This window comes from Lithobates pipiens, unplaced genomic scaffold (assembly GCF_037356315.1).
Source record: "Lithobates pipiens isolate NorthernLeopardFrog02 unplaced genomic scaffold, aLitPip1_a1.2 Scaffold_16, whole genome shotgun sequence".
Classification (NCBI taxonomy): domain Eukaryota; kingdom Metazoa; phylum Chordata; class Amphibia; order Anura; family Ranidae; genus Lithobates; species Lithobates pipiens.
In genome coordinates, this window is record NW_027507748.1 from 333,074,071 (window position 1) to 334,227,503 (window position 1,153,433).

General features: G+C 41.5%; 2 protein-coding genes and 1 long non-coding RNA gene across 3 annotated transcripts; 2 read left to right on the forward strand and 1 right to left on the reverse strand.

Annotated features, from left to right (window-relative positions):
* Positions 1-59,511: 59,511 nt before the first annotated feature.
* GRIK3 (glutamate ionotropic receptor kainate type subunit 3) lies at positions 59,512-851,547 on the reverse strand. The gene is made up of 16 exons (XM_077481789.1): positions 850,704-851,547; positions 456,479-456,655; positions 437,357-437,614; positions 427,593-427,774; positions 415,699-415,752; positions 371,658-371,831; positions 357,801-357,944; positions 307,280-307,387; positions 287,093-287,206; positions 275,261-275,464; positions 191,754-191,977; positions 135,408-135,526; positions 129,339-129,556; positions 65,755-65,977; positions 62,842-63,092; positions 59,512-60,920 (listed from the first exon to the last, which is right to left on the reverse strand). The coding sequence occupies exons 1-16, from the start codon at positions 850,816-850,818 to the stop codon at positions 60,726-60,728; spliced, it is 2,760 nt and encodes a 919-aa protein (XP_077337915.1). The 5' UTR covers positions 850,819-851,547; the 3' UTR covers positions 59,512-60,725.
* On the forward strand, positions 711,696-724,032 carry LOC143982780 (uncharacterized). Its single transcript, XM_077481788.1, has 2 exons — positions 711,696-714,690; positions 723,896-724,032. The coding sequence occupies exon 1, from the start codon at positions 712,019-712,021 to the stop codon at positions 713,789-713,791; it is 1,773 nt and encodes a 590-aa protein (XP_077337914.1). The 5' UTR covers positions 711,696-712,018; the 3' UTR covers positions 713,792-714,690; positions 723,896-724,032.
* A 68,060-nt stretch (positions 851,548-919,607) lies between the features above and the next one.
* Positions 919,608-936,446, forward strand: LOC143984364 (uncharacterized). Its single transcript, XR_013274810.1, has 3 exons — positions 919,608-919,918; positions 922,744-922,845; positions 935,930-936,446. It is a non-coding gene; the product is annotated as an uncharacterized LOC143984364 (long non-coding RNA).
* The last annotated feature ends 216,987 nt before the right edge of the window (positions 936,447-1,153,433 follow it).

Genomic DNA, 1,153,433 nt, shown 5'->3' on the forward strand with positions numbered 1-1,153,433 from the left:
TAAACTCCCTTCCACTAGAAAAAGTATTATCCTTATTGTCCCAGCTTATCCAGATGGATAAGCTGGGACCCGATAGGGTCATTGCACCGCTGGGTGCTGGGACGTGTGGCTGTCTCCTCTTCACTGCTCAATGTGCAAGTTGCTACGGATGGCCTTACCTCAAGTTTGGCTACCAGCTCTGCTGGTGTACCTCAAATATTAGGGGAGGTGATTGCCCCTATAGGGACAGCATTATTGAGTCCATTCTCAGACTCTCTTAATATTTTTCATGCAGTGAGACAATGGCCCCACCGATATACCCTTCATGTGCTTTTTTTTGTCTACAAAATTATTTTAATGTTAACCAATGAAACACTGAAAACCAGGCTGCTTATATGAGTCTCTCCTTCCTTTGCACCCCTGAAGAAGGACTGCACTTTATCCCGAAATGCGAATTACTATAAAAACTCTCTATTATGGCGGTACCAACTGACTACGTTCAGTCAATCAATGTTTCAATTCTTTCTATTTTTAATCATGTTTGATCTTTAATAAAATATATTGTTATTACATTATTGTGACAGATTTGTATATAGTATCTCTAGTTGCCTATAAAGTCCACCTAGGGAACCTTTCCTTTTTTTCATTGTGAATTTTGGATGTGGCACCTGGAGAAATAAGCTATTTTTTTTGCCATTCACTCCCTTTTCTATCCTTATTGTGAGGTCACCAGTACTGTATTTTTAAATTAAAATCATATCCCTTCTCAAGTGTCTCTTCTCCAGAGAGAATAAGTTCAGTGCTCACAATCTTTCCTCATAACTAACATCCTCCAGACCCTTTTTTTTTAGCTTTGTTGCCTTTCTTTGTACTCACTTCATTTCCAGTACATCTTTCCTGAGGACGGGTGCGCAGAACTGGACAGCATACTCCAGGTGCGGCTGGACCAGAGTCTTGTAGAGCAGGAGAATTATCATTTTATCTCTGAAGTTGATCCCCTTTTTAATGCATGCCAATATCCTGCTTGCTTTGTTAGCAGCAGCTTGCATGCCATTGCTGAGCATATCATCGACTAGGACCCTTGGGCTCTTTTCCATCCTAGATTCCCCCAGAGCCCCCCCCCCCCCGGGTATAAATTGCATATTTTTGCCACCCAAATGCATTATTTTAAAATGTTCTACTTTAAACCTCATTTGTCATGTAGTTGACCACCACCCCATTAATTTGTTCAGATCTTTTTGCCAGGTTTTCCTGTTCAATTACCATATAGGGAACTGTGAACTATTATCTCTTAAATGGGCCTTGGAAGATTGGCACCACTGCCTGGAGAGCGGGCATCATCCATTTGTAGTTTACACCAACTGCAAGAACCTGGAATGTATCCAGACAGCTAAATGCTTAACTCTTGCCTCGCTAATTTTTTCCTCTTTTTTTCATGCTTTCACTATATTACTTTTGTTTAATTTACTACGACTATCTTTAGTGTCTTTTACTTTTCTTACCTACTTCCTAGGCTGTAAAATGTCCAGAGGATATGTCCCCTCCCACAGCTCTGAGCCTTATTCAAAAGACACCTTTGGGCCCTACAACATTTGATTTCCTACTCCAATCTTGGCATTCCTTTCCACTGATATGTCTGCCTTAATATCTGAAGTACAGTCCCATATGCTCCTGCCAATCTACATGTGGGAATTGTATTCACCCAATTCTACCTCAGGCTTAAAGTGATTGTAAAGCCTAAACTTTTTTACCATAATGCATTCCTTGTATTAAGGTAAAACATTTTTAGGTGTCAGCATCACTCCCTTAGCCCTCCTTTATTTACCAGAGCCCTCATTTGATCTAGTGCCGTGCACGTCTGCAGGTCTTCTCTCCCCTCACTTCCATGTCTCGCTGGCTTTGCTGGGGCCACTGTCTCCCAGTACTGTCAATCAAAGTCAGTGATGAGGGAGCGGGGGCAGGGGTAGGGCTGAGTCCCACTGTCTGTGTCAATGAACACAGTAGGAGGGCTCAGGTACGAGCATGCACAGGGGGACAGGGGAACAGGGGGAAGCCAGGAGCACCGGCAGGGGACCCAAATAGAGGAGGTTCCATTTCACTGCATTCCGTTGCAATTCCATTGCACTGAGCAGTTAAAGAGGTTGTAAAGTTTCATGTTTTTTCACCTTAATGCATCCTAGCTGGCAGTCACTGGCCCCCTAGCCCCCATTTTACTTAACTGAACTCCTTCAGTCAGACATCGGCGACATGCTGTCTCTCTCTCCATGGGCTCCCGGCTCTTGATTGGATAGATTGATAGCAGCTGTCAATCAAATCCAATGATGCAGGCGCCAGGGGACAGGGCTGATTCCTGCATTTGGTAGCTATAGACGTCAAATGCTGGACTTGGGAGCGTCAGCAAGGTAACCCCCTCGGGGAAGCACCAGGGGGCTATCAGATGTGGGAAGGAGCTGTGAGAGCCACCAGGGGACCCCAGAAGACGAGGTTTGGGCCACTCTGTGCAAAACGAGCTGCACAATGGTGGTACGTATGATATGTTTGTTATAAAAAAAAATACCCTTACAATCTATGTATAGACATTTTCGTTATTTTAAGGAAAAAATATCACCTTTACAATCCCTTTAAAGTTCTATCACAAGTCATGACACCAATTTAACTGGACATCCTGATATCACAAAAACCCTTTCCTTGCTTTCTTCTTCTTCAAACCCTCCAGGTCCATGCCCTCTGGATTTCTCCTTCGAATACTAGTTTCTAAAGCCTCATACACACGATCAGACTTCGTACAAACTTTCCCGCAGACTTTTGTACAAAGGGCGTTGTCCACAAACTGGTATTGCATACACACAATCTGACTTTTTGAGAAACAAACACGAACGTAGTGAAGTTACAACGTACTGACGATGCTTCAAAAGAGGATGCTCAATTCTCTGGCATCACCCTTCTGGCTCCTTCTGCTAATTTTGAGTTAGTAGACTTTTGGTCAGTGCTGATTCGCGGTTTTCCGTTCTGTACGTTTTGTGTTCGTGTTCATGCTATTTATGGGCTTGGAGTTGTTGCTGTGACTTTAGCCCGGTCTAGGAATAATCAGACTAGTAGGATGAGGAGTGTTTGGGCCAAAACTTGGATACTTAATCGTGACCAATTTAGCCATATGCCCTTACTGCGTGAGCTGCAGGAGAATAATCCGAATGATTATCGTAATTATCTCCGGATGACGGACTCCTGCTTTCAGCAACTATTGTCCTTGCTGTCCCCCTATATCATGAAGCAGGACACCTGCATGAGAGCTGCTATTCCAGCAGAGCAAAGGCTCATCGCCACCTTGCGTTATTTGGCGACAGGGAGGAGTCTCCAGGATATCAAGTTTACTTCTGGTATCTCTCCCCAGTCATTATTCCTGAGACATGTAGTGCAATCATCTAAGCGCTGCAGAAGGACTATATTCGAGTACGTTTTTTGCTTTAATATCACCTTCATGTTTTCTAATTCAGTTTATATTTTTTGTATTCCATCCTTCCCATTTTTGTAATATGCTGTGAATGAATGTCCTCTTTGTCCTCATGCATGCTGTAACCTTTTTCATGGCCTACATGCATATTTTCCTTCACTAACTTCCCCAGCATGCTACCCTGGGCCCATACACACCTAGCCTAGTACTTAACATTGTATTTATTATGCTTCATTCATTACCCTAAACACCGCCTAAAATGTGTCCCAATCTTTTTCCTGCCCTTAAATTTATGCAGAGTGCAAGAGTCCTTTTTTTGTGTTTCAAACACTTATTTTGAACCCTCCCCCACCCAAAAAAAAAGAAAAAAAATAGTAAAAAATGCAATCAACCAATATAACTACTCTATCTTCAGATTTAGCTAAACACATACAATGTATACCTTATTTTTTGAGTTAAGATGGCTGCCTAAATTACTGCCTGATTACCTTCAAAATGTACAAATTATACTTTCCTTATGATTCATTTATTATGAATGGCTCCCACCATCCCTGTGCTGTGCCAGCTTCCTGGGTTTTTAACTTCATCATAACGAATACTCATAATTAATTAACATTTTTATTATTTTGTACGATGTATATCAAAATGTGTCTAGATTTTGACAATATGCATTCTTATTTTTGTGTTATGCCACTTTTTACCTGTCCACTGGCCTAAAAATCTTGTAAAAATGGATGGGTTGGCCAAATTAAACTTACATTTTGTTTCAATAGATTTTTATTATTAAGTATAATAACAGTTTACAAAACATGTCAATAATGAGTGATAGTAGGGCAAGATGCCCCCTAAAAGACAAATGCATCATACTGGTAAAGCATATAATGAGAAAACAAATAAGTAAAACATATAAGAAAAACATATCCCTCCCCCAACCAAGGATGCAATATAGGAGGTAAGAGAATAAACCTCGACCAGTCTGAGAATGAGAGCGCGTGCTAGCAAAGGTACGGTCGAGAACAAAGGGTCAACGAGGCCCCCTCCTAAGTCATGGGGACCCGGAGAACCCTCCTTAACACCTTCCACCCGAGGCCGAGGCGGGCCCAGGGAAGACTGCCCCGCCGCCCCAAATGGGAACACACTGCGACCGGGCAACTCCCCAGGGCCCCCCCCACCCCCCAGCGAAAGGGACTGGTCTACCAACTACATTGGTTATGCAAAATATAGCAAGTGAGAACTATGGGTTATGCAACTGTATAAGGCACACGTGATATATACTGAAAATCTGAGAGGGAGAGCAAAAGAACATAGTATAACAAATGAAAATTTCCCTGTAGCGAGTATACTAGGAAATCCAATTAGTGAAATGTTAACTAATCGCAAAGAATATTTGCAACCAAAGGGAGCATCCCCTACAGAAAGGGGAAAAGGGAGTATAGGAGGAAAAGGGGATAGACAAAGAAAATAAGAGCAGGAAAAATAGAGGAAGAATAGAAGAAAAAGGCAAGTAGTGTAGAAGGGTATAGTAGGAGGTAAAGGGAGGTGTAGAAGGTCATCTGGAGAAGTGAGCCACAGCCAGTAGTACAGCTATTTCAATGTGGAAGGGAGATCCCAACAAAAGATGCCCAAGGTTCCCAAGTGTGGTAGAATTTCTCAGAACGATCCAAGATTACACCTGCCATTTTTTCTTGATTCATGATCCAGGAAATTTTTTTCCTTGCTACTCTGGGTGAAACAGTAGGCGTCTTCCAAGCTTTTGCCAGGGTAAGTTTGGCACCCAGTAAAATAAAGTGGATGAGGCGTTGTGTAATCTTGGGCGCTCCCAAGACTGGGAAGTTGAGAAGTGCAATGAGGGGGGATGGTAAGATAGTCTGTGAGGTAATAATGCTTATCCAGGAAAAAATGTTACGCCAGAAATGTCGCACCCTGGGACAGGACCACCAAACATGAAGCATATCACCTCTAAGGTTACAGCCCCTGAAACATAGAGGAGATGTGGACGGGAAGATGTGGGCAAGTTTCGTGGGTACTAAGTACCACCTGGTAAGTACTTTAATGCTCGCTTCTATGAGACCGGTATTCATGATGCCCTTGTATGAGTAGGAAAAATTCCTTTGCCAAGTCTCCAGGTCCCAAGTTTGGGCTAAGTCATCTTCCCAGGCCAACATGTAAGAGGTTTTGGACTGTTTACCCGAGAGTGCCCTGTAAACCAGTGAGATCCCACCCCTCTGCTCGAAGCCTTGTCCACACCATTGTTCATAAGGGGTAATTTGTGGACCGTCTGGGAAGGATCTGCATTTTTTGTGAAGAAATGCGGATATCTGTGTAAATCTGAAGAATTCAGATCTGGGCATGTCTAGTTTACTTACACAATATGCCTTCGTTAGGGGTCCTAAAGGTCTGAGAAAGTGACCTATTCTGTAGAGCCCTTTATCTAGCCACCACTGGAACGCTTTGATGTCTAGGCCCGGGTAGAAGTCTGGGTTGTGAAATAAGTGTTTCAGGGGTTCTAAAGAAGAAATTAGGTGTGCATTACCTTTGAGGGAGTCCCATAAAGTGAATGAATAGGACAGCGTCGGCGACATGATCGGGGGTCTGGATTTTTCGGGGCTCCATAGAAGGAAATCGAGGGTATGAAGCGAGACTGCCAATCTCTCAATGTGTATCCAGTCAGGATGTTCCCATCGGGAGTAGATTCTGGAGAGCTGTGAAAGTTGTGCTGCTTGGAAATACCAAAGTAAGTTTGGCAGGCCCAGTCCCCCCTCCGTCCTCGATCGATATAGGACCGACTTAGCCAGTCTGCGTCCACCCTTCCCCCAAATAAATTTGATGACTTTGGCTTGGAAGAGCCCAAGGTGGTTTTTATTTATTGGTATCAGAAGGGTTCTAAAATAGTAAAGGATACGCGGGAGTAAAGTCATTTTGATGGCGTTGATCCTTCCTAGCCAAGTCATGGGAAGTCCCGACCACTTTAGGAGATCTCTCTCTAATTTTTTGTACAGCGGCGGGTAATTAGCTTGGTAGAGGAGATCTATCCTTGGTGTTAGTTTTATTCCCAGATATGTAATAAATGAGTTGGTCCATGAGAGTTTAAAGCTATCTCGAAGCCTAGAGATGAGTGAGTCTGCAAGATTAATGTTAAGTGCTTGAGATTTGCTGTAGTTGACCTTGAGGCCAGATACCAAGCCAAAGTCATCTAATAGGCGGCATAAGTTAGGGAGCGTTATAAGGGGAGAGGATACAAAAAGTAGGATGTCATCCGCAAACAGTGCGCATTTGTCAGTTTGGGAGCCACAAGATATACCTTTGATATTGGGGTTGTTCCTAATAGAAATCGCTAAAGATTCAATCGCTATAGCGAAGATAAGAGGGGATAGAGGACAGCCTTGTCTCGTCCCCCGTAAGATAGGGAAAGACTCAGAGTAAAATCCCTGCAGATGTACCTGGGCCGAAGGGGTTGAGTAGAGAGCCCTCAGAACATTGAGAAAGTGCTCACCAAAGCCCCAACGCTGTAAAGTGGAAAAGATGAACGACCAGTTAAAAGAATCAAATGCTTTTTGTAGGTCCAAGGAAAGCAAACAGCCTTGTCGAGGAGCTCCTTTGTCCCAGTTGGAGTTTAGGATAGAAATCAGGTCAATGGCTCTACGCGTCTGGTCAGAGCCCTCACGGCCTGGTATAAAGCCTACCTGGTCCTTATGGATATACAGACTAATGAATGAGGACAGGCGGTCTGCAAGGATCTTAGTCAGAATCTTTAGATCATTGTTGATGAGGGAAATTGGTCTATAGTTAGAAACAGCACTAGGGTCCTGGTCAGGTTTAGGAATAACCGTTACATATGCCATATTAGAAGAAGCTTCTAAGGTACCCCCTCTCCGAAGTTCATTGAAAAAATGAGCAAGGTAAGGGGCCAGAGTGGTGGAAAAGGATTTGTAGTAAGGTATAGAGAACCCGTCCGGGCCAGGCGCAGAGTGGGGTTTTAATTTTTTGATCACATCACAGACTTCTTCCTGTGAGATAGGGGCATCTAAGATTTGGCGATGGGAAGATTTCAAAATTGGGTTTTGTACCGTATCGAGGAATCTATCAACCTGCGCTTGCGTCGGGCAGTCTTTATTACTATAGAGGGATTGGTAGAAGGAATGGAATTGTTCCATTATGCGTTGCGGGTTTTGGGAAAGGGTACTACCATTTATTTTGATTTTAGGGAGAGCAGTGTGTTTGATTTTTGGCGAAAGTCGACGTGCTAAAAGTGTGCCTATCCGATCTCCCTGGCAGTAAAAACGGGATTGATTCCAGCGGATCCATTTTTCAGCTCTAGTAGTGAGTGCTAGGTTTAAAGAAGCACGAGCTGCATCCAGGTCCGATATGGGAACCTCGGAGGGGTGAGCCTTGTGCATTTTAGATAGGGCCGCGAATTCCTGCTCCAATCTGACAATATCAGATTTTTGTGCTTTGTTAATTTGAGAAGCAATTTGGATAAGGTGTCCTCTGAGAACCGCCTTATGAGCAGCCCAAAGGCCCGAGGGTCCAACCTCCGGAGTGTCGTTGACTTGAAAATAAGTTTTAATTTTGGTTTCAATTTCCACCTTCCTGCCCGGGTCGCTCAAAATAGATTCATTGAGGCGCCATCTCCTACCGGATCGAGCCACTCCAGGGCGGCGGAAGACTATCACCACCATAGAGTGGTCTGACCAGACTACGTCTTTAATGAAAGCTCTGTTTGTTAATGGAATAGTATGGGAGGTAACCCATATGTGATCTATTCTCGAGAAAGATTGGTGGGGACTAGAGAAATGGGTAAAATCCCTCAGGGAAGGATTCATTTCCCTCCAGATATCAATCAGCCCATGTTGGGAGATTAGTTTGGCTATGCGTAGACTTTGTTTAGTGGGTCGAACAAGGCGTTTACCCGGAGGACGAGCCTTGTCCATGCCCGCGTCAAAGGCCGTATTCGAGTCACCCCCAAAAACTACAGTCCCCTCCAATAAAGGTGACACGGTGTCTAGAAGACTCTTAAAGAAGGCATATTGACCCCTGTTGGGGGCGTAGTATGAGATAAATGAGTAGAGATGACCATCTAGCTCCCCAATCAATAGGAGAAATCTGCCTCCTGGATCTTTAAGTTCTGACTTGAGAGAGAATGTACATCTGTTAGAAATAAAAATACCCACCCCTTTTGTTTTATCGTCTGCATTGGCCAGTGAAAAATTAGAGAATTTGGAATGGATAAAAGAAGGATGGAAGCGTTTAGGGAAATGGGTTTCTTGTAGGAGTGCTACGTCAACTTTTTGGGAGTGAAAATGTTGAAACATTTTCCGACGTTTGGCCGGGGAGTTTAGGCCTTGGGCATTGTGAGTAATAAGCTTAAGGGGAATTTTGTCTGGGTCAGTTACCGCCATCGAGCAGAGGAGTGGGAATACCCCGGCACACAAAGGCACTTACCCTTAGAAGATTCATAGACCAGGATAAAATCAGACCGGCGTGTGGCTTCAACTGGCATAGACGAAGACTGTGTCCTCCTTCTCCAGATGACCTCTAGGGGAAAGAAAGAGTAGAGAATGAGCAAGAAAAGGGGAAAGAGAGGAGCAGAGAAGGGAAGAAGGGGGACAAACATGACCCCCGATGCGGGTGGAAAAAAAAATACCACCTGCAAATAAAAATTCAAACACCTCCCCAATCTCAATCCCAAAGGGGATAAAGATAGGGAGTAATCCTGACCAGTGAAGGGTCAATACCAAATTCACTAGACAGGATGGGGTGCATGAGCACCTCTCCCTAGCAGGAAGGACCATCTAAGTATTTAAACAATACATAACTTGTCAAAAAGGCCCTAGAACCAACGTTAACATTAGAAATCGTTTGAATCTCCCCAAAGACCAGGAGAGAATAAAGAAAAACAAATCAGGAGAAGAAAAATACTTGAGTGTGGCAACATGAGATTGGTAAAGAAAAAAAGGAGAAAAAAAAAGGGGTTAGCCAGTTCCCCCCAACACAGATGGAGACCTTGAGTGTCGTTCCCGCCCACATGGTGAGGTATAGTCTAGGCGAATTCCCTGCTCAAGGTCCCCGCGAGGGAACCAGTATCCCCCCAAAGTCCTAAGACTTGTACTGTAGGCAATTCATAGTGAGTCAAGGAGGGACGTTGTCCTTCGATTTCTTGTGTCTTGCGGGTTTCCACATCGAGTTCAGTGGACTGAATGGGCTGGAGGGAAGTTGCCTTTTAGCCGAGTGAGGAGAGGGCTCCTGTTGCATAGCGATTGGGTCGTGAGAGATGAGGCCGAGTCGTAAGAAGAGCTGTTCCCCTTCTAGAAGTGAACTAAAGGTGTAGGGTTTGCCATTGAATAGCATCTTCAGTTGAAATGGAAAGAGCCACCAATATTTAATGTCCTTATTCATAAGGATTTGAAGTAGCGGTTTCAAGGTGCGTCTCTTTTGAATGGTGGAGGGAGATATATCAGCAAAGACTTGTAATTGGTGTCCCTGAAAGACGATCTTGGACAGGGATCTGGATTTCTTCATGACTGCTTCTTTCACTGTATAGTGGTGAGGTTTTACTACAATATCTCGAGGCAGGCCATCATCCCTGGGGGGCCTGAGGGCCCTGTGAGCCCTATCAAGCTCTAGATGGTGTTGTGGGGTGTCAGGGAGCAGATCTTTAATGAAGGCCTGTATTGTCTCAGGAACGTCCTTGTAGGATTCAGGGAGTCCCCGGACTCTAAAGTTGCACCTCCTATTTCTATTTTCAAGGTCATCTATTTTGGCATTGGCAGTATCCAGTTGTTCTTGTAAGACTTGTAGGCAAGCAGAGTTTTGATTTGTTCTGGAAATCGTCGCTTCCAGGTTGGATTCAATAGTTTCAATGCGAGATCCGATGTTCTGGAGATCTGCTTTGATGTCATTTGTGATTTTGGTAGCCATATTTTGTAGGCCCCTGTCCAGGAGTTCTGCAAAATTTAGCAAAGAGTTCAGTCACATTGATCGGCTGCAGTAGGCCCAAGTCTCCAGGCTGAGTTAGAAGTTGGGGCTGAGGGAGGTTAGCTCCCAAGGGTGGGAAATCCATGTCTGGGAATGATTGCTCCAGAAGGGGTACTGTGGAGGCTGGGGAAGCCATTTCAGGACAATCGGTGCTTGACTGTCGTTGCAGGGCAGAAGAGGAAGAGACTGCCAGCTGTGCCCCGGTCGTGTAAGCCGCGTCCGAGCGGTGAGGCCTGGCCGCCATTTTCGCCTCTGTCTGGGAAGAACGGGTCGTCTCATAAGTCGGCTCGAGGTTTCTCCTGACAGTCCCGGAGTACATTGAGGAGATCCCTGATGTATTTACTACTCAGCGGACAAGTTGTGGAGTGAGCGTTGGTTCTCTGGGCGCCGTTATCAGTCCTGATCCGCCAGGGCGGGACGGAGCTCCAGGGCTATGCGGCCATCATCGGAGCTGCCGTGCATGCGCCCTCTGGAGACAGGGCTAGAAGATAGCAGGAGACTCCTGTCCCCCACCACACCAGCAGAGTGTGAAAAAGTCGGGCCGTTGGGTGTAGCAAGATGGGTGTAGCAAGATGGCTGACCTCAGTCAGCACAGGCCTGGTTCAGGGTTAGGCCTGAGGAAAGATGCAGTGTGGGGGTTTGGGAGGTAGTTGCTGTCCAGGGGGGGACCCTGCAGTCAGAAGTAGCGAGTAGTTGGGTAGCGGTCCGGATGTGATACTCTTCCGCGGGCGTCCGCCGCAGGAAAGTCCGGGGATCCGCAGGCCTTACTAGGCCGCACTAGGCCGGATCCAGCCACGGCCTCCTCGATCACCCCCGAGGCCCGAACGAGTCACCGGAGCTCTCAGGTAGGGAAGATCAGAAGGGCTGGAGGGTGGATGGTAGTCCCCTACCGTTCGATGATGCTGGAATCTCGAGAACTCGTCAGGCCTCCGGAGTGGCAAGATGGCCGTCGCGAACTCCCGATGTCGGCTGTCCCGCGGCCGAGTGGAGGGGTATGTGCACCCAATATAGCCACCAGTCGCTGCAGTGCACTCCCGGGAGTAGTTTGCCGTGAATTCAGGCACCAGTCGGTGCTGGATAAGGGAGGATGGCGATGGATGGAGCTCGGATTATACCTTAAACTTACATTTTAATGCATTTAGTTCTCATGGAAGTGTTGAGGTTTACTTGTTCAAAACATCTACCCATTCAACTCCCCCCTCCTAAGATTTTTAGAATGTGCCACCAGAGGGGGTGAGGGAGCATATAATTGAAACTTATAATTTTTATTTTAAATAAACATTTAAATGTTAGAATATTATGTTGCCCCACAATGTTTGTGTCAAATATGGTTGCAATTTTATGTACTCATGAACTCAGGTATTATTATTTTTTTCTTTGTTTGACTCCACAATTTCCATTCAAACACCCAGCAATGGCAGGGTGCGCATGGCATCAATCTCCCAATTCCATGCCATTATTTGCTCGATGAGCCTCTGAGCCCTGTCTTGAGTGAACGGTTCAGGTTCTTGTTCCAGAACCAGCAAATCATCTAAAAAAGGGTTAAAAAACATGTACATGTAAAATGAGTATTTTTTGGTCATTAAAATGTTTGTTTGTTTTTTTAACTTTTTTTTTTTTTAACATCAAAATACTATATATATAATTTTTTTTTTTTTTTTTTTTTAAATAGTCATATTTAAAACCAGAACACAAACTAACTATGAACTATAATAATAATATAAACATTAACTATAAGAACAATAATATAATGGAAAAAGGGATTATATTCTTCCCAAAATATCTATCATGTTCTTCATTTTCTGCTACATGATGTTGAGGCGGTTGCGCATGGCATCAATCTCCCAATTCCATGCCATTATTTGCTCGATGAGCCTCTGAGCCCTGTCTTGAGTGAACGGTTCAGGTTCTTGTTCCAGAACCAGCAAATCATCTAAAAAAGGGTTACAAAACATGTATTTAGAAATATGCGGACATACATAGATTACATGAAGCTGGGGTGTCAGACACTCACCTTGTGGAGTGTACATCTCTGTCACTTCCTCCACCTCTCTTTCCTCAACATCCTCAGGATTGCTGGGGCTAATTTGCCATTCAGGCTGGCGAGGTTGGGGTCCCAGTGAGGTTGGGGGTCTCAGTGAGGTTGGGGGTCCCGGTGAGGTTGGGGATCCCAGCAAGGTTGGAGGTCCCGGCGAGGTTGGGGGTCCTGTGGAGGTTGTTTTCTGAGTCATTCTCCCCTATGAGAGTGAAACAAAAGGTATACTTAGCACACAGATATGAAACATTACTTTGAGGTGGTGTACAATTGTCTGTTTATAATCCAAGTTGAAGACATGATTAAATTTCCCTTTTAACCAAACTGAAATGCTTAACCTTTCTTACCCAAGTTTTTCTGATGTCGCACACTAGTGCTCCTGAGTCTAGATGTGGAAAAAGCTGCTGAATGCCATCTCCTTACAATCCATTGAATCTCCTTAGCAATTAATTAAAATTTCAAAGACAGCTAAACAATAATGTTTTAACCACTTCAGTCCGGACCATTTTGCTGGTCAAAGACCAGACCACTTTTTGCGATTCGGCACTGCGTCACTTTAACTGACAATTGCGCGATCGTGCGACGTGGCTCCCAAACAAAATTGACATCCTTTTTTTCCCACAAATAGAGCTTTCTTTTGGTGGTATTTGATCACCCCTGCAGTTTTTATTTTTTGCGCTATAAACAAAAATAGAGCAACAATTTAAAAAAAACGCATTCTTTTTTACATTTTGTTATAATAAATATCCCCCAAAAATATATATAACAATTTTTTTCCCTCAGTTTAGGCCGATACGTATTCTTCTACATATTTTTGGTAAAAAAAATCACAATAATCGATTGATGATTGGTTTGCGCAAAAGTTATAGCATTTACAAAATAGGGGATAGTTTTATGCCATTTTTATTAATATTTTTTTTTTTTACTAGTAATGGCGGCGATTAGCGATTTTTATTGTGACTGCGACATAATATATAAAAAAACATTTTTTTTCCTCATTTTAGGCTGATACGTATTCTTCTACATATATTTGGTAAAAAAAATGCAATCGGCGATTATTGATTGGTTTGCGCACAATTTATAGCATTTACAAAATAGGGGATAGTTTTATAGCATTTTTTATATATTTTTTTCTAGTAATGGCGGCAATTTTTATTGTGACTGAGACATTATGGCGGACACATTTTTGACACATTTTTGGGACCATTGTCATTTATACAGCAATCACTGCTACATAAATGCATTGATTCCTGTGTAAATGACACTGGCAGTGAAGGGGTTAACCAGTGGGTGGCAGTGTAGGGGTTAAGTGTTCCTAGGGGTGTGTTACTAACTGTGGGGGGCTGGGCTTTCATTTAGTGAACACTGATCTCTGCTCCAATCACATGGAGCAGAGATCAGTGTCACTAGTTGCTAGGTAGAACGGGGAAATGCTGTTTACAATGGCATTTCTCCATTCAGTCACCCCGTGAGATGATCGTGGGTATGCCCACGGCAATCGAGTCCGCAGGACCCACGACCGGACTCACAGGGGTCCCGTCAGAGACGGCAGGGCGACATTAAAGATTGGACATACCTGTACGCCAATATGCCTGCCCGTGCCATTCTGACGACGTACATCGGCGTGCGCCAGTCGGAAACCGGTTGACAAATTATCATGACCAGTACAGTCATAACCCTGTATCAGCTAAAGACATTGTATTTATTAGTAAACAATCACCCTACGAACGTGGTTCCTGTCTACGAACATTGGTTCATACATACAAATGGTTTCGGAAGTGCAAGTGCATGCAAATGACTATTTATAATAGGAACACACGACAGGTACTTACTTTTTCGAAGCACCTTCTTTATTTTGAGATACTGATCCGGCTCCCTCAGTTTAATGTCGGACCAGCGCTTCCTTTGGACCGTCACACCACAAACTTCTGCTCCAGAGTGTTCACGTCTCTACTCATGATTTGGTCCTTTAACAAATTTGGATGCAGGTATGGGCCATGTTTCCCATCGTAATCCTCCCTGCGTGAAATATCCACCATCTCCACCATTTCTTCAAAGGCCATGTTGGTGGCCTTAAATCTCATTGGCACAATCTCATTAAAACACATTGGCAAACATCTGTGTCTCCCCCATGTTTGCTCCGACTGCGCAACGAAGAGAGAAGGGGTGGGGAATATTAGAGAAAAGGAACACCAGAGGCGGGCAATGCGAGCAGAGTTTCACGCATGCATAATGTATGTAAAGCTTAATACGTGGTCTATAGATCCGATCGGAAAATATATGATGGACTCCACCCCATACGCGATCGAAAATTTTAAGCATTGAACTTCTCTTTTGCTAAATACATGTGTATGTGTATATATATATATATATATATATATGTGATAATTAAAATAGTCCGGACATGAATAAAGAAAACAATTAAAGTCAATGGTACACGAATGTTAAATATTAACAATGCATTGCAGAATCTGTAATATGGTCACGGCCCAACGTCATGACGCTCGGAGAGCGGAGGTTTGACGCATAAGCTGTGTATAAAGCACGAATGTGTGATGCAATGTAGAGTTCAGAATAGGTTAGAGATGAATGCAAGCTGATGCAAGCCGACGCAAGCCGAAGGTAGACACGAAAGGAAGGTACGTCTCTAAAAAATTTTTTACTTTTACTTTGGAAATGTAATTTTGCTCTCGGACTGTTTTTAAACATGGGAAACATGCGCAAACTTTACAGGCATACTATAGATATCCACACCCAACCACCAACCCCTCCCCCCCAACACACACCCAGGTACGAAATGTAAAGAATATTTCACTTTTCTTGTTTCACTTTTAAACACTTAAGGACCGCCTCCTGCACATATACGTCAGCAGAATGGCATGGCTGGGCACAAGCACGTACAGGTACGTTGCTTTTTAAGTGCCTAGCCGCTCCCGACCTGGTCCTGAGCTCCGTGACTGTGGCCGCGGGACCAGCAGACCCAATCTCCGCTGGTGTCCCGCGATCGGGTCACAGAGCTGAAGAACGAGGAGAGGCCTGTGTAAACAAACCTCTCCCTGTGCATCCTAGTGTGGCTGTCACCGATCGTCTGTTCCCTTTTATAGGGAAGGACGATCAGTGACGTCACATGCCAGGCCATGCCCCCTACAATAAAAAAAACAAATAACGTCATACATAACACCTACACTGCCCCCTAGTGGTTAACTCCTTCACTGCCAGTGTCATTTGCACAGGAATCAGTGCATTTAAATAGCACTGATTGCTGTATAAATGACAATGGTCCCAAAAATGTGTCAAAAATGTCCGATGTGTCCGCCATAATGTCGCAGTCACAATAAAAATCACCGCCATTACTAGAAAAAAAAATATTAAAAATGCTATAAAACTATCCCCTATTTTGTAAATGCTATAAATTGTGCGCAAACCAATCAATAATCACCGATTGCATTTTTTTTTTACCAAATATATGTAGAAGAATATGTATCAGCCTAAACTGAGAAAAAAAAATGTTTTCTATATATATTTTTTTATAGCGCAAAAAATTAAAACCGCAGAGGTGATCAAATACCACCAAAAGAAAGCTCTATTTGTGGGAAAAAAGGACGTCAATTTTGTTTGGGAGCCACGTCGCATGACCCCGCAATTGTCAGTTAAAGTGACGCAGTGCCGAATCACAAAAAGGGGCTTGGCCCTTTGGCTGCAAATTGGTCCGGGGCTTAAGTGGTCCATGGTCCCGAAAAAACTTCTGTTTTTCAAAATGTTCTTTTGCATTGATACATGTCCCCTGGGTCCCAAAAAAACTTTTTATGACAATAGCTTGCATATTGTTGATTAAAATGAAGACTTTGGAATTCTCACCTAGGCTTTTATAGGGTGTTCTGCGGATTCAAAATTTGTGACAAACAACCTAAACGGTTTGCTATTGGGCGAACAGCCAATATTCAAGTCAAACTCACGTTCGACTCGAACATACAGCCCATCCCTACTGCTTAAATAAAGGCCCATATTGTGAGCAGCTTATGAGCTATACGCCACCCATTATGGTTTGTTTTTTATTATGTTTTGCAGACATCAAAATGATGAAGTCAAGTTTGAATTCACACAAATTCCTTACACAATTTATAGAAAAATACAGGGAGCTCACTTGTCTGTGGCAAATCAAACATAAAGACTATTGCAATGAAACCAAGAGGATAGCAGCAATTGAGCAACTGGTAGAATTAGCAAAAACTGTGTACCCCAGAGCAACCTACAGTTTGATCAAGACAAAAATTGGTGGCCTCAGAAGCATGTACAACAGGGAACGAAAAAAGATGGAGGAATCCAAAAAATTTTTAGCAGCAGCTGAAGAGGTCTATGTTCCCAAGCTCTGGTATTTTAACAGCCTCCATTTTTTAAAAGATCAAGCGGTACCACGCAGATCACTTTCTACACTGCCCTCCGCATCAGCTGAGGCCACCGATACTGAGCCTGATCCTGCACAGGATAAAGAGGAGGAAGAGCTCAGCTTGACCCAGGTATAGCATTGTTTAAAAGCTGGACTAATATATATATATTATATATGTCATTAATTAGATGCTAGTATGCCTAATAATTAGTTGTCCTAAATAAGTGTGTTCCATATCAATAGACAAGTAGTGGCCAAAAAGGATTTGGACAAGAATGAGAAATGCTGGAGTCATATTGATAGTCTTTACTAATTGGATACATTCTAAATTAAAAAGGTCATGAGCTGAAAAGTGTTTGTGATTGATGACCAAAAATTAAAATGATGTTGTTTTTTCACACACAGGAACTTTTGAGCCAAGAAGAGGCTGGGCCCAGCAGCCAGACAACGGAGTGCAAAATCCCTCCCCTGCATCCTTCCAAAAAAAGGGCCAGGAAGAGCCACTACCTGGATGAGGCCACAGCTGACTTCCTAACTAGGGCTACTTCTGTGATCACCTCAGCACCCGATACTGCTGAAGGGTTTGGCTGTTTTACAGCTAATAAGCTCAGCGAAATTGACCCAGATCATAGGGAGCTATGTGAGGGTATCATCATCCAGCTCCTTAGCAAGGCCAGGAAACGTGAGCTAACCACCAAATCACATGTGTGTAATTTGGACCACACACCTTTACCTCCTCCACAACAAGCCTACCCACCTCAGCAAGCCTATCCACCTCAGCACACCTACCAACCTCAGCAGACCTACCCACCCCAGCAAGTCCACCCACCTCAGCACCATGGTGGTCAGTGGCAAAATCAGCTCCAGGATGCACAACAAGGCCAGTGGTCTGGGGAGTTTAAGGGCTAGTAATTTAGCATGTTATATTTTTTGATTTAAGTATGATTTAATAGGCTATATTTTTTGTTTTCAGTGTATCATTTGCTCTTTTGGTTTATAATTTTAAATTTAGAATTGTGATGACAGAAAATATGTCTAATAATTTAAGAATTTTGTTTATGTTGTGAATGTACCAAAAAAAGGCCAAAAAAAAAAATGTATTGATATCATTACACATATCAACACAAATCCTATGTAGAATATGTTTGTTAGTACTTCTTCAGTATCACCAGCAAATCATATTTATTATTAAACCATTAAAAATTAAGTGAATGTGCGCTGCATTTAGAAAATTCTGAATTTGACACATCACAAATGTGCTATTTACATTACAAATGCTAGTTTTAGAAGACCAACCTCTTTGTGCTGGTCCTTGCTCCCGAGCATGTGTGTTTGTACTTTGGACTAAAGACTGATGGTTTTGTGTACACACGATCGGACTTTGCTCCATCGGACTTTTGTTGTCAAAAAGTTTGTCCGTTCGCACAGCCAACAAAAGTCAGATGAAAATGGAAAAAAGTTTGTCCGATGGAGCATACACACGGTCGGATGTTGCTCCAAAACAGCTAACTTGCATGTTTGTTGTCAAAAAGTCAGATCGTGTGTATGGGCCTTAAGTGTCCTTGGATACACTTAGTGATGGACACCCCTGTAGAAGTTCCTTCCTCAAATGGGCGTACAATTATTTAGTCACTGTGTATTGCTTTAGTAAGATTGCACAATTTGTTCCTTTTTCCAAACCACTGGATATTTTATTTCTTCAGGAGATACTCCATGGTGTGCCCTAGAACACTGTAACAGACAGAGGCAAGCAATTTGTATCTGTTTTGGAAAACATTCTGCCCTCTTGTTTGCACCAGTCTGTTATTCTCGTCATCAATATTCAGGATTTCAACAATACAGTTCAGACATTATCTTTTTTTCTCTCTCAGAATTGCTTTAATGCCTTTCAGATTAAGGTTGGAGGTCGGGTTTGGCTTTCCACAAAGAATTTAACCTTCAAAGTTCCTACCTAAAATCTAAGTTGACCTTGGGTTGCTTAGTGGACTACACGTCCTTACTACCTGCCCTGCCCCTGGAACAGTCTATTGGATTACACCTGCTTGCAGCCTTCTCTGACCTTGGAACTGTTTTCAGACTATGTATGATTGCTACGTGCCCTGACCTTGGACTGTTTCACTATTCTGCTACCAGACACCGTGAACTGCCTGACCAGCCTCAGCACTACAGGTTTCTTCCTTGTCTCAGTTGCTCAATATGTGTCATCTGGCCAGGGACTGTAGCATTGAGTTCTAAGACCTGGGGGCATTCAAGTACTGGGGAGAATGGGCAGAAGAAACACCAGGCAGCTATAATTCTTGACCTACGCATCGGTGCAAGACAGGCAGTTGTCCTCTGCAACATGACAGCAAATGACATACATGTGCAATGTTAGACATTTTTTTGTCAGAATCTTGGAAATGCTTTTGTTCAAGCCACCATAAAAGAGAGAAGGGAAACCAGTAAAAATGTACAGTGGAGGTATTGTGAATACATTGGATTGTAATAAATTTGCTTGTTACTGTGGCTGAATGATATTTTTAGAAAAGTATAACAATTGCAGTAGTTGAAGCAAGTAGTTTTTATGTTTAAGGCCTTTTTGGTTTACAACATATCATTTCTACTTTAAGTGAAGTATGGATTATGGATTCCACTGGACAAGATGAGATTTAATAGTATGCTTGATCATATTTTTGTTGGTTTCTTCTCTAACTGTAAGTGCAGTATGGAAGAATTTTGCCAGAGAAACAGCATGCAAGTAGATGATTAGTCTATTTATTTCTATTTTGCCACCCTCACTTTCCCATTAGCATGCAGATTCTGACTGCAAATGGTGTCAGAAGTCTACATTTAAGGTACAAATGGGGTTCCAAAAAGAGGGAGGGGGTATGTGATTAATTATTTCAAGAATCGTCTAAGCTTGCTAGTGCTTGTTTTAGAGCTTTAATTTTTATCTTGGTTTCACTGCTCATAAAGTCACTGACCGAAAACAAACATGTGTATATAAGTGTCCCAACATCTGGATACACATATTTTTCCTGGGATGTGATTCACCAGGTAGTAAAAGAGGGGTCAGAATGACAATTCTTTTGCAACACATTAAAAATGATTCTGCAGTATCAGCTCTCCAGTTCATATTCTATTAAATCGGTATTAAACCCAAAAGCAAACAACTTTCCAGTCCTTATATATGGGTGCTAGGGATGAGCTTCGTGTTCGAGTCGAACGTACGTTCGACTCGAACATTGGCTGTTCGTCCGTTCGGCGAAATCCGAACACTTGGTCCGTTCGCGTCAAAATTCACGTGGTGCTCACGGCCCACAATGCACTGCGATGGCGCAGTGCATTGCTGGCTCATGATTGGCCAAGCATGCACTGTGACCCTGCATGCTTGGCCAATCGCAGCGCCAGCAGCGAGGAGAGCCATGATTGGCCACAGGCAGGATGCCTGTGGCCAATCATAGCTCAGGCTGTGTAGTGCACGCCCCACACTATATAAGGCCGCCATTGAGGCGGCCTCGTGTAGTATGTTGGCATCTGAAGCAGTGGGTGTTCTGTGTACCTTCAACACAGTACACACCGATCGTTTTTGGCTGATTTCCTATCTTGCTGTTGTGTAGTGGTTATTGTCTGTGCCCTGACCGCAGTATACACCGCGATATTCACCTCACCTATATAGCTAGTGATCTATCTTTAATAATAGAGCTTGCAGTCAGTAGTGTTAGGAGATAGTGCGTGCTATCTGCGTGCTCTGTACCCAGTACATACCGCTATAATCCACCTACATAGCTGTTCTCTATTTGAGCCCAATTGCCATCTGCAGGAGTTATTGGAAGTTGTGTGTGCCTCCAGCACAGCACAGTATACATCTGTATATACCCCTTTATCTCTGCTGTTTTCTGGTTATTGTCTGCGTGCCCTGACCGCAGTATACACCGCGATATTCACGTCACCTATATAGCTAGTGATCTATCTTTAATAATAGAGCTTGCAGTCAGTAGTGTTAGGAGATAGTGCGTGCTGTCTGCGTGCTCTGTACCCAGTACATACCACTATAATCCACCTACATAGCTGTTCTCTATTTGAGCCCAATTGGGGTTATTTCCTGCAAATTCCTGCAATAAAACAGGGCTAATTCCTGCAATAAAACTAGAGTATATGGCAGAGGTTGCAGTGTGGTGGCACCAGCACCAGTGCCTAAGGCCCAATTTTTCTGCCCCTGTTTAACAGGGGCGTTTAAGTACAATTTTTGATGCAATGCTTTGCAGCAGGGCTAATTCCAGCAAAAAAACTAGAGTATATGGAAGAGGTTGCAGTGTGGTGGCACCAGCAGCAGTGCCTAAGGCCAAATTTTTCTGCCCCTGTTTAACAGGGACATGTAATTACAATTCTTGATATAATATTTCACAGGAGGGCCCCTTCCTGTGCCCACCCAGAGTAACGGTGAGGACTTATAGTGTTGTGGCACCAGCACCACAACCACCAAAGGTCAATTTTTCTATCACTGTTCAACAATGGCATGTAATTACAATTCTTGATATAATCGTTCACAGCAGGGCGCTCCAGCGCCCACCAAGAGTCACTTTGAGGGCTTACAATGTTGTGGCAAAACCAACACCTTGTTCCGCCATTTCTGCAGAGCATATAGGGCAGGCCCCTACTTTCAAACATCCAACTTACAAACATCTCCTACTTGCAAACGCAAGGAGACAGCAGCAAGTGAGATGAAAAAAGATGGACGACAAAACAAATTATACAGGGGTGATAACCCTTCCCTATGTTTTCCAAAAAGCTTAAAAATAGTTTTTTTGACTGGAGCTACACTTTAAAAATGTACCAGTTGAAAATTACAAACAGATTCAACTTAACACAACAAACCTACACAGTCCCTGTCTTGTTTGCACCGCCTGTATACTGCTGTTCTGAGTATATAGGGCCTGGGGGCCACACTCATTTCCTTTTTTTAATATGGGTACAGGGTTCCCCTTAATATGCGTACAAGACCCAAATAGGCTGGTAATGGGCAGGGAGGGCTACCCATGCCATTTTTCTGAATGATTTTCAACCATATTGCAGGAACCAGATATAACATTAAAACCGCAAGCAGTTTTAAATGGTGTTATTTCCGTTAAATGTCATTTTGTGCAGGGACTGTTCTAAACACGGGAAACACGTGGCACTTCACAGGCATACTACAGACACCCCCCAGGCACCATATTTAAAGGAATATTTCACTTTTTTTTTTTCACTTTAATCGTCATTAAAATCAGTGCTCCCGCCAAAACGGCCGTTTTTAAAACTTTTTTTTGCATTGACCCATGTCCCCTGGGGCAGGAGCCAGGTCTCTAAACCCTTTTTAGGACAGTATCTTGCATATTAGCCGTTAAAATTAGCACTTTCCATTTCGAACGTTCGAGTCCCATAGACTTCAATGGGGTTCTAACGTTCGTAACGAACGTGGGGTCCGTTCGAAAGTTCTGGTGCGAACCGAACCGGGGGGTGTTCGGCTCATCCCTAGTGGGTGCATTTGTTTTTTAGTTGAGCCAGATCTTGTTTCAGTGATGTGCACAAGAGCAGCGGCTTTCCTGGCTCTCTGTCTCCACACTGGTTTAAATACAGCAGCCAAAACCTTTGACTCATGCTGCTGTCAATCACAGCCAGTGAGGAGGGGGCGGGGCAAAGCTGATCTGTGCTGAGAGTGTCTTATGCAAACGCACCCAAACTTATGGTAAAAAACTCCGCTCTAAAAAAAAGTCAGGAGCCTCTTGCTTGTTGAGTGTAGGGCAGTCCATTCATGTGAATGGGCTGCCCTATGTGCGACAATCAGAAATGCAGCAAAAGGGCACCCCCAAAAAAAACATGTTCGGGAACGTGACTTCCCGCTATGTGAACATGTGAATGGGTCCTGACCGCTGAGTGCCTCCAGCCACTCCCTTCTACGTACTTGCATAAAATTGGCCTGATTTTACAGTTTATGTACAATTTCCTTTAGATTTACTAGAACTATGGAACCGGTGGACCCACCTAAACAATCAGTTTGTACCATATCGGACAAGACCTTGCACTACATAGCTGATGGAATATCTAAAGGAGATTGTACAACCAGATTGTAATGTGCATGGTCACCTTAAGGGAAGAAGTAGGTGGTGGTATTGCAGTGAGGGCGGTGTGGTCCAGACAAGTAAATTCACTGGATATAAGAAGAAAAAAGCTTTTAAAACAGAAGACAGAAACATGACATTTCACACTTGTTGTGGATGAGGTAAGTGGGAGATACAGTAATAACATTGGGATTGCTGGGCCAGAAATTATATTACAAAAGGATTCTATTTATCATGAAAGGTGAACTTAGCCTTTAAAATCAGGGGTACAGCCTTATACAGTGGTTGGGTGAGAGTAGCAAACCAAAGACAGCAAGTATGTTATTCATAGGATTACGAGGTAACAAAACAGCCTCAAAACAAACAAAAAATGAATGCAGTGCTTAAATATAAGGACTGGTAAAGTGCAATATATAAAATGTTTGTTTTTTTGGTTTAGATATTCTTTAAAATGTAATGTCTTATAAAAATGATTAGCAAGAACATACAGTAAGTGTGTGCACAGGATGTGCCTGTGCACACCCTAATCACCCTATGTGGTGCAGATCCCCCCTGTTTAAACTGCTGATAGTTCACCAAAGCTTCCTAATGGAGCTCCTAAAAATATTGAAAACAAATAATAAAAAATAAAAAACTATAAAAAAATAAAAAAATAAGAACTACAGACACTGTCCACTGCCCTACTGACACCAATCTCTGCCCTACTGACACTGTCCACTGCTCTATGGACACTGTCAGTATATATACACTCACACATGTATTTGCGCTTTGGGGTGCACACCCTAATGCAAAAGACTAGGCACACCTCTGAGCAAGAAGCAACACTATACTTAAATATACTTAATAATGTAAGTTATTTTTCTTTTACAGATCACACAAGTCATGATATTATGATCAAAACATAATTCCTAATAAAAATGCATGTCTGAATAAAAAAGATTATTTTTAAAGACAGCGATATGAAATGTAACTTGATTTTTATTAAAAGGATGAATACTTAGCAAACACTGTATAATATATTACATTTTTACTAGGCATAATTGACACTTACAGCTTGTTGTAAAAGTCTTTGTGCTCTAATATTTTATTCTGGTTTATGTAGTCAGTATTATTTTAAAAACACAAAATAAAAGCTCTAACAGCTGCTACATAGACTGCATCAGCTTATATACATTGTATATATAAAAGTACTCTAATTTGTTCATGTACACGCAGTAAGACAAGTGTTCATTTATTGTACAAGTGATCCAGTAATGTATCTGTATGCATGTATAAGAAAACAAGCTATCAAAGCTATCAAGAAAAAAAGTAATCTACAATTTTGCATTTGACCAACTTTCTGAACCTATTTACAATAACAGATTTTTACTATAATGATGAGAAAACATTTTTTGTTCCACTAATTAATGGGCCTGAAGTGTAGAAACAGTATTTGTCATTTCCCAGTGATCCTGCCAACCTGTCCCTGAATCACAACAGGGTCCTGTGTCAGAATCGGCAAACCTCCCTATAGAAGCACCATCTGGGTCTTGGCTTCCACCCAGCCATACTCTTTGATAGCTTTTGGCAGGACCAAAATAGCTCAAAGCCTTTTTCCCTAGCTGAATCCTCGCTCTCTCTCCCTTTCAAAATGTTGTTTTTTGCAGGTTTCTGCTTAAATATTTATGTAGTCCTCTGAAAGAGGTCAGGATGGAGATCATGAATATTTTAAACTGTGTGAGTTGTGGGCCGGAGTCTGGGGATAAGCAATGTATTGATATGCTCCGACCTAGCAGTCAAGACAGCCATGATATGTTGAAAATATTTTAACGACAGTCCCACTGTGATTTGTTTTATGTAATTACACTCTATATATTAATAACACATTACAGTTTTTACTGATTCTGTATCTAACACTTTCCCAGGCAAAAATGAATAGCAAATAATGCTTATACATTCATTTATATTCTTTTTGATAATCGATGGTGGTTTAAGTCTTACCACTCAAATCTAGGTAGAGATAAAAATTATCTTGTTATTACACTGCAGGAAGGCTGCTGAATTCCTTTAGGAATTATAAGTACATAAAGATCACTTGCCCTACCTGCTAATATGTGATACATTCTATATATTCTATTTTATTAAATCATATGATGATACCTGAATTACCACAGAGTCCTGTAGATAATCTAAAAATTTCACAGCAAGGAGCTCTTTGCCCAGCAAATGTAGTAATCTTTATGCCTGCGGAATCTTTTCTAATCCTGGTTCCTGTAAAGATAAGATAGCTCAGTCAGTATACTTTATACATTTCACCATTGGCATAGAGATTAGAGAAGGTTAAATTACAAGGATTCTGGGTACTAGCACGCAAATACTCATACTGAACTGCTGGTAGAGTCTTCAGAGAAATGTGGTGCAACAATAGTTAGTAGTGAAGACGCTACTAATTGTGGATTTACAACCAAGATTTTCGTATTAATACAATGATCATTTCATCAGCTGTTTTCATTGACATTTAAAGCTTGCTTAGTTACATTGTTCATATAATTTTTGACTTTCAAAATATTTATAGCCTTTGATTATTCATCCAATATTCAAGAATGTGTGGAGGTCTGGGGCAATGCCAGGAGAAGTCCATCCAGCGTCAAGGGCAAGTATGCCAAACTGCCCCCCTGTAGGGTTAGGGTCAGGGCACTCACATCCCTGTAATTAATCCATTACACCCAGGACAGCCACCCCTCCTGCCCAACCCTTGTCCCAGCCCTGGTCAATGTAGGTTCTGGAATTGGGATTATGTCTGGTTGGTCCCTCTATACTACTGTACTTTGAAGCTTTCTCAGTTTCTGCTATACCTTTAATATCTGTATTCAAGCCAATCAGAATTTGTTATATAATGACTAGGCAAAGCTCTAGTGCCCCTTAAAATTAAAATTTTTTAACTCATATTTTAAATTTTATATTTGTATCAAATGTTTATTGTAAAACAAATCATTTAACAGGGTGTGCACCTAATACATAGCTGCCACAAGAATACAATGTTGTTAGCTTTCTTTCTCTTAGGATTTTTTTCAGACTTGTGATACTGCTTGCTGCTGTCTGAAAAGTGATATGGGATTGATCACTTTTCTGATGGCAGTATAGCAGCAGTTGACAGGCATTCTGAAGACATTACTTCTGCCTTGTGAATGCCTATTTTTTTTTACTTTAATTGTTAAATTAATGAATATGAAAATTCTGCAATATTACCTTATATACGTATATGAATCATAAGATAACAAACAAAACTATGTACCATTATATGTGCATAACATGAAGTTAAAATCATGAAGTGAGATCATTAACACAATTGTCCATATGTGAATCTGTGATTAGGCCACACAATTATTACATCCAGTGAGAAAGATGGGCAGCAGTAGAAACCTCCACCATTGTTCCTATTTTGGGGACACCCTCACCTTATGAAATGATCCGTATGACAAAGGTCATATTGTGCCTCTGAATAAATCAACAAATTGACATAGCTAGATGTACCTCAGGGCACTCACTATCTTCATCAGACCTCCCACTTGGTTTATCCAACAGTCATCAATATCTCAGGTGGTGCAAGATAAAGCAATCCTCAAAAGAAAAAAAAAACGGATTATAGTGCTAACTGTGGTATCTTATTGTCTTACTGACGTCATCGGGGGCACACAAGGTGTGTCTTGGGTTCATATTACTGGTACGCAGAGTCCCTTTACATATAAAGGTATGTATTTTTAAATTGCAGAACAGCAATTATATATTTGCAGGACCACACTGCAACTGCGAGTTGAGCGTTCGACTCTCAGTTGTGGTGCGACCCCAACTTAATAAGTGAATTTGACAGGCAGTGTTCCCTGTCAAGATCTGCACCTCAATTTAAAAATGTTGTGGCTGCAGCTGTCTGGCTGTATTGTTTCAATGTGGGTGGGCAGCTAGGGGAGGAAGTAAAACCCATTCTTACCATACCCCTGCCACCCATTTGAAAGAGCTTTTATTGAAAGCTTGTACAAAACTCTGCAGAACAGGGAGAAAGTAGAAAGAAAGAGAGATGGGTCACTTCATTTCTTGTCCTGTAGACTTAGCAGGAAGCAAAAATATATTTTTCCAATGTGGGGGATATCCACTCTTTGACAGTTGTTACAAGAACAAGTGACTGGTTTTGCTCTCACTTTAGTTTCCACTGACACTGGTGATCAGGACAAATAGAGAAAGTCAATCTCCCTAACAGGGACACAATAACATATATGATAGTGGTTCTAATTCCTCACCACTCCATCCAAACCTAAAAAATAGCTTTTAGTAGATACAAAATATTTTAGAGCATGGTAACTAGAGCAAGTATAAAACATAGGGTAGAAAAGTAGTGGTGCGCAGTACTGTGGTGAAGAGTCTGGTCAGAACAGGTTAATAGATTCAATAGGTGCTCAAATGATTAGGTGATAAATATACTGTCGTCCAAACTAAAAGGTAATGTATAAACCGTAAAAAACAATATATGTGTTTAGAGAATAGTGAGGAGCCCTCACTGCTATACCGTAGTAGTATTTTGAGTAATGATCAAGTGGATATAGGAAAATACTAATAATTAAAGCTGGTGATTCCCAATGCGATTTTATAAGATTAGCAAAGTTGCATAAAGTGACAGTGCTGGGTATGAAGAAGGTCCGTGAAAGTAACTACTACATCATAAAGTGACTAAAATAATATATATAAAACAGTGGACGAGATATAAAGTGATTCACAATGCGATTTGTTAAGACTGACAGAATCACATAAAAGTGTTAGTGCTGGACAATAAATAGGTCCGTGAGAATATCTACTAAACCAAGATATATATATAACAGTATACAAAGAACAGTCACTAGCTAAATAAAACAAAAATGCAAATAATGGTTGACTTGTGACTGAAGAAATCGCATAAAGTGTCAAAGCCAAGGGAGGGTTAAACAGAGTGACTCTGTGCAGGTGTCCTATACCATAGAATTTAGTATCAGTGCAGTGAACTAAATAATAACGTAGAACAAAGAAAAAAAAAATTATCAAATTATTGAATCAAAACAAAAAACGCATAAACAATCCTGGTGTTGGTGGGAGGGAAAGAGCCCTCTGGGAATAGTCCAAAAAAGAAGGAGGTGTGCACAATATTTAAAACTTAATAAATAAAGGAAAATTGAACAATGATCTTAGTTAAAAAATGTCCATTCAGCTTGTGCGACAACCGGTGGCGATTATCCCAAAAATCGCATGTAACGAGACAATCGCCTACAGTGCTGGTGCTTTAAATATATGTGCACTATAAAGTAACAATTTAAGCGGTGGTAATAATGGTGATGGTGGATGTCTCCCATGTGGTCCTGTGTGATCGAAATATGGGTGTCCCCTTACCTTACAGCTGTAAGGTAACAGCATATGATATATGTGTCCTCATGGTTCCTGGTGATCGTTATCCCTCGAGGTCCTGTTCCTATGTCCCCGGATCCTGGCGTCTCCTGCCTACTGTGCCGTATTGGACTCTTTATGTGGTCACTCAGCAGTACTTCAGCGTGGGGGGGGGTACCTCAACGGTTTTATGTAAGGGGTTAAACAGATGAGGAGGAAGGGAGCCCCATAGTGTAGTAATTTTTAACAGTGTTGAAGTTTATTCATAAAAAACAAATTTAGTACTCACAAACAGATAGTATTTTTGTATGAGGTATAAACGAGCCTCGAGCTCGATTGCGTCACTTCTGGTAGCGTCCCGACGCGTGTTCGTCATGGTCACGTGACTTCATCAGGGGATCCTGAGTATAAAACATACTATAACCAGTTGCCTACCTTGGGCGTCTTAAAAACATCCATAAAACCCCCTTCCTCTATACACAGGATGTGTCTTGTACGCCCTGAATCTTATCTTTTCTTATCTCATTCTGCTCAGCTACTGTGCCCAGCCTGTGAAATCCTATGACTGGGAGCTAGTCAGAAGTCCTCCTCGCTGAATGATCACTCTGACAGACAATCACAGTGAGAATTCAATGTAAAAATTTTAAGCCAAAACAACAACAAACAAGTAACATAGTTGCTATATTCTCTGCTGCACTGTCAGACAGATTTGTTAGTTTTTTACTACTTAACCCCTTTCATTTCAACCTGAATTATCACTGTTTAACAGTTTCATCTTTTATTCCATGTTTCTATTTTAAATTATTTGCTGGAAACATTTTTTTTTATAAAGCACATATATACATTGTTATCTTTAAGGATTTACTGTTAAAAATACGTGGTTTAGAGTGTATCTGTTTTAGTTTAAATCAGTAAGAACTATAAATTACTAATTCATAAAATAAAAAAAATACTTTATTTCTTTTGTAAATAACGTTAACATACTTTTGTACCAAAATTTTAATTTTAATGTTGCAGTAAATAGAACAGCAGAAACAATGTAGATGTTTCCTCATGTTGATGGTACTGATTACTGATAAAACTTGAAAGAGTACTTTTTTCATATTTTTACTCTTTTTCCCCTTAAAATGCAAATACATGTAAAAAATTCTCAGAGGACTTTAGGGTCACGAGAAAGCCCAGTTTGTCCCCAAAAAAACAATAAATGTATCAATTCTTTATCATAAATAATTACAAAGTTATAAACTCATGGACAGACACATAGCAGAAATGTGAAATATGGTCTGGTCCATAGGGGGTAAACAGGTGTGAGAGCCAAAGTGGTTAAATAATTTTAGAGAAACAGAAACTGCTCTTCTTCTTTGTTCTGGGTTCATAATAGGCATTTTGTTGCAACAGAGAACAAACAGAAGTATAATTGTTTTTTGATTTTAGCTATACAGTACGTGTTTACCAGTTATATCTAGTAGGCTTGTGCAATTAGTTTCGTAATGAATTGAAATTCGGCTGAATTTAGCATTTTTCGGACATTTGGATGCATCCGAATGTCCGAATAAAAAAAATAACGAATTACAACGAATACGAAAGACATTATAGTGGATATAACAAATGAATTCGACATGATTCGGTAAGGCCGCGTACACACGCGGGGACTGTTCGCCCAACTTTGTCCGTCAAACAGTTTCGGCAAACAGTCCGCTCAAAATTAGCATGGACGGACATGGCCACACACGACGGACGAACAGTTTGCTGAAACCGTGCGCGATGACGTGAACGGCACGTACGACGGGACGAAAAATACGACGTCCTATACACTGCATTATAACTTTCGGCGTGAAAATCCTTTCTGAGCATGCGCGCAACTTTGTTTGACGAACAAGCCTACACACGCGGGGACTGTCCGCTGAAACAAGGTTTCAGTGGACAGTTTTTCGGAATTTCCGAAAAACCTTGTTCAGCGGACTGTTCGCTGAAACTGTCCGCTGAAAGCCCACACACGAGCGGACTGTCCGCTGAAACTTGGTTTCAGCGGACCGTTTCAGCGAACAGTCCCTGCGTGTGTACGCGGCCTAATTCTTTAAAGATCTAATGAAACAAAAGGTCAGCTCAAAGTAAATCTTATAGTCCAATCAGCTGATTCATTTTGTGTTGGAGGTTGGATTACTGGCAAAGTGCATTCCTGAGAACTGAGTTAGAAGGGTGTTGTATTGTCTTTGAGCCGAGGAGAAGAGACGTTGTCATTGTGTGTGTTAAAAGATTCAATAAACAAACGAATATACATACATAAATATTGAATTTCAACGAATAAGAACAAAATTATAGTGCATATAACAAATGAATTCGACAGGATTCGAAATTCAGTATAACAAATATCGACACTCTACGAATAATAACAAATTATCCAAAAACTTATTAACGTAACATAACGAATATAACAGAACGAAATTATGCATTTTACAAATGACAACGAACCGAAACAAAAAAAAAAATTCCGTTGTACACAAGTCTAATATTTAGTTGGGAAGCAAGTTATAGTGTAAAGAGTTAGCTTTGATTCACACAGGGTGGTTAACATCTCTAAACATAATGAAGATTTTATTTCTGGGTGTACTTCTTGTGTATGTTTATGACTTAAAAATTCTCTGGACTGAAATAAAATTTAGATAGAGTATAAAATAGCATTGTATCACACAAATCAGTTGACAGTTTCCTTTGGTATGTTATACCCTGCTGAAAGGCATTTACTTGTCTATCTTACAGCTGATTAATCTATCCAATCCACCACAGCAGTCCTCCACATCTAGAAGACCGAAGGCAATTTGCTGTGCATGTACAACATACAGTAAAATTGTTTTTCCTTCTACTTTTATCATCACCCAGTCAAAGATCTTGATGGTCTTACAACTAGCTTATGCCATAAAGAGATGCTGAATATATGAATTATGGGTTCAATGCGGAAATTTGGCTGTAACTAAGCCCCTGTTTATTTTTTATGTCAGTTGGTCCTTCATTTAGCCAGTAACCACACACATATGCAATACACAGAGATGACAACACAGGTGTGACCTAACTGCATAATATTTTCAGCTAGAAACAGGGACACAAACAGTTCAGTTGGGAATATTTAATACTCATGAGTTATCTGGCAGACTTATTTCAATTACACATTATTCTAGTGCTCACAAATCCACAGTCGAGCAACACTTAGAACATTTTAGTGATGGGAACTATCCCTGTCAATGACAATCTTTAATTGTTCTCTATATTAAATGGGTGATGTTCTCTATCCTACTGTTTGCTGATGATGGTTGCAATGTGTCTGTGTGTTGCAGGGTGGCAGGGCCAGCCCTACCATAGATCCATTGGACCCAGGCAACACTTTGAGAGGGGAAGCAAATTGACGGGCAAGATTTTTTTCCTGCAGTTTTGTGTGTCAAACAGGGGCCACTCTGCTGCCCTGTAAAAAGGCCGCCCTGCTGCTCTCAACCAGCATACTCATAGTTGTCGGGTGCGCAGGTGCTTGCACACAGTCTAACACCAGCTGTTAAACACCCGAGCACACATGAGGAGCACAGGTGTGTGTGCTGACGGGAGACAGAGAGCAATAAAAGATTCCTTCCCCACCTGCTCCGCCAGCAGTCGATGTTCGGGCACAGCTTGCAAGGCTTGCATTTCTACTGGGTGGAACTTGAGGAGGGAGTGAAGCTGGCCTCACACCCAGCTCGCCTTCATCTGCTCTGGTGCATGTGTGAAGCTAGGCATTGAAGAAGGTGGGAGCACTAGGAGAGAGAAACAGAGAGGTAATGTAAGTTAGTTCTGAGTGACAGGACACAAAGCATGTCCATCACTTTTTCTAGTAGTGGCTGCTGATCTGCTAGATGGCCAAATGTTGCATAACCTCTTTGATAACATAACATGCTCAAAAATCACTATACAGCCCTAGCTTGCCATTATACTACCCTAGCTTACCCCTATACTGCTCTAGCTTGTCCATTTACTACTCTAGCATGTTTATATACTACCCTAGCCTGCCCCTATACTACTCTATACTGTCTATATACTACCCTAGCCTGCCCCTATACTACCCTAGCTTCCCTCTATACTGCCCTATCCCACCCCTTGAAATAGAACATAATGGTATGTCATATAATTTTGCATATAGACGAGGTGCTGTTGCATGTAAATCTGGCTTCCTAATAAATTCAATTTTAGTTTTATTTCTCATTATATAAAATAATGGATGTGGGGGCATTTTGGTGGGCGTGATTTTTTTTTTTTGGGGGAGGGGAGGCAGCATTTCATTCTTGAAACCAGGCAACACAGTGTCTTGGGTCAGCCCTAGAGGCTGGGATTCTGTTAGACACACACAGGAGCAATCTCACCATCTATGACTTACTTAGATGTACTATAGTTTTCCACCTAAAACTGAACCTTCTGTGGCCCAAACTTGTCCACTACAGTTAGTTATCTTCTGTGTTCTTCTGTGCCATAGGCAGCATATGTGTGCCTCTTGTGGTGCCACTGCCCTCATAGTATTTATTCACCCTGTGCCTGAAGCATCATATTCTAAAACTACAATTGTTAGGAGGTATACACAACTGATCATTTAGGTAATTTATTATATTTCTAGGAAACACTACTGGAATCTATAGATGAACAATCCTTCATTTGCCCCCAAGCAAATGTTATGTAAGACATTTTGAATTTAATCAGTACCTCTTTAATAGATGCTAATAGTTTAAAAGTTGTCAGCTACAGGACAGAATTTGTCTTATTCATGTCAGTCTGTATTAGAAACTGTCAGTGTTCTGCAAAGAATGAATTAGGTATGTCAGATATAAAGCTTTTAATATGTATTATTCTCAATCTAATGACACTGTTGAAGAAGTTGTCATTGAGTACAAGATGCTAGAAGTCTACATTTATAATAGGGACAGATAGCATTGATTTCTTTAACAGTAATCCAATTAGAGACGGATCTGTTGCACTGAAAGATTAACTGCAAGGATTTCCCCAAACCGCCATTAATCCTTTAGCACCAGCTATTCCTGGTAGGTGCATTCAGGGGCATGCTGGGAAAAGAATTGCTGCAAATGTTAGGGCCAAGAGATAGATATGGTGCATCTAATTCTCTTCTTGCCCTTTTTGATTTAAAAAGAGACATTTAGATCTGTAAATTGTAATTAGGGAAATAATAGGACAGCGAAATAAAAAGCTTCCAGAAAGTTAATGCCGAACAGTAATGAGCTAGCTTGATTATACATTGCTTCCTGAAGGGTTAACCATTACATCTATTATCAGGATGCACAAACCTGCCGTACTGCAAAGATGAAGAATCTGTCAACGATAAAACACTGTGCTAATGGCTCACATTTTTACTCGGATATGTAGAATAAAAAAAATAATTAAAAAGTGCTGACTTTTGCACAAAGTAAAAACCTCATCAGTTTCTTTGCTGTCTTTCCTAATTATCCTGTTATGGTTTCATTAGGTGGAAGAGAAACACATTAGCATGGGCAGACCTACTGACGTCTTTTTTTAGCATTTGCATGGTCATACAGCATCTGTGCATTATTCAAATGTATTTATAGATGGAGTTTTTTCCATCTTCATACCCACTGCTTCTTTAAAGATTCAAAACAGTTGTTAAACTTTTAAGACAATGGGTTTGATTTTCTTAAGGCAATTAGGCTGTTCATATTGCATTGGAGTTTTCACCAAAGCTTACTGAATGTGGTAGAGCATCAGTTTTCAAAGAATACCCAATCATGTTCAAGGAAAAAAAAAGAAACAGCATTTTTACTTGCACGTGATTGAATTATAGAAGTCAGTAGAGCTTCATTTAATTCATTAAGCTCTGGGGAAAATTTCCTTGCAGAGTTCTTTTTCCCTTGCAAATGTAACAGCCTATTTGCCTTTAGTAAATCAACCCTATTGTGTACGATTTTAAAATCAATACATATTTAAAACCAAAACATAAAGCTAAACTATAGACAGATATTAAATACACAAATGAATACAGCTCTCTGTTCATTAATACATGATTCAAAAGTATTTTTTAATGATGCCAGTATAAGTACCTAAATCTGGTGTGATAGAACCCCCTTTTGATGCTCGTATGCTAACAAGAAACATGCTGATAGGAGGGAAGAGCAGAGTCACACATAGAAAAGCTCATTAGTCTGAAGCTTCTCCTTTTACTGCGCAATCACAGGATGAGGGTTGTAAGGAGACCCATAAAGAATTCTTTAATGAGACTGTACACAGGCACATAAACCTGTCTATAGATCAGTACGAAAAAAAATGTACATTGCCGGTTAGTAGTTTTACGTATACACACACAAATACACAGAAATATGTGCATACACCACCATCCTTTAATTTAAAAAAAGGAAATGTTTTTATGTGTGTGTGCACATATGTGCTAGCATCTGCAAATAAACACAAATATGCACATGTATTTTACAGCCCACCCTCATCTTTTTTTCTGCCAGAAATATTTGATATTCATATATCAGTACTGTGTGCAAGTGCCCTTAGTATCACTTAAAGTTATTGTAAGGGGGCGTGGCTTGGCGCAGAGGAGAGATGGCCGCCTAAATCAGAGCTCCCGGAGAAGGAGATCCTGCTTTTATTAGCCCGACCGATCCCACACAGCAAAAGATGGAGAGCACACCGCCGCTTGTCTCGGCGATTCGTTCCGGCTCGCCACGGAGCGCGGACAACCCGCCCCAGCAACACATCCCGGAAATTTTCCGGACCAGATCCCGAGGCTCGCCGCAAGATACACAGGCCGCACAGGCCGCACAGGCCGCAACACGCGAGGCTCCGTCCCACAATAGAGCGGCGCCTCGTTCCAGGAGCCGCAGCCCGCAACACCCCTCTACCGCCTCGGATGCGCACCAATCTCTGAGCCTTGCGGACCTCCGTGCAGTAGCTGCTGACATTAAAGCAGCAATGTCGGCCGCCATTTCGGAGCTCAGGGAAGACTTCCACAACATGGCTGTCAGAGTTGAAGAGGTGGAAGAGACACAGGCCCGCCATGATGCGGCCCTGTGTCAAGTGCAACAGATCTCTGAATCGCATGCCATCCACCTGAGGGATATGAACAGGCACGTGGAAGATCTTGATAATCGCGGGAGGAGACGCAACTTGAGGGTAAGGGGACTCCCCGAATCAATTGACCCCCCCCATCTTGCGAGAGAAGTCACAGCAATTTTTAACGGCCTGATTGACCGACCCCCTGACACACCAATATCGCTGGAACGTATACACAGGGCTCTGCGGCCCAGGGGCAGAGAAACTGACCCTCCCAGAGATGTTATCTGCTGCCTTAATGACTTTGTGCTTAAGGAAGAAATAATGAGAGCAGCTAGAACCGCCGGCAGACTCGTGCACCTTGGCTCTGAAGTCAGAATCTTCCAAGACCTATCCAGTATCACACTCCAGAGGAGAAGGGAACTTAAACCACTGTTGGATGTTTTGAGAGCACGAGCGATTCCTTATAGATGGAAGTACCCGTTTTGCTTATCTGCATCTGTAAACGGTCACTCCTTCAACCTAAAAGTCCCAGAAGATCTGGAGCATTTTTGCAACTCCCTACATATTCCGCTGGTTGACGTACCGGACTGGTACAGCGACTTTCGCCTCTCCCCGCTAAGAAGAGCTGACTCCATGGATGGAATCGCTGAAGCAGGGAATTTCAGCTTGAGTCGCCGCCGCAGACAACATCACTCCTCGTCTCAACAACATCCTGCAGGTCCCTTAAGCAATCCGAGCCCCACGGCATCCCCGGATCATAGGAGGCAGAGACGGGTGTAGAGCATAACCGATCAAAGCTTTTACAGTGTCATCTCCTACTGCAAGTTAAGTGACCCTTTTGTGACTGTGTCCTTCGGCCCTTCAACTATCTAGAATGTTTTTTGTTTTTTGCTCCTTCCCCCTTTTACTTCCCCAATAGTTTGCTCAAGGCTGTCACCGAAGCTGACTTCCTTAGTTGCTGACATGGTTTGTTAGGTGCCAACGCTTTCATTTGTTGGTGAACTCTTTAGAATGCTGACCTGTACCGAGCTCACATGGTTTATTGACCTAGCGCAATCGTTCGGTGAGTAATGTCTGCGTTTTGCTGCTGATCTATGAGACTTATGATTTTGGTCAGCATAGTTCGCATAGGTTTATTGACTGTTCTTGCAATTTTCGTGTTACAAACAATGGACACTGAGTTATGGTTACAGTTATTCTGCCTCACATTATGTGCAGTTCGCAGCCTAACAAGTTATATTTTGCGATGCTGATGCCAGGTTGATGATTGTTAATGTGTGATGCTTGTCTGTGCACCGAACGGCTCCAAACCCCATCTCTTACCCCCATTGAAGGAATCATACTTCAATTATGTCCCCATCCACACTTTGTGGGCACTACGCTTTCTGCCACTTCTCCATACAGAATGGTGGACTACCCTCCTGCTTACTGTACACCATGCTTATATAGCCCAATCTCCGCCATAAGAGCCAAGGGTTCACAGTCAAACATTACTCGGCAATAATATCTTAGATGTTCCAATCTAAGGGTTACAATGTTTGGAAGGTTTTTTTTTTTATTATTTAATTTTACCCATGTGTTTTGTTGAAGTAAAGTACCGTAGAAACGTTCGCACATGTGTTACTGCCCTGGTTAACATAGGAACAACCGAGTGCCCTACACCGTATTATCGAGGTATTATTCGGTCACTACCGAGCTCCAAATAATGCTTAGCAAACACGTTCTCTCAGGCCTCCCTGACAATTACATCTTCTAGAACTTCGCGAAATTTGCTACCAGTTGCATCTAGAAGGCGGGTCTTTTCACTATACTTATACTTAAACACAGTTATACACCTCTTGATATCTCTGAGATCTACATCCTGTTGAGAGAGCAGTACATAACGTTATTTCCTCTCCTACAAACTCGTTTGCAATGGTGCAATTTGCGCCTCCCCTGATTATTGCTCTTCTCTCACCAACGCAACGTGGTCGGACTCTGATCAACAGTAATATAGATCTCTCGGGATTCTGGACTTTGTACACACACACCTTCTCTTCGTCAGCCAAACACCCCCACACACAGGTGTTTCTCATAGGATTCACCTGAATTGCACTGGTTTTCTAAGTCGGCTAGGTCCACTTGTGCCTGCCGACACCAGTCACGTAAGTTTTCCTCCCGAGGGTCATCCCCCCCTCCCCCTGTCTGGATAGTCCACGGGAGGAAATTCTTCTATTCTTTTCTGGTCTCTATCTTTTCACTTTTCTATTTTTCCACTTTTCTATTTTTCCATTTTTCTATTCTTTCTATTTTTCTATCTATCTACTTTTCTACCCTTCCCTCCTCTCCCCCAGTGTTCCGCTTCCTCCCCTTTCCCTTTCCTTCGGTAACTTGTCCCCCCATACTTCTTAATAGGCCGCGAGCTAACATATTACATAACTTGTGAGGACAGACAGTGTGCCAATTACTTCATCATATTGCTCCTTCCTAGTCATGGCCTCCTCACGTACCGTGTCGACGCCCACCTCTCTGAAATTGATTTCCCTAAACGCTAAAGGCTTGAATCTCCCTGAAAAGAGAACACAACTATTAAACAGTCTTCGCAGTATGAAAGCAGATGTAGTCTTCCTACAAGAAACGCATTTCAGTTCTCAGGCGACACCAAAATTGTCCAATCGATATTACCCACATGGCTATCACGCGACAACACCCAACTCAAAAACGAAAGGGGTCTCCATTCTATTATACAAACACATTGCCATTCAGATTACAGATTCACTAATAGATAAGCAAGGCAGATTTCTTTTCTTAAAAGGAACGTGGCAAGGTAAACCGATAACACTAGCTAACATTTACAGTCCCAATACAGCACAAGTTTCCTTTTTCCGAGACATCATCTCTCAACTCATGACATTCCAGGTGGGTATTGTTATACTCGGCGGAGACTTCAATGTACCCCTAGAACCCCTTGTAGATACCTCTACAGGCACCTCATATCTACCCTATAGAGCTCTACGCCAAATCAAACTTTCCTTACAGTCACTCACGTTACATGACACTTGGCGCACGCTTCATCCCACGGAAAAGGATTTCACGTTTTATTCCAATCCTCATAACCGATACTCCCGACTCGACTATATATTTCTCACACAATCGGATCTCCCCCTTCTCTCCACAGCAACGATTGAATCCATGACTTTATCCGACCACCACCCTATATCAATTACACTGACACTTCCTGTGATTCAGGAAAGATCCCTCCTTTGGACGCTAGACCCGCACATTCTCACAGATTCTATTCATGTCACCGAATTACAACAATGCTTAGCTGACTATTTCAAAGAGAATGACACTCCGGACGTTTCACCCATGACACAGTGGGCTGCCCATAAGTGTGTATTAAGAGGCAAATTGATCTCCATTTCTGCTAAGCTAACGAAAGCAAAAAGAGCATATCTTTCAGATCTTTTCGCTAAACTTAAGAATTTAGAAAAAGTGCACAAACAAACTCAGGCCGCCCAAACTCTTGTAGAACTACAATCGGTCCGTTCTATTATCCACACTGAATTGCAGAAAAGAGTAAAGAAAAAGTTTCTTATGTCTAAGAAACAATTCTACGAATTTGGCAACAAGAGTGGCCGTCTACTAGCCAGAGCCTTACAAAATCAAAACTCGAAATTTAATATCCATTGTCTTCATTCCCCATCCGGTTCCAAGATCACGGATAACAAATTGATTGCTAAGGAGTTTAAAAATTTCTATTCACAATTATATAACTTACAGGGAGTGGCCAATTCAGATACGTCACAACCGTCTAGATTGCGATTGATGCAACAATTCTTGACGCAACATTGTCCACGCTTATCCAGCATAGATCTCATCAATGCCTTAGATGTGCCCATTAGCAGCCTAGAATGGGAATGTGCTCTTAAGCAAACAAAGATAGGCAAGAGTCCAGGCCCTGACGGGTTACCGGCCGTGTATTACAAGACCTTCTCGGACATCCTAAAAGGTCCCTTTATAAAAGCGTTTAACTCCCTAGATTCCCATACCCACATTCCACCTGAAATGTTAGAGGCCCACATAGTAGTAATCCCCAAGTCTGATAGGGATCCCACACAGACAGCCAATTACAGACCGATATCTTTACTTAATGTGGACGTTAAACTATTCTCTAAAATACTGGCGAACAGACTTCAATCGGTGCTCCCCTCCCTTGTGACCATGGACCAAGTTGGCTTTGTTCCAGGAAGGGAGGCTCGTGATAATACCTTAAAAACCATCAACATACACCACCTAATCGCCACAACTAAACAAAAGAGCTTTTTCTTGTCCCTGGATGCGGAGAAGGCATTCGACAGGGTAGCATGGGATTACATGTATGCGGTTTTACACCACATTGGTCTTGGACCACAATTGCTTAATTTTATTCAATCCCTCTATCGGAATCCCTCAGCAAAAATCAGAGTGAACCGTGCCCTGTCGGATGCCTTCTCCATAGGGAATGGGACAAGACAGGGTTGTCCCCTGTCCCCTGTCCTATTTATATTGACACTTGAACCCCTGTTGAACTGTATACGGCAAAATCCAGACATATCAGGCGTTACCTCGAGCAGCAGGATATGCAAAATAGCCGCATATGCGGACGATATCCTGTTGTTCCTTTCAAACCCACATACCACTCTCCCTGTTCTTCTTTCAGAATTTCGTAAGTTCGCCTTGCTTTCCAACTTTAAAATTAACTTTGAGAAATCACATGCGCTCAACATTTCCCTTACCCCGGAGTCGGTGAATCAATGTAAACTTAATTTCCCCTTCCACTGGAATGATAAGGAGTTAACCTACTTGGGAATCAAAATTCCAAGGATTCTAGATGATCTATATGCCACTAACTATCCCAATATTCTGAAGAAAATTAAAGCAGACCTTAAAAAATGGAACACAGTCCCTTTCTTATGGTTCGGCAGAGCAGCTGTGATAAAGATGAACGTCCTTCCAAGACTGCTTTACGTATTACAAACAATTCCAATACACCTCCCGCCAGCCTTCTTCAAAGAATATAAGTCAATTTGCACCAAATTTCTATGGGGTTCGCATAGACCTAGAATTAATTACCTACAGCTCACTCTGCCTAAACATTTGGGAGGAATTGGATTACCTGATTTACACAATTATTATATAGCAACACACCTTACCAGAATCGTAGACTGGAATGTTCATGAACAGACGAAAGACTTTTAGAAGTTAGAAAAGGACTTTACCAATATTCCCCTAAATTCACTCCCATGGTTGAGGTACTCAAGCTACAGGAAAAACACTGATTCACACCCGCTTATTGCTCCAACGTTACGGTGTTTTCGCAATGTATGTGCGAAAAGCACAATCTCCTCTATACCGGGCCCTCTCACGTCACTTAAGCTGAATCCAGACTTCCCCCCTGGGATGCATCAACATTTCCTTCGACGACATTGGACTCATGACCGGATTTTAATACATCATTTTTATTCGAACAACCACCTACTAACAACTACCCAACTGGCTACTAACCATCAAAAACCACCTATCCCTGTTTGGACCTTTCAACAGATATCACATTACTTAAGAACCACTGTGACACCTCACACCTACCCTAGATCACTAACACCTTTTGAAACTCTTTGTACAGCCACGACGCCCCAAACACACCTAATATCACACACGCACTCTTTATTATTCCAAGATATCAAGGCTAACACCCCAAAAACTTGTGCAATTTGGGAACAAGAACTAGGTGTGGTGTTGTCGCCTGAGGACTGGGAGTATATCTTTCTTAATATACACAAGGGTTCCCTTAATGTTTCCACCCAAGAGAATGGTTATAAATTACAATCAAGATGGTATAGGACACCAGCGCTCTTACACAAGTGGAACCCTTCCAACCCAGACACTTGCTGGAGATGCCTTCTATCTACAGGCACCCTATTACACATTTGGTGGGACTGTCCTAATATTCAACCTTTCTGGAGAGCCATTCATGCCTTAATACAAAAAATCACTACTTATGACCTGCCCTTTTCACCGGCCCAATTTCTTTTACATCATACTACTGTACGTACCACATCTTACCGTAAATCACTTACTATTCATCTGATCAATGCAGCAAAGCAATGTGTACCGCGCTTTTGGAAATCCCAAGTCAGTCCGTCCCTTAAGGACTGAGTCCTGCGAGTCCAGCAAATAGCCGAGATGGAAGAACTGATACACATTGCCAAGGACATACCTCAGAAATGTAATCATAAATGGGCTTGCTGGAAACATTTTGAATCCACCTCCGAATGTAGAGAAGCCCTATCAGGAATCACTTGACTGTCCCTTGTACCTTTCTCTCTACACTGATAGCATTCTCCATCCTGCAAGTATGGTTCCCTCCTGGTACCCCTTCCCACCCTACCCTACTTCTCATTCCTTCTGTTCCCCTCTCACTTTCCTGATCATAACATAAACGTTTGAAAGTCTTAATAGGAAACAGATTTTGCTTTATCTCTCTTTTCAACACTAGAAATTGATCTTAGTTGACAATCGCTAGTCAAGAGTCTGTCAGAATTATCAGAGAAATAGCTTATTTGACTATTGTACTGATAGGAGGTTTTGCTATGACACCTTTGATTCACCTCCCTAGCTCCCTTATTAGATTTTTTGGTACCACTATGGATTTAATGGTTGGTTTTTTCGCTTTATAATCTGCAAATGTCCATTTCTCTATAACCCCGTCTCCTTTATAGGAGACCGGTAACTCACTACACTCCGACAATTATTAATGTAGTTGCTGTCTTTGAAATCGAGTGACCTTATATGAGTCACATATAGATAATCGCACTGTACTGACCTGCTACAGATATGTGCCATTGTGTTGAATCTGTTTCTTTGCATAACTTGTAGATTTCTGACTGAATTTTCAAACTGATCTGTATACATACCTGTATGTTACCTTAATAATCTCAATAAAATCTTTGGGAAAAAAAAAAAAAAAAAAACTTATTGTAAAGGCAGAAGTTTTTTTTTATCTTAATGCATTCTTGTGCAGCAGCCTCCCTCAGGCCCCTAATACTTACCTGAATCTCATATGGATACAGCGATGTTGTAGGATTGCCAGCAATGTTGTAGGATTATCTCGGCTGCCCAGGGCTCCCCTCTTCATTGGCTCCCGCTGCTGTGAATCAAAGTCAATCAATGAGGAGAGAAAGGGACGGGGCCGGGCCGCAGCTCCTTGTTTGAATGGACACAGGCAGCTGTGGCTCGGCTCGGATGCCCCCATGGCAAGCTACTTGCTGTGGGGGCATTCAATAGGAGGGAGGGGCCAGGAGCATCGAAGAGGGACCCGAGAAGAGGAGGAACTGGGCTGCTCTGTGCAAAACCACTGCATAGAGCAGGTAAGTATAACATGTTTTGAACTAAAAAACAAGACTTTACAATCATTTTAAAATCAGCAAAGAAACATGCCAGACAAGACTATGGTATGTGGCAGCTCTGTTTACTCACAGGACTGAATGGATAGGAACCTTTTGGCATGAAAAGCAATTACTTTATAAGTATTTCAGTGTATTTAGCTGCTTGAATTTCAGCTCTAATTTGAACATGAGCAAAAAGGGCATCATGTACCCAAGATTTTTTTTTTTTTACCTTTTTATAATAATTATTTATGATACTTTTAAATATATACTGAAAAATTATAAAAAATAAATTAAAAATAAAAGACAATGTTTTAAAGCTGTCACGTTAGTTCCACAGTGTGCTAACACAGACTAATACTTACCCTAAGCCTCTGAAGAAGTGCAATGGTGTGAAACATGTAGAGCTTGAATGTGCTACATCAACTTACACCAAGCCCGCCCAGACATTGTTGGCCACAATCTACTGGCCCATTGATCATGGAATATGATAGGACATTTTTGGTGAATTTCTTGATGTTCATGCTGTAGTTTGGGTAGTAGGCTACCATGGGAATTTTAACTTGCATTATTATATTTTAGAGGATTTGTAATAAAATATATACCTTTTTAATGCAATTGTGTATTTTGGGGCCTATAAAGTCCATAGGGGTTCACTAACAAACTTCGTTATAGATTTTGAGATGTGGCACTTTGTTATCTGTCCTTGCATCCACAGTACCACCCTGTGAGGATGCAAAAATACTTTATTTAGCTGCTTGAATTTCATCTTGAATATGTGTAAAAAGGACATCACGCTCAAGATTTTTTTTTTACCTTTTTATAATAATTATGTATGATACTTTAAAATATACGGTATACTGAAAAATTATTGAAAACATAATAAAAAGAAAAGAAAATTGTCTTAGGCTCTGCCACCAATACAAGTAGGTATTCTCAGGTGACAAGCTGCAAAACCCAGTTTTCATCTTTTTTTTTTTTTTTACTAATTGTGCTCTAGAGATAAGTTATATTCCCAGAAGCGATGTGTGTCCTAATGAACCAAAGTCATCTCACAGGTAGCTCTACACAGCCTCCTCCTGAAGCTAGCAAAGCTTCTGATTGGAATATCTCTTGAGATGATTGGATTGTGTAAGACTTTCCTGCATGGTGATAAAAAAGCTTTTGATTGTCAGAAGTACTCATTATCACACACCGATTTTTAACATATTAACCATGTGTACACTGGTTCTTTTCATCAGCAGAGCTCACTTTGCGATGGGTTCACATGCCTCACTGGCATCCTTCTCATATAAAAGATGTATCACACATACTGTATATGGTTAAAAGTTTGTGAGCACCTGATTATCACACCTGGAATGGCTTGTTTTACCTTCTATTCAAATTCATGAGCATTATTATTGAGTTGAATTCCCTCCCCATCTTCTCTTTGCAGGTATAACAGCCTCAACTCATCCAAAATAACTTTACCAAAGATTGTGGAGTGTATCTGTGGAAATGTGCACCTTTTTAGTCAAAAGAACATTTGCCACTGATTTTGGACAAGAAGATGGTTCGCAATTAGCATTCCATTGCATTCCACAGGTGAGGGCCCTGTGCATGTCATATTTGAGTTCCTTCACACCCAACTCATCAAACCATGTCTTTATGGACCTGGGGGATATTCACAATTTTTTTGTTCCTTAAACTGTTACCACAAGGATGAAATGACACAATTGTCAAAAATATCTTTACATTCTGTAAACACCTGGAAACACTTGAACTTATGATTTAGAGGAAAGTCTACATGCTTTTGGTCATACAGGTAAGTGTGATGGTCAGGTATCCACAAACTTTTGCCCATACAGTGTATTTCTCCTTTAAGGCCTATGTGTACCTTAAAGAAACATGAATAGTGTCATTGTTGACCACACTTCCTGATAATTGTTTCTTGATAATTGTATTATTGTTTTGATGAACCTCATTATTTAATACTTAAAATGTATTACCAAAAAGTATCCATATCAGGACTTTTGAGTTTTTTGCGACTTTTCTGAGCTTCATATTTGCTCAGTCAGTGACTAAGAAAGTATTAAAGCTAAAGTCAGCATAACAGCCAGTCAACAATCATTATCAGGAGATCAACAATAGCAGAACTTTTATTTCTTTGTTAGGTCTATTTTTTTGACGATATACAGAAAGCTGTTTGAAATTTTACTTTAACAATATGATTAATTTTTGGTGGTATTTTCTAGATTCTCCTAAACTTTCCAACAGTGAGTTATTTCTATGACACCAGTAAAAATTTCCAGATCCTCAAAAATTTTGAGAAATACAACATATTTTCTAGAAATGTTTTTATTTAAAACTTTAAAACCATATTACCCCATACAGCAAACTGTGTACTCGAATATATCACAGTGTTAAAAAGTAAAATAATATCAAATTCATAATTCTCTTTTGTATGTATATATATATATAATATATTTATATATATTTATATTTTATATACACATTTTATATAATGATCAGCATGTAACACAGTTACCATGAAAGAAATTAGTTACAAAATGTTTACAAAAACAAACAAAACAAAAACTATATTTATAGAAATTCTGGTATGTAAATGGTAGAATGTAAATTTTTAATAATGATTTTATATTTCAAAAAACATTCTTCTTACCAAGGCAGAAATATGTATAATGGATGTAGAGTGCTAAAAATATTATTATAGTAGCAGTCCTACTTTAGCAGAAGTTGTTGAATGAAGGATTTTTACGGGTCAATTACAGCATGGTAAACAAAGTTAACTCTGTCAATCCTAAGTGAACAATTATCTGAAGGAAACAAACCTGTATTACTATATGCTGTATCAATAAAGCAGCACACCATATTTGTTCAGGGATAAGGTCCTTTAGCACCCAAGATTAAAAGGCTAAAGTGCCCCCCTTTCATGAGGTATGAACTACTTCAGCAGCATAGGTTGCAGGTCCTGCCCTCTTTGCTCCCTCTACTGCTGAAGCGCCCAAGGCGGTTGCCTCCTCCGCCTACCCCTTGGCATGACCATGCATGTTTTAGAATTTCATGAATGTTTTGAAAATCATTTTCTACACTCATTTACATTTCAAAATTGTACTCTTGAAATAGTTGTAGTAGTTATACAGTATACATATATGAACTTGAAGATATTCTCATTGACAATATGACAGTACAATTAATGTTTCCAATTTTCCATGTCTCCACAAAGGAGTTCTATGGTCACAGGATATACTTTCATTTTATAACATCATCATTGTAACAGCAATACAAACAATAGTTATTTTTGACAGTCCAATATAAGCTTGCTTGAAAAAATGTATTTCATGCTGTGAATTCTGCCTCTCTGTTGGTCATATCTTTCCACAACTTCCTGGATTGCCTGCAATGGTTTGCAGCTTCTCCTCTGTTTACTTTCAGCTTCTAATGACTACATATTCCATGGTACCTTGCTGCCAGCAAGCAGTGATTCCTGTACTGACTCCACCTCCTGAAGCTCCTCCTGCCAACACCTTTGTAGTTCAGAAGGCAGGCTCTATTAATTCTGTGACACAGAGCATAGTGAATATTTGTGGCAAAATGTAAATCAATGTATGGGGATTTTTTAGAAAGGAAGTTTAAAAATGTCAAGATGAGATAAGACTAATAGGATTGACTAGAAAAAGAAATACACTGTAAAAAATTATTATACGATTTAACATTTTAACCATGGATACACTTTAAGTATATTTCCACCATTTGAATTTAGTTTTTATGTCCAGATGTTTTAGTAGTTTTTACTTGGCAAGTTTTTATCAGTTTTAATGGCATGTCAAGTACTGCAGAATAATGATTTTTTCCAGTGTTTGACTACAAGTACCAGATTGGGACCACAAATGAGCCAAAGCTTAAAAGCACACATTTGATAGCCATTCAAAGTTTGATATAATCAGAACAAGAATAATGTTTATGTTTTGCAGTCACATTTTTGGGCCAAGTACGGATATGTGTATACAGCAATGGCCTTTGTTACATTCATACAACATTTAGCTGATCATTCAACTGTAGTTCACAACAGCTCATAAAATCTTTCAGACTCACCCACACTTATGGCAAATGCTAGTCTTGCCAGATATCCAGTCCAAGCCTGTTTAACATGTGTCCATCAGAAAACATTTCTATTCTTTCTCCTTACAATAATCTTTTACAGGAATATTAAAAACACATTAAAGTATATTAATCATAACCTACCATCTCCATATAGTTTTTTTTCCCATCTAAAAGAAACCTGTCAAGAGAAAAACACTTGCAAGGAAAATGCTTCCATTGCCACCTTCTTCTTTTGAAAGCGCTAACAGCCTGCCTGTAAGGCTAACTCTCATTTTTCTATACTTAGGGTCACTGACCTTGAACATATATTTAAATTAGGACTTCTCTATTCACAGTCACTGTCTCAGCAAGCATTAAAAGCAAAAAAAGGCATTCAACTAACATTTTCAGAAGGAGGCCAGGAATTGCAGCACCCATATTTCCTTATGGTGGGTTATATATATATATTTATAATAACAGAATAATATAGCATCATAAGTAACTGTTTATAATGTCGGAAAATAACTCAAGAATCAAGGCCCACTATAATAGTAATAATAAACCTCGCTGACTCGTTAAAATCAAACTCGGTTTTGGATGTTAATTTTAACCAAAGCATTAGAGCTGGGTAACTATCAGTATCTGCTATACTCTGTTCATCTGTCTTCATGAATCTGTGTCTATATGCATAACTGTGTGTGTAATTTTTTGGAATATTGTAGATAACGTACAATGTAAGAAAAGGTACTATGGTATTCTAAAACCATTTTATAATTTTGAGGAAAAGGATACATTATCCTACATGAAAAAAATGATAGCGGTATTTTTTGTCACATGTATGTTACCTAATTGAGTATGATTTCAGGGTGAACAATACCCAATTTGTTTTAACAATCCACACCCTAAATCCTCTGTTACAGGACATAGCATAACAAAAATGCAACATATGCATTGATGGTATTTGATATGCTATGACTTTGCTAAAAGCTTTAGACCCCTTTCACACCAAGGTGCTTTACAGCACTATAGCACTAAAAATAGTGCCTGAAAATTGCCTGTAAAGAGCCTCTCCTGTCACTCCAAAGTGAAAGCACGATGCTTTCACACCAGAGCGGTGCACTGGCAGAACGTCAAAAAAAGTCCTGCAAGTAGCATCTTTGAGGTGCTTTAGGAGCGGTGTATAGACTGCTCCTAAAGTGTCCCTGCCCATTGAAATCAATGGGCAGCGCTGCTTTGCCGGCGCTTTTCACTTTTTTTTGGTCGCTAGCGGTGGTTAAAAGTGCCCTGCTAGTGGCCAAAAAGCGCCGCTAAAACGACAGTAAAGCAATGCTTTACCGCCGACGTCCAGAAGCTGTGAGTGTGAAAGAGTTCGTAATATTCTTGAACTTTGACAACCTAAGGAACATGTCATTTTTTACAAGAGATTAAAGTTAAACCAGGGGCAGATGTATTAAAATATGATTACAATTGTGTATTCACAATGTAAAAAAAATGACATGTATTTTCACATACTACTACAAGAATAAGGAACTTGATGTCTTGATATCAGTTTCTGTCAACCCTTGTACACCAGCACTCAGACTGTTAGAGGGAGGTAGAGCACTAAGTGCCAATGTGGATCTGCTGTATAAACATCTGCTGACAGGGAAAATGCTGGCAAGAGAAGAGAGTGAACGGAGATGAGGACATCAGAGTTTTGGTTCTCCTTCATTGTCTAATGAGCTGGCTGTGGATTGGGAGATGACACCACTGTATCTCTTAGCTCTAACAAAGAATGTGGTGTCCCTTTCCTGGCTGTGCTCACTGCCTGGGGTGTTTGAACCATGAAAGTTAATGTCACAGTAATGTCACTGTGATTTATAAGAATTTACACGTATGATCAAAGCATTGTTAAGGCAGACAAAAACAAGTAGTCTTACAGCGCATTAACTTAATAATTTAGTTAGAAATTAAAATATAATCTCATATATATATATATATATATATATATATATATATATATATATATATATATATATATAATCTTGGGACAAAAAATGACATTAGAGGACCCACTTACATTTTAGTCCAGTGGTTCAATCCAGTAAATTACATTAGTCTTTTAACAGCTTAGCACGGTAAATCCCTCTTAAAATAGAAGATATTAACATGTCTAATTCCATTCCATATATCAAAAATAAAAGGATTATTCCTCATTTCAGGACCGTAGGTAAGGTTATGCAAATCATCCCTTTAGTTTTTATACAACCAAATTCACATCCAGGATCATGGGTTTATTCTAAACTGCAGCTGTTTCAGACCTATTAGCTATCATCAGAACAGTATATGAAAACCATGGCTTCTATGGAGTAGGAATTGGTACCCAATAAGCCAGTATAACCATACCAGATATGGGAAATAGGGGCTAAAGGAATCAAAAAGCCCACCAACTAATTATAGAGGAACTGCAGTCTGCTCACATAATTTGTAATTTGTAATAAAAACATCTTTGCCATTCTGAAGCTTCCATCCAACCACTTTGCATATTATTTTATATATACTGTGATTCTGTACTTGCAAAATATACTGTAGAAATCTCCCTCCACTAAGTCTGGCTGCAGTCATTTTAACTGTTGGAGGGTGAAGTTGCTTCCTGTTCAAGTCCTGAATTTACACTCTGCATCCCTGCAGCATTCATTGGCTCTTTTATGACTCACCCCCCTTCCTTCCTGGCAAACTCTCACAAGAGTGAGAGAGAGAGAGCTGTGTATGATGTCAAAAGCCTGGGCTAATGACCAGACAAGAAACAGGACGTGGGCTGTATAAGGTATTTACTGGCAGAAAAAAAAAATGTTTTACTATCCATAGTTAAAACAACAAGGGCAGAAGATTTAATAGATGGAAAGTTGAAAAAATGACTGAAGGTCCACTTTAAGTGTGTAACACAGTAAATCCCTCTTTAAACAGATGATATTTACATGTCCTATTCCATCACATATCCCAAAAGTGGATTATACCTAATATCAGGACAGTTGGCAGAGCCATGCAACACATTCATTTACACTACAAACAGCCAAATAGTTATGGTGAGAAGGCAATAAATCAAAAAGACCTTCAAAGTGTCTATACACTACACCGATGATGACCAAAAAGACTGAAACAGCTTTATAAACATTTTAATAAATATAATAGTATGCTATATTTGCACTTTACACCAGCAGTTTTGGATGTCCATGGGACGGTTTGGAGTATAAAGGAATGATTGTGATGGCTCTGCACACTGTCCTGAAATAGGGAATAATCCTCTTGTTCTTAAAATTTGTGATGCAATGAGACATAAATACCTTCTGTTTTAGGAGGGCTTTAATGTGCTACATAATAATTAGGCTTGAGGGCTTTTGATTCCTTTAGTCCCTTCTCATCATAAAATGTATGGTAGACAATACCACTTTGCAAAAAAAGATTGGATACGTTGGAATACTTTTGGCATAATTATGTATATAGGATAACGGTCATTAATGACAATCTTCTCAAATAAAGCTATTTTAAAGGATTGGAATCTGAGGGGCTTAAGCTATTTCTTCAACTCATTGGATGACACAAAGGTTAAGACATCTGGAACTATCTGAGCTGCAGAGAACTACAGAGACGGCAGAGAAAGTAATACTTGTACTTTGAAAAAAAAAATACTTTATTAGAAATTATATCTCTTTACTGTACCCCCTTTAAGTGTAACATGTACATTTTATAAATGAAGCATCAAGGCGGTTTTGCTTTTCTTTTTCTTTTTTTTTTATAATTAGTACTACATGAAAAAAAACTCAACAAAAATGCAACACAGAAGGAAGAGAAATAATCTGTAAATAGTTTAGGAATTATAAAGTGAGCTAAACTTAGTCTAGTAATATAAATTGAATGCTTAAAGTTCAGGCCTAATGTATAAACCCAAGAACAAAAATAAAATATACAGCAGTTTATCAGTCCTTAGATGTGGTGGCTGCATAGGTTTTCTTTTCAGGCTTTTTTTCCCTTTTTAAATTCATCTGGTGTTCTTACGAGTAACACACTTCCTGGCATATAGTAATATTATAGGGAACTGGACCAAGGACAAAGCTGGGTTTCTGGATGGATGAGCATTTTTTTTGCACTTATCAAACCAATATAACAAAATTTTTTCAATTATATATTTAGCAGTTTAAAAGGGAGCAGATAAAAAGAGTTAATTTTTAGGGTTTACATAGACTTTGAGATACTATGCTTGTAATAGATTTACTGATTGTTTATCCAAAAATTATTTAAAAAATGTAAAGAAACATGTTTCTAGAAACAGACCAAAAAATTAGCAGGTTGTCAATTTTGTATAACATTTTGTTTCCTGATATGCTACCCTTCCAACATAAATGTTGAGAATTATTTAGACCAGGGGTAGTTAACCCTGGCTCTCCAGCTGCTTTGAAACTACAAGTCCCATGAGACATTGCAAGACCCTAACAGTCACAGGCATGACCCCTAGAGGCAGAGGCATGATGGGATTTGTAGTTTCAAAACAGCTGGAGAGCCGAGGTTCCCTACCCCTGGTTTAGACAATAGAGATCAATTTTTCTACTCTTAGGGAAATGTTAACTTACCTATCAACACAGTTACAATAACCGTGATTACGCTCCAATGCTGAGAAATCCTCTGTAGGAGATCACAGGGAAATTGACAATTCTTAACACATTGATTCCAGGGTTCCCTGCAGTGCCCAGGGAATTTTTCACATCTCTACTGTGTCTTGTAGTGGGTTGAGGTAGGCAGGAGGAATGAATGAGAGCTAGTTTACCCAGGAGATCAACACTTCCTGAAGCTTCCTTGCTGATTTCTGCTGACGTTTTCTCAGTATCTGAGCACAGTTTAGCAGTGTGGCAGACAGGGAAGGTGAACATGCCCTGTCTTCTTTCACAGGTATGCCTTGCTTTAATTTTCTTTTAATAGCAATGGGGTCCCTTATCTGTATGCTTGTTTCAGGTCAGCTACAAAGGAAGGATTTTCAGAAGGAGGCCAGCAGTGTAAACCCCTGTATTTTTTCAAGACGGGTTTACTTTAACTAAAACGTTACAAAAAGCACTTCTGAGCATCAGATGATCTTTGAAGAAAGCACTTCTTGCAAGACACATGTGGTCAACCAAATTTGTAATTATCTTCAAAAGTGTGTTGGATGTGCTTCCCATTGCAAAGTACATAGATGGGGAAGTTGAACTCACAGTATTTGCTCTGACACTGCCACAAAGAGATCAACATGAAGTGTAGATATTTCTGCAAGCTTTTCTATCCCCAGACATGAAAATGTCTAACCAAAGTCCAGCTTATAATGCTCTCCTAAAATTGAAGAATTCTGTATTGCAAAAATGATTCTGCTAGATGTCAAAATTGCTTAGGAAACAAGGAAAGTATGATCTAGCATGTTTACTAAATTTCCCCAGGGGCAGAAGCTGAGCAATAATGCTCAGAAAAAAAAAATCCAGGATGGCAGATGAATGGTTCCCCTGACAAGCTTAGCAAGGGGATTTTGTAGGAAGTTAAGAAGAGTGTTTATAGACATACCATTGCTGCCAGATTCAACTGAAATTGTCTGACTTAAGGAAAGATGTATTAGTATTTTCTTCTTAGTCCAAAAAATGCTAACCCTAGTAGATGTAGCTGATGCAATAATGTAGGTGTTTAGGCCTTGCAACACCCTTCTATTATTTGTTTACTCTCCTTATGTATTCATAAGTCTTATATTGACCTATTTTATCATTTTGTGGTCCACTGTCAAATATAGTAAGCACAAGGTGTGTTCCAACATATAATCTGGTCCCAAACCTTTCGGACCTCACAGACCACTAAAATTCAAAATTTTGAATCCCGCAGACCACTAACATGAATTTTACATATGTTATACACACAATGCCAGCTCTCTGCCTCCTTCACCCTGAATCACACTGCTGCCTATACACTCAATCCTCTGGCTCTCTGCCCCCAACCCCTTTTCCCACACTCTGCATCACATTGCTGCTTTATACAGACTCATTATTGGATCTCACTTCCAGCCATGTGCTCAAGCTCAGTGCTCTCTTCTACAGTCGGTGATCAGCGCTGCCACTGTAAGTCCCCTCTTTCTTCACCTCCCACTTTCTACACTACTCCTGGCACCTCCTTCTGAATTCAGGAACCGGAACTACAGAGGAGGTAATTAATGCTAATACTAATGCAGCCACCACATTTAAAAACAAATAAGCTGAAATATATTATGTTTTTGTTGTTTTGGGGTTTAAAAATACTTTAACGGTAGATACGTGCATTGCTTTACCATCCATGTTTTGATAAAGGTGAGGCTAAGCAAATTTTATATTTGACTTAAAATGTTGTAGTGCTCAGATGATTGTGTAACTAAAACAATTATGTTAGAGGAAAATATGTTATGGATACAACAGCTCAAAAGGTAGTTTCCATCCTTTGCAGAAAAAGGGCAACATACAGTATATAGGCTGATCATTAGCAACAAAAGATAGAGAATACAAATGTAGAAGTATCTCCGTATTCTAGGAATGGTCATCTTTCAAAATATGTTTAATGAGGTAGTGCACAGTACATAAATTGTGTGTAAATGCAGATACCTATAAAAAAAAAAAAAAAATCAGAAGTTATGTTTACTGATCAGAATACATTAAAGCCAAATTCCAGGAATTGCACAAAAAATACACTTTCATTGTCCCCTACCTCACTGCAAGGGTTAAAGTCTCAATAATTATAGGGAGTACCTTATATATCCGGAATTTAAACAAAATCCATACTTTGCATTCAACATATACATATACTGTAAAATGTTGCTCTTCTGGGATCTGTGTTTTAAGGTATTAACAATTACTTACAACTGGAACGTAAAACAGCTAGTTCTACATCTGAATATGTAGTAAAATTCATTGAAAAAAAATGGTCTTTGTTACCCAAAATAATGCTCGGCCACTGTCAGATCTGAGATCCCAGCACGTTTAAACCAACACTGCTACTAAGTCATGTGAACAAAATATTGCATTATAAAAATGTGGCAATATCATATTGTTAGTGGAACAATGCAATTTTTTTTAAAATGATATGACTCTTTAAAATGAATCAGTATTCATGATTCTCATCAACATCTAGCTGTACAAATTCTTAATGTGCTCAGAAAACTGTACATAACACAGAGAACATGTAATGAAACAAATCAGAATCAAATAATTTTATTTACTTATCAAAAGAAGTACCGTAGTTCAACTAAAAATGGTAAGTCAGTAGCATTAATACAGCAGGTTTAGTTTTTCTCTGTTCCCTCTGTAAAATAGTAGTATTTGCTTAACAGTAGCTCTATTATTTTTTACACTTCCCTTAACAGAGTAAAAACGCTTTCTTTACATAGTGACATCACATTGTCATACTGTTGACAGCTTTGTCTTAGATGGACATTTAGTTATAGAAGGACTTTAGATAAACGACAAATTAAGGTCTAACTCCAGCTAAGAAAGTTTAACCAGTTGAGATCCACGCTATAGCCAAATGATGGCTACAGCGCGGATCTCCTTTGCCGGGACGACGTCTATTAACGTCGTCCCGTGCACGAGCGGCCTGCGCGCCCCATGATCGGCGAGTCTATGAGACTCGCCTGATCACAGATCCGAGCAAGGGGTCGATCCCGACCCCTTACCACGTGATCAGCTGTCAGCCAATGACAGCGGATCATGTGATACAATGGAGCCGGTAATCGGCTATTATTCCTCCTCGCACTCTCAGCGCGAGGAGAATAAAAAAGAGCCGATCACCTGTGGCCGTGATCGGGACATCAGTCCCGATCATGGCCAGCCCTGCCAGTGCCCACCTGCCCCCTGCTAGTGCCACCTCATCCATAAGTAAGTGCCCCTGTCAGTGCCACCCAGCAGTGCCCACAGCGCCACCCAGCAGTGCCCACAGTGCCACCCATCAGTGCCCGCAATCTGCCTCAACAACGGTGCTGCACCCCAGTGCCACATATCCGTGCCCATCAGTGTCATCTACCAGTGCCCATCAGTGCCGCCCATCAGTGCCCAGCAGTACCACCTATCAGAGCCAGCTATCAGTGCCACCTATCAGTGCCCATCAGTCCCATCTATCAGTGGTACCTCTCAGTGCCCCTTAGTGCCACCCATCTGTGCCACCCATTCGTGCCACCCATCCGTGCCATCTTATCTGTGCCCATCAGTGCCGCCTTATCTGTGCCCATCAGTGCCGCCTTATCTGTGCCTATCGGTGCCACCTTAACTAAGCCTATCAGTGCCCACCAGTGCAGCCTATCAGTGCCCACCAGTGCAGCCTATCAGTGCCGCCTCATCAGCGCACTTCAATGAAGGAGAAAAATGACCTGTTTGCAAAATTTTATAACAAACTATTAAACATGATTTTTTATTTTTTTGCATCTTTTTTTGTTTGTTTAGCAAAAAATAAAACTCCCAGCTGTAATTAAATACCACCAAAAGAAAGCTCTATTTGTGGGAAAAAAATGATAAAAATTTCATTTGGGTACAGTGTTGTATGGCCGCGCAATTGTCATTCAAAGTGCATCAGCGCTGAAAGCTGAAAATTGGTCTGGGCAGGAGGGGGTTTAAGTGCCCAGTAAGCAAGTGGTTAAGCATATACAGCAGAGGTTATTTAAGGTTTAAATCATATAAATAAAATCTGATCATTGTAGGCACTCCTGTCAATGTTAAATGATTTGCCCCAACCCCTGAAACTGCCACTTTTGCAGTTAAATAAAGTTAAAAACAATGAAATTACTGGCAGGATCAACAGATAATAAAACTATGTTACAGGGGACTCAGAAAAAACATGAAACTGCTGTGTTAATCCTATCAACAGATGGCATCAAATAAGTCTTTTGTATTTTGCACAAGTTTCACTTAAACACTAGCGATGAAAACATTATCAAATTATAATATGCATTATAAATGCTGCAAGTTTGATAGCAAACAACAACAAAACCTATTTTATCCTAATTAATCCATTATCCCCTGCACACCAGAAAAAGGAGTGAAAGCGAAAGGTTCTGCACCGAGAGCCACTAGGACTCGATTGCATTGCACAATACTTTCATCTGAACATGTTTCAGGCACTGGTGGCTGGATAGGGTGGCATTCAGGTACAATGACAGGAGCAAAAAGGGACCTCCGCTGTAGGATATTGCACAGTAACGGCCAGCGGCAGGGAGTTGTTACAAATATCTGCATAGCAGGCTCTAAATAGAGTGTCATATAGTGTGGCAGAGGTGGGCATAAAACACGAGTTGGAAGAGAAATACAAACATTGTGGTGGGCTGTGTTTTATTTTTTCTTAATTAGGCAATTAGTTGCTGGGCTTATGCTTTAATTATGCTTTAGATTAGGAATGAGTTAATTTAAAGAATTTCCACTGAGGATTAGCAGTGCAATAAGAATATATATGTATACATTCATTATCAGATTAGTAATAAAATGAGATTTTAAAAATGGGGAAATAAACGTGGGATCATTCAACTGCTTCCACTGGTCCCTCCTCTCCTCAAAGTTTAATATATTAAACTTTACAGTGCAAACCTTTAGATCAATGGTATTGATTTGATATAGAGTTCAGTTGTAGACATTTTTCTGAGATACTGTAGAAGGTACCATCACGCTCCATACTACAAAAATGACAAATTAACAATAATTTCTCCTTTCTAAAGGTCTGTAGAGAAAAAAAAAAGAAATGTTCTTTGAAACTGGAAAAATATGGGTACTCTGGACCAAATGCCTTATACAGTTACCAAGCCACTAGAAAAAAAATATGGTAAAAAATGCCCATACGTGATTTGCTGCCTAATAATGTGTACAGTTTGTGTTATCCCATAATAATTATCATATGGTCAACTCACTGCATTATACCACTACCCTGCTTCCACTTCTGTCTGTTAAAAAAGTATTTTGTTCCCTATAATTCAACTGCTTAATATACAGCATGATAGATAAATATATGAAGTAGCGCTAAAAAAAATTAACTCAATATTGTAAAAACACAAAAATGAATCAATATAACGACATCAAACTTATTAGGTGAAAAACGTGTATAAAGAAATCACACCAAATAGGTAAATAAGTGTCCATAAGAGCCCATGCACAAGGGTAAAAAAAGGAAAATATATGTGAAGCAAGAAAGTCCAAAGGCAACAAATCACCCACGATTCACTTGCTCCACCAGTGTCCCCGCATAGACAATTCATAGTGCTTTCACCACCAGGTAACACTAAGTATTAAAGTCTCTTACCAGATCATGTAGACCAGCATATAGTATGGTCAAATGCGCAGGTTATATCTCCTTATGAAGGGAATCTCCAAAGCGCCGAACGTGATCCAGTCAGGGTTGGTTCATCAGCAGGATGAAAAATAAAAAGCATATATGCCCATAGTGTAACCCATAAAAAACATAAACATCAAAAAATAATAAGTGAAACTTGCAAAAAAAATCCCACTAAGCAAATCCTTGGGCAATAGGTTTAAAAAACTTGCATATAGCAATAAAAACAGATAAAAAAAGCAGCAGGCTGTGTGGCTGTACTGGAATCTCCCGCTAGTTAGGAATGTTTTTTTTTTTCATCCTGCTGATGAACCAACACTGACTGGATCAGGTTTGGTGCTTTGGAGTTACTCTTCATAAGGAGATGTAACTGTCAGAAACCATGGATCAGACCAAGACAGAAGTACAGTTAAATCACACTTGTTTAATAATAAAAGTAAATAGAACAAACATAGATAAAGTTCGGTAACTGGAATGGATAGTCAGACAAGCCAGAAAGTCAGGAAGCCATGGATCAGCAGGGTGGAACAGCAGGCAGGATCTGGAGCCAGAAGGAATGTCAGCCAAGCAAGTCGTTTACAAGAACACAGGCGATAGTCTCTGTGATGTTGACCCAGGTGAAGGCAGAGATCATCTGGGCTGGACAGCTTAAATAGGCAAGACTGATGAGCAGGATATCATCAGCAGGTGAGTCACTGTGGAGAGATAGGAGCTGGCAATTAGCCAACAGCTAAGTGACCAGCTCAGAGAAGGAAGGGCTGAGCCCAGCCCTGACAGTAACACACACATTTGACCATATTATATGATTTTCCACAGGATCCAATAAGAGACTTTAATTCTTGCAGTCACCTGGTGGTGGAAGCACTACGAATTGTGATTGCGGGGACACTGGTGGAGTTACATTTTTTTAGGTCTGCCTCATATATTTATCACAATTCTTGCATCTAGTGTCGCAGTTTGCTTAAGCGGCTGCTCATCTGTAATTTATATGTTTTAGGGCGGAAATCCTACATGATGCATGATAGATGTTGATTTATATTGTATCAAGTGCAATAGCGCAAATAATAAACCAAATAGCAAAAAATATCTTCTTGAAATAAAGACATATTTATGATGTATATCAGATGCATCGATTGTCCGAGAAGGTAAAACTAAGGGATGCCTGCAGTGGCAGCAGTCTAGAGAAGATTGAGAGCACAATGTTACACTATGGAAAATTAGATCATTGAAATACCTATCAGATTATTACAGTTACACATTTACTAATGCCTTGGTTAGTATAATAGGCAAAAAGGGCAAAGTAACATCAGAATGGCTGCCATCTGGCTAACACTATGCATGGTCTGAAACGCTTTGATGACTATTTAACTTTAGGGTAGGAATTTACATACATTTTTTCTTAATAGAAAAATACAGTGGGCAGTAGGCATTCCTAACTTAAAGACATCAGCTTTCAGAACCCTGTAGCATATTTGGGAGTTGGCCACATTTCTCTGTGCTCATGTGATGGAATCAAACAATCTCATTTTATTTTTATGTTGTGTTAGGCATTTTTCCATTACCAATTGTTCAGTGTAAAATAGTTAATTTGACTTTACTGGTAATCTGGTGAAAAAAGAAGCCAGATAGGCAACTACCACTTAGTCATGTCTTATGTGGTCAAATAAAAACTACAGCTAAGACCAATGCAAGTATTGTTTTTAACATTCTGGCCATATAAGGTTACCATACACATAATGGAGACATTGGATACAATCATCCCAAAAAGAGATTTTCCAAGATGTTGGAAAATCTATTTACAACTCACACCTGCACATCATCCATCTATCTTAATCTGAGATGTGTCTGCAACAGTTCCTAGCATTGTGCATTTAATGATGAGTAGATGTCTCATTGTGTGATGTTCTCTGAAGATAAAAAAGATCTAGTATTATTTGGACAGGTAAAACCAACAATACTCCACATACAAGTTTGTCCTACAAGCATCAAACTCTCTAAGGTGAAGCCCACTCTGACTTTCAACTTACTGTTTACTGCACATAATGCAGGTACTAGATCTTATCATAGATTGCTTTTAAGAATATTTCATTTTTTTTTTTTATAGTAGGTTGAGGGATCATGAATAGTAGTTGGTTTGCAATACAACAAATGGACCAAGAATTTAAAACACAATTTTAAAAACCAATATTATAATCAAAATGTACAATTTCACATAGTAGACAGACATTCTGGCTTACTCAGTATATGTCAATCGTGTGTGTCATTTTTGACAAATACCAACAGACCCATGGCTACATTTTACAGACTTTTGTTTTTTACACAATTGCAAGTTGACACCTTATATTATTTGTACAGGATTTAATCTGTATGAGTTCCCTCATTACAAGCTTACCCAATGGCAAAGCTCATTTTATTTGAAGCAAGGTAGAGTTTTATGACCAAAAAATAAACTGTATACATTTATATTAAAATACATTATTGTACACAAGTGATAGCATTTGGTGCAATGTTGAGTATTAATCAAAAAAGGAAAAAAGCTGCACCAAGATGAATACATTTTCCAAAACTACATTGTATTTGTCTTCATAAATGTTCTGACATGGGTATGACATCATGGGCACAAATTGATGACAGCCGCATAACTGCACTTCACCATCTCAGTGTACAGAAATCCCAAATCACATAATACCATAGCTCCACAACTTCTATCTGAAACATTAGAGTTGACACACAGGGCAAAATGAATATTTTTGTTATTATTTACTACCATAGGTAATTACTTTTGACTACTGTTGGTGTATAACATATGTTACCCTCTTTGGTTACGTTGTTTTCTGGGTTGGCAGCTTGGTTCAGTGAAATACTTGAGAAAGTTGAGAAAGGTGATAGCTTGTTAAAGACTCATTGAACTGAAAAAAGACATATGGTTAATTTAGGTGTTTACAGAATGGCATTGCTGTGAAATAAGATTTCCTTTTCAGTTTAAAGGTTCGTGCTAAGTATTTTATGCAAAGGAAGGAAACACAGGTCACTAGTGATGTTATTTGTTTCCATTCCTCTGCTGTATCTTGTACATTGGCATCAGTTCTGAAGCAGTAATCTTCATGATTCAGCCACAGTAAAAGGACCCATTAGCTGTCTGATTCAGACATATCATAAAGTCTGCGCCTGTTGCAAACTCCTCATAGGCACAGCACTGAAGTATGAATTCCACTGATCAGTTTGGCAGAATGCATGGATGTCAGGTGTGCTGTGTACAACAAGACAGATCTGATTCTCCTTTCTCCTCCAAAGTCAATTCTTCCATGGACAAAGTAGAAAGGAGAGAAACAATTGTTTTTGTTTTTTCTGTTATTGCCATGCTCAAAAGTACCACAAAACCTTTGTGGCATTTCAAAGTCCACTGAAGACAAATTAACTTGGCATTTCCCTCTAAGTTGTGTTTGTAAACAAGAGACTTCTGGCTGTAGAACACAAGTTTGGTTTGATGCCCTGGACCTCTTTGTAAGTCAAAATGGCTGAAGGGCATGAACAGTTGTTTATTGGGTGATTTCTGGACTTTGTGCACACATTCATTTTTTTTTATTTATGGGAACACTGGTGTTAAACCAGTATTGCATGTCATGTTATCCTTTCCTGGAAGTCTCCTATCATTGAAAGTGTGCATATTAATTACTGCGTCACTCTTGACCATGACAGGAGGCTGTGGCTTGTGTTTGACACGCCGCTGGCAGGTAAGGGATAGTCGGATTTCATCTGCCATTGTACTGCAGAAAGAGCGCTAAAAAAAGATATAGAATACAGTAAATTAACTAAAAGGGTCCATATGCAATGAAAACACTTGCTTTATACCAATGGTGTGGTGATATAATGGTAGACATATGTATTTAAAGAAGTGCCCAGTGAAAACAATGCTTAGTAATAATAATAATAACAATAATTAGGCAATATACATTTAACTAAAGTCGTTACAATATCCACTAAAAATAAGATCTACCAAGTGTTAGAAGTGCTTTCGCTAATCACATTTTTGAAAACTATTTTTTGATCAGTAACTGCTCCAAACCAGGTAAAAACTACACTTGTTATTGCTGGTGAGGCATCTGCTATATACAGTATGTATATACTGTATATCAGAGGACTTGTCACCTAGATACAATAGCGCATTAAAACTTTGCCTAAGCAGTCAACACATATCAATAAACTTGTTAGGCTATTTGTTATATTTTTCTAAGTTTAGCTTTCAGATGTACACATTCCGTTGGGGTTCTGGGCTGTTAAGATCAAGCAAACTATGCTTGTAATAAGCCTTATTTCTTGTCCTTTAACTTCCCAATGCCAGAGTCTCTACTGCCTACTGAAGTTCTGGCATTTGCCAGCTGAAAGATATTGGATGAGCATTACTAATCAAAAGGGCAGGGATTGACGTAAGAAGTATGCTCCATGTTTTTGGATCTGTGTGACATGAAAATACCTTTTGCTTTTAGTTTGTATTCTGTACAATTTAATGTAGTTGCTGAGAATTTATGTTTATTATTTATCATGTATTTTACTTTTGTTTTTTTAACTTCACCTTTTTTTCTTTTTTTTTTTTTAATAAAAAAAGGGTTGACATGCTTGCTGTGTAATAGACCCCATCAGAGAGCCTTATAGCTATCTGGGGAACCATGGAATGATCAAAGGACTACCAGTGTGGTCCATCTTATAGGATTTCAATGGATGCCTGGTGCCTTCTCTGATTCTACAGATGAAAATTCAGAAAGCCTAAATGTGTTTCTGTTGCCAAGACTCTATGCATGAACCCAGCCTTCTTAGAACTGAGCACTAGTGGGTTCAATAACAACAAGAGAATACTCTCCTGTTGGACTAATTTTCCAAATCAACATCTTTATAATAATAGTGGTAGATCCCATCGGATGCTAAGCAAGAGAAGGAAGACAGGGGACGTTGTGTGTGAGAATTGTTTCATTCTTACAGTGGAAGAAACTATTCTTAAAAATGTTCCCTACTTTTACCTTTCCTGCCTCCCCTGTATGAAAAAAAGATATGTGTATGTATCTATTTCTAATCTGCTTGTTCCAGTAATGCGATCCTGCAGCTCTGGCTCTCCTGTGTCAGTGATCTGCTGCTGCAGGAAGGAGGGAGGGACATGGGAGCCAATGGGTGATATTATGGCTTTAGGAATTCACAGCCATTGCTGAGTGCTCCCTAGCATAGAGGAGCCAGAGCTGCAGAATCATGGGACAGAATAAGAATAATTAAAAAAATAGGTAAGTACACTTTTTTTTTTACACCAGGTAGGATAAGTAAGAGGAAGGGAGAAAGAACATTTTTTAAAATAGTTATAGTTATACTTTACTTCCACTTTAAACATTTACTGCAAGCTGCATGCAGATGAATTCAGCAAGCACCATCCAACAGAATTATTTATTATTAATCATTTTATTTGTTATCAATCTTCTCATGTCAATTTGCCTTGCTGTTGCAAATATATACCCAGTAACTGCAAAAGGCGAAACTAGCAGAGAAACTTTCCTTTAGCTACTCATATGGTTATAGAAGCCAAGCAAGGCTTCTTTAACATTTTTAGTATATGTATTAACTTATATATATATATTCTGCATAGTACATTTTGTAGTATATGTATTGTTCATTATAATGGTGTAATGTGTGTATAAGGTGGACAGGTAAAGGAAACAAACCTGCTCCCGTTCAGCAGTTTTCCTTAGTTTGTATATAAATTCTGCCACTGCCACAATGACAGAAAGGATAAGTCCTGCTGCTAACACAATGAAAATGCCTCCCATGTTTTGGATGCCTAGGGCACTGGCCTCCTTATTTTTTTCCTCTGGGCAACCTCCGGCTCTCCACCACCTTTCTTTCATCTTATGAATTTCATCAGCCTCCTGCAGTTGAAGAATGGCAATGCTGATCCTGTCTCGATATGGAGATGCTAAAGAGAGAACAATCATAATGTGGGTATTGAGCTGACAAAACAGGACCATTACTGAAGTATATTTAGCCCATATGGTGAAGATATAATGGTCACAGGGAGTACATAGATCATGACCACAGTTTCTCAGTGGCTATATAATATATCTATAGTCTAAGGCACTTTGTTATAAAAAAAAATCTCAACATCTCATCACCTGTTGAGTAGATTTATTGCTATACATGCATCACATTGGCATACAGATCTAAAAAATAATGTAAATCACAAAATTCGACTTTTAAGGATAATCAAACTTTTAATACAATTTTTTTTTTTTTTAAACAAATCCAAGGATCTCACAACCACATGATTTTGCCTTTTATTTCAATAGGCTTTGAAAGCTGTCATCAGAGGCCAAGGCCAGTTTACCACTGCTTTGTTTTCGTTGAGCTTTACTGCATCTGCACTGTATTTGCAGACAAGAAATGAGCGCAACAAAAAGACAACTACACTAAATACTAGTTTAATTCACCATGTTTCGTGTCAGGAGCCATGGATGATGATTTCTATACTGTGTTTATGTAATCTATGAAGAAACAGAAGGACCTGTTCACACAATTGCCCTGCAGTAATATACACATACCATAACACACAGTAACTATATTTAAATGGCACCTCAAGGCAACTACCTTGATTTGCAGTGTGTTGCAATGCAATAAATGCAGCATGTACACTTTTAAGTAAGTATACAGGTAAGTATTGGGGGGGGTGGGTGTTGAGGGGGGCTCCTGCACACAGAAGGCTTGTTATCTTAATGCATAGAATGCATTAAGATAAAAAAAAAAAAACTTCTACCTTTACAATCACTTTAATATATGTAGGGTCTGCCTGCTTCTAAAAGTTAGTGATATGTTTCTCCAGGAATTAAATCCCCATCCTGCTTATGGACTGTTTGTCCCCTTTATCAGGTCAAAGGTTGTTGTGCTGCATGATGACTAACACCTTTAGGGAGAGGACATAGGTGTGCACCCAAAGCTCAAACACACATGCCTTTCTCTGCAGCCTCAGTTGCACAGGGCAGTGAATGAATAGGAAGTGCTTTGTGCTGAGCTGCTTCATGTTCATTCACAAATGGAAGCATAGTAAACATAGTTTTCTATAATTCAGTTATGAATTAACACAGTGAGCGAGTGTGTCCAGTGTGTTTATTTAGAAAAGGAAGGGGCCCTCTCTGCAATTTTAAACGATAAGATAGCTTGGTTCAAAAAATATGGGACCCCTGGATCAACTACCTCTTGGCCACATAACGAGATGGGAGTGGCTCAGGAGTTCTTTTCTCCAGGACCGGGGTGCACTCCCCCACTATCCTCTACTTTTCTTCCTACCCTTCTCTTCTTCTCTCTCTTTTCTATTAACCGGAGTTGACCTTCAGGGGCCCACGGACCAATCCGGCCCCTGGGCCCACTTAGAAGTTAATCTAGTTGGTCACACCTAGTGGAGGTAACAGAGGGAGGAGGGGCCTCCCCTCACGGTTCTCAGAGTGACATGTTGAAGCACACTCGTGCACCATTTAGAGGGGGTTCCTTCTTCTTGTTTTCTATCTTGCGTTTAACTTTCTTGTAATGCCCGGTACAGGTCTGTGGGGAAAGGGATACATATAACCTCACAAAAATACAAGGCAATGAATGATGTAACTGACTCATAATCAACCTAACACCTGTACAATTACTTCGCACTAAAATGATAAATGTCGATTTTGTACTTTAAACGTACTGAATAAAAATATTGGAAAAGAAAAGGAAGGGGCTGGTAAACTACATATTTACTAGCCCCTTCCCCCACTTTCTGCCCTGAATCATGCCCCGCAGCAACTGGCGAAGAGGAGGGAAGCCAGCAGCACTGCAGGGGGGCCAACACAGGGGGAAACCCGGGCAGCAGGTGCAATTGCCACTGCACGTAATGATTAGGGTGTTCCCAGGCACAACTGGCACAGCCCCTGTCTATGCTTATGGGTGAGGAACAGCTTTTTCTCAGATGCTGTGCATCACCCTGACTTATTGCTCTTTTTAGTATTATTACTTTGTGGAACATTGCTGCAACTTGAGATTGATAATACTAACCTTTATGATTGATACTATTGTAATATCAATGTGTATCCTTCTGGTTGCACACATTGAGCATTCATGTTAATGTATTTATTATTATTTATCTTCAAACTTATATCTTTATATTTATGTACCTTATTTAATTTCTTTCATGTATAACATGTTTTGTGGAATGAGAATCAAATATTTCCATCCTTACCCTTATTTGCACTTCCCTACTGAATACGCTTTACAGTATTTCATAAATAATAAAGGGTGTTCATATTTTGCGGCACATAGTGACCCTTTGTATGTTATAATGTCATATATACAGTATATATAAAGAAATATCTATCTCTATATATATCTATCTATCTATCTATCTATATATATATATATATATATATATATATATATATATATATATATATTACTACTCCATGGTTAAAAAATGATACCGAGATACATTACAATTCGTGCCATATATGTCTGCTGCTTACCTTTGAAATTCCAGACTAACGTAAATGAAGAAAAATAATGATTCTGCTTTGCTTTGATATGTTATAAGTGTTTCCCCAGACCTCATAAAGCCATCTTACCCATGGGTGTCCCAATTCCATAACCCTTTGAATCTATGAGTCCTCCAATCTGAGTCAGATTGCAGTTCCTCTGAGTTATATATTCAATAGCTGTTGATTCCATTAGCAGAGCGTAGTCAGACGAGAGAACTCGCTGGATGCCTTCCTCGTTACTCTTAACGAACGATGATGGCTTGCTGCTCATGAACGCCCACATCTTCTCAAAGGTCGAGATGTGAGATTTCTGTAAAGTAAACAAACAAGAGTGGGGTGTTGGGATTCATACTGTGTATCAGACGAGCATGCTTCGTCTCTCAAAAGAAAAAAAGATAAAGAGAGTAAATTAGCACAAACCATTATAAAATTCACTTTTTTTCTCAACTGTGACTCCTCCAGGGCATTTAGAATTGGAGAAAGAAAATTGATGACTAACAATGATAGCACAGCTAGCCCTAAGTGCCTATGTTAATAAGCCTTAATACTCCAGATGCTTGAGCATTAGGAGTTGTATATATTTAAAACCTAAATTATGATAACGCGCTTCTTTTTTAGGAATTAGTCTGAAAATATATAGTGCTCTTAAATCCTGCATTACTGATAAACAAATATATTTAATAAAAGCAGCAAAATAAACAGTGGTGTAATTGAAAAATATAACTGTTTCATCTCTGTTATCGCGGTGAGCTTTGAAATGGATACAAAAAATTCAACAGGTGCATACGGCTTTGAGTAAAATCTATTGGCTACCCTTCACTGCTGCGAGTTGTGACAAGCTGTGTTCCACTGCCTGTGTACACTAATGATGTTATAATCATAGTGATTACCGCTCATCTGTATGTAGATTTCACCTGATTTAACTGAAGGTGGTAGAACTTGGGATACAAATGTCACAGACACCCACAGTGGGCTGCACCTAGTTGCTCAGCAACATGTTCTACTAATCCGATAAAGGCATCTTCTTTATGAACGCTCAATATTGACATTGCACCTGTGTTCTTATCATTGAATTTCTCCCAGCTATAAAATTCGAAGCTCAAATAAACCTATTCATTTTCATCATCTTAGGATTGCCTGATTGCCAATACAAGTCAGCTGACTAGGCACTGAATTTGGAATTACTTGAGCAAAAAACACAAATATTTCCAGGTATTTTCAAGAAAACACTAAATTTAGTAATTTCTGTGTCCAGTTTTGAAATCTCTCAGTAGGCACCCACTTTCAAACCTACTTTAATTATATGTTTTTCACAGATTATAAATAAAGTTCCTTTTACAAGCTGCCAAACTCAGAGTTGGGAAATTTGATGTATGCTTGTAGTTAATTGGTCATCCCACTAAACTAATTTGCATTTGGTCATAAATTATCTGCATAACTTCTACGGGCATTACTAAAAAGCAAACCTGTGCTGGCTGGCCACATAACTATAAATGCTAAGAATACTAATATTTCATATATTCATAACAGATGGAGGAATATGTAAAAGAGTAGTACTTGTAAATCTTGTATTGGTGATAATGCCAATAACAGCTGGTAAATTAGCCACTTAATTTGACATTTATATAAAGCATTGGCATATTACATAGTATACAGTACATTACACATTTTAAGAAGTATGAAATACTTGTTTACCATTCACGTTATCCCTGTCCCAATGGAGCTTGCAATCTAATGCCTTCAGCACAGTTACTAAAAATGTATTATGCTATCAGTTTAGACAGCAACTTTTTAAGCTTCCCATAAATTTTCAGTTGCATTAAGAAACTAGAGTACTCAGAGAAAACCCAAACAAACACAAGAAGAACATATAAGCTTCATACAGATGAAGTATTATTTCATGTTTCAAAGCAATAGGAGGGGGGGCTGTGCTATCATGCTGGGCAACCCTTTGTTCTTCAAGAGTGGTTAGAAGTTCTAAGTATCACATTTATTTACAAACTGAAACCAGAACAAGTCAGCACACTGCTAGGAAAGTTCCAGTTAAATTTAACTCCTTGTACAGCAACAACTACTGAACAGCAGGAAAGAACACTCGCTTATGTGTTTTAAAACTCTAAGGGCCCATTCACAGTAAAGCGATCCATTGTGGTGATTTAATGCATGTGCAGTTTGGCATGTGGTACCATGTGCTACATTAGTGCTACATTAGGGCATCCCATTTATTATGAAAAGGTTGCCAAAGTATCCCAATGGATGAAAAAATCAGCATGACCCTTTTTGCACAGTATGTGTATGGTGGTACACTGCTATCCATTGTACATTGAACAATCTACAGCACTGCAATGCATATAGACCAGATGCATTACAATGCATTGTGGCAATGTGCATTGGGACTCTTTTCACACTGATGTGGCATGGTTTCCATGCAGTGCAGGTGCAGCGCAGCATATCTGTGGTTTTTGTGCATGTTACCTGCGCTTTGTCATAGACTTCTATTACATTGGGCAGTTTTGGTGTGTTTTATGAAAAGGTACCAAAATTCCTGCATGCAGGCCCTTTGGTGCGCTTTCATAGAATGCAACAAAATTGCCTGATGTAATAGAAGTCTCTGGCAAATCGCAGATAACTCACATGAAAAATACACTGCGCTGCACCCACACTGCAGGAAAGCCACACCACATCAGTGTGAAAGTGTCCTTAGCAGATGCATTTTAACACAATTGCAAGTGTGAATGTACCCTTTAATGTTTTCACTTATAGCAGGTACAAAAGAATTGCTACAAAGTTGACCAATACAAAAAATTCTTATAGATAGCAAAACAAAGTTTGTGGTTGTTTTTAAGCCTTTAAAGTGAACAGTGAGCTGAGACGCAGAACTAGTATTTTTTTTTTCCTTATTGATTCATAAATGACCTGAAAATTACTCCATAGGTGGCATGGAGTAATAATTTTAAAGCAGCAATGCCACCAAGTTTACTAATAATAGGCCATTTGTACACTTTATATAAGTTCCAGATATAAAGTCAACTAACCAATAACTAGGTCAACCTATGTGCACAGTACACAAGCCACTATATTTGTTATTTTATTAAATTCTTTGCACACATAACCCTGGCATTAAGTATCCATGATATTGCCTCAGGCAGGAAAAGCTATCTGGTGACTATAAAACCAGTAAGGCTTTTTGCATTTTGCATTATTAACATGAACAATCACATGTGAAAGAACATGTGTACTATTTCTAGGAAACAGTGTAGTCAGATATAATATGCTCATCTGAGAATTAAACTAAAGATGTTCTTTGTTAATTTTAATTTCTCAAGCGTAAAAGTCAAGTAGAAAAATCAGGAAGAAAAAGTCAAATAAGGAAGGAAAGAATCTGGAAACATTTTATTTCTTTGGTCTGACGATTGCAATTACTATAAGTGTTACCTTTACTACATTGACGTACTTGGCACTAATGCTTGCTGTATTAGTTACAAGGATTAATACCAATTTTTTTATACCACTTTTAATACTATATAAAAAGCACCCTCTGTTTATTGAACAAGATGAACACAGAAGTGAAAGTTGACGCAGTGATGGAGTAATTTTAGTGCAGTTGCAGTAAGTGTGGTAATATGAGCTTGTCCAACAGTGGCAAGTTGGGTTATGAGTGCCGGTGCAGGGTAGCATTGTGATTGGTGGCACTTTTTTTTATATTGCTTATATGACTAGATTTTTCACTGATATATACAATAGAAGCCAGATTTGCAAAATTATTTTAGGATTAGATGGGCTTGGCACACCAGCCATCATTTTGTGAACTGCATTGTTTTTATCTATAAAATTCTAACTATTTCTTTCACTAATACATTTACCCACTGTAAGTGCCATATAATCTGTATCTGGCATCAGCTACATACAATATACTGTAGGGTGCAGGGAGTTGTACTCATTTAAATAGTGAATAGTGAATAGAGTGCTCAGCCTGACTTGATTTTGTTCCTGGAATGGAATGGGAAGTCCTAGTATAGTTGCCGGAACCTAGTACTGTGTACTGTATCTAGCTGAGGCTACATACAGTTTATACAGTGCTCACAGCGGGAACATGTATTGGACCACTTAACTATTTAAAGTGGAAGTCCTGCAAACATTTTTTTTTTTTAAGTCAGAAGCTACAAATACTGCAGCTACTGACTTTTAAAATAAGGACACTTACCTGTCCAGGTCCGCGATGTCGGCACCCGAGGCCAAACTGTCCCTTGGTCCTCGGATGCTGCCGTAAGGGAATCAGGAAATGAAGCCTTGCAGCTTCACTTCCCAGTTCCCTACTACCCATGCACGAGTCACGCTGCTCAATCCGAATGGTCCCTGCTGTCTCTGGGACCCATGTGTGTCCCAGCAGGCAGTGCGGTGGAACGGGAAGAGGCGTAAACTCCCGTGCAATGAAACAATAGGTACAAATATCCAAGTATGTCATATTACACCAAGCATAATACAGCATAGGTATTTGTTCCACCGTTAAAACCAACCGACAAGAAAATATTCATTTATATAGATACATTGAGCACCACTTAAATCATATAGCAGCTGATGTTTAGAAATACATACACAAATTAGATACCAAGAATAAAATAATGAAAAAAATAGCCAAACCCTGGGGAAAAGAGAGAGGGGGTGGAAAACCCAACATTTTGGGGGTGTAAGAACCCCCTTGCGGAAGAAACTCCTTCCACAAGAGGATCTAGATAAAGGGAGTACTTACACCCCCAAAACATTGGGCTTTCCACCTTCTATCTCTTTTCACCAAGGTCTTGCTCAGTTATAATTCTCATTATTCTATTCTGGGTATTGCATTTCTATATGTGAACATCAGCTGTTATATGATTTAAATGGTGCTCATTGTACCTATAAACATGCATATTAAAGCGCTATGCAAACTGTTGGCGCTATATAAATCTTGTATATTCGTGTTGTTGGGATTTAACAGTAGAGTGCATACCTATGCTTTATTAGACATGATGTGCTATGACATACTTGGATATTTTTACCTAATGTATAATTGTATGTACTGTATATGCCTAATACAACTTTATTGCTAAATCATTTTGTTTTTTGGTGTTCTTATTATACATTTAGAATTATTGTACTAACAGATAGATACAGAAGATTATTTTTAAGGTGCTCAAACCTCCATAGTGTATGCTGGTTAATTGTTGATTGCTAAATGGTGAAGATAATAGTGCTGAGCATTATTTCTAATTACATTTAAAGTGGATGTAAACCCGAAAAAAAAATAATTAAGGCTTGCACCTTGTACAGTATAGGATTTCATGTCATCTGTGTCCAGTCTTGCCACGAAGAGTTAATCCAGCTATGAGCAGTCTTCTTATCTTTTTTTCAGTGAGATAAAACCTGACTCACAGAGAAATAGGAGTATTTTTTTTCCTCCTCGCTGTGAGTGACAGGCGATTTACATATCTCATGCATAAGCCTGAGAGAGGCATTCTGTGTACTTCAGATCCCCTTCTCCTTTCTTCTCCAGCTCTCCCAGGATTGACTGCTCCACACCTCAGCAAGATTGGGAGTGCTGAAGTCATACGGTGACTTTTCTAGGTTTTGACTGGATGTTAGTCATCATAGCATTTCAGTGTAAGAAATACACAAGAGAAAATGCATGTTGACAAGGGGAGTGAAGAGATAGGCAGGGAGTCTACTGACATCACGACTCCACCCACCGAGGTCCGGACAACAGACCACCCACAATATCTGCAGTTTTTCGGGTCTCATAACACAGGGGAGACATTTGACAGGTAAGGATACATGCAGTATCCTTATAGTTAACAAATATGACAGTAATTTAGAAAGGAAGGGAATGGGTTTATATCCACTTTAAACTTTCTATATGCCAATAGAGTTTGTAAAAATATAAGCAAAGTAGGACTGCCTATTACAGTCACCAGAGCTTGAACAATATAGGACTAACTGTATATATGCATGTGCATGTTTTTCATCTTTCCTCCTTCTGTCCCCCAAAGGTTTGAGTAGAGACACTGATGAAATAAAAAAGACAAGGAGTTGCATAAAAAACAAATATGAAACAGCTGCCATTCCTTTGCCTAATATGAGTGCTACCATTTACTTATTTTTTCATTGGACAGTGGAAGAGCATTTGGCACAGCCTAGGCATGAATTCAGGTCCCCTCTACAAAGTAAAGCTGGATCAGATAGTGCCATCCAAGATCCATTTTTTAGTTGATAACATTTTTAGAATGCATTTTTAGTCGTCTGTCCTTTTCAAGCCTTCAAATAGGGTAAGTATGCCTTTATTACTGTGGTCTGTATTATTCCAAATGGATTGTCCAACAAAATCTATGGAAGTACTGAAACTGGGTTAAAGAAAACCTGTGTGAGGTGTTTGTGCTGTGCTGGGGGTTGTATGTATTTAACAACCAGCCATCTAACTAGTACAACCGGAGATGCAGTAGATATTCGTATGAAAGATTGAGGGAAAGCAATGTGTTCTATGATTGATCCTGTCAGACTGATAGGTTACCCTATAGACCTGTTTGAATTTTTCTTTTTATGCTTTTTTAAAAAGACACTCTGTAAAGCAGATATTCCTTAAGAACCCTTTCACACTGGAGCGTTTTGCAGGTGCTATAGTATTAAAAATAATGCCTGTAAAACACCCTAAAACAGCTGCTCCATTCACTCCAGTGTGAAAGCCAGAGGGCTTTCAGACTGGAGCGGTGCGCTGGCAGGGCATTAGAAAATGTCTTGCCAGAAGCTTTCTTTGGAGCGGTAAAGGAGTGGTGAACTCACCGCTCCTCCACCGCTGCTCCCCATTGAAATCAATGAGGCAGCGCTGCGATACCACTGGCAAAATGCCGCTCTGGGTGGATTTAACCCCTTTTCGGCCGTTAGTGGGGATTAAAACTGCCCACTGGCGGCCGAATAGCGATGCTAAAACAACGGTAAAGTGGTGCTAAAAATATCACCGCTTTACTGCTGATGCCTGTCGTGACTCGGTGTGAAAGGGGTCTTATTAACTCATCTAGCAATTTCTATTGAGTTAATATTATTTAAATGTTACTGATATGCAGCTGATTGAAATACTAACTACTGGTTATATTTAGCTGTAAATTACACTTTCAGAGAAAAATTGATGTATTTTCATTGGATCAAGTAGGCAGGGTGTCTTCTTTTTTACTATATTTGTTGCTAAGAGGTATCAATCATCCATTTTTTGACAAGTGTAATTTTTACTGTGCATATTACTTTGAAAAAAATTTGAGTTTCTTCCAATGATTGCCAAAGAATAATTACCTCTGTTATCACACTACACATTGTGCAGAAATCTGCAAGCTATGCAGGTATCTTTTCGTTTATCAGCAATGAATTGTCCCCTAGGAACACCAATTTTTCAGTTTTTTTTTTTTTTAAGGATTGTTGCTTAGAAGTAGTATTGGGTCGAATTATTGGTTTAGAGTCACACATCAAAGTATATACACCTAAAGTAATCCGATTGTAGGGTTACAGTATTATGCACGCACTCTTATTTCAATAAGCGTGCATGCATAATAACAGGTTTTCAGGTTCCCCTGAAAACCTGGGATGCTATATTCGAGAAATGGCAAACATGGCTCTAGTGAACATGATTTAGCCCTTCCTGCTCTACTTATCTCCCTATTAGCCACAAAGTGTGATGTATGGCCTTATAGGCCAATAGACAAACAAGGAGAATGGGAAAGTTCAGGTCACAGAATGACTGCCGGAGTCATTGTTGCTGTTCCCGTAATACAGAATATTTTGGCAGAATGTGAGGCTTTAGAGGGTAACTCCACTTTATAGCAAACAAAAAAATAATAATAATATAGCATATACAATTGCAATTCCTGATTGGCCGGGAGGAGAAGAAGGAATATGATAGCGAATATTAGTTTGCTCTTTTCACACAACTGGGTGGGCTTAGGCCGCAGTGCTCTGCGCCCTGAACCCACCCTCAGGCTCTAATCATGTGCTTCAAGAAAAGAAAAAAAAACATTCAATTCCATGCGTACGATGCCCTGCATGTAGGTTAGGGGGCCGGGATCATGAGTTAGGGGGGCGGCACCAATGTGCACTGCGTGAGGGGCCGCCACTGCCCAGAGGGGAATGTTTTTTTTCTCGACAACAGTAGAGTTACACTTTAAAGAAGGCTATACAAAGGTATTGTTGAGTTACTAGAAGTAAACCCATAGGCTTGATTCATAGAGCCTTCTTTTCAGGATCCGTTTGTAAAATAACCTGCTACGTATGCTTATTCCCTTCTGGCCCTAATTAACTAAAGAAGTGGATTTTAAAAGGAAACTAAAATGAAAACTTCAAATTTTAGGATACGGGAAACCCGGCAAAGCTACTACTTCTGCTGAAATTGCCCTGGGTCAAACAGCAGGGGTCTTGGGTGAACTATGCTAGTGGTCATGACTACCAGACTAAAGAAGTTTTCCACTTTTCAACTTTTCCAGAGCGCGAAGAATAATTTTTGTTTTGTGTTTTCTCATCCATTCCCTAGCTAATACTTCTGGTATGCTAATCAATGTTTTGAACAAATATATGTTTTGAATAAATATTTGTTTTGAGCAAATATAACTTACAGTTAGTGTCGGTTCACACTGGGACGACATGTCAGCCGCCTGTTCTGTACAATGGAACCGTTCTAATCGGAGTGAAACAAGTCGCTCCGACTTAGAAAAAGGTTCCTGTATGACTTTGGGGGTGACTTGAGGTGACTTGCATTGACTTCTATAGACAATTCGTTTTGCAAGTCGCCGCAGCGGTCGTGTGCAGGTCGCCTGAAGCAGTCCCGCTGCAAGTCATGCTGCCTCAGTGTGAACCGACATTTAAGGTCCACTGTGAGCTTTAGACTTCTTTTTATCAACAAAGAGTATAACTAAAGACATATTATATGTAAAATCAAATTTACCAATGTTTGATTGAATCCGGATCCTGCATTGCATTTACTAGATCTCAATTAAATTATAGTAAGAATAAAATGATTAGTTTGTGTAATTTTCATTAAAATCAGCAATATGTCGGGATTGCCACAGGATATTTTTTTTTGTTCTATTTTCATTAATTTCTTATCTCTGCATAAGTGTAAAGGGGTCACATAATATGAAGCCCCTGTACTTCCTTCTGTTTTTGCAATTATTTCATCCTATTGTAAAAAGCAGAGTCTATAAAAATGACTATAATGTCATGTCATAATGTCAAACTCACTGAAAATGATGGGCTATCTAAACTTAACAAACCAAAGTTGTAAAACGTTTGCAATTGTTATTTTTTATTTTTTTCCTTTCAATCCCTTATCCTTCAATAATGCAAAGTTAATGAGAAGATAAGGAACATATGTAATGTTGCTCGTGGTTGCTATATCCAAATTTGCAAATCCCTCCTTTAAGCAGGGAAATCTGTTCATTGAGTAAAAACCTTTTAAATCAGCTGTACGTAAGCAATCAGGAATCCTTAAGTTATCATCAGAAAAACAAACACACCAGAACTATCTGACCACCTTGTAGTAAATCTAAATTTGTTTTGTGGGGAAGACTCTTGGCACCACCCTTTAGACTCCATTCACACAGCTGCTACTTTGGATCCAACTTCAAGTCGCCCCTAATAGCCTCAAGTCGCGCTACATGTAAAAAGTGAATGTAAGTGAATGAAAGCCGTCTTAATGCACACTACTGAAGTCGACTTCAGAACAGGTTCCTGTACAACTTCTATTCGACTTCTAGGTGACTGGTACCCATTGATTTCAATGGAAGTCGCCTCCAAGTCGGATCTCCATCTATATTGAGGCGACAATGTCACCTCTCACAGAATAATCAGCTCTCGAGAGGGAACTCCACGCCAAATTTTAAATAAAAAACCAGCATAAGTCCCCCCTCCAGGAGAATACCAAGCCCCTAGGTCTGGTATGAATTTTAATGGCAACCCCCCTACGCCGAAAAAAATGGTCTGTACCAGACCCTTATATGAGCACGCAGCCTGGCCGGTCAGGAAAGGGGGTGAGGACAAGTGGTCGCCCCCCCCAAAATGTACCAGGCCGCATGCTCTCAACATGGGGGGTGGGTGCTTTGGGGAAGGGGGACTTCAAGTCCTGGGGCATGCTGGGACTGTGACGTCAGACCGGGCTCCTCCGCTAGTAAAAAAGCTGCACGAAGACATTGGAGGAGCCCGGGAGAAGATGCCAGAGAGTGGGAGACGACGCTGGAGAGCGGGATAAGAGGCCGGACACTGGGAGAAGAGGCTGGACAGAGAGGAGAAGTTGAAAGAAGACCGCGGATGTTGGAAGAAGACCCCCGGAGCTGATTAATAAATTACTTTAAAAACCTGTGTTGTTTTTTTTATTGACACTTTTTTCCCCAGGTGAAGGGGTAGCGGTACAATGTACCCCTTACTCATTCATATAGGGTGGGAGGCCGGGATCTGGGGGCCCCTTATTAAAGGGGGCTCCCAGATTCCGATAAGCCCCCCGCCCACAGAACCCGACAACCAACGGCCAGGGTTTTCGGGAAGCGGCCCCTGTCCCCATCAACATGGGGACAAGGTGCTTTGGGGTGGGGGGGCCGCAGGGCACCCCCCTCCCCCAAAGCACCCACCCCCCATGTTGAGGGCATGCGGCCTGGTATGGTTCAGGGGGGGCGCTCACTCATCCCCACCCCCTTTCCTGACTGGCTGGGTTGCGTGCTCAGATAAGGGTCTGGTATGGACTTTGGGGGGAACCCCATGCCGTTTTTTCGGCGTAAGGGGAGTCCCCTTAAAATCCATACCAGACCTAAGGGCCTGGTATGCTCCCGGAGGGGGAACCCATGCCGGTTTTTTATTTAAAATTTGCCGTGGAGTTCCCCCTTGAGAGCTCATTATTCTCTGATTGGCCACGGCCAAAGTCGTCTGGCCTGGGGCGACTTAAAGTCGTGTTGCAAGTCGCCCCAAGTCATGTTGAAGTCACTCCAAGTCGCGTTGTTATTCATACTCAAGTCATGTCCAAGTTGCCTCCAAAAGTCACGCTGGAAGTCGTGTTGCCCCTGTGTGAATGGAGTCTTTGCCTTTATCCTCACACCCAGACCCACCCTGGAGTCCTTTCAACTTCAACTCGATGCAGCAAATAAGAAAAATTCTTCTAGTGCATTACATTTATTAAAACGAAAAGTCTTTAAAACATCAAAAATATTACTAACAACATTGCTCTTTGGATGATGTGTAAACGGAATGCTCATTGCTAAAGCACGGCAGTTTAAAAAGTACTTTACTTGCTTTGATAGATTTAATATGAACAGCTAGAAAGATATAAAGTGGACAGCTGCAGTTACTCTGTGCTGTAAGAATGTAGTGAAAGAACAGTGAGGACCTGATTGATGATCAGTTAAGAACAGAATACATCTACCGTATATGTACTGTATGAATAACCATTTTTACCCCTTCAAAGCATGTAACAAAATCTTAACATGCATAGTACTGTCATGTATTCATGTAAGTGCAGACAAGGCATTACACTTTAGACTATTTGTACGAAGTGTCAAGGGTCAAAAATCTACTCTAAAGCCAGACAGCCAAGTAGCTAGTATATTCAAAAAGACTTCAGCAATTACTGCCTCCATATTCACTTTGTTATATGTTTCTTTTAAAGTTGAACTCCAGGAAAATTGCTAACTGTACAAATGAAAAACATATGTGCAGGTTTTTTTTTTTTTACCAGCCCAAGGATTTGTATTTCTGTCTATTCAGTCTATGAGATTTACCATCACTATGATGGCAAGCACAGTGTAAGCAAGTACATTATTTAATGGTTTTGGTTTAGGAAACTTATTTCAATTTAGGTCACATCTTGTTTGCTCACAGCCATCTCATAGCTTTAGAAACTAAACTGACATGCCTTTAAAAATGCTAGAAGAGATTCTATTTAGACTAGTGTTTGTTTAATAACTAATGTTCACATTGGTGGTCAGGTCAGAGACATAGCAGAGACCTGGTGCAGATCCCACATTGTCATATTGCCCTTTACCACAATCTGACTCAAATAACAGTAGTCAGTGCCTTACGGAATTACAGCTCATACCAGTAAGAAATTGCTATCTGGACCTTCGTTCTTTTTGTGTGTAAAAAAATTATTATAAAGGTTATTACATAATGAATGCAATATCCTGCTTTTGTGAACAATATAGGAGAGGAGAACAAATATATCGGCTGACATAGGGAGTTAATGCTTCTTCAGCATGTTCTTTTTAATTAAACCTAAAAGATATTTTAATGTAGAAATGTGGTCTTCATGCCAGCTTTTCCTCTTATCGTGATGCATGGCTTTGCTGGTTATTCATCGCTTTGCATTTTAATTTCCTCTTTCTGGAAAGAGTCTCAGAGGGCACTGGGTCAATAGTTTTATAGACTGCATTTGATCTTGCACTACATTTTTCATCACAGGAGTTTGATAAACATCATTTCAGTGTGTCAGGAAAAAGCCTGAGTTTTGATTTCATGCAGTAAACTGAAGTTCACATCAGTTATAACTAAATAAATATGTGAATGAAAGTCAATTGGGTTGTTTATGTTAGGTGGTGTCATAGAACCAAGGCATTCATTTGCAATATTTTTTTGGGAACACAGATATTCATAATTTATGTATTTACAAGTGCATCTAGCTTCTGGCCCTTTAAGCTGTGCAGCAGAACACTTTACTTGCCAGAAGATCATTGCTCCCTTGCTGCAAGGACTGACAGAGTGCAATAAGAAGAGCAAGGAAGGATACTGCTTGGCTGCACTTGTAGGCTGACTGTGAAGCCCCATACACACTATCAGTTTTTCTGCTGAGTTTTTCATTTGGATTTACCAAAACCATATAATATGAGGTCAAATCTTAGGAGTTCCAATTTGTATGCAATCAGGCAGGCCCTTGCACTACATGGTTCTGGTAAACCTGAAGGGAAAACTGATAGTGTGTATGGGGCTTTAGACTCATCTCTAGCAACTAAGAAAGAGGGTAAAATAGAATGACTGCAAGGGATGCTGGGGATGTAGGTCCTTGGATGGTGGATAGGGTTGCCACCTTTTCTTTAAACCAAACCCAAACATTTAACCAGAGCACAGCAATATTTTTTTTTTAGTATACACTATAGTATTGTAAAAGACCGGAGACATCTTCAGGTGCCCCAAGGACAGTAGTAATGTATCACGTGTAGCGGTGAACAGTAGGTGTGGTCAAATTGCATTAACACTGGGAGGTGGTTAAATTAAACAAAAGCATTCTTGTAACCATAAAATATGCTTAGATTGCTGTGCCACAATTAAGAGTCACAGAGACTCAGCACAACTATTTTTGCATTTCTTCATGCGCAAAAGCTAGTCATCCAGGCACACAGGATTGGGCGGGCTGCTGTAAGCTGAGCTGTGCGTGCGCAGCTCAGCTTACAATCCAGGGATTGCTGTGAGCAAGCAGCTAGGTATATTTTATTGCAGAAGAGAAATTGCATGTCTCTTCTGCAATAAAAAGCCTGCTTGCTCACAGCATGTAATGACAGAACTTTAGTTCCACTTTAAGATGCATAAACTTTGGGACAAACCATAATTAAAGAAACACAATGCAACATATACTGTTCTGCACCTCAAAAGCTAATTTGCATTTGTAAGAGAAGCAGGGAGGGGGGAGGAAGCAGTGCAATATGACATTTAGGCTGAAAGTCTGCTTTAATATTCAATAAGCTTTTCTGCAAGTAGTGCAAACTCACAAAGACAGACATGTTGACGTCTGTACAGTAAGTTCTTCTCAACAGGGTCTTAAGGTGTCCACACACTACACAATCTGATTGTACAATCTCCTTTAGCCCCTGTACACACGGTCGGAGATTTCCACAATCAAATCCGTCGGATTTTGCCCGTCGGATTTTGTCCGTCGGATCTTGTCCGAAACTGTTGCATACACACAGTCGGACAAAGTTGGCGAAAAATCTGATCTTTCAGAACGTGATTTCATTAAGATGGGACTACATTCGGGCTAGTAGCCAATAGCTTTGATGTAGGAATTTGATCTGAGCATGCGTGGCACTTGGTCCGATCAAAATTCTCTACACATGATCGGAGTATGTCTGATCGGCCCAGTTGGTCGGGAAATATTTCCAACCGGTTGGAAAATTGGGTCTGACGGATATTCCGACAGAATCAGTCCGATGCATACCACACGCAGTCGGATTATCTGACGACACGGTTCGATAGGACACATTCCGACGGATTCTCCAACCATGTGTACAAGGGCTTAGACGTACCAAAACAATGTAAAGTGAGGACACACCTAAAAAATCTATTGCATTTGTATAAAATATAAAGGACCTTACACTACATAGTTCTTGGCAGATTTAAAGGGGTTGTAAAGGTATTTATTTTATCTTTTTAAATAACAAACATGTTATACTTACCTCCACTGTGTAGCTCATTTTGCACAGAGTGGCCCCGAACCTGGTCTTCTGGGGTCCCTCAGCGGCTGTCTCCGCTCCCCCCCGCAAGGACTTCTCACTTTCATGCAAGCTCCCTCGCATGGTGAGAAGTGCTTGTGGGCACACTCCCGTGATACAGCCAGTGGCCATAGGTGCTCACTGTATCACTCGGTCCAGCCCCCGGCATGGCGCGTCATTGGATGTGATTGACAGCAGCGCGAGCCAATGGCTGCGCTGGTTTCAAACCATCCACTGTAACCAATCAATGACCAGGCTGATCGCCGAAGAGGATGTCGGGTGCTAGCGTGGGACTTTCGAGGGGTCAGGTAAGTAAAACGGGGGGGGGGGGGGGCTGGGGGGCCGGCATTGTCTGATGTTTTTTCACCTTGATGTATAGAATGCATTAAGGTGAAAAAATGTTTAACTTTACAACCTCTTTAAAGCAGATTGTACAAGCAGATTGTGTAGGTCAAGGAAAAAAAATGTGTAGGTAGGTGTGGCGCTATACCTCAATTGATGCAGAAAAAAAAGAAATGCAAAACTAAGAGAGCTTCTCTCTAAATTTGCCTAAATGTATCCACTTGTATTAAGATAGAAAGAAAGCTTAAAAGGAGAATAGTTCTGTAGTGTTGGACCCCCTGGTGTATTTATTTGGGAATTACTCCAAAATCTTTTATGGGTGTAATATAAAGGCCAACAATATTGGAATCTGTGCAGTGCCTTAAATAAAAAAATAAAAATTAAATTTGTTTTCTTCTTATTAAGTGATAATACTAAATATAAAAATATATAAAATATGGAAAAAAGCGTTAAATTAAATAAATCAATGAATAAATAAATAGGTAAAGTGAGAAAGAGCACTTGAGTCTTAGACCGTCTGTCAAGGTCATCTTAGGTCCTGACATGTGAGCTTGAAATACTTGAGTTATATTTTGTTGGCTATTGCAGTTTGTTTGCAACTACAGTAAGCTCAGTGGCTGTTGTCAGAGTTAAATATGTTATACGTTTGCCATCAGTAACTTAAAAAAAAACATCATAGTTGTCACTAAAGTAAGCCCCATGGTTGGTGTCAGATCTCCTTCCTCTCCCTTCCTATCAGCCACTGCAGTCTTCATTTCCCAAGCTGACAACATTGATGGGGGCTAGGAGACGGTAGCACTGTGGAGTCTGCGTGCAGAAGAGGGAACTGTAGCACTGCAATAATGCCACAGATCACCCATGCAGACTCCATAACACTGCAGACCCCTAGCCTTTTCTATAGCTACCTTTCCTTCCCCCTTCACATTAGGCATCTGCATTAGAACACAGACATGCTGAACTTCCCTGAAGACTGGCCATTCTCTGCTACTATATAGGGGGAAGGGGCGTGGCTGAGTCGAGACTGAGGGCGCGGAGTCCCTCTTTCTTCAGTGAGCACAGCCACCAGGATTAAGGAGGAGTGCTCTGTGGACTCCCAGCATCAGTGAGTGGAAACATAGGGCAGCTCCACAGCCTCCAGCAATTACTTGCCATTTATGGGCTGCCAATGGGACCATGGAGAGGAAGCACCTCCATGGCACTGCCCATGGTCCATGAAGAATAATGTGTCTGGGGTTCAGGTAGATTAAAAACCAGACACATGTTTATAAAACCAGACTGTCTGGGTGAATACCGGACATGTGGTAACCCTAGTTGTGCTCTACACATTCCAGATCAGAGGGCCCAAAGCTAGGAGAGTGGATGTGTCTGTGCTGTGGGGGATAAGAAGAAGCACCAAAATCCTTCTAGAAAGGGGACTGGTGAGCTGACTGTATTCTGTGCAGAAAACTCTGAGTGAGTTTCAGAGACCAGGCTGCTGCAGAGTGCTGTGTGCCTGTCATTGGCTCCCACTGCTGACAATAAAATTCCGTGACAGAAGAGAGGGGGGGGGGGGGGGCCTAGCTGCCCACTCTGTGTCAGGCAGGGTGGCTTGGGAGCAAGCACTCACAGGTGGCCCCATGGAAAGTGGCATTCTGTGGGGGTGAGGACTAAGGAATTCAGAGAGGAAGAAAACTACAGTTCCATCCAATGCTTACTTCTCTTGAGGGGGGAGCCCTGTGTTGTGTTTTTTTTTTTTTTTGTGTTTGGGTGGCCTGACCTCTCACAAGGTCTCCAGAGGATCGATATTTTCAACAGTGGTGAAAAGCCTTTTGACCATCTACATTTACTCTTTGCTACGTGATGCATTTGGTAGTCTTTGCTTCCTTTTGAAACAAGCACCCACCCCTCTTTCCCCTTTTAGTATTATAAATTCTCTTTCAGAAAGAGAAGTGTGCTCCAATATGAGTTATAACAGAAACCTGCTTGCATTTGGTCAGTGTGTACAGCTGTCTTTCTCATGGAAACAGGTCTAATGACCAGTTTTTGGAAAACCAGCATACGATCTGCACTTGCAGCCAATAGCTATAAGTGCTGATCAATGTGTTCTGGCCGGGGGGCTGCCTCCTGTCAGAATACAAAGACACAATGGAGGAGATTATTGCACTAACATAATTTGTGTTAGTATGGCGATCTGTCATGGCTTTTTTTATTGAGCCCACTGGGTTGAATGAAAAAAAAAAAACTTAACATGTCTTAATACTGAGGAGTAGATAATTCAATGAACCCTCTGGCAAGTCATTCAGAGAGTTAGGGGTGTAACTAGAACCTTCAGGGCCCCAGTGCAAGAAACCATGAGGGGCTTTCCTTTCCTTTGGTCCCAGAGCCCTTCTCTCCGAGCCCGGGCCCAGAGGTGTAGCTTGAAGCTTGTGGGCCCTGATGGAAAAGTTGACCTGGGGCTCCCTGTCACCCTACAGTATGTAAGCCTGGGCCCTCTGAGTTTACTTAATTACCTATGCAGAGTGGCGTGACAAACGCATTTCCCCAGCAACACAGTGTAAAACCTCTGACAAGGGGACCTCACAGGTTCCCTGAGCATGGGTGGGATTGCTGTTGTGACCGTTCAAGCTCGGCCCATTTGTGAAAGGTCATGTTTACTTGCACTGGGATGCACAAGCAGTCCTATTAATGTAAAATTGGGATGTACATATGTAGACACTGCTCCCAATCTGACATCTGTGTGGGTGCCTATTCATTATAATGGGCTGCCTTTAGCCAGGAGAAACTCAGGGAAAGATGTCTACATAAGTGCAGCATGATTCTCCAAGGTCGGGAACATGTGATTTGTGATTGTTCCCCATCCACACAGATGTGACCCCAGACTCAGACCCCCTTTATGAATTCTCCTGATAGTCACCTGGAGGGAGAACACAGACTATCTGAGTCTTGTCCTTTACTGATTACTATGGCAGCATAGATCATAGAAACACTCAGATGTGTTTGTTTTAATCATATAGAAATGTGCTCAGAGTGTCCTCTCCTCCACACTGCAAGAAGACAAAAAAAATCATAGCTCTTACTCACAGCACCCCAGATATTCCATCCACTGACTTCTCTAAGTGTAATAATGATCTAGCTGTGGGAGAACCAGGTGCAAACTGGGTGCTAAATAGGCACAAGGATGGCGCCAATAGACAGACCAGGCATGTAGTAGGCACCAGTACACAAAAACCCAGGCGCAAGATAGGCACTAATAGGCACAAACTTGGTATTAGAATGGCACTAAATGTGCATAAAATAAGTCCATGATAGGCATTTATTGCAGATCTTATGAGCAAAAAATTAGCATTGGTGTGCACTTATCCCAGACCTCTATTAGCCATTCTCAACATTGGTTATCATAGAATAGCAGTACCTGGAGCTCTGGTCCAGCCACTATATGAGGACAGCCAAATACCAGATATCCCATTGGACCCCAGATCTGTCAGTCTGTACTAACTGAGTGGAGAACCGCATAGGGCATCACCACCCCCCCCCCCCACACAGGACAAACCCCCTACACAGGTAAACTAGGATCCTGTGCACTTATATCAAGAAGTATCTCTGGTGTTTGATATCCACATGCAGACGGGGAGCCGAGGAACCTGGACACCGATGGGGACACTGATTTAAGGAGTGGTCCCAAGGCTCTTCCCTCCAAGCCCAGGGCCCTTTACTTCTCTTTCCTCCCATCTGCCCCCCCCCCCCCCCCCACAGTAAGGGTATGTCATGGCCCAGTCGCAAATGCAACCTTTGTGACCCCGGTAGTTCCGCCACTGCAGAGAGTCCAAGCCAGATAGTGCCTACCACAGGGTTAATTGCTGCAGTATCCATACCATCCTCATGGTACCCTCCCACCTCTTTCCTTATGGATCTGGGAAAGCTATTGTAAAAAAAAAAAATCCCAACTAGTAAGTATGGGTACAGAAAACTGCAATGCTATTTGGAAAAAATATTTGCCTCCCCCCCAGAAAAAAGGAGAGTTTGTGAGGGCCTTCAGCAGAGGTGGTTGACAACTTAAAGTTATAAAAAGAGGCTTGTACAGCTTTAAATTACATTGGGTAGTCTGAATGCTGTGTACAACAGGGTCAAAAAGCTTTCTGACCTGATACGTATGTTTAAACACACTTGTCAAAACAAAGGAGAGAAACTGTCTGATTACATCCTACACCTGATGACCTAAAAGCAGGGGATTAGTCCATGAACTGCTGACAGATTTCAGCTCAACTTCTTACAGGGGGCTCAGAATTTCTCCTGAAAGTTTCTAGGGACATGCATACTTGTCCTGAATCAGTGAGAGAGAGGTCAGGGAAAAGGATACCTTTCTGGAAGAGAAGAATCAGGACTCATCACTGCTGCACGACCTACTCCAAGAAGGAATAGGATCTGGCATACCCTATATTACCAAATGTATTGGGACACCTGCCTTTACAAGCACATGAACCTTAATGGCATCCCACTCTTAGTCCATAGGATTCAATATTGAGTTGGCCCACCCTTTGCAGCTATAATAGCTTCAACTCTTCTGGGAAAGCTGTCCACAAGGTTTAGGAGTGTGTCTATGGCAATGTTTGACCATGTGTGACCATTTGTGAGGTCAGGCACTGATGTTGACAAGGAGGCTTGGCTCGCAGTCTCCGCTTTAATTCATCACAAAGGGGTTGTATCGGGTTGAGGTCAGAATTCTATGCAAGCCAGTCAAGTTCCTCCACCCCTAACTCGCTCATTCAAGTCTTTATGAACCTTGCTGTGTGCATTGGTCATGTTGGAACAAGAAGGGGCCATCCCCAAACTGTTCCCACAAAGTTGGGAGCATGGAATTGTCCAAAATTTTTTGGTATGCTGGTGCCTTAAGAGTTACCTTCACTAAAACTAAGGGCCAAGCCCAACCCCTGAAAAACAACTCTGCACCATAATCCCCCCTTCACCAAATGAATTGGACCAATGCACTTCCCTAGTCTATATAAATGGTGGTTTTCCCTCTTAAATTTTTGGTTCACATTTTTTCATTGTTTATTCTTAGAAGTTTATTTAGGATCTTTGATCTTTTCCTTCATTTGGGAACAAGCATTAACAGATTACAATGACACATTGGGGAGAATTCCTGCATTCACATTGGGTGTGCAAATGAGTGAATTGAATTTGTTTTTGTTTTTTTGTTCAACCAACAGGTTTAATGAAAACTATCCTATGTATAGCCAAGCTTTAGTCCTACCACTTGCTCTGTATTGGAAACAGCTATTTTACAAAATAAATGACGATTGATGGCAGAGGAATTGGGCATTAGGAAGGACACAGTGCAAATCATTGTCCGCGAAGATTTGGGTACCTACTGGTGCTACCAGTTTGATATGGTATCCAAGCGGCAATTGATGGAATGGCATCTTCCCCGTGACCCAAAAAGAGTTACCTGCAAAAGTCCATGGTAAAGACAATGGTGATCGCCTTCTTCAACAACTATGGCATCATCCATAAGGGTCAAACCGTGAATGCTCCATTCTACAAGGACATTTGAGATGGTTGCTACGATGCATCTGCTGTGTTCAGCCAGAGTTGCACAGGACTAGACACTGGATGTTGCTGCACAATAATTCACCTGCACTGTGCGATCTGTGTCCACCGATTCTAGGCTCAGTGTGGCATACCTGTTCTTGATTATCCATCGCACTCCCCTCATCTGGCGACTGTGGACTTCTTTCTGTTTTGACTGCCTGAAGAGCATCATGAAAGGCACACCTTTTGTGGACATGGTGGCAATCCAAGAATTTGTGGCAGCGGTTCTGCGACCAATTCTTAAAGAAGCCTTTGCTGACAGTTTCCAGCTTTATGAATGTTGCCAAAAGTGTGTTGTGAAGGATGGTGATTATTTTAAAAGTCAATATAGGCAATTTGTTTATATCTTGTTTTGTTTGTTTTCTGATACCATTCACTGAATTTTTTAAACACACCTTGCATAGCTGTTGTGCCAATATACTGTACCTGATCATTCAACAGTTGTATCTAGCGTATGTCTTTTTCTGGGAATGAACCAAATGATATAAACGCCTCATACACTGCATTGGTACAAATAATATTAACAAAGGCTTCCTCTTGTGAGTGTAAGCTATGTAATGTCTAGTCTTATTGTCTATTACTATAGCATACTCTATAATGTATGAACCTTTAGTAATAGAATGCCTACATGATTTGAACATGTAAAAACTAGTAGAGGTTGCAGTGACCTTGAAGATGGCTACTAGTAATTAAGAAAAGGCAGTAGTACACTATCTCTCCTAGTTTGATCAATATCAACATATTGTTTGCTATTTTAAAAGCTATATGTTTCCTGGTCTTGACAGTGCATTAACTGCAAACATGCGACATGAAGCTATAAAACCAGCCTTTTACCAAGCACTCTGAACCTCAATATCTTATATCTCTGATCCACAACTAATAAGACACGTGGTAGTAAATGATAACGTTTAATGTCACTGAATCTTCAATATTCCCTGTTGTTGCTGATGGTGTGTTTTTTTTAAACAATGAAGATTCACAGATATGTCATAAGAATCACAAATGTTGTTTGAGCTTTGCACTATATTATATGAAACTTCTATTAACAGTCAATGCAAACTGTATTGTGTATATTAAACAAAAAAAAAAAAAAAAGTAAAACAGCAGTTGAAAAGCTCAGAAACATTAATGTCAAAGCAGAAAAAAATTGATTTTTTATATTTTGTTCAACACAATATGAAAAGTATAAACATTTTGATATTTTTTGTCAAGACTATTGATTAAATGGCATTAAAATGTCTTAACTTAAGTTAAATTGCCTCATACTTACATTTTCAACATTTTAAGCACAACACTTACTTTATTTAATAAAGCAAAGTACACTATATTTGCTACACTATATTAACCCATGCCTAAGTGATCTAATTAGCTCAAGGGTGACACGTGACATACTACTATGGGTTGTTGCACTCTAAACAACATCATTGTGTCTTGCACTGCCCTTTTAAATATACCCATCCTATGTACCTGAAATTTTTTATTGGATGGACAAAATTTTGTATGCATGTATTCATTGAGATTCCAAATTAACTCAATTCCCTTTCACTTTGTCAGTTTATAAAAACATAATAATTAGTTGGAACTTGATCTATTACTTGATCTACTAATATGCAGGGCATGAAACACAAAACACATTTCCTCTAGAAAATTCATGCTGTATTCATTGGACATCTATGCAATATGTAGAGTTATTCTCTTTGAAACACCCCACTAAATCTGGCCACACACTTTTCTTTTGATACTATATGTTCAGCTAATTCATTATAATTACTAAGAAGTATGTAGAATGACAGTCATGGACACTGCACTCCAAGGTACAGGGGGACCTTATCGGGCTCTAATCTGGTTGTCGTGTTTTGAAGGTGACAACTTCTTCATCAGAGCCAGATAGTTTGGCACTGATGAAGAAGGTGCATCCTTTGAAACGCATCAACTAGATGAAACCCCAGTAGGGTCCACCTGTACTCTGGAGTTCACTGTGACCATGACTGTTAAGCTAAGGAGAAGTAGCTTGATGAGCGTGTTTTTATTCATACATTTGTGAATACATTTTATGACTATTCTTTAACCACTTCCCGCCCGGTCAATAGCAGATTGACATCCGGGAAGTGGTTCTGTTATCCTGACTGGGCGTCATATGATATATATACACTAGTGGAGGCACGCATCATGGCGATCGGTGGTGCGGTGTGTCAGTCTGACACACTGCACCACCGATCTCAGTAAAGAGCCTCCGGCGGAGGCTCACGTTGTAAACAGGAAGAGCTGTTGATCGGCATTTCCTCACTCACGTCTGACAGATGCGAGTAAAGGAGATCAGATCACCGGCTCTCCTGAAGGGGTGGTATGTGCTGATTGTTTATGCCCACACTAGACCACCAGAGAAGCCCCCAGGACCACAAGATAAGCCCCCAGCATGTGGATGGCCACGTACATCCCCCATGGCCACCCACATGTAAAACAAATGCCCAAAATATGCCAATAAGTAACCACAAATGGGCACTGACTGGCACCTCATATTTACATTACAAAACAGGGATGCCCAGCAATGCTACCCATCAGTGTCATCAGTGCCACGTATCATTGCCCATCTGTGCCCATCAGTACCCACCTAGCAGTGCCCATCCATGCCACTTAATCAGTGCCACCCATAAGTACCCATCAGTGCTGCCTATGAGTGCCCAACAGTGCCAGTGCCACCTATCAGTGCCCATCAGTGCCACCTCATCAGTGCCACCTCATTGGTGCCCATCAGTGCTGCCTTATCAGTGCCCATCAGTGCAGCCATATCATTGCCCATCATTGAAGAAGAAAACATATTTATTTACAAAAAATTAACAGAAACAAAGAAAAACTAGTTTTTTTGAAAAAATGTTGGTCTTTTTTTATTTGTTGCGCAAAAAATAAAAATCGCAGAGGTGATCAAACACCACCAAAAGAAAGTTATTTGTGGGAACAAAATGAAAAAAAAAATGTTTGGGTACAGTGTACAGTAGCATGACTGCGCAATTGTCATTCAAATTGTGACAGTGCTGAACGCTGTAAATTGGCCTGGGCAGGAAGGTGTCTAAGTGCCTGGTATTGAAGTGGCTAATAAAGCATTTTTGTGGAAAAATGCACTAGGCTGGTGCACCCTTCTGTGACATCCTCAGTCCTAAAGGGCAGCAAAGCTTGCAGTGTATCCCTGTGATGTGAATTCATCTCCATTATTAGTACCAGGCTACCACATTCATGCACAGGAGGCATTTTCTTTGACTATGTAGAATGAGGACCTACTTAACCACTTTCAGACCGGACCATTTTGCTGGGTTAAGACCAGACCACTTCTTGCAATTCGGCACTGTGTCGCTTTAACTGACAATTGCGCGGTCATGCGATGTGGCTCCCAAACAAAATTGACGTCCTTTTTTTCCCACAAATAGAGCTTTCTTTTGGTGGTATTTGATCACCCCGGCGTTTTTAATTTTTTGCGCTATAAACAAAAATAGAGCGACAATTTTGAAAAAAAAGCATTATTTTTTACTTTTTGTTATAATAAATATCCCCCAAAAATATATAAAAAAACATTTTTTCCCTCAGTTTAGGCCGATAAATATTCTTATACATATTTTTGGTAAAAAAAATCGCAATAAGCGATTATTGATTCGTTTACGCAAAAGTTATAGCGTTTACAAAATAGGGGATAGTTTTATAGCATTTTTATTAATATTGTTTTTTTACTAGTAATGGCGGTGGTCAGCGATTTTTATTGTGACTGCGACATTATGGCGGACACATCGAACATTTTTGACACATTTTTGGGACCATTGTCATTTATACAGCAATCACTGCTATACAAATGCAGTGATTCATGTGTAAATGGCACTGGCAGTGAAGGGGTTAACCAGTGGGTGGCAGTGTAGAGGTTAAGTGTTCCTAGGGGTGTGTTACTAACTGTGGGGGGCTGGGCTTTGTTTTAGTGAACACTGATCTCTGCTCCAATCACATGGAGCAGAGATCAGCGTCACTTGTTGCTAGGCAGAACTGGGAGATGCTGTTTACAACAGCATCTCCTCGTTCAGCCACCCCGTGAGACGATCGGATTCATGGGGGTCCCGACCGGCACACGAGCGAACTGCCAGCGTATGCCTGCTCGTGCCATTCTGCCAACGTACATCGGCGTGCACCAGTCGGGAAGTGGTTAAACAGTAATCTATTATCAAGTAAATTAACTGGCATTCCTGTGCTGTCATAGTTGCCATTATTTGATGTAGTATAGCTTTTACTTGGACTCTCCCAGCCTCTTAGATACATTTGATTCATCCCTTATTTAATGAAGAGACCTTTCAGAGAATTTGATCTCAAAATGCTTTTACTCTTGCAAGAAATGTCACAAAAACATTGCTTGTAACTGCCAGTCTTGAACAAACTTCATTGGATTTCATTGGATTTCACTCTGGGTCTTCTTGATGGTAAGTTAAGACTGCATGTGGATCTTGTTAGTTCAGCAAGTTTCCATACTGCCCATGCACACTAATGCCACGTACACACGAGCGGACTGTATGGCGTACTTAGTCCGTCATACAATCCGACGGACAGTCCGTCATACTTTCGACTGAACGGACTTGACCACACACGGATGCACAAACAGTCCATCGAAAGCTTGCGCGATGACGTGTACAGCACGTACGACGGGACTAGAACTAGGAAGTCCAATACACAGCAAAGCACCCTTCTGCCGTGTAAATCCTTTCTGGGCATGCGCCATTCTTAGTCCGTCGAACTAGCCTACTGACGAGCGGATTGTCCGCTGAAACCAAAGTACGACGGACAGAATTTAGAAAAATCCAAAATACTTAGTGCGCCAGACTGCACGCTGAAAAAGTCAGCTGAAGCCCACACACGAGTCCGCCCGTGTGTACGTGGCATAAGTATTAAAGTGGGAGTAAACTCCCATGCATGATCTTTACCTAAAGGTAAGCCTATATTAAGGCTTACCGATAGGCACTGTAAATATCTTCTAAATTTTCACCATTGAGAAGATATTTACTGTACATGCAGCCAGTGATGTCACCAGCACATCACAACAGTGATGTCAACGGCCTTCTAAAGGAACAGTGTACCTGTGCTGTTCCTTCAGAGTCCTGTGCCATAAACTGCAGCTCTGACATGGTTGCGTGGGAGTGACGTCATTGTGGTTCTGGCCACTCACACAGCTGGAGTCTGCAAACCCAGTAGGAAGACCGGGTGAATAATAAGTGCCTTCAGCGGTAACAGCGTGCTGCTGGAGGGCTTCGTTCTAAGATAAGTTTCACATAATGTACTAGCGTGCAATACATACTAACACATTATGACATTGCCTTGCAGGTTAAAAAATAACTAAAAACGGGGGCATGGCATCCAAGCTCCAAGATGGCCGCTCAGGAAGCAAACTCCGTCAGACCGCCAGGGGGTCCGTCCACATCGGAGCCTTCAAGCAACCTAGCCACCTGCATCCTGCCCAGCTGAGCCCAGACAACTGACTGGGATCACTCGGAGGAGAAAAGAGCCATCGCCACAGCTCCGAAAGCTGTCAAGCTTCTTCCACTCCTCAGCATGGTCACAACAAAATGGCGGTGTAGCCCGGGATAACAGACAGAATGGGAAGGCCGTGGCAGCTGCCTCTCACTCAGGACAGAGCGGGAGAATTACGCTAGTGGATACTAATCTGCGGCCTCCACAACTACCACCAGAAGCACTGCCACGTCTAGGCTGCACACAGCGTCCCTGCACAGAAGTCTCCAGCACCAGGACATGGAGGTGGGTGGGCCCAGCTCATCACAGAGGCCTAACACTCAGGCAACAGCTGACCCCATTTCTGGCTTCCCTACAACAGGCCAGCCAGAATCTGATACTGTCCTAAAGGATATGTTGATCTCTTTAAGATCATCACTGCATAATGATATGCTCCACACATTGAAAAAATTCCAAGAGGAAGTCCAAGTATTAGGGGAGAGGATAAATCAGGTAGAGAAAGCTATGGGAGAATAAACAAGTTTCTTCAAATCTATGGTGGATGCACACACTGCACATAGTGATGAAATCTCCTGGGTCACAGATAAAATAGCAGATCTTGAGGACAGATCTAGAAGGAGTAACCTAAATATCAGAAGTATTCCTGAAACAGTACCTGCTGCACAGCTTCCACCATATGTCATAAACATGTTCTCTGCCATAGCACCCACAATGTCCGCACTAGAACTCACAGTGGACAGAGTACACAAAGTACCAAAACCGTCTTTCCTAGCAGACGATGTACCTAGAGATGTCTTACTTAAAATGCACTTCTACCACACAAAAGAAAATATCTTAGATGCTTTTAGCAAAATTGACCAACGCCCAACTCAATACACCTCATTGCAACTGCTCCTTGACCTCTCCAGGCACACTCTTCATCATCGCTGCAATTTGGCTACCATTACTAAAGCATTACACAATCATCATATCCTACACAGTGGAAATAACACTTTCCATCACTTATAACGGACCCATCACTACCATATCCACCTTTGAATAGGGACTGACATCCCTTTTGGCAATGGGCATCATACTGGAAATTCCTCCAGACCCCATACAGGTCGACAGAGCCTCATACACCCAAGCTGAATGGCAGGTTGTGTCCCGCAAAAGATGTCAGAAGAAAAGAAAAAAACACTAAAACGGAAGCTCCTAAACAACCAAATGTAGATCTAATGCTACCCACGCCTTGGCTAAGGTCATATATGTATATACTTTCATTTCCCGTCGTTCCCAATGACCAGTGCATAAGGTTCACAAATCCCACTGAAGATTCTCTTTTTACCCTATCAACCGTTTTTTTTTTTCCTAATACGGTTTATTCTGTTTTGTTTTCCTATTTGTTTTTCCTGGTACAACAACCATCACCAGAGACATCTGTATGCTTACTGCTGCTGAATCACCACAAATCCACAATCTGCCAGATTCCATCTGCCTCGAATACCAAGACATTCTCCTACATCTATGAATAAAAATATGCCAGGACATTTCCCAACATGCGGATATCATCCACGTCGCAGTAAGAGCTGGCATTCTTTTTATATGTGACACTGTTAATTATCCTACATGACCATTAAATGCCTGTCCCTAAATGCTAAAAGACTAAACCACAAGGCTAAACATTATTCAATGTGGAAAGAGGCCTTGAAGAGCCATGCTGACATCTTAACTATACAAGAGACACACTTTCTTACCTCCAATACTCTCAAGTGCTCACACAAGCAATACCCACATGTTTTTTTTCTCCTGTGCATCTGACGAGAAAAAAAGAGGAGTGCTCATAGCTATCAGAAACACTTTGGCTTTCCAACTCAAAGACGCTATACTGGACAGTGAGGGAAGATACAGTATCGTATGACATAAACTCATGTCCTTACACATTGGTGGCAATTTATGTTCCCAAGTTGCACCAACTGAGATTCTTACGAAAACTGCTCAACTGGATACACTCAATTAGCCACTTCGCATCCAGGCCAATTCTGACATTTCTCTCCTACATATAAAATTCATAATTATTTTGCTAGAAAATTACATAGAACCCCCAAACATTATATTTTTTTTAGCACAGACCCTAGAGAATACAATGGCGATTGTTGCAACTTTTTATTTTGCACGGTATTTGCGCAGCAATTTTTTCATGTTTCATGCTTAAAAAAAAAAGTAAAGTTAGCCCAATTTTTTTGCATAATGTGAAAGATGAAGATACGCCGAGTAAATATATACCCAACATGTCACGCTTCAAATTGCACAAGTTCGTGGAATGGCGCCAAACTTTGGTATTTAAAAATCCCCATAGGTGATGCTTTCATTTTTTTTACTGGTTACATGTTTTGAGTTACAGAGCAGATCTAGCATTAGAATTATTGCTCTCGCTCTAACGTTCATATGTGGGTGGGACTTACGTATGCACTCGCTTCTGCGTACGAGCTCACAGGGACAGGGGCGCTTTAATTTTTTTTTTTTAATCGTTAATTTTACTTTTTTAGTGTGACACTTTAAAAAAAAGTGATTACTTTTATTCCTATGACAAGGAATGTAAACATCCCTTGTAATAGGAATATGGCATGATCGGACCTATTTACAGTGAGATATGGGGTCAATAAGACCCCACATCTCACCTCTAGGCTGGGAAGTCTAAAATAAAATAAAAAATGATCACGGCTTCCCAGCCGAGGCGGTGCCATTATTTTAATGCAGAGGCTGGGCATGACGTCATAACATCGCACCCGGCCTCCGAGCGATCATAGAGACTCCGGGTGACCATCTGATCCACCGGAAATCTCTATGATCACCATCTAGGGACCGGCGGATCCTGTGTTCCGATGGAAGCGCTGAGTCGGTAGAAGCACCAGAGGGCGGCAGGAGGGGGGACGTTCTCTCCCATAAAATAATCAAGCAATGGAACAGACGATATGATCATTCTTATGGTGCAGGGAATCGCCACCTGAAAATGCCGATATCTGAATGATGTCTGTAGCCTCAGGCATCGTTCAGATATACTCCCGGATGTACCTTGGGCGCCAAGTGGTTAGTATGATCATCTACTAATCTGCGGAGACTTCAACCTCACATCAGACCTTCAAATGGATTCCTCATCTAAAGTCCACATCCTAAAACCCTCATTACGTAAGCTATTGCATACTGAGGAGCTGTACGATGTCTGGAGGTGTCAACATGCAAACAAAAAAGATTTCACTTACTTTTCCCCCAGACATCATACATATTCCTGTATTGACATGTTTTTAACTGACAAATGGTTGCTACAAAAGGTATCCTATTCAGGTATACACAAAATAACATGGTCAGATCATGCTGTTGTATCTATTACGATTATTGAACACCGTGAAACCCCATCTGGCGATGCAACGTTAGGTCACTATACGAGCTTGAAAGCTCAAAAGTGACAACCAAAAGTCTTTTTTGACCTTAATGAAGGTACAGTCAATGACCCACACACACTATGGAATGCACACAAAGTGTTCATGAGGGGCATACTCATTCATCAGGGAGCCAGAACCAAGAGATGCTATGATCTTCGCTTATAACCTAATCAACAAAATCACACCTTCGCTCACATTGTCAGCCTCCCTCCAAAAACATAGCGAGGAACTGAGAATCCTGCTAATACAACAATACGATAAACACCTCAGACGCCTAAAGCTCAACTTTTATGCTAACGCCATCCACGCAGGTTAATACTTAGCGAATAAAGTAAAGACAGCACAATCTAAAATGAGAATCCAATATTTGCTCCACCCCACTACATTACACAAAACAATCAACCCTCAGGAAATGGCTGATCAGTTTTCTGATTATAACGGGGAGCTATAAAATCTTATAAATTACCCCCATACTCCTTTACCCCTCCAAGGAAAAAATCACCACATTCCTGGAAAAAATGAAACTACCAAAACTATCAGAAGCACACTTTGCTCCGATCACTCCCAGTGAAATAGGGAAAATCATAGCATCTCTAACCAATGGCAAGTCACCAGGTCCCAATGGCCTGTCAAATGAGTATTACAAAACTCTCAGCACGCAGCCAGCCCCGCACTTGAGCAACGTATCACATTAACAGCCTCTATGTCACATCTACCTCATGCTAACTTCATACCCCTTACCCAAAAAATGAAAAACCAGCTTCAGCACATGACTGTCAGGGACCTACCCGCAGGAGAACTGGCATCAATGGGCAGGAGAATTGCAGATCTGCAAATACTAATGCGCGCATGCACAGGCGAGGATGGCCAGGACAACATATTCACCAGTGTGCACGCGCCAATGTGCACGCCAATGCACGCCGATGCGCACACAATATGTGAGAGGCGCCAATGTCCTATTTAAAGCCTGCTGCAGCAGTGACCAACTGCTGCATGATCTTCAGCTTCTTGTGTGTTTCTGAGTTCCTGTTCCCATTGTCTTGGATACCTGTTAACAACCCAGCTTGCCTAAGACCCATCTGATCTGTGTTGACCCCGGCTTGACCCTTGGTTTGTTCCTGCTTGCTGTCCTGTGCATGGACTCCGACTTGGCTCCTGACACTGCTTCTGGTTCCTTCTGCTGCACAATCTAATCTGGTACTCTTGAAGTACTCCTGACCAGCGGTGTATCCAGCTCATCATCTGCCTACCAGTGGGCTTCTCTTCTCCACCTCAGCCTGCCGCAGCTATCGACCCCTGCTGCTTTGAGTATAGCTCTCCCTGTGTCACCTTCAGGGGGCGTTCTGCACTTAGTCACAAGGGAAGCCCTCCCAGCATTTCAGCTTCCGATCAGGTACCTCATAATGACACATTGCAAACTCAACTGGGTAGGTAGACTAGCTGCCTTCAAAATTATGATCCTGCCACAGATATTACACCTATTTAGGGTGCTCCCCATCCAATTTCCAACATCCTTTATCAAACCTCTAACTACCCTCTTAAATAATTTCATATGGAAAGGCAAAATACCGAGATGTGCCCAAGTGAACTTACTTAAGCACACATTAGCTGGAGGAATGGGGATGATAGACATTCAAGACTATCGAAGGGCAGCAGTACTAGACCAAATCAAATACTGGTTTAGAAAAAAGGAGGAACCAATCTGGGTCGACATAGAAATAGCCCTGTCTAACCCACATGACCTCACTTCTATGTTAATCTATGACACATAGCAATCATGGGACATTTCCTCACTATCTCCCCCCTATAGTGGCATGAATACGAGCTTGGCAAATCGTACTTAACCAGTCACAAGAGTCCAATCCATGTATTAAATTCAATAATCCCTTTTTTGTATACTAAACCTCTATATGAGTATGGTCTAACTAAAATACAACACTTCTTCTCTAACCCCAAACCTAAAACATGGGAATGTCCAAGTGAAGAGTTCCACCTTCTGAACAATACAGCCTGTCAGCCTGTCTGCCTCTGTTTCTTATGCCGCATACACAAGATCTGACTTTCCGATGGGAAATGTTGTATGTGAGCTTGTTGGCTGAAAGTCCGACCGTGTGTATGCTCCATCAAAGATTTGTTGTCGGACTTTCTGCCAACAAATGTTGGCTAGCAAGTTCTCAAATTTTCCGCCAACAAAACTTCGTCGTCAGGCTTTCCGATCATGTGTACACAAGTCCAACACACAAAAGTTCATGCATGCTCGGAATCAAGTACAAGCCGGAAGTGCTCGGTCTTGTAAAACTAGCGTTCTTAATATAGATATCACATTCGTTATGCGGCAAATTATGAAATCTCTCAATGCAGCACATTCTCTTCTACTTTATAATGCTATAATAATTAAGTTGTTTTGCAGCTGATATTCACGGAGTTCTGACAAATGTATTTTTTATTATTTCTAGTGATCTCCAGAATAATCTTTTTTTTTTTCTAGTGATCTCCATTTTTTTTCTCGTGATCTCCAGAATAATCTTTTTTTTTTCTAATGATCTCCATAATATTTTTTTTTTATTTTGTGTGTCAAGTTACCACAAAATCACTATTATGTTGTATTTTTTAACCTCAAACATACAACTATGTTGGTTTCCCTTGTTAATTTGACATTGTATTTTTGAAATGTACCTGCCTGCTCACAAACAAACTGTGCTTTTGAAGTAAAACACATAGCCAGATATTTGTTAAATTTAAAATTTAATAGAGAGCACAAGGTCATAACAAAATAAAGAGAAAGGCAACGCTGGAGAAACAGTTGGAATTGGTGAAGCCTTTGTACCCCAGGGCAGACATCAATTATTTGTCAAAATTGGTAATCTGAGGAGTCAATTTAATAGGGAGCAATACAGTCCAGGACTCTGAGAGATCGGGAGCAGTAGCAGTTGATATATATGTCCTGAGGCTGTGGTCTTACAAAAGCCTGTGTTTTTTGCCAGACCACACCAAACCCAGCCGATCACTCTAAACTTCCATGCTTCCTTCCATGCTGCTGTGGTGGATGGGGTGGCTGTGGTGTTGGTGGTGTTGGAGATGGTGGAGGAGCATGGTCCAACTCACAGAGGTGTGTTTGAGGTGTGAGTTCACCCCTCGTCCCCTTGTTTAGGGCCTTGACAATAATTCCTTCTCATATAGTGCGCCGGGCCTCTTCCATCTTTTCCAATTTGCCGGGGTCGTGGTAATTGCCGATGTAGCCTGTTTTAGGAAAGCAGATTCAGACTCCTCCAGGTTCCTTGCCTTCCTGGTCCTTTTGGTTAGAGGGTAGAGAGGAGGGACCTGGGATTCCATCAGGCTGCTTGCCATGACCTCCTCCTGGCTGAGACTCTCCTGTGTATGAAAATGATACATAATTTTAGATTTTTGGTCATCAATCACACACAATTTTGAGCTCATGACTGTTGCAAATTGAATGTTAACAAATAGAAAAGACTATCATTCTGACCCCAACATTTTTCATTCTTGTCCCAATCATTTTTGGCTACTACTGTCTATTGATATGTAAATAACTTTGTTAAATCAGAAATTTGTGATCAATAACATCTAGTTAACATCATTCAATTTTTGACAATAAATATCTTTAACAATGCTATACCTGAAACAAGCTGGGCTCCTCCGCATCTTCTTCCAGGGTGGAAGGCCCAGGTTGCACTTCAGGAGCCTTAGCTGATTTTGAAGGAAGTGTTGATAGTGATGGCCTGGGTTCCGTCTGGTTGGACAAAAAATGCAGGCTGACGTAGTACCACAGCCTGAGGACATATACGCCATCTGCTGCTGCTCCGAATATCAGGGAATCCTGGACCTTCTTATGCTCCCTAATATATGTGCTCCTCAGGCTACCAATTTTGGCCTTCAAATAGTTGATGTCTGCCATGGGTCCGCTTCCTTCCTCTTTTGTTTGTTCCAGTAGTCCCTGCTGGAGATGAGCCAAACACCCCCTGGTTCGGTTCACAGCAGACCGAGCAAACAGGCAAAAAGCCTATGGGACATGAAAAATCAAAAGTGCTAATTTTAAATGCTTATATGCAAGTTATTGTCATAAAAAGTGTCTGGGGACCTGGGTCCTGCCCCAGGGTGCAGGTATCAATATGCAAAATTTTTTTTTTTTTAAATGGACGTTTTTTTGGGAGCAGTAATTTTAGCAATGATCTTACGTAACCGGGTGGTCCTGCCCCCTATGACGCTACGGGAAGCCATAGGGATGTCCCCGTGTGTCAGAGGGGGGGTGGGGTCACCCAGCAATGTCACCGTGTGGCCCCAGCCTCAGTTATAAAAGAGCTGTCAAAGCAAAGACGCATCATGCGACAGGTGCCTCCCTTGGAGGCGGGTCATCGCGTTTTTTCTCTTTTTCAGTCCATCAGCGGAGGAGAAGAAGATGAATGGACTTTGTGGAACAGTTTTTTTTATTTTTTAATAAAGGACTTGTCCCAAGCCGTGTCATGTCATTTTTACCATTTTCACACTTTTTTTGTGAAATGGTAGGGGTACATTTGTAACCCATTACCATTTTACACAGGGGTAGGCTGGGATCTGGGAGTTCCCTTATTAAAGGGGGCTTCCAGAATCTGATAAGCCCCCACCTGCAGACCCCACAACCACCAGGCAAGGGTTGTGGGGATGAGGCCTTTGTCCATATCAACATGGGGACATGGTGCTTTGGCTACCCCAAAGCACCCTCCCCATGTTGAGGGCATGTGGCCTGGTATGGTTCAGGAGGGAGGCGCTCTCTCATTCCCCCCTCTTTTCCTGTGGCCTGCCAGGTTGCATGCTCAGATAAGGGCCTGGTATGGATTTTTGGGGGGACCCCCACGCTATTTTTTAAAAATGTTGACATGGGGTTCCCCTTAATATCCATACCAGACCTGAAGGGCCTGGTATAGAATTTGGGGGGACCGCCACGCATATTTTTTTTAACTTTGATTCGGGGTTCCCCTTAATATTCATACGAGACCAATGGGGGAATCCAATGCTGTTTTTTTCAATGACTTTTATGTGATTGCCGGAACTGACAATTCATTACTTTTTTCCTTTAGAACTGTCATTTGTGCAGGGACTGTTGTAAACACGGGAAACATGCGCCACTTTACAGGCATACTATAGACACCCCCCCAGCTATGCAATTTAAAGGAATATTTCACTTTTATTGTTTCACTTTAAGCATTATTAAAATCACTGCTCCCAAAAAAATTGCCATTTTTAAAACTTGTTTTTGCATTGATACATGTCCCCTGGGTCCCCAAACACTTTTTATGACAATACCATGCATATAAGCCTTTAAAATTAGCACTTTTGATTTCTCTCATAGACATTTAAAGGGCGTTCCATGGCTTCCGAATTTGCCGCGAACACCCCAAATTGTTTGCTATTCAGCAAACAGGTGAACACCCGATGTTCGAGTCAAACTTACTCGAACATCGAGCTCATCCCCAGTCTCTGCATTGATCTTGCCAGAGACATGACAGCTTCCTCTACTTGTCTATGAAGTTGGGAAGGAAGTCAGGGGCTGTGAATTTGTCAACCATTTTATCTGCAAGACACAACACAAGACAAACCCTAATGTCAGGCTAAACTCTCCTAATCTTGTCCCAATATAGGCCTCAATCTATAAGCAGTATAGACCATTAACCACTGATGCCCCAAGTTACAATTGTACCTTAGTTTGAACGATCAGCGCTAACGATCCTCTGTCCTCCACTCACAGATCGTACAAACGTTGCCCGCATGTTATGCTTTATATACATGGCGCATGCATGAAACACCTTCCCTGTCCTTCTTTCTCGTGTATTCCCTGCCTCTTCTCTTTCGGGGCAGTGGGAGAGCACATTGTGGCGACAGAGCAGGTGTGTGTTGTTATCAGCAATGGCAAGGAAAGCCTGGAGCAAGGAGGAGATATAAGACCTCAAATATGTCCTTTGAAGAGATGGTGGAGATGGTGGACATCTTGAAGAGGACAGACTATAATGGGAAGCATGGACCGTACAGAAACCCTAATGTGAGAAAGGCCAAGATCATGACTAAAGTTGTGAGAAGTCTGCACAGGACTTTTGGGGTATGACGATCCAAGGAGAAATTGAGGAAATGTGCTAGCTCCCATCATGGGGGATCAATGGATGTGTTTCGGGGGTGCAACCCCTTCCTCTCACCTACTTTAGTTTGTAGGAAGGGGTTACACCCACAAAATGAGTACATTGATATTCCATGATGGCGGATAGCCCATGTTGACACACTGTGTGTTTTTTGTGGCTTTAGAAAAATAGATGTAGGGAAAATACACACATTTTAGGCATAAAAAAGGTGAGAGAGGTTTAGCCAATGTCCACAACAAACACTGAGACAAAATCAATTTATTTGTTTCAAAATGTTGTGCAACAGAGAGGCAACAACAATGATTGTGAGTTACCCAGCATAATAGCCAATGTACACAACACAAGTGAAAGTAAATATACAAAGATTTATTACAAATGTTATACATCCATGAGCAACAATAAACCGTAAAAGTTGCTGGGTCAGTAAATACACATACACAATAAAAAATGTACATACATGTGGACAAAAAATATGTAAACATAATGCAGACATCAATAATACCCAGCATGTACTGGCATAAAACAAGCATCAATAGAGCCCTATGCATTTCGCGAGACCCTGCTCGCTTCTTCAGGGGCAGATGCATGAATGTTGTATCTGCAATGTAAATAATATCAGTAAATGTATGTTATTGATAAATGGGGGCAGGCGGAATAATTGGCAAGAGAGGTCAAAAACAGACCTCATACTTACTGAAGGTCTGAGATAAATCGCCAAAAGCTGGATATCAAAATGGCAGCCGTGTAGTGCATCCAGCTCGGGAGGTGAGGGGGCGGAACAAACAAAAGCCACAACAGGGGAACATCTGGAGGATCAGCACGGTCTGGATAGGGGTATTTCTCACTGCGGTCTCCACTTAGCCCCTTAACTCGTGTCTTGAAAACGTCTGCAAGGATGCACATATATCAGAGGGCATCATAATTGGCGGCACAGTGGTGTAGTGGTTAGCACTCTCACCTAGCAGTAAGAAGGGTCACTGGTTCAAATCCCAACCACGACACTACCTGCCTGGAGTTTGCATGTTCTCCCTGTGCCTGCGTTGGTTTCCTCCGGGTACTCCGGTTTCCTCCCACTATCCAAAGACATGCAGGTAGGTAAATTGGCTTCTGTTCAAAATTGGCCCTAGGATATGAATGGGGACCTTGGATTGTGGGCTCCTTGAGGGTAGGGACCAACATGAGTGTGCAATGTACAGGGATAGGGACAATTGTAGACACTCACTCAGGTTGAACTGGATGGACTGGTGTCTTTATTCAACCTAACTAACTATGAAACTATAATTGCAAAATGGGCTAAATGTATAAGGTTCTAAAATGTAATTTATATATACATAAAGATGTAAATAAAGTAATTAACCTTATTAAAGTATGTTGGTATGAAAGACTATCTAAAACATGAAATATGGTAAATGCATGAATGCAGACCAACATAATTGTAAAGCTGGCATGGGCAGAGAGACTACGGGGCAATATAGAAATGATATAAGTATTACATGTATTACAAATATTACAACATACATTTACTGATATTATTTACATTGCAGATACAACATTCATGCATCCGCCCCTGAAGAAGCGAGCAGGGTCTCGCGAAATGCATAGGGCTCTATTGATGCTTGTTTTATGCCAGTACATGCTGGGTATTATTGATGTCTGCATTATGTTTACATATTTTCTGTCCACATGTATGTACATTTTTTATTGTGTACGTGTATTTACTGACCCAGCCACTTTTACGGTTTATTGTTGCTCATGGATGTATAACATTTGTAATAAATCTTTGTATATTTACTTTCACTTGTGTTGTGCAAATTGGCTATTATGCCGGGTAACTCACAATCATTGTTGTTGCCGCTCTGTTGCATAACATTTTGAAACAAATAAATTGATTTTGTCTCAGTGTTTGTTGTGGACATTGGCTAAACTTCTCTCACCTCATTTAAAGTCCCAGGGCTATTTTTCTTGTTTTTTGTGCATTATTAGGGATGGGGGTGTCAGAGGGGTCTCACCAGACCTTAATCTCCCTTCTCACATTTTAGGCATGGGATCATGAGGGAAATCCAAATTTTCAGTCCCAATTTGTATGCATCTTAAAAATTTGGTAAGATCACTCCATCTGATGAAGGCAAAATCAACACAGTTTTGACATACTAATGTCTGGCCTTCGCTTTAGCAAAGTTGAACTTTGTAAGTTCCTGAGTTGGGGATTGTGTACATTATGGTTTTGAGCATGCCTGTTTAGCCACAAAAAAGGTTATATTCTGTCAAACATATATGTTATACACCAAGATGTTGGTTTGTTAAAAAAAAAAAAAAAACTTTTATAACGCATATGTGAATGTGCTTGCAGTAAAATGTTTTATACTCAACAAGTTGGTTTAGTTACAGTGACAATGGGGGGTTATTTACTTGTAGTGCAAAGTTGATTTGCCTTTAGTAAATAACCCCCACTGTGCTGTAAAATTTTCAATTTAATTCATGGAGTTGAAAAGGATGATTATTTGTATCATTAATGCATTACATACATTAACAACAAAAACATTGTGTGTGTGTAGCAGACCCACAGCACAACATAATAGTTAGCTGAAGAAGAGATTGTCACCTCATGTATCAAATATTTTACATTTGCACAATTGAAGAAAATGGCCAAAATAAAAGGCCATTGAAGAACCTATAAGACAGATAAGAAACACAAACAGTAATTCAAATGAAATATGAGTTTAATTTTTCAAAAAAACATATTTTACACAGCTTCAGATTTTCTGGTAAATTAATTACCACCTATCTATGAAGTACTCAACATTTTTCTGTACTTCGCTTTGGGGTGGCAAGCCAGGATGGCCACTTTCAAGAACCGTCATTGTTTGGTCAGGTGAAAAGTTGGTCTCAGTCGCAACTGAAGCCATATAGTGGCCTGCATTCTTCTGCAGGAGATTGTGAAGAATGCAGCAGCTCAAGATGATGTGAATTTGTTTGTATTCGGCCATGTTGATGGCTGTTTGGAAAAGCCGGAACCGGCTGGCCATTATGCCAAAGGCATTCTTGACCACTCTTCTGGCACCGGCCAGCCAGTAATTAAAAACCCTCTGATCTGGGGTCAGGGTCCTCATGGGGAATGGCCTCATCAGATGGTCCCCCAGCGCAAAGGCCTCATCTGCCACAAAAACAAACTTTAGGCCCGCAACGTTATCCTCTGGAGGTGGCAACCCCAAGGTGCCATTCTGGAGACGCTGGTAAAATTCCATCTGGACGATCACTCCTCCATCAGACATACAGCCATTCTTCCCTATGTCCAGATATAGGAACTCATAATTCGCCATCACCACTGCCAACATCACAATATTACTGTACCCCTTATAATTGAAGCAGTATGACCCCGAGTTGGGTGGTGGGACAATCCGGATGTGCTTCCCATTGATCACACCGCCGAAATTGGGTCCCACTGCTGGTGGAATTGGGAGGCCACAGTCTGCCATTCCTAAGGGTTGGAAGGAAACTGTGGAGTCAAACAAGAAAAACAAATACTACTTTTGCACATAACATTGCAAGCATATTAGACACAAACATTGTTGGCCAACATAGGTATAACATTTATTGAAATAAGTACTTAAAAATAAAAATCTTTGAAAAAAAAAACATAGTTTTTTTCATGCTGAGCTATTGATGTTCATGTATACTACTTACTTGTTGCCAATAAAAATCTTTGAAAAGAAATTAGTACTTAAAGACAAAAGTATGAGGTCCACCCCCTCACCCCCTCTGATGGCCCATTGTAAAAAGTTTAGGGTGGGGGATATGTTTTGGACAGGTAACCCTCTCCACTTCATTGAGAGCCAAATGCATAAATAATGTATGTTACTTTGGCCAGCCCCTCCTTGCTTGGCAGCCCACTGGACAGGTAAGAAGTGTCATAATACAAAAATATGAATACACACTGTCCAAATTGAAGCACATTTTACATTCTGCAATTACCTATCAAGATAATATGAGAACAACTGTACCATTTGAAAGTATTCAGGCAGACACTTGCACTACATGCTTTGGTGAATTCATCCACAAATATGACCACAAAAGAGTAGGTATAGTGTGTATGGGTTTGGCAAAGTCAGCAGATAGAGTATTGGTATCGTTTTACTTAGCGGTTGGGAGGGAGGAGGGTTCCAAATGAGTTTTGGCCCCCCAAAAAATCCTCTTGCACTCTGCCTGAATTTAAGGACAACAATAACATTTAGACACATTTTAGGGGGTGTTTAGGGTAAGCACTACAATGGAGCTGTCAAAATACATTGTTGAGTGATTGGTTAGGTGTGTATGGGCCCAGGATAGCATGTTGGGGAGGTTAGTGAAAGCAAATATGCATGAAGGACAAAAAAGGAGCATTAAAAGCTTACAGCATGCATGAGGACAAAGAGGACATTCACAGCATATTACAATCATGATAATTATGGAATGATGAAATAAATACAGTACATTAGCAAACATTAAATACATAGAATGTGATGTTAAAGGATAAAACCTTAATATAGTCCTTCTGTAGGACCTGAATGATGGCTTTACTCGGGAGTGATGGCTTGCCACATGCAGGTGTCCTGCTTCATAATATAAGGGGTGAGCAAAGCCAAGAGATGGTGAAAGACGGGGTCCATCATCTCTTACCTATAATAAAAGTCCCCCCCTCATATTTGGAAATTCTTCTCATCATACACATCCCAGGAACACAACTATAACACACTGCACGACAAAACCTTACTCCAAAAAATCCCCTCTGTACAAAAATGGGAAAAAGATTTGAACGATTTCTGTTCTCTTAAACAATGGCAAGCTGCCTTCCAATCATCACATAAATTCTCTAAATGTAGCAACCACTGGGAAATTACAGAAAAAAATCATGCATAGATAATACTTCATGCCCTAACGGTTACCCAAATTCTACCCAAACAGATCCCCCATTCTTTGGGAATGCCTGAGCCTCACTAGCTTTTGTAGGCAGATAGTCTGCTTGGTGTCCTCGGTTACAATTCTCAAACCTCCCAACCTGGGAATCACTATTTTTAACATAGGAATAGATACATACCCGACCTCCATGAGACCCACAGTACTATACTACTAACAGCATGCAACACCATTCTCATAAAGTGGAGCTCTCAAGATTCCCTAAACCTTTCTGAAACCACAAACCTGGTACAAACCAATTACATTTATGAGAAAATGTTGACTATTAACTTGATGAACTGCTGTAAAGTCAATAAAAACTGGTCATCCTGGGTGGATAAATATGTTACCACAAACTGAACTATAATCTGGTTATTTTCTTTCATTTAGACCCTCATAAAGCATCACTCCCACCAGAACCTTCTAGCTCACAGCTGAATGTGGCTAGAAGTAGAGCCCTGTTAGTAATATGTCGCATTTGACAGGCTATTAAATTGGCGGTAGTTATAATTACCTGAATTTGGCGTACATGTCAGTTCTGTTACCTAAACTGGTGCAAATGCTTTGCTGAATTAGGTGCAGTTAATTCTAAAGAGACCTATTGCCAAAAGAGTGTATTTATTTATTGTTTATCAACACTAATGCTTGCATTAAGGAATAACAGTCATCAAAGTTTATAATGTAAATCTAAAAAAAAAATTATTCTAAGATATCTGTTCATCTGTTAATCGCATTTTAATAATAAAGTAAATACATTTATTAAAAGTAATTGTATAACTGTTCTATTAGGGTTAAGTTCTAGCTGAAAATTATGTTTGAAAATACTTACAAACATGACAGCCTACATTTAATTGTACAGGAATGCCTCTTAAAGAAGTAATTTGTTCTCCCAGATGTTACATTCCCATTTCTAACAAATTGTTTCTTCCCAAGACATAATGAAATTAAGACCTAAACACACAATCTATCTCAAAGGACTTTTTAAACAATTATTTTCTTCAAGCAATGACTTGCTTCATTGGATCAACCACCTATAAAACAATTACTTCTTTCTATAGAGCTCATTTATATTCTAAAGTGGAGATCTTCCCTCCTTGCTTTTCTTTGTTAAGACCCTCATGAAATATTACCCCCCCCCCCCCCCAACTCCAATAGCACAGAAAACTTCAGGGGGAAAGTATTTTGGAATTATGGGAATGGCAGGGGAGCTGTACAAATTGATCTCCTTATACCAAATCCAGGCCCAAAAGAATTGATGTTGGACTATATCGGTACTTATTTACATACATAGAAATCAGAAGGAAGTCTAAAATAAGATTTCATATAAAGTTTAATGAATAAACAAAAAAATATAGAAAAAATATACAAAGAATGACATTAAAAACTAATACACCCCAGATTCGTATGTACAGTTACTCATGGTGGAATTCCATTCTGGTGGTGCAAGTGAAAGGTTCCTCGACTAGTTTCGCGGAGTTATCCGCTTCATCCGGAGGAGGTCTAAAATTAAATACATATTGAACAGTACATAGCAATCAATAATTCATATAGTTAAGCAATTACAATATATATATATATATATATATATATATATATATATATATATATATATATATATATATATATATATATATATATATATATAAGAAAAAAAGAAATAAAACAAAGGCTATACAAATAATATTTAAAATGAAGGGAATATAGGAAGATTTGATTCACCCAGAGATACTCAGGAAAAAAAAAAATATATATATATATATTTAAAAAAAAACTACATTAAACAGGAGTAGAGTCCTCTCTGTATTTCCCCACCGGCGGGCATGGGGGATAAAATGCATATGAAGGTGAGAAGAAAAAAAAAGGGGGAGGAAAGAGCTAGCTAGGTATATATATGTGCAAACCTATAGTGGAATGCACATATAATCTCCCTAAAACAGATATAATTGAATATTCCAAATAATATACTGGTTATTACCTGCTAAGAAAGTATATATCAGGCAGACACAATTATCAAATGACCGCTAACCTGACCGCTGTTATATGGGATCCCCAACGGATGTGACGTCAGACGCCGCTGACGTTCCCGCCGGCGGGAAGCCCGTCGTCACATCGTCAGCACCTCCACACTGTATAGGTGCGGCGCAAAGGTGCTGACGATGTGACGATGGGCTTCCCGCCGGCGGGAACGTCAGCGGCGTCTGACGTCACATCCGTTGGGGATCCCATATAACAGCGGTCAGGTTAGACCGCTGTTCTGGGCTTGCAATACCATGTGATGGATGTTTTTTCTTCTCTCTGCTCCTGCTACTTATGCTATCAGGTAATGTTTTCTCCGCCAACCCTTATCACTTACATTTACTGTTCATGGCTGCATTAGGCATTTCTAGATGGAATGTTGATTCCCTGGTATATTTAGTTGCAGGAATATTTCATCTCCTATTGGAATCATTGAAGCTAATTCAACCTTGGAAGTTTATACTGCTGACAATTATCCCTGGATTGGTGTGGGTATTTTATATACCAATTCCATTTATCAACTTTCATTGAGGTTTGACTCCGATTACACATTGTCGGTGTCACCATTGGGACGTTTTTTGATAGCCAGGTACTGGATATATCTCAATAATATTTGTGATCCAACCTATGGCTCTATAATATAATACAATATATTATTTGGGTTTCTTCTTTTTCTCTTTCTTGCAGTAAGGGCTGATATTTATAGCATCTACACACTCCCATAGGCTCAAGATCCTAAATATGCAACGCCATTTGATAATTGTGTCTGCCTGATATATACTTTCTTAGCAGGTAATAACCAGTATATTATTTGGAATATTCAATTATATCTGTTTTAGGGAGATTATATGTGCATTCCACTATACAGTGGTGTGAAAAAGTGTTTGCCCCCTTCCTCATTTCCTGTTCCTTTGCATGTTTGTCACACTTAAGTGTTTCGGAACATCAAACCAATTTAAACAATAGTCAAGGACAACACAAGTAAACACAAAATGAAATTTGTAAATGAAGCTGTTTATTATTAAAGGTGAAAAAAAATCCAAACCATCATGGCCCTGTGTGAAAAAGTGATTGCCCCCTAAACCTAATAACTGGTTGGGCCACCCTTAGCAGCAACAACTGCAACCAAGCGTTTGCGATAACGTGCAATGAGGCTTTTACAGCGTCCTGGAGGAATTTTGGCCCACTCATCTTTGCAGAATTGTCCTAATTCAGTTACATTAGAGGGTTTTCGAGCATGAACGGCCTTTTTAAGGTCATACCACAACATCTCAATAGGATTCAGGTCAGGACTTTGGCTAGGCCACTCCAAAGTCTTCATTTTGTTTTTCTTCAGCCATTCGGTGGTGGACTTGCTGGTGTGTTTAGGATCATTGTCCTGCTGCAGAACCCAAGTTCGTTTCAGCTTGAGTACACGAACAGATGGTCGGACATTCTCCTTCAGGATCTCTTGGTAGACAGCAGAATTCATAGTTCCTTTTATCACGGCAAGTCTTCCAGGTCCTGAAGCAGCAAAACAGCCCCAGACCATCACACTACCACCACCATATTTTACTGTTGGTATAATGTTCTTTTTATGAAATGCAGTGTTCCTTCTACGCCAGATATACTTGGACACACACCTTCCAAAGAGTTCCACTTTTGTCTCATCGGTCCACAGAATGTTGTCCCAAAAGTCTTGGGGATCATCAAGATGTGTTGTGGAGAAATTGAGACGAGCTTTGATGTTCTTTTTGCTCAGCAGTGGTTTTCTCCTTGGAACTCTGCCATGCAGGCCATTTTTGCCCAGTCTTTTCCTGATGGTGGAGGCATGAACGCTGACCTTAACTGAGGCAAGTGAGGCCTGCAGTTCCTTGGACGTTGTTGTGGGGTCTTTTGTGACCTCTTGGATGAGTCGTCGCTGCGCTCTTGGGGTAATTTTGGGCGGCCGGCCACTCCTGGGAAGGTTCACCACTGTTCCATGTCTTCGCCATTTGTGGATAATGGCTCTCACTGTGGTTCGCTGGATTCCCAAAGCTTTGGAAATGGCTTTATAACCCTTTCCAGACTGATAGATCTCAATTACTTTCTTTCTCAATTGTTCCTGAATTTCTTTGGGTCTCGGCATGATGTGTAGCTTTTAAGGATCTTCTGGTGGACCTTACTGTGTCAAGCAGCTCCTATTTAAGTGATGCCTTGATTGTGAACAGGTGTGGCAATAATCAGGCCTGGGTGTGGCTAGAGAAATTGAACTCAGGTGTGGACAACCACAGTTATAGTATGTTTTAACAAGGGGGGCAATCACTTTTTCACACAGGGCCATGATGGTTTGGATTTTTTTTCACCTTTAATAATAAACACCTTCATTTACAAATTGCATTTTGTGTTTACTTGTGTTGTCCTTGACTATTGTTTAAATTGGTTTGATGTTCCGAAACACTTAAGTGTGACAAACATGCAAAGGAACAGGAAATGAGGAAGGGGGCAAACACTTTTTCACACCACTGTAGGTTTGCACATATATATATATACCTATCTAGCTCTATCCTTCCTTTTTTTTTTTTCTCACCATCATATGCATTTTATCCCCCATGCCCACCGGTGGGGAAATACAGAGAGGACTCTACTCCTGTTTAATGTAGTTTAAAAAAAAAAAATATATATATATATATATATTTTTTTTTTTTCCTGGGTATCTCTGGGTGAATCAAATCTTCCTATATTCCCTTCATTTTAAATATTATTTGTATAGCCTTTGTTTTATTTCTTTTTTTCTTATATATATATATAAATAAATATATATATATATATATATATATATATATATATATATATATATATATATATATATATATATATATATATATATATATATTGTAATTGCTTAACTATATGAATTATTGATTGCTATGCACTGTTCAATGTGTATTTAATTTTAGACCTCCTCCGGATGAAGCGGATAACTCCACGAAACTAGTCGAGGAACCTTTCACTTGCACCACCAGAATGGAATTCCACCATGAGTAACTGTACATACGAATCTGCGGTGTATTCGTATTTAATGTCATTCTTTGTATATTTTTTCTATATTTTTTTGTTTATTCATTAAACTTTATATGAAATCTTATTTTATACTTCCTTCTGATTTCTATGTATGTAAATAAGTACCGATATAGTCCAACATCAATTCTTTTGGGCCTGGATTTGGTATAAGGAGATCAATTTGTACAGCTCCCCTACCATTCCCATAATTCCAAAATACTTTCCCCCTGAACTATTACTGGATGATGGTACATTGTTTGTTTAATAACATGTTTCCTTAACTGAGGCCATACTCCCAAATTCTTCTGTATCACAGAAAACTTAATAATTTACAATACATTTATTTTTAATAAGCATGCTTTTAAATTTTAATTTGGTTGAGATCATATTTTTTTTGAAAATCATTTTTATTAGGTTTTCTGATTTCCATGTGATACAAAGAAACAATAAAAGGAAAAAGAGAAATAAACCATTATAAATGACAGTGATCTGTGGTTGTTATTACATATCGATAACTGATACCAATCGAAGTAAATCAAAAAAATCAATCAAAAGAGATCAATCAAAAGAAAAGAAAAGGAAAAACAAAGAGAGAAAAATAAAAGGAATAATCAGAACAACGTAGTTCAAGGAGATCACCAAATATTATAGAACATTATAGAAATTCGCTTACAAGTAACAGCACATTTTCCGTCTACTGGCTTTTCTCATGAATCCATAAGTATGAACTCGAACAGTCACATTTAAGGATCAACCTGAAATTCTAGTCGATCAGCATCCCTTATATTACTCGGACCTCTGTGTGGCTCCCTCCGCACCCCAAATTGGGATCACGCTGTGACGGAGAGGCCACCCAGAGTAGAGTTAAATGACATTAAATGTGTCATGGAGTGATGGACGTTCAATTTGGGATCTGTTCAAGGTATCCTGCTGCTACTAAAAGTAGTGATTATTTCTTATACCACTCTGTCCAACATTTCCACTGTAAATCAAATTTTTTGCCACAAGATTTCCTGAGAGCTAGTAATCGTTCATAATGATAGTTTAGATTTATTTGAACTAGAACTTCTGATGGATTTGGGGATAGTACACTTTTCCAATGTCGGGCTATAACCAACTTGGCCGTGATAAGGAAGTGTGTCACTACTATGCGGAACTCGGGTGGGTAATTATCAATACCTATATGGAGAATTGCTAGAGCCGGGTTTGGGGACTGCAGCACCCCTGTAATTTCTGCAAGTATATTGAATAATTTCCTCCAATAACTAGAGACGTTTTTGCAGTGCCAAATATATGTAGTATGGTGCCTACATTGCCGCAGTCTCTCCAACATAGAGACGAGTGAGTGGAGAACATTCTGGCTAATTGGTGGGGGGTTCTATACCATTTATGTAAGATCTTCTGTATGAGTTCCCAATGGCTAACACAACGTGAGGCTTTATAGTTATATCTGAGGGCAGAGCTCCATTGGCTAATAGCTCGTAGCTTTGGTGTAAGTCGTTCTCCCAAGTAAGCATAGAGGGAGATTTCATTAGAAGTTGTTTGTGTTGTAGAGTGTTATATAGAAGGGAGATACCTCTATCTCTGGAGTTGTGAGAAACATAATATTGCCATATAAGTGTTTGAATTTCAATGGTTGGTGGTGGGGATCTTGATAGGAATGATGATACCTGGTTGTATAGAAATTTGCCGGTTTGGGGCAGTTTGAAGTCGATTCTCAAGGATTCGAATGATTTTAGTGTTCCCTGGTTGTATAGCTCATCTACCCATGCTATTCCGGAATTTTCCCACGTGGCGATGTTACTGTACGGTAGTAGTATAGTTAAAGTTTGAATCGGGAGTCTAACATTAGTGGAAGGCTTCCCCATCAGTTGCTGTTGACAGAGATGTCTCCAGGCTGCTATGGTCGCTACGATAGGAGGAGAGAGATATGTCAAGGGTCTGAGTTTCCAAGTGTCTGCTAGGAGAAGGAGACTAATAGGGTGGGTGTTTGTAATAGACGCCTCAATGTCTACCCATAGTTGTTCAGGGTTGGGGAGGAACCAAAGTTTCGCCTGTGCTAATATAGCCGCCCAGTAGTAATCTTTAATGTCAGGGAGGCCCATGCCTCCTGCTTTCCTATGCTTTATAAGTTTGTTAATTGGGCATCTGGCTCTCTTGCCTTGCCAGATGTACTGCTTAAGAAGTTTTGTTAATTCATGGAAATGTGAGGCTTTATATGGTATTGGAAGAGTTCTAAATACGTAGAGAATTTTTGGCAGAATTAACATTTTATATGATGCTATTCTGCCTGCCCACGACAATTCAGTGCGTGAAATTTTGGAAAGGGTGATTTTAACGTCTTGTAAGAGAGATTTCATATTGACATCTGCTAACTGGGGTAGATTTGCTGTTAATAGGATGCCAAGGTAGGGGATCTGCGTAGAAGTCCATATATAAGGGTACGTTTTTTTCAGATGGGAGCTCGTGTGAGGGTTTAGACCTAGATCTAGTATAAGGGATTTGGTAAAATTTACCTTGTAAAAGGATATCTGTCCAAATGCTTCTAAGATAGCATGTGTAAACGGGAGGGATACTACCGGATTCGATAAAAACAAGATGATATCATCTGCGAATAAGTTCACTATGTGTTCCTTTCGTTTGGTTTTTAGTCCTGAAATTTGTGGGTGGGTTCGGATGGCCTCCGCCAGGGGTTCTATCATCAGATTAAAAATTAGCGGTGATAAAGGGCACCCCTGACGGGTGCCATTCGATATGTTGAAGGATTTGGATAAGAGCCCCATGGTAAAGACTTGGGCAGAGGGATTGGAGTAGAGCGCTAAAATGGCCGACAGGGCTTCGTTTTGAAAGCCAAATTTACGTAGAGTCGCTTCCATATATTCCCACTGGACCCTATCGAACGCCTTCTCTGCATCTATTGAGAGAAGCAGAGAAGGCGTTCCTCGAGCTCTAGCTTGGTGGATGATATTCAATAGACGTCGTGTAGCGTCTGAGGCTTGCCTCCCCTTCATGAATCCGGTTTGGTCCGGACCCACCAAGGTAGGCATAATATCATAAATTCTGTTTGCTATCACTTTCGCATATAACTTAACGTCTCCGTTGAGAAGAGAAATAGGGCGGAAGTTAGCTGGGGTATCTGAGGGTTTCCCTGGTTTGGGTAATGTAATGACATAGGCCTTTAGCATTTCAATAGGGAAAGATCCGGTTTTTCTAGCTATATTGAATATGGATATTAAGTGTGGAGATAATATGGTACTGAAATGTTTATAGTAGGCATTGGAGAGGCCATCTGGGCCTGGGGATTTTCCCAGAGGCAGTGATCGAATTGCTTTCTCCACTTCCGTTGGGGTGAATGGGGTTTCCAACTCCTGGAGTTGTGTTTGTGATAATGAGGGTAGACGGATTTTGGCTAAGAAGGAATCTATACTCTCTTTTGTAGGTGTATTCGTGTTTGGGTCCATGTGTAAGTTATAAAGGGAAGCATAATAATCTGCAAATGCATCCGCAATTGCCTGAGGGTGTTCTATCTTTGCCGAGGTTGTGGGGTGGAGCAGGTATGGGATCGAGGTTTTGGAGCGTTTATCCTTTAACCGGTTGGCCAGAAGCTTCCCCGCTCTATTGTAGTTCCCATAGTAATTTATTTTGAGTCTTTTCATAGCTTGTTCGTGTTGAGCACAGTACCATTCCCTTATTTTGTATCTCACATGAAATAGTTTATCGGCTAGGTCTGGGGAAGGGTTAGATTGATTTGTTTGCTCTAAAGAGCGGAGTTCATTTAATAGATCGTTTAGTGTAGCAGATCGAGATTTAAGAATTTTGGAATTGAGTTTTATCAGAACTCCCCTTATATAAGCCTTATGGGCGTTCCAGTTGGTGAAGGGACTAGTACACTCAGGGTCATTAAATCTAAAGTACTCTTCCAAATGTTGGGAGATTTCTATTTGGAGTTTTGGGTCTTGCAATATCGACTCATTATTCCTCCAAATACGAGACGGAACTTGGGATCTGGTCCCTGCAATGCAAATCAACACAGGGGCATGGTCTGACCAAGTGATATCTAGAATAGAAGATTTTGTGACCTTGTGGAGCAACTCCCCATCTGTAATAAACATATCTAATCTGGAGTAGGAATTAAATCTTGGTGAATAGTATGTGTACGATCTCTCGTTTGCATTTAGGCAGCGCCAGGCATCATACAGTCCTTCCTGTAGTAGGAGTTCACGGAATTTGGGAAAATGGGTCCTGACTCCAGATGAGGTATCTAAGTCTTTATCGAGGATCATATTAAAATCCCCACAGATCAGTAAACTTCCAACTCGCATCAACTCCATTCGTTTAACGACTTTCTTAAGGAACCTCAGTTGGTGCGAGTTGGGAGCATATATGCAAGCTAAAGTAATAGGGATCTTATTGACATTACAAACCAATATAATGAACCTGCCATTGGGATCGATAAAGGAATCTTTAAGGTCAAAGTTCACCGAATCTCTCACGGCTATCATGACTCCCCTTTTCTTTGCCGCTATGGAGGAACGGAAGATGGATGGAAAGTTCTGGTGTGTGCAAAGCGGCGTGAACAATTTGTGAAAGTGGGTTTCTTGCACTGCCAGAATGTCAGCTTTCTGCTTGATTGCTTCAGTCCAGAGGGATCGTCTTTTAGCAGGATGGTTAAGTCCGCGCGCGTTAAGCGATAGAATGTTAATATTCATGGGTTCAAATTAAAGAGCGATATATAATCTCGTGGTTATGTAAGAAGTGGTTTACGGTCCAGGACATAACGTGTTTTGTAGAGGTGTAGTATCTTGGGCCCAAATTGCGAGGTAAAACTATAACAATTAATGTGCTGCATCTGTTTCGAGAAGTCTCGTATTTACGCAGGTTGTGTCCATGAGGATCGGAGTATAGCAGGTAGGGATACAATGAACCGTGGTTAAGTAGGATTCTTAGGAATATCAGAATGTTGGTCAGGTCCTTATGCCAGTACCATGACATGTGTAAGCGCCAAAAAGAACGTGAAAAGAACACAATCGGAACAATGAAGAAAAGAAAAAAAGAAAAAAAATGAAAACAGGAAAACTGGGGTAAGAAACAAGACCCATACGGGTCAGGCAATATGAATGCCCAGAGTGGGGGTTTACGGTACGATAACATGTACCAGGAATGCTCAGGGAACTTATTTGGAAGCTATGGAGAGGATGACCATGCTGTAAGAACTCAAGTGTGAAGAGCTCTGGATCTACGATGTGGTTTTACTTGCCAATCGGGATGCAGTTTGGTCGGCAGTCTGGTGGACGACTGAGATGGGTCCGGATGAAGGTCTGGCGGTAGGATCTGCCAGGTTCTCAAGAGATGCAGCCCTTCCTCTAGTGATTGGATAAGATGGGTGGAGCCGTTGAATGTCACTTGCAATTTGGCGGGGTACTTCCATTTATATAGGATCTTGTGTTCCGCATGGCTTTGGTAACTGTCGCCAAGTTACGGCGAAGTTGTAAGGTGTGTTGTGAGAGGTCTGGTAAAATCTGGAGATTGGAGGCCGCCTCCGGAATGTTTTCACCTTTTCTAAGCGTCTCCAGGATTTTTTCTTTGGTGTGAAAGAAGTGCAGTCGGAGTAAGACATCCCGGGGTATTTCCTGGGGTAAAAACGACGGTTTGGGGACCCTGTGGATCCGGTCAATCGTCAGATCCAGCGGAGACAGTGATGGGACCATTGCTTGGAAGAGGTCCTGGGCGTAGGATGGTAATTGTTGTGTTAGGATTGTTTCCGGGACTCCTCGGATCTTTAGATTGTTTCTACGGGACCGGTCCTCAAGGTCTGCCATTTTTAGTTGCATTTTGTCGATAGTTTCTTGTTGCATTGCGTGCGAGTCCACCAACGCATTAAAAGATGAGGTGACGTCGCTCATTCTGGTTTCCACTTGGTGCACTCTTCCCCCCAAGTCATTAATCTCAGCTCTGCATTGATTTAAGCAGGCTGCCATGTCGGATTGTAAGGATGACCTCAGTAGCATTAACAGTTCTTTAAGTGTGGTGTCAGAGATAGGCTGACCAGTAGTCGGGAACTGTGCGAACGGATCCACGTGCGGTTGTATTGTCGTACCTCCGCCAGTCGAATCGGTCGTTTCCAAATCCGTTCGGTTAGACGCTCGTGCAGGGTCAAGTCTAGGCTTAGACTTGACAGGACTTCGTGACGATGGGGAAACGTTCGGAGAGTCCGAATCAGAGGATTGTGTACCTGTTTCCGCGTCCATCTCCACCGAGTGTTCCGCTCCAGGCTTCGTCTTAGGTGACGATAGATGGTGAGAGCGTCGCTCTGCGTGTCGGCCTCCTCCGCCATCTTTCTGTGGCCTACCGCCGGAAAAAAATCCGGTAATTTCATGGTGCTGGCCGGGTGCTGTGTTCTCCTCCGCATGTTCGCTAGATCGGCGGGAGTCTCCCGCGTCGCTGGTGTTTGATGTGCCGGCCGTGGGATGCGATTAGCGGGCTTGAGGGCTAAAATTCCCTGAGCATTGAGCGGAGCTCTTTCAACAAGCGGCCATCACGTTGCGCGGTCGCCACGCCCCCCCCGGTTGAGATCATATTTTGAACAATTCACAATATTTTATTAGAAAAAGTTACTTGCGTATATTTGCATAGACAATCTGGTAAATTTCATATGATGTCTGTTTGTAGTACTACTTTGTGGAGAAAGGAGATAATCAAAGATGCTGAGATGGATGTACATTCATGTCTGAGTCAAAAGTTTTGTGCTCAATGATATGATTCGAACTCATGCAGGTTCCTCTGTCAAACATAGTTTGAGGGTAAACATTTTCCCATGCAAACTGGACTGTGTTCACACACTTTCACATCATAAAATATAAGCATTAAAAAGGAGAAGAGTGCTCCTTAAGGGAGATAGCTGGCTTTTTATTGATGCAGAAAGCCAAGACAAATCTCAGGAGCCATTGTAAGCACATATATCCTGCTTTAACTACAAAATGTGAACAATAATACAACATTTAATACAAATAGGGATAAATAGCGATGAAAAAAATATTTCATGGTGATGAAAAAAATATTTCAAAACAGTTAAAAAAAATGTAAAAGTTTAAAATTTACATAAAAAAAAGAAAAAAAAAAAGATATGATGGCATTTGTCCAAAACACATAGCCTTCCTTATTCACCCTGGACTACATCAAATATAACACCTCCTTCAAAAAAATATTTAAATAGGTTACACCTATATGATAATTACCCGACACATGGGACCGGGATGACCTTTTGTGATTTTATATTGTGAACCATCATGGCATAATCAGGCTAACAGAGATGGTGATGGTATTCAGGACTAAGATAGGATATGATGCATATACAAATTAGTACAATGAACCTTTTATGTTGGTAATGTAACTGTCCATGCCTCATATTTCCCCAGTAAACTGTGAAATATGGGTATATTTAGTATGTTGTCAATTTGTGCCAGGGAGAAGTGTGTTTGGGAATAACTTGCACTTATTTCAGAGTGCTTTAAAAAACACCTCTAAGTATTTATTTTTTTGTTGCTTTTAGATTTGAACATACTGTATTTATTGGCGTATAACACTAACTTTTTCACCATGAAAATCGGGTGCAAATAGCATGTGCGTATTATACGCCAATACAAAAATGTACGTTTTTTCCTGAAACTTCCCTCTTAAAATGAATGTGCGTGTTATACACCTGTGCGTGTTATACGCCGATAAATACGGTAATTAAATCCATGTCTTTTGGAGGAAACTTCCCCTTAATTTTGATACTGAAGATGTAACAAAATGTAAATGAAAATTTCTCCAAAGTAAGAGTTCAGTTTTGTAAGAGTTCAGATTTTACACAGTTGTCATAGGAACAAGTGCCCATTGGAAACGTTATTCTTGCTCTGGTGAAAAGTGTAAACTTTTGAATTCCCTGTAGCTTTCTGTCCAGTTGACAATGAACATTAGGGCAAAAGGAGAGTGAATTTCCCTAGTGGGGACACAGACAACAGTAAAAATCTGACAGAAGTCCTATCTCTTACTTAGTTCAAGCAGAAAAAATATATATAAAAAATGTGTTGGCTACAGATACGCTTTAAGGAAGGGGGCAAGCCTTAGTAGTAATTCTCCTGTGCTGTTGTTTCAACCTTCTATACTACTTAAGCAATACAGTACTGCTATTTAATTCACACAATTTAAGTATAATGATGGCGGCTGGTCGGCAAGTGGTTAATACATCAACCCCTGTGATTCCATAATTTGCATTATAATATAATAAGCACCTGCTTTAGATGTTGACAGTTTTTTATGGATATTGATATTTATTATTTTTAACTTATTGTGCAAAACATGCCTCCTTTATCAGCATGGCCCATCATGCATGTACAGTACTTTGGGGGTTAATTTAAACCTTCATTGCTGCCAAAGACTCACAATATGGAAATATAAGTTGGTAGGTATGTTACATTGAATTCTACCTTTATCTTGATGCTGAATTCCTACACTTACTCTTGCCCACCCCAAACACTGAAACAATCATTAAAATTATATCGGTTACTGCCAGTTCACAAATGAACTCAAGTACTTAAATTCTTTTTTATTTATGTGTTGTTTCCAATTTAATAACATCTACAATGGAGAGATCAATTACATTGGTACTGGCTGATTTATTAGCCTGGTTGTAGATCATTCATTGAACAGCTATTTATTATTGTGCAGTTGAAACTTCAATCTCCACTTAAAACATTACTTTCCCAGCTCCCCTTTTACTTAACATTGCATACTGCTGGTGAGATACTTTACATTTAAAGGGAAAATATAAAACAATGTGAATACAATTAGGCATTTTGTGTCTCATGCATCTGAAAAGATTATTAAAGTGGTTGTAAACTCTGTTACATTGTTTATACCAACAGGTAAGCCTATAATAAGGCTTACCTGTAGATATTGTAAATATCTCCTAAACTTGCACAGTTTAGGAGCTATTCAATATATACGCTGCTGCTGACATCATCAGCCCATGCGCACTGAAGAAAAAGCCCGCTGGTGACCTTTCTGCCATGAATTCTGCATATAAAATGTTATCAGGACAGTGAGCACTAGTGAGCATTAGGGATGAGCTTCGTGTTCGAGTCGAACGTACGTTCGACTCGAACATTGGCTGTTCGTCCGTTCGGCGAAATCCGAACTCTTGGTCCGTTCGCGTCAAAATTCGTGTGGCGCTCATGGCCCACAATGCACTGCGATGGCGCAGTGCATTGCTGGCTCATGATTGGCCAAGCATGCACTGTGACCCTGCATGCTTGGCCAATCGCAGCGCCAGCAGCGAGGAGAGCCATGATTGGCCACAGGCAGGATGCCTGTGGCCAATCATAGCTCAGGCTGTGTAGTGCACGCCCCACACTATATAAGGCCGCCATTGAGGCGGCCTCGTGTAGTGTGTTGGCATCTGAAGCAGTGGGTGTTCTGTGTACCTTCAACACAGTACACACCGATCGTTTTTGGCTGATTTCCTATCTTGCTCTTGTGTAGTGGTTATTGTCTGTGCCCTGACCGCAGTATACACCACTATATTCACCTCACCTATATAGCTAGTGATCTATCTTTAATAATAGAGCTTGCAGTCAGTAGTGTTAGGAGATAGTGCGTGCTGTCTGCATGCTCTGTACCCAGTACATACCGCTATAATCCACCTACATATCTGTTCTCTATTTGAGCCCACTTGCCATCTGCAGGAGTTATTGGAAGTTGTGTGTGCCTCCAGCACAGCACAGTATACATCTGTATATACCCCTTTATCTCTGCTGTTTTCTGGTTATTGTCTGCGTGCCCTGACCGCAGTATATACCGCAATATTCACCTCACCTAAATAGCTAGTGATCTATCTTTAATAATAGAGCTTGCAGTCAGTAGTGTTAGGAGATAGTGCGTGCTGTCTGCGTGCTCTGTACCCAGTACATACCGCTATAATCCACCTACATAGCTGTTCTCTATTTGAGCCCAATTGCCATCTGCAGGAGTTATTGGAAGTTGTGTGTGCCTCCAGCACAGCACAGTATACATCTGTATATACCCCTTTATCTCTGCTGTTTTCTGGTTATTGTCTGCGTGCCCTGACCGCAGTATACACCGCAATATTCACCTCAGCCTAAGGCCCAATTTTTCTTCCCCTGTTTAACAGGGGCGTTTAAGTACAATTTTTGATGCAATGCTTTGCAGCAGGGCTAATTCCAGCAAAAAAAATAGAGTATATGGAAGAGGTTGCAGTGTGGTGGCACCAGCAGCAGTGCCTAAGGCCAAATTTTTCTGCCCCTGTTTAACAGGGACATGTAATTACAATTCTTGATATAATATTTCACAGGAGGGCCCCTTCCTGTGCCCACCCAGAGTAACGGTGAGGACTTATAGTGTTGTGGCACCAGCATCACAACCACCAAAGGTCAATTTTTCTACCACTGTTCAACAATGGCATGTAATTACAATTCTTGATATAATCGTTCACAGCAGGGCGCTCCAGCGCCCACCAAGAGTCACTTTGAGGGCTTACAATGTTGTGGCAAAACCAACACCTTGTTCCGCCATTTCTGCAGAGCATATAGGGCAGGCCCCTACTTTCAAACATCCAACTTACAAACATCTCCTACTTGCAAACGGAAGGAGACAGCAGCAAGTGAGATGAAAAAAGATGGACGACAAAACAAATTATACAGGGGTGATAACCCTTCCCTATGTTTTCCAAAAAGCTTAAAAATAGTTTTTTTGACTGGAGCTACACTTTAAAAATGTACCAGTTGAAAATTACAAACAGATTCAACTTAACACAACAAACCTACACAGCCCCTGTCTTGTTTGCACCGCCTGTATACTGCTGTTCTGAGTATATAGGGTCTGGGGGCCACACGCATTTCCTTTTTTTAATATGGGTACAGGGTTCCCCTTAATATGCGTACAAGACCCAAATAGGCTGGTAATGGGCAGGGAGGGCTACCCATGCCATTTTTCTCAATGATTTTCAACCATATTGCAGGAACCAGATATAACATTAAAACCGCAAGCAGTTTTAAATGGTGTCATTTTGTGCAGGGACTGTTCTAAACACGGGAAACACGTGGCACTTCACAGGCATACTACAGACACCCCCCATGCACCATATTTAAAGGAATATTTCACTTTTTTTTTCACTTTCATTGTCAGTAAAATCAGTGCTCCCGCCAAAACGGCCATTTTAAAAAACATTTTAGGCATTGACCCATGTCCCCTGGGGCAGGAGGCAGGTCCCCAAACCCTTTTTAGGACAGTATCTTGCATATTAGCCGTTAAAATTAGCACTTTCCATTTCGAACGTTCGAGTCCCATAGACTTCAATGGGGTTCTAACGTTCGTAACGAACGTGGGGTCCGTTCGAAAGTTCTGGTACGAACCGAACCGGGGGGTGTTCGGCTCATCCCTAGTGAGCATGAAAAACATATGAATGGCATATTAAAGAGGTTATAAACCTCCGAAAATCCCCCCCCCCCCCAAAACAAAACATGCTCGCATGACCTCATTGTGGCTCCGACCAATCACTGTGCCAAAGCCCACGAACCCAGAAATAACTCTAGTGAAAGGTATTGGCCATGGGAGCAGAGTGCCGGCAGCACTGCAGGGCATCATTCTATGGTAAGTATTTCATGATGAGCTAGTATGCGATGCTGTGTCTTGCAGGATTTTTTTTTGGGGGGTTTCGGAGGTTTACAACCTCTTTAATATGGCATTCATATATATATATATATATATATATATATATATATATATATATATATATATATATATATACATATAAATACTGTCCTGGTAGCATTTTAAATGCAGAATTTTACATTCTCTCTGTCCTGCATGTCTGCATATCAGGTACTTGCTTAACCACCTCTTTTTTCAAGCAATTTTGTCATTTTTCACACACATTTTAAAATCTGCATCTTTGGCTACAAAATTACTTAAACCCCCAGAATATTATTACATTTTCTTAAAGCAGAGGTCCTGTAGAATAAAAAGATGATAGTTATTTTTTTTATGTTGTATAATATGTGCACAACAATCAAATCAAATCTACATGATTATGAAAAAAATACACTATAAGAAATTTTAGTGTATACAAACAGAATTAAAGTGGTTCTAAAGCCTAATTATTTTTTTACCTTGCATTAATGTAAAAAATGTTTGGGCATCATTTTCTCCACTCCTCCACCTGTTTCTTACCTGAGCACTCATTTGATTCAGTGCTGCGCATGTCTGCAGCTCTACTCTTCCCTCAAATCCTGGTCTCTCTGGCTTTGCTGTCAATCAAAGCCAGTAACAAGGGAGTGGGGTTGGGGCTGAGTCCCGCCATCTGCGTCTCAGGAGTGAGCCTGCACAAGTGCAAAGCTGCTTTCTATGGGGGCACTCACTGGAGGATACAGAAACACTGGCAGGGGACCTGAGAACAGGGAGTTCAGGGCCACTCTGTGCAATAGAATATGTATAAATCTCTTTGTTATTTAAAAATGAAAAAAAAAAAATGTTAATCCCCATTTTTTTCTTACTAAATAAAATATGAGGTAGTGTACAGTAAATATATAACACATGTTAAAGGCTTAACACTACATGTGCTTGTGAAATGGCAAAAGGATTACTGTACCCAAACATGTGGTACAATCACTGTTTACATAAATGTGCACACCCTGTGTTGTGTTTGCATTTGTGGAAGTGAGCAGGGTGACAGAGTTGCTTTTAATTTTTGTTATTACTTATATTTTATTTAATTATAATTGTATTTTTTAACTTTTTTTTATTCAACTTTATTGTTATCAGAAAGGGACTAGCCCCTGTGCAACAGCATTGGGCAGGTGACAGTTTTTCTTTATGGAGACATCACAGGTCTATTGGACCCTTCATGTCTCCTTGCCCTCTGCCCTCTGCTCCAGCTGACTGACCAATGCTTAGAGCTGAGCACTCCATGTTCACACTAGTACAAAGGAAATTGAGAAATGGATATTCTCCAATCTCCTCCTGCTTGGCATCCTGTTTTGGTCTTGGGGCTCCTGAGAGTGGTAAAGCCTGGGACCCACGGGGGAAAGTGGGGGGGGGGGGGCAATAGTGGTAGAGGGCCAAATAGCCAAACAGGAAGTGAGAGAAAATTGGGGTAATTCCTTGGGGACCCCCAGGTCACCAGAACTTGTATCTACATTGGAAGATTTACCCTCTATTACTTTTCTGGAGACAACCCAATATTTTGGATTGTCTTTTACTGGCAACAGGACACATAGAGAGGGTGAATCTCCTTAACGGGGCACAGACAGCAATAAAAACAGACACGTGTTCTAATCCCTCTCTACTCTATCTAAAACTAAAAAAACAAAAGTTTTGCCTTTACACCTTATAAACTTTATACTTTAACTGAACAAGCTAAAATTAGAATCTGATTGGCTACCATGCACAGCTGCACCAGATTTAGCATTTTCCAATTTTAGTTAATCAATCCCAAGTTTTTTTTTATCTTTGCTAAACATGTCAATGAAAATATTACTCATTAATAAAAGCTTAATATTTCTAGAGAGCCTTCTTACAGTAGTTCCATATAAAGGGTTTTCTAAAAGGGATGGGCGAACGGTTCGGCCCGAGCATAATTTCGGGCCAAACTTTGGTTGTTCGGACGTCCTGTGAACATCCAACAATATGCGGTGTTTGGGGCAAATTTGAAAGCCACCAGGAACACCGTTAAAGTCTATGGGACACTAACAGGAAAAATCAAAAGTGTTCATTTTAAAGGCTTATATGCAAGTTATTGTCATAAAAAAGTGTTTATGGACCTGGGTCCTGCCGCAGGGGACACGTTTCAATGAAAATATTTTTTTTTAAACAGATGTTTTTTTGGGAGCAGTGATTTTTTTAATGCTTAAAGTAAAACAATAAAAATGAAAAAAGGTAATTTTGCTGTAGTACTGTTCTAAACACAGGAAAATGCGCCACTTTACAGGTATAGTATAGACACCCCCCAGGCACAACATTTAAAGACATTTAAATATATCATTTTTATTGTTTCACTTTAGGAATTAAAAAAATCACTGCTCCTGAAAAAACGCTTGTTTAAAAAAGAAATTGTTGCATTGATACATGTCCCCTGGGGCAGGATCCGGGTCCCCAAACACTTTTTATGACAATAACTTGCATATAAGCCTTTAAAATTAGCACTTTTAATTATTCATGTTGGTGTCCTATAGACTTTAACGGTGTTCATATGTTCTGCCAAATTTTATTATGTTTTCTTATGTATGTTTTGGTGCGAACCAAACCGGGGGTGTTCGGCTCATTCCTATTTACTAAATCCCTTATAACTTGGAGGGCACAAAAGGAGGGTATTGGCACCCTTTTGCTTTTCTTGAACACTTCAGGTTCTTCTTAATAGACATGTGCATTCGTTTTCGTCCGAATGCATTTTCGTCCGAATTTCAGCTATTTTCGTTTTCGTTTTGACAAACGATAACGAAAGCACAAAATCCGAAAAACGAAAGATCCGACATAAATAAATGCTTTATTTTCGTTTTCATTGTTACAACAGTTCGATATAGAATAGGAGATTCGACATGACTCTGACAACAATCTGTGTCTATAGAACCTGTGTTCGAATGTGCTTAACCTTACCTCTATTAGTCCAAGATTATATAGAGAAAATATTCGACAGAGAAAAAAGATTTGACAGAGAGAAAAGATTCTGCAAGATACTGTCCTAAAAAGTGTTTGGGGACCCGGGTCCTGCCCCAGGGGATATGGATCAATGCAAAAAAAAGTTTTAAAAACGGCCGTTTTTTCGGGAGCAGTGATTTTAATATTGATTAAAGTGAAACAATAAAAGTGTAATATTCCTTTAAATTTCGTAGGAGGGGTTGTCTATAGTATGCCTGTGAAGGGGCGCATGTTTCCCGTGCTTAGAATTGTCCCTGCACAAAGTGTCATTTATGCAGGAAAAAAAGTCCTTTAAAATCACTCGCAGCTATTATGAATTGTTGGCTCCCGTAATACAGAGAACACTCATTGAAAGTCATTGATAAAAAAATAAATAAATAAATTTAAAAAAAAAACGTGGGGGTCCCCCAAATTCAATTACCAGGCCCTTCAGGTCTGGTATGGATATTAAGGGGAACCCTGCCTCAAATTTAAGAAAAAATTTGACGTGGGGTTCCCCCTAAATATCCATAACCAGACCCTTCAGGTCTGGTATGGATATTAAGGGGAACCCCGCGTCAAATTTAAAAAAAAAATTGACGTGAGGTTCCCCCTAAAAATCCATACCAGACCCTTTATCCGAGCACGCAACCTGGCAGGCCGCAGGAAAAGAGGGGGGGACGAGAGAGCGGCCCCCCCTCCCTCCTGAACCGTACCAGGCCACATGCCCTCAACATTGGGAGGATGCTTTGGGGGTCTGTGACCCCTCAAAGCACCTTGTCCCCATGTTGATGAAGACAAGGGCCTCATCCCCACAACCCTGGCCGGTGGTTGTGGAGGTCTGCGGGCGGGGGGCTTATCAGAATCTGGAAGCCCCCTTTAACAAGGGGACCCCCAGATCCCGCCCCCCCCCTGTTTGAAATGGTAAGGGGGTACAAAAGTACCCATACCATTTTACAAAGAAAGTGTAAAAAATGGTTAAATAAAACAAACACACTTTTGAAAAATTCCTTTATTAAAAATAAAAAAATAAAAAAAAGATTCCAGCGGCGGTAATCCACTCTTGCTATCCAGCGACGGACGGTCATCTCTCCAGCGATGTCTCATCTCATCCAGCGCAGCGAATCCATCCTTCTGTCTCCGTGTAGGAGACACTGCAGGCATTCCGGCGGCTGACGTTTCTTATATACGGAGGGCGGGGCCACCCGTCACCTGACCCCGCCCCCCTCTGACGCAAGGGGAAACCCGGGGTTCCCTGTGACGTATGGGTGACCCCGCACCCCTCTGATGTAACACAGGCAGGTTTCCGTTACATCAGAGGGGGGCGGGGTCACCTATACGTCACGGGGAACCCTGGGTTTCCCCTTGCGTCAGAGGGGGGCGGGGTCAGGTGACGGGTGGCCCCGCCCTCCGTATATAAGAAACGTCAGCCGCCGGAATCCTTGCAGTGTCTCCTCCACGGAGAAAGAAGAAGGGTGGATCGCTGCGCTGGATGAGATGAGACATCGCTGGAGAGATGATCGTCCGTCGCTGGATAGCAAGAGTGGATTACCGCCGCTGGAATCTTTTTTTTATTTTTTTATTTTTAATAAAGGAATTTTTCAAAAGTGTGTTTGTTTTATTTAACCATTTTTTACACTTTCTTTGTGAAATGGTAGGGGTACTTTTGTACCCCCTTACCATTTCAAACAGGGGGGGGGGGCGGGATTTGGGGGTCCCCTTGTCAAAGGGGGCTTCCAGATTCTGATAAGCCCCCCGCCCGCAGACCTCCACAACCACCGGCCAGGGTTGTGGGGATGAGGCCCTTGTCTTCATCAACATGGGGACAAGGTGCTTTGAGGGGTCACAGACCCCCAAAGCATCCTCCCAATGTTGAGGGCATGTGGCCTGGTACGGTTCAGGAGGGAGGGGGGGGCGCTCTCTCGTCCCCCCTCTTTTCCTGCGGCCTGCCAGGTTGCGTGCTCGGATAAAGGGTCTGGTATGGATTTTTAGGGGGAACCCCACATCAATTTTTTTTTTAAATTTGACACGGGGTTCCCCTTAATATCCATACCAGACCTGAAGGGTCTGGTTATGGATATTTAGGGGGAACCCCACGTCAAATTTTTTCTTAAATTTGAGGCAGGGTTCCCCTTAATATCCATACCAGACCTGAAGGGCCTGGTAATTGAATTTGGGGGACCCCCACGCTTTTTTTTTATTTTTTTTTTATTTTTTTTATCAATGACTTTCAATGAGTGTTCTCTGTATTACGGGAGCCGACAATTCATAATAGCTGCGAGTGATTTTAAAGGACTTTTTTTCCTGCATAAATGACACTTTGTGCAGGGACAGTTCTAAGCATGGGAAACATGCGCCCCTTCACAGGCATACTATAGACAACCCCCCCCCCCCTACGAAATTTAAAGGAATATTACACTTTTATTGTTTCACTTTAATCATTATTAAAATCACTGCTCCCAAAAAAACGGCCGTTTTTAAAACTTTTTTTTGCATTGATCCATGTCCCCTGGGGCAGGATCCAGGTCCCCAAACACTTTTTAGGACAGTAACTTGCAAATTAGCCTTTAAAATGAGCACTTTAGATTTTGAACGTTGGAGTCCCATAGACTTTAATAGGGTTCTAAAGTATGCTATATACTAGCTCCGTCGAATCTTCTTTATACATTCGACAGACACCATAAGCCTTCAAAGACAGATTCGACCGTGATTCATGTGGATTTTCGGACGAATGCAATTTTTGAACGAAAAACGAAATAAATAAAAACGAATTTCGGGAGTAACTAAATAAATTAAGTTTTCAGACGAAAACGAAATTCCGAAACGAAATATTTTACTCTGCACATGTCTACTTCTTAACATACTAGAAAATGGAGATGTTACTGTTACTTTGTTTTAAAGCGAAACATACATTAATTAAATCACACATTGGTCAAATATGGTATATCCAATATTTCTTAATTTTAGGTCATTTTTAATTTGACTGATCAAGACATCAAACGGATTATCAATCCAAGCATCAAGTCTAAAAACCAATTAAATTATGTGAAATTATAACCTATATAATAATATGACCTACATATTATGACTAAGGTATAAGTCACAATAATTCACAAAACATGAATAAAATATTGGACAGTTTGAGTATTCAAAATGATATGAGTAATTTTTGAATACCAGTAAATTTTAGACAAGAGGAAAGCTCCCAAAGGCTGTCTGCTATGCCTTTCAGTGAAATCAGATCTTTACAGAAGCATGTCTTTCATCAGCACCAGCAAAGTTTCTCCTAGTGGTTGTAAACATAAAATAAAAACCTGGGGCATATTTGCAGAGCAGTGCATGATTAATTTACTGATCATTTGTTGCTTTTTCACCACCTAGAAAATGTGCCATATTTATTTTCTCTGTACATTTGACTGCATATCCACTTGTTTAAACCAAAACCTCAGGTCTCTGAATTATCCTTATTTGTTACATTGTTAAGGTTACATTCACTGGAACTGATCAGAAAACATGCAAAAATCAGAATATGTCACTATTCTTGTCTCCTCAACATACGGTATTTCAACTGTAGGAAATAGAATTAATTAATTTTATGATGTGCTTACCTTGAAAAAATTCATAGTGGCTCCATCAAGAACTGTACCATATTCTATCTTGGTTTGTCTTGCCAAATCATCTGCAGAATCAATGGCAGTCTCCATTCTTTCCACTGTGAGAAATGCAGCGAGGTTGGCAGTGTAGGATGATATGATTATAAGGGTGAAAAACCACCAAATACCACCAATAATTCTTGTTGACAAAGCTTTGGGCATCAGCTCAGATCCTGAAATAGGAGACAATAGGCAATCTCTTTATATTTTCAAGTTAACCCTTAAGCCAGATAAGGAAACATATTTTAATCCAGTTACTTGTTGATTAAAAATCATCATTTTATTTTCACATAGAACCAATATACTGTACCTGATTTTGTCTGGGTCTCAGCCCCCTGTAATGCCTTCTAAAGTAGTATTCTGACTGTGAGATGGGAATGCAGTATTAGCTGATTTTCGGGGGAGAAGGAGTATAGGAATAATCTCATCAATATGTTTCTGCTCCTACATATTTTATTCACAGGAAGGCCAGAGATTTAGCTATGCAGTCTGGCAATGATGCTTGGGTCACAAGGCTTGCTAAGCAAAATCACAAATATTTTGACAGGTAAAACTGTTCATAGACATAGATTTCAACTCTATATTTAACTATTAGCTTGGAATTCAGTATTGACATATGTATGTTTCTCTTTGTAGACTATCATTCTAGGCCAAAGATGGGATTATGTGTCAGACCATGTTGGAGATCTAGGTCTATGTGACTACATTTATTTCAGAGTGAGTTTTCTAAGAATAAAGTCTGTTAAAATCACTTTAACCACTTGCCTACCTGCCCAGACCAATTTTCAGCTTTCAGTACTGTCGCACTTAGAATAACAATGACACTGGTGAGGCTGCACTGATATGTGTCACTGATGGCAACTGATAGGCAGCACTTATGGGCACTGATAGGTGGCAATAATGAGGAGGCACTGATAGGCAGCACTGATCTGCATTGATAGGCAGCACTGATGGGCACTGTTGGGGCTGCACTGATGATTAGGACACTGATGATCAGTGGCCTGATAACCAGTATAGATGTCCCCTATCACACTTGCCAGTTACCGGCTCTCCTCTCCTCAAGCTGTGACAGAGTGTGCGAAAAGGAATTCTGATAACCAGCAAGTGTGTTTAAATTGAGATCAGCTGTGATTGGACACAGCTGATCACATGGTAAAAGGCTGCTGTTTCTGGCCTTTACACCGATCTGTAATTAGCTGTGTTCGAAGGACACAGTGATTACAGAGAGAAGCAGATGCATGCCACAGTGGGCACGTGGAGGACACGGTTCTAGGACATCCATTGTCACCCTCTCAGAACTGAACAACTGTGCAGTAGCCATATTTTGGCTATAGTGCAGTCGAGAAGAGGTTAATATACGTCATTAACCGGTTCCCGACCGGCGCACGCCGATGTACGTTGGCAGAATGGCACGGGCAGGCATATTGGCGTACAGGTACGTCCAATCTTTAATGCCGCCCTGCCATTACGAGCGCGCCGGTCAGGACCCCCGTGAGTCCGGGCATTCCCGCGATCGTCTCACGGGGTGGCTGAATGGAGAAATGCCATTGTAAACAGCATTTCCCAATTCTGCCTAGCAACAAGTGAGGCTGATCTCTGCTCCATGTGATTGGAGCCGAGATCAGTGTTCACTAAATGAAAGCCCAGCCCCCCACAGTTAGTAACACACCCCTAGGAACACTTAACCCCTACACTGCCACCCACTGGTTAACCCCTTCACTGCCAGTGTCATTTACACAGGAATCACTGCATTTATATAGCAGTGATTGCTATATAAATGACAATGGTCCCTAAAATGTGTCAAAAATGTCCGATGTGTCCGCCATAATGTCGCAGTCACAATAAAAATCTCTGATCACCGCCATTACTAGTAAAAGAAAATTATTAATAAAAATGCCATAAAACTATCCCCTATTTTGTAAACGCTATAACTTTTGTGCAAACCAATCAATAATCGGTTATTGCGATTTTTTACCAAAAATATGTAGAAGAATACGTATTGGCTTAAACTGAGGGAAAAAAATGTTTTTTTATATATTTTTGGGGGATATTTATTATAACAAAAAGTAAAAAATAATGAGTTTTTTTCAAAATTGTCGCCCTATTTTTGTTTATAGCGCAAAAAAAAACGCAGAGGTGATCAAATACCACCAAAAGAAAGCTCTATTTGTGGAAAAAAAAGGATGTCAATTTTGTTTGGGAGCCACGTCGCACGACCGTGCAATTGTCAGTTAAAGCGACGCAATGCCGAATCCCAAAAAGTGGTCTGGTCATTGACCAGCAAAATAGTCCGGGGCTGAAGTGGTTAAAGAATATTTTAAATATTACAGCAGAATTTTTAATGTATAAGGAAGATCAACAAAGCTACAGCTTAATATGAGTCACTAAAAAGGGAGATTATTCAAAGTGTTTGAAGTAGTAGTATACTACATAAAAGTCAAAATGAATTGCACTACAATTATTAGTGAAATAGAGAAATACCTGGTACTTCAGTATATGGGGAGAACTCCTCTTTCCCTATTACTCAGTAATGCTTAATCACTCTTGCATCCAACTTCTCTCTCCATGCAACCTTTTCCTCATCTGCTATTACCGGAAAATTATTCCAAAGTCGATCAATGGTGTGAATTTGCATATTGCATCATTAAAGAAACCTTACACTTTTTTTTTTTTATAAAATGTATTCCTATCTAGCCACTTAGTAATCCTTAGTAAACCTTAAAGTGGAGGTCCACCCTAAAGTGGACCTTCCGCTCATCGGAACCCTCCCCCCCTCCGGCGCCACAATTGGCACCTTTCAGGGGGGAGGGGGGTGCAGGTACCTGTACAGTACAGGTATCTGCACCCACTTCCGGGATATCTCTCTGCAGAAAGGTCCCCCGCTGCCTGCTGGGAAACACACAGATCCCAGAGGCAGCGGGTCCATCCTTATTGCGCAGCGCGACTCGCGCATGCGCAGTAGGGAACCTGATTCCCATAACCAAGATGGTGGCGGCAGCACCCGAGAGACGATTGAGAGATTGGCTTCGGGTGCCGACATCGCGGGCGCGCTGGACAGGTAAGTGTCACTATTTTAAAAGTCAGCAGCTACAGTATTTGTAGCTGCTGGCTTTTAAAAAAAAAAAAATGCGGAGTCCCGGCGGACTCCCGCTTTAATTATCTCTAATTAGCTTATTCATCCCCTTCTCCCCTTAGCTGCTATTTTTCTGCAGGATTTTAATTACATTTTTTTATCATTTTTATATATTTTTTGTGCTCATTTATTTACTTTAATCCTTATCATATAACCAAAAATGTGTGAAAAAAATGATCAGTATAGGAAAAAAAAATATTTTCCTTTTAAAGTCTCATTGTCTATAGATTCTATTAAAAATAAAATTACTTTTGCAAAATAGCATTGCCAAAAAAAAGTATATCTTTTTCCCCTCCCCAAAACATTGTATGTGTTATTTTGGTGTGTTAAGTCATGCTAAATAAACAAGACCTATAGGGAAAATTTAAAGATTGCTCTGGTTCATTAGGGGTATACAGGTACAAGTAATACGTGTGTGGTCAAATGAGAAGGGAGAAAATAATAAGGCCTGTATAAACTTTAAGTCACAAATTACAGCTTACACAGGATCAATTATTTCTCTTTGTGCCCTGCAGCAGAACAGAGCAAAAGGTGAGTATGCGGCTGGGGAGGTTGGCAGTTAAATGAACTTGTTTCTCTGCCTTGCATGACCTTATGTTGGGATAGATAAATGAAAAGAAATATAATGGCTGACATATGCACTGTATCTTTCTGCTGCATGATTCCTTGTCTGTTGGTTATATTACCAAAAGCCGAGGCATTAAGTCTTGTAATTTTTGCTAACAGATCAAATGACCAAATATCTAGATTTTGATCATGTGAGAAAGCACTGGTGGAAAATTGGAGCAGCAGGAAAGGTAAGTATTTCAGCTCTTCTATTAATCTTACAAGACCTTATAGACTCTTAAGAGATTTATGCTAACATTTTAAGTACAGATATGCTTTAAAGCGGAGTTCCACCCAAAAGTGGAACTTCCTGCTCATCTGTCTCCTCCCTCCTTCCGGTGCCACATTTGGCACATTTTGGGGAGGGGGAAGGGGGAGGGGAGAGTGGGTACCTGTTTTTGACAGATACCTGGTCACCAATTCCGCCAGACCTCGCCGCAGCCAGTTAAGTCAGAAGTCTGGCTCCCTTCTCCCTCCTCCATCCCCTGTCACTGGGCCAGTAAAATAGCACAGCAAGCTTTGCACATGTGAAGTAGGGTTCGCTTACTGGCAATGGCGGTGGCAGCACCAGACAGCCGATGAAAACATCAGCTGCATTGCCTGGAAACAAGAATTACAAAGGGGATATGGATAAGCACTAAGTGGTCATAGCGGATAACCCAGCATAACTAAAGAATAAAGAAAAGTGCCAATGTCCGGAATCACCAAGATAAGGAAAAAGTTGTAAAAGGGGCTTTATGGACTTTATAGGCACTAGGGAAAAGGACAAATATTAAATTGAAAACGTTTTTTATTATTACAAATAAAGCAATACAAAATTACATAAAAAACACACATAGAAGAATAAACTTCAATAGGGCCATACTCAGCATAACACATCGGTACACAATAATGAAATGATACAGATACTTGACAAATTAGCCATAATTGTGTTACGGATTAGAGCATGATGTGCGTCCGAATTGAAGAAGTGCTGATGTAGGTCCCATGCCCAACATGTTTCGCGTTAAATTAACGCTTCTTCAGGGGCTTAATAAATAAAATTCTTCAGATAAAAAAAGTGGCATTCTTACATACCAACAACATAATGGGAAAAGATGAAAGAGACAAAAACTTTTGGAAGAGAAGGGAAAAGAGATAGTTAGGTGTGGGTAGGGATTAAGACTACCCACACCTAATCTAGAATATAAGGGAGGGGAGAAGGCATTTCCTCTCATTCACGTAATAATAGCTATACTATTGAGCATCTATGACATGTTACATCTTTCTATTTATGATTAGACATAATTTCTGCAAATGTAGTGGAGAATTTAAGGGAAAAGTCCAGCCTGGGCTTGTTTGGCTGGGTTTCTCCTAAGTGTCACAGGAGTGCAATTCTTTTTGAACTGTGACCTGCTCTCTGCTGACGTCATAATCTAATGCAGCAACTGAACTTGATGTCAGCAGAGAGTGGACTTCAGTCTGTTCTCTGCTGACATCATCAAGTTCAGTCCAGGCACTGCGTAATTCCCATTTCAGAAGTCTGGATCCCCCAGGTGCCTGGACTGATGGCTGCCTCAGCTTCTCAGCAATATGCTGAGAGGATGAGACAGCCGCTCCCCACCCCTCCACAGCTCAGAGCTCCAGTGAGCATAGAGAAGCAGAGGAAGTGGTGGGGGATCAGTTCCTTACATGAGATCTTCCATACAGTAAATATGATCTACTACTTGCAACCATTGTCATATTGTGGCAATAGTAGATTGTTTCCAAAACTTGGGTATAAGTGATTTTGCTGCATTCAGTAAATGCGGAATGATAGATTTTTTTTATATCAGCCTACTAGTTCGTCTGCATAATGGAACAACACAGCCCAAGGATCTTTGGGGACAGGAGAACCTTATATTACATTAATCCAGTGTAGTATTTTGCAATTTTTAAACTAAAATTGTTAACTATAGAAAAGCACAATGAGTGAAGTAACTATTTCATCTGTCTTCTGGGAATAGCCATTTATTACGTAACACCTATGTTACAATGGCAATACAAAGAATGGTTTTTGACAAGCGGTTATGTAATTGCTGGTGACAACACTCTAATTTGGAAAAGAAAATGTTGTTTGGTGACAGCCAGCCGTGACAAACTTTCTCTCCAGCGCTTTGTGACAAGAAGGTGACAACATTACTTTTTATACCGCTTTGCTCTTTCTGACAAAAGCAGCTGTGTCTTTTATCTAGTAGCTGTCAAAATATAACAAAAGTCTTAATTTGGGAGCAGTGAAAAAATGAATAATAAAGCAGCCCACTTACCTTGTTGCATTAATGCCCCGACTGCAAACCAAAAGCTGTTTAACAGGGTAAAATTATTCTCCACAATGTCAGTTCCTGGATTGCAAGGATGAGCATCGTACCATTCATAAGGGCTGAACCTATGGTAGAAAATATAAACAGCTAATTTAGACTTCATGGATACAAAACTAATGTCTTTTAATTATAGATATACCTAAAACATGTTGTGTTTTGGTTACAGTGGGGATAGGGTAAAACCCCTGTCAGTTTTTATCGCTATCCAGGACTCTGCTCCTTTCACACAGGCAGCCAGGAGGTAGTAAGAACATGTAGTTGATCTTTGTTTCTATGGATCACTCATCTTAATGCAGACAAGGTGCTACTTGGAGAAGTGCACATTGGGAAAGATGTACTACAACTGGTGCACCACGAATCTGGTGCAGTTATAGCTTCTCGGTTTGATTGTCAAAACTTGATTGAACAAGCTGAAGCTAGACTCTGCACAGCTGCACCAGATTCTGGATGCACCAGTTTTAGTAAACATCATGGTTCAGCAATTTTAACATACAGTGTCAGGTGGCACTACCCATGTTAATGAACGGGGCACTCCCGTAAACCATGAGCCAAACACTTGGCCATCACTTGCGGCACAGTCCCACAAAGTTGTCTCAATTTTCAGGAGGGGGGGTTGGGAATGCAATAAATACTACTGCGGGTGTGAAAAGAGCCTAAAGCCTCATACACACGATTGGATTTTCTGCAGACAAAACCTTGGACATTTGTCGGAAGGGCGTTGGCCAGGAACTTGTCTTGCATAAAAACAGCAAGGAATTGCCAGCCAACAAACACAAACATAGTGACGTACTACGTGGCTTTTCAGGTCTTTAGCGCCACCCTTTGGGCTGCTTTCATGTTAGTAGAAGTTTGGTGAGTGTTAATGCGCACTTTCCATTTGCCGATTTTCAGTTTGCGCTTTTCATTTTACGCTTTTCAGTTTGTTTCTGAACGACCGTTCGTCAACCAGCCATGTTGCATAATAAGAGGAGATAACATGTTATTTATTATTGGCCTTGAAGTTATTGCTTTGACCCACGTCCAGTCCAGAAACAGGTGGAGGAGGATTTCTTGGACCAAAAATTGGTTGCTTTATTAATCATGACCGATTATGTCATATGTCTTTGCTGCGAGAGCCCCAGGAGAATAATCCAGATGATTTTCGGAATTATCTCCAATGACGGGCCCTGCTTTCACCAACTCTCGGCATTGTTGACCCTTATATTAAGAAGATTTTTATCTTATTTTTATTTTATTTTTTTGGTTAACTAATGATTTCATTTGGTATATATTCTATATTTTTGGATGCATAAATTCACTTTTTGATTAAGTTCTATTGGTAGATTTTATTTGTTTTCCTTTTTTAATGCACAATAAAAAAAAATTGGAGAATAATACTTGCCTATGTGTTTTACTTCAAATGACAGTTTGGGAGTAGGCAGTTACATTTAAAAAAATACAATGTAAAATTGACAAGGGGCACCAACATAGTTGTATCAGTGATCTTAAAAACAATGGGATAATGGTGTTGTGGTAACTTTCACCAAAAAAAACAAAAAAAAACAAGCATAATAATACTATTCTTGATATCACAAGAAAAACAAGCCTTCAAAAATGTGTTTGCAATAACTCCATCAGTATCACCAGCAAAGCAGCTTCATTATTATCCCATTAAAGAAGAAGAGAATGTGCGCTGCATTTTGAGATTTCATAATTTGCCGCGTCACAAATATTAATTCTCCATTACGAACGCTAGTTTACAAGACCGACCGCTTCTGGCTCATCCATTTTACCAGACAGGAAGTGAGAGAAATTGTCTGCTACAGGGAAACAGGCAACAACAGAAAAACCAACAGAGGTTCTGGCATTCCCCGTTTTACTAAAAAAATTACTTCTGTCTGTGTTGCTGTTGGAGAGATGTTTCCTCACTTCCTGTCCTGGAGGCAACATTTTTTAGGAGACAAAGTGGAGGAATCTCTCCAATGGAACCTCCAACAGCAGTAACATTTGACTGTAGTTACACTTCATTTTTAAAGTATTAGGTTAACTGTATCTAAAACATTACTTTGCCTTTCTGATAAATTTGATATTATAAGGCAAGTCAAGAAAATTGCACAAATTTGATTTATAATATTTTGCCTGCTTAGTAAAGGATTTTGACATGTGTGTCATGTCTACTTTGATATGTTTCAATATTTTTAGCTACCACGAGGATCTGTCTAAGTGGCATTAATTGTATATGACTACAAAAGAATATAAGCATTGACACACAATATTAAGGCAAATAATAAAACTACCTACAGGAATTATTTGGTTATCCTTGTCTGTAGACTATGAGATTTTGCAGAAATATCCATACAGCCTGAATTAGTGTACATTAACCCTAACCTATAAACTTATATAAACTCATATTTGCAAAATTTTGCTTTCTTAAATACACAATTTAATGTGGTAGCCTTAAAATAATACACATTGATCCTGCTAGAAATCTAGTGCAGCCCTGTGTCTTGTGCATTCTGTACTTTTTTTCTCAAACAATATCACTAGCCCTGCCAAACTCAGCTCTATGAACTACAGAACATCCCCAATATTCCCCAATATTTAGTCCAAGCACACTTCCTGTCCTAGTATGACAATGCTGGTCCTCTTTAGATGCAGTATCATAGCTCCCAACTGTCAGTGATTTTGAGGGACTGTCCATCAATTGGAACAATGTCCCTCTGTCCCTCTTTCCTCCTCATTTGTCCCTCATTTCTGGTCTGATTTAGATTGTTGTATATAAATGCAATATTTATCTATCCAAAAGTGATTTACAGTGCTAAACCTCTCATTCAATGTCTGAATTTCTGTATCTGTAAATTGCAAAAGCCAATATAAAGGAATAGTGGTGGTAAAAAAAAAACTTCTGAGTTTAACCAATTTTTGTATAATTCTCCTATAAGGAGGTGTGGCAGGGGGTGTGTCCTACGTCTACAAGCTTTTGCTAATAGCTGTCCCTCATTCCAATCTCAGAAAGTTGGGAGGTATGCAGTACAGTTACTAAATATTGTCTCTTAGTACATAAATTGTGTTACTGGCAGAAACATCAGGTGCAAGTGGGCAAAAAAGACTGAAAAAAAGAAAGGAAAACAAATATAGCTAATATATCTGAGTAATTGCATGGTGCAATATATTACATTTTTGTTCTTGAGTTTAGATACACTGTTTTCTTTATACTGCCATGCTCATGCTTCAATGGTGTGTTATTTAGGTGTGTAAACTGCAAGAAATTTGCAACAATGGCAAAAGGAATATTGGGACTTTATATGAATATAGGTGTGTAAACTGTTGCTTTAAATGGACAGAGATAAGTATAAGAAGAGATTGGCGGCACTCCAGTCATAACTAGGTGCACCCTATGTAAAACAGATCTACAATTGTGCTTTTATCCTGTATTGTGGGTCTGTGATGTTTGTACTATTTAGATATTAATGAATAAAGCTTGCATTTCTCTGAAAAATGGTGTGCGGCCAACCTCTTCTTGGATTGCTCATGTCATGGACTGGACTGGCACTCATTTGACCAGAGCAAGGGTTATTTGGGTGTGCACTTTTAAATGAAGAGAATTTGACTCGGGGGCCAGGATTGTTTGCCCACAGGCTTCATTTATGAAAATTTACCTTAGTACAGTGAATTTCCAGGACAGTTCATATTTCTCCACAATGAATAGGCTCCACCTGTTTTGTAGCTAAGCTATTGACAATGGAATGTAGAGTAGAAATGTATTCATGTACAAATATGATAGCATTCTTATGTATAGAACCTCTTAGTGCTTGCAATAGAAACTCTTCAATGCTATTGATATTGATTTATACATTGATTTTTGCAGGTTGTGTGGATTCCTCTTATGTATGCAATTGTGTGAGACACAAAAGACTTCATAGATTTTTGTAAGCATTTATTTAAACAGCCTAAAACCAATATGTAACAGGACTGGAATAATAAAATAGGTTTATTTATGAAGACCAAACAGTATGTTATATGCTAGGCAAATATACTGTATTAAGCATATAGCAGGTTCACATTATAAATGGGTTGCCCATTTGTCTACATATTATAAAATTTTTTAGAGGTTATTTGAACTGGGGTGTCTAACCTGTACTGGTGGGACATTAACACTTTTCTGTAAGGGCTCATTCACAACAGTGGTTCAGGTAAAAACCCTGCAGTTGATTTGAATTCTTACTGCCCCTGCCGAGGCAGTGGCTGGGGGTGTATGCATGCCACAGCTGTGATGCTTTGCTTTGCAATTGCAGAAGGAATTATGCCCCCTGTTGCTTTCAAGTGAATGAGGCCTTTCTGCAAGTGTCCCATGTGCAGTGCATCCAGTTGTGACATGTTGGTGTGGGGTTCAAGGGGTTAAAGCAGTTAGTAAGGAGACTATACAACGCCTCCTCACCACTTCTCAAATGCTTTCTGAAGAGCAATAAAAAATGCAGAATGTCTTCAGAGACCAAAACTCGTATAAACAAGCACTCAAATCAGGGCCATGAACCATAAGGGCATTTGGGCATGCAAATCTTTAAAGAGCCAGTACACCCACCAAACAAACCTTTACAGAGACTCTATAGGGAAGAGGAGCAGGCGGCTGTGGTGATAATGTTCAGCTGCTTTCCAAATCCTCCTGCTATTGCCTAAAGCTAGGCTATTCTGTTGCTTCATTATATCTTGGTAGTTTGCAAATAAGCCCCACTGCCACACATTCCTATTGGCCCATCACCATAAGATAACTTGCATATACAGTGCATGGACGATTTACATTTTATCATATGCATTTGGATGACAGGTACAGTGGATCTAACCGAAAGCATAGTCATATATGACAGCGGATCACTAAAATTGCTTTTTAATCAAAACCAAACCTGGATCTGTGGAATCGGCACATTCTAGTACTAGATATCACCTTTAGATTGAATGCACAGGATAAAATTATTATGGTTAAAAGAAAAAGAATATTAGAAACATGAAGGGAATGGTGCCAAATGTAAACTGATGCAAAGTTGAGGTGCCAGTGCTGCTCCTAATGCCACGTACACACGTAACGGACTATCTGGCGGACTTCCTGCCGGACTTTCCGAACGAGCTACTTGCCCACACACGGCACTTTTTCAGCGGACTAATACGGCTTACTAAGTCCGCCGGACTATCTGCCGTACTTTTGAAATGAACGGACTCGCCCACACACGCGGAGGAATGTCCGCTCATTTTGAGCGTGTCTCCAGGTAGGCAGGGCCAGCGAAGGAGGCCCCCCCTCCTGAGCCGTACCAGGCCACGTGCCCTCAACACGGGGGGTGCCTTGGGGAAGGGGGGCCGCGCCCCCCCCAAAGCACCTTGTTCCCATTTTGATGAGGACAAGGGCCTCTTCCCGACAACCCTGGCCGTTGGTTGTCGGGGTCTGCGGGTGAGGGGCTTATCAGAATCCGGGAGCCCCCTTTAATAAGGGGGCCCCCGGATACCGGCCCCCCACCCTTTGTGAATGAGTATGGGGTACAATGTACCCCTACCCATTCACCTGTGGAAAAAAGTAAAAATAAAACACAACACACAAGGGTTAAAATAGTTTATTGCACAGCTCCGGGGGTCTTCTGCTAGCTCTTTTGCTAGCGGAGGAGGCCAGCTTTCTTCTTCACCGCCACCCTCTTCTTCCGACTTCAGGTGTCTTGTCCCCTTCTTCGAGGGTCTTGTCCCCCTCTTCAGTTCTTCTTGCCGGGCCACCGCGCCTTCTTCTAGCTCTTTTACAGGCGGTGGCCCGGTCTTCTGTCGCCGCTGTCGCTGCCTTCTGTTCTTCTGTTCTTCTCTTCTCTTCTTCTCTTCAGATTTTGCCTCGTCGCTCTCTCTGCTCACAATGACGGCGACAAGGTGCGCAGCGACTTATATAGGGACATCACCAGATGATGTCCCCGCCCAGTATGATGTCACTGTCCCAGCATCCTCTGGTATATATGTAGCGCTGGCTCCTGACTAGCAGGCACTATGGTTTTTTCAAAGTTAATCTTCCTGAAACCACAGTTGGGTTTTGGGGCTAATTTTCTAAATTTATGGTTTCAGTACCAGTCTAGCTGGGTTGCAAAGGGTTCTCCTTGACCACAGGTGTCGCTGTCACCACTGGAAAGAGTGAGAATGCAGTCTAGCTGGGTGTACTGAATGCCACTGTTCTTTCGGAACCAGTCCAGTGGGAGTGTTTCTCCTGCTGTGCATTCTGGGAGGTGGTATTTAAGGTACCGACATCACGTGCTTTTGGGTTCTTTTCCAGAGATTTTTTTCTGTCTGTTTGGTTTTGGTCCTCCTGACCAGCCCCATGGCCCTCCTGACCTGGGGGCGGAACCATACATCCCGAGTCTCCAGGCCGGCTGGCCTGAGGCAACGCAACTGCAGGAATAGGCCTGAATACATTTGATGACCTATTGATCCAAAGGTGGTCCGGTGCCGTCTCATCTAAGGGAGAGGCCCAACAACTGGAGAAACCCCAGGGAGGGAATCTTCAGGAGAAGGCCGTGCGCAAGGCTGGCTTCTCTGAAGGAGCCTGGAGGCTTAGTTAAAGGACACTACATGGATCTACACTCATACAGTATCGCCAGATCGGCTGAGAGATACTGGTACCGTATGATAGCTCTTTGAATTTGTCTATTTTCCTCAGTAATGCTCAAGTCTGTGGCAGAGACTTTCTCAAATATCCAACACTCAAGTCTGTGGCAGAGACTTTCTCAAATATCCTACACTCAAGTCTGTGGCAGAGACTTTGCTTAACACCTTAACGGCTGCAAGGCCTAGTGTGAGGAGGTCTATCCGGGGGCTGTAAAATCCAGTTGTGAAACGGTTGCTATTCTCTGGATTTTTCCTATAAGTGACTTTCCATTTTTGCAGTCTAAAGTACCTGAACTTAATCCTAACCTTCTACCTTTATCTAAAGACTGTTTCTGTTTGAAATAAATAACCCAAAAGAAGATTCAGTGTCAGTTTCCACATTTCTTTGGGCCATCTACCACGGAAACCCCTAGACGGAGAAGAGGTCAAGAAGGTAACGGTAAGCCCAATAAAACCAATAATATATATATATATATATATATATATATATATATATATATATATATATATATATATATATACAGTGGTGTGAAAAAGTGTTTGCCCCCTTCCTCATTTCCTGTTCCTTTGCATGTTTGTCACACTTAAGTGTTTCGGAACATCAAACCAATTTAAACAATAGTCAAGGACAACACAAGTAAACACAAAATGCAATTTGTAAATGAAGGTGTTTATTATTAAAGGTGAAAAAAAATCCAAACCATCATGGCCCTGTGTGAAAAAGTGATTGCCCCCTTTGTTAAAACATACTATAACTGTGGTTGTCCACACCTGAGTTCAATTTCTCTAGCCACACCCAGGCCTGATTATTGCCACACCTGTTCACAATCAAGGCATCACTTAAAGCTGCTTGACACAGTAAGGTCCACCAGAAGATCCTTAAAAGCTACACATCATGCCAAGACCCAAAGAAATTCAGGAACAATTGAGAAAGAAAGTAATTGAGATCTATCAGTCTGGAAAGGGTTATAAAGCCATTTCCAAAGCTTTGGGAATCCAGCGAACCACAGTGAGAGCCATTATCCACAAATGGCGAAGACATGGAACAGTGGTGAACCTTCCCAGGAGTGGCCGCCCGCCCAAAATTACCCCAAGAGCGCAGCGACGACTCATCCAAGAGGTCACAAAAGACCCCACAACAACGTCCAAGGAACTGCAGGCCTCACTTGCCTCAGTTAAGGTCAGCGTTCATGCCTCCACCATCAGGAAAAGACTGGGCAAAAATGGCCTGCATGGCAGAGTTCCAAGGAGAAAACCACTGCTGAGCAAAAAGAACATCAAAGCTCGTCTCAATTTCTCCACAACACATCTTGATGATCCCCAAGACTTTTGGGACAACATTCTGTGGACCGATGAGACAAAAGTGGAACTCTTTGGAAGGTGTGTGTCCAAGTATATCTGGCGTAGAAGGAACACTGCATTTCATAAAAAGAACATTATACCAACAGTAAAACATGGTGGTGGTAGTGTGATGGTCTGGGGCTGTTTTGCTGCTTCAGGACCTGGAAGACTTGCCGTGATAAAAGGAACTATGAATTCTGCTGTCTACCAAGAGATCCTGAAGGAGAAGCTGAAACGAACTTGGGTTCTGCAGCAGGACAATGATCCTAAACACACCAGCAAGTCCACCATCGAATGGCTGAAGAAAAACAAAATGAAGACTTTGGAGTGGCCTAGCCAAAGTCCTGACCTGAATCCTATTGAGATGTTGTGGTATGACCTTAAAAAGGCCGTTCATGCTCGAAAACCCTCTAATGTAACTGAATTAGGACAATTCTGCAAAGAAGAGTGGGCCAAAATTCCTGCAGGACGCTGTAAAAGCCTCATTGCACGTTATCGCAAACGCTTGGTTGCAGTTGTTGCTGCTAAGGGTGGCCCAACCAGTTATTAGGTTTAGGGGGCAATCACTTTTTCACACAGGGCCATGATGGTTTGGATTTTTTTTCACCTTTAATAATAAACACCTTCATTTACAAATTGCATTTTGTGTTTACTTGTGTTGTCCTTGACTATTGTTTAAATTGGTTTGATGTTCCGAAACACTTAAGTGTGACAAACATGCAAAGGAACAGGAAATGAGGAAGGGGGCAAACACTTTTTCACACCACTGTATATATATATATATATATATATATATATATATATATATATATATATATATACATATATAATGTGCACGATATGTAAAAAAATACAATATATAATTTTTTTAAAGAACAATTATAAAAAAATAAAGTTCTGTATTTCATCAATCCAAAATATATTCTCTGTGATTCTGTGAGTAAAGAGTAAAAAGTGCTTCAGTGTTCCAAATAGAAGGTGCTCCACCCAAAGTGAGATATAAATTGCACTCACCAGATGAATTCGACCATCAAGTGACCATCAAGCATGGATAATAAAGATACAAATTCCTTCAATTCATGGGTAAAACTCCACCATATTCAACCCCTATCTCTTCTCCTCATTAGATGGTTACGGCCAACCAATAACTATAAAGCGTAACCATATGGGTTAAACTCTTCAATCAATGGATATGACCTCTGCAATAATCAGCTCCTGTCGCCTTTCCAAAGGCCCTGTAGAATTGGCTCCACCAAATGAGCCACAGAAGGCAGGTAATTGTATAATATTGTTTTTATTAAATAAAAAGGTTGTTGCACTTACATGTACAATCTAGTAAATGTTCAGCACATTATCAGCTCTGGGGTCTCAATATATATATATATATATATATATATATATATATATATATATATATATATATATATATATATAAATAATTCACATTCATTTTGATCACTTATTATTTTTGATTGATACATGTATTTATTAATTTTTTTCACTTGCTTGACCAAGTAGCACCCTTTTGATCTTTTGTTCTTTAATAAAAATAATGTTTTACTTATCTGCTCTATGCAATGATATTGTACAGAAAGGTCCCTTAAAGTATTATTGCACCATGCATTCACTATGTCTGGTCTTCCACAGTACACAGAACATGGAAATGCAATTATTTTAGTAAATACCTTTTCTCATCAGCAGTATATAACAGCCTTGCAACTTCTATCAGTGTCTGGTTAAAGCTTGTAGAGAGAGTTTTCATTCTGACTGTCCTATGAGACTGCAGGACCCCTGACCCTCTGTCTGGATAATGCTGATTGGCCTTGTGCTGATCACATGCACTCTCCCAAGAAAAAAAAAACTTTCTAGCAATACACACCAAACTGAGCATGTGCAGAGTGACTCTAAATTCTCTGTACTATCAGGAGATTGACTGTGGGCAATGGGAGAGGGGAAGGATCAGAGAAAACAGGCTCAATAGCCTTTTAACACAATGTGAAGGATTAGGCTCCACAGTGAGTATAACAAGAATGCTTTACTGCATATAGAGACTGATATTACTTTTGTGGGCTTAGTAACACTTTAACTCCTCTTCTAGAAGTCCCCCACAGAAGCTGTCTGCCTCCCCCTCCTCCAGGTGTCTCCTTAAGATGCTGGGTACTAAGGAAGCACCCATGCTCACACGCTCCTTAGCCGGGCTGTGTGTGTACATAGTCAAACACAGCGCTGGTGAGCCACACCCCCTTCTCACAAGAGTTTTGCTGACTGCAGCAGGAGCTCTGTTAAACACAGACTTTGTTGATCCTCCCTTTCCCCAACATGTATGTGGGTCTAATAACAGCAGCACTGCACTGAAAGATGGTGATGGGAATGAGCACATTTGCCCAATATTTAAAAGCTAAAATTGCGTTCCAGTGTTCCAGTAGTACATTAGGGTACATTCAAAGGTAAGTAAATGTGGTGCTTCAACCTATTCACTCCCCTATGTAAATAACTTGTGCAAACTCTCTTAACCACTTGGGTACCGCGCTATTGCCGAATGACGGCATTAGCGCGGACCTAGATTTCCAGGACTACGTCTATTGACGTCGTCCTGGTTACGAGCGGCCTGCGCGCCCCCTGAGGGGCGCGCGCGGCGCGCTCTGTGATCGGCGAGTCCGTGAGACTCGCCTGATCACCGATCCGTGTAAGGGGTCGATCCCGACCCCTTATCACGTGATCAGCTGTCAGCCAATGACAGCTGATCATGTGATAGAACGGAGCCGGTAATCGGCTATTATTCCTCCTCGCGCTGACAGCGCGAGGAGAAAAAAAAAAAGCCGATCACCGGCGGCCGTGATCGGGACATCAGTCCCGATCACGGCCAGCAATGAAAGGCACCACATGCCACCTGCCAGTGCCCACCTGCCTCCCGCAGTGCCATCCTGAAAAATAACAAAGTAAAAGTAAGTGCCCCCCGTCTGTGCCCATAATGCCCACAGTGCCACCCCACAGTGCCACCCACAGTGCCACCCCACAGTGCCACCCCACAGTGCCACCCACAGTGCCACCCACAGTGCCACCCAATCTGCCTCAAAGGTGCTGCACCCCAGTGCCGCCCATCAGTGCCCAGCAGTGCCGCCCATCAGTGCCCAGCAGTGCCGCCCATCAGTGCCCAGCAGTGCCACCTATCAGAGCCACCTATCAGTGCCACCTATCAGTGCCCATCAGTCCCATCTATCTGTGGTACCTATCAGTGCCCATCCGTGCCACCCATCCGTGCCACTTATCCGTGCCACCCATCCGTGCCATCTTATCTGTGCCCATCTTTGCCCATCAGTGCCGCCTTATCTGTGCCCATCGGTGCCGCCTTATCTGTGCCTATTAGTGCCGCCTTAACTATGCCTATCAGTGCCCACAAGTGCAGCCTATCAGTGCCCACCAATGCAGCCTATCAGTGCCCACCAATGCAGCCCATCAGTGCCCACCAATGCAGCCTATCAGTGCCGCCTTATCAGCGCACTTCAATGAAGGAGAAAAATGACCCGTTTGCAAAATTTTATAACAAACTATTAAAACATGATTTTTTTTTTTTTTTTTTTTGCATCTTTTTTTGTTTGTTTAGCAAAAAATAAAACTCCGAGCTGTAACTAAATACCACCAAAAGAAAGCTCTATTTGTGGGAAAAAAATGATAGAAATTTCATTTGGGTACAGTGTTGTATGCCCGCGCAATTGTCATTCAAAGTGCATCAGCGCTGAAAGCTGAAAATTGGTCTGGGACTGAGGGGGGTTTAAGTGCCCAGTAAGCAAGTGGTTAAAGGGCAACTAAACCCTTGTATAATTTACAATCAAAGAAGCTGACATCTAATGCCGCATACACACAGCCGTACTTTCCGGCAGAATAGGCCCGACAGAATCATTCTGTCGGATACAGCGATCGTGTGTGGGATGGTCTGATTGTTTTTCTTTAAAAAATTTAGACAGACCTAGAAATAGAACATGTTTCAAATCTGTCCGATGGATTCAATTTCTATCGGGAAAACCATTCGTCTGTATGCTAGTCCGACTGACCTTTTCTAGTCCCGTCGTATGTCATCACGTTCAAAACGAACAGACTTTATTCCGTTCGTGTGTGGGCAAGTCCGTTCATTCGGAAGTCCATCATAACTCTGTCGAAAGTCCGTCGGGAAGACTGTCGGACCTTTTCTGCTGGAAAGTCTGGTCGTGTGTCCGCGACATTAGACTCTGTTTGGTCTGCAGTTGTCAAGGTGCTGCACATGTATTCAGTTATGACACCAGCCTTTTAAGTAACTGTGACAACTATTATAAAAGCCTTTCCTTGAATGTAACTGTTTTAGGAAAGAGTCCAACTGGCAGGTTTAGCTTCACTGTAAGAGGCATTTATGCAGTATATGTTATTTTAGAGCTTTCACATGATATGCACATAAGAGAGTGAATAGGCTGAAGTGTTTCACTTATTTTCTATGTATGGGAAAGATGTCTGTTGTGCTCATGACAGGTACTAAATGCAACTCTTTGCAAGTTGATAGCAGCCTTTCCTTTTCTATTATGTTACATTGCTTTTATGAGTCTTGTACAGTACATAATAATGAAACCATATTCTGGAGTGTCAGTCCTGCAAAGAATGGATCAGCCAGGGACATTTACAGTGCACTGGTGACTAAATACTCAAGCATGAAGTTGACTATCCTTTTGATAGTCACCAAAATACCACCAAAATACTCTACTCCAAAACAACTCTCGAGCTCTGATTAAAATAAACTTATGTTGTGAAATGAACAGGAATGGTATACATTTCAATTGTGTAGACCTATTAATATTGCAGTGTCTACCACAAAAGAATATATAATATGATTTTTATGTTTTTCAATGTTTGTCCCTCTACTGTACCTCTAAAGGAAGCGCGGTATTTGTTTCAGCCCCATCAAACTTCACCACAGCCACATAGAGAGGGAATTGCTTACAAAGGGTTGACTGACCCATAGGTGTTGATTGATGTACTTAATGTGATTGTAAAGGCAGTAGATTTTTTATCTTAACCTTCCTTCTGTATGCACCAGCCCCCTCTGCCCCCCTAATACTTACCTGAGGTCCCTCTAGATCCACCGATGTTGCAGGAGTGTCTCAGCTACCCGGGACTCCCCTCCTCATTGGCTCAGAGACAATCAAATCAAAGTCAGTCAGCAGACAAGGAGCAAAAGGGGGCAAGGCCAGGCCACAGCTCAGTTTCTGAATGGGCACAGGGAGCTGTGGCTTAGCTCGGGTGCTCCTATAGCAATCTGCTTGTTGTGGGGGCACTCAACAGGAGGGAGGGGCCAGGAGCATCAAAGAAGGACCAAGAAGAGGAGGATCGGTGTAAATCCACTGCACTGAGCAGGTAAGTATAGACATGTTTGTTATTTTTAGTGAAAAAAATTATACTTTAGTATCACTTTAAGGCAAATATATAAAGCTTGGCTGTCTTCCATCATCTAATCATGTGTAAGTAAAAATTGTGTTTTTTTCAAAATTGTTGCTCTTTTTTTGTTTATAGCGCAAAAAAAAAAAACACAGAGGTGATCAAATGCCACCAAAAGAAAGCTCAATTTGTGGTTAAAAAAGGATACAGTTTTTGTTTGGGTACAACATCACACAGCGGCGCAATTGTCAATTAAAGTGACACAGTGCTGTATCGCTAAAAATGGCGTGGTCAGAAAGGGGGCAAATCCTTCTGGGCTGAAGTGGTTATTGATGTGAAGAGTGTCTGTTCCCCTGTCATTTTGCAAGAGAATTTTCTCACATCCAATCACGTGAAAGAAAAAAAACTGTATATTTCATACTTTTTTGCCTATAATAAATAATAATAATAATAAAAAAAAAATGTCTTCATCAGTTTAGGCCAATATGTATTCTTCTACATATTTTTGGTAAAAAAATTGTGATAAGCGTATATTGATTGATTGGCGCAAAAGTTATAACGTTTACAAAATAGGGGATAGATTTATGCCATTTTTATTAATTTTTTTTACTGGTAATGGCGGTGATCTGTGATTTTTATCAGGACTGTGACCTTGCGGCGGACACATCGGACACTTTTGACACTTTTTTGGGACCAGTGACATTTAGCCACTGATCACTGTATAAATGTCACTGTCAGGGAAGGGGTTACATTAGGCGGCGATCAAGGAGTTAACTGTGTTCCCTATATGTGTTTCAAACTGTGGGGGGAATATGGCTGACTAGAGGAGGTGAGAGATCGCTATTCCTACTTAGTAGGAACAAACAATCTCTCTCCTCTCACCTGACAGAACCAGAATTTTTGTGTTTACACACACAGATCCCGGTTCTCGCTCTGTCAGAGTAATCGCTGCTGCCCAGCGGTCATCACGCCAGCCGAGCATGTGCATTGGCTCTGGGAACAGGCTGAGGGCCTGATACAGCATCTTAAAAAGCCATCGTGCAGCTATGATGGCTCACGCAGCTGTGCCAACCTGCCACAGTATAATTGCGGCTGCTGGTCAGGAAGTGGTTAAAGTGGTATTAAACCCCAAAACAAAAATTTTACATAGTGCAGCTTACCAATAGGGATTGGCAGAATGCGAAAGTTCGGACCCGAATAACGAACCCCATTAAAGTCAATGGGACCTGAACATCAAAAATCAAAAGTGCCCATTTTGAAGGCTTAAATGCAAGTAACTGAACATACAATGGTTATAGGGGTCCGGTTCCTGCCTTGGGGGACATGTATTAATGAAAAATACATTTGTGACAACCGTCATTTTTAAATGAGCAGTGTTTTTTAGATTTTTAAAGTGAAAGCATAAAAATGAAAAAAATCCTTCCAATATAGTGCCTGGGGGATCCCCTTAGTCTACCTGTAAAGTGGCAGATCTGTACCATGTCTGGAATCTGCTGCAGCAATAATTGCATTTATAAAGCCCAAAAAATTAAATTTTCCCTGCAAGCTGCCTTTATTTTGCTCAGCTGGGGAGCCGGTGTGTATGATGAGACCACAATGTAGTGCACTGGGAATAAGATTAGAGATTTTTTGGATACATTCTGGTGTCACTTTGACTTTGGATAAAAGTAACGAGCGCATAAAAATTGGTCTTTGTTGTTGGTGGGGCTTTCCCACCGTAACCCTAAGGCCGCGTACACACGCGGGGACTGTTCGCCCAACTTTGTCCGTCAAACAGTTTCAGTAAACAGTCCGCTCAAAATTAGCATGGACGGACATGGCCACACACGACGAACGAACAGTTTGCTGAAACCGTGCGCGATGACGTGAACGGCACGTACGACGGGACGAAAAATACATCGTCCTATACACTGCATTATAACTTTCGGCGTGTAAATCCTTTCTGAGCATGCGCGGAACTTAGTTTGACGAACAAGCCTACACACGAGGGGACTGTTCGCTGAAACAAAGTTTCAGCGGACAGTTTTTCGGAAATTCCGAAAAACCTTGTTCAGCGGACTGTTCGCTGAAACTGTCCGCTGAAAGCACACACACGAGCGGACTGTCCGCCGAAACACTGTTCAGCGGACAAAGTTGGGCGAACAGTCCCCGCGTGTGTACGCGGCCTAAAGAGGCAATCTTGATGAAAGCAAGAATTGGCTTTGTTGTAAACAATTGCAATGATGTGCACCTGTCAAACAGATGCAGAAAAATTGATCTTTGGGTGTCGGAGGCGCCTTCTCACTATAACCCTATAGAGATACTCTTGATGAAAGCAAGAATTGGCTTTGCTGTAAAAAATTGCAATAATATGCACCTGTCAAACAGGTGCAGAAAAATCTTTGGGCATTAATTGTGCCCATGAAACCTATACCAAAAACATTCTTCCAAATGAAAAGATTGAACACCATTGAGTCTGTGGACAGACATGTTCTATGATCAGTAACAAAATCTCCTGCAGCACTGAATGCCTGTTCTGAAAGCACGCTGGTCGCTGGATGCCGGGCAGCCCAACAACTCAATAGCATACTGGGAAAGTTTTGGCCAGGGGTCTATTCTGATGCCCCAGTAAGTCAGTGGATCATCAGCTCTCTATCTCTATTTTACCCCTGAGGTAATCGCCCACGATGTGATGCAGACGCTGCCAATGGGATGTGTAATCTGACAGCCCTGGGTGGAGAGGACTAACAAAATTCCGAAATGCCTCACTTGGGTGGGTCCCTTCTCCAACACACCTCTCTTGAGCAACAGAAGACTCAAAACTACATTTTCCACAACACTGTAACCTACTGGAGAGAGGAAAAACGTTATATATAAAATCCTCCTTATCGTGTCCTCAATAGATTTTATCTTCTGCACTCTCTGTGGGGACAGGATGAGTTCTGAGACCTTCCCCTTATAGCGGACTCCTCTGGGTCACTCAGGATGACAACATCTGGAACTTCCTCCTCCCAGCCATGTACTACTCTTAAGGGTCCTGGGGTTGGAAAACCATTTCTTACAGATTGACACATGTATTCCTCTTCTTTGAAGCCTATGAAAGTGCCAGAATCCTCCTCCTCATCCTCCTCCCCTCTCTACTCCTGTGTGTTCTGTGACATAGGAATGATGGTGTCTGGATAAAGTGGGCCTTGAGAGGAAAGGAAGTCCTTCTCTTCCTCCTGCTGCTCTGCCTCCAGTGCCCTGCCCATAATTCCATACAGAGTCTTCTTCAGCAGGAACACAACAGGGGTTGTATCACTGATGCACGCACTGTCAGGGCTCACCATCCTTGTGGTCTCCTCAAATGGTGACAATACAGTGCATGCATCCTTAATGATCAGCCATTGGTGTGGGGAAAAAAAGCAGAGGCAGCCTGAACCTGACGTTGTACCGTACTTGCACAGATACTCATTGACAGCTCTCTGCTGCATGTAGAGCCACTGCAGCATTCCCAAAGTTGAGTTCCACCTGGTGGGAATGTTACGAATCAGGCAGTTTATGGTCAGGTAGAATTCCCACAGAATTTCAGCCAACCAAGCACTTGCTTTGTATGACCACCTGAAATGGCTACAGACTCTTCTGGCCTGCTTTAGTACTACTTGCAAACCTGGGTACGTATTTAAGAAATGCTGCACCACCAAATTGAGGACATGTGCCAGGCATGGCACATGTGCCAACTTTCCCTGTCTAAGGGCGGACAGGAGGTTTGAGCCTTTATCGGACATCACCATTCCTGGCTCCAGCTGGCATGGTGTGAACCACCTCTTGGCCTGTCCCTGCAGAGCTGCAATAATCTCCGCTCCAGTGTGGTTCCTGTCCCCTAAACACACCCGCTGAAGCACTGTATGGCACCTTTTAGCCTGACTCTGGCAATAATCTGATGTTCATAGGACAATTCTGCAAAGGAGGGCATGGAGGTGCTGGAGAAGGGGATAGAGCTCACAGGTCTGGTGTCATCACCACCAGCTGTATGGAGATGTGGGGCCACAACAAGCTGCAGCACTGAGCCCTGCCCTACATCCTTTGGAGTTGCAAGCAACGTTACCCAGCATGCTGTGAACAAAATACTGTATATCATCCCTGCCCATGCTTGCTGGACCACGTGTCAGCAGTAAGGTGTATTTTACTGCCCAATGATGCCAGAAAATGTCCTTCCATGTGATGGTAGAAAGATGGATCAGCCTTACATAAAAAGTAGTAGTGACCGGGAAACTGCCATTGACAAGCTTGCATTCAGACACTGGGCATGTGGGTAGAAGGGACTGTATTTTTTTTCCACTGCAGCAGATGGGGCAGAGAAATTTGCCGGCTACATTCTACAGCTGGTGGTGTGCTGCTGGCAGATGTGTTGCTAGGACCTGGGACACCCTGTGTATACTATCATCCCTGACAGTGGAGATTGCTGAGAGGTAATGACTCAGTATCGCAAGGGCAGACTTAACTGGATAAGGAGGAGGAGGAGGGACAGATTTGTGCCCCTTTTGTGTGGTCTTTAGGTGTTCTTGCCAATGGGCTGAGTGGTAGGACGTTAAATGCCTTGTTAAGCATGTGGTACCCTAATGGTTGGTGTTTTTGCCACGTTTTATGTGCCTGAGACACAGTTTGCAGATAGCAACAGTGCGATCTGCTGCAGATGTGCTGAAAACTGCCCAGACATCTGAGCTTTGGGGAGTGGGCTGGGAAAAACTGCAGCATGTGATGGAATAGGGTGGCTGCTTTGTACTCTTTCTTGATGTCGGTCTCCTTGGGGTTATGTCGCCTCATCTTCAGTTTCCTCCTCTGCTCTATCTGGCACCCAAGTTGCATCAGTGACCTCATCATCATCATCTCCATCTCCTCCATCTTCATCAATACCACTGGAAACAACTTGGCAATACGCTGTGGTTTGGGGAATATGAATGCCAATTTGTCTACCAGTGTTCCTCCCTCTCCCTAGGCTCATGTTGCTGTCACCCTCAACCTCAGAACCAACATCTGAATCCAGTAATGACTGGGCATCATCAAGGAGCAAGTGGGTGACGCTGTGGTCAAATAACTTAACTGACTCCTCAATGGCTGATGTTGGGGCTATGGCAGGAATAGATGTGGACAAGGAGGCATGTTTATCCACTCTGGCAACTGCAGGGGACTGCACACTTGTCTATGCTTGCGTGACAGAGGATGAAGAGGATCAGGAAGATTTAGTAAGCTAATCCACCACCTCCTCTGCATGCTGTAGCTGGATAGCATGGGTAAACTCACTAAACAGGTGAAATGATGCTCTGCCTGAGGACTAACCACCACGTCCACCTTTGCCCGTGGACACAATTGTTACTGCCCCCCTTGCAGTGACAAGGGAACCTCTGTCTCTCCTGTTTGTCCTCCCCGACATTATTGGGAGGTAGGGGGCGGTGCTTATAAGCAAATGTAAAGAAGAATTTAAAATTTGTACGTAGCTGCACTTTAATCAATGTAAAGAGGTGTTTGGTGCACTTTATTTTGAGTACACACACTACACAGACACACACCACGGATATACTATAATATACTGCAATATTATGTGCCAAACGTACAGTGACGCACAGAACTATATGGCATTAAACTGGCAGTAATGAACACACAGAACTATATAGCGTTAAACTGGCAGTAACGCATGCAAAGCTATATGGCGTTAAACTGGCAGTAACGCACAGAGAATGATACGGCGTTAAATTGGCAGTAACACACAGAGAAGTAAATGGCGTTAAACTGGCAGTAACACACAGAGAAGTAAATGGTGTTAAACTGGCAGTACCGCACACAAAACGATATGGCGTTAAACTGCCAGTAACGCACAGAGAATTAAATGGCATTAAACTTGGAATAATGCACACAAAACTATATGGCGTTAAACTGACAGTAACGCACAGAGAAGTAAATGGTGTTAAACTGGTAGCAATGTACACAGAAGTAAATGGCATTAAACTTCCAGTAATGCATAAAACGATATGGCATTAAACTGGCAGTAACACACACAAAACGATATGGCATTAAACTGGCAGTAACACGCACAAAACGATATGTTGTGAAACTGGCAGTAACGCACACAGAAGTAAATGGCTTAAAACTTGGAGTAACGCACACTGAAGTAAATGGCATTAAACTGGCAGTAACACACAGAGATATGTGGTGCTAAACTGGCAGTAATGCACAAAACCATATGGCGTTAAACTGGCAATAATGCACACAAAATGATATGGCGTTAAACTGGCAGTAACACATGCAAAACTATATGGTGTTAAACTGGCAGTAATGCACACAAAACGATATGACGTTAAACTGGCAGTAGCACATGCAAAACTATATGGTGTTAAACTGGCAGTAATGCACACAAAACGATATGACGTTAAACTGGCAGTAAGGCATGCAAAACTATATGGTGTTAAACTGGCAATAACACACATTGAAGTAAATGGCGTTAAACTGGTAGTAATGCACACAGAAGTAAATGGCGTTAAACTGGCAGTAACACAATCAAATAGACGTGTGTTCAACTGTCACTACACTGATGCTATCTGAACTGTCTCTACTCTAGCTATACACTAATGTAAAGATTACTGACACACTCTCACTACACTACACTGAAACTATCTGAGCTGTCCCTACTCTAGCTGCACAGGATGCAATGAATGATGGTCCTCCTCAAAAATTTGTTGACGGAAAATTTGAGAACCTGCTAGCCAATATTTGTTGGTGGAAAGTCTGCCAACAAATGTTTGATAGAGCATACACACGGTCGGACTTTCCGTCAACAAGCTCACATCCAACATTTGTTGTCGGAAAATCCAATCGTGTATACGGGGCATTAGACTTACCAAAACCATATAATATGAGAGAAAACCTAAACAATTTCAATCTGTTTGCAATTATGCAACCTAACTACATAGTTGAAGGTAAATCTAAAGGAAATTTGAAACGACCTACTGGCTGGTTTACCAGGTGCAAAAGGGGGAAAGAAAATCTAAAAAAAGAGGGCTTTCACATTGGAGCGGTGCGCTGGTAGGATGCTAAAAAAAAGTCCTGCTGGCAGCATCTTTGGAGCGGTGAAGGAGCGGTGTGTATACCGCTCCTCCACCACTTCTGCCCATTGAAATCAATGGGGCAGCGTGGCTATACCGCCAGCAAAGAGCTGCTGCATCAGCACTTTGCGGGTGGTTTTAACCCTTTTTCAGCCACTAGCGGTGGTTCAAATCGCCCGGCTAGCGGCCGAATACTTCCGCAAATACGACGGTAAAGCTAAATATATGAAAGGGGCCTAAAAGAGCTTTAGTTCTGTCTGTGCATGTCAGGGCATGGAGTGTCAGCACAATAAAGCTGTAGTTCTAGCCATAGGGGTGGCTACACTGTGGCTCCCTGTAATGCAGTGTAGACGCCCTTTAGGTGGAAATAACAGGGACATAAATAAGTATCAGTGTCAATATACTTTACTGTTACATTTAGCGAGTTAGGTAAATGTTTCAGATGTCTTGCTATTACAGTCATGGGAGAAGATGCTCAGATATTCTGATACCGCTGGTTCTATTTTATTTGGAGATGCATAAAATCTTCTTTGCTATAATCTCAGGAGGTGACCTTGTGCTGATTGCACTGATGAAGTGACCTCCTCCAGTCGCAAACACTAAGCTCTCATGGATCAAAGAAAGTGTCATTAATACAATGTCACTCCTTCACATATAGATAGAATAAGTCACTTTGCAAACAGAACTGCAGGCTACGGCTCACACTGCATCAAAGATAAAAGGTATGAAACTTTTATGTCGTCAAGTGCACTCTGAAGAAAGATTTCTGAGGCCTGGAGAACCAAGTATAAAGTATTGATAAACCGCTATGTGATGAGCATCCCATTACACTCATCAGAATTCAGCCTCACAACTCGTAATTAGGGTTGAGAATGTTAGATGCTCATAAATGGTTTTCCCTAGTCGGAATGCACTGCAATATTGCTTTTATTGGACACACTCAAATAAAGCATCAAAAAAGGTTACATTGTCGGATGGCATTCAAAACACCAACAAATGATACAAATTTTCATTACTTTTGTGTATTAGAGAACATTTTGTATGCAGACTAACAGGAGATATTATGGTCTAAATGTATGAATCATACTGTGCTGCTTTGCTGGTTTATAAAGCCAATATCTTAGTATATTATCTGTATTTTGTATGTTACTTTATTTGTCTAAATAAAGAAAACAAGCCTAAGGGCCGGTTCACACAGCGAGGCGCGACGAGGCGTCTCCGACTTGCCTCGCCACGACCTGCGGGGACCTCAGCGGCGACTTGCAGAGGACTTCTGTATAGAAGTCAATGCAAGTCGCCCCCAAAGTCGCCCAGAAGTAGTACAGGAACCTTTTTTCTGAGTCGGAGCGACTCGAGTCGCTCCTCTCAGAACGGTTCCATTGTACAGAACGGGGGCGACTTGCGGGAGCGAGGCGAGGCGAGCCGTGTCGCCTCGCATCGCCTCGCTGTGTGAACCGGCCCTAAAGGTGTTGTTTTTTTTTGTTTTTAACCTGATATTCCTCCTAGCAGAATATATATATATATTATATACAGTATCTCACAAAAGTGATTACACCGCTCACAATTTTGTAAATATTTTATTCTATCTTTTCATGTGACAACACTGAAGAAATGACACTTTGCTACAATATAAAGTAGTGAGTGTACAGCTTGTATAACTGTGTAAATTTGTTGTCACCTCAAAATAACTCAACACACAGCCATTAATGTCTAAACTTCTGGCAACAAAAGTGAGTACACCCCTAAGTGAAAATGTCAAAATTGGGCCCAAAGTGTCGATATTTTGTGTGGCATAGAGTTCACCAGAGCTTCACAAGTTGCCACTGGAGTCCTCTTCCACTCCTCCAGGACGACATCACGGAGCTGGTGGATGTTAGAGACCTTGCGCTCCTCCACTTACTTTACATTATAGCAAAGTGTAATTTCTTCAGTGTTGTCACATGAAAAGATATAATAATATATTTGCAAGCATGTGCGGGGTGTACTTACTTTTGTGAGATACTGTATATATATTTATATAACAAATCTATCTATATATATATATATATATATATATATATATATATATATATATATATATATATATATATATGACTGTGACATCATAATAGGCAGGGACATCATCCGGTGATGTCCCTATATAAGTCGCTGCGCGCCTTGTCCCCGTCATTGTGAGCAGAGACAGAAACAAGGCAACATCTGAAGAGAAGAAAAGAAGACGGCGACAGCGACGACAGAAGACCGGGCCACCTCCTATAAAAGAGCTAGAAGAAGGCACGGTGGCCTGGCAAGAAGAACTGAAGAGGGGGACAAGACCCCCAAAGAGGGGGACAAGACCCCCAAAGTTGGAAGAAGAGGGTGGCGGTGGCGAAGAAGAAAGCCAGGCTCCTCCGCTAGCAAAAGAGCTAGCAGAAGATAGTGGAGGAGTCCGGCGAGAAGACCCCCAAAGACGGAAGACCCCCGGAGCTGTGCAATAAACTATTTTAACCCTTGTGTGTTGTGTTTTATTTTTACTTTTTTCCACAGGTGAATGGGTAGGGGTACATTGTACCCCATACTCATTCACATAGGGTGGGGGGCCGGTATCCGGGGGCCCACTTATTAAAGGGGGATCCCGGATTCCGATAAGCCCCCTGCCCGCAGACCCCGACAACCAATGGCCAGGGTTGTTGGGAAGAGGCCCTTGTCCTCATCAACATGGGGACAAGGTGCTTTGGGGTGGGGGGGCGCACGGCCCCCCTTCCCCAAGGCACCCCCCATGTTGAGGGCACGTGGCCTGGCATGGCTCGGGGGGGCGCTCGCTCGTCCCCACCCCCTTTCCTGGCCGGCCGGGTAGCAAGCTCGGACAAGGGTCTGATGTGGACCTAGGCGGGGACCCCACACCGATTCTTCGGCGTAGGGGTTCCCCTTTAAGTTCATACCAGGTGACGGGGCCAGCGACACCTCCTTCACTAGCCCCGGCTACCTGGAGACGTGCTCAAAATGAGCGGACTTTCCTGCGCGCGTGTGGGCGAGTTCGTTCATTTCAAAAGTACGGCGGATAGTCCGGCGGACTTAGTACGCTGTATTAGTCCGCTGAAAAAGTGCCGTGTGTGGGCAAGTAGCACGTTAGGAAAGTCCGGCGGACAGTCCGCCGGATAGTCTGCTACGTGTGTACGCGGCATTAGAAGGCACTTACATGCACTTTATGAGATGAGTGCAAAACCCTCCTTCCCTTATGAAATCAGTTTTGTATTGCTATATGAAATACAGTCCAGCTGTCTAGTTTATTGTGAATGTTCACATTTTGAAAGTTATTTTCATTGGGCTGTCATACACTGAGAGCAGAATATTTTTTTTTTTAATTTATATATGATTACAATTATTTAGTCTGGCAGTACAGCACAGGCAGTTGATTCAATTACTATTACTGGTAAGTGACCTTCCTATGTGAAATCAGCCTTAAAATGTATGTAAAACCAACATTTAATTTTGTATTTAGTCTTCCTAAGAATTTTTTTGTGACTCTGTTTTAAAGTTTCACCTTAATACATAGAATGCATTAAGATGAAAAACCTTAAGGGTGTTTACAACCCCTTTAAGTGATCAAAGTTGGTTTTATCTTTTCACTTTAAATTACTGGGAAACAATAGAGGATTTGATTAAACCAACAAGTTTGCTAATTAAAATGTCATTAGATGCCAGGATCAGCATTTAAAAATGTCTGTTCCAGTTAGAGTTTACATTTTCATTTAATGATAAAGGCACTAGAGCAGTATTGTCACCCTAGAAATAAAACTACAATATACCTCTTTCTTCCCTCATCTTGATAGCATGGGAAGAGGTGAACTGGTCCGCCCACCACTGCAAAAATTAAAATCCAGCAACTGTACATACTGCAGCTGCTGACTTTTAATAATTGGACACTTACCTGTCCTGGAGTCCAGCGTTGTCAGCACTGCAGCTAATGTTTCCACTTTAAGGCTAAGTTCACTCTTGTGTGGGTGGTGGGCTTGCATTTGGGAGGGCATAGCAGAGCAATCATTTGAATGGGCTGCTTTACCTATGGGAAAAATACAGTCTGTGACCCTTTAAAAAGAAAACTTCTGCATGGAATCACAACTGGGTGAACTTAGCCTTTTTTGATTTTTTGAAACCTGCGAGGCAAAGTTATAATGTGCTAGTATGCATCGCTGACAGAGCTTCCATCCTCCCCCAGTCTTTCATCCAGGTTTACGGTAGACATGTGCAAAAGGAAAAAATTTGTTTAGTTTCGTTTCGTTTTCATTCGTTAATTAGTTAATTTTGTTTAGTTATATTCCTTAAATTCTTTAAATTCGTTTTCGGATTTCGTTTAGTTTTCTACCGAATTTGAAAAATCTGTCGCATTCGAAAATATTTCAACCAAATTAGAAAATATTTCTACCAGATTCGAAATGATTTCAACATGATTAGAAATTATTTCGAATGTGGGGAGTGGTCTGAGCATGGCTGAGTGAGGGCATGCAGAGTTTGTGCTCCCAGCTGAACCGCCAGTCATAGGTGATGTGCACCTGAGGATCCCGGAATGAGTGCTCCTAGACAGAGAGAAACGAAAACCTCGCGCAGAGCTGCAGGGTGTAGTGCCCCACAACCTGCTATACAGCAGTATTTCTCCCCGAGGTGGATGTCAGCTGCCGGGCATATCACGGAGACTACGGACGTAGCTAAACCCCGCGAGGTGGCGAGCGCCCGGACAAACAGGGGGGAGACGAAAAGCTCAACCGAGGCCGGGAGCGGCAGAGAGGAAAACGAAGGAGCTACCCCTCGCACTAAACGATCGGAAGCGGAGGTGAGCGGGCGAGTGAATAAGGGGGAGACGGAAAGCTCAACCGAGGCAGTGAACGGCCGAGAGGAAAACGAAGGAGCTACCCTTCGTGTTAAGCGATCGGAAGCGGAGACGAGGGCGTGGATGAATAGGGGAGAGATGGAAAGCTTAACCGGGGCCGGTAACGGCAAAGAGGAAAGCGGAGGAGTCACCCCTCGTAGTATACGATCGGAAGCGGAGGATCTGAAGAGCTTAATCCAGGCTCTACCAACGAAAGCCGACATAGAGGCTCTCATTAAGAGAGTGGAGGAGACACACCGTGCTGAGATTCAGCAAGTACACACTGAGATCCAGGTCATTTCCGACCGCTTGATAGCGGGGGAGGTAAGAGTATCCTCATTCGAAGGAAAAATGGAGAGAGTGGAAAGGGAGAGCAAAGAGCAAGGTGAGATGTTGGTGGAGATGCAGCTCCAGATCGAAGAACTTGAGGATCGCAGTCGCCGCTGCAACTTGAGGCTCCGAGGCGTCCCAGAAGTCGCTGAGCAGAAGGACTTACAGGAGAAGGTAATGAGCATTTTTCACATGATTTTAGAGGGGAATGTCCCGCCCAACATGGACTTGGACAGAGTACACAGGGCGCTAGGGCCTAAATCAGCAGACCCGCAAAGGCCCAGGGATATAATTTGCCGCCTCCATAGATATGCGCACAAGGAGACTCTGCTGAGGAAGGCATTGGTGGCTGGTAATATTGAGATAGAGGGCTCAGTAGTGAAGCTCCTACCTGACTTATCCCGGGCCACATTACAGCGCAGAGCACAGTTGCGCACTGTCTTGGACTGTGTACGGCGGGAGGGACATACATATAGATGGAAATACCCTCTTGCTGCGGTAATAAGAAAAGGAACATCTACATGCACACTGAGACTATACAGCAATCTTCCAAAATGATTTGCCTTTATAGGTGTGGAGCCGTTTATGGTGCCGAACTGGAGACTCCCACTCTCTCAGCTGCAGAGAAAAAACCCAGAAAGTACAGGAGGGAAAGAGAGGGAGCGAGAAAGATGAGAAAGACATAATACAATATAATGAGACTTGTGTCAGAATCTGTGCTAAATTAACTCATATCCCTGAATCTGAAAAATTTTTTTTTTTTTTTTTTAGCCTCACCCCATAGGTTTTCAATTTGTCTAAATACTCTTGAGTCCTCTTTCTTTTGGGATGAATGGAGATAATGGGGGGTGAGGTGGAGGTGGCGGGCGGGGGGGGGGGACGGGAGGGGGGGGTGAGTCTAAGATAAAATATACAAATAAGATTAGATAATTATTATAATGGGGGGAGGGTTCGGGTCCCTTGGGGTCCTTGGGGGGGATTTACATGACCTAGGTTTTTAGGACCTGGGCTCCTAGAAGAGGTGGTCACTTAAGAGAGTATTATAATTCACTAGGGATAAAGAGAGATAAAGAAAGAGGGAATGGGATGACAGAGGTTGCAGTGGTCTTTTCTTTTTTTTTTTTTCACTAGATGTGTAGGGAGGAGGAGGGGATTTAATATAATACATAAATGTTTGTTTAATACATGTTTGTTTTTCTCGGGGGGGGGGGGGGCAATGGACGCGGAGGGTCAGTAAATGTAAATGTGAATGATGATGCACAGGGGATGGCTTAGACTTATGAGGGATGAGAGGGCGGGATAAGGAGGGACAATGAGTAGGGGGAGAGAGAACATAGAACTAGTACACTAGTACACAAGAAACTGGGTTTTTTTTTTTTTTTTTCACTAATTAATACGGTGAATCACTAAACACTAATATTAGTAACCTTTAATATTATCACTAATAAAATAAAGCACAAAGCTAGGGACCCGGGGGAAACAGAGGGGACGATGGGAGGGGTAGGAGTTACATTAGCAACATATTATGCCCCCAATATACAACAAGACCTCTTTGTTAAAGAGATACTTGATAAACTTATGGATTTTGAAGAAGGACAGTTGATTATGGGGGGAGACCTTAATATCCCATTAATCCCCAGTGAAGACACCTCATCAGGGACATCGTCAGTGACACCAAAAATAAGAAAGAGGATAGCTCAGACATTAACAGAAACAAAACTAGCAGATATATGGCGAATATTACACCCCAAGGAAAGAGATTACTCTTTTTTCTCCAATCCGCATAAAGTGTACTCACGAATAGATATGTTTTTTATTCCGCATAAACAATTACCCTCAGTTAAGGACGCCACTATTGGCCTAATTACTTGGTCAGATCATGCTCCAATTTTTTTAAAATATAACTTAACGGGGAAAAAACATCTAACCTCTAGGATGTGGAAACTTAACGAGAGCCTCCTTCAGGATCCTTTAGTCCTGGAGGATATTAGAAAGGAGATAAAATTCTTCTTTCAGGAGAACGAAGGCCCAGAAAGTTCCTCGGGTACAATCTGGGAAACGCACAAGGCAGTAATCAGAGGAGTATTAATTAAGCATGGAGCAAGGATTAAGAAGGAAAGAGAAACTAAGTTAACAGAATTATTAGTAAAAATGCAACATTTAGAAGCACAACATAAACATGCCCAGAACCTAGAAGTTGAACAAGAATTAATAAGTATACGTAGGCAAGTCACAGATTTATTACAGTACAGAACTAAAATGGCAATTCAGATAGGACGTAAGTGTAGCTATGAATCCGGCAATAAATGCGGAAAACAATTAGCGAGAGCATTACGAGAAATACAAACCAAGACACATATACCTATAATTAGAAAAAAAGATGGGGAGGAAGAACGGATGCCAGAACAGATCGCTGGTGTGTTTGGCGATTTCTACTCCTCACTGTATAACCTGAACTTGAGGGCGGCAGATCAAGCTAAGATAAATGAATACATAAGTTCAAGTGAAATGCCGACTCTGACGGGTGATGCACGGGAGGAGATGGAATCCCCAATCACACTAGTAGAAGTACAAAACACGATAAAACAGATAAAAAGTGGGAAAGCACCTGGTCCAGATGGACTAACAGCCCAATATTATAAGACGTTTTTGCCGGAATTAGGTCCACATATGGTTAAATTGTTCAATGAAATAGGAGATATATCGACTTTCCACTCAGATACACTTAAAGCTACAATCACAGTGATACAGAAGGAAGGTAAAGACCCGAAACAATGTGGAAGCTATAGGCCAATATCCTTACTGAACGCAGATTTGAAAATATTTAGCAAACTACTAGCCTTGAGGATACAACAGTATTTGCCCTCTCTGATTCATCAAGACCAAGTGGGATTTGTCCCAACAAGAGAATCAAGGGACAATACTATTAAGGCCCTAAACCTAATACATACAGTTAACTCCACCGAGACTCCCTGCATATTTCTGGGAACAGATGCAGAAAAAGCTTTTGATCGGGTGGGGTGGGGGTTTATGTTCTCGGTACTTCGACATATAAAGCTAGGAGGGAAAATGTTGGGCTGGATAACAAGCTTGTATGGAAAACCTACAGCTCAAGTAAGAGTAAATGGAGTGGTATCTACATCTTTCCCAATAACAAATGGGACTAGACAGGGATGTCCATTGTCCCCTTTGTTATTTGCGCTGACCCTCGAACCACTTTTATGCAGAGTAAGGCTCAACAGGGATATCCAAGGAATAATTATAGGAGAAACCCATAATAAAGTTGCAGCATATGCAGATGATATGCTTTTCACAGTGACGAACCCGATAATCTCGCTCCCAAATCTATGTAAGGAAATCGAGACATACAGTATACTATCCTACTTTAAAATAAAAGTCAGAAGCCTTAATGATAGCAGTCCCAGAGAAAATGATGAGACTAATAAAATTAGATTATAAATTTAATTGGACGGACTATGGTTTGAAATACTTGGGAATAACGATCGCAACAGACCTCAATAAGATATATGAATTAAATTTTGCACCAGCATTGAAGATGGTACGAGGATGCCTGGAGAGATGGCACAGGGGAATATATTCCTGGTTTGGAAGAAATAATATAATTAAGATGAATATTTTGCCAAAACTCCTGTACCTCCTACAGGCAATTCCAATGTTAATACCAAGAAAATTCTTCAGAACTATACAAACATTATTTATGAAATTTATCTGGGCAGACAAACAACCAAGGATACGGAGGACATTATTAACATTACCAAAGCAATACGGGGGATTAGCAACACCAGACATATATAAATACTATCAGGCAATACATCTAGGTAGACTACTAGACTGGTGTCGACATGGAGATCAGAAAATATGGGTAAAATTAGAGCAAGCACAATGTAGGGAGCTACTACATAGAGCACCTTGGTGCTACAGAAATTTGACCTTAGATACGAAGCTTCACCCTACAATAGGACCCACATTACAGATATGCTACCATCTCCTAGCTAAGAATAAGATATCGACACAGAACTCCCCTCTAGTTCCTATATTGGGCAATCCCCGATTTATACCAGGCATACAGAAAGGACCTTTTGATAAGCTGATTAAAAAAGGAATATATCAAGCCTCACATTTCGTGAAAAAAGGTAAATGGCCAACAAGGCAGGAGATGACAGATAGAAAAGGCCCCTTTCAATTAGATTTCTGGCAGGCGGCACAATTAGGACACTTTTTAAGAACAGAGATAGAGCCAGAGTTACTAGACCGAGACTATATGCCATTTGAGAAACTTTGTACGGAAAAGGAACCAATTACGCATGTAATCTCGAAAATGTATGCGTTACTGATTAAACCCGTAGAAAATTTTCAGTTACCCTTCTTTCGGAAGTGGGAAATAGACCTAGGAAGGATTTTCTCTGAGGAGCAGAAGAAAAAGATGATACAATCAATTTTTAAAACAGCAACATGTACAAAATTGCAGGAAACTAATTATAAAATTATTGCACAGTGGTACAGAACACCAGAAAAACTCCAAAAATATTTCCCTCATATATCAAATAAGTGTTGGAGGTGCCAGAAAGAAGTGGGAAATTTTTTACACATATTTTGGTCATGTCCAAAAATTAAGAAATATTGGAAAGATGTACGAGAGATCGTTCAAAAATTCAGTGAAGTAGAGATACGGGAGGATCCAGCAGTATTCCTCTTGAATCTGTCAGAGACCTCAGGGAATATAGGTGGGAACTCCATCATGTGTCACTTGGTAAATACAGCCAAGTCATGTATAACACTTAGGTGGAAACAAATACAACCTCCCAGTGTGAGCATGTGGTTGAAGAAAGTCGAGGAGGTGAATAGGATGGAAGACCTAATATGGACAGCTAGGAAAAGAAGGAAAACTTATTTGGAAATATGGACATCATGGAACCTCTATATCTCCTCGGGGGATGGAAGGAGACGGATCGATGCAGTTTAGGGGGGTGGGGGGGGAGACTTGGGGGGAGGAGATGAGAACTCCCCCTCTCTCCCCCCCTCTCCCCCTCTCTCTGGCTTGGTTCGGTTTTTTTTTTTTTTTTTTTTTGGGGGGGGGGGGGGGGGGTGGGGGGCAGGACTGAAGAATAGGGGGGAAAATAGTAAGAGGGGTAGATGAGTAAAAAGGAGATAACAATACAACTCTAATCTAACTGGGAACAGTACCAATCTAGGATTAGACATGGTGTATGTGGGACTGAGAGAGAAGTTTCCATGTTACTGTCCCGATATGTTATATATATTACCATTAACCTTGCGTGTTTTCTTTGTGGTTTTATATATTATACTATAAGGGGAGTAAGAAGCGAACAGAATGGAATGAACTGTTATGCTACTTCTGTTTATTATGTATGAACATGGAAACTAGATGTATGACTCTTAGATTGTTTATGTAAAATTTTGTTTTGGCTTACTTATGGAAAGGGAAAAAATAAATAAATAAAGAAATTGGAAAAAAAGAAATTATTTCAATCGCATTAGAACTATTTCAACGGGATTTGAAAATATTTTGCAACCGACTTTAGGGCCATGTATCTCGGGGTCACTTGGTGCTAGAAACACCAATTTGGAGATGTTGTAGTGCTAGTTCTATTGTGTTTGCATACCAAATTTGCATACCAAATTTGGTGTTTCTAGCTATAAGTGTCCCCGAGATATGTGGCCCCAAAGTCTGGTTGCAAAATGTCATTCTCTGTTGCAGAAAAGTACTTGGCATATTGCCCATATCTGGGGTCACTTGGTGGCAGGTGATGTGGCAAGTGGACAATCCACAACTTTGCCATGTGGCACTCGTGGCCAGTCACATGGCCCTCGTGTCAGGTCACGTGGCACTCATGGCAGGTCACGTGGCACTCATGGCAGGTCAAGTGGCACTCATGGCCGGCCACGTGACACTCGTGGCAGGTATCGTGGCAAGTGGACAATACACAACTTGTGGCAGGTGACGTGGCAATTGTACAATACACAACTTGTGGCAGGTGATGTGGCAAGTGGACAAATACAATACACAATTTGTGGCAAGTGGACAATGACATACAGCATATGTACTTGCCTTGTGATCGACATCCGTGACAAATATAAACAAAATAAGATGTGTGTGTTTTTTTTGCACTGGTACACTGCAAGTATGAAAAGTTGATGTGACAGCTGTATATAAGTAAGTATAAGTAACTAACCATCTTCCAAAATTTCAAATTCAAATAGAAAAGATTAGAACAGAATAGAAAAAAAATAGAATTTAATAGACTAAAATAGAAAGAATATACAATCATCTTCTGAAATTCGAATTTGAATAGAATAAATTTGAATTTTGAAAAGTATGAATTCAAATTTTTAAATTAATTCATTTTAAATTTGGATAGAAAAGATTATAATAAAATAGAATATAGACTAGAAAAAAACGATAGAACAGAACAGAATAGAATATATTATATTTTATTCTGTTCTATTCTATTTTTCTAGTCTATTCTTTTATATTCTATTAAAATCAAAATCTTTATATACTAAATTCTAATTTCGCAAGATGGTATTTTTATAATATATATATATTTCTTTCCGACATTCGAATTTCGTATAGAATGAATTCGAATTTGAATAGAAAAGATTAGAATAGAAATAGACTAGAAAAACAATAGAACAGAATAGAATATATTATAGCCTATTTTCTATTTTATTATAATATTTTCTATCCAAATTTAAAATGAATTAAAAGTTTGAATTCATACTATTCAAAATTCTAATTTATTCTATTTGAAATTAGAATTTCAGAAGATGGTTGTATATTCTTTGTATTTTATTCTATTAAATTATATTTTTTTCTAATCTTTTCTATTTGAATTAGAAATTTTTGAAGATGGTTAGTTACTTACTTATATACATCTGTCACATCAACTTCTCATACTTGCAGTGTACCAGTGCAAAAAAACACACACATCTTATTTAATTTATATTTATCACATCAATGAAGTTGTCAGCATACCTAATTGAAGAAGTCACGGATGACGATCGCAAGGCAAGTACATATGCTGTATGTCATTGTCCACTTGCCACGTCACCTGCCACAAGTTGTTTATTGTCCACTTGCCATGACACCTGCCACGAGTGCCACGTGACCTGCCACGAGTGCCACATGACCAAGTTGTGGATTGTCCATTTGCCACATCACCTGCCACAAGTTGGTTCCTAGCACCAAGTGCCCCCGAGATATGGACAATATGTCAAGCACTTTTCTGCAGCAGAGAATGACATTTTGCGACCCGACTTTGAGGCCGCGTAACTCTGGGTCACTTGGAGCTAGAAACCCCAAATTTGGACACGTTGTAGTGCTAGTTCTACTGTGTTTGCATAGCTACAAGTGGCCCAGAGATACGTGGCCCCAAATTCGGGTCGCAAAATGTCATTTTTCAATTTTTTTTCGAATTTCATTTGAATTCGTTAGCATTGTAATTTGGTAATTCGGATGCATCCGAATGCCCGAATACAGAAAATTCGTCCGAATTTCGATTTGGAACGAAACTAAATGCACATGTCTAGTTCGCAGGCTCTGGTTTTTATTTTTTGCACTATATAAAAAATAAGGGCGATAGTTTAAAACAAAAAAAAAGAATATTTTTTTTTTTTACTTTCTGCTATAAAACATTTCCCCCAAAAAATATGTATTCTGCTACATATTTTTGGTAAAAAATTGCAATAAGCATATATTGATTAATTTACGCAAAAGTTATAGCGTCTTCAAAATAGGGGATAGATTCATGGCATTTTTATTATTTATTCATTTTTTACTAGTATTGGCAGTGGTCAGCGATTTTTAGCAGGACTGCGATATTGTGGCAGACAGATCGGACACCTAACTGAAATTTTTTATACATTTTTGGGAACCAGGGACATTTATACATTAACCACTTAAGCCCCAGACCATTTTGCTGGCTTAAGACCAGACCACTTTTTGCGATTCGGCACTGCATCGATTTAACTGACAATTGCACAGTTGTGCGACATGGCTCCCAAACAAAATTGACGTCCTTTCTTTGCCCACAAATAGAGCTTTCTTTTGGTGGTATTTGATCACCCCTGCAGTTTTTATTTTTTGCGCGATAAACAAAAATAGAGCGACAATTTTGAAAAAACGCATTATTTTTTACTTTTTGTTATAATAAATATCCCCCAAAAATATATAAGAACATAGTTTTATGGCATTTTTATTAATATTTTTTTTTTTATTAGTAATCATCAGCGATTTTTATTGTGACTGCGACATTATGGCGAACACATCGGACATTTTTGACACTTTTTTTGGGACCATTGTCATTTATACAGCAATCACTGCTATACAAATGCAGTGATTCCTGTGTAAATGACACTGGCAGTGAAGGGGTTAACCAGTGGGTGGCAGTGTAGGGGTTAAGTGTTCCTAGGGGCATGTTACTAACTGTTGGGGGCTGGGCTTTCTTTTAGTGAACACTGATCTCTGCTCCAATCACATGGAGCAGAGATCAGCATCACTTGTTGCTAGGCAGAACGGGGAGATGGCATCTCCCAGTTCAGCCGCCCCGTGAGACGATCACGGGTATGCTCGCGGCGATCGAGTCCGCGGGACCCGCGACCGGACTCATGGGGGTCCCGGCAGCGCGCTCGCGATGGCAGGGTGCCAAATTTAAAGGGACGTACAGGTACGCCCATTTGCCTGCCCGTGCCATTCTGCCGACATACATTGGCATTCACGCGGGTCGGGAAGTGGTTAGCCAGTGCTAAAAATATGCACTGTTATTGTTCTAATGACACTGGCAGGGAAGGGATTAACATCAGGGGCAATTGAGGGGTGTTGGAATCAAACAGGAATTAATATTATACATCTACACAGCTGTTTGTACAGCCAAACTCAGCCATATTGATACTTGCAGTCCCACATGTTTAAAAGGAAAGAATGTGACACCAAGACACAATCTGAATAGCAGAATGAGTTCAGCCCACCTGGAATGTACTGAACTTCAAAGACAATATGGTGCCGGCCTGTCTGTAAGGACAAAAAAGGTAATTAATGAGCGGGAGGGGCGTCCGAGATCGAGCCACAAGATGGGAACCCAGTCGGAGCAGTTGCAATTCATGGGCAGACACTGCCCCCCAGAGGCCAAGTAGGGCAGGACTGCCCGAGGTGATTAGCCTGGGGGAGGAAACACCCCAGAGACGCTGATTGGTCTACGGGAAAAGTAGGGTGGGCTATGGGGTGTGGTATGGCTGAGGTATGTTTAACAAAAAGGGTTGCAACAATGAGCTCGGTCTCTATTCCATCAGGAGGTCGAGTCGCGAGGGTCGGATAAGTATAAGGCTTATGTTGTATCCTGATTGTATGCTATGTATTATTGTAACTTTATGCACGCTTTCTTATTTCCTTGGGAAATAAATGAGATTTAATTGATCTTAGACCGTGTATTGATTTCATAGCCAATGGTGATAGTATTGTGATATTAACGATAACATGTGCTTGGCGTATTGATGGATTAGCTGAACTATAGCGACTAGACAAAGGAATACATAACTGATAATAATAATAATAGACTGTAATTGATCAGTTATTTCAAGGGGTTAAATGTGTTCCCTGTTTGTGTTTTCTAACTGTAGGGGGGACTGTGTGATTGGGGAAACACACAGATCCGTCTTTCCGCTCAGCAGAAAGACAGGAACTGTGTGATCTCCCCTGTCAGAATGAAGATCTGCCTTGTTTTCACCGGCAGATCCCCGTTCTGTCACTGCAGGGAATGATCACTAGTGGATGATTGGCTCCTCAGCTGGCCAATGGGAGCGTCACGCACGCCCACAGAATTGAGTTTACGAGCCAACGTACACCTACGGCGATTTGCGGGAATGAGCCAACCTGCCGCAGTATAATGATGGTGACTGATCGACAAGCGGTTAAACAGATATAACATTATTTCAATAGTATATTTAATAGATCAAAGGGAGCAAATAAGAGAAATTCATTGTTAGGTTTTATATACACTTTAACTAATCCGACTGTGTTGAATATAACATTCAATCGGCTGCTGTGGGTTATCTTACTTTGCAAGTCACCATAACGCAAAACATTATCAATGCCTACCTATCCAGTTACTACAAAATGCAGACAATTCGAATTTTCTGTGTTAAAGGCAAAGAAATGCAGTAGCCCAAAACAACTGATCAGCAATAATCTTTCAGTAGATTGGTTGTATTTGCAATTGTTGCACTTTGGACAGGTTTATTAAATATTCCCTATAGCCTCTTTACCATTTTTTTTGAAACGACAGGCTCATTAATTAAAAATATAGAGTTGTTAACATAAAACATTATTGCCAATAAAACCTGCAGATAAAACCACATTCTTGCAGGGTACGCTATAGTTAGAGAGGAGAGGAAATATGCCAGGGTTGCCAGCAAAAGAAATAATGGAAATAATGTCCATAGGAAATAGAAATAAAAAACTCCTGCCATTTTCTAACTTTTACTAAAAAATGACACCATGAATTGAATTGTTATATGTAACTTTTGCCTTTCTCATTTCCTTCAGTCTGCTATAGTATCCTAGAAAGATATTCTTAAAAACAAATGTTCATTAGCATCCACTGTTTTATCATTTGCATTCAATTAACTATTGAAGATTTCAGTGTTATTTGAATGTTAGACCTTGTGTTAGATTGAAGAGAGGAACATGACCGAGCACAAACAGATGAAAGGAAACTTGGGATCCATACGATTGGTCTCAGGAATGTGAACTTCAGCCATTAAAATTAAATCAAGGAGAATATTCTAAAAGCTGAAATGCAGCAACTTAAGGACAGTGAAAGAAAGCTTGTAAAACCCATTAAAACCAGACCAGAGATATAATGAAGTGACATTTACTCCACGTTCAATCCTTCCACCCATGTCAGTTGGATATTAGAAGTCAGGCCTGTTTGACAATTACCCTCAGGCTCCTTCCATGTCATGGTAAGTTTAAGTAGAAATATGATTTCTTATTTAACACATTACTTTTTCCCCCTCTGTCTTTCTTGCCCTGACACTGGGAAATAATGTTCAGAGGACTGGGAGTAAGAAAATGACTGAATAATGGTTATTCATGAACAAATGACATCTCTGGGGACAGGATGAAATCTTTTGCTTGCTGGATTATACAAATTCCTAATCCAACTGATATACTGCATATATCTTTACTAATTGAGAGAACCCTTTTCCCTTGTCATAATGCTCTGTATTTCTAGACTGTCATGTCTGGACAAAATAATAAAAAGTGTATGACAGTAACTGCAATTAGTATTCTGAAAATATTACTCTATATATCCTTAGTGTATCTCAACATTTACCATTTTATGGTCACTAGAACGTATGTAATGTTGTACACTATAAAAGTAAACATCTACATCTAGTGATACATATATAAAGTATCTATCTATCTATCTACATATATATATATATATATATATATATATAGAGAGAGAGAGAGAGAGAGAGGGTGGGGGAGAGAGAGAGAGAGAGAGAGAGAGAGAGGGAGGGGGAGAGAGAGAGAGAGAGGCAGAAGAATGCATAATTATATGCAGATGTGTGTATCCTTTTTTCTCTCGTAATACAGTGCCTGTTAACTGTCTTGAATAATACTTAAAAGAATGGCATTGCAGTGGCAGTAAAAGGTGCTTGTTTGATATCCACAATAAGCTGTAACATCTATTTATATAATCAGTTTTTATATTTTTACAACCTCTGGTACTGAGATCACACAATGCATAATCAGTTGATAATCATTTACACCAGGGGTCTCCAAACTTTCTAAAAACTTTCTAAACAAAGGGCCAGTTTACTGTACTTCAGACTTTAGGAGGGCCTGGACTGTGGCCACTGGAAATAGAAAAGGTCCCAGCATCTGTGGGGAAAAAAAAACAATGCCCCATCATTGGTTTAAGTGGAGGAGTTGTGCCCCATCATTGGTGTTAGTGGGAGCAATTGCACCCCTTCTTAAATGCCATTGGAAGGAATTGTGTCCCATCATTGGTGTCATTGGAAGAAATTGTGTCCCATCAATGGTGTCATTAGGCCTCATTGTTGGTGTCATTGCGAGAAATTATGCCCAATCACTAGTATCATTGGGAGGAATTGTGCTCCATCATTGGGATGTATTGTGCCCCATCGTTGCTGTCATTGGGAGGAATTGTGCCTGTTTAATTGTGTCAGTGGGGGGATTTTTGCCCCTTCATTAACAAAGTGGGAGGAAATATGCCCCATTATCTTTATCAGTGAATTAAATAGTACATCAAGGGCTGGATAAAAGAAAGCAATGTACCACATATAGCCCCCGGGCCCCAGTTTGGCGACCACTGATTTACACCATAAGTACCATATTGCACATATCTGGCAGGAAACGTTTGCTATTGCCACAGGCCGGAAACCTTAAAGGGATTGTAAAGTGAATTATTTTTTTTTTTTAAATAACAAACATGTTATACTTACCTCCACTGTGCAGCTCGTTTTGTCTCGGCTTCCTCCCGCAGGTGCTTCTTACGTTCATGCGAGCTCCCTCGCATGGTGAGAAGCATCTGCGGGCGCGCTCCCGTGATACAGCCGGTGGCTATATCTGCTCGCTGTATCACATGGCCCCGCCCCCCGGCGCTCCGCATCAGTGGATGTGATTGACAGCAGCGTGAGCCAATGGCTGCGCTGCTTTCCATCCATCCACTCCAGCCAATCAGCGGCCAAGCTGAACGGTGGAAAGGACGTTGGGGGACGAGCGCGGGACCTTCGAGGGGTGAGGTAAGTAAAACGGGGGGACTGGGGGAGCCGGCACTGTCAGATGTTTTTTCACCTTAATACATAGAATGCATGCTAAAATGAATGCTATTCCAACATTTCATATTACTGATGTGTCTGTGTTACCATGTACTTATATTAAAAAAGTATAATTTTCTCTTTGTTGCTTCCTTTGTGTTATCCTGCCAGTACCCCTGCTTTCCCATTTCAAACTGGCCACACAAGGCATAGAAGCACATGCATCCCAGTGTGGTCAGATTTCTTCTTTGCATTTTCCTTAGAAACCTAGCCTGCCTTTCCTCCAATGATCAGAATTGTGTTGACATGCCCCTGCGCTTCCATTTTTTGTGAAGACCTGTGCACTGCTGTTTTTCTGCCTCCTGCTGATTCATTCCACTGCAATCTCTGCCCTTAGCTCTCTAAACCCATAATGCAACTAACAACAGTGACCTGATCTATACATTTAACACTTGACCCTGCCTGTGATTACACTTGAATCCCTAGGAAGCTTAGCTCTTTACATAATCTGCACTTATACTCTCTTAAGGCCTCACTCCAACTTCTGTGACTTACAGAGTTCCTAGGATGCCCAGTAACTCAGAATGGACCCAGGACTGGGGTACCGATTACTTGGGAAGGAGCCTAAACAAACAAGCTCCATCTCTGCTGGGGCCCTACACCACCTACTGTATGCCAGGTCACCTACATTCCTGACAAGCTGCCTGCTATATTCACTAGTACTATAGTCATTGGCAATGACATGACACCTATCTCTGGTTAGCTTGACCACACATAAAACCTTTGTTCTGCATCTTCTCTTGTATTGTCTTGTCCCTTGGTGTGAAACATATGTATGATACGCCTTGCATGCACCCTTTAAATATGCGACCTTACTTAACTTCAGACCAAGCATGATATGTAACAACAAAGTTCTTTACTAAAGTTGTTTAAGCATAAATAACTTTACAACTTGATTCTTCTTAGACATCCATTTCAAATACAGAGTGCCTTCGAGGTCTCCTGGTGCCCCCTGCCCATTGAGGTAGTTATACCTTTGAGATAGTTGAAAGAGTTCTTAAAGTCCTTAGAATATTGAGTCTAGAACTACAAGTCCCTGGAACCCTGACTGGTTTCCCACCAAGGGGGTAATATCAATAAAGGTTGCAATCACATATTCAGCACAGCTCCTGTTCCCTTCCAATACATTGAGTGACCTCCCTCTAACTATAGGTGATTCCCTTTTTTATACATTTGCCACAGCAAATCACCCAAAAAGTCCAGGCAAATCTGACCAGCAGAGATTTAAATTAAAACTGTCCAGCATGTACAATTAAAGCAGAGCAAATGATCAATATGCATAATCAGAGGCTATTTTCAATCAAAGCTGTATGTCAAAAGCATCAGATGATATAAAAATACATGTAGCTTTCAAGGAAATCTCAGTCACAGCATGCATTTTCATTTTTAAACCCTTCATGATGAGGATAAAACAAATCCTAATGCCTGAGCATAGTTTTGCAGCTTTGACATATGTTATTAAAACTGTACATATCATCAAAAATCACTTAGTGAATCCAGGTAAATATATCTTGTTTTTTTTTTTTTCAGGACAAATTGGGATTTTATATGGTGGTAATGGTAATGGTAATGGATATCTGGTGATTTTTTTTTATTTTTTATTAGAGGAAAATGGCCAAAAAATATTTAATAAATATATTTTTATGATTAACCACATGCTGACCGCCGCACGCCGATATACGTCGGCACAATGGCAGCGGTGGGTAAATGGGCGTAACGATTCGTCCCCTTTAATTGTCAGGGCTAGCGCACATGCCACGTGCAGCGTGACTATGCCTGTGAGACTCGCAGACTCAATGACCACTGGTGTCCCTGTGATCGTGTCACGGAGTCGCAGAAGGGGGAGATGTAAACAAGGCATTTCCCCATTTTGCCTAGTGACATGACAGAGATCACTGCTCCCTGTCATCAGGAGCAGTGATTGCTGTCATGTGAGTGGAAGCCCATCTCCCCACAGTTAGAATCACTCCTTAGGAAACACTTAATCACTTGATCGCCTCCTAGTGTTTAACCCCTTCCCTGCCAGTGTCATTTACACAGTAATCAGTGCATTTTTATAGCATGTAAATGACAATAGTCCCAATATAGTTTTAAAAGTGTCCAATGTGTCCGCCATAATGTCGCAGTCATGATAAAAATCACAGATCCCCACCATTACTAATAAAAAAATGATAATAAAAATGCCATAAAACTATCTTCAATTTTGTAGACGCTATAACTTTTGCACAAACCAATCAATACACGTTTATTGTGATTTTTTTTACCAAAAGTATGTAGAAGAATACATATCGGCCTAAATTGAGGAAAAAATTTTTTTTTTTTATATATTTTGGGGGGATATTTACTATAGCAAAAAGTAAAAAATATTGCTCTTTTTTCAAAATTGTCGCTCTATTTTTGTTTATAGTGCAAAAAATAAAAACCGCAGAGGTGATCAAATACCACCAAAAGGAAGCTCTATTTGTGCTCCGTCATTTAAAGCAATGCAGTGCCGAATCGCAAAAAGTGCTCTGGTCAGGAAGGGGATAAAATCTTCCTGGGCTGGAGCGGTTAAGCTGTATATTTCTTGCTATTACCATAAATTAACTTTACCATAACTTACTACCAAAGAACAATCCAAAATAAATTCTCCTGCTTCTGACAATCATAGGAATATGACATATGTGTATGTTTTAATTTTTTTTTTTAAACCCTACCTAAAACATACTGACCCTGACACTAACTGACACTGATGCTAACTTTAATAATGCCTTTTCTCCTACCTAAAATACACTGACCCTGACCTTTGACCACAACCCTTGACCTTTGACTCCGACCTTGACCTTAACCTGACACGGACCTAGATCAAACCCTGACCAAAACCATTTATCATTTTCCTTTCACTTCAAAATTATGTGCCACTTTGTGTTGGTCTGTCACATAAAATCCCAATAAAATCCCAATAAATTTCAAGGGATATGAATACTTTTTCAAGGTACTATATGTATAGCCAACCACAAGGTTGCAGAGCTATGAACACCCCTTCCTAACGTCCTTCCTTACTCCCTTCTTAACTTCCTGGGCTGCCTACTATATAAAACCTCACTAATACAAAGATATCACATACAACAGTAAGAGGTAGTTTCCCCTCTCCTTCCAAAATCAGGCACCATCCTATAAGCTTACTTGAAAAATGTATTTTCATGTTCTGAGTTCTGCCTGCCCACTGGCCATCTCTTACCCCCATTTCCTGGATTCCCTGCAGATATTGCAACTTTTCCTCTTCTGTTTGCTTTCAATAGACATATAAAATAGTACCTAGCTGTCTGTCTAAAGCTGCGTACACATGATCAGACTGTCCGGCGGACTTGGACAATCCGCCTGTCTGTGGGCTCCGGCGGACTTTTTTTCCCCAAAAGTCCGGCGGACTTAGAAAGTAGTTTTGACTTAAAAATTATCCGCCGGAGGATGCAGGGCCCCCCTTCCCCAAAGCACCCCCTGTGTTGAGGGCACGCGGCCTGGTACGGCTCAGGAGGGGGGGCACTCGCTTGTCCCCAACCCCTTTCCTGACCATCCGGGTTGCGTGCTCGGATAAGGGTCTGATATGGACCTTGGGGGGACCCCCACACCGTGTTTTCGGTGTAGGGCTTCCCCTTTAAATCCATACCAGGTGACGGGGCCAGCGACGTGTCAATCTCGCCGCCTTAGGCGGCGACATTGACTTCCTTTGCTAGTCCTTGGCTACCTGGAGGCGCGTTCAAAATGAATGGACTTTCCTCCGTGTGTGGGCAAGTCCGTTCATTTCAAAAGTACGGCGGACTCCTACCATAGTCTGGCGGACCTAGTCCGCCAGAAAATCCGGTTGTGTGTGGACAGGTCCGCTCGTTCAGAAAGTCTGGCGGACCTCCGCTTCAAAGTACAGCGGTTTGTCCGCCGGGCTAAGTCCGCCGGACAGTCTGATCATGTGTACGCGGCATAATGGCCATCTCTTTACACACCTTCCTTAATTCTCTGTATGCTTTGCTCATATATTGGCTTACTTTCCATTTCTAATGACTGCATATCCCATGGTACCTTTCAGTTTGTAAGCATTTATTCCTGTACTGACTCCGCCTTCTGAAACTCCTCCTCTCAGAACCTCTGTAGTTCGGAAAGGCGGGCTCTATTAAATGTGTGACACACCATTTGTTACTCACAGGGCATAGTGAATATGTGTCACAGAATTCAAGGATGTAAATGTGTGGGGATCTTCACATAATACGTTTTAAAATTTCAAGATTGTTTATATGAATAGGGGTAGGCTATAAATAATTGAAATACAATGTGGAAAATAATACTGTATTTGATTTCAACTTTTGACAACGGTCAGTAAATAAGCCCTCTACTGAGCACATTATGCAATTTAGGCAGCATGGGTTAAATATATTGGTTTGATTTGGTGCCATTCTTTCCCAACCTTCTGACAAATGTGTGTTACAAAGATGACATGCATATGTGCAATGACACGCATTGAGGTGCAGTGCACTGGCCAAAAAATAGTGCATGCACGGTTTTTTAAAAGCACGCCGCAAAGAACATTAGTGGGTTGCTATATGTTGCACTGCACTGCAACAAACCTCTGTTGGCATTGCACCAAAACTCTTAATGTGGCACTAAATCACACCAACACATTTAAAGTGTATTGAAATGCATTGCAGTAACATGCCTTTTACCAAAATTAGATGAACAGGCTCTAAAATGCAAATGGAGGGTGGGAGGGCAGGGCTAAATTCATCTTTGCAATATGAATACAAGTGCATAAAATGATAATAGTGCAGATAGTTCCTTTTCTGTGCAAAAAATGGTGCCAGTGCTCCAAATCCCAATGATATGACAAATCACCTCTTGGGAGGGGTGTAAATTCAAGACTCACCAGATGAGTTGGACCCCTTTGCCATATAGCAAACAGAGTCAATCACTCCTGTAGGTCTTTTTGGTGACCTAAACTCGTGTCCTGGACTGTGGTGATTTCTGGTGCCCCCTCTAGGGTGAAGATCCTCTGCCTGCAGTTCCCGGGCCTAAGGAATGGACAGTGTATCACCGCATCTACATTAATCTAACGGGCTGTTGAAATGCAGTAATTTATAGCTGTAGCGTTGTCTTTTTCATTAAGATGGAAGTTGTTTTATTTATTTTAACAATAAATGAAAGGCTTTTTACCCTATGAGGAGCTCTTTATCTTTTCTCCATTTGTAGTATACACTGACCATTCCTTAAGTCTGGGAACTGCAGGTAGAGGATCTTCACCCTAGAGGGGACACTGGAAATCACCACAGTTCAAGACACGGGGTTAGTTTCCCAAAAAGAACTACAGGCATGATTGACTCTGTTTAGTATAAGGCAAAGCGGTCCAACTCATCTGGTGAGTCTTGAATTTACACTACTCCCAAGAGGTGGATCAGCAGATCATTGGGACTTTCACCACTGGCACAGAAAAAGGACTATCTGCACTATTATAACTTTATGCACTTGTTTTCATATTGCACTATTGTCACTTTATCATCTATCAAGTTTTTGTATTTGTTAATTTAATCATGCACTGTAAATTTTGATATATTGTCACTTTTATATTATATGTACACTATTGTTATATAGTTATCTATGTGGCAAAAGAACTAACAGTCAGAATTTTCAATATTTAGGATCAGATTATTCTCTTAATTCTCAGGTTACTAATCTCCTTTATAGTATCAATAAGGAGGAACTAGCGCTGTTTTAGTTATTTTTATGCATATGCCCTACTTTGTGGGGAATCTCTGAACAGCAGCAGGTCCATATATATAATATCATCCAATTCCAAGGCACGAGTGTCTCACTATAAATACTAAATTCAACTTTAACATGACATTTTGAGATTTGCTTATAGATTCAGCTGTTTATACAGTATCTCTGGGTTACTAATTGTTTTGAGATTAGGTTTGCAGTAAAAGTAAACCATACAATTTTTTATCACTAGTTTGAATTGCTTAGGATTTTATTTTACTTTCTGCATGAGAATTTAAACTAACTCCTAAAAAGTATGACTATGGACTTACTGCAAAATCACATATGTGATGTAGGCTGTTAACGCCAATAAGACCAGACTCCATGTTTTTCACCTGTCTATGAAAAAGCTATAAGTATCTGTTGATCCTGCCAGTAAAACCATTTGATTAAATTAAGATTAAGATTAACATTAAGATCCTCTGATAGGTTGGCAACACTCTTCTTTCTGCAAAGAAGTCACTGTCGTGTTGTCACCCTTGCTGCTGCTAATAGCTGCTTAGGTGTTGGCAGCATTGACAGTCTTAAAGGCGAGGAGCCATGCTTACCTCCTCCTACAGAACTTTAGAGAAAGTATGTCAAATCTCTGGTAGTGTCTAGCAGGCTGCAAGAGAAATTCAGCTTTCCAGGTGCATTTACCGTTAAAAAAGATGTCAATTACATTTTTAGACATTTAACATTCCAGCGTGCATTGACAATCCCTGTGTATCCCTCCAAAAAGAATACAACCATAGACTTTAGATGAACTTTAACACTTTCTTTCAGTCTAAAGATATGTTTTTTTCCAACAATAACTGACTATAAACACTTTAGAGTTGACATGCTCGTTTCTGGTTTCTGCTTCAATGAAATACTTATTATCTGCCAGTAAAATATTACAAGCTGTCATTTGGGACACAATTCTCCAAGGAAGGACCACTAAATATTCCACTGCTAACAAGTTAGTTGTTCCTAAAGGTAATGTATCTTTCAAGCTGTGAATGCAAATAGAGAGCAGCTATTTTGGTCTAATGCTTTGTACTCTTAAGGGATTAGAAGGCTGCGATGCAGTGGCACAGCTATGAGCCTCAGAGTCTTATTTATAAGCAAGTATGAAATCCATCCTCTTGCATGCACTTTAATGGCCCCTGAGTTGTCTTTAAGTGGCATTGACCTACAATAATAACATCTATTGCACCCCTGGTGCATACTTTAGAGCAGTGTTTCCGTATGACAATAGGCTAATCTACCGCACACCGTTTACAAGAACACAGCTTTGGGACTTCATAGCAGGAAAATGCTTTTCCCCACAAATACATGCCCTGGTTTAACATGTCACTGACTGAAATGAATATAATGTTACTGAGAACTGTATACGAAAAAGCTGGAACATCATTTTTATCAATATAAATGTACTCCAATGTGAAGCATTGTGCACTTCAGTATGTTAATGGAGACTTCCAATTACATTTTTAGTCTTTTACTATCCATTTTCAATATATATGGGACCAGTATTTTTCATGATATATTTACAATTGACTAGCTTTTTGTGACAGGTTTACTTAAATTGTTTCTGCTCACAATCTGCTTGTTAACATACTTTAAAAAAACAGCTCTCCTTGGAGCTAGCAGCCGACACATTGTGTGACTGCTGGTTCTCAATCTCAGGTGTCACTGACAGCTCCCAAATAATGAACTTTTCAAAATGGCTTCCAATTATGTGATTGTTATATCAACTATAACATAATGATCAAATGTAGGCTGAAGGCTTCATTAACAAAATAAGTCTGCAGCCTTCAGCTGAACACTGCCACCTTCAGATTGCAGTGGGATATGCAATGCCATCTAGTTGAAAGTGTAACTTTCAGGAACAATTATATTATTAAAATGTATAATATATTAATTTAAAAATAGGAAAAAATGGAAGAAAAAAACATATTTTACTTTTTTTAAAAGCAGATTTGTTAGTGCACTAACTTTACATTGTATTTCACTCTTCTTATCAGAGGGCCCCTCTTTGTGGCAGTACTTATGTTGTCCACAGATATGGGCTGCACCAAGAATAGTTGGTCTTTGTAGATGTGTCAACCACAAGAAAAAACACAAATGAAAGATCCATAAAATTTTAGGTATGGGTTTTCATCACTCCTGATGTACTGTGGTCTGGGGATTGCCATATAGTCTCAGACTGTGCTTTCATAAAAGCTGTCTTGGTCCTCCTTTATGCAGTTCATCAACTCCTCTGCAAAACATGTGAACTGCCACCCATATTCTACAGCAACATGTCGGTCTCACTGCAGGTAAGACAAATGAGGCAGCTCATGGTCTCTTCCTTTTTTAGGAGGAAAGTATGAATTTTTGGTTCTCTTTACTGGTCAATGTGAAGTTCATAGCAACCAGTACTTGTCCAGGTGCATTCAAGACACTAAGCTCCTCCTCCTGGTGAACAGCATCCCCCAATCATTCTGGGACACAGAAACTCTCCATAATCATTACTTCCTTCAAGCTAGTGACAAGATCCCTTAAACCTTCCATCACCTCAAACCTGCCACCACGTCTTTTCAGCTACAACTGTGGTCTCTCTCAATCCACTTTCTGCCTCTGAAGATGATTGGTTCCTGTGGGGAGATAAGTCTCTGGAACCTAGCCCTTAGTGATGGTTGGTCATGGTTCATGATCAGATTAGGTAAATCACCCTAATGAAGGGGAATCTCCAAAGGACTTATATTGCATCTATCATTCTACAAGGCCATGTGTGGATCAACATACCAGAAAGACAATATCATAAACAAGTGGGCAGATTACCAAAATATTGGTATACAGTGACCCCAGACAATATGCACCCCATGGGCAAAATTGGAGATCAGAGACATAACTATGCTGCAGTCTTGCAGCCTCGGGCTTACTCCACCATGGACTGCTCCATAGGCCTGCATCCACGACCTTGAGTACCCAGGATGCCGCACTGGACCCTCCAGAGCTCCAGGAGCTTGAGACAGGTACCCTCTTTGAAGCCCCCACACCTCAGGACAAGGACCTTCCCCCCACTGACAGCAGCAATCCTGGAAGTGACCAGAATTCAGATCTTCCGTGACCTTTCCCCTATAATTCTGGCAAAAAGGAGAAATCCTCACATGGCATACAGTACTCCCTAGGTAGAATAAGAAAGTTCATAGCCAGTATCCAATAGCTCCCCTAGCGTCGGTTTTAGTCCGCCGGACTAGCACACAGACGAATGAATTGTCCGCTAAAAGCCGAGTCCAGCGGACAATTTTGAAGCAAGTCTTATTTCTTTGAAGCCCCCACACCTCAGGACAGGGACCTTTTCCCCCACTGACAGCAGCAATCCTGGATGCCAAACTGAAATCTTTGCTTCATGGCCTTACCCATAACATTACACAAGAAGTGGGGAAACTTGCAACTTCCCACCTGAGAGGGGAAATATTGCAACTGGAAGAGCGCACTGACACCCTAGAGACAAAGTTTGATGAACTTATACAGTATGTGCATGTCCTGGAGGAGGACAACGCTGCTATAAAGCACTCTGTCACCCAGTTTAAAGCCCAACAGGAAGAGCTGGAAAATAGAGAACGCAAACAAAATCTGAGGATCAGAGGTATTCCAGAAACAGTGGAAGATCAAGATCTGTGCCCCTACCTACTAAGTCTGTTTAATATTGTAGCTCCCAATATACCTGATATTGATTGGCATCTGGATAGGGCCCACAGGTCACTCACTCCTAAACCACCAGCAGGGGCTAACCCGAGTGATGTGATAGTCCGTTTCCATTACTATGACAGCAAAGAAGCCTTAACCATAGCCACTCGCAATACATCCAGGCTTGATTTCAAAAGGACCAGAATTCAGATCTTCAGTGACCTTTCCCCTATAATTCTAGCAAAAAGGAGAAATCCTCTCCCGGTGACATTACACCTCCAGACTTTCAAAGTAATATACCTTTGGAGGTTCCCTTTCCACCTCTCTGCCTCCCGCATACAGTACTCCCTACGTGACCTTCAGGAAATTACTCTTTCCTGTGCAACTTGGGCCTACCACCCCCCCCCCCCCCCCCATGATGAAGACCCTGTGCCGCTCCCTGCCACTCCCAGGCCACTGACAGTCCCAAGCCACATCTGGACCCCAGTGAGACAGAAGCAACAAAAGACCACCTTCACACCTCAAAGGCTCCCACTCTCCAGTTTTCCATCATGAGGATTGCTGACTTGTATCCTAGCTGAGATCCTTGCCATTATCTGGCCCCTGACATTCCCACGCCCTGCTCATGGGGTGCATTGACTGTTGCACTTACCTCACCCTGGTTTGAGGTTTTGTTCTACCATATGTTTACAGTTTTTCATTCCAGGTTTTCTACTCTGGAGGAGGATGGAGGACTCTGCCTCCCCATTTTTGCAGCCCCCATGCGTCCCTACCTAGCCCATGGCTATGACCTGGGCTTCCTGGAGCCACCCCGCCTTCCAGGTTTAATTTTGGACAACCTGATTTTTTTTAATATTTCTTTTTTTTCTCTACCTTTCTATGTTTTTTCAGGTCTTTTTTTATTTTGACCTGTGGTTGCTACATCCCATAGATCTAATGTATTCATGCTACAATGCTACCAACCTTTACCGTTTCATTATGCTATTTTATATTTTTTCTATGTCTTACACACCATGGAACGCTCTATATGATGTGTATTATACAGTTTATCATGTGCTTTTTCAACAAATCATATTATTATGGAGTTAAAATTTCTTACTTGTAATGTTAAAGGTTTAAACTCTGTTCAAAAGAGATGGCTGGCTTTGAAAAAGTTTAAATCTTCTAAGGCTGACATAATTTTGATTCAGGAGACACACTTCCGCTTTAGGGGCTCCTTTAAATTTGCCAACAAAGATTTCCCAACTACCTTTGTGGCCTCTGACCCATCTGGGAAGGCAGGTGTGGCGATCTTGATTAACCGCTCATGCCCCTTACATATTAAATCCTCACACTTGGACCCCCATGGCAGATTTATTATCCTCGATTGTGCATTCCTTACCCATTCTCTTACCATAGTGAATGTCTATGCTCCTAACTCTGGCCAGGTTCCGTTTTTTTCCACAGTGTTAGATATCTTAGACAAATTTTCCTTTATTTTATTTATTTTCCTTTATTTTATTTATTTTCCTTTATTAACCCTTTATGGTTATAGATGAGGATTTCAACATGACCATGTCTCCTAACAAAGACAAATGCAATTTATCCCCCCCTACAACACCTACCAACGTCGATCGACTCTCTAAATCCTATAATAATAAATTCTGTAAACTCATTTGAGCCCATAATATCCTTCATATCCGGAGGATTAAACACCCCACACACAGGCAATACGTGTTCTATTCTCATCCTCATAAGCTTTATACTGGACTAGACCACTTTTTTATTTCTTCCCCCCTTCTGACTTCCATGGTCCTCAGAAAAATACCCTATCTCATAGTCAGATCACTCCTCTGTACACTTAGATATCACTCTGTCCTCGGCTTCCCCCAGAACATGTCATTGGCGACTTAACGAATCCCTACTTGATATGCCAGAAACTAGGGACCACCTATCCAATAGTTTGTCTGACTACTTCCAACTTAACGTAAACATGGTCCCTGGTGCTCCACCTTGTGGGTGGCACACAAAGCCGTATTCCAGAGACACAGTATCCCTGCGGGGTCACGTTTGAAAACAGACACAGCATTTCAATGTTCCTCCCTCCTATCCAAGCTTCGCAAAGCTGAGAGACTCTTGGTGGCTTCCCCCATGTTGCCTAGGCTTCAAACCGTTATCTTTTTACGTAACCAAATTAGATCCCTAGACATGAAAAAAAACAATAAATCTCTTCTGTGGTCCAAACAGAAATTCTATGAATTCTCCAACAAACAACATAGAATGTTGGTAAATAAATTAAAGCCCTGCAACTTCTACTCCCTCCCATATTCTTTCATACAGACCAATGGTACCCCTACCTACTGCCCCCTCACAATGTCCAAAGTGTTTGGAGATTTCTATCATAAACTATACAATTGCCTACAAAACAGACCCCAACTGCCAATTTACACAGGAAAATTTTGACTCCTTTTTTAAATCCCTACACCTTCAGCTCATCTTTGTTCCTTAAACTCTGTGATTACCCCCGAGGATCTACCTGAAGTAATCAAAAACCTCCAACTCAAAAGTCTCCTGGCCCAAATGTTCTGCCTTATACCGCGTACACACGATCAGACTATCCGGCGGACTGAGTCCGGCGGACAATCTGACGGACTTTGCAGCAGAGGTCCGCTCGACTTTCAAGCAAACCGACTTGGCCACACACAATCACTCCAAAAGTCTGGCGGATTCGAACGTGATGACGTAGAATAAGAAAGTTCATAGCCAGGAGTAGCACACAGATGAACGGATTGTCCGCTAAAACCCGAGTCCGGCAGACAATTTTGAGGCAAGTCTTATTCCTAAGTCCGCCAGACTTTTGGGAAGAAAAAGTCTGCTGGAGCCCACACACGATCAAAATTTTCGGTGGAATCTGGTCCGCCAGATAGTCCGACCGTGTGTACGTGACATTACTCCTATCACAAAACTTTTCTTCCAATTTTAAGCCCACATCTGATATCATTATACACCTCTTTGCTTAAAGGCACTGAACCCCATTCTCAATTCCTTCATGCCCACATATCTGTAATTCCTAAAACTGGTAAAGAGCTATCCCTCCCTGACCACTATAGACCCATTGCTTTGCTTAATTCTGATTACAAAATATTCACAAACATTTTGGCCAACAGACTATCCCACATAATCCCCAACCTTATACCCAAGGACAAAGTAGGTTTTGTGCCTGCCAGACATGCTGGCGACAACATAAGATGCACTATTGACCTTATTAACTTATTACATTGGACAACCCGCCCAGATTTAATACTAAGCCTCGATGCACAAAAAGCTTTTAACCGGCTTAGTTGGCTCTTTATGTTTGCCACCCTCTTCAAGTAGGGATTTGGAGGCCCCTTTGCGGCAGAATTACATGCCCTATACTTCCATCCCTCATCCCAAGTTCAGTTATCCTCCTTTTTGTGGCCATCATCCTCCCTGAGTAATGGTACCAGGCAAGGTTGCCTGTTATATCCCCTACTCTTTATTCCCTGTTTAGAGCCTTTAGCTGAAGCCATTTGCACCCATCCTGACATCCGCTGGGTCTCGTTACACCAAAGGGAATATAAAATATCCTTGTTTGCCGTTTGACATTTTACTGACATTGACCAACCCCCATACCTCCCTCCCAAATCTCCACGACTTGTTAAAAAAATTTAGCTCAACTTCTGGATATAAAATTAACACGAGCAAGATGGAAGCTCTATCACTTCATATTCCACCCCCACTCCACCCTTCAAAGAAGCTACTCCTATCATTGATGCCCACACTCCCTTAAGTACCTATGGAAAAATTTTACTTCCTCTTATCCTTCCCTCTATCAGGCTAACTTCCCCCCACTCTTCCCCGACATTGATCGAATCTTGCAGCAGTGGGATGCTTTCTCCCTCTCCTTCTTGGGCCGAGTCAATGTCCTGAAGATGTCTATCCTTCAGAGGCTACTTTATCTGTTTAAAACCCTACCAGTCTCCATCCCTTTGTCGCAACTTAAAGCTACACAAAGATAATTTCTTAATTTCATATGGCATAACAAAGCCCATCCAATAGCCATATTAGTACTGTTAGCCCCAGCCTTAGAGGTGACATGGGAGCCCCTGGACCTTATTAAGTATTATTTTGAAACTCATCTTAAGACAATCATTGCATGGTCCAACAGAATGGCGACCAGCATCTGGTCTGAGATAGAAATGAGCATAACATGTCCAGTCTGCCCTTGCTCCATGATTTGGTCAAGTCTGGAAACCTATATGAATCAACTACGTGGCCTATGCCTTCACCCGATGTTATTCACTCTCTCGATATGGCAGAAATGTTCCTGACGCTTCTCTCTCTCCTTTTCATGCCCACCCTTATTAAATGTGCTCTTTAATCCCAATATTCCAGACAGTCTATCCTACACACGAATGCTACCCTGGACACAGGCTGGAATTTTTCATCTCCGGAACATAGTACACCCACTCACTTGTACCCTCTTGCCTTTTGTGCAAATACAACGAAAACATCAGATACCTAAACAACTATTTTATTATTACCTCCAATTCAAACACTACTTTTCCTCTAAGTCCCCTACCCTTAATCTGGACAAACCCACCCCATTTGAACTTTTATGTGCTTAAGGTACAGTTTAAACCCAACTTATTTCAGACATTTATAAATACCTAAACGATGTCCACCTGCTTACTGAAACATGACACTCATATATGCAAAAATGGTCTCAGGCCACCCAGTGGCCCATACTCCTTCCTCAATGGCAGAGGATATGGGAAGCTGTTTCCAAATCATCAATGTGTGTGGAGCAGAGATAGAAGGGTTATAAGATACTGTTCATACTGTGACCCCGGAGGTCCTACATAGATATGACCCTAAGGTTTCACGGATGGGCTGGAGATGTCTGGGTGACATAGGCTCACACTTCCACATATTCTGGGATTGCCTCATTATTCAACCATTCTGGACCTCCATTCAAGCTTTCCTACAGGACCTTCTAGAAACCAACCTTCCCTCATACCCGATTCATTACCTGCTGGTCTTACCATTCCCTGACATCTCCAAGCACACCCAGAGATTGGCTGCCTATGTTCTTTAGGCAGCAAAAAGAGCCATACCTTTAAGGTGGCTATCCACCTCTCTGCCTACACTGCCACAGGTTTTACAACTATCGGAACAGATCTGTAGGATGGAACACCTCACCGCGATAGTCCATGATACTCTCCCTCAATTCTCAAAAATATGGGACTTGTGAGATCATGCAGAGTGGTGTCAAACCATCACACCCTAAATGATCTATTCCTCAGTAACTATTTAGGCTGACTATTGATTCAAGCCCCCCCCCCCCCAATCCATTAACCCTCTAATTTTATAGATCCATGGGGTTTCCCCCTCCCCTCCCTCTCCCCATCTTATTCCCCAGGTGGGAACCCTGAGAAGTTTCCTCTTTCTTCGTTCAGGCACCCTGGGGGTTCCACTAATATTTGAACTAGAGAGCATCAACTCATTTTTGTGTGATATACCATGTTATGTTTGTGTCGCCTGCTCTCTCGTTCCCCTACTCTCCCCCCCTTCCCTCCCCAACCAGCCAAGTTGCAGTATCATGCAACTACAACTAAAGTTGCACTGTATTTTTTGCTTTTTTTTATGTTCTATGCATGTGATGTGTGTATTATCATTGATTGTAATTTCTTTTACACATATGATTCATTATTTGTTCACTTGTTCGTCTACTCTTCAGTATCTTTGTGAAAATGTAATAAATATACAATTCACAAAAAAAACAATCTACACCAGATTCAAAGGTGAGGGAGGGGGAATATGTACACATTTTTTTCTTTTGCATTCTGACTGTAGGATGTGCTACAGAAAAAATGGCATTTACAAAATGAAAGCACTTTTTTTTTCAAGAAGCTGGCAATGAAATGTCTTCTGCTAGCAATTTTAAACACTTTTCCCTTGTAAATACCATTGCTACTGCAGCACTTTTTGTACTTTGCAGGCATGATTAGGGCACCGCCAGACAAGCCATTTAAAGGAATTGAGCATTTTTAATGTTTCTCTTTAAGAATAAAATAAAAATAAAAATCCCTGCTTCTTGCCAACTTGCCAAGCATAATTTTTTTAAAAGTTTTTTTACTTTGATACACATGCCCCAGGGCAGTGCCTAACACCCCCCCCCCCCCACACTATTTATTTTACACCCCTTTGCCTATTAGCCCAGAAAATAGGCATTTATATCTTGACAGATTTGGCTCCCTTTGGTTTCAAAGGGGTTCAGGTTCAGCATCCGAACCTCTCTCAAGCATTTATATCTTGACAAATTTGGCTCCCTTTGGTTTCAAAGGGGTTCAGGTTTAGCATCCGAACCTCTCTCAAGCTGAACCCAGGGCAGTTTGGCTTAGCCATAATAATACAATGATAATAAAAAGATAAATATATGTATAGGTACACAAATTCATTTTAAAATTCAAATTAAGTATTTAAATGTATATAAAATTGTTTAAAAAAATGGCATATGTTTGTAATAACAAGAAATCCCCTAAAATGTGCTGAGTTTAAGAACTGGTCATGTAATCCCTGCCATAGAGCTTGAAGGACTGACATTCAGGCAACCAGTGAGTGTCTGCACCTGAACTATTATCCCCCAATTTGGCAGAAAACATCTAAACTCTGCGTTAATGCTGGTCATATTAATGGACACTAGGAAAAACCCATATTCCACTTATTATAAACAAGTGAGTTTTTGTAAAATACTTTGTCGTTTTATTCCCTTTTAAAATAACCTGTCATTCTCTTGATGCCATTTTGCATTCATAGTAGGTCCATTTTAGGCTTTGTTTTTGTCCTAAATTACCATTCTTGTTTATATGTTTCCTTTCATACCATTAATAAATTGTTATTTAGCTCACAATTATGAAACTCTCTGAGAAGTGTAAAACACATGTCCAGATAAACCTTGAAGGGTACTATTCTGTTCTTGCAATCTCCATTAGCTTTGATCAAAATGTAGTAATAAATGCAAGACATGACTAGAAAAGTACCATGTATTGTTAATAAATCAAGACAAACATTCCACTTTCTAAAAAAGCCAGTAATGGGAGCAGAGTGACAGTGATTGAAAAGGCCATTCAGTTTTCCATAATATAAAAACCTAGACTTATAAATTGTAAAAAACCAGCATCGCCTTACAGGCATCCACTGTGCAGTATAACCTGGATTTATGCTTATTCCATAAATATGGATTAGAGATCAGACCAGCTACAAATCCATTATAGATAAGATCAGATGGAGCAGAAGAGTGTAAGTGTTATGTAAGTTGGAGATTTAATGAAATATGGCTTTAGAGAGGTTGGCAGGTATGTAGGAAAACAAGGCTTGTTTATAATATTCAAGCAGAGGAGGCACAATGAAGCTATTAATTCAGACTACTCTCTCTTGAGTTGAACACCTGCTCCTCTAGTTGTTGATTCCATTAGATACAGGAGGGCTTGTTAATGCATTGTTCCTACTTTTTTTTTTTACTGGAAATAAATGTTTTTACATGAAGAGCTACAATGAAAATATTACATAAGTGCAGGTACAGCTGTATACTATGGGAAATTATGTATCTTGATTGGTAGAACTTGTCCAAGAATTTTGCTGATTGTAGTTACAGTTTGTTTTGTGCTTCTTACATGTGAATTTTTAAATATAATATAACTTGCACAAGGATGCAAGAACATCGCAAGCTTGGTGTATCTAACATCCCAGTGTGTAAAACCCAGTAACAGATAAACTTGATTTGACAAAGTTCTGGCTGATTTTATTTTCAGCCTAGGACTGGGGGGGGGGGGGGTTGTAAGGTGGGTCTCTGTCCATATTTAAGCACTAAGATAATGTCATTATGAACTCATAGCCTTTTTGCTTATAAAGCCCTTTATAATTACCTAATTATTCTTCAGTGGAAGTAATTGCCTTTAGTGCAAGGCAGTAAGGGTTCTACCAAAATCTATACTGGTTGGGTATCACTTATGAAAATTAGGGCACAAGAATATGTGTATTTTCAACCATCATTATCAAGCTGATTTCACTGAATATTATTCATGTGAAGATCAGAAAAATGAATACAAAGGCTCAGCGGGGGGGATAACTGCATGAACATCATTTAGGACGGTGACCTTACGTATGTACCCAGCATTACTCAGGACTTTCAAGGGATCCATGTTTTCCATAACTCTCGGAAAGAGTACATTCACAATGAAAACATTAAATAATTTCATATACAAACAAGCACCATTAACTGTCCAATGGACCTTTTCAGGAAAGACTGTAAAATATAAGTTTGAACTGAAGAGCGTGTGTGATAACCTTCTAATGTTCACTGTTGTTTTAGTTTGTTTTAACACTTTAGCATACACAAAGTATTACCTTGCAATGACAAACAGGACACAGCTCACTCCAAGGTAGGCAAGGAGGATGTACATCCAGATGTCAGGAGACAGAGGGTTCAAGAAAGAGAATACACTGGGACTGGTACCATTAGCCTTTCTGTACAGGATGCTGATTCCAAGGTTCATGTATGGTTTGGAGAAATCAATGACCTTCTCTCGGATATGGGTGATGGTGAGAGGAGCAACTGCCAGGTCAGCTTTCTGAAACAGAAAAAACAGACAGAGGACTAAAAAAATGCAGTAACTGTAGAATTTAACATCCTTGCAACAAAAAATTCAACAGGATGTGTAACATAAAATTGTCAATGCTATCAAAGTGTTTTAAGGTTTGTTTCTGATTTTATCCAGTCTGATAACTTCATAACTGCACACTCTATATTTCCATTAACTGCAAACTTCTGAAATCACATGTCGAACCCTAACTTTAGAAGACACTGTACTAGAACTTATGTCCTCCACCATTTTTCCTAATAGTTATATAGTTGTTTGATGAAAATAATTTCTTGGATTGAACGAAGTGTATTGGTAATTTTCATAGCAGATAGGTATACCTATTACTGGCTATGTAAGTACGAAACTAGTTTACACACCAATTTTTCCACATAAATTAGCATGATTCATACTTTTCTTTCACAAAAAAGACAAAAGGTCATTCACAAAAAAGACAAAATAATGGATGAATGTGTCTATACATAGAGATACATCATATTTATCCATATTGAGATATACATTTTCAAAACACTTACAGTAATATAAAGACAAGGCAAGTGCATTTCAAGCAGATATGGCCAGTTCAGAGCAAAGTGCCAGTTTGTGTTGAAAATCACTTCATCAAAACTGTGCTTTAGAAAGTAGGTTGCAGCTCTCATGGGGGGCTTGTAATAAAATCATGATGATTTTATATGTGGATCTAACATGAAAAATGTCTAAAGAGAGATAACCAATCCTTGTCTTGTGGTGTCATTAAACTTCAGGTCAAATCACTCTGTCTTCATATCAGTTCCTCTGTGATCTAGTTTTAAAGATTTTTATGCATGTTGTTCACTAAAAATAAAACTCCATAAAACCAAGGAAAATGAACATGCTTTTAAAATTGTGACACATTTACAGGGACTCTAAATTTGAAATACAGGTTGCTTCATATATAACAGCAATGTGCCAGTTCAGAAATTCTTACTGTTTGATGGAATTAACCTGATTTCAGTTAAAAAAGACTAGTGCTATCTTGGTGTTGACAGGTAAATAGTTACCACCTGGACTAAGAAACTGGTAAGATGTTACTTTGGGCTTCTCACCTATTTGCAATACTGAAAATAAAAAACACTGTTTTGATATAGCAATGCCTCATGTTCACCACTTTGTTAAAAAAAAAAAAAATCTATAGCATTGGTTTTCTTTTTTTTTCAGTGTATCTAATCAGGTATTCTGACTGTTAAAATATTTCTGCATCAAAGCTGTACTATTAAACTTCTAGTTCCAGAATGGTTCAGGCTTGTAGAGACGATTGGATTTTCTGGAGATTAAATAAAATCTAAATGAAGGAATATCCTAGAATGCCACACCCCATTAGTATATTGTGGAATTCTTTTACATTTTATTTTACATTGCTCACATCACTATAACCTTGAGGGCATAAAAGAAAGACTAAACTAACACCTATTTATATACCTTTTTACATGTTAAACAAAAGTGAAGGACTGATGGAACACTGGTATTTTTAAATGAATATTGTTTAATGGAAAATATATTTTTTTGTTTTTTTTGTTACTTTCCCATTTCTGTAAAATGAACAGGCAAGTAGACCATAGACGTGGAAATTGTAAAGTATATTTATATTATATCTGAAACACTTAAACCCAATGTGCTGTTGTACATGTTCCTGTAATTTAACATAATGTAATCCTTTTTCTAATACGTCATGCTTTTGAGTATATCATACCAGCAAAGTGTATGAACAGACATTTCTTGCATCCACAAAACTTTCATTTAAAGAATGTAAAATAAAACATTAATGCAAAATGTTAGCATAGCAAGAGTAAACAAATCAACCATTAAATAATTGTGAAAAAATAAAATTTTACCAAAAAAAGCTTCCTGTAATTTCCTGTGTACTAAACTAATATCTGAAGTATTAACTGCTATTAACTTTCCTAAAATATCCTCTCTGAACTTTCCAACCCCATGCCACTTACGTAATATAAATTAGAACGAATTTGTAGTCCATTACAGATGAGCAGACTTAGGTGACAACAGTGCTCTTTCTTACATACCATATGGTAAGTGAACACTATCACCATAAAACAGGATATGTGTTCTGGCGCAAGGTGAAAATAAAGGAAAACAAAGTTAATAAAAAAATAAAATGAATACAGCCAAAAAATCTAAGGAATGGTTAACTGCAATATATTTCATTTGTTTAAGGCTGGATTCACACCTATGCAGTTTTAGTGCTTTTTGCATTTTGCAGATTTGCACTACAGAACGTGTTCTATAGGAAACCATGTTAAATGGACTCTAGTGCAAATCTGCAAAATGCAAAAAGCACTAAAACTGCATAGGTGTGAATCCAGCCTTAATGTACCTACACCGTGAGTTATTTCATTGCACTGAATGGATTAAATGATTGTTTGAATTTTGGGGGGAAAGAAATAAGTAGAAAAGCTTACTGTATTTCTCAGTCCTGTAGACTTCCTTCTTTTGTGCAACTATTTCTCCACAGGCAATTCACTTTGCTGCATGGCTGGTTGCAACATTCTGATTTTATCTCATACAATACAGGACCAGCAGTCCTGCAGTGTATAGAAGGACAGCGAGAGCCTGCTCACAACCTGGAGCATAAGACAGAATAAGAGCACACCCGCTGCCAGTGGAGCAAGGAATAAGGTAAGTAATTTTACTTATTTCTCCACCCTTAGCCAAACAAGTGAGGGGGATGAGGGAGTTGACTGAAAGTGTTAAGTTTAAGAAGTGTTACGTACAGTAGTGGATTGGGCAAATTGCAAGTGAAGCAGATTTTAAAATGTTCTCTCATCTCTTCTCACTATTTTTAAAATCTTGTTAACTTGTTTTCAATTTACAGTGGTATATGTAGTGGTTCATTTAAAGAATGAATGCATTTAGGAAACATTTTGATTTAACTCAATGACTGGTCCATCTGGTCCATCAAAACACATTATTATTGTACAGAGGGGATGGTTGTGGGAGGAAGGATAGAGACATTAAAACAGTTTAGAGCTGAATATGGAGGAAGTTGAGCTATTAATTAAATGTGCTGATGGGTTTTAAATTAGAGCGATGTGATGTTTATCTGGCATTTTGACTTTGCTGCATTCGCCAAACAAAATAAGTAATTACCCTGGCAACTGCCGTATTATTCTGGATGCAGTATCACAATGAAATATAGCATGCCACTACAATCAGATGCATGCACACACATTAATTGTTATGTGACCTAAATCTGAGATGTTCTGTTTTCATTACATTTAAAATACTTATTGGGGACATTTGTTTTACTGCTTGTTTTAAGTTTTGTATCTTCTCAGTTAAAAGCTATTTTGTCTATTTTGTTCAGATTTTTTTGGCATTAGTGTGCTGCCTTAGGACAATTAAGTTAACACACACACAAAGGAAAGTTTGAAATAATTAATTTTCATTGAGTAGACCTGCAGTTTGAAAGGAATTTAGAAATATTTTGAATCAACATAGTACAGTAATATACAAAATGAATATGGCCAAATGTGAAAAACTAGCCTGGAATGAATTCAATAGTCTCTGCATCTGCTTAATGTTGCCATTATTGTAAATTCTATCAAGGGTAAAGGGATATAGTACTAGAATATCCATGTAAAAAACAAAAAAAGAATACAAAAATCTCAGGCTTCTTATATATACAATCTGTGTTTGTACTTAGTGTATGCTCTGATTTAAGTGAAAGAATAGAATGCAATTTAAAAAAATAATGTGTTGTATGAATGTGTTAATTTCCTACATGCCACATTGACTACTATATATGTACACATTCTATAAAACTGTCAATTTCTAAAAACTGAAAAGAAAACAGATGTTTTTGGCAAAAACTGAGACAGGAGTAGAGCATAGTTTTGCAGTGAAAGGGAATGAAGAGAATTTCATTTTCTCTGACGCCACTTTCACAATGTATTCCTTCAATGCCTAGCTCAATGCTCTGAGTGCCTAAGAATATAAAAGAAAAAGGAACTTAATGCAACTGAACAAGGGCTCTGATCTATAGATTCTTAACCCTCAAACCAACTATTTCCTCAGCTGCATTGGATTCCAACATGGTGCCATAACTCACCAAAGCCTCCTCTATACCCTAATTCCCCATACACACGATCTGACTTTCCGGCATACTTGGTCAGGTGGACCGGAATCCATCAGACAATTTGATCGTGTCTGGGCTCCTGCGGACTTTTTTTCTCCAAAAGTCCAACTGACCTAGAAATAAAACATGTTTCAAATTTATCCAACGGACTCAAGTCCATCGAACTAAAAATCGGGAAAAACGTTCGTCTGTGTGCTAGCCCGACGGACCAAATATGACGCAAGGGCAGCTATTGGCTACTGGCTATTGAACTTCCTTGTTTAGTCCCATTTACGTCATCACGTTCAGAACAAATGGACTTTCGAAAGGACTTAGTCCGGTCGTGTGTGGCCAAATCCATTAGTTCAGAAAGTCCATCAGACCTCCACTGAAAGTCCGTCGGGAAGATCGTCGGACCTAGTCCGTCGAAAAATCAGGTCGTGTGTACGCGGCATAAGGCACAGTCCAGGATTCTGCAGAGAACTCTTTATTATTAATATACTGCTGCCTCCTTAAATGCCATGTCACTGTTGATGCGGCTACAATTTATATCCCTAGAACAAATTTCCAGTGCTTCCACGATTTACAGTTTCCAGTGCTTCCACTATTCCACTACCTTTAAATTATGACTTTCGAGCCATCGTCTACACACCCCCAATGAAAGAAAATCAGGCTTGGTCTTGCATGAACATCCAAAAGAAGGATAGCATTCTATTAGAACCATTAGTGATCCATCCCAAGAAGATCCAAGATGGACACAGACTTTAATATTGTTTTTCTAATTGACAATTTGGAGAAGCTTAGAGAAGGCCAATATGTGATAAAGTTGAAGCAATGGGCAGTGGCAACTGTCAAGCCTTCATCATAGGGTTTTTTTTTCAAACAGCACTATTTTAGCTTTGTTTTACTCTTTGTTTTTGCACTACCCATGGGTCACTCAGAGGAAAAAGGAGCTACCGGTTTTGAGCTCATATGGAGAGAAACAACTGTCTTCCATCTTAATGTCAGCATTTCTGGTAGGGATGAGCCGAAAACCCCCCTGTTCAGTTTGCAGCAGAACATGCGAACAGGCAAATAAATCGTTTGCAGCAGAACACGCGAACACCATTAAAGTCTATGGAACATGAACGTGAAAAATCAAAAGTGCTAATTTTAAGGGTTAATATGGTAAGGTTGCTAAGTGGTTAAAGGCTTATATGCATGGTATTGTCATAAAAAGTGTTTGACGTCCTTCCCCAGGGGACATGTATCACTGCAAAAAAAGTTTTAAAAATTGCAGTTTTTTGCGGGAGCAGTTATTTTAATAATGCTTAAAGTTAAACAATAAAAGTGAAATATTCCTTTACATTTCATACCTGGGGGGTGTCTATAGTATGCCTGTAAAGTGGCACATTTTTCCCTGTACAACAGTCCCTTCACAAAATGGCATTTCTAAAGGAAAAAAGTCATTTAAAACTACCAGCGGCTATAATGAATTATCTTGCTGCCTGCCCTCGACCTTGGCTTCTGATCCTGACTATTCTCTTGGATTTCATTTTGGTACCTGATCTGCTCGCCTGTGTTTGACCCGGACTGTTTAACTACTCTGCTACCTGCCAGTTACCTGCCTACCACTGCTGGACTACAGAACACCTCCCTGTTCTCCGCTGTATCCGGCCGGTGCCTTCGGCTGTGTTCTGCTACCACTTGCATCCTGCTGCTGGACTACAGGATTTCTTCCCACTGTCTGCTGTATCCTGCTGCCACCTGCATTCCACTGCTGGACTACATGACTCCTCCCCATTGTCTGCTGCACTCAACCTGCAGTCTGCATTCCACCACTGGGCTACAAGGCACATCCCTGCTGTCTGTTGCTTCTGGTTGGTACCGCCTGCTGCATTCTGCTGTCATCTGCATCCTGCTGCTGGACTACAGGACACCTCCCTACTACCAATGGTCTCCTGCCTTCTACACTGGCCACCCAGTCAGGCACTTGTGCTCCTTTGTGCTCCTGAGCCCCTGTCATCTCTTCCAGGGCCTCCTGAGTCAGAGGTTTATGAGAGGCCGCTCCCTGCACTCTGGGCTCTGACTTAAGGTACGTAACAGGGGGCTTATTGGAAATCTGGAAGCCCCCTTTAACAAGGGGACCCCAGATCCTGCCTTCCTGTTTTAAATAGTAACGGGTACATTGTACCCCTACTATTTCACAAAAAAGTGTCAAAATGTTAAGAAACCACAAGACAAGTCATTTATTAAAAAAATAAAAATAAAAATGTCCCACAAAGTCCATTCATTTTCTTCTCTCGCTCGGCTGATGGACAAAGCCCCCCTTTGATGCACGGGGACATCCCAATGGCTTCCCTGTGGCGTCAGAGGGAGCGGGGCCACCTGTTTTTTAAAGTGAAACAATAAAAGTGAAATATTTATTTACATTTTGTACCTGGTGGGTGTTTATAGTATTACAACAGTCCCTGCACAAAATGATATTTCTGAAGGAAAAAAGGTAATTTAAAACTACTCCTGGCTATAATGAATTGTCGAGTTTCGACAATACAGATAAAAGTCATATAATACAGATAAAAATCATTGAAAATTTTATTTTTTTTAAAATGGCGTAGGGGTCCTCCTCAAAATCCATACCAGACCCGTCAGGTTTTAAGGGGAACCCCACACCAATTTTTTTACAAAAAAGTAGCGTGGAGGTACCCCCAAAAAATCCACGGGAAAAATTTGCCACCTTACAGGCATACTATAGACACCCCCTAGGTACAAAATTTAAAGGAATATTTCACTGTTATTGTTTCATTTTAGAAACGGGTGGCCCCACCCCCTCTGATGCCATGGGGAAGCCATTGGGAAGTCCCCATGTGTCAGAGGAGTGCGGGGTCACCCAGGTACGCCACCTTGTGGCCCAGCCCTCAGTTGTAAAAGAACTGTCACCTGAGAGGATGGTCATTGCGGCGGGTGCCTTCTGTGGAGGCGGATCGGTGGCGGCATGCAGGGTTGTTTTTTCAGTCCGTCGTGGAGCGAGAGAAGAAGATGAATGGACTTTGTAAGACATTTTTTTATTTTTTCAATAAAGGACTTGTCCCAAGATGTGTCTTGTGGTTTTTGTAACGTTTTAACACTTTTTTTGTGAAATAGTAGGGGTACAATGTACCCGTTACCATTTCAAACGGGGGGCGGGATCTGGGGGTCCCCTTGTTAAAGGGGGCTTCCAGATTCCGAAGTCCATGAAGGGTCTGGTATGGATTTTGAGAGGGACCCCTACGCCATTTAAAAAAAATGGCCACAGGGTTCCCCTTAATATCCATACCAGACCTGAAGGGCCTGGTATAGAATTTGGGGGGATCCCCACGCAATTTTTTTTTTTACATTTTGGTTTGTGGTTCCCCTTTATTATTCATACCAGTCCAAAAGGGCCTGGTATGGATTCATGCCGTTTTTTTCAATGACTATTATTGACGTTTTTTCAATGACTTTTATCTGTATTGCCGAGACCCGACAATTCATTATAGCTGTGAGCAGTTTTAAATTACTTTTTTCCTTTAGAAATGTCATTTTGTGCAGGGACTGTTGTAAACACTGGGAAAATGTACCACTTTACAGGCATACTATAGACACCCCCAACCCCCCCCCCCCCCCCCCTCCGGTACGAAATTTAAAGGAATATTTCACTTTTATTGTTTCACTTTAAGCATTATTAAAACCACTGCTCCCGAAATAACGTCCGTTTTTAAAAAAGTACAGCAAAAATCATCCTTAAAAAAGAGGTAGAAATGCAGAAATCGTGATTACAAGCTGAGGAAATACAATATGTCCTGAGGCTTCAATGGAAATGAAAAACTCTTTCTAGTAGCATTCCTAGAGAGACTACTGCAAAGAAGGAGGCAGCAGCCTCTGTAGCTGAGGCAGAAGCCCTAGAAACTTGACTGTGAATGCAGTATATGCAGCAATGCTATTGGTCCAAAGCTTGATTCTTTGCAACACACTTGAGTGTACATCCATCAACACTCCAAGCCAAGTAGCAACACTCATCTAGAAGAGATAAGAACAGAGGACATTGAGAACACAAACCAAAGATGGTTCACTGCACTACTGCAAGTCTGTAACGAGCGTCAAGTCTGCAAACAAAAGAACTCAAAACAAGTTGATGCCACTCACTCCCACACAAAGTAACCAAGTCTGCAATTTATCCTACTGGATCAGCTTTCACACCAGAATGGTACAACATAGGCTGGTTTAAAACAGAGATTATTAAAATGTGAGATTATACAACTCCTTTCCACCAAAGCCATACACATCCAGCTAGTTGAGATGCTAACTAAGCCACAATCAACTTTTTCCAAGTTTTTTTGCACAATCCAAGTTAGTCACTAAAGCATTGGAAAAGTTGAATGGTCTTCCTAAACGCTACAGGGCCTGGCAATCTTCCTTCCAAAATGTTGTTAAAGGCTTGGAATTGTCATGCAGTAAACAGAGTGACCTATTAATTAAAATGCTTGGAAATGAATCAGCTGAGTGTGCCAAACAAATCAGGATGATAAACATAAACTAATAACAGGCTTTCCTTAAAATGATATAAAACAGACTGATGAGTATTAAGAAGCAGAATAGAAAGTGCACTGTTCCATAGGATTAATACTCTCCTAAAATATCTAGCAAAGTTTACCAACAGATCTAAATGCCTTAATAATGGAACTTCAGGTAGTCAAAGATGACAGTGACTTACAAAAGTTATCCTATAACTTAACCCCTTGCACCACACACACACACTACACACTATACACTGTACTACTGTTATATATACTACACTGTATTATATACACTGCACTACAAAGTGGTATATACACCGCACTACACTGCATTATATACTGTACACTACACTGTGCAATACACTGTACACTACACTGTATTATATAAGAATGCTTACAAGTACTTTAGAGCAGTGGCCATTAACCCTGTCCTCAGGGCCCACTAACAGGCCAGGTTTGCAAGATAACTGAAATACATCACAGGTGATATAATTTTCTGCTCAGTGATTGCAGTATTCTAGTCTGCATCTCCCCACTGGAATACATAAAACCTGGCCTGTTAGTGGGCCCTGAGGACAGGGTTGATAACCACTGAATTAGAGAATGGACACCCTTTTCTTTTCCAGCCATGTCACATTTCCTCATAAATTAAGCACACTACCCATTCCCTTTGTCACTTCATGGTCCCCTCTCGCCTTTGACAGTGATGAAGATCATTAAGACTCCTTTCACACTGGGGCGATTCCGGCGTTAGCAGTAAAACGTCCCTAGTTTTAGCTGTGCTTTTCGGCCACTAGCGGGACACTTTTAACTCCCGCTCATGACCGAATAAAGGGTTAATAGCGCTGGTGTTTTGGCACTGTCAAATCACTTTGCAGGCGCTTCAGCAGTGCTGCTCATTCATTTCAATGGGCAGGGGCCAGGACTGGTGTATACACCGCTTTCGCACCGTGCCAAAGATGCTGCTTGCAGGACTTTTGTTCCCATCCTGCAAGCACACCACCCCAGTGTGAAAGCATTTGGGCTTTCACACTGGGGAGGCATGAGAGTAGCTTTTCAGGCGCTATACAGGTGCTATTTTTTGTGCTAAAATGCCTGAAAAGTGCCCCAGTGTGAAAGGAGTCTTAGGATGCACAGTCTTTCAAAGAACAAAGTATAACAATCAGATGGCGATGTCTATTTAGGACAAACTCTTCTTAGAAATAATGGAGCAGGTTTGTCCACTGGCAAAAATCATATTTTATTTTTCATTCATCAAGCGATACAGGAATTCAAATACAGACATACTAAGAATGACAGTAGAGCGAGTGGGCTGTTTTTATCCATCAGTGGGGGTGTCTGATCCTTATACTGACATTTATGAAATGTCTGCAGCCAGATTCCATCTTCCTGCTCTTTGCAGTAGCTGCACAAGCTTTACACTGGTCACATCACAAGACTCTGAGGATGAGCTTCCATGTATGTGCACCCTCTGCATCCTCCTTTTTTCTCTCTAACAACGAAAAATTCTGTGGAGAATCGCTTTTGAAGATACAGCCGAGTGGTGGAATCCTCAACAAAGTGGAATACAGCTTACATGCGTATAACCCCTTAGGGGGTGCGTGGATTCGGTGAGTGGGGACCCTTGAGGGGGAATGAGCATGGAAGTCACCAATAAGCAGTCATAATCACGAAAGTCACCTTCTTGTCTCCTGAAGCAGAAAAATTGCATATTTGTGGATACTTGATAGAAGAGTTACTGTGGACTATATATATATATATATATATATATATATATATATATATATATATTTTCAATTTTTTCCCTTTTTTCATATATTTTTTTCACTTTTTTTCACTTTTTTCTTGTTTATATTTTATTATCTTTATATATATAATGTTTATATATATATTTCTTTCACATGTATAATTTCACATTATAATACTCCTTGCCTATGAGTAGTTCAAGGAAGGTGTAGGATTGTTGTTGATTTTTTGTATATTTACCACATGGGATGTTTTATATAGCTGGTTTTGTTTAAACTGGAGGTCTAGCTGTCACACTCCCTATATAGGGGAATTTTCTCTTTTTCTTGTTTTATGATATTACATAATTGTTTAGATATCACTTAATTTTATTTGGTTAAAATAGTGAGGAATTTTTCAGCTCACCTAAGTTAGTTGGTATAAAGTATTGAGAAATTACATTTTCCTCGATTAAAATAGTGAGGAATCTTTCAGCTTAATCACTTTAGTTGATTTAAAGCACCAAACACTGTCTGAATATATCATAGGCCTTAGGGCCAGGAAATGGTGATTAAAATAAGTTTAGTTTTAATATTTTGAATAGAAATAAGTTTGAGGTAGCGCCAGTAGCCCACATTAATTATTCACTTTTTCAACACGGGTTGTTGAACGCAGCCCGCGTATTCTAGGGAGGCAGCAACCTCTTAAAACTAATAAACAAAGAAAAAATTCTTTGGGGATACATCAATATATATCTATATCCCTGTCTATTGTGGTTCTGTATAAAAGGACTGGACACTGTCTGCAACTCAGGACCATCGGAAAGACTAACGCTCGAAACAGAAACCAATGAGTTGAAGCCCTCTGCAACACAGGAGAAGGAAGGTCATCAATCAAAGAGGGACCACAGAGGGTCAATGTGATCTTTGAGATCAGGAGAGAGGGGACTGCCACCAGAGGGGGATAACTCACTTGCAAACACTGAGCTTGAAACAGTGAGAGCCTGAGAAACCAAGAACCCACCTAAACAGGTGGAACAACGTAACTAGTTGATTAAGTAAGAAACAGACCCACAATATGATGTGTTTCCACAAGAAAAAAAACACATGGGGAAACCCCCATATAAACAGGTCCCGAAAGGAAACCTCAGACAAAACCAGGTCCACAAGAAAATACCAATTGGTCTACACAGGATAACCAAACCTCACACTTCTAAACCTTAAGATTAAAGTGATAATAAAGTCTTGTTTTTTTTTTTTTTTTTGTTTTGTTTGTGTGTCCATTCAGATACAGAGCCACGGCCTGACCCCACCCCCTCTCTCTCCTCATTAGCACACCCGCTGCTGTCTCAGCCAATGAGGAGGGAGAGTCTCTTGTGAATCGAGATGGGCTCAGGTAAGTATTAGGGGGGCTGAGGGGGGCTGCTGCACACATAGAATGCATTAAGATAAAAAAAAAAATCCTACCTTTAGAACCACTTTAAGGGAAGGACAATTCAATGCTGGGAAGAGGGTTGCCTAACCAGAAAAAACAAACTTACTAAATGAGATATCCAAAGACTGTGATAAACATTATTCCAATAAATAATAGGGGTTGCGAAGTGACCCCTGAGACCAGAGGATCTGGGGTTCAATTTCCAAGAGTTAATAGGTACAGAGGTTATACCTCACCCCCATACTCATGAAAGGGAACCGCAAGAAAAAGATAAGGATGAATAAAAAGGCAGAAGCACACTCTGGCCACTTATGACATTGCTAATCATGGTGTCAGGGGAAAGGGCATGTGTCAGAAGAAAGGGTTCTGAAAAGATTGAGTTTGAGATGTCCTCACAACTGCCATACAAGGCTTTAGACATTTTCTTTATCTGCTCTATGGAATGAGAGTCTACGCTGGCAATGGTCATGTGAGCGGAACCCTGCATGGTCGCACTCTCTTCAAATAGTGACAGCGGGTACAGGCACAGAATCCCTGATCCACTGTCAAAGGAAGCTCAAGGACCTTCAGTAGGATCATGTTACATATCTTCTAACAGAAAAAGCTTGATTGGTGGACAGCTAATATTGTACTTATCCACAAGAAGGGCAGCAAGGTAGAAGCTAGAAATTACAAGCCAGTGAGTTTAACATCAGTTGTAGTCAAGTTAATGGAATCACTCCTGAAAAGAAGGATGATTGATCACTTAAAAATACACAACTTGCTGCGCCCAAAGCAGCATGGCTTCACTGAGGGCAGATCATGTCAGACTAGCCTAACAGAATTTTTTGACAATATTACAAGTGTTTTGGACCAGGTTGGCGCTGTGGACTTACTTTATCTTGATTTAAGCATTTGATACAGTTCCATAAAATGATCTAATACACAAATTGTACAAGCTAGGATTTAACCCTTGGGTTTTTCAGTGCATATGCAGTTGGCTAAAAGATAGATACCAGAGTGTGCTTGTAAATGGCGTTCACTGAGAACAGAGACCAGTCACTAGCGGTGTACCACAAGGCTTTGTACTGGGCCCTGTTCTATTTATTCTATATGTAAGTGGTATACGTAACTAAAGGTTTGTTGGACAAAGTATGTATTTTTTACCCATGACATAAAGGTGTGTAATAGAGTTGATATCCCTGGAGGTGTCTGGAACATGATCTGGCATTGATAGAAGATTGGTCAAAGCAGTGGAGACGCAGTTCAATGTTTCTAAGTGCAAAAGAGTACAACATTGGGGTTACAGTGTTAGCCAACACTACAGAAGAAGAAAAAGGTTTGTGAGTACATCTTTAAGATGAGTAAACAGTTTGACCAGGCAGTGGGAAAAATGAATACAATTCTAGGATGTATTGCTAGAGGAATCACAAGCAGGTCCTGATTCCCTATATAGATCTTTAGTTAAACATCATTTAGAATACTGTGTCCAGTTCTGGAGACCTCACGTACACAAAGATATTGATAAGAGTGAGTCCAGAGACGGGTAACAAAAGTGGTAAAATGTTTGGGGGATAAAATATTTTGACAGCAACTTCAGAAACTTAATATGTACAGTCTGGAGGAAAGAAGGAAAAGGGGTGACATGATTGAAAATGTTAAATATATCAAGGGGGTGAATAAGATTCAGGAGGGCAGTTTTTTTGATATGAAACCAAAAAAAAAAAAAAAAACATAGGGATATCACCTCAAAGGCCATAGGCGGTGCAAATTTCTTTCCTGCAACCACGGGTGACAGTGCTGACAGGGGAATCCCTCCTGCTGAGCAATAGTCTGCTCCCGGTGGGAGAAGATAGTGATTATTGCTAGCACCTATAGCAGCCACTAGCGTTTGTCGCAACTGAATCCGACAAGCTGGTTGCACTCCAGTTGATTGATCAGCCTGCATACACACGGTTTGCATCTCGGCCGGTTCCTGCTGAAATAGCCAAGATTTAAATTGTCTATGACTGCCATCACACTGATGTTTAAAGGAAAGAGGTAGTGTCAGAAATGTGTAGACTGCCATTGAGGTCTTCCTTCTGAAAATGCTAGTTCAGTGGCTGCTAGTTCAATAAGCACTCCTTTAATTAAGTGAACAAGTATAGAAAACGTGCAGTCCTGAATCCTGGCAGACACATTGTGATTGTTCTACGTCAGTGGCAGAGAAAATATTGAAGCCAGGGGCTCTCTATGACACCCAGGCAACTGACATTTTCAAAAGGATAACTGAGATAATTCAGTTAAAAACATAATCACATTTCTCCACCATGGTCGGATAAGAAAAAAAAAAAGCATCCTGCCCAAAGCCAGTACTTACAGTGCTTTAAACTGTGACTGGGTCATAGTAGATCAAGTCAGAATTCTACTTTGTAATCTTTTATTTGCCATGACTGAAATTTGTTCAGAGGCCCCCATACTTCTTCTTCATATGTTCAGAAGGTTTTTATTACTCTTGCTGCTGAAAGAAGTGTAATGAATCAGGATTGGAGTCACTTGAAGCCACAAAAAGCACAGCAATGACATACACCGTCTAAAGCAAAGTGTTGCAATTTTTTAAAGGACATTTATTCTTAGGTTAAAAAAATGATTTTTTTATTATTTTTTTTACCAGCAGGAAGTCTTTGTGAAACTTTTTATACTCATTAGAAAGATGTCAGATTGGCTACCTTGCCTGATAACTGTTTTTAAAAATAACATTTAGCTCTAGTATGATTGCCATCTGCTGTTTTTTTTTAAGTATTGCATTTTGTAAGATTGGTCACATTCCTGTAACTGTGCACAAGGTACAGGAAAATGTAAACCTTATATCACTCTTAGAATTTCTACAGATACAGGGAAGAAGGGAGGTGACAGCCATGTAACTGCATCAAACTGGTGATATATCAAGTCACAGATTTTACTGGATCCATTTCAGCCAGCAATGATTTAATACCCAAAGAGAATTGCCACAGATCCAGACTAGACTAGACAGAGCTGAGTAGAACAGCACTTTTATACTTACATCATTTGTATCAGATATAGGCACTTTGGACTACAAACTGCAACAGCTTCAACGAGGTTTCCCTTCTGGTTTTATGGTAACCCTTTATTTTTGACCACTTCAGCCTCAGCAACATACCTGTACCTCATCTGATTGGATGAGTTATACCAGAACGATGCCTGCGCCTATACGCATTATCTCAGTATCCTTTTATTAAGCTAGCGATGGGTTTCAATGTAGAAGTGATCCTAGTGGCTAATTAGCTGCTGGATCTCTTTTACAGGCAATGGAAGGAAGTTGTCACCCCCCTGCCTTCCTGAGCTCTCCTGTCACACTGGGAAGCCCAGGACTGAAGGCAGTGGTTCCTTCAGCTTACCATATAGATGAAAAAGGACCAGAACATCTTTGATCATCTCTAGGTAATTTTATAGCAAGAAAATGCTGATTTATACATGTATGACAGAAAGGCTCAAGTGGTTAATGATGCAAAATGTGTATCCTGCGTCATAATACTACTACAGATAATACTCTTTCAAATTCAAATTATCCCGAATATGCAACTGGATGCCAAGCCTTAAAGCATTTGTTAACCCAAACCCTCTGCCCTGCCTGCTGCTTCTGCAAGATGGGCAGAGAGGAGACGTGGCCGGTTACATGAGTGCAGGGAGCCACCTTGAAATACGGTAAAGGAGTATTTTTTTTAATAAATCACAGAGACAGGGAGGCACAGTATTAGTAGACAAAACTGATTATAGTAAAATGTGAAAGTGGGTTAACAACCACTTTAACAGTAAATATTGTCACTGGACTTGTTGGCTAAGCCAAGTGGCACCAATAAGTGGAAACATGCTTCAACTGTTGTTTGAAACCTAACAAGCTTTTGCTTCAGAGTTTTTTTTGTGGGTTAGGTTTGAAAATCTACATTACCTGAGCAATATTGTCTGGTAGGTTCTGCCCTATTAAATGTCTTTACCACTACAACCATGTATGTTTCAGTAAAGTTTATTGTTGAAGCTCTTCGTGATCCAATAACATGGTGGTAATAAACAGTGGGGGGGGGGGGGGGGGTTCTAAAACTGGAGAGTGAAAAATTTGTTGCAACTCTGCATACAATCCAATCAGCTCCTAGGATTTATTGCCAAAACTTAACTAAACAAGCTGAAGTTAGAAGCTGATTGGCTACCATGCACAGCTGAACCAGATTCTGGGTGCTCCAGTTTTAGTAAATCTCCCCAGTGAGATTAATACATACTTTCTGCTTATCTGTCTTTTTAACTACAACCATTCTGCTTGTCACTGCTGTTATCCTTACATCTCACATAGCTTTTCTAATCTTATAATTTCCTGTTTTAGTTTCATTACTAATCATGCAGTCAAAATATCCTATCATCTTGCATCAATAACGTTTCCATTGTTATCTCTCAGCTCAGTTGTATTTGTGGGGCATTTTCTCTTTTGAACTTCTTTGCATTTCAGCTTTGCTGATCATTTCCTTTATATAGTGCTAAGACTTGGTGACACACTTTAACACATCTTTAATTTGCTTCATTATCCTTTCCATATGAGCTATAACACTGCCAGCTTAACTGTTACGCATGAATTTCAAAAGATATCCATTTCCTGATATGTCGTAAACTTAGTTAAACTGTCCATTCTCTTTTACACTAAAACTGTTTAAAATATGTTGTGTTTAAGAGGTTTGCTGCACTATACATGCAGGCCATATCTGGGAACTTATAGTCAGAAGTGACTAATAGAACCAAAAAGCCCTCCACTAAGCCTGTGCAAAGCGCAATAATGGATCTCAGAACAGGAGGTACACTCATGTTTCAGTTCATCACAAACTCTAAAAATACTAGTATTATATATTATTTCAGGATAGTGGATGAAACCATGCAAACCATTTCTTTATGCCCTATTGGCTAACTGTACATCCTGAACTATGAGTATGTAGTACAGTCACACACGCAGCAATGGGGCTGATTTACTAAAACTTAAGAGTGTAAAATGTGGTGCAGCTGTGCATGGTAGCCAATCAGCTTCTAACTTCAGATTGTTAAATGAAAGTGATTGTTTCGTTTTTTTTTACCTATAAATATAATAAACATGTTATACTTATCTGGTCTGTTGCAGTGAAGTTGCACAGAGCAGACTGGATCCTCCTCTTCTTGGGTCCCTCTTCTGTGGCCCTGGCCCCTTTCTCCTGTTCAATGCCCCCACAGCAAGCATCTTGCTGTGGGGCACCCGAGCTGAGTCACAGCTCCCTGTGTCGATTCAGACACGGAGCCTCGACCCAGCTCCACCCCCTCTCTCCCTCTGATTGACTAGCTGACTTTGATTGACAGCAGTGAGAGCCAATGGTGCCACTGCTGTGTCTCAGACAATCAGGAAGAAGAATCTCGGATGACTGAGACACTCGTGGACATCACTGGACAGAGAGGGACCCCAGGTAAGTGTTAGGGGGGCTGAGGGGGACTGCTGCACACAGAAGGATTTTTATCTTAATGCATAGAATACATTAAGATAAAAAAACCTTCTGCCTTGACAACCCCTTTAAATGTTGACGAAAAAAAATGGAAGATGATTGGTTTCTCTGCAGAGCTGCACCAGGTTTTCCACTCTCCGGCTCTTCAATAAAATAGGGCTTTGGCACCAAGGGAAAAGTACAACCCACTAGAATCAAAAGAAAGGACTAAACAAACCAAAAAGCCCTCTAACTGAACCAGTGGACTTTTTTTTTAAACAGATGATATTCACAAGAGACATGTGGATACCTTTTATTGTTTAAAAGTTCTTCTGTTCTACACATAAAACTATCTATTTAAGAGTAAAGCCTTGGTTTAAGGAGTGGTCCTTAGTAAAAGACATTCAAAATGGAAGTTGTTCTTTTAAATAAAGACCTTTACATTTTGCATTACGTACATATTACAGTGAATAAACTGTGAGGTCCAATTTATTTTGTTTAGGCTGAAAATAAAATAAAAAGGATTGATGATGCTACACCGGGGTCTTGTTGATTTAACTGACACTACTGCTTCATGTACATGTTAAAAATGAGCAGAACTCCTGAGCACAACATTTTTTTAAAGTGTTTGTATGTTATATAAATCAATAAAAAAATACATGTAATAAGTCATAACTTTAATGATTTTAAAGTAATACTAGATGAGCCATGGTAATATAATTTATATGGTATTTCCCAAACCTCACTCATTAGGTACTACAGTTAGAACCTTTCGCCTGAACAAAAAGTCACATGCAGTTATGACCTGCATACTGTGAAGCAGCATCTTTGCAGGGTATATGCATCAGCCTGCATATCATTGTAACCACATTTTTCATCCAGTTAGAACCCATATCTAATTTAAATGGCTACCAAAGCCACAGTGCCAGTCATTTCCAACTCATGGTTTAAACTGTTTAGAAAACAAATAGATTTAGCAGTTTCATACAGAGAGAAAATGATTACCCCTATATGGTAGCACTGTAGAGTATAACCTAGACATGGCATCTTCTAGGGCAGTGATGGCGAACCTTGGCACCCCAGATGTTTTGGAACTATATTTCCCATGATGCTGAACTATACTGCAGAGTGCATGAGCATCATGGGGAATGTAGTTCCAAAACATCTGGGTTGCCAAGGTTCGCCATCACTGTTCTAGGGCCTCAACCTATTCTGCTTTTGAATGGCAACCACCAAATGACATGTTTCCTTTTCAATTCAGGAAATGATATAGCGATATATAGCTTGGGAATGTTTTATCAAAACAGTCCTCAGAGACTACTTTTTGTTCCATAAACATGCTTGATTTAGTGTAATTAGTTTGCTTCTTTTACAGTTTTTTTCTTTTATTAACACACTTAAATCTAATTTCACATAGGTACTGAAGCATGTATGCCGTTAACAAGCCATTTTTTCTGCATCCTGCCCCTTTATGCAGTAAAGAGACAGGTCAAGCACGCACAATCGGTATGCTGGCCAAACCTTAAAAAGCAGAGGCCTACGTCACACCTGAATGTGGTGGCGCAGGACTGTGAATAGTCAAAACAGGAGAGGAACTCAGCAGGACGATACTGTATCTACCGGGTGGGTGAGCATCTGATTTGTGGAGAAGACAACCTCCGGTAAGCAGGGGTTAACAAAATAATTGTGGGGGATGCAGAGGGTCCTCTTTATTTATTTCCATTAGTTCCATCATATTAGCCATTTTTCACTAACAATATTTTCCTTTTATATGCAACAAAATTCCTGCTTCTTAAAAGGCCAACGAAAAGGACTAAAACTGGATTAAAAATTGATTAAACACTAATGCCCTGTAAACACAACTGGTTTTCCTGTCGGAATAAACTCTGAAGCTTTTTTCTGACGGAATTCCACTGAAACTGTCTTGCGTACACATGGTCACACCAAATTCCGACTGTCAAGAACACAGTGATGTACAACACGTACGACGGTAATAGAAAAAGGAAGTTCAATAGCCAGTAGCCAATAGCTTCCGTCTCTAATTGCTTCAGAGCATGCATCGTTTTTGGTACGTCGGAACAGCATATAGATGAGCGGTTTTCCCAATAGGAATCGGTTCTGTCTGAAAAATTTAGAACATGTTCTCTTTCTAGGTCCGTCAGAATTTTCAACGTAAAAAGTCCGATAGGGCATACACATGATCGGAATATACAATGAAAAGCTCCTGTCAGACTTTTTCTGTTGGACATTCCGCTCGTGCGTACATGACATTAATGAAAATGGGAAAATGCTGTCTGTTTTCTCAAACTATAATGCAAAAAGAGTTTGCAATAATACATACAATTACCATTCATATGGATAGGCAGGAAAACATATAAAAACAAACTGCATAGTTGTAAAGGTCCATAGGTCTGCATAGAACTGCAGGTACATAGTTTGGGGTGCTTTTACAACACATGGAAAAACCACACTTATGTGCACATACACCCATCGGACACTGCAGAGTTAAAACATTCTGCTCTTTAGCTTTAATGTATACTTTATTATCTTATGCTGATTAAATATGTAGTGTAAATATGCATGATATATTTATGGAAGTAATTATAAACATGAGCTTTGCAGGCTGGTAGCAGTTAGCTAAATAAAAAAAATGTTGTCAAGAAAGAGCTAATCTACAGTATACAGAGTAAAGCAAGAAGCAGTGTGGTTATACACAACGTCCAACTAATTTATCTATCCACACACAAAGGAAGCACTACCTGCTGCATTGTTAAAGCATCACATTAATTATCAACGATCCTTGCTGTAACAACCAATAAGAACAACTAGCCTTCCTCCGCCTGGCCTTTCCGATAAGACTATACCTTTAAATGTTATATAGTATGCGCCTCACATATCTACCTATCTGCTCCGCTTCTCTGCTGCCCTGTCTCATTCATATTGATTTCTTGCATCATTGCGCAGATAAAAAAACGCCCCCTGTATCAAACAGAAGCAGTTGGCCTATTCAGTAGATTCTATGCGCCCAGAAAGGGCATATAAATGACACATTTAGAATATACTTGACACATTGATAGAATCTCAGGCACTCCCCTTTGCTGCAGCTGAATGAAAGTTGACTGAAAGGGGCTTCAAATAAAGAAGGCATTATGCATACAACAGATCAAGCCTCAAGCTCTAGCAAGTTCAATCTACAGCACACACTTTTGCATATATTCAGGTAATTGCAGAGTAATAATTACACATCAGTCGCTGTTTTTGTATGCAAAATAAGCTTTTATTTGCATCCTTTAAGGATAGGAAAACAAAGAAATAGTTAAAACGGTTCTAATATCCACATTGTGAGGTCAGTATTATTGGAATTGCTACAAGATAGCATTAACAAAATTACTGGTAGTTCCAGACAGACCATAGTAAACCATTTTTACCAAAAGGGGTGAAAAAAACCCTGTTATTTGCCCCTTTATGTATGTAGACAATAGGTATGCTGGAAAGCAGGCTGATACCGTATCTTCATTTGGCTGCTAGCCCTGTTTGTACATCAGAGCCCCCTTCAAAGTCCCTTCTTAAAGTGGAACTAAACTCTGCTATAAATAAAAAGGCAGGGGGAAGCATTTATGACAAAAGAGACCACTATTTGTCATAGAAACATTGCATCTCAGCATTTTTTTTTTTGTATTTGAGTTTAACACTACTTTAAAATTCTGTCTGTTTTCATTTAGCTAAGGACCCACCCCCATTTGACATTGTTTGGAAGTGGAAAAAATTTGCCACCCACCACTGCACCATGAGAGGAGACTGTTGATGCTTCCCCAGTCCAAATAAACCAGGTTATTCAAGCATCTTTGGTCAGAAAACATAGTAGCGGGCTAGTTCTATGAGTATACATATCAGCATCATAGGAGACAGGCTATCAAACAAACCTGTTACTTTTGTCTGAATTGGCAAAGTGCAGACCCTTAAAAGTCCATTTGAAGTCTCAGACCTTTTTCTCTCTTTACAACTGCATGGTATGATTTGGGACTGATTATTGCTTGGAAAGGCCTAAAAAGCCTATTTATTTCAGTAAAAATGCAAAATTTTTTATTTTTGCACTATAGTGTCATATGCTGGTATAGCTGAGTAAGTCGCACCCCTCAAGCCAAATGTAGAAGAAAAGAGTTTGTCTGACCAGGTCAGTTTAAGTGGTTATAAAGCTTTAAACTGGTAGTAAACACTGTTCTACCACTTGCATCTAAAGGCAAGGCTATAATAAGGCTTACCTGTAAGCACTGTGAATATCTCCTAAACTTGTACAGTTTAGGAGATATTCAGAGTGCATGCAGCCGGTGACGTTACCAGCATATGTGCTCTGAAGATCCAGCATACAGTGCCAGACCTTTAGATCCAATGTCGTAAACAGCGTCTCCCGCGCAAATGCTCAGGAGTGAAGTAATCGTGCCTCAGGCCACTCATGTAGTTAAGATGTCAGCCCTCTCAGTGGTGACAGTGCAGAGCTGGAGGGCTTCATTCTAAGTGAAGTCTCATAATGTGCTAGTATGCATCGCATACTAGCAATCTCATTCATATTGATTTCTTGCACCATTGCGCCAATAAAAAAACACCCCCTGAAGAGATCTGAGACTTTAAATGGACTTTTAAGGGTCTGTACTTTGTCAATTCAGAGAAAAGTATCAGGTTTGTTAGATAGGCTGTCTCCTATGATGCTGATGTTTATACTCATAGAACTAGCCCGCTACTATGTTTTCTGACCAAAGCACATTATGACATTGCCTTGTAGAGGATTTTTTTTTGTCCATCAATGGCGGTCTACTACCGCTTTAAGTTAAAAAATTTTTTTTACCTAAATGTATTCAGAAATTTGCTCAGTTGCAGAATTGTCGCTGTCATCACTTTCAGTGTCTGATAACGAATTTCCCCACGAATCACTATCGCTCAATTCTACAAATGATTCTTATTTACTATCACTGTTTTTTAGCTGATCAAAAAATGCTTTTGACGTAAAGGGACACTTTTTGGATGCCATGGAAGTTCTCAAGTTTCCAGGCAGAAAGAACAGTATATGTAATATAAAACTGCATGCAGGGCACTGGACAAAGCATTAGGGACAAAAGTGATTTGAAATGATTTGGTACAGTAATGTAATCTGTATGATTACAGTGTACTATATGTGTTCTTTTTTTTGCACTTTTTGAATTTGTCGCCAAGTTCTGCCCCACGACACTCTTAGGCCGCGTACACACAGGCGGACTGTTCGCCCAACCTTGTTCGGCAAACAGTTTCATCAAACAGTCCGCTCAAAATTTGCATGAGCGGACTTGCCCACACACGAGCGGACTGTTTGACGAACAAGGTTGGGCAAACAGTTCGCTCAACTTTTGAAATGAACGGACTCGCCCACGTAAGGCGGAGGCAAATCCGCCCATTTCGAGCGCGTGTACAGGTAGGCGGGGCCCGCGAAGGAGACGTCGCGGGCTCCGCCGCCTGGAATGGGCTTAAAGGGGAACCCCAACGCCGAAAAAAATCGGCGTGGGGGTTCCCCCCAAGTCCACACCAGACCCTTGTCCGAGCACGCTACCCGGCCGGCCAGGAAAGGGGGGCGAGCGAGCGCGCCCCCCCTCCTGAGCCGTACCAGGCCGCGTGCCCTCAACATGGGGGGTGCCTTGGGGAAGGGGGGGCCGCGCGGCCCCCCCACCCCAAAGCACCTTGTCCCCATGTTGATGAGGACAAGGGCCTCTTCCCGACAACCCTGGCCGTTGGTTGTCGGGGTCTGCGGGCGGGGGGCTTATCGGAATCCGGGAGCCCCCTTTAAGAAGGGGGCCCCCGGATACCGGCCCCCCACCCTATGTGAATGAGTATGGGGTACAATGTACCCCTACCCATTCACCTGTGAACTAAAGTACAATAAAAAACACAACACAGAGAAAAAATATTTTATTGCACAGCTCCGGGGGTCTTCGGGGGTCTTCTCGCCGGACTCCTCCGCTATGTGTGTGTAGCTCTTTTGCTAGCGGAGGAGTCCGGCTTTCTTCCTCCCCGCCGCCGGCCTCTTCTCCCGACTTCGGGTGTCTTGTCCCCCTCTTCGGTTCTTCTGCCGGGCCACCGCGCCTGGTCCGGTGGCCCGGTCTTCTGTCGCCGTCTTCCGTTCTTCTGTCGCCGCCTTCGGTTCTTCTGCCGGGCCACCGCGCCTTCTTGTAGCTCTTTTACAGGCGGTGGCCCGGTCTTCTGTCGCCGCTGTCGTCGCCGCCGCCGCCGCCTTCCGTTCTTGTTCTTCTTCTTCTTCTCCTGGAGATGTTGACTCGACGATCTCTCCGGCCGGAATGCCAGAGCCGCGCTGTGCGGTCACTTATATAGTGACAATGGGGCGGTGTCACATGGTATATGTCACATGGGTTGGTCACATGGTGACCCCGCCCCCTTACGATGTCATAGTCCCCATGTGACATCAACCCATGTGACCAACCCATGTGACATATACCATGTGACACCGCCCCATTGTCACTATATAAGTGGCAGCGGAGCGTGTCCCTGGCATTCCGGCCGGAGAGATCGTCGAGTCAACATCTCCAGGAGAAGAAGAAGAAGAACAAGAAGAAGAACAAGAACGGAAGGCGGCGGCGGCGGCGACGACAGCGGCGACAGAAGACCGGGCCACCGCCTGTAAAAGAGCTACAAGAAGGCGCGGTGGCCCGGCAGAAGAACCGAAGGCGGCGACAGAAGAACGGAAGACGGCGACAGAAGACCGGGCCACCGGACCAGGCGCGGTGGCCCGGCAGAAGAACCGAAGAGGGGGACAAGACCCCCGAAGTCGGGAGAAGAGGCCGGCGGCGGGGAGGAAGAAAGCCGGACTCCTCCGCTAGCAAAAGAGCTACACACACATAGCGGAGGAGTCCGGCGAGAAGACCCCCGAAGACGGAAGACCCCCGGAGCTGTGCAATAAAATATTTTTTCTCTGTGTTGTGTTTTTTATTGTACTTTAGTTCACAGGTGAATGGGTAGGGGTACATTGTACCCAATACTCATTCACATAGGGTGGGGGGCCGGTATCCGGGGGCCCCCTTCTTAAAGGGGGCTCCCGGATTCCGATAAGCCCCCCGCCCGCAGACCCCGACAACCAACGGCCAGGGTTGTCGGGAAGAGGCCCTTGTCCTCATCAACATGGGGACAAGGTGCTTTGGGGTGGGGGGGCCGCGCGGCCCCCCCTTCCCCAAGGCACCCCCCATGTTGAGGGCACGCGGCCTGGTACGGCTCAGGAGGGGGGGCGCGCTCGCTCGCCCCCCTTTCCTGGCCGGCCGGGTAGCGTGCTCGGACAAGGGTCTGGTGTGGACTTGGGGGGAACCCCCACGCCGATTTTTTTCGGCGTTGGGGTTCCCCTTTAAGCCCATTCCAGGCGGCGGAGCCCGCGACGTCTCCTTCGCGGGCCCCGCCTACCTGTACACGCGCTCGAAATGGGCGGACTTTCCGAGCGGGAACAGTCCGCTCATTTCGAAAGTACAGCGGACAAGCCCACACACGGGCGGACTGTTCGCTCAAACACAGTTTCAGCGGACAGTTTTTCGGAATTTCCGAAAGACTTTGTCCGTCCAACTGTCCGCTGAAACTGTCCGCTGAAAGCCCACACACGAGCGGACTGTCCGCCCAAACACTGTTCAGCGGACAAGGTTGGGCGAACAGTCCGCCCGTGTGTACGCGGCCTTAGGGAATGGAGCCCAGCACAAAGTACATCAGGTGGAGGGCACAGCCCACGCATACAGTGGGAGGACATCACTGGATCCTGGGGACAAAGTAGGTAACTTGCATGGATCCTGCGATGCAATCCCAAGTGTGGCTCTGGGTTACCGCTTTTTTTTTCCCAATGAAGATTTTTATTGCATTTTCAAAAGTAAAACAAGAATATTCCAGTTACATATTGAAACAGTGTTGTCAAAGAAATGCCTATGTAGGCTTCCAAAATAAAGAATTGCTTAGAGTAAGTTACTTGGGTTACCACTTTTGGTAGTGGAAAAGTGGTCGTGCGACTCTGTACCCAAATAAAATTGCTGCCCTTTTTTCTCACAAATATATATTTTTTTGGTGGTATTTGATCACCTCTGCAGTTTTTTTTTTTGCTCTATAAACAAAAAAAGACAATTTTGAAAAAAACTAAAAATATTTTTTTGCTTTCTGCTATAATACATATCCAAAAAAAAATGCATTCATCAGTTTAGGCCAATATGTATTCTTCTACATATCTATGGTAAAAAAAATCCCAATAAGCATATAGTGATTGGTTTGCACAAAAGTGTGATCAAAGGGTTAAGTGTGTTCCCTGCAAGTGTTTTCTAACTGTGTGAGGGATGGACTGACCAGAAGAACACAGAGATCCCTGTTCCTGATTACTAAGAACAGAAGATCTCTGTGTACTTCCCTGTCAGAAAGGGGATCTGACTTGTTTACATAGGCAGATCCCCGTTCTGCTTTTTTTTTTTAGCGAACACGGTTTTCGGCAGACAACGGATTGGCTCCCCCTCCGTGCAGCAGGCGCGCACACAGTATCTAGTGCATGAAACGAAGTTCAGGTTTGTTGTTTCGGGAAATAGAGCCACTCTGGCGCAGTATATATGCGGTGGGTGGTCTTTAAGTGGTTAATGTGCACTGGACTGCACAGTGGTTAAAGTGCTACTGGACTGCACAGTCAAATTTAGACAACCTGTACAACATAATGTCATTCAGTTAGGGTTTACATCTACTTTGTGTGCCTCCATAATGTACTTCTTCCTGTGGTTAATAATATTCCTAAATCTGACATGTACACGTGTGGGATTCCCTACTGTACGTCATCCAAGCGAAGGCTCTAAATTAAGGATGATGATGACTGCTAAATATAATATTAGCACTGACATTTTAGGAGAGAGCAGCCAAATTTGGGAGCATTGGGGGAACAAATAATGGATGGGAAAAGTTATTTTATATATCAAATAAAGTATTGAAGATCATGTGTTTAACCACTTTCAGACCGGACCAATTTGCTGGTCAAAGACCAGACCACTTTTTGCGATTTGGCACTGCGTCGTTTTAACTGACAATTGCGCGGTCGTGCGACGTGGCTCCCAAACAAAATTAACGTCCTTTTTTTCCCACAAATAGAGCTTTCTTTTGGTGGTATTTGATCACCCCTGCGGTTTTTATTTTTTGCGCTATAAACAAAAATAGAGCGATAATTTTGAAAAAAAACGCATTATTTTTTACTTTTTGTAATAATAAATATCCCCCAAAAATATATAAAAAAACATTTTTTTCCCTCAGTTTAGGCCGATACGTATTCTTCTACATATTTTTGGTAAAAAAAATCGCAATAAGCGATTATTGATTGGTTTGCGCAAAAGTTATAGCGTTTACAAAATAGGGATAGTTTTATAGCATTTTTATTAATAATTTTTTTTTTTTTTTTTTTTTACTAGTAATGGCGGCGATCTGCGATTTTTATTGTGACTGCGACATTGTGGGGGACCCATCGGACATTTTTGACACATTTTTGGGACCATTGTCATTTATACAGTAATAATGCATGAAAAATGTTGTTTATACAGCATTTCCTCCATTCGGCCGCTCCGTGAGACGATCGCGGGGATGCCCGCGGCGATCGAGTCCGCGGGTCCCGCGACCGGACTCACGGGGGTCCCGACCAGCGCGGGAGCGCGCCGCCGCCGGCGCGCTCCCGATGGCACGGCGGCAACGAATATTGGACGTACATGTACGCCAATATGCCTGCCCGTGCCATTCTGTCGACGTACATCGTCGTGCGCTGGTCGGGAAGTGGTTAAATCAAACTCTTTATCAGTTAGATGTCAGTGTTACTGTTGTACATTCTCTGATATCTTCTGGCTGGACAAATGCCACATTGGGTTCTCTTCCTCTACTGTTTATACTGATGGTGGGTGGTCCAAGATAATGCAGAGTGCAGTGCTGATGTTGTGACATTAATACAGTGTGGGCACAAAGCACCATGTTCAGGGGCAGAGTGATGAAATCAGCCACGTCCTCACAGTCTTGGTCTTCCACTTTGGGTGATGTTGGCCATTATTCAAACTGAAAGACCATGACCATCATGTGTTAATGTTAACCCTTTCCTAATTTACATGATGTGCTCTCTCACTTCATCATGTAACTTTCTAGCTATGCTGGCAAAAATCATTATCAGTTGTAAACTATATTTACACACTATCTGTCCTAACAAAGGGTTACAAATCTCAAAGCTCAAGAGGGAAAATTGTATTCAAATGCAGTTAAAGAGAGTGTAAAGGCTCCTTTTTTTCTATAAAAATAACAAACATGGTGCAGTAGATTTGCACAAATCTGCCCAGATCCTCCTCTTCTCGGTCCCTCTTCTGTGCTCCTGGCCCCTCTCTCCTGTTGAGTGTCCCCACAGCAAGCAGCTTGCTATGGGGGCACCCAAGTCGAGCTGCCTCTCTGTGTATCCATTCAGACACTGAGCTCCTGATAGGCTAAATTACTTTGATTGATAGCAGCAGGAGCCAATGGCACCGCTGCTTTGTCTCAGCCAATCAGGAGGGAGAGTCCCAGATGTCCGAGACACTAAAGGCCATCACTAGATAGAGATGGGGCTCAGGTAAGTATTAGGGGGGCTGCTGCACACAGAAGGCTTTTTATCTTAATGTATATAATGTATTAAGATAAAAAACCTTCCGACTTTACAACCTCTTTAAAAAAAAAACTGTTCCTCGGTTTGTCCCTCACACTTTGAAACTGTTAGTTTGCAGGCAGCCCATAGAGTTTCATTCATAAAACATAAACCAACTACAAAGGTTAGAGATATTTTCTTTTAATTATTTTGAAGTATGTTGTGTGAATGGGAACACAAAACAAACATAGAATTTGACTGAATACGTTGAAAAGCATTTTTCTTTTTTTTTCTTTTTTTTACGCTTCAGATACATTCAAGTATACAGTCAAATGTTAGATACGACAAGCATGCTTAATCTGCAATCTGCACTTTTTCTTAATATCGCTTGTGCCACTTACTTGTCTTTACACTTCTTGACTATCTGGTCATGACTCATGTTCTAATTTGGTTTAAGGCACTAGTGTTTAAAAAAAATGCTCTATTGGTCTGACATTTAGCCACCTCAGATGCCCAAGCCCAGCAATCTGCCCATGACTAGATCCACCGGGCAAGTCCCGGTACATTCAGCCATGGTCCCCAAAGTTTCTCAAACTTCTGAGAGCAACCTCTATGTTGGTAAATTATTTTTTCTTTCCGGAGCATTTCTCCCACAGCATTAATCCACTCTTTGAGAGCAGTTGGGTCCTCCGATATCCAGTGTGTCATTATTAGCTTACGTGCCAGGAATAGAGCTCTAGTAACCATCACTCTAGTGCTCTCTTCCCATTCTAACTCATCTAGTACATTGAGTAAACAGTGTTTTGGATTTGTGGGCATCGAGACCTGAAACACCCTGTTTATGGTACCCACCACCTCCTTCCAATAGGGGTGAAGTTTTGGGCACCACCACAGTAGGCAGATGAGGTCTCCATGGTCTTTCTTGCATCTGGTACACAGTGGAGTGAGCCAGAGGCCCATAACATACATTCTGTGGGGGGTATAATATACTGTTAAAAATATATATAACTATGTCAATCTTTGCGATACATTCAAAGAGCATGTAGGCACAGCCTGCAGGACCTCCTCCCACTGATCTCCATCAATTGGGCCCACATTTCCCTCCCACTTGACCAGCATTCTCAGGGGGTGCTTACCCAAAAAGTTCTGCAATAGCATACTATAGCACTTCGATATAAATCCCTTAGTATTGGCAGCCCTTGCTATCAGATTAAACAATGGTGTTGGTGAAGGGGACCATTCCAAGGATCTATTCTGGGCTGTTACAACATGTTTTGATTGCATGTAGTAAAACCGCATGGACTGTGGTAACCTAAATAGTCTCTGTAGGGTTTCAAATGTGTGCAGTTTCTCATTGTAAAAAATCTGTCCCCATACCTCTTCCATAGTGTACCATTCTGTACTTTGGCTAGTTCTGGGTATGTGCCGTTGGACCAGATTGGGATATATTTCATGTACCCTGTCACTCCCTGTAGGTATTTAGTCTTATTCCAAATTTTTTGGACTAGGTTGTAAGTTGAGTATATTTTATTTGGTTTACCAAGTCTCTCTTTACTGTATGCAGCATTAAGAGTTTTTAAGAGTCACAGGCATTCCCCTCTCTCTCTGCTTTAGTGTGCATTGTAACTATCAATTGCTACAGCTGTGCAGCTATGTAGTAGAGCCAGGGATTTGGGAGGGCAAGCCCTCCTTTGTCCTTAGTGTGTTGGAGGTATTCAAATTGGATTCTGGGTGAATGTTTTTTTTTCATATAAGAGTCTGAAATAGGGAATTGACAATTCTAAACGTCTTTAGGGTCACTACCATTGGTGCATTGTGGAGCACATATAATAACTGAGGCATAACGATCATTTAATCAGGTTCACCCTACCTGCTACTGACAGAGTGAATTTCATGGTTTAATCCAATCTCAAAATCTTTGTAGCAATGGGGATATACTTAGTCTACCATAATCCCGGATCTTAAGCATCACCTGGATTCCCAACTATCTGAACGAGGTAATCAGGGGCACAGTATTAGTGGTGAGGGGCATCACCCCTTCATCAATAAGCATCAGGGAGGATTTGGTCCAGTTAATCTGGACCCCTGAGTACCTGCCGAATAAAACTATGGTAGACATGGCTTCTGTAAGGGAGCTGTCCACGTCTCCGAGAAGGATCAAAGTGTCACCTGCGTAAAACATCAGTTTCTCCTTTTGGTCCCATATATAAATCCTGCGATACCCAGGTTGGCTCTTACTTTAATCTTGAAAAGCATTTTAAGTTGAAAAAGACCATAGTACTGGTTTAAAAAGCTAGTAATGGAAACACAATCCAAACTTTTATTGTGATCAATATTAATATTTTGTGAATGCCACGCGCAATACAAAGTGTTCTGTGAACGGACAAGAGGACAAGAGGATGAGAAAAACAACACTAAAGCAGGCTGCATCTCTTACATTGGCAGTGTACTGTCCATCGTGAATGAAAATATGAATTTTACTTTTTAGAGCAGTGATTTGGGCCTGGGAAATCATCAACAGTGGTACCTTTTTTTTTTACATAGCAGTTGTGTTAACCACTTGAGTCCCCAGTGTCATTTCAAAAAAGCACTGGAATATCAACTATTTGCCATAGTGCTGTAAGTTTCAGTGTGGGGGTGCAGGGCTGCAGGCATGAACTTGCGCCATTTAGCACTTAGCTTAGGTGGTGCAACAATCAGCTTCTGGGCTTTAGCTGCTTTTATAGGCGACTCCAGCTGTAAAAGTAAAAGCAAACAAAATTCTTCATACATTGGGTGTGTATGGACATGCCACCAATCAACTCTCAGTTAATATGGAGGATGGGACAGAGCTGTTCTAACTCCACCCATCCTTTTCCTGTAGCAACAGATAACTGTCATAGTGATATATTGCTGGCTGATTGCAGCCAGCAATAGATCTCTATCTGATCCACTGCTGCACAGCTTCCTGGGTGGGTACAGATCAGGTTTCCACTGGTCAGATCCCTCATGACAAAAAAAGTAAAAAATCAACAATGTTACACTAGCAATTTATACTAACTACTGCTTTTTTCACCAGTATGAGTTGCAATAATATGCTGAAAGATGTAAAATGTTCTCATAAAGTAAAACAAAACTTTGAGCTTCCCCATTCCACATTGTTACATGAAAATCCCACTAATGATATATCATTTTGATTGGTAGAATTTGTATATATATTTTGTGGTAAATGTATGGTGATGTGCAAATTACGTATAAGATGCACTTGGGAAATTACAGGTAATTTTTTTTTATTTTGTTTTTATATTTATTACCAATATGAACCATAAAAACAAAAAGGTGTCCAAATTGGCTACACAATGTGCCCCCTCCCCCAAAAAAACTATAATATGCTCTGCTGATTTCCATCACTCAATCATGTGCAAGCAAAATGCTTTTTTTTTATTTTATTTCCTTTCACCCGATTGGATATTCTTTACAAAGGGAAGTTTCACCACATTCACTAAGCTCTGGGTACAATGAGTGCAACTGCACTTGCAAAGTGCACAGTCTCTTTGCCTTTAAATTAACCCCATAGGTACATGGAGAATCTTATTAGTAACTTTTGATACTTCATCAGTTTATACTATTATTTCCCATAATACTGGCTTAAAGGCTGTAGAATACTACCTTACTAGAAAGATTAATTTAGACTAAAGCTGGACAGACATGAGTCAGTTTTTTGTTTTTCATTTAACAAGTACGTTGAACAAAAATGGTGGTATCTCCCTGCGCTATTGTATTCTGATGGTAGGGAAACCTCCTCGCCATCAGAATATATTGATCAGCGAAGCTCGCTATAGCGTGCAGCTCTGATCGAGTAGGGAAACCTCACCATCTAGTCTATATACCAAAGGTCCTATACTGATATTTTGGTTGTTCGGAATGGGAATTAGACAACGTCCAGTCCTTTTTCTTCAATATTTCAATTGTAAAGAACAAAAATATGAATCTTTTAAATAAATAAGATTGGAGGTGGATTTTTTGAATCTGACTGTATTCATCAGACAAAATGATTTAGACTTAATCTTTTTTCAAATCCACTGACTGAAATGGATATATTTCCCATAGGAGCTGCCACTACCCTAATTGGATTAAAGGCATTTCAAAAATCTATTTGTTAGGGTATGCTGGAATTTTGATCAGTTAAAAGATTATAACGGACAGGCAGAGATTTTAAAAGAACACTTTATTGAAAGGGTATATAAGTAAGAAATATTGGATATGGATATTGAAATATTAGTAATTAAGGATAGATACAATCTCTTGCAGGAAATAGAAATAAAATGTTGTAAATATCGATGTGATCAAAAATGTGAATTTTGCTTTTGTTACTAGTTTATAAAACCAGCACAAGCATGCTATCAGTAGCATTATATATATATATATATATATATATATATATATATATATATATATATATATATATAAAGATAGAGTCTTAACTGATAAACTTCCACTTTTTTTTAAAAAAGGTTCCTTCTCTTAGGCACACATTAGCGCCTAATATAGTGGGCAAAGCAGGGAGGGTATTGTTTTTTCAAGCAAACTTTTTATTTTCCCTTGTAAGAGATGTCAAGCATGCAGATTAAATATCTGTAAGGCCAGCCATAGATGGTTCCTGCTGGTTCCTGCTGAACTGGCTGAGATTCAAACTGTGTGTAGGCAGACTAAATGTACTTGGGTACAGACAGCCTGTCAGATTCACTTGCGATTATTGCTAGTGGCTGCTGTAGCCGCAAGCAATAATCACTGTCTTCTTCCGACAGGGACAGCTTCCCTTTCCGGGAGCAGACAATTGCTTGGCAGGAAGGATTTCTCTGTCAGCACTGACTGTGTTGATGGAGGAATCATGCAAACTTCTTTCCTACAACCCGTGGTCTATGACCTGCCTTAGTCTTATAGTATAAAGGAATGTTTAGTTAACTGTATGGGTAAACACAAAAAGTAAAAGATGAAAACGTTTGTGTCCTGTCACAATAAAAATGTTGTCTGTCTCCTAGAATCTATGGGACTACAATGTATTGGCACCACTACCAGGGAGTTACTGTACATGTTAGAGTTAGGAAGCACACAATTAACATTATGAAAGGTTTGCCATCTTATAATCATTCCTTACCTTTTAAGACATCATAGAAAGAAGTCAGAGGGTTTATAATTTACAGGGTAAAATGAATGCCTCTGAGTTGCTTATCCTTGCAATGTGAAGGGGAGTAAACTGCTTGCAGTAAGGAAGATGTCACTTGTGATGAAACACATAGGGTTTAGATTTTGTTCATGATGTCATCACACTCTCCAGAAGAAGCCTGCCCCATTCCCAGGACCAGCCCCAACTAGAATATGTGCTGTTTCTTATTAGATACTATTGAATGCTGTTGTATATGTTTTAAGTAAAGAAAACACACTTTTTATGATGTTACACTTTGTGGTCTCCCTGTTTTCTATTATCATAATCCATTGATGAGTTGGCGAGTGACTGGTGGAATTGGCCTTGAGTGGCAGGTTGTGATGGTCCTTTGATGGGAGTCTGGCCGTATATGACTATGGCTTGTTTTACTGCTCTTAGAGGATCAATTTGTTGCAGAAAACAGGTGTGACCATATAAGTGGTGGGAGCATATAGTGGTGAAAAAGACATTGGCACTTTTGCACTTGCCACTTTATTAGAGAGATTTATTGGACTCTCGTCACATCACTTATCTATGGACTTTTTTCACATTGGACTGTTTTGTTTGCACATGATTATGTGTTTGTTGTGTTTGTGTATGTATATATATATATATATATATATATATATATATATATATATATATATATGAATTGAATAGACACAGTTTCCCAACTTATTTAACCCCTTCTCATCCGGCCACTGTACATAAGCGGCGAGGTGGAACCTTTTTCAGCCGCTAGCGGGGGTTAAAAGTGCATCTAAAACGACAATAAAGCGGTTTACTGCCGACTCCCCCCCCCCCCCCGCCCTAGTGTGAAAGTGCCCTAAGAAAATTTTTATTTTATTTTTTAAGTTTATAACAGAAAATTTTAAAAACCCAGTGGTGAACAAATACCAGCAAAAGAAAGCCCTATTTGTGTGAAAAAAAGATACACGTTTCATATGGGTACAGTGTTGCATGACTGAGTAATTGTCATTTAAACTGTAAGAGCATTGAAAGCTGAAAATTGGCATGGGCAGGAAGAAGGGAAAGTGCCCAGTATTGAGGTTTTCGATCAGACAATTAATAATGCAAAAAATGCAGTAACCCAGAGCAACAGACAAGGACTAATATTTTACTAATATGCTGCATCTTAAGGTAAAGTGGATGTATACCCAATCATTCGAATCTTATATAAGGTTTATCATATCTACATTATCTCAAAGTTTTAAAAAATCTGTAACTTTCATTAAATAAACCTGGTGATCCTACCGTATATGTCCTTAATTAGGCACTTGCTGTTTTTGAGTGAAAATTGCCTCACAATTGTGCTCCTGTGTTTTCACCTTATCACATTCACCAATATTGGTGACTTCAAGGGCGAAATGATGGGGAATTGAATGACTTTGAAAAAGAAAAACATAACAGTTGTTGATCTTTAGCAAATTATTGGTCATCCAGTTAGAGTTTACATTTACTTTTATTTAAGTTTATCGAATTGGTATTTTATAACAGATCATAGCACTTTGCATGATGTCATTGCAATCTGCACCATCCTAACAGATAAGGCTTATGAGTTGGCCTTTCGTTTAATGGCCACAGTAGGCAGGAAAGCACTAGACACAGGAATTTTTTAAAGAATAAAATCTATATACAAATAAATCACAATGCAATCTCTCAAAATGGGTTTTGGGAAAGTTTTAAAAGACTTGCTGAAAAATTTTGGACCCAATCCATACCAATCCAAATCCTGACCAGGACTGACCTAATTCAGTCATTCACAAATAAGGAAGAAAACATCAATAATAATTTTATTTTTAGTCATTAACTATAGCTATTTTTTCTTTCTCAGAAAAAAAGTAGCTTAGGATACTGCACAATAATGTGATGTTTATGTTATTATGGGATTGTGGGCAACTTGGTGGCAATTACTGAAAGCACGCAGGCTTCACTCTTGGAACACACTGTCCTCTAGTACAGAATTACCATTGCTCAGGACTGCAGGAATGTCAGCACCATGTCCTTGACAATGAATGTCAAACAAGGAGCAAATTAGGCAACTTGCACACTTTAGGACCGTATTGTTCAGCTGAATATTTATGAAAATGGTTAAGTTGGTAAAGGTGATCTCCAATTAGAGGTTCTGCTGACAGCAGATTTTCGCTGCTCAAACCAGCAGAGCAAAAGCCTCCATTAGTCATGTTATGACATTAGAAAACCAGCCAGTCAGTTACTGGACTGTATCATTTTGTTAAGCCTTATCATCCTTGAATTTAATAATGTGCACAGCAATATGCATAGATAAAACCCTTTGCGTGAAACTACATTGACTTGCTGTTCAGAAAGCCGTTGTGTCACTTGTTAAAAAGGAGACACTGTCAAGTGTCAGTGTTACTCAACAGAGAAATAACACATCAAAACTTCCTTTGTTTCTGTAAAACATTTGTTTAATATAAGGTGATCTATATTCTACAGTATAAATCTATAACCATGTTTTATTCTTTTTGAATTCCTTATTCTTTTTAAATTCCTTAATTAAAATGAATCTGTCCTTTGCTTTTATTTGCAAATTTAATAGACCTGCCTTAAAGCAGACATTAAGAGATGCCTTCTATTACCTTTATTATCCTAAAAAAGAAAAACCTTTTGTACGCCTCCCTGATTTTGTTTGTTGGCAGAGCCGGTTTCCTCAACTTCATGACTAAGTTCCACAAACTGGCACTTGGAGTGCCGGAATCAGATTGTCCTTACAAGCAAAATAGGCAGTCCCATTAGACAATGGGAAGGAAATTGGTGGGAATTAGACATGATGTCAGACCTTAGTAATGAAGCAAAACTGAATCAAATATTAGACAAAGAGGTGGCTTTTCTAGCTATAAAAGGTAAACGGTAATCTTGGCAGGCCTTCCATTGAAATGATTGTAAGGAGAAGTACAACCAATGCTTGTTTGGCTGTATTTCTCCTGTGGATTACAGGAGTGCAGTTCATTCTGCACTCCTGTGAGTCACTAAACCCCGCTGTTGGCTAATGTCAGAGAGCCAGTCCAGACTCAGGAAAGATCATGACCATATGGTCAGGATCTACCAAAATGCCTGAACTGACACCTGGCAAAGCCTCTCAGCGAGTGGCTAAGAGGCCGAGCCGGACACTCCCACCCCTTTCACAGCCCAGCACTTCAGTGAGCACATGGGGGGCAGAGCAAAGAACCAGCTCTCTGCTCAGGGAGCTGTAAGAATCGATCGATTTAGATTGCTCGGTTCTCAGCATTAGAGCCAGTGGGGACAGATGCAGTATAGGACCAATGCTGCATCCAGCTAGGTAAGTATGATTCTACAAAAAAGCAAATCGAAATTTGGTCAGTTTAACAGGAGCCAGTCAAATTTCAATCAGTGTATGACCATCCCTGCTCATTTGATCGCCTTTTGCCAAACGGACAAGTTGGAAACCTTTTCTCGATTAGCGGCTGCAGCCTCTGATCAATGTATATTGACAGCAGATGGTTCTGCTCTCAGCATAAAATATCCCAGTGGGGGATTCAGTGAGGCAAAAAATAATAGTGTATGGGCATCTTTAGGCAGGACTTTTGCTTATAAAAAGTTAAAATGAAGTGCAGGGTTACTTTAAACTACAAATAACTATTATCCCAATATTGCTTTTCACTGTAGAGGTTACTTCTCCAGTCACAGATGCTTTAATAGGAATTCCTTTCCTGTTCTATTTCTAGGTCCGTCAGAATTTTCAAAAAAAAAAGTCTGCTGAAGCCCACACAGGATCGGAATATCCGATGAAATAATTCCGTCTGACTTTTTCTGCCGGAAAGTCCGACCGTGTGTACACAGCATTAGATGTGGTGGCTACATTAGTTTTTGCCTTTTTTTCCTCCTGTTCTTAACCTTGTGATCTGGCTAATAACATATCTCCTGTATTAGAGCACCTCCATTCTGGGTGAAGCAGCACAGGGGCCACATTTGGACAGCAGCATTGTCAGACTGGAGGCAGAGGAATATTACATGTACTAGCAGATTAACAAATTGAAGCCAAACTCCAGTTCACATTGCAGTTACACAAGCAACAGCCACAGTTTTTTCTTTCCTTTTGGGATAAAAGTTCTACTTAAAGAGTCAATGATAAATGGTTTATCTTATCACTTTAACTGCTACAGCTGCAAGAGAGCTTGTTCTGCTGAAAAAGACAGACTTATTGGCTTGATCATTAGGTGAAAAAAAAGCAAGCCAAAATAAGAAAACAAATGCAGCCATCTCATCTAAGATTTGGTAAGCTGCAATATAATAAATGATTGCTTTTGGGTTTAACACCACTTTAAATGATTATATCGACTATTATTATATAATTATTATATTGACTACGCATATTAGTTGGAGATAGTTTATTATTAAAGTTAATTTTTTTTTCCATTCCTATCACTGCTAATGATTCTGCACTAAAAATATTAACAAAGTACCCAGGTTTTTTGTATCTCTCACTCCATATCCTGCCTGACTTTCAGTAAACAGTTCTGATGGTGTAGAATGGCTATACACAGCCCATGCTTGGAAGGAAATAGACCAATATGAATGTTTTTTGAAATAAGAATCAGACTGTTAAACTGTAAGTGCTTGAGAAATATCTTAGATTTTTTTTTTTTGATCATTTCCTTTTTTTCCCCTCAGAAATGAAAACATTTCTCTCACAAACCATGTGCCAAAACAGAACATTGTATGCAATGAGAATCAAAGTCCCAGTGGTGTCCAGTGGTTACACAATGCAACTGAGTACAGGTCTCTTGTGAATTTTTTTATGTAAATATTCAGTATTCCGCCAGCCTAACTATACAGTTGTTTTGATCCTCTACAGAGATCAGTATGTTAAACCTCTCACCAAAGAAGCAATTATTGCACAGAAGTGGTGGTGAGATAACATAAGAGTGAAGGGAACTGTTAGTCATATAGCCTGCTTATGACAAAAGATTTCTAAATACTCAGCTTTATGTATTCCTCCTGTTGTGTCTTTAATTGCACAGAATATCTTTGCGCAAACTTGTAAGGCTATCAGTGATAGGACTTCCAGTGGAACCTTCTATACATTATTGCTGTACAGGTACAGGTAAACATTTTTGCTAACCCAGGACAGACTTATACATCGGACGGAGATTCGGACGGAATCAGTCCAATGCATACCACACACAGTCGGATTATCTGACGACACAGTCCGATAAGACTCATTCCGACAGATTCTCCGACCGTGTGTACAAGGGCTTAGAGGTTTGCCTGCATAGAATAAAGCTCTATGGATGCAACATCATTCTGTTTATAATTCCCCTATTATGTGAAATCATTGGAACTAAGTGTACTAAATGCATGTCCTATTGCTTATTTAAAAACATTATAAGGCAAAGATAGAGCTGCACAGGCTTAATGAAGGCCCCTCGAGCCCATAGGAAAGGGGAGCCTTGACTGATGGAAGCATGGCTTGATAAGTGGGTGTGAACATTTCCAGTAAAGTTAAAGTAACTCTAATGCCATGTACACACAACCGGACTTTCTGGCAGACTAGGTCCAAAGGGATTAGTCCGTTGGACAATCCGATCGGGTGTGGGCTAGTCTAATTTTTTTAAAAATAAATCCGACGGACCTAGAAATAGAACATTTTTCAAATCTATCTGATGGATTCTATTCCGACGGACTAAAATCGGGAAAACCATTCGTCTATGTGCTGATCCAAAGGTCCAAATACGACACAAGGGAAGCTATTGGCTACTGGCTATTGAACAGTCTTGTTTAGTCCCATTTATGTCATAATGTTCAAAACGAACAGACTAAGTCCATTCGTGTGTGGCCAAGTCCATTCGCTCGGAAAGTCTGTCGGAACTCTGCCAAAAGTCTGACCTAGTCGGACCGAGTCTGCCAGAAAGTCCAGACGTGTGTATGCAGCATAAGGTGATTGGCTAGCAAGGCATATGGTGATGGGGCAGACCTAGAATTCTGTTAAAAGTTTACACTGAGGCAAATCATGTCTGGCCTGAACTTTAGCTTCAGATTGGCTGCCACTGGCCCTGCTTAAGGATAATTGTCACAGCTTTATTGGCGTTTTTTTATCTTGCCAGCAAGTCATTTTGATTGCATGGACTATGCCCTTGAGTGGAAGCTGGCTCTGTAGGGAGGTAGCTACTTATATTGTATACATGTTATTGTATTGCACTGTATTGCACTCTATTGTAATAAAGTCTGTGTTAGTGAGTGACATATACCATGCTGGCCAAGGAGGTAGGAAGGGGTTGAGGTTGCTAACTTCCAAGTGATAATGGGAACTAGCAGGAAGCCATGTTGCAAGACATGTCACTTACAACAGGGGTGCCTAACCAGTGGCCCGGGGGCCACATGTGGCCCATAGAGCCCTCTGATGTGGACCGCGACCTCCTGTTCTGGGATGACAGGTTGCTATGAATGAAGTCAAGGGTAGAGGAAGCAGAGCTGCAGAAGCCAATGCTTCCTGTATAGCACACGGCTCCTGTCACAGGCGTGACACCAAATGTACTCTGCCTGGGGACAGCCATCAATACCTGAATGGAAGACTTAAAGGTAAGTTTATTACTAAAATCCCACTGTATATTTAAACATATCGGTTCTGCAGTGGTTACCGGGCTGATTTCAAACTGATCCACAGGTGCAGTGCAGTGCACCTGTGGGTTACCTGCCTAGAGCCATAGACTTCTGTTATTACCTGCAGGTTTGATGTGCTTTCAGAAAATGCACCACACCTGCACTATATAATAGAAGTCTAGGAAAGCCACAGATGTACTGTAAACCACAACTCATCCCTCCATTCACCTCTATGGAGCAGCAGATGTAAACAGACTTGTGTCCATTTACACTCGCCTACCTTAAATCTGATTCGCTAAAAAAACAGAAGGGGATCCGTCCCCTTTTTGCCTGGGTGGATCGAATCTGAAGACCCATAGAGTAGAGTGGTCTGCGTCTGTGTCTGCTCTGCATATCCAGCATTGACATGGATCTGTCATCTGCCCGCTCTGCTAATTGGGCCCGTGACCTATTACCAAGTTGTTGTGGCCCTTACACTTCAAAAGTTTGGGCACCCCTGTCTTACCTGAATATGTAGTCTCCCTTTTTGGGGTACCTAGTCAGGGTACTGGAACCAAAACATGTACCTTAAAAGTGGACACTCTCTCTCTCTTAGAGCTTTTGCAGGAGCTCCCCTTTTTCCAGCGATAAACCCTGCCCACATGTCAGTCTAATACATGTGTGGCACTCATGGTAAAGACAGGCCTTTAGACTATGTTGAGTTAAGCCTCGTACACACGAATGAATTAATGGCCAACAAAGTGCCATAATTTTGTCTGAAGGGAGTGTGCCGTGAACTTGTCTTGCATTCAAACGGTACACAATTGTAGGCCAACAAACATGAACATAGTGACGTACTACTTGGAATTTCAGCTCTTGAGCGTCATTCTTTGGGCACATTCTGCTAATGTCGTGTTTGGTGAGCATTGATTCCGAACATGCGTGTTTGTACTTTTGACTTTTGTGTGACAGACTTGTGTACACACAAGACGAAAATCTGACAACGGGTCATTTTCCACCGAAAATTTACTAGCCTGCCATCCAACATTTGTTGGCAGAAAGTTGGACAACAATTGTCTGATGGAGCGTACTAATAGTCAGATTTTAGGCAAACAGTCTGTCATCACACAATTCGCTGACGAAAATCAGATCGTGTGTACGAGGCTTTACTGTTAATGTGCACTCACAGTATTACTGTGACTGGCACTGGTTGAGTTATTATGTTGGAACTTTTGAATAAAGCTATGTCCCTGCTCTTTCCAAATGAACCAGTGTCAATCATATTATTATAGCAAGATAAAGAGATTCTGCGAGTCTTCAAAAATTCAGACGCCCTAGAAATAGAACATGTTTCAAATCTGTCCGATGGAGTCAATTTCTATCAAGAAAACCATTTGTCTGTATGCTGGTTCAACGGACCAAATACAACGCAAGGGCAACTATTGACTACTGGCTATTGAACTTTCTTTTCTAGTTCCATCATACATCATATGTTCAAAACATTTGTTTGTGTGTGGGCAAGTCCATTCGGTCGGAACTCCGTTGGGAAGACCGTTGGGCCTTTTCTGCTGGAAAGTCCGGTCATGTGTACGCGGCATAAGTGTTATTTGACTGCAACAGAGAAAAAACAGGTTGCATGCCCTGCCAGACAAATCTCAGGACTGGATAGGCATGGTCAGATGTCTTTTGGCAGGTCGCTTTTATGTATTTCATCTTTGTATTTGGCTATTTTCCTGGAGTTCGGTTTTCATTATGCATACTGTATATCTGAAAGAGTATCATTTAGGCCTTCTGCATCATCAAATAAAATCTGCAATAATGCACCACCAAGCACATTTTTGAGAAAGATATCTCCAGAATTATGAAAAAAAAATTATTCTTTTTTTTAAACACTATCCTTCACCTAGCACTTCTTCATTATATAAACAACTTATTTAAATTGTCTAAGGCCACTTCCCTACACCCTATTAAAACCATTAAAACAATAAGGCATAATAACACTTGCTGCCTTGAAATTCCAAACAATTGCTGTTTGGAAAGAATCCAGCCTGGGATGCTGCCAGATCTGTATTGTTCCCTTAGCCAACTGGTTGCATTAAACCTACACATTGTTTGCTTATAATAGCTAAAGCATTTTTTTCCAACACACAGTAATAGGGTTACATATAAAACACATTTATTTTAGTCCAAACTATGAATGGATTCCCCTTGCAAATATAAATCCATGAAGAATATGCCGTGTTCCATTTTCAATAGTTAAATATTCTTTGAAAAGCTTTATTTCGTCTCTGAGGTTGTAATGAGCTGACAAGACATGTATTATTTAGTATTACTGAACTGTAACCTACAATTTGAATGCGGATCAAATTCAGAATTAACTTAGAAAGCAACTATTTAATACAACACAAGTGAAAAGTACTGTTCTGTGTTCCTTTCTAGATATGTTTTACATTTTTATCTCTTACCTCTTCTCTCTCAGGCCAACTCCAATGTATTATACTTTCCCTAAATACATGCTATGGATAATCTTCAGTTAAATATGAAGAATATATTATTATGGGCAGACCAAGCTGATCCTTGATATATGTGGATAGGATAGAGCTGACATTTTTAAAAGTACTTCATGTGTTCTTGATTTTACATAGGGGCATATTTATAAACCTGACATTCCACAAAAATTCACTGCAGGTAAATCTTGCACGTGTATGTGTTTTAAATTACAGTGATTAACCACTTCCCAATGGATGTACATATATATATATATATATATATATATATATATATATATATATATATATATATATATATATATATATATATATATATTTTTATATATATATATATATATATATATATATATATATATATACATTCTCGTGAATTGACAGTGATATCTCATCCAAATATCATTCTTTATGCACTATTCAGTAAAAGTGATCCAAGTGGCTAAACAGCTGCTCAATCAATTTTACATGTAGCAGAAGGCGCCCCTCCCCACTGTGCCACTGGTTCCCAGTCCACCAGGGAGCCCAGCCCAGCTCCCAACTGCAGAACTTACATTCCATAATCATCTCTATAGTGTATAAAACCAGAAGCAGTTTTGTCAGCTCTAGTTTAAGTCTTTTGTTATTGGCTAGTAAAGCAGCTGATCAAACTGATCACCAGTATTTCAGCTGCCTTGGAGAGCAAAGGAAAGATCTGGAATCTAAAAATACATGTACATGAAATAAATAATAAAACAAAAATGTAAAGCCCCCCACTCTCATGATCAAGTGAAAATGCAAACACATGCGTAAGTTCCGCACACATAGAGTATCTCACAAAAGTGAGTACACCCCTCACATTTTTGTAAATATTTTATTATATCTTTTCATGTGACAACACTGAAGAAATGACATGTTGCTACAATGTAAAGTAGTGAGTGTACGGCTTGTATAACAGTGTACATTTGCTATCCCCTAAAAAAAAAAAAATTGAACACACAGCTATTAATGTCTAAACTGCTGGCAACAAAAGTGAGTACAACAAAGTGTATACTGTCACTCAATAAGCCCCATTTCTTTTCTTTCCCCTCCTGTTTGGGATCTATTGTGTTCAAAATTCTAGCAACAATTCTCCTCCACTGGATAATTTTATGTACCCTAGTTTGTCACCCTTCCTCAGGCAAACACCTATGTGTGGGTTCTAAGTAATTTGCTAGCAAAAAAAAAAATCTGATTTTTACATGAATGTGAGAAATGTCAGAATTGGGCTGGGCAACAGATGGTTAATAGGAATGAGCAGAACACCCCCCCCCCCCCCCCGGTTCAGTTCTCATCAGAACATGCGAACAGACAATCAATTTGTGGGAACATGCGAATACCATTAAAGTCTATGGGACACAAACATAAAAAATCTAAAGTGTTAATTTTAAAGGCTTGTATGCATGTTATTGCCAAAAAAGTGTTTGGGGACCCAGGTACTGACCCAGGTACTGCCCCAGGGGATATGTATCAATGTAAAAAAAGTTTTTAAAATAGCAGTTTTTTTTCAGGAGCAGTGATTTTAATAATGCTTAAAGTGAAATAATAAATAATGAAATAATACAAATGAAATGTTCCTTTTAAATATCGTGCCTGAGGGGGCAGTCTGCCTGTAAAATGCCACATCTTTCTCATGTGTTTTACTGTGCTGCAGCAAAATAACATTTCTAAAGGAAAAATGTCATTTAAAATTTCTTGCAGCTGTAATATATTGCCATCTCCCGGTAATATAGATGAAAAATCAATGAAAAAAATGGTGTGGGGTCCCCCCCAAATCCATACCAGGCCCTTCTGGTTTGGTATGGGTATTAAGGGAAACCCCAAATCAAATTGTAAAAAAAATGGTGTGGAGTCCCCCCAAATTCCATACCAGGCCCTTCTGGTCTGGTATGGATTTTAAGGGGAACCCGTGCAAGTTTTTTTTAAAAGATATGGAGTGGGGTCCCCCCAAAATCTATACCAGACCCTTATCTGAGTAAGCAGCCCCTTCCTGAACCATACCAGGCCACTTGCCTTCTACATTGTACCCCTACGCATTCACCAAAAAAGTTTCAAAAAAGTAAAAATGACAGGAGACAGTTTTTGACAATTCCTTTATTAAAAAAAAGAAAGAAAAAAGTGTCCCACAATGTAAATCCAATCACAGCACCTGACAGACCAGAAAAATAGAAAAAAAAGAAGCTCCACCTCGATGGGAGGCATCCTGCCACTGCTGACTCTTGGCTGTGACAGCTATTATATAAGGAAGGGCAGGGCCACCCGGTGCTGTAAACAGATGACCCCGCCCCCTCTGACATCATGTGACATCACGTGATGTCATAAGGGGGTGGGGTCAGCCAGCTACGTCCCTGGGTGGCCCAATCCTTGCCTCTATAATAGCTGTCACAGCCAAGAGATAGCAGTCGGTGGGAGCTTTTCCTTTTTTTATTTTAGTTTTTGGGTTGATTGAGGATGGATGGACATCACCGGACACTTTTTTTTAAAATAAAGGACTTGTCAAAAACTGTCCCCAGAGCATCCTCCCCATGTTGGTTCAAGGAGAGGGGGCGCTTGCTTGCCCCCCCCTTCCTGGCCTGCAATGGCTGCTTGCTTGGATAAGGGTCTGGTATGGATTTTGGGGGTAACCCACACCATTTTTTTTTATTTTAGTGTGGGGGGTTCCCCTTACAATCCACACCAGACTCAAAGGGCCTGGTATGGGTTTGGGGGAAACCCATGCCATTTTGTTCTTAATTCTATCATAGGGTTCCCCTTAACCACTTCAATACACTATATTATATACTGTATACTGCACTATATACCCTGCATTGTATTATATATATACTGCACTGACTGCACTATATTCTTTGAACTGCAGTATATATACCATACGGACCGTACTATGTACTCTGAACTGCAGTATATATACTATACAGACTTCACTATATACTTTGCAGAAAAAATGGTCCTTTGGTTTTGGTGGTGCCAGAACACTGTAACCCCTCACAGTTACACTTGTTGGGCACAGGAACGGGCCCTGCTGTTAAATATTATTTCAAAAATTGTAATTACATGCCCCAGTCAAACAGGTGCAGAAAAATTGGGTTTTTGTGGTGCCAGAACACTGTAACACCTCACAGTTACTCTTGTTGGGTGCAGGAACGGGCCCTGCTGTTAAATATTATTTCAAAAATTGTAATTAATTAAACAGGGGCAGAAAAATTGGGCCTTGGGTTTTGGTGGTGCCCTAAACCAAAAATATTGTTGGAAGCTAGCATCAGCAAGATTCAGGAGGGATAGGATAGACAGCACGGGTCTTCACGGGATTCCAGATCTATAGCAGATTCAATCAGTTACATCAGCATCAGGGGTTTGAAAGCTGCTTATCCAGGACTAATTCATTTTTATAAATGTGAGCCTATCAACAGAGTCTCTGGACAGGCGCACTCTTTGATCTATTACAAACCTTCCAGCAGCACTGAATATGTGTTCAGAAAGCACGCTGGATGCAGGAAAGGCCAAGACCCAGTAACCCAGTGAATGCTCTGTTGGAAAGGTCTCCAAGTATGCTCTTTCCCCTAGATATTCCTACACTATATAATGCTGACGCTGATGATGGTTGCTTGAAGCTTGGCACTGAGGACTGAAAATTTGTTTTAAGGCATCGGTCAGCTGGTACACCTTCTCTACCACTCTTCCTCTGACCGAACAAAACCTCAGAAACACATTGTCCAGCACCAGGAAATGGTAACATCCCAGGGTATGGAAATGCGTTACACAAAAGTCGAGAAAGAATGTAACACCGATCAACTGACTGAAGAATCAGCTACAACCAGGATACAGCACTGTGTTTCAGCAGCAGGATAGGGACTTCTATCCTGTTCTCAGAACAAAATTGAGTCGGGTTGAGCTATTTACAAGACACCTTGTATTTTATCAAGGAATACAAAGCTTCGTCTGATTATCTGAAGTAGAGATTGTGACATTATCCACCCGGTCAATCGGAGGAAGCCTCGTATTTGTTGATAAAATACAAGGTGTCCAGTGTATGGCTGACTCAATTTTGTTCTGAGTGCATGATGGTAAAGTCTCCATCCTGCTGCCGGAACACAGTATCATACCTCCAAACATTTGAACTTGACAATGAGGGACACCAAAGGAGGCAAATGACCTGTGGTGTGCATAGCACGCTGTGGAAAAATGGTTTCAATTTGCACTCTGTCTACTTATGTTGTAATTTTTCAAAGTGGCTGTAACACCCACAATATGCCATATCTTCATACTGCGTTTATCCATAGCTTTTCTTGTTTTTTTCTAGTGTTTCTTGACTGCTCTACTGTACAATAACTCTGTAGACATGTGCAATTTGCTTTGGTCCAAATACAAATTTGGACAAATTTGTGGTTATATCCAAATCTCCGAAATAAAATAGTAATGAATAGTAACGAATTTAGTGTAAATCTGTTAAAATGATTTTGTTTATTAGTTTTCTAACAAATTCAAACTTTTCAGAACAATTTGAATTTGGATCAATCAAAAATTGATCAACTGATTCAAATTCTGTGTAAAGAATAACTGGTTGTTAAGCAGCGGGCCAGGATGTTAAATGTTAAATAAAACAGCATAGGGGTTCCCCCCATGTGGTCCCCTCCAAAATCCATATATAACCCTTATCCAGGCATGCAGCCCAGCAGGTCAGGAAAGGTAGAGGATGAGCAAGCTCCCCTCTCCTGAACCATACCTCAAGGGCCTCATTCTCACTGGTGGCACTGCCCCTTCTGACTTTAAGGACTTGTGCATGCTGGGTCTATGATTTCAAAAGGGCGGGGCATCCGGCGACGTATCAATATGGTCCCGCCCCTTACCTATATAAGAAATGTTAATGCACAGAGGAGGCTTTCGGCAGGAGGCCTCCCAGGAGGCAGGACTGTTTCATTTTTTTTTCTGTCATCGGGCAACGTGATTGACATGATTGAGGGACACTCACTTTTTTAATATTTTTTAATAAAGGAATTGTCAAAAACTTGTCTCTTGTTTTTATTACTTTTTGTACACTTTTTTGGTGAATGGGTAGGAGTACCCGATACTCATTCAAAGGTAAGGACCTGGGGGCCCCAACCACCAGCCACAGTTGTAGGGGTGAAGCCCTTATCCCCATCAACTTGGAGTAAAGATGCTTTGGGGCGGGGGGTGCCCCAAAGCACCCGCCCCCCCAGGTTGATGGTATGTGGCTTGGTATGGTTCCGGGGGAAGGGCACTCCCTCTTCCTCCCCTTTCCTGACCTGCCAGGTTGCATGCTCTAAAAGAGTTCTGGTATGGATTTTGGGGAAGATCCCATGCTTTTTTTTTGGTGTGGTATTCCCCTTAAAAACCATATCAAACCCAAGGGGCCTGGTATGAACTGGGGAGGGGGACCCTATGCGTTTTTTTTTTTTTGTTTGTTTGTTTTTTTACATTGCTGGGCAATTTCAGCATGCTTTTCTTTACATTCATCTGTCAGTGAGGAAGCCTGCTGGCAGATGATGACTCATAATTCTTAAGGACTTGGGCAGCCAGCTTTCCAGCCTCGTGCTTAACAACCAGCTATTCGAATTGGTCGAATATTTTTCAACTGATCTGAATTCTAATCATTCTGGAAGGTTGGAATTCGTTATAAAATGGATAAAGGAAACAAAAATGAAACAAAGCGAAACAAATTCTGAAATTAAACAAAACAAATTCCATAGCGAAACAAAATTAGTAACATAACAAATCTATCAGAAACATGTCAATAACTCTGTGACACGTAGGGCATGATCAATAAAATTAAAAATACACACATTGCATAGTGACTAGAATTTTTCATCAGCTGTTGGAGGAACATTTTGAACGGTTTGAAAACTTGAAATGGTTCTTTAGAGGACAAAATAGCAATGCAGTTTGTGAAATACATTTTGATAGCAGAGACACCCACTGAGAATGCCTGTCAGTTCCAAGCTCTTGACATTCAGTGCAGTTTTGGCAGGCTATAGCCAATTCTTGTTCTTTCAATGAACCACCAGTACTGTTACTACAGAATGTGTAATAGGCACCTTTCAGTTGAAAACACAGGTTCCTACTTAGCTGCAATTTCTTCCTGTGAAATGTTTCTACTCAGCTCCTACTTATGTCTCCAATAGTTACACACCACTATATAGCAAACGCCTCACTTGTCACCAAATACATTATATTCCCTAACAAAAAGTCTAAAAAGTTATATTTTTATAAACCTATAAGCCCAGACAATATAATAATATACTACCTATTAGTAGAATCAATTACATTTTAAAAACAATAATAAAAAAAAAGCACTGGGAAAATATAAATAAATATTCTTCTAAAACTAAAGTGAAATAATTCTGTCCCTATGCAATCAATCATTAACATTAGAATAAAACATGTAAGGAGAATATGCTGCTGGGCAGGATCTTCTAAGCATGTTGCAGAAGACACAATCTTGATGGATATTTTATCCTCAAAGCGTAAAGGATTCAAAGCAAAGACAGGGTTTAAAATATTTATATATGAAGATTAGTGTCCTTGACAATGGCATTTTTAAATATATACTAACGTACCTCACGCCTCTGTTTTAATTAGCCTATTCAGTCCCTAAAGATATCTTTTTAAAAGCATTCTTCATCCAGCTACCAATTTGTCATGTAAATTTACCTCCTGATAATTGTGCCTCTTGGATAGATACAACTTTATAGATAGATAAATGAACTTTAATGGCATTCCAGTCTTAGTCCGTAGGGTTCAGTCTTGAGTTGGCCCACCCTTTGCAGCAATAACAGCTTCAACTCTTCTGGGAAGGCTGTCCCCAAGGTTTAGGAGTGTGTCTATGGGAATGTTTAAACATTCCTCCAGAAGCGCATTTGTTAGGTCAGGCACTGATGTGGACGAGAAGGCCTGGCTCGAAGTGTCCTCTCTAAGGTATCCCAACGGTATTCTATTGGGTTGAGGTCAGGACTCTGTGCAGGCCAATCAAGGTCCTCCACCCCAAATGCACTCATCCATTGTGGGCAGACTTCTCAGAAAAGTTGAAGCTGTTATGGCTGCAAAGGGTGGGCCAACTCACTATTGAACACTTCTTGTCTAAGACTGGAATGCCATTAGTTCATATGCATATAAAGGCAAGTGCCCCAATACTTTTGGTAATATTACATAGTTACATAGTAGATGAGGTTGAAAAAAGACACAAGTCCATCAAGCCCAAACTATGTGCGTGATTATATGTCAGTATTATATTGTATATCCCTGTATGTTGCGGTTGTTCATGTGCTTATCTAATAGTTTCTTGAAACTATCAATGCCCCCCACTGAGACCACCGCCTGTCCACATTCTTGTCGCTCTTACAGTAAAGAACTCTCTACGTAGTTTAAGGTTAAACCTCTTTTCTTCTAATTTTAATGAGTGGCCACGAGTCTTGTTAAACTCCCTTCTGCAAAAAAGTTTTATGCCTATTGTGGGGTCACCCGTACAGTATTTGTAAATTGAAATCATATCCCCTCTCAAGCATCTCTTCTCCAGAGAATAAGTTCAGTGCTCGCCAACTTTCCTCATAACTAATATCCTCCAGACCCTTTATTAGCTTTGTTGCCCTTCTTTGTATTCACTCCATTTCCAGTACATCCTTCCTGAGGACTGGTGCCCAGAACTGGACAGCATTTTCCAGGTGCGGCCGGACCAGAGTCTTGTAGAGCGGGAGAATTATTGTTTTATCTGTGGAGTTGATCCCCTTTTCAATGCATGCCAATATTCTGTTTGCTTTGTTAGCAGCAGCTTGGCATTGCATGCCATTTCTGAGCCTATCATCAACTAGGACCCCTGATCCTTATCCAACCTAGATTCCCCAAGAGGTTCTCTCCCCAGTGTATAGATTGCATTCCTATTTTTGCCACCCAAATGCATTATTTTACATTTTTCTACTTTGAACCTCATTTGCCACTCCATTAATTTGTTCAGATCTTTTTGCAAGGTTTCCACATCCTGCGGAGACATTATTGCCCTGCTTAGCTTAGTATCGTCCGCAAATACAGAGATTGAACTGTTTATCCCACCCTACAGGTAGTTTATGAACAAATTAATCAGGATTGGTCCCAGCACAGAACCCTGGGGGAACCCACTACCCACCCCTGACCATTCCCAGTACTCCCCATTTATCTCCACCCTCTGAACTCGCCCTTGTATAGTGTATCTATCCAAGAGTTGTTGCTAGACATGTACATGATGAAAAAATGAGTTTTGTTTCATTTCGATTTGTTAAAGAGGAACTGCAGTCTGCTCACATAAAAACATATTTGCCATTCTGAAGCTTCCCAAAAACCACTTTGCATATTATTTTATATATATTGTGCTTCTGTACTTGCCAAATATTCTGCAGAAATCTCCCTCCGGCTGCAGCCATTTTAACTGTGGGCAGCTGAAGCTGCTGCCTGTTCACTTCCTGGATTTACACAGACACTCAGAAGCATAGACACACAAATATACAGACACACATACACATATACAATATACAGACACATACAGTACACATATACAGACAGACACACTCACAGCACTACTTGCCTGCACATTTCTCTTCTCTCAATGAATATGCATGGATCTCTGCAATCTCCACCTATCTCTGCCCTCATCCAGCCCCCTTCAGCTCTCCATCTCTCCTTGCCTGTCCTGTGACTCATGCCTCCTCCACTCTCCTGCCAACCTGCTGGCAAACTCTCACAAGAGTGAGTGAGAGAGCTGTGCATGATCTCATATATCTCATAAGCCTAGGCTAATTACCAGACAAGAAACAGGAAGTGGGTTGTATAAGGTATTTACTGGCAGAATTTTTTTTTTAACTATCCAAAGTTAATACAACAATGGCTGAAGATATAACCACTTCAATACAGGGCCCTTCCCCCCTTCCTGCCCAGGACAATTTTCAGCTTTCATCACTGTTGCACTTTGAATGGCAATCATACAACACTGTACCCAAACTAAAATTGTATAATTTTCTTCCCACAAATAGTACTTTCTTTTGGTGGTATCACCACTGTTTTTTTTTTTTTTGCTTTTCTCCTTCATTGATGAGCACTGATGAGGCTGCACTAATGGGCACTGATGATGAGGCACTGATGGGCACTAATGAGGAGGCATGAGGAGGCACTTATATTTAGAATTGATGGGTACTGATATCCAGCACTGATGGGCACCGATAGGCTACACTGATATGCAGCACAAATGGGCACTGATAGGCGGCATGGTGGGCACTGATAGGTGGCACAGATGGGCAATGATAGGCGGCACTGCTAGGCACTAATAGGCAGCACTGATAGGTGGAACTGATAGGCAGAACTGATGAGGAGGTACTGACAGGCATTACTGATGAGCATCTGAAGTGCACTGACAGGCCTTACTGATGGGGCAACGATTGGCACTTTATATTTTGTTTATATTGTAATTCGGGTATTTGGATATATCCGAATCTCTGAATAACGAAAAATTATTCTGAATATTAATTTGGAACTAAACAAACCACACATGTCTAGTTGTTGCCTGTATGCTGGACCTTTCTGATGCTTCTGTTTTCAGTTAGAAAGTATCAACCCTGACTTGTCACGGTCACCTTTGAGATTGCTGTATAAAGCTCCCGAAGAGACTGGAGCCCATGTATGGTATCTTGCAGCACTTTTATTTCAAAGTGGGGTCATGGCTTCAGCAATACCACCCTCCTTGCAGTGACTGCAATTAACCTTGCCCTTGAAGAACATCTATTCACGTATACTTACACCTCCATCATGAAGTCCCTCTGCAATTGTAATTCTCCTTGTCCCTCTCCACCTCCCCCAGAAGGGCTTTTTTGATGTTATCATTCCAACTCTCTGCCTACTGCTGCCAATGTTATTGCTGGTCTGCAGGCATCTCCAGATGTTACACTGACAGTGTTTTAGATGCCAATATAATTTTCTCTCTAGAGCGTCCTTGAGCGTAGCTGCATCCTCCATTGGCAGGGTGATATGTCTTGTCAGATGCATTAATGATGCATCCACCATCGGAGGCGACAGCAGCAGATTGGCAGTTGGCAGAAGGGGTAAACTTCTTACCAGTGGAACTTCCAGTTGGGGTACATCTATCCACCAATGCCCCTGAGTCCAGGTTCTTAGCCAGATTCAAACAGATATTAGTATTGCTAGTCGCATTTATACCACTTTATCCAAGGAGGCACTGGTTTCCATCTCACGTACAGTTGAGCATAGAGACACAACTGCCTCTACCAGTGACACCAGATCTATGTGCGATATTAACTCAAATAGCATTTGCAGTTTTGCTCAACTAACTACACAGGGCTAATGTGCAAATTTTAGCACTATCCCGGAGCTCTTTAATTTTTTTTTTATTTTTTTTTTGAAAACTGCTGCAGTTGTGCTATTCATATACTGTATGTCATCATATATGCCATACTGTATGTGATGTTGTTATTCTGTCTATATTGCTTTGTGAGTTATATATGTAGTTCCTATCCAACATAGCCTCATAACTGCATACTAATGTTGGAAACAATTAGGAATCATTTTTATAATTAAGCAGGATTACACAACCAAGGATGATCAAATCAGAATCGCTGATTCATCAGTTTAAATTTGTTCTGAATATTTCCAGGTAGACCTGTTTACTATTCAAAAAATTATACCATTTTAAGAATCCAGATCATAATTATTCATTATTTGTATGATTATCTGCAATTTAGACAATTCTTCATGCATATATGCAGAAGAATTAAACATCTTTTATCTTTCATATCTGCTGCTTGCTGATTTTCAAACCATTTCATTTATCACTACACACAACAAATTAAGCACTTTCATTAAAGATGGTAATGCTTAAAAGCTCTCTCATTATAAATGAGGAAGTAAAAACAGTAAAACAGTAAAAATAGACCCGCATAAATGAACTGTTTTTAAACTTGTTATTCAAAGATATTAGGAGGTTTTTTTAAATATATTTATTTATTTTTGAGAAACAACTCCAAGTAAGCTATTTTTCAGAATAACTGATTATGATGGGGGTTGCAATAACCATTTAATTGCTAAACAGTGCTATTCCCCCATTTAAAAAAAAAAAAATAATAGACTTTGCTAGCTATATCATAGAACCATTTTAAATAGGCTGCCTAGCATATTAATCCCCAGATTCATTTATTATTATAGTCAAATAATGATGTATCAGGTTGTAAAAATGCAGCACTTTGTTTTTTTCCAATCCTAACATTTTAACATTTATTATATACTTTTGCACTCAAAGGGGTTAATATTATTATTATTATTATTATACAGAATGTATATAGCACCAACACTTTGCACAGCACTTTACAATATAAAGGGAGACAATACAATGACATTACAATTCAATACAAGCGGGTTAGGAAGGCCCTGCTTCTGAAAACGTACAATCTAATAGGGAGGGACTGGTGGAACAAAAGGTAATAACTACGAGGGATGAACTGATGGGAGAAATAGAAGATTTGGTTATTAGCTGAAGGCAGGATAGGCCTCCCCGAAAAGATGAGTCTTCAGGGATTGCCTAAAAGTGGACAGAGTAGGAGATTGGAGTAGTGAGTTCCACAGCATGGGAGAGGCTCTGGAGAAGTTTTGGAGATGAGCATGGGTGAAGGAGACAAGGGAGCTAGAGAGCAAGAGGTCTTGGGAGGAGCAGAGAGGACTATTTGGGCGATATTTAGAGACAAGATTGGTGATGTAGCTCGGGGCAGAGTTGTAAATGGCTATGTATGTTATTGTTTTCTGAATATCTCAGATTTTTGGGACAATCAGGTCTATATGAACGTGGAGTCCTTTAGAGTGTGGAAGATTGCTGATACCGGGTGTTTTTGCCAACTGAATTCTGTAACAAGCGTATTTCACTGCTATATGCAGTGGTCCACCCCTGAGTCAGTATGTGCATATCTGTCAGTGCAGGATCTTTCACAAGATTTGTTGTCTGAACTCTGCACCTATTGGACTTCACTTTGAACTCCTAAATGAGCCATTGATAAGGACTTTCTATCATATTTTTTAGCGCTGCACCTTTATATGTTTTCTTTGTTATTGTTAGTGTTTTGCATTTTATTCATTGGGCAATAGGAAGCCAGTAAAGGGAGTGGTGGAGAGGGCTGGCAGACTTTGAACAGTTGGAAAGGTGGATGAGTCTGGCAGCAGCATTCATGATAGACTGAAAAAGGGATAGCCTGTGGAGAGGTAGGCCAGTGAGGAGAAAGTTACAATAGTCAAGGAGAGAGATAATGAGGGAGTGAAAAAGTTGCTCAGTGGTTCAACAGTTAAAAAGGAGCGTATTTTGGACATGTTAAGGAGGTGAAGTCTGCAAGATTTAGACAGCAATTGAATTTGGGGCTGAGAGGACAGGTCAGAGGCCAGGATTACACCTAGCACCCTGACATGACAGGAGGGACTGATGGTTGTATTATTGATCTTGAGGGAAGGGGGCACAAGCAGGAGGAAATATTTTGAGCTCAGTTTTAGAAAGACTGAGTTTGAGGAAGTGGTGTGACATCCATGCTGATATGTCAGTTAGTAAGTTAGTAATGCGAGAGGAGACTGAAGGAGTGAGGTGAGATCTAGAGAGATAGATTAGTGTGTCGTCAACATAGAGATGGTACTGGAAGCAATGGGGGTTTATCAAGTGGCCAAGGGAGAAGGTGTAGATGGAGAAGAAGAGGGGTCAGAGAAGAGGACAGAGCCCTGGGGGACCTCTACAGAAAGAAGATGTGGAGAGGAATAGATAGAGTTATAGGTAATGCTGAAGGAACACTGTGAAAAGTAGGAGAACCAAGAGAGAGCAGACTTTTGAAAGCCTAGAGAGTGGAGTTTTTAGAGGAGGAGGGGATGGTCAAAAGTGTCACAGAGAAGTATAGTAGTATGAGTATGGAGTAGTTTTAGCAGCTAGTAATTAATTTGTGAGTTTTAAGGCAAGTAGGGCAGTTTCAGTGGAGTGTAGTAAGTGAAAGCCGGACAGTAAAGGGTCAAGAAGGTTGTTGTCAGTGAGGTAGGAGCTCAGATGGTCATAGACTACACTTTCTAAAAGTTTTAATGCAAACAGGAGCAAGGAGATGGGTCTTACGTTGTTCAGGCTGTTGGGGTCCAGTGAGGGCTTTTTAAGTGTGGGGGTGATCAGCGCATTTTTTAGAGGGGAGGGGAAGGTGACAGTAGAGAGGAAGGGATTGAAAATGTGAGTGAGGGGGCATAGGATAGAAGAAGAGGGTGACCATAGTAGTTGTGAGGGAACAGGATACATGGGACAGGTGGTAAGGCGGGCTTCTGAGAAAACTTTAGCGACCTCTTTGGTAGTAGTAAGGTCAAAAGAGGCTGGTTTTGTACAGGAAATGTTAAGTGGGATAGAGATGTCTGTGCAGTGGAGATGCCCCCAAAAATTGCATCAATATTGTTTTTGAAGTGATTGGTTATCTTGTGAGCAGTGGGTGAGTTAATGGGTGGAGGTGGTGGTGGAGAAAGTAGAGAGTTAAAAGTAGAGAAGAGATAATGAGGACTGGAGGACAGAGTATTAATGAGAGTGACATAGCAGGCTTCTTTGGCAGCATGGGAGGAATTGTATTTTAAGAAGGCAGATTCATATTGGGTGAATGCTTGCTGGGATTTGTTTTTACGCTACAATTGCTGCAGTGTGCAGCTATGTCTCTTAAGACTTCTGGTTTCATCAGTCTGCCTAAGTTGTAATGGTCGGGGCATGATACTTTGTGTAATGAGAGAAGCAAGAGAGTCTAGTGTGGTTGAAAGTGAACTATTGTAGACAGAAGTGGTCAGGTCAGGGCAAGACAGGGGTGCGATTTTGTCATAGAGGTGGTCAGTTACAGTGTAAAAAAGAGAAGGATTGAAGTGGAAAAGGTAATTGTTTGCTGCTTGGAAGGACAGGTGGTTGGAGACAAGGAAATGTGATGAGATTTTGGTTAGAGAGAGGAAAGGGGGCGTTGGTTAAGTTGTAGGGGGTACAAAGATGGGAGAAAACAGGGTCAAAGGTATTACCTTCAGAGTGAGTGGAGGACTGTGTTCATTTTGTTATTTCAAAGGATGTAGTTGAGTTGAAAAGCTGGGATGTAGCTGGGCTGTTAACATTAGTGTGGATGTTATAATCATTAATAATGATAGTGGGGATTTCAAAGGAGAGAAAGTAGGATAGCCAGGCAGAGAAGTCATCAAGGAAGCGTGACATCAGTCTAGGAGGCTGACAGATCACGGCATTCCTTAGCGAAATGGAGAAGGATAGCGAGGGAGGGATAAGAAGGGATTTAAAGGTGCTCAGTGGGGATAGAAGCAAACCAACTCCACTTTCTCTTCTATTCACTGTATCTGGGTGAATGAGTCCAGTGTAGGCCTTCATGGGAGAGGGCCATGGGAGAGGCAGAGTCTGATGCTCAAAGCCAGGTTTCGGTGATTGCAAGTAGGTTAAGGAAGGACAAAAGACAAAAAGTCCATGGACAGAGATGAGCTTGTTTCAGACAGAGTGGGTATTCCAGAGTGCACATTATAAAGGTAGGGGTTGGGTTTGGGAGCAGGGAGGTCGAGAGACTCAAGATTAAAGTGTAGATTGCTGCTAATGCTGAAGGAAGGAGGGTGGCAGGTGTGGAAGGGAGATGTTGGTGGACCAGAATTAGGGAAGATATCCCCAGAGGTTAGGAGAAGAAGAACGGTGAGGAAAGATGGGAATGGGATGTATATAGGTGCACATACCTCCCTGTCCTGGTGTTTGGGTCAGCAGGAGGGTTAAGTATTTGCAGGAGGTGATGACAACAATAGTAGGGAGAGGGTAGAAGTTAGGGCAATATGTGCCATTTTTGGTGTGGAGAAGAGGTATAAAAAAAATCTAATTTGAGAACAGGAGATACTAGTATGAGAAGGAAGAGCAGAGGGGGCATTTTAAAGGGTAGAGTGAATAGGAATTAGAATTGTAAGAGATGCTTTCCAAAGTGGTGGTTTGCAGTTGGGCCAGAGTGGAGCAGAGTTATTTGTGGTATCTTCTTGCTGCTTTGGGTATGCTTCTTTAGTTAAACTGTTGTGTTCAACTGCTGATCATTCACACAGGAAAAAATGCCCCGATTGTGACTTCCCCGTAAGCTGAACTAAATTTATAGTGAGATGACCCTTGCCTACTCCAATTAGGAACTGATAAGGAACACATTATTTTTTTTTCTTGGGGGGGGGGGGGGATGGTCAAGACCATTACAGACACAGACACAGGCTAAAGTCATAAAAGATGATTGATTCTTTGATCACAAAAGGAGAATCATTCACCACAAATGATTTGCTTAAGGCAAACAGACTGTTTACTTTGCAATGGGATTATCTCCAGAGTTTAGTTCATAAGGTGTACTGACTTCCATCATCCAATCATGTGCAGACAAAAATGCTGTTTTTTGTTGTTGTTTTGTTTGTTTCTTTGCACATGATGAGGCATTGTTTGCAGAGTGAAATTTCACAGCATCACTAAGCTCTGGGGAAAGTTCCCTTGAAAAATGCAACTTTCCTTGCAAAGTGATCAGCGCATTTGTCTTTAGTAAATTAACCCGCAAAGTGTGTCTGCACTACATCTGTTTTCCCACCTTTCCTCTACTTTAATGCTGAAGTCTGGGCACAAAACATGTAAATTAAATATATTCTTCAATAGCCACTTAGGATATACTGTAATTCCAATTTGTATGCACAAAATGCCTTTGTAGCAGTAAGATTACCGCTGTGCAGCACATAGCATGGGCAGATAGCTGAGGTGTGGGATGGTCCTAGTAGGCCTTGCCTTCTAAAGGCTGCTTGCAGAAAACTAAAAGAGGGGGCAGAGACTAGACATGTTCAGTTTGTTTAGTTCTGAATTAAAATTCAGACACATTTTTTTTTTTTTCAGAAATTCTGATCCGAATTTCTAAATTACAATAGTACTGAATTTAAACAAATCGGAAACAGCGGGGAAAAAAAATTCAGACGAAATTTGAATAGTTTATGAATACTTTTCTAATTTGAATCCTTTTCAAATTGGAATTTCAAAAATGTTTGAATTTGAATGGTTTTCCAATTCCCCAACAGAACAAAACAGAATAGAAAATAAAAGAAGAGAATAGATGAATAAAATAGAAACAAATAGAATAGAATAGAATAGAATAGAAAAACATATAAAGAATATAATCTTCTGGGATTCAAATTTCAAATAGAATAAATTAGAATTGTGAATACATATGAAAAGAATAGAAACAATATAATAGAATAGAATAGACTATAATAAAATAGAAAAGAATAGAATAAAAAAATATATAATAGAAAAAATATAACCATCTTTCGAAATTTTAATTTTGAATAGAATATATTTGAATTTAAATAGAAAAGAATAGCGAAGGGAGACACAGGGAGAGAGCCTAACAGCTGTCTGCTCACATCCCCTCTCTCGCACTCACTCAGGTACGCCACTCACATCCGGCCACTCCCACATTATTTTCTATTCTATTCAAATTCAAATTGATTCTATTTGAATTTTGGAAAATGGTTATATTATTTCTATAAAAATGTTTTTTTTTATTCTATTCTTTTCTATTCTATTCTTATTTCAGAAGTTATAATCGTTCTATTTTATGCTATTCTTTTTTTATTCTATTCTACTCCATTCTATTCTGTTCTTTTATTTTCTATCTTATTTAGTTCTGTTTTGCTCTATTATATTATATTCTTGTATTTTCCCTAATATTCTTTTCTATTCGGTTCTATTTTTTCTATTCTATTTCTTTTTTTTTCTATTTAATTTTTTTCTCTTGGAAAACTATTCAAATTCTAAAAATATTGGAATTCGAAAATAAATTTGAATTCCAAACTTTTTGGAATTTGAAAACATTTTGAATTCCAAAACTATACGAAACTGATTTTAAAACTTTTCAAATCGATCCAAATTCAAATTAGAAAAATGTGAATGGACTTGAAAATTAATAAACTAAAATTCCGAAAATGAATTAAACGAATGAAGCAAATTTAACGAAACAAATTTATGTAAATAACGAATCAAAACTAAACAAATTTTTTCAAACTGCACAGCAGAGACTGCACAAAAGGAGAGCAGCAGTGACCAGTCTTTATTACAGGAAGCTCCTGCACAGAGGCACAGCTTCAAACTGGATTACTGCACAAATCTGGAAGAAATACACAGAGCATTTTAGAATACACTCTTGTAATTAGACAAAAAAAAATTATTTCAGAGTTCAGCTTTAATTCCTCATTGCACAGAAAAGACTGCTATTTTTATATGCAGTTATACAGTAACAAATGCTACAGGGAGGAAAAGGAAGGAGACTCGCGCTTGCATTTTCTTTTCCATCTATTGTTAAGTGGTGTAGAAGGCCCATAACCTCATTCTACCCTGGCTTCTAGCATGGTTGATCATTGAGGTGGAAAAAAAAGAGAAAGACAAAAGTCCCATATTTTTTTTTTTTTTTATCATAGCTTGGCAGATCAGCGTATGCATACTTAATCTAGTACACCTGCTCATATTTTTGATGGCATCAGCAGCTGCCTGGCTGCCACAATAACTTCTGTGTAGCTGAAACAAGGAAAAACAAATGTCAAGGCAACCCTACTGACAACATGTGTGCTCTATAGAGATTATCCTATCTATCTTTATTTTATTTTTTTTAATTAACATCGTGTTTCCAACTTAAAGCTGAACTCCAAGCGAACGACTCCTTATACAACTAAAGTACTTATACTTCACTTGTTTTGCCTCCAAACATATCCATATATCTATTAAGCATTTTTTTAATCCTTGCTAGACAGCATAGTTAGGTTGGTGACCTTTCTTTTCACCACTGTAGTTCAGTATATACGGCTGGACTTTTCGACAGCAGAGGTCTGACAGAACGAATCCGTTGGACAATTCAACCGTGTATGGGCTTCATTGGACCTTTGGTGTTGAAAAATCAGACAGACTTTAGAGTTAGAACATGTTTCAAATTTTTCCGACAGACTCGAGTCCGGTCAAAAAATCCATTTGTCTGTATGCTAGTCCGATGGACGAAAACCAATGCTAGGGCAGCTATTGGCTACTGGCTATAAACTTTCTTATTCTAGTCCAGTCGTACGTCATCACAGTCAAATCCATCGTACTTTGGTGTGATTGTGATTGTGTGTAGACAAGTCCGGTACGGTGGAAATCCGTTGGTACTCCATCTAAAAGTCCTTCGGAGTTCAGTCCGACGAAAAGTCCGGCTGTAAGTACACAGCATTATAGTGCTTGGTCGCCACCCCAACCCAGAGTGTTCATTAAACAACCAGGCAGCTTACTGATAGGACCATCCCTGCGCTCTCCTCTTTTGTAAGTATGTTCCGGAGAAGATGCTGACTGCACTCTCTAGCAGTAACCCCCAAATTGTCTCAGAGTGCTGTCCCTACTTTTCCTTACTTGAGTCCTACTGTTCTTAAGTCCAAAACAAGCTGATATCAAACCAGGTTTAGGCAGCTATGGAAGTTACTTGAAAAATACATTGAATTTTAAAGTAGAGCTATAGGCAAAACATTTATTTTTGTATTTAGGATAGAGTAAGGGAGGGTTATAACTAGGGTTGCCACCTCATCCCTTTAAACCCGAACACATATGAATTACACAGTTTCTGAGGTTAATTTAATGCAGATAAGAGACCATGTGAGTTTAATTACCACCTTAAACACCCACAGAACCTGTTTAATTAATATGTGTTTGGTTTTAAAGGGATGAGGTGGCAACTCTAGTTATAGCCCCTGTAAGGTTCATTTTTTGCCATCTTTGTCTCATTGGGGGAATTTACCTTCACTTCCTGTCTCATAGCAAAAACAGGAAGTGAGAGGAAATCCCTGTAAATTAAGGGAATCCCTTGTGGACCTCCAGGTCACCTGAACTAGTGTCCTTATTGGAAGATTTCCCCTCTATTACTTTTCTGCGAACAACACGAAATTTAGGATTCTCTCTTACTTTCACTCTCAATCATAATGGTAAACAGGACAAATAGAGTGAGTGAATCTTCCTAACGAGGACACAGACAGCTATAGAAACTGGCAAGTGTTTTAATCCATCTCCACTCTATCCAAAACTTTAAAAAAAAGTTTAGCCTTTAGTTATACTTTAATTAATATATTGCTGCATTAAATTGTGTTATTTATATATTTGAAAAGTGTTCAGCTTTAATATATATTCCTATTTGCTATACATACACTATATTACCAAAAGTATTAGGACACCTGCCTTTACACGCACATGAACTTTAATGGCATCCCAGTCTTAGTCTGTAGGGTTCAATATTGAGTTGCCCCCCCCGCCCCTCCTTTGCCACAGGCATGACATTGCAGGTCACAGGAACACATCCAAGCAGCTTGATCATGGGAACGAAGGGATGTTTAGCAGGCTACGCGCTCTGAGCTTCAGCTCCTTCTATCGGCCAATAGCGTGTCCTGTGTGGCCACAGGAGAGGACCCGCTGGTCCCGGCTCCTCTCCTGTGGCCACAGGACGCGCTGAGGACCTTCTACTGCGAGACCAACACACCTGAAAATATTTAAATGACCCAAGGAGACTCCTGGACTAAAACACACAGATGAGCCTGTACCCCATCTATTTCCTGTGAGTGTTCATGTTTACTGTGCCATTAAAAACCTGCCCTAATACTGTACTTAGGTGGCACTTCCTTCTGTTCTCTCCCCTTATTTTTCTGCACACAGAGCCAGCTCTCTGAGGATAGCAGCCACCATTATCACATTATTACCACTTTTATTCTTGGACTACTGCCATTATTTTTATGAACTCAGGACCCCCCTTTCAAAACATATGCAGTATCAGTCATTTTACCAGTCAGCATTTTAATTGATACCAATTGATCTTATCATGTATTTACACTATTCTGCACTAACAGTTATTGTTACTATTGTCTTTATGGACCTTTTTTGTGCACAGGTGCATAATCATGTTGGAACAGGAAGGGGCCATCCCCAAACTGTTCCCACAAAGTTGGGAGCATAAAATTGTCCAAATTGTCTTGGTATGCTGACTAATTAAAAGTTTCCTTCACTGGAACTAAGGAGCCAAGCCCAACCCCTGAAAAACAACCCCCCCACATCAAATGATTTGGACCAGTGCACAAAGCAAGGTCCATAAAGAGTCCTGACCTCAACCCGATAGAACACATTTGGGATGAATTAGAGCTGAGACTGCGAGCCAGATCTTCTTGTCCACATCAGTGCCTGACCTCACAAATGAGCTTCTGGAAGAATGGTCAAACATTCCGATAGGCACACTTCTAAAACTTGTGGACAGCCTTCCTAGAAGAGTTGAAGCTGTTATAGCTGCAAAGGGTGGGTCAACTTAATATTGAACCCTACAGACTAATACTGGGATGCCATTAAAGTTCATGAGCATGTAAAGGCAGGCGTCCCAATACTTGGTAATATAGTGTGTAGATAAATAATAAAAAAAAGTATATATATATATATATATATATATATATATATATAGATATATATATATATCTCAAAATAATATTCTCTTTTAAGAAAACAATGTTTTATTAATGCAAAGCTGACTTGTATTTACAGCACTGACAATGGTCTTGTGCTGTTAACTACTCTGCAGCTCAATCAGTGTCCCTTGATCTCTTGTTATACCTATAAAACTTTCAATTTTCACCTCTGCCTCTCTCCCACTGCTTGCTCCTCCTCCCACATTTTTGCTGTCAGCCCCAATTTGCTGTTACTGTCTCTCAGCAGCGAAGCTGGTAATTCGAAAGTCTCAGTTGATCACGACTCCCGCAGAACAATCTGTAATGTATGTTAACAACCACGTTGTGTAGTCATCCATCTTCATAGAATAAAAGCCTTTCAGGGAAGTGCTGAGATGCTCGGCCAGGGACAGGGAGGACCTGTCTACTGTCTGATTAATAAAGGTCTGTACTCTGTCCTGGAAAGCAAACTTAGATAAATCGGGTGATAGTGGCGAGTATAGCATTTAAACAGGGATAACCAGAAAAATAGTTGTTTCCTCCTCTTTCTGCTCTTCTATTAAGAAAAGAAAAAGCTCCAAACAGCAGTACCATAGAATACTTTTCTTTTTAATAATATATATGTGTGCTTCTAGCTGGAATTAAACTGGCCATACTAACTAAGACTACTGTGAAACTGGCACATGGTCTAATCTTTTCGCATTGGGACAAAGATGTGAATGTTAGCTATAATACCAGTGTAGTTTTACGTATGTGATAAAACAGCTGTAAGAGACACCGATATGTGATGTTGCTTGCAACATCTTTCTGTATGATCAAAATGTATATAATAAAACATGTAAGATTTCTTCCAAACGTACTGATAGCAAACAATACATAATTACATAAGTATTTTTGTGCTAAAAAATAAACCTACAAGAAGGCTGGGATGGAATTTACAGATCTCAAATGCTACAGGGTTCCTGATGATTATTTAGAGATTGGGCACGTTTTAGGCAGCACTAGGTCATAAAACTTAAATTTTTTTCAAGTTATGCTATAGCTGTCATTCAACTATAGGTCACAGGCCTGTTGGATGAAAGTTCAGAAGCTAGACCGTGACAACATATTTAACCACTTAAGCCCTGGAAGATTTGGCTGCTGAATGACCAGTCCATTTTTTGCGATTCGGCACTGTGTCCCTTTAACTGACAATTGCACGATCTTGCGACACTGCACCAGAACAAAATTGACATCATTTTTTTCCCACAAATAGAGCTTTCTTTTGGTGGTATTTGATCACTTTTGTGGTTTTTATTTTTTGCGGTATAATTTTGAAAGAAAAAACACAAATATTTTGTACTTTAAAAAAATGGGATGAGTTTAGGTAAATATGTATTCTTCTACATACTTTTGGTAAAAAAAAATTGCAACAAGCGTATATTGATTGATTGGTTTGCGCAAAAGTTATAGAGTCTACAAAATATGGGAAAGATTTATAGCATTTTTATTATTATTTTTTTACTAGTAATGGCAGCGATCTGCAACTTTTATTGGGACTGCGACATTATGGCGGACACATCAGACACTTTTGACACATTTTTGGGACCATTGACATTTATACAGTGCTATGAAAATGCACTGATTACTGTAAAAATGGCACTGGCAGGCTAGGGGTTAACACTAGGGGGTGATCAAGAGGTTAACTGTGTTCCCTGTGTGTGTTTCTAACTGTAGGGGGAGGGGACTGACCTAGAAGAAATGACAGATTATGGTTCCTAGCTGTTAGGAACTCACGATCTGTCACTCCTCACAGAACAGGGATTTGTGTGTTTACACATGTCCCTGTTCTGTCTCTCGTGCCCGCGATCGCTTGTGGCACGTGCACCTGCTATCCTGATTCCCCAAGCTGACATATAGCTACGACAGCTCGCGGGATCATGCTGACCTGCTGCAGTATGATGAAGGGGGCTGGCCGGCAAGCAGCTAAAGAGGTATTATAGCCTGTGGAAAGTATAAGAAAGGGAAGATAGGAAAAACAAAGTTAGCAGGGTGTTATCAGACAATAAATCCTAATAAACATAGGGAGAACGAAAAAGGATAAGGAAAGGGGTGAAGGGGAGTAGGGGGACGAGAGAGATCAAGACGAAAAATGTCTTCATAGGGAACATCTTTGCAAGATGGTCTTAAGTGTGGGTATCAAAGCAGACCCAGTGGTCCAACACTCAGCCTGCTGAGGAAGCTTTGGTACAAGAGAGTAAAGTGTACAGGATTTGGAGCTGCGCTGTGGGTATGAGAACACTGGCTGTACTAAACACTATAACCCATGTTTATCTATGCTGAGATGCATAGCACTGTGGGTGCTTTTTAATTATAAGTGTTGATTTTCAAAGCTTTTAATAAATTGTTACTATTCAGGGAGCACTATTGTGGCCCATCCTGTTTTTGCATGTGGTGTATCTGTGTTGAGGAATACTGAGGAGGAAGGAGCAAGATGAATAGCTGATGCCACATATGCCCATATGACCTTGATCTGTATTGCGGTTCATTGGAAAAGGTGAGCACATATTACTGTATCACTAAGTGTTTGCATGTGTCACAGAGTTTGAGAAAAGAGGAACAAAGAGATAAATCACAGTGGTGGAGGAAATACAGCTTTATTAGACATTGAAGGGCCATTATATTGTTTTGAATTAAGGACTTTCATCACTGTTCACCATTGTTTCATCATTGTTTGATGGGATTGTTATATAACTCACCCACAGATAATAACAATATTTTGGTCGAAAGGGCTTCCATAAGTATTACTTTGCAAACAAAAGAATATAAACCAAGTGTGTTTGGCCCCTGTGTCCACTGGTAGTGAGGGGCAATTAAGTATCTTGTGGCTGTTAATACATGAAGAAGTAACCCCCTGGGATCTTTAGATACATTGGGCAGTGGGCGACCAAGCAGGCATATGGCTGCCTTAAGTGTAATTCGAAATTTGAAAAGAGTGCAAATGGGGGTTTCTACTTCCTACCAAAATTAACATATTTTAGGACAGGTCCAAAAACATGTGGAACAGTGTCCCTGAATGTCAAAACACCTTCAGCAGTGTTCAGAAGTGTTAGGAATAACGGTATGCAAAAAGGCAGGAGTATGGTACTGGTGATAAAGGATTTTAAAAGTCACACACTCTATATGCGAAGGGCAAGGAGGTGGGAGAAAATGTCAGCGAAGCTTAATTAAAGTGAGTACCTATGATGATCCAGTCACAAGAATTCAGTCATTTTGCTTGTCTCTTCTGCCAAAAAACTCCACCTCCTTTAAATTTTTTCTTCCACTTGATCCTAGCAGATTTTTTATTTTGTGTATACTGCCTGCTATGCATGTACAGTACAATGTATACCATTTGACTTCTGTAAAATGCCAGGAATGGAGCCAGGTGCAAAGGCACAGTCTTAGAACAGAAATATGCAAGCACTAGATGAAGACTTAGCCCTTGTACACACGGTTGGAGATTCCGTCGGAATGTGTCCGATCGGAGCGTTTTGTCGGATATTCTGACTGTGTGTGGTCTGCATCGGACTGTTTCCGTCTGAATATCCGTCGGACCAACTTTTCCAACTTGCCGGAAATATTTTCCGCCAAAATGCTCCGATCGGACATACTCCGATCATGTGTAGAGAATTCCGATCGGACAAAGTGCCACGCATGCTCAGATCAAATTCCTACACCAAAGCTATTGGCTACTAGCGTGAACATAGTCCCATCGTAACAAAATAACGTCATGTTGGATTTTCCGACAACTTTGTCCGACCATGTGTATACAACAGTTTCGGACAAAATCCGACGGATTTGGTTGTCGGAATCTCCGACCGTGTGTACAAGGGCTAACAGAAGAAGTAGCAGTGATGGCGTTACAATTGGGAGTATTGGGAATGAGAGGTTCTCTTGTTACTGAAAGACAGCACATTATAGGGTAGGTATGCCATTCATAAGTGCACATAATGTTAAGAGTCAGAAGTGTATTTTAATTTTAAGAGCCCACCCGCTCTAAAAATGGTAAAGTTGTGCTTTAACTTCTAACATCAATCCCAGTGTCTCCTCATGTCTTTGGTGACCAGAATGCATTTACTTATGAGTTCCTACAAAGCATGCTGTGACGTGCTACAAACAGTGTTTAGAGAAGAAAAGATCTGTTAAAACATAGCATTAGAAAAGAGATAAATGAAATTGGCCAGGCAGAAATCTACAAGCAACGGTTACCAAAAGGAAGAGTTAAATTGAAAATGAAGGACATTTTTTTCTTTTTTTCTTTTTATTAACCACTTTCAGACCGGACCAATTTGCTGGTCAAAGACCAGACCACTTTTTGCGATTCGGCACTGCGTCGCTTTAACTGACAATTGCGCGGTCATGCGACGTGGCTCCCAAACAAAATTGACGTCTTTTTTTTCCCCACAAATAGAGCTTTCTTTTGGTGGTATTTGATCACCCCTGCGGTTTTTATTTTTTGTGCTATAAACAAAAATAGAGCGACAATTTTGAAAAAAACGCATTATTTTTTTACTTTTAGTTATAATAAATATCCCCCAAAAATATATATAAAAACATTTTTTTCCCTCAGTTTAGGCCGATACGTATTCTTCTACATATTCTTGGTAAAAAAAATCGAAATAAGCGAATATTGATTGGTTTGCGCAAAAGTTATAGCGTTTACAAAATAGGGAAAGTTTTATAGCATTTTTATTAATAATTTTTTATTATTTTTTTTTTACTAGTAATGGCGGTGATCAGCGATTTTTATTGTGACTGCGACATTGTGGGGGACCCATCGGACATTTTTGACACATTTTTGGGACCATTGTCATTTATACAATAATCACTGCTATATAAATGCAGTGATTCCTGTGTAAATGACACTGGCAGTGAAGGGGTTAACCAGTGGGTGGCAGTGTAGGGGTTAAGTGTTCCTAGGGGTGTGTTACTAACTGTGGGGGGGTTGGGCTTTCATTTAGTGAACACTGATCTCTGCTCCAATCACATGGAGCAGAGATCAGCGTCACTAGTTGCTAGGCAGAATGGAGAAATGTTGTTTACAACGGCATTTCTTCATTCGGCTGCTCCGTGAGACGATCGTGGGGATGCCCGCGGCGATCGAGTCCGCGGGTCCCGCGACCGGACTCACGGAGGTCCCGACCAGCGCGGGAGCACGCCGCCGGCGGCGCGCTCCTGATGGCAGGGCGGCAAATTTAAAGGGACGTACATGTACGCCCATTTGCCTGCCCGTGCCATTCTGTCGACGTACATCGTCGTGCGCTGGTCGGCAAGTGGTTAAAGTGGAGAAGGATTAAACACCTGTCAGGTTTTTATTGCTGTCAATGTCCCCATTATGATTCACCCTTTGTCCTGATCACCATTATCACTGAAAGTGTAAAATCCCAAACTTTGAGTGGTCCCCAGAACAGGAATAGAAAGGAAATCTTCCCAGGGGGTCACTACTTCTGGTGACCCTGGTAAATAATAGGGATGTCTCTAACTATGGAGGGATTCCCTCTGACTTCATGCTGTGGCTATGGGACAACATAGATAGCAAAAAAAGACTGACATGGATTATAACCCTCTCTTACTCTACCCAAAATGAAAAAAAAAAAAGATTGCCTTCAGTTCTACTTTAAAGTTTGTGTAAATGGGCAATTGAAGTTTGCTTTCAAATGCATTTCACTTGCATTTGATCTCAGTTTAATATGCTTCTGAGATCATTTTGAGTTTATGGTACAGTTGACCTGCAATGACCACCTTCTACGCTGCATAGACCTGGGTCAAGTTGAGTTTGCATTCCCATTAACCTGTGTGGGAGAAAAAGCAGTTTTGTGGTAAACAAAAGCCTATTGACACAGACCCTTACCCAGGAAGGTTACATTTTATTTGAGAATAGACATAATGAGAGTTCCAGAGAGATATTGAGCAACAAAAAACAAGTGGTTGTATGGTAAGCCTAGTTAACACTGGAGGCTATAGAAGCAAGAGCTAGAGCTGGAGCTAAATGATTGCAAACTATACATATAAATACCTAGTGGTCCATAAAAGTGGCATTAGTGAAGTAAGCTTGCTTATCTCTCCTTTGCCCCTTAAAGCCAGTGTATTTCCACTCATGCGGATCAAATAGCTAATAAAAACTCAACAATCTTTTCTAATTTTCTTTGTTTATTAGTTAGTAAAATTCATCAATACAATAACCATAAAACCAATTACGGAAAAAAAAGTTCCTGATATCTCTTGGAGACAGTTATGAGAACGTTAGTCATTGTATTACTATACCTTATATAACTTCTTGTTTTTTTTTCTATAATACAAATAGTTTGAGTAAAAAAATGAAAAAAAGTAAAAGTGAAATAAGCTTAGAGTTGTATGATTGCATAAAAGGTACACATATTGCAAAAGTCAAGCAGACTGCACAGTGAAGTGTGGTGAAAATCTATAAAGACAACTAAACATAAATTGATTCTTTTTTATCGATTTATTTTAAGACTAAAGAAAAAAAACACACAACCAGCCGTTATGGGACATAATCTAGGCAAATCCATGCTTAAAACTGGGCTACTTACTCAGCGTGGGCACCAAAATGTTAATGTTACTAGGAGGTACTAACCTGGTTACATCAGGAAGTACAAGATTGAAAAGTGATGGTTATAGGTCAAAAAACCAACCTACTGTTCTTTTTCTACCTTGATACTGTAGATCCAGTTCATCTAATTTTGCATGAATTTTGACCACTGTTCTACTAGCTTTCAGTTGCCAATGGCCTATTTGTGTCAAGAAATAGAAACTGTAATCCCAAAAGGTTATATATCAGCAATGCTAAAAGAGCTACATACGGTATATCTCATCAGAGCATCAAATATCTTGCAAGTCTACATTAACCACATGCCGACCGGGCCATAGCCGAAAGACAGCTACAGCGCGATCGGCTTATTCTCAGAGGGCATCCATGGGATGTCCTCACAGAACCACTGGGGTGCGCACCCAGAAACATCCATGACCGCCAGGTCCAGAAGACCCGACGCATCATGGATCAAGGTAAATGGCTGCTAATAGCGGCCGTTTAACCCGCGATCGCTCTGTCAAATGACGGAGCGATCACGACAACAGAACGGCACCACGTCCGGTTCCTCCCTCCCCTCTCTGTACAGATCGGTACAGTGTGAGGGGAGAGGGGGAGAGATTGTTTGCAGCAGCGCTGTGGGCTGGATGTGTAGTGCCCACAGCACTGCTCAGTGCCCATTCCAGCCACATTCTGACTCTGCCAATACTCTGCCATACACTGCAATACTCTGCCATACCCTGCAATACTCTGCAATACCCTTTAAAACTCTGAAATAATCTGTCATACCCTGAAATACTCTGCAATACCCTGAAATACTCTGCAATACTCTGCAATACCCTGAAATACTCTGCCATACCCTGAATTACTCTGCAATACTCTGCAATACTCTGAAATACTCTGCCATATCCTACAATACTCTGCAATACCCTGAAATACTCTGCAATACTCTGCAATACCCTGAAATATTCTGCAATACTCTGCAATACCCTGAAATACCGATCCATACTCTGCAATACTCATCCATACTCTGCAATACTCATCCATCCATCCATACTCTGCAATACTCATCCATCCATACTCAGCCATACCCAGCTATACTCAGCCATACCCACCCTGCCATACTCAGCCACCCACATCCACGGCTCACCCATGCCACATCAGTTCGCATCCATGCTACTACAGTGCCTCAAAGTGTAATTAGATAGCCAAATTAGACTTGAAATGTATGCCCCTAGAACACCTGCTCTCTGCATGTTGGACCTCTGTATGTGGCCACGCTGTGTAAAAGTCTCACACATGTGGTATCGCCATAATCAGGAAGAGTAGCAGAATGTATTTTGGGGTGTAATTTGTGGTATGCATGTGCTGTGTGTGAGAAATAACCTGATAATATGACTATTTTGTGGAAGAAAATGAAAATAACTTGATTTTGCAAAGAATTGTGGGAAAAAAATTAGAACTTCAAAAACCTCACCGTGCCTCTTTCCAAATACCTTGGAATGTCTACTTTCCAAAATGGGGTAATTTTGGGGGATATTTGTACTTTCCTGGCATGTTAGGGTCTCAAGAATTGAGATAGGCTGTAGTATTTCAGGTGTGATCAATTTTCAGTGATTGGCACCATAGCTTGTGGACTCTATAACTTTCTCACTGACCAACTAATATACACCCATTTTGATTATTTTTACCAAAGATATGTAGCAGTATAAATTATGGAAAGAATTTATGAATAAAAATTACTAATTTGCTAAATTTTAACAGAAACAAAGACTTTTTTTTTCTTACAGAATTTTCTGTATTTTTAGATTTATAGCGCAAAAAAATAAAAAACCCAGCGGTGATTAAATACCACCAAAAGAAAGCTCTATTTGTGTGAAAAAAAGGACAAAAATGTCATATGGGTACAGTGTTGCATTCAAAGTGTGAGAGCACCAAAAGCTGAAAATTGGTCTGGGCAGGAAGGGGGTCTAAATGCCCAGTGGTTAATATATTTATATGGATATACTTCTCCAGATATACCTCTTTCATACCTCTTGTCCCTCTAGATTAAAAACTCATATGGGCAGACACCCTCTTCTATTGTTATTGGCTATTTCAGTTTTTTACCATTCATTCAACTTGTTCATATTTGTGCACATCACCTCTTACTATGTTAAACCTTAGGACGCTCTGATACGTTTTTGTTATATAAATTGTGGTCAAAGAAAGTATCAATAGAACTGAATACTGTTTATTTGTGTATTTGCCTGTGTTTCATTAAAACCCAATAAAGATACTTGTAGATTATTTGTTTGTTTTTTAGTTTTTAGCCATACCAGTCCTAGTGTGTGTGATCGTCAATGCGAGCAAGTGTATGTGTGTGTTTGTCTGTATGATCAAGATAGGGTCATTATTGCAAGATCTTTCAGGGAATGTTAACTCCCTAAGCCTGTTTCATGAATTTTAAATATAGCTGTTATTTTAACATTAAAGGATAACTCCACTCTTGTGGAAAAACTAATTACAAAATAATAATAATAATAATATACTGTAGCATATGCAGTTGCTATAGAAGCCATATTGTCATTTCCCTTTCAAACTGCAGTGCTGTAATCTTCTATAAAATTCAATGCAATATGGCAACTCAGAGGCATTGGTGTACAGAATACCTCCAGAAATGTAAATTCATGCATTGATGAAGCATTCAGATACAAGTCAGGTTTTAGGCATCCCCTGCAATAAACAATGTCATTTTTGGTGAGATATCCCTTAGGGATTAATCACTTCTAAAAGGATGCAGACACTGCAACGTTTTTCATCAAGACACAGAAAGTGCACCAGCAAATCAAAATGAATTAGTCACTACCATTCAGATTCAGTATCTAAAGAACATAGTGGAACAAACAGCCTTTTCTTCAGAACAGAAACAAGTAGGACTCTGCTAGAAAGTTTGTTAAAATCCTTGCAATGTACATTGATCGTTTTTTCTCTTTAAATTACTCCTTAAGTACATTTTCTACATAAATTGGCAATTCTTAATTTTTTCTTTATTGCATTATATAGTCTTTATGTGTGCCCAAAATAACATTGCAAATGGTATTTGACGCTTTCCACTTGTATTGCCATTTTATTATTATCCAATGGGGTGACCTAGCGCTTTGGCCAATCAGTAAGCAGGTCTGATGTCCTGTCTCCTGATTGGCCTGGAGGAAGGTTAGTGTGAAAATAGCGAAAATGAATTTGCTATTGACAATTGGGTGGGATCAGGGCGCACTCCCCTCCCCCAGCCCACCCTATTTTGAAACCTATTAAAGCCTCTGGCCCTAATCAGGTGCTTCAAAATATACCACCCCTCCCACCCCCACCATAGGAATCCATGCGTCCGGCGTCGTGAAAGGGGCCGGGCGCATGGATGGGGGGGTGGTGCCCATGCGCCCACTGTGCACGGGCCGCCACTGATGGTAATGATACAAAGAATACTCCATCATTTTGTGATAATAAAATGGCTGTGTAGCCTTGGGTGTAGCATCAGGGTTGCAGGGGTCGACCCCGCCAATGCTTGGGGGGGGGGGGCTCGTGTTATCCTCCTAGTCACAAAGGACTGATGGGTGGAATTTACTAGAATTGATTACTTGTATTTTTCTCCTGCGGCAGCTGAATGCCGGCTTCTCCTGTTCTATCACCGACATTCAGCTGCTGCAGAAGGAGAATACAAGTGATCCACACACATCATGGAGCCCAGTGCCGGGTGGGAAAACCAGTTACGTATGTCCTGCATCTCTTCTGGGGCACCTCAGGATCCAAACGCTGCAACAGCATCTTTGCCAGCCAGCTTTTCTCTACCCTGTAGCCGCTTCCTCCTCTCGACCCTTGTAAACAGGACAGAAGAAGGAGATGGGGAGGTAGGGGGGGGCCTTGCAGTGAATGGGGACACATTGACTGGGAGGGGGTGATGGGGGGAATAGACAGGTAACAGATTCATGCTGTGATTTTAGGGAGTGGTGGATAAAAGGGCATGTGCATGGGGGTCCTTTGGAAGGGAAAGAATTTGTGCTACAAGGGCTTCAGATCTGACCCCCCTCCTAACACAAGTTCTCATTCCTTCCAAATCACCACCAGCACATGTCTTCTTACCCCCAGCAAATCAAAGAGATTCCAGCTGCCAGGTACCCCACAAGAGGTGCAAGGCAATTGCCCTGGGTGCCATACTAGCACACCTCTGCCAGACATCTACTGAAACATCCACTGCCCTACTGACACCAACCACTGCCCTACTGACATTGTCCATTGCCCTACTGACACTGTCCACAACTCTACTGACCCCAACCTCTGCCCTACTGACATTGTCTACTGCCCTACTGACATCAACCTTTGCCCTATTAACATTGTCCGCTGCTCTACTGATACCAACTTCTGCCCTTTTGATACTGTCCACTGCCCTACTGACAATCAACCTGTGCCCTACTGACACCGTCCACTGCCCTACTGACACTGTTCACACACCAAACCCTGGTTATCTTTGATCTCTGACATGTTGTTTAGGTAGATATCTTCCTCTGAAAAGTTGCCTACCCCTGTTTTAGCCACTTGAAACATGAGAGTATCTTGGTGCACGGTGGAAGTGGTGGGTGGTAAGTCAACTTTTGCATCGGGCTCACAAGCTTTAAGCTACACCTCTATGTGTTCCCTTTACCACAATAGCATAATTGGTATCCTATTCGCTCAAAGTATAGCAGAACAAAGTGCTTTCACACATTTATGACCCAAGTAAGTAATGCTATTTTACATGGGTTATGTAATTTTTACATACAATTATACATTTTAAAAGTGCACCATTTTTTTTTGTATGTTATGCAACTGGGGAAAGAACATTCTGGAAAATTGTTGTTGGTGTAGAACTAACATATGGATGAATGCTCAAATCACAGCCAAAGGCTGGGGGGGGGGGGACAAAACCTGTACATTTTAGCCCTGGTTCACACTGAATGCAACTTTGAAGTTGTGCTACTTCACTTGAAGTAGCACGATTTCAAAGCTGCAGGTAAGTGCACTTTCAGGTGCGACTTGCCTGACAGCTGTGCGACTTCAGGCAAAGATATCTAAGCAAGTTTCACCTGAAATCCCCAAAAATAGTTCAGCAAACCTTTTTTTTAAACTAGTGCATCACCTCAAATTCAGAGTCACTCAGATTTGAACAGTTCCATTCCCAACAATAGGGTTTTTATTGTCATGCGTTTTGGAACTGACAAGTCACACCAGTGTGAACAGGGGTTTACTGAACAGTGGTAGAGTAAAATTAGGGCCCCTTCCCTGTCAGTACCCTGGACTGTGCTGTGTGACAGAGCTGTATAAATCTCAGAGCTGGATAGTCAAGAATGCAAATACTTTAGCATGTAAAAGAGATCCTTTCTATGTACAGCATTTTATTTAGCCTGGCATTCAGCTTTATAATTATATGGGAGGGGGCTAATAATTACTCTTAAACTAAACACCATTCCACCACTGAGTGGGCGATAGGGAAAGAATGGAATAAACATACTTCCATGTAGTAAAATATATGGTATGTAATAAAAAAAATGATGGACTGGCTCTTAAAGGAAAATCTTACTCATTCAGAAACTAAAAATACATTAGCTGAAAGGTAGTTGATTAACCACTTAAGGACCGCCGCATGGAGATGTACGTCGGTATAATGGCACCGACAGGCACAAGCACATACATGTACGTGCTTGCCTTCCAGCGGGTGGGGGGTCTAATCGGATCCCCTCCCGCTGGCTGCGGCGATCTGTTTCACTTCAGGAGTGATCTGGGATGTGGGGATGGCCGTTGGTTGGCCATCCCCTCTCGATCGCTCCTAGTGAATGAGAAGCTTCCCCTGCCTGTGTTGTGGAAACACAGGCAGTGAGGAAGTGATGTCACTCTCCTCGGGGCGGTCTTTTTGACCGGACTGCGAGGAGAGCAGAGATAGTAAGTGCACCAACACTACACTGACATGTAGGTACACATAGGCACACAAATCACCCCCCGATCACCCCCCGATTGCCCCCCTCCCAGTCACAGTGTCACTGATTGCAGTGATCATTTATTTACTGATCACTGCATTTAGTGTCAGTTTTGACAGTAAAAACTGTCAGGGCAGTTAGTGTTAGGTCCAGGGTAGCCCCCTACCCCCCCTAATAAAGGTTTAACCCCCTGATTGCCCCTAGAGTTAACCCTTTCACCCCCTTTTGCCAGTGTCACTAAGCGATCATTTTTCTGATCGCTGCATTAGTGTCACTGGTGCCGCTAGGTAGCTAGTTATTTTTTTAGGTTCACTGCCAGGTTTTTATAGCATTAGATACCCCCATATACTACCCAATAAAGGTTTTAACCCCCTGATTGCCCCTAGAGTTAACCCTTTCACCAGCAATCAGCGTATAAGTGTCACTGGTGATGCTGGATAGCCAGTTAGTTAATTAGTTATTTAGGTTCCCCGTCAGGTTTTTATATAGCGTCCGTGACCCCCATATACTACCTAATAAAGATTTTAACCCCCTGATTGCCCCTAGTTAACCCTTTCACCAGTGATCACCGTATAAGTGCTACGGGTGACTCTGTTAGTTAGTTTGCTTTTTATAGCATCAGGGCACCCGCCATTTATTACCCAATAAAGGTTTAACCCCCTGATCACCCGGCGGGTGATATCAATTAAGTTTTAGGGTCAGGGTCTGCGTCGCCCCCAGGCAGCGCTAGGTTAGTGCCAGTACCGCTAACACCCACGCGCAAAGCATACACCTCCTGTAGGGGTATAGTATCTGAACAGATCAATATATGATCTGATCAGATCTATACTAGCGTCCCCAGCAGTTTAGGGTTCCAAAAAAAACGCATTGTTAGCGGGATCAGCCCAGATACCTGCTAGCACCTGTGTTTTGCCCCTCCGCCCAACCCACCCAAGTGCAGTATCGATCGATCACTGTCACTTACAAAACACTAAACACATAACTGCAGAGTTCGCAGAGTCAGGCCTGATCCCTGCGATCGCTAACAGTTTTTTTTGGTAGCGTTTTATATTTAAATCCTGAAAACAAGATACGTTAAAATAACAAGGACCTCATCAGTATTTATGTTCTGTACAGATCATCAGTTCTCAATAGTGATGAGCCCCAATGTTCGAGTAATTTTTTTTAAATTTGACGCAGGGTCCCCCTTAATATCCATACCAGACCTGAAGGGCCTGTTATGGATTTTGGGTGACCCCCACAACATTTTTTATTTTTTTGGGTTTGGGGTTCCTCTTAATATTCATACCAGACCCAAAGGGTCTGGTAATGGACTGGGGGGAAACCCATGTTGTTTTTTTCAATAAGTTTTATCTATATTACAGAGACCCGACAATTAATTACAGCCGGTTTTAAATGACTTTATTTCTTTAGGAATGTCATTTTGCTGTGGTATTGTTCAAAACATGGGAAAACTGCGCCAATTTACAGGCATACTATAAACGTGCCCCCCCCCCCAGGTCCAATATTTAAAGGAATATTTCATTTTTATTGCTTCACTTTAAGCATTATTAAAATAACTGCTCCTGAAAAAAATGCCAGTTTTTAAAACTTTTCTTTTTCAATGATACATGTCCCCTGGGGCAGGACCCAGGTCCCCAAACACTTTTTATGACAATAACTTGCACATACACCTTTAAAATTAGCACAGATTTTTCATGTGTGTGTCCCATAGACTTTAATGGTGTTCGTGTGTTTGCCTGTTCGCAAGTTCTGGTACAAACCGAACTGGGCGGGGGATGTTCGGCTCATCCTTAGTTCTCAATACAGCTTTGTACAAATTATATTTAAAAGAACAAAACAATAGTGCAGTTTTATGGCCTTGCAAAGTACTTCTAACCCTTGTGTGCTTTTAAGCACCACAATGCTGCTGGTTAACAGGCATTCTTGTTGAAATACAGTGTACAATACACAGAGAAGAAAAAAAAAAGCTAACTTGAGTGCTCATTTGGAAGCCATTACCAGGCTTTACTCTTACTGTGAAAGTGGTATATGCTGTGAGAAACAGATCTGTAGACCTTTGACTCTTGTACAAGTGGTTATAGATGGTTGATGTAAACCGAAATACTTGTCCACTAATATTCACCTTAGTTTGTGTATGCCAGCAAGCTAACAGCTGCCTTCAATTCAGAGGTGATAGACAGACATGTTGTCAGTCTCACACCTCTTAATGCCGTAAGGTGACCAGGGCCATGCATGTGGTAGAAAACTGTAATATTTTGTGAACTCAGCTGCAATTGACATGGGGAATGGAGGAAGGGCTAATACAGAAGCAGAAAAAAACAGACTGCAGATAAGGAAGATAATGGCCACTTGTAGCTTTTCATAATTATAGTACTCTGGTAGCTATGTCAAGTCGACGTTATTTCTTTTTAGTTTTCCATCCATATCGGTCAGCCACCACTATAGCATTTTATATCCTTTTTTTTTCCTCTGCAAATTCTATTTCATTTGTGAAAAACATATTTAGCACCCATAGTAGGGCTGGTTTTAGTGGGTACATATTTAGACATTTGATTGCAAACCCTTAAAGATCTGAATTGTATAGCATTATATGAAGCCCAGAAATTGCTTCCTCATTTGCTTGGTGATGTCCTAGATTGTCTCTGATCATCATTTTGTACCCAGGAACCTCATCTTTTGTTACCACCACTGGTAGCAGTGTGGAACACTACACTATACTCACAGTTTCTGGTTACTGGCCCCTAATATTTGTGTTGAAGGACAGCAGTGTACACTTCCATACTGTCTTTTAGTTCCTTTACCTCCAACCATGCAGAAGGAAAAATGTTTCCTTCTTATAAAAGCACAGTAAATAGAAAATTAGCTTTTTTTCTTGCTATCTTTTCATGTTTCTATCAGTAACTATTATATTAATTATTCATGAAATAGACAGTCCACACAAAACTGATACTTCATTTTTTGATAGTTGCAGAAAAGATAAAGCACCTAATAGTTACTTATACTTTTGAGGAAGTGGTGGTGAGAATTTGATACTTGATTTTCTAAAGCTGGCCATAGATGGGTCAACATTTGACTAGTTTAGCAGGAACCAGTGGAATTTCAATCCATTTATGGCTGCTCCCATTCCAGAGAAGTCAATCTGATGATCAACTTCTTTTGAACCAGCTTGTTTGAAAATGTCCCTTTCCAACCAGCTGCAGCACTGATCAGTGTATTCTGACAGTGAAGGAGTCCACGCTGTCAGAATACAATAACACAGTGTGGAGGAATTCTCCATCCACCTTAAATGTGTGGATGGTGGAATTTTTTTTTTTTTTTGACTAGCCCCTCTGACTTATCGACAAAAACTGATCCATGTATGGCCATCCTACGTTTATTTTGAGGAGGTCTATTCTTCCCTGTTGGATGGTTACTCTAAATTTAAATGGAACTTTAGTCAGAAAATTAAGTCCTGATTGATCAGTTCAGACTGGCCACTTTTGCAGGTATAGCTATGTAAAACATTAAAAATAAATGCCTATACCATTTAAAATCCAGTAATACGCTGATCCTAGTCTGCACATGCTCAGTTGCTCTTTATTTTTAAGAACTGTCAGAGCCACTAGAGGCAAATCTGCTGAAAGCCTGAAGATTTACTGCTGCTCAAGGGCTCTTGGGTTTCAGCAAAATAGCTCTGGCAAGAAGAAACAGAAACAATACTTGGCAATTTACCGCACACACTAATTTTGGTAACATAATCATTAATGTAGAATGTATGCAGAATATTTTTGTTGTTATGGGTAAAGTTCTGTTTTAATATATAGAGAGAACAAAAAAAATATTTGGGAAAACCCAAAGGTTAGTGGGTGGGTACAAAACTGGAAGGCAGTTAGAGCAGTAGAACCTATGAAAAGGATTTCATAAGAGATGAACAGCCACCAAATCTCGCCTGTACCCTAAATATAACTTTCACATAGACTGATACTTTAGTTACATAATTTGTTTTAATTGTCATGCTGATTGCTACGAGGGACGTTCAAGTCAAACCGGGACCTTTAATTTTACAGGTATAAAAATGGATGCTAGTGTGGCAATACCATACGTAGTAGTACGTGGCAAGTGTGTCTCATTACTAATAGGTGGCACACGTCACAGCCAATACAGAGAACATTAATCAAGATGGCAGACAACAGTGCAAGTGTGTGCATAGAACAGCTTGTGGTGATGAAGTTTCTTGTGAACAAAGGCGTTAAACCTGTGGATATCGAAAGAAGACTTAAAGCACAGTACGGTGATGAGAAGCTCAGACACAGTAAGACTTTTGAATGGTAAATGTTTCTAAGATGGCTGTATGTCCATCAGTGATGATCCTGGCCATGGTGGTTCCCAGTCCACGGCAATCAGTCCATGGCAATCATTCCTGTGAACATTCAGTGCATGATTTTGGATAATCGATGCATAACCTTCTGTGACATTGAACAAGAAACATATCTTTCTGGGGGGAATGGTGAACGCGCTAGGCACCAAGACAGCTTTGCTTTTTTGACTGGTGCAGAACACCAGCCACGCACTGGTGTTCCTGTGTGTTCCTGGTGTTCCTGTGTGTTCCTGGTGTTCCTGTTCCTGTGAACATTCAGTGCATGATTTTGGATAATCGATGCATAACCTGTTGTGACATTGAACAAGAAACATCTTTCTGGGGGGAACGGTGAACACGCTAGGCACCAAGACAGCTTTCCTCTTTTGACTGGTGCAGAAGAGTTGAAGTCTGCTCTGCATTGAAGAGGCATTTTGACAGGGAAGGCCAGGATTTTCTGGATCGCATCATTACATGTGACAAAACCTTGGCACATCATTTCACTCCGGAATCAAAATGAGCACCAAAGCAGCGGAAGCATTTGGACTCACCATCACCAAAAAAAAAAAAAAATTGGACAATTGCGTTTGCAAGTGGATACATGTCTGTGGAAAAAATGGCCTGGTTTGATCATTACTTACTACTTACACATTACATCAACTCGGCTGGGAGCCCAGACCCTGCTCTGAGAGATTTCCATCTGTTTGGACCCCTAAAAGAGTTCCTCAGAGGTCAGCATTTCAGCACTGATGACAAGTTGAAGCAGGCTGTCCTAAGATGGTTCAGGCGTATTGACAAATCTTTCTATGCTGAAGCTTTCCAGTTAAATTGTACACGTATCCCAGCAATTATTAGTTAAATGCTGGCATAAGTGTATTCATGTAGCAGGGGAGTATGTTGAAAAACAAATGCAATTTCCACGCCTTTAAATTAGTTTTTATTAAATAAACTCAAAAGTCCCAGTTTGACTTGAATGTTCCTCGTAATAATATCAATAACAACTTTTTTATGTACTAGGCTGATAATATACTGATCAGGTAACAAATCATGTGGCACCCCCTTTGCAACAGATCCTGAATATACCTAGATGACTACTTAGGTAGTATCCTCTAAAAGATGGCCTCACTTCCTTGATCTGTTGATCCCCGACTATAAAATGCACAGCACTTTCATCAAGCTGAATACAGCAGTACTATCTTGTAATCAAGTCAATGTTTTCTTTCTGCTAGCAATCCATCAGGCTGACAAAATCTGCCTGCTGCACTTGGACTGTGATGTAGAATGTAAGTATGGGACAATATAGATAATGAACAAGGCTGCTTCTCTTAATAGGGTTCTGTTTTATTGGGCCAATCTCCCACATGTTCCTAAAATATTAATGTTGTTGCATTTTATACAATTAAAAAGACATTAAATAACTCAAAGAATTGGAGCATCAAAGCTGACCAATCAAAGCTTGATTAGTGGCAGAGCTTGTTGTCATGGAGACATGTTTTCATATTGCTAATAATGATAGCTCTTGCTAAAGCAGAGGACATTGCATCCATTAAAATGATTCTCAGTAGTTTAACCAATGAAGAAAAAATCAGAATTTTCTCCCTAACCTTTTCTCTCTTGAAAACTGAGTCTCTGATTGCGTACAGAACACTAGTTGTAATTTCAGGATGGTTATAGGCAGCAGAGAATTTCCAAGAAGGGGATTTGTTTAACCCTTACTTGTCAACTGGCTATGTATGGTATATACTGTACAGGAAAGGAAAGATTTTAGCAAAGCTTTCAGCATTGTTAATGAAAACTGTTATTGCTTAAGGAGCATACTTGTTAAGAAAGTAAGGTTTGAAATAACAGATGCATTCGTTTGTAGTATATACTAAAACTTAAGTAATATATAATAAACAAAAGTAATTTTGTAATAAATATGAGTTTGTTGAGTTTGAGTTAAAGAACAGTGCAACAAAGTTTTTTTTTTTTCATTTCAAATATTTCTTCTTCTATCTATCTATCTATCTATCTATCTATCTATCTATCTATCTATCTATCTATCTATCTAACCATTCTGAACAATAATTTATAAAATCATTGGATATGTTTTATTTGTGAGGTATTAATTGTTAAAACATGACACCCCCCCCCCCCCCCCCGTCCATGCATCACACACACAAATAAATGCACTGGGTTTACTTTATTAAGCATGAAGACCCAATGATAACTTTTTACCTGGGCTTGGAATCCCAGTACTCAATGATAGATGTAAGTTCCCTTTGTACTGTACCACCTATAATGTTTATTGTTTCATTTTACACAGCCTACTAAGGGAGGTTCCCTGCAGAATTAGCTCAAATGTTATGCCGCGTACACACGACTGGACTTTCCGGCAGACTAGGTCCAATGGTCTTCCCGATGGACTTTCAGCAGAGTTCCAACTCACTTTCCGTACAAACGGCCACACACAAACGGACTAAGTCCATTTGTAAGTCCGTTTGTTTTGAACGTGATGATGTAAATGGGACTAAACAAGGAAGTTCAATAGCCAGTAGCCAATAGCTTCACTTGTGTCCTATTTGGTCCATTGGACCAGCACACAGACGAATGGTTTTCCCAATTTTAGTCCATCGGAATTGAGTGCATCGGATAGATTTGAAACATGTTCTATTTCTAGGTCCGTCTGATTTTTTTTTTTCTAAAAACAATCAAACTAGCCCACACACATGATCGGATTGTCCGACAGACTAATCCCTTTGGACCTAGTCTGCCGGAAAGTCTGGTCATGTGTACGCGGCATAAGTTAACTTACAGTAGCTATCTCAGTTTTAGATGGATATGGGAGGGTTAACATTAAAACCAGCTTCTTACTTCCCATAGGGAGTTTGATAGTAAGATCTTTGCACCTGGATTAACATTGTCATACAGTGCAGCCTGCTATTGCAATTGTTCGTATACGTTTGATTTTTCAGTTTATTTTATGTTTCAGTGAAGACGTTTGCAGTGTAATGTTGCATAGAAAGTTAAAGTCCAGAGTGAAGAGTATGCAACAATCCCAAGAGAAATTAGATGGTTCAGGCCATTAATGTTGAGCTTTAAATTACTTGAAATGTCCTTTTTGGTGGGTCTAACTTTTAAATGATGATATTGTTTAAAAAAATAAAAAAATAAAAAATAAAAAGACATGAAGCCAGTTTTTGAAACCATTACATGTCAAATTGGTACTTACTGAAAAATTAAATTTTCTGATTTTTTTTCTTTTTCCATGGACACCAGTGCTTTCAGTGCACTTTGACACCATGTGGGTAGATTGCAACTACATCCTTTAATATGATTACATATGTAACATGATTTTGCCTGTTCTATAACAGTTGCTCCATAATGTAGGGAATTAAATCAAATTCAGCTGGCTAAATTTCATATAGTTATAAGATAAAGATCAGATAATATGTATATCAATACATTTAATGTATGCATTTTTAGTTATATTATTTGAATGTAATTTCCCGCACTACTTGGTTTACATAACATATATATTATTAAGGGAGTGTTTTTACATCTTAACGCATATTGAGGGGACAATATTTGTAGAATGAAAATTATCTTATAGGTCTACTAAAAGGTTTACATTATATTCTGATTACCACTGGAAGCTCTACTGACCCATAATAATCCTGAGATATAAAGACATCTCATAATGTTATCCATTTATGTATAGGCTTTACAGCACATGTGGCTATTTAATGAGGTGTAAAGGAATCACTTACATGATCAATGAGCTCTTTCACCAGACCATTCCACTGTCCTTTTTCATCTTGAGACCCGTATCTACCATCTTCCACTAAGCGTATGTCATATTCAAATCCAAGGATTTCTGAAATCTTTTTTAGGAGGTCAATGCAAAAGCCTTCAAATCTGTCTTTGCCAAACAAAGGGGTATCAGACTTCTTAAACATCACATACGGCTCTTCCTGAAAAAATAAAACATAAATAAATAAAATAGATATTTCTACATATTTTTCATGGATATTTATCTGATGAGCAGACAGAGGTTGTCCTATTTAGGCAGCACCTGCCCACTGTTATGTTGTTGTATAGAGTTTTACATACTTCACATTAGCACAGAATTACAGTGAATACAGTGGTACTTATGCATACTCATTATTATTTGCTTACTCCTGATGAGTGATAGTTCACGAAACGCATAAAGCATGCTTTGCAGCAACCCCAATGACTGGCTTTTAATGTTTTAATACCATGTACTCCATTGTTTTTGTTTTGATTGCTGTATGCTTTATTGTTGTAACTTTGCTGAAGCAATTGTTTCAATGTAACGCTTGATTTATTTGCAACATGGCTATAAACGTGATTTGATGCCTTAATAAAGTGTTCTTTTAAAATGTGCATTTACCCTTGGTTTATGGATCAATGTATTCACACCTAGGACATGATCATTGCATCAACTGTTGGGAACACACCTCATATAAAGTCCCAAACCTTTTCTTTATTTTGGCGACGCCATAGGGATGGAGGCGCATGTTTATGTGCGCCTCACTCAAAGTCCCAATCTTTTCTCCATTTAGTATGTATCCAGGGATGGAGGTCTGCTACCAAAGTTGACTGCAAATGACTAACCCCTTGATGTATACAATTATGTACACTTGGGGTGCCATTCCCATTAACGATGGGTACTGCTTCAAATGCCCATTTTTTATTATCCCCCATGTTTCAGCCTACAGCTATGATGTCTGAGTCTCCTGGCCGACTCCTTGGTGTACACGGCGTCACCCATCGGGCTGTCCGTCTTTTGTTCACCTTCAGGAGCTGTAATGCGCCCCAGATGCCCTCCCCTGGCTCCCACATGGGGGTAGGGGCATTGATGCGTCCCCACGTGGTTTTTTCCATTGGCGCCTTATCTTGTGGAGGACTTGGAAACCTTGACCGGCTATTGCCGGTCAGATGGCAATCCAGTTCCTCACAAATGCGCAGCGTGACGCTGAGGTCCACACGTGCACACTTGAGGGTGTGTCCCTACCAGCTTGTAGAGGACTGCATGGTTGAAGCTATTTGTACCCCCTTCCATGAGTGTTCCCCAACTCTTGACATTACAGACATCAAGGTAAACTATTCTTTTTCTTCATACACATCCGTACACCACAGCTACTTTAACCCGGTGGGTTCAATCCCACACGGCTTCCACACTTACTTCCCTGGTCGAGGTTCAATTGATATTCTCTAGTCAAGGTCACTCTCCTACACTGCGCACTTTTGTTTTTTCTTCTGTTTTTTTTTGTTCCCCTTTTGTTATTTTACCCTCATTTTATTGTACTATATTGATTTAATTGAATTTGTTTTATGGTTATTTCAACACTCACTGCACACTCTCATCGCACTTGATTCAATAATTCCTACACTTTGCACATCAACAAACACTTCATCTATTTTTTTCTCACACACTCACTTACCATCTCTCCTTTGGGTGGACTTGCCATTATTAGTTTAATTATGTATAGGTATAACCATTCATTGATATAAGTCATCTAAATTTACATTTTTGTTATATAATTATATATAATATTCATAGAGGAATTACCATGCATTATATGATGTATAGGTCCCAGACATATAAAAATTGATATACTGGGTTTGAATTTACATTGGATTTAATACATTAAAAATCTATACCCAATAACATAATGGAATATAATACATACATATATTATATATCATATTGGCCTTACAGAACTTCCCGGATGTTCAATTGACCACCGGTGATCTCGTCATGGATACCTCGTTTCCCCTGTTTAGTCTAGAACCTGCAACCCGGTGTGCATTAGTGTGGCCCCCTCAGCTCCCATGGTGGACACTTTTTGGATGGCCTGTTGGTTGTCGGCGCTCAGTGCTCACGGTGGTAGCCGGTTTTGTGAGTAACTCTAACCATTCCTTGACTCTTGCCCTCTTTTGGGCTTAATCTTTTACTTCAGGATTACAGTGAATACAGTGGTACTTATGCATACTCATATGTTATTTATAGATGGATGGTTGGTGCTTGCTCCTGATGAGTAATAGTCCACCAAACATATCGAGCATGCTGTGTGGCAACCCCAATGACTGACTTTTAATATTTTAATACCATGTACTCCACTGTTTTTGTTTTGATTGCTGAATGCGTTATTGTTGTAACTTTGCTGAAGCAATTGTTTCAATGTAACGCTTGATCTATTTGCAACATGGCTATAACCGTGATTTGATGCCTTAATAAAGTGTTCTTTTAAAATGTGCATTTACCCTTGGTTTATGGATCAATGTTATCACACCTAGGACATGATCATTGCATCAACTGTTGGGAACACACCTCATATAAAGTCCCAAACCTTTTCTTTATTTTGGCGACGCCATAGGGATGGAGGCGCATGTTTATGTGCGCCTCACTCAAAGTCCCAACCTTATCTCTATTTAGTGTAGGTAGCTATGCACACATCATGTTGTCAGTAAGGCATTCCTGTGTTTGACATACGGTGCAAAACTACCAATTGCCCTACCAGTGACATCTACTTGGGTCCTCATTATTGCTGTCCCTGTACAGGTTGCCCACTTTTGTTACTGGAATACAGTTCTGTATACTTACAATTCACCCACTCTGGGTCATTATACTTACAATTAAACAGAGTAAGGTAACAGTTTGCCTGCTCTTCTAGTCTGCTCTTCTAGTCATTGAGTCTAGTTGTACTGATTCAAAGTGGCAAACTGTCCATCCCGCAAGCTCTCCAAAACAGCATATTTTGGGTAAATACATGTGGGAATAATTATAGCTTCATATGTTTGAATTTGACTCGAGCTTTCTGTTTTTTCATCACATTTTACCAGCTTAAAATGTATGTTTGCAAATCCCCTTTTTTCTATTTTACCTGCAGAAATAACCTTCTGAAGGTCAGTGTAACTCAGACAGCTGTTTTAAATAGTAAGCTCCATAGAACAGGGACATCCTGTGTCTGCAAAATCTTCAGTACACATCTGTGTATACCCTGCCTGCTCCTTAAAAAGTATATTTATAGTAATGTGTTTCTAAAATGCAAATATGCAATTATTAGTCAGCCAACTGCTTTTATAGATCATAGACTACTATAAATTTTCTGCTGTCATGAAATAGCAGTATGCATATTTTAATAGCTGTAACCGTTAAAATGTTTAATGTATACTGAATTCTACTTTTTTTTTCCTTACAGCCCATTTTCCTGTTTATTTCTAGAAACAGACAGACTTTGAATTCTAAAGCTCCAACTATTTTTCTAAATCGATTCTGTGGCCAGAGGTGCCCTCGATATGGAATATTGTATGCTGTGAAATTGCTATGGGAGAGTGGTTTTTGCTGCTTGGGTCACATCTCTTTCACTGCACAAGTCATTTCAATATTAACAAGAAGGCATGGAAAATGAAATAGGAAGTTGGCCATCTAGAAATTCATCCCATGGCTTTTTTTTCCGTACGATTAAACCCCATCACAATTAGGGCATGCTCTTTTTCTGGGGAATTATGAATATTTCAACACAGCCATATCGGACATTCATAGCTTGATAAAAATGGATATAATTAGAGCAGATGGCCTGAAGGATCCAAACTCTTAACATAATTTGACAAAAAGTATGTGAATCTCACGGCTAACTGAAATACCACTTATATGGCTGTAGATAAAAGTATATACTATAATGGGATCTAACTAACTGCTTCAGATCACTTCTAAATAGTCAAAATAATAAGACTAATTTATGGCTCATTTATAAAGCACTATGGACTCTGAATGCTCTTTTTAAAAATGTAATTTTAAAGCATATATATTGTGTGGGTATACTTTACTCTTGAGAAGCCAACTAGGCCTAGCTTAATCAAATGAATTTGTGAATGAGCATTTGTAAAAGTAAACATGCTCCTTAATACCACAAGATGTTCTGCTTTTCTCTCTGATTTAGTCTCACTTTCCAACTTCATGCCAAGATTCACCAACTGTTATTCTTTATAGTGAGAGTACCCTTACTTGCACACCCATTGGGCAGCAGAATGTCAGTTAATAGCACTCACCCATAAAGTCATAGAAAGTTAAGAGCCAAAAATGAAATAACACAACATTTCTGGCTAATAAATTTAAGTTCAGTATTTTAATAACCACCCCTTCCTAAAGCCCAAATTCAGGCAACTAAAAAAGAATTTCCCTTGCAATGAGGTTCTGCCCAGTGTAGGGATGTGGACCCTGCTTTGATCTTGATGATGTTAGGACCCTAGACCACTGCATAGGGGGGAGAATAAGTTGTGGGGACCAGTCTATTTGTGGGAAGGAGTAGGGGACCCTGGACTGCTGTAGTGCAGGGGAAAAAAAGCTGTGGGGGCCAGTCTAGCTGTGGGGGGAAGTGGAGGATCAGGTAAGTGAATCTTCTTTTTTTTTGGTCGCCTAGACCAAAAATGAGAAATTAACCCTTACAGTGCACATCTACCAGGGATGTAGCTGAAGTGGGAGCTTGCCAATGTCAGAAAAGGTAGTGTCAGGGCTGGGCTCAGCCCTTCCTTCTCTGAGCTGGCCTCTCAACTATTGGCTGATTGCCAGCTCCCATCTCTCTCCACAGTGACTCAGCTGTTGATGATCCTGCTCATCAGTCCTGCCTACTTAAGCCATTCACTCCAGAGGAGCTCTGCCTTCGCCTTGGTCATATTACAAGAAACTATCTCCTGTGTTCCTGTTTAAAGACTGGCTTTGCTGACGTCCCTTTTGGCTCCAGATCCTGCTTGTTGTTCCACTACTTTGATCCCTGACTTCTGGCTTGGCTGAATATCTGTTCTGGTTACAGAACTTTGGCTATGTTTTGACTATGTTTGTTCTTTTTACTTTTATTCTTAAACTAGTGTGATTTATTTGTACTTCTGTTTTGGTCTGATGTCATGGTTTCTGACCGGTAGCTAATCACCTGGGGAGCATGGTCAACTTAGCCTAGTTCCAGTAAGGAGGCTAAAGGAGGGAACTGGTTCTTTAATAGCAGATAACTGTTGTGTTTTTTGCACTCTTGAAGAACTTTTACATTTAAAAGTTCAAAATGCAGTACACGTTCACTGTAATGTAATGTTTTTCCTACAGTTCTGCTCTGTTGAACTGCACAAATGTTTTAACTCATGAGAGTGAAGGGATTGACTTTGAGTGCATATATCCACATTATTGTAGCTCAAAAAAATACAAGATTTAAGTTAGCCCTACACTGTTTGAAATTAGCTCACTGGAAGGCCCTGTCAACTGCCTTCCCTCCAACATCCCTTGATTAAAAACAAAAGAAAAAGGGTGTAAAATTGGTGACCAAATAGCACTTGTATTGAATCAGATGCAGCTGCTGTTTGGCTATTTTGACAGCTGGCAGGACTGGCTGTCAGAATAAAATAGCGGCAGTGCAGATGGAGGATGTTAGATTGTTTTTTGTTCAATCTACTGGTAGAATGGAAAAATTGTGTATGCGTATAGCCAGCTTTAGAATGGTTGTAAATTATACATTTGAGAAAGTGTGTGACTAAGGAATATTTAGTAGTTTAGTGTAGTAGTCACTGCACAGCAATTTGGCGCTATCCATGGTACCGATTCTAAATAATTAGAGCACATCACGTTTCAATTGAAATATTACCATTTTTATCTGCTGCCTAAAAAATGAAAAGTAATAATAATTGCAATTTTTGTGTAATGAGGAAAGAATTACATCAGTCACAATAGTAGGTCTTATAGCAAGTATGGTGTTGAAGTCGGTGCTGTCAAAGAGAATATTTGAAGAGATATCTCTCTAGAGTTCTCTGCACATGTAATGCTTTCTTGCAGCTGCAATCCCTCTAATTTCTTAGCCTGTGCTCAAGAAACATGGAGGAGAGAGTTTTTGTTTAATTCATTTGGGAACTGTGGTTAGCAGCTGAAGGGGAGGCCTAGACACTAATTATATTATATTCATACAGTATGTACATGTATAGATAAAAAACTTTTTTCCAGTTTTTCCATTCATTTGTAGAGATTTCCACACACTTCTTGTTGCGTTTCTGGGACAAAAATTGAAAGAAAATATCCCCAACTTCACGTAGACAACAAAAAAAGGGACAAGTTTCTTCACTCTCCGGGCACTCTCCTCCTCATTGGCTGATTGACTGCGTCAATTACAGCTAGTGAGCAAATGAGGAGAGTGAGAGGGTGGGGCCGAGTTGTGACTCTGTGTCTGAACGGACACACAGAGCAGCGGGTTGGGAGAACGCCTTTATGGGTGCCCTCCCCCATTGCAAGTTGCTTGCTCTGGGGGCACTTGACAGGAGGGAGGGGAACAGGTAAGTATAACATGTTTGTTATTTTTAAATGTTTTTTTAAATTTGTCTTTTGCCTTTAATATCACATGCATTTTATTATAAAGCATCCTTTCATCAAGGAGGGGATGTTAGTGAGTTCAGTGTTAGTGAATGTTGGGCAATGTTGCTTCATGTGACAAATATTCAGGTGTGAATGTTGGGCAATGTTGCTTCATGTGACAACAAATATTCAGGTGAACCCTTTTATGTATATATATATATATATATATATATATATATATATATATATATGTATATATACAGTGGTGTGAAAAAGTGTTTGCCCCCTTCCTCATTTCCTGTTCCTTTGCATGTTTGTCACACTTAAGTGTTTCGGAACATCAAACCAATTTAAACAATAGTCAAGGACAACACAAGTAAACACAAAATGCAATTTGTAAATGAAGGTGTTTATTATTAAAGGTGAAAAAGTGATTGCCCCCTAAACCTAATAACTGGTTGGGCCACCCTTAGCAGCAACAACTGCAGCCAAGCGTTTGCGATAACGTGCAATGAGGCTTTTACAGCGTCCTGGAGGAATTTTGGCCCACTCATCTTTGCAGAATTGTCCTAATTCAGTTACATTAGAGGGTTTTCGAGCATGAACGGCCTTTTTAAGGTCATACCACAACATCTCAATAGGATTCAGGTCAGGTCTTTGGCTAGGCCACTCCAAAGTCTTCATTTTGTTTTTCTTCAGCCATTCGGTGGTGGACTTGCTGGTGTGTTTAGGATCATTGTCCTGCTGCAGAACCCAAGTTCGTTTCAGCTTGAGTACACAAACAGATGGTCGGACATTCTCCTTCAGGATCTCTTGGTAGACAGCAGAATTCATAGTTCCTTTTATCACGGCAAGTCTTCCAGGTCCTGAAGCAGCAAAACAGCCCCAGACCATCACACTACCACCACCATATTTTACTGTTGGTATAATGTTCTTTTTATGAAATGCAGTGTTCCTTCTACGCCAGATATACTTGGACACACACCTTCCAAAGAGTTCCACTTTTGTCTCATCGGTCCACAGAATGTTGTCCCAAAAGTCTTGGGGATCATCAAGATGTGTTGTGGAGAAATTGAGACGAGCTTTGATGTTCTTTTTGCTCAGCAGTGGTTTTCTCCTTGGAACTCTGCCATGCAGGCCATTTTTGCCCAGTCTTTTCCTGATGGTGGAGGCATGAACGTTGACCTTAACTGAGGCAAGTGGGGCCTGCAGTTCCTTGGACGTTGTTGTGGGGTCTTTTGTGACCTCTTGGATAAGTCGTCGCTGCGCTCTTGGGGTAATTTTGGGCGGCCGGCCACTCCTGGGAAGGTTCACCACTGTTCCATGTCTTCGCCATTTGTGGATAATGGCTCTCACTGTGGTTCGCTGGATTCCCAAAGCTTTGGAAATGGCTTTATAACCCTTTCCAGACTGATAGATCTCAATTACTTTCTTTCTCAATTGTTACTGAATTTCTTTGGGTCTCGGCATGATGTGTAGCTTTAAAGGATCTTCTGGTGGACCTTACTGTGTCAAGCAGCTCCTATTTAAGTGATGCCTTGATTGTGAACAGGTGTGGCAATAATCAGGCCTGGGTGTGGCTAGAGAAATTGAACTCAGGTGTGGACAACCACAGTTATAGTATGTTTTAACAAGGGGGGCAATCACTTTTTCACACATGGCCATGATGGTTTGGATTTTTTTTCACCTTTAATAATAAACACCTTCATTTACAAATTACATTTTGTGTTTACTTGTGTTGTCCTTGACTATTGTTTAAATTGGTTTGATGTTCCGAAACACTTAAGTGTGACAAACATGCAAAGGAACAGGAAATGAGGAAGGGGGCAAACACTTTTTCACACCACTGTATATATATATATATATATATATATATATATATGTATATATATGTATATATATATATATATATATATATATATATATATATATATATATATATATATATATATACATAAAACGCTCATATATCATTAATGCACTTAGACTTAGACGTTAGACTGGTGTTAATGTGCATTAGTATGTTAGTTTTTTACAAGCATTAATTTTAAAAAGCATCCAAAATGCCCTATGCACAGTTTTGATTTGTTTGCTGCACGTTTAGGTTAAAACTGCTTCACAAACGCCTTTTAGAAAAAAAAGAGGGAATTGGCATTACAGGAAATAAACAGGAAATAAACAATTTAATGTGTGGCTTGTCATGGTGAATGTTCCCTCTGCATACTCCATTAGCAGGAAAGACAACAGCATGGATTCCTTTACTATGCTTTATCTTATGTCTGGCCTTCTGAAAATGATGCTAATGTATGAGCAATTGGCTGAACATAGGAAGATGAGAAGGGCATCCATGTACTACTGGGTACATACAATTGTCTCTCAAAGATATTCTAAAGGGCACTTTCATGCCCTTTATCATGATTTACGCACCTACCCTCAGAAGTTAGTGTCAGCCATTTTCAAGCAGCACAAACAAGAAGTACTTAGAAGAAAGTGACTGCAGGACACTCTATGCTCTCCTCTATCATTATAGGGCATTATGAGACAATATATTCCTCCTGCATGATTTTTTTTAAAACTAATTTTAATGAGTCGCAACCTCACCGCAACTGTGCTACAAACATCTGCCAACGCGTTTGTGGAGTGTTACCATAGATTTGAAGGGGGGGCATTGAAAGACTTCAAACTTCTCCAGACTTGACCTGAGGCTTCAAATTTGAAGTGACAGGATGCAATGCTAATGCCTCATGTTTTAATAAAGTGAACAGCACTGCTGTCCATTGTATAATTTGCATAGGCGTTTGAAGAGTGTTAAAAACACCCCTCAAACACCTTCTTTCACCGCCAGTTTAAATATAGCCTTACAGTGAAAATGTAAAGAATGTTTTTGTAAATATGCCTATAGATTAAAGTAAGTTAAGTTATTATAAATATATATATATAAAAACCTTTATTCATTGTTTACCTATGCATATTACTTCTAATTTTCCAACTCTTAGGTGAAATGCAATTAGTATGAGATGCTCAGCTGCAATGTTGTCATAACTGTATTTTCTAAAGTTTAACATTTTAAATTCACACTCAGAGTAATAAACTATGTTAATTTTGTAACTGAGATGAATTACTAAACTGCCTTGGCATAAAGCACTGATGAAATATTAATTCTTTTTGTCATGTTTCATGATGTGCCATTAAGATTAATATGTGCTTTAATTACTGGTAATAGTCATAGGCATTATTTAATAGTGCTATGGTTCTCGCCCTTATGTATGTCATAGATGAATGCCAATCAATTGTTCATTGTATCCAAAACACCTCTAATACCTTAGAAGTCCAATTCTTAAAAGCCATCAATCGCTACTGTAATCAATGTGATTTTAAAAAAGGTATAACAGTGCCATCTGAAAGAGACAGATCAATGTTGTGCCTCACAAATACGCAATTTTTCAAAATGTAACTGTTCCTTAAAGCAGTATTAAACCCAAACCCAAAAATGTAATATAGTGCAGCTTACCAATCATTAGATTGGTGGCTGCATAGGTTTTCTTTTTTTAGACTTTCCCCCCTCTGTTTTCACCTGATGATCTGGCCAATAAACACACCTCCTGTACAGTATCTCACAAAAGTGAGTACACCCCTCACATTTTTGTAAATATTTTATTCAATCTTTTCATGTGACAACACTGAAAAACAATTACACTTTTTCCACAAAGTGTGCAGCTTGTTAATAGTGTAAATTTGCTGTCCCCTCAAAATAACTCAACACACATTAATGTCTAAACCGCTAGCAGAAAAATTGATAGCCATTTTACCTCCCCAGTGTCATGTAACTCGTTAATGTTACAAGATCTCAGGTGTGAATGGGGAGCAGATGTGTCAAATTTGGTGTTATTGCTCCCATTCTCTCATCCTGGTCACTGGAAGTTCAACATGGCACCTCATGGCATGGAACCCTCTGAGGATCTGAAAAAAAGAATTGTTGTGCTACATGAAGATAGGCTATAAGAAGATTGCCAAGACACTGAAACTGAGCTGCAGCATGGTGGCCAAAACCATACAGCAGTTTAACAGGACAGGTTCCACTCAGAAGAGGCCTCACCATGGTCGACCAAAGAAGTTGAGTGCACGTGCTAAGTGTCATATCAAGAGGTTATCTTTGGGAAATAGATGTATGAGTGCTGCCAGCTTTGCTGCGGAGCTTGAAGGGGTGGGGGGGTCAGTCTGCCAGTGTTCAGACCATATGCCGCACACTGCATCACATTGGTCTGCATGGCTGTCATCCCTGAAGGAAGCCTCTTCTAAAGATGATACACAAAAAAGCCTGCAAACTGTTTGCTGAAGACAAGCAGACTAAGGACATGGGTTACGGGAGCCATGTCCTGTGGTCTGAGGAGACCAAGATAAACGTATTTGGTTCGCGTGGTGTCAAGCGTGTGTGGCGGCAACCAGGTCAAACATGGTAATGGGAGTGTCATCATCTGGGGTTGCATGAGTGATGCCAGGACTGGGGAGCTACAATTAATTGATGGAAGAATGAATGCCAACATGTACTGCGACATACTGAAGCAGAGCATGATCCCCTCCCTTCAGAGACTGGGCCACAGGGCAGTATTCCAACATGATAACGACCCCAATCACACCTCCAAGATTACCACTGTTTTGCTAAAAAAGCTGAAGGTAAAAGTGATGTACTGGCCAAGCATGTCTCCAGACCTAAACCCTATTGAGCATCTGTGGGGCATCCTCAAACGGAAGGTGGAGGAGCACTAGGTCTCAAACATCCACCAGCTCCGTGATGTCATCATGGAGGAGTGGAAGAGAACTCCATGGCAACCTGTGAAGTTCTGGTGAACTCCATGCCCAAGAGGGTTAAGGCAGTGCTGGAAAGTAATGGTGGCCACACAAAATATTGACACTTTGAGCCCAATTTGGACATTTTCACTTAGGGGTGTACTCACTTTTGTTACCAGTGGTTCAGACATTAATAGCTGTGTGTTGAGTTATTTTGAGGGGACAGCAAATTTACACTGTTATACAAGCTGTACACTCACTACTTTACATTGTAGCAAAGTGTCATTTCTTCAGTGTTGTCATATGAAAATATAGAATAAAATATTAAAAAAATGTGTGAGGTGTACTCACTTTTGTGAAATACTGTATATATATATATATATATATATATATATATATATATATATATATATATATATTATTTGTTTATTCATTTATTTTCTAGCAGCGGTTATCTTACCAGTACAGTAGTGACAATAAGTGTGCGATTGGTCAGTGATTCACTGACATTTGGTCCCCTTCCTTTAGCAACTTCAGTAATGTTGAGTCCATCAGAGGGGTTCCATGTTCCCACCTATGAAAGATTAAAAACAAAATTATAGTGTACAAGAATCCAGATAAAAATATTTTCAGTGTCTTACCAAAGCTTTCTGACCTGGGAGAAGACCCATAGCTTGGCAGGGAAAAAATGGCAGTACTGCACACTTTCCCTGCTTAGATTAATAGCTATGCCTTATAACACAGCTGATCCACAGTGTCCAACTGCAGTAAACAAGATAAATATATGCAGTTTTAATGTACTGGCATTAATCTATGTGTATGTGCAGTGGCACAAAGCTTTTCAGATGTTTGTCTTTATGTGTTTAAATGGAAAATATTCATAAAACAATGAAAATTTGCTGTGAGCTTGGTTCATAAATGGAAAAAGGTTTATAAATTATATAGAAATCCACATAGCTAAATGAAAATCAAAAACAATTTTATTTACTGGAAAATTAAACTAATAAACAAGAATTTGTTTATAAACTATTTTTTACTGTTACTATAAACTTTAATAATGTCTAATGAAAGTAATGCAAGTTGTCCCTTGACAGCTGACTTAATTATGAATTTTTATGTTACTTATGTTTGCAAAGCTGGTGTTTGTATGTTTCAAATAGCTAGGAACAGTATAGCAGAAAACGATGTTACACTTATGTAAAGTCCACCTTTATTTTCTTTCATTCAGTTTGTGGAAAATCAATCCAAAAATCAATTGATTCCCTATTAATGCTAACAGCATGGATGGTCGAAACTCCATTGCTGGCTACTGTATTCAGGCAGTCGTAGCATCCAAGGCTGCCTGAATACAATGGCCCTCCCAAATAGTGTCTGCATTTGATACAGTAACTGTTGCGCCAATCATTTTTCATCCTGCTCAGTTGATCTGTGTGGCGCTTGTAGGGCCACCTATGACTCCAATTTCAGCCACTACTGCAGGAATCTGGTGAAATTTAAGCTGTCCACAGGGTCCTTTAGTGTATATCTTTGCAAAATGGAAAAATAAAAAATTTTCAACACTTTTACATTTTTCCAAATTCTGTCTCATTAACCACTTATGCCCAGGCCATTTTGCAGGCCAAAGACCAGACCACTTTTTGCGATTCGGCACTGCGTCGATTTAACTGACAATTGCGCGTTCGTGCGACAAGGCTCCCAAACAAAATTTACGTCCTTTTTTCCCCACAAATAGAGATTTCTTTTGGTGGTATTTGAGCACCCCTGTGGTTTTTATTTTTTGTGCTATAAACAAAAAAAGAGTGACAATTTAGAAAAAAAAACACATTTTTTTTACATATTGCTATAATAAATATCCCCAAAAATATATAAAAAAACATTTTTTCCCTCAGTTTAGGCCGATACCTATTCTTCTACATATTTTTGGTAAAAAAAAATCACAATAAGTGATTATTGATGGTTTGTGCAAAATGTATAGCATTTACAAAATAGGGGATAGTTTTATGGCATTTTTATTAATATTTTTTTTTATTAGTAATGGTGGGGATCAGTGATTTTTATTGTGACTGCGACAATTATGGCAGACACATCGGACATTTTTGAAACATTTTTGGGACCATTGTCATTTATACAGCAATCAGTGCTATACAAATGCAGTGATTCCTGTGTAAATAACACTGGCAGTGAAGGGGTTAACCACTAGGTGGCAGTGTAGGGGTTAAGTGTGTCCTAGGGGCATGTTTCCAACTGTGGGGGGACATGGATGTCTATGATATGTCACTGATCTCTGCTCCAATAACACGATGCAGAGATCAGTGACACTGTCACTAGGCAGAACGGGGAGATGCTTGTTTACTTTAACATCTCCCCATTCTTCCTCCCCGTGAGGCAATGGCGGGTATCCCAGAGGCGATCGAGACTGCGGGATCCACGATTGGACTCACAGAGGTACCAACCGGCGGAGGTTACAAAGGATGCCCCTCTTCCAATCTCAATTAGATTGGGGGGGTATATTGTAGTCCCGCATGGGAGATTTAAAGCAGAAATGATATATAGTATTTTAGTGCAGCAGAAGCTTTGTTTATCACTTCAAACAGGAAATAATGAGCACATGGGATCTCTGGCAGGATCAACAGGTAAGTTTCTGTACATGCAGCATTTTTAGAGAGATGAAACAGAAAAATGGGTATGTATTGCAGAGATGAACTGAAGTGTGCTTTTAGATTACCAAATGAAAATAGTGGAAAAAATTCTGAGAAAAATATATGCAATCACCACATCAAAGGACTTGTAAGCTGACATAACTGGGCTTTTTTTCTCAAATAATAGGTGTAGGTACTCCTCCCTTTGTGTCCAACCCCTACCCACCTCCAAGCACTGTCCCTTGGTTTGACTCCCAAATCACCTTCCAGTTCCGCCCCTTTTACAGAATACAGAACAAATTATTTTGTGATGCTAAGTAACTTGTATGGAATTTAATGAGAGCAAGAAAAGCAGTATAATAGATCCCTTGCAGTCAGCAACAATACACCCCCCAGCAACAAAAGACTCCCCAACAACAACAGATTGCCGCCAGCATCAAAAGATCCATCCCTGAAAAGTAGACCCCCAGTGACAAAAGATCCCAGCAACATTACATACATTCGGTGTAGGATGTGCCAGAACCACATCCCCCCATGTTCCCACTGAAAAAAAGCACTGTGACATACTACTGTATATGGAAACGTTTTTTTTTTTGTATTTAGGTACAGTTTAAAAACAAAATTCTGTTGTGTATTTTGAGGAAAGTTATACAATACCATGTAAAAGTACATTACATGTCAGACATTGGTGGTATAGTTTGGTCTACAGTAGGATGCATAGCTTTTGTTATCACCACAAGAAGAAGAATTTACCAGGTCCTTCAGGGCAACCTAGGCCATTTTAGACTTTTCTGTCTTTACAATTTAGGTCTAGTTTTTCAAACTGATATCTAAAAAAACTATTTACATATAAATAGCAACTCAACATCTAAGCTCTTGCATCAAAACTGGCCACATGCTCAGCAAGATTAAAAAAAAAAAAAAAACAGCTGTATTTCTGGGGAAAGAGGGAAAATGTTAAGTGGATGTCAGGGCCTGGATTTCCTGCTAGTGGCACTGTGGTTCCTTGGGTGGAGTGTTGTTGTTCCGGTGTCCACAGGTAGGTGTCTCCCTGAAGCCAGCAGATCCCAGTAATCAGTTGCCAGCTGGTGCTGGTTGCTGGGAGGGTATTTTGTTCCTCCTCTAATGTTCCCCCAGGCTTCAATGTTTTGCCCTGCTAGGAAACCACTGCTTGTGGTTTAATCCTGAACCTGATTCCTGTCTTTATTGTACCTCATATCTGCTCCCCTTGTTCCTTATACCAATCCTGGTTCCCCCTTTTCCTTACACCTACAGTTTTACTCTGTGATCTGTGTTACCCATTTTGTATATATTGTATATAGAGTTAGTCCTTAGTTAGGCTTTCTATTACTTATACCGCAAACACACAACCAAACTTTTTGAGGGACTAGGTCCGACAGTCTTTCCGATGGACTTTTGTTGGAGTTCCGATGGACTTTCCGATTGAACGGACTTGGCCACACACAATCACACCAAAGTCCGACATGATGACGTACAACCGGACTAGAATAAGGAAGTTCATAGCCAGTAGCCAATAGCTGCCCTGCGTTGATTTTTGTCCGTTGGACTAGCATACACACAAATAGATTTCTCGACCCGACGGAGTTCCGGTGGGAAAATTTAAAACATGTTCTATTTCTAAAATCCACCAGACTTTTGGCAAGCAAAGGTCCGATGGAGCCCACACACGATCGAATTGTCAGACGGACTCGTTCTGTCGGATCTTTGCTGTCAAAAAGTCCGGTAGTGTGTACATGGCATAAGGTTGTTTGTTAGGTATTTTGTCAGTTGATTATGGTTTGCTTGTATTTTTAGGTTTTCTGTGTATTTTAGTTACTTAGTTGCTTTAGTTGCTTAAATCATATAGTATATAGTCTGGTCTTTCTACGTGTAGCTATGCAGATCTGGCTATACCTGTAGTCAGTATCCCTGACACTGGGTATATTTAACTGTTAAGTTGTATACTAGTCTAATGAGCCAGCAGAATTTCAAATAATTTTATATATAAGGCCTTGTTTACATTTGCAATTGGGGGTGGTGAAACACATAACTGAGCCACATTTTTCAGGACCCCAAAATCTCCCCCTTAAGCTGCATATAGAATGAAGGGGGAGTACATATACTGAGGAAAACATGATCCCCACTGTCAGAAATGCTCAGCAGCTGGTACTTGAATGGAATGGGGCAATGTCACAACTTCCCCTCAACCACATGCAATGCACATGATTGCAGTATAGTGGTGCAGGATTTTTGGGGATAAAACAGGCAGTGAGGTGGCAACATAATGCCTTCTCATCACCTGAAAAATGCCCTCTGTAGAGGGAAACACTCGACATGAGTGTAAACGTGCCCTTAAAGACGTTCTTTTTTTTTCTATCCTCTTTTCCCAAGACACGATGCAATGTTTATTTGTGTGCACATCCTTGTGCTTTTACGAATCTGTTTGCTTTACATGATTAAATATTTATCTTCTGGGACTCTACAGTCTTCCTAAGTTGTTTAATTGACACAAGGGTTAAACCAGGGTCTTCTTAGTAGCCTATCCCCACTTTTGTGGGATTGCCTATTGACTGAAGGATAAAGACACTGATCTTTACCACAGATACCAGAAAAGCTCATGCTGACTCTATATGTAGATTAAAAGGATAAACAAAAACAAAAATAGCAGACTAAAGCACCCGTGTAATAATAACCAACCAGGACAAGGAAGACAATATAATCTGACAGGGAGAAATGATGTCTATAGAGACAATAAACCTGGGTCATATTACCTTTTCTTTAACATACTGTCAGTGCCAATTCTTACTAAATTCCAGGGATAGATTGTATCTTACAGAATCTCAGAGCTTGTTATTTTTGTCAATACAAAAAATAATTTATGACTTCATGGCAAAGCATATGTTTACTGCAGATTTCAGTACATAGAGTAGCCTGTTGTGTGTGTCCCTGGAAACCATAAATGCTGTCAGGTATAAAGATTATAATAAAAAGACACACTCAGGGCTTTATTTATTAACAATGTTTTGTAGTGGCCTACAGCAACCAATTGTACATCAGCTTATATTAGTGTGCCTATACTAAGCTGCTAAAACAAAGCTAGTTGCTATGAGATATAGCTCATCTTTTGTTATTTGCACTGCGTTATTAAATAAAGTTCGCTGACTTTCATGTTTTGATGAAAAACAGATAGAATTAGAACTAAGGACGTCTCCAGAAAGATTACCTGGTCAAACATTATATAAAGAATTATAATTTTCTAGAAAGAGTTTCTACTTAAAATGAGTTGAATCATGGCTCATGGGAGGACTCTGTTATAAAAGTAGAAGGAAGCTTTAGTGCTTCAGAACTTTGAGATTTGATTGGTCCATACTCAAACCATGATTTATGATGCTATATAAGAGAAAGCAACCAGTGACAGCTCCCCTAATAAGATGGGGAACTCAGGGACATCTTCTACAGAAAGGTTAGTCATGCATGCAAAACCTGGAGAAAGACAATTCTCTTTCTTTTTGTCCCTACAGATACTACACATTTCATTAAAAGCTGGCAACATCAAGAAAAATCAATTGCAAATCACTTCTTGCCTTAAGGCCCAAGGTGAGCATAGTAGCCTGTGGACAGGGAGCACCATGGGATATCAGACTTTTCAATGTAAAAGACTGCTCTGTCACAAGCATTCAATAAATCAGCACTCCAAACACAAAGACGCACATCTGCCTCTCACCAAGCTCAGGCCCGTTGCTCTCAAGCTGTGAAACCACATCTTTAATCTGCAGTCTCACATGAAAGACTGGAAGTAAATTCTGGGAAGTGACTTTGTGGCTTGTAAGATAAGCACCATGGGTTCAAAAAATAGCCAGAAACTTGATTTAAGAGATTTGAGATACAGTATCACTTTACAATAATTAATTACTTTCCAAGTAAATAATCAACAAAAAACAAAGCGATGTAAAAAAAGAAAAACTAAAATACGGTAGTTGAATATTTCATATGCAAAAAAAAAAAGATTTTAATGAAGCACTAGACCAAAAAAATAAAAAGGAACGTACACAAGGTTTTACATACACACACAGGGGTTGATTTACTAAAACTTGAGAGTGCAAAATCTGCTGCAGCTGCCCATGGTTGCAAATCAGCTTTTTTTTTTTTATTCTTTATTTAGATCTATTTTCATCATTACATATAAAATAACATAGACATACGAGACATTATCAAGTCTGTAGGATTGTACAGCAACAACAAAATAGAAAAAAACTAGACACATGTAGGGCAATAGCAGGAATTTCTTATCCATACTCCATAGGCCCTAACTCATCCATACATGGTCCTAACCTGTCTCTTTATACTTTAAACCTTAATTTCTCCCCCCTAACCCCCCCCCCCACCTGCTCCTTAATAAAAAATCCTTATAACCCATATACCTCGCTGTATGTTTTCGTTAGTTTCAATGTTTTCCATATTTCCCATTTTGCAGATCAGCTTGTTCAAAAAACCGAAAGCTGATTGGGTTTTATGCAGAGATACACCAGATTTTGCACTCTTCAGTTTTAGTTAATCAACCCCACAGACTCACATACACACACATACAACTACAAGAAACTGAAATACATAAACACATAAATAGGAACTGTTTTTACCTGCAATGTTATGCTCAAATTGTAAAAATCAAGACACCCTTACCAGATAGCATGCACGCCTCCTTCGCCAGCACAGATGGCAAGTATCTCAAACTGCACCCCCCTGCTCCCCCACGACTAATGCTTGATGTTAAATAGATGTACTGTCCTGCACTCAATTTCCACCCCCTTGCTCCAGCTGCCCATGGTTGGCATAAAGTGCATGCTACACATGGCCAATCACCCGTTTTCTTGCAGCTAGAAAGTATGGAGCACGCTGAGACAGCCCACTGGTTGCCAGTCACTTATCTGGAGCATGCCCTGTGTGCCTCCCAGGGTGACTTCCCCTCCTGCCCACCCCTTGTCCCAACCCTGCAGCTGACTAACTGGCCAATGAAAGAACAGTAACATGCTCATAACATCATCATTCTGCTTTCACCTCCTGCTAGCATGTTCCCTGTAACATGTGCACGGCAGCACAATCTGATTTGATACTTATGCTATCTGTAAGCTCTCAGGAGCAGGGCCCTCCAAATCCTCCTGAACTGAATTGTATTGTTGCTGTATTGTTGCTGCATTGTCTCCCTTTATATTGTAAAGCGCTTCACAAACTATAATAATAAAAAGTGCTAGTTGCCCATCGACTGAGTGCTGCAGTGCAGATGATTATGGAGTATTAAGCTAATTGTACTTAAAAATAACTTTAATTATTTTTATAAATACGCTACTGCATTGATTGATTTTGTTTATATCTGACTCGAGTTCAACTTTAACCAAATGCCGAACATGCTATATCCAAATATCGACTAAAGCACGGCCGGCCAGTTCTGGGCAAATGTCATATGATGTCCTCCCATGATCATGCTGACCACACACCCATGGCGGTACGCGGGCAGCAAGCTCTGTGATCCTTCTGTACTTGGGATACAGCTGATCACAGGTCTGGGTAAAGAGCCAATAAGCGGCTCTTTACTACATGATCAGCTGTGTCCAATCATAGCTGATCACGATGTAAACACCAGCCGGTTATCGGAATTCCTTTCCTCATGCTGTCGGCATGAGGAGAGAAGAGGAGAGGAGAGACAATAACTGGCTTGTGCAAAAGGCACATCTACACTGATAAACAGGGCACTGATTATCAGTTTCCTGATTATCAGTGCAGTCCCAACAGTGCTAACCAGTGCTGACTATCAGTGCCCACCAGTGCTGACAATCAGTGCCCATCAGGGCCTCCTCATAAGTGTCACCTGTCAGTGCTGCCTATAAGTGGCCATCAGTGCCTCCTCATCTATGCCCACCAGTGCCACCTCAACAGTGCTTAATCAGCCTATCAGTGTCCATCAGTAAAGGCGAAAAATTACCTGTTTGCAAAATTTGATAACAAACGATGAAAAACTTTTTTTTTGTTCTTCATTTTTGGTATTTTTTGTGTATTTAGCAAACACAATTTAAAATCCAAGAAGTGACTAAATACCACCAAAAGAAAGCTCTATTTGTGTGAGAAAAGGATAAAAATGTAATTTAGGTTTAGTATGACATGACCACGCAGTTGTCTTTCAAAGTGTGACAGCACTGAAAGCTTAAAATTGGTTTGGGCAGAAAGGGGGTAAAAGAGCCCAGTAGAAAAGTGTAGAAATACAATGCTTATCATTAATGTGACTGTCATGCAATTTATTGCTGTCTGTTAGAAGGAAGTGTAATAACTTTAGTAATAACTCACAGATTTGATGCAAATATCACTTTTCATTCTAAAACCAGAAGTGACATAATTCTGCTATACATATTAGTGCCAGAAGCAGGATTCTATAATTCCTTGAGTCTGAGCTGTCCAAGAGAGCCAAGGTTCAGTGGAAGAAACTGATTTAATGGCCTGACTCTAATATATTTTAGGCTGACATACAGGTATAGCTGCTAGATGAGAAACTAAGGACCTTAGGGTTGATACGCTATTTTATTCCATTTTTATTTTTAAAAGAGAAGTTTTTTTTTAGTTTTTTTATTTCTTATTTATACTTACCTATGTGGCTGCAGCATCAGACCAATGCAGCTGTCCACTGACATCTCTGCACTGAGAACCAAGCCACCGAACATCGCCGATGGCTCAGTTTTCACAGATCCCAGAGAGGAGAGCTGCTGACTGTCAGTCATCATCTCTCCTCTCTGCTTTTCAATGCTCATTGGAGCTCTGAGCTGTGGAGGGGTGGGGAGCGGGCATCTTAGTGAGACTGCCATCAATCAAGGTAGCTGGTGGATCCAGATTTGGGAAGTTGGGATGATGCGATGCCTCGACTGATGGCAATGAAGTCAGCGGAGAGTGGACTTCAGACCACTCTCTGCTGAAAACGGGTCGCAGGAGTGCAAAGCAAATTGCACTCCTGTGATCCATTGGAGAAGCCCAGCCTAAAAAGCTCAGGCTGGACTTCTACTTTAAGATTAACTGCTTGCCAACCAGCCAGCATAGTTGTACTGCGGCCACATGACTTGGCTGCGCGAATGGCCGTCATGTCACCCCCTGCTCGCCCACGGAACCAGAATCTGTGTGTGAACAAGACATAGTTTCCGGTTCTCTGAGGCTAGAAAAGACAGATCATCTGTTTATACAGAGTACGAACAGCGATCTGTTATCTCCCCTACACAGTCACCTACCCCTTCAATTAGAACACACACTAGGGAACACAATTAACCCCTCGACCGCCCCTAGTGTTAATGCATTTTTATAGCACTGATTGGTGTAAATATGCCAATGGTCCCAAAAATGTATCAAAATTGTCCAATGTGGCCGCCATAATATCGCAGTCCCGATAAAAATTGCAGATTGGCTCCATTACTAGTAAAAATAAAAAAGAATAATAAAAAAACGATCCCCTATTTTTTAGACACTATAACTTTTGCGCAAACCAATCAATATATGCATATTGCAATTGTTTTTACCAAAAATATGTAGCAGAATACATATTGGCCTAAACTGAGAAAAAAAATTGTAATATATTTTTGGAGGATATTTATTATAGCAAAAAGTAATGTGTTGTTTTTTTTCAAAATTGTCTCTCTTTTTTTGTTTATAGCGCAAAAAATAAAAATTGCAGAGGTGATCAAATACCACCAAAAGAAAGCTCTGTTTGTGGGAAATAAAAGATGTCAATTTTGTTTGGGTACAATGTCACACGACTGCATAATTGTCAGTTACAACGACGCAGTGCTGAATCGCAAAAAGTGCTCTGGTCATGAAGGGGGTTAAATCTTCCGGGGCTGAAGCGGTTAATACTATAATATACCATCTACAGAGGGGTTTGTACTACCAAATTAAAGTGGTGTTGCCACCAAAAAATAAAAAATGGTTTAAAAAAAAAAAAATATATATATATATATATATATATATATATATATATATATATATACTTACTCACCTCTAAATACCTGTTGCTAGGGGGTTCCTCGTAGTCTGCCCTCTTCCTTGCCCGGGCTGGTGACATCACTTCCCCTCGCGTCGCACAGTCACCTGGGACCTGTCACGTGTCCCAGGTGACTGTGCGGCGTATCACGGTGCCCTGCGCCGCTTGCGCATGCGCAGTGGGTGCCCGGCTGTGAGGCCACAGCCGGGTGCCCACAGTACGAATGACGGTGCCGCAAGTGGAACGAGGGTGGGCTTCGTTCCCCCGCATCGCTGGACCCTGGAACAGGTAAGTGGCCGATTATTAAAAGTCAGCAGCTGCAGTATTTTTAGCTGCTGACTTTTAGGGGGCATCCCACTTTAAGTTCCAAAAGTCTAGAAAGAGTACAATTGCTGTTTTAGATAAACAAAAAAATGTATAGAACTGTGCATTACACCAATCACCCAATAAATACACCCAGTTTCTGTTTATCTTAGACACATTTTGTAATTCTCATTCAAGTGTGTATTTTGCATTGCAATTAAATCAACGCACACCTTTCATAGCATTACTTCTGATGTAGAATTGTGACTGCTTAATAATTCACTATGCTAAATACTGCTTTTTAGCAAAAACATACAGTTTCATTATAAAAAAACTATTCCTGGTCGTCAGCTGCTACAGAAAATATTCACTTCCATTCAATCAAATTTAAATGAATTCAATACACAATACTAGTTCTTCCCCTTGGGGCTAGAAACTTGTACTTCCTCTCTAAAAAAAGAAGCCTCACCCAAAAATGTCACATGCATTAGATATATTGAGGGAGGTACTTTTAATATAAACAGAACATTATGTAATTGCATTTAAGATGAAGTGGTTAATATAAGAATAAAAGGATAAGAGAAGAGTTCCAGGAATTAATTTTCTTGAAAGGAATATTTAACCACTTCCCATCCACACTCTGATATAAATGTCTTCTAAGCCATTGATTAATCTTTCAAGACCTTTGTAAATGGAAATAGAACTTGTGCCTGGATTAGCAGGTGATCATGATGTCCTGAAGCCTCTGGTTCTGGAACAGTTGGCTGTACTGATCACTTCAGCTCTTGGGCTTTATAAATGTCATGCAGCACAGATTTGGTAGTGGAAAAAAAGCTAAATACATCTCTAATTCTAATGTCACCACCAGAATGTCATATGGTGGTGTCAGGTCCTACTTGGATGGTGACTGCTGCTCTCCTTTTGCTTAATAACAGAGCTAAATCATGAAAATATTTATGTTTAAGTGCATATAAACCCTAACAAAGAACCCTTATTATTTGCTCCCTTTAGTCTGTTAGCATTTATACCACTGAAAGTGTTTTGTTAAAACCAATTGAGAAATGCAAACAAATGCCTGTTGATCACATCAGAAATTCAGAGCTGTCCTGTGTCTCGTGCACATTTCCAGTGTTGTCTCAAGAAACAAAATAATTAGTCCTTGTAGTTTTTAATCTTGGGACTACAGAATTGATCATTTTGATTTAAAGATAAAACATTTGTAGAATTTGAACAGTTTAGAAAATGAAAACTGGGCAGGGCTAACACCACTCAGTTGGGTGGGTTTATCAAAGGCAAATAGACTGTGCACTTTGGAAGTGCAGTTGCACTATTTTTCCTGGAACGCTTGTATATCGGATATCAATAGTTTTTCATTCCAGGCATCCAGTGTATGTATGTATGTTTGTGTGTGTGTATATATATATATATATATATATATATATATGTATATATCATGATAGTTTCTGTTCTCCCATGGCATGATATGCCTCATTATGTACTCTCCCTTTTATTTTTACTTTTATTTTCATTTTTACATCCTTCCATCATATTTTATTTTAGGCTTTTTTACCTTGTGGTACAGCTAGTAACCTTAGTCTTACTGTCATTGTCTAAGTTTATGCATGTCTGTTTTTTATTTTCCTCGTTATTTATGTATATTTTATCCAGCAAGTTGTTATAATAAGCTTTGTGCTATATACTGGCATGTTTTAGCGCTCTTCTGTAGTGTGGCCTAGCCCCTGTCCCCGCTCCTGCCCCTGTTTGCATATAAGCTTCGTCCTCTGGCTCTGCGTCTATGGTTATGAAGACGAATTTAACGTGTATGTTCCACGCTCGTCCCAACAGCATGGCTGCCCTTCCTGGATCTCTATACACAGCTCTTCACCGCTGCCCGGTTGAATTACCATCTGCAGCTGTCACATCCTGAAGGGAACTCTCCTACTGGACATCATACACATACTGATGAGCCTGTATACTTTACACATCTTGCAAGTGTTTTTAATCTTGTTTGGTCAAGAATTAACCACTTGCCGCCCGCCCACCGTCAAACAGAGGAGCGTTGCGGCACTCGTTCTGGGACAATACCATATGACAGTGCCCCAGAACCCCCGCTATCACGTGTTCATGATCGCAGCTGCACCATGTTCCTAGGAAACAGCGCAATCCTTATCTCAGTAAAAGCTGATGACGCAGCTCTTTAAACATGTGATCAGCTGTGTCGAATGTGGAAGTGCCATTTATCAGCTCTCTTCTCCTCACACTCACAGATTGTGTGGCAAGGAGAGCCGGTCAGCAGCATCTCTTTGTGGAAGAGACCAGGACAGGTAAACAGGGCACTGATTATCAGTGCCCTGATTTCAGTAAAGCCCCAGCAGTGCTCATCAGTGACACTGATTAGTGCCCATCAGTGACACCAATTAGTGATCATTAGTGATGCCAGTCACTGCTACCTTTCAGTGCCCATCAGTGCCTGCTCATCAGTAATGCCCATCAGTGCCACCTATTAGTGCCCACCAGTGCTCATCAGTGCCGCATATCAGTGTCACCTATCAGTGCCCATCAGTGCACATATTAGTGCCTCCTCATCAGTGCCACCTAATCAGTGCCAAGTAAGCAAGTGGTAAAGTCTAGTTTTTATTGCACATAGAACCACCTTCTTATGGCTTTTTTATTTGTTGTATTGTAGGGATGTACCACATATGTTTTTTTCTTCCTTGGCATACATTTTAACAAAGTGTTTTTTTTTTTGTTTTTTTTTATACTTTTGGGCTTTACCAATATGTTGTTACTTGAAAATCTTAAGTATCTAGTATCCTTATTGGTAAAAGGCATTAACATTTTTAAGTTGCTATTTGGATTTGCTCCAATTACTAGAAGGTATCTGGCAAAACACTGGAACATGCATTGGTTTATTTCTTCCCTGTTTCTTTCAAATTTATTTCTGCAAGCACTGTATTAATGTAGTCTACCAAACAAATGCCATATATAATCATAAAATAAATAAAATCTTTCTTTTTGGAAAGACTAAAAATGCAAATGATGTTTAGTGTGAACTTGACACTTATTCTGAAATACAACATTTTTTTTCTGGAGAGACAAGGGTGCAAGTGTTCCAGAGAGGAAATGTTTAATTTCAAAGACAATTATATAAAAATATAAGAACACATTCCACAAAACTGCAATAATGAACTTGGTGTTATCTATAAAATAGAATGAAAACAAATGCCTACATAACTCATTTGGGCAACACTGACTTTGGTGTGTTACTGTCTTAAACTAACATTCCAAATTTCATTCAATAAAAAACATAAATTCCTCCTTCTGTGCCAACATTAAGGGGTTGAATGGTATACTAAAATTGGCAAGTGCAAAATATGGTGCAGCTCTGCATAGAAAACAATCAGCTTCCAGGTTTTCTTGTCAAAGCTTAAAGTGATTGTAAACGATCGCCTTGCAAAACAACTCATTCAGTTTAAAATAGAAAGGCAAAATATTTTTGTATAGAAAAAAAAATATTAGTTTTTTCCCTTTTTATAAGTGCTTACATTCCCTCTGTTCAAAAACTGCATAAGAGCATGGGGGAGGAAAGCAGTGCATTGATCTTTCTAGTGAAAGACTGTGCAAGGTGGGTGTGTCTGGACATGTCTGATCATTGGAGGAGAGCAGGTTGAGTTCCCAGCATAGTAAAAGAACTGACTACAGTGTGCTCTCCTGCTTAGTGTGGTCAGTTTTTAATAGAAAAGCAGAGGGGACTAACTGGAATGCCAGTGATTTCAAACAATTGAAGTAATACAAAGAGAAGAGGATACTTTCTCATACAAGTACACGGTACAGCAGTCACATATCAGGAATATGAAATGTTGGAGTAACAAACGTTTTAAATGAACAAGTTGAAGTTAGAAGTTGATTGGCTACCATGCACAGTTGTAGCAGATTTCATACTCTCCAGTTTTAGTAAATCAACCCCTAAGTATTAAAAAGTATAGAGTGCTGTGTTATAAAATTATCATACATTCAATATTTTATTTGTATCTTTAGTTTTCTTTTGATATGTTGATATATGCTATATGATTTTCCGTATAGTATGCCAAATTAGGGGGACGAAAATACCCTAATTTCAACCTACACTCACCTATCATACATATCCCATAAAATCTGTCATTGCTTGTACCACTAACAATGTAGTATAGTGCCCTTGTGGCCTGCAATATGATGGGAGGACAACAATCAACTCCTAAGTATTAAAAAGTATAGAGTGCCGTGTTATAAAATTATCATAAATTCAACATTTTATTTGTATCTTTAGTTTTATGTGATTTGAAGGTCATCTGATTTGCGATTTTCTTATGCTGTGAGTGTTGTTGGGTAATTTTTTGCACACAAAACTCTTATATGTACATAAAGGCTTTGGAATCAATAAAAAAACACATCAAATGTGTTCTTTGTCAAATGCCAATATGTTGATATATGCTATATGATTTTCCATATAGTATGCCAAATTAGGGGGAAGAAAATGCCCTAATTTCAACCTACACTCACCTATCATACATATCCTATAAAATCTGTCATTGCTTGTACCACTAACAATGTAGCATAGTGCCCTTGTGGCTTGCAATATGCTGGGAGGACAACGTGGGCATTGAGTGTTTGTCCCAATGAACACATTGGCAATATCAAAAGGGGCTTTAGGGGATAGTGTGTCTTAAAACATTATGAAGCCTGCCACAACAAAGATAGAGCTGGAACCCTCTTTATGACCATTTACAAATACACCCCCAATCAAGAGGTAATTCTAACTAAGAACAAAATGGATCTACAAGCCGTGAGTGTTTGGAATAAATATTGAGTGGTACATGAATGCCTTCATCAGCAATAGTTTAGTTACCAGTACACATCCTCTATGTTACAAAATATGTTTCCATCTTTTTACCTTTTCTCCTTTTTCCCCCTTTTTTTTCCACTGGAGTCTCTTTTTTGGAGATACTTTAGGAATATAATGTTTTTTTTTTATGCATTCTTGTATTTAAAAATTTCAAGTATTACAATGCAAAGAAAACATATGAAAAGCACTCACTACAAACATCAGTAATATATAAACAAATATTGAATATAAAAAAGGTAAATAAAAATAAATAAATAACATTATATAAAATATAAAATAAAATAAAACACTCAAGTAAAAAAAAAAAAAATGATGAGGTGGAGGTAAGAGGGGGTCAGTATTAGGTATAGTATCACCCTTGATCCAATTGGAATATTTATGACATTGGTGTTAATGATTCATTTTAGTCCATAGATATAAGGATATTATATAGGTGCTGAATGATGCAAACATAATCTACCTTACTGGCTCTCCATAGAAAAGGGGGAAAAGTTTGACCCCTTTTACACTGAGCCAGTTTTCAGGCATTTTAAAGCCAAAAATAACACCCGTAAAGTGCCTGAAAACTGCCTCTCATGTCTCCCCAGTGTGAAAGCCCAAGTGCTTTCATGCTGGGGCAGTGCGCTTGTGGGACTGTAAAAAAAGGCCTGCAAGCAGCATCTTTGGAGCAGTGTAGGAGCACTCCTACACCCCCCTGCCCATTGGAATGAATGGGCAGCACTTCCCGAAACACCTGAAAAGCAATTCGAAAGTGCCGAAACACGGGCGATTTTAACCCCTTCTTAAACCTTTCTTGGGGGTTAAAAGCGCCCAGCTAACAGCCAAAAACGAGCGGCGCTTTACCGCTAACAGACCCACCGCCCCAGTGGGAAAGTAGCAGTAGACAGGATGTGGGTGTACTCTTTAGAACGCGAGAAGTCATTACAGACAGACCATACATTTTTAAATGTAATGGTTGTATCTTTAAAGCAGAATTTTTGGTAAAAACTTTGACAATATGTCCCTATTGCTCATCTACTACCTTCACCAACTTTGCCACCCATGTTCTTCTAACCTCTGTAGTTCCTCTGTAATAGGCTGCTAAACTTGCTGAAAAACTGTTATTGCCTGCTGACATCCTATTTGTAGGACCGCCGGCTTCTATCTCTATCCTAAGCTCAGCCAGCGGTCTGACACACCCACTTGTAGTTCAATCCACAGGGACTTCTATTTCCTGTAGGGGGCGGAGGGGTCTCACAGCCCCCAGTTTGTGCCGCCCATGGAGGTGGTATCCTCCTCCTCTTCTCCCTGCCAGTCTCCGTCCCTCCACTCTGCTGCCCCGCCCACCCACTATCTCTGCACATAACCTGATCATTATCAGATGATCGGATGACACAGCATGGATCTCTGGCTGTGACAGGTATTGTATTTGAGAACACTGATCACTGTAATCTACCGTCGGTATTGTGATTGACAGCGCACTGTGCCAATCCGGCTGGAGATTAAAGTAATCAGTGTTCTCGCATACAATACAAAACAGCCAGAGATCCATGCTGTGTCATCTGGGGATTTCAGCTAATGATCCCTCTATGCAATGGTAGGTCACTGATGAGCTGCATGGGGGAACCACTAATGAACTGCACTGTGACCACTGATGGACTGCACTGTGACCACTGATGGACTGCACTGGGGGCCACTGATGGGTTGTACTAGGGTCACTGATGAGCTGCACTGGGAGCCACTGGTGGGCTGCACTGGGGGCCACTGATGAGCTGCACTGGGAGCAAATGATGGGATGCACTGGGGGGCACTGATTAGCTACACTGGGGGCCACTGATGCGCTACACTGGGGGCCACAGATGTGCTACACTGGGGGCCACTGATGAGCTACACAGGGGGCCACCGATGAGCTATACTGGGGACTCATCAGTGGCTCATTCTAACTGATTGCTGCTAGAATGATCACAAAGCTGCAGCAGGAGAAATATTTCTAATACTGAATTACAGAAAAGTACAGTGTGTATAATATATAGTTATGGGATGTGTCTACAGTTCAGTAATAATTACATAAAGTAAGTAAGGACAATATGATTATTTCCCGTTGTATCAGGAGGGGAGAGAACAGATATGCTGTACATTTATAAGGCTGTAAACCTATCATACCGTGTGTTATGTATGGCTTGCTGGCTGCAGAATGAGGGGTGTGATTTATGTTGAATGTGGGAGAGTTCACATTTACATGTACAGGCTTAATGTACCTCCCACATTCATTATAACTTGCAAAGCATGATGGGAAATGTAGTCTGATTACAGTGTAAAGAAACGACAGAGGATATTATGCAATCCCTGTTCTAAGAGATCCTCCCTGCCAGAAAAGATGCTGGATTTTTTGAATCACAGACTTCCTCAAAATTCAGTCAGACATCTCTTAAAATGTAAGAAAATTCACAAATGCAATAACTGTTCAGTGTTTTGTGTGGGGGTGTACTAATGGGGTATTTTTTGAAGAAAAAAAAGTGTGTTTTTTATGGGTTTTTTTTTCACTGATATGATGATAAATGCAATGACATACTGTACTTTCTGAAACCCAGTCTGTGTGGATGGTATATATGAAAAGGACAGGGACAAACAACAAACATGTTATGGGTAGACTGTTTTTAATTGTGCCTTTAGTATGTTTACATTTGATTAGTATCGCCCTTAGCAATACACTCTCTATTTTATTCAGTTGCTTTCACTTTACTACTGAAGAGCCAGGGTTCAGAAAAGTTATTGTCTTCTTACACTTGAAAAGACTGAAATAACATCTGCGTTGCACTTATCGGAAGTAAAATAATGGTGGATTGAGCTTCTTTGTTTTATTGAAGAGTTAAGTTGCCTGTGAACTCTAAAAAGTCAGAAAGTGACCATACGGTCTGCACAGACTGAGCTTTAGGAAGTCTGTCATTGCATATTTCAACAAATTAGCATTTGAAACAGAACACATCTAATAGTCAGTTGAGTAAAGGGGCTGCTGCTTCTGAATAGTGGCCTAGAGATACTAGTTAGTCTATGTAATCTATGTTTAATGATAAGATAATTTTATCTTCATCTTTATACATAAGGAAGGGGGGGTATTAAACCTAAAAACAATAATGTAATATATTGCAGATCACAAGTCCTTAAATAGGGTGGCTGCATTAGTTACTTTTTTGGCTTTTTTTTCCCTTTATTTTTACCTGGTCTCTGGCCAATAACACACTTCCTGTCTTAGGGTGTCTCCACTCTGGATGGAAGTGCACAGAAGACACCTTTGGACAGCAGCGTTGTCAATCTGGCGGAGATAGTAGTATTAGATGCAGTGGTATTAGATGTACTTTACTAACAAATTACAGCTAAAACTCCATCTAACAATTTCTATGCAGTTACAACAGCTTGTTTTTCTTTTTGAGAATAAAAGCTGATCATTGTAAGCATCCTTGCCAGTGTTAAATGGTTTGTTTCAACCTTCTAACTGCCACTGTTTCTGGACAGTTTGGTCTGTTAATGGAAACAGAAAAATAACACCCCAGACGACGTCATCCTATGACGAAACGTGCGTCGGGTGTCTTAGACGGGCGCTCGCTTGCTGGCCGGCATATATGCTGAAATTTTACTTTTTTTGTTAGTATAATTTGTTTTTATTATGAATAAAGCTGTTGGCCTGTTTTACACTATGGGAGGCTTTTACACTATGGGACCCTCTGGTAAGCGTGCATTTCTATTGGTGATCAGCACAGTTTGTTGGAGAAGGAGGATTGCACGTTTGTTTAACATCATTTCAAGGAGACATTCCTCTCACTGAAAGGACTTTTATTCGGACTGTCTCACTTTGGGTTGTGGGTTACTGTTCTATTTTTATTTATGCATAAGTGCTCTTATTTTTATCAGAACATTTGTTTATTTATTTATTTTTTCACCCTTAGTGTTCACTGTCAATTATTAGCATCATTTATCAATTTGTGCAATATTTATTTTTTACTATTTGTTTATTTTTTTTCACCTTCATTGCTTGCTGTCATTTATTAGCATTATTTATTAATGTGTGCAATATTTATTTATTCATTTACTATTCTTTTTATATGTTGATGAATTAATTGAGAAAGTATTCACTTATTTTTTACCTAATTTATTTATTATGGTGATGATCTGTAGGTTGTGTTAACACCAGTTGTTCAGATTTAGTGAGGTGGAAGTATTTAGGTAGCGCAGCTATACATTTTTGCATTTTATTGAAAAATAACATTTAACTGGCTGGATCACCAGGTGAAAATACAGGTAGAAAACCCTAAAACGGATCTAACAATTAGTAAGATGCAATATATTTTTGTTTTGGATTTAATACCACTTTAGAGAGCGTTACTAAATACAAAGGCTAATTTATGAAAAGTGGAGGAACAAAAGGTAGACCAAAAGTGGAGCAGCTGCCCTTTTCAGCCAGTCAAATTATCTTTTCTCTGCTAAAATAAGACATCAGACTGGCTGTTATAACCAAAAAATTTTGCTTTAGTTTTCTTTGTCCTACCTTTCCACTGACTTAATAACAGTTCATTATACATAGTTCTTCTGTAAGGTTATCTACTATGATGTACAGTGTTTCTGAATATATTCATGAAACAGAAATGAAACATAATGGCTTAATTAGGACAAAAATTATGCAATTATTAATATGCGATTACCATCTGTTTGACTGACCTGTTAGAAATAATGGTGTCAATGAGTTCTTAGTGACCTTGAAATAAAGGCTATAAAGAGGTTTCTTAACCATAGAACAAGGTAAGAAATCTATTCAAAGCAATGAATTAAATGTATACATACCTTTTCAAGACCATCTTCTTTCAGGCTGATGATATCTAGATCGAAATCTGTTCGTAGCCCACTGGTTTTGTTAAATACGATTCGTCCCGTGAGCCCTTCCCACTGGGCCTGTCAAAAAAAAAAAAATGATAATTAACGAGACTCATAAATCATCACTTGATACAGGAGTAGGATGCTCAATTTAAATTACAACTTTCACGCTAGTCTTTTTCTCCCTCTTTTCTCATCCAGTTCCCAAAACACCCTAGTTAATTAATAATCACTTCATTATTGCCTGTTCAATGATACTAACTCGATTTTCTGCTTACACTTTCTTTTTTTTTTTTAGGGGACCACCACAATTTGAAAAGGGAAAAATCTGGTAACAGTTTACTGTTATGTTACTTGTTATGCGTACACATGCTGTTTCTTTACATGCCTATTTAATGTTGCCCCTGTGTAGGCAAACCATGGCTTGTTCGGATTTCTTGAAATTCTAATAAAAATATTGAAACAGAAAAGGGAAAAATCACAGAAAAAAATGCATTTCAACGAAGATACTTTACAATATTTATATGAGTATGCAGCAGCTTCGCGATTTGAAATAGAGTATTTAGTCAAATTTGTTAGAAATTTTCTCATATGGTATTAGTCAGAATGTGTGGTGTACAGATTTTCTATACCTATGCTTTTCTACTAGCCACTTAAGGACCGGGCCTCTTTTTCATGCTCGGTGTTTACAAGTTAACACGTTTTTTTGCTAGAAAAAAATGGCAGTCATTACAATACTTTTTGTCACACCATATTTGCGCAGCAGTCTTACAAAATGAACTTTTTTGAACAAAAAAAAACAGTAAAGGTAGTCCAATTTTTTTTTTATATTGTGAAAGATAATGTTACGCCGAGTAAATTGATACCCAACATGTCACACTTAAAAATTGCGCCCACTTGTGGAATGGCGTCAAACTTTTACCCTTAAAAATCTCCATAGGTGACATTTAAAAAATTCTACAGGTTGCATGTTTTGAGTTACAGAGGGAGTCTAGGGCTAGAATTATTGCTCTCGCTCTAACGATCATGGCGATACCTCACATGTGTGATTTGACTACTCTTTTCATATTCGGGTGCTAGTCACATATGCTTTCGCTTCTGTGAGCGAGCTCATCGGGACAGGGCGCTTTAAAAAATAAATAAATAATTCTTATTTATTTTATTTTATTTATTTTTACACAGTTTTTTTTTTTAAAGAATTTGGGTCACTTTTATTTATATTACAAGGAATGTAAACATCCCTTGTAACAGAAAAAAGCATGACAGGTCCTCTTAAATATGAGATCTGGGGTCAAAAAGACCTCAGATCTCATATTTGAAAAAATTACATTGAAAAAGACATATGGGTGGAAGTGACGTTTGACATTGCTTCCGCCCTGCTATGGTATGGAGACGGGTGGGGGCCATCTTAGCCTCACTCATCTCCATACCCAGCCACGGATAGGACCCGATCACCTTCGCCACTGCCGACGGCTCTGGTAAGCGGGAGAACGACGGCAGGGGGGGTGGCACCTCTCCCGCTGCCGATAATGGTGATCACCATTATCATTTGCCAAACCGCCGCCTGAAGAGATGGATACCTTGGTTGTGGCAGCAGCTGCTGCCGTTACTGTGATATCCCTCTTCAAAAAAGGGACGTACATCATTGTGTGGCGGTCGGTAAGTGGCTAGAGAAGGAGCACGCTATGTAGTAAATTTGGCTAACCCTATGCATGAATACGTTATATAATTATAAAACAGATATACATTTTTATACAATAAAATATTAAGAAAAACAGGTGTAAAAAAAATATACATGTTAAGTTAAAGTTAAAAATAATATTAAGTTAAACTCTAGGCAAATAACTCAATACATGTGTAAAAAATATATATTGGAGCTTTTTTGCCTGCCCAATGATTTGTATTTTTTCCCCAAAAAAGTAGCAGCACACTGATGAGGTTATCCCTATGCTCACTCAGCTATCTCCTTTTAGCAGCATGTTCCTTGTTAACACATTGAAAATGGAAGTGGTGAGTGTAATGCCCCATACGCACGATCAGAAATTCTGCCAGCAAAAGTCGGATGTGAGCTTTTGGTCAGAAATTCCAACCATGTGTATGCTCCATCTGACTTTTGCTAGCAGAATTCCAGCCAGCAAAAGATTCAGAGCAGGTTCTCTATTTTTTGGTCGGAAAAAGTTCCTATCCAAAAATGCGTTCATCTGTATGCAATTCGGAAGCGCAAAAATCACGCATGCTCGGAAACAATTCGACCCATGCTCGGAAGCATTGAACTTAACTTTCTTGGCTTGTTGTAGTGTTGTGTGTCACTGCATTCTTGACGGTCAAAAGTTCAGAGAACTTTTGTGTAACCATGCGTATGCAAGGCAAGCTTGAGTGAAATTCCGTCGGAAAAACCATCCAAGTTTTTTCTGACGGAATTTCAGATCATGTGTATGGGGCATAACATGAACTGCAAAGCTGCTCCATCCCTTAAAAAGTTATAAACAAAGAGAGTATGTCCCATGGGATTTTGTTGGAGCAATTGAAATTCAAAACCAAGTATATTTTTATTATAAAAGTAAAAAAGTTTATTTGTACAATAGGATAAAATGTATTCTGTATACAGTTTAATTTCTGGTCTGATGTACATTAAGGTTTCATATATAAGCAGAGATAGCATGTACTGAATCTATGGTATAGCCACCAATCATTTCTCAACATGTTTCAACTTAATATAGTCTTCTTTAGGGGTCAATAATGTGGAAACAGACATGAATGACCTGATATAAGACCAACAAATTTCTGTGATGCGTCTCAAGGGTGCCGTTGCGGAAGTCGACTCAAAGACCCACAGAGGATCAAAGGTAGCCAGACAGAGGCAATCACAGCAAGCTCCACCATATGTATATCCAATATGTTGGTAGATAGATGTATACAAAAATATGCTGATCCGAAGTGGGCAGGCATATAGAGATGATCAAAAAAGACTGTCCTAGCAAGTGACCCTGACCACTATTGACTCATTTGCACGTAGCACACCTTTTTATTCTTCAGTCCAGAGCTGCATTGGTCATAATTTCTTTAGTGTTCTACAGTTCTTTTCCCAAATCATCCCCCCAGTTAAACTATTTATGCAGAAAGATGTTTTGGTGAAACATTCTTCACAAAAGAACATTTAAAGTGTAGGTGACAATAAATAGATTGTAAACACACCACACAGGATCCCAAAGGGTTACAAGGTTGAAAAATTAACTGAAAAGGTTTAAAACACAATTTCTCAGGGTAGTACTGCACAAGTAATTAGGGAAAAGTGTATAACCAGAAGTTGTGCTTCAAGTAGAAAGAGCAGGAAATGAGAGACATTAAGTAATTACTAGCAATTATTTTCCTTTTAAGTATGATTAACTACTTAATGTAGAATATCTGGAATATCTTATAACATAATGACCATTCATACAAGTTTTTCATTTCCTCCACTTTGACAAACACCCCATCTTTGCTACTGGTCCCTTGTAGATCGTCTTCTGAAACCCCTGGTCCTCTTTTCTCTTTTAATGTCTCTTTCCATTTCAGCATCTCTCACCAAAAAGATTCAATCTGAACAATAACCTGAATTTTAACACACAATCACATTAAAATCACTTACTATGGAATTATCAAGTCTTTATCAAGAAATTCCTAACATATTGCAATATGGATAACCAATATAATTGTAATATTTTCAACAAAATCTTAACCTTCTTATCATTAAAATACTTTTCTTGAGCTCCCGACAAATAACTATAACTAGGCTGAGAAGTGTTATCTGAGAAAGTGAAGTCATGAAGCATTTCTTCACCTCTAGTGATTGTAATAATGTAACTTTCCCAAGATAAGACACAACATTTCATGGCTGATTCATGTGAGATATTTATACACTGAGCAGAACAAAAACATTAAAGCACATACACCAGGATTTACATGATTGTGACACCCAGGTGAAACATTTAATTTGGGAAATGTAAGCTCATTTTAGATGATCTCTGAATAAACATGGCACCATCCTTCTGGGAAGTGAGGAAGAGAGTGATAGCATATTTAGTATAACACATTGCGATAGTGATGCATAATATTCTGCATAATTTAGTTGGGCCAGTTTGGCCAATGTAAGTATGCTTTTGTAATCAGCCTCTATGGAAGCCATGATCATTGTAGTAGCCCAAACTACCAAGAGGGCTCTGTTCCTCTGTGAAGTATTTTCCATCCAATCAGCTCTTACTGAGTTCTGCAGAGTGTAACTCATCTCTCTGCCCCCTGCTTGCTGAAAGTTTAGACAAGCTGTATAAACTATGCACTTTGAATAGCTGTAGAGAAAAAAAGGGCTGCAGATAAACAGGCACAACTTATGTAGGAGGTTTATTTTCATCTCTGAAGGCCAGACACTTTACTGGGTATATGTAAGGGTTTGCAATTAACATGCTTGAGAGATTACATTAATCTGCACATAAGGTTGCACCTCAACTTCAAGGTGGCTGGGGACATGATATGGGCATGACATTATTTGGTCAATGATGTCAATGTTGTCACCCAGGATCAGTTTGTTGACATGCAGGCACTGAAATTTAGTGCCCCCCACCCCACCTGCTGCCAGGGACCAGGATTAGTGGCAAGAGATATCTTGAAAGACCATTATCCTTATCCAGATTCCGACAGGCCTCTTTGCAGACCCTTACTTCTCTTTTTGGAACAGGATGTGGGGATAAGGACCTTGCCTCCATCAGCTGCATGGTACTCTCCCAATACTGAGGGCGTGTGGCCTGAGATTGTTCAAGGATGGCAAAACCCTTCCTGTGAAGGCTGCATATATAGCATTGGAGTATCCACCAGCATAACTTGACAAAATGATTAAATTATACATGAATTGCTATGATCTTATAAGAAAGTTGTCTCAGAATTTACAAGAGGATGGGATTGTTAAACATAATTTGTACACAACCTGTGTCTCTGCAAAAGTTGTTGGAAACATAAGAGGGCTTTTCCGTTTATATATACAATATATACAGTGCTCAGCATAAATGAGTACACCCAACAGGTTTGTCAGAAAACTTTTACTTTCCTTTCAGAATCAACAATTTCTATGGAACACTATACTACAAAATACTCCCACAAATGCGGGTCATTGATTACAACCAAGATTTGTTCATTTGTACACATAAAAAGTATTTTCCCCTAACAAATTCATTCATGCAACTATGTTGCAAAGATGAATACACCCCAATGAAAATCTTAGGAGCAAAGCATAATTTTAGACAACAAAATCCTAATTAACAAGAGTCCAACTACAGGTGAGTCAAACGGTGTTACTTAACAAAGAAAACCCCTTCCCATTTCATGCTGTCAGCAATTGCACCACATAGAAGAGAAATGTCACAAGGCCTGAGAAAGAAAATATTTTTTTTACACAAGAAAGGTGACGGATACAAGAAGATCAGCAAAGCTTTACTTATCAGTCAGAATACTGTAGAAAAAGTGATACAAAAATGGATGGAACTGCAACCATCTCACAGAGATGTACATGCCGTCCATGAAAGTTAACACCTCAACATGAGTGTCTTCTAATGAGAAGAAAATCGCCATGCAAGTTCACTGCAGTTAGCTAAAGAAGTAGAAAGCCAAACTGGGGTGATTGTTTCTCATGACACAATATGAAGTACACTGCAGAGGAATGGCATACATGGGTGTCATCCATGAAGGAAGCCTCTTCTAAAGCCCATGCACAAAGAAAGCCCTTCTAGAATTTGCCAGGGCCCATGCTGAAAAAGAAGAAGACTACTGGGACTCTGCACTCTGGAGTGATGAGACCAAGATAATTAAAAAACAAAAACAAACTGTATGGGGTTTCAAAGAAGAGGAGTACAAAGAAAATGCATGTTACCTACAGTAAAACTGGTGGTGGCAGTGTTCTGTGGGCCGGACTACCGCTGTCAGTGTCGGGGAGCTGCATTTAATTTATGGTAAAAATTCACAGATGTACTGCTCTATATTGAAAGAGAAAATGTTGTGTGAAAAGCAGCTGTGTTAAATTTGGTGTTATCGCTCTCTCTTTCTCATACTGGTCACTGGAAGTTCAACATTGCACCTCATGGCAAAGAACTCCCTGAGGATCTGAAAAAAAAGAATTGTTGCTGTACATAAAGATGTCCTAGGCTATAAGAAGATTGCCAGCATGGTGGTCAACATGATACACCGATTAGACAGGACAGGTTCCACTCAGAACAGACATTGTCATGGTCGACCAAAGAAGTTGAGTGCACGTGCTCAGCGTCATATCCAGAGGTTGTCTTTGGGAAATAGATGTGTGAGTGCTGCCAGCATTGCCGCAGAGAGTGAAGAAGTGTGAGGTCAGCCTGTCAATGCTCAGACCATATGCTGCACACTGCATCAAATTGGTCTGCATGGCTGTCATGCCAGAAGGAAGCCTCTTCTAAAGATGATGCACAAGAAAGCCCACAGTTTGCTGAATACAAGCAGACTAAGGACATGGATTACAGGAACCATGTCCTGAGGTCTTATGAGACCAAGATAAACGTATTTGACTCAGATGGTGTCCAGCAACCAGATGAGAAGTACAGAGAAAAGTGTGTCTTGCCTAAAGTCAAGCATGGTGGTGGGAGTGTGATGGTCTGGAGCTGCATGAGTGCTGCTGGCACTGGGGAGCAACAATTCATTGAGGAAAACATGAATTCCAACATGTACTGTGACATACTGAAGCAGAGCATGATCCCCTTCCTTCGGAAGATTGGGCCACAGGGCAGTATTCCAACATGATAACGACCCCAAATACACCTCCTAGATGACCACTGCCTTGCTATAGAAGCTGAGGCTAAAGGTGATGGACTGGCCAAGCATGTCTCCAGACCTAAACCTTAATGAGCATCTGCGGGGCATCCTCAAATGGAACGTGGAGGAGTGAAAGGTCTCTAACATCCACCAGCTCTGTGATGTCGTCATGGTGGATTGGAGTAGCTGTGTTAACCTGTGAAACTCTGGTGAACTCTATGCCCAAGAGGGTTATGGCAGTGCTGGAAAATAATGGTGGCCACACAAAATATTGACACTTTGGGCCCAATTTGGAAATTTTTACTTAGGGGAACACTCACTCTTGTTGCCAGTGGTTTAGACATTATTGGATGTGTGTTAGTTTGAGGGGACAGCAAATTTACACTCTTATACAAGCTTTACACTCACTATTTTACATTGTAGCAAAGTGTAATTTCTTCAGGGTTGTCACATGAAAAGATATAATAAAATATTTTCAAAAATGTGAGGGGTGTACTTACTTTTGTGAGATACTGTATATACACAAACACACACACACACACACACCAGGAAATGCGGTTGTTTTCTTAAATTGATCTGATGTCAGGCTACTCAGTAAAACACAGATATACATAGGAACAATCTCAGTGAGTTTTTTTTTCTTTTTTTAACCACTTTCCACCCGGCCAATGCACATATACGGCCGGGTGGGAGCCATCTACTCCTGATAGGACATTCAGGAACGTCCATCAGAAGTAGCGGGATCGCGCGCGCGCGTGCCCGCGCAGCGGCGCGATCCCGATGCGCCCGTGTCACCCGGACACGGCGCATCTCAGATCGGCAGGAGGGCTCTGTGATTGGCCCTCCTGATCACATGACGGCCGTGTCCAATCACAGCCGTCATGTGATGTAAACAAACAGCCGGTTGCTAGGCAATCGGCTCCTCCTCTCCTCACACAGAAGACATCGCTGAGGAGAGGAGAACAGATCGCTGCAGCCGGCTGATGATCAGTGAGTATGAGCTGTTTTTTACAGCTTTTTACTCACTGATCACCAGTCTAGTGTACACACAAATCACCACACAGTTAACACACCACACAGTATAAACACATACATGTCCCCACACATGTCCCCAAAACATACATGTCCCCAAATAATAAAAACACATGTCCCTAATAATAAAAACATGTCCCCCACATATGTCCCACTAAAATCACATGTCCCAATGATTATCTGCACACATATGTACGTGATCACCTGCACACATATGTACATGATCATTTGCGTACATATGTCCGTGATCACACAAACCAATTATTATACACTTAACGGAATTTTTTTACCAAAAACATGTAGCAGAATACATTTTGGCTTAAATTTATGACAAAATTTGATTTTATTGGATTTCTTTTAAAATATAAAAAAGAAAATATTGTTTTTTTTTCCAAATTTCCGCTTTTTTGCGCTTATATCGCAAAAAATAAAAAACGGAGTCGTGAATAAATACCACCAAAATAAAGCTCTATTTGTGCGAACAAAATGATAAAAATGTCATTTGGGTACAGTGTAGCACGACCGCGCAATTGTCACTGAAAGCGCTAGAGCGCTGAAAGCTGAAAATTGGGCTGGGAAGGAAGGGGGCGAAAGTGCCCTGTATTGAAGTGGTTAAACAGCAGGCCATACATTTGTTTTATCTTATTCCACGTGATCTATTCCAAGCACCACAATTCTGTAAAACAATACATTTTCCCGGTCAGAGAGTCACAACATTCAAATAACATTTTGCATTGCTCTTAAAGTGGGGCTACACAGTTCTGTAAACATTTCTCCCTTAACCAAATATTTCACTTCAGAAGGATTTGTCAATGTGCGAATTACATTTTAAGAGATAATCATGGCTATTAATGGCTTTGCTGTTGTAAGGGCAGCTATAGATAGGCATATGTACCTCAATGTACAAGAGCCTCAAAGACAAGTAGGTATATTCAAACACATCAGTACTTGCCACTAGGTAAACCACGGCCCAGCAGAAATGATGGATTAGCAGTAAATTACTTCCTTTTCTTTTATCAGTGACTAGTAAATGATGGCTCCATTGAACACATATTTTCAAAGAATAACGGATGGAAGCGCTCTATATTGCCAATTAAAAAAAACACTAAATTGCATAGCACCCTGTGCAAATCTGTAAAGCCCCGCCCCAACTGCTGGCAGCAATACACCACAACTATAAGTTACTATCCAAGTATGCTCACCTATCCTCCCCTTTCCAGGCCACATGCCTGGATCAAGGTCTGGTGTGGATTTGGATTGGGGGGGGCAGTTATCTATAGCTGACAGCAGAATGGGCCAGGTAGGGATGAGTCATTGGTTATTAGGATGGCAGAGACCACATGTTCCCAATACTTCACCTAAATATTCTGCTGCAGTTGGTGGTTCGGCACGGTTGAGAGCCCATTTTGTTTGTCTGATTGCCAAACCATAAACAAGCCAAAGACTGAAACCGAAAATGGGTTCAAACCAAACCGGTGGATCATCAATATTGTTTGAAGAGCACATTGGTTAGCTTGGACATGCCATAAGGGCATGTACTAATGCAAAATTAAATAAATTGAAATACCATTCAGTGGAGAGACGGACTTCTCAAGCAGCTTAAGGAGCAACATTTAAAATACACAAATCCTTTAAAAACCATGCTTGGGATGTCTTAAGCGGCATGTGCTATGATAAAACAGTACAATATACAGTAGTTCTTTAGAAGTTACATAAATACAAAAAGTAACCAGATCAGGCCACGTGCTTTTCAACACAGGTGGGCGGACAAGTGGGTGGGCAGATGAACTAGACAAATATGGATGGGCTATGGGGTAGGGTTCAGGTTAAACTCACAATCAATCCAAACCTTGAGTCTCTACTAATCAATTTTAAACTAGGAATGGGTATATAACACGCACTTCTATGTCTGCCATGGATAGTTAAAGCCCAAATCCATATCCACTTGACCAAAGTCCTTAATCTAATTAGAATGTGATTTAACCATGGCACAGTAAGACTTAAAGCAGAACTCCAGCCAAAAATAAAAAAATAAAACAGTCCATTATTAGCCCATGAATCCAGAGGTTTCATCTGTAGTCCTTTCCTTTTTTTATCTGATATTAGATGTTCTCTGTCTGGTGGCCAGCATTATTCTACTTCTTCTAAACCCAGGCTGACCTGGACTGGCCCCAGCCTGTTACTGGACAGTAACATTAAAGGCAGCACAGTAATGAGCACACCACTCTATTATTCTACTTTATCTACTTATTAGCATGATGTTTGTCAGCACATGAACTGGTTGGCTCCTCATGCTGCTTCTTCATATCACTCTGCAGCCCCACTGTACAAGACACAGATACCAGATAAAATTCAGGTACTTATATTTCTGCATCTCAAAATTAATTTAATCATGTATTAGTGATTACAAAGCTGTATTGATTTGCGTCTGTAATATTGACCTAGAGTTCAATGTTAAAATCTTGTGAATCAACCTATCAGAGCTCACTCAAAGCTGTGAAATTACATTTGTGGGACACAGTCATTAACCGCTTGCTGGCCGTATATAACATACATATACAGTGGCAAGGTGGATCTCCTGTGCTGGATCAAGTACTAAGTATATGACCTGGCACTTCGGGTAGGGCATTATACACAACAGATGCCAATCAGCGGGTGCCAGCCAATGAATGGTCGCCAACACCTGATGATCGTCGGAAAGACACATAGGTTAGAGCTCTGCCTATGTAAACACGGCAAAGTTCTGTTCTTTAGCAGGGAAGTGACAGATTTTCTTTCCCTGCAAAACAGGGAATATAATTTTTCACTTCCCTTATTAAAAGCAGCACACCAAAACACTGGCTAGGCACATATTTAACCCTTTGATCGCCATGTCATTAGTATATTTTTAGCACTGGTTCCCAAAATGTGTCAGTTAGTGTTACAATTTTGGCTACAATATTGCAGTCGCACTATAAGTCGCTGAGAAAAATAAAAAATAAAAATTCCAGCATACTGTGTATTCCATAGTTTGTAAATGCTATAACTTTTGCACAAACCAATCAATATATGTTTATAGGGATTTTTTTAACAAAAATATGTTGCAGAATACATAACGGCCTAAATTTATGAAGAATTTAGATTTTTTTTTGGATATGTTTTAGATCAGGAAGTAAATAAAAATAAATAAATATATATATATATATATATATATATATATATATATATATATAATTTTTTTTTTCAAAATTGGCAGTCTTTTTTTGTTTATAGCGCAAAAAAGGCAGTGGTGATCACATACCACCAAAATAAAGTTCTATTTGTGAGGAAAAAATTACACACTTTGTGTGGGGTGCAACGTTTCATGACCGCGCAATTGTCAGATAAAGTAGCACAACAGCGTATCGCAAAAAAAGGGCCTGGCCGTGAAGGGGGGTAAATCTACCGGGGGTCAAGTGGTTAAGATATAGCTGTATGTTTTGGAAAAAAACTGTCCTTGCACTCAGTTTATGTATTGATTTGCTCATGGTATTTATCTGTGTTCATGCTGCATGAAAAAGAAAAAAATTATGAAAAGGATTTACCTTTATTGGCACACAATGTTTTGAAGCATTTTTGTCTTTCAAATATACAAAAGTAGACAAAAGATTTAAATTTGCATACTTGGTAAAATGTCAAAGGATGCTGATGTTATTCTCTTCAAACTGTCTTCATGCTGACATTTTACTGTTCAATTTAAGTGCTGTGAAAGTTAAATGTAATTTTAGGTTTCACCTTTTCATGACTTTTGTGGTATACATCTAAGCCCTTGTACACACGATCGGAGATTCCGACGACCAAATCCATCGGAGTTATTCTGACGGATTAATTCCGGACGAGGTCCGGAAGTGATGTTACATACACACGGTCGGACCAAGTTGTCGGAATTTCGGGTTGCCAAGAACGCAGTGACGTAAGCCGCGTACGGCGGGACTAGAAAAGGGAAGTTCAGCACCACGTTCGGCACCCTTTGGGCTCCTTCTGCTGATCTCGTGTGTATCGCGTGTTAGTAGAAGTTTGGTGACAGTGACGATTTGCGCTTTTCAGATTAGTGATTCAGATCGCTACTGCTCTTCAGTTTCTGCTTGTCTTTGCGTATCTGATAATCAGTGCGTGTAGTCAGTAAGTATTTGTTTCTCATTGTGGACTATATCTTGGTATAGTATGCTTTGATTTGCATTTCTTATTGTCTGCTTGCTTCTGCTATTCAGTTCGTTCTTTCAGGCATTGCTGTTTATCGGTGCTTTCTGTTGTCCGTTCTGACCAGCCGATCGTTTTCAAACCATGTTTCGTCTACGTACTCGTCATAGAGTTTGTGCTGTGCAGGGGCTTCGTGTTGGGGTTCTTACTTTGACACAAGCCCGGTCCATGAGCAGGGAGGGGAGGCGTTTGTGGACCAAGAATTGGTTGCGCCAGCGTGACCAGTTCTCGCACATGCCTTTGCTCCGTGAGATCCGGGAGAATAATCCTGATGATTTCAGGAATTATCTCCGGATGACGGACCTCGTTTTTCACCGTCTGCTGGCTTTGCTGACCCCTTATATCAGCATGCAGGATACCTGCATGCGGCAAGCCATCACTCCGGAGCAGAGGCTATTCGCCACGTTGCGCTACTTGGCGACTAGGAGAAGCCTTCTGGACCTCAAGTTCGCTACAGGCATCTCCCCCCCAGGCTCTGGGGATCATTATTCCAAAGACCTGTTCTGCTATCATTCAGGTCCTGCAGAAGGACTATATGAAGGTAAGTTTTATCCTTTAACATCTCATTTCATGATTGCTAATGTCTTGCATTTCTTTCCTCATTCCCTAATTACCATCATTGCAATATGCTCTAATTCATATGCTCTGCCCCTTTGTCCTCATGCATATTTGCCTCACTAACTTCCACACCATGCTCTTCTTGGCCCATAAAACTATAGTCTAGTCACTTACCAATGTCTTTTGTCAGCTCCATAGTATTGTTTTCCCCTAAACACCCCCTAAAATATCTACAAATGTGATGTGTGTGCTTTAATTCATGCAGAGTGACCTTTTTTTTTTTGGTTGTGCCAAACTCATTAGGAACCCCCCTCCCCCCAACTGCTAGCTCAGCTGATAGCAATCCTCTATCTGCTGACTTTACCAAACCCAATACACACTATATCTACCTTTTTGATGGTCACATTTATGGATGAATTCACCTAAGCATGTAGTGCAAGGGCCTGACTCAATACTTTCAAATGCTATAATTTTTTATTTTTTCCCCTATTATTATCTTGATATGTAATAGCAGAATGTCAAAATGTGCTTCCATTTTGTTTTCTTTTTGGTATTATGACACTTCTTACCTGTCCGGTGGGCTGCCAATAGTGTAAGTAAGGAGGGGCTTCCCAAAGTATCACACATTATTTAGGCATTCAGCTCTCAATCAAGTGTAGAGGGTTACCTGTCCAAAACATCCCCCCCCCTCATTTTTTTAGCAAGGGCCCATCAGATGGGGGGGATGGGTGGGGTGATGACTCTGATAAGGGGACCTTATACTTTAGGCTTTAAATACTCAGTTCCCAAAATGTTATACTGATCTTGGCCAAAAATGTTTGTGTCTAATCTGCTTGCAATGTTAATTTGTAAAATTACTAATTTTCTTGTTTCACTCCACAGTGTCCTTCAACGCCACAGGAATGGCAGACTGTGGCCTCCCACTTTGCCAGTCGTTAGGACTTTCCCAATTGTGGAGGTGCAATTGATGGGAAGCACGTCCACATCGTCCCACCACCCAACTCAGGGTCATACTATTTTAACTACAAGGGGTTTCATAGTATCGTGATGTTGGCGGTGGTGTCTGCGACATATGAGTTTTTGTATGTGGACGTGGGGCAAAATGGACGGATGTCGGATGGTGGAGTGTTCTCCCAGATGGAGTTCTACTGGTGTCTCCAGAGTGGCAGTCTGGGCTTGCCACCCCCGGAGGAGAATCAGGAAGGACTACCATTCGTCTTTGTCGCGGATGAGGCGTTTGCCCTGGCGAACCATTTGATGCGGCCTTTCCCGATGAGGACCCTCACCCCGGACCAGAGGATTTTTAATTTCTGCCTGTCCAGAGCCGGAAGAGTGGTGGAGAACACCTTTGGAATACTGGCCAGCCGGTTCCGCCTTTTTTTAACGCCTATCCACATGGCGGAATACAAACTAAATCACATTGTGCTTGCCTGCTGTGTTCTTTACAATTTTCTAAAAAGACATTCTGCAAACTATGCGGTCTCAGTTGTCCAACAAGAAGCAGACTTGCTGGAAAATGATAACCTCACGGGCCTTGAACCTGCTCGTCCTGGCTTGCCCCCCCAAAGCGCCCGTGAGGTTAGAACCCAATACATGGACTACTTTGTGGGTAGGGGGGCCATTCATATGCCAGACAATGTCTGAGCGGCATTTTATGAATAAATTTATCTTTGAAACGCCTTCATTTACTGCTTGGCTTGCTTTTAGGTGTCTCCTATGTCAATTTATGTTTTTTCTTGTTGTGCCCTTTTCACCAACAGTGCAAACCCAAGTTCTGAGCGAGATGAGGGGACAGTCTCTTCTTCAGATAATCTAATTATGTTGTGGGTCTGCTACACACACACCTTGTTTTTGGTAACTAATGTATGTAGTGCATTACTGACCAAAATCTTGCTCATTTTCAGCACCATGGCAGGAAAATGGCATGATTGTCCAAATTAACACATCACTGTGGGTGTTTTTTACTAAGGCACATCCACTATGCACTACAAGTGCACTGCAAAAGTGCACCTGAAACTGCACTTGGAGTTACCTTTAGTAAATAACACCTATTCTCACCGAAAAAAACAATTTTACTCCAAATACATATTTTTGCGCAATGAAAAAGGAAGCCACACATTGTTGATAATTTAACTTTTTAATCCAAGCACATTCACATGTGCGTTTAGAAAAGGGTTTTACAACAAACCAACAAATTGGGTGTATCAAAAACATTCTTTCAGGTAATTTTTATTTCACTTTGTGTTTTTGTGTAAACATGCATGTATCAAAGCGTAACATACAGAACACAGGAACTTACAAAGTTCAACTTTGAAAAGTGAAGACAATATCAGACATGAGTATGTACAAACTGGGCTGATATTGCCTTCATCACATGGGGTGTCACCCCTGGAAAATCCAAATTTGGAAGATGCACACAGTGTGTCAACATGTGCTATCTCCCATCATGGGGGATCAATGTACATATTTTGGGGCTGCAACCCCTTCATCTCAGCCACTTTCCACAAAACACGTACATTGATCCCCCATGATGGGAGATTGTTGACACACTCTGTGCATCTTCCAAATTTGTTGACACACTCTGTGCATCTTCCAAATTTGGATTTTCAAAAAATACAAAAGTTGTGTTTTAAAAACCAAAATATAAAACCCTAGCTAGTTTGGGGTGTTTCACACTCTCCAAAAAACATCAATAATGTTCTTCATTTTATTTTTAACATCATTGATGTTTTGCTGTATATTTTCTAAATCCCAATTGCACTCCATTATCTCCCCAATCAGGATCTGGGCACTTTCACTGGTAAAATGGGATTCTTCTTCCACATCACCTACAAAACAAAGCAAAAAAACACACCATGTATTATAAATATGGTGACATACATTGATGAGCTTACCGGAAGCTGTGGTCTCCGACACTCACCTGTTGTGGTGACAATTTGTCCAACTTCAACAATCTCTCCTTCCTTCTCCTCCTCCTGCTCCTCTGCTTCTGGTTTTGGAATGTTGCCTTCTTTGGGAGGGGTGGGGTCCCTGGTGTCCTCATACTTGCTGAGTCTTCTCTCCCCTATGAGAATGTAAAAAAAGAATAATTAGCACACAGAGGGCAGAAATGTGTTGTACAATTGTGTTTTTTGGCTGAGTTCCAAGGTGAGAACATTATTGTGGACACTTTGTTAAGCTGGAATACTTACCTGCAGAATGATGTTTCTTATGAAAGAATGAAACCATGAACTTGAAAGTGGCCATTTTAAACTGCACAACATGAAATCAAAGCACATGGAGCAGTATGCAAGCAAGAATAATCATATGAACACACGACAACTACATACTTTTTTCAAGAACACGCTTGATCCTTATGTACTGCTCATGCTCCCTCAGTTTCAGGTCTGACCAGCGTTTTCTCAGTTGATCCTTGGATCGGCGTACCCCAAAATTCTTCTGAAGACTCTTCACAACTTTAGTCATGATCTTGGCCTTTCTGATATTTGAGTTTGGGTAAGGTCCATACTTCCCATCATAGTCGGTCCTGTTCAATATGTCCACCATCTCCAACATCTCTCCAAAAGACATATTTGAGGCCTGGATCGGGACGTTTCAGGCTCTGGGCTTTCCTCACCCTCCTCCTCATTAGTGGAACTCTGATTGTGCACCTGCGTTCTCTCCACCATGTGCTCTCCCCACTGCGCCAAAAGCGAAGGGGCGGGGAATAGCGAAGGGGCGGGCGGAGTTTCACGCATGCGCACTGTATATAAAACGCAACACACATGTGTTGTCCGTACGATTTGTGAACAGAGGGAGAAGCTGAGGTGACAAACGTGCAAACGAAGGTAACATTTTGAACTTGGTACATCACTAGTCTATACTGCTTCTAGATTGAGGCCTGCATTAGTGGAGTTTAGCCTGACATTAGGGTTTGTCTTGTGTTGTGTCTTGCAGAAATTATGGATGGGTTCAACGATCATAGCTTCCTCCCTCTGTTCATCGATAAATACAGAGAGATGCCCTGCCTGTGGCAAGCGACACACCCTCAGTATAGTAACAAACTAAAGAGGCTGGCAGCAATGGACAAACTGGTTGAGTTTGTGAAGCCGGTGGTCCCCAAGGCAGATGTCAACTATTTAAAAAAGAAAATCGGTGGCCTGAGGAGTACATATCTGAAGGAGAGGAAGAAGGTGCTGGACTCCATGCAATCTGGTGCTTCAGCAGATGAGGTTTATGTCTCCAAGCTGTGGTATTATAACAGGGTGCAGTTTCTGTCAGACCAGCCTGAGGCCAGAGAATCACTCTCTACTCTTCCTTCCACGCGTCCTATGCTACATTCCACACCCGCTGAGTCTTCCGACGCTCCAACCTGGGCCTTCCACTCAGGAAGAACTGGGGGAGCCCAGCTTGAGCCAGATATATTATTGTTGTACATATTTTGGGAGTATAAATGAATGATGTTAACTTGATTTTTGCTCACTAATTGGTGATTTTAGAAAGTGATCCACATATCAATAGACAGTAGTGGCCAAAACCTTGGGGACAAGAAAGAAAATTGCTGGCCTCAGAATGATAGTCTTTTCTATTGGTTAACAATTTGCAACAGTCTTGATGTGAAAATTGTGTGTGTTTGATGAACCAAAAACTAAAACTATGTCCCTTTTTCATACACAGGAAGACCTCAGCCAGGAACAGGAAGGTGTGGAATGCAGCAGCCAGGAGGTGGCTGTGGAAAGTGACAGCCAGGAGGAGGCGGGGGTAAGCGGCAGCCAGACGGTGGGTGGGCAAAGGAGCCTCAAAGAATGCCAGGTCCCTCCCCTCCACCTTCCACGCAAAAGGGAAAGGGGGGGAATGTTGAGGAGTCGGCCCTGAGGCTGATTGGGGAGGCATCAGCGGCCCTCCAAGCCAAACCCACCTATCAAGAGGCCTTTGCCGCCTTGGCTGCATGCAAGCTTGAGAAAATGGAGGAGGGGCAACAGCTCTTGTTGAGGGTGTGTATAATTACCTCCTCACACAAGGGTCTGTTGGGCCAAATGACACAAACAACACACTTGTGTGATTTGGCCCATTTCCCTCCTCCTCCTCCTCCTTCTGCCACACCTCCAGCACCACAGCCACAGCCTGGAAGGAAGCGTGGAAGGAAGACCAGAGAGTGATGACCTGGGTTCAGTCTGGTCTGACAGAAGATGCAGCCTGTTATAGTACCACAGCCTGGGAACATAGATGTCATCTGCTGCTGTTCTGGGTTTCTTGGACTTCAGGACCAGACTTCTCTCCCTCAGATATGTACTCCTCAGGCCACCAAGTTTTGCGTTTAAATAGTTGATGTGTGCCCCTTGGGCCAAAGGCTTCGCTAATCTCCCCAGTTTGGCCATCGCTGCCTCCCCCTTTATTTGTTACTGACACCTAAATAAAGGTTTTTTTTGTTTGAAGAAATACTTGCGTATGTGTTTTACTTCAAAAAGGCCAGTTTATTTGTGAACAGGCAGGTACATTTCAAAAATACAAAGTGAAATGAATAACAAGGGGTACAACAACCTCCTGTAGATTAAAAAAGAAAAAGAAAATATAAAAAATATAATAATGTTGTTGTGGTAAGTTTACACACAAAACACACTCCAAAAAATGGAAAGATGAGCAAACTGACAAAAAATGAGATGTTTAGGATTAAAAAAAAAAAATTGTATTGCTGAAATGAGTAAAAAAGAGTCAGGAAATACGTTCGGGAGAAGTGCGTGACTATAAGCAGCAAAAGAAGTTCCTTCTTGCAGCATTGTAAAGAACAAGAGAATGCACTTCATGAAAGAATTTTTAACATTGCAGCGTAACGAATGTGCTATATTGATTACGAGCAGTAGTTTTACCTTCCGTGTCAGAATTTGATTGTGAGCATGCGTGGCACCTTGTCCGTCGGAGTAGGCTACACATTATCGGGGTATGTCCGATCGGAGCATTTTGTCAGAAAATATTTCCGGCAAGTTGGAAAAGTTGGTCCAATGGATATTCCGATGGAAACAGTCTGATGCAGACCACACACAGTCAGAATATCCGACAATAGGCTCCGATCGGACACATTCTGATGGAATCTCCGATCATGTGTACATGGGCTAAGAGTAATAGATTTTTATTTTCTGCAACAACATAACTTTTTTTTCACAAAATTGACTAGAAAAGGATGAGTTGTCCAAAAGCTTTTGTGTCTATAGGTTCCAAGGATGTAAATATGAACAAGTCTACGCTGACAATCTCATTGCTTATTTTCCAAGCATGGTCTGAGGAATAATGGTAAACATGTGAGTCCAGTAGGTCATGTTATTTTATGTATTACTGTTCACTGCCAGGATAAAATACTTGTGTACATAAGGATCAGTATAAACCTGTTTGTGTGCATTGCCACTGCATTTGATGAATACATCTGACCACCTCTGCTGCAAAGATCCAGGTGCAGAATGCTTTCTGGATTTGCTTGGCCTGGTTTCATAGTGCTTAGTATTCAGAGCAAATCCCTGGACTCTGTGGCATACTTGTTTATTTATCCGCTGTCATTAAGACTTTCCATAAATCTTAAAACCTGATTGCACACGAGGGCTATTTATCCATAGACAATAAAGAAGTTGTAAATATGTTATGCTGGCAAGACTCCAAAAGGAAGGGGTAGCAAAGCTAAAGACGTGTGACTACAGAGTACAAACAGCCACAGCTCATGAGCTTTAGTGCACATATATTTATTTTCGAACAGTTCTCTATACTGTACATGTACCTGCTGCATATTTTAACATCATTTTTAGTTATGAACAAATAGACTATTGTAAACTTACATATGGTGTGTTTAGCACCCTCTGTTACCTCCCCTGGCTTCTAGAACTCAATGGATAGTTATAAAACTTAGAGGGTGGAGGAACAGAGGTTGCAGCCTGGATGTATATAAGGTTCCCATTAATCCGTGAGGAGGCATGGCTCAGTAGGTGAGGAACAGTCCCATAATTAGTCAGAAGCTGGGCAGTCAGGGGAGCAGAATTTAGGGTCCAGCTGCTTGGAGAAGGTCCATGTGCTGGGGGTCTCTGCTCTTGGAAGGTAAGGAGGAAGAGAGAGGAAAAGAGAAGCAGCTGGAAGTCTCACACCCTTTGCCAGCCTTACCTAGGCTTAGCTGAATCCCTTTTAAGGAGCAAGGCCCTGTCTGTGTTTTAAAATGCCTATGCAGTAGCCTCTTGGATTCCAGGAACCACCTAAAGGGACTGAGTGAGTAACTTCCATTTCACTTTACCCCAAACCCGTACAGAGAGGACAGTAAGCCTACATATCCAAGACCAAGGACAGCTTAGAGCCAAAGCAGCCAAAAGCAACCCCATACCTCTAGCTTGGGACAGCAGTTGCCAGGTAATTTGGCATCCCTGCAAGGAGCAGCACCTGCATCCTTAGTTTGGAACCTTTAAGTTATTTTAGCTGCACCATCACTCTCATGGGTGAGCAGCACATTCGAAGCCAGTTCTTAGTTGCCAGAGATGTTAGCAAGTCCGCAAGTGTCTGTTCAAATTCTTTAGTTCTAGGCATGCCATGCATCCCCATACCCTATCCAAGTTGTACCCTAAATAAAGGAAAACAAAACCAAAACACCCTAGACTGTTTACTGAGCCTGCAGAAAAAGTGTGATGCCTGTGAAGAAAGAATTCCTGTTTTTCAACTTTATCTAATATAAATAATACAAAAAATATAGTGATAGGTGGTTATATCCATGCAAAAAACAGACTATCTCTCTTATGCAGCCAACACAGTTTAGTAGGGACTCAGAGTTACTCCTATGGAAGTAACAATCCGCTATCTCTGTTCACACTGCAGTGAGTTTAAAGGATACTATTTTTAGGCATCAGTGCCAGGCTTTGTACTAAATGGAAACACATACATGATTGTTATAGGCAAAAAACTTTTCCTCATAACAAGCTTTTTACAAGGCGGTCCATATGGCCTGAAATATAACAATCAACAAACAACTGGTTACAACTGGGAACATAAATAGATTTTCTTTTTAATGAGTTCTGATTTTTCCACTTTTCCTTTCCTTCTAATTTGAAATCTCAACCCAAGTGCATACCTTCCAACTTTCTGAAATGGGAAAAAGGGACACCTATTAGCAAAAAGTATCTAGGCAGATGACATATCCCTGCCACACAACAGTTACATTGAGAATTCATTTAAAAATGAATCTGCTAAACCCACAAGAGCTTTTTTTTTTACCACTACTATTCCTTTATATGGCTTTTGAAATTTACAAAGGCGATATTTTAAAAATTGGGTGAAAGACTTAGATAGATAGATAGATAGATAGATAGATAGATAGATAGATAGATAGATAGATAGATAAATAGAGCTTTTATATGGGTATATACATCAGACCAAGGTGTGGGACAAATGAGAAAAGAAGTATTTTGTTCCAAAATAGAAACAGTCCCTCCAAATCAGGGAAGGTTGGGAGCTATGCTACTGTTGGACTATTCAGTGCAAGCTGTTATAGCCATGACAATACAATTTATATCATAAAAATTGAATCTAATTTTTGCATTCTCTAGCTTTCATTACATATTGTACTGTTCTATATTAAAGAGAATGCAAAATTGTATTGTACATACTTTTTTTTTTTTTTGTGGTCAACATTTAAAATAAAAATGTAAAAAATATGTAGCTTTTAATGTTTAATATTTTTTTTTTAGCCAGCAGGTGTAGTTCTTAGCTATTTTTCACATATGTAGTGTTTTATATTAATTGCCTGTTTTAAAAAGTTTGTCATTTACAGGCAGCTTAAATACTATAGCGAAGAAAAGTGACTCCTCCCACTGACTTATTCCTTGTTAGATGGCTAATACTGAGGTTATCAAAGAGTGAAGATTGGGTGGGGCTGGGTTCAGAGGTAAGGGCTGTGGATGATGAGATGGTGGTGGATGGGTGGGGGGGCTAAGTGCAAAGGTGAGATGTGGGGAAGGGGGAGAGTGCCAAGGTTAGAGCTGTGCGTGAGGGAGAGTTGGGGGCAGAAATTAATTTCTCTGGTGGGATAGAGCGATTAGGCTGGTTTCACACTGTTAAGCAGCGGTTTGGCTGCAGCCCAGGTGTACCCACAGTTCTTCTGTGGTTAACCCACGGATTCTCATAGATTTTCTATTAGGCCATTCATTTTTGGCATGTTTTCTGAAAGCGCACCAAATATGCAGCATGCAGGACTTTTGCATGACATAATAGAAAGTGTATGGGAAACCAAGGGTTAATAGTCACAAAAACAGCAGGTATACCTGTACTGCGGCCAAACTGTGGCATATCAGTGTTACAGTGGTGTACTGTAAGTTGCCAGTGCCTGGGAGAGGGGCAGGGACAAAGATGTTGTGGAGGTAGAGCTAAAGCTATATGCTGCATAGGAATGGGAAAGATTGGAGTGGGTGACTACATGTGTGTGGCTGCTACATATTATATGCTGCTGTGATCTGAGTTCATGTATGCAGTAACTGTGCTCCAGCAGCCTGTCTAACCCAGGCTGTACATGGAGCTCCCTGCCTACCACCACCATGCAGTTCCTTGTGTTAGGCACTCAGTGATGCCCCACATAGCCAGTCAGAGGGCTCCTGCATCACACATAACCTGTTAATTTTTTTTTTTTTTACTTTTTCACTCAGGCCAACCATTCCTGTGCCCTCCACATGCTCTACCACTAGGGTTGTGGAGGTGAAAGCTGTGGAGGGGGAAAGCTATAAATAGGGGGTGCAGCAATAAGTTGTTGAAAGGGGATGCAAAGGTAATATGTGGCTAGAGGGTGCAGACTTGAGCTGTGGATGTTGGAGGAGGGGTAATCTATGAAAGAGGGGTGCAGAGTTGAGTGATGGATGGTTACTTTGAAGGTGTTGCTTAAGAAAGTGTCTTTTTCTGGGGTATATATTTGCCTGGGGAGAATAAGGGAAATTGTCGGACATGTTGTGAGCACATTATGTATAATGAACAACCCATAGAAATCTATAGTCATATGGAGACTGTCTGATACTGCTACAAATATTAGATGGCATTGATGGTTTGAGCTGCAACATTCAAAAACAGTGTGCTCAGGATCAGTGCGTAACCTCCTGGTAGACCAAATGAAAGTCTGTGAGGCCTGTCTGAGACAAGTAATATGGTGAAATTCTCTTATACAATAGTTGTAAGGAGTATACCCTGGTTCAATATTACCTATTCACAGTTATATACAGTAAGAGCTGGGGACTAGGGATGAGCTTCGAGTTCGAGTCGAACTCATGTTCTACTCGAACATTGCCTGTTCGCCTGTTCAGCGAACAGTGAACAATTTGGGCTGTTCGCAGCAACTTCAGGAGCAGTGATTTTAATAATGATTAAAGTCAAACAATAAAAGTGTAATATTCCTTTAAATTTCGTAGCTGGGGGGTATCTATAGTATGCCTGTGAAGGGGCGCATGTTTCTGGTGCTTAGAACTGTCCCTGCACAAAGTGTCATTTGTGCAGGAAAAAAAGTCTTTTAAAATCACTTGCGGCTAAATTGTCGGCTCCCCGTAATACAGAGACCACTCAATGAGTGTTCAGTGTATTAGCCGACAATTCATTCATTCATTGATTAAAAAAAAAAAAAAAAAAAAGCGTGGGGGTTCCCCTAAATTCAATTACCAGGCCCTTCAGGTCTGACATGGATATTAAGGGGAACCCCGTGTCAAATTAAAAAAAAAAATTGACGTGGGGGTCCCCCTAAATATCCATACCAGACCCTTCAGGTCTGATATGGATATTAAGGGGAACCCCGCATCAAATTTAAAAAAAAATTGACGTGGGGGTCCCCCTAAAAATCCATACCAGACCCTTTATCCGAGCATGCAACCTGGCCGGCCGCAGGAAAAGAGGGGGGGACGAGAGAGCGGCCCCCCTCCCTCCTCAACCGTACCAGGCCACATACCCTCAACATTGGGAGGATGCTTTGGGGGTCTGTGACCCCTCAAAGCACCTTGTCCCCATGTTGATGAGGACAAGGGCCTCATCCTCACAACCCTGGCCGGTGGTTGTGAGGGTCTGCGGGCGGGGGGCTTATCAGAATTTGGAAGCCCCCTTTAACAAGGGGACCCCCAGATCCCACCCCCCCTGTTTGAAATGGTATGGGGGTACAAAAGTACCCCTACCATTTCACAAAGAAAGTGTCAAAATGGTTAAATAAGACAAACACTTTTGAAAAATTCCTTTATTAAAAAAAATAAAAAATAAAAAAGATTCCAGCAGTGCTAATCCACTCTTGCTATCCAGTGACAGATCTCCGGGGTCCAGCGATGGATGATCACATCCAGCGACGGGGGATCTCAGTCCAGCGCTGTCCATACATCCTTCTTCTGTCTCCACTGCAGAGACTGCGGAGATCCCAGCGCTGACGTTTCTTATATTAGGAGGGTGGGGCCACCCGTCACCTGACCCCGCCCCTCTGACGCTGGAGAGGGAAGCCAGGGGTTCCCCAGTGACGTGTGGGTGACCCCGCCCCCTCTGATGTAACGCAGGTTTCCATTACATCAGAGGGGGCGGGGTCACCCACACGTCACTGGGGAACCCCTGGCTCCCTTCACCATCGTCAGAGGGGGCGGGGTCAGGGGGCGGGTCAGGTGACGAGTGGCCCCGCCCTCCTAATATAAGAAACGTCAGCGCTGGTATCTCCGCAGTCTCCGCAGTGGAGACAGAAGAAGGATGTATGGACAGCGCTGGACTGAGAGATCCCCGTCGCTGGATATGATCATCCATCGCTGGACCCCGGTGATTCGTCGCTGGATAGCAAGAGTGGATTAGCACCGCTGGAATCTTTTTTTTATTTTTTTATTTTTAATAAAGGAATTTTTCAAAAGTGTGTTTGTTTTATTTAACCATTTTGACACTTTCTTTGTGAAATGGTAGGGGTACTTTTGTACCCCCTTACCATTTCAAACAGGGGGGGCCGGGATCTGGGGGTCCCCTTGTTAAAGGGGGCTTCCAGATTCTGATAAGCCCCCTGCCCGCAGACCCTCACAACCACCGGCCAGGGTTGTGAGGATGAGGCCCTTGTCCTCATCAACATGGGGACAAGGTGCTTTGAGGGGTCACAGACCCCCAAAGCATCCTCCCAATGTTGAGGGTATGTGGCCTGGTACGGTTCAGGAGGGAGGGGGGGCCACTCTCTTGTCCCCCCCTCTTTTACTGCGGCTTGCCAGGTTGTGTGCTCGGATAAAGGGTCTGGTATGGATTTTTAGGGGGACCCCCACGTCAATTTTTTTTAAATTTGATGCGGGGTTCCCCTTAATATCAGGTCTGGTATGGATATTTAGGGGGACCCCCACGTCAATTTTTTTTAAAATTTGACACAGGGTTCCCCTTAATATCCATGTCAGACCTGAAGGGCCTGGTAATTGAATTTAGGGGAACCCCCACGCTTTTTTTTTTTTTTTTTTTATCAATGAATGAATGAATTGTCGGCTAATACAGAGAACACTCATTGAATGTTCTCTGTATTACGGGAGCCGACAATTTAGCCGCAAGTGATTTTAAAAGACTTTTTTTCCTGCACAAATGACACTTTGTGCAGGGACAGTTCTAAGCACCAGAAACATGCGCCCCTTCACAGGCATACTATAGATACCCCCCAGCTACGAAATTTAAAGGAATATTACACTTTTATTGTTTCACTTTAATCATTATTAAAATCACTGCTCCTGAAAAAACGGCCGTTTTTAAAACTTTTTTTTTGCATTGATCCATGTCCCCTGGGGCAGGACCCAGGTCCCCAAACACTTTTTAGGACAGTAACTTGCATATTACCCTTTAAAATGAGCACTTTAGATTGTGAACGTTCGAGTCCCATAGACTTAAATAGGGTTCTAAAGTTCACATGAAGTTTAGGTCTGTTCGCAGGTTCTGGTGCGAACCGAACAGGGGGGTGTTTGGCTCATCCCTACTGGGGACATACTGTACTCTGTAGGCAAGCCTCTGCAACACTCTACTCCCTAGTTACATGTGTCAGGTAAGGTACCTCCAATTAGAGTACAGTCCATCTTCCAATTATGCGCAAGCAAAAATGCTATTTATTGTCTTTATGTGATTGGGCATTCTTTGCAAAGTTAGGTTTTACCTTGTTTACTAAGCTCTGGAGCAAGTAATCTTGCAAAGTGCACAGTCTTTTTGTCTTTAGTAAATCAACCCCAGAGAGTCCAATTATCATCCCTGGTTTTTCAATACATCTCTAACCATGTGAATACTGTTTAATCATTGTGGACTACATTAGCTCACATAAGCGCAACCGGTTTATAAAATGACTCCTTGTTAGGCCCGAGAAAACAGCATACATTTTTGGAATATTCATAGATTTCATGCACGTATATAAAAAGGATTATATCTGTGGTGATTTAGTTTGCATATGGTAATGCTAATTGAGGCGTTACACGTGCATGTCCTATAGAACAAAGAGTTTTAATTTTTTTTTAAAGGTTGTATCTCTAACACTGATGAATTATAATAAAGTGTTTATAAATAAGTGTTTTGATAAAATGAAATAAAATGATATATTAATGCAACTAGATGATGGGTTGGGAAAGGGAGGGAGAGAGAGAGTGAGAGAGAAAGCGACAGAGAGAAAAATAACTAATAAAAGCAACTAAAATAAAACTGACTTAAGACCATTAAGATAACATTAAAAAAATCTCTATTTTCCTAAAGTGTTACTAAAGGCATTTTGTAAAATTATAATAAAAAATATGTTATACTCACCTACGCTGTGTAATGGTATTGCACAGAGCAGCACCAAACTTCATCTTCTGGAGTCCTTGCCAGCAATGTTGGCTCCTCCCCTTCTCCATGTGCCCCAATAGCAAGCCAATTTTTTTGCATCTATTGACACTAGCAAGATTTCTTAATTCAACAGTGAGACCTGATAGGTGTGGTAACATATGCAATAGCAGCTTATTTTGTACTTTTTAGTAAATGATTTCCACAGAGCATTCCTTGACACAGGAGCTTTCTTCTGACAATTGCCCACAGTACTCCTGGACACACCTCATTATGAGAGCTCTAGCCTGTCCAGGATTAAATACTGACCGAACAAAGAAGAGGAAGGACCTGTAATATTACCATATATCTACTGAATATACTATATATACAGTATATTTATATATATATTTACTGTGGCAGGTCGGCAGCGCTTAGCGAATCGCAGTACCTGTACGGAGGCTCACACAGGAGCAGTTACGGGTGGGCGCATGCAAGCGGCTGCTCTCTCATTCCCACTCCATGCTGTGGGAGTGTGCCCGTGGGTCAGGCGGACTCGATGTCCACCGCCGACCCACGATTGCGGTGAGAAGAGACAGAACAGGGAACTGTCTATGTACACAAGGCTATTCCCTGTTCTGCCAGATGACATATCAGAGATCTTCTGTTCCCAGTGATCGGGAACAATGATCTGTCATGTGCCTACAGTTAGAACACACCCAGAGAACACACTTAACCTTTTGATCACCCCCTAATGTTAACCCTTTCCCTGCCTGTTTCATTTTTACATTGATTAGTCCATTTTTATAGCACTGATCAATGTAATGTCACTGGTTACCAAAAAGTGTAATTTGAGGTCAGATTAGTCCACCACAATGTCACAGTCCTGCTAAAAATCGCAGATCACCGCCATTACTAGTAAAATAATAAAAAACAAAAAAAATCCCTAAATCTATCCCATTGTTTGTAGACAAGATAACTTTTGCGCAAACCAATCAATATATGCCTATCGTGATTTTTTTTTTTACCAAAAATACATAGAAGAATATATATCGGCCTAGATTGATGAATACATTTGTTTTTTTTTTTTTTTGGATATGCATTATAGAAAAAAGTAAATAAAAATTGTCGCTCTTTGTTTATAGCACAAAAAAAATCAAAAAACGCAGAGGTGATCAAATGCCACCAAAAGAAAGCTCTATTTTGGGGAAATAGAGGACGTCAATTTTGTTTAGGTACATCGTTGCACGACCCCGCAATTGTCAAGGTGACGCAGTGCTGTATCGCAAAAAATGGCCTGGTCATTAAGGGGGCAAATCCTACCGGGGCTGAAGTGGTTAAAGAAAAAATTGAGCCTTTAGTAACCTTTTAAAGGTGATTGGACTTTATGGGGGTGGGGGGGAGGGAGGATGCAGAGTATGGAGGAAAACATGGAATTGATCTTTAAAGATATAGTTAATAAGATTCACTAATTTCTGTATTAGCACCTATTATGGCTTTAGAAACTGTGCAGCAATTATTTGTATAATTACTGGAAATCTTACCAGTTGTGTCATTAGAAACTCATTTTTGTTTAAGATTTTAATTTTTTAACTTTGCAGATACCAATAAGCAGCAGTTTCCTTGTGAATTCATTCATTTCCTTGATCTTCCAGAATTGCTACAAGTCATATCTAGGTCTGTTTAATTTCACATTGCACATTTGACTTATATTCATTCTATGACACGCTTTAGTGCTTTACATATTCTGACATTTTGCTTCATCATCACATCACTTATTGATGGTGAATGATATGTATACCTTGCCTTCTTTTCTGATTGTAGCATCAATATCCTTAAATGCAAAATGTTTTGAGGTAAGTTGTTATAAACCTCAAACATTTGCTAGTAGGAAGAAAGATTTACGTTTGCTTAGCATTCACAGGAATTTCACGGTATAAGGATGTGTTCAGGTTAATATAGTGGCATCATCACGTTTTATAAGGGCAAAGGGAGCTCTGATAAGCTGTCATGCAGCTCGCAGTCTCGGGCTGCAGCATCGAGCAGGGAAGATGCTCCCAGGCATTTGCAAAAAGAATAGAGTCTAACAAATTATTTACACTCTTCCTTTCTTCTGTTTCTGACAAGTTCTTGGCATAAGGCCAGAGAAGTATAATACAACTGAATGAAGTACACATAAAAAAAAATGGAGCAAAAGCTACAGCACAGGAAGAACACAAAAATGGAAGGAAAAGGAAGGAGTTTGACATTTATTTTGAGTTAATAAGAATGCAACAATAAAATCAGGGGGGAAAGATCATGGCATAAGAAATTAAGCAGATTCAATGTACAAAATATCTTTAAAGAGCAATTTCAAGCGATAGTCAGAAAGTTAATTTAATTTATCTTATCTGCGTTCATTGTACTCATGTCAACTTCCTGCTATCTGCGTTGAGTATTTTCCTTTCTTCTTGTCTGTTTTCTTCAACTGTGATTGTTCCAAAACATAACTAAGACTGGCTATACACCTATAGATTATCTGCAGATTTTCTATGGTCAGATGGAAAAAGTGGAAAAGATTCCTCCATCTACGCTGAACTGTGTGGATGAAAGAATCTCCCACTGGCCCAAGCTTCCATATCTTGCTGTCAACCCTGCTGGCTCTCACAATACCTGAACATTCTGATTGGGTGCAGGCATTGTTTAGGTTGAGAACCAGCGGGGCCGACTAGCAAGGTACTGAAGCTTGGCCCAGTGGGAGATTACTCCATCCACGCAGTTTAGCATACATGGAGAAATCTGTTGCACTTTTTCCATCTAACCATAGAAAATCTGCAGATAATCTATAGGTGTATGGCCAGGTTAAGTCTCTTTTTGGCCCCGTTTATATGGGCTTCTGACCAGGAGACCCAAGCAGTTCCAGTGCAGGTGGATGTACATCCACCTACCTCCAAATCTGTGCAGCTCCATAAAGGAAAAGGGAAAAGAACTGCATCATTTTCCATTTTTCTGGATCTAAACATTATGCAGACAAAAACTGAATGGCATGGATGTCACAAAACTGACATCCATCCCATTCTTCTCCTAATCAACAGGGATTATGCTCACAGATCCCCTGCTGAACAGAGCAAGCAACCACCTGTAAAAAGACCCTTATGCCGTGTACACACGGCCAAACTTTTCGACAGCAAAGGTCCTATGGAACAAATTAGTTGGACAATTCGACCGTGTGTGGGCTTCATCGGACCTTTGCTGTCAAAACTTCATATGGACTTTAGATTTAAAACATGTTTCAAATCTTTCCGACGGACTCGAGTCCGGTTGAAAAATCAGTTCGTCTGTATGCTAGTCCGACCGACAAAAACTGACGCTAGGGCAGCTATTGGTTACTGGCTATGAACTTCCTTATTCTAGTCCGGTCGTACGTCATCACGATCGAATCCGTCGGACTTTGGTGTGATTGCGTGTGGACAAGTCCATTTCGACGGAAGTCAGTCGAAAGTCCGTCGAAAAATCTGACGAAATTCAGTCCGTCGAAAAGTCCGGTTGTGTGTACACAGTATTAGTAGCAGACTCAAGTGTAGAATCTACCCCCATACCCCATACCCACCATACCTTTCTCCTTTACATCATTGTGTTTACTGTTTAAATACTCTTTAGAGTAGACTTTTCAGGGAGTTCTCCATGAATAAATCCCTAACCTGCACAATATGCAGTTGCAGAATAATTTTTCAATAATGCTGTGCCTTTTATCACTAAAGGGAACTTTGTACTACAAGGTCTACTCAGTTATTCAGTTATTCAGGCCTCCACTTTTGCCAAAAGATTGCAATTAACCCCTTAATGCCTGAAGGCAAGACAAATCTTAATGCATGAATGCAGTTACTTAGTATATATATATATATATATCTGCATATTTCTTGCCATTGTCATGATCTTCTGGCAAAAAAAAATCATAAGAATAATTCTAATGCTTCACAGGTTTGTGACATTACCACCTGTGCATGTTGTTTGTACCCATAGAAAGGACAAGAAACAATAATGTGTGTTTTGCTTTTGCTTTTTTGACACTAATCTATTTTTATTTTTCCTATGGAAAAACAATGCACAATGTACATCACTGTATCTTTTTTCCATTCAGAAGGAGATGAGAGTATAGGGGTGGGCTTTTCACTGATAGTCAATTAGGCTATCACAGTGATCATGTGATCAGGAGCTTGTCCTCCTGGCTCCTGATCATTACTAAGAGACCAAAAGCTTTTGGTAACAGCTTCGGCTCTGTGTTTAGAGGAAGCTATGCACCAGGCTTCCAACACTAATTCTGCGTACACACGACTGTTTTTTCTGTCAGAATAACAGACAGTTTCTCCGACGGAGTTCTGACGGAGTTCCGACGTAGTTCCGCTCAATCGCTCTTGCTTACACGCGATCACACCAAAGTCTGATTGTCTCGAATGTGGTGACGTACAACAGGACTATAAAAATGAAGTTCAATAGCCAGTAGCTGCCCATGCGTCGTTTTTGGTCCATCGGAACAACATACAGATGAACGGTTTTCCTGATAGGAATTGACTCCGTCTGAAAGATTTAAGACATGTTCTATTTCTAGGTCCGTCAGAATAAAAAATAAAAAGTCAGATGAGGCATACACACGATCGGAATATCTGATGAAAAGATTCTCTCAATTTTTTTCGCCCGGAAAGTCCGACCCTGCGCACACAGCATAACACTGTCGCACATACATTTGAAAGAAGGCCCAATGCCATGATGCTGCAAGTAAAAACATCTGTGGCGTGAAAGGTTAGTAAATTAGTTCACCTTATCCTATGCTCCATCTCTACAAGGGAAGATGCCCCTATCCTTCTGATGAGATCCGGGGAAATGCTGAGCTCCACAAATCTCATGACAAGATGCTCCTGCACTGAGCTATAGCATCATCTCATGAGATTTGGATACCCAGAATTCCTAGGGATCTTATCAAAAGAATCATATCATTACCCTCCATAGGCATCAAAGACAGAAAGTAAGTATATTAACTTTACTGTAACATTTTGGCTCTGGATCTGAATAAACAAATGGATTTTCTTATATCAGTGCAAGGTCTGCTTAAAAAGAAATGGTCTAGTTCCAGCCAGGTCATTTTCTCTAGGAGGAAAATATGTCATCAGTCAGCTGCAGACAGGGAGAAGTATTTCCTCAGTCTTATTTCCCTCAGTGATCATACTGTAATATTGTAACTTAAAGCTAATCACAAAGTAAGAGGCTGTAGCAGGTCTTGATCTGTAACACAGGCAAGAACTGTACATCTCTCAGCCAACATATCAGTTTGGAAGTAGCTACCATATCAACCCTTCCTAATCTCTGATCGAGGAGATAAAACCTAATGAAGACATTGTAAGAGGGAATGCTATGCTAATAAATATCTGTTTTACATATTATTTAACATGTGTTCACTTGGCATTAAAATGTGCTAGGTCCACTTTATCTGATACTCTTTGAGCATAGATATTTTTATTATCAAATAAGCTTGAATAAATGAATCTCAAATTTTATAAAAATATCTAATAGAGGGGCTTTTGACACATTTATTTTCAGTTATGTTTTCTGATAAATTATTTTTTAAAGAAGATGGTTTGAAAATGGAAAATCATCAGCTACAAATACTGTAGCTACTGACATTTAACCACTTGCTGTCCCTTTGTCATTTATAAATGGCAGCAGGTTGAAGTGGTTATACCTGGATAATGACTGCAGCTACAGTCATGATCCAGGTGTATTTTTTTTCAGCCGGTGATTCTGCACACTGTAAAAGTAATTTGAGCAGCTAAACAGCCACTGGATTAACTTTACAAGTGGTGAGGGGGTCCCCCTTCCACTACCGCTGCCTTTATTTGACTATCCTGTCCAATCGGGGAGCCTGGTAAGAATGTAACCAGCTGCATTTGGTTCTTGGGACACAGTGAGAAGAACTGAAAGCAGGGATTTTGCCACTTTCCGTTTCGGTCTCATGTAAACAAGTCATTGCTGGTTTGTGAACGTATCATATCAAACTGATCTTGGTTTGAGCAAATGCTATGGAAGCCAGAGGAGAGATATAGGGTCTCATAGACACCAGATTTCTTCATAAAGACTTGTCATTGCTCATGCTGTAACAAAGGAAGTTGTTCATCCCTTGTGATAGCAATAAAGTTGATGAAAAATGTAAAAGTACAGTGTTAAAAATGTTTTAATGAAATAAATATATATTTTTTAAAGCGCCACGGTCCCCCCGTTCTCACGCGCATAGGCGAACATACACTTCGGTCCTGTACAAATATGTAAATGGATTCACAACACACATCTGAGGTATCACTGTGAGGTAGTGCCAGACCTCCTGTGTAAAGCCAGCCATACATGGAATGTTATTCAGCCAGTTCAGAAGAGATCGGACAAACTTTAATCCATGTATGGGCAAGTTGACTGTACCCAGGTTTATCCATCGATCAACTAGGGTACAACCACCCTGCTGGATTTACAACCGCTAGCAGTAATCATTGTATTATGCCATCCGAGAAGGCTTCTGCTCATCCCCACTCTGGCAGAATTCAATAGCGCTGCGGAAGGCATTCCTCCATCAACATTGAATGAGTTCATGGGGGAATCAAGTGATCTTCTTTTCTTCCACCCATGGTGGAAGGAAAGAAAATCAAGTCATTTATGGACGGCTTCACTCTAAACTGGTAACCTGTAAAAGCTTTAAAAATGTTGCCTATGGAGATTTTTAGGTATTGTAGTTTTGCCATGTTACACGGGTGAATGCAATTTTAAAGCGTGACATGTTTGGTATCTATTTACTCAGTGTGACATCATTGTTTATATTTTACCAAACAATTGGGTATTATGTTGTGTTTTGAGCATTAAAAATCATTAAAATGTATTTTTTCCAAAAATATGCATCTTAAAAACTGCTGCAAATATTGTGTGACATAAAAATATAAAACACTCAACATTTAATTCTCTTGGACCTCTTCATAAAAAAATATATCATATTTGGGGGTTCTAAAGCCTCATACACATGATTGGACTTTGTACAAACTTTCCTGTGGATTTTTGTACAAAGGCCCAGAATGTGCATTGCATACACACGGCAGACACACGGCAGAACTTTTTCAGCCAACTTTCACCAAATCACGTGGTTTTTCTGCTCTTTACCGCCACCTTTGGTCAACTTCTGTATTGTTGTCTGATCTTTTGCATTGGTTCTGAGCATGCGTGTTTGTACTTTGTACAAAAGTCCTATGGTTTTCTGTACACACGAACAGACATTGCTCCATAGGACTTTTGTTGCCAGAAAGTTTTTCCGTTCGCACAGCCAAACAAAAGTCTGATGAAAACCAAAAAAGTTTGTCCGGAGCGTACACACGGTCGGATGTTGCTCCAAAACAGCTAATTTGCATGTTTGTTGTCAAAAAGTCAGATCTTGTATACGGGCCTTAAGTAGTTTTCTAGTAAAACTGTTTACTGAAGTGGTTAAGAAAGAGTTCCATATCAACTCATCAACTTCCCTACAGCCAATTCTTCCAAGGGCTGTGGATCTCTGGTGCCACCATGTTGGATTTGGGAGCTGACTGTGACATCCTGATGACTCATAACTCCAATTAACGTGCGTAAAATCAAGTTCAAGCAGCATGATAAAACAGGTCCTGCTACCTCCTGGAATATGTGACATTAGAAGGTCACTGCTTGAGGCCATGGCAGAGTCATCCTCACATAGATGAGGATTAGGGAATTTCGAGTGTGTACCTGTCAAGAAAAGAGCCCCCTCTAAAAAATAAATAAATACTGCAATTTAGATAATAGCTGGTGGTAGGAATACAATATAAGCAACTTTCATTTTTAGGTGAAGGTCCGCTATAATTTGTTATGCCATGTTATGGTATATTGTACTAGTTCCATGCAGTTTTATATTTCTAAACTAAAAAAAAAACAAGTTGAAAACTGCTGTGCACCACCCTGTAAAAGGACCAGTCTGTAATCTGCTTTTTATTATAATTATATGTCATGTCAAGCTATATCTGCCTAATGCCAACAGTTCCTTGAATCCCAGCATGCACCACAAGGCAATGTCACACTTGGAAATTGGCAATATGCATATTTCTATCTAACAGCATTTTAGAAAAGGATAAATGACATCATTAAAAATATTACACTCCTACATGCACTTAAACAGTGTCTTGCTAGCTAAGTATCATTTTCTGTTTCTTAATGGGGAAAGTGTGCATAAAAATCTACCATTGCAATGCACCACATGGCTATTTTTAGCATTAAGTAGCTGTTTTCTCCACAGGTAGCACTTGTGGCCTCTTTATAACCAAAGCATTCTGCAGCTAGAAATGGCCATTTTTTGAGTGTCTATGCCTGGGTTATGCAAATGTAGTGAAAGAAGCTGAATTCATTTAAAACAAGAATTTTAAATGCTTACAAGAACAGGTCTTAACCTGGTACAATGGCCCATTGCATCTACTGTTTATAATCAGTATGTCCTACTCCCTGCTTAGCAATGTTATATTGTTATTTCAAATGCTGTTCTTTAAGGCTATAGTGCAAATGCATAATTAGGACCTTGTAACCAATTTAGTCAAAACATTTTCTGAAAGTACTGAAATTTAAATATTTGATTATCCTGTACTTTGTTAAGTTGTCTTAAAGTGTTACTAACCCAGGACCCTGCATTCACTATATCTGGTCTCCCACAGTACACAGTACATGCAAATTCAGTTATTTAATAAACATAAACTGCTAAATACCTTTTCTCATCAGCAGTGTATACAGTATTTGTTGTATAACTTCTACTAGTGTCTGGTTAAAGCTTGTAGGAGGAGTTTTCATTCTCCTCTGACTGTCCTATGATGCTGTATGACCCCTGACCCTCTCCCTTGACATTGCTGATTGGCCCTGAGTGGCGATTCACCCTTTCAAGGAAAAAAAAACTCTCTTGCAATACACACAAAAACTGAGTGTCCCCAAAGCTCTATTCTATCAGCAGATGAACTGGGGACCGTGGAAGAAGGGGAGAAGACAGGATAAAACAACCTTTTTACACAGGTATGCTTTACTGCATATACAGACTGATTTTACTGTTGTGGGTTTAGTAACACTTTACATTATAAAAAAAAGGATAACTGAACTTTTATTGCAGTTATCCTTTAAATACCCCCACCCAAGTCTTACACTTACCTATCCTATCCTATCCTATACTCCATTTAGCTTTGTATCATCAGCCAACACTGAGATTGAACTATTTATACCAACCTTTATATAATTTATGAATAAATTCAACAGAATTGGTCCCAGCACAGAGCTCTCGGCTACTTCACTCACCACTCCAGACCAGTCACACACGCTATTTATCACTACTCTTTTTGTATGCATGGATGCATCCCTGTTACCAGTTTTCTATCCATGAACAGACCCTATGGTCCATGCCTATGGACCTCAGTTTGTAAATTAAGCATTTATGGGAGACTGTATTGAATGCTTTTGCAAAATCTAGATACACCATATCGACAGGCCTTCTAGATGCCAGCTAACTTCCTCGTGGAATATATATTGGTTTGGCAATAATGATCTTTAACAAATCCATGCTGATTACTAATATTGAAACTCTTTTCATCAGCAAATTGATGTTAGACTGATTGGCCTGCAGCCAGTCAGGGAAACAATGGAAATAAAAACTGTCTAGCAGTTTACCACCCCAGTATCTGCCAAACACTAAAATATCAGTTTTGGTGCTACCCCTTTTATGGCTGTACTTTGGTACATGTGTGAATTACTATAGCTATGTTCTAAAAACAGAAATAGCATTTTCTTTGGACCCTCTGTGCCATGGCATGGTGCCCTCATTCATCCTTTTGGAAAATGTGTGAAATATGTGAAATGAGTGGGACTTTTTAAAAAGATGTATACCTTCATAGTAACTGTTGATGCTATATAAATCCTGTATAATAATAACAACATTAAAACAGATAAAGCAATAGATTTATATAATGTTGCCAGATTCAAGCACCTTAATGCCACATATACACGGTCAGACTTTCTGACGGCAAATGTGTGATCGGAGCTGGTTGCTGTAAATTCCAACTGTGTGTAGGCTCCATCAGACAATTTCCATCAGAATTTCCGTCGCACAAAATTTGAGATTTGGTTCTCAAATTTCCCGACAACAAAATCCATTTGCGTAAATTCTGATCGTGTGTACACAATTCCAATGCACAAAGTACAAACATGTTTGGAATCAAGCAGAAGAGCTGCACTGGCTATTGAACTTGAACTGTGTTGTACGTCACCACGTTCTTGAGGTTCAGAAATTCCGAGAACTTTGTGCGACCGTGTGTATGCAAGACAAGTTTGAGCCAACATCCGTCGGAAAAAATCCCATGAATTTTGTTGTCGGAATGTCTGATCATGTGTACGCGGCATAAGACTGCACAGTAATAATAAGTCTACTACATTTGCCATTGTTTGTCATAGAGCAGTAAAGAAAGTGTTGTATGATACTTTTTGTTTGCTCAATAATGCTTTTAGGGTAGGTTCACCTTTGTACACTTTTTTTTCCTAAATTCCAGCTCCTGCTCACTAAATACACAATATACAATTAGAATGCATAATGTATGGCCATGTTTGTACAGCTAAAATTACTAGTTGCGCTTTCAGTGCCATTAATTTTTAGTGGCACACCAAACACAGAAGCAAGCACACATTTTGGCATGTGAAAAAACGAAGGGAAAATGCTGCAAAACACACAGTAAAAAACACGCAATCCACAAAACGCTAAAATGTCCCATTAACTACATATAGTGCAGCCAATTGAAATCAGCAGGCTGCCCAATGTGTGTCACAGGAAAATCGAGACACAAAATGTGTACTCCCACTATGCTAGATGTAAATTCAGCCTAAAAGTAAAATTGGTGCAATAATATAAGAACAATGAGGCGACATTCATATCTGTGCATTTCCTTGCATTTCAGAAATGCGCTGCACCAAAAATCACAGTAAAAAAAAAACGCACCAAGCTCCACTCAAAAAATTCTGAAGCTTCTTTGGGGCAATTGCTGTGTGTAGGGCAACCCATTCAGGAGGATTGGCTGCCTTATGTGTGATGACTGGAAATTCTCCAAAACGCCTCCCCACCTCGCTAAAATACCCCAAAAAATGCATGTTGGATTGTGAGTGCCCACTATGCAGAGTTGAGAATGGGGCTTGACAGCTAAGTGTTTCTGTTCACTCCCTCCTATGTACTTGTATAAAGATGGCCATACACTAAGCAATCTGATTGTGTATTTAGTGAGAAGGGTGATCACTGATTGATTTCTTTTCATTTAAAAAAAACGTGCACCTGGGATTGGGTGGGTGGATGACAGCTAACAACAGTGAGATTGACACAATATCGGCGGCACCCACTGTACCCCCGATAGCATTCTCCTCTTTTTCTTCATACCTGACGGATAGTGTTAGTGCGTCTTTGCCTCTGCCATGTGCAGCTTCCATATGGGTTCAAGCCTCTCCCAGATGAGGTCCCCTACCTTGGGCTGCTAAAAGCACTGATAAGAGGGGAGCCCCTTCTGAGGGTCTTTTGGGGCAGCAGCGGTTTCCAATCTTGGAATGAGAGTCCTGCATTTTTTGCTTGGTTGATATCCTCTGTGGGGGCAGGTAAGGGCTTCCTTTCCTATAGCTTTACATACTAGGTTGTATATGTTTATTGCCTTTCCCCTTCCTGTATACCTGTCCTCTCTCTCTCCAGGTTCTCTGGCATCCCTCGGCGAGCGACGAGGCGCGAAAGCGCTGAGGAGCGAAAACGCCACTGATTGGTCCTGCCTCTGGGTTCGTCATGAGTTCCTTCTGGCCGAGCAATTCTCCAGCCACACGGCGCATGCACAGTGGCTGATGCTCTCTGTGCCATCTTACTTGTGGGTAAAAGCCCTATGGCTTGCCCTCTCTTAGGACGGAAGCATCAGGGGCGGATCTAGGGAGGAGGGACATGTGTGCCCTATTTATGAGCTCAGGGGATTAGTTAGTCTCAGGCTTTAGTTTTAAAATGATTGTAAAAAAATGAAAATCTCTTGGTTGTTAGACTGTAAGGGTGTGTCTTTCCCCTCGCTTATTGTTATAGCTTTCCTTTACTTCTCTAGTGTTTTGCTTTACTGTCTTTCGGCCTCTGCCTGCCCCCACAGTTATGAGTCAGCCGCCATCAAACCAAGACCCTTGTAAGGACATACACCTAATAAAAAAAGAAACAAAAGAGTGCCTTTACACTGTTAGTCTCATTTCAGCCCTATATGCCAAGACATATCTAATAATACTTCTGGCCATCACAGTGGTCATTACCAGCCAAGTTCTAATCACAGTTGTTTGACTAGTTCTTGACACGGGAGGTCAGCTTCTAAAAGACATTGATCATCTAGCCCCCCCAGGTGGGAAAGCTCCAAGAAGGGTCGGGCTTGTGGACCCACCCCTATGGCAGATAAGCTTATCTGCAAAGAATTTCTTAAGGGGTTATGCTGAACAAGAAAAAGCTGAGGTTCAGCAAGTGATGGATTTAATAAAAAAAGTCATCAAGGACTCTTTAGCAGAACTAATGGACTCATCTCCTTCGCAAAAGGTCACAGCTAGTTGGCAGGTTCAAACTTTGGATTCAGCCCTTCCAGGTCCATCCACAGGTCCTGCAGTGGCCACATCAGGGCCTCTTCTCATGACCACAGGAGACAAAGATGAGTCAGATGATTCTATGGATGATTTGGAGCCCTCAGGGTTCAACTTTTCTTTAGTCCAGCCATTTGTTTTAGCGATCAAATAAGCCATCGGCTGGGAGGAGGCGGAAGAACCGTCTAAGAAGTTCAAGTCCTTTTTTCCATTCCTAAAGAAAATACTTTCCTTTTTTCCCTTTATGGAGGAGTTAAATGATCTTACAGAGGGAGAATGAAGGAAAAAGAACAAACGTTTTTCCTTCAGCTGACTTCAAAAACCGTATCCCTTAGCAGAGCCTGAATCTGTTCTCTTAGGCACTCCTCCGATGGTCGATGCTGCAGTGGTGCGCCTAGCTAAAAACATCACCCTGCCAATGGAGGACTCAGCCTCATTTAAAGATCCATTGGATAGGCGCATCAATTCGGACCTTAAAAAAGCCTACCAATTGGCAGGAGGAGCCTGCAGACCATTGCCACCAATCTCTAATGTCATCAAGGTCTGGACCGAAAACATTGAAGTAGCCATTCAACAAGATGTACCTAAAGATGACATCATAAAAGTGCTGGAAGAGCTCAGGTTATCTGCAGACTTTGTGAGAAGCAGCAATTGATTCAGTTAAGGAATTTAGCTAAGGGGATGTTGCACACGATCATGGCAAAATGGGCCTTGTGGCTGAACGGTGGCCGACGCAGCCTTGAAGCAAAATTGGTGCAAGATTCCCTTTGACAGGAAAGCATTATTTGAGGATAGGCTGGAGAAGGCAATCTCTCGAGTGACTGGGAAAAAATTAGTATTACTTCCCCAGGACAGGAGGGTTAGACACTCTCGAGTTTTTTACTCTAAATTCCAATCCTCCAGGAATAGGAACTTCTTACAGTTCCGGCAAAACAGAGACTCCAAGAAGAATTGGAAGTACTCAAGCTACTTTCTTGAAGTAATAGAAGCAAATGAGTCTGCCCAACCCCCAGGAGGGGACGAAATCTTTTTGACATAAGGCCACTCCAACTTCCTCCGGTCAGAGTCAGGTTGTAGAGGTTTGCCAAGGTCTGGTCCAGCCGGTGCAATGAACCCTGGGTGGTATCCACCGTCCGTTTTGGGCATTTGTGGACGTTCTTATATCATCCCCCACAAGACTCATTTGCTCTAACAAAATTGCCAGCTTCTCCTCAGATAGTGGGGGCCGGACAGAAATATCTTCACCTACTGCAGGTTCATCAAGCAGCAATCCCTGTTCCTCTTTCTGAGAGATTCACAGGATTCTAGTCTACTTTCTTTCTTATTCCCAAAAAGAGTGGAGAATAGAGACCAGTGTTGGATTTGAAACAGTTAAATTGTTTCATTCAATTAGACTCCTTCAAAATTGAGTCCTTACAAACTATCATCCAGCTGGTCAAACCAGGATGACTGTATGATTTCGGTGGACTTTCAAGACACCTATTTTCACGTACCCATTCTCCCTATCTTCCATACATAAATTTCTAAGAGTGGTGGTTGGCCTCACGCACCTCCAGTTCCAGTGCCTTCCTTTCGGCCTCTGCACATCCAAGGATATTTTCAAAAGCGCTGATAGTAATCCTGGCACCCCTCAGGGAGAGGGGTCTGCGAGTTTTCCACTTTTTAAACTACATCCTATTACTAGCCCCCAACCCAGCGCAGCTTCTGGATCACAGAGAGGTTCTCATGTCCCCCCTGATGGAGTTTGGGTGGCTGGTAAATGCAGAAAAGAGTCTCTTAAACCCAATCCAATCAATGGTCTACCTCAGCACTCTTTTCAACACCTCAGCTGGAACAGAGTGTCTCCCCCCAGAAAGTAGCGGCTATAGTCTAAAAGATGTGTCACGTCAGATCACATTCTCACCTGTCAGCGTCAGACTGTTTGAGTATAATCGGAACCATGTCATCATGTATCCCAATGCTACCCTGGGCTCATTGGCTTTTGTGGATTTTTCAAGTAGGCTTCCTGTTACAGTGGAAGAGGAAGTCACTATGTTAATGAATTTGGATCTCAGTTCCCATGAGGAGGGGTTTCCTCTGGTGGCCGAAGAAAGACCTGATCTCACGAACTCGACTTCTTCAATATCCCTCCTGGACCATCCTTACCACCAATGCAAGTTTGATAGGTTGGGGAGCACACTGTGATCACCTTGCAGTACAAGGGAGATGGGACTTTCCCACAAAGGGAGTAGTCTCCAATATCTTGGAGTTGCGGGCAGCCTATCTAGCCCTAGTGAGTCTGAGAGAACATCTACACCAGAAGCCGGTCCTATTACACCTGGACAACAGGGTAGCAGTATCATATATCCAACAACAAGGTGGAACCCACAGCATCCTTTTACTGAGAGAAGTGGAGCCCATCATGTTGTGGGCAGAGAGAAATCTGCTGGATCTGAAGCAGGCCTACTTTCTGGGTCATCTGAACGAGGAGGCAGATCATCTGTCTCTGTATTTTCAAGACAACAACGAGTGGTCTCTTCACCCCTCAGTTTTTGATTGGATCAGGGATCTCCAAAATCCTCCAGAGATCAACCTTTTTGCCTCACCAATAAATCCCAAACTACCAAGGTTTCTCTCCCGCCTGCCTCACCCTCGGGCAGAGGCAGTAGATGCCTTCTTGAGCCCATGGCATTGCAAAACAGCCTATGCATTTCCTCCCAAACTTCTAATCTTGAAGTTTCTGCTCAGATTGATGAAGGAAACAGTCAGAGTAGTGACAATTATACCATACTGGCAAATGAGGCCTTGGTTCCCCTGGGCAATGTGCCTTAGTACGTGTCGCCATCTCAAGATCCCGGTGCTGCCTCAACTTTTCTCTCAAGGGAGGTTTGTGCATCCAGCTCCTGACAAATTGAATATGCAAGTTTGGATGTTGAAAGGGAGAAGTTCCAATCCTTAGGTTGCTCGTCAAATGTGATTTCAACTCTTTTGAAAGCCAGAAAACCTACCACAAATTATGTTTACTCAAAAATCTGGGATAAGTTCAAACTGTTTGTGGCAGGCAAGTGCTCAGATCCCACAATTCCTTCCACTGCACTCGTCTGGGATTTTCTACAGGCTAGCCTGGACCTTGATCTCAGTCTAAGCTCACTAAAGGTTCAGTTGGTGACAATTTCAGCAGCTACCCAAAAAGATGGGTAGAGGAATTGCTCATCATTCAATTCTTCAGGGCAGTCAAAAAAATTTGACCTCCAGTAAAGCATTATTTTCTTGCTTGGGATCTGTCCTTTGTCCTGGAATATCTGATGTCTCAGCCTTTTGCCCCAATAGAATCCGCTTCCCTATGGAACCTGACACTCAAGACCGTATTTCTAATTGCAGTTACTTCAGGGAAGAGGGCCTCAGAATTATAGGCTCTGGTGACAGAAGACGAACACATATATTTTTTCCCGGATAGGGTAAAGCTACAGACATGCAGGGTTTTCTCCCTAAAGTTTCTAATCGATCCACTCTCTCAGAAGCCTGGGTGCTACCTACCTTTACAGATCCGCTCTCAGGTTCACTGCAAGAATTGGACATTTGCAGAGTTCTAAAATGCTACCTGCAGTCTACAAGCCCATTTAGAGCATGAAACAAATTATTCATACTTCCTTGGGTCAGGAGGGAAGAAAGCCACATCAAGAATTATTGCCTCTTGGATTTGTAAGCTAATCCAAAATGCATATAGGGCTAGAGGGATGTATCCTTCGGTGGTGAAAGCCCACTCGACGAGGGCAGTCTCTTCATCTTGGGCGGCAAGGGCTAATGTCTCTCTAGAGACTATTTGCAAATCAGCCACCTGGCAATCCCCAAATACATTCATGCACCATTACAGGATTGACCCAGGGGCACTCACTTCAGTGGAATTCGGAAGAAGGGCAATTGAGTCAGCTCTCTCGATTCCGTAATAAAGTTTTCTTTATGAGTATTACCCACCCTGTTGTTAGCTATTTATTTTATCACAGGTATGCTGCCATGGAGGCACCAGGAAAACTGAAAATTGTCTCATACTTACCATTATTTTCCTTTCATGGTGTCTATGCATGGCAGCATACATGCCCTCACACGGTATTCAATATAATTGGAGAATGCTATGGGGGTATGGTTGTCACTTTTATAATATATTCACTATCCTGAGAGGAGGAGACACAGTCTATTTGTCTTTAGTAAATCCCCTCTGTGACAGTCATTTATATTCAAGCTACCAATAACATTTGTACAGGGAGGTTGATTTGTCTCTCTCTATACCGAGGCTGTAGGAGTTGGAACTTGATGGGTATATATTTTTTAACCTTATTTACTATGTATCATGCAAGTTGTTCTGGACTTTCATATTGGAAAGACCAGCATTTTCTGCAAACCCAGTTTTATAGAAGCACCCTGTAATAAATGTTAATTGAATTAAAAGTTGATTTAACAATAAAAAAATATAGAATTAATACATTATAAACATTTGACCCTAAAATTCAACTGATCATGATCATGATCTTTGATCTTTTTGGGGTATAACTGTGGACACAAATAGCCATTGTGGACGTTTCTTGGGGGGTTCTTTCCCATATAATATTTTACTCTATTTTTATTATATATTTTTTGACATTTTATATAGATTTTGTCGGTGTAAATAACCATCTACAAGACAATTGCCCATTGTGCGGTTAAGCTGAGCTCCTGAATTTATTTTGACGATTTTTATCTATTCATTAGTGGGAGGTAAGTACAGATCAGCAATAGAAACCTGTTTTGAACTGTTTCCCTGCTTCCCTCTATGTTTGGTTGATTTCTTTTTTCCTTTTTTCCTTGGCTTAAATGCTTCTACAGGTATTGAATTTGCATGACATAGAAGAAATGTAGCCAACCCACCCCTCTCTCTCTACAGGTTTTCTGGCACTTTATGGACCATTTTTTGGCTTATGTGCATAACAAGACCTTTGGGAACTATCTCTGTACTGGATTTGATCCTGATGCCCCCCTTTTTTGGAGGTAGGGGGAACATGTAATATTATGTTTTGTAGTGGGACATATATTCTCAGTACTCTTGTTGGGGATATGTGGTTCTGAAGCCACGCATCTGCAAAAATGCTTATTGTATCTTATTGCTCTTAATATAGTTTCTATGTATTTTGATGTACTAATTTTTGGGTTCTTTTCTAGTAAGATACATCTTGAGTGGGATTAATTTCCTTGTATATTCAGTAAAAGCACTCTGTGTTCCTTTCCTGAAGAAGCCACATAGGCAAAACATGTCGAAAAATGGGAACAGAATGGTTTATGTATTTGAATGCCTTAATCTCTGTTTTTCTGTAATAGGTTATATGTATAGGCCTATGATAGCAGATATGATTGCAGGCATCATATATGTTTTTCCTTTTAACTGGTATTATGTGGTATTTGTACTATTCAAGTATCTTTAAAGTCCCGTATCTCCAATTTTTTTTCATGCTTCATTTCCATGCAGTTGAAAACAGCACACTATAGATATGAACTTCCTTCCATTTTTAAAACTTTTTGCCTTTACAGGTCAAGAGTTTCCAGATTCATTCATATTCCCTCTCCACCATTTTTTTGTTTGTTTTCTCATAGTTTTTAATGCCATAATTATTTTCTCTATATTACTTATTGATACTGGGTGAGATTTACCAAAACTGGTGCACACAGATTTAGGTGCAGCTTTGCATAGTAACCAACCAGCCATTAGGTTTTATGTGAAGGGTTAATTGAACAAGCTGACATTAGAAACTGATTAGTTACTATGCACAGTTGCACCAGACTTTTTGTGCACCAGTTTTAGTAAATCCCCCCACTGTATGTCACAAAATGTTATCATTTCATTATGTATACTTCTAACCTCAACTATTCACTAGAAAATTGGGTTTTCTTATTTTTAATGAAAAGGGAATAATAAAAATAATAATAATAAAAAGATATTCAACCATAAAATATATGTGATAAAATATAAAAATATGTTTACAATAGTATTTCCATCATGCTGCTCGCATTTACCGAGAACCCTAAAAAAACTGAAATAAATGACAGATTTTTCTTAAGCAAGATCCTAAGATGATACAGAGTCTGAACTTTTTCTCAAGCAAGAAGCGCAGACCTAGTTATACAAGCAGCTGATGTTCTTATGCTGCTTTCAAATTTTCAATACCTTTTTAAAACTCATCAAGGTGCAGACGAATGTGCTGAATGCAACTTTGAATACAAAAAAGATCTCAGACACCATTCTGTTAAACTATATTATCAGCCCCTAGAGGACACTCTTGCTTTATGAGTTCATTTAATATGGAAACCTCGGTTTTTCAGATGCAAATACTTATCATTATATCAGCCTGCTGTATATTGGAAAGTGCATTTTAATCTGCTCTCCCCCTAACTATATCTGTTCTCAAAATGTTTTGAATCCCCAAAGCTTTGGCTGGTAAATATTAAAAACTTGCCTGCAGCAATTCCTTTTTTTAAAGAGCAACTTACGGGTAACAGATCAATTATCCAACATGCTTTCAACTTGGCTTTTTTGAGCATAAAGAAATACTTGCATATTGTGAAATGTTTTGGGGTCTGCTTACATTATATTTTAATGGTAGTAAAAGAAAATAGTAATGTTAAAATGTTGTGTGGAAAATTATGGATAAAAGCTTGAAAAAAAATCTTAGAAACACAAGGTCACTTTGCCCATTCCATTTCTCTTGATAGCCCACTCCCCATCAAGGGTATACTTCAATGCTTCTTTTTTGCATCATCTGAACTCTTGCTCTCTCAAAGCTTTTTCCCTGTTGCTGTAAAAGAGTAGGGCTTCCAAGTATGCAGGAGTATGTGACCTCCCCCATGTGATGATGCTCAGGCATGAGCAATCATCAGACTGGGGTGAGAAGTGATCTCATCCACTTGGGTAAGCTCTGGCACTACTCAGTGCTTACCTAGGGTAGACTTCTACAGAAGGAAGGCAATGAGGGAGGATGGACTGGTGAGACAACTTTTCTGGTGTTAGCTATTGCCATTTTAAGGGTGGTGATAGTCGTGGTCTTGGGGGTAAATGTGTAATTGGAGAATTTGATTACTCAAGGAAATTAAAAAAAAAATATTTCACTGAAAATAATGGTTAACACCAGTAAAATTAATTCTTGCCAAACATTTGTCAAAAATCTAGTAGCAGAATTTAGTTTGAATCAAGGAAATCAAGCTTCAGAATGGATTTTGCTGAATTCTGAACAGGTAGGACTGAAAACATAATTATTTCCGAAAAAAAATATTCTGACCTTTAGCAAACATGTTTTCAAGTCAAAAACATATTGTTTATTTTTTTGTTTAATAATCCCTGCCTTTCTTATGCTACTTTTAATGCTCCTGCCTTCACTAAGTTGTTCAGTTGGGCTCTACGCAATTGCTAATTTAAAAAAAATGCTTGGTGATTATGTGTTTGTGACATTTTTACGAAATGTAAGATCTGTATTTGGGTTTTTGAAGCCTCCTGGATAACAGATCTAAAAGCTGTGCTCTTAACTATATATAATACCGTTCAACAAAGTTTGTGAATAAAAGTTTGAAGGAGCAGGTTACATGTTCTGGTGTGTTTCTGCATAGCGATCAGAGGAATACTGCTTGTCTTAGGATAGATAAATAATCTGGTGCACAAATGACAATGGGGTTCAACTTTGTTAGTATTCTACTTGGACACAGACTCACAACCACTTTACAACTATATGTGGTATATACCGTATAAATGCACAGTTTATAAATATATATATATATATATATATCTAAAATGTAAATATCAGTGAACACTGCGCTATCCCAAAAATTTAAAGAAAAAGCTGCTAACACTCCAGAAGGATATTCAAAGGTGAAAACATATAAATACAGTATAATAGTGTAGCGCTAGAAATTATTCAAACCAAGTGACTATATCTGCCACCTCAAAGTATTACATAGATACCCAAGATAAATATTACATTCTGGTGCAAATAGCACAAATCCGTGCATATAAAAATATGTGAATACAAAATAAAAATGATGCAAAAAAGTCCAAAATAAAGTCTCTCGTGAAGAGTAATTCAATCCCACATGTATGAAAAAGACACAACACCATCCAACTTCTTTTGGTGAAAAAAGACGTGTATGCACCACGTGACAATCCCACCACCAATCACAATGCAGTCTTACCAGATATATTGGATCCAAACAAATATATATTCGAAGGATCACACAGGCTTATGCGATTTATGTGGATTTTCAATGATGAGCTTTCCAGGGAGATTTCGAATACAATCGTTCCATTCATATATTAAACAATAGGTTGTCTCCAGCTATACAATCCAGCTCAGATTGTTGTATACATGTAAAGAGGAAATAGGGCCCAATAGCGTAATTCCATTTCCACAAAAAAACAGGCACCATATTCGTGTGATATATATATATATATATATATATATATATATATATATATATATATATATATATATATATATATATATATATATATATATATATATATATATTTATGGGGTGAAGGAAAAAATATCCACCCAATTATAATAGCATTTAACACAAAATAGTTTTATATTAGAAACATTTTAGGTATATGCTGGTCCTTTTAATTTTTTTTTTCAGTTTATGTTATAATTTTCACCATTATATATCATTTTATAAACCAAATCGGCCTAGAAATAAGTCACTGGTAACACCTTTTTGTGACATAATCTCTACGTTCAAAAGACGAATGTACACCGGTCCTTTATGACTATATATAGATGCCACATACTAATTTTGACTCTCCGTTTCTCTATAATACACGAACAATGTAGTTCTTTCCGTCATAATTTTTAAGCTAATGTGTCATTCATTTTTTAAGAAAAGAATAAATTTGTATTATGGTTTCATTGAAAGTTTGTGCTGATATTGCGCGTATTTCAATTCAGTCCCTCTGTTTGTTTACCATCCGGCCATCTTTGACCTTTCAGAACCCCGGAAGTGACATGTTTGTTATTACGCGTCATTCCCTATGTGCTGTGCGCTTCAGCGCACATTTGAGTGCAGTCCAACGATAACCGGAAGTGACGCGAATTGGTTCACATCACTTCCGGTACGAGATGTGCCTTTTCTATTGGACGATGTCTCATTGCAGACGTCGATCCAGTAGTCACTGGCGTGATGTGTCGCAGTTGCGCTTACGCCATGCCCACGTCCATATACAGCTGATTGGCTAATACTAGTTCCCACATTAAACCATTAACCCGGAAGTGACGCGGATTTTGGGACACCACTTGCGAATGTTTAGTTTATAGATGGCAAACAATCCGATGGTCACTGTGGGAATAGTTATAGATTGGATGACTGTAAAGGTATTAGAATACACATTTATAGAAGATTTGAGTAATAATATGAGAGTGAGGCGTGGAACGCACGCCCGACCGCCATGTTTTAACCGGAAGTAACATGCGGTGACACAGGCAGATGGAATTTCACCTAATTGAATATTCTGGATATAAAAGTAAGTGGGCTGCATTGGAGTAATGCCAGATGACGTCTATGAGGACGAAACGCGTCGGGACTCCACTGCAGCCGTGTTTTTATTGCAAAAGTGCTTGATTCACTGTATAAATGTGAGTTTTATTACTTTTTTTATTAAAAGTTTTTTTTTTATGGAATTACACTATTGGGCTATATTTCCTCTTTACATGTACACAATAATCTGAGCTGGATTGTATAGCTGGAGACAAACTATTGTTTAATATATGAATGGAACGATTGTATTCGAAATCTCCCTGGAAAGCTCATCATTGAAAATCCACGCAAATCGCATAAGCCTGTGTGATCCTTCGAGTATATATTTTTGTGGGGATCCAATATATCTGGTAAGCTCGCATCGTGATTGGTGGTGGGATTGTCACGTGGTGCATGCACGTCTTTTTTTACCAAAAGAAGTTGGATGGTGTTGTGTCTTTTTCTTACATATGGGATTGAATTACTCTTCACGAAAGACTTTATTTTGGACTTTTTTGCATCATTTTTATTTTGTATTTACATATTTTTATATGCACGGATTTGTGCTATTTGCACCAGAATGTAATATTTATCTTGGGTATCTATGTAATACTTTGAGGTGGCAGATATAGTCACTTGGTTTGAATAATTTCTAGCGCTACACTATTATACTGTATTTATATAAATATATATATACATATATACACAATTAATACATGATAAAAAAATAAAATAAAAGCGCACTAGGGCAGTGTTTCTCAACCTTTTTCCGGTCGGGCGCCCTTAAAAAGTATATTTAGATTTGAGGCACTCCAATCCAAGGCTTATGCGAAAATATATAACTCAAGAGCATCATTCACATTTTATCTTTCCTTGAACACCAGGCAGATATTAATTAATACATCAAATTATTCTACCTACCAATAAAAAATCATTAAATCAATTTTAAATGTATTTATTATAAATGCTGGAATTTAACTTGATTGCAGTGCTGGGTCTTTGAGGTTCAGTACTTTCGCTAAATTAAATGTGCTATATTCACATATGTTGGCAAGGAACATCCTGACAGGAGAGTATCTCTGCTACTGCTCCTCACCGACCAGTCACAGGCCAATGGCAAAAATGATCACCTAGCTGTTTTATTTCATTGTTTTGAAGAACAGTCAGGTCACCATCCTGGCTTCTCAGTCTGGCAGTGGTGTACAATTCTCAGGTTCATAATCAACATTTCTTGAACAGCTCCAATATTTGCATTTCAACTTCATATTTAACTGTTTGTCAGGAGTTCAACGTCAACATATGCTAATTAAAAAAAACTCCAGTACTATTCATGACCTCTGGGCAAATTCCTACTGCAATTTTTGGATAAACAACAACCCTGTCTATGTAAAAACACTGTTCTTCCATCTCCATGATTCTAACAGTCCCTGAGTTACAGAATCAATGTGCATTCAGCATGTCAGTGTGGCTCCTTTTCTTATGCTGCATACCACCATAGGTAGATTAGCAATTCAAAAACAAATGAAACCCAACATTCTTTTATTCCCTACTTTTATGAATCTTCCATGCAACCAATAAACTGCACTCTACATATAGCAAGTATATAATCAGCAGCATCATCAAAAAAACATTTACTTCTGGGGGTAGCAAGATTTAAGTAACCAAATGCTCTCAAATCCCCAGAGAAAAGCTATAGCCCAGATGCCAATATCCAGTTAGTTGCAGTAATTGAATAGAAAAAAGGACTTGGGCTTCATCCAAAAAGATACAGAGAGATACAGAAAACTTTAAAATTTTACTTAATATGTCTCCTCGTTGTGGTTGTTATAGTCCATTATTTTAGGATACTGGGGAATTCCCCAGTAATTACCTAATATATCTCTAGTTAGTTGCATTGTTGGCTGAATCTGATATTGTTGACCTATAGAGTTTCTATTTGATCTACATTGTCCTTTTTTATATATATATATGAAATATTACTGCTATTACCTACCTCTTTGATGAAGTTCATAAAGCGATTTCCAAATCTCCAAGCTTTGTGTCGATGACACTGCAATGAGTTGACTGTCATCTGAGGGGCCCTCTGGTAGCAGACAGACACAATATGGACTGCATCGTATGTCAGAGCAGCATCTGTCTAAAATAAAGGGCAACAGCATTGAAATTGGGAAGAATCTCACAAGGTTATCATTAATGCTACAGTGTAAAAAGACATTTTAGACAATTGTGTGCTTCTAATCAAAATATGGTGAAAAGTTTTCTCAGAAGAGAAGAGGCTGTTTCTGCTGCACAGACAAGTTTGCAATGCCATATTAATTCCCAAGGTTTTGGAATGTGATGTCAAATAAGTTTGTAAAATTGTAATGGTCGGGTATTAACCAATCCAGAGTTTCCACTGTCCTCATAATAATATATCTATTATTTTACTTATTAAAGCAGTATTTTTAAATTAGGTGGATCGTTTGTCTCCATTTATCAGGGAGTGCCCTGGATGAACATTGTAAGGCAACAGATCATTTTGCAGAGGGTCATTGTGATTGATAGGGAATAGGGATGAGCCAAACACCCCCCTGTTCGGTTTGCATCCAGAACATGCGAATAGGCAAAAAATTAGTTTGAACACGTGAACACCATTAAAGTCAATGGGACTCGAATGCGAAAAATCAAAAGTGCTAATATTAAAGATTAATATGAAAGTTATTGTCATAAAAAGTGTTTGGAGACCTGGGTCCTGCCCCAGGGGACATGTATCAATGCAAAAAAAGTTTTAAAAGTTGTCGTTTTTCCGGGAGCAGTGATTTTAATAATGCTTAAAGTGAAACAATAAAAGTGTAATATTCCTTTAAATTTCATACCTGGGGTGTGTCTATAGTATGCCTGTAAAAGGGCGCATGTTTCCCGTGTTTAGAAAAGTCCCTGCACAAAATGTAATTTCTAAAGGAAAAAAAAGTAATCTAAAAGTACCCTATAATGAATTGTCAGTTTTGACAATACAGATGAAAGTCATTGAAAAAAACGGCATGGGGATTCCTCCCAGTCCATTACCAGGCCCTTTGGGTCTGGTATGAATATTAAGGGGAACCCCGAACCAAAAGTAAAAAAAAATTGTGTGGGGGTTCCCCCAAATTCCATTACCAAGCCCTTCAGGTTTGTTATGGCTATTAAGGGGAACCCTGCACCAAATTTAAAAAAAGAAATGGCATAGGGGTCCCCTCAAAATCCATACCAGGCCCTTATCCGAGCACACAACCTGGCAGGCTGCAGGAAAAGAGGGGGGATGAGAGAGTGCCCCCTCCCATTCCTGAACCGTAGCAGGCCACATTCCCTCAACACTGGGAGGGTGCTTTGAGGTAGCCGCCAAATCACCTTGTCCCCATGTTGATGAGGACAAGGGACTCATCCCCACAACCCTTGCTTGGTGGTTATGAGGGTCTGCGGGTGGGGGGGTTTATCGGAATCTGGAAGCCCCCTTTAACAAAGGGGACTCCCAGATCCCACCCCCCATGTGAAATGGTAATGGGGGTACATTGTACTCCTACCATTTCACCCAAAAAAGTGACAAAACAGGTAAAAAAAAACACACATACAGCTTGGCATAAGTCCTTTAATAAAAACAAAACAAAAAAAATTCCAGCGATGTAATCCTTCTACGATCCATGAACGATACAGCCTCCTCCATAGGAGCTGTCTGGCAGAATGACGTGGGACTTGGATGATAGTTCTTAAATAACCAAGGAGGGGGCCACTCGTGACATGTGGACGGGTGACCCCGCCACCCTCTGGCACAAGGGGGAATGCCGGGGTTACCCAGTGACATGTACGGATGACCCCGCCCCCTCTGACACAATGGGGGGTTCTCATGACGCATCAGAGGGGGTGGGAAGTGACACCATTTACTATATATTGCCATAACCATATTTGGTCAATGATGTCATTCAGGATCCCCAGCTTCTTTGTTTATAAACACCAGGTGCCCAGGATCTGTTACTTAGTGGCAGGAGTGCTAGTGCTGTTACATGACAGATAACCAACTGGTTTGTTTACAAGCAGAAGCCAGCTGGGGATGTTTCATTTAGTTCAGGTGTTTCTACCACCCTGAAATGGCAAATCCATGGATGCTGTTTTTAACCACTTGCTTACTGGGCACTTAAACCCCCCTCAGTCCCAGACCAATTTTCAGCTTTCAGCGCTGATGCACTTTGAATGACAATTGCGCGGGCATACAACACTGTACCCAAATGAAATTTTTATCATTTTTTTCCCACAAATAGAGCTTTCTTTTGGTGGTATTTAGTTACAGCTCGGAGTTTTATTTTTTGCTAAACAAACAAAAAAAGATGCAAAAAAAAAAAAAAAAAAATCATGTTTTAATAGTTTGTTATAAAATTTTGCAAACGGGTCATTTTTCTCCTTCATTGAAGTGCGCTGATTAGGCGGCACTGATAGGCTGCATTGGTGGGCACTGATGGGCTGCATTGGTGGGCACTGATGGGCTGTATTGGTGGGCACTGATAGGCTGCACTGGTGGGCACTGATAGGCATAGTTAAGGCGGCACTAATAGGCACAGATAAGGCGGCACCGATGGGCACAGATAAGGCGGCACTGATGGGCAAAGATGGGCACAGATAAGATGGCACGGATGGGTGGCACGGATAAGTGGCACGGATGGGTGGCACGGATGGGCACTGATAGGTACCACAGATAGATGGGACTGATGGGCACTGATAGGTGGCACTGATAGGTGGCTCTGATAGGTGGCACTGCTGGGCACTGATGGGCGGCACTGCTGGGCACTGATGGGCGGCACTGCTGGGCACTGATGGGCGGCACTGGGGTGCAGCACCTTTGAGGCAGATTATGGGTGGCACTGTGGGTGGCACTGCTGGGTGGCACTGTGGGCACTGCTGGGTGGCACTGTGGGCACTGCTGGGTGGCACTGACAGGGGGGCACTTACTTTATTTCAGGATGGCACTGCGGGTGGCAGGTGGGCACTGGCAGGGGGCAGGTGTCCGTTTAAATTGCTGGCCGTGATCGGGACTGATGTCCCAAACACGGCCGCCGGCGATCGGCTTTTTTTTTTTTCTCCTCGCGCTGTCAGCGCGAGGAGGAATACTAGCCGATTACCGGCTCCGTTTTATCACATGATCAGCTGTCATTGGCTGACAGCTGATCACGTGATAAGGGGTCGGGATCGACCCCTTTCACGGATCGGTGATCAGGCGAGTCTCACGGACTCGCCGATCACAGAGCGCGCCGCGCGCGCCCCTCAGGGGGCGCGCAGGCCGCTCGTAACCGGGACTACGTCTATTGAATGTGAAAAATGTGAAAATTAAAATGTGGGTCCGCGCTATTGCCGTCATTTTGCAATAGCGCGGTACCCAAGTGGTTAAACAAAATGTGCCACTTTAAAGGACTTTATCACACTGCTCCCTAACTGCACATTCAGCTTCAAGGCATATTTCAAGCATGTTATTTGAAGGATCTGTGTATTTTCAGTGTAGTCTACTTCAGCCCCAGAAGATTTGGCTGCTCAATGACCAGGCCATTTTTTGTGATACTGCACTGCATTGCTTTAACTAACAATTGTGCAGTTGTGAGATGCTGTACCCAAACAAAATTGACGTCCTTATTTTCCCACAAATAGTTTTCTTTTGGTGGTATTTGATCACCTCTGCGGTTTTTATTTTTTGCGCTATAAACAAAAGAGTGACAATTTTGAAAAAAAAACAACACAATGGGATTGATTTACTAAAGGAAAAAGTGCAGTCGCTGCAGATCTGAGGGGAAGCTCTGCTGATTTTATCACTCAATCATGTACAAGCTAAAATGCTTTTTTTTATTTTCCTTGCATGGTCCCCCTCAGATCTACAGTGACTGCACTTGCAGTGCACTTGTAGTGCAAAGTGGATTCGCCTTTAGTAAATAACCCTGATATCTTTTACTTTTTGCTATAATAAATATCCCACATTTAAAAAAAAAACACCCTAGATAGGCTGGATCTCCCTCCTCACCCTAACCTTTGGCGCTTCCCCGCTTTCCTAACCAATAACTCAGATTTTCGCACATATCTAGACAAGGCCTGGGCAGAATACACGTCTGCGAATGCCACCCATTCCGCTAATCCTAACCTTTTTTGGGATGCCGGAAAAGCGTATCTTAGGGGGCGCATTATCAGCTATGCCACATCATTTAAACGCCACGCTCTCCAACACTACAAATTGGCCAGTGCCAGACTTCATTCTGCCCAACGGCAGCTGTCCTCCGCCAGTTCCCCTAAACACCACGACGAATGGGTCTCAGCCAAGTCCAATTTTGACAACTGGGCGGACACCCTTGAGCGCACGAAAAAGGCTCACTTAGATGCCACCCTCCACAGGTACGGTAATAAAGCTGGAAAACTTCTTTCCAGATTATGTAAAGGTAGTCTTCGCCCTACACACATCACCGCCCTATCTGATCACACGGGCCGTACACTCTCTTCCCCGCAAGCCATCAATGAAGCAATGTTACAGTACTACACTAATCTGTATGCCCCGGACCCCATCATACAACAAAAGGCTCGACAATTCTTAGACACCCTATCCCTCCCCTCTATCTCGCCGGAGCAATTGGAGATCCTCAATGCCCCCATCACTCTCCCTGAGATAGAAAACACCATCCGCCATCTCTACTCACACAAGGCCCCCGGTCCCGATGGCTTTACTATCGACTTTTATAAAAACCACATCAACATTGTGGCCCCCACTCTCCTCTCCGTCTATTCCGCTATCTGGGCGGGAGGTCCATATCTCCCCTCGGGGAACCAAGCTATCATTAAACTACTTTCCAAAAAAGGAAAGGATCCATTACAGCCCGGATCCTACAGACCCATTTCCCTCCTAAATTTAGACGTAAAAATCCTCTCAAAGATTATTGCCACGCGATTGGCTGATATCTTACCCCACCTAATTCACTCGGCCCAATCGGGTTTTACCAAAGGGCGAACGGCCACTTTAAATATCCGCAAAGTTTTACTAGCTCTTGAAGCAGCCAAACAAAACCCCAAGGGTTCCTATGCCATTATCACGTTAGATGCAGAGAAAGCCTTTGATAATGTTAGTTTCGATTGGCTTTCATTAACCCTCTCCAAATTAGGTTTCACAGGCCCCTTCTCCCACCTCATAAACTCTATGTACGCCTCCCCTTCCTTCAATTTGGTGGCAGCTGGCCTCCTCTCACCCAGTTTCCTATTGCACAAAGGCACCAGACAGGGCTGCCCTCTATCCCCTTTACTTTTTAACATAGCCCTTGAACCTCTATCTAGACACCTGACCTATACTGCTCCACTCCACGGCATAGACATAGGGGGCAAGGAACTCCGCACATCTCTGTTCGCAGATGATGTACTCATCTTCACATCTAATCCAGCAGCTGACATTCCCACTATTAAAAGTGTCTTTGACGAATTTAGGCTTTGCTCAGGGCTCCGCATTAACTATTCTAAAAGTGAGATTCTTCCTATTGGCTCCCACTCCACCCCCTCCTGGGCCGCTGGCTCCTTATTTTCGGTTGCCCCTTCTTTCATCACATATCTAGGCATCAAGATTGGGAAGCTACCTTCCTCGTTGTACCAGTTGAATAATCCTCCCCTGCTATCCAAGATCTCCCAAGAATTGACCAACTGGATGGATCTGCCCCTTTCGCTCCTGGGAAGGTGCCACCTTGTGAAAATGGTCAGCTTTGCCAAACTCTTATACCCTACGCAAACTCTACCACTATTGCTTAAACATAATGATGTTACTTCTTTGGATTCTGCTATCTCAAAATTTTTATGGCGCGGCCTACAGAAAATTGCACCTTCCCAGGGGCAAAGGGGGTATCAGTTTACCTAATGTTAGATTGTACAATTTAGCTTGTTTACTCAGAACCAGCCTAGATTGGATCACCCACTCATCCAGGTACTCCAATTTTGATCTCGAAACTGCTATGGCTCACCCTTACTCCTTGACTGCCCTGCTGCACTGCCGCTGGAAATCCGTTCCCCTCCCTCACCAACACAACCTTATTCTCAGAGACACAGCGATAGCCTGGAGGGAATCCAGGAAACTGGCTAATCTCCCACCCTTCATTTCTACACACCTGCCTATCCAAGGGAACCCTTGCTTTAATCCAGGCCTCCATTGCAAGGCTTTTTCGTCTTGGACTGAACGGGGTCTATCCCTTTTCTCCTCCTTGTGCGACCCGGCTACTGGCAGACCTCTTCCTTTCCACTCAGTGATGGAATCGTTCTCCATACCCGCCTCGCACTTTCTGCACTACCAACAGTGTGTCAGCTTTATTACTCAAAGTTGCAAAAAAGAGCTCCGTCGTTTCCAACCCAGTTTCATGGATCACCTGATACGGGACAAGTGTTTTAAGATCTCAGATGTCTACAAACCCCTTCTGGAACGCTCAACGCCTCCGGCCTCCAGCACCTCCATTGCAAACTGGTCCTCGGCCTTCCCAGACCCCGACATCGTCTACAAGATTATGCTGGGTCTCAACAAAGTTCTGAGACTTACGCCCAACGAAATTTGGAGGGAGACCCAGCTTAAGATTGCCCACAGGGCCTACATCCCGTTTTTGTCTCCCAAAGCAAAACAAGATGGGGCATCCTGCCCTCACTGTAAAGATCCAAAGCCATCTCTCTCTCATCGCTTCTGGTCTTGTCAGACAATATCTACATTCTGGGACCAGGTCATTGCATTCATTTTTGATATCACTCTACTGAAATTACCCAAGGAACCTCTGCTCCTAATCTTCGGATATTGGGACCCATTGCTGCTGCCATGGTCTACACTGCCGGGTGCCAGACCCATTTTAGGGCCCCATTCCCAGCATGCTACAGTCGAATGGATCTTGTTATGTCTACTTCTGGCCCGTCGCCTTATACTTCGTTTTTGGCTTTCGCCTCCCGGCCCCTCGGCCTCCCAACTTCTCCAGGACCTGCTATCTCTCATGCATAAGGAGAGGCTTCTGGCTGACTTCTCCCATGCCTCCCAAAAAGCTGCCTTTTTCGCCAAATGGCATCTGTTTATCACCGCAACCATGTCATCACTTGATCAATGTGCATTGGATCAACTGTCTTTTACTTACAATGACTTGCTCCACTCCTAACATATCTCCAGGATCTACTTAAATGCCTAGGCTGTTATGGTCCTTGTCTGCTTCCCAGGTTTCATCTTTGTGATTACTGCATATGAACCCTTCCTTACGATATTATCCTTGTTCCTAATCTGCCTTCTCTTCCCCACCCCTCGGTCCCTTCCCCCTTCCCCCCCCCCCTTCCCTTGTCCTTCCCTACCTTCCCCTCCCCCCCTCCCTCTTACTTATTTGGATCTATATAATGTAATCTAGGCATTTGCTCCGCTAGGGAGCCGGTATTAATACCTGCTCTATTTAGGGTTCAAAACGGTCCCCGATTCATCCGGTTGGTCCCTACTGTTCTATACTATGATAGTATTACTGTCCGCTGAACTCTTTGGTGTACCACGGTTTCCCTCTGCCCCAGGGCATGCCCTGGATATTTATATATTTTCTCCTTATCGCTGATTGTGCCTTTTTTGTATGCCTTTGTATGTCCTTATTTCTTTTTCTCTGAATAAAATGTATTTAAAAAAAAAAAAAACACACATTTTCCCCTCAGTTTAGGCCAATATGTATTCTTCTACATATTTTTGGTAAACAAAAATGCAATAAGCGTATATTTATTGGTTTGCCAAAAGTTATAGTGTTTACAAAATAGTGGATAGATTTATGGTATTTTTATTATTATTTTTTTACTAGTAATGGTGGCAATCTGCAAATTTTATTGAGACTGCGATATTGTGGCAGACAAATTGTACACTTTTGACACATTGTTGGGACCATTGACAATTATACAGCGATCAGTGCTATAAAACTGCACTGATTACAGTATAAATGATCAAGGGGTTAACTGTGTTCCCTAGGTGTGTTCTAACTGTAGGGGATGGGACGGTCTAGGAGGAGAGAGAGATCGGTGTTCAACACACCCTGAAAGAACCAGGATTTGTGTATTTACAGATCCCGGTTCTCGCTCTGTCACGAGCGATTGTGCATGCCTGGTCGTCATCACGCCCGCCACGCCCGCCGGGCACTCACATCTGCTCCAGGAAACACGTTGCAGGTGTGTGGGCAGGCGCAAGGTACGTCAATTTGCCCAGCCGAGCCAACCTGTCGCTGGTCCGGAAGTGGTTAAAGACTCTCTTCTATTTGAACAGTGTTTAAATATTTTTTTCTACATTTTTGCATTTTTTTTTTTTGCATTACTCACTTATGGCAGTGCATTATCTTGCAAATAAACTTTAAAAAAAAAGAACTTTTTTTTTTTTTTTTTAAATAGACTTCAATAACTTTGGTGTTTGAGGATTTCTTGTTGGGTTCACCAAACCATCTATAAACTGTGAGGTAGAACTTTGTGAATCCAGCTATATATAAATCTATTTTTGCTGTGTTATCTCGGTATATAGAAAGGATGTGAGTCCTCTGAATGTTAGTAATTGAAGACTACACTCTTAACTTCATTTTTCAAGCTTCTATTGATTACAGCTATGTTTTGTTTTTTTGTTTTTTGTTTTTTTAAACAGAGCAAACCTAACAAAATTTGTTCCTAGAGCAGCAATGTAAAAAAAAATGTCATTTTTAAATTTTCTTAACAAATTCTTTGGTATTAGAATGTGATTGGATGCTATTTTGAACACTGGCAATTGTTGTTTATAGGCCTAATTATACATTTTAGTAAATTCAGTAGGTTTAATAAAATAACTGTTGTATTATGTGTTAAAATATCTCATTTTGAAGATTATAATCCTATTAGTTGAAGTAGTTGAAATTCACCAGAGGTTGGTCTTTAAAAAAATAAGCTTAACTGTTGAAAGAAATAATCATAAAAAGAAACCATATTAGCATCAGTGTGAGTACTATGGGTGAACTCACTCCAGAATTGCCTCAGAACACTGGCCCAATGACCTGGAACCTTTGAGGCTGCCAATGTATCATCCTCTATGTGTGTTTGTGTCCTCGTTACTGCTAGAGCAGATGATAAACAGCACTGGAGGCTAGAGGCATCTGGACTCCGAAGAGGTTGTAAGTGATTGAGGCATAACCCAATGCTTGCAATGATACAACCACGGGCTACACAAGGAAAATTACATGTTTGAAATTCTCCCAGCAGCAAGCAGAAACTTTGAAAAAAATAATAAGGTCACAAAGCAACAAAGGTGATGGAGAGCCTGAATGAAATGTGGTAAAGTAAAGTGAAGATAAAAAAGACAAAAAATGGATTGTACTGAAGGAACAGATATATATTAGAGTTAATGTCCCAGAATTTGAACAACCAGTCAAAGTGTAATTCTTGAGATAAAAAATGAACCTTTACTTTTGTTATAATCTACTTAACTCTAGTTTTCATATATCAGCTCTGATGCCATGGTAGTAAAAGACTATTTTCTAACTTTCAGATCATGTTAATGTAAACCTATGATGGACAGAGGATAGAGACATGGGAACTTCATTTTCTGACCTTCTTCTGAATTTCAATTTTCTTAGCTGTTATTCTAATCCACTAGCTCCGATTCTGTTCCTAGGCAATGACCTTAAACAAGTATGCAGTTTAGGAAGGGTCAGCATAACAGCCAGCAGCTACTATGTTTTGGAAGACCAGAGTCTTATGCCGCGTACACACGACCGGACTTTCCGGAAGAAAAGGTCCGATGGAATCATTTCATCGGATATTCCAATCGTGTGTGGGCTTCATCTGACTTTTTTTTTTTTTTTTTAAATTGTGACGGTCCTAGAAATAGAACATGTTTTAAATCTTTCTGATGGAATCAATTCCTATCGGGAAAACCGTTTGTCTGTATTCTATTCTGACGGATCAAAAACGATGCAAGGGCAGCTATTGGATATTGGCTATTGAACTTCCTTTTCCTAGTCCCATTGTACATCATCGCATTCTAAATGAACAGACTTTGGTGTGATTGTGGATCGGAACTCCGTCGGAAAGACCGTCAGAGTTTATTCTGATGCTGCGTACACACGATCGGAAAATGCGACCATGTGTATGCTCAATCGGAATTTAGCTGTCCGAATTTCTGCCGGCCAAAAATTGATAGCATGTTCTCAATTTTCCAGACGGAAAAACTTTCTATCGGTAATTACGATCGTGTGTATGCAATTCCGACATGCCAAAATCACGCATGCTTAGATTCAACTACGAGACAGAAGCTATTGACTCCTGGCTATCAGAGTTTATTCTGATGCCGCGTACACACGATCGGAAAATGCGACCATGTGTATGCTCAATCGGAATTTATCTGTCCGAATTTCTGCCGGCCAAAAATTTATGGCATGTTCTCAATTTTCCAGACGGAAAAACTTTCTATCGGTAATTCCGATCGTGTGTATGCAATTCCGACATGCCAAAAATCACGCATGCTTAGATTCAACTACGAGACAGAAGCTATTGACTCCTGGCTATTGAACTTACTTTTTCTTGTCCCGTCGTACGTGTTGTACGTCACCGCGTTATAAACTACCGGAATTTGGTGTGACCGTGTGTAGGCAAGACAGCTTGAGCGGAATTCCATCGGAATTCCATCGGGAAAAAACATCAGAAAAAATGGTCGTGGGTACATGGCATTTATGGCAGTCTCCTTGTTTTTGTCAAATATTTCCTTTAAGATTGAGAGCATGACTACCTAATTTACTAAATGTGGAGAGATGTAAACATATTTAACCTTAATAGGAAACAGAATTTGGTTTTATTGCCATAGTCAACAATAATTTACTTTCTTCTGTGCACTTTTTATGTGAAACCCAATGTTTTAAACATGAATAAGACATCATGTTTGATTGAGGGTAGTTTAGTTCAGTTTTAACCCTTTAACTGACAAGCCCTATCTCCCATTTTTCACCCAGGTGGCTGGACCATTTTTGCGATTATGTCGTTTTCCACTATTTTTAACATAGATCTTAGCGAAAACCCCAAACCATATATATTCAGAAATCATAAGTCCTGTAGAATTATAAGATGGTGTTACTGATTGTTACATCCCATGATAGTTGTGCAAATGTTTATCACGCCACACAATTTCTAATTGAAAAAAGCACTAAAATCATTATTATTGCACATAAAACAACTTAATCATTGCCAAATATTAAAATATAGAACTGTATTAATGTTAATAAATAACTAATATTTGTAAACGTTAACCAGTTCAGCTGTAGAGTATTTAAAAAAAAAAATTGCACACATGTAAAAAGCTTAATTTTTGGTAATAAAATTAATTTAACCCCCAGAACATTATATATTTTCTGAAAGCAGAGGCTCTGTAGAATAAAGGCATGATAGTTGCAATTTTTTATGTCACATGATATCTATTTATGAAGTGCCAATTTTTAGGCTCCATGCACACTGGGCTTAAAAAAATGTCTGTTCTCTTGGCAGTAAAAATGTTTAGGGGCATGCCCTAAATGAATAAAAATTGTGCTTGATATCGAAAAAAACTGGTCTGCCAAAAATCTCCATATGTGACGATTTAACCACTCCAAGACCAGGCCTATTTCTGACACGTGTTGCTTACAAGATAAAATCAGTATTTTTTCCTAGAAAATTACTTAAAACCCCCAAACAATATATATATATTCCTTTAGCAGAAACCCTAGAGAATAAAATCGCGAACATTGCAATATTTTATGCCACACTGTATTTGCTCAGTGGTCTTTCAAATGCAATTTTTTTGGAAAGAATTACACTTCAACTGATTAAAAAATAAAAAAACAGTAAACTTATCCCAATATTTTGTAAAATGCGAAGATGATGTTATGCAGGAGCAAATAGATACCTAACATGTCACGCTTTAAAATTGTTCACACTCGTGGAATGGCAACAAACTGCGGTACTTAAAAATCTCCATAAGCAATGCTTTAAAACATTTTAACGGTTACCTGTTTAGAGATATAGAGGAGGTATTGAGCTATAATTATTGCTCTCATCGCTCACTCTAATGATTGTGGAGATACCTCACATGTGTGGTTTAAACACTGTTTGCATTAGCAGGTGCAACTTACATGTGCATTTGCTTTGACACACGAGCACGGAGGGATAGGGTGCTTTAAAAAAAATATGTAATTTCTTATTTATTTTCATTTTTTTTCTTTTTACACTGTCCCTCTGACAGTAATAGGCAGTGGCAGGTACTCTTTAAGGAGGGATTTGGAGTCTAAAAGACCCCAAACTCCTCCTCTGCACTTAAAAAGTATTAAAAACGCCAGGATTGGTGCTTTTAAATACTATGGATTTTTTAAAACCTTTACCCTTTAGCTTCTTTAGCAAGGCAGTGGCCCTGTGGCCCAGTCTCCGAAGGGATGTTCTCCTTCAGTAAGTCACAGTAGATGTTGGCTTTCATGGTTCCCTCAATGAACTGTAGCTTCCCAGTGATGGCAGCACTCATGCAGCCCCAGACCATGACACCCACACCACCATGCTTGACCGTAGGCAAGACACACTTGTCTTTGTACTCCTCACCTGGTTGCTGCCACACACGCTTGACACCATCTAACCAAATACATTTATCTTGGTCTCATCAGACCACAGGACATGGTTCCAGTAATCCTTAGTCTGCTTGTCTTCAGAAAACTGTGTGTGGGCTTTCTTGTGCATCATCTTTAGAAGAGGCTTCCTTCTGGGACAACAGCCATGCAGACAAATTTTATGCAGTGTGTGGTGTATGGGCTGAGCACTGAAAGGCTGACCTCCCCTACCCCTTCAACCTCTGCAGCAATGCTGGCAGCCCTCATATGTCTACTTCCCAAAGACAAACTCTGGATATGATGCTGAGCACGTGCATTCAACTTCTTTGGTTGACCATGGCAAGGCCTGTTTTGAGTGGAACCTGTCCTGTTAAACTGCTGTATGGTCTTAGAGGCCACCGTGCTGCAGCTCAGTTTCAGGGTCTTGGAAATCATCTTATAGCCTAGGCCATCTTTATGTAGAGCAACAATTCTTTTTTTCAGATCCTTGGAGAGTTCTTTGCCATGAGGTGCCATGTTGAACTTCCAGTGACCAGTATGAGAGAGTGAGAGCAATAACACCAAATTTAACACACCTGCTCCCCATTCACACCTAAGACACTAACGAGTCACATGACACAGTTGAGAGAAAATGGCTAATTGTGCCCAATTTGGACATTTTCACTTAGGGGTGTACTCACTGTTGTTGCCAGTGGTTTAGACATTACTGACTGTGTGTTGAGTTATTTTGAGGGGACAGCAAATTTACACTGTTATACAAGCTGTACACTCACTACTTTACATTGTAGCAAAGTGCCATTTCTTCAGTGTTGTCACATGAAAAAGATATAATAAATTATTTACAAAAATGTGAGGGGTGTACTCACTTTTGTGAGATACTGTTTGTGGTAGCATAGTAATGGACTATATTCTGTGGCCAGCATTTCTATTTTGTACCAGGAGCATGCTCAAGCAAGCCCCCCCCCCCCCCCCAAGTACTGTAAGTGAGCTGTCCCTAACAGCTTATTGTCCTATTTTTCTAGGTGCTTGCTATGCTTGTTATGCTTGTTGCTTGGTGCTTGTTATGAGGCCCAATCTGCCCCCCTACTGCTTCTGCCAATTTGACAAGAGCTATGAAGGAGATGACTGATTCATAAATGCAGCTTGTCTCTGTTGTGAGCACCGTCTCCATTTTAGCCCAAACTAATATAAAAGTGATATCTAAAGTTCCCCTATAAATGCTTAATATAAAACGTGATCATCTGTACATGAACAAGATCATTACTCTGGAATCGTACCGTCATCACTCCATCTAGTAGTCCAGTCTCTGGCTTAGGAGGTGCTTGTAGACGTTCCATTGACCATTTATCTACGATAGTGGTAACATATGGGTTTTCCACATTTAGTATACGGAATCCTGTAAGATTTACTCCAGAGTAACGATATGGCTCCAGGTCCAGAGCATAAAGATCCTAAAAAAGAAAATTGTATTTGTTACAGTACATTCAAAGTAAAACTTAAAAAAAAAGGTAATCTAAAGCCTGTATTTATACTCCTGTGGTCCTCCTTGGTCATCTGTCCTGTGTCACTTCTCTTCTTTCCCCATCAACTGGCTAGCTTTCGTATCACACAACAAGATTAGATGTCATGGCCAAATAAGGACTTCTGATGTGTTACTGTACCTTTAAAACTTTTTTTGTCTTGTCTTCAGTTATTCTTCACTGGATCTCCGCATTTATAAAGTGATTACATTAATCACATATACTTAATTTGAGGATACAATCTAAAGTATAGTTCCCTTTGACTTTGATGCTGTTTTATGCCAGATTAATCATGTTGCTAACCAAAGATGTTTACTCATGGGTTTACATTTACCTCTGTTCATTATAGTAAAAAATTAGATTAAAATAATGATGGTTTGTATTGGCTTCCTCAGGGAATGCTTGAATTTTATATCTTGTACATGTTATTTACTAGAGGCTATAAATCACGGACATTGTTGATCTTACACTGTGATTTCCTGATTAATTATAAATGGGATTTCAGGGTTCGTCAGTTAAAACCAAAAACTTTTTATACATCAAATATATTTTTCACATACTTGTATAATTTGTTTGAAGTTATTTACTACACTATATTCATTTTATGGTAAAAAACAATATACGGTATACTGTATAGATAAAGATTCCAGGCGTATGGCAGTTCATAATGTATTCTGATTAACCACTTGCTTATTGGGCATTTTGAATGACAATTGCACGGTCATACAACACTGTACCCAAATTAATTATAATTTTTTCCCCACAAATAGAGCTTTCTTGTGATGGTATTTGATCACCTCTGCGGTTTTTATTTTTTGTTAAAAAAATTGAAAAAAAAAATATATATATATATATATATATATATATATATATATATATTTTTATAAAATTTGTAAACGGGTAATTTTTCTCCTTCATTGATGTACGCTGATGAGACAGCAGTGATGGGCACTGATAGGTGGCAGTGATGGGTACTGATGAGTGGCAGCGATGGGCACTGATAAGTGGCAGTGATGGGCACTGATTGCTTACACTGATAAGCAGCACTGCTAGGGGGGAACTGATTAGCACCACTGGTGGGCATTGATAGGTGGCACGTGTGGGCATTGATAGGTGGCACTAATGGGCATTGATAGGTGGCACTGGTGGGCACTGTGGGAACTATGGGCACAATGACAGGTGGCACTGGCAGGGGGTACTAAATTGCACAGAGGAGGCAGATGTGCCTCCTTCCTCTTCGGGACCGATGTCCCTTTAACATAAGCCAGTGAAAAAAAAAAGATCACCAAGCTTTTGTTTACATCATGTGATCAGTTGTCATTGGCTGACAGCTGATCACATGGTAAGGGGCTGGGTCTCCGTGACTCGGAGATCACAGCGCACTCCCTGCATGCCCTGCAGGACACGTGCAGGGAGCATGCACAGGGGAGGACGTCCTATGACGGCCTCCCGGAAATTGAGGTCCGCGCTGTAGCCATCATTCAGCTATGGGCCGGACCTCAAGTGGTTAACAGGAGCATTGGCTGCTTAAAGGGGTTGTAAAGTCAAATTTTTTTTTTAAAGCCGGAGTCCGCTGGGAGTCCGCATTTTTTTTTTTTTTTTAAAAAGCCAGCAGCTACAAATACTGCAGCTGCTGACTTTTAAAATAGTGAAACTTACCCGCCCAGCGCGCCCGCGATGTCGGCACCCGAAGCCGATCTCTCGATCGTCTCTCGGGTGCTGCCGCTGCCATCTTGGGTATGGGAATCAGGAAGTGGAGCCTTTCGGCTTCATTTCCCAGTTCCCTACTGCGCATGCGCGAGTCACGCTGCGCAATAAGGATAGTCCCCGCTGTCTCTGGGATCCGTGTGTTTCCCAGCAGGCAGCGGGGGACTTCCGGAAAGGGGCATAGATTCTGCGGAAAGGGGCGTGCCTTCTGCAGAATCTACACCGGAAGTGGGTGCAGATATCTGTACTGTACAGGTACCTGCACCCCCCTCCCCCCTGAAAGGTGTGGCGCCGGAGGGGGGGGATTCCAATGAGCGGAGGGTCCACGTTAGGGTGGACCTCCGCTTTAAATAACAAACATTTCATACGTACCTCCTCTGTGCAAGCATTTTGCACAGAGTGGGTCTGCTCCCACACTTCTGGGGTCCCACCATGGCACTCCTGGCTCCTCCCCACATCAAGTGCCTCCACAGAGGAGCGCTTTCCCTAGGGGCACCTGTGCAGGCACACTTTTGTGTCCTGCTGCTGCATCCATTGATACAGACAGCCGGCTCCAGCATCATTGATTTTGATTGAGAGAAGCAGAAACCAATGGCTGCTGCTGCTATCAATCTATCCCATGAGGACCTGAGACACCAGCTGGAGCTGTTGTGCTCGTCCCTGTTGCTGGAAAACTCAGGCTCAGTTAAGTAAAAGGGGGCTCTGGTAGGCTACTGCAGCACAGGAGCTTTTTCACCTTAATGCATAAAATGCATTAACCACTTGCTTACTGGGCACTTAAACCCCCCTCAGTCCCAGACCAATTTTCAGCTTTCAGCGCTGATGCACTTTGAATGACAATTGCGCAGGCATACAACACTGTACCCAAATGAAATTTTTATCATTTTTTTCCCACAAATAGAGCTTTCTTTTGGTGGTATTTAATTACAGCTCGGAGTTTTATTTTTTGCTAAACAAACAAAAAAAGATGCAAAAAAAAAAAAAAAATCATGTTTAATAGTTTGTTATAAAATTTTGCAAACGGGTCATTTTTCTCCTTCATTGAAGTGCGCTGATGAGGCGGCACTGATAGGCTGCACTGGTGGGCACTGATGGGCTGCATTGGTGGGCACTGATAGGCTGCATTGGTGGGCACTGATAGGCTGCACTGGTGGGCACTGATAGGCATAGTTAAGGCGGCACAAATAGGCACAGATAAGGCAGCACCGATGGGCACAGATAAGGCGGCACTGATGGGCAAAGATGGGCACATAAGATGGCACGGATGGGTGGCCCAGATGGGTGGCACGGATGGGTGGCACGGATGGGCACTGATAGGTACCACTGATAGATGGGACTGATGGGCACTGATAGGTGGCACTGATAGGTGGCTCTGATAGGTGGCACTGCTGGGCACTGATGGGCGGCACTGCTGGGCACTGGTAGATGACACTGATGGGCACGGATATGTGGCACTGGGGTGCAGCACCTTTGTTAAGGCAGATTGTGGGCACTGCTGGGTGGCACTGTGGGCACTGCTGGGTGGCACTATGGGCACTGCTGGGTGGCACTGACGGTAGGCACTTACTTTTTTTAATGTGGCACTTGCAGGGGGCAGGTGGGCACTGGCAGGGGGCAGGTGGGCACTAGCAGGGCTGGCCGTGATCGAGACTGATGTCCCGATCACGGCCGCCGGTGATCGGCTTTTTTTTTCTCCTCGCGCTTTCAGCATTCAGAGGAGGAAGATGAAACCTCCTCCTGAGCTGCTCCGCCTCCACCTACTTCCCACTGACAACAGACGGGTGTGGAGTCTGAGGAGACGTTGCACTCCAGACAAGACACTGCAAATGTAATTAATCAGAGCTCCAGTGATGGCTTCACATCAAATATGGGGGGGGGGGGGGGCAGAGATCACACAGGTGTATTGTAGAGGCTTCCTCAGAGTTGTGTACACTGACTGCAACATCCCCACACCACTTGTGCCATCTCTGCAGTCTGTGACCATTTCCTGTGCTATCTCTGTGGTCTGTTGACTATAGCGCGGATCTCAAGTGGTTAAAGTGAAAAATCCTCAAGGGTTTACAACACCTTTAAGGTGATAATGTAATTGAATCATCAAATAATGACTCCAAGGGCCCTATAGGCAATATGTGATAGATACACAGTGGTAAGCCTCACAATATTTGACTTATTGGACTACTACAAACAATCTATAATATAATATCCAAACTGAACCTCTTATGCCGTGTACACACGGTTGGAATTATGGTCGGAAAAAGGTCTGATGGTTTTCCCAACAGAATTCCAACGGAATTCCATTCAAGCTGTCTTGCCTACACACAGTCACATCAAATTCTGACCTCCAAGAACGCAGTTATGTACAACACGTACGACGGGACTAGAAAAAGGAAGTTCAATAGCCAGTAGCCATTAGCTTCCATCTTGTAGTTGAATCTGAGCATGCGTGAGTTTTTGCGCGCCACAAATGCATACACAAGAATATCCAATAGAAAGTTTTTCCTTTAGGAAAATTGAGAACATGCTCTCAAATTTTTGCTGGCGGGGTTTCTGATGGAGCCTACACACATCCATATACTACATTTAAAAAATACCCATCTTCACAGGACAATTGAACAAAACTGATTTCAAACACTTTATAGCAGGTCATATATAATGTCGGCCTCCATTTGCATGGAAGAGTTTATGTTCACAATATTAACTTTTTGTATGCAGCACTTTATTAATCTTATTCTGATAACTATACAACAAAAAAATGTAATATTATTTTAATAGTTATCCAGGTCTGGTGATGAAACTTGAACAGGATTTCAATTGATAAGACATTTTTTGAATTTGGTAATAAATGACTTAAGAGGAGGGCATTTGTCTCAGGAAAGGCTTCACACTTTAGCTACCCTGTAGGAATACTCTTTAGAAGCAATGGTACAGCAGTCACTAATACAGCACTATTCTTGTGTAAATGCCGAATCAGAGATTTCTGAAACCAATTTCGAACATGTGAGACAAATTCAGGTAGTTCTTATGTACGACACTTTCAGATTATTCCTCCTAATTATTATTCTTCCCTACCACCCACTCACCTCTAACCCATCCTGCCTTGTGAAAAGTTTTCTTTAGCTGGTAAAGCCAGTTATGCTCACCTGAATCACCTATTCAGGGACCTTCAGTCCCATCTATCTGGCATCAGATCTGTTCTGCATCCTAAGGGGGCCCCTCAATTGTCCGGCTAATGGGAATTGTCCACATCACACAGGCAGTGATGTAGATAGCCAGAAGAAGGACCCATCCAGGAAGAACACAGAGAGGAGACTATGAATAAGCACATTTTTTGGATTGAATGTAAGGGTGTTCGTTGAGGAAGAATGTGACAAATTTCAGCAGTCAATGGTTGCCAAGAAAGCACCATATACTGGCACCCACCATGTCCCTACCAACCACCTATGTCACCAATGGGAGGTGAATGCAAGGTGGGGGCTTACCAAATAATTTTGTTCCTCATTAAAGAGAGGTAAAAAAAGGCATTGTAAGTATGTACTGGCTCCATGGGACCTCTGGTTAATACGATTATGGCAGAGCAGTAGGTGTCAAAATGTAACTCAGCAAATGCTGAGTATTGGGGCTCCATGTGCTGACCCCTCTGCTGCCAACTGAGTCAGGAGGAAGTAGAGAGGAGGCATTTCTGGAAGTGGCAGCAGGGGAGTCAGCACATGGAGCCCCAATGCCCAGCGTTTGCTCAGACTTTTTTTGACTCTGCCGTAATCATAGTGAATGAACTATAGGTCCCATGGAGCCCATACTTACTTACAATGCCTTTTATGACTTCTCTTTAATGAGGGTCATAAGTAGTTATCTTGTAAACCCCCACCATGCCTTCACTGTAATGATTCACTGGGATTTGGAAGTCTGACGCTTCTGGGATACATCTTTACATCGTGTCAATAGATCACCAGTCACCTGAGACCCAGGGTGAGCGGCGTGCTGACGTTACCGCCATTCCCCGTTGACCAGGAAGGACGGGCAGTGTTAATAAGAGAGAGCCGGCCGGCTGGCTCGTGATTGTACTTACGCTTGTACTCAACTGGAATTTGTGAGTTTGTTTTACTTTTATTTCGTTCGTATAAAATTTTTATGCGGAATTACGCTATGGGAGCCTTTCTTTCTTGTCTTATCTAAAAATTCGGTGGAATGTGAGACGTTGTAAGAAAGAGATATAAGAGGTGGAGACGCCAGCAGAACCCATCGGGGAGACCAGGAACGATCGTTTTTTCTTCATGCCTGTATGATCTCCCTAAAAAGAGATCTTGGCAGCTGGTAAGCCTCATTGAAATAGGTGCTGGATAGAACTTCCTCTTTGGGCGCACCTGCTATACATCTGAAGGGTGTTTGTAAAGAGTCACTTCAAGGGACTTATTCCATACCTTCGTTCTTCCCTCTCTTTGGACTTTTTATGTGCTTCAAGTTTGATGTTTTTATACACAATTTTTCTTGATAGTATACATTGTTTAACACTAGAATTTAACACGTCACATTGTTAATACTGTAATGTATAAGTTTTAGCGCAGCCTTATTTTTTGGGTTTGTGTCTAGTGTGGGTATCTCACATTGGGTTGCAGCAGGAATTTATACTGTTATTATTTACATTATCACTTTTAGAGTTTGTTTTCACCGGCTTAGGCCTTGGTTTGATTAATTGAGTTATCGTTTGGACAGCGCTGTTTTCCAAAAAGTTACATAGTAATATATGTTGTGAAGGACTATATTTAACTAACTTGCATATAAAAAAGTATGGTTGGATTAGAAGCATACATAGGTAGATCTAATTTGCATAAATCACCCTGTAGTGTAGAGTCGTACACCAGGGATCCAGTGTCTCTTAATTATCAATTGATCTATATATACATTTTAGTGCTCCTGCAAATTCTGCTGTAAAACCATATAAAAAGCTCACAGAACAAGATGCAATTTGGTAAGAGAGCGAAAAGAATAATAAGCATTTCAGTTTTAATTATTTCATTACAAGAATGAGTATATTAGTTTCTTGAACCCACCTTTCACATTACTCCTGGATGTATTGTTCCTTTAAAGCAATTAAAATCAGAGCGTAATCTACCAAAATGCTGGCATACAATCAGCTATATAGGTTTGCCAGACAGAAAGTGAAAGGGTACCGCAAGAAATGAAACTTAATGCATCCTTTGGCTGAGATGGATGTCTGGCCATTGTGTTTAATCACACAAAGATCTGCTGTTTCAGGAAACCCGATGACTAGAAAAAGGATAGGAAACTGTTAACCTCTTCAGGACTCGTAGTGGTATTAAGACTTCTTTCTATATTTTTCACCAAAGAAGGCTCATTGTAACTAAGGAGGTTGTAAAATTCAGGACAGAAAACAAATAACAAAAATATTTGAGCCCTGCCCTGTAACAGACATGTAGTGGTAGAATGATGATCCAAGCAATGGTCTGTTTTGGAGCCTATGCTAATCATTGGAAACAGTTGGAAAATCTCAGAATTCTTTGTGCCAGCCACAAAGAACAACTTTCATTACTATGGTACCATTATGATGGTGTTAAAATGTAAACCACTTTGAAAAGCCCTAATGGAATGTGGCAATCAATTTAGGACCAACCCTAATATATTAGCACCCGTTACCAGTTATATGCATCTTCCACAGGTTTTATGGGAGAGGGTCTTTCATTTAGATTATGGAAAACTCTGCAGGGGGACTGAGACTTTTCCTGCTACAGCACAAACATACCAAGACATAAGATACACATATATGGAATCACACTTTTGTTCAACCCACACAACTGTTGCATTTCAAGCAATCACAACAGATCACATATAACCACTTTAGCCCCGGGAGGTTTTACCCACTTCCTGATGAGGCCATTTTTTGCGATACAGCACTGCTTTGCTCTAACTGAAAACTGCTTGATCATGCAACGCTGTGCTCAAATAAAATGTATGTCCTTTCCTTTTTTTTCCCACAAATAGAGCTTTCTGTTGGTGGTATTTGATTACTGCTGTGGTTTTTAATTTTTTCGCTATAAACAAAAGAATGAGCAGCAATTTTGAATAAAAAACAATATTCCTTACTTTCTACTATAATACATTCCCAATAAAAAAAAATAAAAAATCAAATGTCTTCATCAGTTTAAGCCAATATGTATTCTGCTACATATTTTAAGTTATCACATCTACAAACTATGGTTTCGATTTATGGCTTTTTTTTGTTTTACTAGTAATGGCAGCGATCAGTAATTTTTAGTAGGAATGTGGCATTGTGGCAGACATATCTGACCCTAAGTGCCACTTTTTGGGTACCAGTTACACTGATACAGTGATCAGTGCTAAAAAAACGCATTGATCCCTGTTTAACCACTTTCAGACCGGACCATTTTGCTGGTAAATGACCAGAGGTCTTTTTACACTTTGGCACTGCGCTGCTTTAACTGGTAATTGCGCGGTCATGCAATGTTGTACCCAAACAAAATTTGCGTCCTTTTCTTCCCACAAATAGAGCTTTCTTTTGATGGTATTTGATTGCCTCTGCGATTTTTATTTTTTGCGATATAAACGTAAAAAGGCCGCAAATTTTGAAAAAAAATGATATTTTCTACTTTTTGTTATTAGAAAAATCCAATAAACTCAATTTTAGTCATACATTTAGGCCAAAATGTATTCAGCCACATGTCTTTGGTAAAAAAAAAGTCAATAATTGTATATTTATTGGTTTGCGCAAAAGTTGTCACATCTACAAACTAAGGTACGTTTTCTGGAATTTACGCAGCTTTTAGTTTACGACTGCCTATCTCATTTCTTGAGGTGCTAAAATGGCAGGGCAGTACAAAACCCCCCCAAATGACCCCATTTTGGAAAGTAGACACCCTAAGGAAATTGATAAGAGGCATGTTGAGCCCATTGAATATTTTATTTTTTTGCCTCAAGCGATTGAATAATGACAAAAAAAAAAATTTTTTTTTTTTTTACACAAAGTTGTCACTAAATGATATATTGCTCACACATGCTATGGGCGTATGTGAAATGACACCCCAAAATAAATTCTGCTGCTTCTCCTGAGTATGGGGATACCACATATGTGGGACTTTTTGGGAGCCTAGCCGCGTACGGGGCCCCGAAAACCAAGCACCGCCTTCAGGCTTTCTAAGGGCGTAAATTTTTGAGTTCACTTCTCACTACCTATTACAGTTTTGAAGGCCATAAAATGCCAAGATGGCACAAAACCCCCACAAATGACCCCATTTTAGAAAGTAGACACCCCAAGCTATTTGCTGAGAGGCATGTTGAGTTCATGGAATATTTTATATTTTGCCACAAGTTGCGGGAAAATTACAAACTTTTTTTTTTTTTTTTTTTTTTAACAAAGTTGTCACTAAATGATATATTGCTCATGCATGCCATGGGCATATGTGAAATGACACCCCAAAATAAATTCTGCTGCTTCTCCTGAGTACGGGGATACCACATATGTGGGACTTTTTGGGAGCCTAGCCGCGTACGGGGCCCCGAAAACCAAGCACCGCATTCAGGCTTTCTAAGGGCGTAAATTTTTGAGTTCACTTCTCACTACCTATTACAGTTTTGAAGGCCATAAAATGCCAAGATGGCACAAAACCCCCACAAATGACCCCATTTTAGAAAGTAGACACCCCAAGCTATTTGCTGAGAGGCATGTTGAGTCCATGGAATATTTTATATTTTGCCACAAGTTGCGGGAAAATTACAAACTTTTTTTTTTTTTTTTTTTCACAAAGTTGTCACTAAATGATATATTGCTCATGCATGCCATGGGCATATGTGAAATGACACCCCAAAATAAATTCTGCTGCTTCTCCTGAGTACGGGGATACCACATATGTGGGACTTTTTGGGAGCCTAGCCGCGTACGGGGCCCCGAAAACCAAGCACCGCCTTCAGGCTTTCTAAGGGCGTTACAGTTTTGAAGGCCATAAAATGCCAAGATGGCACAAACCCCCCCCAAATGACCCCATTTTGGAAAGTAGACACCCCTAAATTTAGGGGTACACTAGTGAGACTAGGTAATAAATGGCGGGTGCCCTAAAACTATAAAAAAATAACTAACCAACCAGCGTCACCTGTAACAGTTATATGGTGATCACTGGTGAAAGGGTTAACTAGGGGGCAATTAGGGGGCTTTATGCGGTAGTATATGGGGGTCCCTGGCGCTATAAAAAGCTGCAGCGAACCTAAATACCTACCTGCCTAACTAGCGTCACCTGTGACACTAATACAGCGATCAGAAAAACGATCGCTTATTAGGCTGGGTTCACACTGGAGCGATGCGGGAACGCCACGAATGCGCGGCGGGTTCCCGCATCGCATGCCTCCCGGCGGCAGTTCACACTGCCCTATGCGAACTGCTGGGAGTGTCAGTGAAATGTTACTGACACCCCCAGATCAGTTCGCATATCGCAGTGCGATCTGCAAACTCGGATCGCATGGTGTGAACACCCATGCGATCCGATTCTGCTGCGGGCCAAAAAAAGGGTCCCGTGCGAATTTGCGGCGGGTGCGGCGGGTGCGGCGAATGGCTGAACTCGAATCGCACAGAGATCGGATGTGATTTGCACTGCAGTGCGGTGCGAATCACATCCGTTCTCATAAACCGCTGCAATGTGAACCCAGCCTTAGTGACACTGGCGACGGGGGGTGATCACGGGGTTAAACCTTTATTGGGGGGGTTAGGGGGGTACCTTAGAACTAAAGGGGGCTAACCCTAACTGCCCTAACAGTTATTAGTCACAAATGACACCCGCCGGGTGATCAGGGGGTTAAACCTTTATTAGGTAATAAATGGCGGGTGCCCTGAAACTATAAAAAAATAACTAACCAACCAGCGTCACCTGTAAGGCCGCGTACACACGGGCGGACTGTTCGCCCAACTTTGTCCGCTGAACAGTGTTTGGGCGGACAGTCCGCTCGTGTGTGGGCTTTCAGCGGACAGTTTCAGCGGACAGTTGGACGGACAAGGTTTTTCGGAATTTCCGAAAAACTGTCCGCTGAAACCTTGTTTCAGCGAACAGCCCGCTCGTGTGTAGGCTTGTTCGTCAAACAAAGTTGCGCGCATGCTCAGAAAGGATTTTCACGCCGAAAGCTATAATGCAGTGTATAGGACGTCGTATTTTTCGTCCCGTCGTACGTGCTGTTCACGTCATCGCGCACGGTTTCAGCAAACTGTTCGTTCGTCGTGTGTGGGCATGTCCGTCCATGCTAATTTTGAGCGGACTGTTTGCTGAAACTGTTGGACGGACAAAGTTGGGCGAACAGTCCGCGCGTGTGTACGCGGCCTAACAGTTATATGGTGATCACTGGTGAAAGGGTTAACTAGGGGGCAATCAGGGGGCTTTATGCGGTAGTATATGGGGGTCCCTGGCGCTATAAAAAGCTGCGGCGAACCTAAATACCTACCTGCCTAACTAGCGTCACCTGTGACACTAATACGGCGATCAGAAAAATGATCGCTTATTAGGCTGGGTTCACACTGGAGCGATGCGGAAACGCCGCGAATCCGCGGCGGGTTCCCGCATCTCATGCCTCCCGGCGGCAGTTCACACTGCCCTATGCGAACTGCTGGGAGTGTCAGTGAAATGTTATTGACACCCCCAGATCAGTTCGCATATCGCAGTGCGATCTGCAAACTCGGATCGCATGGTGTGAACACCCATGCGATCCGATTCTGCTGCGGGCCAAAAAAAGGGTCCCGTGCGAATTTGCGGCGGGTGCGGCGGGTGCGGCGAATGGCTGAACTCGAATCGCACAGAGATCGGATGTGATTTGCACTGCAGTGCGGTGCGAATCACATTCGTTCTCATAAACCGCTGCAATGTGAACCCAGCCTTAGTGACACTGGCGACGGGGGGTGATCACGGGGTTAAACCTTTATTGGGGGGGTTAGGGGGGTACATTAGAACTAAAGGGGGCTAACTCTAACTGCCCTAACAGTTATTACAGTCACAAATGACACCAATGCAAAAAAAAAAAAAAAAATGACATTGGTGTCACTGTGACTGGGGGGCAGGGGTAATTGGGGGGGTGATCGGGGGGTAAAGGGGGGGTGTGAGTGTGCCTGGCATGTTCTACTGTGTGTGTAGAGTGTTGGTGCAACTCACCGATCCGCTCTCCTCCGTGTCGGAACGAAAAATACCGACACGGAGGAGAGAATACATCACTTCCTCTCCTGTGTTTACATTACAGGAGAGGAAGTGATGTCACCGGGGATTTCTATTCGTCGGGAGCGATCGCGAGGGGGTGGCCATGAATGAATGGCCGCCCCCTCGTCCCGGATCGCTCCCGGACGAAAACCGACCGCCGCAGGCACCGGGCGGGGGCCCGATCGGGCCCCCGACCCGCGGGAGGCAAGGGACGTACATGTATGTCCTTATGCCTGCCCGTGCCATTCTACCGACGTACATCGGCGTGCGGCGGTCGGCAACTGGTTAAATTACACTGGCAGGGAAGGGGTTAACACTAGGGGAGATCAAGGGGTTAAGTGTGTTCTAGGGAGGTGCTTTCTAACTGTGAGGAGGGAGTGTTACGCTGGAGGAAAACAGAGATCATGTTTCAGCTTAGCTGAAACAGAAGATCTTTCTTTTCCTCACCGACAGATCAGCAATGTGCCTTGTTTTCATAGGAACACCCTTGCTCCATGTCTCTTGTGAACGTTCGGCGGGTCACATATACCTTAGCGGCCACCAGGCTTGCCTATTGGCGCCCGCTGTGTTCAATTACAGTGAGAGTGGTGCTCCAGCTGGGCCACTCTGCCGTAGTATATATATACAGTGGGCAGTCTGGAAGTGGTTAAACATAACTACCTTAACTGGACACGTCAAAAAGGTTATCTGATGCTTTACAGCATACTAATGACACTACATTTAGAAGCCATCATACTAAACAGCTTATGACACTATCACACACCACGTGCTATGCATTGAATATCCTCGTCAGGTGAATGGGTGATCTTTCCATCATAAACATTTTGGTAGCCCTTGTGTACTGGGTTCCTAAAAGAAGAGATGCCTGTTTGTTACATGTTAACAAGACGATGTGTTCTTCATGTAGTCTAAAGGCTGTACTACAGAGCATGATGTGTTATAGTAATGTATCTACTTGATCTCTATATTCTCCTTGTCAGCTATTGATATCTTGCTTACAGCTACCGTATTTCTATTATGAATATTTTTCGTTTTCTTAGGGGGCAGAAGGGGATAAGCCTGTATTCCAGGAGTCATTTAACAGCCATTTGTTGAGTACCATCTGCCAGTGTTTGATTCACTGAACTGTATGCAACCTTGGTTTTTGGCAAAAACTTGCATTTTACAGAGCCAAATGTTGACACAAAGTACTGAGTGTTGACTTGGGAGCATTTAGATGCTTTCAGTGTAACATAATAGACCAATTCATTAAGATCCCCGGGGCCTCGTACCACTGAATCCTAGGCACATGCAGAACAAGCTAAGAACACAGCCTCAAGGAATTCTGCATTAAACCATCACCCTTGCAATTTATCTGTCACTGCTAATCAATGGCGTTAATAGAGATTTCTTATCTATTTATTGAACAAAGAATGTGTGTGTAGGAAATACAGAGAGATTTTACACACAAGATGGTAAAGAGCTGGACCAAATGTAAAGAATGCTAAAAATAGCTTTAATTTATCCAATGCATTAAAAAAAAACATGAATGTACCCTTTTTCTTCAAATGAAATTGGCAATGCACACACACACACACACAGTACACATACAGTATATATATATATATATATATATATATATATATATATATGTGTGTGTGTGTAGGAATACACATAGACATAGGCATACACATAGGTATACACTTCCAGATTACAATGATGCCATGGTCAAATGGTGAAAGGTAGGGACAATGATCAATACAAAATTTAAATTTTCCGCACACTTTATGGAGACCCTGCTCTATGATAATAATGTGCTGAAATCATACCATACTGAATTTTTGCAGCCTAGACATATTGATGTGAATGGCTCCATAATTGTACATAGTTCACGCTACATTTAAATATGTCCTCCAAGCATTGAAAACACAACTGAAATAGCATCGATAGATTGCATAAATCAGTGTAAAATATGCAGTGTTGGATTGGAGTTCTGCTGTAAGTATGTCTGAAATAATTAAAGTAAAACATTGACACTTCATTATGTAGGGACTATAGATAAAGTATTTATTCTATACAAGGTATTTGAGATAAGTAGACAGACCTGGAATCCTAGGGATGGCAAAAATAAATGTGGCCCATGGGGACATATATTTAAAACCAACCTAGGTATTTTACCAACATGTTGCATCATGTAGGCCTTTTTAAGTACCATTAAATAATATGCCCACATATGAAACATTGACATACATGGGCACTTCTGAGAGCCCTTCATCACCTTTATGCTAAAGCTAACACTAATTTTAACCTTAACTATAACACTGAACATAATTCTAACCCTTTTTTCAACTTTTTGGTATACGTTGTTGTAAAGAAAAAGTATAAGACCAATGAAAGGGTAAATTAATACAGTTAAAGGACTTTCCTAACCTTCTGAAGCCATTTAAACCATTGTTAAAACTCTATAAAAATTATCATTTTAGCCTTCCTTTCATCCCTATTGATAACCAGAAGTAGCAGTTGTGAGTTCTTTATGTGGAACTAATTTACTATTCTTCTTTGCTATTATATCCTTTACGTGTCCACCCAACATGTAAAAATAGGAGAGCAGAAGTACTTTTCAGCTTCTCTGACTTTCAATTGTGTTTGCAATGGCTTCACTGGGTGCATTAAAGTGATTCTAAAGCTAAAATGTTTTTTTAACTTAATGCATTCTCTGCATTATAATAAAAAAAAGTTTTACAGCTTGCTTCCTAAATAATTCCTTCTCTGTGAATTCCCTTGACATCAACATCCAGAATCCATGGTGTGGACACCGTCATCGGAACATGAGATATGAGATTTGGTGGTATCTTGAACAGCAGTGAGCATCTGGCATACCCGAGCCATGCATAGTCACTTTTTTACACACCTTGGGTGACCCGATTCCGAGCTTGGAGTTGTGTGTGCGGCCACGAGAAAAGACGTAGCCTGGACTAGCTACATTGGCTTCAATGATACACTGCTGTTATCTATATCCAAGCTGTCATAGAGACACATGATTATACTCTGCACAAGCAGACTGGACTGTGTTGTATATCTTTTTCATGGTTTATCGTGCAAGTTGATAGAATATTCACCATTTATTTATGCCCTTACCATGGGAACCTGACATACTCTTTGAGCTACCACTCATGATCCTAGTTCATCTCCCATCCCTTGGATCAATTTTCTACATTCCTAGCTTGAGCCACTCTCTAACAATTCTACATGAAAACATCCCAGAAAATATCTCAGTACTGTTTCCTGTTGAACTTGAAAATGAAAAGAGTACATATTCTTGAGGAGTGGTCACCTTGTCAGAGATATACTTGCTCATCCATGTCTTTATGGACCTTGCTTTGTGAACTGCTCCAAATCATTTGGTGGAGGGGGGATTATGGTGTGGGGTTGTTTTTCAGGGGTTGGTCTCTTAGTTCCAGTAAAGGAAACTCTTAAGGCATCAGCTTACCAAGACATTTTGGACAATTTCATGCTCCCAACTTTGTGGGAACAGTTTAGGGATGGCCCCTTCCTGTCCCAACATGACTGTGCACTAAGCAAGGTCCATAAAGACATAGATGAGCGAGTGTGGGGTGGATGAACTTGACTGGCCTGCACAGAGTCCTGACCTCAACCTGATAAAACACTTTTGGGATGAATTAGAGCGGAGACTACAAGCCAGGCCTTCTCATCCACTTTCAGTGCCTGACCTCACAATGGAAGAATGGTCAAACATTCCCATAGACACACTCCTAAACCTTGTAGATAGCCTTCCCAGAAGAGTTAAAGGTGTTATAGCTGCAAAGGGCGGACCAACTCAATATTGAACCCTAGAGACTAAGACTGGGATGCCATTAAAGTTCATGTGCGTGTAAAGATAGGCATCCCGGTACTTTTGGTAGTTTTTGTATATAATAAATATATATATATGTGGGATGTGGAAAGGTGTTCCACGTTCCACAGAGAGCTGAGGAAATTCAAATAACAGTTAGCAGAAGCAGGGAGCAGAGAGTTACCAGCTCACAAACATTTTTTTCAGGATCAACAGCTTTTTTTTTGCATTTACCAAAAATATATAAAAACACTTTTTAATAGTATATTTAACATATCATCATTTGGGTTTACACACACTTTAATTAGTTCATTTGTTATCATCTGCGCGGGCCTCTTGTCAATCTGGGTGGATGCCATATGATGTCCTCTCGGATCGCATCTCGCATGGGGTTATGCAATCTGTCAATGGCTGTCGGGCACAGCTGCTAACTGATCAGTGTACCGGCTCGCTACTGGTACCATCTGACATGTGACCAATCAGCACAAGTCACATGAGAGTTGTAAACAATGGATGGCTTCCTTTCATGTCATTCATTGTGTAAAATTGTGTTGCTAGCTGTGATTGGTCAGTGTGATCACATGGTACAGACAGGTCCAATCACAGCCCATCTGTACCATATGATTAGCTTTGACCAATAACAGCTATTTAAAACAAAACAAATAAATTAATCTGTTTAATTTAGTAACATGCTTGTACAGCAATGAAATACACTGCTATAAGCATTCATAATGTGTAAAAGAAAAAAATAATAATAATCCTGATCACTTCCCCAGAGTAGTACAATGTTACTGTGGTAACATTATATTGGTTTGGTCACAGTTTGCAAAAAAAAAAAGAATTATAAAAAAAGAAAAAAGAATGTATAATAATAAAAAAAAATGTAAATTTTTCATACTGTCCCTGATCACCACACACCAGTTATATGATGATGCTGTGCTGCACTGGTGGCAGTATGTAAAGGAAAAAAAATGTGACTTCAAAAAACTTGCTATGCCTCTTACTAAATACCCTGGATTGTCTATTTTCTATAAAAAAGGTAATTTGTACTATCCAGGCATTTTTTGGCCTCAAGAAATGGGATAGGTTGTCAGTACATCAGGATTGATCAATATACTATAGTTTGTGGACTCTATAAAATTCACACAGACTAAATAATATACACTGACTTGGGTTATTTTCGCCAAAGAAATGTAACAAAATACACGTACTGGTTGTCTTTTTAAAATGGCGGTTGTTGCAATACTTTCTGTCACACCGTATTTGTGCAGCGGTCTTACAAGCGCACTTTTTAAAAAAAAATACACTTTTTTTAATTAAAAAATAAGACAACAGTAAAGTTAGCCTATTTGTTTTTTTTTATATTGTGAAAGATAATATTACTCTAAGTAAATTGATATCCAAACATGTCACATTTCAAAATTGCAACCGCTCGTGGAATGGCGACAAACTTTTACCCTTAAAAATCTCCATAGGCGACATAAAAAAAATTCTACCGGTGTTTTGCATTACAGAGGAGTTATATAGCTAGAATTATTGCTCTTGCTCTACCGATCGTAACAATATATCACATGTGTGGTTTAAACACTGTTTTCATATGCGGGCACTACTCACGTATGCGTTCACTTCTGCACGTGAGCTCGGCGAGAAAAAAAATTGTCACTTTTTATTTCTATTCCAAGGGATGTTTACATTAGAAAAAAAAGCATGACAGGGCCTCTTAAATATGAGATCTGAGGTCAAAAAGACTTCAGATCTCATATTTACACTAAAATGCAATAATAAAAAAAAAATAATACATTTTTGTAATTTAAAATAATAAAAAAATAAATAAATGGCCCTTTAAGAGCTATGGGCGGAAGTGACGTTTTAACGTCGCTTCCACCCTGCAGTGTCATGGGGATGGGTGTGGGCCATCTCCCCTCACTCATCTCCATGTCAGTCCAGGGGACAGACGCAATCGCCGATGGCTCCGGTAAGTGGTGGAGGCCACTGGATCGCGGCGAGAGGGGGGCCCTTCTCCCACCACCGATAAAAGTGATGTGCCGCAGAGACCACTTCTATCTTGTACTGAACCGCCGGCAGAACACGAGGATACTGGGGTTATGGCAGCTAGCTGCTGCCATAACAATGATATCCGTCCCCAGAGTAGTGGTTAAGAAAGGAGAACATGAGCAGTACATATACAAATTATCTCACAACAGACAACTGTAGAGCAAGTAAGCAAGTAGGATTTCATGTACTGTATGTGACCCTTCATCTAGGTCAGTGGTTCTCAACCTAGGGGTTGGGACCCCCTCAGGTTTGAATGACAATTTGCCAGTGGTCACCAAATCCTGGGCTTTTCCTGAAGCCCACAACACTCTCCCAGCCTTTTTGCTAGTAGGGTTGTCCCTGGAAGCTGTGGCCACCCAGCTGGGCTGTTCCTGGAGCCCGTGGCTGCCCACTCAGCCTCTTTGCAGCTGCCCATTCAGTTCACGGCATGGCTAGGGGGCAGAGGCTATAGGTCAGCTGACTGGTAAGGAATATGAAGTGGGAAGGGCTGATTTCGGCATAGGTGTCACTGCTGCGAGACACCACAGAGCTTGAGACGTAGTGAAGCCGGAGACACAGTGGATAACACTACCTGAGATTAGAATTGTCATTAACAACAGAACTACAGTTCTCAGATCAGCAGATGACCTTGATCAAGAGCACCTAAGTTGACTTATCAGAACCCCCCCCCCCAGCACTGCCACTCAACCACCCCCCCCCCTCCCCACCACCAAGTAAGTAAGAGAAGGAATAATAATAGAGAATACATGGAAGGGAGAGGAAAAGGTGGGGGGAGCAAAGAAAAAGGGAGAGAAAGAACAAGAGAGACAGCTAGAGAGAGGGATGGGGGGGGGGGGGGGAGAAATTAGGGATAGAGAGAGATAAAAGGTAAAGAAAGGAGAGCAAAGAGAGAGTGGTACATCCTAAAATGTACCATAAGGGGTTTTAATACTGTACGAGTGGAAGGGACTCAGGGAGCGCTAAATGTCTGTGGGTTTAAATTATTTGCCTTGGGTGCTGACAACCTTTCGCTATGAAAATGTTACTGTTAGGGGTCCCCAGAACTTGGAAAATTTTATTAAGGGGTCACGGCACTAGAAAGGTTGAGAACCACTGATCTAGGTGCTTATATTCAAAGAGGGAATAGAAGAGGATATTTTTTTCTGATATGTTTGGAGCTAATATACAGTTGCATCTCAAAAAATTTGAATGTCATCAAAAAGTTAATTTATTTCAGTAAATCAATTTAAAAAGTGAAACTTTTATATTTTATATAGATGCATTACACACAAAGTGATATACTTGAAGCATTTTTTTTTTCATGATTATGGCTTACAGCTAGTGAAAACCCAAAATTCAGTATCTCATCAAATTTTAATAATTTGAATATTGTGAAAAAGTTCAATTTTATAGACTCATGGTGTCACACTCTAATCATATAATTAACTCAAAACACCTGTAATAGTTTCTTGAGCCTTTAAATGGTTTCTCAGTCTAGTTCAGTAGGTTACACAATAATGGGGAAGACTGATGACCTTACAAGTGTCATTGACACCCCCCCCCCCCCCCCACATGAAGTGTAAGTCACAAAAGGTAATTGTTAAACAAGCTGGCTGTTCACAGATTGCTGTATCCAAGCATGGTAAAGTGTTTGTTAACCCAAAAAAAAAAAAAATTCAGATCCTGGTCCCTTAAAGCAGATTAAACGGCACAGTGCTTGTGCTATGTAATCTGCCCCCTCTAACTATTCACAATGCCTCAGTTTCTCCCCTGAGTCAGTACTTCCATCCCTCACAGTACCCCGGCTCCCCTTGCACCAGTCAATATGTCCAGTGCCCTCACTCACAGGGTGTGCCACAGATCCTCCTTACATAGATAAGGACAGGGGGGTCAGGGAGGTTCAACCCCCCCCCCCCCAGAACATCCTGCCAAAAAAATAAAATGCAACTGTCTTGTGTCCCTGACCTGTGACAGCACAGCAGTCAGTAGTGGAATGTAATAATACAGCAGCAGGTGTGTGTGTGTGTGATATAAGACATTAAGCAGTAGGCATGTGCTACACTCACTGACAGGCTGTCTGTTGGACTGAGATTGACAGATAATCTACTAGTAACCAGGCAGCTGAGCACACTGAGCACACCAGGAGTGGATGGCTCCTGTTGTCCCACCTTCACTCTCTAAACCCTGTATTCCCATTGGCTTGCAGTGCTGCTTCCCTCCGTGGTCTTGGGGGAGGAGTTTTGCCTAGGACCTGGAGCGCAGAAGACTGTGCAGTGTAGCCACAGACATGCCCACTATGCTGAATAAACTGCTGCTGTACATCTCCAGCCAGATGTGTCCTGACTCTAGAATCCTAAATTATAGCTTTTGCAGGCAGGACAAGCTCAAGGGGCAGCTGCTTTGAACACTACAACAATGACTGGGCCCAGGGAAGATTCCCCCTTTTCCCTGTGTTAAAGATGAACCTGCATGTCACACATGCTTTCAAATTAAGGGTTATTCAGTTGGAGTAAATTGATTCTGCACCACCTATAAAAAAACCTGGACAAACACAAAGTCATTAAAGGGGTTGTAAACATAAATATATTTTCACCTTAATGCATTCTATGCATTAAGATTAAAAAACATCTTACAGTGCCGGCCCCCCCATCGCCCCTGTTTTACTTACCTGACCCCTCGAAAGTCCCGCGCTCGCCCCCGACGTCCTCTTCGCCACTCAGCCTGGCTGCTGATTGGCTAGAGTGGATGGATTGAAAGCAGCGCAACCATTGGCTCATGCTGCTGTCAATCACATCCAATGACGCGGCGCGCCGGGGATGAGTGATACAGTGAGCGCCTATAGCCACCGGCTGTATCATGGGAGCGAGCCTGCAAGTGCTTCTCACTCGCATGAACGGGAGAAGTACTTGCGGTGGAAGCCAAAACAGCCTCCGAGGGACCCCAGAAGACCAGGTTCAGGGCGAGCTGCACAGTGGAGGTAAGTATAACATGTTTGTTATTTTTAAAAAAATAATTAACTTTACAACCCCTTTAATAGAGACAGGAGTTACAATGTTTTATTATATGAAAAGGATGCTCAACAGCAAGATCATTGAAAGCCCTGGAAGTATTGCAAATATTTCTAGAAATGACCATGAAATTAAAATGGCAAACCATCTCAAGTCAAGCATTTACCATAATAAAATCAATTACAGTTTTTTTGCGATTTCCTCAAGAGAACACACTTAAAACCTAAAACATTATGTTTTCTGAAAGCAGTAAGCAATTACACTTTCTAAAGGACTTCCCCTAGAATTGCAGGGTTTAAATACTCATTCTAGGTGGAACATCAGAAAAAAAACATATACTTACCTTATTCCTCACTCTCATAGGGTTCCTCCATCCTGCACAGCCAGTCCCCCAAAGTTTTTTTTTTACAACACCATTGGTCATAAACACTCTGATGTCATCCTATACAATGCAGGACCAGCAGACCTGCATTGCAAGTGAGGTCATTTTCTTGTATATGTTTATTATTTAGTTCCTTTTTCCTTAATGGGTGGATATTATCTAATATATTGGTTGCCTTGCTGACCTCCTTGATTACTCCTCCCCCACATGTGTGAAAGGTTCTTGCAGGGCCACAGCGGATTGCTATCTGGATTAGATACAATTGGTCAGGTGACCATCATATATTATTTTGTTGTGTATAAAAGACAGAATGCGATCGATATTCCTATGGCTATGATTAAGCACCATTAACGGTGCGAAACGTGTCCGATATCATCTGGACCTGTGTCTCCGATTGATGTATGGATCAAGCTTTATTCAATAAAGGCTTTTTTTGGAGTGCGGCTGTCTTTTTTCCATTTTTCTGCCATCGCAAGTGAGGACTCAGAGAGCACGCTCACAACCAAGAGTGTCAAAGAAAGAAGAGCACAGCTGCCAGGGAAGTAAGAGATAAGATGTATTTGATTTTTATGTTCCCCTTAAACAAAACAAAACTCCCTGATTGCAATGGCAATTTTCTTCCCATAGTTCAGCTTAACCACTTGCTTACTGGGCACTTAAACCCCACCAATTTTCAGCTTTTAGCTCTGTTGCACTTTAAATGACAATTGTGCGGTCTTACAACGCTGTACTTTTCCCACAAATAGAGCTTTCTTTTGGTGGTATTTGATCACCTCTGCGGTTTTTATATTTTGCTAAAACAGAATTTTTTTTAAAACATTTTTTTCTATATGTTGTTATAAAATTTTAAAACAGGTAATTTTTTCTTCATTGATGTACGCTGATGAGGCGGCACTGATGGTTACCAATATGTGGCAGTGATGGGCACTGATGGGTGGCAGTGATGGGCACTGATGAGTGGCAATAAGGGGCACTGATCGATTACACTGATAGGCAGCACTGCTAAGTGGAGCTGATTGGCACCACTGGTGGTCATTGCTAGGTGGAACTTATGGGCATTGATAGGTGGCACTGGTGGGCACTGGGGGCACTGGAAGGTGGCAATGGCAGGTGGCACTGGCAGCAGGTACTAGTGTGCAAAGATGAGGCATAATTGCCTCTTCCTCTTCGGGAATGATGTCCCTTGCAGATGAGCCAGTGATCGGCTTTTTTTACATCATCATCATCAAAAAAAGACTACCAAGCTTTTGTTTACATCATGTGATCAACTGTCATTGGCTGACAGCTGATCACATGATAAGGGCCCGGAACCCGGCCTCTTACTCAGATCGGTGATGACCTGAGTCTCAGTGATTCGTGATCACAGCACACTCCATGCATGCCCTGCAAGGCGCGTGCACAGGGGACGCCGTCATATGACGGCCTCCAGGAAATTCAGGCCCGTGCTGTGGTCATCATTCGGCTATAGCGTGGATGTCAAGTGGTTAAAGTAACAAATTGGGGACTGGGGTGAGCTAACAAGACAGAATTGTATAAGTGGATCTGGCTGCAGGTCAGAATACAACAAAATATTTGTTGCATGCTGCATTGCCCCAACCTGTGTGATATACTTCCTTTGGAAACCTCTTGTCACTTTCTACTTTTTATCTGTCATATTTCTCCAGATCATCCCTCAGCCCCCCACTCTGCTTTGTCCCCTTTCCCCCTCTGTTGTGTTTCACCCTTCTTGATACTATTTAATGAGGGTTTACTGTTTTCCTGTTGTTGGAACTGCATGTTTAGCTTCTGTATTGTTTATGTGCCCCAACTATTTAGTGTTGCTTCAGGCTAGTCTATGGGCACAGTATGAATGTGATTTGCTCATTTGTAGGAAATGGCATTATGTGTTGCATTTTTTTGCCATTATTCTATCTGAAGTTACAGGCATGCATCATACACATTGTTTGCTTAGTGTTAGGTAGCACAATGACATTTACAAAAATGTATTGTTCCAGCACCACGGCCATACAGAACCTAGCACAATTGCTATTTAATGTTCCCCTTTTGTGATGCCAGAACATTGTATCCAACCTTACTATTTGGCAAAACTGTGCATTTTGTAAAGCCAAATGTTAATACAAGGGACTGTGCTTTGACTCAGTAGCATTTAAATGCTTTCAGTATAGCGTAATAGGCCAATTCATTAATATCCCCAGGGCCTCGTAGTACTGAATCTTAGGCACACGCAGAACAAGCTAAGAACACAGCCCGAAGGAACTCTGCATTATAACATCACTCCTGCAATATATCTGTCACTGCTCACCAGTGGCGTTAATAGAGATTTCTTATCTACTCATTTATTACAAATCCCTTCCTTCTCCACCTCCGGGCATACCTCCACATTAAATGCATAAGTCGTAATTAATAGAAGGTTTTCCTCAAGCTTTCTGGAATAGATAATAATCAACATGAATTTGCTGGCTGTTGAGTTTATAAAGGATTCCTGAAGGATTTAAACTTAACTTTATAAAAATAAATATCAAAGCTGTATTGTGCAGAACATTGGCAGCTTTCTTTTTTCTTTTTAATATTTCAGATGATAAAAATGTGTAAAGGAAAAAAGACTCTAAGGACTATTTGTATAGCCCAAAGAAATATGATTTGCAGAATCATAAGAAACATAAGGTTTGTGCATCTGGCCCACCTTGCCATGTTTAACAACAGATTTATGAAATTATTAGATTTGCTTGAGTTTGAAAAAAGTTAGACTAATTGAGCTCATCCCCCCAATTCACAAATATTGCTGGCAAATTTGAACAACTACGGGCCTGATCAAGCACATGAGGAATTCTAAAGTGGCTTTTCATGCACTCTTATAATGTAATAAAATTGCTTGAGAGATCACTTTTGTGTACTTAAATGCTGCCATAGCTCAAATCTCAGTTTGACCAAGGGTTCAAGGGAGTTAATGGGTGACTGTGTTGCTGAGTAGTAAGCAGTAGTGACAAGTGAACTGCTACAGTTAGTCCCCTACATATGCATCTTCAAGTTGCGAACCTTCAAAGGCATGAACATATGTTTACATGTTCAATCGTGTGAGTTAGTTTTTTTCATGAATTATTTGTGTGATATGTGTTATAAACCTATTACAGTAATTTATTGGGTACCTAGGGTAACTTTGTTGGACTTTACAAACAAATTGGATGAACGAATTGGACAAACGTGCTCTCAGAAGAGAACTCGTTTGTATGTAGGGGACTTACTGTATTGTAAACTAAACCCACAACAGTAAAATCAGTCTGTATATGCAGCATAGCATGCTTGCTATACTCACTGCAGAACTTAAAGGGTTAATCCTCTGCATTGTGAAAAAAGGCTGTACACATAGATTCCCCTCTTCTGCACTGTCTATCTGGGGAGGGCCAGCTAACACAGGCAGGGTAGTTGATGTGTACATGCTCAGCTGTCTTTTAGGACAGAACATTTACTTGTTCTCAGCGCTAGCCAGGTCACATGATATTGACATCACACATGTGGGCGTGTATACAGCAGGCTGTAGTGGAAATCTCCTCCTTCCTGAACTCTCAACACTGGAGAAACTGTGCAGTTTATCACTGATCCTAGTATACAGATTATCCAAAAAGGTATAAAGTGGCAGTATTTTAATGTAAAAAGATTTATAAGCTGCAGGCACTGTGTGTGTGTGTGTGTGTGTGTGTGTGTGTGTGTGTGTATGGGTGTGTGTGTGTGAGGGGGGGGGGGACTATTTTTATATTACTGGGTTTAGTAACACTTTAAAGTCAGATTTCTCATTTTTTAACATTACCTTATTTATGCCCAGAGAGATAAAAAAAAGAAGAATGTCTGGATTATGACTAATTGGAATTCAGTCTAGATTACACTGATTTGCATGCTTACAAATTGAGCGTGAACCAGATGTATAAAAAATGTGCCCATCTATATTAAATTATTTCCTCGTTTGCAGACAGGCAAATGGAGTTTAAACTCAAAGAACAAAATGAATGGGGATGTGCATGGGAGGCTTTAGCATATTAGTTAAATAGTTACATAGTTACTCAGGTTGAAAAAAGACACAAGTCCATCTAGTTCAACCATAAAAAAAACAAACAAAAACAAATTATTTTAAAGAATTTGGATGCTTACAGGTAAAAGCAAAATAATAACACTGCAATAAAGACAGTCTGAATTAGCACTCATTATGATGGTCTATATAGCATATATGTTATTTTATGGGGAAGCAGAAAAAATAATTGCAAACTAATAAGTGCAGGGAATAACCAGGGGACATTTTTTTTTTCAATTTCTTTAATTTATGTATATCATATTTATATACAGTATATTAGTATAAAACAAATAATATATTTTTACAGTGATACTAAAGTCTCGTTTTTTTTTTTTTTGTTTCAAAATAACAAACATGGCATACTTAATTACTCTGTGCAGTAGTTTTGCACAGAGCAGCCCAGATCGTCCTCTTCTCAAGTCCATCGCTGACTCTTTTGGTCCATCCCTCCTGTCGAGTGCCCCCCCACAGCAAGAAGCTTGCTATGGGGGCACCCGAACTGAGCCACAGCTCTGTGTGTCCATTCAGACACTAAGCCATGGTTCGGCCCCTTGTGCAGAATACCTCGAGTTGCCATTTTGCATGGAAGCGGCATTCAAATTTTTTCGTGTTTTCAATAAATCACTAGCTGCAGACTATAATGTAAAATACATTTTTATATAATATTAGATTAAAAATGTGCTTATGTTAAAAAAAAAAATAATAATAATATATATATATATATATATATATATATATATATATATATATATATATATATATATATATGCAGGCCTGTGCAGGCCAGCCAAGTACCTCCACTCCAAACTCACTCATTTATGTATTAGGGATGAGCCAGAACATGCGAACAGACTGAAAGTTTGTGCGAACATTCGAACGCCATTAAAGTCTATGGGACTTGAACATGAGAAATCAAAAGTGCAAATTTTAAAGGCTAATATGCAAGTTATTGTCCTAAAAGGGGTTAGGGGACCCAGGTCCTGCCCTAGGGTACTAGTGATTTAAATAATGCTTAAAGTGAAAAAATTAAAGTGAAATATTCCTTTAAATATCGTACCTGGGGGGTGTCTATAGTATGCCTGTACAGTGGCATGTGTCTCCCATGTTTAGAATAGTCCCTGCACAAAATTACATTTCTAAAGGAATAAAAGTCATTTAAAACTGCTTGTGGCTGTAATGTAATGTCGGGTACCGGCAATATGGATAAAAATTATTGAGAAAAACGGCATGGATAACCCCCCAGCCCATTACCAGGCCCTTTGGATGTTGTGTGGCTATTAAGGGGAACCCTGCACCCAAATTAAAAGAAAGAAAAGGTGTGGGCCCTATATACTCTGAACAGCAGTATACAGGCAGTCCCCAGGTTACAAACAAGATAGGGACTTAGGTTTGTTCTTAAGTTGAATCTGTTTGTAATTTGGAACAGGTGCATTTTTTAAGTGTAGCTCCAGCCAAAAGCTTTTTGAATGTGCTCTTCTCTTTTAAGTTTTTTGGATAACAGGATAGGGTTATCATCACCCCTGTAACATTTCTTTTGCTGTATGTGCCCCTGTTCAGAAGATTTCACCTCACTTTCTGTCCCAATGACAATTGGATTTAGAAAATTTGGGGTTTTTAGGGAAACAAGAATTGGTGATAAAGCATCAGTGGAGACACCTTTTTCCACCTTTTTCCCATATTAAATCTTAAAGGAGAGAATTTCCCTTCCATGTTGTAAGTAGGAGTCGTTTTTAAGTCAGATGTTTGAAAGTAGGGGACCGCCTGTATATACTATATGGCCTACCCTATATACTCTGCAGAAATTTGGTCCTTAGGTGTTGGTAGTACCAGAACACTATAAGCCCTCACAGTTACTCTTGATGGGCGCTAGAACGGACCCTGCTGTGAAAAATATTATATCAAGAATTGTAATTATATGCCCCTGTTGAACAGGGTCAGAACAATTGGGCCTTTGGTGGTGGTGTGGTAGTGTTTCTAGAACACTGTAAGCCCTCACATTTACTCTTGGTGGGTGCAGGAATGGGCTCTGCTGTGAAATATTAGACTAAAAATTGTAATTACATGTCCCTGTTAAACAGGGACATAAAAAGTGGGTCTTATGCCACGTACACACGTAGCAGACTATCCGGCGGACTTAGTCTGGCGGACTTTCCGCTGGACTGTCCGCCGGACTTTCCGAACGAGCTACCTGCCGACACACTGCACTTTTGCAGTGGACTAATACGGCGTACTAAGTCCGCCGGACTATCCGCCGTACTTTTGAAATGAACGGACTCGCCCCCACACGAGGAGGAAAGTCTGCTCATTTTGAGCGCGTCTCCAGGTAGCCTGGTATGGACTTAAAGGGAAATCCCTACACTGAAAAATCTGTGTGGGGGTCCCCCCCAGGTCCATATCAGACCCTTATCCGAGCACGCTACCTGGCCGGCCAGGAAAGGGGGTGGAGACGAGCGAGCGACCCCCGCCTCCTGAGCCGTACCAGGCCGCGTGCCCTCAACATGGGGGGTGCCTTGGAAAAGGGGGGCCGCGCCCCCCCCCACCCCAGAGCACCTTGTCCCCATGTTGATGAGGACAGGGGCCTCTTCCCGACAACCCTGGCCGTTGGTTGCCGGGGTCTGCAGGCGGGGGGCTTATCGGAATCCAGGAGCCCCCTTTAATAAGGGGGCCCCCGGAACCCGGCCCCCCCACCCTATGTGAATGAGTATGTACCCCTACCCATTCACCTGTGAAAAAAAGTAAAAAAAAACAACAACACACAAGGGTTAAAATTGTTTATTGGACAGCTCTACAGCGTCTTCTTCCGTCTTCGGGGGTCTTCTCACCGGACTCCTCCACTATCTTCTGCTCTTTTGCTAGCTCTTTCGCTAGCGGAGGAGCCCGGCTTTCTTCTTCGCCGCCGCCCTCTTCTTCCGACTTCGGGGGGTCTTGTCCCCCTCTTGGGTTCTTCTTGCCTGGGACTGTGACATCATAATGGGTGGGGACATCATCCGGTGATGTCCCTATATAAGTCGCCGCGCGCCGCATCTCTAACTTTTTAGCACCCCCGGCTACCTGGAGACGGTAGCTGGCCCCGGCTACCTGGAGACACGCTCAAAATGAGCGGACTTTTCTCCGGGTGGGAGAAGTCTGTTCATTTCAAAAGTACAGCAGACTGGCACACACACGGCCGTACTGTCCGTCGAAATGCGAGTCAGGCGGACAGATTGGAGTGCAAAAATACTTTCTTAGTCTGCCAGACTTTTGGGTAAAAAAAAGTCTTAGTCCGCCGGACTTTTCCACCGGATTGCTTGATTGTGTGTATATGGCATTAGGCAGTGGTGGTACCACAAAACTGTAACTCCTCACAGATTCTGTTGTTGAGCGCAGGAATGAGCCCTGCTGTGAAATATTAGATCAAAAATTGTAATTGTTAAACAGGGGCAGAAAAATTGGGCCTTAGGCGGTGGTGGTGGTGACACTACACTATAAAGCCTCACAGATACTTTAATTCAGCACAGGAACGAGCCCTGCTGCAAAATATTACAGAAAAAATTGTAATTACCCACCCCTGTTAAACAGAGGCAGAAAAATTGGGCCATAGGCACTGGTTCTGGTGCCACAACACTGCAACCCCTCACAGATACTTTAGTTCAGTGCAGGAACGAGCCCTGCTGTTAAACCGGGGCAGACAAATTGGGCTTTTGGCACTGGTGGTGGTGCCCAGAACCAAAAATGTTCTTAGAAGCTATCAACATGAACATTGAGGAGGAATAGGATAATCACTCACCATAACAGGATAGTCACTCAGGATCAGCAAAAGCAGTCTTCAAGGGATCTCACATTCATAAAAAAAATAATCGGTTACATCAGCATCAGGTGCTTGGTAGCTGGTGATCCAAGACTTCATTTATATGAAGGTGAGCCGATCAACTGAGCCTATGGACAGGCACACTCTGTGATTGGTTGCAAAGCCTCCAGAAGCACTGAATGTGCATTCAGATAGAACGCTAGATGCAGAACAGGCCAGTAGCTCAATTGCATACTGTGCAAGCTCTGGCCAGTGACCCATCTTCAAGACCCAGTAAACAAGTGGATTTTCAGTTGGAAAGGTCTCCAAGTCTAATCTTGCCCCAAGGTATTCCTGCACCATGTAAATCAGATGCTGCCAATGGTTGCTGGAACCAATTAGACCTTGGGGCTGCGGACTAAAAAATTGTCTGAACGCATCAGTCATATGGCCACCTTCTACACCGCTTTTTCTGTGACTGACCGAAGCCTCAGCAGCATGTTGTCCATGAGGACCAGGAAATTGTAACCTCCCAGGCCCTGGAAATGCATTGCACAAACCTTTCTGCAAGGCCTCCCAAAGATGTTTCATCCTCTGCTGTAACATGGATCAAGAAGGCTTGCCAGCCAGTACCGATCCCTCTCCTTGATACCACGAATCCGAGGATCCTTTCACAGGCTTTGCAGGATCAGGGAGGCCATGCAGCATAGGTTTCCTGAAGCATTCTGTCTGGAGTCTTCTGGGTCACTAAGGATGACATAATCATCAGCCACCTCCTCCCAGCCACGTACAAGTCCATAAGTTTCTGGAAACTGAAAACGATCCCTTGAATACTTCTGCTGATGCTGAGTGCTAGGCTCTACCTCCATGCTGACACAATCCTCATCCTCCTCCTCATCTTCCTGTGTGATAGGCGGGCCTGCAGGAATACTGTCTGGATAAAGGGGGCCTTGAGATGTAAGGAAGTCCTCCTCTTCCCTCTGTTTTGCCTCAAGTGCCCTGTCCATTATTCCATGCAGCGTGTGCTCCAACAGAAAGACAAGTGGGACAGTATCACTGATGCATGCACTGTCACTGCTCACCATCCTCGTGGCCTCCTCAGATGGTGACAGGACAGTTCATGCATGCTTGATCATTAACCACTGGTGTGGCGAAAAAAGCCAAGCTCCCCTGACCCTGTCCTGGTGCCATACTCGCACAGGTATTCATTGATGGCCTGCTGCTGCATGTGCAGCTGTTGCAGCATTGCCAACATTGAGTTTCACCTGGTGGGCATGTCACAGATGAGGCGATTCTTGGGCAGGTTGCATACCTTTTGAAGGTCAGCCAGCCGAGCACTGGTATTATATGACTGGTGGAAATGCCCACAGACTTTCCTGGCCTGCCTCAGGAGATCCTGTAAGCCCAGGTACCTGCACAAGACTCCACCAAATTAAGGAAGCGAGCCAAACAGGGAACATGGATCAAGTGTCCCTGTCAGAGGGCAGAGAGGAGGTTGGTGCCATTGTCGCCAACCACCATTCCTGCCTCAAGCTGGCGTGGCATCAACCACCTCTGAACCTGCCCCTGCAGAGCTGCCAGAATTCTGTCCCCTAAGCAGACCAACTCAAGCACCGCATGGCATCTTTTTGGCATCTTGAGTGCTTGCGTAGCCCCTAGAATGCCTATGGAGCACCGCTGGTTTCGAGGACAAATTTGCACAGGAAGAGGCCATAGAGGCCATAGAGGAAGAAAAAGAGGAGGGGTGGAGGAGAGAGCTGTGGCAGAATCACCACTACCAGCATTTTGGAGGCGTCGTGGCGGAACAAGCTCCAACATTACTTCACCCTGTCCTGCATCCTTTCCAGCTGCCAGCAGTGCACCATGAAAGATTACTGTATTAGACATACAGTTCGGGAGGAACTGATGCAGCACATTGGAGAGAGCCAGCAAAGCTCTGCTGGGAGAGTGCAGTTTCCCATGGCAATGGGAGGAAGATTGCCAAAGGAAAGGCTACGGGGGATATGTGGATCAGAATCCACCCAAAGGTTCTGCAATTTGGCTAGAGATAATGTTCCTAGGCAGAAGTCTTTATCTGCAGGCCCAGATTCCTGTTCAAATATGTTTTCAGTCACCCCTGGCAACAAGGAGGAGTATCCTGTTTTGTCTGCGGGGGGTGCTAAAAAGTTAGAGATTCCTGCTGTAATTTCATTCCATGGCCACCAGGGAGAGTTGGCCAATAAAAGTGTAGCAGAAGACTGGTTCATGAGACATCATACTCAAATGACAATGGTGACCCCTACTACTGTGGTTGGTAAGATTGTCTGTCTGTGATAAAGCTGGATCTGCTGAGTTTATGTTCAAAAGGACTGGTAATGAGACTGTCCATGATGATGTGAGTGTGACCCCAGTTAGTGGGGCCACTGAATGTGCTCTTCAGAGTGACTTTTCCCTGTGCAGTACCATGTACAGTGGTGAGGCAGGGGTTAAAGTCAAGCTTGCACCTGTGCATGCTTCTCAAGAGGGGAATAGTGAAGTGTCTAATGTCTGCCAGTCCCAAGTTGGCGGTGGGCTAGGACAAACTGCAAGAGCTAAAAATGCTGTAAATGTTGATCATGAAATGTTTGCTGTTGGGAAAACCTCAGGTTATTGCAAAGCAAAGGTTGTGGTTAAAGATGGACCATTGCCCATAGCAACTGATGGTAAGACAGCACAGTTGTCCCTTAAATTCCCCAGGAAATGTCATGTATTGGAGCCCTGGACAACTGTGGTTTGACTCTGGTGAGGCAGAGTGAAACTACACCTTTTAATGAGAAGTGCAATCTACTAATACTGAAAGTGCGCAGGTAAATAGTGGGTTAATACAACCTGTGGAAAATGTAAAGGTGTGTAAGGTTTATGAAGCGCCACGAGTAAGGTGATTGATGTGGTGTATTGCAACCTGTTGTGTTAGAACATGTATTACCAAAGTCTGACATGATTCACAATGATGTGTGTAATACGTCTGCAACTAAGCCCATCTGTTCTTATGTGTTTCCTTGGGCAGATGGATAGGGGCTGAGAAGTACTGGAGAATGGAGCACACATACAATGGATTGAGATAGTTGGCATAAAAATGTAATCTCCATGACAAATAAGGCTTTTATGGACAAACATAAGGTGGACACTGTTTCTGCTGTGCCAGCAGGAGGGACCACAGGACAGCTTGTACCTGAGGGTGCAGTGGCTGCTGTAGGGGTTAACCCTCATAAGAAAGATGGATCAAATAAGGGCAGCACACAGCAGACACTTTGTCCATGACACACAAAAGTCATGTTGGCATGGAGTGACATTGTCACTGGTAATGTTCTGGAGCAGTTAATTGATGCTGAGCCTGAGAAGTTGGGTATGAGTCTAGCACCTGGCAGCACTCTGGTAGAGCATCAGGCTGTGGTTGTCTCCAGCTGGCAGGAGGTTCTGTTAAACGTTGCAACTTCTCAAGTCTCAATAAGCGAGTCTGTCTGCATTCCCAGTGTCATGAAATTCCCCAGGACAAACTTGGATCTGGAACCAAGGGTCTGGGTCATAACAAAAGTATTAAAAGAGATGCTTGAACTTTGGGATGTGCAGCCAATCTATACTAGGGTGTCTCCTCCACAGTCAGACAGTATGGTACTGTGGAGTACCACTAGGTGGAGCACTGAATGGCAGGCAGCGCAGAACAAAGGAACACAAGACAGAAATGGTTTATTTCTGAATTTATTACTAGTGTTAAAAGTTGCCTCTGGGTATGCTGCTGGATTACTTCCTGCACAAGAGGTATGTGGGAGATTATTTGGAGAGAAGGAAGTCAGGTGAAACCATTTCTGCTGCTATGATCCAGGGTGGTGCTGATCAGTTGTTGGTTAAAGGGGTGCATTTATTGTAGCAGTGGCCAAATCATATGAGATGGAAGGGCCAAGTGTGGACCAGAAAACAGCAGAGATCCTGACCGGGGCTCGGACGGATGTGATTAAAGAGACTGGGAACACCAGTACAATAATAGGTTTATGTGACAAACCTGATGAGGTCCCTGAGACAGGGGAGTGTATAACAAGTACGGTAAAAGTTGTATGTGGATCAGATGAGAGCTTGTCTGGTCAAGATGTGGATAGAAACCCAGGTTGTGTTGGAAAAGGTCAGGTGGTAGGACAGCTGCCTGCAGAGTGGGTGACATCTGGGGAGGTGGCATCTAGTGGTGTGCCCATGGGTGATGGTTTCCCTCCAGTGTGTGTGCCTTCTGCAAACACTGCCCTAACAAACCCTGGGAAAATAGTTGATGACATTTGCAACATTGCTAGGTGTGATGTTGGTCTGAATATGTCTGTTATTAATGAGCCGATCAGTGTGTTAATGGTACATGAAAAGGTGGTGTCCAAAGGTACAGGTAAACACGGGAAACAATTAGTTACTGCTGAGTGATGTACCAGAGATAAAAGGAGTGGTCCCTTTAAGAACACCATAGAAATAGCCCCCCTACAGTCTTAGGACAGTAATGCTTAGAGAGGTATTGGCAAACCTGGGAGCCTGAAGTCTGGCGGTAGGAGGGTTGTTTGAAAGGCCAGGGGAGACGTTAAAATTTCAGAAGAGAAAGTGCTTTTGGAAGAGTTGTGTTGTGTTGTGTTTTTGTTGTGTTTTTTTTTATTGACACTTTTGTCCCCCACCCTATTCACATAGGGTGGGGGGCCGGGATCTGGGGCCCCCTTATTATAGGGGGCTCCTGGATTCCAATAAGCCCCCGCCCGCAGACCCCGACAACCAACGGCCAGGGTTGTCGGGAAGAGTCCCTTGTCCTCATCAACATGGGCACAAGGTGCTTTGGGGTGGGGGGCAGCAGGGCGCCCCCCTTTCCCCAAAGCGCCCACCCCCCCCCTGTTGAGGGCATGCGGCCTGGTACGGTTCAGGGGGGGCGCTCGCTCGTCCCCACCCCCTTTCCTGACCGGCCAGGCTGCTCGGATAAGGGTCTGGTATGGATTTTGGGGGGTCCCCCACACAGTTTTTTCGGCGTAGGGGGGTTACCCTTAAAATCTATACCAGACCTAAGGACCTGGTATGCTCCCGGAGGGGGAGCCCATGCCGGTTTTTTATTTAAAATTTGGCGTGGAGTTCCCCCTCAAGAGCTGATTATTCTCTGATTGGCCATTGTCAATGTCGACTGGCCTGGGGCGACTTAAAGTCATATTGTAAGTCACCCCAAGTCGTGTTGCAGTCACTCCAAGTCGCGCTGTTATTCATACTCAAGTCGTGTCCAAGTTGCCTCCAAAAGTCGCACTGGAAGTCATGTTGCCCCTGTGTGAATGGAGTCTTAACCACTTGCAGACCGGACCATTTTGCTGGTCAAAGACCAGACCACTTTTTGCGATTCGGCACTGCGTCGCTTTAAAAAAATTGACGTCCTTTTTTTCCCACAAATAGAGCTTTCTTTTGGTGGTATTTGATCACCCCTGCGGTTTTTATTTTTTGCGCTATAAACAAAAATAGAGCGACAATTTTGAAAAAAAAACACATTATTTTTTACTTTTTGTTATAATAAATATCCCCCAAAAATATATAAAAAAAATTTTTTTTCCCTCAGTTTAGGCCGATACGTATTCTTCTACATATGTTTGGTAAAAAAAATCGCAATAAGCGATTATTGATTGGTTTGTGCGAAAGTTATAGCGTTTACAAAATAGGGATAGTTTTATAGCATTTTTATTAATAATTTTTTATTATTTTTTTTTTTACTAGTAATGGCGGCGATCAGCGATTTTTATTGTGACTGCGACATTGTGGGGGACCCATCGGACATTTTTGACACATTTTTGGGACCATTGTCATTTATACAGTAATCACTGCTATATAAATGCAGTGATTCCTGTGTAAATGACACTGGCAGTGAAGGGGTTAACCAGTGGGTGGCAGTGTAGGGGTTAAGTGTTCCTAGGGGTGTGTTACTAACTGTGGCGGGGTTGGGCTTTCATTTAGTGAACACTGATCTCTGCTCCAATCACATGGAGCAGAGATCAGCGTCACTAGTTGCTAGGCAGAATGGAGAAATGCTGTTTACTCGGCATTTCCTCCATTTGGCCGCTCCGTGAGAGGATCGCGGGGATGCCCGCGGCGATCGAGTCCGCGAGTCCCGCGACCGGAGTCACGGGGGTCCCGACGGCGGCGCGCTCCCGATGGCAGGGCGGCATTGAATATTGGACGTACCTGTACGCCAATATGCCTGCCCGTGCCATTCTGTCGACGTACATCGTCGTGTGCTGGTCGGGAAGTGGTTATTTTAGTATTTTATTTAGTATTAGTATTAGTATTTTAGTATGCAAAATGATACTTAATAAAACTTTTGAGAGATTCATAGACAACTGATGTTTGATAAAGGTAGTAGATAAAAAAAAAAAAAAATATTTGGTCTATCTAGTCCAAGGTTTTTCCCTGAATATTGTTAAAAAAAATAACTGTCAACTGTCCCACAGAATCACCGAATACTTCCAGCAGAGAAAGACAAAGTGGTCTGTCTATCTAGTCTGCCCACACTGTATATAATTGCAGAATGCAATTTAACATGACAAGAACTACACTAGCAGTAAAGGCGAAAAGTATCCATGTTTAATAAAAATGCAATCATAAATGTTCAAAGCATGTCTTGCCTGGATAATGATCAGATGTGTGCATTTTATCTATAGTTCTGACAGTCAGCAGAATCAGAGCCATTGATGTCTCCACAGGAGATGAATTTCAACGTTGCATGCCAGGACAGATATTATGGACCGTTGAGCCCATATGCTAAACAGTCACAAGTCGTTATGTTCATTTATCAAATGCTCAATATTTTCTATTGCAGAATGTTTCTATTACAAATTACATTTTTTTTTTATCTTAATTTTAGCACTCTTCTACAGTTTAAAGAGACCTTGTCGCCACTCCATTCATTTCAACAAAAAGTCCTATAAGATTATATGTAAATTTAACATATTTTATGCATGCTATTTACCTGGAAAAGTTTTCCTTGTTTAGACATTTAAAATCCCTGAGTAGCTTCTGGCCACTACCATCTTAGATTGGATGTCAGCAGCCCCAGCAGATTCATAGCTGTTGCTCTATGGTATTCCTCTTTGACCCCCAGCTAGCAAATTGACACCGCATCAACAATCTTGGTAAAGAGCCTATGACACTCTTTACCATGTGATCAGTTGTGTGAAATCACAGCTTAACACAGTGTAAATAATAAATTACGGTTATTATCTTTCCTTTCCTCACACTGACAGCATGTGAGGATAGAAGAGCTGATACACGCCTTTCCTCACAAGGGAGATCTTCCCCATCGGTAATGCCTGTGAATGGCCACCGGTGATGCCCACCAATGCCCACCAGTGATGCTTAACAATGCCAAACAGTAGGCATCACTCAGTACCTATCAGTGCTGCCTTTCAGCACCCATCAGTGCATCAGTGCCTCCTCATCAGTGCCGCCTATAACTGCCATCTACCAGTACCTTGGGTGCCAAATCCGCACTCCACTGAAGGCGATGGGAGCCGAATAAAAAAAAAACAGTTCTTATATTTTCTAGGCTAATTATTAGGCAAGGGATTATCAAGTAAATGACAATGGGGGCTATTCACTACCCGAGGAAAATGTAACAAAGCAAAACAAAAATAAAAAAAAGCATGCCTGCCTGGTGGTTAGCAACGACTTTAATGATGCTTAAAAATGCTAAATTCATTTAAATAATATGCCTGAGGCTCGGTTCACACAGGGGTGACTTCTCCAGGCGACTTCGCCGCCTGACAAGTCGCGCTCCGTTCTGTACTACGGAACCATTCTAATAGGAGCGACTCAAGCCGCTCCGACTTAGAAAAAAGGTTCCTGTACTACTTTTGCGGCGACTTCGGGCGACTTGCATTGACTTCTATACAGAAGTCGTTTTGCAAGTCGCCGCTGATCGTGTGCAGGTCGTGGCAGGTCGCGGCGCTGCAAGTCGTGCCACCCGCTGTGTGAACCGAGCCTTAGGGATGCTCTTAACTTGCCTGTGAAGTGCCTCAGTTCTACAATATACAGTATAAACCTGCTAAAGCAAAATTTATATTTACACAGAGAAAAATGCAGTTTAAATTGCAGGTAAATGGCAATTCCAGTATCTTCCTTCTGATTGTAAACAAACGGCTTGGAATTCCTTTCAACTATAAAAGACCCTTACCCTAGACAGGGGGCTGGTTTAGAAGTTTGGGACCCAAGAAAAACATTTTTAAATGGTATCTCTCCTGTGAATAACAGATCTTGCTAATGACAGCTAAATGTAAACATAGGGACAGGGTCTCCTGGGTGAAATCATTGACCATATATGTTAAAGTCCATATCTGGATAATGACATCATGCATGGCTCCTTTATTTATATTTAGTTGTTATCTATCAGGGCTATCAGTCAAGGAAAATAAGTTATCAGGATCAGATCTTGTCAGTGGTTGGAGGGTATTGTTTTAGGTGGGTCAGCAGATGTTATTCTCTGATGTGATTGATGTGGATCTGCATGGATAGATGACATGATTGATGGTGGATTTATATTGTGGAATTCTTTCCTAATTAAAGGAAATATTCACTGTTTAGTTTATTTTTTCTTTAGTTTATTTGTAAATGAGTAGGGGTACTATGTATCCCATTGTCATTCACATAGACAGGCTGGTATCTGGGTATTGTTCCAGATACTGATTAATCACCACCCTCAGTCCTCCACAACCACTGGGCTAGGGTTGTGGAGAAGAGACACTTGTCCTCATCAACAAGGGGACTAGGGGCTTTGCCAGGGGGTCCTCCCTGTCAAGGTAACTCCCATATTCAGGATATGTGGCCTGGTATGGTTCAGGAGGGAGAGGCAGATGCTGCTCACCCTCCCACCCTTTCCTGGCCTGCTAGGTTGCATGTTCGGATAAGGGTCTGGTACAGATTTTCAGCGAGACCCCACGCCCCTCTTAAAAATCATATCAGACCTAAAGGCTCTGGTATGAATTGTGAAGAAAACACCACGCTATTATCATTACAACCATCCTGGCTGCTTTGGTTATATGAAAAATATAAGAAAAAATCGATGCACTTACTCACATTCCCTCCAAAGTGTACATCACCACTGCGCTACAATTACTCACCACCTATAACCCCAACTGCTACTTATACAGAAATTATATCAAATCAGTGTGATAATTCTCCTTTAAGGCAAGAAAATTATGTGACACGTAGCGCTTGATAAGTGAATACTTAAACTTACACTACCTAAAACAAAAATAGCACTCATATACACACCCGTAAGTACTGTATATATATAAAGTGCTACACGTGCAAATATGTGTGTATCAATATCACACAAGAAATATATATACCTAAAATAATAAATATATACCCATATATGTATACTCAAATATATAAAAAACACTGAGTAACCAAATATTCCAGTGAAAATAAATTTTGAAAAACAGAAATGATCAAAATGTAAAAATTAAAAATACATCAAAATCAGTGAACCAATAAGTAAAAAATATATAAGGAGGAATCAGGATACCGGAAGTAACGTCCGAGACACGTACAGAACGCTCGGCTGTATCTGTTGTGAATTTTTTATCGTTTGTTTGTGAGTACCTCTCCGTTTTCTTGGTTTTATTAATAAAAAGTATATACGTACTTCACCATTGGAGCCTTCCCTTTCCTTTTTACGAGATCCTGTTTTTCTAACAATGGATGTGGGGACAAGATTCATAATCTGGTAGCAGGGGGACACCGCCTGGATTATTTGAGATCCTGTTTTCTCTGCTGTTTACCTTACAGCAGTGCCACTTTATTTAATGTGTGTGGAACACTGAAGAGGCACAAGAGCGTGTACACACTGTGTTTGTTGGCACCCTGTACCTGGAGAAGCACCTTACGAATCACGTGGCACTTTATATATGCTTTATATTTTATTTTATTTTTTATGAGACCTGTTTTTTACTCTATTCGTATGTTTCAATTGCACTGTGTGATTCACATATATGTTTTGCTATACCAGCTGTGTGTCTGAGGTATAAGTTTGTTTGCATTATATACTTTCACTGGTTATGTGATTGTGAACTATTGGAGCGCTGGACACTTTAATATTGTGCATATATTGGATGTTTATTTTAGTTTAGCACTTGACACTTTATTCACGGATTATGTTTGGTCACGATAGTTGGGTTACACTATTGTTTAATTATATGCAATTTTATATGCAATTAATAATAAGCACTAGGCACTTTATATTTATTAATTTATTTATTTTAAGGGAGCGCAGCACCATTTATTTGATTTTGATACACGTCTTTCAGTGGTAGGGTCTATACCTCTGTCGGTGTTCTGTTGCAACCCACTCTTAGCATCTAGTTAGATTCTATGTGATAGCGCGGGGATACTCTAATTTTATCTAAAAAATATATAATATATCAGTCCAAATAAATAGGATCCAAATAATAAAGTCCACATGAAAGGTGATAACCAGTGTCCAAATAACATGTAGCACTTTATATATATACTTACAGGTGTATATGAGTGCTATTTTTGTTTTAGGTAGTGTGAGTTTAAGTATTCACTTATCGGGCACAGGGAAGGCAGTGATGTGACGCCAGAGCGTTGGGGGAGGAGCCTGACGCGGCGGCCGTGAGGGCTGAGAGAGACTGCTATCCACGGTGGTGGAGGAACCAGATGGAAGACCGGGGACACAGCGTGGAGGCCCCTCATTAGGACGATCTGTCTCCCCCCCAGAGCAGGTTGAGACCGTTGTGGAGAGCGGTAGTGGCAGGTGAGAGCGGCCGTACAACCTCCGGACGGGAGATGTAAGCAGGAGATTCAACTGCAGCTGGTGAGAGTAACCCCCCCTCCCCTCCCTCCCTCCCTCTCCCTCCGGGACGAGACAACTTGCACAAAGTGACTTGGACACAGTGAAAAAGTCAGCGGCAGCTGGAGAGGGCAGCTCTCCCCCCTGATAAGGAGGACTGAAGCTGACAGGATAATAGGTGATCCCGTCCCTTATCTGTCGGCTGTGAGACCTGTTGTGTTGTGTATCCATTCCTCTGCCCTCTCTACCTCCCCCTTCTTGGACGCTAAAGCTGTTTGCATGCCTGATAATTAACCCTTGAGATGTTCAAGAGCAAGACAGAACAAGTGCTTGTGAGATATACAGCGAAGGTTAAAAATGCTTATTGGTGACACTAATACACGCACTAATACATGCAGAGACAATGTTCATATAGCAACTGTATTGATATGAATAAATGAGCAAAGTTAAGAACCTGTGGGAGAAAAAAGGACTGTCATTAAATCTTCTCTAGGATATGTGAAGATAAATGAAGTTTTTTTTGTTTTTTTTTTTCTTCCTGTGCTGCTTTCCTAAAAATACCAGCTTGAAGTAAGTCTCCCCTGGCATATTATCTATGGAATATATATTAATGGATATTAAGCAATAGCTCAATAGCTCAAAAAAAAAAAAAATAGGGGGGAGACGGTTTAAAGAAGTAATCTGCATGAGAGACATACTGAGCTTGAACACATCTGTGGGTAACCCATGAGCACGTATATACATCTATTGCACTCGCATAGAACAGAGTTATCGACTATCAAAGAGAGGTCTCTCCCTTCTTTTTTTGTCTGGAAACATACACAAGGAAAGGAGGAGGGGAAGGAGGAATATATTATAAATCCCAGAGGGATAAGCACACGGGAGAGGGGTAAGCCGGAGGGGGTGTGAGCCCTAAAGAAATAATGAAAGGCCGATCCCAAAAAGTAACAGAACCCAAAACCCCCAGAGAAAGTTTAAATTCAAGTGCAAACGCAAGCTCAATCCAGAAATATTTAACAACTAAAGAAGGGAACACCAGAAGTCCCAGTATGGAAAAAAAAACAGCTCAGGTAAACAAAGGCGCAAGAAAAGAGGCAGCTAAATTAAAGGGGGCCCAAGGAGAAAAGATACAGGAGAACATGGGAATAGAGACGGAGATTACAGAGGGGGAAGATCTGAGGAGTGAATCCCTAATGCCTACTAAGTTGGATATGTTAGCAATGTTCGAGAGAATGGAAAACCTGATAAAAAGTGAGGTCTCCAACGTACGTATGGATTTGGGACATCTGTTAAAAAGGGTAGAAGAGGTAGAAGAGAAAGCGGAGAGACAAACACTGGAGATAGCTGGGCTAAAAACACAAATGAAAGAGCTGCAAAGACAACAGAAAGAATGTTGTTATAAAATGGAGGCGCAAGAAAACCAAAATAGGCGCCAAAATTTGAAGATAAGGGCTATACCAGAGCAAAATGGAGAAGATCTGGAGGAAAAAATGAAGAGGATATTTAACCCCCTACTGGAGAGAGGAGAGGCAGAAAAGATAAAAATTGATAGAGTACACAGAGTGAGGAAACCACCTGGGCTAAAAGAGGACATGCCACGGGATGTGCTTATTAAGTTCCATAAGTACTCAGACAAAGAAAAAATATGGAATAATCTTAGGAAGGGACCTCCTCTACAGTACGAACAAAAGACTTTACAAGTGTTTGCGGACTTATCAGCGGAGACCCTAATAAGAAGAAGAAAGCTCAAACCACTGCTGGATCAACTAAGAGAACTAAACATTAGATATAGCTGGGGTTTTCCCGCAGCATTAATAGTACACAGAGATGGGAAGACAGTAAGGTTGAGATTTTTGGAAGATATGCAGGACTTTTGTAAAAACCTACAGATACCAATTCCAAAAGAGTATGAAGGGTTAATAAGAGAGGAGCTACCGGGGGGAGAGGGGGGGTGGCGGGGGGTATAGGGAGGGGGGGGAGGGAAGAAGTAGTAAAAAGGCTGCTCTAAAGTTATGGAAGTACATTGAGGTGGTGGAAGCTGTTTACTGGGGGGGGGGGGTGGGGGGGGCTGGGGAAGGGTCTCTCTCTTTAGGGCCCACCCCGGGATCCCAGGACCCGGGGAGGTGCACACGGGGCGCCGGGTTGGGGTCTCCACCTCAAGGGAAGAGGTGCAGACACCAGGACGGGGATATATCCAGGTTGGATGCAAGAGGCCCGGAGATGGGCCATGGGGGGGATGAGGGTGGGGGGGTGGGAGAGGAGGGTGGGGGGGGCGGGGGAGGAGGGGGGGGAGGGAGAGAGGAGAATAACCTATAGCTCAAGATTTCGAGTAAAGGGCATTATTTGGGTTCCAACATGACAATGGTAAACTGTGTGTCGTATAATGTGAGAGGTCTAAATGTAGCTAACAAACGGTTTAAGATACTAAGAGAATTGGAGCAACTTAATGCAGAGATCGTGTTCTTACAGGAAACGCACTTAACCCATGAAAGTAAAATTAGACTGTACTCCCCAAGATACCCGACCTGGTTCTATGGAGACTCAGTCTCAAGTAGAACAAGGGGGGTAGCAGTGGGGATAGGCCGGGATATCCAATTTATAGTAGAGGGCAGGATGGGAGACCCGGAAGGGAGGTTCCTGTTTCTAAAAGGAAAACTATGGGGAATAAAATATACCTTGGCAAATATATATAGCCCGAATAAGAATCCAATAACTTATCTGAGAAAGATACTGGGAAAACTTTGGGAATTTAAGGAGGGGAGGGTGATTGTGGCAGGAGACCTGAATTTTCCGATAAATCCGAGACTGGATAGTTCGTCCCATGCACGGGAGACGGCGAACATGCAGCGAAATGTAATTAAACAATGGATGACCGAATTACAGCTGATAGATGTGTGGAGAATACAACATCCGAAGAAACGAGATTATTCGTTCTACTCCCCCGTGCATGGGACGTACACCAGGATAGATTATTGGCTGGTGGAACATCAGCTATTGGAGGAAGTGGTAGATACGGACATCGGAACTAGGACTCTGTCGGACCACGCGCCTGTAACCATGAGAATTAAAATCCCAGAGGTAAAGAAACCCCCGTTTACCTGGAAACTAAATAAAGATCTATTAGACGTAGAAGGAGAGGAAACAATAAGAAAGGAGCTGCAATTTTTTTTTGCCTCAAATGGGAAGGACGAGATGGCGGAGAACATACTATGGGAGGCCCATAAGGCTTACATAAGAGGAATATATATCTCACTTGGGGCAAAAAGAAAAAAAGAAAGGAATAAAAAGGTAAAGGAATTAAGAGAAGAAATTAGGAGATTAGAATTAAAACACAAAATAGAGAAACAAAATGGAAAGGGACAGATACAGGGGCTACAACGGAATCTAGCTATAAAAAAACTAGAGCTGGAGGAAATAATAGAGCAAGAAGTAAGGAGAGAATATCATAAAATAACGAAAGAGCGATATTTCTTGGGAAACAAGAATGGCAAGAGTTTAGCTAGGATATTGAGGAAAAAGAAAGCAAAAAATTATATTGAGAAAATAATAGATAAAAAAAACGAGATCAAGTATTCACTTATCGAGCATTACATGTCACATAATTTTCTTGCCTTAAAGGAGAATTATCACACTGCTTTGGTTATATAGCTGGGGATTCACAGACAGTAAATGAATGGGGCCAGGTGACATCACTTTTTGCCAAGGATGCAGCAGGTGTTGCCACCTGCTGTTTCCTTACCATCCTTGATAGCAGAAGAAGGAAGCTGTGATATACAGTATAGTAGTGGGAGAAAGACCCATTACTATGTGAACACACACCTGAAAAAGCAAAGGCCAGTTCAAACCTGTGTTTAGACTGAACTGAGAGCTCATATCTAGTTCTTCAATGTTAAAGCAGTCATAACTTCAAACCCCGGCTCTTTAAAACAGTCAGGCTATTGAGAAAATTAAGTCTTAATAATGGTATATTTAAAAAGGAACACATACTTACCAGTGTTGTAAAGATGTAGTGATAGTATTCTGTCATCATGCCCATTGCCATGGCCTGCAAAAAAGAGTAAAGAGATAAAACAGTACTACTATAGTTCTACTACACACATTTTTATAAAGCAAAGCCCAATTAACATGTATTAGTGTAAACCAGTTAGGCTGTATATAACATAATGCATATTTCTTTTTTTAGTTACTATGTGCTACAACAAGGTTTAAATACCCTGTGCTGGCAACCCGCTGGAAAATCAGACCACTTGTCTGGACATGGATCACCTACTGGTGGCACTGTGCTTTCCAGAGTTGGGGGTTGTAGTTCTGGTGTCCACCAGCGGGTGTCTCTCAGAAGCCAAAAGATTCCACCTGATGCTGGTTGCTGGGAGGGTATTTAGTCCCTCCTGTACAATAACTCTTCACTTCAGCGCCTAGAGGCGATTCAGTTCGCATTGTGTGCTATACAAGTATTTCATTCATTCAGTGTTTTGCTTTGCTGCCACATACTGCTTTCCATTTATCCTGAGCCTAAATCTTGATCTTGTTCCTGCCCTACATCTTGAACCCTGCTGCCTCTTTTCTGCCCCCCCTGTACTTGAGCCCAGTCTTAGTGCCCCCATCCCATTTGTTCCCTGCATCTTGAGTTTTGCCTGTTTATCCATGTTCCTCAAGTTTCTATGTACGGTATTGTATATATTTGGTTTGTTAGGCTTTCTGTTGGTTAGGTTGGTCGATTTGGCCTTTAGTTATATGGTTATGGTTCACTTGTTTCTTCATGTTTGCTGTGTTTCCTGTATTCTGGTGTTTGGAGGTGTCTTTTGTTTTACCATTAATACATTTGCTTTACTAAATATAGTCTGGTCTCAGTTTCCTAGTATAGCTACGCAGATTTGGCCATCCCTGTGGCTGATTCCTGAAACCACTTCTCTCTGTTGCTGTCCCTGAACACTGCTCCAATTAACAGCATTAACACTAAATGGGCTTTTGAATTTGACATCGTACTGGGATGCTCTTACTAAACAGCATAACTCCCAATGGACATTTTTACACATCACAAAATTGCAGTTTAACCAATTTACTAAACTTTTGTTCTTAGCAAACAATTGTAAAAGGACGTGGCGTTTGCTGTTTCGGAATGGAACAGTGCAAGAAATTATAACAGAAACCTGACAGATATCTTTGCCTACCCATTTTATCCTTTCATCCTTTTCTTTAATCGTCTCTGTGTTTCTCCTTCTTACCATCTTGAGTTTTGTCCTTCCTTCTTTCTACATATTCTAACTTTTATGTGTCTATCCTGCCACCCCGTCCATCTACCACAACTTACATATGGCCACATCTGTTAACCATCCATTTCCAAGTAACTCATATAAGCTAAATCATTCTTTGGATTAGCACTTACAGTACTTAACCAAGGATGGACACTAAATCAGTGTTGGTTCTATACTATAGAATTCAGCACGGAAAAACTACTCTGTGCATAGGGCAAGGCTATGAACAGCACTGCACAGAAGTATTGAACTGTACAACACAATCTCCAGAACTGTAACATTAAAATATAGAATTTTTGTTTTTTTGTTTTGAAGTGTGAAAAGATTGGAAGCCCTGTCAGGTTTTTTCTTTGCTGTCTATGCCCCTGCTGGGAAGACCCACCCTCTATTTGTTCTGGTAACCATTGTTGTCAGGAGAGAAAGTGAGGTAAAATAGAAAAACAATACTATTTACTAGAACAGGAAAAGAGATAAAATCTTTGAATGGATACTCTTGTTCCAGTGACAACTGTCTACAAAAAGGCTTCCCTTACTTTGAAAATATCTGCTTTTATTTCCTGAGAGCCAACTGAAGAATAAACTCCCCAATGGGAAAGAGACATCACCAAAGAAACTTGACAATGATTTTAGCCATTCCCTAGTTTCACAAAAATTAAAAAAATATATTTTGGCTTTAAAGTCCCTGGAAATGAATGTCAGCTCTCTGAATATCTCCTTTCTCGTTGCTCACTGTATAACATTTACATACTTCTTTCCACTGGATGGATATATTTGCTACACAGTACTCTATCCTTCACTCTTTTGGAATTTGGAAGCCACTCTCTAGGCTTCCTCACCACCTATGTTCAGAACACCCTTGGCTCTTTAACACCATTTTTAAAAGGACAATGCACTTCTGACAGGCTGTTCCACAGTGTGCTCTCTGCTGCATCCCTACATGATCTTTGCACCTTTTTATGAATCCCAGGGACTCCTCTATCAGAACCACTGCTGTCCAACTGGGGTGCAGAAGAATTCCTGTACAAAGGAAGACCATCCTCATACCTCGTCTGGTCCACCATGCTAAATAAAGAGAGCCACACTTCATAAAACTCATGTGGGCCATTAAAAGTTTAATGTTTATTATTTGCTGAGACTGCAGTAGAAAGTTGAATATGTATGCATATATAAAGTGTAAATCTATTTAAGTAATTTAATTACACATTTTGAAGCAGGATATATATTAGATTTGAGAAAGGAAGAGCTTGAGACATAGGGTAAATTTAATAATACCGAGTAAATTATCTTTAGACTCTGTGGGATGCCCAATTTTAAATAAAAATAAAAAGTCTTGTAAGCAAAGTCAATTCTAAAGCAAAAACGGTGTGCTCCTCACCTACAGTGATCACTGCATGATGTTATAACGTCAAACAGGCTCTCATTTCAAGCCAGCAAGTCCCAGACAACAGCTGCTGGCTTATTTGCTTTCAGTGTGTTTTAGGAATAAAACTGACTAACTGCTTAAGAATACTAACTAAATTCCTTCCTATAACCTATAAATTCCTTCCTATAACCAATAACCACTTAGAATTCCTTCCTATAACATGGAGAAAAATGTCTTTAGAGCATCTGATATTTAGTTATATACATTATTTACATGGTAACATATGTAGGGATGACCCTGCATTTCAACTAAAATTCAATCAAACTCGCCACAGCCCATATGGATCTGCTGCAAGGGGGAATTGACCTCTAAGATTACTTCCTGGGTTGTTAAAATGGATGTGCAGAAATGTCTGTGCCTGTAGAATTTACTTTCTGTGCTAGCCAGAATAGCCATATGTATAGTGCCTTGAAAAAGTATTCATACCCCTTAACACATTTTGTTATGTTACAACCAAAAACGTAAATGTATTTAATTGGGATTTTATGTAATAGACCAACACAAAGTGGCACATAATTGTGAAGTGAAAGGAAAATGATAAATGGTTTTCAACATATTTTACAAATAAATATCTGAAAAGTGCCAATATATATATATATATATATATATATATATATATATATATACATACCAAACCCTTTTTCAAGCATGCAGCGTGGCAGGTCAGGAAAAGGGGGGGGGGGTGATGTACCAGATACCCATTCACATGGGGGGATGGGATCTGGGGGGCTACCAGATTCTGATAAGCCACCCACAGACTCTGACAACCACACCCCAGGGTTGTCGGGAAGAGGCCCTTTTCCCATCAGGCTGCATGCTCAGATAAGGGTCTGGTATAGATTTTGGGGGGGGGGACCCCATCCCATGCCATTTTTTTTTTCTTAATTCTGTCATAGGGTTCCCCTTAACCGCTTCAATGCACTGTATCATATACTGTGCACTACACTGTATTATACACTCTGCACTAAATACTCTGCACTGCTTTATGTACACTACATATGTACATATTCTACACTGACTGCACTGTATTGCATATTATGCACTGACTGCACTGTATTATATACAGTGCACTGACTGCACTATATACTCTGCACTGCATTATATACACTACACTGACTGCACTGTATTATATATTCTACATTGACTGCACTGTATTACATGTTCTACACTGCCTGCACTGTATTATATACACTACACTGCCTGTACCATATTATATATTCAACACTGACTGCACTGTATTATATACACTACACTGACTGCACTGTATGATATATTCTACACTGCCTGCACTATATTGTACACTCTAAACTGCCTGCACTGTATTATATACACTACACTGCCTGTACTGTATTAAATGTTCTACACTGACTGCACTATTTTATATTTTCTACACTGACTTCATGCTCAATCCACTAACTACCCTGCCTAATCTATCTCCATTAATTCACACTATACACAGTTGGCATGTACAGTAAGCAGCCTTATATAGTGTGGGGCATGGACTTATTCCCTGACCAATGATTGGTCAAAGGCACCCTGCCTTTGTCCAATCATGGCTCTCACTTGACATTGTGCTGTGATTGGCCAAAACATACAGTTACAGGTGCATACTTTGGCCAATCAACAGCCTTCAATGCACGGCAATCTCACAGTGCAGTATGAGGTGCTCTGCGGCGGGCAAATGTCCCTGTGTGCCTCATATGTTTGTTTGTTCTAAGTACATATCCTTCTCTTGTGCTTGTATAGCCAGCTTTAGACTCCCTATGATATCAGATAGGGAGGTTGAGTAACTGCTTGAAATCATTCCGATGAATGTATTAATTGGAGCCACTGAGGTCTGTAAACACCAGTCTTTTTTTCCTTTTATAAAGTTTTATTAAACATCAGCAAAAATAAAATAAAAAATAACATACACTGTACTGCCATTGCAGGTACAAATAAAAACTGTTTGATGTGTGTATCCATACACAGAATTGCAGACAGAGATGAACGAAATATGAACAAATACTATAGTCAGGCTTTAAACATAGAGAGATGGATGAGAAATCACAAACATCAGATAATATCAAACATCTCATGGCTATGAATTTATGAGGTCTAGTAGTCGAAGTACATAATCAGCACATGACGTGTTGGGCATAATGGAAGTACTATAGAGGAGCACATGGGGGGGGGGGGAGGGTTTGTAGAGAGGGGGGAAAATAAATAAATAAACATTAGGTGGGGAAGAGGGGGGAGTAGTGAAAGAGATAAAACGTAAGAGAGGAAAGGGGAAGGTTGTAAAAAGGAGGGGGTGAAGTGGGGAAAGAGAGCTATAAGAGAATGATGACAGGTACAATAGGGCTGACCCCCGAATGGGTAACCCCAGCTCACCCAGGCTCAAAAGAGCAACATTCAGACAGAGCTTGCTCAACCATGAACTGATGGATTATACCACAGCTGCTATAGTGAATACTATGAAATACCACTATAGTGGTGTAACCAATCAATGTTAAAAATGCTATAAAGTGCAATAAAGTGCTGTGTGCTCTGTTCCCAGGATGTTTTTGGTGTGTCCACCACGTGAAAAGATGTAATCACTTTGCTCACCAGATGTTGGTGACTCTCTTATTGTATAGTAATATTCCTTTAAATTTCGTACCTCGGGGGTGTCTATAATATGCCTGTAAAGTGGCACATGTTTCCCATGTTTAGAACAGTCTCACAGAAAAATGACATTTCTAAAGAAAAAAATAATTTAAAACTACTCGTGGCTATAATGAATTGCCGGTCCTGGCAATACACATAAAAGTTCATTGATAAAAACGGCGTGGGATTCCCCCACAGAAGCGGAGGAAGATAGAGGAAGAAGCGGAGGAAGAACAAGATGGAGGAAGAAGAAGAACACCAAAGGAAGACCAGAAGAAAGAAGATGGAAGAAGAAGCAGGGAAAGAAGAAGATATTAATAAAGGAATTGTCAAAAATTGTCTATTGTCTTTTTTAATATTTTTGACACTTTTTTTGCGAAATGGTAGGAGTACATTTGTACCCCATTACCAATTCACACAGGGGATCTGGGGTTCCCCTTGTTAAAGGGGGCTTCCAGATTCTGATAAGCCCCCACCCGCAGACCCCCACAACCACCGGCCAGGGTTGTGGGGATGAGGCCCTTGTCCTCATCAACATGGGGACAAAGTGCTTTGAGGGGTCTGTGACCCCCAAAGCATCCTCCCAATGAGGGCATGTGGCCTGGTATGGTTCAGGAGGGGGGCGCTCTCTCATCCCCCACTCTTTACCTGAGGCCTGCCAGGTTGCGTGTTCGGATAAAGGGTCTGGTATGGATTTTTAGGGGGAACTCCACACCATTTTTTAAAAATTTGGCATGGAGTTCCCCTTAAAATCCATACCACAGGTCTGGTATAGATATTTAGGGGGAACCCCGCATCATTTTTTTTTTACACTTGACGCGGGGTTCCCCTTAATATCCATACCAGACCTGAAGGGCCTGGTAATTGAATTTGGGGGAACCGCATGCTTTTTTTTTTAATCAAAGACTTTCAATGACTGTTCTCTGTATCACGGGGAGCCGACAATTCATTATAGCCGCAAGTGATTTTAAATGACTTTTTTTTCCTGCAGAAATTACGCTTTGTGCAGGGACAGTTCTAAGCACGGGAAACATGTGCCCCTTTACAGGCATACTATAGATACCCCCCCCCCCCCCCGGTATGAAATTTAAAGGAATATTACACTTATTGTATCACTTTAAGCATTATTAAAATCACTGCTCCCGAAAAAACGGCTATTTTTAAAACCTTTTTTTGCATTGATACATGTCCCCTGGGGCAGGACCCAGGTCCCCAAATATCCCAAATTGTTCACTGTTTGCTGAACAGGCTAACAGGCAATGTTCAAGTCGAACATGAGTTTGACTCGAACTCGAAGCTCATCCCTAGTGGAAACCTTGCAAGAAGATCTGAACAAATTAATGGGGTGGGCAACTACATGGCAAATGAGATAAAAGGTAGAACATTTTAAAATAATGCATTTGGATGGCAAAAATATGAATGCAATCTACTTACTGGGGGGAGAACCTCTGGGGGAATCTAGGATGGAAAAGGACCTGGGGAGTTTTAGTAGATGACAGACTCAGCAATGGTATGCAATGCCAAGTAGCTGCAAGCAAAGCAGACACAATATTGGCATGCATTAAAAAGGGGATTCATTTGAGAGATAAAATGATAAGTCTCCCGCTCTACAAGACTCTGGTCTAGCCTCACCTGGAGTATGCTGTCCAGTTCTGGGTACCAGTCCTCAGGAACGATGTGCTGGAACTGGAGAGATTCCAGAGAAGGGCAACAAAGCTAATAAAGGGTCTGGAGGATATTAGTTATGAGGAAAGGTTGTGAGCACTGAACTTATTCTCTCTGGAGTAGAGAGGCTTGAGAGGGGATATGATTTCAATGTAAAAATACTGTACTGGTGACCCCACAATAGGGATGCAACTTTTCCGCGTAAGGACATTTAAAAAGACACGTGGCCATTCACTAAAATTAGAAGAAAATCGTAGGGTTCTTTACTGTAAGAGAAGTAAGAATGTGGAATTCCACAGTCGGTGGTTTCAGCGGGGAGCATTGACAATTTAAAAATATATTAATATTTTAAATATTAAATATATTAAAAAAATATTAAATAAGCACACGAATGACCGCAACATACAAGGATATACAGTGTAATACTGACATATAATCACACATCTTTTTTTAAACCTTGCCTGCTATGCAACTACGTAACTATGATAATCTATGGAAATTCATACAACCTATAACTAAATGGTGTAGTACACAATGCCTAGTGCTATAAACAGTCATGGGATTCAGTAATATAGTTCCAATAGATTTAAAAAATAAATATCTACTCCCAAGTAAAGCCTTCTAGAAACACTAAGTGGGCAAGCATATGCCGGTAGCAAAAATATATTGAATGTAGCTATACAAAAAAATTCTGAATCACAATCTGTTTTTATTGTGTATATATATATATATATATATATATATATATATATATATATATATATATATATATATATATATATATGTATATATATATATATATATATATATTTTTTTTTACAATTTATAGATGTAAACTATGAAAAAGTTCATAAACAACTAATTGCATTGATAGTTATGTTATAGTGTCAAGAGGTACCTCATAATACTTTTCTACTTTTAAAGTAATTTAAAGCGGTATAAAACCTAAAACATACCGTACATTTCTAGCGTGAAACAAGGCAATCATTAGATGTGGTGGCTGTATTAGTCTTCTTTTTTTTTAAGCTTTTTCCCTCCCATGGCGATCTGGCCAGTAACACACCTTCTGTATTAGAGTGCACCCACTCTGGATGAATGAGCACAGGGGCACCTTTGGACAATGGCTACCACTTTAAAAGCAGTTATAGCAACAGCTTTTTATTCCTTTTGGGATCATGATTTTACACAAATAAATAAAAGCCAATCATTGTAACCACCCCTCTCAGTAGTAAATGGTTAGTATCATCTCTGTAATTGATACATTCTGCTGGAGAGCTTGTTCTTTTGAAAAATGATAGGCTTACTACAGATCACCAGATAAAAATAGAAGAAAGAAAGCCTAAAAAAGAAAATTGAGGAATGCAGCCATCACATCTAGGAAATGGCAATCTGCAATATGATAAATGTTTGCTTTGCAGACATCTCAAGTCTCCCGCAACTCGCGGGAGTCTCCTGCATGTCACAGACACTATCTCCTGGCTGAGCCTGCCTGCAATGTCACCCACTGCCACAGGAGGCGTTTGAAGAGCCCGAGCTTGGCTCTCATTGGTCAATAGGTGGTGCCTGCTTTAGCGAAAGGAGGGAAGAGTGAGGCGGGCCCGTATGGTGAAATCATTCCCATATTTGTGCAGCGATTGGTTGCTAGGCTTGGCTAATTTGCCTAGCGTATTGAGGCGGGGTCACGAGATGTCTCTGTGTATGCGCCGCCCACAGAGGCAGCACAGTGTTTTGGTCTTAAAAATAAACCTTTGAAGGGAAAAAAGAAAAGCAGCCATGAAGCAGCAGTGAGAGTTCCTGGAAAGGGAGGGGACTGGAGCCATGCTTGAGTTGTATGTGAACCCGGGTAAGAGGATATGGGGAGGGTTGTGTGTATATAGAGAACAATGCCTGACAATTGTTATTATTGATGATGATTGAAATCTGATAGATGTGTTGTTTGAACTTTACATGAAGGATCCACTGTGATGGCCAAACAAATATGCAAAATAAATCTTTATCTGCTATTCTTTCTGAATGCTTGCAGGGCGTGTTTAGTCAATTGAAGGGCAGCTTTTTCTATATTAGATAAAGATTTATTGTCAGCTTTGTTTGGCCATTGATAAAAACTCCGCCCCCATCACTGCCCATCATTTAACAATCCGTCCCTTCATGTAACTTTCCACCCCTCACCTACATAAATGTGCCTCGGCAATGCGAGACAACAGCTGATCGTAAACTCAGCTGTTCTGCGGCTCCGTGTGGTGTATGCACAGAAACATCACGTGACCCTGCCTCAATATGCTCAGTTCCTAGGCAAATTATCCGGGCCTAGCAACCAATCATGGCCCGTGCATTGGAATGAATTTACCGCATGGCCCGCATCCCTCCTTTCGCTGATGCAGGCAGCACCCATGGACCAATGAGAGCCGAGCTCGGGAGCTTCGTTCGCAGCCGCTGTTTAAATGCCTCCTGTGGCAGTGGGTGACAGTGCAGGCAGACTCAGTCGGGAGATTGTGTGGCACTCGTGGGTGTCCGTGAGCCCACTGTCAAATGTGGGAGACTCCCGCAAGTAGCAGGAGACTTGAGAAGTCTGCACTGGTATAGCTGCAATTAATTTGCTCTGATCAGGCTGTATTTAATTGGGATGGGGAGGGGGGGGGTCGGCTCTGGCGCGAAGTGTCACCTCCCTGAAATGGGTTTGCCACCTCCCTGAACTTTCCCCAGTGTTAATTGCACATTATTGATCTGAATATCTCCTATAAAGAGGCTGCCTATTTTTAGGGTACAAAATAGATGGACAAATTACAAAATAAAATCCAAAAATGGGGGCTAATACCCAATACTTGGGAGGTTTTTATTTTAACCATATGTTTTAAGCACCGATTTGACTGCCTCCACAGATTTGATTGACTAGACGTGCCCGTTCCAAGCAGCCTCAAGGGCCTCTTGAGCTGATGCAGCAGCATCTGATCGGTCTCAAAGTGCCCTGTTGGTGTTTGTCTATCTGGTTACCCATAGCAGAGGATACGGAAGCACGCGGACTGTTCAGCCAGTGAAGGGAGATGCCCATGTACTACCACAACACAAGCCAATACAGAGGAGCGGTGATAGCCTCCTGGCAGCGCTTTATGGCTATTCAAACGCTAAGCTTTTAGTGTTGTGTCATTTTTTGGATTACAGGGCTGTCAAGTTTCTAAGGTTTATACTGTATGCAATACTGACAGTTATCCCTATAATTGAACTGGCTGATCTGTCATTACAGGACAAGTATCCCAAGAGCGGAACTCTGTCCTAATACTGATAGACATTATATCTCATAGTGCTCTGGTTATCCCAAAGTGTCTTTACACCGAACAGTACATGAACTAAGTATATCAACTGTGGATCATTTGTATTCATTTATTGATGCCAATGTATTGGAAAAGGTTTGTTTTAAGAAGTTGAAGATTGCAATAAAAGGTAAAACGGCATCACGCTATGTGACATTTTCTTTCTATATCCGAGTACCTGTGGAAGTGTTATGCAGCTCTGACCCCTTTTGTGATGCAGATGGCAGCCATTAGAGTATCTCAACGCTTTAAATCTACTCACTTTTGATGAGTTTGAACCCCTTTTGGGGAGTGTGACGCACATTTTGTTGATCTTGGTGCATAGTGTATGGGTTTTAATTCAACACTAGGACCACTATCTGTACTCTTGGACTCTCACCAGTGTCTGTCACATCATCTTTTTCTCATATAATTAACCATATGAAGGCAGGTCATAATATGAAATGACAGGAGTGCTGCTTCAGTATTGGATGGTAGATTTTATGGACCTGTGGACTGGATACTATTTGTTAATGCTAAGACACTGCCTTACAATTAGGAGCAGTTACTCAGCCTGCTGAGTGCACTCAGATGGCCTTTGGGCTGTGTATCATATCTCTCAGATAGGCAGATCAATGGTCAACTGAACAAACTTCCACAGCAGGCTGACAAAACTGCTGCTAATTGTGAGGCAGTGGCTTAGCAATGTCCATCTGCAACAGGAAATACTGTTACTGGCAGGATCTCCAGACAAAAAACAATCCAACAAAATAAAAAATGCACAACTTGCTTGAGTAAATGAGAAGGCTTCGTTCTTCCTTGTGAAGGGCCATCTTCAGCTGCCTGTGGTGCTCCAGATGTTCCACGGAGGGACATGCAGGCAGCCTGTTGAAATCAATGACAGGTGGCCAGCACCATTGACCTGCAGGGACTTCCTGCATATAACAAAGTGTACATCCATGCCAGTCCAATGCACAGATCAGAACACAGTCACACCCCTGCATGGAACACCTGTGAATCCCAGGCAGCTCAAAGGTAGCCCTTCGATTACTGACCATAATGTAAATGAGACCTAACACATACAGTACTTAAAAATAGAGTTTGCATTGACGTTAAATGGTAAAAAAGAAATAGATGAATGTAGAAATAGAGAAAATGTAGAAATATATGTGTTATAACAATTTTTGTACCAAAAGCAGAATTTACCTTTTTGTTTAATCGTAGAAAAATATTACTGCGGGTAACTATTATTAAATTTAATTTGAAAACATAGTCATTTACATAGCAAAACTGTTAGAGAGTTGCGTTTTTTCACAACATGCTTATTAAATGTTAAATCAAAAGAGGCAATGTAAAAAGGGGAAAACATTAGCGCTGCAAAGCAAAATAATTACCAAACTCTTAGCCTTGTATATTGATTTAACATGTACTGGGTTATAGAAAGAGCAGAGATTAACACTTGCTAATAGAAGATACAGAACATGTGGTGGGATGTGATGAATCCCAATGGACTCTAGGTATAAAAATTATTAAGCGCAGTACTGTGAAAAAGCAAATTAAGAACACCACCGCCTTAATTTTACAGTAATGTCTGGTTATCTGAGTAGAAAGTAACATTGGTACCCACCTGCCTGAGAATTTGAGCTGCCATTACATGACTGCAGTCAAAGATAATGCGAAACTCCCTCCCCCTCTTCATCTCTTTCAGGAGTGGCCGAGCATCTTCAGACTCTGGTGGAAGCTGACGTATTTTTAGTCTAATGTTGTATCTAGCAGGGGCCATAATAAGCTCTTGCAATCGAATAAGACCTAAAGCAACAAAGAATCAAAATTATACATTTTTTAAAGTCTCCGGTCAATTTTATTCACCTAAAATCTTTTTCTCATGCATTACATTACATTTATTTAAGAAAACCTGTACTGCGAGATCTTTATAAAGTCAGCAATTGCTTATCTCCTGTTGAAAATACCTGGTTGTCCCTTTATACAATACTTTGAGATGCTCACCAGGAACACTCAGACCCAAAAGTTTACCTGCCCCCCCCCCCCCCCCCAACACCACCCACTGCTTCCACCGGGCGTCAAGATACTCTCACTGGGTGCCAAGATATGGTAGCTGTATGTTGCACCCATGCTTGGCTGCACCGGGGCTGGGCGCAGGCCAGGCCAGGCCCTCTGAGTTTCCTCTTTTACGGGCCCAACACTTTCACCTGGCAACTCAGAGTGTGGCCTCTCTGCCCCCACCATATGTGCATGTGTACAGCTGAGCAGGGTGGTGAGGGAGGGCTTGTACTGGGCTCGGCAGGGGGCTGAGCAGAGAATGCACCACTGGGGATGTCACACCTTTCTTTTATATATTACATATACAGCACTTGATTACCTCTCTCGGGGCCAGGCTGCAATTCTGTGCAGGTGCAGGATATTGGTGAGAAGTGACACACTCCCATTCCTGGTAATGACACATGCCCTCCTGCCTCTTGTTAATGGCAGATGACCCCCCTCCTTTAGGAGCCCCCACTTCAGATAATTAAAGACGATCCCCTCCTTCTGTAAAGACAGATAACCCCCCTCCTCTTGTTAATGACACATGCCTCGCCCCACCCAGTTGTAACAAATTAAATGCTTCCCCCCACCAAGATAATAACAGAGCTCCCTCCCCCGGTAAGACATATGCCCTCCCCATATGCCCCAACCTCCCCAGATGTCCACCACCTCCAGATAATGATCCCTTCACCTAATAATGACACTTGCCCTCCCAGGGAATGGCTAGATTACCCACCCCCCCACCATCCTACTAATAACACATTCTCCCCGTCATGATGATAATGACACCCCCCCAGGCCCCCCTCTGCTGGTCCTGCTGAAACTGAGCCAGGAGCCCCTCATGAAGTGTTAGATGTTTTTTAGTAGTTTTTGATTACTTTTCTATCAGTATCAGCAGTTGTTGTGGGAAGGGGTGGGGGCATTGTGTGTCTGTTCCAGACACAAATCCTACCAGTGTCTTACCTCACCAGTGACAGTGGTCCCAGATACCCAGCAGTACTCTCCTCCTCCTGCCTTGCTCAGCCCTCTAACAGCTCGGTGTCCGATCCCACCCAGTTGTCAGCACTGACGCTTTCCACTCTCAGTCTGGTCACTCTTAATCCTCCCTCCACTCCTATCTGTCTTTCAGACAGATGGGCCCCCTGTGGCAGAGGCAGGGTCACAATTGCAACCCCTGCAATGTCTGCATACTTGTTTTATGTTGTACTGAAGCCACTGGTTCAGTATGAAAGTCAGAAAACTAGTATTTTTAAAAGAAGAGGTCCACAATGACAGACTCCATACACCCCGATGCTGATAATATAGCTCATAGAAACCAGATTTCAGTTTATAGCAAGCAGACAGAAGAATTCTGAGTTGCTTGGGTATCTGCCATTTTTTACATTTTCTTAAATAGCTCTTGCCTTATTATCTATGTCTATATATGTTAAAACAGATGGTAGGATGAGCTAAAATATTGTAGAAGACATAATTATTTTGTTTTGACCATTCTGACATGGTCTAAAAATGTTCCTATCAAAAATGTAAAACCTCATTAGTCATGGTATAGTAGAGAAGGAATTCTTTGGAGCATACTGTATATGCTCGCATTACTACAGTTATAAATGAGAATTATTACAATATAGCATCCACATATAACCCTTAATGAGAATGGGGTTTGGCTCAAGTAGAGTTTTGTCTGACATATTTTATATTTGCATGGGCATGAGACATTTCATCTCAAGGTCACAATCAGAAATCACAAAGCCCATCACTACTTGATATCCCATGCCCCTTACTAACTACTATATGCTATTGCAAGGGGATAGATTTTGTCATATATTTTCACATATAAAAAAAATTGGCAGCTTTATGAATTTAAAATGGTTCTAATTGTATTTTCAAGTACAGTATGTTCATCTCTGATTTTTAAATAATTTATATTAAACTTTTAATTGCACTTCTGATACAAAATTCCTAACAATGATGGGGTTTGAAAGTTACTAGAATCTCTTTCTAATTATCTAAAGGTCAGATGACCTAATACATTGTCTACCTTAAACCCAGCATTAGAGTTTATTTGCTCTCTTATCTTCCTATTGACTTAAGCCTAGTACACACTAGTAGTTTTTTTTTTTCATTTTTAACCCAGCAGAGCTGAATGAAAAAAACCTGACAGCTAAGGAGGAGCCGATGTACTATATATAGTGGATGCAGAAAGAGGAAAGATAGGGCGCTTCTGTCAGGAATTATCTTTCAGTGGACTGTACCAAAAGACCTTCACGTCAATATTAGCATCAAACATCAAGGTTAAAATGTTGAAGACTGGTAGACACTTCCAGAAGCACTTCAGGAGGAGGAAGCAATTCTAGTATGGATAAAAGGAAAAACAGAAGGCACGTCTAAGTGCAGAATTTAAAAGTATATAGTCATAAAAAAAGGGTTAACACTCTAAGCACATGTACACATGGTCGGACATTCCGAAGGAAAATGTCCGATTGGACCGCGCTGTCGGATAATCTGACTGTGTGTGGGCTCCATCGGACTGTTTCTGTCAGAATATCTGACGGACAAAGTTTTAGAGCTGGGCTATAAAACTTTCCGACAACATGAACCGATCGGACTTTGTCTGATTGTGTGTAGAGAATTCCGATCGGATAAAGTGCCACGCATGCTCAGATCAAATTCCTAGACCAAAGCTATTGGCTACCAGCCTGAACGTAGTCCCGTCCTAATGAAATAACTTCATCACGTTACGTACGATCGGATTTTCTGACAACTTTGTCCGACCGTGTGTATGCAACACAAGTTTCGGACAAAATCCGACGGATTTTGTTGTCGGAATGTCCGACCATGTGTACAAGGGCTTACAAGATAGTTAATAACACAGGTATCTCAACTAGCATGATGCATTTCCTACCACATCTTTAGCTTCTAGGGGGAAAGCCAAACAGCAGCTGTGACAGAAGAGGGAGAAACGAGCTGGCAATATGGCTGTTCGGCTTTCGGAACCATGCTAGAACGCGTAGACCAATACCGGTATGGCTGGTATCACCATGGCTGGAGGGTCATACAGGCACAAAGGAGGATCACAAACATACAGGCAGGTGGGCGGTAATGTGTTTTAGCGTATGCGCAGTTTGCTCCTTCATCAGACCACCAATGAAGGAGCGAACTGCACATGCTCTGAAGCACGTTACCGCTCCCGCTTGATGTCACTCCAGGTCTATGCGTTCCAGCATGGTTTCTGGAAGCTGAATGGCCATCTTGCCTCCTCACTTCTCCCTCTCCTGTCACAGCTAGTGATGGCCGAACGGTTCGCCCGGCGGTCGTTTCGCGGCGAATTTCCGACTTTCGCCGTCCGCGGGTTCGAACGCCTTTTTCCGTCGTTCGCCCCGGCGGACTTACGTGTTTAATGTATACAAGAACTTTAACCTTTCGTGACACGTTTATCATGTGTTACAGGACAACCAATTGAGACATGACAGCTCATGGACACTTGGACATTCCCCCTAACCTATAAATACACCCGATCCGGTGGCCATTTTACATTCTTTCTTCTGTCACTGTAGGGAAAGGATCCTGTGTGGAGTAGGGACAGAGAAAACGCTAGCTATTTGGTACACAAAAGTTCTTTTCAGGACTGGTATAGGTGTTAGGTCAGCAGCCTGAGTTTCTTTTGTCAGTTTAGATAAAGGGACAGAGCGCTGTATGCTGCTATTTTAGGGACAGCTCAGCCAGATTAGTCTTTCTTCATCATCATCATCATCATCATCATTAGCTGTTACTATCAGGTCCACAAAAGAGCTGTTCCAGCTAATCGTTCCAGCCTACTCTTTTTTGCCAATTTGTATAGGGACAGGCAGGAAGCAGTGTGTCAGGCAGTGAGGATAATTTTAAAGACTTGCTGTTACTATTAGTTCCACAAAGGTTCTTTTCAGGACTGGTATCAGTGGTACGGTAATAGGCTTGTACACGTATAATATTCTTTCTTCCAAATATAGAAAGAATATTATACTTGACTGCTGCCCTTCTGCTGCAGTCTGCTAATCATTCACAACTCACTTGTTCCACAAAGCTCTTTATCAGGACTGGTAACTTGGTCTGTCTAGGGTGCTACGGTACATAGGCTTGGGTGCGGTACAGTCTGCTGTTCTGTAAGGACCGCTATCGGTCCACAATAGATAGGGTTGCCGTGCACTACTGCTGACCGCTGCCCTATACTGCAGCAGTCCTTCAGCGGTATAGGGACTGACGCACAGTCTGCTAAACACTAATACACAACCTGCTTGGTCCACAAAAGTTCTTATAAGGACTGGTAACTTGGTATAGGGTGCTACGGTACATAGGCCTGAGTGCGTTACAGTCTGCTGTTCTGTAAGGACCGCTATCGGTCCACAATACATAGGGTTGACGTGCACTACTGCTGACCGCTGCCCTATACTGCAGCAGTCCTTCAGCGGTATAGGGACTGACGCACAGTCTGCTAAACACTAACACACAACCTGCTTGGTCCACAAAAGTTCTTATAAGGACTGGTAACTTGGTATAGGGTGCTACGGTACATAGGCCTGAGTGCAGTACAGTCTGCTGTTCTGTAAGGACTGCTATCGGTCCACAATACATAGGGTTGCCGTGCACTACTGCTGACCGCTGCCCTATACTGCAGCAGTCCTTCAGCGGTATAGGGACTGACGCACAGTCTGCTAAACACTAATACACAACCTGCTTGGTCCACAAAAGTTCTTATAAGGACTGGTAACTTGGTATAGGGTGCTACGGTACATAGGCCTGAGTGCGTTACAGTCTGCTGTTCTGTAAGGACCGCTATCGGTCCACAATACATAGGGTTGCCGTGCACTACTGCTGACCGCTGCCCTATACTGCAGCAGTCCTTCATTGGTATAGGGACTGACGTACAGTCTGCTAATCACTAACACACAACCTGCTTGGTCCACAAAAGTTCTTATAAGGACTGGTAACTTGGTATAGGGTGCTACGGTACATAGGCCTGAGTGCGTTACAGTCTGCTGTTCTGTAAGGACCGCTATCGGTCCACAATACATAGGGTTGCCGTGCACTACTGCTGACCGCTGCCCTATACTGCAGCAGTCCTTCAGCGGTATAGGGACTGACGCACAGTCTGCTAAACACTAACACACAACCTGCTTGGTCCACAAAAGTTCTTATAAGGACTGGTAACTTGGTATAGGGTGCTACGGTACATAGGCCTGAGTGCAGTACAGTCTGCTGTTCTGTAAGGACCGCTATCGGTCCACAATACATAGGGTTGCCGTGCACTACTGCTGACCGCTGCCCTATACTGCAGCAGTCCTTCAGCGGTATAGGGACTGACGCACAGTCTGCTAAACACTAACACACAACCTGCTTGGTCCACAAAAGTTCTTATAAGGACTGGTAACTTGGTATAGGGTGCTACGGTACATAGGCCTGAGTGCAGTACAGTCTGCTGTTCTGTAAGGACCGCTATCGGTCCACAATACATAGGGTTGCCGTGCACTACTGCTGACCGCTGCCCTATACTGCAGCAGTCCTTCAGCGGTATAGGGACTGACGCACAGTCTGCTAAACACTAACACACAACCTGCTTGGTCCACAAAAGTTCTTATAAGGACTGGTAACTTGGTATAGGGTGCTACGGTACATAGGCCTGAGTGCAGTACAGTCTGCTGTTCTGTAAGGACCGCTATCGGTCCACAATACATAGGGTTGCCGTGCACTACTGCTGACCGCTGCCCTATACTGCAGCAGTCCTTCATTGGTATAGGGACTGACGTACAGTCTGCTAATCACTAACACACAACCTGCTTGGTCCACAAAAGTTCTTATAAGGACTGGTAACTTGGTATAGGGTGCTACGGTACATAGGCCTGAGTGCGTTACAGTCTGCTGTTCTGTAAGGACCGCTATCGGTCCACAATACATAGGGTTGCCGTGCACTACTGCTGACCGCTGCCCTATACTGCAGCAGTCCTTCATTGGTATAGGGACTGACGTACAGTCTGCTAATCACTAACACACAACCTGCTTGGTCCACAAAAGTTTTTATAAGGACTGGTAACTTGGTATAGGGTGCTACGGTACATAGGCCTGAGTGCAGTACAGTCTGCTGTTCTGTAAGGACCGCTATCGGTCCACAATACATAGGGTTGACGTGCACTACTGCTGACCGCTGCCCTATACTGCAGCAGTCCTTCATTGGTATAGGGACTGACGTACAGTCTGCTAATCACTAACACACAACCTGCTTGGTCCACAAAAGTTCTTATAAGGACTGGTAACTTGGTATAGGGTGCTACGGTACATAGGCCTGAGTGCAGTACAGTCTGCTGTTCTGTAAGGACCGCTATCGGTCCACAATACATAGGGTTGCCGTGCACTACTGCTGACCGCTGCCCTATACTGCAGCAGTCCTTCATTGGTATAGGGACTGACGTACAGTCTGCTAATCACTAACACACAACCTGCTTGGTCCACAAAAGTTTTTATAAGGACTGGTAACTTGGTATAGGGTGCTACGGTACATAGGCCTGAGTGCAGTACAGTCTGCTGTTCTGTAAGGACCGCTATCGGTCCACAATACATAGGGTTGACGTGCACTACTGCTGACCGCTGCCCTATACTGCAGCAGTCCTTCAGCGGTATAGGGACTAAGAGTTTTGTCACAGGGTGATTTAAAAAATGACAGGCAGAGGAAGAGGCAGGCCCTTCCGCAGGGGTGGTAGGGGTAGGGCAGGAGCAACAGCCTTGAGCCAAAGTGGGAAGTTGCAGAAGGTGCGTTCAATTACTTTAAAGGACGCACCAGACTTGGTTGAGTGGCTCACTCAGCCTTATTCTTCTGCACCCTCCTCATCCTCTCGATCTGCACCCTCTTCTTCACTCTCTGCTATGTGCACCCCCAAAGACACTACCACCAACAACACCACCACCACCACATACCTTCCGCTTGAGTGCAAATGGGGGCCTTCATGCTCCAGTGTTTTAATAGGGACCCCCGTATAAAAAGCATGAGGGTCAAGGACCAGTACTGGGTGGCAACGTACTTAGATCCCCGGTACAAACACAAAATGGCGGAAATGTTACCGCCGTCGCAGAGGGCTGTCAGAATGCAGCACTTCCAGGCCTTGCTTCGAGAAATGCTGCATTCTGCTTTTGCGTGCGCTGGCAGAGGAGCAATTCCCACTCCCAGAGAAGGATTTGCGGGTACCAATCCAACAGCGCCTGCAAGAAGAGGCCGGTTTGAAGATGTGTTGGTGACTTCGGATATGAGGTCATTCTTTCAGCCGACCCATCGACAGGTGTCATCCGGATCCAGCATCAGGGAACGCCTAGACCGTCAGGTGTCCGACTACATTGGGTTAACGGCCGATGTGGACGCTCTGAGGAGTGATGAACCCCTAGACTACTGGGTGGGCAGGCTTGACCTCTGGCCAGAGCTTGCCCAATTTGCAATCGAACTGTTGGCTTGCCCCTCATCCAGTGTCCTGTCCGAAAGGACGTTCAGCGCAGCAGGGGGGATTGTGACCGATAAGCGTACTCGCCTAGCTCACGACAGTGTTAACTACCTCACATTTCTAAAAATGAATGAGGCATGGATCTCGGAGGAATTCAACACATGTGATCAGTAGACCATGTATATGTCTATAAACAATTTTTGGAATCAAGCACACAGACCTTCTTAATTCATTTGGCTCACTTCCCTGACCCAAAAAAGCACACCGTACTATATGCCCCTACCCTCCTCTTTGAAGAGGTTGAGCGGTGTCATATTTCTACTGGGGCTGCTTATTATGAGGGGTTCCCACCATCCCTGTGCTGTGCTGACTTCCTCCTGGGTGTTCTTATTATGAGGGGCTCCCACCATCCCTGTGCTGTGCTGACTTCCTCCTGGGGGTTCTTATTATGAGGGGCTCCCACCATCCCTGTGCTGTGCTGACTTCCTCCTGGGGGTTCTTATTATGAGGGGATCACACCATCCCTGTGCTGTGCTGACTTCCTCCTGGGGCTGCTTACGGTGCTGCTGTCAGCGCTGTATGTCACGGAGCTGCTGTCAGCGCTGTATGTCACGGAGCTGCTGTCAGCGCTGTATGTCACGGAGCTGCTGTCAGCGCTGTATGTCACGGTGCTGCTGTCAGCGCTGTATGTCACGGAGCTGCTGTCAGCGCTGTATGTCACGGAGCTGCTGTCAGTGCTGTATGTCACGGAGCTGCTGTCAGCGCTGTATGTCACGGAGCTGCTGTCAGCGCTGTATGTCACGGAGCTGCTGTCAGCGCTGTATGTCACGGTGCTGCTGTCAGCGCTGTATGTCACGGAGCTGCTGTCAGCGCTGTATGTCACGGAGCTGCTGTCAGTGCTGTATGTCACGGAGCTGCTGTCAGCGCTGTATGTCACGGAGCTGCTGTCAAGCTGCTGTCAGCGCTGTATGTCACGGAGCTGCTGTCAGCGCTGTATGTCACGGTGCTGCTGTCAGCGCTGTATGTCACGGAGCTGCTGTCAGCGCTGTATGTCACGGAGCTGCTGTCAGCGCTGTATGTCACGGAGCTGCTGTCAGCGCTGTATGTCACGGTGCTGATGTCAGTGCTCTGTATTACGGTGCTGCTGTCAGTGCTCTGTATCTCCTGCACCCTCTTGTTTGCCTACCCTGGTCCCTGACCTTCCCTCTCCTCCATTGCCTTCATTAGCTCCATAGTCCTGAATTGTCAGAACAATTTCCCAAATAAAAAAAAAATGCTTGTAGTTATCGATCCCAAATTCACCTCATACATGTATTATGCTATTGTCCAGGTGGTGGGACTACGTGCTACCCCCTAATAATTACCCCGTGGCCGCAAATTCGACCTAAAGGTTTGCGAAATTCGCCTCCCATTGAAGTCAATGGAGCCCGCGGCGAACGGTCGTTTTCGCGAACGTTTGTGCCCGTTCGCGTTTCGCGTTCGCGAAACGTCCCGTCGGAAGTTCGTCCATCACTAGTCACAGCTGCTGGTCAGCTCTCCCCCCTAGAGGCAAAGGATGGAGCAGGATATTCATCACTGCCGGCTGAGATGCCTCTTTTGTAAGTGCTTTTAACTGCTTTTTGATGAATAATTACTTTTAAATGCTGCACTTAGAAGTGCCTTCTGTTTTTCCTTTAAAATATATAGTGACTGTTGCAGTTGAAAACACAGTACTATAGTATTGATTTACACAAATTGCTACAGTAAAAATTTATTAACATGAAGTGTACAATCTAGACACACAAATATATATATATATATATATATATATATATATATATATATATATATTTGTAGTGTTCTTAGGTGTTATAAATAAAACATAGTAAATTTAATTCAAAGAAAGCTACCATACCTGTGCTGTCATCATAAACTACTGTAGCCGACCTCCACTTTAAAAACTGTACAAGATCCAAGATTGCATGGCTTAGAGAAGCATAGTCTGGATACAAGTTTACATAGAAGCTGTCTCTGTTATCTAAAGGATGGTGCTTCCATCGGACCTGTATATGCGGTACTTCCAATGCATTGCAAATAGACTGGACAGCGTTGGAGGACGAACTGTGGGATGGTCCAAAAATAGCAACCACTCCTAGGGCCAGCTGGTCACAAGCTGCAACAAAAGAAATAGTCACTAATTTCAATATTATAAAGATAAATAACAGCAGTTTCAGCCCTTGGCAAAAGTTTTTATGAACACATTTGTTTATCTGAGCTGAGATCTGATAAGAATTGGCATAGATAACTGATATTATTAGATATCTGAATCATTTCCCATTGCGCTGACATCAGCTGATCTGCTGATTCTTTTTCATCCTTTCATAACATTACAAAAACGTGCAGAAACGTGACTATGTATATATATATATATATATATACAGTATATATATATATATATATATATATATATATATATATATATATATATATATATATATATATACAGTATATATATATATATATATATATATATATATATATATATATATATATATATACTGTAATGGCTGGCATGGTATATGGTATGGTATCATGGCAGAGGCCTGCTTATTTTCATTGCTCTAACCAAGGAGGTGTGATCTTGTACGTCTGGGGTTAATATGTTTGGGGTAGAGGATGATGGGAGGGGATCAACCACACTAGTCTTTTTGAACATTCAAAAAAATAAAAAGCAAAATAAACAATTGATTATTTATCATATAAAAACAAAAAAACAAAACTGTATTGCTATTATTGAGCAACCTTAATACATCAGAAACTATTGAAAACACCATAAATAACTTTTTTAGAGAAAAATCAGATGAGAGATGGGACTTTGTGTTACTAAACCCAGGACCCTGCATTCACTATATCTAGTCAGTACACAAAACATAGAAATGCAATTATTTCAGTAAATATAAACTTCTAAATACCTTTTCTCATCAGCAGTATATATCAGTCTTGCGACTTTTATCAGTGTCTGGTTAAAGCATGTAGGAGGAGTTTTCATTCTACTCTGACTGCCCTATGAGACTGACAAAGTCTGGACCCTCCCAAAAACAAAAGCAATACACACCAAACTGAGCATGTACCTAGGTGGATGCAGCATCAGTCCATTCACTGAGAACTGAGTCATGGAACATCGCCAACTGCTCGTTTTTCAGAACTCCGTGAACAGAGAGACTGTCAGTCACAGCTCTCCGCTCTTCTCTCTCCTCGCTTACTGGAGCGCTGAGCTGTGGAGGGGTGAGGAGTGGCTATCTAAGGCTTTCAGCAGATCGCTGAGAGGCTGAGATGGGCGTCAATCCAGGCACCTGGTGGATACAGACTCCCATTGTTGGGATAACGCGGTGCCTTGACTGACATTGGTGACGTCAGCAGAGCGTACACTTCAGCCTGCTCTATATTGAAAACGGGTCACAGGAGTGCAAAACAAATTTCACTCCTGTGATCCATAGGAGAAGTGCAGCCAAACGAGCTTTGGCTGGACTTCTTCTTTAATGCACATTCTGCAGATGTGAATGCAGCTTAAAGCTTCATACAGTCAGTAGTTGGCTCTGAAGCTAGCTCAGGAGCTGACCCAAGTTCATTTAGCGTTAAAGCTAACCTTAGAATCAGACATAAAATGTATTGTATTTTTACATTACTTAAACATATTATTTCCCTTGCTGACCAAAATTTTCCTAGCCTACAATTTTAGGGAATTTTTTCTACTGGTGAATGTTCTTTAACTCTTATGCCTCGTACACATGATCGAACTTTCCGCTAACAAAACCGTGAAATTTTGTCCGAAGGGTGTTGGCTCAAACTTGTCTTGTATACACACGGTCACACAAATGTTGGCCAACAATTACGACTGTAGTGACATACTAGATGTACTACATGATTTTTCAGCTCTTTAGCGCCTCCCTTTGAGCTCCTTCTGCTAAATTAGTGTTAGTAGAAGTTTGGTGAATGTTGATTTGTGCTTTTCTTTTTGTGTTTTTCATTTTGTACTTTTCAGTTTGTTTCTGAATGGCCGTTCGTCAACCAGACATGTTGCGGAATCGGAGGAGATAACGTGTTAATTATTATTGGCCTTGGAGTTATTGCTTTGACATTTTTTTTTTGCTTGAATAATGATTTGATTTGGTATATTTTCTATATTTTTGGATGCATAGAATGCACTTTTTGGTTAAGTTCTATTGGCAGATAGCATGTGTAATTTTTTTTCTTTTTAATGCACAATAAAAAAAAATTGTGGAGAATAAAACTTGTGTTTTACTTCAAATGACAGTTTGGGAGTAGGCAGTTAATTTACTTTGAAAATAAGTAAATAAGATTGCGCTATGGACAGATATAATGCCTATACACTGCAAAACTGAAAGAAAAACAGGTGAAAATAAAAATGAGATAAAAAGTAAACTCGAGAGGTTGAAGCTGCCTGTGCTTAGAATCTACCCCTTAAAATAAAGGAGTAGGTCAGAGATAAAGTATGAATTAAGCTGTGGCGCTAAAACCTTTTCTAACAAATATCCTGGTGTCAAAAAGGTGTGTAAAGATCTAATCAGTGTAATAAATAGATGGCCCTGTTTATTGCCCCGGAAAATAATATAAATAAATGTTGTGAATTGATGTGAAATATGTGGTCTCCTGAGGACCACCTTATAGGTGGTACCTACCAAATATTATATATATACTTCTTATAAATGCGTGTTGTGTAGAAAAGACAATTTTTTCCTGTTGGCATGCAACTCAAAAAGTACACATGTGTTATAACCAAAGAATAGTGAAAATATTTCATAAAAATGTAAATAAATAAACCATATATGCTAAGTGAGAGAGATCATATGCAAACCACAAGTCACTATATTAGTGGTCTGTAAACTGTGCTCTATATTATGAGTCCCAAGAGTGACAGTCCAAGAACAGCAAAAACAAAAAGAATTCTTTCAATGCCCAAACAAATTTTTTCAAATCGCATCACACAGTTGCTCGAAAAAACGCATAAAGTCTCTTCAAGTAAAAAGGGTAGACCAAAGTGACTAGTGCAGAAAGGTTAGGAACAATCTTCTCCGGTGCGCCACTCAGTGTCAGAGAAATAGGCCTCATGGCAGCACCTCCCTGCGCACACTTTTTACTTTACTTTTACTTTTTTATATCCTAAACAGGGCGAACATTCCCCCAGCACAGCAGGAGCAGAGCCCAAGGAAAGCTGCACAGTGGCTTATACTGTGACTGCTCGGCTAACCCTTTCAGGGTTCTCTGTCTGGTGAGCGCAATTATTTCTCTGACACTGAGTGGCGCACCGGAGAAGATTGTTCCTAACCTTTCTGCACTAGTCACTTTGGTCTACCCTTTTTACTTGAAGAGACTTTATGCGTTTTTTCGAGCAACTGTGTGATGCGATTTGAAAAAATTTGTTTGGGCATTGAAAGAATTCTTTTTGTTTTTGCTGTTCTTGGACTGTCACTCTTGGGACTCATAATATAGAGCACAGTTTACAGACCACTAATATAGTGACTTGTGGTTTGCATATGATCTCTCTCACTTAGCATATATGGTTTATTTATTTACATTTTTATGAAATATTTTCACTATTCTTTGGTTATAACACATGTGTACTTTTTGAGTTGCATGCCAACAGGAAAAAATTGTCTTTTCTACACAACACGCATTTATAAGAAGTATATATATAATATTTGGTAGGTACCACCTATAAGGTGGTCCTCAGGAGACCACACATTTCACATCAATTCACAACATTTATTTATATTATTTTCCGGGGCAATAAACAGGGCCATCTATTTATTACACTGATTAGATCTTTACACACCTTTTTGACACCAGGATATTTGTTAGAAAAGGTTTTAGCGCCACAGCTTAATTCATACTTTAGTTAATTTACTTTGATCTTAAAAACTTCAGGATAATGGTGTTGTGGTAACTTGCCCAAATAAAATAAAAAAAAGCATGATAATATTATTCTTGATATCACTAGAAAAAAAAGCCTTTGAAAATGAGTTTCCAATAACTCCATCATTATCACCAGCAAAGCAGCTTCATTATGATCCCATTAAAGAAGAAGAGAATTGCGCACTGCATTTGGAGATTTCATAATTTGCCACGTCACGAATGTTAGTTTTCCATTACATTCGCTAATTTACAAGACCGAACACTTCTGCTTCTGAGCATGCATGTTTGTACTTTGGACTTTTGTCTAATGGACTTGTGTACACACGATCGGAAAATCCGACAACATACATTTGTTGGCGGAAAATTTGAAGACATGCTAGCCAACATTTGTTGGCGGAAAGTCTGACAACAATTGTCCGATGGAGCATACACAGGGTCGGATTTTCCACCAAAAGCCTGACATCCAACATTTCCAGTTGGAAAATAAGAATGTGTGCATGGGGCTTTAGGCTACTTTTACACTGAGAGCGCTTTCAGGCATTTTAGAGCTAAAAATAGTGCCTGAAAAGCACCTCTCAAGCCACCCAAGTGTGAAAGTCTGAGTGCTTACACACTGGGGTGGGGCACTTGCAGGACTGGAAAAAAGTCCTGCAAGCAGCATTTTTGTGGCGGTGCGGGAGTGGTGCTAAACCACCCCTGCCATTGAAATCAATGGGCAGCAATTCTGAAGCTCCTGCAAAGCTCTTCTGTGACGTTCGGGCATTTTTAACCATTTCTACAGCCGGATACTTTGATAGACAGAACACCTGTCCAATTCCGGGATGTGTGACATGTATCACAGTACCCCGGGCCAAGAGGCGGGGCTGTATGTGACGGCAAGCGATCGGAACACTCGGCAATTCAAATGAAAGCTGTTACAGTGATGTTCCGATGATCTGCCCAAAAATCCACTTCCACTCCTATCTCTTCCCCTGCACAAGCAGGCTGCATTATTGCACACGGGTAGGCTGCATTGTTAGGCACAGGTAGGCTGCATTGTTGGACATAGGTAGGCTGTATTGTCGGGCACGGGTGAAGTGGCATTGATGGACACAGGTAGGTTGCATTGTTGGGCACAGATGAAGAGGTATTGATGGGCATAGGTAGGCTGCATTGTTGAGCACAGGTGAAGTGGCATTGATGGACACAAGTAGGCTGCATTGTTGGGCACAGGCGAAGCAGCACTAATGGACACAGGTAGGCTTCATTGTTGAGCACAGGTGAAGCGGCATTGATAGACACAAGTTGGTTGCATTGCTGGGCGCAGGTAGGCTGCATTTTTTGGTACAAGTGAAGCAGGGTTGATGGACACTGATAGGCTGCATTGTTGGGCACAGGTGAAGCGGCATTGATGGACAATAGTATGTTGCATTGTTGGGCACAGGTAGGCTGCATTGTTGTGCACAGGTGAAGTGGCATTGATGGACACAGGTAGGTTGCATTGTTGGGCACAGGTGAAGTGGCATTGATGGGCACAGCTAGGCTACATTGTTGGGCACAGGTGAAGTGGCATTGATGGACACAGGTAGGCTGCATTGTTGGGCACTAGTGAAGCGGCATTGATGGACACAGATAGGTTGCATTGTTGGGCACAGATAGGCTGCACTGTTGGGCACAGATGAAATGGCATTGATGGACACAGGTAGGTTTCAATATTGGGTACAGGTGAAGTGGCATTGATGGGCACAGCTAGGCTGCATTGTTGTGCACAGGTGAAGTGGCATTGATGGACACAGGTAGGCTGCATTGTTGGGCACAAGTGAAGCGGCATTGATGGACACAGATAGGTTGCATTGTTGGGCACAGATAGGCTGCACTGTTGGGCACAGATGAAATGGCATTGATGGACACAGGTAGGTTGCAATATTGGGTACAGGTGAAGAGGCATTGATGGGCACAGCTAGGCTGCATTGTTGTGCACAGGTGAAGTGGCATTGATGGACACAGGTAGGCTGCATTGTTGGGCACAAGTGAAGCGACATTGATGGACACAGATAGGTTGCATTGTTGGGCACAGATAGGCTGCACTGTTGGGCACAGATGAAATGGCATTGATGGACACAGGTAGGTTGCAATATTGGGTACAGGTGAAGAGGCATTGATGGGCACAGCTAGGCTGCATTGTTGTGCACAGGTGAAGTGGCATTGATGGACACAGGTAGGCTGCATTGTTGGGCACAAGTGAAGCGGCATTGATGGACACAGATAGGCTGCATTGTTGGGCACAGGTGAAAGGGCATTGATGCACACAGGTAGGTTGAATTGTTTGGCACAGGTAGGCTGCATTGTTGTGTACAGGTGACGTGGCATTGATGGACACAGGTAGGTTGCATTTTTGGGCAAAGGTGAAGAGGCATTGATGGGCACAGGTAGGCGGCATTGTTTGGCACAAGTGAAGCAGCTTTTATGGACACATGTAGGTTGCATTGTTGCTATATTGTTGGGCATAGGTAGGCTGAATTGTTGGGCACAGGTGAAGTGGCTTGATGGACACATGTAGGTTGCATTGTTGGGCACAGGTAGGTTGCATTCTTGGGGAGAGATGAAGCGGCATGGATGGCACAGGTAGGCTATATTGTTGGGCACAGGTGAAGCAGCATCGGTGGGCATAGGTAGGCTGCATTGTTGGGCACAGGTGAAGAGACATTGATGGGCATAGGTAGGCCTCATTGTTGGGCACAGGTGAGGCTGCACTGATGGGCACTGAGAAAGGTGTTATTATTTATTTTTGTAACTTAATTCTGCATAAAACATTTAAGTGTAATTTCATGAGATAATTTATGATAGTGTGTTTAGGGGCAGAATTAGGGGCGCGGCAGGGTAGGGGTTGGCTGGGGCAACTGGTGGTGAGTAACTCTTAAGGCCTGGCTAGTAGCTCAGGACTTGAAATTTTGAGCCCTGGCCTATATGCCTTTAAGATAATTTAGGTTGAATGTTCTTTTGGCTATTTTTTTCTTAGGATTGAATGTTCGGGAACATTAAATTTGACTGGCAAAGGGTAACAAATAGAAATTGACATTTTACAAATATTATTATGTTTGCATAAATGAAGAGGCATTGTTTTATATTTTTTTATTTACACATAGACCCCTTAGTGTCCCACTATAATCTCCTTATCATGATACTTTAAAACGATTGTTCTCCTGTTAAAACCTTATTTTTTCTCACAAAATGACCAGCCCTTCCTGCAACTAATTGGCCTTGACTTAAAAAAAATGGGTGAATCGACCACTATACAGGTTTGGATGAGTTGCAGCACTCAAAATGAATACACTACTATAAGTATATACTGTATGTAATATATTTCTTTCAGACAATTGCTATTGTGAAACCCCAAGTTCAAATGTAATTCTCTTCAATCTCATGTGTCCAAATTCTTATTGTCCTCCTTGAAACCAAGGATTATTTTCCAACAACTAATGAAACCAACATACGCTTGAGGAACTGACCTCCCCAATACCAAAAATCACCACTAGACTTGTATTCTTAGCCAGGTCATTCACTAAAATTACCACTCAGGTCAGAAAGACTGGTTCTCCCTGGAAGGCAAAGTCATTGGTATTGATGTGGATAATTTTTATCATGCCATCCACTGATCAACTCAATGTTACTCCCCTTTCCACATATACAGGTATCTTTAACCCTGCTCATCTCTTCCACCTCCAACCTCTTAACCCTAATAATATACCATCCAGATCTGCCACCAGGAAACCAAAAAAAGTTACTCCCTTGGGGCCTCCAAGTGCAACTTCAAGCTCAGCACCTTGTTTCGAAAGCCTAATACACACGGGTCGAATGTTGGGGGGTATCAGTCGATTTATAAGAAACCAGCTGACATTCGACCTGTGGTCCAACAGAAGCCAGCTGTTTATGTCGAAGGCCTGTCGATTGGCTCCCGATCAGCACTCTCAGTCAATGGCTGAGAATGCTGACCAGAGTCTTCTGAGGGGTGGGGGGTGTTGACAGTCCCCCCGTCAGAACACAATAGCACAGCAGAGAAGATTGATGTACTAACATTGCATAGTTAGTACAGGGGCTCCCCCTGAGCTGTCAGGTTTTTTCTGTTCAGCCCTGCTGGGTTAAACATAAAAAAATCTAGTAGTGTGTACCAGGCTTAAAAGGATTGTAAAAGCAGACGTTTTTTTTTTATCGTATTATATGCATTAAGATAAAAAGCCTTCTGTGTGCAGCAGCCCCCCCCCCCAGCCCCCCTAATACTTACCTGAGCCCCATCCCTATCCTGCGATGTCCACGAGTCCCTCATCCATTCGGGGTTCTCCCTCCTCCTGATTGGCTGAGACACAGCAGCGGCCCCATTGGTTCCCAATGCAGTCAATCAAACTCAGTTAGCCAATCAGGAGAGAGAGGGATAGGACCACAGCTCTGTGTCTGAATGGATAAACAGAGATGCAGCTTATGGGGGCACTCAACAGGAGGGAGGGACCAGTAGCCCCAGCCAGGGACCCAAGAAGAGGATTGAGCTGCTCTGTGCAAAACCAACTGCACAGAGCAGGTAAGTATAATATGTTTATTATTTTAATAGAAAAAAAAAAAACAAGACTTTACAATCACTTTAAGGGTAAATTTGTTCACCCATGTTCATTACCAATAAAAGACATGCAGCTTAAATGCAAATCAAATATTTCTTACCCAACCAGAAGCAAAATAATCTCATTATAAAACCAATTAAACTCTTTAAGAAACTCTGCACAAAGGAAAAATCAATCACATTTTCTATTTTTTTATTTTAAAGAAAAAAACGATTATTTCCAGTGAGTCAGCCTCAGTCATATTTCCTCAATATGAAGGAGCAATTGTTAGGCTGAAAATTTACTGGGATAAGGAGAAACTATCATCCATATCTGCTGGGAATGCAAGCAAATAAACCCATTTTGGGACTCTATACCGTAAACGATTAGCAAAATCCCAGGCCCTGGCATTCAACTAATTTCAGGACTAAGTATTCTACACTTCAGTGCTCAACCTGCACTTGACTATAATCAATCTCTATTTTTACACTTAATAAGCACTAGTAAGATACTCATCCTATTCTACTGGAAATCTCAAACTCCACTTTACTAGTATGGTTAAACAAAATAATTTAATTTATAAGACAAAAGAAGCCATAGACTTAGCTCAAGATACATTTGCTGATTTCTTATCTGCATGGTCAACATGGGCAGTTTTCCTATGTTCAGATGAATACAAATACATAAAAAAATACTAATAGTATCTTTACAGCCTTTCTACCTCAACTCTCTGAACCAGAATTTACAGTTAAACACCAACCCCTATTGGAGTCATTGGGGGTCATTTACTAAGGGCAAATAGACTGTGTACTTTGCAAATGCAGTTGCTCCAGAGCTTAGGAAACTAAATGAAGCTTCACTTTGCAAAGAATACCCAGTCACATGCAAGGAAAAAAAACACATTTTATTCTTGTACATGATTGGATGATAGAATTCAGCAGACCTTCCACTCATTTACTAAGCTGGAGCAATTACATTTGCAAAACTCATAGTCTATTTGCCTTTAGTAAATATACCACCTACAATGTACCCACTCACCCCAGAATCTTCTCAGCCCATACTCCTGTTTCTACCTACCTGTTACTTCCTTCCTTATCCCATTTCTTTCCTAATGCTGTGTCCCATCTTCTCCTCCTGCCTTTCTCATGATTTAGAATTCCTTAGCACTTCTCAACACCACTGCCTATTACTAGACAGTTACCTTGTATGACTTACACCTGTTCAATAACAGAGTACAGAACTTTATACTTCATGACTAGGGATGGGCTGAACCCCCAACCCCCCTCCCCCCCATTCGGTTTGCATCAGAACATGCGAACAGGAAAAAATGTATTTCGAACACGCAAACACCATTAAAGTCTATGGGACACGAACATGAAAAATCAAAAGTGCTAATTTTAAAGGCTTATATGCATGGTATTGTCATAAAAAGTGTTTGGGGACCTGGGTCCTGCCCCAGGGGACATGTATCAATGCAAAAAAAAGTTTTAAAAACATCAGTTTTTTCGGGAGCAGTGATTTTAATAATGCTTAAAGTGAAAAAAATAAGTGTTATATTCCTTTACATTTCGTACCTGGGGGGTGTCTATAGTATGCCTGTAAAGTGGCGCATAATCCATACTAGACCCTTATCTGAGCATGCAAACTGGCAGGCTGCAGGAAAAGAGGGGGAACAAGAGAGTGCCCCTCTCCTGAACCGTACCAGGCCACATGCCCTCAACATTGGGAGGGTGCTTTGGGGTTGCCCCCAAAGCACCTTGTCCCCATGCTGATGGAGAGAAGGGCCTCATCCCCACAACCCTTGCCCGGTGGTTGTGGGGGTATGCAGGTGGGGGGCTTATCGGAATCTGGAAGCTCCCTTTAACAAAGGGACCCCCAGATCTTGCCCCCTGTGTGAATTGGTAATGGGGTGTACCCCTACCATTTCACAAAAAAGTGTCAAACATTGTAAAAAAGACAAGAGACGGTTTTTGACAATTCCTTTATTAACTTCCTCTTCTTTCCTTGCTTCTTCTTCCATCTCCTTTCTTCTGGTCTTCCTTCGGTGTTCTTCTTCCTTCATCTTCTTCTTCCCCCACTTCTTCCTCTATCTTCCTCTGGTCTTCTCGTCTGGCATCTTCCTCTGGCTTCTTCTTCTCCGCTTCATCCTCCGCACGATACGGAGACCCCACCCCCTCTGACAACATGAGGAAAGCCATAAGGAAGCCCCCATGCATCAGAGGGGGTGGGGTCACCGTCCTCCATTATATAAGAACTGTCAGTTGAACAGAAGCGTCACGCAGCTGAAGACTCCAGCTGAGGTGAATCGCGGGGAGGACGAAGCGGAGAAGAACAACCCAGAGGAAGATGCCGGACAAGAAGACTGGAGGAAGATAGAGGAAGAAGCGGAGGAAGAAGAAGATGTAGGAAGAAGAAGAACACTGAAGGAAGACCAGAAGAAAGAAGATGGAAGAAGAAGCGGGGACAGAAGAAGAAATTAATAAAGGAATTGTCAAAAACCGTCTCTTGTCTTTTTTAACATTATTGACACTTTTTTTGTGAAATGGTAGGGGTACAATTACCAATTCACATGGGGGGCGGGATCTGGGGGTTCCCTTGTTAAAGGGGGCTTCCATATGCCGATAAGCCCCCTGCCCGCAGACCCCCACAACCACTGGGCAAGGGTTGTGGTGATGAGGCCCTTCTCCCCATCAACTTGGAGACAAGGTGCTTTGGGGGGGCTAGCCCAAAGCACCCTCCCAATGTTGCTTGCATGTGGCCTGGTACGGTTCAGGAGGGGGAGCGCTCTCTCGTCCCCCTCTTTTCCTGTGGCCTGCCAGATTGCGTGCTCGGATAAGGTTCTGGTTTGGATTTTTTTTTTTAGCACGGGGTTCCCCTTAAAATCCATACCAGACCTGAAGGGCCTGGTATGTAATTTGGGGGGACCTCCATGCGTTTTTTTTTTTTTTTCATTTTGGCTCGGAGTTCCCCTGTGGGGAAATCCAATGCCGTTTTTATTAATGAACTTTTATGTGTATTGCTGGACCAACAATTCATTATAGCCGCAAGTAGTTTTAAATGACTTTTTTTTCCCTTTAGAAATGTAAATTAGCTGTCAGACTGTTCTAAACACGGGAAACACGGGCCACTTTACAGGCATACTATAGACACCCCCCTACGAAATTTAAAGGAATATTACACTTTTATTGTTTCACTTTAAGCATTATTAAAATCACTGCACCCAAAAAAAGTCAGTTTTTAAAATTTTTTTTGCATTGATACATGTCCCCTGGGGCAGGACCCAGGTTCCTAAACACTTTTTATGATAATAAATTGCATATTAACCTTTAAAATTAGCACTTTTGATTTCTCCCATAGACTTTTAAAGGGTTTTCGAATTTGCAAACACCCCAAACTGTTCGCTATTCGGTGAACGGGTAAAAAGCCAATGTTCAACCCGAACATAAAGCCCATCCTTATTCATGACCTTCTGTTGTGTTCTAGGAACCTTCACCTTGTTCCACAATTCAAGAGTAGGCCTGCCAAGCTCAGCTCTAGAGCCTCGTCTAAGATTAGACTGGGGTTGCCTCTCCTTCGGGATAAACATTTTCCCATTCTATACCTGTATTGTTTGATTTTATATATGATTGTTTAAAAAAAAAAAACACTACCTTCACCATTGTTCAGTTTATTTGTTTTCTTTTTTCTCATTAATAAATATTGCAAAAGAAAAAAGAATGGAGTTTAAAAAAAGACTTTATCTTCCATTATTACAAGGGAAATATCAAATCCTTGTCACCATCAATTGTAGTTAATGTGAATGTACTCATTTTTTAAATCCTGCATGAAATAATTCACTTTTGTCACACCTATCACTACAATATTTGTTCTGCAATCCCTGGGTGGTTTGAAGCCTCTGTTGCTCCTTTACAGGAATGTGTATATGCATAGCCAGAAGTGGTGGATCTAGAGGGAATATGCCCTGAAACTGATGGCTTAGTGAAATATGGAAGGTTTATTCTCACAGAAGGTTTACCATCACATTCATGACATTATTTTTCTTTTAATCAGTGGGGATGTAGCAAAGCAAAAGAATGGTTGTTAATGTTTAGCTAAGGTTACTAGTATAAAAAAGACTCCTGTTGAAAGGCCTGTCAATTAAAGAGCTTTGTTAAGTGCATTTTTATTTAATAAGCCCTGTATAAAGCGCTGATATATACAGTATGTGATCTACTGACAGAACCGTGAAAGAAAACAATCCTTTGTAGAGTTGACTGTTTTCTTGTTAAATCTGTTAAGTGTTAAATGCATTCAGTGTTAAATGCAGCTGAATTGTAAACTGCCATCTCAAGTGAATTGTCAGTTTAGACTACAAAGCTGAAGATTAAATATTTCTCTAACTCCATTCATCATCTGTCATTTCATTTACTGCTCCTTACAAAATTCTAATTTGCTGCTCAACCAGCTAGCTAGGCCTACTTCACATGGGAGATGGAATATATATGATTATATGCATTTATAGGACATTTCTAAATGCTTATAAATGCAGGTACAGTAATGATTTTAATTTGTATAATTCACACTTTGCATTTGCTTGCATTCAGGTGCATGTATTTTATTTGCATTTGGAAAAATAGAGATCTGTGGATCCACGGACAGTTAAAATACTGTGATTGCAAGTAAATGCTTTAAACACATGAAACCCCCTCTTACTTTCTAATTCTCCTTTGGCAAAAAGAAAACCTCTAAGTTAAAAACAAACACTATCCTTTCAATATCAATTTCTCCTGTGTTTAACCTCTTCCTGCCTATGCTATAGCCAAAAGACGGATATAGCTCAGGCTCACAATGCTGGGATGGCATCTATGGATATCCTCCTGTGATCACGCTTCACATGCCCCCCCTGTGGCACACATCGGCAATGATCTGTGATCAGTGTGTCCTTCTAAAACAGCTAATCGCAGGTCAGGGTAAAGAGCCAATCACAGCGGCTCTTTATCATGTTACCATGTGTCCAATCACTGCTGATCACAGGGTAAACAGTATTTGCCCCTTATCGTCAGCCCTCATCTTACGCTGACAGCACGAGAGGGGAGGAGAGCACTGATCACCAGTGTGCTGATTATCAGTGCAGCCCCAACAGTGCCCACAAGTGCTGCCAATCAATGTCCTTCAGTGCTGCTAATCAGTGCCCATCAGTGATGCCTGTCAGTGCTCATTAGTGCTGCCTGTCAGTGCCCAATAGTGATGCCTGTCAGTGCCCATCAGTGATGCCTATCAGTGCCCATCAGTGCCACCTATCAGAGCCCATCAGTGCTACTCTATCAGTGTTACCTATCAGTGCCCATCAGTTCAGCCTATCTTTGCAGCCTCATTAGCGCACATCAGGGAAGGAGAAAAAATACTTATTTAGAAAACTTTATAACAGAAACTAACAAACACATTTTTATTTTTTTTGTTTATTTAGCAAAACATTAAAAACACAGTGGTGGTTAAATACCACCAAAAGAAAGCTCTATCTGTGTCAAAAAAAGCTAACAATTTTGTTTGGGTACAGTGTTGTATGATCGCACAATTGTAATTCAGCGCTGAAATCTGAAAATTGGTCTGGGCAAGGAGGGAATGAAAGTGCCCAATAGACAAGTAGTTAAATAAAGCAAACACAGGGGGTTCTTGAGGGCATGCAACCATATTAAGGCCTCTGTCGATTTGCTTCTGTTCACTGTAGATGGGTTTTGTTTCCCAATATATGTCTAAGGGAATGAAAATTACACTTTTTATACAGGTCAAATGCAGTTCAGAAGGATGTCAACTGCAGCTCAAATGCACCTGTCAAAAGATTCCAATTGAACTAAAAGCATCTCAGACTGATGTCAAACTTATGCCATAGTCATAAGCCCAAAGACCATCTGCATGGGCTATTAGTTTACCAATGCATTCCAATAACAGGTATATTATTCAAGACAGATTATATAACAAACCAGAAAGAAATATTTGACCATGTTTTACAAAATGTATTAAACCGGCACAAATGCCATCACATTTTAACTTTCTGATGCCAGACATTGTGGATAGCATCAACTGGTGACAATTTGAAGACTTAAGAAAAGTAAGGATGAATAGGTTTTTGGATCATTTGTCATGTAAAGGGAAAAGCCAAGTATAGGTTTTGTCACCTTCAACCCAGTCCTTTTTCCTGGGTAATCTTGCATTTTTCATCATGCAGAGTTTCTCTATATGGCAGCCTTGTCTTAAATGTATTGTTTGGATGAAAACTGTCTTGCTTAAAGCGGAGCTCCACCCTAAAGTGGAACTTCCACTCATTGAAACCCCCCTCCCCGGCGCCACAATTGGCACCTTTCAGGGGTGAGGGGGGTGCAGATACCTGTACAGTCCAGGTATTTGCACCCACTTACGGGATAGATATCCTCAGAATCTTCAGATATTTACGCCACTTCCTGCGGGTCCCCCACTGTCTGCTGGGAAACATGCGGATCCCAGAGACAGAGGGGACCATCCTTATTGCGCAGCGCGACTCGCGCATGCGCAGTAGGGAACCGGGAAGTGAAGCCTCAAGGCTCCACTTCCTGATTCCCATACCCAAGATGGCGGTGGCAGCACTCGAGAACCGATCGAAAGATCGGCTTCGGGTGCCGACATCACGGGCACGCTGGGTGGGTAAGTGTCCTTATTTTAAAAGTCAGCAGCTGTAGTATTTGTAGATGCTGACTTAAAAAAAAAAAAACGGCGGAACTCCCGTTTTAACAGTTTATAGGAAAAGTTGGTAAATTATTTTCTATTTTAAATTGTATGAAATTTTGACTCTGTGCAACCCCTAAATGAAGCGTTTTCAGAGGGGAGACATACCTAGTATGTATGATAGGTAGAGAAAATACTGTGATGCACAATCCCAGCAGTAACACTTTACAATAAGGTATACGCAGCCTACACATATAATTTACTAAGGTCCGTTAAGGGCAATTTCAGTCAGAGGAAAAGAAAGATCAATTTTTATCGGTTTAGAGCTGGCCACAATGAGAACTGAGTTCATAAATTGCCTGAAAACTGTCCAGACAAGTAGGTAATAACCAAACCATTGAGCACATCTTCGTTGTATACAAGGCACAAAAGTAAATCAGTAAGGATAACAGCGTGACCAATTTTTGACCTACAACACAAATCAGCTGCAGCTTTTCTCTTGAACCCAAGAAAGAAAACTCATGTTAAATTCTTGAAAAATATTTTCTCACAGAAGAAGAAAGTTAAGTCACATATAATTATATTTTAAGGTGCCGTGGAAATCCATCAAAGTAGGTTAGCGCTGGACAAATTTCAGAAGCCGGGTAGCAATTTGCTTAAAAAATGACATCTGGCACAACAAATCTTGGAGCTTTTTCTCATGTTGGCAAAGCAAATACTTGTTGCTTGTTTCCTTGAAAGTGTCTGCTGTTTCGTAACTAAACAGAACTGACTGCTTCCTTAATTCAATTTTAACTTACAGTACCATCAGGATATTGTGTTTATTTCTGAGAGACATGATTATTATGGCTAATAATTTGAAAAATGATTGCATGTTTTGCTTGTGGATCTTGCAAACCTTTCAAACCACATAACTGATCTATAGCATAGCATTAATATTTCAATAGGTCACCATACATAAACCCAGTTTTCCTTTGTTACCCTACCCCCTTGCTGTGGCCTATCACAAAATAAACTAATATCTCCTTAATACTTTGTAATAGCTGTAGTTGAAGCAGGCACCCTACAAGTGTCATGGGCCCACTGCTTCTCCAGTACATCTGGTTCTAAGCTGTAGCAAAGACTGTTGCAAGGACTGAGACTTTTCTAAAGCAGAGGAACTGACTGACTTTTTTCAGTATAGATCCCCCAATTCCTCTTCCTCATCATGGCCCAAGCACAGAGATGTCAGAGAACCGGTGACCCAGTGGGAGCTTGTTTCGGCTAAGGGATCGGCAATAAAATGTTATTTGTTTTTTGAAGGTAAAAAGCAGTAGGAGGGGGGTAAATGTATGGCCTAGAAATAGCAGCACTTTCATACTTTTGTTCACAACTTCAAACAAAATGAGTACTGATTTTCTATGTGAAAATGTGAAATAAGAAATGAAAATGGAATAAAAGTTTAAGATTTTTTACAATGCTTCAGATGTTAATAAAAACACTGTAAAATGGGGATAGTCAAAGATAGCATATTCTAAAGCAAGGTAGGCAAACTTTCAAAGGTTGACATCTACCTGGATAACACAGAGGAAATCAGAGAACCTGGGAGGGATGGGGGCAGCGCCCTTTAAAATAAATGCATAACGATAAAGCCCACAATAAAAACACTGCATGAAGAACACATAGTGTGTCACAGTGCTGTCCTCTGCCCCTTCACATCACTCCCCCTCTGTCTACCTACACTGTCCTCTGCTCCTTCATAACAGTGTTATCTGTCCTCTTCAAATCACCCCTACACCCCCACTGTAGTGTCCTCTGCCACTCTGCACCCCATAGCAGTGTCCTCTGCCCCCCTACATTAATGTCCTGTGCCCCCCTCCACCAAAGCAGTGTCCTATGGCCCCCATAGAAGTTTCCTCTGCCCACCACAGTAGTGTCCACTGTCCCTCCAGCAGTGTCCTTTGCCCCTTCACATCATCCCTCAACACAAACACACAGAAGTGTGTAGGTAGCATTCTCCTACCTTACAAATAGTTTACAGGAGAGCGGAAAGCGGGAGACAGCAAAGCACTGGATGGGTGTGGGAGCAGAAGCTGTTGGAGGTAACTTTTTATATTAACAAGCTAGTGATTGGTTGCTAGGACATTCTTAGAATCCTAAAAAAACAATCACCTGCTGGTTAACTTAAAAGGTTAACTGAGACAACTCCTGCTCCAGCTCTTCGTCCAGTACTGTGCTGCCTCCACTCTGCTGTACATTGGTTGTAATGTAGGAGAGTGCTATTTACACATTGCTGTGCGTTTGTGTCGGGGGAATGCTTTGCAGTGAAGATGAGAGTGATGGAGGTGAAGGGAGAGGAGCGGTAAGCAGGAACATTTTTGCAATTTGCATGTCGGCTACCTGTGGTCAACAGGTTGCTGACCTCTGTGCTAAAGGATTATCTTTGTATTGGATTAATAAGTAATAATAAGGTGAAGAAGGCAGAAACTGGATATCCAAACTACCAACTTCTTAGTTACAGTTTATCAAAAGCCACTTTTGGCAGCCTAAATGGGTCTCTCTTGTGATGAAGCACAGTCATTTCTGCCAATCCAAAACCAATGGGCGGGGCGAGGTGCGACCAGCTGCTGATTGATGAGCCCAGCTTTTGAGTGGCAATGATAAATATCTTCTGCATTATCTTCTCATCCCACTGTAGCAGTGCTATATATGGGTGTCTCCTATGACATTCTAATTCCAGTTTACTAAAGCAATATTGGTTCTGTTCTATATTCAGTATGCTTACTATTATGGCTAAAGCTGGCCATAAAAGGTTTGAATTGGGGCCAGTTTAGTAGGACCAGCTGAGTTCCAAAACATGTATGGTCAGGTTGATTTTGGATTTCTCATGCAATTATTGCCAGTGGTAATAGCTACTAGCAATAATCACTGTGTGTTTTCCCAGTAGCAGGAACAGCTGCCTACCCTATCCCCACCACCCACCAAAAGAACACAATAATAACTCCGCCGGAAATTCCCCCATAAACACTGACTGTGGTTGCAGAAAATAAAATTACATTATCTATAACCGGCTTTACTCTGTACACACACTTCATGTTCATTGGATGTTGCCTGAAAATAAATGTTAGGTTCCTTTATTAGATTAAATTAAATCTTTTATTAAAGAGATTAGTGGGTTACCATTGTTTATTGGGATTAGTGGGTTACCAGGCAGAGGGATGGTGGTGGAGGGATGGAAATAATGGCAGAGGGATAGTGGTGAAGGGAAGGGATCAGTGGCAGAGGGATGATGGTGGAGGTATAGGATCAGGCAGAGGGATGCTGGTAGAGGGATGGGATCAGAAAGAAGGATGGTGATGAAGGGATGGGATCAAGCAGAGGGATAGTGGTGGAGGGATGGGATCAGGCAGAGGGATGGTGGTGAAGGGATGAGATCAGTGGCAGAGGGATGGTGGTATAATGATGGGACCAGTGGTAGAGGGGTGGGATTAGTGACAGAGGGATGGTGGTGGAGGGATGGAATCAGGCGGAGGGATGGAGGGGGGTGCCTCTCCTGACCCTGAACCCCCCCCCCGTTGGTACGTCACTGCATAGGGATGACCACAGCAGCATGATGATATTCTTTCATAGTCCATTGAACAGGTTGGTGAAATGTTTAGCTGCAAATCTGCAAAAGCACTTGGTGATGCGTCACCCCCCTTGCCAAATAGTGTACTTGGTATGTGTAATTTACATATGATAACATACATGTAAATAGCTTGTGTAACTAAACCAAATTTGTCATATTTTTGTTGCAGTAGAAACAGCTAACATATACATTTTATCATAACATAAACTGGAGTTTTTTTAATAAAATGGACTTTAAGCGTTACACTGACCTTTTCGATTTGCTTCAAAGCTGTCATAGAGATTGATTCTTTGAATATCGTAGGTTAAAGTTGTGTTTGGTAATAATGTTCTATTTCTGTTGATGATGTTTGCTGCAAACCTGAATGCTTGTTCTTCTGCGCTCACAAGCTGTCCTGTGGGTCCTTCCAGAAATTCAAAAATGCCTCCTGTTGAGACACAAAAAAAAAAAATTTGAGAAATAAGCAGAAGTTTTCATACTGTACACTTCCTAATAATCTTAAACCTCTTTCACATGATCAGATTTTCTTCAGGGAATTGTGTGATGACAGACTGTTTGCCTAAAATCCAACTGTTAATACGCTCCTTCAGACAATTGTCGTTCAACTTTCCTCCAACAAATGTTGGATGGCAGGCTAGTAAATTTTTGGCGGCAATGGTCTGTTGTCAGATTTTCCAATCGTGTGTACACAAGTCCGTCACACAAAAGTACAAAGTACAAACACATATGCTTGGAATCAATGCTCACCAAACATGACATTAGCAGAAGGTGCCCAAAGGGTGGCGCTCAAGAGGTGAAATTCCACGTAGTACATCATTACGTTTGTGTTTGTTGGCTAACAATTGTGTGGTGTTTGTATGCAAGACAAGTTCCCGGCACAAGCCCTTCGGACAAAAGTCTAACGCTCTGTTGACCAACAATCCAATCGTGTGTACAAGGCTTTAGACTCAAAAACAACATTCTCGTACATCCCATTAATACAAGCAGAGCACTACTTACTACCGTTAAGAGGTGCTTGAGAGTCAGAGACTCACTAGGTCTGGAAATAAACAAGCCTGGAATATAAAAAACAGCTTTACACTAATCCAAGGTAAATATAGGGCTTAGAAATTAAAGTAGCAATAATGACCCTTATATGCCAATTCCAGGTTATAAACTCCTGCCAACCATTGACATAGTGTAGGACAAAACATTACACATTCATGCCCTGGACCAATGCAGTGGAGCTACCCTTGTCAGTACACCTAAAAATTCTAATATTTCATAAGCTGTATTTTTGTTGTTATTATGTCCTACCCTTTCAGCAAATCCACTTCTCATTTTAGAGCCTGATTTTAGCTTTACATAATTATTTTTAATTTTACTCACCCAACCTAAAGTACTATCCTCCTGACTCTCCAGTACACTGGCAGTCATCTTGTTTCAAATATAAATGAATATATATATATATATATATATAGTTCCAAAGGTAACCACGGCACATTATGTATGAAGTGAATGCCCAGGTGCTCGCCCACAAAGAAATCCATATAAATGCAAAAAATAATTTAAAGGCACTCACGGGTCTTGCGGAGAAGGAAGGTCAGAAACAGCATTGTTTTTATTGTCAACATTTCAATGAAGTTCAGTCTATCTTTCTCAAGACCAAGACCAAAATGTTGACAATAAAAACACTGCTGTTTTTGATCTTCCTCCTCTGAAAGACCCGTAAGTGCCTCTAAACTAGTTATGGATATATATATACATATATATATACATATATATATATATATATATATATATATATATATATATACATATATATATATATATATATATATATATATATATATACATATACACATTTTTTAGCATTTTCTCTCTGCAAGGGCCTGCCTGATTGCACACTGAAAACTCCTAAGGTTTGACCTCACATTATATGGTTTTGGTAAATCTGAAGGAAAGATTCAGCAGAAAAACTGATAGTGTGTATGGGGCTTTAGTCTCCAATATTTACTTCTCTTTGTGTGACTTTTCTTTTGTGACTTGTACAGAAATGTAATTTAACCTTTGCCTTCCCAAGGTCTGCCTTCCTTTTTTTTGAAAACCATAAAAAGTTCCATGAAAACCTTATTTTACCTACAGTAATTCATTTGGGGAAAAAATTGATGTATGTTATAGTCTCAGAACAGGTCTATCCATGATATTTTTTGGTTCAAACTCTCCACCATTCCTTATACTACAAATATACTCCCACAAATGCGAGCTATTGATTGCAACCAAGATTTGTTAATTTTCACACACATAAAAGTATATATTTTTTTTTTCGATTTTCAAAGAGCTTTATTGAAAATGCTGAATAAAATACAGATTAAGACATGAAAAATTACGGACAAAACATAGGTAAGATATAATGTCCATAAACAACAATAACAAAAAGCATATAGCTCGAACAAGCGCACAAAGTTGAGGGATTATTCCAGTTCCTCAAGATGGAAGGGAACTGGAAGGGGGGAAGGGAGGGATAGGGGAAGGAAGGAAGAAGTGAGAAGGATGGATACCAGTAGGGGATCGAGATTAGTATGTAGTTAGTGAGCTGTGTTGCCTGTCTCCGTGTCATTCTTATCGCAGTGGGTTCAGGGTACTCTAAGGGAGAGTAGATCAGGAAGATTACCTCTACACGGAGGTTATCACCGGGGGTAAAAGTTATGTTCTAATCAGGTACAGGGTTTAGCCCTGGGGTCGGAGAGCCAGGGCTTCCAATGGTAGTGGAATTTCCTCAAGGACATTTGTGATTTTGCAAAGAGATGCTCCATCAGCAAATGTTCATTTAAAATTTCAATGACATGGCTGACATTGGGAGCAATGGGTTGCTTCCATTGGCGGGCTATAGCTAGTCGGGCTGCTATAACATAAAAGTATTTTTTAGTAACAAATTCATTCAAGACAAAAATGAACACACCCCTATGAAAGTGTTAGAAGCAAAGCTATATTTTAGACAGAAAAATCCTAATTAACAAGAATTCAATTACAGGTGAGACTAATATTCATTAAACAGGTGTCCTGCAGATAGTTGATTACCTTCCCATTTCATGCTGTCAGCAATGGCACCACATAGAAGAGAAATACCACAAGGCTTGAGAAAGAAAATCATTTCTTTACACAAGAAAGGAGAAGGCTACAAGAAGATCAGCAAATCTTTACCTAGTAGTCAAAATACTGTAGCAAAAGTGATAAAAACATTTAACAAAGATGGAACTGCAACCATCTCACAGAGATATCAAGGCCCTCCACGGAAATTATCACCTCAACAGGAATGTCTTCTAAAGAGAAGAGTTGAAGAAAATTGCCGTACAAGTTTACTGCAGTTAGCTAAAGAAGTAGAAAGCCAAACTAGGGTGATTGTTTCCCATGACACAATACAGCGCACACTGCGGAGAAATAACATGCATGGGTGTTGCCCACGAAGCAAGCCTCTCCTAAAGCCCATCTCCATTTTGACAGGGCCCATGCTGAAAAAAAAGAATTTTGGGACTCTGAACTCTGGAGTCATGAGACCAAGATAAATGTTTTTGTAACTGATGGCCTCAAAGCTGCATAGTGTTGCAAAGGTGAGGAGTACAAAGAAAAATGCATGGTGTCTACAGTGAAACATGGTGGAGGCAGTGTCCTTCTGTGGGGCTGCATGAGTACAACTGATGTTTAGGATCTGCATTTCATTGATGGTATAATGAATTCACAGATGTAGTGCTCTTTATTTAAAGAGAAGGTGCTACCATCACTCCGTGCCCTTAGTCGTTGTGCACTTTTCCAACATGATAATGATCCAAAAACACAAATCTAAGGCCACTGTTGCATTTCTAAAGAACAAGGTGATAGTGATTCAGTGGCCAAATATGGCTCCTGATCTGAACCCAATCAAACATTCAGCATCATTCTCCATCCAATGTTTCAGTCTTCATTCATTTCTGTTTTGTATAAATTGTCAAAAAATGTAAAAACGCTATGAAGAATTATGCATTCTGTATTTAGTGCTGTCTCTTTAACCTGTTGTACTATGAACAAGTTAAGGCATGAAATATGAATAGAGCATATCCCACTATATTGTGTCTCAATTAAGAATTCATAGACAAGACCGGACTTTTCGAGGGACTAGGTCAGACGGTCTTTCCGACGGACTTTCAGGGGAGTTCCGACAGACTTTCCGAATGACTGGACTTGGCCACACACAACCAAACCGACAGACTCAAACGTGATGACGTACGACCAAACTAGAATAAGGAAGTTCATAGCCAGGAGCCAATAGCTGCCCTTTTTTTGCCCGTCGGACTAGCATACACACAAACGGATTTCTCGGTCCGGGGGAGTTCCGGTGGGAAAATTTAAAACATGTTCTATTTCTAAAGTCCGCTGGATTTTTGGCAAGCAAAGGTCCGATGGAGCCCACACACAATCAAATTGTCTGACAGACTCGTTCCGTCGGACCTTTGCTGTCAAAAAGTCCAGTCGTGTGTACGTGGCATTAGTGTTATTTCTTTCTGCTGCATCATTGCCTTACTATCAGCATGAATCCATTTTGACAAGTTTTCCTGACACCAAGTAAAAAAGGTGACAGGGGAAGGAGCTCTAGTTGATTGCCAGCCTCAGCTCTGTCCCTGTGTGCATTGTGAAGGGGGGTGTCCCTTCCCTTCCCTTCCTTCCAATCAGCTCTCCCTCACTGAGCTCTGCAGAGTGTAACTTCAACTCTCCCCCTCCTTTTTCCCAACAGCTCAGACAAGCTTTATAAATTCTGTCATTTGAATTGATGTAGAAAAGAGAAGACTGCAGATAAACAGGTTGAACTTATGTAGGACGATGTGTTTCATCTCAAGGTATCACCTGAGGCCAGTCACTTCACTGTGTATATATAAGGGTTTATAACCACTTTAACCTCTTCCCGTCTGCACTATAGCCAAGTGATGGCTACAGCGTGGACCTGCATTGCCAAGAGGCCATCAATAGACATCCTCCCCTTTGCACGCTCCCCGCGCAACCCTTTCAGGGTGCGTGCGGCACGCTCTGTGATCAACAAGTCAATGAGACGCAAATGATCACAGGTCAGAGTAAGGGGCTGATCCTGGCTCCTTACCATGTGATTAGCTGTGAGCCAATGACAGCTCATCACATGATGTAAACAGAAGATCGGTAATCATTTTTTTCTCCTCACACTGTCAGTGTGAGGAGAGAAAAAAGCCAATTACCAGCTTCTGTTTAAGGGGCATTGGTCCAGAAGAGGAAGAGGCACAGCTACCTCATCTGTGCCCACCAGTGCCACCTGCCAGTGCATATCAGTGCCGACCAATCAGTGCCCACCAGTGTATATGAGTGCCACCGACCAATGCCCACCAGTGGTGCCAATCAATGTCTCATCAGTTCTACCTAGCAGTGCTGCCTATCAGTGCCACCTACCAGTGACTATCACTACCACCTATCAGTGCCCATCAGTGCCACTTATCAGTGCCACCTATTATTGCCCTTCAGTGTCACCTATCAATGTCCTTCAGTGCCACTCTTCAGTGACACCACCCAGTGCCACCTCCCAGTGACCACCAGTGCCACCTATCAGTGCCCACCAGTGCCACCTCATCAGTGCCCACCAGTACCGCCTAGCAGTGCCCACCAGTGCTGCCTATCAGTGCCCACCAGTGCTGCCTATCAGTGCCCATCAGTGCTGCCTTATCAGTGCCCCTCAATGTAGCCTCATCAGCGTACATCAATTATGGAGAAAAATTACCTGTTTGCAAAACAAAGTATAAAACTGTTTTTTTATTTTTTTTTCAAAATGTTCGGTCTTTTTTCATTTTATTTACAAAAAATAAAAAACCCAGAGGGGATAAAATACCACCAAAAGAAAGCTCTGTTTGTGGGAAAAAATTATAAAAAAATTATTTGGGTACAGTGTTGTATGACCGTGCAATTGTTGTTCAAATAGTGACTGTGCTGTAAGCTGAAAATTGGTCTGGGCGAGAGGGGGGTTCAAGTGCCCAGAAGACAAGTTGTTACAAGTGTCTCTGGTTATTTTAGGAATAAGTGGTAGCAATGAATTACTGTGCTATTGATATCAACATTTACATGGCCATTATACGGCACATAAATGTTCCAATATTTCAAAATATTTGTATTAAATGCTAATAATACAACAACATTTTTCTAAAACAGCTTTATTTGTACTATGTAATAGTACACCACTAAAATCATCGCCCTTTTAAATGGCTGTTGACAGCATCTTAATGACTGGCAGCTGATATTTTAAACTCTAAGTTTATGTCTACAGATGAACCTCCTCAACCGTTTACAGTGTTAATAGACAAATAAATGGTCCATGGCTCTTCCTAATACATATTGAGACCAAGAAGATTTAGTCCATCTGGATCTTTTGTCAATTAGACATGAGAAAATTAACACAACAATTAAAGAAATATGTCCCCAATGAAGAAAAATAAACAGTGGAGATCAGAATAATGAGAAGTCTTTTAATGAAGCAAGCAGTGGCCATATGTTGGATCCTCTGTTCTCTGTGTTGTTCTTTGGCATCAATTAATAATAATAAAAATATCTATTTCTACCGACATCATGTCTTCTGCAAGAATAACTCTACAATACTTCCTTAAGCATTAGACATTTTGGAAAATCTATAGACCTGGATTAGGACATGCAAAATTGTTGGTTGGTTGTTTGGATGGTTTTGTAGACCCTTAAGCAGCCCTGCACAACATTGAGTCCCCATCCCTCCCATTACTTGTCCTAGTTAATATAGCCTTTAGACTTTTTTTTACAACTATGTATTGTAATCTCCAAATAGTAACATAACCAGAAGTCTTTTTCCATTTTTTTTTTCAACCATAGTTATCTTTAGTGAATTTGTAGAGCACAAAGAAAGAGGATAGAACCTTCTGTTACAACCTGTGGATACAAGGTAGGTGCCCTCTCATGCTCCCTGGAGCTAGGTTAAGAGTTAGGAAGCCATAAACCCATCCAATTAAGATGATACACGTCTGGCCCCTCATCTTTACAAAGGTTAACAATGCAGTTAATGTCAATCCTAGATGAAATCAATAGAAAATAAGATCCGTGTGACACAATGTTGGATAACGATGATAAGTGATGAGTGTTTTACTGTGAGGGTCTGACATGCTGCATTTCTGAGATGAGCAGCAAACATATTGAAGTGAACACATAAATATGCAGTGTGGGAAAGAGGAGGAGGGATGTCCTAACAGATCAAACATAATCATTGCTGATCTGATGTAGAGAGATTAGGAGCTGATAGTCATTTAGAGTCTGTGTAAAGACATTACAACACTGAGCCTATTGGAAAGAGAAAGATAAGGATCGCAGACAGAGAACATGTACAGAATACTAAATGCTGGACTTAGGAGCCCAGGAAAGCTACAGAGATGGAACAAAAGGCAATACTCTTAAAATATATGCCAATCTAGACAATGAGATTTTCAGCTATTAGAGAAAAGTTATCTTTAAATGTTATACATTAGGACAGTGGTTTTTAAACCCTTTTACCAATGAACAATTCTATGCTTCTATAGCCACTAAAAATGTATAAACTAAAAAAATATATACTGACTCCATACACACAGATGCACAACATTTTTTACAAGAAAAACATTTAGAAAGAAAATGTCAAGTTTCTTAACTTGGTAAAAAAAAAAAATCTAAGAGCATTTATTTGTTATATTGCAGCTTACCCATTCTCAGGCTGCATTCACACTTCAGTGTTTTGAATTGTGTGCAGATTTGCCACGAATCTGCCAGCGATTTGAAAGCGCTGATGTGTGAATGAAAAATCGTGAGACTTGCATTTGAGATGCCATTCATTTGAATGACACCTCAAGTCATGACTCTGGCTTGGCGCGATTGACGCGCGATAATTTGCGCTGCAATCGTGGCAACATTAATCACGGGAAGCATAATAAAAAAAATTCAGGAGCTACTTTTGGGCAACATGCCTCCTGCGAGGCATGTTGCTGCAATTGCAGCACAATTTTTGGACAGCAAAGGTCCTAAGGAGCCCACACATGGTCGAATTGTCAGAGGGATTTGTTCCGTCTGACCTTTGCTGTCGAAAAGTCCGGTCATGTGTACGCGGCAATACTGTAACTGCCTATAAACTATTAGCTGGAGATTAGCTTTAATTTGTTAATGTATTAAAGTAAGCTGGTGCGCCTAACAGTACCCCCCCCCCCCCCGAATGACAATGCTGCTGTCCAAAAGTGTCTCTGTGATCCTTCATCCTTAATACAGGAGGTATTAAAGAAAACAAATTCAGACACAACATCTAATGATTGGTAAGCAGTGTCATCACTAGGATTAGTGTCACCTGTTGCTGTAAACATACCTACCCACCTACCTAGGGTAACCTCATCCCTTTAAACCCGAACACATATGAATTACACAGGTTCTGAGGCTAATTAAATGCAGATAAGGCAACAAGTGAGTTTAATTACCACCTTAAAACATGTTGCTGCTCGCCCATCGTCATATGATGTGATGGACTTTGAGCAAGGATATCAGATACAGACATCATTCAGATATTGCAGTTTTTAGCCAGCGATTCCCTACACCATAATAATGATCATAGCGCCCCCCCCTCCTACCGACTCACTAATACGATCGGTGAGTCAGAGACAGGATCCGCTGGCCCTGGATGTTTATCATAGGAAATCTCTATGATCGTCGGGGGCCGGGCATGATGTTACGCCCGGCCTCTGCATAAAAAAAAACAGAGGCACCTAGGCTGGGAAGCCGTGAATAGTTTATTTTATTTTTTATTTCAGGCTTCCCAGCCTAGTGGTGAAATGTGGGGTCTTATTGACCCCATATCTCACTGTAAAGAGGACCTGCCATGTCATATTCCTATTACAGGGGCATTCGAAAAATTGCTGCGCAAATACCGTGCAACATAAAAAGTTGCAACAACTACCATTGTATTCTCTAGGGTCTTTGCTAAAAAAAAATATGTAATGTTTGGGGGATGTTATGTAATTTTCTAGCAAAAAAAAAATATATGATTTTTACATGTAGGAGAGAAATGTCAGAATTGGCCTGTGTAATTCCTATGTGTTTGGGTTTAAAGGGATAAGGTGGCAACTCTAATGCTGCATACACACGATCAGACTATCCAGTGGACTTAGTCTGGTGGACAATCCGCCGGACTTTGCAGCGGAGTTCCACCGGACTTTCTGAACGAGCGGATTTGTCCACACACACCCAAACACGACCGGACTTTTGAAATGAACGGACTTGCCCACACACAGAGTAAAGTCCGTTCATTTTGAACATGACTCCAGGTAGACATGACTAGCGAAGGAAGTGCATGCCCTCAACATGGGGGGGGTGGGTGCTTTGGGAAAGCACCTTGTCCCCATGTTGATGAGGACAAGGGCCTCTTCCCAACAACCAACGGCCAGGGTAAGAAGAAGAGAAGAAGAAGAAGGCAGACGAAGAAGTTGACAGCATCAAGACTGGGCCAATGCTAGTAAAAGAGTTGCAAGAAGATAGCGGAGACACGGCAAGAAGAACCGAAAAGCGAGACAAGACCCCCGAAGTCGGAAGAAGACCCCCGAAGTCGGAAGTAGACCCCCGGAAGGTGGCAACGACGAAGGAGAAAGCTGGGCTCCTCTGCTAGCAGTAAAAGAGCAGAAGATAGTGGAGGAGTCCGGCGAGAAGACCCCCGAAGACATAAGAAGACCCCGGAGCTGTCTAATGAAGTATTTTAAAAACCTGTGTTGTGTTTTTTTGTTAACACTTTTTCCCCCCAGGTGAATGGGTAGGGGTACATCGTTCCCCATACTCATTCACATAGGGTGGGGGGGCAGGATCTGGGGGCCCCCTTATTAAAGGGGGCTCCTGGATTCTGATAAGCCCCCCGCCTGCAGACCCTGACAACCAATGGCCAGGATTGTTGGGAAGAGGCCCTTGTCCTCATCAACATGGGGACAAGGTGCTTTGGGGTGGGGGGTTGCAGGGCCCCAATTCCCCAAAGCACCCCCCATGTTGAGGGCACATGGCCTGGTACGGCTCAGGAGGGGGGGCACTTGCTTGTCCCCACCCCCTTTCCTGATCGGCCGGGCTGCGTGCTTGGATAAGGGTCTGCTATGGACTTCGGGGGGAACCCCACGCTGTTTTTTCAGCATAGAGGTTCCCCTTTAAATCCATACCAGGCGACGGGGCTAACAAGGTGTCAATCTCGCTGATGGAGGTGGCGACATTCACTTCCTTCGCTAGTCTCGTCTTCATGGAGCCACGTTCAAAATTAGTCCAACCAAGGACTCACCGGTCCGCCGGATAATCTGATCGTTTGTACGCGGCATAACCCTACCCCACTAGCTTGCCACAGTGCTCTGTCCTGCTGCTGCGGAGTAACAGCAGGACACGCAGTAAGGCACTGAAGGCACAGAAAAAAAGCAAAAATCTTTTTGCTAACTTTTCTTTTAATCCTCTAAATCTTTACACAATTTGCTCATATTACCCCAAGTTAGGAGAACTTTGAAAAACTGAATCTGCTGCATTTATATTCCCATTCAAACTTTCTTCCAACTCTGAAATTTTGGAATCCAGTTACCATGAGCAAAACACAACATTTTTTTTATAAAAATGCCATAAAATGATCCCCTATTTTGTAAATGCTATAACTTTTGTGCAAAGCAATCAATAATCCTTATTGTGCTTTTATTTACCAAAAATATGTAGAAGAATACGTATTGGCCTAAACTCAGGAAAAAAAATCTTTTTTATATATTTTTGGGGGATATTTATTATAGCAAAATTTCAAAAATAATGCGATTTTTTCAAAATTGTCGCTTTTTTTTGTTTATAGCGCAAAAACTAAAAACAATTTTTTTGGGAATCAAGTCGCACGACCGCGCAATTGTCAGTTAAATCGACGCAGTGGCGAATCGCAAAAAGTGCTCTGGTCTTTGGTCTGCAAAATGGTCCGGGTCTTAAGTGGTTATGTTTACACAGGCAATTATAGCATTTGAAATCACACGACTTCATTTGCACTTCATTCAAAAATTGGAAAAAATAAGTGCAGGAACCGTTTTCAAAGTTGCTGTGACATGAGTCGTGGCTATTTGAATGGTTCCATTGACGGGAATGTGGTGAGATTTGCCATGCAACTTGGAACTGTCAAATCTCATAACAAATCACACTGGTGTGAACGAAGGCTTAGCCCCCATACACATGGTCGGACAGAGTTTGAGAGCTGGATCTAAAATTTTCCAAAAACATGATCCGATGCACGTCAGTTCCAATCGTGTGTAGTCTAGTCCGACGGACAAAGTGCCATGCATGCTCAGAATACATTTTGAGACGGAAGCGTTCGGTCAGGTAAAACTACCATTCGTAATCGATATAGCACATTCGTCAGGCTGCAATGTTAAAAATTGTTTAATGCGGCGCATTCTCTTTTTCTTTATAATGCTACAAGAATGAAGTTGTTTTGCTGCTCATATTCACACACACTTCTCCAAAACGTATTTCTTTATTCTTTTTCCTGATTTCATGAATACAATATTTTTTTATTTGTCAGATCTCCCCAATCATTTTTGACTTGTTGGTTTTTTAATCAAGATCTCCTTTTTTGACATTTGAGTGTCTGGGATCCACAGCTTCAGGTAAGCTAATCACTGTATGCCTGCATATTTATAATACACAGTGGGGTTTTTTTTGGTTTATTTTTACGTGATGTGGATGTTGTGGAAGAAGAATCGCATTTTACCAATGAAAGTGCCCACATACTCATCGGGGAGATAATGGGGTGCAATCGCGATTTAGATAATATCAAGAAAAACATCAGTGATGTTCAACAAAAAATGAAGAATATCATTGATGTTTTAGGGAGAATCTGAAACACCCAAAAACTAGCTTGCATCTATTTTCAATTAAAAAAAAAACACTTTTATATTTCTAGAAAAGCCAAATTTGGAAGATGCACAAAGTGTGTCAACATGTGCTATCTCCAATCATGGGGGATCAATTTTCGCATTTTGTGGGTGCAACCCCTTCCTTGCTACTAAAATGGCTGAGATGAAGGGGTTGCACCCCCAAAACACGTACATTGATCCCCCATGATGGGAGATAGCACATGTTGACATTAGGCATGGGATCAGGAGGAAAATGCCCAGTTGGATTGACAATTTGTGTGAATCTTCCAAATTTGGCTTTTACAGGGGTGACACCCCATGTGATGAAGTTGTTGTTTTCTGTGACAATGGGTGTTATTTACTAAATGCAAATCCACTTTGCACTCCAAGTGCAGTTTCAGGTGTACTTTTGCAGTGCACTTGTAGTGCATAGTGGACTTGCCTTTAAATTTCCCCAATCACGCCATTTTCATGACTCCACACATTTCTGCCATGGTGCTGAAAATGAGCAATATTTTTGTCAGTAATGCACTACATACATTAACAACAAAAACAAGGTGTGTGTGTAGCAGACCCACAACATAAAAATATTATCTAAATAAGAGACTGTCACCTCATCTCGCACAGAAATTGGGTTTGCACTGTTGAAGAAAAAGGCACAAAAAAAACCAAAGAAACCTAGGAGACACCTAAAACAAACCCAAGCAGTAAATTAAAACAAAGATTATTGCAGTTTGAAAGAAAAATGTATTAAAAAATGCCTCTCAGACATTGCCTGGCATATCAATGTCCCCCCTACCCACAAATTATTCCATATATCTTGTTCTGACCTTGCAGGCGCTTTGGGGGGGGGGGGGGGGCGGAGCCAGGACGGCCAGCTCCAAGGGCCATCAGGTTGGCATGTTCAGGTAAGTCTGCATCAGGCCACATAGTTTGGTGAGTATTTCTTCAAAAAATTGTGAAGGAATGCAGCAGGAAAGCACAATATGAGTTTATATTCCGCCATGTGGATTGGAGTCAAAAATAGGCGGAATCGGCTGGCCATTATCCTGAAAGTGTTCTCTTCTGGCTCTGGCCAGCCGTAAATTAAAGATTCTCTGGGCAGGTGTAAGGGGCCTCATCGGGACAGGCCGCATCAGATGGTTTGCCAGAGCAAACGCCTCATCCGCGACGAAAACGAAGGGGAGTCCTTCCACACTCTCCTCTGGAGGTGGCAAGCCCAGACTTCCACTCTGGAGATGCCAGTTGAACTCCGTCTGCGCGAACACTCCACCATCTGACATCCGGCCATTTTTCCCCACGTCCACATACAGGAAGTCATTTGTCGCTGACACCACCGCCCCTTGTAATTATAATAGTAGGGCCCCAAGCTGGGAAGTGGGATGATGTGGACGTGTTTCTCATGAATTGCACCTCCCCAATTCCCAACGGGTGGAAAAGTGGGAGGCCACAGTCTGCCATTCCTGTGGCATTGAAGGAAACTGTGGAGTCAAACAAGAAAAAAAAATTGTCATTTTGCACATCAACATTGCAAGCAGATTAGACACAAAAAAAATCAGTATAACATTTTTGGAAATTAGTATTTAAAGCCAAAAGTATAAGGTCCCCTTATCAGATTCCTTACTCCCCCACCCCCCCCCCCCCCCCCATCTGATGGCCCATTGCAAAAAATTAGTGGGGGATGTTTTGGACAGGTAACCCTCTCCACATGCATAAATAATGTGTGATACTTTGGCAAGCCCCTCCTTGCTTACACTATTGACAGCCCACTGGATAGGTAAGAAGTGTCATAATACAAAAAAAAATAAAAATAATGAACACATGGAAGCACATTTTTACATTCCGCTATTACCTATCAAGATAATAATAGAATAAAAAAAACTTTAAACAGTAGCATTTGAAAGTATTGAGGCAGGCCCTTGCACTACATGCTTTATTGAATGAATCTATAAATCTGACCACAAAAGAGGTAGGTATAGTATTGGGTTTGGCAAAGTCAGCAGATAGAGGATTGCTATCAGCCGACCTAGCAGTTGGGGAGAGGGGGGTTCCTAATGAGTTTGGCCCACCAAAAAAAAAAACTCTGCATGAATTTAAGCACACACATAACATTTGTACACATTTTAGGGGGTGTTTAGGGGAAAGCAATACTATGGAGCTGACAAAATACATTGCTAAGTGATTAGACTATAGGTTTATGGGCCCAGAAGAGCATGCTGGGAAGGTTAGTGAAGGTAAATATGCTTGAAGGACAAAAAAGGAACTTTAAAAGCTTCCAGCGTGCATGAGGACAAAGGGGCACAGCATATGAATTAGATCATATTGCAATCATGGTAATTAGGGAAGGAGGAAAGAAATCCAATACATTAGCAATAATTAAATACATAGAATGTGATGTTAAAGGAGAAAACTTACCTTCATATAGTCCTTCTGCAGGACCTGAATGATGGCAGACCAGGTCTCTGGAATAATTATCCCCAGAGCTTGGGGGGAGATGCCTGTGGAGAACTTCAGGTCCTGAAGGCTTCTCCCTATCGCCAAGTAGCGCAACGTGGCGATGAGCCTCTGCTCCGGAGTGATGGCTTGCCGCATGCAGGTATCCTGCCTGGTGATATAAGGGGACAGCAAAGCCAGCAGACGGTGAAAATCGGGGTCCATCATCCGTAGATAATTCCTGAAATCATCAGGATTATGCTCCCGGATCTCACGAAGCAAAGGCATGTGTGAGAATTGGTCACGCTGGAGCAACCAATTCTTGCTCCATGAACTCCTCCTTGCCCTGTTCATGGACTGGGCTTGTGTCAAAGCTAAAAGCCCAACACCAAGCCCCTGCACAGCACGAACTCTACGACGAGTACATACACAAAACATGGCTTCAAAACGGTCGGCTGGTCAGAAAGGACAACAGAAAGCACTGATAAACAGCAAGGCCTGAAAGAACGAACTGAAAACCAGAAACGAGCAGACAATAAGCACTGAAAATCAAAGCATACTATACCAAGATATAGTCCGCAATGACCAACAAATGTGAACTGACTACATGCACTGTTAAGCAGATACGCACCCACAAGCACAAACTGAAGAGCAGTAACCATCTGAAGCACACATCTGAAATGCGTGAATCGTCGCTAACCAAACTTCTACTAACACGCAATAAACACAAGATCAGCAGAAGGAGCCCAAAGGGTGCCGCATGTGGTGCTGAACTTCTCTTTTCTAGTCCCATCATACGCGGTTTATGTCACCACGTTCTTGTCGACTAGAAATTCTGACAACTTTGTCCAACCGTGTGTAGGCAACACCAGTTCCGGACTAACTCCGTCAGAAATTATCCGATGGATTTGGTGATCGGAATGTCAGACCGTGTGTACGGGGGATTATTCAACTCCCTGCAAGTATTACAAATGTTTTCACATTAACAGCACAGTCACCATCCTCTTGCTTGTGTGTCACTGTGCATATACATGTCTATTGACCTATACATATCAGCATTTACTAGACCATATCTGGCATGTATTTTGAATGTATAGATGAGCATTAACCAATTAACGCATATAATTGCTTTAAAATGGTTCTAAAGACAGAAGTTTTTTTATATATATTAATATATTGTATGCATTAAAATAAAAAAAACCTTCTGTGTGAAGGACCCCCGCCCTCAAAGCTATGGTATTCCCAGTAGTAACTTATGGCCTTGAAAGTTGGACCATAAATATGGCTGAATTGATTCTTTTAAACTACGGTGTTGGAGAAGACTCAAATACTTTGGTTGCCTAATGTGAAGAGAGGACTCAATGGAAAAGACCCTGATGCTGGAAAACAGAAGGAAAGAGGAGAAGATAGATATCATCATTGAAACAATGAACATGAAGGTAAGCAAGCTCCGGTAGATAGTGGAGGACAAAAAAGCCTGGCATGCTATGATCCATGAGGTCACAAAGAGTTGGACATGACTAAATGACTGAAAAACAACAATAACATCTTTTATCCAAATGTTCCGAATACTTATAGTTAGCTCTGTGTGCAGGCTATGTAGACTGTAATTTAGGAAATGTTCTATTATCTCTTTGCTAGAATGACTCCCTTTAACTTCATTCCCTGTATGAACAACCCGTGTATTTTTGTTGGCATCCCGTGTTGCTTTCTAGCCTTTCTGTGAGGTGATGAGGTGGTTGGGTAAACATGTTTTTGAATGACCAGGGGAGGAAATTAGAGATATTACTGGTCTATAGTGGTCTATAATCTATAGTGGTCTATAACGGTAGGTCATTTATTCCTTTTATGCTTTTATAGACAAATATCAGTGGGGCAGCATCACCTGCATAACGTACCAGTTAAGATGTATCTGATAATTTGCTAAGTTAGTTAAAACTCTGCTAAAAATGTATATCACTTTTTTAATTATTAATAATAGATAGGCATGAATATAAAAGAGCAATAAAAGACTAACTATAATCTGTATTGTAAAGCACAGATAATCTTTTAGTGCAATGTGATTTGTTACATGACCTGTATCTCCAAAGCATTCATCAGGCAAACACTGTACCAACAGTCAAACACATGAGAATTTTATTGCAGATAAAAGATGATTTTGCACCAGTAATTACTATTAAATTACGTATTTGGCTCTGTGTTGAGCCAAGTGATGCTGATTCAGGCAATGATTTCTAATTGGAAAGACAGGACAATGAATAGATGAAAGTGGGATGTGCAGACTGACTTGCAGCATCCTGCACTGAGTAATAAAAGCTGTGCAGACATATGGTTCAGTCTCTCTTTGAAAAGTACACATGCTACCCTTGTGTGAGATCAAGTACATCTGTCTTCATTTGATGCTGCCAGGAAATAAGACTCACTTCCAGTCATATTCTGTGCTTTCTGACATAAGTAATGCATCACCTTGCTATATTAGAATTCAGTGAGATTTTAAAGTGTATGTAAATGCATGGGGATTGCTTTACTAAAGGCAAATACTGTATACTGTTCACTTTGTAAGGGAAGTTGCACTTTACAAGAGAAGTTTCCCCAGAGCTTAGGAAATGAGGTGAAGTTCTGCTGATTTCCATCATCCAATCATGTGTAAAAAAAAAATGTTTTATTATTATTATTTCCCTTGTACGTGATCGAGTATTTTTTTCAAAGTGAAATTACACCACATTTACTAAATGCTGGGAGAAATTCCCTTGCAGCGTGTATCTTCCCTTGCAAAGTGAACAACCTATTACTCTTTAGGAATATAACCCTATAGCTTTGGATGGAGTGGAAAAGGGTTAAGCCCCAATGCTAAGTTTTTTTATTGTGGTTAGGGGAAGTCCTCTCTATCTCTATCTGTCCCGGGGTAACCAAAACAAAATCTTACATTTTGGAGTTTTCACATGAAGGAAAAATCTTTCAATAGGGACAAATATTCTGGTGAGGATTGTCTAAGCCCTTGTACACACGGTCGGAGATTCCATCGAAATGTTTCCTATCGGACCGCTTTGTCGGATATTCCGACTGTGTGTGGTCTGCATTGGAATATCCGACGGACCAACTTTTCCAACTTGCCGGTAAAAAATTTTCTGACAAAATGCTCCGATCGGACATACTCCGATCATGTGTAACCTACTCCGACGGACAAAGTGCCATGCATGCTCAGATCAAATTCCTAGACCAAAGCTATTGGCTACTAGCCTGAATGTAGTCCCGTCATAACGAAATAACGTCATCACGTTATGTACAATCGGATTTTCTGACAAATTAGTCCGACCGTGTGTATGCAACATCACTTCCAGACCTCTTCCAGAATTAATCCGACCGTGTGTACAAGGGCTAAGAGGGGAATTCCCTTTACTTTTTCTATCACTTCCTATCATGTCTCTAAAACAATAATAGGAAGGGAAATCTCTCCAATGGTGCTCAGATAGCAAAAATTAACCCAATAGGGTTTTCAACTCCCTTCTATGCTATCCAAAACAAAAAAAAACAAAAAAAATGTTAGAATAGTGCAGCCTTACTTCTTGGATTTTACTTGGATTACTTACAGTAGATGCTCTGTCAGAAAAGAAACATCAGGCTCTAAGACCCTTATAAAGTCTTACCTGTCTCCTGCCTCACCTCAATGCTGATAAGTAGGGATGAACGTAAGTTCGACTCGAACATCGGGTGTTCACCTGTTCGCCAAATAGCGAACAATTTGGGGTGTTTATGGCAAATTTGAAAGCCCGCAGAACACCCTTTAAAAGTCTATGAGTATGCATGTAAAGTGTATGCCTGTAAAGTGGTGCATGTTTCCTGTGTTTAGAACAGTCCGAGAGCAAAATTACATTTAATGGACTGTGGGGGAATCCCATGCCTTTTTTTTCAATGACTTTTATGTGTATTGCCAGGACCAACAATTCATTATAGCCACGAGTACTTTTAAATTACTTTTTTTCCTTTAGAAATGTTATTTTTCTCTCGGACTGTTCTAAACACAGGGAACATGCGCCACTTTACAAGCATATTATAGACACCCCCCAGGTATGAAATTTAAAAAAATATTTCACTTCTATTGTTTCACTTTAAGCATTATTAAAATCACTGTTCCCGAACAAACGGACGTTTTTAAAACGTTTTTTTTTGGCTTTGATACATATCCCCTGGGGCAAGACCAAGGTCTCCAATCACGTTTTATGACAATAACTTGCATATAAGCCTTTAAAATTAGCACTTTTGATTTTTCATGTTCGTGTCCCATAGACTTTAACGCTGTTTGCGTGTTCGAACAAAGTTTTTGCCTGTTCACATGTTCTGCTGCAAACCGAACAGAACTGTTTTTTTTTGGCTTATCCCTACTGATAACAGACACTCATAAAGTTGTTATATAACTAATGTGCTATAAGGATTATATGAAAAAAAGCTAAAGGCTCTTTTAATTGTCAACTTTACTTTCCTTCAGCAGCCCAGAGAATGTGCCCTTTACCAGATATGATCTGAGACAGAAGACATTACATTTTTAGCTGGGTATCTTTTTTCTCAGAGGAAAACAATACAACGGAATAACACTATTCCTGAGTGTAGAGCTGTACTGTTATGATAACATAAGAATGGAAGTTCAAAGTCCTCTATATGCACATTTATGAATGGTTCTTTCTAAGGCAATTAGAGGGCAGTATAGGAATTCTATGTGAATGTAATTTTATGTGGATTCACAATTGCTTCTTAACTTCTTCACCCTTCAAGCCCAGCTTGGGTGGTGCCCCATGGCCCATTAGAGTCTTACAGCTTGTGGCCTTCAGAGGTCTACTATCTGATGATAGCACACCATTGGCTCTTTCCCTTCGGGACTACATAAAGGCAATCCCAAACTGGCCTAACCAAGATGTTGTGGTGTATCTGACCTGTTGCGATAGCTGCTGGGGCCCCCACACTCCCTCGGCACAACTCACTCTACATGAGATATCCCATATAGCCAGGAGGATAAGGCACAGATCAGTTCTTTATTTCCAAATTTTACTGAATAATTTAAAGTGGTTGCAAACTTCAGACATGAAATCTGAACAAAGCACATACAGTACATCTGTAGTGTTTATTTGTCTCGCTCTAACGATCCAAGTGCCATATCTCTCTGGTGCTTCATTCATCTGTTATCAGCATTTGTCACTTTTGACATATTATCCACCAGAGATAAAACGGTGATGGGGAATGAGTGCTCAGGACATAGCTTGTTTATTCATAACACAGCTCTGCATCTTTCATTCATTCCTGTACCATGTGTGAAGGGGTGTGTGTCCCTTTCCACCAATCAGCTTTCACACACTGTATAATAGCTCTAACTGTGTTCCTGACAAATGATGAACACTTTATCTAAATTCAGCCCTTTTGAAGGGATGTGAAAGAGAAAAGACTGCAAATAAACAAGTAAAACTTCTGTAGGAGGATTTTTTCACCCCTGTGTATCATCTGAGGCTATTCACGTCACTGGGTATATGTGTGGGTTTACAATCACTTTACAGAATGTCATAGATGCTGCCATGTACTGGGAGAGTGCATGTTGAGACCTGTTCGCACCTATAATTCCAATATTCTTCTGACAGAGGAATGAGGTTTACCTTATCTCATATCTGCTAGGGTGACAGTCCTTATGCTTCTTATGCTACAAGGTACCCTGACAGACAGTTGGAGGATTTATTACCCAGAGTTTGGCAGTTCTCATATTTTAGCTAGGGGCCACACCTATTAATTGGCAACTATTTAAATGAGCTTTCCAGCTAAACTGAAAAACATTCAAATTTCTTAGGACAGTGATCTACAGTTAAAATTGTCACAACTAGTATTATGATGTATGAATAAGGCTTGTTTATTGAGAAATGTTCTTTAACAAGTACAGAGACTGCCAATGTTTGATGTAGTCGTGTTTAGTGTCTGGACTTGCAATCTGTCTGCTCTAGCATAAGGGCTATAGTAATAGAGTATCTGTGGGCTTGTGTGAATGTACAGCTTTACAAGAAATTCAGTACTCACCTGGCAGTTATAAGGTAGAAATAACACCGGGTCTAATGTTTAAAAATGTCTAAAAAGGATCTAGGGAGAATTCCAGTTTTGCTTGTTACAGCATTACTACATTTTTGGTAAAATATATAAAAAAAAAGTTAACCAACATGTCAAGACTTAAAACTAGGTGTGGCCATGAAACAACTAAAAACTTGAGTACCCTAAATCTTCCATAGGTGACAGTTCATCAGTTTAGAGTTGGCCGTGAATAATGAGTCTAGAACTGTTGCTCTTGCTCTGGCATGCACAGTGAAATGTAACATGTGTAGAGCAATGAATGTAGGGAAGCTCAAAACATTTTTGGGCTGGGGATTAAGTGTTTGGACTTTCACTTTTTACATGTTTGTTTTATTGTTTTCACTAAACTTTATTTTTCATCACATTGGGGACAAAAAGTCCCCAATGTAATGCTTTTTTTTGGTGACAGGTTCTCTTTAATGAGACATCAGGGACCTAGATGCCTAATGTCTCCCCCACCCTCTATTGAAGCCAATGGAGCACAAATCATGCTCTATTAGCTTCATTGTCTGCCACAGCAACTGGGGAAAAAGACAGAAGGACCCAGAAGTGACATTTTAAGTGTTGCCTCCAGGTTCTTTGTAGGAAGGGCCAACCAGCAAATGGACATTCACTGAACTTTCTCCCCTCTACCTGGCAGCACCTGCCATGCTGGTCCCTGGTCCACCAATGGTAGTGCAGAGCCTGGCAAAAATGGCATGGGGGCAAGGGGGTTGGCTGTTGCTGGAAGTGTTGTGTAGAAGTGATTAGGCAGCTGTACGGTCACCCAATCACTTCCGTCTGAAAGCCAACAGTCAGCTTGTCAAATTTGCACACATTCCTGGCTGTTGTAGCTAGACATGTGCATGAAGAAAAAATGTGTTTTGTTTGGTTTAGTTTAGATTCGTTAATATAGTTATTTAGTTTTGTTAAATTCGGTTGATTTGTTCAATTCGTATTCGGGATTCGTATTTGGAATTTGTATTTGGAATTTGTTTTATGTCTTTTTTAAATTTTCTTTAAATTTACCAGGTTTTTTTTATTCAAAACATTTGAATCGATACATTTTGCATCTGTCGAATCAAAAACTTTTGATTTTTTTTTTCAATTTAAATGTGGCAAAGTGAACAAACAAAAGAAAAATCTTCATAAAATGATTATTAGGACTCTTTAAATCACCTTTGGCTTAAAAAAAAAACCTGCATTATTTCAAAATGGTACTCTAATAACACACACAGTCTTTGATTTCAGAAACATGTTTACAGTTAGAATTCGCCTGAAGTTCGAAGTAAAATTCTAATTGAATTTTAATTAGAATTTCAGAAATTCAGACGACTTTCGTTTTTTTATTCGGAGCATTCGGTACATTTTGTTTATGCAGTAACTTGGGTGTTCGGATATATCCAAATCTCTGAATAACGAAAAATGTGTTCTAATATTTATTTGGAACTAAATGAACCGTACATGTCTAGTTGTATCAGCCTTATCAACATCCCGGCCACAGCTCTATATTAGAGTATGCAATGTGTGCGGTTAAGCCTACACTCATGTAGTAGTAAATAAATATTCATAGTTACATGATCCCCAGACAATGCTAGATGCTTACAAGTTCAACTTAACATTATCAGAGAGAATCAAATGTCAGATGATAGTTTGCAATATATTGTATATGTATCAACATACAAAAAAGATCTCTTTGTTACCAAGAAGCATCCAGACAGATTGAAAAACACATTTTTCAAACAGAATTTCACAGTGCAGGTGTAGGTCTGATTGGTAGCTATAATGCTATAATGTACTACATGAAGGATTTACAAAGACACGTTAATACATTTTGGCCATAATAGGTGAGAATGTCACATCCCTTTGCAAAATAATATATAACTGTAAGCCGCAGTAACAATAAATAAACACAGTTAAGCCCAAAGTATACAAAGCAGTTTGTAATGTTTAGATGCAATCCTACTGGCATGCAAAGCGTTAAGAATGTATTGAACCAACCGATAACGCACCCTTCCTCGATATTTTCCCCGGATAATCACTGCAAAACACCAATGAAAAAAATGTCTACTAACGACCTGCAGAAAAAATAATTGGCCCTGAGATAAGTGCGGTCACTTTCTCATGATGGTGAATCGATTTTGTTCTGCAGTCTCCTGTGTATGTGATTTGTGCTTATTCATGAATGCATTCTGTAGCTGTGCCAATCCTGGGGCAATGAGATCAGCCTGACAGGCCTTTCTCCCTAGAGACTGCTTAGATGCATATGCCATGCAAGAAGCCTTATCATCGGGGAGCTGGGTGAACACAAATTAACACAGGAAAAATGGCAACGATCCAGATTGTATCGATCGGCTGGATTATTTTCAGCAGGAACCTCTGCCTGTGTTTTCATATAAAGTCCCTTGGGGAATAGCTTTTTCTCTGTGCTGCAGAATAGAAGTTTTGACATAGCCCCTGCCCCACTGCTGGGAATCTAAAGGCTCTGAAAGCCATTCTCTTTAAGGATGTCCTTGTTTCTTGTATATTACATCGTAAGTAGAGGCATGTGTAAAATTTGCAGGTGCTTTGGGAATTGTTTCGCAAAATGGTAATTGAAATTGCATTTGTGCCTCACGTATTATGACATATACAGTAATGTTATGTTGAAGCCATTAGAAGGATCTGCAATCACAAACATTATTACATTGCTTGGAGCTTATTATTATTATGATTTATTTAGTAGTTCGCCTTGTGCATCATATATATCTATTTTAAGTCTTTTTATAATTTGGCAATGAACCACTTCATTGGTTTCAAATGTATTTTGTATGTACTTTTGAATTTATTTAGTATCAGATTCACACACAATCGCTCCTTAGATAGAAAGCTGCAATTTCAGATTTTATATGCAGCATCACTTACTGCAGAAATCAAGTATTATGGTATGATCATAATATACAATGATTTCCTAGGAGAACTGTTACATTTTTATAGGTGAATTACAATCCATGGTTTCTGAAATCTCTTTTAATGAGCTTAATTCACCAAACTACTGTATAGTGATTATTATTTCCTTAAACGACCATTAGTTTCAGCAACAACAGCAAATAAGAGCTTTAAATAGTAGTCACATGGCTGAAAATAGGGACCGTTGTGGCCAAAAAAAACCCACATGTGTTATAACTTAGTGAAGTGATCTTAAGGAGTAACTCCACTTTTGCCACTTTCTCCCACTGATTACTAAAAATGCCAACTTTATGAAGTCAAAACTATGAATCTGTACACCATCAAAGAAATAAGAAAAAAGTAGTATGTGGCGCTACCTAACCCAAAATTAATTGACTGTAAACTACAAAAAATGAAATAATACTAAATAAATAAATAGGTGCAAAATATGCAATGTGCAAGCAGTACAAATCAATGTGCAAAATGATATAATGCAAAAAACACATAAAGTGCAATAATCAACACACTTATAGATATGATGTGCAATATTCTCATAAGTGCAATCTACAAATAAAGTGCAAAGAATATAATATGTCCATATATCACAGAATTATAGTGATCTTCATGAAAAGAGTGCTGTTCAGAATATACAATCTCAAACAGTGAGAGTCCAAAACGTCCATGCAGTGAAACAAAGGTGTAGAAAACTACAAACTGTGACTTCAGTGCTCCACTTGTGCACCCCCTGTTTCCCCCAGCCTCTCACCTCAACAAAAGACCACTAAGGGCCATAAGACGCTGTATAGACACTGGTAGCAATCCCAATCCTCCTTTGCTCCTCGCATGTCCAGCCCGTCAATATTATAAGTATCGTCAGCAATCAGCATAAATGAGATAAAAAGGGGGGGGGGCTGCAATGTGTAGTAAATAAAAACTAGGCTTTATTAAAGTAAATCCACACTTAAATTTAAGTTGTAAAAATCGCGAGTGTATAATAAATAAACTTCCGGTCTCGGCCACATCTGGAAGTGACCACAGTGACACCTGGCTCCTCCCTGACGCGTTGCGTCACATACATGTGACTTTATCAAAGGTATTATATTGATTGAAAAAGTCTTTTTGATCTTCGTGAGAATAAAAGTGTATAAAAATATGCAAACTAGGTAAATTAATAAATTGTGACTATATTTAAAAAAATAATTATGACTGTAAGTGTGTATAGTAAGTGAGCAGGGAGGTTCTGAGTGCTCATTAACCACTTCAGCCCCGGACCATTTGGTTGGCCATAGACCAGAGCACTTTTTGCAATTCGGCACTGCGTCACTTTAACTGACAATTGAGCAGTCATGCGACGTGGCTCCCAAACAAAATTGATGTCCTTTTTTTCCCACAAATAGAGCTTTCTTTTGGTGGTATTTGATCATTTCGGCGGTTTTTATTTTTTGTGCTATAAACAAAAACATAGCGACAATTTTGAAAAAAAACACATTATTTTTTACTTTTTGCTATAATAAATATCCCCCAAAAATATATAAAAAACTTTTTTTTTTCCTCAGTTTAGGCTGATATGTATTCTTCTACATATGCTTGGTAAAAAAAATTACAATAAGTGTTTATTGATTGGTTTGCGCAAAAGTTATAGCGTTTACAAAATAGGGGATCGTTTTATGACATTTTTATTAATCTTTTTCTTTTATTAGTAATGGTGGCGATCAGCAATTTTTATCGTGACTGCGACATTATGGTGGACACATCGGACACTTTTGGCATGATTTTGGGGCCATTCACATTTATACAGCGATCAGTGCAATTACAAAAGCATTGATTACTGTGTAAATGTGACTGGCAGTGAAGGGGTTAACCACTGAGTGGCACTGTAGGGGTTAAGTGTGTCCTAGGGAGTGATTCTAATTGTGGGGGGAGGGGTTGTGTGTGACACCACACTGATCACCACTCCTGATTACACTGTCACTAGGCAGAACGGGGAAATGCTTGTTTACGTTAGCATTTCCCTGTTCTTCCTCTCCATGAGATGAGCGTGGGTATCTCCGTGGACATCGAGTCCGGACGATCATGCTCACAAAGCTCCCGGCGGGAGCGCGCCCGCAACCTGCCTCTTAAAGGGCAGCATACAGTTACATGATTCTGCCTGTACGGGCCCTTCTGACGCAGTATATCTGTGTGAGGAAGTCAGGAAGCGGTTAATGCAAATAACATTGTGCTTTTCATGGGTCACCCTGTCCCCCAAATTTCCGCACAACCCAGCACTGTCTTCCTTTGCTCTCCATATATACCCAGGCACTTCACAACACCTACAAGTATGTGTGGGTATACTGTAAAAAAATCCTCAACCAGCTGCCATTCTATTTCCTCGATATCTGCACATAGATCACATCACACAACACTACTTAGGCATCGGGGGCAAGGTAGTTGGACCCCTGCTGTAGCTTTCTGTTCACTGGTGTGGTGGGCTGGCCAGCCAGTCATTCAGCCATGTGCCTGCATGTGAATTAAATACATGCAGGTTTCAGAAATGCATGTAGATGTGATCAGCCCCCAAGGCTCTGTACTATCAGCAGATGGATTAGGGACTGTGGAAGAAGGGGCGGATCAGAGGTGACAGAATCAAACAGTCTTTTTACACAAGGCAGAGGATTAACCTTTTAAAGAGGACCTGCAGTCTGCTCACATCATTTGTAATAAAAACATCGTTGCCATTCTGAAGCTTCCCTCCAACCACTTTGCATATTATTTTATATATACTGTGATTCTGTAAACAACAACTATTTTACTCTGAAAACAACACCGTCAGCTGCCCTATCTATTGCAAGCCTCCACACACACTGTCACAATGCCCTATTATTCCTTCTAAGGCACCTCACCATTGTTAAAGGCTAGGAAGTGCATGATCGATAAATGTCGGCACAATTGCATTTGTTTACATTTTTTCAAATAACCTGATTTTGGTTTGAACGCAAAGCTCATTATTACTGCCAAAGGCATTTTAAAGTCTGGGAACCTGAGGGAGTAGAAGAAGGCTCGTGGGTCTGGGAAGAGGAACCCAACTTAGTGGAACAAAAGAAAAACCTTTTATGCAAAATAGAAAGGTGTCGATCTGCATTATTGATCCTTATTTTTGCATAACTGGCATAGATGAGTACTCTTATCATTTTTAATGATTCTTATGGTGATGAGGTGAAAAGAAAATTGTCATGAAGGAAAGTCACAACAACGTATTCTTGCACTATTGCTCTGTCAACCAACACTTATGTGAAATGCCTCTGTGGATAGAGTTGTTTTATGCGATGGTCTTCTGGTAAACACAATCAACAAAATGGGGATCAACATCAGCAGACATCTGAATTTGTACTTAACAATTTAGACCAGTCAGCTAAATCTGGGAAATGAGAACAGTGGCAAGTAAAGTGCGGTGTCTTTATGCAAGGAAATTATGCTATAGAACTGCATCAGAAGGATAATGCAGCAGAGAAACAGCAAGTAAGAGAGAAGTCAGTGAAGCCAGTGATTGATACATGCATGCAGTAGATTGCCAATATGTTCCCATGGCCCAGCTGCTGGAGAAGTGCGGGATGTCAAAATCACTGAAGCAGCTCTGCATGGAAACCAATCATATTCCTGTGTTTTTTTCCTCAAAGCTTAATTGAACAAATTAGAAGCTGATTGTCTGCCATGCACAGCTGCACCAGATTTTGCCCTCTTTAGTTTTAGTAAATCAACCCCTAAGTGTAACTGGGCAGATGTGAGGTGGAAGGGGTCATAATGGTCGTACCCTTTACTTTCTAGTTTCTATGTCTCTAGTGTCCATTTTCTTGTAGACTTGTGTTTAATAAAGTTGTGTCCTTTAACAGACAGTGGAAAAATATAATAATTTTTTAGCATACAGTATAAAGTGCAGAGGGCATCAAATCATTCTCTGCAGCTATTACCTTTTGTACCACCACTCCCTCCCTTTAGAATGTAAGCTCTACGAGCAGGGCCCTCCTGTACCTTTTGTATTGTACTGTAATTGTGTTGTCCCCCCCCCCCCCCCATACATTGTAAAGTGTTGCGTAAACTGTTGGTGCTATATAAATCGTGTATAATAATAATAATAATAATAATATAATGTACAAAGTGCTGTATCCATAAGTATGTAAGATACAACAGTAAGGGCCGTATACTGTACAGAACAATGTACAAAGCATGGCAGTCAGAAAATTGTAATGTACACAGTATAATACATAATCCAGACTGTATGCTTTCCCATATGTTGCACACTTCTGACTACTGCTATTTCAGCATATAGATTGCAGCAGTGAGGTGTACTTAACACATAGCATGTGTTAGCATTCATACAAAAAAAACAAGCAAAAACTTTCTCCAGTAAACCCCTCCTCCCTCCAAAAAAAGGGACTACCCTCCTTACCTTAACCAAACGCCCCTAGCAAAAAATCTCCCCCCCCCCAACCATATTCCACCATTTCTGCCACCTACTGTAGAACTTGTCCTATGTTCATTTCTGCACCCCTATTATGACTCACTTTGTGCTGCCTCATTTATCATTCTCCTCTGTACCTCTTCAACCACCACTTGCCTCTGTACCCCCATCCACCATTTGTCTCTACACCATTTTGTTCACCACTTGCCTCTGCTACCTTATGGCCACCATTAACCTCTGCTTCCCCTTGCCCACCCCTTGTCCACCATTCACTTTTGCATTTCCTCATTTGCTGCCATTCCCTCTCTTTTCCTTTGCTTGCCTCTTCACTGAGCACCTCTGCACTCCACTTGTCCTCTCCTCCCTTTCAAATCTGACACCACTACCTGTACCCTTTGCATACAGTACAACCCTTGCCCCTTCCCATACAATGCAGCCTACCTGAAACAATCCTTACATACAGTGCAGCTCTTTGTCCTCCTCGCATAAATGCGGACTACTGGTGCCCTGCATCCCCCTGCCCCTACATACAATTCAGGGGAGGGTCAGTCCCCTTTAAATACAAAGAAGTCCCCCATATACTTACAAACAATGCATCACCACTGCTCCCTCACATACAATGCAGCCCCCTGACCCTTCCTCTGTATAGGATGTAGGCCCCCCGCCTTCTCTCCTAACATACAATGCATTCCCTGCCCCCTTGCATGTAATGCTGCCCCTACATAAATTGTGCCTTTCCTTTTAAGCAAACAGTTCAATAACCCCCTTGCCTAATCTCCTTATGCACAATGCAACTTTCCTTGCCATCCTCACAAACAGTGTAACCCTCCTGCCCCCACATATACAATGTATTGCCCTGCCCCTTCACATAAAATTAGCTCCTCACCCCCTTGCATACAATACAGCCACCTGCCCCTCCACGTACAGTGCAATCCCCTTGCCCTCTATCCTCACATACAATGCAGCCTCCCTTTTACCTTTCCTCAAATACAATGCTGTGACCCTGCCCCTCCACACACACACACATACACTGCAGCCCCTCTGCTCCTCCTTGACATGCACCTAGGCCCCTCTGTGAACTGGCATGACATATGGGGATGGTGCAGCATGTTGGGCAGTCACAACCCCAGGGAACTCAACTAGAGATGTTGGGCACATGCCCAGTGTGCCTTTGGCTGGTAACACCAATGATCAGCAGAGAAAGCTAGGAAACTAGCTTTTTTAGAATGAGGTCAATAATGCTGGACCCCATATTTTTCCAAGAACAGTTAGCCTTTAAGTTTACCAGGGGTACATTTTAAATGCAGATCTAAATATTTTTAAAGTTGAGTTCAAAGGACTATCAAACTGCAATATGTTAAATTTACATTCTTAGATTTAGATACACTACAAAATAAAATTAACTAATACTCAAAGGGATCTTTTCATCATTAAACAAAAAGCAAACCACAGCTATGACAGTATTAGAATAATGATTTTCCTAACTGGAACCAAAAAATAAATAAAAAATGTCCTCTCCTTTTCTTGGTGGAAGAGACGCCCTTTGACTGACTACAATGCCTTTTTTATGCTTCGATATCTTGAAACAATGGTAGTGATGACCAATTTTTTTACATGCAATCTTTGTATAAGATTAATTCTAGTCTTAAAGTGATTGTAAACCCTTACAACCAACTTTGACCTACAGGTAAGCCTAGATTAAGGCTTACCTGTAGGTCCAAGAAATATCTCCTAAACCTACACGGTTTAGGAGATATTTGCCGAAAGACAGGCACCGCTGTCTACGGTGCATGCGACGTAGACAGCGCCGCGCAGGCGCCCTAAGCGCGTTATGGTCAACGGCGATATGCCGCGAGTGGTGGCTCCCGTGCGCATGCGCGAATGACAGTGGCGGAGCAGCGAGACCCACCGAGAAGATGGATGCGCCGGACTACAGGGGACAGCGGTGACTTTGCTGGCTCCTGTGTCAGGTAAGTGACACATAATGGACTACTATGCGATGCATAGTAGTCCATTATGCTTTACCTTTGCAGGGAATGAAAGAGGAAGTAAACCCATCAGGGTTTACTTCCTCTTTAACGTCTCTGTTGACTCTAATCATTATACAAAAATCTCTCTCTCTCTCTCTCTCAGGTTAGCAGTAGACTGCCCACTACATGCTATCTATTTACAGGGATGATTTTGCAGATAATAGCAACTGCTATTGACCTTTAATACCCAGAACAATCTCCTATCAACGTACATTAGGTTCAAGAACTACCAACAGCTGGACCACCACAAACTGTGCACCCCATAGTGAAATGAATGAAATGTGCAGTATTTTATTTTCCTTTTAATGTCTATATTGCCAAAAAGATGCATTTTTCTGCTATATAAAGAACTGTTTATTCCTAGAATCCATTATCGCAGATATCACAGTGGTCTTATAACAAAAGGAGCTGATTTTTTTTTAGATTATCATTTTAACCTGTGCTATTCTGGCTCTCAATACAAAAAGTCCCATGATCTGAAAGCTCCCTACATGACACAAACAAGACCAAGAATGTCTGAGCTGCAGGCAGGGATGGAACTGATGCTGACTTGATACACAATGTTAACCGTGTTGAAGAGATTCCTGCTGGAGCACACAGACAAGTGTTGTGGGATCAAAATTCAACTCATTGAAGGTGTCACATCATATGACATACGAGAAAATCTATATCATGAAATATTAACAGTGGGACGCAGCCTACATTACGCTCTATTATGCCAGCCTCAATAGCATTTAAACATCAATCAATATGCAGGTTAAACTCTCTCTCTACTCGCTTTTTAACTGAGAGGCAGGCTAATTGATCTCCAGAGAAAGTCAACCTTCTATGAAAAGAAAATACTCTAATTATAACGAACTTCACAGCCATTTGCGCAGCACAGGCTGTAGACTGTGTAATAGGAAATTCAGCATAGGCATTTGCTGTGTAATAATGCTAACCTGTTGATTTGATTTTTTTTTTTTTACAGGGATTTCTGAATCTGGCAGCATTAGAATGTAGGAAAGTTATTTGCTTGATCCGCAAGGTGATCTGCCCGGAACAATAACTATTGTCTTCACATAATGCTTGGTAATTCTCAAATCAATTCTGTTTACTGCAATGTGTGAGCTCTTGAAAGCAGAGACCTGTAACAGTAATGCAGCACTGCATATAAATTAGAAGGGAAATTATACACGACACAGTCAATTCAGCTCATCAGGTAATATGGTATGGAGGTCGAGAGCCATGTTTTTTAAACATCTCCAGTTTTCGAAAGGGGTCCTTTTTCTATAATTCAGGTTAAAATGTTTTTTAAACAACTTCAATTTTTGAAAGAGGTTCTATTTCCATAATCCAGGTTAAAATCTAAACCTAAACACTCAAACCAAATATGTTGTTTTCCATGTTCCTGTAAAATTGAATTCCTTTTATGTTTTGCTTTCAATTAAATCATACCAGCAAGGCATATTTACAGATACTTTCTATTCTATGCTTATGCAGTTCACCTGTAGCGTTGTCATCCTTTCCTGCACACTCATAAGTTGGACTACAAGCTGCCAAGACCATGCAAAATGCACTACCATGTTTCACTTTAGTCACCACAGTACAACCTTGATGTCCTGCTGTTTTTGGGGCATGCATATATACAAAGTAAGGGGAAATTTTTATTTTTGTAAAACAAAAACATGTTGTCATCGTGTTTTATTAGATAGCAATGCACCTGTGCACTGCTATGTAAGAATAGGTGAATAGTAAAACAGAAAACTGCTACCATTAATTAGTGAACTGTACACACGATCGGCTTTCCCATCAGAATAAACTCTGAAGGTTTTTCCGATGGCGTTCTGAAGGAGTTACGCTGAAACTGTTGTGCCTACACACGATCACACCAAAGTCCGATCATTAAGAACTCGGTGACATACACCATGTATGACGGGACTAAAAAAAGGAAGTTCAATAGCCAGTAGCCAATAGGTTCCGTCTCGTACTTGCTTCAGAGCATGCGTTGTTTTTGGTCCTTCGGAACAGCATACAGACGAGCAGTTTTCCCGATAGGAATTGGTTCCATCGAAAACATTTAAAACATGTTCTATTTCTGGGTCCATCAGAATTTTCGTTAAAAAAAAAATCTGATGAGGCATACACACGATCGGAATATACGACAAAAAGCTTCCGTCTGACTTTTATGTCGGACATTGCGATCATGTGTACGCGGCATTACTGGTCAAATGCTATAAGTGGTGTAAATGGTGCGCTTATTAAAATAATATACACAAATAGTGCAATTATCACATAAAACAAACAAACTATATCCAAATAAATAATCAAAATGCAAAAATGATGTGTAGATCAATCCATAACGTGAGCAAAAATATATATATCAAACGAATCCAGTGAAAAAAATGTAAATGAATATCCAGGGAGAAAATGTGCATCCACTGCCACCAATAGATGAAATGGCAGCTCACCTCAGGAAATTACCATTAGGTCAAGCCAAATTTTCATAACCAAGAGGATATCTGCTGGACTGCATCCACACGGCACAGCTTCAGAACACCTGCTGTATCTCTCTAGATCCATGACTCATGAAAATCAAAGACTCGTTCCTCAGTTGGTTCCCACCGATGTACATAGTATGCTGGTCACCTCCCAATTAGAACACAGATTCACACAAAATTGGGCCACCATTTTGTGTGAGTCTGTATTCTAATTGGGCGATGAACTCTCACGTTCTCTTGGTCTACAGTATGGGCTTACATTGCCAGGAAGGCATCCATCGATGTCCTCCCATAATCGTGCTGCCTGCGCAGCCCCTGTGGTGTGTGGGCAGCATGCTCTGTGATTACTGTGTCTTAGGTCCCAGTTGATCTCAGATTGGGGTAAAGGGACCAATCACAGCGCCCCTTTACCACATGAACAGCTGTGTCCAATGACAGCTGATCATGATGTAAACAGAAGTCGGTTATCGGCATTCCTTTCCTCACACTGACAGCGTGAAGAAAGGAGAGTTGATAACCAGCTTGTGTGAAAGGGACATTTACACTGATAATGGTCACTGATTATGAGTGACCTGATTGTCAGTGCAGTCCCAACAGTGTCCACTAGTGCTGCCAATCAGTGCTTACTAGTGCTGCCAATCAGTGCCCACCAGTGCTGCCAATCAGTGCTCATCAGTGTTGCCAATCAGTGCTGCCAATCAGTGCCCACCAGTGCCTCCTCATCAGTGTCACCTATCAGTGCTGCCTATCAGTGCCCATCAGTGCTGCCAACCAATGCAGCCTCATCTGTGCCTCCTCATCAGTGCCCACCAGTGCTGTCTCATCAGCGCCCATCAGTGCAGCCTATCACTGCCCATCAGTGCAGCCTATCAGTGACCATCAGTGCAGCCTCCTCAGCGCATATCAGTGATTTGTTTGTTTAGCAAAAAATAAAAAAATAAACTCAGGGATAACTAAATACCACTAGAAGAAAGCTCTATTTGTGTGAAAAAAAAATTGACAAATTTTATATGGGTACAGTGTAGCATTTGCAATTGCCGTTCAAAGAGTGACAGGGCCGAAAGCTGAAAATTGGCCTGGCCAGGAAGGGGGTACAATTGCCCAGTAGGCATGTGGTTAATTGATTTGATTATGAAGGTACTAGTATGTTTAGAAGAAAGGTAACAACACTCTCTGCAGGGACAACTCAATCCATACACCAGGTCTACTCACAGGTGTCGAGGCCCAATGTGTCCCAACACACTCCAATGCAACAGTAGTAAGAAGAGCCGGCAACACTGTAATCCTTGAAGTGTCATTTATTGGTACATCAGAGTGACAGTAATACAATAAAGCTTTATTGTTTTAGTGTCACTCTGATGTAGCAATAAACGACACTTCAAGGATTACAGTGTTGCCGGTGTCTTGTCAAATAGGGTCCTCCATCAGATGCTGTCCCCTGCGTACTGCGCATGCGCAGTACACAGGAACACAGATTCCAAAAATTGCCGAGGATGAACGGCGCCTGCGCCGTGAGTCCAGGTTCTATCCCCACCAAATAAGTGGACATAGAGTTAGAATAAAAAAAGAGCCGAGCGCAGCGAGGCCAAGCCCGAAGCGTGGCGAGCGAAGCTCGCCCACGAGGGGCCCTCTAAAATTCACAACCCTATGTCCGCTTGGATGGTGGGGCTACCACCTCCTCTCACGGCGCAGGCGCCGTTCAGCTTCGGAGATTTTCCAAAGCTTCGTCTGCTCCGTACTGCGCATGCGCAGTACGGAGCGGACACATATTGATGGCCGGACTCTATTAGGCAGAACACCGGATCTTCTTACTACTACTAGTATGTTTACACTTCAGAATGAAAAGGTTTACATCCCCTTGCTGCCCGTATGCCTTCAGAGCACATTTAACTCATGCTAAACTTCTGTATCTCTGGTCTCTGCCTTTATTTCAATAAGGAATGCAGCATGTAATTACCCAAGAAAGATTAAGCAAAAAGTAAAATTAAAAAAAGGCAGGCACGCTGGCTAATGCCTATTCTTGTAAGAAAACAACAGCCCCAAAGCTTCTGAGCTACTTGACCTCTTGCATGTTCCACAGCTTCAGCACAGAAACCCAGGGATGAGAAAGCCAATACAGCTTTGAGCACCCTCAAAACTGTGGGAATACATCAACTGGTCATCATTGGTCAGCCTGTGACAGAGTAATCCACAATTTGGTTGAACGTGGCAAATCTTCAGAAAAGATTGTTCCTTTGGATACTTTCTCATGATTGGCTTTTGAAAACTGTGTACTAATGAATAGATTATTGGATGATCGCTCCAAATGCGGTTTTTTTTTTTTTGTCCAATATTCTTATTGGGTGTACTAGGCATATCTCTACCAATGTAAGTAAATGTTCAGAGGAAGATAACACATGCAGAAAACAGCCAAGCTGTCTGCATTATTTGAATTCCTCTATGTTTACATTGAGTTCAATTCTGATTACTGAAACCAGTGATTTGCTCCTTTTGTATTGCTTTGTGCTCTTCTGGTGTGACTGTACTTATATAAGCACTATTTATTCTTGTTGCACTGGTCTATGAAGAAAAAAAATATATTCTCTGGAGACATTTCACTGTGTTGCAGAAATAATCATAAAGGCTTATTTAACCACTTTCAGACCGGACCATTTCGCTGGTAAATGACCAGAGGTCTTTTTACACTTTGGCACTGCGCTGCTTTAACTGGTAATTGCGCGGTCATGCAATGTTGTACCCAAACAAAATTTGCGTCCTTTTCTTCCCACAAATAGAGCTTTCTTTTGATGGTATTTGATTGCCTCTGCGATTTTTATTTTTTGCGATATAAACGTAAAAAGACCGCAAATTTTGAAAAAAAATGATATTTTCTACTTTTTGTTATTAGAAAAATCCAATAAACTCAATTTTAGTCATACATTTAGGCCAAAATGTATTCAGCCACATGTCTTTGGTAAAAAAAAAGTCAATAATTGTATATTTATTGGTTTGCGCAAAAGTTGTCACATCTACAAACTAAGGTACGTTTTCTGGAATTTACGCAGCTTTTAGTTTACGACTGCCTATCTCATTTCTTGAGGTGCTAAAATGGCAGGGCAGTACAAAACCCCCCCAAATGACCCCATTTTGGAAAGTAGACCCCCTAAGGAAATTGATAAGAGGCATGTTGAGCCCATTGAATATTTTATTTTTTTGCCTCAAGCGATTGAATAATGACAAAAAAAAAAATTTTTTTTTTTTTTTACACAAAGTTGTCACTAAATGATATATTGCTCACACATGCTATGGGCGTATGTGAAATGACACCCCAAAATAAATTCTGCTGCTTCTCCTGAGTATGGGGATACCACATATGTGGGACTTTTTGGGAGCCTAGCCGCGTACGGGGCCCCGAAAACCAAGCACCGCCTTCAGGCTTTCTAAGGGCGTAAATTTTTGAGTTCACTTCTCACTACCTATTACAGTTTTGAAGGCCATAAAATGCCAAGATGGCACAAAACCCCCACAAATGACCCCATTTTAGAAAGTAGACACCCCAAGCTATTTGCTGAGAGGCATGTTGAGTTCATGGAATATTTTATATTTTGCCACAAGTTGCGGGAAAATTACAAACTTTTTTTTTTTTTTTTTTTTTTTAACAAAGTTGTCACTAAATGATATATTGCTCATGCATGCCATGGGCATATGTGAAATGACACCCCAAAATTAATTCTGCTGCTTCTCCTGAGTACGAGGATACCACATATGTGGGACTTTTTGGGAGCCTAGCCGCGTACGGGGCCCCGAAAACCAAGCACCGCCTTCAGGCTTTCTAAGGGCGTTACAGTTTTGAAGGCCATAAAATGCCAAGATGGCACAAACCCCCCCCAAATGACCCCATTTTGGAAAGTAGACACCCCTAAATTTAGGGGTACACTAGTGAGACTAGGTAATAAATGGCGGGTGCCCTGAAACTATAAAAAAATAACTAACCAACCAGCGTCACCTGTAACAGTTATATGGTGATCACTGGTGAAAGGGTTAACTAGGGGGCAATTAGGGGGCTTTATGCGGTAGTATATGGGGGTCCCTGGCGCTATAAAAAGCTGCAGCGAACCTAAATACCTACCTGCCTAACTAGCGTCACCTGTGACACTAATACAGCGATCAGAAAAACGATTGCTTATTAGGCTGGGTTCACACTGGAGCGATGCGGGAACGCCACGAATGCGCGGCGGGTTCCCGCATCGCATGCCTCCCGGCGGCAGTTCACACTGCCCTATGCGAACTGCTGGGAGTGTCAGTGAAATGTTACTGACACCCCCAGATCAGTTCGCATATCGCAGTGCGATCTGCAAACTCGGATCGCATGGTGTGAACACCCATGCGATCCGGTTCTGCTGCGGGCCAAAAAAAGGGTCCCGTGCGAATTTGCGGCGGGTGCGGCGGGTGTGGCGGGTGCGGCGGGTGCGGCGAATGGCTGAACTCGAATCGCACAGAGATCGGATGTGATTTGCACTGCAGTGCGGTGCGAATCACATTCGTTCTCATAAACCGCTGCAATGTGAACCCAGCCTTAGTGACACTGGCGACGGGGGGTGATCACAGGGTTAAACCTTTATTGGGGGGGTTAGGGGGGTACATTAGAACTAAAGGGGGCTAACTCTAACTGCCCTAACAGTTATTACAGTCACAAATGACACCAATGCAAAAAAAAAAATAAAAAAAAAAAAAAAATGACATTGGTGTCACTGTGACTGGGGGGCAGGGGTAATTGGGGGGGTGATCGGGGGGTAAAGGGGGGGTGTGAGTGTGCCTGGCATGTTCTACTGTGTGTGTAGAGTGTTGGTGCAACTTACTGATCCGCTCTCCTCCGTGTCGGAACGAAAAATACCGACACGGAGGAGAGAATACATCACTTCCTCTCCTGTGTTTACATTACAGGAGAGGAAGTGATGTCACCGGGGATTTCTATTCGTCGGGAGCGATCGCGAGGGGGTGGCCATGAATGAATGGCCGTCCCCTCGTCCGGGATCGCTCCCGTACGAATACCGACCGCCGCAGGCACCGGGCGGGGGCCCGATCGGGCCCCCGACCCGCGGGAGGCAAGGGACGTACATGTATGTCCTTATGCCTGCCCGTGCCATTGTACCGACGTACATCGGCGTGCGGCGGTCGGCAACTGGTTAATAAAGCAAAGTGTTATCTGTAAAGTCCAGTAACCTGTAACAGCCAACCAGTGTGCATCTCTTACTCATCTAACTTCAGTAAATTGAAATTTCTGAATTACTGAACTTTGCACACAATAACTTCTGCTTTATTCAGAAAAAAATTCTAACTTACTATACACGAGGGCAAAAGAAACAATTAATTCTTATGGATGGTATACAGTAAAAAACATAATATTAATAAGCATAAATCAAGAGAAATGCATTTAGAAATAAACATCAATGGCAATTTGTTTCAATCATGCCTTTTCAGCCATTTTATTATTTTTTTTTAAAACACTAAACCTTACATTTCTTGCACATTACTTTTTGAGCAATAATTAAAATGTAGATGTTGTGCAAGCTTTTATTTCTTAGGTGCAGGGTTGATAATTTATAGGGGCATTCAATCTACAAGGGCTCAATTACAACAAAAAGTGAACTGTATGTCCAGTCAAAACTTTTGTGTGTTTGTGTGTGAGAGAAAATATTATTACCCTTGTCAGGGTTTTATGTCTGCTTTCAAGGGTTCTTTTAAGGAGATTGCCTCTCTGGTTTTACCAGACAGGAAGTAAAAGAAATCTGCAATAAAGCTTTGAGACATTGTGGCTTTCCCTTATTCAACTAAAAAAAATGCATTTTTATGTTGCTGCTGGAGATTTTAGCTCACTTCGTGTCTCGTACAATTGATGTGCCCAGGACAGTAAAGTCCCATACACACGATCGGATTTTCCGATGGGAAATGTTGGCTGCCAGGCTGTTGGCAGTAAGTCCGACCATGTGTATGCTCCATCGGACAAATGTTGGCTAGCATGTCTTTAAATTTTCCACCAAAAAATGTGTGTTGTCCATCGGACAAAAGTCCAAAGTACAAACACGCATGCTCGGACGCAGAAGCTGTCGTTCTTGTAAACTAGCGTTTGTAATGGAGAGTTAACATTTGTGACGTGGAAATCTCCAAATGCAGCACACAATTCTCTTCTTCTTTAGGCCGGGTTCACACTGCTGCGGGGGGAGATCCGGATGTAATTCGCACCGCACTGCAGTGCAAATCACATCCGATCTCCGTAGCGATGCGAGTTCAGCCATACAGATAGTATGGCTGAATTCGCATCGCTCCCGCAGCAAACTCGCACGGGACCCTTTTTTTGGTCCGCAACAGAATCGGATCGCATGGGTGTTCACACCATGCGATCCGATTCCTGTGCGAGTCGGCAGATCGCACTGCAGAATGCGGACGGATCTGGGGGTGTCATTAACATATCATTGACACTCCCAGCCGTTCGCATAGGGCAGTGTGAACTGCCGGCGGGAGTAATGCGATGCGGGAAAACGCCGCGGATTCGCAGCGTTCCCACATCGCTGTGGTGTGAACCCAGCCTTAATGGGATAATAATGAAGCTGCTTTCATGGTTATACTGATGGAGTTATTGCAAACAAATTTTCAAAGACTTTTTTTTCTATTGATATGAAGAATAATATTATTATGTTTTTTTTTTTTTTTTGTGCAAGTTACCACAACTCCATTATCCCCTAGTTTATAAGATCAAAGATACAACTATGTTGGTGCCCCTTGTTAATTTAATGTTTTATTTTTTTAAATTGTAACTGCCTACTCCCAAAATGTCATTTGAAGTAAAACACATAGCTAAGTATTATTCTGCACAATTTTTTTATTGTGCAAGAAAAAAAAATTACACATGATATCTGCCAATAGAAATAAACCAAAAAGTACATTCTATGCATTCAAAGATATAGAAAATATATCAAATCAAATCATTATTCAACCCAAATTTTTTTTTTAAATCAATAGTTCCAAGGCCAATAATAAATAACACGTTATCTCCTCCGATTCCGCAACATTCAGAAACAAACTGAAAAGCGATAAATGAAAAACACGAAAAGAAAAGGGCAAATCAACGCTCACCAAACTTCTACTAACATGAATTTAGCAGAAGGAGTCCAAAGGGTGGCGCTAAAGAGCTGAAAAACCACGTAGTATGTCTAGTCCCTCATTACGTTTGGAATTGTTGGCCAACATTTGTGTGACCATGTGTATGCAAGACAAGTTTAAGCCCTTCGGACAAAATTCCAAATTTTGTTGTCCGAAAGTCCGATCGTGTGTACGAGGCTTAAAAATAAACATACCCAACCTTCCCCACTCTAAAACTGCCATTGCTTGGTTCCTTTTGAAAATTCCCAGCTGTGTCTGAATTAAGTACATTTGAATTACAGACCTAGAGCAACATCCACACAGGTCCTTTAGGGTCACGGTCCTTTAGGGTCACAGGTTCTAAAAAGGTCCTTTAACCCCTGGAGGTGCTTTTTTGTGGTGGTGGTGGGGGGGGGGGGGGGTTTCTTCTAATCTTTTATTTTAATAGGCTTACTGAACTTTCAGTAAACAGATAAAAATGAACAAAAAGATTTGATGGAAAGGAAATGGATTCTTTACTATGTACAGGTCAATATGAGCACACAACAGGCAAAAAACAGATAGTGTCAAACATAGTTTAGTACCCTGACTTCAAAAGCACAGAAGCAATTGCAAAATTTGCACCCATTACAGGTATGCCTTTTTTTAGGTTTAAATAATTGTGAAATATTTTATGTGGATATAGGGAAAGGTTGCAGTGTCTTAAAATATAAACCTGTATTTTACCCATGATGGGCAAAGCAGCAGGTTCAATTTATTGACTTCCTTCTCCCATCCCATAGTTTCCCCACCACTTTGTTTAACCATCAGGAGCAAAGAAAATACATTCCGTGAAAGCTCCAAGGCACTCTAATCGGGGCTTCCAAAGGACTGAGGAATACTCCCTTGCACCTTCAAAAACGAGTAATCAAGGACAACTCTTCTATTTCTATCCTAGCAGTATCCCTTTAATCCTCACTTCCCTATTATTTTCCCTGTCTCTAGTTTTCTATACACTAGGTATCAAACTCACAGTACTTAGTGCACTAGAAATCATGGTCAGGGTTCAGACTCGGAGACCACTAGCTATATCAGTACAGAGATTAACACCAACCAGCAAGATAAGTGCACAAGTAGGTCACCCTGGGGGATGATGCAGTCTCATCCAAGTTCTGGGGTTTAGGCACTAATTGCTGTGCTACATGTGCCAGGTCAAGGTCCTCAGGATCACCCTACCATAAGGCGAGCATACCAGGGTCCAGTAACAGATGTCACAGGTAGGAATCAAGCAGAAACATAGTTGAGAAACAAGCCAAAGATTGTTAACTAGTGGTTTCAGGTTGGGATCACGTGGAAATTTAGTCAAGGAATACACCAAAGGTTGATACAAGAGGTGACAAAGATGAGGACAGTTGTAGGTACAAAAAGGAGCAAGAGTTTGGCTTTGGAGAGCACAATAATCCAGGAAGCAGAAAGTGCAGAGACATGGCTTAAATCAGGATGTTCATAGGAGGAGCAAAGAGTTCAATCTTCACCAGAAACAAGATACAGGGCAAGGCTGTCCAAGGGATCAGATAGGGATTTGTCTAGCTCCTCAGGTGGTACAATGTACACAGAAGTCCCAGGTTCAGATCTGGTTTTATTAAGATTTTATTGCACATGGATACCTGTAGATTCTACTTTAACTAAAGTACTTGGTCTTTTGTACATCTTTCCAAACTTTCTGGGTCCCTCTCTCACAAGGCCATACTGACTGGGCTCTTACACTTTAAAGTGGCTCCTAACAGATTCAAACAGTATCTCAGTTCAAAGTTGCTTTCCAACTCAGCTGTTCACTCACCACCTTTATGCAGAGGACAACTGAAGTCTGCTTCTACTAGACCCAACAATAGTATCCCATGGCAGCCAGTATCTTCAAGGAATTCTCTCTGGATGGAAGGTTGCAGGTTCCCACAAGCCAGAGGATTCCAATACATCCTCTCAGGGCAGGATCCCAGGAGAGAAAACATATGCCACGACAAGCACCAAATATTTAACAACACTCCCAGCATGCACTAGCAGGCCCCCCAAGTCTGCTGATTAGCTGGGTATTCAATATATTTAATACAGACGATTACCTCTAGCATACCCTGCTGTGAAACACTCACACAGTAAAGGACTGATATACATTCTATGCTTAGACAGCACAAGCTGACACACAGCTAAATAGACCAAAGCTCTAAATAAAATCAGAAACAAAAGTAAATTTGGAAAAATACTGTATCCTTACAACTGTAAATCAAGAAGACCTCTATTAAAAAAGGGTCGCTGGTCTAATCCTGACCACGACACCATCTACCTGGAGTTTGCATATTCTCCCTGTGCCTGCCTGGGTTTCCTCCTGGTACTCTGGTTTCCTCCCACACTCTAAAGACATGCTGGTAGGTTAATCAGATCCTATCTAAATTGGCCCTAATATGTATGAATGTGTGTTAGGGACCTTAGGTTGTAAGCTCCTTAACAGTAGGGACTGATGTGAATGTACAATGTATATGTAAAGCGTTGCGTAAAATGATGGTGCTATATAAATACCTAAAATAAATAAATAATAAACAAACAGTTTTGCTCACATTTGGCTCCATCATTATCCAAATTAAGGCTCTATTTGTTATTTATAAACAGAGTGAAATTAATGGTTCAGTTTACTGCTGAGCTGTTAGAAGGCTTTCTGTTTCTTTCACTTGTACCAGGAGAATCAGAGCATCTTGTCTTAACATCATGCCAGGAAGTCCGATCAAGGGAATAGATCAAAGATTTAAGCTCAGATGAAAAGATTCTAACATGGCATACTAAATAAGCAATCTGACTTTTATTTACTTTGCATACGTTACATAATTTGCCTTTTTTGTCTAGAATATTTTAGGAGGATATATTTGTTATGCCATATTAGTAGTGCTTACTTCGTTGTCACAACAAGGCTTACAAAGTAGCATGACTTGTGGAAAAATGTAATATACATAATAAAAAAGATGTTTTATAAAAAGATAAAATACAAATATTGTGTTATTCTAAAGCATTTTATGGCCAGCTTCTGAGGAGTATGCTTATTACCTTTTTCCTGTTCTTAATTATGTGTGATAACTCTGCCACTGATGCTTAAAATGAAGGTTCTCTTCCTACAGACGTCAAAACATTTTCAGTAGAATTATATTTTTAATTGTTCTTCCTGTAAACTCAAGAACATTGGAATACTAAAAGCACAGCACAAATGAGAAACGTACTATTAGAATTCTCTATTTCATCACAAATATTGTATTTCTTTTCACAATATCAACACATTCAGCTACACTTTAATGTACATTGTGCATAAACAATGTATATCCCACAAGGGAGCTTACAATTTAATGTCCCTACTATAGATAGGGACAAATACTAGGCCCAATTTAGCTAAAAGCTAGTTATGCTTGTTTTTGGGTAGTGGTAGGAAATCAGAGCATCCAACAAAATTCAACACAGGTGGATCTACAAACACTATTGTGCCTATGAGGAACTGAATGCAGAAAGCAGGTGCTGGGGAAAAAAAGTGAGGAAAGATGTGCAAATGTTAGGTACAGGCCAGAGAATGGTTACTCCCCACCTGAGAAACATATGTAAAGCATGTGCAAAAATAATAATGTAGTACCCTCCTGACCTTCAAAGGCTAAAGGGACCCCAGGGACAGGGTGGACTAACATTTTACTTCAGGGTGTGGTCCTCAAACAATAACTGAGCAAATGGGCACCAGTAACTTTTAGATGCAAAAATATGAACACCGATCGGTCTCTTGCCCTAGTCAGTCCCAATCCCCCCCCACAGTTAGAACACATATAGGGAACAACGTTAAACCCCTTCCCTGCCAATGACATTTAAACAGTAATTAATGGCTATTTGTAGCTCTGATCGCTGCATTATTGTCACTGCTCCCAAAAAAGTGTCAAAAGTGTCCCATCTGTCCTTCGCAATGTCACAGTCACGATAAAAAGTGCTGATCACCACCATTACTAATAAAAAATAATAATAATAAAAATGCCTTACCCTCCCTAGCGGTATAATTATTTCAGATTTTTGATGCTTAAAGTGGTACAAATATTTTGCATAGAAATTTGGTGTTTTATATTGTAGGCCTGTAATTCTTAGGGATAACTCACTTAAACCTGTCCAAACCAAGTTTGGGTCAAGTAGACATCCCGGGTATGATGAAAACTTGAAAAACAAAATCATAAATTAAAATATAATAAATAACTATAAATAATTATAACAAATAATACTAATAAAAATTATTCAATTATGTAATCAAATCAAAAACACTGAAATTTGCAGAATTGTCACTGTCACTGTCACTGTCATTACATTTCAGTATTTGATGATGGATGTCCCCACATATCACTATTGCTCAATTCTGCGAGTGATTCTAATTCATTATCGCTGTTTTCTAGCTCATCTAAAACCACTTTTGATGTAAAGGGACAGTTTTGGTTGCTATGGGCAATCTCCAGTTTCCAGGCAGAAAGAACAGATTTTATAATATAAAACTGCATGCAGAGCACTGGAAAGACCACTAGGGATAAAAGAGATGTGAAATAATTTCATAAAGTAATATAATCTGTAAGATTACATTATACTGTATGTAATGTGTGTGTTTCACTTTTTGAATTTGATGCCATTCTCTGTCCCCGTGCCTCGACTCTGTGATAGATCGAGCAGAGGACGAGCCGCTCACACAGCAGGGGACATCTCTGGATCCAGGGGATAAGGTAAGCACGCTCTTCCTGGATCCTGCGATGTGATCCCGAGTTTGGCTCGGGTTATCACTTATGGTTCTGAAATTCCACCCCGAGCCTGACTCGGGAATACCGCCAGGGAGGCTAAATCTATCCCCTATTTTGTAGACGCTATAGTTTTTGTGCAAACCAGTCAATATGCGCTTATTGCATTATTTTTTTTTTTGTTTACAAAAAATATGTAAAGAATGCATATCGGCATAAACTGAGGAAAAAATTATAAAAAAAAAAAAATATTGTGCTTTTTTCAAAATTGACACTTTTTTTGTTTATAGAGCAAAAAGGGGTGATCAAATACCAGCACTCTATTTGTGGGTAAAGAAATTACATACATTTTGCTTGGGTATAACATCGCACAACCGTGCAATTTTCAGTTGAAGCAACACAGTGCAGTATGACAAAAAATGGCCTGTCAGGAAGGGGGTAAATTCTTTTCAGGCTGCAGTGGTTAAGAAAAGGTTACCCTTTCAATGCTACACAACAACACACATGCTTCCTTTAGCCTCTTGACTTATTCTTGCAATGTTTCACTAGCTACATTTCTCTAGCCTCTGGTAATCTAGACCATCTAACACAAATACAAACTCTGCATCTTCTTCGCAACTCCCTGCACTAGTCCACGCCCTGACTTCTCGGCAAAGGACCCCCTGTTTCCCGGATGGAGCCCTGATTTACCAGCAGCCCATTGATTATGAAGGTTGCACACACCTGCACAGTCAAACTGCAGGTCTCCCCTAAGACATGGACAAAGGGTAAGATGCTTCATCCCTACAGAGACTAATTGAAGCTTCTGGGTTCCAGAACCTGGTCTGAGATTTACCAGTCCTGGAGAAAACTGAAAAAAGGAGCCCTTCAACCTGCCTGCGTGAACTTTTACTCTGCTAACAGTGGCAAGGTATACATTGTCCAAAATATAAAAAAAATGCATATATTTGATATGTTTTGGTTTCAGATACAGTATACCTTAACATCTCTACAGTTGCATAGCTGCCAACAGTCCCGATATTCCTGGGACATTCATGGTTTTTAGACCCTTGTCCCGGTCTGTCCGTGTCCCAGGAAAAATCATGTGAATTTGGCATTGTCCAGGCAACCCGTCACCGGCAAACTACCAGCCGCAGCTCCCGGCTGTGAAGACAGGGCCGCAGGGATCTCCATGCGGATAGCAAGTCTCTTCCATGTGTACAGTGCAGAGGGGAAGGGTCTCCGACCCGGTCGGCTAATTGGCTTCTCTCTGTAGTGTACAAGCAGAGCAATTCACTTGTACACTGATGCCTGTTAGCTGTCCGGGTTAGAGGCCCCTCCCCTCTTCACTGCACACAAGGAAAATACCTGCTAGCTGGAGGGAGATCCCGCGGGTACCCCAGAGCTGCCACCCCCCCTCCCCCCACTGTACACAAGAAAGAGACATATTAGACAGAGAGAGATCCCACGGGCTCCACCCTCTTAGTGAGCTGGCAGCCAGCAGGGGGTTACAAAGCGCTTGGTTGGAGTTGAACATCAAGTGAAGTCCTGTACCATGCCTGCACCCTCTCACCCTCTCCTGTACCATGCCTGAACCTGCCCACCCTCTCCTGTACCATGCCTGCACCCTGTCACCCACTCCTGTACCATGCCTGCACTCTCTCACCCTCTCCTGTACCATGCCTACACCCTCTCACCCACTCCCTTACCATGTGTGCACCTTCTCACCCTCTCCTGTACCATGCCTGCACCCTCTCACCCTCTCCTGTACCATGCTTGCACCCTCTCACCCTCTCCTGTACCTTGTCCGAACCCTCTCCTGTACCTTGTCCGCACCCTCTCACCCTTTCCTGTACCATGCCCGCACCCTTTCACCCTCTCCTGTACCATGTCCGCATCCTCTCTGACAGTCTTCTGTATCATGTCCGCACCCTCTCTGACAGTCTCCTGTACCATGTCTGCACCCTCTGTGACTGTCTCCTGTATCATGTCCTCACACTCTCTGACCGTATCATGTCTGCAGTCTCTGACCATCTCTTCTATCATGTCTGCAATCTCTGACGATCTCCTGTATCATGTCCGCACACTCTCTGACCATCCCCATTTCTCTCTTTTTCTCCCTTTCTCGCTTTTTCTCTCTCCCTCTCTTCCTTCTATCGACATCCCTCTTTCATCTTAGACTTTAACCACACCCCATTAAGCCACACCCATAATTCAGTTTAAACCACGCCCACTTCTGCTGTGGTGTGCTGTGCACACCGCATTTTCTCTCTCTGCTAAGCCACAACTACAAACGAATGACCCGCTCATAATTAAAATAAGATTTTGCTTACATACAAAAAAAGTCTCCCTATTCATTACTTCTGAATGTTGGCAACTATGCTGTCGGAGGGATAAGAAGCACTTCTCGGGAGTGAACACAATTAAATTTAAAGCCATTTCTCAATTATAAAGAGTATATTCTAAAAACATCATTATTTTAAACATCTAAGCAATTGCTTTTGTGAAGGTAGACATTGGAAAGCATGAAAATCAGTGTCTAACTGCCTGCAGGCAAACACCTTCCTATTCAGACCAGCTTTTGTTTTGTATGCCAAGTGTAGGTAAAATATGTAATTTAACATTTAATGTGGAGAGCAGGATTAAGTGAAGTGCCTCTTCTGAGTGGAGGTGTTTTTAGGAAATGAATTGAGGCTTATCACTGTTTGTGCACAAAACAGGAAACTGATCATGCAGTCATGGCCACAAAACAGTACAGTTTAAGGTGTGAAAGACACAAAATGTAGTCCAAGTATGCTGAGAATGAATAATACAATTGTCAATTATTCCTCAACAGATACTGTAAGTATGCATTATGCAGATATTTGAAAACAAAAAGTTTTATTAATGCTTGTTAAAGAGGTACTGCAGTGAAAAAAATATAAAGGGTCTCGAAGAGCCTGACTGAAGAGATTATTTCTTATTTATCTTGCTTGTAATGTATACATAGCCCAACATTTTTTATTTTTTTTTTGCTGTAGTTTTCTTGTTTTTGATAGAGTAGGAAAACATTCGAATTTCATTAGAATTTTCTTTGGTTATTATTTTTTGGGTGAACATGAAAAAATAACCCCCTAATTGGGACTTTGGAAGACCACTAACACTAGATATGTATAAAAAAGTTTTATTCAAGAATTTACAAATTTAAACAGATAAAGTGTAAAAAGGTGTACAGAGTCTGAATGTAAATAAAACAGACATAACAGAACACAAAAACCAAACTGTGGCATAGGATATAAAATGACACTGATACTCTCCGATGGGTGAATATCCTAATACCCGACACATTTCCTGTTTTTTAAACCTTCGTCTGGGGTAGAGAGTGGAGAATAGTCACATATATTAGCTCAGCTGGAGTGATTCCATATCAGGAGCATGAAGAATCAGATGTCAGGAAGGGTACAGGATGCCAGCCGAAAGAACATTGTTAGCTTGAGAGGAAATCAGTTCCCACATCGGTATAATGCCTAAATACCAGGAAGGGCAGGCAGGCTTTCGGGGCTTGTGACCACTATGTGATGTCACAGCAGTCACATGATCACTATTATGCATCAGGAGCTCCCTGTAACATCCTATTTACTGTGCTGAGAGTGCACATAGTGTGCACTCTCAGCACAGAAAAGCCGTTCCCCATGGGTGCATATATGCAGCCACCCGACACAAACACCTACTCTAGGGTTGCCACCTGTCCGGGATTCACCAGGACAGTTCGGGTTTGGAATCATGCATTCGGGTTTCAGACCACTTGAAACCCGGACACATTATTCAGACCAGACTATGGCTTCCTTTCAGGGTTGCTGGCTGCAGTTGTGTAAACCAAGAGTGTCTGTTACACTCTCTTTCACACTGCCCAAAGCCAGCACTAAGAATTACCCCTCACCCTACGCAGACGGGAGAGGAGAGAGGGCTGGATCTGCTCCACTTCTTCCCGCCCCTACCCCTCTGTGTCTGCCCACACTCCAATCCCTGGCCCTGTGCCTCAGAAAAGGAAAATGAGAGACAGAAATTTGAAGTCCAGCAGCATCAGCTGACTGCCAAGGGGTGGGTGAGTGCCTCTGAGTGAGTACACTAAGTTAAATCTGGGTTCTCAGAGCACCCATTACATCAGAGTTCCCCTTTACATCAGAGGCCACAGTGTTTTCCCTTACATCAGAGTTCTCAGTGTTCCTGCTTATATCAGGGTTCCCAGAGCATCCCTTATGTTAGAGTCCCCAGAGTTCTCCTTTACATCAGAGTCTGCAGAGTCCCCCCCCCCCCCCCCCTTTACAGTGTAAGGGAACTCAGTGAGTTCAGATGTAAAAGAGCAACTCTATGGACTCTGATGTAAAGGGGGACTCTTGTGATTAACTTAATTTGATTAGGAATGTTATTTAATTGCAAAACATATTTATAGTTTATACTATAAAAAAATTGCTGTGTGCCGCTAAAGTGTTTGGGCTTGACTTGAACAAAAGGTGGCAACCCTAACCTACACGCCCAGCCGCTGCATATAGGTATTCAGCTAGCACACATATATGCACCTAGGGCACAAAATAGTTTAGCACCGGCCCTGCTTACGTTGTTTTTGCTGTCCTGATACAGAAGGGTGAGTAGAATGTTGTCACCTTAGGAGGCAAAGTGAGTAAGGCTGGCCCTACATTATACAATTTTCTTGTACAATTTTCCTTTAGATTTACCAAAATGTTATAATATGAGGTCAAACCTAAACACTTTCAATTTGTATATAATCAGTCGGGCCCTTGCATTACAAAGTTGAAGTTAAAGCTAAAAGAAATTGAACAAGAAAATTATATAATGTATGGTCAGCTTTACTGGCAGAATCCCACAGAGACATAAAGGGGAGATGGGAAAAATAATTAAATATATGTTGCAGATTACCAGTCCCTAGATGTAGTAGCTGCATTTGTTTCCTGTTTTGGGTTTAGATATGCTTTAAGCTAGTACTCTACATACCCACAGTTGTAATTTTTAGCTTTCAGCACTGTCACACTTTGAATGGCAATTGTGCAGTCATGCTACACTGTACTCAAATTAAATTATTATAATTTTTTTTTCACACAAATGGAGCTTTCTTTTGGTGGTATTTAATCACCACTGTGGTTTTTATTTTTTGCTAAGCAAACAAAAAAAGATAGAAATAATAAAAAAAAAAGTTTCATAGTTTGTTATAAAATTTTGCAAGCGGGTAATTTTTCTCCTTTATTGATATTCGCTGATAAGGCGGCATTGATGGGCTGCACTGATAGGCACAGATAAGGCGACACTGATAGGCACAGATAAAACGGCACTGATGGGCACTGAAAAGACGGCAATGATGGACCCTGATGGCTGGCACTGATAAGTGCCACTGCTGGGTGGCAGTGATGGGTGGCACTGAGAGATGTCACTGATGGGCACTGCTAGGAGTCACTGATGGGTGTCACTGATGGGTGTCACTGATAAGTGGCACTGATGGGTGGCACTGATGGGTGGCACTGATAGATGTCACTGATGGGCACTGCTAGGTGGCACTGATGGGCACTGGTGGGGGTATTTATTTGCAGCACTGGTGATGAGGCACTGGTGACATTTATAGGTGGCACTGTGGGGCACTGATAGGTGACACTCTGGGCACTGATGGGTGGTACTGTGGGCACTGGTAGGTGGCACAGGAGCCTCTGCAGAGGCTCTCCGCAATTGGAACTAATGTCCCTCTCACAGCCGCCGATCACTGGCTGGTCACGTGGTAGGGGGTCAGGATCGACCCCTTATTCGATCTGTGATCTGCCGAGTCTCATAGACTTGCTGATCACAGAGCATGCCGCACACACCCTGCGGGGGGTGCACAGGCTGCTTGAGCGTGGGAGGACGTCCATGGATGCCCTCCCGGAAAATTAGGTCCGCGATGTAGCCGTTTTTCGGCTATAGTGCGGACGGGAGGTGGTTAAGGTACATATATATATATAGCTGTCAATTTACACACTTTACTGTTTACTTTACTGTTTACTGTTAGTAACACTTTAAGCTGCAAAGGGGGCGTACACATGCTGTGGTACACATGCTTTATGTCTGCTGGAAGAAATAAACCCCCTCAACTTTTGATCTGTCCAAATTATGTCCAAAAAATAAATAAAAAAATCAAATGGCTAAAATCTGTGACGATCACTTTGAGAGCATTGCTAATTGATCACTTTTTGATTCTCCTGAATATTGGCAGGTATCCTTATCTGCTCTGCAAAGGATCACACAATTTAGGAGCCTATAGAGTGAAGACGCATGAATTCTATGACACTATGAAGACTGGAAAAAAAAACAATGATTATAATCAGATTCAGGAAAATTGACACATTCGCAGATTTTCTAATGCACCTAATTTTCCAGCTGATTTGTTCGCACTGCTCACAAACTCTACATACAAAACTCAGTGAATTGCTTGTAAATATAAAGACCTATTTGGAGAGGTTTCAGATGCAAAGAGAAACCTCATGAGCATTATGCAAAGATGCCGAAAGCATTAAGAAATGTATTTCCCATTGCTAACAGTCACAGGCAAAACATGGCAATCATGTGAAAAAAAATAAAAAAATAAAAAAACTGTAATAGAGGCTTTTAATCATATTTACACCATAAATGTAGTATTTGTATTCCAGTCCTAAAATGCAAAACACATCAAGCTGTGTCAGGTTCTCCTTTACTTTCCTGAATTAATACTCAGCAATGGATTTATTCGCTATGCGGTGAGCATAATTAAAATCAGATGCCTGTGTTTTCACAGCTCAATGAACATGTTAACACAAAAACCAGTGGATTCCTGAAATGTATCTTTTGGGAATAAATTAATTTTACACATATAACAGCTTACCGTAATATTTTAATTATGCTCATCAAGGGCAATTTTCAACTTTATCTATTAATGCTTCCCCTCTGCGCGTTTGAAAATTCATAGTAGCGTGACAAAGGTAAACAATCTTGCGCTGGCTTCACACTCTGCTGAATGTGCTTCTCATGTTTCTTCACAGGCAAATCACTTCTCATTTTATTAAGCAAAAACCTGTTTCCTGCAATACCAAAACTGTCATAAACTGCCTTTTGTGTGTTGCAAAGCCCATAAAACCTGCTACCAAGGTCACTAATAGGCTGCCATTGAGTCACTTCTCAGTCACATATCTCTCTCTTCCAATTTCCATTTTTCACTTACTATATTCTGGATAGAAGCTGACCCGGTGCTTGCTTGCAGTCTCTTGGGTGACTAGCATAGCCCAAAGGCCAAAAATTGTTGTATTTGTAAAATGAATGTCGCCTTCAAGCAAAAAAATAAAAAAATGGAATGTTTTTTAATAAAAACTGGAAGGCATATTTCTTCCTTCTGTTGATATCTTAAAATATATCCAAGAAACAAATTAACCGCTTGCCGACCAGCTGCTGCCATTATACTGCGGCAGGTTGGCACGGCAGTGCAAAACGGCGTAGGTGTACGTTGGGCGCTTTAAGAGCAAAAGGAGTGGCGCACATGCGGTGCTAGAGCCGCTGCGCGTGGTCAGCGCCCGAGATTTCCGCCGGCCACCCACGATCACTCCACAGAGAGCCAGAACGGGGATCTGTCGTTGTAAACAAACAGATCATCATTCTGACAGGGGAGGAGAGACAGATCTGCTGTTCCTAGTGATTAAGGACAGCGATCTCTCTACTCCGTCAGTACACCCCCCCCCCCCCCACACACAGTTAAACACCTCCCTAGGGAACACATTTAACCCCTTGAGCTATCCCTAGTGTTAACCCCTTTGCTGCCAGTGACATGTATACAGTAAGCTAAAGCCCCATATACACTATTACGGGAATATGCAATTGGCGGACCTCCAGATGTTGCAGAACTACAAGTCCCATGAGGCATAGCAAGACCCTGACAGCCACAAGCGTGACACCCAGAGGCAGAGGCATAATGGGACTTGTAGTTTTGCAACAGCTGGAGGTCCGCTAATTGCATATCCCTGCACTATTAGATTTTCTGCTGATTTTTGTCTTCAGATTTACCAAAACCATGTAGCACAAGGGCCTGCCTGATTGCATACAAATTGAAACTCCAAAAGGTTTGATCTCATATTATATGGTTTTGGTAAATCTGAAGGAAAAACTCAGCAGAAGACGCCATAACTTTTGTGAAAATCAATCAATTTTACCAAGAATATGTAAAAGAATACATATTGGACTAAACTGATGAAGACATTTTTTTTTTGGGGGGGGGGGGGGGGGGGTTGTATATTTATTATAGCAAAAAGTAAAAAATATTTTTTTTGTTTTTCATATAGCGCAAAAAATGAAAACCACAAAGGTGATTAAATACCACCAAAAGAAAGCTCTATTTGTGCTATTTGTGGGAAAAAAGGACATCAATTTTGTCTAGGTACAAAGTCGCACGACTGCGCAATTGTCAGTTAAAGCGACACAGTGCCGTTTTGCTAAAAATGGCCTGGTTATTAAGGGTGCAAATCCTTCCGGTCCTTAAGTGGTTAAAAGAAAATCATAATAAAGACTACCAGTAAAGGTAGATCATTTCAGATAATAGGGTTTTTGGTTTAATAATATGAGCTGCACCTTTATCAAATATAAACAATTTTTAGGAGCTACGTGCAAATGTGTGATCAGAACATTGCATGGATCTTGGATTGAATGATTGCAAGCAATCTATATCCACTCAGTCTGGGGCTTGGATCATACTAGATGTGGTGCAAATTCACCGAACATTTGCTGCAAATCCACACTGCATTGAAATCGCAACCTGTATATGGGAACTAATTGTGTAAAGGTTAACAACAACCTTAAATTGTTTTCAAAATGCAGTGCGATTTGAAGAATTGGAACATCCATGCGATCTGATTCTGATGCGGACAAAAAAAAGCATCAGCACCTTAAAGAAGTGTTTGAAGTGGAACTTTAGTCAGAAAGTGAAGTCCAGCTAGATCCCTTCAGGTTGGCCCCTTTTCCAGGTATAGATAGCTGTGCAAAACAATAAAAATAAATGCCTATACTGTTTAAAATTCAGCAATACACTGTCTCACCCTACTCTGCACATGCTCAGTTGCTCTCCATGATGCTCATGCACTCTGCAGTGTAGTTGAACATCATGGGAAATGTAGCTCCAAAACATCTGGGGTGCCAAGGTTCGCCATCACTGATATAGAGACTGATCTGCTGACAGACAATTAAACCCTCTTATCCTGGACAGCTAAGGAAGATGCTTCTGTTTGATCTGCAACTGCCATGGTGCAGCACATGTGATCAGTTATGACACTAGCCATTTGATGGTTTGACAGTTTGGTTGAGAAAACAAACAAACAAAACAAAAGTTAGCAATCCCGGCATTCCAGGAATGAAACTGTTAAACTGATGGGTTTAGTTCCACGTTATGATTTACTTCTGCTCAGGGGCTCTGGGCTTCAGCAAAATGGCAGACTCCAGCAAGAAGAAACAGAAGCAATGCTGGAGGAAATTTACAGAACACACTTATTTTGGTAGCGTAATTATTAATGTGGAATGTATATTCCTTACTAAAGAACATTATTTTTTATCAAGTTGTTATAAGTAAAGTTCCGCTTTAAGGTTAGCTTCTTTTACATGCTGAAACCTATAATGGTTCTTACTGTTATGAACAGTTATGTTGGAAGAGGAAAAGCAGTAATTAAAATGGCTTTTTGCTACTAACACACAAAAAAAAGATCTTTTCTCTTTCCTACCTACTGCACTAACACAAGTATAACCTTGGTATTTTTTTTTTTCAAGCAGAAGAATCTTTTAGAATCTTTTACCTTATAATAACACAATGATGATGGCAACTACTATATATATATATATATATATATATATATATATATATATATATATATATATAGGCAGTACAAGGTATTTCTATAAATTAATATAAAAATCAGGAGATGCTTCAGCATTGCAATTACTTCTTAAAATAGGCCGTATGGCAATTTTGCTATACACTTGAAAGCAGTACATCCAAAACAAACCGAACTGAGTCACATAGGATTATTATTACTCATTGTTTCAGTTATTTTCTTTTATTCATTGTTATTGAATTTGCTTGGTATTTCTCGATAGATTAAGATTTAGATGGATATTACATAATTGACTTGCAAATTAACCACCTTAATAATGGGCAATTTTACCCCCTTCCTACCCAGACCAATTTTTAGCTTTCAGTACTCTCACATTTTAAAAGACAGTTACTCAGTCAGGCAACATTGTACCCATATGAATGTTTTTCAGCTTTTAGCGCTGTCACATTTTGAATGACAATTGCGTGGTCATGCAACTCTGTACCCAAATGTATTTAATCACTGCTGTTTTGTTTGTTTTTTCCAAAAAAAAAGAAAAAAAAACTGAAAATTCTGAAAAAAAAATATTTTTTCTTGGTTTCTGTCAGTAAATTTTGTCTTTTTTCTCCTTCACTGATGTGCGCTGATGAGGCAGCACTGATGGGCCCTGATAGGCTACACTGATGGGTACTGATAGTCTGCAGTGATAGGCACTGATGAGGTGGCACTTATGGGCACTGATGAGGTGGTACTTATGGGCACTGATTAGGTGGCACTGATGAGGAGGCAATATTATGCTGCACTGATGGGCACTGATAGGTGGTACTGATATGCGGCACTTATGAGCATGAATAGGCGGCACTGATGGGCACTGATAGGTGGCACTGGTGGGCAGCACTGATGGGCATTGATGGGTACCACTGATGAGCAGGCACTGGTGGGCACTAAAAAGCAGCACTGACTGGCACCAGTAATGAGCATTGATTTGTGTCACTGATGGGCACTGAGTGGTGTCATTAATGGGCACTCATGGGCATTGATTTATGACACTCATGGGCACTGATTGGTGACACCTCTGGAGCTTTACTTTAATCAGGGCACTGATTGGTGTCATTAATGGGCACTCATGGGCATTGATTGGTGACACTCGTGGGCACTGATTGGTGACACTTCTGAAGATTTACTGCAATTAGGGCACTGATTATCATTGGGTAGACGTCATATGATGTCTACCCAGAACAAGAACCGTCCCTCTGTCATTTGATGGTGAGCAGGCGGCAAGTGGTTAATCACCGCTGTTTTTTATTTTTTTGTTTGCACTATAAATGTAAAAAGACCAAAACTTTTGAAAAAAATAAGTTTTTCTTAGTTTCTATTATAAAATTTTAAATAAGTAATTTTTCTTCATACATTTTGACCAACATTTATACTGCTACCTTTCTCTGGTAAAAATAGCCCAAATCAGTGTATAGTATTTGGTTTGTGTGAAATTTAGAGTCTAGAAACTACAATAGGTGCTGCTGATATTGTGTTTCCAGCTCAATCTCGTTGCGCTGGTTCTCGCGCTGGCTGCAATAGGAAAATGTCACATTTCCCTATAGCAGCGAGCGCAAAATAAGCGACAATGTCGCCTCTCTAATGAGACCTGCATGCCTTCAGGGACATACCAGGCCCTTAGGTCTGGTAGGGATTTTAAGGGAAACCCCCTTTGCTGAAAAAACAGTGTCCGAGCACGCAGCATGACCGGTCAGGAAAGGGGTTGGGGACAAGCAAGCCCCCCTCCAGAGCCGTACCAGGCCACGTGACCTCAACATGGGGGGCTGGGTGCTTTAGGGAAGGGGGCAGCCTGCGGCATCCCCACCCCAAAGCACCTTGTCCCCATGTTGATAAGGACAATGGCCTCTTCCCAACAACCCTGGCTGTTGGTTGTCGGGGTCTGCGGGCAGGGGGTTTATCGGAATCCGGAAGCCCTGTTTAATAAGGGCGCCCCCAGATCCAAGCCCCCACTCTATGTGAATGAGTATGGGGTACATAGTACCCCTACCCATTTACCTGGGGGAAAAAATTTTAATAAAAAAACACACAACACAGGTTTTCAAAGTAAGGAAGGTAAACATTCCTTGTGACTGCAATAGGCATGTGATAGGTAATCTCTTTTATTGGTCACAGAGATCACATGGTACCAAGGTGGAACATTGCCTGATCGGTTCACAGATTGGTGATCAATAAAAGCTGACCATTGTAAACACTCCTGTCAGCATTAAATGGTTTATCTCAACCATCTAATTTTGGTCTCTTATAGGAATTTGAAAATTAACAGACTTACTGGCAGGATCAACAGGTAATAAAAGTCTGTTACATGGAGACCCAGAAAAATGAATACTTATACTATGTTAATGATATTGACAGACTGCATCATATATGTCATTTTTCATTTTACCTATACTTTCAGCTTAAACCTTTAAATAGCACTATCTAGGATATTTTGGACAAAATAACTAGTATAATTGAGGCCTTAGCATGTACATTGTACATGGAGTTATGATTCAACACTGGGTTCCTAAATGGCCTTCTCACATACACCTATCATTCAATGAAATGGCAAAAACACTGCAGTAATGATTGAATTAGTGACAGACATAACTCTTGACAGCAAAGAATGGCCACATGGCCACATGCGGGTAATGTACCCTGTATTTGATCAGATTCTGCAAGGACTTTAGCAATAACTATTTTCTTTGCTGACAACCTGAAAATGAAAAAGCACAGGTACCACAGGCAATGGATCTGTTCTCAATGATCACTAATATATATCCCCATAAATTATTGATGTCATGTTCAGACCTTTAAAAAAAGAGTTACTGAGACAAGATTATTTTGTTTTCCTACACTAGTGCCCATCATTCCACCTTTACCTGTGATTCTGAAAAGTTAAAAAAAAAAACAATAAGACTTTATTCTCAAACTCGAACCGCAGATCACATGTATAAGCAGAACTAACAGCAAAAAACTTGATGTTGCCCAACAGTACACAGATGTGTAATATATTCAGCCCCCACTGATTTTCTATTGTTTGTAATGCAAATTTTCTTTAATCAAAATGCTTGACTGAACTGCAATATAACACTGTGGTGTTTTTATTGCTTTAAATTTAAGGTTCCCGTATGCAACCTGATAATTGCAATAATTGGTTGTTTAAGAGCAAATCCAAATAATCAGTTACATCATTTGGTGAACTCATGCAATACAGGAAACAATTCAACTACAACATATATCTTCTGTTCTGGGAGATCGATGATAAAAGTTTTAGAGCTCAAGACCAACTTTTCTACACCCAGCTTTAATGTTTAAAGTGATTGTAAAGTCTTGTTTTTGTTTTTTTTCTACTAAAATAACAAACATGTTATATTTACCTGCCCTGTGTAGTGGTTTGGCACAGGGCAGCCCGGAGCCTCCTATTCTCGTGTCCTTGGCTGGAGCTCCTGGGCCCTCCCTTCTGTTGAGTGCCCCCACAGCAAGAAGCTATGGGGGCACCCGAGCCAAGCCACAGCTCTGTGTATCCATTCAGACACGGAGTCACGCTTAGACCCCACCCTCTCTATTTCCTCATTGGCTGAGTTTGATTGACGGAAACAGGAGCCACTGATGCCACTGCTGTGTCTCAGCTAATCAGGAACGAGAGTCATGGATGGCTTAGGCATTCATGAACATCGCTGGATTTAGATGGACCTCAGGTAAGTATTAGCAGGGCTGAGGCACACAGAAGAATGCATTTAGATAAAAAAAACCTTCTGCCTTTACAACCACTTTAAAACCTGGAACCTACCATGCTGGTCCAGCTGTGCTAAAGTAAAAGCATCCTCTCATATTACCACAGAGCCGACTGCCACAACCACTTTGAGCCAGATTGGGCAGAGCAAAAAATCTGTTTTGCAATTCACCGACTGCTCTGTGCCATTCTTCATTGACATCTATATATATTTTTATGAATTACATCTTGTATCCTGTAGTGGTGGTGAAGCAAGTATGTAGTTTGTTAAATTTTGTTTTCTTGTGCATAATAACACTATATTGACAAATAACATAGTTTTGGAGGTCCCAGGGAGTTAAGTGACAAATATGTGTACACTCCAACTTATTAATACTTTTGCTGCTTTACTATTAATTCTATAAAAGGTTATTCTCTAAAGAATATAAACTTTAGAACTGTGAACATATTTTGTGTTAATGCACCTGGATTGCATTAAACTAACTTAAACTGAAAATGAAAAGAAGTTTAAATTGTGTTTTGCATAAAAAAATTAAGCTGCTAAGTATTTTTTTTAATTTTTTTTGTAAAAGTATTAATGGTAGGTCAACACAGGTAAGCAGGGGCAGAATTTGCAGTCAGTGACTGTAACCATACTTTCAGGAAACAATGGCAATTATGGTCCTTTAAGCTTATAAACTAAAGTCGGAGTGGTCTCAAACTTGAGTTTTGACCAGCCCTGTTACAGAGATGTTCATAATACTATGAATGTGTTTTTTTTTTTTTACCACAAATACATTTATATTGCTTATATAATTACACGTCCAAATTAATTCAGGAAATTGGTTAACCCTTCAAAATGCTAATTACTAAACCAAATGTTGACAAATGATAAAAACAATGTTTGGCACTGGTTATGTGGCCAGTTGCTGAAAGAACAAACAGGTAGCCGCTACAGTACAGTAATTTCATATACCAAACTTGATGACATTTAAAATAAACCTACAGTAACGGATGGCACAGTGGTACATTCATTGGTTTGAGTCCCAACCATGACACTACCTGCCTAGAGTTTGTATGTTCTCCCTGTGCCTGTATGGGTTTCCTCCCACACTCCAAAGACACTCGGTAGGTTAATTGGCTCCTGTCTAAATGGGCCCTAGAATGTGTATGTAAGTTAGGGAGCTTAGCTTGAAAGTTCATTGAGGCCAAGGACTTATGTGAAAGCATGTATTAAGGCTGGGTGGTTAAAATTTGTTTTTGGGGGTTCCGAGCAATAGGCTTGAGAAAACAAAGAACTGCTGCCCCTACAGACACAGCCAACTGGGTGGAGTACAAGAGTTAATTGGGAGAGATGTAGGTATGGCACACTTCATATAAGATCTGTGCCTTGCAATGCGATTTAGAATAAACTTGGATGTACTATAAGGATTGGAGTGATCTAAGGTGACTGAAACTAAAAACTGACATAAAAAATAGAGAATATATGATATACAAAGCTAAAAGATTATTATTAAATATCTGAAGTGATGAGTATTTGTTTTTCTTGTGTGCTGCAATTTTTAAATACAACCTTAAAGTGATAGGTGCTTCAAATACGTATGTGTTACAACCCCTGCATTAAATATATAACAATCAAAATAGTGCAGTACATACTGTATATGTAGTTGCAGTCTTTCAAACAGTATACTAGAAAGTTTGTTGCAAAGAATTAAAAAATTAAAATAAATAAATAAAATAAATATATTACATGTATATTCTCCCAAGTGCTCTTCCTTCTATAGTACAGAGGATTTTTATGTTGCCCCTTTTGGAATTGTACTCACTGAATTTCCTCACCCCACACAGGGGTATTGCGTGTTCACAGTATATGCCACTGTGCAGCACTTTATGGATCCTTGGTGTATTTAATTCTGATATGACCCTCTGTGTTTCTCATATATGGAAGAAGAAAGTGCCCATAGCATAATACCACTTTAAAAAAACGTTTTTGTGTAAAAAAAACCTGTGGAGATATATTCAAATTTACACTGTATATGACAAACAAGTTAAAATATAAAACAGCTGGGATGATACACGATCCACAGCCCTGACCAAAAGTTATGCTCAGTAACTCCGCCTTATGCGTTTCGTCATTGAAGATGTCATCTCTTCAGATATTTGCTAATCATTTATTAGCTTTGTATATCATTTATTCTCTATGAAAGATGTCAGTTGTGAGCATCAATCACCTTAGATCACTCCAATCCTTATAGTACACACAAGTTTATTCTAAATCACATTGCAAGGCACAGATCTTAAGACTGGGTAAACATTGCATTCTCATGCGGCTCACTGCAGGCCTCTGGTGTGTCCCCGTTCACCATTTCACGTCTGATTTCAGCCCGAATTTTGGGCTGAATACGGACCAAAAGACGCACAGGGCAAATTTGCACTGGAGCTGCAGCGGAGATATGTCAACCGGCTCCATAGAGAGCTGGTCAAATTTGCCTGCTATTGTGAATTGGATGCTTCCGCATCCAATTCGCAATAGTGTGATCCCAGCCTAAATGGTATATCTTGTTAAAGTTCTCATTTATTTAATATCTCAATAGATATTTTCTGCTATCTTGAATTTTAAATCTAATAATAAATAGAATATTTTGCTGTACCATTTAGCATTTTTAGTTGGGTTTGTCTGTGCATTTTAAATATTCCACTTCCTACCTGTTTCCATTTTGTATCTGGAAATGTATGAAGGTGATGATGGATGGTCAGGTCTAGGTAAGTACATTTGAAACATTTTGTTGTTATGACTAAAGCCACGTACACACGGGCGGACTGTATGGCCAACTTAGTCCGTCAGACAATCCGACGGACAGTCCGTCCTACTTTCGAATGAACGGACTTGACCACACACGATGAACAAACAGTCCGTTGAAAGCTTGCACGATGACGTGTACAGCACGTACGACGGGACTAGAAATAGGACGTCCAATACACAGCAATGCAACCTTCCGCCGTGTAAATCCTTTCTGAGCATGCACCATACTTAGTCCGTCCAACTAGCCTACTCACGAGCGGATTGTCCGCTGAAACCAAAGTTGGACGGACAATATTACGGAAATTCCGAAATACTTAGTCCCCCAGACTGCACGCTGAAAAAGTCCGCTGAAGCCCACACACGAGCGGACTGTCCGCTGAAATGTGTTTCGGCGGACTAAGTTGGACAGACAGTCCGCCCGTGTGTACGCGGCTTAAGGATTCATAGCAGTCCAAAATGTGCGAAAAAAGGCCAGTTCTAAGTTCTTTACAGGCTGTTTCAATAAAATTTGGCTCATGCTGCTGTGATGCTGACATCATTGTCTGAGCATATGAAATGCTACACCATCAGTGGAGGTCCCTTTACTACTGTTTTGGTACAATTTTTAGTCAAGGGCCTGTTCAGTACGATCCAGAATGTCTGCTTTTTTAGATAGAGCTTTTTGTTTTATTTGCTCTCCATATACATCACCAAACAAATGTTATAAACCAAAGAAGCTTGCCATTTTCTGCTGTAAAAGAACTCAACACAAAGAATGCATTGGTTTTAACCTTCAGTATACAAAGATGGCTATTCATAAGACCACTGGCATAATCTGGCATTTTATTTCATGATATGTCTAAGGGTTTGTACTGTTTTACATCACCAGTTTACACAAGTTAAAAGGGACCTTACAAATGAGAACCCCTGTCTCAAACCACTGCAATGCAGCAGGAAAAAAATCACCAGTCAAAAAAATGTAAAATATAATCACCTATGCCCCCAATCCCTTCATTTGGGATGGGTATATAAAAAATAAATAATAATAATAATAATGATAATAATAATAAAAAAATGACTTTTTGTCAAGATCATGGGAACCCTAAGCATCTCTAATCTGCAAATAGCAGCAGAATATTCATTGCCATCAATCTTGCTTAGGCACAGGACGCAGATGGCTGGGGTAAGGTAAGTATGTTTTCTAATCTTTTTTTGCTTTAATGCAGTGATTGAAGATAAAGGAGGGAGGTGTGATGTATTAAGCAGAGCTTGTGTTTTTGTGTAAGATCTGCTGTGATTTGCAGGTGGAGAAAAAAAAATGTGGTATGGAAGTGTGAAAAAGTATTAAAAAACTGATGGAATAATAATTAAAAAAAAAAAAAATCCACGACCCCTAAAAAAATATTTTTTCATTTGCTTCTCTTAGTTGAAAAGAATGGACTAGGAAGTATAAATCTTTGAGCGTCCATCCATATCAATATAATTCCTAGGTAAAAAATAGATACTGAGTTATTTGAATTTCAGTTACGTGTGTCAAAAATTTACATAATTAAAGCCATGATTTCTTGGATTGTAAAAAAAAAGTTTTATTAGGACTAGTGGCCTTTGTGATAAGAATCATGCCTGTTGGCGGGATATTCTCTTGTTGTCTATATTTAGCTGTGTCTGGCCTGAAATCTCCTTTTTCGCATATCAGATTGCCAGCTGACCTCAAAGAGGACCTGTTAGTTTGGATGAAATTCTTTGCTACATTGTCGATCATTTTTTTCAGGAGAAATTTGTGTTTTCATCAGACCTTGAATTATATACAGATGCTGCAGGTTCATGTGGATTCTCTGCAATTTGGAAGACTCACTGGTGCTTTTGTAAATGGCCAGATATTAGGTTTACAATTAAAGCTATCAAAAGCATAGTAGTATTGGAACTATTCCCTTTAGTGGTAGCTCTAGAAATATGGGGTGAGCAATTTGCCAATGAAAGGATCCTGATTAATAATTCTGATAATAAAGGAGTTATATATGCTGTGATTTGCTGGTCAGCTAAATCCATATTTGGGTCAAACTGCTGAGATACCTAGTAATTCTTTGCTTAAGATTCAACATTTAACTAAAAACTGGACATGTTCTAGGGAAGGAGAATCAAATTGCGGATGCTTTGTCTCAATTTTGGGTACGCAGATTCCATCAACTTTTGCCCAACATACAAGGTCACGCATGTCCAGAACATCTGTTGAGCCTAATTTAGAAGTTCTAGCAAATTCAATCAGACATTCTGTTGCTGATAGTAAATGGGCTGAATATTCAGCCGCATGGCACAAGTGGACCATCTTTGCTAAAGAACTTGACATACAGTTTGATTCTCCTTCTGAAACAGATATTCAAATGTTCCTATGCACTTTTATGCTGTCAGTGCTATTTTATAGCCATGTTGCCAAAATCCTGGTGGGGGTATCATTTCTTTAAGTTAAGAAAAAAGGATATAAGAAGAGTCATTATTTTCTAGACGATTTGAGACCTATTTTGAGTCCGTTACTTAAAAAGTTATGTATAACTACTCCCTTAGCGTGTTCTTCGGAGTTCAAGATTGTGCTATGTAATACTGCTTTTGTTTTAGCTTCCTTTGGTGCCCTTCGAATATCGGAATTATTACCAAAAAAAATAATAATTCTGTTTCTGGTCTACTAAAACAGCATGTTATGGTCTCTGAGACAGGGATACAATTGTTTATCTCTGTTTCAGAGACAGCTGTGACAGGTAAGGGTATTTGGATTGTGTCTTTCTGGTTCATTCAGATGGGTCCCCTCTTACGAGGTATCAGTTCAATTTCATTATAAAAGCATGTATAAAAATTTTATTTACTTTACCTCTGATTCTTTCAGAATTAGGGCTGCTACAGAAGCTGCCAAGATGGGCTTGGGTGATGCAATTATCAAAAGGTTGGGGAGATGAGAATCGCAACGTTTTCAGATTTATGTCAGACCCGATCTATCTCTTTCATTTTAGGCTCTAGAAGATATATTTGGATCCTGGGTCATTCTTTTGTGTACTGGACAAATAAAAGAGATGCAATGCACTGCTATACACCCGATTTGTCTTTGGATCCTGAAAACTTTCATGTATACTGGAAAGGAATTTGAGGTCTTCAATGGTATAATTTGGGTTTCTATCTCTCCAGGGTGCTTGAATTACGGTCGGCCCCCGATATAATAAATGTGCATCTAGGGGGGAATGATGTTGGGAAAGTAGGAACACTGGATCTTATGTTCATGATGAAACGTGATCTTCATTGATTCAAATTACCATACCTGAATACCACAATCATTTTCTCTGAAATAGTACCTCATATGGCTGCAGGATGCCCGATTAAAGATTTCAAAAAATTAGACGATGATTTAACAAAGCTATAGAAAAATGTATGCCACGCAGACTGAACACATGAGGAGAGACTCATGTACATACCACCCCAGTGTGCCAGTGTTTCATGATGCTCTGAAGGGCTAGTCATGCTGTAAGAGGAGAACAACAGATTTCTTAGATTTCCTCAGTATTGTGGGGTGCTGTGATTGCATCGCTGACCTTACATTGATCTACCCTACGAGCTTGCATAAGTTTGCCCTTTTGGTAAGCGCATATTTCACACGGTGGTGGATTTCACTATAGGGTGTTTTTTGGATGAATGCGATTTTTTGTTCACCTTCACCGACCACTCATTGGGCTTTTACTTATGGACTTATTTTATCACTGTTATCATCACAGTTATACTTGTCACTTCTATTTGATTTAACTTTATTCTTGGAGGTTATTTATTGTTTTCATTATTTGAGTGCAGCGTTTATTTCCATACATTATTTAAATAGGTATTCGCTTTTGTGGTATTCGGGGAGGGTAAGGTGTGGCCTGCATTCCCATGCCTTATGTTTGGACACGGGTAACAAGGGTAAATATTGATGTATCTATACCTAAAACTGTTTTATGTAGAGTGGAGAAGGATTAGAACTGCTGTCATTTTTTCTGCCATCAAAGGATCCACGGGAGAGATTCCTTCACTTCACTAGTAAAAAGGTTATCCTCAGGACAAGAAGAGAGAGGGACATATTTATAATAGCAATACAAACAGAAGTACAAAAATAGTAGGCATAAGCTAGAAACCTTGTCAGCTTTTTACTACCAGAAAAAAAAAACATGCACCAATGGAAGGAGAGCCAGATCAAAGAGTAAAATGGTCCAAGTTTATTTATTGGTTCAAACAAAAACAACAGCTAACACATTTCGGTGGTCAGATAGAATTCCCCTTTAAATCAAAATCTTGATTGCTCGCACAGATACTGCTTGCCAATAACTCTCCTGATCCAGCAATGAGCTACATGGATTCACACAGGAAAGTCCTATTTTGAGTCCATTTAAGGTCGCTATTTTAACTGAAGTCCGGATAAAGGGGGAGTTTTTTATAACCTTAAATGTGTTGGGTGTTTTTTTAGTATAATCTAATAAATTAATTCTGAATATTTTATCCATTTAGTCTGGTGCTCCTTTTATTGGTGCATTTTTATTTATTTTTGTAACCTGCTGGGTACCCACTAGAGGGTAACCCTGTCTGTTGTGAGTAGGAATGAGCTCACATAGTCCACGTGCAGAGCCCTCCAGGAAGTCGGTGCAGCGCTGCACTAATCACAGGCAGTGAGACATTGCCCAATCACCGCAGCCACACATGGGAGCAATGTCTCACTGCCTGTGATTAGCGCAGCGTTGCGCCAACTTCTTCGCAGGCTCTGCACGTGGAGTATGCGAACACGCCGGAGTTCATCCTTAGTTGTTTGTAGCCTAACCTTAACCAGTTCATTCTCCAAATGCTTTTTGTTCTCTGACACAGCACAGGCAGAAAGCACAAGAAATTGTCATCTCAAAAAGATCTACGGCTATTTTATGTACTCATCAATTGTATGGGTTTAAATACACTTTAGTGGTTAGCACCTGCATCTAGTAGTAGTAGGGTTGCCGGTTTGTATCCCAACCATGGCACTACTTGTCTGTAGTTTGTATGTTCTCCCTGTGCCTGCATTGGTTTCCTCCGGGTACTCTGGTTTCCTCCCACACTCAAAAAGACATGCTGGTAAGTTAATTGGCTCCTGTCTAAATTAGCCCAAGTATATATATATTCATGAATATGAGTTAGAGACCTTAGACTACATCAGGAACCGATGTGAATGTACACAAAATATTTGTAAAGTGCTGCGTAAATTGGTGGTGCTACATAAATACCTAAAATAAATAAATCTGCCTATAAATTACTTAGCAAGATGGATTTTGCCATGATACTAACATGGTAATGTGAAGCAGGGGAATATTGGGGAATATAAAAAAAACCTTTACATGTTTATATAATACAATCATGGGTGCATGTTCATAGTGTTCTATATATAGTAATACAGACTGTAAATAGTCACATGGTTGTACTGTGATGTGCTTCAGTGGAAATGCAAAGGAAGGTACTTACAAAACTCGGAAGCATGTAACGTATCTATTGAGAACAATGTATTTCTGTAAGCTGCCTAAGTCAGTATTTACAAATGTTACACCAATCATCTTATCCTGCTAAACTTCCCAAATAGCTACTTGAAACTGCATTAGCCAAATGTTTGTGGCTGCTGCACAAAGGCTCACATTTCTGTTTGAATAAGCAGAATATTAGAAGGAATAACTCTGCTTCATGCTGCTCATGGAAAAATGCCTGGCCTCTCAAAGAAGATGATGCTTCATATTCTAACGCATGAATGGGCAGCATCTGAAAATGCAGACACAGTGGGTACTGCTGCAAAGCTTTTGGGAAGCTGTCTTCCCCAAGGATTTTATCCATGAGGTTGTTCTGCTGTTAATGTGGTTTTACATGACAAAGACCTTTTTGTTTTCAGATGCTGTTAATTATCATCTGATCAACAGGTCAATTTGTCTCTACTCAGAATTCCTTACTACCAAAAAGAAAGCTTCTGCGATAAGCAGCCTTCAATAAAGTCAATAATTTAATTATTCATGTCCACAGGTGTTAGGTTCATGGGAAAATTGTCTGTGAATTTCAATCAGTGCAAGAGAGCCTGTATTTATGTGTTTGATGAGCAGAGCTATTGCTGAAAGCAAATCAAAGCCGGCAGGTTGATAAAGTGCATTCAGTTTGAACCCACTAATGTGCATCCTAGAGTGTACTGCCCTATGTGTGAACAGCAACCTACTTTAGTATATATGAATTTATAAATTTACACATATGACAGTTGTCAAAGCAGTAAGAGCCTAGCAGACATGAATGTTTTTAACCACTTCAGCCACAAACGATTTGGCTGCTGAATGACCAGGCCATTTTTTGCGATTCGGCACTGTGTTTCTTTAACTGACAATTGCGCGGCCATGCGACGCTGCACCCAAACAAAATTCACGTCCTTTGTTTCTCAAAAATAGAGCTTTCTTTTGGTGGTATTTGATCATCTCTACAGTTTTTACTTTTTGAGCTATAAACAAAAAAAAGAGTGACAATTTTGAAAAAAACACAATATTTTGTACATTTTGCTATAATAAATATCCCCATTTTTTTTTTTAAAAAGCTATTTTTTTCTCAGTTTAGGCCGATATGTATTCTTCTACATATTTTTGGTAAAAAAAAAAATTGCACTAAGCGTATATTGTGTCTACAAAATAGGGGATAGATTTATAGTTTTTGTATTATTATTTGTGTTTACTAGTAATGACAACAATCTGCGATTTTTATTGGGACTGCGAAATTATGTAGACACATCGGACTGGGGACACATCGGACACTTTTGACACAATTTTGGGACCATTGGCATTTATACAGAAATCAGTGCTATAAAAATACACTGATTACCGTAAAAATGTCACTGGCAGGGACAGGGTTAACACTAGGGGGTGATCAAGGGGTTAACTGTGTTCCCTGTGTGTGTTTCTAACTGTAGAGGGAAGGGATTGGCCTAGAGGAAATGACAGATTGTGATTCCTAGCTATTAGGAACTTACAATTTGTCTTTCCTTACAGAACAGGAATTTGTGTGTTTACACAAACATCCCTCTTCTGCCTCTCGTGCCCGTGATCACTTGTGGCCGGCGGTCATCATGACCATGAGCATTGACACCCCCCAAGGGCAGCGGGTGCACGAGCGCCAGCTATCCCGCTTAAAGGAGCCAGCGTATAAATACGATTGCTCGCGGGATTGTGCCGGCCTGCCACAGTATAATGGCGGTGGCTGGTTGGCAATTAACAATCTGTAATCACTGACAATACCCAGAACAGATAATTGGCCTAATTTACATTTAAAAAGTCAACACAGCATGGCAAATTTTCAGACACCCTGCCGGTATACAGTTAAAAAACAAGTTCTAATATGCATGCTAAAGAGAGCAATGGGCATGACCAGATTGCGTCAAAGCAGGGGTGGCCTAAAAGAGCAGGGCTGGCCCTTTGATAGGTCTCAGTTGGTCCATTAGACCCAAGCAGCACTTTGAGAGGGGCAACAAATTGAACCATGGAGCCTCTCCTTCTCTTCTATTTACCCAGCAATTTGATGGCAAAGTTTTTTTAAAGCAGTTTTGTGTGTCATGATGACAACTGTCCCCCTGCCACTTCACCTGCCCCTATACTACCCTAGCCCGCCCTATACTGCCCTAGCCTGTCTATATACTACCCTATCCTGCCCCTATACTACCCTAGCACTTGTATTTTCCTAACGATATTTCTTGGGCGTTATAGAAGGCACATGAAAAAACACCTTTTTTCAAGCCATGCTAGAGTAATCAGGAATCTTCAAACGACGGCTCTCCAGCTGTTGCGGAACTAAATGTTCCATGAGGCATTGTAAAACTCTGACATTCACAGACATGACTAGGCATGATGGGAATTGTAGTTCCTGACCAGCTGGAGGGTTTGAAAACCCTTGTGCTAGACCATTATTATGCTTCCAGAATTGGGAGTGTGGCATCTACCCAACTTTTCTCTTTTGTTGGACACAAGAACCTACAGCTATAGATATCAAAAATTATCTTAATTTGCAAATAAGGATCATCTCTTCCTCAGAGAACAGTGAGCGGGGCATGGTGGTGGGAAGAAATTAGCAGCAGTACAAGCAACTTCCTGGGGGGGCGTGTTGTCATTCCTGTGTGCTATCTACTGCTTCTGGCAATCAGATATGCGCCACAGGTACCTCCACGCAAACAGCAGTTGCACATCTCACATACACAGCGGTCGCGCATCTAGCTGCAGGAACCCAATTTTAATGGAAATGAATAGTAAAGCAGATGCAGTTTTCATGACTGAACTAACAAATGTTTATAGTGAAAGGCAACTGGTGTTTTCTCTTAAACAAGGTCTAAATGGGCAATTGACATGCATCACAGTTGAATGTGTCTTTGCAAAGTTAAACTAAATTAAATCCTTTCTTATTTTTGCTTGGGGATGGAGTGCAGAGGGATTAGAAGTATTGACAGTTTTTGGGGATGTCTGCACCCCTGATAGGGTGAAGACACCTCCCAAGTTTTGCCAGTTTCCTTCCAATTTACTTCCTGTCACATAGCCAAACAGGAAGTGAGGGTAAAACCGTACCTATGTCTTTTCTTTGGGACACACTGGTCAGTCTAATTTGTTTCCCCATTAGATAAATTGGACTCTAACATGCACGCACGCATGCACACACATACCAAAAAAATAGTCTTCCCCCCCCATACATACAAGGCCATTTGGGTCTGTTAAGGCTTAAAATGAGAACCCCCATGTGAAAAATACCACCCCAAACTAAAAAAATATTGGGCCCCTCCCACACACTAACAAACACCTAGCCAAACACACAGAAAGCCAGCCCATGAAAGGGGGGTGGATCCTTGGGGGCAGAAGAGGCTTGGGCACCCCAAAACTCAACCACCTTGTTCCCATATTCAACAGGCCAAGGGCCTCTTCCACACAACCCTAGGCTTTTGGGGTTGTGGGGGGCTACAGAATTTGGAAAACCCCTTTAAAGTAGTGGGTACAAGGTGCTTTGTGGTTGGTATTGGGCTGAGCCCAACATGCCCTAAAGGCAACCAGCTATGTCGAGTGCGTGGGCTTGTATTGTTCAGGGAGGGCTTTAAAAGCAAAAAGCTAGCCCAAGGAACTCATATGCATTAGAGGGAGAAGGTTAAATGCCCTTTTAGGAGGAGCTAGAGGAGCGAGAGCCTTTTTACACAATTTTAACAAGGTGCATGTCACATGTTGGCAACGTAACATGCTAACATGACCTGTGTGCAAATATCCTTAAAAAAAATACATAAAGGTGAACTAGCGTTAAAAAATAAATAAAAAATAAAATTGTCAAGATTAGAAGTGAACCCGTTAAACCCATGAAATTGCATATACGTTGCTTAACGTTGACTAAGATTTTGGCCACGCAGTGAACAAACTCATATGAACGACTGCAACAGCCGCTTGCACATGTGCACTGCTGTTGATCTCAGTTCTAAACGTACTTGCACGCACAGCAGGCTTTCTCTTAAAAAGTTTCTTTCTCATTCTATTTTGGGCATATTTGTTACTTGGGCAGTTGTTACTAAGCTTCCTCACATCACCCCACATCACCCCCATAATATTGGCACCTCCATCTTCTGTCAATATTGATTTGGAGATGCCGTGCGCCATGTCTATAGTGGTGCATAGATTGCATTCTCCCGTGCGCCGAGATTGCTATAGTAAATGAGGGATTCACACTGTTACAGGTGCACCATTTCGTAAATATGGAGATGTGCATTGCGCCTCGCTGTGCACCTCTACTGATGGTGCAAGGCTTTTGTAAATAACCCCCAGTAGTTCAATGCAAAATTCCCATTCAGCTCTGGGAAAAAAAATATACAGAGAGATACAGAGATGGTGAAAAAAAATCTGACAGTTGCTGTCACAGAAGAGGGAACGATTGTGTCTTTGGTAATTGACCAGCATGCTGAAAAATTATCACAAGAACCCAAATTTCCCCAATCCAGGCACAGGTAATACCCATAGGGTAGCACACATGCTCTAAAATCTCATCACTGCCATCAGATGTCAATGAAATAAATATCCTTTGCAACTTGGTAACTAGAGCAAGAACTTTGTGTGGTGGAGGAGGAATAAGGAGAAAGATTGCTTTGGGAAGGTAAAACCAGCTGTGATACCATTATCACAGCCCACAATACCACCAGTTGTCACTAGAAGGACTCATCCTAAATATGGCCAGCTATAGCTCATTCAGGAAAAAAACAGGCAGGCTGACACAAGCGATTTTAGTGCAGTGATCTCTTATGTTGTGCTTTTATGTTCTTTTAAGGGGACTGCTGCCCTGCCAGAACACACAGCCATTGGCTGCACTGATCAGATGCTGGTCGGTTGCTGTTTTTCCAGCATTCTCATTCAACAGAAGTCGGTCACAAAATCAGCATGTGTCGGACAGGCAGGTGTGCACATGAGTTGAAAGTTGCAAGGTTTTTACTGTACCAGCTGATTTCAGACAATATTTGGCCCCTGTGTACCCAGCTTTACATCGACATGTGCACAATTAGCTAGCCCATACATGGATTGAAATCAGAGAGAAACAAGAATGTAACTGTGCTGGCAAAAAAGAAAGAACCTATAGAGAGCAGCAGCAATACAGTGCGATAACACAGAAAATACCCATAAAATTTAAAAAAGCTGCGCTATAAAAAAAAAAAAAAAATGTAATTAAATAAAAATAGTCCACATACTGTGCCAAACCAATTGTAGTCAAAATCGTAGTCACAGGTATATAAAGATGTATTAAAGTCTCTAATTAATGAACACCGCAGTGCACATGCATGAAATCCAAAAGTGTGCCCGATCACCATAGAAGTAGATTGTGCTTACCAAATATCAAGCATTTAAAAGCGATTGGTTAAACCCAGCCTAGGGCCTCTAAGCTTGCAGATCTCCACACCTCGGATCAGGGCCACATATACATAAGAGCTGTGTCCACCAAACAAGGTCCAGATTGAAATCAGCCAGTCCCAGCTAAATGGACCAAATCATTTTTTATTTTTTTGCTTCAACTAAGATTTTTATTGAAATCAAAGAACAGTACATTGTAACAACATACCATAGGTACATTGGTCTGGCCAAATTTTAATGCATGTGTGGCGAGCTTAACCACATGCCGACTGGGCCATAGCTGAAAGACGCCTGCAGCTTGGTCGGCTTGTTCTGGGAGGGCGTCCATGGACATCCTATTAGAATCTTGCGCTCGTGCACCCCCTAGGGTGTGTACCTGGGTACATCCCGGGAACATCCCGGGAACATCCATGATCCATCACAGATCACAGTAAATGGTCACTGACAGAGGCCGTTTACCATGTGATCACCCCGTCAAATGACAGAGAGATCACTAAGTTCTAAACAAACCAGCGTCACGTCCGGTTCCTCTCTCCCCTCCCTGTACCTATTGGTACAGTGTGAGGGGAGAGATCAAGGGCTACAGTGCTGTGGGCTGGATGTGTAGTGCCCACAGTACTCATCCATCCATCTCATCCATGCTCACAGAAGTACTCATCCATCCATGCTCACAGAAGTACTCATCCATCCATCCCATCCATGCTCACAGAAGTACTCATCCATCCATCCAATCCATGCTCACAGAAGTACTCATCCATCCATCCATACTCATCCATGCTCAGTAGTACTCATCCATCCGTCCCATCTATACTCATCCATGCTCAGAAGTACTCATCCATCCATACTCATCCATGCTCAGAAGTACTCATCCATCCATCCATACAATCCATACTCATCCATGCTCAGAAGTACTCATCCATCCATCCCATCCATACTCATCCATGCACAGAAGTACTCATCCATCCATACTCATGCATGCTCAGAAGTACTCATCTATTCATCCCATCCGTACTCATCCATGCACAGAAGTACTCATCCATCCATCCCATCCATACTCATCCATGCTCAGAAATACTCATCCATCCATCCCATCCATACTCATCCATGCTCAGAAGTACTCATTCATCCATACTCATCCATGCTCAGAAATACTCATCTATCCATCCCATCCATAATCATCCATGCTCAGAAGTACTCATCCATCCATCCCATCCATACTCATACAGTACATGCTCAGAAATACTCATCCATCCATCCCATCCATACTCATCCATGCTCAGAAGTACTCATCCACCCATACTCATCCATGCTCAGAAGTACTCATCCATCCATCCCATTATACTCATACATGCTCAGAGGTACTCATCCATCCATACTCATCCATGCTCAGAAGTACTCATCCATCCATACTCATGCATGCTCAGAAGTACTCATCCATTTATCCCATCCATACTCATCCATGCTCAGAAGTATTCATCCATCCATACTCATCCAAGCTCAGAAGTACTCATCCATCCATACTCATCCATGCTCAAAAGTACTCATCCATCCATACTCAGAAGTACTCATCCAGCCATACTCATCCATCCATCCCATCCATACTCATCCATGCGCAGAAGTATTCATCCATCCATACTCATCCATGCTCAGAAGTACTCATCCATCCATACTCATCCATGCTCAGAAGTACTCATCCATCCATACTCACGCATGCATAGAAGTACTCATTCATCCATACTCATCCATGCTCAGAAGTACTCATCCATCCATACTCATCCATGCTCAGAAGTATTCATCCATCCATACTCATCCATGCTCAGAAGTACTCATCCATCCATACTCATCCATCCATCCCATCCATACTCATCCATGCTCAGAAGTATTCATCCATCCATACTCATCCATGCTCAGACGTACTCATCCATCCATACTCATCCATGCTCAGAAGTACTCATCCATCCATCCCATCCATACTTATCCATGCTCAGAAGTACTTATCCATCCACACTCAGAAGTACTCATCCATCCATACTCAGAAGTACTCAGCAATATTTATCTATCCATCCCATCCATACTCAGAAGTACTCATCCATCCATACTCATCCATACTCAGCAATATTTATCTATCCATACCATCCATACTCATCCATGCTCAGAACTACTCATCCATCCATCCCATCTATGTTCAGCAATATTCATCCATTCGTACTCAGCAATAGTCATCCATCCTCAGGAATATTCATCCATCCATCCATTCTCAGCAATACTCATCCATTCATCCATGCTCAGCCACCTATAGTCAGCCATACTCAGCAATATTCATCCATCCATCCATACTCAACCATACCCACCCAGCCATACTCAGCCATACCCAGCCATCCACATACATGGCTCAACCATGCTTAGCCATCCCCATCCACAGCTTATTCATGCCATATCAGTTCACATCCATGCCACTACAGTGCACCAAAGTGTAATAGGTAGTCAAATTAGATTTGACATTTATGCACCTAAAACACCTGATGGTGCTCCCTGCATGTTGGGCCTCTCTATGTGTCCAGGCTGTGTAAAAGTGTCACAGATGTGGTATTGCCGCACTCATGAGGAGTAGAAGAATCTATTGTGGGGTGTCATTTTTGCCGTGGACATGCTATGTGTTAGAAATATTGTATAAATTGACAACTTTGTGTAAAAACAATAGCATTTGTATTTTCTTTACACATGTTCCAAAAACTTGTTGAAAAAAGACCCATTATGCCTCATAGATTATACATTGGGTTGTTTTCTTTCGAAAACTGAGTCATTTCTGGGGCATTTCCATTGTCCTGGTCCTCCAGGACCTTCAAGGTCATAGGTAGTCAAGAAATTAAATGTGTAATTTATACCACTAGAATGCCTGATGGTGCTTCCTGCATGTTGGGCATGTTGGGCCTCTGTATGTGGTCACGCTTTGTAAAAGTCTCACACATGTGGTATCGCCATACTCAGGAGGAGTAGTAGAATGTATTGTGGGGTTTAACTTGTGGCATGCTGTGTGTGAGAAATAACCTGATAATATGACACTTTTTGGGAAAAAAAATCTTGATTTTGCAAAAAATTGTGGGAAAAACTACAACTTCAAAAAAACTCCCCATGCCTCTTTCTAAATACCTTGGAATGTCTACTTTCCAAAAGGGGTCATTTGGGGGGGGGGGGTATTTGTACTGTCCTGGCTTGTTCGGGTCTCAAGAAATTAGATGAAGCTGTTAGTACTACAGGTGTGATACATTTTCAGTGATTGGAACCATAGTTTGTAGACTCTATAACTTTCACAAAGACCAAATAATATCCACTGATTTGGATTCTTTTTACCAAAGATACGTAGCGGTATAAAATGTGGCCAAAATTTCTGAAGAAAAAATCTTAATTTGCAAAATTGTATAACAGAAACAAAGAAAATTTATTTTTTTTACAGAATTTTTGGTGTTTTTTCATTTATAGCGCAAAAAATAAAAAATAAACAGTGGTGATTAAATGCCACCAAAAGAAAGCTCTATTTGTGTGAAAAAAAGGACAAATATTTCATATGGGTACAGTGTTGCATGAGTAATTGTCATTCAAAGTGTGAGAGCGCTGAAAGCTGAACATTGGTCTGGTTGGGAAGGAGGTTTAAGTGCCCAGTTGTCAAGTAGACATGTGCAGAGTAAAATATTTTGTTTTGGAATTTCGTTTTCGTCCGAAAACTTAATTTATTTAGTTACTCCCGAAATTCGTTTTTATTTATTTAGTTTTTCGTTCAAAAATTGCATTCGTCCGAAAATCCACATGAATTACAATCGAATCTGTCTTTGAAGGCTTTTGTTGTCTGTCGAATGTATAAAGAAGATTCGACGGAGCTAGTATATAGCATACTTTAGAACCCTATTAAAGTCTATGGGACTCCAACGTTCAAAATCTAAAGTGCTAATTGTAAAGACTAATTTGCAAGTTACTGTCCTAAAAAGTGTTTGGGGACCCGGGTCCTGCCCCAGGGGACATGTATCAATGCAAAAAAAAGTTTTAAAAACTGCAGTTTTTTCAGGAGCAGTGATTTTAATAATGATTAAAGTGAAACAATGAAAGTGTAATATTCCTTAAAATTTCGTAGGGGGGGGGGGGGGGTCTGGTATGGATATTAAGGGGAACTCTGCGTCAAATTTTTTAAAAAAATTGACGTGGGGGTCCCCCTAAAAATCCATACCAGACCCTTTATCCGAGCACACAACCTGGCAGGCCACAGGAAAAGAGGGGGGGACGAGAGAGCGGCCCCCCCTCCCTCCTGAACCATACCAGGCCACATGCCCTCAACATTGGGAGGATGCTTTGGGGGTCTCTGACCCCTCAAAGCACCTTGTCCCCATGTTGATGAGGACAAGGGCCTCATCCCCACAACCCTGGCCGGTGGTTGTGAGGGTCTGCGGGCGGGGGGCTTATCAGAATCTGGAATCCCCCTTTAACAAGGGGACCCCCAGACCCCCCCCCTCCTGTTTGAAATGGTAAGGGGGTACAAAATTACCCCTACCATTTCACAAAGAAAGTGTAAAAAATAATTAAATAAGACAAACACACTTTTGAAAAATTCCTTTATTAAAAATAAAAAAAAATAAAAAAAAGATTCCAGCGGTGCTAATCCACTCTTGCTATCCAGCGACGGACCCCCTTACCATTTCAAACAGGGGGGGCGGGATCTGGGGGTCCCCTTGTTAAAGGGGGCTTCCAGATTCTGATAAGCCCCCCGCTGGCAGACCCTCACAACCACCGGCCAGGGTTGTGAGGATGAGGCCCTTGTCCTCATCAACATGGGGACAAGGTGCTTTGAGGGGTCACAGACCCCCAAAGCATCCTCCCAATGTTGAGGGCATGTGGCCTGGTACGGTTCAGGAGGGAGGGGGGCCGCTCTCTCGTCCCCCCCTCTTTTCCTGCGGCCTGCCAGGTTGCGTGCTCGGATAAAGGGTCTGGTATGGATTTTTAGGGGGACCCCACGTCAATTTTTTTTTACATTTGACGCGGGGTTCCCCTTAATATCCATACCAGACCTGAAGGGTCTGGTTATGGATATTTAGGGGGAACCCCACGTCAAATTTTTTCCTAAATTTGAGGCAGGGTTCCCCTTAATATCTATACCAGACCTGAAGGGCCTGGTAATTGAATTTGGGGGACCCCCACGCTTTTTTATTTATTTATTTATTTATTTTTTTATCAATGACTTTCAATGAGTGTTCTCTGTATTACGGAGCCGACAATTCATAATAGCTGCGAGTGATTTTAAAGGACTTTTTTTTCCTGCATAAATGACACTTTGTGCAGGGACAGTTCTAAGCACCAGAAACATGAGCCCCTTCACAGGCATACTATAGACCCCCCCCCCCATGAAATTTAAAGGAATATTACACTTTTATTGTTTCACTTTAATCATTATTAAAATCACTTCTCCCGAAAAAACTGCCGTTTTTAAAACTTTTTTTTGCATTGATACATGTCCCCTGGGGCAGGACCCGGGTCCCCAAACACTTTTTAGGACAGTAACTTGCAGAATCTTTTCTCTCTGTCAAATCTTTTTTCTCTGTCGAATATTTTCTCTATATAATCTTGGACTAATAGAGGTAAGGTTAGGCACATTCGACCACAGATTCTATAGACAGATTGTTATTGTGAGGCTGCGTACACACGCGGGGACTGTTCGCTGAAACTGTCCGCTGAAACCAAGTTTCAGCGGACAGTCCGCTCGTGTGTGGGCTTTCAGCGGACAGTTTCAGCGAACAGTCCGCTGAACAAGGTTTTTCGGAAATTCCGAAAAACTGTCCGCTAAAACCTTGTTTCAGCGGACAGTCCCCGCGTGTGTAGGCTTGTTCGTCAAACAAAGTTGCCCGCATGCTCAGAAAGGATTTTCACGCCGAAAGTTATAATGCAGTGTATAGGACGTCGTATTTTTCATCCCGTCGTACGTGCCGTTCACGTCATCGCGCACGGTTTCAGCAAACTGTTCGTCCGTCGTGTGTGGCCATGTCCGTCCATGCTAATTTTGAGCGGACTGTTTGCCGAAACTGTTTGACGGACAAAGTTGGGCGAACAGTCCCCGCGTGTGTACGCGGCCTCAGAGTCACGTCGAATCTCCTATTCTATATCGAACTGTTGTAACAATGAAAACGAAAATAAAGCATTTATTTATGTCGGATGTTTCGTTTTTCGGATTCTGTGCTTTCGTTATCGTTTGTCAAAACGAAAACGAAAATAGCTGAAATTCGGACGAAAATGCATTCGGACGAAAACGAATGCACATGTCTATTGTCAAGTGGTTAAAGGCTGTGGAATAGCCAAGTGATTAGCAAACACTTCTTCAGGCTATTCTACAATGTAGAATCCTTGCATTATCACTTTTACCAAACACTTCCTAAAGCTATCCTGCCATTTATAATCTTTGCATTATCACTTTTCTCACTGCAATATGCACGCACGCACACATGCCAAACACACAATTTAGGGTAGCTTGTCATCACCTGCAATTTATAAGCGGACTGGTGTGCTAAGCAACCATACACACATGCACACAAACACACCTATCTGTCAAATCTGCTAGCTTACATACACTGACTCTAGTCTGCATGCAATGCACAGATACACAATAAAATGTTATACAGATTAACAACTATACTTTTCCAAATTGATACAATGTTCATTTTTTAGACTGTTCAGTCTATTGAGGTATGGATTTTGGGTGGACTTGGCCAAACATCTCTGGGGGTGTTGTCTTACCTGTTGAGAGTACAGGTAGTCCATCCCTAGGTTGTTCAGTAAGGAGGGCAGAAGGATTTCTTATTTTCCTGTCATATCTTTAGTACTGTGGATCCCGGAGAAATAAAGCTGTTAACCCCCACAGCAAAGAAAGTTCAGCAGCAGGAAAAGGACGGGGGAGCCCTACAGTGAATATTTCTAGAATCAAGCTGCCTACACATTGTTGGACATGCTTCATTACAGGGAAAGCTGTAACTAAATCTACAGAGAAAACTATTTTTTTTTTAATTAAACTTCAGCTTTTCTATCACATAGTTTAAACTGTTCTACTGTATAATACAAGTTTGGCTTTAGATATACTGAAATTGAAATGGAAATTGTGGTATATGTATTTTTGCTGAGGTACACCATTACTTCCTTAACACATCCCAGATTGTATCTTAAAGTGGAAGTAAACCCATCGACTAAAACAGTTAAAAAAAAAGGCATGCTGGGAATGCTAACTGCACATTGGCTGTTCTCTCAGCCAAACTATCAAACCATTCAATGGCTGGTGTCATACCGAATCACATGTGCAGCACCATAGCAGTTGAAGATTAAACAGAGGCAAAGATGGCAGCTTCCTTGGCTGAAAACGATAGGGGAGTTTACTTCCACTTTAACTACATGACAAAGCATAGAAATACAGTATTATGTCAAAAGAAAATCATGTATAATATAAACAGAGAAGAACGGTCACTTGTTCCAGTGAAACACCTGGGGGTTTCATGTACTTACTTGTACCCTAAGACCTCATGCACACAGGACTTTAGTTTTAATTTTCCTAGAAGGCAGCAGTGTTTTTGCCAAAAAATTGCATGATGCTTGTAAAAGTGTCTAACACTGTTACAGGCATTTACGGTAGGTGCTTTTACAGGCATCAAGCGCTTGCGGTGTTAATACATTTCATTGGCCAGAATAATTTAAATGTATTTATTGAGCAAGAGCTAAACACACAATGTAACAAACGAACGTTGTAACAAACAAGGCAGCAAAAGATGTGTTCAATACACATTCCTAACATTATCTTCTAAGCGCCCCTTAGATAGTCAACCAGAGCCCCTGATTGCCCCATGAGGAAGTCATACCTTAAATAGGCGAGAGAGACCTTTTGAGTCCTTAAGTCCAAGGAATGAGTCCATATCTCTGGACCCTCAACTGGGCTCCCACAAGGAGTGGCCAAGTCCAGATCCTTAGCAGCATTCTGTTCCTAGAATGGGAAGACCTGGAACCATACCTCCTGCCGTCTTGCTAACTACGGCATCTCGAGAGGTGGTTCCCTCACTTTTTATGTGTTTGCCGTAGCATAGGGTGGTTCTTCCCCAAAGAGCTTGGAAACCCTGGCCAGCAGAGTTAACCTTTAATTCCCAAGAAGTACCACATCAGTGGGGCAAGCACAACTAAACAGTGCAATATTTAACACAGAAGTCTAACCGTAGACAACCATAAAAAAACAATAGAACATTTTAAATAAAACATTTGCCATCCACCTGCTTACATGCATATATGAGACATAAAAGAAGAATTAGCAACATGGGATAATAAGTTCTTGTAACCGTGTAGGCTGTTAGCACAGGACACACAATTAATTTCTTGTCTTACGTGAGCTAAAATGGCCAGATTACTAAAGATGACATGTTACAGTCCAGATAGCCATGTGTATAATCAAAAATGTTTTCTGTTTGTGTAGTCAATTTTTAACAGTTGTGTTGCTCTAGTGTTTTTGTAATATACTGTCATCCTCATGTTTACTAAAACAATGGACACCAGTTAATTCATCAGGGCTACCACAGTCCTGTAAGCAAAAAAAGCTACAATGAGTACAGTAAACAATAAAAAAAGTAGTATAAAAAAGATTGCATGAGAAAACTGTATGAAATTAGAACAGCTCTACAAACATGAATCCCTTGCTGACCAGCGCACAATGATCTACGTCTAAGGCACGGCTGGGCAAATGAGCGTACCTGTAAGGCCCCTTCAAGACACAGCATAGTGGACACATGTGCCGCATGCTCCATGAGCGTGCCCCTGGGTCCTGACGGACTCGATGTCCGCCGGGGCCCCCCTGGGTCCTGATGGACTTGATGTCTGCCAGAGGGCCCACAATAGCAATACAGAGCAGCAGAATGGAGAGATGCAACAAGGCATTTCTCTGTTCTGCCTAGCAACATGACAGGGATCTACTGCTCCCTGTGATCAGGAGCAGTGATCTCTGTCATGTTGTAGTGAGCCCATCTACCCCACAGTTAGAATCACTTCCTAGGACACACTTAACCCCTTGGGACATTTTTACAGTAATCAGTGCATTTTTATAGCACCGATTGTGGTATAAAAGTCACTGGTCCCAAAATAGTGTCAAAAGTGTCCGATGTGTCCGCTGCAATGTTGCAGTCATGATAAAAATTGAAAATCACTGTCATTACTAATAAAAAATAATAATAAAAATGCCATAAATCTATCCCCTATTTTGCAGATGCTATAACTTTTGCACAAACCAATCAATATACGCTGATTGCGTTGTATTATTTTACCAAACATATGTAGAAGAATACATATCAGCCTAAGCTGAGAAATAATTTTTTTTTTTTTATATATTGTTGGGAGATATTTATTATAGCAAAATGTAAAAAATATTGCTTTTTTTTTTTTAAATTGTCATTCTTTTTTTGTTTATAGCGCAAAAATGAAAAAACGCAGAGATGATCAAATACCACCAAAAGAAAGCTCTATTTGTGGGGAAAAAAAGGACGTCAATTTTGTTTGCATGCAATGTCGCAGGACCGTGCAATTGTCAGTTAAAGCGACGCAAAAAGCACTCTGGTCAGGAAGGGGGTAAATTCTTCCGGGACTGAAGTGGTTAAAAACACTTAAAGTTGTACTCTTGCATTTAGCTTTTTAGCAGGAGAAGTTATCGAGGAAAAATAACCAATTTTTATGCCTCCCAGATTACTTTTTATTACCTTTCCATGTTCCTGCTTTAAAGAAGGTTTAGCCATGATTGAATTTATTATCAGATCCTGGGTGCAAAGAATTCAGCTTTTATGCAGGTTTGACATTTGTGAATAGGAATAAGACCATAAAATCAAAGTGCTATAGTATGATCATCTAAGTTTTTATAATGCATTCAGATTCACAGTACCTGTGAATCATGGACTATTAATCAAGGATCCCAAAGGCCGCAAGAACTCAAGGTTCATATGCATCAACAAATGTTGATGTACATATTTAACTAGATAGTTATATCTTAGGTATATCTTTAGAGCCATGTTTGTAAGGGGTGTCTGGACACCACAACTTTTTCTTTGTCAGATTGACTTGAAAATATAAATCTAGAGTATGAATTTATAGAGAGTGTAAATCTATAGTCCCCTAACAAGCTTAGCATAGTCCTCTGGGGTGTTTAGGCAGTAGGCTATAGGCTGTCTTAAAATGGATGTTGGTTGGGTGTTTTTATCTAAAACTCGTGATTATTTGAATTTTTTTGTTTGCTTATTTGTTTCTTATTTGTTAAACTAAATTGTTTAACCTATATCCTGATTCAACAATAATGAATCAATACAAACACAGATCATGGAGTACACAGATTTTTAGAGACCCAATAAACTGTATATCTTAGATTTAAGACGCTAACGTGGAGTCATATCCGTTTAAAAATAATGAACAGTCATACAGCTTAAATGTTTCCTTCTCAGTGTTCAGCAGTAGTCGTTTCTTTTTGGTAAACAATTCCTTTATAGCCTAGAAAACATTTGTCTATCAAATAGCTCAAATCAATATCACTTCATTCACTGTTAATCCCCCATACAATAAAATGCTGTGATTTAAAGGGTTAGCAAAGCCTAGAAATCCTCATTAAGGAGATAGATCTAGTATTTGAAACTAATCTCAGATGACCTGAGACTGACCAAGAGTAGAAATTCTCATTTACTGTTATAAATAAAATTATAATGGCCCCTGTCTTAGCTCAGGGGCAGCTTGCTCAATTAATTAATTACATTAAGGACAGAAAACGATCACTGGCTTTGAGCCGGGGAAGTCAAGATCTCATCCTTTTTCTCACTCTTGGAATGTGCTTGGGGGATGTGCACAGGCTATATTTCATTTGGACAAGAATAGGATCAATTTTCAGTTTGAATTCAGAATCGTGGATAGCTCATGGGACAGGGCTCATTCTATACCATACAACAACCATAAGTGTTTTTCAAGCATTTTATGGAGCTACTGTAGGTTATAAACCCACAGAATTTGAAATAATATATAGATATGAATCCCATTATACTTCCATTTTTATCTTCTACAGAAGAGAACACAAAACTGATGGGCCCCAGTTTTTGCCCCAGTGAAGCTTGCAGCCTACAGTAATTGCCCAACCACTCCCATGCAAGAATAAACACACTGTATGCCCAAAGAATGTCTGGGTGGTATATGCAGGAGGGGCATTGTTCCTTCATAATGTCCCAAAGGAGAGGTTGTGTCCAGCTGTGGTCCAATTTTCATTTAGCTTTGATAAGCACTTTAAAGCAAATGTAAAGTATGAGTCTACTCTTGTTGTGAAAAGCACAATCGATCCATGTTAGTTATATATCCTGCAAAGATTTGAGTATATATTTCATTGCAGATATTGCAGATGTTTTTTTTTCCTTAAAGTGGTAGTAAACCTGTACTTTGAACTTGTACCTACAGGTAAGCGTATAATAAGGCTTATCTGTAGATATAGAGAATATCTCCTAAACTTGCAGTGTTTACTATTTCATGGGTTCCTCTGTGTTGAAAAGGTTGAGAAAGCCGGATTTAGGAGGTATTCATACCGGATGCAGTTGGTGACATCGTACTAGTACATTATGGCTTAACCTTTTAACTGAGTTGTTTTTTCATTTTTTGAACACGTTTAAAAAAATATTTTTGGCCTGAAGGTTACACAAATCCACCAAAAATTATATATTTTCTCAAAGAAGACACCCTAGAAAAAAAAATGATGGTAATTCCAATATTTTTATGTAACACAATATTACCGCAAAAGTCTAGGAAACCCAAAATTTCAAAAGAGACTAAAGTGAATTTTAGGGCAAACAAACACAATAAATTACCCAATTTCTGGTAAAATATAAAAGACAAGGTTGCACATAGTAAAAAGATGGCCAACATGCCAAACCTTAAATTTGTGTGGGCTTGTGAAATGGCAGAAAATGTCAGTGCCTTATATTTTCTGTAGGCGATGCTTCAAAAGCTTACTACAGGTCATCAGTTTAGTGTTAAAGGTTAGGTTTTGTGCTAGACTTATTGCATCTACTATGCATGGCAATATGTAACATGAGTAGGGCCTCCATTTTTCTTGGGGGGGGGGGGGGTGTTATGTGTTTGGGTGTAACTTTATTTTTTTGCAATCACATTTTTTTTTTACTTTTTTTTATCATATACAGTTTCTCTTTAATGAGACAAGCACAGTCTAAAAGACTGTGCTTGTCTCCTCTGGGCTCCACTGGATGTATCGCATTGCAATACATTCCTTCCTGGCTATGGTACCCTGGAAAAGTGACAGGGTGACCCGGAAGTGGACGCTTTGTGGGTCATCAACAAGAAGGGGGGGGGGGCTGGACATGTGTTCGTTCTCCTCTCCACCCACCATAAAACACCTTTTGTAGAAAACAACACAGGGCTTGGTTTACTACAGGCATATAGACCGTGCATTTTGCAAGGGCAGTTGCACTCATTTTGCCCAGAGCTTAGTGAATGTGGAGAAGGTCTGCTGATTGCCATCATACAATCATGTGTAAGCAAACAAGTTTTATTTTTGTTTTTTCTTCTCACCTGCTTGGGTATTCTTTCCTAAGTGAAACTTCACCACATTCACTAAGCTGTGGGAAAAATGTGTGCAATTGCACTTGCAAAGTGCATAGTCTCTAAGCCTTAGTAAATCAACCCCACTAGTGTAAATGTGGCCTATCTTAAAGAGGAGTTGAACTCTGGAAGCTTCCTGTGGCCGGCTTTTCCCCATAACTGACTTTCCATGCCTAAGGGCTTATGCACACTGCATCTAAAAAAAAAAAAGCAGCTTTTTTACAGGTGTTTGAACTTTTTTTTCTGCCTATAAAAGCTTGAAAAAGATTGTTCTTTTGCATTTTTTATTGAGCTCTTTAAAGCTCTTTTAAGCTCTTTTGAGCTTTCTTAAGCATAAGCGATTTGTTTCACCAACCCTCCTAAATAGTATTTTCTTAACCACTGTATAAACATAGCAAAAAGCTGGAATAAAGGTTTTTGCATGTTTTCGTGCAGTTGTTGAGCTTTTTTGAGCTCTTTGGGGCATTAACTCCTCTTAAAAACAGAGTTTGGTCTGTTTTTTTTTCTGCTTGAAAAAGCCATGGACGCATTGGCTAACATGGAGGGAAGTTTCTAGGCAGAAGCAATAAGAGCTCAAATCAGCTCATATGCCTGTAGGAGCTGCTTCTTTGAGCTGCATGGTGCATGAACCTTTATTTTGCACTGATAAAAGTAGTGGTGATCTTGATAGAAGTAGGGTTTTGCTTCGTCAGAGCCTCCACAAGGAAATCACTGAGCTGCAATCACCAGAACATATTCCAAATCTCCTGAGATTTATAGCCAATGGTAGTAATACCTTAGATATCACACTGCAGGTACCCTCACATACCAAGAAGAGCACTGCTATTTTGAGGAAGCTTTCAAGCCAACATTTAATTTATTCAGGGTACTGCTTAGACACAATTAAAAGTTCTAAATGTTCCCTATAACACAAGTATCCACTTTCTGAGTTCAATTCAATGTTAAAGAAGAAGTCTAGGCTAAGCTCGTTTGGCTGCACTTCTCCTATGGATCACAGGAGTGCAATTTGTTTTGCACTCCTGTGGCCAGTTTTCAGCAGAAAGTGGACTGAAGTCCGCTCTCTGCTGACATCACCAATGTGGACTGACACCCAGCTCAGCCTCTCAGTGAGCCCCTGAGAGCTTGAGTCAGCCATCCCACTACTCCACAGCTCAGCGCTCCAGTGAGCAAGGAGGGAGAAGAGCAGAGAGCATGACAGTCTACAGCTCTCTGCTTATGGAGCTGTGAGAACCGAGTGATCGGTGATGTTTGATCGCTCGGTTCTCAGTATAGATGTTCCGGGGGACAGATGCAGCATCAGACCCATGCTGCATCCCCCTAGGCAAGTATGAACAGGGGAAAAAAATGTACTTCCCTTTTAACCACTTGCCTACAGGACACTTTCATCCCCTTCCTACCCAAGCCATTTTTCAACTTTCAGCGTTGTAACACTTTGAATGGAAATTGCGCGGTCATGCTACACTGTACCTAAACACATTTTTTATAATTTTCTTCACACAAATAGAGCTTTCTTTTGGTGGTATTAAATCACTGCTGGGTTTTTTTATTTTTTAGTAAAAAAAAAAAGACCAACAATTTTAATAGTTTAATATAATAGGGTCTCAAACTGGTGGCCCTCTAGCTGTTGTGAAACTACAAGTCCCATGAGGCATTGCAAAGCTGCCAGTTACAAGCATGACTCCCACAGGCAGAGGCATGATGGGACTTCTTTTTTTGCAGCTGGAGGGTTTGAGATCCCTTCTGTGCATACTATGCATAGTTGTACAATACAGCAATCATTGTTTTACTTCTTCTTTTTCTTGAAAAAATAACTTGTGTAACAGTTATATCTTATTAAACAAAAGTAGAGTTACCCTTTAACATAAATCAGTCAGTTTGTTTGCAATTTTAGCTTTGTGGCTAAACAAGCTATTCCTGATTAGTCTGATCTGTTACTGCTTGTCTCTGCAATCAACTGCTGATTTTCTGACTCTGGTGTATATTTGACTTGTCTGCTCAAAAATGCTTCTGGTCCATTAGCCTTGGTTATGACATGGCTTCATTCTGGTTTCTGCTATCTATCTTACACCTGCCTTAACCTGCAATCTAATTCTGTACATTTGTCTATCACTCTGCCTAACTAGTTGGTGCTCCAGTTGGTCTGGTTTGAACTGCCAATTGTATACAGAAGGCAACAATCTGGAAGTTGTCTTAGGGCTCATGCACACTGCAGTTTCAAAAAAAGCTGCTTTTTACAAGCGGTTGAGCTTTTATTTCTGCCTATAAAAGCTTGAAGAAGCTTGTTCTTCTTTGTGCTCTTTGTCACATTTTTATTGTGCTCTTTAAAGTTTTTTTGAGCATAAGCATTTTTTTTTTCACAAACCTTCCTAGATTGTGCTTTCTTAAACACTGTATAAACAAAACAGAAAGCTGGAACTAATGTTTTTCTGCGGTCTTGCACTTTTTTATACATTTTTGAGCTCTTTTGAGCTCTTTGGGGCATTAGCTCCTCTCAAAATTGTGAATTTAGTGGGGGTTTTTTCTGCCTATAGGAGCATACGCCTGAAAAAGCCTAAAAAAGCCAGCACTATCTTAACCCTCTTGAGTATGAAGTTCACCAGAGCTTCACAGGTTGCCACTGGAGTCCATTTCCACTCCTCCATGACGACATTGTAAATTTCAAGATTTTTATTTCATTTTCCACATTTACAAAAAAAAGAGAAGGGAAAGATCTCTCTTATACATACTTATTCAAATTACTTCTCATAACACTCATTGTTTTCAATATTCATATAAATACAAAAAAAAAGGATTTACATTTGGTACCCGACTGGATCGATGTTTAATATACCTCTACACAAGGTAAAGGCAAAGAGGAGACTTCACCCCTAAATGTATCCACATTACGACCCATCCAAGAAAAAAAAAAAAAAATGTGGGAGGGGGAGGTAAGTATTCTACCCCCTATGACCTACATTCTCACCCAAGAAGTCCTATCTTAGTCTTACTGTTTCCCTTTTACCTGTAGCTGTCTTCCTTAAGTTCAATATATATATATATATAGGGTGTGGATTCCTCAGAAGAAAGCCCCCAGTAACAAAATCCCTAGGTGCCCTCTCCACCCCCCATAATTCCCAGATACGTCGAAGACTGTCTAAATTCCAACCAATTATTCCAGGTGTCCTGAAATCTCGTTCCTGCTCCTCTTTGAAGGTGTATTAGTTCTTCCATGGTTCTCATTATATCTATTTCTCTAAGCCACTCCCCTATCCTTGGTGTCTCCTTTACTTTCCAATATCTCGGGATTATAGCTTTTGCTGCATTCAACAAAAAAGGAGTAAGTGCTGCCCTATATCTTTCCCTAGGGCCCCCAGTAGCATGAGACAGGCATTTCCAGGGGTCCAATTCTATTTCTGTCCCGTCAATCTTTTTAATTAGACCTAGCACTTCTTTCCAGTATAATTGAATTGAGCTACATTGCCACCATATGTGGGCATGAGTACCCTCCTTCCCGCATTCTCTCCAACATAAAGGTGATAGGTCTTGTTTCATTTTGTACATTTTGGATGGAACATAATACCACTTGACCATTAATTTATAATTCATTTCTTTTATCCTTGTGTCCATTGAGGTGGAATGGAAATAATCCATAACCTTTCCATTCGATTTTTCCGAAATTAATTGATTCAATTCTACTTCCCACCTCCTCAAGAGCGGCGTAGTACCATCCTCCATCAAAGTTATTAGGATCCTATATATTTTAGAAATCCCTTGTCTATCCATCCCCCCTTGGTCAACCAATCTTTCCCACGGGGTTAACCTATCACCTGAACAAAGGGGTTTAGGGAGGGAGTCTACGAAATGCTGAAGTTGTCTATATCTCCACCCATCCCACGGTGTTATGCCATATTTCTCTTGTAGCTCCGCTAGTGAGCACAAGCTATTTACTTTTATCACATCCCTTAACCTTAGTCGGTCCCTGTGGGTCCATTTTGAATACATTTTATTCTCTTTCCCTGGGGGAAAGGAGTTATTTCCTGTCAAGGGCATCAGGGGGCTATTATTTTGCTCTGCTGTGTTCTTGAGTACCGCGTCCTATGCTCTTAATGTTTCAATTGTGATTGGGGGCATTCCTCTAGGGCAGTGTTTCTCAATCCCAGTCCTCATGGCCCACTAACAAGTCATGTTTTCAGGATTTCCCTCAGATGAAACAGCTGGGGTAATTACTAAGGCAGTGAAACTGATCAAATCACCTGTGCAAAATAATGGAAAGCCTGAAAACATGACCTGTTAGTGGGCCATGAGGACTGGAATTGAGAAACACTGCTCTAGGGAGACCTCTATACTTCATTGGAATCCATATAATCTGACCCAGGGCAACTTTATTCATATTATCCTCCAATAGAACCCATTTTTTATATGGAGCATTATACACTCAGTCTAGAATTCCCCTCACTACTGCTGCTGTGTAATATTTCTGAAAGTTTGGGAGGGATATCCCCCCCTTATCCTTAGGTCTGCTCATCATCTTGTAAGAAATACGGCTACCTCTTCTATTCCATATAAATTTCTGGGTCAAGGATTTAATAATTTTAAAATATGCTCCTGGTACAGCGATTGGAAGGCTTTGAAAAATATATAAAACCTTTTGGAGAATCATCATTTTAATTACACTTATCCTTCCGAACCATGAGAGTCGATGTGCCGGGTATCCTTTCAAATCCTGTTTAATTCTGTTAAGGAGAGGTAGATAGTTATCCTGATATAGATCTACTAATGATGCCGATAAATACACTCCCAAATATTGTAGGCCTTTTTCTCTCCCCACAAAGGGAAAAAGAGCTCTAAGTTCTCTTCTCTCCCTTGGGGAGGTATAAACATTCAGTATCTCGGTTTTCTCCCTATTGATGTTAAAATACAAAACCATCCCATATGTATCTAACTCTTGCAAAATCCTAGGGAGTGACTGTTTAGGGTTCATTATATAAAGCATAACACCATCCACAAACGCAGATATCTTGTGCTCATATCCTGAGACCTTTATTCCCTCAATTTCATTATTCGCTCTTATGGATACCAAAAGAGGTTCCAAAGAGAACACAAAAAGTAAGGGAGAAAGTGGGCATCCCTAGCGTGTCCCATTATAGAGCCCAAAGGTATCTGATAGGGTTCCATTCACCTGAATTTGGGCTGTAGGGTTGGAATACAGAGCCTCTATCCACCTAAGCATTCGTGGGCCAAGACCAAATTTATATAATGTTTGCAGCATATATTCCCAATCTAGCCTTTCAAAGGCCTTTTCGGCATCAATTGATAAAAAGGGAAGATTTCTTCCCCTTTTTAACTTCATGCATTAAGAGGGTTTTCTTTAGTATGTTGTCCCTCGCCTCTCTCCCGGGGACAAAGCCTGCCTGATCAACTTCTATGCAATCTGGCATATGCTGTTTCAATCTTTCAGCCAAGATCCTTGCGTAAATTTTTGCATCCTCATTAATCAAAGATATGGGTCTGAAGCTGGAGCATAATGTTGGATCTTTCCCTTCTTTTGCTAATAGAGTTATATAAGCCCCCAAAGCTTCCTTACGTATCTTCATTCCTCCCCCTTTCGAGTTCATATACTGATGAAAAAAAGGTATCACATTTTTTTTAAATATAATGACGTATACCCATCGGGCCCTGGACTTTTCCCACTCTTGCTATCCCTAATTGCCTCCTCTATTTCCTCTCTGGAAATATATCTATCAAGTCTACTTGAATCTTCTTCTGATATTCTTGGCAGCTCTATCTTCCGGAGATATTGTTCAATTTTTCCCCTTCTATTTTGTTTATCCTTGGGATCTTGGCTTTCATTCACCTTATATAATTGCTGGTAATATTCAGAATTTTTTTTACTTATGTCTCTTGTTGAGTAATTTAGCACACTCTTTTTATCTTTAATTTTTGCAATAAACTGAGCTGCAACATGGTGGCCAAGACCATACAGTGGTTTAACAGGAATGGTTCCACTCAGAACAGGCCTCGCCATGGTCGAACAAAGAAGTTGAGTGCACATGCTCAGCCTCATATCCAGAGGTTGTCTTTGGGAAATAGACATATGAGTGCTGCCAGCATTGCTGCAGAGGTTAAAGGGGTTGGGGGTCAGCCTGTCAGTGCTTAGACCATACGCTGCACACTGCATCAAATTGGTCTGTCGTCCCAGAAGGAAGCCTCTTCTAAAGATGATGCACAAGAAAGCCCACAGTTTGCTGAAGACAAGCAGACTAAGGACATGGATTACTGGAACCATAAACTGTGGTCTGATAAGATCAAGCTTTTTGATTCAGATGGCTTCAAATGTTTGTGGTGGCAACCAGGTGAGGAGTGCAAAGACTAGTGCCGTGGTGAAGCCTTGCAGCTTTCACATGCGTTTGAAAATGGGTGCTAACTAAACCCCTGATTTTAACAGATGGTTAGACAGATTATTTTGATTGGCCAGCAGACTGGTTGGTAAGTTAAGCTATGGAATTGTTTTTGTCTTAGCTCTTGTGCACACGGTTGGAGAATCCGACAACCAAATCCGTTGGAGTAATTCCGACGGATTAATTCCGGAAGAGGTCCGGAAGTAATGTTGCATACACACGGTCAGACTAAGTTGTCGGAAAATCTGATTGTACATAACGTGATGACGTTATTTCATTACGACTACTATTGGCTAGTAGCCAATAGCTTTGGTCTAGGAATTTGATCTGAGCATGCATGGCACTTTGTCCGTCGGAGTAGGCTACACATGATCAGAGTATGTCCGATAGGACCATTTTGTCGTAAAATGTTACCGGCAAGTTGGAAAACTTGGTCCGTCGGATATTCCGATGGAAACAGTCCGATGCAGACCACACACAGTCAGAATATCTGACAAAACTGTCCGATAGGACACATTCCGTCAGAATCTCTGATCGTGTGTACAAGGGCTTACACTGTTCTGTATATCATATATCAGAATATCTGAGTGATTCACCAAAGACTTTAGAATTAACAACAGTGAGCCATATCTTTGGGACGCTATTTCAATGCTAGTACTAAGCCTATGTGGCATCATCAGCATATGCAATTGCTGCAGACATCACACAATCTACCCACCATACAATTCATATTCCAAATAGTCTAAGTTGAGAAGTGCTATATCCCATTGGTGCCATAACTCCCTAACCTGGAAACAATTCTTTTGATGTTAAGTTGAAAAGTTTTCCCAGTGCTGGTCAGTGAAGAAATCTTCCAAACATTGATGGCCAGTGTAGTGACACTTATAGTAGTTGTAATCGTAATGCCACCGGAAATTGGGGGTCATTGAAGAAATGCCCCTTTACTTTGGCGTTCAATGTAATGCTCCTTTACATTACTGGTGATTGAGAAAGTTCCCCCTTACATTATCAACCAGTGGAAAAGTACCCCCTTACTTGAGATTTGGGAGGTCAATAGAGAAATGCTCTTATGCTGTTGAACAGGGTAATGCCCCCTTACATTGGTGGCCAATAAAAAAGTGCCCCTTACATGGTTGACCAGTAGAAATATACCACCTTACATTAGTAGGTGGTCAGTAGAGAAGGGCCCACTTTCATTGCTTTCATAGTTGGCGTTAGTGGTTACCTGTATCATGATAGACAAGAGGAGAAGCTTCACTGGCTCTGAATGATGTAGGTGATGAGAGACTGAGACTGCAATCAGTCCAGGCACCTGGTGGATCCAGACTTCCGAATGACTGTGGACTGATTCCAAAGACATCAGCAGAGAGTGGACTTCAGACAGCTCTCTGCTGAAAGTGGATCACAAGAGTGCAAAACGATTTGCACTTCTGTGACCCAGCTAAACAAGCCCAGGCTGGACTTCTCCTTCAAGAATAGCAAATTCAATAAAACCTTAAAGTGGTACTAAAGCTTTGTTTTGTTTTTTTTTGTTTTTTTTTTAAATAACAAACATATTACACTTACCTGCTCTGTGATTTAGCTTTGTACAGAGCAGCTCTGATCCTATTCTTTTCAAGTCCCCCACCAGCGCTTCTGGCTTCCCCCCCTCGAGCACTGCCCCCAGAGAAAGCTGCTGGGGACACTGCTTCATGCTCGCTCCTGAGCCGGGGCTCTATGTGTTCATAAGACACATAGAGCCGCGGCTTGGCCCTGTCCCCACTCTCCTCACTGGCTCATTGGCTGTGATTGACAGCAGTGGGAGCCAATGGGCTCCTGCTGCTGTCTCATCCAATGAGGAGGTAGAGTCATGGGACAGCTGAGGCTATCATGAACATCACTGGATTGGAGGGAGCTCAGGTAAAGGGGGCTGGGGGGATTATTTCCATTATTTATAGCCTACTCCTGTTAATCTGAATGTCTTGAAGTTTGTAAACGTACGTTTTGAAGATCCCCACACATTTCATTTCTTGAATTTTGTGAAACATATTCAGTGTGGACACTGCTGTCTGTCTTCTGGACTACAGAGGTGCTTATTTGAGGAGTTCCAGGTGGCGGAGTTAGTACAGGAATCATTGCCTGCAGTCGGCAAGCTACTATGGTATATGTAGTTTGTAGTGTATGTCCTTAGAAATTGTAAGTAAACAGCGGAGGAGAAGCTGCAAAGCATGCAAGAAATCTAGGAGGTTATACAAAGAGATGACCATCAGACAGGCAGAACTCACACCATAAAAGGAGATTTTTTAAATAAGATTGTATTTAATTGTCAAAAATAACTATTGTTTGTATTATTACAATGCTGATTTTTTTTTTTTTTTAAGAAAGTTTATGTTGTTAGTTTAGATTTTTTTAAATCCAAACCATAAACCAGCCTTATGCTGGAGCACATGAACTTAAAAGCAAACACCAACCATTACATTTGAAGAAAAGGTCTTATTTTCCCCAAACATCTTATTAGTTCTCCATCTAGAATTCTACTGAAAGGCAATCTACAGCAGGTAACCATTTCCTTTTTCCGACTGTATGGTGCAGCAGGTTCTGTCCTATACTATTAGCACATTTCTTTTCCATGTTGTGCTGTTTAAAATGTCAATAGTATTTCACAGCCTGCCTCTTCCATATTTATTTCCTTTTTTTGTAATTTGACTGTGAGCGCCCATGGTTTTTAATTATACACGGCATCTGAAGAACATGCGAAGAGACTGGCAGCCCTTTTGCCTTGTAGCTCCTACATATACTTTTTTAGTCACTTAACACAGGTTTAGCTAAGGCTAAGGTATATTTACCCAAAGGCTATTTCTAAAAAAAAGTATACTGACTAGAACACCAATTAGAGCAAGAATTCTTGGAAATAGGGCAAATGCATCTGTACCCTGAATGTATTCTCTAGTGGATGTCAAATGTTTATGAAAGTGATTTTAGAATTGCTGTTATGACATCATGTCTGAAGATGAATCCCAATTATCTTTTTTAAAAGATGCTGCTATGTTCCATAAACAATTTAGCACAGCTATTAAGGAAAATAAAGTACTTAGATGAATATAACAGTTAAAAACAAGTCATTTCTAGATAAAAAGAGTCTAAACAAATATTTCAAAGGATAAATCCATTCAATATAAAATAAATTATAGTTTTTTGGAACATAAAAAGGAAAGTAAAGGTTGGAAAATAATGGCCTCTAATTTGTGTTTAGCCTTATTTTTTATAGTTACATCTATATATCATTCTGAGCTTTATTTTAAAAGATGCACTACAAAATATTAAGAGCTACTTGACAGATAGCTCCTATTTTGCTGTTTTGTTGCTGCCACTATCATTACTAATTACCTCAAAAAGTCAGAGATCATCAAATTGTTACATAGTACCCCGTGTAGTACAGTCAGTACAGGTAACAAAGTCATTATTACAGTTGGGATTAACCATGAGTTCAGCCTGAACCCAATTTGTTTGCAGTTCGAGAAAATTATAGTGCTTTACTATGCGATTAGGTGTGGTGCATTTTTTTAAAGTAGTGCATGTGTTACGTTTTGTGTGATCCAGTGCGATTTGAGCCCATTCATATAAATGGGCCTAAACTTGCACTGCAGGGGAATGGGCAGGAATCGCACAATAATATGGTGAGGTGTAAACCGACCCTAAAGTATTTGCAGGGAGATATAAGTTTTTGTATGTCAGCAACAACTTGAGTTAATGTTTAGCTGTTGGTAAATGCCTAGCTGCAAACTGTTAAACTTTGGAAATTGCAGATGTACCCCAAGTCCCACTGAATTCTATGGGGGGAGGAATCTTAACAGGAAAAAGAGCTGTCAAACAAAGTGCATGAGGAGCTGGGTACTGCTAGAGGGAACATGTACCAATGTTAAAAAAAAAAAAATGTACAAAATACAGCTTGGCTGGGAGCAGCATTTTTTTTTTTAAAGGGCAACAATAAACATGCAAAGTTTCCTCAAATAGCACACTTGGGGAAACCCCATAAATATGACTGTTAGATAGTATACCCTTATGATATACCAAAGCAAAAGTGATGTTTACAAAGAAAAAATATGCAGTTTAGCAGGTAGCCAATCCATGGCTGCTTCATATTGGGGATTTCCTTCAAGATCTATGCCAGAACCTCATAGGCCCCTTTCACACTGATGGACCAATCAGGTCCACCTGTCATTTTTTTAAGGGGGACCCAATTGGACCATTCATAGTTTTCTATGGCAAGGCGAATGCCAGCAGAAATGTGTCCCACCCACCGGCATCTGATCTGCCAAAAACAGACAGATGGGGATATGTTTCCCATCCATCCAGCGGATTGGATTGCAGTCAGATTGTAATGGACAAGTGATCAGGTTCCATCTGACTGCCACATAGAGAACAGTGGGCTGTGTCCATGTTTGTCCACAATATGGACCTCTCATCTGCCTGCTCATTGGGGCTTCGGCAAAGAGATCCCCCGCTGAGCAGGTGGATCTGCTTGATTGAGTCCACCTCATCTGAAAGGGGTCATAAAAGATATATGTCTGGTAAGAATTTTATTAGAATACACTATGGGAAAAAAATCACACCAAACCCTCATCTAAGCATACTGCCTAGCTAGCTAGGAAAGGGGAAAGCAGCTAGTGTGTATCCTCATCCTGAATTATACAAGACCATATGCAGACCATATGCCCTCAACATGGGAAAGGCACCCTTCACTGGGAAAAAAGGTCCCTGGCAATGCCCTTTGAGCTTAAATTGATGGGGACAAGGGCTTCATCCCCACATCCCAGGCCTGGTGGATGTGGGAGTCTGTTGGGGGGAATTATCAGAATTTGTAAGTCCTCTTTAAAATAAGGGGGCCCTCAGATATTCAGCTCCCTGCATGAAGGGGTAAGTGGTACATACAGTAGTACCCCAGATTACTTATTCCCTAAAAAATGGAAATAGTAAATCTATACACACTGTACATAACAGCCTTTATTAAAATAATAAATCAAACCCTTTCCTGCCAAGCTTACACATATATGTGGCCACACAGGTGTGGGTCTTTATCTGTGGGGCTGTATAAATGCACTACTGTGTGTGTGCTGAGAGCACAATGCACAGCACACTCCCAGTACAGAGTCCAAGCTGTTAGTGACAGCTTTGAGTCTTGTATTAATAATTAGGAACCAAGAGATTGGGTTCCTGATCACCTGATCGCTGCTAAAAACTATTCCAGTGGTTCTCAACCCTGTCCTCAAGTACCCTCAACAGACCATGTTTTGTGAATTTCTCTTACAAAAAATAGCTGTCCAAAATACCAAGCCATTGACTTGGATTTAAAGCACCTGTGCAAGATAAAGGAAAAACTGCAAACATGACCTGTCCTGGGTACTTGAGGACAGGGTTGAGAACCACTGGCCTACACAGCCCCCCCACAGTTGTTTTCTCCTCTTGAATGGAGAAGAAGATACATTATCTCCTTACTAGAGGAAAAATTGTAACCAAAAAAGCATGTACATATTGTGTATTTTAGGTAAATGTACATTTTAATTTAGTATCCGTGCCAGTTAGTGTCAATGTAAGAACTTTTAGGTAGGATAAAATACATAATTGCACTACTGTTGGGTAAACAACATATAACATACACATATGTGGTATTGCTGTGATGTCAGAAGCAAGAGAGTTTATTTTGGGTTGTTCTTTGGCATGGTTATGGTAATAGCAAAAAATATACAGCTAAATTTAAACAATTTTTTTATTTTTATTTTTTTATTTTACTATTTTGTGCTTGTTTTCCTTTGATAATAAAAAAACAAAAACAAACATGAAACATCATTACTATTTACCAGCAAATGAAAGCTCAAATTGTCTCAAAAAAACAAGGTATACAAGATACAGTATGTAGTTTCAATTATATATACAGTTTTGCTAACACATGTCCCACCAAAAAATCCCATGATTTCTAAAAATAATATCACATGATGTCCAAAAAATGATAATGTTGAAAAAAATAATGATTTACAATGACCAAAAATAATGTTCCATATGGTCTAAAAAATCATGTCCTGTCTGTATAGTGGAGCGCTCATCTACCTTGTTTTTTAAATGATTGGACATGAATTGGGCAGTGACTGAATTAGTAGCGGAGGTGGTGGGGGATAAAGTAGAGCCCTAAAGGCAGAAGACATTGATTGGGTGTTATATTATATTTTATGAGAAATATATTTTACAAAGGCAGGTTTATATAGAGTGAAATATTGCAGGAATTTAGTTTTAAACCAGTTTTTCTAATATCTGTTTGCCAGGGTTGTGCTGTCAAGGCCTAGCTCTGTGTGTATTATGGGAGCAAGTGTGTTCATGAAGGAAGAGAATGAAGAGACAGAAATACCTAGGTCACATTATGAGAGGGGTGAAATTTTGTCACAGAGGCAGTCTAAACTGGGTTCACACTGAAATCGGATGCAACTCACAATCTGATGCATCCCTGTTCTCCATTTCAATGACGAATCAGGCCCAAATTTTTGCCTGAATTTGGGTAGGAAATAGAGCCAAAGACATCCAAGACTCCTGTGCAATCTGCTTTGCAGCCGCCCCGGAAATGTGTGAATCGGCTCCGTTGGGAGCAGGTCACAGTATCCTGTCATGGGAAACCCGCATCCATTTCGCATAAGTGTGAACTCAGCCTAAAGATTTCTACGGGTAACTATCTATTGTTTGGAAAAATAGGGGGTTAAAAACATCTAAAGCATGAAACTAATAAGGTGTGCTCAGAGAGTAGGAAAAGGGGTGTTGGAGAGCTTGCAAGGCACACAGAGGCAGCAGTATACTAGCTCAAGTGTGTTACCATCAGAGTAAGTAGGAGTGTATGTCCATTTTGTAAGGTCAAAAAATTTGGTTAGTTTGATAAGTTGACAGCTCACTGGCCTGTTATGATTAACAGGGATTTTAAAGTAACCAATAATTAAAACGGGCATTTCAGAGGAGAAAAAGTAAGATAGTCAATCAAGAAATAGTGACACAGGTCCAAAAAATCAGGGCAATCTTCAAACAAACTCTAGGAAAAATACAAATACAGTGCGCTTTAAAAGAGGAGAGGGAGGTATAGGAAGAATTTGAAAACTGCTTTGTGGGATAGAAGAATCCAAACTTCCCTTTCATCCACTGGGTCTGGTAGGTCCAGTGGCGGCCACCCTGGAAAATAGCAGCTGGAGTGTCAGAGTCAGTTTCCTGAAACCAGATTTCAGTAACAGCAAGTAGTTTGAAGTAGTTGGAGATAAAAAAAAAAGTCACGCTGACCTTGCTACAGACAGAGCAGGGATTCCAGAGGGCACAAATGTGAAGGAGGGCCTGTTTTTTGAAAACAGGGCAATGGGAATTAGAGTGAGTGTATTTCTGCTGCTGCCAGAGGAAGGAGGATGTCCCATGTGGGGATGAAAGTTAGATATTATAGAGGGCCAAAATTAGGGAAAATATGCCCAAGAGGTAGAAGAAGCAGGAAGGCAAGTCATGAGCAAGGTTAATTTAATATAAGCAAACATGCCCCAGTGTCCTGGAGATTATGTCAGCACGTGGGTTTTAGAGCAGCAGATGATGAGTGCAGTAAAAGGGAGAGGGTAGGAGTGGAGAAGGACGGTAGGGCACTATTGTGAGAGGGAAAGTAGAGTTTTTTATTTTACAGGATGGCGAGACATGGAAAGAAATATAGATTCTCTTGCAGTCTGTCCAATGCAGTACATTGTTGTTTGTATATATTTTCTTCTTTCTACTTTTGTTGAACCGCCTTGTTAATCTGCCATTACATTTATGTAGAATTTATCACTTTGGTAGAAATTATTATGGCAGGGTGCCTCAGGACGCTCAGTAAGAGTTTGCCCCAAGGATTGATCTTAAGTCATAGGGATGTAGGGATATGGGGGGGGGGGGGGGAGAGGTTGCCAATGAATTAAAAATTGAATGAACCAAAAACTGGTAAGAGACATATGGAGAGAAGGAAACTTTCACACTAAGACAAGCCAAACGCATAAAGATAGCTTTAACTCTCTGCTCAAACAAGGCAACAGGATAGTAAATCGATTTAAATAATATAGACATAAATTGTCATGATTCATGATCTCAATGATTGCAAGATGTCAGTTTTTAGACAGACACAGCAAGGCAGTGGTTAAAATGTTATAAAGCAATGTGACATATTGTGGATGATAACACATTACAAAATGCATTTGAAAAAAAAGTTGTTTATGGAAAAAGGATTTTTAGTGTTTGACTATAAATAGGTTTTATAACCTTATTAACACCTAAACATTTTTAATATTGTAAAACCACAAAAAAATTAACACCTATAATTGCTTTCTAGTTTACAAGGAAATGGACAAAATGTTAATCTATTTAACACATTTTCTACAAGTAATAAATAACTTATTCACATACTGTTTTTTTATCACCCTGCTGTATTTTTCAACAGAGCAAGTGTATGAATATATTAACAATGATTTTCAAACATGAAAACATTCTCTAGACGCATCTGAATAAGAATTTGAAACACTACAACTACCAGTGAAAGAACTACCTACCCGCAATGCTCACTTACCTATCCACAAGGAAAAGTTAAAAAACTGCATGCTGGATAGGGAAATAAAAGGACAGCACTGCCATGCTTCGCTCTCTTCTTCCTGGGGAAGTGAGACCTGGCTGCAGGGACCTGTGTGGGTATAATAGGAGGACCTGCTTGGTGCGGGCGGACTTGAAGCCTCTGGAGAGGTATCGTATACAGTGTGCTGGAGCAACGCGTGATCAGATCGGAGGATCCAGGATACCGGAAAGAGTTCAGCAACACAGTTATCAGTCATTAGACAGAGAGGTTCGGCATATGGAGCCAACTTGGAGCGGGACTGAGATCACTGAAGGGAGCAGCACGATTGTCCTGGCCCAGTGTGGTGAGAGGGCTGTTGACCAAGATTTATACATTACTGTGTCACTTTGAAGACTAGTTCAGAGGAATACTGAGACCTGTAATTCTACAGAGTGGTCTCACTGTTATAGGCTGTGTCCATCCAGCCCTCGAAGTTTGCCTTCATATAACACAGAGTGTACGGTTGCATCCTTCATAGAGGAAGAAGTTTGCACGTGTTTCACATAATCAAGTTCATGGTTCATCTACCACTTTCACCTTATCCTAACATTTGCTTATTCACTGAAGAAAGAAGAACAAAGACTTTGACATTCACTATGAAGCGCTTATTACTTTTCCTAAACACGCACACTCTGAGGACTGCAGTACAACCTAGGGGAAGCCTCTTGTGCATATATACTGTATTGTATTGTTACTTCTTTTTGTATAGTATACAGCAGGTTAGGAGTGCATTTGCGTGGCTGCATTGGGAGTGGGTTTTACCACCCTAAGCATCAGTCCCACTTTGAAACATGCCCGCATGCATTATTCATGTGATCTTTGAATCTGAATATTTACATGCACTTTGATTATTATTGTTTTAACCCCGTGTACCAAAAGCATTGTTGCATTTACTACCCTAAACCAGTTTTCAGTAAACTTACTGTGTGGTTAAAGTACAAATGGTGTAAGACGTTGTCTATTTCTATAGCAGTGGATTGACAGATACCCAGATAATGGTAAAGGTACAATATATAATATTATTGTTGGGTTGTTCCTTGCTATTGTGTTTGACACCAACACTATTACACAGCTGTGTCAAGTGGGTTGAGCCAATTCTTTGGGGGTAGAGAAGCAGAGTACAGGCCCAATTAATTACCAGCAGCTCCTTTGGGGGTAAGTTCTACAATTAGTTTCTGTGTTCAGGCAGCTGGGCAGGAGCCCAATAGTACGTTGTATGCAGCTTCTACAGAAGTCTCAGCAGTAATGGGAAGCACTTTAACATTTGCTACCAGAGTATTGCATTTCAAATGGAGTCTCCAGCTGCCTGTCTGCGGTACCAGCCCTTAGATTCCTCCAGCCGCTTGTTTGTGGTACCAGAACTGAGATCTCTCCAGTTGTTTGCCAATATACACTACCTTGGACTCCACTGAGAGACACTGTCACGGAGGGTAAGTGCAAATAGCTGTTTATGTACTGTACTGTTTACTGAAATATTTGCAACAATAGAGCCTTATGGTCACTGCACTGCACTCCCAACTATTATCCTTTTAAAGTCGCAGACATTGCTTCTATGAGTCCCTGTTTTTACAGCTTCATAGTTGGTCTAATGTTATTTTATACTTTATACGCACCTTTTGCGATTTTGATCCTGTTTGCATTGTGAATTGCACTCTGCACATGTTTAGTAAACTTCAAGTTAAATGACGCTTGTGATAATTTTCAGATGATTTTTCTACTTGTTACACGGCCTTAAAATATCGAAGAAATGGGTCAGGCTATATTTACATTAACAGTTACTTACACATGTAGCACAGACACCTAGTTCATAGACACTTATCGTTATTCATGTCGCACAGTCATGTGATCATTTTGCTGCGTACACACGATCGCAGACTCATCGGACATTCTGACAACAAAATCCTTGGATTTTTCCGATGGATGTTGGCTCAAAATTGTGTTGCATATGCAGGATCACACAAAGTTGGTCGGAAATTGTGAAAGTCAGGAACGTGGTGACGTACAACACGTACAACGAGCAGAGAAAAATTAAGTTCAATAACCAGTGCCGCTCTTCTGCTTGATTCCGAGCATGCGTGGAACTTTGTGCGTCAGAATTGTGTAAACACAATTGGAATTTCTGACAACAGATTTTATTGTCGGAAAATTTGAGATCCAGATCTCACATTTTTTGTAACGGAAATTAAGATGAAAAATTTCGGATGGAGCCTACACATGGACGGAATTTCCGACAAAAAGCTCCCATCGAACATTTTCCATTGGAAAATCCGACCGTGTGTAAGGGGCATGAGTCTTCTACATTTTCAACCATAAACCACTGTCATGGAGCCTACAAGGAGGTGGTCTTTGTAATGCCAAGCAAATGAAGAGAAGATCATGTTGCTTTAAACTGGCCTTAAAAATGCCCTACTTCCCTATCCTTATCATAGTGTCCTGGCAAACTTTTAAAAAACACATCATTTCAGACGTATATCATTTTTCCATAATATGTCTCTTTTAAGAGCATTACATGAGTTTAATGTAGCTTTAAGATAAATAATTGCAGTGTTCTGGCCTCTCAGCTCCACTGTTCACATTTCACACCACACACCTTCATCATTCTGCCATTATGCAAACATTTTGATAGGCGATAAAAATCGTTAGTAACACAGGAGGGAGAACAGCAGACTCATTCAAGTCAGCCTGTGGTGATTAATACGTTTCACTGCTATTCAAATTGAAACTTCATTTGTGAGGAAAAAAAATGAATGATGATCTATAATTAGAGAATCCCATTGGGGAACAGAACATCTATTGTTACAAGGTTTATAGAGGGAATTCTTCACTAGGTTATCTATGTAAGGGCTTGGCAGGGCAATGAGAAATGGATAGCAGGAATTTAACCCAATGGTAAAAAAGCTGATCTTTTAATGAATTCTATTCTATTCTAAAATGGCTCAAGGCTGAGTTTGCATAAATTCTGTCACACAGAAAGTAGTCTGCATTTAAAAAGGTAATAGCCACAAAAGGTGTTTCTTATAAATTATGCTATAGTGTATTCAAAAGTGGGAAAAATAATAATAGCAATGTTGCAGTTGGTGCCACAATTTATAGTATCTCCTTTGGCTAAAATACTGTGGGTTGCTCCTAACATCCAATTCTATTGGAAAACACAGCTAGCTTCTGATTGAATGACTGCAAAATGCCTTTTTTGAAAAGCAAGAACCAAAATGGAGTATAATCTGGGTAAGAACCAAGGTAAACACTCATTTTTAAGCTGGTATTGTTGGGAACTCTATCAAAGGGCACTGATAGAGGGCTGATTGTAGCCCCTGGCATTACTGTTAAATATTGAAGGGGGTCTTAAAAGCATCAAAACAACAAAGTTAATATTTAGATTGATGCTTTAGTGAGTTCTTTTTATCTGCTAATATTCCCAAAAAGCAGACCTCATATTACAGTGACCATGCTCACTAGCAGGTAACCAATCAAGATGCTTCAGTCACAGGAGGTGATGTCACTTCCTCACTCTAACAGCAATTACTAGTTCAATAACGCTTGCCTGTTAGTCAACTTGGTCACTGTAATCTGAGGTCTATCTAAGCTGCAAATAACGTCTGTATTCGTTTTCGAATTGGTACAGTAATATAATTGTAAACATTCAGGGACATATTCTTTTACTCTTTTTTCTGATCTGTAAATGCACCCAAGATTCTAATAATAATGTTACCTTCCCACATGTAGAGAACTTGCACAACAAATCTAACCTTTCACGGTTGGTATCCTGATGAATGTTTGCAACACATATCAAACACTATACCCATTACAATATCCTGCATATTTTACATGCATAGGCGCATTGTGCCATTTGTTTCCATGCTCTTATTTTTGCATTAAAATCTTTACCCATGATCTGAACATTTCTGTGATTTGCATTCCACAGTTTGTGCTATTTGTTTTGGGTATATGTTACTGCATATGAATAAAAATATATAGAAACCAAACTGTGCTAAATATCCTCCAATAGCCAAAGCAGTAACTCTGCTGCAAGATATACACAGTCATAGAACACAATTGGAAAATAGAACTGTGCTAAAAACATCTAAATACGAAAAGGAGAATGAACCAAACAGTAAAAAACCTTATAGTCAGTAGTAAGCATTAACACCACTTGTGTAGAGAGAAGTGAAAAGCTGTATATCATGTTAAAAGTCCTCCTTGTGATGTTAGTGATTCACGACATGACCTGAAGCATACCTCCACCAAATAAAATGCATGCTTACAAGACAGCGAGCATTTGAATGCTTGCGACCTAATGCCTAGCCAGGGTCTTTGTCCTCAGGGGAGAAATCAAATAGCAGCTCGTATCAAGATAGCCTCACATATAGTAGAGCAGGGCAGAGGGTCTAAACCCTTTTCCTGGGATCCAAAGCTGCCAAATCTCTTTCAGAGAGTGTGCTTAGAAGGATGCCCCAGAAAAAGAAAAACTTGCCATAGTCTAAAACCATGTCAGCACATCCCTTCACCCAATGTGTTTCGTCACAATTTTACATAATCCTGACGACTTCTCTCTTGAAGACAAAGGCCCTGGCTGGATATTCAGCCACAAGCATCCAAACATTTTTGTTGTGAATCACTAACATTATGAGGAGGACTTTTAAAGTGATATACACCTTTTCATTTCTCTCTCCACGAGTGAAGTTAAAGCGGGAGTCCGCCGGGACTCCGCGTTTTTTTTTTTTTAAAGCCAGCAGCTACAAATACTGCAGCTGCTGACTTTTAAAATAGTGACACTTACCTGTCCAGCGCGCCCGCGATGTCGGCATCTCTCGATCATCTCTCGGGTGCTGCCGCCGCCATCTTGGGTATGGGAATCAGGAAGTGGAGCCTTTCGGCTTCATTTCCCGGTTCCCTATTGCGCATGCGCGAGTCGCGCTGCGCAATAAGGATGGACCCGCTGCCTCTGGGATCTGTGTGTTTCCCAGCAGGCAGCGGGGGACTTTCGGAAAGGGGCGTAATCTACGCCCCTTTCCGCAGAGAGCTATCCCGGAAGTGGGTGCAGATACCTGTACTGTACAGGTACCTGCACCCCCCTCCCCCCTGAAAGGTGCCAATTGTGGCGCCGGAGGGGGGGAGGGTTCCGATGAGCGGAAGGTCCACTTTAGGGTGGACCTCCGCTTTAATGCTTACTACGAACTATATAACTTTTTTACTGTTTGGTTCACTCACTGTATATCAATATACTATATATATGGGAGAAGGGTTTTTTATATATTTTTTTAGCCCAGGGAGTTCTACTCTCTAAAACATGCTTGTTGCTTTTAAATAGCAATTTTTTGATATTACTATGAAATACAGCTTTAAATCACCAAGCAGTCATTCAAAGATATGGACACTACACATAAACCACTGAATATATATATATTTTACAATAAATCTCGCGATCTCAATTTTGATGGTCTCTCTCTCTCTCTCTCTCTCTCTCTCTCTCTCTCTCTCTCTCTCTCTCCCTCTCTCTCTGAACCTGTCCTGTTAAACTGCTGTATGGTCTTGGCCACTGTACTGCAGCTAAGTTTCAGGGTCTTGGCAATCTTCTTATAGCCTAGGCCATCTTTATGTAGAGCAACAATTCTTTTTTTCAGATCCTCAGAGAGTTCTTTGCCATGAGGTGCCATGTTGAACTTCCAGTGACCAGTATGAGAGAGTGAGAGCGATAACACCAAATTTAACACACCTGCTCCCCATTCACACCTGAGACCTTGTAACGCTAATGAGTCACATCACCCTGGGGAGGGAAAATGGCTAATTGGGGCCAATTTGGACATTTTCACTTAGGGGTGTACTCACTTTTGTTGCCAGTGGTTTAGACATTAATGGCTGTGTGTTGAGTTATTTTGAAGGGACAGCAAATTTACACTGCTATATGAGCTGTACACTCACTACTTTACATTGAAGCAAAGTGTAATTTCTTCAGTGTTGTCACATGAAAAGATATAATAAAATATTTTCAAAAATGTAAGGGATGTACTCACTTTTGTGAGTATTTGTAATTTTGATGCTGATAATAGTGATCTCATTGAGTATTGATCCTAGATGTGTATGGTTCTGACATTTGTTAAGCATACATTTCACTGTATGCAGATTGGGGAAACAGTTTTGCTGAAAATGTTTTGCTGCTCTGTAGTTGTGAAAACTGACATCTATAGATTTAAAAAGCTTATCTAAAGATAAGTGCAAGGCAATGCCAAACTTTTAATTAATATATATCACAGTAAAGCAAAGGGTCATTTGAGCCCCTTAAAAGTTCACAAAGACATTTCTTATCTTAACGCAGCTGTAAGATAGCTTTGAAATATCTGCAGGTTTCAAAATTCCTGTTTTATTGATGTATATCCATATTTTCTTTTCAGGTTGAACATTAAATACATGATTTGAAGTGAATGCAGGTTTCAAAATTGCTGACCTATTAATTTATATCAATATTTTTTGACTAAGCATTACATATAAGATTTACTAAAATCAATGTAACTAGTTCTTCAACAAAAGTAAGTTCATAAATGGGTTCCCTGAGCCATTTTCAGGTCACTACAGAGTCAAAATAGCAAAGATCAGTAGTTGGCATCATGTAATGTCTGGCCAGTTTCGCATGCACTATTATGACTTAATATAGGTGGACTCCCTCCAAATGAGTTAAGATCAGTGTTGCTAACCCCCCGTAGCATTTTTTTACTGACAAAACACTGACAATTTACTGACTGAGGACATTTTTCACTGACAACCTGAAAATTGACAGAATTCCAATTAAAAACTAAGACAATCAATATTTAAACAGTATAAACACAATATGGAGACACTGACAATACCCATAACAAGTAATTTGCCTAGTTTACACCTAAAAAGTCAACACAGCATTACAAATGATCAGACCTTAATATTTATAAACGGTTGTAAAAAATCACTGATTTTTACAAACTGTCTGTAAATTTACTGACGGTTGGCAACCCCAGTTAAGATGTTATCAGTGAAGAGTTCTGTTAATGCTACAACATATACAAAAAATGAAAACCATTATTATGCCCTTACAACCTGGCAACAGTTTGGAGACCTCCCTTTTCATTCCGGCATGACTGTACTCCTGTGCACATAGTCATCTCTACAAAGACATGATTTCATGAGTGTGTAGGAGCAGATAACTTCATAATAATGTTCATTATATTGGAATTAGATATTCACCACGCTTGTATACATGTGATGGTCTAGTATCCACAATCTTCATTCCATATAATGCAATTGTGCATAGTGCCCTGCTGCATTATGGGACAGTGAACCTGTTTAATTGGGAAGATTTGAAAATGAAAGAGGTCTTGTTTTTAATGTGAACATCTATCTCTATTCCATCATGCAGTATCACAGCTAAAACATTGAAGTGAAAAAACATGATATTTAGTTTTTGCTTCACTGGACATTGATGAAAATGAACTTTGAAGGATCTGACTTTGCTGTTTTGCTAATAACCCTCAAAACCTTGATGGAAGTCAAGTAAAATTTCAGGAAAGTCAGGTTAAGTGAAACGGCCTCCTTCACTGGCACTTAAAAAAAAAAAGTACCTGTTTGGCATACGAGGTTGTTTGCACACAATATACATCTTTACAAGCAGTGCATGTCATCGGACATAAAAACACAAGTTTGTGCAAATTTTTGCCAAATGAGGTGCACTGTCTGCTGACCATGTGCTGTTTACTATGCTCCATGTGCTATTTACAATGAGGGTAAATGCAGGTCACAGACACATCTGAAATGGCACCTCTTTTCTTGCTTTCTGCAATGAATAAAGTGGTTTCCATGCAAAGAAAGTTTTATAATTACAGTAATTTCATACCATACTTCATTGGCTCTATATTCAGTGTTCCTCTGTACATGTATTCACGAGAAAACATGCATTTTTCCTTCGCTGTATCTCCTCTGTCAGTATTGCCACCAGTCGCAATGCAGTTTTAAAGAGTGACTTCACTTTTGTTAAGAAAAACAAATCCCCTCTAGGTGATCAATGTATATTGTAGGAATTTTACCAAATGTTGGTGCAGATTCCTACTTGTTTTGCTCTGAAGAAATAGCTGTGTGTTGTGTGCAGAGTGAATCTGAATAGGAGTGACTAGTGGGGACAGTGGTGACATTGCAGGCTTTTGGTTTCAGGTAAGTGACACATAATGGGCTACTATGCGATGTATAGTAGCCCATTATGCTTTACCTTTGTAGGGAAACAAAAAGGAAGAAAAACCAATCAGGAGTGACTTTTTCATTATTAATCAGCTGGTACAGTTGCAATGTTCTAATGATGAAAACTGAAGGGTCTGCATCCCTTTAGAAATAATTAAAATGGTTGTAAAGTCAGAAGGTTTTTTTTTTATCTTAATGCATTCTATGCATTAAGATAAAAAAGTCTTCTGTGTGTAGCAGCGCCCCTCAGCCCCCCTAATACATACCTGAGGTCCATCTAGATCCAGCGATGTTGCAGGAGCATCTATGGCTACCTGGGACTCCCCTCATTGGCTGAGACAGCAGTGCGGTGCCATTGGCTCTCACTGCTGTCAATCCCAGTCAGTCAGCTAATGAGGAGAGAAAGGGGGCGGGGCTGGGCCATGGCTCCGTGTCTGAATGGACACAGGGAGCTGTGACTCGGCTTGGGTGCCCCTATAGCAAGCTGCCTGCTGTGGGGGCACTTAACAGGAGGGAGGAGCCAGGAGCAGCGAAGAGAGACCCAAGAAGAGGAGGATCTGGGATGCTTAGTGAAAAACCACTGCACAGAGCAGGTAAGTATAACTTGTTGGTTATTTTTAACTAAAACAAACCCCAAGACTTTACAATCTAACCTTTTGGGAGTATCTCATCAAAAATGTTTTTTTTTTTTGTTTTTTTTTGCAGGTCGTGCCTAAAATCTGACTTTTATCTTAGTGCAGACTTCTGGGTAAAATCAGTCAGCCAATCCCACAAGCAGGAAATTACATTTCTGGGGGGCATTCTGTACACCATCTGTGCACAGAACACCCCCAGTTTGCCATAGTGCATTGAATTTTACAGAAAATTACAGCAACTGCAAATTAAAAAAAAAAAGGTAATTTATAATAGCGTTGTATTAGAATACGATTTGTGTAGCAATTGTATATGCAATATTATATATATATTTTTCTATTTTTTATTTTCCATGAAAGTGGAGTTACTGTTTAACGCTGCGGCAGGCAACAACAAATACTTCTCTTGACAAAGAGAACATTTTTGAACATTTATAGGCAAATCATTCAGTGTAATCCTATTGCCACGTACACGCAATCGGACTTTCTGGCGGCCAGAGTCCGTTGGACAATTCGATTGTGTGTGGGCTCCAGTGAACTTTTTCTTCCCAAAAGTCCGGCGGACCTAGAAATAAGACTGGCTTCAAATTTGTCCGCCGGACTTGGCTTTTAGCGGACAATCTATTCGTCTAGTCTGACAGACTAAACCCTGACGCTAGGGCAGCTGTTGGCTACCGGCTATGAACTTCCTTATTCTTCATCATCATGTTCGAATCCCTCTGACTTTTAGAGTGATCGTGTGTGGCCAAGTCCATTCGTTTGAAAGTCCGGCGGACCTCAGCTGCAAAGTCCGCCGGATTGTCCGCCGGACCAAGTCCGTCGAAAAGTCCGGTCGTGTGTACGCAGCATATTACTATCCCAAAGAATTTAGATGACATTGAGGGGAGCTGTATTTAATCCACTTCTTCTGGATTCAGCAGGATTTTTGCAAAGCATCTGGGCAGCACTATATCATTTTGTCACATGATTCTGTGCTGTGTAGCCTCCTTCTCTCAGATGTTAAATAGGCAGAACAAGGGAACACCAGCCTTCAATTTTGCAAGCTCACTTTCAGTTCTTTTTAAAAATAATGGCTATTTACACACATAAAGATTTAGTGAGCAGCATAGCCAGCTGCTTTAAGTGGATGAACATTAGGGTAACTCAGCAGGAAGAATGTGTCCCTTTAGTAAGTTAAAAAGGAATGTTTTCAGAATGTTTTATGGTATATTTGCAGCAGCCTCCTAAACCCTGCACTTAAGAAGGAATCCTCAGCAGGAGAAGCTTTGGTAGTGATAGCGATGAAGATTACCGGCTTCAGCCTACAAAGTTTGCATATAACAAATATATGTTCCTTATGCTATAGACTAATACTGTAGCTGTGCAAATATTCCGTAATAGTCTGCTGCATTTGTTGCATCAATAGTAGAGGTATCTCGTCTTTTCATATCAGAACAACCCTACCTCAGTGTCATTGTCTAGCTTAGACCCTCATTTGGATCATTGGCTCTGACAGGTGTGTATTTCTACGGTGTTGACTATCGCTGACAGAAAGTGGTTAATAGCTTTTCATATTCCCATCCTGCATCATGAGGTGATACAGAGGGTAACCTCCCACCACATAATAGAGTCCAGATGGCATACAACAAGGGGTGGTTAGATGACCTTTCCAATCTGCGCCAAATCATGATTTATATGGAAGCAGTGGAGCTGAATCAAAGGACAAGGCACTATTCATTACAAACGCACCAGAAAAGAACAACAAAACTCACACCTCATTAAATACAGCAGTATTGTATGACGGCAAAGATAATATTTAATTCATTCTCTGTTTTTTTCTCACTGCATCAGATGCAAATACAGCATTCCCTTCTTGCAAAGGTCTTATGCATTTATTTATTTTGAATTGGTTCCTAGAGTCTACATCTTAATCTTTAAAATGTCATATACTCGACATTAGAAGTTCTAGAGCATTGCTGCTCAGTAGGAAATGTATATAGTATGTATATAGTATATTACAGCTCCTTTTTAAAACCAGAGATCTAGAGTAATAGTCAACATAATTTGAGAACAACGTTGAAATGTAAATTCAGGCTGCACCATATTTCCAGAATTTAAATTCATTTAAAATTTTCACTCTTCATTTCGATTTATGGTTGCCAAATTTTGGAACTGACACCTAGGGGTTGATTCACTAAAACTGGAAAGTATAAAATCTGCTGCACCTCTGCAGAGAAAACAGTCAGCTTATAGATTTTTTTGTCAATGCTTAATTGAACAAGGTGAAGTTAGAGTCTGATTGCCTACCATGCACAGCTACACCAGATGTTGCACTTTTTAGTAAATCAACCCCATGGTGCCCTGAGCCTCACAAAAGGTATGAAAAATGGAAAACCCAGACCCTTGCTATAACACTACGTTCACACCTATGCACTTTTTAATGCATTTTTCAGTTTGCAGAAATGCACTAACAGTCCATTTAACCTCCCTGGCGGTATGATTATTTCAGATTTTAGGTGCTGAAAGCCGTACAATTATTTTGCCTGAACATTTGGCGTTTTATATTGTAGGCCTGTTATTCTAAAGCCGCGTACACACGGGCGGACTGTCTGGCCAACTAAGTCCGTCAGACAATCCGACAGACAGTCCGTCCTACTTTTGAATGAACGGACTTGACCACACACGATGAACAGACAGTCCGTTGAAAGCTTGCGCGATGACGTGTACAGCACGTACGACGGGACTAGAAATACGACGTCCAATACACTGCAATGCAACCTTCGGCCGTGTAAATCCTTTCTGAGCATGCGCCATACTTAGTCCGTCCAACTTGCCTACTCACGAGCGGACTGTCCGCTGAAACCAAAGTTGGACGGACAATATTACGGAAATTCCGAAAGACTTAGTCCGCCAGACTGTCCGCTGAAAAAGTACGCTGAAGCCCACACACGAGCGGACTGTCCGCTGAAATGTGTTTCAGCGGACTAAGTTGGACGGACAGTCCTCTCGTGTGTACGCAGCCTTAGGAATAACTCACTTAAATCTGTCGAAACCAGAGTCTAGTAAACATCCCGGGTATGATAACATTTGAAAAATTAAATCATAAATTATAATATAATAAATAACAATAAATAATTATACCAAATAATAATATAACAATAATAAAAAATATTCAATAATGTAATCAAATCAAAAACACTGAAATTTGCTCAGTTGCAGAATTGTCACTGTCATTACTTTTCAGTATTTGATGACGGATCTCCCCACAAATCGCTATCGCTCAATTCTGCGAGTCATTCCAATTTTTTATCGCTGTTTTCTAGCTGGTCTAAAACCATTTTTCATGTAAAGGGACAGTTTTGGTAGCTATGGACAATCTCCAGTTTCCAGGCAGAAAGAACAGTTTTTATAATATAAAACTGCATGCAGGACACTGGAGAAACCACTAGGGACAAAGGGGATGTGAAATAATTACATACAGCAATGTAATCTGCAAGATTACATTATACTATATGTATACTGTTTGTTTCACTTTTTGAATGCCGTTCTCCGTCTCTGTGCGTCGCAATGCTCTCAGGGAACAGAGCCCCGGCGATGTGATAGATCGAGCAGAGGATGGCTCACTCGTACAGCAGGGGGACATCGCTGGATCCAGGGGACAAGGTAAGTATACTCATCCTGGATCCAGAGATGCGGTCCCGAGTCTGGCTCGGAGTTACCTCTAATGGTACAAAATTTTCTCCCCGAGCCAGAATCGGAAATACCGCCAGGGGGATTAACATGGTTTTCCTATGGTACATGCTGACATCTATGCGTTTTTCAGCCGGTGAGTTTTTGGAAAGGGTCGGGGACTTTTTTTCCAGCAGCAGGATGCATTTTGCATGTAATAGGCTTCAATGTAACCACACCAAAATCCCAAGAGTTGCGTTTTTGATGCATTTTGCATTTTTTTTTCTTCATTTTAACACGCTGTATATAGCTGGTTGCTAAAGAGCGGACCAGGAAGCCGACTGCCGCATCCTTAACAACCAATGAGTCACCAGCTGAATGTAAAAAAAAGAATTACTGGCAACAAAAAAAATCAGGGAAAAAACAAAATAGATTCCCACCCCCAAATCCATACCAGGCCCTTTGGGAGCCCCACGCCAAAATTTAACAATAAAATGTCATGCAGCTGGGCAGGTCAGAAAAGAGAGGGGACAAGCGAGCACCCCCCATGTTGAGGCCACATGCCCTTAACATGGGGGGTGCTTTTGGGCACGGGGGGGGGGCTCTTCCCCACCACCCTGGGCTGTCATAGTGGAGGTCTGCAGGTGGGGGTGAGTATAAGAGTTTTTGACAAGTCCTTTATTAAAAAAACAATGTCCCTCGACGTAGATCCAACATCAATCACGACGCCAGCCACCACCGTAGGACCAGAAAAAAAAAAAAAAGCCCTGCTCGTGACAAACACTTCTGCAGTCTGCCTGCTCCGCTGTGTGACATAACGATGGAGCAGGCATATATTATCCTCCAAAATATAATCAACATAATCTGCTGATTAAAATGATATCACATTAGTGTGACATTTATGTAAAATAATGGAATGGCAAAAGTGAAGGTACACATTTTATTTTAAGAGAGCTTTGCTACATAAGCAATGAAAATAAAATGGCTTGCATAAATTGTTAGCATAACATTAAGATAGGATCAAGTAGAATTGTCAAGGACAAAAATTAGCATGACTACAACCTCTTTACAGGTTTGCAATTGAAAAAGAATGAATGGCATTGATTTCACTGGCATTTGAGGCTTGTACACTGAACGTATATGTCATACATTATATATATATATATATATATATATATATATATATATATATATATATATATATATATATATATATATATATATATATATATATATATATATATATATATATATATATATATATCTATATATCTATATATATATATATCTATATATATATATATATATATATATATATATATATATATATATTATATACAGTATTATATATTTTTTGTTTTTTATTGGAGACTAGATATGGAACCCTATGCACCTGTGTAGCAACAAATCATTTCTAATAGTGACCTACAGCTGGCTGCAACCATCCAACCATAGATCATTATAGCAGTGATCTATTACTGAAGGAGTATGGTGGGCAGAGCTGAGACAGAAATGTCTCAGCATCTGAACTCACGGGACATCAAACCCATTCTATTGTAAATACAAAGGGGTTGATTTACTAAAACTGGAGAGTGCAAAATCTGGTGCAGCAGTGCATTGTAGCCAATCAGGTTCTAACTTCAGTTTGTTCATATAAGCCTTAACAAAAAACCTGGAAGCTGATTGGTTTCTATGCAGAGCTGCACCATATTTAGCACTCTCCAGTTTTAGTAAATCAACCCCAAACTATCTACTATAGGCAATTTTTAACTTTAAGATCAGAAGCCCAAATGCTGATAGTTTTAGCCCCTGGGCTTAACACTGGCTCCTGGTTGTCACAAACATCTTACATTGCCAGTGCTAAAGTCTCTGGGAATCGCAGGGACTACTGAAACCGGCTGCTATTTTAAAATGGTGTTGCGGCAGCTCCGGGAGGAAAAGCCACTATTCAAAAGCCATTGTAGCAAGTAACTGATAGGATGATTAATGGTGAACTGTATTCAACTAAGCTCTAGTTCACATGTGCTGCTTATTTGGCTGGTGTAGCCTTGTGCATTATGGATGTACCATGTGTATCATAACTGGCAACTTGCTTGCATGGATGGCATTCTGAATGTGACAAAGTGCCTTTCTAATAGTACAGGCATTGGATGCTCACCTACATCCATTACCTATCCAAACCAGGCAATTAAATTAAATTTAAATGCAAACACTCCGAAATTGGAAGGTAAAATAGGGAACGCATGCATACTTGCAAAACTATATCCAGTTTTATATTGTAACTTTTCCACAAGATCTATGACCTTTTTGCTTCAGCCCTTTTGGCTGCACAGCTCAAAGGTTATAGGTTTTCTGGACCTTCCTCTTTGTATGTTTTTATGTTATTTTGCATCTACATTATAATGGCATAAGGGCATTACAGCACATATGTGGCTCCTCTGAATCATGTCCTGCCCAGACTTGACCTCTGGGGCTTTTCTGGCACTTTTTGTTTACATGTAACAATCAGTATTTTTTGCATTTTTATATATATATATATATATATATATATATATATATATATATATATATATATATATATATATATATACATACCCCACTTTTAAGTACACAATGGGGTTTATTTACTAAAGCTAGAAGTGCAAAATCAGGCTCACTTCTGCATTGAAACCAATGTGTTTCTAACCCTAGCTTGTTCAATTAAGCTTTGGTATTAAAACTTGGAAGATCATTGGTTTCTATGCAAAAGTGAGCCTGATTTTGCACTTTTCAGCTTTGGTAAATAAACCCCATTGCTTACTTAAAAGTGGGGTATGCCTGTATATATATATATATATATATATATATATATATATATATATATATATATATATATATATATATATATATATAAAATGTATGTATGTATATAGCAGATGTCCTGGGGAATAAATTGGTGGGTTTTGCATTTTTTATGTCATACAAATTTTGTGCAGCGTTTTTTCAAACACTTTTTTTTAGACACTATACTAAAACACTATATATAACCCATTTTTTGGTAAAATATAAAATATGATCTTACAGTGAGTAACTAGATATCAAACACATCATGCTTTAAAATTACACATGCCTGTGTCTTCTGGGTTACTGTGTCATAGAACTGAACAAACAGATCTAGTCTATGATCAGCTGGCAGAAGCACTGGCTGGTTGATCGGGTCTGGGAGATCCAGGTAAAACCATTGAAGATGGCGGCAGTGGGGGTGGGGGGTTTGGGACATCCCCTCTCACTGCTTGTAAAGCAATTTAGCAGCTACTTAGCTGCTAGGATTGCTTTTACATGAGAGCCAACCATTGGCTGCCACTGTAAGCATCATCCCGGTATAACCACTTCTGGTCTGGTGACAAACAGGTACATCGCTGGTCGGGAAGTATTTAAAACAAGTAACAAGTAACTTAAAAGGGAGTGGGAAAAAGGGTGGATTGGGTGAGGAAAACAGTGCCCTATTACACATTCAATTCCTGGAAAAAATGTACAAAAACAATTCCTACAGAGAAACTTGATGGATGGTAACATCAATTCCCTCAGATGGTAGCACCATGGCCTTCATTACATTCCTACCACTAATGATAAAGAACAGACGAGGCAAGATGGAATATGGATAATATCAAAATATGGAAAAATATGGAAAATGCAGATTTGCAAGTAGGCATGCATGCATAATTTTTTAACTAGCAATTTCAAAGTTTTGCTTTAAGTGAATAGTGTGATGAGATTTGTTAATGGCTGACAATTGCAGCACTTTCAATGCATTGGTTTGAATGTGTTGTAAATGAGAAATTCCCAGTAAGGTCATATAAACAGCTTAGAAATCTCCAGTGTACAGTAGCTGTCCCTTATGTGTATATATTTATTTATTTTTTTATTACCCAGCATAACCTATGCTAAAATTTGAAAAATATAAAAATAGTATGGAAGGCAGAACTCCAAACTATTCTATCCTGTCTGCTCATGTACACTACAACACATTTGACTGGTTGCTAGAGGAGCCCCATCCTTCTCGTTCTGTGCAGTGGATAATAGTTCTACATTGGAAAGATGCAGGTACATATATTAATTGTATTTAAAAAAAAAAAAAAAAAAAATGTATTAATAGTTTTTTTTTTTTTTTAAATCTGTATGTGAATCAACAAAACTGCAAACTATTATGACAGGTATTACAATTTTTGACACTTGTTTGGAAATACAAATCTACTGTAAAAGCTATTTTATGTTCCAGCCATGATACAGTGAAGTGTGTCTTGGTGCAAGGTGTCCTTCCTGCCTCAAAGTCACTCCTGTCCTAATTCCTCAATGCCCACGTGCAGTGGGACTGCAGATTAATGGGAAGGTCTTATAGGGGTGAGGCTTCTTGCATTTCTAGGTCATACACGACATGAATCTAAATTACAATCTTGTGTAAGACATCCCATTCCCCACAGTCTAATACTGAAACAGGACCGGCGCTTTCATTAATAGGTTTTGGCTATAATAATCACCGGAAGTCACAGTATTCAATGCCCAAAGCTACTTTCTGAAATAAGAAAAAGAATACAAGGGCATGCTACTAGTGTGTCCGAACAGTATGAATCATTCAAATAGTTCTCTGGTCAGTCTGCTTTATACATGATGGGTAATTGTATATAAGCATTTTAATTGATGAAAAAAGCATAAGTGCATTTGTAGTATAGATCATATAGGCAGCTTTACACTGCAGACTCTGTTCACGAGTAAATCACACCATGTACCATTCTTACAGTGGTACTGTGCTCTGAATCCTCCTCCTTCAGCTTCAATCTTCCTTTTTTTTTGCACAGAATGCTGATTCCTGCTGCTCATGAATTCTAATGATTGTAAATAAAACTGTGTAGGAAAGTAAGGCACCATTCACACTTGATCTGCTTTGGTATTTTTCAGTTGTTTTTGTACGTGTGTTTTTGCATGCAGGCTTAAAGAGATTGTAATGCCTTTTTTTTCTCTCTTAAAATAGAAAGCATATTATACGAACCTGCTCTGTGCAGTGGTTTTGCACAGAGCAGCCCAGATCCTCCTCTTCTCAGGTCCCTCTTTGGCTCTCCTGGCCCCTCCCTCCTGTCTAGTGCCACCACAGCAAGCAGCTTGCTATGGGGGGCACAGTTCCCTGTGTCCATACAGACACGGAGCCCTGGTTTGCCCCCCCTTTTCCATATTAGCTAACTGACTTTAATTGACAGCAGCAGGCGCCAGTGTCTTACCAAATCAATAGGGGAGTCTCACACGGCCGAGGAACTTGTGGACATCGCTGGAGTGTGATGAGACTCAGGTAAGTATTAGGGTGCTGGAGGGAAGTTGCTGCACACAAAAGTTTTTTTTTTAAATCTTAATGCATAGAATGCATTACAATAAAAAACTTCTGACTTTACAACTTCTTTAAGGCAATATTAAATGCTCAATTTTTTAGGCAATTTTGGCAGCTGATTTAATCATGTACTGAATAGGCAGCTTCTTATGGTGCCACCCTTGTATGCAGGGACTAGAAGTATGTCTTCCCCAAGAAAAAATAAAAAAAATTACATGGTAACAGACTGACTGGAGGCTGTTAGCCAATTTTCCTGTGATAAAGGGAAGTTCAGGAAAGCAGCAATGGGAGAGCAGGATTTAGTGACACTGAAAGTTAAAAGTTGTGCTGTTGTGCTGGGATGAGAATTTTAACAAACGGTTTACTGGGGAATGTATCATTGTGTTAAGCTAAACACTGAGGGTTTAATACTACTTTAAGCATACTTTTTTTATAGCAAATGGAAATATAGTTACTGAGCCAGGAAGCACTAAAAAAACATGAATTTTTACAAGCTCAAGTTTACACTACCGTAAACAGGCAACACAGAATAAAATGAAAATACTGAGAAATGAAGCTAGGAAAACTTCAAATCACACTTCAAAACACTTAGGTGTGAATGGATCCTAAGTGTTGGTCTCAGTGGACAGCAGCAGGGAAGGGAAATAGAGACATTACAGAGTATGTACCTGCCTTCTGCATGGCAGGTAAAGGGGTTTGCTGTTTTCTTTTTTTATTTGTATTCTCTTTAAAGTTAATTTGCAACAAGCAATGCTTAAACATGCAGCAATTCAACTAAGTCCATCAGGGTCCTGGTCAATATTACAACCTAATAAACAATTCACTCTAGATGCAGCTGCATTGAATAATTATGTGCAGTGTCCAGGCACAGACCAATGATTAGTACTGTAAGGCCCCATGCACATTGAGCCATTTTGCTTCTTTTTTTTTTTTTTCTGCCTCTAAATGCCCCTTTAGGTTCCCCTATGTGTTCATGCAAACAGGTGTTTAGTTGTTTATAGATGCTTAAAAGCAGAATTACCAAGTTGAACACTTAGCTGCAATGGTAACAGGGTGCTCCCCAACAAAAAAATCTTCCCTTTGCTATTTGGTGACCTAGAATGTGTCTCTCCAAGGGATTTGACAGCACAACGAGCCATCACTCAATAAAACAAGGCTTGGTTGTCAACCTGCTTCATGTCAGCAAGGCACACCATTCTCAAAAAGTGGTCCTCTGCCAACCCAACCACTATTCCAGAAACGAGACCTCATAACCCTTCTGCGCAAGGAAAAACTTGATGTCAATCTGTCATCCCACCAGCACATCATCCCGCCTACAGCTCAAATGATTACCCTTTATCACCAAGGCTCTACCAACCAAAGACCAACGTAGGTACCTATCTCCATCCGTCCACATCAGCTCCCCTCTCTAATGATGCCTTTCCTACTGATGGGCCCAAACTTATCTCACAATGTCCTACAGTCTGACCTGTGGGTGTACTTCTCTAACCTACTCCACCAGTGATTATCTTCATTTTAAGAGGACACTCCAGAAGTACTACCTGACAACTTCTGTATACCTATAGTTACTTTCTCCTCACTCCCCCCCCCCCTCCTTTATGGGACATGATTCCTCCTCTTTGAACCCCCCCCCCATAACCATCCCCCTTCACTGTCTATTCCAGGGCTGAAGCGGGGGGATGCATGAGGGGAAGTAGAGGATTACTCATAGTCTGATCCAAGTTTCAGAACCCTATATATCAGGTCCAAGTCAGTCTCTAATGTTATTTATTATTCTTGTATCGCCTTCATGCAAATTATTAGTTACTTTGTTATGTTTTCAGACCTCTAATTGTATCCAGGGACTGACTCTTCATCTACTCCCTGTATGTCTGTACCCAATCTTTTGCTGAAAAATTTAATAAAGCATCTCATATAAAAAAAGGCAGAATTAACCTCCCTGGCAGTAATCCCGAGTCGTGTTGGGATTTTACTAACAGGAGCGGTAACCCCGAGCCAGACTCGGGATCGCATCGCTGGATGCAGGGATGACACAGGGAGAGTTACTTACCTTGTCCCCTGGATCCAGCGATGTCCTCCACGCTGTGTGGTCAAGCTGTCCTCCTCTCGATTCACAGTGCTGAATGCCGCCGAGCTCCGTTCCCTGTGATGTTACGGCGCACGGGAGCGGAGAACGGCACCAAATTCAAAAAAGTAAAAAGACACAAAACACACACAGCACTGTAATCTTACAGATTACAGTACTGTATTAAAAATTACACACCCCCTTTGTCCCTAGTGGTCTGTGCAGTGCCCTGCATGTACTTTTATATTATAAATACTGTTTTTTCTGCCTGAAATTTGGAGATTGTCCATAGCAACCAAAAAGTGTCCCTTTTTCAGTGTTTTAGGATTTGATTACATTATTGAATAATTTTTATTATTATTTATTATATTATAAACTTTATCATACCCGGGATGTCTCCTAGACTCTGGTTTGAACAGATTTAAGAGAGTTATTCCTAAGAATTACAGGACTACAATATAAAACGCCAAATTTCCATGCAAAATAATTGTACTGCTTTCAGCACCTAAAACCAGACTGAATCATACCGCCAGGGAGGTTAATATTCTTGCCAAAGGAATGAATAATTGCCCCAAGCACTTGGTGCTCCTGACCACATTTGCAAAATACTGCTTTAGACATGTTTGTAATATTGCCTTTTCCTCCCCTGGAGCATAGACATCCAGAAGAGGAGAAAAAATGCCCTGTGTGCATGGGGCCTTAAAATGCCAAATATGTATACATTTAATAAGCGCTGATTATACTTTCAACACAAAATAATGGTCTGGGTTCTTTTACAGATAATACTTATTTGTACATGCACAAATTATGTAAAAAAATACATTTTGTTGAGAAAAAAGACATGAAAATACAAAATAGTTTACTTCTTTTTCCCAATTAAACATAGTAATTAAAATATACTGTATGTAACTATTCTGCTACCAAATGGGGCTGAATGGTGGTACAAGCAGGAATGCTTTAGGACTAAAGTGTTAAAAAAAAACAATCTTCCATTTGGCATACTTGTTTTAACCACTTGCCGACCGGGCCATGGATGTTCTCCCAGAATTTTGCTCTCGTCCACCCTCTGGGGCACACTCCCGCAAACCTCTGTGACCGCTGGGTCCAGAAGACTTGGCTGATAGCGGCCGTTTACCACGTGATCGCTTGGAGCAATCACTTGTAAACAAACCGGCATCACCTCATGATGCCGGTTCCTCCCTCCCCTCTCTGTACCGCTCGGTACAGTGCGAGAGGAGAGGGGGAAAGATGGCAGCAGCGCTGTGGGCTGGATGTGCAGTGCCCACAGCACTGCTCAGTGACAGTACTCTGCCCATACTGTGCAATACTCTGCCAATGCTGTGCAATACTCTACCAATACTCTGCAACACTGTGCAATACTCTGCCAATACTCTGCAACATTCTGCAACACTGCAATACTCTGCCAATACTCGCCAATGCTCTGCCAATAATCGCCAATACTCTGCCAATAAAGTTTAACAGAAAGAAATAATTTTTATTTTTTTTTACCGAATTTTCTGTCTTTTTTGATTTATAGCGCAAAAAATTAAAAAAAAACAGCGGTGATTAACCACTTGCTTACTGGGCACTTAAACACCCTTGCTGCCCAGACCAATTTTCAGCTTTCGGTGCTCTCACAATTTGAATGACAATTACTCAGTCATGCAACACTGTACCCAAATTAATTTTTTGTCCTTTTTTTCCCACAAATAGAGCTTTCTTTTGGTGGTATTTGATCACCTCTGGGGTTTTTAATTTTTGCGCTATAAATGAAAAAAAATCGAAAAATTTTGAAAAAAACACATATTTCTTTGTTTCTGTGACAGAATTATGCAAATTATAAATTTTTCTTCATAAATTTTGGCCACAATTTATACTGCTACATATCTTTGGTAAAAATAACCCAAATTAGTGGATATTATTTGGTCTTTGTGAAAGTTAGAGAGTCTACAAGCTGTGGTGCGAATCGCACAAAATTGATCACATCTGATGTACTGGTGGCCTATCTCGCTTCTTGTGACCCGAACAAGTCAGGAAAGTACAAATACCCCCCAAATTACCCCTTTTTGGAAAGTAGACATTCCAAGGTATTTAGTAAGAGGCATAGTGAGCTTTTTGATGTTGTCATTTTTTTCCCACAATTCTTTGCAAAATTAAGATTTTTCATTTTTTTTTCTCCACAAAATTGTCATTGTAATAGGTTATTTCTCTCACGTGGCATGTGTATGCCACAAATGACACCCCCAAAAAAATTCTGCTAGTCCTCCTGAGTATTACAATACCACATGTGTGGGACTTTTTCACAGCCTGGCCACATAGAGAGGCCCAACATGCAAGTAGCGCCATCATGTGTTCTAGGAACATAAATTACACATCTAACTTGTTGACTATTTATTACACTTTTGAAGCACCAGGACAATGACACGTGACACTGATGACAGATGGCACTGATACGTGGCAATGATGACACTTATACGTGAGACTGATGACACGTGGCACTGATGACAGATGGCACTAATATGTGGCACTGGTGACAGATGGCACTAATATGTGGCACTGATGACACGTGGCACTGATGGCACGTGGCACTAATACGTGGCACTGAAGACACGTGGCACTAATACGTGGCACTGATGACAGATGGCACTAATACGTGGCACTAATACGTGCCACCGATGACAGATGGCACTAATACATGGCACCAATGACGCGTGACACTGATGACAGATGGCACTGATAAGTGGCATTGATGACACGTGCCACTGACAACAGATGGCATGTGACACTGACAGGTGGCACTGATGACAAATGGCACTGATACGTGGCACTGATGACAGATGGCACTAATATGTGGCACTGATGACAGATGGCACTATGTGGCACTGATGACACGTGGCACTGATGACAGATGGCACTTATACGTGGCACTGATGACAGATGGCACTGGGGACAAATGGCACTGGGGGCAGGTGGCACTGGGGGCAGGTGGCACTGGGGGCAGGTAGCACTGGGGGCAGGTAGCACTGGGGTGGATGGCACTGGGGGCAGGTAGCACTGGGGTGGATGGCACTGGGGTGGATGGCACTGGGGCGGATGGCACTGCTGGGGGCGGATGGCACTGCTGGGGGAGGATGGCACTGCTGGGGGAGGATGGCACTTTTTTTTTTTTACTCGAGGCAGAACGGCTGCCGCTGCAGCCATTCATCTCTCCCCTCTCACACTGTCTGTGTGAGGAGGGAGAGCGGCGCTGAGAGATGATCTCATATGTTTACATATGAGATCATCTCCCATTGGACACGCCGATCACGCTGTAAACGGCCGCTGTGATTGGCCGTTTACAGCGATCTGTGTTTGCCTGTCCCCGGGGGACACGGCGAACACAGAACTTCCGCGATGCGCGCCCGCGGCGGCGCGCATTGCAGAAGTAAACATCAGGACGTCCGGGGACGACCACCCGGACGAACGCGCCTGCTCTACGGCCGTCATTCGGCTATAAGACGGGCACGAGGTGGTTAAATACCACCAAAAGAAAGCTCTATTTGTGTAAAAAAAAAAAAAGACACACATTTCATATGGATACAGTGTTGCATGACTGAGTAATTGTCATTCAAAGTGTTAGAGCACCAAAAGCTGAAAATTGGTCTGGTTAGGAAGGGTGTTTAAGTGGCCAGTGATCAAGTGGTTAAATGGCTTTCTCAATCACTAGCAGTTAAGGCGTCTTAAGAACAAACACAAACAAAGGAAAGGGCAGCAGTATCCTTTAGCAATGGCAGCAAATACAGCTATTGTTAAAAAATAAAATAAAATAAAAGCTGATACATTGCCAAAGATGTATACCTGTGCGGTTGTAAATTTACCTGCATCGTTAACACAAGTTTGTTTGTAAGACAATTTCCTACAGTTACATTTTAAAAGAACAACTACATCTTTGGACTTGGATGGAAAATGGGCAGCCATTAAGCCAATTTCTCCTTCAAATGTAAACACAGTTGGCACCAATCCTTTCTTAAAGCATTTGTTGTTGGATAACAGTTTTTGAAAAAAAATTAAAAATCAGAGGTATGCAAACGGTGCATCCTTTTAACTGCCCAGAGCTCATACTGTAAATACAATATATGTATATATGTCTTGACAGCAAGCAGTTATATCAAGATCATGACTGCAGATGCAGCCATAATCTTGGTATCATTTCTTTCAGCCAGCCATCTTTACAGCTGCACAATCACTATTACAGTGCTCAGAAGGGTTGTGTGACATAAACAATTGCAACAGTCACAATTCTATTCTCCAGGGCCTCTGCTTTTGGAAAACATATAACGTTTGGGAGTTCTAAGTAATTTTCTATAAAAAAATGCTGATTTTAACATGTATGTGAAATATTAAAAAATTGCCCTGGTAGGCAAGTGTTAATTTAATAGGTTGCTTTTACTATATGTTTACCTCTTAAGAATGGTTCATACCACACCATACAGCAGCACATAACACATGTGAGCCGCTGTGCAGCGTGAACGTGTACTGCTGTGTGCTACAATGGCTTGTTATAATGCATTGTGGAGATTTTCTTCTTTTTTTACTTCTGTGTTAATTCTATGTGTTGCAGAGCATTATGACATTGCAGGTTATTGCAAGATACTGCAGTGCATGATCCCTGCCTCACAATATCACAATACATGCCAATGCAGTGCTTTGGTGTGAACAGGACCTATACAGATCAAGGCCTTTTACCTTAATTGTTGTAGCGAAACCCCCGTGTATTGTGGTTCGTCCATCACCCTGCCCAGCCAGGCACACAGTTCTCTTTCACCCTCAGGCAGAAAACCAGACTTTTTATTTTTTATTTTTTTATTGAGGGGATTTAGATGGGATATTCATGAGATGCCCAACTGATTGCAGAAAAGGTATATGGGACCAACTATATACACCTCTGGTATATACAACTTCTTTATTTCCAGCTCCAGCACAACACTTGTTTGTTGATCTCACTCTCCAGCACTTTACTTGTTTCTGCAGAACTCTCTCTCCAGGACCAGCTAGCACTGATTTTCAGGCCTGACACCGACTCAGTCAGGCCTAAAGCGAATGTCCCTTGCAGGCAAGGAATGTAGGCTAGCCCCAGTGCTAGCTGCCCATGTGGCTACTAAGCCTAGTACTGCATCTTCAGGCCCTGCCAGCCCCCCTGACTGCAGTTGCCTCTCATTCCCATCTTTCTGCCATCACAGTCCACTCCACTGGCTCTGCACCTATCCCAGACTGCAATCTCCCAGTCCTCTCAGACGTGCCTCCCAGACCTCTTGACTGTATGACACTCACCAGCCCTTCCGGCTGTGATTTGTAGTTCCTCCTGGAGACTTGCCTGGCAGTGACCTCCAACTGTCCTCTCCTTGCTCCAGTGCCTCCTGTCCAGGACACCTCCACATGCTCCTAGAGGGTCCCATCTGCACCTGAGCCCAGGCCCAAAGTCACCCCCTCCAGACTGGGGAGCTCCCTCAAAGGCCACAACAGCGTAGCACTCCATCTCCAGCTTCCACCTGAAATACTCCTCCCCAGCTGGGCTGACCCTGGGTATATAAGGAAGCCTGCCCCCTGCCAATTCAAGTTGGGGATGGGCCAGTGCTCCTCAGAATACCCCAGGCAGCGCCAGCTTTAATCTCCTCCTTCTTTTCCAGAAGATGCTAGAATATTCTGGAAAGAAGTGGGAGGTCTTGGTGATGCTGCCTGTGAGTCACCAGCTCTGACTGAGTCACTCAACCCTGACCCAGAAGAAAAACACACAGGCCTCCTCTACACCCCAGCCCAGGGCCTCAGGTGTACCCCCTTCCTAGTCCAGGGCCTCCTCTACACCCCCAGTCCAGGGGCACACCAGCTGCCAGCCAAACCTGCCAATTTACCTACACTAGCAAAAATTTGGTATCTCTCTAGCACACTAACTAGAGGGTGCTATACTATTAGGACTGCTTTGGGAGTTGCAGAGCTAATTATGCAGACAAAAAAAATATACAAGAGCTGTTTTTCCTGCCAAAGAATGTGTATTTCTGTCCATTCACTTCTGAGATCTACAGTTTTGCCACATGGCACAATACTTTCTGGCAGTAGAGGAGACCTGATTTTTCTACAGTTTCACTTTTGTTGCAGGTTTTCGCCTCATCCTGTGAGTGGACACTGAAAGTAGAATCAGCACACTAATAAACTCATCACTCGCTCTGCTTTCTTCTTCTATCAACATGCTGCTTGTGCTGCAGCACACTTGATTGACTCCTTATGGTGCTTCTCGCTCCCCTCTCTGAACGGTAGACTGCAAGAAGCTGATAAAAAAAACATACATTGCTTGCTTTAAAAAATATATATATTGATGGTGGTATATTCATTTGTGTCTTTTATATCTGCCATGAGTCCAACTTTAAGGGTTTTCATAGTGAAAGCAGAACGGTATGACATTTAGCACCTTGGACCTGGGTAATGGACATGACTTAATAGCATGTTAACATTGGCTTTCTCATCACCTTGATTCATTCTTCCTTTGTTCAATTTGGTGAAGTTCACTGCAATGTCAGCTCCCTGGGTTATGTTCTGTTGCGTAGGCTGAAGATGATAACATGCAGACCCGCTGTTCTATTGATTGCCGTCTGCATAGCGTTCCCATTTTAATGAGGCCCATGGCCATGCAACGCAACAGAGTTATGATACTCGTACCTTCCCACCCTATTGTGAGACAGTAAATTGGCCCTTCTGTTATCTAATGGACTGGCTGCATGTGTTGTCTATGCCAGCTTCACTGTCTAGCTTAGCCAAACAGCTCATTTTGTCCTTCTGCTTGCTCTCTCTCTCTCTTTCAGATGACACAAGCAGAGTATGTCAGGGGCTACGGAAGATCAGCAGATGCAGTTGGTAATCAGGTTCATAGTGCTTTATCTTCTGGGAGCTGAGGAACAGACTTTATACACACACACAGCATATTGTAATCAGACATTGCACTCAGTCACCACGATTCTGCTTAGCAAAGAATTTTGCCCATAACTTGCCAGTTTTAAAAAAATATCACTTCTCGGAAACTTTCCTGGCTATGCAAAATAAAATAGCTCTGGGAGCACAGGAAACTGGCTTAATATAGACATTTAGGAGGTAATGTTGTGAAAGCAATGCCATTTATGGCTAATATTCTACTCATGTAGAAAAGTCGAGTACTCAACAACCCATAGATCTGTTTTAAATTCCTCATTGCCAGAAAGATAATAACATTAAGTGAAAAGATTACAAGAAAAACTCAAAGTAATAATCTTGAAAATTATAATTTTGTTAATTTGCATGTGGGGAACATTAACATTCTAACATGATATTAAAGATTCATATTTGTAGAGAAACATAACCTATATTTAACAAAAATAAATGTGCAACATAAACAAAAGTAGACTTCTCATTGGTATGACCTCTATCCCATAGCTAAATGTATCTATTCAAATATATTAATGCTCTATGAGCGCCATTGCATAGACATTTATAATCTGTAATGATAGCTCTGAGTTTGTTGATGGCAGTGAAAAACAGTGCTTGCAGACTGCATTCATAAATACATTTTAAAAATATCATTAGAATGTATTTTGCTTTGAATAATGTGCAAATTAAACTTGTCTTTTGATTTGTGCACACTTTCGGCAAACTTATAATTAAAATAAACATTTTTGTAATAAAAATGTCTCCTATTTATCCATTTAGTTCTCATGAATTTGTTCCTCTTTAATGACATGACAGATCTCCAGTAGCTTATGAGAATCCTGGGGAAGCTGTACCCCTCACAAGGCACATGGGTACAAGGCCTCATTACCACATTCCCCAGGTGAATGAATATACGATACATAAAACTCCTTGCTGTTCATTCAAAAAAGAATTATTTTAAATGCAAGACTTTACTTTTGATTTGTGCACAATTTCAGCAAACATATAATCAAAAAAATCATTTTTGTAATAAACATTTCTCCTATTTATCCCCCTCTATTTAGTTCTCATGAATTTGTTCCTCTTCGATGATGTGACAGATCTCCAGTAGCTTATTTCGAATTTTGGGGAATCTGTACCCCTCGCAATGCACATGGGTACAAGGGCCTTATTACCAAAAGGGATGTGGGAGTTACTGGGGGGATTGGAAGCTGGAAGCCAGAAGTCAGTCTTCTTTAGAAAAAGGACACCCCAAATATCTACCCCTCAGGTGACTAAATATGGGATACATTAAAAAAATCTTGCTACTGATTCACAAAAAATATACATTTTAAATAAAAACACTCACACCATGAAAATTCCCTTAAAAAAAAAAAAGCAATGTCCCCTGATGTAAATCCAACACTACATCACAATTTCTAGTGATGTAGATCAATTATGATGACCCATTTAACACAAGGACTTGCATCACCTGACAATGTTCACCCACTTCTATTCTAGTCTCAAATGACAGATCCCTGCCAGCTTCTGTTTGTAAACAAAGACCTGGGGATTCTGGGTAACATTATTAAGCAAATATGTTCATGGCTATATTTGGTAAATTATATCACTCAGGATCCTCTGGGCATTTGTTTACCCATTGTTTACCCAATGAACCCATTGGGATCATTTGAGTACAGTTATTGCTACCGCTCCTAAATGACAGACCCTTAATCTAGGCTTACCTGTAGGTTAAAGTGGTCTCTAAGGGTTTACAACCACTTTAAATCTGGGCTCCATCCTGCTACTTGCTGACGATGTGGTTCTTATGTGGGTACATACTTTCACATCTGGTGGGAATGTGTGGGGATACAAATATTTTGGGAACAGGTTTTTAAAGTTTAAAACAACATTAATGAAGACTTGATACCTATACCTGAGATTGCCCTTCTAGCCATGCTCCCTGGCTCTACAGCCTCACAAAAACTGAGTGTCCTATTTTTTTTCCTGTCCGGAATATCCTATCTATTTTGACTCAGACAATGGATACTTATACTGCATTCCTATATGGATATACCTGTTTTTCTGTTTATATTCCACTGGTTCATTTTGTATGGATATGATGTTCATGCTAATCCTGTTTTTTTTTTGTAGGGCACAACCTCCAGTTTGGACTGTTTTGTCCTTAATTATACACTGTATTTCATGCTGGTGCGTTACTTCAGAGGGTGGCGGGGTCACCCATACGTCACTGGGGAACCTCATGGGTTCCCTCATCAGCGTCAGAGGGGGAGGGGTCAGGTGACGGGTGGCCCCGCCCTCCTAATATAAGAAACGTTAGCGCTGGGATCCCTGCAGTGTCTCTGCAGTGGAGACAGAAGACGGATGTATGGACAGCGCTGGACTGAAAATCACCCGTCGCTGGATCAGATCAGCCATCGCTGGACCCCGGAGAGATGATCATCCGTCGCTGGATAGCAAGAGTGGATTACCACCACTGGAATCTTTTTTTTATTTTATTTATTTTTAATAAAGGATTCAAAAGTGTGTTTGTCTTATTTAACCATTTTTATACTTTCTTTGTGAAATGGTAGGGGTACTTTTGTACCCCCTTACCATTTCAAACAGGGGGGGCCGGGACTTGGGGTTCCCTTGTTAAAGGGGGCTTCCAGATTCTGATAAGCCCCCCGCCTGCAGACCCCCACAACCACCGGCCAGGGTTGTGGGGATGAGGCCCTTCTCCACATCAACATGGGGACATGGTGCTTTGAGGAGTCACAGACCCCCAAAGAATCCTCCCAATGTTGAGGGCATGTGGCCTGGTACGGTTCAGGAGGGGGGGCGCGCTCTCGTCCCCTTCCTCTTTTCCTGCGGCCTGCCAGGTTTCCGTGCTCGGATAAAGGGTCTAGTATGGATTTTTAGGGGGACCCCCACGTCAATTTTTTTTTTTATTTGACACGGGTTCCCCTTAATATCCATACCAGACCTGAAGGGCCTGGTAATTGAATTTAGGGGAACCCCCACGCTTTTTTTTTTTATCAATTAATGAATTGTCGGCTAATACAGAGAACACTCATTGAGTGTTCTCTGTATTACGGGAGCCGACAATGGAAAGTGATTTTAAAATACTTTTTTTCCTTTCGAAATGACACTTTGTGCAGGGACAGTTCTAAGCACGGGAAACATGCGCCCCTTCACAGGCATGCTATAGACACCCCCCAGGTACGAAATTTAAAGGAATATTACACTTTTATTGTTTCACTTTAATCATTATTAAAATCATTTCTTCTGAAAAAACAGCCGTTTTTAAAACTTTTTTTTTGCATTGATCCATGTCCCCTGGGGCAGGACCCGGGTCCCCAAACACTTTTTAGGACAGCAACTTGCATATTAGCCTTTAAAATTAGCACTTTAGATTTCTCCCATAGACTTGTATAGGGTGTTCCGGCTTTTCGAATTTGCAGCGAACAGCCCAAATTGTTCACTGTTTGCTGAACAGGCGAACAGGCAATGTTCGAGTCAAACATGAGTTCGACTTGAACTCGAAGCTCATCCCTACTTCTTATCATAACATAATATATAACCACTGGTTTTAGTGGTGCCTAACACACAGCTTAAAGGAAAAATGCAGTTTACCAGCTCAGTGTGTGGCTTGTTGTGCTCCACACCTCGTTTCAGGTCTGGAGAACTTCTGGTCACATACCAGCACTGTTTCGACACACTCTTCAAAAAGAACATCAGTTTGTGGTAAAAGTATAAAACTTTTTTTTTATATATTGTATTATTAACAATAAAATAATAATAAATAATAAACAAGTTTAAAAATTAAAATAAATGAATAAATAAAAAGAAAGTTTTAAAACAACTATTGTGCAGCCTTAATAACATGCTAGGAGCCATGGTTGTAGCCCTCTATACTTACTAGATCCATCATCATTATTTTAGCAAACACCTAAACTGAGATGAAGGAGAACTTTAACACTAGTCAGTGGTATTGTCATTCATTGTACAGGCTGAAGTCTCAAAGTAAAATGTGCTAATATCTTCTTTCCCCATATCAACTTAGGAGCCACTTCAGTGTATTAGAAGTTGCAAGATTTTTTAGACAGGTGTGAAGACTCCACTGCATACAATTGCACGTTCCTAGTCTCTAGCAGAGACAAAAGAATATAGTAAAAGGTCAGAAGAAAAGAAGGACAGCAAAGGAAGCAGGGACTCAGAGAACAGAAGACTACTTCTGATACTTCTAAAATTGTTTCTTCTGTTTCATTTGGGAGTCCAAACTTTGACAGTAGAGTATAAAATTACTATACTGATAACTGAAATAATGTTTGTTTAATAGAGGGAATATTTATTGTGCCTGGTTTAAGTCTAGTTCATGTGTGTGTACAATGTTTTCTGAGTGGTACTTCCTGAAAAATAGGAAAAGTCCTAAATATTTAATGGAGCAATACATTTAATATTTCAAAGCATCCATCATGGTGCTACTTGCTCTTTTTACTAAAATGTGAACAATAAAATGATTTGGTATGGTGGTATGGCTACTGCTATATTATTATTTAACTTTCAAAAGTCCTTAAATTACATTGAAAAAAGGAGAAAGTTAACATATGATCTAGCTTTGGACAAATTTATAACACTGGGAATAAAATGTTGTTAATGAAACGCGGCTTGAAATGAAAGTTTCATATTAAAATCACACCTTCCCAAACAGTTGTGAAAGCTGTTAACAAAACACCTCAGTTAAAAAAAAAAAAAGACATCCCAGCAGTTCCTATCTAATATAATTACTTAAACACATAGAAGGTGTATAAATTACATAAAGAAAACAATACATAACTTCCATGCATAAGTTCCACAGACATAGTTTTAATAATAATTGAAGCCAAATTCTAGACAAATAGCTAAAAAAAATTTAAAAAATATTTTTGCTTATCCAATCTGATTTATATTATACAGCCCCTGTCAGATATGTAAAGAGAGATCCCCCAAAGAGGGTTGGGACTTGAAGGCTACTAAATATAGGTACAAGAACCAAATGTATAATAACGTTATTTATTATATATAATATATATATATATATATATATATATATATATATATATATATATAGATATATATATATCTTACACTAAACAAAAACATTACATATAACTCAGATTAATCCCCAATTGTTACCAAAAATTACTAAAATTACTAATCCACATTAAAGTGTTCAGTGCTATATTTCTTTAAAAGTCACTGCTTAATTCATGAAACTTATCATCCAATGCTGGCTATTGCAATACTCTGTGTTTCACCCCCTGCTGTAGCTAGTGTGATCCTCCACCTCCAACACCAGAGAACTCACCAGACCTCCTTGACCACCTAATGTATAATTGGTTAATAAGCACTTGTATCCCCAAGGAATGAAACCAACCTGGAATGGTGGATCTGTGATGCTGAACATGTAGGCTTCTTTAGATTGTAAATCCTAGATTCAGAATATGTTATGTAGTAATGCGCACACTAATATTGGTACTCACCAGCAGACTAAGACTCCTGGAAGACGCTTAAACTCCTTTTTCTGACTAGCTCTCCCACTGATCCCTCTCTAGAAGATTCTTCAGGGTGCAGGCTCTCCCCCTGTCCTCTCTGAATCAGAGGCCCTGTTTCCTACAGTATGTTGGGTCACCAGTGGACATCTTTATGAGCGAATAGTGTTTGTGTGTGATGCATGCAACAGTTGCTACTCCCCCCTGAGTCATGTAGCCTAACTTGCCATGGATGCCTTGCAGTTCAGTTGGTGTGGTGCGGCATACTGATTATACATAGCTACCTGCTTCCTACCAATTGGGTATTTTTTTGCTGCCACACAGACTCAAGGGGAAAGAAGGGCAGAGCAAACAGTGTGGCTGATGTAATGGCCAGAACTTATGTCGAAGGTGGAGAGTGACATGTGGCATGGTGCATATTACTCCTGTTTTCTGCTTGTCCTGCTGCTAGATTGATTAATGGGTGGCATGCAAAGTCTGATATTCATTGTACACTTGTGACTTTACACTGCAAAATAAAACATAAAATTGCTATGTGGGCACCTTCTAAGTGGCAGCACTGGTGTGGGCTCCCCCAGGTGCACCACTGCCTAGGCTTCCCTTATTCCTTCCCTCTTTGAGATCTAAACAACAGTACCTTTTCCTTTGCCACTGTTAAATAAATGAAGACAAAACACAGAGCTGCCACTCAGCACAGCACCCTATGGGTCAAAGACAGTTGAAAATAAAATCTTATTTATGAAAGAGAATTATTAATAATGTAAGGATTAGGAAAGGCTATTTGAGTCATGCATAAACTATTTAACATTCAATTCTAATAGCAAATTTAAGACCTATGTAAACACAACAGGATTAAAAGTAGGCAAATAAGTTCCTGTTTATTTACATGTCTTTGCAGCATTTATTACAATTTCTGCCTAAATTGATCTACCACGTTCAAAGAATTAATGTAATAAATATAAGCCACCTATAAATAATGAGAGATAACTACTGTGTCCCCGTGGAGATAAAAAAAAAAAGACAACATATAAGTAAAACAAGCAACAAAATATAAAGTTGAGCAAAAGAACCTGGACTAATCAATATTCTGTTGCATCTTCTTTGCAGCCACATGTGTTTCTATGATTTATTTATTCTGTAGGTTTCTATATAAAGCAGCAGGGTTTGCAAAGTGAAAATCAGGTTACAAAAGCAGCTATTTGTAAACAGTGCTGTAAGTGCAAGGCTTCCCATAGAAGAGCAGAAGCCTATGTGTCAGTTCACAGAGGGGCGGCATCAAATTTGTCTGACTCTAAAGCCGCCCCGCACAGCGCAACCTCAGCGCGGCTTGCAAACAACTTCTGTAATAGAAGTCAATGCAAACTGCTCCAAAGTCACCCCTAAGTAGTACAGGAACCCCTTTCTAAGTCAGAGTCGCTCTTGTTAGAATGGTTCCATTGTACTGAATGGAGCACGACTTGTCAGGCTGACAACTCGCCTCAGAGGACCCCCTGTGTGAACTGGTACTTACTGAGAAAGACAAGTGAAAAGGTATCTGCTTGCCCATCCTAATGAAAATCGCGTCCCACCAGAATCCACTGTGACTTTTATCTGATGTTCTGCCATGTTATTATTAGGGTGGTACTGGCAGTGAAGGCATTTTTACCTTTTGTTGAGCACTGCAAAGTTCTCAGGTCTCTGAAGATACATAAAGAAATTACATAATTGGAAATACTGGACCAACCAAAGTGTTATGATTTTATTTCATTATTTATTTATTACAGGCAGTGGCGGCAGCTCCATTAGTGGCACAGGGGCGCCACCCCCTTAATCCATGTACCCAGGCCCCTAATCTACATGCAAGGTTCTGGACACATGGATTCCAATGTTTTTTTTTTTTCAAGCACATGATAAGAGCCTGTGGCTCTAATTAGCTTAAAACAGGGTGGGATGGGGGTGCAGAGCACTGCGCTCTGAGCCCACCCAGTTGTGTGACAAAAGCAAATTAATATTCACTATTGTCGTCCTACTTCTCCTCCCAGCCAATGAGATAGCAGGTCTTAAGATCCGATTGGCAAACAGAAGAAGCGACCATATTGGCCAGGAGCATGGAGGAGGTGCTGGGGAGGAGATGCAGGGGGAAGCTGCCCACGGTCTAGATGCGGCAATGGCGGGGTTGATGAATGGATGGACGATCGACTGAGTGACCAGGGGGTGGGGGTTTTTTGACCGACTGACCGATGAGGCTGGGGGTGGGCTTCGGATGGTTTGTTTGCTCCCCCCAAAAAATAGAGCACCAGCCATCACTGATTACAGATATTTATATAGCGCCATCACTTTACGCAGCAGTTTACTTATATATTCTACATTCACATCAGTCCCTGCCCTCAAGGATCTAAGGTCTCTAACTCACATTCATACAAACAAGGGCCAATTTAAACAGGATCCATCCAATTACCCTATCAGCATGTCTTTGGAGTGTTGGGGGAAACCGGGGTACCCATTGGAAATCCACACAGGCACAGGGAAAACATTGAAATGATCTTTACGTTTGGTTTTGTGGCAATCTCAATAAGGTCAGTGTATCTCCACTTTTGCAACCGAATTGTGATAACACGTACTTTATATTTGATACATGTCCCCATTCACATAGCATAAATAATATATAAAAATTGCAGTTATTTTTTTTTTTTAATATCTCTTCTGGACCCTTGAGCAAGTAAAAATCTTAGGTAGTTCTCTTTGCTTATGAACAGGCTGGGCAGCCGTGTTTGCCATTATTAACTCTGTACTGTACAGGCAGATCTTCATCAGTTGTAACTAGTTTTGAACATTGGCTGTCCTAACACAGGGTTAAGTGTTTAGAAGCTAGGCTTCTTGCAGCGTATGTTAATGTGGACAAATTTAGAATAGGCTCACTCTAACATTGTTAAAAAAAAAAAAATCACCATGACTCGTCCTCCTGAGAAACATCTAAAAGTATGAAATATTTTTAAACATTTTTTAAGCATGCTGTGTAAATGAGAACACAGAACTAACATGTAGTGGGGTTTTCTAAAATTTGACTGCAAACGTGGCAATATGCTTTATACTATATTAGTTGTTTTATATAGTTACATAGTAAAGCCTCGTAGCACACGATCGTATTTTCCGGAGACAAAACCTCTGACTTTTGTCCAAAGGGCACTGACCAGGAACTTGTCTTGCATACAAACGGCAATGAATTGTTGGCCAACAAACACGAACGTAGTGACGTACTACGTGTTTTTTCAGCTCTTTATCGCCACCCTTTGGGCTCCTTCTGCTAATTTTGTGTTAGTAGAAGTTTGGTGAGTGTTGATTTGCACTTTTCATTTCGTGCTTTTCAGTTCGTGATTTTCAGTTTGCGCTTTTCAGTTTACTCTTTTCATTTTGTGCTTTTCCATTTGTTTCTGAATGGCCGTTCGTCAACCAGCCATGTTGCGGAATTGGAGGAGATACCGTGTTATTTATTATTGGCCTTGGAGTTATTGCTTTGACCCAAGTCCCATCCAGGAACAGGAGGAGAAGGATTTCTTGGACCAAAAATTGGTTGCTTTATTAATCATGACCAATTATGTCATAAGCCTTTGCTGCGGGAGCTCCAGGAGAATAATCCAGATGATGTTCTGTATTATCTCCGGATGACGGACCCCTGCTTTCACCAACTCTTGGCATTGTTGACCCCATATATTAAGAAGCAGGACACATACATGAGGCTTTTATTGAATTTTTTGGTTGAATAATGATTTGATTTGGTATATTTTCTATATTTTTGGATGCATAGAATGCACTTTTTGGTTAAGTTCTATTGGCAGATAGGATGTCTAATTGTATTGGTTTTCTTTTTTTAATGCACAATAACAAAAATGTGCAGAATAATACTTGGCTATGTGTTTTACTTTAAATGACAGTTTGGGAGTAGGCAGTTACATTTTAAAAAATAGCATGTAAAATTAACAAGGGACATTAACACAGTTGTATCTTTGATCTTAAAAACTATGGTCAGTTGCACCAAGAAATAAAAAAGAAATAACAAGCAAAATAATATTATTCTTAATGTCACTAGAAAAAAAAGCCATTGAAAATTAATTTGCAATAACTCCATCAGTATCACCAGCAAAGCAGCTTCATTATTATCCCATTAAAGAAGAAGAGAATGTGCGCTGCATTTCGAGATTTCATAATTTACCACATCACAAATGTTATTTCTCCATTCCGAATGCTAGTTTACAAGACCAACCGCTTCTGGCTCGTCCTTGCTTCCGTGCATGCGTGTTTGTACTTTGTTTTTTTTTCCGGCAGACTTGTGTACACACGATCGGAAAATCCGACAACAGACATTTGTCCGCTGAAAATTTTAAAGCCTGCCATCCAACATTTGTCCACGGAAAATCTGACAACAATTATATGATGGAGCGTACAAACGGTCGGTTTTTCCGCCAACAGCCTGTCACCACACAATTCCCATTGGAAAATCCGACCGTGTGTACGAGGCTTTTGTCTGGTTGGAAAAAGATACAAGTCTCTCCAGTTCAACCAATAGGACTGTTTCAACTGTGTTTGTTTCTTCATCACAAGGTAATTTTCTCATCAAAACATTCAATGCACATTCCAAACATTGCACAGGAATGAAATTGTGTATTAACCACTGAAACTTTTATTTTTCATAACTCACTATTTCATTTCATGAAGCATTATCTGATCTCCACATACTGTATCTACAGGCTCTTTATTCAAACTCCTCCATCCACTCTACATCAATAGACACACTTATCCCCAGCGACAAGTATTTTAAAGAGCCATTAGCTTTGTAAATTAACAAAGACCAGATTAAATACAATTGGTATGTTTAGCGATTTTTTGCAATACAACATTTAGGGTACAAAATATAACATTTCTGATAGTAAAAAAAAGCATCTAGCATACAGTGAAAATGCCACATATTATGTTGTAGAACATTGGCTTTAAAGTGTTTTTAGACTCAGAAACAAAAATCGGATATATTAAAGCTCACCAGTCCTTAGATGCACTGGCTGCATTTGTTTTCTTTTTCATTTTTTTTTCAGATTTCTTGAGTCTGTTTAAAAATGTTTTCACACAGCTATCAACCAGGTTTCACACATTTTTCCAATTAAATCACATTTAAAAAAAGTCTGAATATTGGATAAAAGCTATGCGAATCTTATGTTAAAACCTTTATACAATGACACCCCCCCCCCCACACCAGCAATCCTGCCACTGTACTGTATCAGTGGAGCAGTATCGTTGTAAATCTAGACTGCTCGCCTGGTTTGTACTACAAACACTAATGCCGCGTACACACGAGCGGACTGTATGGCCTACTTAGGCCGCGTACACACGCGGGGACTGTTCGCTCAACTTTGTTCGTCAAACAGTTTCAGCGGACAGTCCGCTCAAAATTAGCATGGACGGACTTGGCCACACACGACGAACGAACAGTCCGCTGAAACTTGCGCGATGACGTGAACGGCACGTACGACGGGACGAAAAATACGACGTCCTATACACTGCAATACAACCTTCGGCGTGTAAATCCTTTCTGAGCATGCGCGGAACTTAGTTTGACGAACAAGCCTACACACGAGGGGACTGTCCGCTGAAACAAAGTTTCAGCGGTCAGTTTTTCGGAAATTCCGAAAAACTTTGTTCAGCAGACTGTTCGCTGAAACTGTCCGCTGAAGCCCACACACGAGCGGACTGTCCGCCGAAACACTGTTCAGCAGACAAAGTTGAGCGAACAGTCCCCGCGTGTGTACGCGGCCTAAGTCCGCCGAAACACATTTCAGAGGACAGTCCGCTCGTGTGTGGGCTTCAGCGGACTTTTTCAGCGTGCAGTCCGGCGTACTAAGAATTTCGGTTTTTTCGAAATTCTGTCCGTCGTACTCGCATTTCGGCGGACAATCCGGCCGTGTGTATGCCAGTCCGCCGTACTTTTGAAATGAGCGGACTTTTCCCGCCCGGAGAAAAGTCCGCTCATTTCGAGCGGGTATCCAGGTAGGCGGGGCCCGCGAAGGAGACATCGCTGGCCCCACCGCCTGGTATGGACTTAAAGGGGAACCCCAATGCCAAAAATCGGCGTGGGGGTCCCCCCCAAGTCCACAACAGACCCTTGTCCGAGCACGCTACCCGGCCGGCCAGGAAAGGGGGGCGAGCGAGCGCCCCCCTTCCTGAGCCGTACCAGGCCACGTGCCCTCAACATGGGGGGGTGCCGCGCGGCCCCCCCACCCCAAAGCACCTTGTCCCCGTGTTGATGAGGACAAGGGCCTCTTCCCGACAACCCTGGCCGTTGGTTGTCGGGGTCTGCGTGCGGGGGGCTTATCGGAATCTGGGAGCCCCCTTTAATAAGGGGGCCCCTGGATACCGGCCCCCCACCCTATGTGAATGAGTATGGGGTACAATGTACCCCTACCCATTCACCTGTAAAATAAAAGTACAAAAAAAACACAACACACGAGATAAAATACTTTATTGCACAGTTCCGGGGGTCTTCCGTCTTCGGGGGTCTTCTCGCCGGACTCCTCCGCTATCTTCTTGTAGCTCTTTTGCTAGCGGAGGAGTCCGGCTTTCTTCCTCGCCGCCGGCCTCTTCTCCCGACTTCGGGGGTCTTGTCCCCCTCTTCCGGTCTTCTGTTGCCGCCGCCGCCTTCTGTTCTTCTTCTTCTCCTCCTTCTTCTCCAGGAGATGGTGACTCGACGCTCTCTCCGGCCACAATGCCAGGGCCGCGCTGCGCGGCCACTTATATAGGGACAAGGGGCGGTGTCACATGGCTTTATGTCACATGGGTTGATGTCACATGGGGACTATGACATCGTAAGGGGGCGGGGTCACCATGTGACACCAACCCATGTGACATAAAGCCATGTGACACCGCCCCTTGTCCCTATATAAGTGGCCGCGCAGCGCGGCCCTGGCATTGTGGCCGGAGAGAGCGTCGAGTCAACATCTCCTGGAGAAGAAGGAGAAGAAGAAGAGGAAGAAGAAGAACAGAAGGCGGTGGCGGCGGCGACAGAAGACCGGGCCACCGCCTGTAAAAGAGCTATAAGAAGGTGCGGTGGCCCGGCAGAAGAACCGAAGAGGGGGACAAGACCCCCGAAGTCGGGAGAAGAGGCCGGCGGCGAGGAAGAAAGCCGGACTCCTCCGCTAGCAAAAGAGCTACAAGAAGATAGCGGAGGAGTCCGGCGAGAAGACCCCCGAAGACGGAAGACCCCCGGAACTGTGCAATAAAGTATTTTATCTCGTGTGTTGTGTTTTTTTTTGTACTTTTATTTTACAGGTGAATGGGTAGGGGTACATTGTACCCCATACTCATTCACATAGGGTGGGGGGCCGGTATCCGGGGGCCCCCTTATTAAAGGGGGCTCCCGGATTCCGATAAGCCCCCCGCCCGCAGACCCCGACAACCAACGGCCAGGGTTGTCGGAAAGAGGCCCTTGTCCTCATCAACATGGGGACAAGGTGCTTTGGGGTGGGGGCCGCACGGCCCCCCCTTCCCCAAGGCCCCCCCATGTTGAGGGCACGCGGCCTGGTACGGCTCAGGAGGGGGGGCGCTCGCTCGCCCCCCTTTCCTGGCCGGCCGGGTAGCGTGCTCGGACAAGGGTCTGTTGTGGACTTGGGGGGACCCCCACGCCGATTTTTTTCGGCGTTGGGGTTCCCCTTTAAGTCCATACCAGGCGGCGGGGCCAGTAACGTCTCCTTCGCGGGCCCCGCCTACCTGGAGACATGCTCGAAATGAGCGGACTTTCCTCTGCGTGTGTGGGCGAGTCCGTTCATTTCAAAAGTAGGGCGGACTTAGTACGCCGTATTAGTCCGCTCAAAAAGTGCCGTGTGTGAGCAAGTAGCCCATTCGGAAATTCCGACGGACAGTCTGGCGTACTTTTCCGCCAGACTAAGTATGTCATACAGTTTGACCGTGTGTACGCGCCATTACTCTTACTTTTGCAAATCTCTATTCAATAAGGGGCAGGCATTTGATAGATCACAAAAGATAGCTGGGAACGCTGACAGATTTTGTAAAGAAACTTTAATAAATCCTGGATTTCTAGCAAGATCGCCAAATATTTTTTCTGTACTTGCAGAAAATGTATATATCCTAAAAGAAAAGAAGAGAAAACCAATACAGCTACTACAGCTATTCTATACATTAGGGTTGGCTGAAGCATACATAGATTAATAATGTGCATCAGTGGCGTAACTAGAACCTTCAGGGCCCCGATGCAAGAAACCATGAAGGGCCCCCCTGAACCCCAGCCAGGGCCCTTCCCTCTGAGACCGGCGGTGGAACTCCAGGACATGGTCACAGGTGTGACCTTTGTGAGCCCTGTAGTTCCACCACTGGTATCAGTAGTTTTTTTTAATTATTTTTATTTTTTATTTTTAGGTGCCCCATTGGGGGACTGTCCCTAGGCAGGATGGGGTCCCCGTCCCCAGAAGAGATGAGGTCCTTTTCTCCAGGGCAGATGAAGTTAGTGCCCCCAGGTGAGAAGGGGTCCCTGTCCCCAGGGGGAGATGGAGGGGGTATGTAATGGTGTGTGGGGGATGGGGTCCTCTCACTCACCATGACCAAGCTGCAGGCCGCTCACTCATCCATATTGGTCTGGGCTCCATCCAGTGTGCTGGACGGGTGATCAGCATATCTACCAGAAAGACCTTTCATCATCTGTGTATGACGAGGAGGAGGGGGGCTGGCAGACAAGCCTGCAGTGTCCTCTGGGTAGCCGGCTCTCATAGGGCTGCACTGCATCTGTGTGCTTAAAGTTTGTTTACCCGGGAGAAGTATGCAGTGCAGTGTGGGCCGGACTCAGGGAGGGCGGAGCAGGAGAGGGGTACTCTGAGGAGCCGGCCGAGGACACAGGTCATGCGGGGAATGCACAACTAAAGAGCAGCCAGTGCGATAGTCGAGCATGGAGCTCTGCTAGTCACCCTCCACCTCCAGCCACCCCTGTGCATGGTGCACTGGTATCCCTAGCTGCCTATGCTGCTGCCGGCCATATGTAGAGGGGGCTGCATGGGCCCCCTGCATCACAGGGCCCAGTTGCGGTCGCAACTGCTGCACCCCCTATAGTTACGCCCCTGATGTGCATGGTTAACAAGAAAATCCCACACACATTAAACCATAGAAGGATCATGATTACTAAGGCTTGATTTATGAACTACATAGATAAATACTGACATCTCCTTAGCAGAATCATTTCTTATTTAGGCAATCTTTGGTTAAAGTTTAAAACAATCAGAATTTCATTGTGTGGGGCTTGCTGCTATGTCACACTAGTCAATGAACAAGTCCCTATACAAAAATGTGTCCCTCTATTCCTGTGTTGGTGGAAATTTAAAGCAGAAACCGAGGATATTAGCAACCATCCTTCCACACTTAAAAACTAACCACTGATATAAAAAAAAACTATCCAAATGCCCATTTTACTTAGCTGAGGCCATAAATGGTGATGTGACATTTATTCTGTCTTCTTCTGTTTACATGGAGTCTTTCTTTGAGTGTCCATCTCATTGCTTGCAGGATGTAATCACCTCCTAGTGGAGGAAACACTGCCAGCAGCAAGGTCCTCTCCCATAATCTCCAGGGGCAGGAGAACTAATGGGGGCAGCGAGGAGTCCAATGCCCAAGAAAATAAAGAGCAGGGAAAAAGACCTTGTCCCCAGGGCAGGATGTTAGCTAGGTTCATAGAGAAAACTGAGACTTTGATGCATTACATTACAGGATTTCTTAGGAAGAGGTGTTAGCAAATAAGACTGAATAGTAAGGTAACTGATATACTATATGGTAACTGGAAAAGCTAACTGATATGCTATTAAAATTAAATTTTTGCCAGGAGTTGGTCTTTAAAATTTTGGATTTTTGCTCACTTTTAGCCACGATGACACCAGGATACACAGAGTTAATCCCCCTAAAGGCAAACCAGACAGCAACACAATCTCAACAGAGGATCTAACCCCTCACCACCAGTGTAAATTTCATCAATGAAAACATTTTTGCCATCATTCTTGTCAGAGGCATATTTCCAGTGATGAAAACGAAACAAAAATAACGCCACATTTTCGTCAGTTGACGAAAATCAATTCCAATTCATCAACGAATGAAAACGGAACAAAAATGTAATTTATCCATGCAAACTTCCCATTTCCTTGGAGCTCCACTTGTAGAGCCTGTGAGTGCTTCCTCTCCCAGAAACCAAGGTAGTGACCGTAGCATGCTTAGTGGTGTGATTAGCACTGTGTAGCATTAAAGACCCACTCAGAATGGCCATAGCATCTGAGTAGGTACCGTGCATTACAGGCCTCCCGAGAGTCCCTACTCATGACCGTCCAGAGCACTGCGCATTACAGGCCCCCTCAGACCACTGTCCAGATTGTCTGTGTAGCTTGTTCAAACCTTAATACCATAATTAATAACATGATATTAGTTTTTTTTTACTCTAGGACTATATAATGAGTTTGAAATTCTAGAGAAATGCCTAAATAATGCAATACAATTTAAATAAACCTTTTGATTTTAGTAGACTAAAATTATTTTAGTAGACTAAAATGTAATGGGGGCTTTGGTTGATTAACCACCTCAATACGGGGCACTTGCACCCCCTTCCTGCCCAAGCCATTTTTTAGCTTTCAGAGCTGTCACACTTTGAATGACAATTGCACGGTCATGCTACACTGTAACCATGTGAAATTGTTTTCATTTTCTTCTCACAAAAAGAGCTTTCTTTTGGTGATATTTAATCACTCCTGGGTTTTTTTTCCTAAAAAAAAAAACCTAATATTTTGAAAAAAAAATGTTTTCTTAGTTTCTGTCAGTAAATTTTGTAAATAAGTAATTTTCCTCCTTCAATGATGGGCGCTGATGAGGCAGCACTGATGGGCACTGATAGCAGGCACAAAAATGCTACACTTATGGGCACTTATAGGTGGCACTGATATGTGGCACTGATGAGCACAGATTGGCGGCACTGATGGGTGGCACTAGTGGGCACTGGGAACAGATAGACAGCACTGGTGGGCACATATAGGTAGCACGGATAGTTGGCACTGATGGGCAGCATTGATTGGCACTGATGGCCATTGATGGGTGGAATTGATGGGCAGCAGTGATGAGCATTGATGGGCAGCAGTGATGGACATTGATGGGCAGCACTGATAGCCATCACTGACTGGCATCACTAATGGTCACTGATTGCTGGCACTTATGGGCATTGATTGTTGGCACTTGAGGACACAGATTGGTGGCAATTGTGGGCACTGGTTGGCACTGATTGCTGGCAGTGGTGGGCATACATTGCTGGCACTGGTGAGCATTTAATTGTATTCAGGGCACTAGATACCTAGACATCCTCTGTGTGGAAATGCCGCTGAACAGCTCTCCTCTCCTCACACTCTGTCAGTGTGAGGCAAGGAGCGCTGATTGCAGACATCTATGTGTTTACATGTGACCATCTGTGATTGGACACCACCGATCGCATGGTTAAAGAGCCGTGGCCGCAGCTCTTTACACAGATCGGGGTCACGCCATGTCCTAGCAATTTGGTGCAGCTGCGATTGCCTTGCTGCATGCCCCTGGGGCGCACAAGAGTGGTCAATCTGGGAGGCCATCATATGACGTCTACCCAGAACGAGAGCCGCATCAAATGACGGCTGGGCGGGCAGCAAGTGGTTAAAATATAGGACATTTTAGTCAACTAAAATGTACTGCAGATTTTAGTCAACTAAATATGATTCAAATTAAAACAATTGCAGATGACTAGAATGTGACTAAAACCAAAATGGCATTTTAATCACAAGACTGAGGCCGCGTACACACGCGGGGACTGTTCGCCCAACTTTGTCCGCTGAACAGTGTTTCGGCAAACAGTCCGCTCGTGTGTGGGCTTTCAGCGGACAGTTTCAGCGAACAGTCCGCTGAACAAGGTTTTTCGGAAATTCCGAAAAACTGTCCGCTGAAACTTTGTTTCAGCGAACAGTCCCCTCGTGTGTAGGCTTGTTCGTCAAACTAAGTTCCGCGCATGCTCAGAAAGGATTTACACGCCGAAAGTTATAATGCAGTGTATAGGACGTCGTATTTTTCGTCCCGTCGTACGTGCCGTTCACGTCATCGCGCACGGTTTCAGCAAACTGTTCGTCCGTCGTGTGTGGCCATGTCCGTCCATGCTAATTTTGAGCGGACTGTTTGCCGAAACTGTTTGACGGACAAAGTTGGGCGAACAGTCCCCGCGTGTGTACGCGGCCTAAGACTAAAACTAAATAAAATTTTGATGCAAAAATTAACACTGCTCATTGCTCTATTTATGCATGTAGTTAGTATGCTTTCACTTTTGCTTTTCACGATTTTCAGTGGAACTGCGACATTGTGGCAGACAAATCTGATCCTAAGTGACACTTTTTGGGGACCAGTGACACCAATACAGTGATCAGTGCTAAAAAAAATGCACTAACTGTGGGGGGTGGAAGTGTTACACTGGAGGATAATAGAGATCAGGTTACAGCTTAGCTGAAACAGAAAATGTTTCTTTTTTTCCATGACAGATAAGCAGTGTGCCTTGTTTACACACCACCACTCCATGTCTCCTATGAATGGTCGGCGGTGGCCATCACAGCCGCTGGACCCACTGATTATCTCCTGCTGTGTCCAATCACAGCAGGAGCGGTGTGCACGCACCCCCTGCACCGCATGAAAAAAAATCACATACAGGTACGTGATCTTGCGCAGATGGGCTGTTCTGCCGCAGTATATGTACAGTGGTTGGTCTGGAAGTGGTTAATTCAAAAGCATATTATTAGGTTCATTGGCTTCTGGCAATCATGTACTGTATGGTGTGTATATTAAACAAGCCTCCACTGGGGCAATAACTGATGTGAATGGTTCTACCTACTCTATAAACTGCTGTGGAATATGTTGTCACTATTGAAACATTGGGAATAATATTATTCTTAACACACTGGACTCAGAAAATGAATAATCTTCCACATACATAGTAACACACAGTCACAAATGCCTAATCCCACAAACTGAACTGTAGTTGATGTGGTGCTGTCCATGGCACAGGCTGACAACTGATGCACATATTGCTGTGGGCTCGATTGCTTGCTTCCTATTCTCTCCTGCCAGGTGGAAGCAAATGTAGGATATTATGTGTCTCACCATGCAACTCCATTCTTCACAATTAAATATACAATGTTTCAAAACCGCAATGATAAACATTCACAGCTGCCCCTTGGATGAATCTATTTTATCCCGAAACACATTATAAACTTTTTCCATATGCTGATAAACGTTCTCCAGTTTTTAAGTGCATTTGTGCCAATGTGATTTTTATTCATTCTGTGCTGGTTGATATGATTACATTTTATCAGAAATTTTTGTGACCTTGATCAAGTTTCCCTACTGTGACAAAGAAATGGAAGAAGATAGTAAACTTAAGCGATAAAGGAAAATGAATACGGTACTACACTTGAAAAATAAAAGTAATAAACAAATTATAGTCTCTGTAATATGTACTTACCACTGCGTGTTATCGGGGCTGTTTCAAAAAAAGCAATTAATAATTGCCTACCACAACAAAAGTTCCAGCATAAGCATTCAGTTGCTATTATCCTTTGATGGGGTAGTTATGGTAAAATTACTATTGTTGAAGGTAAAAATAAGTGTTTGTGTTTTACCTTTCCTGTATAAAAAGTGTTTGTCTTGAAAGAATAAAATAAAATAGATTTAGTATTTTTTTTTTTTTTGCTGGATTTTTATTTTTTTTTACTATATATTGTTGCCTATATCTTCTTTATATTCACTAATGTGACTCCATTTAGCAATAATTTACTCCCATTTATTTTTAATTTTTTCAGAGGTAATTAATCCCATCTAAAAGGATATCTAAAGCATTTCATTGTCTTTGAAAGGGTGGAAAAAAATAATTAGACATGTGCAACTTGTTTAGTTCAGAATTAGTTTTTTAACAAATTTTGACAAATTCATTAGTTCAGAAATATCCGAATGAATGAAAACCCATTTAACACCTTTTTCCAAACATTCGTAAATTTGAATATTCGAAAATTCATAAGTTCAAAAATTTGTAAATTAATAAACTAGAAAATTCTAAAATCCGAAAACTCAAAAATTCTAAAATCTAAAATAATCACTAACTAATAATAACATAACTATCAATAACTATTAAATTATAGGTATTTGAATTTCCTTTCAAATTTGGCTGTTAGTGAATGTAACAAATACAAGTTTATCCGAAGTTACAAATTATCTTAACAAATGGAAGGTATCAAATTAATAATAATAACTAACAATAATATTAATAATAATAATAAAAACATATTATTATTATTATTAATTAGTTCCTTTCCATTTGTTTACATGTGCAATTCGTTATTTTGGATAATTTGTAACTGTGGATGAGTTCGTACTCATTACGTTCACTAGCAGCCAAATTTAAAATGGAAATTCTAATAACTATAATTTAATAGTTATTATTAGTTTTTATTTATGAATTTACGAATTGTGATCATAATGAATGACCCAAAAACAAACAAATTTTTCGCACATGTCTAGAAATAATGCAGAGAGTTGATTATTTTACTCCAATATATATATTTTTTTAGATTAGTATCACATTTACAAAAATAAATGTATTTCTTTAAGGCAGCTGGTAATGCTAGACAGATCAGGATTGATTCACTTAAGGAAATAACTATAAATATACTGTTCACTTTGCAAGGGAAGTTGCACTCTGCAAGGAAATTAACCCCAGAGCATGTGAGGAATAGGGTGAAGCGCTGTTGACTTCGATCATCTAATCATGTGCAAGTAAAAATTACATTGTATTTTATTTTATATTCATGTGATTGAGTATTCTTTGTAAAGTGAAGCTTCAACACAGTCACTAAGCTCCAGGGACAATTGAGTCCTCCACTGGCACCCCTGGCTCCTCCCTTCGCCGAGTACCCACCATAGCAAGCCTCCATAGCAAGATACTTGCTATGGAGACACTCATGAAAGCTCATTTCCTCACTGGCTTTGTGTGTCCGTGACTTAACCCCACCCCCTGCTCCCTCCTCACTGGCTGTGATTGATGGCAATGGGAGCCAATGGCTCCCAGTACAGTCTGTGAACTTATGAGGAGGGAAAGAGCCAATAGAGTTACTGTTCTCATGCACAGCATTGGACAGTAATAGAGTTCAGATAAGTATAAGAGGGGGCTGGGAGGGGGATGAAACAGCAGAGATTGCGACCAGAGTTTGAGACCATCTCAAACATTCACCAAAAGGGAAAATACAGTAGAAATGTCCCCTTACATGTACATCACAAATAAAAATGCTACTTGTGCCTAACTAATCTCCAACTCCTGTAATCTACTTAGCAAATAAGGGAGAGAATATAGTACATTCTATTAGACCATCTACATTATTTACTAACCTAAAAATTATAATGTATATACAAAATCATAACAATATACAGATATAAAAGTTAGACACTTTGACAACAAAAACCCATAAATTCATATTCCGTTAGTACATCAGTCCTGCCTTCCTCTCCTGGAAAGCCCTGTGAAAAATGGTGCAAAGGCATTCAAAAGCACTGGCTCTGTATTTTCTGCCAGTTTCAACAAAATATGCCCTCACTACCTTTTGTACTGTATGTGGCTCTTGTGGTTTAAGTAGAAAAGCACATTAGTATTCAAGCAGCATATTTGGTTTTATTATATATCTCAGTGTTCTTTCAATACTTGCTAAGAGAATCATTGGTGTTACAACTTTAAGTCATGTGCTCAGCTCAAACTATGCTTACCAGGTTCCTGCATACAAATACACAAAAATATATAGCCCTTCAAAAAGAAAAAAAGATGACACATGCATGACATACTGTATAGTACCAATCACAGACTATAAAATCCATATCTTCAAAACTAGCAGACTAGTGTGTGCTTGTATGATCTTCAAATCAGTGAATGTATATGTCACGCTCCTTTTTTGCCTCTGTAAGCAATCACAGCTTTAAAATGTAAGAATTCAAGTTTGATTTCCACATCCACTTTTATGGGCTGCCTGCATGCAGCTTTGAGGTGGAAGCACATGCATTGGCCAGATCTGCCAGCAGCTCTGCACAAAGGATAGGCTAAGTTGCCCATCTGAATGAGCCCTTAAAAGCCACAGACCAGATTAAACACCTCCACAGCTTAGCCTAAAGATGCATCTAAATCAAGCAGAGCATTATAAGTTATGCATAGCACAGGATCTGCTAACGAGCCTAGTTGCAAATGGATGATTGGCTGTTGTAAACAATACTTAGTTGGGCCTGGAAAGAGAGACAATGACTACAGCCCTATCATGAAGAGTTGCAAAATAGTCAATTAGCAGTGCCCATTGGCTTCACTTGACATGAAACTGACCCTTTTTACATATCCAGTGATCAACTCAAGGCATTTTTCATAATTGGCACTGAAATGGAGATAGTGTATAACTATAGCTATACTAATGTTTAAGAAAATATCAATCAGGTCATGGTAAAGTGTGGATTGATTGACCTCAATGAATCAATGAATGAGGACATAGATATAGGATTCGAACTAGGGATTATAATGGTGCCCAGCATATAACAAACAATTCTAATTTATAGTATCAAATTATGTTTTATTACATAAAAACAGCAGACAAAACAATTCATAGGTGCATGAAATACAGAGTATTTCAAGTATTAAATACTGGCCAAGGTATTCTATATCAAAATATCAATAAGTTGGATAGCAAGCATGCCTATGCTACAATATGCATGAGCCAAGTTGGTCACATTACATTTCCTATGAAGAATAGGCATAAGATCTATATCATGTTTGATGTCTATGAAACCGTGATTTCATTTTTTTCAATAATACATTGGTTATTGAACTGTAAAACATTGTTATCTGGAAATATTAATATAGTTCAAATAACTGGCATGAGGAATTTTCTGCTGAAGTAGCACAAAACACCTTAACACCCCTCAGTAAATTTTTTGGAACCTTTGATTTGGTATACCATTTCTATAAATGTCCTCTTCAGGAACAAAGAAAGATGACTGCATCTGCAATTATGGGTTCTCATTTGCCGCTAATATTGGAGGATTGCTTGGGGTCATTTATGAGAGCCAATGACCCTAATAAATAAGACTGGGACAGTGAAGGAGCAGTGTATACACCACTCCTCCACCACTCCTGCCCTTTGAAATGAATGGGCACTGCTGCCGAAGCGCCTGCAAATCACTTCGGCAGTGTCGCTACACAGGCTACATGGGGCATTTAACCCTTTATTGTCCCTCCCAGTGGCCGAATAGCGCTGCTAAAATGACAGTGAAGCTCCGCTAAAACTAACAGCATTTTACCGTCAACAGTTACGCGCAATATCTTTCCTGTAAATGTTGTCTTATGACATTTTTCTTTTCATTAAAATTATAAAATATCGTTTAGCTGGTTCACTAAGTGCTCTAATCAGAAATGAATCCTTGTCTCTTGGAAGAACACTACCACATTTTTAACTCTGCTATCTTTCTATCTGCTGTGGCAGTGAGTGTCACAAACATTTCTTAAGACTCTTTTTACGCTGAAGCTGTTTTCAGGCATTTTAGTAATAAAAATAGCGCTTGTAAATCACCTGAAAACTGCCTCTTATTCCTCCCCAGTGAGAAAGCCTGAGTGCTTTCACACTGGGGCATTGCACTTGCAGGAAGGGAAAAATAGCCCTGCAAGCGCATCTTTGGGGATTGGATTGAATGGGCAGCGCTTCAGAAGTGCATGAAAAGTGATTCAGAAGTGCTGCAACATGGCACTTTTAACCCCTTTTTAACCCCTTCTTGGGGGTTAAACTCACCCCTCTAGCGGCCAAGAAGCACCACTAAAACTAGTGGTGCTTTACTGCCAATGGACCCACCGCACCAGTGTGGAAGTAGCCTAAAGGTCACTGTTATGAATTATGCATGTTTCTGTTAAAACACATGGGGGTTTATTTACTAAAGACAAATCTACTTTGCACTACAAGTGCATTTGGAAGTGCAGTCACTGTAGATCTGAGGGGGACATGCCATGGAAAAAAAACAGCATTTTTTCTTGTACATGATTTGATGATAAAATCAGCAGAGCTTCCCCTCATTTCAGATCTTCCCCTCAGATCTAAAGAGACTGCACTTCCAAGCAGGGCCGGTGCTACCACTAGGCAAATTAGGCAGCCACCTAGGCTGCACTGCTGCTAAGGGGATCGCCTGGCCACTGGTGTTCCTGCTCTCTTTTCTCGGCAGCAAGCAACTAAGTCTCTGCATCAGCAGGCAGCCCCCATGTTTGATTTTCCATGTTGAATGGTTTCACCACATTGATATAGGCAAGGGTAACTAACAGTAGACTAAAGAAATCTAATATTACCATACCAGCCTCACATTATTTTTTATACACTCACACACACCAAAAAAAGAGCTTTACTTATCCACAGTTCCTATTTGCATGTATTAATATATTTTCAGGAAAGAACTTTTGCAGAGGGGCAAATTTAGTCAATTTGAAAATCCAGTCGAAAGCTAATGCTTGGAAAAAAAATAGTAGTTTGAATAACTACGTAGGTGGAGTGTGACTTGAGACTCAGCCATGCTACATGTTTTCAATGGAAAGTGACAGCATTCCTATGAATGCCTCTCATCTGTAGGGCTGTATTTACCAGTCCTATACTTTGTCCCTCGCTTCCTGACATTTGACATTTTTGCTGTGATTAATTCCTTTCGCTGCCAAGTCTTCCTGCCAAACTGACACATTGATAATCCCCTGCCTACACAACTAATGTGCAAAAATTGTGTTCTTTCCACTACCAGCAATCATCACATTTCTAAATTACCATCTGCATTGGTTTCCTTTTTTGTTTTTTTTTGTTTTTAGCTGCAATTTGCATCAGCACGGTTAACCCTCACCGATGCCAAATGTTTCAAAGAGTAACACCTGCAATAAAACAAATGAAAAAATGCCAGGGCTGAAGTCATATTGACAAACAGCAACTGTTCAGATGTGTTCAGATGTCACAGAATTGCCTTTTTTTGTTTGTTCAATTCAAAATAAATCATTGTCATTTTATATTATTTATAAAATACTATTTGAAATTTGAATATACTAAATTTGATTTATTTGAATGTTTAGATGCTATGCCATCTACTGTATTTATACTGTCAGACCAGATCAGTCCACTACAGCAATAATGCCATAACAAATGAAAATGTTAAGTGTTAAAAATTACACATAGCTGTTAGGCTGGGTTCACACTGATGCGAATTGGATGTGGCTTTCCCTGCATCCAATTCGCATGACAGGAGACTGTGACCGGCTATCAATGGAGCCAGTTTACACATCTCCGGGGTGGCTGCGGAGCGGATGGCACAGTCCTGTGCGTCATTGGATCCATTTCAGCTTCCAAATTCAGGCAAAAATGTGGGTCTGTATCGTCCCTGAAATGGAGAATAGGCATGCACCGGACCCCCTACTGTGAGCCGTGTCTGCGCACAGTGTGAACCCGGCCTTAAACATTCTTTTAATGTATGAATGCTTATCAAATGATTTCTTTATTAAATGATGGCTGTCAAGCAGATGGATCTATGTCATTGATCATTGGTGTGCTCTCTGTTCTTTCTACAAGAGATGGAACCGCAGAATGGAGGAGAAAACTTTGGAGCGGAGGACATAACCACACAATTTAGCTGGATCTGTGTAGTTTAGATACACAAATTTTGCAAACAGCGATAAGCCAAAAGAAACTCTATTAGGATGAATGCATCATAATGGCAGGGTTTCTTTAAGACATACTGTATGTATTGTATTTGCCATTAAATTCCCTTTGTATATAATCTTCACTCTATTGCAGAGTTAAAGGCAAAGGTGGGAACCCAGATGGAAAATATTTGGTTGAACAGTGGCTGCAACCAATTAAATGCAGGCTTTGTTTAGGTATTCTAAAGTCTGCAGCAGGAAATAGGCACATCAGGAGATTCTGCTATCCAAGCTGTGTATATCATGGATGGAGGAATCTGCTTGCCTTTTCGTTCAGCCCATAGGCTGAACAATAACAATAAAAATCTCATGTACAGTATATGGAAGCTTAACAACTCCTGTATGCTGAGGTGTGAAATCAAGCTAGATCTTGACCATGCAGCCAGATGCAGCCACTGTTCAGATACTCCGATAGTCACCACAGGCAATAGGCACAACAGGAGATTCACCCATCTACGCTCTATATAATGGGGTAAACTCTGATGACTTCTACATGTGTTTTCATCTGTGCCTGTGCATGCCCATACAGTGCTTCTTTCCAGACATACAACTTTTGCATTTGGGGAGAGGCACCTTACGCATGTGTGGGTAAATGGCAATGCAGAAGCCATTGGTATTTACTCAAGCATGGCGGCATACAACCATGCCCTTATATTTATGGATGTACACCTTATCACACAGGAGCTGGTAAATATTTGTACACATAAGGCTAACAGTGTATGGCCAACTTGACTTTAATTTATAATTTACTTTATACTCCTCCTGATGAAATGGAGAATACTTGACAGGAATCTTGAAGTTAGTGCTGACAGATATACAAGAATGATTTATTTTTTATTAATTTGTTATGTTTGTCTTTATCACACAGTGGCTCAATGGTTAAGGATGATGCTTTGTCCCAGAGTCTTGGATTCAAATTTGACCTGATAGTCATACACAAGGAGTTTTATGTTTGTCCAAGCTCATGATTTCTTCTTGCTTGTTAAGCCTTTCTCACATTTCCCTTGACAGCCTAATTTTTTACTAAATTTGCTTCACCGCATGCATGAGAAAGTGTGTACAAAGGATTATGCACAACTACTGCAAACAGTATTAAAGAATAACACAGTTTAGACTGTGCTGGAAATGATCAGTACAAACTATGTCAGAACTGATCCACCAGATCATTTCTGAAAATGTCATCAATACATTTTCATAAAAAAACATTCTAGGTCTGACCTGAATTTACACAGTACTTCTGATCTAAATCAAGATGTCATGCAGGAAAAAGCTACAATCAAATTAGCACTGATTTTCTTTTTTTCGTCAATAGTAAAGCAAAATTAAGTTAGATCTGTGCTAAACTCCTGTCACCCATCATCTCCACAACTTTGCATTCTGGGGCTTTTATTAAACCCCCAGGTTATAGCCTGCACAGCCTATCTGCATTTTCGTATACGCTTCAGTTAAATTTCTTTCTGTCTCCATGTAGCATCAATTTATTACTTATCTGCCCTCTGGTTATACAATATGCACATGTCACGAGGAGCTCTGCATAACCCCATGAAGTAGTTGGATGATACCACAAGCCATATGGAATAATATCTCAATGTAGGCAGTGCATCTAATGATGATGGCTTTTATTTCAGAGAATATACTTTTAAAAAGTGCAAAGATGTTCCAATTTTACAAGAGTTTTTTTTTATTTTTATCAGAAATATACTTTGCATCTAATTTGTGAAAACACTTACTATTATCCAAATACATTTGTTGTATGTTTGTTTGTTGTTTTTAGGGGGAACCTTGCATTTGCTAATAGTATTAAAAAAAAAAACTGAAGAACAATTGCTATTTATTCAGGAAAAGCTGTTAAAAACTAGTTCTGATTACTGCTCAGGTTCCATGATGTTGATTTGATGGGGGGGCTAATAAGTAGAAAAGCTTGTCCTGTCAGCATGCTGGTTGACCCAAACCTATAGCTCTGCAATCAGCAAATCAGCGAGTATCAGAGCTCTCTATAATTTGGATAGCTCTTGGCTGGAGAATCTCTGTCTACTATTGTTGGGTCATGAGTATGCAGCATCCAACCTAACCCGTCCTTCTACTGGAAGCTTGCTGCTTGGGACCCTGTGAGTACATTCCCAGTTGTACATAGAATGTTGGCAGGTTAACTTTCAGTGAGTGTAGGATCCTCGTTCTTACTATAGGCAGTGGCACTAGGCATATGGGCAGTGAAGGAGCAGCATTTATGCAGTTGCATCTTTTCAACAACTGCATAAAGATAGATAGTTCCTTGACAACTGTGGAATGCTAAGTGGTTGTGGTTAGTAAGTGGTTACTCCTTAAACTAGCAATATGTTAAAATTTACAATATTAAAAACCCTTTGCTTGGTCTGCTTTTGGAAGTAAATAACGTTGCTAAAGAGTGTTTATTTTGTGGAATGAAAAGCATTACTGTTATTGTATCATTACAAACAAGCCACTTTGCAATGTATTATCAACATCTGTTCTTTGAATGACCCTTTATCTGACTTGGTTGAACTAGATGGACTTGTGCATTTTTTTCAACTTGACTATGTAACTTACAATGTATCCATATCTAGTGGAGATGGAAGATTGGTATCCTACTAATATGTTTTGCTCAAAAACAGTCATATCACAAGAGAGGGGACTCTGCAGGGGACTGAAAGGTTTTGTGGGGTTCTGACAGGCAGGCTGTGTGCCACTCTGTAGCCTAGGGGTCCTAGAGGGGGCTGAGGGACTCTGCAGCTGGCAGTATTGCACTGTGGGGGGTTGGATGTTCTGAAGGGTGCTGGAGGACCCATGTGGTAGTAGACTAAAGGGAACTGTTAGGAGATGAGGAGTCTGGAGGAAGTTGTAGGGGACTTGCAGGGGGCTGTATGTAGCAGATTTCAATATATTCAATCCCCCCTTCCTCTTCTTAGGAGAGTGCAGAGAGTGGAAACAATATCTCATCCCTCTGCTCCTGATTTTTCACTGATTCCAAATTGGGGAGCAGAGAAGACAATACTGTATTCCTTAATTGTATTTCTTAATTGTAAGTGGTATTATCCAACTCAGTATGCTGTGGGAAGGTTTTGTGTAAACCTCAGATTGGCCCTTTGCTTGCCTTTATCCAGCCCTTGGGGCACTATTCCTCATATTGAAACCAACAATGGGGCACTATTCCTCCCACTGATATCAATGATGGGCACCTTTCCACCCACTGACACCAATGATGGGGCACTATTCACCCAGCTGACACCAACAATGGGGCACTATTCTCTCCACTAACACCACCAATAGCGGCAAAATTCCTTTCAGCATCTCACCTTACTTTGCAGTGTCTTGAAATCAATGTGTTGCAAAACGAGATGACTGTCACGAGGAGGTTAATCTTAAGCTACTAAGTGATTAAAAAATTGCTGTGTTATTTAGGCCCAAAGCAATCTAATTTATTGATAGTTGACCCAAGCATGGCCTTTTTAATTCCTTTTAATAGCCAATGCACATCTAAAGTACAATAGACAAAAGAGCAATGAGAACATTTGAAGATCAGTCTGACATAGAAAAGGTTATTTAAGAGTAAGAAAACACTGAAAATGTGATGGCTTAATGTTCCAGCAAAAGGTAATCAAACCACTTCATAGAAAACATACCAAATGAATCAATTACCTATGTCCTGATAAAATGAATTAGCTATTTTAGGATTTGAAAGTCACACTAAATATCCCTGTCCATGCCACAGCAAGTAATCTAACTACTCACATTGGGTAGGTAAATTACATTTAGGAAACAATATTTTTTTGTCTTAATTTGTTTTTGTTTTGTTTCTTAATATCGGCTTGGATTAAGCGTGATACAATTTATTGGCTAACTAAAATGATTGCAGTGTAAGGCTTTGAAGCATGCTGGCTTCTTTTTTGTGCAATTTGAGCTAACAATAAGAAACATGCATTTTATAATTTTAATAGAAAAGTGATGCAGATGTTATCCCCTTGCCACACATGACTGGAACTGGATGCTAAAAAATTCAGGATTCCTAGATCTAATACAGCATTTTTGTGAGACAGAAAAACCATCATGTCAGACTTCACACATAAGACCACTTTCGCACTGGGACAGTTTTCAGGCATTTTAGTACTAGAAATAGCGCCTGAAAACTGCCTCTCATGCTGCCCGAATGTGAAAGCCTGAGTGCTTTTACACTGGGGCGGTGCACTTGCGAGATGTTAGAAAAAGTTCTGCAAGCAGCCTCTTTGGGTGTTTGGGAGCACTGAATACATCAGTCCCAGAACTCCCCTGCCCATTGCAATGAATGGGCAGTGCTTCCGAACTGCCTGAAAAGTGATTCGGAAGCGCTGCAATGCAGATGTTTTTAACCCCTTCTTTGGTCGCTAGTGGGGGTTAAAAGCTTAAACAGATCTAAAATGCCGCTAAAACGAGCAGCGTTTTCTTGCTAACAAATGGGCAGCCCCAGTGTGAAAGGGCTCTAAGTGGGAATGGGTAAGGTGTGAGCCTTTGTAAAGTACCTTTGAATTGGTGATGTGTCTGTGATATTGGTTTACAGAAAATCATAATGGCAGATAAAATTTCTATCTCTGTTTAGTCCATGTTTCAGAATCCTGAATTCTCTTGTGAATTTTCACTCCCACTTCAATGTCTCTTTTGGTAATTTAAAATCCCTCTTAAAGTGGATGTAAATCCTCATATAGTGCCAGGCTTCTGAAGAACATGCGCTATGTTTTGTCAATTCAAATGTTCCTAAGACCATAGTTGGGTTTTAGGGTTAATTGTAGTAAATTATGGTCTCAGTATGAGTTTGGCTGGACTGTAGTGTGTTCTGCTTGGCCATAGGTGTAAGTGTCACCTTTGGCAGGCATTGGAACGCAGTCCGGTTGGACGCATTGGGTGCCAATCTTTCTTGGAGCCAATCAGTGGGTGCGTTGTCTTTCTGTGTATTCTGGGAGAGGGTAATTAAGGTACTGAGGTCATGTGATTCGAGGTTCTGGTCCAGAAGTATGTTCTAACTCCATGGTCCCGGTCCCCCTGACCAGTCCCCAGAGGCCCGCATGGCCTGGGGTGTGGATCCATCCATTTCCGAGCCTCTGGGCTGGCTAGCCTGAGTCACAGTAACTGGAAGGAGGGTTTCAAGGTGGTCCGGTGCCGTCTTGGTTTTGGAGAGGCCCAACAACTGAAAACGCAACTAGGGGAGGACTTTTCAGAATAGGGCCACACACAAGGCTGGCTTCTCAGCAAGAGCCTGGAAGCTAAGCTGGAAAGGACACCAGGTGAATCCACGCTCGTGCGGTATCGCCAAACCGGCTGCAAGATACTGGTACCGTATGAGAGTTCTCTAATTTCATCCTTCAGTTACAACCAAGTCTGTGAGAGAGACTTTTCATTCTAAAGTTCTACAACCAAGTCTGTGTGAGAGACTTTTCTTTATTTGAATCACCTGTCAGTTGCTAAATTCAAAGGGAATTTAAGGGGGATTTATCCGATAGATGTAATATCCAGTTGTGAATGGCTATTCCCTGGATAGCATAGAGAGAGACATTCAAGTGTCAGCAGTTCCAAGAGTACCTGAGCTTTCCTACCCATACCCTCTATTCCCTACTGAGAGACTGTGTTCTGTTCAAAGTTTTGCAAATAAAAATCCCTAAAGTGGATCCAGTGACGGTCTCTACAGTTCATTCGGCCATCTACCTAGGGAAACCCCTAGATGCACATGAGGTGAAGAAGGTAACGGTAAGCCCAAAAAATAACCAGACGCTCCTTCGGGGGTCAGTGCTACACTCACATATATCCAGTGAAGTGAACAGCCTCAGATGATACACAGAGATTAAACAAATCTTCCTACATACGTTTTACATGTATATCTGCTGTCTTCATCTTTATATACTGTTTAAAAAGTTCAGATCATGTTAGGAGATTTTCTCTTCCTGGTTAGCACTGCAGTGAAGCCTGGGCACACAGCCAAGACAGCAGATTGGAGGAAAGGCACACACCCCCTCTCCTCATAGGTAGAGACTTTCAGCCTTGTTTATTGAATAGTTCAGGGCTCTGCTAATCTATTTATAGTATCCTCACAACACAAATCTAAGCCCCTGTACACACGGTCGGAGATTTTGACAACCAAATCCGTCAGATTTTGTCCGTCGGATTTTGTCCGGCGGATTGTGTCCGAAACTGTTGCATACACACAGACGGACTAAGTTGTCGAAAAATCTGATTATTTAGAACGTGATGACGTAATTTTGTTACGATGGGACTGAGCATGCGTGGCACTTGGTCCGATCAAAATTCTCTACACATGATCGGAGTATGTCCGATTGAACCAGTTGGTCGGGAAATATTTCCAACAAGATGGAAAATTGGGTCCGACGGATATTCCGATGGAATCAGTCCGATGCATACCACACACAGTCAGATTATTCGACAACACCGATGGATTCTCCGACCGTGTGTACAAGGGCTTAGACTGCATTTATCATATGTGAGGGAGAACTTGTCAGAAGTTGATAAAAGAAGAATGGAGCAGGACACAGCTACGGACATTATTCATTGAAGAGAGCAAGAGACAGCTACTGGACACCATGCTTTGAAGAGAGATAACAAAACACTGCAGATACATGTGCCCAGCTCAGATTTCATGAATTGGGTTTACATCCACTTTAAGCACTGCAATACTAAGATCGTTTAAGTTGTGGTCTCTGCTACAGAAATGAGAAAATTGGTTATGTTGTATAAACACTGACAAAGTAAGAAAGAAGCACAATGATGACGTCATTCAGGCTCAGTACAGTTTATTCGGCCAAACTATCAATGCACCTAGATGGCCCTTGGAGACCTCCCTTCTCCATGTTTTACCAGTCTGGGTATAGTCATAGAGATGGAGGAGGTTTAGAGGAGGGATGCTTATATACAATGACCTAATAGCAATTCAACATGACAATCACATACACTGGAGACAGAATAATCTCTTCAGGGCACATTCATGATATTCAGCATGTATAAGAATACTGTATATATTATAATTAGGGATGAGCTGAACATCCCCTGATTCAGTGCGCAGCAGAACATGCGAACACCATTAAAGTCTATGGGACACGACCATGAAAAAATTAAAGTGCTAATTTTAAAGGCTTTTGTGCAAGTTATTGCCATAAAAAGTTTGAGGGGACCTGGGTCCTCCCCCAGGGGACATCTATCAATGCACATTTTCCTTTTTAAATGTCTGTTTTTTTGAGATAAGTGATTTTTTTTTTAATGCTTAACCACTTCAATAAAGGGCATTTATACAGCTTCCTTACCAGACCAATTTTTAGCTTTCAGGGCTCTCACACTTTGAATGCCAGTTACTCAGTCATGCAACACTGTACCAAACAGCATTTTTATCATTTTTTTTCATACAAATAAAGCTTTCTTTTGTTGGTATTTAATCACCACTGGGTTTTTTATTTTTTGCGGCATAAGTGAAAAAAGAGTGAAAATTTTGAAAAAAAAACACTTTTTTTTAGTTTCTATGATAAAATTTTGCAAATAAGTCATTTTTGTTCATAAATTTGGGCCAAAATGTATACGGCTACATCTCTTTGGTAAAAAAATAAACCAAATTAGTGGATATTATTTAGTCTCTTTGAAAGTTATAGAGTCTACAAGCTATGGTGTAAATCATTGAAAATTGATCACATCTGATCACACCTGATGCACTGACGGCCTATCTCATTTCTTGAAGCTCTGAAATGTCAGGAAAGTACAAATACCCCCCAAATTACCCCTTTTTGAAAGTAGACAGTCCAAGATATTTAGTAAGAGGCATGGTGAGTTTTTTGAAGTTGTAATTTTTTCCCACAATTCTTGGGAAAAAGAAGAAAGTTTTTTTTTTTTTTTTAGAAAATTGTCATAATAACAAGTTATTTCTCATACACAGCATATGCATACTTCCAATTACACCCCAAAATACATTCTGCAACTCTTCCTGAGTATGGCGATACCACATGTGTGGGACTTTTACACAGGCTGGCCACACAGAGAAGTCCAAAATGCAGGGAGCACCGTAAGGGGTTCTAGGAGCATAAATTACACCTCTAATTTCCTAACGACCTATTACATTTGTGAAGGCCCTGGAGCACCAGGACAGTAGAATTACCCACAAAATGACCCCATTTTGGAAATAAAACACCCCAACGTCTATTCTATGAGGCATAATGAGTCTTTTGAACAGTTAATTTTTTTCCACAAGTCTTCGGAAAATGTGGAAAGAAAATGAAAACTTTTTTTTTACACAAAGTGGTCTGTTTATAAGATATTTCTAACTCAAAGCATGTACATAGCAAAAATTACACCCCAAAATACATTCTGCTACTCATCCTGAGTATGGCGATACCACATGTGTGTGACTTTTACACAGCGCGTCCACATACAAAGGCCCAACATGCAGGGAGCGCCGCCAGGTGTTCTAGGAGCATAAATGACACCTCTAATTTCCTAATGACCTATTACATTTGTGAAGGCCCTGGAGCACCAGGACAATGGAATTACCCATGAAATGACCTGATTTTGTAAAACAAACACCCCAAAGTATATTCTATGAAGCATTATGGGTCTTTTGAGTGGTTCATTTTTTACACAAGTCTTCAGAAAATGTGGAAAGAAAATGAAAATCTTTTTATTTTTTACACAAAGTTGTCCATTTATAAGATATTTCTAACATATAGCATGTATATAGCAAAAATTACACCCCAAACACATTCTGCTACTCCTCCTGAGTATTGCGATACCACATGTGTGAGACTTTTACACAGGCTGGCTATATACAGAGGTCCAACATGGAAGTGGTACCTTCAGGCGTTCTAGGAGCATAAATTACACATCTCAATTCGTTCCTACCTATCACACTTTTGAAGGTCCTGGAGCACCAGGCCAATAGAATTACCCACAAAATGACCCCATTTTGGAAAGTAAACACCCCAATGTGTATTCTATGAGGCATGGGCTGCAAATAGGTACTCTGGTACTCTGACGGGCTGGTGACAGGTACTCGGGTACTCCGACGGGCTGGTGACAGGTACTCTGTTACTCCGACGGGCTGGTGACAGGTATTTGGGTACTCCGAAGGGCTGGTGACAGGTACTCGGGTACTCCGACGGGCTGATGACAGGTACTCGGGTACTCTGACGGGCTGGTGACAGGTACTCGGGTACTCAGACGGGCTGGTGACAGGTACTCGGGTACTCCGACGGGCTGGTGACAGGTACTTGGTTACTCCGGGCTGGTGAAAGGCATTCGGGTACTCAGATGAACTGTGACAGGTACTCGGGTACTCAGATGAACTGTGACAGGTGCGCAGGTACTCAGAGGGGCTGTGACAGGTACTCAGGTAACCGGGTACTCAGATGGACTGTGACAGGTACTCAGGTACTCAGATGGGCTGTGACAGGTACTCAGGTACTCAGATGGGCTGTGACAGGTACTCAGGTACTCGGGTACTCAGATGGGCTGTGACAGGTACTTGGGTACTCAGATGGGCTGGGACAGGTACTCAGGTACTCGGGTACTCAGATGGACTGGGACAGGTACTCGGGTACTCAGATGGGCTGACAGGTGATCAGGTACTTGGATACTCAGATGGACTGTGACAGGTACTCAGGTACTCAGATGGGCTGTGACAGGTACTCGGGTACTCAGATGGGCTGACAGGTACTCAGGTACTCGGGTACTCAGATGGGCTGACAGGTACTCAGGTACTCGGGTACTCAGATGGGCTGACAGGTACTCAGGTACTCGGGTACTCAGATGGACTGGGACAGGTACTCGGGTACTCAGATGGGCTGACAGGTGATCAGGTACTCGGATACTCAGATGGACTGTGACAGGTACTCAGTTACTCAGATGGGCTGTGACAGGTACTCAGGTACTCAGATGGGCTGACAGGTACTCAGGTACTCGGGTACTCAGATGGGCTGACAGGTACTCAGGTACTCGGGTACTCAGATGGGCTGGGACAGGTACTCGGGTACTCAGATGGGCTGGGACAGGTACTCGGGTACTCAGATGAGCTGACAGGTACTCAGGTACTCAGATGGGCTGGGACAGGTACTTGGGTGCTCAGATGGGCTGAGACAGGTACTCGGGTACTCAGATGGGCTGGACCAGGTACTCAGGTACTCGGGTACTCAGATAGGCTGACAGGTACTCAGGTACTCAGATGGGTTGTGATGGGTGATGACAGGTACTTTGATGGGTGATGACAGGTACTTTGATGGGTGGTGACAGGTCCTCTTTATTGGGGGGGTAATCAGTGTGATTGGTGCGTACATTGAGCGGTAACGAGATGTTACCACAATCTCCTCCTCACACACGATCAGTGTGTGAGCAGGAGAACCCGGTAACATCTTGTTACCGTGGTTTGTTTACATTCTGTGACCGACTGTGATTGGACACAGCTGGTCAAGTGGTAAAGAGCCAATTTCATTGGCTCTTTACTGCGATCGGGGTTGGGCTGTGTCAGGGTGACAAGCTGCATCTCCGATCGGCGCTCTTCACGCGCCCTAGGCGCGTGCACGAGCCCTATAATGGCACAGTACATGTGACCGGCTGTGATTGGGCACGGCCGGTCACATGTATCGGGGGGGTCGATGGGGATGGAAACCACACAGATCGGGGATGGGCTGTGTCCGAGGGACACAGCTCATCCACGATCGCCACGCTGAGGGCCTCCGGGGGCCCGCAGGAGCAGCGAAATACCGAGGCTGTCATATGACGTCCACCCAGGATGGGAGATTCCATCTGTGGCCGTCATATGACTATGGCCGGGTATTGAAGTGGTTAAAGTGAAACAATAAAAATGAAATATTCCTTTAAATATCGTGCCTGGGAGTGTCTATAGTATGCCTGTAAAGTGGCACAGTTTTCCCATGTTTAGAACAGTACCACCATTTCTATAGGAAAAATTGTCATTTAAAACTGATCGCGGCTATAATGAATTGTCGGGTCTCGGCAATATAGATAAAACTCATTGAAAAAAATGGCATGGGTTCCCCCCCAATCCATTACCAGGCCCTTTGGGTCAAAAGTTCGGCCTGAGTTTATGCTCAGGCCAAACTTTTCGCCCATCCCTAATCATAAGTAAAAAACATATATTGATTGTTACAGTCTTGTCAGGTTATGTTGCATACCAGCACTCTTTTGCTCTAGGGAGGATGATTTACAGCTCGAGTTGTCATTGTTGGCTCTCCTTTTGTAATCATTTAGCATATGTATAGCACACTTAGGAAACTGAAAGTTTCTGCAAATAAAAGAAAACACAGGAGCTGGTGTGTCACATGAATATGTGTAACAAAATAGCCCGCTGGTGGTTCCGTGCATGACAGGCAAGAGTGGCAAGAGTGTAGGGGGCGTGGCCGGCGCGTGACTGAAATGGCCGCTTGAGCTCACAGCTCTCCACATCCACGGCGGCAAACAGCTACTACCAGCGAACCCCAGCCTTCACAACAGCCTTGTTCGGCAGCGTGCACTCCCGCAGAGCCTAAGGAACATGTCGCTGAAGCGTAAGGAGACCAGGCTTCCCCGCAAGCTGACGGCCTTCATGTATCAGCCGTCCGCGCGGCGAGGCCAAGATGGCGCCGCGGCGGACGGGAGAGACACATCAGCAGAGCACTCCAGCCTTCTTCATGGCAGAGATGACCGCTCCATTACGGACGCCGCACGGGTAAGTCCCTGTACCTCAGGGAACCCTTTACAATCTCCGCCCGGCTCTCCTACCTCACAAAGCCCTGCTAAAAGCAAAATGAGGATGGATGCCTCAGAAGCACAACAGAAGGGAGAAAATTGTACAGGCCTGTCCTGTGGCTTACCCACACAGAGCCCTCAAATGGATGCCATTGCATCCTTTCCCACTATAGGCCAAGCTGTTATGGATACTACCCTAAAGGAAATGCTCATGTCCCTCCGCAGCTCCCTGCAATCAGACATACTGTCAGTCATGCAGGGATTAGGCACTAACATGAAAGTAATGGACAAAAGAGTCACTCATTTAGAATCTAATGTGGACGCCATGACTGCCACCATAAACGACATAATTGACTCACAAGAAGCACAGGCCCAGGAAACAAAATGGCTAACTGACAAATTGGCAAATTTGGAGGACAGAGCCCGACGTAATAATTTTAAAATTCGAGGGGTCCCGGAATCAGTGCAAAATACTGAACTTCCTGCATTTGCGAAAGGCCTAATTAAATCAGTACTTCCAGAAGCAAAAAATATGGAACTGCTTGTGGACCGTATTCACAGATTACCAAAACCTGCATTTTTGCCTGACGCCACTCCCAGAGATGTTATTCTCAGAGTGCATTTTTTTCATATTAAAGAGCAATTTATGCAAAAAGTGAGGGCTATGCCAACGCTACCTGAACCCTATACTCACCTACACATTTTCGCTGACCTCTCCCAGCATACCCTGAGCAGACGTAGACAACTGAACAACATTACTAAAACCTTACGTAACAACCAAATCCAATATCAATGGATTGCTCCTGCCAAAATATCCATTCACCATGCTGGCTCAAAGCATGTGGTCTCCTCAGTCGAACAAGGACTGCGTCTATTGCAAGCGTGGGCCATTATCCCATCCAATAATGATCTGATACCTATGGATCAAAGCACCACAGGTTCCATGATAACCCAACCTCTTCCACAGAGAGAGCACAGGAGCGCACTACCTAATTAAATGGCTGAGGTACAATATATCATTTAGCCGTCTGGATGTGACTCCTGATCACACTCGGTCGCATTAGACTGTTACCCCCCTCCAGGGTCCCTTCTTCAGACACTGGTGTGTCGTTCCAGTACCCTGAGAACTGTTTTTGTTCCAGTTTCACCTTTTCCACTCCACACATCACTCTCCCCCTGTTGGACTAGTAACCGCTTCCTGGGGAGCACCTCTGTCTTGTTCCTTTTTTCCCTTTTTTTTCCTTTTTTCCCCCTTTTCTCCCTTCTCCCTCGTCTTCTACAGGTACTCAAGATCTACTGCTGATTTCTCATCCAAAAGACTGCCTCTGTAACCCTCTTCGGTATCACACACGACAATCAATAAGCACTCCTTTCCTAACGACACATCTAGACCAGATCCTTGTGAACGAAGCAACCATCATCCTCATCTCTGAAGTAAGTACTCTACTCCATCAGCACAAGTCTACTGCTCATCCATGTTGTCCACTGAGTTTAATATATCCAATGGCACCCGTCAAGGTTGCCCCCTCTCACCACTAATTTTTGATTTGTTAATTGAACCCCTTGCGGCTAAAGTGAGATCCCACGCACTTATATCAGGTGTTTCGCTTGGAGATAAAGAACACAAAATCAGTCTCTTTGCTGATGACGTGATCTTCACGTTGACGAATCCTTCCTCTTCCCTGGCTTCGGTGCAAAATTTATTAGATGATTTCAGTTGTGTATCTTACTATAAGGTAAATGTAACCAAATCTTTCATACTACCTCTAGCCTTGCCTCAATCAACCCAACAACAATTGCGCAACAGATATCAATACGCATGGTCTTCACATTCCCTCACTTACCTGGGTACTAATCTTACATCCACCCCTGCTGCCTTATACAAAGCAAATTTCGTTCCGTTCTTAGCTAAACTTCCCGTAGACCTAGCCAACATTTCTAAACTCACCCTTTCCGCATCAGGCAGACTCGCGGCATTTAAGATGCTCAAACTCCCCCAGCTGCTCTATTTATTCCGAGCTCTCCCCATACCTTTACCATCCTCCTTTTTCTCACAAATACAATCCTTGCTCCGTAAATTCGTTTGGCAGGATAAAAAATCTCGAATAGCACGACATCTTCTTACAAAAAACAGAAAAGTAGGTGGCATGGGATACATAGATATTAAACACTACTATTACGCGGCAATCTTGGCTCAACTCAAAGCTTGGTTTATCTCTGACCCTGATAATCACTGGAGCAATATGGAAGCTTCCCAAATCTTAGGCAAAAACTTACGAAATTGGCTTTTATCCGTACCAAAAATTAGGAAAACAGATCACCGTCTATCCCCAACCATTAAGGCATCTTTGGCAGCCTTTAATTATCTATTTGACCATTTACCTACCACAGCTCCTACCTGCGAAATTCCTCTCCCCATAGAGACACTAAACTTACTGATAGCGGACTTACAGACTTCCGCTTGGCGTGACAAAGGTATATCCCACATCTCAGACTTATATGACACTGCTAACGGGTTTATACTCCCCTTCACCTCCTTACAGGAGAAATTCTCATTGCCACTCACGGATTACTTTACATACGTCCAGATATCACATTGTCTCCTGAATACTCCCTCCCTCCAACGTTCCATACCGACAGTGGCTTGGCACTATCTCTCCAAAAAATCCACATCGACTAAGGGTATCTCTCTCTTTTACGCTCTTCTGGATGATAAAAATAGCTTTGAGAAATTACCCCCTATGCTAATTTGGGAAAGGGATCTTAATTCCACGTACTCTACACACCAATGGCACAGCGCATTACGCGCAACTTTTGCAGCGACTAAGTCAGCTAACCTTTGGGATCTCTCCCTCAAATGTAACCTTCGGTGGTACATTGCCCCTACACAAATACACAGATTTAGTCCTACCACGGATCCTAACTGCTGGAGACTCTGCGGCTTTCCTGGTACCCTATATCACGTTCTTTGGGAATGCCCTAAATTGACTCAATTCTGGACAAACATCTTTCACCTCATATCAGACATCACACATATCGCCTCCCCTCCAACCCCCGAGCTAGCACTCTTTAACATTGGTATTGATAAATACCCACATGACCTTCAAACTATAATCACCCATATATGCCTGGCAGCAAAACTGACTATTGTACGTAACTGGAAATCCCCTGATCATTTATCTCACACAGAAGTCATAAGACTAACACATTTACACGGCATGTATGAACGCATGTATGCATCGGCAGAAGGTTCCTTGTCTAAACTGACCCACAGATGGGAAGCTTGGCTAGAATGGTATGACAGAACCAAACCTTTATTTCACTGACAACTTCTGATAATCTATGAGAGAATAATTTTACTCAGGTCCTCAATTACCTGTACATTCCCTCCCCATCCCCCCCCCCCCCCTTTTTTTTTTTTTTTTTTTTTTTTTTTTATATCCTTTCTTCCCCACTTTGTAACCTATACACTACTATTGATTACTGCCAACAGGATACCTAAAGTTATTTCCTATGTTATTATTACTGTTCCGGTTATTCCACGTGCGTTTCTGTTTTGTACTTTTCAATAGAACAGTTTACTAAAGCAACACTCGCATAGCATATACGAACTGCAAAAATTCATCAACATCGATACTCTGGTCGAGGGAGCGGTACCTCGCTCTAGGGCACAGTGTGCTCCCATTTGGGGTGCCTGGAACGAGGGACTGATCCCCTTTCCTTTCAGACTATGTATTGTAACCGACCTATCTTTTCTTCTTTAGTTTGTATCCCCTTTGTTATGTTTGCATACTGTATGTACCAATAATGCACTGTATATTGTCAACGACTTACTGTCATGATTACTTCTTTACCCTGTATATCACTTATTTGTTACTCAATAAAAATCTATTGAAGTTAAGAGTGGCAAGAGTGTGCAGTGTGGATAGTGACATGCTAGAACTGCAATCTTAAGACTTTGCTTGGGAAGTAGGAAAGGTAGAGAGAATGTTAGAAATGTCTAACTGTCTAGACAACTTTTTGTGATATATTGCATATTATTCAGATTTACATTTTTGTTAGACCAGCTACTCCATTATGTCACAGTAAATGTTTGACTTAATAATATTATTGTGTTCGGACTAGATCTCCAAACCACTATTCCTGGCAGGCAGCTTTTTTATAGTCTAATCTTGGTATTTTGGCAGTAGCGGCCATCCCTCTCTATACTGCCACCCTATACATGGGCATATTCCAAATTCCCCAAAAGCTGTGTTTGATTTAGGCTGTTAAGAATCACAAAGCATCACAATGAAAACTCAATTAACTCACAGAATTCAATTTAAGTTTCATTATTTCTGGTGTATTTTTGAAATACTTTGACACTTGATGTATGCAAAAAATGTCCCATCAAATAACATTACTAAAAGGAAATGACATTAGACAGCAGTCAAAATAAGACAAGACATTTCATCTTGAGAAAATCATTAAAACAATACATGATTAAATAAGTGTCTATTTTTGAGTGACATTGATGTGTATCTTAGGTTGAGTAAACAATGAATAAACTTAAGCTTCTGCCTTTTTGCAGGTAGTAGCAATCGATTATAACCCATTTACCTATTTCTGTACTTAAACCATTTGTCTCGATTCTTTTCATAAACCTGCTCTCTTCAAATATAACTGTCCTGTGCATGTAAAATTAATTAGGTTTTAGATGCAGAGGGAAAAAGCTTGGAGCTGCTAAGAGGATGAAGAGCTTCCAGTAGGATTCACACTGCTATTACTACTGAATCCAGATTAGTATTACAATGCTCAACATGGTTGTAGGCATCAAGGATGGATTAACGGTTGCTGTTTGCGAGATAGCCCAGACTGTAAACTTTACAGAGTCTGCAATGCTCTGAATTAGAAAATAAAATCATATTAAATACCAATGAAGCTATATTAAAGCCCCATATTATTTTGTTTCTATTTAGAAAATAGGATAGGCATTGAAGGTGGTAGGGTTATGTTGGGTTAACATTAAAAAAAATTGAGTTTTCTAGAACTGTGCTTTAACTATCTATAGGGGTCATCACAGTGTTGTAGTAGTTAGCACTCTCGTCTAGCAGTAAAAAGGGTCGCTGGTTCAAATTCCAACCATGACACTACCTGCCTGGAGTTTGCATGTTCTCCCTGTGCCTGTGTGGGTTTCCTCCGGGTACTTCAGTTTACTCCCACACTCCAAAGACATGCAGGTAGGTTAATTGGCTTCTGTCCAAAAATTGGCCCTAGTATATGAATGGGGACCTTGGATTGTGGGCTCCTTGAGGGTAGGGACCGATGTGAGTGTGCAATGTACAGGGATAGGGACAATTGTAGAAACTTACTCAGATTGAACTGGATGGACTGGTGTCTTTATTCAACATTACAAACTATGTAACTATGACATTTTAATTGGATAAACAAACATGAAAACACAGAAGAGTCAGAAGAGTGGTATCAGAAAAAGATTAAATGATCCATCAAGTCTACCATTTTACAATTAATTAAGTTTTAATATATTTGTCTGAGGATAGACCTGTGGTTATATCAGGTATGTTTAAATTAACTTCCTGTTGATTGACTCTCTACTTCTGCTGGGACCATCTTTAAATGATCCATTACGCTTTTAGCTAAATATTATTTAGGACGTTGATCTTGAACTTTCTTCTTAGAGTTGAGGTTGTGTTCCACTTCTTTATTGTATTGAAAATACTGCACTCATGAACCCTGTGCACATTTTAAAGATGTACATTTTTTGTTTTATTTATAGTGGGGGGATTAGGACCTCTGTCAACTATTTATTGTCAGCTGTCTCCCTATTGGGGAGATTAACCACTTTGTTTTCCCTGATTGGAAACAGGAGGCTATGGAATCCAAAAATTAAAAATTACCCTTGTGATGAGTGAGTGAGGAATGACTAACCCCAAACTATGTGGAGAGAATAAGGGATTAATACTGAGCACAGTGCCACCCACATTTCCCCAAAATTCACAAGTTGATGTATAGGCAGCCTTATAAGGTAACAAAATTGAGAAAATACAGTTCATTTTAAGGAATGTCAAACATCATAAAACCTTTTTAGCAGGGTCTTCTGATGAGGTCCTGTCCTAAATGACAGGTCTTAAATAGTATGGTATGAAGCTCTGGAATTCACATCTTTTGTGTCTAGGCTGAACTTTATAAGTATTCCATAATTCCAACCACAGTGTGATAAACTACTTAAAAAGCAGGCACATAAATGAATTAGAAGACACCAATCGGTTAGACACCAAATATGCCTATATTACAAGATTTAGAAGATTAATAAGACACATCAGACCTCCTAAGCCCCCGTACACACGGTTGGAGAATCCGTCGGAATGTGTCCTAACGGACCGTGTTGTCGGATAATCCGACTGTGTGTGGTATGCATTGGACTGATTCTGTTGGAATATCCGATGGACCAAGTTTTTCAACATGTTGGAAATATTTTCCGACAAACTGGTCCGATAGGACATACTCCGATCATGTGTAGAGAATTTCGATCGGACAAAGTGCCACGCATGCTCAAATCAAATTCCTACATCAAAGCTATTGGCTACTAGCCTGAACGTAGTCCCATCGTAATGAAATTACTTCATCACGTTCTGAAAGATCAGATTTTTTGACAACTTTGTCCGACCGTGTGTATGCAACAGTTTCGGACAAGATCCGACCGACAAAATTCGACGGATTTGGTTGTCGAAATGTCCGACCGTGTGTACAAGGGCTAAGAGAAATATATCACAGATATATTTGGTAACTAACAAATCATAATTTCATTTTGGTCTTCAGATTGTGAATCCTTGGAATATGGGAATATAGTTGTACCCAGGATAGATAGCATTAAGGGTATTCTTGCTGGAACATTATGAAACACTCCAGCATACCTAAGACACCCCACTAAGATCTTTTGATTGGGTGAGGGTAGGATTTGTAAAACCATGTCGAGGGTCAATAAAAAGCTGTTGCATTAGCAGCGCTGAGCTCTTGCCTTAAGGAAATCTAAGCATCTTTTATTATGGCCAGTGACTCTACCAAATTAAATTGAACTTACTCTGCTTTCGATCTGAACTTTGCACTTAACCACCTGGACTCAAATGAAGAATGTTTCACTTTTAAAAACCTTTTACCTTGCTGTTGATTATTTATATTTTTGTATCTTTTCTGTAAATATTTATTGTACACTTTTTTATTTTATTTTTAATAAAGCAATAAGAAAATATATTTGAGCCGCATATCTTTAAGCTCCAACAGGAAGAAGCTACCATAGTTTAAACTATGTTAAATTTCTGTCTGAGCATTGTATAGGATGATTAAAGGTAAGAAATATAATAGCAGATTACTTTTTAAACGTTAACCTTTTATTTTGATAAAAAAAAAATTCTCCTTTCCTTAGTGCTGTACATATTAGGTTTCTTCTGATTTTCCTTGGTTTTATCCCTCAGACATTGCACTAGTTCTGTTGTTCATATAGGGTTCTTTAAAAAAAACACCTTTAAAAAATGTGTTAATATTTTGAATTTCAACGTATGAATTTGTTGCTGCCTTGTTAGGAGTTATTGTTAAAATGATCAGTACATGCTCAGCTAAGTCCCTAGAAAATGATCCTGTTTTATTGTGGATTAGTTGAACTGATGATACATGTATAAACCCCATGAACACTTCAAGTAATAGCAGAGATCTATAAAAAGCAACCTCCCCACCAAAAAAAGTCATATCAAATGAGTGGAAAAAAATCACATTTTAGGAATCAAAGTATAAAATCTGTTTTGATTGATGCTATTTTTAAACTTTAAATGCAAACCCCTGTTACCTTGTATCCTCTTACCATATTGCTTTACTTTATTTTGTCCTCTTGTCAAATGACAAGTTCTAGTGCAGATAGTTGCTATTTTAGACAGAACACCCTGGGCTGTAATTATGATTTTTTTTTCCTCTTCTAAAGGGAATGTCATTTTCCATTCTCCGGGGCTATAATTCCAAGTCCCTTGTTTTTCAGCTATGTATTTCTCCAGGCTGAACATGCTCATCCTACTCTTATTGCTGCTTGTGAATGGCCCTGTATTTTCTATCTAAGGAAAATGAATTTTAGGAGTAATGAAATCTCCCACTCAGCCCTGTTATGTTACTAGCCCCTTAGGCAGCTTCAGGGTCACTCAGCTGTGTTATACAATGTAACATAGACTCTGACAGTATATAAGACCTGCCTGTCCTGCATTATATGAAATTTATTTACCTACTGCAACTCTAGGGACTTCATATCACGGCTATTTTTAGATGAATAATTAGGACAGGATATACAGTAACTGCTGTATTGGACACTGCAATTATAGGCTGTTAACTTATTACCTTCAACATTTCAAATGGCTTTAGTAACTAGCTGTACTTGCAGTGTATTTGCCCATTAAATATTTATGTTAGACAGACATATCCATGTAGCAAATTACATTTGAAATCCACATTCCTACATGATTTATTTATTTATTTTTTAACTTTTTGGTACTTTGAACATTTTTTTTTTTTTTAGTTTTGAATAGAGTGCAGAGGGATTAGAATGCTTGTCAGTTTTATTGCTGTCTGTGCCCCTGTTAATGCCCATCAGTGGCCATCAGTGCAGCTTATGAGTGCTCATCAGTGCCATCCCTTTATTGCTGCCTCATCAGTGCCCGTCAGTGCCTTCTTATAAGTGCCTATCAGTGGAGCTTATCAGTGCTCATCAGTGGAGCCACCTCAGTGCAACCTCACCAGGGCCCATCAGTGCCTTTTCATAAGTGCCTATCAGTGGAGCTTATCAGTGCTCATCAGTGGAGCCACATCAGTGCAGCCACATCAGTGACAAAAAAATTACTTTATTATTTGCAAAACAGAAAAGAGCTTCTTAAATGTGGAGATTGATCTTTTTGTTTTCTTGCATTAGCATGGGGCTACCTAACTTGCTACTTTGTAAGAGATAATAAATATTTCAGTAGATGATAAAGCAATATATGAAGTATGGGCTATGGCTTCAGAACCACCACATTCAGAGATTTAAGTATTATTCAAAGTTGTCTGAAAAAGAAAGTCTGCGTATCTCCTACCTCAAAATCCATCAGTTTAAATGGCTTTCAAGCAATGTTATCTTGGCTTTCTACTGTGGCAAAGAAAACCAGCTAAGCATTGCCAGTCAAGCAGCGTTCAGTGAACAAGTATGGTAATTCTATTGCAGGATATTATTCTCTGACTGATTAGATTTTCTACTTTTCTTTGAAAATAGAAAAACCCTTTAAAGCAAATATGCTTAATCAAATGAGGTATCTCAAACAGCACAGGACATTCTACTATGTGTAATGTGACTTCTCTGACTGAGCAAAAATGAACAAAATAGTTACAAGAATTAGGCAAGACACTAATGTTCACTAATACCTTATCTAATTTCAAATGTAAAGCTTAGTACTTTCCTGTTGGCACTGCTAAGGTGATGCTATGGCAGTGATTTAGATGCACATTTTCATCCATTTATAATCCTGCAGTTTTGCTGCCTTGTTAAGTTTATGCCATGACTGAAGGAATTGTACAGATATACAGGAGAAGATTTCTGCAAGACTGGAGATGTCTCATATATTTTTGGCCTTACTGGATGCTTCATAATATGACATGGCAGATCGAAGCCCTGAGGTCTCTTAAAGTTTATAAACAGATTTAAAATAGATTATTTAAAATTATAAGATTACAAATGCACACAATTGCATTGATGATATTGTCATACAGTGTAATTTGTTTACTACATTTGTTTTTCTAGGAACAGTAAAGACCTTTATTCAATAAACAATTACGAATACAAATATCAGTGTCTTTATCTATTTTCTGACACTTAACACTTTGAGTGCATCAATGTTCACATGAACTTGTCCCTTAACATCCAAGATCTCCTATGTATGTGAGTTAGTGGCACTGGCCTGCAGACATTAGTTTTGGTCCATGTTTAAGAGATGGGCATGCTAAGGGTCATCTCAAATAATGGTTGCTGCTGAATATGCAATTCAATTGTTTATTAATACCATAAAACTCCATATAGTGCTTCAGTTTTAAAATTTGGGGATAGGTATCAGTCAGTATTACATGTGGGATTTATCTGTGAATACTTGATTGCATACTGTATCTGGATGCCATAGTTGGTTGCATATAATTCTATTATGAAAAGAAAATAATTCTTTATGTGCAAATGTAGTAGGTTTTTCTCCTGAGATAGTTCTCTTCTGTTAGTTGGGGCCATGCTGGCCAATTATGCAGTTGTATGACACTTTTATGGTTTTTCTTACTTCTTATTTTATTTTTATTTTTTGTGTTGACACTTTACAAGGGTCATGTTTTTACTATGTTTAAAACGTTGCTGCATATTGTCGTAAGAGATAGGGAAACGTTATTGATCAGCTAAAAAGGTACAATACTGTTGCTAATTCAATGAAAAAAAAATAAACCAGCACTCCACCCAGTAGCATGTTATGCCCTGTTGTGAACCCTGTTAACAAAATGGCCTAGTCAAAGTGTTAAAAGACCATTAAAAGGCGAATAAATAAAAAAGTGGCCTGTCACACCTATGTTAAAACAGTGACATGCCTCCATCCCTATGTATTATGTTCTAACGAATTGCCGTAGCTGCACGTTGGTCCATTTTACAGCTATAGCAGATAGGGGAGCTGATACACATGGAGCGATCGTGGGTGGCCGGCGGACATGGTGCCCGCCAGCCACCCGCAATCATTCTACAGAACAAACAGATCTCTGTTATGACAGGGGAGTAGAGAGTGATACTCAGTTCCTAGCGATTAGAAACAGCGATCTGTCTCCTCCTCCAGTCAGTCCCCTCCCCCACAGTTAGAAACACCTCCCAGGGAATACATTTAACCCCTTTATCACCACTAATGTTAACACCTTCCCTACCAGTGTTATTTATACAGTAATCAGTGCATTTTTATAGCACTGATTGATGTATACATGTCACAAGGGTTTACAACCCCTTTAACAAGAACTGGCTAGAAAATATGCAAATTATCAATATCTTAAAGATGCTCTCAGAATTGGCATATAGTCGTTGCTCAAGAAGGAATACAACTAAAGGCACGCTAAGAAAATCAGGGAAACATTTTCGTCCAAAGAATAATCATACAATTTTCGTATGAATTTTCTTTCATCAGTTCCGATTTTCTGTGAAAACATCAACAAAAATTGGATGAACGTTTACCCGGTTTTATTATAGTGTGTAACACACTTTTGCCTGAATAATAAATAAATAATACATAATAAATAATAATAATGTACAATTAAGCAAAAATGGAAGATTTTTATTTTATTTAACATGGCAATTACAGACCTAAGACCCTAACAGCCAAGACAACTGTTATAGGGTGTATGGCCAAGTAAAGCAATGATTCAAATTAGATGTATAGTTGATACCAGTGTTTTTTGTTTTATTTTGTTAACATGCTGATCATGTTACTCCCTGCTTACTGGTTTGGCAGTACACTAACGTGATTGAACATAGAAACTCAGACACAGAACAGACAAAGACAAGTGATCAATAACAATCCTCATAACACACTTTGCTTCCAAGACACCCTGGGTCAATAAAGTGTGCAAAACTACTTCAAAGCAATAATGTTGGAAACAAATTTTCTGATGTCCTATAAACTTTTCTAAAATTCTAATTCTTCATTGTTGTGTGCAAACCTCCAGTTATTTTCAAAAAAGGTTTTAATATCGAATTGTCTAATCCTTAGGCCTCATATAGACCTGACTGCTCTGGTGTATTGTATTCATTTGAATAAACTGTCAACACACTAGAACAGACAAATGGCAAGAATTGGACTGCATAATTACATGAGAAAAACACTCTAAGTGTGATGCTATGTGAGTGAAATCCAATAGATACTATTGTACAAATGATGCTAACTGGTTTGAGTGAATAATAGTGTTTATTCCATCGTAATATCGTGGGCTGATATAAGTCTGAAATATTTAATAAAATGAGAAAGCAGAAAAATTGTAAAAGTTAAAATTAGAATCCGTAAACAAAACATTGTTCAAACATTACCACTGATGACCTCAGAGTAGGTGGAGGGGTTGACAACCATCTGTAAGGCTGGCTGGTAAGACTGTGGGGACACCCATGATCCTGCCAAAGGATGGAAAGGAAATCCAATGCCGAAGAAGAATAAGCCCACTGGCTGCGGGCTGGTTTGGATAATTCAGCCAGCTCCTAAGATGTTAATGATGCCATGCAGAGGAGGCACAAGGTTGTGGTGGTCTAGACTGAGAAGATGTGAACAGTCTGTATGTAGCCAAGGGCTGGGAAACAGAAGATGGAATGGATGACATCTAGGAAGTGGCAAGGATCAGGGAGCCAGAAATACAGAGATGCTGAGTGAAGCCAAGACTCTTACTGCGCCTGCGGTGATGTCAATGCTGTCAATGCTCCCCGGTGAGGGGAAAGACCTACAAGGACTTTAACTAGGGCTTATTTGGGGGGTAGAGCTTATATTGCAGCCATCCCCAACAATCACGCTAGGTCTTATTTTAGGGGAAACAGGGTATTAGAATTCTAACGTTGTATGACACTAGTTAAAATTATATTTATTAAATATTATTACTAGTCAACCAACATTAGAATTCTAATCTAGCCTATGGGTAGAGCATTTGACCATAAATGTCCGCTCGCGGCGACTGCTTCGTTGAATCTTCATGTCAAATCTTTTCTCTCTATGTCCAATAATCTTGGTCTAATAGAGTTAGATTAGGCAAATTCTACCTTTTTTGCTATTTTCTCTATAATGTCGAATCTTTTCTCTCTATGTCAAATCTTTTCTGTCTGTGTAGAATAAACTCTTGAACTAATAGAGCTAAGGTTAGGCACATTTGACCACAGGTTTGATGGACACAGATCGGTATTGTCAGCCTCATGTCGAATCTCCTATCTATATCGAACTGTTGCAACGAAAATAAAGCATTTGTTTATATCGGATCTTTCAGTTTTCGGATTCTACACGTTCATTAATGTTTGTTAAAACGATAATGAAAATACCTGAAATTCGACGAAAATGCATTCAGATGAAAACAAATGCACATGTTTACTGTATACATCCCATCTGAATTAAAAAATCTACAAAATCATTCCTCAATAGGATATTTATTCTTCTCATTCTGTCTCATCTCAAATGCTTCATTTAAGTATTTGGTTCATACACTCATGTTCCCATAAACCTGAACTATTAGGATTTGATCTCCCATTAGCCTCTTTGTCAAATATGCTTTTAAAAGGGAGATTGGAAACCCCCATATTGCTAATACTATTTTTAGACAGACCTCTCTGATTTACAGTAGTCTAAATCCTCCCAAGTGAATTTTACACCCCCTCCCTCTTTGAAATGTTTCCCTGCTACCTACTATCAATTCTTCAAATCAAAATCCCCCCATGGAGTGTTTCCAGTTTCAGGTCTCTACAATTGTGGCATAATACACAAGCTTAATTTCAATCGCTGTTATGGCTGCAGTCTTTTTCCTTATTACTTATGTAGCGATGACACTTTGGACAAAGTGTCTGTCATGTACAAATTTTGTTTTTGACTCAGAACAGTAAAGGGGTTCTGAGGGTTAATTATGTAGGTTTAACTTGGACATCAGTTTGGCTGGGCTGTGTTAGAGTTCTGCCTGGTTATGTGTACAGTTAGGTGTACCTGACAGGCTCAGAACCAGGCCTAGTTGGACGTTTTGGGCATCAGCTTCCCCGGAGCCAATCAGTGGGTGAGCGGGGTCCGCTGAGGAGTCTGGGGAAGGGTACTTAAGATGTTGAAGTCACGTGTTCCAGGTTCGTTCATGAGGCCTTAGTGGTCTGTTCCTGATTCTGGACCAGGGTAGCCGGTCACGGGAGCGCTCGTCGCTCCACAACATACTTTGGTTGGCTAACCCCAATAGACCCGCCTGGTCTGGGTTAGGGATCCGTCTGTTCCCAAGTCTTGGAACTGGCTGGTCCGAGGTACAGTAACTGAGGGAGGATTCAAGGCGTCTGGGTGTGCTCTTGGCTTGGAGGGGCACCGCAGCTCGTGTAAGTGACCGGGGAGGACTCTTCAGAGGAGGGCCAACAAGCTGGCATTCTGAGAAGTGCCTGGTTGCTGAGTTGTGAAGGACACTGACGAATTCACGCTTTTTCCAGTACTGTCAAGGAGACAGAGAACGTTCCAGGTACTGAGGAAAAAGGTTCCTGTTCACTTCTGTTACCAGTTACTCTTGGTCAGAGATTTCACAAGTTACGGATCAAAGTGCTGACTGCCATAATCTGTGGCTAGAGATTTGTTCAGCCTTGAAGCGCCAGCTGTGAGTGGCTACTCTCTAGGTGGTATTAGAGACTTTCTGATATTAGCAGTTCAAGGTGCCTGAGCTTCCTCACCCTTGCCCTCTGTTCCCATATGGGACTGTTTGTTTTGGATTCTGAAGGTTGACCTCGTTACCCAGGAGTCTGTGTGTGACCTACCCATGAACACTCCCTTGCGCAGCGCATGCTGGGTAGGGGATATAAGGGACAGCAGGTCTCTTGGGAACACTCTGCCTGCCTGCGCGGATCTGTGAGGAGGTTTCCAGGAGACAGCTGCAGACAGTCATCGCAGATTGCAAAGCTGCTTGTTTGCAAGGTGATTTGACGGAGCCTGAGAGCTGGTGATCAGATTGACGAGGCCCAGAGATGCTTATCGGAGTATCGGAGGACCAGATCCAGCCAGCGGAGTGACACAGAGCATCTGCCCAGCTGACACAGAAGTCATCATCCAGAACTGCGATCCAGTTAGTGAGCGGGTTACGGCCCACTGTTTGTTAATTTGCTGCACACAGTTAGACTCACTTACAGGCACTTACTAGAGGCGATTCAGTTCGCATTGTGCGCTATACAAGTATTTCATTCATTCATTCATTCATGGAGGCGTAACAGAGCAACTGACATTGAGCAGGCTTGAGGCCTACTTCACTTTAGTGCCCAAGCATTGTGTATAAGTTCTTGGAGTTATACCTGGAGTACCTTAACCACTTGCCGACCGCCGCACGCTCATGTACGTCGGCAGAATGGCACGGGCAGGCATATTGGCGTACAGGTACGTCCATGCCTTCCTGTGGGTGGGGGGCCTGATCAGGCCCCCCCGGTGCCAGCGGCGGTCGTATTCCGTGATGAGGGGGCGGCCATTCATTCATGGCCACCCCCTCGCGATCGCTCCTGACAAATATAATGCTTCCCCCTACATCACTTCCTCTCTTGTATTGTAAACACAGGCAGAGGAAGTGATGTAATCTCTCCTTGTGTCTGTCTTTTTCGTTCCGGCACCGAGGAGAGATGATCAGTGAGTTGCACCAACACACTACACTAACAGTAGAACACGCCAGGCACACTTTCACCCCCCTTCACCCCACTATCACCCCCCCAATCACCCCTGCACCCCCAGTCACAGTGACACCAATTGCATTTTTTTTATATATTTTTTTATTATTGCATTGGTGTCATTTGTGACTGCAATAACTGTTAGGGCAGTTAGGGTTAGCCCCCTTTAGGTCTAGGGTACCCCCCTAACCCCCCAATAAAGGTTTAACCCCGTGATCACCCCCCGTCGCCAGTGTCACTAATAAGCGATCGTTTTTCTGATCGCTGTATTAGTGTCACAGGTGACGCTAGTTAGGCAGGTAGGTATTTAGGTTCGCCGCAGCTTTTTATAGCGTCAGGGACCCCCATATACTACCGCATAAAGCCCCCTGATTGCCCCCTAGTTAACCCTTTCACCAGTGATCACCATATAACTGTTACAGGTGACGCTGGTTAGTTGGTTATTTTTTTATAGTTTCAGGGCACCCGCCATTGATTACCTAATAAAGGTTTAACCCCCTGATCACCCGGCGGGTGATATAAGTTTGAGGGTCAGATAGGGTCTGCGTCGCCCCAGGCAGCATCCGGTTAGTGCCAGTACCGCTAACACCCACGCGCAAAGCATACACCTCCCTTAGTAATATAGTATCTGAACAGATCAATATCTGATCTGATCAGATCTATATTAGTGTCGCCAGCAGTTTAGGTTTCCCAAAAATGCATTGTTAGCGGGATCAGCCCAGATACCTGCTAGCACCTGCGTTTAGCCCCTCCGCCAAGCCCAGCCCAGCCCACCCAAGTGCAGTATCAATCGATCACTGTCACTTACAAAACACAACAGACATAACTGCAGCGTTCACAGAGTCAGGCTTGATCCCTGCGATCGCTAACAGTTTTTTTTGTAGCATTTTGATACAGTCGCTGACAGCCTAGGTGCTTTTTTACCTGTGAGTCTCACTAGTGTACCCCTAAATTTAGAGCCCAAAATGGCAAAACGAAGGTACACTAGTGAAGAGGCCTACACGTTTCTGAGCATGACAGATAGTGAAGAGAAAGTCAGTCATCTGTCAGATTCAGGCTCAGAATACGATCCTGTAGAGGACAGTGGCTCCATGACAGATAGCTCTGACGACGGAGATGAGGTTCCTGTTAAGGGCAGGCGTACCCCATCCCGAACTTCTTCTGTTGTTGAGGTGCAAGAATCGCAGGTCCCTCGTATGGAGCAGAGACGTATTAGAGCTGCTCATCCTTCTGGTGAACTGGCAAGCACCAGCGGCCTAGTACACCTTGGACATACATCAACTGCAGTAGCACGTGGTGACGTGGCGAGTCCCATAAGTGCAGTTCAAGCTGGCGAGGTGGCAAGCACAAGTAGTGTCCCGCTGCCCCCAAGACGAAGACAAAGACAGGCCCGTTGTACCCATAGTGCCCTTCCTGCAGAATTCGCCAATCCAGATTGGGTGCCCACCACTTCTGCATAACCCGTACTTCCCCCATTCACTGGCCAACCTGGCAGTAACGTGGAAACAGTTGATTTTACGCCACTTGATTTTTACTGTTTTTCACCGAAGATCTCTATAGATTTATTGTGGACCAAAGCAATTTGTACGCTGGTCAACACATCACCGCTATTCCCCGGTCCGCCCTTGCCAGACATTGGAAACCAATTATGGTTTCCGAATTTAAGATCTTTTTGGGCCTCTACCTCAACATGGGCATAACCAAAAAGAGTGAGTTGCGGTCATATTGGTCCACTGACCCAATTCACCATATGCACGTGTTCTCTGCTTCCATGTCCAGGGCACAATACGAGCAGATTTTGCGGTTCATGCACTTCAGCGACAATAAACTCTGTCGTCCTCGTGGAGACCCTGCATACGACCTTAGAAAGCCTGAAGGCGGTGCTTGGCTTTCGGGGCCCCGTACGCAGCTAGGCTCCCAAAAAATCCCACACATGTGGTATCCCCGTACTCAGGAGAAGCAGTATAATTTATTTTGGGGTGTCATTTCACATATGCCCATGGCATGTGTGAGCAATATATCATTTAGTGACAACTTTGTGAAAAATAAATAAAAATAAAGTTTGTAATTTTCCCCCAACTTGTGGCAAAATATAAAATATTCCATGGACTCAACATGCCTCTCAGCAAATAGCTGTCTACTTTCTAAAATGGGGTCATTTGTGGGGGTTTTGTGCCATCTTGGCATTTTATGGCCTTCAAAACTGTGATAGGTAGTGAAAATTAGTGTGAAATTACAAATGTATGCCCTTAGAAATACTGAAGGCGGTGCTTGGCTTTCGGGGCCCCGTACGCGGCTAGGCTTCCAAAAAGTCAACCACATGTGGTATCCCCGTACTCAGGAGAAGTAGCAGAATGTATTTTGGGGTACAATTCCACATATAACCATGGCATGTGTGAGCAATATATCATTTAATGACAACTTTGTGTAAAAAAAAAACAAACATTTTTTTTTGTCATTCAATCGCTTGAGGCAAAAAAATAAAATATTCAATGGGCTCAAAATGCCTCTTATCAATTTTCTTAGGGTGTCTACTTTCCAAAATGGGGTAATTTGGGGGGGTTTGTACTGCCCTGCCATTTTAGCACCTCGAGAATTGAGATAGGCAGTCATAAACTAAAAGCTGCCTAAATTCCAGAAAATGTACCTTCGTTTGTAGACGTGACAACTTTTGCGCAAAACAATAAATATACACTTATTGACTTTTTTTTTTACCAAAGACATGTGGCTGAATACATTTTGGCCTAAATGTATGACTAAAATTTAGTTTATTGGATTTTTCTAATAACAAAAAGTAGAAAATATAATTTTTTTTCAAAATTTTCGGTTTTTACGTTTATATCGCAAAAAATAAAAATCACAGAGTCAGTCAAATACCTTTAAAGAAAGCTCTATTTGTGGGGAAAAAAGGACGCAAATTTTGTTTGGGTACAACATTGCATGACCGCGCAATTACCAGTAAAAAGACCTCTGGTCATTGACCAGCAAAATGGTCCGGTCTGAAAGTTGTTTAGTTAACTCTTACCTACCTTTTGGATTACAAATATTAGAGGAGTCATATCTGGCTAGCGAAGAAAGAAGATACGGGAGAGAGTACTTTAAGTGAGGCCTCACGTATAACTTTAAAGTAGCGGGAGCTCCCAGGTTTAGATACATAGAAATATATATCTTTCATATTGTATTTGTCTGTTGATTTATATTGTACTGACATCCTACGTTGGGATGGCAGTGCAATCTCTGTAACCACCTGCTTTAATATACTTGCAGTAAAAATATTTCTGGTTAAGTGCCCAGTTGTGTGGCATGCTGTTTTTCCCCATCAGGTGGAGCCAGAGAATCCTGAGGTTATTATACCGGTACTTTACATTGTTTTATATTGTACTGTATTACATTGCACCACAGCTATGCCAAGGGGATTGAGTCAAGTTAGTGGGGTTTCTTGGTAGAGTGCAGGCCCAATTCAAACCAACAGCTCCTTCGGGGGTCAGTGCTACACTTATTTGCATAAAGGCCCCCAAAAACACCTATTTGGAGACATTTATAATTCCCAAAACCTTGCCAGATTTTGTCCTGATGGGGGTATAACAGGGAAAACTTATAACCACCTTGATCAGAACAAGCCCCAGATGATTTATGCAATTCTCATGCCACTTCATTTTATAGGGGTTAGAGATGTGGACCAATCACCTTTGGGGTGGTATCCCAGCTGGTGCGGTAATTTGTTTTGCCTCTGCAATGTCTGTAAGTTATATGAACCAGCTGGTTCTGCTGACTGGGTCAGAGTTAGGATTTCTGACACCAGTGCACCATTCTGATGACAGCGAGCCCAAGCACAACATAAATGCCATGAGCAGGGTCCATACAGCCATTTTGTTGGACCCTAGGTTTTTTTTATGGATATGGCAGGCTAAATTGAATCTGTATGCAGTTCATAATTCATGCAACAGTAGGAATAACTCTTATCTCTGCACAACTAATATTTTGGATTTTTTTTGCGAGATGAAACATATTTAATCTTTGACCATTGAGTAATGATCCTGGACATTTTGGTGACCCAAGGTTAACAGACTATTTCCTCCTTTCTAATTTGAAGCTGAAAAGTTTGGGAGGTTTCTTTTGATGGCTTGTCAGGTGATAGTTGATTAGAGTCTCATTAGAAGAAATGTGTTCATTTCGCAGGTGTACGGGCCTAAAATGCCTATGTCTGAATCTGTTACTTTTATGCAAATCCAACACCAAACTCCTTGGAAGATTCTATATCTACTATTACAACACATAAGTACATACTATATAAGTGAGCTGTTTTACCATCAACATCATTTTCATTTCTACTTATCCAGTTCTGAGGTTTACAGAGTTCAGCCACACCATACAGTCCTGTCTGTCAGGACAGTTTTTTCTACTGCAGTTTCATGTCCACTTAAATGTGTCCTCTCCGCTCACAACCTGTGAATTAACAGTGAAAAGAGAAGCAGCACACAGATGAGGTTATCCCTCTGTTACTTTGCTCTCTCCTGCTATCAGCATGCTTTTTGTGCATCACATTTGAATGGCTCTTTGGGATGCCTCTCTTCCAGTATAAACTTTGCTGTACACTGAGTACAAAAGGCTGATACCAAGTGAAATATAGGTAGCTATGAATCTAAAAAAATACTAAAAATATATATTTTTTTATATCTGCCTGGAGGGCACCTATAAGCACACTTAGCACACCATGGATTGAAAACCATTGGGTAAAACATTGAGCGGATTGCTTTGTTTGCTCTGATGCTGGTATTAACATTGTTTATTATAGCAAGGCGTACATACTGCTATTAGCAAATGTTATGATTACTGTGATGATATAGGTGTTTTGACATCTATTTAGAAAGCAGGGCTTATACTATGGAATGCGTCAATAGACTCCCACAAACCTAACTGATTACCATCCTCCGGCCTACAATATCTGGACCTTTACCCATATCAGTAGAGCATCATCAATGAGCTGATTTGTAAGAGAGTTTCTTGTTATCTCCTGAGTCAATGAAATGCTGTTTGTATGGAACAAATGAGACAAACATTACCATCTGAACAGCAGAATACAAAGCCCGATGTTCTGGACATAAGACACAAATGCTCCTCACATATAGCAAACGGCCAAGAACACAGCAAAGGATGAGTCACTTTGGCTGCGGCTATAGTCTTTCCATAATCCAGCTCTGTATTTGTTCAAGAGTTGGGAGAAATACAAGTAAAAATGAGTCGGGAAATAGAGCGAGAGAGCTGATAAACAGAGAGCTGAATATCAGCAATTTCCATCTCCAGCATATTACTTTTAGGCTCCATATGTTTGTCAGTCTTGTAAAACATTATCTCTGGGCACTGGAATAGAAAAAGACAAACACACAGCTAATATTGGCCAGAGATAAGAGCTGTGTGATATCAGCTAGGGACATGCTGCTTTCTCTTGCCATACTGACCTCTTCTGAAGGAAGCAGTGAGGAGTGGTAGGTATTGACAGATTTCACACATCCCCCACCCTGGTCATTCTGTTGTTTACTCTCTGTCATGCATTTTTAAAGCCCCATATACTTATTTAATTCCTTTGCATTATCTTTTTCTATTTCATACTGTGCATATTGTATTGCATATGTGTGCAATGGAAACTAAAGTGCATTGGATAGAAATAATTTCTGTATAGAGCAATACAGTGTCTTCTAATGCGGATAGTCTGATTCCCAAAAGTCCGGCGGACGTAGAAAGTAGTTTTGACTCAAAAATTGTCTGCTGGACGGCGAGTCCGGCGAACAATCCAGCTGTCTGTGCGCTAGTCTACCGGACTTTTGATATGAACGGACTTTCCAGCACACAGAGAAAAGTCCATTAATTTTGAACGCGGCTTCAGGTAGACCGGACTAGCGCAGGAGGTCAATATCACTGCCTCCATGGGTGAGATTTACACCTCGCTAGCCCCGTCACCTGGTATGGACTTAAAGGGGAAGCCCTACACCAAAAAAACGGCGTGGGGGTCCCCCCAAAGTCCATATCAGACCCTTATCCGAGCACGCAGCCTGGCCAGTCAGGAAAGGGGGTGGGGACGAGCAGGAGCCCCCCTCCTGAGCCGTACCAGGCCGCATGCCCTCAACACGTGGGGGTGGCCCCCCACCCCAAAGCACCTTGTCCCCATGTTGATGAGGACAAGGGCCTCTTCCCGACAACCCTGGCCGTTGGTTGTCAGGGTCTGCGGGTGGGGGGCTTATCGGAATCTGAGAGACACCTTTAATAAGGGGGCCCCCAGATACGGGCCCCCCACCCTATGTGAATGAGTATTGGGGTACCATGTATCCCTACCCATTCACTTGGTGAAAAAAAATGTAAATAAAACACAAGGTTTCAAAATAATTTATTGCACAGCTCCGGTGGTCTTCTTCTGACTTTGGGGGTCTTGTCCCCCTCTTCGATTCTTCTTGCCGGGCCTCTGCTTTCTTCCTTAAGCTCTTTTACTAGCGGTAGCCCGGTCTTCTGTCGCCGCCGCCTCTTCTTTCGACTTCAGGGGTCTTGTCCCCCTCTTCGGTCCTTCTTGCTGGGCCTCCGCTCCTTCTTCCAGCTCTTTTACAAGTGGTGGCCCATCGCCGCCGCCTTCTCTTCTTCTTCTTCTTCCTTGAGATGTTGATTTGACGCTCTCTCTGGCCGCAATGACAGGGACACGGTGTACAGCAACGTATATAGGGACAATGGGTGGGGTCACCAGGCAATGTCCCCGCCCATTATGATGTCACAGCCCCAGAGGATGCTGGGACTGTGACATCATAAGGGGCGGGGACATCACCCGTGACCCCGCCCATTGTCCCTATATAAGTCGCCGCACACCTCATTTCAAAAGTACGGCGGACTCCCACCATAGTCTGGCAGACCTAGTCTGCCGGAAAAGTCTGGTTGTGTGTGGACAGGTCTGCTCTTTTGGAAAGACCGGCGGACTTTCCGGCGGTTTGTCCACCAGACTAAGTCCGCCAGATAGTCTGATCGTGTGTACACGGCATAAGTCTCTGAAATATGGTCATGGGACTTATAAAAACAGTAAATAATCATTTTTGACTTAAATTTGTATGTTTAGGCAGGCTGCCTTTAGCTGAGATTCAATCTTTTTATTTTTGAATGCTTGTGCAAAGTGGCAACTGCAGGGACCCAAGTTCTCAATGATGTTTGCATTTGAGCAAATTCATGCATAAGAAACATTTTGTTTATTTTAGGTCTCCATAGTTGGCTAGATGGGACTGAAGAAGAATCTCATGTAAGGCATGCCAATTCCCTATTGGGTCCCAGCCTGCTGATAGGTTCATAACAGTGCATGCTTTTAAGAGGAGGCTAGCAAAGCTCCTCAAATAACTGGTAACAAGCAAGGAAATGTGTGAGAAATAAGTATGCCCTCCATTTGTGAAGTTTTTCGAACACAGCAGTCTTGTAACCTTTCAATTGTTTTGTTTGCCCGGTGTGCTCGTTGGAGTTCTAGGCATTCTTCATTTAATTAGAAAAAAAAAAGGCTTTCACTTTGATGCAAATTTATTGCCAGCCAATGATTGTTCAAGGAGTTATTTAAGAAAACATAAGAAAAACATATCATGGTGTTCTTATCATGGTGACCGATTGTTCATAATTTGTAAATCTGGCCAGATCTCAAAGTCAGATCCTTTTTTTTTATTTAAATGAATAAAGTACCCACAGGATGTTCGTGCAACATTAACCTACCTAGACTAATTTTGTCACTGAATAAGCAGAGTTATTAATGAGTGGGGGAGGCAGAATATACACTGCATGGTCTGACTACCAGCAGCAATGGATGAATGACCAAGCTGAGTTGTTTACACAGGGAGCCACAAACGAGGTTCATAGGCTAGACTGAAAATGGCTTAGAGGTGAATCTCATCAGTTGACGAGGGAAATTATAATGGTTGGACACTCTTGTTTTGGATTTTTTTAAGCTATATCTTAATTTAGTGTATTGTGCTTTTGGTTAATAGGTTTACGTTTTTACTTTAACTTTAACCTTTAATTGATCACACTTTCATGTGCATTTTAAAACCTTGTTTTTTTGGGCGAAAATACTTTCCCTTTTTTACTAGCAATTTCTTTTTTTACTAACACTACCTGCTGCATATGCACTGTTCAATATACATTCTAGGCATCTACCAAAGACCACCCCAAATACCCCAGTGTCAGTATAATGACAATCTATTGTGTATGTATGAGAATTTCATCACTCCTGGCAGTGGAAGAAACTTCAGCAAAGTTGGTGAGGATGATGTTGAGCTGCAATGGAGAGAGCAGAGCTGTCATCTATGGAAAAGGCAAAACTCTAAGGTAAGCTGCATATACTTGCACGTTATTGCAAAGGTTCCTGCCACATGTGTCTCACTCCACTGTTGTTCTTCTTTAAGGGAAAACTCTACTATAGGTATTTTCTAAAACCCGTCCAATGTCACTTTCTTCCAATATGACAACCTGTGTGCATCTTCAACACTCCTGGCATGCAGAACTCTCTCAGCAGTCTCCTGTACTGTTTGTATGATTGCTCCACTGCTTTTCTCAGAAGTCTATGCAACGATAGATATATAGATATATAGATATATAGATATATATATAGATATATAGATATATAGATATATAGATATATAGATATATAAATAATCAAGGGCATGTAAGAGGAGTTTAACTTTTGTTGAGAGGCTTTCTCAGGCTCCTCCATGCCTTGAGGGACACACTCATTGAAGCTTTTCTTATTACAACACTACAATTCCTAAGGTGTCCTTAATGAAGGAAGAACTTTCCATTTAGCAAACCGTTTAAGAAAAAGCAAGAGTAAGGCAAGAGTAAGATGTAAATCTATGTCTTAAAAATGGGGAAACATATCTATAAATCTTGCATTTTGAATATATTTCACCTGGATGGTGATTGTTTTTTTGCACAACATTTGCATTTTTAAAAGGCTATAGATTATTTTAGGAAAGTGTAAATTGATCCTGCTTACCTGTCTTTATTCATATATCCTACAAACTCTCCCTGTTAAAAATAAAGTTTCATTAAGCAGATAAGGAACAAAACACTGAACAGCAGGAATTTTATAGTGAGCCACTTCAGGATGGGAAAGTATTTCCAAGTTACCTTCCTCAGTCGGTAATTCTAATCATGTAGCCTATTTCTTCAGGCAAGTCACAAACGAAAGGCAGCAGAGTTGGACCCCTCAGGTCCGGAGAATGCAATGGTATACTCAATAAGTTTATATCTAGCAACAAACGGGTAAGTAGGTTGGTCAGTTCCTACCATGTACAATGCACATATAATTTCCCAGCTCTTAACTGTGTTAGCCAGGAGACCAAATTAAAATATATTTAATTTGCCACTATACGCACCCAAAACCTATGTTTGGATTAAAATAGTAACGGTGTAGTTTTAGTAGGTCCTTCTGGTTGGCCCTTAATCTGGCATAACATATACATTGATGCTTTGTTTGTCGTGTTCTTCACATTTTAGCCATAAGTACAACTTTAATTCACCATGCAAAAGCAGTGGTCAAAAGAAGGAAATCTTTTTTTTTTTCCAGTTTAAACCCTTTATGTGTACTGAGTGCCTGATGGACCTAGATGTTGTTTAGCAATGTGAGATGCATTAGTCAAGCATACAAAATTTGCACATAGCCATAAGGCAGTAGGGATCCTCAAATAACACATGATACACAAGCTAAATATGGCAGCCCCAGAATAAAGAAAAAACAAAAAACAATGACGCAGTAACACAGTAATTTAACCCCTTCCCGCCGAGCGTATGCAGATGTGCGTACTCGGTTTCCGGGGGTTATACAGGGATGATGCCCGCACCTGCAGGCATCATCCTGGTACCGTTTTTCACAGCGAGGAATCGGCTATCCAGCCATAACAACCTATGCGGGAGCACCAACGCATGATCGGATGCCTCTGGCTGCTGGGCAGGGACTTGAATGAAGCCGTAAGTGGCTTCCTTCCAGTCTCCTAATAGTAAACACAGAACCGACGTCATGATGTCACTTTCCATTTACTCGGCTGCCAATGGCACCGGATTTAAAAATATATACAGTATTCAGAGTCGCCAAAAATGGCGATCTGAATACTTTGAAGTGTAAAGGAGGGATCGGGGGTCTTTAAGATCCCCCGATCCCTCCATAAAGAGTACCTCTCACCACCTATTACTGTCACAAGGGATGTTTACATTCCTTGTGACAGCAATAAAAGTGATCAAAAATTGTTTTTTTTTTTTTAAAAAAACAACAATTTATTCATTTTAAAAAAAAATAAAAAAAATGTTTTTTTTAAAGCGCCCGTCGTCCCCGCGAGCTTGCGAAGCAAAGAAAACGCAAATGGAAGTCGTGCCCGCATATGTAAACGGTGTTCAAATCACACATGTGAGGTATCGCCACGATTGCCAGACCGAGAGCAATAATTCTAGCACTAGACCTCTTCTGTAACTCTAACCTGGTAACTGTAAAAAAAATTTAAGCGCCAACTATTGAGATTTTTAGGTACCGTAGTTTGTCGTCATTCCACGAGTGCGTGCAATTATAAAGTGTGACATGTTTGGTATCTATTTACTCGGCGTAACATTATCTTTCACATTATGCAAAAATATTGGGATCATTTTACTGTTTCGTTTTTTTTTTAATTCATGAAAGTGTCCCCTTTCCCAAAAAGTTGCGTTTAAAACATTGCTGCGCAAATACCGTGTGACATAAAATATTGCAACAATCGCTGTTTTATTCTCTAGAGTCTCTGCTAAAAATATGTATATAATGTTTGGGGGTTCCAAGTAATTTTCTAGCAAAAAATATGGATTTTAACTTGTAAACACCAAATGCCAAAAATAGACTAATGCCCCGTACACACGAGCGGACTTTTCGACATCCAAACTCCGACGGACTGAGTCCGGCGGACTATCCGATCGTGTGTGGGCTGCAACGGACTTTAGCGAAGCTAAAGTCTGACGGACTTTAGAAATGAAGCATGCTTTAAATTTTCCCGACGGAACTCCGCCGGACCCGGTCCCCTTTGAAAAATCCGCTCGTGTGTGTGCTACTCCGACGGACTAAAACCGACGCTAGGGCAGCTATTGGCTACTGTCTAGGAACTTCCTACGTCGAATCCAGTCGTACGTCATCACGTTCGACTCCGTCGGAGTTTGGTGTGATGGTGTGTGGTCAAGTCCGTTCGGTCGAAAAGTCCGCCAGAACTCCGTCGGAACTCCGGCGGAACTCCGGCGGAACTCCTTTGGAGGTCTGTCAGACTTAATCCCTCTCGTGTGTACGGGGCATTAGTCATGAAAGGGATAATATACGAACATCAAACCTCGTCATCTGAATATAAAACAATATATATTACAATGTTGATAAACTGAGCCCCACCATTTAATATGCATTTGATTTTAAATACCTTTTTAAATAAAAGCAATTCATATCCCATATCACATTGGATGGTTGGACAATACCAGGTCCCCTAAATGTGTATACACAATTGTTCTCCAGTGCACTGGAGAACAATGTCTAGATAAGGTTGTGTATCCACATACCTAGATAAGGTTCTAAAGGTTTGGGAATCATGTGATGCATGTCCACGTGTTACTGGAGTGAATAACATGAATTACATAGATTTTTATATATTGATAAAGATAATTGATAAAGTGGACATTGAGAATATACCGCTTTTAGGTCCATCTACCATAATGCGGGGGGTTCGGAAATGCTGTGTACTCAAAATTGAATAAGAAGAGGCAGCAGCACAATGTACTGTAGGATAACCTTCTTAGCAAGATTTGGGCTACTCAATCTTCCCAAGATCTTTCATGGAAGAATTATGAATTCAACCTCACCTAGATTCTGCAGGAAAAAGCCACAGAAGATTAGGTAAACACTCTTTGTTTCCCACCATAGTTATTCTTAGGGTAATGCAACATTTCAGCAGGTAGAAGGGGGGCAACAATAAATAAGTTACCTTGTCAATTAATTGCAAGGTCCGCCTCAAACAACAGATCCCAAGTTTAGGTATATAATATACTATGTGTTTTTAACATATAATAAAGGAGGTTTACATTTGCATAAAAATCAGATGTCATTGGTCTTTATACAATAGAGTCATATAAATAACTATAGTATGATATATATAATGTAAATATATATATCGAGAGATATCTCGCTATATCTCTCTCTCTCTCTCTCTCTATATATATATATATATATATATATATATATATATATATATATATATATAGATATATAGATATATAGAGCTATATATGTTTTGTGGTTCATTATTGACCCACAATATTCAAGTAGTGTGTTCAATTTGCTGTTCATTTTAAAATTTCAGAAAGGCTGAACTGAGACCCTAGCCGAAGGATTATTTATAGGCCTACAGCTGGTTAATTAATCTTCAGTAAAACACTGTCTGCCTTGCCTTTTAAAATGGCACCTTGGGCAAGGTACATATCGGGTGTCATTCAATACAGGTTTTCTGCAACAGGCAAACTTTCAAGGTTATTTAGAGGATCTCTTTAAAAATTATATAGACTGATTACCCGGTATAATAGTTATACTGTATCTACAGGATACATTTTTGTACTGTTATAATTAAATCACGGAAAAGAATAATGTGTTTTAATGTACTAACATGCAGAACTATTGTTGAACAGTTTTATAAACACTGAATAGCTCTACGTATTGATATTTGAACAAAAATGGATAAAGAAAACAGGATATTTCTATTAATCATTGTAATGATCGGCAATTGACTCTCAGCACTTGTGTGTCTTGTTGTTATCAAGATTTCAGTGCTTCTTTGTTTCTTGCTTCTTCTACTATTATATAAAGCATCAGGATAATATTGCTGATTAGCTTCAGGCCATCTCTACAAATAGCACAGTGACACGTGCCTCCATTTGCCATCTGCATCTGTCACCAGAGATGTCCCATGTTGTTCTCTACCTACAATGATCAGAAAGACATTTAAGCTAAGCTGTCCAGGCCTTTTAACCCATGCATTAGAGATGGAATAGTAATTAAATGAGAATAAATGAATTACAAGTCTCAATTCTATTTAACCTGGTATTTTTATAAAATCCTGATTTTTTTAAAGTAGTTTTAATAAGGATACACTAGGCTTCAGATCACAATTAGACATTACTTGGGGTTTGAATCCTGACAATATTGGCACCATTCTGAATCCTATTTTCCTGCAATACGTTATTCTTTGAAGAAATAAAAATAAATGTATTTGTGGCTAATTAAGGGTAACATGTATAGTCTCTATAAGACTCTATAGCAAATTAGAGTTTATTTGAGCAATAAAGTAAAAAAAAAAATCGACTTGTAAAATTTCTCTTAAATAGTTCCCCTCATAGTGAAATCCAGGGGAGCTCTGGTAACACAGGTGACCAGCTGGAGGGATCCAAGGCCCAAGGACAAAGGATCATCCCACTGGAACTGGAGTACTCTGGTAGTAGTTGGCGAGGGGCTCTCCACAGTAGCTGGATCTGCTTGCTTCTTGTCTCTGAGGTGGTTGCCTGCATACAGTTCTGATGGTAATGGGTCACTCACCTGGCTGAGGATCACTATCCCAGCTACTGTACCTCTGCCTAACCAGATATGGCCTCTTTGAGATGCTGAGGAAGGGAAGCTGATGAATATACTATACATTCCCTGGGCATATCCAGCAACCAAAGAAGTTGTGAGAAATGGAATTACAAGAGCCTGCACCTGTATCTGAGACTGGTGAGTACATGGGAACTCTGCTATACCACCCAAATAACACCAATATTTACTGAAAAATATACTTCTCCCAGTGGCAGCATGGTTTTTAGTAAAATCCTGTGATAATGTCCAATGGCAACACATACACACACATGAACCTCCTTGTGTAATTTCAAGGGTTAACATTAATTAAAACTCTCATTGTTCCAGTTCCACCTGCCTGGTATTTTGAAAGTAATGAGAGAACTAAAAGAAAGTATGTTCTTTACTGAAAAATTGGAAACAGAAATGAATAAAGAAGGCTATGCTAAAAGTCTGTTTGAAGAAATGTATTATCAATTAGATTTCCAAAACATGGATTAAAGACCACATGAAACCATTTTAGATTTACTATCTGGCACTGTGCCAACTATATTCACAATATGTATGAATCATTGGGATTTAAATGTGAATTCCAGGCAGATATAAAAGACCTAAATTAATACAGCTTTCTATTCATTAATTCACCATTAAATATATTTTTAAATGAATCAGTGTAAGTACCTGAATTTGCCATTGTATCAGCCACTTGCATCCCCTTTACGGTAGAGCTCAGACTGAGGCACAAGCCAATCAGAAAGAGCTGAGTGACAGGGAAATAAATTCATCAGTCTGTTGTTTTACCTTTCACAGTCTCAGTTTGGGGGAGGGACAAGACCTGTAAAGCCCCGTACACACGAGCGGACTTTTCAACATCCAAAGTCCGACGGACTGATTCCGTCAGACTATTGGATCGTGTGTGGGCTGCAACGGACTTTTGATTCACCAAAGTCTGACGGACTTTAGAATATGGAACATGCTTCAAATTTTTCCGACGGAACTCCGCCGGACCCGGTCCCTTCGAAAAATTCGCTCGTGTGTATGCTATTCTGACGGACTAAAACCGACGCTAGGGCAGCTATTGGCTACTGGCTATGATCTTCCTTATTCGAGTCCAGTCGTACGTCATCACGTTCGAATCCGTCGGAGTTTAGTTTGATTGTGTGTGGCCAAGTCCGCTCAGCCGAAAAGTCCGTCAGAACTCCGGCAGAACTCCTTCGGAAGTCTGTCGGACATAAGTCCTCTCGTGTGTACGGGGCTTTAGTGTTACTTAACTGTAGAAATAAAAAATCAGGTTTCCTTCTCTGCCAAGCAGGATTGTGCTATGTGAATTCTGAACTGGGTATAAAAATGATTTGGTTGGTGAAGCCATCTAATATATATTCCATCTCTGCATTTAGCTGCTTCCTTGGAAATCTTATCTCATCTTTAATGCACTTTGTTTACCCTAATAAGGGGCGTATTTTTAACGGCTCATTCACATTAGTGGCAAGGACGGTCACTCCTCTGAAAGGTAATCCACACTTGGCTCATTTTTCAGAGGCATTTCACAGACAGTGAGGAGGTGACATCTCACCTCCTCACTTCCTTTTTTCACTCCCTAAATGCCACACCACAGCGCAACAATCAGGTGCATTGCATACATTTGTGGGGCGGTCGCAAACCAGTCCCATTTGCTTCAGTGAATTGAAATTGATGAGGTATAATCCCTGCAAAGCATCACATCCATTGCATTTGTACACTCCAGCTGCTGCCTTTTCAGTTAAAGGAGAGATGGTTGGGGTAGTTGGGGTGGGGTAGCGTAAAAACCAAGGATTTTTACTCCACTCCCAAAACATTTTCTGAATGATCTTTGCTAAGTTGTTGAATGTTCATATGAACAAAAATCTACCAATGTATGGTCAGATTTGTCAGAACATCCGCTTGGAAGGAAACCACCGGGCCTTCAGGAAAAAACTCAAGACCTTCCTTTTTTAAGAAGGATCAACGCAGGCCAGATCAAGCGACCTTGAGGCGATTCAGTTCCCATTTGCAGCGCTATACAAGTCATTCATTCATTCAGATTTACAGTGTATATCAATTCATTACAAAAGTCCAATTCATTGCAAAATCAAAATCAAATGTTAAAAGCAAACAACATTTGGGAGTACTTTCGAACGACATTTGTCGGGTCTTTGAATGTACTGGGAATTTTCATATGACTGAAAATCTACTAGTATATGGCCAGCTATAGAGTGATAATGGGAATGTCCCCAATATGCTTCTCTAATAATCCTTGTAACCTGGGCATAGTTAACAGACAAGGTAAAGATTCTGAAAGAAACTCTTTGCAATTCTAATGGGAGAATGCATGAACAGAATAAATCCAAGAGGAGAGATGGTACCCCCACAATCTCACAGCATACCCATATCTGAGGCCGTTCTTCTGCCACAGAGAGCACTGGAGCCTAAGAATTTTTTGCCATTAGACAAACGTTCCTCAAGGTTTATCCTTGTGATTGCATTATTTTGTTTCTGTAATGTTTTGTAATAAACTTCATGCTATAATATCTCAATGTGTCTACCTTCCTACAGTGTCCGGCAGCATCTGCTGTGTTATTGTGCAGTAGATTCCATTTCCTGTGTACAGCAGGATCTATCAGCCTGCAGCATTGATGTGCAGCAGGATGCTTTTACCAAAACCCCTTCTATCACTGCTGTTATTAACTGTAATTTTAAGAATGAAGCCTGAGGTTGAAAGAAATTAATATATATATATATATATATATATATATATATATATATATATATATATATATATATATATATATATATAAAAATACAAAAATAAAAAGCTGCGCCAACCCTCTAATTAATTATATACCAGAAATAAGATATTAAAATATGTGAATAATTAATATATGTATGATTAATACAATCAGAGAAACACCTCAAGTGCATAAAAATCGCAAAAAGTGCATAAAAAATGATACAAACAAAAATCCAATCATAAAAAAGTTCATATGTGAGTCCAGATAATAAACGTTTATGTTCTTAAATGGCAGCACCCCAGTGGTTCAACACACTCCGAAAGCGCATGAAGTGCCCGTCACCATATAGTGAATGCGCTTACCAGAAAATATATAAATTGAAGCGTTTGTATATAGTCGGTAGGTCACATCAAAGATATCCTCCTTTCTGTGGGTCAGCACTCCATCTCTTAACAGTAATTATATATATATATATATTATTTTTTTTTTGGAAAAGTTATGTTGCAAGCAAACATCTTGGGAGTAAAAAGTATATCCTGAAGGGAAAGTAGTGAGTTCTATATAGACCTCAGTGTTACCTTTCTAATGCATTTTTTGATGTCCTTACTGCTGTTTTCAAATATATTTAACCACTACAGCTCTGGAAGGTTTTATCCACTTCCTGACCAGGTCATTTTTTGCGATACAACACTGCATTGCTTTAACTGACAATTGTGCCATCCTGCGATGCTGTACCCAAACAAATAAATAATTTAAGTCCTTTTTTCCCACAAATAGAGCTTTCTTATGGTGGTATTTGATCACCTCTGTGGTTTTTATTTTTTGTGCTATAAACAAAACAAAAAACACACAATATTTTTTACTTTCTGCTATCAAACATTCCCAATAAAAAAAAAATATATATATAATTTCTTCATCAGTTTAGGCCAATATGTATTCTGCTACATATGTTTGGTAAAACAAATCCAAATAAGCGTATATTGGTTTACGCAAAAGTTATAGTGTTCACAAACAAAAAATGGGATAGATTCAGCGATTTTTAGTGGGACTGCAACATTGCGGCAGACAAATTGGACAATAAGTGACACTTTTTGGGGACCAGTGACACCAATACAGTGATCAGTGCTAAAACATAAAGAAAATGAGGAAGGCTCTGGCTGAAACATGTTAGCGTTTTAGATGTCGCACTGCTGCTAGTGCTCAATAAAGATTTAAGAAGAAGCAATCGAGTTGCCGGCATTTTTGGCTATTTTGATGTTTATGGGACACAACAAGCCTGAGCACTATTATAGTTACATAGTTACATAGTTAGTCAGGTTGAAAAAAATATTGTATAATCCAATATACACAATTCTATACCCACAGTTGATCCGGAGGAAGGCAAAAAACCCCAGCAGATCATGCTCTAATTTTCTACAGTGGGGGAAAAAATTCCTTCCTGATCCCTGGATCAACTTTACCTATAAATGTTAGTACCCAGTTATATTCTGTACACTTAGGAAAGTATCCAGGTCTTTCTTAAAACAATATACTGAGCTGGCCAGAACCACCTCTGGAGGGAGTCTATTCCACATTTTCACAGCTTTTACTGTGAAGAAACCTTTCCATATTTGGAGATGAAATCTCTTTTCCTCTAGACATAAAGAGTGCCCACGTGTCCTCTGTGTTGACCGTAAAGAGAATAACTCAACACCAAGTTCACTATATGGACCCCTTATATGTTTGTACATGTTGATCATATTCCCCCTTATTCTCTTCATCTCAAGAGTGAATAAATTCAGTTCCTCTAATCTTTTCTCATAGCTGAGATGCTCCATGCCTCTTATCAATTTGGTTGCCCTTCTCTGCACTTTCTCTGGTTCCCTGATATCCTTTTTGAGAACTGGTGCCCAAAACTGAACTGCATATTCCAGATGAGATCTTACTGATGATTTGAACAGGGGGCAAAATGATCTCTCTCTCTCCTCTACAGCTGGAGAGTATCACGTATGGGTACAAAATCACGTATGGGTACATGCTTTTGCACAGCCGGGCCTCCCGCCACAGGTTATATGCGGTGGGTGGTCCAGAAGCGGTTGAAGAGTAACTCCACTTTTGTTGAGAAAAAAACAATATCCTCTGGGTGATCTATATACATCGCAAGGATTTTAACAAACTGTGGTGCAGAGTCCTACCTGTTTCTGCTCTGTAGAAATAGCTGTTATCTGCAGAGTGACTCTGAATGGGAGTGACTTTTTCAATATTAATTAGCTTGCAGTATTCTAATGAGAAAAGTTGTAGGGTGATTAACCCTTTGGGAGTATCCAACTGAAATAATTTTCTTAAAATTTGCCTAAAATTTGACTTGAATATTAGTGCAGACTAGTGGGAAAATCAGTGAGCCAATCACATAAACAGGAAGTGACATTTTTGGGGGTTGTTCTGTACATCAATGGTGTATGGTAAACCTCGAAGCTGCTATAGTGCATTGAATTTTACAGAAAATGTCAGCGCTGCAGATTAAAAAGAAAAAGCTAATTTTGAATAACTTTCAATTACAATATGACTTGTGTAGCAATTGTATATGCTATATTATTTTTTTAATTGCTATTTTAGTATAATGGTTCATGGCACATAGTAATGTGTTAACAGTCTTGTGTGCAAGCAAGATACAATGAAAATAAACTATACCAGTTTTTGAATATTTCTTGCTCAAGGGATAAAAATAAAACATTAGTGGGTAATTTTACATAAGCAGACTCAGTCCTACTCACAAGGATAAACAAATGCTACCAGATTTACTCACTCTCTATATATTTATGATCTAATGGTGGTGATATTATCATGCCAGAAAGTCTATCTTTGCCCTCACTTTGCGCTGAATTAACCATTTAATAAAATAAATAAATAGGGAATGCAGGGGGGAGAGGGTTACTTCAGAAGATCTCATAAGGTAAATATGAGAATCCTACTGGAATTTAAATCCGCTTAAAGCCACCAAAAATTAAAGGAGCGTTGAATGGATTTAACCACTAAAGCCTAATTAAATCCTATAAATGTATGACAGGAACACATCCAGGCTGCATATGCAGTAACAAATAAGTCATTTTTAATTATTTAAGTCAGGGTTTTCCAACTAGGATTCCTCCAGAGTTTTCTAGGGGTTCCTTGAGCAAGGAGCAATTTCTGCCTCTCAGAAAAGTTCCCACTAACATCGCTGATCTTCCCGATGACCACACGTGCAAGGATCATTCTTCCCACTGACCATCACACTAATGTATTATGAACTGTAGATATAGTCGATTTTAGCAGGGGTTCCCTAAGACCAGGACATTTTTTATTGAACAAGTTGAGAAAGGCTGCTTTAGGGTAAATCCTGCAGCACTAGAAAAGTCAGAATCTTTCATACAGGAGCAGCGGCCGGAGTTCTGTTGAGAAATGCTCTCTATCTAAAAATGCCTCCGATGGGTCTGCGCATGCACAGTACTAAATGTCACTCCAGCTGCTATGTTGATCAGCTGGCATGATGTCAACAGAGCGCATATGCAGATCATCAGACACATTATCCGACGCTATGCAAACAGCGGGGGGAACGTAATTGTCAGAGTGATCCTCGCTGTTGCGGTGCGGGTTGTGGGTGTGTTTAAGAGTGGGTTTTGTGTGTGTTGCAACACACCTTTAGACACAGGAAAAACACGTGGATTAACACATCAAACCCACCCTGCAACACAGACAAAACCTACCCTTCTGCCCACGGAAAAACCGCCCCACAACAGCGAGGCAGCATCTGACAAGTATATTCTCCCTCCTCTCTTTGCATAGCTTTGAATACTGGCCATCAAATACTGTCTCCCATCAAAAAATACCTCAGACAATCTGTGCATGTACTGTGTTGACGTTACACCAGCTGGTCAACATATCAGCTGCAGTGACGTTTGGTACTGCACATGAGCAGATCCATCGGTGGCTTTTTTTGATGAAGGGCATTTCTTGATAGAACACAGGCTTCTCGTGTTGTCTGAAACATCCTCTGAACACTGCTTTAATGCCCCGTACACACGATCAGAAATTCCATCAGAAAAAACTTGGACGGCAAGCTTGCCTTGAATACACACGATCACACGAAAGTTCTCTGAACTTTCGACCGCCAAGAACGCTGTGACATACAACATTACGACGAGCCAATAAAATGAAGTTCAATGCTTCCGAGCATGCGTCTAATTGTTTCCGAGCATGCGTAGGAATTTGTACAGATGAATTTCCGATCGGAACTCATTCCGACCCTAAAATAGAGAACCTGCTCTCCACTGTTTGCTGGAGCATACACACGGTCGGAATTTCTGACTGTCAGGGAACTCACCGTGTGAATGTCTGTCCCCGTATAGCAGCAGCTTATTTTTGTTCCAAGGGCCATGTGCGGTGTCCCCGTCAGTGGCAAACGAGTTCCGGAATGAACGGACGCACACACACGCCAATACGAACCCGTGGGTGCACTTACGCACCAAACCAAATGTGTGTACGCACGCACGACCACGTCCACCAATCCTGGCACATGTCCCCAACTATAAACAGGGTCCTGACCTGATACCAGTGCTGGATCGTCTTCAGCCCATTCCTGAGATACCTGACCACTGTTGTACCTGTTACCTTGTTCCTGATTACCCAGCTTGACTACTCTTCTGGATCATCCTTGCTTACTACTTACCTGGATTTATTATACTAACCTCGGCTTGGACTCTCTACTTCGGCTTGCTTCCTGACTTTGTACCTCACTGCCAGCACCTTGCCAGACATCTGCCTATCCTTGACTACAAACCTGCCTTCCTCTCCTGTACCTCGTTTCACAGCCAGTTGCCAACCTTGCCTGTTCCTGACGTGCAGTGTTTTCCACATACCTGCTTGGCTTCAGCTAAACACCTCCAGTGACTAGTTTACACTTCTTCCTCCGTGAGGATCCAGTGTCTTCAAGCCTCTATCATCAACCTGCAGGCACCTGCACCCTTTCGCTGACTCAGCACTCCCTGTCCTCACTTCCAGGGGTGTTGAGACCGGAACCGTGCAAGAGGCCACCCTCAGCATGCGGACTCCTCTGTAAGGTACGTGACACTGACCAAAAGCTCTCATCGGACTTTTGCTGGCCAAATTTCCGATTGTGTGTACGGGGCATAATAAATATACTCTCACTTCAAGATTGGTGCTGCTGATTGGAGTAGTGTTCATGGGGGATTCAGAAAGCTGGGCTTCTGCTTACATGGGAAAGCAGCAGTCCAACTCTATTAGTACTGCTAGCACAGGGTTTTTAACCTTTGCTGGAGCACTTATCAGGAAAAATATAATAAAAAGGCATATTAATTACTGTATATGTAGCCTGAATGCATTACAGTAATAAATTGGGAGGATTTATTTACACTTTAAAATGGACCTCCATGCAAACAGTTACATGCACAGTTAAAATACTTCACATACAGTATACCGTATGTTAAATAGTTTAACTGCCAAAAGATTTGTGATTTTGTGCAATTTTGCCATTTACATACTTTTGCCACACTACACACCCAGAAAGATGACTCTGCTGCGTCAGCTTTACTGCTTCCAGATTCAGATCTCTGCTAACTGGTTGTAGTGATTGTAAACCTAAAATATGTATCAACTGAAGTGACTGGCCTCAGGTTATTTTCTGTACAGAGATTAAACAAATCCTCCTATATAAGTTGTACCTATTTATCTGTGCCTTATCTTCTCTACATCCATTCAAAATCCAGAATTTACACAGAATTTCTCAATGGCAGAGGGCAGAGATCTGATATTGCACACTGCACAGCATAAAGCAGGAAGCTGCATGTGGTCTGAGACCAGAATGGAGAGAAAGAACACACTACCGTCTGCACAGCCTCATAGGAAACATGCACAGCTGCTGTGCGCTGGGGGTTGGTGGTAGGGAGGCTCCTAGGGTTGTCTGGTGTTAGCAAAGACTGTCAGAAGTGACTCATGCAGATAACAGAGGAACAACAGAGCAGATAGAAATAACACTTGGGATCAAAGCAAGTACATACTATAAAAGAACATGTTTTGTTAATTTTTCTCCTTTAAATAAATATTTACCTTTCAAAACAACCCATCCAGGTTCAAATAGAAATGAAGGACAAAATATTTTTGTATAAATATAAAAAAAGATAAATACCTCTTTTCCCCCTGTTTTATAAGTGATCACATTCCTTCTTTTCTATGCTGCATAGGAGCTGGGGGGGGGGGGGGGGGGGAGGAGAAGCAGTAGCACACTGAGCTTCCCAGTGAATTGCTGTGCAGCTGGGGCATGTCATGACATGTCTGATCATTGGAGGGGAGCAGACTGAGTTCCCATCATACCTATAGAACTTACTATGGTGTGCTCTCCTGCTTAGTGTGGTCAGTTTTTAATCAGAAAGCGGAGGGACTAGCAGGAACACCAGATATTTCACATAAAGGAAGTAATAAAAAGAGACCAGGATACTTATTCATACAAGCATGCAGTACAGCAGCCACATATCAGGAATATGAAGTGTTGGGGTAACAAAAGCTTTAAGTACAAGTACATTTTATATAGCATACATGAAAAATGTCAATGTCAGGGGCACTGTTGTTTGCAGAGTTGAAGAGTGCAGTTCCGGTGACCATCGGTGTGTGTCCCCCCGCAGTCAGGATATCCGAGTAATTAGGCTGCCCCTGACGTGGGCTGCTGGGGATATTTAATACCACCCATAACTGAGGTTCAGTGCTTCAGTGTTCTTCCTGTGAGCCATGTCCCTGCCTGATCTTTGTTCCTGGTTTCTGTGGTGATTCTGGCCCTTGTACCTGATCCTGTGACCTGCTCCCTGTACCCTGCTCCTTGCTTCCGGTACTTTGCTCCCTGCTCCCCTTTTTTCATTATGCACATGTCTACCTGACATTGCTCTTTGTATGTGTGCTTCTTCCACTTGTATATAGTTAGTTTATCATTTGGGTTTCTATACTGTTATATTTATTTGTTATTTACATGTTTATGGTTTATTGGTGTTGATGTTGCTATTTGTTTCAATAAACTTCATTTAACTTTATTATATCCGGTTCCTGATTTTGAAAGGTACAGCCCACTGATCTGGGCATCTTTGCTGGAAACCTGCATGTGGTATTTATTAGAGCCAATTTCAAAGCACCCCCATTTTCAATCCTGCCAAATCACACATCAATCCATAAGGTCTACAGAAAGGTACATTACTATACCTATCTAAAGAAAGAAATACAAAAAAAATAAAAAGTAGCAAAATGGTACAATTCATTGTCATGCATGGGTACGAGCTATGACACAATAATGTTTGTGACATCATAAGCAAACTTCCTGGCCTATATAAAAAGGCACAGATTGATTTGTAAAATACAATTAGCTAAGATACTCAGCCAAAATACATTTTCCTTAGCTAACTAGTGAAGATTATTTGCAACGAGTTTCTGTGCATTACATATGATCCCCATCTCTGGAGTATTACCTGTCTCTGTTGGATCAAGGCTGACAACTTAAACATGACAACTTAAGCATTCTACAAAACATTAAGAAAGCTCCTTTAAATTGCTTCAGATTGATTTCCTGTATGTGTATTTACATTTTGCATGTAATAACAGTCATTCATGCTATCCTAGAAGTTGCTGAAAATAAAGTGTTATAGGAGAAGACATGATTACATGTAAATAACAGCCACGTCAACTAAGTGTGATGTCTCTTTTTTTTTTTATATATATATATTATTGTTTTTAAAGGTAGTGAAAGCACATCTTTACTATAAATAAATCTACATTCAAACTCCAATAATGTTGTTTTTAGACATTACCAAATTCTAAGTTTTTATAGATTTTATAGCTAAGATAGGCGATACATGGGTCAAATTTCAAAGAATTTTCTTTTGAAAATCTCATTTAAGAATTTTAGTTTGTATTTCGCCCCTTTAGTGGGCTGCAGCAACAGCCAATTTTCGTGTTTGAATTTGAGTAATCGGACATGTTGTAAATTTTTTGAAAAACAAACAATTTTCTAATCAAGGATGGGAGAATCGTGTGAGAAATGTAATCGAAAAATAAATGTGCATGTGCAAGAAAAGAAAATTCTTGGAAAGAAAAGAAGATTCCCAGCCAAAAAAATATTTTCTGTAGCAACATGAGGTGAAAATGAATGCTTGGCCTGCCAAATTTCGAAATCAATGGTGGCACCATCACAAAATGCACAAATTTTCTGATTTTCAAAAGAAAATACTTTTCAAATTTGACCATGTATGGCCAGCCTAAGGATATCACCTTATGTCTCTGACCAGCTTTTGAAAGAAAAGCTTTAGGGGGGCGCATGCGCGGAAGCGTCCAAGATGGCCGCATAGACCGGGAGCTCCGCGCCACCCTGGACTAACGCTCGCCGCCACGACGTTCTGAGCCCTCGTTTCTACCGGCAAACAGTCACTTCGGATTGGGGAAAACGCAGGCTTCACACGAATGCCCGGTTCTAAGTCCCGACGGAACCCCAAACCCGCGCTTTCCACAGCGTTAGAGAGGTCAGGCCGATCCAAGATGGCCGCCGTTACCTCACAAAATACAGCCTGCAATGAGGAATCCATAGCGGACCAAGACTACACAGTTAAGCACCTTTCTTCCACCTCAACTTCAACTTCAAACGGCACAGTGAGTGAAATTCAACTCGGGACCCTATCCCCAGCATCCACAGACCCTCTTTTGAGTCATATTAGGGGGGAAAGTAACTCATCCATACAGCATATTTTACCTGTAAGCTTTACCCCATGGGACATAGTTCCTAAAGATGCGCCCTCACCTCCCACAGATTTTGCCTCCATGATGAACACATTTTCTCAAATGTTGTCCAGAGGTTTATCTCAGACTGCCACACAGATCACAGCTTCCATCCATGCTGATTTGCAACAACTAGGAACTAGGATTGATGTAATAGAGCAAAAATCAGATCAGTCATGCCTACGCATTAACCAAAACACAGCCAGGATTCAAGAACTCCAGGATCATTTAGAAACAGCCACAGCCAAAATTGACGACCTCGAAAATAGGTCGAGGAGATATAATTTCCGTGTTAGAGGCATTCCTGAATCTATCAAGGACATTCATCTCGCTATCCAAGACCTCATCAAAAGCTTAATTCCCACTATTTCACAAGATCGTCTAGAATTAGACAGGGCTCACAGGGCTCTGCAACCTCTTCGCACAGATGGTCTTCCTAGAGACATTATAGTGAAACCTCACTACTATTCAGTGAAAGAAGAGATAATGAGAGTTTCCAGAACCTCAGATTCTCTGACATTTCAGGATCATTCCATACAAATTTTTACCGATCTATCACCATACACAGTCCAAAAAAGACGAGCTCTTAAACCTCTACTTCAAGTTCTGACGAGCAATGAAATCCCTTACAGATGGGCCTTTCCTCTCCGCCTGAATTTCTCTTATAATAATAAACCATACCACTTCTCGACGTTCCAAGATGGTGAACGGCTTCTGCTTCAATTGGGAATGATCACCCAGGAACTTCCACAGACTTCTACACCGAAAGGATCCTCGTCATCCAAACGCCCATCACCGACAAGCCCCTTGACGCAAATATGGCAGAAACAGATGCCCAAGAGATCGAGGGAATCTCCACCAACCTGAAGATACACCTGAACTGTCCAATTTTTGTGGAAGGAAGGAAAAAAAAAAAGAAAAAGGACAGAAAAAAGGAAGAAAAAGTTTTTTGTCCTCCTTACGGTTTGTCCTTAGGGCCGAACCTTTACCAGGACCGGGTTGACATTTGGTCCTGTTTTTCCTGGAAACTTCTCCAGGCTTTTTCCCACAGAAGACATTAAAAAGGATATTTTTTTTTTTTTTTTTTCTCTCTTTTCTAAAGTGGAAAATTTCAAAATATTTCTCCTTTTTGACATATAAATTTACTGTAATGCCTGTATTAGACCCCTCTTCCTCTATAATTTTATTTTTCTCTTCAACTGACCTTTTGGCTTTTTATTTGATGGTTTTTTTTTTTCTTTATTTTTATTCTTATAATGGCTCTTTTTGACGTTAAGTCACGGTCACTCATATTGTAGAGGAAGAGGGGGGCAGTTGCACTTTATTTATATTTCCCCTATGTTTATTATAGTCTGGGCTCAGATTTTTTTTTGTTTTAGTGCCTTTGAGATAATCAACCTATGTGGCGAGGTTGTCCAGGGTGGGTACAATGCACCCCCCTGTTTACTTCGATAGGAGAACTATTTCTCCTACCGGGGTTTGTTTACAGCGACCCTTTTGGGCCGCTTTGGGATTTTTTTTTCCCTTCCTATTTTTATTTATTGTATACATTACTAATTTTTTTTTTTTTTTGGCTTGAATTGTTATTTTATATAATGCATATTCTGATGTACTTTTATTTTATTTCTATCTCCCTACTTTCTTCTTCCCCCTCTCCACTCTCCCTTTTTTACCCTTCCCAGTCTGATCACATCTTCCTTCCCATCTCCCTTGTACAGGATCAGGGCCTGGTTGGATTCTCCTCGTTTTTTTCTCACAAGCATTTCCTCAAAAGAACAGGTGTCATCTCCTATCTGCCAGGGAGCACCACAAAGACAGGTATTCCTTTTGTTCATAGTATTAACTCCTACATGCTCTTCCCATGAACTCTACCTCACCGGTACAATCTGATCTATGTATAATGTCCAATAATGTTCAAGGCCTTAATTCCCCAGTGAAAAGGCGTAAAATCATGCAACAATTTCATGCCCTCAAAGCTGATGTTATCTTGATGCAGGAGACACACTTTCCCATTTCTTATAACCCCATTTTCCTTCACAAAAACTTTTCTCAATTTTATTTAGCTAATGCTTCCAATAAAACAAAAGGGGTTGCGATATGCTTTGCCAACAAAGTTCATTTTCATCATTCTAAAACAATTAGAGACCCAGAAGGCCGATACATCCTGGTCTCTGGATCAATTAATACAGTAACATACACATTTGTTTCCTACTATGCTCCGAACTCCCGCCAGGACAAATTTTTTGAAAAGACTCTCTTGACGCTGAAATCCCATCTGAAGGGAATTGTTGTTCTGGCGGGAGATTCGAACATCCCATTTGACCTTTCCTCAGACAGATCCAATCCTACTAAGCCAATGCCCAAAAGACCTCCTAAATGCAGTCTTAGGGTTGCACATTCCATCCAAGCAGCAGGCCTAATAGACATATGGAGAGAAATGAATCCCCGATCCAAAGACTACACTCACTTTTCTATCCCTCATAATACATTAACCAGAATAGACCATATCTTTATTCCTCCACATTTCATATCTTTGGTTGAATCCTCCAAAATTTATGATTCCTCTCTCTCTGACCATTCCATCGTTTCATTAATTATTAGAGGGGGAGGAGGAGATAAACGACCGTTCCAATGGAGGCTTAATGAGTCTCTTCTAAACAATCCAGCTCACTGTGCGGTATTAAACTCAGCCCTTTCGGACTACTTTACAGATAATAATACAGACTCAATTTCGCCAGGCTCCCTGTGGGCGGCACACAAGGCGGTCATGAGGGGTAAAATAATTCAACTCTCAGCCCGACTCAAAAAGGAATACTCCGCAGAGCTTATACGACTCAAAGAGGAATTCCAAACACTTAGCAAAAGTCATAAAAAACATCCTACCCCAGAGAGCCTGGCTGAACTTGATAGAGCACGCATTGCACTTAATCTCTCACTCACTACCTCAGCAGAAAAACATCTGCGATGGACAGGTGCTCGCTTCTATTATCAAAAAGATAAAATAGGTGCCAAACTCGCGAGTAAATTGTGTCCTCGAACTCGTACCTTGGTCTTCCCTAAAATCAGACAATCGTCGGGTACCCTTACACAAAATCCGGTAGAAATTTTGAAATCATTTCATGATTTTTATGAAAACCTCTACTCTAAGACAACTCATACACATTCCAAAGCTAGAAATCAGTTTCTCGATCACCTCGATCTACCTCACATACATCAAACTCATAAAGAACTAATGGATGATTCCTTCTCCCCTGCCGAAATACTTGACGTCATAAAAGCCCTTAAATCAGAATCAGCACCGGGCCCCGACGGTTTCTCAGTCAGATATTATAAGACTTTTGGTCCAAAATTAGCTCCCTACATGGCTCGTTTCTTTAATTCTCTCCGGGATGGAGCCCCCCTCCCGAATGATTCTAACACTGCATTTATCTCTGTTATTCCGAAACCTGGTAAAGATACTAGTGAAGTGGGAAATTACAGACCCATTTCGCTGATCAATAATGATCTTAAAATTATGACTAAAATATTAGCCAACAGAATGTCCAGTTTTATATCTAACTATATTCATAAGGATCAGGTGGGCTTCATCCCGGGGAGACAGGGAACGGATCAGGTGAGAAGGGCAATTGACTTAATATCATTATTGAATTCGCACTGGGACGGGGGCCCGGCACAAGAAGGCCTTCTGCTGTCTTTGGACTTGCAGAAGGCATTTGATTCTGTTTCATGGCCATATCTTTTTGAAATTCTCACCAAATGGGGTTTCGGAGCAAATTTTATGAACATTCTAAAATCCCTATATTCAACCCCCTCTGCTCAAGTACGTCTATTAGGCCACCTCTCTCAACCATTAGATATCCATAGAGGTACTAGACAGGGTTGTCCCTTGTCACCGTTAATCTTTATTATAGCTATAGAAACTCTAGCCATCGCCATTAGAGCAGATATAAATATTAAAGGTGTTCGTTGTGGTTTAGAAGAGCATAAATGTGCTCTCTTTGCTGATGATATGCTTATATTTCTGACCTCACCCTTAATTTCCACCCCCAACTTACTTCATCTCCTTCGGGATTTCGGAACTATTTCAGGTCTCCAAGTTAACATTTCCAAGTCAGTTGCTCTCAATATTTCGGTTCCCTCATTAACCATCTCCCGACTTGCGCCCTTCTTTCCCTTTTCCTGGGCTACAGATAGGATTCCCTATTTGGGTATTTCTCTCACCAAAAGCGTCAGTAATTTATACAATGCTAATTACCCACCCGCCTTCAAATCTTTAGAAGCAGATTTAACTAAATGGTCTAAAGAAGGATTGTCTTGGCTGGGCAGGCTCAATGCAGTCAAGATGAACTTATTTCCTAGAATTTTGTACTTATTCAGAGCCCTTCCCATACCTATTAAAAAATCGAATCTCAACAAATTCCAATCAAAAGTGATTGGATTTGTCTGGGGAAAACAGGGACATAGACTGGCGCGTGACATCCTGTTCCGCCGGACAACCCAAGGTGGTTTAGGACTTCCTAACCTCTTTTTATATTATCAAGCAGCACAACTAGCACAATTTTCAGCAATATATACTAAAACCAATTGTCCAGACTGGGTTTCTATTGAGAACCAGGCAGTACCTGACTACACATTAGATCATCTAATATGGAGACCAACAAAGCAAAGACCTGCCATATTATCCCCAACGCTTTCTCAATCCCTAGCACTTTGTGACAGACTATACAAAAACGAACACCTGATTTCCCCACTGAGACCTCTCGTACATTTATTCCATAATCCTGATTTCCCTCCTGGCCTGAACATCCAAGATTTTCATTGGTGGTTGAACAAGGGCCTTTTCAGAATTGGACATTTCATTACACCAAATGGACCCATCTCCATGGGACACTGCTACTCCAAACTAGAGATGCCCGATTCAGAACAATTGAGACTTTCACAGATTAAACGTTTTATACATTCTCTGGAACTTGACAAACCAAATAGTTACAATGTTATGATTTACGAGCAATGGTGCTTAAAACATGGTCATCGCAAAGGAGGTATTTCCCTTATCTACTCGTCCCTGGCAGATAGGAGTGACAAACCGACATATGCTTGTTCTTGGGAAGAAGACTTGGACATCCAACTAGATACGGAATTGTGGTTTCAAGTTTTTAGACGTTCTTCCAAAGGTATTTTAAATATTTCCTTAATCGAAGCTAATGTCAAAATTCTAACGAAATGGTATTATGTTCCTGTGAGACTTTCAAAGATGTACTCAGAGGTTTCACCGCTCTGTTTCAGAGGATGTGGTCTTTTAGGTACAATGTTACATATATGGTGGTCTTGTCCTCGCATACGAAACTTTTGGAATAACTTTATACATCTAGTGAGGAAGGTCACGAAAGCCCCAATCCCACAAGATCCTTCATATATCCTTCTGAACCGCAGGCTACACAATACCCCTAAACATACTCAACAACTAATCTTTTTTATGTGCTTGGGAGCCAAGATCACTTTAGCAAAAGCTTGGAAAACTTCTAGGGTTTCTCTTGTGGCTACCAGGCAAAAAATTTCATGGATTATGATTCAGGAACAAATAGTAGCTAAATTACGGAATACCACTCAACAATTTGAAATGACATGGGATCCATGGGCCCAACACATCAAAGTACAATTGTTTCCAGGACACCTTATGTCTTAAATTCTACATGGATGGAGCCAGGACCCTGAATCCTGTACAACTCTCCCTTCCTTACCCTCCCTCTTCTCTCCTGACTACACTTTCTACTTTTCCTTTTTTTTTTTGTTGTTTTTCTTTAAGCAGGATTTCTCATATTTAGTAATTGATCAGATGTTACCTTATTCTACTACATTTTTCCATAGTTAACCTTTGTGGTTCGGACTGGAGTTTACTAGTTCTAAAGAGTTCATTTGGAATTTAATTGGGAATTTTGAAGTCCAACTGTTCACTTCCCTCCGGGGAGCACAATTTCTGGGTGCTGTCCGGGGGTTTAAAGGGACGTAGTTGGGGAGTTCTTCGGCGGGTGTCCCCCGAGCTATCCCACTCCACAGTGTGAGCCCATTGGGGTGGAGTGGTGACCTTGGGGGTCTCCTTAGAAGTTGCCGATATGTTTATATCTTAAATCTTCTACACCTCACATTTAAATCTAATCAAATTCCTTTCTTTTTTTTTTTTTTTTTTATCTATGTTTCTGTATGTATATTTATATATATATATATATTTACATATATATATATTTTTTAATTTTTGTGTCCATTTTTCTTATATACATCTTTATTACAAATTTTCAATGAAGTGGATCTTTACACTCCAAGCCCTTCTTGACATATAATAGCCCCAATTATATCTGTATAAGATACCTTGTATATCTTGACTTTTTTTCTGATTGATGCATCCTGCTTCATTTGAATTCTCTGTTCTTTTTTTATGTTATGTTTTTGCTTTATCTCTATTTTCTGTCTATACATGATGTATTTACCAAAGAATGAAATTCAATAAAAATTATTGAAAGAGAAAGAAAAGCTTTAAACGTGAACTCCAGGCAGATAGCTGATAGCTAAATACACATGGAAACTACATACATGGAAGGTGTTGACTGTCAAATGATTTGTATTTCTGTCCATTCATTCTGAGATTATCTCGTGTTGTTAAAGTGTTCCTAAACCCAGGACCCTGCTTCATTATATCTGGTCTCCCACAGTACACAGAACATGGGAGTGCAATTATTTTTAGTAAATATACACTGCTACATACCTTTTCTCATCAGCGCTATATAGCAGTCTTATGACTTCTATCAGTGTCTGGTTAAATCTTGTAGGAGGAGTTTTAATTTTTTTAAATTCTACTCTGACTATCCTATGAGGCTGAAGGACCCCTGACCCTCTGTCTTGACAGTGCGGATCGGCCCTGTGCTGATCACATGCACCCTCCCAACAAAAAACACCAACAAAAAAACCTCTAGTGATACACACCAAACTGAGCATGTGCAGAGTGCCCCCAAGGCTCTGTACTATCAGGAGGTAGGTTGGAAACTGTGGAAGAAGGGGAGGATCAGAGAAGACAGGATCAAACAGCCTTTTTACACAATGCCAAGAATTAACCCTTTAGGTTCCACAGTGAGTATAACAAGAACGCTTTACTGCATATAAAGACTGATTTTACTATTGTGGATTTAGTAACACTTTAAGTAAGATGACTAGGCCTTGTCTCTGCTCCCAGCTTGTGAATGAACAGTGTAAAAGAGGTAGCAGACTGATGAAGCTTATTTCTCTGTCGCTCTGCTTTCTCCTTCTACCAGCATATTCCCTGTTAGCAAATGAGCAATGCAACACAATTTACTGGCTCCTTGTGCTACTCCTTCCCATTACAGTCAGTGCTTTGCTATCCAGATGATTCCAGGTGGCTAACACCAAGTAAAATTTTGACTAGATGCTTTTATTAAATGTCTACCTGCTTTTTATACCTGGACTACTGTAACAGCTCCACCGCTATAGCCCACTACCACCTATTCTAAGTTCTTAAATATCTGAAAGTTTGTCTTTGAAGAAGACAACATGGGTGCAAGTGTAATGCCCCATACAGATGGTCGGAAATTCCGATGGAAAAAGTCTGATCGGATTATGTTGTCGGAAAATCCGATCCTGTGTGGGCTCTATTGGACTTTTTCTGTCAGAATTTCCTACGGAAAAAGTTTGAGAGCAGGAGCTAAAATTTTCCGACAATAACATTTCCAATCGTGTGTAGAGAATTCTGACACACAAAGTATGCTCAGAAATTTTTTTGAAAAGAAAGCTATTAGCTACTGGCCTCTACGTAGACCCGTCGTATGTTTTGTACGTCACCTCGTTCTGAATGATGGGATTTTCCGACAACTTTGTGCGACCATGTGTATGCAAGAAAAGTTTTGGCCAAAATCCGTCAGAAAAAATCTGTGTATGGGGCATTAGAGCCTGATGACTGGCCATTCATGTGCACATCCTAAAGGAAGGAACAAGCATTTTATGCTGCCTTACGACAGTCTAGTTTGTGACTGAAATGATAAGGAAACAGACTGAAGGTTCTGCCAAGTGGCTAGAACTGGACAAGTTTTGCCCGAAAGAGCAGACAAGGTTGTGTGGCTGTTAGTTAGGAGGTTGCAAATTAGTAATTGCCTATGTTGTTAGACTAGACACACTGTATGCTCCTGTGTGAGCAGAATTTCTGTTTATCTCTAGAGTGCACACTGGTGAAGGCTGATTCCTTGAAACATTAGGGTTTTATGCTTATCCATACAATATTCTTAATTATACCAGAGTTTGTTATGTTACCATGCATGTTACCATGCACATGCTTAGCAGGCCTAAAGTGAGAATAAACCCTGACATAAGCCCACTCAACTGACTTGCCTCAGATAAATCAAATCCACCCACATAAGATGTATCTGTTTATCTACAGCGATCTCTCCTCTACTGCATATATTTTAAAAAGTACACAGATCCAATGTTATTTCTCAGCTTCCAGGAGACAGGGGGTAGGGATTATATGTCACACAGTGCACCGAAGGGACCTGAGAGTAATCTGAGACCAGAGTGGAGGGAATGGACACACACCCCTCTACACAACCTCACTAGGAAACATGCACATCTGAAGCTGTCAATCACCTGCTGTACACTGGAAGAGGGGTTGGATGTCACCATGCATTGTCTGGTGTTGGGGTATATTGTCAGGAGAGAGCAGCCAGGACCTCCACTAGGTGCTATGGGCTGAAGCAAGTGCACGCTGTATGATGATATGATTTGTTAATTTTTCTTTTTAGACGTTTAAAACGACTTTCCTTTACTTTAGATAACACATTCAGGAAAGGAATATAGGGACTGCAATTGGTAGCCTTACTTGGAATATGCTAGTATCTTGCTTTTTTGCTTAACTACTGATTGCAAAAATTCACCTGAAACAAGTAAATGATTGAAGTCAGAAATGTCCCTTTTCTGCATATTTGTTCTGGGTAAATAGACAATATATTACCAAAAGTATTGGGATGCCTGCCTTTTCATGTACATGAACTTTAATGGAATCCTAGTATTAGTCCATAGGGTTCAATAATATGTTGCCCCACTCTTTGCAGCTATAACAGCTTCAACTCTTCTGGGAAGACTGTCCACGACGTTTAGGAGTGTGTCTATGAGAATGTTTGACCATTCTTCCAGAAGCATGTTTGGGAGGTCAGGCACTGATGTAGACGAGAAGGCCTGGCTCACAGTCTCCGCTGTGGTCTGGGATTGTTTTTCAGGGGTTGGGTTTGGCCTCTTAGTTTCAGTGAAGGGAAATATTATGACATCAGCATACCAAGACATTTTGGACAATTTTATACTCCCAACTTTGTGGGAACCATTTGGTGGCAGGCTCCTATCTGTTTCAACATGACTGCACACCAGTGTACAAACAAGGTCCATAAAGACATGGATGAACGAGCTTGAGGTGGAGGAACTTGACTGGCCTGCACAGAGTCCTGACCTCAACCCGGACACCTTTGGGATGAACTAGAGCGAATACTGCAAGCCAAACCTTCTTGTCCACATCAGTGTTGGGCCACACAAATGCTCTTCTGGAAGAATGGTCAAACATTCTCATAGACACACTCCTAAACCTTGTGGACAGCCTTCCTAGAAGAGTTGCAGCTGTTATAGTTGCAAAGGCATCCCAATACTTTTGGTAATATAGTGTATGTAAGCCAAAGAGCCATCATGACAGTCATCAATGAAAGAAACATATTCAGAAGTAGATTAGTCTCTGTATTTTTTCCATTGCATGTACATTTCAAGAAAGAGGTCTTATGCCCTGTACACATGACCGGTTTTCCCATCGGAATAAACTCTGAAGGTTTTTCCGACAGAGTTTCGACAGAATTCCGCTTCTTGCGTACACACGATCACACCAAAGTCCGACCGTCAAGAAAGCGTTGACATACAACACGTAGGACAGGACTAGAAAAAGGAAGTTCAATAGCCAGTAGCCAATAGCTTCCATCTCGAAATTGCTTCAGAGCATCCTTTGTTTTTGCTCCATCGAAACAGCATACAGACGAGCGGTTCTCCCGATAGGAATTGGTTCCATCGGAAATACTTAGAACATGTTCTATTTCTAGGTCCATCAGAATTTTCTACGTAAAAAGTCCAATGGGGCCTACACACGATTGGAATTTACGATGAAAAGCTCCCATCTGACTTGTGTATATGCGGCATAACTGGTCTTTAAAGCTGATCTTGCACCAGCAAAATTTTGATCAAAAAAGATCAATTGCTGAACATTTGTTCAATTTTCTAATAGTTAATGGGGTCAAATTGACAATTGTTCTCAACTGTAGAGATGTGGAAAATTGAAAAAGCTTTGAACAAACAAAATTCTAACTCCAAATGTATTTTTATTTTGGAAAAAAAGCATACTTATTGGAATGTACATTTAAATCCTGAAATCACCTGTAGAATGCAAAACGCTGGTGTGTCAATCAAGAAAAAAAAGTTTAGGGTTTTTATAAAAAAATAAATAAAATTGGGTCGGTACATAATGGCACTACTGAATGCTCAAACACAAAAAAAATAAAAAATCTGATTTGCAAGCAAACGTTCGACTGAACTTCTTCTGGTACACTATATAGCCAGCTTTAGGAAGAATTATTTAGAAGATACAGTAGGTTGATGACCAGTTATGTTTGCATAAATTGACTTCCAACTGGAGTTGAGGTATATTTTTTGTTGATTAATTTTGACAAAAGAGCTTTGTAGCTCCCATCCAATGAGTGGAGAGAAAACTGAGTGTTCACTTGACTACTTTGAACATGTACCTACCTTTTAGATAAGGTAAAACTGCTGTCAATATTTTTTTGAAAAAAAGAAAAGGCAGGAAAATGAATAAGCTTGAGGCTGGGTTCACACTGCTGCGATGCGGGAACACTGCAAATCTACTGCCCTATGCGAACTGCTGGGAGTGTCAGTGAAAAGTTAATGACACCTCCAAATCATTAGCATATCGCAGTGCGATGTGTGTGAACACCCATGAGATCCGATTCTGTTGCGGACCAAAAAAAGGGTCCTGTACGAGTTTGGGCCGGATGCTATGCGAATTCAGCCATACTATCTGTATGGCTTAAAATCGCATCGCACAGAGATCGCATGTGATTTGCACTGTGCGATGCGAATCACATCCGATCTCGTACACTGCAGCAGTGTGAACCCAGCCTTAACCTGAAGAATGTGAGTTTGTTAATCTAGGTATATAACTAAAAGTGGGCTTGCTTACAACCGTTGGGGTTTTCCAAGAGCTGTGCAAGGAAACTCAGCATATTTAAACATACATTTTCAAACCAGTGTTCTATATCTTTTCTATTCGACTCTAAAAGCAGAGCCAAAGACAAGACAGCTTAAGATTAATAAATCAACCTGCTTCTCCATAACTAGATTGGATGACCAATCTCCACTAACACATCTCACGCACACCAATCTGAGGACAGGAGGGTAGAAAGCTTGATAAATGACTTTACAGAAGCTCCCAAGCAGCAATAGTGAGAAATATAAAAAAAAAGAAAGAAAAAAAAACTTACAATATTAACCTTTCATCCAATTAAATCCCTGTATTGTGTTAACAGTTTGATAGGTCCAATAAATATCAAAAATTATCTGTTATCTTTACAATGTAGGTGCTCCCTTTACCCCAGTAACCTCATAAAAGGATACTGTTGATGTTACTTCTCTACAGTTCAAAATGCAGTTGACATAGCTAACTCACACTATGGTTCCAGCCGCAAGTAATCAACCTGCAACCCAAAGCAATCTATCTTGCACATACATTACAGTGGCTGCATCTACAGAAGCCAGTAAGAGTTTGTTTTGAAAGTGAATTTACTGCTGGTTAGAGATATGTAAATATTTCAAGATCTATAGCCTAGCCACATATCTAATTTAAAGTTTTACTAAACCCAGAACCTTGCATTCACTATATCTAGTCTCCCAAAGTGCACAGAACATGGAAATGCAATTATTTTAATACATATATACTAAATACCTTTTCTCATAAGCAGTATATAGCAATCCTGTGACTTTTATCAGTGTCTAGTTAAAGCTTGTGGGAGGAGTTTTCATTCTCCTATAACTCTCCTATGAGGCTGCATGACCCCTGACCCTCTGTCTGGACAGTGTTGATTGGCTCTGTGCTGATCACATTGACCATCCCTTCAAAAAAAACCTCTCTAGCGATACATACCAAACTGAAGATGTGCCTCTTAGGGCTCTGTGCTATCAGCAGATGGATTGGGGACAGTAAAAGAAGGGAAGGATCATATAAGGTAGGATCAGATCATGCTGAGAATTAACCCCTTAGGTTCCACAGTAACAATTATGCATTACTGCATATACTGTACATACTGATTTTACAGTTTTTTGTTTTGTAACACTTTAGGAATGAGAAAGTAGAACAAGTTCTGCTTTAGGCCCCTTTCACATGAGGCAGTTTCCGTTGTGATCAGCAGGGGATCTGTGAACTGATCTCCTATTGGACACATCCATGTCCACTCAGTATCGGAAGAGCGGACATGGGCAGAACCCACTCTGCTCTATGAATGGCCCAAAGTAAATGGACTCCACTATCCATTTACACCCAGCTACCTCTGATCTGTTCTGCCTAAACGGAAGAGGATGAACTCCTCTTCCGTTCTTTTTAGTGGGCTTGTTCAGACTCAGAGGTAGGCGGGTGTAAACGGACTTGTGTCCACCTGTCTATAGGGATGAATGGATCTTCCAATCAGGTCTGCCTGAAAAACTGACAGGCAGACCTGAACAGAATACCCATTTGAGAGGGGTTTTAAGAATAAGACGCTTTTGTATCTTCTCTTTGACAGTTGAAAGCATAAGAGAACTATAAAAATAATGTTAGATACTTTAATTTCATAGAATTTTTTACCATTTAAACCTTCATTGTGACTCTTAACCACTTCAGCCCCAGAAGGATTTACCCCCTTCCTGACCAGGCCAATTTCTGTGATACAGCACTGTGTCACTTTAACTAACAATTGGGCATGCAAAACTGTACCCAAACAAATCTGATGTCCTTTTTCTCCCCATAAATAGAGCTTTCTTTTGGTGGTATTTGATCACCTCTGTGGTCTTTATTTTTTGCGCTATAAACAAAAAAATAGCCGCAATTTTTAAAAAAACAAAATATTTTTTACTTTTTGCTATAATACATATCCCTCGTTTAAAAAAAAAAAAAAAGTTTTTCCTCAGTATAGGCTGATATGTAATCTTCTACATATTTTTGGTAAAAAAAAATTGCAATAAGCATATATTGTTTGGTTTGCACAGGTAAGGTGTCTACAAAATAGGGGATAGATTTATGGCATTTTTATTATTATTATTTTTTTTACTAGTAATGGCAGCGATCTGTGTTTTTTACTGGGACTGTGACATTGCGGCAGACAGATCAGACACTTTTGACTTTTTTTGGGACCACTGACATTTATATAGCGATCAGAGCTATAAATATCCACTGATTACTGTATAAATGTCGCTGGCAGGGAAGGGGCTAACATTAGGGTATGATCAAGGGGTTCCCTCAGTGTATTTTAACTGTGGGGGGAGTGGGACTGCCAAGAGGAGGAGACTAATCGGTTTTCCTATATACTGGGAAAACACGATCTGTCTCCTCTCCCCTGTCAGAATGTGGATTTGTGTGTTTACAAACAGAAATCCTTGTTCTGGCTCTGTCAGGAGTGATCACATGTCCCCGGTGGACACTGTGGCCCTCAGGCACGTGCATCAGCTCCTCAGTTCCACGGCACCCCCATACCCTTCAAAGCAGCCGCCGTAAACCTATGATGATTTTCGCAAGGGAGCCATTCTGACGGCAGACAGTCGGCAAGCGGTTAAAGTGTAACTCCACTTTTGATGAGGAAAAAACATTCCCCTCTGGGCAATTTAAGTATATTGAAAGGATTTTAACAAAAATTATAGCGGATGACTTACTTTCTCTATTGTTAAAAAAAATATGTTTTTGTCACCATGTCCTTCTCCAGACAGATTCCTGAATGGGAGGATTTGTGTTCATTATAACCACGTACTATACTTTAAGTGTTTCAATCAGTAAAGCTGCAAATTCTGTATCCCTTAGAAGTAGATAACCCTAAGCCCTTGTACACACGGTCGGACATTCCGACCACAAAATCCATCGGATTTTTTCCAATGGATTTTGTTCAAAACTGGTGTTGCATACACATGGTTGGACAAAGTTGTTGGAAAATCCGATCATTCAGAACGTGATGACGTTCGTTCGTTACGACAGGACTACGTTCAGGCTAGTAGCCAATAGCTTTGGTCTCTTAATTTGATCTGAGCATGCGTGGCACTTTGTCCGATCGGAATTCTCTTCAAACAATCAGACAAAGTCCAATCGGATCATGTTGTCGGAAAATTTTATATCCAGCTCTTAAACTTTGTTGGTCAGACATTCCGATGGAAAAAGTCAGATGGGGCCCACACATGGTTGGATTATCTGACAACGCGGTCCGATCGGACATTTTCCATTGGAATTTCCGACCATGTGTACAAGGGCTTAGAGTGTATCTTGCCAAAAATTAAATTTCTATTGCCGAGGGCTCCTAAAATATTTTATTGCAGCTGTCTTAAAAAAAAAACAATAAGCCAATAATGCATTAACAAAAAGACATTTCTTGTGATGTTCCATACACCAGCATAAAGTTTCCAGGTTGTCATATTGCATTGAGTATTAACAGTAAGGGTTTGTTTACACCTTGTTCATTGGGCCATGTTTTTCTGCTCACCATATAGGATGTGAACAGGACACATAAGAAACCATTGCTTTCCATGTGTCTTGTTTACACCATACATCCCTGGTACCCAACCTGCAGCCCAGGAGCCACATTTGGCCCTCTGTCAATTTTTGTGAGGCCTTTGGGGCCCCTTCAGGCATTAACCTGTGTTTCCCTATTGCTCTGTTATAGCAGGGATTTCCAGCAGTTTTGTATGATATATATCCAGTCAATGACTGTCTTCTGAATCATGTCCTAAGTCTCCAACAACTCTTATAGCATGTTCATGTTTCTGACAGTCTCCTGTAGCATGTCAGCAGTCTTTTAGCATCTGTTGCATCACGGTGTCAGTCACCAACCATCTCTTTTATCATGTCTCCAAACCATCTCTTGTACAATGTCTTCAATCTCATACCATCTCTTGTATTATATCCATAGTCTCCTTTATCATGTCTGCAGTCTCTGACTACTTCTTGCATCATATCTGCAATCTCTGACCATCTCCTGTATCAAGTCTGCAGACTCTGAACATCTTCTGTACCATGTCCTCAGTCTCTGACAATCACTTGTATAATTTTCACATTCTCCAACCTCTAACGTTCTCTCTTGTGCCATGCCTGTAGTCTTTGGCCAACTCCTGTAATATGTCTGCATTATCTTGTATCGTTCCCATATTTGTTGACTATATTGTGTTGTGTGCCTGCTGTCTCTGACACTGAATGTTCACTGAATAGTATGTGTGGCCCCTTGGTGATGTTGGTAGCTGCACTTGAGCTTCATATTTCAAGAAAGTTGACAACCTCTGCCATACATGTGCAGTGGTATGCAGAATATTGCAGTTCAATGGACATGGCATGATCAAGCCCTTATAGAAAATAACAGCATTTTCAGAATGAAATAGAAGGGGTAATTTGTAAGAACATTAAATTAAAAAATTACTTCTGTAGCAATTTTATATGCTATGTTATTATTATTTAAAATGTTTAACTTATTTGGTTCTGTGTAATTTCAAACTATATCTTTTGAAAAGAAAATCTAAGTACTGCATACAAAAATTAATTAATCATGTTTTCGCTGTTACTAAGTTTACTTTTTTAAAAGGGGTTAGAGCAGAAGGTCCAGGTTACTGCAGCAGAGACAATTATTTAGTTCTTTCTAGATGCAGGTACAGTTGAATTCATATTCTCTCTGCTGGTGGTAAACTAATTAAATGCAATTAGATAATAAAGACACGCTGACATAATTAAAATAACAGGCGAATGATCAAATCTATTAGTAGTGCAAAAGCATTTAGAGCTGATTAATGCTAACACCTAATTGTGCCTGGTGTTAATAGGACACAAGGTAACCCCTCAAGTTAATTTAATGCCCATACGACAACATTAGACTAATAGAAGATGATCGTTTCATTAAATTGCATTGTAACCCAATGTACTGAACAATTACTGGCTCACAAGACTGTATAGTGTAAAACTATGTTCAGCCAGAGTTGATAATGTTCCACTAATATTATGGCAAAGTATTTAACCTGTGTTTGAGAAAATCTCATGAAAGGCAGAATCATGCTTACTGCATGTTGTCACAGTTTAGTGAAGCATGCCTATGATTTTATTACAGCTCATCAATTTATAAGAAGCATGAAAGATACACATGGGAATACCAATTCTTTACACATGCACACAACTAATTCTCCAGTACTCGGTCCTCTTAGCCAATCTCCTGTCATCGTTACCTTTTCTACCCTCTCTACCTTGTCCTGCAGGTGAGGTATCGGTAGAGCATTTCCATTTTGATCATAAAGAGAAAGTATAAAAGCATCAACCATGATATTGTGTTTTATTATAAATGTATATATTCCTAAATGTATTTTTAGGAATGCTCATCATATTTTAACAACATACAAGCAAGTAGGCAGAAAATTAAAATAACATTTCAAATTATGGTCTAAACAACTCCAACATCTTAAGTCCCAAATTCAATTAACCACTTGCCTTCTGGTCACTTTTACCCCCTTCCTGCTCAGGCCAATTTTCAGCGATGTCACATTTTCAATGACTATTGCTCAGCCATACAACACTGTACCCATATGACATTTTGATCATTTTTTTCCACACAAATAGAGCTTTCTTTTGGTGGTATTTGATCACAACTGTTTTTATTTTATTTTTTTACGTTTTTGTTAAACAAACAGAAAAGACCAAAAATTTGGGAAAAAAAATTCATAGTTTGTTATAATATTTAGTAAACTGGCCAGTAGAAGGAACTGCGCATAGCCTGTGAACAACAGTACAGCCCAGACTCCAACTCCTTCTGGTGATTTCCTATCTACCTGTGTGGTACACACTGGTTAGCGTGAGATTTCCTGCTGCAACAGGGCATCTGTTTCTCCATCCATCTACTGCCAGTGACCTGAATCTAGCCGGTGGAGTCTGCAGGATGGCAGGATTTTTAGGCTGAGTACCCTATTTTGAGCACTCTTTACTAATACATCTAGTAAGTATTTTTACCCATGTGTAAATAAAACCTATACATTAATACTACACTCAGGTGGTGTCCCCCTCCTTTCTTTACCCCTTTACCATATACTTCAGCTTACAATGGGAGGGTTTCAGCAAGAGGCAGTGCTGGCAATTCTATAAACAGTGGACATCACTAGGTGAGGCCAGGTGATGATTGACAAGCTATAGGTTTGAAATCAGTAGAGACAATGCTGATTACCATACACTCTATAACATCTTCTCATCATACTGTTGTGCAAACAGGCACAGTCTACATGAGGGTGGAAATGCTGCTTGGAGAAAGCTGTAATGGATGGACTTCACTGCCATATTCAACAGTTATTTGTGGGAATGTAGGGGGACTAATAAAAGTATAAATGCATTTATAATTAAGTGCTAATATTTTTTTAAATGGGAAGCCATGGTTCTACTTTAACTGCTTCAGATCTGCACTATAGCTGAATTATAGCTACAGCATGGATCTGCTTTGGCAGGAGGGCATCAATAGACGTCTTCTCCTTTGCAAGCTGGCCGCGCCCCCCTGCAGGGCGCACAAGGCACGTGCTGTGATCACCCGAGTCAATGAGACACGGGTGATCACAGATTCCAACCCCTAACCACGTGATCAGCTTTCAGCCAATGACAGATGATCACGTGATGTAAACAGAGGAAACAGAGGATCGGTAATCAGTGTGAGGCGTTAGGAGAAAAAAAGGTGTGAGCAGCAAAAAAAGCTGATCACTAGCTCCTGTTGAAGGGACATCGTTCTTGGGCAGGGAGAGGCAAAGCCGCCTCATATGTGCTCACAGTGCCCACCAATCAGTGCCCACAAGTACATCAGTGCCCCTATCAATGCCCACGAGTGCCACCTATCAATGCCCACCAGTACCACCTATCAATGCCCACCAGTGGTGCCTCATCAGTGCCACCTAGCAGTGCTGCCTATCAGTGTCGCCTACCAGTGACGATCAGTGCCCATCACTGCCACTCATCAGTGCCCATCACTGCCCCCCATCAGTGGCACCCATCAGTGCCAGCTATTAGTGCCCCCTATTAGTGCCCTTCAGTGCCACCTATCAATGTCCTTCAGTGCTGCCCATTAGTGCCACCCATCAGTTCCACCCATCAGTGCCCACCAGTGCCACCTCATCACTGCCCACCAGTGCTGCCTATAATGCCCACCAGTGCCGCCTATTAGTGCCCATCAGTGCCCATCAGTGTAGCCTCATCAGCGTACATCAATGAAGGAGAAAAATTACTTGTTTGCAAAATGTATTATGTATAAAACGATTTTGTAGTTCTTTTTTTAATTCAGTCTTTTTTAATAAAAAAAACAAACAAAACAGAGGTGTTTAAAAAGAAAGATCTATTTGTGGGAAAAAAAAGATAAAACTTTCATTTGGGTACAGTGGTGTATGACCGCGCAATTGTAATTCAAAGAGTGATAGCGCTAAAAGCTGAAAATTGGTCTGGGCAGGAGGGGGGTTTGGGTGTCCATTAAGCACATGGTTAAGCAAAAATATGATATATGGAAAATAATACATTAGAGAAACTCATATATCACTTGCTACATCTGTGGTTTACTATACAGACTAGACAGTTTACTGGTGCTCAGTACGTGTTTGAAGAAAGAAAGTCTTCAGTATTTTTGACAATCGCTTTTTTACACTTTTCAAAAGCATACCCTTTCTATTGATATGTTAAACATGCATTGTAGCACCTGTAATTTCTGAGTAATATTGTTCAATGACACTTTTTATATTTGAACAATAAGGTATGTGTGATCACCAAGCAGCAAGTGTTGGCTGTCTAATGCAGTAAAATTATCTGACCAAAAAAGATTCCTCCAGGACTTCTCTAGTCATTTGGTGTGATCTGAGTATCTTGCTGATATTTAAAGTTACAACCCTAACCTGACTTATGCTGGTTATTCGCCTCCTGCCTGTGTCTGTGTTACAACCCTTCTTAACCCCCTCTTTCCCAGCTCCAGTGTCCTTTTACCTGGGCTATTATGCCCAGGGGATGGAGAAATCTGCCCAAGCACATGACCACTGTGATTGGCTGTCACAATGGTTGTTTTTTTACTGATGCGTTTCGTCACTTCTGACTTTATCACAGTCGGTGCTTAGAAGGCATGGCAACCCTGCTTATGTACCCTCCTCTTATTCAAGGTTAACATATTCATTACCACTCAGGTACTATGCATTGGCCGAGAGTACAACTTATGCTGCTTTTCATCCCCCGCAGCCATCTAACCACCTGTGAAATTAGCCTCTCGATTGCAAATGATCTTCTTCTACCCCATTTAACCTCAATACTGCTCCTATGTTTGATTGATTATCAAACACATCTGACAATCCATATTCTACTGAGTTGACTTTATGGGAGGATACATGTAGTGTTCACAATATATGTTTTGTATTAGTTTGTTTAAATTATTTATACTATCTGAATGTGGCAATGAGTGTTTGTATTACATTTTAGCTAAATATCAGCTTTAAGAAAAAATGATAATACATCAAGTTCTATCTTACATATTAAAAAGGATATTTGCATGCAAACAGCAAAACTCACAAAAGACTTATCATATCTCCACTACCGTAGGTTCATGGCTCATTGTGTTTCATCAGGGCTATACTATCAAAATTCTGTTCAAAGACACACTGATCTTTTTTTCTGTGCCATCCTTCCTTAGTAGCAATCTATATATCAGCCAGTTCAAGGTTTAAAAAGCCTTTATTCTGACTCTGCACCTTTATCTGCAATGATTGAAGAACATGCATAAAGTAAAATCAATTAGGAATTGTAGTCTTCCCTTGGATTGACTTCTTTATTCTTTGACACAGAAATAACATGCATTAGTACTGTTTGGTATATTCGGGGTATGTTAATAGATGTGATTTACTTTAAATAAAGTGTATTTTTTTTTCTTCTTCCTACATAATTTACAGCAATTTATGATTCTGGATGTAAAATACACACAGTAACATAATGCTGCTAGAGCCAGATAGTGGTCAGCAATTGCAGTCTATGAAGATCTTTCAGGAAATTCTCAGCAGAATCCATTTGCCTCTTCCACTTTCAGTGAATATAGCCTTTAGCAACAGAACATGATGCTCTGACTTTTGAAGGAACATGTGACTGACTCTATGTGACAGCACTGGGCCAATCAGCACTGTCAAACAGGGAGTCCATAGCCCATGTACTGTAAGCTTGACATTTGGATTTCACTGCTCTTTTCTCTTGCAGGTAAAGTCTAAGATTATTGAAAGCATTTAACTCTTTATAAGGTTAATTGAGATGGAAAATGATTAAAGTGATATTAAACCAAGAGTACCAACTTCCTATAGATCATCCTCTTTTACTGCATTACAATGAGAAAAATAATAACAATAATAATAATATATATATATATATATAAATAAACTCTCCCTAAAATAGTTTTTTTTTTTAAGTTTATTCCTGGAACATTAAAAATATATATATATTTTTTTACGTTTTCCAAATCAATAAAAAAATATAAGTACACCTTAAAATAAATATATGTATTGATAATGGTAGATTCTTTTTTTACACCTGAAAGATAGAAATTATGTCTTATTTAGTCAAAATTTGATTATTTCTGTTCCTTTGGCTCCTGCAGTGTGCACAACATTTTTTTCAAGGGTTTTTGCACAATCGTTTTGTAATCTGCTCAGCCGAGAACACTCTAAGCCCTCATATCCATAATTATTGTTTTGTTATTCTTTTCCTCACTGTTTGAAAATACAATTATGTAGCCATCACTGACAGAGCAGATAATAGAAGGAGCTGATCAGTTTATATTCCAGACAATGAAATTTATATATTTGTATTTTTGCTTAACCCTTGCATTGCTAGTAAATTGCAATTGTTGCATATGAGCAGTGGGTACCTGATTGTCTTACATGGTTATCTACATCTCCCCTAGATGCATGTAGCTAGCATGATAAACACCTTTGAGCTGCCTTTTCTACTGTTTAAAGCATTGTCAAGCACTGTTGCTTGGGCATTACTTGGCAGATGCAAGGAGACAGTATTCAGCTCATATAATGACTTGGAGACATGCATAGAACATCCTGTGCTAGCCCTTGTTTTTCTGAGATCAAGAAGGCATGTCAAGTACTAGAACAGTGGTAAGCAGGAAATATGTTAATTGCAGTGGTCACTAAACTTGAGCACCTTAGAAGGTGAGCTATGATGGTATATACCAGTGATGGCGAACCTTGGCACCCCAGATGTTTTAGAACTACAATTCCCATGATGCTCAACTACACTGCAGAGCACATGAGCATCATGGGAAATGTAGTTCCAAAACATCTGGGGTGCCAAGGTTCGCCATCACTGGTATATACCATAACCTCATTTAAAATACACTAGACCTTTGTCATTTCTGGCTATATCTTTTTGTAGACCCCAAAATTACACTTAACCAAGTATTCATTAGACCTTGTTTTACTACTATTTAGTCCCAAAACAAAGGGTCATTATTTATATTTTCAGTGAACACCATTTAATTTTATACAGAAGTAAGGCCACGTACACACGCGGGGACTGTTCGCTCAACTTTGTCCGTCAAACAGTTTCAGCGATCAGTCCGCTCAAAATTAGCATGGACGGACTTGCCCACACACGACGAACGAACAGTTTGCTGAAATTGTGCGCGATGACGTGAACGGCACGTACGACGGGACGGAAAATACGACGTCCTATACACTGCATTACAACTTTCGGCGTGTAAATCCTTTCTGAGCATGCGCGGAACTTAGTTTGACGAACAAGCCTACACACGAGGGGACTGTTCGCTGAAACCAAGTTTCAGCGGACAGTTTTTCGGAATTTCCGAAAAACTTTGTTCAGCAGACTGTTCGCTGAAACTGTCCGCTGAAAGCCCACACACGGGCGGACTGTCCGCCGAAACACTGTTCAGTGGACAAAGTTGGGCGAACAGTCCCCGCGTGTGTACGCGGCCTTAGAATTGAGAATTCTGTTTTAGCTCCCTTTTGTTTATTATGACTACTCTCAAGAAGAACCATTTTAGTACTAAATAAGAAACAAAAACATATTCATATGGATATTACAAATATCCAATATTCAAGATAATCCAAGGTAAATGCGAAATATTTGGCTTATAGAAGTCTTCAACCTTAAAGATCCAGGATTCTTGCTCTTAAATGTCCCCAGGCACTGGTAGTGGGAAAAGGGATCTCTGGCTGTGATACCCACCTTCAAACTGGAACTGTCCCCGCAGTACCTCTTCTTTGCCACAAGTTGTTCTAAGAAGCCAAATAAATCTAAATGCATTCCTGCTGCAGTACTGTGGAGCCAGTTTATCAACACAATAGTGAGCATCTAGCATTTTTCAGAAAAGGTCAGTGATGGCAGAGACTGCATTTCCCCCATGTACTATCACCTTTATTTAGTTTGTTTGCAGCCTAAGTGTAAATCATACTTACCAGCCCTGAACAACCAAGGCTATTCATTTTCTCTCATGATCTGCTCCTACTGCACTCTATCTTGTTTCCTGTTTTATTGCTTTTCCTCAATGAAGTTGACTGTTCTGACACCAAATTCTGAGAAGAAGGATGCCTGGGAATAAGCAAAATCACCGGAGAAAATTCACAGGGTTGAGAAGGCTGAAAAGACATCCTCTATTACTATATAGGAATGAAAATAAGTTAAGTTATATTTTAAGGAGTATTTAGAACCTATTTTTATTAATTTACATCAAAGTTTCTGATAGAGTAGTGATAGAACCTCTGTCAGGTTTTACTGATTTTTGTGTACCCCATGGGGAGATTCACTTTTTCTGTTTGTCCCGATGACTACTATTACCGGGACAGAAAGTGAATAAAATCAAACATTTTAGAGCTATCACTGCAACAGGTAAAAGGAAATCTTACAATGGAGACACTTGCCCCTGGGAAAACTGGCGATCATCCTTTGCTTTACAGAGATTTTCTTTCAATTCCTGTTGTGTCTGTAAAACAGAAGGTGAAGAAATATCTTCTGAACAGGACACAGACAGCAAAAAGCCTTAAACAGCTTAAAGTGGTTGTAAACCCCATTCACGAAAGTTGAACTAAGCACATATATCTGTAGTGTTTACTTATCTTTCTCCAAAGCTTTTAGTGTCATTTCTCTCTGGTGCTTCATTTCTCCATTATCAGCATAGTCAGCAGAGTCACTTCTGACAAGTTCTCTGACACATGACATAACAGTAGCTGAAACTTTGTCTGGGGGGGGAGTTTGGAGGAAGATTAGCAGGGAGCTTGTCTATCACTACAGCTCTGCATGTCCCTTCATTCCTCTACCTATGTGGAGGGGCATGGGTGGGTGGATGTCTTATTCCTCCCATCAGCTCTCACATAGTGTAAGTCCAGTCTCTCCACCCACCCCTATGCACTGCTAAAAGAGGAAGAAAGGTTTTTAACACGATCTGTACTTTCTAAAGATTGTAGAAAGCTGAGGACAGCAGATATACAAGTAAAACCTGTGTAGGAGAATTTGTTTCATCTCTGTTTATCATCTGAGACTATTCCCTTCAATGGGTATAAAGGTTTACAACCTTAACCACTTCAGGTCTAGAAGGCTTTACCCTCTTCCTGGCCAGTCCATTTTTTGTGATACTGCACTGCATTGCTTTAGCTGACAATTGATAAAATTGATTTCCTTTTTTTCCCACAAATAGAGCTTTCTTTTGTTGATATTTGATCACCTCTGAACTATAAACACAAAAAAGGCCAACAATTTTGAAAACATTTTTTTTTACTTTCTACTATAAAACACATCCAATAAAAAATGTAAAAGATCAAACTTCTTCATCAATTTAGGCCAATATGTATTCTGCTACATAATTGTGGTAAAAAATCCCAATAAGCTTATATTGGTTTGTGAAAAAGTTATGGGGTCTACAAATTATGTTATAGATTTATGGACTTTTTTAATTGTTTTTACTAGTAATGGCGGTGACCAGTTTTTTTCTAGCAGGGCTGCAACATTGTGGTAAACAAATCTGACACCAAGTGACCCTTTTTGGGGACCAGTGAAACCAATACAGTGATCAGTGCTAAAAAAAAAAATACAATATCACTGTACTAATGACACTGGCAGGGAAGGGGTTAACATCAGAGACGATCAAAGAGGAAACTGTGTTCCCTAGTAGTGCTTTCTTACTGTGTGGGGGATGGCTTAACTGAAGAAAGACAGAGATCTGCATTCCTGCTTAGCAGAAACACAAGATCTCTGTCCCTCTTACTAGCAGAACGGCAATCTGTCTTGTTTACATTGGCAGACTACCATTCTGCCTCTCTCTGAACAATTGCCGGACCCGCTTTTTGGCTCCTGCTGTGTCCAATCACAGCAGAAGTGGGGCTTCGGTGGCACATGTGCACACCCCAGAGCCAACGAAAGGAATTACATAATTACATACGGGTACATGATTTTGTTCTTTAGGCCCGCCCTGCCGCAGTATACATGTGTGGCAGTCCTTAAGCGGTTAATACGCTAGATTAATATTAAATTAAAGGTATAGTTAAAACTATTTTTTTTATTATTTTGGATAGAGTAAGGGATGGCTATAATCCCTCTCATGTTTTTTATTTGCCACTTGTGTACCATGGGGGTGATTTCCCTTCAGTTCTTGTCCCATAGCCAAAATAGAAAGTGAGAAGAAATCCACTCCAAACTGGGGGAATTCCGGACTGTGACCAGTGTTACTCTTACTGTTCTGATGACAACTCAAAATATGGGCTTTTCATCCACTTTTACTCTCGGTAGAAACAGTAAACAGGTTTTAGCGAGAAGGAAAATCTCCCTAACAGGGTCACAGACAGGAATAAAATCCCTCTCCACTCTAGCCAAAACTAAAGAAAAAGGTTTTGCCTTTAGTTTTACGTTAAACACTTTAAAGCTGCACTCTGAGAGAAATTCTAAATTACCCTTGTGTGGCGCTACCCCTGCACTGTAAATGTTAAATGCTCGTCTAGGATACTTTTAAATTCATATATACTTATCTTACCCCTCGCTCCCGCAGGCTTCCTCCTCTCCATCCCCCAAAAATGCTTCTCTTTGGCATTCCATTCGTCACTTGCACTCTGATGTCATCATGCCACAATGCAGGATTGGCAGTTCTGCATTATAAGTGGGATGCTGAGGACCTATCCCCATCTTGGAAAAGAGCCGCTAGGGGGGTTTGGTGGCATATACAAAAAAATGCTTTTTTTGACAGTACCAAAGACAAAAAAACAAGCATTTAACCCTTGCAGTGCAGAACTGGCTCATCCAATGACAAATTTTCCCCAAAGTTCAGTTTTAAATATACATGTATTAGGCGGATCAGAAAGTGAGACTAAGAGCTATATTACTTCATTACAAACATGTGTTAAGAATATACTTTTATTACATGTGTGAGAACACGAGTTTCTGAATTCTCTAGTAATTAGAAGTGCTGCTTTTATTTACTGCAAGCTTTATACTAAATGCCAAGAGTTTTGACAACAGAGATTACCACGGTGGAAACAGATTTGCAAACATTCACAGCACAACTAATTGAGTAGGAAACTGATGGAGAAGGTTTATGCTATAGAATCTGGTAGAACTGCGTATTCGGTATGCAAATGCCATTTTAATTTGAATCAATTTGGAGAGCAGATGTGAAGATAAAAAAATAACAGGTCCTGTCTTGCAAAGGAGAAATGCTTTGCTCCAGTTCTTAAGTGCAACTCAAATCAGTCTAATTATGTATGTTTTCTTTTATCTGGGTGTAAATTATATTGTACGAGCAGCTGGCAATGCAAGTGTGTGTTTGACAATTATAAACAAAAGTCATAATTAACCATTTTATTTCAGAACTAAACAAGGAATGGCAACGTGCTGTGCAATTCTCATGAGAAAAATGGCCAAGCTTAAGGTGCTTTGGTTATTTTATTTTTGAAAACCTAGGATGCTTACTGCGTTGATCGGACACATAAACAATGCTGCTGCACAAAAGCAGTATAAAAGCATTGATTAGCAAACATTTATAAAATATATTCCATCTGAAATAATCTTTTAATGATTTATGTGCACACATAAACAGGAACATTCATTTATTATGGTGGTGTATATACACTAAACTGCAAAGGTACAACAAAGAAACACTTACAATCTAACATTCACTTGACATGAGTGAGTTAAATACAATTTCAGTCTAAAGCCTACGTTTTCAGGTCTTTGGTTTTTGTTTTCATTCAGTTGTTGATGATGTGGGGCTCTGTAATGCGCTGATGGCAAAAAAAAAACTTGGTAAGCTAGTGTTTTTGAAATGCCATCTTCTGAACCATTTGAAAGATTATTGAGAATCCTCACCTTCACCCAATAAGCTGCTCTGTGTGTTCCAAATCACCATGCTGATGAGGCCACCCTTTGGTCCACACCTCGCAAGTACAGAATGTATACCCACTCCTGGTCTAGATAAAAATCTCTAGACTGCAAGCTTCCTTTGATACTTTTGGTGAATGCGTATCACCAATTGGACCCCTTTCAACATACAATTTTCAAGCTCTCTACATTCGTTGTCCTGTCCTCACCATTGTCACTATGCATAATGCCAAGAAGACACTATAGGAAGTTTAAAGTGTATAACATAATTCAGCGTCTACACTTTCTTAAATCAGGTCATTTAAGTGGAAAATGTTCTTCCAGAACAACAGAAGTGATTCCACTATTGAGGCAGCAGTTCACCGATGAGCTTTCCTTATAGTCTTTAACTGCTCTATACATACACATAGTTACTAGTGCAGTGATGGCGAATCTTGGCACCCCAGATGTTTTAGAACTACATTCCCCATGATGCTCAATTACACTGCAGAGTGCATGAGCATCATGGGAAATGTAGTTCCAAAACATATGGGGTGCCAAGGTTCGCCATCACTGTACTAGTGTATTTTCCATATAATCTTTGTATTCACTGTGTAAATTTTGCTATCATGCTGCTGTATTTAAACATCTGCATTGTAGAAGAATCATTCATGTTCCCACTAACTCTGACATCTCATGCCATGCCAGAAACTACACTATTGTTGCTGCCAAGCACTAGGAAGGAAGAAGAGAGACTACATCAGATATCGTATTGGTGTTGATTTACTAAAGGCAAATCAACTGTTTGCTTTGTAAGGGAAGTTACACTTTGCAACAATATTTTTCCCAGAGTTAATGAATAATGTGAGGCTTTGCTGTCTGCCATCTTAAAATCATGTGCAAGCAAAAATACCTTTTTTTTTATTTTTTTGGCATGTGATTGAGTATTATAACTTCACTACATTCACTAAGCTCTGGGGAAAATTACCTTGTAAAGTGCAACTTCCCTTGAAAGTGGAACAGCCTATTTGCCCTTAGTAAATCAACCCCATTGTCTGGATGTAACAGAAGTATCTTGTAGGCAAACAATGTATTTTTGAAGCACAAAACAATGAATGAAACATTTTTACAAATGTCACTAACTCTCTTGAGATCATTGGGCTGTCTATAAAATATTGTTAGGATACATTTTTTACACACAAAGGCCACACAAATGAGCTCATATGTCAATATCACAAATGATTAGCAAGTGCCCCAGCTATCATTTTTATTCTTAGGGCATTTTAAATCACTCCCAGATAGCAAGGATAACTAGCCACCAATTTGTGGCAGTGTTGAAGGGTATGTCTTTTTAACTTAGTGCACATGCAGAGCACTTGAAGTACAAGTTATAGTTGACACTTTTATGTTATAGGGGTCTAATAATGTTGAGTTTTATATACATATATATATATATATATATATATATATATATATATATATATATATATAGATAGAGAGAGAGAGAGAGAGAGAGAGAGAGAGAGAGAGAGAGAGAGAGAGAGAGAGAGAGAGAGAGAGAGAGAGAGAGAGAGAGAGAGAGAGAGAGAGAGAGAGAGAGAGAGAGAGAGAGAGAGAGAGAGAGAGAGAGAGAGAGAGAGAGAGAGATATTTTCTCTATTAGATGTTCTCCTTTTTTTCCTCCTTTTCCTTCACTTGTGTTTCAATTCCTGAATTGTCTTTTTTTTGAGAGTCACATGATGTATACACCCATTTAACTGTTCCCTTGCTACTAAGAAGATATGGACTTTGATTGGACTAAACTATATGATCACACCTATAATACTCTTAATACACACCCATTTGTTATGCAAATTCATACGTATAAATTGTATAACCCATAGATGTAAGCTCAGAAACACTTTCACATTAGCTTGCTTATAGTAGCCAAGAACTGTGTTGTATTTGTCCACTGCAGTGAATAAAAAGCATCTACTTAGCTTATCTTAAGATCTGGATCTACTATCTTATCTGAATGTCTTGTTTCAAGACCCCTAAATCAAATTTAACAGCTGGTGCCTGAGCTCAGATTCAGAACTGGTGTACATCTGACCAGAGAGACGGGAAACCCATGGTGGGCCGAACCAGAGTGGCCATGATAAGAAACTTGTATTCTTACTTATTCTGCTACCACAGCAAGTACCAGTCAGTGTCTGAAGTCTATTGGCTGACGTCTGATGTATTTGTTTTTTTCTTTTGATGAGATGGTGAGATAAAATGAACGCAAACCAGAGTAACGTTAATGCTACACAGTTTGATCCAAACAACTCCTCTACTTCACTTGTTGCAGAAATAATAGAGACAATAATAATCATTGTTGGGGGATTGTTAATGTTTTGTTTCTATGCTTGGGGTGTCGATAGATTTATGAGACTTGTGAGAAGGTTTGCCCAGAGGACTCTAGGGGTATAGTAGCCTGTGTGTGACTACGTGACAGGTCCGTGTGGCCAAGTGTAATAAGTGCCATTTGACGGCTACTGTGTGTTGCCCAGGGGACTGTAGGGGTATAGTAGCCTGTGTGTGACTATGTGACAGGCCTGTGTGGTCAAGTGTAAAAAGTGCCATTTGCTGCCTACTGTGTTGCCCAGAGAAATATATATAAACTTTTTGGGTGAAGACCCAAGACTCGAGAGAAAGGACTCTAAGAATGGGGGGATGGTTCTCCCATGGACATCTGGATAAAGGGAGAGGTAAAAAAAATAATAGTACAAGTAAATTAAGTCCTCTGACTTAAATGACAGACAGATATTGACAGTGGTTAAGAAATGGCACCAAAACTATTATAGCCTGGACTAAAAATAGAGCAGATCCAATTCCAACTGAAGGAGTTTACAATGTCTCAAGTTGTGTGTCTGTGTATGTTAATTTTTATGGCAGATTGGCAGAGTTGGATAAGGGCATTACATGTGTGCAGTATTGGATTTTTGAAATTGTACAATGTGATGAAACCTTGACTAGTCATGAACCTGTTAAAATTTTTCTAACGCATATCACTGAAGGGCCTAGCAAAAATTAATTAGACCAGGCAATGCGAGTGTGATCTAAATGTTTTAGAAATGGAAAGATATGTGAAAAAAATCTGTCAGAGATGAAGCTTTACATTTGTCCTGGGACAATGCAAGTCTTAGACGAAACAAGAGAGGCAAAGGTAAAGGGAAGGGTAAGAAAGCTATGGAAGAAAGTGAGGATGAGGACAGTGATTGTGACCAAAAGGATATAAGAGAGAAAAAGACCCTTCCTCTGTCCAAAAGGCCATCCCAAGCTTATCCTCTTCCTCCTCCTCCAAGTTACCAGCTGTACCCGGCACCTAATGTTGCTGTGCAAGGACCTTATAGGCCATAAGGGACCTAGAGGTTATAGCTGCCCAGGAAGAAAATGAAGCTGAATTAGGCTTAAGATACAGTGCCTATCCTGTTTGCATAATCACTAATACAAGACAAGGACAGGATGGTTTACAACCACCAATGATTACAACAAGCACAAGTTACCAGTCCTTTTCTCCAGGAGAGATGCATGCTCTTACAAGGGACATTCCACACCCTTCTAAAGACAGAGCTGTCTTTATGCAGGAAATGAACAAATTGAAAGAAACTCAGGATTTACTACTGGGTAATATGGCTCAATTGTTGAGATTAGTCTTTGGGTCTGCTGACTTAAATAAGTTTGCACAGAAAATTACAGATGACAAAGCCAATGCCACTAAGTGCCCTACAGGCAGGGGTAACTTTCCATTTCGGGACGAAGATAAGACAACAGATGTACTAGAAAGGTGGGCAGAATTCTGTAGAATTAGTAATGAGTGGCCCTCACAGAACAAGTCAGGTGGTTTGCTTTATGTGAGAAAAGAAAAGGCTGAGGATATTTTTGATTACTTTAAACATGTCCAGACCATGGCAGAGACAAGTAGGAGTGGATCTGGCTGACACCATATGTTGTAAGAATGCTGTTGTGATGGGACTCAGAGAACCAATAAGGAAATGGTTGATGACCATGAAACCAGAATGGAAAGGTTTTGAATGGGCTTTGCTAAGAGAAGTGTGCAGTAGCATTGAGGCTCAGGAAGAAGAAAGAAAAGAGAAAAGGTTGAATGCTTTTGTAGCCCAAACTGATAGTCAAGGAGCTGTTTCTCAAAAAGAAACCAGGAAATGCTATAATTGTGGCAGAACTGGCCATCTTGCCAGAAAATGCAGATTGCCTGACAGACATAAGCAAAAAAAGAGGGAGATGATGATAAATGACTAGTAAAGCAGCATGAAACTTCTGAGCACACAGAAGTTAATTTGTGCATCTCTGAGACAGATGGTAAACACGCTTTTGTAATATTATGCTTTCCACAACTAACAGATCAGGAAAGTTTATGCCTAGTTGATTCTGGCTCTGTCTGAACTATAAAAGACACCCCCCTTACATCTGGGCCACTAGCAATTGGAGTGGGAGGAAAGTCTACCCTTTTCAAGGAAACACCCCCATACAAATTGAAATTGGAAGCCACAATATGTTTCATAAGCTACTTGTCTCTGACACTGTACCATGCAACCTATTGGGAAGAGACCTACTGACTTACTTACAAGTCTGTGTACAATAAACACCCAATGGAGTAGAAGTACATGTTGGAGAATTAGATGAAGAAATTATGTGTGGATTGACAGCAATGGAATTAGAGGAAGAGATTGAAGGTAATATTCCACCTGAAATTGTTGCTCAAATACCCAATATTCTTTGGGCCAAGGCAAAATACGATGTAGGACTTCTACAAGTCCCTCCGGTTAAAGTCAAAATAAAAGCAGGAGCTCAAATCTCACGCATTCCACAGTATCCACTGTCACAGATCAAATCTCTGGTGTACAAGTACAAATAAAGGAATTACTTGAAGCAGGTGTCAAAAAGAAAACATAAAGTAGAGCACAGACGCCATTGTTGCCTGTAAAGAAAAAAGTCAGAGGGAGAAAAGCCAGTATATCGAATGGTACATGATTTAGAGGCCATCAATCAAATCATAGACGAAGACACCCCTGTTGTTCCAAATCCCAGTACTTTACTCAATTACATACCTACAGAAACACATTTGTATAATGTAATAGACCTAGCAAATGCTACCTTTAGTGTTGCCTTGGATGAAGAGAGTCAAGAACTTTTTGCTTTCCGGTTTGAAGGAGAAATGTATACCTGGACAAGAATTCCGCAAGGAATGATTTAATCGCCAAGTGCATTCTTAAAGGCCATGATGACAATCCTAAATGTGTGGCAACCAGCCCATAAAGGCACAGTGATCAAGGTGTACATTGACGACATCTTACTATGTGCAGACACACAAGAACATTGTGACAAGACTCTCTTTCTCTGTTGAAATATCTCAGTTAACGAAATTGTAGAGTGTCAAAGGAAAAGGTACAATGATGCGGACCTCATGTGAATTTTCTTGGTCACTGTCTAGGCCCTGGAACGGTGTCATATGTGAGACAATGGATACAAGATGCTAACACCAAGTTGAAACCCTTGTACACTGCCCTGACTACATCCTTTGAATGGACAAAGGAACTGGAGGATATCTTTAATCTGTTGAAAGCTGATATTGCCCTCAAATTACCTGACCAAAAATAAGCCCTTCCAACTATATTGCTCTGTAAAGGGAGCCACAGACAATGGAGTTCTTACACAAAGGTCACCATCAGGAACACACATAGTGGCCTATGAAAGTGTACAACTGGATCCAATCCCCCAGGGAACAGCAACTTGTGTAAAAGCAGTTCCAGCTGCTGCATTACTGGTCGAGAAGGTTGCCATTGTAAGGATGAATCAGCCCCTGACCATAAATGATACTGCTTGTTGTTCCTGGTTTGAAGATCCTAGTATACAAGACATGATAGGAGCCCATCTCCAGAAGATAGAGAAACTGAGGAAACAAGCCATTGATCTCCCCACTCCAGAAAGGGTAGTAATTAGAACCCATTTGGTAATTGAAACATTGGTGCGTGGATGGGCCCATTGATTCAACAAATTCTTGTTGTCCTAGCAGGAATCATTGTTATTGGATTACTTGCTTATTTGTTTTTCAGATGTGCTAAATGTGGAATACAAAAGATTACTACAATGACAGTTATAATTACCCCAAGGAAGAGATAGAGTGTTATCAAATAGTCCCATTAGCAGACTTGTATGATGCCAAGATGGGTGATATGAATAAGTAAAGATATGTATCCACATACAGCCTAAGAAGAACTTTACTCCACTTTGATGTGAAGTAGTACTGTGGCCCCTCTGGTATCATACTAGGTAGGGAAGATATGGTAGTGACCCCACCATAGGGGACAAGAGGAGGGAAATTAGTAGAATTATAGGGGTCTAATAATAATATATACATATATATATATATATATATATATATATATATATATATATATATATATATATGTATGTATGTATATGTATATATATATATATATATATATATATATATATATATATATATATATATATAGAGAGAGAGAGAGATAGAGATAGAGATAGAGATAGAGAATATCACTTCAAGAAATGGTAATTCACGTGTTTTATATTTTCTCTTCTAGATGTTCTCCTTTTTTTCCTCATTCTCCTTCACTTGTGTTTCAATTCCTTTGAAAACAAAACTACAGGATTTGTGATGGTACAAGTTACTGATAAGAACCCAGAAAGCTGCAAAAATGACTTCCTTATCAAAACCAGTCTAAACCGACCAAATATTGCTGAATTGAGTCACATGATGTATACACTCATTTAACTTTTCCCTTGCTACTAAGAAGATATGGACTTTGATTGAACTAAACTATACGATCACACCTATATCACGCCTAGAATACACTTAATACACACCCACATCTTATGCATATTCATACGTATAAATTGTATAACCCATAGATGTAAGCTTAGAAACACTTTCACTTTTGCTTGCTTTTAGTAGCCAAGAACTGTGTTGTATTTCTCCACTGCAGTGAATAAAAGCACCTACTTATATCATCTTAAAATCTAGATCTATTATCTCATCTGTATGTCTTGTTTAAAGACCCCTAAATCAGATTCAACACAACAGACTGTTTGCAAAGAAAGTTATTCTGGAGTCATGCAATGTTGCATGGCAAGTCCAGCAATAGCTTAGCAAGTCATTTTCAAACTTGCAGCTCAAATGCTTGCTATCTGGGTCAATGATGGCATCATCGCATGGTACCCTGGAGTCATCACCAGGAACTCAGGAGTATCCTTATTACTTTGTACCTCTAAGGATGCTATATTGACATATGGGTTTCAGAGCTCTTGCCATGAGGGGAGTCAGAGGTGCATGAGCAGTGTGATCCAAAAAAAAAAAAAAAAAAATTACCTTCAAATGGGCTATAGATTTTAGATTTAGAATATAAAACTCATATACAGGGAATTAAGAAGCAACAGGCACCACTTTACAATCTTAATTCTGATCAAAATTTTTTCAAGCTTGCCACCAGTTCAACCACAGAATGACATCTGTCTCAATGTGACCTCTCACTTAAAACAAAAACAAAAAAAAACAGAGAACTATGTGTACTCAATATGATTGCATTCTACATTCCTTTTTTGATTTCTAGGAACTACTAAGAAAATAAGCTATAGTCTAAACTCTGTTCACTTCCTTTTTCCAAGGTAAAAGAGATATTATGAGCCATTAAACAACAACGTCTCTCCCAGATGAATCATAAGTGTTTTTTTACAGGGGACTATGGGGGTGGGGGGGGGGGGGGCATTCTAACCCTTTCGTGCGTGGCTCCATTTAATGAACAACTGCGGGGCAGTGTCGCCTATTAAAGCCTAAACGAATGCATTATCTCTTTGTTATGCTAATGCCATACCCCATGTGTGATTTAGAACTGCACTTTCTGAAAAATTAAGTATGTTCACTGACACCGTGAAATGTTTTCACCCTCACCATAACCTTCACAGGCTCAGAACATCTATCAGTCTTTAAACTATTCATCTGCAAAAAAAAAAAAAGGGAGAAAAAAAAAAGGTAAAGAAAGGAAAAGAAACAGCTTACCAATTATTATGCTAATGTCTTTCACTACATTACACTGCCTTCCTCAGGAAATGCAATAAGTTCAGTTTATAGCATCCAAACTGCAAAATCATCCCTCAAAAATGTAAGCAAACATATTCAATCTGCCTAAATATTTTCCCCAGCCTTTAGTAAAGCATTTTATCCTATCCCATTACTGCAGAATGTATGTACGAATCCCTCTGCCAATCTGCCGCGAAACATGTTAACAGCTATTAGCATAATGAGGCTGAAAAGAAAGGTTCAGCACTGATAGTCAGAGGTGGAAATGTCATTAAAAGTCACATCCATGTACGCAGGAAAAATGTGTGCGAACATACACAATGTCTGAGAAATGTCTTATCTTTTCATGTCACCTCCTGAAGTAAAAAGGGTCATAGGTATTACTTCCAGGGAACTGTCATAAAAATAAAATATAAAAAGCAAGCATCCGTGAAACATCTGATGGCTTATCAGAATACTATCTGCAATCTGTTAAAGTGAGCATATTGTTCATCCATAACAGACAATGAAACTGGTTTGTGGCAGAGCCGTACAAATGCTGTATTTATCTACAAATGTGTTCTGAAAAATGCTTGGTACTTCCAGGTATGATGGAACGCTTGACACACTGCACAAAACAGCACTTGATATTTTGTATCAAAGCCCCAAGACCTAGGGCTATCACATGAGACGCATGTATAAATGGAAATAATGTTACTGGACTACACAGGACCCTTTCTCCTCCACAAGATGGCATGCCTATTGTTGGAATTAAACTTAGATTGCAGAACACTGGAAAATGTAGTTTGAGCAGAGAGTAGAGCCATTACCACTGCAGGGAAAAGAACTGGGAAAAGTACTGTATAAAAGTGTACCTGGGAGCAGAAGAAGAGGATACGAGAGGGGGTATAAAGAAAAAATCCTGGGAAGTAAAAGGGGATAGTTGGAGATAACCATCAACTGGAGAGCTGCTGTGGAGTGGGAAGTGATTTTCATGACTCACGGGGGAAGAAGGAGACGGTGTGTTGATTTCAAGCTGAGTGAAGTGGTATTCTGAAATGCTGGACTGAGCTAGATAAAATCTGCACTGTCAGCCACTCTGGTGCTAGCTTGATCTATCAACTAGTGATCCCCATCGCCTCTGCCCAGGCCTGCTGCAGGAGCGAGTGAGACACCCCACTGTTACCGTCTACATAATCTTTCCTGTCAAACAGTTAAAGTATATCAAAGGTGGGCCCCCAAACATCTTGGCTAGTTACTGAGGAGATCCCAAGAGAGAGAGACGGGAGGGTCTTAGACCTACAGTCATGCTGGAATATTCACACTGTTTATACTGGTCTCTTGTAAGGAATGTGTTCCTTAAAACCAATACACAAAATTGCCTTCACATTCTTTCTGCTGGTGAACTAGGCCCAACTTGGCCACTCTTATCAGTTGTTTTTTTCATCCAACTGCTGAAATTGTATCATAAATATCCCCTATGCCTGTCAACCCATCCTACTGGGTGCAGGATTAAAACTACTCGCATTATAGACATATCTCATTCCTGTGCACCTGTCAGGAACCATGAAACAGACAGAGACAGAAGTACAATCAAATCACACTTGTTTGTTAATAAAAATAAAAAGGTAAATAGAAAAAAGTGTAGTCAAGCATAGCCAGAGTCCAGAAGCCAGATCGGGTAATCAGCCAGTCCAAAGTTCATAAACCAGATTGGGTAATCAGCCAGTCCAGACATCAGGGATCCAAGGAGAGCAACTACAAGCAGGATAGAAGCCAGGAGGGATGTCAGCAAGCCAGTCTTCAAACAAACAGCAGGAGATGGTTCCTAGTGATGTGACCAACGCGAAGGCAAAGGAAAGAGTGAGCTGGAAGGCTTTAAATAGGCAGGCCAGACGAGCATCATCGGGAACAGCTGGTAACTGTGTAAAGAGAAGAGAGCTGGTAATTAGCCGACAGCTGAGCGGACAGCCCAGAGGAGGAAGGGCTAAGCCAGCCCTGACAGTACCCCCCCTCAATGACCCCTCTCCCTCCAGGCTTGAGGGGAAACCATCTATGGAACTCACGGAGGAGGACAGGGGCATGTGCGTCAGAGGATGAAACCCAGGAGCGTTCCTCCGGACCGTTCCCCTTCCAATGCACCAGGTACTGTATGCGCCCATGGAACCTACGGGAGTCAACAATGGATTGTACCTCATATTCCTCATGGTTCTCAACCTGAATAGGGTGAGGACATGGCACCGAGGTGGTAAATCGGTTACAGACCAACGGTTTCAACAAGGAGACATGAAACACATTTGAGATGTGCATACTAGGAGGAAGATTGAAAGCGTAAGCTACTGGGTTAATCCTGCGAAGGATACGGAAAGGCCCAATAAACCGAGGTGCAAACTTCAGTCAGGGAACATGAAGCCGAAGGTTGCGAGATGACAGCCAGACCATGTCCCCAACCTGGCAGGAAGGCGCAGGCAGGCGTCTGCGGTCAGCATGGAGTCTGTACCTATCATTAGCATGACACAAAGCATCCTGGACTTGTATCCAAGTGGAACGAAGACCACGGAGATGCTCCTCTAACGCAGGAATACTCTGCGGAACAAACGAGTCAGGCAACATGGAAGGTTGGAAACCACAATTCGCCATAAATGGAGACAATCGGGAGGCAAAATTCAAGGCACTGTTGTGAGCAAACTCTGCCCAAGGTAATAGGTCAGACCAGTTGTCATGATGATCAGAAATATAGCAACATAGGAATTGCTCCAAGGACTGATTGGGTCGTTCTGCGGCCCCATTAGACTGCGGGTGATACGCAGAAGAGAACGCAAGCTGGATTCCCAACTGTGCACAAAAGGCTCGCCAGAGCCGGGAGACAAACTGACTGCCCCTATCCGAGACAATCACCTTGGGTAGCCCATGTAAGCGAAAGATCTCCAGAGCAAAAATGGAAGCCAGTTCCTTAGAGGTAGGCAACTTCTTAAGTGGAATACAATGACACATCTTTGAGAACTGGTCAACCACCATAAGGATAACAGTGTTGCCTTGGGAGTTGGGCAATTCCCCAATGAAATCCATAGACAGGTGAGTCCAGGGCCTCTCTCCATTGGGTATGGGTTGTAGGAGGCCCACTGGAAGGTGTCATGGAGTCTTACTCTGAACACACACGGGACAGGCAGCTACGAAAGCAGTAACATCAGCTCGTAGACTAGGCCACCAGAATTGTTGGGAGATGGCCCAAAGGAGTTGATTCTTCCCAGGATGGCCAGCTGCCTTGGGAGAATGGTAAGTCTGGAGCACTGCAGTAAGCAGACTCTCTGGGACAAAGCAGCGGTCACAAGGTTTATCAGGAGGAGCATGGACCTGAGCAGCAAGAATTTTGTCACCCAAAGGAGAAGTAAGACTGGTGCGGACCGTAGCCAAGATACGATCAGGAGGAATCATGGGAACTGGAACCAACTCCGACTTGAAAGTGGAGGAAAATTGCCGTGACAAGGCATCAGCCCTTAAATTCTTACTACCAGGTAAGAATGAGACAATGTAATTAAAGCTCAACAAGAAAAGAGCCCATCGCGCCCTTCTGGGAGAGAGTCACTTAGTTTCAGACAAGAATGTAAGATTCTTATGGTCAGTAAGAATAAGAATGGGCACAGTGGTACCTTTAAGGAGATGTCTCCATTCTTTCAGGGCTAAAATGATCACCAACAGCTCTCTGTCACCAATCTCATAATTGCATTCAGCAGGTGACAATTTCTTGGAAAAGTAACCACATGGATGCATAGCACTCTCAGAGTTAGGACGTTGAGAGAGAAGGGCGCCAACTCCAGTCTTAGAAGCATCAACTTCTAGGATAAAAGGCAATGTAGGATCAGTATGTGCCAACACAGGAGCAGAAACAAAGGCAGCCTTGAAAGTCTCAAAGGCCTTAATGGACTCCGGAGACCAACTCTGTGGGTTACCATCCTTTCTGGTCATATCAGTCAGAGGCTTGACCAGAGACGAGAAGTTACGAATAAACTTCCGATAGTAGTTGGCAAAGCCCAGGAAATTCTGCAGAGGACGTAAACCCATGGGTCGAGGCCACTGTAGGACTGCCGACAGTTTCTCTGGGTCCATCGAAAAACCAGCAGTGGAAATGACATAGCCCAGGAATGTAACCTGTTCACGATGGAACTCGCACTTCTCCAGTTTACAATAGAGATTGTTCTCCCTTAGTTTTTTGAAGTACACAACAGACATCTGTGTGGTGGCTCTCCAGGGACTTGGAAAATATGAGGATATCATTGAGATAAACCACCACACACAATTGCAACAAATCTCGGAGGACATCGTTAATAAATTCCTGGAAAACTGCCGGGGCATTACAAAGGCCAAAAGGCATTATCAAGTATTCATAATGGCCTGTTCTGGTATTAAACGCAGTTTTCCACTTGTCACCCTCCTTAATGCGCACAAGATTGTATGCCCCTCTCAGGTCAAGCTTTGTGAAAACCGTTGCTCCCTTGAGGCGGTCAAATAATTCTGTAATCAATGGAATCGGGTAGGCATTCTTAATCGGGACACGATTGAGACCCCTATAATCTATACAAGGTCTCAGTTCACCGCTCTTCTTTTTCACAAAGAAGAAACCAGCACCAGCAGGAGACGAGGACTTGCGAATGAAACCTTGAGAAAGTGCGTCAGCAACATACTCCTCCATGGCCCTATTCTCCAAGACCGACAAAGGGTAAACCCGACCATGAGGAGGTATGGCACCAGGTTGAAGGTCAATTGCGCAATCATAAGGCCGGTATGGAGGCAAACTACCGGCTTGACCTTTATCAAAGACATTGCCAAAATCACGGTACTCCTCTGGCAGGGAGGGGAGTGAAGTGGTGCACAGGACCTTGGATACCTTCAGGAAGCATGTCTCACTGCATTGTGGTGACCAGGAGAGAAATTCAGCAGGGAGCCAATCAAAAGAGGGGTTGTGCAACCAAGGATAACCAATAACCAGTGGAAATCTGGGTGAGGAAATAACTTGGAATTGGATTGTCTCATGGTGAAGAGCCCCTACGACCATGGACAACGGAACCGTCTCATGAGTCACATGAGCAGGCTGTAAAGGTCTCCCATCAAGAGCCTCAATGGCAAGTGGAGTGTCACGCAGCTGCAGCGGAATCGAGTGCTATGAAACAAAAGCAGCATCAATGAACAGGCCTGCAGCCCCAGAGTCGATTAGCCCCTGTATCTCGATGGACGACTCAGCCCAAGAAAGGGTGAACAAAACCAGGGGCTTATCCTTCTTGATAACTGGGGATGAAACAACGCCACCTAAGGTCTGTTCATGATAGGACCTCAAGGTTCGGGCGTTCTCTGGACGGGTAGGACAAGACTTCAAAAAGTGACCTGCCTGGCCACAATAAAGGCACAATCTCTCCCTCCTCCTAAAGGCTCTCTCATCCGCAGAGAGACGCGTGAAGCCCAGGTGCATGGGTTCATCTTCACTGACCAACTCGGTACCAGGAGGCATGGGAGGTGAGGGAGGCATAGGTGGGACTACAAAGATCGGAGGCTAACGTAAAGGAGGCTTCCGCAATCGCTCCTTAAGAGAAAGTCTTTCTCTGAGTCTGGAGTCAATGAGGATGGCAAACGAGATCAAGCTCTCCAACTCAGTGGGTATATCTCGGGCTGCTATCTCATCCTTGATGGAATCCGAGAGACCATGAGAAAAAGCAGCCACAGGGGCCTCACTGTTCCAAGCAACCTCTGCTGCCAGAGTACGGAATTCAATGGCATAGCCGGCAACAGTTCTTGTACTCTGTTTGATGGACATGAGGCACTTGGCAGCAGAAGCAGAGCATGCGGGAACATCAAAAACCCTTTTAAAGGAGGCCACAAACTGAAGGTAACTCAAGACAGCAGGTTTTTGTGTCTCCCATAGAGGGTTAGCCCAGGCCAAGGCTCTCTCAGAAAACAAAGATATCACGAAACCTACTTTGCTTCGGTCTGTAGGAAACACCTGGGGCAGAATTTTGAAGTATATCTCAACCTGATTGAGAAACCCTCTGCATTGAACTGGATCACCCCCAAATCACTGGGAAAGCGGAGCAGAACCAGACATACCTCTTATAGAGGTAATACCCAAGGCGGGTGTCTGGACAGAGACTGGCGCAGCAGCAGGGACGGCCTGCGACTCAGGTTGTACCGGAGCAGCCACCGTGGGGGATTCCAGGTGAGCCATGCGATTCAGGAGCATTTATAATGCCAAGGCAAACTGATCCATGCGGTGATCTTGCTCATCCAATCTGGAAAAAATATTACCAACAAGTGGATTGACTGTATCTTCTGAATTCATGGCCTTCGAGTACTGTCAGGAACCATGAAACAGACAGAGACAGAAGTACAATCAAATCACACTTGTTTATTAATAAAAATAAAAAGGTAAATAGGAAAAAGCATAGTCAAGCATAGCCAGAGTCCAGTAGCCAGATCGGGTAGTCAGCCATTCCAAAGTTCATAAACCAGATCGGGTAATCAGCTAGTCCAGACATCAGGATCCAAGGAGAGCAACTGTAAACAGCATAGAAGCCAGGAGGGATGTCAGCGAGCCAGTCTTGAAACAAACAGCAGGAGATGGTTCCTTCTGATGTGACCAACGTTAAAGCAAAGGAAAGAGTGAGCTGGAAGGCTTTAAATAGGCAGGTCAGACGAGCATCATTGGGAACAGCTGGTAACTGTGTAAAGAGAAGAGAGCTGGCAATTAGCCGACAGCTGAGTGGCCAGCCCAGAGGAGGAAGGGCTAAGCCAGCCCTGACAGCACCAACATCTTCAAGGGCCCCAACTTAACTAGCAGAAATGTAATGCTGAGGATCATATTCAGGTTACTCTATCCTGAGGGTAGATCTGCATTTGACCTTGACTCATTTACCACAGGCCTAGGCTTTGTTCTTTATTGTGAGAGCTCCCAAGTGACTTAGCACATGCCCAGATGTGTTCATTAATTTGTTTCACTTGAAATTTCTAGTTTATGCTGTTGGAGTCACAGTATATGAAGGGATTTAATATCACTGCAAGAAACTCTGTGTACCTGGTAGTGTTTCAATTACTATGCTTTATGTTTATGTTGGTTGACTTTAACTTGCCAATACATTCTGCTATTCTTCATGGAGTTGTCCAATTCTTGTACATCCATTAAATGCCAAGAAATAAATCCTAGTGAAATAGAAGCAGAGGACCCAATTAAACCAGCAGCTCCTGGAGGGGTAGCGTTACACATGCATAGCCACATGAAAGTTCCTCCTTCCTACTGTACTGCATGTACTGTACCTGCTTCAATGTCATCTTGCTAATTTACCAGGCTCACTTTTAATTTTTTTATTCTGTTAAGTCTATTAATGTTTCCAATTAATAAAACTTTTTCACAAATGTGCTAGGGGTGGAGGGAGATGAGCTGTACTTTCACTTTTGAGTGAAGGTCAGTTTTAATCTACTCATTGCTTCTCTCATGTTTAATCACAGAAGGACTGTTTAGTAAGACTCCAGTTGAAAAATAAGCTGGAAGCAATATAGCACAAGCCACATGGAATGTCACATGTGCAAAACCAATCATTTTTCTCTCTATTGCCACGTACACAGGATCGGAATACTCGTCGGAAAAATCTCTGATGGTTTTTGCTGACGAAATTCCGTCGGAATTCGGCTCGAGCTGTCTTGCCTACACACAGTCACACCAAATCCCGAACGTTTATAACGCGGTGACATACGACGGGACTAGAAAAAGGAAGTTCAATAGCCAGTAGCCAATTGCTTCTGTCTTGTAGTTGAATCTGAGCATGCGTGATTTTTGGCATGCCGGAATTGCATACACACAATCAGAATTTCCGATAGAAAGTTTTTCCGTTGGGAAAATTGAGAACATGCTATCAATTTTTTGCTGGTGGAAATTTGGACAGCTAAATTCCGATGGAGCATACACGCGGACGCATTTTCTGATGAAAAGCTCTCATCTGTCTTTTTCTGGCCAGAATTCCGATCGTGTGTACGCGACATAATACAATTTACATTTGACTTGAATTTTTTTCTGAATCAGTAAGGAGTTTGGAAAGGATGTTTTCTACTGGATTTTTTTCTGAGCTAGAATACTTTTTCACTTTTCCTTCAAACTTGCCCTCTCCCTATTTTATTCTATCATTCAGTAATTGATACACTTACTCCCTGAAAGGTAGAAAATTTACAACACAGTAATGTCCAAAGAGGGTAAAGACCCATCCCTTCCCTGCAGTTTAGACCCATGGGGAAAATTTACTAAAACTGGTGCACAGAGAATCTGGTACAGCTGTGCATAGTAATCCATCAGCTTCTAACGTCAGATTGTTCAGTTAAGGGAGTCCGCCGGGACTCCGCGTTTTTTTTTTTTTTTTTTTAAAGCCAGCAGCTACAAATACTGCAGCTGCTGACTTTTAAAATAGTGACACTTACCTGTCCAGCGCGCCCGCGATGTCGGCACCCAAAGCCGATCTGTAGATCGTCTCTCGGGTGCTGCCGCCGCCATCTTGGGTATGGGAATCAGGAAATGGAGCCTTTCGGCTTCATTTCCCGGTTCCCTACTGCGCATGCGTGAGCCGCGCTGCGCAATAAGGACGGTCCCCGCTGCCTCTGGGATCTGTGTGTTTTCCCAGCAGGCAGCAGGGCACTTGCGGAAAGGGGCGGGCACTTGCGGAAAGGGGCGTAATCCATGCCCCTTTCCGCAGAGAGCTATCCCGGAAGTGGGTGCAGATACCTGTACTGTACAGGTATCTGCACCCCCCTCCCCCCTGAAAGGTGCCAATTGTGGCGCCGGAGGGGGGGGGGTTCCGATGAGCGGAAGGTCCACTTTAGGGTGGACCTCCGCTTTAAGCTTTGACAATAAAACTTAGAATTTGTTTGGTTACTATGCACGGCTGCACCAGATTCTGTGTGCACCAGATTTAATAACTCTCTCTCATTGCGTTATTAAGCATTGCTGTAAAATGTTTTTGCCAAGTTATTAGCTAATTATCCTTAAAGGATACGTTCACCTTAAAAAAAAAAAAAAAAAATATTAAATGTAATTTTTTTTTGCAGGTAAAAAAATTAAAAAAAAGCTTTTTCTATTTTTATTTTTAAGAGTCTGTAAAGCATTGCACCACTGATCAGAAGGTCGTAGGTGCAATGCCTGGCTTCTGCAGACGGGTAGCGTAGGCAGTTACTGAATGAAAAGCTCAATGGGCTATGAGAGTTCTCACCAGCACCCTTGCAGCTCATTAAGAACTACAAGCTCTCAACTGCAAAGGCTACCATAACTTTTAGATATTTATTCACAGAATGTTCTTTTTAATTCTGACATCAAATGCAGGGAGTAGATCCTCGGCCCACTGTCACTGAGATGGTGGGGGACGGCAGGGGAGAGCTGCATGAGTGGGAACATGTTACATGTTCCCAAAGGTGAACTTATCCATTAAATAATCCTGTCATGTGATTGATTGTGACCAGGTGAGGGAGTCAAAACAGGTGAGGAAGCAATAAATATGGGAATAATACAAGAATGGCAATTAACCTCTAAAATGGGAGAAGACAGAATCCTATAAAATGTCTCATAATAACAAGACATTCTTAAAGATAAGCTTCTAAAAACTGTTACTTCCCCATAAAATATGGAAAAGTTGACAGTTGCTTAGCTAATGTAAATGAAATGGAAGGCACCTGCTCCATGGTATGTTCCTTACATACTATATATTGTGTGAATTCCATGTTACTGCCTCACAACATCACCCTAATGAGGAAGGGAAGATCATATACTTATTCCCTAAAAGCCCTGCATAATGACTTTTTCAGTTAGTTGATGTGGACATCACATGTGGAAGTGTAGGATGTCCCAGGACCAAGCATCCCTAATACACTGGTGCCTTTAGCACACATGGCTCCCTAAGGCATATGTTTATTAGATTATATTACCGGTCAGGGCTGGTGGCAGAAAAACTCAGAAACAAGAAGGTAGGCAATACTTAATGGGATTTTTTTGCTCAAGAACCAACATAGTATTTGTATTTGACACTTGGTGCCGCAACAGACACGCACCTATTAACGGCTTGTTTCATCTAAGCGGTAAAACACAGGTAGGGCAACAGGTTTTGTGACTGAAGGACTAATAACTGCTACTTAAAAGCAATGGGCACCAACAGTTTCTTCCTGCTTATGACATTTGCTAAACTATTTTTACTATAGAATATTATAATTCCTGTACATAAAAAATCATGTCAACCAGGTGTCACTTTACATTTCATACTATCCCTATTTATTTTGGACTTTCTGCTGGAACATTAATACTTGAGCTCACAATTTTCAATGGAAAACACTACGCATGCGATTCTTAGATATAGCCACCTGCAGCTTCAAAGCCTGGTCTCTTGTTTCAGTCATACTTAACAATAGGTTCCCCTCTGTTAAGTAAAACATTTGGTTGACTCAAAAAGTGAGAATGCAACACGCTTTCTTCTCTTTCTTCTAAGCTGGACCTATTAAAATGCTTTCATTTTTGCTGAATGATATTTAAAACACAATTGGATACTTTAATAACAGTTAGTAGATGCTGTATCCCTAGGCATTAATATACAATTCAAGAGAACTAGCACAGTCTGACGTAAGCAACAATTTTAAAATTATAGTGATTGTAAATGATCACCTTGTAAAACAGCTCATTCAGTTTAAAGCTGAAACAAAAGGCAACACATTTATGTATAGATATAAAAAAAAAAATACATTTTACTCCACATTCACATTCCCTCACTGTTCTCAGTTGCATAAGAGCTGAGGCTTCATTCACACTTCTGCATTTTGAATCGCAGGCAGATTTGCCGTGATTCTGCCCGCAATTTCAAAACACCTACAGTGGTGTGAAAAAGTGTTTGCCCCCTTCCTCATTTCCTGTTCCTTTGCATGTTTGTCACACTTAAGTGTTTCGGAACATCAAACCAATTTAAACAATAGTCAAGGACAACACAAGTAAACACAAAATGCAATTTGTAAATGAAGGTGTTTATTATTAAAGGTGAAAAAAAATCCAAACCATCATGGCCCTGTGTGAAAAAGTGATTGCCCCCTAAACCTAATAACTGGTTGGGCCACCCTTAGCAGCAACAACTGCAACCAAGCGTTTGCGATAACGTGCAATGAGGCTTTTACAGCGTCCTGGAGGAATTTTGGCTCACTCATCTTTGCAGAATTGTCCTAATTCAGTTACATTAGAGGGTTTTCGAGCATGAACAGCCTTTTTAGGGTCATGCCACAACATCTCAATAGGATTCAGGTCAGGACTTTGGCTAGGCCACTCCAAAGTCTTCATTTTGTTTTTCTTCAGCCATTCGGTGGTGGACTTGCTGGTGTGTTTAGGATCATTGTCCTGCTGCAGAACCCAAGTTTGTTTCAGCTTGAGTACACGAACAGATGGTCGGACATTCTCCTTCAGGATCTCTTGGTAGACAGCAGAATTCATAGTTCCTTTTATCACGGCAAGTCTTCCAGGTCCTGAAGCAGCAAAACAGCCCCAGACCATCACACTACCACCACCATATTTTACTGTTGGTATAATGTTCTTTTTATGAAATGCAGTGTTCCTTCTACGCCAGATATACTTGGACACACACCTTCCAAAGAGTTCAATTTTTGTCTCATCGGTCCACAGAATGTTGTCCCAAAAGTCCTGGCGATCATCAAGATGTGTTGTGGAGAAATTGAGACGAGCTTTGATGTTCTTTTTGCTCAGCAGTGGTTTTCTCCTTGGAACTCTGCCATGCAGGCCATTTTTGCCCAGTCTTTTCCTGATGGTGGAGGCATGAACGCTGACCTTAACTGAGGCAAGTGAGGCCTGCAGTTCCTTGGACGTTGTTGTGGGGTCTTTTGTGACCTCTTGGATGAGTCGTCGCTGCGCTCTTGGGGTAATTTTGGGCGGCCGGCCACTCCTGGGAAGGTTCACCACTGTTCCATGTCTTCGCCATTTGTGGATAATGGCTCTCACTGTGGTTCGCTGGATTCCCAAAGCTTTGGAAATGGCTTTATAACCCTTTCCAGACTGATAGATCTCAATTACTTTCTTTCTCAATTGTTCCTGAATTTCTTTGGGTCTCGGCATGATGTGTAGCTTTTAAGGATCTTCTGGTGTGTCAAGCAGCTCCTATTTAAGTGATGCCTTGATTGTGAACAGGTGTGGCAATAATCAGGCCTGGGTGTGGCTAGAGAAATTGAACTCAGGTGTGGACAACCACAGTTATAGTATGTTTTAACAAGGGGGCAATCACTTTTTCACACAGGGCCATGATGGTTTGGATTTTTTTTCACCTTTAATAATAAAACCTTATTTACAAATTGCATTTTGTGTTTACTTGTGTTGTCCTTGACTATTGTTTAAATTGGTTTGATGTTCCGAAACACTTAAGTGTGACAAACATGCAAAGGAACAGGAAATGAGGAAGCAAACACTTTTTCACACCACTGTATGTGTGAATACCAAATCCCTGAATGCACATTTGAGATGCCATCCATTTGAATGGCACATAAAATAGCGGTGTGGTTCTGCTGCAAATGGTGAAGATATTTGCCAGCACACCATGGAACAACACAGATAGCGTCCAAATGGGTGATTTATTGCATGATCACAACACAAGGATAGTGCAATGTTTCGGAGCCGCGAAGGACCCTTTCATCAGGCATGTGATGCTGCGAATGTCGCACGATAAATTGCACTGCTATCACGGCAAACCACATTGTGTGAAGCTTGCCACCCAAAAAAAGTTCAGGAGCTTCTTTTGTGCTATATGCTCCATGCGATGCGGTTTTCTGCGATTGCAGTGTGATTTATCACATGACAATTGAGGCAGAACCACACAGAGGTTTTAGGTTCCATTAAAATTATTAGCGTCACAAATGTGTATCCTGTGATTTGTCGGTCACACCTGAACGTTTTGAAATCACAACCAGGGTGTGTTATCCTGCTTAGTGTGGTCAGTTTTTATTAGGAAAGCAGAGGGACTGGCAGAAAATTCAGGAATTTCACACAAAGGAAGCAATACAAAGAGAACAGGATACTTTTTCATACATGTACATGGTACTGCAGGCGCATATCAGGAATATGAAATGCTGGGGTAAAAATCACTTTAACTCTTAAATTATTGTAATAATGTGTTAAAAGATATATATTTTCTCATTTAATAGGATTTCTCTACTTTGATGAGGCAAGCTGAAGCATAAATCTCATCAATTAAAATGAAATACAGTAAGAAAGAAAAAATAAACAGGTGGTGGGCGTTTTCTTTTTACAGTTGCCTCCTAGACACTTAAAAGTGGGCTATTTTTTAATTGTTTTGCCCAAGATTCACATAACTTTCACTTAATATGCACATATTTTTCACATAAGAATTAGAAAAATGTGTGAATCTTGGGTGAATGTTGTGTAAAGCTTTAAAGAAGACATTGATAAATAGACCCCTTTTGTGTGTGTAGGATGCCTGTTTACAATGTTGCAACGTTCAATAAAACTAATTGTGTGTTATGATATACTTGCATCTCCATTTTTCACACTTTTCAACACAATCTCTCTCTCTCTTTTTTTTTTTTAGTATAATCTGTTCAAATGTTGTATAATTAAGCATACCCTTCCATGTAAATGGGATGCTCTTCTTGTATCAATTGTATGGCTATAGTTTTGCTGGCTGTGATCAAACATTCTCTTAAGAAAATACAAGTATATTGATCCCCTAGGAGTGGTCGCACACCACTGTAGATCAAAATCCTTTTAATTGGACATCCCAAAACTACAAGAATCAGAATGCTGGATTTCACATACTTCACATGCGCTTAGTCAATACCCTTGGTAGTGTGGAGGTGAGCCGAGGCGAGCACCTACGATCATTAGGCTTCCTGGTCTCACCTGGAGCGGTGGGTTTTTTTGTTCCATAATGATCCCTTAACTTATCCTTCAATACCCCTAACAGGCAGAGCTTTGGGTCTTTAGAAGTACAGTAAGTGTTCATTGTTTTGAGAGATATGATTGTATTTGTGACCAGAATTGTGTTATTTTAGAACATTCCCATATCATATGCTAAAAGTCTTTAAAGCATCACATCTGTTACAATGGGCACTAAAATATACTCTCATTTTGTAAAGTCTTATTGGTATGAGATATACCTGATGTGTTATATATATTGTATAATTTTGGTATAGATAGTGGAGGGAACTAAGGGACATATTTATAAAGCAATAAATATGACTTTCTGCCATATTTTATCCCAGTGTTCCTCTTGTAACCTTTTGATATCTTGGTGACAGTTTATTTTGGCTTTTAACAGGTAGTGTGTAATTTTGGCTTGAACCAAATATTTGTATATGACTGATATAAAGTCTTTTGGCCCCTGGAGTCATAAAATCCCTATAAACAAATCATTTGAGATCAATTTTCAATCACTTTTGATACATGTGATTAGTGCATGTCTTAACCCCTTGACACCGGTCATACACAAATATGCGGCCTCTCGATGCCTGGTCCTTAGTGCAGAGGGGCCGCATATTTACGTTAACTGCCCCCAATGTGCCTGTGCCAAGAACACGTGGGCTGCATGCTCCTGGCACAATTACCGTTGTTTTACCGACAGCTTCTGATCACTCCTTGCAATTGGGAGTTTTCGGCCCACAGGACTGCTGTGACAGTCACATGAACATAAGCCGCACCCCACCTCCAGGCATCATAAACCTCTTATAGGGCTGGGAGGTGCCAGCGCCAAGAGGTTAACTACCATAATTCATTAAATAATATTTAATAACTATTAAATCATTTCTTATGTTTTATTGTTGCAAAGGTTTTATGAATGTTTCCTTAAAGTGGTTCTTAACTTTGTGGACACCATGCAAATATTTGTCCGCAAATGGGAGGCCTGGTCGGCTTACTAGGTAAACACCCCATGTTGAAACTGCTATACAGAGATAAGCCTCTCTTTAATATCTCTACCCTATAAACCTGATAGCAAAATTTTCTGTAAAATGCCAAACCATCCTATATGCAGATGCAATATTGTCTTGTTCAAACGTTTTATTTATTTATTTATTTATTTTTTCCTGTTATTATTACTTCTTTCTGATACCACATAGAGAGATGCTTACCAGAAAATGTGTATCTTGCCTTTTGATTTTTTTTTGTTTATATATAGTACTCTCTATGCTCAGTATATTTTTGTAACAGCTTGAATACCTCAATAAAAACATTTGTAAACAAAAAAGTGGTTCTTCAGTCACTTGTGCAAAAAATTTAAGTCAGCAGCTACAAAACTATAGCTGCTGACTTGTAATAAGCATACACTCACTTGTCCCAGGATCCAGCACTGTGCTCACCTGGGTCAGTTTCTATACCTGCCTGATTTGATACAAATTGAATAGCTTATTTAGGTGGGTCCTCCTAATCCACCTGAGAGATTGCATAGTGTGGCCATCTTCATGCAAGTACATAGGAAGGAGTAGATGGAGAAACTCAGCTGTCAAGCCTCATTCTTGAGTTCCCGCAAGTTTTTTTAAATTTTTTTTAGCACAATTCAATAGCTCTGTTCCACATACGGCTGTTATGTGATCACTCAGCTCCTGCACAGTCTGCCACGTGAGAAAAAGAGCTGAGAGTGGTGTATGGAGGGACGGTAGAGACAGCTATAGCTCCACCTCATGGAAGATCTGTGATCGGTTAAGTGGTACATCAACCCGAATGCCCATCTAATCCATTGTCACCTGTTGTGACCCTCTGTAACGGGTCATCTCAAGTTGGTAAGGAGCCAATTTATATATCTGGTGGTGGCAAAGAGCACATTGCACCTTGGAAAATTTTTGCTTGAATTCAGTCATTCACTTGAAGATTCATCACTGGTGGTCGGTCAATTACATGGACAATTTATATTATTAATAACATACATATTTTTCACCTTTAATCATATGGACACTATATAGTGTTGATATTGTTCAAATCATTTTATTCGCTTGCCTTTTTATTTTGTTTATCACGCATTTATGTTTTCCGTTATATACCTTGCTTGAGCTTTTAGCTCATCATTTGTTTTGTAATCTTTTATGTACAACTTGTTATGTTTAATTTAATACACAGTGGTCCCTTTTTTCCTCGAAACGAACACTGGTAATACATAACTGTATCTTACTTGTGAGGGTCAGTGTTGCACAATATGTTGAAGTGATTTACTTTTTACGTGTAACACTTTGAGGTTTTTTGTTTCGTGTTTACCTCTGGATTGGCACATATATATATATATATATATATATATATATATATATACTCTTTTCATTTGGGGTTATATTTTTATGTTTACAGGTTAGCGCAATTTTCCTTTTTCTTATTCAGTTTCTGTACCAGTCTTGGGTCCCTGGCGATGGCATATTAACTGTGGGTAGCTGGCTGTAACACTTTGCAGTTTCAAAGTCGGCTGACCACTGTGCATGCACGAACCACGCTCCACTGTGTGAATGTCCCATAAGGATGCGATCAGGGAGGAAGGGAGGAGATCTGAATGGAAGTGGGAGCAGATACCTGTAAAAATCAGGCAGCTGCTCCCCCCCATAAAACATATGTGCTAAAAATATCAGAGGAGGAGGAAGAGAAAGAGCGGAGCTCCGTTTTTGGGTGAAGTTCCACTAGAATCACATAGAACGTATTTAGCATCCATGTAACTCAAGTGGGCCTTGTAAGGAACGATAGCAAGATAGACTCCATTTTGTATTAGATTTTATGTGTTACATGACCACTCTTGAATTCAGATATGAGTTTAAGTTGAAACTCACACATGTTTCTAGTGTTATCTATAGAAATGTTCTCGAGGTCGTTCTGATATATATATTAAGACTGTGGAGTTTGACTTAGCTCAGGCTTACGTTTGTTTTAGATAAGATAACGACATCTGTTCAAGAATACATATATTTTGTAGTAAAGATGATGTAAAAATTTGGCTCATGGCATCAGCTAATAAGTAAAATATTGACTGAAGCTATTTCTTCTGTATACGTGTACCACTTCAGAAACTCCTCCCTTGTTATCCCTAGACAACATATAAGCCGGCATCTGGCATTGAATAAACAGGTATTACAAGTGAACATAGCAAACCAGTTTCCTGTTTCACTTATTGATATCTCCGGGCCTGGGGGTCTACGGAAGTCTTCCTGCATTACCTGAACCTAGCTGGGTGGTCCTAGAAGCTGAATTTCCCTACAACTGGGGGCTCCTTGTCCGGGATACAAAACATTAAACAAACATCAGCTTAAGGGTAAGTTTTTAATTTGTCTTTATTGACAAAATATTCCTTACCCCAGCTCTGATTTAATGTTTTTTTAGACCCGTAAATTAGTAGGGGATAGGATCACGCCAGAGGTTAATATTGGAGGGTTTTTGGGAAATCCACAAAGATAAGCAGTACTGCATACACATATATAGATACATTTCTTTTGGGAAGAAATATGAGAAGGTTAATGAGGAAATAGACTCCGGTGACCCCAAAATCTTTTGCTTATTCTTTCTATTGCTTAAAAACTATAAGATTATCTGTTGTGTGGGTCAGAAGGCTGCGTGGTAAAACAGTCGGCTCCCACTGTCAATATGGGTCAGAAACAAGGTAAAGAAGATCCTCCCCCTCTTCCCAACCCAGGAGAAACATGTAAAGATTTTGTAGCCAGAGTTTGTGGTACTAATTATGAATTTATAGTCCCATGGGTTTCAAATTTAGCGGGCTGGACCGAAACCATGCACAGTGTAGACCCCTTTTCCCGGAATGGTAACAATGATAATTTTCATATGGATATGATTAAAGGATTGTGTTTAGGAGATAAGAGAACTTTCCCTTGGTACCCTGGGGATCCCCAATGGGATATGGATTATATGGAAAAGGGAGGGGAGAACTGGTTAAAATACGCCCCATATTGGTTTGAGAGGGAAAATAAGAAACAGAAAAAGCCCACCAAATGTCTAAGTAAGGAAGATTATGACCAGAAACATAGAGAAGAAGCCGATAGAAAGAGAGTTTTCCCTGACCCAACAGCCCCATCTCTGCCAACAGTCAGTCATCCTCCACCCGCATATGTACATGTCTATCCAAGTTTAGCAAAGGAAGATATTGATCTTCTGGCTGGACATTATGCAACCAGACAACGGCAGGTCCCTCCCGCTCCACAACCACAACAGCAGATCGTTCCTGCTCCACAACAAGATAGACAGCACCCACAGAGGAGAGAAGCGGGAGCCCAAGTCCAGGTAACTGAACCAGAAGATCAGGGAGCTATAGGAGAGGTAGTTTCACCACCTGGCCAAGAGCAGGAGGAAGAACAGGAAAACGCTGATAGGGATAGAATATTCAGTCCCCCTAAAACAAAGAGTGGAGCTGTATATTGTAACCCTAATCTTCAAGTGCCTTTCATGACCATTGGAAATGAAATATTGAAAAAGGCAATGGACATTGAGGACATTGACAGGATAGTAAAACATTGCCCCAAACCCACCGCCTCTGCAGGAGGTACTTTAACTTACTTAAAAAAGGCCTGTAAGGGTAGAAATTACACACAGGAAGATATGCGTCTTATCATTGATGGCATCATAGGACACACCAGTTCCTGGAACTGGGCAAATGTTGCAACTATAAACACTATTGACACTAGAAATGCGGGAACATATGGGTTAAACACAGTACCAGGTAGGAACACCATGTGGACGGAATTAGAGACTGAAATGATGAGAGTATTTAAAAATAAAAGTTCCCTCCCTACTGCCATAGCATGCAAACAAAAGTCAGGAGAGACTGTAGTTGAGTTCTGGAAAAGGTTTCATGAAAATTGGACAACAGAAGCTGGATTAGCTACAACTACTGATGTGGGAGCTTTGTTTATTCAAACTTATATGAATAATCTAAAACCCCAGTTCGCCTTGGTGGTCAAACAGATGATATCGGAATGGACCACACAGACGATTGACCAATTTCAGGAAACTTTAATACAGAAAGAAGCAGCAGGGTGTTTCGATGTAATAAAAGAGAAAGCAGTGAGTACCCATTATCAGGGTGGAGTGCAAGCCCAGCCTCCCCAAGTTAATGGTGGACAATGGGACAGTGGAAATAGAGGTAGAGGCAGAGGAAGAGGAAAAATAAGAGGGAAAGGACATGGTTTTTCCAAACCCCCCCAGCAGTCACGCACATGTTGTTTTAACTGTGGGCAGGAGGGGCACTGGAGAAATCAATGTCCTTATGAATGGAATGACCCGAATACTCAAGATCAAGATCAAATGCATACACAGGGACCCCAATCTAGCCAACAGAATCATGTTGCCCCAAAACAACAGGGTCCCCGATTCCCTATACAGTGGAATCAACAGCAACTGAAATGAAGCTGCCCAGAAGGTAGTATCCCAGCATTTCCCTTGATCTCACACTCTTACAATGAGCAACCAATTGTGACCTTATATGTTAAATATAGGCCTGTTCCGTTTTTAACCGATTCAGGAGCGACTCGGAGCACCCTCAGTGAGGACTACTACAGAGGTGAGACCAAAATTGCTGAACCTTCTATGGGAATTAATGGGATACTTACCAAAACATACAAAACACCGCCTTTACCAGTAAGTGATGGTGAAGGGGAAGGTGCAACAGTCTTGCATCATTGTTTCAGGATTATACCAAACTGTCCCGTGAACCTCTTGGGAAGAGATTTGATGGGAAGATTGGGTATAACACTGAAAATGACCACTGAAGGAGGGGTCTTCGTACACTCCAAGGTAATACCAATATATTACACTGAGGATAGTGATCTCCCTCCACCAGATGATCCGGTATGGTCTAAAAGCTCCTTGGATGTAGGTCTTATTTCTTGTACCCCATACAAGGCAACTTTAAAATCGTGGGCACAGCCGGTTTATCACAAACAATACCCCATTTCAAAAGAAAAAGAGGAAGGAGTTGCTCCAATGGTAGAAAGGTTCCTGCAGCAAGGAATTCTTAAAGAGATACTCTCACCCTACAACACCCCCATTAACCCAGTAAAGAAGCCGGATGGCTCTTACAGGTTTGTACAAGACCTCAGAGCTATAAACAACCTAGTGGTACCCATTGCTCCCATAGTGCCTGACGTGCCATCACTCCTAACCTCCATACCATCCGATGCAGAGTATTTTTCGGTCATTGACCTATGTAATGCATTTTTTTCAGTTTCTGTTGACGAAGAGACACAACCTATTTTCTCGTTCAGTTTCAGAAAAAGGCAAATGACGTGGTGTCGAATGCCAATGGGGTATGTAGACTCCCCTGTAGTGTATACAGTGGCCCTCCAAGCAACCCTGCGGTCCTGGGCACCCCGCCATGGTTCCGTCCTACTTCAATATGTTGATGATTTGTTGTTGTGTAGTCCAAGCCAGAAAGCATGTAAAAATGATGGTTTAGATCTGTTAAATTGGTTAGCAGACAATGGTCACAAGGTTTCTAAGAAAAAGCTACAATGGTGTCAGGAAACTGTTGAATACCTTGGTTTTGTACTCTCCAAAGGAGAAAGGAAAATCAGTCACAAGAGAGCTGAGGCTCTCGTGGGTCTGCCCCGCCCACTTACTAAGAAGGACATGCTATCCTTTCTTGGTATGATTGGTTACTGCCGCCAATGGATACCTGATTGTTCCTACTATGATAATCTCCTGAGGCAAGCCACAGGTACTGACATGCCAGATTGTGTGAAATGGAATGATGAAATGTACAATGCTTTTGTGTATCTTAAAACTGCAATGGTCACAGCTAGTGATGGACGAACTTCCGACGGGACGTTTCGCGAACGCGAAATGCGAACGGACCCAAACGTTCGCGAAACCGACCGTTCGCCGCGGGCCCCATTGACTTCAATGGGAGGCGAACTTTGCAAACCTTCATGTCGAATTTGCGGCCACGTGGTAATTATTAGGGGGTAAAACGTAGTCCCACCATCTGGACAATGACATAATACATGTATGAGGTGAATTTGGGATCGATAACTACAAGCATTTTTATTTTATTTGGGAAATTGTTCTAACAATTCAGGACTATGGAGTTAATGAAGGCAATGGAGGAGAGGGAAGGTCAGGGACCAGGGTAGGCAAAGAAGAGGGTGCAGGAGATGATCACCAGCAGCGTGACATACCGGAATGACACATGCACCGTGATAGAGGCATCTGACAGCAGCACCGTAATACAGAGCACTGACAGCAGCACCGTGACATACAGCGCTGACAGCAGCACCGTGACATACAGCGCTGACAGCAGCACCGTGACATACAGCGCTGACAGCAGCACCGTGACATACAGCGCTGACAGCAGCACCGTGACATACAGCGCTGACAGCAGCACCGTGACATACAGCGCTGACAGCAGCACCGTGACATACAGCGCTGACAGCAGCACCGTGACATACAGCGCTGACAGCAGCACCGTGACATACAGCGCTGACAGCAGCACCGTGACATACAGCGCTGACAGCAGCACCGTGACATACAGCACTGACAGCAGCACCGTAAGCAGCCCCAGGAGGAAGTCAGCACAGCACAGGGATGGTGTGATCCCCTCATAATAAGAACCCCCAGGAGGAAGTCAGCACAGCACAGGGATAGTGTGATCCCTTCATAATAAGAACCCCCAGGAGGAAGTCAGCACAGCACAGGGATATCATAAGCAGCCCCAGTAGAAATATGACACCGCTCAACCTCTTCAAAGAGGAGGGTAGGGGCATATAGTACGGTGTGCTTTTTTGGGTCAAGGAAGTGAGCCAAATGAATTAAGAAGGTCTGTGTGCTTGATTAAAAAAATAGTTTATAGACATATACATGGTCTACTGGTCACATGTGTTGAATTCCTCCGAGATCCATGCCTCATTCATTTTTAGAAATGTGAGGTAGTTAACACTGTGGTGAGCTAGGCGAGTACGCTTATCGGTCACAATCCCCCCTGCTGCGCTGAACGTCCTTTCGGACAGGACACTGGATGAGGGGCAAGCCAACAGTTCGATTGCAAATTGGGCAAGCTCTGGCCAGAGGTCAAGCCTGCCCACCCAGTAGTCTAGGGGTTCATCACTCCTCAGAGCGTCCACATCGGCCGTTAACCCAATGTAGTCGGACACCTGACGGTCTAGGCGTTCCCTGATGCTGGATCCGGATGACACCTGTCGATGGGTCGGCTGAAAGAATGACCTCATATCCGAAGTCACCAACACATCTTCAAACCGGCCTCTTCTTGCAGGCGCTGTTGGATTGGTACCCGCAAATCCTTCTCTGGGAGTGGGAATTGCTCCTCTGCCAGCGCACGCAAAAGCAGAATGCAGCATTTCTCGAAGCAAGGCCTGGAAGTGCTGCATTCTGACAGCCCTCTGCGACGGCGGTAACATTTCCGCCATTTTGTGTTTGTACCGGGGGTCTAAGTACGTTGCCACCCAGTACTGGTCCTTGACCCTCATGCTTTTTATACGGGGGTCCCTATTAAAACACTGGAGCATGAAGGCCCCCATTTGCACTAAAGTGGAAGCGGTGTGGTGGCCTGGCTCCTGCTCATCATCCAGGATAATGTCGTCCTCTTCATTCTCCTCTCCCCATCCTCGCACAACAGGGATCCCAGAAAGGTTTAAAGCATGCTCTTCTTGCTCCTGCTCATCCGCCCCGGCACCATCCTCCTCTGACTCCTCATCAGACTCCTGTTGTTGACTTGTCTCAGATAGAGTAGCCCCCCCTGGGAATTCATCCAGCATTGCGACTTCCTCATCTTCCCGCTCCTGCTCCTCCACAGCCTGATCAATGACACGACGCAATGCACGCTCCAGAAAGAAGGCATAAGGTACCATGTCACTGATGGCGCCATGGCTGCGACTGACCAGTTTGGTGATCTCCTCAAATGGCCGCAGAAGTCTGCATGTGTCGCGCATGAGCAGCCACTGGCGCGGTGAAAAAAAACCCAGCTCCCCAGAACCGTTTCTTTCGCAGAGTTCATACAGGTAGACGTTAACTGCACGTTTCTGCTGGAGCAGCCTATCAAGCATATAGAAGGTTGAGTTCCATCGCGTCGGGCAATCGCAAATAAGACGTCTGACCGGCAGATGGTGTCGCCGCTGAATGTCAGCAAGGCGAGCCATGGCCGTGTAAGATCTTCTGAAATGGGCCGAGATTTTCCTTGCCTGCCGCAAGATGTCCTGGACCCCAGGGTATTTGACAAGGAATCGCTGCACGACCAAGTTTAAGACGTGTGCCATGCACGGCACGTGCGTGATTTTGCCCTGTTTCAATGCGCTAAGCAGATTGGCACCGTTGTCACACACCACTTTACCAACTGTCAAATTGAGCGGTGTTAGCCACTCATCTGCCTGTGAACGCAAAGCTGAAAGGAGTGCCGGGCCAGTGTGGCTCTTTGCTTCCAGGCACAACAGACGCAGCACGGCATGGCAACGTCTCACCTGGCATGTGGAATAGGTTCTGGGGAGCTTGGGCGGTGCAGTGGAAGAGACGCTAGCAGCGGAAAAGGAGGAGGCAGCTGAGGAGGAGAGGGAGGAGGATGGAGTAGGAGGAGGAGAAGAAGAGTCAGGCCTGCATGCAATCCGTGGCGGTAAAACCAAATCTACACGGGTGCCACGGGTTACATGCTTGACGGCCGTCAGAAGGTTCACCCAGTGGGCAGTAAAACTGATATACCTTCCCTGCCCGTGTTTGCTAGACCACGTGTCTGTGGTCAGATGTATCTTGGCACCGACACTGTGTGCCAGAGATACATTCACTTGCCGCTGAACATGGCCATATAGCTCTGGGATGCCCTTCTCTGAGAAATACTTCCTTCCTGGGACCTTCCATTGTGGTGTTCCAATGGCCACAAATTTGCGAAAGGCCTCCGAGTCCACCAGTTTATATGGCAGTAGTTGGCGGGCTATGAGTTCTGACAAGCCAGCCGCCAACCGTTGGGCAAGAGGGTTATCCGGCATCATCATTTTTTTACGCTCAAACATTAGGCCCACGGAAGCCTGCCTTTTTGCAGAAAAATGTGAGCTTGGCGTGATGGAAGGTGGAGTGGAGGACAATTGTGAGGAGAGAGGAGAAGGAGAAGTAGAAGACGAGGCTGGACGGTGAGAGCCTGCAGTGTGGCTTTGTGTGTTCCGTTGCTCCCACTGGGCTCGGTGATGGCTGCTCATGTGCCTTCTTAAGGCGGTCGTCCCTAGGTGAGTATTGGGCTTACCGCGACTAACGCGTTGACTGCAAAGATTGCAGATGGCAACGCTATTGTCAGCAGCGGACACGTTAAAAAAAGCCCACACTGCGGAGCCATGTGCCGGTGTCCTGGGAGCGCCAGATGTGACCGTACATGGTCGATGACTCGCTCCTGATACATTTGCAGTCTGCTTTGTCCCTGCTGTGCAATGTAAGTCATTGCTGCTTCTCCTCCCTATCTGCTGGTCCATATCTCCCTCTGAACTCCCCTCCTCTTCCTCTCTTGTGGGCACCCACGTGACATCACTAGACACGTCATCATCAACGTCACCTTCCCCACCGCTATAAGTAGAGATCTCGGAGTAGGCAGCAACACCGGGGACCAACCTCCTCCTTGGGCTGATCTGGGTACTGGCGTCAGACTGCTGAGTAGCGCTTGTTGCTACCTCCTCTTCCTGATCCAATACCAAGAGTGGCTGCGCATCAGAAATGTCCTCTTGATATGGATCGGAATATAATTCCAGTGACTCAAGCGGAAGGTATGTGGTGGTGGTGGTGGTGGTCGTGTTGTTGGTGGTAGTGTCTTTGGGGGTGCACATAGCAGAGAGTGAAGAAGAGGGTGCAGATCGAGAGGATGAGGAGGGTGCAGAAGAGTAAGGCTGAGCGAGCCACTCAACCAAGTCTGGTGCATCCTTTAAAGTAATTGAACGCACCTTCTGCAACTTCCCACTTTGGCTCAAGCCTGTTGCTCCTGCCCTACCCCTACCACCCCTGCGGAAGGGCCTGCCTCTTCCTCTGCATGTCATTTTTTAAATGACCCTGTGACAAAACTCTTAGTCCCTATACCGCTGAAGGACTGCTGCAGTATAGGTGAGCGGTCAGCAGTGGTGCACGTCAACCCTATCTATTGTGGACCTATAGCGGTCCTTACAGAACAGCAGACTGTACCGCACTCAAGCCTATGTACCGTAGCACCCTATACCAAGTTACCAGTCCTTATAAGAACTTTTGTGGACCAAGCAGGTTGTGTATTAGTGTTTAGCAGACTGTACGTCAGTCCCTATACCGCTGAAGGACTGCTGCAGTATAGGTGAGCGGTCAGCAGTGGTGCACGTCAACCCTATCTATTGTGGACCGATAGCGGTCCTTACAGAACAGCAGACTGTATCGCACTCAAGCCTATGTACCGTAGCACCCTATACCAAGTTACCAGTCCTTATAAGAACTTTTGTGGACCAAGCAGGTTGTGTATTAGTGTTTAGCAGACTGTACGTCAGTCCCTATACCGCTGAAGGACTGCTGCAGTATAGGGCAGCGGTCAGCAGTGGTGCACGTCAACCCTATCTATTGTGGACCGATAGCGGTCCTTACAGAACAGCAGACTGTACCGCACTCAAGCCTATGTACCGTAGCACCCTATACCAAGTTACCAGTCCTTATAAGAACTTTTGTGGACCAAGCAGGTTGTGTATTAGTGTTTAGCAGACTGTACGTCAGTCCCTATACCGCTGAAGGACTGCTGCAGTATAGGGCAGCGGTCAGCAGTGGTGCACGTCAACCCTATCTATTGTGGACCGATAGCGGTCCTTACAGAACAGCAGACTGTACCGCACTCAAGCCTATGTACCGTAGCACCCTATACCAAGTTACCAGTCCTTATAAGAACTTTTGTGGAACAAGCAGGTTGTGTGTTAGTGATTAGCAGACTGTACGTCAGTCCCTATACCGCTGAAGGACTGCTGCAGTATAGGTGAGCGGTCAGCAGTGGTGCACGTCAACCCTATCTATTGTGGACCGATAGCGGTCCTTACAGAACAGCAGACTGTACCGCACTCAAGCCTATGTACCGTAGCACCCTATACCAAGTTACTAGTCCTTATAAGAACTTTTGTGGACCAAGCAGGTTGTGTATTAGTGTTTAGCAGACTGTACGTCAGTCCCTATACCGCTGAAGGACTGCTGCAGTATAGGGCAGCGGTCAGCAGTGGTGCACGTCAACCCTATCTATTGTGGACCGATAGCGGTCCTTACAGAACAGCAGACTGTACCGCACTCAAGCCTATGTACCGTAGCACCCTATACCAAGTTACCAGTCCTTATAAGAACTTTTGTGGACCAAGCAGGTTGTGTATTAGTGTTTAGCAGACTGTACGTCAGTCCCTATACCGCTGAAGGACTGCTGCAGTATAGGGCAGCGGTCAGCAGTGGTGCACGTCAACCCTATCTATTGTGGACCGATAGCGGTCCTTACAGAACAGCAGACTGTACCGCACTCAAGCCTATGTACCGTAGCACCCTATACCAAGTTACCAGTCCTTATAAGAACTTTTGTGGAACAAGCAGGTTGTGTGTTAGTGATTAGCAGACTGTACGTCAGTCCCTATACCGCTGAAGGACTGCTGCAGTATAGGGCAGCGGTCAGCAGTGGTGCACGTCAACCCTATCTATTGTGGACCGATAGCGGTCCTTACAGAACAGCAGACTGTACCGCACTCAAGCCTATGTACCGTAGCACCCTATACCAAGTTACCAGTCCTTATAAGAACTTTTGTGGAACAAGTGAGTTGTGAATGTTTAGCAGACTGCAGCAGAAGGGCAGCAGTCAAGTATAATATCCTTTCTATATTTGGAAGAAAGAATATTATACATGTACAAGCCTATTACTGTACCACTGATACCAGTCCTGAAAAGAACCTTTGTGGAACTAATAATAACAGCAAGTCTTTAAAATTACCCTCACTGCCTGACAACACTGCTTCCTTCCTGTCCCTATACAAATTGGCAAAAAAAGAGAACGATTAGTGGTTACTGGAACAGCTCTTTTGTGGACCTTGATAGTAACAGCTAATGATGATGATGATGATGATGATGATGAAAGACTAATCTGGCTGTCCCTGTAGCATACACCGTCCTTTCCCTTTCTCTAAACTAACAAAAGACACTCAGGCTGCTGCAAGAATCAGCAGCACAGCAAACCTATCAACACCTAACACCTATACCAGTCCTGAAAAGAACTTTTGTGTACCAAATAGCTAGTGGTTTATCTCTCCCTACTCCACACAGGAACCTGTCCCTATCTTAACAGAAGAAAGAATGTAAAATGGCCACCGGATCGGGTGTATTTATAGGTTAGGGGGAATGTACAAGTGTCCATGTGCTGTCATGTCTCAATTGGCTGTCCTGTATCACATGATAAACGTGTCACCAAAGGTTAAAGCTCTTGTATACATTAAACACGTAAGTCCGCCGCGGCGAACGACGGAAAAAGGCGTTCGAACGTGCGGACCGCGAATGTCGGAAATTCGCCGCGAAACGACCGCCGGGCGAACCGTTCGGCCATCACTAGTCACAGCTCCTGGACTTGGACTACCTGAATATGGGAAAATGTTTCACTTGTTTGCAAGGGACAATTGTAAAACTATGGCGGGGGTCCTGGCCCAGGAGCATGGGGGCAAACTCCGCCCTATTGCGTTTTTTTCAAAGGTTGTGCCTATGCCGGTACAGGGCATGCCCGCATGTCTCAGAGCTCTTGCGTCGTGTGCGATGGTCGTGGAATTGGCTACATCATTCACTCTAGGACATGCCACCACACTGCATACCACTCACAATGTATCCATCCTACTAAAAAACATCCATACCCAGCACATGTCAGCCCAGAGGCTGAGTGGTTATGAAGTCATTTTACTTTCTAACCCAAAACTTGAGATAAAATATGCCTCTCCCACTTCTGGCCCAGTTCCAATCCTGAATGCCTTGCTAGGCTTGAAAGGTGAAGAAGATGAGGTAGTGCCTCAACATGAATGCATGGACCTCATCCACCAAGACACATCCCCGAGACCAGACATGTCTTCCACTGCTCTCCTTGGAGCACAGAATGTCTTCGTGGATGGGTCTTGTTCAAGACCAAATGATAATACATACCATGCAGGGTATGCTGTTGTTCAGCTGCCTGATAAAATACTGGAAGCAAACCCTGTCCCATTCCAATCAGCACAAGCTGCAGAACTTATAGCTCTTACTAGAGCTTGTCAGCTTTTTGAAGGGCAGGATGTAAACATTTACACAGACTCCAAGTACGCTTACGGCGTTGCACACGATTTTGGAGTTATATGGAAAAGGCGGGGCTACATAGCAGCAGATGGTAAATCCATCTCACACTCCACGCTTGTCACAAGTTTGCTAGAAGCTATACAATTGCCAAGGTCCATAGCTATATTACACTGTAGGGCACATACAGGGCAACAGGATGACATAGCCAAAGGCAACGCCTTAGCTGACAAAGCAGCAAGAGAAGCAGCATTCACACAGCCTGCAAACACACAAATGCCATTACTCTCACCAGAAATTCCTCTTTTGGATCAAACATTGCGTGACCTCCAAGCATATGCCACAGACCAAGACATCCAGCAATGGAACTCAGCAGGTGTGCAGACAAGCCCAGAAACTGACCTTGTCTGCCAAGAGGGGAGACCATGTATCCCTGTAGCCAGCGCACCCATTTTTATTTCACAATACCATGGGATAGGTCACAGAGGGTGGAAAGTCACATGTGAACTTTTGGATAAGGATTTTTACATTCCAGGTCTTCCCTCTCTTGTAAAGGCATATGTTTCCAGATGCATCACATGCATTCGGAATAACCCTAGGAACCCTCACAAAGTAAAACATGAACATCTGATATATCCATCTACACCATTCACTCACCTGCAGATAGATTTTACACACATGCCCAAACTAGGTAAAAGGCAAGAATTTTTGCTCGTAATTTTGGACGTATTTTCGAGATGGTTGGAGATATTTATAACTACAAAGGAAGATGCACAAACAGTAGTGAGGATTCTGATACAAGAAATTATTCCAAGGTGGGGTTGCCCACTACAGATCAATTCTGACAATGGTCCTGCATTTGTGGCCAAAGTTTGTCAAGACCTGGTAAAAACACTGAAAATAGAATGGAAATTTCATATTCCTTACCACCCCCAGAGTTCAGGTATAGTGGAAAGGATGAACAGAACCATTAAGGATAAGATCAGGAAGGCCACTGGAGGTACGTATGCAAATTGGAAGAAGGTCCTCCCAGCTGTACTAGCCGAGATAAGAATGACACCCTCTAAAAAGACAGGATACTCTCCTTTTGAAGTCTTAATGGGTAGGCCATTCCCCACCCCATGGGCCAGACAGCCACTTATGATAGAAAGAGGGGACCTAGATCTTATTCAGGAAGAATATGTAAAAAAACTTATTGAAACTTTGGATCAAGTTGAAAGGAACGTTGCTCGCACCTCTCCTTCTTCTTCACAGGAACCTACACACCCTTTTCAGGTGGGTGACACCGTGGTGGTCCAGCAATTGAAACGCACCAAGAAACAGGAGTATCCCTTTGGACCCCCAACCACAGTGATCGCAGTTACCCGCACAGCTATTCTGGTAGAGGGACAACAGGCCTGGATTCATGCAAGTCGTGTAAAGAAGGTCAACCAGGAACCTAAGAAGCAAGGCAAAGACAAAGATAAAGCACAGAGAAGTGAAGCAGATAGTCAAGACTCTGAACAAGATGACTTCGCTTATTTCACCACGGACTTCTGGAAAAGGCCTTGTGCCTCTTATGCTGGGCTGCCCTGATTGTGTTCCTGCCAACTTTGCTGATAACTAACTGTATTTATCATCCTGAAGATTTGGGACCCATAAAGAGTATTTGTGGAGCCTCTAACACTCTACAACAGAATAATATGAATAACACACATGACAGACACAAGAGAAATGAATACTCAGAAAGTTTTACCGATAAAATGTTATTATTGAAGTTTAAATATAGCTACGCCCAGAAGTCTGGATTTGAAAAATGTTGGATATGTAGTAAACTCCATCCTAGCACGGCTAGGATCCCCTTAATGGCCATACCTCTAAACTTCACCCCTCTCCTTAATGGCACTCCTCCTGTCGTTCTTACAACTGTCACAAGAATGCTTTCAAATAATACCCTTACTTTCCAGATTATTGGTAGAAGTCATTTCCCAGACTGGTGTTTTAGGTTGGGAAACTCCACAAACGGAGCTGAAGTTTGCCAACAAGCTAACATTAACTTTTCAATGACATCAATTGAAAGTCCTTTCTTTCACACTTCAGAATCTGACCTAAACACCACTCTGATAAACTTTCTTAGCTCCAGTTCCGGTTCCACAGTAGGACAATTATTGTCGAGTTTAACCTTTTCCAGTCTTTCTGATGAAATGATGACAATATTCAACAAACGATCTTTAGCTCTAGGAAACAGTATTTATATTTGTTGTGGAAAAATCTGTCACCCTTGGATCCCCACTGAACCCCAAGGATGGTGTTATCTCGCAGCCCTAGTTCCCATCATGGGCGTAGTAGGAGATAGCAAGGGAAGACACCTCCTTGAAGCTAGCATGCATCCTAGGTACCCCCTCAAACACCGCAATAAAAGAGAGTTATTTCTTGAAAAAGATATGGCATGGGCTTGGTTCCCCTCATGGACTGGGTGGGGAATAGACTTCATGAAAAGGTTGAATAAATACACTGGAATCATTGATGAAGTAATGGAAAAGAATTCTGAGGATATTACTAATTTAAATATAGAAACTAGGGCAATTAGAAAACAATTAGAACTACACGAGTTAGCCATAGAAAGCATGAGTGCTGCTTTAACAGGGATATGTGAAAACACAGAAGATTATGAGTGTTGTACCTGGTTTCATAACACAAGTATTGAGGTACCGGATTACTACGATATAATTGCACAACACCGGAAAGAAGTAAGCAAATTACAAGATGAAGCTAGAAACATTGCTAAGACATGGGATCCTTTTGCAAACCTAAGTTCTGGAATAGGAATACTTACATGGTTAAAAAGTGCTGCCATAACTATAACTATGATTATTCTTTTTGTTTTGTTCCTATATGCCTGTTATAAGCTTATAATGTGCATAATTGTTAAGGCATCCCGAACCCCTGATCCTGCTGCTGCAAATAGAGTTTATCTTAGTATGTATTATGATAGAAGAAAGATTACATAACTGTGAAAGGTAGTGAGTCATATAAATGTCTCAAAGAGGGGAACTGTAAGGAACGATAGCAAGATAGACTCCATTTTGTATTAGATTTTATGTGTTACATGACCACTCTTGAATTCAGATATGAGTTTAAGTTGAAACTCACACATGTTTCTAGTGTTATCTATAGAAATGTTCTCGAGGTCGTTCTGATATATATATTAAGACTGTGGAGTTTGACTTAGCTCAGGCTTACGTTTGTTTTAGATAAGATAACGACATCTGTTCAAGAATACATATATTTTGTAGTAAAGATGATGTAAAAATTTGGCTCATGGCATCAGCTAATAAGTAAAATATTGACTGAAGCTATTTCTTCTGTATACGTGTACCACTTCAGAAACTCCTCCCTTGTTATCCCTAGACAACATATAAGCCGGCATCTGGCATTGAATAAACAGGTATTACAAGTGAACATAGCAAACCAGTTTCCTGTTTCACTTATTGATATCTCCGGGCCTGGGGGTCTACGGAAGTCTTCCTGCATTACCTGAACCTAGCTGGGTGGTCCTAGAAGCTGAATTTCCCTACAGGCCTTGGTTGCAAAAACTTATAAAAACATTTATAAGAATTGAATATAGAATATTCAAGTTCTTGCAAACAAAAAAAATCAAAATTGTACCTCTTTAAAGCTAAGTAGCCAATTTGTGCACTAAATCTGAACTATAACCATAAAGGTGGAAATCTGTTCTTGCTTAGACATTCCCTGTGTCAATTTGCAAATGCTTATATTGGCCGCCTCCCAGACAGAGAACCAGAAAAAATGTCCTTGACAAAAAACCCTTTTGTTTCCTTTCCTTTTCTTCGTGTACACAGAAAGATTTTGATACAGGCTCAATGAAAATTACACATGTTTACAAGTGACCCTCTGTTCCAGTCCTGCTTTGTTTTAATTGCATGCAAATATATGCAGTGAAGACTGTCTTCTATAGCAGAGACTTTTTAAAAAAAAAAAAAAAAACCTTGTATCTTTGTAATTCTCAGTGGATAGGCAGGCGACTCCTTATTACTGATTTATGGATTATGGAGATTTTTCATGCAATTTACAAATATTTACTCACTGACTAAATGTGTCAATCACTTTCTAACATAATAACAATCTGCCAGATATGTTTTTATTATGTGGTCTACATCATGGTTATCTGCAGTAAATCACAGTAGTTTTGCATCATGACCTTTTATAGGATTTTTGTTTTATTGCGTTTTTAAGAAAGGTGAAAATGAATGAGTTTTTCAAATATTTCATCCCTATTATATCCCCATTAAACACCCAAACACATATGAAGAAACCAATAGAATGACCTATACTGTAGGAAGACAAAGCAACCACTCAGTAAATTAATTTTCCAACATAGGAGGGCAAACTCTTCAGGTCAAGATCGAGCAGTCTTCCTAAAACTTAACGCAAAACCAGCTTTTGCTGCAACAGTTGCCTTTGATTAAAATATTTATCCATGCCATATTTTTCTTTCCAACTAGATGTCTCCAGTCAGATGGCCAGAATCAGTAAACGCACCTCCTCTGAGCCCAAGTCATCCTGGAAACACTAGCCTTTGACTAGATAGTGAAAGAAGAAACAAATTAGTGATGAAGTCATCTTTCTGTCACTGTGCTCCCTTCGTCTATCAACATGCTTCTTGTCGGCACATGCACAGGTTTGTTCCCTGTACTGTTTTTTGTCTCATACTCCGGCTCTGCTATACAGGGAGCTGGCGAATATCAGGTCAAATTCAGGTACCTACATTGCTTGCATTTAAAAATACATTTAATAATGTATTATGGAATACAAAGTTGTATTAATTTGTGTAATTTATATTTGCTTAGCGTTTAGCTTCTGGGAAAAGAAAAAGTGAGGTCCAAGTTTTGGACAACTGGTGTGCATGAAACTATTTATGTCATACTGGAACAACCATCACTAAACAAGGATAAGGGCTTTCGACACCATTTATCTCCCACATGTATTACTGTTTTAGCATCTAGTGGAAAATCCAGAAAAATACTGCTCTCAAGTGCACATGTCTCTAAGATTAAAGGGGTTGTAAAGGTTTGTTTTTTATTTTCTAAATAGGTTCCTTTAAGCTAGTGCATTATTAGTTCACTTACCTTTTCCTTCGATTTCTCTTCTAAATGTTTTTTTCTTTATTTTCTTTGTCTGAATTTCTCACTTCCTATTCCTCCTCAGTAAGCTGTTCAGTAAGATGTTCTGGCTGACTAAACACCATTCGGATGATGGTGTGAAGTTTACTGAGGAGAAACAGGAAGTGAGAAATTCAGACAAAGAAAAAAAAACATTTAGAAGGGAAATCAAAGGAAAAGGTAAGTGAACCAACAATGCACTAGCTTAAAGGAACCTATTTAGAAAATAAAAAAAATGAAGCTTTACAACCATTTTAAGCCTGTTTTGGGGTAAGATGCATTAGAGCAAAAAAGTATGTACAAAGGATGTATCTACAGCTAGCAAGATTTTGAAATAAAATTTTTACTGTGGTGACATTTCTGGAGTGCGGCCTGTCAGTTCCTGGAATGTTTTAATGTCTCCAATTTGAAAACAATTCACATTTTCATCTAACTTGAACAGTCAACATGTGTCGATGAGGGTGGTTTCACAAAATTTCCACCACTATGTTCTTGGACAGTATCTGCCATGACACATTTCATAGTGATTGGATTACAATGACCGAGTTTCCCCATGTGGCTTTAAATGTTGGGGTATTTTTTCAATGCTCATTAAAATTGAGGAAGTTACGTGAAGTATCAAAATGTATTCAATATTACAAAACAAGTCCAAAGTAATGTATGCATTGTTTTATGCACATAAATTGCAATACTAAATTGGTCATATATGTAATTGAATGTAACATTTGTAATTTATAGTGTGTTGGATGCACTATATGCCCCCTTAAGGTGAGGGTATGGGAGCATTTTAATGACACCAATGACACCAATAATATAAATGCCAAAAAACTAATGTCTAATGCCTCTAGATAGGAATTCATAAAGGGAAGAAATTCTTAAAGGGAATCTTAATTTGTTCTCTTTTTTTGGCATTGAACGGGTTAGGAGGCCATTAAAGTGTTACTAAACCCAGGACCTGCATTCACTATATCTGGTCTCCCACAGTTCACAGAACATGGAAGTGCAATTATTTTAGTAAATATAAACTGATAAATACCTTTTCTCATCAGCAGTATACAGCAGCTTTGTGACTTCTATCAGTTCCTAGTAAATCTTGTAGGAGGAGTTTTAATTCTTCCCTGATCCTCTGTCTGGACATGTCTGGACAGTGCTGATTGGCCCTGTGCTGATCACATTTACCCTCCCAAGAAAAAAAAATCTTTCTATCAATACACACAAAACTGAGTGTGTGCAGCCCATCCCTTAGCTCTGTAAATATCAGGTTATTTTTTGGAGACAGTGGAAGAAGGAGAGGATCAGAGAGACAGGATCAAACAGCCTTTATGCACAATGCAAACGATTAACCCCATAGGTTTCACAGTGAGTATAACAAGCATGCTTTACTGCATATAAAGACAGATTTTTACTGTTCTGTATTCTGCTCCTATGTAAAGTGTGGTGGATACACACACTTAACACACGTGTACCACATGGTTTGAATAACAGAATGGACATACATTTGTTCCTAAAATAGCAATATAATTGTTTCAATGGAATATACTTAAATAATATGCAATGTTACAATATTTGTGTCTTATGTTTGAGTTATATTGGTTTTGTTCTTCTCCATGTGTTAGTAATTTGTTCTAATTTCTTTTAATTGATGAAACCCCACCCCTGCTAGGGTATATATGTTGGATTTTAAAAATGTTTTTGTATGCTATGATGAAAGCTGTGTGAGCCAAAATGCATTTCATTTTTGATGCTGTGTCATTTTATATGTAGCCAATAAAGGCATTTTTGCCAAGAGTACATTGAATAGCAGGCAGCTTTATACACTAGTGGCAGCATCATAGTTCTACAATAGCAGAATCATCAGGAATCAACTAAACAGGAAGGCCAATAGTGATAAAGTATTAGAAAAAAATAGAAACCTTCCATAGATTTGCCTAGGGGTGCTATTATACAACAGCAGCATCAGTACTACTGTGTGTGTGTGTGTGTGTGTGTGTGTGTGTGTGTGTGTGTGTGTGTGTCTGTATATTTGTAGTTTAATTTTGAGGAGATTTTTATTGTTTGACAAACATTTAAATAATGGCTTGTTAAAACAAAGAGTTAAACAAATTGCAGTAGAGGGTAGTAGCGGAAAATGTTAGTGGGAGATATTTTATGAAAAGGCCAGCCATTCTGTATGTTACAATGAACACATTAATGCAAAGAAAACATTTCAGTTGGGGCTAAAAGGCTGATTAATGAAGGTGATGCTTGAACAAACTTGCCTTTTATGTGACAACATTGAGCATACTCAGAAAGCGCCACTGTTTTGTGACAGAGAATGGAGGTTTCAGAAATATAAATCAAGTGTGTTTTCCGGGCATAGGAACCATTCAATGATTCTTTGGAATATATTTGAAAGCTACTTTTATATTGGTGAACAAATTTTTCCTTGATTTGCTTTCTGGTTATAAAACAGGATGATTTTTGACTTCTACACCGATCATTCAAAGTTATGTCATCATTTATGGTTCACAGACTGTTTCTTAGAGGTTGGGTTGTAAAACATTGGTGTAGACTGTGTAGACATTTCAATGACCCATGCCTTTTCTAATTTGTCTTACTAAAACAAAGCAAGAAAGAGATTCTGCTGAGAAAGGGTCGGACCCAGATGACTTTATTATTGTAGCAGCCAGATTGAAATATTGAAATATTTAAAGTACAGCTAAAGCTGTTTTTATTTGGATGAAATGTGGACATGTTAAAACCTCTGTTAGATTTTTATTGCTGACTGTGATCCCACTAGAGAGAGTAAACCTCTCTAATTGCTTTGGTTATTATTGTCCTTGGGACTGACAATGTTGTGGAAATTCAAAATTTTACAGTTGTCAGTAAAACAGGAATAGAGGGGAAACATTACAATGAGGACACCTATAATGATGATAAATGTCTCAAATGGGATTTCCCCCCTCAAAAAGACAGAAAAAAAAGTAGTTTTTTTCTAACATTCTGGGCAGTCACTAAAATACAGCTTTTCCTGGTCCTTATATATAATTGTTATAAAAGCCATTTTGTATTTCAATATTAATATTATTTTATTTAATAATATTGTATTTAATAATATGTAATATTATTTTAATATTACATCAATTATTTTCCATGCCAGTGTACAGCTGCTGTGATTTTATAAAACTATTTAAACATTTAAATATTGCCTCTTTGCCCTATACTAACCTACCTTGTAACATTCTCTGACCTGTACCACCCAGAAATGTCAGTTTTCATTGAGACACGCCTCATATTTCCAACACCATCCTGTAACAATGATTGTAATCTATTTTTTTATTAATAACAAACCAGTCATATTTGCCTGCTCTGGTCAATGGTTGACAGAGGTGCCCTTTATACTCCTCTTCTTGGGTCCCCCACTAACGCTCTTAGCTTCTCCGCTTCTCAGCCTTTCAGTGTTCCACCATAGGAAGCTGCTTCCTAAGGTGGCATACGCACAGGCTCAAACCTGAGCCAGGCTGTGTGAGTCTATTAAAACATACAGTGCATCTCAGACACATCTATCTCACCTTCCTTATCCTCATCACTGGATTTGATTAAAAGCAGCAGGAGACAATGGTTCCTGCTTCTAACTCCATTGCCAATAATGAGGGAGAGAAGTATGGCTGCTCTTGAGTACAGCACTGGATAGAGTTCAGGCTCATGAGCCTGGGAGGGAGCTGAACATACAAAAAAAAAGAACCGCTGCTCCAGGTGTATGGAAATAAAGCTTATTGAAATGTCTTGCAGAGTGCTAGCCCCGGCCTGCCTCCATAAGAAACTTGGAGAGAAGAAACAAATGGCTGCACATCCAGAACTCCTGATAGCCTTTTTTTAAAAAACCTTAGGCCTTTACAACCCCTTAATTTTGATACTTTCTTTGGCTTATCCTCCTATACAGAAATCCGTTTGAGAAAGGATACAGCAAGACAATAGAATGTTTCTTTGCAACAGAGAATAGTAAAAATCTACAAATGGGTTGCTAAAATCTTTGCAATGTGTATAATACACCTGACTGAGATTATTTTTTCCTAAAGTGTAACTCCACTTATGTGAAAAAAAATCCCCTCTGGGACAATGTACATTGCACAGATTTTAACAAACTTTACTGCTGAGTCCTTCCTGTTCTCTGAAGAAAAGCTACTTGTCCTTCTGTTTTTTTTTTGGTCACTGATTCTGAATGGTAACTCTTCTTCAGTCTTGGTGACTCTTTCATTATTAATCAGCTGATGCACCTGTAGTGCTCTGATGAGGAAAGCTGTAGGGTTTGCATCCAGGGCAGGACTTAGGTGGGTGGGGACCCCTGGGCTTGAGTCTCTTTTGGGCCCTACCTTCTGTACATCACCATATTTATCGGCGTATAACACGTGCTGGCGTATATCATGCACCCCAACTTTAGGAGGGAATTTTAAGGAAAAAACTTTTAGGAGGGAAGTTTAAGGAAAAAACTTACATTTAAATGCCCATCAATGCAGCCTTATCAGTGTCCATCTGCAGCCTTTTCCATCCATCTGCAGCCTTGTCCAGTGTCAGAAAAATTGATCAGGATCCCCATATGCTTATTTACAAACAGAAGCTGTCATTTAGAGGCAATTGTAATCACTAATTAAATGTGAAATTTCCTGGTTAGTTGACAAATGTAAGCCAGTGGAGATCTGTCATTTAGCAGTATTAGGGCTACTGCTGCTAAATTACACAACCCTAGCCACTCTTTCTAAACACACATTTCCATTTTAAAGAGTACATCCTACTGCATCTGCAACTTCAAATGCAGGTTTAAGGCATCTCCAAAGCTTGTTTTTTTTTTTTAGCAGAATTAAAAGACCCTCTCGAGACTGAAGGATATTTTCTCTCACTTTGAGCCAAATATTTGTAAGAGAAAACCCATTGTTCAATCTCTGCTATATACACTGCACTCTTCCCCTTTCTAGCCTATTCATAAATTATTCAGATCAATAAAAATGTTACCCAAAACCCACCATTTGTCCATATTATATTCAAGTTGAATTCTACATATTTGCCTGCATCACCATTTATTAAAATGCACCCTAACTACTATGTCATTTTGCATACAGGTGCAATAATTTAGTGCAAGGCTATTTTTACTATGGGAAAGATTAGATGAAGCAATATTGGCTTCACTCTATTGTCATACACACAGCTTAAAAAAAATTCCCTTCTGGTGGCTTTGGATTCAAACCTGAAAACTTGATAAAACAATTAACTAGGGAGCATATATGTAAAAAACATTGACCAGCTTCAAGATTCCTGAAATCCCTACAGTACCCTGCTCAAGTCAAGGTGTTAATATATTGAGCTTAAAAGTCTAAACATATTCTCAGAATTGGGACTCGCTAGGTGATGAAGTCATGGTCAGAGTGGAATCTCTGGTATCTGCAAATTGAAAAAAAAAATAGCCAACTCCCATACAGTGTCTTGAAAAAGTATTCACACCCTTTGACATTTTCAACCTTTTGTCATGTTACAATCAAAAATGTAAACATATTTTATTGGGATTTTATGTGGTAGACCAACACAAAGTGGCACATAATTGTGAAGTGGAAGAAAAAATGATAAATGGTTTTCCATTTTTTTTACAAATAAATATGTGAAAAGTGTGGCAAGCATTTGTATTCAGTCCCCTTTACTCTGATACACCTAACTAAAATCTAGTGGAACCAAATTCCTTCAGAAGACACCTAATTAGTAAATAAAGTCTACCTGTGTGTCATTTAATCTCAGTATAAATACAGCTGTTCTGTTAAGCCCGCAGAGTTTTTTTTAGACAACCTTAGTGAATAAACAGCATCATGAAGACCAAAAAAACACAACAGACAGGTCAAGGATAAGGTTTTGGAGAAGTTTAAAGCAGGGTTAGGTTGTAAAAAATATCCCAAGCTTTGAACATCCCACGGAGCACTGTTCAATCCATCAGTCAAAAATAGAAAGAGTATGGCATAACTGCAAACCTACCAAGACATCTACATTCACATAAACTGACAGACTGCCACAAGGATAGCATTAATCAGAGAAGCAGCCAAAGAGGCCCATGGTAACTCTGGAGGAACTGCAGAGATCCACGGCTCAGGTGGGAGAATCTGTCCACAGGACAATAATTAGTCATGCACTCCACAAATATAGTCTTTATGGAAGAGTGGCAAGAAGAAAGCCATTGTTGCAAAAAAAAAAAAAAAAGAAATCCCATTTGTAGTTTTCAAGAAGCCATGCGGGGAACATAGCAAACATGTGGAAAAAGGTTCTCTGGTCAGATGAGACCAACATTAAAAGTTTTGGCCTAACAGCAAAACGCTATTCGTGGCGGAAAACTAACACTGCACATCTCCCTGAACAACACCATTCCAAAAAAATGGTGGTGGCAGCATCATGTTATGGGGATGATTTTCTTCAGCAGGGACAGGGAAGCTGGTCAGAGTTGATGGGAAGATAGATAGAGCCAAATACAGAGCAATCTTAGAAGAAAACCTGTAATGCCGTGTACACAGGAGTGGTTTTTCCATCGGAATAAACTCTGAAGGTTTCTCCAATGGAATTCCGACAGAATTCCGCTCAAGCTGTCTTGCATACACACGGTCACACCAAAGTCTGACCGTCAAGAATGCAGTGATGTACAACATGTATGACAGGACTAGAAAAAGGAAGTTCAATAGCCAGTAGCCAATAGCTGCCATCTTGCACTTGCTTCAGAGCAGGCATCGTTTTTGGTACATCAGAAAAGCATACAGACGAGCGGTTTTCCCGATAGGAATCGGTTCCGTCGGAAAAATTTAGAACATGTTTTTCTAGGTCCGTCAGAATTTTCGACGTAAAAAGTCAGATGAGGCATACACACGATCGGAATATACGATAAAAAGCTCCCGTCTTACTTTTTCTGTCAGAAATTCCGCTCGTGTGTACATGGCATTAGAGTCTGCAAAATACTTGAGACTGAGGTGGAGTTTCACCTTCCAGCAGGACAACGACCCTAAACATACAGCCAGAGCTATGGTGGAATGGTTTAGATCAGTGTTTCTCAATTCCAGTCCTCATGGCCCACTAACAGGTCATGTTTTCAGGCTTTCCATTATTTTGCACAGGTGATTTGATCAGTTTCACAGCCTTAGTAATTACCCCAGCTGTTTCATCTGAGGGAAATCCTGAAAACATGACCTGTTAGTGGGCCATGAGGACTGGAATTGAGAAACACTGGTTTAGATCAAAGCATATTCATGTGTTACAATTGCCCAGTTAAAGTCCAGACCTGAATCCAATTGAGAACCTGTGGCAAGACTTGAAAATTGCTGTTCAGTTGCTCTCCATCCAATCTGACATAGCTTGAGCTATTTTTCAAAGAAGAATTGGCAAAAATTTCACTCTCTAGATGTGCAAAGCTGGTAGAGACATCCCCAAAAAGACTTGTAGCTATAATTGCAGTGAAATGTGGTTCTGCAAAGTATTGACTCAGGGGACTGAATACAAATCCCCGCCAAACTTTTCACATATTTATTTGTAAAAGATTTTGAAAACCATTTATCATTTTCCTTCCATTTCACAATAATTTGCCACGTTGTGTCGGTCTATCACATAAAATCCCATTAAAATACATTTATGTTTTTGGGTGTAACCTGACAAAATGTGGAAAATTTTAAGAGGCATGAATACATTTTCAAGGCACTGTATTTCAATTGTAAATTGTTTATTTTAAAGTATTAAGCAGTTTTAATTTAACGTATTTCATTTTTGTACCGTTGCAATGATTTGCAGAACAGTTTGATACAGATTAGATGTGCAGAAGCAGCAGCAGTTTTTTCAGTTCCTATATAATTCGCCATCAATTCACAAACATGTTCTACTCTGGGCTCTCCAATATACTTTTCCTGAAAGGGAACACTTTAAAAATATTTGAAGAAAGCACAAAAGCCTGTTGTGTACATTCTCGGAGTTCAATTACTGGTCTAACTTAGAAAGGCTGAGGAAGTCGTTTCCTCATGAGAAATTCAGGACTGCTGGTCGTCATGGTAATGAATCATTTATAAATCACTTAACCTTTCTCTTTTAGATCAGATTTCTTGTTGGCGAACTTTAGCAAGGGACTGGTTAGGATCTAATTTAGTAGGAAATGTTACAAACAGAAACTGAAGGGTGATATAAGAAAGTAATTTGCCACATTTAATACATATTAGTGTTTTAATTATTTTTATTTATAGAACACTGACATTTACTGCACGACTAAACTGTATTGTGACTCTACCAAAGACATCTACAATGTATAATTGTGTTATCAGCTCATTTTGTTGGGTGTACAGCCTGATATATGGGCGCATTGCGTTGTTGAAGAATAATTGTTCCATGTTCATATTGTTTATATATATATATATATATATATATATATATATATATTGTAATGTTGGGGTGATTAAGCACAATTGGTAGATGCACGTTTTAGTCTACATCAGGCAGGCGTTTTATGGTTAAGGGCCTGGTAGCCCACGTTTATTATAAGAAAACAAAAATATTTAGTTCATCCAGTAATCCCACGCAGGGGTTTAAATTCATTCAGCACACAAATGAACATACCAAGCCACCTGGCTCTCAATTGTCAACAGTTCCTCTGCTTGCTCCCAACAGATTTGTCAACTCTTTCCAGCCCCCTGGACTCACCGACTTCCTTAGTCTTCCTGACTCTCAAGGTTGTCAGCCTTTCCCAGTCCCTTACACGGACTACAGTCTCCCACAGGACAAACCACTCTTCAGCAAGCTGCTCACACTCCTCCATCCTACACCAACAGCCCTTCATTTATATGGCTTATATGCAGCTGGGCACACACCCTGCTCGTTAACATCAAGACCCAGACACAGGGCTGGAGATATGCAAACTCTGTGTCTGCGTCTCGTTTTCCTCCAATTTCATAGGGACAGAGCCTCGCTCTGTCACATATCCCCCCCCTTTGTTTCGATCCGGAGGGAGGAACACCAGCACCCATCATGATGGTTGGGACACCTCTGTGCTGGCTGTCAGCCACGTAGGCCCAACCTTTTTTCCGGGTGCGCTTCCAGGAACATTCCCCCCTGGATCTTAACAGGTTCCTATATTTTCCTATACTCAGCCTTCCTCTTCTTTTGGGGTCCCTGGGCTTATTCACTTTTCTTGGGGGAACTCTGCCTTCCTTGAGCCCTCCTTTCACCTTACAAATACCCATTTTACCCTTCACCATCGGTATTTCAGGTTTAAAACAGTTTCTCTTGGTACCCACTGCAACCAAATCATTGTTTACAGAACGAACTCTTAACAGATCACAGCTTTCCAATTCAGTGTTTGTTAGAAGAAGACCTGAGGAGGGACTACATCCGACGGGACCATAGCACAGCTCCATCTCACCCGTTGTCCAACACTCCATGGGTACCTGTTCTAACAAACTACCCTGACCTAAGCATAAACCATTTTTTTCAGGTATACACATTACATTGTTATGGCAACCAATATTAACACTTTCTTCCACAGTGTCTCCAGGCACCTTAACTTGTACCTCTGGGCCAGTGACAGAAAGCATCTCTGCTACTGCCGAGTCCATTCTGGGCCGTTCTTTCTCATGAGGCCTAGCGGGTAAGGCAGTATCTGCGCCCTCTACTGACAACTGCTCCGCCACACCTCGGACCACACCAGCAGAGATGTTTCTAGTCACCGCATCAGACGGAGAGACCTCTGATATCTCAAGCAGTTCTCTCGTGTGCCTTCCATACCAATCAATAACTAGAAGTACGCTCACAGAGAATCTGGAGATCCTGTGCCAAATGGGTAACCATTGGTCCCACCAATTCCACTGTTGGTCAAGGTTTCCCAGCACTGCCTGTACCACTTGGCTCCACCCATTGGTGCTACGCAGCACCACCTGGTCCAACTGCGGTGGAGATACCCAAGTATACAGCAAGTTCATTTTTACCAACTCTAGCATTTCCAGTAAGGTTTCTGTCATCTCTAAACATCCCATGTCTAAACAATAGAACTTTCTAGGGTCTTTTACCCTGTCCAAGACATGGAGGGGCTCAGCGACTGCAGGTTGAGAGGGTGAGACATTTGAAGAGACCTCATCCTCCTTGGAGGTACCCATCATCACAGCTTGTTGCTCCCCTGGAGAGCTGTCAGACACATGTCTCACACTTATCCCTTCTGCACCAGTGTTGGTGAGCCTCTGCAGGTCATTACAAGTCACACTATCACTTTGATACTCAATATCATTTAGCTGTGGAGCTGTGGACAACACATCTGCGATGCCAGTGCCCTGAACTGTTTCTTCAGAGGGGAGGGCAGCAACCTTTGCAGGGACCAGGACGCCCTCAACCACCAGCGGCTCTGCGATCCCCCTGTCTGGCATAGCAGTTGTGTCCACACCCTTGTTATTTAAGCTAGCCTTACCCAGCATGGCTAGCAATTGTTTGGCCCAGCTGTCCCAGTCCATTGTGGTTCCACCATGGGTGTTCCACAGCGTTGCATCACCTGCTGTAGAAAGCCGCACAGAAACCTGGGATTCATTAGCTTTAACTGCACATTCCTCACTTCTATATACATCATTTTGTGACACCACACTTTTATCAACGTTGCATTGGGGTGATGCTTCATCACCTAAAGCTTGGTGCAGCACACCATTTTGAACACCTTTTTCTGGTGGCACTACAGACACATCCAGCTTTGTATACTCAACTTTTGCAGGCTGAATTAACCCCTTGCCCACTGGGCTACACATAGGGTTGTGGGGCTGCGCCCACACTCTCTCACTGTGCGGCTCAGTCATAACATTACAGGAAACACATTTTTCAGCATCATAATCACCAATCACATTACTTTGGCCAACACTATTGTCAGCATGACCCTCAATATTCTCATTATGTGTAGACATAACTACTGCTTTTGTGGGTTGTCTATGAGCCACCATAACCTCTGAGCAACTCTTCACAGCACCCGCTCTCTGTAAAGGGGCACTTTTGCCTATTTGGGCAGCTCCATAGCTGACCTGGGAAACTCTCTGCTCCAACACTGCAAGCTCCTTGGAAGTTTCCCTGGGCAACCCTGCAGCAGCTGTCACTAGGGAACATGGTACCAGCACTGTTTTGGTCACCCCTAGCTCAATTTTCCCAGCCATCTGCTGGATCATAGCAGGCATATGCAAAGTCCCCATGTCCTTTTCAGTCTTTAGCCCTACGTCTAGTTGGGCTTTACGCTGCGCCTCCCCACTGCTCTGGGTAGCACAATGCAGAAAGTCTATGTCCATTTGTACTGTGGATCTCCCCACTGGACATACTCCCACTTCACTGGATTCAGCATCATAAACTGAAACAGTCTTACCAGTTCCTGCAGCTGATGTCATAGCCTTCACTTGAGTGCGTTGTCTCACTGGTGTGGTGTCTCCACAGGCTGACTCCCCCATGTGGCCAGGGAGCAAAACTGCAGCCTTTCTGGACCCACTGACGCCCCCTGTAGGTAACACAAGATCCTTGTTGCTAGGGGTAACTGCAGACTTGCGCTCCAAAGCTGGTTGGCTATACCTCATGCAGGATTCAGGCTGATATACTCTCCTTTCTGGACTGACCCCTTTGCCTAAGTGGCCATGACAGAAAACCTTACGTTTCTCTGGATTTCCAATTCCTAGGACTTCCGGCGACACTTCTCCCATCCTGGAGCATTGCTGGCGGCCCATGATACGATGGAACTCTCCTCTAAGAAGGATTTCCTCTTTAAACTTGCGATAGTCATCCTGGCCCCCATCCATCAAATGGTAAACCGACCGGAACTCTATCCGCAATAAGGTTTGCAGCAGTTTTGGCCACCGGTCCCTAGGCCATTTTCTCTTTACAGCAACTTTTTCAAATCTTACAAGGAAGTCTCCCACCTCCTCTGTAGGCAGCATGGGTTGCACATAGTCAGAGGCCAAGATCTCAGCCCCTTGCAGTGCACCCGACTCTTTGCGATTCTGCTTGAACCATTCATTCGCTGTCTCACATGTCACTGGCCCCTTTTTACTGGTCCTACAAGGTGGAGACATCTTCTCAGACCATGCTGAGCTCACTTCTTGGCATCTCCTCCATGACTGGCTCTCACTCGTTGCCATTGGATACCACTTCTGAGGACACAGCTGATCACAATCATTAGTAGATGAGCTCCAGAATTCATCAACCTCCCATCCAGCTTGGTTATTCCACAAACATTCCTGTGACAAGGGGCAATGGGCAACAGCATGTCCCCACTCACTACAACGGATGCAGCGCAGAGGCCTCCTTGCGTCATGCTGTGGCACCTTTGGGCTCAGGCTGCCAGGAACAACATCCTCTTTAACGTGATTAAACATGAACTTCTTGCTTTTTGACTGCCTCATCCTTGCAATCACATGCACACAGCAGCTTGTAACAGTTCTCAGCAGAGAAAGGAAAAAAAAAAATCTGATGTTTAATTCTTCCTTCACAGGTACACAACCTGCATGCAACACAGTCCATCAAATAAACGTATACGCAATGCTGTTCGCCTGGCTGCCACACACAGCTAGCAGTAGTTCCTGATGCGACTCACCATGGAGCAAGGACCCGGATTCCACCGTCTACATGCCCGCATTCGAACACCACTTGTAATGTTGGGGTGATTAAGCACAATTGGTAGATGCACGTTTTAGTCTACATCAGGCAGGCGTTTTATGGTTAAGGGCCTGGTAGCCCACGTTTATTATAAGAAAACAAAAATATTTAGTTCATCCAGTAATCCCACGCAGGGGTTTAAATTCATTCAGCACACAAATGAACATACCAAGCCACCTGGCTCTCAATTGTCAACAGTTCCTCTGCTTGCTCCCAACAGATTTGTCAACTCTTTCCAGCCCCCTGGACTCACCGACTTCCTTAGTCTTCCTGACTCTCAAGGTTGTCAGCCTTTCCCAGTCCCTTACACGGACTACAGTCTCCCACAGGACAAACCACTCTTCAGCAAGCTGCTCACACTCCTCCATCCTACACCAACAGCCCTTCATTTATATGGCTTATATGCAGCTGGGCACACACCCTGCTCGTTAACATCAAGACCCAGACACAGGGCTGGAGATATGCAAACTCTGTGTCTGCGTCTCGTTTTCCTCCAATTTCATAGGGACAGAGCCTCGCTCTGTCACAATATATATATATATATATATATATATATATATATATATATATGCAGTAGGTAATGTTTGCTCCAGTAATATGAGAATTATTATAAACTAGGGGACACTTTTTTACAGTGGCATTGTGGCCATATCATTGCTCTGTAGGGCACTGCATTCTCCACATCATCACCCACTTTTTCTGATATCATTGTGCATAACCATGAGAGCATAACAGATAGTAGACATTGATATTTGCTCTCTATTATAAATGACTGCCTCAAGTCTTTAGGAAAACCTGTCATGAAAAGAAACATTAAGGCTGCCATTGCAGAAGAGGTGATTAAGGGGGTCACATGTAAAATACATAAGTGGTCCATATAGGGAACTTCATGTTGCAGTATTCACTATAAGGTCACAGAGGACAAGGGGGCACTCTTTGTGCCTGGAGAAAAAGAGATTTAACCTTCACTTACAGAAAGACTTCTTCTCAATAAGCCCTTGCACACACAGTCGGAAATTCCGATGGAAAAGGTCCGATCGGACCATGTTGTCGGATAATCCGACCGTGTGTGGGCTACATCAGACTTTTTCCGTCGGAATGTCCGACCAACAAAGTTTGAGAGCTGGATATAAAATTTTCCGACAACATGATCAGATCGGACTTTGTCCGATCCTTTGTAGAGAATTCCGATCAGACAAAGTGCCACGCATGCTCAGATCAAATTACGAGACCAAAGCTATTGGCTACTAGCCGCAACGTAGTCCCGTGGCAACGAACGAACGTAATCACATTCTCAACGATCGCATTTTCCGACAACTTTGTCCGACTGTGTGTATGCAACACCAGTTTTGGACAAAATCCGTTGGAAAAAATCCGATGGATTTTGTTGTCGGAATGTCCGACCGTGTGTACAAGGGCTAAGAGTTGTGAAAATGTTGAATAAACCAACTCAAGCAATAGTTGTGGCCAGCACAGTAAAGTGTTTTAAAAAAGAGGTATCAGGAATGTTTTTTTTTTTATTGAATATTGCTTGATATGTTGTTGTTTTTTTGCCTTCCTTGCAATCAACTGCAGGTATAGGATTATGTACAGTGCTTTGAAAAAGTATTCATACCCCTTGACATTTTCCACATTTTATTATGTTACAACCAAAAACGTAAATGTATTTTATTGGGATTTTATGTGATAGACCAACACAAGTGGCACATAATTGTGCAGTGGAAGGAAAATGATATATGGTTTTCCACATTTTTTTTACAAATAAATATCTGAAAAGTGTGGCGTGCATTTGTATTCAGCCCTCCTGGGTCAATACTTTGTAGAACCACCTTTTGCAGCTGCAAGTCTTTTTGGGTATGTCTCTGCCAGCTTTGCACAACTAGAGAGTGACATTTTTACCCATTCTTCTTTGCAAAATAGCTCAAGCTCTGTCAGTTTGGATGGAGAGCATCTGTGAACAGCAATTTTCAAGTCTTGCCACAGATTCTCAATTGGATTTAGGTCTAGACTTTAACTGGGGCATCCTAACACATGAATATGCTTTGATCTAAACCATTCCATTGCAGCTCTGGCTGTATGTTTAGGGTCGCTGACCTACCGGAAGGTGAACCTCCGCCCCAGTCTTGAGTCTATTACAGACTCTGCAGATTTTCTTCTAAGATTGATCTGGATTTGGCTCCATCCATCTTCCTATCAACTCTGACCAGATTCCCTGTCCCTGCTGAAGAAAAACATTCCCGCAAGAGCTCAGCCTTCCTTCTCTGAGCTGGCCACGCATTGCCAGCTCCTATCTCTCACAGTTACTCAGCAGTTGTTGATATCCTGCTCATCAGTCCTGCCTACTTAAGCCGTCCAGCCAGAGGATCTCTGCCTTCGCCTTAATCAACATCACTTAGATGCGCTCCTGCATTCCTGTTAAAAAGACTTGCTTGGCTAATATCCCTTCTAGCTCCAGATCCTGCTTGCTGTTTTACTATGCTCATCTCCGGGCTCCCTGATGTTGGGCTTGTCTGACTATCCCTTCGGGTTCCTGAACTCTGGCTATGTTTTGACTACATTTGTTCTTTTTAATTTTATTATTAACCACATGCCGACCAGCTGCCGCAGTTGTACTGCAGCAGAATGGTAGAGCTGGGCGAAACGATGTTATGTAACGTTGCTTACATACATTGCTGTAGCCACTAGGGGGTGCTGCCATAGGCACGTGAGCCCCTGGCCAAAATCACCCACTTGCCCCCCCCCTCTCACCCCCCGAGTCAATGCGAGTGCCCGACGGTCTCAATCCCCACTTGGCTCCCGCAATCGCAACTGAGACACAGAGAACTGGGTTCTGTGTGTGTAAGCACACAGTTACTGGATCTCTGAGGGGAGAAGTGACAGATTGTCTGTTCATAAAGAGTATGAACAGCGATCTGTTATCTCCCTTGCACAGTCCTTATCCCCCTTCAGTTAGAACACAAATTAGGAAACACTTAACCCCTTTGCTGCCCCCTAGTGTTAACCCCCTTCACTGCCAGTGACATTTTTACAGTAATCAATGCATTTTTAATCGCACTGACTGCTCTATTAATGCCAATGGTCCTAAAAATGTGTCAAAATTGTCCGATGTGTCCGCCATAATGTCATAGTCATGATAAAAATTGCAGATTGCCTCCATCACTAGTAAAACAAATAATAATAAAAATGCAATACATCTATCCCCTATTTTGTAGACGCTATAACTTTTGTGCAAACCAATAAATATATGCTTATTGCAATTTTTTACTAAAATATGTAGAAGAATACAAAACTGACGATAAAAATGTTTTTTTTATATATTTTTAGGGGGTATTTATTATAGCAAAAAGTAAACAATTATGCGTTTTTTTCAAAATTGTCACTCTTTTTTTGTTTCTAGTGAAAAAAATAAAAAGAGCAGAGGTGAGCAAACACCACCAAAAGAAAGCTCTATTTGTGGGAAAAAAAGGACGTCAATTTTGTTTGGGTACACCGTTGCATGACAGTCAGTTAAAGCGACACAGTGCCAAATCGCAAAAAGTGCACTGCTCAGGTAGGGGATAGAATCTTCCCTGCTGAAGCGGTTAAACAAGTGTGATTTAACTGTACTTCTGTCTGGGTGTGATTTAATGGTTTCTGACACAGTGTTATTTTTCCGCCACACATAGCGTTTTGGTTTTAGCCCAAAAAAATTTTGGTCTGATCCGACCAGAGCACCTTCTTCCACATGTTTGCTGTGTCCCCAACATGGCTTCTCACAAACTGCAAGCAGGACTTCTTATGGCTTTCTTTCAACAATGGCTTTCCTCTTGCCACTCTTCCATAAAGGCCAGATTTGTGGAGTGCGTGACTGATAGTTGTCCTGTAGACAGATTCTCCCACCTGAGCTGTGGATCTCTGCAGCTCCTCCAGAGTTACCATAGGCATCTTGGCTGCTTCCAAAAACAAGGATGGCAATACCTCCAAACACATCTACCTATTAAGGGTACTTCCCTATTCTGCAACCTATTGCGAAATAAGCTTAAATTCCATAAATCCACCCCATACCTAAAAACAGAAGTTGTGGAGAACTTTACTACCCACCAATGGCAATCAGCTTTTAAGACAATATACCAAACCTCTAAATGTGCCAACCATTGGGAACTAACCCAAAAAATTGCCTTAAGGTGATATCTTACCCCATACAGAATATCTAAATATCTTCCATTGCAATCCCCACTATGCAGGAGAGGATGTGGTATGATAGGCCAACTCAAACATATCTTCTGGTCATGCAAACATCTAACTCGTTTCTGGAACAAAATATTTTGCACGTTCTCAGAGATTACTGGAGTCATTACACCACCCTCTCCAGCGTTAGCAATCCTCAATATAGGTATAGAACACGACCCCCCGACTGCAAAGGAATAGATACCCACATCTTCCTAGCTGCCAAAGCCCTTAAAACCAGAAAATGGAAATCCAACCTAGCACCTAATATATCTGAAGTAATTGACATAGTTAAGTGCAATTATGTATTTTATATTATTTTTATTCTTATTTATTTATTTATTTTTATTTAATTTTATCTTATCTTGCTTTATCTTACTTGATTCTCTCAGCCCCCGTACACACGGTCGGAGATTCCGGCAACCAAATCCATCGGAGTAATTCCCACGGATTAATTTCGGAAGAGGTCCGGAAGTGATGTTGCATACACACGGTCGGACAAAGTTGTCGGAAAATCCGATTGTACATAACGTGATGACATTATTTCGTTATGAAGGGACTACGTTCAGGCTAGTAGCTAATAGCTTTGGTCTAGGAATTTTATCTGAGCATGCGTGGTACTTTGTCTGTCGGAGTAGGCTACACATGATCAGACTATGTCCGATCCGGACATTTTGTCGGAAAATTTTACCGGCAAGTTGGAAAATCTGATCCGTCGGATATTCCGACAGAAACAGTCCGATGGAGACCACACACAGTCAGAAATATCCGACAAAACGGTCCGATAGGACACTTTCTGTCGGAATCTCCGACCGCGTGTACAAGGGCTCATAGTTCTCTGTTCACCTAACCGTTCTTTACTGTTTCTTTTACTACCTTGATTGACCTATTACATGGTTGGGGACATGTTTGGTCTATTTTGTGTGCTGGCTATTACCCACTGTTTGAAACTTAATTGTACTGATCACTCATACAGTGGTATATGCATATATGCATGTTATATATATAACGCATTGTACATGTTGAATATCTGAGTATCACGATATTGTTTGTTTGTTCTATCCTTGCTGGAAACTCCATGGACTATTTCCTTCCCAGGTACCAATTACTTAATCATTTGTTACACACCTGTTGTCCTTTTTGTTACTATATATATTTCTTCAATGAAAAATAATAAAAGGAAAGTACACACAAGTGGACTCTAATTACTAATTAGGTGACTTCTAAAGGCAACTGATTCCACTAGATTTTAGTTAGGAGTATCAGAGTAAAGGGGGCTGAATACACATGCACCCTACACTTTTCACATATATTTTTGTAAAATGTTAAAAACCTTTTATCATTTCCTTTCCACTTCCCAATTATGTGCCACTTTGTGTTGGTCTATCACGAAAAAACACAATAAAATACATTTACGTTTATGGTTGTAACACGACAAAATGTGGAAAATTTCAATGGTTATGAATACTTATTTAAGGCACTGTATATGGAGATTTTCTATTTTTTTGTTTTCTTCTATTGATTTAGCTAGATGGACTTTTTCAACCTGACTAACTATGCAACTATGTAACTGCTGATCACTCAATTAAATGTTTACTTAATGCCAATTTATTATTTATAATTTTTCAACCAAGAAGCCTTATCATATAATGTAAACACAGAACAGCTACTGTGTATCATTCATAAAGGGGCTGCAACTAGCTTCAGACTTCAAAGTCTCCATTATGAATTGCTGCACAGTGCCTGTAGCTACAGAGGTCGTGAAGATCGTATTTAAATTTTGAACAGAATGGAGGCAAGTAATTGTAGACCCTGATTTTTCTCCCTGGCAACCAATTGAAGCAGGACGCCTTTACTGTATGCTATATATGCACACCACACATTAAACACATCAAAGCCAGGGAGAGAGTTCCAATGAAATAAATTCTGTGAGTTGGTTTGACATTCTCGCTTGATACCCCTTGTTAGTGAACACATATGTATTGTTACGCCATAGGCAAGTGCTCATTATGTTCCTCCAACAAGGTTAGTGTAATTTGGGCATGATCTGACCATTTAAGTTGAAAATTTCTGCCTGTGTAACTTTATGTGTAACTTTATGGAACTTTATGGAAGAGGTTTGTAAAAAAAAAGTCAATTCTCAAATAGGACCTGTGAGACACAGAATGAACCATGTAATCCCTTTCAGGTGCATGAAGATATATTCAGGGTTCATATAAGTCCACCTTGTGCAGAAAAGGTTTAAGAGGTAGCTTTGTATGTGGATGGAAGGGCTTATTTTAAAGATTTACAGATTGTTAATATATGTTAATATCTATAACCCAGGCTCATTTTAGGAATGTAAGAGTAAACCCATTCCTCATACTTCCTCCAACTTCAGGCTATTCTCTTAATATTCCTTTGCTTTAAACATATCTATAACCTATATTAAAACTCAATTTTTAGCACCTGCCCTGATTACTAGCACTAAATTGTGGTGTATCCACTTTTGTGCTAAAATTATGCTACATTGGCTAATGTTGTCAAGATTACATTTGTGCAAGCATATCTTTCAGTTATAGCAAGCCATACTTGGGTTTAGCTCATTAGCGTGTATGTCAAAAACAACTTCTGAATACTGCTGGACATCTAGGGTTATGGTGAAAGTGATTGTAAATGCAATTAAAAAAAAATTATGATGCTAAAAAAAATAATATTGGAATTGCACAAAGCGGCCCCAAACCTTCTTTTCTTGGATGTCCTTCCAGTGCTCCTGGCTTCTCCCCTCCACTGAGTGCCCCCAAAGAAAGCCTCTTTCTATGGGGGGCACACACGTTGGCTTGCTCCCAAGCTTCACTGTCTTTATCACTGGCCTTGATTGACAGCAGCAGGAGCAAATGGTTGCTGTTGCCTCAGCAAAACCTGCAAGGCCAGGAAGTGGGGGGGGCTGTAGACGTGCACATGGGAGCTCAGATGAGTAAAGGGGAGGGTGAGGAGGATATTGATGCCTAAACATTTTTCACCTTAATGCATAGAATGCGTTAAGGTAAAAAATGTTTAGGCTTTATAACCACTTTTTTTTTATTCTTTTTTTTGCCTATACTTTATTTTTTTATTGCATTACTGGATTGTTTACATCATATTTTTATAAATATTAGCAGAATGTGGATTGTTGTCAAAGTATAAAACTATAACATGATGATTTCAGCTAGTATGCATTTTAAAACCATGCAAATGGAAATAAACAAACGATAGGACATTTTTGCATACTAAATATGATTTTGCTATAAAGTAATTTTTTTGCCATTCTGGTATAATATTCTAAGCGCCACAAGTAATTATGCATAAAAGTGCTTTGACAAACAGTAAATAGTGCACTGCTGCATGTTTAGGAGTTGGGCTACCTTCACTCTACACCATTACTCTGTGTCACTGAATCATATTATCAGAAGCATCTTCAAAAGAAACACAGCAGCCTTTTTATTCGCTTTTAACATTACAAAGTGAGAACTCGACTGACCCCAATATATTAAGCTTTTAATGTACTCTCCACTTAATTAACTTTGCAGAGAAAAGTCATCACAGAAATCTCTCCGTTGGAAAATTTGCAGCCAACCAAATCATTGAAAAATATGTTTTCCCCACTGCATTAAAGAGAGAAAAATCAACATTTTTATACAGTGCACTAAAGCTGCCAGAGGTTTAATTCACAGCGGGGTCCGGCTGGGAATGAGCAATGAGTACACAACATATCGTGTGTAGAAGCTGCAGGGAAATACGTGTGCTTATATGCTAAATCTCACAGCTGCAATTACAAAATACAAATTAACTATTTTTTTGTTTGTTTGCTAAACGAAAGTAATTGAATGCGCCCCAGTTTGTAAATTCTTTTTAACCCACTTTTTGCACCAATAAACGATTTCATGTAGAAGGTAATCTATTTGCATAAATTGTTTTTGGCTTTGTTGTATCTTAAAGGTGTTTTACATATTTTAGACTTGATTAGACTGAATTCATCTCCACCAATAAGCAGGGATGAATTCAGTTGGCTGATTCTTTTTTTTTTTTTTTTTTTTTTTATGCACATGGTGGCAATATGTGAGTTAGATATTTACATAGTCCTGCCAGACAGCAAAGTCAGGATGGGGACCTAATTTGCTCTACATCAAGGAAAAGGCAACCTTTCAGGGGTGGAGATCTACCTGCAAATCATCAAACAGATTGAAGATCACTGGGGTACATTAACTAAAGTGTAGACAGGGCAATAGTACGTAGGGCAGTGTAAACAGGTCAGTAGTAGATAGGGCAGTGGACAGAGGTCAATAGGATGTAGGGCAGTATACAGAGGTCAGTAGGATGTAGGGCAGTGTACAGAGGTCAGTAGGATGTAGGGCAGTGTACAGAGATCAGTAGGATGCAGGGCAGTGTACAGAGGTCAGTAGGATGTAGGACAGTGTACTGAGGTCAGTAGGATGTATGGCAGTGTACAGAAGTCAATAGGATGTATGGCAGTGTACAGAGGTCAGTAGGATGTATGGCAGCGTACAGTGGTCAGTAAGATGTAGGGCAGTGCACAGAGGTCAAAAGGATGTAGGCAGTGTATGGCAGTCAGTAGCAGTTAGGGCAGTGTACAGAGGGCAGTGTAGACAGGTCAATAGGATGTAGGGCAGTGTAGACAGGTCAGTAGTAGGTAGGGCAGTGCACAGAGGTCAGTAGGATGTATGGCAGTGTACAAAGGTCAGTAGGATGTATGGAAATGTACAGAGGACAGTAGGATGTAGGGCAGTGTAGACATCAATAGGATGTCGGGCAGTGTAGACAGGTCAGTAGTAGGTAGGGCAGTGTACAGAGGTCAGTAGGATGTATGGCAGAGGAAAGGGCATCAGCAGGGTAGAGTACAGGGAGTCAGCAGTGCAGTGTACAGAGGACACAGTAGAGGGAGGTTAAGAGGGCACAGTGCTGAGGGAGTCAGGAGGGTATAGTGATGGGGGGGTCAGGGGAGCATAGTACTTGGGGGGAGGGTAGGAAGGCTGGGGGTCCGGAACGCACAATACAAATAGATCAGGAGGGAATAATAGTGGAGGTGTCAGGAGATCAGGGCACATGGGGGTCAAGATGACACACCTAAGATGGGTCAGGAGGGCATGGTACTAAAGGTCAGGAGGCCATGGTACACCACGGAGGTCAGGAGGGCATGGTACTAGAGGTCAGGAAGTCACAGTAGATGGAGGTCAGGAGGGCACGGTAGATGGAGGTCAGGAGGGCATGGTACTGGGGGGCAGAAGAGCACAGTGCACAGAGTTCAGGGTACATAGAGGTCAGGAGGGCATGGTACTGAGGTTTAGGAGGGCATGATACATGGAAGTCAGGAGAGAACAGAAGCAGTTTCCTGATGTAGAGTGGCATGTAAAAGAGCCCAGCAGTACTCATGAGTCAGCCTCGCCACACAAATCCAGGGCTCGCAGATAGGAGGTGCACAGGTAAGAACAAAAGGAAGGATCTGGGGGAGCACAGAAGGTTTTTCACTTTAATGCATTGAATGCATTAGGGTGAAAAAACTTGAGGCTTTACAACCACCTTGAGTGCTGCTGAATATGGGGATTGCAGGAAGATGATATTGACTCTAAACTATATATTTTAGTGACTTACAATAAACACAGGTGTTTTTTTTTTTGTAAGAAAGATGAAAGATAGCATATGCCCTTTATACTAAAGCGCATTTAAGTAGTGCAACTGCATGAAACAAAAAGAAAAGCATGTATGTGAAATTTCCAGGAGCAGTACAATGAAGTTGATTTGCTAAAGTAGTTGAGAATATTTGCACGATAAATTCTATATTAAATGAATATTCAATTATCCAATCACGTAAAAAGCAAATTCCTGTTCACTTATTTCATATGCACATGATTTGATAATTGACTGAATTTAATATCGAGAAAACAGACAAATAAACAAAAACTAAAATTGTCACATGCAAAAAGCCCATTTTCATATTTTAGCTACATATATTTTATTCAAATGAGCTGCAATGGAATTGTAAATATCTTGTTCCATAACAACTATTACTGCAACAGGCATGCTTAAAGTGGAAGTAAACCCAAGGATTTAAACAGTTAAAAAAAAAGGCATGCCGGGAATGCTAACTGCACATTGGCTGTGCTCTCAGTCAAACTATCAAACCATCCAATGGCTGGTGTCATAAAGAATCACATGTGCAGCACCATAGCAGTTGAAGATTAAACAGAGGCAAAGATGGCAGCTTCCTTGGCTGAAAACGATAGGGGAGTTTACTTCCACTTTAATGCCTGACCTATCATTATGCACCTTATTTTACAGGTACAATGATTGGTGGTACTAGTGCTTATCTTCCTGGTACCCATTACACTTGACTGTGAAGTATTAAAGTGGACACTTGCAATGGCATTCTAAATTCTATTATGTTCCAGTTGCTGTGCTCAATCTCTGAGGAAACACATGTTCCCGGAGCCCCAACACACTGCCCTCAGTATTCTTGGATTTCAGACTATTCTCATATCATGAGCCAAGGCTGGAGTTTTCATCTTTTGTAAGATATGAGTCCCTTGCCGTATTAACATATTCTTTCAACATATTGTTTTACCTTAATGAGGTGCATCTCTTTGTTTAGCAATAGTCTTCTATCCTCTTTTTTTAGTCCCAATGCAGTCTACTGCAAAATTCAGTAATGTATAAATTATGATTGTCCCTAGACTAGCTTCTGTTTTCTGAGAAAGTGCAAGATAAAATTATGCCTCTATTTTATATGTTGTGCAAGCGGAATAACTTTCCATGAGTGTTTATCTTGTATATATAGCAATTGACTTAAGCACAACATCTTTGTGTCTGAACCCTGTGCATTAATTTTCCAGGGCTGCCTGCTTCAAAGGATCTCACAATGACAGTAACCAGAGACACTAACAGGTCTATTCATCAAAGTCATATTGGCATGAGAAAAAAAAATTGCATGTTGATTCCCATTCAGGTTGTATGTCTTTCTTTTTCTTTATCAAAGTGAGTTTTGAATATTTATATGCATAGGGTTGCAACATTTGATGCATAAAGTTTGAATGCAAACTAAAATCTAGAATAAAGGGAAGCTAGAGATGTGTAATCGATATGGAAATTAAGTTGTTGTTTTTTTAAAGCCCAATTGAACTTTCAATTTAAATTAGCTAAATGCATTACATGGAAGGGGCATTAAAACAAAAGTTGTGCAAAGTTTTAAAGTTTTTTTTTATTTAAAAAATCAGCCACAGCCTGAGCAGAAAAGCCTGTGTCCTGCCATCAGCTGCAGAAAGCAACCTTTACTCTCTCTGAAGAAGCAATACCACAGCATGAGCTTTGCTGATTGCAGAGCAGTAGATCTGACTCAGTAGGTAGGTGCCAGACTTCTGCAATTGCTTCCACAATAGAGGTTTCAATTGGGCTTTAAAGTGGAGTTCCACCCATAAATAGAACTTCCACTGATTCTTCCCCCCTCCTGTGCCACATTTGGCACCTTTCAGGGGGGAGGGGAAGAAGGTGCCTGTCAAATCCAGGTATCTTCTCCCACTTCCTCGGAAAGAACACCGCACATTGTGTGGTGAACTATGTAATGTCCAGCCCCTTCTCCCCCCCGCTGCCTTCTGGGAGACATACAGGTCCCAGAAGATAGCAGGGACCATTCAGAAAGCGCAGCGTGACTTGCGCATGTGCAGTAGGAAACAGGCTGTGACACCCCTAAGGCTTCACTTTCTGTTTCCCTTAGTATTGATGTCAGCGCCTGCATCTGGAGCCAAGGGACGGGTCAGCTTGGGTGCAGACATCGCGGGCTTCCAAGACAGGTAAGGCCCCTTTCACACGGGACTGTCCACATTTAGCCTGTAAATAGCTCAGCGGGGATCACTCTGTTGATCCCTGCTGAGCCGGCGGATGACAAGTCCGCCTTTACACTCTGTGCAGGGATGGACCTATCCCCTATGGGGGGTCAGATGATTACGGACTGTCTGTCCGTTTTCCTCCGATCCAATCCACCAGATGGATGAAAAATAGGGTTTGCGTCCATCTGGTTTTAACAGAGAGGATTAGATCGGGGCTGATTGGATGTCAGTGGACATGTCTCCGCTGACATCCAATGCTCCATAGAGGTACAAAAAGATCCAGAAAGTCGACAAAACAAACAAAGATGTCACCGCTCCAAGTCAAAACCACTGACAGGCTGCTATGAGTAAGCGCTGTTTGTAGCGTGAAACGCGTTAGCTATTTTATTCAAAAATCCTTTTTTGTTCCCTTTTTGCTGTGACGTTTTGTTCAATGAAGTTTTGCACTTGCATTTTGAAGAAATAAAGGCATCTAATTTTTACACAATCCGGAGTGCGGCTATCCAGAGTTTCGTTCTGTTTCTACACATTTGGCTCCATAGAGGTACATGGAGCTCCAGTTCAGAACAAAACTGAAAAACTGACAGGCGGATCTGAATGGTCTGCATGTGTGAAAAGGGCCTAAGCGTTCTTATACTAAAAGTCAAAAGCTGCAGTATTTGTATCTTTTTTTTTACCCAGGCAGAACTCCGCTTTAAAGAGGAGTTTCCCCTGAAAAAAAAAAAAAATTAAAAGTCAGCAGCTACAAATACTGCAGCTGCTGACTTTTAATAATCGGACACTTACTTGTCCCAGGGTCCAGGAATGCAGGGTCCAGTGAAGCCCCGCTTGTCCCCCCCACCTCTCGGCGGCACCGACATTGCAACTGTGAGCACCAGGCTATGGCTTCACAGCCGGGCATCCACTGCGCATGCACGAGCGGCGACACACGCCGTGATTGGCTGCGCAGTCATCTGGGACCTGTCACATGTCCCAGGTGACTGACAGGAGGAAGAGGGTGGAGCTGAGCCCTTCCTGCACCGAGGGCAAGTGACGTCAGGAGCCCAGGCACTGAAGGGGTAGACTATGAGGGCAACAGGCATTTAAAGGTGAGTTAAAGAAAAAATTCTGAAATGTTTTTTATTTTTATTTTTTTAAGAGTTTTAAGCATTTTTTTTGTGGGTGGAACACCACTTTAAGTAATTTGTTCTCTGAAAGCATTTTCTACAGATTTTGCATAGCACTATTTATAAAATATGTATTCTACTGATAATGTTACTTTATCCACAATGTGTATTACTATTATCAATTGGAGTTGGGCAGAAGAGAGGGGAAAGAGAAAAGAGGGGAAGGGGAGGAAAGGGGAATAAAAGTTAAAAAATTAAAAATTATATAGCCTGACCTGAACCTGTCTGAATTTGAAAACATATGTAACTGGACCTTATTCCTAATAATGTGTTATATCCCAGTCAATATTCAACCATCTAAGGATTTGGGCTTCTAAATTGAAGATCCTGTACACATCTTTCCTGCTCAACAGGGAAAAGTGAAAAAAAAAGTTTTACGTGAGCGATGACTTCACCATAATCCAGCTTGTCTGTTTGATTCTACATAATAATGCGATTGCATGGGATGCAATGCTCTCATTTTGCTCATTGAAATAATAACATGTTTTCAGGTATACAATTTGTATAATTATATTATAATTATACCAATTTGAAAAGTTAGATATACTGCAGTGGTTTAGAATGTGACAGAGGAGGGGGGTATTTAGGTTCTCTAGAACCCTGCGTCATGTTGTAACCAATAAAAAAATCAACACATACATTTGACAGGATGCATCAAGTCATTCCCTACAGGCCCTGGGCATACAAATATATTCTAGCATTAAATCTAGCAGAAGACAGTTGAATTACACATAGGTTTTTGTTGTTGCTTGATAGCTGTGTGAGGATCACCAATGCTGCCTCCTTATTACTGGTATGTGATTATGTATTTAAGTGTTACTAAATCCAGAACTTGCATTCACTAAATCTGGTCTTCCACAGTACACAGAGCATGGAAATGTGGAAATGGCAATTATTTTAGTAAATAACTGATAAATACCTTTTCTCATCAGCAGTATATAGCAGCCTGACTTCTAACAGTGCCTAGTAAAGCTTGTAGGAGGAGTTTTCATTCTCCCCTGATCCCCTGTCTGGACATGTCTGGACAGTGCTGATTGGTCCTGTGCTGACCACATGCACCCACCCAAGGGAAAAAAAAAACTCTCTAGCAATGCATAGGAAACTGAGCAGGTGCAGCCTGTCCCAGGCTCTGTAAATATCAGGTTATTTTTTTAGAGACAGTGAAAGAAGAGGAGATCAGAGAGACAGGATCAAACAACCTTTATACATAATGCAAAGGATTAACTCCTTAGGCTCCACAGTGAGTATAACAAGCATGCTTCACTGCATATACAGACTGATTTTACTGTTGTGTGCTTATTAGCACTTTAATCTACCCTTTAACAGCCTCATATTCCTGTTAGCTGAGACAGCTAATTCCAAAACAACCGCAGACTCAGTGTCCACCGGTGGCCCGAGATCGTGACACGGAGAGGCAGAAAGGGGGGATTCCTATGTAAACAAGGCATTTCCCTGTTCTGTCTAGCAACATGACAGGGATCTACTGCTCCCAGTGATCTCTGTCATGTTCTAGTGAGCCCCCCCCCCCCACACAGTTAGAACATGCTGAGGGAACACACCTAACCCCTTGATTGCCCCCTAGTGTTTAACCCCTTCCCTGCCAGTGACATTTAGACATTAATCAGTGCATTTTTATAGCACTGCTCCCTGTATAAATTCCAATGGTTCCAAAATACGGTCAAAAGTGTCCGCTCTGATAAAACGATAGATGTAGCATATGAAGTTGTTACTTGGCTGGACCATATTAAACCGAAGGTGGTGCAGGACACAGCCAGCTCCCGTTAAGGGGTATTGGAAGTGTCGGGGCGCCGCCAAAGATAAGGGACTATATAATGTCTATCACCTGGCCTCGATGTAACCAGCTCTCACATGTTCACTCTCATATGCTCCGGGACAGAATTTGTATGTTTCTTACCTTTATACCTTTGCTGTGTACTGTTTGTTGTTTGTTGTTGTAACCTTTTTATTATTGAAATTCAATAAAATATTCGAAAGAGAAAAGTGTCTGCTCTGTCCGCTACAATGTTGCAGTCATGATAAAAATCGCAGATCGCTGTCATTAATAATAAAAAAATGAATAATAAAAAAGCCATACATCTATCACCTATTTTGTATGCGTGATAACTTTTGCACAAACCAATCAACATACGCTTATTGCAATTTGTTTTTACCAAAAATATGTGGAAGAAAACATATCGGCCTAAACTGAGGAAGAAATTTGTTTTTTTTTAAATTTCTTTGGGATATTTATTATAGCAAAAAGTAAAAAATATTGCTTTTTTTTTTTCAAAATGTTCACTCTTTTTTTGTTTATAGCACAAAAAATAAAAACCACAGAGGTGATCAAATACCACCAAAAGAAATCTCTATTTGTGGGGAAAAAGAATGTCAATTTTGTTAGGATACAATGTTGCATGACTGCGCACTTGTCAGTTAAAGCAACAAAGTGCTGTATCTCAAAAAAGGGCTTGGTTGGGAAAGGGGGCTAAAGTGGTTAAGTCAGATAAAATATAAATCAACTGCAGTGTTGTATAGTGACATTTTTATAATAGCTGTCTGTTACATATAATTCTGCATTAACTCTCCATTAAACAATGGGAGACACGCTGATTGAAACTTCCGAAAAGCGTTCGGTCTTGGATAAGGATTGCAGTCAAAATATTATTCTATTTTTAGGTCCAGTTCTAAATAGTATCATGCTTCATCCATTACTCAATACTTAACCATGACAGGATGAACATTTTGTGAACTATGTAGCAAGCTGCTATCCAGGGTCCTGAAATCCCTACCTCCTTTATCTCCATACGTGAACCACACACAGTAAAGCCTACTGATGCTAATATATGTAAGGATAATTTAGGTAACTTACTTCATTTCTGGTAGCCCATTTACCCAGAATTGTCTACCAACTTTGAGTTAAGTAGGATTAAATGTCTCTAACACTATATAATAAAAACAGATTCTAAATAAGAGGTGCTTTTTTTTTAGTCTAATAGCAATAGTGGTATGTTTAAAAGAAACATATTTATTAAGACTAAAATTTTGGCAAACAGGTTTTCTAAAATGTATATTTCCCAGACTGATGAATCTCTATTACATTCAATCATTCAATAATTGACAAAACCTTGTGAAAATGTACACCTTTTTGAGTCATGCCTGAAAAGCAAGTTAAGTAACATTTCTAACTGTGCAACTGGAACACATACAGAGTGAAGGGGGACAACACTTTTTATGACTACTTTATGTGCAAACAAATGTCCTGCTCTTTGGGCTATCTCAACATCTACTCATGCCTATCAACCTGTAGAGCACACACTCTCATTGAAAGCCTCATTGTAACTGTAAAATGATATTTGGCAGTTTGTTATAGACACAGGTTTTAGGTAATTACCACCTAAAGCTAACAGCAATCTATTGACTCATGATTTATTTAAAGCGCATCTTCACTGTATTGGAGCACCGCAAACCCAAAACAGTATTTCAATCATTTTTAATGTCTTCATGCTTTATTTTGTTGAGAAATCACTTTGAAAAACACCCCCCTAGCATTTCTGGTGGTGGCCATCTTGAGTAAGGGCAGATCATTCATATAGCAGTTACTCCCTGGAATCCATCTGCCCTAAGCTCAAGTATACATGCAGGAGAGTGTGATTAGATGAAAAATCCCCTTCTCCTTTCCTCACTAGCTGAAGACTCCTGTGATGTATGACATCATTTGCCTAGGCAAGAAACCAGAAAATAACTGAAAAAATAATATGATGTACGTTCCTATCTATTTACTAATGCTAGCAACATTAGGATTAAAATTAATCAATGTTGATTGGGAGAGTGAAGTGAGTAAATATCAGAGATAAAACAAATAGATAAAGATTTAAATGGAGGATTTTTTCTTTTGTAATCTAAAGGGGAAAATAATAATGTTAGCGTATTTGTTGGAAACAGGGATTACAGAATTAGATTGCCATACTTCCAATGTATCAGCCACATCAGAGGTTATATAGCAAGCCTTTTGTAAAGGAAGCCCATGCTCTAATATTGTATAAGTTTCCTATCCTTCACCAATGACCTCTGATCTGCACTGTGATTGGAGTAGTATTTTTACCTTTATTTTGCAAGGGTATAGGAGATTGATCCCTGTGATATCATAACCCTTATACAGAAGTATTTCCATATCATGATAACACCTAATAAGCAGCTACAGTACCTCCTTACTGTGGCTGGAAAATCAAAGAGTATGCAAAATGCCACTCTATAATATGTATCCCCTGGGCTTATTGTCACATGCTATAGCTTATTACTGCCAAACCTAATTTTTCATACTGTACAAAACATATTCAGAACCAGAATGTGTGCTGTCTTCACTTATTCCCTTGGTGGAATTTAAGGTACCGTGAACTTGGGGGGTATGCTGTGTTCAGGTCAGCCTAAAGGACGTTCCTCTTTAGATTATGATGCTATATGTCTACTACTGTCTGACCTCCCAAGGCATGGGGAATATCATTAGAGGAATGAGTTAGTGAGGCTGTATATTAAAACAGACAAAGTTCAGGGATTAAGTTAACAATCTTAAATCACATATTGGTTTCCTTTCTTTCAAGCAACAATGTGACTCCCCTAAGTGTTCCACTTACACCCCTCTCATTGCTGCACTTTGTTTCCTCTCCATAATTATTTCCTCTCTAGTGACTTTATTTTCCTTCACTTTTTTTATTTTTTTTATTTTTAGCCTTATTCTTTTATTCCTCATATTAAAATTCAGCAGTTACAGCATTTGTAGCTGCTGACTTTTAACTTTTTTTTTTGTGTGTGTGTGTGTGGGGGGGGGGGGCTTAAGCTCTGCTTTAAGCAAAATTTTGTTTCAGGATTCAGGAGATTGATGCCAACCTAAAGGTTTTGGTGGTGCCACAAAGACCTTTGCCATTCTGATATATTAATGTAAGGGTTACATCTCTTTAAAGGTTAATTTTAAATGCCTGTACAACATTACTTATGAAAAGGCCTATCAGATTAGTTAGTAGCCTATTGCAAATCATATTAGACTTTAGATATCACTATATTTAGATAGGGACTCAACAACATCTACAACATAAAAAATGCTAATTTCCATTTTAGCAAATTTTACAATACAACTGCATTTGACACAGAATTAAAGTAAAACAGTCACAAGCGTTCTCAATGCAATAATCACCAGCAATGATGAAGCAAGCGCATAAGCAAAAGTTACCTTTAGCGAAACCATATTTAATGGCAATTGGTATATCCAGAGAGACACCTGATGCTAAATATATATGACATTTTCCTGTAAAAGATGACCTTCTGTCCCCTCAGCCTCATCAACCCATCTATCACAATATGGGTTGGTTTAGAAGGGAGGAAAGGGTGGTGCCAAACATGACCTTTAAAGAAAAAGTCAAGATTTGCCTATAAATTCAGTTGACTATGTCTCTGGACCTACAAGTCAATTGATATACAGTATATAGAAGGTAATCTCTTTTTTTTTTCATCCTGTGCTTAGTTTAAATCGCTTAGGTTTGTATTGAATTTACATAAAGCCAAATGACATGTAGTAGGAAATCATAAATTGATATATGTTCATTTGTAATGTAGATGCTTTGCTATCATTACATTTTTGCATTTCCATTTTCTCTTGAAAGGCTCAAGGGATAAAGCTTTCCCTAACACTGTTCTATACTTGTGTCAGAGCACCTGCAATTATGAAGCAAGTGCATAAGCAAAAGTTACCTTCAGTGAAACCATATTTAATGGCAATTGGTAGATCCAGAGACATACTTGATGCTAAATATATATGACATTTTCCTGTAGAAGATGACCTTCTGTCCCCTCAGCCCCATCAACCCATCTATCACAATATGGGCCGGTTTAGAAGGAAGGAAAGGGTGGTGCCAAACATGACCTTTAAATAAAAAGTCAAGATTTGCCAATAAATACAAGTGAATTGATATACAGTATATAGAAGATAATCTCTTTTTTTTTATTTTGATTTTCATCATGTGCTTAGTTTAAATTGTGTGGGTTTGTATTGAATGTACTTAAAACCAAATGACATGTAACAGGAAATCATAAATTGATATATGTACATTTTTAATGTAGATGCTTTGTTATCATTAGATTTTTGTATTTGCATTTTCTCTTGAAAGGCTCAAGGGATAAAGCTTTCCCTAACACTGTTCTATACCTGTGTCAGAGCACCTTAGAAATACAGTGATCTGAAAGAGATTGAGTACAGCATATTTGGCCCAAGTGTCACCCCCATGAAAAGTGTCATTTTCCTGAAAACGGAGGTGATTTTAATGAGGTGGGAGACTACTGCAGAAAGGCGGAAGAGTTAATCACATGCAAATTGCTTAGGATGGAAGATGGATCACTGCAATCCAATGACATTTACTATTTTGGTGTGAGACAGCAGAGTTGTAAGCGATTTATCTCAAGAACTCAGCTCCAGGAAAGCTGCTTACATAGACTTTTGGATGTAAAGCATGAAAAGATTGCATTCTTAGACACAATAGGAAATGCCTTTTTGTACTCCACATGTGAAAAGATTGCCATAAACAAGGTAATTGTGTCCAACAATTCAACGTCTATTAGTTTTTTTTAGATCTAAGTAACTGATTTTATTTATTTTTTCTAAACCTCAGCTAACCCCAAAAAGAGAATTAATGGATTAAATTATATCAGTAGTCTTAGGAAGAGCAACATCTAATCAAGAAGCAATGAAAGTGCTGCTGTCAAAGGCTTTAAAGGGAACCTCCAGTTTTGTGCAAAAAATATAACAAGTCAAAAAAGAAAAATAGTATGTGCATTACAATACAGGGCTTGAGTGATTGACTCGCTGATTTTACCAGAAGTCTGCACTGAGATACAAGTCTGATTTTAGGGATCTTCTGCAACAAAAATGTCATTTTTGGTGAGGTGCTGCTATAGAGTTAATTCCTTCTAAAGGGATGCCAACATTACATATTAGGATTGTATTAGGATGCTGCAAGTGCATCAGCTGATTGATAGTGGAAAAAGTCACTCCTAAAATCAGTATCACAATTACATAGAACAAACAGATAGGAATCTGCAACAAAGTTTGTGAACGACTTCCTACCCACGCTATAGCCGAAAGATGGCTACAACGTGGACTTAATTTGCTGGAAGGGTGTACATGGACATCCTCCTGTTATTGTGCTGCCCATGCACCCTCCATGGCGCACAGACGGCGTGCTCTGTGATCACTCTGAGTTCAATCACTGTGATCCTTTACCACATGATCAGCTGTGTCCAATGACAGCTTATCACAGACATAAACACAAGCCAGTTATCTTTTTTCTTTCCTCACGCTGATAGCGTGAGGAAAGAAAAGGAGAGTCGATGTTAAAGGGGCATTAACACTGATAATCAGGGCACTGATTATCAGTGTCCTGATTATCAGTGCAGTTCCAGCAGTGCCCATCAGTGCTGTTAATCAGTACCCACCAGTGCTGCCAATTAGTGCCCATCAGTGTTGTCAATCAGTGTTCTTTTACAAAGAGTTGTATTAATATCCATATCAACATTACTGCTTAACATTTTGATGGGTACATCACAACTAAACATTAAATAATACAAAGATAGTATGTTTAAAAAAAAAAAAAAAATATATATATATATATATATATATATATATATATATATATATATATATGAAGGAAATAGAAATGCTCAAGTCTCAGAAAATTGGCCATTTGTAACATCTGGATGGTAAAAAAAACGCATTCTGGGAAACGTTACATAAAGTATAGAACTAAAACATCCACGTATTAGGTTGAGTGTCGCCCATTACTAAACACATATTCTAAAGGTTTATATTAACAAGAGCATAACTTTGAACAGTACTAGATAGCTAGCCATGTTACCATCTCACCTAGGCCTATGCCTGGTGGCCTGATGGACTGGTGGCCTGATGGACTGAAATGGAAAATGAGATATAAGACTAAAGAAAGGGAGAAGAAGGGAGAAAAGGGGACTAAGAATAGGAAAAGAGAGATAAATAAAGAAGGAGGAGAGTCCACGCTGTGGGGAGCAGGAGCATATTAAATCAAGAGAAGAGTAGTATCAAATCTAGAAGGTTTAATATAATGCCCTTGCTATAGTTAACTTGGTTGCAGTAAAGGGATGCAGTGCCAGCTGGTGTTCCCGACGAAGCAGTTCTCTAATCGGATTACAGAGAAGAGCTTCATAGGGATCCCTTTTGAGAGTAGAATGGAATATGTTGCGGAGAAGAGAGTAGATTCTGACCCATAATCTGCATACCTTCGGGCATGTCCACCAAATGTGCACCATAGTGCCCTCCTGAGAGCATCCTCGGAAACACAAAGGAGAATAGGCCGGAATGAAACAAGCCAACCTAGCTGGTGTATAGTAACCCCTGTAAAGTACCTTGTAAGCATTTTCCAGAATAAGAATGTTTTTTGAGCATTTCAATAACGTTATAGTCATGACTTGCAGTCTTCCGGATCCAGCTGCCTCCCCAACTCTGCTTCCCACTGGAGGTGATAAGATCGTAGTGGTGTTTTTTTTTGAGGAAATGATAGAGGAGTACATTAATGATATCAAACCCGAGGTTTTGCAGCCCTGCAGATGCTTTTAAAAGGGTAATTGGAAGGCCTAGATTTTCTAAGCTGTTGGAGGAAGTGGCGAAGCTGTAGATAGCTATAGTGTTCTCATAAAAGGATTTCATTAAGAGGAACGTAGAGCCTCAAATGACATTATCCTAGTGGGGGTAAACTGGGAGTGAATGTCCACAAAACCATTTTCCGTCTATCAGGAGAACTGTTGAGGATTATCACATTCCGGTCAGCAATAAGGGGCAGTGAAGGATTTGGAATAAGGGGAGATGAGGAGAAATCATATCTGAAGAGAATTTAATTGAATCCCATAGACAAAGAGAATGAGCCAAGCATCCAATCATGGTAGGACAAAGTATAGTGTGACAGGGTAAAGAGGAGACTGGTACTGAATATGACTCCACAAAATCAATGGTGGCCCATAACGGCAGTTAATCTTTTTCGTGGAGATGAGATAATGGGGCTATATTCACAGATGTATAATAAGCTTACAAATTGGGGGCCGAAAGCCCACCATTGATCATACGGGCATATAAGATTTGTTTATTAATCCTAGGTTGGCTGGAGCCCCAGACAAACTTCAGGATTTTGCATTGATGTAACCTCAAAATATGTAGGGGTACCAGAACTGGAAAGACTCGGAAGAAGTAAAGCAATTTTGGGAATATAGGTCATATGAACCCCCACAAGCCTACCAAACCAAGATAGATGAGTCCAGGAGATGAGTCCAGAAGGATAACATATTTGTCAGCTGTCTGAATAAAGAAGGGAAGTTGGCCTGGTTGAGTTCTGAAAATGTCGGAGTAAGTCGAATAAGGTGAAGAAGGTAGCCATTGAAACAAGAAAGCCCTTTGTAAAGTAATTAGGACCAAAGGTGGAAGATTAATTGACAAAGCTTTTGATTTGGTAAGGTTGATCGATAGATCAGAGAAAGACACAAAGGTATCCAAAAGGGTAAACAAATTAAATAGGGCAATTCTAGGGTTAGTTAGGATCATCAGGTTATTGTCCGCAAACAGTAATATCTTATATATAATATAATATATAATAATATATATCACTAATATATATCTCTACCTCAAACCCTCTTGTCCAAAGGCTCCAAGATAAATAAAAGTGGAGAGAGTGGACAACTCCTAATAGGAATAAGATGATTCAAAACCATAATATTTGACTTTAGCCTGGGTGGGAATCATATATGCCAATATCCATCACAAAAATGAGGCTCTGAAACCGTAATGGCAGAGCACAGTTGTTAGGTAAGGTCAGGACAAAGTGTCAAAGGCTTTATTCACATTGAGAGACAAGAACATGGTTGCCAAAGATCGACTATGAGCTATATGCTGTAGTTGTACTATTAGTCTAATAGCGTCTCTCGCCTGTCGCTTTGGGACAAACCCTACCTGATCCTTCTTGATCAGGCATGGTAAAAAGGAATTGAAGGGGTTGGCCAAAATTTTAGTCAATATCTTCATGTCTACGTTAATAAGCGAGATGGGCCTAAAATTGGCCCAAGAAGAATGATCTTGATCGGGTTTTGGAATCATCACTATATTGGTGGGTTAAAAGATTTGAGGTGAAGGCATGACAATTTTTCACCACGTTGAACATAGCAATCAGGTGGTGATAAAAAACATCTGCCCTTTTTTTTTTTTTTATTCTTTATTTCTTTGCAAGAACAAAAACAGTACATAAACAGTACATAAGTTATTAATTGATTTTCTATAATAAAGTGCCATAAAGCCATCCGGGCCAGGCTTCTTACCTACTCTAAGCTCTTTTATACATTGTAGAAGTTCAGTTACCTGTACATCTCGGTTCATTAAAGGTGTATGAGTTTCAGACAGCATGGGTAATGTTAAACCATTCAGAAAGGAGTCCAGGCCCTGAGTGGAAGACTGATTGCGGCAGAATAAAGAGTTGTAAGGCGATTTGTCTAATTTGTCTAAAATCCGCAGGGGATTATCTGTAAGAACATTATGTCTAGTGTGTAGAGTGATAGGGGCATGTTTTGTAGTGAAGGTACGCAACCTATTAGCCAGCATTGAGTTAGGTTTATTCGCCTTGGTACACCACTTCTGGCGAGCCCAGCATAGTGTACAATCCGTCTAACAGTTTGCAATTAGCAGTAGTATGGAACTATTTAAAAGTTGTAGGTATGGAGTCTAGTAGTGTTTCCAGGGTGCACTGTGCTAATAAGCTCTCCTGTTTACACTTCGCTGCCAGTTGGATAACATGTCCCCTAAGGACCGCTTTCTATGCTTCCCAGAGGGTCACAGGAGGGGAGACCAATCCAGCATTAAGATCAAAGTAATCCACTGAGGCTTGGTTGAGATAAGTCAGGATTTTTTTTTTTTTTCGTTCAAATAATTTTATTGACAACAAGCTAAAAAGATACAGACAGTGTTGGTACTGTTACAATCGTTTGCAAGGAACTAACAGTGGTAGCAGAGCTATTACAAAGGAAGATAAAGGAGAATAGAGAAAATGTGCATTAGTGCTTACAGAGTGATTCGGATATTGGCATACATTAGAATCGTATAACAAGAGAAATAAAAAGGTATAACAAAACAACGAGCATGGTCTTGACACCAGATTGCATGTTCAGAAATTGTTAGACCAGCCAAAGAGAAGAGAGGCTCTGCCCGAGCAAGCTGGGCAACAGTAACGGAGAAGTAAAGGGATAAAAAAGCTACATCATCAACAGATTTTAAGGGATAAGACAAGAGGAGTAAGAGATAGAAAAGAGATAAGGAAAAAGGGGGAAAAAGTGCAGAGAGAGAATGGGGAGAGTGGAGTGAAGGAGAGGGTAACGAAAGAAGGTGGGTGAAAGGAAAAGGAGAGTTGGTTCCGGCCAGGTGGTCCACGGGTGCTTAGGAAGCTGAGAACATCACAAACTCCTGATCCTAAAAAAAAAAAGACCTAAATCTTAACAAGGCCGAATATCACAGGATCAAGGTTCCAAAAGGTGTTTATCAAAATCGTGGGGGAGGTAATGATCTGCCCAGGGGCGCCAAATTTTAAGGTGTTGGGGAATTTTGTCCAAGATTGTAGCTTCAATTTTACTATGGATCATGGCTTGGGTTATCCTACATTTAACTTCCGCAATATGTAACAGTGGCGTCCTCCAGGCCTTCGCTATGGTCTGTTTGGCAGCTGTGGTAAGTTGAGTGAGAAGACGCAATTGCGCCCTAGACAAATTGGGGGGAGGGAGGTTAAGCAGGGCAATGGCCGGGTCAGGAATGAAGGTGGTGTTAAACAGGAGAGAGGCCATTTGAAATATGAGTACCCAAAAGTGTGCTACTACTGGACACGTCCACCATGTGTGGAGGTGTGTACCCCTAGAATCACAACCACGAAAACAGTTCGGAGAGTGGGCTGGGGTATATCTAGCGATCCTGGACGGTACAAGGTACCATCTCATTAGTACCTTATAGCTGGCCTCCAGCGCGATCACATTCTGTGATGATATTTTAGTGGTTGCCCATATCTCCGCCCAATCGCCTGCATCCAAATTGAGGGATAAGTCTGTAGACCAGGCCGAAGCATACGAAGGAAGGGATGACGGAAGGGATGTAAGATGAGCGTAAAGAGTGGAGATGATACCTGGGGCGTGTGGATCAGAGTCACATATATCCTCAAACACAGATAACCTATTCGAAGCTCTGCGAGAGCCTAGGAGGGTACGAATAAAATGGGTGATTTGAATATAGCGAAAGTGTTCACGTGGGGGGATGCGCAACTGTGATTGAAGGACTGAGAAGGGTTTGAGAGTGCCATTGGAGAAGAAATCGCGAATACGTTCCAAACCAGCTCGAGACCACGTCTGGAAAGAGATAGGTTGGGCAAAGGCGGGGTAAAAGAGCGGTTGGCCAAATAAGGAAAGCAAAGGTGAGTGTGGGGAGGTTAATTGAAACGGTTTATTCAGCTTATCCCAGATCTTGAGGGAGTGTTGGGTCAGAGGGTTAGATAAAGGACCCCGAGTATGAGCAGGGAGCCACAGGAGATTAGAAATAGAAACTGGATGGGCATCTATAGCCTCAAGGACGACCCACAAGGGGATTTCAGTCCTAGCGTGATAGAGAGTGAGTTGAGCAAGTTGGGCAGCATGGTAGTATTGATGAAAGTTAGGGACTCCTAGACCCCCATTGAGTTTGCTACGGAGCAGGGTAGTTCGGGAAATGCGTGGGATTTTAGAACCCCATATATATTTATAAACCCTGCTCTGAATCACTCTGTGGAAGTAGGTCGGGACGGTGACCGGGAGGACCCTGTACAAGTAAAGCAACTTAGGCAATAGGGACATTTTTACCGCTGCTATGCGACCAAGCCAGGACACGTGGAGAGGCAGCCAAGTAGTGAGTAGGGAGGACAGGTATTTCAGCATTGGGGTGTAGTTAGAATGGAACAATTGGGTGGGGTCACTGGTTAATTTAATTCCTAAGTAAGGGATTGAGGCGGTGGACCATTGGAAAGGGAAGTTCGCCTGTATAAGATGAAGGTCAGCCGTGGGAAGGGATATGTTTAGGGCTTTGGATTTCGCTTGATTAACTTCCAAACCTGATATCTTGGCAAATTGGGAGAGGAGCTGAAGTAAATTGGGCAGGGAGATGTGCGGGGAGGTGATGAATAGTAAGGCGTCATCGGCAAAGAGACACAGTTTATGGGATGTGGAGGCTATATCAAGACCATGGATGTTGGGGTTCGATCTAATGAGGGCGGCAAGGGGTTCGATTACTAGGGCAAATAATAAAGGGGATAAGGGGCAACCTTGCCTCGTCCCCCTACCGATAGGGAAGTGATCTGAGCTAAAACCTGAGTATTTTATAAAGGCTTGTGGATGTGTGTACAGTGATTTAATCCAAGATAGAAAATTGGGGCCAAAGCCCCAACGTCCTAAAATATAGTGAAGATAGGGCCAGGAGACTGTGTCGAAGGCTTTCTTAATATCGAGCGATAGGAGATGCATGGGGATTTTGCGGGTCTTGGCTATGTGCTGTAAAAGAATAATTCGACGTATGTTGTCGCTGGCTTGACGTCTAGGAATGAAGCCTACCTGGTCTTTGTGGATCATACGGCCTATTATCGGGTTTAGTCGCAGAGCAAGGATTTTAGCTAGAATTTTTACATCTACATTTAAAAGGGAAATGGGCCTATAGTTGGAACATATTGTGTGGTCGGTGTTGGGTTTGGGGATCATAGCTATGATGGCCGTCAAAGAATCACGACCAAGGGATTGTTGATTTAACAAGGCGTTAAAAGAATTGGCAAGGAGTGGGGCCAGGGTGGTTGCGAATTTTTTATAGTATAAGCCGGGAAGACCGTCTGGACCAGGGCGTTTGTGAGGTTTGAGCGTTTTAATGGCGCCGAGTACTTCATCGACCGAAATTGGTTCGTCGATAGACTCTCGACTGGCGTCCGGTAACGTAGGTATAGATAAATCCCGAAATAGTGTTTCCGCCTCCCGGGAGGGGAAGGATCCCTGTTCTTTATATAAATCGGCTAAGTGCTTACGAAATTCAGAAAGGACTTTAACAGGGTTACTGGTATGGTTACCATTAGCCAGTCGAAGTTTAACCGGAGTGTAGATATGGTCTGGTCTTCTAAGGCGGAGTGCCAAAAAGGTATCTGGCTTGTTGGCCTTGGTGTAAATCTTGTGGCCAGACCGGCGGATGGATTTTTCCGCAGATTCGGCCAAAAGAAGGTCAAGTTCCAGTCTGGTTTTGTCTAATAATTGCTTATTGGTGTTAGAGGGGGAAGCCTGAAATTGTAAGAACTGGAGTTGAAAGTCAGACTCGAGCTGTCGGAGCCTGGCCCTCTTCTCCCTTTTAATGTGGGTAGCAACAGAAATACAAGTACCCCTAACCACCGGCTTGTGGGCCTCCCACAAGAGGGTCGATGAAACACCAGGTATCAAGTTATGTGAAAGATAGTCATTAAGTGCCGTTTGGATGTCTAGGCAATAGGACTGATTCGTTAGGAGGGCTTCATTCATGCACCAGGTTTTAGTGTCAGGACGGGGTATTAGTGAAGAAAGCGTGGTAATCACAGCGCAGTGGTCCGACCACGTAATGGGGTGTATAACGGAATGCATCAAGAGGGGAGAGGAGGCGATTGGGACAAAGATATGGTCAATTCTGGAGAAAGAGTTGTGTGGATGGGAATAAAAAGTATAGTTTCTCTTTAACGGATTGCACTCTCTCCAAGTATCCAGCAAGGAATGTTGCTGTAGGAGGCTACATAATTGTGAAGAAGGGGAGAAATGACCCGGGGAGTAGGGTGATCTGTCAAGGTGCGGTTGAAGTATCAGATTAGAGTCACCGCACAAGATTAGGGTACCCTTAACATGTGATTTAATCACCCTCAGAAGATGAGAAAAAAACGGGACTGGATTAACATTAGGGGCATAGTAGGAGACGAAGGTGGTCTCCATTTCTTGAAGCAAACCCGTTAAGATAAGATAACGGCCAGCAGGGTCCTTAATTTCTTTAATAACCGTAAAGGGTAAGGAATGGTGGAAGGCCAGGAGGACACCCCTGTGCTTAGATTCAGCGGAAGCAGTGTAGACTAAAGGGTAGCGAGAGCCAAAAAATTTAGGGGTGTTATGGGCAGAGAAATGGGTCTCCTGAAGGGCGACCACATCCGCCTTCAGGGAAGCGAAAGTGCGAAAGGCTTTAACCCTCTTTTGCGGGGAGTTGAGTCCCTTAACATTAAGGGAGAGAATATTCAGGGGGGCCATCTGAGTGTACTTGGGGGGTCAATAAAAAATAGATATAAGGGTATTGGGGCCACCTGAGCAGAAAAGAGGAGTGGGGAGAGGGAGGGAAAGAAGGGATAGGAAAAGAAAGTAAGACAGAGGGAAAGAGAGAATGGTAAAACCAGCGTGGGGCACATCCTTGAGTTTGAGAAGTGTAGTGTACAGTTGATGGTGCCCAACTAAATAGCGCACTTGCTCTGCGGGCAACTAGGAGCGGCCCAAGAGAAAGAGCACCGTAAGGCGGGGGAGCAGTGACTACTCCCCGCTGCTGTAGGATCGGACATGAAAAACAAAACATTAATCCTGAAAACACCAGGGTAAGTAAGCAAAGTATGTAAACTTAAACAGTTTTGAGTCAGTATAGAGCCCCTTTGAATGGGCTTAACATTTTTAACCCCTGGGCTGAAGCAAGGGTAACAGGAAGGGTGGAAGGGGAAGGGGGGAAGGGGAAGGGTAGAAAGGAGGGGGGGCTGTGGCGAAGACATAGCTGGTAGAAGGTGAGAGAGAAGAAGAGGGAAAAGGCAAGCAAGAACAGGGAGGAAAAGAAAGATAGATAGAGGACAAGGGCCAAGAAGGAGGGAATAGGGGGAGGGGAAAAAAAGGGGGGAGGGGAGTGAAGCAGCCCAGGAAACCCCGATGAAGGGGTACCGTATATACTCGAGTATAGGCCGACCCGAATATAAGCCGAGGCCCCCAATTTACCCCCAAAAAAACTGGCAAACTTATTGACTCGTGTATAAGCCGAGGGTGAGACATGCCTGTCCATCCCTGTGTGTGTGTCCGTCCATCCCTGTGTGTCCGTCCATCCCTGTGTGTCCGTCCATCCCTGTGTGTCCGTCCATCCATCCCTGTGTGTGTGTGTGTCCATCCATCCATCCATCCCTGTGTGTGTGTGTCTCCATCCATCCATCCATCCATCCCTGTGTGTGTGTGTCTCCATCCATCCATCCATCCATCCCTGTGTGTGTGTGTCTCCATCCATCCATCCATCCATCCCTGTGTTTGTGTGTATCCATCCATCCCTGTGTGTGTGTGTGTCTCCATCCATCCATCCATCCGTGTGTGTGTGTCTCCATCCGTGTGTGTGTGTGTGTGTGTGTGTGTGTGTGTGTGTGTGTGTGTGTGTGTGTGTGTGTCCAGCCTACCTGTGTCCCGAGCCTTTGTCCCGAGCCTCCGTCCCGTGTCGTGCCTTGCCTTCGTCCCGTCCCGTCCCGTCCCGTCCTGTCCCGTGCCGTGCCTTGCCTTGCCTCCGTCCCGTGCCCTCTTCGTCGGCGGCCATTGTAAAATTCAAAAGCCGCGCCTCCTCCTTCGCCTGTGATAGGCGGAACACTGAATTTCCCAGCAGCCTGTGTTCCGCCTATCACGGACGTCGTATCATCCTCGTCCGTAGTACGAGGATGAGACGACGCCCGTGATAGGCGGAACACAGGCTGCTGGGAAATTCAGTGTTCCGCCTATCACAGGCGAAGGCGGAGCCGGAGGCGCGGCTTTTGAATCATAGAATGGCCGCTGTCTGTCTGCTCGACACGCTGATCGAGCGGGCAGACAGCGATGACTCGAGTATAAGCCGAGGGGGGCACTTTCAGCCTCAAAAAAGAGGCTGAAAATCTCGGCTTATACTCGAGTATATACGGTATACGGTATTGGCCAGAACGGAATTAGCTGGCAATTAGGTAATAAAGGAAAACCAATAAAATAACACAAATATAAAACTAGCCCCTATCAACTGTGCCGTGCGGAGCACAAGTTTTTCAGGAGATATTTAAATATGAGCTGGTTGTTCACAAAACAATAGGGATTATTTGAAACCAGCACGGCATTGTCAATGCATAGAGGGGATAGCAAAAAGTATAAAATAAAAAGTTTGAAGCAAAAATTTTAAACATACAGAAAAATGTTTTTTTTTTAAAAATTAAAAAATGAAAAAAGGGAATCAAAAATGAGAGGCAGGGAGGGAAGCAAAAAGTAAAAACAACAAAAATTTTAGCAAAAAAGCAGCGAAAATGCAAGGGCATGTAGTGTAACAAGAAGCTTGAGGAAGTCGAAGAGAAAAAATCTTCGTAGCAAGGTATCTACAGAGTCCCGTAGTATAGGGACACGGTGGGGGCACTCAGGGAGCACCGGGAGGAAGACAAAGAAGACAAGTGCAGACTAATCAGCGCGGAGTGCGGACCTTCGGACTGACGACGGTGTCATCATATCGTCGTTGCGGAGTCCCCTTACGAACGGAAGGTGGAATGGAGACGTTGCGTTTAGGCGTAGCCGAGTACGGGTGGGCAGCCGTTCGGGCTGGCGTACAGGGCAGCTCAGTCTCTTGGTGTTGGGCCTACGGGGTCAGGCGAAGGGATTCCAGGAGCTGCTGTAAGGATTCCGGGGATGAGCACGAGTGTTGCTGACCCAGGTGGGTAAATTGCAGGGCAAAGGGGAATCTCCAGGTGTATTTGATTTGATGTTGCAATAGGATCTGGAGCTGGGGTTTCATGGCACGCCGTTTTGCGATGGTCAAGGGAGCCAGATCAGAGAATAGTTGATATTTGTGGGTTTGGAAGGTGAGGTCTTCCTTCTTGCGGGCTGCGTTGATCAATTGCTCTTTCGTTCGGAAAAAGTGCAGCTTTATGATGATATCCCTGGGGGGACCGTCTGGCTAGCGGCGTGTGAGAGCTCGGTGGATCCGATCGAACTCAAGACGTTCTATAGAGAGAGAGGGTGATAGTTCCTGGAACAGAGCAGTGGTGAACGACTGAATGTCTTCAATAGATTCGGGGATGCCACGTAGACGTAGATTGGATCTGCGAGATCTATTTTCAGCGTCTTCTAAGCGGGATAAAAGGGTGAGATTCTCCTCCCTGAGCATGGAGAGATCCTGAGAGTGTTCTCGTAGGGTGAGTTCCACATCATCCACCCTCGTTTCCAGGTCAGCAGTACGCTGACCTATTTCACGAATTTCTCGTGAAAGCGTATCAGTGATCTGTTCAGAAGTAGTTTTTAGTGCTTTCTGGAGCATAGACTCCATGTGGCTTAGAAAGGCAGTTTGCGACATACCTGTGGAGGGTAGAGGAGGGGAGCCGCAAGCGTTAGCGTCCATGTCTTCTTCCTCATCGCTGTCCGAGGCCGGAGAAGCAACGTGCTGTTTTGCCAGGGCCTTCGCCGCCATTTTGGAGGAGGCCCGGGCCAGAGCTTCTTTGATGGGTTTTGGCTTGTTCTTGCCCTTGGGACCCGTGAGTACCATACCGTGAGGTACAGCGGAGCTTTATTCAGGCGATCCCGTGGATAGCAGGGTAGAATTGCGATTCAGGGTGATGTAAATGATCCGTTAAGGCAGCGGGGAGTGCGGAGCTCTATGGAAGGACGTCTGCCATGTCGAGCTTCGCGCATGCGCCCAGTCAGGATTTTTTTAAAAGACAAGAGTGAATTATTCATAATCCAGGGAGAATATTGCAGTTTACAAAGTAAAGTGTGACAGACAACCAAAACAAGGTCATGTACAGACCAAGGAGTGGCTAGGTTAGAGGCAGACACAACTAAGGAGAGATGCTTCTACAGGACAAACATATGGTCAATCCTGGAATGAGAATGATGGGGTGGTGATAATAGGTATAGTCTTTGCCCAAGGGGTGGAGCTCTCTCCAGACATCTACCAGGTCATGATTTCGTAAAGAATATGACATTTTTTTAGCATCAGGTGAAGGAGCTTTGTGTTTTCCAATGGATATTTATCCAAAGCAGGATTCAGCATCACATTAGAGTCGCCTGCCAGAAGGAGGGTTCCCCTCTGATGGGACTTCAACAAAGTGCAGCTATGGGTCAGAAAAACCCCTGGGTTTTTATTTGGAGCATAGTAAGTTAGGATAGTAACCTCAGTGTCCTAAATAGTACCTTGTAGCAAAAGGTACCTACCATTTGGATCTGAAATTTCTTTACTGCAACTGAAGGGAACCGATTTGCGAAGGGCTTCATAACACACCTCTTTGTTTAGTTAGACCATTAGCCAGAAAAACTTGAGGATACAGGGCATTGAAATATTTAGGGCAAGAGGAGGATGAAAAATGGGTCCCTTGTAAGCATGCTATATACACCTTTTGCTTTTTAAGATATTTAAAAACCTTCACCCTTTTTTGTGGGGAATTAATTCCCTGAACATTCACGGATAACCAGTTCAATGTCATGGTACAGGGAAGACAAATCAAAAAGTGTCTCTTCTCACCCACTGCAAGAACTTTGGGGGGAGCAATGGTCCATCGGAACCACTCCACATCGTAACATTAACTGTAATGTTATGAGCACAAAACCTAGTGCACCACCTAAGACACTAAAGAGGAGCTAAAATGTTATAAGATATGCAATTTGAAGTTAAAATAGGTCCCTCAGCCACCCTGGACTGCCATCTACTGTCGGGGCACCCCAGGGAAAATGAGCGACAGGGAAAGCACTAAAGCAATCTTATTAAACCATTAAACCAAAAAGAAAAATACAATATTCATAATAAAATTTGTATATTCACCAACAGGATAAGAAAATGACAATACATTCTAGAACTAACCCACCCTCATATGGGGATGGGGAACCACAGTCAGCAGTCTACAGTTTATGGGTAACTGCGAGAGAGCTGAGTCAACAAGTAAATATATAACAAGTGAAAAGAACCTGCACTAGTAGCAGCAGCCCCCTGTAGCATTAATGGCAGCATGCGGATAAATGATTGAACACTGGTCACCATACATAAACTGCCACAGAAGAGGCAGTATTATTATGCTATACTAAGAACCCAGCATGTATTGCAATGCGGGTCACAACCACCTGGGGCTACAATCTCACAAATGGGGTGGCCCAAGGCGGGACAATGGCCCACAGTCACTCATCAATGTTTGAAGTACAGGCTCTGATGTGCAGGAAAACAAGCATCACAGAACTCAGTTTGGTCATTTGTTAACTCAATAACAGTGGGTTGGTTTCCAACAAATGCAGCACATGGATTGTATCCAGGAGCAATAAAAGGCACATGGCCAGCCCCATGATAACATCAGTTTATTTTAGTGTAAAACAGCCAAAGAAGTGAAGCAATTTCCATCAGCCCTTAGGAACGTCCTTGAAACATTGGGCCTTCAGATCATGCAGAACCTGCGAGCCAGGTTGGGATCACTGAAAGGGTTGAAACAGCTGGTGAAGAGTCTGAGAAGCTCTAGGTCGAGAGGATGAAGATGAAGCCTCCCCTTGGGAAGGAGGTTGCCAATCAGTGTTTATCAATGCCACCTATCAGTGCCACCTACCAGTGCCCATCAGTGCTGCCTATCAGTGCCACCTATCAGTGCCTATCAGAGCCCATCAGTGCCACATTTCAGTGCAGCCTCATTGGTGCCCACCACTGCCACCTCATCAGTGCTCATCAGTGCAACCTATCAGTGCCCATCAGTGCAGTCTCATCAATGCACATTAGTGAAGGAAAAAATTACCTGATTGCAAAATTTTATAACAAAATATGAAAAAAAAAAAATTATTTAAAATTTTCAGTCTTTTTTCATTTGTTAAGCAAAAAATAAAAAAACCCAATGCTGATTAAAAGGCACCAAAAGAAAGCCCTATTTGTGTGAAAATTATAAAAAAAAAATCATATGGGTACAGTGTTGCATGACCGCACAATTGTCATTCAAAGTATGACAGCGCTAAAACCTGAAAATTGGCCTGGGCAGAAAGAGGGTAAAAGTGCCCAATAGGTAATTAGTTAAATTCCTTGCAGTGCACATTGATCACATTGAGGGGATTGTTTTTTCTCAATAAAAGTGGAATTACTCAGTAATGTGTACCTTCGAAACGGACATATGGAATTATAAGAAGCTACCTGATCCAACCAGTCGATGTACATGCATAAACTAAACCTAACGTATAACTAAACAAACTTTTTTTCTCCACAGCTTCAGTTATATTACTTGTAATGAAGTATGTCCCACGATGGGCAGACTGGTTGATTCTGTAGAAATCTTTATTGCAGGGCTTTCCTGTCTTCTTGCCGATGCTGAACTTCTGGTTCTCTGGGGGTTAACTGCTTTGGGTCTTCAGGCTCACTTGTACTAAAGATGATCTGATGGGGACACACACCTCCCTGCCCTCTCCTCCACTGAGAAAAGTTATTTTGTTGATTACACTGCTTGGAACACGTTCTGTTAATGGGGGTGAGAATCTTGTGATTCGAATTAAAAAAGTTGGAGCACTAGAAATGCAGCTAGTGCAATATGGAAATAGTTCCAAGGTCCAGGTGTGCCAGTAGGCAAATTTAATTTACTGCTGAGACCAGACCAGGTTTTAGGGCTTCTGGTCTGTATCAGTGTGGACAGCCAGCTGTAGATAGCAGAGGCAACTCTGTGGATACGGCTGAAAGAGAGAGAGGAGCTGCACCACTCTGAGTATGATATGTCAGATAAAATTCAATGTTTAATAAAAGTAAGATCAACTCAAATTTTGGTGAGATATAATGTACATGGCATAAGTATCTTGGGCTCCTGTAGTTCAGCTGGGCAGCAGTGGTGGTAAGCAGTTCCCGGCGACTCCAGTGGTTTCCGAGGCTCCGAGGCTGAAGACGATCACACAACAATCACATCAGCGGTGATGGACGGAAGGCATGATTGAGCTCGCATTTGGAGCATGCGGGCTCCTTCATCAGGCATCATGAAGGAGCACTCAGCGTGGCGCTACTCCTCTCTCAATCTTGTTACTAATCAGACTCTTCCCCCATTCATATATCATGATGTTACATGCAATACAATAAGTGAACTTTCCTTTTTCTCAGGCATGACCTGAAGCTGATAACCCCCTGCACCAGAAGTTCAGCAGCAGGAAGAGGACAGGGCACCCTTGAAGTGGTCATTTCAACAGAATCCTGCACATTGCAGCATATACTTCATTCCAAGTAAGAAATGTAACTTCAACTTTAGGTAACAGTTTTTGATGGATTTGTTTTGTTCTTGTTGTCTATGCCCCTATTAGGTACAATCCTTCCATTTTTCCTGTTTACTGATATCATCAAGAGTGAAAGTTGAAGAAAATCCCAACTTTTGAATTGTCACTAGACCAGGAATAGAGGGGATATCTTACAAAGGGGGCGCTAATTGTGTGATCCCCGTAGTAACTCACTTTAGAGGGATTTCCTCACACTTCTTACTTTGGCTATGGGATGAAGTGAAGGGAAATATCCTCACTAGAACACAGATGCAGGGGTATAATTCACTCTTATGTAATTGAAAGTCTTTTTTTAATGCATTTAGTTCTGCTTTGAAAATTGAGCTTTAGTTTTATTACAAAAAAAAACCTTCCTAGGTGAATACAGTATATACAGTAGATTAAAAGACTTTTAGCAAAATGTATTGCCAATTCTTACCTGCTTTCATGCTACAGATATCAAGATAAGCAGCATACTTGCTGAGGTCATTAGGGCTAAGTAGAGAGTAATTCTTTTAGTATATTCGTAAAACTTTACAAAAGAGTAGACTGCTAGTACATTTCATTTAAAGACATCACAGAGAATTACATATTGCACACAACAGGCTGCCTGCCACTTGATCTTAAGCTTCCTGTTTAAAAAACAAATACTGATGTAATGATTGAAATAAAAATAAATCTAATCTTGTTTTTTTTTATGCAAGTTGTAATTTATGGCGGAAGATGGCTATTGATTGCAACAGGCAATCTGTTTTAATATGTGTGAAATGTTTGGTGTACATGGTATACCAATTTTTTTTTAAAACTGTACTTTCCTTCAAAACCATCTTTAGACAAAAAAGGGTTGGTACTGCAGGATATTTATGCTCTGTGAACCACGTCACTGCTGTCCTAGGTGTGTATCCTTATATATTATAGGGCCATTTAATTAGCTAATTAATTTGAAAGCACAATTTTCATTTATTAGTGTGCACTAGAGTAAAAATAACAAGCTCCATATATTGAACGTCACGTAGGATATATGAGAGGGTACAGGTGAGTCATAAAAGCCTGGACACAAATGCCATATAAAATAGTGACCCTGAAAGCATAAAAGTGACAGTTTTAGGAAAAGCGTTTCAGTCCTACTGATTTTGTGGCTAACATGAATAGTGGAGAGGTCTCCACTATTCCCACAAATTTTGTGCCTCCAGTAAATTAAGTCAAAGTGACAGTATATTGTCACTATAGTTTGATTTACAAAGAAGGGTGTCTGCCCAGAAAAACAAATGCATACAGCAGCAGCTGCACTGGGCCTGAATCCAGACCAGACAGGTGGGCACCACTGTCTTTGCCATTGCCAAGTTTCACTAATGTCTAATGCTGGGCACGTCTTAAGAGCAGCAATCAATTTTCACAGTGGTATACAAATTACAAATTCAGGTCTTATAACACTTCATGTGTACTTATATGGACTAAATATAAAGATTCACAAGCCATCTCTTCAAACAACATTATATGTATAGTAAACAAACAAAAGTGATATTTAACTTCTACTTAATTCCGTCTATTAACTTCCTACCAAACATTAATGAGAAATAATGTACAGATTATGATTTTCCTAGTTACTGAAAAATAGGCAATTTGTTTATGTCATGTAAATCTGTCTGATGTAAATATTTTATTGTAATATCTGCAATTTGTTTTAGCTAAAATAATTAGGGTGGTCTGGTAAAGCAATTAGAGAAAATGTGTAATATCATAGTAGCTTACTTAGTGAGTCAAATTGAAGGCAGGCCACAGATTATTATTATGCATTACTTACTGTATTGTTCAACCAACGGGTAAACAAAAAAATTATTCCAGCTATAGCCACTGATCAAGCAAAATAAAAACCGACAGGCTGGTTGTTGGGAAGGATCAAGGGAATGTTTTCTGTAGAACCAGCGTGCCCATAGATGAACCCAAATTCGGCGAATTCCTGCTTAACCCACCAAATTTCAAACCATCTATGTCAGGCCTAATGCTGCATACACACAATCTGAGTTTTCATCGGATAAAAATTTGGATGTTTTTTCCGACGGAATCCCGCTCAAGCTTGGGATGAACTTTTGTCCGTCAAGAACGTGGTGACGTACATCACTACGATGAGCCGAGAAAATGAAGTTCAATGCTTCTGAGCATGCATCAAATTGTTTCTGAGCATGTGTAGGATTTTTGCACGTCGGAATGGTACAATCGGAATTTCCGATCTGAACTTTTTCAGCCGGAAAAATAGAGAACCTGCTCTCAATCTTTTGCTGGTGGGAATTCCGCCAGCAAAAGTCTGATGGAGCATACACATGGTCGCATTTTCTGACCAAAACCACACATCGGACTTTTGCTGTTGGAATTTCCTATCGTGTGTATGGGGCATAAGTTTGATCTTTTCCCATTAAAGCCAAAACCATTTCTTTTCATTTTTGTAAAGAATACATACACACCTATATGAACATGCTTGCATCCTGATTTACAAAGCTGACTAGAATTTGTCAAATGATAACAAAATAAATATAAACAAAAGGTATTACATTTTGATAGCTCCAGTATGGAATACTCTTGCCAAAAGTACCAATTACTCAACTATTTCATAAAGCACATGCTGTGCTAAAAGACCATCTGATAAATGATAATGAGCTAAAAGTAGTCTGATATCCCCACATGAAAATCTATGTGCTCATAAATCATGCCTTAATCATATTGTGTCAAAACAAATATAGGGTACAACACTCAGAAAACCTGTATAATGGAAAACTCCACCCCATACTTTAAAATGTAATCAATTCATGGCATTGCGGCAAATGGTAAAGAAAAGAGCTAGGGATTAGCTTTTATTAAACATGTAACTATAAGCACTCAAATATTTATTCAGACATAAGCATGTAAGAACACACTAGAAAATGCTCAGTTTATATTCATTGTTAAAAATGTTTAAAGCGGAGGTCCACCCTAAAATGGACCTCCGCTCATCGGAATCCCCCCCCCCTCCGGCGCCACAATCGGCACCTTTCAGGGGGGAGGGGGTGCAGTTACCTGGATAATCCAGGTAACTGCACCCACTTCCGGGCTAGCTCTCTGCGGAACGAGCGTAGGTTACGCCCCCGTTCCGCAAGCGCCCGCCCCCTTCAGCAAGTGCCCCGCTGCCTGCTGGGAAACACACAGCTCCCAGAGGCAGCGGGGACCATCCGGATTGCGCCGCGTGGCTCGCGCATGCGCAGTAGGGAACCGGGAAATGAAGCCGAAAGGCTCCATTTCCTGATTCCCATACCCAAGATGGCGGCGGGACCCGGCAGCCGAGCGAGCGATCGGCTTCGGGTGCCGACATCGCGGGCGCGCTGGACAGGTAAGTGTCACTATTTAAAAGTCAGCAGCTGCAGTATTTGTAGCTGCTGGCTTTTTAAAAAAAAAAAAAAAACGCGGAGTCCCGGTGGACTCCCGCTTTAACTATTACTATGTTCAATATCATTATGTAAATAGTATATTTAAAGTGATAATAAAGCCTTCTTTTTTTCCCTAACATGAAAATAAAGATGTTATACTTACCTGTTCTGTGCAAGGATACTACACAGAGTGCCCCCTTACCTTCTATTGTGGGGTTGGCCACTGGTGATCTCCACTCCTCCTTCCCTAAATATGCACACGTGTGGGCATGCTCCTAAACCAGGCTCTTGTTCATTCATTGACACACATGGCACTGCTCATTAGTGCCCCCTGCTCTCTGCTCACAGGGTTTGATTGACAGCAGAGGGAGACAATAGTTTATTTTGCTCTCAATCTGTGCGGTAAGACCAGGGAGAGGGACCAATGCTGCTGCAGATGGCCACAGCGATTGGATTGAGACAGGACTCAGGTAAGTAAGGGGATGAGGGGGGATAAACAGTTTTTTACCTTAATTCAGGTAATGCAGTATAGTAAAAAAAAATGTAACTCTAGAACCACTTTAACCACTTAAGGACAAGGCTCTTTGTTAGATGTGCTATTTGCAAGTTAAAAACTGTTTTTTTTTCTGCTATAAAATTACAAAAAAAAACAGAACCAATATAATTTTTTTTCTAACACCCTAGAGAATAAAATGGCGTTCATTGCAATACTTTCTGTCGCACTGTATTTGCACATCAGTCTTACAAGCGCACTTTTTTGGAAAAAACACACTTTTTTAATTAAAAAAATAAGACAACAGTAAAGTTAGCCCCATTTTTTTTTATATTGTGAAAGATAATGTTACGCCAAGTAAATTGATACTCAACATGTCACGCTTCAAGACTATGCCCACTCATGGAATGGCGACAAACTTTTACCCTTAAAAATCTCCATCGTTTAAAAAATTCTATGGGTTGCATGTTTTAAGTTACAGAGGAGGTCTAGAGCTAGAATTATTGCTCTCGCTCTACCGATCATGGTAATACCTCACATGTGTGGTTTGAACACCATCTTCATATGCGGGCGCTAGTCATGCATTCGTTCGCTTCTGCACGCAAGCTCGTCAGAATGGGGCATGTTTAAATATTTTTTTTAAGATTTATTTTACCTTTTTTTTTTTTTTTTAAATGTTTCACTTTTATTCCTATTACAAGGAATGTAAAACATCTCTTGTAATAGAAAAAAGCATGACAGAACCTCTTAAATATGAGTTCTGGGGTCAAAAATACCTCAGATCTCATATTTACATTACAATGCAATTTAAAAAAAAATTGTCATTTATAAAAATGAAAAAAAAAATAGCCCTTTAAGAGCTATGGGCAATGTTTTGACGTCACTTCGCTTTGCAGGGATATGGAGACAGGTGGGGACCATCTTCCCCTCACTCGTCTCCATACCCAGGCAGAGGACAGACGCCATTGCCTCTGCCGCTGCCGACGGCTCCTGTAAGAGCCCCTCTCCCGCCGCCGACAAAAGTGATCCTGCTGCAAATCCGCCACAGAGACCACTTTTATCTTAAACCGGACTGCCCACTGAAAAGTAGGATACTGGGGTTATGGCAGCTAGCTGCTGCCAAAACAACGATATTCTCTTTCAAAGTACTGATGTATAATGGCGGTGAACGGTCCAGAAGTGGTTAAAAGTGAACTCTAGACAGATCTAAAAGACGCAACTGAATGCAGCTCTGTAGTAACAAATATGTGATTACATTATTTTATTTTTTTTGCAAGCAGCAAAAGTACCTGGATTTGGCCTGGTATCAGCCTCTTGCTGTCCTTGTACATAAGGACTAGGGTGCCAGAGAAAGGAACCAATCAGTTCATGTGCTAACAAGAAGCATGTTAATTGAAAGGAAAAAAAAGAGTAACAGAGAAATGAGCTTGTCCCTGCGCTTATTCTATTTTCACTGTCCAGTCACAGGCTGAGGCAGGTCCAAAAAAAAGGCTTGTGTAAGTTGCAAGTCTGTCTGTTTGAAGCCTACAAAGAGCTTAGGACCCTGGCCGTGTGACAGCACTTAGGCAATCAACACTGCTTTGTGGAATGATAGGAAGTCAAATAGTACTACTATGAAGTATTGAGTATTTAGGCTCTTCAGCTCTTGAGACATGTCTAGTACAGTGTCAAGATAGCGAGTGGGAGAAGGGTGAGGAGTTCTGCTCAGTGTGAACACAAGAATAATCAACTCAAAACATTTCTGGGTTTAGAGCTGGCTGAAAAGCCAGTTCAAACGTGGATAAAGCACAGTCATATGCCTATTCCACTAAAGCAAAGGGCAGGGGATATACCACTAAGGCAAAGGGCAGGGGATACATTAGAGAGTCTAATAGATCCTCATTGTCTCCATAAAAAGTACCTGTAACCTATCACACTGGAGGCTTGTTAGCCTTGTGATAGCAATAAAGTTTTACTAAAACAGTGTTAAAACTTTAAAATATGATTAAAAAAAGCACCCCTGTCAACCAGTGCCCACACATATTGGGTATTGCTGCATACACTGGAGTTAGAGAGATATTTTTAGGTTCTTCAGTTATGGTTAATTCAAAAGGAGGGTGCTGTAAACCCATCCTAAATGTTATCTAGTGATAAATTTAGGTTCTATATTTTTCTCCATTTCACCAATGCACACAGTTTACAGGATTTACATATTTGGCATCTATTTGCTTGACACCTCTTTATATATATATATATATATATATATATATATATATATATATATATATATATATATATATATATATATATATATATACATATATATATAAAGTATATATAAAGGTTTAAAAGTGAAATCTTTATACTTAAAGCTTTCATTTTTTTTAATAACAAACATGTCATACTCACCTGCTCTGTGCAATGGTTTTGCACAGAGCAACCCAGATTGTCCTCTTCTTGGGTCCCTCACCAGCACTCTTGGCCCCTCGCTCCTGTCAATTGCCCCCAGAGCAAGCAGTTTGTATTGGAGGCATCCAAGCAGGCTCATTCCTAAGCCACGGTTCAGCGTGTCCATTCACACACAAAGCCATGGCTCGGCCCCTCATCTTCTCTCTCCTCTTTGGCTCACTGGCTGTGCTTGACAGCAGCGGGAGCCAATGGCTCAGCCAGTGAGCAGAGAGAGTTCCCGGAGAGCCAAGGCTCTCGTGCACATTGCTGGATTGAGATGGGGCTCAGTTGGGTATTAGGGGGGGCTGGGGGGTGCTGCTGCACAGAGGGTTTTTCTTTATCTTCATGCATAGAATGCATGAAGGTAAAAAACCTCGAGACTTTAGAAGCACTTTAACCACTTTCAGACCGGACCATTTTGCTGGTCAATGACCAGAGGTCTTTTTACAATTTGGCACTGCGCTGCTTTAACTGGTAATTGCGCGGTCATGCAATGTTGTACCCAAACAAAATTTGCGTCCTTTTCTTCCCACAAATAGAGCTTTCTTTTGATGGTATTTGATTGCCTCTGCGATTTTTATTTTTTGCGATACAAATGTAAAAAGACCGCAAATTTTGAAAAAAAATGATATTTTCTACTTTTTGTTATTAGAAAAATCCAATAAACTCAATTTTAGTCATACATTTAGGCCAAAATGTATTCAGCCACATGTCTTTGGTAAAAAAAAAGTCAATAACTGTATATTTATTGGTTTGCGCAAAAGTTGTCACATCTACAAACTAAGGTACGTTTTCTGGAATTTACGCAGCTTTTAGTTTATGACTGCCTATCTCATTTCTTGAGGTGCTAAAATGGCAGGGCAGTACAAAACCCCCCCAAATGACCCCATTTTGGAAAGTAGACCCCCTAAGGAAATTGATAAGTGGCATGTTGAGCCCATTGAATATTTTATTTTTTTGCCTCAAGCGATTGAATAATGACAAAAAAAAATTATTTTTATTTTTTTTACACAAAGTTGTCACTAAATGATATATTGCTCACACATGCTATGGGCATATGTGAAATGACACCCCAAAATAAATTCTGCTGCTTCTCCTGAGTACGGGGATACCACATATGTGGTACTTTTTGGGAGCCTAGCTGCGTACGGGGCCCCGAAAACCAAGCACCGCCTTCAGGCTTTCTAAGGGCGTAAATTTTTGATTTCACTTCTCACTACCTATTACAGTTTTGAAGGCCATAAAATGCCAAGATGGCACAAAACCCCCACAAATGACCCCATTTTAGAAAGTAGACACCCCAAGCTATTTGCTGAGAGGCATGTTGAGTCCATGGAATATTTTATATTTTGCCACAAGTTGCGGGAATATTACAAACTTTTTTTTTTTTTTACACAAAGTTGTCACTAAATGATATATTGCTCACACATGCTATGGGCATATGTGAAATGACACCCCAAAATAAATTCTGCTGCTTCTCCTGAGTACGGGGATACGACATATGTGGTACTTTTTGGGAGCCTAGCCGCGTACGGGGCCCCGAAAACCAAGCACCGCCTTCAGGCTTTCTAAGGGCGTAAATTTTTGATTTCACTTCTCACTACCTATTACAGTTTTGAAGGCCATAAAATGCCAAGATGGCACAAAACCCCCACAAATGACCCCATTTTAGAAAGTAGACACCCCAAGCTATTTGCTGAGAGGCATGTTGAGTCCATGGAATATTTTATATTTTGCCACAAGTTGCGGGAAAATTACAAACTTTTTTTTTTTTTTTTACACAAAGTTGTCACTAAATGATATATTGCTCACACATGCTATGGGCATATGTGAAATGACACCCCAAAATAAATTCTGCTGCTTCTCCTGAGTACGGGGATACCACATATGTGGGACTTTTTGGGAGCCTAGCCGCGTACGGGGCCCCGAAAACCAAGCACCGCCATCAGGCTTTCTAAGGGCGTAAATTTTTGATTTCACTTCTCACTACCTATTACAGTTTTGAAGGCCATAAAATGCCAAGATGGCACAAAACCCCCACAAATGACCCCATTTTAGAAAGTAGACACCCCAAGCTATTTGCTGAGAGGCATGTTGAGTCCATGGAATATTTTATATTTTGCCACAAGTTGCGGGAAAATTACAAACTTTTTTTTTTTTCACAAAGTTGTCACTAAATGATATATTGCTCACGCATGCCATGGGCATATGTGAAATGACACCCCAAAATAAATTCTGCTGCTTCTCCTGAGTACGGGGATACCACATATGTGTGACTTTTTGGGAGCCTAGCCGCGTACGGGGCCCCGAAAACCAAGCACCGCCTTCAGGCTTTCTAAGGGCGTTACAGTTTTGAAGGCCATAAAATGCCAAGATGGCACAAACCCCCCCCCCAAATGACCCCATTTTGGAAAGTAGACACCCCTAAATTTATGGGTACACTAGTGAGACTAGGTAATAAATGGCGGGTGCCCTGAAACTATAAAAAAATAACTAACCAACCAGCGTCACCTGTAACAGGTATATGGTGATCACTGGTGAAAGGGTTAACTAGGGGGCAATCAGGGGGCTTTATGCGGTAGTATATGGGGGTCCCTGGCGCTATAAAAAGCCGAACCTAAATACCTACCTGCCTAACTAGCGTCACCTGTGACACTAATACAGCGATCAGAAAAACGATCGCTTATTAGGCTGGGTTCACACTGGAGCGATGCGGGAACGCCACGAATCCGCGGCGGGTTCCCACATCGCATGCCTCCCGGCGGCAGTTCACACTGTCCTATGCGAACTGCTGGGAGTGTCAGTGAAATGTTAATGACACCCCCAGATCAGTTCGCATATCGCAGTGCGATCTGCAAACTCGGATCGCATGGTGTGAACACCCATGCGATCCGATTCTGCTGCGGACCAAAAAAAGGGTCCCGTGCGAATTTGCGGCGGGTGCGGTGGGTGCGACGCAAATTCAGCCATACTATCTGTATGGCTGAACTCGAATCGCACAGAGATCGGATGTGATTTGCACTGCAGTGCGGTGCGAATCACATCCGTTCTCATAAACCGCTGCAATGTGAACCCAGCCTTAGTGACACTGGCGACGGGGGGTGATCATGGGGTTAAACCTTTATTGGGGGGGTTAGGGGGGTACCTTAGAACTAAAGGGGCCTAACCCTAACTGCCCTAACAGTTATTACAGTCACAAATGACACCCGCCGGGTGATCAGGGGGTTAAACCTTTATTAGGTAATAAATGGCGGGTGCCCTGAAACTATAAAAAAATAACTAACCAACCAGCGTCACCTGTAACAGTTATATGGTGATCACTGTTGAAAGGGTTAACTAGGGGGCAATCAGGGGGCTTTATGCGGTAGTATATGGGGGTCCCTGGCGCTATAAAAAGCTGCGGCGAACCTAAATACCTACCTGCCTAACTAGCGTCACCTGTGACACTAATACAGCGATCAGAAAAATGATCACTTATTAGGCTGGGTTCACACTGGAGCGATGCAGGAACGCCACGAATGCGCGGCGGGTTCCCGCATCGCATGCCTCCCGGCGGCAGTTCACACTGCCCTATGCGAACTGCTGGGAGTGTCAGTGAAATGTTAATGACACCCCCAGATCAGTTCGCATATCGCAGTGAGATCTGCAAACTCGGATCGCATGGTGTGAACACCCATGCGATCCGATTCTGCTGCGGACCAAAAAAAGGGTCCCGTGCGAATTTGCGGCGGGTGCGGCGAATGGCTGAACTTGAATCGCACAGAGATCGGATGTGATTTGCACTGCAGTGCGGTGCGAATTACATCCGTTCTCATAAACCGCTGCAATGTGAACCCAGCCTTAGTGACACTGGCGACGGGGGGTGATCACGGGGTTAAACCTTTATTGGGGGGGTTAGGGGGGTACATTAGAACTAAAGGGGGCTAACCCTAACTGCCCTAACAGTTATTACAGTCACAAATGACACCAATGCAAAAAAAAAAAAAATGCAATTGGTGTCACTGTGACTGGGGGGGGGCAGGGGTAATTGGGGGGTGATCGGGGGGTAAAGGGGGGGGTGTGAGTGTGCCTGGCATGTTCTACTGTGAAGTGTCGTGTTGGTGCAACTCACCGATCCTCTCTCCTCGGTGCCGGAACGAAAAATACCGACACGGAGGAGAGATTACATCACTTCCTCTCCTGTGTTTACATTACAGGAGAGGAAGTGATGCAATGCTTCACTCCCATTCGTCAGGAGCGATCGCGAGGGGGTGGCCATGAATGAATGGCCGCCCCCTCATTCCGGATCGCTCCTGCACGGATACCGACCGCCGCTGGCACCGGGGGGGGCCCGATCGGGCCCCCCACCCGCGGGAAGGCAGGGACGTACAGGTACACCCATATGCCTGCCCGTGCCATTCTGTCGACGTACATCGTCGTGCGGCGGTCGGCAAGTGGTTAAGTAATTTTTTTTTATAGCTCAAAATTAAAATTTTTACATATATGAAACATGAACTAAAATGGCTCTGGAATGATTAAAGAGGCCCTATCAACAAATAAAATAATATTTTAAAAAATGGAGCTAAAAGCACAAACATCAAGTATTTTCAATGATTACTTTCCATATATGATTTTCATTGACATGCAATGGTCCTTGAATTTGGCTACTCCAGGAAAAGTCCCCCCTTGCTCCATTCATGTCTGACCTTCTCTTCTGGGAGTGTATAACTAATCTCTATGTTGGCCCAGCTACTCCAACCCTACATTCACCTCTCTGCTTTTAGTAGAATCTGGTGGAGCAGTGAAGGAGAATACTATAAAATATAATTTGAGTGACAGCTCTAGACATCCAAGATGGTAGCTCCCAGCTGTAATCTCAAAATTCAACAGAAGGAAGATTTTGACAGGTACGGTAAGTAGCATGCATAAAATATGCTAAATGTCCCATACCTTACTGGAATGTTTTGTTGAATTGAATGGTGTGGAAACAAGGTATATTTTAGTCAAACAAGACAAAGAACAGACAAAGTACAAGTTCAGAATCCTCCCTTGTGGTATGATTATGTCAGATTTTTGCGCCTCAAAGAGGTACAATTATTTTCCATAGAAATTTGGCGTTTTATATTGTAGGCCTGTAATTCTTAGCAATAACACACTTAAATCTGTCCAACCAAGAGTCTAGTAGATATCCCAGGTATGATGAAGTTTGAAACACAAAATCATAAATTATAACATAATAAATAAATATAAATAATTATAAAAAATAATAATATAATTATAATAAAATAAATTCCCCTCACGATTCACTATCGCTCAATTCTGCAAGTGTTCTAATTTACTATTGCTGTTTTCTAGTAGGTCTAACACCCCTTTTGACGTTAAGGGACACTTTTTGGTTGCTATGGGCAATCTCCAGTTTCCAGGCAAAAAGAACAGTGTATATATAATATAAAACTGCATGCAGGGCATTGGACAAAGCACTAGGGACAAAAGGGATGTAAAATAATTCCATACAGTAATGTAATCTGTAAGATTACAATGTACTGCATGCAGTATGATTTTTAAATTTTTGGAATTTGCCACCGGTCTCCACCCCCATGCGTTGCGACGCTCGCAGGCAATGGAGCCTGGCACAGAGAGGCATCAGGCACAGGAAAGAGCCCATGGATACAGCAAGGGGACGTTGCAAGTTCCTGGGCACAAGGTAAGTATACGGCACCAGGATCCTGCAATGCAATCCTGAGTGTGTCTTGGGGTTACCGCTAATGGTACTGAAATTTAACCCCGAGCCACACTCGCAAAATCTGCCAGGGAGGTTAAAAAAAAAATCCAGAGAAAACGCTAAAAAATCTTATTCAGAATGAAAGTAGAATAAAAGATGATTTGCTTGTTCTTAATTTCCTTATTTTGCAGATTGCTCTTTGCTTTATTACTCAGAGCTCAGTGCCATTCATTGGGATTGTTATTGTATAATTATTGCACTAGTCACATTTCCATTTTGGAGACACAAATAAAATGTTTCCTAAATGAATAATAGAGGCTGACATTTTGACAAGGTTTATAATGTCACAATCCCAGACAAGTTGAATATAAGAAGTGTTAACATAGTGATAGTCACCAAAAGGTTCACATTTAGGAATGATCAATTAGAAGAATTGCCAGTTCATCACTTTTTTGATGATTTTATATATTTCATACAATCTGTCTGTAATGCTGAAAATCACACAGTTATGAATACAGGCAAGCATGCTTCATGTAATATGATTCTTTGCATTCTGTGCAAATCAGTATACATATTTTTGAAACCAAAAATGTTTATTGAGGTTCATATTATTTTCATGTGCACTGACAGTAACATTGGAATAAAACAAAGCCAATTTCCCTTGAAATCATATGAGAGCTGTGATTCTGGTTGTCCCTTCACATTGCTTGGGCTTGGTTTACTACTGATAGACTTGCATTGTGAGAAGGAGCAGTAAAGTACAGCCACTGTGTAGTACTGCCTAACAGGTATCGGAGTCTTCAAATGTAATAAGCAAATATAGTTGGCTCCAAGGGAAAATGCAATTACAAACTGTACACAGAGACAACATTTTTGAAACATTAATGTGCAACATTAATAATAAGATGATTAGCATCTACTTTCATAAATACATTTATAAAAAAATAATCAAAATGATTAGAATTTCAAGTTAAAGCTAAAATGCAGCATTACCATGCACAGTTGTACTGACTCCACTTCTGTAATGACACAATACTTTGTTTGTGTTATATGCATTTTTATGTGCTTATGTTTCTTAACATGCATTACAGCAAAATAACAATATTATACTACCTGAAGATGCACAATAAAAAATTGAATCTCAGACGTGTTTCAGAGGTTGCATCTCTACAGGTTCATTCTCATACATTTTTTTGGGGGAATGTGAGAAAATATCCTAAATATGGAAACAATTGGAACATTTTGCTTCCAAAATTTCAGATAATATTATGACTCTCTTCCCAACTCTCTGTTATTCTTCCCTATTATAGGATTGTCCCTCCACCACATGAGACTGATCCACACAATGTGCATTTGCATACACTGGCTAATCGCCTACTATTAAAAATCTCCATCAGTACCACTAGCCCAATTGAAAGTAAGAATAAATAATATTAACCTCATGGAAAAAATATGTTATACTTTACATAATACAAATCATTTGTATGATAAGAAATAGGACCCCTGGTTTGCACATTCTAAACACTTTCTAAACCCCGAATAACTAGTACTCTTCATTAAAGATCATTAATATACAACAGTTGTTTAACTATTTTCGAGGTCACCATGGATTGTATTTTAGTCAATAATTGCAATGTACCTCTAATACCTGTATGTCATTTTTGGTATACATAGTTGTAATTGTCCTTACTATGCAAACTTATATATTGCATTTTTCTTAATATATAATATCTTGTCTTGTACCTAATAAAAAGTTTGTAAACAAAAAATAAATAAATAAAAAAACTATTGAAACAGAAAATTGTACAAGAAAATTGTATAATGTATGTCCATCCTTAGTTTGTCAAATGCTTTGGATATATCACGTGTATACAAGTATGTGTACATCATATTTGCATTCAAAACTTTACAAAAGAATGAAAATGAGTGACTCATGCAAGAAAATAAAATTATCTCTAAATACATGAAGTATTTAGAGGAATTTGAAGAAATTCATAATCCATCATTTACATTTCATGCATAAGCTTCTTTGTGGATATGTTAATACTCATTTCAGTAAGTAAGAACATATTCAGTAGATTAGACAGGTGACTGGCTGGTATTGCTATTGACTGAGTCACTTGCAATTTAATGCAGACTTCCTGTACATAAAATTGTATCCTAACAATTTTTCAAAATAGCTTTATGTTTTTTAATACAAATTAAGTTCTTAAATGCAAGCCAAGTAACTTTGCCTAAGATAAGGTGAAGTCATTAGTCTGCAACAGGCTGGAGGTAGCATATCCTCAGTCACCTCTTCCCCAGTGATCACTCAAACCGCAATCTGCAAGATGCAATGCTGCTGCAGAAGAAAACCTGGTTGGCTTCTTAGGGTTGGTTCCCCGCTTTTTCAGAGAATTGCCTTTTCCTAGTTTCTAGCATAGGTTTTAAAGTTTCTTTAAATGGAAAAATAATGGAGAATATACTCTCCCCTGAATATTGTAATACTTTTGCATGCATTTAAAATGGTAGTAAACACTGCTTGCTCACTTGTATCTACAGGTAAGCTAATAATAAAGCTTAGCTGCAGGTACAAGGAATATCTCCTAAAAGTGCACCGTTTAGAAAATATTCACTACTTCTACAGCTGGTGACTTCACTGTCGCATGTGCACTGCGCTCTGAAGGGATTGGTGTGCTGTCTCTTCAGAGCACTGTTTCGCTGCTGTGACTCCCATTTGTATGCACAGAAGTGACATCATGTAGGTTCAGCCATTAAAATGGCCGAGGCTGCAGGCCCAAGACCATTTGAAGATAGAAGCCTTCAAATGACAGCACTTATTTTTTTTTTTTTATTTACTTGACTTCTGCCCAGATAGCAAGGAAAACTTGCCACAAATTTGTGGCAGTGTTGAATTGTAAGTCTTGTTAACTTGCTACACATTTTCACTGGCAAGTTGTATACTTGCAGGGTGCTTGAAGTACAAGTTCTAGTTGACACTTTTCTAATTTGTGTGGCAAGTGTAGCAAAGGTGCAAAGGTGAATCTATAGCAAGAGCTCGGCAAGTCACAGTGACCCCTGTGGTGGGATGACTATTGCATAATTGAACCAAAACTTGCAGCAGACTTGCAGAATGTTTGCAACAAAAGTTAATCTGGAGTCATTCAATGTGGGCTTGCTGCAATTGTGCAAAAAAAGTGTGAAGCCTGACAAATTTAGCAATAGCTTAACTGGTTCCCGACTGGCGCACGCCAATGTACATTGGCAGAATGGCACGGACAGGCAAATGGTCGTACAGGTACATCCGTTTAAATTTTCCGCCGTGCGGATCGCGAATCCCACAAAATCAATCGGCGTGGGGATATCTGCAATCGTCTCAAGGGGAGGAAGAACGGGGAGCTGCTAATGTAAACAAGCATCTCCCCATTCTGTCTGTGATTGGGAGCAGAGATAAGTGACATGTCACATGTAGCCATGCCCCCCCACAGTTAGAAACATGCCCCAGGACACACTTAACCCTTTCCCTGCCCCCTAGTGGTTAACCTCTTCACTGCCAGTGTCATTTACACAGGAATCAGTGCATTTGTATAGCACTGATTGCTGTATAAATGACAATGGTCACAACAATGTGTCAAAAATGTCCAATGTGTCCGCCATAATGTCACAGTCACAATAAAAATCGCAGATCGCCACCATTACTAGTAAAACAATTATTAATAAAAATGGCATAAAACTATCCCCTATTTTGTAAACACTATAACTTTTGCGCAAACCAATCAATAAACGCTTATTGCGATTTTTTTACCAAAAATATGTAGAAGAATAGGTATCAGCCTGAACTGAGGAAAAAAATGTTTTTTATATATTTTTGGGGGATAATTATTATAGCAAAATGTAAAAAATATAGAATTTTTTTCAAAATCGCTTATAGCGCAAAAAATAAAAACTGCAGGGGTCATCAAATTCCACTAAAAGAAAGCTCTATTTGTGGGAAAAAAGTACGTCAATGTTGTTTGTGACCCACATTGCATGACTGCGCAATTGTCAGTTAAAGCGATGCAGTGCCTAATCGCAAAAAAATGCTCTGGTCAGGAAGGGGGTAAAATCTTCTTGGGCTGAAGCGGTTAACAAGTCATTTTCAAACGTGCAGCTCAATTGCTTGCTATCTGGGTGATGGTTGTAGGTTACATCACTCTTCTTTTCACACGCTTCTGTAGAATAGTCTGCCCATTTATTTTATTTTTTTATTAGAAAGTATCTCCAACTGGGACACAGGAAGCTTCTCTAGCCTAAATATTTTACTGATGTAACCGGGTTCACGGGATTTGGCTATCTGATTGGCGCGCAGGATTCGGTGTTTAGAGCATGGCTCTGAAGGACTAACATGGGTATGCCATTCCTTCAGAGCGCATGCACCGGTGATGTCACCGGTTGCATCTAAAGTAAATATCTCCTAAACGGTGCATGTTTGGGAGATATTTATAGTACCTATAGGTAAACCTTATTATACACTTACCTATAGGTTAAAATCATACATGGGAGTTTACTCCCACTTTAAGCCATATGTAAAATTACCAATACCTTATATCTTTGGGAGGCTACAGTTGCTGTTAAGGGTCATAGCCGCTCTTTTACTTTCATCAAGTAAATGCAAAAAAAAGACTGTCTCCCTCTCCTGGTTGTAAGTCTTCTAGTGAAAGAGTTTCCTCTTTATTAATGAAATTCAAACTACTTTATAGCAATAGAGGTATATAATTTTTATATGTTTGTTTCTAGGCTTTTGTTTACAGCCCTTTTAAAGACTTTTTTACCCAGGAAGCCACCATTGCTTTTATTGGTTGGTATTCCAATTTTTGGGTATGCTGACCCTTCTTATGGTTCTTATGAACCACAGAATTTGTCTTTCTCAGAGGACACAAGGAGGGACATACTGTATTTGTCTAATAAGCCAAGATCTCAGGCATAACAGCTCAAGACACAGAATTCAATGAGCTACAGAATGAAAATACAGAATGAAATGAAAAATGATACACACCCTTACCATGTCTCTCAGGACATGGCACAGAAATTACGCTTTGCATTTCAAGCAAGATTGACTGTGTGTTACTGATGAATCACTTGAAAGTGTTAGGTAGATACGAAAATTGATTAGTCAATACATCAGCTCCAAGAGTTTAAAAGAAACTTTAGTGCAAATATTATAAATCAGGCTTTGATGGAGGTAGAAAAGTATTGGTGCAATTTAATCATGGCTTTTATGTTAGCAGTGGGACTCCAAACCTTCAGATATTCAAAAGAAATGATTGAAAAGGAATAATTATCTGTAGGTGCTTTAGGTGTTTTAAAGCATCAGAATTTTTTAGTTGCTTACAGCTAAGCTCCTTCATAAATCTGAAGCATGTTGTCCAGTAAAATCGTTTTCCATTATGCAGCTGATACATCTTCTTCCCTTAATTGTTTTGTGTTTTGTAATCAGCTGTCACAGTTGACACACAACTGGGACAGACAAAAGGAAACTTAGACAGCCAATGGGAAATTGTGCACCTGATCCAAGGAAACTTGGTAAGAAACAATTCATTTTAAGGAGGATGGAACATAAATAAATATTATCCAATATGTATGTACTAGTGATATACAGCTACACTTAAAGAAAACAGAAGAATTTGAAGTATGTCAGATCCAAATAACGAGTTGTAGTTAACGAACAGAGATTTATTCTCCATCTCTCCAGCCAGGAAAAGCACACTTTGTACAAACTAGGCAAGCCATACAAATTTAACATTTTCAAAACGTTGTGTTTTTAAAAAAAATTCTGGATAGAATAGGAAAGGATTAGAATTAAGGCAAAAAGTGGATTAAAGGTGCTAGAACCCTAAAGTTTGGTTGTCACTTCCACCTAGCAGCACTAGGGACGTTGGTTTGAATCCCAACCACAGCTCTCCTTGCCTGGAGTTTGCATAGTCTCCCTGTGCCTGCATGGATTTCCTCTTGGTACTCAGTTTCCTCCCTCACTCCAAAGACATGCTGGTAGGTTAATTGGCTCCTGTCTAAATAGGCCCTATTATGTGTACTGTATTTATGAATGTGAGTAAGGGACCTTAGATTGTAAGCTCCTCGAGGGCAGAGACTGATGTGAATACACAATATATGTAAAGTGCTGCGTACATTGATGACACAATATAAGTAACTGTAATAAATAAAAATAAATAAAGTACTGTATATCATTCAACAGTATGATGATGCTGTAAATTTAAGAGACAGTGGATATTAGGCTGGCAGCTTTTGCACTCCAAATGATTTTCACAGTGACCTTGGCTGTGATTGACATAGATATATCTAGAATTGAAGCTCATTCATTTTTAAATCCAAAAAATTGTTTTATTAAACTAATACAAATATAAATTGTATATTAAAGCAAGTGCTGTTTGGGGGCTATACTCCACCTCTCATTTTGGGGCTGACAAAGGAACATAAGAAATAAAACATAACACTGGAGATGGTGACAATCATGATGTGATGTATATAGGATATAAAAAAATAATAATAATATATATATATATATATATATATATATATATATATATATATATATATGCATCTAAAAGGTTGATAACTGAATAGGCATTATGAATTATACTCTATGCAAATAATGCTGAACATAAAACCTATAAGTGCATAATTCCAAACTCAGCAAGTCCAAACAAGTCCAAACACTGCTAGTCTACCGCAGGGTCTATCTGTATAACACGCATAATGTGTACTATCAGAAAGAAAAATTTACATATTTGTCTTTTATTGTGCATTCTAATAGTATAGACAATAAACATATCCTTTGATCCTAAGATTGAATGAACTGAGTGTTGCAGCAAACAGTCTGATGCCTCCAATCAGTTGACCAGACTGAGGGATCCTTTTGGGACTAATGAGGTGACAGTTGTCCACCTTTACCTGTTCACATGCCTACAGAGCAGAACATTCAGAGAGTCTTTAACAGCTAAGTGTTATTTCCTTCGATCTCCAGGTCCAAAGGCTGTCTGTTCAAATTATAAATTATGAACATTTGTCGACCACTCTGACCACTAAATTAATAAAAGCATCTGTCTTTTTCTGACCACCAAACATATAAAATAAATGTGATACCAACTTGTTTCTATATTTTATTATCATAATGGCCTAATTTAAATGATGAATAATATGATAGAGCCAGCTAATGAGAACTGCTAACTACTTATTTCATCTACCAGATGGAAACAGGGTAAAGGTTAATTCATATATTTAGCTTGAAAAAACAAAGAAAGAAACATGTTCAGCATAATTTACATTGAATTGATTCATAATTCATAATCTCTGTTCAGTTATCATCCTTTTATATTCATAATGAGTTTTACATCCGATATATCTCAACAAAAGTGCCCCCCATTTTCTTAAAGATATTTTACTAGTACCACTTATGATAGTATTATTTTATGAGCATGATTTTTACTATTTTTTTAATATTTTTAATCAATTATTTCCATTTGTATTATAAAAATTCCTAAAAAAGTCTATGCTAATTTTAGAATTATAGTAAAAAAAAGATATTCATTGATATATATCACTTTGATTTGTATAATAGATATTTATTTGTGTTTATTTGTCAGCCCTGATGAGAGGAGTAGAGTATAGCCCCCAAAATGTGTTGGCTTTCACATAAATTTATGTTTGGAATAAATCCTTGAATATTACAGCATGACACTTTCATTGTACTTTTACCTATCTCAAGTTTTAATTGCTATTTGTATCACCACTGGAAAGAGTCATATATTCTATTTACACTGGTGACCTGGTGACCATTGAGACAGAAAGTGGTCAAATCTAAAATTTATAGTTACAGACCAGGAGGGCCCTTTTTCCTATAAAAACAGACTTAGGCAGGGCACACACAGTGCAAATTTCTTCCCTGCAAGCACTGTTTTTGTCAGACAGTGCTGACAGGGGAATCCCTCCTGCCAAGCAATTGTCTGCTCACGTCGGGGGAGGGGGGGTGGGGGGAAGACAGTAACTATCACTAGCAGCTATAGCAGCCGCCAGCGATAATCAGAAAAGAATCCGGTAGGCTGGTTGTACCCAAGTTGATCAATTGATCAACTTGGTACATTCAGCCTGCCCATTAAAAATTAAAACTAAAACATCAACGGTTCGAATCTCGACTGGTTCCTGCTGAACCCGGCCAGGATTCAAACCATGTATGGCCAGCCTAAGAGAGAAAATCTTCACATTTTGAGGACATTTTATCTCACTTCCTATTGCATTTCTGAGATAGGAAGTGAAGGGAAAAGTGATTGGGGTTTACACCTTTCCCTTCTCAAAAAATATTTTTAGTTGTTCATCTACTTTAACATGCTCATGCTTTAAAATGTTAATGCTTACCAAAAAGTGTTACACCCTTTTAACGTTTTTCCCTTTTGCACCAAAAGTATTGAAATAACACACGTACAACATATATTTTATTATTTTACATTTGGCTATGATATACATCTCTTTATATTGTATATTGTCTATTTTTTGTACCACAATTTTTCTTCAAATGAAAGTTTTTAAACAAAAAGTGCTACACCCTACGGCTGGTGATTTATGCCAAGCTAAAAGAATGTTTTACTTTTTTATGTAAGTAGAAAGCCAATTCAAACAAAAACTGTGGGTCCTGTTTTCTCAGAAACAAATGTATTTATTTGGGCAGGTGGCAGGCAGTTTGGATGTACATTCCAAATATGCAGTCTTTATTTGCTGACAATGTTATTTGATAAACACATTTTCTTAGCAAATTATCCTGAAGTTAATTGATTGGTTGCTTTTCAAATAAATGTCCTAGATGTGATGTATGGCAGCCAAGGAACCATTGAGAAACAACTTGGACATCTTGTTAATGCTTACTCACTGTGCACAAACATATGCATTTCTATTTCACAGTAGCCTCCTTATTAAGTAGACTCCTTATTTGAAGAGGAGGTGCTAGTAAATCATTGTTGCTGATATTCCCCTAATGTATGGGAAAATCATAGTCTTCCTACATTTTCCAAAGAATATTGTAGGCCTGATATGTGTAAAAAAAAAAACTTTAGCTCCTAAAATATAAAAATGAATGTGAATCTGCGACACAACTTTAAAAAGAAAACTGTCAACATTATACAACTTTATACAACTTTACTCATCGATAAATTAAATTTATGACATGTAGGTATTTTGTTTTTCATTCCTAAATGACTTTATTGCTTTTAGAAATACATGTATATTGTGACATCTATTGTCACCAAGTGATTATATTTGATATGCAGGGAGCTGTTTGTGTATGTAGGGTCTGCCAAAGGTTTTGTGTTTTTGTCCATTCAGTCATGAGCTATTCATAGCTCTGCCGCACAATACAGACCTGTCTTGTAGGGTAGGAAACACAAGTCTTGTCTCTCCTCAAGCCTGTGATTGGACAGTGAAAAGACTAAACTGATATGCTCATCTACTGTCAATCAGCATGTCCCATGTTAGTACAACTAATTGTCTCCGTGTCCTGCTTCACCCTCTGAGTGTCCAAGCTCTGCTGTACAAGGACTGCAAGTGGTTGATACCAATTCAAATATAGGTACACTGCTTACATTTAAAAATACATTTAATAATGCACTATTGATTACAGAACTGCACTACTGCCTGAGATGCCACTTAAATTCAACAGCTGGAAAACATTATATATTCAGGGTAACTTTATAGATTTTTTTTTAATGTCTGGGATTAGGATATTTTTTTAAAGAAAATATTAATACACAATTATTTAAAATGTATACTGACGTGAAAGACGTATATGTAAGTGACAATAAAAAACAGGCAACTCCAAAATAATGCTTATTTATGATGAAAAAAATAAAGAAAATATGATTTTTGGTAATTAAATTTGCATTTATATTGTGTATTGATACAAGTGTATGCTGGGAAATTCATGAAAAGCAGATCAATTCCCAACTGATAAATAAAAAAGGGACTTCAGTTTAAATGACAGGACAAGCTGCCTGAATTATGACAGTTCTAGGACATGTGTTGATGACACAGCTGGACAGTCCCCAGCTGGCACCCTGCAAACCATTGCAAGCCTGTCATTTGCTGCTCTGTAGGGTAAGTGCTTAATTGCAGGCTAAAAAATGTCTCTCATGCACCACAAAGAGATGGGTTACCTAAGGCTGTAGATTTACCCTATAATAGAGTTTGACAGTTGATGTGAAATGACAGCTGCCCAGCTTGCTCATTTTAGATTTACTTAAAAGGGGCTGGAACATAAGGTCTAATGTATTAATCCCGTATCATTTGCTTTATTTATCTACAGGTGACAATGATTAATTGTAGCACACTCATCAGACCTCATTCATATGTAGAAATAGCATTTGTGAAAAAGAATATCTGTTGTGTGAAATTAGGAGCACGTTGTATTTTATGCATTGTGTGGCCAGGCTTCTTTTATCATTCATAAATGTATTACCACATACTTCATTACTATATTATTTACTGTGGATAGCATTTACTTCTGCATTATAGTTGAATGCTGCTTTTCTTCTACCAAAAAAATAAAAAATCACTACTGCGTCAATGAGTCATTGAGTCAGTAATGAGTCAATCTGCCAAAGGCTTTAAGGCAACCAGAATTGAGCCATTAGTGGAGGTGAATGTCAATATAGAACACATGCACTGGTGCCACCAAGCTATTGTACTTTCAACCTAATGGTTGATTTTATACTTATACAATCAATATACTGATGTTTACTCCTTCATCTTCAACTTTTCCTGTAGAATATTTTCTGAAATTCCAAATAATGCCATATTCTTCTCATAAAGAATATTCAATTATTTCAGTAAAACGTAGGTAGGTTTAATTTCTTGTAATTTCTGTAGAACATGGGTCTTCAAATTATGGGCCTCAAGTTGTTCAGGAACTACAATTCCCATCATGCCTAGTCATGTCTGTGAATGTCAGTTCACAGTGTAAGTTTTACAATGCCTCATGGGATGTGTAGTTTTCACAACAGCTGGAGGGCCATAGTTTGAGGAACCCTGCTGTAGAACATATGCACACAATTAAACCAATTCTTGTGCTTCCTCTTCTTAGATGATGACCTCTCATGCTCAAACTGACATATTCCTCCTATAACAGAGCCACTCATGGGGCTGATTGGTTTTGATACCATCTGGTCAATGTCTGGTATCTAAGCTCTTGTACACGCGGTCGGAGAATCCGTCGGAATGTGTCCTATCGGACCGTGTCCTATCGAACCGTGTCGTCGGATAATCCGACTGTGTGTGGTATGCATCGGACTGATTCCGTCAGAATATCCGTCGGACCCAATTTTCCAACATGTTGGAAATATTTCCCGACCAACTGGGCCGGTCGGACATACTCCGATCATGTGTAGCGAATTTTGATTGGACCAAGTGCCACGCATGCTCAGATCAAATTCCTACATCAAAGCTATTGGCTACTAGCCTGAACGTAGTCCCATCGTAATGAAATTACGTCATCATGTTCTGAAAGATCGGATTTTTCGACAACTTAGTCCGACCGTGTGTATGCAACAGTTTCGGACAAGATCCGACGGACAAAATCCGACTGAGAAAATCTGACGGATTTGGTTGTCGAAATCTCCGACCGTGTGTACAGGGGCTTAGACTTCACAGTCTAACCTGCTAACTGATCATGTATCAGTAAAGGTACTCCACACTGAAATTATTTATTTTTCTGAAATTCTGTCATGTTCAGAAGCATTTTAGTCCACAAATAGAAATTTGGTGGCGGCTACTCTTCTAAACTCTTACCTTTGCAAAAATCTAGGGATTGTTCCTTTTGACCTGTATATTATTGGAACACCTGAATTTCTATTATCCAAAAATAAAATGTTTTTATAGGCAATAAAAGAAAATGTATCCTGTGTATTTAAAAGCATATTTTTTTCTAGCTGATACCTCTGTGAACTAAGGTGCACAGTTTTGTTCATGATGTTGGTGAATGAAGTATTGCAATCTGTTTGCCATTGTTTACAGATATATATCTCATGTAAGGGTAAAGCAAGTATTAGGAGACAGTAAAGTCTAATGATTTTTGATATAATTTTTTCCTCATCAAAAATCCTTTCCAAGAGAGCGAGAGATTAAAATGTGTAATTTGTTAATTGTTAGGAATGTATGAAAAAAATGTAATGAAAAAATAAATAAAAAGAAAGGTGGTGGTGGGAGGGGAGTTACCAGCCTTTAATGTGTTAGTTATGATAAAGAATATGTGTTCTCAGTGTGGTGTGCTAGGATTTGGCATTCTGGATATTCCTCATAAGTACCCCTGATAGCAGAATGGCTTAGAAACAGTAATGGGAGTATCTGTGTAACCCAATATGTAGTTTATGAATAAGGTTTGTGTGTGGAAGGAATGGTAGGATAGATGGGGGAATAATAGAAAATAAGAGAAGGAAGTAAAAGAGTGAAGAAATAAGAGAGGGTCTGAGGTGGTGATATACAAGAGTAGGGGTAGGGCAGTTAAGGAAAGAAGCAGTGCTAAGCAGTTTAATGTAGTGTTTGTTTGGGGGGAGGTTGTTGAGGAATATGGTGAAAGCAATCTAGGGTACGGGAATGTAGTAATGGAGCACAGATTAATTCTGGTATGGGTCACACCATAACCCAAGGATCTATAGAATTATCTCTGTATATGGGTCAAAAGAAGAGGCTTCTTGTATTTGCACAATGTGGTCAACTTTTTGAAGCTATTGAGCAAGAGATTAATATCATTGCCCAATCTTTCCAAATTAAAGGGTATGTGATTATTTTGTCCAGGATAAGGAGGGATGCTGGGCAACTACTAAGTGTGTCTCCAGTGTTTCCCAACACTTTTGGTTATCATGGCAGTTCCAGTCTAATATTCTCATTAGGACACAGGTGTAGTGGCAGAGATTAAATCTATTCTTCCTCTCCCCTCCTTAGGCTCTGTAATCCACAAATAATGTATTCTGGATGGAAGGGGTGGTGATGCCTGATAAAAAAGAGGGAATTGTCAATCTGAGGCCATTCCAATAGCTGTGGATGGAGAAAGGCCTTGAACTTCCATTTTAACATGTGTTGAATTATGTTTATTGTTTATTTATATAATGTCCCTTGCCTTCTTGCCAGGGATAAAGCCCATCTGACTTCTGTCTATAATATAGGGGATATGATGATATGTGGAAGTAGACAGTTAGGAATGATTTTGGCAAACAGTTTTACATCAACCTTGAGATGGGTCAGTTTCATGTTTACATTTGTACACCCTGAATTAAACATTTTTGAGCTTTCCAAATCAGAATAGGCACTGAATGGTTAGAGTTTTCTGTGATAGTTGCTGACAGTGTGGTGGAGTTAAATGGAGTGGAGTTAAATGTGTAGTTCTTTTTGGTTGAGTAAAGAAATCACTATGGGTCTACCAAGTGTAAGGATTGGTGAATCTTTCCCATAGTCTGGGAGGAGTGTAAATCCCTTTGTGAGCATTGAGCATTGAGCTCAGTTAACATGCAGCCATTCTCCTTGCTCGTCAAGTCAATGTCCCTTTCTGTTGTTTTATTTTTATTTTTTTCATTTGACTATGAACTGTTTCACACGTTAACAAGGGACAGGAGAAAGTAAGGGTGACTCCAAAACAATCATCGCTCAGGGAGAAATATTCTGGATTAAACCTTTGCCTATGATATTGATTTAAAAAAAAAAAAAAAACTGATTTGACATTGATTTCTAAAAATATAACATTTTGGGAAATATATAACTCATTTTGATAGTGTTGACACAAAGCTGTAAGTTAACCACTTGCAGACCGGACCATTTTGCTGGTCAAAGACCAGACCACTTTTTGCGATTCGGCACTGCGTCGCTTTAACTGACAATTGCGCGGTCGTGTGACGTGGCTCCCAAACAAAATTGACGTCCTTTTTTTCCCACAAATAGAGCTTTCTTTTGGTGGTATTTGATCACCCCTGCGGTTTTTATTTTTTGCGCTATAAACAAAAATAGAGCGACAATTTTGAAAAAAATGCATTATTTTTTACTTTTTGTTATAATAAATATCCCCCAAAAATATATAAAAAAACATTTTTTTCCCTCAGTTTAGGCCGATACGTATTCTACATATTTTTGGTAAAAAAAAATCGCAATAAGCGATTATTGATTGGTTTGCGCAAAAGTTATAGCGTTTACAAAATAGGGATAGTTTTATAGCATTTTTATTAATAATTTTTTATTATTTTTTTTTTTACTAGTAATGGCGGCGATCAGCGATTTTTATTGTGACTGCGACATTGTGGGGGACCCATCGGACATTTTTGACACATTTTTGGGACCATTGTCATTTATACAGTAATCACTGCTATATAAATGCAGTGATTCCTGTGTAAATGACACTGGCAGTGAAGGGGTTAACCAGTGGGTGGCAGTGTAGGGGTTACGTGTTCCTAGGGGTGTGTTACTAACTGTGGGGGGGTTGGGCTTTCATTTAGTGAACACTGATCTCTGCTCCAATCACATGGAGCAGAGATCAGCGTCACTAGTTGCTAGGCAGAATGGAGAAATGCTGTTTACACGGCATTTCCTCCATTCGGCCGCTCCGTGAGACGATCGCGGGGATGCCCGCGGCGATCGAGTCCGCGGGTCGCGCGACCGGACTCACGGGGGTCCCGGCCAGCGCGGGAGTGCGCCGCCGGCGGCGCGCTCCCGATGGCAGGGCGGCATTGAATATTGGACGTACCTGTACGCCAATATGCCTGCCCGTGCCATTCTGTCGACGTACATCATCGTACCCTGGTCGGGAAGTGGTTAAAGTAAAAAAATAAAAAAAATAAAAAGATCACCCACTGCAGGCTTGCTGTCTCTTGAACAGTTACAATTAGTTATTTTTGAACAGCTAGTGAATCCACACATCAGTTTCAAACAGGCTGCAACCAGCACTAAGGTCCTTTCACACTAGGTGCAGTAGGAAGGCAATGGGCAGCTTTTCCAGTGCAGTCCCACCTTAAGACAATGTAAAATGCCTTGTCTCCTACCTGTTCAGTTCACACCACCACATTGCGGTGGTGTGTGATGAAAAAAGTCTGGCATGCAGTACTTTTTCAGTGCAGCACATTACAATGCAATATACCACCTAGCACTACTCTGTGCCCAATAGAACTACGATCTTCACATTGGTACTGCTGTCATCCTACAGCACACCAGTGGCTGTGTTCTAGTGCAGCCACTGGTGTGAATGGGCTGTTAATGTGTTTTCAGCATTTCATAAACATAGGCAGTATTTCCAGCATTATTAAGATTATTTATGCACAATTTTACAGTTTATTTTTGAGTGTTATTATACTTTTTGACCACTAGATGGCAATGATAGGTATGGATCTACTCTATAATATGCAGTTATTTTATGATATGGTCCCTTCTTCTCATTGTATGAAGTTTGTATAAGTAGTTTTTTGAACTGTTGACATGCACTAAGATTTGCTATTTATTATATATCTGGATTCATACCTCTGTTTATATGTTGGTTTTGTTTTTTCCTGCCCTGATTTCGGGGTAGTTACATGTAGGTGAAAGTGAATACTTCCTCCTTTTGATCCTATGATTTTAGTACAAATAGAGCATGATGGTAGTCACGCCCCTGATGATGTCAACTCTATTATGAAACTTTTTGGGTGGGACCAGACGTGACACTACCTTGCTCCTAAGGCCGCTCATTACACTGTTTTTGGCAATTGCTGCGGCGTTTACATGACCATGCGCTTGTTTTAATAGATGACCATGTGAGTGTACGCTGTTTCTCTTATATTTAAGAAAACATCTAAACAGTATCACGCTATGGTCTTCTTTCAATTATATGCGTGTGCAAGGGGCAAGAGGGACACAGTCTGATTCGTAAAAAATAGATAGTAGATTTATAAAATACGGTTAAGATGTTGCATGCTGTTCAAATGACACACATTATAGATAATAAAATGATATATAAAAAAATGTTTAGATGCTCAAGGTGTAGGTAATATTGAGCAGAGGAATATAGGGGAACCCAGAAATCATGTCGGTAACTAAATGTATATGACAAATACAAAAAAGCTCTTTTGTAGATAGGATATTTGTTGTACTTCCTTCTCATATCCCCATTTTTAATTATACTAATTAGACATCATATTAATTGTACCAAGTCATATATATAATTTTTCTTATTTGTGATATACACTTTTTAAATTATTCATTGCTTGGTTTAATGACCTGTGCTAGAAGCAATTTTTTCTCAATTTCCTGGTATTTTTATTGACTATTTAGCACAAATATTCCTCCAATTTTTACAGTATTTCCAGCATAAGATACATTAGACAGCGGTTCCGCTGGTAAAAAAAAAATATTTATATATATATATATATATATATATATATATATATATATATATATATATATAATGAAATCTTAGCCTGTCTGGCAACCAAATCAAGACAAACGTGTCCAGCTCCCCAAAACATATACTTTATATGTACAGGGCACCACCAGTAATGGGCCCAATGTACTAAACAAAATGCACTAGAGCAAGAATACAGTAAACCATTGTAAAGATAAACAGTCCTTTTGAAATGTGGGTAATTTAATCAGCAACTACATCCTAAAGCTAGGTACACACTATAATTTTATTTATTTTTTTCATTCAACCCAGTGGGATGAACAAAAACAACTGAGGAGCTTGAGAGGAGCTCACTGTACTAACTATCTTATGCTATAGTGCAGCGATCTCCCCGCTGAGCTAATGTGTTCTGACAGGGGTACTGGCCATTGGCTGATCAGCAGAGCTTTTTCAGTCATGTCCCTTTGACACAAACAGTGCGTTCGGTCAGCTTCTGTAGGTAAGGCTGCCATACACACAGGCTGAATGTCAGCGAGTTTCTGTTGAACCAGCCGATATTCAGCTTGTGTGTATAGGGCTTTAAAAGAATTTGCTCATATTCATTGCATATGTTACAGTTGCTGTTTGTAGGGTGCATTCAACAATCCCATATAATTAGCTTTTTTGCCTCCAATTCCAATAAGAAACAGTAAGTAAAGTGCATGTTAAGATTCCACCTTGTACTCCGAAAAGAAACCGAAGATGAAGGGAAAATCAAAAACTGCAAAACACGGTAAGACAGGGGGATATATAGAACAATACCTCACATACTCCCAGCTAGCCTCCCCTGCTTCCAAGTTGGCAGAACCACGTGGTGAGACACACAGAAACCGGAGGTCCTGGAGGAAGTAACCAGGGAATTCAATTTCTACTTCCAAACAAACACTACAGTAGACTGCGACTCAGGAGTGGTGTGGGAGGCCCACAAGCCTGTTATTAGAGGTATCTTCATAAAACATAGTGCTCAAATTAAGAGAGAGGGAGAGGCAGTTAGAACTGCTTCTCTCCAAACTCCACCCCGTCGAGTCACAACATAAACGCTCCTCCACTCCACTCTTAGATGCAGAACTTGCCTCCCTCCATACCCAAATCAATGACCTTATCTGCTATAGGGCCAAGGTGGCGCTGCAAAAATGCTGCCTTACAACAACAACAACGACCTAGGGACGGAAGCAGCCTTCTCCAGCGAATATGATTCACCTAGCTCAAGTGGGATTTATCCCCACTAGGGAAGCTAGGGACAGTACAACTAAAGTCTTGAATCTGCTACACATTGCCAAACAGACACACAAGCACACAAGCACACAAGCACACAAGTTTGTTAACAGTGGCGTGGAAAATGATTAGATTGTGTTAACTGGAAATATATGTTTGCTGTCCTTCCACACATCGGGCTGGGGGAAACTAAATTTTAGTGGATTGCCCAAATTTATTCAACCCCTACAGTGCAGGTCAAAGCCAACAGAGTCCTTTCAGACCATTTCCCAATCACGAACGGAACTAGACAGGGCTGTTCATTGTTGCCTCTTTTATTTGCCCTATCCCTGGAGCCGTTCCTTTGCAAAGTTAGATTGAACGCAGACATCCAAGCCCTCACAGTCCGTAACACCCAATATGAAGTCTCTGCATATGCGAACGACTTACTTTTCTCCACAAATCACACAAATCCTGTCATCTCACTCCTGAACCTCCTCTGGGAGTTTGAACTCTACAGTGATATACCCAACCTGAAAATCAACTACAAAAAATCGGAGGCTATGTGTTGGAATGTCACCTGCCCTTATGTCAACGCTTCGCTCTAATTTCAATTTCAAATGGACATCTACCACCCTGAAATACCTGATCACTTTTGTCCCAACCGACTTGCCCCATACCTTTGTACTAAACTTTCCACCCCTGCTGACTAAAACCCAGACCCTTTTGGAATCCTGGCACAAGGGCCTTCACTCCTGGTTCGGTAGATGTAACCTTATTAAGATGTGTATTCTGCCCATGTTCCTCTCCAGGCACTTCCAATTCGATTCCCAATTCAGTTTTTTAGACAGGTGCACACTCTGTTCAATGGATTTATCTGGCCAATTAAGAAACCTTGCTTACTCCTCCCCTTTCTGTCCCTTCCCAAGCTCAGTGGTGGCTTGGCGATTCCTGTTGTGAGGAAATACTACCAAGCAACCCATATAGGTGCCGTCATCATGATTCTAAGCTGTGGAAGTGGTTGGAACAGGCTCAAACAGGCGTGCCGTTAAAGGGAGCTATCTGGTGCTATGATCACTTACCATGATGGCTGAAAAAACACCGCCTACTAGGTATGATGCTTCGGATAGGCTCACAAACTTGCTTTAAACAAGCAAAACTCTAATCACAGCAAACCGCACCCGAGCACAACACTTCCTCTCTGGAGATACTAAGAAGCTACATGAGTCAATTTAAGCTACCCTTCTGGACCGCCCTCCAATTAAGACACTACCTCACATCTATACCAAACCCGTAACGTTTTAGCAAACTCTTAACGACATTCGAGGAACACTGCTCGACAGTCGGTACTCTTCCATGGGTTTTATCTACAATGCATAACCTCCTGACCTCCCCGGCAGAACAAATGACACTACCTTTCATAAGTAAATGGGAAAGAGACCTGAACCGTACATTCACCCCTGCCCAAATTCAACATATCATCATGTTCGCCTTCAAATCTTCCATTTGCACAAAAGTACAGGAGATCAACTACAATCTCTTAACGAGATGGTACCTTACCCCCCACGTTTTACATAAATGTTACAGAGACACGTCCGTACTTTGATGAAGATGCCAGGGGGACAGCAGCATGCTACTGTATGTAGTTTAGTCCTGTCCGAAGATATCTGACTTTTGGTCCACAGCCAGAACAACCATTCAGAAGTTTATGGAATACATTATTCCGAATGATCCGGCTTTTTTCTTATTACATGTCGCCACCATCTCGGCTAAACTATACAAAAAATCTTTTGTGCATCACCTATTGAATACTCCAAAATCATGTATCCTACTTCACTGGAAGAAGCAATCCCCAACGACTGTGGCAAGTTGGCTTTGGAAGGAAGAGGATATTAATAAAATGGAAGACCTAGTTTTTACCACACGACACCAACAGGAAAAATATTCCAAGACGTGGGCGATATGAAATTCCTTAATTCTCTCCCCAGAGGGAGCTGCCCTTCTGGCCTCTTGATAAGGCTGATACATTTGTAAGTTTGCGCTCTACGGCTACCCTGAATCAACCAAGTTTCTACCCTGTTCCTACCCTGGCGCTTCTGTCCTTGTACCCTTCTCTTGTCTCTCCCTTCCCCCCCCCCCCTTTTTTTACCCCTCTCCTCTCCCCTCTCTATCTCCTTTCCTTTTTTCTCTACTACATACCCGTTGTTAAGGTTTTCCGGGAAAAAGGTAAAAGGCGTTCCAGGGTCTTTTCTCTACCTAATCCTTCAAGCTGACACTTGTGTATAGGTATGGCTTTTGTTACTTGGTACTAACTTAGAGAACATTTCCTATTTGTAACACAGCTTTAATGCCAAATTTATGCACAAGTCCTTGTTCTCTTCTTTCTATGATACCATTACTTATGTCTGTATTTTATGCCTGTATTGCACTGCCTTGGCCCATATTGGGCGTTAATAAAAAAAATATTTGTAGAAAAAAAGAATTATTAGAAACGTGTGTGTGTCTCTGTATGTGTTTCTGTGTGCATTTAGCATGGACTTTACATTTTTACTTTTAGTCATTTTTTTTCAATCATTTGGTCATATTCTCGGATAAAATATGCAGACAAAATAGCTAACAAATATCACCCGAGCCCAAAATTGACAGATGAGCTCTAAAACCAATGGATAAAAAAAAGTATATATACAGTATATATATTTTTGTATGGCAAAATGTAGCTTTTTTTCCAAAATAGATTTTTATTGGAATATTCAGAAATTACAAATCCAAGGTTATGTACAATTTGTTATCCAAAGTGAAAGGAGCAGCATTAACAAAATATAGCAATACAACTTTTTACAACATGAAACGGCTAGTGTGCGGCAAACATATTAAGTCCAGGAATATAATGAGCACCGTGATAAGACATATAACAAATACCATAGGTGGCTTGTGCCCTTGAGTTGCAAAATGTAGCTTTGATATAGTCAGACACTGGCTATCCAAATGTCGTTTTTCAAAATATACACTTTAATAGATGTGTATATGTCCATGCATATTTCACACACATAGTAAATATGGCGGCCATTGGATTGTTCAGACTGCTCCACAGAACACACTGATGTAACTACATACACACGTTTGGTTTAATAAATCAGTATTATTGCAGGTCAAATGCAGACTGTTTCTCTACGAGGGTTTGAGAGACCCCTGTGTAGGCAATGGTTTCATCTATAAGGGTAACCAGAGCACTAGCATAATGATGACTGATTAGCTTCTCAGCACCCCTTCATCTCTGAAATGGATTTCCCAGTGCTCTTCTCACAATGCATGTTCACGAATGGCATACCTAATCTATGCGATCCATAAAGCCAATTGTTATCACAAAATCCAGTCTCTTTTGACATACTTAAAATTAAGACCTCTTTTAAACTTGGAGGAATTGGGTAGTATAGTGTTAAACCAAAAGCCCTAAAAAATAATGTTCTACAAATCATCCCTATTCTCTGTATATTTCCATGTACCTTTTCTTGCTTTTTGGCTTATGCTTTGGAGCACTCAGTACTAACATACAATTGCTTATTCACTGGAATTGTTGATTAGAGATGTGTGGCTGTATTATTACACTCTTTTTTTTAACAGCAATCATGTTAATTTAGCATAAATTGTAGATTTTTAAATACTGATGTAAAATAGGCAATCTGCTTTCAAACCATTAGAATATGTACAATAGGTTATGAACTTTAAACAGATTGCTCAGGCAGGAAAAGAGGTTAATGTTATTTGCTGCCTGGGCTGAAAAATAAATTGCAGGCTCTGGCCACAAAGCTTCAGCAAAAGAATAAGTGAACACAATCAGGACTCCATAGAGTGCCAATCTCTATATGTGTGACTAATGGCATAGATTTCTGTGTACACGATTCCAATCATGGCTCCATCAACCATAATAACCATAAAAAGCTTCTGCGTTAGTGCTGACATGACATTTGCCAAACGGTGCAATGTTTAATACCAACTGTACATTGTTATAGAATAGCAAATGCAATGTATACAACTGTAAAAAAATATACATTTGTCAGATAATTTGGTATTATACTTAATAATATTATTAATCAAAGATTAATTTCATTCCCAGTTACATATATTTACATAGTTACATAGTTACATATTAGATGAGGCTGAAAAAAGACACAAGTCCATCAAGTCCAACCTATTTGTGTGTTTATTTGTCGGTATTACATTGTATATCCCTGTATCTTGCGGTCGTTCAGGTGCTTATCTAATAGTTTTCTGAAACTATCAATGCCCCCCACTGAGACCACCGGCTGCGGAAGGGAATTCCACATCCTTGCCACTCTAAGACCCCTTTCACACTAGGGTGTTTTTCAGGCGCTTTAGCGTTAAAAAAAGCGCATGTAAAGCGCTTGAAAGAAGCCTCATCTGCAGTCCCAATGTGAAAGCCCAAGTGCTTTAAGGGCCCTTTCACAATGTCAGCGCCCGAAAAATGCTTGTAAAGCACTGCTTAAACTAGCAGCACTTTACCAGCGATTTTTGAGCGTTATTGGGGCACTTTTAACCCCTGCTAGTGGCCAAATAAAGGGTTAAAAGTGCCTGCTGCCAATAGCGCTTTTCAGGCGTTTTACAGGTGCTTCCCATTGATTTCAATGGGAAGGGGCGCTTTAGGAGCGGTGTATTCACCGCTCCAAAAGCGCTGCAAAGAAGCTGCTTGCAGGACTTTTTTTGACGCCCTGCCAGCGCAGTGCCTCGGTGTGAAAGCACTCGGGCTTTTACATTGGGATTGCTGTTGCGGCTTCTTTCAGGTGCTTTTTTTTTAAAGCTAAAGCGCTTGAAAAACGCTCCAGTGAAAGAGATCTCAGTGTGAAAGCACTTGAGCTTTTACATTGGGATTGCAGTTGCAGCTTCTTTCAAGTGCTTTACAGGCGTTTTTTTTAACGCTAAAGCGCCTGAAAAATGCCAGAAAAACGCCAGAAAAACGCTCCAGTGTGAAAGGGGTGTTACAGTGAAAAACCCTCTATGTAGTTTAAGATTAAACCTCAGTTAATCTCAATTAAATTATTATTTTAGCAAAAACTATTTTTTTTCCAGAATAGAAATCTGTCTGAGGACAAAACATGAAATGCCTAGAGGCAGGACTTCTGTTTGCCTATGTCACATCTGATGATGTAACTTCCTTAACATGGAATGTAGGCTGGCTTGGATACACAGAGAAGCGCTGATCCTGATACTAGTATTCTGCTGGAAATACTGAGTTCTGGTAGGGGCACAAACAAATGCGAGTAATGCTACATATTTTAACTGATTTTATCTACTTGATAAACTTGTTGCTTAATGAATTTCCCTTTGTGGGATTCCTATTTGTAAATCTAAGCCTTCTGTATGGAGGATCTATCTATCCACCTATCTCTCTCTCTCTCTCTCTCTCTCTCTGTATATATATATATATATATATATATATATATATATATATATATATATATGTATATATACCACTTTCATCATTTAACACAATATGGTTGGGTTTTTAACATATCATTTTTAAACACATATCTGTTATTAGTGCTGCTTATTATACTTTGTACACACACTGTACATAATGAACTGGGGGGGAGCACATTAATGGGTAACTGCACTTTTGTGGAAAAAACAAAACAAAAACAAAAATAATAATATAGCATAAACAAATTTGACTCATGTCATATTGTAAATGAATGTTATTAAAAATGATCTTTCCTTTTCTTTTGAATCTGCAGCACTGTAATTTTCAGTAAAATACGATGCAATATGACTACCTGGAGGTGTTCTGTACACAATTGTTGTACAGAACACCCCTAGAAATGTAATTTCCTGCTTGTGTGATTGGCCTACTGATTTTCACAGATGTCTACACTAAGAAACAAATCAGATTTTTGGCATTCCTTGCAAAAAAAATAAAAAAATTGCCAAAGGGAAATCACCTTGCCAATTTCCTCACTAGAGCCCTGTAGGTGCAGCAGCTGATTGATAATTATAAAACCATTCCCATACAGATTTACTGCGCATGGACTCAGACGAACAAAGGGTAGGAATCTGCAACAAAGTTAGATGGCTGGGTTAGTGGTAGAACAAAACACTTTTGGAGCACAGGTAATAACGTACTGATTTTTAGCTTTTGCAGATTACCCATTGGCCAACAGAGACAAATGAAACCCTGGCAACAGACAATAAATTAGAGATGTTTTGGTTGGCATTGTGTCGGCACAAGGCATCCTCTATTTATTACCCTGTAAGTGAGTTCCAGTGCATTCTTGACTGGATCAGCACCAATGGTATCTCTGACCTCCCCTGACTTTATCCTTTTGCTGACCACGTAACACATACAGTTGTGCTTATAAGGTTACAGAAATGGCAGAAATTATGATTTCTTGGCCATTTTTCTGAGAATATGAATGATAACACAAAAACTTTTCTTTCACTCATGGTTAGTGTTTGGCTGAAGCCATTTATTATCAATCAACTGTGTTTACTCTTTTTAAATTGTAATGACAACAGAAACTACCCAAATTACAGTGATCAAAAATGTACATACCCTGGAATGTTTGGCCTTGGTACAGACACAGAAGCTGGCACACACAGGTTAAAATGGCAAATAAAAGGTTAATTTCCCACATCTGTGGCTTTTTAAATCACAATAATGTCTGTGTATAAATAGTCAATGAGTTTGTTAGCTCTCACATGGATGCACTAAGCAGGCTAGACACTGAGCCATGAGGAGGTAGAAAAGAACAGTCAAAAGACCTGCATAACAAGGTAATGAAACTTTACAAAGATGCAAAAGGATATAAAAAGATATCCAAAGCCTTGAATATGCCATTCAGTACTGTTTAATCACTTATTAAGAAATGGAAAATTAGGGACGTTTTTGATACCAAGTCAAGGTCAGGTAGACCAAGAATGAGTGCATGAGTCACTGCTAAGGTGTTTAATGTTTTGTTTGCTTTTGCTGTTTTAAAGTATTTATGATGAAAATTGGATATGCAATTTAAATTTATATACCGTATATAAGCCGAGATTTTCAGCCTCTTTTTTGAGGCTGAAAGTGCCCCCCTCGGCTTATACTCGAGTCATCGCTGTCTGCCTGCTCGATCAGCGTGTCGAGCAGACAGACAGCGGACATTCTACCCTTCAAACGCCGCGCCTCCGCCTTCGCCTGTGATAGGCGGAACACTGAATTTCCCAGCAGCCTGTGTTCCGCCTATCACGGACATCGTCTCATCCTCGTACTACGGACGAGGATGAGACGATGTCCGTGATAGGCGGAACACAGGCTGCTGGGAAATTCAGTGTTCCGCCTATCACAGGCGAAGGCGGAGGCGCGGCTTTTGAATTTTAGAATGGCCGCCGAGGCGCCGACGAAGAGCGGCGATCCTGGCAAGGCACGGGACGGAGGCAAGGCAAGGCACGGCACGGGACGGGACGGAGGCAAGGCACGACACGGGACGGAGGCAAGGCACGGCACGGGACGGAGGCAAGGAGGCAAGGCACGGCACGGGACGGAGGCAAGGAGGCAAGGCACGGGACGGAGGCTCGGGACACAGGTAGGCTGGACACACACACACACACACACACACACACACACACACACACACACACACACACACACACACACATGGACACACACACACAGGGATGGATGGATGGATGGAGACACACACACACAGGGATGGATGGATGGAGACACACACACACAGGGATGGATGGATGGATGGAGACACACACACACAGGGATGGATGGATGGATGGACACACACACACACAGGGATGGATGGATGGATGGACACACACACACACAGGGATGGATGGATGGATGGACACACACACACACAGGGATGGATGGACGGACACACAGGGATGGACGGACACACAGGGATGGACGGACACACAGGGATGGACGGACACACACACAGGGATGGACAGGCATGTCTCACCCTCGGCTTATACACGAGTCAATAAGTTTGCCAGTTTTTTTGGGGGTAAATTGGGGGCCTCGGCTTATATTCGGGTCGGCCTATACTCGAGTATATACGGTACATAGTAGCTATATTTTTTTGTGACCTGGTAACAGATATACTGTGCAGACCCCATTTACATTTTTAAAAAGTTGCCTTATTATGTGGAGCTCATTCAGCACATAGAGAGAAAAGAGATAACCAGAGATTCAAATTGTTTAATACAGTGATCAGATTGGTTTGTGTTCGGCCAAAATAAAGCTAGTCATTGGATTTATTGGATATAATCTCTGCCCCTCTAGTCTTGAGTCCTCTTTGGATGGTACTAGTGCCTTGTGTACTGTATGTTTAAAGTAAAAAAAAAAAACAAGCACAGTGTTACATGAAACAGTGACAATTTCATTTAATCAGATCATGTAGCGTGTATTCATCGTTGTTGAGTTAATGGTAAAATTCTGCTGACTTGCAAAACCGCCACATCTACTATTTCATGTTCTCTCAGGCACCAAACCTTTTTTTTCTTTGTCTTGTACTCTATGATTGATTTGCTGGCTGTACCAAACACTCCTTTTTATTGACATATTTACAGTTTCCATTAAGAAAGTAACCGCATTACTAGGAAATTCCATCCAGACAGAGAGAAAACAGAAAGAGAAGAGAAAGAAAGCAGTTCTGACCTCACACAAACCCATCACTGTCATTAGATCTGGCAGATCCATAGTAAAACTGCATCTTGAAGTAGTGCAAACAAGGAGACCCAGCAACATGTTAACTGTCATTCGCACGCAGAACTGCTGAAGAAGAAACCTTTATAGTTAAAATGAGAGAGCTTTATCGGAATCACTTTCCTGTCGGCTACCTGCCTTGTAAAGCTCCTTTAAAATAATCTCATGTCATCTTCCCTAAAGAAAAGGGGGAATGTGATGTTAAATCTGACTATAGACTAAAGAGAACTTATACGTCATGATATTAAACTGGCAGTGGCTGGAAGTAACTGGCTGATTGCTAGTGACCTGGTAAAAAATGTATTTTTCTGACCTTGAAAATTATAATATGTTTTTTTTTTCCTTCCGTACAATGTATAACTGTGAAATGAAAAATAGAAAATTTCCCCCGTAGACTGTAAATTCCTTGATATCCAGTTCTCACACCTTCACACAGCAGTACTGGAGTACCTTAAAGAGAACATTTTACTAGTCTTATGGACCATATACTAGCTCCAGGTCAAAAGCTCCACCAGAGGCTTCTGCGATAGGTAATTCTTATGCCAAATCGGATCGGAATTTTGGTCGGAAAAAGCTCTGATGGTTTTTCCGACGGAATTCCAACGGGTTTTCGCTCAAGCTGTCTTGCATACACATGGTCACACCAAATTCCGAGGAAGGAAAGGAAATGCAATACCCAGTAGCCAATAGCTTCCATCTCGTAGTTGAATCTGAGCATGCATGAGTTTTTGCACATCAGAATTGCATACACATGATCGGAATTTCCGATAGAAACTTTTTCCGTCTGAAAAATTGAGAACCTCCTCTCAATCTTTTGCTGGCGGAAATTCGGCCATCAAAATTCTGATGAAGCATACACACGGTTGTATTTTCCAATGAAAAGCTCTCATCGGTCTTTTGCTGGCTGAAATTCTGACCACGTGTACGTGGCATAAGGGTGAGCACAGAACAAGCAACAAATAGGGAAATGTGTTCTCCTACATCCCCTACAAGTAAAGAATTAACTCATTTTTTTTCCAATAGCTTTGAGTTGCTTAGAGTAACAATTTGACTTGCACAATAAAAGGAAAATATTGTAAAACAGTCATACTAGTTAAAACATGTTATGCATCACAGCATAACACATCTAAATACACGTGTATAGTTTAACACCTCAATAGATATATTAAAATGTTACAAATACCTAATACATAAAAAGCATGTATTATTGCAGACCTCAAAACCTAAATTTTATGAATATCTGCCATACTTTGAGGCTTGCAGATGCTTTTCTTTCATTAGTGAAAATTCACCTCCTTGTTTCCTTTTTTTTTCAGTTGACTCCAACCCCTTATCCATGGGGTCTACTTTGGGTGTGCCCTGAGCGAGCATTGTGAATGAACCTATTTCTGTCTATAGTAACCCATATTCCTAGTGGCAACCCTCTCCCCTACTACCCCGCCTCTCTGTTCCCCTGGGCTGTCCCTTCTAAATAGTACATTTAAGGTACACAGCACATGCTCTTCCTCTACTTGGAAGTTCGGGAAATAAATGATTTGTGACCAGAATGACAGCAGACAAGGCAAGAAAATGTACATTTTTGACCACTCTGGGATATTGAAATGTACTTAGGCATGTTTCACTGCTTACTAGCAGTGCATTTATTAAAAAAGGTTCAGCCTTTAGTACCATTTTAAGCAATGTTACCTAACTAACCCCAGGTGTGACTTATTGTAGTCAAAATATGTGTTGGCATTTACCTCCTTGTCCTGAAAATCCTAATTCTGAGATGCTAGCTAACCAATGCCTCCCAAAACTCCCCCATCCCCACTCCCTATCCCATAGGCCTCCACAATATCACTGGCTTGTGGTTGTCTAGTAGTATTTGTTTTATATGCCTACTCACACCCAGCATTTATATTTCCTGTATCTTTCTGGTAACTAGTTGGGTTTTGGTGGTCTTTTTGGTTAGTATCTATCATTTTCCTGGTAATTTTATGGTGTTATTAGACAGAACATGCATATGGCATTTTTTTTTAAATAGGGAATATTGATGAGTTGGGTGCATTTTGAACCATTGGCTGCAACTCTGTGTAGAGGCAATACATATGTATTTGATTGCTTCCCAGAGAAATTATGAGATACATATGTATTTTTTAGGCTACTCTTATATTACCGTGTCTTATATCAATGTATTGATGTAATACAGACAAGCAGCATAAACCAGCAATTATGGGGTATTGTCAGCACTTCTGTCAAGTGATGTGGCTTTTCCCAGAGCCCCCCTTTTCCTGTGTAGGACCTCATGAGATTCTTATGTGTGACTCTGCTTGTCCTAACAAAGCAATTCGGCAGTGCTCAGTTGCAGCAGCCACACAATGCAGAGAAGGCATGATCTGTTTGTCACTCTGGCAGCAGCAGCTAGCCTGATTGCATCTCTACAAAAAGGCTCTGATAACAAAATGGCATCCCTCCAGGCTCAGAGATTGCCATGCTGTGTACTTTTGCAACCCCCCTGCCCCAGCTAGTAGTGATTATGGCATGATAAAGCTCTCTGCTTACATCCACAAGGGAATAGTCATCGGCCTGGGATCACAGTGTCAAATTTTTGTTGTACTTCACTTGAACACTAGCACAAGTCAATTTGTTTCAGCATTCAGCATTACATAACATGAATGCCCGGCAGCTTTTGAAGTGTACCCTCTAGTGGAGGAGGTGTTGCAGAGGTGGCCGTGCTTGGTGGGGTTTCCTCTGGCAGGGAACAGGCTAAATTGACACAACTGTCCTATTGTGGGACTGTTGGGAGCTATGATAGGCTTACAAGCTCTTCCTTGTAGATCAAGGGGTTCAAGCCTAGTGCTGCAAACTTAAACGTAGAACAATTATTATTTAACATGAATTTACTTTTTGTTATAGAAAAAATAACTTAGATGTAAAAATGCAAATAAACAAAATTTTAAATTTTGATTTCATATCCGTTTTACAATAAAACAAACAAATCTGTTATATAGATAATATCTAATCTTATTTTGCATAGTATAAATAACTATTGTATTCCTTCCACTGTAGGTCTGTCTTATTTTTTGGGGTATTGCTCTTTCACGGCCAATTTCACTTAAACGCCCCCGCCATTCCATTCGCTATCCCCCACCTGGACTCTTCCAACATATATATTTTTTTCTTGTTCAGTTTTTTTATTCATTTCAAGTACAAGCGCATAACATACAGTAAGGCACTTTATTAGGTATCCAGCTCATCAAACACTTAAAAAAATCACATAAAGATTGTTATTGGATATGTTCCTCTATATTGGAAATCGCAACATAAGGATGATAAATTGTAATAAGCCACATCGTAAGGAATGGACAAAAAGAAAGAGTGAAAGGAAAAGGGAAGGAGAAGAAGGTGGCCGGGGGGGTGGGGTTCAGTTCCCAGTTAGTCCCCCAAGTGAGTCTTGGCATAAAGAAAACTTCTAGGGGGTGATGGTCAAAATCCTTTGGGTGGAAGTGAGTAACCTATGGTTTCCCCAATTCTATGAAATGTAGACATAAGGGGTTATTTACAAAAGGCAAATCCACTTTGCACTACAAGTGCACTGTGAGTGCACTTGCAAGTGCACTTGGAAGTGCAGTCACTGTAGATCTGAGGGGAAGATCTGAAACAAGGGAAGCTCTGCTGATTTCATCATCCAATCATGTGCAAGCTAAAATTATGTTTTTTTTTCTCCCTTGCATGTCCCCCTCAGATCTACAGCGACTGCACTTGAAAGTGCACTTGTAGTGCAAAGTGGATTTGCCTTTCGTAAATAACCCCCACAGTGCCTGCAATTTGGCTGTGAGTTTAATGTTCATCATCAATCATTGTATGGCAGATTTAACTTCTGATATAGATAAGATGTCAGTGAGCCAAGCTTTAATTTTTGTTTGTTTCATGGTAATCAAAACATGGGTCACAAGGGTAAATTCTTTTAGTGATCCTGTTAGGTTCCTGGTAAAGAGTGCCTCTCGCGATAACACAGGCAAATATTTCTGTAAAAGTATTCTCAGGATAGCATACTCTTGTAGCAAAAGGTTGCATGCTACAAGACAGAACCACCAAATATGGAAGAAAAACCCATGTTATCTGCGCTCAACTTTATTTCCTCAAGCTGCTGGTTAAATAACACCCACTGATGTTTCAACTCATAAACATCCAAAAACCAGCGCTAAAATAGAAGTTTTTTATAATATAAAAAATAAAGATGGAGTGTAAAGTTTTTATATTCTAGCACTGGTTTTTGGATAAATATGGAAGACTGTACCCCTATCTGAACATCCATGAAAGTAGGCCAGATGAACATCAGGGTTGACACGGGCCAGTCTAAAAGGCAACATATATCACCTAAGAATGGCTTTATAGTTGGTCCTGGACCACTGCTGCATCCCAAGAACAGAATTGGATGTTATGCCAAATTTGGCCCAACATATACTGTATATTTTCTTTTAAAAAACACTGTATACATATGTTTCTTTTTGATAAGTCTTCAGTCGGTCATGTGATTTCACAGGTCCTCCTTCTCCTTTTTTTGTGGGCCTGGATGCTGAAAAGAATGTCACTTGTGTATTTACTGTTTTCTGCAGCATTGTCCTGTGTCTCCAGGGTGTCCTAATGATGCACCCCTCACAGTGGGTCCTTGATACCCTGGGCTTATAGGAAATTTGTTGAATGCTGATGTTGGTCATTTTTCAACCCAAGAGGACTTACTCAGGATCACAGCACTGTGGTGGATAGCAGTGTAGAATAAATGTAGATACGGAGTTACAATTTGTATTTTAACTTTTAAAAAAAAGAATAAAACCTAATTACAGTATTAGCAAAATAAGTCACTAACCCAAATAAAAACAAGCTATAGAAATGTCAGCAATTTCTTTGCTTTATACTTTTTCTGGGCCAATGATTCCAGCCAACTAACATTTCCAAGTAGAGTCAGCATTGGCAGTATATATTTGTCTCATGGCAGATTTTCTTTATCTGTGTTACCTTTATCTTTTTTTTTTTTTTTCCAATCCTAAGATAACTTATTTATTGCTAATTGTTATCAACAACATAGATTTTAAAGCAGCTTTGTTCTCAGGAACATCTATAACTCCATTATGAGCCTGGAATGTTTGATAGTATATTATTAAAAAACAATGAGATGCTACCTTTCTGCATTCCCTAGTGTCCTCATATATGTTTTCTTATTTCTAGCTCCCTGTTTTATCTTTTCAAATTCTTTATTTTTTCATTTTTTTACCAATCTCTATTCCTTGTGTTGTTTGGGAAAAAATACAATGGGGAGATTCATGTATTGTAGCCTCTAGTTCATTGTCTCTTGGTGTGATATACTGCCCTCTACTGACAGCAAGCTGTCAATCTCCAAACACAATGTAACCGAGCGTTGTGCACACAAGCTACCTTAACAAAACCATACACAAGAGGACAAGACCTAAATCTCTGGTGTAACATTGTGAACTAAAAATTCTTATAGCTTTTATGATGGGTTATACTTATTGAATGTAATAGAAATTAGGTTCTTAGGTCTTACAATTCCTTTCCATCAAAGTTAGAGTAATTGCAATAATAATAGAAAAAAAATCTTAAAATGTTGTAATGTTTTCATAAACCTTATTGCTGCTACTAGATTGTTTTCACGATGAAAAGTGTGCAAAATGCATAACATCCAATTTTAGAAATACTAAACTGCTGAAGACTATTAAAACTGTTCTCTAGCACCTGAAATGCATATATGGAAACTGTTTTCATTTCCTAAAGATTGATGCAGCTGATTTCATGATCCAGACAAGAGAGCAAACCCTAACCTTTGACTGCCACACAGTTTAGTTAAAATTATTGGTCAAAACATGCTCATTGCTACTAAATAGAAAAAGAAAGAGCAATAGAATACCGACAATGTTATTATCTAGTTCCTTATGTAAGCCTGTTATCTTTTGCATGCAGTAAAGTCTCACCGGCCCCTAGTTTAACCTTCATTCTTCCAGTCTAGGTACTGTTGCAAAGGTGAGTATACCAGGACCGCATATAGAAACATGTATGTACTTACAATATTTTAATACATTTAAAGTGAAACTCTGGGCATGCAGCTAATTAAGCATGTTCAATGCAATAGGAGCAGAAACCTCTGACAAGATTTGTTATTCCATTCTGACAATCTTGTGATTTACAATACTGCACAGCCAGACAGGTGAAATATGGTTCAGCGATGACATTTACTACATCATCTAAATGCTTCTTCCAGCCAGCCCATTGGACTAATAATTAGTATCATCCTGTTTATCTAATGAAACCCATCAAATTGTAAGGCTTAGGTGAATGCTCCTGTTTTGCACTGTAGTAGAGGTACCGTATATGAATCTCAAGAATGAATGACCGAAATTACATATAGCTTTGTATGTATATGCATTGTTTGTATTTATTTGACTTGGCACTTCCAAGAACTGCTCCAGCTGTATCAAATCTGCAACTCATCAGAGACTTAATTTGATCCATATAGACTCATGTTTATATATATATATTTTTTTTTGTCTTTTATGTTTAGAGGAGAGCATTATCTGCATCTATAGACCTTATATTGAATGTTATTGTTGCAATTATTGCATGTTATTGAATAATAGTTTCTACCAATACCAACCAGTGAGGGTTTTGCCACATATCTGCTCACTTTATTTGTTGTTTATTGCTATGTTTTTTGTGTCTTTTGGCATTTCACTGTGTCCCCCTTTCTTTATGCACTTGTTACACCTGCCCTTAACTGCAACTCCTTGTTTCTCCATGTTTTATAGTTACTTTTGTTTATGCCCTCGTGGAGTAAAGAGATCTCTTCTGCAGAGTGTAGCCTCAGCTCCCCACCTCCTGCTTTCTGAAAGCTTAGACAAGCTGTAAAAATTCTGCACTTTTGTATGGCTGCAAAAGTGACTAAGCTTGACATTATTGTACCTGAGAAAAATACTAATTTTGCTCCCCACCCTTTCTGAAGAGGGCAGTGTCAGTAGGGTAGAGGACAGTGTGAGTAGTTTTTTTAATTTTATTATTTGATTTTTTACAATATTTTGTTCAGTGGGGGCACAAAGAGAGCACTGTTGCTCAGTGGGGGAACAAGGGGGGCACTAGGGCTTGGGGGGGATTAAGGGGGCAGTGGTGCTCAGTGGGGGGCAAGGGGCACTGATGCTCAGGGGGGGGGGGCAAAGAGAGCACTGATGCTCAGTGAGGAAAAATGGGAGGCACTGGTGCTAAATGGGGAGAGAAGGGGCACTTGTGCTCAGTGGAGTAACAATAGGGGTAATGGTGCTTGCTCAGTGGGGTGACAAAGGGGGCACTGGTGCTCAGCGGTGAACATGGAGGGCACAGGTGCTCAGTGGAGGGACAAAGGGGGCACTAGTGCTCAGTGAGGAGAGAAGGGGGCACTAGTGCCCAATGGGAATCAAAGGCAGTACTGGTGGGCAGTTGGGGTACAAAAGGGGGCACTGGTGCTCAGTGGGGAAATATAGGGGACACTGATACTCAGTGAGGGGACAAAAGGAGACACTGGTGCTCAGTGGGGGGGGTGGGGGTCCTTATTATTAGTGGGGGGCAAGGGGGCATTGGCGCTCGGTAATGACAGGGGAGGGGGCACTAGTGTTCAATATCTTGTTGCTTAATACCATCTGGAATCCTGTAGAAGGATCATTTCCTGTTTCACCATTCTTGTCTGTGGAGCTTTCTCCAGACACAGATGGAGTACCAGCTCAAACAATTACTGCTTGTAAGAGAACAAACAAAGAGTTGTCAGCATAAGAAGACTTCCTCTACTTACTTAGGCCCCTTTCACACAGGGTGAATCCATTCAGTGGACTCCACTATCTCAGCAGGGGATTGCTCCATTGGTCAGGTCCCTCTCTGCTCACTGTGGAGGGATGGACATGTCAGAGCCCCATTTTTCTCTATGGGAAGATCAGAAGAAAATGGACTGCATGTCCGTTTTCATCTGATCCCATCCTCTGGACGGATGGTGAACATATCGCCATCTGTCTGTTTTCAGAGGATCTTGTCAGATCGGATGGCAGGTGGGTGTCAGCGGACACATCTCCGCTGACATCCTCCTGCCCATACAAGTCATAGGTGGCCCACTCAGATCGGTCTAAAAAACGGACAGCTGGATCTTTGCAGGCCGATCGTGTGAAAGGGGCCTTATCTGCCTGGCCCTGACTGGTGACATCATCTAATGTAGAGCCCAGCAGACAAAGCCATTGGAAGTCTTTCTATGTTGTGGCTATGTGTTTACTTTGTTGCACTCTCCCTGCACTAGCATCTCCGGAATCGCTCCAGACATGCTGGCCACAGGAACAGTGATACTGCTCCTGTCAGCAGTGGCAAGCCTCATAATGCGGCACCTGGTAACATATGCTTCCTCTGCCCCTACCCTAGTTCTAACCCTGGGTTGTAGAGCAGAGAAGACTCCAGATAAACAGATACAACTTATGTAGGAGGATTTGTTTCATCTTTATGTATCATCCAAGGCCAGTTTTTTTCACTGGGTATATGTAAGGGTTTACAACCACTAGTATTTTTTTATTTCTACCTTGAGTTCAGGCAAGGATTAATATTCTTCTGTAATAGCTGCAGCAACAATGAACACCATAGAACTAAAACATAGACATCTGGTCAGGCCACCTGTGGGACATGTGAAAGAATCATCAGGTGAAATAAATCCCTGCCATCTACCAAAAGCGTAACTAATTTGGGTCAACTAACCTTTTAATACCCATATATTTTGTAAATGCAATGCATATAACATTGTACTAGCACAGTGTTAAACTGTGATAAACATGAAGCAGTTTAGAAAATGTCATGTTTATTGGTTAGCTTAAGTTAATAAACTGCATAAAAATGTTATCTATAAAGTAGGAAAACCTCAGATTTTTTTAATGTTTTTTGCACATATATGCTATGTATAGGCACATTGCCCTGCGTGGTAGAGATGTAGCATTCTAGGTATATGTATAATTTTATTAGATAAGCGCATTAATGCCCTATATAATATAATGTTTATATTAATGCGATGAAGCAGATGAGACATCTCTTATACTCACTACTTTCTGGATCCTTAGTGGATGACAGGCTTGTTAATCAACCAATCAAATTGATCTCCTTCATTTAACGCCTTCCTGATTTACACTGTAGCCAATTCTCTCTTAAATCTTGTCCACCTTTGACATTTGTCAATAAAAAAGAATCAAGATTTGACTAACTGACTTTATAATGGAATAGCAGGGTAAAGAGTATAAAAAGACTAGAATGAACTCCATGCTAAGTAGGAAAGCAGGAAAGCAGAAAAAGTGACAGTGAAAGAAAAGCAATTTAGGTTGCAAAAACAGTACTAAAACTCACTCAAATGTTCATGTTCAATTGTTCACAATGGAAATCTAAGTAACACATGTTCCATTAGAACTAGCCTACGTAATGATTAGGGGTACATGCTTCAAAAAGTACATATCAGTCATAATTAAATGACTGTTTTCACCCAAAATTCACACATTTTTTTCCAGTAGGTAATGGAAGCAAATTCTGCAGTGCATTTTCAGGGTGGGTCAGTGGCGGCTGGTGCTTAGTATTTGGGGGGTGGCAAACAAGCCCTAAAACCCCCACCCGCTCACCAGCCTGTCAACCTCGCACTTACCCACATAGGACACGTGTGGCTTTGGTGGTTTCCCAGTTTCTCCTCATGGTCAATCCGGTCTTAGGACCAGGTTCCTGTCCTGATTGGCCAGGAGAAGAAGCAGGAAGACAATAGCGAATGTTGATTCGTTAATATCACAAGTGGATAGGCTCACCCTTTTTTAAGCAAACTAGAGCCTCAAGCTCTAATCATGTACTTAATAAAAAAAAACTTGTAGAAATCTATGCATCTGGTGCCTCACATCGAGATTAGGGGCCGGCGCAAAGAGATTAGGGGTGGCGGCCCTGCGCCCCTTATGGACCGGCCACTGCTGGGGTGGGTTTCCTAATAATAACAACAGAGGACCATGCCTGTATAATATATGTTGAAACGGCTGCTTAGAGTCTCCAATGGAAACGTGTGTGACAAAGTGATGGGGGTGGGGGGTTTATCAGAATCTGGAAGCCCCCTTCAACAAGGGGATCCCCAGATCCCGGCCTCCCCCCCTTTGTGAATTGGTAATGGGGTACATTGTACCCCTACCATTTCACAAACAAAAGTGTCAAAAATGGTAAAAAAGACAAGAGACAGCTTGGGACAAGTCCTTTATAAAAAAAAAAAAAAAAAAAATGTCCTGTGATCTAAATTCATGCCGCCTGATGGACCGGAAAAAAAAAGCTGCAACCATTCCGTCTCCATGGGAGGCTCCCGCCGACTGACACTTCTTCTCTGTGACAGTTATTATATAGCTGAGGGCGGGCCCCGATGACGTAAACGGGTAACTCCACCTCCCTCTGATGCCAAGGAATCAGAACGGTGGCGTTTTTTTTGGTCCGTTGGGCGGCGTGAATTTACATTGCGGAGCTTTTTTTTTTTAATAAAGGACTTTTCCCAAGCTGTCTCTTGTCTTTTTTACCATTTTGAATTTTTTTTTGTGAAATGATAGGGGTACAATGACCCAATTACCAATTCACATGGGGGGAGGCCAGGATCTTGGGATGCCCTTGTTAAAGGAGGATTCCAGATTCCGATAAGCCCCCACCCCATGTTGAAGGCATGTGGCTTGGTACAGTTCAGAAGGGGGGGGCGCTCTCTCATCCCCCCTCTTTTCCTGTGGCCTGCCCTGTTGCGTGCTCAGATAAGGGTCTGGTATGGATTTGGGGGAGACCCCTATGCCATTTTTTTAATTTAGGTGCAGGGTTCCCCTTAAAATCCATACCAGACCCTTCAGGTCTAGTATGGATTTTGGGGGGGTCCCTACTCCATTTTTTTAAAATTTCCTATTAATATTCATACCGGACCTAAAGGGCCTGGTAATGGACTGGGGAGAACCCATACCATTTTTTTTCAATACGAGTTATTTATATTGCCGAGACCCGACAATTCATTACAGCCGCGATCAGTTTTGAATGACAATTTTGCCTTTAGAAATGTCATTTTGCTGTGGTACTGTTCTAAACATGGGAAAAATGTGCCACTTTACAGGCATTCTATAGACACCCCCCAGGCACGATATTTAAAGGAATTCATTTTTATTGTTTCACTTTAAGCATTAAAAAAATCACTGCTCCGGAAAAAATGTCAGTTTTAAAAAAAAAATTGCATTAATACATGTCCCCCGGGGCAGGACCCAGGTCCCCAAACACTTTTTATGACAATAACTTGCATATGAGCCTTTGAAATTAGCACTTTTTATTTTTCATGTTAGTGTCCCATAGGCTTTCATGGTGTTCTGGTGGCTTTCGAATTTGCAGAGCACAAATTGTTCACTGTTTGGCGAATGGATGAACACCCGATGTTTGAGTCAAACTTACGTTTGTCTTGAACATCGGGTTCATCCCTAATAGGGAGTTTTAACTCAGACTCCAATTACTGTGTTGAGCCAGTTATCTCAGTGATTTCTATAACTACATTTCATAATGTTACCTATTAGCAAATGTGAAGGTTAACATTTCATTCTTATTGTGTATATATATATATATATATATATATATATATATATATATATATATATATATACATATACTTTAAGTGAAAGAGCCAGCACAAAGCATATTTTTAATGCAGCACAAAATTCAGAGGCTATTGTATTATACAGCATGTGGAATATTAGGCATTCCACAGATGTTTAAACCTTGGCAGGTTATTGATCCAAAGGGTACTGTAGTAATCTCAATATCATTTTCTTGAATGAGAAAAAAATATATTTTTCTTTTGAATCATGATCATAAAATGTTACACTTCGATATATATTTTTTCTGCTTAGATCGATAGAAAAACAGTTGCATTGAGCAAATGGCAGAAGTAACATATAAAGAATATTAATATCAGAAATAAGTGCTTGCATTTGTCTGAGAATTGTTTAGATAGAAATCACTGCTTAAAAAGCTGTCAATGCTGTTCTCAATTATCTTGGCAAAGTATTTTCTGGGTGCAACATGAATATATTATTGTTACTGTGGATTTAAGACATATTGTAAAAACCTTAGGGGGAAAATGCCTATATATGTATTTTGTTATTTGTACAACATCTCAGTTTTTCCCGGTAAGAAGAAAATGTGATGCAAAGCAAAGTGTGAGCTATTGTTTTTATGTTTGTTGATTGAAATATTAATAAGCCATTTTTTTTTTCCATGTAGACTAAGCGACACACTAAGTTATGGATTCTCTTATAGTGGTTTAGTTATATCCCCATTTTTAATATATTATTTATGTGTACTGAGATGGATTTGTGAGCTGCTTTTTAGTCAGCTCTGGTGCTATGAGCACTTTGGGTTTGGGAAATGCACAGCTTTACACTAAAAGGGAACCTGTGTTGTTGGTAGGACTATATTTTTATTTCATGTCACAAGAGGCCACATTTAATGCAATGTCCTCTTAACCACATACCTTAGTGGTTTTAGAAAAAAAGCTTTTAGATACATACACAGTTAAAAAAAAAAAAACACCCACTGAATGTGAACCATTGTGTGCCAAACTGTTTTTTACTCAGTTTTGTGGTTCATACACCCATACCAGACAACATAGCTAGTACAACAACAGCACTTTCTCTATTGGTGACTGGTGTCACCTCTTTTTAGCCTTAGCCATCAGCTCTACTCATTCTGATTTTGTCCTCTTGTCACTGTGTTCCTTGGCAGGACAAGTGCATGATTGATAGTGCTTGCCACTTATTCTCCCAGTATAATGTACAGGAGATGCCATAAGGCTGATCCCAAGAAAGATTCAGATACATGCTTTGTCTATGTAAATTCATTTAAAGGGTATGTTACCCTAGAAAAAAAATGTTTTAGCCATGTGTGTGCTTTACTGTAGCCTACTTTATATGTATTGTCACCTTTCATATAAACTAACTGTTTGATCTTGCCTTTCCCCTGCTTCTTTAATGTGAACCGACCATGGCAAGCCTAGAAGCACATCCATGCTATCGTGGTCAGTTTATATCCATTGGTTTATTATACTGTTAAGAGATGCAAATTGCTGTTCCTAAGCACAACGTGGCTGCATCTTCCATAGTCAGTCTGTTTGTATGACATGCCTCCTGCCTGGTTCGTCAACAGGGGCTCCTGGAGCCTCGCTGCTGAGGGAGGAGCATAAGTGCCACAAGGAACCACCCTGCTGTGTGTGACAATATCTTTCCAACCCCTCGGAAAAGCAGTAGTAAGAAGCTTTGTGATCATGTGACCACAAAACAAAACTACAATAAAAGGTACTTTTTCAGTCTTTTTTTTTATATAATAACTGTGAATGTATAGTAAGTACACTATTCGCTGTGTTACTATAGGATTCATTTCATATGCATTCACATATAATGTAAATTGTATTTTTAAAGGAATACTCAACTATATTAGCCACGTACCAACCACAATACGTGGTTTACCGGGATTATGGCTGAAGATATCAGCCACAATACCAGTACCATTTTTTTCCTCAAGCGGCCGGCTTTTTCATGAAACCATTCTGAGTGGCTCATGAGCCGCTGGAACAGTTTCTGAAGTGGTGGGAGGGGATGTTCCCCCCTCGCCTGAGAAACGATCCAACAGTGAAGCCAGCTGCTCCCATTATAGAGTTAACACTCTTTTGTCGACTCTCTGGCCTTGGAGGACCAGAGAGATGGCATGACGTCACTTCCGGCCAAGGCTGGAAGAATTTTTTTTAATTTTTTTTTGATCTTTTGTTTTTATAGGTAAAGAAGAGATTTGCGGTCTTTTTGATTCCAGATCTCTCCATAAAGAGGACCTGTCATCCGTATTTCTATTACAAGGAATGTTTACATTCCTTGTAATAGGAATAAAAGTGATAAAATAAAGGGACAGTGTAAAATAAAAAGTAAAATAAATTAATAAAAAAAAAAATGAAAGCGCCCCCATCCCTCACAACCAACGCATATGTAAGTTATGCATGCATATGTAAAGGGTATTTGAACCACACATGTGAGGTATCATCGTGAATGTTAGAGGAAGAGCAATACATCTAGCACTAGAACTCCTCTGTAACTCTAAATAGGTAACTTGTAAAGGCATTTAAAGCGTTGTCTATGGAGATTTTTAAGTACCATAGTTTATCGCCATTTTGCCATTTACACGAGCGTTTACAATTTTAAAGCATGAGATGTTTGGGTAACTATTTACTCTGTGTAACATCATCTTTCACATTATACTAAAAATTATGGTAACTATTGTGTTTTTAAATTTTTTTGAATTCAATAAAGTGTATTTTTTCCCCAAAAATTGCACTTGCAAAACCACTGTGCAAATACCGCGTGATATAAAGAATTGCAATGATTGCCATTTTTTCCCCCTAGGGTCTCTGCTAAAAAATAAAAAAAAAGTACAATGTTGGTGGTTATAACTACTTTTCTAGCAAAAAATACTGATTTAAACTTGTAAACAAAAAGTGTCAGAAAAAGCCTGAACAGCAAGTGGTTAACCAGTGTTTTTGTAACGTGCTGCTTAGACTGTTGGCACTTTATAAATTCTGTATAATGATATAAATTTATACCTGCCTGAAGTTCGACTTTAACTATGCTTTCTATAAAATAAAGTCCCTTATATAAATAAATGTAATGTATTTATTTTAGAAACATATTATATTAACACATAAGAAAGAAATAACCTATTGAATTAATCACCTAAACAAAATAAATCACCTAATAAATAAATAACCTGGTATGCTTTACCCCTCATACTTTTTACCATTTCGTTGCTGGACTTATTGTATTTTTTTTATTTTATTTTTTGTCAGTGAGGTCTCTAAACCTGGACAAAATAGTCTAAGTGAGGTGTAACTAGATCTACATGTCGAGGAATTAGAACCTTGTTCCTCCTGCTAGTGACCCCCTAGTGACAACTTAAAAACTATATGGAGGAATCAGGACCTCCTTCCTCTTGCTGGTAGTCCTGAAGAGAATTCTAGAATATATTAGTAGAGGGGTCACCAGCAAGAGGAAAGAGGTTCTGATTCTCTGTATAGATCTTTATTTAGAACTCTTTTAGAGTACTGTGTCCAGTTCTGTAGATCTCAGTTACATAAAGATATTGATAAGATAGAACGAGTCCAGAGATGGGAAACAAAAATGATGAAAGCTCCTGAGTAATAAAACATTGCAGGAGAGACTTCAGAAGCTTAATATGTACCATCTGAAGGAAAATATGGGAAAAAGGAGGCATTTGACTCTTCATACCCTTAGGATGTACCTGTACATCCTCAGGTTAAAGTGGTTCTGCCGTGATCATGGTTGCAGTTGCAGTATCAAAATTTTCAGTCCAGCCGTGGGCATTCCAGTAAAAGTGATACATGTGGCTCTACAGCTGCCTACCATCATGGTGCCAGGACCTCTGTGACCTGTTGAGTAGGAAGGAAGGTACATCTGTACCCCTTTATCCCCTTCTGTGGCATTAGAAACTGGAAGTAATGAGGATTCTGTCGCTTCTGGTTACGGTTTGTTATTTACAAGCTGTTACTTTTGAAGGAAGAGATCTGGGGTCTAATAAATCGCAGATATCTCAGTAAAGTATACCCATCCCTGCCCACGCTATCACAAGGGATGTTGCACATCTCTTGTGATAGTAATGAAATTGATCTAAAATATAAATAAATAAATAAAGAAACAGTGTAAAAAATAAATGTAATTAAAATAAATAATAAAATGTATTTAAAAAATAAAGTGCTCCTTTCCCCCTATGCTCCCGTGCAAAGGCGAACACATATGTAGGTTCCGCACTTATATGTAAATGGTAAATGCACCACACGTGTTATGTATTACCACAGACATCAGAGCAAGAGCTAGAGCTCCTGTTTAACTCTAAACTGGCAATCACCTTTTATATTTTACAAACATTGGATATTATATTGTATTTTTGAGCTCTAAATTAAAGTTTTTTTTTTCCTAAAAATCTGAGTTTTAAAAACGGCTTTGTAAATATTGTGCGACATAAAAAATTTCAACAACACCATTTCATTTTCCAGAATCTCTACTTTCAAAAATGTATAATTTGGGGGTTCTGAATAATTTTCTAGCAAAAAAAAATGAAGATTTTAACATGTATGTGAGAAATGTTGGAATTGGCCTGGGTGGCAAGTGGTATGCATAAGGTTCCAGAGGGCCTTCTTTTCAATATCAAGCTAAGATCAAGAACACTGGCTAATGAACTCAAACTTGCAGGAGGAAAATTTAGAACTAACCTTAGAAAGTATTATTTTACCAAAGTTGATGTTGAGTGGTTTATGCTTATAACAGATTTCCATCAGAGGTTAAGCAACAGTAAGTGGACTTAAATATGCTTTTCTATGTTTCTATTATGTTTCTATGGTAATTCAATAACCACTTTAAAGCTTAATTTCAGGAATTCAGCCACATTAAGGCCAAGGATGTGCCTGACACCTCCTGAACGTAAAGCATTTATTCATATCTAACAGGTTTATGGCTCTTCTGGAGCATACACTGACACTTTAGGGCTATGAGGGGAGAAAGAGGCACAAAGAAGGTATGCCCGCCTCTCCCCTCTGCTACCCATTCAGAGAAACCGTTGTATTTTGTAAATTAGTTCATATGATACAAAGGCTTCTGTGATTGGGCAGACAGCTGTACGGTCTCTAATGTTGAAGATGCTTAGAGCTGAAGCATCAGTGTCAGTCTCCAAGTCGTCTTCCGGGAGTGCAATAAAACTTTTAGATGTAAATAATAGAGATAAGCCCAGGAGTGTGTCATGCACTCATAGTGTGCCTTTATGTTTTAAAAAGGAGCTGAATTCCTGGAATTTAGGTTTAAAATTATAATGTTTTAGATTGGGGCCTTCCACAAACCTAGACTAAGGTAAGGTTATTTCTTTTATATATATATATATATATATATTTTTTTTTTTTTTTCCAAAATGTGTTAACAAACCAAATAGGAGAATATAACAATCGTGTTCCTTCCATCCCTCAGAATAAAAGTGCGAACACAATATTAATAGGTTAGCAGCAGGGGCATCTAGGTTCAGATGTTGTTCTCAGCTCAAATATCTTCTGATCTACCAGCCAAAGATAATGCTTTTTTGACAGTTAGGTAATTAATTTTAAGGACTTCTAAAAAAAGTTAGGTTTTTATTGTTGCCTGTGTCCATACTCACTTGCTGTAAGAACAGAAAGTGACAGGAAATTTCTCAGTGGAGATTTGACATGATCCATGTATCCAGCATTTCTAATGCGAGACAAAGGATGTAATGTCCAAATTTTGTCATTTACGTCATCACTGTCATTGGCTCTGGGGCGTGTGCAGCCACTGGCAATCATTCAGAAGAGAGACAGAATGCGGTTTGCATATGTAAACAAGGTAGACTGCTGTTCTGTCAGAGAGGAAGAGAGAGATCTTGTGTTCCTGATAATCAGGAACACAGATCTCTCTCTTCCTCCAGTTAAACCATCTCCCACACAGTTAGAAATCAATCTCTAGGAGCACACTTAACCCTTTCCTGCCAGTGTACTTCATACAAAGACAGCGCATTTTTTTACCACTGATTACTGCATTGATGTCACTGGTCCCCAAAAAGTGTCACTTAGTGTCAGATTTGTCCACCGCAATATCGCAGTCCCACTAAAAATCATTGATCGCTACAGTTACTAGTAAAAACAATAAAAAAAAGAAAAGTGTATAAAAATATATCATAGTTTGTAGATTATAACTTTTGTGCAAACCAATCAATACTCACTTATTGGGATTTTTTTACCAAAAATATGTAGCAGAATACATATTGACCTAAAATTGATAAAGAAATTCGATTTTCTAAATTTTTGCACTGGATGTGTTTTATAGCAGAAAGTAAAACATCTTTTTCAGAATTGTTGGCCTTTTTTTGTTTATAGCGCAACAAAAATAAAAACCGCAGTGGTTATGGATAAATAGTCCTCATGGGGACACAATCCTTCCTAACAAAATTACACATTGTCAACCTTCCTCATACTACTAGAGAAGGTTGGAATAATTTTGATGGTTCAGCCTCACACAACACCTAACAAAGATGGCACCTCATCCCTGAAAATTTGAAACATGAATCAAAGGACAGGAAGGGAAATTAGGGATTTTCGCGGTGCTAATTAACAAAGTACAATTAATTAAAGTACGAAATTAGTAGTACAAAAATTTATTAAGATTGAGGTAAAAATCAGTAGCAATATATGCTTAAAAGATTCAGAGTAATGCAATACAGTGGTTGTTCTCGTCAAGCACACATAGTCCCGACATGTTTCGCATTGGATTGCTTCTTCAGGGGATGTGTGAATGTTTGAACAAGATCTAGACCAAAAATACAAAAATAATAATAGAATATATCACAAAATTCATAAGTGCAGAAATAGAGAAAAAAAAAAAAAAAACAACACACAGACACACATCAAACCCACCTTCAACCACTACGTTGATGGTAAAGTAGGGGAATTGTCCACCTCGGGGGTTAACTGCAGCAGTGCTGAATCGCAGGGGGCTAAAAAGCCAACCCAAGGAAACTGATAAAAAAAGGGTATGTAGTAAAAAAACGAAATTTGAAATTTTGGGATAATTTAAAGTTCTTTAATACATGACTTAATTTTAAGGTTGCTAAAATAAAACAGCCTTTTAGGGGTGAAAAACCCTCTAAAGTATAGAAATTGAGAAAGGTAGTACAAAGATATATTTTAATTTCAAATGTATTACTTACATAGGTTGGATAATTGTAAGAAATGGGGACGCTCGTATTTTGAAAAAAATCTTTTTGAGCACTCAGGGAGACACACCTGCACAGAAGTACCAGCTGGGTGGCCAATCAAAAAGAAAACAAAACGAAGATTAGAAGGGTTAGAATAGATAAGAAAGTATATCTCAAAAGGGTGGTGTGTACATCATAAACTGAGTGTTATAAAAACACAAACCCTCAAGCATATAGATATACACCAAAAATTACACATTAGCATCCCAAAGCATAGAATTCAAAGCCAGGGAGTCAATGCAGACATACAAAAAGCCCTGACTGGGCGGTCGGATTGGTGGCCACGTTCGTCTATGCCGTCGCCCTTTACGAAGGCATTGATCGTTCCCCTCTTTCCTCCGCCCACATGCTTGAGGCATTATGGGATTTGTAGGCTTACTCAGTCTCGTCCCATTGGTGAGCATGCGTAATAGCGCTCCTTTTGTCCGCATCAGGCCGACTACGTCAGACGCCGGCTTGATGGCGGGGCATATAAAAAGCCTTCGTAATACCGTCATTCCTTTGCGGGTCGCAGCCAAGGGTGACGCTTGATCCTCCAGACTCTGTACTTCTTGGTAAGCTTACTGTTATATCTTTTTATATTTACTCGATCGTTTTTTTCATTTGCAAACGTTCACTTTTCTTTCTGCCGGTTTTTCAACTCTTTAGACCTGGGCTACTGTCCATGTCTCTATTTGTATGTCTGCATTGACTCCCTGGCTTTGAATTCTATGCTTTGGGATGCTAATGTGTAATTTTTGGTGTATATCTATATGCTTGAGGGTTTGTGTTTTTATAACACTCAGTTTATGATGTACACACCACCCTTTTGAGATATACTTTCTTATCTATTCTAACCCTTCTAATCTTCGTTTTGTTTTCTTTTTGATTGGCCACCCAGCTGGTACTTCTGTGCAGGTGTGTCTCCCTGAGTGCTCAAAAAGATTTTTTTCAAAATACGAGCGTCCCCATTTCTTACAATTATCCAACCTATGTAAGTAATACATTTGAAATTAAAATATATCTTTGTACTACCTTTCTCAATTTCTATACTTTAGAGGGTTTTTCACCCCTAAAAGGCTGTTTTATTTTAGCAACCTTAAAATTAAGTCATGTATTAAAGAACTTTAAATTATCCCAAAATTTCAAATTTCGTTTTTTTACTACATACCCTTTTTTTATCAGTTTCCTTGGGTTGGCTTTTCAGCCCCCTGCGATTCAGCACTGCTGCAGTTAACCCCCGAGGTGGACAATTCCCCTACTTTACCATCAACGTAGTGGTTGAAGGTGGGTTTGATGTGTGTCTGTGTGTTGTTTTTTTTTTTTTTTTTTTTTTTCTCTATTTCTGCACTTATGAATTTTGTGATATATTCTATTATTATTTTTGTATTTTTGGTCTAGATCTTGTTCAAACATTCACACATCCCCTGAAGAAGCAATCCAATGCGAAACATGTCGGGACTATGTGTGCTTGACGAGAACAACCACTGTATTGCATTACTCTGAATCTTTTAAGCATATATTGCTACTGATTTTAACCTCAAACTTAATAAATTTTTGTACTACTAATTTTGTACTTTAATTAATTGTACTTTGTTAATTAGCACCGCGAAAATCCCTAATTTCCCTTCCTGTCCTTTGATTCATGTTTTACTAGAGAAGGTGTTTCATTGTCTGGGCCCATGTTGGGGTAATTTACTGACACTTCCTTCTCTGTCTGACATCCTTATAAAAATAACATTATTTTTGTTTTAAATCTGCAAGACTTTAAAAAAAGCATTTAGTATAAACTAGTCCACAGCCTACAGATAAAGACATTGCAGAATCAGGCTATGACACTTTAAGATCAAATTGAAAGCCATTACAAATAAGAAAAGAATGTGAAGAAATTTTACACGTATATACAGATGTGTTATTACTATCTTGTTGATTCTGCTGTATATTCTACTCCAGAACAAAGACTCTTGTAAAGGATGTTGTACCAGACAATACAAAGCCAAGAATCAACAGCACGGTATAAGCTCAAGCTGATCTAGTGAGCCCTGTTCATATTGTAGAATGTTTTTTTCTCTTTGTGAAAGTACGTTTCTACAAATAACACATGGAAACCATCAATTGTGTCAAAAGGGAGCTTATTGAGTTCAGCTATATATAATAAACAGCTCTACCTCTATTCACTATAAATTGAAAGTAAACTACGCCTTTATTTCTGTAACATTATTTCCTCTTTAAAGTGGTTTGTCAAGAAACATAAATATAATTAGTCTAGCAAGCATAATCCCCTGTAAGAACCATAAATTGGGCATGTGAAACCACTGGGCACTATGTGTGGTTGTTACCATATTGATGTATGATTCATGTCAAAATCTGAGGCTTTTTATTTATGATGTGTGTTCAAATTCACTGCTATGTGAGACTTATTGATTGATTTGCTAAAAGAGTAGATAACACTCAATTAGCAAAGTGAACGTTCAATTAGCTAAGTAAATAAGGTGAGCTAGTGTTCACTTTAACTGCATGCCGACCAGCTGCCACATTTGTACTGCGGCAACATGGCTCGGCTGCGTGAATTGCCATCATATTACGTCGGTAACATAGGCAGTCACTAGGGGGGCGCGTGCGTGCTGCCAGAGGCCTGCTTGCCCACGGAGCCGATGCGAGTGCCTTGCGGACACTATTACCGCCAGGCTCCCGCGATTGCTCAGGGCACACCGAGAACCGGCACCTGTGTGTGTGTAAACACATAGTTTCCAGTTCTCTGATGGGAGAACAGACAGATCGTCTGTTCATACAGAGTATGAACAGCGATCTGTCATCTTCCCTGCACAGACCCATCCCCCTTCAGTTAGAACACACACTAGGATACACGTAACCACTTCACTGCACTGCCCCCTAATTTTTAACCCCTTCACTGCCAGTGACATTTTTACAGTATGCAATTTTATAGCATTGATCGCTGTAAAAATGTCAATGGTCCCAAAATGTGTCAAAATTGTCCGACGTGTCCACCAAAATCTTGCATTTCTGATAAAAAATCGTAGATTGCCGCCATTACTAGTAAAAATAAAAAATTATACTAAAAAATCCATAAAACTATCCCCTGTTTTGTAGACACTATAACTTTTGCGCAAACTAATCAATATATGCTTATTATGATTTTTTTTACCAAAAATATGTAGAAGAATACATATCAGCCTAAACTGAGGAAAAAAAATGTTTATATATTTTTAACTTTATTTTTTACTATAACAAAAAGTTAAAAATATTGTGTTTTTTCAAAACTATCTCTCTTTTTTTGTTTATAGCGCAAAAAATAAAAACTGCAAAGGTGATCAAATACCACCAAAAGAAAGCTCTATTTGTGGGGGGGGGGGAACTTAAATTTTGTTTGAGTGCAATGTCATATGACCGTGCAATTTTCAGTTAAAGTGACACAATGCCAAATCGCAAAAAAGTGCTCTGGTCAGGAAGGGGGTAAAATCTTCCGGGGCCGAAATGGTTAAAAAGCAAATTATGTACCATGGAATAAAAAAAAGGGGGGGGGGGCTTTGTTTTGCACTTGATTTTAAGAAAGAAGTGAACTTAAAGTGTTACTAAGCCCAGGACCCTGAATTCACTATATATGGTCTCCCACAATACACAGAACATGGAAATGCAATCATTTTAGTAAATATATACTGTTAAATATCCTTACTCATCATCGGTATAGGGCAGTCTTGTGACTTCTATTAATGCCCGGTTAAAGTTTGTAGGAGGAGTTTCCATCCTGCACTGGCTGTCTTATCAGGATGAAAGGCCCCTGACCCTCTGTCTGGACAGTGCTGATTGGCCCTGTGCGATCACATGCAATCTCCCAAGAAAAAAAAACTCTCTAGCAATACGCCCCGAACTGAGCATGTGTAGCCTTTGTACATAATGCAGGGGGTTAACCCCTTAGGTTCCACAGTGAGTATAATAAGCATGCTTTACTGCATATACAGACTGATTTTACTGTTGTGGGTTTAGTAACACTTTAACTATAGCTAATCAAACACTATTTGCTCATTTAGCAACTCATTCCTAATATATTCAGTGTAAATTTAGACACAGCATCCACGTTTTCATTGGTTGAGGTGTATTGCAAACTGAGCTTTAAATTAGCTTTTTAATGTAGTGGAATTATGTTAGAGAGCCCATAAGTCAACTCAGGGGACTTCCTTTCTAAAATTTCTCAACTCCTGTTATCCATGACTAGGACTGGCCCACTATCAGTTAAAACATGCAATTGTGGTTCATTTGGAATTAACCTAATTACACCCTTTTGATCCGCCATTACATACTGTACAAGCAGATGGCTTTTATCCATCAATACAATAAAAATAATAAAACCCTTTTATTGAAAAAGAGATATATACGTATGTGCTAAGGAGAAACTCCTTTTCTGATACATAGGGGTTGGTTTACAAAAGGCAAATAGGCGGTTCAATTTGCAAGGGGATTTTCACTTTTCAATGGAATGCACACTTAATTTGGTGTTGCTCTGCTGACTGATTTTCACCATCCCATCATATGCAAGCAAAAAATATGCTTTTTTTTTCCATTTGCTTTCATGTTACATAGTTACATCTGGCCGACAAAAGACACAAGTCCATCTAGTTCAACCAATAAAAGAGAGAAAAATATATAATCCTATATACACAATCCTATACCCACAGTTGATCCAGAGGAAGGCAAAAAACCCCAGCAAAGCATTACCCAATTTGCCCCAGCATGGGAAAAATTCCTTCCTGGCCCTCCAAGAGGCAATCCAATATTTCCTGGATCAACTTTACCAATAAATGTTGGTATCCAGTTATATTTTTAGCCTTTTTTTAAAGCAATCTACTTAGCTGGACCGAACCAGCTCTTGAGGGAGTCTATTCCACATTTTCACTGCTCTTACTGTGAAAAAACCTTGCTGTATTTGGAGGTTAAATCTTCCTTCCTCCGGACGTAAAGAGTGCCCCCTAGTCCTCTGTGATGACATTAAAGTGAATAACTTAACACCAACTTCACTATATGGACCACTTATGTATTTATACAGTACAGATCAAATCTCCCCTTAATCTCTTCTCAAGAGCGAATAAAGGCAATGCCTGTAATCTTTCCTTATAGTTGACCTCCTCCATGCCACTTATCAGTTTGGGTTGCCCTTCTCTGCCCTTCCCCAGTTTCACAATATTCTTTTTGAAATAGAGAAGATGAGGTCTTACTTCTGATTAGTATAGGGGTATATCTCTCTCTCTCTTTGGAGTACATACCTCTCTTAATACAAGAAAGGATGTGATTGGGAATTCTTTGCAAAATGAAAGTTTACCTTGATAACTAAGCTAAAGGACAATTTCCTTGCAAAGAGAAAAAAAAAATATTTTCCCTTAGTAATTCAATTCCATGAAGAATAAAAAAAAAAAATCTACTTTAGAAAGGCTTGCACTTTGATTCTTACGCCTGTTCATACCAGCTCAGAATTTTTACCATATGGTTTCAGGGAAAATGTTTCAGATTCTATTTACATTATTACAGTTATTCACCTACAGTACATGGTGACAATAATATTTCAGTTCTGCACTAACTGCATGCAAACTTACAGCTGCTAAAAGACAGGAAAAATTGATCCATTATTTTATGTCTATTCAATTGGATGTGTGGTTTAAGTCACCATGTTTATCTTCTATTAACATATATCTAGAAAATTGGTCACTTTAATATATGTATTTCAGTTTTGTAATGTAAAATCTAGCTGGTGTTTGGAAAGACAAGAGCACTACAGTATGTCTACAGGCCTGACCACACCGTTTATAATAAAATCATGGCAAATTCACTGCAAAAGTGTAGTTGTTGGGACCACACTTTAATATGTGGGAGAGCACGGAAGGAATAGAGAGAGATGAATATGTAAGATTGAGGTTAGAGCTCATAAAATATTTTCACATAAAATGTATGAAATGAATTACCTCTATGCATGTCAAACCCCATCAGAGTAGATAACCCACTTTGTTCTATTATATATAAAAGTGTGTAGGCCCTTGCAGTGTTTTGGGTATACTACTCTGGAAGGGGGCTTTTTAGGGCTCACTATTCTTGATTTATACACAACAATTTCCAAAGTGACTTATATTCCTTTATTATAGTACCCTTTTCTATTTATACTTCATATACAATATCTACATATAATAATTGCAAGTCTTTCGCAAGCTTTTATGTAATTTGTATTAAAAAAAAAAAAAGTCATCATTCTTTCCTTAATATGAAATTAAATAAACTTTGCTTCCTACTCTGATAGAGTAAAGCCGCGTACACACGGGCGGACTGTCTGGCCAACTTAGTCTGTCGAAACACATTTCAGCGGACAGTCCGCTCGTGTGTGGGCTTCAGCGGACTTTTTCAGCGTGCAGTCTGGCGGACTAAGTATTTCGGAATTTCCGTAATATTGTCCGTCAGACTTTGGTTTCAGCGGACAATCCGCTCGTGAGTAGGCTAGTTGGACGGACTAAGTATGGCACATGCTCAGAAAGGATTTACAGGGCCGAAGGCTGCATTGCTGTGTATTGGACGTCCTATTTCTAGTCCCGTCGTACGTGCTGTACACGTCATCGCGCAAGCTTTCGACGGACTGTTTGTTCATCGTGTGTGGTCAAGTCCGTTCATTCGAAAGTAGGACGGACTGTCCGTCGGATTGTCTGACGGACTAAGTTGGCCATACAGTCCGCCCGTGTGTACGCGGCCTTAGACCTACATAGAGGCAGTGGTGGCTGGTGATAAAAAAACTTTTGGGGGGGAGCGCAAACAGACCCCTCAAGGTCCTCACTCACCAGAGGACTCCTTTTGTTCCACGGGATGAGAAGCTGTAAACCAGAAGTGGCCCGATGACAAAAATTGATTTGCACAAATCAAAAGTGGGAGGGTCCAGGGCGCCCCGAGGACAACCTGTATTAAGCCAATTAGAGTCTCAGCCTCAAATCAAATGCTTTTCAAACATTTACAGACCTAATAGACACCCATTAGTCCAGCACTCCGCACAGTGCGCACATATATGCACAATTAATTTTTTAATAAATTATAATATGACTAACAGTTTTTAACATGTTAAAGTAGCTTTCTTCTTTGGCAAGATAACTTTGGAAACTTTGGGGGGGGGAGCCTGCACCCCTTATGGACTGACCACCACTGCATAGAGGTAATGCATGTTATACATATTATGAATAATATATTATACCTTAGCTACAAAAAAAAAGTCAAACTTGCAGAAAAAAATTTAAGAAAAATCTCCCTTGGAATAGAGCTATTTCTATTCCACTTTAATGTTTTCACAAAAAAAGTATAGGACATATTCCTGTAAAATGTACCACTCAGTTGTACAATGCTGTGAAATTTTGTACAATATACAGGATGCAGTTAAAAACACATGAGAAAATGTGAAGTCATCAAGCATTACATTTGCTGTGTTGTTGTTTAGCCCTGTTACATATTAATTTCCTTTAGGCATCCCATATTGTGCAAACAACACTTTCTGTTCTTGCACATTCCAACGTTAACCTTCCAATGCCCTCCAAGCTGACATTGTTACACTGCGGGTAGCTTTCAGTCACCGTGTCTCCGGGAGATTCCTCTATGTATGTGCCAGTGTAGAGGCAGACAGATCCTGAATGAAAATCAATATGTTTGGGGTTTTTCCAGTTAAAAGCAAATGGCTTTAGACCGGTGGTTTAGTAATCTTCACATGAAACCTCGCATTTGGGAAATGGATTTTATATAGCGTCACACTGCTAAAGTCAATTGTGTAAGTTTGTACATTTTATTTAAATGTACATATTTGCCAAGGCTCTGTTGTTTACACAAGTTAACTTAACCTCGTTTGTCTCCAATTAAATCCTTATAGATATTACAAACAAAATAACAGTTAAGAAAAATGCAAAAGGATATTTAAGCATTATACGTATAATGGATTCTTCCTTAGATGTTATTGACTGAAAGGAAAAAAGATTTAAGTATTTATAATGTAGGACAGATAAAGGACAGTAGACTCATTTTGATTACTCATGGTCATTTTTCGAGAATGTTTGGCAGACGTGGACCAGTAATGGTACAGTTTGTAGCTCTTGAAGCTAAAGTGGTTTTACTCTTTAAACCAAAATTGGACTTTTAATTCAGACTTGTATTGATCAGCACAGGACTCCCTTCTAGCTGTTATTGAAATAATGCAATGAAAGCTTGGAATGACACTAATTCATGTCATTATCAAAAGTAAACATTGTAAAACTCAGATTTGATCTCAGTATGAAGTCTAGGTCACCATGTTATTATGTATGACATTCGATTGGGTTCATTGAAGATTAATTTGCAAAAAGACAAATAGACCATTCACGTTGCAAAAGAAGTTGCCTAATCCAAGGGAACTTGCTCCAGAGCTTAGTGAATGAGGTGAAGCTCTGCTGGCATCCATCATCCAATCACGTGCAAACAAAAATACAGTTTTTTTTTATTTTCCTTGCATGTGATTGGGTATTCGTTGCAAAGAGAAACTTTGCTGCATTCACAAGGATATAAGGCAATTTCCTTGCGAAGTGGAACTCTCCTTGCAAAGTGAAAAACCAACTTGCCTTTGATAAATAGAGTCCTTTATATTTTTGAAGCCTCAGAAAAAAATGACACTTACAAAAAAGTGTTGCATTTATCTAGTGTTTATAATGGTCCCAAGACCTAGATCCTTCAATGGTATTTCACAGCAGGATTTGATGTAAGGGTCCATCTCAGTTTGGAAAATTCTACAGCACATCTGGTTGTTCTCTTACTTAAACCAGCTATTTAAACCTTAAGGTGGTAAACACCAGCATGTCCAGTGAAGTGACTGGCTCCAGGTGATACACAGAGATAAAGCAAATCCTCCTACATACGTTGTACCTGTTTATCTGCAACCATCTCAACTCTATAGCCTTCCAAAACACAGATTTTACACAGCATATTTGAGCTTTAAAAAGCATGTGGCAGGAATCTGAAGCCCCACACTGCAGGAGCTCAAAAAGAAAAGCCATCAGAGCCATCAGAGCCCAAGGGACACACCCCACCCCTCACAGTACATGAACAACAAGCAAAGCTGGGGCTGTGTGAGTCACAGGCTGTGTACTGGAGCTCTCCTCCCTCGTCACAAATTATATCTTGGAGACGGGAAAAGCTGTCAGAAGTGACTCATGCAGATAACCGAGGAGCAAGGCAGTAGAGATAAATAATATTCATTGCTTTGGATAGAGACAAGTATACAGCATAGAAGGATAAGCTTTATTAATATTTCATGCCAGAAGTTTACAACCGCTTTAACTCTCACAATTACTGTACATTTCATTCATGTGCCTTCTGTGGATAAACTACATACCAATTCAACTTCAATGAACTTTAGTGGTTTAGAAAGGACCTCTACTATGCAAGCTGTGCACAACAATAGCAAGTAGGTGGCAAAAGACTAGTCAGAATTGTCGATGGACTGCCTGCAGCTTATCGTTTACCAATTACTGACTTACCATGCCTTGTTCTGCACTATGTCTCTTTGTGAAAGTGGCTATCCTGGTAGAAGAGCAGAGACTGCTTCCTTATATCTAAGCTGCCCCCACTGTTGACTGGCAATCTGATTACTGGCAAGATAATTTTGAAGCATCAGGAGAGTTGGAGGAAGCACAGATCCACAGAAGAAGAAGCAGGCAGAATCTTCCACTGCATATCTCCCTATACAGCTTTCTTTGCAGGAAAAAGAACAGTAATCAGGACAGAAGTGACATTACCTGATCTTACACAAGATCTTGTGAGGCTAGAAATCAGAGGCAGCAGGGCCTAAGAAGATCTCAAACTGCAAATGTATCTATAGCTCTTAGGCTATAGAACAAGCAATTCCTAGGCACAGTTACATGCCAGGAAGTCATAAAGCCTGTAAGAAATTCAACACACTAAGTACATTTTTCAGAGTACCACATAGGTACATTACATACCAACTAAGAGCCACGTGTAAATGATGGTAACATCAGCTTCCTGGCTATCATATAGCTTAGACCAATAAAGGTAAATTTTTATTGCAAATGGTCCATAAACCTATGTGGTCATAACTCTGCATAGGCTTATGCCCACTGAAAGGAAATGCCCTATGCATAACATAATTATTGCTATTAAACTTTTGCACTGTCCCCAGAACAGTTCTTCCGACAAAATGTCAATTGTATATCTTGGCTGCCAAGATCAGACGTATTAGAACATTTTCTCTGACTCAAGCAAGAGTCAGCCATGCTCCTCAGTGAAGAACACCACCTTGATTTAGCATACAGTCAAAGTGACTTATGCAGGATTCAGTTGAGATTACATTTAATGAAATTAAATAGGCAAATATGCAGCTTTTATTTTTATCTGTCTTATAATTATGCTGATTTGAATCAGCGGAATTATTGCGACTTTCTAGAAAACGACGCTGTAACACAGTTACAAGATTCACTTTGAATTCAATTGAGTGACATTTAATGGTTCACCCTGTACTTTTCCTGGATTCATCATGTGTGATTTTTTATTTTTTTTTGCAGCTTAGTCCTTACAAAGTATTGTTATACTATTCATGATATGCCTGCATTTGGGGTGATCAATATACACTAAAACCATCAATAAAAACACAAGAAATCTTGTTTGGCACCAGAAACATGCATGACAGAAGAGTGAAAGGAAATATTATAATCTTGATATATCGAAATGACACATTCAGTTAAGTGAGGAAAAAGAATAACACTGGCTCCTTAGGTTGAGTGCCTTAAGTTGACAGAATCTAAATTGATCCACTTGTTAAATGAAGTGATTCAATCTGAATTGATCCACTTGTCAAACGAGGTTATTTGGTCCGTGACCTATTCCCAATGTACTGTAAGTAATCAATGAACTGATAAAAATGTCCAGTCAACCACAAGAAGGCATAGCCCAATCAACAATGATTAAAGCAATTCACTTAGTGATTTGCAAAGAAAGGTACATGCATCTTCTTGTGCGCTCAAAAAATGCTATGGTAATTTGGATTCAAAATGTAATCTGAATCATTTAAAATATTAAAAATTATACAAAATAAAATAAATATACTGCAAACCTAATAACAACAAGGAATGGCTTACCTTTTCCACTATTGGCTACCAGCCATAAACACATTTAATTAATTTTAGCAATAGATGGTAGTTATAGAGAATCAGAATAATTCATTGTACACAAACAGCTGATACTGTACTTATATTTTTCAATAAAGGAAGACTGTGCCCTTCTTCAGAAAAATGCTAGATGGTTGGCTGTCTTTCCTAATGAGTCACTTACTTAGAACAGTTAAGCTGCTAGTGATGTCATAGAAAAAGTCAGCGCTCTTGATGAGCACAGGTGTTCTGTGATGCAGTGATGCAAAGTAACATTTAAAGCCAGAGATGTATCATTGTCAAAAGCACAGCTCAGCAATGGAAGTCAGTTCAGATCTTCTTTAACGTGTGCAGGTCCATAAAGCTTCTTCTACAGAGGTAGGTATTTAATATGAATTCCAAGTTGCAATATAATAGCTCCCCTAGTGTTTAATTTAGGGGAAAACATGCTATTTCTAAATTCAAAATGCTCCAAACAATATATTGTATTGTGTTATCTATGAGATACTACTATATTAGTAACATGGACTCTTATATGATATGGTAAAGTCCCATCTCTCTATCTATCTATCTATCTATCTATCTATCTATCTATCTATCTATCTATCTATCTATCTATCTATCTAATTAGGTACTTAAATATTTCACAGTTTAGAGTGTATGTAAACCTTAACATTAAAAGTATTACCCCTGCCGGTCTGTATTTCATTGAAAGTGTCCTGTTCTATTATATATGTTAAATATGGGCATAAAATACCAGCTGATCCTGCCAGAAATCTACTGAGCTGGTAACTTCCTGTGTTCTCTGCTTGTTCTGCACCCTTATCAGTTAGTATCATTATCTCTCATTAGCTCTCTTCGTGGACTACAGAACACCTCCTCCATGCAGAGAGGAGGTGTTCTAAGGCTCCGAAATGGTAAATTAAATACTTCCTGTACTAGGATGATGAAACAGCTCCTTCATAGATACCGTACGGTGAATGAGTGTTACCCTATTACAGGTAATATGTGTTTCTGGCTTAATTACACGGGAAAGAAGACAAAGAAAAAAGAACAAATGGGGCAGCCACGAAATCTAAGGTCAGCTGCAATATATAAAATTTTCATTATTGGGTGTAGATACACTTTTATGTTTTTTTTTATTTTGTGTTGTTCCCACCAGATGGTGACATAGAGTATAAATTCTCACATTTGTGATATCAGTCTTTCAAATGTGTTTTCGGTGACTGACTGTAGACCATGTGAAATAAAATAAAAATTCAAAATCACCCTTACAAATCACATACACACTTCTCTTGCTGAGTAATCAGCAGATGAAAATCTGTAACTGGTGCTTTCTACTTAAATTTGCCTCCATAGCCAAAAGTAGCAAGGAATCAGATTTAATTTACCATCTCGGAGCCTTAGAACACCTCCTCTCTGCATGGAGGAGGTGTTCTGTAGTCCACGACGAGAGCTAATGAGAGATAATCAGAGGATCACAATATTTCCATACCTGGTAGACAATGTTAATGTTTCACAATGGCTGTGCTAATGCTGAATTTAGTATTCCATTGAATTTGAATATTAAAAGGCTTACAGTTAACCAGATGCTGCATGTAATGTTTGAGCCACTGGATCTTAAAGCTTTGTTTTTAAGGACAGCATGCATTCAACTTAGCATTTTGCATACTTGGAAAAGGGCAATGTTTTGCTTGAAATTACATAAAAAGACCCTTATCCATATATCCTTGTGTACATTTTTCAAATAAATGGAGCTCTTCACCAAAATAATCAGACTCTAACAATGGAATGCTGTTGGCTTTTGAAGTTCTTTATTTTAATATCTTTATAAAAATGAAACAAAGAAAAAAAAAAACTCCAATGCCAAGGAACAAAAAGAACCAGTATCATCTATACCACTGTGGCAGCTAAATGAACATCAAAGATGATAGCTGGAATCAGGCAAGCTCTTTTGAACAGTAGGTCCAATGTTCTTTGCTCTTGCTGGTAAAAGTGGTAAGGATGACTGTTAGTAGGTCCAGTTGGGTTTTGCAACTAATTACACTTCTGGCTAACAAAAGTCCAAAAGATACCTCTGTTATATTCCCTAACAACGATCCTTGATATGAAGACAACAAATTAGCCATTCCAATGAGCTTTGAAGTTGTCAAGGTGTGGCTGCATTGCCCGCCGTTGAAAAAACTCAATTGGTGTACAGGAATTGTTGCTCTGCAACTGAAGGCTTTATGTTGTGCCTACTACATACATATATATAGATACAGGGTTAGCCAGAACCCTCTATATGAACGGCAACAATGTGGGAGGTGCATGCACATGATATCACATGATAGCTCTTGCATTATTCTGACCTCTGGTGCTGAAGCCTATGGCATTATTGGTATGCTTGTTGTCCAGCAGTACTTATAAGGCAAGTGGTGCAATTGATGACAAAAAATCTTGAATGCTGAGTGTCTGTGCATTTGTCCTGGTTTACATTTTTTTGCAATTACGTAAATATAGGCACCCTCAAATGATACACAGTATTTACTTTTATTGTATCCTCATAGCTTTGCCTAAAAATACATGTTTGTTTCTAACAGCTTCAGAAAATGACAATTACAAATATTAGCCTATATCTTGGACTTGAAAAATTAAAAAATTCAACAAAAAAATGTATTTCAAAAAGGCCAAATGAACAAGTAATTACCTGTAGATGGCTTGTCAAGGAAATACCGTACTTGTACTTTTTGTATTTTTCTTGTCCTAGTGACATTTCTTCTTAGCCTATGCAGCACTAATAATGAAATGCCTTTCCTTCATGAAAAAGGGGTTAAAGTAGTAAAATACAGATCATAGCTTTTCAATATCTGTAATAATATTTGATGGAAATCACAATATCCGTTCGGCAAAAATGTGAACAGAAATCTCCGTGTAGTCTTACTTGAGAGTATTGGAGGATTTATTCTTTACACACAAACTATAAGAAGGTGGAAATTGGGGGCCTTTGTCTTTCTGTGAGCATAATAAGGGAATGGAGGAATAACAGAGGCACATACTTTAATTCATTGATGCTTAGGGTGCATGTGCTATAAAAAAGAAGGCAAAGTAGTGGGATGAGGCTAGATGGATACAAAGAGCCAGTATAAATGAAGCTTGAGCTCTCAAGGAGCATTAGGAAGTAAGAGTGTGGTAAAGACAGATAGATAAGCATCAAGGTCCCAACCTTGACACATATTAATCATTTATTTGTAACTCAACTTTCGTCATTCATATCTATCCTGTCAAATAATATTTGAAGTTTGAACACTACGTAGTGTATTTATAGTCTGTATTAATTATGTGCATTTATAGTAGTCACAGCAGAGAGCACACTACATGCTGCATATATTAGTATGTAAGGGCGTTCTTCCTGTGACACAAATGGGTTTGATAGGTTGTTGTAATATTGTAGGGCAAATTCATCAGGAATATGTGTAGGAGACCTGGTTTCATGTGTTACATCTTTTCAAATTCTGAAAGAAATGCAGATCTTGTTTAAGAATAGAAGAGAGTCATAACCTTGTAGAGGTTTTTTAATGATCTTATAAATGGCGGTGATCACCTCCGATAATAAGCCTTATCCATTAGCTATAAACTGTTCTCCAACCAAGCAAGCAAAGTAATTTATAAAGATGTACTTAAAGAATTAGAATTGGATCTTCCTTTACCGAATGAAAAATTCATAAATAGTTGTTTTTTTTCAGTTGGAAACCAACATTTGGCAATGCATACCTATTTGAGGCTAAGCATTACATTATAGTTGAACATTCTGAGAATGGCAGTCTCCATTTACCTGGCATAGGTGTAATTTCATATCTGTTATGAAGTTTTATTTCCCTTATGAAACAAGAATGAATCTCGTACAAAGACCCATGATGTTTAATAGTGTTACTCATACAAGAGAACGATGACATGCTTGCCATGGGAACATACTTTTATTCATTTATAAAGTATACAGACAGAAACTCTTCTCTTTAACATGCCAGTCAGGTGTGAGCCCCAAGCCTCTTTCTCCTCTGTGACCTTTGATGATGAACTATCACTATCAACTCCTGCTGTTGCACGACCTCCAGATTGTTAACAAGCTAGTGTATCTTACATCGGGTTTTTATTCTAAAAAGTCATATAAGTGTGCCTTCATCAGTTATATTGTGGCCAACAGGTTATTAACCCAGTAATTAAAAAGTAAAGATGTCCACTATTGGCTCATAGATGGATTCCTAAACACATTCCAGATTTTATTTTTAATGGTCGTATTACAACTGAAAACACAATATTATACATGTGCTACTCTTTTACAGTATAATAGTGTGAAAATACATTTCTTTTCAAGAATGTATGCCGCATAGAGTGCATAAGTTACTGACAGGTTATGAAAAAAAAAAAAAAAACTTCTGGAGGTTGTCTTTTTCTGCAGCGGCTTTTATCTAGCAGCAAACCCAACACTTGGCTATTTCTCTGAGATTATTTAATTAGTTGTAATTTAAACTCCCCCCCCCCAAAAAAAATTCTATTATTTGGGTTAATCACTATATGATGCATAAAGCTTTTTTTTGCACATGAAACTCATTTCAAATAGGACTCATTTTATTTTCCAGGTTTGCTATACTGAAATCATATAGTGAACACTGTCTGCAAAAAAAAGTAAAAAAAAATATTGTGAGGAACTAACAAAACAATACTTTAACCAGTGTCTAAATGGATTTAATTTTGATTTGGGCTTTAGAAATTGCTTGTAAAGTATGTCCTTTACAGCACCTGCCCCAACGCTGAAAAGACAAAGGGAAAAAAAATTGCTTTCTGGGTATGGTTTTCCTTTGTCAGTTATAAAAGACCTATAAAATGCATTGTCGATGATAAAATCTATTTCATAAAGTGAAGATCCATTGGAGTATGGCGTAACTGCAAATAGATTTTCCTGCTTTGAGACCTGACATTGACAAAACTGTAGTGTAGTACTTTGTTTTTGCTGACTTATTAAAACAGGAAAAAAAAAAAGAAAAAAATTATAATATATATATATATATATATATATATATATATATATATATATATATATATATATATATATAATTTGATATGCCATATCTCTTATCAGTAAGACCAGAAGATGTTAACCCTTTATTACCTCTTTAAGTACTTCCTAAAGGTAAAATATGTAAAATGCACATCTTATTGAAATTCTGAAAATTCGCCATGCTGTAAAACATATACGCTAAGTATTCACTTTCTAAAGTTAAAACATACAAGTGTATACATCTAGAGGAATAAAATCTCTTATTAGAAAAATCAAGAATGGGTTCTTAAGTAACTCTTAGGAAAGTAGATTGCACTCTTGTTACTTTTCAGGCCTTGATAGAAATGAAAGCTGTGGATAGATTTCAAATATAAACCTCTTATACTTCCAACTTCCATCTTCACTGACCGTGTGAGTATAGGTGGAAGAGTCCTATTTCAATACTCAGTGAAATGCAGCTGTTAACCTAATTTAGTATAGTCTGTCCTTGGGGAGCCAAGAGATTAGTGGACCCCCAAGGTCAATAAATGAAGAGACAGCACAGTCTATAACCTTAACAGGATTTTTTTTTTCTTTTACTGGGAAGCTCCCTACATACCCTTTTGGCTGCCCGTGGATGAATAACATAAAGTTAATCTGCTATGAAGGGGGAAACAACTGCGTGACTTATCACAGACTATCACAGTTTTCAGGAAGCACAACACAAAGCCAAAGACAGCACAGAAAGAAGAATTCACAGCTGATCTGAAGCACCACTGAAGACAATAGGTGAAAACATTGCCACTTTGTTTCGAAACTGGACATCTGTTCATAGAACGCTATGACAGTATCTCAAAGCTCAAACTACAGCGCTTGCTTTGTGCTCTCAAAAGCCTTACCCTTTCAATGCCAAATTCCCTTGCAGGGAATAACAAATGGTGTTTCAAAATAAGCAACTTTTTAATAAAGTACTGTTTTAAAAGGTGCAAACAAGACTGTCAGCATCAGCTGGCACGCTGTACGATTCCACCTGCATGGAGATCTATGGGCACAGTCGCAGTCTATATCTGTGTCCTTAGGGACAGCTCAAATAAACTGCAGTGAAGGACTGACAAAGCTAGGCAGGTGTACGCAGATGTCATCAAAATATAGACTCTGGGCAGTTGGGAAACCCAGACAGTTGGCGTCCCCTTATAAGTCGTCTGTTTCAATCTAGAGTTTGCAGCGAACAATCTCAAAGACGTTCCTTCAGAGGGAATCACGCAGTTAACCCTTTCAGTAAAACAGGGAACAACACAGCTTGACATTTTACTGCTGCATCCCCCTGGCACACAAGGTCGGTAAAGGTGCAAGTGAAAGAAGAATTGCAGGCACTTACCTATGCGAATAACGTGTGGCATTCCTTGACAGTCCTGAAGCCAGACGATGTAGCAGAACAAAACTGCCCAGTATTTTAAAACCATACTCCAAAAAGAGAGCCAGTAATGTGTCATTGTTAGAAACAAAATCCCCACGAAGTTTAGTTAATATGGGATTCCCTGGGACTTCCTTGGCGGTTTTAAGATTCCAGTGATAGCCCAAGACAGTCACAGTTGAATGCCTCTGCACTGCACATGTTAGCAGACTATCCCCAAGCCCCAGCAGCTGAAATCAAAGGTTAGGAGATGCTTCTACTAACCACAAAAAAAAAAAGCTTCTTCTTCATTTACATGTGTAGTACTGGTCTCTCCAGTCCCATTCACCTGCTGGAGACTAGATGCTTAGATGCAGTCCTCATTGATGCTATCAACTGGTCCTTAGCAAAGCTGTGGAGTGGAATCCCAGACATAGGAAATCAGGAGCTCCCTGGGGCTTATGGAGAAGGAAAGACAGATGCAGCAAGAGCCATCCTGCAGCTGAAGGAAAAAAAAAATGTATATTCCTTTCTCTGGCTTCAGAGATTTAGCAGTGAGAGAGAATTGGACTGACAAAAGCACACACACTCAGGCAGCCTGCCTGCTCCACATGCAAAGCAGCTACCATCTCATGACTGTGATTTGTTCAGTGGGTGAATACAATTCATTGCACTTGTGTGTAGTCTTTAGGAGTGGATGGGTGGACTGCAAATACAAACGACAGGGTAATACTGGATTGCAAATGGGAGCTTGGACCTTCAGAAAATGGGTGTCTGTACTGAATTCATACAGGACAGCTTTCCATGCCCCCTCCCTTTTCCTAGGAAGCTACTTGCTTGAAGTGGGTAAGGTGCCAGCTTCAGTTTAGCACTAATACTGCTTTTTTTTTTTCCTACAGTGCTACCCATGCAGCAATGAAGGAACTCAAGCTTTGAGGGTGCAAGGAAAGGTGTGGTTTAATGATTAGGGAGCTGATATTTTATCATTAGGACAGGGTTACTAAGTGATCTGTCTCACCATAAATAGCGTCATTAATGTTAATAACGTTCCAATGTTATGTGACAAAAGGAATTGTTTAGGTTATGTGGCCCTCTTTCACATCTGCCTACAGAACAAACTCACAAATAGAATAACTTTAAATACCATGCATCAAATCACTGCTAAAGGATGATAATTACAAAAAGGAAAGCATTAGCAGTCAATTGAAACAATGACAGCAAAAAATAAAATGTGCAATGCATACATACTGTGCTCTGTAATTTGTTTTAAAACAAATGATCATAGTCATTCCGTTGAAGGTGTAGAAACTAGTTCATTACAATCGGAGACAGTTTTCCCTTGAGAGAAAAGGGAAAAAATAGAAGATTTATGTAGAAGTACAGTTCATTCAGTGGCTATTTTGAAACTTAAAGTGTGTGTGTTTTTTTTTTTCCCTCTTGCTTCAAATGGAGATTCATGCAAAGCATTGTTTAAAGACTGAAACTGGGGTTTAAACATATGTGTCATTTATACAGACTAGCTGCAATTATTATTGTGATAAACAGTAGACAATGGGAAACTGGATACATAATATGCAAACAGCACCTGTTTTTAGATACATACAGTAAATCAAAGTTCGATGCAGCAAAAGGAAAAGAGGAACTCTGGTCAATATAGAAATTGGGATATTGTTTTAAAAAGAAGAGCTGTTGAACTCATTAAGTATAACCCGTTAACACATTTACCTGCTATGCATGCAAAGCATCTGATAGGCAGTACTGGATCAGACAACTCCTAAAATGTTGTGTTTGTCTTCTTCACTACACCTCATATGACTGGCACCAATGATTAGGGGTGGTTACTGCTGCATTAGTGGAACTAGGATTTTCTTAGCTCAGACCTGCTTGGTTATGACTTTATATAATGGAAAAATGGCCGCACATAGGAACAGAAATTCAAATCCACGAATGACTGGAGATCTGATAGAGACATAGAAAAATTGTATTTACAGATTTTTTTCCCCAAATTTTAATGCTGTATTATATAGTCATAGCTTTTTTGCTATTTACACCAATGAAGATAGTGATGTTCCTTTATCCCACAGGATCACTGCAAAATCCCTTTTAATCTACATCCTCACATGAAAATATACAATTTTGTGCTTACCATACAATTTGCAATGGTGGTATCCATTTTAAGTTAAAGGACACCACTTGCAATGGATAAATAGAAGTCCAACCCAAGTGCAAGTCCTACACAAATGTGAATAGTGCTTTCTGGTTCTCTTACATATTGGATTATTGTTGCCCATTACCTTTTTTACAGAATGCCTTTTTTAAGCTATGTAAAATTGGCATCTTTTATTTCATATGTTATATATTTATAAATTCCACATCTCAAAACGTTGGCGACAACCTTTTGTAACATATTACGTGCTACAGGGCTCAAAATTTCAAGTCCTGAGCTACTAGCCAGGCCTTAAGGGTTACTTGCCAACAATTGCCCCACCCAACCCCTACCATGCCTAGCCCCTAATCCCATCCCATATACATGCCCTTATAAATTATCATGAAATTACACTTAGATGTTTTATGCAGAATTAAGTTACACAAATAAATATTAACAACAACTTTATCACCCATTCCCATCAATGCAGCCTCACCCGTGCCCATCAATGCAGTGTTATCAGTGCCCACTAATGCAGCCTCACCCATGTCCACCATTGCAGCCTCACTCATGCAGCCTCACCTGTGTCCATCATTGCAGCCTCACCTGTGTTCATCATTTCAGGCTCACCAATGCAGCCTCATCTGTTTCCATCATTGCAGCCTCACCTGTGTCCATCATTGCAGCCTCACCCATGCAGAGCCACCTGTTTCCATCATTGCAGCTTTACCAGTGCAGCCTCACCTGTGTCCATCATTGCAGTCTCACCTGTGTCCATCATGCAGCCTCACCAGTTTGGCCACACATGTGTCCATCATGCAGCCTCACCAGTGCAGCCTCACCTGTGTCCATCAGGCAACCTCCCCAGTGCAACCTCACCTGTGTCCATCATGCAGCCTCACCTGTGCTGAGGGGGTGCTGGATAATTATAGCGGAACAGAGCGTGGAGGAAGAAGAGAGCCGGCTTGATCACAGAGCGGGGTTTGCCCACTGTAATAGCTTACATTACAATTACAGTCTGCTCGCCATCACACAAAGCACTGCCCACCTGACCCCGCACCTGTGACAGACAGGTGCCCTGGCATTGGACCAGTGTTCTGGCTGTCACAGGTGTGGGGTCAGGAGGGCTGGGCTGTGTGTGACGGCGCGTGGACTGCAATTGTAATGTAAGCTGTTACAGTGGGCAAACCCCACTCTGTGATCAAGCCAGATCTCCTCTTCCTCCACTCTCTCTTCCGCTATAAAGATACGGCTTCCCCCTCTGTTCCTCCACACTCTCTTTCTCTGGGAGAATGGCTCTCAATCATCCCCCCCCGACGGCGGTGCTCCCCCCATTCCCAGGCAGCCCAGCTCCTCACCAGACCTAATTTTCCACTCGCAAAATGTGAGTAGGCGATTGGAAAATTTGAGGGTTGTGTGTTATACCCATATTTATGTAACATGTTACAAATGCACCAGCCCCTCAAGTCCCCATTTCAACAGCCAAATGGGGATCTTATCCCCTGCTAGATGTCCCAAACCTAGAAAAACGTGCCCATGTCATTCAATCACAGTATTCTGTGAATGGGAAAACTACAGGTCCCACTATCTTTTGCAGCTGTCGGCTTGTAGTTCTCAATGACAGATCACAGTGTTGTTGCTCGCTCTTGGGCAGATACATAGACAGTCTGAAGACCCATGGCATACACCCATGATCTGATGATCATGGGTGCAATGCTTTACAGGTCCCTAACAAAAAAGTGTAACCTTACTCTGATCTCTTACACTCATTTTATATATGCCAACACAGCAATAAATAATATCACAATTTATGCCACCAATTTACATTGTGCCAAATTGTCAGCGCTAAAAACCTGTGCACCAAAATTAAATGCTTTTGGAAATATAACAGTAACAAAAGATGTTAGAGTTGAATATGAGACATGTTAGACCACTCCAGACAACCTTGAACCACCATCACTGCAGGCAAAACTAGTTACCAGATAGGAAATGCTCATAAAGTAGCTTGTTGCTCTCCAAGATGGATGGTTAGGTAGCTAACATCGACCTCCAACTGATGTCTGTAAATAAACAGTAAGGCTACTTTCAGACTGGGGTGTTGGGCGTGTTGTTTTTGCATCACAAGCGGGGTGCTTTAAACCCCCGCTAACGGGCAGAAAAGGGTTAAATGCGCCCGCAAAGCGGTGCTGAAGGGGCACTCCGGCGGCGAAGCCCATTAATTTCAATGGGCAGGGTCGCTGTAGGAGTGGTGTATATACCACTCCAACAGCGCCTTAAAGATGTGGCTTGCAGGACTTTTTTTGGCGTCCCGACAGAGTACTGCTCCAATGTGAAAGCCCTCGGGCTCGGGCTTTCAAACTGGAGTGACAGGCGAGGCTCTTTACAGGCACTATGCAGGCGCTATTTTTAGCAATTTAGCGCCTGTAAAGCGCCTCGATGTGAAAGCAGCCTGGTACGGCTATAGAGCAAATGAAATAGGATTTATGTGTGGTGGTTATTTGTAAATCGTATTTCTTTGTATTCTTGACCTAATTGTTTTACCATAGATATATGTCAACAGTGCTAGCAGTTTAGTCAGAATATGGCCTGGATGCAGAAGGAACTTTTTTAGCAAAACTTTGGGAAATATTAAAGAAGTATCTTAAAACAATTGATTGGCAGTAAAGCTCTTGAATTTATGTGCTGCCAATGGTATGTAGAAAGCTATAGCTTATCTCTGTCTCTATTTCTTCCTAAACTCAAATATATGCTTTTCTCATGAAGGGAAAAACAACAGGTTTTCTCTATTGCCCCTAACCACACCTAGCAACACACACTTATATTTCATTTGCTTTTTCACCTTTTTGTTGAGCCATGAGAATGGAAGAAAATACCTGGTACATCCAGAAATTTAGGAGCATATGGCTCATTTCCCTTCCTCTTATGCGACAAAACTGGTACTTGGCCCAGGGCTGTAACACATTGGTATAGGTAGTTCTCAGCCTTGTGAGATTTTTAACTAGAGTAACTCAAAGCTTATACAGAGCTTTCTCATCTTGCTCATGGTGGCTGAACTGATTGGTAAAGATTGAAAGAATGGTCAGTATGTGCTGTTGGGGGTAGGGGCATTAAAGCAAACTTGTTGATATGCCTTGCATGAACAAAGCTTGGGTTTGCTTAAAGACAAAGCATAATGGTATGCCAATATCTTAACTTGAAGACTACCATTGACCAAACAGAATTGAATTCTGGAAGTATCTTAAGTTTTTTCTACTATGGTGCTCTGTCCTATCGAATAAAAAATAAAGGACATTTCATTTTGCCTCCAATGTAGCTATCACATCTGCGTCCTGCACTTCTCATCAGTGAATAGTTGAACTGCAATCTTTTGAACACTTTTGAAGCTACACAGAGGTGTGTTATTTAAATGGTTTAAGACATACTGGTAAATCAAGAGTTAAGAGTTTAAAAAAGAGCAATTAAAGTAATTTCCTTTACCCAGTGTAGACCTGACAGCTTCTGGATGTGGCGTTTTGGCCACTGCAGCGTGAAACTTTTCAATTAAACTGTCAGTTTGGAGAAGAGAGAGATATCCCAACTCAGGCCACATTCCATATCAGCAATGCATGAGGATATAGCTGAAGCACTGATGGGCTGAGACAGCACACAGGGGATCTGAGGGCAGCTATTTATATCTATATCACTGTTATACAGTATCATATTAATCACAGATAATGGAGCATTGCATGCTCTGCTTAACTTGTTCCATTTGTGGATTATTAAAAAAAAAGACACCATCTTACAAGACACATTGACAAACATGCAGACCAAAACAGAGATTCTGGTAGATTAAGAGAAAAACAAACTGTACAGATGCCACAACTGCCACATAACAACATTCAGACGCTATATAACATACTTACCCATTTTCAAAGCAGTGGAAGCAATAAAAGTTGATTCCTGATTGGTTGCTAAGTTTTTGATGTTTGTCTTAGTAAGTAAAAAAAAAAAAAAAAAAAAGAGTGTATGTGATAAAGAAATTATGCTGTCTTGAAAAATAAACCTAAGGGTTTATTTATAACACCAAGAGAAAGAAAGAAAAAGGGTTTACTGAGAGTAGCAAATATGATGTCAGCTTTATTTTTCCAGATTGTACTGAAAATATGACACCTGGTAGCAACTGGTAGTTATGGGCAAAACCTACTTTATATTTATAAATGGTATCCTGTTCTGGTCTGTATGCAGGCATCCTGTATACATTTCTACACACATATACAATACATACCATATACAGTGCATTTATAGTAGAAACAAATTTCCCTTGGGACTTTTGTGATCTAAAATATTAGCTCTGGATTAAAATGTATCCCCTTTTATGTGTTGCAATCGACTTTCCTCTTCAGATATAATCGGAGTGTTCTGTGCCTGCTAAAATTCCATAATTTAAAGCCTCTAAAAAAATAAAATAAAGAACATGTAATCTCCATTTATGCTGCTGTAATAAGGCAAAGTACAGTATCTTTTGAACTCCAAGCTACTTTCATTATTATTGAGAATAGTGCAGGGTGAAAGTGGGGACAATAGGCAGGGTATAGTAATCCATGGTAACCTGAAATAATGTCTTAGCTGATTTGACTACAGTAAACAGAAATCATATCTAGTGAAGTAAGCTAACTGCATTTGCAGCTCATCATTGTTCTGACTTACGAAGGTAAACGTATTTGGGTACTTTTGGTTCCTCACTTTGTAGATTGTCCTTGCTCCTTATACTTATTGCTGAGCACAGGCAAGATTGCATTGAATTCATAGCAGCTGTTACAATTGCAGGTCACTGTAGTCATAAAAGTAAGTGGCTAATTCTGATTGGTTGCTAGGGCTTATTGCACTTTTCACATCATCCTTGCACTTTGGACTGCCATTTTAAATAAGCGTAATGGTGAAATATGTTTTTCTGCAAATAGAATGCTTCTAGGTGTTTCATCACAGCTTTAGGCCTATATTTCTCTTGCAGCATTTTATGGAGAGATTGTACCCTTCCTTCGCAGTGTCCATATTTTTTCCTGTACTGCCACTGACAGCCTCTGCCCTTCTGCTGAAGAAGCTACTAATCTGCAGAACATCTTCATAAAATTAGTACTGGTCTTTTCCCATTAACCTGAATTTATAGTTTAAACTACGGAAGAAAGATAAAAAGAGCTTTATCAGCTTGCGTTTTACTTATTTTAATGATTTCAGCTCCTTCCACCTCCTTTTTTGCAATAAAGGGATAGATAATGAGTGTGTCCCATGAACAGTGCCAATTGTAGCTATATTTTAACATTGTGTTCTTTTCAGATTACAGATCTGCTCATGGTCACTTCGGTTTTAAAGGTACCTATAGACCTTAGGTGGCAGTCGTATCTTAGGAAACAGCAAGACTATCTGAAGACCTTTCTTTGACCAAAAGCCTGTCATAGACATGTGTGCTTCAATCTCATGTCTGAAAGTGTGTGATCTGTAGATTCACGCTGATCACTGGACTGAAAAAAGGAAAATTTGCAACAGATCTAAAATTCTGCTCTGATGGCGGTGCCTGGAGCTAAATCACTCATATCCACAAGCATTTGTTACGCATTATGAATATAAATATCTTTCTTTTTTACTCTGCAGATACATTGGCAACGTTCTTATGGTTGGGAAAAAAAAAGATTTGCAGATAAAAAAATCCAACAAGAAGACATTTTTTTCTGCTAATGAAGCATCGCCATAGTTGCTATTACCCTTCATGAATAACACATAGCCATACAAATCATCATGTGATTCCTTAAATTATTGGAAAAAAAATGGATGACAGTGATCTAAAGTTTGGAGTATTGGGCATCCTTAATACTTTCAGGTACTGAAAAGAACTTAAATTAAGGCTTTATTCACTGACATTTTAATGAGTCACAACCCATCTTTAAACACACACACACACACATACACATACATCTTTGACAGTGACAGGTAGGTAGAGATATCCGCTTGTCCTTGAACAATGCAATTCTGACTTCTGGAAATGCTTATGGTATTTTTCACCTCCCAGAGAGGTTGAAAAGGTCTGAATTACTTGTGATTATGTGACTGTTAATGGCTATCTTCCCTAATGTGGATATTGTCAGACAGATTCCCACTGTTCAATGCCAAGATAAGATAACTTGCTGTGGAGAGCTTTCATGACATGCACATTTGTGTGAAAAAGGAGCCTAGCAAGGTTTGATCTTTCTTTAAACAGTGATCAGAAGCCTTTGTGCCTAGATATTGTACCAGCAATGTGCTACCATCTGTCTACCTCAAAGACAAGCTAACTGAGTTCAAAACCAAAATTAAAGGCAGTGGATAATGGTAACCTCATCTTTATGGTGGGAGCTTCCACTGCTGACCTATTTTTTGAGTAGCCCGCTGCAGGTCTGCCACAATAGGTGTTAGGAGACACCACTAATGCTTGTTCTAGATCAACTCACTAAGCCTTGCTGTACTTGCGGTTGGGAAATGGGATCAAAATAGACTGTTGAGCTGCATTTTTAACCACCCTCAAAAGGCAGCTTGATAGGGTTGGGTGCATGCAGCAGCAACAAAGCTCTGCAGCAAAATTTCTCCCCTTTGTTGTTTTTGGTGGCAGTACTGCCCATACTCATGTGACTGACATCCCGCCACAACCATAAGTCAACCATAACTCAAACGCTAGGCTTGCAGTTGTGGCATAGTATTCCCATACAAAAACTGCATTGGCCTCTAAGAAAAAAAAAGGCATTCAGCAGAATCACCTCCTGAATGCCTGTCAGCTGCCGCACCTGCAATGCTTTCTGAGAGGCAATGCACCAACGGATCGCTCTTCAGAGACTAACATGTGTAAATGAGCCTTAAGTAGTGAAGCAAGGAGAAGTATGACAGCTCAGATTTTATGTCCGTCTTAATATATATCTCTTCAGCAAGTAGAGGGTTTAATATCTGAACGAAAAGTTCAGTAATATTCATGTGTATTTGACTGTTGTGATAGCTAAATCTATAGAATGGCATCACAATATATCACACGCATGAAAACATGACAGATGCAGAAGTGATATGTTTAAATTCCACAGTGGAAATCGAGGCTTAAGCTTTTCTACGGTGCTATATTTCATCCTGTATGTATTTACACCGCTATATCAATCTTTGCATGGAATACAGTAGTCAGAAATATAGTGGATATCATTAGTAATATTACTTATTTCATGTCTCATGTGGGACTGCGACTGCATTCACGTTAACACATCCCTGGCAGCTGCGTCTAGAAAGAAAAGATTTTTAAGTCATGACTGCCCTCTACTGAGATAGATGCATGTGACTGCTAATGAATAGTGTGCATTATGAAGTGAAGTACCATTCCCAAGGTGATCGGATAAACAAGCAGCAAAGGATTAAGCTGGATTTTTGTAGTGCATATTTAAGTCTTTTGGTTGTAAAGACTCAGAAATCAGCAGGTCATCATAACCAGAGTGTTTAAGGGAATAAAAAAAAAAAGAAAAAGAAAGATGATGTTCTGATATGATTATTCACAAAGGTGATATTTAAGCTCCCTTGAAAGCACAACGTAGAGGTATGGGGTAGTAATAGAAGCACATTGATAACCAAATATTTAAAGTTATGCTTAGTGGGTTAATAACCGTCTTGGGGCTTGGATCATGTGGTGCGCTGTATTGAGAACAGGCAAATAGCTTCTGCTTGTGATGTGTCCTGCAAAGACATATGTATAAGGGTGTATATGTGTGTTCTTTTTAGTGAGGGTCAAGAACAAAATTGAAACTGCCAGACACCTTGAGATTTAACGCAGAACTCACATTTTATTACATATTTGTACAGGTGCTTCCATACCTTTAAATAATCTGTTGGTCTTACAGTGCACAGTTCTCTTGTATCTCAGATATCCAGCTTTCTTTGTTCAGTGAGGAGCCCTCTGCCCCCCTCATATCCTCTTCACAAAACCAGTGGGTAATGTGCTTTCTATCCCCTCAGCCACCAGTCTTGTACAATCCCCCCTGTGGTTTTTTGTAAAGGCAGGAGAGACATGATCACTCTGCTGCCCACTGCGGTGGGTAGACCCAGGAGTCTCTGACTCCTGGTCTTATCCACCCACTGTGCTGTATAATTGGATGGTTTGGCCACTGCTCTCCAGGTCTGTCCCACTTCCTATGACCAGACACTTCTCTAGCAGAACAGGATGTGCACAGCTCAGAGAAAGTGAGCTTTATCACATCAGCTTCCCATGTTGCACTGTGGAGAAACAATGTGCAATATACTGTCATAAAATGAGAACAAAGCAGAGCACAGGGAATCTGAAGCTGCTGTGTAACACACTTCAGATCAGTTGCACATAAGCCCATAGTCCCGCCCACACAGACGCTATATCCCAAGGCATGCTGGGATGTGTAGTCTCAATGAGTGGTGAAGAGCACTAATAGGAAGTGACACTGCCCCTTCTGAGACACCTCCTTCCGAACCCTTGGGATTGAGAAACCTTCAGAAGCAGAATGATGACATCACAGCTTTTAAAACAGTGAGTTTTGGACAAAATATGCAGTTTTGTTTAATATTAGACATGTGCAAAAGGAAAAAAATTGTTTAGTTTTGTTTCGTTTTAATTAGTTAATTCATTAATTTCCTTTAGTTATATTCGTTAACTTCCTTAAATTCGTTTTCGGATTTCGTTTAGTTTTCTACCGAATTCGAAAAATCGGCCACATTCGAAAATATTTCAACCAAATTCAAAAATATTTCTACCGGATTCGAAATGATTTCAACATGATTCGAAATTATTTCAACCGCATTCGAAATGATTTCAACATGATTCGAAATTATTTATTTGCAAAATGTCATTCTCTGCTGCAGAAAAGTGGTTGACATTTTGTGACCCGAATTTGGGGCCACGTATCTCGGGGTCACTTGGTGCTAGAAACTCTAAATTTGGTATGCAAACACAATAGTACTAGCACTACAACATATCCAAATTTGGACCTCAACCCTATATATTGTGGACCTTTACCAGTCCTTAAGGAATAGCAGACTGTACCTCACTCAACCCTATGTACTGTAGTACACTATACCTTACCAGTCCTTATAAGGACCTTTGTGGAACTAGTAGGTTGCGATTAGCAGACTGTACCTCAGTCCCTATACTGATAAAAGACTGTTGCAGTATAGGGCAGCAGTCAGCAGTAGTGCACCTCAACCCTATATATTGTGGACCTATACCAGTCCTTAAGGAATAGCAGACTGTACCTCACTCAACCCTATATACTGTAGTACACTATACCTTACCAGTCCTTATAAGGACCTTTGTGGAACTAGTAGGTTGTGATTAGCAGACTGTACATCAGTCCCTATACTGATAAAAGACTGTTGCAGTATAGGGCAGCAGTCAGCAGTAGTGCACCTCAACCCTATATATTGTGGACCTATACCAGTCCTTAAGGAATAGCAGACTGTACCTCACTCAACCCTATGTACTGTAGTACACCATACCTTACCAGTCCTTATAAGGACCTTTGTGGAACTAGTAGGTTGTGATTAACAGATTGTACTTCAGTCCCTATACTGATAAAGGACTGCTGCAGAATAGGGCAGCAGTCAGCAGTAGTGCACCTCAACACTATATATTGTGGACCTATACCAGTCCTTAAGGAATAGCAGACTGTACCTCACTCAACCCTATGTACTGTAGTACACCATACCTTACCAGTCCTTATAAGGACCTTTGTGGAACTAGTAGGTTGTGATTAGCAGACTGTACCTCAGTCCCTATACTGATAAAGGACTGCTGCAGAATAGGACAGCAGTAAGCAGTAGTGCACCTCAACCCTATATATTGTGGACCTATACCAGTCATTAAGGAATAGCAGACTGTACCTCACTCAACCCTATGTACTGTAGTACACTATACCTTACCAGTCCTTATAAGGACCTTTGTGGAACTAGTATGTTGTAATTAGCAGACTGTACCTCAGTCCCTATACTGATAAAGGACTGCTGCAGTATAGGGCAGCAGTCAGCAGTAGTGCACCTCAACCCTATATATTGTGGACCTATACCAGTCCTTAAGGAATAGCAGACTGTACCTCACTCAGCCCTATGTACTGTAGTGCACTATACCTTACCAGTCCTTATAAGGACCTTTGTGGAACTAGTAGGTTGTGATTAGCAGACTGTACCTCAGTTCCTATACTGATAAAGGACTGCTGCAGATTAGGGCAGCAGTCAGCAGTAGTGCACCTCAACCCTATATATTGTGGACCTATACCAGTCCTCAAGGAATAGCAGACTGTACCTCACTCAACCCTATGTACTGTAGTACACTATATCTTACCAGTCCTTATAAGGACCTTTGTGGAACTAGTAGGTTGTGATTAGCAGACTGTACCTCAGTCCCTATACTGATAAAGGACTGCTGCAGAATAGGGCAGCAGTCAGCAGTAGTGCACCTCAACCCTATATATTGTGGACCTATACCAGTCCTCAAGGAATATCAGACTGTACCTCACTCAACCCTATGTACTGTAGTACACTATACCTTACCAGTCCTTATAAGGACCTTTGTGGAACTAGTAGGTTGTGATTAGCAGACTGTACCTCAGTCCCTATACTGATAAAGGACTGCTGCAGAATAGGGCAGCAGTCAGCAGTAGTGCACCTCAACCCTATATATTGTGGACCTATACCAGTCCTTAAGGAATAGCAGACTGTACCTCACTCAACCCTATGTACTGTAGTACACTATACCTTACCAGTCCTTATAAGGACCTTTGTGGAACTAGTAGGTTGTGATTAGCAGACTGTACCTCAGTCCCTATACTGATAAAGGACTGCTGCAGAATAGGGCAGCAGTCAGCAGTAGTGCACCTCAACCCTATATATTGTGGACCTATACCAGTCCTTAAGGAATAGCAGACTGTACCTCACTCAACCCTATGTACTGTAGTACACTATACCTTACCAGTCCTTATAAGGACCTTTGTGGAACTAGTAGGTTGTGATTAGCAGACTGTACCTCAGTCCCTATACTGATAAAGGACTGCTGCAGTATAGGGCAGCAGTCAGCAGTAGTGCACCTCAACCCTATATATTGTGGACCTATACCAGTCCTTAAGGAATAGCAGACTGTACCTCACTCAACCCTATGTACTGTAGTGCACTATACCTTACCAGTCCTTATAAGGACCTTTGTGGAACTAGTAGGTTGTGATTAGCAGACTGTACCTCAGTCCCTATACTGATAAAGGACTGCTGCAGAATAGGGCAGCAGTCAGCAGTAGTGCACCTCAACCCTATATATTGTGGACCTATACCAGTCCTCAAGGAATAGCAGACTGTACCTCACTCAACCCTATGTACTGTAGTACACTATACCTTACCAGTCATTATAAGGACCTTTGTGGAACTAGTAGGTTGTGATTAGCAGACTGTACCTCAGTCCCTATACAGATAAAGGACTGCTGCAGAATAGGACAGCAGTCAGCAATAGTGCACCTCAACCCTATATATTGTGGACTTATACCAGTCCTCAAGGAATAGCAGACTGTACCTCACTCAACCCTATGTACTGTAGTACACTATACCTTACCAGTCATTATAAGGACCTTTGTGGAACTAGTAGGTTGTGATTAGCAGACTGTACCTCAGTCCCTATACTGACAAAGGACTGCTGCAGTATAGGGCAGCAGTCAGCAGTAGTGCACCTCAACCATATATATTGTGGACATATACCAGTCCTTAAGGAATAGCAGACTGTACTTCACTCAACCCTATGTACTGTAGTACACTATACCTTACCAGTCCTTATAAGGACCTTTGTGGAACTAGTAGGTTGTGATTAGCAGACTGTACCTCAGTCCCTATACTGATAAAGGACTGCTGCAGAATAGGGCAGCAGTCAGCAGTAGTGCACCTCAACCCTATATATTGTGGACCTATACCAGTCCTCAAGGAATAGCAGACTGTACCTCACTCAACCCTATGTACTGTAGTACACTATACCTTACCAGTCATTATAAGGACCTTTGTGGAACTAGTAGGTTGTGATTAGCAGACTGTACCTCAGTCCCTATACAGATAAAGGACTGCTGCAGAATAGGACAGCAGTCAGCAATAGTGCACCTCAACCCTATATATTGTGGACTTATACCAGTCCTCAAGGAATAGCAGACTGTACCTCACTCAACCCTATGTACTGTAGTACACTATACCTTACCAGTCATTATAAGGACCTTTGTGGAACTAGTAGGTTGTGATTAGCAGACTGTACCTCAGTCCCTATACTGACAAAGGACTGCTGCAGTATAGGGCAGCAGTCAGCAGTAGTGCACCTCAACCATATATATTGTGGACATATACCAGTCCTTAAGGAATAGCAGACTGTACTTCACTCAACCCTATGTACTGTAGTACACTATACCTTACCAGTCCTTATAAGGACCTTTGTGGAACTAGTAGGTTGTGATTAGCAGACTGTACCTCAGTCCCTATACTGATAAAGGACTGCTGCAGAATAGGGCAGCAGTCAGCAGTAGTGCACCGCAACCCTATATATTGTGGACCTATACCAGTCCTTAAGGAATAGCAGACTGTACCTCACTCAACCCTATGTACTGTAGTACACTATACTTTACCAGTCCTTATAAGGACCTTTGTGGAACTAGTAAGTTGTGATTAGCAGACTGTACCTCAGTCCCTATACTCATAAAGGGCTACTGCAGCAGAAGGGCAGCAGTCAAGTATAATATTATTTCTATATATGGAAGAAAGAATATTATACGTGTACAAGCCTATTACCATACCAGTCCTGAAAAGAACCTTTGTGGACCTAATAGTAACAGCTACTGATTAAAATGACTGTCCCTCACTGCCACACACAGCTTCCTGCCTGTCCCTATTTAAACTGTCAAAACACAGGCTGCTGCAACAATAACTTGAATAGCACAAAACTATATCATGTACTACTTTACCATACCAGTCCTGAAAAGGACTTTTGTGGACCTAATAGTAACAGCTAATGATTATACTGACTGTCCCTGCTGCATACAGCGTCCTGTCCCTCTCTCTACACTGACAAAAGACAGGCTGCTGCAACAATGACGTGAATAGCAGTGCCTCAAACCTATATCCTGAACTACACCTAACACCAATACCATACCAGTCCTTAAAAGAACTTTTGTGGACCTAATAGCTAGCGATTTGTGTCACTGCAGTCTCTCCCTGCTCCACACAGCAACCTCTCCCTATAGTGACAGTAGAAAGAATGTAAAATGGCCGCTGGATCGGGTCTATTTATAGGTTAGGGGGAATGTCCAAGTGTCCATGTGCTGTAATGTCTCAATTGGCTGTCCTGTACCACATGATGGATGTATCATCATAGGTCAAAGTTATTTTACACAGTAAACACGTAAGTCCGCCGGGCGAACAGCGGCAATAGTCCGCCGATCGGGCGGACCGCGAAAAGCCGAAATTCGCTGCGAAACGACCGCCGGGCGAACCGTTCGGCCATCCCTACTGGTCACTGTATCAGTGTCGCTGTTCCCCAGAAATTGTCAAAAGTGTCAGACTGTCCACCGCTAAATTGCAGGCCCGCTATAAATCACTGATCCCCGCCATTACTAGTAAAAAAAAATACATACAAATAAAAAAAAATATCCCATAGTTTGTAGACGCTATAACTTTTTCTCAAACCAATCAATTTACACTTATTGGGATAACAAAAATATATAGCAGAATACATATTGGCCTAAATTTATGAAGAAATTTGGATTTTATTGAATAGGTTTTATAGCAGAAAGTAAAAAATATTGAGTTTTCTTATTCAAATATGTCAGCCCTTTTTTTGTTTATAGTGTAAAAAATAAAATTCAGAAGTGATCAAATACCACCAAAAGAAAGCTCTATTTGTGGGACATGCATTTTATTTGGTTACAGCATTGAATGACCGCGCAACTGTTAGTTAAAGTAACGCAGTGCTGTATAAAAAATATGGCTTGGTCAAGAATCTTCCTGAGGTCAAGTGGTTAGAGTATAACATACCCTTCTTCACAGCCGGTAGTCTGTTTCTCTTTTCTGTAGACACAGAATGTGGCCTGACATTCTAATATTATCATTTACAATAGAGGAGCAGCAATGGCCACTGGTCCAATCTAATGCCATTGGTGGAATAGGCAGTGATAATACCCATCAGAGTCAGGCTTCCAGGGGGACCAGTTGTCACAACCTGAACCAGTAAGGAGGAAGACTGCACAACCATTTATTAAGGTTACATAATTTTCTAGCAATAGATATCTAGATAAAGAATATATTCTTTATCTGCTTGAGGGAAGGGGAGGGCAAGTTCTTTTTTTATCACATTCTCAAGGTAGGCTTTAAAGTGGTTGTAAATCTTTGTGTTTTTTTCACCTTAATGCATCCTATGCATTAAAGTGAAAAAACACCTTGCACTCTCCGCCCCCCCCCCCCCCCCCGAGCCCCCGCTTTACTTACCTGAGCCCGAATGTCAGTTGGCGCGATCCCACGTTGCTTTCCCCCAGCTCTTGTGGGCTCTTCATTAGATGATTTTGATAGCAGCGCAGCCATTGGCTCCCGCTGCTGTCAATCAAATCAATGACCCGGTGCACCGGGGGGTGGGGCAGAGTGATACACTCTGTGTATCACATGGCGCGCGCTCGCAAGCTAACCCCCTTGGAAGAGAGCTTCCAAGAGGGGGGTTAGCTCTTGTGGAGCCGAGACAGCCGCTGAGGGGCCCCAGAAGACAAGGATCGGCAGTCACTCTATGCAAAACAAACTGCACAGTGGAGGTAAGTATGATATGTTTGTTATTAAAAAAACAAAAAAAACAAATCAGCAACAAAAGTAGGAATATTTTTACATTAAAAAAAAAGAAGCAGACTGTCACTTTTTTCTGCAAGGGCTTGTAGCGCCTGCACCTGCAATACTCAGAGGCAAGCAAAGGTTTATGAAAGGTTTGAAAACAATTTACTATGAGACCTTGAGATGATTTCACTTCAAACACAAGCACAATTAGGAAATGGTCAACAGCTGGGTTTATATTGTTTCTTTGCTAGTTTAGAACAGCAGTAGGAAGAATTTATGTACCAAGCTAGTATCCTTGAATACCTTTGTTGCATATCTGTTCTGCCTTACTGCCCAGTTCTGAACTGCCTTTCTGTTCAATCATCTTTTCAAGCCTCTCTCAATCAACAGGCAGGGGATTAAAAGCTGATGCAAACTCCAACTGGAAGATATTATATTTTCTAATTCAATTGTATCATAAACAATTGCCATATTTCCATCTTTATTTGCAGTGCTGTTAATTTCCTCCAACCTCTGTGCAGCCACTTCTACCTACATGTACTTGCCCCTGTGAGGGCTGCAAAAATTTGTTTAGAGGTTTCCCAATTGGGACAGTAAGGCTCCGTTCACACAGGGGGCGACACGAGGCGACACGACTTGCCGTGCGGCGACCTGACAAGTCGCCCCCGTTCTGTACTACGGAACCGTTCTAAGAGGAGCGACTCGAGTCGCTCCGACTTAGAAAAAAGGTTCCTGTACTACTTTTGGGCGACCTCGGGCGACTTGCATTGACTTCTATACAGAAGTCATTTGCAAGTCGCCGCTGAGGTCGCGGCAGGTCGCGGCGCGGCAAGTCGTGTTGCCTCGCATCGCCCCCTGTGTGAACCGAGCCTTATGGGCCATGTTCATGGCTGTTTGTAATCTTCATTGGCAGTGCAGGTGACTGGGTGACAATGCATGACAGCAATTGCAGAGACAGAGCATTATCACTCTATAACAGGAAATGTCTGAACAAGGACACTTATGTCTTGATCACCAGCCTTTATTTTATTGAAAATTGTAGATTTAAAAATAATGTAAACTACTTTTGAAATTACATTAATAATTAAGACTACTGTATATGAGATTTTAGTGATTGGGTTCATGCCTACTTTAAAGCTAGGGATCGCCCCTGTGCACCGTGCTTGGTCCCATCTACCAGCTCAGAAAGATGCTTGACCAAGCTGCTTTGCACAAGCAGCCAAGAGTGAAGTCATAGGTCAGATTGAAAATGTCTTAAGCATTTCATTTTTTTAAAAATTCAAGAAGCAATTTAAGACATAAAATGATCAGTCTGGTGGACTGCATGGAGATGAGATCCAAATCTCCCTGTTCAAACATGGCTAAAAATCACATTACTTTAATGTAGCACCCTTCTAGATGCTGGGGTTAGTTCAACTTTAGCGCTGGCAAACTGTGTTTAGTGGAGCTGGGTGTGCTTTTAGTGGGTACATTTAGTTTGCTGTAACCAGTGTGGCTGTAATTATTGTGTTAGGAAAATTTAGTTCTGCTGACTGTAGCCAGTGCAGCTGATTATTTAGGTCAGTTCAGTGTTCTTAGCTGCTGCCAGTCTGATTGCTCTCTCTGCTTTCAAGAGAGCTGTGAGAAATCTCTGGATGGTAGGTGTGGAGCTATGCATATTGCAGTATGAATATTTATACAGCCCTGGCCAATCCCTAGGTGCAGAGCCCTGAAGCCTGCTGGGAGTCTGTAAATATTCTTTGGGACACTGAGCTCTGGGTCTTTTCCTGCACAGGATCAGTACAGCCTGGAGGGTGGGTGACTTGAGGGCCTGGATGCTGAAGCTACAGAGAGCTGACTGAGTGGCTGTCTGCTAAAGATCTAGTCTGTTATCACTGGTGAAAGGTAATGCTTGGAAGTTGGAAGGAGGCAACCAGCTGTCCCTGGACATTCTATAAGTACAGACTGTTGTGAGAGATCTTAGAGGTGTTTGGGCTGCTGCCCCCCTCCTGTGCCAGAGAGTCAGCTGTGTGTTTGTCTAAAGGGAACATCGGCTGGTTTTCTGAAGAGCTTTGTCTATCTAGTTCCCTGTGAAAGGGCTTTGGTGTTAGTGCTCTAAAGAAGCTAGTGAGCTTCTAACTTCTTCCACCCAAAGCCAAGTCCACAGGTTGCTAAATGCAAGCTTTTCAGAAAGGAGTTTACTGTCCTCAACCTGTACATCGTTTCTGATTTTGGAGTATCCCACTCAAATCTCTCAACCCTATTCCAGTTCTCCAAAAATAAAAACAACAAAAATAACTCCCCTAGAGGCTGAACTTTTATCCTCTCCCATCAGTGACATCAGCAGAGGTTCACATCTACATGGTCAAATACCGTTTCCCCACACCTGGAAATAGTGCTGGCAAGGGACTCAGATAATGGACTTCAGTGAAAAAAAAAACATAATTTCAGAAGCTATTAAAAATGCTGCTGTATGGGGAAAGGGTGGTGGAAGAGAGGTGGGAGGGGGTACATGTTTGCCCAAAGATGGGCTTTAATCTGTTTTATACACCCAGAAAATTGTTTTTCTACATTGGAAAGATTCAAACCCACCCTCCAGTGCATTTTCTTAGATTCTGTTAGAATAATGCCTTGTAAACACGGTTGAAAATTCCGACGGAAAAGATACGATCGGATTATATTGTTGGAATATCCAATCGTGTGTGGGCTCTATCAGACTTTTTCCGTTGGAAATTCCGAAGGAAAAAATTTGAGAGCGGGATCTCAAATTTTCCGAAAAAAAAATAAGATCAGACTTTTCACGATCAATTGTAGAGAATTCAGATCGGAAAAAGTGCCACACATGCTCAGATTAAATTACGAGACCAAAGCTATTGGCTACTAGCCTCAACGTAGTCCCATCATAACAAATGAACGTCATCACGTTCTGAATGATCAGATTTTTCCGACAACTTTGTCCGACCGTGTGTATGCAACACCAGTTTAGGACAAAATCCGTCTGAAAAAATCTGATGGATTTTGTTGTTGGAATGTCCAACCGTGTGTACAAGACATAATGTATCCCTCCCAAAGTTAAAAATAATATACTAATCTAGAGACTGTCCTATTGCTTAGATCTGGACCACATGGTTGGACTGGATCAAATGAAACTTGCTCACCTCTCCCACAATGAACCTGAAATGAGAACAGATTTTATTTGAAATTGTTAACACTTATAGAATCAATAAGTTTGAAACAATGTGAGAAAAGCGCAGAGACCTGGAAAAGTCAACATTTGTATGAATGAGAAGAATTGTTTTGCTTCCATTACTTGTTTGTTTTGTTGTGATTTAGAAATAAAAAAGCAAAAATAAACACAATTTAAAAAGTGTTGAATATGTAAATGTATTGCTCACTTTTGCCATTACAATTAGATGAATTTTGGTGACTGGTCAACTTTTGGGTGGTGGTCAATAGTAGTACTATATCAATGAAAGCAGGCACCAAACCAGGAAGTAAGGGCAACCGTAATATATTATCAACCAATATGGTTGGTAACTAGGCAAGCATAACATGGATTAACAATGGTAATAACACAATTTAGCATATAAAGTGATTAACAGGAGAGGATGACATTTGAAATCCAGATCAGCATAAACAGTAGCAAGGGCCACCTCAAGTGCAGCAGTGAGCCGTAGTAAAATATAATCTCCTGATTGCTGAAACTATACTGCCAGAGTGTATTTATAGAGGCAGTACTATTCCTAGAGAGATTAGGCATGCACTGTCCAAAATAAAAGGAGGATTGTAGCAGAGGGGGCAGTGGAATGAAGGGGGCTTGCAGAATAATTATAATGGGGGGCAGTATTTTAAGATGTTCTTCAGACAGCTATCATTGGGGGCCTTTAAGAGCGTTGGTGCACTTAATGACAGTGCCAGTTAACCACTTCAATACTTGTATTTATATACAGTATATGGTCTTGTATTGAGGTGGTTATACTGGGAACATAGTAAAGCTCCCCTCCCCAAGCACCACTGCCATCTTCATCGGGCTCTTCTATCCCATAAAGGAGGCTGTACTGATGCAAACACCTTGGTTGCCTTCAGGTAGAATAATGACAGTATTAAAAGTTACCTCTCCTCTTCTGTGACAACAGAAATGGAATTGATGAAGATTTAGTCACTTCTCGTTCAGGTTTGTTTATTGACAAATCGTTACAAACTTGTACATCTAGCCTGCATCTACATCTAGCTGTACATAAGCTTCTGCTTAAAAAAACATATATACTGCTGGGGGGGTTCTAAGTATTTTCTAACAAATGCAGATTTTTTACACTTATGGGAGAAATGTCAAAATTCGCCTGGTAGTCAAGTGCTTAACCAGCATGCAGTATAGGTATGGTCTAGTCTCAGCATAGGTTCCAGGTAGGTGTGGTTCAGATTTTTTAAACGTTCAGTGTAATGCGGTATAGAGTTGGTATACTGTAGGTGCAGTCTAGGTTTGGAATAAGCGCAGTAAAGAGTGCGGTATGGGTATGGTATGGATTGGCTACACTTAGGGGTTGATTTACTAAAGGTAAATAGACTATGCACTTTGCAAAGTGCAGTTGCTCCAGAGCTTAATAAATGAGTTAAAGCTCCATGTTGTAAAGAATACCCAATCACGTGCAAGGAAAATAAAAACACAATTTTTGCTTGCATGTGATTGGATGATGGAACTCTTTTTAACTCATTTACTAAGCTCTGGAGCAACTGAGCACAACTGCACTTTGCAAAGTTCACAGTGTATTTGCCTTCAGTAAATCAACCCCTTAGTGTCCTGCTAGCAGTATCAGTAATGGGGGAATAGCACTCTCACCAGTAACCATGATGCTGTAGTGATCTCTCACCAGTGGTGATCAGCAGTGGGAAACAGAGGGCGAGTGGACACTTCAGTCTCATCGCAGCAGTGGTGCAGGTGCTGCAATGTGGGCGGTGCTGCACTGCCCCTGGGTGTCCACAGTCCCATTCTCAGGCTTGGATCTCTGCTGGTATAGCCTCCTGCTGACAGGTGAATATTCTGATAGAGGTGCTCTCTCTCCAATTCCCTTGGTGCAAACCTCCCCTGGAAAAGAAGCCATCTCCTACTGCACAGTGCATATTGGGATCTGTAGTGTAACCATTGTAATGTAGTCATTATATGGCTGCTGTCTCAAACTACAACTCAGAGGATTCTCAGTGCTCTGCATAGAAGTCTATGGGCTTGATTGATTTTAGCTCTCCCCTGCTGGCCAGAGTAGGCTGGTGCAGCATAACATTAATGTTATAGTAGTGAGAGAAAGCCAATTAAATAACAATGTCTCCTTCCCGATGTCATTGTAGCCCAACACCTACTGTAGCTACAAAAATATTCATTGTAAATTTTTTCAGCTGTGTTTTACCTGTATTCTTTGAATGCATGTTTAAATCAAAACTGTAGATAGATATACAAGACAAACATAAGTGGAGCCCTGTATTCATGAATTTATTGTTCAATGTATTTCCTTTTTGTTTATTGCAAACAGTGTAGATACCTGAAACTTACCTGGTATCAGTCTCTGTACAGAAGGGCTGGAGTCTGAGAAATAGAAGGAATTCAAGGAGCCAATCAGTTCATATGCTAACAAGAAGCATTTAGAAGATAGGAAGAGAAAGCAGAGTGATTGAGAGATGAACCTATTACTGTGCTACTTCTCTTTTTACTGTTCAGTTACAGGCTAGGGGTGGGCTTGTGACAGTTTTGGCTTAGCCAAAGGGGTGTAAATGATACTGGCTGTCATTCAGTCTAGAAGACCAAAGACACCGACCAAGGACACCTGGTGGGAAAAAAAAGAATACTTTGTCTTAAAAGGATTGCCGGAAATGCTTTTTTACTTGTCTTCTGCATTAGGTAAAATTGCCAAAAAGCAATAAAGCTGCCGCAGAAAACATATATAAAAGTTGATACATTAAAATGCAATGTAGAAATGTGTGTGACATCTGGCAATTTTACCATTCGATAACGCCATTTGTGGAGAAGTTATAAAGGCCAGTAACATAATATAGTTTACATTTTCTGTACATCGAGCAGGCAAAGTAAAGAGCAATCCCCAGTGAAGGAAATACGAGTGTATTCATGGCTCCAGTTTTATTTATGTTGAAGAACATACACAAATGACTTAGCCCTGCTCATAGACGGCTTGTAAATCTGTATTTTTACATATAAAGGAAACGAAACAAATTAACCTGGATGTCTGAGTCAAGGCAACATTCTTGTGTACTTGGTTAGTAGTACCTTGTCTGAGAACATCATAAGTGATTGCACTTGAGATACATCAATGTGCCTTTTTTTTGCTAGTAAAGACTTAGAAAATAGCAGATCATTTATATGATTCTTTTCCATGTTAGGGCAGTTGGTTTGGTTAGATTTTGTTACTGGCTTGTCGAGGGATTTCAATGACACTTACTGTATATTCATGGTTAATGTGGCCTCAGATGTTCAGCAATTGCATCAAAGTTTAATGCTAAGTTGATGCAACTGTACATGTTTTAAATGGCAGCTTGCCTGTCCCAAGGCAATGATGCAGGGCAGGCAAGTATAGGGTGAACTGACATGTTAAAGAAGTCAGAGAAAGGCCTTCACATCCACTTGAGCAGGGATTCTCAGTTAACAGTATTAAGAGCAGTGTTATACCAATGCAATTTCTACCACCGATTTCATGCTCGTGATTGTGTCAGATAAGATGATGTTCTCTCAAACAATGCTTTTGTATATGACAAGATAATCATGTTTTCTATTGATTTCCTCACGAAACGATACAGCATTATTAATTATTAATTATCAGTTCACTGTGGATGCTTATAATATTCCAAAATTTAACATGTATATAAAAGTTCCTTTGTGATAGCGCCCTTAGGCCATTAAAGCATTTTACTAACTAGCAATGTACGCATTCAAAGACAACTGGTATGCTCTTTGTAATTAAGTAGTATTTTTGCAGGAGAAATTAGTACATGGTTACTATCTTGCTTTCAAGCATAACCATTGTTTGCAAAATGTATCACTTAATCTCCATATGGTTCCATTTGAAAAGCTTGTGTTTATGAAACACCTGTTATTCTCTTTACTGTCACATAGAAGTGAGAGATAATGGAATAATGGATTAGGAAGAAAGACTTTATAATTTAATAAGACAGGCTTTTTATGTTTTTATTTTTTTAATAGGAAGTTTGCCTGGACACCTGGAGCTGCAAGAAAACAGGGATGAAACCTTCACCTTCCCTTTCACCTTCAATTTACTGCATAAAAAGGAGTTATCTCTATGCACATATCCGTGCTTTCATGTAGAGTTGATGAGGGCTACAATCTGAATGAAGATAATCCAGTAGATTCTGTCAAACACCAAAATAATGAGGCGATCAAACCAAAATTGAGTGTTGTGCTACTATCCAAATATATATATATATACGGTATATATAAAATATATACTATAAGTACAAACAATAAATATATAAAGTAATACAAACAAAATACTTTAAAATATATGAGTGCTAATATACGTATACGTGAAAAAATATTTTCTAGCAATAATAATAAAAAAAAAAATTCCCAATTCATAAGTGTATGTGAATACATGATTTCAACAACAGATCAAAATCCCAAATAAAATAAGTCTATTTTATCTGGATTAACCCTGTGGGTCGTGCTCCAAAAACACCTTACAATGTGTCACCACACTCGTGCCCCCCCCCCCCTCGGTTGTAATGTCTTCACCTCAGTGAGTGTGACCTTACAATTAAGGATGGTCAAACAGCACTTGTGAGCCTCTCCTGGGCTCAATCAAACTAGATTAGGATCGCCTGGCATTCATATTAGTTCTCAGGTCAGTTACCCCATATATTTTAAATTAAGAGAGGTACTCAAATGTTCCTGGAGCTTCCAGCGCACCAGACTAAATCAAGCATTGAATAAGCAAGTGTTCCTCAAAGAGCCACACAAACACTATCTCCCGTGAACTCCAATGTAATGAGGTGACGTCTGCACACCTGTTATGCCCTGTACACATGATAGGATTTTCCGTCAACAAAATCCATGGGATTTTTTCTGACGGATGTTGGCTCAAACTTGTCTTGCATACACACGGTCACACAAAGTTGGTCCGAACATCAAGAACGCGATGACGTACAACATGTACGATGAGCCTAGAAAAAAATTACATTCAATAGCCAGTGTTGCTCTTCTGCTTGATTCCGAGGATGCGTGGAACTTTGTGCGTTAGAATTGTGTGCACAATTGTAATTTCCGACAACGAATTTTGTTGTCGGAAAATTTGAGAACCAGATCTCAAATTTTGTGTAATGGAAATTCCTATGGAAAATGTGTGATGGAGCTTATACATGGTTGGAATTTCCGACAACAAGGTCCTATCACACATTTTCCATCGGAAAATCCTATCGTGGGTATAGGGCATTAGACATCATTTTTCAAAACTAGACAACTCCATGGAAAATATGAATATTTTAGATCTTAAAGGAAACTTCAAAAACTTCAAAAACTTCAAAAAAAAAGGAAAACATTTGAACTAAGAATCATAATTCTATTTGACACAGAGAATTATTGACTAAATGTGGACCTCAGTTTTTAACATAACTATTCATTTGTTTTATGACTACTCTCACCTCTGTGACTCTTTCCCCTCCCAGTACATAGCCTTCTCCTTTCCTTATCTCACCAACTATCCAAGCTTAATGGCCATTGTTGTGTATGTTTGTTTGTGTTTTTTTTTCCCCTCAGAGATTGTATTTTTAAACATTCTGCTAAAACATGTATTAGTACTGCTTGGAACTTGAAGAAGGGGGTGCTCCCTGAAAATTTGGTCGTTAATGCGAACAAAAATAAATAATAAATAAAAGAAGAATCACTGACAGTGATGTACAATATTGTGTTGTAGTGAAAGTCTTTATTTAATTTATTATGGTGACCCAAATTGTGGTTACTAAGCATGCCACATCTTTGCAATATCATGTAACCCATTACAACATTATCTATATATGAAAGAAGGAATGGCACACTCAGTGAATAATTAGGTGATACTGCAGCAGGTTAGTATATTATGATTTATTGGAGCATTTTGGATCAGATAGAATATTACATCTAGCAGTTAAACTTCTTGCACCTACATGAACATATTACCTTAGTCTATAAATATAAATGTTACTCCATCCCAGAGACACATCTTTCAGCCTACAGTGGTATGGGTTACGCTGGTCAGCTGCTCACAGCACAAGATAGTCTCCATGCTTCATTCTATTTTTCCACTTTTCAATGAACCAGCACACTTTTGGTAGTTTAATATGTGGAAAAGGAAACCATGAAACTTTGCAATGCATGCTCACATATGTAGCTCTAATGAGATCTCTTAGAGGCACAAAGAAGTCAAAGATTAGTAGAAGATCTGGTGACAGGCTAAAAATGTATGACAAAATAGACGCTTGTAAGGATGAAAAAGAAAATGAGAAGGAATGGTCAGACATGGAACAGAAATGTGGAGATGGAATGAAAGACAAAGACATTCTTACAGTATGTCTGCTTTGGAATATGTTGGATTCTAAATGTCGGAGAAAATCAGAATGCTCCTCTAGCACCTGCTTGTTAAAAATCTATATATAAACTATTGAAAATTGCCTTCTCTTTGCTCAGTATTGACATCAATAGTCATCAAAGTGAATTAAATGACTATATGAGAACATTCTTCACTGTTCTGCCTGGTAGTGCAACATATTTCACCTTCTTCATTAATAGGGGATACCTTTTTTTTTATATTTCAATCTCTTTTATTTTAGGGGTAAAGCTCATACAAGAATCATTCACTTGCATGAACCCACAGGGTTTTTTTTTTAATGGGTAGAAAGTCGAGGTGGGCCCCAGTTTTAGACCAAACCAATGTTTGGTAAAAAATTTTGCTGTTCAGAACTAATGGAGTATTCAGCGATTTTACAAGCCCCAACTTCTGGCTTTGAGGGTAAATCATATTTAGTAGCAATATTTCTGCCACTACTAAATATGAAAACTTACTTTTAGAAAGCTTTGGCTGCCCGTTTATTAACAACCATGTGTTATCCTCCCGCACCATTCAGCTGTCGGCCAGACTTTCTCTACCGATGGCTACAATGTAAACAAAGGAGTGGGGGTTAGATGACTGATGTCACTGACCAAAAATGGAAACTACCATATTTGGTTAATGGCATCAGTAACCATTACCCTTGTTGACATTTCTGGTGTCAGTGGGGAAACTGTCAGTTGGCAAATGCAGCAAAGTGTAGCAGATGAGTCATGTAGGTCCTGGCATGTTTTTGTTTCATCAGGCATTGCTCTAATTTTAAATAAGTTTTTCAATTATTTACTGAACCGTGTGAGAATTTATTTTGATAAATTCTAAAATTCTAGAAATTATTTGTGTCTAAAACCTGTTGTGGAAAATCACTGAGATTACTTCAGTCTTCTAAAGTTTTTTCTTTAATTCCCAATATGTAGTACTTACATCATTTGTAAATATGATCAAGAATTAAGCATTTCCTGAGTACTTCTTAATTTATGTGAACCACCAGAGGGAAACAAAGTAAGATATGAGACATCTGTTCAACATGCTGAGATTAAAAAGGCCTTGTTCTAATCTCAAAATTCCTATATTGTAAGCTTTTGGGAAAGATGTCTTTCATTGTTAGTGTTTGTTCCCCTCTGACCACATGTTACAATGTACAGTGGAGTACGTTTATAAAGCTCATAATGCAATCTACAATTGTTTACAATTTTTCAAGGTAAAAAACTAAAAAATATAGTTTTAGCAAAGGGCTGCCTAAATGTATAAAGAAACATTATTTGTTTGCAAAATTTTATAACAAAACAAAAACTAAGAAAAACTAATTTTTTCAAAATGTTTGGCCTTTTTTTTTAGTCAATTGAGTTGATGAGCAATTGTCATTCAAAGTGTGACAGCACTGAAAAAGGAAAATTGGCCTGGGCAGGAATGGGGTGAATGTGCCCAGTATTGAAATGGTTGAGGAGAACACTTTTCAATGCTCATCTATGGAGTGTCTCCAGTGCAGGGGGCATCCATCTTGGCTGGGTCTGATTTGACTGTGGAGGTGATTGACTGATACAACAAAGGGGAAAGGGTTTGCTTTGCAGTGAAGGGGGACATTGATATGTAGTCAGAGTTTGCTGGCTCTAGCTGATGCTTGCATGCTTGCTTCCATCATACTCTGTGTAATGATATGTGTGAGTAAACCTGGATCCTGAGAGCCTGCACTAGGGATGAGTGTTTCACTTGCTGAACAAGGCATGTGACTTTGATTATCAGCAGAACCCTGACCATCATTCAGGATGGTGTTACTGGCTACAACTAAAAGGTGCTAGCGTGCGAGGGAGGACCCTTTATTAAACCTAGGTGTTAAAGCCTGGAGAGCGTGCCTACTGTGGTGAGAAACCACTTGGCCACTAACTTTTCTTGTTTGCTGGTTCCAGGAAAATAGATCTGTCTCCCTGGGGTTCCCATAACTCTCATTTGGGAACAATCCAGTTCCCCTTTGGATTAAAAAGACTGTATTAGAGAGCGCTCCCACTACGTGTAAGGAAGGAAAAGTGCACTGTCTCAGCAGGTTCGAAAAGATTGAAAGAGAGAGCTTCACTTGAACCTGACTTTTACTGAATCAGAAGAGGGTGTCCTGGGCCTGGTAAGAAACTAACATTATACAAATGAATCTTTTGTCTGCTAGGAACTTTTGTCCTTTTGTCAAGGGCCCTTACTTTGTCGACCAATGTTTTATTTTCCCCATCAATCATTGACCTGTGCGACTGTTTTAGAAAGTTAGGACTGTCTTCATATACTGCTGCTATGTAGATGCAGTTCAGTTCTGTAAAGTACTGCTAGTCAAAATACTGCAGGTGTTCAACCCCTTGCCTACAGGACACTTTCACTCCCTTCCTGCACAGAGCAATTTTCAGCTTTCAGTGCTCTTATACTTTGAATGACAATTACTTAGTCATGCAACACTGTACCCAAAGGAAATTTGCATCCTTCTTTCACACAAATAGAGCTATAAATAAGAAAAGACTGAACATTTGGTGAAAAATTGCCCTTTTCTTTGTTCCTGTCCTTAAATTTAGTAAATTAGTCATTTTTCTTCATAAATTTTGGCCAAAATGTTTACGGCTACATATCATTGTTAAAAATAACCCGAATTAGTGTATATTACTTGGTCTTTTGAAAGTTATAGAGTCTACAAGCTATGGTGCCAATCATTGAAAATTGATCACACCTGATGTACTGAATGCCTCATTTCTTAAGACACTAACAAGCCAGGAAAGTACAAATACCCCCTTTTCAGAAAGTAGACATCCCTAGGTATTTAGTAAGTCACATGGTGAGCTTTTTTAAGTTTTAATTTTTTCCCCAAATTCTTTGCAACCTGAAGATGTGTGTGTGTGGTTTTTTTTTTGTTTGTTTTTTACAAAATTGTCATATTAACAGATTATTTCTCTCACACAACATATGCATGCTTGCAACTACACACCAAAAACACACATTCTGATGCTCCTCTTGAGTATGGCACTGAGCGGGGCATCGTCGGTGGCGAAGATACCGCGCAATGCCGCATGTCTTGGCTCCCGTGCGCATGCGCGTGAGTGATGTCATCGCTGCTCCGGCAAATCACAGCGCCGGAGCAGCGAGACCCACCAAGAAGATGGACGCTTGGAACTACAGGGGACAGCGGTGACTTCGCTGGCTCCTGTGTCAGGTCAGTGACACATAATGGACTACTATGCGATGCATAGTAGTCCATTATGCTTTGCCTTTGCAGGGAATGAAAGAGGAAGTAAACTCATCAGGGTTTACTTCCTCTTTAAATGGTTCTATTTTTTCCAGAAGTTTTTGGAAAATGTGGGAAAAAAAATAAAAACGCATTTTTTTTTTTTACACAAAGTTGTCCATTTATAAGATATTTCTACAACATAGTATGTACATAGCAAAAATTGCAACCCAAAATATATTTTGCTACTCCTCCTGAGTATGGCTATACCACATGTGTGAGACTTTTACAAATCCTGGCCACATACAGAGGCCCAACATTCAAATAACACCTTCAGGCATTCTAGGAGCATACATTACACATCTAATTTCCTGACAACCTATCATTTTTGAAGGCCCTTCATATTTTTAACACATAGCATTTACATACCAAGAATTACACTCCAAAATAAATTATATTAAGTAAAGGGTAAAAAAAAAAGTATTAGCTGTGGTTTTAGTAGTGTCCACAGAGGAGATAATTGGTCCAGGCAGCAGGAAGGGATGTGCTTAGCAAAAACAATAGTAATTATCCAGGCAGCAGGCAGGAATATTGTCTATAGTCAGCACAAGGCTATCGTCAGCACAGCCAAAGCATTTGTCCATAGAAATTGTCAGATAGAGACAGCCAGTACAGCTATAATATTGGTCCTGTACACCGTTACCTTCAGACTTATTATAGTACCACTCTCCAGCCCTTCATAAACATACTGCCTCTTGCTACAGCTAATTATTTCCATAGTCCAGGTATCAGGCAGAGGTGTGATCAGTTCAGGCAGAGGCATGATGGCAGCAAGTCAGCAGCAGGCTGAGGGCCGCAATCAGGTAAGACCTGTGCACAGGGGCACAGGGGTAGAGGCTTCGCCTACCCAAATCTTTATGAAGTCTCTGGACTCCAGACCCTAATTTGGAAATTAAAAAACCTGGAGACAACAAAAAAAAGTTTTCTCCATCTGGAAAAACATTTCTAAAGCCCCTCACATGTGAGACCACTGTGTACTACAGTAGCAGAGCAACAGATCAGTCCAAGCGGGAGGCAAAAGCATAGTCCATAAAACAGGCCAGGGTCAGTTCATGTGCAGGAGTCAAAGCAATAGGCAGAAGTGTAGTTAAAAAACAGGCCAGGGTCAGTTCATGGAGAAGGCAGTGGCATGGTTATTTGAGAAAGCATGGAAAATGGTCAGCACAGATGATGAAAATGGGGAAATGGTTAAGAATATGAGATAATATTTTAGAGCTGTGTGATACAGTCGGAAGCATTCACCAATGCAAAGGCTGGGTTCGGTGGGACACTGGGGACAATGGTAGCTGGTATCTCTTTGAAATTCTTTTGCTGCATACTCAACATCTTTTTTGGTGTCTTTGGTCTGCTTCAGATGGTGTAATGTTGTCCGGGAAGTGGCGCTCATGAAGTCAGCTAACAGCATCAGAGCGAAGCTTTTCAGAGGGGGGGGTCTTTGTTGGTAGATGAGGGATGTGACAACTTCTTTGATTCATTTTAGGAAGTCGGCAGGGCTTTCCGTTGATTTGGTGTGAATTATGTAGTCATTACAAATGGGCAAATTAATTAAATAAATTGCTGGTTTCTTGTACCAGAAACAGCCCCTACTTATTGACAAATAGGGCTGAAGCATTTGGTCGTTGAAATCCACCTCCCATGTAGAGATTATAATGTTGGCTTTTCAATGGGACCTCGTCTTCTTTAAACTTCAACTGTAGTGCCATCATGGATGGTGGACATCATGTACACATTCCTAGTATCCTTCCACCTCAAGGCCAGCACTTCGTTGCATCTCAAAGTTGCTCTTTCCCCCTTTGCAGTTTTTTTATTCACTATGGCTTGTGGGAAGCCCTTCCTATTCCCACAGGCCAGGGTTTCTGCAAGGTATTGAAAAGGGGCAGGCTAGTGTAGACGTTATCAAGGTGCAGGTGGTAACCTTTCTTGAATGGTGGGTATGCCAGGTCCCATACATTTTACCAGTTGTGCTCATGTAGGCCGGGCACTCAGGGAGCTGGAGCTGGGATTCTCTTCATTTGTATATGCGGAATGCATACAGATATCCCATGAGTCTCTCACAAAACGTATAAAATTTCACTCCGTATTTGGCCCTTTTGCTAGGAATGTATTGTTTTATTCCTAGCCGACCTGAAAACGGTACCAAGGACTCATCTACACATATATGTTGATAGAGAACATAGACTTCTGCAAATCATTGGGAAAATAAATTTATGAGTGGGCAAATTTTATATAACTTATAGTAATTTGGATGATTGCGGGGAGGCCACTGGGTGTTGTTGCTGGGATGTAAGAAGCACATAATCATCTCGTATTGGGACCTGAACATTACAGAAGAATAAATGGGCATGTGGTAAAAGGGTTAGTGGACTAATAGGCATGCCCTTAATTTTTTTTGTAAGTCCTATGTTTATGGTGAGGCCCATAAACAATTTGAACTCCTCCAGAGTCAATTCTCTCTACTCAAACGGGTGGGCGTATGATGATTGGGGGTTGTTGGCAATATTCTGCTGGGCACATAAATTGGTCTGGTCCATGATGAATTGCAGCAAAGTGTCGGGCAAAAATAAATAAAGGCAATAGATTTCTGCTTCATAAAATTTTAAATATTGGCCTGCACACCTGGCTGTGCAGTGAAGAAGAGAATTCTTGCTGATCCTGAGTCAGATGGCAGCCTTGTTGGATTAGCAAGACCATCTGGGAGATATGTAGCGGCCCTGGCTCTTGGGGAACGTGACACTCTAGTGCTGGTAGTTAATGCTGTGGCAGCGCTGGTACTGGGCCTGGGCATTTTTCATGGTCTTTCACTGGTGGCAGCACTGGTTGTGGGCCTTTGATTTTGGGGTCTATCACTGGCGGCAGCTCTGGTATTGGGCTTTTGTTCTTGGGGTCTATCGCTGGCAGCAGCACTGGTACTGAGCCTGGGAATTTGATCCTGGGGTATATTGCTGGCGGCTTCCTGGTCTCCAGAGCGTTGTGTCCTTTTAGGAGGGATCTATTCTTCCTCTGATTTATTTGCCAATCCACTACTATCGATCATTCAAATGCTGAATTTGATTCAGAATTAGCATTTGAATCCGATGAGAACTCCCTGTTGCTCTCATCAGTCATGGAGAGGATCTGGAACGCCTCCTCACTGGTAAAAACTGTTTTGGACATTTTTCTGATGGGCTATACGATGGGTGGCAGGTGATAGTCACTGATGGGCTGCGTGACGGGTGACAGATGGGTGGCAAGTGATGTTCACTGATAGTTGACGGGTGACAGGTGATGGTCACTGATGGGTGACAGTCACTGATGGCAAACAGGGGACAGTCACTGATGGTGACCGGTGTACTTTATGGGATTGATAGGTGACAGATGAGGGTCACGGATGGATCACTGATGACGGTCACTGAAGACGATCACTAACGGTGACTGATGAGTGAGAGGCGATGGGCAATGATGTGTGACAGGTACACTTTATGGGCACTGATGGGTGACAGATGCACTTTTATAAGCACTGATGGGCACTTATATGGTGACTGTTGGATGACAGCTGTAATGGGGGGGCAATGTGACAGGTTCCCGATCACGTGCATGTGCCGTCTTAAGAGGGGAGTACCGTTTGTGATCGGCCGTATCGTAATCGCGGCTGATCATGTGGTAAACAGCGATGCCCAATGGCTGTTCACCCCTGTTGGTGACGCACTGAGTCTCGGGGACACGCCACCACTGACATTGCAGGGGTGCGCACACACGTGATCATACACATGCCCTGTTTTAATGTGCTGAAATCATATGAACGGCAACTGGTTAACCATATCTCTCACAGTAACGTTATTGTCTTATTGTTAGGCTTTGCTTGGCCTCCTCAAGGTGTGTCGGTAAGTGCTGAGTGAGTGAGGTATGTCATCTTCAGGTGTGCAGAGAAATCACAAAACAATTTAGTGGCTCATTTTTAGTCATACTGTAAATATTGTGTACAGAAGAGTTGGCTTGGTTCCAATTTAAATTAAGTTTCTCAAGTTACTAAACTTTTCCAAACATGACATCTTTTAGTAGTTGGAGTAACACATATAGGTAGAAGCAGACACAAAATGCAGTTAGCTTTAAGTAGTGATGCTTTAATTTTATGCACACTGCTGCACTGACTCTTTTGGGTTGATTATGTTTTCATTCAATCTTTTGAGTAATCAATACAAAGGCATGACATCACATTCCAAAACAGTAGACAAAAGTGTATTTTGAATGTCTGCTATGACAGCAAGAGCGGAAACTAGACACATGAAAAACTGATAGTACAGCACGTAAACAATAAGATCAATTGCCATCTTCACCATACATAGAACAGCCACAATAACTTTTTTTTTTAAATTGGAGTTTCTGATAAAAAAATACATAGAACCATGCAAGAAATTATTATCCTGCAAATGATATAACTGTTTTATTCCTCTCAATTAAGTCCATCTCTAAGATGATGATAACCTCCCTCCCACCCTCCTAATTGATTGCTGCAAGTAGGAATGAGCTGGTTTGCTCTGAGTTCAGTTATAACGTTGTTTGGCAAACTTCAAACTTTGTATACTGCACCCATATCCCTGAATCTGCAAAATGCTAATTTTGTAGGTTAATCGGGTGTTCACATCATGCAGGCATTTCTGCCTGGCTGTCCAGGAGCAAGGTACTCTCTTAAAAAAAATTGGACTTGTAGCAAGTTTTATTTAAAAGGTTGCATGGAAATTTAACAAAAGAGAAAATAAATCCTTGCCATCCAGGCATCTCACAGGTGAAGGGTTTCTACCAATCACCAGCAAAACAATTGTGGTGCAAACATTTTTTCTTAAGCCTTGATTGGATTTTCCACAGACAAAACCTTGGACTTTTGTCCGAAGACATGTGCCTGGATTATGTCTTGCATACAAATGGCAAGGAATTGTCAGCCAACAAACACAAACGTAGTAATGTACTACGTGTTTTTTCAGCTCATTAGCATCACCCTTTGGGCTCCTTCTGCTAATTTTGTGTTAGTAGAAGTTTGGTGAATGTTGATTCGCACATTTCATTTCATGCTTTTCAGTTTGTTTCTGAACGGTCGTTCATCAACAAGACATGTTGCAGAATGGGAGGAGATAATGTGTTATTTATTATTGGCCTTGGAGTTATTGCTTTGACCCAAGGCCAGTCCATGAACAGGAGGAGCATTTCTTGGACCAAAAATTGGTTGCTTTATTAATCGTGACCAATTATGTCATATGGCTTTGCTGCGGAAGCTCCAGGAGAATAAGCTAGATGATTTTCGGAATTATCTCTGGATGACGGAATGACGGACCCCTGCTTTCACCAACTCTTGGCATTATTGACCCCCTATATTAAGAAGCAGGACACTTCCGGTTTCCCAGCGCCACATGAGGAGGAGGTAAGCGGACTCAGCTCCCGCCGCATACCCCCTATAAACCGGCTACAAGGCAGCTATTCGCCTCGGGGATCCCTCCTGCTGTCAGGGGAAGGTATAGAGCCATTGATGGACCGTTTTGTGGAGCGGTCCGGGAACCGATCGCTGGCCGCCGCGATGTCCGCGACGGCGGACGCGGCCGAATCCTCGGCCAATATGGCGCCGGTGCACAGCCTCACTGAGCCATCACTCACAGCTCCTCTGCTCCCAGGCGTAGAAGCGCTTCCATCGGCAGACATAGCCCAGGCTGTGGTAGCCTTACTGACGCCTACGCTGACAGCCTCTATAGACTCTGCAATACAGAAGGCGATGGAACAGTACCGGAACGAGCTGCAGGCCCAGGCACAGCGCCTTACACAGGCAGAAGAGCGGATCTCCCTCATGGAGGATGACACCACTGCTCAGGCCGCTGCTCTGGCTCGCCTCACACGTACTACCAGGGACTTGTGAATTAAATTAGATGATTTTGAGAATAGGGCGAGAAGGAATAACCTGAGAATAGTAGGATTGCCTGAATCAGTTTCCGCGGGACAGCTTATGGACCTCTGTATGGTTGCTATTACTGCTCAACTGGGCCTCTCTACCCCATGCGTGGTGGAACGAGCACACCGCCTAGGACAGCTCTCGGAACAGCGCAACAAACCCAGAGCGGTCATAGCTAGATACTTGAACTATGCGGATAAGCATGCTATCCTGCAGAAATTCCGCTCCCAACGCACCCTTACGGGTTGATGGCGTTAATTTACTCCTGTTTGCTGATTACTCTGCAGAAGTCATGCGACTGCGAAAAGAATTCTCACCGATTTGTGCCTCCCTCTTTAAGAACCATGTCAAGTTCACTTTGGCTTATCCGGCGATTTTGCACGTTACTCTTCCCAATGGCACTCGCCGCACCTTCAACTCACCCTCTGAAGCGGAACGATTCGCCAACTACCCCGCAGACATGGATACCACACATGACCCCTCGATGCTGAGTCCCTCTGCTGGTCTGGCTGCCACCCCCCAGGCCCCTACTGGTGCACAGCTGAGCCCCTCCAAACCACCATACAAGCGAAGTCGCTCCACCACCCAGCGCCCGTGCTCTGAGCTCCGCTGAACTTGTCCTTTGATCCCTCCGGGCTCCACGCCTGGATATTGGTAACGTTAAAAAGTGTTTCCACTTCTTAGTACTCTCAGCCACTACTCTTGTTGTGAGGTCTTCAATGGGATGCTTGCCTAAGAGATGGTGCTTGCACACGGTTGTTTTGTTTTATACTTAATGTTCCTCTTATGTTTGTTTATAACCGGGGCTATTATCCCTATTCTTGAAACTGTCCATGTTATGTTGTTTTAGTTTGGGGTATTAGCCCGCCTATTTCACCTGCACGATTGGTTCTCCCATTTTTGTCATGCAGCTATTATGCTGCCCATCTAAAACTTTGGGGTTATCCCCCCCTTCCCCTGCCCCCCCAACCCTCCCCCACCTCCCCATCAGAGGTACTGATTTGTACTCTCTCCCTTCCCTTACCCTCCCCCCCTACCTTCACCCCCCCCCCGAGGAGTATTTCTGGCCTCTCCCAGGGGGCGAATGCACCCGCTGGGAGCCGTGTGCCTTAGATGCAACCCGTGTGGAAAAAGGTGAAGTGGGCTACGGCTACTCTATGGTGGATACACCTAAAGTGTTCTGTTGCAATTCGTACTGTCTGGTTCTGTCCCCTTTTCTTTTCCTTTCTCTTTCCTGCTAATGCTTTCCTTTTTTCTTTCCCTTCCACCTGTACCTGGCTACCCTTGGGGGCTTCCTTACATATGCGCACTCCCTGGAATATTTCCGTCTATCTCAATGTTGACTTAATGACTCTTTTACCAGCTATTACCACCCCTGCTGATCCCTATGGCTGATGCCTCTAAAGACCGATCTACTGTAGTGTCATGGAATGTTAAGGGCCTTCCAAACGCATGAAAGTCCTCCGTCATCTGAAGCGGTTGAAGGCCGATGTGGCACTCCTACAAGAGACCCACCTGACTGACGGAGATCTTTCATGCCTTCGCAAACTTTGGGTTGGCGAAGTTCTGGGTTCCCCGGCCGTGGGTCGCAAGGCGGGGGTGGTTATTCTGCTCCATAAACGACTGCAGTATACCACTCGTGACGTCCGTATAGACTCGTGTGGTCGTATGATCACCTTACACCTGACCCTGGCTTCTAAAGACATTGCTATAACTAACGTGTATGCGCCCAACTCCCCCGACTTGTTGTTTTTCAGGGAGCTGGGAGCCTGGATCTCCCAAGCGTCTGAAGCACTCCACCTGATAGGTGGGGACTTTAACTCGGTCATGTGTCCCTCTGAGGATAGGACTTGCAGTAACCTCCGTAGCCCTACACCTTCGGCCCAAACTGACAATGACACCACCCCCCTTGCCCGTACGTTCACATCACTAAATTTCACTGATATATGGCGATTGTCCCATCCTACGGATCGTGAATTCACTTTTTATTCACCCCCCCACAAGTCGTTTTCGCGTCTTGACTATGTCTTTGCGTCCCCTGCTCTCCTGCCGATGGTGAGCGATCCTGACATCAAGGACATGGCCATTTCAGATCATTGCCCTGTGACGGTTAGCCTGTTAAATGTGAAACCTTCCTCTTCCTCGCCCATATGGCGCTTTCCCTCCTATCTGGCCAATAACGAGGACTTCAAACAAATGCTACTCACTAGTTGGACTGAATATACAGAAACGAATGGTGAACATATCGCCACTCCGAATCTCTTCTGGGAGGCGGGCAAAGCCTTCCTCCGCGGCAGGATCATAGCTTATGTGACGCAATACAAGAGACACTCAAAGCAACATTATATACAAGCTAGCGAAAAACTTCGCTCCATGCATCTTGAGCTCCTACGTAATCGCACACAGGCTAATGTCAGGGCCTGGCAGTTAGCCAAACAGGACTTTGACCTCTGGGCGGAAAGGCAGGAGCAGATTGCCCCCTACTTTTTGTCCATGCGCCTTCACAAACATGGCAATAAAGCGGGTAAGCTTTTATCCCGGCTATGTGCGGCCTTTAAAAGGCCCACCCATATCCATGCCCTGAAGCACCCCGACGGATCCATTGCTACCTCCTCTAAGATGATAAGCCAACTACTGACTGACTACTACTCCTCCCTATATGCGGAGGACCCCATTGACCATTCAGTCGCTGACCAGTTACTCTCGAGGGTGAGTTTGCCACAGTTGACCGGACCGCAATTAGACGCCATCAATGCCCCTGTTACCCTGGACGACATTCGGTCTACGATAAAATTGATGTCCCCTTCTAAAGCACCTGGCCCCGATGGCTATTCAGCCGATTTTTATAAACTTACCCGAGACTTTATACCTGCCACTCTATCCAAAGTGTTTACAGCCCTATGGGACGGTGGGTCCTACCCCCCTACGGGTTCTCAGGCATACAGTAAGTTAATTCCCAAACCGGGCAAGGATCCCTTATGCCCAGGTTTGTATAGGCCCATTTCCCTTATAAATGTTGATGTTAAAATACTATCCAAAATGATAGCTTCACGCCTAGCTACCATTCTCCCTACTCTCCTGCACCAGGCCCAATCAGGATTCACGACTGGCAGATCAGCGACTTTAAATATCCGCAAGGTGCTTCTGGCATTGGAAAGAGCGAAAATATGCCCAGAACAGGACTTAGCCATCATTTCCATTGACGCCGAAAAGGCTTTTGATAACATTAATTTTGCCTGGCTATTTAAGGTATTGCAAGCCTTTGGCTTTTTGGGTCCGGTTACGCACTTCCTCTGCCAAATGTACAATGCCCCGACTGCCAGATTAGTTACTCCAGACTTTGTTTCGCCCACTATCCCTCTCACCAAAGGGACAAGACAAGGGTGTCCCTTATCCCCTCTATTGTTTAATCTAGCGATTGAACCCTTATCTAGACTTCTAAACTCCCCGGACGGTGTCAGCGGAATTGCGTTTGGGGACCAGAACCTTCAATCTGCGCTTTTTGCGGACGACATTTTACTTTTTTCGTCTAATCCCCCGGCCGATTTTGTTAAACTCCGTGACCTATTCGCAGCGTATCGCCTTTGCTCGGGATTTAGAATCAATTTTGGTAAAAGTGAAATCCTCTCCTTAAATTTGCGAAAAAAGCCATCTCCTGGCAATCATCCTCACCCTTTGCAATGGCACGACACCACATCACCTACCTGGGAGTGCGCATAGGTCGAGAGCCCTCTTCCCTTTATACCCTCAATTACCCACCCTTGATCTCTAAGATTGTGCAGGAGCTGGAGGCTTGGGCAGGCCTGCCGTTATCACTCTTTGGAAGATGTCATCTCTTCAAGATGGTCTCCTTTGCAAGGCTACTCTATCCGATGCAGACCATTCCACTCCTCCTTAAACACTCTGATGTGCAGAAAATACACAAAGCTTTGTCCGCTTTTCTCTGGGCCAATAAGAAGCCACGCATTGCCCTTCAAAAACGATGTCTTCCGAAGCCTGACGGGGGTGCAGGCCTGCCCAATCTCCGTTTCTATAATCTCTCGTGCCTCTTGAGACAGGGCCTTGACTGGATAGCGGGCAAATCAAGATACTCCAATCACCACCTTGAGAAGGCGTTGGTACATCCTTACACGCTCTCTGCGATCCTTCATTCCAACGTTCACGCTTTACCACCTCATTTTAAATGTAACATCCTTATTCGGGACACTGTAGTGGCTTGGAGGGAAGTTAGGAGGCTCCTGGGATTACCCACTAATATTTCCGCTCATCTACCTATTCAAGGCAACCCCATGTTTCCGAAACGAAAAATCATAAGCCGCGCTAAATGGATACCAAAGCAAATACAACCAACTATTTGTGCAATAATATAAAAATAAATGTTGAAATAGATATTAGTAAATACAACCAACTACTAGTGCAAAATATGCAAGTAAATATTGAAATAGATATTATATAGGGTATAGCAACCCTATATGTGTAAATACATATACGTGATACAAAACATATAAGTATTAAAATTTCTGATCCCAAAAACCCACAAATGCTGATGGGCACGTATAATAAGAATCAGTGACATACACCTATGATAAAAATAAACATATAAAGTATAGACACCCAGTGTATGAACAATGAGTCCGTATAAAGAACAAGAAGGGGTTAACGTGAGACCAAATAAAAGTCCTCTGAGTAAAAACCACACTATTCCTGGAAATCCAAATATGGGAGCAGTTGTGTTCAATCCACCACCAACACACGATAAGATTTACTGCTTACCAGATATGACAACTGCTCCCATATTTGGATTTCCAGGAATAGTGTGGTTTTTACTCAGAGGACTTTTATTTGGTCTCACGTTAACCCCTTCTTGTTCTTTATACGGACTCATTGTTCATACACTGGGTGTCTATACTTTATATGTTTATTTTTATCATAGGTGTATGTCACTGATTCTTATTATATGTGCCCATCAGCATTTGTGGGTTTTTGGGATCAGAAATTTTAATACTTATATGTTTTGTATCACGTATATGTATTTACACATATGGGGTTGCTATACCCTATATAATATCTATTTCAATATTTACTTGCATATTTTGCACTAGCAGTTGGTTGTATTTACTAATATCTATTTCAACATTTATTTTTATATTATTGCACAAATAGTTGGTTGTATTTGCTTTGGTATCCATTTAGCGCGGCTTATGATTTTTCGTTTTCTTATTTGCATGCATGTGACATAGCGAAGCCGCAGCTGAACATCCTCACAGGAATTTCTTTATATATTTACACATTTACATATTCACATTCTTAACCTTAGCGCAGTTATTTTCTTTTTTCCTTTGTATACAACCCCATGTTTCCGCCCTCTACCATTCATTCAGCTTTTGCCCACTGGGCGCAGCGGGGTCTACTCAAAGTGGCCTCCTTATATGAGCCGGGGCGAGGAACACTCAAATCCTTCCAAACATTATCTCAGGAATTCTCACTGCCTTCTCACCATGCGTTTTATCACCACCAACTGCTGAGCTACCTGAAGTCAATTGGAGGAGTACGTCCGGACTGCCTTCGCAAATCGCATCTGGAGGCTGTGCTTCAACAGGGCGATTATTCCATCTCTACCCTATACTCTCACCTAATCAACTACCAGGCGGAAAAGTACCACGTTGCCCCCTTCAAGCAATGGGCCTCTATATTTAATGATATGAACCTACCGGAAAGAATCCTGCAAGGATACAGACTTGTTTACAAACTTGTTATCTCGGAGAAGTGGAGAGAAACTCACTTTAAGATCACTCATAGAGCCTATTATCCATTCCGTAATAACACCGAGGATCCCTCGCAAGCCAAATGTCCATGGTGCTCTCTGGATCGCCCCACCCTACTACACCGTTTCTGGGATTGCTCCTTCATATCAGCATTTTGGAACTCAGTCTTGGATTATATCCAACTCGTTACCGGGACACATGTACCTGAGGACCCGCTGACCTGCCTGTTTAGCTGTGACCCACCACCCGTGTCACTAACCTCTCCGAGTCCAGTTACCCTTTCCCATTGGTCTCACCTATGCCTGCTGGCGGCTCGCAGAACTATTATGAATTACTGGATTTCCACAACTCCACCGAGTCTAACAGGCGTTCAACATACCCTCCTCTCGCTGTTCCATATAGAACGACTTGATGTTATATCGTCCCACTTTGTCTCCACTCCTCGCTTCTTTGCCAGATGGAGGGCTTATATCGAACAATCCTTTAACTCGGAGGAAATTAATTCTATAGTTTCCCCCTTTCGCTATACAAGCTGGTACCTACACCGCGACATTGGCAATGCATTGGGGAAACTCAAGCTGACATCACCCCTCGCCAACTCTTCTCCTTCACAGGACCCCGCTCTCTTATTGGCTCAACTACCACAGGACATGCTCGACCCTATCTCTTCTGCACTGGAGGACATGCAACCCTCTACTCCCCCTTCTGCATCTCCATGACCCTTCCTGGACTCGGATTTCTGTTTGTACCAAACATTAGTGTTCTTTTACTGTCCTACATGTAGGGGTCTTATGTATGTATAGATGATACTGTTTCTCATCTTCATGTTTTTCTTGTTACCATACTGCAATCGGATTATGAGGTGATCCTCGCCTCCCAGGGTGCCATTCCCTATCTCCCTTTCCCCCCCTCTACCCGCCTCCCCCCCCCCCCTCCCCTCTATCTTTTCTTTCTTTTTTTTCTCTTTTTCCCCTTCTTCTCATCTCCCTTTTTCATTTTCCTCTATCTTGAAAGATTAAACTGCTTGATATTGTGGCCCTTTGGGTCGTTGGGGTGTATTACTCCTTCTCTTCTGTGTTGTTTTATATTCTCTCGTATATATGTCTTTCGTAAGATACTGTCTTACTTTTCGACTGATGTGTATTGTTTAAATTTTTCTTTTTTGCTCAATAAAAATATATAAAAAAAAAAAAAAAAGAAGCAGGACACATGCATGAAGCTTTTATTTTATTTTTTTGGTTGAAAAATAATGATTTGATTAGTTATATTTTCTATATTTGTGGATGCATATAATTAACTTTTTGGTTAAGTTCTATTGGCAGATAGCATGTCTAAATGTATTTGTTTTCTTTTTTTAATGCACAATAAAAAAAAGTGTTTCACTTCAAATGACAGTTTGGGAGTAGGCAGTTACACTTAATACAAATACAATGTAAAATTGACAAGGGACACCAACATAGTTGTATCTTTGATCTTAAAAACTACAGGATAATGGTGTCGTGGTAACTTGCCCAAAAAAGCATAATGATATTATTCTTGATATCGCTAGAAGAAAAAGCCTTTGAAAATTTGTTTGCAAAAACTTCATCAGTATCACCCAACTTCATTATTATCCCTTTAAAGAAGAAGAGAATGTGCTCTGCATTTCAAGATTTCGTAATTTACCACGTCATGAATGTTAATTCTCCATTATGAATGTTAGTTTACAAGCCCAACCGCATCTGGCTCATCCTTGCTTCCGAGCATGCGTGTTTGTACTTTGGTCCTTTGCCCAACGGATTTGTGTACACACGCTCGGAAAATCCAACAACAGACATTTGTCCGCAGAAAGTTTTAAAATCTTTCATCCAATATTTGTCCGCGGAAAATCCAACAACAATTGTCCGATGGACCATTAAAAAGGTTGGATTTTCCGCGAACAGCCTGTCATCACACATTTCCTGTTGGGAAATCTGGTCACGTGTATGCGGATTTACTCTCACAAAGCAGTCTCTACATTGATAGGTCTTTTAGGTTTTGGCTTCCTGATTCCTAGGCCAAGAGAAATATAGTTATATAGTTAGTCAGGTTGAAAAAAGACACAAGTCCATCAAGTTCAACCATAAAAAACCTTTTGCTCCAGTTCTTTTTTTATTCATACTACATGCTGGTGGTCAGTCACTGGTCACCAGTTGAATGCAAAATCTGGTCCGGAACTAACACTGTCATGATGGCCCGAAAAAAAAACATGGACCTGATTCCACCCTAGTTTTCTATATTATGAATGCATGCAAGATGACACATAGTATACATCAATCACCTCACCTTTAATATTGTCACATATCCCCACTCTGCTCAAGCCCCTGCAGCTGAGAAACTGTCCCAACAAGGCAGTGGGCATTAGAAAGGGCATCTACATTATTCTGAAGTTTCCCAGCTCTATGAACTGTGAATTTGAATGCTTGAAGAGCAAGGAGCCACTTTGTCACGCAACTGTTTTTTTTGGCTGTTTTGAGTAGATGAGAAAAAAGTCTCTATTCTTACTTAAAAAGTCTTTAACAACATTCTGTTGGGCCACTGGCAACGTTTAAGTTATGGGTACCTCAAGCGTCATGGGGGTCATGTCCTTTTGGGGGTTGGCACTGCCAATAAAGTCTCTCTGTCCTTCCAAGGTTTTAAAAGATTAATGTGAGATGTTTGTGGAGCACTGACCCCCAAAGGAGCTCCTGGTTTTTGTTAGGCTTACCATTACCTCACCTGCTCACTGTGTCCGTCTTAGGGGTCCACTTGTAGAGTGGATTAAAGAATGTTAGCTCCGATACGTAGTCCTTTTTCCAAAGATTTATTTGAAAGAAACATGAAGTTTTGCAATAGAGGGATAGGTACCTTATAATTTTGGGTTAGAGGTATTGCCTTGATCCAGAGGACAAATGGCTTCCACAGGCTGGATCTAGCTACCACCGGATAGGACTCTCTCACTGACCTAGCAGCCGGTGAGATGCTCAAAGTCTCTGCCACAGACTTGTAAATTCAATGGAATCGTTGTGCAATCCTCTGCTACAGGAAGGTACAATCATCAGTTTGTTTAGAAATTAAAGACCTGTCACTCAGTACCAGTTTCTTTCAGCCAGTCCGGCGATACTGTGTGGTAGGTGACCCGGGATGTATCCTCCAACTGAGTCTCCAGGCTCTTCCAGAGATACCAGCCTTGTTGCTCGGTCCTCTCCTTAAAAAGTTCCCCCCCCTGAATTCTCCAGTTGCTTGGCTTCTCCCCGCAGGCAAGACAGCACAGGACCACCCCTGGATCAGTAAGCCCCAAGACTTTTGGGCCCACCCTTTCAGTTACAAAGCCTCGGGCCAGCCAGCCCCGAGACATAGAGACAGGCAGCACACACCCCAGGCCAGGAGGGCCACGAGGTCGGAATAACGAAACCCCAAATTATGGCGCCTGTACCTTAAGTACTCTTACCCAGAATGCACAGCGGGTGAACCACTCCCACTGGGCTATTTCTGAGTAAAAGGAGTACCCAATGCATTCAGCCTGTTGCATTTCCAACACTTACCGGTGGTGACAGCGACATCCATGGCCAAGTGGAAACTAGCACAACCCAGCTGAACTGGTACAGAAACCAGAACTTTGACATAATTAGTCTGAGGCAAACTGCAGCTTCAGAGAAACTTAAAATTACAAAAACAGTAGCGTCTGCTCATTAGGAGCAGGGCGCTACATTTGCTTTGGCTTTCTTCTTCCTGGTTGGTGGCCTTTATAGTTTACTTCCCCTATTCTTTCTAAAATTTCAAAGGGACCTTGCCACTTTTCTAGGAATTTACTCTCAACTGTGATTACTAGTACCAGCACTCTATCCCTGGAATTGAAGGTCCAGGTCTTGGCACCCCGATTATAAACCCTTCTCTGAGCCTCCTGGGCTTGCCCCATATGTTCCCATAAAAGCAGCATGACAGTGACGATTCTATCCTGCATCAGTGAGATATGCTTGATGATGCTTCTATAAAGCATGGTTTCTCCCTCCCACATTTCTTTTGCAACATCTAGCAATCCCCTGTCTAACATACAGTAGTTCAAAGGGTGAATAGCCTGTGGTACCTCTTGTATAGATTTGAGTCGAACACCCCCGGTTCAGTTCACGCCAGAACTCTCAAACATCACAAAAGTTCAGACCCAAACTTCAAAACCTTATTTAAGTCTCTGTGTCCCGAACTTGAAACATCAAAAGTGCCCATTGTGAAGGCTTATAGGCAAGTTATTGGCCATAAAGTGCTATGAGGGCTGGGTATTGCCCTGGGGAACATGTATCAATGCAACATTTAAAAAAAAAAGATTTTAATGATGCGTAAAGTGAAATAATAAAAATTAAAAAATTAGTGTTGCGGAGGTCCCCTTAGTCTGCTTGTATAGTGGGGCATCTGCACCATGTATAGAACCTGCTGCAGAAAAACTGACATATGCAAAAAAAAATAACATTTAAATGATTTTCCCTGCATGCTTTCTTTATTTTGTAAACAATGGCTTGGGGAGCCAGTCTGTATGATGAGACCACATTTTAGGGCGCTCGGAACAAGATTAGAGATTTTTGTATAAATTTTGGTGTCTCTTTGGCAGAGTTTTGCACCACGGTAAGCAAGCCTTTGGTGAAGAAGCCAAATTATAGTACACTCAGGCCAAGATTAAAATTTTTTTTTACATAAAGTCTATATCTCTTTGAATAGAGTAACAGGTGCAGAAAAATTGGGCCTTGGGTGTTTGTGGTGCCTGCACCCTGTAACTTCTCACACTTACTCTTGGAGGGTGCAAGACTGATACTGTGTTCAAATAATTCAGCTGACTCCTCTTTGCATGATGATGGGGCTGTGGCAGGAGTAGCTGTGGACAAGGAAGTAGAATAGGCCTCTCTGGCAGATGCAGTGGGGTTTAGTAAGCCAGTCTACCACCTCCTCTGCATGCTGTGGCTGGATATCACAGGTAACATCACTAAACATCACTAAACAGAGAAAAACATGCCCTGCCTGAGGATGGACCGTGTCCACCTCTGCCTGTAGACCATGTCCACTTCTGCCTCTGCCTGTGGACACAGATGCTGCTGGCTCCCTCATTATGGCATGGAAACATCTGAATCTCCTTGTTGGCCTCCCAGATATGATGGGCCAGGGGGCTTATTACCCAAATGTAATAGTTACTGGGAATTGTGTTATTGTATGCACTTTATTCAATGAAAAGTGATGTTTGGTTCACTTTAAACTGAGAACTGTCGCTGACAAAAATGAAAATAATATTATTATTTTTTTTAAATGGGAACAACAGCGTCACAGTCAGAAAAACTGTGGCTGACAATTTAAAAAAAGTAGCAGGCACGGAATAAAAAAAAAAAAATGCAGCAACCAAAAAAAAAAATTTAAAAAAAGGGAGAACAGGCGATGTTTGGGCCAAGCTTTTGTTCGACTCGAAATGTTTGCCCAACTCTATTCCTGTAAAGAAAATATGAGCTACGGCAACAAACAAATCCAAATTTCTCACATTTTTGTCCACTACCTTTTTTTTTTAACATCAAAGTTTATTATAAGAAAAAAATGCACATGTACATGGAAAACAGTTCAGTTACAGACATATGCTGTGTATATGCTACTTACTGTCAGCAAAATAGAACCAGGTGAAACTATGTCTTTTAAAACTGTGGGTAGAGATCTATCAAAACAGCAATGGCAAATGAGACTACAGTAATTGCCTGAGGCCTTAATTATATAACGTGATCTACCATCAATATCTTGGAGTTTCCCATATAGAGTATTCATAGAGAGGTGATAAAAAGTAGAGATAAGAATGTAGGAAGAAAGGTGAAGGACAGGGGGTTGTTATATCCTATAGAGGATTTGGGGAGTTTGTTATGAATTCCCAGCAGTCTTCTAGCTACCGTTAAGCGAGTGTTTGCCTGGGTTTTCAAAGGAATCCAGGTATGGCATTATATTATACAGACTTCATTCTGAAAAAATGTTGCAAGGAGTCATTCAAAGGTACGACAATAGAGACAAGAGTGGACCACCGCTGGAATCTTTTTTTATTTTTAATAAAGGACTTTTGCAACGGTGTGTGTGTCTTTTTTAACTATTTTTTACACTTTCTTTGTGAAATGGTAGGGGTACGTTTGTACCCCCTTACAATTTCATACAGGGAGGGGCCGGGATCTGGAGGTCCCCTTGTTAAAGGGGGCTTCCAGATTCTGATAAGCCCCCCACCTGCAGACCCCCACAGCCACCGGCCAGGGTTGTGGGGATGAGGCCCTTGTCCTCATCAACATGGGGACATGGTGCTTTGGGGGAGACCCCAAAGCATCTTCCCAATGTTGAGGGCATGTGGTCTGGTACGGTTCAGGAGGGGGTGCTCTCTTGTCCCCCTTCTTTTCCTGCGGCCTGCCAGGTTGCATGCTCGGATAAAGGGTCTGGTATGGATTTTTAGGGGGAACTCCACGCCATTTATTTTAAATTTGACGAGGGGTTCCCCTTAATATCCATACCAGACCTGAAGGGCCTGGCAATTGAATTTGGGGGAACCCCAAGCTTTTTTTTATATCAATTACTTTCAATGACTGTCCTCTGTATTACGGGGAGCCGACAATTCATTATAGCCGCAAGTGATTTTAAATGACTTTGTGCAGGGACAGTTCTAAGCACAGGAAACATGCACCCCTTTACAGACATACTATACACACACCCCAGGTACAAAATGTAAAGGAATATTCCACTTTTATTGTTTCACTTTAAGCATTATTAAAATCACTGCTCCCGAAAAAACTTCAGTTTTTAAAACTTTGTTTTGCTTCGACGTCCCCTGGGGCAGGACCCAGGTCCCCAAACACTTTTTATGACAATAACTTGCATATTAGCCTTTAAAATTAGCACTTTTGATTTTGAACGTTCGAGTCCCATAGACTTTAATAGGGTTATAAAGTTCACACGAAGTTTAGGTCTGTTCGTAGGTTCTGGTGTGATCCGAACCGGAGGGTGTTCGGCTCATCCTTACTTGTCACATCCTCCATCTTTCCACTTGATCAGGAAGTTTTCCACATCCTCCACCATATGTGGAGGTTAGCTCAAATGGGGTTCACCTTCAGTGGGAAAAAGGCAGTCCAAACAGCAGGTCTAAAAAGTCTGACTTGTAGCAAGTTGTATTTAAAAGATTGCATGGAAATCCAAGAAAACAAAACAAAAAATAAATCCTTGCCATCCAGACACAAAGTAAACAGAAGAGATTCCTATCTCACGGATAAAGGGCTTCTCCCAATCACCAGCAAGACAACTGTGGTGCAAACCTTTTTTCTTTCTTTCATAAAGCAGTCTCCACATTGATAGATCTTTCAGGTTTTGGCTTCCTGAGTCCCAATCTCTTTCTCCAGTCCTTCTTCATTTATACCACCTGCTGGTAGTGACTAATGGAATGCAAGAAAACCTACACATACACACACAAAGGTGAGTACACCCCTCATATTTTTTAAATATTTTATTCTCTATTTTCATGTGACAAAACTGAAGAAATTACACTTTGCTACAATGTAAAGTAGTGACAGGCCATTTTTTACGATTCAGCACTGCTTTGCTTTAACTGACAATTGCACGGTCATGCAATGCTGTACCCAAACAAAATTGATGTCTTTTCTTCCCCACAAATAGAGATTTCTCTGTAGTTTTTATTGTTTGCATTATAAACAAAAGAAGAGTGACAATTTTCAAAAAAACACAACATCTTAAATTTTTTTGCTATAATAAATATCCCACATTTTTTATTAAAAACATTTTTTTTTAGGCCGATATATATTCTACATATTTTTGGTAAAAAAAAAAGAAATTGCAATAAGCGTTTATTGGATTGGTTTGAGCAAAAGTTATAGCGTCTACAAAATAGGGGATAGATTTATGGCATTTTTATTATTATTATTTTTTTAATAGTAATGGCAGTGATCTGGGATTTTTATTGGGACTGCGACGTTATGGCGGACACATCAGACACTTTTGATGCATTTCTGCAACCATTGGCAATTATACAGCGATTAATGCTTTAAAAAAATGCATTGATTACTGTGGCACACAGATCCTGGTTCTCGCTCTGTCACAAGCGATTGTGGGAGCCCAGCGCTCATTGCACCCACTGGGCACTCTCATCAGTTCTGGGCACACGCCATGGGTACATGCGCACCCCTAGTGGCATAAAGGCGAAGAGACGTAAGGTAACGTTTCACCCAGCCGTGCCATTCTGCTGCAGTAATACTGCGGCAGCTGGTCAGTACGCGGATAAATTTGCGGTCCCTCAAAATAACTTAACACACCACCATTAATGTCTAAACCGCTGGCAACAAAAGTGAATACAACCCTAAGTGAAAAATGTCCAAATTAGGCCCTAAAGTGTCAATATTTTGTGTGGCCACCATTATTTTCCAGCACTCTTGGGCATGGAGTTCGCCAGAGCTTCACATGTTGCCACTTTCACTCCTCCAAGATGACATAATGGAGCTGGTGGATGTTAGAGACCTTACGCTCCTCCACCTTCCATTTCAGGATGCCCCACAGATACTCATTAGGGTTTAGGTCTAGGGACATGCTTAGCTAGTCCATCACCTTTACCCTCAGCTTCTTTAGCAGGGCAATGGTCATCTTGGAGGTGTGTTTGGAGTCATCATCATGTTGGAATACTGCCCTGCTTCTCAGTCTCCAAAGGGAGGGGATCATGCTCTGCTTCAGTATGTCACAATACATGTTGGCATTCATGGTTCCCTCAATGAACTGTAGCTTCCCAGTGCTGGCAGCACTCTTGCAGCCTCAGACCATGACACTCCCACCACCATGCTTGATTGTAGGCAAGACACACTTGTCTTTCTATTCCTCACCTGGTTGCTGCCACACACGCTTGACACCATCTGTACCAAATACGTTTTTTTAATCTTGGTCTCATCAGACCACGGGACATGGTTCCAGTAATCCATGTCCTTAGTCGGCTTGTCTTCAACAAACTGTTTGTGGGCTTTCTTGTGCATCATCTTTATAAGAGGCCTCCTTCTGGGATGACAGCCATGCAGACCAATTTGATGCAGTATACGGTGTAGGGTCAGAGCACTGATCGGCTGACCCCCCCACTCTTTCAACCTTTGCAGCAATGCTGGCAGCACTCATACGTCTATTTCCCAAAGACAACCTCTGGACATGATGCTGAGTACGTGCACTCAACTTCATTGGTCGACCATGGCAAGGCCAGTTCTGAGTGGAGCCTATCCTTTTAAACCGCTGCATGGTCTTGACCAACGTGCTGCAGCTCAGTTTCAGGGTCTTGTCAATCTTCTTATAGACTAGGCCATCTTTATGTCAAGCAACAATTCTATTTTTTCTGACCCTCAGAGAGTTCTTTGCCATGAGGTGCCATGTTAAACTTCCAGTGACCAGTATGAGAGAGTGAGAACACCAAATTTAACACACCTGCTCCCCATTCACACCTGAGACCTTGGTAGTGGTACACTAATGAGTAACATGACAACGGGGAGGAAAAATGGCTAATTGGGCCCAATTTGGACATTTTCACTTAGGTGTGTACTCACTTTTTCTGCCAGAGGTTTAAGCATTAACCGCTTGTCGACTGGCTCACGCTGATATAAGTCGGCAAAAGGGCACGTACAGGCAGATCAACATACCGGTATGTTGCCCTTTAAAAAGCAGCTCCCTGTAATCTGGAGTGGTGATCAGGGTCATGTTACAGTTATAATTCAACCCCTACAGTGCCACCTAGTGGTTAACCCCTTCACTGCCAGTTACATTTACACAGTAATCAATGCATTTTTAATTGCACTGATCGCTGTATAAATGTGAATGATCCCAAAATCAGTGTTCGATCTGTCCATCATACTGTCACGGTCATGATAAAAATCACTGATCGCCGCCATTACTAGTAAAAAAAAAAAAATTATAAAAATGTCATAAAACTATCCCCTATGTTGTAGACACTACAACTTTTGTGTAAACCAATCAATAAATGCTTATTGCAATTTTTTTTTACCAAAAATATGTAGAAGAATAGGTATCGGCCTTAACCTAGGGGAAAATTTTTTTTTTATATATTTTACATAAATGTGAGCGGTGTACTCACTTTTGTGAGATATTGTATATATTGAAAATCTTACTAAATCTCAATCAAGAAATGCTAGCCAACTGCTGAGAGATATGTTAAATTGTTTTAACTTATAAACAGAGCTTATTCAAATTGTAATATGATATTACACATTTTCTTTGACAGATTTTAATGTTCTGTGCTCACACAAGAGGCAGACGTGATGGTGTATAACCAGCTAATCAGTCTTACAGCTGATTACTTCTATCTCTACCACATATTCTTTAGCAGTTAAACAATATGTTATTAGCTCATTAGCTCTTGCTTGGGTATATAGGAAAATGGAAAAATTTAAATGGTAATCCTCTGCAGGTGAAGGCTGTAAAATCATTTGAGGTATCACAGAAGACGTCTGTAAAATTTTACTCACAGGAAGTTAAACACAATTAATACAGAAGTGTAGCTTTTAATCTCCTCTTTAAATATGCTTCTAAGGGATCCTGTACATGGGCTTTTTTTCTTGTCTAAATTCCTTTTCTCCCTATGCATGTCAATTAGAATTCAAAAGACTATTCAAATGAATGTTCTGCCATAGCACAGCATACATTTATAGGAGTACACATGCACACAAGTGCGTTAGTGCAGTTCAAATATGAAAACCTAGACTTGAACACAACTACACACACATAATCTACACATATGTACTACCATACCATACTTTGGGTCCATCCACACCAGCAGGTGAGCATTATGATATATAAGGCACATGGGTAAGTGACGAGCACATACACTACAGGGAATAGTTACTACATAATGTCATATTGCAGTTCTTTATTTTTTCTTTTTGTCTCATTTTAAACATTCCTTCAAAGTATTGTGCAACAGTGATGCAGTGCTACACATCGTAATGTGCTATGTTGACATATAATGTATGGCTGGATAATTTTATCACAATACATAGGAATACAGAGAACATATTGCACTGTAGATTGGGCATTGCCAAAATGCATAGGTGTGAAAACAACCTACAGATTTTTTGCACAAGTTCCTTATTCACGGTATTTGATTTTCACTATTTCACAAATATGCACAATTTAAAATGTACAATAATTTTTTATTTAATGCAACACAGTTTTATTTTTTTAGATTTAGTAGAAATTGTATAAGGTATGTGTGAGCAAATAAGGAATTTAGTGTATTTTTATAAAAGAAATCACTTTAATAACCATTTTTACAAATATTATGGGACCAACAAAATTAGTAGCTCAATTTTTTTTTTAAGTATAAAAAAGCAAAAAATTGCAAAAAATGGTCTGGCCAGTTGATGTAAAAGCAGAACCCCCGAGCCTGGCGGCAAAAAGGTTAAAGCAATTTGTATTGATACATGTCCTCCGTGGCAGTGTCCAGCTATTCATCTCCTTTTTTTCCCCAAATGCTAGAAAATTGGCCATTAAAAGGGTAATGCCGTGTACACATGACCGGTTTTCCCATCGGAATATACTCTGAAGTAGACATGTGCATTCGTTTTCATCTGAATGCATCTTTATCCAAATTTCGGATATTTTCAAATACTGCAAAACGTGCAAAATCTGAAAAATTTTAATATCCGACTTAAACAACTGCTTTATTTTCATTTTCATTGCAACAGTTCTATATAGATAGGAGATTCGACATGATGCTGACAATAGCGATCTGTGTCCATCGAACCTGTGGTCAAATGTGCCTAACCTTAGCTCTATTAGTTCAAGATGATTCTACATTATAGAGACAATAGCAAAAAAAAGGTCTAATGTGCCTAACATAATTCTATTAGTCCAAGATTATTTGACATAGAGAGAAAAGATTCAACATGAAGATTCAACGAAGCAGTCACCGCGAGCAGACATTTGTGGTCAAATGCTATGCCCATAGGCTATAGAAGAATTCTAATGTTGGTTGACCAGTAATAATAATCAATAAATATAATTATTACTAGTGTCATACAACATTAGCCTTCAATGACAGATTTGACCTTAATTATTTAGGATTTTCGGACTAATGCATTTTTTAACGAAACAAAATAAATAAAAATGAATTTCGGGAATAACTAAATAAATTTATTTTTTGGAATAAAAACGAAATTCCAAAACCTAATATTTCAGTGTGCACATGTCTACTCTGAAGGTTTTTCTGACGAAGTTCTGATGGAATTCCGCTGTAATTGTCTTGCGTACACACGATCACACCAAAGTCCAATTGTCAAGAACGTGGTGACGTACAGCACATACAATGGGACTAGAAAAAGGAAGTTCAATAGCCAATAGCTTCTGTGTCATACTTACTTTAGAGCATGCGTCATTTTTGGTCCGTCGGAACAGCACACAGATGAGCGGTTTTCCCGATAGGAATTGGTTCCGTCCGAAATATTTAGAACATGTTCTATTTCTAGGTTCGTCATAATTTTTGGAAAAAAAAGTCAGATGAGGCATACACATGATTTGAATATACGATGAATAGCTTCCGCCTGACTTTTTCTGTCGGGCATTCAGCTCGTGTGAACGTGGCATTAGAAACAAATTAGATTTGACTCTTTAACTTCAGTGTGGTTTGGGTTTTATGTTCAAGGTTTGTGGATTTCAATGTGGGTTTACCGAATAGCCTGCAAATTTAAACCCAGACCAATTCACTTATCACTATTCCCTAAATGGTACTTTTAATATGTTGGAAATACCAAAGAAATTTGGAATCAGCAAGGGCTAGTCAATCTTTGAGTATTTTATTGTAGAATGTTAGCTTTATATTACTGTGCACATGTCTCATCCTGTACATACATATAAGAAAAAAGGAGCAATAGGTAATGGAAGAATGATATTATAACATATTCTATGCTAGTGCCTCACCTTTACAACCTACCTATCCTCATCCAGAAAATAGTGTGTTAGATAATCTTTTACAAAATTCCTTCCCAGCTTTTCCAGGTCTTTATAAAGCATTTTAAAATAACCCAGTGATCCCTTCCAACAGAAGGGGCCCACAACACAAAACATGGCAATAACCAGGACATTTTCAACTTTCAGAACTGGTTATATGTATATATAATAAAAGGTTCCTACTGGCATGTACTCTAGTAAAGTGACCCCCAAATCTTGAGATTTACCACTATGTTGATGAAGCCCATTATACCAAAACAGTACTGTCCACCAGTAGGTGTTCTGGTTCAGCGAAGGCTGAATGGTTGATGTATACATCTAGTGGGTCAGATATGAACTTACAGTCTATTATAAAAAAACACGGTATGACCTAGAAGTCATTTGGACATATATATCCAAGAAGACATTACTTTAAACTCTGCCTATTGACATTATATTCTCTAATGAAATCAACTGTAAACATTTGCATTTTCAGAATTAATTTGTGGATCTCATTATCTACATAAGAAATGTCTTGCTATGAGTGTCCTCAACCTCAAATTATTTACTACTGTGTTCCTACTAAGCAGGCAACCATAGAAATAGGCAGCTGGTGATATTTGTTCTAAGTAAAGCATTTCCATGATAGATTTCCCAAATGTCAGAGCATTTCATAAAGTATCATAAAATTGCAGTGTGTTCCAGGCATTAACAGCAAAACATGTACAAACAAGTGTGCTATGTGGAAGGATTGTATCTGAGGGACCATATGGTATTACGAGCTGACTAATGAAAGAGACAAAAATGTCAAGACTCTTCTAGGCCATTCCCAGTCTCTCATAGTACAATACAAAATGTTACTTTACAGAATTGGGCTTTCTTTAAAGTTGGACTCCAGGCAGATATAAAACACACAAATAATTACACATGTATTCATTAATATATATAATTTTATTTTTCTAAATGTATTTAGTGTAAGAATATGAGTTTGATATGAGCTTCTTGCCTCACAGAAAACATGGGGGGTCAGTTATGAAAGGAAAATCCACTTTGCACTACAAGTTCACTGCATAATTTGTCCCTTGACAGTGGAAATTAATATTAGCTGATTCAGTCTTAACTGATGGCCTATAAAAAGGTGTCTCATTACCAAGGTGTCACACACAAAACATCTCATGGTGGATAAAAGTAAAGAACTCTCTCAAGACCGGCCATGACCAGGTCCTCCTAGCAAGATTTCTGACAGAGGAGTGAAAATAATTATAAGAATAGTTGTGCAAGAGCCAAGGATCACTTGTGGAGAGCTTCAGAAAGACCAGGAATTAGCAGGTACAACTTTTTCAAAAGAAAACAATAAGTAATACACTCAACCTCCATGGTCTGTATGCACGCTCACCATTGCACGTGCAAGACTCCATTGTTGAAGAAAAAGCATGTTGAAGCTCATTTAAAGTTTGCTGCACAACATTTAAACAAGCCTGTGAAATACAGGGAGAATATAATCTGGTCAGATGAGACCAAAACTGGACTCTTCAGAAGCCATAATACGCACTATGTTTGGCACTGTACATCATCCCAAAAACACCATACCAATAGTGAGGTTTGAAGGTGAGAACATCATGGCGTGGGGCTGTTTTTAAACATATGGTACTGGAAAATTTTATATCACTGAAAGAAGGGTGTGTTCCTCCTGGGGTTATTTTCATTCTCTTTTTTATCCTAGCGATCATTGTTTTCACCAGCATAGGAATATAAAAATTGTCTAAGATTGAATGTCCCAGAGGTCCCAGAGTGGTTTTTTTTTTGTTTTTGTCTCGGTTCCACACATTCAAATTTTAGGTGTTGCAGTGTATCCTTAGGTATCATATATATATATATATATATATATATATATATATATATAATTTTTTGGGGTAGATAGAACTTCAATTTGAATCAAAAACTGAATTTTCCAGGAAGTTTTACATTTTACATTACATTTCACATACACAAAATATAATCAACAAAGTCTGTTGATTAAAATATCACATTATTGTGATTTTTATGAAATGCAGCAGAATGATAAAGATCAAAGAGAAAGCATTTGTTTTACTTTAGGAGAGGCTTACTCCCCTTTCAAAGCTACATTGCAATGCATGCAGATGGAAAAAAAAAACAGTTTGTATTAATTATGTGAGTGTTTGATGCTTGCTTCGTGAATACATTTTTTATTTAACTCTTTTATTCATGGGCATCTGGATCTAGTCAGTGGAGACCATGTCCAGACCCCCACATCAGCTACAGGACAGATCACTTATAATAGTGATCTATTTCTGGCTGCTTGCTGCTCTTTCAGCATAATCTACTTCACTAAATTTTCTGGAAAGGTAAAAACACAGAATGCATAAGACACTGTGGGCTCAAGTTACTAAATGTGGAGTGCAAAAATCTTATGGAGCTCTACATAGAAACATAGGCAGGCACCCTGAGTGTGCCAGGTGTGTCTGGGTACACCTTAATCATTACGTGCTGTGCCGATCCCACTACTGCCCAGGCTTCCCCTCGTGTTGTCAGAGCACTTCCCATTCTTTCACTGTCCTGGGCAGTTGAGGCTGCAGAGAAACACATGTGTTTGAGCTTGGGGGTGCAATAGGCTGCGCACACCTATGCATAGAAACCAGTTAGTTTCCAGTTTTTTTTTGTCAAAGCTTAATTGAAAAGGCTAATGTTAGAAGCTTATTTCACATTCCCCTGTGTGCTATATGCCCTTATCCTTAAAAGGCGGTATACACCATAGAGATCTGATACGTAGCCAGGGTTTTTTTGATGGACATTTAGAGAAAAGCAAAGACACTGATATACAAACAGAAGTTTTTATTGTTTAACAACATTAAAATAAAGAATATGCCTCTAAAAAAGTCATTAAAAATATGTCTGCCTTTAGGTTCACATTAGATGTAATGATTCCAAAGAAAAATCCACATGTAAGCACAACATGACACTGATGGACCTAGATGATTATGATATGCTTTACAACTTGTACCTGATGATGGATGATTAGGAGACCTGCTTATGCTGACCAAGGATAATCCCCCTCATCGTGTTCCCTTTCTATTTGTGATGAACAATTACCTGCATGATGTCAATTTCTGGCAGTTTTTTTTATTTTATTTTTAGGACATTGTATCTGAGACATGTGTTTGTTATACTTACCAAGTTTGAATAACGCATACTTTTGAAAATAGTAACCTTCTACCCATTTGGTGTCAATACTGCTCCAAAGGGGATGAAGATATCTTGCTTGACGTTTATTCAGTATGTAGGATCTGTTTCCTGCTTAGTAGTGCTTCACAATGTTTCACCTGTTGATTCTTTTCTCTTACTGCCAGTATACCAGACACGTTAACACAAGTAAAAGCAATGCCCTTCCATGTGCACCTTACTTCAAAAGCTAGTTATAAACTGGGGTGGTTGCTTTTCTTTGGAAAAAGGGGGCTTTTGAGCTTGAGAATTATGTTTAGTTGATTCTTTTTATGTTTGACTTTTAATCATGTCTTTTTTTCATATAAGTCTATTTCAAGTTGTTAAAAGCAAAGGAGAAGGCCTTAAAAAAAAAAACAAGGCTGAGGGATCATCATCAGCATTCAGACTTTACAAAGTATGCACCAGATATGATATAAGATATGTAAGGGTGCAATTAACACACACACATAGCGGAGGAAAGCTAAAAAATCCCAAAACATTATTTAAGTATATAAACAGTAAAAAAGGGAGGACAGACCATATTGGCCCCATAGAGAATGAGGAAGGACATCTGGTTACAAAGTATGGTGAGATGATGAAGGTATTGAATTTATTCTTCTCCTCAGTCTTGACCAGGGAATCGGGGGGCTTCAGTAACCAAAACTGCAGTGTTTGTCCTCATGACACATCACAGGAAGCACCCTCATGGCTAACAGAGGACAAAATTAGAAATAGACTTGGGAAATTTAACATTAATAAATCACTGGGACCAGATGGCTTGCACCCAAGGGTACTTAGTAGTTAGGGTACTCAAGCAATTGCCAGACCATTGTTCCTAATTTTTACTGACAGTCTACTGACTGGAATGGTACCATCTGATTGGAGAAAAGCCAATGTAGCACCAAGATTTAAAAAAGGGCCAAAATACATCCCTGGGAATTACAGACCAGTTAGCCTAACATTAATAGTATGCAAGCTCTTGGAGGGGATGATAAGGAACTATATAGAAGATTTTAGTAATGAAAACTGTATCATTAGCAGTAGTCAGCATGGATTCCTAAAGAACCGTTCTTGCCAAACCAATCTATTAACCTTCTATGAGGAGGTGAGCTGCTATCTAGATAAAGGAAGGCCCGTAGACGAGGGGTATCTGGATTTTGAAAAAGCATTTGACACAGTTTCCCATAAACGTTTACTGTACAAGGTAAGGTCAGTTGGCATGGACCATAGGGTGAGTACATGAATTAAAAACTGGCTACAAGGGCAAGTTAGGAGGGTAGCGATAAATGGTGAGTACTCAGAATGGTCAGGGGTGGGAAGTGGGGTCCCCCAGGGTTCTGTACTGGGACCAATCCTGTTTAATTTGTTCATAAACAATCTGGAGGATGGGGTAAACAGCTCTCTGTATTTGCTGACAAAACTAAGCTAACCAGGGCAATAACTTCTCCATAGGATGTGGAAATCTTGCAAGAAGATCTGAACAAATTAATGGGGTGGGCAACTACATGGAAAATGAGGTTCAATGTAGAAAAATGTAAAATAATGCATTTGGGTGGCAAAAATATTAATGCAATCTACTCACTAGTGGTTGGTACCTCTGGGGGAATCAAGGATTGAAAAGGACCTGGGGGTCCTAGTAGATGATAGGCTCAGCAATAGCATGCAATGCATTAAAAAGGAGATTAACTCCTGGGATAAAGAGACAATTCTTCCACTCTACAAGACCTTGGTCCAGCCTCACCTGGAGTATCCTGTCCAGTTCTGGGCACCAGTCCTCAGGGAGGATGTACTGGAAATGGAACAAGTACAAAGAAGTGCAACAAATCTAATAAAGGGTCTGGAGGATATTAGTTATGACGAAAAGTTGTGAGCATTGAACTTATTCTCTCTGGAGCAAAGACGCTTGTGAGTGTATATGATTTCAATTTACAAATACCATACTGGTGACCTCACAATAGGGATAAAACTATTTTGCGGAAGTTTAACAAGACACATGGCCACTCACTAAAATTAGAAGAAAAGACAGTGACCTCTTCCAAGCTGTGGAGATTGGACGCGTCGACGTTGACAGACCCCCGTGACTTAACAGACTTACAATTAGGTCTACATGAGTTCTTCACACGGAATGATACCCCTGATGTCTCGGCAATGACTTTGTGGGAAACGCATAAGTGTGTTATAAGAGGCCAATTATAAGCAATCTCTGCGAGGAAGAAGAGAGAGAGTCAAGCCTTAATCCGAGATCTCACTACCAGACTGCGCAAGTTGGAAACTATTCACAAGCGCACCCTGGCAGTGGAGACAGCGCAGGAACTAGTGTAAATTCGGTCACGACTGTTGGAGGAGCTGCATAAACTGGCAAGGCGTCGCAATATACTTGCACATAAATTGTTCTAGGAACAAGGTAATAAACCGGGTCGATTACTAGCAAGAGCCACTCAGCAGCGTAAGACCGCCCACATGATTCACCATTTAGTTGACTCTGGCGGTACGGTCCACTCCAAAAATGAAGACATAGCGAGGCAATTCCAAATCTTCTATAACAAGCTTTATAACCTTCACTCGGAACACCTGGAGCAGGGTATGGCCGCTAAGCGTGAGACTCTGATCAGGGCGTTCCTTAATGCATATAGTCCCAAAGCCCTATCAGAAGTAGACACCCAAGCGTTGGAAGCCCCGCTATCCCATGAGGAATTTATAGATGCGCTGAAGGCCACGAAACCGGGTAAGAGTCCGGGCCCAGACGGATTTACGGCATTATATTGTAAAACGTTTGCGGAAATTTTGTCACCTAGATTCCTCCGAGCATTTAATTCACTTTCCACTGATTCCTGCGAGTCAGAAAGGTTATTGGAAGCTTATGTGGTGGTCATTCCCAAAGAAGGGAAGGATCACACTAATGTAGCAAGCTATCGCCCAATCTCACTTTTAAACGCGGACGTAAAGATCTATGCTAAGGTCTTGGCCTCCCGCTTATCTCGCTATGTGCCTACATGGGTCAGTTTGGATCAAGTGGGGTTTGTCCCTGGTCGAGAGGCCAGGGACAACACCATTAAAGCGCTTAATTTACACCATTGGCTCACCTCTTCCTTGCAGGAGGGCTTTTTCTTGTCGTTGGATGCAGAGAAGGCGTTCGACAGGCTGGCTTGGGACTACATGGATGCGGTTCTGAGCTCACTAGGCCTGGGGCCCAGTATGCGGACCCAAATCATGTCCCTGTATGCTAATCCCAGGGCGAGGGTCAAGGTAAATGGCCACCTGTCAGACGCCTTCTCCATCCACAATGGCACCAGACAGGGGTGCCCATTGTCCCCCCTCCTATATATTCTCTCACTCGAGCCCCTCCTTCGTTGTATACGAGCCAACCCAGACATCAGGGGTATCCAGGTACAAGACCGTGAATTTAAGATAGCTGCATTTGCGGACAACATCCTTTTCTTCCTTTCTTCCCCTTTAACTTCCCTGCCCAACCTTTTAGAGGTACTTGACCAATTTCACTCCATCTCAAATTTAAAGATCAACTACACTAAGTCCTTTGCACTGAACATTTCCCTTCCTGTGGAGTTGATGACCCAGTGTCAACATACCTTTCCCTTCCAGTGGAAGCAAGATGCGATTCAGTATTTAGGCATTCAGTTACCGGCAGATCTGTCGCAACTGTATAGTAGGAATTTTCTGACAGAAGTCCAAAAAATAAAGCAGGACATACAAAAATGGGACAAATCCAATATATCATGGTTTGGAAGAGCGTCTATCCTTAAAATGTCTATTCTTCCACGCCTTTTATATAAAATTCAGACCTTGCCTATTCACTTGCCTGCCTCATTCTTTGGCATGTACAAATCAACATGTAGGGCCTTCCTGTGGCATGGCAGGCCCGCACGTATCAGCTGGGATAAAATGATTCTGACAAAAGATAAAGGTGGCATAGGTCTACCTGATCTACAACGCTATTATTGGGCAGCGCATCTTGCGTGAATTGTCGACTGGAATGTGCACAAAAGTAGTAAGGATTGGGTGGGCTTGGAGGGAAGGGTGACGCACCTAGATCTACAACATCTACCGTGGCTAGCTAAGGAGCATATAACACCCAAGGTTCTGGCACATCCACTCATCGGGCCTACCTTGACCACTTTTGAGGACCTGCAACCAATTCGAAATCATGTTCATGTCCCATAGACTTTAACGGCATTCCATGGCTTTCGAATTTGCCGCGAACACCGCATATTGTTCGCTGTTCGGCGAACGAGCGAACACTCGATGTTCGAGTCGAACTTACATTTGACTTGAACATCGGACTCGTCCCTTGTGGCTGCATCTGGTGGCAGGTGACACACTCGGGAGTTCCCACTGATTTTGCATTATAAGTTGAACCATTTCATTATTTATTGCAATGTAATTATAGAAATAAAGTGCTTCAGTCACCCTGACACCATATAAACCATGGTGCCATGATGATTGAAACGCCAACACCAGCCATTGCCTGCAAAAAATTACTTACCACCATCATGTGCATTATTAGTTTCAGTTGAAAGCAGGCAGTACAATAGGTGTAAAAAATTAAAGGTATGCCAAAGCACTTTAACATATTCCAAAAGAAAATTGCAAAGTCTCTTGAGCTCCTTCTGTCCAGTGTCAGGTCACCTTGAGGCGAGGTGACACATGCACACCGTAGGGATCAGGAGTGCACTGCAAGGTTGTGGACTGCTGCAGACCGGAGACAGATCCCACTGGAGTTAGAGCGTAAGATTCCCTGGGGTGCGGAGTCTAAGAGCCAGCAGGTGTTCACCAGTGCCTCTAGTGGTGAGGATGAACTTGGCTGCAACTGGCTCCAGGTCGCGACCCCCAGGGTCCTCCAGCTCACACCCACAGTAGGCAACAGGAGGATAGGGATAGTGAGGGATAAAGCCAAGGTTGGGGCCACAAGCAGTCAGAAATAGTCGGAGACACGCCAAAAGGTCAGGATCACAGGCAAACAGGGATAGTCAAGGACACGCCAAGGTCGGTAACGGAACAACAGAAGAGCACATGGCAGGTAACAGGAAGCTAACACACAATGGTTGATCAGCAGCATTGGCCTGCAGTGCACAGGTTAATATAGAGCTCCCTGATAGGAGCTAGGGTGGAGCCATGCCAGAAGATGGATTACAAAAGCAGACAGGTGAGGGTCAGCTGGTCTCTAGATGAACACATGGGAACAGGTAAGCAGACAAACTATTGCATAACCATGACATCCAGTCACAGGCTAGGGACAGTGGCCTAACTGTATTTTGTAAATGCAGTAGAGAAAAGTCAGGTCACCAGCCTTGTGTTGTCTTTGTAAATCTCAGGAATTGCTAAACAGGAAAATAAATCCTTAGGCAGATGAAAGAGGTGCCATATAGCAGTGGTCATCAACCCTCAGGACCCACTAACAGGCCAGGTGTACAAGATAACTGAAATACATCACAGGTGATATAATTTGCTGCTCAGTGATTGCATTATTCTAGTCTGCATCTCCCCAAGGTAATACATAAAACCTGGCCTGTTAGTGGGCCCTGGGGACAGGGTTGATGACCACTGCCATATAGTATTTAAAAGTTAAGTACAGCTTTGCGACTATTTTCAAGTTGCACTCATATTTAGTGCGTAACATAAAAAACATGGTCAGCGTCGGCAACCCCCCTCCCTCCCAAAAAGAAAAACTCCACCTCCACTTACCTGAATCGTGGGGTTCTTCTCCCTGCTGACTCTTTACATTTTTTTTTCTAAGGCCGCGTACACACGGGCGGATTGTCTGCCCAACTTAGTCCGCTGAACCGTGTTTCAGCGGACAATCCGCTCGTGTGTGGGCTTCAGCGGACTTTTTCAGCGGACAGTCTGACGGACTAAGTCTTTCGGAATTTCCGTAATTTTGTCCGTCCAAACTTGGTTTTATCCGTCCAAACTTGGTTTCAGCAGACAGTCCGCTCGTGTGTAGGCAAGTTGGAAGGACTAAGTATGGCGCATGCTCAGAAAGGATTTACACGGCCGAAGGTTGCATTGCAGTGTATTGGACGTCGTTTTTCTAGTCCCGTCGTACGTGCTGTACACGTCATCGCGCAAGCTTTCAGCGGACTGTCTGTTCATCGTGTGTGGTCAAGTCCGTTCATTCAAATGTTGGACGGACTGTCTGTCGGATTGTCTGACGAACTTAGTTGGGCAGACAATCCGCCCGTGTGTACGCGGCCTAATTTGGCACAGCTGTACATGAATCTGTCTGCAAAGCCATGTCATTCATTCACATAGTACTGCAGTAGAGGGCTCAAGTATGGTGATGTTACCACACTTGTAGTACATTGATACTTCCTCCAGACCCTTATTTGAAGGACCATACCTTGGTATAAAGCTGCAGCTAGAAGAATAGTCTTCATGAGCTAGATCATTGCACCCATGATCCACTGATTAAAGTTGCAATGCTTTCCCACACTGGATGGCTGACTAATGAATTCACCTTCAGCGGTGTGGAGGCTCTCTTAAAATTTTGCAATGCTTTGCAGCCTTCAATACAGAAAATAAATAAAATAATATATGCACTTTTTTATTAATCATTTTTTACGCTATTTATTTGCAAAATATGAATTTAGATTTTAATCTGTGCATTTAGATGTTTGCCTGGAATTCATTTTTAAATCAGCTCACTCATTACAGGCAGTCAGTAATACTGGGGCATGCAGGAAAATTGGTAGTTGGGTGACAGTCACAGTCTACATAGAAAGTCCATGGTTATTGTCTTTTTGAGCAGCTTACAATCGGAAAGAGCAGAATTCTAGACCTTAACAAGACAGTCAAAACCAAAAACCATCACAAAACTATCATACTACTGTAAGATATGTATTTTCTGCAAAGCTCTTTTAAGATGTGAAAACAAATGCAGGGTAGAATATGGGTCTGTAAATCAAGAGTTCATCATATCAATATACAATTAATTTTATTTTATAGAATTCATGAAATGCTTTTACCATTGCAGATTAAATCAAGTTAGAGAAAATAAGAAAATATCCAACAAGATTACTGTGATCCAGATTTCAATACAGCCTTCTTCCCTAGGCAACATTGTTATTTTAGTGTTTGCTAGTGACAAGGAAGCTTTGTGTTGCTACCTTTGTTTGAACGAAGTATGAACAGAGCTGAACACTGTGTTCAAAAACAAACAAAAGGAACTAAGAGGTTAAAAATAGAAGATTAAACTGAATAGGTCACAAAAGCAAGGCAAGAAAATAAAGGAGAGATCCCAAAAGAGGCCGTTATATCTAATGTCAGCTACCACATAGATTTCTGTATTACTATTATTGAGCAAAAACAAGAATGCATGCAGAGTTATAGCATCCCATAGCAAAGTTGTTAGCTACAGTATGAGAAACAAAGACTCTGATAAAAAGATATTCTTACATTTATTCAGTCCTTTCTCGAGCCTCTTGTAAATTAACCAGTTTGAGACCTTGAAAAAATAAGGCACTGCTAAAAAAATTCCTAGGGACTACCTTTTATGCTGTTATCCTCCTCTCTCACTTTGGCTATGCTGCCATTATATTCAGACCTGCCCTGCGTCTGAGAACCTGCTGCAGCAACTCCTGTGTAAATACTGCCTGGTATCATTAACATAATATTAAATGTTAAAAAAAAAAAGTATATAGTGGTTCACAAAACATCAGTTAAAGTAATTATTCCTATTGTTAACCCTCAGTTAACCCTATTGGCCCCTCTATCTTTTAAAGTAGAACTAAAGGCAACATTTTTTTTTTTTTTTTTTTACATTTTGGATAGAGCAAGGGAAGGTTATAATGTCAGAAACCATGAATCAGACCACGACAGAAATTTAGTTAAAACCACACTTCACTTCAATAATAATAACAATAATAGCAAAAGGTAAACAGAGAAACAAAGTCAAATCATAGCCAGAGTTCGGTAACTGGAATGGATAGCCAGACAAGCCAGGACATCAGGGATCCCGAGATCAGCTTACTTCAGGACAGGCCAGGAAATCAGGAAACCAAAGAATCAGCATAGTGGAACAGCAAGCAGGATCAGGAAGCAGAAGGGACGTCAACTAAGCAAATCTTCAACGGCTACACAGGAGAGAGTCTCTGGATGTGTTGACCAAGGCAAAGGCAGAGAGGAACTGAACACACAGCTTAAGTAACCAGCAGGGCTGGTGAACATGATATCATCATCAGGTGAGAGTAAATCTCTCCAATGTGTCACCAGGGTCACCCTATTACTGTTCTAATGTCAACCCACTATTTGGGATCTTTTTTTTTTATTTCACTTTCAATGATAATTCTAACTTGGACTTTGAGCTTGTGGACTTCTGGTTTTGTAGACTGGAACATGTCTTCCACAATCTTAATCCTGTTAGGAAGCTGTTGGATTCTAAACTGTAGGACCTTAAAGGGGTTGTGATTTTTCACCTTAATATATTGTCTTTCCAGCGATGAGCACACTGGCTCCAGATGTTGTCTCGGGTTCTCATTGGATAGATTGATAGCAGCAAGACCCGAGAGCGCGCCCGCCCGAGTGCTCCCAGAGATAGCACTTTTCTGTCAGGCACTTGAGAAGAGAAGGAGCCAGGAGCACCATGGAGTGACCCCAGAAGAGGAGGATAAGGTCACTCTGTGCAAAACCCTTGCACAGAGGAGGTAAGTATGACATGTTTATTTATTTTTTAAAAGAGACTTTACAATCCCTTTAATTTTAGCTTGGGAGGTGTCAAACACTTTTTTATATAACTAAGCATGAGTCTATTTAAGTTGGAATGAAAGTGATGCAATTCTTCTGGGGTTAACTGTATGTCCATTATCTTCTGAACCAGATAATGAGGAAGGGCATATTATGCAGCTTTTGGCCCTGGTATGCATAATTACTTGTACCTTTGGCAGAGTTGGTTGTGTCAGAGTTAAGGGTAGTAAGTTCATTGTTTCTGGGTTCTGATCATGTGACTGGTGGAGCCTCATGGGTTTGTTTGCTGTTTGGCCTGGTAGTTGAATGGGCCCTATCAGAGATAAGGGCAAGTTCTTTGTCTAAGGGTATATTTAGGTGGTGAATTGTGGTGCTAATGGCTAGGAACATCCTTAGGAATTTGGAGGATTAAACCTTCAGCACCCATCTACAGTAGGTGTGTAAAAGCAGACATAGCAGGCTCAGGTGGGATCAAACGGGCACCCGTGAGTGGAGGTTCAGAAATGACTGCAGTCCTCTCCTCGGATATGGCACTGCTTCTATCACACCATTTTTATACGTGGGCTGGACGGGAGACAGTTGATGAGGACATCTGTTTTGGAGACAATTTTCCTAGTGGGAAGTTCCACTCTCTTTAAAAATACTTCCTCTGGCTTCCAACTGTGACTTTCTGATAGGTAGTGGAGGAAAATCTCCCCAACAGGACACAAACTTAAAGCAAAAAAGATTGGATTCTAACCAATCTGTACTAAATCCAAAACAAAAATACATATTTTGTCTTAGATATACTTTTAGAGATAGCACCTTATCCCATACAAGATTGATGTTTTTATATGCATGATCATTTGCTCATGCTGTTTGCTTTTTCTGTGTATGCTGCATAGTGATGGTTAAACAGATTGAGTCTGGTGTGTCATGGAATTTGGCTATTCAGAGACCGCCTTCACTTGATTCTCATGAGTGTAAAGTGCTGCTTACCAACATACAGTTCATTATTTCTGCCAGTTACTGTTACGTGAACTCTCTTAGACTTAGACACAGATCAATGGAAGTGGCTATAATAGCTATAGAATATTGCAAGTTGCTAAACAGGGAGGTCAGCTAAAGCCATACTACAGTCAAAATTGACAATTAAACATCAAAATGACTAAAGGGAGCACAGCTTACCTACTAATTAAATCAGGTTTTCATTGTCCCTTTTGCTACTAAGTTGATGATCGAAACAAAACCCTGCTTGTGATGTAGAGGAGAAATTCTCAAACTCCTTCATCACAAGCTCCTTTATAGTTATCAAATAAGAATTGTCTAATATAAAAAAAGAAAGATAATAAACAGTAATTAGAAATAACTGCTTTGGAAAATGATTGCCATACCGGGAGAAAGTATGCAATGCAGACTTCAAGAAATACACTCACATTGGCCATGTGTGGTACTCTCTAGGTTATGGTTGCAGTGGATTACCAGCAACTCATGTCATATTGAACTTGTGGATAGACTTTGAACAATAAAGTGTTTACATATTCATTATTCAACCCACTTCCTGTGAGCCCAGGACCCGTCCTGTGGGGTCTTATCATTATGTCGTCCTGGACTCACAGAGAAATGATGTAGAGATTGGAACACCTAATTACTATATGGCATATGCTTTTGCAGCATTCATCACCAATCTACCATCAGAGGAGGATCAGTTTGGCTTTCAGTGCTTCTTCTGAACACTTTAAAGATTAATTGATCTAGAGTGTCTACAGCTACAGAGTTAGGTGAGGACTAGCTTTGAAGCTTATTTAGTGCTTGATAAAAATATGTAAATGGCATAGCCTGGCCACCGATTCACAGTTTTATATTAGCAAATCACAGGTTTACTCTAATGCCCCGTAGACATGATCGGGCTTTCCAACAACAAAACCATGGATTTTTGTTCAAAGGATGTTGGCTCCAACTTGTCTTGCATACACACAGTCACACAAATGTTTACCAACAATTACAAACATAGTGACGTACGTGATATCTCCATTACGAGTGCTAGTTATATCTCCGGCTCGTACTTGATTCCGAGCATGTGTAGACTTTCCGCCAACAAGCTCACATCCAACATTTGTTGCTGGAAAATCTGATTGTGTGTACAGGGCATAAGAGGGATCCATTTAGTTTTAACCTAACTTACTAAAGAGTGCTTTCTTCACTTAGATGTTTGATTACAGGATAAGAGACTAAACCTATTTTAAACATTTATTATTTATAGTGCTACTTTTTCTTGGGTGCGCACATGCATATAGCACAGGAAATAAAAAAAATGCAAACATTTTTTGTGAAAGTTTTTCTTTTTTGTTTCAATTGTTTGTTGCAGATATTTTATGGGTGTTTATGTAAGTTTTAGATTACTATCAAATTTACTTTTTTTCTCTGCTAAACTTTCAAGCCCAGTACTGTAGTTAAATTTTCCCTATTCCTCTGTCAATGAATAAAAGCATCATTTTAGTCTGTTCAAACTAATACATGATCTATTTTATTTTTAGAAGCAAAATGAACAAGAAAATAATTACAGCACCTTTCTCTTCACTAGAAGGATAATACTTCTTTCTACTCTGGTGATCAATAAGAAAATGCTTCTCATGATTCATTTTTTTAAGCTCGATACAAGACGCAATTTGCTTGACAATTATGAACGATCTTTTATCTAGCACAGCTCGGCGAGTCCTGCAATTATGTATTATTGCTTTGCGTCTCAGCTGGGCACTGATTGGCTCAGCTGCCATTTTTTTTCTTTGTATCCCTAAAGACACTGATTTTGCTGATCAATTTGGTCGTGTCGTGGTAGCTGTAATCAAAGTTGGATAGAAGACAGGTAAGGAGTTCAGAATTGTCTCCGGGAAGTTTCCAAGTAATTACACTTGTTTTTTATCGATTGATAAACATCTATAAACTCATTTGTAGGGAAAGATTTAGTGGATCGTAGGGTTATTAGTTGTGCAACACCCACATAATAAATTTTCAGATAAAAATAAAACATTTTGTTTTTTGCAAGAACAAAAGCTTAAATGTGATATAAATGTGCTTTCAGCACAGTATATCCTGTAAGCTATCACAATTCATATTGTGGATATGTGTAGGAATTTCCAAAAAGGGGAAAATTAGCCCACAATTCTGCAACTGGGTACATTTAAAGGTAATGCACAAAATTCCTTCTAGGGATGGTCACAGTGGAGTGGAAATAGGGTGTAACTAAGGGAGTCCCAAAGAAAGCTTTGAGTGGTCCTATGAGGATCACAATAATACACTGGACTGCTGAAGTGTTCTTACTTACAGTACTACCCCTGGTGCAACTGGAAACAGTGCATTTTTTATTTTATTTTGGATTAGTATCTATGTTGACTGCAATCTTTATACTGTATCTCTCCTCCATTAACCACTTAAAAAATACCTTTTTGACTTTATTGACTGTAGGTAACATTAGTTAGAATAAAGCTAGAGCTTGCTGCCAGAACACATATGATGCCTACATTTAACGACTAGCCCTAATAGGATACAGTATGTTAGCAGTTTACCCTAATTGAAAATTCTTCAGCATTTGATAACAGTGGGACCTGAAGTTGGTGACATATGGTGGTCGTTATAACGTTACATGTTCCATGTTTAGACGCATGATTACTGCTCCTGGCAATGAAGAGTCTTCCAGCACAGACTTCCTTAGTGACTCTGAGATGTAATGCATCTAAATGCCAACAGCAGCACCAAAATTTTAAATTTGTGCATATCATGAAAGGATTCTACTGTATGTATGCATTTGCTCCAACTAAAAGTTACCATTTTTTCCCTGACTCCAATAACTTTTCTGCTGAGGAGGAAAACCAAGACTGTGCTTCTGGATTAAGGCCTGATTCACACCTATGCATTTTTAGTGCTTTTTGAATTTTGAAGATTTGCACTACAGTCCATTTAACATGGTTTCTTATGGAACACGTTCTGTAGTGCAAATCTGCAAAATGCACTAAAAATGCATAGGTGTGAATCAAGCCTTAAAGCTTTTAAGGATCAGTTCACTTTTGGAACTTACACACGTATATAAGATGGAGCAACTAACATGCTTCAGCTCTTGCCACCACCACCACTCTCTGACCGCAGACAGGGTCTCCTCTCCCTGGACCCGCTGTCACTTTTCAAAAACAACCATGTTGTGTGGGGCTCATCATTCATTCATTCACAGATTCCTACAGATACCATCTGCCAGCCCAACAGATGGGCTTTTAGTTTCAAAGGGCTACGGGGGCTCTGATGAACACTCGCCCTGCACGAGGGATTCCTTTTGTGCAGAGCAAGTCCATCAATGCTCAGAACCAGGCGAAGGACTGCGATCATGTGAACATTCTAATATTAAGACAGTTCCTGACTTAGAGATAAGCCTTCACACTGTATGTAGTAAAAATGCAGAGTTCCTCTGAAAAGTGTTGTCCCATGTTACTACACACTGTAACTCTAGTAGATGCTGCATTAGGGGGGATGTGCTGAGCCTCTGCTAACTCCAACAGTCCAGCGTACCTCCGATACCTCACTCCCAGTAACAGAATGGGGTCCTGCCGAGCACATAGGAAAGACCTCATGTGTGCCCATTAACTCCTTCCTTCCCATACCTCATGACCAGGGCATATATCTCTGTTTGGTTTTGGTTGCTATTGGATACCAACAGCTAAGGAGCCAGCCAGCATATTGACCCCTTTGCTACCGGAGGACCTGTCATCTTTACCAGGTACAATGCCTAACAACTGGTTGCTTGATGTCTTGAACATGTGCTTAGTTACCCTTAGCAACTACACTCCTTCTTTCTTGTCTTGCTGCGATAACTCTTTTGTAGTGGTGTTACTTCATATCCTTTAATGCCTTGCAGACCCTGGTTCTTTAGATATGCCAGAACCAACATACACCCCTTTGAGTAACTTCAGACTAGGCTTAGAAGAGTTAATGTAACTTTACTGGATAAACTTCGACATTACAGTCCAATATGAACTTGTCCAATTACTAGCAATATCTACAGTTATGTGGCTGCCCAAGCATACCTATATATAAGACAATAGTCCATGCTGATATTCTCCTTGGCTTGGATGTTTTCCGTAAACCCTGGAGCTGGGAGTGAGAACAAGATAGACAAAGAGCCCTGGACCTCAGTCTTCCCCCTTTTTATATCACAAGTGGGCTGGCTGGGACCAAAAAGCCTAGAACTGAGATCACATAACTTACCCTTTGCCCCAGTCTGAGCCAGTAGCTAAATCACTTGACCATTGGGGGCTGGCCCTGTATAGGAGATAATTGATAGGAGGGTTCTTGGGAGGCAAGGAGATTATCAGGCTTGGTGAGCTGAGTGGACAACAAGTAGATATTGATGATGGAGACAGGATAGCTGGTGCCATGACGTTTGGGTTTCTGACTAATTTGGTGAGTACTTACAGTACAGTCCCTTAAGTCCCATGAGACTTTGCAAGACCCTGACAATCACAGGCATGACTCCTAGAGGCAGAGGCATGATGGGATTTGTAGTTTCACCACAGCTGGAGGGCCGAGGTTGCCTACCCCTGACTTACAATATCCTAGTTCCATGCATAATACTATTCCTCTGCCTGCCTTCTAGTTTGGATTGCTTTAATACAAGTTTGTCATTCTTTTTTTGCTTTATTTCAGTACCAGATATATAGACTGTGGACATATTCTCATTGTGAGAGCCACTTATGGAATGCATGTTGGAGATAACAATATCTACTTGCTATATCATCGTATTTGTAGGTCAGTATAGTTGGGATGGTTAATAGTATTATATAAATTAGTCTGTAAGTGAATAAATGGGAATTTGATAATAAATATGGTTGTTGATATAAGATAAGATGGAGGCAGATCAGGATCAGGCCACCCTATGCTTTTGATCCAGTATCTTATTATGGTACATTTTCTGGCAAAGCTGTGGTTCCAGTTCTCCTAATGATCTGGGGTCTATTGCAACAGTCTAGTACAACACTGCTGAGATGCAAATATGTAAAAAGCCAGATCAATAATTAGTGCAATCCTTATATGCAAAAAAATCTTGGTTCTAGTGCAACAATCTAGCATGACATAAAAAAATATAAATATTGTGCATATGTAAAAACAACAGTGTCATTATATAAACAAACACGAAAAAGCACAAAACACAATATCCTTCTCATGATACCCTCTGGCGGATACTAACAAAAGTGCTAGTGCACTAAAAGTCCTTATATCATGAAGTTAATAAAATAATAAAAGTGACAGGTGCTCTTCAAAAACTGTATTCTGTGCTTCTTAGAGGTGCCCCATAAGAAATTTACTCACCGGAACTATTCACCCCACATGGGGGTATTTCGCCTTCATAGTATTTGCCTGGTCCTGCTTCAGCTGGTTGGTTCCGTGTTTGCGGTGTAAGGCATAAAATAATCTTCTTTCAGCTTTCCCTTTATTGCTCCCAGCAGAATGTGGTGGCTTCCAAACTAATGGAAAAGCCAAAAGTGCTGTAGGGAAAAACTTTCCCAGGTGTATCCATAGAGGTAATGGTGCTCCTGGAGTGTATGGAATTACGATCTCATACCCAATGCCAGTAAAATCGATTTGGTGCCACAGACTCGCTCAGAAGAAGCCAACGTCTGCCAAGCTCTGATGAGCTGAGCAACTTTTGGTCTTGGCTGTAGGCCAGGATCCAGTCTTCTTACTTGGGATGAAATAAAAGGTTCTGTCCGGAGGTCAAGGCAAGGAAGTGGCTTTATGTTGTCAGTCTAGAACAGGAGGTAAATTTTTAAACTCACCGATCTAGCAACCTGGTTACACGTGTAGTCCACTAACATGTCCTCCAGCTTTCAAACAAAAAACCTGTGCAGAGGTATGGAAAGCCAAAGGACATGTCTGCAGGAGCCCTCTTTGCACCCATGATCTACTGATTACAGGTGTAATGCTTTCCAGGCTCCTGTAGGCAAAAATAATAAATGCAATTTTTTTTCTACACACATATGTGCATTTATTGTTTTTTATGGAAAAGTACACTTAGCCTTTAAAGTGATTGTTAGGCCACTACTATAAATACCTCCCATTCTTCTGTCACATAACAATATGTGTCCCTGTGACGGTGTTATATAAAAAATATGCTCATCTGCACCTATATTAGAGTGGCTTCTGGCACTCATGTGACTCCTCGGCTCACTCCTCTGCCTGGCTGACAGCTCCAGCGGGTGGGGCCAAGCACTCCTGATTACGTGAGCAGGAGGGTAAGAGAGGAGAGAGAGAGAGAGACGAGGAGCCACGTGAGCGCCAGGAGCTGCTCTGATATAGGTACAGATCAGCATATTTTTTATATAACACAGGCACTGGGATACATATTGTTATGTTACAGAGGGGATAGGAGGATTTTATAGTAGTTATGGGGGCAACAGGAGGGCAGGGGGGTGGGCACTACACAGAACAGACAGGCAAGTACAGAGGGCAGAGAGGAGGACAGAGAAGGACAGAGCAGAAATGGGAGGCAGGATCAGCCAGGTTTTTTAGTTGATATAAGGGGCCAAATCACACAGCACAAGCACTGTGCTGTTATTCATGCAGGGTATGTTTTTTTTTTTTTTTTTTTAGGTTAACAAACACTTTAACTTTCCTAAAACTCTACACAAACTTACTGTTCTTTCTCCTAGGTTTCCACCTAGTACCATCCAGTCAGACATTCCATAGCAGGGAAAGTGATCAATATGGATAGGTACATTTTCCTGAATTAGATTTACCATGTTTGAGATGGGGTGAACCTGAACTTAGTTACAAATCCCATTGAAGTCTAAGGAAGAGCAAATCCGGTTAGTAAATTCAGTCCATTTAAAAGACTAATAGGCAAACAAAGGGCACAGAAGGTGGGCCTTGCCACTGGCGTTACAGTATGTACCATTACATTTTTTTCCAAAATTAAAATAATGCAGGGACGGGGTTTTATTATATAGTTTAGTGGGCAACATTAAAAATACACAAATCATTTAAATAATAATTTAAATGACAGCCACAGTAACAGTGTACACTGGCAGAGCATTTTTTTTGTGGAATGGATTTTTTTTCTTTTACTTTTTACTTGTCTTACATACAACAGCAGCACTCCATTTTGAATGGAGTCAGTTTTTTTTTTTAAAAAGAATGTTTTCATTTAGAAACAGCAGCAACACATGTTTTTTTATCAAACACTAATAGGTTCAGCTAGACCAACAGATAGAAATTGGCCAGTAGTTTGCTAAAGCTGTCTTTGTTCTAACCAATGCAAACCTTACGTGCCATTGGCCATGCCTATTATAGTCGCATCTGGAATTAAAAACCACAAATGATAAAGCAGTGTAAATTTTTCCAGCAGTGGGGCATTTTTTAATGAGGAAGAACTGTGTGAATTTAGAAAATGGGTAGAGGCTGTGGTTTTACTACTAAAATTAGGACACCACAGAAGATACAAAGCTAAGCCCAAATTTACTAGAGACAAAGAGCACAGTCTAGAGATTTAGTACAGAAAAAATAACAAATAAATGAAATACTGCAAAAAGAAAACAGTAGTGTAAAATGTCCAGCAGCATAGCAGTCTTAATTAGAGATAATAGGCCTAACCAGTGCATCGCTAACTTTTTTTTATATATCAGAATGCAAGGTGCAGTGAACGTGAGTGATATAATGTGAAGTGGTTTAGCTGCACACTAGTCTTGCGCTTTTCTTTTAAATGATGTAGCGGCATGCAAACCCGAAAATACCACCCCTCAAACAAAAACTGACTTAAAAAAAAAGAGTTTTGAAACAAAAAAGAACCATAGAAATAACCTTATCAACAAAAATAAAAATCACTATACCCCCAAAATATATATATAATTTTTAAAGAGGAAGTAAACCCTGATGAGTTTACTTCCTCTTTCATTCCCTGCAAAGGCAAAGCATAATTGACTACTATGCATCGCATAGTAGTCCATTATGTGTCACTTACCTGACACAGGAGCCAGCGAAGTCGCCGATGTCCTCTGTAGTCCGCCGCATCCATCTTCTTGGTGGGGTCTCGCAGCTCCGCCGCTGTCATTCGGCGAGGCCGCGATGACGTCACTCCCGTGCATGCGCACGGGAGCCGACACGCGTGGCAGCCCCGTCGCTGAGAATGCCGCGATCAGTGCGCCTGCGCGCCGCTGTCTACGGCGCATGTGCCGTAGACAGCGGTGCCTGTTTTCGGGCAAATATCTCCTAAACCATATAGGTTTAGGAGATATTTCTTGGACCTACGGGTAAGCCTTAATCTAGGCTTACCTGTAGGTCAAAGTGGTTTGTAAGGGTTTACAACCACTTTAAGGAACAGGAATAAATGCTCTCCTCAAGGCTTTGCTCTCCCCACTCTCCCCACTCTCACAGATGACAGTAGGCTCTTTAAATTTATAGGCTACTGGGATCAACTTTACAGCAACTCCAAAAGAAGAAAGGGAACTGCTCACTGTATTAAATGCTGCACATCCAGTTTCATCAGTCCAACAAAGAGACCAATCCATCTGAGATTCAAACACCCCAATGTGTTTCACTCAGCAAGGAGATATGATTAACTGCTTCAGCCCCGGAAGATGTTATCCCCTTCCTGACCAGAGCCCGTTTTGCGATTCTACACTGCGTCATTTTAACTGACAATTTTATGGTCATGCGACGTTGCAAACAAAAAACAAAATTGATGTTCCTTTTTTCCCACAAATAGAGCTTTCTTTTGGTGGTATTTGATCACCTCTGCGGTTTTTATTTTTTTTTCTATAAACAACAAAACAGAAACAATTTAGAAAAAAACGCAATATTTTGTACTTTTTGCTATAATACATATCCCCCAAAAATATATAAAACTATTTTTTCCCTCAGTTTAGGCCTATATGTGCTCTTCTACATATTAAAAAAATCGCAATCAGCGTATATAGATTGGTTTACACAAAAGCTATAGCGTCTACAAAATAGGTGATAGTTTTATGGTATTTTTATTATTAGTAATGGCAGTGATCTGCGATTTTTATTGGGACTGCGACATTATGGTGAACACTAGGGATGAGCTTTGAGTGAGAACATGAGTTCGACTCGAACATTGCCTGTTCGCCTGTTCAGCGAACAGTGAACAATTTGGGCTGTTCGCAGCAAATTCGAAAAGCCGGAACACCCCATACAAGTCTATGGGAGAAATCTAAAGTGCTCATTTTAAAGGGTAATATGCAGGTTACTGTCCTAAAAAGTGTTTGGGGACCCGTTTTTTCAGGAGCAGTGATTTTAATAATGATTAAAGTGAAACAATAAAAGTGTAATATTCCTTAGACAAACACACTTTTGAAAAATTCCTTTATTTAAAATAAAAAAAAATGTAAAAAAGATTCCAGCTGTGCTAATCCACTCTTGCTATGCAGCGACAGATCTCCGGGGTCCAGCGATGGATGATCATATCCAGCGACGGGGGATCTCTCAGTCCAGCGCTGCCCATACATCCTTCTTCTGTCTCCACTGCGGAGACTGCGGAGATCCCAGCGCTGACGTTTCTTATATTAGGAGGGCGGGGCCACCCGTCACCTGACCCCGCCCCTCTGACGCTGGAGAGGGAAGCCAGGGGTTCCCCAGTGATGTGTGGATGACCCCGCCCCCTCTGATGTAACGCAGGTTTCCGTTACATCAGAGGGGGCGGGGTCACCCACGCGTCACTGGGGAACCCCTGGCTTCCTTCACCAGCGTCAGAGGGGGCGGGGTCAGGTGACGAGTGGCCCCGCCCTCCTAATATAAGAAACGTCAGCGCTGGGATCTCCGCAGTGTCTCCGCAATGGAGACAGAAGAAGGATGTATGGACAGCGCTGGACTGAGAGATCCCCCGTCGCTGGATATGATCATCCATCGCTGGACCCCGGAGATTCGTTGCTGGATAGCAAGAGTGGATTAGCACCGCTGGAATCTTTTTTTTTTTTTTTTTATTTGTAATAAAGGAATTTTTCAAAAGTGTGTTTGTCTTATTTAACCATTTTGACACTTTCTTTGTGAAATGGTAGGGGTACTTTTGTACCCCCTTACCATTTCAAACGGGGGGGGGGCAGGATCTGGGGGTCCTTCCAGATTCTGATAAGCCCCCCGCCCGCAGACCCTCACAACCACCGGCCAGGGTTGTGAGGATGAGGCCCTTGTCCTCATCAACATGGGGACAAGGTGCTTTGAGGGGTCACAGACCCCCAAAGCATCCTCCCAATGTTGAGGGTATGTGGCCTGGTACGGTTCAGGAGGGAGGGGGGGTCGCTCTCTCGTCCCCCCCTCTTTTCCTGCGGCCTGCCAGGTTGCGTGCTCGGATAAAGGGTCTGGTATGGATTTTTAGGGGGACCCCCAAGTCAATTTTTTTTTTTAATTTGATGCGGGGTTCCCCTTAATATCCATATCAGACCTTAAGTGTCTGGTATGGATATTTAGGGGGACCCCCACATCATTTTTTTTTTAAATTTGACACGGGGTTCCCCTTAATATCCATGTCAGACCTGAAGGGCCTGGTAATTGAATTTAGGGGAACCCCCACGCTTTTTTTTTTTTAGTCAATGAATGAATGAATTGGCTAATACAGAGAACACTCATTGAATGTTCTCTGTATTACGGGGAGCCGACAATTTAGCCGCAAGTGATTTTAAAAGACTTTTTTTCCTGCACAAATGACACTTTGTGCAGGGACAGTTCTAAGCACGGGAAACATGCGCCCCTTCACAGGCATACTATAGATACCCCCCAGCTACGAAATTTAAAGGAATATTACACTTTTATTGTTTCACTTTAATCATTATTAAAATCACTGCTCCTGAAAAAACGGACGTTTTTAAAACTTTTTTTTGCATTGATCCATGTCCCCTGGGGCAGGACCCGGGTCCCCAAACACTTTTTAGGACAGTAACTTGCATATTAGCCTTTAAAATGAGCACTTTAGATTGTGAACGTTGGAGTCCCATAGACTTTAATAGGGTTCTAAAGTTCACACGAAGTTTAGGTCTGTTCGCAGGTTCTGGTGCGAACCGAACAGGGGGGTGTTCAGCTCATCCCTAGTGAACACATTGGACACTTTTGAGACTATTTTGGGACCATTGTCATTTATACAGCGATCAGTGCTATAAAAATGCACTGATTACTGTGTAAATGACACTGGCAGGGAAGGAGTTAACCACTAGGGGCCAATGAAGGGTTAAGTGTGTCCTAGTGAGTTATTCTAACTGTGGAGGGGATGGGTTTTAACTCACATGACAGTGGAGCAGTGATCTCTCTCATGACACAAGGAATAATGGGGAAATACCTTGTTTACATAGGCACTTCCCCGTTCTGCGACACGATCGCTGGGAGACTGGTTACGTTGTATGCGGCGGGCCTGCTATCCTCGCCTCTTAAAGGGGATATATGGGTACGCCCATTTGCCCATTGCTGGCATTGTGACAACGTATATCAGTGGGTGATGGTCGTCAAGTGGTTAAAGTAGAACTATAGGATTTTTCTTTCATTTTGGGTAGAGTAATCAAGGGCTATACCCCTGTTGCTTTATTTTTTGCCATCTGTGTCCCATTGAGGAGATTTACCTTCAATTCCTTTGCCATAGTGAAATAGGAAGTGAGAGGAAATCCCAGCAAACATTTCCCCCTCTATTACTTTTCTGGGTATGACCCAACATTTGTGATTTTCTTTTTCTTTCACTTTTGGTAAACAGGACACATAGAAAGGGTGAATCTAACAGGGACACAGATGCCAAAAAAGACCCAGCTGTCTTGGTTCACGTTGGAACTAATGACAGAATATATGGAAGGTGGAAGTTCCTTCCCAGATAACAAGGATAACTTGCCACAAATTTGTGGCAGTGTTGAATTGTTGAATTGTCTGTTAACTTGCTTTACGTTTTCACTGGCAAGTTTTTACAGAGCACTTGAAGAGCAAGTTGTAGTTGACACTTTTCCATATTGTAGCAAATTTATGTGGCAAGCCTCTAGCAAGAGCAAAGTTGTAGTGGTGAGTCTACAGCAAGAGCTCTGTAAGTCTACAGCATGAAAATTAAGCCACAGTGACCCCTGTGGTGGGATGACTATTGTACAGCATAACTGAACCAGAATGTGCAGCAATTGTGCAAAAAACTTGTGAACCCTGGCAAGTCTAGCAAAAGCTTAGCAAGTAATTTTCAAATTTGCAACACAATTGCTTTCTATCTGGGTTAAGAACCAATTTAAAGAACAAGGCTGCAAGTTGAAGGGAAGGACCACCAAGGTGATATTTTCAGAAATATTGCCTGTGCCATGCACAACACAGGAAAGGTAGGGGGTGATTAGAGAGCTGAATGCATGGCTAAAGACCTGGTAGAAGGAGGAGGGATTTGGGTGTTTAGAGCACCGAGCTGACTTTTCATTGCGGTGCAAATGATATGATGGTTTGCACCTAAATGGAAGAGGGTCTTCTGTGCTCAGGGAGAAGTTTATGGGATGGCTGGAAAAGTATTTAATCTAGTATTGTGGGGGAGAGTGAATTGGAATATAATAGGCAGACAGGCCAGACAGGGGTCAACCCCTATTGGTGGATAGAATGGGGAAAGATGAGGGGGCAATGGCAGATGATATGAAGGTTCCTATGTTACAATCAACCATTGGAACTGGTACTATTTGTACTAAAATAAAAAATATGCAACATACATTTGCAAAATGTTTATAGTAAAAAAAAAAATTAAACTTTTTGCTATAATACAATGTATAAAAAACACATTTATTCTATTCATCAGTTTAGGTTGATATATATTCTTCTACATGTTTTTGGTAAAAAAAAATTGCATCAGGCCTATACTGATTGGTTTTCGCAAAAGTTATCGCATCTACAAATTATAGGATAGATTTAGGGACTTTTTTTTTTTTTATTGTTATTACTAGTAATGGCGGTGGACAGGTCTGACCCCAAATTACACTTTTTGGGGACCAATGACATTATTACATTGATCAGTGCTATAAAAATGCACTTATCAATGTAAAAATAACAATGGCAGGTAGTTAAGGGGTTAACACTAGGGGGAAATCAAGGAGTTAAGTGTGTTCCCTAGGTGTGTTCTACCTGTAGGGGGAATGGGCTCACTGGGACATGACAGAGATCACTATTCTTGATCACTGGGAACAGAAGATCTCTTACATGTCCCCTATCATAAGGGGGATCCACCTTGTTTACACTGTTAAAATGGCTATACATAATAAAAAAAAGAGCTTTTAACCACTTCAGCCCCGGAAGATTTTACCCCCTTCCTGACCAGAGCACTTTTTGCAATTCGGCACTGCGTTGCTTTAACTGACAATTGTGCGGTCATGCAGTGCTGCACCAAAACAAAATTGATGTCCTTTTTTTCCCACAAATAGAGCTTTCTTTTGGTGGTATTTGATCGCCTCTGCGGTTTTTATTCTTTGCACTATAAACGAAAAAAGAGCAACAATTTTGAAGAAAACGCAATTTTTTTTAACTTTTTGCTATAATAAATATCCCCCAAAAATATATTGAAAAATCTTTTTCCTCATTTTAGGCTGATACGTATTCTCCTACATATTTTTGGTAAAAAAAATCACAATAAGCGCACATTGATTGGTTTGCGCAAAAGTTATAGCATCTACAAAATAGGGGATAGTTTTATGGCTTTTTTTTTTTTTTTTTGCTAGTAATGGCGGCGATCTGCGATTTTTATCAGGACTGCGACATTACGCCAATGCGTTGGACAATTTTGACACATTTTTGGGACCATTGGCATTTTTACAGCAATCAGTGCTATAAAATTGCATTGATTACTGTGAAAATGTCACTGGCAGTGAAGGGGTTAACCACTAGGGGCAGTGAAGGGGTTAAGTGTGTCCTAGTACGTGTTCTAAATGAAGAGGGAGGAGACTGTTCAAGGGAGATAACAGATTGCCTGTTCATACTCTGTATGAACAGGCGATCTGTCTGTTCTCCCCTCAGAGAACCGGAAACTGTGTGCCCCGAGCGATTGCTGGAGCCTGGCAGTGATCACAATTGCTGGGCACTCGCATCGGCTCAGTGGTCGAGTAGGGGGTGCGTTCCTCCAGCGGCGCGCACGTGCCCTCTAGTGACCGTCTATGGTACAGACGTACCATGACAGCAATTTGCGCAGCTGAGTCATGTTTGCCGCAGTATAACTGCGGCGGTTGGTCGGCATGTGGTTAAAAAATATAAAAATGGTGCTCCCTTAATTTTTAATATCTTTATAAATGATATATATGGTCTGGGATTAAAAGTACATTTTCTCTAATTGCAAATAACACTAAGCTATGCAGTGGAATACAGGATGTCTCCAATTTACAAGCCAGCCTCAATGTACTGTCTAATTAGGCAACTATGTGGCAAATGAGGTTTAATGTTGATAAATGTAAAGTTATGCACTTGGGGGCTAAGAATATGTATGCATCATACATACTAGGGGGAGTACAACTGGGGGAATCAATGGTGGGGAGGGATCTGGGGGTTTTGGTAGATCATAAGCTCAATAAAAGCATGCAATGCCAAGCTGCGGTTTCCAAAGCGAGCAAAGTATTTTCTTGTATTAAGAGAGGTATGGACTCCAGAGAGAGAGATATATTCTCAAAAAGGATATCAGCGAACTGGAGAAAGTGCAGAGAACGGCAACCAAACCGCTAAGAGGTATGGAGGAATTCAGGTATGAGGAAAGATTAGAGGAACTGAATCTATTCTCTCTTGAGAAGAGGAGATTAGGGGTGAAATGATCAACATGTACAAATACATAAGCGTTCCATATAGTGTTCTATATAGTGTGTTCCATATAGTGAACTTGGTGTTGAGTTATTCACTTTAAGGTCATCACAGAGGACAAGGGAGCACTCTTTACATCTAGAAGAAAAAATATTTAATTTCCAAATATAGAAAGGTTTCTTCATAGTAAGAGCTGTGAAAATGCAGAATAGATTCCCTCCAGAGGTGGTTCTGGCCAGCTCAGTAGATTGCTTTAAAAAAGGCCTGGATTCTTTCCTAAATGTACATAATATAACAGGGTACTAACATTTATAGGTAAAGTTGATCCAGTGAAAATCGGATTGCCTCTCCGGGGATCAGGAAGGATTTTTTTCCCCTGCTGTAGCAAATTAGATCATGCTTTGCTGTTTTTTTTTTTACTTCCTCTGGATCAACTGTGGGTAAAGGATTGTGTAAATGAATATGAGGCATTGTTATACAGTGAGAGGTTCACTTTCTATTTTACAAAGTTACCAAAAAATTTAGATAGGCAAAAATAAAGGTCCTACCAGTGAAAAATAAAATTTAGCATACTCCGAAATATAGAGCACATTTTTTTATAGCAGAAGACCAGTGGCATGAGCAATAGAAAAGGATGAGTATTAATGGGGCAGTAGCTAAAAGAGACCACTTCTAAGATTGTCAATCACTAATTAATGGTTAAATCAGCCACTAAATAAAATGAAAGACAAGGCCCCCGATAATATGAAAAGAAATTGAATGAAAAATAAGACAGCAAAGAGGATGATTGCCGAAAGAGCTAGAAAAAATAGTAAGTTGCTGATTCCTAACTGACCCTTGTACAGTATTTCCCTAGTCCTCTCCCTATCTGAAAGCAAAAAGTCACCACTACTGCTGCCCAACCTATTAAATTGTGGGATGAGGCAGCACTGGAATGTCATTTCACACAGCCATGCTTATTTTAGAATGATCAGGAGAAGAAGTTGTTGTTGCCTGTATACCATAACACTCAGACCAAGAAAGGTACTGTAGCTCTATGGGGTTTTATGGTAAGCCTTTGTGACTGCTTTGGTGAATTTGGATGTCCATTGCCTTGTCTTATTTTTACATAAATAATAGTGCACTTCTGGTTACTATGCAAGAAATGAAATACTAAAAATGTATCAATATACAATCAAACAGTGAATGAAACAGTCCATAATGTTCAATATGAAAATAATTCCATGTGCTAATAGCAATGAAAGTATTTAGTTGAACAAAGGTGTATCTAAGGCTGGATTCACACCTATGCATTTTTTGTGCTTTTTGCATTTTGCAGATTTGCCCTACAGATCATGTTCCATAGGAAACCATGTTAAATGGACTGTAGTGTATATATTCAAAATGCAAAAAGCACTAAAACTGCATAGGTGTGAATCCAGCCTAATTCTTATCCAAGTAATGAATTATCCCACTGCGTGGCAAACCATGTGAATTGTTAAGGGATTTTACCATACACACATGCCCTCCACTGTAATCAAACCTCTTATCAGATGGCTGTGATCCCCAATTACAGAGATCAAACACAAAGGAGGAATAATGGGTGTCTCTAAATAGGATCAGTATGGTCCACTGGGTTTCAACATATGATATTCCCCAATACAAATGAACAACTTCAGATCCAACGCAGACAGATACGATAGAGGAAAAGGAACATAGGCAGCACATAGCGTGAATTCTGCTAGTACACATTTATTGTTAAAAACCCTTCAATGCAGGGCCGCTGATAGAAATCATGGGGCCCCGTACAGCCTACCTGACAGGGCCCCCTTTTGCTCCACCCTGGCCCCGCCCCTGGTCCCTCCTTCAGCCCCACCCATTGTCCCTCCCCAGACCCCGCCTTGAAATAAAGTGTAGGTTTGTCTACAAGTGATATTTGGTTTTCTCCAGTTTTTATCCAAAAGAAATACTGTTTTCAGATGAGAACAGACCTCTTTATTATCTATACGTAATACAAACCATTAATGAATAAATAAAATGGTATTTTGGAGAGTCTTGGCAGGGTATTTATTGCAGAGTATTGGCAGGGTATTTATTGCAGAGTATTGGCAGGGTGTTTATTGCAGAGTCTTGGCAGGGTGTTTATTGCAGAGTCTTGGCAGGGTGTTTATTGCAGAGTCTTGGCAGGGTGTTTATTGCAGAGTCTTGGCAGGGTGTTTATTGCAGAGTCTTGGCAGGGTGTTTATTGCAGAGTCTTGGCATGGTGTTTAATTGCAGAGTCTTGACAGGGTATTTAATTGCAGAGTCTTGGCAGGGTGTTTATTGCAGAGTCTTGACAGGGTGTTTATTGCAGAGTTTTGGCAGGGTGTTTATTGCAGAGTCTTGGCAGGGTGTTTATTGCAGAGTCTTGGCAGGGTGTTTAGTTGCAGAGTCTTGGCAGGGTGTTTAATTGCAGAGTCTTGGCAGGGTGTTTAGTTGCAGAGTCTTGGCAGGGTGTTTATTGCAGAGTCTTGGCAGGGTGTTTATTGCAGAGTTTTGGCAGGGTGTTTATTGCAGAGTCTTGGCAGGGTGTTTATTGCAGAGTCTTGGCAGGGTGTTTAGTTGCAGAGTCTTGGCAGGGTGTTTAATTGCAGAGTCTTGGCAGGGTGTTTAGTTGCAGAGTCTTGGCAGGGTGTTTAGTTGCAGAGTCTTGGCAGGGTGTTTAATTGCAGAGTCATGGTGGGATGGCGTCAAGGCTGGGCTGATTGGTGGCTTTTTTTTTTTTTACATTGAATTTACTTTGCTGTTCAGGTTGCCCGGGCCCCCCTGCTGGTCAGGCCCGGTACAGCAGGGCCAGTTGTACTGGCCTATCAGCGGCCCTGACCATGCATAATGTAGCAGGAAAGTATAACTTTCTGGAAAAAGAGAAAGCTGGATGTCAAGAGACAGACTTCTGGTGACTGTCCCTTTTTCATGGTGAATAGAATATCCTTTACCTTGGATCAAGCTGAGAGAGTGAATACTAAATAATTTAATAGTTAAGGTTTCTGAAGGTTGGTGAGCTAGAAAAATTCAGCTTAGTCTCTTTTATTTAAGTTACATTTTGTTTTCTTTGTCGTGCCAATGAGTAAGAGTTCTATTTTCCGTGTGGATGTAGGTACCCTACAGAATAAATCACTTCATCACGTCATTTGGCTAAATCAGGAATACTGAGAGCATCTGGGTGTCTGGAAGAATGTTCATTGATCTGACTACAATAATGAGAAATCTGGCTGCTATGGATAATTGCACTTTGCACATTATTGTTGCTCTTTGGATTGTCTTAGTAAATAAGCTTGCTTGCCTTAAATATCTGTGCTTTGATGAGGCTAGTTATATTACTGTCATTTTGTGTATTCCATGAGAAATAAGGTAAGACAAAAATTCAATGGTAACTAATCAAATGTAGCTTTTAACAGATGATATTAGGCAAACGAATGAAAGCAATTCCCAAGCTGTGGTCATTTTCCTGTATTAATTACAATTTCAAGTTTTCAAGAACATTGCTGGCTTAAAAAAAAAACACACTTAATAAAAATAGTTTATTTATGCATTTATTTTAATAATGGAATCACTGAACATTTTTTTTTTCATAGTAAAACATAAAGTGTATATAATGCCTCGTACACACGATCAAACAATCCGGAGAAAAATCCGGTGGACAATCCGCCCGTGTGTAGGCTCCGGCGGACTTTTTTTACCCAAAAGTCCGGTGGACTAAGAAAGTATTTTTGCACTCCAATCTGTCTGCTGGACTCGCATTTCGGTGGACAATACGGCCCCGTGTGCGCCAGTCCGCCGTACTTTTGAAATGAATGGACCTTTCCCGCCCGGAGAAAAGTCTTCTCATTTTGAACGTGTCTCCGGGTAGCCGCCTTATTAAAAGGGGCTCCCGGATTCCGATAAGCCCCCCCGCCCGCAGACCCGACAACCAACGACCAGGGTTGTCGGGAAGAGGCCCTTGTCCTCATCAAGATGGGGACAATGTGCTTTGGGGTGGGGCGGCCGCGCGGCCCCCCCTTCCCCAAAGCACCCCCCATGTTGAGGCATGGGGCCTGGTACAGCTCAGGAGACGGGGCGCTCGCTCATCCCCATCCCCTTTCCTGGCCGATCCGGTAGTGTGCTCGGATAAGGGTCTGATATGGACCTAGGGGGGGACCCGCACGCCGATTTTTCAGTGTAGGGATTCCCCTTTAAGTCCATACCAGGTGAAGGGGCCAGCGACGCCTCCTTCGCTGGCCCCGGCTACCTGGAGACACGCTCAAAATGAGCGGACTTTCCTCTGCGTGTGTGGGCGAGTCCATTCATTTCAAAAGTACGGCGGATAGTCCGGCGGACTTAGTACGCCACATTAGTCCGCTGCAAAAGTACCGTGTGTGGGCAAGTAGCTCGTTCAGAAAGGCCGGCGGACAGTCCGGCGGAAAGTCCGCCAGACTAAGTCCGCCAGATAGTCTGCTACATGTGTACGCGGCATAAGGTCAACATTTAAAATCATATATTAATTTTACATTGTATTCCAATTACTTCTAGCTTACACCTATTAGTCTGAATGATCTTAATGTTTTAAAACGTTTTTGAAGAACTCCAGACATTTACTTCTTTGAATCCACTTACTCACTGTGCCCTGTGAATATACAGTGCTTAAATAACAGATTCTGCCGCATTCAGTTCACCCAAAGTGTGGGAGTAGTTCAGGGACAGGGTACCACTGGTTAACAAAAGAGTAGGAGCAGTGAGGGGTAGAAATATCGAATGAGGGAAAGGCATATAACTCAAAAGATTTTGGGGATCACAGGGTAACCCAATAATCTTATACTTTCTCCAAGGAAAGTGATCCTCAGATTTTCTGTGGTTTTTAACCACTTCCCGCCCGCCATATAGAAAACTGACGTCGGTAAAATGGTTGCAATATCCTGACCGGACGTCATATGTTGCAGTCAGGATATTAAGCAGGGACGCGCATCGTGGCAATCATTGTTGTGGTGTGTCAGTCCTCAACTCCGATCTAGGTAAAGAGCCGCTGACAGAGACTCTTTACCACATGATCAGCCATATCCAATCACGGTTGATCAGATGTAAACAGGAAGAGCCGTTGATCATTTTTTTCTCACTCGCTTCTGACAGACGTGAGTAGAGGAGAGCTGATCTGCTACTCTCCCGACAGGGGGGTCTGTGCTGATTGTTTATCAGCGGAGCCCCCCCCCCCTAGATGCCTGCCTAGGACCACCAAGATGCTACCAGGACCACCAGGGATGGCCACCACACTGGACCACCAGTTATGCCACCCTAGACCACCAGGGAAACCAGGGAAATGCCAATCAGTGCCCAGGCAGCTGCCAATCAGTGCCAATGAAAAATGCCTGCAAGTGCCAGTGCCACCAGTGATGTCTATCAGTGAAATCTATCAGTGCAAGCCATCAGTGCCCATCAATACCCATCAGAGCCGCCTTTCAGTGGCCATCAGGGGTGCCTATCAGTGCCCAGCAGTGTGGTCTGTCAGTGCCACCCATAAATACCCATCAGTGCAGCCTTTCAGAGCCCATCAGTGCCACCTATCAGTGTTGCCTATCAGTGCTGACCATCGTCAATGCACATCAGTGCCACCTCATCAGCAGGGATGGGCCAAACATCCCCTGATTCATTTCGCACCAGAACATACCAAACAGGCAAAGAATTTGTCAGAACACACGAACACCATTAAAGTCTATGGGACAGGAACAAGAATAATCAAAAGTGCTAATTTTAAAGGCTTATGTGCAAGTTATTGTCATAAAAAGTGTTTGGGGACCTGGGTCTTGGGGACCTGGGTATCAATGCAAAAAAAAGTTTAAAACAGCCTTTTTTCGGGAGCAGTGATTTAAAAAAAGCTTAAAGTGAAACAATAAAAGTGAAATATTCCTTTAAATTTCGTACCTGGGGGGGGTGTCTATAGTATGCCTGTAAAGTGGCACATTATTAGAACAGTCTCTGCACAAAATGACATTTCTAAAGGAAAAAAAAGCAACTTAAAAGTACTCTATAATGAATTGTTGGTCCTGGCAATACAGATAAAAGTCATTGAAAAAAATGGCAGGGGATATGAATATTAAGGGAAACCCCGAACCAAAATTAAAAAAAAAAATTGCGTGGGGTTCCCCCCAAATTCTATACCAAGCCCTTCAGGTCTGGTATGGACATTAAGGGGAACCCCGGGCCAAAATGAAAAAAAAAATGGTGTGGGGGGTCCCCCCAAAAATCCATACCAGACCCTTATCCAAGCACGCAACCTGTCAGGCTGCAGGAAAAGAGGGGGGACAAGAGAGTGCCCCCTCCTGGACTGTACCAGGCCACATGCCCTTAATATGGGGAGGGTGCTTAGGGGTATACCCCCAAAGCACCTTGTCCCCATGTTGACAGGGACAAGGACCTCATCCCCACAACCCTTGCCCAATAGTTGTGGGGGTCTGCGGTCAGGGAGCTTATTGAAATCTGGAAGCCCCCTTTAACAAGGGGACCCCCAGATCCCAGCCTCCCCCCTGTGTGAAATGGTAACGGGGTACAGATGTACCCCTACCATTTCACAAAAAAGTGTCAAAACGGTACAAAAGACAAGACGCAGCTTGGAACAAGTCCTTTAATAAAAAAAATGTCCCACAAACTCCATTCATCTTCTTTCACTCCGCTGATGAACCAAAAAAACAAAAAACAAACCCACGACCAACCAGCCTCCATGGGAGACACCCACCGTATGACGTGTCTTCGCTTTCACAGTTCTTATATAACTGAGGGTGGGGCCACATGGTGACAATCCCGGGTGACCCCACTCCCCTCTGATGCACGAGGACTTCCCCATGGCTTTCCCAAGGCGTCAAGGGGACGGGCTACCTGGTTACGTAAACGGGGTATACAGCACTGTATACAGCACTAAATGTTAATGTGGTGTAAAACACTCTACTGCACAGTTACACTCCAATGACACACTACAATATAATTCAGTAAAACTGCACTGACACGCTACAATATACTACAGTAAAACTGCACTGACACACTTCAATATGCTGCAGTAAAACTGCACTGACACACTTCAATATATTGCAGTAAAACTGCACTGATGTACTGCAATATACTGCAGTAAAACTGCAATGGCACACTTCAATATACTGCAGTAAAACTGCCCTGATGCACTACAATATCCTGCAGTAAAACTGCACTGACGCACTTCAATATACTACAGTAAAACTGCTCTGATGCACTACAATATACTGCAGTCAAACTGCACATATAAACTTCAATATACTGCAGTAAAACTGCACTGACGCATTACACTGACACACTTAACTATACTGCAGTAAAATTACACGGACACACTACACTGACACTACAGTAAAACTGCACAAATGCCCTTCACTGATGCTGCACTATCACTATATTCACACTACACTGACACTCTACACTTATAATAGAATCACAATAGTACACAAACTCGCTAGTAGCAATGAACAGAGCCCTACTCCAATAACACACAAATGAGTCATGATTGGGCTAAGTCATCATGACTTTCTCCAATTATGCCCCCGGTTCGGTTCGCACCAGAACTTTTGAACGGACCGAAAATTTGTGTGAACTTTAGAACCCCATGGAAGTCTATGGGACTCGAACGTTCGAAAATAAAAAGTGCTAATTTTATTGGCTAATATGCAAGATATTGTCCTAAAAAGCGTTTGGGGACCTGGCTCCTGCCCCAGGGGACATGAGTCAATGCCTAAAATGTTTTTAAAAACTGCAGTTTTTTCGGGAGCACTGATTTTAATGACAATTAAAGTGAAAAAAAGTGAAATATTCCTTTAAATATCATGCCTGGAGGGTGTATATAGTATGCCTTTAGAACAGTCCCTGCATAAAATGACATTTAACGGGAAAAAAAGTCATTTAAAACTGCTTGTGGTTTTAATGTAATATCTGGTTCAGGCAATATGGATGAAAATCATTGAGAAAAATGGCATGGGTAGCCCCCCTGCCCATTACCAGCCCCTTTGGGTCTTGTATGGATATTAAGGGGAACCCCGTACCCAATCCATTTAAAAAAAAGGAAAGGCGTGGGGCCCCCAGGCCCTATATACTCAGAACAGCAGTATACAGGCGGTGCAAACAAGACAGGGACTGTGTAGGTTTCTTGTGTTAAGTAGAACCTGTTTGTAATTTTTAACTGGTACATTTTTGTCTCCTTCCGTTTGCAAGTAGGAGACGTTTGTAAGTTGGATGTTTGAAAGTAGGGACCTGCCCTATATGCTCTGCATAAATGGCGGAACAAGGTGTTGGTGTTGCCACAACTTTGTAAGCCCTCAAAGTGACTCTTGGTGGGCGCTGGAGCGCCCTGCTGTGAACGATTATATAAAAAATTGTAATTACATGCCATTGTTGAACAGTGGTAGAAAAATTGGGCCTTTGGTGGTTGTGGTGGTGGTGCTGGTGCCACAACACTATAAGTCCTCACAGTTACTCTCATGGGCACAGGAACGGGCCCTGCTGCAAAGCATTGCATCAAAAGTTGTAATTACACGCCCCTGTTAAACAGGGGCTGAAAATTGGGCCTTAGGCACTGGTGCTGGTGCCACGACACTGCAACCTCTCCCATATACTCTAGTTGTAGGGCAGGAATGAGCCTTGCTGCAAAGCATTGCATCAAAAATTGTAATTACATGCCCCTGTTAAACAGGGGCTGAAAAATTGGGCCTTAGGCACTGGTGCTGGTGCCACGATACTGCAACCTCTCCCAGATACTCTAGTTGGAGTGCAGGAATGAGCCTTGCTGCAAATCATTGCATCCAAAATTGTAATTACACGCCCCTGTTAAACAGGGGCTGAAAATTGGGCTGGTGGCATCACCCAGAACCAAAAATGTTCTTTGAAGCTATCAGCAGGATCATTGAGGAGGAAGAGGATAGTCAGTCAACATAACAGGACAGTCACTCAGCATCAGCATAGGCAGTCTTGAAGGGATGTGACATTTCTAAAGAAAATTATTCGGTTACATCAGCTTCAGGTGCTTGGTAGCTGGTGGTGATCCAAGACTGATTCATCTTTATGAAGGTCAGTCGATCAACTGAGTCGGTGGACAGGCGCACCCTGTGATCGGTTGCAAAGCCTCCAGCAGCACTGAAGGTAAGTTCCAAAAGAGGGCTGGATGCAGGACAGGCCAGTAGCTCAGTTGCATACTGTGCAAGCTCTGGCCAGTGATCCATCCTCAAGACCCAGTAAGCCAGAGGATTTTCAGTGGGAAAGGTGTCCAAGTCTGACCTTTCCCCTAGGTATTCCTGCACCATGTAAATCAGACGCTGGCAATGGTTGCTGGAACCGATCATACCATGGGGCTGCAGACTAAAAAATTGTCTGAACACATCGATCAGTCTGCCACCTTCTCCACCTTTCCTTCTGTGACTGACCGAAGTCTCAGCAACACGTTGTCCAGGACCAGGAGTTTGTAACCTCCCAGTCTCTGAATGAATGAATTACCACTTGAAGCATAACCTGTAAAGGCAGTAAAAGTTTAGTTATCTAGGACAGGCAGTCTCACACTAAAGTGGAAACCCAGGCCGGTCTATTCAAGCTTTATATCCTAATGAGAGAGCAGACGAAATAGGGGGATAGAGTAGGGCCCTTTGTGTATTAATAACAGCAATGCCCAAGATGCAGGCCTAAAAGTCTTTACCAGCAGTTGGAGCTCATTGGATTGTATCCGATAAGGCACAGTGGTGCGGTAATAGCCGAGGGGCTTAAGCAAAATAGTGATACCCCTTGAAGTGGTCTTAATTAAATGTGTCTATGTACAGTGTTCCAAACAGTAATGCAATAAAGTGTTCCCAGGGTAAAGGTTTCTGTATACAGTGTTCAGCTATAGTAGAAAAGAAGGGTTGCAAAGGATTGGCAATTGCCCACTTCTCTAACAACAACCAGCCCCTCTGCGTGTAGTCATTGGAAAACCTTCTCCAATCATCAAGTTTCATGCTCCTCCAACATTTTGCCAAACACGATGATGTCATCCAGATACACCAGCACGTCTATCAAATGCATATCTCCTTCAGTCTCTGGAAGGTAGTGGGGCCCCTGTGTGGGGACCCATGAGGTCGAATTCAAAGAATCCTAGAGGACTGATAAAAGCTGTCTTCTCTTGGTCACCTGGGTGCATGGGTATCTGATAATATCCACTCTTTTAAATCTAGCACACAGAGCCACTTAGCTCCCACTAGGCATTGCAGGACCTCTTCTATATGGGGATCTGTGTACTGATCTCGGATAGTCCTCAGATTCAAAGTTCGATAGTCAATACTCCTCACAACCATGATAGGAGAGGCATAAGGGCTCCTGGATTGCCTAATGACCCACAATTTCTTCAGCTCAGCTAACTGTTCCCGAAGGTTCTCCAAGTCACACAAGAGGATCCGTCTGGCTCTTTTTCAAAAGGGCTTATCTTCACTCAGCCTGATTCGGTGTTGGGCACTCTTGGTGCAGCCAATATCAAAGTTGTTCTTGGAAAACATTTTCTCCCTCCTGACTAACTGAGCTTTAATCCTCTCTTCCCATCTGGGAGACAAATTTGGGCACTGAACAGTAATCTCTCCTCTATTTTCTTTCTGAACCAGATCATCCCCTGCTACCGGGGTAGCAGCACCAACTTTCCAAATCACAATATGAGGCTTCAGGCTGATTGGATGGCTAGATACATTCCTCACATTGACAGGGATACCCCCCCCCCCCCCCCACCACTTCTCAGTAGGACCACAGTGGGTAGAATCTCTGGGACCAATTCTATTCCACCATTTTCATCCAGTGCATCGGCTTCTACCACTCTACCACCACATAGGGACCCGGTTGATCCCAAGATAGTTTAATAGTGGCCTTCATGCAGGTTCTTTCACCAGGCTGCAACACATCTTTTTTGTGTATACAACCGCCATAGTCTTCCTACTCCTTCCGAGGGGGCCTTCTTTTCCTGCAGCACATGCTGGAAAGCTTGACGCAACTTAGGATGGATCTTCCCAACTGGAGCGCCTTCCAAGGCCAATGGGGTGAGCAGTCTCCTCGCCAGATTGGTGTTGGTACCTATTAGTAAAGAATTGCGGCCTGCTCTGGGAGGTTGAGGACAAACAGCTAAGGTGTCGAAAGTTTCCGATTTTCTCTCCAAGGAGGTATCAAAGATGATTTTGATAGGGATATATCTGTCATATGGGCACTTTTGAGTATCTATCCCCCAAATCCCCAACTCTTCGAGTTTACACAAAGGGATGTGCTTCAGATACTTGTTGTAGAAGTTCTGATACAGAAAAGTCACTTGAGCGCCTATATCCAAAAAAGCTTGAGTATAGATACCTTCCACTTGTATCGTGACTCGGAGAAGGCCCGACTAAGTTCTTTGGCAGATTTCTGGCTGGTGACTCTATAGTCTGGGCCCTAATCTGCTTCTTTGAGTGTGGTGGAGTCAATTTAGTAACTCAGTCAGAAGGGTGTGCATTGATTTTTCGCGTCTGTTTTTACCTCCCCGAGGATCTATTTTTTTCCACTCAGTTCAGTACAGAATTTTATAAAATTAGGAACATTGTCTCTAAACATTTACCAGTATTATTTAACAATCCAATTTATGAAAGGATCCTTGCACATGGAGTTAAAACAGTATCCCGTAGAGCCCCCCCCCCCCCCATTAGGAGATACTTTATCACCGAGTTTATACACTAGTAGACATTCTTGCAGACATTGGTTACAGTTTGAGGGCACATTTGGATGTGGACAAAATGGTTGTCTCTGTTGTCCCCAAATTCTCAAAGGTGGTACCATTCAAGCCACTGCTGTTAATAAACAGTCTAAAATGACCATGTTTGTTAATTGTAACACAAGGTTCTTGGTCTATACCATTACATGTCAACTGTGTCATATACAATACGTTGAGCGTACTACACGCATTTTGCGTGATCGCCTGTATGACCATTTGTACAGCATCCAGAAGGACCACAATACTAATGTAGCCAAACATTGGAATTTGGTACATCAGAAGGATACTTCTAGTTTAGCGACCCAGATTATTGAGAATATATCTGTGCCAGTCAGGGGAGGAGATAAATTCAAAATACTATGTAAGAGAGAGGTATATTGGATCTTTTTCAATACCAGAAATCCGGGGGGGCATATATCATGAATGGGATATTTCCCATTGTTATGAATAACAATGTGTGCCTATATCAGATTCTGATACCTTTTAAACTCAGAGTTTCATTAGAATATAGTGGCTTCTAATTAATTGCCCCAACAATGTATGTCAGTACATTGTTTGCCATCTGACAAAAATATTGGATTGGTTGGTCTCTGGCATTTGGTCTATGACTTTGTATTAACATAAGAAAAACAGAAATGGAAGGCGCGTACACCTAGTGCATTACCAAAGATAATTTAATAATAAAAATGTTTTATATAAAAGTGGGTACTCACAAAATGCAACTGACAAAAGGGCATAAAAACAATGCATGGATAAGCACAGAACACGGGGTACAGCTAACACTTTTTGGGGCGCACCCCCTTCCTCAGAGCTAGGCCTAGCATTGGTTTTATGGCCTTTTGTCAGTTGCATTTTGTTAGTACCCACTTTTATATAAAACATTTTTATTAATAAATTAGCTTTGGTAATGCACTAGGTGTGCCCGCCTTCCATTTCTGTTATTCTGGTAGTTCCTTTCGGATTGCCCCATCTGAGGAAGGAAGCATCCACCCAGTTTTGGATACCATATATACCTTTCCCACCACCGTTTTATCTGACATCTGTTATTCCACACCTTGGAAGACCTATTAGTGCTGGAAGTGACTGTGTTTGTTGTATTAACATCTATAAAGCGACATTTGTTATATGAATTTTGGATAAGGTGGATAGACAGATGGTATTTAAAGATTAGTGACACTGTATATTTCTTAGACACAGATATTTTGAAAAAATGTATCAATCTAAGTCCTTCTATCCTCTCACTATTCATAGCGTTCATATAAATACATATTCCTATATGTGATTTATTTGTTCATATGAAGTTTAATGCATACCCACATCCAATTGGGATAGTTATAACCATGGTCATGATGTCAATGACTGTGATTTTGCATTGCATATTTTTCTGGTCACGTTGGTCATGGGGTTAATATAAGCTTTTTTGCTGCACTGTGTAATGAGAATCCTGTCCATCTGTGACAACAATTAAGGGTTTCTTCACTTACCTGTATGTGCATGAGAATAAGATTTATTTTTATTTTTACCATTTTATTATGTATACATATGTTTGAAGATTCTCTTTAGGCATGCACGGGCTTCTCTGCCATATGCACATATATGTTCACATTTATTAAAAGCTTTTAAAATTACTCTTTGCTCTTAAATGATTTTTAGGTGGGATGTCTTTCACTAGGTTAGGTTTTAAGTATGTTATTATGGATAAATATCAGGCTTTTGATTTCTATGTGATTGTTTTATGTGATTGCTTTATTTTTTCTCTTAAGCATTTAATTTGATGATCACATGGAGAAATCCAAATGATTCCCTTTAACACTAATTTAGAATATCACATCACCTGTAGTGGGTGTACACGATACTCAATTAAGCCAATTTACGGTTTTGTCTGTTTGCATATATATGTCTTTGTTAGTTTTTTAAAACCTAGCTATGAATAAGCACCTGCCTTAACGCTATGAAACGTGTTAGTGGTTTTATCCCTGCTGTATGAATTTATATTAATAAAGAATCCTTTTTCATTGGAGTGTGGCCATCTGGACTTTTTGTTCTTTACTTGCATATGGTTGCATATTGAGCCACACCCACATCTGAAGAGGGAGGAGATCATTGGATACAGAAACCTGGAGCAGGTTTTTCTATTTTGCCCAACACAACTGTGGGGGCTTACAGTGTTGTAGCACCACCACCACCCCCCAAGGCCCAATTTTTCTGTCTCTGTTTAACAGGGCATGTAATTAAATTTTTTTATATAATATTTCAATGCAGGGACCATTCCTGCGGCCAACAAGAGTAACTGTGAGGGCTTACAGTGTTGGGGCACCACTACCCCTGCCCAAGGCCCAATTTTTCTGCCTCTCTTCAACAGGGGCATGTAATTACAATTTTTGATATAATATTTCAACTCAGGGCCTGTTCCTGCACCCAACAAGAGTACCTGTGAGGGCTTACAGTGTTGTGGCACCACCACCACCCAAATTGTCTGTCCCTGTTTAACAGGAGCATGTAATTACAATTTTTAACATATAATTTCAATGCAGGTCCAATTCCTGCACACAACAAGAGTAACTGTGAGGGCTTACAGTGTTGTGGCACCAATACCACCACCAAAGGCCGAGTTTTTCTGCCCCTGTTCAACAGTATATAGTGCCTGGGGGGGCCACCCCATGCCTTTTTTTTTTTTTTGGGTATGGATTCCCCTTAATATCCATCTTCAGGTCTGGCATGGATTTTAGGGGTGACATGCACACCTTTTTTTTTTCGTTTTGGAATTTTTTTCAATATTGTCGGGATCCAACAATACATTGCTGAAAGCAGTTTTGAATGACATTTTTTCCTTTAAAAATTTCATTTAGCTGTGGCACTGTTATAAATATGGGAAAGATGCGCTACTTTACAGGCATGCTAAGAATACCCCCCCCCCCCCCCCCCGAACAATTTAAAGGAATATTTCATTTTTATTGTTTCACTTTAAGCTCCAGAAAAAACAACAATTTTTAAAACTTTTTTTACATTGATACATGTCCCCTGGGGCAGGAGCCATGTCACCAAACCCTTTTTATGGCAATAACTTGCATTAAAGCCTTTAAAATTAGCACTTTTGATTTTTCACATTTGTGTCTTATAGACTTTAATGGTGTTTGCGTGTTCAAACTTTTTTGCCTGTTTGCGTGTTTTATTGCGAACCGAACCAGGGGGATGTTCGGCTCATCCCTAGTCCATAGCAATACAGGTTCTCTTTCCCATTCTCAAGTTATAGATCACATAGGCAGCAGGGCCTCAGAGGCTCTAATTGAGCCACTGTCATTTCACAGCCTTGGGACACTCCACTACTCCATAGCTTGAATGGCCTGACTCATCCAGTTTCCATATTCACCAATAGGGGTTGGCAACTGCCCTGAAAAAAATCAGAGTCTCTGCTAACTCTGATTTGGCATTCTCAGATCCATTCTACATTAGGCTATCAAATAACCGGCTCATACCAGTGTAGATGGAAACAGGTGGTGCACCGGCCCCAGTGAAGTCTGTCCCAATCAATCCTAAGCCCCTCTCCTGGGCCCTTGCTAATGTCTGCTTCTCTACAATCTTTCCCCACACCTTTCATTGGGATCACCCTGGCAGTAAACCCTTCAGCCTGGCATATCTCTTCTTCCTGGAAGCACACAGATATCTCTTCTTGTGACTCCAACAATACCCTGATTTGACCCAGTTCATAGTAAACTTATACATCCATGATGTAGGCCCTCTGTTCTGGGGATGGAGCTCTCACTCACTGCCGAATCTCCTCCTTTTCAGTGCACTCACTTCTTGAGATCTCTAGGCCAGTGCCTCGCTCTACTCGGGATCCCGGGGCCCTACCCCAAGCTCCCGCAGCGATAGAAGCTGACAGATCGTGGCCCTTGTCTAGGCTGGCTAGGGCCGGCTGCAAAAGATATTCCTGACGAGCCCCTAAATGTAGCACGGCCGCCTTTGGGGCTGCTTGGATTTACCTGTTTTCTGCATCGCCATGACCCTCTGAACATTCCAATCCACCTGACACTCTGGGTTCAGACATTTTCCACAACACCCTTAAATGACATATCACACAAGTCAAATATGTTTATGGTATATACTCTTTTACTGGAGTAAGTTAGGTGGTATTGATACACAGAAAAAGGGGAATTGATCAGCCGAGTGCTGGATAACAGCCCAGACTCGGAAGAATAATGCCCCTAAAAGACAGCAAAACAGCACAATTTACAGACACACACACACACACACACATACATACATACATACATAATACATATATAGTATGTATGAATTGCCACTTGAAGTATAACCTGCAAAGGCAGTAAAAGGTTAACTATCTAGGACAGGCAGTCTCATACTAAAGGGGAACTCCATGCTGGCCTATTCAACCTTTATATCCTAATGAAAGATCATATGAAATAGTGGGTTATTTGGTAATAACAGCAGTGTCCAAGATGCAGGCCTGAAAGTCTTCACCCGCAGTTAGAGCTCATTGGATTGCATCTGATGTGGCACAGTGGTGCGGTAATAGCTGAGGGGCTTAAACAAACTAGTAATAATCCTTGAAGTGGTCTTAAGTAAGGGTGTCTAGGTACAGTGTTCCAAACAGTAATGCAATAAAGTGTTCCCAAGGTAAAGGTGTCTGTACACAGTATTCAGATTTAGTAGCAAAGAAGGGTTTCAAAGGATGCGCAATTGCCCTCTCACCAATGGCCAGACCGGCTTACACCTTGCAGACAGAGATCCTGGAAGATACACCCTTCAGCAAATGACCAGCGATGACCCACGGCTGATGGATGCAAGTGACCGTAGAGGAGATTAGCTGGGTAGGTGCCGCATGGATGTCCAGTGAACAGCAGGCAGGCTTAGGCCCTCTGGAGCTGGGTTGGAATCACTCATTCACCGCGTGGTAGGCTGCAGCCTCTCCTCTCCTGCATAGAAGAGAGAAGAGAGTGCAGTGCGGATCTCCCCACCCTTTTATAACTCCTCCCCACTAGTTGTAGCCGGGATCTCTGGGATGTGCTGTCCAGAGGTCATACCACGCAAAGGGAATGCTGGTCTGAAAAACTACTAATCCCACAATCCTTTCTGGTTAGGCTCACAGATCACTGGTGCCCAGTAGTGATGAGCCGAACATCCCCCTGTTTGGTTCGCATCCAGAACATGCCAACAGGCAAAACATTTGTTCGAACACCATTAAAGTCTATGGGACACGAACATGAAAAATCAAAAGTGCTAATTTTAAAGGCTTATATGCATGGTATGGTCATAAAAAGACCTGGGTTCTACCCCAGGGGACATGTATCAATGCAAAAAAGTTTTTCCGGGAGCAGTGATTTTAATAATACTTAAAGTTAAACAATAAAATTGTAATATTCCTTTAAATTTCATACCTTGGGTCTATAGTATGCTTGTAAAGGGGTGCATGTTTCCCGTGTTTAGAAAAGTCTGACAGCAAAATTACATTTCTAAAGGAAAAAAAGTAATTTAAAATTACTTGCGGCTATAATGAATTGTCGGTCCAACAGTTCATTGATAAAAACAGCATGGAATTTCCCAACAGGGGAAACCCGAACCAAAATTTTTTAAAAAAATGTGTGGGGGTCCCCTAAATTCCATACCAGGCCCTTCAGGTCTGGTATGGATATTAACGCCATTTAAAAAAAAAAGTCGTGGGGGCCCCCCAAAAAATCCATACCAGACCCATATCCGAGCACGCAACCTGGCAGGTTACAGGAAAAGATGGGGATGAGAGAGCCCTCCCCTCCTGAACCTTACCAGGCCATATGCCCTCAACAGCAGCCCACCCCAAACCACCTTGTTCCCATGTTGATGGGGAGAAGGGCCTCATCCCCATAACCCTTGCCCGGCGGTTGTGGGGGTCTGTGGGCAGGGGGTTTATCGGAATCATGAAGCCCAATGTTGAGGGCATGTGGCGTGGTACGATTCAGGAGGGGGGGCTCTCTCATCCCCCCTCTTTTCCTGCGGCCTGCCAGGTTGCATGCTCAGATAAAGGGTCTGGTATGGATTTTTGAAGGGAACTCCATGCCTTTTTTTTAAATTTGGCATTGTAGAGTTCCCCTTAAAATCCATGCCAGACCTGAAGGGTCTGATAATTGAATTTGGGGGACCCCCCTTTTTTATCTATGACTTTCAATGACTGTTCTCTGTATTACCGGGAGCCGACAATTCATTATAGCCACGAGTGCTTTTAAAGCGGTAGTAAACCCGCACATTTTTTTTTTTTTAAACCTGCAAAGCAAAAGGCATAATGAGCTAGTATGCACCGCATACTAGCTCATTATGAAATACTTACCTTAGAACGAGGCCCCGACATCTGGCCCGATCCACGCCGAGGGAGCTGACATGCTCCCTCGGCGTTTCTTCCGGGTATCGCGGCTCCGGCGCTGTGAGTGGCCGGAGCCGCGATATCGTCACTCCCGCGCATGCGCGCGGGAGATTTCAGTCCGGCTGCTCGGCTGCCATATAGGTTTAGGAGATATTTTTTTTACCTACAGGTAAGCCTTATTATAGGCTTTCCTGTAGGTAAAAGTTAAAAATGTGGGTATACAACCACTTTAAATTACTTTTTTATAATAAAAATAATAAAATTATATTTTTTATTTACCTTCAGAAGTTACACTTTGTGCAGGGACAGTTCTAAGCACAGGAAACATGCGCACCTTTACAGGCATACTATACACACCCCCTAGGTACAAATTTTAAAGGAATATTACACTTTTATTGTTTCATTTTAAGAATTATTAAAATCCCTGCTCCCGAAAAAAATCAGAGGTTTATAAAACTTTTTTGCATTGATACATGTCCCCTGGGGCAGGACCCAGGTCCCCAAATGCTTTTTATGACAATAATTTGCATATAACCCTTTAAAATTAGCACTTAGCACAGATTTTTCATGTTCGAGTCCCATAGACTTCCCGGTGTTCGGATGTTCGAACAAATTTATTGCCTGTTCGCACGTTCTGATGCAAACCTAACTGGGGGATGTTTGGCTCATCCCTAGTCTGGAAGACCACCAAGGAGAGGCAGATGCTCACAAGCCACTAAAAGAGGGTAAGCAGGCTCTGTGTCTACAGCCAACAGTGCTGGTTGTGGACACGGTGCAGCCTCAGCACGTGCCCCTGGGTAACGATTGTCCTTTTTTTTTGGCAGCTGGCCGTGTTGAGCCACAACATGCAGAAGAGTTGGTAGAGTAGATGACCAAGCTGTCTTCATCCTCCTCTTCCTCTGTCACCCAGGCTCAGGGTACTTTGTCTACCAATGCAGCTGCCAAAGTGGCCTCTTCCATCAGCTGAATGTCATCAGTCATTCCTTCCCTAGTCCTACCATCATGCCCTGAGGAGTCCCCCGAACTGTTCGACCACAGTGTAGAGTACATGCTGCAGGAGGATGCGCAGCATTTTGAAGGCTCTGATGGTCGTACCCAGGTTGAGGATGATGGCAGTAATGTGAGCTTAGAGAGAGGGGGTACCCAAGAAGGACAAACAACTGATATTCATGTTCCCCCAGCTACAGCATACTGCCAGGTTTGTTCCAGTGGCAAGGAGGGATGGGATGATGAGGTCACTGACTCTACATGGGTGGCAGATAGAAGAGAGGAGGAGGAGGCACATCTCCAATGAGGCAGGATGCCCTCCAGGGGTCAGCTTAAGGGCAGGCAACCAACTACATCACAACGCAGAGCTCTGCATGTGCTGAGCGCTGCTGACTCTCTGCTGTTTTTCCAAAAGTTCTTTGGTGTGGGCCTTTTTTGAGATGTGTACAGCAGATCGCACCATTGCTGTTTGCAACATATGTCTAAAGCGTATCAAGCGTGGCCAAAACAGCAGCTGCTTGGGCACCACATGCTTGACCAGACATATCTAGAGCTCTCAGGCAGTCCTTTGGCAACAGTATTTAAAAGACCTACACCAAAGAACAAGGCGGACCTCTCCTTGCTCCTCATCAGCTGGGATGTCCAACCCCAGTATAACTTCAGTCCTCTCAGAGACCTGCACTGAGAGAAATTAAGGTGTAGAATTAGGTGTCCCAAGCACTTCTGGGCAATCTGCTAGCGGTACACTAACATCCAATTGTAGCAGGCAAATTTCCCTACCCCAGTTGCTAAACGGGCTAAAGCAATTTGGTCCCAGCCATCCACATGATCAGAGGCTGAATGCTAGTTTGGCTAAATTGCTAGCACTCAAACTGCTGCCTTTTCAGCTGGTAGACTCTGCCCCCTTTTGAGAATTTTTGGAATGTACGGTACCTCAGTGGCAGGTTCCCAAACGTCAATTTTTTTTTCTGAAGGCCATTCCGTCTCTCTGCCTTTCACATGTCGGTAATATCTTGGCCTTGTTGGACAGGGCTGTCAGTGGTAATGTGTATATTACCACTGACTCATGGTCCAGCAGGCATGGACAGAGACATTACCTTTCTTTCACAGCACACTGGGTAACCCTGCTGGCAGCTGGGAAGGACGCAAGACAGGGTGCAGTATTGTTGGAGCTTGTGTTGCCACCATGCCTCCAAAATGCTGGTAGTGGTGATTCTGCTACACCTCTCTCCTCCACCCCTCCTCTTCTTCTTCCTCTATGGCCTCTTCCTGTGCAGATTTGTCATCGGAACCAACAGTGCTCCATAGGTGTTCTAGGGGCTATGCAAGCACTCAGGCAAAAAGATGCCATGCGGTGCTTGCATTGGTCTGCTTAGGGGACAGGAGCCACACTGGGGAAAAGATTCTGGCAGCTCTGCAGGGGCAGGTTCAGAGGTGGTTGACGCCACACCAGCTTAAGCCAGGAATGGTTGTGTCACCTACCTAGTAGCTGAGCCTGGAATGCAGGGATCGGCCCCTCGTATCCCCCTGGCTAATGAACCCCTGGAGATGAGGACAGGTATTCAAAAGTTCAGGGGGCACAAGTGCCTGGCAGATGGAGACTGGTCCAGATGACAGCTGGGCACCGACAGCGAGTAGGTAGAGCTGGTAGGACTGATCTGTAGCAGGCAGGCACCAGTGGATGGACTGCTGGGCAGGTGGTCGTCAGGAGGCACCAGGAACCCAATGGGTAAGCAGAAACAGGAGTATCGGGTACAGGACGGGTCAGCAGGAATCGGTCAGCAAGGTACAAGGGATGAGGCAGAGACGTGGTCAGACAAGCAGAGGTCGTAGGCAGGCAGCAATGGATCGGAGTCAAGGAACAAGCCGGATATCAGGAAACCAGGGTAACGGGTACAGATTCAGATAGCAAGATCACGGACACGCTGTAGACTGGACAGCACGGGTGGAAGGGAGCCAGTGACTAAAGAAGGCCTTAGGGCGCCAAACAGACGTACGACGGGTCAGCGCGTCCTCGCAAGGGAACGTGCTCCCGTTCGTGACCCGCGTGCGCGTTCGTTCGTGTTGACGCGAGTGCGTTCGTTGGTTTTAGCGCGCGTCAAAGGGAAACGACGGGCTCTCCACGACGGGTCTCTACGGGTAAGTCTCTTGCATACGAACGGGGTGCCCGAGCGGTCGTGACATTGCCCCCCCCCCCCCCAAGGGGCAGCCTCCGGATGCCTAACCGAGCCAACTTGTTCGGGTAGGACTTCTTGAAGGCACGGATGAGTCTCTTGGCGTGGATGTTGGCTTCTGGCTCCCATGAGTTTTCCTCAGGTCCGTACCCCTTCCACTTGACCAAGAATTGAATCTGGTTCTGTCTCTTTCTACAGTCCAGAATGGCCTCCACTTCAAACTCGATCTCCCCATCGACCAGCACGGGTTCCGGAGGGCTGGAGATTCTGTCAGTGAAGGGGTCCATGACTGTGGGTTTGAGGAGTGACACATGAAAAACTGGATGGATTCGGAAGGATCCAGGAAGTTTGAGTTCAAACGCAACATCGTTTAGTTTCCTCTTGATCGGGAAAGGACCTATGAATCTTGGGCCCAACTTCTTAGAAGGGCAGGAGAGCTTAAGATTCAGGGTAGACAGCCAGACCCGATCCCCAACCTTAAGGTCCAGTTCCCCTCTCCTCTTTCGGTCGAAGACTTCTTTACTGTGCTCCTGTGATCTGGCCAGAGTTTCCTGCAGAAGCTTGTTGTTTTCTTCAAAGAAATTCAGGTTCTTTTGAACCGCTGGCTCTGGGCACTCAGGAAGGTCGCCAGACAGGAACAACGGGTGGAATCCAAAGTTCGCATAGAACGGGGATTGCTTGGTGGCCGAGTGGACAGTATTATTGTACGCAAACTCCGCCATTGGTAAAAGAGAGGCCCAGTCGTCTTGAGAGAAGGACGAAAAACAACGAAGGTATTGTTCCAGTGTTTGATTCGTCCTTTCGGTCTGGCCGTTGGTCTGCGGATGGTAGGCTGAGGATAGGCGAAGGTCAATCTTCAATGCTTCGCAGAGTGCCCTCCAAAACCTTGAGGTGAACTGCACCCCCCTATCGGATGTGATGTTGGCAGGAATGCCATGAAGCCTCACAATTTCCTTTATAAAAATGTTAGCTGTCTCCGCGGCTGAAGGGGTGCCCTTCATGGGCAAGAAGTGTGCCATCTTGGTGAGTCGGTCAACTACGACGAAAATCGTGGAGTGATCTTCGGAAGGGGGGAGTTCAACGATGAAATCCATGGAGATCATCCTCCACGGTCTGTCAGGAACGGGTAGTGGTCTTAGTAGACCCCAGGCTTTTAACTTGTCGCTTTTACTTCGGATGCAGGTGGTGCAAGCTTGTACGTAATTCTTGCAGTCGTCCTTCATCCGTGGCCACCAGAAGGTGCGCCTGAGTAATTCCAGGGTCTTGAGTATCCCAAAGTGGCCAGCCAAGGGGTGGTCATGACAGGAGGCCAGAACCAGAGTCCGAGCTGCCTGGGGGACGAAAATCCTGTTCTCGTGCCATAGAAGGCCATCACTGGAGGGTAACGGGGTACCGGATGGAGGTATAGCGCCTATGGACGCCTGCTTAAGCTGAGACATCACATCTCCCTGGAGAAGAAGGAAGTTCCCAGCAGAGAGGATGGTATCAGTAGGTGGCAAGTTCTCCGGCTGACTGAACATGCGGGATAAAGCGTCCGGCTTGGTATTTTTGGATCCGGGACGGTAGGTGATATGGAATACAAATCTTGAGAAGAAGAGTGCCCACCTGGCCTGACGAGGCTTAAGTCTCTTAGCTGTCTTCAGGTACTCTAAATTTTTGTGGTCTGTATAGACCAAGATTGGGTGGGTAGCCCCTTCCAGCAAGTAGCGCCACTCTTCAAGTGCGGACTTGATGGCTAATAACTCACGGTCTCCGACGTCATAATTTCTTTCGGCCTCTGATAGCTTGCGGGAGAAGAAGGCGACCGGATGGAGTAAGGACTTGGGTCCCTGCCTCTGGGAGAGTATTGCTCCGACTGCTATTTCTGAAGCGTCAACTTCAAGGGTATATGGTAGAGCAGAATCGGGGTGTTTCAGGACCGAGGCTGAGACAAATAGATTCTTCAGGGACTGGAAGGCCTTTTGTGCTTCGGGAGTCCAATGAAACCTTCGGTTCTGTTTGGTCAGCTCGGTAATGGGAGCAATAATAGCAGAAAAACCCTTTATGAACTTGCGGTAAAAGTTAGCAAAGCCCACAAACCGCTGGACTCCCTTTCTATCTGAGGGAGCAGGCCAATCTTGGATTGCTGAGACCTTCTGTGGATCCATCTCTACTCCTCTTACCGAGATGACCAAGCCGAGGAACTGGATGCTCTGCTGTTCAAAAATACACTTTTCAGGTTTGGCGTACAAGCCGTGGAGACGGAGACGGGTCAGTACCTTCTTCACGTGTTCCCGATGAATGGCTAGGGTGGAAGAGAAAATTAAAATATCATCCAGGTAAATAATTACAAACAAATCTAGATAGTCCCTAAAAATGTCGTTAACAAAGTGCTGGAAAGTGGCCGGGGCATTACACAATCCAAATGGCATCACTAAGTATTCGTAATGCCCGAAGCGGGTGCGGAAGGCAGTTTTCCACTCGTCACCTCTCCTGATACGTACGAGGTTATAGGCGCCCCGAAGATCCAACTTAGAGAAGAACTTAGCGGACCCCAGTCTTTGAAAAAGTTCAGGTACCAGCGGCAGGGGGTAACGATTTTTAATGGTGATTTTATTCAGGGCCCGATAGTCCACACATGGGCGTAGGGAGTGGTCTTTTTTTTCTACAAAGAAAATTCCAGCACCCGCCGGGGAGGTGGAGGGCCGAATAAATCCCTTTGCTAGACTGTCATCTAGATATGACTTCAGGGCACTCAGTTCGGACTCGGAAAGAGGGAAGATCCTTCCAAAGGGAATTTCTGCCCCCGGGAGCAGTTCTATTGGGCAGTCATATGACCTATGGGGAGGAAGGGTCTCTGCCCCCTTTTTGCTGAAGACATCTAGGAAGGCGTGATACTCCTTGGGTACCGCTTGTCGGGTTTCGTCATCGGATTCTGAACAGAGAAGAACCGAGGAGTCCCCGTCGGGGTTCCGGCAGCAATGCTGGAGGCAGTAATCCGAAGGAAATTCGATGGTTCCGGTGATCCAATCAATCCGCGGGTTGTGTGCCTTCAGCCAAGGCATACCAAGGATGATTGGGAACAGGGGAGACTGAATGACGTCCAGGCACAAGAGTTCTCGGTGAGTTCCGGCAATGACAGCGGGTAGGGGGCTAGTCTCCTGAATCACTGGTCCTGATCCCAAGGTAGACCCGTCAGCTAGTTATACCGAGAGCCCCTTCTCTCTTGGTCTGAGGGGAATGCTATTTCTTCGGGCGAAGGACGAGTCGACGAAGCCACTGCAAGCCCCGGAATCAATAACCGCGTGGGTTTGGATAGTCCTTCCTGGGAGCTGCAAAAGGACAGGAACAGCCAGATGAGAAGGGTTATCAGTCAACACAGGTGAGGGGACAGGTGGAACAAGGAGGCACTTACGTATCTTAGCTGGACAGGAACGAACAAAGTGCCCTGGCTCTCCGCAGTACAGACAAAGGTTGTTGACCCGGAGACGTTGGCGTTCTTCTGGGGTCAAAGACGGGCGGAGTAGCCCCAGCTGCATGGGTTCCGGGGTGTCCAATGTGGATGCGGGTGGAACAGGAGGAGTTGGGTGACTAGGCACCCGTGGTAGCATCCAGATTGGACGAGTAGCTGCGGAAGACCGTTCCTGGCGGCGTTCCCTTAAACGCCTGTCGATTTGGATGGAGGTGTCTATCAGGGCTTCTAATGTCTCGGGGATGCCCACACGAGCCAACTCATCTTTCAGGGCCTCAGAGAGACCCAAGCGGAACTGATAGCGCAGGGCCGCGTTGTTCCATTCTGTGTCCGCGCTCCATCGCCGGAATTCTGATACATAGTCCTCCACAGGTCTACGACCTTGTTGCAGGGCACGTAGGGCTGCTTCTGCGGTTGCAGCGAGTTGGGGGTCCTCGTAGAGTCTGGACATTGCCTGAAAGAAGGTATCCACAGAGTCTAGAGATGGGTCTTTCCGCTCCAACAGACGGTGTGCCCAGGCCTGAGGTTCATCTGTCAACAAAGAGATGATGAATCCCACCTTCGTTGCTTCAAGGGAGAAGGTCCGGGGTTGCAAAGCAAAGTAAAGTTCGCATGAGTTGCGGAAGGCCCTGAACTTGTTTCGGTCTCCCGAGAATCGTTCCGGGGTTGGAACCCTAGGTTCAGGTGGCAGCATGACTACTGACGGTGGGGCATGAACCCCTGGAGCGGCTGGTGCTGAAGCAGATAGTGCCTGGACTTGTTCCTCCAGTCTTCCGTAGCCCTCCTGCAAGCTCTTAACTGCTTGAGTAAGGCCGGCCAGATGATGGCAGAGCTCGTCCATGGGGGAGGCTCCCTGCGCAGGCTCGGACATGGCTGTCCAGTACTGTCACGTACCTAGTAGCTGAGCCTGGAATGCAGGGATCGGCCCCTCGTATCCCCCTGGCTAATGAACCCCTGGAGATGAGGACAGGTATTCAAAAGTTCAGGGGGCACAAGTGCCTGGCAGATGGAGACTGGTCCAGATGACAGCTGGGCACCGACAGCGAGTAGGTAGAGCTGGTAGGACTGATCTGTAGCAGGCAGGCACCAGTGGATGGACTGCTGGGCAGGTGGTCGTCAGGAGGCACCAGGAACCCAATGGGTAAGCAGAAACAGGAGTATCGGGTACAGGCCGGGTCAGCAGGAATCGGTCAGCAAGGTACAAGGGATGAGGCAGAGACGTGGTCAGACAAGCAGAGGTCGTAGGCAGGCAGCAATGGATCGGAGTCAAGGAACAAGCCGGATATCAGGAAACCAGGGTAACGGGTACAGATTCAGATAGCAAGATCACGGACACGCTGTAGACTGGACAGCACGGGTGGAAGGGAGCCAGTGACTAAAGAAGGCCTTAGGGCGCCAAACAGACGTACGACGGGTCAGCGCGTCCTCGCAAGGGAACGTGCTCCCGTTCGTGACCCACGTGCGCGTGCGCGTTAGTTCGTGTTGACGCAAGTGCGTTCGTTGGCTTTAGCGCGCGTCAAAGGGAAACGACGGGCTCTCCACGACGGGTCTCTACGGGTAAGTCTCTTGCATACGACCGGGGTGCCCGAGCGGTCGTGACAGGTTGTTTGCGACAAAGGCACAAACTGCCCTCCGACAGGGATACTTCACCCATGTTCCCTGTTTGGCTCATGTTCTTAATTTGGTGGTGCAGCAGTTCTTGGATCCCAGGATCTCCTGAGGCAGGCCAGGAAAGTCTGTGGGCATTTCTGCCAGTCATATAATGTCAGTGCTCAGCTGGCTGACCTCCAAAAGGAATGCAACCTGCCCAAGAACTGCCTCATCTGTGACATGTCCACCAGGTGGAACTGAACGTTGGCAATGCTGCAGCAGCTGCACATCCATCAGAGGGTGATCAATGGCTTTTTTTCACCAAGCCAGTGGCTCATGATCAGGGATGTATGTGCTGTCCTGTCACCATTTGAGGAGGCCACTAGGATGGTGAGCAGTGACAGTGAATGCATCTGTGATATTGTCCCTCTTGTCTACCTGTTGAAGCACACGCTGCATGGAAAAATGGACAGGGCACTTGAGGCAGAACAGAGGGAGGAAGAGGAGGACTTCCTTACCTCTCAAGGCCCCCTTTATCCAGACAGTATTCCTGCAGGCCCGCCGATCTCACAGGAAGAGGAGGAGGAGGATGAGGATTGTGTCAGCATGGAGGTGGAGCCTAGCACTCAGCATCATCAGAAGTCTTCAAGGGATCGTTTCCAGTCCCCAGAAACCCATGCACTTTTACGTGGCTGGCAGGAGGTGGCCGCGGATCAGGTCTTCCTTAGTGACCCAGAGGACTCCGGACTGAATGCATCAGCAAACCTACGCTGCATGGCCTTCCTGATCCTGCAAAGCCTGCGAAAGGACCACAGATTAATTAACAAGTCCCAAAATAATGGATAATCTTCATGAAAAAGTTCAATCAATTTAACATGCAAAAAACTGGATGAAATTCACTTCAAACAGTGCAAATCAACCAATGCTTAATATTCAATGTGATCCGGGGTGCGCCCCTGGTTTCCCCCAGCCTCTCACCTCTAATAGCGGCCACTACAGGCCATATGACACTGTGTGTTAACTGGCTGTTAGTTTCTCATCCACTCCTCGCAGTTTCAGCCCACCATATAGCAACATAGCCATGTTTAGATAATAAGGGAGAGAAGAGAAGGAATTTCCATGTGTAGAATAGGTAAAAACGGTTTTATTTAAGCCACATAAACACTTACAGTCAGAGTTTCTAGCACTTGTAAACAATGGGTACTTCCGGTCTCGGCCGCGACCGGAAGTGAGGACAATGACACCTGGCTCCTCCCTCAGGCAGGTGTCATTGTTGTCACTTCCGGCCGCGGCCGAGACCGGAAGTGCCCAATGTTTACAAGCACTAGAAACTCTGATTAACTGTAAGTGTTTATGTGGATTAAATAAAAAAGTTTTTACCTATACTACACGTTGGAGTCCCTTCTCTTCTCTCCTTAATTATTTAACCATGGCTATGAATATCGATGGCATATGTTGATATATGGCGGGCTGAAACTGCGAGGAGTGGATGAGAAACTAACAGCCAGTTTACACACTGTGTCATATGGCCTGTAGTGGCCGCTATTAGAGGTGAGAGGCTGGGGGAAACAAGGGGCGCACCCCGGATCACATTGAATAATGCGCATCCGTGAATTTGCACTGTTTGAAGTGAATTGCACCCAGTTTTTCGCCTGTTCAACTGATTGAACTTTTTCATGAAAGTTATCCATTATTTTGGGACTTGTTAATTAATCTGTTTGATGGTCACATGATTGAATAATTTAATTAGTGTGGAACACGGATGCACTTTTGAAAGTATTCAACACTTCACTAGCATGTTGCACTTTATTTAGCCGTTTTGCACAATATTGTGATATATGTTTGCACTTTAGCTGATTTGCACATTATTTCGGTATATGTTTGCACGTTTATGACTGTTTTCACTTTATTATTTATGGTAATTATTGTACTTTATGTGATAATTAATGGTATCACTATTCTTCACAAATTAATATTTTTTATATAATTTAAGGAGTATAATAAGTAAGGTAGCGCCACATATCATTAATTACTAGTACTGGCTGGCAACCCTTCTTAGACCATGTTACAAGGGTAAGGTGGCAGAACTTATCCAGCCATCGCAGAGGGAGCAGAAGATGAAACATCTTCGGGAGGCGTTGCAGAAAAGTTTGTGCAATGCATTTCCAGAGCCTGGGAGGTTACAATTTTCTTGTCCTTCTGGACAACGTGTTGCTGAGGCTTTGGTCAGTCACAGAAGGAGCGGTGGAGAAGGTGGCCATCTGACCGATGTGTTCAGACAATTTTTTAGTCTGCAGCCCCAAGGTCTGATTGTTTTCGGCAACCATTGCCAGTGTCTGTTGTACATGGTGTAGGAATACCTAGGGGCAAGATCAGACTTGGAGACCTTTCCAACCGAAAATCCACTGGGTTACTGGGTCTTGAGGATGAATCAGTGGCCAGAGCTTGCACAGTATGCAATTGAGCTACTGGCCTGTCCTGCATCCAGCGTTCTTTCGGAACGCACTTTCAGTGCTGCAGGAGGCTTTGTAACCGCTCACCTTCACAAAAATGAATCCGTCTTGGATCACCAGCTACCAAGCACCTGATGCTGATATAACCGATTAATTAGTTGTAAATGATAGTGCCGCACAGTATATACAGAGATTAAAGAGAAGGGAGAGGGAGGGTGAAGAAAAATAAAGTGAACAGGAGAGTTATATATTCAGAATATAAGCAGAAATAGTGAGGTAAGGGTGTATAAATGGATAAAGACTAAATTTGCTTAGTGTCAAAAGTCACCTCTGGGCTTAGCATATATGCTCCACAATGAGCATAGTGTACCTCATATATAATATATCAGTGATCCAAAAAAAGTGTATCTGGATAATAATATAATAAACCCAATATACATATGAGTAATATCTGATAGCAGCAACTATAAATGTGCAAAAAATGCAATAAAAAGTGCCAAGTGAAAAATGTGCAAAATATGAAATCACACAAATATATCACAAAGAAAAAATAGCAGCAAGTAAAAATGAACTGGTATTCTATACAGTGCATTCCATTGTGCAAATACTGCTAGCAGCAAATAAACATAAGCTGATATTCTATCCAGTGCATTCCATTGTGCAAACACTGCAAGCAGCAAACATATTAAATAAAGTGCTGGTGCTATAGATGATTAAATAAATCAAACACACAGTCCATAAAACTAGACTAAACATGCAAATTCTGCCGGTATAAGCTTCAGCAATATTTCAAACTCAGGTGTTGGTGCTCTCATAGATCATGCAAACACAGGGGTGTGGTTATCAATTTCTTCCCTCCGTCCAGTAAGTGGGTGGATGTGCCCTTTCCTCACGGCTGTAAGGTTACAGCCTTATCACAATGAAGATCTATATCTCCTAGCGTCCCCAACTCTGGTATCTCAAGGTAGATGTACCTTTAGAAGCTCTCTCACAATCCTTGATGTTCTGGTTATAGTATACTGCGCGGCACTATCATTTACAACTAGTCAGTTATTTGGGGAAGGAAAGCCCTCTTTCAGTGTATGCAGCAGTCTTTCCACTTCTTTGTTTGATTGGCTGGCGCAGAGGTATTTTACATATCATAACCAAATAATTGTTTTGTGAATGTGAGATCCCTTAAATACTGCCTATGCTGATGCTGAGTGACTATCCTGTTATGCTGAGTGACTTTCCTATTTCTCCACAATGTTCATGTTGATGGTTTCTAAGAACATGCTTGGTTCTGAGCACCACCCCCAGTGGCTAAGGCCTAATTTTTCTGCCCCTATTTAACAGAGTGTGTGATTAAAATCTTTGCTGTAATATTTTGCAGCAGGGCTTGTTCCTGCGCTCAAGAGTATCTGTGAGGGGTTGCAGTGTTGTGGCACCACCGCCACTGCCTAAGGCCCAATTTTTCTGCCCCTGCTTGACAGGGGCATGTAATTACAATTTTTGATCTAATATTTTACAGCAGGGCCCGTTTCTGCGCTCAACAAAAGTATCTGTGAGCCTTTACAGTGTTGTGCCTCCACCACCACTGCCTAAGGCCCATTTTTTCTGCCCCTGTTTAACAGGTGCATGTAATTACAATTCTTGATATAATATTTTACAGCAGGGCCTGTTCCAGCACCCACCAAGACTAACTGTGAGGGCTAATGCCCCATACACAGGGTGGGACATTCCGACCACAAAATCTGTTGTATTTTTTTCGACAGATTTTGTCCGAAACTTGTGTTGCATACACACGATCGCACAAAGTTGTCAGAAAATCTGATCGTTCGGAATGAGGTGATGTACAAAACGTACAACAGGACTATGTAGAGGCCAGTAGCCAATAGCTTTTCTCTCCAAATTTTTTTTTGAGCATGCGTGGCACTTTGTGCGTCGGAATTCTCTACACACAACCAGAAAAAGTCAGATCGGATTTTGTTGTCGGAAAATTTTAGATCCAGCTCTCAAACTTTTTCCATCTGAAATTCCGATGGAAAAAGTCCGATAGAGCCCATGATGATCAGATTTTCCAACAACATAATCCGATTAGACTTTTTCTGTCTGAATTTCCAACCGTGTCTATGGGGCATTACAGTGTTCTGGTACCACCAACACCTAAGGCCCAATTTTCCACTGAGTGTATAGGGCAGGCCATATAGTATATACAGGTGGTCCCCTATTTTCAAAAATCTGACTTACAAACGACTCACACTTACAAACAGAGGGAGACAGGAGGAAGTGAGAGGAAATCTACCCCTAGGAAGGGAAATCCTCTCTTGTAAAGGTTAATATGGGAAAAAGGTGTCTCCTCCACTGATTTATCACCAATCCTTGTTTGCCTTACCATTTGTCTCACTGATTTTCATCCATATTGCCGGGACCCGACATTACATTAAAGCCTCAAGCAGTTTTAAATTACTTTTATTTAGTTAGAAATTGAATTTTGTGCAGGGACTGTTCTAAGCACGGGAAACACATGGCACTTTACAGGCATACTATTGACACCCCCAGGTACAATATTTAAAGGAATGTTTCACTTTCATTTTTTCACTTTAAGCATCATTAAAATCACTGCTTCTGAAAAAAAAGTCAGTTTAAAAAAAAAAAAATTTGGACAATAACTTGCATATTAGCCTTTAAAATTTGCACTTTTGATTTCTCACGTTCAAGTCCCATAGTCTTTAATGGTGTTCGAATGTTCATGCAAAAATTTGGTCCGTTTGCATGTTCTGAATGTGAACCGAACCGAGGGATGTTCAGCCCATCCCTACTTAATACTGCCCCTCTCACTCTGGGCGTTACTCAGTCCTGACTAGGGATGAGCTGAACACCCCCCAGTTCGGTTCGCACCAGAACTTTCGAACGGACCCCAAATTCGTACGAACTTTAGAACCCCATTGAAGTCTATGGGACTCGAACGTTCGAAATTAAAAGTGCTAATTTTAACGGCTAATATGCAAGATACTGTCCTAAAAAGGGTTTGGGGACCTGGCTCCTGCCCCAGGGGACATGGGTCAATGCCTAAAATGTTTTTAAAAATGGCCGTTTTGGCGGGAGCACTGATTTTAATGACGATTATAGTGAAAAAAAAGTGAAATATTCCTTTAAATATCGTGCCTGGGGGGTGTCTGTAGTATGCCTGTGAAGTGCCACGTGTTTCCCGTGTTTAGAACAGTCCCTGCACAAAATGACATTAAACGGAAATAACATCATTTAAAACTGCTTGCGGTTTTAATGTTATATCTGGTTCCTGCAATATGGTTTAAAATCATTGAGAAAAATGGCATGGGTAGCCCTCCCTGCCCATTACCAGCCCCTTTGGGTCTTGTACGCATATTAAGGGGAACCCTGTACCCATATTAAAAAAAGGAAATGCGTGTGGCCCCCAGGCCCTATATACTCAGAACAGCAGTATACAGGCGGTGCAAACAAGACAGGGACTGTGTAGGTTTGTTGTGTTAAGTTGAATCTGTTTGTAATTTTCAACTGGTACATTTTTAAAGTGTAGCTCCAGTCAAAAAAACTATTTTTAAGCTTTTTGGAAAACATAGGGAAGGGTTATCACCCCTGTATAATTTGTTTTGTCGTCCATATTTTTTCATCTCACTTGCTGTTGTCTCCTTCTGTTTGCAAGTAGGAGATGTTTGTAAGTTGGATGTTTGAAAGTAGGGGCCTGCCCTATATGCTCTGTAGAAATGGCGGAACAAGGTGTTGGTTTTGCCACAACATTGTAAGCCCTCAAAGTGACTCTTGGTGGGCGCTGGAGCGCCCTGCTGTGAACGATTATATCAAGAATTGTAATTACATGCCATTGTTGAACAGTGTTAGAAATATTGACCTTTGGTGGTTGTGGTGCTGGTGCCACAACACTATAAGTCCTCACAGTTTCTCTGGGTGGGCACAGGAACGGGCCCTCCTGTGAAATATTATATCAAGAATTGTAATTACATGTCCCTGTTAAACAGGGGCAGAAAAATTGGGCCTTAGGCACTGGTGCTGGTGCCACCACACTGCAACCTCTCCGATATACTCTAGTTTTATTGCAGGAATTAGCCCTGCTGCAAAGCATTGCATCAAAAATTGTACTTAAACGCCCCTGTTAAACAGGGGCAGAAAAATTGGGCCTTAGGCTCTGGTGCTGGTGCCACCACACTGCAACCTCTCCCATATACTCTAGTTTTATTGCAGGAATTAGCCCTGCTGCAAAGCATTGCATCAAAAATTGTAATTAAACGCCTCTGTTAAACAGGGGCAGAAAAATTGGGCTTTAGGCACTGGTGCTGGTGCCACCACACTGCAACCTCTCCCATATACTCTAGTTTTATTGCAGGAATTAGCCCTGCTGCAAAGCATTGCATCAAAAATTGTACTTAAACGCCCCTATTAAACAGGGGCAGAAAAATTGGGCTGATGGCATCACCCAGAACCAGAAATGTTCTTCCAACATATCAGCGGAGGAGGAAGAGGATAGACAATCAACATAACAGGACAGTCACTCAGCATCAGCATAGGCAGTCTTGAAGGGATGTGATATTTAAAAAAAAAATATTCGGTTACATCAGCTTCAGGTGCTTGGTAGCTGTGGGTGATCCAAGACTGATTCATCTTGATGAAGGTCAGTCGATCAACTGATTCGGTGGACAGGCGCACCCTGTGATCGGTAACAAAGCCACCAGCAGCACTGAAGGTGCGTTCCGAAAGAACGCTGGATGCAGGACAGGCCAGTAGCTCAATTGCATACTGTGTAAGCTCTGGCCAGTGATCCATCCTCAAGACCCAGTAAGCCAGAGGATTTTCGGTGGGAAAGGTGTCCAAGTCTGACCTTGCCCCTAGGTACTCCTGCACCATGTAAATCAGACACTGGCGATGGTTTCTGGAACCGATCATACCTTGGGGCTGCGGACTAAATAATTGTCTGAAAGCATCAGTCAGACGGCCACCTTCTCCACTGCTCCTTCTGACCGATGCCTCAGCAACACGTTGTCCAGGACCAGGAGTTTGTAACCTCCCAGTCTCTGGGAACGCGTTGTACAGACCTTTCTGCAAGGCCTCCCGGAGATATCTCATCCTCTGCTCCCTCTGCGATGGCAAGATAAGGTCGGCAACCTTACCCTTGTACCGTGGATCAAGGAGAGTGGCCAGCCAGTAATGGTCCCTCTCCTTGATCCGAAGAATACGAGGATCCTTCCGCAGGCTTTGCAGGATCAGGGAGGCCATGCAGCGTAGATTAGCTGAGGCATTCGGTCCGGAGTCCTCTGGGTCACTAAGGGCAACATGATCCGCAGCTACCTCCTCCCAGCCACGTACAAGTCCACGTGTTTCTTGGGCCTGTAAATCATCCCTACAAGACTGCTGCTGCTGATGCTGAGTGCCAGTCTCCACCTCCATGCTGACACAATCATCCTCCTCCTCCTCTTCCTCCTCCTCATCCTCTTCCTGTGTGATGGGTGGCACAGCAGGAACACTGTCTGGATAAAGGGGGCCTTGAGAGGCAAGGAAGTCCTCAACTTCCTGCCTCTGTTCTGCCTCAAGTGCCCTGTCCATTATTCCACGCAGTGTATGCTCCAAGAGGTGGACAAGAGGTACAGTGTCACTGATGCATGCACTGTCACTGCTCACCAGGCCTTGTGGCCTCCTCAAACGGTGACAGGACAGTGCATGCATCCCTGATTATACCCCACTGGCGTGGTGAGAAAAAACCGAGCTCCTCTGACTCTCTCCTGGTGCCGTAGTCGCACAGGTACTCATTGATGGCCCTCTGCTGCGTGTGCAGCTGCTGCAGCATGGCCAACGTTGAGTTCCACCTGGTGGGCATGTCACATATAAGGCGGTTCTTGGGCAGGTTCAACTCCTTTAGGAGCTCAGCCAGCCGAGCACAGGCATTAAATGATCGGCTGAAATGCACACAGACTTTCCTGGCCTGCTTCAGGACATCCTGTAAGCCCGGGTACCTGCCCAAGAACCGCTGCACCACCAGGTTAAGGATGTGAGCTACACAGGGCACATGGGTCAGTTGTCCCTGTCGGAGGGCGGAGAGGAGGTTGGTGCCATTGTCGCAAACCACCATTCCTGGCTTAAGCTGGCGTGGCATCAACCACCTCTCGGCCTGCCCCTGCAGAGCTGACAAAACATCCGCCCCAGTGTGGCTCCTGTCCCCCAAACAAACCAGCGCAAGCACGGCATGTCATCGTTTTGCCTGCGTACTTGCGTAGCCCCTGGAACGCCTACGGAGCACCGCTGGTTCTGAGGACAGAGCACTGGAAGAGGCCATGGTGGAAGAAGAAGAGGAGGGGGTGGAGGAGAGAGGTGTGTCACAACCAATAGTAGCATTTTGGAGGCGTGGTGGCGGAACAACCTCCAACACTACTGCACCTTGTCCTACATCCTTCCCAGCTGCCAGAAGAGTGACCCAATGGGCCGTGAAAGACAGGAAACGTCCCTGTCCATGCCTGCTGGACCATGAGTCAGCGGTCATATGCACCTTACCGCTGACCGCCCTGTCCAGCTAGGCAAGGACATTGCCTTCCACATGCCGGTAGAGAGCCGGAATCGCCTTCCGTGAGAAAGAGTGGCGTTTGGGGACCTGCCACTGAGGAACCGCACATTGTACAAACTCACAGAAGGGGGCCGAGTCTACCAACGGAAAAGGCAGCAGTTGAAGTGCTAGCAATTTAGCCAAGCTAGCATTCAACCGCTGTGCATGTGGATGGCTGGGAGTGAACTTATTTCGCCGGTCCAGCAGCTGGGGCAGGGACATTTGCCTGCTATAATCGGACGTGGGTGTACTGCTAGCAGAGTGCCCGGAAGCACTTGGCTGTGACACACCTAATTCTACACCTTCATTCCTCTCAGAGCAGGTTTCAGAGAGGACTGAAGGTCTAGTGGGGTTGGAGATGCCAGCTGATGAGGAGCAAGGAGAGGTCCGCTTTGTTCTTTGGTGTGGGTCTTTGAGGTACGCTTGCCAACGAGCTGCATGGCAGGTCAACATATGTCCGGTCAAGCATGTGGTGCCCAAGCGGCTGATGTTTTGGCCACACGAGATACGCTTGAGACATATGTTGCAAATAGCAGCGGTGCGATCTGATGCACTCATCTCAAAAAAGGCCCACACCAAAGAACTTTTAGAATAACGCGCAGAGGCAGCGCCCTGCACAGGCGGAGCTCTGCGGTGTGATTCAGTCGGTGTGCTGCCCCTAAGCTGGCCCCCGGAGGGCATCCTGCCTCGTTGGACATGTGCCTCCTCCTCCTCCTCCTCCTCCTCCTCTCTCCTACCAGGCACCCACGTGGAGTCAGTGCCCTCATCATCCCCTCCCTCTTCATCGCTGTAGCAAACCTGGCAATATGCTGCAGCTTGTGGAACATGACTGCCAGATTGCTGTCCTTCTTGAGCATCCCCTCTCTCTTCATTCACGTTACTGCCTTCCTCTAGCTGAGTGTCATCATCAGAGCCTACAAAACACTGGGCATCCTCCTGGAGCATGTACCCAACACTGTGCTCAAAGAGTTCAGGAGACTCCTCAGAAGGACGTGGTGGGTCTAGGGAAGGAGTCACTGATGATGACATTGAGATGAGGGAAGACGATGCGTTGGCAGCTGCTTTGCTAGTACCCTGAGACTGGGTGAGAGAGGATGAGGAGGATAAAGAGGGCTTGGTCATCTACTCTACCAAGTCGCCAAGTCGTTGGCATGTTGCGGTTCAACATGTACAGCTGCCGAAAAGAAGGACAAGCGTGTCCCATGGCCAAGTGCTGATGACAATGCACCGCGTCCACAACCAGCACTGTTGTCTCTAGACACAGAGCCTGCTTGCCCTCTTTTATCAGCTCGCGCCTGTCTGCCTCTCCTTGCTGGCCTTCCAGACATGGTAATGGCCTGAAGGGAGTTGGGTAAAACAGCAGTTGGGTAGTGTATATTGTGCTGGAGGCACACAACACCCACTAACTCCTGCAGATGCCTTTATTATAGAACACCAGAGATAAAGGGGTATACTGTAATGGAGTCACACAACACCCACTAAGCCCTGCAGATGGCTCTAATAGAGAACAGCAATAAAGGGTAGATACAGGTGTATATTGTGCTGGAGGCACAAAACACCCACTAACTCCTGCAGATGCCTTTATTATAGAACACCAGAGATAAAGGGGTATATACAGATGTATACTGTGCTGTGCTGGAGGCACACACAACTTCCAATAACTCCTGCAGATGGCAAGTGGGCTCAAATAGAGAAGAGCTATGTAGGTGGATATAGCGGTGTGTACTGGGTACAGAGCACGCAGACAGCACGCACAAGCTCCTAACACTACTGACTGCAAGCTCTATTATAAAAGATAGATCACTAGCTATATAGGTGAGGTGAATATAGCGGTGTATACTGCGGTCAGGGCACGCAGACAACAACCACTACAGAAGAGCAAGATCGAAAATCGTCCGATAACGATCGGTGTATACTGTGTTGAAGGTACACAGAACACCCACTAACTGCTTCAGACGCCAACACACTACACAAGGCCGCCACGCTGGCGGCCTTATATAGTGTGGGGCGTGTACTACACAGCCTGAGCTATGATTGGCCACAGGCATCCTGCCTGTGGCCAATCATCGCTCTCCTCGCTGCTGGCGCTGTGATTGGCCAAGCATGCACTGTGACCCCGCATGAGCCAGCACTGCACTGCAATGATGCAGTGCATTATGAGCCGAGAGCGCCACACGAATTTGGCGCGAACAGCCCATAACGTTTGGAATTCGCCGAACGGGCGAACAGCCGATGTTCGAGTCGAACGTATGTTCGACTCGAACACGAAGCTCATCCCTAGACCTGACCACTTAATTCTGTGTGTTACTTAGTCCTGACCCATGAGCTTTACTGGATCACTTAATACAGACCCTTGTACGCTATGATTTACACTATCTTGATCCAAAGCGACATATGCTCAGGTTTTATTTAGCCATAGCCTAAAGCCCCCTCATTGTTGGCACAATTTGGCCACAACTACGTTTCCCGTTCTCATGGTGCCCAAGATATTTTTACTTTATATCTTTCATGTCTGCTCCTGTTCCAAAACTCTGTGACCAATTGTTTGGGTGTTAAAAATGGGGGTGTTATTTCATGGGTGTGTCTGAAAATGAGAATGTGAGAATGTTGTTTGTGGGTGAAGTTAAAAGTGGCTGTGGTCAGTAGGGCATTATATGTTTTTATTTTGAAATTTGGACAGTCTTGTTGGACAACACTCAAAGAGGGCTAGTGAAAGGGGGGGGCAGCTGCAGCCAGACAGGCTGGCAGTGCCTGAAGAGGTTGTATTTGGAGCAGTAGCCAGAAGAAAAGGACAGCTAGCACCAAGACCTCTATTTTACTGCACTAAATGGCATCAACAAGGATCTAACTGGTGTTTTGTTGGATCCAACAGTCAGCGCTAGCTGGTCACGGGAGATGTAGTTCTACAAACAAGTTTGTACTGGAGGTAGAAGGGGAAGTGTGTGTATATACCAGATGTATATAGTTTGTATCCCTGCAGAGTTTGTACTGATCAAGTGGGCATCCCATAACAACCCTTTACCATCCAAGTTTAATCCCTCTAACAAAAAAACAAACAAAAAAAAAACAAAGCTGCAAGGACTGCTTCTTGACTCCAGAGTGAATGGAAAATCCATATGCCTGGCCATGCAGGGTGGGAGATAGCCCTATTCACCAGCGGTTTCTACGGTGGTATCGCTACACATGCACTCTGCAAAAAGTATACAAATAGAAACCGACATATTGAAAACATAACAGGTATTATTTGTGACTTGCTGAGACATTCACAAAGGGAATCCTTTATACATAGACCCCTATGCCTTTGTAGAACTTAGTTGCACAAAGTTAATGAATACTTTTACTGTTTTTCCCAAGTCTTTCACTCAAAGGGTTCAGATAAAAAAAAAAAAAAACGTTAAGGAAAACGTCAGTGCGATGTTTGCTTTGCACAATGGTCTTTCATCCATTTACTATTTACAGTTTTTCAGCTGCTGCAAAGCTCTAAAAAAAACACAAAGTAATAACCAGACAGAATAATTTCAGAGTTGCACCTTACATCCACCTAAATCAGCAGCTTTTGATAAAACTTTTAAGATTTAATTGAGGAGTTTACATGCTCCCTCATTTGAAATGTTGACAATAAGAAAGCCCTGATGATTGTTCTAAACTGCTCTCTCCAGGCATCTGAGAGACAATTCTATTACTAGCTGTGTCAAACTGCAGGAAATATGACATCTTACACAAGCAGGCTGTAATAATATTTGGCAGTAGCTTGTACATTCTTTTCATTGGTTTATCTTTCAATCAATCAGCCGGCATGTACAACTATGCACAAGCTACAATTACACTTTGCTGCCTGGAAGCACTGTACCGTTAATTCCAAAAATGCCCCTATACATGGACCAGTTATTTAAATATAATGGCTGGAAAAAATATTGTAATATATAAATATACAATTAAATTGTAAATTTGCAAATTTCGTGCCTAGACTGTTATATGAAGATTTTGTATGCTTTACATTGGCTGATAATCTTTTATAGAATATTTACCATCTGTTCATTGGCCATATTGATATGTAAAATTAAGTGTTTTAAAATAATATTACACCAAATTGCATTAAAAAATACCTATTTGTTGATGCATTAACCACTTGCTGCCAAATCACATACCTAGTACATCATTTGACTTCAAGTGGTTATACCGGAATGATGCCTGCAACCGTTTTTTAGAGCCAACGGTTGGCTCCTTTTGTAATAGCAATCAGAGTGGCTGTTACAAGCAACATGAGGGGATGTCCTTCCCCTCCCGCGACCTTCCGTGGCTCTCTCGTCCCACTGGGAGACCTGAGCGACTGAATGGACAGCCCAACAAGACCAGGATCAGCTTTGATGGGCTTTGATGGTATCCCGGAAGCAATGACTTGAAATCACTTCTGGTTTACCCAATGTTTTTAGATAATGAAGTGCATTCAAAGCTACAGATCTTTATCCTTTTTTAATGTTTTGAAGTTTAGAGGAGGGATTTGGGGTCTAATTGACTCCAGATCCCTCCATAAAAATTGCCTGTCACGTGCCTATTGCTGTCACAAGGGTGTTTCCATTCCTTGTGACAGCAAAAAGTCTTTAAAAAAGCAACAGTGTAAAAAAAAATACAAAAAATAAATGAAGAATTAAAAAAAAAAAATGTAAAGTGCCCCTGTCCCCCATGCTAGCACGCAAAAGGCGAACACTCGCATCTGTCCCACGCGCACACAAACAGGGATCATCTCACAGATGTGAGGTGTCACCACAAATGTTAGATCATGGGTAGTAATTCTAGCACTAAACCTTCTCTTTAAATCTAAAGTGGTAACTTGTAAAGGCTTTTGATGTGTCACCTATGGATAGAAAAATGTATACCATTTGTCGCCATTACATGGGCATGCACAATTTTAAAGTATGACATGTTTGGTATCAATTTAATTCGCATGCCACCATCTGTTATATTTTACAAAAAGAAATTAGATTATGTATTTTTTTTATTCAAAAAAGTGTATTTTTTTCCCAAATTTTTTTTTGAAAAACCACTGCGCAAATACCGCTTGACATAAAAATTGCAAAACCCACCAATTTATTCCCTAGGGCCTCTGCTTTAAAAAAAAAATATAAGATTAAGTTACTTAAGGGCTGGTTCTTGAAATTTATTTGGAATGGCGGGCCCATAGAGTGGCTGGTTCGGTGGTTTTTGCCCCCAAGGATCAGGGGGGCATGGGTGCCCCTGACGTCTACAAATACTATCTGGCCTCTCATCTGCGCCCGATAGTGTCTTGGTCTTGCCTGAGACCTCCGAATCGCTGGACGGAGATTGAGATGGGTTCCCTATATCTGACCCATCCTTGCTCCATGGCGTGGTCGCCAGGGACAATGGGGGACCCTAGGCTTCAGGATCTCTGCCTGGGTCCCATGTTGTTCACACTCAGACTGTGGCGTTCCTGCTCTTCCAAATTTGCATTGTCATCACCCTGCCCCCCCCCCCCCCCCTCTCTAATGTGTTGATGAATCCCTTAGTTCCTGACAGTCTTTCGTATGTTCGTATGTTTCCCTGGGCTAAAGAGGAACTGTTCCAACTCCGCCACTTCGTTCACCCTGTCACGCGTAAACTTAAACCCTTTTCGGCCCTCCAAACTGACAGTCAACTCCCGAACCACATGCAGTATTCGTACCTCCAGATAACTCACTACTTTTCAACTCTTTCCCCCTCTCTCTCCCTCACCACACTGACGCCTTTTGAGCTGCTCTGCTCCCAGGGCCCCTACCAAGCAAAGCTTATCTCTAGTATTTACCGTATACTTCAGCAGAGGTCCTCTCTCACTGCCCTATCCCACTCCTACATGGACAAATGGTCGCAGCTCCTTCATCAACAAAACACTCTCTCACAATGGTCCAGAATTTGGTCCTCCGCCTCTAAAATTTCCAGATGTGTTGCACAGAGAGAGACAGCATATACAGTCCTACTGTTCTGGTATAGGACCCCCGAGGTTAGTCATCGATATGACCCCTCTCTTTCTCCCATGTGCTGGAGGTGTGGAAATGCCAAGGGAACACATTATCATATCTTCTGGAAATGTGCTCTAATTGCTCCTTTCTGGTCCATGGTATCTCACATGCTCCAGCAGATTTTTTACACCTCCATTCCATTGGATCCTGTCCACCTTCTCCTAGGCCTTCCCTTCCCGGGGTTGGGGAAGGCAGCTAATAAATTAGCCTCCTATGTTCTGCTTGCTGCTAAAAGAGCTATTCCCTCTAATTGGTTATCTACTCAGCCCCCAACCCAGACTCAGCTGATACAAACCATCAAGGACATATGCAGAATGGAACATCTGACGGCTATGGTGGAGGATGGGACTGACCGGTTTGGCTTGATTTGGGCCCCCTGGGACACCTCGACCTTTGGGCTCCCACAGGTGCCCTTGGTGTCAGGGAATTATTAGACCAGACTGTGTGGACTGCACAGAGGAAACCCAAACGCATGTAAGTAAATTAACAAAAGTGTTTATTATAAATAAAAGAAAGTGAAAACACACAGTGCACTACCAACCACCAACAACAAGAAATATATACAATAAATGGGAACTACCAAAGTCATCAACAGAAGCCAGGCCGAGGTCATACACTGGGGAATTAGTAGAAGAGGGAGAGGACGGATGGATGGGCTGCAGAGCAGGGATCTTAGGTAACAGGAGACAAGAGGGACAGGTCCAGGATGGGCTCAGGAAGGAACAGGTCAGGAAGATACAGCGTTCAGGTTCAGGTTCAGGCTCAGGTTCAGGCTCAGGCTCAGGCTCAGGCTCAGGTTCCACGGTCAGGGCACATGGAGAGAGCGACACCAAGGCCAGCATGTTAGGGCTTGTCGGGTATTTATAAGACTACTGATGATTACCCTCATGTAACAGCTGATCGCAGCAGGTGCTGTCTGCTCCACCCTGCCGGAGTACACCCGCTGGTGGACGCCGGTACTACAGTCCAGGGATCCAATAGTGCCACCAGGAGGTAGGTCCTCTTATTACAGGCCCTGGGTGTTAGAAGACACCCACTGGTGGACACTGGTACTGCAATCCAAGAGATCAACAGCGCCACCAACGGGTGGACCATTCCATGACACTTGGTACCCCCAGCCACCCAGTCATTAGCTATCCCCTAGTGTTCCCTATCCTTCTCGATCCCCAGTGTATGGTATCATGTCGGTACTTTAAGTCTTTTTTTACTGGCCCAACAGCCACTCGAAGCTTACCTTATCTCTTGAGGAAATTTATAGTGGTAGGAAGCACTCTTCTGTCAGATTTTAGTCATGTTATTGAAGCACCAGTTCAAGACCCCAACCTCTGCATTACGAAATATACGATGACTCTCAGTCTTTCTTTTTATTTTAATATTGTTTTACGTACTACTTTGCTGTTGTTTTTTTTTTCTTTCCTTTATGTGTTTTGTTTCGCTTTGTTTTCTTTTATTCATTTATTTTTATTTTTTGACTGCTACTGTATACCTGTAGTCACCATGAGGTTATATCAGTCTCTCCAATACGGTATGCTCCAGACATTCCTTGTCTATTGTCAGTTCTGTATGTCTTTATATTCTGTAAAATTTCTCTCAATAAAAATTACAATTTAAAAAAAAAAATATATTGTGTGTATATATATATATATATATATATATATATATATATATATATATATATATATATATATATATATAATGTTTGTGGGTTCTAGCTAATTTTCAAACAAAACTGATTGTTACATACAAAAAGTTGCAGAAAAGGCCTGGTCTTCACGTGGTTAACAAAGGATGTAATGCAATGTAAAGTGGTGCAGCTCCATCATCAAAGATAATAAGGTTGCCAATGAGATTTTAACAGGAGTTGCACCAAACAACAAAAAAATCAACAAATTCTGAAAAATTATAACTTTTTATTGAGACGCATTATAAAAAAATCATGTAAAAATTACATACAATCGATAAAAAGAGTCATACGTGGTTCTATCACATAAACATCAGAGAACATTCAATTGGAGTCTTAGCACTCAACGCGTTTAGTGAAGCAAAGTATACTTCATCAGGAGTCAGAAATATTGTATAGGCTATCCACCAAATAAATACAAATTAATATTAATGTTCAATGGCAGCAGCAGAAAATACAGCAAAACACTCCAAAGTCAGCGTCCGACAGCTGTGAGGAAGGCAGGGAACCAGCAATCAGGAAACACAGTGGAGACAGACAGCCATCATACATCAAAAGAAATCAAGATGTTAGCGGTAGCTGATTTCCACCATAGTGTATGGCAAAGAGGATGATCAATATCCACAGTGGTAGTCACTGTCATCACAGACAGGAGAGGAGTGAGAGACATCTGTATAGGTGGAAGGAAGAGTGTGGTGTCATGTCTCCACCCCCAAGTTCAGATGCTATGGCCAACCCACAGATCAGAAGATTTATGAGGACAACCAACCAAAATTTTTTTTTTTTATAGGTACACACAATACTATATAGGTTATAACAGTATTATCTACCAAATTGTGCAAAATTGTGTTGATTTTGGGATTTGGGTTTACATCCACTTTAAAGCGGAACTCCACCTAAAGGGGAAGTTCCGCTTTAAGACATCCTCCCGCCCTCCTCTGCCTAACTTGGCACATAATTTTGGAGGGGATGAGCGAGTACCTAGTTTTGACAGGTACATGCTCCCACTTACGCTTGGATCACCTAGGTGATCTACGCAAACATTTTCAAATAAATAATCTTTCTTCATACAATTAGGCAAATGTACAAAAATCCAAATTTGTGTATATTTTGTCTGTGTGAAAGTTATAGAGTCTACAAATGATGGTATATATTTCTGAATATTGATCCGTCCTGTTATACTGTACATACTCAAATTTTTTAAGGCCCTAAAATGCCAGGACAGTGCAAATGCCCCCCAAATTATAATTTTTTTGTAAAGTAGACAGCCCAATGTATTTAGTAAGAGGCATGGTGAGTTTTTTTAGTTTCTGTTGTAATTTTCTGTCACAATATTTGGGGAAATTAAGAAAATAAATATTATTTTTAACAAGCATGCATACGCATACTTCTAAAAAACAGATCAGACCCACAATGATGCTGCAAATGGATCCATCATTGTGGGTCTGGTCTGTTGTGGACCTTGAATCTTGATTACCCAGAGGTCATTGGGGTTTTACATGTAGACAACACATCTTTCTCAGGTAAATCCTCATATATTACTGTTGGTATATACCTTTTGTTTTGGCTGTAATATATTTTTGTATTGTCTTATGTTGTCTTTTCTGTTCTTTTTTGTTATATAACACCTCATCCCTGAAGAAGCTTACAAGCTAAATGTTGGGATCTCAAAACTTACCCACAGCACATGATCTGATCAATGGATTAAATTGAGAATTATCTCATTTAGGGGTACCGTTTTGTCCTTTGAACCACCTTTGGTGAAATCTGATTGAATATCTAGATAGAAAACTGTGGAGTAGTTCTGAAAGCTTGTGTTTTGAAGTATAACGATTTTTTAAACGTTTGGTAACTTCTTTGATGTTTAGTCCCAATGATGATTTTAATATCTGTATTACTGTTTTGGCTATTTTACTTATAGCCGTGAATTGTTTGATGGTTTTGTGTCAAAAACGCAGTGTATTGTGTTTTAATTTTTGGCATTTAAAGCAATATTTATTTGGGAGATCACCTATGGAGCCTTATGTTTTCAGCTCCCCTCCTCTGAAGGGGATAGTTTGTGTTATAGTTTATGGGCATGGTGGTAATTCATTCATTACACCACCTCTAACATTGTGTTGTGGAATGAGACATTTCATATAAAGACAGCATTAAAGTGAAATGCGTTTTCTGGAACAAATCCCAAACCTCCAGTTGGAAATCAAGTAACTTTGGCAAGGCATACGTATTTTACCTGTATATTTATACATTCTTAGTAAAGTTTTCTTAAAAACCTAGTTAGAAACCATAATACTAAAAGCCAAAACTGCTTTGGGAAGTGTTTTCTATTATGTTTGAAGAAGAGGTGATTGAAAATTCCACTTATGTATTTTGCATAAGGTTTTACAATCCACTCAGGTTTTACAATTAGAAAGTATGATTAGAGCAGTACTGCAAAATAGTAAGCTGTACAGAAAGGAAAGAACAGGGGCACAAAGGGTAAACAATATAGCCAATTTTTTTTTCTACTGTAAAAATATTTAAAAAAGCAAAACTGAATATTTTGCCCGAAAATGATTTTAGAGAAGTATTTTAGATAAAACACATACTACAGAGAAGATGACCCAATTAACCACACATTTTAATAGTTACAACTGATGAGATTTTTTAAAGCTATTTATGGTTTAAACATGCATATGAACTGGACAGAGGGCCGCTATCGGAGGGGGGGGGGACAGCCCATACACATGTATAGGGCCCGGGCTCATTCGGGCACTGCTCGGGGGCCCATGAAGGCTCCTGTCCATGGACTTCACTGTTACTTTTTCTGCTGGTTGCTCCTCTGAATGACAGCCACTGCCCACAGCACAAATGAACCTGATTTTGTTCACCTTCCTGTAAGTGCATTATTGGTGTGTCATTAAAATCTTACTTTACTTATTGCACTTAAGTGGCACTTCCTTTTTGTTCCCTTGTCCATCACTTAGCAGCCTGGGTTGTATCATCTTTCCTTCCCCCCTCCTCTCCCAACCACCACCACTGTCACTGCTGCCAGAGTCCCCGCATTCAATCTTACACAGCAGGTAGTAGGAAGAATACTGTCAGGGCTGGCTTAGCCCTGCCTTCTCTGGGCTGGCTGCTCAGCTGTCGGCTAATTGCCAGCTCTCATCTCTCTCCACAGTTACCAGCTGTTCCTGATCTTGCTTGTCTGACCTGCCTACTTAAAGCTGTCCAGCTCAATTCACCTCTGCCTTCTCCTTGATCACATCACTAGAAACCATCTCCTGCGGTTCTGTTTAAAGACTGGCTTGCTGACATCCCTTCTGACTCCTTATCCTGCTTGCTGTTGCTCTACTTGGATCCCTGACTTCTGGCCTGGCTGATTACCCGATCTGGTTATTGAACTCTGGCCTGGCTGACTACTCTATCTGGTTTCTGGACTCTGGCTATGCTTTGACTACGCTTTTTCTATTTACCCTTTTATTTACTAAACAAGTGTGATTTAATTGTATTTCTGTCTGATTCATGGTTTCTGACAAATACACAGCAAGTCCGCACAGAGGGTGAAAGCTGCCAATCTTTTCATGTCAAGAGGCAGGTGATTTGTTGCTGGGCAGTTTTAGCAACCAATCACCTGCCTCTTAACCTTAAAAAGATGGGCAACTCTCACCCTCTGTCTGGATATGCAGTGTATTCTCCCTACTACCTGTGTAAGATAGGATTAGTAAGGGAGGGGCATTCACATAAAGGAGATTGGGGTGCAAAGAGGGGGGCTGTAAAGGGGAGGAAGAAGCAAGGAAGGGTGGGCTGAAAAGGGGATGAATGTGCAAATAAGGGGGGCTGAGAAAGGGGTTAGAGATGCAAAGAAGGGGACTGAGAAAGGAACAGATGTGCAAAGAAGGGGGCTGTGAAGGTGGTGGAGCTGCTAGGAAGGGGCGGGTGACAAGAGGATGGATGTGCAAGGAAGAGGGGGGCTGTGAAGGGGATGGAGGTGCAAAGAAGGTGGGGGGCTGAGAAGGGGATGGATGTGCAAAGAATGGGGGCTGTGAAGGAGACAGAGGTGCAAAGAAGGGGGCCTTTGAAGGGGACTGAGGTGCAAAGGGAGGGGCTGGGAAAGGGACAGATGTGCAAAGAAGTGGGGCTGTGAAGGGGATGGAGGTGCAAGGAAGGGGCGGCTCACAAGGGAATGGATGTGCAAGGAAGGGGGGCTGTAAAGAGGACCGGAGTGCAAGGAAGGGGACTGTGAAAGGGACCGGGCCCTGCAGAATGTCGGTGGTCAGGCCTGGGGTCCCAGGTCCAAAGCTGTGTAAGGGGCCCCAAAAAATCTGATGGCTGCCCTATCTGGACATAGGAGCTATTAACTGGTTTGAACTTAAAGAGTAACTACACTTTTGGGGGGGGGGGGATTGCAAATATAAAAATATACTGTATATACAGAATATACAATAGCCAGACAAGCATTGGCACATGTTGTAAATTAAGCTTATTAAACATTTTAATTTCCACTTCAATGTTGATGTACAGATCACCCATAGAAATTTAATTTCCTACTTGTGTAAATGGCTCATTGATTTTTTTAGAAGTATGCCATAAAATACAAATCTGATATTAGGCTTCCTCTGCAATAGGAATTTCAGTTTTAGTGAGATAATCCACAAGGGATAGATATTATTGAGGAGATGCCGATCCTGCAGCTTTTCTAATTAGAACAATGAGAATGTAGCAGTTGATCATAATGAACTAGTTCCACCCATTAAGATTCAGTATACATAGGACATGGTAAAACAAGCAACTATTTCTTCAGAGTAACAAAGGGCAGGATTCTGCTAAAAAAAAAAAAAAAAAATCCTTACAATTTAAAATGATCACACAGAGAGAAAAGTTTCAAAAAAGGCAATGAATATAAAGTTCAAGAACCCAATATTTTAGGAAGTGGTTGGAGTGTTACAGTCATGGCCGAAATTGTTGGCACCCCAGAATTTTTTTCAGAAAATCAAATATTTCTCACAGAAAAGTATTGCAGTACCACATGTTTTGCTATACACATGTTTATTCCCTTTGTGTGTATTGGAACAAAACAAAAAAAGTGAGAAAAAAAAAGCAAATTGGACATAATGTCCCATATAATTGCAAAAATGGGCTTGCCAAAATTCTTGGCACCCTTTCAAAATTGTGGATAAATAAGATTGTTTCAAGCATGTGATGCTCCTTTAAACTCACCTAGGGCAAGTAACAGACATGGGCAATATAAAAATATCACCTGAAAGCAGATAAAAAGGAGAGAAGTTCACTTAATCTTTGCATTGTGTGTCTGTGTGTACCACACTAAGCATGCACATCAGAAAGGGGAGAAAAGAACTGTCTGAGGACTTGAGAACCAAAATATCAACAATCTCAAGGTTACAAGTCCATCTCCAGAGATTTAGATTTGCCTTTGTCCACAGTGTGCAACATTATAAAGAAGTTTGTAACCTATGGCACTGTAACTAATAGTGTGGATGGAAGGGAAACATTTATGAAAGGTTGCAACGCAGGATAGTCCAGATGGTGAATAAACAGCTCCATGCAAGTTCCAAAGAAATTCAAGCTGTCCTGCAGGCTCAGGGAGCATCAATGTCAGTGCGAACAATCCGTCGACATTTAAATGAAATGAAACGCTATGGCAGGAGACCCAGGAGGACCCCACTGCTGACACAGAAACATAAAAAAGCAAGACTACAGTACTTGAAATGTACTTGAGTAACCCGAAATCCTTCTGGGAAAACATCTTGTGGACAGATGAGACCAAAATAGAGCTTTTTGGTAAAGCACATCATTCTACTGTTTACCAAAAATGGAATGAGGTTTACAAAGAAAAGAACATAGTACCTACAGTGAAATATGGTGGGGGGTTCAATGATGTTTTGGGGTTATTTTGCTGCCTCTGGCACTGAGTGCCTTGAATATGTGCAAGGCATCATGTAATCTGAGGATTACCAAAGGATTTTGGGTCACACTGTAGAGCCCAGTGTCAGAAAGATGGGTTTGTGTCCGAGATCTTGGGTCTTCCAGTAGGACAATAACCCCAAACATATGTCAAAAAGCACCCAGAAATGGATGGCAACAAAGCACTGGAGAGTTCTAAAGTGGCCAGCAATGAGTCCAGATCTAAATCCCATTGAACACCCGTGGAGAGATCTTAAAATTGCTGTGGGGAAAAGGCACCCTTCCAATAAGAGAGGCCTAAAGCAGTTTGCAAAGGAAGAGTGGTCCAAGCGAGAGGTGTAAGAAGCTTATTGATGGTTATAGGAAGTGACTGATTTCAGTTGTTTTTTTCAAAGGGTGTGCAACCAAATATTAAGTTAAGGGTGCCAAGAATTTAAACCAGCCCATTTTTGGAATTTTGTGGGGGAACGCCCTTCTGTGAACTATTATATCAAGAATTGTAATTACATGCACCTGTTGAACAGGGGCAGAAAAAATGGGCCTTAGGCACTGATGCTACAACACTGCAACACCTCACAGAAACTCTAGTTGGAGAGCATGAATGAGCCCTGCTGCAAAGTATTGCATCAAAAATTGTAATTACACGCCCCTGTTAAACAGGGACTGAAAAATTGGGCCTTAGGCACTGGTGCTGGTGCCACCACACTGCAACCCCTCACAGATACTCTAGTTGGAGCGCAGGAATGAGCCATGTTGCAAAGTATTGCATCAAAAATTGTAATTGTTAAACAGGGGCTGAAAAATTGGGCCTTAGACACTGGCGGTGGTGCCCAGAACCAAAAATGTTCTTCCACGCTATCAGCAGGATCATTAAGGAGGAAGAGGATAGTCAGTCAGCATAACGGGATAGTCACTCAGCATCAGTATAGGCAGTCTTGAAGGGATTTGACATTTCAAAAAAAAATATTCGGTTGCATCAGCTTCAGGTGCTTGGTAGCTGGTGGTGATCCAAGACTGATTCATCTTTATGAAGGTCAGTCGATCAACCAAGTTTGTGGACAGGTGCACCTTGTGATCAGTTACAAAGCCTCCAGCAGCACTGAATGCGCGTTCCTAAAGAACGCTGGACGCAGGACAAGCCAGTAGCTCAATTGCATACTGTCTGATCTTGCCCCTAGGTATTCCTTCACCATGTAAATCAGACACTGGCGATGGTTGCTGGAACTAATCATACCTTGGGGCTGCGGACTAAAAAATTGTCTGAGCGCATCAGTCAGACGACCACCTTCTCCACTGCTCCTTCTAAGACTTACCGAAGCCTCAGCAACACGTTGTCCAGGAACAGGAATTTGTAACCTCCCAGTCTCTGGGAATGCATTGCACAGACCTTTCTGCAAGGCCTCCCGAAGATGTCTCATTCTCTGCTCCCTCTGCGACAGCAAGATAAGGTCCACAACCTTACCCTTGTACCGTGGATCAAGGAGAGTTACCAGCCAGTAATGATCCCTCTCCTTGATCCGCTGAATACGAGGATCCTTCTGTAGGCTTTGCAGGATCAGGGAGGCCATGCAGCATAGGTTAGCTGAGACATTTGGTCCGACGTCCTCTGGGTCACTAAGTACAACATGATTCACAGCCACCTCCTCCCAGCCACATACAAGTCCATGGGTTTCTTGGGACTGTAAATGATCCCTAAAAGACTGCTGCTGATGCTGAGTGCCAGCCTCCACCTCTATGCTTACACAATCCTCCTCCTCTTCCTGTGTGATCGGCGGGCCAGCAGAACACTGTCTGGATAAAGGTGGCCTTCAGAGGCAGGGAAGTCCTCCTCTTCCTGCCTCTGTTCTGCCTCAAGTGCCATATCCATTATTCCACTCAGCATGCGCTCTAACAAGACAAGAGGTACAGTGTCATTGATGCATGCACCGTCACTGCTCACCATCCTTGTGGCCTCCTCAAATGGTGACAGGACAGTGCATGCATCCCTGATCATGGTCCACTGGCGTGGGGAAAAAAACAAGCTCCCTTGACCCTGTCCTGGTGCCGTAGTCACACAGGTACTCATTGATGGCCCTCTGTTGCATGTGCAGCCAATGCAGCATGGTCAACGTTGAGTTCCACGTGGTGGGCATGTCACAGATTACGCAGATCTTGGACAGGTTCAATTCCTTTTGGAGCTCAGCCAGCCAAACACTGGCATTATATAACCAGCGGAAATGCACACAGATTTTCCTGGCCTGCCTCAGGACATCCTGTAAGCCCAGGTACCTGCCCAAGAACCGTTGCACCACCAAGTTAAGGATGTGAGCCACACAGGGCACATGGGTCAGTTGTCCCTGTCGGAGGGTGGAGAGAAGGTTGATGCCATTGTCACAAACCACCATTCCTGGCTTAAGCTGGTGTGGCGTCAACCAACTCTCAGCCTGCCCCTGCAGAGCTGACAGAATATCTGCCCCAGTGTGGCTCCTGTTCCCCAAGCACACGCTGGCATCTTTATGGCTGCGTACTTGCGTAGCCCCTTAAATGTCTACGGAGGACAAAGCACAGGAAGAGGCAATGGAAGAAGAGAGGTTGTCCGGGTTTTTCCCACATGAAAAAGGCAAATGCGCATGCGTGCGCGCCGCTGGGCAAGCCAGGCATCAGCGCGCGTGTGTGCGCCAGCGCGCATTACAGGCGCACGTGCGTGTGCAACGGGCGTGTGCACGTTAGCGCTGTTTGGCGCGTGTGGCCCTATTTAAGGAAGGCTGCTGCACTTGCCTAGTGCTGTTTGTCTGCTGTTTGTCTCCAGCTCTGTATCTGAATCACCTGCTATCTGCCTGCTGTTTGTATCTCTGATCCGGCTTCCGACTGACCTTGCTGACCTTTCCTGCCCTGACCTCAGCCTGCTTGACCTTGCTTTGGATTGTACCTCTGTTGCCGCATCCCTGCCTGCCTGTACCTTGCTTCTGCCTGCTGAACTTATCTGCCTGCATTACCCATTGTGACCCTGACTATTCTTCTGTCGTTCAAGTGTGCTGCACTCTGTTCCTGCTGCCACTGCTCCTGTGTCTGCGGATCACTGCCTGCTTATCCACCATCTGCCCTGCAGTTCCAGTATCCAGGAGGACCCAGCTGCTGCTTCCAGTCAGACACTCCTACCCCGCTGCGCTCACGGGACCACTGGCTCCATTCCAGTGGCCCCTGAACCAGAGCTGTAAGAGAGGTCTTCTTCCACCAAGTCAGTCTCACCACCAGGTACCTAACAGGCAGCCGTTGAAGTGCTAGCAATTTAGCCAAGCTAGCATTCAACCACTGGGCATGTGGATGGCTGGGAGTGAACTTCTTTCTGTGGTCCAGCAGCTGGGGCAGGGAAATTTGCCTGGTACAATCGGACATCGGTGTACCGCTAGCAGATTGCTCTCAAGTACTTGGCTGTGACACACCTAATTCTACACCTTCATTCCTCTCAGTGCAGGTTTCAGAGAGGACTGAAAGTATAGTGGGGTTGGAGATCCCAGCTGATGAGGAACAAGGATAGGTCCGCTTTGTTCTTTGGTGTGGGTCTTTTAGGTACGCTTGCCAACAAACTGCATGGCAGGTCGACATATGTCTGGTTAAGCATGTGGTGCCCAAGCGGCTGATGTTTTGGCCACGTGAGATACGTTTGAGACATCTGATGCACTCGTCTCAAAAAAGGCCCACACCAAAGAACTTTTGGAATAACGCACAGAGGCTCTGCGGTGTGATGCAGTTGGTGTGCTGCCCTTAAGCTTGCCCCTGGAGGGAATCCTGCCTCATTGGAGATGTGCCTCCTCCTCTCTCCTATCAGGCACCCACGTGGAGTCAGTAACCTCATCACCCCCTCCCTCCTCATCACTGGAGCAAACCTGTTCCCAGTGGTATGGGACCAGTAGAACACCAGCAATTGGGGTAGCTTTAGGTGTACACTGTGCAGGTGGCACAATACACCGACTGTAATTGCAACAGCTTCAAAGGAAATTCAGACACTGTCTCTCTGTCTATCTCTCTCTCCCTTAGCCAAAGCAACATACTACGCAAGGCCGCCACGCAGACAGCCTTATATAGTGTGGAGCATGTACTAAACTCCATGAGTCATAATTGACCACAAGCAACTTCTCCGCTGACGGAGCTGTGATTGGCCAAGCATGCGGGTCATAGTGCATGCTTGGCCAATCATCAGCCAGCAATGCACTGCAGTGAATTATGGGCTGTGAGCACCACTCAAATTTGGCACGAAAGGCCCATAATGTTCAGATTTTGCCGAACAGGCGAACAGACGATGTTCGAGTCAAACATGGGTTCAACTCGAACATACAGCTCATCCCTACTCTTGAACAAAATAAAGAATGTATTAATAAAAATCCTACCTTTATTCATGGTCATGTGACATACCAGATTGTGTGTCTTCTATCTTCTTAACTAGAGAATGGGATGGTCCTCCTTTAGGTGCCCGTGTAACTGCCTAGTGACACGAACACTTCCCATTGGCTGTCTATCATCAAGGTACTCACAGAATCCTGAAAACATCAGTAGAAGCACAAAAATGTCACAATGAAGAGTAACATAAAGATCAGTTGGTAATGGGCCTAGACTGCAATGTTAGATCATGTTAGATTTTTTTTTTTTTTTTTTGCAAATGGGTGGCAGCAGGGTAGTGGGATATATGGGAAATTTGAAATGTGTCCAAAGTTGAATTTGATGTTACAAGTAAATATCAGATCTGTGTTGTGTCATAATGGTCTAGCAATGGAATGTTTGTATTTAGTCAATTGAGTGTAAAGGAGTAATAGAAGAGGAGCACTGGCTGCCAGTGCCAGCTACACTTATTGTTCCTGTCAAATGCAATCCGTCACTAACCACTACAATACAGGGCACTTTCGCCCTCTTCCTTCCCAGGCCAATTTTCAGCTTTCAGTGCTCTCGCAATTTCAATGACAATTGCGCGGTCATGCTACGCTGTACCCAAATTAACTTTTTATCATTTTGTATGCACGAATAGAGCTTTATTTTGGTGGTATTTATTCATGACTGTTTTTTATTTTTTGCAATATAATCGTAAAAAGAGCAGAAATTGTAAAAGAAAAACTATATTTTCTTCTTTCTATTTTAAAAGAAATCCAATAAAATCAAATTTTGTCATAAATGTAAGCAAAAATTTATTCTGCTACATGTTTTTGCTAAAAAAAAAATTCCAGTAAGTGTATAATAATTGGTTTGTGTGATCACGGACATACTGTATGTATGCAAAGGATCATGTACAGATGTGTGCAGGTGATCACGGACATATGTGTGCAAATATTCATTAGGGACATGATTTAGTGGGACATATGTGGGGGACAGGTGTTTTTATTATTTGGGGACATTGTGTGGGGACATGTGTGTTTACACTGTGTATTTACACTAGACTGGTGATCAGTGAGTAAAAAGCTGTAAAAAATTCATACTCATACTCACTGATCACCAGCCGGCTCTTGCGATCCACCTTCCTCTCCTCAGCGACAACTTCCGTGTGAGGAGAGGAGAGCCGTTTGCCTAGCAACCGGCTGTTTGTTTACATCACATGATGGCTGTGATTGGACATGACCATCATGTGATCAGGAGGGCTAATCACAGAGCCCTCCTGCCGATTGGAGATGCGCTGTGTTCGGGTGACATGAGCGCATCGGGATCGCACCGCTGCGTGGGCACACGTGCGAGCGATCCCCCTCCTTTTGAAGCACATTCCTGAATGTTCAGTCAGAAGGAGAGAGCTCCCACCTAGCCTTATATGTACATTGGCTGGGTGGAAAGTAGTTAAAAAAAAAAATGATATGTTGCAATCTAAGATTTGTATGGTCCAGGAACTACACAAAGAAGACATGTTCCTATCACAACCAATAGTTTAAAGGCTATTTTATTTTTTATTTTGTTCAGCCTGCTGCACAGCATGTATAGATGAATCTGAAGGATTTTGTATTCTGACAACCAGGGCTGGTAGCTGGTAGAATACCCAAACAGTGGCTGGATCTTCTTTTCCACCAGGGCATCTTCGATTTTTCACTTAGTGTATGACCAGCTTAAGCATGCCGAAGAATGGCTCAATTCAAAAATGTTCTGGTTCACCTCTCAGACATTATTCAGCAGGCTAAGCATCCAACCCGCGGTGTCATAGACACCCGTTAGAATGTTACTAACCACTCCATCAAAAGTGCTTGTGGGAGGTTCATGGATCCATCAGTCTCCATCAGGACTGCCTGGCTTTTGATTGCCAGTGCATGGAAGTGGGCAAATCCATAGCTTCTATTCAGTCCAATAGTGGCTTTTGAATGTATCCTCTGCTGAGCACTGTCAAGCAATGAGCAGGGGGACCTTATATAATAAGTCTCTCAGTTCCCCATCAGTTTCCACCCACCCTGTGACAAGTAATTTCCATATTTGGGTGATTAAGTTATTTCAATACTTAGGTAATCACATCTCCAGACAAAAAAGTCAAATCAAATAAATGCTTAATTGCTGATTTGCAGTAGAATATTGTACATGGCCATTTTTTTCTTTTTTTGGAATGGTTCTGTATGCTGGCAGTAAAAAACAAACAAACAAACAAAAACAATTCAGTATATATTTGGTAATACAGCTAAATTAATATCTACTTTTTTAAGTTAAAGAAACCAAACCTAATAAAAGAACAAAAAAAAAATCAGATATCCACAGTATGTGTGCTGTCTAGCTTTTGCTGCTTGATTAATGCATTATGTTCATCTACAACTGTTAACAAAATATGCTTTGCTGAGTGGCACAGCATTTTCTATTATATTTATTAGATGCCTTTTTATTGAAATAAAATGCTAAAATTTGTGCAATGGACATCTCTGACTGTAAAATAATTTTGAAGATCAAATCTAATGCCTAATACGTACAAACCTGCAGATCAGCCTTCGGGCAGATAGTTTTGCATATCTCTCATTGCTAAATAATTCAGGAAAAAATAGATTAGCTTGTTATGTTGCTTGCAGAAGTCATTTTGGAAATTTTCTATGCTACTGCATTAACTTGAGTGATTACCAAACTGACATTTCCTAGACATCCAGAGTAGCATAGTTTGAAGGTCAAATGTACTGCTGCTTGGAACACACCTATAAGGGCATATAGTCATTACAATTTATAAGTGCTCATCTTTGTGTATGTCCATATTAGTCCACCAATGTTCTCTGGACCCAAGCACTTATGTTTCATATCTGTAGGAGCTTGTTTTAATTTTCTCCTTGGAAAGGACACAGAAAGTTTAAAGTAATTTAAAAGGCATGGATATTTTTCACCTTAATGCATTCTCTGCATTAAAGCAGTAGTAAACTGCTTTGTGATTTTTACCTACACATAAGCTTATAATAAAGCTTACCTGTAGGTAAAATGAATATCTCCTAAATGTGCACCGCTATTTGCTTGTTTGACAGCTTGTGACATCACCGGTGTATGCGCTCTGAAGGAATGGCATACTCATGCCGTTCCTTCAGAGCTCTTTGTCACAGCCATGACCCCGGTGCACATGCAAGGGAGTGTTGTCATGGCGGCTTGGCCATTCAAACAGCCAGAGCTCGCAAATCTAGAAGAAAAAAAAAACATGACTGTTCAGCCTCCATGGGAGGCTCCCGCCAACTAACGCTTCTTCTCTGTGACAGTTCTTATATAGCTGAGGGAGGGCCCCAGGTGATGTAAACTGATGACCCCACCCCCTCTGGCACAACAGGGTCAGAGGGGGTGGGGTCACCTGTTTACATGTTAAGACAGAATGGTTGCAGCTTTTTTTTTCTTTTTCCGTCCATCGAGTGGCGTGAATTTACATCACAGGACATTTTTATTTTTTAATGAAGGACTTGTCCCAAGCTGTCTCTTGTCTTTTTTACAATTTTTGACACTTTTTTTGTGAAATGGTAGGGGTACAATGTACCCCACTACCATTTCACATAGGGGGAGGCCAGGATCTGGGGTCCCCTTGTTAAAGCGGGTTTCCAGATTCCAATAACCCCCCTGGCCGCATACCCTCACAATCCTCGGGCAAGGGTTGTGGGGATGAGGCCCTTGTCCCCATCAACACAGGGACAAGGTGCTTTGGGGTCAGACCCCAAAGCACCCTCCCCATGTTTAGGGCATGTGGCCTGGTATGGTACAGAAGGGGGGCGCTCTCTCTCATCCCCCCTCTTTTCCTGCGGCCAGCCAGGTTGCGTGACCAGATAAGGGTCTGGTAAGAGTTTTGGGGGGGACCCCACACCATTTTTTTAAAAATGTTGGCACAGGGTTCCCTTTAAAATGTTTGGGGGGACCCCTACTCTCTTTCTTTCAAATTTGGTGCAGGGTTACCCTTAATTTCCATATCAGACCTGAAGGGCCTGGTATAGATTTTAGGGAAACCCCCACACAATAAAAAAAAAAAATTGTTAGGGGTTCCCCTTAATATTCATACCAGACCCAAAGGGCCTGGTAATGGACTGGGGGGGGGGACCCATGCTATTTTTTCTAAGAGTTTTATCTATCTATATTGCCAAGACCTGACAATTCATTACAGACAATTTTTCCTTTAGAAATTTCATTTTGCTGTGGTACTGCTCTAAACACTGGAAAATTGCGCCACTTTGCAGGCATACTATAGACACTATAGATATGTAAAGGAATATTTCATTTTATTGTTTCATTTTAAGCATTAAAAAAATCACTGCTCCCAAAAAATGTGTTTTTTTTTAAAAAACTCTTGAATTGATACATTTCCCCTGGGGCAGGATCCAGGTCCCCAAAAACTTTTTATGACAATAACTTGCATATAAGTCTTTAAAATTAGCACTTTTGATTTTTCATGGTATGCCACATACACACGGTTGGATTTGTGTGTGGGCTCCATTGGACTTTTTCCGTAGGATCTTCCGACGCACAAGTTTGAGAGCAGGATCTAAAATTTTACAACGAAATCCGATTGCATAAATTCCGATCGTGTGTGGACAATTCCGACGGACAAAGTGCCATGCATGCTCAGAATAAACTAAGAGAAGCAAGCTATTGGCTACTGGTTTATTTATAGTCCGGACGTACGTGTTTGACGTCACCTCATTCAGAACAATCAGAAATTCTGACAAATTTTTGCGACCGTGTGTATGCAAGACAAGTTTGGGCCAAAATCCGTCGGGAAAAAATCCGATGGATTTTGTAGTCGGAATATCCGACTGTGTGTACAGGGCATTAGAATCCCATAGACTTTAGCGGTGTTCCGGCGGCTTTCAAATTTGCCTTGAACACTGCATATTGTTCGGTGTTCACAGAACATCCGAACAACGAAAGTTCGACCCGAACTTATGCTCAGCCGAACCGTTCGCCCATCCCTAGTTGTAACGAGTGGTTATTTGAGTTACTGTTGTCTTTCTGTCATCTCTAACAAGTCTGCCCATTCTCATCTGACCGCTGACAACAAAGCATTCTCATCCACGCAACTGCAGCTCACTGGATATTTTCTTTTTTTTGGATCATTCTCTGTAAACCCTAGAGATGGTTGTGTGTGGAAATCCCAAGATGAGCATGTTTTTTAAATACTCAGACCAGCCCTTCAACCATGCCACTTTCAAAGTCATTTAAATCCCCTTTCTTTCCCATTCTGATGCTCGTTTTCACCACGTCTATATGTCAAAATGCATTGAGTTGCTGCTATATGATTGGCTTATGAGCAATTTGTTTTTCCAAGCAATTGATAGGTATAACTAATAAAGTGGCCAGTGAGTATATATATATATATATATATATATATATATATATATATATATATATATATAGTTAGGGCCATAAATATTTGGACAGTGACACAATTTTCGCAAGTTGGGCTCTGCATGCCACCGCATTGGATTTGAAATGAAACCTCTACAACAGAATTCAAGTGCAGATTGTAACGTTTAATTTGAAGGGTTGAACAAAAATACCTGATAGAAAATGTAGGAATTGTACACATTTCTTTACAAACACTCCACATTTTAGGAGCTCAAAAGTAATTGGACAAATAAACATAACCCAAACAAAATATTTATTTATTCAATATTTTGTTGCAAATCCTTTGGAGGCAATCACTGCCTTAAGTCTGGAACCCATGGACATCACCAAACGCTGGGTTTCCTCCTTCTTAATGCTTTGCCAGGCCTTTCCAGCCGCAGCCTTCAGGTCTTGCTTGTTTGTGGGTCTTTCCGTCTTAAGTCTGGATTTGAGCAAGTGAAATGCATGCTCAATTGGGTTAAGATCTGGTGATTGACTTGGCCATTGCAGAATGTTCCACTTTTTGCACTCATGAACTCCTGGGTAGCTTTGGCTGTATGCTTGGGGTCATTGTCCATCTGTACTATGAAGCGCCGTCCGATCAACTTTGCACCATTTGGCTGAATCTGGGCTGAAAGTATATCAAGGTACACTTCAGAATTCATCCGGCTACTCTTGTCTGCTGTTATGTCATCAATAAACACAAGTGACCCAGTGCCATTGAAAGCCATGCATGCCCATGCCATCACGTTGCCTCCACCATGTTTTACAGAGGATGTGGTGTGCCTTGGATCATGTGCCGTTCCCTTTCTTCTTCAAACTTTTTTTTTCCCATCATTCTGGTACAGGTTGATCTTTGTCTCATCTGTCCATAGAATACTTTTCCAGAACTGAGCTGGCTTCTTGAGGTGTTTTTGGGCAAATTTAACTCTGGCCTGTCTATTTTTGGAATTGATGAATGGTTTGCATCTACATGTGAACCCTTTGTATTTACTTTCATGGAGTCTTCTCTTTACTGTTGACTTAGAGACAGATACACCTACTTCCCTGAGAGTGTTCTGGACTTCAGTTGATGTTGTGAACGGGTTCTTCTTCACCAAAGAAAGTATGCGGCGATCATCCACCACTGTTGTCTTCCGTGGACGCCCAGCCCTTTTTGAGTTCCCAAGCTCACCAGTCAATTCCTTTTTTCTCAGAATGTACCCGACTGTTGATTTTGCTACTCCAAGCATGTCTGCTATCTCTCTGATGGATTTTTTCTTTTTTTTCAGCCTCAGGATGTTCTGCTTCACCTCAATTGAGAGTTCCTTTGACCGCATGTTGTCTGGTCACAGCAACAGCTTCCAAATGCAAAACCACACACCTGGAATCAACCCCAGACCTTTTAACTACTTCATTGATTACAGGTTAACGAGGGAGACGCCTTCAGAGTTAATTGCAGCCCTTAGAGTCCATTGTCCAATTACTTTTGGTCCCTTGAAAAAGAGGAGGCTATGCATTACAGAGCTATGATTTCTAAACCCTTTCTCCGATTTGGATGTGGAAACTCTCATATTGCAGCTGGGAGTGTGCACTTTCAGCCCATATTATATATATAATTGTATTTCTGAACATGTTTTTGTAAACAGCTAAAATAACAGAACTTGTGTCACTGTCCAAATATTTATGGCCCTAACTGTATATATATATTATATATATATATATATATATATATATATATATATATATATATATATATATATATATATATATATATATATATATATATATCTGACAGCAACTTTACACTATTATACAAGATATATATATATCTTGTATAATAGTGTAAAGTTGCTGAGTTGCTGTCACCTTAAAATAACTCAACACGCAGTCATTAATGTCTAAACCGCTGCCAACAAAAGCTAGTACACCCCTAAGTGAAAATGTCCAAATTGGGTAAATTAGCCAATTTCCCTCCCTGATTTCATGTGACTCATTAGTGTTACAAGGTCTCAGGTGTGAATGGAGAGCAGGAGTGTTAAATTTGATGTTATCACTCTCATTCTCTCATACTGTACACTGGAAGTTCAACATGACACCTCATGGCAAAGAACTCTGAGGATCTGAAAAAAAGAATTGTTGCTCTACGTAAAGATGGCCTAGGCTAGAAGAAGATTGCCAAGACTAGGGATGAGGCGAACACCCTCCTGGTTCAGTTCGTAGCAGAACATGCGAACAGGCAATACATTTGTTCGAACGCGCAAACACCGTTAAAGTCTATGGGACACGAACATGAATAATCAAAAGTGCTAATTTTTAAGGCTTATATGCAAGTTATTCTTATAAAAAAGTGTTTGGGGACCTGGGTCCTGCCCCAGGGGACATATATCAATGCAAAAAAAAGTTTTAAAAATGGCAGTTTTTTTGGGAGCAGTGATTTTAATAATGCTTAAAGTAAAACAATAAAAGTGAAATATTCCTTTCAATTTCATACCTGGGGAGTGTCTATAGTATGCCTATAAAGTGGCAAATGTTTTCCGTGTTTAGAATAGTCCGAGAGCAAAATTACATTTCTAAAGAAAAAAAAAGTTATTTAAAAGTACTCGCGGCTATAATGAATTGTCAGTCCCGGCAATACACACAAAAGTCATTGAAAAAAACGACATGGGATTCCCCCACAGTCCATTACCAGGCCCTTTGGGTCTGGTATGAATGTTAAGGGGAACCCTGAACGAGTACTTTTAAATTACTTTTTTTCTTTTAGAAATTTAATTTTCTCCTGAAAAAACTGCGATTTTTAAAACTTTTTTTTGCATTGATAAATGTCCCCTGGGGCAGGACCCAGGTCCCCAAACACTTTTTATGACAATACCATGCATATAAGCCTTTAAAATTAGCACTTTTGATTTCTCCTATAGACTTTTAAAGGGTGTTCCGCAGCTTTCGAATTTGCTGCAAAAGACCCAAATTGTTCACTATTCTGCAAACAGACGAACACCCAATATTCGAGTCGAACTTACATTTGACTTGAACATCAGACTCATTCCCAGCCAAGACCCTGAAACTGAGCTGCAGCATGGGGGACAAGGCCATGTAGTAGTTTAACAGGTCAGGTTCCACTCAGAATAGGCCTCGCCATGGTCAACCAAGGAGTTAAGTGCACATGCTCGGCGTCCTCTATAAAAAACGAAGAACGGTTTATTCTAGAGGGAAAAAGAAAGGAAACAAGGGAGAAGAGTCTCTCAGATTCCATATAGGCTAGTAAGAATATATGTATCACTATATGTCTTTTTTTTTTTTTTTTTAAAGGTGGTAAATATTCTATCATATTACAACTCAATTTGGCTCTAATCAAGACACCTGTGCCCAAGAACAGGTGAAAAGTGAAAAGCTGATGAAAACACTACCACGAAGTGATGAAGGCGCAAAGTGACAAGGTTATGGGAATAGGGTTTGTGCAGTGTGCGTACATCTTATTCCCTTGAAAAAATACTAAAATACATATATATATATATATATATATATATATATATACAAAGAATTTCATCCAGTGAAACAAAAAGCATGCCGGCAACCAAAAAAACATGCAAAAAGGTGAGAGAAATCTTATGATTATACCAAAACATAAAAAAACACCAGGAAGTCCAGTAAGATTAATGCATAAATGTAGGTATTAATGCAGAAAGTTTGGTGAATCAAGGTAAACAAGCAAAAAAATGGCACTCAATACATAGAAGTTGATTGAGTAAGGGCCGGTTCACACAGGGGGCGACACGAGGCGACACGACTTGCCGTGCCGCGACCTGACAAGTCGCCCCCCGTTCTGTACAATGGAACCGTTCTAAGAGGAGCGACTCGAGTCGCTCCGTCTTAGAAAAAAGGTTCCTGTACTACTTTTGGGCGACCTCGGGGCGACTTGCATTGACTTCTATACAGAAGTCATTTGCAAGTCGCCGCTGAGGTTGCGGCAGGTCACGGCGAGGCAAGTCGTGTCGCCTCGCATCGCCCCCAGTGTGAACCGGCCCTAAATCTGTGTGTAGAATCTGAAAGTCATAACAAAAACTTTCTATAACTTACATCAATACTTCAAGTATGGAATCACCCAAAATGCTCAGTGATTTTCTTTTATGGAAGGGAAATCTAAATTGACCAAATGAGAGAGAGATATGAAGACAAGTAATATTAAATAACAACTAATTTTTCAGTTAAAGAGTTTAAGAGAGTTATACTCAGTGAAAGTTTTAAATTGCTGCTATAAGATTGTATTTGCTTCTCATATTTCTCATTTTGCCAGTTTAAGTCTGCAGCACAATGCAAGAAGAAGGAACAAACTATACCAGTTCCCTCTCACTAGAGACCTCTGTGAATACTAGGCCTAGCAAGGCTCAAAATGTAACATGAAACGCACTGCTTTTATGTATACTTTATAATGTTTTCAGCTAGGAAGCTGGAAAACAAATCCAATGGAATATTAATGCAAAAAGCTTCAAAGCAAGACTGTTTGCAAAGAGCTTAAGGGATGTTACTCCGTGTACAAGGGCTAAACCTTTAAACTCATTTTGTTAAGTCTAATCTATGTTATATACTTCAACATGTTTACATTTTATCTGCATCTACACACACACACACATAAATTTGTCTGTGTGCATTCATGTATGGGTGTACATCAATTGACTAGCATATATGTATAGTTACATTTAACCAAAGCAATGGATTATAAGTTTCCTTTTATTCAACATTTTGATTATTAATTTAAATAAAAATGACCATGTGAATAACAGTTTTTTATGTTTTTTATGACGACTACATAATTATATATATATATATATATATATATATATATATATATATATATATATATATATATATATATATATATATATATATATGTATATTGAGGAGCAATGTTATAACCTTAAGACAGGAAGTAGGTTAGGACTACACAAAACGTCCCCTCACCTTACCTCCATAACATAGAGGGGATGTGCTCTGTATTCCACAGAGAGAACTCAGAACAAAGCTAATTGTGTTATCAGTTAGCACTGGTGGAATCAACAGACATTTTGTTTATGTTGTTTAGAAAAAGAGACAACTAGTCAGCGCTGATACCATTCCATTCAATCAGGCAGTGTATTGTCAACCCACAACAGGAAATTAGGAATTAAAAGCATTTACACTAGAATTTGTAAGAATGTTTCTGTATTTGCAGGATCCAGATATCAAACATGGGAAATGTGCATGTATTTCAATGATATACTATTTATTTTTTGCACTGAAAACCACTTTCAATTGGTAGTAAAGAAAATCCAAACTGCAGGGCAATGTCATAACTTGAGACTTACTTTAAAATAAAGCCCTCCAGCAGCATGCTGTCACCGCTGACAGGGTTTTCTATCTTCTCCAGGTCTTCATTTGATTTTCGGGCTCTAGCCGTCTGACTGACCGAGCTACGATGACTTCACTCCACCGCATACACACAGAAAGCATATTTTATGGCACAGACCTCTGAATAAACGGCAAGGGGTACCATTCCTTCAGAGCACATAGATTTTCATTTTACCTATGGGTAAGCTTTAGTATAAGCTTATATGTTCGTAAAAGTACCATAAACGACTTTACTACCACTTTAAGGTCTGTAGGTACTATCTGATAAGGCATACGTGAATAATTATGAATAATTATGCTCTCAAAAAAGAGCAGTTGGAAAGAATGTCTTTAGTTCTGCAATAATGGTTTCCATTATCACACAGTCAGCACCCTGTAAATATTACTATATTCCTACTATTGATAGGATTTTGCAACAGCATAGACACCAGGTAAAGATGGAGTATTCATTATCCCAAAAATAAATGATTTTGCTTTATACCAAGCTACATGATATTACCATTAAGAAATTTAGCAAATATTATATTTGGTGAGGGGGAAATACTTTCTCCAAATGTAAAATAAAGCCAAAAGCCATTGACTGAGAGCACTAATCAGGAGCCAGCCGGCAGACCTTTTTTAGACCGGCCAAATGTTTGGCTTCTGGACCTGATGGGCATGATCGCCGCCAGCCACCCACGATCCCAGCAACGAGAGCCAGCATGGGGATTTATGTGTGTAAACAAATCCCTGTTCTGTCATGATATGTAGAAGAATATATATATTGGCCTAAACTGATCAAATACCACCAAAATGAAGCTCTATTTGTGTGGGAAAAAAAAGGATCTCAATTTCGTTTGGGTACAGCATTGCATGACCACGCAATTGTCAGCTACGCAGTGCCAAATTGTAAAAAGTGCTCTGGTCAGGAAGAAGGTAAAATCTTCTGGGGGTTAAACAAAAGCTGAGGGATTGATTTACTAAAGCTGGAGAGGGCAAAATCTGGTGCAGTTGTGCATGGTAGCCAATCGACTTCTAACTTCAGCTTGCTCAATTCGCTTTAACAAAAAAAAAACTGGAAGCTGATTGGTTTCTTTGCAGAGCTGCACCAGATGTTGCACTCTCCAGTTTTAGTAAATTAACAACAGTGTGTTTACCGTCCCTGAGTAAGCCACATCCTGAAATGTCTTGGAGGATGCATTTCACCGGAGCATGTAAGACACAAATGAGGGATCATTTGTGTCTTACATGCTCCAGTGAAATCAGGGACGTGCGGTGAGGTCAGTGGCTGGTGAGGCACCGGCTAGTATCAGCACCAGATACACACAGGTTACATATGCCGCAATCCTTAGAGTGAGAGCAATAATTCTTGCACTAGACCTCCTCTGTAACTCTAAATATGTAACACGTCACCTATGGAGATTTACAAGTACTGATGTTTTGCGCCCTTCCACAAATATGCGCAATTTTAAAGCGGACATTTTAGGTATCCATCTACTTACTCAGCGTAACATCATCTTTCACATTATACAAAAAAAATTAGGCTAACTTTAGTGTTTTGTTTTTGTTTTTTATTCATGAAAGTGTTTTTTTCCCTCCAAAAAATGGCCTGGGGGCAAGTGGTTAATTACCATAATTAAGTAATATACAAATAATTATTATATATTGTTTTTAAGGTAATTTACTATATTTTCAAAATCTGTACTCCAGCAGGTGGCATAATGGACAAATTACTGAAGTTTGAAGTTATAACTTCCAGCCAGTAATCTCACAGTAATTAGATCAATAATAAATGTTTATGTTATAACATATAGCAAATAAATATATGATTTAGATTGAATATAACAGTACCTTTTCAACATAATCAGTTTCTCCCTCATAACTGTGTGAGAAAAACATGGAATTGTGGGTAAATCTTATATCCATAAACCCATGTTATTTCCTTCTGGTTAAGAAGGCTGGGCTGGCAGGGAGCATTTGTCTTTTAGACACATGCCCCTTCTATGACACTGCAGTGAGAGGCGTGCCTCCACTACAGCATTTTTATTGGACAGCTGGGACCAATGGTACGTTACCGTTGGTCCAAGACTCCAAGTTGTTTATTGAGAGTCTCTGACAAGAAGTGAGGAGAGGCACTGTGAGCTCAACCTCTCAGTCTGCTGCAAAGTGACCATTTAAACTGACCACTCTGTATGTAGCTTCTGGCTGCGCAAGGAGCCCCGTATCTCTTGAACTATAGGTCGTAGGAGCCCCACATTTTTACCAGTGGTGGGGTAGGACTTAGGCTTCGGCCTCTTTTTTTATGTTAATGGCAGTTGAGGCTCTGCCTCAAGGCTGCAGATGGACAGTGCAAGGCTGCAGGGAAACAGTGCAAGGCTGCAAGGGGACAGTGCAAGGCTGCAGGGAAACAGTGCAAGGCTGCAAGGGGACAGTGCAAGGATGCAGGGAAACAGTGCAAGGCTGCAAGGGGACAGTGCAAGGATGCAGGGAAACAGTGCAAGGCTGCAAGGGGACAGTGCAAGGATGCAGGGAAACAGTGCAAGGCTGCAAGGGGACAGTGCAAGGATGCAGGGGGACAGTGGAAGGCTGCATTGACGGGTAGTTAAAATGTAAGTTTTTTTCCATAAACTTGCCTCCTAAAAGTTTTTTAAACTTGGGGTGCGTGTTATACACCGGAGTGTGTTATACGCCAATAAATACGGTAATGGCAAGAGTGATGACGCACAATACATTAAATTTGATATTACTTTTTCCTATATTAGAAGGAGTACTTATGTGACATTGTGGATGGCAATGAGACCAGGGAGGAAAATGCTGTGGAATATCCACAACAATCACTTTTGATCATACACACAGTATGCATAAGTGCCCATTCACACTATGTACAGTCATCTGTGTATTTCCTCATGGAAAAAATAGATTTCTGTGCATTATGTTCACACCAGAATGTAGTGTTATACTGTGTTCCAGAGCAGTGTGAGATTATGCAACATGTGTACATAATATGGAATCACTGAGCATGGTCCAGGAAGAATGAAGTGTCACTTTGTACACTTCATATAAAGCTCTGTTAAGAAAAGGTGTGATGTGATAAAACATGCATCTCCCTCCACCATACAGCTCTGCAGGCCAAAACACCATGCAGCAGTGGCGGCTGGTGAAGTTTTAAGATGGGGGGGCGCTAGACCACGCCCACCCTTTTGACCCATCCCACTTCTCATAAGCCCCACCCATTATAGAATCCACCAACTCCGTCCCCTGTAGTACATCATATACAAGGCTCTACAGTATACACAGGGCCCTATACTTCATATACCAGGCTCTACGTTATAGACAGGGCTCTGTACATCATATACCAGGCTCTACATTATACACAGGGCCCTATACTTCATATACCAGGCTCTACATTATAGACAGGGCTCTGTACATCATATACCAGGCTCTACATTATAGACAGGGCTCTGTACATCATATACCAGGCTCTACATTATACACCAGGTTCTAATGACACATCAATATGTCTGACAGCCCAGCCACACTCCTCGTTCACCAGAGAAAAAAAAACAGGAAACACAAAAAAGGTGCTCGGGAAACAGCAATAGGCAGAGGTCACCGCACACAATGAAGTACAAGAAAGCCTAATAAAATAAAACAAATACAGTCATCACATTTAGTGACTGCAATAATGCAATATCTTACATGTTTTCCTTTGGTGGTGGGATCAGAGGGATGGTGATGATCAGAGACAGAAGGATGGAGGTGGGGTGGGGAGTTGGATCAGTGGTGGGTGGGATGGGATCAGGGACAGAGGGATGGATCAGGGACAGAGGGGTGGATCAGGGACAGAGGGGTGGATCAGGGACAGAGGGGTGGATCAGGGACAGAGGGGTGGATCAGGGACAGAGGGGTGGATCAGGGACAGAGGGGTGGATCAGGGACAGAGGGGTGGATCAGGGACAGAGAGATGGTGGGTGGGATGGACCAGGGACAGAGAGATGGTAGGTGTGATGGATCAGGGACAGAAGGACGGTGGGATGGATCAGGGACAGAGAGATGGTGGGTGGGATGGATCAGGGACAGAGAGATGGTGGGTGGGATGGATCAGGGACAGAGAGATGGTAGGTGGGATGGATCAGGGACAGAAGGACGGTGGGATGGATCAGGGACAGAGAGATGGTGGGTGGGATGGATCAGGGACAGAGGGATGGTGGGTGGGTGGGATGGATCAGGGATCAGGGACAGAGAGCTGGTGGGTGGGATGAATCAGGGACAGAGGGATGGTGGGTGGGATGGATCAGGGATCAGGGACAGAGAGATGGTGGTTGGGATGAATCAGGGACAGAGGGATGGGTGGGTGGGATGGATCAGGGACAGAGGGATGGTGGGTGGGATGGATCAGGGATCAGGGACAGAGAGATGGTGGTTGGGATGAATCAGGGACAGAGGGATGGTGGGTGGGATGGATCAGGGATCAGGGACAGAGAGCTGGTGGGTGGGATGAATCAGGGACAGAGGGATGGTGGGTGGGATGGATCAGGGATCAGGGACAGAGAGATGGTGGTTGGGATGAATCAGGGACAGAGGGATGGGTGGGTGGGATGGATCAGGGATCAGGGACAGAGAGATGGTGGTTGGGAGGAATCAGGGACAGAGGGATGGTGGGTGGGATGGATCAGGGATCAGGGACAGAGAGATGGTGGTTGGGATGAATCAGGGACAGAGGGATGGTGGGTGGGATGGATCAGGGATCAGGGACAGAGAGATGGTGGTTGGGATGAATCAGGGACAGAGGGATGGTGGGTGGGATGGATCAGGGATCAGGGACAGAGAGATGGTGGTTGGGATGAATCAGGGACAGAGGGATGGGTGGGTGGGGGGAGGCTTCATATGGGCTGTGTGTTTCACAAGAGCCTCCACTGCTCAGTTTCCCAGGTTTGTGAATGGTTTACTTTAATTACAAGAACTTTTGTCACTTACACAAGACAGATCACAAAATATGTCACGCATGCAGAATGTACTGCAAATACATCTAGTTTACTTAGTGGTAAAGCATATGCCATATACAGCTAGCTTGCTACAACATAGCATGCTCACGGTTTGAGAGCTTAACGGTAAGACGAACATCCAGTCTTCCTTGATCTGAGCTGTCACAGGCAGTTTGAAGAAAAAAAAAAAAAAAAGAAAAATTGCCATGGCACTTCAGAGAGGAGGAGAATTCTAACAAGAAGATTTGTTACTTAAAAGGCATCTGCTGATTGTCAGTGCTGCCCGTGTAAAGCCTCCCCCTCCATCCATCCTGTAGCTCTGCCCCCCCCCTGTGGATTTCCAGCAATTCTAACCTTGTTGTTTCATAGTGCAGCAGGCCAGCAGCAGTTCACATTCCTCTGCTCCTCCGCTCGGCGCACTGATCCGACAGGGGAAGACCGGAAGTGACGGCTAACTAGTCTGTCACTCAAACCCATAGCATTGTAAACCTATGGGCGCCGGGCGGATGCAGATCGGCATTTGTACTAGCGCCACAAGGCGGGTTAAAACCCCGCAAATGAAGCGCCGCGTCTGCAATCTTGTGATTGCGTTGACGTGGCGTCTTCACATAGTGCACTGTGTCCAGCGCTGCACTGTATCCGGCGCTCGTACACAGTGCACTTAAGGACTTTTTTTCATTTTTTTTTTTTAAAGGGCCATTTCCAAAAAAAAAAAATTTTTTTTTTTTCATTTTTTTTTTTTTTTTTTGTGACTGCCTGGAGGGGGGGCGGCGCCCGGGTGCCCCCTATGGACGGGCCGCCACTGCCATGCAGACAGCAGTGGTGTGGGATGACCATGGGCCATAAGTGGTCAATATAATCTGATGACTTCTTCATAGTGCTGTATTACTGAATCTTCTCCAGATATTTTCAAACAGAGACTGTAATAGAATTAAAGTGGTTGATAAATAAAGGTAATATACATATACCTAGTGAAGTGACTAGCCTCAGGTGATACACAGAGAAGTAACAAATCCTCCTGCATAAGCTGTACTTGTTTATCTGCTACCCTCTCTCCTTTACAGCCTTTCAAAGTACAGATTTTATACAGCATTTCCCAGATTAGGCAGGCAGGGGTGGGGATCCAATGTCACACATTGCACAGTATAGAACAGGGAGCTGAGTGTAATCTGAGTGTAATCTGAGACCGGAATGAAGGGAATAGGCACACCTCCTTAGACACAGTCTCATAGTCTCATCACCTGCTGTGTGCTGGAGAGGAGGATTGACTAGGGTTGGCATAGACTGTCAGAAGTATGTGAGGTCAGGCACTAATGCTGATGAGAAGGCCTGGCTTGCAGTCTCCAATCTAATGCACTCCAAAGGTGTTCTATAGGGTTGAGGTCAGGACTCTGTGCAGGCCAGTAAGTTCCTCCATCCCAAACTCACTCATCCATGTCTATATGGACTTCGCTTTGTGCATTGGTACAAATTATTTGGTGGAGGGGGGATTATGGTGGGGAGTTGTTTTTCAGGGGTTGGGTTTGGCCCTTTTGTTCCAGTGAACTGGACTCTTAAGGCATCAGCATATATGTTGGAAAATGGCATGCTCCCAAGCAAAGAACGGTCCATAAATATATGGATGCGTGAGTTTGGGGTGGAGGAACTTGAGTGGCCTGCACAGAGTCCTGATTTCAGCCCGATAGAATACCTTTGGGATGAAATAGAGTGGAGAATGCGAGCCAGGCCTTCTTGTCCACATCAGTGCCTGACCTTACAAATGCGCTTCTGGAAGAATGATCAAACATTCCCCTAGACACACTTCCGAAGCTTGTGGACAGCCTTTCCAGAAGAGTTGAAGCTGTTATAGCTGCAAAGGGTGGGTTAACTCAATATTGAACCCTACGGACTAAGACTGGGATGCCATTCAATTTCATGTGCGTTTAAAGACAGGCATCCTAATACTTTTGGTAAAATTGCATATGTGTTTGATATGCGATTTGAAGCTCTGAGTTAACATTTGATATATTACATTTTGGGTAAATAAATTATATATCTGGTTTGATTGCTTTGCCGCATTAACTTGAACACAGTAATGTTAGCAATGCTATTTTTATAAATCCTAAAGTTATTGTAAAGTCTCTTGTTTTTTCCTATAACAAACATGTCATTATTACCTGTTCTGTTGCAGTGGATTTGCACAGAGCAGCCCAGATCCTCCTCTTCTCGGGTCCCTCTTCTGTGATCCAGGCTCGTCCCAATTGCAGCAGCTTATTATGGGGGCACCTGAGCACAGGTCCCTGTGTCCATTCAGACATAGAGCCCCGACCCAGCCTCACCCCCTCTCTCTCCTGATTGGCTAGCTGACTTTGATTGACAACAGTGGCAGCCAGTGGTGTCACTGCTATGTCTCAGCCAATCAGGAGGGAGACTTTCGGAGAGCTGAGACACTCAAGGACATCGTTGGACAGAGAGAGACCTCAGGTAAGTGTTAGGGGGGTTGAGGGGGGCTGCTGCACACAGAAGGCTTTTTAATCTTAATGTATAGATTGCATTAAGATAAAAAAAACTTCTGACTTTACAATCCCTTTAAGAGAACACAAATAGCGTATTGCACTTGAATATAATAATTGTGTATTATCGTATAGATAATAAGCACAGCAGCTTAGCATAAGATATAACTAGAAGTAAAGGATTTTCTGAAAATGGAAGCATAGTACAATACTGTATCAGTGCACGGAAGAATGCATTTTCCCTGAATATTAGAGCTTCCTATAGATAACAGTGATCCTATTGAAGTGACTGGATTCCGTCTTATGCCGCGTACACACAATCGGAATTTCGGCCAGCAAAAAAACGATGAGAGCTTTTCATCGGAAAATGCGACCATGTGTATGATCCATCGGGATTTAGCTGGCCGAATTCCCGCCAGCAAAAATTTGATAGCATGTTCTCAATTTCTCAGACGGGAAAACCATCAGAGCTTTTTCCAATGAAAATTCCGATCGCGTGTACGCGGCATTAGTAAAACTGATAATCACAGCACTCACCTTGAATGCTGAACATGATGATCACCTAGCTAGAAAATGTGGGTCTTTGGTCTGGGAGGAAAAACAAAGCTGAAAATGTCAAAAACTTGACAATATTCTGAAGGTTAACTTTAGTCCTTAGAGAAACAGGCAGTTAAGAGTTAATTCTAAAAGATGAGGAAAAAAGAAACCACGGGCAGTAATGCAGAAAAAAAAAAAGAAAATGAATGATGACAGTTTTATCAATTGTCAGACTCTGTACTACCGTGTACAGAAAACGCAAGCAATTTACTGAATCTTGAACACAAAAGCTTGTACTATCTGTACAATGACCAAGCAATGATAGCTTTTTATTTTGCTTGCGCCTTCCCCCCACTTTTTTCTGAGCCAATGCTTTTATGATTTATTTTTCCTCCCTCGTCTCTCTTTATGAAGAAAAGTAGTCAGAATCAATAAAATGTTCCCCCCTCTAATGTCTATAACAATACCCGCGTAGGATCGACGCCCTATTCAGTTGGAAAAGCAGTCCAATTATGCCACAACTGTCAATTTTGGGGTCATGGATCAAGAAAATACAAAGAGAATGAAGCATTTAGACTGAAGAATTCTATGAAAGTCAGATGATTCCCTCAGGTTTAGAATTGCTGGAATATAAACTGCTTTGTAATTATAAGGCACATAGAATATCAACAATTTCCCTTGCTTTCCCACATATACAGCCAAATATACAATGGATATTCTTTTTCTGTATTTAAATGAATACATATCAGTAATACAGGCACAGCGCTAGCTTTGCATATTTAGCATTCCATATTTTTTCTGTGTTAGTGTTATGGTCCCCAGTTGATTGATCAGTGGGGTGCTTTAGCAACTGAATGCATTAGCAATGATTTTCTATATTTGTCATAGTCATGATCACAAAGATTATTAACAACAAATAGGACGCTTGGTAGATAACCTTACTTATTACAGAGGTTACACTTTTTCAGCATGACTTGCACAGTTCATATGTTTTAACTTTATGTCTCTGTGTCACTAGGAAAAGAAACATTGGTTCTGATCACTAAGATAGGCATGAGCATCCGCAGGTAGGGGCAAGGGGGGTCAAGTGCCCCCTGCCCTGAATCAGATCTTAAATTCGGCACAGTTGCATTGCTATCGGGGTGCTGGCAGCCTGCACCCGGGTGCCACCCGCCAGTGTGGTGACACCATTAATGTGCTGTCAAGATCCCCTATCAGTGTAGTATGACTTCGGGCTCTTTTCCCTGCTCAGTCCAGCAGAGAACTTGGTAGCGCTGCCACAGGAGAAAGGCAAGCGGCAGAGGTTTCCCCCGCTTGCCCCTCCTTTCTCCTGTCAGGGAGAAGAGACGGCGGCTCTCACCAGGTTCCCCACCCAGCTTCCTGCCCACTCCGTTCCTTCAATAATGGCCAAAACTGAGGGCCAAGCAAAGGAGACTAGGAGAGGAGAACACCATGGGACAGGTAGTCCCAAAAATTGGCAGCCCCATTTTCCACAGGGAGGACGCTACAGCCCGATCAAGAGAGAAATTGAGAGAATGCAGCTTGGAAAAAAGCCGAGGGAGAGAGTGCTACAGGAATCACTGCTGTAGTTTTGCTGGGTCTGATAAGAGGGCCTGTTGCCCATTATCCATTATCTATCCTAGGGACTGTACTATGTCTGCAGTCTCTGACCATGATGACGTTGTCGAAAGGCGGTGGTGCATGGGTGACCGTAAAATGATGCCCCCCCCCCGAATAAAGTTCTGCGGATGCCAATGAAGATAGGAAAGATTTGAGCAGCAATAATTACTTACACAGAGATTCAAAGCTTTCCCAACTTACAAAAAACAAACGTTTTTGCTGCTCTTCCTGTCCACGTTAGAGAGATTTCTCATTACTTCCTCTTTCTAGGACACCCTATACCTAGGACAGGAAGTGAAAAAAACTAACATAATATATTACCAGAAATGATTTGCATGATTTGGGACTGGACAAATTTTGATCCATGTATGGGCAGGAAGGTTATACAGAAGTTCATCTACTGGTATTTTTCTACCAGTCGACATTTGTACAACCACCCTGGTGGATGGCTGGCTTTAGAGTTTATGTTGGGTAGATTAGACTAGGAGGTGAGCCTAAGTAGTTTAGCAAAAGCCAGTAAAGAGGACTAACAAAACATTACAGTCTAAAAATATGCTGCATGTTGTCAGCCCACAATAGTACTAATGCGATGACTGCATTTCAGGGACATCCCCAGATATTTTTCTGTATCTGTAGGGTTTTTAAAGCAATACAACCTTGGGACATGTGCATGTTTTGCAAAGATATACTCCATATGTTTTTTTCCCCCTGGCATACAATTTTAAGCGTTATTGCTGCTTGAATAATCAGTTCCAATAACTATGACTCATGCTGCGTACACATGACCAGACTTTCCGGCAGACTAGGTCCGACGGAATCAGTCTGTCGGAACAATCCGATCGTGTGTGGGCTAATCCGATCGTTTTTCATTATAAAAATCTAAAGGACCTAGAAATAGAACATGTTTCAAATCTGTCCGACGGACTCAATACCTATCAGGAAAACCCTTCGTCTATATGCAAGTACGATGGACCAAATACGACGCAAGCAAAGCTATTGGCTATTGAACTTCCTTTTTTTTGCCCTGTCTTACCTCATCACATTCAAAACGAACGGACTTTCGAACAGACTTAGTCCATTCATGTGTGGGCAAGTCCGTTCGTTCGGAAGGTCCGTCAGAACTCTGCCGAAAGTCTGTCGGGAAGACCGTCGGACCTAGTCTGCCGGAAAGTCCAGTGGTGTGTACATGGCATTAGGGATGATAGAATGTGCTCAAGTATAGTTGTCAGTGGGGTTTGATGAATCCCTCATAAAGTCTAAAAATTCCAGACTTAAAAGCTAAGTTCACCTTTTTTTCTAAACTCCAGCCCCTATATGTACCAATATAGCATTAATGTACTTCTTTTGCAAAAATAAAAAAGTTCAATTTATTCTACACATGCTCACCTCATGGCTGTTTGAAAACATGCCTCCATTACTCCTTCTTCCTGGACAGACTATAGGTCATGACACAGGAAGGAGTTGACCAGCTGATCTCATTAGCACATACTTTGCATCATCCACCCTCAGCTGTCAACTTCTTCCTGTGTCATGACCTAAAGTCTGTCCAGGAAGTAAGGCAGAAATAATGGAGAAGTGTTTTCGAACAGCCATGAGAACAGTGAGGTGAAAGCTCTATATGTGTGAAGAAAAAGATAAAAAATGTGTTTGGGTACAGTGTAGCACGACCGCGCAATTGTCATTCAAATTGTGACAGCGCTGAAAGCTGAAAAATGGCTTGGGCAGGAAGGGGGTGTTAGTGTATGGTAGGCAAATGGTTAAGCACATTCCATAGTGATAAGGATGATGTGGTAAAAAAAAAAAAACACCAATTTATTCAATAATATGCTAGGGAGATGACTTAAAGCACTTCAAGACTGGACACTTTCACCCCCTCCCTACCCATACTATTTTTAAGATTTCAGTGCTGCCATATTTTAAATGACAATTATTCAGTCATGCAACACTACCCAAATGAAAGAAAAGTTTTCAGAATTTTTGCTCTCCTTGATATCTTTTTTTGTGTATCAAAAAACGTCACAGACACCATGGGGATATCACTGGATCAATGGAACATGTTTCATGCTAATAACAGCGCTTCCTCAGCCGATGCTTGTTATTAGGAGTTTGATTTCCTTACATAAGGTGTGGCAATGTGTTTTTAAATATATTTAAAGAAGAGCTCCTGCCCCCCTACCAAAAAATTTAAAGTCAGCAGCTACAAATACTGTAGCTGCTGACTTTTACTATTAGAGCACTTACCTGTCCAGGGATCCCACAGTGTTCTCATCCAAGCCGATTTTTGAATTGGCTCTCGGGTGCTGGCGCTGCCACCTTGGGTAAGGGATACCAGCAGTGAAGTCTTGCGGCTTCATAGTCTGCTTCCTACTGCACATGTGCGAATCACGCTGTGCTTTCTCAATGGGCTGGCTGCAATGAGGCCCGAACATCCGGCTGAGTTCACCGGCAAACTCTGCAGGAAGTGGGAGCGGGTACCTATCAAGAAAAACAGGTACCCACTCTCCCCTACAAGGTGCCAAATGGGGCACCGGAGGGGGGGAGGCAGATGAACACAGATGGCTCTTCGGAAAGCATTGTACATAAACTAAGTCCATAAGGTGACACTATGACTGGTGTGGCAGCAATAAGTGACACTGGGACTGTTGTGGCACTGATTAGGGACATGGTGACTGGTGCAGTGGTGATCAGGGACACTGGGACATGTGTGGCAATAATTAGGGACAATATGACTAGTGCGGCAGTGATCAAGGGCACTGGGACTGCTGTGGCAGTGATCAGGGACACTGCAACTGGTGCAGTGTTGAACAGGGACACTAACTAGTATGGTGGTGATTAGGGACAATGGGACTCTTGTGGAGGTGATTAGGGACATTGGGACTGGTGTGGCGGTAATTGAAGACACTATATCAGATATGGTGGTGATTAGGTGATTAGGGACAATATGACTAGTGTGGCAGTGATTATGGACACTGGGACTGGTGCGTCTCTCCAGTAATGTCTTTTTCATCTGCCGTCACCGCTGCCCACTAAAAAAACAAAAAACAAAACACTGTCTTCCTCCAACACTGGCTGCCTCCATTATGCCGACTCCCACTGTCTGCCATTTCTTATACAGCTATGGGACATGGCGAGAGAAGAGGGAGAAGAAACACCAGAGGGAGAAGAAACTACCAGAGGGAGAAGAAACTACCAGAGGGAAAAGAAACACCAGAGGGAGAAGACACAATTTTTAATAAAGTACTTTTCAAAAACTGTTTTGAAAAGTACTTTATTAAAAATTGTGTCTTCTCCCTCTGGTGAAGGGCCTGACCTGAAGGGTCTGGTATAGACCAGAAGGGGGGGGGGAAGGGGTCACACTGTTTTTTTTTTTCATTATTTTAAATTGTCCGCTTTTTTTTACAATCAGCAATAAGCGGGGAAGTCTGCTGACAGTTGATGAGTCATCGGTTGTTAAGGACGCAGTGTCCGGCTTCCCGACCTGATGCTTTGCAACCACCTATTTGTCAAAAAACATCCTGAGGTCCCCCGACCCCAGGCTGTTTTTTGACAAATACCGCATGAGATACTGCTTTTTAACACTCTGGTCCGTTTGTGAATTGGACTTTTAAAGGCACACTTTTTTTTCGTTATTCTCATCATTATTTTTTTTGTGAATTCAACTTAGTTTACCGCATGCGATAATGTATGCAAATGCGTTACCTGATACCCTTATCGCATGCAGCAAACGTTAGTGAATTGATTCCTATATTACTGGTGTGACAGTGGTTACAGCAGCCCTGATCATTCGCTCTGTGATCCACTTTGTCCTGTGGACACAGCAGTCACAGGTTGTGCCGTTGCACACCCTTGAGGCTGTACACAAGGCTCACTTCTGGGAGAACGTACCAGTATATCTTCCCAGAATGATGCTTATCCCGCCTGGCTGTATGTGTGCAGTGGCTGGGTGGGAAGCAGTTAAGCTGTATGTGTTATAGAACAAAACAATTCTCTTAAACAGTATCAGTGACACTGGGGTTATTTACAAAAGGCAAATCCACTTTGCCCTACAAGTGCAAACTACAAATTCAAAGTGCACTTGAAATTGCACTGAAAGTGCACTTGGAAGTGCAGTCACTGTAAATTTGAGGGGTAGATCTGAAATGAGGAAAAGCTCTGCTGGTTTTATCATCCAATCATGCGCAAACTAAAATGCTGCTTTTTATTCTCCTTGTATGTCCCCCTCGGATCTACAGTGACTGCATTTCCAAGTGCACTTTCAGTACAATTTCAAGTGCACTTTGCACTTGTAGTTTGCACTTGTAGGTGCAATGTGGATTTGCCTTTCATAAATAACCCCCACTGTTTTCTGGCATCACATATTTTAAATGTGTAATTGATTTTTTACTGGTACATTATTGCTATGCTTAAGTACAGCAGTAGTTCCCTAATCTGATGTATTATAACTTGGAAAAATATTTTTTAGCTAGTTTTGGTTACCACATCTGATTTATCCAGCAGTAATACAGTTGATACTCGAAAAATTTGAATATTGTGCAAAAGTTCATTTCACAAATGCAACCTAAAAGGTGAAACTAATATATGAGATAAACTCATTACATGCAAAGTAAGATAGTTCAAGCCGTGATTTTTAATAATTTTGATGATTATGGCTTACAGTTCACGTAAACCCCAAATCCACAATCTCAGAAAATGTGAATAGTAAATGCAATCAATAAAACAAGGATTGTACATAGAACAATATCAGACCTCTGAAAAGCATAAGTATGCATATGCACTCCGTATTTGGCTTGGGCCCCTTTTGCAGCAATTACTGCCTCAATGCGGCATGGCATGGAAGCTATCAGCCTGTGGCACTGCTGAGGTGTTATGGAAGACCAGAATGCTTCAATAGCGGCCTTCAGCTCTTCTGCATTGTTCAGTCTCATGTCTCTCATCTTTCTCTTGGCAATGCCCCATAGATCTATAGGGTTCAGGTCAGGCGAGTTTGCTGGCCAATCAAGCACAATAATTCCACGGTCTTTGAACCAGGTTTTTGTGCTTTTGGCAGTGTGGGCAGGTGCCAAATCCTGCTGGAAAATGAAGCCAGCATCCTCATAGAGCTCATCTGTGGAAGGAAGCATGAAGTGCTCCAAAATCTCCTGGTAGACGGCTGCGTTGACCCTAGACTTAATGAAGCACAATGGACCAACACCAGCAGATGATATGGTCTTCAAATCAACACAGACTGTAGAAACTTCACAGTGGATTTCAAGCATCTTGCAGTGTGTGCCTCTCCATTCTTCCTCCATACTCTTGGTCCTTGGTTTCCATATGCAAAATTTGCTCTCATCAAAAAAGAGGACTATGGACCACTGAGCAACAGACCAGGTCTGTTTTTATTTAGCCCAGGTAAGACACTTCTGACTTTGTTTGTTGTTCAGGGGTGGCTTAACAAGAGGAATACGACATTTGAAGCCCATGTCTAGGATCCGTCTGCGTGTGGTGGTTCTTGATGCACTGACCCCAGCCTCAGTCCACTCCTTGTGAAAGTCCCCAACACTTTTGAATGGCCTTTTCCTGACAATCCTCTCCAGGCTGCTGTCATCCCTGCTGCTTGTGCACCTTTTTCTTCCACACTTTTCCCTTCCACATAACTTTCTATGAATGTGCTTTGATACAGCACTTTGGGAATGTCCAACTTCTTTTGCAATTACATTTTTAGGCTTTCGCTCCTTATGGAGTGTGTCAATGATGGTTTTCTGCACAACTGTCAGGTCAGCAGTCTTTCTCGTGATTGTGATTCCTACTGAACCAGACTGAGAGGCCATTTAAAGGCTCAGGAACCTTTTGCAGGTGTTATGGCTTAATTAGCTGATTAAAGTGGGACACTTTGAGCCTAGAATATTGCACCTTTTCACAATATTCAAATTTTCTGAGATTGTGGATTTTGGGTTTTCATGAGCTATAAGCCATAATCTACACAATTATGACAAATCACGGCTTGAACTATCTTGATTTGCATGTAATGAGTATATTTCATATACTAGTTTCACCTGTTAAGTTGCATTAGTGAAATAAATGAACTTTTGCATGATATTCTATTTTTTCAAGTATCACCTGCAGGCCTGGTAATAGGCAGTAATAGGACTACTAATAAGTGACTGCAGAAAGTAGCAGCCACAGCACAGGGTATTATTTCAGAGACAATAGCTACAGATATTGTACAGTAACTGGACAGTTTGTCAACAGCTTGGTTTTTACTATAAAGTAGAAGGAAGAAAAAAGGCAGGCTGTATCCTAGTTTAACGTGCATTATTTCAAAGGTGTTAGCCTCAAAGGTTGTACAATCACTGGACTGTATGTAGGCATATTATTTTAGCCCCAATTTAAGAGGAAGAAATGAGACTAAAATAAAAATGAAAGTGTGTGATTTCCATGACAGTAGCCACACACATTGTACAGTGGCCGGACTATATAAAATAATCTTATTTAACCACTTCAGCCCTGGAAGGATTTGCCCACTTCCTGACCAGAGCATTTTTTGCGATTCGGCAATGTATCGATTTAACTGACAATTGCGTTGTGCAATGTTGTACCCAAACAACGTCCCTTTTTCCTACATATAGAACTTTCTTTTGGTGGTAGATTGCCTCTGCAGTCATTTTGAGAAAAAAAACAATATTTTTTAATTTTTGCTATAATAAACATCCCCCAAAAATATATATAAAAAAAACACATTTTTATTATGATTTTTTTTTTTATTCGTAATGGCAGCGATCTGCAATTTTTATCATGACTGCAACATTATGGCAGACACATCAGACACTTTTGACACTATTTTGGGACCATTGTAATTTATACAGCGATCAGTGCTATAAAAATGCACTGATTATTTTGTAAATGATACTGGCAGTGAAGGGGTTTACCAATAGGGGGCGATAAAAAGGTTAAGTGTGTTTTATGGAGTGATTCTAACTGTAGAGGGGGGCGGTCTTCAACACACATGCCAGTGATCACTGCTCGATATCTGTCATGACACCAGGCAGAACGGGGAAATGTTTTGTTTACAAAGGCATCTCCCCATTCTACCTCTCTGTGGCACGATCGCGGGCACCTGGTGGACATCGAGTCCATGGGACACTTGGTCACAGAGAATGCGGTGGGTGCATGCGCGCGCCCGCAGTGCTGCTTCTTAAAGGAGATGTACCTGTATGCCCTTTTGCCCACCTGTGCCATTTTGCCGACGTATATCATCATGCAGCAGTCAGGAAGAGGTTAAGCCACACTGCAAGAGGGAGAGCTGAACAGTATGGACAGTATTAAAAAAAAATATTTTTAAGAGGGAGAAACAGGGCAGGCTTTATCCTGATATAACAAATAGAGAGGAGAATTTACTAAAACTCGGAGAACCCAGACTCTAACTGAATAAGCTAATGTTAGAATCTGATTACAGCTGTTTCAGATTCTGTCTTCTTCTCCAGTTTTGGTAAATTTTCCTCAAATTGTATTACTTCAAAGGCAATAGCCACAAAAGCTGTACAGTTGCTGCACAGTATGTAAGCAGATTGGTTATGCTGCAATATAAGTGGAAGAGAAGAGACGGATTTATCTTGTACTAAATGTTATGCCGTGTACACACGACTGGCCTTTTTGACAGCAAAGGTCCAATGGAACGGGTCCGTCAGACAACTCGATCGTGTGTGGGCTCCGTCGGACCTTTGCTTGCCAAAAATCCAGCGGACTTTAGAAATAGAACATGTTTTCAATTTTCCCGCCGGACCTAGAAATCCGTTTATGTGTATGCTAGTCCGACAGACAAAAACCAACACTAGGGCAGCTATTGGCTACTAGCTATGAATTTCCCTATTCTAGTTCAGTCATTCGTTATAACAGTTGAATTCATTGTACTTTGGTGTGATTGTGTGTGTCCAAGTCCGTTCATCCAGAAAGTCCGCCGGAACTCCGCTGAAAGTTCGTTGGGAAGACTGTCGGACCTAGTCCGTCGAAAAAAGTCCAGTGGTGTGTACACGGCATTAGAGTGTATTATCTGAGAGACAATAGCCACAGAGAGAGCTCAAGCACAAGAATAGACTGCACACAAAGACACTGAGCATGATTCACCCTACAACAAACAGAAATTTGATAGCTGATGTCCAACTGAACAAACAATTGTATGGTGCCTTTACAGAGCTAGAGCACCGGAATAGGCTGCAAACTGAGGTGCAAAGTAATATTACCCTGCAGCAAATAGTACACATTTTGCAGCCTGGGCTGGAGCAAGAATTTTTGACACCGTAGGCAAAAACCTAATCCCCCCCCCACGGCTTTCCAACACCCATCAATGCATCCTCACTAGTGCCAATCAATGCAGCCTCACCAGCACCCATCAATGCAGCCTCACTAGTGCCAATCAATGCAGCCCCACCTGTGCCCATCAAATTCAGCCTCAACAGCGACCATCAAATGCAGATTCACCTGTGCTGATGAATGCCGCTTCACCACTGCCAATCAATGCAGCCTCACCTGGGGCATCGGTACACAATTGGGATTTGGCAAGTCAGTCACTATATACATATGCACATTTGCAAATTGCATATGATAATACAATCTCATATGTCAGCCAGCAACAGTTTTTACTCACCACCTTAGGTGGTGAGTTTGGGATTAGAAAACTTTTATCCAACAATGTGACCCTGTGCTTGGTGTTGCTCGCTCGCACCAATATTAAACTCTGCTGTGCCTGCCTCAGTTGGTGCCTCCTCCAGGCTCCACCTGCCCCGAAGGCTGGAGCACAGCCCATGAGTTACTCTGCTCCAGTGACACTGCCAGGACAGGCCAGGAGAGCGGCCTCTATGGGGGGTGCTGTTCAGCCTCAGCTCCAGTGGTGACATGGACACATGCCAGGATGCAGACCGGCCTCCCCGGGGGGGCTGTCCAGCCTTGCCCCCAGCTCCAGTGGCATGGACACATGTCAGGGCACAGAGTGGAGAGCGGCCTCCACGGAGGGATGGTGCTATACAGCTTCGCCTCCAGTCAGTGTTATGGACACATGTCAGGATGCAGAGCGGAGAGTGGCCTCCACGGGGGTGGTGGGGGGTGCTGTCCTTTTTGACATTAAGAGTCTACAGGACTGACAATTTTATCGCTATGAAAGATATGGTAGACCTCAAAGTTTGGCAACTACTCCTTGCTGAACACAATAGAAGGTCTGTGATGCAGTTATTAGTCCATCTGAACTCTGATTTGCTACTTTTCACAGACGCACTTAGTGATCTGAGCTTTAGGGCATATTCTGGCCTGCTGTTCTGCAGAAAGGGGCCTCACCAGGAACATGGCATTTCTACTGTAGAATTATTACTTTTGGTGGTGGCTGAGGTCTCCCATTATAAACAAATATACTATGTACAGTATCTCACAAAAGTGAGTACACCCCTCACATTTTTGTAAATATTTTATTATATATTTTCATGTGACAACACTGAAGAAATTACACTTTGCTACAATGTAAAGTAGTGAGTGTACAGCTTGTATAACAGTGTAAATTTGCCGTCCCCCTTTTGCATTGCAACATCCCAGCAAGATGGAAGCTTGACTGAGGAGCTCCTCACAGCTGCCAGGAGAATCGCTAGATAGCAGAACCCACAGCGTCATCCTACAGCCCTACATGCCTCCTATGGGTGTGCTACACTGCCTACCATGTCACGGAGGAAGAAAGAAGCGCCCCAGTCATGCAAACGTTCTGGGTTCTTCCCGCCTGTCTCCCGAGAACCACGTTAAAATTGGTCGGCGGCGCCCAATTCTCTCATTCCACGGCCGGCTCTCTAGTGACCGCCTCAGTAACATCATTCTTAGCCAGCACGGCCGCTGATAAAGGGGATACACCCCCACCTTTTCCAGCTTAGTAAAGTCCAAACCCGTGCAGGGAATCCTTTCCACCATATGAGGATTAAATGCAGGAAGAGGTAGGTGCAGATTCTGCAGCACCAGCACTCAGAATCCACTCAGACCCTATAGCTGCATTACCCACCTCTGACCAACGAATGTCAGACACAGTTCTTAAAGACATGCTTCTTTCTCTCAGAGCATTCCTGAAAGCTGACATGGTGAGCTGTATGGCACAACATAAAGTGGAGATTCAAGAATTTGGCGAAAGAGTTGATCATGTAGAGAATACGTTGAGTGAATTTACTAAAAATCATAACACCTTAGTGGATGCCTACTCTGCACAACATGAGGATATATCTGGGATTAAAGCAAATCTGGAAGATTTAGAGGACAGGTCCCGCAGAAACAACTTAAAGATCAGGGGGATACCTGAGTCAATGCAATCTTCTCAACTACCCCATTTCATGAGAGAATTGCTCCTAGCAGTTCTTAACCTCACATCTGCAGACCTGAAAATTGACAAGAGCCCCTGTGTGCCCAAACCTTTTTTTCATGTCAACGAACAACTACTGGAAGCATTCAGCCATCACAGCTCTCTGAAAAGGCCACAACCCTATGCCTACTGCCAGACCTCTCTCAGTACACATTGCAACGAAGCAAGAATCTACTTACGATTACAAAAGCGCTCCGGAACCACAACATTCCATGCAAGTGGAAGTACCCGGCAAAGATAGAAATTACCCACCAAGGTTCTACCTCCTGAGTAACCACCCTGGAAGAATGTCTGTCCATGCTACGTACATGGGATATCCTTCCTGCTCAAGTTCCTGCTCCTCCACAGATCCACTCTCCTCACAAGACAACCCCAGATTGACAACACGTATGCTATAACCGCCACACCTTATGTTTTACATTGTGGGTCTCCAAGATAACCTGCGCATAAAGTGCCTCATTAGCTCCCGGCAGCAAGATGAGTGCATAACACCGCACTCCAACACCCTGCAATATGTTGCAGCATATGCTACTTAACCACTTAAGAACCAAGCCTCTTTTTGAGATGTGTTGTTTACAAGTTAAAAACATTTTTTGCTAAAAAATTACGTAGAACCCCCAAACATTATATATATTTTTTTCTAACACCCTAGAGAATAAAATGACAGTTGTTGCAATACTTTCTGTCACACAGTATTTGCGTAGCGGTCTTGCAAGTGCATGTTTTTTGGAAAAAATAAATTTTTTTGAATTAAAAAATAAGACAACAATAAAGTTAGCACAATTTTTTTATATTTTTAAAGATAATGTTACGTTGAGTAAATTGATACCAAACATATCTCGCTTCAAAATTGTGCCCGCTTGTGGAATAGCGACAAACTTTTACCCTTAAAAATCTCCATAGGCAACGTTTAACAAATTCTACAGGTTGCATGTTTTAAGTTACAGAGGAGTTCTAGGGCTAAAACTATTGCTCTGGTTCCCCCCATCGCAGGGATACCTCACATGCGGGGTTTGAACACCATTTTCATATGCAGGCGCTACTCGCGTATGCGTTTGCTTATGCGTTTGCTTCTGCACGCGAGCTTGGCGGGACAGAGCGCATTTCAATTTTATTTTCTTATTTATTTTAACTTTTATTTTTTATTTTTACACTGTTTAAAAAAAAAGTGTGTCACTTTCATTCCTATTACAAGGAATGTAAACATCCCTTGTAATAGAAAAAATGCATGACAGGACCTCTTAAATATGAGATCTGGAGTGAAAAAGACCTCAGATCTCATATTTACACTTAAATGCAATAAAAAATATTGTCATTTAATTAAAAAATTGGTCCTTTAAGAGCTGTGGGCGGAAGAGACATTTTGACGTCGCTTCTGCCCTGCATTGTTATGGAGACGGGTGGGGGCCATCTTCCCCTCACTCTTCTCCATGCCCAGAGTGAGGATCCGATCGCCTCTGCCGACGGATCTGGTAAGCAGCGGAGGGCACTGGAGCGAGGCGGGAGGGGGGGCCCTTTCCCGCCGCTGATAAAAGTGATCTTGTGGTGAACCCACCGCAGAGACAACTCTTATTAGAAACCGAACCGCCAAACCACCGAACAAGAGTATATCAGGGTTATGGCAGCTAGCTCAAAGTAAGGATGTGTATTGGCGTGCGGCGGTCCGGAAGTGGTTAATCCCTCTCTATTCATGAGAGGATGCTTCTTTTTACTGTTTTTTTTTTCAGTTCTCCGTTTTTTATTTCTTACTAGCTTGCTAAGTTCCCGGTTGGAACTCTATCTTTTTCTGGACACAAAATGCCTGGAAATCCAACTTATCCTCCAAGCTCGGAGTCAGAACTGGATGATACCAGCCAATAACCACATGTCTATTCTCCTCACAACCCAAGGTCAATCATATATGATCCTGTGTCCCATGCGGATAGCCTTGTCTCCTTTCCATATTGCTTTAAGGCTCAGAGCCGTTTCACCTAGTTTAGCCACCAACACCAATAGGATTTAAAGTACTGTCACTGAATGTCAACAGGCTTAACCTCATGGTCAAAAGGAGCTCTATGTGGAAGAAAGCCTGCAAACAACATGCCAAAATACTGTATATGCAAGAAACACACTTTGCCGCCCACTCGACTCCTCGCTATACCCAGAAGGCATAACCTCATATCTTCATGGCCTCAGCTTCCAGCAAAAATTAGGGGTTCTACTAGCAATTTGAGACTCACGTTCCTTTGAACCAAAGGACTCTGTCTTAGACCCAGAAGATCACTACATCATTATGATGTAGACCCAAGCTGTATACCCTGGTGAACGTGTATGTCCGCAACTTCCACCAAATCCGCATTATCAAGAAACTGATCAAGACAGTTCAGTATCTTCAAAAAGGTAGCATAATTTTTGGTGGTGACTTCAATGCAGTAACTGACCATATCCTGGACACTTCATCCACAAGCAAGGGCTCTTGTCCAGAACTGAAGACTATACTACATGCGTCGGAACTTTATGATGTTTGGAGATACCATCATGGTAATGAAAAGGACTATACATTCTTTTCCCCCAGACATATATCATACTCACACATAGACCTTTTCCTTGTCAATAAATAGGAACTGCATCAGACATCCTCCTTGTTATGTACCTGCCAGATGAGCCTGACGTGCAGTGGGAAGGCTGTCTCGTACAACCCCGGCTCAAGGGCCACCGATGTTGGAACAGTGGTCACAAGAGCCTGGCGGTGTATGGGTGCCTGGTTCGTCTTTGGTCTTGTCAGTTCAGCTGGTGCAGCGGGAAACAGGAAGCAGGCTGGTAAGCTGGGGAGACACTGAATACGTAGCCAGACAAGCCGGGTTTGGTAACAGGTGATCAGATGTAGATTTAGACGACAGGCAGAGAATGGTCAGGATACAGGCAAAGTTCGGCAACAGGATATCAAGCAGTGTAGAGCAGAGTGTGGTTACAAGGCAGGCCAAGGTCAGGATAGCAGAGATCAAATCGTAGTCAAACAAGCTGGGTCAAACACAGGAAACAGATCGGATCACAGGAACAGGCAGTCACTGGAACAGGTATGAGCTGCAGACCAGACAGCAAAGACACAGTGCTGCTGAGGTGTTTAAATAAGGCAGCCTGTTACCAATCATTGAAATTAGTCTGCACTATTTTAACCCCTAGGTGGCAGATCCATGACACTCCTCATCCATAATTGATACTACTTGGTCAGATCACGCTTCCATATAATTTACTATGGAGGAGAAGGATGCCTGCCCTAGAACTTTTGTTTGGTGTTGTAACAATTTGATTATTCAACATCCCGCTAACCTAGAGAAAGTATTCCACCACCTATGGGAATATTTCTGCATCAACAAAACCTTCAATTTCCAAATTTTAACAGTATGGAATGCCCACAAGGCATTCATCAGAGGGCTTATTATACAGCTTGACGCTAGGGCCAAGTGACAATTTAATTCTAAACTAACTGAGCTACTTAAATCCATACATAGTTTTGAAGTCCAAAATAAGGCATCCCCTTCTGAATCTGTCTCGGCCACCTTGACCAAACTGTGGTACGATCTTAGATCTCTCTTTTGCTCCCAGCATGACGCATACTTGAGTAAGCTTACATTACAGCACTATGCCCATGATAATCAAGCGGGTAAAATACTGCGCCAAATTCAGAATCCCTTTCCTATTCCACCCATTAACTAAACAAAGGCTTATTAATCCTCAGGATATAGCAGATTCCTTTTCCGAGTATTATGGTGCCTTATATAACTTAAAAAAATATGCTGCCACCTCTCAACCCACTCCAGACTCAATTAGTGAGTTTCTATCCCAAATCAATCTCCATTCTCTCTCTCCCACGCAAATGGAAGCTCTAAATGTCCCTTTCACAAAATGCAAAATAAACCGGATAATTAAAAACCTAACCACAGGGAAGTCACCTGGCCTAGATGGATTCACAAATGAATACTATCAATGTTTCGCTGATATGTTATCCCTGCTCCTAGTGGAAATTTTAACAGAGGCAGCTCTGAAAGCATCATTCCCGGACGAGATGTTGACAGCTAATATAATTACCTTGACTAAACCAGGCAAAGACCCCAATACCCTGGCCATTTTTAGGCGTATATCTTTGCTGAATTCTGATATATGCGAAACTCGCATTCTTGCACTCCATTTGCATGGAATTCTTCCGACTCTGGTGCAACCAGATCAGACCGGGTTTGTCAGGGGCAAGCAAGGCTCTGATGCCACCAGGCACATTTTAAACATTTTTCATTTTCCTGAAAGGACTCAAACATCTTGTCTGCTCCTGTCCCTTGATGCAGAGAAGGCATTCAACAGAGACCACTGGTGGTACATAACACAGGTGCTAGCCAAATTTGGCTTCTCTGGCACAATACTATCAGCTATACTGGCTTTGTGTTCTACTCCCTCCGAAAGGATCTACTCCTCCAGCCTGCTCTCCAAATTCTTTTCCATAACAATTGGGATATGACAGAGATGCCCGTTATCCCCCTCCATTTTTAAGTTACTCATAGAACCTTTGGCTGAGGCCATTTGGTCCCACCCGGAAAGCTCTGGCTTCTGTTTCCATACCCATCCTCATGTCATCAACCTATTTGCAGACAATGTTATTTTGATGTTCACTAACAAATCCAGTTCCCTACCTCACACTCACCAGGTTCTGACCCTTTTCAGTTCCATTTCCTATTATAATGTGAACTTTTCCCCAAAAAAATCTCTTGACTTGTCTATGACTCCTAAACAATTTCCTTTATTCTTGGTCAGATAAGGGATTACCATATATGGAATTACCCTAACATATCCGACCACGCAATTAGGTGAAGCTAATTATGAACCACTTATTAAAATGTTAAAAGCCGAAATCCAACATTATTTAAGCTGCAAGATTTCCTGGTTGGGGAGAATAGCTACTCTTAAAATGATGATTTTGCCACAGATCCTTTACTTCTTCAGGACCCAACTCAGTGCAATCTTTTTACTTATGATCCCTTACCTCTTTTACCCAAAACTTTATTTGGCAAGGTAAAAGGGCTTGCTGCATCCATTTCCATCATATTAAACACCGGAAGGCTGGAGGTCAGTCTTGTAGATATTCTAGACTACTGGACTGCCACACAACTAACCCAAATAAAACAATGGTTTACCCCATCTCCAGATAACTTGTGGGTAGAAATAGAGTATGCATCTATGCAATTTCGTGACCTCAAGAGCCTTTTACTGGTTGACATATGGAAAAGAACATACATATCCACTCTTCTTATTACTATAAAATCAGCCTTACTAGACTTACCAAATCCTGACCCCTACCCTTTTAGGTATTACAGAGGACCTACCAGATCCCACCTAAAAGTGTTTTCAACTAATTACGTTTGTCAACATTCCTAAAATCCTATCCCAAACCCAATACACATAAACATCCAGTAGCATGGAAGTTTCTCACCAACAACAACCCGAAACACAAAGGCATAGCCCTATTTTATTCACTCGTACACCACAAAACAACCTTTCACAAAACCTCACCAATGCTTTAATGGGAACAGGATCTCAAGCAAGTCTTCTCAGACGATCAATGGCTAAGGGCTATTAGACTCTCCCAAACTGTTACCCACTGTATCAACCACTGGGAATTATCACAAAAAAATATTATCCCAGTGGTACTTGACCCCGACATGGCTAGCAAAATTGAATAATTCCCCCCTATGCTGGAGAGGATGTGGCCACATTGATACTCTCCTCCATATTTTGTGGGCATGTAAAGGTCTAACTAGTTATTGGCATACAGTGTTTCAGCTAATTTCACAGGCTACAGTAATAATCATTAAACCAGATCCGGCATTAGCTCTATTACACCTGGTCATAGAAGGTTTCCCCAAAAATGTACACACTACCATTGTGCTTACTCTTTTAGCTGCCAAATCTCTCTTAACGAGAGTCTGGCGGACTAACAATGCTCCCAACATATCTGAGCTTACTATGCACCTCAACATAATCTTTAACCACTTCAGCTCCGGACCAATAAATACCTTAAGGACCAGAGGTCTTTTTGCAATTTCGCACTGCGCTGCTTTAACTGGTAATTGCGCGGTCATGCAATATTGCACCCAAACGAAATTTGCGTCCTTTTCTTCCCACAAATAGAGCTTTCTTTTGATGGTATTTGATTGCCTCTGCGATTTTTTTTTTTTGCGATATAAATGGAAAAAGAGCGAAAATTTTGAAAAAAAAAGATATTTTCTTCTTTTTGTTATAAGAAAAATCGAATAAACTAAATTTTAGTCATACATAGAGAGCAAAATTTATTCAGCCACATGTCTTTAGTAAAAAAAATGTCAATAAGCGTATATTTTTTGGTTTGCGCAAAAGTTATAGCGTCTACAAACTAGAGTACATTTTCTGGAATTTACACAGCTTTTAATTTATGACTGCCGATCTCATTTCTTGAGGTGCTAAAATGGCAGGGCAGTACAAATCCCCCCCAAATGACCCCATTTTGGAAAGTAGACACCCCAAGGAAATTGCTGATGGGTATGTTGAGCCCATTGAATATTTATTTTTTTTGTCCTAAGGGATTGAATAATGACAAAAAAAAAAAAAAAAATTTTTTTTACAAAAAGTTGTCACTAAATGATATATTGCTCACACATGCCATGGTTATATGTGGAATTGCACCCCAAAATATATTCCGCTACTTCTCCCGAGTATGGGGATACCACATGTGTGGGACTTTTTGGGAGTCTAGTCGCGCACGGCACCCTGAAAACCAATCACCACCTTCAGGATTTCTAAGGGTGCAAATTTTTGATTTAACTCCTCACTACCTATCACAGTTTCGAAGGCCATAAAATGCCAAAATAGCACAAAACCCCCCAAAATGACCCAATTTTGGAAAGTAGACACCCCAAGCTATTTACTGAGAGGCATGTTGAGTCCATGGAATATTTTATATTTTGCCACAAGTTGCGGGAATATTACAAACTTTTTTTTTTTTGCACCAAGTTGTCACTAAATGATATATTGCTCACACATGCTATGGGCATATGTGAAATGACACCCCAAAATACATTCTGCTGCTTCTCCTGAGTACGGGGATACCACATATGTGGGACTTTTTGGGAGTCTAGTCGCGCACGGCACCCCTAAAACCAATCACTACCTTCAGGATTTCTAAGGGTGCAAATTTTTGATTTAACTCCTCACTACCTATCACAGTTTCGAAGTCCATAAAATGCCAAAATAGCACAAAACCCCCCCAAATGACCCCATTTTGGAAAGTAGACACCCCAAGCTATTTACTGAGAGGCATGTTGAGTCCATGGAATATTTTATATTTTGCCAAAAGTTGCGGGAATATTACAAACTTTTTTTTTTTTTGCACAAAGTTGTCACTAAATGATATATTGCTCACACATGCTATGGGCAGAAGTCAAATTACACCCCAAAATAAATTCTGCTGCTTCTCCCGAGTACGGGGATACCACATGTGGGGGACTTTTTGGGAGCCTAGCCACGTACGGGACCCCGAAAACCAAGCACTGCCTTCCGGATTTGAATATAAAATGCTACCAAAAAACCTGTTAGTGATGGCAGGGATCAGGCCTGACTCTGCGATCGCTGCAGTTATGTGTTTAGTGTTTTGTAAGTGACAGTGATCGATCGATACTGCACTTGGGTGGGCTGGGCAGAGGGGCAAAACGCAGGTGCCAGCAGGTATTTGGGCTGATCCCGCTAACAATGCGTTTTTTTGGAACCCTAAACTGCTGGGGACGCTAGTATAGATCTGATCAGATCAGATATTGATCTGTTCAGATTCTATACCACTACGGGAGGTGTATGCTTTGTGTGTGGGTGTTAGCGGTACTGGCACTAACCTAGCGCTGCCTGGGGCGACGCAGACCCTGACCCTAAAACCTAATTGATATCACCCGCCGGGTGATCAGGGGGTTAAACCTTTATTGGGTAATAAATGGTGGGTGCCCTGATGCTATAAAAAACAAACTAACCAGAGTCACCCGTAACACTTATACGGTGATCAGTGGTGAAAGGGTTAACTAGGAGCAATCAGGGGGTTCAAATTTTTATTAGGTAGTATATGGGGGTCCCTGGCGCTATATAAAAACCTGACGGGGAACCTAAATGACTAACTGGCTAACCAGCGTCACCAGTGACACTTATACTGTGATCGCTGGTGAAAGGGGGTGAAAGGGTTAACTAGCAGAAATCAGGGGGTTAAAACCATTATTGGGTAGTATATCGGGGTACCTAGCGCTATAAAAACCTGGCGGTGAACCTAAAAAAATAACTAGCTACCTAGCGACTGTAGCGACACTAATGCAGCGATCAGAAAAACGATCGCTTAGTGACACTGGCAAAAGGGGGTGAAAGGGTTAACTAGCAGAAATCAGGGGGTTAAAACCATTATTGGGTAGTATATCGGGGTACCTAGCGCTATAAAAACCTGGCGGTGAACCTAAAAAAATAACTAGCTACCTAGCGACTGTAGCGACACTGATGCAGCGATCAGAAAAACGATTGCTTAGTGACACTGGCAAAAGGGGGTGAAAGGGTTAACTAGCGGCAATCAAGGGGTTAAAACCATTATTGGGTAGTATATCGGGGTACCTAGCGATATAAAAACCTGGCGGTGAACCTAAAAAAATAACTAGCTACCTAGCGACACATGCAGCGATCAGAAAAATGATCGCTTAATGACACTGGCAAAAGGGGGTGAAAGGGTTAACTCTAGGGGCAATCAAGGGGTTAAATCTTTATTGGGGGGTGATAGGGGGCTACCCTGGACCTAACACTAACTGTCCTGACAGTTTTTACTGTCACAACTGACACTGAATGCATTGATCAGTAAAGAAATGATCAATGCAATCAGTGACACTGTGACTGGGGGGGGAGGGGGGGCGGGGGGGGATCGGGGGGCGATCGGGGGGGGGGGATCGGGGGGGGGGTTTGTGTGCCTGTGTGTACCTACATGTCAGTGTAGTGTTGGTGCACACTTACTTTTACTTTTCTCCTCGTAGTCCGGTCAAAAAGACCGCCCCGAGGAGAATGACATCACTTCCTCCTTCCTGTGTAAACAATACACAGGGGAGGAAGCTTCTCATTGGCCAGGAGCGATCCAGAGGGGGTGGCCGAAAACCAACGGCCATCCCCTCATCACGGAGCGCTCCTGGACCGAATCGGACCGCCGTAACCAGCGGGAGGGGGTCCGATCGGACCCCCCACCCGCTGGAAGGCAATCACGTAGATGTACGTGATTGTGCCTGCCTGTGCCATTGTGCTGACGTACATTGGCAATACGGCGGTCCTCAAGTGGTTAATTATGAAAAGACTCTGGATCTCAGAACAAACATTTACTTCAAATTCAAAAAGGCTTGGTAATATTGGATACTATTGCTTCCCAACCAACATGCTTTCATTATACTGAAAAATGTTTGACTGATTTTCACCTTATGTTTTTGTTGGTGTTATCTGACCATTGATATAACAAATGTAAAACACCACGGATATAACTATGTGTTCTTTCTACCAGTTATTATTTTCTGTATTGTTTTAAAAAAAATCAATAAACACTTAATGATGGAAAAAAAAATAACTCAACACACAGCCATTAATGTCTAAACCGCTGGCAACAAAAGTGAGTACACACAAAAAATGTCCAAATTTGGCCCAAAGTGTCAATTTTGTGTGACCAACATTATTTTCCAGCATTGCCTTAACCCTCTTGGGCATGGAGTTCACCAGAGTTTCCCAGGTTGCCACTGGAGTCCTCTTGACAACATCACAGAGCTGGTGGATTTTAGAGCCCCTGCACTCCTCTACCCTCTGTTTGAGGATGCCCCACAGATGCTCAATAGAGTTTAGGTCTGGAAACATGGCCAGTCCCTTTACACTCAGCTTCTTTAGCAAGGCAGTGGTCATCTTGGAGGTGTGTTTAAGGTCGTTATGTTGGAATACTGCCCTGCGGCCCACTCTCCGAAGGGATGGGATCATGCTCTGCTTTAGTATATCACAGTACATGTTGGCATTCATGGTTCCCTCAATGAACTGTATCTCCCCGGTGCCGGCAGCACTCATGCAGCCCCAGACCATGACACTCCCACCACCATGCTTGCCTGTAGGCAAGACACACTTGTCTTTGTACTCCTCACCTGGTTGCTGCCACACACGTTTGACACTATCTGAACAAAATATGTTTATTTTGTTCTCATCAGACCATAGGACATGGTTCCAGTAATCTATGTCCTTAGTCTGCTTGTCTTCAGCAAACTGTTTGCAGGCACCATCTTTAGAGGAGGTGTCAGGGTCGTTACCTGGATGGTCGCGGTGCTGCCCTTGTTGGTGTGCGGCGATGTCCTGCTGTGCGTGCTGGGGTGCGTGTTCCTGTGCGCGCTGTGTTGCGCGCTCCTGTGGGCGCTGGTACGCGTCAGTGTGTGCCCTTGCATGCCCCTGTCGGCGCCGGTGTTGTTGTGGGCACTTCGGGTGGTGCTGGTGTGTCTGCTGGCGCCTGGGTGTGCGAGGCGCTTGGCGCCAATCGGCCTATTTAGGCCTGCTGCTTAGACCATTCAGGTGCTGCCTGATCAACAGCTCCTCGGTTCCTGTTCTGTTGTCCGTATCCTGCGTTTATCCTGCGTTCCTGTTTCCAGATCTCCTGACGACCCGGCTCTCCTTGGACACCTCTGACCTCTGCCTGCACCTGACCTCGGCCTGTTTGACCTCTCTCTTGCCTGATCCTTCTGTACCTCTGCTGCCCGCCTGTTGCCAAACCCTGCCTGAACCCGGACCTGCCTGCTCTGCTCCATCTCCGTACCCAGTTTGCCTGTGTCCAACCTACGCACCTGCTGCTGGAAGTTTCCTGCAAGTTCCTGCTCCTGGAGCCATACCACAGGCTCTCTTACCACTCCGCACTCTCAGCCACCTGTCTGCTCTATCAGAGGTTGTAAGTCGGACACGTACGGGAGACCACCCTCTGCCCAAGCGGACTCACCAGTTCGGTAAGTGCCAGTCTGACAGTATCAGGCAGCCATGACTGACTCCGGGCAAGGGGCCTCCCCCATGGATGAATTATGCAGACATTTGGCCGGTCTGACCCAAGCCGTGAAGAATCTCCAGGAAGGCTACTCAAGGTTGGAGGAGCAAGTCCAAGCCTTGTCCTCCTCATCTAACCCTCAAGGAACCTCTCCCACCGGTCTTTCATCCGCACCCTCCGTAGTGATGCTTCCTCCAGAGCCAAGGGTACCTACGCGCGAGAGGTTTTCTGGCGATCGCACCAAGTATTGTGCGTTTCGCAACTCTTGCGAACTGTACTTCGCACTGCAGCCCCGAACATTCTCTCTAGAGGCAACCAAGGTGGGCTTTGTAATATCCCTGTTGTCCGGCGAGCCTCAGACCTGGGCCCACCGTCTGCTGGAGCAGAAATCTGGAACCCTGGATAGCCTTGATAATTTCTTCTTGGCCATGTCTCAACTATATGAGGACCCCCAATTGACTGCGACTGTAGAAGCCGCACTGCACTCTCTTCAACAAGGTCGCAGAGCGGCCGAGGACTATGCGGTGGAATTCCGCCGCTGGAGCTCCGACACGGATTGGAATGATGCCGCCTTGCGCCACCAATTCTGGATGGGACTTTCTGACCCCCTTAAGGATGAGTTGGCATGGGTAGGAATACCACAAATCCTGGATGAGTTAGTCAACCTCTCCATTCAGATTGATCGTCGCTTAAGGGAGCGCCGGTCAGAGAGGTCCTCCAGCCACTTCCGTCCCACCTGGGTGCTCCCCAAGGTTCCCAGTTCTGCTGGTCAGTTCTCTTCTACCTCTTCTGCTCCCGCTCTGGAAGCCCCTGAACTGATGCAGCTCGGGTTACTTCGGCCCTCGTTGACCCCTGAAGAAAGGCAGCGCAGACGTGCCCACAACCTATGTCTCTACTGTGGGGAACCTGGGCACTATGCCAGGGCCTGCCCCAACAAGACACGTAAGTGTGTTTCCTCTTCCTTCATGTGTTCCTCTGTTCTACGAAAACCCAGTTCTCACCTTGCCCTTCTCCTCAATTTGCAGCTTCCAGGAGGGAGTTTCCCAGTGTCAGCCATCATTGATTCCAGAGCATGCAGCTGCTTCATCGATCTGACTTTCGCTGCCAATCATCACATCTCGCTTCTACCTAAGGCTCAGGGGCTTGCTGTACATCTAGCTGATGGCTCCGCTATTAGTTCCGGTCCTGTCACGCAAGAGACTGTCCCTTTGCTGGCTACTATGGGCATTTGTCACCAAGAGCACCTACATCTGGATGCCATCTCCTCCCCCTTGTTTCCCATTATCCTGGGGATACCCTGGTTGCAGGCCCACAATCCAAGCATAAACTGGGCCACAGGAGAAGTCAAGTTTCTTTCTGAGTACTGTCAACAACACTGCTTGGGCCAACCAACCAATAATTCCTCTCAACTTCTTTGTTTGGATGTCGATCCGGAATTGCATCAGTCCATTCCTGAACCCTATAAGGACTTTCTGGATGTATTCAGCAAGAAAGGGGCAGAGACTCTTCCCCCCCACAGGCCTTATGACTGCCCTATAAAACTGTTACCAGGTACTGAAGTTCCTTTTGGAAGATTTTTTCCATTAACGGAGCAGGAGTTAGGCACGCTGAAAGATTATATTGATGAAAACCTGAAAAAGGGGTTTATCCGTCCTTCTACTTCCCCTGCCGGTGCTGGCATTTTTTCATCGAAAATAAGGACCATTCCCTACGCCCCTGCATTGACTATCGGGAATTGAACAAAATAACTGTTAAAAACTGTTATCCTTTACCCCTAGTACCCGAGTTATTCCAAAGGCTGGGGTCTGCAGTCATCTTTTCGAAATTAGATCTTCGTGGAGCTTACAATTTAATCCGTATCCGAGAAGGAGACGAATGGAAGACAGTGTTCCGTACTCGTTTTGGGCACTTCGAGTACCTTGTCATGCCCTTCGGGTTGTGTAATGCACCCGCGACCTTTCAACATTTTGTCAACGACATTTTTCGTGATTACCTGGATCTATATGTAATTGCATACCTGGACGATATCTTAATCTTTTCCTCATCATTGGAAGACCATCGTAGACATGTCCGTAGCATTTTAGCTCGACCCAATTCCTGGGCCTGGTTACATCAGTGGAGGGCATCAAGATGGATCCCCAAAAGGTGTCTGCCATCCTGGACTGGCCTGCGCCTGTGGGCAAGAAGGAGGTACAGCGCTTCATCGGCTTTTACAACTTCTACCGGAAATTTATCAGGGGTTTCTCCGCAATTATTGCTCCCATCACCGAACTGACCAGGCAGGGTACCCGATTCTCTTGGACCCCTGAGGCTCAGCTGGCCTTTGAAAGACTCAAGATGCTATTCACTTCTGCCTCTATTCTGAAACATCCGGATCCAGCCTTACCCTTCGTCCTTGAGGTTGATGCTTCAGAAATCGCTATGGGGGCAGTGCTCTCCCAGCGGCAGGGTGCCAAGGCCCTTCTTTTTCCGGTGGCGTTCTTTTCTCGCAAACTGTCGTCATCCGAAAGGAACTATGATGTTGGGGACCGAGAACTTCTGGCCATTAAGGCGGCTCTGGAGGAATGGCATTATCTATTGGAGGGTGCTGCACATCCTATCCTGGTCTACACTGACCATAAAAACCTGGAATATTTGAGAACGGCCAAAAGACTTAGACCACGGCAAGCCAGATGGGCTCTTTTTTTTCCCGGTTTCAATTCCACATCACCTATAGACCTGGTTCTAAGAACGTCAAGCCGGATGCCCTGTCACGTATGTTTTCTAACCCTGAAAAGACTCGGCCTCCTGATACAATTCTCCCTTCTGGGAACTTCCTGCTCCTCCAAGGGGACCTTATCTCCCGGATCAGACAGGCTTCTGTGGGAATGCCCCCGAGCTCTGAAGTCAGCTGTAGTGAAGGGTTGTTCTGGCACAAAGGCAAAATTGTGGTTCCTGAAGCCTTGAAGGTGAACGTGTTGGAACTCTGCCACGACCATAAGATGGCCGGACACTTTGGTACCTTGAAGACTGCCGAACTGGTTCAGTGCACCTTCTGGTGGCCTCAACTTCTCAAGGATTACAAGGACTATGTGGACTCTTGTAGCACTTGTGCCCGAAGTAAAAACAGCCGGACACGGGCTTGGGGTCTACTGAAACCTTTGCCTGTCCCTGAGAGACCGTGGAAAATGATTTCGATGGACTTTATCGTGGAACTTCCCCTATCCGAGGGGTTCTCTACTATCTTTGTTGTTGTAGATAGGCTGTCCAAAATGGCCCACTTCCTCCCGATGAAGGGCACCCCCTCAGCAATGGAGACGGCCAAGATCTTTATCAAAGAAATTGTAAGGCTGCATGGGGTCCTGGCAAGTATTGCTTCCGATCGAGGTGTCCAATTCACTTCAAGGTTTTGGAAAGCGCTCTGCGGGTCTCTTGAAATTGAATTGGCCTTTTCTTCCACTTATCACCCCCAGACCAATGGACAAACGTAAAGAACCAATCAGTCCCTGGAGCAGTACATCCGCTGTTTTTCTTCTTTCTCGCAAGATGACTGGGTCTCGCTATTACCTATGGCGGAGTTCGCATATAACAACTCCTTGCATTACGCCATCAACCAAACACCGTTCTTTGCCAACTACGGCTTCCACCCAGCTTTTTTACCCAGCTCAGTCCCAGAATGCTCTGTTCCGGCAGTTTCTGAGACATTGGACTTCTTCTCTAATAACAACAAACTCCTAAAGGAGACTATGGCCCGGTCCCAGGAATGCTATAAACGGGCGTTTGACAAGAAGAGACGTGGAGAACTTGTTCTGGCGCCTGGCAACTAAGTATGGTTATCCACAGCTAACCTAAAGATGGCCTGTCCCTCCAGGAAGTTAGGCCCTAAATTCATGGGCCCTTTCACAGTAAAGAGGAAGATACATGAAGTTGCCTATGAACTTAACCTACCTGACTCTTTTAGAGTGCACCCAGTCTTTCACGTGACCTTACTGAAACCCGTTACTCCAAATCCCTTTGCTGACCGCACTATTGGCCCACCCGAACCTGTTATAGTGGACAATGAAGAAGAGTTTGAGGTCGAAGCAATCCTTGATTGTAGGAAGAAGGGTAATGTAATCCAGTACCTCATCAAATGGAAGGGGTATGGCCCTGAAGACAACTCCTGGGAGCCCGAGGGCAATCTACATGCTCAAGAACTTTTGCGGGCCTTCAAGAACCGCCAAGTTTCCAGATCGGCTCACCTGGGCAGCCGGAGTCTGCCCTTAAGGAGGGGGCACTGTCAGGGTCGTTACCTGGGTGGTCGCGGTGCTGCCCGTGTTGGTGTGCTCCGATGTCCTGCGGTGCATGCTGGGGTGCGTGTTCCTGTGGGCGCGGTGTTGCGCGCTCCTGTGGGCGCTGGTGCGCGTCAGTGTGTGCCCTTGCGTGCTCCTGCCGGCGCCGGCGCGCACTGTTGTGGGCACTTCGGGTGGCACTGGTGTGTCTGCTGGTGCCCGGGTGCGCGCGCCTATGCGCGTGCCCGCGCGTGTCGGCGCGCGCACGTGCACGCGCTTGGCGCCAATCGGCCTATTTAGGCCTGCTCCTTAGACCATTCAGGTGCTGCCTGATCAACAGCTCCTCGGTTTCCTGTTCTGTTGTCTGTATCCTGCGTTTATCCTGCGTTCCTGTTTCCAGATCTCCTGACGACCCGGCTCTCCTTGGACACCTCTGACCTCGGCCTGTTTGACCTCTCTCTTGCCTGCTCCTTCTGTACCTCTGCTGCCCACCTGTTGCCAAACCCTGCCTGAACCCGGACCTGCCTGCTCTGCTCCTGCTCCGTACCCAGTTTGCCTGTGTCCAACCTACGCACCTGCTGCTGGAGGTTTCCTGCAAGTTCCTGCTCCTGGAGCCATACCACAGGCTCTCTTACCACTCCGCACTCTCAGCCACCTGTCTGCTCTATCAGGGGTTGTAAGTCGGACACGTATGGGAGACCACCCTCTGCCCAAGCGGACTCACCAGTTCGGTAAGTGCCAGTCTGACAGGAGGCTTCCTTCTGGGATGACAGCCATGCAGACCAATTTGATGCAGCGTGTGGAGTATGGTCTGAGCACTGACAGGCTGACCCCCCAAACCCCCCAACCTCTGCAAAAATGCTGGCAGCACTCATACAACTATTTCCCAAAGTTGTAACTTTGTACACTAGAGGGCACCATTCATTAGAGAAGTGTCATTGACAATTGTTGTTGTTTTATATATATATATATATATATATATATATATATATATATACACATATTTGACGGTATTGTTAATGCTATAACTTTCATTCCCAAATTCCTACAGTTAATTAGGATAGCTGTGGACACAAGGCTTGCACCCAGTTTCGGCTACTTGTACATTTGGGAATCTAACTTTAACTGGACCAGTGGAAAACTGTTGAATTTAGTTGAATTGAATGTCTTTCTGGAAAAATGTGAATAAGAATACCTAGTGTATAATTTATATTTTATTCCTCACACAAGTACAGTGAGAGTCATTATCTTGGAGCCAAATATTTTTATTGAGAATAATATCCTTCTACCTTGAACATGAACAGGACACTTGTAGACTGCATCCTTAATACAAGTTGCAACCTGTTAATTAGCTGTTAAATATCCCAAAGGAGCACACTATACACCTGAGAATAAATTGCAGCAGAACAGAGGTTTATAGGTAAGTGTAAGTATAGTAAGTGTTAATGGCCCAATTTATTGAAAACGGATCTATAAAAATAACATCTGAAAAGGGACTTTGAAAAAGTGGGCAGTATACCTAGGAAGGGACTTTTGAAGGGCAGAAAAAGAGGAAAGTGCAGAAAATTTGTTTGACATTTGTATTCAAATATAATACTCCGGTACATGTGATGAGGACTAGGGATGAGCTTGGTGTTCCAGTCAAACACATGTTCGACTTGAACATCGGCTGATCGCCCGTTTGGCGAAGCCAGAACTCTGTGGGCCATTCGCGTAAAATTCGTGTAGCGCTCACCATCGCAGTGCATTGCTGGCTCATGATTGGCCAAGCACGCACTGTGACTCTGCATGCTTGGCCAATCACAGCGCTGGCAGTGAGGAGAGACATAATTGGCCACAGGCAGGATGCTTGAATGTGATTGGTTGTTCATAGGGCCTTCCCCCTATACAATCCCATTTTGTTTATTGCATATTATTCTGTGAAGCTGGAATAAACTTTTGTATTCTTGATCATCCACACACTGAGTATGGTGTCTTGATTATATATAACCAAAAAATGTAGCGCTAGGATAACAGGAAAATGTGAGGTAACTAGATATAAATAACTCCTAAACCCAATAATATTAGCAGTGAAACAATCTACTCAATGGCAGCATGCATAATATATGTTATGCTGCTGGTGTCTTAATTACCCGACTGTTCAGAGAGTTTTTCCATTGACCACCAAAGTCCAGCTCCAGCACAAGAAAGAGGGGCTGAGATAGGAACAACCTTTCAGAAGAAACAAGCTTTAGGTTTGGGTTCCTTGAAGTCTGCGAGAAGTTGTTCTCTAAATAAGGAGGTGAGGAGGTCCTTTTTTAGTTGGTTAATAGATGGGCCTTGGAGTGAAATCCTGTGTATAAGGATGAGCCTCCGGGCGATAAGCAGGCATAACAAGGTCCAGTCTTTGCAAGAGGAGTGTTTGGAGGTCGCACCGGAGGAGGAGTCTTTGGAAGTCAGGGACCAAGGTAGCAGCAGAGGGTCCCAGTATCCGAAAATCAGGAGTATAGGGTCTTTGGGTAACTTCAGCACAGTGTCTTTGAAGATAAAGGAAATGACTTGATCCCAAAATGTAGAGATAGAGGGGCAGAACCAGACGCGGTGTGAGAGAGGTGGTTTGGATACCTGACATAGAGGGCATGAGGCCCCAATCTCAGTTGGTTTTGGGAGAGAGGAAAGTAATATGGGCCCAGTGGGCAATCTTGAGTTGGGTTTCTCTCCATATTTCATTGGGGGTTATTCGGAGTACTTTCTGTAGTCCAGTCAGAATTTTTTCCACTAGGTTGGGGTCCGGAAGTCTACACCCCAGTTGGCGATGGATGAAGAGGATAGGGACAGAGATGATTCCCGTTAGAGAGGTTTGTATATATCCAAAATTTTGTATTGGCCGCACTGCAGCAAATGATCCGTAAAACTGAGTTTAAATCTCAGAGGTTTTTTGCAGGAGCTAGAAAGGAAGCTGATGCATTGGTTATAGTAGAAGGCATGGAAAGGAGGTATAGAAAAAGAAGCTGCCAAGGTTTGAAAGGGCTTTGGTTTCCCAGTATCCAGGTTGCACATGGAGGAAAAATTTGAGAGGCCCCATTTCTGCCATTCTGAGAAGGATTTGTAGTGAAGACCAGGTAGAAAATTAGGGTTGCCTTGAATAGGTAGGTGGAAGGAGATGAATGGGGAAAGTTTTCAGTATTTTCCTGGTTTCTCTCCAGGCTATGGCCGTGTCTCCTAAGAGAAGGTTGTGTTGATATGAAGGGGGAACAGATTTCCATCTACAGTGCAGGAGAGCCACCAGAGAATAGGGGTGAGCCATTTTGGATTCCAGGCTATAGTTGGAGTACCGGGATGATTGGACTATCCAGTCAAGACTGGTTCTTAACAAACATGCTAGGTTGTACAATCTTATGTTTGGTAGACTGATGCCCCCATTGCTCCTAGGAACGTGTATTTTTTTAAAAGCTATACAAGGTTTCTCGCCGAGCCAAAGAAATTTTGAAATTATGGAATTAAGAGATTTGACATCCTTGTGCTTTAAGAGTAGTGGTATAGTTTGCATAGGATACAACAATCTGGCAAAGTTTATAATTTTTACAAGGTGGCACCTTCCCAGAAGCAAGAGGGGGAGATCCATCCAGTTAGACAATTCCTGAGAAAGTTTAGCAAAGAGGGTTGGGTAATTGAGATGATAAAGAGAAGAGGGTAGTTTCCCGATCTTTATTCCCAGATAGGTAATGTAGGAGGAGGCTACTGTGAATATGGAGCGTTGAGCCCAGTGAGGTGTGATATGTTTACCGATGGGGAGAATTTCACTTTTAGAGTAGTTAATACGAAGATCCAAGCAGCGCTTGAAATCGTCAAATTTTTTTTTAATAGGATATCATCGGAGGGATTGGCCGTAAAGATAAGGACAACATCGGCAAAGAGTGAGGTACGTAATTCTGTATTGCTGATCTTGATGCCCTGCAGGGGAGCTGTCTGGGATAAGTACCTGGAGAGGTGTTTCAAGGTAATGTTAAACAGAACAGGGGATAGGGGACAGCCCTGTCTGGTCCTTTTGTGGAGACGGAATCCTACTGAAAGGAGACCCGCTGCAACCAGTCTAGTATATATGGAGTTAATGAGGTGGCAGAAGGGGCCTGTAAACCCCATTTTAGAAAGAGATAGTGATAGCCAGTCAAAACTTACATTATCAAAGGCTTTTTCTGCGTCTAGGGTGATGATGTCGTAGTCACCGTTGAGGTCTTGTTTTGCTTGTTCAGGGGCCAGTAAGACTTTGCAAATGTTCAAGGTGGCTGTGCGCCCTTTAACAAAGCCAGACTGGGCAGGATGTATGAGATCAGGAAGGATGACAGCAAGTCTGCAGGCCACTATCTTTGACAGGATTTTAACATCCAGAGCAAAGAAATGGGCCTATAAGACCCTGGCTCCAGTGGATCGTTGTCCTTCTTAGAAAGCAGCTTAATAACAGCTTGGTTACCTGTCGAAAGATAGGGGCCACCCGCCCAGATGGCCGAGTATACTGAGTGGAGTACGGGGACTGTGATGTTAAGGAGGGTTTTGTAAAATTCACTTGTGAATCCGTCCAGGAGCTTTAGAAGGAAGAAGGTCGCGAATGGTGTGTTCTATTTCATTGACTGAAATAGGAGCATTAAGGGTCTCTAATTGGGTGGGTGATATAGTAGGTAGTTTCATTTTCTCTAGGAAGGGTTGGGCTAGATTATCGTCTATTGGGTTGGGGGCATACAAGGCCGTGTAGTATTGTAGCATGGTTTTGTTTATGGCCAGAGGGGTGGAGTGGTTGGTTCCAGTGTGATCACGTAAGGAGGTGATATGAGTCGGTCGGGTCATACCCCTGCAAAGCCTGGACATGAGTTTACCAGCCTTATTTCTAAATTTATGGAGAGTGGCATCCAAGTGTGCTTTTTTGGTGAGTTCAAGTGTGTCTACCAATGTATTGAAGGAGGACTTGGCAGCTAGTCATTCGTCTCTGTCAGCAGGGGAGTCTGAGGTAGCAAGGGTTTGTTGTGCACAATGTAGTCTATCACTAGCTAATTTAAATTTCGTCAGGGTGTTCCTTTTAAAGGAGGTAGCATAACATATAATCCGACACCTAAGGTACTCTTTATCAGCATCCCAAAGGAGATTCGGATCCTCTGCGTGAGGGGCATTGGCAGTGGAGAATTCTGACCATGATTGTTCCATGTATTTATGGAAATCAGCATTATTGTGAAGGAAGGAGGGAAAGCACCAAAGATTTGGGTGGGGGGATAAGGTTATCGGAGCCAAAAAAAATTGTCGATCCTAGTGAGGATCTTGTGGGGGTTAGAGTAAAAAGTGAAATCCCTGTCCACCGCATGTGTTAAGCGCCATAGGTCTGTAAGCCCTTGTACACACGGTCGGGCATTCCGTCAACCAAATCTGTCGGATTTTGTCCGACAGATTTTGTCCGAAACTGTTGCATACACACAGTCGGACAAAGTTGTCAGAAAATCAGATCGTACTTAACGTGATGACGTTATTTCGTTAGGACGGGACTATGTTCAGGCTAGTAGCCAATAGCTTTGGTCTAGGAATTTGATCTGAGCATGCGTGGCACTTTGTCCGATCGGAATTCTCTACACATGATCGGACAAAGTCCGATCGGATCATGTTGTCGGAAAATTTTATAGCCCAGCTGGAAAACTTGGTCCGTCGGATACTCCGATGGAAATAGTCAGATGGAGCCCACACACTGTCGGATTATCTGACAACACCGTCCTATCGGACATTGTCCACCGGAATGTCCGACCGTGTGTACAAGGGCTCAGATGTAAGGAATCCATAGTGAAGGCAAACAGAGTGGGAGTGGATGGAGCATGTCCTGGTGTGGGATGTTCATTCTCTGATGGATGCATAGTATCATTAGTATCATTAAAGTCTCCCCCGACTAGGTGGGGAAGATGAGGGGTGGTAAGAAGCCATGAGGAGAGTTTGTAATAAAATGTTTTAGTGGGATTATTAGGGGAGTAGATGTTGGAAATTACCAGTTTGTTGGAGCCTATGTTAACCCGGGCTGAAACAAAACTCCCTTGGTCACCAGCTTTCCGTCCAACTGATTCTGCTCCTAGGACCATACCTACCCAAAGTTTCTGCATGTAGTGGAAATCAGATTTTGGGATAGGTTTCCTGTAGCAAAGCTATATCAGTTTTAAGCCTTTTAAGGTGGTAAAGAATCTTCATTCTCTTGTTAGGAGAATGAAGACCTTTCACCTTCCAAGAGACTACCTTAAGAATGTAAAAAATAGCAAGAATACACGCAAAGAACTTGTAACTTTAACAGTACATGATAGACAGGAGAAGTATTGCTTCATCAAGGGAGGAGAAGGAATGTATGTCTGTCGGGCCCTTAAGTAGAGGGTAGTTAGAGATGAAAAGAAGAGGACCAGGGAGAAGGGAGGGAAGGAGGGGAGGGGAAGACACGGCAGAATAAGCCAACTAAATAAATCACACATTCGAGTGAACTTCTCTTTTTTCCGCATGAGGTCACTGTGCAATGCGGCTCCCCATGCAGGACCCTGCCTGAAAAAAAAAGAAAAGATGCCTGAGCACCCTAAGGAGGCCAAAGAAGCATGGGAGAGTCCCTGGGTGCACAGGGAGTGAGCAGCCGGGGATATCACACAGCGAGACCATGGAGGAAGACAATAAAAACAGGAAATAACATGACAGGGATGTAAGGCTGTTTAACTAGAAGCAGTGAACTTGAATACAAAACATTTGAAGAGCAAGTAAAAAACTCTAAAGTTCTTGTCAGGGACCAGTGGCCAGAGGTGAACAGGGGGTTGCCGTAGAAAAGATCATAAGCTGTGGGTAGAGCATCATAATCAATGAATACAAAACAAGTCATACGACCTGAGTTGTGTAGACGAACCAAGGTGGTAGAGAGGACTTCAGCATAAGGAGCTGAGGTTGCGGTGGTCCAGTGCTGAGGACTGGAAGCACTTGGGAGTCTTTTCGTGGGCTGGAAGCAGACTTAGCATGAGGATGTGCGTCTGCCCGAAGAGATCGAATGAAGGACTCCACTTCCGAGGGGTTCTGGAAGGATAGTTGATCCCCTTTCGGTAACTTGAGTCAGACAATTGCTGGGAATGCTAAAGTAAACTTTATCTGTTGCTTGTAGAGTTCAGAGCAGATTGGTTGAAAAGCTTTCCTCTTTTAAGAGACTTCAGAGACTTCAATCGAGTAGTCAGCAAAGATTAGAATTTTAATGCTGTTGATTTGGAGAGATGGAGATTGATGAAATTTCTGGAGAATGAGGGCCTTGTCAGCATAGTTGAGATACTTGGCGATGATGGGACGGGGAGATTTGCGTTCTGCATTGAACGAACCCATGCGGTGTGCACGTTCCACTGTGAAAAGGCCTGAAAGACCCATGGCCTCCGGAATGCATTTTGAGCAAAATTCAGAGAGAGCTTCCATGGGTAGCGACTCAGGGAAGCCTACAAATCGCAAATTCCTCCGTCTGGATCTATTTTCTAAATCGTCCAGTTTTTGGATGATGTATTGATTAGTTTTGTCCTGCGACTGTTCCGTGGCTTGTGCTTGATATAATTCACTTTCTACCTCTGATAAGCGGGGTTCCACATCATTTAATCTAGCAGTATGTTCGCTTAGTTTGGCTTTGATCTGCTTCATACCTGCATTAACAGCCTTTTCCACCGAGGTTGCAATCATGTGGGTGAGGAGGGCTGCCACGGCATGTGCAATGTGGTCTGTGTAGCCAACATCTCCGGGGGGTAGAGACATATTCCCCTGGCATATTTAGGGGGGGTAGGTAAAGGAGCTGGCCCCATGGAGGAGCTGGTAAAGGAAGCGGTGTTGTGCTGTGAGGAACCTCCGCTTACCTCCATGTCCGCCGCCTGTGTGTCCGCCACATTGTGCGGGTAGGCCGAAGCCGGGGGCTCGATTTGCACCCTGTCCGGAGGGGCCACCGCAGCCGCGTAAGATCGGGTGCTGATTTTTATCTAGAAAGCGGTCCATCTGGTGCCGGGGAGCGAGGGGGACACCCGGTTGAGGCAGGGAGGCGTGAGGGGCCACTCAGGCCCAGGTATGTGATGGGAGTTGTGGTGTTACTGTTAACATGAGTGAGATGGAGATGTCTTGGTGATTGTATTATGTATGGATAAGTATACTATATGTAAGATACTTTTTAATATGTATAAAATTTGTATCACATTTTTCATGGATTTGTTCATTTTCAGCTGGATTAGACAAGTGACTGAATGCCTGTAAGTGATATTAAATACCTACCCTGTACTGGTACAAGCCATTGTGTACAGCACAATACAACAAAAAATAATAATTTTAAGTTTTATTTCTTAAGTCTATTTAATGTTGCTTGAACAACTCAATTTTAATTATCATGAACTGTATAGTAGCCTCTTTAGGAAGGCTACATATTGTTGATCTGTATATTAAGTTAGTGTTGGTTCCATTCCCTTATATACCCTGTTAATAATATATTGTATGGTGTTATTGTCTACACTAACTCTGCTGAACATTTTTGCAGAAATAGTTGAGTCCATGGCACTATTTCATAAATGTATTATATATTCCATGAAAATATTTTTGTGTGCATAATTTTAATGCAAAAACTGAATTTTTGTAATTGTACATGCACAATTTGGGGGAATCATTTAGTACAGTTGCTGTACTCCTTCTGATTTCTGCTGTAGAATTTTTCTTGTTTGCCCCCAAAACAAAAGCCTTATATAACTAAGATAATTGTATAACAAATTAAAACCCCCTAATCACTGCCTATGCAATTTCTCATCTTAAGGTGGAAGTAAAGCCATGAATTTAAACAGTTAAAAAAAAGGCATGCCGGGAATGCTAACTGCACATTGGCTGTGCTCTCAGCTAAACTATCAAACCATCCAATGGCTGGTGTCATAACGAATCACCTGTGTAGCACCAAAGCAGTTGAAGATTAAACAGAGGCAAAGATGGCAGCTTCCTTGGCTGAAAACGATAGGGGAGTTTACTTCCACTTTAACATATCTTTCCCCTACACTAGCTTTCAATGCACTGATACTATGGCTGCTCCATATTCCCCTTCTTTTATAGTGAGGAGGCTGGTTTATACAAAAATTCAACTCAAACCCATGGTAGTGGCAAACCCAAACCTTATACCTAGTGGAGATGTCCAAACAACCATTCATAATCTGAAATTGTGAAGCCCATAAAACTCTCAACTCTCAGCGTGTTATAGTGTGCAGTATTATTCAAATAAAATATGAGTATGAAATGTATGTAGTTAAATGTGATCACATTAAATTAGAGAGCCAGTGTTAATATGCACTCTGTATATAGGGCCATTTGAATTTTTATATTTTTATACATGATTGTAGAGGGTTAGAGCAACCTGACACCGTTAAATATGGCTCTATTATATACAGCAGGTACTAAACTGGATTGTGCAATGTACTTTTTGGAGATCAGGGAATATTTTAAAAGTTGGATTGTGTCATGCAGATTGATTGTTATTATCTGATCTCTTCTGGTTGCATTTTTAGATCTCAAAATCAGCAGTATAATTGACAATAATTTGCCTCTGCATAATGTGTAATTTGTCTTTGTTCATTTCTATGAGGGGGCACAATTTTGCCAAAACCAGCCTTTAGGGAAAGCACGTGAAAATAATTTTCTGAGTTGTTTTGCTACTACAGTATAAAAACAATTCTGGGCAACAAGTGAAAACAATCAGTGAGCTACCAATGCTGTCAAGCTAACACATCCGTTCTACTAAAGTCAGAAAGTCCAGTTAGTTTATTGTAGTTTCAGTTCCCTGCAATCTCTTGCAAACAGTTCCCATGTAGCTAATTCGGGTGAACTAGAAGTGTATTTCCTGAAATTGAATTTCACCAGATTTCTATCTGCTACCTGTGCTACCAATTGCATTCAGACTTTCAAAGTAGCTTTAATTCTGATTAGTGTCTAGGGCAGTGATGGCGAACCTTGGCACTCCAGATGTTTTGGAACTACATTTCCCATGATGCTAATCTACACTGCAGAGTGCAAGAGCATCATGGGAAATGTAGTTCCAAAACATCTGGAGTGCCAAGGTTCGCCATCACTGGTCTAGGGGAAGCTTTTTAATTCTGATATTTACATTTCACTCCCTCCCATCCCTCCATGGGCACACATGTTTTATAACTAGCAATTTTCCCATAATACCTTAGTATGTATTCCGTGAGATCCTCCAACCCTTTACAGCAGCCAATCAGCAAGAGTACCCTTAACCACTTAAGGACCGGGCCTCTTTTTCAGACTTGGTGTTTTCATGTTTAAAACAGTTTTTTTTGCTAGAAAATTACTTAGAACTCACAAACATTTTATATATTTTTTTTCTAACACCCTAGAGAATAAAATGGCGGTCATTGAAATACTTTTTTTTACACCGTATTTGCGCAGCGGACTTACAAGCGCACTTTTTTTTTTAAAAATACACTTTTTTGAATAAAAAAATAAGACAACAGTAAAATTAGCCCAATTTTTTTTTATATTGTGAAAGATAATGGTATGCCAAGTAAATTGATACCCAACATGTCACGCTTCAAAATTGCGCCCGCTCGTGGAATGGCGTCAAACTTTTAGCCTCAAAAATCTCCATAAGCGACATTTAAAAAATTCTACAGGTTGCATTTTTTGCGTTACAGAGGAGGTCTAGGTCTAGAATTATTGCTCTCGCTCTACCGATCGCGGCGATACCTCACATGTGTGGTTTGACCACCGTTTTTATATGCGGGCGCTACTCACGTATGCGTCTGCTTCTGTGCGCAAGCTCGTCGTGACGGGGTGTTTTTAAAAAAAATTTAATTTTCTTATTTATTTTAACCACTTGCCGACCGCCGCACGACGATATACGTCAACAGAATGGCACGGGCAGGCATATGGGCGTATATTTAAGTCCCTGCCTTCCCGCGGGTGGGGGGCCCGATAGGGCCCCCCCGGTGCCTGCGGCGGTCGGTATTCGTTCGGGAGCGATCCGGGATGAGGGGGCGGCCATTCATTCATGGCCACCCCCTCGCGATCGCTCCCGACGTATGGAAATCCTTCGTGACATCACTTCCTCTCCTGTAATGTAAACACAGGCAGAGGAAGTGATGTAATCTCTCCTTGTGTTGGTATTTTTCGTTCCGGCACCGAGGAGAGAGGATCGGTGAGTTGCATCAACACGACACTTCACAGTAGATCATGCCAGGCACACTCACACCCCCCCCCTTTACCCCCCGATCACCCCCCCAATTACCCCTGCCCCCCCAGTCACAGTGACACCAATGCATTTTTTATTTTTTTTGCATTGGTGTCATTTGTGACTGTAATAACTGTTAGGGCAGTTAGGGTTAGCCCCCTTTAGTTCTAATGTACCCCCTAACCCCCCCCAATAAAGGTTTAACCCCGTGATCACCCCCCGTCGTAAGTGTCACTAAGGCTGGGTTCACATTGCAGCGGTTTATGAGAACGGATGTGATTCGCACCGCACTGCAGTGCAAATCACATCCGATCTCTGTGATTCGAGTTCAGCCATTCGGCGCACCCGCCGCACCCGCCACAAATTCGCACGGGACCCTTTTTTTGGTCCGCAGCAGAATCGGATCGCATGGGTGCTCACACCATGCGATCCGAGTTTGCAGATCGCACTGCGATATGCAAACTGATCTGGGGGTGTCATTAACATTTCACTGACACTCCCAGCAGTTCGCATAGGGCAGTGTGAACTGCCGCCAGGAGGCATGCGATGCGGGAACCCGCCGCGGATCCGTGGCGTTCCCGCATCGCTCCAGTGTGAACCCAGCCTAATAAGCGATCGTTTTTCTGATCGCTGTATTAGTGTCACAGGTGATGCTAGTTAGGCAGGTAGTTATTTAGGTTCGCCGCAACTTTTTATAGCACCAGGGACCCCCATATACTACCGCATAAAGCCCCCTGATTGCCCCCTAGTTAACCCTTTCACCAGTGATCACCATATAACTGTTACAGGTGACGCTGGTTGGTTAGTTATTTTTTTATAGTTTCAGGGCACCCGCCATTTATTACCTAATAAAGGTTTAACCCCCTGATCACCCGGCGGGTGTCATTTGTGACTGTAATAACTGTTAGGGCAGTTAGGGTTAGCCCCCTTTAGTTCTAAGGTACCCCCCTAACCCCCCCAATAAAGGTTTAACCCCGTGATCACCCCCCCGTCGCCAGTGTCACTAAGGCTGGGTTCACATTGCAGCGGTTTATGAGAACGGATGTGATTCGCACCGCACTGCAGTGCAAATCACATCTGATCTCTGTGCGATTCGAGTTCAGCCATACAGATAGTATGGCTGAATTCGCGTTGCACCCGCCGCACCCGCCGCACCCGCTGCACCCGCTGCAAACTCGCACGGGACCCTCTTTTTGGTCCGCAGCAGAATCGGATCGCATGGGTGTTCACACCATGCGATCCGAGTTTGCAGATCGCACTGCGATATGCGAACTGATCTGGGGGTGTCATTAACATTTCACTGACACTCCCAGCAGTTCGCATAGGGCAGTGTGAACTGCCGCCGGGAGACATGCGATGCGGGAACCCGCCGCGGATTCGTGGCGTTCCCGCATCGCTCCAGTGTGAACCCAGCCTAATAAGCGATCGTTTTTCTGATCGCTGTATTAGTGTCACAGGTGACGCTAGTTAGGCAGGTAGGTATTTAAGTTTGCCGCAGCTTTTTATAGCGCCAGGGACCCCCATATACTACCGCATAAAGCCCCCTGATTGCCCCCTAGTTAACCCTTTCACCAGTGATCACCATATAACTGTTACAGGTGACGCTGGTTGGTTAGTTATTTTTTTATAGTTTCAGGGCACCCGCCATTTATTACCTAGTCTCACTAGTGTACCCGTAAATTTAGGGGTGTCTACTTTCCAAAATGGGGTCATTTGGGGGGGGGGGGGTTTGTGCCATCTTGGCATTTTATGGCCTTCAAAACTGTAACGCCCTTAGAAAGCCTGAAGGCGGTGCTTGGTTTTCGGGGCCCCGTACGCGGCTAGGCTCCCAAAAAGTCCCACATATGTGGTATCCCCATACTCAGGAGAAGCAGCAGAATTTATTTTGGGGTGTCATTTCACATATGCCCATGGCATGCATGAGCAATATATCATTTAGTGACAACTTTGTGAAAAAATAAAATAAAATAAAAAGTTTGTAATTTTCCCGCAACTTGTGGCAAAATATAAAATATTCCATGGACTCAACATGCCTCTCAGCAAATAACTTGGGGTGTCTACTTTCTAAAATGGGGTCATTTGTGGGGGTTTTGTGCCATCTTGGCATTTTATGGCCTTCAAAACTGTAATAGGTAGTGAGAAGTGAAATCAAAAATTTACGCCCTTAGAAAGCCTGAAGGCGGTGCTTGGTTTTCGGGGCCCCGTACGCAGCTAGGCTCCCAAAAAGTCCCACATATGTGGTATCCCCGTACTCAAGAGAAGCAGCAGAATTTATTTTGGGGTGTCATTTCACATATGCCCATAGCATGTGTGAGCAATATATCATTTAGTGACAACTTTGTGTAAACAAATAAAAAATAAAAAAAGTTTGTAATTTTCCCGCAACTTGTGGCAAAATATAAAATATTCCATGGACTCAACATGCCTCTCAGCAAATATCTTGGGGTGTCTACTTTCTAAAATGGGGTCATTTGTGGGGGTTTTGTGCCATCTTGGCATTTTATGGCCTTCAAAACTGTAATAGGTAGTGAGAAGTGAAATCAAAAATTTACGCCCTTAGAAAGCCTGAAGGCGGTGCTTGGTTTTCGGGGCCCCGTACGCGGCTAGGCTCATAAAAAGTACCACATATGTGATATCCCCATACTCAGGAGAAGCAGCAGAATTTATTTTTGGGTGTCATTTCACATATGCCCATAGCATGTGTGAGCAATATATCATTTAATGACAACTTTGTGTAAAAAAATAAATAAATAATTTTTTTGTCATTATTCAATCGCTTGAGGCAAAAAAATAAAATATTCAATGGGCTCAACATGCCACTTATCAATTTCCTTAGGGGGTCTACTTTCCAAAATGGGGTCATTTGGGGGGGTTTTGTACTGCCCTGCCATTTTAGCACCTCAAGAAATTAGATAGGCAGTCGTAAACTAAAAGCTGCGTAAATTCCAGAAAACGTACCTTAGTTTGTAGATGTGACAACTTTTGCGCAAACCAATAAATATACAGTTATTGACTTTTTTTTTACCAAAGACATGTGGCTGAATACATTTTGGCCTAAATGTATGACTAAAATTGAGTTTATTGGATTTTTCTAATAACAAAAAGTAGAAAATATCATTTTTTTTCAAAATTTGCGGTCTTTTTACGTTTATATCGCAAAAAATAAAAATCGCAGAGTCAGTCAAATACCTTTAAAAGAAAGCTCTATTTGTGGGAAGAAAAGGACGCAAATTTCGTTTGGGTACAACATTGCATGACCGCGCAATTACCAGTTAAAGCAGCGCAGTGCCAAAGTGTAAAAAGACCTCTGGTCATTTACCAGCAAAATGGTCCGGTCTGAAAGTGGTTAATTGATTTTATTTATTTTTACACTGTTTTAAAAAAAAAAAAAAAAAAAATGGATCACTTTTATTCCTATTACAAGGAATGTAATTTGCAAAAAAAAGAAAAAGAAAATCTGACATTTAAAAAAAAATATACCTTTAAGAGGTATGGGCGGAAGTGACGTTTTGACGTCGCTTCCGCCCTCCTATGGTATAGAGATGAGTGGGGGCCATCTTAGCCTCACTTGTCTCTATGCCCAGCTAGGAAGAGGAGCCGATCGCCTCCGCCGCTACCGACGGCTCCGGTAAGCGGCGGAAGGTGCGGGAGGGAGGGAGGGTGGCACCTCTCCCGCTGCCGATAGCGGTGATCTCGCGGCGAATCCGCCGCGGAGACCACCGTTATCGTACAGCCGACTGCCGCCTGAAGAGATGGATATCTCGGTTGTGGCAGCAGCTGCTGCCGTTACCGAGATATTCCTCTTCAATAAAAGGACGTACATCCCCGTGAGGCGGTCCACAAGTGGTTAATCTATCCACTGGTATATGTGCTCCAACTAGGGAGAGTCTGAAAATTATAGAGTTAGGGCTGCAGTACACAGAGGAGCCTTGACATAGTAACTGTGGCTTATGCATATATTTGCAAATTTGTTTAAACAAAACTCTGTTCTGAATGTGAATTGTTAGGCAGGGTCAATCTGGTTGTTTTGCATGCTGATAAGTGTGCTGGGAAATCTTTGTTTGTTTGTGATATGTGTTGCCCCATCCATGTGCACCGCACTGCAAATGCTAGTTATAGGTTGGGGTGGTTGTCACTTTTTTGTATAGTTGGTTGAATTGGATGCAGTAATGCACTGGATGCCTTCAGCTGTTACTGTGCTTTTATTGGGTGTCCCATGAATTCCTGTGCCTTTAAGGAGGGGTGAGCTCCCTCCAGGCAAACCTGCCCTTAATCTATCCAGTGCTATATGTGCTCCAATTTGGGAGACTCCGAAAATTATAGAGTTAGGACCAAAGTACACAGAGAAGCCTTGATGTAGGCACTGTAGCTTATGCATTTATTTGCAAATGTGTGAAAATAAATCCATCTGTTTTTAATGTGAATTGTTAGACAGCATCAGTTTGGTTGTTTTGTAGGCTAGCTGGTAAGTGTGCTGGGAAATCTTTGTTTGTGGTGAGAGTGAGGGTGCACAGCATACTTGCAGTTGATTGCACACTTGTCCCTTAGTGTGTCCTTGTCCAGTGGTGACAAGTCAAGGCTCCCCCACAAAGTAGTCCCCACAAAGATTATCCTTTTCAGCCATTGAATAAAAATGTCAGTCCAGCACATGGGCACAGCAGTCCCCTCTATTCTGAGCATGATGAGAATAAGCTGGAATGTACAAGACTTAGGGAATTATTTTGAGCAAACTATGTTTGGCCAGACAGTGGCTAAGTGGTTAGCATGCCCACCTAGCAACCATAGGGCTGTTGGTTTGAATCCCAACCGCATCACTTTCTGCATGGGGTTTGCATGTTTTCTCTTTGCCTGCATGGGTTTCCTCCCACACTCCAAAGACATGCTGGTAGTTTAATTAGCGCCTGTCTAAATTGTCCCTAGGATGTGTATGAATGAATGTGAGTTAAGAACCTTATGCCATGTACACACGATCGGAATTCCTGCCAGAAAAAAAACAGTGAGAGCTTTTCACCGGAAAATGCGACCGTGTGTATGATCGGAATTTAGCTGTCCGAATTTCCGCCAGCCAGAAATTGATAGCATGCTCTCAATTTTCCCGACGGAAAAACTTTCTATCGGTAATTCCGATCGTGTGTATGCAATTCCGACACGCCAAAAATCATGCATGCTCATATTCAACTACGAGACAGAAGCTATAGGCTACTGGCTATTGAACTTCCTTTTTCTAGTCCCGTCGTACGTTTTGTATGTCACCACGTTATAAACAATCGGAATTCGATGTGACCGTTTGTAGGCAAGACAGCTTGAGCCGGATTCCGTCGTAATTCCGTCAGGAAAACCATCAGAGCTTTTTCCGACGAGAATTCCGATCGCGTGTACGCGGCATAAGAGTATAAGCTCCTTAAGAGTAGGGACTGATGTGAATGTACAGTGTATATATACATAAAAAGCTGTCTAAAATGATGATGCTATATAAGTACCAATAATAACAAATATTTACATGTCTTTTACAGTGGGACTTTAGTTCCACTTAATGATGAAAAAACAACTTGCTGCTTAACAGAATTTCTCAAAAGTAGGTTCTTCCGTGCTTAATAGATCTTTAAAGTATACCATATATTAGGGCACTAACAGGTAACAGGTCTCGCAGAGACTTAAAGTGATTGTAAAGTATCATTTAAAATAAATAAATAAAATAAATAAATAATAACAAACATGTTATACTTCCTCTCTGCAGTTGGTTTTGCACAGAGAAGCCCAGATCCTCTTCTAATCAGGTCCCTCACTCCTATTGAGTGCTCCTATTGAGTGCCCCCACAGCCAGCAGCTTTCTGTGGGGGCACTGGAGCTGATTCACATCTCTGTGTGTCAATTCAGACATGGAGCCCTGACCCAGCCCGTCCCCTCTCACCGTTGATTGACTTTGATTGACAGCCGCGGGAGCCAATAGCGCAGATGATGGGGCTTAGGCAAGTAATTAGGGGAGTGCTGGGGTGGCTGCTACATAGAATGCATTAAGATAAAAAACCTTCTGCCTTCGCAACTTCTTTAAGCCTAGTACACAAGGGCCGAATGTCGGGTAGCATCGGCCTGTTCAATATAAACCAGCCAACATTCAGCCCTTGCACACTGCAGCCAGTCCGGCAGAAGCCAACCGAATGGCCAAGCATGGTCTGCTGATTGGCTGCCGATCAGCACTCTCAGCCAATGATAGCACTGACCAGAGTGTTCTGTGCCCTGTCAAAGCTTAATAGCACATCAGGGGTGATTGCTGTACTAACAGTTCCTCCTGAGATATCAGGTTTTTGTTTATTCATCCCTGCTGGGTTGAACGGAAAAAAAAAAAAAACTAGTAGTGTGTAGTAGGTTTTAGGTTTGTCTAGGAACAAAAAAGAATTAAACTTTGGCTGTGATTCAAAATATGAGATGACAACACTCTTTCCAGTGGGAAAATCTATGCTTTACATGAAAAAAAAAAATGCTGTGGTGACCCCACCCACATTTCTAATGACAGTAAAATGTCCCTATATGAACCAGATACGGAGCAGTAGTCATGACAGAGGACAGTATGTATCCTTCACAGTCCACTAAACCAATTTATTAAGGACCTGTAAATTTGCCTAGAGATGGCCACAGTGGAACTGATAGCATTTCCAGGAGCACCTTCACCATTAGTAAACCCTTAGTAAAGTACCTCTTGCCACAATTGACACTAAGACCTTCTTAGGTACAACAAACGTAAATTAAATCCCTGACTTTGTCTCCTTTATCAGATTGGTCTGATACAAAAATGAAACATGTTGGGTGTGCCATTGGGTTGTTTCATGGTCTTTAAAGTGGTTGTAAATTCAAATGCCCCAAATTAATCAAACACCCTTGTCTTTAATTGATTAGCAGTATAGTGTTTATTTACTGCTATATACCCTTTCTAACAAACTGCAAAAAAACAGGGATTTTTAGTTTACATATATGGCAATATACAGTATTTATCGGCGTATAAGACGCACTGGAGTATAACACGCATCCCAATTTAAGAGGGACGTTTCAGGTAATAAAAAAACTTTGTGTGCCCATCTGCAGCCTGTTGTGTGCCCACCTGTGGTCTGTTATGTGCCCATCTGCAGCCTGTTGTGTGCCCATCTGCAACCTGTAGTGTCCCCCCCGGCAGCCTGTTTAGCGCCCACCTGCCCCCTCAATGTGGCTCACCATATCTTGGATTAAATCACTGAGCCGTCATCTGCTTCCTCGCTCTCAGTCGGCAGTCACATACCCAGTTCCGCCTCCACCATCAGCATTGGACCAGCTCCTGTGATAGACAGAACACTGGTCCAATGCCAGTGGCGGAGGCCGGACTGGGTGTCAAAGAGCCAAGTGAAGAGGAGATGATGGCTCGGTTATTTCTGGTGGCACTCATTCCCCTCCTTTCTTCCAAGGTAAGCTGTCAGCATATAACACACACTCGAAAATTGTCTTGGGCAGGAATGGGTTTAAGTGCCCTGTATTGAAGTAGTTAAATGAGCAAGCTGAAGTTGATTGGCCAACTCTTATCATCGAACACAGGCACGGCGGATGTGTGACGAGAGGGCGTAGCGTCCGCCTGGGGGGAGGGGCCGCTAGCGCTAAGCACACCGCTCCGATGAACAGGAAGCAGGACATGGCGTGGAGCGGGGAGGTGAGAGATCCCAGCCCAGCCATGCGAGAACCCACGGGGTGGTAGTTCGGAGCGGTGTTGCAGTATTCCACGGTCCCCGGAACAGAGCTCTTTCTGGCCCTTACAGCTCTTCGATCGACCCCCCCCTTTCCCCCGTACAGCTGATCTCTCCGCTCAAGCATCAGAACCTCGGAGACATACGGAGGTGTTTCTATGCCCAGAATCAGTAGGAACCAGCAGGAGACACAGCAATGAAAAGGACGGTAACTGTATTCATACCATAATGACTTGGCTGTGCAATATATATGTATAAAGGGGAAAGAATCAACGTGAATATGGAGATAGTATATGCTGGTGAAAGCAGTCTTGCATATATATATGGTTGAAGTTTCTGATGCTAGGTGTGTACTCATGTGGCTGGGTGTCCCCGCTGAGTAGATTTGAACTTGAAGTGTCCTAGAGGGAAGTATTTGTATGCCCGATAAACCATAAACAGGACTGTAGTCTTATCACATAGGCCGATGTCGAACGCTGTTTGGTATATTTGAATCGGGAACTCAGAAAGCACCTTCCTAAAACAGTGGTAGATCCGGTGGGGAGCTACATTATTATCCACGTAAAATAAACTGAACAATATATTTCAAGCTATCTCAACTGCTTACGACAACTGTATATGTGAAACAATATGCTGGAAAAGTCGCGCAGCACTAAAAATCATGGGGATAAACATATATTGATAAGCCTCTGAGGGCTCATTTTTAATTCGGTTGATATTGTACCTGCTAAGAGAAGTGTCTCCACCTGTAAGCAACATTGATTTATACAGATTAGAACACGGATATAATGGAGTGAGATAGAAAATGCATGTCTCCCTGCTCTCTTTCTTTCCCTGGCATGCATGGAATTGATCAGATAAGTCAATCTGATTTAAAGAAGCCTAGAAGAAGAAGATATGATAAGGATGAATAAAATATAACAGGATGGTATTCGTTACCATACATCCTTAGGCCTAAACGCATGGCTGGATATATCTGGAGTAGGAAATTTAAAGGGACAGCCATAGGATACTGATAGATCGGTGGGATAGATATGTATTGTATCCGCAGCGGACAAACTGAACAATACAAGACAGACTATCTCAATATTTATGACACTGTGCATAATCAACAGTACGGGGAAAAGTCGCATGAGCTGATTTCGTGAGTGGTCCTCAGATCAATGCATATTGTCCCCCGGATTTTGGGTACATTATCCTTTTTTTCCTTTTTTTGCTCGTTTTCTCGTTTTTTTGGGCTTTTTATTTTTTTCCTTCCTCTCCTTTGTGTGGTGAATGTTTGAATTGGCCTGGAGGCCAATTTCTACAGTCGATCCATTAATTTTCCTCGTCTTAGGCCTGGTACATTAAGATGGTATGGTGTTAACGACACACGATAACATATTAGCGTGAGACTGCGCTCCCCAGAGTTACACAGGTCTCCGCCTAGGGGAGGGGTGGCATACCCAGAGGCTGCCCACTGTTTGAGCAAAACACCCCCCCAGGATATGTATTTTCACCAATAAGAGGGGGCAACAACTTGGGGAAGTTGGCAGTGTAAAATAACGGGGTGCAGTATCAACCTACCGAAAGAGAAAGCCAGCTGCGAGGGATTCCCGAGCAGCTAGCAAGTGGAACATAGGTATATAGTGGGAGGAAGGCGGATAACCCCTAGCAAAATTGGGAAGCAAAGAGAGAAGCAGGATTAATTAGCCACACAAGGCGAATCGCAGGAGGAAACGACCTTAATGAGGATACAGATCAAAGGGAAAGAGTTATCGGGGTGCTCGGTTCCATATAAGTTTGAAATAGATCGAAAATGAGTAAATCAGCGAATAAAATGGCGAAAAGTGGAGCTTCACGAAATTTAAAAGATAAGAGTCACGATACGACCATTCAACAATATATGACACAAGGAGCAAGTCCCAAAGAATCGGGATCGGATAAAAGGCAATCTGCCATTTTAGACCACAAGAAGGGATCTGGCAAACACAAGGGTGGAGGCGTACAGCTAGACAGCGAGGACACAACAACACATAGTGAGTGGGAGAGTAGCAAAATGGAAGAATTAAGGACAGAAGATCTTCCCCCCTCGAAAGGAGAAATGGCAGAGATGCTTCTAAAATTAGAGAATGCAATTAAAACAGATATTAGGGGACTTTGAGAAGATTTAGGTGGACTTTTGGAGAGAGTAGAAGCTACAGAAAATCGTATTGACCTCCAAGCCTTAGAGTTAAACAAAGTCTCAGATCAACTAAAAATATTACCACAAACACAAAGGAATATGCTCTATAAACTGGAAGACCAGGAGAACAGAAGCAGAAGGCAAAACTTGAAGTTTCGCTTGATACCGGAAACAAAAGGTGAAGATTTAAGATCAACACTAAATAGCATTTTATCCCCCTGCTGGGGAAATGAGACCGGAGCCCCCCTAAGGATCGATAGAATCCACAGAATCGGTAAAGCAAGACCGGGAGATATGGACAGACCGAGAGATATAATAGTGCGGTTCACATTTTTTGAGGATAGGAAGGCAATATGGAAAAAGTTAAGGGGAAAAACCCCACTTGTATATGAAGGTAGAGAAATACAGATATTTCCGGACATTGCACCCGAGACGCTTCTAAGGAAAAAACTTCTGAAACCTCTGTTAGTTGAACTGCATGCCCAGAATATTAAATACAGATGGGGTTTTCCTGCTTGCTTAATAGGAAAAAAGGATGGTAAATCGGCAAAGTTAAGTTTCCCGGAAGATCTGGAAGATTTCTGCGAGAAAATGGGAGTACGTCCGCCAGCACTTCCGGGCTGGCAAGACAAAATAATTGGCTCATTGTAAGGGGGGGGGAAGGGTGCGGGGAAAGGAAGAGGGGCGAAGGGGAAGGAAAGAAGGAAGATATTGATTAAAACAAGGAGGTGGAATTCAATACCTCCCGTCTTATGGGTAGAGGCGGGAGAGGCGCAGGCGGGAAACCCCAGACCCGCATAACAAATAGATTAGGAGATGGTAGGGGTATGTACGACCATTAACCTAACAAGGGCCAGAAATAGGCCAAGGGGGTTGGGAGGAGAGGGGTGGGGGAGGGGGAGGGTTGGGGCGGGCAGTCAGGGTGGGGGGATGGGAGGTGGGAAGGTGTAAGGCTGGGGAAGGGAAGTAAAGTGGAAAGAGGGGTTAGGGAGGAAAGAGAAAGAAAGATAGTGTGGACCACCCAAGTAAATATGATAAAAAGTGCTCGTGTAGGGCTGGGGAGATTTAGGACAAACAGATGGGCAACAGTAAAACAGAAGGTTTGAAATTCATGTCCTATAATGTTAAGGGCATGAATACCCCAACAAAACGTCATAAGATTTTAGCTGAGCTGAAACGGTACGAGGCCGACGTTGTATCTCTCCAGGAGACTCATATCTCCCTCGCATCAAACATAAGGTTGTACTCCAGTAACTACCCGGGCTGGTACTATAGTGATACCATATCGGCTAGAAGTAGAGGGGTAGCGATAGGGTTTTCTAAAAACACAAGATTTCAATTAAGTGAAAAAATGTGTGATGCAGAGGGAAGATATTTGTTTCTAAAGGGTACATTAGAGGAACTGGAATGCACTTTAGTAAATTTATATGCCCCCAATAGCAACCCAATCAGTTTTTTAAATAAGACATTAAATAAACTTATGAATTTTAAAACAGGATATGTAATTATGATGGGAGATATCAACTTCGGCCTCAATCCGGAAGTAGATAGTTCATCGGAGGTAAAGAAGGGGAGAAGCTCTGCACATAAAAACATACTACAAAAGCTGTATAACAATCAATTAGTAGATATATGGCGAGCAAAGAATCCTCTGGTACGCGACTATTCCTTTTATTCCACAGTCCATAGGACGTATTCACGGATCGACTATATTTTTATAGACCATGGGCTGTTGGAATATGTGACGGACACGGGGATAGAAGTTATGACCACGCTCCGGTAAAACTATGCCTGAATATTTCAAGGATAGGGAGGAAAACCTCTACATGGCGGTTGAACGAAGAGCTGCTGCTTGGGGAGGAGGATAGAATAAAAATAGCGAGCGAGATCGAACAATATTTTATACACAACGATACCGAGGGAATTAAAAGCTGTACGCTGTGGGATGCACATAAGGCCTACATAAGGGGAATACTGATATACATGGGATCTAAAAAGAAAAAAATGAGAGCTGAAAAAATTAATAACTTAATGAGAGAGATACACCAATCGGAACAAGACCATAAAAAAAGTAGATCACAAAAAGATCTGGTATTTAAAAAGTTATTAACGGCAAGGATGGAGCTGAAGGATCTTTTAGACCAAGAAGCTAGGATGGTGTTTAAAGGGTTGGCCAAGGAACAGTATTTATGGGGGGACAAATCAAGTAAGTTCCTAGCGAGAATGTTAAAAAAGAGAAAAGGGAGAAATTTTATTGGGGCAATTAAGAACAAAAATGGAAAAATGTTTTATACCACCAAAGATATAGCAGAAATCTTCAGATCATACTTTGAGGGGATATTCTCAGATAGTAATATAGGTGCAAAAAACGGAGAGAAAGAGAAGAAGATTAGGGAATTTCTGGGGAAAACTATATTAACTAAAATCACCCCTATTGAAAGGGAGATGCTGGAAAGGCCAGTCTCGGAAGAAGAAATAGTTAAAGCACTATTAAAATCAGCTGCAGGAAAATCCCCGGGACCAGATGGTTTTACAACATTTTATTACAAAACATTTAGAGAGGCCCTTGCCCCCCAAATGTGCCGGTATATGAATGGTCTGGGAGAAGAGTATGAAATGAGTAGGGAAGATCTAATGGCAACAATTACACTAATTCAGAAAGAAGGCAAAGATCCCCTACAGTGTACTAGCTATAGGCCGATCTCGTTGTTAAACGCAGATACAAAACTTTATGCTAAAGTACTTGCTGAGCGAATGAAGGACTTAATGACAACATTGGTTCACCCAGATCAGACAGGATTTATAGGTGGTCGGGAGGGAAAGGATAACGGAATAAAGACACTCCTCCTGCTCCAGAAGATGAGACGGGGTGGAACCCCCAGTCTGCTTCTGTCGCTGGACGCACAGAAAGCCTTCGACAGAGTAGACTGGGGGTTTATGTTTAAGACAATGGAGAAGATGGGAGTAGGACCAAAGATGATACAGAGGGTGAAGGTATTGTACGACCATCCAAAGACACGTATAAAAGTTAACGGGTGTGAATCGGAGCCTTTTGAGATGGAGAGGGGTACAAGGCAGGGCTGCCCGCTTTCACCCCTCCTATTTGTGCTCTCATTAGAACCACTTTTAGCAGCAATAAGGGGAGACCCTGGAATAGAGGGGGTGAAAGTGGGAAAAGTTGAATACAAATATTCCGCTTTTGCGGACGATATATTATTGTACTTACACAATCCTAAGACATCTATGCCAGCATTATTAAATTTACTAGACCAATATGGGGAGGTGTCAAATTTTAAAATAAATAGGTTAAAAACGGAGATAATGAACATCAATATCAACAAGCGAGAGGCACAAAGTTTGCAACAGAAGTGGAAATTCCCGTGGAAGAGTGAACTTAAATACTTAGGGATAAAACTAGCAAAAACAGAGAGAAAAATGTACCGCTGTAACTACATCCCGTTATTAGATGAGATACAGGCAGAATGTAAAAGGTGTAGTTATAGACAACTATCGTGGATGGGGAGAATAAACTCATTAAAGATGATAATATTCCCTAAGATCTTATATAGGTTTCAGATGCTCCCAATACCCTTGCCCAATGTTTACTTGTCAAAATTAAAAACCATCCTAATGAAATTTGTGTGGAAAAACAAAAAAGCCAGGGTGGCCTGGACGACACTTCGACAACCAAAGAATAGGGGTGGAGTGGCAATGCCAGACGTACAGATTTACTATGAAGCAGTTGTAGTGTCTAGAGTGAGTGAATGGAATATAAGGGATAACACGGAGAAAAGGTGGGTGAGACTGGAACACGAATTATGTAGAACAAAATTGGATAAGCAAATTTGGAATCCCCCTCAGGAGAGAAGTATATTTTTGGAAGGGAATAACATTACACGAAACAAGTTGAGGATCTGGGATAAGATATATAGGAAATTTAATGGGAAATACAATTCACCACTGACAGCATTAAAGCACAATAATTTCTTTTTACCAGGGTGTCAGGAGATAGGAGGAAATTGGGTTAAGGAAGAGGTAAAATTAAAGGATGTAATGAAAGGGGAGGGGATAGCACCATATCACAAGTTGGCACAAAAAAAAGAGATGATGATAATTGATGAGTGGAGGTACGCACAGCTTTCGAGCTTTATTAAAAAGCTCCCCTCACAGATTAGAACAGCGGAAGATTTAACTCCTTTGGAACAGCTATGTACTTTAAAGATGTCAAAGAAAATAGTTTCGAGATGGTATAGAACGCTGTTGGAGGGAGTAGAGCTGGGGGTACCTGCGTACATCAAAAAATGGGAGAGGGAATTAGGAACACTACCAGATAACACAATATTAAGGAAAATATATAAACTAGTGCATAGCTCAGCGGTAGATGCTAGAACGGCGGAAATGAGTTTCAAATGTATGACGAGATGGTACTACACCCCAGAGAGGAAAAGCAAATTTCAGCGGGATGGTCCCAGGGAATGTTGGCGGGGTTGTAGAGAGCTGGGCACGATGACACATTTGTGGTGGAGTTGCCCAAAAATAAAATCGTACTGGAACCAAATCCTAGCTTTCATTAAAGAGATTACAAACAAAGGGGTGGAAGTGGATCCCTGGGTAGTGTTATTCCATGGGACAAGAACTGGACTTAGACAATATAAGGAATCGGTGATTCCCCATCTGTTGAATGCAGGTAAAAAATTAATACCGAAAAAATGGCAAGAGAAGGAGGCCCCGTCAATGTGGGAATGGGTGGATTCGGTAGAAAAGACCTATAAGATGGAGTGTTTGAGAGGCAGCCTGGAAGAGCGGAGCAGTACACCAATTATAGAGAAATGGAAGTGTTGGGTAGATTTTAGGAAGAAATGGCTTATATCAGAGGGGTTGAAGAAGCCCTAAAATAGGTGCAGACAAGATACAATAAGGTACAAACTAGATAAAAATTAAAAGCCCCCACAGAAAAAATAGGATAAGGTGGTCCACAGATAGGAAGGAAGGGGGGGGGGGGGTTTGAGGCAAGAAGGGGGATAATATGGGAGTGTGATACCGAGAGGGATGATATGGTTATTACGTAGAATTGTAGCCTGGTATGAATACTCTCAAAAAAAAAAAAAAAAAAAATTGACTGCATGGGAGGGACGCTGAGCTGCAAGCTGAGGTGGTCCCATGGTTATTAAATTGATTTCACTGAGTGGAAAGGAAAGAAAAAAAAAAAAAAGAAGTTGATTGGCTACCATGCACAGCTGCACCAGATCCTTTACTTTCCAGTTTTAGTAAATCAACCTCAATGTTTTCAGACAACTATATGAACTATATGAAGATAGGGCTAAACAATGTATTTTTAAATTAAGAGAGTATTGCACATTTATAATGTAAGACTAAATTATGTTTTATTAGATAAGGTGTACACGTTGAAATACAGGTTACCTTTATGCTTTCAAAAGGGTAAGTTAGAAATGTTGAACTCCCTGATCATACAGTATTTGAAGGCTCAGGCATATAGTCTATCAGAAACTAGATTTGCAGAGAAGGAGTGGCCTGGTACATACAATCAATGCTATGATGATCAACAGAGCCACTTTTTAGGTGTCTCCTGTGTCCATTTAATTAACATTTAAAGTTTGAAATGCACTTTTTGTTTTTAAAATTATACCACATCCTTTGTTTCTTCTGGCCTGTGCAAATCCTCCCTTTATAGGAAGACAAACAAATATTGGGAATGGCATTTTGTTGTATTTCAGTTTCCTTCAAACAGTTAGCATATCACAAAAATAAATTGCTGACTGCAAAGAGACTATGCTGAACAGGTTAATCCCATTATTCCCAATTATTTTCTAGGAGTCCCAAGGGAGCAGCTATCCAGTATTAGAATGTATAATCCTGTATCACAGCTGGAGATCTTCACTCAGCTCCATTAGAGAAATGTTTCAACTAATACAGTTGCTGAATTATTCATTATTCTATAACTGCCTGAGGCCATTTTTCTGCATGTAAACAGCATATGAAATGTTTTTTAATGACATCAGCTGCAATCAGCCAATTGTGACTCCTTTGGAAGTATTCTACTAACCTATGGTGTGAACTGTCTAAAGTGTCTGCTTTTCAACACATGTAGCCTGGGAAGCCATGCCTACAGACATTTGTGTTACCAGTCAGGGGTAAATTTTATTATATTTGTAAATCTCCTGACTTTAGGCTATCCTATTCTGTATTTAAAGAAAGGGCAAAACGTTTGCCATCTTTTGAGGTGATTATGGCATATGATTGGGATGTGAACTCCACAGGAGAAAGACATAGAACACAGGACATGATGTGCTGGTAGCTTAAATATTCATACTCCTTTGAAGTTTCAAAATATGAGAACTTGCTGAAAGTCAGAGCTACCTTGTGCTAAAATGATACAAAATAGCAATTAAATTCAACTAATGAGTTATACTGAAAGAATATTTTGCATTGGACCTATGCAAATTACCATCAGAAAATCTCATTAAATTAGAGAAAAGAGAAATCTTTCACCTGTAATCAGTGTGGTAGGCTTGATGCTTCTTTCTTTCTGCTGGGGTGGTGGGACTGTCAATTAATTGTATTCATGTTAAAACTATTTCTGTCTGTGTTAATGATGCATTACAAGTTACAAGATTTCAGCTTTACAAGTGTCTCTGTAAATTATAACCAATCATTTAGAAGATCTTGTTTAGGGTTATTGAAAAAAAAAAAATATGTGTACTCTTTCACCGTGTTTGATATAATTACCAAAATACAATATCAGCAAAACTTAGGGCTAATTTATGTTATTTTCAAATACCTGTTTTTTTCAAAAAATTGCTTTCTATGTGTCCTGTTCATATCACAACAGAACAGAGGTGTGCAGGGGAGAGGTGTAGAAAAATGCAGCATGTCTCTTAGCTCTCCTAAAGTCGTGGCCTGTCCATGTGTTTCTTTGCATTGCAGCTATGTTTTAAGACCTTTAAAAAATTGAAAAGAAAAATAGGAAATAGTAAATTGTGCATTTTGTTATGAAAACACAAAACATTATTTCTCACTGCCAATACAGACCAAATACCAGTCCTTATGGAAAAAAAATCTATATCAGTGTGGGCTGGTGTGAATGAGACCTATAGGGATGAGGTTTAGGTTAACCGATTCCATGGCTGTGATTAACCCAGTCCCCTTAGTATAAAGATAGGGGACCTAGAGAAGCCATAGAGTCAGTGTAGTAGAAGCTAGACATGTGCAACTAGTTTTGTAACAAATCAAAATTTGGCCAAGTTTTGCATCTTTCGGAAATTCTGATGCATCCGAATGTCCGTATAAAGAAATAATGAATTTCAACTAATAAGAAAGAAATGATAGTGAAAATAAGGGATGAATTCAACATAATTTGCTAATTTGTTAAAGGTCTAATGAAACAAAAGTTCAACTCGGAGTAAATCTTACAGTCATAGGAGAAGAGATATTGTCATTGTGTGTGTTAATGGATTCAATAAACAAACGACTTTCCAAACTATGAATCGTTAACTAGAATATATAAACATATATAAATATCAAATTATCCGAAAACAAATTGATTTGTTATAACGAATATCGCTACGCTACAGAAATAACAAATTATCTGAAAACAAATGAACATAACATAACAAATATAACAGAAAAAAATTATGTATTTTACGAATGAAAACAAAATGAAACTAAATAAAAATTTTCATTGTGCACAAGTCTAGTAGAAGCTGTTGCAGGAAAATCATTGAGAAAGCCAACAAACTGCATAGAGAAAAATTACTGTCAGTTAGAAAGCCATGCATTTTTTTGATGGCAACTTCTTTTGAGAAATCAACTCTAGTACATGTTATAATGTACATTGTTTACATTATTGTGGCCTTTTACATTTTATTTCTAGTAATTGTTTGGTTGGTGGTCACTTTTAGCCGTGTCTTGTTTATAGCTTTTTTTTTTTTGTGCTGCAAGGTTTCTTTTGTAAAAAGTGACCTTTAGTTTCAGAGGATGATCTCTTGCAGGTGTTATTTTTTGGGAGGCTTTCTGTTTTTATAGGGCCATTCGTGTAAGCTTTGGGTATTTGCTTGTTCTTGATGATCTGTTCTTGGTGCTGCCTTTTATTTGCAGCACACTACTGCAGCACTTAAAAAAAAATAAAAAATCACAGGACAGCATGTACCCAAACCAGCTCTATTTTAGTCACATTAATCACACCTTTGCTTCACAGAAAAAGGATAGGCTTACACCAATTAGGCCCTTGATTTTAACTGTCCTCTGTGGTGCCTGAATTCTTGTAGTGAAACCCTTGCTTGTGTTCATTATCTCTAGTACATTTGGGCCTAGTCATGCCTAATAAAAATTGTCCTGCTGTGGGCCAATTGTACACTGCTGTATCAACAGCAGGTCTCTTTATTCTTGTAGTAAAACACCTGTTTTTATTATTTTTCTCTAGTACATTGAATTCAATTCTCCCTCATTAAGGCCGGGTTCACACCGCTGCGATGTGGGAACGCCGCAAATCCGCGGCGTTTTCCCGCATCGCATTACTCCCGCCGGCAGTTCACACTGCCCTATGCGGACGGCTGGGAGTGTCAATGATATGTTAATGACACCCCCAGATCCGTCCGCATATCGCAGTGCGATCTGCCGACTCGCACAGGAATCGGATCGCATGGTGTGAACCCCCATGCGATCCGATTCTGTTGCGGACCAAAAAAAGGGTCCCGTGCGAGTTTGCTGCGGGAGCGATACGAATTCAGCCATACTATCTGTATGGCTGAACTCGCATCGCTACGGAGATCGGATGTGATTTGCGGTGCGAATCACATCCGGATCTCCCCCCGCAGCAGTGTGAACCCAGCCTAAAGGTGTTCTGTTGGGGTGACTGCTGTATCATGTGTTGCCTCTTAATTCTTTTTTTTTTTTTTTTTTATTCTTTATTTAAATTTTTCATTTAAGTTGCGTACAAAACATAATCAAGTATTATAAAAGAAAACCATAGGACCAAAATACATTCATGCCCTTCAATTTTTCACATTATCCTGGTTTTCTCTCTTTACTTCTCGAGTTCTTCTAAAATATCTCCCTCCCACCCCTCTCCCCACCCCTACCGACCCATTACCTCGTTAAAAATCATAGATTGTCTAAAGATTTTCCAGTATTTCCATTTCACATGGAATCTCTTTCTTTCCCTTTCTTCCTCCATTCCCAGCCCTTCAATACTATACATTTCCTCAACTTTTCCTAGCCATTCCTTTACTTTGGGTGCTTCTATTTCTTTCCATTTTTTCGGAATCAGGCTTTTTGCCACGTTTATTAATGAGCTTGTGAGGGAATTCCTATACTCCTTAATTGGGGTATCTACTGCATGGAATAGGCATAACCATGGGTTCTCAGGTAACTGTATTTTAGCTATTACTTCTATATATCTTATTATTTCTCTCCAATATTCTTTAATCTTGGGACAATCCCACCATATATGGGCCAAACTTCCCGTTTGTCCACAATTCCTCCAACATTTCCCAGATTGTCCCTCCTGGTACTTTGCCATTATATCTGGGGTCCTATACCATCTTACTAAAATTTTATAATTTGTTTCTATCATCTTACTATTTTCTGTGGATCTGTGCACCATCTTCAATATTTTTTCTATATTTTGGTTTTCACCCCGTGCTCCTATCTCTTCTTCCCATTTTTTAATGAAAGTTGGTACCTCCGCTTCACATTCCCGTCTCAAGACCTTATAAAACTGGGCAATACCTGCCCTTGGGGATTTCCCCTCACATATCTGCTCCAAGGCAGTCAAATTTTCTCCATCTCTAAGCAGTTGTGGTAGTCTTGAGACGAAATGTCTAAGCTGCAGGTATCGCCACTCATTCAAATCCATCCAATCATTTTCTTTCTGTAATATTGCTAGTGTTTTCAATTTCCCCTCTTTAATTATGTGTCGTAATTGCATATTATCTTGTTTTATCCATTTCCCTCCTATTGTACTTTTACCAGGTGCAAAAAAATCATTATCTTTTAAATAAATTAAAGGGGAATTATATTTCCACTTGTTATGTTTGTGTATTCCCTCCCATACTCTAAACACATTTTTTGTGACCAAAGGTGTTGTCTTCCCTAGTGATCTATATGTTAAAGGAGTCCAGATTTCTCTACCTAAATTTGTGCCTGATAAACTGTGTTCTATTTTTCCCCATCTTTTTTTACTTTCTAATTTTGCCCATTCCACCACCCGTGTTAACACTGCTGCTTCGTAATATTTTCTAAAGTCTGGGACATTCAGACCCCCCTCATCTTTTCCCTTTTGCAAAGTCTTCAGTGGGATTCTAGGTTTCTTGTTGTTCCAGATAAATTTAGAAATTAAAGAATTTATCATTTTAAAATATAGGGGGGGGGGGGGGGATATATATTGGTAATAGCTGAAATTTATAAAGGATTTTAGGTTGAATAATCATTTTTAAGGCATTAATTCTTCCTAATCATGACAGGGGCTTTGTTCTCATTCTCCTTATTTCTTCTCTCAATTCTTCTAGAAGGGGGATATAGTTTATTAGGTAAATTTTTTCTATTGATGCAGTCAGTTTAATCCCTAAATATTTAATTTCTTTTTGCCATAGAAATGGGAATTCTCTCTTAATGTCAAGTTCTTCTCTCGGATTTATATTTACATTTAAGATTTCTGACTTGCTTGGGTTGATTTTAAAGTTAGATAATTCTCCGTATTCCTGTAAAGCCTTTAACAAGTTTGGCATGGAGATTCGTGGGCTGGATACATAAAACAGAATATCATCCGCGAAGCGGCTGTCTTATGTATTTCCCCCTCTATCTCAACCCCCTTTATATCTGGGTTTCTCCTTATCGTCTCCAGGAGTGGCTCCAATGCCAGAACGAACAATAGGGGGGACAGCGGACACCCCTGTCTAGTCCCATTGTTCATTCTGAAGGCTGTTGATAGTACCCCATTAACTCTTACCACTGCCTTGGGGCTGTTATATAGTGCCTTTATCCACTTCAAAATTTTGGGACCAAACCCCATTCCCCTTAGGGTACCCATCATGAATCCCCAGTCTACTCGGTCAAAAGCTTTCTCAGCATCTACTGATAGGAGTAGACTGGGGATTCTACTCTCCTTCATCCTCTGAAGCAGTAATAATGACCTTACTCCATTATCTTTTCCTTCTCGCCCCTCAATGAATCCCACCTGATCTGCATGGACTAAGCTAGGCATTAACTTCTTTATTCTAGCGGCCAATATTTTTGCGAACAATTTAATGTCCGTATTGAGTAGTGAGATCGGTCTATAGTTTGAGCATATTGTATTCTCTTTTCCCTCTTTCAATATTGTGGAGATTGTCGCAGTGGAGGCCTCCTCGCTCAGTCCATATTTTGTACCTAGTCCATTATAATATGCACATAAGATTGGGGCTAGTATGTCTCCAAACTTTTTTAGATATTCTATAGCCATCAGGCCCTGGACTCTTTCCTCCTTTGGTCTCTTATTGCCTGTATTACTTCTTGGACTGAGATTGGATTCTCCAATTCCTGCGCCAATTCCCCCGGTATTTTAGGGATATTTGCTTGAAATATAAGTCTTTGATTTTTCCCCTTCTCTTCATCTCTTGCTTTTCTGTCTCTTTTTTTCTCACGGAATATAACTGCCCATAATATTCTCTAAAAACTTCTGCTATTTCCTTAGTTTTATAGACCGACTCTCCCTCTTTATTTAATATTTTTCTCTATATAATTCTTCGATCTTTTTTCCCTCAATATCTTTGCTAAGATCTTACTATTTTTAATGCCGCTATAATATCTCTCTTTATTAATCCTATTATATATCGTCCTCATTTCCTGTTCCATTAATTCCCCGAGTTCCTCTCTTTTCATAGCCAGTTTATGTAATAGGTCCACTACCTGTCCACTTTCCCTGCCATTTGCCTTTTAATGTTCTTGCTCTAATCCATGGATTTCCTCCCTCAACTCTCTACTCTTTTTAATACCTTCTCTCTTCCTATTTGTACCTAGTGAAATATATATCCCTCTTATATAAGCTTTATGTGTCTCCCAAATAATATTTCCATATTCTCTTCATTTAAATTAGTGGTAAAAAAAAACTCCAATTCCTTTCTAATTATTTCCTCTCCCTTCTCATCCAACAGTTCCCTATTCAATTTCCAGGAAAAAGGAGATTTCTGAAATCCTGGGATTTTGATCTTCAGGCATATTGGAGAATGATCAGACAATGTTCTAATTCCTATATCTGTGGATATCACCTCGTCCAGAACCCTATGTTCCACTAACCAGTAGTCGATCCTTGTGTACGTCCCATGTACCGGGGAATAGAACGAGTAGTCTCGTATCCTTGGGTGCATAGTTCTCCACACATCCATAAGCTGGTACTGATATAGCCTGTGTTTTATTATTCTCCTCTGCTCCTTCCCAATCCCCTGCACACGGGATGAACTATCCATTTGCGGATTCATACAAAAGTTCATATCTCCAGCTATAATTACTCTTCCTCTTTTAAAATCCCATAATTTCTCCAATATTCCTTTCAGAAAAACCGTTGGACTTCTATTTGGGCAGTATATGTTAGCGAGGGTATAGTCTACTCCCCATAGTTTCCCCTTCAGAAAGAGGAATCTACCCTCCGGGTCGACTAATCTTTCTTCTATTTTATAGTATACCTCCCGTCCTATACCGATAGCTACCCCTTTTGAGTTCCTTGAGTAAGAATCTCCATAAAACCACACCGGGAACCTAGGGGAGTATATTCTAATCTTGCTTTCGTATGATAGATGGGTTTCCTGTAAGAACACTATACCCGCTTCATATTGTTCTATTTCTTTCAGAATTTTAAACCGCTTTGCTGATTCATTTAGCCCCCTAACGTTATATGACAAACAATTAACTATAGACATAGATTTTAGTCAGGCTGGTTTCTCCTCTTTTCTCACTTAACGAGGTTCTCTGCTGTCGGGTCTTCTTTCTCCCCCCACCCCTCCCACCCTCCTCCCAACCCTCCCAGACCCCTCTTTGGTCCTTGTACCTATATCCAGAATATATCCCCATCCTGGAATATGTACCTCACCCCTTGGGGTGAAGCTCCAAGCCCGGCATTCCGTGTCCCTCCACTCCCCCCCGGCCTTGAAGGCCCGGTAGACATAGGGGGGAGAGGAGGGAGCAGATAGTCCAGGGAGGCTCTTCCCGTTTCCACCCATACCCACATTAACTTTTATTTACTTTACCTCTCCCATCTCGTTTCTTTTGTAATAAATTACACCAGCCCCCCCTCCCCCCCTCTCCCCCTACCCCCCCCCTACATTAAACTCTCTGCCCTATTCCCTCTTCAATTAGTCTTTCTTCTCTTTCCGATCGCTTATGTATACTAATGGTTGGAATCTGTAACTCTGTACAAAAGTCCTGTACTTCTTCCGGAAATTTCAATCTAACCGTCTTTCCGTCCCTATGTACTATCAATGCTGCAGGAAACCCCCAACTATATTTAATATTAGCTTGTCTTAAATGTTTTAGTAATGGTTTTAATTGTCTTCTTCTGGATAATGTTTCACTTGACAAGTCCGCAAATACTTGCAAAGTTGTTTGCTCGTATTGCAACGGGTGTATCTCTCTGAGGTTCCTCCATATTTTCTCCTTATCTGTATACCGATGGAATTTAACAATGACATCTCGTGGGGTCTCCTCCTTCATTCCTAGAGGCTTTCTAATTCTATGTACTCTATCGATCTTTAACTCCTCGTCCTCTTCTCGTCCTAGTAGGGGGTTAAATATTTTCCTTATTTTTTCTTCCAGTTTCTCTCCATTTTGCTCTGGGAGGGCTCTTATCCTTAGATTTTGGCGTCTATTTTGATTTTCCTGTGCTTCCATTTTATAAAAGGTATTTCTTTGGTTTATTTGCAGTGCTTTCACTTGCGATTTTAATTCTGCGATTTCTTGTGTTTGTTTCTCAGTTCTCTCCTCAGCCTCTTCTACTCTCCGCAGCAAATGGCCCAGATCCATCCGGACATTTGTAATCTCACTCTTAATTAAACTTTCCATCCTTTCAAACATTACCATCATCTCGATCTTCGTGGGTATTTGAGCTATACTTCGCTGTTCTTCCCCGTCCCCCTCGTAAGTTTCCATCTCTCTCTCTGTTTGTGTTTCTTCTCTTGTTTTATCTCCTTGGGCTCCTTTTAACTTAGCCATTTCCTTTTTGCGTTTTTGGTTGGCAAGGATGTTTTTTTTTCTACATCTGGGCTTTTTTGGTTACCCTCTTTAGTTGTCAAGTATTTTTGTATTGAACTAGCTGTTACACTAGTATTTAAACTCTCCCTCGGGGTTTTAGGTTCTGTTGTTTTATGTGATCTTCCCCTCATCATGTATCTTATTCACTTATCTTGTTTGACAAAATAGTTGTCCTGTATAGAGGGGAGTACCTCTCGGTTCCAATCTTTGCTTTTATTGATTTGAATGGAGGGGCAAGGGGAGAGAAGAATATCCTGCCGTTTCACCTCTCAGGCACCCTAGTTTAGATGAAATACTTCTCTTCACTTTTGCTTTAAGAATTAAAAATTCTGCGACTTGATGGATTTTTTTTTTACTTTTTTTTTTTATTAGGGCACCTGTAAAGATCCTGTAAAGGAACAATAAAAAAACAAAACGTACCCTTCGTCCCTTTTTTCCGATCTCTATATAGCGTAAGAGGGGTGGGAGGACACGTAGAGAGAGAGGAAGAAAAAAAAAAAGAAAACGCATAAGGAACAAAAAAAAAAAAGGGGAATGTCCTTATACTTTTGCAGCTCTATTTCTGCTTGATCCAATTGTCTAATCAGCTGCTATCCACCACATAATGGAAAGTTACTCTCCAGAAAATATCGCTCCGAGCTTATCGCATAGTTAAATCGCAGAGTTCATCATTTAATTTGCAGCTTAGTTCGTAACATAGTTCATAACCTTTTCAGTCAGTACTAAGCTGTATCAATACTTAGTCCTTAAGTGAGCTTAAAACTCAGTACTAGTTTCAACTATCAGTTTAGTAGTTTCCAGTACTTCCAGCATTTAATCAATTGAGCCACTCCTGGATTCATAGTTTTCAGACAAAATCATTGCTCCATCAAGACCTCTCTTATGTCTCCAGTCACTTAACCCTTTCAGGCCCCCTAGTTTAGATGGAATTGAAAATTCTGCAACTTGGTGGATTTTTTTTTTTTTGTATTTTATTTTGCTGGGGCACCTATGAAAAACGTACCATTCATCCCTCTTTCCCGGTCTCTGTATAACGTAAGAGAGGCGGGAAGATACGAAGGAAAAAAAAAAATAAATAAAAAAAAAAATAAAAAATAAAAAATAAAACGCAGAGGGGGGGAGGGGGGGGGGAAGAAAAAAAAGGAATGTCCTTATGCTTTTGCAGCTCTATATTAGCTTAACCCAATTATCTAATCAGCTGCTATCCACCACAGGAAGGAAAGTTACTCTCCAGTAGATATCGCTCCGAACTTATCGCATAGTTAAATCGCAGAGTTCATCACTTAATTTGCAGCTTAGTTCCTAGCATAGTTCATAACCTTTTCAGTCAGTACTAAGCTGTATCAATACTTAGTCCTTAAGTGAGCTTAAAACTCAGTACTAGTTTCAACTATCAGTTTAGCAGTTTCCAGTAATTCCAGCATTTAATCAATTGAGCCACTCCTAGGGTTATTAGGCAATCATTGACATTTAAACAAGTCCTCTCATTGGTACGTTCTTACAAACATTTCAATTCCGTAGCTCTCATAGATTCATAGGTTTCAAAAAGAATCATTGCTCCATCAAGACCTCTCTTATGTCTCCAGTCAGTTAAATTTTAGCCAGCCCCAGCTGCTGCATCTCTCCCTCAGTTAGTCATCAAATCTCTTTAGCTTCCACAGCAAACACAGTTCAAACACAGTTCACGATGCAACAGCGCTGGATAACCTAGGGGCTCTGGAGGGTAGTATGCAGAGCATAATATACAGAGGACACAAAGGCAGAGATAAGAGGGGGGGCGTATGGAGGAGACAGAGGGGAGGCCAGCAACCAACAGTCACTCGTGGGGTCTCAGGATCAGGTGTTTTCTCTTGCAGCCATTTTTTTGATTGAACCAGGGATATATCTCACTTACCCCTGTTCAGTTTCCTGCATCCTTTACTGCTGTCCACCCCGATCTATCAGTCGCTCCTCCTTGGTCTCCTGATCCAATATCATGGGGAATAGGCATCTGCGGGGGTCACCATGTGCTGTCCTCTAACACGGTGTTCTATCCCACTTCACCAGCATCTGCATCAGACTTGCTGCCATGGATCTCCTGCCTCCCCTTCCGTCCTCACAGACACCGCCTCGGGCTCCTCCCCCAGCTTTCCCACATCACATCCTCCCCCAGCTGAGCCACTCAGCCTGTAAGTGTGCCTCTTAATTCTTAATGAGAAATTGACCAGAGGCAGGAGACAGTTACATAATCAAAAACAGGGAAAGCTTAGTGAAATACTGGATAGTTTTTGATCAAATAGAAATTAATCAGATTGGGGTGCAGCTGCTGTAAAAAAAGTTAATTTTAGAAAAAAAATACTTTTAGTTCACAGACAGATAAGTGCTGTCACTAAGGTTGTGATAATAATGATAATTAATGATAACTGTGCTGTTCCATAACACCACACACAGCTGTAGGACATGTAGCTTTTAGGGTGGATTCACACCTAATATCAATGCGGCTCCCAGCAGGGGTCCTGTGCATCCCCGTTCACTGTTTTCAGGTCCAATTTTAACCCAAATATTTGGCTGAATTGGGACCTGAAATGGACCAAAATATGCACAGGGCTCCTGTGCAAATTCTCACCTGAGCCGCAATGGAGATATGTGAACCGGCTCCATAGAGAGCCAGTCAAAATCTCATGCTACTGCAAATTGGATGAAAGTAAACTGCATCCAATTCACATTGGTGTGAACTGAGCCCTAAAGCCATATGAAAAGATTCTGTTCCCTCTTTAAGTCTTTTATTGTCATTGGTACATGTCCCCTATAGCAGTGCCCAGCTTTCCCTGTCTTTCGTTTGACAAGAGCCTGCTTATTAGCCCTACAAATGTTCAAAACTGTATAACAATTCCCCCCCCCCCCCCCCCCCCCAAACAACTTTGTGCAGCTACAGGTGATCAGCAGCAATGAGATGCAACAAAGCATGGTAAAAAGCTGAAAACAGCTACCTCTCAAAAAAGCTGATTTTGTATTGATACACGGTGCTTTAGAAAAGCTATAATCATTATAAGTGGTTGTTAACCCACTATACTATGATCATGCCATCCTCTCTGTTATATAATGCTATAGGGTTTATTTACTAAAGGCAAGTCCACTTTGCACTACAAGAGCACTGCAAGTGCACTTGGAAGTACAGTCCATGTAGATCTGAGGGGGACATGCAAGGAACATAAAAAACAGCATTTTTGCATGCACATGTTTGGTTGATAAAATCAGCAGATATTCCCCTAAGTTCAGATCCTCCCCTCAGCTCTAAAGCAACTGTACTTTCAAGTGCACTTGCAGTGCAATTGTAGTGCAGCGTGGATTTGCCTTTAGTAAATCAACACCTATGTGTTCCTGTGCATGTGCTGTATAAAAATAATGCAGATTATACCTCATGTCTTCCGGTGCTCACGGGATTCCTCACCACTCTCCTCTGCCTGGCTGACAGCTATAGCAGGTAGGGCTGAGCACTTTCTCTGACATCAGCCTGGGAGGAAAGAGTAGAGAGGAGAGACGAGGAGTCACATGAGCACCAGGAGATGCTCTGAAATAAGGTATAATCAGCATTATTTTTATACAGCACAGGCACAGGGTATTTATATAACAGGGGGGGTGGAATGATAATAGTATAGATATAATAGCAGCAGGAGGGGACGATCATGGAGTGAATGGAGCTGACAGGCAGGAAGGGGAGGGGGAGGAGGACAGAGGAAACACAGGAGAGCAGAGAGCAGAGTTGAAGATGGCGGAGGCACATAAACCGACCACAGTGTCAGGGCTTCAGCAGCCATGATATACCGTGGTCAGTTTACAGGGGGGAGGGTATAGCCAGGCAGGATCAGCCAGGTATTTCAGGTGATACAGGGGGCCAAATTACACAGCACAAGCACTGTCCTATATAACATGCTTTAAAGTGAAGTTCCAGTCATATGTTTGTTTAATAAAGGTCAGTAGCTACAAAAAGTATAGCTGCTGACTTTTAAGCCACTTACCTGTCCCATGGTTCAGCAGTGTACTCACCACAGCCATTTTCTACCCGTGTCCTCCCTCTGCAGCACTGGCTTGTCTACTATGGGCACCTGGCTATGACGGCTTGCAGCTTCACAGCCGGGTAACCACTGAGCATGCGTCAACTACAGTGCCTCTCTAACCCCTCAGTATGCCAAGTGGTTACCCAGGTTAGTGATCAACTAAAGGTTTAGTTTAGAGATGTACAAATTTGAAAATTCACTTTTATAGGCCAAATATAAATTGTACAAATCTCCTAATGAACCTCATAGGATGCTGGTCAATAAGCTTAGAGCCAAGCCCCATTATTCGTCCACTGACTATTTATTCCAACCCCTGCCACTCCCTATTTGAGGGGGAGGTCACTAACTCATTTTATGCACTCCTATATCTTGGTCATTCTGACACCTAAAAAGGACCTGTCATCCACTGCTAATTACTGACCAATTGCCTTGCTTAACTCGGATCACAAAATATTAACAACAATTTTAGCCAACTTATTAGAAATGTATAAATGAAAGCTCTAGATCCAAAAGCATATACACACATTTTATTTTGAAAAAAATAATGATAATGTTCACTCACATATCCATTGCTTGGGATGGGCAGGGATCATGAAACAAGAGTATACAGCAGCTAGAATAACAGCCATGGCAGGCATATAGGTCTCTCATACTGGGATTGAATCAGGCTGAGGATACACAGTGATGGCTGGAAACCTGCTAGAGGAAGCCAATACAACACAACCCTGGATCTTGTAGGAGGAAGGAACCTCAATGTAAGCCCAGAGGGGAATTAGGCACACTAGACACAGGGGGTTATTTACGAAAGGCAAATCCACTTTTCACTGAAAGTGCACTTGGAAGTGCAGTCACTCTAAATCTAAGGGGTAGATCTGAAATGAGTTGAAGCTCTGCTGATTTTGTCATACAATCATGTGCAAGCTAAAATGTTAAATAAAATACATAGTGATCCTGCACAAAAAATAGTGTGTAATAAAAAGATATATATAATATAATAAATAAAAAATTATTAAAGACAACATGGAATAAGTCACTGGTAATAATTCTAAATGATATAAAAAGTATGCACCATCTCATCAATCCGGGTATAAAAAGTCTCTCAAATAATAAATCAAAAGGATGTCTCAGTGAATGTACTGTATATACAAAAAGCTGGTTCCCACACATGGAAGAGAACAAAATAATCTGGGAGAGCCAAATCTGGGCTCTCAGAACTCTCACCTCCACTCATTTGTTAAATCGCATCAGACTTAGCCCACGTACACATGGTCGGAGATTTTGCCAACCAAATCCGTCAGATTTTGTCTGTCGGATTTAGTCCGACGGATTGTGTCCGAAACTGTTGCATACACACGGCCGGGCCAAGTTGTCTGATTTAGCGGTTGCCAAGAACGCGGTGACGTAATTTCGTTACGATGGGACTACATTCAGGCTAGTAGCCAATAGCTTTGATGTAGGAATTTGATCTGAGCATGCGTGGCACTTGGTCCGATCAAAATTCGCTACACATGATCGGATTAGGTCTGACCGGCCCAGTTGGTCGGGAAAAATTTCCAACATGTTGGAAAATTGGGTCCGACGGAGATTCGGACGGAATCAGTCCGATGCATATCACACACAGTCGGATTATCTGACGACACGGTCCGATAAAACGCATTCCGACGGACACTCCTTTACTTCTCTAGCACAATGCTGTGAACACAGATATCAAGCCACCAGGGGGCATCCATACCTGCAGTAAATATACTGGACGCCAGGTCACCACCTCCGTGATGATGTATCACTTTCCTTTCATGCTGTGGATCCGCGCCTTTCAACATGGACCAATGCCAATTAATATGCTCAATGAATGTCTTTCTCTGCTAAAGGGTTGTATTTCTGCCCATGTACACCTAAGATTTATATATCCCTACCAGTTGTCACATCAAGGCTGGTGACCTGACTTTTCTCTGCTGCAGTTAAATAAAGTTAAATAAAGCTTCGCCACCTCCCTGCCCCCAGCCTGTGATTGGACAATGAAGGATCAGCAGTTTCTCCACCACTTGTAGTGGAAATAGTAAACCTTATTTTAATTTTTCTGAAACCCTCAGTATCGATCCCTCACTTTTCTTTCTATTGTAGTTACAATACAATAATGTTCATCTAGAAGAAAAATGATCCGTAATGTTTGTAATAGCTTCCCAGTTGCCTTTTGCTGGGCAAATGTAACATTCCCTAATATCCAACCCTAAGAAAAATCCTAATAGTCAATCCTAAAAACAAAAATAGCACTGAGGCTACGTTCATACCGAGGCGCTTTACAGGCGCTACAGTACTAAAAATAGCGCCTGCATAGCGCCTGTAAAGCACCTCTCCTGTCTCTCCAGTGTGAAAGCCTGAGGGCTTTCACACTGGAGCGGTGCGCTTGCAGGGCGGTAAAAAAAAGTCCTGCAAGCTGCATCTTTGCAGTGCTGTAGGAGTGGTGTATTAATTGCTCCTAAAGCACCCCTGCTCATTGAAAACAATGGAGCAGCGCTGCCAAACCGCTGCTGCAGCAGCACTTTGCAGACAGTTTTAACTCTTTTTCGGCCACTAGCGGGGGTTAAAACTGCCCCGTTAGTGGCAAAATAGTGCAGCTAAAACGACGGTAAAGCGGCATTAAAAATAGCATCGCTTTACTGCCAATGCCCGGCCTCCTCAGTGTAATAGTAGACTAAGAACATCTGACCTGAGAGTTAACACCAATAGAGAAAATAGCCTAACACTTGAACATTTGACCAGCAGGGAAACGTCTGAAATGTGAACATCTGCAGACTTCTGGTGACATTGCATCATTGACCAATATTGCTATATTCATATATGGTCAATGATGTTACCTGAAGACCTTTGCTTATATTGTGGTAGTGGGGATCAGGAGATAACATTCAGGGCGAGAATTAAGTGACAAGTTTTGCAAAAGGCAGGTTTTGTTTTCATTCAGTACATCGATGGCTGTCAGGCACCATGACTGATGAGGATCTGAAATGCTAGATTGACTATGACCTTTGGGACTTTTTTAATTTAACCATTTCAATATAGGGAACTTTTACCCCCTTTCTGCCTAGGCCAATTTTTCTTTCAGCACTGTCGCACTTTGAATGACAATTGGGCAGTCATTCAAAACTGGACCGAAAATTAATTTTTTATCATTTTGTTTACACAGCTAGAGCTTCCTTTTGGTGGTATTTAATTTCCACTGGGTTTTTTCCTAAATAAATAAAAAAAACTGTCTTGGCTTCTGTTATAAAATTTTCTAAATAAATAATCATTCTTCATAAATTTAGGCCACAATGTCTTCTGCTACATTTCTTTGGTGAAAATATCTCAAATCAGTGTATATTATTTAGTCTGTAGGAAAGTTAGAGGGCCCATAAACTATGGTATGTACCAAATTTATTGGTGTATAACACGCACTTTTCCCCCCTGAAATTTAGGGGGAAATTGCGTGTGCGTGTTATACGCCAATTCCTGCTGCCTCAGAGTGGAAGGAGGGGACAAGCACCGCTGGATTACACAGAGCCACAATCTCCTGTGTATCCAGATCTCAGTCACACAAAGTCCCGCCCCCCTGGCCCGTCACTGGACCACTGTTCTGTCTATCAAAAAGGGCTGATTGAGACTGTGAGTGATTGAGTGCTGGGTACACAAGAGATTGCGGATCTGTATAATTCAGCACTGGCAAGGCTGCAATGATTGACAAATGTGAGGCTGCAGATGGACACTAAGCAGGCTGCGCTGCAATGATGGGCATATTAGAGGCTGCAGATGGGCGCTAAACAGGCTGCAATGATGGGCATATTAGAGGATAGAGATGGACACTAAGCAGGCTGCAATGATGGGCATATTAGAGGCTGCAGGTGGGCACTAAACAGCCTGCAATGATGGGCATATTAGAGGCTGAAAATTGACACTAAGCATGCTGCATCGATGGGCATATTAGAGGCTGCCGATGAGCAGGCTGCAATGATGGGCATATTAGAGGCTGCAATGATGGGCACTGATCGGACTGCATTGATGGGCAGTGGTGAGGTTGCAGGTGGGCACTGATCAGGCTGCATTGATGGGCACTGACCCTTATTTTGCTTCAAAGTTATTTATTTAAAATGTAAGGATGTTTCCTGTGAAACTTCCCTCTTAAAGTTAAGGTGTGGGTTATGCGCCTGTGTGTGTTATACGCCGATAAATACAGTATCTGAAAATCAATCCATCCTGATGTACTGACAGCCTATATCATTTCTTAAGGCCCAAAAATATCAGGGCAGTACAAATATCCCCCAAATGACCCCTCTTTGGAAAGAAAACAGTCCAAGGTATTTAGTAAGAGGCAAAGTTTTTTGAAATTGTCATGACATTTTAGAAAATGAAGAAATCAAAAAAAAAAATTTATTACATTTTTTGCATACTGTCACAATTGCAGTATAGCGTCATTATATAACTGGTGAGGCAGTGATCAGGAACACTAACTGGTTACAGTACAAAAAATAATAATATATATTGTTTTCTTTATTTTTTATTCTTGTTTTATTTTTATTTTTGTTTTTTTAGCACACTGTGACCAGAGCAATGTAATGTTACCACAGTAACATTGTACTACTAAGTAATCAGTATTTTTTATTTTTTTTTACACATTATGATTGCTTATAGCAATGAATTTCATTCAGTTACTTTTGTTCTGATTAGCTGTGATTGGCCATAGCTAATCACAAGGTACAAATGGGATATAATCACTGTGACCAATCACAGCTAGCAACACAATTGTACATAATGAATGGCATGAAAGGAAGCCTCCCATTACTTACAGTTGTCATGTGATCTGCTGTGATTGGTCAAAGCTGTCACGTGGTACTGGCTATGGGCAGGTACACTGATCAGTCATCGGCTATGTTTGATGGACGCAGCCAGTGACAGATCTTGCAACAGCGTGGCCCCTGGCTTCTTCGTTGTGTGAATGAGTAGGGGTATTATGTACGCCTTATCCAGTCACATGAGGGGTGCTATGTGGGAACCCCTTTTTTTTAAACTGGCTCTCAGATTTTGATAAGCCCACCAATTGCAGATCCCACAACCTTCAGGCTAGGGTTGTATGGTAGAGGATCTTGTCTTCATCAGCATGGTACCCCCCCCCCCCTCCATGTTGAGGGAAAGTGGCCTGATATGGTTCCAGCTATTTGCTTGGACAAAGATCAGGTATGGCTTTCTAGGAGGGACCCATGTTTTTGTTTTGTTTTTTTGCTTTACACTATGCTTGCATTTTTTTTTTACTTTTACCGGTCAGTTGGGAATCCCTAGTTAACAGCTGAATGTGCCAGGTTGACATGACTCACTGGTTGGTCAGATGTCAGTAGGTGCCAGCTCCCTAACAACCAGAAAGAAGTTGTCACATTTAGCACTGTCAAATATTTTGCTGCAAACTACAGCTGGAGGGCTGTTCAGCTGAACAATCATTCATTCTGCTGTTTGCACAGTAATCTCCATAGGTTTACAAAGTGCATAAGTCTCCTTCATATTAATTTTCTCTGCTGTTCAAATGTTCTTATCCCGTAGTCGTAGACTTTCTTCATTGGTGAAAACGGAAAATTGTATAGTCACCTTCCGTAATTTTCCTTTCCTGACGCATCTTCATGGCAGCACACACTGGGTTGTGACTCCTCCCCCACAACCTGACAGGATTGGATTAGCTATAAATTTGAAGGGGAGACCCCCCCGCTGCATTCTCCGTATATATCATCACAAAGAGTCAGGGAAGGAATCGTGTGCTGCCATGAAGATGCGTCAGGAAAGGAAAATTACAGAAGGTGAGTATACAATTTTCCGTTTTCCTGACACCTTCATGGCAGCACACACTGGGAAATAACTCGCCAGTCGGGTGGGTGCAAGTAAAAAATAAACTTTAATTCCTTATGACACGGAAGAATTTGCTCTAATGATAGATCTGCCGAAGTCAGTCATGGATAAATATGCTGAATCCACTTTGTAATGGGAAATAAAGGTATGCCTGGAGGACCAAGATGCTGCTCTGCATATCGTCTCCGGAAACACTCTACAATATGCTGCCCAAGAGGTAGCCACTGCCTTTGTAGAATGAGCCCTGATGCCTTCAGGAAGTGCCAGTTGCTGGGAAGAATATGCTTTTTTAATGATCCTAACCAGCCAGGATGCGATGGTGCGTGAAGAGGCTGCTTGACCCCACTTCGAACCGTGAGGGATGACCAAGAGAGAATCTGTCCTTCTGAAAGAGGTAGTAGCGGATAGATAATTGATGATGGTTGACTTCACATCCAGAGGGTGTGGATCCCCCTGATCGTTATGAAAGGATGGAAGAATGATATCCTGATTGTAGTGGAATGTAGTGGCTACTTTGGGAATAAACTTTTCCGAGGGTCTTAGAACCACCTTGTCAGTAAAAAGGACTAAATGAGGTTCCGAGATCATTAACGCCTGTATTTCTGAAACCCTTTTTGCTGATGTAATTGCAATCAGGAAAGTCAACTTCAGGGTCAAGTCCCATAGAGAGATTTTTTCAGATGGAATAAATGGAGGTGAAGACAGGGAATGAAGAACTACTGATAAATCCCATGATGGAAAAAACGGTTTCCTGGGGGGTTTGATTTTTAGATAGGCTCTCAAGAACTGGACAACCAGAGGATGAAAGGCCCACTTCGGGCCCATTTTGGTTGATAGGGCAGACACCTGAACCTTGAGGGTACTTAGGCTCAGGCCCTTGCTGACCCCTGACTGGAGAAATTCCAGAATGTGAGCAGGCTCTGGAGAAACACAATTCCATCCCTTCTGCTGAGCCATGGAGCAGAATCTTTCCCAAATTCTAGAATAAATAGAGTTGGTCGTGAATCTTCTAGCTTGCATTAGAGTCAATATGACCTCCTGAGAACATCCCTGGGCTCTCAGCCTAGCCCTCTCAATTTCCAGGCCATCAGGTGCAACTTCTCCGGAGCTGGGTGCAGGAACTGACCTTGGGACAAAAGATCCGGAGATACCCGAAGGGGAATAGGAGGTTGAAGGCTGAGTATCAGAATTGTTGTGAACCATGGTCTCCTCGGCCACATTGGGATAATTGCGATCACCGTCGCTGAGGATTTACGGAGTCTGGATAGAAACCTTGCGATCAACGGAGTTGGAGGAAAAATGTACCCCAGCTTGAAATTCCATGGGTGACTCAGACAGTCCACCTCTTCTTCTGATGGGAATGACCCTCTTGATAGGAACCTGAGGCATTTGGTATTCGCTGGGGTAGCTGCAAGGTCTATCTCCGGCATTCCCCAAAGTTCTGTCAAAAGAGTGAAGGTTCGAGGGTTCAGGGACCACTCGTTGTTGGAAAAGGTCTCTCGGCTCAGGCAGTCGGCTAACATGTTTTGCGCTGCTGGAACATATACTGCTCCTAGGCTTGAAAGATGTATCTAAGCCCAATCTAAAATGGGCCGAACTTCCTCCATCAGGGTGACACTCCTGGTACCTCCTTGTCTCTGAATGTAGGCCACTGCCACTTTGTTGTCCATGCGGATAACTACATTCTTGCCTCTCAGGAGTGGCGCAAAGGCTCGCAAGGCTTGAAAAGCCGCTCTGAGCTCCAAAATATTGGAATCTAGGCCTAAAGCCTGAAAAAGCCACTGCCCCTGGGCTGCCAGGTCCCGAAAATGGGCTCCCCAACCCATCTGGCAGGCGTCCGAAGTTACTACCTCTGGATCTGGAGGGACTATCGGCTTGTATTTCTTGAGATTGCTGTGGTGTGTCCACCACCATCCACCATATCGACTGCTTCACTGTACTGGAGACCAATATGGTCTGGCGCATCGATACTCCATCCCACTGCCTGAGAAATGAGCTCTGGAGAGGCCTCATGTGCCACTGGGACCACTGTATCATAGGTATAGTTGCTGACATGGACCCCAGTACACTTAGACAGTCTCTGGCTGGTAACTGATCTGTCGACAATAGCCTTTGCATTTTCCGTACTAGAGGTCTGGCCTTCTCGTGTGGAAGCTGTATCCTGTTTAGTTTGGTGTCCAGGTCTGCCCCCAGAAAGACCATCCTCTGTGTAGGTTGCAAACTGCTCTTCCTCCAGTTGACTATCCATGCAAATTTCTGGAGGGTCGCAAGGAGAATCTCCCGATGGAGAGTCAGAGATTCTTGATCCTCCTCAGCAGGATGTCGTCCAGATAGTGGTGGACTCGTAATCCTTTCTCTCTGAGGAAAGCCACCAGTGGCAGCAAAACTTTGGTAAATGTCCTGGGAGCCAAGGAGATGCCGAACGGGAGACACTGAAATTGGAAGTGGTGTTGATTTATGGCGAAGCGCAGGAATCTTTGGAAAAACGGGTGAACTGGCACATGAAGATAAGCGTCTGACAAATCTATAGAAAGCATCCAGTCGTTTAGGTTTATTGCTAGGAGAATAGACTGTAAGCTCTCCATTTTGAAGGACTCCACTTGGATGCCTCTGTTGAGTCTCTTGTGGTCCAGTACGGGTCGTAAGTCGCCCGTCTTCTTCTTCACCAAAAACAGAGGTGAATAGAACCCTCTCCCTTTTTGGTGTGATGGTACTTCCAGGATTGCACCCTTTTGTCTTAGTTCCGTTATATATTTTATTAACAGGCTCCTCTTGGATAATGAAGACGGAAGCCTGGTTGTGCGGAAGTAGCTTGGTGGAAGACTGTTCCTGAACTTCCATTTGTGACCAAATTTTATCGTGGAAAGTGTCCATAAGTCTTTTATGTGTCTTGCCCAAATTTTGGAAAAGCTTTTCAGCCTGGCGCCCACCTGGGCCAGGTGGGCAGGCGGATCTTCAAAATGATTTTGGCTGATCCGCAGCCGGGGTGGCCTTGGACTTCTGTAATTTGAGAAAGGAGGTTTTTGTGCTCCTCCAGTCTCTTCTAAATTCCCTACCTGGACGGTAGGATCTGGATTCCCGGTACTTGTCTGGCAAATTACGCTTGAAGGCTGGACCTCTCTGTGCCCTAGGTCTTCTGTCGGAAGGGATCATACCTGATTTCCCTCCGGAAACTTTGGAGATGGCTGAATCTAGTTTGGCATCGAACAGGTTTGAACCATCGTAAGGAATCCGACACCAATTTGTTTTAGAGACTGCGTCCGCTATCCATGGCTTGAGCCATAGAGCTCTTCTTGCCAGCATTGACCTCGCAGAAGATCTAATAACATCTATCGAGGCTTCTGCCACAAAATCCCCAGCGAGTCTGATCTCCTGCAAGGAAGATATTACTTTTTCTATTTCGACGCCGTCTCTGAGATCCTTCTCCACTCCGGATGCCCATCCTGAGATGGCCCTGACCACTGCCGCCCTAGTAATCACAGATCTACAGGCCCCTACAGCCATGGAATAAGCTTTTTTTAACTCTAGATCCATTTTTCGATCCAAAATATCCCAGAAGGATACCGCATCCTCGATTGGTAAGGGTACGTGACGGGCTAGGCGCATCAATGAAGAGTCGACGACGGGGGCATTCATTAGGGGCCTCACTTTCGCTTCCTTCAAAGGATACATTTTTGCCAGTCTATTAGAGAGGCTAGCTCTCTTATCTGATCTCTCCCATTCGTCCTTGATGAGGTCCTCAAGCTCCTCAATAAAAGGGAAGGTTTACGGATCCCTTTTCAAATTCGGAAAATATTTCCAAACCTTGGGAGGTTTAGCCGCGTCCTCCTGCCAGCCAATTGCTTCCTTAATGGATTTCGCAAAAGGCTCTACCAGGGAAAAGTCAAAGCTGGCTGACATATCCTGACATTCAACCCTTAAGAGGAGGATTCTGATGCTTGGGTGAGACGAGGTTCCGCAGAGGATGTGCTAGGAACGGCTCTATCCATAGCCGGCGTTGCTGACTCCAGCAATGTTTCTCGTACGGATTCCCTAATGAGATCCGTGGCCAATCTAGCATCTGCTTCCTTTTCTCTAGTGGCCTCACTGAAGCAGGAACGACAAGCAAGCTTGTCTGGCAAAGCCGGGGCACCGCATACCCAGCAGGCATTTGGAGCAGGACGAGCATGGCGACTCTGATGGTGCGAAGGAGGAGATTTCCTGCGTCTTGACTGGCTACGGTGTGTGTGGCTATGCCGTGAATGGCTATGCCTTCGATGGCGTGAAGGGGATCTTGAGCGGCTTCTACGAGATTTTCTGCTTGAGGTATGGCTGGATCTTCTCCCCTGTCTAGAACTTGCCGTTCTTGACTCAGCCGTGCTGCCAGAAGAAAAAAAGGCAGCACTAAACATCTGGCACTCTTTTGATCTCCCCTTCAATACGTACCTAACCGGTATAGCCTCTTACCTAACTTGCTGATGGTGGTCTGCGTGGGCAGTGGACTCCATAAGGAAAAGGTACAGGACAGTCTAAAATGTAAGAAGGAACGCATAAGCAGGAATGGACTACTATGATTCGCACCGAAACATTTTTTTTTTCTTTTTTTAAACATTTAACTGCTAAAAAATGCATAGAGAAATAAATAAATCAAATAAACAAATAAATTAAATATAAATTAAATATTTAAGTATAAATATTTTTTAACAGAAATACTAAGCAAAAAAGAAATATAAGAAACCCCACAGGGGCTTACCTTTAGTAGAATCTGAATCAAGGGATGCAGAGCAGTTTTTCTTTTGCAGCAGCCAGCAACACAATATGTATTGAAATTTACACAGGAGCACTGTGTTTTTAAAAAATTGCGCCATACCGCCGCTGAATGACGCTCTTGGAAGAGGGAAGCTCTAAGAAAAACCTAGGAGGAAAAAATCCTAGACTGGGCAACCACACAAAAAGGTACAAAAATAATTCCCCAAGGTATACAAACCTGAGGATGTAAGGCTACACAAAATAAATAAATAAAAAAAAGAAAGGAGAAAGATTAGAAAGGGAATCCACTGCAGAGTAAGCTTCTTTAAAGCTTGATAAAAATGCCAGTAAAAAAAAAAAACGCCCCTTGAGACCACCAGAGCGGCGGGCTGCCTCCATAGAAGCTCCTTTAGAGACTGTACAGGAGGGACTTCTAAACAGGAGAGGCTTGAACCTGCTGGGGCGAATGTGGTAGAGGCTTTATTCATCTGTAACAAGGAAACGCGTCCGACCAACCTGTCAGGTGAGGATAAAAAAAGAGAATGCAGCGGGGGGTCTCCCCTTCAAATTTACAGCTAATCCAATCCTGTCAGGTTGTGGGGGCGGAGTCACAACCCAGTGTGTGCTGCCATGAAGATGCGTCAGGAAAGTTTACTTCCATGGTTGAATGTCCTTAGGGCTTTTTTCCCCTTAGGATTGAATGTTAGTGAATGTTATGTTTCCCTGTGAAAGATAGCAAGGAAACTGTTACACATATATTACAAAAATCACGGATATTATTTATTATGCTTGCATGAATGTTGAAACATTTGCAAAAGGATTTTTTTAACCAGTTCCTGCCTGCCTGTTCACAGTATATTTACTGCAGGCGGGTGGCACGAGCAGGATGTATCATGTACATGTACGTGATCCAGCCTGTTCTGGATTAAGGGCATGCATGAGATCTCCCCCTGATCACCAGCGCTGTTTCTGGCTACAGTGTTATTTTGTCAGCAGGTCTCAGCCAATGATTTATGGCTGAGACCTGATGATCAACTGTAGCCAATCGCAGCACAGTTCTGTGATTACAAACACACAGAACTCTGTTCACAGATCAGGGATCAGCCAGGTCTATTAGTAAAAGCAGCACATATTACACACATTACACTTTTTAGGCACACCGTTAAAGTGGAGTTCCACCCATTTAAAAGACAGCAGCTAAAAAAGTGTAGCTGCTGACCTTTAACCACTTGGGATCCGCGCTATTGCAAAATGACGGCAATAGCGCGGACCCACATTTCCGGGACTACGTCTATTGACGTAGTCCCGGTTACGAGCGGCCTGCGCGCCCCCTGAGGGGCGCGCGCGGCGCGCTCTGTGATCGGCGAGTCCGTGAGACTCGCCTGATCACCGATCCGTGTAAGGGGTCGATCCCGACCCCTTATCACGTGATCAGCTGTCAGCCAATGACAGCTGATCATGTGATAAAACGGAGCCGGTAATCGGCTAGTATTCCTCCTCGCGCTGACAGCGCGAGGAGAAAAAAAAAAGCCGATCGCCGGCGGCCGTGTTCGGGACATCAGTCCCGATCACGGCCAGCAATTTAAACGGACACCTGCCCCCTGCCAGTGCCCACCTGCCACCCGCAGTGCCATCCTGAAATAAAGTAAGTGCCCCCCTGTCAGTGCCACCCAGCAGTGCCCATAGTGCCCACAGTGCCACCCAGCAGTGCCCACAGTGCCACCCACAGTGCCACCCAGCAGTGCCACCCACAGTGCCACCCAAAATCTGCCTCAAAGGTGCTGCACCCCAGTGCCGCCCATCAGTGCCCAGCAGTGCCGCCCATCAGTGCCCAGCAGTGCCGCCCATCAGTGCCCAGCAGTGTCACCTATCAGAGCCACCTATCAGTGCCACCTATCAGTGCCCATCAGTCCCATCTATCTGTGGTACCTATCAGTGCCCATCCGTGCCACCCATCCGTGCCACTTATCCGTGCCACCCATCTGTGCCATCTTATCTGTGCCCATCTTTGCCCATCAGTGCCGCCTTATCTGTGCCCATCGGTGCCGCCTTATCTGTGCGTATTAGTGCCGCCTTAACTATGCCTATCAGTGCCCACCAGTGCAGCCTATCAGTGCCCACCAATGCAGCCCATCAGTGCCCACCAATGCAGCCCATCAGTGCCCACCAATGCAGCCTATCAGTGCCGCCTAATCAGCGCACTTCAATGAAGGAGAAAAATGACCCGTTTGCAAAATTTCATAACAAACTATTAAAACATGATTTTTTTTTTTTTTTTTTTTGCATCTTTTTTTGTTTGTTTAGCAAAAAATAAAACTCCGAGCTGTAACTAAATACCACCAAAAGAAAGCTCTATTTGTGGGAAAAAAATGATAAAAATTTCATTTGGGTACAGTGTTGTATGACCGCGTAATTGTCACTCAAAGTGCATCAGCGCTGAAAGCTGAAAATTGGTCTGGGACTGAGGGGGGTTTAAGTGCCCAGTAAGCAAGTGGTTAATAAACAGACACTAAATTTCATTTGCATACCGTGTTGCATGACTAAGCAATTGGCAGTTAAAATAGCACAGTGCTAAACAGCAAAAAAAAAAAAAAAAAAATGCTGTGGTCATGAAGGGAGTAGATCATTTCCGGAGGTCAAGTATTTAAATAGACCCTATTATGTTATCCTAAATTCTCCACTTCCCACAATAAACATAAAACTGTGTCAGTAGTTTTTTTTTTTTCCTTAAACCAAAGTTCTGAATTACTTAAAACTGTTGCAATTGGATTACTGACAAGATCATCTAGAGATTAATCCATTTTAAAGGTCTGCTCGATGAGAGATATAATAATGACATGCACTACTTTTGGTTGCTGGTTTTGAGCAACCATACAGATGCATCCTGTTAATCTGATACAAAATTGTGATGTTATAAGACAAATATACTACACTAAAATGCAATCTCTCCTGTTTTTCTCCATCTCCTCATCCCATCCTTTTTCAATGACCCCAAACACATTTTGACAGAACATTTGCACAATCCAATAGGTTATGGTCAGATAAGGCAATAAACGTATGTGTGTATGCCCTCCCCAACTACAGTTTACATTTCTTGGCCATCCATTCTTGGGAAGAAACAAATGTTTAGCCTAATGCTATTCTTATTTTTCTCAAAATAAGCTAGCTCAGGAGTCCTCCTCCAAAAGCCAGACACAATTGCTTGATGTAATTATGCATGCGTCATTGTAATTGTACATGTATAACATTTAGAAATATATATGTGCAATAGAAATCTCAGATCTCTAAGATCTGGTGCAATTCATTTATTAGATTTCCGCGACTTGCCTGCAGGTTCTGGTGAAGTAACCTTCCTAGAAAGATGTTGGGAGATTCATGAATCCCTCACCAGTGCCTAAGTTAAAGGTCTAGTAGGCTGGGATCTTTTTTTTTTTTTTTTTAATAATATAGTTTGATTACCATTGCACAGCTTTTTCAAAAATTAGATAAAATTTGGGGTAGTCTCAATTTAATTCCCTTAGTAGGTCCCAGCAGTATTGAATGTGGAATCTCATAGCTCAAACTCTAATTGATTATCTCTATTCTACTTTTTGCTCTCATTTTTCTTTCTAATTTCTTTTACTCTCCTGACTGTTCGCCTTGTCTACAGAGCACCTGATTTATTTACCACTATGACTCCCCTTTCAAATTGCTCATATAATGCCAAAAGCTCTATATTCCTGAAATATTATATCTTTTACATTAAAATGGAGTATGATTTCTTTTTTTTCAGAAAACGCATTTATGATCAGATTGTATACCTTCCTGTAGAATAAAATATTGTGTAAATGATCCCGCATCTCATTTTCAGCCGCTAAATAAATTCCCATATATAATTTTTTTTCCTTTACTCTATATTATACCAAGGTCAACTCTAGTGGCTGATACATCTTTCTTAAAATATATGCCCAGTATCTGCAGTCAGTGCTAAATCAACCATGGTATGACTGTACCTAAAATTGCCAATGGAATTTACAAAAGACAATTCCAGCCTGTAGGGAACTTAAATTTCAGAAATATTCATCATGCAACAAGTTTCCTCTTCCTCTTTGGAAGCATACACAGACTAAGCAGAAGTCTTGTTAACCTGAGATTAGTGGATTTTGGCAGACATTACACATAAACAAAAAACATGTATTTACTATTTTTAGAATCAGAATTTTTTTTACTGCTTTTTATTTGGATCTCCGGATCTATGATCATGGTTGATACTTTGGGAACGCCAGGGAACTTAAAGTGGAGTTCTACCCAGAAATTGAACTTCTGCTGTTTGGATTCCCCTCCCCCCCCCGCGTCACATTTGGCACCTTTCAGTAGGGAGGGGGGAGCAGTCAGGCTATGGGCAGGTACACTGATCAGTCATCGGCTACGTTTGATGGACAGTCAGGTATTTGCTCCAACTTCCAGGGAAAATCACCTGCACATTGTGCGGCGATCTACGAAATGTCTGGAAAATCCTCCTTTCCCCCTGCTGTGTTATGGGAGACACACAGGTCCCAGAAGACACGTGCAGAACCAGGAACGAAGCAGAAAGTCTTCACTGCCTGGTTCCCTTACCAGGAATGGCGATGGCAGCACCCGGGAGTCAATCAAAAGATCGACTTCAGGTGCCGACATCGCAGGCTCTCTGGGCAGGTAAGTGTCCTTATGTTAAAATCAGCAGCTACATTATTTGTAGCTGCTGACGTTTTTTTTTTCTGCTGGTGGGACTCTGCTTTAACCACTTTTTACAATTTCGCACTGCACTGCTTTAACTGGTAATTGAGCAGTCATGCAATGTTGTACCTAAACAAAATTTGCGTCCCTTTCTTCCCACAAATAGAGCTTTCTTTTGATGGTATTTGATTGCCTCTGCGATTTAAATTTTTTACGATATAAAAGGAAAAAGACTGAAAATGAAAAAATAAAAAGATATTTTCTACTTTTTGTTATAAGAAAAATCGAATAAACTAAATTTTAGTCATACTTTTAGGCCGAAATGTATTTAGCCACATGTCTTTAGTAAAAAAAAATGTCAATAAGCGTATATTTATTGGTTTGCGCAAAAGTTATAGCGTCTACAAACTAGAGTACATTTTCTGGAATTTACACAGCTTTTAATTTATGACTGTCTATCTAATTTCTTGAGGTGCTAAAATGGCTAAAATGGCAGGGCAGTACAAACCCCCCCCCCCCAAATGACCCCATTTTGGAAAGTAGACACCCCAAGGAAATTGCTGAGGAGCATGTTGAGCCCATTGAATATTTTTTTTGTCCCATTTGATTGAATAATGACAAAAAAAAAAAAAGTTTACAAAAAGTTGTCACTAAATGATATATTGCTCACACATGGGCATTAGTGGAATTACACCCCAAAATAAATTCTGCTGCTTCTCTTGAGTATGGGGATACCACATATGTGGGACTTTTTGGGAGCCCAGCTGCGTACGGCACCCCGAAAACCAAGCACTGCCTTCAGGATTTCTAAGGGTGCATATTTTTGATTTCACTCCTCGCTACCTATCACAGTTTCGAAGACCATAAAATGCCAAAATAACACAAAACCCACCCAGATAACCCCATTTTGGAAAGTAGACACCCCAGGCTATTTACTGAGAAGCATGTTGAGTCCTTGGAATATTTTATATTTTGCCACAAGTTGCGGAAATATTACAAACTTTTTTTTTTTGCACAAAATTGTCACTAAATGATATATTGCTCACACATGCTATGGGCATATGTGAAATTACACCCCAAAATAAATTCTGCTACTTCTCCTGAGTACGGGGATACCACATGTGGGGGACTTTTTGGGAGCCTAGCTGCGTACGCGACCCCGAAAACCAATCACCGCCTTCAGGATTTAAATATAAAACGCTACCAAAAAAAACTGTTAGCGATCGCAGGGATCAGGCCTGACTCTGCGAACGCTGCAGTTATGTGTTTAGTGTTTTGTAAGTGACAGTGATCGATCTATACTGCACTTGGGTGGGCTGGGCAGAGAGGCAAAACGCAGGTGCTAGCAGGTATCTGGGCTGATCCCGCTAACAATGCGTTTTTTTTGGAACCCTAAACTGCTGGGGACGCTAGTATAGATCTGATCAGATCAGATATTGATCTGTTCAGATACTATACCACTATGGGAGGTGTATGCTTTGCGCGTGGGTGTTAGCGGTACTGGCACTAACCTAGCGCTGCCTGGGGCGACGCAGACCCTGACCCTAAAACCTAATTGATATCACCCACCAGGTAAGCAGGGGGTTAAAGCTTTATTAGGTAATAAATGGTGGGTGCCCTGATGCTATAAAAAGCAAACTAACTAACCAGAGTCACCCGTAACACTTATACGGTGATCACTGGTGAAAGGGTTAACTAGGGGCAATTAGGGGGTTAAAACCTTTATTAGGTAGTATATGGGGGTCCCTGACACTATATAAAAACCTGACGGCGAACCTAAATAACTAAATAACTAACTGGCTAACCAGCGTCACCAGTGACACTTATACGGTGATCGCTGGTGAAAGGGTTAACTCTAGGGGCAATCAGGGGGTTAAAACCTTTATTGAGTAGTATATGGGGGTACCTAGCACTATAAAAACATGGCGGTGAACCTAAAAAAAATAACTAGCTACCTAGCGGCACAAGTGACACTAATGCAGCGATCAGAAAAACTATCGCTTAGTGACACTGGCAAAAGGGGGTGAAAGGGTTAACTCTAGGGGCAATCAGGGAAGCTTCTCATTCGCCAGGAGCGATCGAGAGGGGATGGCCAGAAACCAACGGCCATCCCCTCATCCCGGATCGCTCCTGAAGCTAAACGGACCGCCGCAGCTAGCGGGAGGGGGTCCGATCGGACCCCCCACCCGCTGGAAGGCAAGTGTGTACGGGTACGTGCTTGTGCCTGTACATGCCATTCTGCCAACGTAGATTTACATGTGGTGGTCCTTAAGTGGTTAATGACAATTTACTAATATATAGCACTTACTTTTTAAGAAGGTTAATAGATCGAAAATATTGAATTTGCAAATCTCAACTCCGATAACTGTTAAGTGTAGTAGGGGCTTACAAGGTCTTAACAAACAGGGAATGTGCTGTAGGGCTTCTTTTGTGCCTCAGATCTTTCTCACTCAAGCCTTTTAAAGGAATGATGACACATTTAACCACTTACCCACCAGGCCAATTCTGACATTTCTCTCCTACATGTAAAAATCATAATTTTTTTTTACTAGAAATTTACATAGAACCACCAAACATTATATATGTTTTTTTTAGCAGAGACCCTAGAAAATACAATGGTGATCATTGCAACTTTTTATCTTGCACGGTATTTGCGCAGCTTTTAAAAAAATAAAAAACAGTAAAGTTAGCACAATTTTTTTGCATAATGTGCAAGATGAAGTTGCACTGAGTAAATAGATACCTAACATGTCACAAAATCCCCATGGGCGACGCTTTACATTTTTTTACTTGTTACATGTTTTGACTTACAGGGGAGGTCTAGGGATAGAATTATTGCTCTCCCTCTAGCGTTGGTGGCACAACCTCACATGTGTGGTTTCAACACCGCTTTCATATGTGGGTGGGATTTATGTATGAGTTTGCTTTATGCCGCGTACACACGATCAAACAATCCGGTGGAAAAGTCCGGCAAACTCAAGTCCGCCAAACAATCCTCCCGTGTGTAGCCTCCGGCATACTTTTTTGACCCGAAAGTACGGCGGACTTAAAATGCCTTGTTGCACTCCAATCTTCCCGGCGGACAATCCGGCCATGTGTATGCCAGTCCGCCGTACTTTTGAAATGAGCGGACTTTTCCCGCCCGGAGAAAAGTCCTCTCATTTCGAGCGGGTCTCCAGGTAGGCGGGGCCCGCGAAGGAGACGTCGCTGGCCCCACCGCCTGGTATAAACTTAAAGGGGAACCCCAACGCCGAAAAAAATCGGCGTGGGGGTTCCCCCCAAGTCCACAACAGACCCTTGTCCGAGCATGCTACCCGGCCGGCCAGGAAAGGGGGAGCGAGCGAGCGCCCCCCCCCCTCCTGAGCCATACCAGGCTGCGTGCCCTCAACATGGGGGGTGCCTTGGGGAAGGGGGGGCCACGCGCCCCCCCCACCCCAAAGCACCTTGTCCCCATGTTGATGAGGACAAGGGCCTCTTCCCGACAACCCTGGCCGTTGGTTGTCGGGGTCTGCGGGCGGGGGGCTTATCGGAACCCGGGAGCCCCCTTTAATAAGGGGGTCCCCGGATACCGGCCCCCCACCCTATGTGAATGAGTATGGGGTACAATGTACCCCTACCCATTCACCTGTAAAATAAAAGTACAAAAAAAACACAACACACGAGATAAAATACTTTATTGCACAGCTCCGGGGGTCTTCCGTCTTCGGGGTCTTCTCGCCGGACTCCTCCGCTATCTTCTTGTAGCTCTTTTGCTAGCGGAGGAGCCCGGCATTCTTCCTCGCCGCCGGCCTCTTCTTCTGACTTTGGGGGTCTTGTCCCCCTCTTCGGTTCTTCTGCTGGGCCACCGCACCTTCTTATAGCTCTTTTACAGGCGGTGGCCCGGTCTTCTGTCGCCGCCACTGCCGCCGCCGCCTTCCGTTCTTCTTCTTCTTCTTCTTCTCCAAGAGGTGTTGACTCGGAGATCTCTCCGGCCGCAATGCCAGGGACGCGCTGCGCTGCCACTTATATAGGGACAAGGGGGCGGTGTCACATGGGTTTATGTCACATGGGTTGGTCACATGGGTTGATGTCACATGGCGACAGTCCCAGCATCCTCCGGGACTGTGACATCGTAAGGGGGCGGGGTCACCATGTGACACCAACCCATGTGACATAAAGCCATGTGACACCGCCCCTTGTCCCTATATAAGTGGAAGCACAGCGCGTCCCTGGCATTGCGGCTAGAGAGATCGTCGAGTCAACACCTCTTGGAGAAGAAGAAGAAGAAGAAGAACGGAAGGCGGCGGCGGCGGCGACAGAAGACCGGGCCACCGCCTGTAAAAGAGCTATACGAAGGCACGGTGGCCCGCCAGAAGAACCGAAGAGGGGGACAAGACCCCCGAAGTCGGAAGAAGAGGCCGGCGGCGAGGAAGAAAGCCAGACTCCTCCGCTAGCAAAAGAGCTACAAGAAGATAGCGGAGGAGTCCGGCGAGAAGACCCCCGAAGACGGAAGACCCCCGGAGCTGTGCAATAAAGTATTTTATCTCGTGTGTTGTGTTTTTTTTGTACTTTTATTTTACAGGTGAATGGGTAGGGGTACATTGTACCCCATACTCATTCACATAGGGTGGGGGGCCGGTATCCGGGGGCCCCCTTATTAAAGGGGGCTCCCGGATTCCGATAAGCCCCCTGCACGCAGACCCCGACAACCAAAGGCCAGGGTTGTCGGGAAGAGGCCCTTGTCCTCATCAACATGGGGACAAGGTGCTTTGGGGTGGGGGGGGCCGCGCGGCCCCCCCTTCCCCAAGGCACCCCCCATGTTGAGGGCACGCAGGTTGGTACGGCTCAAGAGGGGGGGGGGGCGCTTGCTCGTCCCCCCTTTCCTGGCCGGCCGGGTAGCGTGCTCGGACAAGGGTCTGTTGTGGACTTGGGGGGGAGCCCCACGCCGATTTTTTTCGGCATTGGGGTTCCCCTTTAAGTCCATACCAGGCGGCGGGGCCAGCGACGTCTCCTTCGCGGGCTCCGCCTACCTGGAGACGCGCTCGAAATGAGCGGACTTTCCTCTGCGTGTGTGGGCGAGTCTGTTCATTTCAAAAGTAGGGCGGATAGTACGGCGGACTTAGTACGCCGTATTAGTCCGCTCAAAAAGTGTCGTGTGTGGGCAAGTAGCCCGTTCGGAAAGTCCGACGGACAGTCTGGCGGGAAGTCCGCCAGACTAAGTACATCGGACATACCGCTACGTGTGTACGCGGCTTTAAGGGAACTTTAATTTTTCTTTTTTTATTGTTAATTTTACTTAAAATTTTCTAATTTGACACTTTAAAAAAAAAAAAAAAATGTTGTGATCACTTTTATTCCTATTACAAGGCATGTAAACATCCCTTGTAATAGTAATATGGAATGAAAGGACCTCTTTACAGTGAGATGTGGGGTCAATAAGACCCCACATCTCACCTCTAAGCTGGGAAGCCTAAAATAAACCGATCACAGCTTCTCAGCCGAGGTGGCAACATTTTTTTGAATGAAGAGGCCGGGTGTGACGTCATAACATTGTGTCTGGCCTCCGACGATCATAGAGACTCCGGTGACCATCTGGGCCACCAAAAATCTCTATGGTGGACATCCGGGGCTGGCAGATCCGTTCTCTGACTTACTGATGACAGAGGTGAGTCAGAAGAAGCCCCCGTAGGTGGTGGGAGGGGGAGCTGTCCCTTCTCGCTGCCCGTAAGAATGATCTAGAGGCTGACCAGCTGCTATGATCATTCTTATGGTGTAGTAAATCGCCGGCTGAAAACGCAGATATCTGAATGATGCCTGTAGCTTCAGGCATCATTCAGATATACCATCACAAATCCCAGGACGTCCATGGATGTTCAGCCGTCGGTAAGTGGTTAATATTTAATATCAGTCATATCATAATCTATATAAAATTACAGTTAAGACTATTTCAAATTCAAACATTTTAGTACAGGTACTTATATTATATTCATACCTGATCCAAAGCAGAATTTTTTATTTTTTTTTTACCAAGGAAAGACACTTCTAAATATCATCTGATTTCTTTATGAGTTAATTAGAGTGCACAATATAATCTGCGGTGGAAGCATTGCCATTGTGGAGAACATTTGGGGGCTGTTGCAAGTCCAGATTATTTGACTTTAGACCTCTTTTAGCAAAGGGCCAGAAAACTATATGCAGGAAAATACAACAGGAAAAAAAGTTGTTTATATACGAGAACCTTCAACAGAATTAGTATTTTCTTTGACCAAAAACCATTGTCATGATGGGAGGGATGTAGCTCTGAAGGAAGCCTATCCTGCCTTTGTGCTGGCTGGGTAGCCATCTGCAGCCTTTAGACATAAATTAGTATTATGTGCAGGGCTTTTTTTCAGTGGGAACGTGGGGGGAACCCATTTCTGGCACCTCCAAACCTGAATGGATTTTTTGGCAAGGATTGCCGGGGTGTGCTGGGAGGGTCTATTGATGCTGGCTGTTGGGGATTTGTTGTCATTGTTGGGAGTATATTTTTGTGTGGGGGGTCCATTGTTATTGAGCAGGTCTATTGTTGCTGGCAGGAGGCCTACCGTTGCTGGGAAAGATCTACTATTGAGAGAGAGGTCTAACAATGTTGGCTGCTTTAGGATCTGTTGCTGCTGGTGGGATCTATTGTTGTTGTGGTGGTATTGTTCCTGGGGGTTACGTTTTTGTGTGGGGGGGTCTATTATTGCTGGAGGGTCTACTATTGCTGGGGTGGGGTCTATCAAATTCCATAAAAATTACTTAGTAGTGCAAAATGATACTTGGTTTTGTATTCTCTAAAAGGGACGATTTTGGGAAGTAGGTATGGGTTAGAGCCAAGAGACAGTGCTCAGAGGTGGGTAGGGGGCAGAGACGAAGGGTGACTCAGAAGGAGGGAGTTCCTGCACCAATTTTCTGAGAAAAAAAGTTCTGGTGTAAATAATTTAAAAAAAAACATATTTTTTTGGGGGGAGGATGTGGACATTGATATATTTGTTTTCTTTTTTTAAAGTTTAATCTCCTATTAATCTTTAGTCAAACCTCTTTAGTATTTTTTTTATTAACTTCTTCATCTTTAATTTAATCACTTGTTACAGATTCCCTGTAAAATAGAATAGTGGTAGTGGCAATTTTTTAAGTTGCATGATATTTGCACAAATGTTTATCAAACACATATTTTCAGTATTTACACAAACACAATATAATACCAAGGTTTTTGTTAAAATATAAAAGATGGGGGTATGTTGAGTAAGTACCGGTATATACCAAACATGGCAAGCCTTAAAACCACAAATTGTTAATGAAGCCTTAAAACTTTGTTCACTTTGACATGGTGAAAAACTACGGTATGCAAAATTATGCACAAGCAATGCTTTAAATGCCTTTACAGTTTATAAAATTTAGAATTAACCATGAATGATGGCCTGAGAATTATGGTATTTCTCTGAATCTGATGTCCGATTCATCCCACATGTATGGCATAATCACTGTTAGATACACCTACTCTATATGCATGTTTGCATTTATATATGTGTCCAGGAAGACAGGGTTGCTGTCAACATTTTTTTATTTTTTTTTATTTATGTTATTACATTTTTAGTTATTTTTTTCAAGTTCTTTCATTTAACTGTATAGTATTTCTATTACAAGATGACTAGCACTCTCAGCATGGTTTGATGGCCCCAGGATATTTTTATGGAAACAGACCCTAACGTCTTCCCTGCCCTCCAATGAAGCTAATTAAGCTTAGCTTATGCTTGATCACCTGCTTTCTGGTTAAAGTAGCTGGGAAATTACAGTTCAATGGATGTTCCCGAGCTCCTCCCACTCTCCTTACTGAAAGATTTTCCATGGCCCAAGGCTCCTCGGGAGGGGGTGGAGAGGGGGGTAGGACTTGGTAACCATCAAGGAAGGGGCAGAGGTGGGTCCTCAATTCCAAGTGCAGTAAAAGTGGCTCCACAGCTACTTGGATCATTTTTACTGAAAAGCCAGGAGTCAGCTAGCAAAAATTATGCAGCTGTGAACTTGGTTTAACCACTTTTAATGACCATTTATAAACAGCTTATAGAAATCAAGTGGCTATACACTCATATGTAAACACATTCAAATTTGTGTTTGTTTGTTTCACCACTTCACAGAAGCTTTTTAGAAGCATAATTTTAGCATTATTATTATTACTTAGCACTCGCCAACAGTTTGCATTGCACTTTACAAAATAAAGGGAAACAGTACAGTTTCAATGCAATTCAAAACAAGGGATAAAGAGGTCTTTATAAAATGGACAAATTATTGGGTGAGTCTTAGTTTCCAGTGTCAAAAAAAGTAGTGTGCTTTACAAATGTTCATTACACGCTATTTAGTTTGGGGCAAATTAGGAGCCATTTATTCCAATGAATAGAAAGAAAAACCTTGGAGGAGGAGAGCATGGTGACCTGAAACAAGAGAAGCAGTTTCAAGTGGAGCATTGGAGGGAGAGTCCTTTCGTGCACTCTATTGTGATTTTTTTTATATACTTTATAGACAATGAAATGTAGTACTGTGAGAAAAGAAACTTACAACTGGTACAAAAATGAGAGCTTTAGCTTTATTTTTCCTTTCCTATAATATTTTAGGATGTGGTGTCCTATTTTTTCCAATGGCCGAGTTAGGCTTATTAAATCTGGATAAAAAAAAAAATCAAGTGTCACAGCTAAAACTATCTTAAAATTTGTTTTTCAGGTTGTCATGAATCAGAATATGCTGCTGTTTTTAACCCATTAATCTCGACCCCACTAGACTGTTTTTTTTTTCCGTGGGGCTGCATATTTGTGTATGTCCCTTTGTGCAGGGAACGTGCCACATGGTGTGCTCCCAGCACAGAGACTGTGGTCTCCCTGATTAAAGGTCAAGGTCAGTATTTTTTTTGATAGGATTTTTTTTTTATTAGTATCAGTGTCAGTTAGTGTCAGTTGCAGTGTGTTTTAGATAAAATAATAAAAAAAAGCAAAATGAACACTATTACTTCTGGGCTGCGCTATGTGTACAAACAACACCTAACCTAACATACACATGTCGTACCGCTGCGATTGTCAGGAGCAGGATAATTTATTTTTAAGTTGTTTTCTGGTGGTAGGTTATAGTAGTTGCAAGAAATATACAGCTACATTTATTTAATTTTTTTTTACTATTTTTGACCAGTTTTCCTTTTATAATAAAACAAATCAGGAGATATCCATTACCATTTACCAAAAAATTAAAGCACAATTTGTCCTGAAAAAAAATAAGGTATAATCCACACAAGTAGTTGTGATGATATGTACGGTTTTATTAACACATGTCAAAGTTGCAAAATTGTGCTTAAGCATTATGATTTGTTTTACCCTTAGGCTCGAAGGGCTTAAGGCAAGCAATAATGTAATAGTAAAATAATCAGATACACATGCAAAATATGTGAGGCTAGAATGTGGTGCCACTGATATTGTCCATGAGCATTGTACTGTTCTGTAGTACTACATACTGCTTTAAATGATTTAAAAGGGCATTGGTTCCTGCTGCTGTCAGCCATATTTCATAAAGAGGGGGTGGGGGGCATGGCCAAGCCACACTGTTTGTGTCAAGGCACACAACCTGGCTTCGGAGGGCACCCACATGCGTGCCCCCATAGCACATAGCTTGCTATGGGAGCAGACAGCTCTGACTGGGGAGCACCAAAGAATGTAAGGGACCACTCTTACCAATGCACATAGAAGGTAAGTATAACATCATTTTTATCTTAATAAAAAAGTGACTTTAATAATACTTTAAAGGTATCTATTAAGCATGCTATTTAAAGGATTGGTGTTTTTCCCCTGTTGCCCTTTTTGGGCCATGCCCACTGAACATGTCCACTGAACATGTTATACTCACCTGCTCTGTGCAGTGGTTTTGCACAGAGCAGCCCACATCCTCTTCTTATCGGGTCCCACGCCGACACTTCTGGGTCCTCCCTCCTACCCCCAGAGCAAGCCCCCATTTACACTCAAATCTGCGTCTCAGACCCGCCTTGCCCGCTCTCTCTCTTCATTAGCTCATTGGCTGTGATTGCCTCAGTCAATGAGGAGGGAGAATCCCTGGAGAGCCAAAAGTTCTCATGCACATCACTAGATCGCAATATCACTCAGGGAAGTATTAGGGGGTTGGAGGGATGCTGCAAAAAGAATGTTTTTTATCCAAATGCATAGAATGCATGAAAAAACACTGTAACATACTTCTGTAGCAAAAAAGAAAAAAACTTTCTCAGACTTTTAGTATAAGCCTTACCCCAGCCTCCAGTGTATTCCATAAAAAGCTCATCCATTACTTCCTGGTCCACCCTGAAATGTGTTATTTGCGACAGAAAAACCAGTAAAAGGAAGTAATTCACCAGCTGACCTCCTTAACACACACCCTACGTCTGCCCTCCTCCTTGGTAGTATGCCCCCACCCCCACTCTGCAGTTTACCATTGCAAATAATGTCAGTGAGCTTCTCTCTCTCTCGATACACAGCCATCAATAGTTTTGTACTTTACTTTCATCATGTACAGATCATTCATGTGTCAGAATGTGCTGGAGCTGAGCCTATGTTGAGCAGAGCTGTAGTATTGAAATCAGGAGAAGTGTGTCCCTGGAAATCTCTGAAGCACATCATACAGTATACAATCTGACTGTACAATCTCCTTTAGATCTGCTATCAACTATGTAGTGCAAGAACCTGTCTGATTGGATACAGATTGATTGGATAGATTTGTCCTCCTATTATATAGTTTTGGTAAATCTAAAGGAGATCATACAGGAAATGCGCCAAAATTCTGTCCCAAAAAAACGCAAGCAGGAACATGAGTTCCCACTATGCAGAGATGTGAATGTGGCCTGACAGCTGAGTGTCTCCATCCACTCACTCCTATGTACTTGTATATAATAATAATAATAATAATAATAATAATAATGCACTCTGCAATCTGATTGTACAATCTCTGTACAATTTCCTTTAGACTTACCAAAACTGTGAAACAGGAGGACTCATCTTAACAATCTGTTCAATTTGTATCAAGACATTTGTATCAGACAGTCCATTGCACTACATATCTGATGGTAGATCTAAAGGACATTGTACAATCAGTTTGTAATATGTATGGTTACCTTAAGGGAAAAATTAGGAAAGTGAGTGGAAATAAAAGCATAGGTGGTGTAGTAATAAGGGAGGTGTGGTCCAGAGTGATATAATACACCTATTCTGTGATGCAGTGCATGATGGAAAATGATCTACAGGAAGCGATGGAAGCAGAAAGCATTTTTTAAATATTCAAAAAGAAATGTTAAATTTGAAAGCTGCCGTGATTGAAGTAAGTAATAGATAAGCGCATTGTAGTGGCTTGATCGAAAAATATATGACAAAAGGCTTCAATTTATTATGAAAAGTGAAATTCTTCCTGGAAAGGTGAACTTAACCTTTAATATATATATATATATATATATATATATATTTCATGTTCTATTGTTGCTTATTAAATAACATTTTCTGACTGTCAGAAACCGTGAATCAGACTGAGAGAGAAGTACAGTTAAATAACACTTGTTTAAGAATAATATTGAAAAGGAAAACAGAGTAAAGGTAGTCAAAACATAGCCAGAGTTCAGGAAGCAGTACGGATAGTCAGACAAGCCAGATCTGAAGCCAGAATGAATGTCAGCCAAGCAAGTCTTTAACAGTAACACAGGAGAGCGTCTCTAGAGATGTGACCAAGGTGAAGGCAGAGATCATATGGTCTGGACAGCTTAAGCCCTTGTACACACGGTCAGAGAATCCATCGGACTGTGTCGTCGGATAATCTGACTGTGTGTGGTATGCATCGGACTGATTCCGTCGGAATATCTGTCGGACCCAATTTTCCAACATGTTGGAAATATTTCCCGACCAACTGGGCCGATCGAGCATACTCCGATTATGTGTAGAGAATTTTGATCGGACCAAGTGCCACGCATGCTCAGATCAAATTCTTACATCACAGCTATTGGCTACTAGCCTGAATGTAGTCCCATCGTAACTAAATCACGCCATCACGTTCTGAAAGATCGGATTTTCGCCAACTTTGTCCGACCATGTGTATGCAACAGTTTCGGACAAGATCCGGCGGGCAAAATCCGACGGATTTGGTTGTGCAAATCTCCGACCGTGTGTACAGGGGCTTAGGACTGATGAGCAGGATGTAATCAACAGGCAAGTCACTGGGAAGAGAAAGGAGCTGGCAATTAGCTGACAGCTGAGTGGCTAGCTTTGAGAAGGAAGGGCAGAGCCCAGTCCTGACAGCACCCCCTCCTCAATGACCCCTACCCCTTGGAGGACCACCAGGCTTGAAGAGAAAACATCTATGGAAATCACAGAGGAGGACAGGGGCATGTATGTCCGAGGATGAGACCCAAGAGCGTTCCTCTGGGCCGTACCCTTTCCAATGCACCAGGTATTGTATGTGCCTACGGAACCTACGGGAGTCAACAATGGACTGTACTGCATACTCCTACCTGTACAGTGTGAGGACCATGCACTGAGGTGGTAAAGCGTTTGCAGACCAAAGGTTTTAATAAGAAGACATGAAATACATTCGAGATACGCATATTAGAAGGAAGGTCTAATGCGTAGGCCGCTGGGTTAATCCTGCGAAGAATATGGAAAGGCCCAATAAACTGAGGTGCGAACTTCAGAGAGTGAACATGAAGATGGAGGTTGCGAGATGACAGCCAGACCCTGTCCCCACCCTGGTAGGAAGGCATAGGCAGGTGTCTACAGTCAGCATGGAGTCTGTACCTATCATTAGTATGTTGCAAAGCCTCCTGGACTTGTGCCCAAGTGGAACGAAGACCACAGGATGTTCCTCTAATAAAGGAATACTCTGTGGAACAAACGAGTCAGGCAGCATGGAAGGTTGGAAACCATAGTTCGCCATAAACGGGAACAATTGTGAAGCACAATTCAAGGCACTATTGTGAGCAAACTAGACTAGGCCACCAGAATTGTTGGGGAATGGCCCAAAAGAGTTTATTCTTCCCAGGATGGCCAGCAGCCTTGGGAGAATGGTAAGTCTGGAGCACGGCAGTATGGAGACTCTCCAGTGACAAAGAAGCAGTCACAAGGTTTCTCAGGAGAAGCATGGACCTGAGCAGCAAGAATGTTGTCACCCAAAGGAGAAGTGAGACTGGTGCGAACTATAGCCAGAATAGGATCAGGAGGAATCACAGGAACTGAAACCGACTCCATCTTGGAAGTGGAGGAAAATTGTAATGACAAAGTGTCAGCCCTTACATTCTTAGTACCGGATAAGCATGAGACAAAGTAATTGAAATGAGCCGATCATACCCTTCTGGGAGAGAGGCGTTTAGCCTCAGACAAGAATGTGAAATTCTTATGGTCAGTAAGAATCAGAACCGGCACAGTGGTACCTTTGAGGAGATGTCTGCATTCTTTCTGGGCTAAAATGATCGCTAATAGCTCTCTGTCACCAATCTCATAATTGCATCAACCTCAAGGATAAAAGGTAATGTAGGATCAGGGTGTGCCAACACAGGAGCAGAAACATATGAGTCAAGGGCTTGACCAGAGATGAGAAGTTACGAATAAACTTACGATAATAGTTGGCAAAGCCCAGAAAACGCTGCAGAGGGCATAAATCAACGGATCGGGGTCACTGTAAGACTGCTGAAAGTGCCTCTGGGTCCATCGAAAAACCAGCAGTGGAAATGACATAGCCCATAAATTTAACCTGTTCATGATGGAATTTGCATATCTCCAATTTACAATAGAGATTATTCTCTCTTTGTTTCTGAAGCACATGACAGACATCTGTGTGGTGGCTCTCCATTGACTTGGAAAATATGAGGATATCATCAAGATAAACCACCACACATAACTTTAACAAATCTTGACGGACATGGTTAATACATTTCTGGAAAACTGCCGGGGCATTAAAAAGGCCAAAAGGCATTACGGGGTACTCATAATGGCCTGTTTTGGTATTAAACACAGTTTTCCACTCGTCGCCCTCCTTAATCCTCACGAGATTGTATGCCCTCAAATCAAGCTTTGTGAACACCGTTGCTCCCTTGAGGCTGTCAATGCCATAATCAACTTAATCAGATAGGCATTCTTAATCGTGAAATGAGTGAGACTATAATCAAAACAAGGTCTCAGTTCACCACTCTTCTTCTTCACAAAGAAGAAACCAGCACATGCAGGAGATGAGGATTTGCGGATGAAACCTTGAGAACTGCATCTTCTACATACTCCTCCATGGCCCTATCCTCCAAGAACGACAAAGGGTAAACCCGGCCACGAGGGAGTATGGCACCAGGTTGAAGGTCAATTGCGCAATCATACCACTGGTGTGGAATCAAACTACCGGCTTGATCTTTGTGAAAGAAATCTCTAAAATCATGGTACTCCTCCGGCAGGGAGGAGAGTGAAGATGTGCACAGGACCTTGGCTACCTTCTGGAAGCATTACTTACTACATTGTGCCTCTGTAAACCAAGGATAACCAATAACCAGTGGGAACTTAGGTGAGGAAATAACTTGGAATTGGATTATTTCATGGTAAAGAGGCCCTACAGCCATGGACAACAGAACAGTCTCATGAGTCACATGGGCAGGCTGTAGAGGTCTCCCATCAAGAGCCTCAGTGGCAAGTGGAGTGTCACGCAGCTGCAATGGAATCAAGTGCTTTGATGCAGCCCCAGAGTTGATTAGAGCCTGTATCTCGATGGGCGACTCAAGAAAGGGTAACCAAAACCAGGGGCTTATCCTTCTGGATAACTGGGGATGAAACAATGCCACCCAAGGTCTGTCCATGTCTGTCCATGACAGGACCTCAAGGTTCGGGCATTCCCTGGATGGGAAAGACAAGACTTCAAAATGTGACCTGTCGGACCACAATAATGGCACAATCCTTCCTTCCTCCTAAGGGTTCTCTCATCCACAGAGAGACGCTTGAAGCCCGAGTGCATGGGTTCATCGTCACTGACCAACTCAGTACCAGGAGGCATTGTTTAATTAAAACATATTACTAATTGTTACTCGTGCAGGTATTGTTATTTTCTACAGATTTGACTTACAGTCATCCTATTATATGTTTGTGAAAAATAATGGGCATTATACACTTGTCAATGTATTTCATTATCTATACATTATTTTCTTTGAAAACTCTGAGTAAAAACGTTGAAACAGAGAACAGAACAGTCACCCTACATCAAGGACAAGTGATTTATTTTGAGCCCAGTATGATCATCTTTTTATTTTACACTTCCTCTCTCAATTATAGCTTGCTGTCCTTATGTGTCGAAGCATGTGGTTGTACAATTGTTACTGAATTTTGTTTGAGCGAACAGCAGGGACAATGGGGTGATTTTGTATACCCCCATGTTTGCAAATTAGAATTTTGTCAAGTCTTTCACCCCCCAGGGATGTATACTCATCAGAGAACGATTTAGGGAGTATAATGTTTAAAATAATCCTTTGATATGTACAGGAGACCGGAAAAGTCCTGAAGAAGCAGGGCTTCTTGTGAAACGTGTAGAATTTGGTTCTCAATACGTATATTCATTTACTTTTGAACTTATGACTATGTATTTGTTATAGTTGCCATTGACATTTTTTTTTATCCAACATCTGTAATAAAATTGTGAACATTTTTACCATATTCACTTGTATGTATGTGTTATACCTGGATGCATATTTAAAGTTCCATACTTTCTTTGATGATTTGTTGATTTATCTGAAAGCACACTTATACTTTAATAATCTCAGTTAATTTAGGATAAAAACCAAGTAACAGATTTTGCTATTTCCTTAGGCAGGCATCCACCAAGACGTCAGCTAAATGTCATCTTTTCCATTCTGTGAAAGAATGCTTGATTACATACAGTACATGCATGCAATCCTGTTCAAATCATAACTAACGTTTCCATGTGTTTATATTTATTACCTGTCATATGTACTGACATTTATATTTTCCCATTATGAACTGTATACAGTTTTTGTGTATTCTGTTCTAGATATTGCAAGTTTAAAGAAATTCTTAATGAGCACACATAAATACAATTGATTCACTTTTTTATTCCAAACAAAAAACACAACCACCAGTTTACTGAAGGTTATAATGATGGCCAACACTTTATTTTCATTCTATTTTATAAAGGTATTTTTGCTACAGATAGTTTCTATAATTTAATGTCCTACATATATCACAAGGAAATGGTCTTGCAGATAAGCAGTGGTGGCAGTAAATTAAACAGGAGCTTCTGATCTACCTGTCTTCCAATGCTGTTGCAGGATGGGAATCAAGGCAAAATGAGGAATGGCTGCATATTGACAACTGTAATGCAGAATCTGTGCAGCAGAGATAAATGCCATTGAATTTCACCTTCCAAGTGGAAAAATAAGCAACTCTGCCTGCTACTGAAATGCTGTTCACAAAATCACAGCGGTGTGGATGTGTTTTTATTTTTGCTGCCAAGTGGCAAAGTTTCTTCTCATTGGGGAAACTCCTTGAACACAGCTTGGTTCCCAAATAATTTTCATCCATACACCACATCGCTTCACACACCTACCCATTAAAAAAGGCAAAACTCACGATACACAAGCAAAATTCATGCATTAATTAGTTCTAAAACAGTATACACAATACAAAGCAAATATGTGACTGTCACATTAAGTTATTGAGCATACCATATTTTGTAAATCATACATAATGCAAATTTTTCACTTTTAGAAAATTTTAGAGCAATCTTAGAGTGTTTACATTAGGGATGAGCCGAACACCCCCCGGTTCGGTTCGCACCAGAACTTTCGAACGGACCCCAAATTCGAATGAACTTTAGAACCCCATTGAAGTCTATGGGACTCGAACGTTCGAAATGAAAAGTGCTAATTTTAACGGCTAATATGCAAGATACTGTCCTAAAAAGGGTTTGGGGACCTGGCTCCTGCCCCAGGGGACATGGGTCAATGCCTAAAATGTTTTTAAAAATGGCCGTTTTGGCGGGAGCACTGATTTTAATGACGATTAAAGTGAAAAAAAAAGTGAAATATTTCTTTAAATATGGTGCCTGGGGGGTGTCTGTAGTATTCCTGTGAAGTGCCACGTGTTTCCCGTGTTTAGAACAGTCCCTGCACAAAATGACATTAAACAGAAAACACCATTTAAAACTGCTTGCGGTTTTAATGTTATATCTGGTTCCTGCAATATGGTTGAAAATCATTGAGAAAAATGGCATGGGTAGCCCTCCCTGCCCATTACCAGCCTATTTGGGTCTTGTACGCATATTAAGGGGAACCCTGTACCCATAGTAAAAAAGGAAATGCGTGTGGCCCCCAGGCCCTATATACTCAGAACAGCAGTATACAGGCGGTGCAAACAAGACAGGGACTGTGTAGGTTTGTTGTGTTAAGTTGAATCTGTTTGTAATTTTCAACTGGTACATTTTTAAAGTGTAGCTCCAGTCAAAAAAACTATTTTTAAGCTTTTTGGAAAACATAGGGAAGGGTTATCACCCCTGTATAATTTGTTTTGTCTTCCATCTTTTTTCATCTCACTTGCTGTTGTCTCTTTCCATTTGCAAGTAGGAGATGTTTGTAAATTGGATGTTTGAAAGTAGGGGCCTGCCCTATATGCTCTACAGAAATGGCGGAACAAGGTGTTGGTTTTGCCACAACATTGTAAGCCCTGAAAGTGACTCTTGGTGGGCGCTGGAGCGCCCTGCTGTGAACGATTATATCAAGAATTGTAATTACATGCCATTGTTGAACAGTGGTAGAAAAATTGACCTTTGGTGGTTGTGGTGCTGGTGCCACAACACTATAAGTCCTCACCGTTACTCTGGGTGGGCACAGGAAGGGGCCCTCCTGTGAAATATTATATCAAGAATTGTAATTACATGTCCCTGTTAAACAGGGGCAGAAAAATTTGGCCTTAGGCACTGCTGCTGGTGCCACCACACTGCAACCTCTTCCATATACTCTAGTTTTATTGCAGGAATTAGCCCTGCTGCAAAGCATTGCATCAAAAATTGTACTTAAACGCCCCTGTTAAACAGGGGCAGAAAAATTGGGCCTTAGGCACTGGTGCTGGTGCCACCACACTGCAACCTCTGCCATATACTCTAGTTTTATTGCAGGAATTAGCCCTGCTGCAAAGCATTGCATCAAAAATTGTAATTAAACGCCCCTGTTAAACAGGGGCAGAAAAATTGGGCCTTAGGCACTGGTGCTGGTGCCACCACACTGCAACCTCTGCCATATACTCTAGTTTTATTGCAGGAATTAGCCCTGCTGCAAAGCATTGCATCAAAAATTGTACTTAAACGCCCCTGTTAAACAGGGGCAGAAAAATTGGGCTGATGGCATCAACCAGAACCAGAAATGTTCTTCCAACATATCAGCGGAGGAGGAAGAGGATAGACAATCAACATAACAGGACAGTCACTCAGCATCAGCATAGGCAGTCTTGAAGGGATGTGATATTTTAAAAAAAATTATTCTGTTACATCAGCTTCAGGTGCTTGGTAGCTGTGGGTGATCCAAGACTGATTCATCTTGATGAAGGTCAGTCGATCAACTGATTCGGTGGACAGGCGCACCCTGTGATCGGTAACAAAGCCACCAGCAGCACTGAAGGTGTGTTCCGAAAGAACGCTGGATGCAGGACAGGCCAGTAGCTCAATTGCATACTGTGCAAGCTCTGGCCAGTGATCCATCCTCAAGACCCAGTAAGCCAGAGGATTTTCGGTGGGAAAGGTGTCCAAGTCTGACCTTGCCCCTAGGTATTCCTGCACCATGTAAATCAGACGCTGGCGATGGGTCCTGGTGCCGTAGTCGCACAGGTACTCATTGATGGCCCTCTGTTGCGTGTCCAGCCACTGCAGCATGGCCAATGTTGAGTTCCATCTGGTGGGCATGTCACATATAAGGCGGTTCTTGGGCAGGTTCAACTCCTTTTGGAGCTCAGCCAGCCGAGCACAGGCATTAAATGATCGGCGGAAATGCACACAGACTTTCCTGGCCTGCTTCAGGACATCCTGTAAGCCGGGGTACCTGCCCAAGAACCGCTGCACCACCAGGTTAAGGACGTGAGCTACACAGGGCACATAGGTCAGTTGTCCCTGTCGGAGGGCGGAGAGGAGGTTGGTGCCATTGTCGCAAACCACCATTCCTGGCTTAAGCTGGCATGGCGTCAACCACCTCTCGGCCTGCCCCTGCAGAGCTGCCAAAACATCCGCCCCAGTGTGGCTCCTGTCCCCCAAACAAACCAGCGCAAGCACGGCATGGCATCGTTTTGCCTGCGTACTTGCGTAGCCCCTGGAACGCCTACGGAGCACCGCTGGTTCTGAGGACAGAGCACTGGAAGAGGCCATGGAGGAAGAAGAAGAGGAGGGGGTGGAGGAGAGAGGTGTGTCACAACCAATAGTAGCATTTTGGAGGCGTGGTGGCGGAACAACCTCCAACACTACTGCACCTTGTCCTGCATCCTTCCCAGCTGCCAGAAGAGTGACCCAATGGGCCGTGAAAGACAGGTAACGTCCCTGTCCATGCCTGCTGGACCATGAGTCAGCGGTAATATGCACCTTACCGCTGACCTCCCTGTCCAGCGAGGCAAGGACATTGCCTTCCACATGCCGGTAGAGAGCCGGAATCGCCTTCCGTGAGAAAAAGTGGCGTTTGGGGACCTGCCACTGAGGAACCGCACATTGTACAAACTCACGGAAGGGGGCCGAGTCTACCGACTGAAAAGGCAGCAGTTGAAGTGCTAGCAATTTAGCCAAGCTAGCATTCAACCGCTGGGCATGTGGATGGCTGGGAGTGAACTTCTTTCGCCGGTCCAGCAGCTGGGGCAGGGACATTTTCCTGCTATAATCGGACGTGGGTGTACCGCTAGCAGAGTTCCCGGAAGCACTTGGCTGTGACACACCTAATTCTACACCTTCATTCCTCTCAGAGCAGGTTTCAGAGAGGACTGAAGGTCTAGTGGGGTTGGAGATGCCAGCTGATGAGGAGCAAGGAGAGGTCCGCTTTGTTCTTTGGTGTGGGTCTTTGAGGTACGCTTGCCAACGAGCTGCATGGCAGGTCAACATATGTCTGGTCAAGCATGTGGTGCCCAAGCGGCTGATGTTTTGGCCACGTGAGATACGCTTGAGACATATGTTGCAAATAGCAGCGGTGCGATCTGATGCACTCATCTCAAAAAAGGCCCACATCAAAGAACTTTTAGAATAACGCGCAGAGGCAGCGCTCTGCACAGGCGGAGCTCTGTGGTGTGATTCAGTCGGTGTGCTGCCCCTAAGCTGGCCCCCGGAGGGCATCCTGCCTCGTTGGACATGTGCCTCCTCCTCCTCCTCCTCCTCCTCTCTCCTACCAGGCACCCACGTGGAGTCAGTGCCCTCATCACCCCCTCCCTCTTCATCGCTGTAGCAAACCTGGCAGTATGCTGCAGCTTGTGGAACATGACTGCCAGATTGCTGTCCTTCTTGAGCATCCCCTCTCTCTGCGCTCACGCTACTGCCTTCCTCTAGCTGAGTGTCATCATCAGAGCCCACAAAACACTGGGCATCCTCCTGGAGCATGTACCCAACACTGTGCTCAAAGAGTTCAGGAGACTCCTCAGGAGGACATGGTGGGTCTAGGGAAGGAGTCACTGATGATGACATTGAGGCGAGGGAAGACGATGCGTTGGCAGCTGCTTTGCTAGTACTCTGAGACTGGGTGAGAGAGGATGAGGAGGATGAAGAGGGCTTGGTCATCCACTCTACCAAGTCGTTGGCATGTTGCGGTTCAACATGTCCAGCTGGGCGAAAAGAAGGACAAGCGTGTCCCATGGCCATGTGCTGATGACAATGCACTGCGTCCATGACCAGCACTGTTGTCTCTAGACACAGAGCCTGCTTGCCCTCTTTTATCGGCTCGTGCCTGTCTGCCTCTCCTTGCTGGCCTTCCAGACATGGTAATGGCCTGAAGGGAGTTGGGTAAAAAAGCAGTTGGGTAGTGTATATTGTGCTAGAGGCACACAACACCCACTAACTCCTGCAGATGCCTTTATTATAGAACACCAGAGATAAAGGGGTATATACAGATGTATACTGTGCTGTGCTGGAGGCACACACAACTTCCAATAACTCCTGCAGATGGCAAGTGGTCTCAAATAGAGAAGAGCTATGTAGGTGGATATAGCGGTATGTACTGGGGACAGAGCACGCAGACAGCACGCACTAGCTCCTAACACTACTGACTGCAAGCTCTATTATAAAAGATAGATCACTAGCTATATAGGTGAGGTGAATATAGCGGTGTATACTGCGGTCAGGGCACGCAGACAATAACCACTACACAACAGCAAGATCGAAAATCGTCCGAAAACGATCGGTGTGTACTGTGTTGAAGGTACACAGAACACCCACTGCTTCAGACGCCAACACACTACACAAGGCCGCCGCGCTGGCGGCCTTATATAGTGTGGGGCGTGCACTACACAGCCTGAGCTATGATTGGCCACAGGCATCCTGCCTGTGGCCAATCATGGCTCTCCTCGCTGCTGGCGCTGCGATTGGCCAAGCATGCGGGGTCACAGTGCATGCTTGGCCAATCATGAGCCAGCAATGCACTGCGCCATCGCAGTGCATTGTGGGCCGTGAGCGCCACACGAATTTGGCGCGGACGGACCAAAATGTTCGGACTTCGCCGAACGGACGAACAGCCAATGTTCGAGTCGAACGTATGTTCGACTCGAACACAAAGCTCATCCCTAGTTTACATTAACAAAAGGTGAAATAAGCAATGAAAATAACAAGACCCTATATTAAAGGGTTACTAAACCCAGGGCCCTGCATTCAATATAGCTGGTCTCCCGCAGTACATAGAACATGGAAATGCAATTATTTTTGAAAATATAAACTGCTAAATACCTTTTCTTATCAGCAGTTAAAGCTGTCTTGTGACTTCTATCAGTGTCCAGCAGAGCACTGGTTAAAGCTTATAGGAGGAGTTTTCATTCTCCTCTGATTGTCCTATAAGGCTGCAGGACCCCTGACCCTCTGTCTGGACAGTGCTGATCACATGCACACTTCCAAGAAAAAAGAAAAACCTCTCTAGCAATACACACCAAACTGAGCATGTGTAGCTTGCCTACAAGGCTCTGTTTTATCAGGAGATGGTTTGGGGACTGTGAAAGAAGGGGAGGATCAGAGAAGACATGATCAAACAGCCTTTTTACACAATGCAGAGGATTAACCCCTAAGCTTCACAGTGAGTATAACAAGCATGTTTTACTGCATATACTGTACAGACTGATTTTACTGTTGTGGGTTTAGTAACACTTTAATTCACATATATACATCATCAATCCAGCATTCAATAAAACATATGTGCTTATTCTGCAAGTAAGAGGGTAGAACAACCATGATAAAAAAGTGCAGTAATCCATAACAAGGGATCAGATTACCATAAACATCAATTTGAATATCAATGTTTTCCTACCCTCTTATTATTTATTGAATGCTGGATTTATGATGGATATATGTGGAGGAATGTGGGATTTTGTGGATTGTTTATCAACAGGCATAGGGGCTCAAGTCACAAATCGTGAGCACAAGCACCCAAAATCTTGGCGCCCATACTACGTCTATTGACGTCATGGGCTTTCGGTGGTTATATCTGAATGATGCCTGAGGCCACAGACATCACTCAGATATCAGCGTTTTCAGCCGGCGATTCCCTGCACCATAAGAATGATCATAGCTGTTCCGCCGCTTGATCGTTCTTACGGGCGGCGGGAGGGGATGCCCCCCCTTCCCGACGCCCTCCGGGGCTTGTACCGACTCACCGCTTCCATCTGTGAGTCAGTGACAGGATCCGCGGGCCCCCGCCAGTTACCATAGAGATTTCCGGTGGACCAGATCGTCCCCGGAGTCTCTATGATCGTTCGGAGGCCAGGCGCGATGTTATGACGTCACACCCGGCCTCGGTATTCAAATGAATGGCGCCGATTTAACAGGGAAGCCAGGATCGTTTTTTTTTTTTTTTTTTAATTCTTCCCAGTCTAGAGGTGAGATATGGGGTCTTATTGACCCCATATCTCACTGTAAATATGTCCGATCGTGCCATATTCCTATTACAAGGGATGTTTACATTCCTTGTAATAGGAATAAAAGTCATCAATTTTTTTTTATTTTTTTTTAAGTGTCAAACTAAAAAAATTAAAATTAAAATTAACAATAAAAAAAAAAAAAAATGTAAAGCGCCCCTGTCCCCGTGAGCTCGCACACAGAAGCGAACGCATACGCAAGTCCCCCCCACATATGAAAACGGTGTTCAAACCACACATGTGAGGTATCGCCGCGAACGTTAGAGCAAGAGCAATAACTCTAGCTCTAGACCTCCTCTGTACCCCAAAACATATAACCAGTAAAAAAATTGAAAGCGTCGCCTATGGGGATTTTTAAATACCAAAGTTTGGTGCCATTCCACGAGCGTGTGCAATTTTGAAGCGTGACATGTTGGGTATCTATTTACTCAGCGTATCCTCCTCTTTCACATTATGCAAACAAATTGGGCTAACTTTACTGTTTTTTTTTTTTTTTAAGCATGAAACAGTTTTTTTTCTGAAAAAAACGTGTTAGAATAATTGCTGCGCAAATACCGTGCGAGATAAAAAGTTTCAACGACCGCCATTGTATTCTCTAGGGTCTTTGTAAAAAAAATATATATAATGTTTGGGGGTTCTATGTAATTTTCTAGCAAAAAAATTAGGAATTTTACACATAGGAGAGAAATGTCAGAATTGGCCTGGGCGCGAAGTGGTTAAAGTGATACTAAAGTCTTATTTGTTATGTGTTCTACTTACCTGTTCTGTGTAGTGGTTTTGCACAGAGCAGCCCAGATTGTCCTCTTCTTGGGTCCCTTGCTGGCTCTCCTGGTCCCTCCCTCCTGTTGAGTGCCCCCACAGCAAGCAGCTTGCTATGGGGCACCCGAGCTAAGCTGTAGCTCCATGTGGGCCATTCAAAAATTACTCAAAAAGAGTGTATAGCCTCTAATGGGAATTTAAATAGAGCTACTACAAATAAATAATAGTGTAGAAGTAGAAAAAAAATAGTTTATATTAAAATTAATATTTATTTAGAAAAATATAAAATCAATGACTATGACATAAACCAACATAGAGTATTTACAATGGATACATGGACAAAAATGAAGGACAACGCCTATACTATTGAAACATAGTGGTATACAATAGATAGAACCTGATGTTTCGAGGTATTGATATGTGAACCTTTTCTTCAAGGGGAGTCTGCTTGGTCGCAACAACAATTATGTCTATAGTTCAAACGGGGAAAAAGAAAGACAAATAAAAAGAAGGAAAAAAAAAAGGTACCTGTAGCAAGTACTTTCACTATAATATCAAATTACTGTTCAGTATGCAAAGCCTTATTAATCATTTTGATAACAATCATATTATACAAACATGTGTTCAATTACTAACCCTGTATGTATGAAAGCAGGGCTTCTCCAAAACATACAGCGTATCCAATGATTGATCGATTATCTGCAGCTCCACAGAGATCAGGGAGTCATAGCAAGGGAAGATGAAAAAGAGAGGGGGGCCACGCTTCGCCTGCTGGGGTGGGGGTCGGGGACATTCGTGGGGGAGGAGGGGCGGGGGGAGCCCTCAGTCGCAGCAAGATCCCTTTTGGGGCGGTTGGGGAGGTCTCCCGTTGTCTGCTCTGCCGTGAGGGTTGGGGGGTGGGTGGGGAGTGGTCCCCCTTCACCCCTAAATCTCACTGTACAGTCTGATAGTTAGCCCTAGGGGCATGTTTATCTCTGAATTACCTGCTCAAGCAGCATCTTTTTGTCTTCAATCCGGCTTAACCTCTGTGCGACCTACATGATGTACTAGGAAGCTTTTGGCCTCACGGCACAATTTGTATAATTCTGTACGTATATTGTTTACTAAGTTGGCTCTGTTCATTGTCGTACTTGACAATGCTTTGTACTTACATGTATACAAAATAATAAAAATGTTGCAATAGATAAGTCTATAGATAAAAGTACTCTCAGTACTAAATATGCCTACCGACATAACTGACTCAAAAGCGGACTCTGCTTGTTTAATCTAAGAATCATTTATCAAAAAACAAAATGTATCCAAATAGGGATAATATCCCACACAGGATGATCCTAACAAAAATGACTGATGTTCAGTACTAGGCTTACCAAGCTAAATCCAGCTAGCATGTCAGTCTGTGGTATACTGCAGTCCAAAGGCAATCAGGGGACATCTGTTTAAAAAGGCTGTGTACTTATTTAAGCTAGCCTTCTGATAGGCTTGCGACCATTAATGGGAGGAATAGGGCATGGCTGGGGGAGTGCCCCCCAGAATGATCCTAAGAATAATGACTGCTGTTCAGTACTAGGCTTACCAAGCTAAATCCATCTAGCATGTCAGTCTGTGGTATACTGCAGTCCAAAGGCAATCAAGGGACATCTGTTTAAAAAGGCTGTGTAATTATTTAAGCTTGCCCTCTGATAGGCTTGCGACCAGCAATGGGAGGAGTAGGATGTGGCTGGGGGAGTGCCCCTGAGTACAGTGGCGGACAGCACCACCCCCCGCACATCCCCTCAAAGAGGGAGAGCGATGTCTCATAAGACATCTATGTGCGTGTGAGCGCCACGCAGCCCCAACCCAAAGGGGGGCCGGACATGGTGCCCTGGTGGTGCCGCCCCGCATCAACGTCCAGCGTCGCAGGTGAGGCATGTCGTTCACATGGAAACCATGTAAACATACTGCCCAACAGTAAGGGAGGCCGGGTATGCCACTAGGGCTATACCAAAGCCACCCCCCCCCCCCTGCGCTGAGTGAAAACTACAAAGGCGACGGGGATGAGGGAGAGAAAGAACAGAAAGTCACCCCGCCCACCTCCTAAGGGCTTTCCTTCCTTAAGCAGCCGAAGGTAACCGATCAACCATTTGTCATTAAAAAACAAAGAAAAATCACAGCAAATATTGCAACACCACATTACAATGTAATGTTTAAGTACAAATTCCCAAAAATGAATCAAATATATCAATTTACAATAACAAAAAAAACCTGAAAATAATCACAAATCATTAAATCCATATACTGGACATCTCTGAATAGAGATTTCACTTTTAATTATAAAGTGGTTGATAGGACACAAATTTTATCACTCTAGAGATTCCCACTCAGACCCTCCAGAGGAGAATCCCTCCAAGAACGGCCTAAATGAGATTGCTCCATTAAGGCCAGGTGGCTTAGTCGCATTTAGGCGGAATATCCACCTCTGCTCTAACTGTAGAAGTTTGTTGGTATCCCCACCCCGTATCCCTGAATGTATCCTATCCAAGATAAGGAAGGAAATTTTGAGGGTGATCCCACTGTGTAAGTCTCTAACATGCCTTTCAAGTGGAAGACTGGGATTATAGGACTTCATTGACACAATGTGGTACAACGCCAAAATGGCTGAATAGTCTTTCCCACATAAAAACAGGACGGTAATGGACAGCAGGTCCACTACATGAATGTACATTTTGCACCCCAGTACAGGGGGTGCCGCTGGGTTTTTCTCCCCTGGGGACATGCCAAATGACACATATCAAACAGATCACATAGGGGGAGGGGCCCGGGGGTTGCATTAACCTGCTACCTTATTGCAATGGGGGAGGTGGGGGAAACCACATGATTACCAGAGGGACTTTGAAGGCCTTTACGCCTGCTTGAGAACTTGGTCTGACGGTAATGGAGAGGGGTGTTTTAATTTGAAATGATCTATGCCTCCCCACCAGGGCATGTGTTTTTGAAAACATGAGATTGCCCAGCGGAACTGGCGGCCGAATCGGGGGACGCGAACCCCACTATTTCTACAGCTCGGTGACAGGCAATAACATCCGTGTGGCAATCCTACATGATCCGTGGGGCCTCTTGCCCTTGGTTGTATGCCTTACACACTGTTAAACTTGTGGGCGCAGATGTTAACGCACATAAATGCTAAACTGTTGTCCTAACTTTTTGCTTTTCTTGATATGCCGGTTTAAATATATGTCTTTATTCTTTCCATTATATAGTTGTAAATTGCCGGGGGGGGGGGGGGGGTACCGGGAAGTGCCGGGAGCTCGCCTCTAAAACTCGGTTTACCCCATCTCCCACTTAGGTCTACGCTCAGTTATCAGAGATATCTCTGGAGAGCGTTGCAGCCGAATAGGCTAACTTAGTTTTCCCTTTTAACCGCACAGTTTAGTGGCAGCCCCCTATCCAACACACATATTACTTACTTCCCTCCCCCTCCCTCCTTCCACTTCCCATTTACTACAATCCCCTCCCCCCTCTTTTTCCTTTTTTTTTTTCTTTCTCCCTCACCCCTTCCCCTCCCCTGACTCGATATACTACTTCTTATAGCGATGGACTCCCTCCATATAGTGTCCATCAATGCAAAGGGTCTTAATATACCTGAAAAACGTAGGATCCTTATCCATGATATGCGACGCGCCAAAGCGGACGTTGTGTATATACAGGAAACTCACTTCAAGGACAGTAGTCTGCCCTTACTTAAAAATTGACATTATCCATTAGCATACCACTCCAAATATACTGAAGCCAAATCTAGGGGGGTGACGATCCTCATCTCGGCGAAGGTGCCGTGGACACTAATAGAATCTCAGACAGATAAGGAGGGACGCTTCCTAAGGTCTGATTGGGGGGAGGAAGGTCACGTTAGCAAACCTTTATGCCCCGAACGACCGTCAAGACGTATTCCTTCAAAAAAGACTGGAACACCTTCTACGTTTTACTGATGGTCAGCTAATAGTGGGAGGTGACCTAAATATCCTCCTCAACCCCATGGAAGAGACACACGAAAACGTATAGGCTTCTCCTTACATTTGGCACAACTCATAGACGCCTGACGACTCTCCCATCCGGGGGAACGCGACTACACATTCTTCTCAAAGCCACACCAGAATTACTCACGTCTGGACTATTTTTTGATACCACACGGACAACTGCACGCAGTTGCGCACACTTCCATCGGGTCGATTATGTGGTCTGACCATGCCCCGATCAGCATGCAGTATAATTTGTCAGACACACACACGCACCCTCAAACGCAGTGGTGTCTTAATGAGAGTCTGCTCCAGGACCCCGCAGTCCTGGCAGACGTGATCAAGGAAATAGGCCATTACTTTGACACCAACAACACTCCGGACAGCGACATGGGGGTGGTGTGGGAGGCCCATAAGGCAGTAATCCGGGGAGTCCTCGTAAAACACGGGGCCAGACTGAAAAGACAGAGGACTGAAAAACTAGACTCCCTCCTTGCCAAGCTCCACTCCACGGAACAGACACATAAAACAACGCCCTTGGCGTTGAACTGGACGTTGTTCGCTCACAAATAAATGACCTCCTATCTCGTAGATTCCAAAATGCCATCCCTATCACCAGAAATACGGGACTCCTTAGAAGGACTTAACTTAACTTAACTTAACGGAAGTACAAATAGCCTTGAAGAGTGCGAAACCGGGCAAAGCGACAGGCCCAGATGGCTTGACACTCACCTACAATAAGACCCTGCTTCCGTCTTTGGGCAGTCCCCTGGTAGATCTCTTTAATAGTCTTGGGACAAAGACTGGGTTACACGACACCACTCTGCAGGCGCATATATCGGTCATCCCCAAAGAGGGTAAGGACTTGTCCCAATGCGGGAGATACCGCCTGATCTCCCTCCTAAACTCGGACCTGAAACTTTTCACCAAAATACTGGCCACGAGACTGCAGCAGCATATCCCTCAGCTGATCCACATGGACCAAGTAGGTTTTGTTCCTTCTAGAGAGGCAAGGGACAACACCACGAAAGTCCTCAACCTACTCCACATAGCCTCCAGTGCCAAGACCCCGAGTGTATTTCTGGGCACGGATGCCGAGAAGGCATTCGATCGGGTCAAGTGGCCATTTATGTTTAAGACACTAGAATATGCGGGCCTTGGGGACAAAATGTTACACTGGATAACAGCAGTCTATACAACGCCGTCGGCAAGGGTGCGAGTGAACGGGATACTTTATGATGTATTCCCCATTGCGAATGGCACTCAGCAGGGCTGCCCCCTGTCCCCCTTACTGTTCGCTCTGACCTTAGAACCCTTTTTATGCCATGTTCGTAATAATGCAGACATTACGGGAATAGGGACCAAAGAGACTCAGCATAAAGTATCTGCATATGCAGTCGACCTCATGTTTTCCCTCTCATACCCTGAGACCTCTCTTAAGACCCTTATGCAGGAGTTTCATGTTTATGGCCAACTATCTAACCTGAGGATCAACTTCTCCAAGTCGGAAGCGATGGGGATGGGGCTACCACAGGCATGACTACAACAAATTAAGGACACTTTTAAACTAAAGTGGACGGACGTTGCCCTGAAATATCTGGGCACTCACATTCCCCCTTCAATGTCTCATCTTTTTAAACTCAATTTCCCCCCTCTACTGAAATCGGTACAGAAGCTTCTGGACGGTTGGGGGGGCGGTTTGGCTAGGCCGGTGTAATATTCTTAAAATGTCGATACTACCAAAGTTTCTCTACCTATTCCAGGCTCTCCCAATCCACATCCCCAGAGACTTTTTTAGGCAGGTCCACTCACTTTTCACCCGCTTCCTATGGGCAGGCAACCATCCACGCCTAAACAGGAAAATGCTTTCCAACCCCAGACATCGAGGGGGCTTAGCACTCCCAGAGATCCGGAAGTACTATCACGCCACCCACCTCAGTAGACTTCTAGACTGGTGTCGCCATAGAGACACCAAACTATGGACGCAGTTGGAACAGAACCAATTTGATGTACCCTTATTGGGTAGTCCTTGGTGCTATGAAGACCTACCCACTGGGCTTAAACGAAACCCCCTGATAGGCAATACTGCGAAAATTTGCTCGCAGCTTCTGACTAACCCAGAACTGTCAACACATGACTCACCAGTGCGACCCGTAATTGGACACCCGAGTTTCGCTCCGGGACTCACGGACAAATGATTCCGGGACCTTCATATGCTAGGCCTTTTCCAAGCATCACATTTTAGTGTAATGGGTAGTTGGAGGACATACACGGAACTGATGGATCCCAGGCGCCCATACAAACTAGACTTTCTGCGAGCTTCCCAGCTCACCCATTTTCTCAAGGACATACTGCCACCTCCCAATGATTCACGGAGACCCCTTACAAACCTACAAAGGCTCTGCATGGAGAGCGGGACCCTTACCCACGCATTGTCCATAACGTACGCGATGCTGATTGAACCCCCGAAAGATTTCCAACCCCCATATCTTACTTTTTTTTATTTTAACAATCTTTTTATTAAAGGTTTCATAGATTGACATTTCAGATAAAGATATACATACGTAGTGAAACCATAAAAAGAATTACATATCTCATACAGATTCGTAAAAGTGTCAATCATGAGATACCAAAATAAAACAAAACCAGTAATGCCTTCTCTTATAGTAATGTTATATCCCAATGGGCGGGTTGATAGACAATCCTATAAATGCAATAAATGGGTGAGACAAAGGCAGAATTTCAGACAAGTCACAACAGAATTATCAGATATATTCAAGAAACAGTGTGATGACGTCTTCTAAATTTGTCCCATAACGCCCATTTTCGAAGAAAGGATTTTAATCTGTCTTCCTGAAACGCTACAGTTTTTTCATATTCAAACGAGTGGTCAACTAGGGTCACAGCTTCTGAAACTAAAGGAGATGCATTCGACTTCCATTTTCTTGTAATGCTTAGCCGAGCAGCAAACAGTATATATGTCACTAACGTGCGTTCTGGGATAGAGTATATATCCAAGTCCACCCCCAGGAGAGCTTGTTCTATTCTAAGGGGATTCAAAATTCCTGTCATTTTAGCTATCAGCTTGCTTATTTCTCTCCAGAAGCTTCGTAAGGATATGCAGAACCAAAAAATATGTGTCAGATTTCCTATCTGGCCGCAACCCCTCCAGCACATGTTCGAACCCTCTCCTGCATATTTTGCTACTATGTAAGGAGTCCTGTACCATCTAAGTCGTAACTTATGTGCGCCTTCCCTAAAGTTGGAGCAACGGGTGGAGCTATAACTACCTTTAATAGCTCTCACCCATTGGTCCGGGGAAATGGTGATATGTAATTCCTCTTCCCATTTGGCCAGCTGATTAAACACTTCAAAATGCATTTTGCCATGTAAGAGATTGTATATGGCCGTAATACCTTTTTTGTGTGCAGTTGCGGGTTGCCACAGCTCCCAAATACATTCCGGGAGGCTAAAGTACCTTGTATGTTCTCTAGGGATCATGCTAGTCAGTCTGGCGAAAGTCAGGTATTCAGTTTTAGGAATGTCCTGAGTAGCCATCAAATTCCCAAATGTCCGTATGCGACCCTGTGTAAAAAGTTGGTGAGTAAAACAGAGTCCATAGTTTGTCCAATGTGTTACTTGTAAGTCCGGGGTAAGAAAGGACAAGGCCGAAAGGGGAATAGGGAGATGTTTAAGGTCGATATTGGATGGTTGGTGTTTACGTAAATAGGCCCAGGCTTGCAATGTAGCATTTATAATGGGATGATGTTTATGTGCTTTAGGATCACCTATCAGTGTGGCATATAGGAGCCCCGGTAGATCCTCCTGCTGAGTTTGCTCTAGCTCACATACATGCCACCGTTTCTCTCCCGGTGCATGGAACCAGACTCTAAGTTGGTCCAGAATAGCCACCATATGATAATCTCTTAGCTCCGGAACACCCATTCCTCCCACCTGTCTATGCTTAACTAGAACTTTGAGACTGCATCGAGCAGGCTTCCCTTCCCATAGATACCTGCTTAGTTGGCGTTGTAGCGTTGCGTAAAAGGAGACTGGTAGCACAATTGGAAGTGTTCTGAAAAGATATAGGAGTTTGGGTAGTAAAAACATCTTGTACGCGGCTAGCCTGCCAGACCAGGAAAGGTAAAACTGTTTAAATCTAGACAATTCCCCCTCAAAGCTGGACGGGATAGATTCAAAGTTGCATCTATAAAGTTGAGATAGGGAGCTGGTTAATTTAATACCCAAGTACTGGATGGATTCAGATGCCCATATGTAAGGTAGAGAGAGCGTAATTCGGTTCTGCATATCCGAAGGAATATTAATACCCAATATGCTGGACTTAGTGGCATTAATTTTGTAATAAGAAATCTCATTAAAGGTCTCCAAAACATCATACACCGCTTTCAATGATTCCTCCGGATCGGCAAGAGATAGAATCACATCGTCCGCATATAGAGTGATAGGGTGCCTCGTCAAACCAGAGCTAATACCTCTTATGTTCGGATGGGTCCTAATCCTCTCCGCCAATGGCTCCATCACCAGGGCAAAGATCAGGGGTGACAAAGGGCACCCCTGCCTTGTGCCATTGGTAATATAGAACTGTTCAGAGAAAAGGCCTTCCGTGAATACATGAGCTGACGGTGTGGAGTACAGTGCAGAAATGGCAGAAAGGACCGGACCCGAAAAGCCAAACCTCGACAGAACCGATGAGAGGTACCCCCAATGAACTCTGTCAAAAGCTTTTTCGGCGTCCAGCGAGAGGAGGACCGCTGCCCCCCCCCCACTGGACGCCGAGTGGATCAAGTTCAACACCCTCCTGGTGGCATCCGGGGCCTGCCTCCCAGCCACAAATCCTACCTGGTCGGGCTGTACCAATTGAGGCAGAACCCCAGACAGCCTATTAGCCAAAATCTTGGCATATATCTTCTGGTCCACATTTAATAAAGATATGGGCCTGAAGTTCTGAACCTTATCTGGATCCTTTCCTGGCTTAGGTAATGTTACTATAGTAGCTGATAACATCTCGGATGGAAAGGAAGCTGAGGAAGCAGCTGCATGGAACACCCTCTGCATGTAGGTGGATAAGATATTAGAGAATGTCCTATAATATTCAGAGGAGTAGCCATCTAAGTGTCTGGAGAAAACGCTCTATAGCATCAGGTGTGGGCTGTACAGCGGAGGTATCTTCTTTTAAGTTGTATAGGCTACTATAATACCAGCCAAAAGCATCCGCTATTTCTTTAGGGTTAGTAAGCCTAGATCCCGTTTCTGGATGGACTACGAAAGGTATTCTTTGTTTAAGTACTTTGTCTTTAAGCTGCATGGCCAAGAGCTTCCCTGCTTTATTTCCATGAGTATAGCAATTAGCTTTGAGTTTATGAATGTTCTTGGCGTGTTGGGCTACCAGTAGTGTACGTAGGTCAATGCGAGCTTTAGTAAGTTTGTTACTTGCGGAGCAGGAAGGGGTAGCTTTATTCACGATTTCTAAATCATGTATTTCTTTCAAAAGGCTATCCAGACGCTGCCTCCTCCTCCTATTCACTCCCGCGCTGATCTTAATCAGCAGACCCCTAATACAAGCTTTGTGAGTATTCCATAAGATAAACGGGTCTATATTCTCAACATCATTAGTCATAAAAAATTCCTTCAGTGCGGTTACAACCTCCTGTACCACCTCTGGATCTTTAAACAGCTGGGAGTCACACCTCCACCGGTTTGCCCGGGTAGAGAAGGCGCCACCCCCAACCGTCATTGACACTGGTGCGTGATCCGTCCATTAAATGGTACCGATCTCTGAACCAGATACACGTTGTAATAAAAATGTATCAACTAGAAACCTGTCAATCCTAGAATAGGACATATGAACCTGAGAAAAAAAAGAAAAGTCTCGTTCAGTGGAGTGTTGACATCTCCAAACATCATATAAGCCAGCCGTTCCTATGAATTTTGCAATCTCAGGCCTGCAGGAGAGCCTCGGGGAGGGATTAGATACGTCTAATATTTTATCTGGGACTGCATTTAGGTCCCCGCATAAAATAATATGCCCTTTAGCTGTCTTTTGTATTCTCCTCCATAGCTTGTTAAGAAAATGCACCTGTCGAGCATTGGGGGCATAAGTGTTGATTATAGTGTAAGCTACATTATTAATTTTGCAGTTGAGAATCAAATACCTCCCCTCTCTGTCTTGTTGATGGGAAATATACTTATAAACAACTGATTGCTTAACGAGGATCGCTACTCCCCTTTTTTTTGTTGGGGCATTGCTTAAAAATATCGTGGGGAAGTGTTTGTTGGTCAATTTAGGATGGTTACCCTCTTGAAAGTGGGTCTCCTGCAGGCAGAGGACATCACAGCGCAGCCGCTGGGCCTCTTTCCATAACATATGGCATTTTTGCGGGCTATTTAGGCTATTAACATTTAAAGAAGATAACTTGAATGCCATGACCCGGGAGCTTGTGACGTCTCCAAAAGTGGAGAACAACAACTTCTAAAATATAAAAGGAACCTCTATTCACTCCTCTGCTCAACACCCACTAGTCAATCTGATGCGCACGATAGTGAGCGTATATAGGAAGTCTCGTTTCAAGAGAAAAGAAAGGAAAAAAGCTGAAAAACGTAAACAAAACGATGAAGTGTAAGAACCTTTGTATCAAAAAACTTAGAAAAATCAATAATAAAAAAAAATGTAGGAACTGATTCCTAAGAACCAAGCCAACAGTGGCTAATGAAAACGGGGGGAAACACAAGTCTCAATGCCGATGGGGTCATCCAGGTTAAAGTGCAGTAAATACAAACCAAGTATAGCCGCTTTAGCTCTCAGGGGTGTCCTTTACTGCTTGATGGACCTGATGATTCCTGGGGGACGACTGATCTGTGTTGATGATGTCCCATTTCCCCAGTAGGTGCAAGCCGTCTTCTAGTGTACTGATGCGATGATCTCTGTCCCCTTTGGTAATAATTAGGGTAGCTGGGTGATTCCATTTGTATGGGATCTTGTGGTTTCTGAGTGCTTTGGTAATAGTCAAGAGATTACGTCTCCGTTGCATAGTGTGAGCCGACAGATCTGCAAAGAACGTAAGTCCCTGGATGCAATCTGGGGGATGATCTGCTTGCCTTATAGCATACATTAGCTTCTCCTTCACTCTGTAGTAATGTATCCTGGCAATAGTGTCCCTGGGAAGTTTCGCCTGAATGTGTTGTGGCTTAGGCAGACTATGAATGCGGTCAATAGTTAGTTCCTCTAACGACACATCTGGTAAAATTTCACGCATAATAGTAGTGAGGTGTGCCATCAAGTCTTGGGGCTTAACCGTCTCCGGAATGCCTCTAATTTTTACATTATTCCTTCTCGAGCGGTCTTCCAGGTCCGCCACTTTAGCTTTAAGCCAGGATATGTCCTCATCATGTTCGTTGTGAGCGTCCACCATATTGTTGAACGTATCTGTAAATTCTCCCATCTTTTTTTTTTTCAAATCTAGATTTTTATTCGATTTTTAACAGGTAGTACAAATGATAATGCGTTACAGTAGTATCAAAATACATACATTCGTTGACTAGTCAATTATGGAATCAACCTAGAGTGAGTCAGTAATAAGAGAAAATGTGAGTGATGTAGAATACAGGTACTTACAAGTAATAGAGATGTTGCCTTGTTGCTAATTAGTCTGAGGGGGCCTTGGAGCCTCCTCCCGGGCACCCCTTACGGGAGCACTGCTGTGACCAGGAGGAGCATCCAGCCCCCCTATGGTAAGTAAAATATTAGTCGTCTAGAACAGAAGGCGCAACTACAAGTATACTATCATAATACGTATGATTGACAACATAACCATGGTGTATAGGGTAACAATATTAACATTCCTGTATTTAAAAATCTGCGGGCGGATTTACGATAGTGCTCTCATACGACAATGGAAGGACAGTTTGGTGTTTGATCCATGTTGCCCATGGTAGCCATGCCTGGGATTTACGTGATAGGGTACGTTGGCAACGAGCTATCGTTTGTTCGTAGGTAAAATGCAAGTGGGTCATTCTCACCACTTCTCCCACCGTGGGCGGTGAAGGATTTTTCCATAGTCTAGTGATACATAGTCTGGCTGAGAGTAATACATGTAGAATCGTATGTCTGAGATGTTTGGGGTATGTATCTAGGTTCAGGGAAAGAAGTGCTAGGCTGGGTTGAGAGATAACAGGCACATGAGCTATTTCAGAGAGCAGTTGGAAAATTGATTCCCAGAAGGAAGTCAGTTTGGGACAGCTCCAAAGAGTGTGGAGCATGTCACCTTTGTCGCCACATTGTCGCCAACATCGGTTATTATGGGGTGTGCCGAATTTCGCCAATCTCGTGGGAGTTAGATACCAACGCTGTACTATTTTAATTGCAATAAGTTTTTATTGAAAATTTTAACATATGGTAACAGAGATATACCTACATACATGGTGAAGCAAAATTTCACTTACAGTATAAATATGAAGCACATAATACACGCACAGGATATATAATGTAGAGAAGGTATCTAAGAGCAGAAGTACATCATAGCTGGTCTATCAGAGCTATAGGCAGAAGATAATAATAAGGATATCCTATATATCTAGTCTGTTCCCCGGTGTGGAGAAGAGAAAAGGCCCACCCTCCGGCACCCCTAGTGGGTACTCACTGTGCTCAGAGGGGGAAGACCTCCACCCACCCCGGAGACATTAAACAAATCAGGTGATATCCACTGCACTGTATCCGGGTAGGCGTAATATGGCTTGTAGGTAAAATAAGAATATAGAGCGGGTGAAGAGCACCCATGATTTCAACGAGTATAGAGTAAAACAAAGATGGAAGAAATGAAGAATAGAAGAGAACTAAAAGGCAGTAAAGTAGTAGAACAAAAATAAAGAAAGAAAAGAAAGACTTGAGTTTTGGAGTTTTAACACAGATGAGCTCGTGATCCTTCACATGTCTAAGTTATTGTAATTCTACAATCATATCAGTTTAGAATTAGTAAACCAGTCAGTCCACCTTTCCCAATTAGCTCTAGCCATGCCAAGCCTGCCTTGGGTTGAAGCAAACAGGGTTTCATACATAGCATGTGTGTTGGTAGTCATGACAATTTCCCCGAACGTGGGTGCGTTAAGATCTTTCCAGTGACGCGTTAAGGCCAGTTTGGTGCTCAGTATAATATGGGAAACAATCGTTCTGGCTGGTTGGGGTATTTGATCAATGTTTAGAAATAAGATGGCCAGTGCTGGGTCAGCAGGAATGGGAAATTGTGCTATTTGTGAGCACAAGTGAAACACCCTATTCCAAAGTGTCCGTATTTTAGGACACTCCCAAAGGATATGGTACAAGGTGCCGGGGTGTTGACATTGTCTCCAACAAAGTGGAGATGCAGTGGGGGCAAATTTGGATATCTTATAGGGAGTAATGTACCAACGACGTAGTATTTTTTGCGTCAGTTCCCAAAGGTTGATGCATTTGGTGGATGCGTAAGCTACTTTCAGCGCGGCTCTCCATTGGGCTTCTGTAAATGTTTTCCCCAAGTCCTTTTCCCAAGCATGAATGTTGGAAGTTTTGCGGAATGTTAGTTTGTCGTTGAGGGTGTTATAAAAAAGAGATATCCCCTTTAGATTGGTAGAGGGTTTAGTAAGGTATAAAGCAATCCTCCAGGGGAGTTGTATATCTGGGATATTGTAAGATTGGAAAAGATGCTGTATTTGGATGTATCTATAACTATCCAAATCTGCTAGGCCGTATTCAATTTGTAATGTGCGAAATGTTTTCATTGCTGGACCTATCATAAGATCCTCAATGTGTTTTATACCTTTTGCTTGCCAATGAGATATTTGCAGGTCGGGAATAAGTACACTGAGACTGCCAAGAGGGATTTTTAAAGTAGAAATAGGGGCGGTAAAAGTTTGCGCAAGGAGTACCCTCCAAGCTCGTAAAGATGCCACTATAGAGGGGGCCAAATTGGCAAGGTCGGGAGCATTGGCTACGTGGGTCAGTAAATAGTTGTACAGGCTAGAGTTGGGGATTTGATTTTCCTCAAGATCCTGCCATCGCGTGGGGGGTGAGTCAGGGAACCACGTCCTCAATTGGGCTAGTATGGAAGCTATGTAGTAATCATAGATCTGTATGTTGCCCACTCCCCCTGCTGTTCTCGCGGTCAGTGAGTCTTTGAAGGCCCACCTGGCCCTTTTCCCTCTCCATAGAAACTTGTTTATTATTGCTTGTACTTCAGTAAAGTATTTACTGGGGACAGGGATGGGAAGGGACCTGAACAGATAGAGTAGTTGGGGCAAAACTATCATCTTTACTGCTGCCAATCTACCTGACCAGATGAGTTCTGTTTTATCAAGGGCTTGCAGTTTAGATGGTAAGGATTTAAGAAGGGGGATATAATTATTGGTGTATAATTCCCCGGATGTGGGGGTCAAGGTGATTCCCAAATACTCTATGCCTTTCTCACTCCACCTATAGGGGAACCGTGCGCTAAGTCTCGACTGCATATCCTTGTCTACGCCCATGCCCAAGATATAAGACTTGTTCTCATTAACCTTATAATAAGACAACGTGGTAAATAGTCTCAGAGTGTCGTGTACCGAAGCCAAAGACTTTTCAGGGTTCGTGAGCATCAAGATAATGTCATCAGCGAACAGGCTTATCGTGTGTTCAGATGTTCTAGTTTTGAATCCAGTGATATTGGGGTGGGATCTTATATGTTCCGCCAGGGGTTCTAAAATTAAATTAAAGATCAAAGGGGAGAGTGGACATCCCTGGCGCGTTCCATTTGATATTGGGAAGGGGGCAGAAAGTACACCCGAGGTGTATACTTTCGCTGAGGGATTCGAGTAGAGGGCCGTTATAGCCGAAAGGATCATACCAGAGAATCCAAATTTGGTTAAGACTGCTTTCATATATCCCCAGTGGACCCTGTCGAAGGCCTTCTCCGCGTCCAACGCAAGGAGCAGAGAAGGCCCCCGCCCAGCGCCAGCCAGATGGATGATATTGGTCAGCCTCCTCGTAGCATCTGAGGTTTGTCGTCCTTTTGTAAACCCAGTTTGGTCGGGATGTATTAAACAGGGTAGAATATTTACTAGCCGGTTTGCTATAAGTTTGGCATAGACTTTCACGTCCGTGTTTAGTAAGGATATAGGACGGAAATTGGCTGGTGTATCAGGGGTCTTACCTGGCTTCGGTAAAGTCACTATGATTGCACTCAACATTTCGTGTGGGAAGGAGGAGGAAGCGGCGGCAGCGTTAAACACTTCTGTCAAACAAGGCAGTAAATACGTTTTAAACGTCTTATAGTAGTCTCCGGAAAAACCGTCAGGACCGGGGGATTTAGACCCAGGAAGTGAGTCAATAACTTTGAGGATTTCGTCAGACGTAAAAGGTGTATTAAGTTGTTCCACGTGCTGTGAGGATAGAGTTGGCAAGGATAGTTGTTGTAAAAAGTCATTAATCAAGGAAGGTGAGGGCTGAGTAGTGGTAGAGTCGTCTTTTAAGTTATATAAGGAACCGTAATAGTCGCTAAATGCGTCTGCAATATCTCGTGGGCGTAACATCTTGTGTTTACTAGTGGGGTGAAGGATGTAAGGAATTTTTGATTTCAGTCTATGACCTTTAAGTCGGTATGCAAGTAGTTTTCCTGCTCTGTTGCCCTGAGTGTAATATGTCATTTTTAGTCTTTTTGTTTGTTTTTCAAAAGAGTCCAGTAAAAGGAGCCTCAGGTCGTGTCTCAGTCTGTGGAGCTGTTCAGTCAAAGATTGGGAAGTGGCCCGTTTGTTTTGTGATTCTAAATCACGAATTTTGTTAGTAATGTCACATATCTTCTGCTGCCTCCGTCTCCTCTCCCCCGCTCCCAGTTTAATAAAAATCCCCCGAATGTATGCCTTATGGGCACTCCAGAGCACAAATTTATTAGGCATCGAGGGCCCGTTGAGGGAAAAAAATTCCCCCAAATGGTCCTCGATATACGATCTACATTCAGGCAGTTGCATAATGTATGAGTTCGCCCTCCAAAGAGGGATTGATTCAAATGTAGAAGAGTTTTTCAGAGACAGCGTGATAGACGCGTGGTCAGACCACGTGATGGTGTTGATAGATGCCGATAGTGCCTTAGATAATGTGTGTTGATCGACCAAAAACAAATCTATTCGCGAGTATGTGTGGTGAGGGGCAGAAAAAAAAGTGAAGTCTCGCTCCGTTGTATGCAAACATCTCCATACGTCATAAACATCCTCGCTATGCAGTGTGCTGCCCAGAGATAGGGGTACGCGTTTGGACGTGGAGGTAGTGTCAATGGACGTGTCAGGTACAATATTAAAGTCACCACAGATTACCATCGATCCTTGGCCATGTTTCCGAGCCTTCTTCATAATTTTGTGAAAGAAACAAACTTGACGGGTATTGGGGGCGTAGACATTTACAATGGTGTAAGTCGTTTGATTTATATCACATATCACAATCAAGTAGCGACCCTGAGGATCAGCAATTGCCGTATGTAAATTAAAAAGGACAGAGTCTCTGATTGCTATCATTACCCCTTTCGTTTTAGAAGTGGCATTTGCGAAAAACGTGTGTGGGAAGTTCTTATGTTTACAGACAGGCGCTGCATGTTGGCAGAAATGGGTTTCCTGGGCGCAGAGGATGTCTGACCCAGTAGATAACGCTTCTTTCCACATAGACTTCCTTTTCATAGGGTGGTTGAGTCCTTTAGTATTAATAGATAAGAAGTTAATGGCCATGGGAGTATTCGGGGGATGAAAGTGTGATATGTGCTGTATACATAAAAAGAGAATAGAAGACGTCTGCTAGAGGTGTTAGCATGTGTAAAATGACCACTCCATGGGGAAGGTACTCACAGTTAGGCCGAGATTGAGTGCGGTCTGTAAACCGCTTTAGAAGTTGGTCTTGCAAGCTGCTGTCCGTACGATAAACAGGTGGTCTTAAGGTGAATTGCCGGGTTTGCAGGGACTGGTAAAACTCCAGGAAAAGAGAAAATGCATGAAAAGTAATTGAGTGAAAAAAAAAGAAGAAAATCCAACTTGTATAAACATAACTAAAATATTGAAAGAAAGAGAGCATGATAAGCTCTAACATAGAACCAAGACACCCCTCTAGGAGGAAGGGGTGAGTCGTAAGCAACCGAGTGTTGCTCAGGTAATTCGGGGTAACAGTTCAGGCCCAACGAACGACCTGCCTCCCCAACTAGAGGAGAAGGGACCCCGTTGGTGTACAATCAAACTTGTGAGTTGGCGTTTCGCGGTGTCGCTGACTTCCAGTCCGGGCTGAGCGTCCGACGATTGGAGGCGTCTGCATTGTTGTCCTTAGGATCAGGGAGAATCTTCCATTCTTTTAGTAAGGTAATGCCTTTGTCCAAGGAGTCTATGACAAACGAGCGTTCCTGATGTGTGATCGTAATTTTGGTAGGATACCCCCAACGATAGGGGATTTGATGGTTGCGCAAAACTTTCGTGATCGTATTTAGATTTCTTCGTTTTTGAAGCGTATGCTGGGACAGGTCAGCATAGAACTGAAGGTGTTGGTATTGAGGAGGGAGCTGCTCTTGCTTACGAACGTACTGCATCAGTTGTTCCTTTGAGTAATAGAAATGCATACGAAGAATCACATCCCTGGGGATTTTGTCTGGGAGATACAAAGGTTTTGGTAGTCGGTGTATCCGGTCGATAGACAGTTCAATGGCTGAAAGATTGGGTAGTAAAGAGGTGAACAGGTCGGTAGCATAGGAGCGCAAATCCGAGGCTTGGACGGATTCGGGAATTCCTCTAATCTTGAGGTTGTTCCTCCTGGACCTGTCCTCAATATCGGCCAGCTTATCTCTAACCCATGTGGACTCCCCTTCTTGCAGATCGTGCGCATCTACCAAGTCATTTATGGTGGAAGCAAATTCCCCCATCTTGCCTTCCAAATGATCAACCCTGTCTTCCACCTTTCTCACAGCTCCACTGAGTCTATTCATGCAGCCCATCAAGTCAGCTTGGAGTGTGCTCCTCAGGGAGACCAGCATGTCCTTCAGTACCGTATCCAGCACTGGTTGATTGGTAGTAGGATAATTGGAAATAGAGTCATGGAGTTCCCTGGTGTCATCCTCAGAGTCTGCAGCCGGGCTCAGCGCGGGACTGCATCCAGAGCCATCCAGCTTCAATTTCACTTTAGCTGGGCTCCCCGAGGGAGAGGATGCCGGTGGGGAAGCCTGGTCGCTGTAGGAGTCTATATTGTTAGGGGATGAGGTATTTGTGGGCAGTTTTAGTTTATGCTTTGCAGTCAGTGGAGAAGGGTGGTCGGCGCCATCTTGCTTACCTTGATGGCGCGGTTGGAGGAAGAAATCCGTGAGCCGCTGGGGCTTCGATGAGCCTTTTCGCTTGCCCATCATGCTCACCAGGTGTGCCCCTCTCAAAACGCCAGGTATGTGGACGAATATCGGGGTCCTATTAGCCGCTTGTAGCCGTGTTGTCTTTGGGGAAGCAGGAGCTCTGGAATCAGACGTCCATTCGGTTCCGCTGCAGGCCACGCCCCCAACGCTGTACTATTTTGATAGTTAGTTCCCAAAGATTAGAGCATTTGGTGACCTTAAATGTGGAGTTATAAGCAGTAGCCCATTGCTCCGAGGTGTAAGTATGGCCTAAATCTGATTCCCATGCAAGCAGTGAGTTGTTCTTGATGAAAATACTTTTTTGTCTCAGTAAATTGTAAAAGAGGGAAATGCCTTTACTGATAGTAGGTTGGGTCATAAAGAATTTCCATGCGGGATGAGGGAGTGTGCAGGTCCACTCTGGGGTTGCAAGTAGGTAATGTCTCGTCCGGAGATAGAGGTAGAGGTCAGTGTTAGGGATGTGAAATTCTGCTTGTAGGGCGGGGAAGGTTTTAATTTTGTGGTTGGAGAAGAGATCATTGATATAAAGGATGCCTCTGTGATGCCATTGGTTAAAGGAAATTAGGTCAATCTTGTAGTGAAGAACTTGTAAGGGGATTCGTATAGCGGTTTTATTAGGGTAGGATTGGCCGAGGTGAACAAATTTTTTCCAAACTTGGGTCGTAGCTATCATTGTAGGGGGAATATGTGAGTGTGGCGGTGGAGATCTAGGGTTAGATAGAAGCCATGCGGAGAGATTTTTCCCAGGGACATGAAGCTTCGATTTGTCCCCATTCTGTGGACGGAGAGGGTGAGAACCAGTCTTTAGTTTGGGTCAGGATTGATGCCATGTAATAGTCGTGAAAATCAACATATCCAGCGCCCCCAGCCCTTCGATGTTTGATTAATTTTGTGTGCGCGCTTCTACTTTTTTTACCTTGCCACATGTAGGAGGAAAGGAGGGACTGCAGGGACCTGAAATATTTGGCGGGAATGGTTATAGGTAGTGTTCGGAACAGGTATAGGATTTGGGGGAGATGCATCATTTTAAAGGCCGCTAGGCGCCCCATCCAGGACAGTTCGAGAGACGCCAGTCTGCGCAGATCCTCTTGCAATTTGGCTCTAAAGGGAATGAAGTTATGTAAAAAGAGTTCTGCAGTTGTTTTGGTTAGTTGGACACCAAGATAAGATATACTTTTATCTGCCCAAGTGAATGGCGTTTGTTGCTGTAGGATCATACTAGTCGTGGAGTCCACTCCTAGATTCAAAATGCAGGATTTAGTGTCGTTGACTTTGTAGTAGGAAACTTTGCTGAAGGAGGCTAGCGTCTCTCGGACCGCCGGGAGGGAGGTGAGGGGATCAGACAGCATGAGGATTACATCGTCCACAAATAAGCTAATTTTATGTGACCTGTCGCCTATAGTGATGCCTTTGATTAAAGGATTTGCGCGAATCGATTGTGCCAGTGGTTCCATTATTAAATTGAATATTAGGGGGGATAGAGGGCACCCTTGCCTAGTGCCATTGGATATGGCGAATGGGGAGGATAGTGCTGCAGCAGAGTATACTTGGGCTGAGGGGGAAGAATAAAGTGCCATAATAGCGTTGTAGATTGGACCATTAAAACCCAAATTTGTGTAGAGTGGAGGACAGGTACCCCCAGTGCACTCTGTCGAACGCTTTTTCAGCGTCTAGGGACAAGAGTACAGAGGGGGTACCTGAGCTCCCTGCGTAATGGATGATATCAATCATCCTTCTAGTGGCATCGGAGGATTGGCGGCCCGTTGTGAAACCGGATTGGTCTTTGTGTATAAGATTGGGGATGATATCTATCAATCAGTTGGCCAATAATTTGGCATAAATCTTGACATCTACGTTTAATAAGGATATAGGGCGAAAGTTTTGGGGGACATTTGGTTCTTTACCAGGTTTTGGGAGTGTAACTACTATTGCGTTTAGCATCTCTGATGGGAAGGAGGAGGAAGATACAGCGGAGTTATAGACTTCACAGAGTGTGGGAGTCAATGTGCGTTGAAAAGATTTGTAGTATTCTCCATTGAGTCCATCTGGTCCCGGGGATTTATTGTTTGGTAGCCTATTTATAGTCTTTAGTATTTCAGGGACTGTAAAAGGGGCATTAAGAGTGTCTAGTTGTTCCTGGGAGACGGAAGGCAGTTTAATTTGCTCTAGAAATGCATTAATTACTTCCTGCGATGGTTGTACTGTTTGTTTATCGTCTCTCAGATTGTATAGATCTGTATAGTAGGTTCCGAACGCGTTAGCTATCTCATGGGGTTTCAGGAGTTTTTGTTTGGAGTGAGGGTGAATCAAAAACGGAATTTTGGATTTGGTTTTGTACCCTTTTATTCGCAAGGCCAATAGTTTCCCCGCTTTATTACCCTTGGAGTATGTAGTCGCTTTGAGTTTGGTAAGTGTTTTCCCATATGATTCTAGGAGAAGTGAGCGTAGCTCGTGACGTAGTTTAAAGATTTGTGTTTGAAGTGCAGGAGAGGGGTTCTGTTTATTCTGGGATTCAGTGGACTCAATGGCAGCCGTGATTTGGTCAAATTTCAATGATCTCCGCTTTTTTTTCCCTAGCTGCTAGTTGGAGAAAGGTCCCCCTAATAACAGCTTTGTGGGTTCTCCACACCAGCACCGGGTCAGACACCGACTGGGAATTAATAGAGAAGAATTCCTCTAAGTGTTGTTTGAGAGAATTTGCAGTGTGTGGATTATGAAGAAGGTAGTTGTTTGTTCTCCAAAGATAGGAGTTAGGTACATGCAATTTAGCATTGATAGTGATGCTGATAGGGGCGTGGTCTGACCAGGTGGTAGCGTGAATCTCCGAAGCCGACACTTGTTGTAATAGACATTTATCAGTAATAAACAGATCTATGCGTGAGTAGGTGTTGTGACGCGGTGACAGGTACGTATAGTTGCGTTCATTCGCGTGACAACACCTCCACACGTCAAACATTTCGTTGGAATATAGAAAATTACTCAATGGTGAAGCATGTCTCTTAATCCCAGCGGTAGAGTCGATGCCATAATCTGGCACGATGTTAAAGTCTCCACACCATAGTATATTACCCTGCTTGTGGGAATTAACTTTCTCCAATAAGTCTCTTAGGAAGGACATCTGGCGATGGTTCGGTGCATACAGTGAGACTAACGTGTATTGGACGTTGTTTATTTTGCAAACTAGGATGATGTAGCGTCCTTCTGTGTCAGTAATGCAGTTCTGCAGCTGGAAGAGGACAGTGTCCCGGACAGCGATCATTATACCTCGTTGTTTTTTGGAATAGGAGGATTGAAAGATATGAGGAAATGCTTTGTGCTGGCAGCGGGGTGGGGATTCTCGCATAAAATGCATTTCCTGGACGCATAGCAGATCGCTTTTGAGCGATAAGGCCGTTTTCCATAGCGATACGCGCTTGGCCGGATGGTTTAGGCCTTTTGCATTGAGAGAGACTACAGTGATTGACATTGCTGTACTAGTGGTTGGAGTAGATCAGTAGATAGACTTACAGTTGGGAGAAGTAGGGCGTCTGTCGGCAAGGAAATCTCTTCTTCACAGGCGGAGAGCAGATTCCAGGTAGGCTGATGAATGAAGATTCCGCGGTGATGATCAGAAGTTGAAAATATGAGGCGAGGTTGAAAATGTTACTCTAGGTAATATTCTCCGGATACAAGTCAAAGTTAGAAGACAAGGCAACGGTATATCTCGGTGCGAGGTAGTAAAAACAACTAAGAGAGAACAGAACAAAATAAAAAGAAAAACAGATTAACTTGAGACACTGGAGCTAGTGTTGTGAAGAACAGGTCAGCGATGTACATCCCCAATGGGCGCTGACGCAACCAGGGGGAAAGTTCGGGCTCTAGTGTCAGTGGAGGAGACGGTCAGCCGGACCGGATTCTATAGGTAGCTCCATGTGAGACACGAAGAAGGATACGTATCAGAGTATCAGATCAGCTGTGGGTGGTAGTTCCTGCGGAGAGGTCCCTGTGGTGGGGAATTACGTCTCCTGGGTGGTGTAGGATTTCCAGTCGGTGCCTCCGGGCCCATGCCCCATGACTGTAAGAGCTTCATGCCACCTTCCACCATAGAGATGGTATGAGGAATGCCGTTGTGCAGGACCAAGACAGTGGCAGGGTGGCGCCATTTGTAGGCGATTTTATGGTTAGAAAGAGCTTTAGTGATGGATTTCAACTGTCTGCGTAGTTGAAGAGTGTGCTGGAAGAGGTCAGCGAAAAGTTGAATGTCTGAATAAGGGGCAGGTAGGGTGTTGAGGGTTCTAGCTTTAGAGAGGATTTGTTCTTTCGCTTGGTAAAAGTGGATCCTTAATAGTACATCTCTGGGAACCGTGTCCGCCAGGTGGCCTGGTTTAGGGATCCGGTGTATGCGGTCTATAGTGAGTTCAATGGGCGTCAGCTCAGGTAGCATGGTAGAAAACATGGTGGTCGCGAATTTATGCAGGTCTGTGGGAGGGACCGTTTCCGGTATACCGCGTATCTTGATGTTATTGCGGCGGGAACGGTCTTCGAGGTCTGCGATTTTGGATTTGATCCAGTCAGTATCATCCTTTTGGGCCATACACGAATCAACCAAGTCATTAACAGTAATCGCACACTCCTCCATTTTATCTTCCATATACTGTACCCTGTCCCCCATCTGTCGCATATCAGAGGTGAATTTGTGGATCCACTGCGGAGACACTGCAGGGATTCCAGCGCTGACGTTTCATATATTAGGAGGGCGGGGCCATCCATCACTTGACCCCGCTCCCTCTGACGCTGGTGAGGAAAGCTATGGGGTTCCTCAGTGACGTATGGGTGACCCCGCCCCCTCTGATGTAACGCAGGTTTCCGTTACATCAGAGGGGGCGGGGTCACCCATACGTCCTTAGGGAATCCCTGGCTCCCCTCACCAGCGCCAGAGGGGCGGGGTCAGGTGACGGGTGGCTCCGCCCTCCTAATATAAGAAACATCAGCGCTGGGATCCTCGCAGTGTCTCCGCAGTGGAGACAGAATTCGGATGCATGGACAGCACTGGACTGAGAGATCCCCCGTCGCTGGATATGATCATCCATCGCAGGACCCCGGAGATCCGTCGCTGGATAGCAAGAGTGGATTAGCACCGCTGGAATCTTTTTTTTTTTTTTTTAATAAAGGAATTTTTCAAAAGTGTGTTTGTCTTATTTAACCATTTTTACACTTTCTTTGTGAAATGGTAGGGGTACTTTTGTACCCCCTTACCATTTCAAACGGGGGGGCGGGATCTGGGGGTCCACTTGTTAAAGGGGCTTCCAGATTCTGATAAGCCCCCCGCCCGCAGACCCCCACAACCACCGCTCAGGGTTGTGGGGATGAGGCACTTGTCCCCATCAACATGGGGACATGGTGCTTTGAGGGGTCACAGACCCCCAAAGCATCCTCCCAATGTTGAGGGCATGTGGCCTGGTACGGTTCAGGAGGGAGGGGGGGCGCTCTCTCGTCCCCCCCTCTTTTCCTGCGGCCTGCCAGGTTGCGTGCTCGGATAAAGGGTCTGGTATGGATTTTTAGGGGGACCCCCACGTCAATTTTTTTTTTAATTGGATGCGGGGTTCCCCTTAATATCCATATCAGACCTGAAGGGCCTGGTAATTGAATTTAGGGGAACCCCCGCGTTTTTTTTTTTCTTTTTCTTTTTTTATCACTGAATGAATGAATTGTCGGCTAATACAGAGAACACTCATTGAGTGTTCTCTGTATTACGGGGAGCCGACATAATAGCCGCAAGTGATTTTAAAATACTTTTTTTCCTGCACAAATGACACTTTGTGCAGGGACAGTTCTAAGCACCAGAAACATGCGCCCCTTCACAGGCATACTATAGATACCCCCCAGCTACGAAATTTAAAGGAATATTACACTTTTATTGTTTCACTTTAATCATTATTAAAATCACTGCTCCTGAAAAAACTGCCATTTTTAAAACTTTTTTTTGCATTTATCCATGTCCCCTGGGGTAGGACCCAGGTCCCCAAACACTTTTTAGGACAGTAACCTGCATATTACCCTTTAAAATTAGCACTTTAGATTTCTCCCATAGACTTGTATAGGGTGTTCTGGCTTTTCGAATTTGCGCGAACAGCCCAAATTGTTCACTGTTCGCTGAAGAGGCGAACAGGCAATGTTCGAGTCGAACATGAGTTCGACTCGAACTCGAAGCTCATCCCTAATTACCCAATACTATGGGCCTACTGGTGGGACATTTCATACACTTGTGCAATTTTGTCAGGGATTAAAATGTTGGAATTTTCGGTTGTTTTGTCCTGATAAAATCCCAATCGGACCTAGTGATGATGTTTTGTCCATATGGCTGGTCAGCCAAGGAATACAATTCCTGGGTGAACTTGGCGATTTTATTCGCATTAACTCTACAATATTATTTTTTGTTTTCCGAGATTTTCATACACACATGAATGTACCTGCTGTTATCCATAATAACAATATTACCCCCCTTATTGGAGGGTTTTATTGTTATACCCGGATGTTCCTTCAGTGTTTTCAAAGCCTGCCTTTCATCCTTTGACATATTGTCCAGCTCGGATTTATTTGTCTGAATTTTACATATCTCGTTGCCTACTAGCTTGACAAACGCCAGCACATTAGAGTTCATACTTAACGGCGGGAATTTGTCCGATTTCTTTTTAAATTTCGGCATTGCAGGGAGTTCTGTTTGATCAAATCGGCCTAGTAAATGTTCCAGGTCAATCTGGACAATCAGATCAGGAACCTCATTTTCCTCCAGCAAGCTAACTAGTGTATCCAGGGCTTTTAATTCTTGCGACTCAAAATTAGGTTGAGTCGGTAATTCCTTGGAATACAATTGTTTCAAAATTAGCTTACAGGCAAATAACTGGAGATCTTTGATGGCTTCAAATTTATTGATATCCTGGTTCGGGCAGAAGCTTAGACCACGAGAAAGACATGGAGCCGTAGTTCGGCCCCATCTCCTCTCTCTCCTCATTGGCTAGCTGACATTGATTGACAACAGCAGGAGCCAATGGCACCACTGCTGTGTCTCAGCCAATCAGGAGAGAGAGTCAAAGATGGTTGAGGTGCTAGTTATCATCATTGGATTGAGATGGGACTCAGGTAAGTATTAGTGAGGCTGAGGTGGCGGCTGCACACGGAAGCTTTTTTTTTTATCTTAATGCATAGAATGCATTAAGATAAAAGACCTTCTACCTTTACAACCACTTTAAGCCATGTGTAGGGAACCTGTCTTAAGCTAAAGTATGCTTTTAGAGTGTTTACAACTAAGCTGTAGCCAGCCTGAGCTCTGTTTATATTTTATTATTTTTCCTAAGCCCAAGACATTAATTATTTCTGACTGCTGCTGCTAAGTTGGCTCAAGTAGTTAGTGTGAGAAGGAACAATGTACTGCGTTATGAATATTTACCTGCCTTGGCCAATCATTGAGAATTTTAACACAGTAATCTGAGCTAAGGATAGAGAATAAATATTTGTAGCAATTTTATAGGAACGTTCTTCCCTCACAGTCTTTTGCATGGTGAGGATGTTACTGTAGACAGAGGTCTTTGCCTAGGACCTAAAATAATCTAAGTTTGCCTGTGTTAGGGCCTGGAAAATGTAGAAAATGGATGCATGTTTGGGGCATCTTCAGAGGAGCCTACTATGTTGTAATCCAGGAGAGTTTGGCAGAAGCTGGTGATGGATGGACATTGTTGAAGTCCAGGAGAGGTTGGTGAAAGGATAGAAATTACATAAAGACCTCATTGTTCAGCCCTTAAAGTACCCATGACTGCTTGCATAGAATTAGAGGACCAATTCCTATTGGGAGGCTACTGAAGGATCTAGGGCCACCAACAGAGGAATTTTTGTTATTGTGAAACACATCTATGAGGCTGGCAGTGAAAGAACCAAATCAAACAAGATCCTTGAACCTTTCTCTTCCTCCTAAAAATAATGTATTTCATGGGCTTATCCCCCAATTTTCAGAGATCATGGCTCTTTGCTTAGAAGATAAATTCAAGTTCTCTTTTTTTTGTCATGTATTGTATGTACTTTGTTCACCAAATTGCTTATTTCAAATACTACAATTCATCTAAACATGAATAACTGTCAGATTGTGAGAAGAAATATAATATTAATAATTGTTTTCTATTTTTCTCCACTTTACAAATAAAATATAATTTAATAATTCTTTAATAGGTCTCTAAAGAGTTCAAATATTTTCTTTTTCTAGCAAAGAGCTCCAAATGTTAAGTCAAATCTAATAGAATAAGGTGAATACACAGGTCTGTGCAGTGGATATTGGCAGAGAGATTATAGTGTTAATTCAGGATTCAGCAGACAAGGCTTTGCATTTGTACTATATTATTAAAGGATTTACTGGTTTCGAGAATAAATTCAGCATACTTCCATCTAAGCCTTGGGTGGGTATTTCAGCCTTACAATATGAGTCTTCTCATTGTATACTCATACAACACAAACACTTGTACTTGTATGAAACACACACACACACACATGCTGAATAGCAGTTAGGCTCCATCCGTACTAATGCAATAATTGTGTATGCATTTTGCTTTTTGCAGAAATGCAGGTAAATGGAACATGTTCGCATCAATGCATTTTTGTGCCTCTGCATTTTTGGAAAGGGTTGGGGACCTTTTTACCACAAAATGCATCATTTTGCATGTTATAGACTTCAATGGACCTGCATCCAAAATGCAAGTACAATGTTTTTAGCTTGTTTTTACCATGATTTGCATTTTGTGCTTTTTTTTGCACTGTATATATCTGGTTGCTAAGGAGGGAGCCGGGAAGCTGGCTGCCACATCCTTTGCAACCAATGAGTTATCAGCTGTCAGTGGGCTTCCCTGCTGACAGCTGAATGTAAAATAAAAGCCTGAACCATACCAGACCGCATGCCCTTAACATAGGATGGGGACAAGGGCCTCTTCCCGACAACCCTTGCCCTGTGCTTGTTGGGGTCTGTGAGTGAGGGGCTTATCAGAATCTGGAAGCCCCTTTGACAAGGGGGGCCTCAGATCTCGCCCCCCCATGTGAATGGATATCGGGTACATTGTACCCCTACCCATTCACCAAAAAAAGTAGTGTAGTGTGACAAAAGACAATAGACAGTTTTTGAAAAGTTCTTTATTAAAAATGTTTTCTTCTTCTTGACAACGACCTTCCTCTGATGCTGCATCCTGCTGATCTATCTAAAGCACCCACCTCCCCATGCTGAGGACAAAGTATGGTTTAGGTGGGGGGACTCACTCATCCTGTCCCTTTCCTGACCTGCCGGGCTGCATGCTCGGATAAGGGTCTGGTATGGATTTTGGGGGGAACTCAGGCCATTTTTTCAAAAACATTTGATGTGGGGGGGGGGGTCTCTTCCGAATCCATACTAGATCCAAGAGCCAAGTATGGACTTTGGGGGTGCCCACGCTGTTTTTTTTTTTCACAATTGTTTTTAGCCAGCAATTCTTTTTTTTTCATTCATCTGTCAGCTGACAAGACCACTGACAGCAGATGACTCATCGGTTATTAAGGACACGACAGACAACTTCAAGGCACCCTCCTTAGCAGTCAGTGTAAAAGTGTAAAAAAATGCAAAACGAACATCACTGAAAAATTGCTGTAAAATCACGGTAAAACCGCATGTCCAAAAACCCGGCACGCATCGCAAAAAGCACAGCAGAAATGCTCAAAAGCAACATGAATAGATGTGAATCGAGCCTAAATCGGAACCTGTATATGTTGCTGCATAGATCCATCTAATTTCAAAAAGTGTAATCTTATTTTACACTCCTTGATTTTTAACTAAAGCCTAGTTCAGCACAATGTATCCTGATTGTTTTTTTTCCTAGGTCCGCAAGTTTAAAATAAAAATGAAGGGCAGAAATGTTACCCCTTTCTTTACATTTTTATGTTGGACCTCAAGCAGCCATGCTGATGCATTTGCTATGGTAGGCATAGTTCTGGATTCTGCTCACACAGGTTTGACAATCCACCAGTACTGGAACAAACACACATCTGATAAAAGTTCATGAAAAGTGTGTGCAGGATGTGCACAGCATAGAGGGAAAAACCATGAACAATACCTTTCGTAACCATTCTTAACACTCTTTTGAGAGAATTTAGTTTTTGATTTGGCTATCATAATACATGGCCTGTGTAGCCCAATTGTCCCTTTTTCCCAACCCGATACCACTTACCAGCCCTCTTATACTCTTATAATAATGAGACCACACCTTCTCTTTGGAGTAAACTGGCCACAACAGCCTTTATTAACACAACCAAATTTTTACTCACTTCAAAGATATGTATATAAATATATAAATATATATATATATACAACCATAACCAAAACATTTTAAACAACTTTACCAAAATCCAGTCTGGTGATCTCTGACGGTGACCCACATTAAGCCAAAAACCAACCTTACTGCGGTACCTTTAACATACCAGGCCTCCAGCTGTGACCGCTCAGACACAACCAATTCCTGCAGTGAAAACATCCCAGTATTCCGTCCACCGTTCAGGAATACACCGGAGGGGCCCATAATACCGATGAGCCCCCCACCCCTTTTAGATCACCTCTGTTTACCGCCACTGTCAAAGATCACCAGAAAGATAATGCCACAGCCTGAAAGGGTGACCACCTTACCCTTGAGGGCAACCCCACACCCGCAACGCTTTTTGAATGCCTTCTTGTAAACCCAGGGACCATAAGTCAATACCGACACCCGTGAGATGCACACCATCCCTCCTCAGGTACAAACCCACATTAGTCTCCAGCTCCCTGTGTCTAATCACCAACCCCCCATGCTTGACCACGAACCTCCCCACCACCTTATTCACCCGGATCCTCGTCTTCTGAATACTCGCCACCGATCTCGCCCACCTCCACTGCGTCTGGGCAACAATGTCCGACCACAACAGAATCGTATTCAGAAACCTTGCTCGGAGTTTTAGAAAATCGGCCTTTACGTCTCCAAGCAGGTCCCTAACCTTCCGGACCCCCAGGTCATTCCCCCAAGCATGTAGAACTAACACGTCCGGGGGCCAGTCCAGAGACACATACCTTTCCACCACACTCATCACCCTGTCCCACTGCATGCCTGGGATGCCCAACCAATGTAACTCCGCTTCTCTCCTGGAAATCCCCAGCTGCCTCCCCTCCGGCCTCATGTCTCCTCTCCTGGCCCCCCAACAAACATACGAGTGGCCCACGATCCAAACGATGCGTACTGCACCTCCATCTGAAATGAGAAACCAGAACATACTGAGAAAGGAACCCCACAGCTAGCCCACAACAACATTGTAACCATACTTAACCCATGTTTTCGCCCTACATCATTATTTCCTTTTTTTTTTAACAAGGAAAACAACTACAGACACCCCCACTACCGAGACTGCCCAACCGCCAGCTGTTGTCTAATGTAGAACTGTAACCTATGCGACTCCCAGTGACCGATCCTGCGCACCGATGCCTCATCCAACCCACACCAGCCCGCTTCATGGCTGCTCCGATGCGGAAGGAGTGTGAAGCATACTCCGACCCCACCAAACCGCTATGCACCAAACATAGCCGAAACACTGACACAAACTGAAATCTCGACAGGAAGGACCCATCCTCGTGGATAAGGAACGGACCATCCCTTCCCGGCCTCACCCCACGATACCCCTGAACCGTGGCCACCGGGCAAACCTGGGACCCAGTTAACTAAAACAAGCAGACTTCCACGCCCCTACCCTGCTGGTCAGTTTTTGATCACCTGATAAGTAGACGAACCCTAGTATCCTCCACCCGTACATCCCAATCCAACAGCCCCCTCGGTACCTTCCTGGATGGGCCCCTGTAAAAAACAGCACCTCGAACTGAGCCCAATTTAGCACATACGGCCACCAAAATCTCAAACGTCACCAGACTTCTCATGTCCCCTCGTTTCGTCTGCTTCCGAAAATCCCGCAGCATCGGACATACCCAAAAATCTTTTGTCCAATCCTCCCACCCCAGTAATTTAAAAAGGAACGACAAGCCTGCCATTTTCTTGTCAATCGCGGCCGCTGAGCGCCCACCCTCCATATTCCGGACCACAAAATAAAGTACCAGCAGACGCCATTCGCTGGCGGGGACTGAGGGCTCCACCCCCGCTGCCGGCATCACCACCGTTGCCCCATTGGTCGTACCCGCCCCCCAAGGCGCCGCCAGGGGTGGAGTGCCCTGACCCCCCCAAACTTCTCCTCTAACGCCCGTAAACCCTCCAGAAGACCCTGCATTGGTGGCGCGGGCCCCCGGGCCCCTCCCCCTGTTGACCCCTCTCTCCCCCACACACCGGTGCCACTGGCACCACAGTTCCCACCGACACCCTTTGCACCACCCCCAGCAACCCCTGTAAAGCATCAGAAAACACATTATTCACGACTTACCGGGTCGACCAGGAACACGTCCCCCTTCATCTGTGGACAGCTCCCCCTCCGACCGATCTTCCACGTCCTTCTCCTCCTAGGAATGGAGCACCCTGGGCGACCCTCCCCCAGAGGCCGCATCATTCGGGTGGCTGGAAAGTGCCTTCTCCACAGGGGCCCTGCCCCCTGACCGGCGGTGCGAGCCAGACCTGGGACGGCTCCCGTATCACCCTTCATTTCCCTGGGTCCACTGCCGACCTCCACCTGGCCATCCACAGCTCTGTGTCCCCCTGCCCCCGGCTGCAACCGCCAGGGGACCGTCCTAGTGCCACCTTCCGCCATCTCTGCACAGCTCACATGACCCCTGCTCGTGCTGGGTCCCCCACTGGGCTCCCCCACGCGACCGGCTGCCGGGCTGGAAGACCATTGCGGCCCGTGGCCCCACCCCCCGGGGTAGGCCGGCGGCGTGCCGACCGCCCCGTGCCCCGAAAATCCTGTTGCCTATGTTTAGCGGGGGGACCGACCTGTCCTCCCCCGGGCTCCACTGTTCACAAGGTGGCCGGGGGCGGGGCCCTCTGGGCCCGTATCTGCGTCCTCCCCCATCAAGTTGTCAACCTGCCTGGTGAGCCACGCCTTCCCCTGCACTACCGCCTGTTCACGCAGCCTTGCCATAACCGCTTCTATTGCCGCCATGTCCGGTGGAGGAGCAGTGGTAAAAGCTACCTTCTCCAATGAATGTCACGAGTGCACTGGCTCCCGATCTAGCCCCACCCCTTTATATATAGCCCCTCCCCTGCCTCAACTTTCAACTTTCTACTTACTGCCTATCACACTCCACTCTCTCTGTTCCTAGGCACCCGGTCATGCCCGCCCCTCCATTACCCCTCCCTTTGGGGTGGACCATTACGGTGCTCCCTGAAAAGGTATTTAAGATGTGCAAGCGCAGTTGGGGGACCACAGAAGACAATGATCGGGTCACTTGAACAAACTGCACAGTGGAGATAAGTATGTTATTAAAAACAAAACAAAAAAAAAACAAGGGTTTACAACCCCTTTAAGGCACTTCCCACATGGGTGTAACTCTTTCTACTTCCATACTGTCATATGTCACTTGTTGAAAGTTCTAGTTTTGTTCTTATTGACAAGCTATACTTAAGCTTGCAACCAGTATTTGGCAAGAGCTCCAGTAAACAATGGGGACAATTTAAAATGTGTACTTTCTCAGTTTATAGTACAGACCTAGGGATGAGCTTCATGTTCGACTTGAACATACGTTCGACTCGAACATCGGCTGTTCGCCCGTTCGGCGAATTCCGAACATTATGGGCCGTTCGTGCCAAATTCGTGTGGCGCTCACGGCCCACAATGCACTGCGTCATTGCAGTGCATTGCTGGCTCATGATTGGCCAAGCATGCACTGTGACCCCGCATGCTTGGCCAATCACAGCGCCAGCAACGAGGAGAGCCATGATTGGCCACAGGCAGGATGCCTGTGGCCAATCATAGCTCAGGCAGTGTAGTACACGCCCCACACTATATAAGGCCGCCAGCGCGGCGGCCTTGTGTAGTGTGTTGGCGTCTGAAGCAGTTACTGGGTGTTCTGTGTACCTTCAACACAGTATACACCGATTGTTATCGGCCGATTTTCGATCTTGCTCTCCTGTAGTGGTTGTTGTCTGCGTGCCCTGACCGCAGTATACACCGCTATATTCACCTCACCTATATAGCTAGTGATCTATCTTTTATAATAGAGCTTGCAGTCAGTAGTGTTAGGAGCTTGTGCGTGCTGTCTGCATGCTCTGTACCCAGTACACACCGATATATTCACCTACATAGCTCTTCTCTATTTGGGCCATCTGCCATCTGCAGGAGTTATTGGAAGTTGTGTGTGCCTCCAGCACAGCACAGTATACATCTGTATATACCCCTTTATCTCTGGTGTTCTATAATAAAGGCATCTGCAGGAGTTAGTGGGTGTTTTGTGCCTCCAGCACAATATACACCTGTATCTACCCTTTATTGCTGTTCTCTAATAGAGCCATCTGCAGGGCTTAGTGGGTGTTGTGTGACTCCATTACAGTATACCCCTTTATCTCTGGTGTTCTATAATAAAGGCATCTGCAGGAGTTAGTGGGTGTTGTGTGCCTCCAGCACAATATACACCTGTATTTACCCTTTATTGCTGTTCTCTAATAGAGCCATCTGCAGGGCTTAGTGGGTGTTATGTGACTCCATTACAGTATACCCCTTTATCTCTGGTGTTCTATAATAAAGGCATCTGCAGGAGTTAGTGGATGCTGTGTGCCTCCAGCACAATATACACCTGTATCTACCCTTTATTGCTGTTCTCTAATAGAGCCATCTGCAGGGCTTAGTGGGTGTCGTGTGCCTCCAGTACAGTATACCTCTTTATCTCTGGTGTTCTATAATAAAGGCATCTGCAGGAGTTAGTGGGTGCTGTGTACCTTCAACACAGTACACACCGATCGTTTTCGGATGATTTTCGATCTTGCTGTTGTGTAGTGGTTGTTGTCTGCGTGCCCTGACCGCAGTATACACCGCTATATTCACCTCACCTATATAGCTAGTGATCTATCTTTTATAATAAAGGCATCTGCAGAAGTTAGTGGGTGCTGTGTGCCTCTAGCACAATATACACTACCCAACTGCTTTTTTACCCAACTCCCTTCAGGCCATTACCATGTCTGGAAGGCCAGCAAGGAGAGGCAGACAGGCGCGAGCCGATAAAAGAGGGCAAGCAGGCTCTGTGTCTAGAGACAACAGTGCTGGCCGTGGACGCGGTGCATTGTCATCAGCACGTGGCCATGGGACACGCTTGACCTTGTTTTCGGCAGCTGGACATGTTGAACCGCAACATGCCAACGACTTGGTAGAGTGGATGACCAAGCCCTCTTCATCCTCCTCATCCTCTCTCACCCAGTCTCAGGGTACTAGCAAAGCAGCTGCCAACGCATCGTCTTCCCTCCTCTCAATGTCATCATCAGTGACTCCTTCCCTAGACCCACCACGTCCTCCTGAGGAGTCTCCTGAACTCTTTGAGCACAGTGTTGGGTACATGCTCCAGGAGGATGCCCAGTGTTTTGTAGGCTCTGATGATGACACTCAGCTAGAGGAAGGCAGTAGCGTGAATGCAGAGAGAGGGGATGCTCAAGAAGAACAGCAATCTGGCAGTCATGTTCCACAAGCTGCAGCATACTGCCAGGTTTGCTACAGCGATGAAGAGGGAGGGGATGATGAGGGCACTGACTCCACGTGGGTGCCTGGTAGGAGAGAGGAGGAGGAGGAGGAGGAGGAGGCACATGTCCAACGAGGCAGAATGCCCTCCGGGGGCCAGCTTAGGGGCAGCACACCGACTGAATCACACCGCAGAGCTCCGCCTGTGCAGGGCGCTGCCTCTGCACGTTATTCTAAAAGTTCTTTGGTGTGGGCCTTTTTTGAGATGAGTGCATCAGATCGCACCGCTGCTATTTGCAACATATGTCTCAAGCGTATCTCGCGTGGCCAAAACATCAGGCGCTTGGGCACCACATGCTTGACCAGACATATGTTGACCTGCCATGCAGCTCGTTGGCAAGCGTACCTCAAAGACCCACACCAAAGAACAAAGCGGACCTCTCCTTGCTCCTCATCAGCTGGCATCTCCAACCCCACTAGACCTTCAGTCCTCTCTGAAACCTTCTCTGAGAGAAATGAAGGTGTAGAATTAGGTGTGTCACAGCCAAGTGCTTCCGGACACTCTGCTAGCAGTACACCCACATCCGATTATAGCAGGCAAATGTCCCTGCCCCAGCTGCTGGACCGGCGAAAGAAGTTCACTCCCAGCCATCCACATGCCCAGCGGTTGAATGCTAGCTTGGCTAAATTGCTAGCACTTCAACTGCTGCCTTTTCAGTCGGTAGACTTGGCCCCCTTCCGTGAGTTTGTACAATGTGCGGTTCCTCAGTGGCAGGTCCCCAAACACCACTTTTTCTCACGGAAGGCGAATCCGGCTCTCTATCGGCATGTGGAAGGCAATGTCCTTGCCTCGCTGGACAGGGCGGTCAGCGGTAAGGTGCATATTACCGCTGACTCATGGTCCAGCAGGCATGGACAGGGACGTTACCTGTCTTTCACGGCCCATTGCGTCACTCTTCTGGCAGCTGGGAAGGATGCAGGACAAGGTGCAGTAGTGTTGGAGGTTGTTCCGCCACCACGCCTCCAAAATGCTACTATTGGTTGTGACACACCTCTCTCCTCCACCCCCTCCTCTTCTTCTTCCTCCATGGCCTCTTCCAGTGCTCTGTCCTCAGAACCAGGCGTTCCAGGGGCTAAGCAAGTACACAGGCAAAATGATGCCATGCCGTGCTTGCGCTGGTTTGTTTGGGGGACAGGAGCCACACTGGGGTGGATGTTTTGTCAGCTCTGCAGGGGCAGGCCGAGAGGTGGTTGACGCCACGCCAGCTTAAGCCAGGAATGGTGGTTTGCGACAATGGCACCAACCTCCTCTCCGCCCTCTGACAGGGACAACTGACCCATGTGCCCTGTGTAGCTCACGTCCTTAAGCTGGTGGTGCAGCGGTTCTTGGGCAGGTACCCGGGCTTACAGGATGTCCTGAAGCAGGCCAGGAAAGTCTGTGTGCATTTCCGCCGATCATTTAATGCCTGTGCTCGGCTGGCTGAGCTTCAAAAGGAGTTGAACCTGCCCAAGAACGGCCTTATATGTGACATGCCCACCAGGTGGAACTCAACGTTGGCCATGCTGCAGCGGCTGCACATGCAGCAGAGGGCCATCAATGAGTACCTGTGCGACTACGGCACCAGGACAGGGTCAGGGGAGCTCGGTTTTTTCTCACCACGCCAGTGGGGCATGATCAGGGATGCATGCACTGTCCTGTCACCGTTTGAGGAGGCCACAAGGATGGTGAGCAGTGACAGTGCATGCATCAGTGACACTGTACTTCTTGTCCACCTCTTGGAGCATACGCTGCGTGGAATAATGGACAGGGCACTTGAGGCAGAACAGAGGCAGGAAGAGGAGGACTTCCTTGCCTCTCAAGGCCCCCTTTATCCAGACAGTGTTCCTGCTGTGCCACCCATCACACAGGAAGAGGATGAGGAGTAGGAAGAGGAGGAGGAGGATGATTGTGTCAGCATGGAGGTGGAGGCTGGCACTCAGCATCAGCAGCAGCAGCAGCAGTCTTGTAGGGATGATTTATAGTCCCAAGAAACACGTGGACTTGTACGTGGCTGGGAGGAGGTAGCTGCGGATCATGTTGTCCTTAGTGACCCAGAGGACTCCGGACCGAATGCCTCAGCTAACCTACGCTGCATGGCCTCCCTGATCCTGCAAAGCCTGCGGAAGGATCCTCGTATTCTTCGGATCAAGGAGAGGGACCATTACTGGCTGGCCACTCTCCTTGATCCACTGTACAAGGGTAAGGTTGCCGACCTTATCTTGCCATCGCAGAGGGAGCAGAGGATGAGACATCTCCGGGAGGCCTTGCAGAAAGGTCTGTGCAACGCGTTCCCAGAAACTGGGAGGTTACAAACTCCTGGTCCTGGACAACGTGTTGCTGAGGCATCGGTCAGAAGGAGCAGTGGAGAAGGTGGCCGTCTGACTGATGCTTTCAGACAATTTTTTAGTCCGCAGCCCCAAGGTATGATCGGTTCCAGCAACCATCGCCAGCGTCTGATTTACATGGTGCAGGAATACCTAGGGGCAAGGTCAGACTTGGACACCTTTCCCACCGAAAATCCTCTGGCTTACTGGGTCTTGAGGATGGATCACTGGCCAGAGCTTGCACAGTATGCAATTGAGCTACTGGCCTGTCCTGCATCCAGCGTTCTTTCGGAACGCACCTTCAGTGCTGCTGGTGGCTTTGTTACCAATCACAGGGTGCGCCTGTCCACCAAATCAGTTGATCGACTGACCTTCATCAAGATGAATCAGTCTTGGATCACCCACAGCTACCAAGCACCTGAAGCTGATGTAACCGAATAATTTTTTTTGAAATATCACATCCCTTCAAGACTGCCTATGCTGATGCTGAGTGACTGTCCTGTTATATTGATTGTCTATCCTCTTCCTCCTCCGCTGATATGTTGGAAGAATATTTCTGGTTCTGGGTGATGCCATCAGCCCAATTTTTCTGCCCCTGTTTAACAGGGGCGTTTAATTACAATTTTTGATGCAATGCTTTGCAGCAGGGCTAATTCCTGCAATAAAAATAGAGTATATGGGAGAGGTTGCAGTGTGGTGGCACCAGCACCAGTGCCTAAGGCCCAATTTTTCTGCCCCTGTTTAACAGGGGCGTTTAAGTACAATTTTTGATGCAATGCTTTGCAGCAGGGCTAATTCCTGCAATAAAACTAGAGTATATGGGAGAGGTTGCAGTGTGGTGGCACCAGCACCAGTGCCTAAGGCCCAATTTTTCTGCCCCTGTTTAACAGGGGTGTTTAAGTACAATTTTTGATGCAATGCTTTGCAGCAGGGCTAATTCCTGCAATACAACTAGAGTATATGGGAGAGGTTGCAGTGTGGTGGCACCAGCACCAGTGCCTAAGGCCCAATTTTTCTGCCCCTGTTTAACAGGGACATGTAATTACAATTCTGGATATAATATTTAACAGGAGGGCCCGTTCCTGTGCCCACCCAGAGTAACTGTGAGGACTTATAGTGTTGTGGCACCAGCACCACAACCACCAAAGGTCAATTTTTCTACTACTGTTCAACAATGGCATGTAATTACAATTCTTGATATAATCGTTCACAGCAGGGCGCTCCAGCGCCCACCAAGAGTCACTTTCAGGGCTTACAATGTTGTGGCAAAACCAACACCTTGTTCCGCCATTTCTACAGAGCATATAGGGCAGGCCCCTACTTTCAAACATCCAACTTACAAACATCTCCTACTTGCAAACGGAAGGAGACAACAGCAAGTGAGATGAAAAAAGATGGACGACAAAACAAATTATACAGGGGTGATAACCCTTCCCTATGTTTTCCAAAAAGCTTAAAAATAGTTTTTTTGACTGGAGCTACACTTTAAAAATGTACCAGTTGAAAATTACAAACAGATTCAACTTAACACAACAAACCTACACAGTCCCTGTCTTGTTTGCACCGCCTGTATACTGCTGTTCTGAGTATATAGGGCCTGGGGGCCACACGCATTTCCTTTTTTTAATATGGGTACTGGGTTTCCCTTAATATGCGTACAAGACCCAAAGGGGCTGGTAATGGGCAGGGAGGGCTACCCATGCCCTTTTTCTCAATGATTTTCAACCATATTGCAGGAACCAGATATAACATTAAAACCGCAAGCAGTTTTAAATGATGTTATTTCCATTTAATGTCATTTTGTGCAGGGACTGTTCTAAACACGGGAAACACGTGGCACTTCACAGGCATACTACAGACACCCCCCAGGCACCATATTTAAAGAAATATTTCACTTTTTTTTCACTTTAATCGTCATTAAAATCAGTGCTCCCGCCAAAACGGCCATTTTTAAAAACATTTTAGGCATTGACCCATGTCCCCTAGGGCAGGAGCCAGGTCCCCAAACCCTTTTTAGGGCAGTATCTTGCATATTAGCCGTTAAAATTAGCACTTTTAATTTCAAACGTTCGAGTCCCATAGACTTCAATGGGGTTCTAAATTTCGTACGAATTTGGGGTCCGTTCGAAAGTTCTGGTGCGATCGAACCTGGGGGTGTTCGGCTCATCCCTATTTTACACATACAGTGCCTTGAAAAAGTGTTCACCCTCCTTAAAATTTTACACATTTTATCATGTTACAACCAAAAATGTAAATGTATTTTATTGGGATTTTATGTGATAGATTAACACAAAGTGGCACATAATTGTGACCTGGAAGGAAAATGATAAATGTTTTTTAAAAGTTGTTAAAAATAAGTATCTGAAATATGTGGGGTGCATTTGTATTCAGCCCACTTTACTTTAATACCCCTAACTAAAATCTAATGGAACCAATTGCCTTCAGAAGAGCTTGAGCTATTTTGCAAAGCAGAATGGGCAAAAATGTCACTCTAGATTTGAAAAGCTGGTAGAGACATCCCAAAAAAGACTTGCAGCTGTAATTGCAGTGAAAGGTGGTTCTAAAAGGTATTGAGGGGGGCTGAATACAAATGCACGTCACACTTTTCACATATTTATTTGTAAAAAAATTTGAGAACCATTTATCATTTCCCTTCCACTTCACAGTTATGAGCCACTTTGTGTCGGTCTATCACATAAAATCCCAATAAAAGAAATTTACACTTTTGGTTGTAACATGAAAAAATTTTGAAAATTTCAAGAGGTTTGAATACTTTTCAGGGCACTGTAGAGGCCGTTACCAGGAGTCATAGAAAAGAGAAAAGGATAAATGAAGTGTTTTTGTATATTGTGATTTGATTTTTCAGGGACAATAAAGTACAGTTTGGGAATAGTGGGAATAATTGTTTGACATGCTACTGAAAGACATGTTACTGGACATGTTTGTACAAGATCCTTTGTGGTGTTCTGTAAAACAAAAGAAGCCAGATACCATTGTGGTCTATAGGTCTGTATAGAGATGAGCTGAACACCCCCGGTTCGGTTCACACCAGAACTTTCGAACGGACCCCAAATTCGTATGAACTTTAGAACCCCATTGAAGTCTATGGGACTCGAACGTTCGAAATTAAAAGTGCTAATTTTAACGGCTAATATGCAAGATACTGTCCTAAAAAGGGTTTAGGGACCTGGCTCCTGCCCCAGGGGACATGGGTCAATGCCTAAAATGTTTTTAAAAATGGCCGTTTTGGCGGGAGCACTGATTTTAATGACGATTAAAGTGAAAAAAAAGTGAAATATTGCTTTAAATATGGTGCCTGGGGGGTGTCTGTAATATGCCTGTGAAGTGCCACGTGTTTCCCGTGATTAGAACAGTCCCTGCACAAAATGACATTAAACGGAAATAACATCATTGAAAACTGCTTGCGGTTTTAATGTTATATCTGGTTCCTGCAATATGGTTGAAAATCATTGAGAAAAAGGGCATGGGTAGCCCTCCCTGCCCATTACCAGCCCCTTTGGGTCTTGTACGCATATTAAGGGGAACCCAGTACCCATATTAAAAAAAGGAAATGCGTGTGGCCCCCAGGCCCTATATACTCAGAACAGCAGTATACAGGCGGTGCAAACAAGACAGGGACTGTGTAGGTTTGTTGTGTTAAGTTGAATCTGTTTCTAATTTTCAACTGGTACATTTTTAAAGTGTAGCACCGGTCAAAAAAAACTATTTTTAAGCTTGTTGGAAAACATAGGGAAGGGTTATCACCCCTGTATAATGTGTTTTGTCGTCCATCTTTTTTCATCTCACTTGCTGTTGTCTCCTTCCGTTTGCAAGTAGGAGATGTTTGTAAGTTGGATGTTTGAAAGTAGGGGCCTGCCCTATATGCTCTGCAGAAATGGCGGAACAAGGTGTTGGTTTTGCCACAACATTGTAAGCCCTGAAAGTGACTCTTGGTGGGCGCTGGAGCGCCCTGCTGTGAACGATTATATCAAGAATTGTAATTACATGCCATTGTTGAACAGTGGTAGAAAAATTGACCTTTGGTGGTTGTGGTGCTGGTGCCACAACACTATAAGTCCTCACAGTTACTCTGGTGGGCACAGGAATGGGCCCTCCTGTTAAATATTATATCAAGAATTGTAATTACATGTCCCTGTTAAACAGGGGCAGAAAAATTGGGCCTTAGGCACTGGTGCTGGTGCCACCACACTGCAACCTCTCCCATATACTCTAGTTTTATTGCAGGAATTAGCCCTGCTGCAAAGCATTGCATCAAAAATTGTACTTAAACGCCCCTGTTAAACAGGGGCAGAAAAATTGGGCCTTAAGCACTGGTGCTGGTGCCACCACACTGCAACCTCTCCCATATACTCTATTTTTATTGCAGGAATTAGCCCTGCTGCAAAGCATTGCATCAAAAATTTTAATTAAACGCCCCTGTTAAACAGGGGCAGAAAAATTGGGCATTAGGCACTGGTGCTGGTGCCACCACACTGCAACCTCTCCCATATACTCTATTTTTATTGCAGGAATTAGCCCTGCTGCAAAGCATTGCATCAAAAATTTTAATTAAAGGCCCCTGTTAAACAGGGGAAGAAAAATTGGGCTGATGGCATCACCCAGAACCAGAAATGTTCTTCCAACATATCAGCGGAGGAGGAAGAGGATAGACAATCAATATAACAGGACAGTCACTCAGCATCAGCATAGGCAGTCTTGAAGGGATGTGATATTTCAAAAAAAATTATTCGGTTACATCAGCTTCAGGTGCTTGGTAGCTGTGGGTGATCCAAGACTGATTCATCTTGATAAAGGTCAGTCGATCAACTGATTCGGTGGACAGGCGCACCCTGTGATCAGTAACAAAGCCACCAGCAGCACTGAAGGTGCGTTCTGAAAGAACGCTGGATGCAGGACAGGCCAGTAGCTTAGTTGCATACTGTGCAAGCTCTGGCCAGTGATCCCTCCTCAAGACCCAGTAAGCCAGAGGATTTTCAGTGGGAAAGGTGTCCAAGTCTGACCTTGCCCCTAGGTATTCCTGCACCATGTAAATCAGACGCTGGCGATGGTTGCTGGAACCGATCATACCTTGGGGCTGCGGACTAAAAAATTGTCTGAAAGCATCAGTCAGACGGCCACCTTCTCCACTGCTCCTTCTGACCGATGCCTCAGCAACACGTTGTCCAGGACCAGGAGTTTGTAACTTCCCAGTCTCTGGGAACGCGTTGCACAGACCTTTCTGCAAGGCCTCCCGGAGATGTCTCATCCTCTGCTCCCTCTGCGATGGCAAGATAAGGTCGGCAACCTTACCCTTGTACCGTGGATCAAGGAGAGTGGCCAGCCAGTAATGGTCCCTCTCCTTGATCCGAAGAATATGAGGATCCTTCCGCAGGCTTTGCAGGATCAGGGAGGCCATGCAGCGTAGGTTAGCTGAGGCATTCGGTCCGGAGTCCTCTGGGTCACTAATTACAACATGATCCGCAGCTACCTCCTCCCAGCCACGTACAAGTCCATGTGTTTCTTGGGACTGTAAATCATCCCTACAAGACTGCTGCTGCTGATGCTGAGTGACAGCCTCCACCTCCATGGTGACACAATCATCCTCCTCCTCCTCTTCCTCCTCCTCATCCTCTTCCTGTGTGATGGGTGGCACAGCAGGAACACTGTCTGGATAAAGGGGGCCTTGAGAGGCAAGGAAGTCCTCCTCTTCCTGCCTCTGTTCTGCCTCAAGTGCCCTGTCCATTATTCCACGCAGCGTATGCTCCAAGAGGTGGACAAGCGGTACAGTGTCACTGATGCATGCACTGACACTGCTCACCATCCTTGTGGCCTCCTCAAACGGTGACAGGACAGTGCATGCATCCCTGATCATGCCCCACTGGCGTGGTGAGAAAAAAACTGAGCTCCCCTGACCCTGTCCTTGTGCCGTAGTCGCACAGGTACTCATTGATGGCCCTCTGCTGCATGTGCAGCCGCTGCAGCATGGCCAACGTTGAGTTCCACCTGGTGGGCATGTCACATATAAGGCGGTTCTTGGGCAGGTCCAACTCCTTTTGGAGCTCAGCCAGCCGAGCACAGGCATTAAATGATCGGCGGAAATGCACACAGACTTTCCTGGCCTGCTTCAGGACATCCTGTAAGCCTGGGTACCTGCCCAAGAACCGCTGCACCACCAGGTTAAGGACGTGAGCTACACAGGGCACATGGGTCAGTTGTCCCTGTCGGAGGGCGGAGAGGAGGTTGGTGCCATTGTCGCAAACCACCATTCCTGGCTTAAGCTGGCGTGGCGTCAACCACCTCTCGGCCTGCCCCTGCAGAGCTGACAAAACATCCGCCCCAGTGTGGCTCCTGTCCCCCAAACAAACCAGCGCAAGCACGGCATGGCATCGTTTTGCCTGCGTACTTGCGTAGCCCCTGGAACACCTGGTTCTGAGGACAGAGCACTGGAAGAGGCCATAGA

Excerpts from the sequence above, each read along its gene's own strand:
- LOC143982780 (XM_077481788.1), top strand. The coding sequence starts at position 712,019 with ATGGGTCAGAAACAAGGTAAAGAAGATCCTCCCCCTCTTCCCAACCCA.
- GRIK3 (XM_077481789.1), bottom strand. The coding sequence starts at position 850,818 with ATGACACATTACTGGCTCTCTTTTTGGAGTATGGTTTTAAAATACTGG. Across the intron at positions 437,615-456,478 it reads CTTTGAAGCAAATCGAAAAG|CTTGTGACCAGCTGGCCCTA; the intron begins GTCAGTGTAACG and ends CTTTTGTTGCAG. Across the intron at positions 287,207-307,279 it reads AAGAAGATGGTCTTGAAAAG|GTGGGAACATGGAACCCCTC; the intron begins GTATGTATACAT and ends AATCTTTCATAG.